Here is a 1153433-nt window from a genome sequence, read left to right on the forward strand (position 1 = left end):
ATTAGGTCATGGGGGAAAATCCCTCATGAATACCTTAGTGTTGTCCTTGTGGTGAGTGTGTTCTCACTCTGAGTTCATGTGAAATCTCATTGTTTAAAAGAGTGTGGCACCTCCTACCCTCTCTTGCTCCCACTCTTACCATAAGATATGATGGCTCCCCCTTCTCCTTTGACCATGGTTGAAAGCTCCCTGAGGCCTCACCAGAAGCCAAGCAGATGCTGACATGTGTTTTCCATACATTCTGCAGAACTATGAGCCAATTAATTCTCTTTCTTTCTTTATAAATCACCTACCTCAGATATTTCTTTAGAGCAAAGCAAGAATGGACTAAGACACACACACCAAATAGAAAATCTAGAGGACATATATAAATTTCTGGAATTTATAATTTCCTGGAAACACACAACCTCCGAAGATTAAATCAGAAAGAAACTGAAGCCCTGAATAGACCAATATTAAGTTCCAAAACTGAACCAGTAGTAAAAAACTTACCAACCAAAAAAAAAAAAAAAAATCTTCAGACCAGATAGATTCACAGCTGAATTCTGCCCAGCATACAAAGAAGAGCTAGTACCAATTCTGCTTAAACTATTCCAAAAAATTTAGGAGAAGAGACTCCTCCTAACTCATTCTAGGAAGTCAGAATCACCCTGACACCAAAACCTGGCAAAGATGCAGCACAAAATGAAAACATTAGGCCAATATCCCCCAATATCCCTGAAGGACATAAACACAAAAATCTTCAACAAAATAGTAGCAAATCAAACCCAGCAGTGCATCAAAAAGTTAATTCACCACTATCAAGTAGGCTTCTTTCTTCTTATGTAAAGTTGGCTCAACATGCAGAAATCAATAAACGAGATTCACCACATAAAGAGAATTTAAAACAAAATCCATATGATAATCTCAATAGATGCAGAAAAAGCCTTTGATAAAATCCAACATTCTTTCATGATAAAAACCCTCAAGAAACTAGGAAAGAACATACCTCAAAACACTGAGAGCCATCTATGACAAACTCACAGACATCATACTGGATGGGCAAAAGTGAACGGGCATTTCTTTTGATAACTGGATCAAGATAAGGATGCCCATTCTTCCCACTCATATTCAACATAGTCCTTGAAGTACTAGCCAGAGCAATCAGACAAAAGAAAGAAATAAAGCCCATCCAGATAGGAAAAAAAGAAGGCAAACTGTCTATTTTCAGTGATAACATGACTCTATACTGAGAAAACCCCAAAGACTCTGCCAAAAGGCTCCTGGAACTGATAAACGACTTCAGTGAAGTTTTAGGATACAAAATCAATGTAAAAATATCAGTGGCATTTCCATACACCAATAATATTCAAACTGAGAGCAAAATCAAGAACACAATCTCATTTAAAATAGTCACACACACACACAAAATACTTAGGAACACATCTAACCAAGGAGGTAAAAGACCTCTAAAAGCAGAACGACAAAACACTGCTAACAGAAATTGTACATGACACAAACAAATGAAAACATTCTATTCTCATGGATAGGAAGAATCAAAATCATTAAAATGGTCTATACTGCCCAAAGTGATCTACAATTTTAATACTATTTCATTAAACTTGCAATGTCATCTTTCACATAATTAGAAAATCTATTCTAAAATTCGCATGGAACCAAAAAAGAGCCTGAATAACCAAGGCAATCCTAAGCAAAAAGAAGAAAGCTAGAGGCCTCACATTACCTGGTGTCAAACTATATTATAAGGCTACAGTAACCCAAACAGCATAGTACTGCTACAAAAACAGACACATAGACCAATGGAACAGAATAGAGACCTCAGAAATAAAGTCACATTCCTACAGCCATCTGATCTTTGAGCAAGTTGACAAAAATAAGAAATAGAGAAAGGAATTCTCATTTAATTAATGGTGCTGGGATAGCTGGTGAGATATACATAGGAGAATGAGACTGGACGCTTACCTTCTACCATTTACAAAAATTAACTTAAGATAGATTAAACATTTAAATGTAAGACCTCAAATGGTAAGAATCCTAGAAGTAAACCTAGGAAACACCATTCTGGACATTGGCCTTGGAAAATAATTGGTGTCTAAATACTGAAAAGCAATTGCAACAAAATAGAAAAATGACAAGTGGGACCCAATTAAACTAAAGAGCTTCTGCACAGCAAAAGAAACTATCAAGGGAGTAAACAGACAACCTACAGAATGGCAGAAAATATTTGCAAAGTATCATTGGATAAAGGTCTAATATCCAGAATCTATAAGGAGCTTAAACATTTCAACAAGCAAAATACAAATAATTCCATTAAAAAGTATACACAAGACATGAACAGACAGTTCTCAAGAGAAGACATACTATTAATAGCAGCCTGAAACATAAAAAGATGGCTTAACATCTCTAATCATCAGAGAAATGCAAATCAAAACTACAATGAGATGTCATTTCACACCAGTCAGAGTGGCTATTACTAAAAAGTCAAAAAACAAAACAAACATCAAAACAAACAGATGCTAGTGAGGTTGTAGAGAAAAGGTAATGCTTATAAACTGTTGGTGAGAATGTAAACTAGTTCACCCACTATGGAAAGCAGTTTGGAGATTTCCTCAAGAATTTAAAGAGAACTGCCATTAGACTTCAGGAATCCCATTACTGGGTATATATCAAAGAAAACAAATCATTCTACCAAAAAGATGTATACACTTGCATATTCATTGCAGCACTATTCATAATAGTAATGACATGGAATCAACCTAGGTTCTCATTAATGTGGATTGGATTAAGAAAATATGCTACATGTACAGCATGGAATACTACGCAGCCATAGAAAATAATTACATCATGTCCTTGTCAGCAAACTGGATGCAGGGGCACGCTATTATCTTAGGTGAATTAACTTGGAAACATAAAACCAAATACCACATATTCTCACTTATAAATGGGAGCTAAACATTGTGTACTCGTGGACATAAAAATGGCAGCAACAGAAACTGGGGACTGCTAGAGGGAGGAAGGAGGAAGTGGATAAGGTTCAAAAACTAACTGTTGGGTACTATGCTCATTATCTGGGTGATGGAATCATTCACATCCCAAACCTCAGCATCAGGTGACATGTAATGAACTTGCACATGCACCATTTGAATCTAAAATAAAAGTTGAAACTATGAAAAAAATGAATAAAGAACCATTAGCTCATAAAATACCCAACCAATCAAAGAAACAAACAAAAGCACAGAAATGAAAATCCGTGTATGACTTTTGACTCCCTGAAACTTGTTACTAATGGCCTACTGTTGACAGAAAGCTTTACTGATAACATAAACAACTGATTAATACACATTTTATATGTTATGTATATTACAGACTTTATTTTTACAATAAAGTATGCTAGACAGAAGAAAATGTTATTAAAAAATTCAAGGAAGAGAAAATACATTTACTATTCATTAAGTGAAACTGGATCATTATAAAGGTTTTCATCCTCATTGTCTAGGTGCCAAGCAGGCTGAGGAGAAGGAAAAAGTGGAGGAGTTGGTTTTATTGTCTCTTGCACTTCTAAAGTATAAGAGGCAGAAGAGGTGGAAGAGGGGGAAGGGGAAGCCGGATAGACAGGCACACTTGATGTAACTTTACAGAAATACATTGTGTTCTGTCTGACCAATTTGCTTTCCTATTTCTCTAAAAATGTTTCCATACAGCATCATTCATTTTTCCACCATTTGTTTTTGTTTCAGTGTCCATATCATAGAAGGGTTCATGTCATAGAAGATGTCAAAAGAAGAGTTGAATCATTGCAATCCTTTTGCCAGATTGTCTAATGTCAATTTGTTTTCCCACACTACTTTTTCTAAGTCTATCTTCCTCATCCTTGGGCATTGGTTCACAATTACTCATTTACATCAAGTTGTCTTGTGTTAATTCATCTGGTGCGGTGTCTAGCTCTTGAATTTATCCAAGATCTGTATCTTGAAACCTTTTGTCACCCACCATTTTTGCCATATCCACAGTCTCTTTCATGATTTTCTTTATTATCTCTGTCATAAATCCTGTGAAGTCATGCACAACATCTGGGCACAGTTTTCTTCAGCAGGAATTTATTGTTTCAGGCTTGATGACTTTCACAACTTTCCTATAACAGTGATGACATCTTCAATGGTGTAATCCTTCTAGACTTTCATGATGTTGTCTCTATCTGGGTTCTCTTCCATAGTGTTGATATTTTTTTTCCATATAGTACTGTGTATAATAAGCCTTAAAGATCCTTATTGCCTGCTGATCCAGAGATTGAATTAGAAATGTTGTTTTTGGGGGTAAGCAGACACCTTCGCCTACCTTTGTTGTTGAACTCTTGGAGTTCTGAGTGACCAGGGCCATTGTCCAATATCAAAAGGACTGTAAATGTCAGTCTCTTAGTGGCAAGGTATTTTCTGACTTCAGGGACAAATCATCAATGGATCTGTTACTTTTGCACCAACCTAATAGAAGATTAGGTTGCAAAAGTAACAGATCAATTGATAATTTGCACCATAAAATTATTCTTGCACCAATCTAATATTTCAGAAAAAGCCCTTTTTATGAAATATAATATTTAAAAGGGCTTTCCTTGTTTAGGTTTTCTTATTGTACAACCAAAATATTGGCAGCTTGTGTTTATTGTTTCCTTTTAAGGCTCAAGAATTTGCAGCTTATCGAGAAGGGCAGTCCTGATTATAAATCTGACTGAATTTACACAAAACAATAGAGTTAACCTAAGTCTTTCTGTCTTAAATCCTAGTGCTTGCTTCTCTTTCTTACAACTAAAACATGTCCTTTGTGGAAATTTTTGCAGAATAGGGCACATTTGTCTATATTAAAAATCTGTTCAGGCACAGATTCTTTCTCCTTGATGATTTTCTTAATGGCATCTGGAAACTTTTCTGCTGCCTCTTGGTTGGCAGCAGCTGCTTCTCCTGTTATCTTGACATTTTTTGAGTCAAACCTCTCTTTAAAATTACCAAACTACCCTTCACAGATATTAAGTTCTCCAGCTTTAGATCCTTCACCTTACTTTTGCTTTAAGTTGTTTTACAGTAACTTTGCTTTTTGTTGAATTATATTAAAGTCCATAGTTATGCCTTACTTACAGAAATCCTGCACCAACATAAAATACACATGTTCAATATATAATACAAAGGTATTTCAGCCAAAGGGCAAGGATTTTGTGCCTGCTGACATAGCTGCAGCAATAGTTTCATAAATTTTCTTTCCTTTTTGTTTTGTTTTTTTTTTTTTTTTTACAGTGGTCTTTATGCTGGATTCATTAATCTTGAAATGGTGGAAAACCACAACTAGAGACCTCAACCCATGGTACATATGCAGGAATTCGATTTTTATTGTAATGTCATGACTTTTCTTTGATTATTGGGAGCACTTCAAGCATCATTAGTGTCACTTTACATGGGTCTCATGGTGGTGTTCTGTGTTCATGGTATTGCACTAAATGTGAAGAAAAAAAACACAAGACATGTGGGAGATTACGTTTTACTGAAATATGCAATTTGGTGGAGAGACTAACTGGTCATACAGAGATGATTATCATCACAGGGTGTTTCAAGCAGACACAACACTCGAGCTCACCCCAATAGCAATAGGAGGTGGCTTGAAATTATTATAGTAGAACAGTATATAGTATGGTTGATGTTATGCAGTTATAATTTTACAGAAATGACATACTTAACTTTTTCTTAATTTTTTCAACATTTTGACACTACACAGTTTATTTGTAAGTGTTTTCAAATTGTTACAAATCTCAAAAAATTTCGATATATTTACTAAAAAAAAATCCACGTGTAAGTGGATCTGTGCAGTTCAACCTGTGCTGTTCAAGGGTCAGTTGTGTAATTTTTCTTATAATAAGCAAAGAAAAGTATAAAACAAAGAGAACTCTAGTCAATTCATTCTAATATACATAAACTATTGGATACAAGGTTTCTAAGAACATGGTGTAATAACACATATTTTTCATTTGTTTTTTTACAAACATCAGTATCCTTCAGATGTGCTATTGAGAAATGTTTTCAAATTTAGCCAGTGTTACAAAACATTTTTTAATGAGATTGATCCCAGAATATTCTAGTTCTGGCACAACTCAGCCCTTTATTGGAAAGACAGATTTGCTCAACTTTCTAGCTTAATCATTAGCATCAGCATAGAGAAGGCAGAAGCAGAAAATTCCGTCTCTCATTCACTGGGCATTCAAAAAGCTGTGTACTATTCACCACCTTTCTCTTAATATCAAATTAATTACATATTTTTATTTTTTCTTCCAGCATTCTTACAGTTTCACCATTTCTTGCACTTCCAAAGCTAGAAGTTTATTCTCAGTCTTGGCATTTCCCTACTTAAACTATATATGAAAACCCAAATTTAGTTTCTTCATTTCCTCTGCAAACATAAGTTCATTTAGTCTTCAAATGATTGAGTGAGGTAGATATAAGAATGATTACGACACACATTTAAAAATCATTAATTCACCTGAAGTAGTAAGTAGAAATTTTAGGACATGAATCACATTTGGCTAACTCCAAAGCTATACACTTTCCGTCATATAATAGTAAGTTTACTAGCATTCCAATTGCTGTTGTCAAAGTCTTAGATATGCTCCCTGTTAATTATATTAGAATTCTGCCCACACAGGTGGATGGAGGATGAGAATATTTGAGTTTTGTTTTTAATTAAGATACTCATTACATTTATTGAGCTTTGAATATATATATACGTATATTATATATACATATATATGTGTGTGTGTATATATATATTTTTTTCTTTTTTTTTTTGAGATGAAGTCTCACTCAGTTGCCCAGACTAGAATGCAGTGGCATGATCTCAGTTCACTGCAACCTCCGCCTCCCAGGTTCAAGCAGTTCCCTGCCTCAGCCTCCCAAGTAGCTGAGACTATAGATGTGTGCCACCATACCTGGCTAGTTTTTTATATTTTTAGTAGAGATGGGTTTTCACCGTGTTAGCCAGGATGGTCTCGATCTCCTGACCTTGTGATCCATCCTCCTCGGACTCCCAAAGTGCTGGGATTACAGGTATGAGTCACCATGCCCGGATGATTATATTTTATAAAAAAGCAAAACTGCAGTGTTTCTTGGGAGGAAGCAGTGCCATTATAGCTATTTATATGCTCTTGGCATCTTATAGATCTAAAAAGTTTAGATGAAAATATTTATGTTTATTGAAGAAATTTACTTTCATCTCAAATATTTCAAAATTTTCAAATATAGCCTATCCTGTAATTACATTTTATAATTTTCGTTTTTGTTTTTCTTTTGTTTTTGTTTTTATTTTAGACAGGGTCTCACTTTGTCACCCAGGCTGGAGTGCATTGAGTGCAGATCCTCCTGCCTCAGCCCTGCCAAGTAACTAAGACTCCAGGCATATGGTACTGTGCCCGGCTAATTTTTTTGTTTTTTTTTGTAGAGAGGAGGTTTCACTATGTTGTCCAGGCTGGTCTCGAACTCTGGAGCTCAAGCAATCCGCCCACCTTGGCTTCCCAAAGTGCTGCAATTACAGGTATGAGCCTCCGTGCCTGGCCGTATTTTATATTTCCGATAGTCTTGTGGACTGTTAAGCTCAACACATCCATTTCTTCCAGCCAATGGAAACAGGGAATGGTCATAAAAGTGAGAAAACAGTATTTAAACTGTGGTAAGAATGGATTCCATTTTTATGATTTTGTACTCTCATTAAATCAGAAATAAGAAAATGCTTGCATAATGGTATCATTTCTTCTAAAGCCAATTATCTTGGCCTTCAAAACAGGTTGTGAGAATGTCAATGCTTAAGACATTTTCGAAATTGTTGTTACTTGTTTATGTTTTTCTTTTTTAAAACATAATTGCCATAAATTGTGACAGGCTGCCTTCTCAACCCTTTCACTTAAATGCTTATGAACTCATTTGGGATAATTAAAATGTTCCCAATGAGAAAGTCAGCTTTTTACGAGAAGCATACAATCTTGTTTTTGAAATTCCAGAAAAATGCTAAGGGAACACCAACTGCAACTTAACATTTGTCCTGTGGCCTTAAGGGAAGAAAGCCATTTCTGTTAAATAAAACTTTAATTCTTTTGACCCAGCACACAGTCTCCTACCCTAAATTTGTCTCTATGATTTAATATTTTGCCTTCTTAGCAAATATTTTGAAACAAGTAGTAAAAGAGATAATTTTTGTTAATATACTTTCATGAAAATGATTAAATGTAATTTGGAAAAAGAAGAAACTAATCTGTGTAGTTTAAAAGGACAAGGTGGCTTTTGTGTGATTATAAAGTTTTAACAGTTTAAATTGAGAGAACATTTGTCAAAAAGCCAACATTCGGAACACTTAAACATTTCTTATTAACTCTGGTTAACCCTATTAATTATTTCAATGGAAATAAAAACAACCTATTCTCACACAAAGCCAAGAAAAATGAGACATTCGAGTATTTTGAATGTATTGATGCCTTAAACCTTCTACATAATTGAAAACAATTAGGTCTACCTAAAAAAGTCTTTGTCATATAAAAATTTGGCTGGAAACTAATGAAATAATCTGTGCATTGTATAACTACTTAACATATTTTTATTTGATTAGGTGACTAATTAGATGAATTAGAGATAAAATAAAATTGACTTTAAAATTTTACATTAACATATGCCCTGAAGTCTTTTTTAAATGTCTATCGTGGTATAAAATATGTCTGTTGAAAGGAAAGATACTAAATAGGCAATTTAATCTTTAAAATATAGGTAGTTTGACTGAAAAACAAAAACAAAAATCTGTGGCCTAGAAATAAATGTGTGATACATAAGTCTGGAGACATTATCAGGTGAGAGACAATTTCTGCTTTAGAGATGGATATTGTCACAAAAAAGCTACAAGCATACATTTTAGGAAATAAATTGTGTCATGCACTAAATGGCAACTTCATTTTGGGCACTGAGAGTGAGGATGATGTTCTCTACATACTTTGAGCCCTAGTGCTGCCTAATAGAAGCAAACCATGAAGAATGAACTTCCTTTGTAACATGTGCATTGACTAAACTGAGCTGGAGGAGAGATGATGTAACTGAAAATATTGTGGAATGATTAGCTGAGTATAAGTAAAATAAAGAAATCTGGATTCACTACAGGTTAAATGTTAATATGTGCATAGGCTGTTCAATACTGTTCTAAAAACAAGCAGTGATAGTGGATGTAGTGGAATAGAGTCTATAAGGAAACTTATAAGTTTCCATAAAAGAGTAATAGAGAAGAAGGCCAACTAAAATTTAGAATAAGTTATTGGATTACATAATCATCGTTTTGGAACTCCTAATAATACTACTAATCCAGGTAAAAATTATCATCTGAAACAACTACATGAATGATTGATGAAAAACATGAAAAGCTGCAAATGTAACCCTTTTCTAAATATCTCTGATGTGCAAAGAGGAAAAAATAACTACAATGAAGCAATCAGTTTTTCAGCCCCTTAGTACAATGTTTAATCTTAGTACCACTAATTATTGATCAACCAGAAAATGAGATTTCAGATATGATGCGATGTATTACCCAGCATTACTAATGTTACACTTACCTCAACAGTAGTTCTAATTTCTGGTTTGTAGGAATTACAAAGGATAGAAGAAGAAGCTAGATGATGACAGAATTTAGAAAACTCTCACTGTGGCAATGCCTTCACCTTTGCTTCTAGAAAATTTAGACCAATGAAATTTTGAAAATATTGACACGAGAGAACCATGTAAGCTGAACAATTTATTCACAATATCTCTGAACTCAACTCACCCATTTTATAGATCAGGAAAGGAATGTTAAGTTCAAAGGCAACCCACACTTGTAAAAGTCAGTCAGCATTCTACCCCAGATCTTTTGATTCCTAAGTCAGGTATTATTTGCCTAGTACCCTGTTATTCTTCAGGGGCTTTGTGGTATCCCACCAAGCAATATGTTCTCTATTGCTAGAGAGGTTGGGGGATAATTTGAAAATTATACTACAGAGAAAATTTAAACAGCAAACTTGAGTCTGGATTAGGAGAACATCTTTAAGATCTTCTCTGAGAGTACATGGTTCTGTGAGTAATCCACAGCCAGAGCAAGCAGGTGTTAGTTGGGTAAATTAGGAACCCACCCCCAGTCACACTCTTGTCTTTAAGAGTGTAATTATTGCACCAGGAGTAATTTCAAGAAATGGCTGATCACCACAAGCAAAATAAAATGGCAAACTTATTTTTAGCCCCTTAAGAATGGATAAAGAAAGCATTATTCCAATTATTTTTCATTACCTTCAGATAAATTCACATAGAAAAAAATGCATTTCCATTCTCCTGTCAAATTCAATTATATAATCATTTCATTTGAACTTCTTTTATGAAGAAAAGTAAATATCACCTTCAAAATATTTGCAACTATTCTATAACAGCAGCTATATATCCTGCTTATATAATTTTTATAAAGTGTGAATTACAGTATAGATGTTAGTAATTATTTCATTCACTGCTAAAATGACCTTCATAACTGTTTTGTACTAAAGCATATTGGTAGCTCTAGTTTCTCAATGCAGTTAAAACAAAAGCACAAAGTCAAAATATTCCTCATCAGGTTAATGAGAATAAGTAGCAAACACCTGCCCTTTTGAAGATGCGAAAATGATTTTAACAGATTAGGTTCTGAGCTTCCTCAGGAGGTGATTACAGTCTTTTAAAACAAACTGTTGTTAGACATGGCCCTGTAAGCCCTGCTGGTAAATCAATAGACTAACATTTTTATTTTCTGTCTTTCACTCTGAGAGTATTGAAGAACTGTCCTCAAGGAAGTTTTCTCAGAGAGTTGATTTTTTTTTTATATACCTGCAGGGTAGAGGAGTGTGGTATTGATCTATATATTAAGAGAAGAAATAAAGCCTAAAACTTTGCATATGAGGCCTAAATTTCATTTTCTGCACTCAGTGAAATAGAACAACATGGAATAAATCAACATCACAACCACAATAACAAAAATGCTTACTTCCTACATTACATAACCTCTCCTTTCTTCTCATTGGTATAATTATTAATATACTACAGTTCTGATAGGTAAAATACTAATAACAGTTACAACATTTTTAAGAGGAAGGCAGTTAGAGCAGGAAAAAAGGCTGATAACATGAATGATCTACAGTCAGAACCTGAATAGCTTTTCTGCCTTACTTCCCTTTACAAATACAGGACGTTAATGTCCACACTCAGGACAAAGAATAGTATTGGACTTTCAAGGTTTTTGAGCTGTAGATCGTACTCTGCCACCTATTTAAATAATTTAAAAACCTCACATTTTATTTTTGTTTTCAAAACCCTCCTGATAATAAATATTATGATAATTTCTATTTAGTGGCTATCTCGTATGTGCCAAAAACACATTTTGTTTATCCATTTAATCCTCACAACTACTCCATGACATAGATATTATCTCATTTAACAGATGAGGAAACAAATTTTGCTTTAGCAAGTTGTTCAATTCACACAATGAGGAAGTGGAAAAATTGGGATTTGACTTTAGATCTGACTTCAAAATTTATGTTCTTTTCTCTACACTGCAGTCTTTTTAAGAAATTAAATGAGATGGGGAGAACAAATGGGCTAGAGGTTTAACTATTTTAATTCTTAATAACTGTCAATGTTGTTTACCCTGAATTTAAAGTTTTTAGAGTTATACAGATTAAGATATTAGATTATGTTTGAAATAAAACTAGAAGAGCTTACTAAACAATTTATATAAATTTTAAATACACAAACAAAATATCCTCTAAATCCTTACTATCCTTTTGAGCTATTAAAATGTTTCTATTTCAATAATGTTAGTTTAAGTCTATATCCTAGGAATGGTCAGATGTTTTAATCATTAGTATATAATCCAGAGAAAGTTAGCTAGCATGTAATTTAAAAGACATATTCCAGATATGACTACTATAAGTTTCAGCTCACTTCATGTCTCTCCAACATTAGGTTTTCTATTTTTTTAACAAATATTAAAGATTATCTTTCTCTGGTGAAATGGATGGTGTTAAAGATAACAAGTTAAAGATAACAAGTTAAAGATAACACCGCATGTTCTCACTCACAGGTGGGAACTGAACAATGAGATCACTTGGACTCGGGAAGGGGAACATCACACACTGGGGCCTATCATGGGGAGGGGGGAGGGGGGAGGGATTGCATTGGGGAGTTATACATGATATAAATGATGAATTGATGAGTGCTGACGAGTTGATGGGTGCAGCACACCAACATGGCACAAGTATACATATGTAACAAACCTGCACGTTATGCACATGTACCCTAGAACTTAAAGTATAATAAAAAAATGAAAAAAAAAAAAAAAGATAACAAGCTAAAATGTGGAGAAAGTTGCATGAATAGAATTTAACAATCTAGAGTGAGCTCTTCATCCCTCATCATAGAATTAAGAATCTAGATTTCATTCCCAAATGGTCCTGTGTTTAGCCAGATTCCAGCAGGTTTTTGGTCACATGACTCAGATGAACAGTTAGCTAAAATAATGTCACATTTGCCCTGGGGTGAACTTTTCATTTAATGTTTGTCAGAACACCCAAGGGACTGTTCAATGCATACACAAGGGTTTGTGTCCCTATTTCATACTTGCTTACCACTAAATATCTGCATGTGAGACAGAACTCTGTCTGAAACTTGCTTTCATTCAACAGTCAGGGAGGAGGAAGATCTGTCTTCTCATTTATCTCTAACTTTCAAAGATTACTAATATTTATCAGAAAAAATCTAGTTGTAGGTGGACAAATGGGCTTTGATCAATTAAAAACTAATATTCAACTCCATGCATTATATGATCAATTCTATGATTACCTTGGGACAATTGTTACCCCCTCACCATTTCTGTATTTATATTACCAAAAGAGAATGCTAGAAGTCAGGCAGGGTACTCTTGTGTCATTCCTAAACTAGGTTTTGGATGTACTTGGACTTTAGATGGGTCTCTGGAGAGACTGGCAGGTTACCAGGCTGCCTGAGGATACATCCATCTGCATAACTTGTAGAGCCAGGCCTCAAAATTGCCCAACAAATTTAGAACAAGGGCCTCATCCAGATTTGGACACCAAAATAAATATCCTAGGACTCAACAGCTACCCCTTCAAACTATTCAAGATTTGTGACGGTGTCGTATAAAAATTGGCAGATGTATTCTCTCAATAGTATTTTAAAAGTGGCTCCTAGGGTTTACAAAAGAGTGTGTGGTCATTAGATCCAGAAAGGTACCCTTTTTATACGCTGCCTCATGACGTCTTGCGATTGCAAATAGAGCTACGTTGATTGGCCTGGCCACTGAGACGGGGCTCCTGGGCTCCCTGGAATGCATAATATGAGCACTTTTTACCATCACTAGGCTTAAACAGATCAATCTGGTGTTACAGGAAATAAAACTTAGTGTGTACTTATATTATTTTTTATAGATTGGATTTCTGTCTAAGATTTCTAGTCTGGGTGATATTTGACAAATGAATTAACCTGGGATATATTATTTATTTTCAGTAATACATTTTTTAAAATTTTTATTTGCAAATATCTTAAATTGAACGACATCCTTCCTAAAGGCAGATATTATCATAGTTGTACAATGACCAGGAAAACATACCACTTCTTAGGTTTTAGTGAGTTTAGGAAGTTTGTAGGAATGAATCTCAATTAGTATACAAAGAGAAGGTTTGTTAAATTCCATTTAAATGGAAAACATCTGCAACTTTTCATTTTCCCACTTGCATATATTGTCTGAGAGGGATTATGTCATTTTCAAGATTGCTGGGAGTAAGCTGTAGAGTAGTTGGGAGCAAAACAGGATCCAGCCTCACACTGGGGGTAAATATCATATCATCCTCTCGCCAGTATAAAAATGCTACCTACCTTGTACAATTGTTTTGAGGATTAAGTGATACAATTACCATAAAGTAGTTAGGACAACATTTACAATAAACATGTTAACATGTTTACAATAAATAGATATTTAGATTTCCTATTCAAATTTCTTTAAAATAAAACTATCTCCTGATTTTTTATCTCATCAAGTTGGGTTTTCTTAAATTCTATTTTCTTGTGGCCACAGCTAACCTGTATTATAATCATTAACTCTCCACAGTTGTGTATAATTGCTAACAGCATCAATGAGTCAAAGTACCAAGAGTACTTGATATGGAATCAGAAATCCTGGTTTGAATTCTAGCTGACAATAGATTGTTTGATCTTCTTGAGCCTTACTTCAAAATTGTTCTGAAAATTTAATGAAATAATGTAAAACAAATGCCTATCATTGAGCTAGCATGTAACAGATGCTCACAAATATTAGCTTATTTGTTCCATCTAAATTATATATTTCTGGAGAATAAGAAGTATGCTATAAATTTTCCTTATCTCTATGTAGCTCATTGATCTGCACAACCTTGGGGTCTTAACAATTAAATATTCCCAGACTTCATGAATAAAACACGTTTCTAACTTTGACCATGTGACAAAAGAACTGAATATGTGAATTTATTTGATTGCTTTCTCACTGAAATGTCTGAATGGTCTTCTGCACCTTACAAGGTCAAGGATACTATTTTCTTCATAATGATATCCAAACGAATACAATGTTAAAAAGTAAATTGCATGAAACACAATGGGAAATAAAACTTACCAGACAGAAGATCAAGAAGAATTACGTGCCAAAGCTCTGGCCCACATGTCTATACAATTGATTTGACTTAATAAGTTTGATGCAAAGAGAGTTGTATTGTTTGGGATGTGCGTGCACACACACACACACACACACACACACATCTTTAACTGTCTGAGCACATCTTTCAGCCATTCATTTAGAATTCCATGAATAAATAAATACAAATAGGTTGTTTCATTTTTAAAAATCAGCTTTTTATCTGAAATTTCAAACGAAGCATATACTAGCATATAAACAGAGAGACTAAAAAACAGTTAAACTGAAGAATGTCCAAATGTCAAAGACAACTCATGATTGTTATACTCATCTTGGTAAAAGAAGTACTGTATCTCTTACCACATGTTGATTAAATCTGTTTGTTTTTGTAAATATTTCTGTAATTTTTTTTTTTTTTTTCTACCACCGCCAGATTTAAAGCATGGAGGTTTTTCACTCTAAAGCTTTGTGGGGTGATTTGGGTAAAATGTTTTTTATCTGTTCTCCTAGCTAACCCCTATATATCCTTTAGAATTCAGCCTCAGTGTCTTCCAGGAAGGTTTTTCTTTATCCCTGTTCCTTTATCTTCCTGTTTGGGACTAGCAAAATGCCCTGAGTAATATAAAAGTGCCTCACACAATGTTAAAACTGTAGTGTTCCTGTCTGTATTATCCACCAGATTGTGAAAATCTTTAAGGCAAAGACTTCATCTTCTTCCATCTTGAGTCTAATCCTCTAGAATGGTGCCCAGCACATAACACAGGCTCAATAGACATTTGTTGAACTGAATTAAATCTATTTATAGAACAGTTTGTGTAACTAAATTTATTCTAAAGTGATCCCCAAGTTTCCACTAGTCCAAGAAGAATGCTACTTTATGTACAGCTTCCTGAAGTGGACATTAATATGCATTTTTTATGAAAGCAATTTCTGATTTGTGTTGCAGTGATAGATTTCAGCATCTGATGATAGGATTCAGTGATAGGAGAGTGATACCACATATGTAATTCACAAAAGGTGTAACATATAACATGCAATTGGCTGCGTTTAGGGACATAAGTTCATCTCCAGGTTACCACTACACACGTGACTGTGAGTTCTACCATGTATTTTTGGTTTTGTGCTTTGCAAAGGAAAATTAGTCACTGCTTCTTTCTACCTAATGGAAAGGACCAGTAAACCTACCCTGCACAACCAGATCATAAAAGGTGAGTTTTTAATTGATAAGGGATCATCCTCTCAAAGAGTTCTTTCACTTACATGGTCATTCCAATTACTAATGAGTAAATCTGCAAAATAAATGTAGAAATAATAGCTGATCTTAAGAAGTATTATTTAGTGATTTATTTTCGAAGATGGCTAAATAGGAACAGCTCTGGTCTACAGCTCCCAGCAAGATTGATGCAGAAGACGGGTGATTTCTGCATTTCAACTGAGGTACCTGGTTCATCTCACTGGGACTGGTTGGACAGAGCATGCAGCCCATGGAGGGTGAGCCGAAGCAGGGCGGGGCATCGCATCATCAGGGAAGTGCCAGGGGTCAGGGGATTTCCCTTTCCTAGCAAAGAAAAGACATGAATGACTGTACCTGGAGGAACAGTACACTTCTGCCCAAATACTGCACTTTTCCCACAGGCTTTGCAACTGGCAGACCATGAAATTCCCCCCCATGCCTGGCTTGGTGGGTCCCATGCCCACAGAGCCTTGCTCACTGCTAGAACAGCAGTCTGAGATCAATCTGGGTCACTGGAGCTTGGTGGAGGGAGGGGCATCCACCATTGCTGAGGCTTGAGTAGGTAGTTCTATGCTCACAGTTTAAACAAAGTGGCAAGGAAACTCAAAGTGGGCATAGCCCACTGCAACTCAGCAAGGCCTACTGTCTCTCTAGATACTACCTCTGGGGGCAGGGCATATCTGAACAAAAGGCAGCAGACAGCTTCTGCCGACTTAAATGTCCCTGCTTGACAGCTCTGAAGAGAGCAGTGGTTCTCCCAGCATGGTGTTTGGGCTCCAATAACAGACTGCCCCTTCAAGTGGGTTCCTGACCCCTGTGTAGCCTGACTGGGAGACACCTCCCAGTAGGGGCTGACAGACACCTCATACAGGCAGGTATCCCTCTGGGACAAAGCTTCCAGAGGAAAGATCAGGCAGCAACATTTGCTGTTCTGCAGCCTCCACTGGTGATACCCAGGCAAACAGGGTTCAGAGTGTATCTCTAGCAAACTCCAACAGACCTGCAGCTGAAGATCCTATCTGTTAGAAGGAAAACTAACAAACAGAAAGGAATAGCATCAACATCAACAAAAAGGACATCCACACCAAAACCCCATCTGTAGGTCACCAACATCAAAGACCAAAGGTAGATAAAAACACAAAGATGGGGAGAAACCAGAGCAGAAAGGCTGAAAATTCCAAAAACTGGAATACCACTTCTCTTCCAAAGGAACACAACTCCTCGCCAGCAAGGAAACAAAATTGGACAGAGATTGAGTTTGATGAGTGACAGAAGTAAGCTTCAGAAGGTCAGAAATAACAAACCTCTCTGAGCTAAAGGAGTAGGTTCTAACCCACCGCAAGGAAGCTAAAAATCTTGAGAAGGTTAGACGAATGGCTAACTAGAATAACCAGTGTAGAGAAGAGCTTAAATGACCTGATGGAGCTGAAAACCACAGGAAGAGAACTTTCTGAAGCATACATGAGCTTCAGTAGCTGATTTGATCAAATGGAAGAAAGGATATCAGTGATTGAAGATCAAATTAATGAATAAAGCATGAAGAAAAGATTAAAGGAAGAAGAGTGAAAAGAAATGAACAAAGCCTCCAAGAAATATGGGACTATGTGAAAAGACCAAATCTATGTTTGATTGGTACATTTGAAAGTGATGGGGAGAATGGAACCAAGTTAGAAAACACTCTTCAGTATATTATCCAGGAGAACTTTCCCAACCTAGCAAGACAGGCCAACATTCAAATTCAGGAAATACAGATAACACCACAAAGATACTCCTTAAGAAGAGCAACCCCAAGACATAAAATTGTCAGATTCACCACGGTTAAAATTTAGGAAAACATGTTAAGGGTGGCCAGAGAGAAAGATCTGGTTACCCACAAAGGGAAGCCCATTCAACTAACAGCAGATCTCTCTGCAGTACCCCTACAAGCCAGAAGAGAATGGGGGCCAATATTCAACATTCTTAGGAAAAGATTTTTCAACCCAGAATTTAATATCCAGTCAAACTAAGCTTCATAAGTGAAGGAGAAATAAAATCCTTTACACACAAGCAAATGCTGAGAGATTTTGTCACCAACAAGCCTGCCTTATAAGAGCTCCTGAAGGAAGCACTAAACACGGAAAGGAACAACCAGGACCAGTCACTGCAAAAACATGCCAAATTTTAAAGACCGTTGACGCTATGAAGAAACCGCATCAATTAACAGGAGAAATAACCAGCTAACATCATAATGACAGGATCAAATTAATACATAACAATATTAACCTTAAATGTAAGTGGACAAAATACCCCAATTAAAAGACACAGACTGGCAAATTGGATAAAGAGTCAAGACCCATCAGCGTGCTGTATTCAGGAGACCCATCTCACGTGCAAAGACACACACTGGCTCAAAATAAAGGGATGAATGAATATCTACAAGCAAATGGAAAGGAAAAAAAGCAGGGGTTGCAATCCTTGTCTCTGATAAGACAGACTTTTAACCAATAAGATCAAAAGAAAAATAGCAGGGTATTACATAATGGTAAAGGGATCAATTCAACAAGAAGAGCTAACTATTCTAAATATATATGCACCCAATACAGGACCACTGAGATTCACAAAGCAAGTTCTTAGAGACTTACAAAGAGACTTAGACTCCAACACAATAATAGTGGGAGACTTTAACCCCCCACTGTCAAATTTAGACAGATTAATGAGACAGAAAATTAACAAGGATATCCAGGACTTGAACTCAGCTCTGGACCAACTGGACCCAATAGACATCTACAGAATCCTCTACCCCAAATCAACAACATATACATTCTTCTCAGCACCACATCGCATTTATTCTAAAATTGACCATGTAATTGGATGTAAAACACTCCTCAGCAAATGAAAAAGAACAGAAATCATAACAAACTGTTTCTCAGACCACAGGGCAATCAAATTAGAACTCAGGATTAAGAAATGCACTCAAAACCGCACAACTACATGGAAACTGAACAACCTGCTCCTGAATGACTACTGGGTAAATAACAAAATGAAAGAGAAATAAATACGTTCTTTGAAACCAATGAGAACAAAGACACGATGTACCAGAATCTCTGGGACACATTTAAAGCAGTGTGTAGAGGGAAATTTATAGCACTAAATGCCCACAACAGAAAGCAGAAAAAATCTAAAATTGACACCCTAACATCACAATCAAAAGACCTAGAGAAGCAAGAGCAAACAAATTCAAAAGGTAGCAGAAGACAAGAAATAACTAAGATTAAAGCAGAACTGTAGGAGATAGAGACACAAAAAACCTTCAAAAATATCAATGAATCCAGGAGGTCCTTTTTCGAAAAGATTAATAAAGTAGATAAACTGCTAGCCAGACTAATGAAGAAGAAAAGAGAGAAGATTCAAATAGAAGCAATAAAAATTTATAAAGGGGATATCAACACCCATCCCACAGAAATACAAACTACCATCAGAGAATACAATAAACACCTCTACGCAAATAAACTAGAAAATCTAGAAGAAATGAATAACTTCCTGGACACATACATTCTCCCAATACTAAACCAGGAAGCAGTTGAATCTCTGAATAGACCAATAACAAGTTCTGATTTTGAGGCAATAATTAATACCCTACCAACCAAAAAAAGTCCAGGACCAGATGGATTCACAGCCAAATTCTACCAGAGGTACAAAGAGGAGCTGGTACCATTCCTTTTGAAACTATTCCATTCAATAGAAAAAGAGACAATCCTCCCTAATTCATTTTATGAGGCCAGCATCATCCTAATACCAAAACCTGGCAGAGACACAATAAAAAATGAGAATTTTAAACCAATATTCCTGATGAACATCAATGCAAAACTCCTCAATAAAATACTGGCAAACTGAATCCAGTAGCACATCAAAAACTTATCCACCACAATCAAGGTGGCTTCATCTCAGGGATGCAAGGCTGGTTCAGCATACACAATCAATAAACATAATCCATCACATAAACAGAACCAATGACAAAAACCACATGATTATCTCAATAGAGGCAGAAAAAGCCTTTGACAAAATTCAACAGCCTGTCATGCCAAATACTCTCAATAATTAGATATAGATGGACTGTATCTCAAAATAATAAGAGCTATTTATGATAAACCCACAGCCAATACCATACTGAATGGGCAAATACTGGAAGCATTCCCTTTGAAAACTCGGACAAGACAAGGATGCCCTCTCTCACCCCTCCTATTCAACATAGTATTGGAAGTTCTGGCCAGGGAAATCAGGCAAGAGAAAGAAATGAAGCGTATTCAATTAGGATAAGAGGAAGTCAAATTGTCTCTGTTTGCAGATGACATGATTGTATATTTAGAAAACCCTATCATCTCAGCCTAAAATCTCCTTAAGCTGATAAGCAACTTCAGCAAAGTCTCAGGATACAAAATCTATGTGCAAAAATCACAGGTATTCCTATACACCAAGAATAGACTAACAGAGAGCCAAATCATGAGTGAACTCCAATTCACAATTACTACAAAGAGAATAAAATACATAGGAATCCAAGTTACAAGGGATGTGAAGGACCTCTTCAAGGAGAACTACAAACCACTACTCAATGAAATAAAAGAGGACCCAAAGAAATGGAAGAACATTCCATGCTCATGGATAGGAAGAATCAATATTGTAAAAATGACCATACTACCCAAGGTAACTTATAGGTTCAATGCTATTCTCATCACCCTAGTACTGACTTTCTTCACAGAATTGGAAAAAAACTGTAAAATTTCACATGGAACCCAAAAAGTGTGTGCATAGTCAAGACAATCCTAAGCATAAAGAACAAAGCTGGAGGCCTCATGCTACCTGAATTCAAACTATACTACAAGGCTACAGTAACCAAAACAGAATGGTACTGGTACCAAAACAGTTATGTAGACCAAGGGAACAGACCAGAGGCCTCAGAAATAACACCACACATCTACAACCATCTGATCTTTGACAAACCTGACAAAAACAAGCAATAGGGAAAGGATTTCTTATTTAATAAATGGTGTTGGGAAAACTGGCTAGCCATATCTAGAAAGCTGAAACTGAATCCCTTCCTTACACCTTATACAAAAATTAACTCAAGATGGATTAAAGACTTAAATGTAAGACCTAAAACCATAAAAGCCCTGGAAGAAAACCTAGGCAATACCATTCAGGACATAGGCATGGGCAAAGACTTCATTACTAAAACACCAAAAGCAATGGCAAGAAAAGCCAAAATAGATAACTGGGATCTAAGTATACTAAAAAGTTTCTACACAGCAAAAGAAACTGTTATCAACTATCATCAGAGTGAACAGGCAACCTACAGAATGGGAGAAAAAATTTTACAATCTATCCATCTGACAAAGGGCTAATATCCAGAATCTACAAAGAACTTAAACAAATTTACAAGAAAAAAACAAACAACCCCACCAAAAAGTGGGCAAAGGATATGAACAGACGTTTCTCAAAAGAAGACATATATGCAGCCAATAGACACATGAGAAAATGCTCATCATCACTGGTCATCAGAGAAATGCAAATCAAAACCACAATGAGATACCATCTCATGCCAGTTAGAATGACGATCATTAAAAAGTTAGGAAACAACAGATGCTGGAGAGCATGTGGAGAAATAGGTATGCTTTTACACTCTTGGTAGGAGTGTAAATTAGTTCAACTGTTGTGGAAGACAGTGTGGAGATTTCTCGAGGATCTAGAACTAGAAATACCAGTTGACCCAGCAATCGCATTAGTGAGTATATACCCAAAGGATTATAAATCATGCTACTGTAAAGACACATGCACACATATGTTTATTGTGGCACTATTTACAATAGCAAAGACTTGGAACCAACCCAAATGTCCATCGATAATAGACTGGATAAAGAAAATGTGGCACCTATACAACATGGAATAGTAGGCAGCCATAAAAAATGATGAGTTCATATCCTTGCAGGGACATGGATGAAGCTTGAAACCATCATTCCCAGCAAAATATCACAAGATAAAAAACCAAACACTGCATGTTCTCACTCATACGTGGGAGTTGAACAATGAGAACACATGGACACAGGGAGGGGAACATCACACACTGGACCCTGTTGGGGGGTTGGGGGCTGGGGGAGGGATAGCATTAGGAGAAATACCTAATGTAAATAATGAGTTGATGGGTGCAACAAACCAACATGGCACATGTATACCTATGTAACAAACCTGCATGTTGTGCACATGTGTCCTAGAACTTAAAGTATTAAAAAAAAGTGTGATTTGGTAATTGTATTAGTCTATTATCATGCTGCTATAAAGAACTGCCTGAGACTGAGTAATTTATAAAGGGAAGAGATTTAATTGACTCACAGTTCCATATGGCTATGAAGGCCTCAGGAAACTTAAAATTCATGGCTGAAGGGGAAGCAAACATGTCCTTCACATGACGGCAGGAAGAAGTGCCAAACAAAAGAGAAAAGCCCCTTGTAAAACTACCAGATTTCTTGAGAAGTCACTCACTATCACAAGAACAGAAGCATGAGTTTAACCATGCTTATGATTCAATTACCTCCAACCAGGTCCCTCCCACCACAAGTAGAGATTATGAGAATACAATTCAAAATGAGATTTGGGTAGGGACATAGCCAAACCATATCATTTCACCTCTGACCCTTCCCAAATCTTATGTCCTCACATTTCAAGACACAGTCATACCTTCCCAAAAGTCCCCCTAAAATCTTAACTCATTCCAGCATTAACCCAAAATTCCAAGTTCAAAGCCTCATCTGAGGCAAGGCAAGCCTCTTCCACCTAGGAGCCTGTAAAATCAAAAGCGAGTTAGTTACTTCTTATATACAATGGAGGCACAGGTATTGGGTAAATACAGCCATTCCTAATGGGAGAACTTGCCCAGAACAAAGGGGGGGCTACAGGCCCTTTTCGAGTCCAAAATCCAAAGATGCAATAATTAAATCTTAAAGCTCTGAAATAATCTCCTTTGACTCCATGTCTCACATCCAGGTCATCCTGATGCAAGAGGTGAGCTCATAGAACCTTGGGTAGGTCTACCACTGTGGCTTTGCAGGGAAAATTCCTCCTCCTGGCTACTTTCATGGGTTGGCATTGTCTATGGCTTTTCCAGGCAAACAGTGCAAGCTATTGGTGGATCTATCATTCTGGGGTCTGGAGGATGGTGGTCCTTTTCTCATCTACTAGGCAGTGTCCCAGTGGGAACTCTGTGTGTGGGATCCAACCCCACATTTCTCTTTCACACTGCCCTAGCAGAGGCTCTCCATGAGGACCTCCTCCCTGTGGTAAACTGCTGCCTGGATAGCTAGTCATTTCCATACATCCTCTGAAATGTAGGCAGAAGTTCCCAAACCTCAATTCTTGACTTCTGTGAACCATCAGACCCAACACCACATGTAAGCTGCCAAGGCTTGAGGCTTGCACCCTCTGAAGCAACAGCCTGAGCTGTATATTGGCCCCTTTTTGCCATGACTAGAGTGGCTTGGAGGCAGGGCACCAAATCCCTAGTCTACGCACAGCAGGGGGTGATGGGCCTGGTCCTTGAAACCATTTTTTCCTCCTAAGCCTTCAGGCTTGTGATGGGAGGGGCTACTCTTTGACATGGCCTGGAGACATTTTCTCCATTGTCTTGTGGATTAACATTCAGCTCCTTGTTACTTAAGTAAATTTCTGCAGTCAGCTTGAATTTGTCCTTAGAAATTTTCTATTGCATCCTCAGGCTGCAAATTTTCCAAACTTTTATGCTCTGCTTCTCTTTTAAACATAAATTCCAATTCCAAACTGTATCTTTACGAGGACATAAAACTGAATGATTTTAACAGCACCCAAATTACCTCTTGAATGCTTTGCTACTTAAAAATTTCTTCCAACAGATACCCTAAATCATCTCTCTCAAGTTCAAATTTCCACAGATCTCTAGGGCAGGGGCAAAAAGCCACCAGTTTCTTTGCTAAAGCATAGCAAGAGTAACCTTTACCCCAGTTCCCCACAAGTTTCTCATCTTCATCTGAGACCACCTCAGCCTGGACTTCATTGTCCATATCAATGGACACCATTTTGTTCAACAAGTCTCTAGGAAGTTCCAAACTTTTCAATATTTTCCGGTCTTCTGAGCCCTCCAGTCTGCCCCAACCTTTGCCTGTTACCCGACTCCGAAGTTGGTTCACATTTTCTGGTATCTTTATAGAAGCACTCCACTCTCCACAGTACCAGTTCACTGTATTAGTACTTTCTCATGCTGCTATTAATAACTGTGTGAGACTGATAATTTGTAAATGAAAGAAGTCAAATTGACTCATAGTTCTGTATGGCTAGGGAGACCTCAAGAAACTTACAATCATGGTGGACAAGGAAGCAAACATATCCTTCTTCACATGATGGCAGCAAGGAGAAGTCCTGAGCAAAGAGGGAAAAGCCCCTTACAAAACAATCAGATCTCAAGAGCACTCACTCACTATCAAGAGAACAGCAGCATGAGGGTAATCACCTTCATGATTCAATTACCTCCCACTGTGTCCCTCCCATAACACATGGAGATTATGGGAACTATAATTGAAGATGAGATTTGAGTGGGGACACTGCCGAACCATATCAGTAATTATGTATAAAGGGCAGTTTAGAGGAGAGAGTAAAATGCTAGCATAGAGGAAAATACAACTCCTGCTTAATAGAAGTCACATATACAATAGAATTGCAACCATTTAGGATAGCAGATGTCTTCAGGACATTTCTAGTTATCTCCTAGAGCTAGGATAAAAGGATATGCTTTATTTCTTTTACAACAAAATTGAAAAATTAGAAAACAATATTACACACTCAATATAGGCTTCATTTCTCAAAAATACTGTAAGAATCACAATGCAACAATAGTATTTTATTTATGAATCACAGCTAAGATCCAAGGGCTCCAGATCTCTATAAATATTCTTTCAAGAATACAAATCCTTTTTTATTTGCGTTTTGGGTAGAAGTGCTGACTCCATTTAAAATAAGGAAAACTAAGCAAGAGAGATAGTTTATTTTTGACATAGGAATACTAATAAGGCCTTAGGAAAATTAACCATTTCATATTTTCACTACTTGGATCTTTGGGGTTCATTTTTTTTTTTTTTTTTGAGATAGAGTTTTGCTCTTATTGCCCAGACTGAAGTGCAATGGTGCGATCTTGGCTCACTGCAACCTCTGCCTCCCAGGTTCGAGTGATTCTCCTGCCTTAGCCTCCCAAGTAGCTGGGATTACAGGCATGTGCCACCATGCCTGGCTAATTTTTGTATTTTTAGTACAGATGGGGGTTTCTCCATGTTGGTCAGGCTGGTCTTGAACTCCCAGCCTCAGGTGATCCTCCCAAAGTGCTGGGATTACAGGCGTGAGCCACCATGCCTGGCCTATTTAGTTATTTTAACAAATTTTATTGTAAATCAACAAATTGTAAATGTATATATGTATGGGGTGCAAAGTGATGCTATGATATATGAATGCAAGCATACCTTGTTTTATTGTGCTTTGTTTTATTTTGTTGGGCAAATATTGCATTTTTTTACAAATTGAAGGTTTGTGGTAACCTTGTGTTGGCCAAGTGTATGGGTTTCATTTTCAACAGCACATGCCCACTTTTGTCTCTGTGTTACGTTTGGTAATGATTATAATATTTTAAACATGTTTATTATGATGATTTCTGTTATGGTGATCTGTGGTCAGTGACCTTTGAAATCACTATTGTAATTATTTTGGGATGCCACAAACTATGCCCATATAAGATGATGAACTTAATTGATAAATTTTGTGTATGTTCTCACTGCTCCATCTACCAGTCATTCCCTCATCACTATCCCTCTCCTCAGGTGTCCCTATTCCCTGAGATGTGACAATATTGAAACTGGGTCAATTAATTAACACCACAATGGCCTCAAAGTGTTCAAATGAGAGGAAGAGTCCCATGTTTCTCCCTTTAAATCAAAAGCTAGAAATGATTCAGCTTATTGGGGAAGGCATGTCAAAAGCCTAAATAGAAAGCTAGGCTTCTTGCGCAAAATAGCTAGCCAAGATGTAAATGCAAAGGAAAAGTTATTGAAGGAAATCAAAAGTACTATTGCAGTAAACATGTGCAAGATAAGAAAATGAAACAGGCTTATTTCTGATATGGAGAGTTTTAGTGACCTGAATAGAAATCAAATTAGCCACAACATTTCCTGAAGCCAAAACCTAACTCAGAGCAAGGTTTTAAATCTCTTCAATTCTGTAAAGGCTGAGAGAGGTAAGGAAGCTAAAGAAGCTAGGAAGCTAACAGAGGTTTGTTCATACAGTTTAAGGAAAAAAGCTGTAACATAAAAGTGCAAGGTGGGCCAGGTGTGGTGGCTCATGCCTGTAGTCCCAGCACTTTGTGAGGCTGAGGTGGGTGGATCATGAGGTCAAAAGATTGAGACCATCCTGGCTAACATAGTGAAACCCCGTCTCTACTAAAAATACAAAACATTAGCAGGGCGTGGTGGCGGGCATCTGTAGTCCCAGCTACTGGGGAGACTGAGGCAGAAGAATGGCGTGAACCCGGGAGGTGGAGCTTGCAGTGAGCCGAGATTGTGCCACTGCACTCCAGCCTGGGTGACAGTACGAGACTCCATCTCAAAAACAAACAAACAAACAAACAAACAAACCAACAAACAAAAGCACAAGGTGAAATAGCAAGTGCTGCTGTAGAAGCTGCAGAAGATCTAGCAAAGGTAAGTGATGATAATGGCTATACTAAACAGCATATTTTCCATATAGTTAAAACAGCCTTCCAATAGAAGATGCTATCTAAGACTTTCATAGCTAGAGGATGGAAGTCAATATCTGGCTTCAAAACTTCAAAGAACAGCGTGGCTCTCTTATTAAAGGCCAAGCAGCTGGTGACTTTAAGTTGAAGCAAGCCCATGTTCATTTACCATTTTGAAAATTCTAGGATCCTTATGAATTATGATAAATCTGCTTTGCCTGTGCTAGAACAACATAGCCTGGACGACAGCACATCCTTTTAAGGCATAGTTTACTGTTTATATGTTTATAGCCATAGTTTATTATTTTAAGACCACTGTTGAGATCTACTGCTCAGAATAACAAGATTACTTTTGAAGTGTTACTGCTCTTTGATCATGCACCTAGTCACTGAAGAGGTCTCAAGGATATTAAAGATTTTTCATGCTGGCCAACACAGCATCTATTTTGCAATCCATCCATAAAAGAGTAATTTTGACTTTCAATTCTTATCATTTAAGAAATGTATTTCATAAGGCTGTAGCTGTCATAGAGGGATTCCTCTTATGGATCTGGGCAAACTGAATTGAAAACCTTTTCAAAAACTTTCACCATTCGAAATGCTATTAAGAATATTAATGATTAGTAGAAGAAGGCCAAATATTAACATTAAGAGGAACTTGGATGAAGTTGATTTCAACCCTTATGCATGACTTTGAGAGAGTCAGGACTTCAGTGGAGGAAGTAAATGCAGATATGGTGAAAATTGTGAGAACTAAAATTAGAATTGGAACCTGAAGATGTGACTAAATTGCTGCAATCTCATGATAACATTTGAACTAACGAGCAGTTGCTTTATATAGATGAGCAAAGAAAGTGGTTTCTTGAGATGGAATTTACTCCTGATGAAGATGCTTTGAACATTGTTATAATTACAACAAAATATTTAGACTATTACATAACATTAGTTGACAAAATAGTGACAGGGTTTGAAAAGTTTGACTCTACTTATGAAAAGAGTTTTAGTGTGGACAACATGCTAATAAACAAAATCACATGCTACAGAGAACTATTTTGTGAAAGGAAGAGTCAAACTTTTTCATTGTCCTATTTTAAGAAACTGCCACAGCCACTCCCAAATTTTCAGCCTCCACCACCATGATTAGTCAGCGGCCTTCAACATCAAGGCAGTACTCTCCACCTGCAAAATGAATGCCTCTCTTTAAAGGATCAGGTGATTGTTATCATGTTTCAGCCACAAACTGTTTTTTAATTAAGGTCTTTACAATTTGGTTTATTTTCTTTATGTCAATTGCATACTTAATCTTTAATTATAGCATACATATGTTAAAGCAAACTAAATATGGCCTGAGAAGGACTCCGTACTTCTATATTTGAATCCTTGTAGATAAACTGTAGCCTAGCTTAATAGTCAGACAAAATTGAAAACCTAACTTAGTAGTGTGCACCTATAACAATAGCTGAATATTGGCAAATCCCAGCAGCCATGTTTCAACCACTCATAGACTGATGAATGCTCAGACTGCGTTGAAATAAGGCAAACACCGAGTTGTAACCGATCTCACTGTTTCTGTTCCTTGCTGCTGATTCCTGTACATCATTTTACTTTTTTTCGTCTATAAATTTGTTCTGACCAGGAGGCACCCTGGAGTCTCTGTGAATCTGCTGTGATTCTGGGGACTACTCGATTTGTGAATCACTCATTGCTCAATTAAACTCCTTTAAATTTAATTCAGCTGAAGTTTTTCTTTATCAGATGGTGCCAGAAGCGGGATCCGAAGTGGAGATTCTAGCAAGCCCCACCAGGAGCGCTGAGTGAACCTGCAAGGCACCTGAAGGACGCACTTGCGTCCATTGATCTCACAGAGCGCCTGGAGATGGTAGGTAAGTTCCCTCTTGGGGTTCAGAACTCCACGGATTTGTGTTTTGAGATCTTCTAGTTTCTTTGCGCAAACTTCTGATTCAAACTGGGTTTCGAGTCATGACAGAAACTGGACTGGATCCAGGAATGGATTTGACCCAGGAATTAACTGGCTTGCATCCAGTTAGAGGCCTCTTACGTCTGACTGGGTCAGGAAGGAACTGATAGTAAGCAATCATGTTGCAGGGGTTATAAATTTTGGCTTTTGACAATTCACAGGGATTTTTGTGCTCTATCCCTTTGTTTTTTATTTTTCTTCCGTGCTTAGGTAGGAAAAAAAAAATCATTGGCTAAGTTAATCAAGAGAACCTGAGAGGAAAGCCAATATTTTAGGTAAAAATGGGATTCTTAATTTCTGAAAAACTGAGTTTCTTCTGGCTTATACATAAAGCCAGGGAGGCAGCGAAGTCTTACAGAAACAGCAAAAATCTCACTAAAGATAACGTACAGTGGAACGTTCTGAATGAATAACAATGCATTGAAGTACCTTTAAAAATGAGGGCTTTTGGTAAAGTCCCTTTTGTCTAAGAATGGGTTTGGCACTACGGGATGTCCACTGCTATTCTCTTTGGAATAATCTCCCTTGCACTCTTTGCTGGTGGCTGTAGGTGACAGGATTAGGTAAGTATAGGATCATGGGACATGGCAAGCTTTTTCCTCCCCCACACAAAAAAGGAGAAACTTGAGAGCTGATGGGACTGCTGGAAAAGATCCCTTCGCTACCGACAAGTGGCCGCCTGAACTTTTTCATGTCACTGAAATGAATGAGTCTTGCTCTGGCATCCCTGAGCTCTTCACCTTCCGCACCCTGCCTCAGGCAATACTTTCCTTTTTCTTCTTTTCCTTTCCTGTCTTTTCTGTTACTCAGGGCAACCATCTTGCCCAGAGACCACATGTTGAAACTCCTAATCAGAGGTTGGATTAAAGACGATGAGACCCATCTGGGGGCAAATCTAAACCTTGTCAGTTTGATATTGGGTGCTAAGCAGGATGGCTCATGTCTATGTTTTATTACATGTATTTTGCTCTGGCCAGAATGAAAAAAGGTAACTTTCCTTTATGTTGTGGCTTGGCCCCCAAGGGTGGTGATGCCACAGGTCAGATCACTAGGGCTGCTCAGGTAAAGGGAACTCAGAGGCCTGGCATGCTGGCAAAAGGGTAAGAATTTCTTACTAGTCAGATTTCTGGCTTCTCTCTCTGTGCAAACGGTTGTATGAATGGTTAAAAATCACTGCTTATCTCCTCTTAAAGTTTACTGTGGAAAAATAATTCTGAGACTAGTCCTAAGTTGTAGTTCATCTGCTCTATTTTGTGCTATTAATTCATTTTTCTGTGTCAAAGGGTACCTTATAAAACATGGGCTTTGGACCCCATAAGCCGGCTGCTCAAGATGGCCCAGCAAGCTGATCAGTAAAAACTTTGCTGCAAGTCCCTAAAACAAACAAAAAACTGGATGCGGTCTCCATCTTTTTTATGTCCCTGGGAGTTTGACCTTGTAACAATGTGGCAGTATTTTCTCTTGGTCTCCACCTTCCAGGGAACAGGAATTTTAGGGTTTATGTCATAGTTTGCTCCAAAAATTATCTTGAGTAATTAAAACTCTTTGCAAGCTCAAAATTAACTACTCCAAACTTCCTCTGGGAAGAGCAGCAGAGATATACCTGTGCTATATAGCGTGGTAGCTAAGGATTTTGCCCTTTCACACTGGCAGTCTGGGTTCAATTCCCTTCTTAGAAAGTGAGTCCTTTCTGGTTTAATATCTGCATGGCCTTGTCTATTCTCTTTTCCTTCACGGACTATCTTAAATTTCCATTATCTGGGAACCTGGGAGGTTACCTTTGGTAAAGATCAAAAGTCAGAAATATCGACCACCTGACCTGGCTAAAATCAGGTGATAAGAACTTTTAAAAGGACTTTATTAAAGAGTGCTATGGTTAAAAGTCAGCTTAATTAAGTGTGAATATTCAAGCTCTAACAGCCTGGACTCCTTGGAGAAAACAAGAGGGACCAGAGACCCTTTTCCTGGCCCTGTTCTTCCAAAGATTCCACCATAAAGTCAGTAACCAATTAAACTTATAAATCTTACAACTACTGTAGTAATCTTCTGTCTGTGTAATTATATATGCATTGTGTGTAATGTTTATATAAGAGCTCTAATTAATTGGTTTAAACAAAAATAAGCACTTAAATATATATATGAAAGCAAAATAAGAACGGTAATCCTTTTAATTCATGTAACTTTAGTAATCTTTGGGAAATAAAAACAGCTTTAGGCCAGGCACCGTGGCTCATGCATTTAATCCCAGCACTTTGGGAGGCCAAGGTGGGTGGATCACCTGAGGTCAGATCACCTGGCCAATGTGGTGAAACCCTGTATCTACTAAAAATGCAAAAATTAGCCAGGTGTCATGGCAGTTGCCTGTAATCCCAGCTACTTGGGAGGCTGAGGCAGGAGAATCCCTTGAACACAGGAGACGGAGGTTGCAGTGAGCCAAGATCGTGCCATTGCACTCCAGCCTGGATGACAAGAGTGAAACTCTGTCTCAAAAAAAAAACAACAACAACAAGAAAAAGAACAGCTTTATAGATTATAATAAAATAAAGACATTTTGTCTAAATTATGCAGGGCAGATACCAGGTTTGCTAGATGCTTTAAGGTCATAAACTGCTTTGACTTTTGAAAATTGTTCAATTTATTTTAGAGAATTCTAAATAAGGCTTGGGGATATATGGAATCAGCCATATCCCCTAGCTATGCAAAGAAGATCATAAGGAAAAGGGATTTTATATGAGAAAGGATGTTCTATGGTAAATTCTTGTCCTAAAGTAAAATGACTAGTTGTTTAAAAAGAGGGATGTTTAGGAAATGTCAGAAAGTCTAAACAAGTTGTACATGGTCTGTGTAAGTTGTGAAAGAATTTATGAAAGGAATTTATGCCAGAAGTGTTGTATAATTTAAAGGTGATTAGGCCTTCTAAATGCTTCATAAAATGCCACTATAACTCTTAATTGTACAGCTTGCCTGCTTTACATCTAGGTAAGGCCTGGAACATGTGAAGTTAGGTGCTGAAAAGTGTTAGACCTCATCTGCATTTCTCTCTGGGTCCTAGGCTCCACACCTAGTACATAATTAAAATCCCTTACTTACCAATGTTTTCACCCAAAGTAAAAGTTGCTAAGAGTTAACATTGCAATATGCAATTGAGACTACTGGAAAAGTAGGTTTACTTGCAAGGTATGTAAGGAGAATGAAATGTGTTTTTTATAAGAGATAAGAAGATATGGGAATGTAAATTTTTGCCTAAGTTAGAAGATTAAAGGATTATTTTAAATAAGCCTAAAGGTTTGAGCAAGGTATGGAAGGTTTATAAAAAATTAAGTGTAAGAAATTCTATGTGTGAACATATTGGCTAAAGTTAAAATGGTATTCAGGTTTTTTTTCACATAATTGGACATTAAAATAAAAGCATAGATTTTCTTAGAACATTGTTCTGCTCTGAGAAAAAAATTGTAAAGTGTTAGAAGGGGTTTATAAAAATCTTATGTTATGGTCAAACTAAGTTCTAGATTATCATGCTAAATCATCCAATACTAAAATTGTTTAAATATACAATTTGAATGAACTTCGTGGTCTAAGTCAAATTACCCATGATAACCCATTAGTTATCAGTGCTGTCAATCTAAATTGGAGAAACAACTGGTATTCAAGTATGACAAATGTCCAATGTTAATCATGGACTCATGAAGAACCGGGATGGTCACCTTGTCCTTCCTGAGTCCTTAACGCTTTTGTTATTAAAGGTTCTGTATTTCATGACTTTTCATAAAAAAGAACAAATAATCCAAATTGAATATATTGATGTGGTGACATAAATTGTGGAAATAGTTTAAAACCAATGTTTGGTTCTATATTCCTGGGGAGACAATCAAAGCTTCAGGTATATTTGGCTACTTGATGGGCCATTTAAACATTTCTAAAGGAATTTCATTCAATTGTCATTTTCAATGCATGTTTTCTGGTTGTATAAAAGCTTTCCCATGCCAGAGGGCTGTGTTAAAGTGGTAGATTATTATGCTACTGTGTATTTTCACCAGGTCAAGAAAACTTTTTATGGTTCACTGAGGACAATTCCTCCACAATCTAGAACCCAAAGATTGGATTTTCTGAGAACATCAGAGAAGGACTGTCCTTGCCATCTATGTTACAACAACACTTTTGAGCCTTGAACATTGGGTTCATAATCTCACAACTGAGGAAGGTCCCTCCATACTCCTGGAACCATACACCCATTGGAACCTTTAAGGTAAAACTAACTGGAAAGTTTCTCCCCAGAAGAAGATGGCATTCTTAATGTGAACAGCTTTTCCCAGGATCATGGATCAAGACTTCTACTATCATGAGATTCTTACCTTTGAATTTTTTTCCTTGTTTATGCCTCTATGAACAATAGGAATGAAAAGATAATCTATTATGTGCACTTCTAGGGTATACTTTTATTTGTGAAGGATTTGCAGCCAGCCTTATACAGGAATAACCTTATACTTTAGTAGTTAAACGATGAAGGCGCAATGTAGGTGAGAAAATTTGGTGATACATACATTGTCTCTTAATCAGCCAAAACTCCTCTTAACCTACATTATAGATTAAAGAGAACATTGCCAGGGGGCCTTCACTCTTCTAAAAGGATATCATTTGTTAGATCCTTTTTCCATAGTTTATATTAAAAAAGGCAGTAATTGGAAGTATCTCCCTCATAATGGGCTCAACAGCAAATTCTACCTTAAAGGCTATCATTACACAACAGACTTTAAATTATCTTATAACAGTTATGTTAAATAATAGAATTGGCTAAACAGAAAAGTACCTGTGCAGCTGCTGACACTTGTGGCCTATGGAGAAACACATCAAATGTAGATTACAAAAATTCAGCTGTAGGGGGTTGATGAAAAGACCAGTTAGTCAAATGAATAGACTCTTCATCTAGCTCATTCTTTAATCTATTTAATTTTGGGGGGTTTGGTTTATAAGGACCCTGGATAAGGAACATACTCCAAATTATTAGTATTATCCTCCCAACAGTCATATTGATAGTCTCCCTTGTGCACTGTATTCTTTCAATGGTTTTAAATGTTTGCATGCATCATCTCTAGAATATCAAATGGTTTCTCTTTGACTGGAATGACAAGAGCTGAAGGAAATGTGCAACCATGAAGACACCATAACCTATGAATGACATGCTGAGACTGGAAACTCAATGATGGTAACTGAGAATGGCGATAAGGCCCCAAGTTTTGGTCACACTGTCACCTAAGTGAGAACCTGTCCAAAAAGAAAGAATTTTTTAAAACAACATTATGGGAGGCCATTATTTTAGACTGAGCTCATGCACTAGGCCCCAACAAACCAAACCAAATTAAAATGGAGTCACTCATGCTAAATGTGACATAATTAAACTAAGGCTTTAAGGAAACACATAGATCCTAGAACAGACCAGGTTTGTTTTTTCTCCTGTAAACAGGATATTCCAGCATAAGAACTACCCTCTACTCCGTCCTTATTCCCTCCTTGAAAAACCTACTGTTCTTCTGTTTTCCAGTGGATCCCAAAACTGTGTAAGTGCAGTTACAATAGCAATAATAACATCAATGACTAAGGTTTTGGTCAATCTCTCAAAATTGAGAAAATGACCAAAAGGGGGGAAATTCTTAAAGAAAACTAAATATGGCCTGAGAAGGACTCCATACTTCTATATTTGAGTCCTTGTAGATGAACTGTAACCTAGCTTAATAGACAAAATTGAAAACCTAACTTAGTGATATGCTTCTGTAACAATAGATGAGTGTTGGCCAATCCCAGCAACCATGCTTCAACCACTCAGATTGGTGAATGTTGAAACTGCATTCAAATAAGGCAAATGCTAACTTGTAACCAGTTTCATCGTTTGTGTTCCTCACTTCCAATTCCTATACGTCACTTTACCTTTTTTGTCTATAAATTTGTTCTGACCACAAGGCATCCCTGGAATCTCTGTGAATCTGCTGCGATTCTGGCAGCCACCTGATTCACAAATTGTTCATTGCTCAATTAACCTCCTTTAAATTTAATTTGGCTGAAGTTTTTCTTTTATCATGTATAACTTTTATATGCAGTGGGAAACCAAAATTTTGTGTGACTCACTTTATTGTTTGATATATAGCAATTATCTGATGTATATATGCATGTACGATGTGGAATAATAAAATCAAGCTAATTAACATATCTATCACCTCAAATACTTATCATTTTTATGATGAGAACATTTGAAATTACCCTTTTAGCAATTTCAAAATGTGTAATACACTATTATCTATATTCATTATGCTGTGCAATTGATATAAAAAATTTTTTCTCCTGTCTGAGACTTTGTACCCTTTGATCATCATCTCCCCATTCTGCACATCCCCTGCCTCTGGGAACCACCATTCTGCCCTCTCCTTCTGTGAGTTCAATTTTTTACATTCAACATATAAGTGAGACCATGTGGTATTTGTCTTCTGTGCCTGCCTTATTTCACTTAATGTAATGTTCTTTAGTTCCATACATTTTCTTACAAATGACAGAATTTTCTTCTTTTTGAAGACTGAATAGTATTTTATTGTGTGTGTGCATAATTTTCTTCTATCTTATGATGGACTCTTAGGTTGATCCATAACTTGACTATTATGAATAGTGTTGCAATGGACGTGGGAGTGCAGACATCCCTTTGACAACATTCTTGTCAATATTTGCAAGTCATTCTGACAGGTGTGAGGTGATATCTTCTAATTCTAATTTTCCTAATGACTAACAATGTTGAGTTTTTTTTCATATATATGTTGGCTGTTTGTATGTCTTCTTTTGAGAAATGTCTATTTAGTTCCTTTGTTCATTTTTTACTCAGGTTTTTTGTTTCCTTGCTATTGAGTTGTTTGAATTCCTTAGATATTTTGGATATCAACCCCTTAAAGGATGCTTGGCTTGTGAATATTTTCTCCCCAATCTGTGTGTTGTCTCTTTATTATGTTAATTGTTTCCTTTGTTGTATAAAAACTTTTTCCATTGATGTAATCCCATTTGTCTATTTTACTTTCATTGCCAATGCTTTCAGAATCAAACTTAAAAAATCATTGCCCAGACCAGTGTCAGAGATTTTTCCCTATGTTTTTATCTAGTAGTTTTACAGTTTTGGTTTTACATTGAAACATTTAATCCATTTTAGTTGATTTTTTTTTTACATGTTGTGTGAGGCAGGGGTCCAATTTTATTTTTCTGCATGTGGATATTATACCATTTATTAAAAAGACTGTCCTTTTCTCATTGTGTATTCTTGATACCTTTGTCAAAAATCAGTTGACCCTACGTGTCTGGGTTCATTTCTGGTCTCTCTATTCCATAGGTTGGTGTGTCTATTTTTATGCCAGTGCCCTGCTGTTTTAATTACTGTAACTTTGTAGTATATTTTGAAATCAGGTAATGAGATGCCTTGTTCTTTTTCCTCAGGATATTTTTGAATTTTTGTGTTTGTGGTTCCATATGGATTTTAGGATTATTTTCTATTTCTATGGAAAATGACACTGGAATTTTAATTGGGGTTGCATTGAATCTGTAGATCACTTTAAGAAGTATGGATATTTTAACAACGTTAATTCATACAATCCATGAACATGAGATATCTTTTTATTTGTGTTCTCTTCAATTTCTTTCATCAGTGTTTTAGTTTTCAGTGTACAGATCTTTCATTTCCTTGGTTAAATGTATTTCTAAGTATTTCATTTTATTTTTTGTAGCTATTTTGAATGGTCTCCTAGGTTAGGTAGAGGCCCTGCTCTGGCAGGACCAGAGGCTGTGCTCCATAGAAATGTACCATTGAGGATTGCCCCCCTGCCTGGGTGGGACTTTGGGGTCGGGGGCTTTTTGGCTAAGCCAAGCTGCTCTTTGGCTTTCTGGATCAGGCAGGTCTAACTCCTAAACTTCTCCAAAATACACAGAGGCCATCATCTCCCTGCCTGTGCAGGGGATTGGGTTGGGCTCTGAAGCTGAGCATAGACTCGGGCCAGGTTGAACTTCTCATTGTGCTTCTGAAAGCAGCCAACTCAATTTTGTGGTTGGGCTATCCAGTTGGGTGGTATTTCCAATAGAATGCCACAGCTGTCAGGAACACAGAGGCACTACCAAGGTTGGTGGGCTGGTCACTCGTGAGTTCCACTGCCCTTCTTTGTTTCTACCTGCTGCTGGGTGTTAAAGCCCTGCCCTTACCCCAGTGGTCCCTATGAGGTGAGACTGTAGTGGGCTTCCTGGGATATGTCTTGGAATGCTAGAGAAGCTAGATTGTTTCTTCTGGTTCTCTTTTCCCCCTGTAGAAACCCTGGACCCAGGGGAATACATTCCTTGTCTTTGTGCCAACTTCAGGGAGGAGACCAGTTCTGTTAAACTTCTAATTCAGTTTTTATTCAATTCTGTGGACCACATGGATGTCTCAGGCTTGTTTCCACATATTGGAGTTTTCACAAAGATGCTAAGGGTTGTAGCACTTAGCTAAGGTTGATAGTCACTCATTGAATTTTCCATGGAGTGAAAGGGAAGCCTGAGAAGTCTTATTTTGCCATCTTGCTGATTTCACTCTTTAAAATGCAAATTTCAAAATTGGACTTAGAATAAAGAATGATTATTACAAAAAGGGACTCCAAAAGATCATTACCACTTCAGGTAAAACAAATCCTCAGTCATTTTAGACAGATGACTATCTAAGAATTTAAAAATGATCAAACAAACAAAAAGAAAATTATTCTATAAACTCCCATACTGAAAATGACTTCATGGATAGTTGCAGTACAATGCACCAATCAGAAATGGATGTGGCCGTTTACTTTTTACTTTCTTCTAATAATGTTAAATGCTATCCTGTCATAGAAGAAATATATTTTATTCCGTATCTTAGCATTAACACAGCCTTCCCTAATCAAAGCTCAATTCAATAAGCAGTCATTGAATCCTAATCATATAAATTAAAATTAACACTGAAGTTTGTGTTGAATCTTCTAGGTAGTTTAAACGGCATAATCTAAGTAAGTAATCTCTGTTTTCTCATCTCCCTCCCTGTGGATTTAATGGAAGTGGAAATCACCTTGGTAAAGCAGCAGGTGCCTTTAAGCTTTGTTTATGATTTACTTTGCCTTCAAATGTTATTCTAGCACAGTATCTGTGAGCAGAATCAATTGTGCATTCCAGGCAGATTCTTTTTTTCTTCTTCTTGATAATTTGTTATGCATCTTAATATATTTTTAAAAAATTTTGTTAGTCTTATATTGGTTTCTGGTTCCAAAGTATTAAGAGTCACATATGTTCACTTGCTTACATTTGTCTAAGTGCTTTTCCCCCTTGTCCAGAACATCTTTAACATTTGGTCCATGCTGATCTAAAGATTTTTAACAGTTATGAATGCAACATCTGTGACATTTAAATTTATACAGAAAAGCTTTTAAAATTCTTTCAGTTGTAAATTTTGAAGGCTCTCATTCTTTAAATGTTGAAAAATCCATGCTAGCAAAGACTTTAGTGTAAGAAGAATGTAAAGGCAAAAAAGTGTGTGTGTATATAAAATACAGAGTTAACTAATTTCCAGTACAATTCTGTAAGTACAGAACAAAATCACAAAGGATTCCAACTCACAATGGTTCAACTTATGATTTTTTGACTTTATGGTGGGTTTATCAGGACATAACCGCCTTGTACATTGAGCTCCTTACAACTTACAATTGGGTTACAATTTCTCCTGAATGCATACGCTTTTGTACCATAGTAAAGTCAAAAAATTATAAGTCAAATCAACATAAGTCAGGGACCATCTACTATGTGGCCAGCATTAAATGCATTTATGACTTACAATATTTTTTACTTATGATGGATTTATGGAAACAACCTCATAGTAAGTCAAGGAGCATGTGTATTTAATATCCATGAAGTGTGTTTCCTAAGACAAACACTCTTAAGAACTAATAATTTCAAGAAATGCCTCAAAAATGTTTTACTTACAAGTCATATTCACAGGTAAAGTATTTCAAAATAATAAACAATTACATTTTTCTATTTATATATGATATCTTGCTCACACCACTTCCTAAAGCGTTGCATTTTAAAAAGATACTTGAATTTTACTAAACAGTAATTCAAACAAAATCTCATACACAGTCTTCTAGGCTTCAATTTACTCAAATTATTTAAATCATCTATTGGAAAACCAATATGTTCATAATTGTCAGTTTACAGTGTTAGAAATAAAAACGACATTTTCAAAGGTGACATATTAAAACAATAAAACTCAATTAAAGACATTAAAAATTTAAAGTTTCAAAGAACAAATGGATAAATTTACACAACATAATGAAGTCACACACTGAACCCCAAAGCCTGACTAAATGTAAGACTGTTACTCAGGCTTAGATGCATTAAACATAAATACATTAACATAATGTAGTTATTCATTATGTTACAGTTTTAAATGAATAAATTTTACAAAAAACTTTCAGGGAGATTTTAGAGAGTTAATTTATAACATCTTTTTTTTTTTTTTTTTTTTAATTCAAGCACTGAACAAATGAGGAAGACAAGGAGTAAGGATGTCAGATGAAAGTATAAGCACATAGAGTTTTTTTTTAATTTGAGATAAATTTACAGAAAAATTGTAAAGATAGTATAGAGAGTTTCTGTACAACTTTAGCTAGCTTCTCCTAATGTTAACATCTTATATAACTATGATGCAATACTATTAGCTAAACAGCAGACTTCATTTGGATTTCCCCAGTTTTTTCACTGATGTTATTTTTGTTTCAGGATCCAATCTAGAAACCCAAATCACATTTAGCTGTCATGTTTCTTTTGTCTCCTCCAATCCATGACTGTTCCTCAGTATTTCTTTGTTATGATCTTGGCACTTCAGAAAAGCACTAGTCAGGTATTGTATGAATGTCCCTCAATTTGGGTCTGTCTGATTTTTTTATTATTAAACAAACGTTACAGATTTTTTTAAATACCTCAAATATTCATTTACCATTGAATTAGAATTATATGTATTTTTATTTTACTTTGTTATCGGATACATGTGCAGAACATGTAGGTTTGTTACATAGGGACACATGTGCCATGGTGGTTTGCTATACCCATCAACAAGTCATCTACATTATGTATATCTCCTAATGCTAACACTCCCCTAGCCCCCCAGCCCCCAACAGGCCTCAGTGTGTGGTTCCCCTCCCTGTGTCCATGTGTACTCATTGTACAACTCCCACTTAAGAGAGAGAATACATAGTGTTTAGTTTTCTGTTCTTGTGTTAGTTTGCTGAGAATGATGGTTTCCAGTTTCATAGATGTCCCTGGAAAGGATGTGAACTCATCATTTTTTAATGGCTGCATAGTATTCCATGGTGTATATGTGCCACATTTTCTTTATCCAGTCTATCATTGATGGGCATTTAGGTTGGTTCCAAGTCTTTGATATTGTGAACAGTGTCACAATAAACATACATGAGCATGTGTCTTTATAGCAGAATGATTTATAATCCTTTGGGTGTATACCCAGCAATGGGATTGCTGGGTGAAATGGTATTTCTAGTTCTAGATCCTTGAGGAATAGCCACACTGTCTTCCACAATGGTTGAACTAATTTTCATGTCCATCAACAGTGTAAAAATATTTCTATTTCTCTACATCCTCTCCAGCATCTTTTGTTTCCTGACTTTTTAATGATTGCCATTCTAATGGGCATGAGATGGTATCTCATTGTGGTTTTGATTTGCATTTATCTAATGACCAGTGATGATGAGCTTTTTTTCATGTTTGTTGGTTGCATAAATGTCTTCTTTTGAGAAGCATCTGTTCATATCCTTTGCCCACTTTTTGATGGGTTGTTTGTTTTCTTCTTGTAAATTCAAGTTCTTTGTAAATCCTGGAAATTAGCCCTTTGTCAGATGGATAGATTGCAAAAATTTTCTCCCATTCTGTAGGTTGCCTGTTCATGCTGATGATAGTTTATTTTGCTGTGCAGAAGCACTTTAATTAGATCCCATTTGTCAATTTTGGCTTTTGTTGCAGTTGCTTTTGGTGTTTTAGTCATGAAGTCTTTGCCCATGCCTATGACCTGAATTGTATTGCCTAGGTTTTCTTTTAGGGATTTTATGGTTTTAAGTCTTACATTTAAGTCTCGAAGCCATCTTGAGTTAATTTTTGTATAAGGTGTAAGGAAGGGGTCCAGGTTCAGTTTTCTGCATATGGCTAGCCAGTTTTCCCAACACCATTTATTAAACAGGGAATCCTTTCCCCATTGCTTGTTTTTGTCAGATTTGTCAAAGATCAGATGGTTGTGGCTGTATGGTGTTATTTCTGAGGCATCTGTTCTATTCAGTTGGTCTGTATATCTGTTTTGGTACCAGTACCATGTGTTTTGGTTACGGTAGCCTTGTAGGATAGTTTGAAGTCAGCTAGCATGAGACCTTCAGCTTTGTTCTTTTTGCTTAGGATTGTCTTGGCTATACAGACTCTTTTTTGGTTCCATATGAAATTTAAAGTAGTTTTTTCCAATTCTGTGAAGAAAGTCAGTGGTAGCTTGGTAGCTTGATGGGGATAGCATTAAATCCATAAATTACTTTGGACAGTATGGCTGTGTTCACGATATTGTATCTTCCTATCCATGAGCATGTAATGTTTTTCCACTCGTGTCCTCTTTTATTTGCTTGAGCAGTGATTTGTAGCTCTCCTGGAAGAGGTCCTTCACATCCCTTGTAACTTGGATTCCTAGGTATTTTATTCTCTTTGTAGCAATTGTGAATGGACAGGCACTCATTATTTGGCTCTCTGCTTGTCTATTATTGCTCTATATGAATGCTTGTGATTTTTGCACATTGATTTTGTATCCTGAGACTTTGCTGAAGTTGCTTATCAGCTTAAGGAGAATTTGGGCTCAGATAATGGGGTTTTCTAAATATACAATCATGTCATCTGCAAACAGAGGCAAGTTGATTTCCTCTCTTCCTATTTGAAAATGCTTTATTTCTATCTCTTGCCTGATTGCCCTGGCCAGAACTTCCAGTACTATGTTGAACAGGAGTGGTGAGAGAGGGCCTCCTTGTCTTGTGTCTCTTTCAAAGGGTATGCTTCCAGTTTTTGCCCATTCAGTATGATATTGGCTGTTGGTTTATCATAAATAGCTCTTATTATTTTGAGATACAGTCCATCTATATCTAATTGAGAGTTTTTAGCATGGAATACTGTTGAATTTGTCAAAGGCCTTTTCTGCATCTATTGAGATAATCATGTGGTTTTTGTCATTGGTTCTGTTTATGTGATGAATTACAGTTATTGATTGCATATATTGAATCAGTCTTGCATGCCAGGGATAAAGCTGACCTGATTGTGGTGGATAAGCTTTTTGATGCGCTGCTGGATTTGGTTTGCCAGTATTTTATTGAAGATATTCGTAGTGATGTTCATCAGGGATCTTGGCCTGAAATTTTCTTTTTTTGTTGGATCTCTGCCAGGTTTTGGTATTAGGATAATGCTGGCCTCATAAAATGAGTTAGGGAGGATTGCTTCTTTTTTCTATTTATGGTAACAGTTTCAGAAGGAATGGTATCTCCTCTTTGTACCTCTGGTAGAATTCAGCCGTGAATCCATCTGGTCCTGGACGTTTTTTAGTTGATAGGCTATTAATTACTGCCCCAATTTCAGAACTTGTTATTGGTCTATTCAGGGATTCTACTTCTTCCTGGTTTATAGTTGGGAAGGTGTATGTGTCCAGGAATTTATCCACTTCTTCTAAATTTCCTAGTTAATTTACATAGAGGTGTTTATTGTATTATCTGATGGTAGTCTGTATTTCTGTGGGGTCAGTGGTGATATCCCCTATATCATTTTTATTGCATTTATTTGATTTTTCTCTCTTCTTTATTAGTCTGGCTAGCAGTCTATGTTGTTGATCTTTTCAAAAAATCAGCTTCTGGATTCATAGATTTTTTTAAAGGATTTTTTGTGTCTCTATCTCCTTCAGTTCTCCTCTGTTTCTTGTATTCTGCTAGCTTTTGAATTTGTTTGCTCTTGCTTCTCTAGTTGTTTTAATTGTGAAGTTAATATGTCAAATTTAGGTCTTTCCTGCTTTTTCTTGTGGGCATTTAGTGCTATAAGTTTCCCTTTAAAGGCTGCTTTAGCTGTCCCAGAGATTCTGGTACATTATGTCTTTGCTCTCATTGGTTTCAAAGAACTTATTTATTTCTGCCTTAATTTTGTTATTTACTCAGTAGTCATTCAGGAGCAGGTTGTTCAGTTTCCATGTAGTTGTGCAGTTTTGAGTGAGTTTCTTAATTCTAAGTTCTAATTTCATTGCACTGTGGTCTGAGTGCAATCATAACTGCTTGTTATGATTTCCATTTGCTGAGGAGTGTTTTACTTCCAATTATGTGGTTGATTTTAGAATAAGTGCAATGTGGTGCTGAGAAGAATGTATATTCTGTTGATTTGGGGCAGAGAGTTCTGTAGATGTCTATTAGGTCTGCTTGGTCCAGAGCTAAGTTCAAGTCCTGAATATCCTTGTTAATTATCTGTCTCATTGATCTGTCTAATATTGACAGTGGAGTGTTAAAGTCTTCCACTATTATTGTATGGGTGTCTAAGTCTCTTTGTAGGTCTCTAAGAACTTGCCTTATGAATCTAGGTGCTCCTGTATTGGGTGCATACATATTTAGGATAGTTAGCTCTTCTTGTTGCATTGATCCCTTTACCATAATGTAATGCCCTTCTTTGTCTCGTTTGATCTTTGTTGGTTTAAACTCTGTTTTATCAGAGACTAGGATTGCAACCCCTGCTTTTTTCTTTCTTTTCATTCTTTTTTTTTTTTTTTTTTTTGCTTTCTATTTGCTTGGTGGCTCTTCCTCCATTCCTTTATTTTGAGTCTATGTGTGTCTTTGCACATAAGATAGGTCTCCTGAATACAACACAGCAGTGGGTATTGAATCTTTATCCAATTTGCCAGTCTGTGTCTTTTAATTGGGGCATTTAGTCCGTTTACATTTAAGTGTAATATTGCTATGTATGAATTTGATCCTGTCATTATGATGCTAGCTGGTTATTTTGCCCATTAGTTGATGCAGTTTCTTCACAATGTCGATGGTCTTTAGAATTTGGCATGTTTTTGTAGTTGTTGGCACTGGTTGTTCCTTTCCATGTTTAGTGCTTCCTTCAGGAGCTCTTGTAAGGCATGCCTGGTGGTGACAACATCTCTCAGCATTTCCTTGTCTGTAAAGAATTTTATTTCTCCTTCACTTATGAAGCTTAGTTTGTCTGGATATTAAATTCTGGGTTGAAAATTCTTCCTTTAAAATGTTGAATATTGATCACCACTCTCTTCTGACTTGTAGGGTTTCTGGAGAAAGACTCACTGTTAGTCTTATGGGCTTTCCTTTGTGGGTAACCCTACCTTTCTCTCTGGCTGCCCTTAACATTTTTTTCCTTCATTTCAACCTTGGTGAATCAGATGATTATGAGTCTTGGGGTAGCTCTTCTCGATGAGTATCTTTGTTGTGGTCTCAGTATTTCCTGAATTTGAATGTCAGCCTGTCCTGCTAGGTTGGGGAAGTTCTCCTGGATAATATCCTGAAGTGTGTTTTCCAACTTGGTTTCATTCTCCCTGTCACTTTCACGTATGCCAATCAAATAGTCCCATATTTCTTGGAGGCTTTATTCATTTATTTTCTTTTTCCTCTAACCTTGTCTTCATGCTTTATTTCATTAAGTTTATACTCAATCTCTGATATCCTTTCTTCCTCTGGATTGATTCAGCTGTTGATACTTGTGTATACTTCATGAAGTTCTCGTGCTGTGTTTTACAGCTCCCTCAGGTCATTTATGTTCTTCTGTATACTGGTTATTCTAGTTAGAAATTGGTCTAACCTTTTTTCAAGGTTCGTAGCTTCCTTGCATTGGATTAGAACATGCTCCTTTAGCTCAGAGGAGTTATTACCCACCTTCAGAAGCCTACTTCTGTCAGTTCATCAAACTCATTCTCCGTCCAGTTTTGTTCCCGTGCTGGCGAGAAGTTGTGATCCTTTGGAGAATAGACATTCTGGTTTTTGCAATTTTAAGCCTTTTTGTGCTGGTTTCTCCCCATCTTTGTGGATTTATCTAGCTTTGGTCTTTGATGCTGTTGACCTTCAGGTGGGGTTTTGGTGCCGACGTCCTTTTTGTTAATGTTGATACTATTCCTTTCTGTTTGTTAGTTTTCCTTCTAACAGGCCTCTGCTCCAGCTCTGCTGGAGTTTGCTGAAGGTACCCTCCAGACCCTGTTTTCCTGGGTATCACCAGCATAGGCTGCAGAATAGCAAAGACTGCTGCCTGTTCCTTCCTCTGGAAGTTTCGTCCCATGGGGCACCCGCCAGATGCCAGCCGGAGTTCTCCTGTATGAGGTATCTGTTTACCCCTGCTGGGAGGTGGCTCCCAGTCAGGAGGGTTGGGGGTCAGGGACCCACTTGAGGAGACATCTGTGCCTTAGCAGAGCTCAAGCGCTGTGCTGGGAGATCTGCTGTTCTCTTCAGAGTCATCAGGCAGGAACGTTTAAGTCTGCTGAAGCTGTGCCCACAGCTGCCCTTTCCTCCAGATGCTCTGTCCCAGGGAGATGGTAGTTTTATCTATAAGCCCCTGACTGGGAGTGCTGCCTTTCTTTCAAAGATGTCCTTTTTTTTTTGAATACCAGAGAGACAAGGTGCGCATCTCATTGCATACAACAGAGGGCCATAATATTGATATATTTTCTTTCTAGTGATTTTATCCTTAATCACCTGGTGAAGGTGATGTCTGCCAGGCTTCTCTGCTATAAAGTTGCTGACTTTTTCCTTTTTGTACTCCAGGTTCTCTTAATGGACACAGCTAAGAAATGTATGTACATTCATGTATATATAGGAATCTATACTTCCATATCCCTTTATCTGTGGGTGCATACATATGTTTATATGCATACATGTATGTATATATGTGAATATATTTACATATAAACATGGATTTATACTGATCTCTGATATCAATCCAGTACTACAAGATATATTCTAGAGTTTTTTTTTTTTTTTGTAACTCATGTCTCAGAGAGAAACTTGGTTCTCAGAATTTACAGAATAATAACCTATTTGTCCAAACATAGTATAACTTGATAATCTCTATTCATGTGGGATACAATTTATCAACTAGATTACAGTGTTTATATACAGTTATCTTCCTCTGTACATAAAAGTAAAGCACACATCTAGTCAAAACGCTGTTTTCTTCCTATTCATTTTCATGGGATTATGTTATACATTTGTAATATGAATAAAGAATATAGAAAACTAAAAGTGGTAGACATAAATTTAAGCTGAACAAACCTGAAAATTAAATGTATTAAATATGTAGTATATAGTTAAAGCACTTAGAGGACAATTTATTCTACATTTTTTTTTAAAAAGAAAAATCAGCAATCAGAAATCTAAGCAATGTAAGCTTCTTTAAAAAATAATGATTAGTTTCTGGTTCCTCTTATATAATGTGCTTTATTTTTTGTCTACTTTATCTTCTCTGAGTCATTGATTTTTAGCAATTTGTATATGATATGCCTAGTTTATTTAAATCCTTTTTTGTGTTATGTGAATTTCTTTGGTATATGGTTTTGTGTTTGTCATTAATCCTGGCCACTACTCTGGCATTATTTCTCCAACTATTTCTTCTGTCCTGTTTTCTTTCCATTCTCTCTCAAGGCCTTCTATTACTCATATATCAAAACTTTTGATATTGTTCTACACCTCTTGGAAGCTCTGTTCTGTGTTTTAGTTGTTGTTGTTGCTGTGTTTCTCTTTTTCTCTTTCAGTTTGGGTAATTTCAATTGAACTATCTTCAAACTCACTGATTCTCTCTTTGGCCATATTCAGTCTACTAATAAGACTAAAGGACACTTTTCATATATCTTCGTGCCTTTTTAATATCAATTTTATCATGTAATTTTCATGTCTCTAGATTTCCATCTATTTTTTATACTTTTTGTCTTTTACATTAGAACCATCAACATATTAATTATAGTTTAAGTTAAATTCCCTTTCTGAGAGTTTCTACATTATTGTTACGTGAACCTGGTTCTCATGGCCTTGTCTTATGGCAATGTGTTTGCTCTTGCTTTTTTGTATGCCTTGTAGTTGTTTGTTAAATGCTGGGCATGCTTTTTAGGACAATAAATACTAAGGTTATTGTGGGTTTTTTTAATGCTTGGAATTTTTTCCTTCTTCTAGGCCTTTTTCATGGGAGTGTGTATTCATCTAATCCAAATCTAGCCTGGGTTTGACTGTTGTTGTTCTGACTGTTACCCTCTGTGTCCCAGAACATTCAAATGTCTGTCGTGATTCCTGGTTTTTAGCAGGAGGTTTTGTTGGTCAGAAGTTATGTTTTCAATGTTTGTTTCTTCCTTTCTGCTATAGCCTGAATGTTTGTATCCTCCCCCAACCCTCAGAATGCATATGTTGACACTTACCCCCTGATGTAATAGCATTAAGAGGTGAGACCTTTGGGAGGAGATGAATGCCCTTATGAAAGAAGACTGAAGGAGCTTTGTTCCACCAAGTGAGAACATTGTCGTCTATGAGAAACAGAACCTCCCCAGACACTGAATCGGCCAGTGCCTTCATCTCAAACTTCTCAGCCTCTAGAATTGTCACCCATACATTTCCATTGATTAAATTACTCTAGTCTAAGGCATTAGCAGCAGGAACAGACTAATAAACTTGCCTTAGATCTTTTCTCTATGCTACACTCCAGAGCATAGCTCTCCATTCAGCTCTTCTAGACATATTCTACTTTTGTTTTTACTTTAGGTTTGACAGTCTGGTGGTTGGGTCGAAAAATAGAGATTGTTTGTGATGGTGTGATTAAGTGTCTTGATTTTAGGCAGGCTGTGTGTCCCTGGTTCTTAGGTGTGTGACCTTTACTAGTTTGTTTCTCCTCTAGCTGTAGTGCTCGGCATAGCATATATTCCTGACCCTTCTTCAAGGCTAGAGCTTACTTTTCTTTTTCTTTCCTGACTCTCCTTTAAGACTAGAGCTTACTTTTCTTTTTCTTTGTGTTTTCTTTCCCCATCCTCCATGGGTTTCTACCAGTGCCCTACGGTAACGGTTTTTATTGCCTATTCTCCTGTTGATTAATGCCTTTGTTGCCTATGGGAGTTAGTGAATATTGGTCTAAATGGAAACTCAGATGTGTAACAAATTGAGGAAACGTCATTAATTTGCAGTTTGTGTAGTGTTGCTTCTGCTGTAAGGGTGAGAACAACATTCTTTCTAGCTCTCTATTGCTGAACTGAAACTAGAAGTCAGTATCAACACTTTAAAGATAGTTCAGTTAATAAAACTTAGGGACATGGTGACAAACTCACCAATGCTAACATCAGATTTGGACAAATTTACCCACTCAGTCCCTGGAAAACTTTAGGTTTTCCCAACAGGAACAGAGCCTTTGCCAGTAAGTTTGTGTTACAGGTGGAAGCAGACCAGACTATGTTTTCTACAGATGGAAAATCCTGAGGTCAAGATGAGTAGAAGTGAGATAGTTATACATACTGATTTTTCTTCCCAAATCCATTACTCAAATATATCACTTTTCCCCTTTGGGGTAAGTTAAGTTGGGGTAGAGGCAAGGAATGGATATCCTTCTAGACCCACAGAAAAATAAAGAAACCCTCCTCCCTTCACAGCAACATTGCTCAGCCATGGTCATATTTGCCCATTCAGTTCAATCAATAAATCCACAGTCAACCTGTAGGAAGATATTAGCAATCCGTGAGTTTCTTTTTTCACTTTCCTGAGGCTGCTGTCCTTAAAATTCACAAAGTTCCTTTGAGGATACTACTCATACCACTGTATTGCCACCACAAGTCCCTTAAATGAGTCAGAATAGAATACCAATAACTCCAAGCTCCTGTGTTTCATTCTGTGTTTTTTTTTTTTTTTAACAATTAGACTCAGCAGCCTTGTCAAAAATAGTATATTAAACTTTCTGTAATAAGAATAAATGATAACGTAAAGCTTAGCCTATATAAGATGACAACAAATAAAGATGCCCAAATTTATTTCCATTATTAAATTCTAGGAGATACTTACAACCTGCTGGCTAAATCCTTTTGTTAATCATAGTGCTAAAATGTCAAAATCTAATATAATTTTAAAGTGCAAATTCAAATTCTCTTTTCCTTATCAGTTACAAAGCCAGAAGAATTTAAGAGTTCACCAATTTCTCATTCTGCTCAGTCTCAGCCCAAGGGGTCCTCCATATTTGGGTAGAGTTGGCATTTCTGAAGCAGATGCAGTCTGGGCTCTTGCTGGAACAGGCATAGTTCTTTCATGGCCCCAGAAGTTAGTTTAATGCCAAGTCTCTCATGTTGTCACTTTTAAAGCATCCAAATAATTACTAAGAAATACCTAGACAATTGTCAATAGCTGGCATTAGGCTTAAAATTAAGCTACTTGTAGCCGCTACATCAGAATCTAGTCATTAGTGTTGACAAAGACCACAACGGAAATTCAAACAGCATTTAAAGAGAATAAAAGATAGTGAAAATCTACTGATTTTAGTCCAGCCAGGATGCTCATCAATGCTAGTTATCTGGAATTCATGATCTACGAAATTAAGCTCAATTAGTAGAAATCTTCTTTTAAAGAATAGTTAACATATCTGGAAATACAATTACTATACTTGGAAAATTCACCACTCTACACTTTCTAGTCTCACAGAATGACATTTGAGACATTGCTATAGTTTTACATTTTTTCTCCTTTTGAATAAACTATTTTTTAAACATTATACTTTAAGTTCTAGGGTACATGTGCAGAATGTACAGGTATACATATTACATAGGTATACACTTGCCATAGTGGTTTGCTGCACTCATGAACTGGTCATCTACATCAGGAATTCTTCTTAATGCTATCCCTTCCCTGGTCCCCCACCCCCCGACAGGCCCCGGTGTGTGATTCCCTGCCCCCTACGTGTCCCTGTGTTCTCATTGTTCAACTTCCACTTATGAGTGAGAACATGCAGTGTTTGGTTTTCTGTTCTTGTGTTAGATTGCTGAGAATGATGGTTTCCAGCTTCATTCATGTCCCTGCAGAGACACGAACACATCTTTTTTTTTTTTTTATGGCTGAATAGTATTCCATGGTGTATATGTGCTACATTTTCTTTATCTAGTCTTTCATTGATGGGCATTTGGGTTGGTTCCAAGTCTTTGCTTTTGTGAACAGTGCCACAATAAGCATAAGTGTGCATGTGTCTTTGTAGCAGAATGATTTATAATCCTTTGGGTACATACCCAGTAATGGGATTGCTGGGTCAAATGGTATTTCTATTTCTAGATCCATGAGGAATCGCCACACTGTCTTCCACAGTGGTTAAACTGATTTACACTCCCACCAACAGTGTAAAAGTGTTCCTATTTCTCCACATCCTATCCAGCATCTTTTGTTTCCTGACTTTTTATTGATTGTCATTCTAACTGGTGTGAGATAGTAGATGATGGTGGTTTTGGTTTGCATTTTTCTAATGACCAGTGATGATGAGCTTTTTTTTCAAATGTTTGTTGGCTGCATAAATGTCTTCTTTTGACAAGAGTCTGTTCGTATCCTTTGCCCACTTTTTGATGGGGTTGTTTTTTTCTTATAAATTTAAGTTCTTTATAGATTCTGGATATTAGCCCTCTGTCAGATGGATAGATTGTAAAAATTTTCTCCCATTCTGTAGGTTGCCTGTTCACTCTGATGATAGTTTCTTTTGCTGTGCAGAAGCTCTTTAGTTTAATTATATCCCATTTTTCTTTCTTTTTCTTTTAGTTTTTTTTATTATTATACTAGGGTACATGTGTACAATGTGCAGGTTTGTTCCTAGGGTACATGTGTACAATGTGCAGGTTTGTTCCTTATGTATACATGTGCCATGTTGGTGTGCTGCACCTGTTAACTCATTATTTACATTAGGTACATTTCCTAATGCTATCCCTCCTCCCTCCCCCCCACCCCATGACAGGCCCTAGTGTGTGATGTTCCCCACCCTGTATCCAAGTGTTCTCATTGTTCATTTCTCACCTATGAGTGAGAACATGTGGTGTTTGGTTTTCTGTCCTTGTGATAGTTTACTGAGAATGATGGTTTCCAGTTTCATCCATGTCCCTACAAAGGACATGATCTCATCTTCTTTTATGGCTGCATAGTATTCCATGGTATTTATGTGCCACATATTCTTAATCCAGCCTATTATTGATGTACATTTGGGTTGATTCCAAGTCTTTGCTATTGTGAATAGTGCCACAATAAACATACGTGTGCATGTGTCTTTATAGCAGCATGACTTATAATCCTTTGGGTATATACCCAGTAATGGGATGGCTAGGTCAAATGGTATTTCTGGTTCTAGATCCTTGAGGAATTGCCACACTGTCTTCCACAATGGTTGAACTAATTTAAACTCCCACAAACAGTGTAAAAGTGTTCCTATTTCTCCACATCTCTCCAGCACCTGTTGTTTCCTGACTTTTTAATGATTGCCATTCTAACTGGGGTGAGATGGTATCTTGTTGTTTTGATTTGCATTTCTCTGATGGCCAGTGATGACAAGCATTTTTTCATGTGTCTGTTGGCTGCATAAATGTCTTCTTTTGAGAAGTGTCTGTTCATATCCATTGCCCACTTTTTGATGGGGTTGTTTGATTTTTTTCTTGTAAATTTGTTTAAGTTCTTTGTAGATTCTGGATATCCCATTTTTAAATTTTGGCTTTTGTTGCCATTGCTTTTGGTTCAATTAATGGAAAAAACTGAATACCATTTTAACTTTAGCTGATATGTTCACACATAGACTCTTTTACACTTAATTTTTATAAACTTTTCACACCTTGTTCAAACCTTTAGCTTTATTTAAAACAATCCTTTAACCCTCTAACCTAGGCAAAAATTTACATTCCCATACATTCTTATAATATCTTATACAAAACACATTTAATTCACCTTACACACCTTGCATGTAAACCTACTTTTCCAGTAGTCTCCATTACATATTACAATGTTAATTCTTAGCAACTTTTACTGTGGTTGAAAACGTTGGTAAGTGTGGATTTTAATTATTTACTAAGTGTGGAGCCTAGAACCCAGAAAGAAATGCAGATGAGGTCTGACTTTTCAGCATCTAACTTCACATGTTCCAGGCCTTACCTAGATGTAAAGCAGGCAAGCTGAAAGTTAAGAGTTATAGTGGCATTTTATGAAGCATTAGGAAGCCTAATCACCTTTAAGTTGTATACTACTTCTGGCATAAATTCCTTTTCATAAATTCTTTAACAACTTACACAGACCATGTACAACATGTTTAGACTTTGACATTTTCTAAACATCCCTCTTTTTATACAACCCGTCATTTTACTTTAGGACAAGAATTTATCTATCATAGAACATCCTTTCTCATATAAAATCCCTTTTCCTTATAACTTTCTTTACATAGCTAGGGGACATGGCTGATTTCATATATCCCCAGGCCTCATTTCAATGTCTCTAATATAAATCAAACAATTTTCAAAAGTCAAAGCAGTTTATGACCTTAAAGCATTTAGTAAACCTAATATGTGGCCTGCATAATTTAGACAAAATGTATTTTATCAATAATCTTTAAAACTGTTTTTTGAGGTGTTTTTTTGAGATAGGGTTTCACTCTTGTCACCCTGGCTGGAGTGCAATGGCACGATCTTGACTCACTGCAACCTCTACCTCCAGGATTCACGTGATTCTCCTGCCTCAGCCTCCCAAGTAGCTGGGATTACAGGCACCTGCCATGACACTTGGCGCACCTCAGACTCCCAAGTTGTGGGATTACTGGCGTGAGCCACTGTGCCCGGCTTCTAATGCTTTTTTGTGCAGAAATACATAATATCACAAGAGTTGGAGACATGGATTTTAAACCTCTGGGCTGTAAGAAACTTACTCCTCAGATAAACACATGCAAATGAGTCCATGCATTTATATAACTGGGAGCTCTCTGAATTAATGTTTATATGGCATATACAATTTATTAAAGCATAACCATGTTTGAGACATTCATACATGTATTTACATGTAACACTAGTTTGGTTTTTATTGTACAAATTTCATTGAATATACCAAGTTTTATTCTATTGACTGACTTTTGTGTTATTTACTATTTTGAAATATTATGAATAATACTTCTATAAACATTCTTATAATGTTTTGGGGCCACATGTATGCACTACACATACTAAAATCTGCTAATTTGAAGCTGACATATGTATTATTAAAAGTCAATATTATCTGCATCAATTGTTTAGAACTTAGATAAGACCTTTTGGGGAAGAATATTTGCCAAGTGACATTGAAAAATTCTAGGGTAGAGAGATAAGAAAAAAATGAGACCATCTTTTATTCTTTTTTCTGTTTAAGTTGTTTTGTTCAGCTCTCTAAATGCAAGGCACACTCTAATTTCCTTCACCCAGGACTGATTTCTTCCACCACCCCATTCTAGGTATGACACTGCTTAGGAGTACAATTTCTGGTAAAGAGGTTGCATATGTTCAGCTTAGTAGATTCTGCCCAGTGTTCAGAGTTAGTGCACTAATTTACACTTCTGCTAACAGTATATACAATTTCCAGCTGTTTCGTATTTTCCTATCAGTACTTGGTCTGTCAGGTTTTAATGCTAGTTATTCTGATAAGTGTATAATGGCAGCTCAATGTGGTTTTAATTTGCATTTGCCAAATGACTAAAGAGGGTAAATATTGTATACAGGTTGCATATCTTCTTTTGTAAAGTGACAGTTTAAGACTTTTAACCCTTTATTGAATTATCTGTGTGGGGTTTAAGAAAATGATTTGTAGTAGTTACTTACATTTTCTGGATTAGCTACTTTGTCATAAGTTTTCTAAATACCTTCTCTCACTCAGAGATTAATTTTTTACTCTCTTAATGATGTCATTTGCTAAATAGAGTACCTCTTTTTAAAATACAGTCATGTGTTGCTCAAAGATAAGGATACATTCTGAGAAATCTCATTAGGTGATTTTGTGAAAAGAACATCACAGAGTGTGTTTACAGAAACATGCATGGTATAGCTTACTACACACCTAGGTTTTATGGCATAGCTTATTGCTCCTAAGCTACAAACGTGCACAGCATGGTAGTATACTGTAGGCAATGTAACACTAGTATTTGTAGATTTAAACATATCTAAACTTAGAAAAGATACAGCAAAAATATGGCATAAAAGATAACTGAGTTTTTTTCCCCCATGTATTTATTGCCTGGATTAGTATCTTCTTTTGAGAAATGTCTGTTCATATCCTTTGCCCACTTTTTGATGGGGTTGTTTTTTTCTTGTAAATTCATTTAAGTTACTGGTAGATTCTGGATATTAGACCTTTCTCAGATTGGTAGATTGCAAAAATTTTCTCCCATTCTCTAGGTTGCCTGTTCACTCTGATGATAGTTTCTTTTGCTGTGCATAAGTTCTTTAATTTGATTAGATTCCATTTGTCAATTTTGGCTTTTATTGCATTTGCTTTTGGTGTTTTAGGAAGGAAATTCTGACACATTGCTATGATACAGATGAACCTTGAAGATATTATGCTAAGTGAAATAAGCCAGTCACAAAAGAACAAATACTATATATGACTGCATTTAAATGAACTACCTAGAGTGCTTGAATTCATAGAGATAGAAGGTAGAATGTTGGTTTCCAGGGACTGGGCAAAGTGGGGAATAAGGAGTTATTGTGTAATGGGCACAGAGTTTCCAACTGAGAAGATAAAAAAGATTTTGGAGAAGGATGGTGCTGATGGTTGCACAACAACGTGAATGTACCTAATGCTACTGAAATGTACACTTAATGGTTAAAATGGTAAATTTTACATTATGTGTATTTTATAAATACCATATTTGTTAAAAAAAAAAAAAAAGTAAAAACTGGCACACTTGCCAAGTGTGTAGGGGCACTTACTGCTAATGGAGCTTTCCGCACTGGAAGTTGCTCTGTGTGAATGAGTGAATGAGTGAGTGGCAAGTGAATGTGAAAGCCTAGGACATTACCATACATTACTATAGACGTGCTCAACACTGTGCACTTAGGCTACACTAAATTTATTTTTTTTCTTTTTTGAAAATGAATTAACTTTAGCTTATTGTAACATTCCTACTTCATGAACTTTTTAAATTTTTGTGACCTTTGTAAAAACACACATTGTACAACTGAACAAAACTCTTTTCTTTATGCCCATATTCTATGAGCATTTTTCTATTTAAACTTTTTTTGTTGAAAACTAAGACACAATACATAGGTCTACACAAGGTGAGGATCATCATTATCACTGCCTCCTACCTCCATATCTTGTCCCCCTGGAAGGTCGCCAGGGGAAATAACACACATGGAGCTGTCATTTCCTATAATTAATGATGTCTTTGCCTCAAATACCTCCTGAAGGACCTGCATGAGGATGCTATAGAGTTAAGATTTTTTTCCCCAATATAAGGAGAAGGAGTACACCATCTAAAATAATGATAATAAGTACAATATAGTAAATACATAAACCAGTAACATCATTTATTATCAATATCAAGTTTTATGTACTGTACATAACTATATGAGATGTACTTTTACTGGCAGCACGGTAGGTTTGTTTATACCAGCATCACCACTAGTAAGTAATGTGTTACACTGTGACTTATGACAGCTATGATGTCATTAGGCAATAGGAATTTTTCAGCTCCATTATAATCTTATGAAACCACTGTTGTATATGCAGTCCATTGTTGACTGAAACATTGTTATATGACCCATGACTGTAATTGCAATTTATTATTTTGTTCCATGGTTAGTGTTTTTGTGTTCTGTTAAAAACAGAAGATTTTCATTTCAGTACAGACAAATTCATCAATGTTTTCTTGGATGGTTAGGGCTATTGTGTCTTATTTGAAAAAGATCTTTACCTACTAATCACCATAAAGATAATACAGAAGCTTTAATGTATTATCTATCACAGGTAAATCTAAAGTCTTCCTGGAATTGATTTTTTTTTCTTTTTTTTTTTTCTTTTTTATTATACTTTAAGTTCTAGGGTACATGTGCACAACGTGCAGGTTTGTATACTTGTGCCATGTGGGTGTGCTGCACCCATCAACTCGTCAGCACCCATCAACTCGTCATTTACATCAGGTATAACTTCCAATGCCATGATTTGTTTTTAATGTGGAGTAAGGCAAGGTCAAGCTGTCCAATTCACCTAGCACCATTTAATAAATGTACCTTCATTTTTCCACTACCCTGCAGTGGCAGATTTATTACAAATTAAATGACTGAATATACATGTGTTAGTTTTCATACTTTCAATGATATATTATTCTTTTAATCTAAACTTGAACTAATAGTTAATTAACATACCTTTATATAAGAGTTTATATTTCACTGCATGAGTGCTACAGATTTGTTCTTCAATTTTCCCTTGATTTTTTTGATATCTTTGAATTTTCTTATAAATTTAAAGATCAGCTGGTTAGTTTTCACAAAAATGCCTGCTAGGGTTTTGCTTGGGACTACATTGATATAAATCAATTTGGAAAAAATTGGCATGTTTACAATATTGTGTCTTATGATTCTTGGTAACAGAATATTATCCATTTATTGAAATATTCTATAATTCCCCTCACTAATGCTTTATAATCTGCATTGAGGTCATGTACATTTTTTTTTGTTAAATTCTATTGCATTTGATTTTTCCTGGTGAATATTGTGTATTTTTAAACGTTGCATTTCTAATATTTCAGTTACTAGTATATGGAAATAGGATTGCTTTCTCTACATTTCTGTTATATTCAATCACTAGACACATTTACTCCTTAATTCTAATAGTTTATATCTAATTTTTAACAAATTTTCTCTTAAAAAGTCATGTGGCCTATGTATGATTGCATCTTATACCGTATTGTACTGATTAGGTCCTCCAATACAGTACCAAAGTGGAGAGACAGAACATTCTTTTTAGGTCCCTGTTATGAATATTTGAAGCTTCAGTATAAGTTTTAAAAATAGTTTTTATGAGAATAAAGAAGTTTCTTTCTAATTTTAGTTTGTTAAGAATTTCTGCCATAAATGGGTGTTGAATTTTATTATATATGTACTTTATGGCATATATTGAGAAGATCATATGATTTTACTCTTTTGTTCTCCAAATACGGTGAATTATATTGATGGAAACCTGAATGTTATTCCAACCTTGCATTTCTGGAATAAGCTCAACTTGGTTGTAGCACATTTTTAAAAATAGACAATTTATTAAATTGCTAATATTGTGTGTAGAATATTTGTAATTGTTTTAATAAGAATAATTGGCCAATGATTTTCCTTTCTTGTATTATTTTCACCAAATATTGTAGTCATGATTATGCTGGCCTCATAAAATATGTTGGAAAGCATTCAACCTTCTTCTATTTTTTGGAAGAGTTTTTTAAGATTGGTCTCAGTTTTAAACAGCTTTATTGAAGTATAGTTTTCATACATAAATATTTACTTAAAATGTGCAGTTTGATTAGTTTTTACACACACCATAGTATCTTATGATTCTTAATGGCATATCCTCCACTTATTGATAACCTCCATTTATTGTTTTTAATTTGTATATCTTCCTGATCTCCCTACACATGTACACACAAACATGTATGCACACATATATATGGACACAAACATATATATGTACACACACATACACAATGAAGCTGTCTGCACAATCAAGGGAATGTGGATATCCATTGCTCCCAAAGCTTTCTAATGCCATTTTAAAATCCATTGCTCCATCGGCCAAACTGCATTCCAGGCAAGCAATTATCTACTTTATATCACTATAGATTACTTTGTAATTCTCTAGACTTCATATAAATATAATTGTATAATATGAACTCTTACTTTGCTTCTCTCAACATAATTATTTTGAGATTCATCCATGTTCTTGTCAAGACTTCATAAAATCTCAATTTTAGTGATTGTTGTGGGTGTATAGTGGTATCCCTTTTTGTTTTTTTTTTTTGAATTTTATTTTTAATTTTGAACTTTTAAGTTTAAGGGTACAAGTTCAGGTTTGTTACATAGGTAAACTTGTGTCATAGGAGTTTGTTATACAGATTATTTCATCACCCAGGTATTAAGCCTAGTACCCATTAGTTATTTTTTCTGATCCTCTCCCTCCTTCCACCCTCCACCCTCTGAAAGGCCCCAGTGGGTGCTGTTCCCCTGTGTCCATGTGCTCTCATCGTATTAGCTCACACTTATGAGAACATGCAGTATTTGGTTTTCTGTTCCTGTGTTAGTTTGCTAAGGATAATGGCCCCTAGCTCAATCCATGTCCCTGCGAAGGACATGATCTCATTCTTTTTTAAAGCTTCATAATAGTATTCCATGGTGTATATGTATCACATTTTGCTTATCTAGTCTACCATTGATGGACATTTAGGTTTATTCCATGTCTTTGCTATTGTGAATAGTGCTGCAATGAATGTGCATGTACATGTGTCTTTATAATAGAATGATTCATATTCCTCTGGGTATATACGCAGCAATGGGATTGCTGGGTTGAATGGTATTTCTGTCTTTAGTTCTTGAGGAATGACTATACTGTCTTCCACAATGTCTGAACTAATTTACACTCCCAGTGTAAGCATTTCTTTTTCTTCATAACCTTGCCAGCATCTGCTGTTTTTGGACTTTATAAAAATAGACATTCTGACTGTCATTAGATGATATCTCACTGTAGTTTTGATTTGTATTTCTCTAATGATCAGTGATATTGAGGCTTTTTTCATATAATTGTCGGCTGCATGGATGTCATTTTTGAAGAATTTCTGTTCATGTCCTTTGCTCATTTTTTTAATAGGGTGGTTTTCTTGTAAATTTGTTTGCTTCTTATTGATGATGGATATTAGGTTTTTGTCGGATGCATAGTTTGCAAACATTTTCTCTCATTCTGTAGGTTGTCTGTTTAATCCATTGCTAGTTTCTTTGGTTGTGCAGAAGCTTTTTAGTTTAATTAGATCCTATTTGTCATTTTTTGATTCTGTTGCAACATCTTTTGGTGTCTTCATCATGAAATCTTTGCCTGTACCTATGTCCTGAATAGTATTTCCTAATTGTCTTCCAGGACTTTTATAGCTTTGGGTTTTACATTCAAGTCTTTAATTCATCTTGATTTTTGTACAAGGTATAAGAACAGGGTCCAGTTTTAATCTTCTGCATATGGCTAGCCAGTTATCCTGCACTATTTATTGAATAGAAAATCCTTTCCTCATTGCTTGTTTTTTGTCAGATTTGTTGAAGACCAGATAGTTGTTGGCGTGCAGTTTTATTTCTGCATTCTCTATTTTGTTCCATTGGTCTATGTGTCTTTTTTTTGTACTGGTACCATGTTGTTTAGGTTACTGTAGCCCTGTAGTATAGTTTGAAGTCAGGTAGCATAATGTCTCCAGCTTTGTTCTTTAATATGCATTTTATTATTTTATTGTAAAAGTTAATTACAATTATTAAAACATTAATTTAAAAATTGACACATAATGTAGGAAAACTGACACAATAAAACCTATTCATTTTATACACATCATGGATTTTGACGAACACATAGCGTACTCTCTAAGCTACCATAATCAAGACATAATGTAGTTCAGTCAGTTCCAAATCTCTTTGCAGTCAAAAATTCTTCTCACCACCATTTTTTGGCGGGTACTTACCTATTCTTCATCCCTATAGTCTTCCTTTTCCAAAAATGCCATATAATGGAAGCATATAGTAAATGACTTTTAGACTATGATTTCTTAGCAAAAGCGAATTTAAAATTCATAAATAATGTAGTGAAGAGAAATAATTTATTATTTTATTTTGCTGACTAGTATTCCAATGTATGGATGTACCACAGTTTTTTAAAAAAAGTTTTGAGATTCATGGGGTAGATGTGAACGTTTGTTATCTGGTTACATTGTGTGATGCTGAGGTTTGGGTTATGAATGATCCTGTCACTCCAGTACTGAGCATAGTACCCAATAAAACTCTTTTCCACTTTCATCTCTCCCCCACTAATAGTTCCTAGTTTCTATTGTTGCCATTTTTATGTCCATGTGTGCTCTATGTTTAGTTCCCACTTATAAATAAGAACATGTGGTGTTTGGTTTTCCGTCCCTGTGTTAATTCACTTAGAATAATGGTTTCTAGTTGTATTTATACTGATTCAAAGGACATAATTTTGTTCTTTGTTTAGCTGCATAGTATTCCATGGTATATATGTCCCACATTTTCTTTACCCATTTCACTGTTGATAGGCACCTAGATTGATTCCATGTTTTTGCTAATGTAAATAGTGCTGCAATGAACTTGCCAGTGTGTGTCTTTTCAATATAAATATTTATTTTCTTTTGGATATATATCCAGTAATGGAATTGCAGGTTAAACAGCAGTTCTGTTTTAAGTTCTCTGGGGAGTTTTCAAACTGCTTTCTCTACTGGCTGAATTAATTTACATTCCCACCTACAGTGTATAAGCATTCCTCGTTCTTCACAACCTCACCAGCATCTGTTGTTTTCAGACTTTTTTATAATAGCCATTCTGACTGGTGTGACATGATATCTCATTGTGGTTTTAATTTGCATTTCTCTGATTAGTGGTGTGGAACATTTTTTTAATGTTTGTTTCCTTCTTGTATGTCTTGTTTTGAGAAGTGTCTCCATGTATTTTTTATCATTTTTAAAAAAATGGATTATTTGTGTTTTGCTTATCCAATTACATTGCTTATAGATTCTATATATTAGCCCTTTGTTGGATAAATAGGTTGTGAATATTTTCTTCCACTTAGTAGATTGTCTGATTACTCTGTTGATAGTTTATTTTGCTGTGCAGAAGCTCTTTAGTTCAATTAGGTCCCACTCATCAATTTTTGTTTTTGTTTTAATTGCTTTTGAGGACTTACTCATAAATTCTTTCCCAAGGCTGATGTCCAGAATGTTGTTTTCTGGATTTTCTTCTATGATTCTTACCGTTTGATATCCTACATTTAAATATTTAACCCATCTTAAGTTAATTTTTATATATGATGAAAGGTAGGGGTCCAGCTTTATTTTTCTGCAAATGGCTAGCCAGCTATCTTATACAATTGATTGCTTTCCCCTTAGCTTATTTTTGTTGAATTTATCCAAGATCAGGTGGCTGTAGGTGTGCAGCTTTATTTCTGGGTTCTCCTTTTTGCTCCATTGCTCTACATATCTGTTTTTGTACCAGAACCATGCTGCTTTAGTTAACATAGTCTTATAGTATAGTTGGAAGTTAGGTAATGTGATGTCATCAGCTTTGTTCTTTTTGCCTAGGATTGCTTTGGCAATTTGACCTCTTTTTGGCTCCATATGAATTTTAGAATAGTTTTTTCTAGTTATGTAAATACTGACATTGCTTGTTTGATAGGAACAGCATTATATTTGTAGATCATTTGGGGCAGTATGGGCATTTTAATATTGATTCCTCCAATCCATGAGCATGAAATGCTTTTTCATTTGTTTGTGTCATCTATTATTTTTATTAGCAGTGTTTTTTAGTTCTCCCTGTGGAAGCCTTTTACCTCTTTGTTTAGATGTAGTTCTAGGTATTTTATTTTATTGTATTTTTGGCTATTGTAGATGGGATTGTGTTCTTGATTTGGCTTTTATCTTGAATGTTATTGATGTATAGAAATACTAGTGATTTTCGTATGTTGATTTTGTATCCTGAAATTTTACTGAAATCATTTATCAGTTCCAGGAGGCTTCTGGCAGAATCTTTAGGATTTTCCTTGGTATAGGATCGTGGCATTTGTGAAGAGAGATAGGTTTGACTTTTCTTTTCCTAGGTGGATGCCCTTTATTTCTTTCTCTTGCCTGGATTACTCTGGTTATGACTTCCAGTACTATGTTAAATATAACATATTTATATGTTATATATATGGGGATCCTTGTCTTGTTCCAATTCTCAAAAGGAATGCCTCTTCAGTTTTTGCCCATCAAGTATGATGTTGGTTGTGTTTGTCATAGATGACTCTTAGTATTTTGAGAAATGTTCCTTTGATGCCTAGTTTCTTGAAGTTTTTCTTTAATCATCTAATGTTGGATTTTATAAGACCATTTTTCTCTATTGAGATAATCTTATGTTTTTTCATCTTTAATTCTGTTTATATACCACAGTTTCTTTATCCATTTAGTTACTGAAGGACAATTAAATTGTTTCCCAGTTTTGGCAATTATAAATACAGCTTCCATGAACATTCATGTGTATGTTTCTACATGAACATAAGTTCTCATTTCTCTTGGGTAAATATGAAAGAGTGAGATAACTGTATTATATGGCAAACGTGTTTATCTTTATATGAAACTGTCAAATTCTTCTCCCAAGTGGCTATACAATTTTGTGTTTTTATGGGCAGCAATGTGTAGTAGTTTCAGTTGCTCCACAGACCCACGTGGTATCTCATTGTGGTTTTAATTTGTATTTCTCTAATGATTAACAATGTTGAACATCTTTTCATGTGTTTATAGTTACTAACTGTATATCTTCTTTGGTAATGTGTGTATTCAAATTTTTTGCTCATGAACTTTTAATTTATATAGTTTATTTTCTTGTTGAGTACTGAGAGTTACTTATATTTGAAAATACACATTGCTCTGGTTATGACTTCCAGTACTATGTTAAATATAACACATTTATATGTTATATATATGGGAATCCTTATCTTGTTCCAATTCTCAACAGGAATGCCTCTTCAGTTTTTGCCTATCAAGTATGATGTTGGTTGTTTGTCATAGATGACTCTTAGTATTTTGAGGAATGTTCCTTTGATGCCTAGTTTGTGATTTGTACATATTTTTCCTCAGTCTGTGGCTAGGCTCTTCCTTCTCTTAATTATGTTGAATGTGGAGCAAGAGTTTCTAATTTCAGTAAACTTCAATTTATGAATTATTTTACTTTTGTGATTTATACTTTTGATGTTACATCTAAGAATTCTGCCTAATCCAAGGTCAAAAATACTTTTACCATACTTTCTTCTAAAAGTGTCATAGTATTACGTTTTACATTTACATTTTCAGTAAACATTGGTATAATGTTTGAGGTATTAAGGTTTACTTTTTTAATATATGCATATCCAATTATTTCAGCATCATTTGTTAAAAATTTTTTTCATTAATTTATTTTTGTACTTTTATAAATGGTACTTTTTATTTTATTTAAAGTGATTATTAGAAATATAAAAACTCAATTTTTAATTTTTTAACTTGTGAGTACATAGTAGATGTACATAATTATGAGGTACATGAGATGTTTTTATATAGGCAGGCAATGCATAATAATCACATCATGGAAAACGAAGTATTTATCACCTCAAGCATATATCCTTTGTGTTACAAACAATTATACTCTTTTAGTTATTTTTACATGTATAATTAAATTATTATTGACTATGGTACCCTGTTATCATATTTTCTTTCTGTCTTACTCATTCTTTATATATATTTTTTAACCCGGTAACCATCTCCACCTCCCAGCCCTTACCCTCTCACTACCCTTTTCAGCCTCTGGTAAACATCCTTCTACTCTCTATCTCCATGAGTTCAATTGTTTTGAATTTTAATCTCACAAATAAGTGAGAATATGTGAAGTTTGTCTTACTGTGCCTGGCCTATTTCACTTAGCATAATGACTTCCAGATCCATTCATGTCATTGCAAATGACAAGATCTCATTCTTGTTTACACTGAATGCTACTCCATCGTGTATATGTACCACATTTGGTTTATCCATTCATCTGTTGATGGACACTTAGGTTGTTTCCAAATCTTGGCTCTTGTGAACAGTGCTGCAGCAAATATGGGAGTGCACATATCTCTTTGATATATTGGTTTCCTTTCTTTTTGATGTATATCTAGCAGTGTGATTGCTGGGTCGTATGGTAGCTCTATTTTTAGTTTTTGAGGAAACTCCAAATGGTTTCCCATAGTGGTTGCACTAATTTACATTCCTACCAACAGTGCATAAGGATTCACTTTCCTCCGCATCCTTGTCAGAATTTGTTATTGCCTGTCTTTTGGATATAAGACACTTTAACTGCAATGAGGTGGTATCTTATTATAGTTTTGATTTGCACTTATCTGATGATCAGTGTTGTTGAGCACCTTTTTATTATGCCTGTTTGCCATTTGTGTATCTTTTTTTGAAAAATACCTATGCAGATATTTTGCCTCTCTTTAATCAGATTATTAGATTTTTTTTCTATAGAGTTGTTTGAGCTTCTTATATATTTTACTTATTAACCTCTTGTCAGCTGGATAGTTTGCAAATATTTTCCCCCATTCTGTGGCTGTCTCTTTGCTTTGCTGATCCTTTCCTGTGTGGAAGCTTTTTAACTTCATGTGATCCCATTTGTCCGTTTTGGGCTTGGTTGTCTGTTTTAGGGTATTACTCAAGAAATATCACCCAGATCAATGTCCTGAAGAGTTTCCCCAACGTTTTCTTGAGTAGTTTCAAAGTTTGAGGTCTTAGACTTAAGTTTTTAATCAATTTTTATTTCATTTTGCATATTGTGGGAGATAGGGATCTGGTTTCATTCTTCTGCATGTGGATATCCAGTTTTCCCAGCCCTGTTTATTGAAAAGTTTGTGTTTTTCCCAGTGTATGTTCTTGGTACCTCTGTCAAAAATGAGTTTACTGTATGTGTGTGGATTTGTTTCTGGGTTCTCAGTTCTATTCCATTGTCTATGTTTATGCCAGTCCCATGCTATTTTGGTTATATAGCTCTGTAGTATAATTTAAAGTCAGGCAATGTGATTCTTCCAGTTTTGTTCTTTCTGCTTAGGATAGCTTTGGCTATTCTGGCTCTTTTGTGGTTCCATGTAAATTTTAGGGTGTTGTTGTTGTTGTTGTTGTTGTTGTTGTTTTCTGTGAAGATTGCTGTTGCAATTTGGATAGGCATTACATTGAATTTGTGGACTGCTTTGAGTAGAATGGATTTCTTTCTTTCTTTTTTTTTTTTTTTTTGAGTTGGAATCTTGCTCTGTCACCCAGGCTGGAGTGCAGTGGCACGATCTTGGCTCACTGCAACCTCTGCCCCCCAGGTTCAAGTGATTCTCCTGCCTCAGCCTCCTGAGTAAGTAGGATTACAGGCTCACTGTAATTTTTGTACCTTTTAGTAGAAATGGGTTTCATCATCTTGGCCAGGCTGGTCTTGAACTACTGACCTCACGATCCACCCTCCTCAGCCTCCCAAAGTGCTAGGATTACAGACGTGAGCCACTGCATCCAGCCTGTGTGGATGTTTTATTGAGAATAAACATCCTCACATTGATTCTTCCAATCCATGAACATTGAATATCATTCTGGTTTTTGATATCCTATTCAATTTCTTTCATTGGTGTTTTATAGTTCTCATTATAGAGGTCTCTTACTTCTTTTGTTAATTCCTAGGTATTTAATTTTATTTATGGCTGTAGTAAATGGGGTTACTTTTAAATTTATCTTTCAGATTTGTTCAATATTAGCATATAGAAATACTACTGATTTTTATATGGATTTTGTGTCCTGAAACTTTACTTGTTTATCAGTTCTAATAGCTTTTTTGTGTGTGTGTGTGTGGCATCTTTAGGCTTTTCCAAATACAAGAACATATCATCTACAAACAAAGATAATTTGACTTCTTCCTTTCCAATTTGGAAGCCCTTTATAACTTTATATTGTCTAATTGCTCTAGCTAGACTTCCAGTACTATGCTGAATAACAGTGATAAAAGTAGGCATCTTTCTCATGCTCTTAGAGGAAAGGGTTTCAGTTTTTCCCCATTCAGTATGATACTAGCTGTGACTCTGTCATATACGGCTCTTATTATGTTGAGGTATGTTTCTTCTATACCAAGGTTTCCTCAAAACCCTTTTGAGGGTTTTTATTAAAAAGGGATGTTGAATTTTATCAAATGCTTTTTCAGCATTAATTGAAATGATTATATGGATTTTTGTCTTTCATTCTACTGATATGATGTATCACACTGATTAAGTATGTTGAACCATCCTTATATTCTAGTGATAAATCTCACTTGGTCATGATGAAAGATCATTTTATTGTTTTGTTAAATTTGGTTTTTAGTATTTTGTTGAGAATTTTTGCATCAATATTAATCAGAGGTATCGGCCTGTAATTTTCCTTTGTTGATGTGTCTTTAGTTTTGGTATCAGGGTAAAAATGGGCTCATAGGATGAGTTTGGTAGGATTCCTTCCTCTGGAGATTTTTTTGGAATCGTTTAAGTAGTATGGATAGTTGTTCTTCTTTAAATGTTTGGTAGAATTCAGCAGATAATTCATAGGATCCCAGCATTTTCAATCTTGTTGTTTGTTACTGGTCTGTTTAGGGTTTGGATTTCTTCATGGTTCAATCTTGATAGGTTATATGTGTCTAGGAATTTGTCCATTTCTTCTAGATTTTCCAATTTATTAGCATACACTTGCTCATAGTAGCCACTAGTGATCCTTTGAATTTCTGCACTATCAGTTGTAATACTTTTTGAGCTCTGATTTTATTTATTTAGGTCTTTGTTTTTTCTTGGTTAGTGTGACTAAAAGTTTGTCAATTTTGTTTAACTTTAAAAAAAACTTTTTGTTTCATTGATCTTTTGTATTTTCTTCATTTCAATTTTATCTATTTCTGCTCTGATCTTCATTATTTTTTTCCATCTACTAGTTTTGCATTTAGTTTGCTCTTGCTTTTCTGGTTCTTTAAGATGCATCATTATGTTGGTTATTTGAAGTGTTTCTTCTTTTTCTTTCTTTTTTTTTTAATTTTCTTTTTTTTATTTTTAATTTTTTTTTTTTTTATTATACTTTAAGTTCCAGGGTACATGTGCATAACGTGCAGGTTTGTTACATACGTATATTTGTGCCAGGTTGGTGTGCTGCACCCATCAACTCGTCAGCACCCATCAATTCATCATTTATATCATGTATAACTCCCCAATGCAATCCCTCCCCCCTCCCCCCCCCCATGATAGGCCCCAGTGTGTGATGTTCCCCTTCCCGAGTCCAGGTGATCTCATTGTTCAGTTCCCACCTATGAGTGAGAACATGTGGTGTTTGTTTTTCTCTTCTTGTGATAGTTTGCTAAGAATGATGGTTTCCAGCTGCATCCATGTCCCTACAAAGGACGCAAACTCATCCTTTTTTATGGCTGCATAGTATTCCATGGTGTATATGTGCCACATTTTCTTAATCCAGTCTGTCACAGATGGACATTTGGGTTGATTCCAAGTCTTTGCTATTGTGAATAGTGCTGCAATAAACATACGTGTGCATGTGTCTTTGTAGTAGAATAATTTATAATCCTTTGGATATATACCCAGTAGTGGGATGGCTGGGTCATATGGTACATCTAGTTCTAGATCCTTGAGGAATTGCCATACTGTTTTCCATAATGGTTGAACTAGTTTACAATCCCACCAACAGTGTAAAAGTGTTCCTATTTCTCCACATCCTCTCCAACAACTGTTGTTTTCTGATTTTTTAATGATTGCCATTCTAACTGGTGTGAGATGGTATCTCATTGTGGTTTTGATTTGCATTTCTCTGATGGCGAGTGATGAGCATTTTTTCATGTGTCTGTTGGCTGTATGAATGTCTTCTTTTGAGAAATGTCTGTTCATATCCTTTCCCCACTTTTTGATGGGGTTGTTTGTTTTTTTCTTGTATATTTGTTTGAGTTCTTTGTAGATTCTGGATATTAGCCCTTTGTCAGATGAGTAGATTGCAAACATTTTCTCCCATTCTGTAGGTTGCCTGTTCACTCTGATGGTAGTTTCTTTTGCTGTGCAGAAGCTCTTTAGTTTAATGAGATCCCATTTGTCAATTATGGCTTTTGCTGCCGTTGCTTTTGGTGTTTTAGACATGAAGTCCTTGCCCATGCCTATGTCCTGAATGGTACTACCTAGATTTTCTTCTAGGGTTTTTATGGTATTAGGTCTAACATTTAAGTCTCTAATCCATCTTGAATTAATCTTCAGATAAGGAGTAAGGAAAGGATCCAGTTTCAGCTTTCTACTTATGGCTAGCCAATTTTCCCAGCACCATTTATTAAATAGGGAATCCTTTCCCCATTTCTTGTTTCTCTCAGGTTTGTCAAAGATCAGATGGCTGTAGATGTGTGGTATTATTTCTGAGGACTCTGTTCTGTTCCATTGGTCTATAGCTCTGTTTTGGTACCAGTACCATGCTGTTTTGGTTACTGTAGCCTTGTAGTATAGTTTGAAGTCAGGTAGCATGACGCCTCCAGCTTTGTCCTTTTGACTTAGGATTGTCTTGGCAATGCGGGCTCATTTTGGTTCCATATGAACTTTAAAGCCGTTTTTTCCAATTCTGTGAAGAAACTCATTGGTAGCTTGATGGGGATGGCATTGAATCTATAAATAACCTTGGGCAGTATGGCCATTTTCACGATATTGATTCTTCCTATCCATGAGCATGGTATGTTCTTCCATTTGTTTGTGTCCTCTTTGATTTCACTGAGCAGTGGTTTGTTGTTCTCCTTGAAGAGGTCCTTTACATCCCTTGTAAGTTGGATTCCTAGGTATTTTATTCTCTTTGAAGCAATTGTGAATGGAAGTTCATTCCTGAATTGGCTCTCTGCTTGTCTGTTACTGGTGTATAAGAATGCTTGTGATTTTTGCACATTAATTTTGTATCCTGAGACTTTGCTGAAGTTGCTTATCAGCTTAAGGAGACTTTGGGCTGAGACGATGGGGTTTTCTAAATATACAATCATGTCATCTGCAAACAGGGACAATTTGACTTCTTCTTTTCCTAACTGAATACCCTTGATTTCTTTCTCTTGGCTGATTGCCCTAGCCAGGACTTCCAACACTATGTTGAATAGGAGTGGTGAGAGAGGGCATCCCTGTCTTGTGCCAGTTTTCAAAGGGAATTTTTCCAGTTTTTGCCCATTCAGTATATTAGCTGTGGGTTTGTCATAAATAGCTCTTATTATTTTGTGGTACGTTCCATCAATACCGAATTTATTGAGCGTTTTTAGCATGAAGGGCTGTTGGATTTTGTCAAAAGCCTTTTCTGCATCTATTGAGATAATCATGTGGTTCTTGACTTTGGTTCTGTTTATATGCTGGATTATGTTTATTGATTTGTGAATGTTGAACCAGCCTTGCATCCCAGGGATGAAGCCCACTTGATCATGGTGGATAAGCTTTTGGATGTGCTGCTGAATCCGGTTTGCCAGTATTTTATTGAGGATTTTTGCATCGATGTTCATCAGGGATATTGTTCTAAAATTCTCTTTTTTTGTTGTGTCTCTGCCAGGCTTTGGTATCAGGATGATGTTGGCCTCATAAAATGAGTTAGGGAGGATTCCCTCTTTTTCTATTGATTGGAATAGTTTCAGAAGGAATGGTACCAGCTCCTCCTTGTACCTCTGGTAGAATTCAGCTGTGAATCCATCTGGTCCTGGACTTTTTTTGGTGGGTAGACTATTAATTGTTGCCTCAATTTCAGAGCCTACTATTGGTCTATTCAGGGATTCAACTTCTTCCTGGTTTAGTCTTGGGAGAGTGTAAGTGTCCAGGAAATTATCCATTTCTTCTAGATTTTCTAGTTGATTTGCGTAGAGGTGTTTATAGTATTCTCGGATGGTCGTTTGTATTTCTGTGGGGTCGGTGGTGGTATCCCCTTTATCATTTTTTATTGCATCTATTTGATTCCTCTCTCTTTTCTTCTTTATTAGTCTTGCTAGCGGTCTGTCAATTTTGTTGATCTTTTCAAAAAAAACAACTCCTGGATTCATTGATTTTTTGGAGGGTTTTTTGTGTCTCTATCTCCTTCAGTTCTGCTCTGATCTTAGTTATTTCTTGCCTTCTGCTAGCTTTTGAATGTGTTTGCTCTTGCCTCTCTAGTTCTTTTAATTGTGATGTTAGAGTGTCAATTTTAGATCTTTCCTGCTTTCTCTTGTGGGCATTTAGTGCTATAAATTTCCCTCTACACACTGCTTTAAATGTGTCCCAGAGATTCTGGTATGTTGTATCTTTGTTCTCATTGGTTTCAAAGAACATCTTTATTTCTGCCTTCATTTTGTTATGTACCCAGTAGTCATTCAGGAGCAGGTTGTTCAGTTTCCATGTAGTTGAGCGGTTTTGATTGAGTTTCTTAGTCCTGAGTTCTAGTTTGATTGCACTGTGATCTGAGAGACAGTTTGTTATAATTTCTGTTCTTTTACATTTGCGGAGGAGTGCTTTACTTCCAATTATGTGGTCAATTTTGGAATAAGTGCGATGTGGTGCTGAGAAGAATGTATATTCTGTTGATTTGGGGTGGAGGGTTCTATAGATGTCTATTAGGTCCGCTTGGTGCAGAGATGAGTTCAATTCCTGGATATCCTTTTTAACTTTCTGTCTCGTTGATCTGTCTAATGTTGACAGTGGAGTGTTGAAGTCGCCCATTATTATTGTATGGGAGTCTAAGTCTCTTTGTAAGTCTCTAAGGACTTGCTTTATGAATTTGGGTGCTCCTGTATTGGGTGCATATATATTTAGGAGAGTTAGCTCTTCCTGTTGAATTGATCCCTTTACCATTATGTAATGGCCTTCTTTGTCTCTTTTGATCTTTGATGGTTTAAAGTCTGTTTTATCAGAGACTAGGATTGCAACCCCTGCTTTTTTTTGTTCTTCATTTGCTTGGTAGATCTTCCTCCATCCCTTTATTTTGAGCCTATGTATGTCTCTGCATGTGAGATGGGTCTCCTGAATACAGCAGACTGATGGGTCTTGACTCTTTATCCAGTTTGCCAGTCTGTGTCTTTTAATTGGAGCATTTAGTCCATTTACATTTAAGGTTATTATTGTTATGTGTGAACTTGATCCTGCCATTATGAAATTAACTGGTTATTTTGCTAGTTAGTTGATGCAGTTTCTTCCTAGCCTCGATGGTCTTTACATTTTGGCATGTTTTTGCGATGGCTGGTACCGGTTGTTCCTTTCCATGTTTAGGGCTTCCTTCAGGGTCTCTTGTAAGGCAGGCCTGGTGGTGACAAAATCTCTAAGCATTTGCTTATCTGTAAAGGATTTTATTTCTCCTTCACTTATGAAACTTAGTTTGGCTGGATATGAAATTCTGGGTTTAAAATTCTTTTCTTTAAGAACGTTGAATATTGGCCCCCACTCTCTTCTGGCTTGTAGAGTTTCTGCTGAGAGATCTGCTGTTAGTCTGGTGGGCTTCCCTTTGTGGGTAACCCTACCTTTCTCTCTGGCTGCCCTTAAGATTTTTTCCTTCATTTCAACTTTGGTGAATCTGGCAATTATGTGTCTTGGAGTTGCTCTTCTCGAGGACTATCTTTGTGGCGTTCTCTGTATTTCCTGAATTTGAATGTTGGCCTGCCCTACTAGGTTGGGGAAGTTCTCCTGGATGATATCCTGAAGAGTGTTTTCCAACTTGGATCCATTTTCCCCCTCACTTTCAGGCACCCCAATCAGACGTAGATTTGGTGTTTTTACATAATCCCATACCTCTTGTAGGCTTTGTTCATTTCTTTTTCTTCTTTTTTCTTTTGGTTTCTCTTCTCACTTCATTCCATTCATTTGATCCTCAATCGCTGATACTCTTTCTTCCAGTTGATCAAGTCGGTTACTGAAGCTTGTGCATTTGTCATGTATTTCTCGTGTCATGGTTTTCATCTCTGTCATTTCATTTATGACCTTCTCTGCATTAAGTAGTCTAGCTGTCAGTTCTTCCACTCTTTTTTCAAGATTTTTAGTTTCTTTGCGCTGGGTATGTAACTCCTCCTTTAGCTCTGAGAAGTTTGATGGACTAAAGCCTTCTTCTCTCATCTCGTCAAAGTCATTCTCTGACCAGCTTCGATCCGTTGCTGGCGATGGGCTGCGCCCCTTTGCAGGGGGAGATGCGCTCTTATTTTTTGAACTTCCAGCTTTTCTGCCCTGCTTTTTCCCCATCTTTGTGGTTTTATCTGCCTCTGGTCATTGATGATAGTGACGTACTGATGGGATTTTGGTGTAGGTGTCCTTCCTGTTTGATAGTTTTCCTTCTGACAGTCAGGACCCTCAGCTATAGGTCTGTTGGAGATTGCTTGAGGTCCACTCCAGACCCTGTTTGCCTGGGTATCAGCAGCAGAGGTTGCAGAAGATAGAATATTGCTGAACAGCGAGTGTACCTGTCTGATTCTTACTTTGGAAGCTTCCTCTCAGGGGTGTACTCCACCCTGTTAGGTGTGGGGTGTCAGACTGCCCCTAGTGGGGGATATCTCCCAGTGAGGCTACTCAGGGGTCAGTGACCCACTTGAGCAGGCAGTCTGTCCGTTCTCAGATCTCAACCTCTGTGTTGGGAAATCCACTGCTCTCTTCAAAGCTGTCAGAGTTGTTCACGTCTGCTCAGGCCTCTGCTCCTTCCCCTGTTGTTTTTTTAGCTGAGCCCTGCCCCCAGAGGTGGAGTCTATAGAGACAGGCAGGTTTCCTTGAGCTGCTGTGAGCTCCACCCAGTTCGAGCTTCCCAGCGGCTTTGTTTACCTACTTAAGCCTCAGCAATGGCAGGCGCCCCTCCCCCAGCCTCGCTGCTTCCTTGCGGTTAAATTGCTGCAGACTGCTGTGTTAACAATGAAGGAGGCTCCGTGGGCGTGGGACCCTCCCGGCCAGGTGAGGGATATATTCTTCTGGTGTGCCCATTTGCTTAGAGCGCGGTATTGAGGTGGGAGTTACCCAATTTTCCAGGTGTTGTGTGTCTCAGTTCCCCTGGCTAGGAAAAGGGATACCCTTCCTCCTCGCGCTTCCCAGATGAGGCGTTGCCTCGCCCTGCTTCAGCTCTCGCTGGTCAGGCTGCAGCAACTGACCAGCACCGATTGTCCGGCACTCCCTAGTGAGATGACCCCAGTACCTCAGTTGAATATGCAGAAATCACCGGTCTTCTGTGTCGCTCGCGCTGGGAGTTGGAGACTGGAGCTGTTCCTATTCGGCCATCTTGCTCCGCCCCTCTTCTTTTTCATTGTAGGCACTTATAGCAATAAACTTTCCTCTTGGTACTGCTTTTGCTGTATCCTGTTGCTGGTTTTACTATGTTGTGTTTCCATTATACTTTCTTTCAAGAAATTTTTGATTTTTTATTTTAGAAGATTAAAATTAAGAAATTTTTTATTGTTCTTAATTTATTCATTGACCCATTGGGCATTCAGGAACATATGGTTTAATTTCCATGAATTTGTGCAGTTTTTAAAATTCTTCTTGTATTGATTTTGAGTTTTATTCCATTGTGGTTAGACAGGACACTTGATAGTATTTCATTGTGTGTGTGTGTGTGTGTGTGTGTGTGTGTGTGTGTGTGTGTGTGTGTGTGTTTTAAGACTTGATTTTTGACCTAACATTTGATCTGTTTTTAGAATGATTCATGTGCTGAGATAAAGAATGTGTATTCTGTAGCCATTGCATGAAATGTTCCATAACTATCTATTAGGTCTATTTGGTTGATAGTACAGATTAACTCTGATATTTCTTTATTGATTTTATGTCTGCTTCTGTCCAATACTGAAAGTGGGGTGATGACATCTCCAGTTATTATTATATTATTGTATTGGCATCTCTTTCTTTAGCTTTAATAATATTTTCTTTATATTTTTGGGTGCTCTAGTGTTGGGTGCAAATTGGGTTAAAATTGTTATATTCCCATGCTGAACTGACCCCTTTAGCATTATATAGTGACGCTTCTTTGTCTCTTACAATTTTTTTCTTGAACTCTTTTGTCTGACATACGTATAATGATTCCTGTTCTTTTTTGGTTTCTATTGGCATGGTATATCCTTTTTCATCCCTGTATTTTCAGTCTATTTTTGTCTTTATAGATGAAGTGTCTCCTGTACACAACATAAAATTGGGTCTTGTTTTCTTATCTATTCAGATGCTCTATCTCTTTTGACTGGAGAGTTCATTTATGTCCAATGTTCTTATTGATAAGTAAGGACTTACTCCTGCCATTTTATTAATTGCTTTCTGGTTGTTTTGTTCTCTTCTTTTTCTTTTTTCCTTACTGTCTTCCCTTTTAGCAAATGTGGTTTTCTGTTGTGATATGAGTTAGTTTCTTACTTTATTTTTCGTGTATCCATTATACGTTTTTGGGTTTGAAGTTACCATGAGGCTTGCAAATATTATCTTATAACCTTTATTGTAACCTCATAGCACCTTAATACTGTTGGCATAAGCAAATGAATAACCAGCAAAAAGAAAACTGGTAAGAACTCTATGTCTTAACTTCACCACCCAACTTTTGAACTTTTTGTTGTTTGTGTTTATATCTTATTGCATCATCAGTGTCTTAAAAAGTTGTTGTGGTTATTACTTTTTATAGGTTTATGATTTATTTTTCCTACTTAGTAGTAGTTTAAACACCACAGTTACAATGTTATAAAAATCTGATTTTTTTTTTTTACTTACTATAATCAGTGAGTTTTGTACCTTCTGATAATTTATTTTGCTCATTAAAGTCCGTGATTTTCTGATTGAAGTACTCTTTTTTACCATTTCTTTTACAACAGGTCTGGTGTTGATGAAATCCCTCAGCTTTTATACTTCTGGTAAAGTTTTCCTTTGTCTTTCATGTCTAAAAGATATTTTCACCAGATATATTATTCTAGGGTAGAAGTTTTTTTTTCCTTCAGCACTTTAACTATATCATGCCACTCTTCTCTGGACTATAAGGTTTCTTCTGAAATGTCAGCTACTGGATGTATGGAGCTCCATTGTATGTTATTTGTTTCTTTTCTCTTGCAGCTTTAAGTATCCTTTCTTCATCCTTGATCTTTGGGACTTTGATTATGAAATGCTTTCAGGTAGCTGTCTTTGGGTTAGATCTGCTTGGTGTTCTACAACCTTCTTATACTTGGATATCGATACCTTTTTCTAGGTTTGCGAAGTGTTCTGTTATCTATTTGAATAAACTTTCTACCCTTATGTCTATCTCTACCTCCTCTTTAAGGCCAATAATTCTCAGGTTTGCTCTTTTGAGGCTACTTTCTATATCCTGCAGGAATGCTTCAGTATTTGTTATTCTTTTTTTCCTTTGTATCCTCTGACTTTATTTTCAAATAGCCTACTTCAAGCATACTATTCTTTTTCTTCCACTTGATCAGTTCTGCTCTTAGAAGGCTCTGATGCATTCTTCAGTATTCCAATTGCACTTTTCAGCTTCAGAATTTTTGCCCGATTATCTTAAATTATTTCAATCTCTTCATTATGTTTGTCTGATAGAATTCTGAATTATTTCTCTGTGTTATCTTGAATTTCTTTGAGTTTCCTCAATATAACTATCTTGAATTCTCTGAGAGGTTCCATGTCTGTTTCTCCAGGACTGGTGCCTGGTGCCTTATTTAGTTTATTTGGTGAGGTCATATTTTCCTGGATTGTGCTGATTGCTAATAGATGTTCTTTGATATCTGGGCATTAAAAAGTTAGGTATTTATTGTAGTCTTCTCAGTCTGGGCTTGTTTGTACCCATTCTTCTTTAGAAGGCTTTCCAGATATTCAAAAGGACTTTGGGTGTTGTGATCTAAGCTGTGTCAGCTTTAGCGGCAGACACAAGCCCAGTAACTTGCTGGTTCTTGTGGACTCATAGAGGTACCACCTTGATGGTCTTGGACAAGATCTGGAAGAATTCTCTGGATCACCAAGAAGAAACTCTTGTTCTCTTCCCTTACTTTCTCCCAAACAAATGGAGCCTCTCTCTCTTTCTCTGTTCTGAGCCACCTGGAGCTATGGATGGAGTGATACAAGCACCCCTGTGCCCACCATGACTAGGACTGTGCTGGGTCAGACCTGAAGCAAGCACTCCACAGGGTCTTGCCCAAGGTCTGCTTTATCCACTCCCTGGCTACTGCCTGTGTTCACTCAAGGTCCTGGAGCTCTACAATCAGCAGGAGAAAGAGCCAGCCAGGCTTGTGTGCTTCCCATTAGGGATGCCATCTGAAAGCCAGGGACTAGAATGAAAAACCTTAGAATTTGGCCAAGTGTGGTGGCTCACACCTGTAATCCTAGCACTTTGAGAGGCTGAGGCCGGCAGATTGCCTGAGCTCAGGAGTTTGAGATCAGCCTGGGCAATACAATGAAACCCTGTCTCTACTAAAATGTAAAAAATCAGGTGGGCGTGGTGGTGTGTGCCTGTAGTCCCAGCTACTCAGGAGGCTGAGGCAGGAAAATCGCTTGAACCCAGAGGCAAAGGTTGAGCCAAGGTTGTGCCACTGTCCAGCCTGGGTGACAGAGAAAGACTTCATCTCAAAATAAATAAATAAATAAATAAATAAATAAATAAATAAATAATTCCTTACAAGTCTTCCTGGTGTTCTATTGTAATGTGATTGAGCTGGCACTCAAACCACAAGAAGGAGAATCGCTTGAACCCAGAAGCAGAGGTTGCAGTGAGCCAAGGTTGTACCACTGTCCAGCCTGGGTGACAGAGCAAGACTTCATCTCCAAAAAAAAAAAAAAAAAAAAAAAAAAAAATCTTACAAGTCTTCCTGGTATTCTATTTCTATTGTAATGTAACTAAGCTGGCACTCAAACCACAAGAAGGAGACCTTCCTCATCTTCCCTTCTCTTTCCAGAGGCAGTGGAACCTCACTTCATAGCCACTGCCCTTGCAGGCTAATAGGGAGAATTGCCAGACTACTGCCAATGTTCCCTTAAAGAAAAGGGCCCTTTAGTTAGCTTGTAGTGAATGCTGCTTGGCCTGGAACTCACCTTTCAGGGCAGTGGGCTCCTCTTGGGCCCAAGGCAGGTCCAGAAATGCTGTCCAACAGCCAACTCCTAGAATTAGGGCCCTGTGAGCCCACTTGGTGCTCTACCAAACTCTGGCCAAGCTGGTACTTCAAGTTTATGACAAAGCCCCTGTTACTTTATCATTTGCTTTTCTTATGCAGAAAGATTCTCACTCCATAGCCACCACATCTAGGAATGTGTTGAGTCTCACCTGAAGCCAGCAAGTCACAGAGTCTCACGCAAGGTCCTCTATGTAGTTCCTAGGTATTGCTGCTGGTTATTCAGGACCCAGTGGCTCTTCAGTTAGCAGGTGATTAATCCTGCCAGGACTGGATCATTTTCTTCAAGGCAGAAGGTTCCCTTCTGGCCCAGGGTGTGTCTAGAAATGTCATCTGTGAGGTAGGGCGTGGAAAGGGAGGCTCATGACTCTGATTGGTGCCTTCTCTTGCTGTGGTTGAGCTGGTATCCAAGATTCAAGACAACATCCTCCCCACTCTTCTCTTTCCTCTCTTGAAGCAGAAGGAAGGTGTTTCTTTTGGACCCATGAGTTATGTATCCTGGGAATAGGGGAGGAGTGATGCTAGCACGCCCTTAGCTGCCCCAGCTGGTGTCTTAGTAGGTTGTGTTCCCCCCATTCCACTGGCTCTGGGCCCTGTTTAGCACTAGGATTTGCCTAGTTGTTGCAATCTTTGTGTCCTAGACTGCCTGTTAAGTTTATTTTGAGTGCCAGAGCAATGTAGCCTGTGATGACAAGACTTGGGGTCACACAAGTTTCAACTACTGGGCTTGGTGATTCCCCTCTGGCCTGGGCTAGTTTAAATACCCCCTTCATGGGTGGCTGTCAGCTGAGCTTGGACTGGTTTTGCTTTCTACTATAACACTGCAGCACTGAGTTCAGTGCCTCACAATTGCTGTAATCTCCCTCTCCCTAGTGCACAGCATTACTCTCGATGCCATGTTACTGTTTCTGGAGGATGGGGAAGGGGTGTGTTGGTGATTCAAGACTGTCCTACCTCTTCAGTGTCTCTTTCAGGGATATAAAGTTAAAAACCAGGTACTGTGAATACTCATTTGATTTTTCTTATGAAGGTGTTTTCTTTGTGTGTGTGTGTGTGTGTGTGTGTGTGTGTGTGTGTGTGTGTGTGTAGTTAATTGTTCAATTGATATCCATGTGGTAGAGATGACTGGTAGAGCCTTCTATTCTGCCATCTTGCTCTACACCTCAGCAATTAATTTTTGTATATGGATCTTATGCTCTGCAACCTTGTTACCTCATTTATTACTTCCAACTTTATAAAGATTCTACTGGATTTTCTACACAGTAGATCACATTGTCTGCAAATAAATACAACTTAAACATCTTTCTTTTGAATATATCTGCCGTTTTTTGCCTTATTAATCTGGCTAGAACCTTAAGTACAATGTCAAATAGAAGTGGTGACAGTAGACATCTTTGTCTTGTTCCAGATCTGAGTGAAATAATTATTTCCCATTATGTAAATTGTTCACGTTAGCCTTCACAGAACGTTCTTTATTAGTTGAGGAGTTTCCGTTTTACTTGTAAGTTTCTTAAATAGTTTTTCTCAGGAATAAATTGTAGACTCTGTTAAATGCTTTCTACTCATCTATAGAGATTATCAAATTTTTACTTTTAGTTTGTTTATATGATAGTAATGTTGATTTTTGGATGTTAAACCACATTATCCTATGATAACCCCACTTGTTGATTTTGACTTGCCAAAATTTTTATATTTTTCCATCTTTTCACAAATAATTTTGGTTAGCAATTCTGTCTCCTGGTAATATTGTTGTCTGATTTTGGTATCAGGGTAATAATGGTCTCATCAAATAAGTTGGAAAATATGCCCTCCTATTCAATTTTCTAAAATAAAAATATCATCTCTAGGTAGGTAACTATCAGAAAAAGGAAGAAAGATCATGGGTAACCTATACATATGTATTTCCTCTCCCCACATTTGCCAGTCAAGGAAATGGCTAGTTGTGTGATGTGTCATGAGAGACCACAAATATTATCCTAGAGGTTGTTCTTCATTTAAAAACATGAAATGGAGATAAAGGGATGTTTATCATTACATTTCTTCTCTTTAAAAATAAATTTAAATCCATACTTCTCTCTAAAAGTAAATCAGGGACCTTTGAAATGAAACCACATTTAAGAGACAATGTGTGTTTCATAGAATCCTTGAATTCAAGGGGATTCGGTACTTGTTCATGGAGCTATCAAGGGGCGGGCACAGAAAATGCTGTATTTGGTTTACATATTGGAAAATGGAAAATAACAGTGAACAGATTCATTCAGAGTTCATGGCAAAATAAGACACCCTTAGACCTGTTGCCTCTCGTTGTAGGATTATAGCTGTTTCCTTAGTTACATTTATTTCTCAGTGAAATTGCTTTTTATTTTTATCTTACTAGAAACTTTAGGCTCTAAGTGAAATGCATATTCACAGTAAAATAATTCTTAAGAAGCAGGCCATTTTTCCTATAACCCAACCTTTTAATGTTGGGGACCCTGAGAGCTTGATCGCAGGCTTTTTTCTCACAATACTTGCTCCCCATATGAAGTGGATATCTGTTTCTCATGTCCTCTCCTTTTGGGAGTTGCTCCTTCCCAGTGCTATATGACATGGTGGAGCTACCATTTAATTACTCACTTAACCTGGCACAGAGGTGGAAAGACTGCCCAAGCTGGCCCTCTGGAGACTCCTCCCACACACAGTGATTGAGCAGAGTCCTTTTAGGGATTGATACTATTGGTAGGTGGGAAAGAATTTCTTTTCCCTTGTGAGGCATAAGCTGAAAGTACCCTGTGAACCTGGAGCTGGTAGGAACATTCTGAAAAATGGCATGAAGAGAGGGAAGCATAGCCAAACCACCTCCCTCCCCAACAATGCTAAATATATAGCACATGTATAATATAATATTATACACATACAGTTCAATCTAGTGAGGGAGACAGACAAGAAAACACAACTAAATGACAAGTTGGACCTAGGTGGGAGAGGGAGACAGATAGAGTGTATTATTCTGTTTTCACACTGCTGATAAAGGCATACCTGAGACTGAGCAATTTACAAAAGAAAGAGGCTTAATGGACTCAGTTCCACGTGGATGGGGAAGCCTAAAAATAATGGCGAAAGATGAAAGGCACATCTCACATGGCGGCAGACAAGAGAAGAGAACTTGTGTAAGGAAACTTCCCTTTATAAAACCATCAGATTTTGTGAAACGTATTCACTATCATGAGAACAGAACAGGAAAGACCTGCCCCCATGATTCACTTACCTCCCACTGGGTCCCTCCCACAACATGTGGAATTTCAAGATGAGATTTGGGTGAGGACACAGTCAAACTATATCACATTGAGACTGAGACGGAGAACTCATATCATTTAACCATCAGGCAGCAGATGTGCCTAAAACTCAACCTCTGTTCTTTTTCAAGTCAAGAAATTGCTTTTATGTTTTATCTAGTTTTTTTCTGTCACTTTCACCCAAAAAGTAGTGACTACTACTTTGTTTTTATTCAGCCACATGCTGACAGCTTACACTATTACATTCCAATTTTTAGACTCTTCTCTGAACTTTAGATTCATATCTGTGAATATACTTGATTTTCTTCTTGGATTCGATGAAACAGAGACAGCTGGACCTAACATTTTTGAAGCCAAACAATTGATTTTCCCCCAAAACCTATTTCTGCTTCACATTTCTGTATCTCAATAAGTTGCTACTACCTTTCAGTTGCTTGTCAGAAAGCTGAAACTCCCTTTGATTACCTGTTTCCTCTCACTCTCCTCCAACTCCAAACCATCAGCAAGACCTGCCACTCTTTCTCCCCAAAAGTTACATGTATCTTTATCTCTTCATTTTTACTTTATCAACCTCAGTCCAAGACAATGCTATCTCTCACTGTTTTGCAATATCCTTCCAAATGTCTCACCACTTTCAGCCTTGGTTCCTGTAATCCATTATCTGCACAGCACCTAGAATGATCTTGTAAAAATATAAACTAGGTCACTTTAGTCTCCTGCTTGGAACCTTGTATATGCTTCCCATTGCATGTAAGGTAAATCTTGAATTATTTTTTATGGTCTGAAATACTTTTGATAACTAATATTGTCTCTCATCAAGTGGCCTATACTCTAGCCCTCCTCACATGCTGCTCCTGTATTGCTCCTTCCCCCCCACTTTTATTTTTTTGGCTAGATGCTTCTCCTGCCTTATAACTCAATTTAAGTTACATCTCCTCAGGGAGCTCAATTCTGTCTACCTTACCTAAAACAAGTAATTCCTGACCAACATCATGGTTCTCTGTCAAGACTCTTAGGTCATGTACTTCATATCATATGCAATAATTAATAATTGCCATTTAGTTTTATTTGGTCTATCTCCATCACTAGATTGGACTGCAAGTTTCATGATTGGAAGGAACTTACTTCTTTTCTACCGCTTAACACCCTGTGCCTAACTCAGTGTCAGCTACACAGATACTCAGAAGTATCTACTGAATGGATAAATGAGTATACAAATGAATAAATGAATTATACAGGACATGATATAGAAGAATTAAAGGAGAATGATTCCATTTAGAGTGATATAGGAAGATTGCTTGGGAGAAAGAGGCATATGTGCTAGTCTTTGAGCAGTAGCTTCAAGAATGGTGGAAAGAAAGGAAATCACATCAGTGAAAACCTGAAAGACAGAGCATGTGTGTGTGTCTATGATATACTTACCATGTACATAGACTCCTAGTATGGATTTGTGTGGAGGATAAAACCACAGGAGATGGAAGGTAAGCCTCAATAGGGAAAGTGAGGCCAAACTGTAGATTTCATTGACTACCAGACAGTGAAATTTGGATGAAACTATAGTTTTAGTTTGGATGGAACTATAATTATAAAAGTAATAAAAGATGTATAGAAAGGAAGTTGCTTTGTTAAAGGAATAAGAAAGTAAAAGGTATGAAGAGGAGGTGGTAAAACGGACAAACCTTAGTGACAAACAGAATATGTTGACAGAGATGGAGGAGTCAAAGCTGATTCAAACTTGTGAACCTCCGGGACAAGGATATAGATTCCATTAACAGAGACAGGAAACCTGGGAAGGCTGTATGTGCAATGAAATTGTGATTATTTAAATACATATATTAATACATTCACAAATAGCCAGCAGATGCTTGGAATGGTAATGCAGGAGCCCAGATAAAAATAGAAGATCAAAAAGTTAATCAACAACTTTCAAATTTGTATATACTCTAGACTAAGGGTATCAGTTATGGATATAAAATCCAGTTATTGCTAGAAGAAAATAACTTAGAACATTTATTACAGGGAATTAGATGTTTATAAAATAATTGGAAAACATGGAGGAACCTTATGTTGCAAGACCTTTAATAGTCTTCTGGCTTCAAACGTCTCTGATCCAGTTGTTACGAAGTGCTATTGCTAGTCAGAGGTCAAGAAAATGTTACCTCTATGGTTGCCACCACTGCTGATGTCATAGCCACCTCAACTGACAACCTAGTAGGTGGGCAATAGATATGGAAGTCTAACTGCTGCTTACATTCTGCAATATACCTGACTGTGCACACTGGTGTAAAAAAAATAATAAATTGCTTCCCACTCCTTTCTGCCTTCCAAATATGGTATAAGTGGATTCATTGGCAGACCCTGTAGCGTATCATGAACTCTCATGGTAAGTGTGCCAGGGAAAAGGAGTTTTTACTCTTCTAGCCCTTCTCTTTTAGGTGGTGGTACTCCAGGGACATAAAATATAATTGGAAAAGATGCCGAGTGCTGGCAGAGAAGACGCAGCACAATGATCATTGCGCAAAGGGCTATACACACATTTTCTCACTTTTCAACAAGAATAAGTAATTCATATTATTGCTACACTGACTTTATAGATAAGAATGTGAAAATATAGAAACATTAAGTAACTTGACATAGATACACACCTAATCAGTGTGGGAACCAAGGTTTGTATCTAGGCATTCTAACTTAAAAGCTGACATTCTTTAGCCCTGTGCTGGAGTATTCGCCTTAGAAATAACAGCTGTAGACCTCAAGAAAGAGTATTAACTGAATAAAGAATATCAAGTCTAGATTTTGGGGCAATTCCTAAATTCAAGAAACAGGGAAAGGAAGCAGAAGTGGTAGCTGAGACTAGAGAGTGTTGGAAGTGTGTATCATACTCAAAGGAGGTGAATTATAAAGGAGATGGTAGTCTATGGCCAATTGGTCTAAGAACAGAGAAACCATCATACTAGGCAAAAGGCAGGTCAGTATTTTCACTGTTATTATTTAATTCTGTTAATATGAATAGAAGTATTAATACTGTATTTATTTGAAGGCTATGGTGAAAATCAAGTCATATGAATTAAGAGACAGAAGATAGCTTTTAACAGTTGAATACCACATTCCCGGCATTCTACCCAAATGTGATTTTTCCTATTGGTTTCTCTTTGAACTTAAAGTTTATTAAAAGACTTAAGTTCCTGAGTTCCTGTTATGCATCAAAACCACTGAGAGAACAGAACTGAGTGTGTGTCGTTCCATGCAGTTATAGAGTTACAGTCATACCCATGTGGCCGCTTTGGCTGAAAATAGACTCTAGATTGACAAACTCCAGCCACATCTACCTGCTCTCCTGATTCTACTCTCTGGTCCAAAATAAAGCCTTGGGACAAATTTTCTGAGTCCTTTGTTGTACTCTGATTTTGAGTGGGATGTCATTTCCTTAAAACACAGGAATCTTTATATGGATGTTTAAGAGTACTACTACTTCATTCAGGCTACTCTTCTGGTTTCATAGCAGGCAGAATTTTGCTAGAATTTAGTATGCATTGTTTCACCAAGGAGCTACCTTCAGTATTATTCCTGCTCAGCTATAGAAAAACATGTTATATTAACATTTACTGATTAAGACATTACAGAAAAGGAATATTTCTTGCTCCAGGATCAGATGTTTTTGAAAATCTCTAGGTGGCAAAAATTGATTCTTTCATTGCATGCAAGCAGGAGTATCATTTGGTTAATTCCTCTGCAACATGATCTAATTAAAACTCTTTGGAATTTGCCTTCTACTATCAATTGCTATAACAAATTATAAATGATTAGACCTAAATAGTCTAAGAAAAAGTTTTCTTGGTGTGTTTAAATGACTCTACATATAATCTTGACAACAAAGATTAATGATTTGCTCCATGTTAAAGCATTAACACCTGGTTCTGAACCTTCTTAAAACTGGTTATTATTATTATTTATTTTTATTTATTTATTTATTTTGAGATGAAGTCTTGCTTTGTCACCCAGGCTGGAGTGCGGTGGCATGATCTTGGCTCACTGCAACTTCTCTGTTTTCCAGGTTCAAGTGATTTTCCTGCCTCAGCCTCCCAAGTAGCTGGGATTACAGGCGCATGCCACAACGCCCAGCCATTATTTTTATTTTTAATTTTAGTAGAGACGGGGTTTCGCTATGTTGGCCAGGCTGGTCCTGAACTCCTGGCCTCAAGTAATCTGCCTGCCTCAGCCTCCCAAAGGGCTGGGATTACAGGCGTGAGCCACCATGCCCGGGCAAACTGTGGTTAATCTTGCTTCCATGGAATAGCCATCCTGAAAAGTAAATTCCGCTGGTGAAAATTAGATTAACCTAGCATCAATGAAAAATTTTCACTGTTAATTGCAGCCCAGTAGAAAATTAACTGGGAATTGGATTATTGTTTATGCTACATTTCTAATATTTTAATTAAAGTTAAAACATTTCTGTAGTGATGAAAATGAAAACAATGAATAATAGGGAGAAAAAGACAGAAACATAAAAAATAAAAATCACATTTATTTAAAGAAAAATATACACACAGTGTACAATGAATATGGTTTCCACAGAACAATAAAACAAAAATGACATGTCTTAAATGCCAATATAAAATGATCAATCTGTGCCTAGAAAAAATTCCTATTTTCTAGGAATACACGTTATTGGTTCATCTAAAATATATATGTAACATAAAAAGAAAACAAATGCCAACCTTTCAGATGAGTACCACAAAAATCTAAAAGTTCAATGTTAGGTTAAATAAAATATCCACATGAGAAGTCTGTATATCCAAAGTAATGTATGTATGCAGTGAAATGAGAGTGCCCATACAGTTAGTTATATGCAGTCAAACTTTTGAAGGTTTCATAGTTGTGTAACATAAAATATTTTTGATGTTGATAGTGACATAAAAATATCACAAGAATTATCTAGATAATATAGCAATCTTGTCAAAATTTGAGTCAATGTTGCCTGTCAGTGCAGTAGGTCATCATTGATCATGTCCTTTCATGACCTGGCAGTAATTTAGATGATTTAAGGAATATTATGAATGTATTTATATTGTGAGTGTGAAAGGGCAACATTTCTTTTCTTCCTAAAGAACTGTATTTACTAAAAAAAATATACATTTTTTGGCAAGATGTGATTTATCAGGCAACATCACTTGTATTAGGTCTTCTTTCCCTTGATACTCACTCTCTCTGGGTACCATACTCAATTGTAAATCTTTTAAAAATTTAAAATTCTAAGTATGCATGCAATCTGTAAAGATTCCAACTCAGGACAGCTAATTTCATTACATTTTTTTTTGCTTATGTTACCTTACTATTTTTCCTATCTCCTTGTTATTAATAGCAAGACATAATATGTTCCTTTTAGAAATGTTTGACTCTCTTATTTGCTTAGAAATAAAATTCAGTGAGTGATCAATGTGCACCATGATTCAGAAAAATAAATGCAAATTTCCACACATTAACTCTACACCTAATAGCTTGCAATATTTTATCTAAAACATTCATTTTGTTTTCCCATTCTTAAAGATAGTTTTTGCTATAGGTGGCATCTCTGTGAACGCAGAGCTCTAACTTAAAACTGCCAAAGCAACAAAAGATAATATATTGGGACTTTATAAGCTAAGAAACATAAATATGGGGGGAGAAAGCATAGCGTATGTAGATTGCTACTGGGTTAAATGAATGTGAATTCACACTAAAATTGTCAATCAGCTACACATCTCTCACCAAATCATTCTTTTTAGTCGTGCATAATTTTTAAGGCCTCCAGCTACTATGATGCCTTGTGATCAATGTTTCCTTCCCTCTGTAACTGATGATCACAGTTTTTTTAGACAAGCTTCCTAAATCTGTGATAAAAGTTAATTTATTTCCTAAAAGACTACAAATGGTGCCTCGTATATTAAACCAAACAAATGATACACCATCCTGCTTGGAAATTAAACACCTAAAATATCTGTGGTGATTTAACATAGTGCCAGAGTGTAACTTATTTAATGTAACAGTTTAGGTTTCAATTGAGCTACATTTATTAGAATCTGGGCACAGTAATATGTTACTGTTTTTCCTACTTTCAGCAAATGCCAAAATTATACACTCCAAAATAGATGGTGAAGTACATTTTTAGTGACATCTGATTGGGCTAACATTTCCCTGAATTTAGCCCTGAGTTATTGCTTAGACTACAGTTGAATTGCTAAGAATTCTCCTGCAAAGCATTATCAAGAGAAAATGTGATTTAATAATTTAATTATGAATATAGTCATCAAATATGACTTTTAACCTAACAGGAGTCTTTAAAGAAGGCAAAAACCAAAACAAAATTATAGCCATCTGAAGATAAGGGATTGCATTTGATACCATTTTAATAATTTTATACTGCCTGTCATAATTTATTTCCTAATGGAAAAAAAATAGATGAAGGCATTCATTGTGTGCCGGTAAATGCTCAACAACTGCCTTTCCAGGAATTAAAATTTCTAGTTCGTAGCATTTGCCAGTTTCTATGGTGTAAATACTCCCACTATGGACAGTTTCAAGCTACTAACACTATGTTAAGAATCTGCAGTCAGGAAGAGACCCATAGTAGCACAATATTGTATTCTGTTTTCACTGTAAAGATGCAATAGACCTAAATAGACTCAAGAGTCCTGATAAATAGTATAAGGTAGTAAAATTATTGGGAAGTGGTATGTTTTGATTATTACCTTTGTCTTTAATGTATTCCATTGTGTTTTATAATTTCATATTTAATAATGGTTACATTTAACAACTAGCTTACAAAATTTCGGATAATTTAATTACCAACTTTTATGCGTCAGAACAAGCTAGTTCCAGCCCACCAGTGGTATTGTGTCACTGGTACATTAGTGTGTCATTGGTACACTATCAACTTTTACATAGGGAGAGGTTTGATTTGCTTGGGAAGAAAGGCATTACTTTATACAGATCAGTTTCTCCTTGCTTTTTTACCTCTTATTTTATGTAAAATGCCATACATAGTTGAAGGATAAAAAGGAAGTATCCTCCATCCAAATGCTAGCTTTTAAGCCTTCAGAGTTTTTCAGAAGAGGGGTTAGTCTTATAAAATAAGGGCTGGAGACTGGGTCTGTGGAGCTCTGCCCTGATTGGGCAGTTTGTCATTTAGTACAGTTTATCACTGGGATCAAATGGTTTCTTGACTCATTGAATTATGAAGCTGAACAAACTATGTTCAGGGTTTGTTTTGGCAGAGTGTAGACAAACCTCAAGGCAATACTTAAAAAAGCAATGATATGAAATGTAAATGAATGCTTTCCTTGTCTTTAAATATGTTTCTCCTAGGGGTCAGTAAATAGCTAATCCAGAATTGATATCTGCATTTAATATCAAAGGGGAACGTATTATTTTTGAGCAAAAAAAGAGTTTGGAAATGTCATTTGCTCAGTTCATTTTTCGGCTCAATATGACCTCCTAAAATAGGTCTGCTGGTGTATCTTTTAAGTGAAAATGTAGATAGAATAGCATGACTGTGGCTGTGTTCATTCAAGAGAGATATAAACACTTTTTTTTTTTTTTTTTTTAACATTTGCTCTTTGATTTAGCCTTAATTTAAGACATAGTGAAGTGGTTGTTCAAAAATTTTTGAACTGTCTCTCAGGAAAAAAGCAGTATTGTTGTCTCTATGAAACACATTTTCTTGATGAAATCCACTTTTAGAAGTTTACACCAGTATAGGCTTTCTATAAGGAAATGCAGATGACTATGCTAATGAATAAAAATTCATAAAGCATTTGTATTACAGTAAGCACTATAATTTGAGGCTTCTGTATTATTTATCTATTTATTTACTTATTTAGAGATGGAGTTTCGCTCTTGTCACACAGGCTGGAGTGCAATGGCGTGATCTCAGCTCACTGCAACCTGCGCCTCCTGGGTTCAAGCGATTCTCTTGCCTCAGCCTCCCGAGTAGCTGGGGTTACAGGTGTGCGCCACCACAGCCAGCTAATTTTTGTATTTTTAGTAGAGATGGGGTTTCACCATGTTGGCCAGGCTGATCTCGAGTTCCTGACCTCAGGTGATCCATCCATCTTGGCCTCCCAAAGTGCTGGGATTACAGGAAATCCTTGAAATGTCTTTTAAAAATAGAAACCCCTCCTGTTGGCTTTCTAGTTAATATTTTTCTATATTTGAGTCACGTGGTTTCATTTTTTAAAACTACAAATAAAACTTATTGTTTATAAGAGTATTGGCAGGTTGATAAATTACTTAAGGTTTCTTGGAACTCAGATTACCATTTGATATGCTGAATGAGGCTTCATAGCTTTTGGAGGAGGCCTCTGTCATCCCAGCCTCTTTATCTTAAATCCAATGGGGCATGAAAATAACCACAAATCCTACCATTTTCAAATGATACTGAACAACTCAAAGGTCGTATTTAATCACTAAAATAAAGAATGAGTTAAGAGAACATCAAGGTAATTTTGTCTATGAATGGATTCAAAGTACACAGTACATTTTCATTAAAAAGGCTGTAAGTAGTTTTGTAACTGCCTCAAGTATAATGCCCACAGGTAATTAGCTAAAATAAAAAATTGATAATTATAGTGTAAAAAACTCCAGATGCTTACCTAAAATTTGTAGTAATTTGGAAATCTTAACATGGGACTAGAAATGTGTTTGGAACCCTTATTTCAACAGGAATATTAGGCAAGGAGCTATCACATTCGATATGGAAAGCATAATATTATCCATTGATCATAGCTAAGAGAGGGCTTAATAAGCCTCTGTTATTTTCAAGGGAGATTTATGCTTTGGATAGCATGCTCTTCTAATGAGAAAGGAACAAGAATAAATTCATAAAATTTGTAGAAAAAAAGTTTCATTCATTCAGACTTTTGTACTCTTAGTTTCAATTCCAGTGATAAATCCTAATTTCTTTTTAACTAACTAGCATTCTCCCTCAATTTTCATGCATATTTAGCATAGCAATTTGCAGAAGGGACAAGCCACAGGCTAGAAAACTAAGAGATTGTAATTCTGATTTTGCAACTCTCTTGCTGGGTGATTGGGGGTGATTAACCTTACCCATTTTTGAGTACTGGTATTATGCAAGGTGATTTTTAAGGAAACTTCTACTTTGGGATTTTGGAAAACTTATAAATGTTGTTATTTTACTGAGTAAGGGCAAGTTTGAAATTCAGGGTAACAGAAAATAATTGTTTTACTTTATCATTTGTTGTGGTTGCATATGTTTTAAAGGCTTATTGACATACACAAACCTATGCCATAACTGCATGCTTATACTGAGACGACTGCTAAAAAACATCTCAGAGAGACCTCACTGACATTCATGAACTTCATAACATAAAGTTCAGGCTGATGGGGATTTTCATTTTGGGTATCAAAATGTTCATTTTTATTTTCTTTGCAATTTTAGATCATTGCAGTGTTTTGCCTATCATTCTATTAAACGTTCTATATTGCTACATTCACAGCTAGATCACACAACCCAACTCAGAGTTCTGAAAAGATGCCGTGGTTTTGAAAGGTCTGTTGACTGCTTTACTCACTCCATGCATATGCCTGTTGAAGAGGAGGAGTCACACCTTGACTGGATGATAGAGATCATTGTGGAACATATCTGTAAACCGCCTCAGTATTCCAGATCATGATTTAACTCTACCTAATTGAGTGGCTACACATTTTCTTTTAATCCCTTATATTGATTCTCAGGTTGACTGTGTTCTCATAGGTTATTAAGTTGTATCACAAAAAAACTCTGCTCCTTTTCCCCCTCTCCTCTCTTCATTTGGATGGACAGTAGTGCTCTCTGAATCGCCCCTAGTCCTACTGAAATGATCCTTGTTTCCTCAGAAACATTTAAATACTCATGAATGAAATTTACACTTTGTGAACCAATCACAATCAGCTAGGCTCAGCACATAGAAACTTAGAACTAGAAATGACAGTACTGAGTCATGTAAGATTTTTTTAAATGGAGTTCTTTCAGAGTAATATGCTGACAATGAATTCAAGTAGTTCCTAGATTTTGGCAAACATCTGTGATCATCTCCCCCACCACAAATTCATGACAATAAAAACAAACAAAAAAGACCAAGGTGAAGATTATCCAACTGAAACGTATTTGTGTTCCTGTTTATTAACATGTTGGTAAACTTAGGTGTCAGCTTTTCCATAAGTCCCCTCTGGAGGTCTGTAGTACTTGGGGAAAGCCATCAGCTGTAGCATGTTGAAAGCATACTTTCTGCATTTGATATTCTTCAGTACATTCTCTATGCGGCATCCTTCTCTGGTGAAAGGGGAAAAAGTACAACTTCATGAAACACAGAATAAATAAATATGCTTTATTTGTTTAATGCAGAGTTGCAGCAACAGTCCAAGTAAAAATAACAAAGATTCAACTCTACATTTTTTTTTCCACAAGTGATGATACATCTTACAAAATTAAATCCTAGGCCAGGCCCAATACCATTATTGCCCTCTGAAAGAGATGACTTAAGTCTCTTTACTCTTAACAGACATTTAAAATTTAATAAACTCTTTAAATATAATTTGCTCCACAATACAGCTCCACTTTAGTTTCATAAATATATCTGCCATTTTATAACATTTCCACAAATTAATTTCTCACTCTCTTTAAAACACATTAAAATCTATATGTAGCCCTAAGGATGCAGGTTCTAGAAATAAGGCATTTAATTTATTAAGTCTGGCCCTATAGATTTTTAAAGAAAAATTTCATCTCTATTTTAATTTTATTATTTTAGCTGTGCAAGGAAGAGAGAAAATGGCTTTCTGAACAGCCTGGGCCAAGTCTCAGCTTTATAAAGGAAGAGTGCTTGTCCACGGACAGTACAAAAGTCACAAGTGCTGGGAATGGTACATCAAGACACAAACAAGACCTTGTTAAAAAGAATAGAAAAGTCCTCTGAAAGCCAAATCAACCCAAACAAGAGATACAAACAGGTAATTTAATTACAAAACATAAATAGCCATTCTCTCCATAAAGTTACTTGACAGAAAAGAGTTAATTGCAGCGAAGAAGTAAAACAGATTAAAAAAAATTTCTATCAGCAGATGGCATCTATGATATTAGCACAGTGGAAATAAAGTCTGCAACCTCCCACATCTCTAGAACTTGTCTCAGAGTTTCAGTGTTTGTGCAAATTCAGTCTTAATTTCTTTAATAAATTTAATGGGATGAGGACAGGAGGTTCAGAACTTCAAGCTTTCAGGATTCTGTTCTTTGTCTTATTCCAAAGACAGTAATTTAAAAATTCTTGAGCTAGTTAACAGTGGGAAACACTTTTCCATGAACAAAAGAGCAAAATAATCCACTTAATGCATAGTACTTTCTGTTTTTTAGATTTTAGGAAAAACAAACTAAAACACAAATTAAACATTTTTTTTTAAATTCTGTGAATTTGAAAATGTAAAAATATTACAGCATTGTCCCCATGATTTAAAGTTCATTGTCATTTGTAGAAAAGAAAAAGGAATACAACATAAAACTTATTGGTATTTGGCTAAGAGCAATGCCAGACTTAAAATAAGCCACACAACTAGCAGGTGTGAGCTGACAAGCAGCAAGGCGACAGGATAGAAGTGTCGAGAAGTTGGCTTGTTATCAGTTAGACAGCCTGTTTCAGGATCATCGGATTCATTCAGTGCTCCCTGGGTTTGTCTGCTGTTAAATGAGGGGAAGTTAGGGGAGAAAAGAAAATAGTATAGAGTTCACACAGTAAAAGAATTTCAATCTTAAATATTCTGAAATACAATGCACTATCTTATATAACACAACTGTTTCAGATGAAATCTTATGGTAAATTTCCCCAAATGCATCTTGTGTATCGTTTTCTCATTGTACTACATGGGCGAAGGAATTAAAACAGGAGATTCCTTTAGCTCTTTGTGCAAGAAGGAAGGGAGAAACACTGTAATGATGTTCACATGGGTTGACTATGTATGTACAAGGAAGAATCAAATAAGCATAACAGCACCAAATCAAGACTATGAAATAAGTAAACTATGGATTAGCTCATGAAAATAATCTGATAACTACATCTTTAGAAAATGAAATGAGCAACACAGGATGTAGGGAAGCAAACCAATGTGTCTGGCATATTTAAACATACCCTCTATTGGCATTGCACCTATATAATGTATATAAAATTATAAAAATGATTTATTGAAATGGCACGATCTTTAAAATGAACAGGACATCTGACATGCCATCCTTGCCAGCCATCATATTAGTTTAATAAAATCCAACTCAGCACCCTTCTGTTAGTTCAGCTCATAAATTACATCGCCTCCTGCTCATCTTCCTTAGATAGGGACAAATCTATCTCCTACGAACACTTCATCTGAAAAGAGATCCATATTTACAGGGCTTACCTCAGAAAATAAAAGACTTCGTTTTTAGATTATTTACTTTCTGTGTAAATAAATAAAAGTAGGGGGTTGGTTTGTAATTCTGCTTAAAAGCAGCTCCAATTATGGCCAGTCTGAAATATACCATATTGATATAAATTGAAAATAAAATAATGTTCTATGCTCTAGTTCATCAGTATTCAGAGTATTAAGAATCTCAGTCACATTCAGTGGTTAAGGGTGGTATATTCTCTATTAGCTCTTCTACGTTTTCAGGCAAAAAAACTGATTATGGCTCAGTGTTATGAAAAGTGTGGAACTTTTCAAAGGAAACTTCTAATGAAGATCCTTAGTTATGGCCAATTTCTAGCCCTTTGCAATCCCCAAACAACAGAAATTTTTGACCAGGCATTGACCATGCCAGTGTCAGCATTTACACAAATATCAGTCATAATTATTTCAAACAACATGAATTAGTTTTAAACACCAAATCAACAAATCAACCATGTTGTGCTGTGCTCTGTTATATCCTCATGGTTTGGTAGGACCTAAGAACTATGTAATCAGTGACAAAGTAAAAGATTGTTTGGAAAACAAACGGTTTGTTGAGCAAAAGGGGGTTTATTTTGGATTTACATTTATTCCTATTGTCAGTTGTATGAGTAACTTGGTTACTATTCAACTTTTTCCAGCACACCAGGTAGAAAATGTACAGTATTTTAGGCATTGATATTTTTGAATGTGATTAAGGAAAGCTCCCCTGTTTTATATTATTTCTCTTATTGGCTTCAAATCCCTAATCGTTAATCCCAGAGAAACAGTTTATTCATTTGTTCAACCCAAAGCTTTTCGTGTCTACTATGAACTAATTGTGCTATGCAGGCACTGGGCATACAAGGTTGGATACATCAGATAGAGATTTTTGCATTCATAATGTTTATTTTTGAGTTGGAGGAGGGGGAATAGAAGAATAAGAAAAACATCTGATAAAAGCACTGTGAAGAAAAGTAATGCAGAAGGGAGTTTCGTGAGTGTGTGTGAGAGAGAGACAGAGGGAGAATTTTAAATAGGAAAGTTAGAGAAGTTCTCACAAGAAGGTAACATGTGATCACTGACTGAAGTTAGAAAGGGAAAGAGTAATGTGGATGTTCAAATTATTTTTTCCATTGAGCGGGTAGTGCATTACCTAGTAACTTCCTGATATAATGGGACTGGAAAGTTTAGGCTGGAGGACAAAGGGGCATGAAGGAATACGGGGAAGGTGTTTTCTGCCTGGCTGGGTCTCAGTGGCAAAGCCCAGGTTCCCAGTGGCAGCAGAGAGGTGGGGGAGGGAAGTGACCTGAACTGGTGGATGGCAGACCAAACTGGAGGACAGAGTCTACAGTTATAGACCCCACTTCCATTATAGAATCCAAATAGAGACAAGGACACTAAGACCCCTGAGGGTAGCAGTTTAATTTCCCCTATAAGAATCCCCCAAGATGATCTTGGAAGGAGGGCACACAGATCTCAGAGATGGTTCTAGATGGCTCACTGGAGCAGAGGACGAAAGTATGAAAACTTCAATATTGCCAATAGGTCTCTCATTCTATTAAAATTAATCTTTTTCATGTATTTCAAACAGTATATATTAGGAGAATAGCACATATAGAAACCGCTGTGATATAGTAGATCAGAGCACAGACTCTGGAGTCAGATCAGCTGTTTCAAGCTTGGTTCTGTCACTTGCTAGTTGAGTGGCATTGAGCATGTCATTCAGTATGTCATGTCTCTATTTCCTTATCTGTAAAGTGGTGATAATAACAATACTACATCATAAAACTGCTATGAAGTAACTTACGTAAGTCGATTCTTACAAAGTCCTTAGAACAGAGAATGCCTACAGCAAGCATTCAATAACTTATGTCATTTGTATATCAATAAATAGGTACATCTTGATAGTGTACCTAGAAACGTTTTAACTAGTATGTTCCCTCCTGCCTTTTTTTCCCCACAAAGACTCCAGATTCTATTAAATGCACGGTAAAGAAAAATATCACCAGGCCCTTGGGAGTAGCAAGAAAATAAAAAAAAACCCTAAAACATGTGCTTTGCAGAGAGGAACCCTTATTCCCATGGAAAAGAAAAAGAAAAGAAATCTGAACAATTGCTCATCTGAGGGCCATGTGGGTCTCCAAGGAGGCTTTGTAGCACACATGCTTCCTGTAATTGAGGGGTAACCATTGCTAACCTGGCCAATTCAGCAAAGAGGGAAAAATCAAAGTTCACATGGAAGGCTGGTCCATAAACTCGGTTCTGCGCACGTTGTGTGTCTTACCCTGTCATTACCTTCACATACAAGTCAGACACATTCCTCCTCCACTGTGCCAACCACACCCTCTGGACCATGGACCAGTGGTCATTTCCAGCAGCAGAGGCTTGAGGGCAAGGCAGGGTTGGAAGAAATTGCTGTAGTGAGTGTTGTGACAGCACCGGCCAACGTGGGGGGAAAAAGCAGCAAGCCAATGCCTGGTTGGGGTCAGTTCATGAGGGTCTGTAAGTCTCCTTCAGGGATCATTAGTGCTAAAAGGAACTTCTAGAGGTCATTCTGTGCATTCCTTAACTTCCTTTGGGTCACTTTCATACATGGTTTTCCTTGCAGGTCTGATAGATTTTCAAGAAAGTGCATGCCTTCAGCTTCTTTTTATCTCTCTCTCTCTCTCTTTTTTTTTTTTTTTTTTTTTGACAGGTTCTCTGTCATCCAGGTTGGAGTGCAGTGGTGTGATAATGGCCTGCTGCAGCCTCTATCTCCCGAGCTCAAGTGATCCTCCCACCTCAGCCTCCCGAGTAGCTGGGACTGTAAGTGTGCACCACCATGCCTAGTTAGTAGTTAATTTTTGTATTTTTTTTAATAGAGATGAGGTTTCACCATGTTGCCCAGGCTTGTCTCAAACTTCTAGGCTCAAGCAATCCTCCTGCCTCAGCCTCCCAAAATACTGGGATTACAGGCATGAGCCACTGTGCCTGGCCTCTACTTCATTCTTATTGAGTACTGATACTCTACTAATCAGGCCAATCAGCTAACATTTCAGGGAATAAAGTCAATAGTTTGGTTACTGTACAGTCAATGGTAAACATTCAGCCCCGATTATTGACAGTGCTAAGGCTGAGAGACCCTGCTTTAGCATGAGACTCTCTCTATATACATATAAATACATCAACTATAACCTATACATATAAATACATCAACCACAACCTATCTAACCTTTTTATAATTTAAGAAAGTAGTTTACAACCAAGTGATGTTACCCAGGGACATTGGGCAATATCTGGAAAGATTGTTGGTTGTCATAACTATAGGAGTGGGGGTACTGCTACTGGCATCTTAGTAGGTGGGGCCCAGGGATGCTGCTCAACATCCTTCAATGCATAGGACAGTCCCTGCCACAGTCATCCAGCCTGAATGTCACTGCTGGCATAGCAGAGAGGCTGGGCCCCGGCTCTTTGTATTTCATACTTGGTTCTGTCCCAATGATCCCCTCTTACCTCTCTCTTTCCATATCTCCTGTCTCCATCAGGAATTCTTTTACTCATGCAACCCCCATAAACAATGCCCAACTCCCTTCCAGCCCTCAGTTCCCCACAGCCTGACTCATTGCAGCCTGCACAGCCAGGCTCACCACTGCCACCCTTCCTCTATCCCTGCTAGTCTACCTTCACAGACATGAAGCATCACATGGGACCCTTCCCTCGTATCCAGACCACTTCGGTCAGGAAACCATATATTTGTTTTATGATGTCCCCTGCTCAGAGCACCAGGCACCTCCTCCTAGCCACTCCAGTCACGTTCATTCTCACCCTTGTTCACTCATAACTAACTTTCCCTGTCCTTTCTAAAGTATGGCTCTAGTAGCATCAGTTTCCTGCTGGAAGCTTCCATGGCTTTTCTAGGCCTGCTAATGAAGTTGAACCCTCCTGGCTGGGACACCCTCGTCCCTGTGAGTACCAATTCTGTGACCTGGAAAACACACACACACACACACACACACACGCACACACCCCATCTCTGACTAGTTTGCTCTCCTCACTTCTTGCATGGCTTCATCAAGTACTACTGCTTCCAGGAAGCCCTCCAGGCCTGTGTCTGTGTCTCCCTGTCTCGCTCATCTTTCTACCTCTTAGAAGCACTCAGCAGGATTTGTCTAAGGCTCACATCCACAGGAGGAGGCAGGCCAGCAGCCCCACTTGGCTGAACACGAGTGATCTGGAGGCCAAAAGTCTGCCTTCAGATTCTACCTGTCCTCTTAGTTCTGCCTGCTTGAGAGATTTGATTTGTCTCTTCAAGCCTCCATTTCCCTTCTTGGAAAGTGAGGTTAGGATGAATGAGATCGTCCCAATGTAGGTGCACAAAAAGCGCTGGCTTGCAAAGTCGCAGAGGTGAGTTGGATGGGATACATGCTGTGAGCCGAGATATTTTGTGCACCTACATTGGCACCTTTTAAAATGTATTTCTCTAGAATCTTTTTAACCAGATAAAGGTACTAGTCACCTAGAACCCTTTTAACTGGTAGAGATGTATAATCAAACAAGGTTGCAAGCCACTGACCTAGCCCACTGGTGTTCAAAAGTGGATGTACCAGGGTGTGGGTGGAGGAGCAGAGGGCCAGGACTTGCAGCTTGATCTTAACCAGCAGCAATTGTTTATGTACCACTCCAAGCCATATTTGGGTAAACAATAGTCATAATTATTTCAAGCAGATGACACAGCAATTTGAATTATACCAAATAAATCATGCTGTGGTCTGGTTGCAAAGAATAGTTGAAAATAACTGGTCTACCTCATGCTTGAACAATTCTGGCAATGAGGAGAAAACGCTTTTCAAATAAGTTCATTCCACCCACAGTCAGCTGTGGAGGGGTTCAGTCACAGAACACACATGCAGGCATGTGTTGGGGAGCTAGGGAGAGGGGCAGGAGGAGGCAAGGTATAGTTCTTTTTTAAAAATCTTTCAACTTTCAATTTAGATATGGGGGGTACATGAATAGGTTTACTATTTGGGTATATTGCCACTAGACAGTGAGCTTAGTACCCAATAGGTAGATTTTCAACCACTCTCCCCTCCTTCCTTCTCCCCTCTAATAAGTGTGCAGTGTCTACTGTTCCCATGTTTACGTCCGTGGGTGCTAAATGTTGAGCTCCCACTTATAAGTGAAAACGTAGTGTATTTGGTTTTCTTTTCCTGTGTATTGTGGTTGCTATTATCATTAATATTATCCTAGCACTACCTCCTAATCTGTCTAGTTTTAAGGTGAAGGTTATCTGTAGCACATCTTAATAACTTTATTGAAATCTTGATTCCTTTGCAATGTCTCCTATTAGGAGAGAAGGACAGAATCATCTATCAACCAATCAATCAATAATCATAGTATAAATATCACATGCTGATTATAAATTTAGCTTAACATATTAGCCACACTTTATCAATATAATAGTAGAGAAATATTATTTCTCAGTAGAGCCACCCTACAGATGTTCCTCCTGGCTGAGGAGTAGAGCATTCAAAAGTCTGAAAAGTAATTTGAAAGTGTCTTAAAATGGTCCTTACTCCAAATACAGGGGACTAATTTATGACAGACGGCTTTATATTCTACAGCTGCCAAATCTGCATGTTGTATTGTCTTCCAAGTGAAAATCACGAAATTAAAAGGCTTTTGTTTTTGTCATGGAGGGGCAGTTTTACATTGGAATTAATTTGTTGTTTATTAACTTCCATCTCTGGAAATTAGAATAACACATTAAAGATGTCTCACACGTAATCATCCTATATTCAGCTGGAATTTAAAGCAACAAGGCCTAGGACACTGCTTCAGAACCTAAAGCTTGAGTCCCATGATTGTATCAGAGTAGACACAGGGTGACTTTGGGACTGCTTCCTTGCTTCCCACTAAGAATAGGACAAACTGTCATTTCTTCATGGCCACCAATGAATCTGTAAGTGCCCTGCAAGTTCAAAATGCAAGGGATGTTTTAAGTAATAACATTAGTAACTTCTTCACTAGGAGATTATGACAAATAATTAGTAGCTTGCAAAGTACTCTGTCATTCCAATGTCATTAGTTTTGGCCATCACTGACCGGTAGATCACCGTGGAAGCAAATCACAATGTTGTTTCCACTGAAAACGTGACAAGATCAGACACTTAAGGGCAGTTGCTAAATCTGCAGGATAGAAAATGATCTTTTTATTTATTTTTTTAAGACCTGTCAAAACAGTCACTTAAAATAGAAACAAGTAAAAAGACATGTCTCACTTTTAAACACATCACTGCCTACAGGATGAGATCTATCCGTAAATATAATCCAATGTGCATGACTTGATGACATTTGCTTATTTCACTTTCTTTTCTGCAAGTAACTATGCTGTATCCTAGATCACAAGTCACCCATCACAGATACTCCCTCAAATCATTCCGACTTCTAAAAAATAAAAGTCAGTCTTCCTATCTTCTCCTGCTGGGTAGTTATTCATTAATAGGTTTGCTATTTGATATCTTATTCCTTTAACTATAGCTATTCAAGCTTCCCAAAGGAAAATTACCAATTAAAACTGAATTGAAAAATCTTTCCTTCTGACCACCAACCTGATTTCCTCCCATGATAAAATGAGACCATTTCACATTTAATTATATGCTTCAAGTTTGAAGCTATGGGTATACCATCCTGAAATTACGAGCCAGGATTTTAGAACCAATATCTTGCAGAGCTTTATTTGACTCAACATTCATCTGATGGATCAATATTAATAAAGTACCATGTTTCAGGCCCTGGACTGCTGAAATGTATCAGATTTAAACCCTGCAGATTTGTGTAAAAATGGATATAATGAATCTGGTACCAATAAGAGCTGTGAGTATGGCACAAGAAATCACAGGATCATAGAATCTCAGATGTAAAAATGGCTTTTTTTTTTTTTTTTTTTTTTTTTTTTTTTTTTTTTACAGAGGTATGAGTTTAATATGGTGCTTCTGAAAGATTGGACTTCGTTGTGAAGTATCATAAAATGTAACTATTAAGCTGAGAGGTTAAAACATGATAAAGAGGTTCTGCAGATCAAGAGATTTCACAAAGCTTTTTCTCAAATGCTCTCCCCATACTCTCAAAAATATCATCAGCAGTAATTTAACTGTCATCCAGTGTCTTGTCACATTACAGGAGAGGATGGGGATAAATCTTTTCATATCTTTGTAGGAGTACGCATTGGATACCACCTCAAGCAGGGCCTTCTGGGGACTCCCCACCTAAATACCCAAATTATAGAACACTTTACAAAGTGTTGAGAATAACCTCAAGCTTCCTCGGGTTCTTTGACAACTTCTCTTCCGGCCCAGGCTGATTTCTTGTTGAGGTCATACATTTCTTGTTGAGGATGATAGAAGCTGGATATTTCCCTTTTGTATCTCTTTTAAATCTGCTTGGTTCTTTTTAAAAAATAGTATCTTATTCCTTTCTCCTGTTTTTAATTCCCTGTTTTACTTATTTTTTTTTTTTTTTTTTTTATTATACTTTAAGTTCTAGGGTACATGTGCATAACGTGCAGGTTTGTTACATATGTATACTTATGCCATGTTGGTGTGCTGCACCCATCAACTCGTCAGCACCCATCAATTCATCATTTATATCATGTATAACTCCCCAATGCAATCCCTCCCTCCTCCCCCCTCCCCCCTCCCCATGATAGACCCCAGTGTGTGATGTTCCCCTTCCCGAGTCCAAGTGATCTCATTGTTCAGTTCCCACCTATGAGTGAGAACATGCGGTGTTTGGTTTTCTCTTCTTGTGATAGTTTGCTAAGAATGATGGTTTCCAGCTGCATCCATGTCCCTACAAAGGACGCAAACTCATCCTTTTTTATGGCTGCATAGTATTCCATGGTGTATATGTGCCACATTTTCTTAATCCAGTCTGTCACAGATGGACATTTGGGATGATTCCAAGTCTTTGCTATTGTGAATAGTGCCGCAATAAACATACGTGTACATGTGTCTTTGTAGTAGACTAATTTATAATCCTTTGGGTATATACCCAGTAGTGGGATGGCTGGGTCATATGGTACATCTAGTTCTAGATCCTTGAGGAATTGCCATACTCTTTTCCATAATGGTTGAACTAGTTTACAATCCCACCAACAGTGTAAAAGTGTTCCTATTTCTCCACATCCTCTCCAACACCTGTTGTTTCCTGACTTCTTAATGATTGCCATTCTAACTGGTGTGAGATGGTATCTCATTGTGGTTTTGATTTGCATTTCTCTGATGGCCAGTGATGATGAGCATTTTTTCATGTGTCTGTTGGCTGTATGAATATCTTCTTTTGAGAAATGTCTGTTCATATCCTTTCCCCACTTTTTGATGGGGTTGTTTGTTTTTTTCTCGTATATTTGTTTGAGTTCTTTGTAGATTCTGGATATTAGCCCTTTGTCAGATGAGTAGGTTGAGTCTTTGAGTTGAATGTGCACATTTTCTAGATGAGGAAATAAATTTAAAAATCTTTCTTATGGTTCCACAGTAACAAAAAGTAAGTAAAGAATCTTGAGAATGTAGTTTCCCTAATTCACAGTTTGCTTATATCAGTCTGACAGGAAATGGAGAAGGATTTTCATTTTCAGTTTAGATCAATGTCCATGAAGTTAAATAACTCGAAATACTCTAAGATAACAAATCATCTACCTAAACTTTTAAAAGATTATAATTAAAATATTAAAAGTAGAGTTTCATGACTTTTCAAAAACTGCAACTATTTAAATGTTGTGAAAATGTTTATAAAAGAATATCACGAGTCAGATAATTCCCACTGGCCTAGATGTAAGCATAGCCTATATGGCCACAGGATCCCCAGCCCTGTTTAAACTGTCTTCTCGTCTAACTGGATTTCAGAATATAATTTGGAATATATTAAGTTAATCACAGGAAAAGCCCCTAAATGAGGAAATTACTCAAAAGACATAAGCCAATGTCACTGCTTTGAACATCATAGACTGTTTCTAATAATTATGGATAAGTTTGCTATAAAAGAAAGAGCAATCTTGGGCAGCATTAAGCAAAATGCCCACTCATAGGAGGTGTGAGTTCTACCCACATGTGTGCTTTTCTTAACATGGTATTCTAAGGGAAGGGTTCCTGTAAACTAGAGGATATCACAGCATGGTAGCAAAGGTAATGATAGTGGGGTTTGGGAAACCTGGCATATCAGGAAAGACTGAAGACATTGAAAATGAGAAAAATCCATTGCATTGGAGAAGAGGAAAATTTATGATTCAGTGGTTGTTGATTTCAAATAATCGAATGCTATGTAGTGTAAGGCGTAGGCTGCCTTGGAAAGGAGCGGAAGTGTGTGAAGTAGGGAGAGATCGCCTATATACTGTCCTATCATGCAATACGACATCTTTTTAGATATTTTTTTCATTTATTGCAAGCACTCACATTAGTTGGTATTATTTTTCGTATAAGCTCAAAATGGTTTCAAAATTTGATCGAGTAGCAGATCAGGGCTTTTATCCCTGTCTGTCTAATGAAAAAACCATATTCCTTTCACTTCATGATTGAGCTCCCTTAAGCAAAGGTTTTCTGCTACCTCTCAGAAGCAGGGAGATACGGTTTCCTGCCAGTTGTAAGATTAGATTCAGTGACCTCTAAAATTACTTTCATCTTGACTTTCCTGTGATTCTTTGATCCTATGAAAACATAACTGCAGTACTCCAGAGATGCATATTTTTTCTAATAGAATACTTGACTATTCAATAAGAAATCATGGAGCTGGGGGCAAATCCGAAGCATCCAAAGCATGCTGAAATTGTATTTGGTTTCTAAAATTGTTCATGCACCATCTTATCTATTTTCAATTTCAATATTGAAAATGAAAACATGACAACATGAATATATTTAAATGTATTAATTTTTCCACTATCACTTTTTACACCCTTTGTTCCAGTTCAATGTTTTTGTTTTATAAAATTCCTAGAAAATAGGAATATCCTCTCATCAGAAGAAGCCAGGTACTAAGTAATAATATTTTCAGAGGATGTCTAAACATTGCTTTGAAGAGAAAGGAAGTACCTATGGCCAGAATTATAACTCAAGAACAGTTAGGAAAGTGGCCTGGTATGAAATTTTCAAAAGTGCTTTATTAAAAAAAAAAAAAAAAGGAAAAATGAGAGACATAATGAGTTGAGAGTATAATTGCTTCCATTAAATCATTTCAAAGAACTGATTCTAGTTTTGATCTTTGAATTTTAGAAAGGAAAATATTTGGATCAAGTCTACAGAGAAATATCACAAAAGGATTAAAGGACCAAGACAAAAAAATCTTGTGAAGAAGTGTTTAAGGTTAGCTTTGTTTGCATGAAAGAATGCTAATACGTGATATGATCACTGTATTTAAATATATGTAAGATGTAAAATTTTTGATATATCAATTTTTATTTTGATCTTTCTTTTCTCTTACCTTTTTAGGCTATTGTTTAAAACGTGTGCCCAAGGGAATTTTAGCAGTACTGGAAGCAATAGCTGCCTGAACTAAATACATTTATCCTTTATTCATGACAGAAAATTTGAAGTTTCCATTGGGAGGGTAATACAGAATAAAAGGATCTTTTAGGGTAGAGAGAGAGAAACAGAAAAGAAAAAGAAGGGAGAAGTGGGGGAAGAAGAGGAGGGAGGAAGGAGAGGAACAGACAAACACAAATCCAGCAGTGACAGGAGAGAAGACAAGGGGGCAGAGTTTGTCCAGGAGGGTGAAGCTTGTTCACTGTTCACTTGCCTGGTGAGGGAGCCCAATAGCAGAGCACGCTGCAGGATGCATGACTGACCCTTGGTCATTAGTCAGCTTCCCCAAAGATTCCCCTGTGTTGAGTTAGGCTTGGATGCAGTGAACTGAAAAGGCATGATGGTACCATGATATATAGGAAACAGGCACATCAGTGGCTAATGACTGAAACAAAAGTCTGAAAGCTCAGCACAAAGGAAGACTTGTGGCTGGAGAAGAGCATAAAATAATAGAGATTGACTTTCCACCCCCTTGGCTAGATAGGAGCTGAAATATGCAATGAAGCTTGTTGAAAGAAAATTTTTAAAAGAAATGAAACAGGCCGGGCGCGGTGGCTCAAGCCTGTAATCCCAGCACTTTGGGAGGCCGAGGCGGGCTGATCACAAGGTCAGGAGATCGAGACCACGGTGAAACCCCATCTTTACTAAAAATACAAAAAATTAGCTGGGCGAGGTGGTGGGCGCCTGTAGTCCCAGCTACTCGGGAGGCTGAGGCAGGAGAATGATGTGAACCCGGGAGGCGGAGCTTGCAGTGAGCTGAGGTCACGCCACTGCACTCCAGCCTGGGCGACAGAGCGAGACTCCCTCTCAAAAAAAAAAAAAAAAAAAAAAATGAAACAAAACAAAAATACATATCTGACATACCTTAGTTAGTAGACAGATAAATAGAGGAGTTCTACAAAGAAATAGGTATATAAATATAGATCTATAACTCATTTTCTGGTTCCAATACCATGTAATTATGTTTTACTCTGTACAGAATCTCCAACAAGATGACTTAGTCTTGCTTGAAAATAACAGAGAGAAGGAAGGAGACTAGTGTCTTAAACATTCTGTAGGTGTGTTTGTTGCTAAGGTACTTTAAAACATGAACAATCATGTTTCACTGTTCTGGTTTGTCATTCTCCTGGAGTTTGGGATAACTTTAATTCCCAGTTAAGAGGACACTAACATGTAAAATTACTGTCTAAGCCTTCTGATTCTATTCTTGATAAGCACTAGTCAGAGAATAGGAGGTAAATTCATCACGACACCTGGCTGAGAAGGCAGTCTGACTTCAGGGCTGCTCTTAGCTCCCAAATAAAAATAAAAGCCCACATATACCTTAGATAATAGCCTACATTCTGAAAGTAACCTGGGAAATTTAGCAGAACTCAATAACAAAAAAAATTAGGATATAAGTAACATAAAAAAAAAAAATAGCTCATCTCCCTATTATCTAACTCCATTAATTCTGAAGTTCTTCCCCTTAAAATGAGAATGTTAACATCTATCCCATAGGATTATTGTTGGAATTATGTAAAGGTACTCAGAACATGCTCAATAGTAAAGATAAATAAATAAAAAATTTAATATCCCTTTTGCCAGGTACAGTGGCTTATGCCTGTAATCCCAGCACTTTGGGAGGCTGAGGTGGGCAGATCACCTGAGGTCAGGAGTTTGAGACCAGCCTGACCAAACTGGTGAAACCCCACCTCTACTGAAAATACAAAAATTAGCCGGGCTTGGTGGTGGGCACCTGTAATCACAGCTACTCAGGAGGTTGAGGCAAGAGAATCACTTGAACCTGGGAGGTGGAGGTTGCAGTGAGCTGAGATCACGCCACTGCACGCCAGCCTGGGCAACAAGAGCAAATTCCATCTCAAAAAAAAAAAAAAAAAAAAAAATTGATATCCCTTTTTGTTTCCCTTCCTGTGCCAAATCTCAGTTCTTACACAGACAATGAGTACCTTGCCATTGCTCAGTTCTGGCTCTTTTCTCTCTAATATTGAAATGCCCCAGGATTCAGGGCAGCATCCTTTGTCTTTATATATATTTTATTTCATTCAAACAGTTCCATGACTTAAATGTCATTTGATGCTGTATTACAGACACATGTACTGCATTTCCACTTAGTTGTCCAACAGACACTTAAGGTAACAAGGCTAAAACATAACTTAAGTCCTGCTTACTCTGCTGCCACCTCAGATCAGCTCTTCCCTTTCTATCACAGGAAATGACACCCACTCTCAGACATCTGTGTTAAACACCTCAGTCCTCCTTGATGCTTCTGTATTCTCTGCACTCCATAGCCATCCATCAACAAGTCAGACCACTCAGCAAGATCTCCACTGCTGCCTGTCATCTACCATCACTTGTTCTCCTACTGTCAGAAGCTATTTTCCTATCTTTTACCATGCTTGCCCATCTATTAAGTTTCACTAATTCCTAATATATCCATTTAGACACATGGCAAAGCAACCAATGTACAATGCTAGTGACATAGTAAAAATATTTCCCAAAGAGTTTTCATGGAATCAAAATTCAGCTGTATCCTAGCTACGCACAGCGAGCCAAGCTTGTCAAAATAGCAGTGGTGCTTATCCAACTGCAGGGAAGTGGAAATATTTTCAACTGCTCATCACCAAGAGATTGAAGCTCTTGAATCTTAAGGAGGAAGTTTATCTACAGCCTCTTTTTGCACAATCTCTTGTTTTTAAACTTGTTTCTCAAGTTTTTCAACCCCCTTTTCCACTGCCAACTTCCCCCCCCCCCCCCCGGATGGAGTCTCGCTCTGTTGCCCAGGCTGAAGTGCAGTAGCATGATCTCGGCTCCCTGCAACCTCCACCTCCCAGGCTCAAGTGACTCTTCTGCCTCAGCCTCCTGAGTAGCTGGAATTACAGGTATGCATCCCCCATGACCGGCTAATTTTTGTATTTTTAGTAGAGATGGGGTTTCACCATGTTGGTCAAGCTGGTCTCGAACTCCTGACCTTGTGATTCACCCACCTCGGCCTCCCAAAGTGCTGGGATTACAGACACATGAGCCACCACCCCCAGTCGATTTTATTAGGGTTGAATGCTACCAACTTCTCTCACTGATAGAATCTTGCTTCTGTTCTTTTTTGCTGCATCTGAAATTGATGGAGCTAACCAACTATGAACTGGTTCAACACCAAACACCACCATTCCCAGTGTTGTATATTCTCAAATATTAACCTCGACTCACTCTTTTGAGTCACACCTCCCAAAAGAGTCAATTTGGAGTTTTTGTCCCTGAAAGTATTAGAGGTATTCATCATTTTCCCTAAAAGGATAGGGTCTCTCTCTTTCCTCCAGCTTTATTCTTTTCCCACTTCTATTTCCTAACTTTTCTCTTTAATTCCACTATACCATGCAAACATCATGATGCTACAATTTATGTTATCAACTCCTGGAAGTGATACAAATCCTAGAGAAACAGAGTAAGATACATTTAAGAATCTTAAGGTTTAGTTTTGGAATAACATGTACATGGCTTTAAAAAACAGCAGCAGCAGCTACATGACTATGAAAAAGGCAAAATATAAAATATACCAGAAAGGAATAATTTCCAAGGTATAGCTCAAAATGCTTTACACATATCATCAATTTCTTCTACAAAGATTCAAACACCAGGGAAATTTTCTTAGAGAAATAGAATGTTGTGATGTATAGTGAAAGCCGGATAGGGTTACAAGGATTAGAAATTAGGGGAGATGGGTATAAAAAAACATGGAAAGGCATGGAAAGAAAAATGGCAGATGTATTTGGGAATGATCCACAGCTAGCTTTGGTTATAATGATGAGGAATAAAAAAAAAATGAAGAATGGAAAATTAAATGCTAGGATTTTTTTTTTTATTGCTTATCTATTTTATATATTTTCTAAAATAAACATTTGCTATAAGAAATTCAATAAAACGAGATGAGGCTATGTTGTAAATGTTTGTGGTTGATGATAAACACTTAGACATTATTCTCTAGATGGAGGGTGGGCAAACACTGAAGACTCATGAGCAGCAAAGTGGTGGGATTAGCTGTGTTGTAGGATGGCACCTAGCAGGAATAAGTAGGGTGGCTTGAGCCAGGACTGAGGGACAAGAATTGAATAAACTAGGGACATGGAGACCAATTAGGAGGCTACTACAACAGTAAAGGAAAGAAATGGTAAGGGCTTGAACTGAGGAATGAAGAGGAAAGGCAAGGAAGTTACAGATTCTAAAACAGAAGTAATTTAAAAATAGAGTACAATTAAGATTTTAGAAGATCGGAAAGAGAAAAAAATTAAAAAATTATTTTCAGGTTTTAGAAAAAATGCGTTATATTTAAACATGCTAAAGTTTGATGCATGACTTTAGTTAGATATGGATAATAAAAAGGTAGGTTTGGACAGGATCTATACCATAGCTCTATTCCTTATATTTCATGAAAAAAGTAGGTTAATTAGATGAAATAATCCATGTGTAGAATATATCACAAAGACAAGGGTTGAGGGCAAAACTCTGGGGGAATGCTTACATTTGTAAGGCTAGAGAAGAAGGCAGACAGTGAGGAGTGACATAGAAAACAGTCACAGATTCAAAGACTTACTCTTTAAGTATGTGTCAAATGCTGCCGGTGGAGCAAGGAAGCTACAAAGGAAACAAGGTCACCAGATTCCATGATTTTGTTATTTATAGCCTGTGACTTTCAGTCAAATTTTAGGATCAGGGATTAGGTGACAAGCAGCTGATGAATGAAGAAATGGAAGACAGCATTCTATTCTATGGAAACTACTGTGTTCAGAGCACTGATAGTGAAAGAAAAAAAAAAAAAAAAAAAAGCACAGAACCTTGCCCAGCCAATAGAATTGCTGGGACTGTTTTAGGATATATGAGATGAGGATGCTTGGAGGCACAGAGAAAAGGGTAAGTAGGGAAGATCCAAGAATAATATGGAATATTTCACTATCTTTTTGTTGTTGTTTCTCAGGAGAACAAAAAATATTTCAGGGTTAGATATTAGCCATACAATAGATAAGTTTCAATGATTATCAAAAAGTCCTTAGTAAGTCAGAGTTCACAACCACAAAACATTTTCCAATTCATCTGAACATGAAACTGGAGAGAAAGGTGTGTAGGTGCAGGATGCAGGGAATGTGGGAAAGTAACCCAGTTAGAAAATTCACCTTTTCATTTTGTGACACAATCAGAAATCTCTGCAATATGTTCAGTCCTTTAGTAAGAAAATAAAGCCAAAATTGAATTTCTGAGCACCTAACAATTAATGACAAAATAAATTAGAACACCTGTGCTGCTAAGTGTGTTTGAAGTAGCATCTTTACATATAATTTTAAAGCCCAATGTTATGAAAATCTCAAGAGTGTACATACCTATATAAACATTAATGCACTGTATACATCTCCTGAATTGATCCCTTCTTCACATGGTTATTTGGTTTAAAGCCTTCCACTGAACATATAAACACAACACTACTAATTAGGAACATTTTATCAACACCAATGATTGTCAAAATGATTATGCCAGAATGCCTTTGTACTGGCCTTTTAATTTCTAATAACTTTAATAATTTTTAATTACCTGGGACTAGATTTTGTATCCAACATACTATTTCTGATTATGGTCATTGGGAAAGCCTTACAACTGGCTTCCCAGAACTTCAGTATCTACTCAGAGTTGATAAAGAGGTCCATCTAATTTCCAGATGTCTAATTCCTCTTGTTTTTCTAATATTGAACATTTTCTTTTTTAAAATTGGTACTGTCCCACTGTAAGTTACAGCGACTTGGCTGTGCATGTTTATTAATCTCTTTCCATTTTTTACCTTTACCTCTCAGCCCATCTAGGAATAGGGAATAAAACTCCATGAAATATTTCCCCAAATATGTGTAATTAAATAAGCTTGGAAACGCTGGGTTAGAAAACTCAAACGGAATTTCTAATTTGCTTATTTAGTCAAGAGATATTAAGCATCTGCATTGTGCTAGGCTTTAAGTAACCTGGATACAAAAATAAAGGAGATGAATGTCCTACTTTCATGAAACTTATATTCTGGTCAAAAGGGCAGACCATAAGCAAACAAATATATGTTTTATTTTAGGTAATAAGCCTGAGGAAAAATAAGAGAGTCAAGGGCTTGAAAGCAGTGAAGGGTGAGGGCTTTTTTTCAATAAATGTATCAGGGAAAGCCTTTTTTGAGGGGGTGAGCAAAAGAAGGAGCATTTTCAATACTTGCTTCACCCTGCAGCTTTTTTTTTTTATTGGTAATACAAAATGTGTGAACCAATATTCTACAAAACAAACTTTGAGAAGGGCCAAGCTACTCTGCTCCTCTACCTTTCCAAATCTGGGCTCTAGTAATAACACTTTTTCTTATCATACAATAGCTATTTATGTCAACTTAAACTTTTATTGTAAGCTAAGGAACGAGTTTGGCAAGATGACCTGGAATGCCAGTTTAATTTTAGAAACAATCTTTGTTAAGCATATACGATGTTTTAGACCTTTGTTAAAACTAAACTCAACTACAATCGAAGGCAGTGATGACAGCACCAGAACTAAGTGCTGGCCCAGAGGAGAAAGGGATTAGCTTGGCCTTGGGGATTCATGGGCATCTCCATGGGTTCTTGTGAAAGCTAAATTGGTGCCTAAAAGACGTATGAATGTAGTAGAGTTGAAGGAGGCGGGTAATCCACGCAGGAGAAGGAAAGAACAGCATGAAGAAAGGTATTAGGAAAAATGAAAGGACATATGCAGAGGATTGTGAATAATCCAAACTGAATAGACACTAGAGTGAAAAGAAAGATGAGGGAATAAGGTAGGAAAAGCTGATGGATCCTGAAATGGCAGAGGCCCCGAAATTCTAGGTAATTTTAAAATTACTCTGTATGTAGTGGGGAGAGAGATGATCATTTCTGAACTTTAGGAAACTACTCTTTGATGGGAATGTGGAAAGTAGATTGGAAGATAAAGGACTAGAGAAAAGGGAATTAAGTGACTACTGCAGTGGTCCCGGTGAAAAGTCATAAAGGTCTGGAGAAAAGCAAGAGGAGGAAATGAACAAAAGGCCATGTATTAAAGATGGGAGTGAGTGAATTAGCATCTTAGAGAGGTCACCTTACAAGGATTATAGACAGAGGTAGCAATTAAAAACTCCAAGAATGAGGAGACAGTATTTTATCTCATATACATTTTTTTCTTTCTTTTCTCTCTCTCTCTCTCTCTCTCTCTCTCTCTCTCTCTCTCTCTCTCTCTCTCTCTCTCTCTCTCTCTCTCTCTCTCTCTCTCTCTTTTATAACTACACTGAAACAGATAATCAGACTGGGTCTAACAGAGCCATCATTTCTGACACTTGCAACGATTCTCTGCAATAATGCTTGAAATGACTGTGTTGTTTGTCAAGAAGATGGCTATCAGGGAGAGTACAAAATATCACTTGGAGTCAACAGTGGTAATTTCCTCAGAGTTAACTTTTTGGATAAAAACAAAGAGTGTTTCAGTAGTTTTATTCTAGTAGAGCCAAGAGAATTCTAAGGGCACCACAGTTTTTTTCTATCCATTTGGTTTGTGCTTTGTTGCACATCAGTCAGAAATGACATTTTGTATCGACTATTCTGTTCAATTGTATAAGACACAAAGACACAGAGCTTGGAAAAAGGGTATTTTTTTCCTGACTTTTTAGTTTAGGCTTCTGCTAAATTGCTTAAAGCTTTTCTTCAACTCAGACTGTTAAAGTTCGAAGGCACCCTTAGAGATCACCTGGTTCAACCCCTTGGCTTTTCAGATGAGAAAGCAGAGGCCTCCAGAGAAGGACCAAGATCTCATTAGTAGTCCGTGGGGTATAGAGTAGAGATTATGTGCAGAACAATTAGATTAATGATACTCTTTAGCTCCCACAAAATAAAGCAGCATCTCTCCTCTCATGCCCCATCTGGAACAGAGAGGAAAGAGTTGGTTTCTTACTTTGCAGGTTTTATATATTATGAGACATTCCTGTGAAGAAATACTCCCAGGGATTGTAAGGGAGCAGAGGCAGAGATAGCATAGATATGAAACAAGACCTCTCTATTCCCCAGCAATCCCCATGGTATTTTCATTTCTTTTCCTAGATAATTATAGTATGAAATTATCCTTTCTGAACCTGCCACTGTGGCTGCTATTGCACCAACTTATAAGCCACTAAGAATTCCAGGATACAGAAGAAAGAAAATTAACACTCATTCAAAAGCATCAAGTAAATTCATAAAAAGTCCATCTTAAAAGTTACTATGTATTAAGCACTGACTATTTCACAAATGCTGATCACTTCACCCCACTGGTCACCTTTAGCTTTCATACCACTCCTGTGAGGTAGGTACAAAGATCCATTCTGCAAATTGGAAAACTCAGAGATATTAGGTACTATGTCCAAACTCTCACTGGTAATATGAGGTAGAGATAGAATTTGAATCCAGTTCCTTCTGACACCTAAGTCTGTGCTCTTAACAACTGTGCTATACTTTTTTTCTACATTCTCCATTGCACGAGAAACTCTGTAGATTATAGTACTTGCACACATGGCCTTACAGAATATGTAGGACAGCTCAACACTCAGAATAATTAGAGAGTAATAGGTGGTATTCTCTGTAAATGACATACATGTTCTGAACCTAAAGAGTTATCAGAGTGGGCTTAGGCTTAGGGTGACTTGTGATAGCCCCAGTTCATACCTATTGTCCCAGCAGGATTTACATAGAAGGATGGAAGAAGGGCATCTGGTGAAAGACGACAGCATTAAAAAAGAGAGAAAAAGAAATAAAGAGAGGCAAGCATTTGTGGTGTTTGTTATGTTTGTGTTACATGTTTGCTACATGAGTTGGCAGGGGCAGGTATTTATGTGAACTAAGGGCAAAAGATATATGGGGGAGAGAAACAGAGAGGTGTGGTCTGATAAAGGGATGAGCAGATGAGATGGGTAACCAGTAGAGGCAAAAGGACCTTGAGAGCTGGCAAAGAAAAGCCACTGCAAGATCATAGGATTATACATGATATACTTGGATTTAAAATATTAGCGTGAACATACTGTGCATGGTAGATTGAAGCAGAGCAGTTGGAAGCAGAAAAGCCAGTGAGATTATTGCAAAGAATATTGAAATAATCAAGACGTGAGCCAAACAAAACAGGATCAGGGTGGCAGAGAGAACATATCAATATCAAAGGACACATCGAAGGGGAAGAAATGGCAGAATTTTGTGCAACAGACAAGTAATTAAGACTTACATCATTGTTTACAATTACATTGTCAACAACTTTGAGATGCTATCACCATGGGCAGTGAAAGAATAAGAGGAGCTGGTTTACTGCACTCATGAAGTTTTGGAAGTACCAGCAAACCAAAATTATAGCACGTTACCAGAAAGTTGTTTATAGTAATTTAAAAAAACGTAATGGAAGAATGCTACCATCATATAGCACAGAAAACATAGACAATCTGACCTGTTATATGTATTTTAGTTTCAGCAAAACATCATGTCATAATATATGAATTATGCTAACTGAGATTTTGTTGGTTTTGTTCTATGTAAATTTGTACATTTGTTTTGGCTTATAGTTGCATGAAAACTAAAGACATAGGAAGTTTATGTCTGGTTTTATGTTTGTATATCTATAGGAAACATGATAACTTATGCCTGAAGGAAGTTATGTGATAATTACTTTTTCTTAAAGAGGTCTATTCATAACTTGAGTTGAGAAATAGAAATCTAATACAAATAAGGTTGTTTTTATACTACTGGCTTTGACAAGCTAGTAGCTATCTGTGATCTATGACTGTGTATGTTAAGTGGACTGGTGGTTTAGAAATAAAACTGTAAAGGGATAGGAAGAAAATAGATTAGAAAAGCAACAACAGTAAGTAGTTGTGACTGCATCAAGAAGTGTATGTTGTGTAAGTCAAATTCTGAAGGATGAAAAAAGAATGAAGAAATATAAGACATAAACCTAACCATATAATCTACGATTGGTACTCAAGACTTGGTACAATAGATGTACTTGGCTAAAATGTGAGTTTTGTCAGTATGTGGTGGGCACTAAATATATTTCTTTCCAGAAAGATGAATATATGAATAAGCAGAAATTCATTTTGTGACAAAATTAATAAATGGTAATTTGTAAGATATATTGAAATACAAAGTACCAAGAAATATGAAAGGCAATTCAGACACCATAACTCATTACTCAAAATCACAAAACAATCAGCTAAAGCCCTATGTTCATATTCACATAAAATACCACTGATATTGGAAGCTGATTTTATGACTTTTCATCAGGTGATGAATTACTGTCATTAGACTCCTGCATCACATGGCTCAAATAGTTTTATTTTTCAATTCATTTTTTCTAAATACAAGCAAATAATTCACTGAAAACTGCTGCCAAAAAGTTGGCTAGGGGATAGGGAAGAATTGACTTAGTACAAATGAGATTCCAAACTTAATCTAATCGGTATCTAAAACTTGCTTATGTAGAAATCTGTAGCTAAAATTTACCAGGTTTCTTATCCTTTTGTTTTAGGGGATTGTAACCAAAAGGATGCCATTCTGGTGAAAGAAGAATTAGCTGTCTCTCTCATTACTTTAACATTTTTCTAATAAGAACTATTTCAATGAAATGAATAATTAAAAACAAAAAATAATTAGCTAGTGAATTCTTATAATTCTACAAATATCAGGTTTTTAGAGATTTTCAGAAGATAGCACTGTACATGGCACATAGCAATTCTATATATATTATGGGATTCTCAACTCCATGGTATACAGGCTTACAGTGTAGTGCTTATTTACTGAGGACTCAGACAATCCTAGGTCTGAATCAGGCTTATTCTCTTCCTACCTGTGTTATTTAGACGAGCTATACTTTGGTTAATATTTAAAATAGGGATAATATAATCATTCATTAGATTAATGTGAAAGTTAAATTTGTATACACACAAAAAATCATGAACAGAATCTTTACCATGCCTAGCATATGTTAAATACCATCATCTCTTGGTACCTACAGTGTGGTGGATTGGCTCCAGGATGGACCACCATGGATAATAAAATCCGGAGATGCTCATGTCCCTTACAGCTGGCCCTCTATGTCCACAGATGCAACCAACCACAGATACAACCAACCACCCATCGTCTGAGGAGGATCCCATAGATTTAATTATATACACATAATTATTAAAGAGATTATCTGCAGAATAAATTATTAACATGCATAATGATTTCTTTCTTTCTTTTTTTTTTTTTTTGAGACGGAGTCTGGCTCTGTCGCCCAGGCTGGAGTGCGGTGGCCGGATCTCAGCTCACTGCAAGCTCCGCCTCACAGGTTTACACCATTCTCCTGCCTCCGCCTCCCAAGTAGCTGGGACTACAGGCGCCCGCCTCGTCGCCCGGCTAGTTTTTTGTATTCTTTTTTTTTTTTTTTTTTTTAATTTAAGTTCTAGGGTACATGTGCATAACGTGCAGGTTTGTTACATATGTATATTTGTGCCATGTTGGTGTGCTGCACCCATCAACTCGTCAGCACCCATCAATTCATCATTTGTATCATGTATAACTCCCCAATGCAATCCCTCCCCCCTCCCCCCTCCCCATGATAGGCCCCAGTGTGTGATGTTCCCCTTCCCGAGTCCAAGTGATCTCATTGTTCAGTTCCCACCTATGAGTGAGAACATGTGGTGTTTGGTTTCCTCTTCTTGTGATAGTTTGCTAAGAATGATGGTTTCCAGCTGCACTGAATCCCTGAATAGACCAATAGCAGGCTCTGAAATTGAGGCAACTATTAATAGCCTACCCACCAAAAAAAGTCCAGGACCAGATGGATTCACAGCTGAATTCTACCAGAGGTACAAGGAGGAGCTGGTACCATTCCTTCTGAAACTATTCCAATCAATAGAAAAAGAGGGAATCCTCCCTAACTCATTTTATGAGGCCAACATCATCCTGATACCAAAGCCTGGCAGAGACACAACAAAAAAAGAGAATTTTAGACCAATATCCCTGATGAACATCGATGCAAAAATCCTCAATAAAATACTGACAAACCGGATTCAGCAGCACATCAAAAAGCTTATCCACCATGATCAAGTGGGCTTCATCCCTGGAATGCAAGGCTGGTTCAACATTCGCAAATCAATAAACGTAATCCAGCATATAAACAGAACCAAAGTCAAGAACCACATGATTATCTCAATAGATGCAGAAAAGGCTTTTGACAAAATTCAGCCGCCCTTCATGCTAAAAACGCTCAATAATTTCGGTATTGATGGAACGTACCTCAAAATAATAAGAGCTATTTATGACAAACCCACAACTAATATCATACTGAATGGGCAAAAACTGGAAAAATTCCCTTTGAAAACTGGTACAAGACAGGGATGCCCTCTCTCACTACTCCTATTCAACATAGTGTTGGAAGTTCTGGCTAGGGCAATCAGGCAAGAGAAAGAAATTAAGGGTATTCAGTTAGGAAAAGAAGAAGTCAAATTGTCCCTGTTTGCAGATGACATGATTGTATATTTAGAAAACCCCATTGTCTCAGCCCAAAGTCTCCTTAAGCTGATAAGCAACTTCAGCAAAGTCTCAGGATACAAAATTAATGTGCAAAAATCACAAGCATTCTTATACACCAGTAACAGACAAGCAGAGAGCCAAATCAGGAATGAACTTCCATTCACAATTGCTTCAAAGAGAATAAAATACCTAGGAATCCAACTTACAAGGGATGTAAAGGACCTCTTCAAGGAGAACTACAAACCACTGCTCAGTGAAATAAAAGAGGACACTAACAAATGGAAGAACATACCATGCTCATGGATAGGAAGAATCAATATCGTGAAAATGGCCATACTGCCCAAGGTTATTTATAGATTCAATGCCATCCCCACCAAGCTACCAATGAGTTTCTTCACAGAATTGGAAAAAAACGGCTTTAAAGTTCATATGGAACCAAAAAAGAGCCCGCATTGCCAAGACAATCCTAAGTCAAAAGGACAAAGCTGGAGGCGTCACGCTACCTGACTTCAAACTATACTACAAGGCTACAGTAACCAAAACAGCATGGTACTGGTACCAAAACAGAGCTATAGACCAATGGAACAGAACAGAGTCCTCAGAAATAATACCACACATCTACAGCCATCTGATCTTTGACAAACCTGAGAGAAACAAGAAATGGGGAAAGGATTCCCTATTTAATAAATGGTGCTGGGAAAATTGGCTAGCCATAAGTAGAAAGCTGAAACTGGATCCTTTCCTTACTCCTTATACAAAGATGAATTCAAGATGGATTAGAGACTTAAATGTTAGACCTAATACCATAAAAACCCTAGAAGAAAATCTAGGTAGTACCATTCAGGACATAGGCATGGGCAAGGACTTCATGTCTAAAACACCAAAAGCAACGGCAGCAAAAGCCATAATTGACAAATGGGATCTCATTAAACTAAAGAGCTTCTGCACAGCAAAGGAAACTACCATCAGAGTGAACAGGCCACCTACAGAATGGGAGAAAATTTTTGCAACCTACTCATCTGACAAAGGGCTAATATCCAGAATCTACAAAGAACTCAAACAAATATACAAGAAAAAAACAAACAACCCCATCAAAAAGTGGGCAAAGGATATGAACAGACACTTCTCAAAAGAAGACATTCATACAGCCAACAGACACATGAAAAAATGCTCATCATCACTCGCCATCAGAGAAATGCAAATCAAAACCACAATGAGATACCATCTCACACCAGTTAGAATGGCAATCATTAAAAAATCAGGAAACAACAGTTGTTGGAGAGGATGTGGAGAAATAGCAACACTTTTACACTGTTGGTGGGATTGTAAACTAGTTCAACCATTATGGAAAACAGTATGGCAATTCCTCAAGGATCTAGAACTAGATGTACCATATGACCCAGCCATCCCACTACTGGGTATATACCCAAAGGATTATAAATTATTCTACTACAAAGACACATGCACACGTATGTTTATTGCAGCACTATTCACAATAGCAAAGACTTGGAATCAACCCAAATGTCCATCTGTGACAGACTGGATTAAGAAAATGTGGCACATATACACCATGCAATACTATGCAGTTTTTTGTATTCTTTAGTAGAGACGGGGTTTCACCGTATTAGCCAGGATGGTCTCGATCTCCTGACCTTTTGATCCGCCCGTCTCGGCCTCCCAAAGTGCTGGGATTACAGGCTTGAGCCACCGCGCCCGGCCGCATAATGATTTCTAAAGAGAAATGTTGTTGCTCTTTTATTATTAAACTATTTATTTCCTAGGAATTATTTAAAATTTCTCTAGAATTTGCTACCTTATTGAGTATAATACATGTTCTTCTGTGTTGAGATATGTAAACTAGAGAAATTGCATATTTGTATAAGTAAATATATATAGGTTTCTCTCTTCTCCTTCTACTCCTACACAAACAAGCATATATTTATAAAATAACATTAATCCTCAAAAAGATACTACAGCCAAGAATACGTTGAATACTTTCATTAAACATTGTTTTGAACATAATGGCATTACTTTACTGGCTAAAATTAATAGTGCTTAAATTGCCTAGTTTTCTAAGACAGGCTTTCCTATATAGTATTCTATGAGTATTGTTATAGAATAAAATAGATGCTGGGTTAACAACAGCATCTATTATGGTAGATTATTTATGGTAGAGTTTTCCTAAGACTTTAATATATAAATGAGATTTCTGGGAGCCAGCACCATGCTATTTCTTGGACTTGGGTAGTGGTTTCACAGGTTTTTGCTTTACAATTATGTTGAAATATACATCTATTTTTTATTCATTTTACCATAAATACATAAAAAATGTCTTAATGTATGTTTTGATATTCTATGGCAAAATAGATTATAATTTTCTTTTGACGCACATATTTAACATCTGTGTTGCTCTACAAGGTGTGTTGCTTTAAAAGACGTTTAAAGCCACCAACTAATTAGAAAGTAAACCATTTACCTAAATTGATATCCACTTACCAAGATCGTGATGGCTCACAAGCTAAGTAGAAAATTAATTCAGATATCATTTTGTTTTGATTTGTAACCTAAATAAATGTTTCCATTTTCTTTTCACTTGGTAAAGGATGAAATCTAGGGTTCTCCTAAAAATCTGTGGGTCCAGAACCTATCATTACAAGAAAGCAATGTGGATTCTTTATAATTACAAGCAAAGGTAATAACACTTCTCATCTCATTTTTCTTTGATGGTTTTACTTTGCAAAAAGTATAAAATGACACATTAGACTGAAATAAAATGTTCTGACTTCCTTAGAACCAACAGGTCTTTTTTGATCAAGAATAGACTATTTTTATCAGACTACCATTATATTTAAATACCTTTCAACTATTTTACAAAAAGACCTCACAAATTGTCCAAATATTTATACCTTTAATAACTTTAAATACTAAATGTCTTATAAATTAGATAATGAAAATTAAAGATTGGATATAGAATAAATTATTAACATGCATAATGATTTCTAAAGAGAAATGCTATTGCTCTTTTTATTAAACTAGCTTATTTATTCCCTAAGAATTATTTAAACTTTGCCCCAAAATTGCTACCTGACTACTGAAGTATAACCCATATTCTTCTGTGTTAATATAAACCTTTTTTTATTCTTTAGATTTCTAAAAAACATGACATCAATTTTGCTGTGCTAAATAAGTATTGTATATTACACTTTTGGAAACACTTAAAGACATAAAACATTTCCAACAGACAAGACATGCACAAATAACTGATTTCCCCCAGATTTTTCTATAAATTATATAGTCATTTTAGAGCTTTTTAACAAGAACTCTGTTGATGAGATTTAACACAGTTATTGGGGAAAAAAGGCTCCTTTTAAGGAAAAGTATTAAAAATGATGGGATTTGGCAAATGGGAACCATACTTATGCAAAGGACACATTGGGGAAGTGGGTTCTGGGCTTGGTGCTCTCACTGACTAGTGGTGTGTACTTAAACTTGACTTACTAAAATGTTATTTGGGAGAATTGGCCTAGGTACTCTCTCTAAGCCTAAAGTCTATTCTACTTCAGCAATTCTATATTTGCTTGTCGAATTCTACCTCTTAATTTCTAACTAACTCTTCATTCATCATGTACCAGGCACTGTACGAGATGCTGGAAAGATAAAGTTCCAGGCTTCAGGGCTCAAAGACTAAGGGGGGAAATGATACCCAAATCGATACCCAAATCAATATTAAAACATCAATCTCATGATGAACGTCTGTACAGTGACATTCAAGCATAGACAAAGGAACAATGAACCATCACAGAAGAGGTATTGTCTGGGAGAGACTTCACAGAGATGAGGGAGTTTATTAGGCAGAGAAGGGGAAAGGACAGGGCCAACAGGGACCACGTGTGAAAAAGACAGTGAGTTCAAGGACCTGGAGGGTTGCCCGGGAGGACAAAAAATTGTGGAGAAGGGAAAGGAGAGGGAGGTGGTTAGAACCGTGTGACAGGCCACTGAACTGTTCTTAAGCAGCTGGTGCACAGATTAGATGTGTATTTTGAAATAGAAATTTGGAAAGCTAACACAAAGGCTTCCAGAAGGCAATCAGGGGAGTGAACCTGAAGAGAGATGGTGGTGAGGCTGGATCTACCAAAAACATTAAGTGGATGACAGCATTGTATCATTAACAGAAAGGAAACATGTATTTTATAAACACTGGTGATATTGATGCCAGTGTCATTGTTTTGCTGGGAAAAATTGTCATCCTGACTTATGTTCTAGTTCCCAAGGATGGCTACTACGTTTCCACATACAGAAAAGTTAAAATTGTACCTGTAGTCATGGCCCACCTTCTCAGAAAATACTGTAGATATGCTGGAGTGTTTCACTCAAAATTAACCTGAATCTCCCAATTTTTGTCCAAGAAACCATGAACGATAACCTAGACTTAGAAAATTGTGGGAGGGTAGTGAGGTGCTAATTGCTAACCTCTACCAGAGAGCAAGAATGTTACAATAAGAACCCTAATTCAGGTCTTCCTTGATTTCTTGGGCTGATTTTTATTGGTAACATAGACTGCAGTGACCATTCTCTAATCCAGGCCTAATCTGTTCGCACTTGAATATATTATTCTTGCTCACAAAATATAACTTAGTGTTTTAGAATAAAATAGGACAGCTAAAGGAATCAGTTTGTTTTCTTAAAAGCCCAAATGGTTTTAGGCAATTCTTAGGACACTGGGGAGATCTACTCTGTTTCTTATTTTATAATTCTAATCAACCCTCACCTTCATGTATTTTCTTTGGATAACACTGCTGTTTTATACATTAACTTGGAAACTTTTGAAGGAAATATTTGTATACAGGTCATTTGAAAAATTATGTGATCATGCTATATGCTGCTCTGTCAACCTCTAATAAGTATAAAGTAAAATAAAACGTGGCTGGCTGCCCCATGCTCAATGCAACAATATGCCCAACCACAACACACTATATTTTTCTTTTTTCTTTTTGTTTTACCTGTTTCTGAAGAAGTGAGTGACGTTAGCATCTGGAAACACCACTACTGTATCTGAACACTTTTATATGCATGTATGAGATAATCACTGCTGCAAGTTCATTACAGCTTCATTTCAAGTTCCACCTGGGAATTAATTAAACTTAAATTGAGACTGAAATAGGTTTTGTTATCCTTATTGTGCTGTTTAGAAAAAGATGCTTCATGGTGATAGGGAGAATGATTGTCATTGGCGCTGAAAACAGCATTTCAGATAGTTCATCACACACACACACACACACACACACACACACACACACACAAATAATAATAATATAAAAGTGAGATAATTCCAAAGATAGTCCAGAGGGTCCCATTTTTTTTTCTTGTGAACTGACTTAATTGTGGGTATCTGATTGACTGGACTGTGGATCTACAACACTTATTTTAATATTTTCCAATCAATTGCTAATACTTGTGCTGTGATTATAGAAGACTGGATAGTCACAAAAGATTCCTATATCATGCTTAAATACATCCACTGACAGCTAATGGCATTGTGGGGCATTGAGTATTTGGGAGATGGAGATAACAATACATGCAAGGGGCAGTTAATCTTTATTATGTACTGTCTGTAAGAGCAGAATAGATGAAGGTCTCTATATCTGTGTTAACTTATTCAAAATGATGTGTTCCACTCAGCCTGTGTGGCTTCTTTAAAATCAGTCAATTTCAACTATAATCACTCACTAAAGATTGCCTACTAAGAGATAAGAGTGGCTAGGTATGTACATGTGTATATGTGTGTGTGTGTATGTTAGACTCCACTTACTAGTTTGAAACTTCAAGATTCTTGATGTTAACTCACTATTTTAATCATTTTTGGGGGACCTACTTTGTGCATTTATAATTCCAAAGTAATACTAACTATGGAACTAACTGATTGGCATGGAGAAAATAACCAAGAATACCCTTTTCAACAGTGTGGTACATTAAGGTTTGATGGTTAAATAAGCCACTGTTAATACTGATAATCACTGATTTCTAAAAAGTACCACCTAAAAAGAGATGAAACACTGTACTCATTCTTGTCATTTATAGTGATTCACATAGATAATTTTCATTAAATTCTTAAAAATACTACAAAAATGAAATTAAGCTGATGTTTGAGTTAACTCAAAGGACTTTGATAGCTATGTCATATCCTAGCTCATCAGGATAAGTAATCATAAAGTGGTTAAAACTTAAGTGTTTTAAGTAGCATTTGTTCAACATTGTATAATCTTATTTTTCTAAATGTTTATTTTTCTACAGAAAATTGTTTTCATGGAATATTAAAAGGATCCTGTAACACAGCAGTCCCCAAAATTTTGGCACCAGGAACGGGTTTCATGGAAGACTATTTTTCCACTGACCTGGTGGTGGGGGCGATGGTTTATGGATGATTCAAGTGTATTACATTTATTGTGTACTTTATTTCTATTATTACATTGTAATATATAATAAAATAATTATACAACTCACCATAATGTAGAATCAGTGGCAGCCCTGAGCTTGTTTTCCTGCAACTAGATGGTCACATCTGGGGGTGATGGGAGACAGTGACAGATCATCAGGCATTAGATTTTCATAAGGAGCACACAGTCTAGATCCCTTGCATGTGCAGTTCATAATAGGGTTTGAAATCCTATGAGAATCTAATGTCTGTGCTGATCTGATGGGAGGCAGAGCTCAGATGGTGGCTGTAAACACAGATGAAGCTTTGCTGGCTCGCCCACCACTCACCTCCTGCTGTGCAATCTGGTTCTTAACAAGCCACAGACCTGATACCAGGGGGTTGGGAACCCCTGCTTTAACCAAACCAAGACAGCAAAAACAAAAGAAATTAGTATTTAAATAGGCTGAGTCTGAAATATTTTCTTTTATGTGAGAGGCTTGAACTTTCTAAACATTGCTACCTTAAATAAATCTGACTTTAAAAGGAATTCAAGCTATAGAAGATAAAATATTCAGTTGTCTCCCTTTTCTGAAAGTTAAACCTTCAGGGAAACCTTTGATTAGGGAATTAGGCACACTGGTTTATGCAACAGAGGCTATATAAATATAAGAAGGTGTTGTGGTACCTGGAAACATTTAATCTCACTAACGAACTAAGTGATAGGAACGTGAAGAAAGTCAACCTCAGGGACTTTTGATTCCCAGAACAGCATAAGATTCAGGCCCCAGAAAGAAGCTACTTCTCAGATGTTTTGGTTGGTAACAAAGTGCCAAAAATATCTGGAAGCAGCTAAGCCTAAAAACGCACACATATTTTACAAGGAAATGAACAGCCTCAAGTGCTAAAATGGAAAAATCTAAATCTGCAAAGTGTTGGTAACATTAATACTTGATGTCCATGGTGATAATAGGGTACATTCATTAACTTGGAGGTCTACTGTCCTCTAGTTGCCTTTGGGAATCTGAATAACACTGGTGACAAGAGTAAATTAAGGAGACACTAACTTTGAGCTGCATTTTACAACTCAAATATACCTTGTCTCTTGTCATGGTTGCTTGGGAACTCTGGAGGCTCTGATCAGAGAGTTTTGACCCTTCATCTGCAATCCACACATGGTTGAGAGGTCATTTGTGCTAAATGTTAAGGAGACACATTTTCTTTTAAATTTTAGAGTATGGTACTGTTTGTGATTACAGAGTACTCATATTCCAGAAAGACAGGCACCATTGAAGTAATTACATTGGGAAAAGATGGGAACATATAAACATCTCATCACACAAATCAAAAATTAGGAAACACAGTATAGCACATTTCACATGATCTTTTGTAACAATACATATTCCATTTTAATAGGATGTTAAAAATCACTCATAAGCCTTCCCTTTCTGCAGTATTTTATCTGTTTATTTCACTCTAAAGTTACAGAAACCTAACCTATAATCAAGTTCTTTATTGGCTGCCTCTTAACATAGTTTTTGTTATTCTTCCTCCTCAGTATTGGTTAGTGATGGAATGTGAGAAAAAAGCAAACCTAGGGGTGTGCCCAAGATGGCCGAATAGGAACAGCTCCAGGTTCCAGCTCCCAGCGTGAGTGACACAGAAGACAAGTGATTTCTGCATTTTCAACTGAGGTACCAGGTTCATCTCACTGGGAAGTGCCAGACAATCAGTGCTGGTCAGCTGGTGCAGCCCGACCAGCGAGAGCTGAAGCAGGACAAGGCATCGCCTCACCTGGGAAGCGCAAGGGTGAAGGGAATCCCTTTTCCTAGCCAAAGGAAACTGAGACACACAACACCTGGAAAATCGGGTAACTCCCACCCTAATACTGCACTTTGCCAAGGGTCTTAGCAAACGGCATACCAGGAAATTATATCCCACACCTGGCCTGGAGGGTCCCACACCCATGGAGCCTCCCTCATTGCTAGCACAGCAGTCTGAGATTTAACTGCAAGGCTGCAGGGAGGCTAGGGGAGGGGCACCCACCATTGCTGAGGCTTAAGTAGGTAAACAAAGCCGCCAGGAAGCTCGAACTGGGTGGAGCCCACTGCAGCTCAAGGAGGCCTGCCTGCCTCTGTAGACTCCTCCTCTGGGGACAGGGCATAGCTAAACAAAAAGCAGCAGAAACCTCGGTAGAGGTAAATGCCCCAGTCTGATAGCTTTGAAGAGAGAAGTGGATCTCCCAGCATGGAGGTTGAGATCTGAGAATGGGCAGACTGCCTGCTCAAGTGGGTCCCTAACCTCTGAGTAGCCTAACTGGGAGACATCCCCCACTACATGCAGACCTACACCTCACACCTCACACGGTGGGGTACACCCCTGAGACAAAGCTTCCAGAGCAAGAATCAGACAGCAACACTTGCTGTTCAGCAATATTCTATCTTCTGCAGCCTCTGCTGCTGATACCCAGGCAAACAGGGTCTGGAGTGAACCTCAAGCAAACCCCAACAGACCTACAGCTGAGGGTCCTGTTAGAAGGAAAACTAATAAACAGGACACCCACACCAAAACCCCGTCAGTACATCACCATCATCAAAGACCAAAGGCAGATAAAACCACAAAGATGGGGAAAAAGCAGTGCAGAAAAGCTGGAAATTCAAAAAATCAGAGCGCATCACCCCCTCCAAAGGAACGCAGCTCATTGCCAGCAATGGAACAAAGCTGGATGGAAAATGACTTTGAGGAGTTGAGAGAAGAAGGCTTCAGTCAATCAAACTTCTCAGAACTAAAGGAGAACTACGTAACCAGTACAAAGAAACTAAAAACCTTGAAAAAAGAATGGATGAATGGATAACCAGAATAATCAATGCAGAGACGTTAAAAGAACTGATAGAGATGAAAATCATAACACGAGAACTACATGACAAATGCACAAGCTTCAGTAACTGACTCGATCAACTGGAAGAAAGAGTATCAGTGATTGAAGATCAAATGGATGAAATGAAGTGAGAAGAGAAGTGTGGAGAAAAAAGAGTAAAAAATAAATGAACAAAGCCTCCAAGAAGTATGGGATTACGTGAAAAGACCAAATCTACGTCTGATTGGTGTGCCTGAAAATGACGGGGAAAATGGAACCAAGCTGGAAAACACTCTGCAAGATATCATCCAGGAGAACTTCCCCAACCTAGTAAGGCAGGCCAACATTCAAATTCAGGAAATACAGAGAACGCCACAGAGATACTCCTCGAGAAGAGCAACTCCAAGACACATAATTGTCAGATTCACCAAAGTTGAAATGAAGGAAAAAATGTTAAGGGCAGCCAGAGAGAAAGGTCGGGTTACATACAAAGGGAAGCCCATCAGACTAACAGCAGATCTCTCGGCAGAAACTCTCCAAGCCAGAAGAGAGTGGGGGCCAATATTCAACATTCTTAAAGAAAAGACTTTTCAACACAGAATTTCATATTCAGCCAAACTAAGTTTCATAAGTGAAGGAGAAATAAAAACCTGTACAGAGAAGCAAATGCTTAGAGATTTTGTCACCACCAGGCCTGCCCTACAAGAGATCCTGAAAGAAGCACTAAACATGGAAAGGAACAACAGGTACCAGCCATTGCAAAAACATGTCAAAATGTAAAGTCCGTCGATGCTAGGAAGAAACTGCATCAACTAACGAGCAAAATAACCAGCTAATATCATAATGACAGGATCAAGTTCACACATAACAATATTAACCTTAAATGTAAATGGACTAAATGGTCCAATTAAAAGACACAGACTGGCAAATTGTATAAAGAGTCAAGACCCATCAGTTTTCTGTATTCAGGAGACCGATCTCACATGCAGAGACACATATAGGCTCAAAATAAAGGGATGGAGGAAGATCTACCAAGCAAATGGGGAAAAAAAAAAAAAAAAGGATTGCAATCCTAGTCTCTGATGAAACAGACTTTAAGCCTTCAAAGATCAAAAGAGACAAAGAAGGCCATTACATAATGGTAAAGGGATCAATTCAACAGGAAGAGCTAACTATCTAAATATATATGCACCCAATATAGGAGCACCCAGATTCATACAGCAAGTCTTTAGAGACTTACAAAGAGACTTAGACTCCCATACAATAATAATGGGAGACTTTAACACCTCAGTGTCAACCTTAGACAGATCAACGAGACAGAAAGTTAACATGGATATCCAGGAATTGAACTCAACTCTGCACCAAGCGGACCTAATAGACATCTACAGAACTCTTCACCCCAAATCAACAGAATATACATTCTTCTCAGCACCACAGCACACTTATTCCAAAATTGACCACATAGTTGGAAGTAAAGCACTCCTCAGCAAATGTAAAAGAACAGAAATTATAACAAACTGTCTCTCAGACCACAGTGCAATCAAACTAGAACTCAGGACTAAGAAACTCAATCAAAACCACTCAACTACATGGAAACTGAACAAGTTGCTCCTGAATGACTACTGGGTACATAATGAAATGAAGGCAGAAATAAAGATGTTCTTTGAAAGCAATGAGAACACAGATACAACATACCAGAGTCTGTGGGACACATTTAAAGCAGTGTGTAAAGGGAAATTTATATCACTAAATGCCCACAGGAGAAAGCAGGAAAGATCTGAAATTGACACCCTAACATCACAATTAAAAGAACCAGAGAAGCAAGAGCAAACACATTCAAAAGCTAGCAGCACGCAAGAAATAACTAAGATCAGAGCAGAACTGAAGGAGATAGAGACACACAAAACCCTCCAAAAAATCAATGAATCCAGGAGTTGTTTTTTTGAAAAGATCAACAAAAGTGATAGACCACTAGCAAGACTAATAAAGAAGAAAAGAGAGAAGAATCAAATAGACGCAATAAAAAATGATAAAGGGGATATCACCACCGACCCCACAGAAATACAAACTACCATCAGTGAATACTATAAACACCTCTATGCAAATAAACTAGAAAACCTAGAAGAAATGGATAATTTCCTGGACACTTACACACTTCCAAGACTAAACCAGGAAGAAGTTGAATCCCTGAACAGACCAATAGCAGGGTTTGAAATTGCGGCAATAATTAATAGCCTACCAACCAAAAAAAGTGCAGGACCAGACAGATTCACAGCCGAATTCTACGAGAGGTATAAGGAGGAGTTGGTACCATTCCTTCTGAAACTATTCCAATCAATAGACAAAGAGGGAATCCTCCCTAACTCATTTTATGAGGCCAACATCATCCTGATACCAAAGCCTGACAGAGATGCAACAAAAAAAGAGAATTTTAGACCAATATCCCTGATGAACATTGATGCAAAAATCCTCAATAAAATACTGGCAAACCGAATCCAGCAGCACATCAAAAAGCTTATCCACCATGATCAAGTGGGCTTCATCCCTGGGATGCAAGGCTGGTTCAACATACACAAATCAATAAATGTAATCCAACATATAAACAGAACCAAAGACAAGAACCACATGATTATCTCAATAGATGCAGAAAAGACCTTCTACAAAATTCAACAGCCCTTCATGCCAAAAACTCTCAATAAATTCAGTATTGATGGAATGTATCTCAGAATAATAAGAGCTATTTATGACAAACCCACAGCCAATATCATACTGAATGGGCAAAAACTGGAAGCATTCCCTTTGAAAACTGGCACAAGACAGATGCCCTCTCTCACCACTCCTATTCAACATAGTGTTGGAAGTTCTGGCTAGGGCAATCAGGCAAGAGAAAGAAATCAAGGGTATTCAGTTAGGAAAAGAAGAAGTCAAATTGTCCCTGTTTGCAGATGGCATGATTGTATATTCAGAAAACCCTATTGTCTCAGCCCAAAGTCTCCTTAAGCTGATAAGCAACTTCAGCAAAGTCTCAGGATACAAAATCAGTGTGCAAAAATCACAAGCATTCTTATACACCAGTAACAGACAAACAGAGAGCCAAATCATGAATGAACTCCCATTCACAATAGCTTCAAAGAGAATAGAATACCTAGGAATCCAACTTACAAGGGATGTAAAGGAACTCTTCAAGGAGAACTACAGACCACTGCTCAGTGAAATGAAACAGGACACAAACAAATGGAAGAACCTGCCATGCTCATGGATAGGAAGAATCAATATTGTGAAAATGGCCATACTGCCCAAGGCAATTTATAGATTCAATGCCATCCCCATTAAGTAACCAATGACTTTCTTCACAGAATTGGAGAAAACTGCTTTAAAGTTCATATGGAAGCAAAAAAGACCCCACATTGCCAAGACAATCCTAAGCCAAAGGAACAAAGCTGGAGGCGTCACGCTACCTGACTTCAAACTATACTACAAGGCTACAGTCACCAAAACAGCATGGTACTGGTACCAAAACAGAGATATAGACAAATGGGACAGAACAGAGCCCTCAGAAATAGTACCACACATCTACAGCCATCTGATCTTTGACAAACTTGAGAAAAACAAGAAATGGGGAAAGGATTCCCTATTTAATAAATCATGCTGGGAAAATTGGCTAGCCATAAGTAGAAAGCTGAAACTGGATCCTTTCCTTACTCCTTATTCGAAAATTAATTCAAGATGGATTAGAGACTTAAATGTTAGACCTAATACCATAAAAACCCTAGAAGAAAACCTAGGTAATACCATTCAGGACATAGGCATGGGCAAGGACTTCATGTCTAAAACACCAAAAGCAATGGCAACAAAAGCCAAAATTGACAAATGGGATCTAATTAAACTAAAGAGCTTCTGTGCAGCAAAAGAAACTACCATCAGAGTGAACAGGCAACCTACAGATTGGGAGAAAATTTTTGCAATCTACTCATCTGACAAAGGGCTAATATCCAGAACCTATAAAGAACTCAATCAAATTTACAAGAAAAAAACAAACAACCCCATCAAAAAGTGGGCAAAGGATATGAACAGACACTTCTCAAAAGAAGACATTCATACAGCCAACAGACACATGAAAAAATGCTCATCATCATTCGCCATCAGAGAAATGCAAATCAAAACCACAATGAGATACCATCTCACACCAGTTAGAATGGCAATCATTAAAAAATCAGGAAACAACAGGTGCTGGAGAGGATGTGGAGAAATAGGAACACTTTTACACTGTTGGTGGGACTGTAAACTAGTTCAACCATTGTGGAAAACAATGTGGCGATTCCTCAAGGATCTAGAACTAGAAATACCATTTGACCCAGCCATCCCATTACTGGGGATATACCCAAAGGATTATAAGTCATGCTGCTATAAAGACACATGCACACATATGTTTATTGCAGCACTATTCACAATAGCAAAGACTTGGAATCAACCCAAATGTCCATCAATAATAGGCTGGATTAAGAATATGTGGCACATAAATACCATGGAATACTATGCAGCCATAAAAGAAGATGAGATCATGTCCTTTGTAGGGACATGGATGAAACTGGAAACCATCATTCTCAGCAAACTATTGCAAGAACAGAAAACCAAATACCGCATGTTCTCACTCATAGGTGGGAACTGAACAATGAGATCACTTCGACACAGGAAGGGAAGCATCACACACTGGATCGTATTGTGGGGAGGGGGTAGGTGGGAGGGATAGCATTAGGAGATACACCTAATGTAAATGGTGAGTTAATGGGTGCAGCACACCAACATGGCACATGAATACATATGTAACAAATCTGCACATTGTGCACATGTAACCCTAGAACTTAAAATAAAAGAAAAAGTAAAAAATAAAATAAAATAAAATAAAAAAATAAAACAAACCTTCATTCAAGCAAGTAGCTGAATTTATCTATTTCCAGTTATGATTCAAAAAAGATAAAGCCCAAGTGGCTATTTTAAAACGTAGTTTGACATATACACTCCCAGTGTTGGACTTGAAATTAAGAGGTCAGCTGGTATTGGTATGAACATTAACAAAGACCTATAGGCTAAACAAGAAATAGTTTAGCCTTTTTTTTAATTTGCCTGTGTATAAAGATTATGGATAATCTCACATATTCACAGGCAAACGATGAAGGCACAAAATCCAGGGCTGGTAATATTCTATTTCCTTGAACTATTCATGCTAAAATTATATCAAACTTTGCTTTTTTACTCCTTAAAACTTTCTACATGTCCACTACCGCTTTGTGTATTGCGCATTCTGCTTATTAAATATTTCTAGAATCTACAGTGCCCACAATTTAGCAAAAATTTTATATCTACATCTCTATATCTACTATTCCTTAAGACCCAACTCAAACGCTCCAGGCAAAGAAAGCATCATAGGGTGTCAGCTTCCTCCTGTGAGCATGTATTACACTTTCTGGATTCAAGCAGATGGCATTCACAGCATGCAGCCCTGCATTTTCTCCATTTTGCATTTCTTTCCTACCCTACTAGACTGGAGTTAGTTTAGGGCAAAGAACATATTTTATCTACCTAATGTGCCATATACTAAAGAATCATATATAAAAATACCATACAAGTCAAGGTCCTCTAAGGGAACTAAGTGCCGTTCTAACAAACAGTATCCTCTATTTGGGCCACGCATATCCTAGTTACTCCATAAATAAATGCACTATATCTTAGTAAATTTCAGGAGCTTATGATCACAATATTTAAATTGAGGGTAATCATTATTTGATATTTTATACTGATTTGACATTTTCATCAGATCATATTATTAAGAAGCCTTGAAACTGAGGACTAATTCTGGTGTCTTGGACTCACTCAAATAAAAACAACCCCTCATTTTCAAAAATGGTTTTAAAATACATAGCACAACATTACATATTACTATGCCATTATTTCTCAGATTGTGCTTGATTTTTTCTTTTTCCCCGAAAGCAACTTTGAGGAAGCAATTCCAGGTTCACTCTGTTGTCTATTCCAAAAGCATACAGAAGCACAAGAGACCACACACTCTCCAGTTCAGTATTACATTGAAGGCACTGCAGAATTCATATACCACTCTTATATACCATTCAACACTTATGAACGAAATACTCAGAAATGGGAAGGGTTCAAGACTTTTAAAAACAAAATAGGGGCCGGGCGCGGTGGCTCAAGCCTGTAATCCCAGCACTTTGGGAGGCCGAGACGGGCGGATCACGAGGTCAGGAGTTCGAGACCATCCTGGCTAACACGGTGAAACCCCGTCTCTACTAAAAAATACAAAAAGCTAGCCGGGCCAGGTGGCTGGCACCTGTAGTCCCAGCTACTCAGGAGGCTGAGGCAGGAGAATGGCGTAAACCCGGGAGGCGGAGCTTGCAGTGAGCTGAGATCCGGCCACTGCACTCCAGTCCGGGTGACAGAGCGAGACTCCGTCTCAAAAAAAAATAAATAAATAAAAAATAAAAACAAAATAGGAAACTAAAAATTCTACTTTTTAGAAGTAATATTTTAAATGTCACTGCCAATTTTAATCCAATATTACAAATCTATTGTGGATTCTTGGACAAAAATCAACTTATCTGTTGTAAGATGTCTAGTTCTAATACAGTTTTCCCTATTTCTAAGAAGAAAGGATTGAGATTGGGTTGAGCAGCGATGGTGTTTACAATTGAGAGGTGGACACAACTAAAATTGAAACTAATGGGAAAGATTATGTTTTTGTTTCACAGATTTCTCACTCAAATATAGTCTTGCCTGCCACCGTCTGATAAACTATAAAGCAGAAAAGAGCAGGCAGGTTAGAAATCACCTAAAAACAAAACCAATGTGTTTGTGGAGGGAGATAAGGGCTTATAAACCTGGATACTTAGTTACTTTTCTAGTTTTTCTTAAGGTCATTACTTTGTCAGAGAACATAACTTGATAAAGTAATCGACTTTTAATATTTATTGTCAATACATCCCAATCATAGGCATCTAGCAAAACATGGTGACATTTCTAGAGTAAGCAATAACTTTTTAAAAATAAGAATCATCATTGTCTCCTGCGGGTGGAGGGTGTTGTTTCTTAACTTATCTATCCGGTAATAACACCAGCTTAAAGTTCACTTTCTCCCTGTAGCCCCTGACAGTGCCCCATACTTTTCTTACCCCTCCTACTTGCTTAATTGTTCCCTTATTTCTGTTTCCAAAAGCAGAAATTCTGTTTCCATTAAGTAGTTTGTACTTAATACCCTAAAATACTTAATTTATCATTATGTATCTGTATGTGATTCTCTTTCAGATTTTGAGGTTTTTCATGAGAAGGAACACAACGTACTCACATACGCATCTTCAATGCAAAGCATTGTGCTTGGTAAATAATATGCACTCAAAAATTGCTTACTTATTTGATATAAGAGAGTGTCCAGAACCATATACTCTTTATGGTATATGGATTCTGGCATAGTGGAATAATAATGCAGAATAAAATAACATATTTTTGGAAGAAGCAACGCATAGTCAACTAAATCAACCAAGGTCAGCCTATATAGGCTCTAAAGCATTTTGGGGCAGTAAGTAGACCCCTGAGACATGGCTACATTTTACCAATGGCATAACATATAGCTAGTTCAGGGGACTGATTTGCCAGTTTACTTTCCAATTCTGTACTCTGGGTGGATCTTCTTGAAGACAAGCTGGTTCTGGGTAACTGCAAATATTTAGTGGTATTCTGTTCCCTTTGACAGCATTGTGCTACTTAGTCAGTGGGAAACTCAAGTGAATTTGAACAAAGTTAAATTGCCTACCTCATCAATTTTCAAACTTAGTCAAGATTTTGTGGTCTGGCTTAACTCAAGAATTAACCACAAATTAGTTATAGAACAGCTGCTTGCTATATACACGTGACTGATTTTTGGTTTTGCACCTTTCATGATTTTTCAATGCAGGAATCTCACCCTGCCCAAAGAAACTGCCCCATGGGATTTCTACTTTAAAAATTTATTTACTTATTTATATAAGTGTTTGGTTGCAGAGCCCGAAATCATTTATTAATTAGCTATCATTGGGTATAAGTATATCCTACCAAAAAACTCAGTCCCATTTCTTAAAGCACAGGAAATACATAATGCTCATTTAGGCTACCGTACTTACTTGATGGCTAGAGCCAATTAGAATAAAAATGTATTCATTTATATTTCATTGTACAATATCAAGTACCCTAGAAGAACTGAGGAAAAACCTTGCTAGATGACAATATATACCACAAAGGACTACAGTTTTAAATTTATTTCATAGTGAGACAAAGTTCCTTTAAAAAGGTGATGCATTTTATGGATCCAGGAATAAAGAGATGAATGTAATTTATCAGCTGAGGCTCTTGGAAGCTAGGACTCAGAGTAAAAGGGCCTGGTTCCACCACATCTTAGCTGTAAGGCCTTTTGCATGTCATTTAACCCCTCTGTGGCTGTTTCTTTAAGACTTAATCCATAGGTTAAAAATCCATATAATTAATCCACAAGTTAGAAGATTTAATTCACAGATAACACCTTGCCTGTCTGGAGTCCATACCATCTACCCTGGCCAAGGGGCCCCAGCCATTAGAATTAGAGCAATTAATATCTGTAAAGTAGTTAGAAAAGTGCTTGCTACTTAGTAAGCACTACACAACTGGAAGGGAAAAGGGAAAGGCAGACCTTTGTCTTATTTTACTCTGTGTTCTTCATATTAAATTTAGAACATGGTAATTGATCTTGCTCGTAATTACTTATAAAGAGTATTAAAAGGCAGACTGCATTGAGAAATGATGGCAATATCTTTCAGGAAGAGCAGGAGTTGGACCGACTTTCACATCTTAAAGGGATTTTTAAAATTAAGCAGAACACAGAAACTATATTCCAATATTTGACAGGCTGACCTAAGGAAGGTGATGGTTGATCCAGGCAGGTGAATGGATCAATAATTGGAAGTTATGGGATAACAGATTTCAGCTTAACAAGAAGATAAGTTTTATAAATCACATAGCTGTCCAAAAATGGAATGGGTTGATACCCAAAGTGACAAACTCCCTGCTATTGTGCATGTGCAAGTAAAGGTTAGCTGACAATCTGTCAGGGATGTTGTAAAAAGAATCCCTGCCTTACTTGGCAGGGTCACTAGATAATCTCTAAGGTCCTTTCCAAATGCTGCAGTCTTAAAATACCATTAGCAACAAAAGGTATGGGTACATAGAAATGGAAGGAGTTTGAAAATTGACTTTTAAGAGAATAACAATTAATATGTAAATAAACATTTTATTCTGTTACCAAACACTTGTAATGTTTCACTACCCCATGAAAATAAAAAGCAAAGTATATAGTCTGACATATTTGGGAAAAGTTAATTTATACCTATTCTTTTCTCAATTTGTCTTATTTTAATGAGATACACAAATGTTGGAATTTTAAAATTAATATTAAATTTAGTGGCTGAAAAGATAGCATAAGAATACATATATATCTCAGGAGTCACAATAATTGGGTCATTTGAATGAAAATGAGGTTTATAAACATGATCAAATTAGATTTAAGCATAAAGAGCATTTAAATAATTTTTATATATTTTATGTACTAAATACAATGAATAGCATGATATATTAATATATAAAATATAAAATGTTATACATAAAGGTATATATGTACATATATACATATACACACCTCTCTCTCTCTCTCTCTCTCTACATATATATATATATATATATATATATATATATATATATATATCTGTAACTTTGCTCTCCAAAGCAAGTAAAAGTAATATGAAAAAATTCATTCCAATTTACTTTTCAATTTCAGTTATTTTATTTGGATCACAAGTCTTGCAAGTATGCTAAATTCATTTTATCAAACAAAAGTGATTATCTGAAATAGCTTTAGTTAGACTATTTCCTCAAACACAGAGATCTAACCTTGCTCTAGTAATTCTGTATAAATTATCACAGTTTCTCAGAGAAGCATATCTCCTTGCAGTGGAATCAGTTCAGGTGCATAAAGGGAACATCCTATGGCATCCAGTCTGTCTATTCTTGCCTGCCATCACACTATTACAACATCACACCATCATACCAGGGAGAATCACAGAGCTTTCACATTAGATTCAAGGTGCAGAGTCTTCAATTGAAAAACCTATCAGAAAACTCAACTGAAGGACTAGTATAGAGTTAAGAACAATATCCAGATTAAAAAATAATTACTTTATTAGGCTAGGCGTGGTGCATCATGCCTGTAATCCCAGCACTTTGGGAGGCCGAGGTGGGCAGATCACCTGAGCTCAAGAGATCAAGACCATCCTGGCCAACATGGTGAAACCCTGTCTCTCCTAAAAATACAAAAAATTAGCTGGGCGTGGTGGTGCGTAGCTGTAGTCCCAGCTACTCAGGAGGCTGAGGCAGGAAAATTGCTTGAACCTGGGAGGTGGAGGTTGTAGTGAGTTGAGATTGCGCCACTGCACTCCAGCCTGGGTGACACAGCAAGACTCTGTCCCCTACCACCAAAAAAATAAAATAAAACAAATAAAAAATAAAAAAACTTTATTAGATTAATACACTCCTTAACATAAGATACTGCGAAGTTTTGGATCAGAAGGTATCTAGTTTGCCTTTCAACACTGATCCAACAGAAGCACTTATCTATAGACCTCAGGTACATATTCTGAGAGAAACGGGGAAATACGTTAACTACACTTTTGTAGGCACTTCAGTATAATTTTTGTCTAACGTTGAAATACTGAACCTTTAATTTAGATTTATTGGTGCCAATGGGGACATAAAGCTTCACAAGGACAAAGATGCAAAAGCCTTCTTTTATATGTAAGAATGCTGATTCAATATTTATTTTTTTCAGGGATGTGGCAAAAATATCAGATTGCCAAGCATTTTCCTTAGAGGAGAAGTCAATATCTATGAGGAGTGCTGACTACTTACCTTGTAGCTACTTTCTTTCTTAACTGCTGGTGGAAATAGTCCAGATGCTCTGCCTAAACAGAAAGCTTACCTTTGTAGGGAAGAGAATGCCCTGCCTGTCTGAAGACGCATACTATCTACCCTGCCCAGGAGCCCAAGCCATGAGAATTAGAGAGGGAAGTTCGCACATGCTTTTACCTCGTCAGACTCTAATTGAATTAAAAAGCTTTTTTTTCTCTTCTAGTCCTCCACACACACAAGTCCAGATTCTTCCAAGACTCTTTTAGTTTGTTTTTTCCTTGATTGCGATAAATTAAATTGAAAATTTGCTTCCTTTTCAAACTCCAGAAGAAAATATGTTCAGAAACATATTGACAAAACATGCTAATACCATTTGAACATTTAGTTGGAGATAAGGATATTCAAAGGGCAACTACTAAATTTAAAATTGAGCTCAAAATTTTAAAAATATACACATATAAATTTATTTTCCTTAGTACTAGTGTGCTGACATCCTAAAATCCCTAAGGCTTTTTAAAAAATGGGATATTTTTCATCTTCTTTTCATCTTAGCACTAGTGCCAAGGTTATTAAAATACTTTTGTTATTCAGGGGATGTGGGCAAAGATAGCAAAATACACATATACATATTTATGATAAAACTAAATAAAGCATACTGCAAAGAAACGTGACTTTCTTTTACCTTGCCATAAATAGAAGTGCAACAGAGTTTCCACTTTCCATTATGGTCTGAAATCATAACCTCTGTGATGAAATTTTAATTTATAAACTAACTTTAAGGATTGCATAATGGAAGGTTATAACTGACTACATGAATATCAAATATATAAGTTTCTGAAAATAGACATTTCAACCCCAAATGCCCCATGATTTAGAATTAATTTCTAATTATGTACAATGTCTATGTACTATAATAACTCAACCTTCAAGACTAAATCCTTGCTACAACACTGTAGCAAGGATTTGTAAGGCAAAGTTACATGTAATCACATAATCTATTTTCTTCTGAAACATCACATCTTTTATTATTCAGTGTATTAAAAATTAGCTCGATTCTCTGTTCAGAAACCACACGATACATTAGCAGCTTTTAAGTTATTAACATACACAGGAAAATTGTATGTATGTAGTCAAACCACAGAGGAAAAAAAAAGATGAAACTCATCAAATGCTTGTTGGAGTGTGGGCTTCCACAGTCCGTCAACCACGTGTTTCTCATATGGTCAAGCTGAATCCATGGTAAGTCTACGCAGTGGTCTCTGTTGCCATTTAACTTTATGACCAAGTAATATTTAACAATATGTACCTTGCACATATGCATATGAGATTTTTGTTATATGAAAGGTTTTTTTTTTTTTTTTTTTTAATGGTGACTACAGATACTAGGAGTTTCCAATAAATCTATTTCAAGAGCAGCTGCTATAAAATTGGTTCATTCTTGTGAAGTGGAAGGTATTTTCCTCTTTATTTTCTGGCAAAAATAATATATCTTGACAGCTCTAACAGGTCTTTTTCTCACTTTTGTTCTAGTCTATTTTCCTCAATAGAAAAAATCTTGATCACAAAATCAAATAAAACTATTGGTGTTATAAAATTCTGTGAATTTATGTTATAAAATTGAAATGTGAAACAAAATTGAACAAAAGATGACATCTATTGTATTTCTATTTTCAAAAACAAAAGAACAGTCAAGGTGGTTTGAAAACTCTAAAGCATATAATAAATATAATGGCATTATTTTCTCAAATAGTTAAGAAAACAGACACCATTTTTAAAACACATAAATTCAGATGTGAGAAAACAGATATTTTGCAGTTTGAAAAAATTTAGTATTTTCAGCTTGTATTGAAGGTTGCTAAGAGTAAATTTAGGAAGAGTCTTTAGTATAGGATATAGTGAATAGTTTACGTGATTTTATTGTTATTTAAGTATTTACACCCTGCCTTATTCCAAAAAGAATTTAAGGCAGTTTACCTGAATACATCAAATTCAGTAAGATATCAGGAATAAAAAGTGAGAAAGAAACAGTAAATGCAAGAGTAATGTCATAAAATGGAGCTAAGAATGAGGCCAACACACACACACACACACACACACACAGTGAAAGCCTATTAAAGAATGCTATACATTTGAAGTAGATGAATCACAAAATTGGCCCTGAGCTTTTTAGTAGTCTCTACAAAAAGGAAACTACAAAATTAAAGCCCACCTGTACACATACAATCACACATCGCCCCACCCCAGACAAACACATATTTACACGTGCACCTGTTTCGTTGTGGGGAATCATTCATTAGCCGAATGTTAATGCTCTGGGAATGACTGCACAGATTACTCACAAAGAGGGAACTTTACAGAGGAATTAAAAATGTCTAACAACATGGATGCACCTGGAAAATATTATGCTAAATGAAAGAGAGCATTCACAAAAGACCACAAATTGTATAAATCTATTTATATGAAATGTCCAGATAAGGCAAACCTAGTGGTACCCAAGGGCTGGGGGGATGGCATTTGGGAAGATACTGGTAATGGAAACGGGGTTTCATTTAGGAGTGCCGAACAGGTACTAAAATTATTGTAGTGATTGGTATACAAATCTGTCAGTATACTAAAACTACTGCATTGTACCCTTTAATATGTTTACTGGTTTATTATAAAGTTATTACAAATAATACAGATGAAGAGATGTGTGGGGCGAGGTATGAGGGAAGGGATACTGAGCTTCCATGCGCTCCCTGGGTGCACCGCCCTCTAGGAACCTCCATGCGTTTAGCTATATGGAAGCTCTATGAACCCAGTTCTCTTGGATTTTTATGGAAGCTTCATGATATTAGCATTCCTTTCCCCTAAGAGTGTAGAGCACGACCTGCTCTGGGAAGAGTCTCATGACCCACCATCTACATTGTACACTTTAAATGGGTGGTTGTTATAGTCTGGTAAGTATATGTGAATTGTATCTCAAAAAAGATGTTAAAAATGTATCAATGTCCTTACATTAGGCAAGTGGTTATCAAACTTCAGTGCAAATCAGAATCACCTGGTGAGCTCATTAAAACATTGATTGCTGGGACCCACTTGTAGAGTTTCAGGTCAAGCAGTTCTGGGAAGGGCCAGAGAATGTGCATTTCTAACAAATTCTTGGATGATGCTGATGCTGGAATCACTCTCTGAGAACCAATGCAACAGATGGTATGAATAATGGAACTGACTTTTTTTTTTTTAACTTTCCTCAATATAATTTGAGGACATCACAGCCATTCACAGTTTAGTAAAAACAATGTGGTAGGAAGCTGCTATGACAAAGAAGCAATAATAACAGTAATAACAGTCATCACCACACATCAGTAATAGCCATGACAGCATTTAATATTTACTAATCCTCATTGTGTAACAAGTACTATATTAACTGCGTCAGCGATCATCGTTTCTTCTAGCGCTCATGACAACTCTATTAGATGAGGATGCTGGTGAAATTATCACTACAATATAACAGTTTGACTTTACCAATTGCTTACTGTGAACTATACCCAGTTACCAATTCCTTTGTATATGTTGTTTCATTTTACAGATAAAGAACCTAAGGCCTCTTAGAATTTCATTCCCACTGCTAAGAAGTGAAGAAATCAGGCAGTCTAATTCCAAAGTCCTTCCTTTTAACCACTTTATGTGCCACAGAGGGGCAGCCTGCTCTTGGCTGAGCTGACCTAATTGTTAGATTTTAGAGTATTCAGAGCAGTGATTACCCCCAAATAATGCTGTGATATTTGAGAGATATCACATGTGATTTGTTACTAATAAAATACCAATTTTGCAAATGATATGCTTTATAAATTACAGTTTTGATCCCCATAATGATGTCATTCACACTCATATGAGTTTTGATATGCTCACTACATGAAAGAGAATGGGGTGTAATTATGCATAATGCATCTTTGCTCATAGGGCTTTAGACCATTATCCTTTGAGCATTAGTATATGATGCCCAGCATTTGAACTTCTCTGTCATCTGTGGTCTTCTGATCAGGAGAAAAGCTTGCAACATTTTGGGGGCTTATTCCTAAACACAGTTGCCTCCTAGTCCAGTTTTCTTTAGAAATTGGCCTGTGAAGCCATCCAATTTGTTCTCTTGAACACATGTCTGGAGCACTATAACCACTATTCAAGTTAGGAGAAGGGCTGAAACCACTTTATGACAGTGTTTACCAGGGTATAGCAAGTGTTCTGATGGAAGACAAGAAGTTTTAGACTGTATACTGATAATTCATTGAATTAATAGTTTTGGATTTCTTTGTATGTGAGGACAAACATAATAGGCACATTGAGTATATGAATTCATGGATATCATTGGCTAGGACAAGGCAGTTGGTGTTTGTAGAAAAAATCATTAGGTGGCGAAATGAAAATTACTTCCTTGATTCTCTTGTCTCAACCTTCCAGGGGCATAAACAGACTCTAGGTTTTGGCATAACTGCTCTCCATAGATCATTCAGGTTTGGGCTGCCTGCATCTCAGCCTTCTTTAGTGAACATGAGACCTTTTCCTGGACTAGTTCTTGCTACACCTCATTTTCCAAGTGCAAAGGCATCAATCATCTCCCTAATCAACTATAGGTTTTTGTTTCTCAGCTGGAACTGTCTTTCCCTTGTCTAAAGTGGAGCCCTGTCCCCTTCCCTGCTAAAAAGCCTCACATCACGTCACAGGCTCCCGTCATAGCATGATGCATTCTCTGTCCAAACCCAAGGGATGCTCCTGTCTTATTCCACTGTGCTTTCATTTAAAAAATAAAAATAAAGCATATTTTTAAAAAACCACACCACTCCTGAAACAGTGTCTTCTAAATGTAACTTAAACACAATAGGCCAGTGGTTTATTTATAAATGCTGGAAACCTTTCCTAATTTGCAATTATGTGCAAAACTCCATTATGTGAAATATTGAAGATGAGATGAGTGAGAATCTGGATGGCCAATCAATGTTTAGACAGATATTTAATCTTATTTTGTGTTACTGAGAAAGTATAACTTAATCAACGATAGCACTTTCCATCCATCAGATGGTTAAAAACTCTTACAGTACAAGTATTGGGATGTGTGGAGATATGGGAGCACATGTGCATGGCTTGTGGCTTATAAATTAGTATAGCTATTTGGAAAAGCAATCTGGCAGCATGTAGCAAAATTAAAAATACAAATGCCTTACCACCCATTCTACTTATGGGTTTATATACATGGATATACATGTGAGAATGTCTATTACAGTATTGTTGGTAATGGCAAAACATCAGATGTTTTGGGCACTAAATTGTGGTCTATTTATTCAAGTGAGTATTATACAAGTTTAAAGGAAGATAACTAGATATAAAATAAATAAACACTGATCTCAAAAAGTTGATATCAGTTGAAGAAAATAAGTTGTTCAATGTGGCACACATTACAACATTTATGTAAGCAAAACCACTTGACGAGGGTGATGAGTGAATAAGCGCTACTCTTATCCACTTAGATAATTCTAATACAGATTTTCCTAACTCCTGGCAACTTACCTAATTGTCTTCATCCTCAAGACACAGTTCAGATTCTACCTCCTCCAGGACACCTCCTGGCCACAGTGATTCTTTTTATCCTCTGAACTGCTTAATAATGAATGCTTCCTATGCTCTGGACTCATTTATCTGATTCTGCTCTTGTGGGAATCAGCAGTTTCCCCATATAGGATGCTTAGTGTTATTCTTAGTGCATAGTAAGTCCTCATTGACTATTAGCAGCTGTTATGATTTCAAATGCATTTCTCCGTTTGTACAGCATGATACTCTGCCATAGTAGATATACAAAAGATGTTCACTTTTGACTATGAAAATGACACCCACATATTTCTATTAATGATCTATTTTCCCAACTCACCTCCAGAGGTGGGGCTGCTGGCACATTTTATAGGATATACTAACTCACCAATAAAAGCTGTGGGAATTCAGGAGTTAGACATTCACCAGTTCCACAAACTGAGTGCTGAGTGCTGCTCTCTGGGGGCCCCAGATACGCACTAACCCCAGCTCTAAGCTTAGCTGCTTCTAGATTCCCTGATGCTATAGCTAGGGCTCTAGCAAGATTTCCAAACCCTGTAGCCCACTGTCACTGAGAGAAAATTTAAGGCTTTTAGAAAGCAAATGTTAATGCTGGGACTTTTTCCCTAAGACCTCGAAGACCAGGAGAACTCCCCCATTTTAACAATATCCAAGGATGCACTTTTAGAGAAAAATTGGATAAGGAAGAACAAGCAGGGTAGATAGAGATGGGGAGAGTGTAGAGAGCAAGGGTAACATTTCTCAGCAAAACACTTCACGCCCACTGGGTGCAGAGACTTTAAGTAAGTGATCTCATTTATCACAACACTCATAAGAGGGCGATGGAGCATCATCTCACCTTTACACATTAGGAAACTGAGGCCTTGAGATTAATTAATGTGTCCACCACTACATAGATAATTAGTGTTAGAATAGGGAATTAACTCCAGGTCTTCCTGGATTTAAAAACCTGTATTTGTGGCAGAAGTTAAATGTATTTGCTTCAGCTAGATTCATTTACATTGATTTTGATTTTAAGTTAAAACATATGTTTGACATCCTTCTATGTCTAGGCACTTAGTTAATAATTTTGGGAGTTGAAAGAAGTGGTTGACTTGGAAAGGTGTGTACAAAGCTGATGGCTGCTCTGGACTATGGCCTCCATGCTCACAGGGTCTCAAGTTGCTACAACTGGAAAACAACCCTATCAACAAAAGAAATTAGGGGAAAGAAATAGACCTCAAAATCATCATTTTTCTGTCAACAGAATACTATGACAACCTTGTCAGGCATGAATATAGGAAGAAGATCCACTAAAATCAGCACATATGTTTTGTTCAGGAAGTCGGAAGTCCTTTGTAGGCCATTCTTTGATTTCCCCAGGAAGGTTAGTTCTCTTCTGGGGTTTATAGTGAATGGCTTATTAAAAGCTACTTGCTCTAACATGATTTCTAAGGATGTACACATTCTTTGCAGTATCTTTCAACTCACCTTCAGCTGAAGTAAAAACATCCCAAATAAGGTCAATTTTCATGTTTTTATTAATAACCCTGAGTTGAAGGTGACTCTTTCTCAGCTTACTCCTGTTATTTGCTGCAAATACTGACTGAAGTAATATAGCAGACACACCACTGAAATTCTCAAGGGAGGAGACAATACTTAGCAATCATGGAAAAACTGTTCCCAATTACAATGTTCCCTACAAACACATCTCTTTCAAGTAGTCAAAAAATAGCTGCAAACTTCAATTACCTATGTTTATAATGCTTATAATTCTCTTTAATATTTCAAATAGGATATAATATGAAATAATAGCAGCTCTTCTCCAACGAGTACAATCAAAAACAAAGAAAAAAATAAGCTCAAGTGGAAACAAGACTAAAGATAGAAGGAAGAAACTTTTCTATTTTAACAATAATTGAACTACATTACTTAAAAGTGAACCCTACAAGGGAGGAAGTCATACAAACACATCTTTTACAGACATCAATTGGTTAAGAGTCATTTACTTATAAAGCAGAATACGTCATAAATTACGCTCCCCCAACAGATAAATTACAGGTGCAACATTTGAGAATATGACATTTAATAAATGAAACTCAATAAGCCCAATGGGCCTTTTAAGTCTCTTATAAATTAAATATTTACTGAAATAGAATGACTAAAGCCCTGTATTGCAAGGGTGATACATAAGTATATGCTGAAACTTACCCTGAGTCTTCCTACTAATGGCATATTAACTATCCTAATTTTAAGGAGCCATGACAGATTGAGAAAGTAATGTAGTATAAAACAAAAGACAATTGAGAACTATGGTGTCATATTATTACTTTGTATAGCCATCATCCTAGAGTTCCTGTTAAGGAAAAAAACAGTACCATGGCATTTTTGTTTTAATTTACTTTATAGAGGCATTATATTTCCCTATACAATTATTTTTTGTTAAAATAGTTTTCTAGATTTATGATGGTCAATGTGGGTTAAGAATCACTGTTTTGGTCTTAAAGATATAGTCAACCACTAAGAGAGCCTTACAGAGTCAGATCACCCAGATACCTTGTGTTAATCTTCTATTCTGAAGAGGCATTTATGCCATTTCATCAAACAGATGGTACTCAAAAGTCCATCAGGAGTGTGCAGCTGAAAGTAATACTGGATATGTAGAAAAAAGGAAGTCTGAATTTTTTGACTATTGTACAAAGGGTGGATTCAGGTGGTGAGCTGAAATGGTTTATTTATTGCCTATTTGTTTTTGAATTAGGACAATAAGACTTTTCTTTCATATTCTGCAACTTGTGCTTATCAATGTATGACAATCAAGTGACAACTTCATATGCTTAATTTAAAATGCCTATGTATGCACAATACCACCTAATACATAGGACCCGAAAGTTTTAGAAACCCATGTCATTCATGTATTCCTTTATTGTATATTTATTGAGAAAAAAATTATACTGTGTGCACTGGATACTGTTTTAGGTAATGGAAATATAGTAGTGAACAAAAAGAAACAAAAGTCTCTACCTTCAGAGAGCTGCTTCTCCTGTGGGGAGTTCTGAATAAGAACCAGATGGAGCTTTATTTACTTTCATTTATATACCTTTACTCATCATAAATAATTTGAAACTGCTACAGAGATAAGCATATACAACAGAAAATAATTAATATAGATATAGAAAAAATAAAACTAAATAAAGAGTGATATGATAACCTTGGTGAACTTTATTTTTCCCTTGAAATTTTACGATGAAGAAACCTTGGTGAATTTTTAAGAAATCCAGATAAAATAGCCTGGAAGGTGATTGGAATAATTCAAAGGTAAAATAAACTGCAACTGATATTAAATAAAATTAAAAGTTGCAGTAAATTCAAAAACATACAAATCAAATTCCCTTAAAACACTGATTTTTAAAAATCCAGAGTTGTTCCCCAGAATGTCTGTAAAGTTCTTAAAAAATTAAATTCCGGGACCCATCTCAGATCTTCTTAATTATAATCCATGTGGGGGTCTAAACATATGTATTTTGTTTCAGTATAGGACATGCTGTTTTATTATAAAATTGAACCCAAGATGATGATAACTTAAACTACATCTTGATATCCTTTTAAAAATAGATTTAGGGGGTACAGATGCATCTTTGTTACAGTGGACATACTGCATAGTGCGGAAGTCTGGGCTTTCAGTGTAAACACCACCTGAATAGTGTACATTATACCTAATAGGTAGTTTCTCATCCCTCACTCCCTTCCCATCCTTCCACCTTTTAACACACCAATCAAACATATGTATTTTTTAAAAGTTAGAGTTCATTTAAAAACCACTGTCTGAAGGGTGGGATTTGACAGATGGCAGAGTGAGGAGCTAGGCAAATCTGCTTCCTCTCAAAAAACTCAACTGTAAAATATTGTCAGAACCCAGAGTTTTGGGACCCCGGTAATCAATCAGCATTAAGCAGTAACTTGAGAAATGTTTATTCATGAACCACTATTGCATGTGGGGTAGGAAATTTGTAAGAGTTATATGTATAAAAATATTGGTAAGAAATTTCTAAGGTGACTTATCTTAAATTCTATGATTATTTCTAGATATATAATACACATTAGTATCAAAAATGTTTATAAAAATAACTATTCAGGGATTGTGATGCTTCCATAATTAACACAGCATTTGCAAACACTTGCACATGTTTAAAGTGCTATTTAAAGAGCTGATTTTCGTAAATAGGGACGATATTGCATTTGAAACCTTATTTACAAGAGCTGCCAGGACACTTTATTTTAACATATGCTATTGTAGTCCAACTTTATGTCATAAAATACTCACAAATATAAAACTATAAGGATCATAATTAACTAGATTATACTGCACATGGAAAATCAGAGTATTAACATCACAGCCCTTGATTTTTTTATTTTTTAAACCAACATTATTTAGTGATTACCATGTGCCAAACATTGTTAATTCCTGTACATGTATCAATTCATTGAATCCTCAATACGCTCCTAAAATGGAGCTACTATTACCATGTCTGTTTTAAAACATGAGGAAACTGAGAGGTAGCAAGAAGTTGCGTAACTTGCCCTAAGGCACTAAGAGGCAGTGAGAGACTAACTTGCCTATGGGTAATGGGCATATAGCCTGGATTCAAATTAGCTGGCTCCCAAGCCTCATGCTCTTACCTACTCTGCTGTGTTGCCAGAGCTTGTAAATCTATGATCCTGTGTTGTGAGGCAAAATACCCAGAGGGAAATGAAGGCAGTTATTAAAGAAAAGAACACATCTTATTTTCTTTTAAATACGTGCATACATATATACACAAATACAGGTCACACTCACACTCTGGCACAGTCCTCATATACACACAAAACCAAAAGAAGAAGATCACCAGAATACTAGGGATTTCAAGTTAAGCCTTTAGTGTTTTAGATTAAATTTCTAGTGCCTTACCTTAAAAAGACAAAAATGAATCATCACAGATGCTATATCATGAGCAAATGTATTGCATATATAATGTCAATCATAGGCAATACCAAAATATGTTGTTCTATAGTATAACATGTCTAGTATACATATAGCCTTTATTTACCTGTTTGAATTATTTTATTTCTAATTTAAGGGTTCCCTCTTCTATCTTAAATAAACAGACAGCAATTTCATCTTCCAGAAGATTTGTTACCTAAATCAGTTTAGTCCCATGGTGTACCTGGCCTATAATATCATGCATTCCTGCGTTGTGCCTATAATATCATGCAAATGTGCTCACCAAGCACATTTGTTCCATCTACAGTGACGTTTGTCTTATTTTTCTGCAGATTTGAAGATTTCATACATGAATTTGTTATTTTACCTGTTAGTGCTGAGATATTTTTTGAAAGAAGTTTTTATATCAACCAAACATGTTTTATATGGCTGAGATGTTCACGTCAGGCCTCTAAGACATCCTCACACATTTATCAAAAAATTATGATAGAGCTCCACTGAACAATGAAAATGCCAAGAGACATGAAATGGGATGAAATACAGGACTTCAGAAACCTCTCGTTAGTGCGAAAACACAGAGGCATAGAACGAGCACAAGCAAACATCAATGTCGCCAATGAAAGACTGCAGCAGTTAAAAGAAAACTGGTACCTAATGGCAGGCTAGATAAGAAGCAGCCCTCTCCAGTGAATCACATGACATTCCTTTCTGGGAACCCAGAGCCTGTCCCACGCTTCCTAGTGTGCTTCTGAGCTAGGCTTTGCAGCAAAGAGACAATTTCGTTTAACTTTTTAATTAACGTGTGTCCTTGCTGATAGACACTGTGAATGAAGCACTTTTTCCTTCCCATTATGGCTTAGAGTTTAGATTTAATTACTGTGGAAATGAATCAAGAAACATGACTTCGGGCATAGCATTTTAAATGTCGGCAGAGTAACCATATTAATTCTCTATTTTAAAGTATCAGTGTCATCCCATCTTTATGATGAGTGATGTAAAAATAACTTTAGAAAGGAGGTTACTGACCCAGAGACTCCGTGGGCCATGGGAATATCACCCATTAGTTGTAATTTGGAAAGATTTTGTTTGGATAATGAGTTAGTTTCATTTTGCGAGTACTCATAAATACTTATGCATCATGAAAATTTGCTCTTACAGTGTTACATATGACATTTTTGGGGCTCCTTAACTTCAGCCAATCAGCTAAAAAAATATATAATATCATATACAATCATGCATGTCATCAAATGTGTACACAGTCACATTTTCTAAAAATGAAAAGTTTAGAAAAGTAGCCTAAAATGAGTAGGGGAATACAGATAGAGATAAAAATATTATAGAGGTAGAGAAAATTATCTCTCTCTCATGTCATAAGCTATAAGCCACGAAAATACAGTAAAGTACTGAAATATTTAGTCCTCCAATAAAATATGTATTTTGAAAAAAATAAAAACAACTCTAAATGACCTTAAACGAAAAAAAACTTGAAAAACATGTAAGATACCTTCTCATGCAATCCAGCGCTCGGATAAAGAAGTCCTTGTGTAACTGGTGCTCATCTCTCAAGATTGAGCATTGTTCAAGTGTCACTGACATCGATGTCCTGTCTTTGGCGCTTTTACAACAGGTGAAACGAATACCATTTAGTTTGCGGCAAATCTGTAACATATGTAAAAACGAATGTTTGCTGTACATTTGTAATACGGTAAAGTGTTGGCCTCCTCCAAACACTTCTAGTCTAAACACATCAAATATAAATTTGGGTTTCTGTTAATTTATGGTAGTCAATTGGTTCAAAAAGCCAATGCAATGGACCTAATTTATTTAATTCTTTGTACATGAGGCGTGGAACCGTTGAAGCCTTATAAGATGTGAAATACCCAGCAGAGGACGCAGCACACTACCCAACGGGGTGCCTGTTCTGCAGTGTATGACAATGCTAAACTAATTTCTGCTCAGAAACAACACCTTCATTGTAAAGAGGAAAAAACAAACAAACCAAAAACAAACAAACAAACAAAATCTATATTCCCTGGATTAAACAGTTGATTCAAATCGTATATAGCTAATATTCTCTTATTTTACATTTAAGAAACATTTGCTAGTCTTGGTTTTATGTTATGAGATTTTAAACATCCTCATGGTGCCTCACAACAGACAAGGGAACTACTCATCAGTACTAAAAAGGAGAATACTAGAAATGGCCACTGTTTATTGCAAATTGACTGTGCTCTAGGGTACAACACTAAGAAATTTCATATACAGTTGCACTTTTTAATAAACTTCACAGGGGCTGGGTGCAGCGGCTTATGCCTGTAATCCTAACAATTTGGGAGGCCAAGGCAGGAGGATCATTTGAGCTCAGGAGTCTGAGACAAGCCTGGGCAACATAACAAAGCCTCCTTTCTATCAAAAATAATAATAATAAAATTAACTGGGCATGGTGATGCATGCTTGTAGTCCCAGCTACTCGGGAGTCTGAGGTGGGAGGATTACTTGAGACTGTGATCATGCCACTGCATTGCAGCCTGGGCAACAGAGTGAGACCCTGTCTCAAAAAACACCTCCTAAATTAAAAATAAAAATAAGTAAATAAATAAACTTCACAGGAACTCTAGAGGAAGGTATAATTATTTTCTTTTTGTAGATGAGGAAACTGAGGTTTGCATGGGTTAAGTAACTTGCACATAACAGAGCAGAACCAGGATTCAAACAGAACTCTACTTAAGTTCAATAATCAAGTCTTTTAACTTCTGTTATGTTCTGTTTTCCTCTACAGTTCTTTCTTTTTGTTATTCTGATTTAAGTCAGAGAAAAATCACTGAGCATCAGTACTGTCTTGTCTCATTGCCTTATGGTTAATAGGGAAATCATTCCATTTGTTTCTCTTCTATACCATGGTAGGGTTCTAATATGAAATACCAATAATCAACTTCGGCATTACAATGCTAATCAGTGTGCATTTAAAATAGATCTAATGTGATATAACAAAGGTCTTCTTTATTATCTGTCATCAAGCAGTCTTTAAAAGTTGTCTGCTTTTAAAAGAAGGTAAAATAATACAGCTAATCTAGAACTTATTACCATGTTTTAATTGTGATTCTGACACTTAAACTTGAATTTATACATCACTATTAATTTAGACCTTTGGTACTTCTATTTCCAATATAAATGACTAGAAAAATGTGAGAGCATGATTTCTCCGTACAATCTTTTTACATCTAGAAAATTCTAATCCTTTCAAATAAACAGTATTTCATTTTTTAAAATTCTTAACTATATTCATAATAATAAAATAGACCATAATGGCTATTTATGAGATACGATTTTTAAATGGAATTAATATTCCTTAAAATTTTTTGTTACTATCATATGTACTTGTCCTACTTAGAATATTTAACGTTTTAAATTTAAAGTCTATTGGAGGTAAGGGCAGTTGCGTAAGAGTACACAGGTTAGGCCTTGATTTCTGTATTCCTACAATACCCGAACTGTTGATTTAACACACTTGATTGCCATTTGTCCTCTTTAAATCTTCACTTGTACTATTGAAACTTAAAGAAGATAAAACCAAATAACTATTTATTTGTTTATTTATTTATTTATTTATTTTTGAGATGGAGTCTTGCTCTGTCACCAGACTGGAGTGCTGTGGTGTGATCTCGGCTCACTGCAACTTCCGACTCCCTGGTTCAAGCGATTCTCCTACTTCAGCCTCCTGCGTAGCTGGGATTACGGGCATGCACCACCACACCTAATTTTTGTATTTTAGTAGAGACGGAGTTTCACTATGTTGGCCAGGATGGTCTTGATCTCCTGACCTCGTGATTTGCCTGCCTCGGTCTCCCAAAGTGCTGGGATTACAGGCATGAGCCACAACGCCCGGCCACTTCATATTTTTCAATTAGAATGTAAAACATTAACTAAAGCAATATTTCATTAAATAGATTTTTAAAAGGAAAATAAAATAAAAACAAATATTGACAAAATATTTCTGGAAAATATCAAAAGGAATTTCTATATTTCTTTATTTTAAAAGTTTCATTAAGGCCCATGATTTACAAATAGAATATTGAAACTAAGGCATAAGACAACAGAAATGCTACTAATCATTTATTCAGTGGTGAACTGTGAGTAAATCATATTTGATCAGTATACACATTTCAAAAAAATTTTTAGAAATGTGTGGGACTTATAGGAAAACTGTTTCATACATTAAAATGATAAATTGCATATATTAAAAGAAAATACACATTTGTGTTTATATGTGTGTATCCTTAATTTATCTATTTACATAACTTCACAATATGTACATAATGACACATTTATGTTTGTAAATTGTCAGATGGCATGAGTATCAAACTATCTTCATGCCGTCGTGTTTTCAGTAAAATAGAAAACACAATTTATGACCTGTCATTGTGAAATTTTTGTTAGAATTAACAACCAGAGTGGTCTTTGAAGATACAAAGAGCAGCCACACTATTAAAAACAACCTTCATGTAATACAGTATGGCGCTAAATGGAACCAGTGTAAATGAGCTGCCTGAAAGCAACATTTCATATTGTTCTTCCCTGGGGCTCCAAGAAGGCAGGAAGGGAAACTAAAGAAGCTTTCCTCTGCCTTGCTTTTGGTAAATTATTTCATATGGGCTCATGGTAAATTATCCATTCCTTTTTCCCAGAAGAAAGTAAGTAATATTGAACTATAATTGAAAACACTGGCAGTAGGGGAAAACTTTCTGTTTTAAATGCTATGACTAGAGAATGAATACAGTATGCTAGAAGCGTGGTTAACCTGAGCTCCAAATTATAGAAATAACACTGCAGAACTGCAAGCATGGCATTTATCATAAAGATCTTTAACATGTACCTTTCCTGATGGAAGAATGCATTCCTAATGAAAGGATGTTTGGGTCTGAATGTTTAACACAATTCATAAATTTCATGTGAGCTATGCCTCAATAGTTACCAGATAAGAGCCTTAAAAATGCAGGCATTCTTTTCTAATTCTTGTAGAAACCTGCGGTGAGAACACAGGCAGATCTTTTACCCCAAAGGCACCATTAAATGAGGAAGAGCTATACAAAATATAGCTCATTACCCTTAGAGCAATTCATCAGTAATGAATTCTATGCCAATATCTAAATTAACAAACACATTTATAAGCTTGTTAACTGAACAATATGTCCAGGAGCCTTATTGAAGCTGTGAATCAGAGATCTGATAACCACATTCTGTTGAAACCATATGTCTCTAAAGCAGCAGTTCAAAATCCTGGGTGATACGGGCAATTGACGTTGCAACATGCAACATCAAGAAACTCACAGATGCTCCCTCAGAGTGGAGAACACATCCAAGGTTAGTAAGAATAGCAAGTGAGCAAGATTCTTTCTTGAGTGCATCTTCTTTCATCTTATGTTCTAGTCTATGGATAGAACTACCAACAAGAGTAAAAATGCCTAATCCACGGAATAATAGAAGATGACAGCTGGTAACCCCAAGTGCAGAGGTTGGAACCTGCACAATAGAGAACTGATAATATTTGCTGGTTATGACGTGGCAGGAAATAAGATTTGACATGAGAGTGCTTACCGTTGCAGCCAGCCACATAATTTCTACATTCTTTCTTTTTTTGGATTGGATATTTTGATGGAGATTTTCTAGTAATGCTTTTAAATCATTTTGTTCCTGAAAATGTGAAATATCTGAAGGAGGAAAAAAACAAAGGAGAAAAATAAAATGAGACAGTGTTCACATTAAGCTGCCTATGGAGTTTTTTTCAATACATTTATTTGCAACCACAACTTTTCTTTTAGACAGGGTCTTGCTCTGCCTACCCAGGCTGGAGTGCCAGTGGGACCAAATCTCTGCTCACTGCAGCCCAGCCTCAATCTCCCAGGCTCAAGTGATCCTCCCACCTCAGTGCCCAAAGTAGCTGGGATTACAGGAGCATATAACCATACCCAGCTACTTTTTGTATTTTTTGTAGAGACAGGGTTTGGCCATGTCACCTAGGCTGGTCTCAAACTCCTGAGCTCAAACACACTGCCTGTCTTGGCCACCTGAAGTGCTAGGATTACCGGCATGAGCCACTGCACCCAGCCTCAAACACAATTTTATAATAACAAATATCATTTGAAGCAGAGAGTATCTGAGGATAACCATACATATTAATTTATCTGGTTTTATTATTTACTTATAAATATGCTTAATTCTCTCATTCTCTATTCTGTATAACTATGGTAATATCAAGTGGTCCTACAGTACTATTTTACCAGCATTTTGGACAAAGATGACAACTTCTGTCTCACTTTAATGAAAGCATAAGACATAGATGTCATGAGATATAACTTTCCTTCTTTTTTTGCCATTGAGTAGCTAGTCTGAGTCAAGAGAATATATTAAATTGAACGTCTCAGGGGTGGGAGAAATCTAAAAGTTCAAATAAAATACATGAAGTCAGCTGCTATACAGCAAGTTTCCTTGAACTCGGCACTATTAACTTCTTGAATCAGGTAATATGTTGCTGGGAGGAAGACCATACTGTGCATTACAGGATGTTTCACAGCACCCCTGGCCTCTACCATTCACGCGCCAGTAGTAGCTTTCCCAAGGTAGCAGTAAAAACGGCCTTCAGACACTGCCAATGTCTCCTGACAGAAAAATATATCCTGCTTGAGAACCACTGCCAGAAAGAAGCACAGATATGATACGGAAAGAGGAAAAACATGAGGCTATAGTTCACAGTATGAGGTAATTGGGTAGAAAGCAGGAAATGACACCGGTGGCTCAGATTTCTACATACTAACAACTAAAGCATGGGTAATAAATGGCATACACTTTATTCTAAAAACAGAGACAATGTACATTATGACACAAATGTCCCCAAGACTTGGTGAGATGGCGTTCAAGATTACAGTGACAGAAACAAGAAGACTGTCTAAATGAATGGTTGGGTAAGTACTGTATAGTATGAAAACACACTCTACTGTTGAATCCATAAACTGAGAGAGAAACTCCCGAGAGCTTTAACTAAGACTAAAAACAGGAGAAAATACAATGGACTACACCTACATTACCAAGTTTCACTGAAGAAATAGATGACATAGTCCTTACAAGTTCACAAAAAGTGACACAAATGAATTTTAGTAGTAATGAGGCTTTGTACTTTTTCAAATTTGTACCAGATGTTGCAGTTTAGCAAAATAATATATCTGAATAGTTCTAGTTGGTGGCTTTGGCTCCAGGGAAGGGAGGAAGAATCTCAGTGAACTATACTAGTGATTAAGAGCGGAAGTGGTTGTTAAGGTAGGAATTTCCATTGAAAAGAATCATATCTCATCTTGGATTTTATGATCACAGAATAGAGGAAGGTTGGGTACAATCCAGATAGGTTGAGGGAAGTGAGATTCAAAATCATCGTATAAAATATATGCATGATTCCACTGAATTTGTTTCTAAAAGGGAAAGTTGTCAAAAGTCAAATCTTTACTATTTAACTACAGATGATTCTCATAAAAATGAGAAAGTTTGACTGAAGACATTGCATTGCGAGGTAGAAGCTTCTCTGATATACAGAAATTTTAACAGGACACAGCCCAAAGATAGCCTGAAGAGAAAGGGAAGGAGGCCAAATATGGAATGCCTTGAAGGGAGTTATAGAATCAGACCAAGACTTGGTGGCTAATCAAAGAAGGTAAGGACAATAATGCTGCCTTTTAATTTATAATCATGGCATGCAAGAAATAAGAAGTCAAGTCCACCATCCCTGCTTTTAATGTTGATAAATGGCAACAAAAACAAACCCAGGGGAAGCCATAAATTAGAATTATAAGCAGCCATTAAAATAATGTGGAGGTATATCAGTGACATAGAAAGTGTCCTTGATATTGCTGAAAAGAAGAATTGGTCAGATTAATGAAAGAATGTATTTGTGTAACAATGTGTGTGTATGTGTGTGTGTGTGTGCACGTGCACATGAATGCCTGTGTGTATGTTGGCTTCTCTTGGCATATGTATATAGGCAGAGTGAAACATTACTTTAGATATTAACAGTGGCCATCTTTAGGTGTGCAACTTAGTGTAATGTTTCAACTGCCTTTTCATTATCATTTTAAATGAACATATATTGTTTTTAAATAATAAGATGATTTTAAGAGCAATGGGAAACAGAATGCGCATGAGAAAAGGAAAGAACTTAAATTAGTTTTTTTTTAGATTCATAGTAGAACAGTTTGTTATATCCTGAAGAGCCTAAATTCTTATGATATAAAGACCTGAATTCAAAATTTCCACAGTCTAGTAGGGTGGGATGGATATTTAAACTATTATTAAATATAGGAAGGTATACTGCAGACTGTGACATCACTCAGTAAAGATTTGTGAAGCAAGGGAAGCACTGGACAATTCTATAAGAATTGGTGTATGTGGGAGGGCATCTAGCAAAGATAATGCTTTGTGTCTACCAAGTGCATTTGAGGCTGAGGGGCAAATAGCAAAGGCACGAGGCATGAGCCAGTACTGCAGAAACAGGGAGTGTGCGGTTCACCATGTCCTTAGAGTGGATAGTCCTGGGGCAAGATTTATGAAGGAGAATCAGGTTCTGCTATGCTGGGGAATCTGGGCTTCATCCTAGAAAATGCGGGCAGCTGGTGAGTTTTAAACAAGGGCTTAACCCCTTCTGGAAAGCCCCTGAGTTTCTTTCTGAAGTCAGGCTTGTACAAATGGCTCTCAAATCATTTTGAAAGCAATACAGAATAAGAAGTTTCCTTTAATACAAGATGAAGACATCACACGTGTTCTGGAGACCTGATGCATAACAATGCAATTTTAATCAGCAATACTTTATTATGTATTTGAAATTTGCTAACAGAGTAGATTGTAAATGTTCTCACCACACACACACACACACACACACACACACACACACACACACACAAAGTGATCAGTATCTGAGGTGATGAAATAGTAATTAGTCTGACTATGGTAATTATTTAATAATGGATACGTGTAACACATCATCAAATTGTATGCCTTAAGTATACGTAATCCTTATCAAAAATATCTCAATTTACAAAAAGAAAAAAGCTTAATTTACATAATATCTCACAGCAGTCATACACACACACACACCCCTCTGTAACAAAAATGTTATGAAATAATATTTACCCTTAGTGTATGCCTTGCACCTGAAATTTTTCTATTTCATAATTTTTGAAAAATTGTAGTTCCAACACACCACATTTATTTAACATTTCATAGGATTAACATAAAACATTTGGAAAGCCCTGATTTAGGGCAACCCTATGTCCAAAGTGACTGGGGCTGAAGTGACTTTTTCACAAAGTTCATAGTGAGAGGAGGAGTCAAGGCTAAAACTTTGTCTCTTAACTGTTGTACCCGTAATTTCTCCAACATCTCTGCTGATGTTTTTACCATTGGTAGCACTAAAACCAGCTCTGGTATTAACACAATAGGCCAAATTCTTCAGAATGCTGAGACTCCAGAACACAGCATGATTTATCAAAATAATTTTGTTTCATTGTAGACATGGAAATGTTTTAATAAGCCATTTTAAATAGACTATAGGGATCCTAAATGTAAATCAAGCACTTGGCCATCCTTTCCTCATTCCCACCTCATAAAGAGAGTGTGTTAGAATCGACAGGCATGATGTCTCATGGAAATTTCACTCCCTCTCCCATGGTGTGCTTCTTACAAGAAAGTAATTTTGATGGTTTTTTTTTTCGTTTGTTTTTTGTTTTTTATTTTTACATTTTTAGGCCACTATTTCTATTTCTATAGTGACAAAACTTGCTTTATTCAGAGCACACCTCTGTCAACCTAATACTTTGGTTGCTGCCAGTTTTTTTTTTTTTTTTTTTTTCCCAACCCAATAAAAATTGCAGACCACAGAAATTCAAGTCTGGTTCAGGAGAGCAGTACAATTAATAATAGCCAGTTTGTTAATAGGTGAGATTTCAAGATGTAATGATAGATCCTGATGTATCCACTGAAAATTGTGGTGTACACAGAACGTGAATTGGTTTTAAGCTTAGACTGTGTCTCCTCAAACGTAAATATAGCCAAAAAGTCTTGCTTTTGCTACTCATTCCTGCATTATTCTAACACAAAATTTAGACAGCACAGCTGAGTCTCTATGCATATATCCATAATAGTATTCTTTTTTTTGAAATGGAGTTTAAGAAAGTATTCAGAGGTAAAAGTTACAAGAATGTTTATTGCATTATTGTTTATAATTTTTCATAGCAAAAAAGCTTTAAAATGTTCATAAAGAGTAAGAATAAACCAATATATTAATGCAAACTAATATAAGTAAAAAGGATACACAAATACCATATGTGTCAACATGGATATATCACAAAAATGATATTGAGCAAAAAATAATGAATTATAGAAAGATTCACCCAAAGCAACTAGTCATATAGTTAAATGTGCAAAACTGTACCATATTTTAATGGATATATAAATACAGAGTAAAATGTGTATGAGGATGTAAAACATCAAATTCAGGGTACTGGTGTTCTCATAGGAGGGGAGGGTTAAGGGTGGTAAGCCGGAGGGATACAAAGGGAGCTTTCACCCTATCTGTAAATACCTGTTTCTTACGAAAATTCTAAAGCTGAGCAATGGGTTCCCAAATGTGTGCTATTTATGATTTGTTCTTTTTTGTTTGTTTGAAACTTTTATAATTGGTTTTCAAAAACAGAACTGAGCCAAGATTCCAGGAAAATGATTTCTAATGCCAACTCTACTGCTGCTTTGACGTGTAGTCCTGGACAAATTGCTTAACCCTCTGTCCCTATTTCCTCAACTGCGAAATACGGATAAGAATCCGGTCATGCGTCATTGACTAGTAGTGGAAAACAATGAATAAAAGCCTTGGCAGAAAAGGCTACATTATTAAATTCTGTGTCACCTCTGAAAAACAGAAGAAGATATTAGTAGCACTTAAAAAAGAGTTCATAGACTCAGAAGGGAAGCTACTTTCTCAGGTAAAAGTCAGAATGTATACAAAGTAAGAAAAAGTCTCCTCATACACATGCAGTCACATACCCCAGTCACAAACATTCACAAACCCTGAGACTGTTCTCCCACCTCCCCAATGGAACACAACAATCAAGCTGAGAGTCAGGTGTTAGGACCTATTTCCTCCTTGTTAGGTCAAATAGGTTTCTTCAATAAGAAGAGCTCTGAATATGACATTGACCTGAATCACAGGCACGGTATTAATAAGGAAACAGGAATGGAACCATGGCCTTTTAGCTCACTGAACTGTGATGCTAATGATGTCAAATAGCTTCATTCTCTTACGGCCAAATAACTGTGTGGCCAGAAACTGTTCCAAGATGAATCAGAAATTATGATTGCCTTCCCAGTCCCTAATCTACTCATTTCCCACACGAAGTGGCAGATACAAAATTTCCATGGGAGGCGCCACACTCTCACTCTGACATCCATTGCTGCGATCCATACCCCTTGAAATCAAGACTAGTTCAGGAATGGACATGATCTAAACCAGATGGCACTAAACTCTCATCTCAGCAACTGTTTTAAGGATATGCAAGTGGCCTGTGCTATTCCAGTTGAGTGAAGCTCCGGAAGAGGAAAGGAACCTCTTCTTAACCCTTTGGTTGAGCGTGGGGTTAGCTCATGACAGCCATCTTTTAGCCGTGAGGAGACTAGATGTAGGATAAAATTTACATGATAAAAGATAAGATCAGCCTAATGATAAAATACAAAGGAGATTTTTGTTTGTTTGTTTGTTTTTGTTTTTTTGAGGCAGAGTCTTACTTTATCACCCAGGCTGGAATGCAGTGCTGTGATCTCAACTCACTGCAACCTCTGCCTCCCTGGTTCAAAGGGTTCTCCCGGCTCAGACTCCCGAGTAGCTGGGCTTACAGGCACCCACCATCATGCCTGGCTAATTTTTGTATTTTTGTAGAGACGGGGTTTCACCATGTTGGCGGGGCTGGTCTCAAACTCCTGACCTCAGGTGATTCACCCGCCTCGGCCTCCCAAAATGCTGGGATTACAGGTGTGAGCCACGGCGCCTGTCCTGAGATATGTTTTATACTGCTGAGTCACTGCTGAGTCACTGAACCAACCTTCTCTTGAAACCTACCTTACTGCTAGAATTTTCAGTGAGGTTTATCAGCAAGTTTTCTTTATTGTTTAAGCTAGTTTGAATTAAGAGTTTTTGTCACTTGAGGCCGGGCATGGTGGCTCAAGCCTGTAATCCCAGCACTTTGGGAGGCCGAGACAGGCGGATCACGAGGTCAGGAGATCGAGACCATCCTGGCTAACACGGTAAAACTCCGTCTCTACTAAAATAAAATATAAAAAACTAGCTGGGCAAGGTGGCGGGTGCCTGTAGTCCCAGCTACTCGGGAGGCTGAGGCAGGAGAATGGCGTAAACCCGGGAGGCGGGGCCTGCAGTGAGCTGAGATCCGGCCACTGCACTCCAGCCTGGGCGACAGAGCTAGACTCTGTCTCAAAAAAAAAAAAAAAAAAAGTTTTTGTCACTTGCAATCAAAAGCATTCTAAGGTAAGTAAATTCTTACATATGTATCTTAAACACTAACCAGCCATAGTACAAATGTGTACTGTTGATTTAAAATGAGGAAAGGACAAGTCAGAGTATTTCTGGAGGGCAGCAAATCTATCACACCTGCAGTGATGGTTTTAAAATATGGTCCTACATTCTTCAACACTTTTTATTGAGACGTGGAATGTATGGCTCCTCAGGTTGAATCTGGGTGGGCTTGTGACTGTCTTGACTAATGAAGTATGACAGAAGTAATGCTCTGTGGCTTCTGAGGCCAGGTCTGAATTGATTATGCCTCTCCTGCTTAATTCTCTTGGAACTTTGCTGACTGTATTCTTCATTTTGAGATGCTCCCTATAAGAACCCAGCCACTATGCTGGGAGAAGCCCAAGCCACATGGAAGGTCTTGTTTAGGTGCTTAAGTCAACAGTCACAGCTGAGCCCAGCCTTTGAATCAAGTTAGCCCAGGTGCAAGAATGTGAGTACAGAAACCTCCAGATGCCTCCAGTTCTCAGCCCCCAGGTACTCTTCCTTCCATCTGAAGGTCATGGACATCATGGAGCAGAGATAAACCATCCCCAGTTTCCCTTTCTGATACCTAACCCACAGAATCTGTGAGCATAAATAAAATCATTCTGATTTTATAACAGTAAACTTGAGGTAGCTTGTTATCTGGCAATAAATAACTAGAACAGAACAGCTATAAAAAATAAAAACAATTTAAAGAGCTTGTACTTCCAAGTATGAAAAAATTAACAGATGAACACTGCTTTCACTGTCTACTCTGGTGAGTACTATATTCTGTAATATCAAGTCTCTTCCACAATTAATTCTAAAATAATTATAGTTAATTGTACTAGCAAGCAGACAAATGCAATTAGGTAAAAACCATTGAGATATCTTAAAATTGAAAATTATGTTGTTTTAGATGCTGTAAAATCTTGAAAAATAAGAAAAGACAAAACTCCACCGAAACCAGCTTTATTAAAATTGCATTTCCAATTTTCAGTTTATGAAGATGGCAATACAAAAAAAAATCAAATGTCAAGATCCCAACCTGGTCTGAGTTGAATATTTTTGACCTACATACTTTCAGTGTCTTGTCTTAAATGAATTTCAAGGTTGGCCTGGCACGGTGGCTCAAGCCTGTAATCCCAGCACTTTGGGAGGCCGAGACGGGCGGATCACGAGGTCAGGAGATCGAGACCATCCTGGCTAATATGGTGAAACCCCGTCTCTACTAAAAAATACAAAAAACTAGCCGGGTGAGGTGGCGGGCGCCTGTAGCCCCAGCTACTCGGGAGGCTGAGGCAGGAGAATGGCGTAAACCCGGGAGGCGGAGCTTGCAGTGAGCTGAGATCCGGCCACAGCACTCCAGCCTGGGCGACAGAGCCAGACTCCGTCTCAAACAAATAAATAAATAAATAAATAAATAAATTTTAAGGTTCATCACCCATGGCAAAAAGAAAAAACAAACTTTAAAAGTAATTTTTAAATTATACTCAAAACAACATATTAAAAATTATTTGAAATTTCCTCAATCAACATTGTACATTGGGGACTATGGAATATGGTGTGCAGGGAGAAGAATATAACGATAACATATTTTTTCCTGCTTATATTTTTTTAAAGACAGAATTCATAATTTGATTCCAGAATTTCCAAACAATTTAAAGTCATGTCAAAAAATCTAAAGATGATTTGTTAAATGGCTCTCCAACTCTAAACTCTAGTCTCCTCAAGATGCCTAAGATAGTTCAAGCACAGATAATAGAGCAGAATGGGAAAGAAAACAGGAGTATGAGAAGGGCTTAACACAAATCCCCAGTTCAGTCTTCTTGTGAGCCAAGTTAAACTGGGTGAACAACTACTTTTACCCATACTCAAGTGGCCTCGGTGCTGGCACCGAAGGCAATTGAATGGCCTCCTTTGTTTCACCTAGTCAAACTCCCTAGTCCCTGCATTTTACCCCAATAATAGCCCTAGCAATAAATGGCCCACTGAAAGTGCATTCTCCACACAGAAGTCTGAAAAACAGACTAAGAATGGATTTCTTAAAATTTAGGCAGAGAAGGAACACAGCTTTTGAGGTGATTTCAGTGCCCTACCTTCCTGACCGTGCAAGAGCCAGACTGCTAGTGAAATACACCAAGGTCAGATGTCAGCCCAGGGAGGCAGACACATAACAAGCCCTTCTCCAAAAACCAAGGGCTCATCTTTTCCATGCCTCTCCTGTTGCCTCTAATGTGGAAGGGATTAAATCACAAACTGTAAGAAAGTCAGAGAAAAAGGCAGATAGTTGAGAAGATTGGGGCTTTTTCCAATAGTCACTGTATGTGGTCTACCTCTTCAGGCTCTTGCAGGCAAGGAAGAATTAGGTCTTGAATATTTCTTACTATATAGAATAAGTTAAATGAATAATTTCTGAGGTATTAGGAAAGGTATAAATGAGGCCAAATACAGGAAGATGATGAAAATAAAGCTGTGTTGGAAGGCTCCAAAATGAGGATAGAGGTAATAAGAATACGAAACCTACAATTTATTCCATTCATATGGCTCCCTTTTTTGACTTGATGTGGTCTCTGATTTGGTAATCTGGGACACTCATATATTTACAGTTTATCAATGGCAACAAAACATATTAATCTATTAATGTGCTTGCACTGTTATTTTCTGACCCACTTGATAAAGACAACTTTATCCTTGAGACTTCAATTTCTCACCCTTACTTAGCTTCTAAGGAGAGTTTCACTCTATCTGACATTCTGTGATGCAGAATTAGAATGACAAAATAAAAGTGGAAGAAAAAGTGGCCTGGAAACAAAAGGCCTTGCAGTTGTGGTTCAGGGAGGAGGAGAATGGTAAATAAAGAGTGAATGTTTGCAAGAGTACTATGCCAAATAGCTGAGTGAATTACAGAGTTGGAAAACTGGATCTAAAAAGTGAAAGAAGAATTTGTTAATTGTCTTTAATTTGATGTTTCATTGAAGGTTAGAATTAATGTAGTCAACCTTTAATTGTTGGTTTGATTGAACATCATACTATGATAAATATCTGAATTTAACTTCTTGTTAACAAGAAGTTTAACAAGGATTTAACAAGAAGTTAAATTTATATATTTATTTCCAAAAAGGATGATGAGTCTTAATATTTTCAGTATCCATCTTACTTTGCAGTGTAGGACCAAAGAACTTATCCTAATGATGATTTCAGGAGCTCACCTATAGGGGCATTCCAGAAAGAAAAATGTATGCTTTGTTTGAAAGATTATCAGAGAATTAGTGATTTCATGAAGAAAACAAGATAAGTCAACATAGATTGCAAAGATTATAGAAATGACAGAGAAGGAGAGAGACTATTGGATAGAGAAGAGATGAAGTTTGGTTCAAACTACTGAAAAAACTTCACGATCAAATTTAACTAGATTGTTGTTTGTTTCTGTTGTTTGTACACAGCAGATATATGACTCTGTTGAAAAGCTGAAAGTGTGCCACAATTGTCATCTTAACCATCTTTCTAATATTTATAAGTACATGTGACACTTTTTAGTCACAGAAATTGACAGTGGAAATTTTAATACTAACTTCTTTTCCCTGGTGAGATAATGCTAGAATGCACTTTGAAATACAAGGTATATACAAAGTAATTATTCTGATTTGGCTGACAATGAAATGCAGGCATTGAAAACACCAAGTGACTCACCTAAGTGAGCTTTCAGTTGAATTTATGTCTTTTGATTTCATGCCACTATGTGCAGACTTACTAGACTGGTATACTGGGAGGCCAGCCAATCTTTGATGAGTAGTAGAATCTGGAATGCAAGAGTTAGACATTCAAAAAAGATGAGAGCCTCAGCGAAGAGGAAATAATGAAGAAAATGTAAGGCTAATTGAAAGGCAAGACGTCTAAGTTTGTACCTACACATACTACAGCAGAATAAGGCTAGCTAAAAGATTTGATGACTATAATTTATGAGGACCACCAAGTAACAGATAGTAACATAGATCAATGCCTGGTTGGCCAAGCAGGTGGACCTTTGTATGTGTGTATGTGTGTCTATCTTTGTTGCCTGTACTGCTGTTTGCATTTCATAATTTGATGTAGTCTAAAATTTAAGGGACATTAAAAGTCTATGTATGTGGTTTAACGTGTATTGAGGAAATACAAATTGGATATTATTTCTTCTTACTTTTTCTTTTAAAAAGCAACAGTAGTACTTCAAAAGATAGTAAAAAATTCTCTCAATCTTTTTAATGCTAAAAAGCATCAAAAACTTCAAAAGGTTAGTACATCAGAGTTTCTTCTGCAATTAGTTTAAAATAAATTTGTAATTACAAGTGTGTAAAAATATATGTATGGAAAATAAAAGCATGGTGTTGGAAATATTCAAATATTTAAAAATCTACAATCTTAAATTCAGTGCAGAAGCCATTAGACAGCAATAGTGGAGCAGCAGCATATAAATTAAAAGAACATTTGACTGGGAGTCAGAGAACATGGAATTTAGTCTCTGTTCTCCTACTAAATGGTATGTGAACGACCCTAAGTCCCTCATAGCAAATGATGGGGTTGGACTAGGTCAATATTTCTTAAACTATGTCCTGGGGAACACTTATTTTAAAAAAATGAAAATGAGGGTTTCAGGTAAGTTTTTGTATTCCCATAATGAAAAAAAAGCTATTTTAAACAAAATTAATTTAGATACTATAGATTAGGTTAGCAAAGTATGACTTGCAAGCTAACCCCAGGTCATACATTTTTTTTATTTTTGTAAATACATTTTTATTAAAACTCAGTCATGTTCATTTTTAAATTTATTTTATTTAATTAATTTATTTTTTTGAGACAGAGTTTCACTCTTGTTGCCCAGGCAGGAGTGCAATGGTGCGATCTCAGCTCACTGCAACCTCCCCCTTCCTGGTTCAAGCAATTATCCTGCCTCAGCCTCCTGAGTAGCTGGGATTACAGGAGCCCCCAACCATGCCTGGCTAATTTTTTTGTATTTTTCAGTAGAGACAGAGTTTCACCATGTTAGCAAGGCTGGTCTCAAACTCCTGACCTCAGGTGATCCACCTGCCTCAGCCTTCCAAAGTGCTGGGATTATAGGTGTGAGCCACCACGCCCGACTTGATTTACATATTGTCTATGACTTATCTTACACTATAGTAGCCATGTTGAGTGATGACAGAGATCATATGGCCCACAAAGCTAGAATTATTTATTATCTGGCTTTTTACAGAAAAAGGTTGCCAGCCATCCTACAGACTTTCTCAGAACTTTCAATGTGATAATGTGAATTCCAAAATAATTTCACTATTTAATCCTTGTATCACTCAACAATTATTAACAGAAATAGTGTTACTTTTCATAGTCTTCATTAAATTACTTCCAACATCCAACAGCTTATACCATGCATTCAACAAATGTTAATGGAATAGAAACAACGTGCTTGTCCTCCTGGAGCTTACATTCTGGCAAGGAGTCACTGTCAAATAATGTAAATGACATATTGCATGCTACATGATGGTAGAGGCTATAGAAGAAAATTAAGAAAGAAGGGTTCCAGGGGGTAAGAGATTGCAATTTCAAAGAGGGTGTTTAAGAAAGGCCTTACTGAGAAAAGTGACATTTAGGTAAAGACTTAGAGGAGGTGAGTGAGTGACCTCTAAGGGGAGAAGGCATTTAAGACAGAGCAAACAGTCATTAAAAAGTCCCAAGAAACAGCAAGAGGTCCATGTGGGGCAGAAGTCAGTGTGGAGCAGAGTAAGGTAAGAGTGAGAAAAAGAGGTGGAGAGGGATCAAAGGATCAAAGGGGTTGACTGTGTGGTGCCTTAGAGGCCACCGTAAAAATGTAGGTTTTAATTCAGAAAACAAACAAACAACAACAACAAAAACAACAAAACTAACAACATTGGGGTTTATTGGAAGAGTTTTAGGACACACATAATGAGACTTTCATTTTAAAATAGTCACTTTGGATGTAGTGGATATGAGTGGACTGAATGAGAAGTGAGAGAAGAAACAAAGATGCTAGGAGGAAGCTGTTGCCAACACCTAGAAGAGGTAAGAAGGGTTTTGCACAGGGCTGTAGCAATGCAGGTGATAAGAACTGGTGGCATATATTTTGGAAGTGGAGCCAGTAAAATTTTCTGATGGACTGGAAAGGGGATGTGAAAGAAGGGACTCAAGGGTGGCTATTTTTTTCCCCAAAGCAACTAAACGGTTGAAATTGATATAAATGTAGATGGGGAAGACTGTAGGAAGAACAGCTTTTTAAGGGCTTATCAGGAACAAAGATTAAGGTGTTAAGCAGGACACAAGAGTTTAAGGAAGAGAGATGTAGATATGAACATTGATAGTTAATAGCAGATATTTAAAGCAACTAGGCTGTGTTCAATTGGGGAGCAGAGTAGACATCCGTGGACTGGATCCTAGGCCACTCCAACATTAGACGTTGGAAAGATAACAAGGATTAGAGATTTAAAAGAAGCAGCCATAAAGCAGGAGAAATAACAGACTGTGGTGGCTGGGAAGCCAAGTGACAAAAGAAGGAAAAAATAACCATGTCACACTTGTTACTAGATCAAGGAAGATGAGGGCAAATGATTGAGCATTGGGTTTGACAATGTAGGCTCTTGACAGAGACAGTTTCCACGAACTTACAAGGGTAAAAGACTTACTGGAACATCACACACCGGGGCCTACCATGGGGAGGGGGGAGGGGGGAGGGATTGCATTGGGGGGTTATACATGATATAAATGATGAATTGATGGGTGCTGACGAGTTGATGGGTGCAGCACACCAACATGGCACAAATATACATATGTAACAAACCTGCACGTTATGCACATGTACCCTAGAACTTAAAGTATAAAAAAAAAAAAAAAAAAAGACTTACTGGAATGAGTTTAGGTGAAAAAATGGGTGGTGAAAAATTTTAATTCCACTTTTATCTACTCTTTTTGGGACACTTTCAAACTTAAGCTTGTCCTGCAGTGTTACATAATATTCCTCTCTATTTCCAATCCCTTTTGCACATTTTTATATGTCTATGCAATGACACATATGAATATATGAAGAATTCCTCAGCCATCTTGATGTTTCCAAATATTCATATGTTTTAAATAAAATATGCAAAATATTTGGATAACTGACTGGATTTTTTATTTATAGATTTGGGTGTCTACATGGTATGACAGTTGAGATGTTTATAAAACAGTTATTAGAAGTAAATTTTGTTTATTACTCTGTAATAGTCTAATGTATAGTTTCTGCTGGAATGATATTCATGTGTTAATTTAAGAAAATCCTTGTATCTTCTTATATCTTTAAATCCTTATGTCTTCAAGTTTGTTAAAAATACCCTATAGGCCAGGCGCGGTGGCTCAAGCCTGTAATCCCAGCACTTTGGGAGGCTGAGACGGGCGGATCACAAGGTCAGGAGATTGAGACCATTCTGGCTAACACGGTGAAACCCCGTCTCTACTAAAAAAAAAAATACAAAAAAAAAAAATCTAGCCGGGTGAGGTGGCGGGCGCTTGTAGTCCCAGCTACTCGGGAGGCTGAGGCAGGAGAATGGCGTAAACCCGGGAGGCGGAGCTTGCAGTGAGCTGAGATCCGGCCACAGCACTCCAGCCTGGGCGGCAGAGCGAGACTCCGTCTCAAAAACAAACAAACAAACAAACAAAAACACAAAAAGCTCTGTAATATTAAAATTATTCTTTGTGTTTAGGAAATTTAGATATACTTACTTAGCTTAACATTATAAATCAAGGTAATCTCACATTGAACAGAATCATCTTTACTGCTGAGTTGTTTTACATATATGTTTTGCTTAGGTCATTCAACTATTAATATTTGTTAAAACAACAGATAAATAAAAGATGAACAGTTTCAACATTCTGGGCAATTTCATCTTCTTTTACACTCATGTCCAAAGTATAATGCAGTGCAAAAACGTAACATTTAAAATTTGACAGCTAATTCTATCACATCTTATAAATCCAAACAAGTGGTTCTCAGGTCTTACTGTGCAGGCAGAATCACCAGGAGGGCTTGGTAAAACACAATACCTTGGTCCCACAGCCAGATATGGATATGTTTGAAATTATTCTTGTATGTGTAAAAGGCAAAGAAAGATACTGAGTAGCACAGGGGTTGATGATGCTGATCAATTGCTGATGTGCCCTCGTTTGTATATGTACCATTCCCCATTCTGCTCTTTATCACAGGAAACCTCATTTTCCAGGCCAACTTACACTTAACTCTGGGCAATGAGGAGCCAGAGGGCAGGAGGAAGATAGAAGCCAGCCTGTTGCTCCCCCACCTTTCTGCTTCTTATTGGCCCCTGGAAGTGGTTATGTCTTTTCTATGGCTCCAGCTCCCACTGGGAACCTTTTGCATTCACGGTCCCAGGTTTTGCTAGACAGTCCTCAACAACACTCTAGATCCAGAGGGATAGCCCCAGCTTTTGGCCTCTGGTGACACTACCTCTGACGTTTGTCCTTTTAGCACCTGAGTTAGTAGCAACTCAGTATTGCTAAACTCTTGGTGACTTCACCAAATTCTGCTTAATTTGTAAATTCCTAGACTTCTTGATTTCCTGTCTGGGGCCTGATGAATACTGCCAATGAGCACTTGGCATCATTTTTTAATTTTACCTCAGTATAGCCTAGGCTAATATCCTAACTCAATTGCCCTTCTCTTCCTGATCTTGTTTGCAGGTTAACCCCTTCTTGAATAAGCTTGACCTCCTCCTCAAAGTTTACAGACAGTGAAAATGATGCAGAGAGAAAAGAGATATTTGGAAAGGAGAGTATGATGATAAAGTGGCAAAGTTTAAAAGTGCTTTTTGTCACTGTTGAACCTTAGTTGAGAGAAAAATGGCCACGTCTGAAGTCACTGTTCTGTAATGTAGAAGGCTCTCTTAACATTCAGAAAGGATCTCTTTATATAAATGTGAACTGTTCAGAGGAAACTGAGTATTACCATGTATGGAAAAATGATTAGTAACTTAGAAATTACTGTAGAACCTGGGAAATAGTTAACTTATATCAGAAAGTCTCTGTGCTAATCAGAAACAATCTGATTGTTTGAAGACCTTTTGTGGGTGAAGTCTGGGAATCCAGGCTCAAGATAAGTGATAGTTTCTAAGGATAGAGGGCTCCGAAAAGCAGAAATGAGGAAAAACAACCATGGCATGTTCTGAGAAAGTAAAAGCAGCACATTGAAACTTGTGGCAGCAATGAGTCACATTGGGGTGTCATATCAACACACATGATTCCAATTTTAGGTAAATAAGCAGAAAGTGGATTGGTATTCAGACGCACCCTTTTTTGTTTATGGAGCATTGCCATTCACACACAGCTGGTGCTGTTAGTATTGATTCCACCATATATTTTTGGGGTCTGTGACAGAGCTCATCAAGTCACCACTGTGAAAGTAATACTCACTTAAGGAGCTTAATTCTTATCATTAGACAGATAAAATGTAGTACAACTCTTCTCTCTGATATATGTACCAACTATATGTCAATTTATATTCTGTTTCTCAGTGATATTATCCTTGTCTAATACAAGGTATCCGTTAACAGGTGATACTGACTGCTTTTCCATAGTCTGTGGCTTTGGAACAGTATGGAGAGTCCAACAATGCAGTTTGCTAAAGAAGTCTGCCAAAACCTAGTGTTGATTTCTTCCAGAGCACAATCTGTGTTATAAATGTTGTAGCTAGTTTTCTGATTCTCAGCAATAACCTCATGTGTATCAATTTGTAAGTTTATTATACATGGAATATGATTCTGTATATCTTAGTAGCTTTGTTCTTTCATGTTGAAAACAAAATCTAATAATCTCACTCAGAAAAGCATTATCACATACTTGTTCTGGAAAAATTATCTTGATGTACTAGAGAGTTCTCTCCTGTGTTGGAAAAATTTGGTATATATTCAATGGCTGTTTGGACAGAGTATTCAATATTAGGGGTGAGTTGCTCCATTATTTGACCTAACAAAATTCAATTTTATATATTCCACATTGTACTTAGAGTAAAGCTCCTCCTTCTCACCTGCTTCTGTGAAATCCTCTCATGGGAAGGTTTACTTGTCCCAATGGAGTTCTTTTACTTGTCATAAATTTCATATTATTTTTAGTTTCTATAATTTTCTTTCTAGTTGTACCCTGACTTAAGTCATCTTTGCTCCATGAATCTATATTTTAAATAAGATTTAAGATAAATCGAAATACTAAAAATGGAAAATGCTAACTAAAAATGTAAGTTCAAAGGACACAGAATACCTTAATATAAATAAACTGTGCCCTATTAACTAAATGTACTAAATATTAGTTTACTTAAACTAAACCTAAGTCCTTGACATGCACTCACAGCTTTTACACATTATATTTAAGGGTTACATCTTAATAATTATGCTAAAATAATTTTAAAGGATATCAGAGAGAACCATGATTGATCAGATTTTTAGTTGGTAAGGTAGATGTGAACAAAGTCTTTTTTTTTTTTTTTTTAAGCTTTTCCTCTGAAGCAACCAAAGGACCATGGGAGACATGAGAGAAAGTGTTGTATCAGCAGAGGTCTGAAGACCAATCCCAGACTACATTTAGAATTCTTTCAAAACCTTTGTATCAAGAGTTTTCTGTGACCTTTTGTTGGAATTCTTCAGGTGTTAAAGGGCCTCAGGCAGGCATGGCATATATTTCTTTTTCCCTGAAAACCAGGGTACTATGTTTTCAGTCTCTGCATCATATGAGAGGCCTAGTCCTCTGCCGTCTTACAGCTTCTCTTTAGCTTTCTGGTTAGTCTCAGGGGCCTCATCATTGTTACCTCCCTAGAACCTCTCAGCAGGATCAAGTATAGATCCTTTGCCCATAACTTCCACCCTGAAATTTCCAACTGTCTTTAAACATGCATCAATTTACACCTTGGGAAAAGAAGACTCAAGAAAAGCTCTCTCACTTGATTCTGTTGCATTCAGCCTATTTTTTAATTTCTCTATTTGTATCCACTGTTACGTTTCCTAAGAGAGTAGCTTTCACCACTCTGTTTCTCTAATTATACAACATGCATTCTCTCCTTAAATGCCTGTAATGTGATTTCAGTCCATGCTTTTTATTAAAGACTCCATTAAATGTCATTGATGATTCACAATCATCAAATCCAATAGCTTCACTTTCATCCTTATTCTTCTTTCATCAACACATTTGATATTCTTGCTCATTTTCACGCGGATGGTATTCTTCTCATTTAGTTTATTTGACTCACTCTCCAATAATTTCTACTTCTTATGGGATCCTTAGTCCTCCTTTCCTTACACTTATGAATGTTCTCATTTTATAATGTATGTTTTCTATGTGGACTACATAGAAAACTAGTCAAATAATTCCTCTGAAATTAGTTATCTATAAAATATTGGGTTCTTATCCTATTTTCTTATTTTTGTAAATATAAGTGATGCAGATCATGTTTTATTTTTCCTGGTGCAAAAATAAAATCTGTGACAATGCATACAACGAGTGTCAGAAGTGATTGGTAGAAAGTAAAATTGTTTGAACAACAGCAACAACAAAACTAAATTATTCAAAAAATGAATCAACCCTCCAAAAGAGCAACTATTGTTTCAGAAAGAGGCTTAGCTTTAATGTAGATTATTCTTTGATTACCTTGAGTCATTAAATTGAAAGCTACTAGGGCATAGACTGTATCTTATTCATCTTTCATCATCCAAACTGAATAGACTTTTACACATAATATTATCTCCACCAATATCTGCTAAATTTAATGTGAGACTTACAGTAAAAATTGTTCATAAACACACACACACACACACACACACACACACACACACACACACAACATTCTACATACCCTCACTACAATACTAAATTTCTTTTTCTAAAAAATATTTTGTATATAATCCTTATTGATGTAGTTGATGAAACACTATATACAAAACACTGGAATGTGAAATATTGTATAAAAGGTATAGAACAGGTTAAAAAACAAAAGCTCTGTTTTCTTTCTTAGCTCACAGTGCTAGTAAGCTCACCCTTATAGTGCTAGCATAGGAATCATTATGGTACAATTTCATTAGAGCCGTATGACAATATCCTTCTTCTTTGTTTCAGATAAAACACAAAGGATATGGGCATTATTATTAGAGAAAGGACACAGAATTTAGCTGTAATACTTTGATAGCTGGTTCTTCCTCCCTTAAAGGGAAGAGGAAGACAGAAGGGGCTTTATCTGCTTCCTTCAGAAGCCCTGAATCATGTATAATATGCGGTGGTGACTTTAAACACAGAGCAGTTTGTGTTAGTGATTTACAGAAGTACTATTTTATTTTATTTCTAGCACAAAATGTAAGTGTCTGAATGCTTTAGGTAGGCACAAAAAGGAATGTGAAGGATGTCTGAGATCATCAAGCCCAACAGGAAGATTAGAGCAAGAAAAGGGAGAAGCACTAATAACTGCCACACTGGAATTCCCAGGCTGATCAAAGGGGCCAGTGAATATCACAGGTAGGACCTGAGGGGAAGTAACTTCTGAAGATTTCTCGTGCCTTAGAATCAGCAGAAAAACTGTCTGAGAGCTGCATCACATACAGAGGAGATTTGGTGGGAGAAACACACAATACATGTGCCCAGATAAAGCAGTCATCAACAGCTTTGTCTATCTGACAGATATATAAGTTGTCCTTGGTACGAGGATTGGATCCAAGACCCCAGAAGATACCAAAATCACAGATGCTCAATTTTCTTATATAAAATGGCATAGTGTTTGCAAATAACCTAAGCACATCATCCCCTATACTTTAAATTATCTCTAGATTAATTATAATACTTCATGCAATATAAATTCTATGTAAATAGCTTAGACTATGTTTTAAAATTTTTAATATTTTTGTCATTGCATTTTTTTTCAAATATTTTTGATCTGGGGTTGATTGAATCTACGGACACAGATCACACAGATACTGAGGGCCAATAATATATTATTTTCTGCAGATGAAGATTCAGCAAAGATTTACAGGAAAGGAACTTCTGGGATTCCTATATGTGGCCTCTTTCTCTGTAACAGGCACATCCCAGTTCTAGATCCCATGAACTCCCCAAAAGAAAGACACAGAGGCCACCCAGCCCTACCAAGACTTCCACTAAATGGCCTTTCTACAGTTGCAAGGAAGATGGGGGTGGAGGATAATAATATCTGAACTTGGCTGAATATTTCTTCCAAATGAAACTGAGATTTTAAGTAGTCTAAAAGCACTGGACTATGCTAAACATATTGAAAGGGCATGTTGATTGGCAACTTTAATTATCCATTTCCTATTCCCAATTACTAACTTCTAAAGGTTGATGAGTGCTTCATAAAACTGGTAGTAGTTACTGAAATAAAACTATTCCATGTTTGTAGATTGCTGAATTGAGACTATAAATTAAAATTGCTACATGTATAACAGAATTAGAAGACATTTTGGAAAGAATATTTAGTCCACAAATGTTTCTATATGAGAAGAGTAAAAAGATGAGAACTACTTGACTGGGAGTGAATGTATAAGCTAAAATTAATTTATCATTAAGTCCTGATATCACAAAAGTCAGGGATATCCCTTAAAGTTAAGAAAATCTTTGGAGAAGAAACATTTTTTTTACTTCAAAAATAGAATTCACCTGCTTAATTCATAAATCATTTAAAAAGAGGATCAATAAATTAAGAGTCAGCACATCAATAATGAATTAAAAAGTGAAAGTAATATGTTTAAGAAATTAACCTACCCTTTAACATTGACACTAATTATCCCTTGATTTCGCTATGAAAGAAGGAAAATAATAGATTATACGGATTGTGGATATGACCCAGCATGACAGTTTTTTCCTTCTTAGCAAATGGCCTAACCTCTACTCATACTCTTATAAAAGATTTATTTTTTTTTTTTCCTTAAATAGAGCACAGCTCAAATGATTCTTTGGCTTGCAATGTGTCTACAGGAGGAATAAACCCGTATGTCATTATAATTGTATAGACTGGATTTGTACTTTTGTTATGGAGCACAACCACAGCCATACTACAACTCCATTCTGTGTCAAAGAGAGTTGTCTCAAAAATACCGGAAACAAAATATCAGAAAAAATCCAGTATGTTCAGACAACTGTGTAAGCAATGAAATGCAATTGGTTTTATACAAAATTCCATCTTATTTGCAAGGAGAGAAATATATTTACATGTTTTCAAAAACGCTTGTCTAATATTTAATTGGCAAGATATAGAATCACATGTTGTTGTTGTTGCTGTTGTTATTTTGAGACAGAGTCTCACTATGTCACCCAGGCTGGAGTGCAGTGGCACAATCTTGGCTCACTGCAGCTTCTGTCTCCCGGGCTCAAGCGATCCTCCCAACCCTCAGCCTCCTGAGTAGCTGGGATCACAGGCGCACATCATCATGCCTGGCTAATTTTTATATTTTTTTGTAGAGATGGAGTTTCACCATGTTGCCCGGGCTACAATTTTTCAAAGTTATATTCCTATGAAGAGCTACTTGAATATATAATTATTTTGTATTTCAACAGTGCCTCTACATATTTCTTTAGCAATATGATTGGTTTTAGTACTGAAACCCTTCACAGACTTTGCCAGCAACCTACTTTGTAACACATGTTTTGAGTAAGGATGGCATATTATTAGTTCTCAAACATTAGCATGAATCAGAAGTCACCTCAAAGGCCTATTAAAACACAGACTCGGGGAGAGTTTAGTAGATTCACAGCGGGGCCTGAGGGTTTGCATTGCTAACAGGTTTCCTGGTGATGCTGATGCTGCTGACCTGGGGACCACATATACTTTTCGAGAATTAATATAAAAAATATAATTTGGAAAAAAGTCTCAGAATTTTTGTCAGTAGCTTGATAAAAATTATAATTTGTTAAAAAAACATTAACAACCAAGTTAAAATAAACTCTTTTTCATTAATTACTAAAGAAAAATAGTTTTACTTACATTATTAACTTTTCAGGTCATTAAAAAATTTAATACTGAAAGTATGTGGCTGCCAAAGAATCTCCATGTACTTAAGTTCATTTTGGCCAAAAATAATATTTGATTTGAAATAAAATATATAAATCATAATATAAAATCTGCAAGTGACTTTTTTTTTAACTATCCACACATGGGCATGCATATGCCACTGTAATATTTTGATACCACATTCATTAGGTTATGAAGATATAAATGCTCTGCCACCCGACATATTTCAACTAAACAACAGAATATAAATCAGTGAGCAAATTGTTCATGATTAAACAACAAGTAGTAACAGGTAGACTTTGATTACAGCTTTTGGTTAAAATATAATTTTCCTACTTTATTAAAACTTCACTTATCATTGTGAATATCTCAACATATTTATACTATTTATAGATGAATTCCAAATACATTCCCAGCTCTCTGATTTTGGACTGCTCAAATGTTTTGTGCTTCATACAATGGGGAAAAGAAATGTAGAATTGAACAACAGCCCCCTCCAAGACAAATTCCAAACATGTAAAACACATTTTTAAAGGCTTGGGTCCTTAACTTTTTTGCACAAAATACTGCAATACATATATTTAATAAGTTAGTTCCCTCATTCACATTGACTTAATATTACCTTGTATAACTGGTGTTATATCTGATGTTCTCCTGCATGCATGTCCAATGTCTGATGTTGCTTATAAATAGAGACTTAAATCTTTAGTCAAGTCTTTTATATGGTTAAGAATTATACAAAATTTTTATCAGACCAATTAAAATGTCTAATTATAAGGTCCATATTTTTATTATTTGGCATTTTCCAGTGGCAATGAAATTAATGTCTCAGAATGAACAGCAGGACACATTCAAGAAGGCAATCAAGAGAATGATGCAGGTTTTGGCCATGCCACCTTGGCAATCAGTCTTTGAAATCAGATAATTTCAAAATCACTCTCATATCCTCACCCCTGCTTCTTTAGTCCAATGACCTCTATGTCTGACCTCTTCTAAAGATTTATAATCAAGAAGCCATTATTGTTGTCTTCTCTACCTCACATACTTACAATCAGGAGGCATCTTTTCCATAAATATCTTGTAATATTCTTGCAGAAGTTCAAAGTTTTCCTGATTAATACTTTCTTGCAAAGAGACATCTCCAAACCTACAAATAGAAGAAAGAAAACAGTTATAAGTTATAAAATGGCACCAAAAAGTAGCACATTTTACCTTTCCTTTTTAAATAGATTGGAATAATTTCCTAAGGAAAGAGTCTGTCTCATTTTTCAGGCTACAATGCACAATGGTGATTTCAAACATATTCCAATCTCCACTGGCCCTGATTTTACTAATCACTTCTAATGCATCAAATATCCTCACAACCATCAAATGTGAATTTAGAGGAAATACCATGTATGAAACACCAGTCTCTGTGCATGGACATAATTGATAATATTAGTTTCCCCATCCTGCTCCATACCTCCGCTGCAGGGCTGCATCTCTGTATGTGTTTAAGAAAACCTTCTTTCTTATTATCTATCCAACCTTCCATTTCACTCATGGCTGCTTAGGGAGGGGTCCAGAAGACCAGCACTGGACCCTGGGCTGCACACAGTTTTGCCCACACTATCAACTGCTATAGGCACACGTAGAGCCAGATTTCCCAGACAGTAGATCATTTCTGCTGACATTTTTTTCTGTTCATACTGAGAAGTCAAATGGTTCTGTCCATATAGTCTTCCACCTCTTGTTCAAGACAAACCTGTCTACCTGTGTGTCACTAACCTTGTGTTCTTTTTGAGAATTTCTCAAGTTCAAATGTAAAACCCACTTGTTTCTCTATAAAAGGATGCTATGTAAATGGCTTCCAATATGTATCTCCATCAAAATCTATATTTCTATATGTCAACAGAAAATTTCAGTGTGCATTTTCCCACTCCACTTCAAATACAACATAACCCCAAACTAAAACTACTTCCTCCTTTGAACCATTTCTAAGCATGTCCCTAATATTTTGGCACTAATTCAGGTTCAAAATCTAGGCATCATTTTGGATTTCCTCTTTTCCTCACTTTACCCACTCTTCTCAGTCTTTTCACACCTCATATCCCTTCCTTTTTTTTTCTCAACCGCTGTCAATATATATTAAGACATTTAATTATATCCAGTGTGGACTCTCCTAAAGTTTTCCAAATACCACAGAACTATGCCTCTAGTTTCTCTCACTTCCAATTTACTTTCTGGAGCCTGGTCAGATCATTCAGTCTCAATGAAAAATGAATTTACCCATACAAAAAATATTTAACATCAACTATGTACCTTTCATTGCACCATGCAATAAATGAAATGTTGGAAAAATTAATCTAACATACATTTCATCATATCAGCTCACTGAACTTCAATGCTTCTCTCCTCCCTGAAAGGATGATGTTTCATAATCTCCTTAATTTAGCATCTAACTTTCCACAAAGGCTTCCAAAACCTCTTGTGGGAATGTAGTTACACTGTCCTCCCTTAGCAGCATTTCAATGCCTTTGGGACTTTTAACATTCTATCCACTCTTGACTGGAATGTCTTACTTTCCTTAATGGCTTGATTAATTCTGATTCATCTTTTAAAGCCTGGCTCATCTCTTCTATGATACTTCCCCCATGGATTCATCTCCCATCTGTGAATCACTTTCTTTTATGCACAATTCCTGTCCCTTCCACACCTTTATTTATTGCATGAGCCAAACTGTAACGTAATGTTTGTTGACTTCTCTTCCTCACTGGATTATACATTCTTTTAGGATAGGAAGCAGATTCCATGCTTCTTGTTACCCTCTATTCTCCTTATGTCCCATAGCTTGGCAGAGCACATGGTATTTTAAAAATACCATACTTGCTTAATATTAGTGTTATGGAGTAAATGCTTGTGTTGTCCTCCTAAACTTGTCCTCCACAACTTGACTAAATTTGACCACAGATGCTATTAGAAAGAAAATGAGCCACATTGGGTTCTCTTCATCTTATATTTAGTATCTACTGTGTTTAACAATATCAGGTTGAAAAGACTGCACACTTATCTCAGGTGATCCTGAGGACACCTCCTAAAATTCATATGTGGAAACCCTATCCCCCAAAATGGCAGTATTTAGAGTTATGGCCCCTAAGGGGTCAAGTTAAATGAGATTATGAGGGTGGGCTCTCTCTGTCCACAGGCACAAAGAAGAGGTTGTGTGAGCACACAGGGAGAATGTGGTCAGTCATTTGATAGCCAGAAGAAGAGCCCTCATCAGAAACCAAATTGGCTGGAACCTTGACCTTGGACTTCCTAGCTTCCTGAACTATGAGAAACAAATTTCTGTTGTTTAAGCCACCCAGTCTATGGTATTTTGTTACAGCAGCCCTAGCAGACTAATAGTATTTATTTATCTAAGAATGGTCATATACAAGATCTACATTTTGATTTTGAGTAAACAGAAGTAAAATATTACTTCTAGATTACATAGCACATCTAACATGTAGATGTTGCTGCTAAAGCTCAAAATTCAGAATCAGAAAAAGGAGGTTCAGAGAACACAGAGCAAGCAATATGCTCAGATTAACAGTTGGTTGATGTCAGAGTGCTATTCACATTCAGGCCTCCTGTTTCTCGCAGGGTTTCCCTACTTTGCCATTTTGCCTCCTTTTCCAGTCTTGTGTATCTTGTACAGCTTCCGTGTGTGAAAAAAGTGCATTCTTAGTATGAAAGAGAGATGATAGGGAAGGAAAGGACACTTCTTAAATAAAATGACTGACAACTAAAACAGTCACAATGACAAGAATGATGCAAATTAGTCCATTTTAGAAGCTTTGAAAATATAATACTGACTAGTCTTTGAAAAGTCTGTGAATTAAAGAGTCTCCTATCTCTCTCAAGATTGCAATAACAGACCTTGTTAATTCCAACTCAAAACACTCTACTCTAGTGTACCAAAGAAGAGGCAATTTGGAGTGCTGTTTCCCTGCTCCAAGTTGTATAGTTTATGCTCAGGAATATCATTCATCTCAAACACTGAATTTGCTAAGACAAATATATACAGATAAATAGAATATAATCTGATCCTAGACACTAGCCTTCAAAAGTGCTTAATTACCAAAGCAAGGAATGTGCTAGGTACTTTTAAACTTACCTGTGGGGCAGGGGTCACTTGGAGAGTGAATTATAGACAAGAAAGCATGTTAAATATTATACTTCCAAAGACTATCAAACTCCCCAAATTGTTGCCTGTGAAGGAACTTCTCCAGCCAGCCCCCACAGAGAAGATGATAACTTCTTTCTCTAAAATATTTCAAAAGTATGCTCTATGATTTTTTTTGTTAATTTTTTGAGACAGAGTTTCGCTCGTATCACCCAGGCTAGAGTGCAATGGTGCAATCTCGGCTCACCGCAACCTCTGCCTCCTCAGTTCAAGCGATTGTTCTGTTTCAGCCTCACAAATAGCTGAGATTACAGGTGCCCGCCACTACGCCCGGCTAATTTTTGTATTTTTAGTAGAGACAAGGTTTCACCGTGTTGGCCAGGATGATCTTGAACTCCTGACCTCAGGTGATCCACCTGCCTTTGCCTCCCAACATGTTGGGATTACAGGCATGAGCCACCGCGTCCAGCTGAAAAAAGTGGTTTTTAACAGTGACTCATGGGATCACAGTACAATCATTTGTTGACTGAGCAAGTCGTTATAAAAAAAAGTTAACATTACCAAATAATAGCCATTACAATAAACACAAAAAAGAGAAAGACTCTGTTTTAGATGTAAAAAATTTGATGCTATTATCTGTTTACAATACTGAGATATATATAAACATGAATTCTAAACTTTAATACACACATAGGTATTTGGAAATAAAGAAGGTTAAACAATGTGAATGCTTTATTTAGTACTGGCATCAAGATTTTCCTCAATGTTTTTGCCACATTTAAATTTGACATGGGCCAGGATTCCTTAAATATGAAAATTTACCTTCTATCTCAAATAATTTGGTACTGATTAAAAGAAAAATGTTATGCATAAATCGATGTTAGTTCTATATGCAGATACGTGGGACTTCTCATCATGTGCTTAAGAGGAACAAAGAAAAATCTCAAGTGCCACTCTTACACCAAAGCTTACCTCTCAGCCAGAGTTTGCTGTTCATTGATTCCAACGTTAAAAAGTACTGGATACACATGAAGCAACTGTCCTTCTTTAATCTGTAGAGGTAGCGACTCAAACATTCTGGCTGGAAGCTTGACCTCTACCACGTAATGTTCTCTAAAGAAGGCAGAGGACAAAGTAAAGAAACATTACTTACTTGTTTTGTGTTATTTTAGATTTATTGGAAGAAAACAATAAAAGGGTTGGGATATAGCACTGATTTAGTTTTCTGTTTGCTATATGCTTATTTTCCTCATTCATTCATCTCCTTATTAAATTACTTGACATAAAAAAGTTTGTAAGAATTCATATACATGTGTGATTTCTCTACCTCACTCTGAATTTCTTAGGAAAGAAATGTTTAGTCCATTTTTGTATACCCAGGGTCATGTGCATTGATAGTCTCATTTTGTTTTCTTATCTTTACAACTCAATGAGTCCTAAGAATAAGAACACTAATCTAATGACTGCTGTTTCAATACAGTGAAGCTAAATAAACCAAATAAGTTATATAATTTTTTGGTATGGCCTGTTTGTTATCACTATTGATGAGTGTTTCTGTTTATGATGGGCTGATGGAAAGGTAATGGTTTTATTGCTTAGAGTGAAACTTTTGGGAATTCTGGTCATTTTGAAGCATTAACATATCACAGGAGCATTTTTCATTGGAAATGTCCATTAAAAACTACCCCCTTTTTAATGTTGAAAATTTAAGTTAGGATTGATACAATATGATTAATAAGAGTAGCTACTTACATATTTTAAAAATTGTCATCTTCCGATACAGTGTGAATTGAATATAGAAATTTAGAAAGTTTTGCCCAGAGGTTGAGAAAATCCATGTGTTTCAAGAACTATACAGAGGGGTGGGATTGTAAGATACACATTGGGGAAATAAGCATAGGGCAAATAGTGAGCCTCTTTGTGAAAATCTTTTTAATTTCTCCTAGTGTAACATTATTGATAAACAGTAGGGACCACTGACTCTGAGACTTTTCTTTTTCTAGCTATGAAACAGAGACCTGGCAAATATCACGAATTTAGCAAGCATAGATGTTAGCATTACCTTCAGATGAATGAGCGCATTATTTTTCTTTGTTTAATTGCTCTCAATGCCATTTACAATAGCCTGGCTAACAGTCTTTCAGGAATATGAGAAGCATCAATGAGTCAGTTCATGACTTAAACTTGCTCTGAAGGTGAAACATATAATTTCTTTGTGATAATTTTACCAGGTTTATTAAGAAATTGATATGAACTAATGTATTTTAAGTATATAATTAATAATTTTAGCAAATGTATAAAATTACACAATCATCACAATCATCCAGGTTTAGTTCATTTCCATCAACTTAAAACAATTCCTTGTGCTTGTTTACAGTCAACTCTACTACCATCAGCAGCCCAGAAAACCATTCATCTATTTTCTATTTCCTATGAATGAATTTTATTTTTCTGCACATATGCTATGAATTGATTCATACAGTCTGTAATATTTTCTATCTGGCCTTTTTCACCTAGTATAATGTTTTTGAAGTCATCCATGTTGTGGTATGTATCAGAAGCTTGTTTCTTTTTATTAGTGAATAGGATTCTATTGTATCAATATCACATTTTGTTGACACATTTATCAGTTGATGGACACTTGGATTTCTCCATGATTTGGAGTATTATTAACAATGCTGCTATGAACATGCAAGAATGAGCCATGGTGTGGAGGTATGTTTCATTTTCTCTTGGGTGTATGTCTAAGAGTCATATGGTAATTTTATATTTAACTTTTTAAGACTGTCAAACTGTTTTCAAAGTGACGTTTCCACCAGCAATGTACAAGGGTTCCAGGTTTTCCACATCCTCACCAACATTTGCTCTTATCTGATGATTCTAGTGTAAGTGGATTGGTATCTTTGATTTTAAATTTATTCTCCTAGTGATGAATTATGTTGAATATGTTTTCTTGACCTTATAAATCATTCATATATCCTATTTGGTGAAACGATTATTCAAACTTTTTGCCCATATTTAAATTCGGTTTTTGGTATCATTATTATTGAGTTGTAACATTTATTTACATATTCTGAATATGAGTCCTTTTTCAAATATATGATTTGTAAATATTGTCATCTAATCTGTGGCTTGTCTTTTTACTTACTTAATGGTGTTTTTTTGATGCTTAAATGTTTATAATTTTGATGCAGTCCTATTTATCTATTTTCTTCTTTTATGGGTTTTGATTCTTGTGTTATGTCTAAGAACTCATTACCTAAACCCAACTTACAAATATTTCCTTCTGAGTTTTCTTCTAGAAGTTTCACAGTTTTAGCTCTTACATTTAGACTGATAATCTATAGTGAGCTAATTTTTGCATATGTGTAAATTCTTCTCTTTCCATATAGATAAACCAATTGTCTCAGCATCGTTTTTTGAAAAGATTCTCCATTCTCCATTAATTAACCTTGGCAGCTTTGTTGAAAATCAATTGACTTTAAGGATAATAGTTTATTTCTGGACAGTAAATTTTGTTCAATTAATCTACATGTATATACTTATGCTAATACTACATTGTCTTGATTATTATAGTTTTGTAGTCATTTATGAAGTTTGAAAGTATAACTTTTTCTACTTTGTTCTTCTTTTACAAAAATTGTTCTTCTTTTACAAAATTTCTGGGTCCTTTGCATTTACATATAAATTTTAGGTTAGGCTTGCCAATTTCTGCAAAAAGACTACAGAGATTTAGATAGTGATTGCAGTGAATCTATAGATCAATTATGGAGAATTACTAAACAATATTGAGTCTTCTAATCCATGAACACAGGCTGTCTCTCCATTTATTGGATCCTATTACTTTCTCTCAGCAATATTTTGTGTGTTCTGTGTACAACATTCTAACTTTGTTAAATTTACACCTATTCTTTTTGATGTGATTGTAAGTTAGACTTGTTAATCTAAACCACCACTATTTCTGACATCTTTCAGGACTGTGCTATTTCCTACTCCAGTCCAAGTCAAATCAGCCCACTCTGGTAGTGAAGCTGTTGTGTTAATGGCCTTGCCCTAGGAGAACTGTGTTCACAGGGCCAGGGTTGATGGGAGCAATCCTCAACAAAATGCCTCAGACTCTTACTGATGCTACCCAATGTTCGCTGGTTTCTTGCAAACAAGTGCTTCTGAATTTGTGGTGTGCATCCGATTTATTGTTTGTCCTAAAATGGTTGTTTTGGATTATTATTTCCAGTTGTAATATTGCTTTTGGAGAGAGGGTGTGCTAAGCTGCTCAATTCATCATTCTCGGAGTCATGCCCCTACCCGCATGATCACTTTTGAGTTTCAATACTGCTTGAAGAACTTCCTCAGAAAAAGCAAGCTGCACTCTGCCTACGCCAGATGGTCTGGTAAGCTTCCCTTAAACATTGTGATATAAGTATTAGTGTTTCACTTTTGACAGTAAACTTGAGAGAAATATAGAATTGTGCTGTTTTTCGGGTGTGCGTATAAGCAATTTTATTCTCTTTCTCCCAAATGAATGGCAAGTTAAGTATTAATTCTAGGTAAATATTTAGTTTCTGAGGATGTGGGTTTTTTTGTGAGTAAGAAAGTTACCTTTCAGCCAACTATGTGGTTCTGGGTATCCTTCACAAAATTTAAAATAATTATTATATGTTTACTATCAACAAGAAAACAAGTTTACTTTGAACTTTATACTTAGTTTGTTTTGCATCTCTCTCTAGCATGAAACGGACTCTCCCTTTTGTATATTCATATGTTTTGAACATGACCTGAGAATGTTTCAAATTTTAAATATCCTCATGCAGCAATTAAAAATACTAACACCAGAATAGTTTGGACTTCTGATTGAGACAAGTTACTATAGGACGTACCTCTTCTTTTGGAGGCATGTTCTACACACCATCATTTTTCTTAATTATTTCTGATATTTTGCCCATCATACACTGACCCTCGAAACTATTTATTTATGTAAAACCCTTCTCGGAAATCTCACAGTCTGAGAGTGAGTTGTCAAAAATAATTAAGAGAAATGGTGGTATATTCCCCTGACACAGAAATATATCTTTTCTAAAATGTTACTGCTTTTAACTGAATTTAATTTAAAGTCATCTCAAGAATTATGACTCTATTAACTGAACGATTCCCACAAAAGTAAAAACACCCAGAGCTTTGGATGAGATAGTAATAAGAAGAAAAATGTTCTCATGCAAGCTATTATTTTGAATTTCTTGTATTTTGTGGGAGAGTACTGCCATACTCAACTCACTACAATTTAAAACATTCATGAGACTTCCAGGAGCTTTTCAAGATTGTCCCATATTATATCATCCATGTTTATTTTTTACCAAAAAGGAAAAAAAAAAAAAAACAAAATAAAAATTCCCAAATCAAACCTGAATTCTCCTTGCCTCCTCTGACAGGAGTTAATATGACACGTCTAACAAAGCCTGGTCTTCAGGAAGTGAGCACTGTGAGCACTGCTTACCGTCTTCCTGTTATAACTGGCAGCACATCATTGGATTTGGCTTCAATTATTTTAAATGCGACTTTCTTTAAATCAGAAATGCCAACAGCCATGTCCTCTAGCATCCCAATTTCATCACCTAAGCAAGAGAAAAGGCACTTAGTTACAAACAAACATTTGAGGAAAATGTCACTAGTTACTATGCCTCCCCGCTGGAATTTGTTCTAGCATTTTATTGAATGAGTTTCTGAATGCAGTGAACCTACTCTACTTTTCCTCAGAGGCTGAAGGTTTTCCTTAGTGAAATGAAAACCATTTCAATGGACTCCAGAAGTCAATCTACCCTTTGAGGGAAGGAAAAACGTGGTCGTTTGCTGTGAGGCTGGATAAAGGTTTTAACCCCTTTATGATTTGTGTACATTTCTTTCTACTGGCAGGACTGATAAGCGTTGTCTAGAAATAACAGAGGTAGCTGAATTGATAATCACTGACCCAGGTTCATGCTAGTTTTGCATCTCCATACATTAACAAATGAAGCCTGAGAGGGAGATCATTAAGATTCCAGATCAGCACTCTCTAACAGAAACATAATGTGAGCCACATATATAATTTTAAATTTCCTGGTAGTCATTTTTTAAAAGAGTGAAATTAAAAAGGTAGAATTAATTTTGATAATAGATTTTACTTAATCCAGTATATCCCAAATACCATTTCAGTTGTAAATTAATATGAAAGTATTATCAATATAAAATACCTTTTAAAACTAGTTTTTGAAATCTGGTCTGCATATCTAGTACTTATTGATTTGGACCAGACATATTTCAAGTGTCCAATAGTCACGCAAGGCTACTATGTTGAACAGTGCAGTTCTAGACATTACAGGGTTCAGACTTTAAAATCCAGTCATTGAAACTATGTTGGCACAGAGCCTTTTATATTAAAAAAAGCCAGATGGCTGCTCAGGAGTCCACTCTGAAATAATCTATAATTCCATTTTCAAACCTTAATGGGAGGCAAAAGTAAGTTACAAAGTGAATACAAAAAAACTGAAAGTTATATTATTTTTGTAATATTTGGTGCAATAAAGGTTTACTTCTTATTTTTATGTTTTTCTGAAAAAATTGTGGGTTAAATATCCTTACGAATAGAAATGTGATTTTTAACTCGTACTAAAGCAATACTCACTGTATGTACTTAGTAGTCCTTCATATTGTACTATCAACCCCACTGTGTGAAGCTGCTGTAGGAAGCCTGGGTCATACAGACTTGTCTGTAATTTGATGATAAAACCACAAACCAATCCGGCAAGCTGAAAATAAAATACTGATAAGATTTACTGCAGTTAGCAAACGTATTTGTTTTATTTTGAAATATTTTAATACTTCTGAGGCATCACAGATTCAATTCTCAGGTATGTGTAACAAAACTACAACTATTTGGTAGGCATATTAAAACAAGTTGACAGTCTTTGATCTAGAATTGCTGTGTATAAAAGTCTTGGGGAAGGTAGAAGTCCAAAGGGAAAAAGAACATGGACAGCAGTGAGGTTGATGGGTCTTCAAATCTTATGTCTACCATTTCTAACAGTAAAATCATAAACACTTAAGCACTTCCAAATCTTATTATTTTTTGTACATGTAAAATAGAGATGATAATAATCATTTCACAGGGTCATTAAAATAACACAATGACAAAACACCTATGTATAAGGCAGAGCATCTTTTCCGACACCTGGTTAACTCCATGTGCCACTGTACCATTCATGAAATAGCGTGGGAAAGGGATAGTTCGGTTAAAACATTCCCTTTTCCTAGAATGTTTAGAAAGATAAGTCTTCTTTTTCTCCCCCTCCATATGCCGTGTCTATAAAACTCAGCCATGGGGATGGAGGCAAGTGGGGAGAAGGAATGCACGAGCACAGTCACCATGATGGAGGCAGGCCTTGGCATTATGATACATGTTGGGTGTAGGCAAAGAAGGTGGCCCTGTCAAACTTCCCATTCAAGCCTTACTGCCCTGAAAACTTATTTTAAAAACAAAATAAGAGATCATTGTGAAACCCTGTCCCAAGATTCATGGGGGAACTGTACAAATAAGCAACTGCAAACAGATCCCCCTTGCCAAGTCCTAGTTTGTCACCTGCAGTGCAAGGCAACAGTCCCTTCTCTTACACTTATGTAGACCCCTGAGCATAATACAAAGATAACAACCACGTCCTTCATGGATTTCATGCACTGTGAAGCAGAATTTATATGTTAGAGACTTGGCCATCTCTTTTCAGAAATAAATACTTAAGGTCTCATAAACTCTTTGCTTAGGATATTCAGCTGATATTTATCGTGAATAAGAAACATGGGGTACCAAAAGTTTAAGGATCTTTCTAAAAATAAAGCTGTCCCAATAAGAATTCTATTCATCATCAAGGATAGAATGTTAACAATCCGGCACTGTTTTGTACTAACAACAACAACAGGCACCTACTGCTTGACTGAAGACGATGTCTCTTCTTAGTGTCAGCATCAGACACTGGGGCAAGCTGTACGCAAGTTCCTGAAGGAGCACAAACGTCAGGGACTGCTTGGCTCGGTTCACCACTTCTCCCATGCAGTCCTTCAGGGTAAGGATGAGGGGATACAACTGTTCATACCAGTCCTCTGAGGGGAGGGGGTGTAAGAACAGTGCAACAGATGAAGGAAGGTCTTGGAATATAATGCAGAACCAACTTCCAACTTATTTTTAATTTTTCAGTAAAGTTAGACATATTCTTAAGGATTCACAAAGATTAGACCTGAAGATCTCTAATTTAAATCTGTCCCCTAAAAATGTCCATAAGCAGCCACCCATCAGACCTCTCCACGTGGATGCATTTAATATATTTGCAGCAGATCTCTCTTCTCTGTTCATCTCTAATCTGTGCACTGCCCGTATCTTAGTGAGTGGTGCCATCAAACCTTTCTCATACCGGAAATAGAAGTTTTACTGGCCTTCCTCTTCTGCAGTTTTCACATTAACTTGGTCATTAAATTAGTTCTACTACTGTAACAGTCCATCAATATGCATCTTCTCCTTGTCCATGCCCATTGTCGTTTATTGCTCTCCCTTGGATCACTTCCTGGACTACTCCCTAACCCATCTCCCTTCCTCCAGTCATACTCTACTGAATTCCCTTCTTAACAGTGTTGCTGGAAAGATTTCTAATCAGTTTGTATCTGATTCTATCACTCACTTCTCACTTCTTAAAATATTTTGATTAAAAAAACCCCACTAAAGCATGCGTAAATAAATAAAGTTCAAACTCATGAAAGATTCTCCATTATCTAAACTTTGCCTATTTGTCTAATCTCATCTTTCAGAACTTTATTTGATGTCTTGAGTCTCAGGTGAAGTGAACCATATGTATTTCCTTAAACTTACCCCGTTCTCTCATCTCAATGTCTTTGCAAATCCTATCTCCTCTCCTAGAACACTCTTTTTCTACTTATCTTCCCGGCAAATGCTTTATCTCTTCTGCAGACTCAATTCAGGATTTCTCTTCTCCAGGAAATCTTCCTTCATTTCCCCCTTACAACACTTCCCTGTTCCCTGAAGATTGGGTTGAGTTGACTTCCTTTTGTGCCTATAGCTTCTTGTCCTTATTGTTCCAGGACTACTCACACACTACTCACCATTTTCCTCCACAAGAAAGAGAACTCACTGAGGGCAAGGAATTCATTTTTTAATCACTGAATTACTAGAACCTAGCACAGTGCCTAGCATATAGTAAATATTCAATAAGTTTTAACTGAACGAGAAAAGTTACAGTAAATATAACAGAGTTTTAAAGATATAGATAAGTATAAGTCAGTCAAGTTTTCGGTAGTATTTGGGATTCAAATAGCTGTTCTTCAAATGAGGATGCAAAACTGAGACCATTTGTGCTATTTGTATGTCTAGATTTCTAACATGCCTCGATCATATAATTATGACTTTGGTATGATAGAGAAACAATTTATGTTCTGTTTCAGTTAATTTGGAGATCAAAGCCCCGGCAAATGTTAACTATCATAAATTCTTGACTATGTGACATTCCATTAATATATAAATAAATTAATGGATGACAAATATGATTTGATATGAATGAGTACATGCTGTGAAATTAATTATAAAGCAGGAACTGAAATGATATGATCTCCTCATCATAAAAGTGCAAGCATCATTGTGAGTAATGTGAGTAGTAAATAAGTAGTTAAGACCTTGAAAGAGTGACAGAGAACAATAAAAAAATCATAATCACTATCGTACCATGTCTACTGTCACTTATTTATTTTATGTTGTGGTATAATAGACTAGATAAAATAAACCCAAAGGGTTGAAAAGATAATTAATGGACCCAACATAATTAAAAGATATGCACTTATTAATACTCTATGAAATGTCTATGTGATGCTATAATGTAAAATACATTAGAATGTTAGAAATTATTATTTTAAAAATATTGTAGACATAAGTGCTATTATAAGGATAAAAAACATAGAGAAAGAGGAATGCAACAGAGCCCTATTAATGCATAATCATTTAATATTGGACAAACTTATAGGCAGCCTAGAATAAAATGTGAACAAGGGTTCGATTAAAACAAGCATTGGTTAACGGTTGATTCTTATGTCATTGTCATGTGTAAAAAGGAAAATGGAGGTACACTGGACTTTTTTTCATAATAAAAGATACATCAATAGATGTCAAGAATGAATATCCTATATTCCTATTTTTTTCATATTTGCATTTTTTTATCTCCTATTATCTCTCACTTTCTTATGTAATTGTTGCTCTCAATATGAATGGGTAGACTAATAGACACAGAGAAACACTAGAAAAAACTTCAATAAAATAACCCAGATGTAAATTTTACACAATAGCAGACTGAAAACTGATTTTGTTCTGTGCTTAGCTCTGTAGAGATTTGTTTCTACTAAAGAATTCCCGAACATAAAGTACATCTTCTGTGCAGTAGGTGGCGCTGCTTAATCAGGCTGAAGTAGAACTACTTTGCACTTGCTGCGTTCAAGTAACTGATTTTTACTTTTGTATGCAGTTGTATAGTTCCCAAACAGCATGGACTTATTGTTTAAGCATCGTGCATCATATTATTCTGAATCAAGTGGTCAATACTTTATATGATTTTTCTAGTCAGAAAATTAAAAAAAAAAAAAAAAAAAACTTAAGTGGCCACATTTTTCTTTCTTGCAAGATATTAAGTGACAATTCTAATTAAATATTTGTTTCTGTTAAAAGTATTTAAAAGAGAAAACTTTGCAGATTTTCTCATTAGCATAAGGATAGTTGCTTTATTCAATTCCATCTTCACTTATTTAACCAGTTGATTCTTAATTGTAAAGTATAATCAGATGACCAAAAACACAAAACCAAAACAAGTCTGGTTTCCAGTTCTACAAGAATAGAAGTGGAAACCTGGGAAAATAGGAACACACAACATTCTAAACCTAGGAACACTGTTACATACTTCTGATACTAATGATATTCCAGCATCTCTATTTAGCATAATTATATATACTTTTTATGGCTAAAATTTCAGGAAAATGACAGTATAGGAAAGCATTAATTATGAATGAGAAAATTACAAGTTTGTGAGCAAGGTAAAATGTCTTTAAAATAGTAGTAAGCCTTCTATGGAGGAACATAAGTGAAAAAGTTAAAAATAAATTGTTTTTTTTTCTAGAAAAGAAACAATTTAAATTGAGCAGACAATGGAAAATTGTACTGGAAAATTCCAATTGCCAATGACTCCAGGTTTTCTTCTCTGTTAATATGCAGTCAGTGTAAATCTCAGGTTCTGAAATAAACACAGTGACTATGACAGGCCAAAGCAAGGCCAAAGTCAGTTCATAAATGGCCTTTTTGCTCCAATGAACATCCCAAATCATTCTCACAAAGGAACAGTAAATGCTTTAGTTTTTTGCTTTAAAATACGTTTTGGGGGAAATTAAAGAAAAAACCCAAGCTTCAACTCTTGACAGTTTTCAGGATTTGTCACTTGCCTATCACCTTTGTATCTCTCCACACTTTACAGTTTATACGGTGTGTATTTGTTCCTCCTGATAAAGATGAAGGTAGTATTCATTCATATATACATGTATGTGTGTGTATATATATACACATATATACACGTGTGTGTGCAGACACACACAATCTTAGTTGAAACTTGAAACTAAACTCAGAAGAGTGGATGTATTTCAGGATTTCGTACTTTTATATACACACACACACACATATACACACACACACAGTTTTTTATAAACTTAGTGAAGCTGGGGAGCTAAGGGTGCCCCACAATATAGTTAACTGCCCCGACATCTCTTCCCTGAGCCAACTAGCCTAGCAGGCACTAAGTGTGATTTTATTCCCTGGGCTCTTTTCCATGACAGAGGAAAATACTAAGAGAGTGTTTGAGTGTATCTATAAAAACTTGCTGAGACTCCTTAACCCTGAGACCAACAAGCAGAGTCTTTCCTCGGGAAAACATAAAATGCATGTGGCTTAGCTGAGCTTTTCCTGAGCTTTGTGAAGTGTGTTGGAAACCATCCAAGCAGAGCCTCTGTTTTCCAGCCCCTCTACTTGCTTCTCCGACCTATTCAAGGGAAGCTCACTGAAGGATTCAGAGAACGGCTGCTGGGTGCACCCCCCTCACCTCCTCCACACACCATCTATTTCATGTGCAGGATGTTCACGTCCTCTGAGCTCAATGGCTCTTATGTTACTCAGGAGAAAAATAAAAGACCCAAATATCAACCAGCTGTAGCAGAGCATCATGCTTTATTTCCAATTTCTGAGCCATTCTCTTCTCAGATGCTTGGTCTTCTTTGCTCATTTAAAATAATTAACTTCACAAAAGCTTGTAGCTATTGTTATTTTTGTTATCACAACGTTTCAGACACAGAAAAAAAGAAAAGTGAAAAGATTGCACATCCATTAAACTTTATACAAAGAGATAACAGAAGAAATGAGCCAGCTCTTAGGATTCTCTTCAGGTAACAAGATGATGAACTGTGAAGATAAGCGATTAGAATGGCCATTAAGGGGGGCAATAAAATTCCCAAGGTCATGAAGTGAACACAGACCAAACTTACAGCCAGTAGGGGTTTTAATCTATGCCTGAACCCCAGGTAGCACAGAAATGGTGATGGGTTCATGGTTGGGGGCTGGGGGTGGGATAAATCTATTTCCTGCTTATAAAATATTTGTTGACTTTGAAGGGCCCATGCCTTACATCAACCCAAATATGGGTACCTATGTGCCTCTCTGAGTGAAGTTCTTGTCTTTCAGGCACAATTTTGCAGTGTGAACATTCATAATGTGAAGAGATCAACTAATAATAAGGCTTCTTCTGCAGACACTTTCTAAGTAAATTCCTTTGTATGGGTATAATATATATAACCAACTTTGGTCATAGACCCTTGACACCTGCCCATAGGAGGCCTCTAAATACTTGGACATATCCTAGGGGCACAGGGCATAGAAACTAGGCTAATTCCAGACAATAGAAGAGTAATCAGGAAAAGAAAAGCACCCGTGGAAACTTGACTGCTTTGAATGTTTTCTGGGCCACTCAGAATGTCCTTCTCCAACCAAGCCTTCCTGATCCTCTTCCTATCTTTATAATCTACTGCCTGTCTCTGATACAGGAATTGAGAAATCAATTTTTTGTCTTCTTTTAATAAATGCTAATGTGTCTTTCTTATATCATTGTTCCCCCCTCCTTTTTCACTGACATCATGAGAAATGGACTCATTCATTGGACAAAGATAGTGTCTTCTACGTGAGGTGCTGTGGGTGATACTAATATTTTTAACTCATGTCCCCTCCCTTCAAGGAGCTAAAATCGAGAAGGAAAGGTAAGAAGTATGAAGGAATACCTACAGTATAAGGCAATATGATAACAGCTACAAAAGTTGGGATAGTGACCAAACAAGTTTTAGAAGACTGAGAGTTTAGAGGCAAGAGAGTTCATCTCTGGTGAGAAGACTGTGTTCACTCATGGACATGGCATTTACTGCACACTTCAAGGAAGCCACAGGTGGAAAGAGCCCAGGGAAGGCTGCCTGTACTGCAGGTGGTAGACACCCACAGTGAGGCTTTGTAGGAATAGAGACTGAGAGGAGTGTTTGGTTTTGTAGTGGAAATCTAATAAATAGATGCATAAACTGACCAGAGGGAGAAACAGGGGGTACTGGCAGAGAGGAAATAAATGACTGAGATCACTCAGTGATTTGGAGAAGGCAGGAATAAAACAGAAGTAAATGTTAAGCTGAAGCCATGGACTAAAACCAATAGGAGTCTAGGAAGAGGCAGTCACCATGCTAGGGATAGGGAGTGGAGGTAGATAGGGGTGGGGATAAAGGATGGTGCAGAGGATGTGTGAATAGGGCAAGAGCTAAGAAGCAAGGCCAAATCAGAAACAACGCATATCAGACAGGGTGAATGAAGAAACAAGGCTTATGTTAACCCTGAGAAGAAGGTAGCACATGAATGTACTTTCCCTTGCCTCTATCTCAGGGCAGCCTCAAAGGCCCTAAGGACATTCACATAAAGAACAAACATGTATCTTAAAATGCCATCAGTGTAGTGTCCACTGAACTACGTTCCAAGGTAAATGACTGATCTTAGCAACTTCCACATGTATGAGAAATGACTGTACTGCTCAACCCAAGACAAATGGCTAAGACAAGAACAAAGGCAACCTTTCCTCATGTCAAGGGAACCTTGTTTGTTTAAACCCTGCCAGCCTGAGAACACAGGGTCATAAAACTTTCCAGTCTTGCTCTTAGAAAAATAGCAAAGGAAATGCATCAACTGATATCCTGGTTAAACTTCTCATTTCGTAGCACAAAGTTGAAAGCCTTAAGTAAATTCTGCTAAGACAGTTTCCAGGAACCAAATCCTTTAATCAAACAAGCCTTGTATTTGTTGTAGCACAAGAGTTTTAAATTCGGGTTATGTATTGACTGGAGGAGTCACACACCCACATTCACTGTGCTTATTTTGTTGCATTTTGGCCTTAAATAAACTGCAACCTCAGGACTCTGGCCCTCAAACAGGTTGAGTATTTAAGAACAAGCTGCATAAGTCTTAGGTCTTTGAGCAACCCGAAATCATCAATATGTCTATAATAGTGAGCTCCTATCATTTAAATATTGGCCAGCATCTAAGGTTGAGAAGAGAGGTAGTGGATACTGAGTTGACTGAATCCTTATTGGCGAGCATTCAGAGAAGTGAAGAGGTGCAACATTTTTACTAGGTGAATGTAAATGAAGTAAACTAGGTGAATATAGAAGTTTCCTAATAATGTTCAAGACCATGGAATATAGTACATCAGTTTTTTGGAGCATAAGTTTATACAAGTGCAAGTTTGCTATATGCATGGAATGTGTAGTTGCACCAGTTTAAAAACAAAATTCTGCAAACACAATAGGGCCTCATGTCCATAGATTTAACTTATAAATGCCGAGTAAGCAGTCAAGTAACCAAACAATATAAACAGTACATTTCTTAGGCCATTTCATTCAATAATCACATGCCCTATGGCCGAACGTGGTGGCTCATGCCTGTAATCCCAGCACTTTGGGAGGCCTAGGCAGGAGGATCACCTGAGGGTAGGAGTTCGAGACCAGCCTGACCAACGTGGAGAAACCCTGTGTCTACTAAAAATACAAAATTAGATGGGCGTGGTCACTGATGCCTGTAATCCCAGCTACTCAGGAGACTGAGGCAGGAGAATTGCTTGAATCCAGGAGGTGGAGATTGCAGTGAGCCAAGATCGTGCCATTGCACTCCAGCCTGGGCAACAAGAGTGAAACTCTGTCTAAAAAAAAAAAAAAAAAAAAAAAATTCACGTGCCCTAAAGTTCCTGGGTGGGAGCTATCATCTCCCTTTTCCTCTATCTCGGTTTCTCTGTGGGTGTGAACAACACCATATTTATGAGAAAGTTAAGTAATTTTTCAATGTAATTATGAATTCTTAATTTCTGCATATGATTCCACAGTAAGCCTTTAAGAGATATCTAAGGGATTGATTTTCCTGAAGTTATCATATAGCACCACAAATCTGTGCCTGAAACAACTCAACATTTTGTTAAAAGGGTCCTAGCAAATATGTTGGTAGAGAATAAGACTGGAGAAGGTGTTTTTTTTCTTGGAGAGAACAGAGGCAATGCATCGTAGACTCTAAGAGGGCAGGCTCTGGAGCCAGACCACCAGGGTTAGAACCCAGGCTGTGCACAGGTCACTTCAACTCTCTACTCCTTCATCCATTAATTTTGTAGAATTACTCCTATAGTGTTGTAAGAATTAAATGAGTTAATGCAGTCAATATTTAATTTTTTTTTTTACCACATATCAAGTAACCCATAAATAAGAGCTTCTATGTTAAAACAATTGAAATCAACAAAGTAATTTCTACATGATACTTTGCACTTGCCCTCCTACCAGCATGGATTCTTCATGCTCTTCCTTCTGTCCTATTTCTGAGAATGAACTGTTGTCCAGCTCAGACCAGCTCCTCTGTTGGTACACCAGACCTCATCCCCTCTCACCTACTTAAGAGTGTCACTCTAGCGATTCTCTCCCTTCCTCCCACATTATCAATATTTCCTTTTATACTGGATCATTCTTGTCAGAAAACAAACATGTTATTATCTCCCCATCTTGAAAGAAATATCACTGTTTTGACCCTAATTCCCTTTATAGCTCCTATACTTTATTTATCCATTTCCTTTCACAGTGAAGCTTCTCAAAAGAGTTGTCTATACAGGTTCTCTCCACTTCCTTTACTTCCTCTTTCTTTTAACCCACTCTACTTAATTCCTACCCACTCCCGTAAGGCTACTCTTGTCATCAAATACATCATTCCTGCTAAATCCAAAGCCATCTTTCAGTCCTCATTTTATTTGACCTAGTTTCTAACCCCGGCTTTCAGGATAGCATATTCTTTTTGTATTCCTCCTACCTCACTGGCGGTCTCTTGACCAACTGTGTTGCTGGTTCCTTCACTTATTTCTGACATATCAACACTGAAATGTCCTCAAGTATAATCTATAGGTTATTTCCCCTTTCTCTGTATACTCAATCCCTGTTGTTATTATTCAGTCTCATGTCTTTAAGTGCCATCTATATAATAACAATTTCCAAATTAATGTCTTTAGCCTGAATATGTCTCCTGAACTCGATTCTTATATGTAACTGCAAACTTGGTATCTCTGTCAAATTTAACATTTCAAATGTCTTACCCTAAAAATAGGTACAGAATCTCACTACTTTTCATTACCTCCACCTAACATCTTCTTCATCCGAGCTCATCATGTCTCACCTTGACAACTGTATTCATGTTCTAACTGCCTATACCTGGTTTTATCCTCTTCATGTATAGTCTAATCTCAACACAACAACCTAGGTGTTAATATCTAAGTCAAATCAGGTTAATACTCTTGTTCAAAACTCTCTAATTGCTCCCCATTTTTCTCAGAGTAAAAGCCAACATTTACACAAAGCCTCTACATGATCCTTCCCCTAAGTGACCTGTTTAATGTCATCTTCTACTCTCCTACCGTCATTTTCCTTATTTGATCCAACTGGCTTCCTTGTTGTTTCCTGAATATGGTGGGCACATTTATGTTTCAAGGCTACTGTAATAGCCATTTTCTATGACCGATATATCCTTTCCCTAGATAGTCACATGGCTCACTGTCTCACCTCCTGTGTCTTTGCTCAAGCATCAGCTTTTAAATGAGACATACATTGCCTACTCCACTAAACTGCAATCTCTGCCCTACAACATTACATCAAAACCCTTTTACTTTGCTCTATATTTTTTTCTACAGCCTCTGTCACCATTACTATACCATACAATGCCCCTATTTCTTGTGTTACTTTTTCTCGTCTCTTTGCTACTAGAGCATAAACTTCAGGAGAGGAAGTGTTTTATCTTTTCTGTTTATTTTTGTAGTCCTCGGGGTCTAAAATAGTGCCTAGCACATAGTAGATAATTAAAATATGTTGAATGGCTGAAAAAAATAATATCACCTTTAAAAACATGGCATCTTTTTTATCACCATAAAACTTTGGAACTGGAAGAGATATTAAAACTTTGTAGATTATTTTACCAAAAAAGGATGTTAGATGCAGAGAATATAAGTGACTTGACAAAGGCCATGAAGCCAAATAAGTTCCAAACTGTGGACTTGCCAAGTATCCTGGCTCTAAGTCCCATGTTACTCTGTTACTTCATAATTCATTGTACAATATTTAAGGAAAACAGCATTAGTTTTCTGGTAAGAACAGATATTTTAAAATGTCATAATGTAAAAATGTTATTGAAATTCTAGGCTTATAATAAAAATGTACTTTATATGGCATATTTTGATTATTTAAGTTTTTAAAAAAATTGTAAGTATACTCTAGTTGGGAGGCCAAGGTGAGCAGATCTCCTGAGGTCAGGAGTTCGAGACTAGCCTGACCAACATGGAGAAATCCTGTCCCTACCAAAAATGCAAAAACTTAGCTGCACATGGTGGCACATGCCTGTAATCCCAGCTACTAGGGAGACTGAGGCGGGAGAATCACTTGAGCCTGGGGGACCGAGGTTGTAGTGAGCCGAGATCGCACTATTGCATTCCAGCCTGGGCAACGAAAGCAAAACACTATCTCAAAAAAAAAACAAAAAAAACACTATTGTTTTAGCTGGAGAACTATTAATTTTTTAAAGCTTCATTCATTGATTTTTTTCCAATGAAATTCTCAACATTCATATGTAGAAATTTATGAAATGCAAAATATTAATATTTAAGCCCTCTAGTGAAAAAGATTTTTGGTACTTGTATGTTTGTATTTTACAAAGTAAAAGACTTGTTATAACTATAAAACCACTGAAATAATTGTCTAATGTTGAGTATAAATTCTGAGAATATTAATATCTTTGTATAAATGTTGAAGAATATTCACTTAATAATATCAAGAAACACTCAAAAGTGTCAACAGCAATGGTAGATCCTCATTCCACAATATTGGGCCTCTATTATTTGCTATGAATTATGTTAGGTTCTGGAGATTCAAGAACAAATCACAAACACTTTCTTATAGAGCCAAGTCTAATGGGGAAATGACATTTAAGATGGAATGTACAATAAATCAGAGATTCAAAGGTTTCAAATAGCGGCCTATAGACCAGTCTTATATGACCTGCAAATTTTATTTGGAATTTATTATGTTTTAGCAATTTTTAACCTTTAAAACAAGTGAGGTATTTTACATAAACCTTCAGATTTATTTGAAAAATCAGAATGGATGAAAACTTTAGGTCCATGTTCTCCATGGAAATAACTGGCTGGGGCTGGAGCAGTGACCTCCTTTTGGAGGAACATGTACTCTCTACTTTGCTCTGGCTTCTATCCACTTCACTTGATTCATTCATATTACTTCACATGATGCCTACGGACCTTTGTGCTTGCAAGCCCTGCAGCAAGTGTGACAATATAAATGACAGAATCCAGTAAAAAATAAAAACAGGAGGACCTATTCAAAAAGCAGTAAATGAGATTTTTTTCCTTTTTCCCTCAGTGGTGTTGCTCCAGACCTGTCAGGATCTTTTGTTTTGTTTTGTTTTAATGTTTGTTTGTTTGTTTGAAACAGAGTCTTACTCTGTCACCCAGGCTGGAGTGCAGAGGTGCAATCTCAGCTCACTGCAAGCTCCGCCTCCCAGGTTCATGCCATTCTCCTGCCTTAGCTTCCTGAGTAGCTGGGACTACAGGCGCCCGCCACCACGCTTGGCTAATTTTTTGTATTTTTTAGTAGAGACGGGGTTTCACTGTGTTAGCCAGGATGGTCTCGATCTCCTGACCTCGTAATCTGCCCACCTCGGCCTCCCAAAGTGCTGGGATTACAGGCTTGAGCCACCGCACCCGGGGGGTGCTTTTTATTTACTCTTTTGTGCCATACTCCCTTGGATGTGGGGCTATGTGAATACAGAGCCTCAAAGACACCCAGCCTCACCCTGGCTCTTCTGCACTGGTACCCAAGCATGTTGGTAGGTGGGGGTGGGAAGTGATCATTGGGCTGGCGTGAAGAGGAAGGTTGGGCAGGCATTGGAGAAGCCTGCAGAACTACAAGTGAGGCAAGCCTCCAAGGCCTGCACACAGGCTTCATTGCCCTATTGGACTTCACTGATAAAACACAAAAGCAAAGATAAAATTATTTGGAATTTCAGGATGGCAACTCAGAGCACTAATCTCAGAGCACAGGGCTCTGCTGAGTGAGTGGCCATGTGTGACCACATTGGTCTCACATTCACAGCCTTAACCTGGGTGACCAGGGAAGGCACCCTGGAGAATGTGAAGTTTGGGAATGGGGAAAGCTTTGAAAGCTCAGGAGTGAAAAGCACCAGGTGAGTTCTCAGAAGAGTTTAATATGACTGGATCATGGAGGATGAGGCAGGGTGAGGTGGAAGGAGATATCAAAGTGCCTTGAAGCGGCAGGTCAGATGGGGATAAAGAAATGTAGAGCCATATAAAAAAGGGAGAAAGTGCCTAGAAGAGGCAGGTGGTGGTAAGGGAATTTATCACCTTGTAAAAGAGGGAGAAAGCTTGGCAAACTAGTGAAGCATAAGATATGACTATCTGAGAAACAGTTCATTAAGATATCAAGGGCAAACCTAAAGGCAGGTAAATCTACATACAAAACTGCTCTTAAAATTTAATCATTCCTTTTTCCAATAGATATTCTGAGGATCTCAGACAGAGATCACTCTGGTTGAATTTGAATCCTTGCTTGGATACCCACTACCTCTGTGATCTTAGACAAATCACTTAACCTCTTCATCAATGAAATGGGGATAGAACCAGAAACTCCCCTACAGGCTTGCTGTGAAAAGGAAGAGAGGAAAGAATGTAAAAGTTCATCAAAGTACTTGTCACATAAAGGTGAGTGTAATAAGTGTCAGCTATTAATGTGATCATTACCCCTCCTTTGATACCTCATTTGGTCTCCAAACTGCATTTGATTTTCATCCCTTGATGTTTCTTACACCTCATCTGAGAGTAATCCTCATGCCTCAAGGCTAACAAAGATTTTGCTCATCTTTTCTTCTTCTTTCTCTTTACATTTTATCCAGGTTAATCTATCTGCTGATGCCTCCCAAATGTTTACTTCCTTTCCCAAGTCTTTTATCTCGTAAATGATGCCTTTGGAAGATCTCTCACTAGGTATATCCCTTCAAATACAACTTACTCATGCACTAGACTGTAAAGACAGGGCCATGACTGAACATGTTCCTGGATACAGTAACTGGAACGGGGTAAGTACTCAACAAATATGGAATGAATGAAAGAATCTTCCTCTTTCTTTTCCAATCAACACAAATTTAGTGTCTTTCCATGAGGCTTAATGCCTGAACTATTTTATATATAATTGCATTAATTAGTGAGTTGTTCTAGTCTTTAATTATTATTATTATTTTAGAGACAGAGTCTCTCTGTCACCTAGCCTGGAGTGCAATGGCATGATCTCAGCTCACTGCAACCTCTGCCTCCCGGGTTTAAGTGATTCTCCAGCCTCAGCCTCCCAAGTAGTTGGGACTACAGGTGCATGCTACCATGTTCAGCTAATTTTTGTATTTTTAGTAGAGATGGGGTTTCACCATGTTGGCCAGGCTGGTCTTGAACTCCTGACCTCAAGAGATCCACCTGCTTCGGCCTCCCAAAGTGCTGGTATTACAGGCGTGAGCCACTGTGCCCGGCACAGTCTTTAATTATTTTAAGTGTATTAGATAGATAGCTAATCTAGGGAACCAAAGACAAAGGATGGGAAAGAGGAGCAGTTCACTACAGCCTCATATGTGTTCCTATTTGAAGGTTGGGGTGCACTTTTAGGATGAAAAATCTTTGGCACCAGCAAGACATTAATAACTGGTGACAAATCACTGGCAAATCTCTAGTAGTTACCAGCAGACAGCTGTGCATTTGTCTGTTTGTTTGCTTGTTTACTTTTTACATACAGATGGGCTCTCACTATGCTACCCAGGTTGGTCTCAAATTCTTGGCTTCCAGTGATCCACCCACCTGGCCTTCCAAAGTGCTTAGATTATAAGTGTGAGCCACAGCGACTGGCCCAGATGATTGTGTTAACTGAAGGCAGACAGAGATAAAGTAAAATATAAGGTATATATAGTGCATTATCAGATCCCAGGAGGAAATGTGGAATGTGCCTTACAAGTTAAAAAGAAACTTTCAAGCCAAAAGGGACATGAGTACCACGAAACTAAAAACAAATTCTAAGCAATGATACGTGGACTAATTCAATGACCTGCATGGATATTTCCCATCTTTGAAAGAAACAGCGATGACTCGAAGCCCATACGGGCTCATTAAGGAAAATTATTTCAGAGGAACTTTATCTTTGACAGGATTTACAGCTGGATAGATTAGGAAAAATAATTCAATGGCATAGGATATTTGGCCTTTTATAGGGCATTTCATGATATACTTGTGAAAGATGGAGAAATATAGGCCGTGCAATGATATGAATGGGTGAATATAGAGCTGGTTGAACACACATCCCCAAAGGGTAGTGATTAACCAGCATATTTGAATACATACTGTTCTTTTTAGTAGTGTGCCTTAAGAATCTTTATTTAGATCTGTTTTCTAATCACTTTTACCTGTTACTTCTAGGAATGGACAGAAAATGCATATAAAATGTGAATTAAATAATCCTGAGGAGGTCAGTAGATAAGGACGAAAGAAACGGGTATTTATTTAGAGTGTACTCAAAGGCGTTTTATACCAGTCAGTCATGGGTTTAGACATCCATCTCTTCAGTAGAATCGGGATAGACTATTTTAATCTTCTCATTTCCCCAATATTTCATAATGTCTAGTATATAGTGCTGCTTAAATGTTGCTTGAATCTTTAGAAGCCTGAAGGGTAGGTCAAATTTAGCAATGTTTATGGATATCAATAGAATTAGTGGCAAAATGTGGGTATCGAAACAGTGAATGTCAGCTTAGATATCATTAATATTAGAATAGTACCCAAAAGTATGGAGGTGGTCCTCCTGGGTTACTCTGCAGCTATTAAACCATATTTGTATCACTGTGCCTAATTCTACAGACTGCTGAGACAAACTAGAAGATGTTCAGAGAAATGCAAACTATTGGTTATGCTTGAAGCTATTCCTTTGAAGAATGACTGAAAAGGTGACCATTCAAAAGGGACATGAGGGTTGCTTTCAGATACACCTTAGGCTTAATGTAAAGGAAGAAAAGTAAATTTGTTTTTTATTGCAAAGGATATCTGGGCCAGTGGGTAAAATGAAAGAAAACGTATTAGGATCAAGGTCTGGAGTATGCTGCTCTAGAAAATAAAAAGAGTTTTCTACGGCTAAAGATGTGCCTCAAAGGCTAGTTGAAAATTGGCAGATATACTGTAGATAAGCTTCTTAACATATTTTAGGAGGTTTAATTACATAATCTTTAAGACGACATGAAAATCTAAGATTCTAATTTTCACTGATTTTACCTTTGAGTAAGCAGTTTGTGAAACTGAATGCATGTAGTGCTACACAGACGACAGATGATTAGAAAGGTGTTTGTACAAATAAAAGGACAGTCTTTGTTCATTAGGAAACATAAATATACATAAGCTGTAGAACTTTGGAATAGTTATTCTATTATTTCTGTTCAGAACAGCACAAAAAGTTTTACATCTCTCAGCACTATCTGCATTTACCCTGAAAAGACATTTATAAAGCAAGCCAAAAATATATGGTAAAACCTTGGTTCTCAAACAAACAGAAAACCTTCAAAACTACAGATTTAAAATATTACTAAATTAATATACTATGAAAAGGAAAATTTACAACTTGAAAAGAGAAATAGCTGTACATTATAGAACAGTGTAAGAAGGTGGATAAAAGTAGCACAACTCAGATGACCATCTGTTCAGCCATGTTAAGTACACAGCAGCAAAACAAACACAAATTATAGCTACAATGTAAAAATAAAGGAGTGTGATGAAAAATGAAAAACTGTCATAGAATTGATTTACTCCATACTTAAAAATGTATCCCAACATAAATCACAATAATCAAAACCCTATAAAATAAAACAAAATTCCAGAATTTGATTTAAAATAGATACAGAATCTAACAAACAAAAAAACAGAAGTAATACAACATGAAGAATAACATCACTAACAAACGATGCTGCAACAAGTGCTTATCAGTCTTTATCATACCATATGTTGTAATAAATACTACATGTCTCAAATTGCTCACCTAATCAATTCACTAATTAAGTGTAAAAAAGAAAGGAGCAAAATGGCTTCTGCACCCCAACTACGGGCTGGGATAAATTTGAGAATATTGAAGAAATACATTTTATTATCAAAAAAAAATATTTTGGAATACAGAAATATGTTATATAATGTCAAACTTCACAGAAACAAGAAATTACAATATGACATTTTCACCCACAGTGGCATGAAATAAGTGAAAATATTTAAGGCTGAGAAGATTGTAATTAGAAGGGTGCTTTTAGATCCTGTTAGTTAGAGTGCCTTTTGTTATAGAGAACTGTCAAAATGTTTCTATCCATCCAGATGTTGATTTCTAAATGCTGTTCTCCAATAAAATGAAACCAGGGTTCTTTAGAAATTGGCCAAACCTGAAGCTGGGGTAGGGAAAATATAAGAGGAGACTAGAGCTTCTTATGGTGCCAAAGAGGAATGCAGCAAGTAAAAAAGTAAGAAAATGAGTGAGGGAAATAAGAAAGTAAGGGAGTAAACAACATATGGTAGGATGTTGTCAGAAGGACACAGAAACCAGTCTGAATAAGAGAGAACAACTTGAGTCCAAAATAAATAATATTAGTATTGGATTCTTAACCAAATAAACTAAGTATTCAAACAAGAAGAAAAGATTTTGAATGTTATCACCACAAGGAATGATAAACATTTAAAGTGATGAATACGGTAATTACTCTGATGAATACGGTAATAAAGGAGCACATGGGGTTTTACCCCAAAATATGGCTCCCTGATATAATGAATATTTTGAATTACAGGCTCTTGGAGATCAACAGATGCTAGAACAGAATTTTCCTATCTACATAAAGACCGGGCACACCGACGAAGGAGAAGAGTTGTTTCTCCTCTGCCTTGGCTCCAGGTCTCTTAATCTTCTACCTCTTCAAAAGCACAGGCTGAAGTTGCCTTAACTGCTTTAAGTCCAGATCTTCAAAAATAAACAAACAAAAAACCAAACAACAATTTCTTGTGATCCATTCCTTGAGTTTCTATTAAGTGAACCCATCCCAGGAGGAAGACTAAAGTCGTCAACAAACCTGGACATATTTTTGTCACAAACCAACAGGCCCAACAGACCACTGTATGTTCTTCAACCCCATTAAATTATCCTAAAAATTATTTGCTTTCTTCCTAAAATCATCCACACTACCTCTCCTTTCCCTTTCCCTTTACATGTAGGGTATATAAGCATCTGTACCCCATTGAGATACTAGGCAATCACTGTGTGATTCTCCCCTTACACATGATAGCAATAAATTTACATTCCTTTTCTCTTACAAATCTGCCTTTCTATGAGTTAATTTTTCAATAACTTTTCAGAGGGCAAAAGGAGAAGCTTTTCATTCACCCACACATACACATTCATTGAGACATCACAGTGAACCCCATAAAAATGTACAATTATTATGTATCAAATATAATTAAAATTAAAGTTAAAAATAAGTATTCATGAGTCCACATTGATATTTTAAAAAATGGATAAATAAATACATAGAAGAGAGAGGGCAACTCTTCCTTACAAAATAATTCCAGTTCTCACAATCTAATTTATGAGAAAATATCTGAAATTTAAAGACTTAGAGAATCAAAGATGCTTATATGTTAATTACAGCACTATGATAGTACTTAAAAATCTAAAATAATGGCTTCTATTGTGATGAATTCGTTTACAGTCATTATAATATTCGTTCTGGAGAATGATTATGAGGAAATATTCAGACAAAAGTAACATATTTCACACATTTAAATAGTGACTTCTCCTAAAAAAAATTCTAACACAAGAAAGAATTGATGATGAGTGAAATAAACACAGATAATAAGAAAATAAATTAGAGGGTAATATGTTGTAGTTTGACTCTAACCATCCACAACATTGATCTAGTTGTGAATTCTACTTTTGCAGCAACTTCTACTTGGTTTTAGACTATATCTACACAACATCTCATATTCAAATGAAAATGACTCATCTTATCTTACAGATGATTTATCTACTGAATATTTTACCTTTTAAAATGCATTTTGATTGCTCAGATGCAGTCTTCTGGTGAAATACAAGATAAACACACACACACACACACACACACACACTATAATTTCAAATATTTTGGAATTTTATTGTCTTCAGTGAGAAGTTTTGGCAACATTGAACAAAAAATGTAACAAAATCCAGTGTCTCTTATTTCTGCTAAAAAATAAAATGTCTTGAAAAAAATCTGTCAATGGACATAGTAAGTCACTAAAATGAATTCTTCTTACCTCATTTTCTAGAGGACAGCAGTGTTTGGCCCATACTTGATAATCAGTATATGTTCAATTAAAGACAATTGAAGTATGCTATTTCTTTATGACATAGCTATGACAAGCTTTCATTTTGATTCATGTAAAGTTATGAAGCTAGACAAGATTCATTAACTAATAAAAACTGGTATTATTAAAAACAGAAAATCTCTACATACAGTTAGATCAAGTAGGTGTGAACACAAAGAACATTAGCATAAATGTTTCACCTATATGAATGTATGACAGAGGAAGAGGGACCATCTACAATAAGAACACTTTAGGAAGCCATAGCTTACAATATAATTTAGAAATGGTTCTACTGTTAATCAAGTGATGAAAGATTGATGTTTGAGATAATTAAACTCCTGACAAAAATGTGAGTAATGAAAAATCAGGAAAACAAATTGAGGAAACATAAATCTAATTTTATAAATGTTTCTATTTTCTTATGCTTATGACTCTTTTCTTTTTAAAGTGAAAGAAAGAACAGATTTCAGAAGAAGATAGTAGGATAATATTGCTTATTCTCTACAAACACTTAAGGTACTCAGCAAAAAAGTCTGACTCAACCCTAATAGCAGTTCCTACTGCCATAAAGAGATGTGAACATTTGTCTTGGTTTTTGTGTCAACATTAATCAAACATTAATCAAATCAACAAAAAGAAAATTTCAAAACCATTTATAGGGACACACCTATAGTTAAAATTTTGTTTGTATTTTCTAGCCAACTTTATAATAAGGTATACATTTGAAAGTATCTGCCTACCTATCTACCTACCTACCCACCTATCTCTCCACAGAAAAACACATGCACTCACATGTATACACATGTATACATGTGTGCATGGTTTCACGAAAATCTAGATTTGTCATATATTTTTTAGAGCAATATGCTAACATGTTCCTTACAATCAAATCTTTCTATATGTTTTGGAGATAATTTACACAAATATTTCTCAGAATAATGCAAAAGTCATCCTATCTGATTACATTCTGTTAAGAAACCACTGTGAGATACTGTGTCTGATACGCCTCTAAGTTTCTAAGAGTTAAGTGCAGATGCTTATTTATCTTTCAAAAAAATTTTGGAGGAATGTGTAAAGGTAGGTTAAACTATGTCAGATCCTTAAAACACTTCTTTTTTCGAGGTTTTTTATGTGGTAAGAGAATAAAAAAAAGAACATTGCTAGCAGTTCTGAAAACACAACTGAGATGCAATTTGATAAATAGCCTTCCATCATCCAAGCCAGAGCTGTGGAAAATCATGCTATCAGCACTTTCATCAAAGATACTATTGACTCCTCTTTTTCTATCTCATTTTATCATGACTTTCTCATTTTGTTTACTCAGTAAATGATTGGGGGAAAAAAGATTTCTTACCTCTTGGGTGAGAGGGGATGGAGTCTGCTAACGAAGGTTCCTTTTCTCCATCATTGTTGCCGCCACTGCCTTCACTGCCGCCATCTCTTTCAATCAGTTTGTCCACCATAGCAATAATGCAGTTCAGGCTCTTCCCTACGTTGGCCCACACCCTGTCCTGAAAAAAGCATGAGTATCACTACGTATTTTTATCACAAAAACAAGATAAGGTAAAGTCAGATAAATCTATTTTAGAGAAGCATTTGGAAGGGCAGTCATTAGAATGCAGATGGAGTAGCTCTAAATTCCCATTAATTTGGTCAGACTATGGATATATAATAAATATATGTTCTCTTAATAAAGCAAAAATGAAGTATTATGAATCTTTTTATTTAGTACATTATTTTCACTCTATCATAAAGAAATGACCATCATACAATATTAATCCATAATAGAGCACAAATTATGATATTTTAAATGGAAGATATCAATTCTCTTTATCAACACTTATTACGAAAGCAAAGACACACCAATATTTTTAAAGAATGGCCTCCTCTTGTATTAGAAATTCTTGGAGTATTTTTGGATATATATATTTCAGTAGCATTAAGTATATTCACATTGTCATGCACCCATTACTAGCATCCACTTCCAGAACTTTTTCATCTTCCTAGACTGAAACCCTATACCCCTTACACATGAATTTCAAATTTCTTACTCTTCCAGCCCTTGGCAACCATCATTCTGCTTTCTGTCCCTGTGAATGTGACGATTCTAGGTACTAGAAATTCTGGAAGTATAGTCTTTAGACCACTTCTAACAGAATAGCCCGGAAAATTAGTATGCAGATCCCTGGGTCCCACCAATTGAATCAGAAACCCCGGGAGGAAGGCACAATAAATTGAAATTTTGACAAATTCCTCAGATACTTCTGACCATACTGTCTTATAACTTCTACTTAATATTATACACTAGAGCTACATAATAAGTCATTTTGAGTGATTTATTTCCCAGGAAGCAACCTGTACCACTAATGGGCCTCTTTGCCACTAATCTTCCCAGTTCTCATTAGTAGCAATTTTTGCTTAAGGCAATGCATGCAACTAAATTGTTTGATTCACAAAATTGCTATTATTAATTGTTTAAATACTATTTTTAATATATATATCATGATAGAAGACTGCCATTCCTCACTTCCTTCGTGCTTCTCTTCCTATATCATCTAGCTCTGACTCCTAATTTCTCTCTCCAGGCATAATATCCAGACAGATTTATGGTGTTTTCCCTGCATCATACCACAGAAAAACCTTTCAGTGGGTGCTTTCTCTATAAAAGAGGTATCTCAGGAACATGGAGTACCACGTAATGTAAAGATAGTACTAAATTATAGTATTTCCTTAGTGGTTTGTATATTTTTTCTCAAAGGTACTTTTTTTTTTTTTTTTGCCTAAGCTAATTTTGCTACTTCATAAACATATAAATTAATTTTGGAAAGGATAAATCAAGGAATAGAAACTAAAGTTGAATTGAGATTATGCGACGGCTACCTTGGAAAGACAGAGTGCACAGACGTGCCTACTTTAGCTGAGGAAGTAATAGGGTTTTAAAGAAAAGCAGAACATTCAAAGCTAGCACAGGCGATTTTGGATCCTTATGTGACATGCTACCTAGGAGACACTGAGAAAAGTATTTCATCCCTGGGGAAGCCCAGTCGTCTCAGTTGGAATGATAATTATTGCTCTAACTACCTCACCAAACTACAGTGGGAGCCAAATGTTGTGTTTTCTATGACGGCACTTGTTAAAATTACTACCATTTGGCAAAATCACATCCAAAACTTCCTGGCTTTCCTAAGTGAATCAAGCTTTCCCCTCACCCTGTAACCCTGAGTGGGAAGTATTCTTTTAACCACATGTGATTATAACAATCTTTCCCCTAAAGTCAGATCTTTCCACAAAGAATTGAAAGCACTTTACCTCTAAGAAAAATTTAAACATCAATCACATCCATAGATTACATCATCATCTGCCTGTTGTCTGAAAAAATGATGTAAAGTAACCTCTGAGCCATCAACCAGGAGAGCTAAGGAAGCTCATTTATTCCAGGAGGAAATGCTGGGGAAAGGTAAGTAACCAGATGGTCTTGACATCAGTTGGATTGGGATTTGGTGAGGAGCTTCCATTCTGGAGCACAATAACAAACTCATGGCCTCTCTTTTGAATATATCTTAATCACTACCACCAACTGCATCTGTAAGGTGATCAAATTGAAAAATGAAACAACTCTCCAGCTAAAATTGGAAATCAACTCTGCTACTGAGGGAAAAAAAAAGGGGAGCAGATTCCTCTCAATTTTTCAGATTAGCTTTGTACATAAGTTGTCAACTCTCTTCCTGTTGTCCATGTTGAAAGCAACTTGTGTGTGTGTTTATGTGTGTGTGTGCGCATATGTGACACAGTTGGCTCACTGCAGCCTTGATCTCCCGATAAAATGATCAAATGATCAAATGATCCTCCCACCTCAGCCTCCCAAGTAGCTGGGACGACAGGTGCGCCCACCAAGCCTAACTAATTTTTGCAATTTTTGCAGAGATGGGGTTTTACTATGTTGCCCAGGCTGATCTTGAACTCCTGGGCTCAAGTGATCCACCCACCTCAGCCTCCCAAAGTTCTGGCATTACAAGTGGGAGCCACTGCACCTCAGGGAACTTTATATTTTGATCAAAGATCAAGTTACATTGCACGTTGCTTTTCTTACATAAAGGAATGTAAGGGATAGATCAACTTCTCTTAATCACATCTCTGAAGAGCCTGAAAATAAAAGTATTTAAAAGATAATTTGACATTCACACGTATATATTGTTCTTCCTTTCCAAACAGCTCAGGTTGTAAGATTTCACTGGTAGAAAAATCACCTTTGTAGCCTGTAAAGAGATCTTTTTTGGTCTGAGGAGCAAAACGAAGCATGTTCATTGGCTAAAACCAATCAGCATGTCATAAAGGGCTATATACGGTAGGCAGAATTAAAAAAAAAATTTAGTCATTAATGTTTAGAGGACACAGAAGATGAGACAAATATTTGTTAGGGGTGGGAAATTGAGCAGTCTCTTCTGTGATACTAACACACAATTAATGCATAATCAAATATTTGCTTGAGGGGACACTCAACAGCAGACCCTAAGCAGACTCCTTCTATTCCTTGTCTGTTGGAGAGGAGATGCTGCCTATCTGGTGGTGAGAGAATTCAGCCTTGCTGGTCATGGCCTCCTTCTCTTTTATGGCCTTTACTAAGTAGTTATTACTACTTAGTAGCAGTTAATAAAGTTATTGATGTGTGTTTCTGTCTCTAATATTAGACTGAGTTATTTGAGAACTGTGTTCTTGTTTTGTGGCACAGGGCCTGGCTCTCAGAAATTTTTGTCGGAGGAAAGGAAAGAAGGCAGGTGAAAAAAGAGGGAAGAAGTAAGAGAGGGAAGAGAGGGAGGTGACTCCAAAGACAGATTAAAGGCTATATTTATATTCATTTTGTATATGCACATTAGCTAATTTAATGTTCAAAAGCCACCAAATAAGGTTACTGTTATTGACTCAGTTTTTAGAGATAAAGGACTTCTTGTAAGAGATGTTTAATAACATTCAACATTAAAATGGTATAAATGGACTAGAACTTCCATTCGGTTTGGTTCCAAAGACTTGATTCTTTCACTGTGATTTTCCACAGAAATGGGGTACACAGTAGCACTAACTATGCAGAAAAAAAAAAAAAAAAAAAGGAGCCCAGGAAGGGTGAGGTAGAGGTGTGTGCCACCTTACAGGAGCAAGACTAGGTTTTAGTTATCTGAGACTTAAATGTGAGAAGAGATAAGTCTACAAAATGAACTGGCTGGTCCCATCTCATGTACCCTCAAGTCTGAGATCAAAGATGTCTTACAAGCAGTGATAGAGCGGTCATTTGGTTAAAGGGTCATTCAGTTTGGCACAAAGGACATAAGTGACCTGCATTAATAAAGGAGTATCAGGATCAAGGCCCCAGATCCATTCATGTGACCAGGATATAGAGCAGGGTGCAGATAACAAGGAGGAAAGGTGATTATTCAATTACTAGGAGACTGGAGTACATGGTAGTCAATTGTTTTGAAACTAGGATGCTAGAGAAGGGTAAGAAAGATTTTTAAAGGGAAGCCTTGAATATCTGAGTTTTTTCTTAAGCCCCTTTCCATTATATCTCTGTGAAAACATACACAGAGGAAAGTTACCAGCACAAATACATTCTCATTCTGATGATTTTTACTCACTGTGCCAGTCCACAGGGGAAATACCTTGTGCCTAGATTGCTGGTATGGGGCTAGGGCCTACTCTTCTTTCTTCTCTACTAAAATCACACAATTAGTTTCAGATTGCTCCCATGATGAAGAAAGGCTGATTAGTGGGAAGACAACAGTAGCATAAGAATGTGGCTGCAGTACGTGGTGCTTCCAGCCCCTCCAGATCCTGCTTAGCTCCCCGCCACATGAGAGGATTAAAAACCACTACCACCTATCAGAGAAATGGATTGCTGGGCCTTTTCCCCAGAAACAGCAGCCATTATCTTGCTAGGTCCCCTACTGTATGAAGGAAGTAATGGGGAATCAGCAGGTTAAAGTCTAATCTTTATTCAGTGGAGCCTAATTGGTGTATTTAACCTCCATGGAGCCTTCACAACAACCCTACTCCTTGGAGGTGAACTGGCTATAAACTTTTCCTGGTCAGTGAGGGCATAGAGTCAGTGGGGAACCAGCAGCAATGTTTATTTCACTCTGAGTCAGGTGCTGTTTTATTTCTGGGTTACAATCTAAGCTAACATCCAGGTCAAACCCACTGGCAGTAGATGCAGAAATGTTGACGGATGTAGCCACGGGGTCATTACACCTGGCAGAGTGAGCCATGAAGGCAGGCAGCATGATGGTGACTCAGCATGTCACACAATTATGAGTTTAGTAGCATCAAGAGAAATCCTGACTGCTTTGGAGCAGTATATTTGGAGAATATATTTTTTAACTTAAAAAATATATTCCGTAATGCTTAGCTGACCAACGTTTTCTAAGGCCAATTTTTGATCAGAAAGAATGTGAACACTAAGCCAGAGCTGATATAGATGTACAAAATAGCCCTGATGTATCTATATTTCCGGAATAATTTCTCACTTGTCATTATCAATTTCTGAGGACTTTGATTAGAAACAGTCAGTGAATTAACAAGGCCAATCCCATCTTTAAAAAGAAGCTTCCATTTATCCTTGATTTTGATAGAGAGCAATATGCTGTATACTGGCCAAGGTCTGTAATACTGAAAACCTTTGTTCTTTCAAGAGCTGGATAGCTTTTCTCCCTGAACCCTTTATCCAGACTCTTAGGTAAATTGAGTTGCACTTAAAATATTCTGTGTTTCAAACTGGCAAGTGTATAGCCCACGATATCTGTCTCTTTCACACACACCCACACCCACACACATACACACACCACATATCAACGTACACACATCAACACACACACACATTCACTAAAAATAGCCAGACACATAAACATCCACCAGATGAGATTCCCTGATCTTTGCTTCCTGTTGGTCCTCCTGCTTTAACTTCACCTATTTCCTCATGTAAAAATACCTGACCTTCATCTCCCAATAACTACACTCAGTTTAAAATTCACTCCTGGCCTCATCCTGAAAACGAATCCCCTGTAACAAAAATGGACTCAATTAGCCATTGTTTCTCCAATTTTGACCTCTCCAGATTCCCCTGGCTTGGATTTTTCTCATGCCTATATTATTGGCTATCACAAAATCAGGTCTATCTATAAGTGCCACATTAATCGTCACTGATCACCATCCTCATTTGATTATTTCTAATCAAAAGCAGGCCTAGTACTATAGCCAATATTACATTCTTTCCTCAGCCTGGAGGCACATCTATAGTTGGGTAGACCTAGATAATCCTTATTTTTCATTAGTCTTCAAAATGAAACCTTCATCCAGATGTCTTCTTGTGGTCTTAGAAACATGCTGTTACATTAAATCAACATATATTTACTAGACATCTGCTATATGCCAGTTCAGTGCTAAACATCAAAGATTTGAAGGAAACTTTGGGAGATCTAATATTTCTAATATCTTGAAACATGTTGGCTTTTATACCTAGAATACTTTCTCCATTATCTTCCATCAATCTAAATTCTTCCCCTTTCAAATCTCACCATCTCCAAGAATGTTTCATGCTTCTCTCCTTTCTCTTTGCCTAACATGCTTTTTTTCTTTTTAATAGACTGTGTGCTCTATAAATGAAATGACTATTATTTTTTAATCATTTTATTCTCATGTCTTAGTCCTAGAGAGGAAGTGGATGAATAAAAGAAGAATGGTTACAGGAATAAAAGAAAGAAAAAGGGGGTGATTCCTCCATCTTTTCTGACTGTCACATAACCACTCTCTGAATATTTTTGGCATTTTTAAATTTCAAAATTTCTTCTTCTTCCTTTATTTTTAGAGATTAGATCTCCCTCTGTTGCCCAGACTAGAATGCAGTGAGGCGATCATAGCTCACTGCAACCTCAAACACCTAGGCTTAAGCAATCTTCCTGCGTCAGTCTCCCAAGTAGCTGGGACGACAGGTGTCTGCCACCACACTTGGCTTGGCATTTTTAATGTGTATCACACAACCACTTGCATCCTTGGAATATCTTTCAATACCTCTGTTCATTTTATGAGTGCTAGTCATCTTACTTAAATGAGATGATATTACTGTTAAGGTCAGGTTTCATATAAGTGCCTATACCACTGTTGCACACTGTTTATACTTATTGAATATCTCTTGACTGACTTACTAATCTGTTATTTGGTAGTAAAAAGAAACGATACTATAAGAAGTTCTCATTACATGCATCTTCAAATTGAATTTAGAACCAAGTTGCTACTCCGAATGGCTACATTCAACCTAATAAATGCCACATCATGCTAAAGCTTTCAATTCAGTGAAAATGTTAAATAAAGCATTTGCTTAATAATAAGTGAAAAAATTCCACTGATTGACTAAAGCTTTTAACTTTAAATTGGTAACTGGATGCTATCTGCACACCATTAGATACTTGCACAACTGGTTGAATTGTATGATGTTATCAGTTAGTGTGCTGTGCACAACCATTTTCAAAGACTAATTCTTTTTAATTGTATGTACCTTAATAAATCAAGCCAATGGTCTGCCTTACTACACCATAGTGTTTCCTTTACTTATTCACTAAATTTTGGAGTTAAAAATTTTCTATTTGGGAAACAATATCTCATTATTCAAAATAAAATATATTAAACTTTGAGGGCACTTGATTTGAATGTAATAATACATTTCTAAAGTGTATGTATGCAAGTTTGCACATTCATTATACACAGGCACATTAAAATACCTGATATTGAACCAGGCATTTAAATGTCTAGAAAATATCCAAGGGAGATGATGATATCCAATACAGAACTGCAGGAAAATCATTACATTATTTTACATAATCATTACATTATTTCATTACATTAATAGAAATAAACTATCTATTAAAATACAGGTTTGAATTGGAGGATGAGCTGCTGATTCAGCAAGTCTATCCATTCACTTATTCCTACATTAATTCTGAAAAAGACATTGAGCTAGGATGTATAGGACATGTTAGGTGTTATAAAAGAGGGGACTGAAGGTGAAAATATTAACTGCATGTGGGAAAATCTAGAAATTGGCAGGATTTCACGAATATGCATGCACATAAAGATCTCATCAGGGGTTTATTTTCTTTAATAGAACATTTGTGCATTTTGATGGACAGTCATGAACTTTGCTTAATCACCTTTTGTGGACCTTCATATTGGATAAATATTCAAAGCACATTTCTCTTGGGTGATATAGACTGGAGAAGTTCAGGAATGTTTCCCATCCATCAAGAAAACAGAGGATAGAACACATTCAGTTGCCATATAGGGAACAACTGGCCCCAATCTCCCTGCCTTTGACTGCCCTTTCTGATGGTGACAGTGAATGCTTTGAGTGTTCCCTCCTTCTTTTAAGATTAACAAAACCATACAACCCTATTATGTGTGACTTAGGGATAAAAAAATAAAAAGCTGAGACAAGGGGCAAATAGTTGCTTTCAATTTACATTTGCTGGGAAACATCTGAAGAAATTATTTCTGTGTAACTAGAACCTTTGTAATCTGCACATGAAAAATTAAATAAAGTTGCCACCACTGGTTTCTGGAGGCTTCTGAAGTCCTTCATTAGTCATGACCTTAGTTTTGGTCATCTCTGATTTTCTGTGTCTATCTTGAATTTTATCACTTTCTATATTTGAAGATATTTTGAAGATGACTTAAATAGTCACTACATACAGAGTTGATTAAGACACTAGGAAATATGCACTAGGGAGAGGGGGATATTTTGCAGATGGCTAGAATAGTTATCTTAGAGCTAATTAAGACACTGGGAAATAAGAACTGAGAAGGACATAACTGGGTACTCCTCACTGGAAGGGAGAAACAAAATCCTCAAAAGGACTCATGAATTATAGTGGGAGAAAAGCTACTGGACATAGGGCAGAATTATATTAAGTTGAAATATTCTGTTTCAAAATAAGAAGACAAATAAAAATAACCATCTGCAGACAAATTTCAAAGACATTAATTTATTCTATAAATGTGTATTGAGTACCTTTTGTGTTCACACACTTCACTAACTGTGTAAATGCAACAGTGAATGAGACATTGTTTTTTTCCTATCAGAGCTTATAAAGTTCATGAACACATGGAGAAAACAGACATATAAACAACTGATTATAATCAGTGTTCACTAGGCTATGTGGTCATGTAATATAAGAGTAATGCTTCATTATACAAAATGATTTGAAGTTGGATATATATACATATATACTAATATATATACACACATATATATGCACCTGTCTATCACTTACAAAATTTGGAAGTAAATGGCCACATTTTAGTAGAGATAATACTCATTTAGGTTACCAAGTTATAAGGTGTTGCTTTGAAAAAGTTTAATCATAGATTAATATCAAGTAGTCTATAAAAATTTGTTACTTCTAAAGAATGAGAATGATCTATCTCCTTATTAAGATCAGGACAATGGTTTTATTTTTTATTTTATTTTTATTTATTTATTTATTTATTTATTTATTTTATTTTATTTTTTTGAGACAGAGTCTCGCTCTATCACCCAGGCTGGAGTGCAGTGGCCAGATCTCAGCTCACTGCAAGCTCCGCCTCCCGGGTTTACGCCATTCTCCTGCCTCAGCCTCCCGAGTAGCTGGGACTACAGGCGCCCGCCACCTCGCCCGGCTAGTTTTTGTATTTTTTTTTAGTAGAGACGGGGTTTCACGGTGTTAGCCAGGATGGTCTCGATCTTCTGACCTCATGATCCACCCGCCTCGGCCTCCCAAAGTGCTGGGATTACAGGCTTGAGCCACCGCGCCCGGCCAGGACAATGGTTTTAAATCACATGTAGCCAATTAGATAACTGAACAAAATCTTTTGAATATTAATTTTCACAGATACCTCTGCATTATGCATGTTCTCAATGTTTTTCTGTAGAGGTAATGTTTTCTAAGATGGACAGAGTAGTTGGACAAGAGAAATTGAGAATACAGATCACTATAGATTTCCTGTGGAGATACCTGGCTAAATATGCTTTGACCTCAACAATTAACAATGCTTGCAACTGTCTATGCTCATTGCTACCAATTATGGCAGTATAAATAGCTCTTCAATACTCCTGTCAAGCTTGATGCTCTTATGCCTAGTGTTCCATTATTGGAATGCTAAGCATGCTGAGTTATTTATATCCAACCGCTCAAGGTCATCGCTAAGGTCTGATTTTTCACTCAGGCAGAAATTCAAAAATTGCAGCCTCAGGAATAATGGGTTAAACATTCACATTTGCTGTAGGCATCATTAGAGAATAGTATAGTACAAAATGAACTGTATAAAATTTGTAAGGAATATATCAGAAGATGGTTCATATAAATCTAATTCCCAAACACAATCTTTGGTAGTATTGAGTTACAGAATGGCCATAAATTTTTAGGTTATCTATGGAGTTTATTAATAGGATGTTTTACATAAATATTACTATAAATTTGTGCTATTGTTTCTAAAGTCTATAAAATTATTGAAAAATTAATATGGATGGATCATCCATTGTGTTTATGTAACACAAACACATTTAACATAATAAGAAATAGCAAATGTTTGCCTAGCTTAAGAATGAAGACTAAAATTTTAAATTTGGTTTATATTTGTAACATGAAAGGAATTAATTGGATAATTTGGATGCTGAAATGCCACTTGATATAGAAATGTAGTTCAATTAAAAATGGGCTTTGTATATGTCTAAATACTAAGAATTGTTTTTCACTTTGCTAGAATGCATCAGAATATAAAGGATCAGAAGTTTCTTTTTTAACAATTGATTTGAACAGAAGTAGGCAGATTTAGCCCTTAACCTATAGTAACTTTGAAATTAAATCACAGTGTTCCACAGAATTTCAGAATTATTAGAAACCACAAAAACTAGGTCAACTTAATAGTTTGGTTAAATGACATGCTTTCATATTTTGGACAAACTAATCTTGGAATCCCAGCTGCTGGAAGCATCTGTTGCAGAGATGTAGAGAAAGAAAAGTAATATGTCATCTTAACTGGCTAAAAGAGAATGCTACGCTAGTCTATTCCTTGGAACAGATTGTTATACAAAACCAAATATTCCTTTGGGGTTTAATTGTTTACTAAATTTTCAGGAAAATAAACCCTTGAAGCATTCCTTTATTTAATAAGTAAAATTCAGCAAATAACGGACTTTTTTGTAAACATTCATTTTAGTTTCAATCTTTACCATATTTACTATACAACTATTATCCAGATTCATATGCCATCAATTTTGTCAACAAAACAAGTTGAAAAGAGAAGGGACAGCCTCATAGTGATTTACAGTGAACAGGATTCTCTTTTTTGACTTCAAAAGAATGGTTCTTACCTGCATCAACCGGGTAGGATTTAAGAGTAATCTAATAACATTTATTTACTTGTCAAATACTTATTATAAGAAGCTAAATACAATTGTCCAAGTTGGGTAATTATTACAGTCACTATCAGAAATTAAGTAAAACAAACAAAAAAGCTTAATGGAGTTACTGTAACCTTATTTGCAAACGTAAGCCAATTTAAGTGATCAGGGAATATCTTCACATAATATCACAGAAACCCAATTAAATTAATTTAAAATACCGAATTACTTCCAGCGTTGACTAGACTTGTAATCAGCACTGAAACTTTTCTAACAACTAATTAAAAAGGGAGTACACAAAGTTATGTTTCTAATTCATTTAATGCCACAGTCTCTAAAGGCATTTTCAATTAGCTACATTTTCTTTAGTTTTACTCAATTTATCAAAGTTAGATGAAGCTTTGAGAATAATGTTAAATGGTTATGACTCTGGTGAAATATTGTTTCTATCTTTTTATAAGGGATTTCTATCCCTTGATGAAGGAATGTTCTCAGTAGACAGTGGATGCTAAGGAAAATCGATGAAAATGTTATACATCAATCAGACTCGGTTATTGTTTGCAAAAAGAGTAAAATTATAATAGAAGGAGAGAATTAGAAGTAACTTTTCTGAGTGGGAAAGATTTTTCTTGTAATTATGGTAAATTTAGACAAAGCTTTTATATGCTTTCCAGAAACAATGAGTTCTGAAGGAGGCTTAGAAATGACAGGAAAGGAGACACAGAGAGTAATGCAACCCTTCATTATTACCCGACTCCTTTTGCCTTTTGAAGGACAGCAAGAGAAACTGAGATGTCACCCCTTCATCAACTGGAGAAAAGAATCAGGAAGACGTTTTTCCTGGTGTGAAGACTAGCAAAATATTCCCAAAAGAATAATGAATGCTAAACAAACAACCATGCCAGCTGATACTCCAGCCTTGGCTGGCCCATCACAAAACCTCCAATTTTTCACATGTTACTCATAAGCTCAAGTACTCATTTCGTTGGTGCCTATTTGAAACCTTCACCACTCACTTCCTCCAGTCCTCCCCGTCTTTTTCTCTTAGCACAGGATTCTACTTTACTGATAAAAGCAGCCATCCAGCCCCACCAACCCTCACATCTTCACATCCTTCCTGCAGTCTCAGGAGAAGGGCCTGTTCTTCCACCTGGGCCCTACCGTTGACTTTCTTCCTTCTCTTGTAAGGACCTTGCTCCATCAGTTATCATCTCTGTGCCTCTCACATAGCCTTTGGAATATAATATGCTCATATTTCACTCACTTTAAAACAAAACATGTAAATAACTAATAATAATCAGACACTAACACACATACTAACTACCACTCTCTGTATGTCAGCTATTATGTCCCATCTAAAAGGCCACCCCTTCCTCTTTCTTGAATGTTTAACTTATACTCAGATTTAAATCTCCAGAGTTACTTCTGGAAACACCACTATGGCTACCACATTCTTGCTGTATCCCATGTACATCTCTAAGGCTGCACTGCGATTGCCATTTGTCTTTCTATAGCACTGAAATAGGCTGTGGAGTAACTGAGGGCCTAGGTTGTTCACCTGTGTCCCCAGCATGTAGCACAGTGAATAAGGCAGAACAGGTACTCAGTAACACTGGAGGGAATAATTCTCTGTAAACTTTCTCAACTAATGATACAGTCCCCACTTTTCTTCCTTCTTTGCCCATCATAAGACAGTTCTGGACTTAAAATTTTGAGTTGAAGTCATATTAGCAGAAACTGTCTACTATCATGTCTCTTTCTAAGCTTTGTTGCAAAATGTTGTAACTATTTGTTAAAATATTTTTATCTATCACTAGACTCTGAGCTGCAAGAAGTAAGGATCTAACATTACTTGCCTTCCCACTTGAAATACTTACTAAATAAAAGGTTTCAAAAATTACTAAAGAAAAGGAAACAAGGAAGGAAGGAGAGGGACTATTTTCAACAGGAGGAGGGGGTCAAGGTGAGGAGGAGGGTTTGTAAAACATAGTGAGTTACAATGAGGGGGAAAAATTCCAAAATTCTCACTTGATTTAATATAAAATGGCAATTATCTGTCAAAAGGTTAACACTGGATGTTTATTAAAATATATCTTCCTTTCTGTATACACTTGAACTCTTCAAAATTCACAGTCCATATTGTACGACGTATCTAATTCCCCCACTTACCTCAAGGGATAGTATTAATCTTCATAACAAGATTATATACTTTATATTACTTAAGAAACATATAACAATAATACTAAAGTAATATAATACATTTGCCTGGGCCTTTCCAGGAAATGGAACATCATAACGTGGGTAAATCATTGATTTCATGACCACTCTAAGAGCTAACAGAACATGTGCTGTTATTTTGATTTTACAGTTGAGAAAATTGAACTTCAGAGAGGTTAAGAAGTGTGTACACTTGGAACTGTGAAAAAAAATTGAAGAAGGTGAAGGTAAAAGGGAGAAAGAAATATTTGCTCTTTGAAAATGCTTCATTGGGAGAAATGCAATTTTAATCACCACCAACAAACACTTACTCAGCATTTACCTCTTGGAGTCCAGCTCTGTCCTTTTTGTGATAGAAATTTTACCAAAAGAAAAAGCAGGCATCACCTCACAGCCTTTCAGATAACATTTTTTTTTTTTTGAGAGGCCTATGCCTTTTAAGTAATTTACTCCCCAAACATTCTTAAAGTCTAGAGTGGCAATAAGTAATTGTTAACTAAAAACTTAACATCTAATACAGCTAATACACTATTTTTTTGTTAAATATATGATACAGTAATAGATTTCCCTTTGTGTGTGTGTGTGTGTAATATGCATATACTTTGGAGAATTATTGAATAATTTATATGTGTCGATTCAGTAATACTACCCCGTTCCCCTGCCACAGTGAACCTTCACGTTTCTCCCGTCGTATTCAGCCCAACTAGAATTTCTCTCACCATATTTATTTCCTTTGTTTATTCATCTTTCCTAGCTATTTTTTCATATCCTTTTATGGGGCCATTCTTCTGTAAATTTTAGAGCACCTAGAGCAGCATCTTACATTATAGAATCTTGAGCGAGAGAAATTTGCGAGATATCTATGTCTACAGTCATTTAAATGTGAATACTTTTAAAAAGTACTTCCAGAATCAAAACACTGGATTGCAATAATGAAAATACTTGTTGCATCCAAGTAGTAGGAACATGGAGGATTTGTTCATCTTTTTCTAAAAAATAACTTTCATGTTTTATACAGCTTGGCAATAAATAAGGAAACAGAGTCTTGTAACTGTGGCATCTTTGATGACAGATTCTCACTTATATATATAATTCATTGGCTAGCAAATAAATTTTATCAGGATTTCAACTTCCAAAAACAATTGCCCCTAAGGAAAAATGTGACCTATTTATCCACAATCTGTGTTATAACTTTTTTCCATTTTTTAAAATGAAAAGCAGAGGTATCTGATCATTCCTACCTCATTTCTCATTGCTAAACATAGGCAAGCGATATACAAGAGACTTACCCACTCTTCCTCATCGTAGTCTGAATGATGTGGTATGGAGTCCTGCCGTCTCATCAGTGGGGGCTGCTCTTGGGGACTGCTCTCCTCTGCGCTGCTCTTAGGAGATGGGGGTTTCTTAAGAACGCCGCCTGGCCTTGCAGTGTAGAGTGCTAAAAGAGCACTCCTGACAAGCTGATCCTTGAAGGCATGTACAAAAAGCTCTGTCTGGAAAGAAATTGACAAGGATTAGAAACACCTTGGTAGGCATCTCAGCATAGAGCTGTGAAAAGGTCAATTGCAGATTTGTTGGCACTTAAGTGATGTGTATGGTGGAAAAAGTACAGACACCAAAGAGAGAAAATGATTCATACCAATCAATGGAAAATAGTTTGGTTTTGGGATGCTGCCAAGGCCTTAAGTCCTCCTGTTTTAAACTTAATGCTGAGGTTTTAAATGTACTATAAACACCATCTGTCTCCTCAATCTTCTCCATTTTAGTTTCACAAATCCTGTCTTTGGAGATGAATTTCACTGGGGATAATCATTTGAACAATATCTACCTGCGGCAGCTTTCAAGTCATTCCAAACACTCCTGAAAAGAAAATGTAAACAGGCTATGCATATCTTATTAAAACCGCAATTACTTTTGCATCAGTCTAATATAGTTTAAACAGTTAAAGACTAAAGAAAGACATACATCCTTAAAGGAGGAGATTATTTTTTAGTATCATAAAAAGATCTCAACAATAGTAGAAATGGCATAGGCAGACTTCTTCATGAAAACATCGGACCTGTATTCCTTATTACCACCTCCTAAATGCTCTTTTCCACTAAATTGTTTCAGTAATGCTTAATGTTAACGAGGTTACTGTGAAACTTGGCTTGTAGATTTTACAAGCTGGTGGCAAATACCTAGTAAGTACTGTAGCAATGAAGGTTTCCCAACAATAAAGAACTTTACAGCTGTACTTTGCAATTTCCTGATGAAATGTTTAACAGTTGTACCCTGTAATAGACTGAAGGGTGCAGTAATGAGTACACTTAGCATGCATGTGGCCTAACAATCTGTTCAAAGAGTAGAGATGTAAGTCAAGTAATGGCCCATATTGTTAACATATTGATCCTCTGTAATCTCTTAGGAAGGGACCCTTTAACTCATAGCATTATATTGAATCATAATTGATATTGCCCCCATTTAAGGAGACAGTCTTGATAATGCTGGCTTCACCAGTAATATAACTCGACAGCATTATTTCTCGGTGCACTCTCAATATGCAGTCAACATTTCCAAGCCTATCTAGTAGTCACTAAATTATCTCTAAATCTTCTTGTTTTGAGCATCAGCAACTAAAGAAAACCCGTTAAGTCCCATGCAAAACAAGTGTCCAATAAGACTTTGTTATATATGCATAGTTACTTATTTGACATACATCATAAAATTCTAGACGTGAAAGGGATCTTAAAGTTGACGTCTTCATTAACCAAGATGAGAAAACTAACAAAGAACTGTGGTGATACATTTTAGGGAGTACCGCGTATTGGCAGCACAAATGGAATAGGAATGAAGTTTTCTAACCAATCAGCAACTTTCTCCCTTATTCCACACTACTCACCACCTGCCATAAAACTAGATGTTTCTATCCTTCTTCCTCTTCTTCCCTAACTCCTACTTTCCAAGTGTTTTGAACATCTACCAGTTCTCATAATTAAATGTGCCTATAATGCCTGTGTAACTACTTTACTGCTAAATTTTGTTGAATATTTTAAACACCCTGTTATTAGTCACATTAAAGCAACTTTGCAGGTGAGAAAACAAAACACGAAAAACATAATTTATAAGAATAAAAGATTGAAAAATATTTCAGAATAAATAAGAAAAACAAAATAAAAAGCAGTTTATACTGGATAGGCACAAAAAGAAGTGTTCACTGGTGTTCACAATGAAGTATTAAAATGAGAATGAAAGATATAAAAAAAAACTGATGGAAAAATTGGCTAGACAGTACTCAAACAAGTCAGTGTAGTCATAGCAAAATGAGGAAACATGTTATTTACATAATTTTTTATATAGCATGGATGTGCTTATCAGTGTGACTTTAAATATTAAAAACGTGAATTTACTCCCATTCAGCTTAACTAAACAATTTCTCTGTTGATGGTTTCAATAAATTCTTTTGATTTATTTTTAGAGCCAAACAACTTGCCTTCTTTGAATTCCTGCTACTACATTTCAAGTCTCCACAATACTCATATAATTGCCATGTAGCTAAATATTCATTCACACTCAATGAAATCTTCTCTAGCACTTGTAATCACCATCATTTTCTTTCCATCACATGCACATGCAGAGATTCCACTTCATTTATTCAAATCTCATTTGAGTTGATTTACCACCAAAGGCCAGGGAGATCATGCAGGAGGGTCTTGCAGTTTTAAAACCCAGAATTTTTTTTGGATAACTGAATATAAGGCTTACAATCTTAAACATAATAATAGCTAATCTTTCACTTGGTGTCTGTACTGACAAAATTTATCTGACTTCTTGGAAACTCTCTGTATCACCGGTATTCTGTGTATAGAATCACATTTTTTAGAAAATACCCAAATGTCCCATTGTTATAACCATGTAACCCGAAAAAAATTTTAATTTTTTTGACCAGCACTACTTAGTGATGTAGACCATTGTAGACCACTGATGTTTTGCAGTCAAAGAAATCAGCTTGAAAAGATTAATGTAGTCATGAAATCCCAACACAGCTGTATACAGTAGTCCCTCTTTGTCTGTGGTTTTGCTTTCTCATGGTTTAGTTACCTGTGGTCAACCTTGGTCTGAAAATATTAAGTGAAAAAAAAAAAAAAAAAGAAAAAAGAAAAAATTAAATAGAAAATTCCAGAAATAAATAATTCATAAATTTTAAGTTGTGCAGCTGTTCTGAGTTGAGTGATGAAATTTTGTGATGTCCTGCCTCAGATTGCCTGGGATATAAATCGCCTAGTGTATCCATGCTATATATATTACTAGCCCGTTAGTCACTTAGGTGCCATCTGGGTCACCAGATCAACTGTCACATTATTGTAGCGCTTGTGTTCAAGTAGCCTTGACGTAGAAGACTGACACTACATCATTTCCCCCACTTTATCTCATCACGTAGACATCGTACCATCTAACATCATCACAAGAAGACACGTGAGTACAGTACAAGAAGATATTTTGAGAGAAACCACATTTACATAACTTTCATTATAGTATATTGTTATAATTGTTTTGATTATTAGTTCATGTTAGTCTTTTATTGTGCCTAATTTTAAATTAAACTTTATCATAGCTATGCGCATGTAGGAAAAAACAGTATAAACAGGGCTTGGTATTATCAGGATTTCAGGCATCCGCTGAGCATCCACTTGGAACATATCCCCGTGGATAAGGGGAACTATTGTATTGCTGTTCTTGCAACTGGGACAATACTAGAAAAGCTGAAGTCATGGAAAGGATGTGACCATATCACCGAGTTGCCTGTTGACTTCTGAAAAACCTTTTTCTTTTCTCATGTAGCTTTAACTACATTAAATGAAAAAAGAAATGCTATCTAAATGTCATCGTAAGAGTAGGCCAAACAATTTATTTAAAATATCAGCTTAATAATATTGTGTAAAAAGAATAAACTCTGAATGTAAGGCAGATCTATTTTATTTTTTTCATATCAGAAAATGAAAGAGAAATGTTACCTTAAAAAATGAAATGTTTTCTAGCCTTCTGACATTTTTCCAATTCATATCCCCATACAACTAGTCTTCAAAGCAACACACAGAATTATCTGCAAGTATAAAACTACTAAAAATTACTTCTCCTGAGGATGAGTGAGGAGAATTTCTAGTTTCCTGAATATTAATGGCAGAGAAATAGTTAGGACATGTTCATTTAAAACCACTCTTTTTCACTAGAGAGCTCAACAAATTAAGTAAAGTTCTATTTTACTTAGAAATCTCCTTATTTTTGCTGAAAAAAATTTAAGGCAATGCCTCATTCCATCCATAATACAGAAGCAGCCAATGGCATATGCAAGTGATTATTTTAGTAATCATCTATGCAGCAAGAAAGAATCCTATTTATTTTGATATTTGATATTTTGAAATTACTTGATATAGGAATAGTGCTATACTCTATCATTAGTGCACTGATGTATATTCAACATTCCCTAAAGGAAAGCTAGACTAAAAGCTAGGAGGATACTTAACATCTGGGCAGCTCATATATATATTATCAGTTTGCCCTTGGAAAAATCACATAACCATTTTTCCTAGTTTGCACAAAATTACAGTGCCTACCTGTGAAACTCTTATGAGAGTTCATTGCACACCCTCAAGTGCACTCTTTGATGGTCTTCTTTTTATTTATTATTGTATTTTATTTTTATTTTTAATTTTTATTGTAGAGACAGGGTCTCACTATGTTGCCCAGGCAGGTCTCAAACTCCTGGCCTTAAGTGATCTTCCTGTCTCACCTTCCCGAACTGCTAGGATTAAAAATGTGAGCTACCGTGCCTATCCTAATGCTTCTCTTTCTTGATTGACCTTTTCAACTTATTTTCTTGACTCATCATTCTCTGTTCACTCAAAATGTGGTAAGTCAGCCCACAAGGGACCTTAAATCACTTTCTCAAAAGCACTTTTTTCATTGGTGAGGTAATCCATTTTACCATAGCTTCACCTGTCATCCTTACGCCAAGGTCTAATAAATCCATCTCTATTCACCTCCTGAACCAGCTCTATCAACTGTTTCCACTGAAAAGCCCTTAAAGTCCAGAAATGCCAGGCTGAACTCAAGATTATGTTGTTGTTCTTTTATTTTCAGTAATTTTGTTCTTTCAAGATTTTCCATTTGAGCAGTATCATTAGTATTCAACAACTCAGAGTCCAAACCTCTGAATTATCCTCACTAATGCCTATTTTCTGGATTAGTCAGCAACTTATTCTACTTATACCTTTACAATAATTTCAAAACTCGATCCTTACTTTACATTTCCACAGCTAGTCCCAGTTAAGATCCTTTCTACATTCCATAGGGATACTTTCCACAGTCTCTTTATTGGTTGGTTCACTTTAACTTGTCTTTCCTTTATGATGTTATCAAAGGCCACCAATGTTAAAATATACACTCCTGAGTTCCAACCTTGAACTACAATACAAATACAAATATAAATGAGAATTTGTATTTTTAGCAAAGTCCCCCAGAAGCATTACTTTTATTTTGTGATGCCCAGTAATATTCAATAATTCAAATCCAGTATCTTAACTCAGCCTCTGTATTGTTATAAGGATAACCTTCACAAAACATGATCTAATCCTTCCTCATTCAACAGCCTTCTCTGTGCCAACAGAATAACATTTCTCTCGAACCAATAAGTAGGTGTTAGATGACCAAATTATATGGTGTTTTTTAAGCTACGAAACATTGCTGAAACATTCACACTTCCAAAGTGTGCAAATAATTGTATACATAGCAGTGATGCATGAAAGTTGCAGGTCCATATCCTCCTCTACTCTTTTTATCCTCAGCCTTTTAGATTTTAGCTGCTCTGGTAGGTGGCTAAGGGCATCTCATGATAGTCTGAATTTGCATTTTTCTAATGGTAAATGGTGCTAGGCAACGTTGCATGTGTTTATTTACCATTCATAAGTCTTCTTTGGTGAAGTATATTTTTAATTCTTTTGCCCATTTTTAATTGAGCTGTTTGTTATATTATTAAGTTCTAAGAATGCTTTATATATTCTGATACAAATCCTTTAACATATGCATATTTTATAAATATTTTCTCCCAATTTGTGACTTCTTATAGAAGTTTGCCTGCTTTTATTGTTTTATATTGTACATTAAGGTTTAAGATCTATTTTGAGTTAAATTTTATATACCTATGAGGTAAAGTTAATTGCTTTTTTTTTTTTTTTTTTTTTTTTTTTTTTTTTTTTTTTTTTTTTGCACATGGATATCCAATTGGTTTTGCAAAATATGTTGAAAAGATACTGTTTACCTCTGGCTAGCCATATGCAGAAAATTGAAACTGGGCACCTTCCTTACACCTTTTACAAAAACTAACTCAAGATAGATTAAAGATTTAAATGTAAAAACCAAAACTATAAAAACCCTAAAAGAAAATCTAGGCAATACTATTCAGGACATAGGCATGGGCAAATATTTTATGATGAAATCACCAAAAGCAATTGCAACAAAAGCAGAAACTAACAAATGGGATCTAATTATGCTGAAGAGCTTCTGCACAACAAAAGAAACTGTCAATAGAGTAAACAGATCACCTACAGAGTGGGGAAAAAAATTTGCAATCTATCCATCTGACAAAGGCTTAATATCCAGAATCTACAATGAACTTTTATAAACAAACAACCACATTAAAAGTGGGCAAAGTACATGAACAGACTCTTCTCAGAAGAGACATTTATGTGGCCAATAAACATACATGAAAAAAAGCTCAACATCACCGATCATTAGAGAAACACAAGTCAAAACCACAATGAGATACTGTCTTATGCCAGTCAGAATGGCAATTATTAAAAAGTTGAGAAACAACAGATGCAAGTAAGGCTGTGGAGAAATAGGAACACTTTTATACTGTTGGTGGGAATGTAAATTAGTTCAACCATTGTGGAAGACAGTAGTGTGGCAATTACTCAAAGACCTAAAACCAGAAATACCATCTGATCCAGCAATCTAATTACTTGGTATCTAGCCAAAGGAATATAAATCATTTTATAATAAAGATACATGTACGTGTATGTTCATTGCACAACTATTCACAATAGCAAAGACATGGAATCAACCCAAATGCCCATCAATGATAGACTGGATAAAGAAAATGTGGTACATATATACCATGGAATACTATACAGTTATAAAAAGGAACAAAATCATGTCCTTTACAGGGACAAGGACGGAGCTGGAAGCCATTATCCTCAGCAAACACACACAGGAACAGAAAACCAAATGCTACATGTTCTCACTTATAAATGGGAGTTGAACATGGACACAGGGAGGGGAACAACACATACTGGGGCCTTTGGGAGGATGGTATGGTAGGGAGGCAGAGCATCAGGATAAATAGATAATGCATGCAGTGCTTCATACCTAGGTGATGGGTTGGTCTTTGCTACACTAGTATGTTACAAAGGACATAATACATTGGTACTAGTTTTGTTTGGAAGAGTAAATATGTTTGAGAAACATGTTTGAATTAAATAAAAAAATCTATTCACATATTTACCATTTCTGGCATTGCCTATTCTTTTGTGTACATTCAAATTTCTCCTGGTATCATTTCTTTATTCTTGAATACTTTCCTTTATGATTTGTTGTAGTAGAAATCTGTTACAAAATTTCTCAGCTTTTGTTTGCCTGAAATGGTCTTCATTTCACCTTTATTTCTGAGAGTTAGCAGGATTTTTTTTTTTTTTTTTTTTTCCAGTAGCTTGAGGATGTGACTTTATTTTCTTCTGGCTTGTATAAAGCCTAATAAGAAGTCTGCTATCATTCTTGTTGGTGAATGTCAGCGAAACATGTGCCCTTTTTTCTTTTATTTCTTGGTTGTTTTCACAATGTTCTATCACTGTTTTTCAGTAACTTGATTATGATGTACCTGAGTTTATTTTTCTATATGTATTCTGTGTGGAGTATGTTGAGCTTCTTGGGTCTGTAGTTTCATTAAATGTTGAAAAAATTTGACCGTGTTTTCTGCCAATATCTTTATGCTTCCCTCTCCCCCTTTTTTGTCATTTCTGTTTATATGCTTTGATTTTTCTTCTGGTCATGGATCATATTTTCCTGCTTCATTGCATGCTTAGTATGTGCTTATTGGATGGCAGGCATTTTGACTTTACATTCTTGGTTGTCAGATTGTATTACATTCCTTTAAATAATGTTGGATTTTCTATGGCAAAGTAAAATTACTCGGAATCAGTGGAATCCTTTCAAGCCTTGTTTTCAAACCTTGTTATGGGAGACTAAGAGCAGCCTCTAATCTAAGACTAATTTAGTCCCACTACTAGGGCCATATACTTCTGAAGACTTTAGTCAATTCCCGGCATATTAAAAGGTCTTATCACTTTACTGGTGGAAAGATAAACTATTACCGGGCCTGTGTGACCACCAGGAATTGCTTTATAAGCTTATTCCTAATATTTATTTCTGTGGACATGGGTAGTTTGTTCTCATGCATGCATAGATTGGTACTTATAAAGAGTTAAAGGCACTCATTTACAGATCTCCAGGGTTCCTTCTGTGTGAAGCTCCTTACTCTCTAGTACTCTGCTTTGTGAATTCTGGCAATCTTGGCCTCCCAAACTCTAATCTCTGTCTCTTCACCTTGAGAAGAGAGTGTTTAGGTTCCTTTTTGCTACAGCCTAGAAACTGCCCGAGGAAGAAATCTAGATAGCTGTAAGAATCACATAATTTGTTACCTATTTTCCAGTGCTTAAAAACCATTATGTCTACATTTTGTCCACTTTCTTGTTGTTTAAGGTGGGAGGGTCCATGTTACTCCATCATAAACAGCAGAAATTCTGATTCCATAAATTTTATATGTAGTCTCATTGTCAATATTATCTTACATTCTTATCTTTGTTTTTATCGTACAGTTTTCTAATAACAAATTTTGTTTATTGCACACTATCACTTATTTCACCAATTAAATAATTACCATTTAAAGGCAATTATGAAAAACAGAAACATAAGTTCTATCCTGAAATTTCGTTTTTACCTAAACTATTTATTCTCAAGTTTTCTTAGACTCCGAATACATACATTCACCAACCTTAAAAAAACAAACAAAATTTCTACTCATTAAGTTCTTTCCCACAGTTTGGGACTGGGATAGACCTAGGAGTGGTTACAGTGAATAAACAATAAAAAAGTTATTCTCAGTCTTAAATAATCAGCATAACGTTCTTCTCTCTATTACGTGTATCTTCAACTTCTTAGCACACTAGCTGCCTGGCATTGCTGTTACAGAAAACAACATTTCTTGAAAAAAATCCTGATTGAATATGTTTCAGAATACAATAGTTTTTATTTTTCTTTGAATATAATAGAATGTTTTGGCATAATATATTGAGGTTGAAAGAATAGTAGGCATTATAAGCTATGAGAATTTCTCAAATATGCTGTGAGTATAGCCTCTAACATTTGCAATAAAGGCCATTATTTAACTATTTAACAAATGCAATATTGCAAAACACCCCCATTCTTTTAAATTCTTAGGTTGTACAAATTAAGAGCCATATCTATGTAGTATTTGTCATATAGCATCAAGTACAATACCACACATAATTAAGTGCTCAATAGTGCTTTTTGATGAGCAGGATAATAATGACTTTCTAAAAAAGGTCTATCAATCTCAATGGAATAGAGAAAGTGATGGGTGTTTGAACGCTAATATCACACAGATTTCTGAGCTACGAGAGACACCTAAACACTGTCCACCTTCAGGCCTTTAAAAATATTATTTATTTTTAGTTAGAATTTATTTTATCTCTTGTTTTTCCTTCATAGAATTGCATACTTTTAGTCTGAGAAAAAAAGAAAGGCATGTTTATCTCACTCTATTATTAACCTTTCATACCGTCTGTTAAAATTTTGGTCTATCTTTTGCCTTTTTTTTTTGTTGGAATTATTCAGATAAACTCAGTTTGCCTTTTGTTAGATTCTTACACCATAAGATTATACTATTTCTTTAATATTTTCATGAACTAATATGCAATAACCAAACCCAGTTATCCATAAGAAAGCATACCAAGAATGTTAAAATTATAATACAATTTAACTGAGTTTGTGCATATTAGAACATGAAACATTAAATGTATTCATTTTTGTGAAATTTTAGTAGTACTCCTTCCCTGCCCCCACATTTGTTTCCTTAGTCCTATGTACAAGCATCCATATAGCAATCTGAAGATACAGCATACTGGTCAAGCTCACAGAATCTGGAGCCAAAAACACAAGGTGTGTGATTGTGAGTAAATTTAATACTTATCTGCCTCAGTTTCCTCAACTGTGTAAAATAAGGCTACTCACAACACTTACTTCATAGAATTAGGAAGACTAAATGTTAAAATAATATTATCCACCGCATGGAACTCTGAAAATTGAAGAGCTTATAAGACTATCTCAGAGTTATTAAGCCACCAATAAATGCTAGCTATTACTGTCACTTCATCATCATAACCACTACTATCAAGAGTCTTGGAATTCCTGGGAAGAACAGGCCTGTGTTTTATTCCATTTTTCTACCTTTTGTGTTGAGCACAGTGACTGGAAAAGAATATGAATTCAGGAATTATTTTTAGTTTATAAATTGTGTGTGTTTGTCTCTACCAACAGTGTTTAGATGGATGGAATTTTGGCTGGGGAGCCCTATCCATGTGCCTTGGTTCTCAGTAGCAGTAGAGATGATGTAAATTACCTTTGGATCTACACATATTGCCTACTCAAAGACTCCTGGAATATGACCTCTCAGCAAGTTGAATTTTTCCGTTGCCACTTCCTTTTCCCCCAGACTATGAGTATATGTTTAATTGATAATGATTTAATGGCTATTGTCTTCAGATGCAATAGCTTACCTACGAGGAGAGACACCATCTCATTACAAAATAGAATACCTCCTTCTTCACTGCCCTGGGCTGCCCTTAGCCTTCCCCAGGTGCCCCAAGTCTACAACAGTAAACTCTTCCATGTTCAGGTGCTCAAAGGCTATGAAACCTTTACATTTCCCTGATAAGCATGAATATAGATAACTTCTTACTGTCTTGAATATGCTATATGGATAAGTCCCCAAGAAAACAACTCTAGGTACCTAATTTCCAAACATACCAGTTTAGAATCAGTAAAGGAAACCAGGGACTATCCATGAAGTAAACAGTTTTATTTTATAACCCATAGTATACAACAAGCCCAAAACTTAAAAACAGAACTTTTAAAGCTTACATCCTGCTAATATTAAATTATATTTAAATTTAGAATACCACTAAAACAATCTCTCTTTCATACCTGAATTCATGGATCATACTTTGTTTTAAACCATGAGCTACTAAGAGTTTTCATAGACTATACAAAACTTTTAACTTAGATAATTCTCTGAAATTCCAGGCATGAATTCTTAAAAGAATGCATGGCTTGCAAACTTAACTTAAAAAAAAGATCCTCCTAGTTTTAAGGACTGAGAGATTTATTAGTTGACTAAACTTGTCTACTCAGTAGAAAAGAGAAAACATAGGGGAAAAAGTTGGAGCAATGCTGGATTCAAGGAGAAGAGAATGCCCAACCTAACCTCCCCCACCACCAAAATCACTGCAGCAAGTTGTAAATGATGTATGAAATGACAAATCCCTGCCCAGTGCACAAGAATATAAATACTGCTCTGTAATCACTGCAGTGGTGTGCTACTTGCTAAAATTTTCAGCTTAGGTGAACCCAGGAAAACCTCACCTCATCTGTAAATCCAAAAAAACAAATGAACCAAAATGAGATTATATTATTTTACTGTATGCAACAACCTCCTCTTTTTTCTCTTTCCCTAGCCATAAAAAACATACTTACTGAATATCTAGAATACTTAGGTGTTACTAAGGCATTTGTCTAAGAAAAATTTTTTAAAAAACTTTTAAATAAGGAAATGTCAAAATCCATATATTAGATGGAGGACACTAGAAAGAACTTCCATTCTGGAGTCATCCAGACCCAGGTTTGAACCCGAGTTTTGTTTGAATCCTGTATTTGACTCTAGCTGCATGACTTTTCACATTTTTAAAATTTATCTGAGCTTTAGCATTTTTCTGTGTTAAATGAAAATAATACATTCTCCATAATTCTGATGATTAAATAAATGACATAAAGTGTGAAGCCCATTGCCCTATTTGACACAGAGTAAGAACTTGCAAAATTTGGGTCAATATTTTCCTCCCTTTTCATGACGGAGGCATGTGTTCTGGCATGGAAGGAACGCTGCATTTTGAACTGGAAGTTCTGAGTTTGGTTTTTCACTTTTTAATTTATTAGACAATTCACTTGAACTTTCTGAATAGATATTAACTATTTTTTCATGAAAATAGGTATGTTTTCTCCTATGAGAATAACATGTAAAAATGTATAAACTGAAATGTTAAATAAGTATAAGATATTATTATAAATTAACATACCTGAATAAAAAGTATGGACATACATAAGATCCAGGTTTCTATGAATTTGTTCTTCAGAGAGGTGAAAAACTATGCTTTTGTCTTATTCTACAATTATGAGAATTTTCTTCTGTCAGTTTCTTCAAGGGCATATTTACTAGAAGTGTCTCATAAAAAAAATTACATGATCTCCTTAAAATGCAGAGGTGAAGGATGCACACATTGGAAGTGGACTCCAGGACACTGATTGTACATTGGAAATCAACTGTCACTTGTCTTTTTCTATCTGAGCTTTCTATCACACAACTAGCTGCCCTCGTTAGCTCTGGAAGTTGATATTGAGTGTCTACCCCATGCCAGACTAGCTCTCCTTTCTGCAGATAAAGGAACAAGTCACCTTTGGAAAAACTAAGGCTTAGATCAAATAACTAACACATTTGGAAATTGTTAGAATCTCTCCTCAGTAAATAATGTTGTAGAGAGCAAACCGAGGCAGAGGAAGGACCCCATACAGACTGATGTAAATCCACATCAAAGTTCTGCCTTCAAATGAAGTGTCATTCCTATTCAAATGTAAAGCTTTATATGCATAAAAATTAGGTGATCACCAGAGGAAAATAAAGTAATTTTCAAAATCTCATTTAATTCACTTAATAAGACCATAAACCAAAGAAAATGAAAAATGCCAAGGAAAAGAGAAGATATATACTAACCAATAACAGGTTTCATTTCCTGCTAGGAAAAAAAAAAGAGTGCTCAGTAAGATTTGAACAGAGAATGAGGCCAATTCATTTTGATCCTGTGGCAATACTTTGAAGCTTACTTTTTAACCTACTCTATTTTACATTTCCAGATGCTATGAAAGGCAATGTATGCAGAAAGCCAGACCGATGGGGATTTGAGTATTTCATTTTCCCAACTATAGCAATGATTTGGATCTTACTTTTTCTGAAAGCATCTTTAAAGAATTCTTCAGGCTGTCTGGAGAATGCTGGCTTGCAGAATTAAGCAGTAGGTCTGCATGGGTTGCTACAAGAGGTTGTAGTTGATTGATGTTGCTGAGCACTTCTTTTGCTTTGGCTGTGTTTTCAGGTGAATAGTAAATAAACTGGTATCCGGTACTGCAACAACAAAGATAAAAATAAGTTACACAAACAGCATAACGGATGTTCAGCCCTTAATACCAGATGGCAAATGATAAACAGAACTCCAAGTATCACTCTTTCCTACTGATCAGATAAGAACTGTCTTAAGAGATTTTTAATAACGCACTAACAATTTTTATGTAAGGTGACAAAAATACTTTTTAAAACTAGGTAATCTTGTCTTTGCTAAAACACTGGGAAGATTAATACTAATATTTGACATGATTACTAATACTAATACTTGACATGACACATATGTAATCATGTCAAGTAACAGTATTCAAAACAAATTAGTATTACTATCAATTTCTAATGAACTTGAGGCCACATAAGCCAGTGGGAAAAGCAAGCTTTTATATTCAGGCCAATCTCAACTTAAATCCTGGCTTGTCACTAACTAGCTGGGTGACCTTAGGCAGCTTTCTTCCTCATCAGGAAACTGGTAATCATCATTCAAACGATTCTATGAGGTGTGTAACATTAGAAGTCATTCATATAAAGTGCCTAAAATTGTGCTTGGCACAGAGATAGCATTCAATAACTACTTCCATCCCCTCCCCCCCATGTTACTAGGTGACGGGTGTGGAGGAAGTGAATTTTAATAGCTGAGAAATGAGGAGAAAATTAATGAATGTCAAGTGGGCACATGGACAAATATATTGGATAGAAAAAGGACATTAATAGCAGAATGCTATTTCATGGTGTTATTTTATCATGATACTTTTTCTTCTTATGGTTTTCCATTTAACATACAAAGAAATCTAAAACTGATTATTAACGAAATAATTTTAGACTTTTTTTTTTAAGAGACAGGATCTCACTCTGTCACCCAGGCTGTAGTACAGTGGTGCAATCAGAGCCTACTGCATCATCTAACTCTCAGTCTCCAGTGACCCTCCCGCCTCAGCCTCTTGAGTATCTGGGACTACAGGTACAAGCCACCACATCTGACTAAATAAAAAAAAAAAAAAAAATTCATAGAGACCGGTCTTACTATGTTTGCACAGACTGGTCTTGAATGCCTAGCCTCGAGCAATCCTCCCCTCTTGGCCTCCCAAAGTGCTGGGATTACAGGCTTGAGAATTATTGACTTTTATAATCATCATCTAGGAACTAATCAAGCACGTTATGGGAGTAGGGATATTTTAGAGTGAAGGAATCTTTGATCCATTTCATTAGGAAAAGGCATTCCAGCAGGAAAGCTGCAAAACAGCAAAACAGCTGCCAGAAGCAAAGAAGAGGGAAGTAATGACTCGTGCATTCACAAGATTGGTGTAAACTTGCTTACATCCCATTATACCCAAATGTCAAGACATTTTTTCAAAACACTTTGCAGTCAATGTTGAGTATTTACTGAATATGTCTACTACATTTTTACCAGCTCAATTATTTAAATTCCATAATTTTATTTCTCACCTTGAAACCTCAGACACCACTAAGAAAAACTGACATCTAGGAAGCATTCTCTGTTCTATTTCTCTCACACTAGTGATTTTTCAGGGGAAAATTACCAGAATATTTAAGGAAACAGTTTTTTTTTTTTTTTTTTTGCAAACACATAATGAATATTCCTATTTATTTACTTATTTAGTAAAAGATTAAAAGAAATGCTCTTTGAGGCTTGGGCTACTCAGAAGATTGAACAATAAGTCAATGAAGGTTTATGAAGGTTTATGAAGGCTAAAGAAACGCACTACTAGTTTATGACCCTTACAGATATTTGCTCTCAATTTTTTACTTGTAGACTTTTAAATGTCAGAAGTGAGGGCTTCAAATAAAACATACCTTAATTTGCTATTATGTATATCTTAATGCAAGTTAAAGTAAATGAAAAATAACAATTGTGAGGAGGGAAAAGGAAACAGCAGTCCTTGCCAATTCTTTGTGTCTCTTTCTGACTTCTTGAGTGGTTAAGACAGATCTCATGCAGGAGTGTACTAAGGACTTTCGAAAAGAAATCATGAACTCAAGTTGGATATAAAGTTTAATCCATAATAGACTTTAATAAACAGCTCCACATTATTTTTGCAAAGAAAATGATTCTCTAAAGATACAGACATGTCACCAGAATTTAAACAATGTTTGATACCCAGCAGTTCCGAGAGCAGAAAGCAGGACCTACTTACAGACCCAGTACAGAGCCATGTGGTCGCTGCTATGTGATCCCTCTTTGCAGGTCTGCTATTCTGTCATCAGAGGTTGCTTCCTGTCTCCTCTTATGGCTATTTACAGACTCCCCATGGCTTAGCCTTTGGAAAGCTAGAATGCTCATGGCCTTGTGGGGTCTTCCATCTCTCTCTTCACATGACTGCTTTCTGAATGTGTCTTCTCTGGTCTCTCACACACTCACTTCTATCCATTCCATTTTACTCCTATCACTATTGCCTTCCTTCTTTACTATTATTCTTTCCCAGAAGTTCACTGTTACTGTTTTCCTGAATATTACTACTTTCATTATCAAATTCCCTGACAGTCTCTACTCCATTCTTCTCTAATTCACACATTTCTAATATTTATTCTGCACATGTTCTTTACTTATGCCCTAGTTGAACGGTGCTCAAATTTTAGCAGTCAAAATGAGATTCCCTTGGGGATGAGGACAGGCCTCAATGTTTCCTGAAAAAATGCAGATTCCTTGGCAACATCAAGAGATTCTGCTTTAGTAGGGCGTAGCATTTGTGACAAGCACCTCCGGAGATACAGATGTAGGGATGGAACATCTTTAGAGATACCCTGTCACTGCTTCAACTGAGATCCCCTGTAAACCCTTGATCATGCTACACAAGTACTCTGATAAAAGTTCCCTCTTAAGGGATTCAAATTTTCTTAGCACCTTTTACAAGGCTACTTTTACACCCCATCTTATTCACACACGTTGCTTTGGTTCCCTCCTCATTACCAGTGTTTGCTCTCCTAACCTTTTTCATCATCATTTCATCTTTTCCCTCCCAATATATTCCCTTTCGTCTCCCCAATACATTCTCCAATCACCACAATAGGACATAATCCTAACTTCTGCCTCTTTCTCCTAATTCAGTCTTCTTTGGAGCAGAGTTATGTAGCAGGCATCGGTTGAAGTCTTTTTAATGATGAACACCTCACCTAGTGAGGCTGAAAGATTCATCTTCCACAATAAAAGCCAATGCTGGTGTCCAGGATGAAAGGATGAAATAGTATGGTACGGAAAAAAAAATCACCACTCACAAAATAATTTTAAGTATACATAAATTTTATCTACCTATTCAGTGCCTTACTCTTTAAACATGTCATATATTTTAACAGTTATAGCTTCTTAAATGGGAAGTAATAAGTATAATTTAATTATCTAGATAAAAAGAATATAGCTAAACTCTATTTTATAGTAGTACGAAATTTAAACTGGATCCAAACACTTGAGTCAACAATCAATCAGATGACTCTGGAAGAAAGACAAAATATTTACTTGGACGAAATATTTTATAGAATACAAATAGTACTGCAAATCACAGATAATGAAAATTGAAATTAGTTTCACATTTTTTCTATAGATGAGAGAGTGAATTAAAGTGTACTATATACTTTAATATATTCATTTAAATAAGGTAATTTAATATATTTAATATTATTTTCATTAGAATGCACACCCACATCCCCATCCTCACATGTTTGTGTGTGTGTATGTTGTTACTATCCATGTCATATTTTGGAGCTGTAAAAATAATATAAAGCACATAATGAAGTAACATTCACATTCATAAGCTCTAATTGCTAACCAAAGTACAATTAAAACAAGGACTTACATATTCCTGAGTGTATATTTGTGCCAGTCCCTTTTTCCTGGTCTTCCTTATTTTCCTATCCACTTGTTGGCTTGCTCCAAGACTCAGTTCTTGGAACTCTTTTATCTATATTTCCCTCCTAAGTAATCTCATGGTTCAAATACACATGTTGCACTAATGCTTTCCAAATCTCCATCTCTAGCCTAGACTTTCACCCCGAACTCCAATGAAAACAAAAGCTCTCCTATTTACAGATCCAGCTTAACATGTCCCAAACGGATCCCGAGATCTGCTCCCCGCTTTCAACACCCAGCTCCTTTGCACTCTTTCCCATCTTAGATTATGGCAGGTCCATTTAATATTGTCTGTCATTCTTTGGCTCTTATCTTTCATCCAAATTTTCAGAAAGTCTTGCCTTTTCCTTCAAAATATATCCAGAATCCAGCTACTTATTTCCACATTCATTGCAACCACCCCATCATTCCTGCCACTAGGATTAGTGTAATAGTTCACAAATTGGTCTCCACACCTCTGTACTTAAACTTATCTATTGCAAGATAAACAATATTCTAAGATATTGAAGTCCTTGACTTATGCTTAGGGTTTGAAGAAGGCAGGAGGCAGACAAGAAGAGAAATATAATTTATTTTCCTTAACTCCTTGACCACAAGTGCACATTGTGGGACTTGCCCTGTTACTTATCCATCCTTTCACTTCCCACTCCATTGCTACCTCCACTCCTTAATCTGTTTGCTCAACCAAGCTACTACTTTGCACAGCGGAGTCATTAAAAAAGATAGATGAGACATGATTAACAGGCAAGGAGGAAAACAAGAAAGAAAAGACAGGGAAGGTGGGGCATGAACAGAAGGGGATTGGGATTGATGAGTTTAGGGAAAAATGACTTAGAGTGGTGTGTCTCTTCTCCTGTGGCAGAATTAAATGTCCAGAGGGAAAAAAAATCTAGAACATCTAGAACTATTTCCACTTATCTTTTTCTAGCTCAAACACACCTTGTAAAAAACAAAAAAACAAATAAAAAAAAAAAAAAGTGGTCTCTTGAATCCGGAGGAAGGGATATATATGCTCTCAGTTCTGACTGAGAAGAAAATAATGTGGATCACAAAAGAAAATTTACACCTTAGTGCACTTAAATATACCCTTCTGGTCTCACATGGTTTAATAACAGGCTTTGTGCCTCTCTGCTTTCCCCAATGCACCCTTTCCATTTTCTACTGGAAGTGGGGTTTGGAGAAAAGAATTAGAAACAAAAACAGAAACAAAACAGTATTTTACCTCCTATGGATTTCACTTATATAATTAAATGAGCTATATGATCTGTACTTAAATTAATATTTATCTTTACTCCTGTTCTAAAAAAATCATGGTTTTGAGACGGGCGCAGTGGCTCACACCTATAATCCCTGCACTTCAGGAGGCCAAGGCGGGCAGCTTGCCTGAGCTCAGGAGTTTGAGGTCAGCCTGGGAAACATAGTGAAACTCTGTCTCTACTAAAATATAAAAAATTAGCCAGGCATGGCAGCATGCACCTGTAGTCTTAGCTACTCAGGAGGCTGAGGTAGGAGAATTGCTTGAACCCGGGAGGCGGAGGTTGCAGTGAGCCAAGATGGCCCCACTGCACTCCAGTGTGGGCAACAGAGCAAAACTCCATCTCAAAAAAAAAAAAAAAAGAAAAGAAAAAAAAAAAAAGAAATCATGGTTTCAAGAAAATTTTAGAATCAAAGAGTGTTCTGATCAAAAGTTGATTCTGTCATTTATTAGCTCTGTGACAAATGATGCTAATTAAGCAGGAAAAAAAAAATTAGTATTCGTTTCTGCTCAAAATTCCCCCTCTGAGAAAATGTGTTTATTGGCTCAGATCACAGTGGTTTCTACTATTCCACTTTTCAGTTTGCAAGTTCTTACTTGCACTTTCTAAACCACTGAAACCTCTTTTTTATGCACATCCTTTACTTAGCCCTATTCTTGCTTTAATGCAAATTTTCCAGGTACCATTATATGACCTTTAAATAAGCAAAGTCCAATGTGCTTTATTTCCTTTCCTGGCCTATTCCCACTTGTCCATGAGTTCACTTGCCTTGATTTCCTTTGCCACCTTCCAAGATCTAGTCAGTTCTATTTCTGCCTAGTATGGCTTCTGGTATTTTCATGTTGTCCCTCTGCCAGGGTGTTATGAGGATAATACCCAAACCTGGTCTCCTGATTCCTTCCAACCTCAAAACCTTCTCAGCTTCATCCTAGACCTTATGCCCTAATATACTTAATCAAGTATAGGATAAGAAAGATCCAGGAGTAAAAATCATTCCCCAGTACTCTACAAATATAAATGTTCCTTTGACTGCAAACAGGCATGAGAGACCTTTTTGGGGTGACGAAAATGTCCTAAAATGGGATTGTGGTGATGACTGCACAACCCTGTAAATTTATTAAAAATCTTCAAATTATATACTTCCAAAAGTTCATTTTTATTCTAGAAAAACTATACTACAATAAATTTCTTTTAGAAAAACCAAATCTTTCCAGCATAAGACATTATAGACTAACAATTATGATTCTGAGATAATACAAAAAAAAAAAAAAAAAAACAGAAGGTACATATATAAGCCATTTTATTTTTTTCATGTTAAATCAGACAATACTTTAAGCGAATCCCCAATAAAGCCAATATTTTATACTGCATAATTTATGCTAATAATTTAAATCTCCTCCTCTATCATGTTAATAGATAATAATCATTGGGTACATATACACTATGGGCCTAGCATTATGTTAAATGTTACTTTTTCACGGATTATATTATTTAATTTTGACAACAATCCTCTAAGGAACAAATATTAATCCAAGATGTAGAAACTGAAGCTTGAGTAAGTTAAGTAACTTGACCTGGATCACACAAACTAGCATAGATGTTAAAACCAGGTTCAAACCTGGGTCTTTACTGTTACACAGTTTGAACTCCTAATTATGTTTTACTATCTTTTGAACACAGTATCAACCAATTTTAAATCTGGAAAAATTAAAATGCTATAACTAATATGGAAAACATCTTTAATAAGTATCACTTATAAATATTAAAATAAACTAAAACTAAGAAGTTATCACCTAATTAAAACAAAGTTCATTAGAGATGTATGATTCTATTTTATAACACAGACTGAAGAATTTCAGAATTGTCTCACAGTAAATTATTTTCAACAAATATTTAATAACTACTACTCAGTCAATGAATTAAGAAAAGCAAAAAGACAGAGGTACTCAGTTAACAAGGTAATCAGTGGATCATGTGTAATGATGCCAGCCCACTAAATGCTACATGCAGGGCGGGTAGTGAGAAAGAAGAAAAAGGGAAATACTATTTTGTCTGAGTCTTTTTCCCACAAGAGCTTGCAACCTAAGGCTCTAGATGCTTGGTGTCTATGAATATCCTGAGGACAGCTGCAGTTTCAGGGCTTGCTTACTAACCACTCTGCACTAAAGTTCCTTACGTTCCTGAGAGGAAAGGAAAAGGATGGCATATTGCGTCCAACTGTTCTACGTTTTCCGAAATTGCAGAATCTTTTTGTTACCTAGTTTCCATATTTGCTGGAAGTAGAAGTTGCAAAAAGATTTTATGAAAACATTTCTCTTATTTTACAACTAAAAAAAGGAGGAAAGATAAAACAAATATTCAAAAATAAATATAACTGTATTTATCTGTGGCATTCTAAGTAAACTTACCTTTCCAACACATTCACTGATATGATTAGATTGATGTCTTCTATACACGTCATATTTTCTTTCAGGCACATTTTTTACATACAGCTCTACATACCTCATAATCCACAGAATAATTGAAATGACTACATAATATTCAGCTTTAGTGATGCAGAATAGTTTGCTTATTCATTCATTAATTCAAAATGCTTATACTATTTTACTCTTATGAATGGTAATCTATGAACATCTCTGAAAAATTTACTCCTTTTATTTTTATTGTGGCCATATTCCTAAAAAAAGTGGTATTCCTAAGGGGTATTTGAAAGGGCTGTAGATAGAAAACTGATAAGGCTAGAGCTTTAAAACTATTTTTACTGACTACTAGGCAGAACAATTTTAGGCAGATTAACATAGTAATTGACTCTGAGTGCAAATCACCACATCAATTCACATGATTTTTAATAGTACAAATAATTTATTTTAAAAAGTATATTCTCTTAAAGACCCATAAGGAATTGAGTAGACCAACTACATTTTATTTCTCTCTGGTGGATAGCAAAATCCCTTCCTAAGTTAACATTGCACATTTATGAAGAGGATGTTTGTGTTGATCATCTTTTGACTGCTTGAGGGTAAATGAGTATGGAAGAAAAACTTGTGAGTAAGGACAGAAGTCTAATTTTCTAGCTTTGGTTCTGTTATTAGCTATATTGGTGACTGAATCTTTGGTCGTTGGTATTTTCATCAATAAAATAAGTAGGAGAATTCAGGCTTTCTGGGATCCTCCATAAGTTCTATGATTTAAAAGATTATTGGCTGGGCATGGTGACTCACGCCAGTAATCCCAGCACTTTGGGAGGCTGAGGCAGGTGGATCACGAGGTCAGGAGATCAAGACCATCCTGGTTAACACGGTGAAACCGCATCTCTACAAAAATTACAAAAAATTAGCCGGGCGTGGTGGTGGGCGCCTGTGGTCTCAGCTACTCGGGAGGCTGAGGCAGGAGAATGGCGTGAACCTGGGAGGCAGAGCCTGCAGTGAGACGAGATCAGGCCACTGCACTCCAGCCTGAGCAACAGACAGAGACTCCGTCTCAAAAAAAAAAAAAAAAAAAAAAAAAAAAAAAAATTCTTAATGTGAAAAAAAGCACAGACTCAACAAGATTATTTTCTTATTTTTCAAAATGTCTCTTTAATGGAATATAAACAACTGACCTTATTAATTAAGCAATGGAAATGTCTTATTTCCTGTATCCCCTTTCTCAGCTGTCTTGGCATTTGCCCAGTTATAGAAACCAGAAACCTAAGAGTGCTTCAATCCTGCCCTGTCTCCCTCAAGCCAACATCCAACTGGATTTAAATTCTGTTAGATACTTCCTTAAAATCTTCAACTCCCCAGGTACCTGTTTTCCCTCATGCCACTATTGTAATAGTCTAATTGTTTGCAATTCTTCTGTTCTCTCTACACTGTCACTCCAAATACCATGATCATGCCAGTCTTCAGCTGAAAACCTACCAATTGCAGTATCTGTAACCTACAGGGTGAACTGCCAGGAGCTGACATAGCAAATAATTGTTTAAGATTTGGTCCCTGCTCCCTGCCCAGCCTAACATCCTTTCACATTCAGCTACACTCTAGCAGCTGCTCTGTGTTGCTGGTCTAGCAGCTGCTCTGTGTTGCTGGAGTTTATAAGCCAAGGTGCAGTGAATGGCACTATCATTCCCCAGATGTATGTGGGAGTCTTCCTTGATACCTCTGGGTTCTTACCTCTACTCCTAACACACACACAACCCCCAGTTGCCCCTAAATACCTCTGTAATTTATCTTCTCTCCACCTCTGCTGACACTATAAGCCAATCCATCTTCCTTCTCTGATGGGGTTACCACAATAATCAATTATTAACGTAAGCCTCATCACAAGGAAGAGGACATTGAAATAATTCAGGTAAAGTCTTCTCTAACAACGATTTTCCAATAACAGTATTTATCTCATGTAACACAGCCAATTGTTTGATTTTTCCATGACATAAATTCCATATGTACATTTTTAAAAGTTTGTAATCTTGTAGAAAAAAAAAAAAAAAGAGATGTTCTACAGTTAACTTTCAAAGCTCTGAAAAATATAGTATATTTTATTTGTAGATGACTGGCAATTTATTTGTAGATGACTTATGTTCTGCTGTATGCTGCCTTTGCAATGATGACTGTTAAATATCTAGAACAACAGAGAGCTTTAAAACTATTCTGGAAACCACTTGGCTTTTAACAAGTTCAAAAGTTCCTCCTTGGATTTAGTGAATACTGCGGAGATAACATAGTGTGTCATGGTTTAAAATGTTGTTTCAGTTTACAGCAAAGGAGAAATGTAACTTCTGATTTATAGAAAATAAATCTTCAAATCATATTATCTTTATATATTTAGTTTTAAAAGTAAACAGGAAAAAATGTATTTTTTCCTGTAATTTTCATATTAGACTTAACATTTTTGCTTTTAAACCCTAATCTTCTTGATTATTTTTTTCTGACAAATCTCCAGGTATACACATGTAGCCACAACCATAGGGAAGACAAGGAAACCCAAGAGTGAGAGGTTCAGTGGCTTTCTGAAATCCCACAATACGACTGGTTATGTATTTTGTCATTTTCAGACTGCCCCCTTCACCAAATTTCATATCATTAAAAATGTGGGGATAGTTTAGCAAATACATTTTGTCATTTACAATTGAAGTCATTTTCTTTAAAAAAAAAAATTAACTTTTTAAAATTCTGAACTGTCACACTATACACAGTGCCTCTTGCCTAAACATCAGATCATTCTTTGCCTCACAAGCTTTTGGACAGGTTATTGGAAGAATGCCACAACTTGGAAGTGTTAAAGTCACTACTGCATTACTGATACTGAATCAGGTTTTTAAGTTAGCCATTTTTTAAATAAATTGTCTCCCTTCTTTCAGAAGACATAAAAGCATATTTTCCCTTGCTAGTGAGGTACAGGGAAACACTGATGTTATACCTGCCAAATATATGTATAGGTTTTTTATCAAAACCTGTAAGGCATTTCCCACAAGTGCCTTTTTGTTTCTTTTTCCTAAATCCAAAAAGTCTCTATGCCCACTACCTAATTCTGTCACACTGATCTCTTCTTCAGGCAGAGTCACTGGTTCTTCCCTTCGCTCTTACGGCAGGCAACCCTTTGACGTTATTCATTCATTTCCCCATATATATGTCCATTCATCAAACACTTATCAAGTTAGTCCCTGCGGATACTGACTGTGGTAAACTGGACAGACCCATTTCATATTCTCAGAGCACACATAGTCTAGAAGGGTTTCGTACACTGGAGGCTTAAAGCAGACTTGGCTTAGACAAGGAGTCAGAAGAAGCTTCCAGGCAAAAATGATTTTAAGCTAAGACCTGTGGTGGTGAGAAAGTTCTCTCTGATTCACTATGGAGGGCAGTGGGGAGGGAAAGATGATGGTGTCGTGATGCGAGATGAAGCTGGAGAAGAAACCAGGGCCAGATCACATGTATATATTATTGCACCTTAGATTTTCTCCTGCAAGCAAGAGGCAGCTAAAAAATGTTTAAAATTATGAAATCACAAGAATACATATTTGACTTTAAGAAATATAATTCCAACCAAGATAAAGATAAATGATTGGGTGAGAGCCAGTCTGGAAGGAAGGATAGTAATTAAGAGGTTTGATAGTAGAATATTTAAAAGACAGTGGTTCTATGGGCTAGGATTATCTTAACCCATATTTTATTATTAAAATGAATAACTTCCAGATATATAAGAAGGTAAATTAATTTTAAGAGAAAGCAAGGGAGAAAAAGTTGTCAAGGATTTTCAGGTGCTACATTGAACAGTGGGGTAGATGATCATACCTTTTTATTAAGAACCATAACCCCCAAAAGAAGCAAGTTTGAGAGCCAAAGGGATGCAAAATGATTCAATATCTCAATCTTGAGGTGTATGGGAGATATGAGTAAAGTGGAGCTACCTGCTAGATGCTTATAAACATAAATATAAATATAAATACATATATATGTATTTATATGTATTTATACACCTCATTAGCCATACCTCTACTTCACACATGAATAATATCCAAAGCTCAGTACTCAAGACTGAATGAGAAATTAGGCATATTATTAATATTAATACAACTTTTCGGTGGTATTATTTCTAAAATTTAACTATCTCTTAACTAAGAAGCCTTAGTTTCTTAGTTAAGAAAGAAGTCCTCTTAACTAAGTGTAGTTATATTAAGTGTAGGAATTTATCTAGAAGAAACACTCAGAAATTTGCAAAGACATATGAATAAGGATATACCTTGCAAGTGCAGGTGGTTCTAACCACAAACTTAGGAACAATCTAAATGACCATCAGTAGTGTATTGGTTAGATAATTACATTAAATCAAATCAATAAAACCCTACCCAGCTTACAGAAAGAATAAGATTTCCATGCACTAAATTAAGAAACTGCCTAAGCATTTTTGTGGAAATGTATCCTTTATGTATATTTACATATTTACATAAATAATAGCTAATATCGATTAAGACCTCATCATGTGCCAGGCACAGTTATAAATGCTTAGTATATATAAACTCATCAAATTTTAAGAACAACCCTCTGGGGTAAGCAATATTATTTCCACTTTACAGATGAGGAAACTAAGGTACAGAAAGGTGTGGTAATCTAATGTCACAAAGACAGTATGTGAGAATCAGAATTCAAATCTACACTGGGAGTGGAGTCTATGAATTGTCTGAGATGAAAGTTTCTGCTTGTCCCAGAATGGGGGACAGAAAAATTAAACAGAGTTACAGAAAATTCAAGAACATTATATTCTCAAGATTTGAGTTTGTGGACTAAGAGAATCACTGCTAAAACTTAAATAATTTGACATTCCAAGAAGAAATCTTGCTGCAAAATATATTAAACTGCTCAGATTGGTTTGTTTTAAAAAGTGGACTGGAACAGGTAGGCTTTCAACTGTACAAGCCTCTTTATTCTTTGAATTTGTGGGCTATAAACAAATTTTGATTTTGTATACAGCTACAATGAAACTAAAAGAGGAGGAAAAACTGCATTACAAATTCACTTATTACAAATTCAGTCAGGATCATGTGAAATTGAGCAAAAGTCCTTCCATTCATTGTACCACATTTAGTTCAAAGCTTTGCAGTCCTCATTATTAACTTCGTACAGTATGTTCAAGCCTCAGCATGACTACTTAAATAAAAGCACTTTACTCTCCCTCTATGAAGATTTGGTGTTATACACAAGGAGTTGTATATAGGGAAGTCCACATGAAGAGAAACCTGGTGGACAGTTTTGGCTGATCTATCCCGTATTTGTCAAAATATGAACAGAGTTAAGAGCTGAGAGTAGCCAACAAGGAACTAACTCACAGAAGGAAAAAAAAAAATGTACTCCCAAGGAATCAAATTATAATCAAAAGAAAAACTTTAATTACCGTTTCCTTCAAAATGATATATTGTCAGCTACTGAACACAGTCCAAAAGAAAAAAAAGGAACTGACAGGGGCTTTTATTTAAATTATTCTTATTTCCAGAGTGCCCATGTATTTTTATCATAATTTTTAAAAGAAAACTTTGTGACAGAAAATGTTCTTACTGAAAAGAAAAAAGTAAAGTATATTTGAAAGTGAATGGGAGATAAATTTTAGCTAAATTTTAGCTATAGCCTATGAGGCTGATGTTTTTAAACTTGGAGTATTGGGCATGACTTCCAAAGAAACACAAAGTTTTAAGTTGTTTTATAAATGAAGAGTATTATATTCATATTATGTGTATGTGTGTGTCTGTGTGTGTATATATATGTATTTATCTACATAAATGTATATACATTTGCATACCATATATATACACACCCACACTTTATTTTATTTTATTTTATTTTTTTTGAGACAGGGCCTCTGTCTGTCACCCAGAGGCTGGAGTTCAGTGGGGTGATCTTGGTTCACTTCCACCTCCACCTTGCAGGCTCAAGTGATCCTTCCACTTTAGCCTCCCAAGCAGCTGGGACTAAAGGCACATACTACCAAGTCTGACTAATTTTTGCACTTTTTTGTAGAGACAAGAGTTTTGTCATGTTGCTCAGGCTGGTCTCAAACTCCTGAGCTCAAACAAACCACTGACCTCGGCCTCCCAAAGTCCTGGGATTACAGGCATGAGCCATCACCCCTGGCCTATACTATGTATATAACTTAAAAATTAGTCATTTTAAACAGTTTTGCAGTTTTGAATTTTTAATAGAAAAAAATGATGTAAATTATATGTGTTAAAAAAGACTGGATGAGGCCGGGCGCGGTGGCTCAAGCCTGTAATCCCAGCACTTTGGGAGGCCGAGACGGGCGGATCACGAGGTCAGGAGATCGAGACCATCCTGGCTAACACGGTGAAACCCCGTCTCTACTAAAAATACAAAAACTAGCCGGGCGAGGTGGCGGGCGCCTGTAGTCCCAGCCACTCGGGAGGCTGAGGCAGGAGAATGGCGTAAACCCGGGAGGCGGAGCTTGCAGTGAGCTGAGATCCGGCCACTGCACTCCAGTTCGGGCGACAGAGCGAGACTCCGCCTCAAAAAAAAAAAAAAAAAAAAAAAAGACTGGATGAGAGCACCCAGTATGCTACCAGTAATTGTTGTTAAGGAAGAATATTACAAGTATGCTTTTAATCTCTTTCTTTTGATTTTTCTGTTTTCCAGTAAGCATATTTCTTTACAAAACTGGAAAGTTATCAGTGAAATTATTTATTAAAATATATATCAATAAAGGATCAAAGTATTTCTACTTAAAATATATATAGTATGACTTGTGAGTTCATACAAAATACAAAGCATAGTTAAGATCTCAGACTAAATTGCACTGTCAATGACTGACAAGTCAAAGGTCTAAGTGGAATCTAGGGATCAAAGAGAAAAAAAAATCAAAGTAGGGAAAAAAAGAATTATCATCCCCAATCAAATAACACGATCACATTGCTTTCACTGAATGCTTTCAAATCACTCTCTTTCATTAAAAGAAATAAAAATTTTTATTCTTAAGAATGAAAGTGAAGGTGATTAAAACAAATATTTTTGTAACTACTGATTAGTCTGCTCATTTGTTACTGGAGAAGGCATAGAAATGTGAATTTATGTTTTGCATCTCCCAAATTAAGTAGTGGTTAATAGTTCTATCAGAAAAACACATTTCAAAGGTAACAGTATAAGGTTTTGCATCCAGTTCTCCCATTCCTGGTTTATTGGATGCCTACTATGTTATAGGTTATGGACAGGTTATTTCCCTGATATGATTTTCCCCTTTTTATGTAAAAAGCCTCCTATTTATAATAGAGAATAAGAAAGTATCTACCCTCATTCCTCCTTACAGTAGTAAGAAAACTTTTCAGTCCCAGAGTTTTTGCCCTGTGACAGTGTAACCATTGATCTTATAGGAGATCCGGCTGCTTTAACTCTTTATGTTGTTGTTTGTTGTGGTCTGAATGTTTGTATTCCCCAACATTCATATGTTGAAACCTAATCATGAAGGTGACAATATTAGCAAGTGGAGCCTTTGAGAGGTGATGAGGTCATGAGGAATCTGTCCTTGTAATGGGAGGCCCCTGAGAGTTGCCTTGCCCTTCTACCAGGTGAGGGCACAGCTAGAAGGTGCCATCTATGAGGGATGGGCTCTTATCAGACACTCAATCTGCTGGTGCCTTGATTTTGGACTTCCTAGTCTATAGAACTGAGGGCCATAAGTTTCAGTTGTTTATAAATTACCTAGTTAAGATATTTCGTTAGCAGCAGGAATAGACTAAGACCTTGCTTTACTTTTCTTTAAAAAAGGTCCCCAGACTGGGGCACAGTGACTCACACCTGTAATCCCAGCACTTTGGGAGGTCAAGGGAGGCCAAGGTGGGTGGATCACGAGGTCAGGAGTTCCAGATCATCCTGGCCAATATGGTAAAACCCCATCTCTACTAAAAATACAAAAAAAAAAAAAAAAAAAAAAAAAAAATTAGCCAGGCATGGTAGCATACACCTGTAGTCCCAGTTACTCAGGAGTTTGAGGCAGAAGAATCCCTTGAACCCGGGAAGCGGAGGTTGCAGTGAGCTGAGATCGCACCCCTGCACTCCAGCCTGGGTGACAGAGTGAGACTTCATCTCAAAAAAAAAAAAAAAAGTCCCAAATTCCAGCACAGGCTGTAATTGTTGCAAGATCAAGTAGAGCCTGCCACATTCTTATCAGTAAAATTTTAGTTTATTTTTCTTAATACTTTTTGAAGTGATTTTTTTTCTTTTCTGATTGAAATCTGGGGGAAGCAAATGTTCATTAAGAGCATCTGGAGCATATTCGGGGAAGGTGGGTGTGTAACTAGGGCAATTACTCAAGACAGGCATTTAAATTAGGACCACTTGCAGGGTATTAGTTCTGTAGTTCCAAATGAATACATAGATAGTAACAAATTAAAATTCTCAAGAAGAAGCTAACATGTCCTTCATGGGCTTTTTTTTTTTTTTTTTTTTTCATTTTAACAAAGAGTCTTGGTTTTAATTACTTTTTTGTGTTAATGAAAGAGTGAGGCTTTTAGGTCATGATCCTACTTAGTGAAGGTTCCGTCTGAATCTGATGTTCCTGACATCGAGGCAGGTGGATTGCCTGAGGTCAGGAGTTCGAAACCAGCCTGGTGACACCCTGTCTCTACTAAAAATACAAAATTAGCCAGGGTGTGGTGGTGTGTGCCTGTAGTCCCAGCTACTTGGGAGGCCAGGGACAGGAGAATCTCTTGAACCCAGGAGGCAGAGGTTGCAGTGAGCCGAGATCTTGCCATTGTACTCCTGCCTGGGCAACAAGAGCAAAACTCAGGGAAGAGAAGGGGAAGGGGAAGGGGAAGGGGAAGGGAAGAAAATCTGAATGTGGTGGCTCATGCCTGTAATCCCAAAACTTTGCAAGGCCAAGGCGTGCAGATCCCTTGAACCCAGGAGTTCAAGACCAGATTGAGCAAGATGTTGAAACCCTATCTCTGCAAACAAATATAAAAATTAGTTGGGCATGGTGGTGTGCATCTGTAATCCCAGCTACGTGGGAGGCTGACACAGGAGAATCACTTAAACCCAGGAGGTGGAGGTTGCAGTGAATGGAGATGGCACTAATGCACTCCAGCCTAGGCGATAGAATAACACTCCATCTCAAAAAAAAAAAAAAAAAAAAAAAAAAAAGTTTAAAGAAAGCAAAATATATGTTGTAGGAATAAATTTTCCTTTCTGTTAAACAATACTAAAAGTAAAAACTTGATTCATATTTTGAGGGAGAAATCCACAAACTTTCACATGGTGTTGAAGTAAATCAACTGACACTAGGTACAAGTAAGTGTTTGATGTTACAAGAGAATACATAAGTCACAAACATCCTGATTTGGGTCTATTTAAAAATGTGTAATTAGAATTTTGGTTATCTTAGAAAGATATCAAGTTTTCTATATGAAATCCTCTATGATATGTTCAATTGTGTGTGTCTGAATGTTACTCAAGCCCAGATTGTCCAAGATCAAAATTCTTATAGCTTTACCCTCACATTCGGTTCCATTTTGCAACTCTCTAATGAGTTTGGGATTCTCCAAACAAAAATTTCCAGTGAGTGGTAATACTTTATATCTCAATAAATATTCTTTTACTTAGATTTCCTTTCCTCTTGACATATACCAATTGAAGCTCTATATAGTTTTTCAAGTTCAACTCATTTGTGTAGGTATTTCTGGTTTTATTCTCCAAACCTTTCATCTGTCTTCAGATAGCACTATTCGCTCATAGCTATATCAGTAGTTCTCAACCCTGGCTACACATTAGGCTCACCTGGGAGGCTTTTAAAATGTACCAATCCCTGGGCCCAAGTACCAAAGGCTTTGACTTAATTTTTCTGGGGGTGATATCCTGTTATAAACAAAAGGTTTTAAAACTCCAACGGTGATTCCAGTGTGCAGCCAAGGTTGGTAACCCCTGCTCTCTATATTATTAATCTTATTGCATTATGATTATTTGTGAAACTTTTTCTCCAATTCTAGTTTTTAGCACTTTTAAGTCAGCAGCTATATCTGATTTATATGTGAATTCCAATGCCTGTGTATTTGATCTACATAATACTTATATATACAAGGCACTCCATCTCTTATTCAAGGAAAGCACAACATGTTACAGAAACATCACACAAGAAAAAACTTAATACATTACTTTGGCCTAGTAAGGCTACAAGAGAAGTAAAAATAAAATATTAGGGAGGAGAGCCAAATCAACTTGAAAAATCAGGAAATCCTAATTACAGGAGTAAAATTTTCACATGGACCATGTGTAGAATTTTAGCTTTCACAGAAAGAAATGAAAAATAGTAGAAAATTAGAACAGAATAATTTCTTGTAAAAGGAAACAGAACGAGGAAAAAGGAAAAGGTAGAAATACATGAAGCCCATCTAGGAAATAGTTTATACAGCGTTTTAGAAACAACAATAAAAGTGGGTGATGAGGGTAGACATTGGTGGGAAAATCATGGGTGCTTTGAATGCCCAATGGATAAGCATGAACTCCTCAAAGTTTCTAAGCACAAGAGTAAGGTACTCAGATACTGTGCTTTAAAAGTTCAATCTCCCTAATTAACTTATAACTTTTAATAAATATGGTTGTATGACCTGCATTGCTTTATATAAATACTATAAGCAATGTTCTTATGCTAAAACCCTTTTCATTATGTGGCCATTGTATTAATCACAAAAGAGATCACCAACGGACATAAACATAAATTATATCTTTTCTCAGATGACAGTATTTTATTGGCTTAGATGAGAAAAAAATAAATGAAGGTGAAATAGTACAATGACTGTGGTAATTCCCAAAAAACCTGGCCTAAAAGAGTTGGCTATCGGTTTTTTTTTTTTTTTTTTTTTTTTTTTTTTTTTTTTTTTTTTTTTTTTTTGGTGGGGGGCAATATCAAATGAAAGACGAGGCAAAGAAAAATTTCCTCACTTGTGATTTCATGTCCTGCAAAACGTCATTGTTTACTTTAACCTAAAGCTCAAATTACTCATTTCATATAGTCATTCTTCTATACACTGCTGTTGACTGACAAATGCAATATTTGTTGCTGAAAAAGCCTGCAGAAAAAGTATTGGCATGGTGTGACAACTCTGTAATCATTAAGTCTCGGCTCAAGTTAGCTCTTAATTTAACGGGTAGGCTGATAGTCATGCTCAACAGTATGTTGCCTCAGCAAGCAGTATTTGTCCCAAACCACTGCCCTATGGAGAATTCTTTTAAGATCCACAAAGTTCTTTTTTATGTCTTTTAAAATCTTTATTGTATTTTATCAATAAAGCAATGAAACACAAATAAAACATTTAAAGCAATCAGTGTTTGTGAGCATTGAACACACTTCTACTTTTATCTTAAAAGTAACCCAAGATATGTGTGTGTGTGTGTGTGTGTGTGTGTGTTGATATGTAACAGCCTAGTAAAAAGTGAACAAAAGTGAAGGATTCAAACATTTATGCAAATATTTAAACCTTAAGAAATATTAGTTAGAGTCTAACCATAGAACTCAACAGTTGTCTTTGACAGAAATATATTTTATAAAATTATAGGGTTAGGTTCCATATTTCACATACTGATGCTTTATATGCTCAGCTGGATTCTGACTGCCCTGTGGGCAGTTTTGAGTCTTCTAATTGAGTTATACACTTTAAAATTTAATTGAGGAAAAAAATAGATTAAGTGAACTCTCAACTCTCAAGGCTGAGACATAGTTCCAGACAAGATGGAGTAAATGCAATCTATTTTATTTCCCCTGTTAATCACCATGAAACATTCTAGATAAAACGTAGACGTCACCTATCAAAAGACTCTAAAAGGTAGACTAAAAAGGTATATTGGTTAAGGACCTCGGGACTTAAGGAATGATAGGACAGTGAGTTCTATGGGATTTTTTTTTGCCTCCTATAATGTCCCAAACTGGGTGCCACAGAATTTCTCAATGCAGCAAAGAACCAACAAAAAATAGCACCCAGGAAAAGCCAAAGAACCTGGAACAGGGTGGCCCAGCCATACCAACCTATTCTGGGGGTGAATACCACAAAAATGTCCTGTCCCTCCTCCACTAGAAGAATGGTACAGTAGGGAATCAGTGAGAAACACCCTCTATCCCCACTCGATTCCATGGGCAAAACCCTGTCTTCCACCCATACCTCCACTTCAGTAGGCACGGCATTCCTTCCCCCATGGAGCCTGTGGTGTGAATTAACTTCCAACTCCCATAAAGTAAACAGGAGTTGCCTCTCCCCTGGAGAGCCCATGGTTGAAACTTTGACTTTCACTCCCAACTGCAATAATATTTGCGAGAAGGGTGTGAGTATTAATGGGTAACCTGAGGGAGTTTCTTTGTAGTGATGAAACAGTTCTATATGATGTTTATAATAGTGATGGTTACTCTAATCTACCCACACAATATAATTTTATAAAACTATAAACCTTTACCCACCAAAAGCAAACAAACAAAAATGAACAAAAAAATAGAAAAATCAGAGTAAGAACCATAACAGAGTAAATATTGTACCGAAGTCAATTCCATAAAAGGAAAATAGAAAAATATATGTGTATTGGTAGTTTATATATTTATGTGATAGTAAGTCAATTATTCAACTCTCACCTCCTTTAAATGCTTTGTTCCTAAACATCTGGGCACCAAAAAACAAATTTTATATTTGACAAATGTGATAAAACTTTAAAAAATTTTCTGGTTTTGGCACTCAAACCGATTTTCTAATACTATTACTAAATCAACTGTGACTGAAGAATGAGTATTTTTCCCTAACTTTCAAAATTTGGATTCTTCAACAGACACCAGGACCTACTTAAGGGTGGAGGGTGGAGGAAGGTGAGGATTGAAAAACTACCTATTAGATACTATGCTTATTACCTGGGTGGCAAAATAACCTGTACACCAAATCCCTGTAACATGCAATTTATCGTGGGGAAAACAACAAAACAAAACAAAAAACCCTGCACACATACCCTTGGAATCTAAAACCAAAAAAATTGAGATTCTTAAGACGCGTAACTATTTGAAAAGGAAAGTAGTTATTCTTCATACCTGGATAATGCACTTTATGTTTTACATGAGCATGGTCATAGACAGAGAATATTATAGGATAAGCTCAACTGATGAGACATGGGGCAGAACTATAAACTACTGCTGCAAAAGCTTTATAAGGCAATATTTAAAAGCATGTAAAAATAAAAATTGGGGAAAGAGTATAATAAAATTATAAATAACAGTGATAATACTCATGCCTTTTCCCTAAGGAACAGAACATAGAATTCTGTATTGTTGTGTCTTTTTCAAGTGGCACAATTAAATGAGCCTGAGGTCAGCATGGAAATTACTAGCAGGGTAAAAACCATAAATTAGGAGCCATATTCTCTATTCAGTATCTTTGGCTCCACAGTTAAGTTAGACTGTATTTGTAGCTAAATCTCTGAACACTTCCTTTGAGCAAGCAATAGTTGACACTAGAATATCACCCCTTAGTCATATGACTTCCCGAAAATTTTCTGCCATCACAATGCCACTCAGTAAGCAAGACACTTAGGCAATTTGTTTAATCTAATTTCTTCTCTGGTAGTTTTGAGATATTTAACAACTCTATGTTACTAAATAGGTTAAGATGTCAAGAACTATACATTGTGATGGACCAATCTTCTTTATTCTAACCTTGTATATAGACTTCCCCAAAGGGGAGATGTTATTAATGGAATCTGTGCTTTCCTCCTGTCTTTACTTACTTTCTTCTTTCTGTTTCAAATCTATGGAGTAGTTTCCGAAGACCACCATTCTTAAATCCCTGAAAATGGGCAGCTGGGGCTCCCACAGTGATGACATCGTAGAGAGCATCTGGAATAGAAACAGACAAGGAGATGAACACTTTGTAAACATTTATCTCCACCACGCTGTTTGCATTGAAGCATACCTACTGTAGGAAGTATGAGGAATTACTCTGTTTAATTTTGCAGGAATAACTATGAACTCACATCTCAAGGGGGAAAGAGGAGCTAATCAATCTTTCTAAAAGCCACCTGTGCACCTAAACAAGATATAATATTTTCCTGATTTATGACTACATCTTAATTCTATGCTACAGTGTAGAACAGTGTGTTCTCTCATTATTCTACATACTTACTGAGATAACATGTTAATTGCTCTTTTGTGCATTTTCCTTTATTGAGTTTTGCATCATTTAATTTGCAATCATGTTGAAATTCAACAATAATGAACAATCTTTCAACCAAATTTTACATAGAAAAAAAAAAAAACAAAATATTAGGCATTTTGACTCAAGGGCAGAATAGTGCTAGTGCATTTTTAAAAATCTATACAGAGTACTTTCCTGATTGTGTGTACTAATTCTTATACAACTTCAAACGGATGCTTTTGCAATTTCCTTAGGTGACATAGAAAGAATACATAAAATGTTTCTTGTTCTGTTTTCTAGTAAGACACTTTGTTTTTATAACCAAAAAATCCATACTTTTAAATTGAAACTTAATCCTTTGATCTTGAAAGCCATGAAGTTTGATACATACTAAGTTTATGACTTCAAAACATGCCATCAGTTTTACATTCTAATGCAAAGTATCCCCATAAGAAGGAAGACAGAGTGAATGGTCTCTTGTTAAACTACATTTTATTTGAGAAACCTAATTTCATAGTAGATCCTTGTCAAATTCATTTTGCTATTGACACTTTGGTTGTTCTTCAGATCTCATTTACCAGGAAAACATAAATCATTTTATTAGCTTCAGGTAAACACCATAACTTCTTCAGAGTAGTTCAATCCAGATGCATCTAAAAATTTTCTTTCAATAAAAAAAGTCTTCAAGCGAAAGATGTCAGCAGCATTCAGAAAATGCAAGATCACAAGAAAAAATACAACACAAACCAACCCATCAATAAGGCATATCATGAAAATCACTTAATAGTTAACTGTGTCCTGTTTAAAAAGTCACTAATAAACTAGAAGTCAGCTCTTCTTAAGATAGCAGAATATTAGATTTGTAAGAAATTTAAATATTTTCTAGTTCAGGGGATTTTAACCTAGGGCTAAGACACTGGTTTCAAGGTATCCAAGAATGTTTGTTAATTACATAATTACGTCTGTTCTATGTCATGGAAAGGGATCACAGCTTTCTCAAAGGGTCAGGAGATCACCCCAAAGTTACCAACATTATGTTCTAGTCCACCTTCATTTACCTGGTAAGAATCCTGAGGACCATTACAAGCTAACTGCTTTGTCCATTTATCTGATAAGAAGCCTGAGGATCATTAGAAGTTAACTGCTTTGTCTAAAACCCCAAGGATTTTACCCTCAGGGACTTCTGGCTTTGAACTCAGTAACAGAAAGTCAGGGTTTCCTGGTGGTTTAAGTTACTGATGGGAACCTGAGTGCTGGCTTTGGATTCCAGATCTGCCACTTTTTTAACTTCTCTATGTCTCAGTTTCCTCACTTATAAAATGTAGTTGAAAGTAGCTAAATGTGGTAAGCATTTAGTAAACGTTATCTATGATTATTATTCTCTGTATAAGAAACAATCGCACCAATTAAAGGTGATATAGTAACTTTTGTCTATTTCCCCATAAAAATAAACTTTTGAGTCTGAAAGGAAAAATGACGCTGGGGCTCAGTCTTCTGAATGGAATGAGTTCCCACGTTAATTGAAACGCAAAAAGACAAATTATCATGACAATGCAACAAAATATGCTGCATTTCTGCCAAAAACTGGGTGACCAGCAATACCAACAATATACAGAATGACTAAAAATATTATTCAGCCTTAAAAAAGATGGAAACTCTGCCATCTGCAACAAAATGAATGAGCCTGGAGAACAATATGCTACGTGAAATAAGCCAGTTACAGGACAAACATTCCACTTACATGAAGTATTCAAAATAGTCAACCTCATAGAAGCAGAGAATATAATGGTGACTGTCAGGAAATGGAGAGGGGGAATGCAAAGTTGCTATTCAATAGGCATAAAGTTTTAGTTATGCAAAATAAGAGACATGCTGTACAACATAGTGCCTATAGTTAATAACACTGTATTGTTTACTTAAACATGTATTAAGAGGGCATATCTCATGTTAAGTGTTCTTAAAACAACAACAACAATCAAAAGAAAAAGTCCACAAAAAAACCTTTTAGACTTGATGGGTTTGTCTGTTATCTTAATTGTGGTGACAGCTTCATGGGGGTATGCCTATGTCCAAATTCATCAAGTTGTATAAATATATGCAGGTTTTTGTAAGTCAATTTTACTTCAACAAAGCTGTTTTATAAAAAATGTAGACATATATTCCACTAAGCCTAAACTAAATGTATTCTTACTTCAACTTCTCCCAAAACATTGCCAGTAGCCTCTCCAGAACTACCCAATAAGAAGGGAAGGAAAAGGGAGAGAAAATCTGAATAGAGACAGAACTCTGAATTAATGAAAGTTTAAATAACTAACTTTTGCCAAATTTGCAAAAACATTTGTCCATAAGCATGTTTATAATTCCTTGTAGTGTCTTATAAGAGGCCTATGCAAGTGGCAGGCCCTGACACTTCAGCTGTTTCAGCTTTACGGTGAATCTGTGTCTTCAATTCATCCATAATTTCATCATCCTCCAAAGTGACTCTCTGGGAACAGAAAGAGTCTCTATTCATCCACCTCCCTGCTCATGAGAATTCTAGACATCTATGAAGAAACCAAGACATTTTGAAATAGCAGGAAAAGAAGAAGCATGGTGTTTGAATGGTCTCCTCCTCTCATAACAAAGAACTGATTGTTTATTTTTAAATCTAAATGAAGGAGTTTGTGTTTCTATAGAACCATCTATATTGTAACTCCTAAGTTATGAACAAGCTGTTCTGTAAAGTTCTGATGTTTTCTTTTAATTCTATTTTCTATTTATGAACTCATCCCTTTCAAGGTTTTCACACCATATTTTTACCAAGGACTATGAAATCTCTTGACTAGTTCTGACCTCTTCCAAACAAAATAATCCAATTCCTGACAGCTTTATGGGCAAGTCTGAGTTTCAAAACCTATTCAGCTTAACATGTTCCAACTCTTGACCCTAACTGGCTCTTCCTTCCTGGTTCCCTGTGACAAATACAGACAACACATTCCTTTAAGCCTCCAAGAGTAGAGTCCTCAAGATCATGTTCAACTCCTCTCCTTCCCTCATCATTATATCTCACCAGTTCTAACAACTCTGTTACAAAATCTTAATTCTTTTTGTTCATGTTACTTATCTTTATCTTAGTGCTTACCTTCCTCATTTCTTGTCAGGATGACTACTGTCTCTTAACGTTAGCCTCTCTGCATCCACAATGCAGTAGTTCACTTTTATATGAGTGGCCAGTCGGTTACTCTGACACACAGCCTTCAATACTTAATTCCTCCTTATAAATGTTCATAGTAGAACATTAAAACATCTCAAGGTCATATTTAGGTCATCTATGACCTGGGTCCAATTCTTCCTTGGTCACATCATCCAGTGGATTATAAGCACCATGAAAGTGAAAATTATTGTAATCCCAGCACTTTGGGAGGCCGAGGAGGGCAGATCAATTGAGGCTAGGAGTTTGAGACCAGGCTGGCCAACATGGTGAAACCCTGTCTCTGCTAAAAATCCAAATATTTAGCTAGGAGTGGTGGCAGCCAGCTATAATCCCAGCTACTGGGGAGGCTGAGGCAGCAGAATCACATGAACCTGGGAGGCACAGGTTGCAGTGAGCCGAGATCATGCCATTGCACTGCAGCCTGGGCAATAAGAGTGAAACTCCATCGGAAAGGAAAGGAAAGGAAAGGAGAGGAAAGGAAAGGAAAAAGGAAAAAGGAAAAGGAAAGGGAAAGGGAAAGGGAAAAGGAAAGGAAGAAGGAAGGAAAGAATGAGGGAGGGAGGGAAGGAGGGAAGGAGGGAGGGAGAGAGGGAGGGAGGGAGGGAGGGAAGGAAGGAAGGAAGGAAGGAAGGAAGGAAGGAAGGAAGGAAGGAAGGAAGGAAGGAAGGAAGGAAAGGAAGGAAGGAAGGAGAAAATTATTGTAGTCACTTTCAAGAGTATATCCTCAATGCTTGGCACACAGGAGGTACTCCTCATTTATAGCATGATTGTTATCCAGTTACAACAGCAGTTCCACATTTCTTGAAGTCTTTACATCTTCGTCTTTGTGTTCTCTGACTTGGATATTTTTCCATCCCAACCTCCCTTCCATTTCTTTGCTACTGAAATTCCACTGCTCTTTTGCAATCAAACTCAATTATCACCTTCTCTTTGAAGTCTTTCTGAATATTCCAGTCAGAATAATAATTTTTATCTATACTTCCACATTGCTTTGTCTTTACCTTGAAGATGTAATTCCTTATGATAGTTTCTGTATTCAAATAAAATAATGAATATGGTCATAAAATTGTTACAATTGCCTTAAGACTCATATTCTTCACTGGATATATGTTATTTGTGGATACGAATTGTATTTAATAAACAACAACAATGTTAATAATAATGATGGTGACAATATAGTAAGAGCACAATAAAAGTTCCTAAATGAATGAATAATTATGACAACAGTTGGCATTTACTCAGTGCATACCTGAACCCTTACTTTAGTAGGTACTCTATTTTCAGGATCTCATTTAATTTTCAAAATAATACTATAAGATAAATATAGTTTCCTCAACTTTATAGATAATAAAACAGATTCTCCACGAGATTAAATAATGTGTCTAGTCTTAATGCTAGTAAGTTTTGGATCTGATATATTTTCCAAAGTCTGATTCACTAAACAAAAAAACTTACACTATAAACAACCTTCAATGTCTTAGTCACGCTGAGATTCTTCCATTAGCTGCAGCAACAGTGAGCATACACTGGATGCTCAATAAATGTGATTTGTGTTAACATTCTAGATGTTTGTTTCTAAAATAGAGATGTTTTTGTGATCACATCAAAAAGAAGATTAAACATTTATTGTTAATTGTGGTCTCAGAGGGCAAACAAAAGTTTGTAATTTATAAAAATAAAAAAGTGATTAAACTGACCCGACCTATATTATCCTAATCTTTATTCATTCACTAAACAAACACCCACGGAACACACATTATTTTCAAGAGTGACCCTAATTTCCCGTGAATATTTAAAATTAAGGATCAAAAATCTCTGTATTAGAATTGATGCAATTCTTGTTTATCAAACATACAGAGGTTTCAGCATGATTTACTACAACAGCAACTAGGTATACACTTAAATTATAAGCAAAATTAATTTTCATCTTAATTACCTTTCTCATCCAGGTATCGTTTCTATTTTTGCTATAGTTTTCATTTGTTCTTTTTTTCATTCTTATAATACTTATTTTTTCTTAAGCTTTCCTTTTCCAGCTTTCTCCCATGTTTTTTTTCCCCTATTTTTACTTAAAAAAAAAAAAAAAAACACTTCCACAATCTTATGTCATATCCACAATTCCCTTTTCTTACCACTCTGTTCATTTCCTTGTTCTCATCTTTGGCTTCCTTCCCTGTGTTCCCTGTAGGATTCCTTCGCTTCAGAGGGTCAATGTCTTATTTATAATCCCTTGAATTACTTACAGTTTGTGAACTCTTTTCCAATTTCTCATCTATTTATTTTAGTATCTTTCTCACTTTTTTATTTTATAAGTTCATAATATAGGCAAACATCAAGTGGCTGCAAGATAAATAAGTGTAAATATTCTGAGGGAAAACAGTATATTTGGCTTTTATCATATTTATGATTCATATTCCTAACTCAAGATAATTCATGGAGAGATATTCTACATATTCTGTTAAGATGTCAGAATATGGAAAGTAAATGACACAATTAATTAAATGCCTTTTCTTTAATCCTGTTCCAATTCTCACATTCTCCTAAGGCTCTTCCCATTACCTAAACTGCCCTTCTCTCTTTCATTTTTCTGTTCTTTATACTTGTAAATTTCATAGTTAGGCCTTGTTGCTAAGTTAGTTCCTACACAGAGATCTTTGTGTAATGTATCCAGCTAGAAATACTTACTTCTTCCTCTTTCCTATCATAGTGCTAAATTCATATCTTTATCAGAGTATTACTTTTCATATTGCATAAAATAATTTTGATAGTTAATTTACTTTCTTCTCTAGGCTTCACACAATGTAAAATATGGCATTGTGCATTTAATGTCTTTTTCTTCAAATGGAAATCATTGTAAGCTGTAGGTGTTCAAAAATGTCGATAAATAAATAAATATATAAATATTTAGATGCTCAATTTGGTTTGTCTTGTTTGTCGTTAGATCATACAGGGAATTAATATTCTTAACTGATGAATAAAATATTTATATACACTGTCAATAAAAACATTAGAATCTGGCTACACATGCACACACACACACAGATGTACATATACACACACATCTCAGAAATATGTGTGTATATATGTATATATATTTTCTGGATTATAGTCTATAAACGATCAAAGAGCTTATAACTAAATTGCTATCAATATTTCCATGGAATTTGAATTAACTTTTAATATGCTGTCCAAAACAGGAAGGAATATAGAATTCCTTTAAGGAGATGTATTCAGGTTGGTTTTTCCACTCACACATTTTTTCTCTTCTAGGATCCTGTCTTTCATTCAGCTGTCAGGTCTTCTCAAGCTCCTCCAATCTATAAGAGTTCCTCAGTCTTTCATTGTCTCTCATAATCTTGACATTTTTGAAGAGTACTGATCAGTTACTTTGTAGAATGTTCCTCAGCCTGGGTTTCTCTTACAGTTTGTCATTAGACTGAGGTCCTGCAATATGGAGCAGAATGCTACAGAAGTGATGTGCCCTTCTCAGAGCATCATATCAGTGTATGTTTCTGTACTACTTTGAGGCTAACCTTGATGCATTGGGGTACCTGCCACTACTGACAGTTAATTCTCCCCTGGAAAGTTAGTAAAAATCTGGGGGGACATACTTGGAGACTATGCAAATATCCTTTTTCTGCTTAAACTTTCACTCATTAATTTTTACATTCATTGATGGATCTTAATTGTTACTGATATATCTGAATAGTAATTTTTTGTTTCATTCTTCTCACATTATTAATCGGAATTCTTCTGAAAGGCATGATTGACTCTTCTCCTCCATTCATTTACTTATTCTGTTGTCTATTAATATTAATATAGGCTCATGGGAATTTTTTATTTGGTTAATGACTCAGTAATATCTTTTCACTGTTCAAGTTGTGCCAGCTTTGTGTTTTGGGAGCTCCTTAAGGTTGGTTATTGTGCCCTTTATATATAACTATTCTATTAAGAACATTTTTTTTTAACACGTCACTACTTTCCAGAGCCACAAGACGCTCCAGAATCATCTTGTATTTTCCCTGACTCAGCCCTGCAATCAACCAGCTTTCCAATAAACCTTGATCCTTTTTATTAGGGAATAGTGTTTAGAAATCAAGCACTGAGGACTAGTTATGCTCACTGCTACTATGGTGTCACTGTTTTCCCTTTCAGTAGCTAGGACTAGAAAACATATACTAATTGTGTATACATACGTCCATATTTATTTCCTTATCTGCCTCTATTCTTTATTTCTCATTCCTTTTATTATCACTTTTATAATTTTATTGATCATTTATTATCACTTAACACAATGAAAGTAAGTTAAAAATAAAGCAGTCTGGGGATAAGAAATTCTAAGACAGTTATATTGATAGGCAACAAAACAATCAGGATTCGAAAAAATATAAGCAGACTTATGTGTTCTCAAATGTGAAAGTACTAGAGAGCTAAAATAGGGGAAAAGTCCCCAAACATTCTTCAGTTCTGAACTTCATAGAACAAATTTCAAATTGACAAACTCTCACAGCTAGCAGAAGTGTAGCACCTTATCTAACTTCTAGAAAGGCATTTTCAACCTATGATATTCCATTGCTATCTTCTCCACAAAGACACTAGATATGGTTTATGTCTAGCTACTTATAAAGCAAACAAAGCCTCCCTCTCTTTGTATTTCCTCTATTGCATTCTGATTCTACCTATCTTGATCAGAACCACTCCTCAAAAAGCTTGAATCTTTGTGTGCATATTTTACAGAAGTCCAAAGAGTTTGGCTTTAAATAGCATTTGTATACTTCAGGTCTTCAAAAAACTGGTTTTAAGTTTTAAACTTTTAACTTTGATAGCCAAAGAGTGACTTTGAAGGAAACAATTGGAAAGTAGCTGCTGAATGTTATTCTCAGAACTGACATGAATTTAAGCCAAGAGAAACAGTTTTGTTCTCCAGCTACGCGTATGTTAGGTCTGTCACATGGTCTGAAATAACATTATGTACAGTTGTGTAATCCTTAACTGTAATTGAGATATTTCCCCTCACATTTAAAACTAGTCACTCAAATTGTTAAAATATCAATACTTCTCATGAAAATTACAAATTTATTATCTTAGGTAGTCTTCTTAATATTTCGCAATTGTCATTTGATGATTATCAGCTACCAGTATCTCAATGTGAAACAGCTAGGTTTATCTCCTTTGCCCCCTTCAGCCTTGAATTTCACTTGGAACTACTACAAAATAGTAGACTGATCTATGTGTACCATGTGATTTATTTCCTGGTCTCTTCAGTCGATGAAGAATGGTATACACTTAAAGTACCATGTTCATTCTTAGCTGCGGCAGTTGTATTCCTTTAAATTTAGAATTAACTGCAATTGACTGTTTTCCTCCAAAGAGAAAAAAATGTACAAGAAAAAAATAACCTATAAGAAAACAAAATTAAAATTCTAAGGTAACGATACCTATAAGAAAACAAAATTAAAATTCTAAGGTAACAATTTGATTGGTAAAATCTGTATTATCATTTTAAAAATCTTTTTATTGTACCCTGCTCTTTATGATTTTTTGAACAGCTTTTACCATGGCCATATCCTGTTCTTTATGTATCTTTGTGATTTGAATAGCCCTTAGCTGTGTAATAAAGGTCTTCAAATTTTTGGTATCAAGAGACAGTTATAAAAATCTAAGTGGGAATTTTTTATAGAAAATTTAAGAAAAAAATACGTTTTTTTTTTTTTTTCATCTAAATGTGTCTTCCTTTTTGGACATTTTATAGTGTCTCAAAAATTGTCTTTGGCTTTGTGAAAATTGCATAGTATCCAAAGTAATAGATAAAAAGTAATAGAGAAGTAGAATTTAAGTTGTTGAGTCTTGTAAAGCTAAAGACACCGGATTGGTTTGAGATTTAACAATAGGGCTGCCTTGTAGCCTTTTAAAAGCCATTTAATAATAGAAATGAGATAATAACTCTATTTTTCCCAGAAAATCTTTCTAAAATTTCTACAACTATAAAATAGTGCTAATGTCAAAAATGAAGACAGGCTGACCTCATATCAAGCAACAACTTAAATATAATCCCCGATTTCAAAATGGCATGTAATATGCCTTTGACAGGAATTGCAAGTCTTTAGGGATTTTTAAGGGAAATCTGTTTCAAAATAGTCCAAGCAATTTGACATCGTTATTAAATATATCTAACGTAATTATGCTTCACTGATGAGGTGATACTCTCAAATTCTTGAGATACAGAAATCAGAGAGCTCTAGAAGCTCCTCTCTTTTGCTCCTTCTTTCTATGCAGAGATTATAAAATGAAAGGCCAAAGAGGTTAGCTGACTCCTCCACAGTTAACACAGTAAATATTGGCTACTGTTCGACCTGATTTCAACTGCAGCTTTATGATATAAAATCATTTTTTAAACATATTTTAGTTAAGCTTCTTTTCATACCAATTTACAGAATCCCACTTGAGATATCTGAAAAACAACAAACAAAAACAATGAGAGTGGGCGGGGCTGTGCTTGACAGGTGTATTTCACTCATGCAAACTAAGGGCAAGCCCATTCATTCCCTGTGGGCTCAAATCAGGAACTGAAAAGCCATGAGAGACTGTCTCTGCCTTTCCTGTCTTTTTGTGGTCTGCCTTATTACTGTATGTCTGATTTTTCTTCCTTGATGGTTCCCTAGAACACAATTAGAGTTAAATTCGTGAGGACAGATTGTCTCTGAATCCCCAAAGAGAATACACGAGTGAAACTCCATTGATTTAGCTTGGGTGAAGTGATCACACCAGACTCTCTTTTTATTTTTTTGCACATGCTGTGTCAGGCATTGCAATCACTCAAGCAGCTATATCTAAGGGCACCAGGCTCACAAAGTAAAATCACAGCTATATAGTGTTTACAAAACACTCATGCTTACAGTTAGCTAATATATTAAAAACGCAGAGTTACATAAAGAAGGCTTTCGGTACTATAGATTACAACGGATCCATAAACTATGTCTGCTGTGAAACAAAGTAGCTGCTTTAGTTAGAATTCATTACATTTTATAGCAAAATATACTTTTCTATTGTATATCTATAACATATAAAATAAAACAGAATATTACATAACAGGAATTTATATTCCATAATATTCACAATTGATGTGCCATGAAAATAAAATTTATTATAGTATATTAGTATAAAATATTTAGTTTTTAATTTTGGGGTTTACGTTTCATTCTTGTCACTGCTGGCTAAGATCTATTGTGGTGAGTATTCTACTTGTTGCATTTAGTTTAAGTGATGAATAAGGATGAAAAACTTAATGAGTTTCAGGGCACCCTAAGTTAACTGCAGGTTATTCCATTTGTCAGTATGAGACATGACAACATTAGTTCTGCTCAGTTACTTATTTCAAGAGCTACATATTGGCCTTGTATTTAGTGACTCTGCCAGCTATTGTTTGCAAAGCTTCCTCTCCAAATATAGCAGGCTTATTAATCAAATGTGAAGACACAATTTACTAATGGTAAAAATGAAAACAAAATTAGACCACATCCAAATAGCTTGCCAGTAAAATGCCAAGGCTTAGCCCATCTTACTTGCATTATTACCTTGCAATAATCATTCAGCTAAACATTCAAATCAGTAGCCACAAATCTTAAATAAATTCAACTGCAATCCAAAATCTGTTAAATACATGTTATAAAAGAAAGTAGAATATTTGATTCACTACCATCTATGAAAACTTTTAAGTTTTTCATTTTGCAAATAACAAAATGACACTCAAAGAGGTCAAATAAGTTAAAGTCAAAGTAGTAAGTGGTAAGGACCCAAAATTTCAATGGAGTTTTCAACCTGTATTATAACATGTAGTTGGTGACCTTGTCTATATAGAGGCTACTTAATCTGAACTCCAGTTTCAACTAATAACTTTTAATATTATATAAGTATTTTTAAAACATAAGCTTGATAATTTAGCATGCTGTTATACATCCAATACAGTTCTGTGCTGTTCCCATTAATGTGGCTCTTAAGATATCTAGCCTTTTCCCATATTTTCTCTTTAGCTCTTCAAAGACCAGAACCAGTCTTTCTGCTGCTTTGTAAAAAATCTTCTTGTTTCTGGGTTGTACCCTAGACATGTAACATTATTTTTTTTTTCTGTATTGCTTGATATTTGTCATTACAAGTAAGAAATTCCTTTCAAAATCCTCTTGTGGGTTTGCTTGTACCTCCCAAGAAAGATACCTCAGAATGTGACTTTATTTGGAAATAAGGTCTTTACAGATATAATCCAGTTGAAATAAAGTCATTAAGGATGGATCCTAATCCTATATAACTGTTGTCCCTAAAGGGGACATTTGGATACAGAAACAAGACATATAGAGAGGGCAGGAGAACACCATGAGCAAGATAGAGGACTGGCATATAACATCAGCAGGCAAAGGATTACCAGCAAACCAGCACATACCAGGAAGGGAAAAGGAAGGAATACTCCATAGGTTTAAGGGGAAGCATGGCCCTGATGACATTTTGATTTCAGACATCCAGCCCCCAGAATTGTGAAAAAATAAGTTTGGCTATTTCAGCAACCCAGTTTTTGGTGCTTTTTTACAACAGCTCTAGAAAACTAATACATATCCCAAACCAAACAAGTTAGAAAATGCATGCATGCATACACTCACACACACACACACACACCTTTTGTTTGCTTTTCTAAATTTCTTTCTTTTAGTTGCCAGATTGTTTCTTTCAAGTCTTCAAATCAGAGAATCAGAAACTAAACATATTGTCCTCATCCTATTTTACTCTATTTTTCAGATGGTACCTTTGAAAACAGTACAGTACATGGTTCTTTCATTTTCAAGAAAGAAATATGAAGTAAAAGGCCACTTTGATCATAATTTCTCGTTGTTTGGTGGAGGTATTTTAAGGTTAATCAACAAACATTTGAATACATAATTAAATATGAATTCATATGTATGTGGTCCCAAACAAATCTATCTGGTTTGATGACACTGTCATCTACCCACGGCTGTAAAGCAAATTATCCTTTTCCCTCCTTGGCTTATTCCCTCAGTCAGTAAGTATTTGCATGTGATGGTTTCTCCAAAATGCATCTTTAAGTCATCTTTAATCTAAACCTGGCTATTTCCTTAGTTCAAGACTTCGCTGATTTTTAATAGGTTCTTACTTGATCAATTTTCTCCAATTTCATCAGTTCTGATAAAACAGATCCATTTTGTTCCAGTGATGCAAAATGCCACGTGTATAATAAAGCTACTATTATTTTATCATTCTATGTGTTTTACACACCCTAACTCAATCAGGAATGAGAATGAAATTGCTTGGAAAGATTAAATAGCAGACTCAGCTCATGTAAAAAGTGGTAGTGCTACAATTCAAGCCCAGGGCTATTACACTTTAAAATAATATAAACATTTTACTACATCATAAAAGCCTTTTCATTTTGGCTATTAGAAAAACATTATGTTGATTGTCAGATAGTTCTTAAGTATTTTAGTTTCTTTAACACTTGTAACGCTTTGTTTTTGGTTATTTTAAAAATCATTACCTAATGTTCTATTCAAACTACTGACAGACACTCAGTAATTAAGGAAGAACTACTGTCTACTCCATTTTGTGCTGTTATAACATAATATTATGGACTAAGTAACTTGTATTTAAAAATATAAATTATTCTCTAACAGTTCTGGAGGCTAGGAAGTCTAAGATCAAGGCACTGGTATCTGATGAAGGCCTTCTGTTGTGCTTTTAAATGGTAGAAGGTGGAAAAGCAAGAGAGAACAAATTTTGTAAATCTACAAGGCAGAAGAGCTAAAGAGGGTAAACTTGCTCCCGAAAGCTCTTTTTATCATGGCATTAATTCGCTCATAAGTGTAGAGTTCTCTTGATCCAAATGCCTCCCCTTAGGTCTCACCTCCCAACATTGTTGCACTGGGGATTAAGTTTATAACACATGATTTTCGGGGATACATTCAGACCACAGCAGTTTCTAAATGCCTTGGGCCAATCCATCTCTCTTTTTTTTCAGTTCTTCAATTTGACATAATCTGTGGTGAATAAGACCTAAATTAAAATTTCATATACTTGATCACCACATATAATAACATAATATATCAGAATAAGTATAATCACACTTAAACTTGCAAATCAGCTGATGATGTATATATGGTTGGTATGCAAACACTAGAAAATAAAGTTTAATTTTTCAGACTATAAAATTTCAGACAATTCTAAAGCAGAACTTAGATCTCACTTTCACGTTTTAAAACCACATTATTGAGGTATGATTGACATAGTAAAAGCGATATATATGTATACAACTTGATGACATTGGACATAAATATATACTCTCTAAACCATTACCACGACTTATGTCATAAGCCTATCAATCATCTCCAAAAGTTTCCTCTCTCTTTAATATTGCTATTATTATTAATGTATATGTGTCTGATAAGAACACTTAACATAAGATCTATTCCCTCAGAAATTTTAAAGTATACAATATAATACTGTGAACTATAGACACTATCCTGTACCATAACTCTCTAGGACTTACTCATCTTGCATAACTGCAACTTTGTACCCTTTGACTAATACCTCCTTTTTTCATCCTCCCCATAGCCTCTGGAAACCACCATTATACTCTCTGCTTCTACGAGTTTGACTATTTTAGATTCCTCATATAAGAAGTGTCATGTAGTATTTGTCCCTCTGTATCCTGGCTTATTTCACTTAGCATAGTATCCTCCAGGTTCATCCATGTTGTCTCACCATGGCAGGATTTTCTTCTCTATAAGACTGAATAATATTCCATTCTTTGCACATATCACAATTTATCTTTTCACCCATTGATGGACATTTTTCTGTCTTGGCTACTGTGAACAATGCTGCAATGAATGCGGGAGTGCAAACATCTCTTTGAGATTCTGATTTCAATTATTTTGGATAAATACCCAGATGTGTGAATGTTGGACCCTATGGTAGCTTTAGTTTTAGTTTTTTTAGGAACCTCCATATTTGTTTTTACCATAGTGGCTACACCAGTTTACATTTTCACTAACAGTGTACAACGGCTCTTGTGTTTTAACCTTTCTAAACCTGTAACTACTATGTTGTGACAAGGGCTACAAAACAGAGTGTCAGAATGAGAATTTAAATGTCTCTCTAAGTATGTTTGTATGCATTTTTAGGCACTTATCCTAAAGAATTTGATAACTTTGTGACCCCTAAAAGATAGGTACTAGTAGGATGAACACAGCATTAGTCTTTTAAACAGGGAAACATTTAAGAAGTAAAGGAAGCAAGAGTACCATTAACAATGGTCATAGGCATATGTAGGGACAGGGACATAATCTAGGACTTTTGCCAGCAAACTAGGGCATAAAGTCATCCTGAATTTGCATAATTGCTATAGTAATAAGTTAAGGAAAAGGGGAGATGAAAAGATATTGGAAAGTATATTTTTGATAAATGGCAAGGGATTATGTATAATGGTAATAAATATGACACCATATTGGTCACTCTGGATCATTTTCAGGTACGTTCAGAAAAACCTATATATTTCTCTTTGACAAATATTTCTTACAACTGATTACTTTTAAATACTCTACCACCTTCTACCTTACTATACTCACTTTTTTTCCCATAGAAAAGGGGGCTTCTATTGATAGTTACCAGTAAGTCAAAAAAACTTGGCGTATTAGTCGACTTTGAGGCTTTGGTTTCTCAAGACAGGAAAAATATGAGCAAATTTCGTTTTTTCTTTTTTTTTCTCTAATTCAAGTGAGCACAAGTGTTACCTATTAGCCACCGTTAATACTACTTAAGGATGCTATTACTCATTTTGCATTTTCATCTCTACCTCAATCCAGGTGCCACAATCATAAAATATTTCTCAAAAATACAGCAACAAAAATGTCATAGTCTCTTTAGCAGGATTTAGGGTCATTATGAGGTTCAATTGTTTCATTTTCAACTGTATATAATTGTTAAACTTGACTTCTGCCAACACTCAAGCTGTTCAAAGAAGTACACACTGTAACATAATTTGCCATTTTGAAAAGAATAATTTATGATGATACCTTTCAAGTGAGGGCTGTGTACCTGCATTCTTTGCAGATGTAGATTTACTGGAACAAATTCTAACGTTTTCTCTCCTTTGCTGCTGCTTGATTTGAAAGAGGACCCTGATGGAAACCAGAAATTAAACATTACTAGTAAATAATGATAAATTAATATGCATGTTAAAAGATAAACCTGACAGAAAAATGTTAAAAGAACTTCAGAAAGAAAAACATATCCTATATTTATGAGTTGCTTTTCTTCTTAGAAATTCAATATTTTAAAAAATTATCTCAATTATTCATATAATAATTCCATAAGGTAAAATAGGGTAACGTTTTCTTTGTTTTAAGATGTTAAAGTTAGAAGTAAAAGAGTTTTTTTTTTTTTTTTTTTGAGACGGAGTCTCGCTCTGCCACCCAGGCTGGAGTGCTGTGGCCGGATCTCAGCTCACTGCAAGCTCCACCTCCTGGGTTTACGCCATTCTCCTGCCTCAGCCTCCCAAGTAGCTGGGACTACAGGCGCCCTATCTACATAAAATCAGTTGATTATTTTTTTTTTTTTTCATTTCACAAGCAGGACATGCAATTCACTTTGAGTAAGTAGAGTTACTGCTTCCACACCTGTTTCCTTGCTCAGTTCTGTCAGAATGTCTTGGTACATATTCACCATTTGGTCACAGTGAGTAAGGACATTTTTTCGCAGATTGTCCCAATGTGGAGAAAGCTCACCAAGTTCTTTTATCTCTTGGTTTCTGTTAAGAGTGGAAGAGAGGAAAAATTTTACTTTTATTTTAAATCCATAGACACATAACACTTAGTCAGAGTTGTCAAGATAGTAAGAAATTTTTTTATCATAATTACTAGGAAAGTTCTATGAGCTTATTAGCTTAAATATTTTTTAAAAATTATTTTAGCACACAAAAAATATGAATAGTTTGGACCACACAAATAAAAACATATGTCAAAGGGCAAAAAATTAGAAATGTTAAATTCCCTGATGAAATTTTCACAAAGATAGTAGACTTCCTATTCTTATACACATAGGGAAGACATCAGTGAAAAAGCAAATTGTAAAACCTCTATGTAAAGATGGCTAAGATTTTAAGTTTCAACAGTACAGAATCAAAGAATGTGGGAAGGGATATCTGACCATGTGGGAAGCAAACACGAGATACTTAGGTAATTCAGTTTATATATAATACAGTTACAAATATCTCTTTAAAAAGCAAAAGCCCTGCCGGGTACCGTGGCTCATGCCTGTAATCCCAGCACTTTGGGAGTCTGAGGTGGGCGGATCACCTGAGGTCAGGAGTTCAAGACAAGCCTGGCCAACATGGTGAAACCCTGCCTCTACTAAAAATACAAAACTTAGCCAGGCGTGGTGGCACGTGCCTGTAGTCCCAGCTACTCGGGAGGCTGAGGCAGGAGAATCTCTTGAACTCAGGAGATGGAGGTTGTAGTGAGCGGAGATTGGGCCACTGCACTCCAGCCTGGGTGACAAAGCAAGACTCTCTCTCCAAAAAAAAAAAAAAGCCTGAATAACAAATAAATGGTATTGTCAGGTATGGTTTTATTGACTTCAGCTTCTGTCAAAAGGACAATGTATGAAACTACTGTATGTGTATGCGTTGTTCCCTCCTTATCAAAAAGAAGAGCTAACCATGTCATTTAGGCTTCAATTATTAATTTTTATCTAAATCTCTACCCTTTAGCCAAGTTAATTTAAATCATCAGAATGCCTTTTTAAAATTATAGTGATAAATGGTCCAATATGCTGCTTGGTTAGATCTCTTATTCATTTCTGTAACCTTTTACCAACAACATTTTCATGAGGCTAATTTAACCAGTAATAATGAAGCTTCTTTGCTATTTTGGCCATGAAACATGCTAAATACCAAGCTAATAAATTCACAAGCTGTAGAATCTTTAACATTCTGTTAAATGCAAGAATAATGGATGGTGCGCAAAAATGTGACTTGCTTTCAAATGGTTGTAGCTGTCTTTGTTTTGTTCCAGTGGGATTGCAATTTTGAATTGCTACAATTTTCATCTGAGATCTTTATAATTTTTGTGAACATTCATGTCACTCTCAACTTTTCCAAAGATTAGTATTCATGATGAAGCACTCATGGGAGAAAAAGTAATTAATCAATAGACAATAGAGTAAAAAAAAAAAAAATCATGACCAAATGAGAGACAAAGAGAAGGTTAAAGATTGGGGAGTTAACTTCTTGTTTGCACTCAAACGGCAGGATGTACAAGTTTAGGAAAAAGCAACAACCACTAAAGCAAACAAGTAATTCCAAAAGATTGATATATCCAAGTCTAGAAGAATCTGAGCAATTAGGTTGAATCTGAGATATATAGCAAGTGCAATATATCAACTTAATATGTAAAGTTTCAGCTTTGCTTTCAATGCACAGTTATAATGAAAATATTAGCTAACGATTCTTATTTAATACTAATAGATGCACCATACGGTTACAATTTGTATTGGCTCTAAATTATTATCAGAAAGAATAATTAAAGGGGAGATGACGAGGAAGGTAGAAGAGTGATAGTGAAGCCCCTGACTACATTCTGGGATACTGGGGGTGCTGTACATTCCCTTGCCTAAGATAAGTTTGGCAAAATGTAATCAGAAAAGTTTAGTATTCTGTGAGGTGTGCCTTGATACAAGCTGTGAGGACTCCATAATTTTTGTTTAAAATTTATTGCACTCTTCCATTATGCCACAATGTATAAAGAGAAGTATACTGATGAACCTGTTTGTTCTAAGCAATGACAGTAAAAATAGGTACACATTCTGAAAAGGATAAACAATGAGCATACTGTCTCTCTGCACTGAGAAAAGTTCCAGTATAGGGGAACTACATGATAAAAGTGTAATAAACCAGACAGAGTAATGAGAACATTGCAAAACAAAATGGGGCAGGGTAAGAGAGACACTGCATTTATTAAAAAATAAATGAATCAGTACATTAATTTCATTAAAGAAGAGAGGTACATTCATACATTAAAATAGATAAGGATAGAAGATAACTTGGTGCATGAAAATTGGTAAACTTTCCAATCAGGAATCCTAAAATGTCTTATTCATAAAGACATTTTACTTTGTCATTCAGTGTTCAAAAAACTTCCTGAATTAAAACCTTTGCTTGGCATCTTAATCCAGATTCTCTAGGAAGCACAGCCTGAGATTAAACAATGCCAGGTCAACCACAAGGAGGTAAAAAAAGAAGTGATACAGGGAAGAGAAGAAAGCAGCCACAAGGTGGTACATGACTGAGCTGGGCAGAACTTCACAAGAAAACGTGGCTCATTATTTGGTCATGTGAAACAAACCTAAAGAAGTCATTTGGAACCTTTGTACTTTGGAACAGTTAGTCAGAGAGAGGGACATTTATATGTCAGTTGCTTGTCATACTCTGTGTTTCATTGATAAAGATTCATCCTACAGGTCATTAAGTCCTCTGTCTTTATGATTTTATAATCTGCCCCTTTGTGTAGCCACTGGGGAAACAATATTCTAATGGAGATAGAATTTTCCTGGGTGTGTCCCTATATGACAGTTGCCAAAACTACTGTGAATTCTTCCATGGTGGTTGCTACTAGAGACACACTAATGCCTGGTCTTCACCTTGAGAGAGGCTGATATAGTAAATGATGTTAAGAGATAAGGTGACAGTGGTGGCAATATCTGAGGCTCACCATTGAACAAGTGGTCAAAAACGTGAAGACATGTTAGGATTATAAGCTTTTAATCCTTAGGATTAGGATTGAGCCAATGTAGAAAAGCACATAAACTGGGCCCAGGACAGACAACCCCATGTACAACTCAGATGTACTAGCACCATCTACTGATAACCCGATAGCATGCAAAATAAGATTCCTCATATATTTCCCAAGAGGAGAGTCTAAGTACAGTCCTTTAGAGTGACGGCAAGCTGCGATTCCCCAGAGACTTAAAAGAGTGGTAATAAATCCAGCCACAATATCCAATCCTCCAACTAGTTCTTAAGGCCTTAATTGACATTCATCACCTATGTCTTTTACCATGAATCCCAGATTTTCCCCCATACTCTACCAGCATGTCAGCTGGTCTGAGCTGCTGCTGAGTAGGGTGTTGCAGACCTAAATCATGAAGAATTAAGCCCTTAGTTTTCTTGCTCCTATGGAGTCTTGGTTGCTGTAATTTCTCCTTCCCATCAGGGCGTGGAGTACTTCTAAGTTTCAGACATATTTTGCCTCACTCAGATTCTGTGGCAGTAGCCCTATCTCCTCATGGTGGTGAGTATGGATATCTCACACCATTTTTTTGGTCTATTGTCATGAGGAACACCAGATCACATATGGAACCAATCACAGCTTCCACTTAAGTGGGATTCTAATTGTGTCCCCTGACAGAACAGCACTGCTCCCCTGACTCCACCACAAGAACCAGGATTCTAACTGGCAAAGTATAAAGTTGTAGGGAAAGGTAGTGCAAATACCACAAGCAGATCACTGCTATTGATTACAGGAAGGGCCTACCCTTAGTCTCAGGACTGTGGGTCCTGGGTATGATAAATACAGCATTCTATATTAGCAATTGGTTTGGCATATTTCCCAATCCTAAAAGGCGGTATCTCGATTCTAAGGTTTTTCCTCATGCTGGTGTCTTGGCTGAACTTTTCATGATTAATATTATTTCACTGTACCATCAGGCCTGTCGCTGTTGGGTGATGAAACACATTATGACCATAAGCTCACTGTTGTGCCTTCTTTGATACAGCAGCAAATGTCCCTTAGTAGAAGCAATATTATATGGGGCACCCTATCATTGGATCAGTCATTCTTAGGCTATCAGATGTGGGTGCCAGTGAAAGCACTGTGAGTGGAAAGACAAACACATATCTAGACCATAATTCACCCACTTAGGACAAATTGCTGCCTGCTCCAAAGTGGAAAGGATGCAACTTAATTTGCCTGCCACCCAACAGATGTTGGGTCTCTATCATACCCTGGAGGAATGGTACCATCTTAGTGGCTCATTGTCAGTCTGTTTCTGGCATTTGATAGTTAGAAGTAACAATAGCTATATTAGCTTTGGAAAGAGAGGCCATGTCTTGGGTCCATGCATTTTCCCTGCCTCTGTCACTAAGATCTAAGTCCAACCACAATAGATCATTCTCTTCATGGGTCTATTGCACAAACTCTGGAGTAACTGAGAAAGGAGGCTGGCTAATATCCACTAGACACGTGACAATGTCCACCTGGTAGTAGAAAGCTTCCTCTGCAGTATTTACAGTCTGATAGCATGATTTTGATTGTGTTCACTCCTAAAGCCCCATCTACATGTCTCTTGTTCATATTCCTTGTATTTGATTTTCTAGTCTTATTTCTTTCAGGCTCATCAGATTATTAATTCTGCCAAAGCTCAGTGTACATCTGCACCTCAGGTTACCTCCTTCTCTACATGAAGGGAACACCAAGTAAATGCTTTGCTGATCTTTCCACTGGGTAAATTTCCTTCATTATTGACCGTGAAGTCCACCCAACATGTCAGGCTGACCCATTTTTATACCAGCGCAAGTTCTTTCCTTCTCCATGAGATAGTCATAGGGAACTCTCGAGGGTGTGAGTTGAGTACATGTATGTTGAATGTACTCTCTAGAGTATATTCGGGAAGTCTAAAGGTCTGTACTGACACTTTCCTATTTGCTTTTCCTAAAGATTCCACATAACAGAGTTGTTTCTCACTACAGACACTTTCAGCCCCATTGGCTCTCCTTGGTCACCCCAGGATTTATAATATAGTCTGAATCTTCTGGGATGTCCTTCTTGAATGGGCCCCACTTGTCACATTCTGCTGTTTAACTCAATGGTTTAACATATATTTATAAAGGGGTTGATTAGCAGTTAGTTAAGCACTAGACAATAGGTCTTAATGATATATGTGAATCAGAAATATAGTTCAAAGCACATCAATTCTTTTTTTCTTTTCTGAGATGGAATCTTGCTCGGCTGCCCAGGTTGAAGTACAGCAGCATGATCTCAGCTCACTGCAACCTCCGCCTCCCTGGTTCCAGTGATTCTCCTGCCTCAGCCTTCCAAGTAGCTGGGACTACAGGCACCTGCAATCATGCCCTGCTAATCTTCATATTTTTAGTACAGATGAGGTTTCACCATGTTAGTCAGTCTGGTCTCGAACTTCTGACCTCAGGTGATCCACCCATCTCAGCTTCCCGAAGTGCTGGGATTACAGGCGTGAGTCACCGTGCCCGGCTCAGTGGGTTAATTACTTGCATAGATGAAAAAAAGACCTTTATTGTGTATGTACACATATGTGTTACATTACTTATTTTCCTCATTATTTGTCATCATACCACAATATGTTAGAGGTGTGGCAACCACATATGCCAGTTTATACCTGTTATTCCACTGTAATTATTAATACTTACTTTTATTCTCAAAATATTTATACTAAATTGTCTAAGTTATAGGATATCAGAGTTCATATAAGAACCATAAACTCCCAGGATGCTACGGTTGGAAGGAAGCTCAGAGAATAACCTGAAATCTCATGTTTCACAGATGGAGAAGCTAAGGTAAAATCGCTTGTTTATCTTAGAGTCACTAGAATACCCTAAAGCTTTTACACTGTAATCCCCAAGCCCACTGTTCCCTTACCTCATATTATTCTCCACTATACAACGAAGAAACACAAGACAAACAGCAACAAAAATAAAAACAAAAAGCAAACAAATGGAGTGTACTTAATGAAGGTAGGTTGTGAGTGGGATTTGGAACCCCGGCTATTGATTTACAGAACTACATTTGTAAACTTTCACATGCCTTAACAACTAAACCTGAACAAAAGATAAATTATTATTTGGGATTTTTAACTCCTGGATATTTTAGTTTGAATGACACGGCTACCAGTTACTACACAATAACTGAAATTTTCTAAAACATATTCAAGAGCATAATGGTGTCCGGAATTATAAGACCCGAAGATGACAGCACCCTGTGGTCTAGTCTCTGCATGTTGCTTCATTGATATAAGAAGCAATTTGCACTTTGGGAGGCCGAGACAGGCAGATCACGAGGTCAGGAGATCAAAACCATCCTGGCTAACATGGTGAAACCCCGTCTCTACTAAAAATACAAAATATTAGCCAGGTGTGGTGGCTGGTGCCTGTAGTCCCAGCTACTTGGGAGGCTGAGGCAGGAGAATGGTGTGAACCCGGCAGGCAGAGCCTGGGCGACAGAACAAGACTTTTGTCTCAAAAAAAAAAAAAAAAAAGCAATCTGACATTACTGTTATAACTACACAGTTGCATACCATTACAAAGCCTTTGGCATGAGTAGCAAAGAAGATTAGCTACATAAATGCATTTTTTAATTCATAGAAAAATAGGTTTTAGAATACCCCTTTCCTATCTGTAAACATTCTCATTTTACTCACAGTCACAAAAGCTTCTACTTCCAAAAGTTCTCTCTTTCAATCATTACTTTGCAACAACAACAAAATAATTCTTCTTGGAAAATCCACCCCCTTGCTAAACACATACAATCTCATGAATTCATTGCTTTACTCTCACTAGAGCTCTATCTCCAAAACAAATCTTCTAACCTGTCTCCAGCTTCTCCCAGTTCTGCAAGAGTCCAACAGGTTGACACAAGAAGTTAGGGAGAAAAGACTGAATAATAAAATATTAATAAGCTTAAGCCTCTTACACATTAAACACTTTTGGGGACTTACTTCCATCTGCTCCGTTTCCCTTTGCTGACTACAAAAATAAAAGGCAAATCATACAAAATAAATCTCCAAAGGAGACATATAATTGCTAAGGTCTATTTAGGAAACATCTAGTGCTCTATAGATCCCTGCATTCCAACAGCAAAGTAAGACATTCTTGATACTTGATGAAATATTCACACAGATCTCTGGAAATAATCTCATGAAGTACTTTTTGTCTATATGGCTTGCTTTATCTTACTGTGTTTAAATATTTCAAAAACACATGCTTTTTATTTTCAGTAAAATTGCAAGTTCCTGGAAGTCATTATATCCTCTCAACTTTCCACAATATAGAACACCCTACTAATTATACGACATGTTTAAAACACAAGCTATTTTAAAACATGAAGAGAAAATGAGATTAAAAGACAAAACAAAACAACTCTGTGAAGAATAAAGAGAAATAATTAAGCACAGAGTGAATCACAGAATAACGGGAAAAAAGTAACCAAATGTGCTTTAATTTTGATACATATAATGCATAAAATATTGTCAGGAATATTAAACAGATAAGTGGGTTTTTACACTTTACTCCTTACACCCCTGGGGCTGTTGTGGCTGTAGGGACCCGGAAAGTATTGGACAAATTAGGGCAAGTAAATGAATAGGCCTCAGGTTCTTTCCTTTGCTGTACCCACCCAGCAGCTCCAACTATTTCTCTTCAATTCGCATTGGAATTCTGTGTACAATTCTGTTCAGAAAATAAAAGTTACTGGCGGAGGAGAGGGGGGGATGTTGGAAAGAAGAAGAAGGCTTAAGATCACCAAAATAGAAAATTGTAGCTCTATTTAAAGCTTCTATTTAAAACACAGCATTAAAGCCCACTGACGATATATTCAAGGAGGGATTTCCAACATGGGGCAAAAGTGCTTTGAGCATGTGAGTGGCAGAGACTATCTTTATTCATCTTTTTATCCGACCACAGTCTCCTACCCATGGGAAGTATCCAGGATGACCTTGAGCTTGTTGACTGAATAAATGAAGTTTGTTTGCAGATTGTTCTTATATTTTCCTAAAATTTAGGATAAAGTCAAAATATAGACTAACCCTAAAGTAGAGTGCTACTGCCAAGTTTCAATGCAGAAATGAGACATTGTACGCCTGTAATAAAGCACTTCGGGAGGCCGAGGCTGGTGGATCACGAGGTCAGGAGATCAAGACCATCCTGGCTAACACGGTGAAACCCCGTCACTACTAAAAATGCAAAAAATTAGCCAGGCATGGCAGCGGACTCCTGTAGTCCCAGTTACTTGGGAGGCTGAGGCAGGAGAATGACGTGAACTCGGGAGGCGGAGCTTGCAGTGAGCCGAGATCGCGCCACTGCACTCTCCAGCCTGGGCGACTGAGCAAGACTCCGTCTCAAAAAAAAAAAAAAAAAAGAAATGAGACATTGTTCAGTCTTCTAACCTTGTATGATGTAGGTCTGTAATCCTAGATTAAACAAGTCCTCCTTAGGGATAGAGAAAGATTTGAAAAATTTATCTTCATATGGCATTTCCTACTGTGATGGTTAATCGTATATGTCAACTTGGTTGGGCCACAGGGTGCCAAGATATTTGATCAACAGTATTCTGAGTGTTTCCATGAGTGCATTTTTGAGGCAGATTAACATTTGACTTGGTAGCCTCAGTACGGCCCACTGCCCTCTCTAACTTGGGTGGGCTTAATTCAGTCAGGTGGAGGCCTGAATAGAATAAGAGGCTGACACTTCCCCCAAGTAAGAGAGGATTCCCCTGCCTGACTGCCTTCAAACTGAGACGTTGTTTTTTTCCTGCCTTTGAACTGAGACTGACACCCTGGACTGGAACCACACCATCGGCTCTATTGGGTTTCCAGTTTGCCTACTCAACCTGCAAATCTTGGGACTTGTCAGCTTGCATAATGATGTGAACCAATTCTTTCTAATAAATCGTGTGTGTGTGTGTGTGTGTGTGTGTGTGTGTGTGTGTTCTACTGTGTTTCTCTATGGAACCCCGACCCACACACTTACTATGCTGGGATTCCATCGCACTGATTTCTCTCTGCTTAGTGCATAAGAAGCTGAGAGGCAGGCCAGTTGGTGGTGGTGGGAGAGAGATGGAAGGAAATCATCCAGAATATAGTTTAGGCTCTTCCATGGGCTTTTATCCTCCTATCACATTTTACAAATGCTCTCCTGACTTGTTCAAAAGAAAAATGACTACAGAGATGTTTGACTTGTCTAAGGGACATGCACAAGAAATCTCTGTAGTTCTGAGGCCAACATTCTGGGTGCAAGCACCTATGATATTGGAATTGTGAACCAGAATTGGTAAACTTTAAAAATCTGGGTATATAAATTAAAAAATGTCAGAAATTATGGCAGGTAATTAGTGTAATGAGTATCTGAGAATAATAGGTAATTAATTTACAGAAAAGTAGTAAGACAAAGTAGCCTGATAAAAATGTATACACCAAACGAAATAGCCCAGTATGAGAGACATAAACATGTTATTTGAGACTGCTATAATTTAAGTAAATAGAAATATTTTTCCACAAGGAACTCTATAATACCATTTTTAAAAATAAAAATAGCTATAGAACTTAAATAAAGCCTTTTGTTAGTTATTACACAGTAAAACTACACATGGTATGCATGGGTAGAAAGTTTAACAGCCAAGATGCTTTTATTCATTAAACAAAATTAGACCTTAAATCAAACTTAAAAGAAGTCATAAAAAATTTATTCACTAGGAAAAAAATTCGATACTAAATAGTGAAGAATACACTACATAAATGACTGGCAGGTGGCTTCAATTTCATAAAGTGGTTGGGTGACACCATAAAACTGCGCAAAGTTCAACTGGATGTCAGGTTTCACAGTATATTCAGCCCACAATTCAAAATGTCTGTACTTCAACCCATACATGGATAAAAATTGCATCCATAAATCACAGGCCTATTTTTTAAAATACATTCCTATAAATGACAATGTGGTTAATGTTGCAAGCCATGAGCCACTATTTCAGGGAAAAACAACTGAATATTCCAAGTGGTCATTCACTCCAATTTTCACTTGAAGTTAAAATAACGGCTTATTGTACTACACACACAATAAAGCCTCAAGTTATATACAAAGACTGACAGTTGGAACACAGTTATTACAGGATTTAGTTGTAATCACAAAATCTGTTTGTATCTGATAAACAGCCAGATTCTATTATTTAATTTTAGGTAACTGCATTAGAAAAAATGAAGAACAATAAGTATGTCTTTTTCCAAACTAAGAATCTATTTGCTATTCTTGATAAAGTTAAATTGATATTTATTTACTTCTAAATAACATATAGTTTACCCTTCATAGGTTGCGTTAAAGTTATGAAACATGGCCAGCATTTAGTTTTTAGTATTTTAAAGCTCAGTGCTCCTCTATTGTCTAAAGCAGTGGTAGTTGCATTGTGTGAAGGTGTCTCACAAATCCACATATGTTCATTACACACCTTTTCATTCTAAGTAGCCATGGAAATTATGAAATGTACTTAAAAGCTGTTAAAACAAGAAAGAGTACTAATACTCTCATCACATTTTAATAATTTTTGCCCATAATTTCAGAAATAGAGAACATTTCTGGATACCACCCCTTTAAATTCCTCCACCCCTGGACCTGGATGGAGTATGTTGTCCAGTTCTGTAGGTAGAAGGAATTCAGCAGGCTCCACTGGATATTCTATGTCACATTTGTTTGGTTAGTGGACACCATAAGATTTTCCAGGTGTTATCCCTTTTGATAATCAAGGTTACTTTTGCATAGAAAAGATCCCTTCCTTTGATTTCATAACAATCCTCTGAGATCATTGCCCCACTGCTGCACCAAACAAAATAAAAAACTCAGTCGTACTAGGTATATTTCAAATGTTCACAGCCACAAATCACTAGCCTATGGGATGGTACAGTACAGAGCATTTCTATCATCACAGAATGTTCTTTTGGACAATATCACTCTAGAGAAATGACTGAGAAGTAAAGTGACTTGGTTGATGCTACATTGCCAGTAAATGGTAGATTCAGAACATGTACTCAGGTCTTAGGAATTCAAATCCTGTTATCTTTTTAATGTAAATTCTTGGGGGAGTACAGTTTCTCCTATAAAAGTGTCCCTGAATAGAAGGACAAGATTAGAAGCTCCCACCTGAGGGGCTCATCCGAATGTAACTTTCAAATAGTTCAACTGAGCTGGTTCAAATATTTTCTTTGAACGTGCATTGAACAGACAGTCTTGGCTATAGCGCTACTGCTGGAAAGCCAACCAACACAACAAAATGTGTATTTACGTTCTAGTTGTTTAACAATTACTTATAGAGTGCTTCTATGTCAGCTATTATTCTGAGCACTTCACAAATATTCACTCATTTGCCATTCATAACAATTCATTGAAATAGGCACAATGATTATCATTCTCATTTTAGAAAGGAGAAGTTAACCAGAGATGTTAAGTGACTCACTCCTGGTCACCCACCTAGTGAGTGGGAGAGCTGGTGTTAAGTCCAGGCAGTTTGCTAAGACTGTCATAAGAAAATATCATGGACTTGGTGGCTTAAACAACAGAAATTTATTTTCACAGAATTCTAGGGACTACAAGTCCAAGATCAAGATGTTAGCAGGTTTGGTTTGTTCTGCAACCCCTCTTATTGGCTTGCAGATGACAACCTCTTCACTATATTCACACTATGTCTTTCCCCTGTGTACATATACTCCCTGGTGTTTCCCTGCATACCCAAATTTTCTCCTATATGAACATGAGTCAGATAGGATTAGGGCCCACCATAATCGCCTCTCTTTAACCTAATCACCTATTTGAAGAGCCTGTCTCCAATATAGTCATATTCTGTAGTACTGGGGCTAGGGCTTCCACATGTGAATTTGGCAGGGGCAAGGCACAATTCAGACCAAAATAGAGCTCATGCTTTAAACTGCTATGCTGTGTGGACTCTCTATTAGAAACGTAACACAATCCCTCTCCCACTAGAAACCTTAGCAGAGAACATCTATCTTGACATTACCAATCTGAGGAAAACACACACACACACAAAATACCAAATTTCTATCTTGCCCACAAGGATAGAGTAGAATGTGTGATGTCAGTCTTTTCATTTTTCACATTAAATTCCAATGGGCCATAAGAAAGGAGGGTTTTTCCTCTAAAAAATCAATGAATCCAGGAGTTGGTTTTTTGAAAAGATCAACAAAATTGACAGACCACTAGCAAGACTAATAAAGAAGAAAAGAGAGAAGAATCAAATAGACGCAATAAAAAATGATAAAGGGGATATCACCACTGACCCCACAGAAATACAAACGACCATCAGAGAATACTATAAACACCTCTACGCAAATCAACTAGAAAATCTGGAAGAAATGGATAATTTCCTGGACACTTACACTCTTCCAAGACTAAATCAGGAAGAAGTTGAATCCCTGAATTGACCAATAGCAGGCTCTGAAATTGAGGCAATAATTAATAGCCTACCCACTAAAAAAAGTCCAGGACCAGATGGATTCACAGCTGAATTCTACCAGAGGTACAAGGAGGAGCTGGTACCATTCCTTCTGAAACTATTCCAATCAATAGAAAAAGAGGGAATCCTCCCTAACTCATTTTATGAGGCCAACATCATCCTGATACCAAAGCCTGGCAGAGACACAACAAAAAAAGAAAATTTTAGACCAATATCCCTGATGAACATCGATGCAAAAATCCTCAAAAAAATACTGGCAAATCGGATTCAGCAGCACATCAAAAAGCTTACCCACCATGATCAAGTGGGCTTCATCCCTGGGATGCAAGGCTGGTTCAACATTCGCAAATCAATAAACGTAATCCAGCATATAAACAGAACCAAAGACAGGAACCACATGATTATCTCAATAGATGCAGAAAAGGCTTTTGACAAAATTCAACAGCCCTTCATGCTAAAAACGCTCAATAAATTCGGTATTGATGGAACGTATCTCAAAATAATAAGAGCTATTTACGACAAACCCACAGCCAATATCATACTGAATGGGCAAAAACTGGAAAAATTCCCTTTGAAAACTGGCACAAGACAGGGATGCCCTCTCTCACCACTCCTATTCAACATAGTGTTGGAAGTTCTGGCTAGGACAATCAGGCAAGAGAAAGAAATCAAGGGTATTCAGTTAGGAAAAGAAGAAGTCAAATTGTCCCTGTTTGCAGATGACATGATTGTATATTTAGAAAACCCCATTGTCTCAGCCCAAAATCTCCTTAAGCTGATAAGCAACTTCAGCAAAGTCTCAGGACACAAAATTAATGTGCAAAAATCACAAGCATTCTTATACACCAGTAACAAACAAGCAGAGAGCCAAATCAGGCATGAACTTCCATTCACAATTGCTTCAAAGAGAATAAAATACCTAGGAATCCAACTTACAAGGGATGTCAAGGACCTCTTCAAGGAGAACTACAAACCACTGCTCAGTGAAATAAAGAGGACACTAACAAATGGAAGAACATACCATGCTCATGGATAGGAAGAATCAATATCGTGAAAATGGCCATACTGCCCAAGGTTATTTATAGATTCAATGCCATCCCTATCAAGCTACCAATGAGTTTCTTCACAGAATTGGAAAAAACTGCTTTAAAGTTCATATGGAACCAAAAAAGAGCCCGCATTGCCAAGACAATCCTAAGTCAAAAGAATAAAGCTGGAGGCATCATGCTACCTCACTTCAAACTATACTACAAGGCTACAGTAACCAAAACAGCATGGTACTGGTACCAAAACAGAGATATAGACCAATGGAATAGAACAGAGTCCTCAGAAAAAATACCACACATCTACAGCCACCTGATCTTTGATAAACCTGAGAGAAACAAGAAATAGGGAAAGGATTCCCTATTTAATAAATGGTGCTGGGAAAATTGGCTAGCCATAAGTAGAAAGCTGAAGCTGGATCCTTTCCTTACTCCTTATATGAAAATTAATTCAAGATGGATTAGAGACTTAAATGTTAGACCTAATACCATAAAAACCCTAGAAGAAAACCTAGGTAGTACCATTCAGGACATAGGCATGGGCAAGGACTTCATGTCTAAAACACCAAAAGCAACGGCAGCAAAAGCCAAAATTGACAAATGGGATCTCATTAAACTAAAGAGCTTCTGCACAGCAAAAGAAACTACCATCAGAGTGAACAGGCAACCTACAGAATGAGAGAAAATTTTTGCAATCTACTCATCTGACAAAGGGCTAATATCCAGAATCTACAAAGAACTCAAACAAATTTACAAGAAAAAAACAAACAACCCCATCAAAAAGTGGGCAAAGGATATGAACAGACATTTCTCAAAAGAAGACATTCATACAGCCAATAGACACATGAAAAAATGCTCATCATCACTCGCCATCAGAGAAATGCAAACCAAAACCACAATGAGATACCATCTCACACCAGTTAGAATGAAATCATTAAAAAGTCAGGAAACAACAGGTACTGGAGAAGATGTGGAGAAATAGGAACACTTTTACACTGTTGGTGGGATTGTAAACTAGTTCAACCATTATGGAAAACAGTATGGCGATTCCTCAAGGATGTAGAACTAGATGTACCATATGACCCAGCCATCCCACTACTGGGTATATACCCAAAGGATTATAAATCATGCTGCTATAAAGACACATGCACACGCATGTTTATTGCGGCACTATTCACAATAGCAAAGACTTGGAATCAACCCAAATGTCCATCTGTGACAGACTGGATTAAGAAAATGTGGCACATATACACCATGGAATATTATGCAGCCATAAAAAAGGATGAGTTTGCGTCCTTTGTAGGGACATGGATGCAGCTGGAAACCATCATTCTCAGCAAACTATCACAAGAACAGAAAACCAAACACCGCATGTTCTCACTCATAGGTGGGAACTGAACAATGAGATCACTTGGACTCGGGAAGGGGAACATCACACATCGGGGCTTATCATGGGGAGGGGGGAGTAGGGAGGGATTGCATTGGGAGTTATACCTTATATAAATGATGAATTGATGGGTGCTGACGAGTTGATGGGTGCAGCACACCAACATGGCACAAGTATACATATGTAACAAACCTGCACGTTATGCACATGTACCCTAGAACTTAAAGTATAATAATAAAAAAAAAAAAAGAAAGGAGTTTTTTTTTTTTTTTTTTTTTGATGTTACTATAGCTCTTTTTAAATAAATTACAGATGCTGCAGCTATTTACCCTGGATCAGTCTTGTCCAGTAGAACTCTTCATGATGTTGGAAATGTTCTATATCTGTGCTACCTAGTATGATAGGTACTAGCCACACGTAGCTGTTTGGTCCCTGAAATGTAAGCAGGTGACTGAGAAACTAAATGTTTCATTTTATTTCATTTTTTAAAATTTAAATAAGTTTAAATAGCTACATGTGGCAAGTGACTGTGATATGGAATAGCTCGGTTCTAGATGATTCAACTAAGCGTCAATGAGGTCTTCTCCTTCTAAACCTGGTGCTTACCCACTATTTCTGTTCTTGTTTTTATTTTTGTTTTTTCTGAGACGGAGCCTCACTCTGTCACCCAGACTAGAGGGCAATGGCAAGATCTTGCCTCACTGCAACCTCCACCTCGCTGCAAACTCCGCCTCCCGGGCTCAAGCCATTCTCCCGCCTCAGCCTCCCAAGTAGCTAGGATTACAGGTGGATCCCACCACGCCCAGCTAATTTTTGTAGTTTTAGTAGAGACAAGATTTCATCATGTTGGCCAGGCTGGTCTTGAATTCCTGGCCTCAGGTGATTCGCCTGCTCGGTCTCCCAAAGTACCAGGATTACAGGCATAAGCCACCACGCCCAGCCCTTACCCACTATTTCTTACACCCATGAATTATACTTATCTGTTCAGTTATGCTGGCCAGAATGCTTGAGTCATCCTTGACACTTACCTTCTAAATGTAATCCATCACCAAGTTCTATTGATTTAGTTCCTTACAAAAGCTGAAATTTATGTACATGACTACCCTGGTCTAGGCCACCATCATCATAACCCTAGGCACCCATAGTATCTCCTAACTTGTTTTTCTCTCCACACTTTTCTCCCATTTTCTAAATGTAATCATGTTGCCCTGTGCTAACAATTTCAATTGTTCTTAGGGAAAATATATTATTGAGTGCTTATTATATGTTAGGTATTATGCTAAATTCCAGGAATAGTACAAATAACAAAATTGAGGAATTATTTTTATGTTGCTCAGCAGCTCCTAACTAATCTGAAGCCTGAGTATTACTCCAAAATCAGTGTCTCAGCTTCAAACACACCAGCTTTCTGGACAGACGGCATGCCCTGCCTGCTCTTCTGTCCATTGGGAATTCGTGGCATAGTATTGTCAGCATATCTAAGAAGTGTGCTGGGTTTTAAGCCAGAGGAGACTAAAATAAATCACAGACTCAGATTTGTATCTGAGACAGAACCAACTTTAAGCTGAAATACAAAAGAACTATCATAGTAGCTCTGATACATTGTTTCACCATGTATATGATTCTTCACATAAATGTTAAGCATGGTTTCCACATTTTAAAGGCATATGAATCTGTGAACCAGATTTTTTTATCAATAGTTTATTTTACACCTTGCAATAACCATGTGCATATACTATTTAGTCTCTTTTTTGCTGCTGAGGAAACTGAAAGTTAGAGCGGCTAGATAAATTGGGCCATGTCATATAGCTATTAAGTGGCTTTGGGGCAGCCAGGTTTCACACATATATGTTCATAGTTCCAAACATATGTGCATGCACACACACACACCCTCTATAGTCTTAAGCGCTAGACTCTCTTGATCACTCAGTTACTATAGTACCTCTGCCAGACAAATGATAGTGGTATAACCAAAAAATAAAATAAAAATCTGGAAATTGAGAGATTAAATAGTGTTCTAGGAATTTTGTCTATGTGCCAAGTAGTAGATATATATTTTGAGTGAGGTTTATATTTATTCTCATTCTGTGCTTTTGTCATTTCCATACACTTTTCCCTCCTCCATTCACTTGAAATACAAAAATCTTGGCACAACGAGAAAATATGTGCTTCTGAATGAGTTTTGCCTTATTCTTTCCCGTGAGGGTATTTTAATACCCAAATAGAAGAATAAAAGACATATTTCTATCACCAGCTTGGTGACACTAAGTGCTCTACAGGACCTCTCATTAAGTGATACCAAGAATCCATAACAATGAACTTAATGACACACAGCATCTGCCCTCAATACTAGGAGTTGGTAGGGCAAACATACTTTAGATGATGAATATTATACCACGTGGTATTCTAATTGTGCATCAACATTGCATAAAGAAGAATGAACAGAAGAAATAGTATTAATCAGGTGTGAGTCAATGGTAGAGTCCTGATGTGATATTTTTAATGCATTTTTTTTTGGATCCTTAGTTCTTTGTTCTTAGAGCAAGCAAGAAAGAGAAACAGAGAAAGAGACAGAAAACTACAAAAAAAACTATGAAGTTTATTTGATACACATTAGATTAAATAGAGTAGTTGCTCCCTATTGCTTTTCCTACTAATCAATGTTTCTTTAAAGTCAGTAAAGATTTTCACTGTACATTTGTTTTACCTAAGTTTTCAAACGTCAACAGACATCCCAAAAGGCATGTGCTTCAGCCATGCCAAAAAAATCAAGACACAAGGTGAGGCTGGAGAAATAGCTAGATATAAAACCATGCCTACCTTTGTAGGCCAAGTGAAGGGGAACCCTTGTCTGATGATAAACATATTTTGACAAAATACATAAATTAAATCTTAGAATGTCAAATCATGCTCAATGGAGAGTCTGGGTCACTATGTAATATAATCCTACTATCTTTTGCATAATGAAACTGTTTTTGATATACAATTCACTTAAATAAATCTGAATGTATCTGGAGTTTTTAATATATATTTTTAATATTTTTAAAAGGTATTCTTGAAGTGCTATCATTTTGAAATAAAATGAATAATCATTTAAATTATAGTTACAAAACGTTTTAAGATGTAGAATCAGAAAACAAAATATCTTCTGTCTCTCAGAACAGCTTTACTGTTAGGAAACCAATTCTACATTATATGAAAACATTTAAGTAAACATATAGAATGTGTCTCTTTAACATATTTCCTTGTGCAGCAACTAGGATTTCAAAGCTGAGATTTTAAAGACTCATACCGGCCATCTTCTTCATATATAATAATATAAAATGATCAAAATATAGATTTAGGATATATATATAATTTATCATTGTTCTAAAATACAGCTCTAAAATATAGAATACAGAATATCTGATTTAGTGATAAACAAAATGTATGTTTACCACTGACTGAAAAAGTATTTTATCGCCATTAATCTAGTATATGTATAACATTTGCCAACTGTGATATCCAAGATAAGGTGTGTATATTCTCTCAAATAAGTGTCCCATAAAACATTATATTTAAAGTTTCTATGTCCCAAACTCTACTGTATTGTTTATACTAAAGTGATGGTTAATGTTAAGTGTCAGTTTGATTGAAACAGCTTGATTGTTTCTGGGTGTATCTGGGTGTTTCTAGTTGTTACCAGAAGAGATAACATTTAAGTCAGTGGACTGGGAGAGGAAGACCTACCCATACTGTGGGTGGCACCATCCAATAGGCTGCCAAAGTGGCTAGAAAAAGGAGGCAGAAGGTAGAAGAAACTACTGAGTTTCTGAGTCTTCCAGCCTTCATCTTTCTCTCATACTGGATGTTTCCTGCTGTCAAACATCAGACTTTAAGTTCTTTGGCTTTTGACTCTTGGACTTACACCAGTAGTTTGCCAGGGGCTCTCCAGCCTTTGGCCACAGACTGAAGGCTGCACTGTCAGCTTCCCTACATTTGAGGTTTTGGGTCTGGGACTGAGCCACTGCAGCCTTCCTTGCTCCTCAATGTGCAGACGGCCTATCGTGGGACTTTACCTTGTGATCGTGTGAGTCAATTCTCCTTAATAAACTCCCTTTCATATGTACATATATCCTATTAGTTCCTGTCCCTCTAGAGAACCCTGACTAATACATACACAAACACACATATATATATAGCAATGTATATATATAGCAATTTATATATATATTAATATTCTATTTATTTTATTTTATTAATATTTCATTTATTTATTTTATATATAGCAATTTATATATATATATATATATATATATATATATATATATATATAGCAATTTAAGAAAGGCTTTAAGTTCATTGTTTGGAATATTCGTATCCTTTCCTCTAAAGTCCTTGCATTATATGCTAGAAAGATCTTCCCACCTCCTTCCCATTTATTGAGTTAATGATGAGACTTCTATATAGGAATGAAAAGGGGCAGGAGAAAAAGAGAAAAAAAAATATGACATAGATCAAATTAATTTTCTCCTGGGAACTTTTACTGGTTATGAGGTTCATTTCCACTGAAATATTTCTAGGTGTTATTTTAAAATATTTTGTGTTCATGATAGGTTTTCCAACACTATTTGAGGCCTAGGAATTTATACTTTTTTGATAAAGCCAGTATTTCGTGGCCACCACAGTCTCTCATCTGAACATATAAAGGTACACATGATATAACAAAACATTTGTAGCTGTCATGAAGCTTAAGTTATACATGTACCATCATTTTATCTAGTAACCAACATATTTCAATGTAGACTGAGCAGAGCAAACCTTTCAAGTAGTACAAAATTTGAAGAAAATACTCAACATAAACAAAATATATGGCAACATTAAAACATACTATAAAACTTTTAGCAATAGTTTAGCAAGACATACATAGTTTGTTGGCACTCAACCCAAGCTTGAAGGACTGTAAAGTCTGAAGCACTGTGAATACAAACAAACATACTCACATATAAGCACGTACACACAGACCTTAAATAAACATAGGATCTCGATGCTGTTTTCAACATGTTGCTCGCTTCCTTCCACCATAATTACTCCACAATAAACCAGCTGCCATTTCCCGCATCTCTCATTTATGCTAGATCAAAGAGGTTGTTTTTTCAATAGTCCCTTACATATCATGATTATGGAATAATTTATTAAACTTCTCAAAACAAAGATGTTATATTGAGCACGTTAGAGCTAATATTATTCGCCCACTCTTCCCTTCCCAACAGATAATTCCAGTATACTTCTTAGGAGGTTAAATATCAAAGCTGTCACCAGAAAACTCCTATTGTAAATCTGCATTTTATAACATTTTCAATCAGATTGTGTGTGTCTGCAACACGAGTCATGAATTCTAATGAAAAGAGTAAAGTTGTAGACAGAAAAACCATTAGTAGTAGAAGGTTGCATTATTATAGGGAAGAAATGATACAGTTTAATAAGAGCATGAGGAACAGTAGATATAGAAATTAAATGGACTTGGGATAAATTGTGGAATTAGAATCATCAGAAATTGACACTTAAAGTAGAATGTGGTTAAATGTAGTCAAATAAAAACAAAAGGACATGTTCTATACTCCTGCACTTAACTGTTGGGTAGGCAGAGGGTAGTATTATGGACTGAGATAGCAACTAATTGAGGAAGAATGAATTTGAAAGGAAAAAGACAAGTTAAGTTTTACACATGTTGAGTTGGAGCTAACTGCAAGACAAACAAATAGAAACATTCGGCAGGTGGTTGTGTAGTGGTATCTAGAGTTCAGGATACGAGTGAGAGTTGGAGGATTTAGAAAACAATAGCATGTAGGTAATGATGAACTCCATGGCAGCGGATGCGACTGATTACAAAGGGCAAATAGAGTGGGAGAGCTGGTATACTTAGAACCAAGCATAAAGAAACACCAGTCTGTAAGGGATGGATAGAAAAAGAAGAGTCTACTCTGGAAACACAGAAGGCATAGCAAGGGAGGTCATTTTACTACCAGGAGAATGTGCAGCCACAGCATCTGATGGCAGACTGTTTCCAAGAAGCAGCTGAATGCTGCTGAGATGCCAAAAATATGAGGGGTAAGGACTGCACATTGGATTTAATGATAAAGCTGTCATTGCGAGATGTTTATCATATAGCTCTTTTAACTTCTGACAGTACAAGTAACAAAAAAAGAGATGAAGAAAGAACATTAAAAATGTTATATGATGAAAAAGTTTTAAATTAATGAAAGTTATTACAGCTTTTTATATCTCAGATATAGAATGCAATATATTTTCATTTATTCACGAAAAATTTGAAAAAAATTAGGCCAGTCGTGGTAGCTCACGCCTGTAATCCCAGCACTTTGGGAGGTCAAGACGGGCAGATCACTTGAGGTCAGGAGTTCGAGACCAGCGTGGCCAACATGATGAAACCTTGTCTATACTAAAACAAAAATGAGCTGGGCATGGTGGTGGGTGCCTGTAATCTCAACTACCTGGGAGGCTGAGGCAAGAGAATTGCTTCAACCCGGGAGGCAGAGGTTGCAGTGAGTTGAGATCATGCCACTACACTCCAGTCTGGGCAACAGAGGGAGACTCTGTCTCAAAAAAATTAAAAATAAATAAATAAAAAAGAAAGAAAAGAAGAAAAAATTAAACAGTATGTTTCAAGAAAAGCTAAATATAAAAACAGAATATATTTAAAAATTTTAAACCAAGGGTAAAAACAAAATTTTTAACATCTTCAAAAAGAAAATTTTCTGAATAACATTTGGTCAAAGATGGAACAAAACTAAAATTAAAGACTTTCAAAAATACTAAAAATAGAAACATGCACATCAAGGTTTGTGTATGTGATCTAAGATCTACTTATCACAAATCCACAGTTTTTAAATAGTTTCTCCATTTAAACAGACAGAATAGAAATAAAAGCAGCATGTAGTCCATGTAGAAAGTCTGTATTTTAAAAAAGAATGAAGATAATAAAGATAAACAGAGAAATAATTGATTGAGACAACAGGAAATGTGGAATTGATAAATCCGTAAGAATTCTTTTTTAAAATATTAATACAAATCAAATATGTTGCTTTTTACAAAAATATGCAAAATCTATAGGAACAAAACTATAAAAGTGCATTGTATACAGAAAAGATGTCTTGAGCAGACCATATTCTTAAATGTAAAAAATGAATATCCAAAGCTATGAGTTCTTTTGAAACTAATTTCGCTGTTGCTGTCACTGTTTAATTTTCTTAATCACTTTGGTGAAGACAGTGAGGAGACATGAAAACTTGGCAGTATTGTAAGGAGGTGAGAAAGAGATGAAAGTGCACTAAATGGCATCTCCTTTTACAACATGCTAACTAATCCACTCCAAATAACTAACATGTTTACCATTTAATATTGAACTATTCTCAGAATAAAGTCAAACTTTCTAAGTACAATAGAAAAAAATTCACATTCAATTTTATAATACAAATAAAATTTTAAATATACAATTAGAGATAATATTTGAAAAATATGTATCATGAAACACATACTGAATATATACTAAATATATAAGTAGTTCTTGTGAATCAAAAGGAAAAATAGGAATATCCCAGTTTCCACATAAGCATTTATGTGTACTTGTGTGGATATTTATAATAAATATACAGATAAATGTTCAATCACACAGGCAATCAAAAACTATCAGTTTAAAAAGTAATAAGAGTTTAAGTTCTGCCTATGTAATTAATGGAGGTAAAATCGACAAACTTTTTAGAGGCAAACTGAAATGTAAAACCAAGGCCCTAAAATACATACACATTTTGTCTCAGTAATTTTACTTATTGTATTTAAACCTAAAGGATACTGAACATGTGCACGAATATGTATTTATACGGTTTTCTACATTTAAATTATTTATATAATATGTATAATATATATTGATGTATAATATAAATTTAAGCAACAATTTATATTTCCCTTATGGAGCAGTTCTATGACAGGACATTATATAACCATTACAAATCATACTGTAGGGAACCATTTGTGAAAGATGTTAAAATATACATGATACACGGCGAAAAATAAGGTTACAAAATGAAGCATAGTGTAATTTTCAATAAAGCATTTAGATTCCTATATAGAATATGCAGCACTATTAATACATGAACTATATAAGGCTTTGACAACAGTGCCTTATTCAACATGATAGATAAGCCATGCTGTGGTACTGATCGTGGAAGGTGGTAGGTAGATGAATACCATCCTGCTTCCCACATGGCCATTGAATGGTGTATAAGGAATCTAAAAGATTATATACATCCCATTGAGGACTCACAGAAGTCCTGAAAATGCCAATGTTTTGGTAGAAGCATATGATCAGGACCAAGTAACCCCCAAGTTTAGGCACTTCAAAGATCGGATGCAAGGAAGTACCAGTAGAGATGCCAGAATATCACTCAAAAGCCAGATGAAGCTAATGGCATCTCCATGATTATCAGTCATCCCATAATAGAAATCCCTAGGCATCCAAAGGATACTGCAAGGAATCAAGAATCCCTTTGTTCCTGATGCTATGAAGACACAGTAAGCCAATCTCATTTACCTATATATTTTTAGGGGATAGGGAAGAAGGAAATTAAAATTCTAAAGAACTGCTGATTTTTCTGAAAAGATAGAGTCATCCAAACTTTTTAAACCAAGCCTGAGGGGAAGCTAAATTTTGAATAGACTTTGATATTTAGATGGAAAGTAAGCTATTTAAACTAGAAGAAACCAAGGTACCACTAACTGGTAAGTCTAAACAGCCTACGCTACTTGTAAAGGTTCGTGTATTCATTTTATTTTTCTGTGAAACAAGTTACTACTCTAAATCCATCACCAAGAAATAATCATTGTTCATATGTTAGTATACTTCCTTCTAGTCTTTTTATGTATTAAATTAAAATATTTTTAACTGATTAGTAGCCTACAGTTTTATTTAACATTATATAAATAATCACAGATGTATGCATAATATAACTCAGATGTGCAAGAAAAATTAAGGATGATAACAGAGAGTGATGGTCACAGGAAACAAACCTCTCCTAACGCAGCGGGGCTCATGAAGATGACAGTAGACATAGAAAATAAAAACAAGGCTGGGTGCGGTGGCTCACACCTGTAATCCCAGCACTTTGGGAGGCCGAGGCAGGCAGATCACCTGAGGTAGGGAGTTTGAGAACAGCCCGACCAACATGGAGAAACTCCATCTCTACTAAAAATACAAAATTAGCTGCACGTCATGGTGCATGCCTGTAATTCCGGCTACTCGGGAGGCTGAGGTAGAACCACTTGAACCCAGGAGGCGAGGTTGCAGTGAGCTGAGATCACGCCATTGCACCCCAGCCTGGGCAACAAGAGTGAAACTCCACCTCAAACCAAAAAAAAAAAAAAAGAAAAAAGAAAAAAGAAAAACAAAATTGCCTTTCTTGGTGTGGATTTGAAGTTATTTTATCTTTTCTCTTTCATGAATTTTCTATATTTTTACTATTTCACATAGTGAGCATGTATTATTTTCATGGCAAAAACTCAATATATATTTTATGTATCTGTAACTGTGGCTGCAGGAGCAAAGAATGAGAAAATTACTAAGCCCCCATATGAGCCTTTCTTCACAACAGTAAACAACTCGAGTGATATCTAACATTTCCTCCTTGTGAATTTTTTGGAACTAAACCATAATATTGAAAAAGTCTAGTGTTATGAGAACACTTCACTGCCAATTCAAAAACTGCTATGTATCAAACTTGAACTCAGAAGGTGTTAATGCTTAGGCCAATCGAAAGGAGTTCCCAAAGGATTGAAAGTCTATCACAACCCTAAGATTTTGTGTATGTACCTTCTCAAATTTAATAAAAACAGCTCATGTTGAGTCCAAATGTCACACTAACTGTGAGACTACGAGACTAATAGCAAGTGTGTTTTTAGATGGCAGCTGCAGGCAAGACAGACCCTGTGTGCAAGTGATGGAAAAGTAGCTGCTGCGCCGTTATGTCTCTGCCAACAACATTTCCATTCAATATCAGGAATGGCTGCAAAGAATAACCTCTTCCATTCTCCTCTATTATACATATGTGTATGCTTTACACAAATAAGTGAACAGTGGACATACATGATTTCTGCAAACAAGACTCACACGGACTTACGCTTTCAGGTATACACCAACTTTAGATGTATGAAAGTTAACAATATACTTTAATGTTATGAGTGGGATATCATTCTCACTGACTTTAAAAAAATTATGAAACCACTAATAATACCTTGTTTTTAATACATAGTTTGACTATATAGAGAGACATTTCTATATAATACTTTCCTAATACTATTCCTTTGCTATTTGCCTTCACAAATCCACAGTAAAAAATTAAAAAGTCTTTATCTGTGAGTTGTAAAAAACGGATATCAATCATAGGAGGCTTTTAAATTCTCCATTTTCCACTCCCTTGGAAAAGTAGAGACTGTTATGTAAGCAAATATTCAAATAATTGTCTAAACACTTCTATAGAGAGATGGCAACGCACCAACTCACAATTGTTTGTTCATCAGCTTATACATATATGTTTCAAATTGGGATAAAAAAAGAGGTAAAGGGTCAATTTATTATAAAAATGTATAGGATTTTTAAAATCCTGACTTCATAGAAGTCAAGGATTGACTATGGTTGCAAATTCATCATCTTGGTAATTAAAAAGACAGGCCTGCTTTTGTCAATAAAGTTTTATTGAAACAGCTACAATTAATCATGCAAATACTGTCTATGAGTGCTTCTTTATTACAATGGTAGAGCTAAATAGTAAGGACAGAGATCATATGCCTTGCAAAGACAAAAATATTTACTATCTTGCCCTTTTAAGTAAAAGTTTTTGCTTACCCCTCATGTACGGCACGAACGAGTTCATATTGTATTTATTAATTTTTTGTTAAAAATAATATATTTTACATATATATATTTACTGTGTTTTACTGTGCTTAGCTTTATTGCTCTTCACAGATACTGTGTTTTTTTGTTTGTTTTTACAAATTGAAGATTGGTGACAATCCTTCGTGAAGGTCTACCAGCTCCATTTTTCCAACAGCATGTGCTTACTTCCTGTCTCTGTGTCACATTTTAGAATTTTTGCAGTGTTTTCAATGTTTTCATTATTATATCAGTCATGGTGGTCAGTGATCTTTGATATTACTATTGTAATTATTTTGGGGTGCCATGAACCACACCCAAAAGACGGTGAACTTAGTCAACAAATGTGTGTTCAGACTGCACCAACTGGTCAGACATTCCACCATCTCCCTCCCTCTTTTCCTTGGGCCTCACTATTTCATGAAACACAAAAATACAAAAGTTAGGCCAATCTATAACCCTACAATGGCCTCTCAGTGTTCATGAAAAAGAGTTACATGTCTCACACTTTAGATCAAAAGCTGGAAATGATTAAGCTAAGTGAGGAAGACATGCCAAAAGTAAAGAAAGGCTGAAAGTTAGGCTTCTTGTGCCAAACAGCCAAGTTGCGAATGCAAATAAAAAGTTTTTGAAGGAAATTAAAATTGCTACTCCAGTAAATACATGAATAATAAGAAAGCAAAACAGCCTTATTGCTGATGTGGAGAAAGTTACAGTTTTCTGGAGAGATCAAATCAGCCACAACATTCCCTTAAGCCAAATTCTAATCCAGAGCAAAGTCCCAAGAGAGTTACTTCAATTCTATAAAGGCTGAGAGAGGTGAGTAAGCCAAAGAAGAAAATTTGAAGCTGACAGACATTGGTTCATGAAGTTTAAGGAAAGAAGCCCTCTTCATAACACAAAAGTACAAGGTGAAGCAGCAATTGCTGATGGAGGATCTGCAGCAACTTATCCAGAAGATCTAGCTAAGATCATTGATGGCGGTGGCTATCACTGATGAATGTGGTCTGGAACTGAATGCACAATATTTCTCAGGTATGCCTCTGTGTGTCTGTGTGTGTGTGTGTGTGTGTGTGTGTGTGTGTGTGTGTGTATTCCCACAGGTCCTATACAGAACAATATATCAAAGGGACTTAGACACAGTTTGTATCTGCTACTCATTGGTTTACTACTCTTCACCAAAAAATGTTACAATTTAGTTAATATTTATGTTAAAATTTCAGATAATAGTTATTTAGTTTCCTTAGCAATGCAAATGACAATAATATAAAGTTTCTCAGGCAATACTTTTTCTTTATGGATAAAAAAAAAAACAAGCAAAATTTTTACTTAGTGGTCCTTCCAGTTTGGATTTACAAGCATGTAAATGAATGGTGCACTCTTTGCAACTATTGAAACATAATGGTACTAAGGCACCTGTCATTTTCATTAAACAAGGCAAGAGTTTATCTGAATTGTGGGACTGGGAGGGAAGTTGGTATAAATAAAACACTTTCTGGGATCTGAGTAAAGGTAGTGGAAGAGCAGCTGAGAAAAAACCTCAGAGTAAAGCTTTCCCTGGAGATTACACCAAGAATGCCTCGAATTATTTTATAGGACAATTTCCCATTCTTAACATGCCTAATTTTTACATTATGGTACATTAATTTTATATCATCATATAATTTAATTTTTGTATTATATTACAAATATAATTCTTAAACTATTTTCTCAGTTGGATAGGATATATCTTCAAGTAGGATTTTCAAGAATGTTTTGTGTATAATGGTTTCTGAGTTCTTGTATATGTCAGTACGTCTGGCTTCATCCATAAAAAATTTATAACCTAACCCTATATAATAATGTAAAGCCACAGCCTTTTTCTCCCAGAAATCAGTAGATACTGTTCCATCGGGTTCTACAGGGAAGTATAATGCTGGCCTGATTTTAGCATGTAAAAGTAAAAACAAAACTGTAGATTCAGTAATCTTTTTATCAAGTTTTTGCACTAACTGTTCTTCTCCAAGAACACTTAAAATTATTTAGTAATGTCCAGCTCTTTGTCTTGCATATCTAACATCTTCTCTCTCATCCATTTGAAGCTTTTTTTCAACTTTCTTTAGCATTTAGGAAGAGCTTATTGTGTTTGTCTTCCACATTACAGACATGATTTCTCAGTGTTAAATCTTTTCTGCTGGCTCTGTGGATTTAATGTGGCCACTGCATTTTAAAATTTCATTATTTAGTGCATTACACTTTTCTTCATGACCTTTTTTCTTTAGATGGTTCTCTTTGTATAGATTTCCTATTCTGTTTTACAATAACTATATCTTCTTACACTCCACTGAGACAGCTGGCCAATTTTCCTACAAGCTTTTCCTATTTCCCCTTTGAGTCTCCAGGATGAATTTTGAAAATCTCCTTTTCAATGTAAAATTTTAAACATTCATTGTTGAATTTTTAAATACATTCTAATGATAGGAGATTTATACAGAAAAGGTATTGGAGAAAGCCAAAAGTATACAGCCTGGCCATCATAGACCCTGGTGAGTTTTTGGAATCTATCAGGTTTTTATATCTTTTGTTTTTGTAGAATTAAAATGTAATTTTCTTCTCTGAACAATTCCAGTTTCTAATTTTATCTCTGGCAATGGAGCTTCATATTGGGAGGCAGTGTTTATTCATCTTTCCCAAAACTGCCCACCAGCCCCTTCTATGTGTTAGCAAATGTTTCGCTGTGAAGCATATGGAAATAACAAAAGAGATACAGAGAAAGTCATAAAGAGAATAGGGTAGGTGGATAATATTCTGATGTGTTAAAATAACAACAACAGTAATGACAGTGGCTATGACTACCAAAATTCAATAGCTTATTAGTTTCTTTCTCCTAATTCCCTACTCGTTCTTTCTCCCTTGATTTGCTATCAATGAATGCAGACAGAAGGATATTAATGAGAATAGAGGTGGACTTTGAAGATAGGACTGTAGAAGACTCAAAAGTAGCAGACAAGCATTAGAAAGACAGCTGCTCATCCTTCAAGAGGTTTCTAAACTGAAGACAAAAGACAGGGGCACAAGATGATTTTCAAATTCAAGTAGGATTACTCTTTCTTTTCCTAGCTTGTTGAATTTTTTAATGAAGCGGTGTTAATGATCCATCAACTAAGATTTTCAACTCAAAAATATTGGGCTAAAATTAGTTATTATGTTAAATACTATATATAGTATAATAATAAATGCAATGTTAATGAATATATGTTAATGAATTTCAGTGTTTTATGACATGTCTTTATTTATTTATTTATTTATTTATTTATTTATTTATTTATTTATTTATTTTTAGACGAAGTCTCGCTCTGTCGCCCAGGCTGGAGTGCAGTGGCCGGATCTCAGCTCACCGCAAGCTCCGCCTCCCGGGTTCCCGCCATTCTCCTGCCTCAGCCTCCAAGTAGCTGGGACTACAGGCGCCCGCCACCTCGCCCGGCTAATTTTTTGTATTTTTCAGTAGAGACGGGGTTTCACCGTGTTAGCCAGGATGATCTTCATGTAGGGAAATAAACATTAAAAATGAGGCAGGTGAATGTTTGAGAGTAGCAGAGTGAGGATCATAAAGCCAGAGAAATCAGACAACATGTATTGACTCAGGCAAAGAGAAGCTATGGCATGCTACATGAAGCTATGCCCTACATGAAGATCGATCTCCTGACCTCGTGATCCGCCCGTCTCGGCCTCCCAAAGTGCTGGGATTACAGGCTTGAGCCACCGCGCCTGGCCTATTTATTTATTTATTTGAGACGGAGTCTCACCCTGTCGCCCAGGCTGGAGTGCAGTGGTGTGATCTCAGCTCACTGTAATCTCCACCTCCCAGGTTCAGGCCATTCTCCCACCTCAGCCTCCTGAGTAGCTGGGACTACAGGTGTCCACTACCACACGTGGTAATTTTGTTTCCATATTTTGAGTAGAGACGAGGTTTCACCATGTTAGCCAGGATGGTCTCAATCTCTCAACCTAGTGATCTGCCTGCCTCAGCCTCCCAAAGTGCTGGGATTACAGGCGTGAGCCACTATGCCCGGCCGACATGTCATTATTTTATATTGTCTATGTCTTCAAAGACATTTTATTCCATTTATCTTATGTTTTATTACTATATCATAGTTGTATATATTTTGGGGGTACATGTGATATTTTGATACTTGTATATGATGTGTAGGTCAGAGTAACTGGGATATTCATCACCTCAAAAATTTATCTTTGTGTGGTGAACATTACAATTCTTGTAAGTATTTGGAATCATAGAATAAATTATTGTTAGCTGTAATTAGAAATTTAGTTTTGGCTACATTAGATGTAGCTATTCTGGAGCCATTTAAAGCGTAAGCCCTAGTTCTAAATTCTTAAGTCTGCTTCATGTGGCAACTCTTCTTCTGTGTTTCTCCGGTCCTGCCTGTAATCTCATGCTTGTCTACTGAGAGTCTTTCCTTATTCTGCATAACTCCTGTGAGGACTAGCTACTGTCTTCAACCCTTCAGGATAAAAAGGTGATCATTACATGGCTCTAGTAGGAGTGATTCTTGGTGTCCAGTGGTCTAGAACACAATCATGTTGAGGATAATGACTTCTAAAATCCAAACTTCTTGTGCTTCTACTGTAATATATAAGCTTGCTTTATCCTTCCAGGTAATGTGAATAACTTGGCTTTTTCTTCTTGCAGTTGGCTCTTACGTAGTGTGCTTAGATTCAAGAGCATGCCATAGCTTCTCTTTGCCTGAGTCAATACATGTTGTCTGATTTCTCTGGCTTTATGATCCTCACTCTGCTACTCTCAAACATTCACCTGTCTCATTTTTAGTGTTTATTTCCCTACATGAAGATCATATTTTAATAATCTAGTTTCCTGTCTAATTTCCCTGAAATTGGGGTTCTATTTTCATATTTGTGCAGTCATGCCTACCCTAACCAATTTTGTTAATAATTGCCAATTTGACCTGCCCTGTCTATGGTGTCCTCACTGGCTTAGGTTAACATGGAATCCCTGGGGACTTCAGAGTCTACCAAAAGAGTACAGTACTATTAAATAAATATGTGCACTAATGTGAGCATAAGGCAGGAACCCAAATGCCAGAAATTTCACACTCTGCTGTAGATTTCAGCAATTATAAAGTGTTAGCTTTTTAAAAGTTGCTAATTTAATGAGATTTAGAACCTTAACAGGATTTTATATAATGTAGCATTCAGCATTTTTAATGTTATTACAGGTTTGTTTAAAAGGCAGAGAAACAAATTGATTAGTCATGGTCCAGAGGTACTCTTAACAACCAATAAGCTCTCAAATCCCTCTACCTTATTATAGCAACTGATTTAATTTTGTTGTACAATACTGTCTATTAGCATAGCATGTTTTATTCAGTTATCTCCAGTCGTTTTTAGACTAATAAATTTCTGAAAGCCTTACTACAAACAAGAAGTCCAAAGGTGAGTCAAATAGGAATTACTTCCAGAAACAGCAACCATAAGCACTTGAGGAAAAGACACAAGAATTATTACAAGATCAAAGCTCAAATTATTGGCTAGATATCAAGGTGTCCAAGAAATATAGCTCAAACCACAAATGAAAGTAACATATGTAATGTTAAATTTTCTAGTAGCCATATTTTAAAAGTTTAAATAAAAAAGCAGGTGAGGTTAACTTTAGTAATATATTTTATAAAACCCCAATATATCCAAGTTAACATTTTGTTATTAAATCATCTGCAAGTGTGTGCTAAGAATTAAAGACCTGGTGTGTATCTTACACTGATAGAACATTTCATTTTGGATTAGTCATATCTCAAGTAATCGATAGTTACATAGGACTAGTGGCCACCATAGTAGACAGTTCAGGTCTAGATTTTTACATCATCATTATGCCTTTAGAAAAAATATTCTAGAGAAAAAATAATAATTGATAAGTATGTGAGGTAATGAAAATGTTAACTGGGCTTGATTTAGCTATTTCACAATGCATACATGTTTCAAAATGTTGCACAGACTATATATAAATTGTCAATTAAAAATTTTAAATGATATAAAATAATTAATATGAGAGACAACAGTTATTTTCTCTTACCTGCACAAATCTTCTTTAATGTGAAGGGAAATCAATTCCTTAGGAATATGAAAGGAAAGAATGCTCTCTGACATTTGCTCACGAATTCGCATCCACTTATTGTCAGACGTGGGAAATCTATATAATTTACATACTGGGTTCTTTAACACTGGAAGAAAAGGAAAAAATAATAGTTAAATTCTAAGCAAATGCATGTCAGGCAAAGCCCAATTAACAAAACCATTAGTCAAGGTAGCACTTTTATTATTCATTTGATCCAAAATTTTTTTTTTATCAAAATCCATTAGTGTATCTGAATTTCTAAGAATTTCATTTTCACATTTTTTTCAGTAGCTTCTGAGACATACAATCTTTGTTAAATTAAAAGAAAAAATTATACATCAAACTCCAAATCATAAATGTGGCTACTGTGGCTTTCTAATTTATTACCTATTGATTCTTCTCTTCTTCTAAAGTTTTATAAAGTGTATGTGTCTACAAATATACATTAAAGCATAAATATGTACACATAACATACACTTTGAACAAATATATTTCTGAATTTCTTCTGATCACTTTTAGTCAACTTTACCTATTTACATGGTAGGTCACAAACTGGTATGTTATTTTAGGAGTTACAAAAGGTCTTACTAAATGTTATTTCTTACATGTCAGAAAGGTTCACTCTTTTGTCTTAAAATCTGTTAAAATTCAAATACCAAGCATACTTTAGTACCTATAAGTCAATAACACACTTTCCTGAAACCACATATTATCAGAAGCAAGGCAGAGAGACTGTGAAGAAATCGTATTTAGTATGTAGGGGAAAGTAACAAAGTCACATAAGCAAGAATTTTTTAAAAAGATTCAGAAAAAGCATATAGGATTAGATATTATGATAACATTTGATACTTATTAGTGAAGCCAGTACTCACACCACACTTTCAAGTCATCGGGGCAGAATTTCATTTCCATTGCTCTTCAGCAATGAATGCCTATGTCACACTTACTTACACACCAAAGCTTAGCGGGCAATAAAATATCAAGTCAGTCACCAGTTAAGAATCTATGATTAGTTGGCTTCAGTTTCAATAAAGCTAATTAAAAACATTATTTGATATTGAAGCAGAAGGCTTCAAATAATATTGAACATGGTATGTGGGCTAGATCTCCTCAATGTACAGGGAAAAATTCTTTTCAAAATATTACAGTTTGTAAGAACACTGTATTTCATTCACTACTTGGGTAAAAATACATATTTTTGAACACTGAAATGAGGATCTATTCATCCCTCTGCAATCATCCATTCTCAAAGGTACACTCGAGACATTATCATTATCAAAACTAGTACCATAATGGAAACTTTGATTTTGAACATCCCATTCTTCAACCATCAGATTCAAAACTTCTAGTATACTTACATACCTCCTGCCAAGAATTAGAGTGCTCACTTTTCAACAGCACCAATAGAAGCCAGAAGAAAGTACACTATTTCTAGCATGTTGAGAGAAAATACTGCATTTTAAAATCTAGAGTGGTATCCCCCTAAAGATTATCTTTTGAATATAAGCACAATATTTAAATGCTGTCAGTTTGGTTCTTTACAGAATATATACTTAGAGTTTATTATCTTTACTTTCTTTTTCCTGAAATATAAGAACTTACAGCCGATCAATAAAAGAAAAAGTTTTATTCATTTGTGAAGTGACAGTGTTTCAAAGATATAAGAATTTGATTACTCCTTCTATTACAGTATCTCTGGAATAGGAAGAGAACAAATATGTACTAAATTCGTTATGGTGTCCATATACCAAATATGGGATCTCATGAATTCCCAATATACCTAACATGGTTAGGAATATGCATGCATCATTTTATGGTAAAACAAACTTCAGTCCTTAAAATGGCCAAATTGTTTCTTATTTAGCAACATATATAAATATTTAGTTATTTGGTTTATCTAGACTCAGTATAAGTGCTATTTTTTAACCTCTTTTTTTTTTCATGATTACACAGAACTTTTGTATCTCCTAAAGTATGGTTAAAAATCCTTGGATTTTGCTTGCCTTTTATATATACATCAATAATAATTTTTTAGAAAAGTTGTATTTTTAATTATGTCACAAAATATAAAAGTCTTCATTTTCTCTGTTGATCTCAAAACAAATCCTTCTACTTTTTAGTTTACTGTTTTCATATATATATACACACACACACACACACACACACACACACACACATATATATATATATATATATATATATATTTTTTTTTTTTTTTTTTTTTTTTTTTTTGAGACAGGATCTCACTCCATCACCAAGGCCGGAGCTTAATAGTGTGAGTTCAGTGATCTTCCTGTCTCATCCTCCCAAGCAGCTGGGACTACAGGAGCATGTCTTTTTTTTTTTTTTTTTTTTTTTTTTTTTTGTGAAGTCAGAGTTTCACCATTATTACCCAGGCTGGTCTTAAACTCCTGGACTCAAGCTATCCCCCCATTTCAGCCTCTCAAGGTGCTGAGATTACAAGTGTAAGCCACCACACCTGGCCTTATTGTTTCCATTCTAATACTCTTCAGTGCACTCTGAATATAAACCTTTGATGAGATAGATTAAGCAGAAATCAAGGGTGGTTTGATTAATGAACTCCAGAACTCTCCTGTAACTACCAGGTACACAGCATCCAAGGACTCTCCAGGAATGCTGCTATTTATAAAGAAAATACTTGGAACAATTTAAAACCCAGGCACTTTAGTTATGCAAAAAATTGCCAGTGATGTTGCCTATTTAAATTTTGTGCTATAGGTTCTGATGTTTTGAGACTCATAGGTCTCCAAACATTAGTAGTAAATTGCATATCTTTATCATTATCTCAATGTAGGTATAATGGAATCTACTTTGCAACCCAGTTTGACCCAGCAGCGTTGCTTATTAAACACCTATCACGTCTGAAGCAAGTATCATAAAATGCAGTATATGTATGTATCGTATGTATCCTATGTATCATAAAATTCAGTATAACACAGTATTATTTTTAAAATGAATAAATTGGGTCTGAACTTTAAATACCATGCAAATTTGTTGCACTGGTTACACAAAGAGCAAATAAAATGTTCTCAACTCAAAATTCTTGATGGTCTGATGGCAGGGAGGTTTTGCTATCATCACATAAAAGAAAGGCATGGTACTCATGTATCTAATATTGAACAATGGGCCACAAAAGATGAATGTTTTGCCAACTTAAAAAAAAAAAGATTATTCTCTATAGCATAGACACTCTGCTCACACACACTCCAGCTGTGTAAATAAGGAAATGACTGTGTGAATGACTTTCATCTCTGGCTCTCCACTGGTGGCAAGTATTTATTCATGCAGGAGATGACTTGCTGTCCATACAATAGGCTTATCTCAATAACAGTAACTATGTAATATCTATTATAAGCTCTTTTTAAAGAGAGCCCTGTGTGTATTCTCATCTTCATTTTTTCACTACTTTTGCCATACAATTGCTAAAAATATCATGTGACCGATTATATCAAAAGAAAAGTAGTTGAGATATTTTAGACCATATCATTGTATTGTGAAAACAATGTGAGTAAAGTTCTGAACTAGTCCAGATCTTGATTGACACATTCCCCTTGAGATGAACACATAGAAGGAAAGTAAATGGCAGACTTTTCTTTCCTTTGAAATTGCAGCACAACTCAAATTTCTATATTGTTTCTCCCAGACTGTAATAGGGATATTTAACAAGGTAGCATGACACCTGCTTTTTCATGGGATTCACTAATTGTGAAAGCCAAACTGCTGCAGTTCTAAATTATCCAAAGTAAGGATGCCAAGGAAATGTTCAACAAAGCTAACACAGATAAAAAAGACTGCTGCTCAAGTCACCTTGGAGCAGAGAAGATAAACCAAAGAGATACCATAGAAATGGCCTTCTCTCTGCTGTTTCTGTAAACAAAGCTATGCTAGGAATATCAGTGGGTTCACTGGAGAAGAAATTTTGGAAATATAGATTCAGGGTCCGGGGATAATCAAAAAGCTCAAACATTTATTTCACCAGGTTATCGTTTGTATGTTTCTCCAGAGGAAGCTAATCTGTGATTATCTTCACACACTTTCTTGCTTCCAGTACATGATAGAAGCAGCATATTTCAATGAATCCAACTTGATTGGCTTCAGGCCATACAGATTCATTATTTTACTACACTGCAGATTCTTGTAGAGAATCTATTCATTCCATAGTTTTAATTATGTAGTTGTTTAATTAATTATTCAGCTAAATGTACCTATATTGCCTATTCTCCAAAAGCTACATTATACTTTCTAAGGATAAGTCTGTAATCCAATTAGATACTGACACATCTTCATTTGTATTTGAAAATATCTTAGACTTAAACACATAATAAATGAACATTGGCTCTTTTAAAGATTGGATGAGCACTGAGAAACCTAAACAGAAATTACAAAAACATTATCCTTAGCATGGCTTCAGACAAGTGAGCGTAAGAAAAACCTGAGAGGAACTCAGAAAATACAGCAAACAGACACCCTGAATCCAGCCAAACTCACAAGCTCTTGGCCAAAAATAAGTAAAACTATTACAGATGTCATAATAAAATACACATGCATTATTTGTCTGCAGTTGGTGACAACTGGTGAATTTCACCTGTAGAATTTGGATTTTAGATCCCAGGTGGTTAGAAAAAGGACTGGCCTTAGGTCTGTTCATTGTGCTTCAGTGAGTGAAGGACACAATTTGTAAAGCTAGAAGCTAGCTCCTATTTCAAGCTGAGAAAACCGGACAACCTGTACTCTATCGCACTCATCAAGTTGTTTCTTGCCAGTATGCCTCTGGTCAAGGCATTCCATGTAAATCACAGGAACTCCCCACTTTCCTAACCACATGTAATCATCCTATAAACTTAGCTCAGCTATCACCTCCTCCAGGAAGCCTTCTTCCCTATGTAGATTTCTCTCCTTTTTACATCACACCCCCATTTCTATCATGGATCTTACCAACTGTACTATAGTAGTCTGTTTAGTAGTCCATGTCTCCTGTGGGAATATGAGCTTTGTGTGTGTGGAGGGGAGAGTGGTGGAGAGAGCTGTGTAGTTTTTCTAGTTCTCTTTTTTTCCCTCCTGCACTTACCATAATGCCCAGTAAATAAAAACATTCCACAGAAATGAGTCTTAGATCTTACAACTCAGATGTTTCTCGTCATTAATCTCCCCATGAAGAGAGCAGGTAGGACACCAACAATTGTGGAAATTGAGAGGGGAAAATGCAAGAGGGAAGAGCATAATCAAAAGCCCCAATGCAAGAGAGAGCACAGGGATCAGAATCAGGGAAAAGATTAACCATAACGAAAGACCCCTTCATGTTCTCATACAAAATGTAAACTTTTTGACTATTATCACTTTCTTGCCTGTATTAGTTTTCTACTCGTTTACCTAAAGGAGGAAGAGGAGGAGATAAACGGATTTACAAAGATAGTTGAAGCATTTAAAGTCATCTAAGAGATGGTCCTATTATTATTAGACAGCGAAGTTTACCCTTCCATTTGAAGCTACTTGACATCTTAAGTTAAATCCCGTATTAGCACACAGTAATGAAAACATACGGAAATTTCAAAAGAGCAAAGCCACTGGATTGCATCACGTTTGTTAAAACAGCAAAGGGCAAATAAATCTAGGGAGGAAGTCAAAAGGATCAAGGGCCAATGTTATAAACCAAGATGGCCCCAAATTTTACATACCAGAGACTTACAACCATTGAGGCAAAACCCATTTAAATCACACGGAGAAAATATATTTTGTTAATATAAAATGAATATCATCTGATATTCAACAAGGTAGTGAATTTAGTAATGCATGAATGAAAGGAAAAACAAGGAAAAACTTAGCATTTGCTTTTGGCTGGAATTCATCAGGACTCAAAATGAGTACAGTAGGGACTAGTTTTGACTATCTTAAAATATTCTGAATCATGCATTGCTTTGGATGGGGGTGGTAATGAGGAGAAAGTTATCTCAATATTTAGCTCAATTGTGTGGTATTGTGAAAGTCAATTAAAATCTATGGTGCTACATGAAGTAGAACAAACTTTATTATTATTGTTATTATTATACTCAAGTTCTGGGATACATGTGTAGAACATGCAGGTTTGATACATAGGTATACACGTTCCATGGTGGTTTGGTGCACCCATCAATACGTCATCTACATTAGGTATTTCTCCTAATGCTATCCTTCCCCTAGCCCCCCATCCTCCAACAGGTCCCAGTGTGTGATGTTCCCCTCCCTGTGTCCATGTGTTCTCATTGTTCAACTCCCACTTATGAGTGAGAACATGTGGTTTTTGGTTTTCCGTTCCTGTGTTAGTTTGCTGAGAATGATGGTTTCCAGCTTCATCCAGGTTCCTGCAAAGGACATGAACTCATCCTTTTTTATGGCTGCACAGTATTCCATGGTGTATATGTGCTCCCCCACTTTTTTTTTTTTTTTTTTTTTTTTTTTTTTTTTTTTTTTTGAGACAGTCTCACTCTCTCTCCCAGTCTGGAGTGCAGTGGTGTAATCTCGGCTCACTGCAAGCTCTGCCTTCTGGGTTCATGCCTCAGTCTACCAAGTAGCTGGGACTACTACAAGCACCCACCACCATGCCCGGCTAATTTTTTGTTGTTGTTGTATTTTTAGTAGAGATGGGGTTTCACTGTGTTAGCCAGGATGGTCTCGATCTCCTGACCTTGTGATCCACCTGTCTTGGCCTCCCAAAGTGCTAGGATTACAGGTGTGAGCCACCGTACCCGGACCACATTTTCTTTATCCAGTCTATCACTGATTGGCATTTGGGTTGATTCCAAATCTTTGCTATTGTGAACAGTGCTACAATAAACATACGTGTGCATGTGTCTTTATAGTAGAATGATTTATAATTCTTTGGATATATACTCAGTAATGGGATTACTGGGTCATATGTCTGTGGGCCACATAAATGTCTTTTCAGAAGTGTCTGTTCATACCCTTCACCCACTTTCGGATGGGTTTTTTTCCTTGCAAATTTGTTTACGTTCCTTGTAGATTCTGGATATTAGCCCTTTGTCAGATGAATAAATTGCAAAAATTGTCTGCCATTCTTTAGGTTACCTGTTCACTCTGATGATAGTTTCTTTTGTGTGCAGAAGTTCTTTAATTTAATTAGATCCCATTTGTCAATTTTGGCTTTGGTTGTCATTGCTTTTGGTGTTTTGGTCACGAAGTCTTTGTCCATGCCTATGTCCTGAATGGTATTGCCTAGATTTTCTTCCTGGGTTTTTATGGTTTTAGGTCTTATGTTTAAGTCTTTAATTCATCTTGAGTTAATTTTTGAATAAGTTGTAAGGAAAGGGTCCAGTTTCAGCTTTTCTACATATGGTTAGCCAGTTTTTCCAACACCATTTATTAAATAGGGAATCCTTGCCCCAATGCCAGTATTTTACTGAGGATTTTTGCATCGATGTTCATCAAGGATATTGGCCTGAAATTTTCTTTTTTTGTTGTGTCTCTGCCAGGTTTTTGTATCAGGATGATGCTGGCCTCATAAAACGAGTTATGGAGGAGTCCCTCTTTTTCTATTGTTTGGAATCATTTCAGAAGGAATGGTACCTGCTCCTCTTTGCTTGTGTCAGGTTTGTCAAACATCAGATGGTTCTAGATGTGTGCCGTTATTTCTGAGGCCTCTGTTCTGTTCCAATATGTGTGTGTGTGTGTGTGTGTATCTGTTTTGATACTGGTACCATGCTGTTTTGATTACTGTAGCCTTAGAGTATAGTTTGAAGTCAGGTAATGTGATGCCTCCAGCTTTGTTCTTTTGGCTTAGGATTGCCTTTGCTATATGGGCTATTTTTTTGTTGTTCCATATGAAGTTTAAAGTAGTTTTTTCTATTTCTGTGAAGAAAGTCAATGGTAACTTGATGGGGATAGCATTGAATCTACAAATTACTTTGGGCAGTATAGCCACTTTCATGATATTAATTCTTCCTATCCATGAACATAGAATGTTTTTCCATTTGTTTGTGTCTTTTCTTATTTCCTTGAACAGTGGTTTGTAGTTCTCCTTCCAGAGGTCCTTCACATCCCTTTTAAGTTGTATTCCTAGGTATTTATTCTCTTTGTAGCAATTGTGAATAGGAATGATTTGTGAATCACTCATGATTTGGCTCTCTGTCTATTATTGCTGTATAGGAATGCTTGTGATTTTTGCACATTGATTTTGTATTCTGAGACTTTGCTGAAGCTGCTTATCAGCTTAAGGAGATTTTGGGCTAAGATGATGGGGTTTTCTAAATATATAATCATGTCATCTGAAAACAGAGACAATTCAACTTCCTCTTTTCCTATTTGAATACACTTTATTTCTTTCTCTTGCCTGATTGCCCTGGCCAGAAATTCCAATACTATGTTGAATAAGAGTGGTGAGAGAAGGCATCCTTGACTTGTGCCGGTTTTCAAAGGGAATGTTTCCAGCTTTTGCACATTCAGGATGATATTGACTGTGGGTTTGTCATAAATAGCTCCTATTATTTTGAAATACGTTCCATCAATACCTACTTTATTGAGAGTTTTTAGCGTGAAGGGGTGAATTTTATTGAAGGCCTTTTCTGCATCTATTGTGATAATCATGTGGCTTTTGTCATTGGTTCTGTTTATGTGATGGATTATGTTTATTGATTTGCATATGTTGAACCAGACTTGCGTCCCAGGGATGAAGCCGACTTGACCGTGGTGGATAAGCTTTTTGATGTGCTGCTGGATTCAGTTTGCCAGCATTTTATGGAGGACTTTCGTGTCGATGTTCATCAGGAATGTTGGCCTGAAATTTTCTTTTTTTGTTGTGTCTCTGCCAGGTTTTTGTATCAGGATGATGCTGGCCTTATAAAATGAGTTAGGGAGGAGTCCCTCTTTTTCTATTGTTTGGAATAGTTTCAGAAGGAATGGTATCAGCTCCTCTTTGTAACTCTGGTAGAATTTGGCTATGAATCAGTCTGATCCTGGTCTTTTTTTGGTTGGTAGGCTACTAATTACTGCCTGAATTTCAAAACTTGTTATTGGTCTATTCAGAGATTCAACCCTTCTGATTTAGTCTTGGGAGGGTGTATGTGCCTGGGTATTTATCAATTTCTTCTAGATTTTCTAGTTTATTTGCATAGAGGTATTTACAGTATTCTCTGATGGTAGTTTGTATTTCTCTGGGATCAGTGGTAATATCCCTTTTATCACTTTTATTATGTCTATTTGATTCTTCTCTCTTTTGTTCTTTATTAGTCTGGCTAGTGGTCCATCTATTTTGTTAATCTTTTCAAAAAAACAGCTCCTGGATTCATTGATTTTGGGGAGGGTTTTTTGGTGTCTCTCTCTCCTTTAGTTAGAGGCAGTACAAAATTTTAATGAGACTTAAGGAAAGTAGTAAATTATTTTATTCCAAACCTAAATAATTACATTTGAACATCTTTCTCAAAGAAAAAAAAATAATTGAGTTTTCTGTTATCTGAAGCATAAATTCAGATAAGATACACCTGTTGTTTACCATTTAACAAGCATTATTGTATTCTTGTATGGAAGAATCTCTGTGTTCTCCGGAGGGAAGGAAGGCATCACCCCTCTTGTACCTGCCCTCCAGCCTCCTGTGCTCCCATCTGCTCTAGGCAACTTCCACTCCCAGGAGATGTTTATATTGTACATCACCACAATGATGCCTCACTGACTGCTGATCACCCCCATCCCAAGATCAGGTTAGCTCTGAGCATTTTTCCCTTGAAGAGGGTATCAGTGAATGGATTGCATCTATATCAAGACTCTAAGACTATCAATTTTTGAAGCCTTTTCCCCATGAGATTTAAGAAAAAAAAGCACCCTTTCCTCCCCCTCCTTTTCCACTCTATGTCTCTATTGCTCTGTCTCTATGTTTCTCTCTATTTTATTTTATTTTACTTTATTTTACTTTATTTTATTGAGATGGAGTTTTGCTCTTATTGCCCAGGCTGGAGTCCAATGGTGTGATCTTGGCTCACCGCAAACCCCACCTCTCGGGTTTTCAAGCAATTCTCCTGCTTCAGCCTCCTGAGTAGCTGAGATTATACGTGCCCACTACCACACCCAGCTAATTTTTTGTATTTTTATACAGACAGGGTTTCACCGTGTTGGCCAGACTGGTCTTGAACTTCTGACCTCAGGTGATCTGCCCACCTCTGCCTCCCAAAGTGCTGGGATTTCTCTCTCACTTTGTGTGTGTGTGTATGTGTGTGTGTGTGTGTGTTTGTGTGTGTGTGTGTGTTTAGGTTTAGAAGTCACCATTATTTAAAGGGCCATGTGGGGAAATCAACTCTCTTGCTTGGTTCTCTTGAAATCTCAGGGGCACATTCAGCAGGGCTAGAAATTTTTATTCCTTATAACAAATTCTTTTTTAACCCATAAATTATTCACCAAATTCTAACTGATTAGAGATTTCTAGACCAATGGGAGAGGGTACCTGCTCAATAATGAAGAATTCAATTTATAACGTTTAAGTGCCCAGAGCTTGTTAACATAAAATGATATAGACTACAAATAAAAAAGTAATGTTCCTTCCTCTTATGTAGCTTACAATCTAGTATCTTCTTCAAAACAACAATAATAGGTGATTTAACCCTATTTGGTGAAAAAGAATCAAAGCTGTGAAGCAAGAAATACAAATACCAGTAAGTTCTCCACATAGGAGGGCGAACTGCACATATTTATGACTAATAGCAGCACAGTTTCCTCATGTTTGTTTGGATTCCAACTCACACAGTCATGGAAATCATGGCTGTTAGGTATACAAAAATACTGTATCAGATCTAATGCTTGCTGAGGGGTGGAACTCACTGTAAATGGGACCAGAATGGGAAAGTTTGTGACAGGGTCTACTAGATTCTTAGATTTGGCATGGTAATTTCAGGGTCCATGGGCTGAAGTACTCTGTAGAATTATATAATAATTTTACCAAAAAAAGAGAGAATTAAGGTATTTACAGAGAATTGTGTTTAAAACATTTTTTTTTTTTTAATGTTCTGTCACTGGTCAGACTTTTAAACTGTAAATAGTAACCCCTGAGAAAGAAAACTACAAATGCCAAATATTCCTCCATATAAAACTGATGAAAATGAATACTTTCATGAAGTGTTTCTAAAAAGAAGGAGAACAATGTAAATGCTAACCTATGCTACATCAACTTCAAACATTTGAGAGCCAAAAAGGAAGTAAAAAACTGTTTAGGTTAATTTGGTCATTTTAAAATAATTGAAAGGCAAAGAAGCTGAACTGTCTTTCAGGACCAAACTGCTGGTTGAAAAACTTAGGCTTTAAAACCATTGCATCTGTCAGTCCATCCAGTGTTCTTGTATCAATACTACCAGAGCCCATTTATCATTGCTGTGCTGCAGACAAGGTACCTCAGTTAGTGTGACTTAGGCACCAAACTCCATGACTGTGTGAAAGACCTACCATCTCCCCTTCTATACGGTCAAAACTCATTTCCCCTACTCCCGTTTCCACTCCCCCTCCAACAGAAAATAATTTAAAGTTTTCTTAGTACTATTTTACTTAAATAAGCAAATAATTAGAGATAAGTCTACTTTTTAACAACTTAATTTTATGAGTTATATAGTTAGAAAGTCAAACTAAGTAAGACCTTCACCTGTCTATTACATACTGTGTCTTCTAGTGTGCCTTGTTTGTATTCCCATGTAATAAAGGTACTTATATATCTTTCTTATGGAATTGTAAATTCTGCCCCACCTGTTCCTTATTCTCTCTCTCCTTCTACCCTAAATCCCCCAGATTCCCAACATCCACATTCAATTTGCAAGGGCATGAAAAGGGTGAGGCCTTTGGGGAAAGTGTTTTTCTTCTTAGTTTTACAACAGATAAGTGAATTCTTGATTTATACCAAAATCTCTAGAGATGTAAATAGAATAGTGAGGAACTGATATAAGATATGACATTCTCTCCCACTCAGTAAGTACTTCATAACTCACTGGAGACTTGAAAGCTCCATTTAAGACATTAATACAAAGACTTGAGAAGAATGTCAATAGATTACTTTGCCCACAGATTAAAGAAATACCACATGGGTATAGAATGGATTAATTCCAAAGTTGCTGAGTTTAGATAAATAAATAGAACAAAAGATTGAAGTCATACATATACATATTTTATATCTGTACAATGCACCTTTGTATTTTGAACAGAAACATTTTATGAATAGCACTTAGTTGTATTTTTATAAGGTTTTTAAAAATCCAGTCTTTATAACATTTGATCTTCATTTAGTCTCATCTTCCCCTAATATAAAATGACTCCAAGAAAATATCTGTGACAAATATCCTAGGTTCTGAGTGGTCCTCCAGGTTGACTGGACCAAAGACATTAAGAATTATCTTCAGAAATAAGTGGACTGTCACCACCAAACTGTCACCTCCATGAAAGGAGAAAAGCAATAATTAATCATCTTTCACTCCACAAAGTATATTTAAATTGCAGAATGTAGCTGCTCCCATCAATTTTATGTCAGTAGCTTCTGTCATATTACAGTTCCTCTGTAACAAACAAATACCCTGGTAGTCTGGAAGAATTAGTATGGCTTCCAAGACTTATGCCTTACAGAATTTATGGCACAGCTATGGAGAGGTAATGATCTATTTTTCAATATGATCTCTCTGTCTCTTCTTCCATAAGTAATATGTTTGCTTGATTTTAAAGTAATGTTTCTCTTTCTCCTTGAAATTTATACTTAACCAATAAGCATCACAAAATGCCACTTCTTTTTGTGTGTATAAAAAAGAGGGTTCACATAAGTCAATCATTAAAATGTGTCTTATTATAGTATAGATGGTTTCGATGATAACCTGAATCAAGCTGTATTTAACATGAACTTAATATCCCACTCAAATTTATTTTTAAAAATTAACATTTAATGAATGAAATAAATCATAGTTTGTGAACATATTAAAGTAAAGAACTAAAGGTTTAGCCAACTTTCAGGTGAAAAACAAATGTGAAGAGGACCCTTTGATAATAGTTTAAATATTTTAAGAGCACTAACAACTCAGGTGTTTTTTAGCATGTATGGTTGATTTATTAATAGCTTTCTGGGTAGACCCTTCAAAACACTATTTAGTACATACCCCACGGTATTATATCTTTCATAAAAACTAAGAAAAATCCCATTTCATTTGGCTGTAGGTTGAGAAACACCTGTTCTTCCTTGGGTTAATTCTTCATTCTGTGAAAGTGGACTTGATGTTTTTAAACATATTTCTCAATTAAATTGCATTTTATTTATCTGTGTGTATAAACAGAGCCAAAGGGATGCCTCTCCTTCCCCATTCCCTATTGTTAGCTGCCTCCTGCAAGAGAAAACTGCTAATAATTTAGGAGTTATGTATTTGTAAGCTGTTGATGTTCTGTATTATTCATTAATCTGATTATCATGCTATCTATGTCACTGCTTAAATGTAAAACACGGCAGGGCTAGAAAAAAGAGTAAGGTATTTTACTGTGACACCAATTTGTTTATTAATGCCTTCTTAGTAATACCACAGCCTATTATGAGCAGAGGCCTTGGAATCAAAGTGGGTTTAAATTCTGGACCCATTGTTTACTACATAGGTTATCTTGAAGACTTCCTCATTTGTGAAATATGGATAATGATAGTACCTTCCTCATAGCACATGCCAGAGGATTATCTAAGATAAGGTATATAAGGTATTAGTATATTGTTTTTCACTACAGTAGTCATTATTTACTAACGGTCATTTAATTTACATTATCATTTAAAAATTGGTTCCATAATTTTACATATTAAATATCACATATATTTTAACTGTACTATATGTCTCAATTTTATCCATAAATACATTTAATATATAGTCTAATACCTTGTTAAAATGCAAACATATTACTGTGAATAAAGCAATACACACATATATACCCAAGAATGTACAAATGTGATTATTAATTTTTCCTACGGAATCCATATATCTATTGTTTTAACAACTTTATGAGTTACATAATTAGGAAGTCAAACTAAACAAGAGCTTCACACTGTCTTCTAGTGTTTCTTGTTTGGGATAATACATGATCCAATAGCTAAAAGAAATTTACAGTCATGTGTAGTTTAACAAGGAGATATGTTCTGAGAAATTAGTCATTAGGCAATTTCGTCATGGTGCAAACATCACAGAATACACTTACAAATACCTAGGCGGTAGAGCCTACTACACACCTACGCTCCATGGTATCGTCTATTGCGCCTAGGTTACAATATGTATAGTATGTTACTGTGTGTAAAACTTTAGGTAACTGTACCATAATGTTAAGTATTTATGTACCTAAACATATCTAAACATAGAAAAGGTACAGTAAAAATATGGTATAAAAGATTAAAAATGGTACACCTATAAAGGGCACTGGTCGTGAATGAAGTCTGCAGGGCTAGAAGTTGCTCTGGATGAGTCAGTGAGTGTGTGGTGGGTGAATGTGAAGACCTAGAACATTACCGTACTCTACCGTAGACTTGATAAACAGTGTACACGTAGGCTACAACATTTTAAAAATCTTTTCTTTCTTCAATAATAAATTAACCTAGGATTACTATAACTTTTTTACTTTATAAACTTTTAAATTTTCTTAACTTTTTGACACTTTCATAATAACATTTAGCTGAAAATACAAATACATTGTACAGTTGTACAAAAGTATTTTTTCTTTCTTCCTTATTCTATAACTTTTTATTTTATTTTATTTTTTTACTTTTTAATTTTTTGTGTTAAAAACTGAGACAAAAACACACACATTAACCTAAGCCCACACAAGATCAGGATCACCAAGATGTCACTAGGCGATAGAAATGTTTTAGCTGTGTTATAATCTTATAAGACCACTGTCATATATGTAGTTGTCATTGACCAAATGTCATTATGCAGCACACGATCATATTTGTTTTTTGTTTGTTTGTTTTTTGAGATGGAGTATCGCTCTGCCTTGAGGCTGGAGCACAGTGGCACAATCTTGGCTCACTGCAACCTCTGCCTCTCGGGTTCAAGCAATTCTCCTGCCTCAACCTCCAGAATTGCTGGGACTGCAGGCCCGCACCACCGCGCCCAGCTAATTTTTGGTATTTTTAGTAGAGACGGGGTTTCACCATGTTAGCCAGGATGGTCTCAATCTCTTGACCTCGCGATCTGCCTGCCTCGGCCTCCCAAAGTGCTGGGATTAGGGACGTAAGCCACCGCGCCTGGCCGATCACATTTGTTTTGCCATAGAGCTAGCACATTTATCTTTCCTGTGGAATTGTACGATCTTCCCCCATTCTGCTGGTCCCTCATGATTTCCCAGTGTATTTACTAAGCTTCACAAACAACTGTGAGAATGTTGGTTCAGTGTTGATTTTATATAAAATTAAAATTCATTTTCACATGAAACTAACATAAGTATTTAAAACTGAGTTACATACCTGAATTCAAAAAAGGTAAGTTATCTTTTCCGCTCACACTTTCTGGGGCTGTACATTCACATACCAGGGCACACTAGGAAAAAATATTAAAAAAAAATAGAAAATAATCAAAATAAGAAATAATATTCTTTTATTTTCTTTGCAAAACATAAGGCTATGTACACGGTTCCAAAAAGTTTTGAATAAAATACTTTTAAAAAACTATTTCTAGTTTTATCTTTACTATGAAGAGTATTTAACTTGTGATTTACTTAAATGTATATGTAATGTGCTTATATTATATAATATAGAGGCCACTCAGGGAAAAAATTAAAAAGAGAAAAATGATTATCCCCAACATGCTAGAGATATGTTCCTAGCACACTAAATCATATTTGACAAGCTGAATCATTTTGTATTTCTTTCACCTGAGCTAATTTCAGATCAACAGAAAGCAAATTATTGTCTAGAGTTTAAGTAATTGCAACTTTAAATAAAAGACAAAATATGTTGAAACCACTAGTTATATAGCGCAAAAGATTATTTTGTCTCCAGCAAAACAATGCAAACACTTGCTCAAAAAGTATGAGGACCATTTATAAATAAGCTGATCTGTGGAATCTATAATGAATTGATTAAGCTCCTGACCTTTACGGTACTGTCAATCTCTCAACAGAAAGAGAGAAGAGATACAGAAGAGCACGTGGACATGTTCCTAGTCAATGAACCGTGATGGGAGAGAATGTCCCAGACAATTCCTCATTAAACGTGGTACTCTCCCTCAGCTTCCTATGAAACTATAATGGAAAGAGGAAACAAAATTCTTCTGGCCCCAGGAGTTGGACAAGATCTATTTTCACATAGGCAGGCTCTAGCATTTGTGTCTTCAAATGAGTTTCCTTTTATCTTTAGAAAAAACATGTGGGTGGGGGTGGGGACAGGGAAAGAGGAGAGTGAATTTTCACAGCAAATATACCCCATATAAACAAGTAAATGCAAACATAACAAAGCAAACATACACACAAAAATTGCAGAAAGTTCTTTTGGTGACAAGGTCTGAGGAAACCAGCCATCCTTCTGTAAGTTTTGCATGGCTCTGCTCATGGGGCTCTGAGGGCTCAGACAAGCTTCTCCAAGGTTCTATCAGCCTTGCTTGAGCCATTTCCCCGCTGTTCCGTCTCCCTCCACCTCTCCTTCCCCAGGCACTGGCCCTCATTGAGAATCATGGACACTGAGGTCACTTTTAACAATGGAATGTTTACATTCCTCAAACATTTTGAGGAAGAAGACAAAGAATTCAAAACACTGATTTAAATGTTACTTTCTATTTTCTTAGAGTCTACTGCTTATTCCACAATCAACATTCATCACATTACTCAGTAAATTTTTTGTTGGGGTACAAAAAATGGTTTCATAATTTTTTTATTGAGGTCCTAGTTGACTGAAAGAACGAATGATTGAAAATAGCTCTTAAAATTTGATGTTCTCTAAATCACATTTCTGACCACCCAGAAGTCAGAGGTGCACTTCCTCTAATCCACAGCAAATTTGGAAATGCACTTCCTAAATCACTAGAATGATGTTCAATGATACTAGAAATACATAAAATTTTAATTTCTCCTATTTTCAATATTTCCTTTAATTCTTTTAGCATATACAGGGCTGTTAAAATAATTTTTCATCAACATTATATTCATCATATCAGTGTTCTACGCTATAATCAATAATAACTACTTATTTAGCTCAGAGTCTTATGGCTTACAGCGAAGTACACGATCTGTTTCTCCCCACCCCGTGAATCTCAGCACTCAACTCCAACCACTTCTCCTCGACCCCTGAGCTCCAGTCACACTGGCCTATTTGTTGCTCTTTCAACACAACAAGCATGCTGCCACCTCGGGGCCTTTGCTCTTGCTATTCATGCTACCTAGAATTTGTATTCCTGCCATATACCCCGTCTCACTCCCTTATTTCCTGAAAGTTTCAGCTCAAACATCACATTACCAGTGAATCTTTCCTTAACCAACATCTGGTATAAACAACCTGTTCCTTTCACCCTGTCTTTTTTTCTGTACAGCATATAGCACCAGTCAGTAATATATTACCTGTTATTTTAATTGTTTACTTCCCCTGAAGGTACCATCTGTGTCTCTCTGGTTCATTGCTGAATCTCCAGAACCTAGTAGAATGCTTAGAACTTAGTAGGTGATATTTTTGATAAATGAATGATGATTATTTGCCTACAAATATTCTCTATAAGGTAAGGCTGGTTATAATACTTTCAATTTTACATTTGGAGGAAATAACGGGATAAGACATTCTGAGACTGGTCCTTAGCCACTCAAAGACTCCATCTTTCCTCTGAGCACTGCTGATAAACTACAGTGAAAACAGTACTTCAAATAACAGGAGCAAGATGGCCTGAGAAAAGCAGAAGGTTTTCATAAGGGGATGTATTAATACTCCACTTACACTATTTTTGCTGGTATCATAAATAAGTAAGACATTTTCTTTCCTTTTACAGAAATCACAATCCCTTTGGTCACTAGTGCTATGCTACATTCCAATACAACACAGATCTTAAACTACAGGAGAGACAAGGCAGGGGCTGAACTAAACTAAGCTGCTCACGTGCCTCACTGGAGGATGCTCCTAATAATGCTTCAATCCTGACAGGAAGCTGATCATCTCTGCTGTAGGCAAAGAAGGGCTGTGCTCAATGGGAGGACTTTTCCTGTCTCAATCAATCCTTTTGGCTGTTATTGGGTTTTCTCATTTTTCACCTGATTTGATTATTTGGTTCCTACTTATCCTGTCTCTAATAGTATTGTCTTTGACTACTTCAAAAGTTGTTCTATAAGTTTCTTTCTTTTTCTTCCACAATCCTACACTCTTTACTACATGCCATCTTATTTATTTTCCACCAATTGGCATGGAGTTATATGCAGCCACATATTGTCTCTTCTATAGGATAATTTTTAGCTTTACTTCTTTACTTCTTTAAAGTAAAGTTGACTTCATTTATTCATTTATTTCTGAGTTAGACTGTTTCAGGTACTGGGGATAAAGGAGGGAATGAAAACAGACAGTTTTGTCTCATGAAGGTTAATACTAGTGAGGAAAATAGACCACAAATGAGATAAATTAGTCATATATATATATGACATTGAACAATGACAAGTACTAATGACAAAAATAAAAAATAATGCAGAGAAAGGAGATAGAAAGCTTTGGGGTAGACACTGCAATCTTAGATAGGGTTGCAGGAAAGGCTTCAGTGAGGAGCTGACACTTCTGCATAAAGACTAGAAGGAAATAAGTGAACCACAAAATTACCTGGGGAAAACACTTCAAAGGTAGGTGGAAAAACAAAGTGCAGGGACCTTGAGTTGGCAGTGTACCTGAAACGTTCAGGAACAACAAGAAAGACAATGTGACTGAACCGTAGTGAGCAAAAAAGAGAAGTTGGGGAGGAGGTCAAAGAAGTAATGAAATAGCCGGGGGTGGGACAGGGAGACTCTTGTAAGACCGTATTTGGTCACTGAAGATCTTTGAGTTTACACTTTCAGAGAGTCAAGAAGCTGTGGGAGAAAGACATGTCCTAAGTTACATTTAAATAGGATCACTTTGTTGCTCTGTTGAAAACAGACTGATGTAGTGACATGTGGTGGCAGATAGGGAGAGAAAAGGAAAAAATCAGGGAGACTTTTAAGTCATTACTGTAAACATCCAGGTGACAGACAACATTGGTAGCAGTAAAAGGGCCAAAAGTTGTTAAATTCTGATTTCATTTAAAAGGTGCAGTCAACAGGATTTGCTGACATATTAACTGTGAGTTTATGAGAGGCAGAAAGGAGTCAAAGATTACTCCAATAAAAGAAAAAATATTTTGGATACATAATGCAACTTTCATCTACTATATTAGTTGTGAAAAAAAGACAATTTTAGTTTTTCTTTTGTAATTTTTTCTTTCTACTACTATGTGGTTTTAATGCTTTATCTTCTATTTCTATATGTGCATATACTGAAGTTTGAAACAATCTAATATGGTAAATGACCCTCTGAGCAATCTTCCTTTGATAATAAATATGTATTCATAATATGATTAATGGAAACAAGTAAGAAAAAGAAAGCAAAGGTATGTGAGAAGAAAGAGTTTGGATTTTCACTTATATTTTATTCCATGCTCTGGAATTTAACACTCAAGATTAAAATGTAGTATTTTATATAAAGGTACTATTATGGACTGAACTGTGTCTTCCAAAGTTCATATGTTGAAGCCCCAGCCTCCAATGTGACCATATTTGGAGATAAAGACCTATATTACGGAGGTAACTAGGATTAAAAAAGGTCATAAAGATGGCACTTTAATACTACAGGACTGGTATTCTTACAAGAAAAGGAGAAGATACCAAAACACTATCTTTCCCTCTCTCCCTTCCTTTCTCCTTTCCTCTCTCTCTCCCTCCCTCCCTCCCTGCACTTCCCCTTCCTGCTTGCACACAGAAGATAGACCATTTGAGAAGGTAGCAAGAAGGCAGCCACCTGCAAGCCAAGTAAAGAGCCCTCACCAGGAACTGAACAGGCTGGCACCTTGATCTGGGACTTTCTAGCTTCCAGAACTGTAAGAAAATAAATTCCTGTTGTTTAAACCATACAGTTTATGGTATTTTGTCATGGTAGCCCAAGCTGAACAATATCAGTATCGCTCTTTTATTTACGTCTACATTAGATAACGTGTCACTTTCATGACACATGACTATGGTGCTAATAGAAGTTTCATTCCTTTGTCCCTAGCTCATGCAAACCAATGCGAGCAATGTTATTTTAGGAATAACTTCTATTTCAGTTACTTTCTCTTTCCATAATGACAGTCATTCAGGTCTTAAATCACCATTAGTAACAGATAATATTAATTGATTTTCTATGGATTTTTGTTTAGCAGATGTACAACGGTCCATGCATTTGCAGTTCTAAAAAACACTCTAGGTGATTCTAATTACACTTTGAAAAACACTGAGATAAAGTTATTTACACAATAAATATCCTGCATGTTGGGCCCTACTATATGTCTCAAACATTGATATTCTTAAAGATTGCCAGGAGAGTTTATAGTTACTTTATTAAAAAATTGCAAAAAGGTCAAGGTTTACAAATAATCCAGACAGGGCAGAGCTGATGCCAAAATGTTTGATGTGTTTACCATTTTAGTCAGCTTATGACTCACACACGGTGTGTACTGCCACTGCCACCTTCTATTTCTGGAACAGCTCAGTTAAGTCTTTTTTAAGTTCACGTTCCTAAGCCAGAAACACTATGTAGGATTTGGGTGGGGGCATATTTCTAGGTATCAAGTTCTCCATTTATGAAAAGAGTATAATTCAATTTGCACTACCTTATACTGTAGTGACATAGTCTGGAGTCAAAGGGTGGGCTAGTTTTGAGGAAAGTGGAAAAGTGGCTGGTGATATATTCAGAATCAGAGAAAGGAGTTCTACTTTGAAATGGGAAGTGTTTCCACTTCTGGTTTCCTGGTACACAGTTACAGGTCTAGGCATGATTATCTGCCTGTTTCTGCTCTGTGTCCCCAGTTTAGCTTCCGAATCCTCCTTCCTTGAGCATGATGCAAGTGTTCATGTGATAGTGACAAAGACGAGTCTTATACAGATCTACAAAATAAACAAGGATGGAATGAAGGGACTCAGCACTAAGACAGGGTTTTGAATACGTACCCAAGAAAGTCTGCTCCAAAACTACCACGGCCCCGATATTAGTAAATAACCTGATTTAAACTTGGGCCTTCTTAAAATATTTTTATTATGTGGGATATATTCCAAGGAGAGAAGAGGATAAAAGAGAAGAACAAAGTTTAGGGTAGCAGAGAAGACCCTAGCCTATTCCGGGAAAAAGACAAAAAATTTTTGAAAGAAAATCTTTGGTATTTTTGTAAAGTTAATAATTTGTTAAGTGATGGATAAACACCATCTCCCATACAACAGTTTCCTGGGTATGAAAAATCAAACATGCTCCAAGATAAGAGACACTAAACCAGAAAGTAAGTCACAATGGGCCTTTATTTTTTTTTTTTTAATGCAATCAAGAACGAGACAAAGATGTCCATTCTCACCACTTCTATTCAATGTTATACTGAAAATTATAGCTAGAACAATCAGACAAGAAAAAGAAATAAAAGGTATCCAAATAGGAAAGGAAGAAGGGAAATTGTCTTCGTTTGCTAATAATGCAATCTTTTATGTAGAAAATCCTAATGACACAACCAAAAAAAAAAAAAGTCAGTTAAAACTGATAAATTCAGTAAAGTTGAAGGATACACAATCAACTCACAAAAATCAGTAGTGTTTCTTTACACTGACACCAAACTATTTGAAAAATAAATTAAGAAATCAATCCTATTCATATTAAAAAAAAATACTTAAAAGTAAATTTAACCAAGGATTTGGAAGATCTGTATACTGAAAACTGTAAAACATTAATGAAAAAAATTATAGATAACACAGATACATAGAAAAGTATCTCATGCTCATGGATTGGAAGCATTAATACTGTTAAAATGTCTATACTACCCAAAGCAATATACAGATTAAATGAATCCCTATCAAAATTCCAATGTCATTTTTTCACGGAAATAAATTTAAAAATCCTAGAATTCTTAAGAAACCACAAAAGAGTTGGAAGAGTCAAAGTTATCTTGAATAAAAAGAACAAAACTGAAGGAATCATGTCAGCTGACTTCAAAATCTACTGTAAAGCAAAGCTATCAAAATCAAAATGGCATGTTACTGGCATAAGAACAGACACATTGACCAATGTAACAGGGCAGAAACCCTAGGAATAAATCCACACATATATGGTCAATTCATTTTCAACAAAGGCACCAAGAACACAGAATGAAGAAAGGGCAATCTCTTTAACAAATTGTGTTGCGGACACTAGATGTCCACATGCAGAAAAATAAAATTGGAACCTTTTCTCATGCCATGCTCATGCACAAAAATCAACTCAAAATGAGTTAAAGACTGAAAAATAAGCCCTAAAACTATAAAAGCACTAGAAAGAAAACATTTAAAAATGCTCAATGACAGTGGTCTGGGTGAGATTTCCGTGACATGATCCCAAAAGCACAGGAACAAAAGCAAAAATAAACAAATGGCATTGTATCAAACTAAAAAGCTTCTGCACAGCAAAGGAAACAATAAAGAAACAACTCACGGACTGGGATAAAATATTTGCAAACCATACGTCTGAAAAGGAGCTAATATTCAAAATACATAAGAAACTCAACTCAATAGCAAGAAAACAACCCAATAAAAAATGGGCAAAGGACATAAAAATCACCCGCAAAAGAAGACATACAAATGGCTAACAGATATATTAAAAAATGCTCATCATCACTGATTACCAGGAAAATACAAATTAAAACTATAATGAGATACTATTGCACACATGTCAGAATAGCTATTATCAAAATGATGAGGGAGGCCAGGTGAGGAGGCTCACGCCTGTAATCCCAACACTTTGGGAGGCTGAGGCAGGTGGATCACAAGGTCAGGAGATCGAGACCATCCTGGCTAACACGGTGAAACCCCGTTTCTACTAAAAATACAAAAAATTAGCCAGGCATGGTGGTGGGCACCTGTAGTCCCAGCTACTTGAGACGCTGAAGCAGGAGAATGGCATGAACCCGGGAGGCAGAGCTTGCAGTGAGCTGAGATCACGCCACTGCACTCCAGCCTGGGTGACAGGGCGAGACTCCATCTCAAAATAAATAAATAAATAAATAAATAAATAATAAAATAAAATAAAATGATGAGGGATAAGTACTGGTGAGGGTGTGAAGCAAAGGGAACCCTTATGCACTGTTGAGAATGTAAATTAATACAACCATTATGGAAAACAACACAGAGGCTCCTCAGAAAACTAAAAATAGAACTACCATAAAACCCAGCAATCCCACTCTGGGTACTCCAAAGAAACTGAAATCAATATGCCAAAGAGATATCTGCACGCTGTTCACTGCAACATTATTCACAATAACTAAGATGTGGAAGCAATCTCAGCATCCATCATCAGATGAATGGAAAAAGGAAATGTGGTATATACCCACAATAAAAAACTATTCAACTTTGAAAAGGGGGAAAGTCCTGTCATTAGTGACAACATGGATAAACCTGGATGATATTTTGCTAAATGAACTATGCCAGGCACAAGACAAATACTGTATCATCTCATTTATATGTTGAGAAAGAAAACAGATTCTTGGGACCCCAAACCCACTATGTCGGAAGGAAAGTTAAGATTGGGAACTGAAACACACAAAAAACTGCCTTTGTTTTTTACCCCTGACGAACAGATAGCTGCAATGACAGAAGGCCACATCTCTCCCCAGATGCCCTCATTCACAAATTGCTCACAATTCCCTGTGGGTCCCAACTCTTTCAGAATATATATCCCCCCTATAAAATAGCCTTAATACAGAGTTTTGTTGAATCTCACCCTAACAATGTAAATTAACAGCTTATATTTCCACAGACAGGAGACAAGGATAAGACTAGAAAATCACCCCTCTGCCCACTCTGAGACAAACACATAATTGACTTCTTTTATTTTACATAAAATGTAGATTTACTGAATATTAGAGGAATGTATAATTGACTATTCCTCTTCTCCCTTTCACATATAAAATGTAGATTCACTGAGCACTAATGAAAGCCTCACTGTGTGACCACTTACCTCATTGCCTACCCTCCCGCCTGTCTTTTTCTCTCTTTTTCCCCTCCTGCTTACTCTTTCTCTTTTACATATCGGAGTCCTCACAACCCTTTTTGGAAAAGGCAGGGGTCACAGATGCTCCTCTAATTTGTGCTTTTTCCCAGGTGCAGCCTCAACCTTGGTAACATAAACATGTAAATTAATTGAGACCTGCCTCAGTCATTTTTTTTCTTTTCTTTCTTTTTTTTTTTTTTTTTGGCTTACATTTGTGGAATCTATATGAGTCAAATTCACAGAAGGGCAGAATGATGGTTACCAGAAGCTGGGGAAGGGAAAGTTTAGGGAAATGGGAGGTACTCATCAAAGGGTACAAGTTTCCATTAGCCAGGAGGAATAAGCTTTAGTGAGCTATTGAGCAGAATGGTCACTATATAATAGTCCATTGTAGATTCCAAAATTGCTATAAGAAGAAATTTTAAATATTTTTACCACGCACACAAAATAAGTATGTGACGTGGTAGGTTTGTTACTTAACCTGATTAATCATTCCATAATGTAAATATATATCAAAACATCACATTGTTCCTAAGTATATACAATGATTGTTTATTAAAATAATTTTTAAATGCTCCTTTATTAAAAGGTAGAAATTATAGTGTATAAAATTCATTTTCCTAAAAGAAACTACTAGCAGTTTCTAAGTCTACCACATGTGCTTCAGTAGTCTCAATAAAATAGGCAATTGCATTCCTAAGAAAGAAATTTAGGTTAGTATTTATGTAGAGTTTCTCTGCCTTAGTGAAAAGGAACAGAAAGAAAGACAGAATCCTGGATGCATGTTTATATGCATCAGGCCTTTATTCTGTGTTTCGGGAAGCAGCTTCTCCTTCAGTTGCCATTGTCCCTCCTCCAGAGCTGTTCCTTCAGTGAATACTATTTCCTGCTTCTCTCTCCTCCATTTCATAAGGCACGAAGTTCTTGCTAAATCTGCCCTCCTTCACATAAAGGTGAAATACAAATTAAAATTGCATATCTTTCCAAAGAGGGTTTTGGGAGTAGAGAACAAGTTATTTTGGGTAATAGCCCTCCCAGAATCTTCTGGCATCTCATGTAGAGTTAATTGTGGTAAAATGCGACCATGATCAATACTTTTGTTCCAACTGAGAAGAGGCAGTGTCAACCAGGGAGCTGGCAGGGAAGAGGAAGGTGCTTCTTAATGGAGCATTGCTTTGCATAGTTCCAAGCAAATAGGCCCTCTGATTCAGAGGCTGAAACATACATATTGTATTCCAATTTCAGAGTTGTTGTCTCATTTAGGTTTTGATAATGAGATTTCAAACCCCACAGAGATGTTGGTGAGACAGGCACCTGGCAAAGCTGATCATTTTTAACTTAATTTGTACAATGAGAGGACTGAGATCCTACCTTTTGTCCCTGTACATCTGTGGTGATGTGGTCGGCTTCCCCATCCTCAATCTCCCCCATCTTCACGACACCAACTTCTATGGTGCCAACCACTTTGCCACCATCTGAAGTTCTGCAACAAAAAACACACGAAATGGAAAGGTAAGAAGCTTCTCTCTTCCCCAAAAATATCCCAAACACATTTGTTTCTGAAAACCACTAGCATTGTATTTACTTACAAGACAAAATCTGCATAAAACACAGCAAAACATGTTAATAGGGTAGGTGTTTTTTGCTTTGTTTTATTTTGTTTTTGAGACCGAGTTCCACTCTTATTGCTCAGGCTGGAGTGTAATGGCATGATCTCAGCTCACCGCAACCTTTGCCTCCTGGATTCAAGTGATTCTTCTGCCTCAGCCTCCTGAGTAGCTGGGATTACAGGCATGTGCCACCATGCCTGGCTAATTTTGTATTCTCCATGTTGGTCAGGCTGGTGTCAAACTCCCAACCTCAGGTGATCCACCTGCCTAGGCCTCCCAAAGTGCTGGGATTACAGGCATGCGCTACAGCATCTTGTTTTTAATTTGAAATTAAAATTATTCATGAATGTGTGAGGTAAGAGTACAGACTGTCGAAAAGTAACTCAGGAAGATGAAACCTCCTAAATGTTCTCAGAGGTACCCTCAAGGAAAGAACATTGTGTCATAGATCAATACCCTATTGGGAACCATCAAATCTAAAACAGCATCTATTGTGGCCAAGTAAAATAGAAAAGAGTATAAATATTCTTATCTTCCTCTATGACTGGGCTTTTGGCTACAAAATCTGACTTTGTGCCTTTTCTCTAACATTTTTCTTTATATACTACTAAGTAAAAAAGATTCTCTCCTAGCAAACATAAGAACATGTAAAGCAGAACATAACCCAAAGATCATTTAGTACAACTCTTTACTTTTTCAGATAAAGAAATTGAGACTCAAAAAGATGGAAAGACCCTTCCAAGGTAAGGAAGTGGCAATTTCAGGTTTCTATCGTCTCCAAGTCATCAACAACTCTTTTATATTCAATGATAATAATATAAGATTTTCACCATCATTATTTTTAGCAGCATAAAAATTTTATGTTTAGCAATAATAATGAAAGCTAAAGATAAGTTTAAGAGCCACACTTTAAGATTCTCTAGTTTCCTTTTCTGAGCAAGAAAAATTACAGAATAAATAGTGCCATTATACTGTGGAAACACTGCAACATATAATTATATTTTTCCCTTGAGCCTGTTGTGAAAATAGGTAGCAAGTCACCTCATAGATGTGATGTGTGGCTGTAACTTCTATTTGAGTAGAATTGACTGAATAGTCGTGTGACGTCTCATTTTCTTCTTTAGTCACATCTTTCATGAAATTTGTTTTCAACTTTTAGCTGAACACCAATGTTATCTTTCTTTTAACTAATTCCTTCTAAATACTGCTTCTTTTTTCATTAAAAGTGTCAGAAAGGAGAAGGGGCATTCCTATGAGTAGCTTACCAAAATGCTAATTAAAATAATGAATAAATTAAGTGAAAACAAAAACTGACTCTACTACTAGATAAGGTGCAAATTAAAACACAACTTTTGAATTAGTTTTTTTAAGAAAATTAAAAGAGAACATTTCTGATAGCATGTACACAGCTAATGTCGTGGTGCAATAAAATAAAGAAAATTAAAACAAAAAAATAAAAGTGATTTATTGTTAAATAGATTTTTTACTAAAATATGAAGTGAAATGCTTCTTGGTGATTTTGAAATCAGTGGAAATTATAATATTGACTCAGTTGTTTGAAATTAATATAGAAAGCAAGTATTTATCACAAAGAAGATGTGTGGACAGGTGACAGTATGATCTGTGAAGAAAACTATATTAACTCCAATTCTGGGATGGCTTTAAATAATTCATTATATCATTTTTCTAGTGTGTCATATTCTCATTTGAATGTGACGTAATAACTTGTGATACGTCATGGTGAAGCATGTTTCTGTATAATTCTTCAGTACTTAGTAGTTAAATAAAGCATATAATAAGGACCTTCATGGGTACTACTTAAAAATTAATTTTGTAGATATTTGCAGATTTCTTTTTGAAAAGAAAAAGAAGCGTTGTGTAATAAATCGTATATGTCATATTGTTTAAAAGTGTGAACTCAAGAGTTTGAGTTATCTGCTAGCTGTGTGACTTTGGGCAAGTCATTTACCCACATGAATGTTTGATTTTCTCATTTGTAAAATGGAGATAACAATAGCCTTGTTTTAAGAATTAAATTATAGGAGATGACTAATGTAAAGTGCTCAACACAATGTCTTACATAAGATAATTGCCACTTCCACCCCATCATCCTAATAGTAGTATTGGAACAATAACAATAGCAGCAAAAACAGAATTGCTTCTGTTATTAATGTATTAAATTATATTTAATTTGATGTTCTCAAGAAATTTTACTGAAACTGATATCTGAGACTATAGTAAAAGGCTATAGGATCTCACGGCATATGCATCTCAACAGTGATTAAATGCTCACTGGGGATACAAAGACTTTGTAGTAAGAGGATGTTATGATGTTTACATTCCTAGTAGTGCAGAGAACACAAATTTACTAATTACAGTGCAAGTGAATCAGTCAAAAATACTAAAGTAGATGAATAATCAATGAACTATGGGAGTGAACTTGGAAACTATGGCTCTATCTATTCTCTTTCTTAAAGCATTTGGCTATCTTTTCAATTATTTTCCTTCCTTTTGGGTTTCCTATGTTTCCTTATCTTCTATAGGCTTTCACTTACTGCCTGGGTGGAATCAAAGCAAGGAACATGCTTAATCTAGTGACACTATAAAATTCTAGCATAAATTTTTCCCCAAAAACATTTTGAATGGGCGGCTTTTTTGCATGCCCTAAAGCATGTTTCCTCAATTGAACTTCACGGAAAAAAACAGAATGGTAAATCCAGGTTATAAACCAAAGAACTAAACCCAAGACATCCAAAATATGGTTCACCCTGTCACTGAACTAGAATGTAAAATGTAAAAGCCATTCCCTATTGATTCCGTTATAATTTACCATACAAAGAATACAGATATCCACACTTCCTGCCAATTAGGAGAGTCACAAATGAAATATCTATTTCATGTTTCCAAAGATTTTTCAAAGATGACTTAAAGATTTAGGAAAAACATTCTTAAAAGCTAAATTATGCTTTCAATTTATCACCTTTCAAGTTGGAAAGGCTAGTAATAATAGCTTAATCATTATTCATCACCAAAATTCTACTGAATTTTATCTTATGAAATTTATCACATCTGCATAGAAGATACATTAAAGAGAGTTCTGTGCTAGGAATCAAGAAATCCAGGTTCTGCTTCCAACTCATCCACTAACATATCACTTCAGTTCTCTGGATTTGTTTCCATTACTGCAAAACAAAGAGTTGGTCTCTAAAAGCTGTTCCATACTATTAGCACTCAAACCTCATGCTCTAATCACTCCTGTGATTTCATCATAGGGCATCACAGATTGATATGGACTCAGCAAAAATCTCAGATCAATTCTAGCCTCTCTTCGTCACTCTACACCTTCCCATTCCACTTTCTGTCAGACAAACCAAATGCATGCCAAATCTGGAAAGTGACTTAGCACTTATAACCAAATTGAAAAAGAGCTAGCTTTTCTTATAATATCATATTATATAGGTCATACAAATGTATATAGCAATTATGACATTGGATCTTGGTATGTTTACAAGGATACAAATTTGATTGAACCCAAAATAGAAGTGATCTTCATACTCTTACCTTTCCTAGCAATTCAGGTAGCAGTAAGATGGGGCTGCAGTAATCAATATCTCAATCTACTTAAGGAAAAAACCATGTCATTTCAGACAGTGTATTGCCAGGTCATTACCACTGTTTAATGCAGAAAGCAGAGAGAGAGAAGTAAAAGATAAGCAGTTCATGGCTGCTGCGGTATTTCAATCACAATGTCAAGTTTCTCTTTCCCTCAGAAGATAGACTTAAATATTTAACCACAATAAAAAGATATAGAAGACAAAGATGGGGAAAATTTCAGCAACACAAATCTACACTCCCTTCTTACCTAGGTTTTCAGCATATATAATATATTGGTGATTAAGGTTCTTTAAAATCTGCCTTTAAAATGACTCCCCTAATACTTCCTAATGAAATATTCAATCTCACATGCTAGAACACATAAATATTTTTAGAAGACTAAAGGAAAGGGAATGTTAAACAGTCTTCTAACAAAGGACAATTTAATGATACTTTTTTCTAAACTTCTTTCTCACCTATTCTGCCATCATTAATAAAGGGAAAAAAAGAAAAAAGAAAAACACCTCCAGAAGTGTTAAACAGCAAAATGTAAATAACTTCTTGATTTTGGAAATGCCACAGAGATACAAACCAACAAATGACTCTGTAAACATACAGGGACAAACCGTCATTAGCACTGTCAGTCTTTGTGAATATAAAGCAGTTCTGGTACTATGCACAGGAATCTTCAGCTGTGAGACATGCCCTGCATTTCAACCATCTAGACATGTAACTAGAAATGGAAATCTCACCCAAACATAAAAATAAACAAGGGCCATAAGTAAACAAACAGATTCACTGAGTGAGTGACTGCACCCTGATGATCTTTCTGGTGAATACAATTATACAGCAGTACTGGATTTACAGAGGGCTCACAGAAATTCGATTTATATTTAAGTATGTATAACTAAACACCTCTATTCTGGCTGAAATTCACAAATGTCAGAAGCCATATAATGCTTTCAAATTAACAGTAAAATAAAGCTTTTCAGTATTGTTTAATATTAAAGCTTATACTCTAGGGTTTATTAGTTTTCTGCTCTTTTTTCAGTATAGGCTCACCTTCAGACATTCCATCCATCATCATGAGCTTTAACTATCCTTTTATGAAAATCTACTCCAATCCTATATTCCCAACTTGATCTTGATTTTCTGATCTAGAACTCCAAATTCGCTCTGGTCTCATGACTTTACATTCTACAAGCTTGAGACCTAACCTTTCACTCCCTCAAACCCAAATTCACTCACATTAGTCGCATGTCATTCTCCAAAACTCAAAACCAAGAAGATTCCATCTCTACCTCTGCCTTGCCTTTCCCCCTATCATTAGTCATTAAGCCCTACCTGTTCTCCCTCCATAATGTCTATTTCATGTGTCCCTTCCCAATAGCAACATTCCAGTTAGTTTTATCACTTCTCCTATGTTATCCCTGAAGACCCTACTTCCCATCCTCTAGCATCTGTTTCTTCCATTTCATTCATGTCAAGTTTTCATCTTAAAGCTCTGCTTTCACTATTTTATTTTTTTCCTGTTAAAAGTCCTTAGATGTTGCTCAGTACTTACTCAAAGGGGCTAAAACTACATAGCCTGTCTTTCAAGTCTTTGTATTAGGATCTGTCAAAGTTGATGGACACTCAGTATTTTTGGCTCACGCTGATCCACCTCATCACACACCATTAAATAATGAAGTATGGTTTAGTGAAAAAGCACAGTGAATGTTGAGTAACAAAGCCCTTGGTTATGGTGCTGACTCTCTCTATAAACAGCTATGTAATTAAGAGCAGGCAATTCAGCCTCTGTAAAGATTTTCCAGCTATAAAATATAAAGATTGTAAGCCATCCTACTTATCTCACAAGACTCATGTGATCAAAAAGAAAATATCTTAGGTTTAAAAATAAAATTGCTTTAGTATATGGAAATGAGTAATATTGTTTACATGGCCTGGGCCACAAAGCTTCAAGAGAATGATGTAGAAATGTTGATCATCATCAGTTTTTCAGACTAACTGGCTTGTAGATTACTCTTTACTGCTAAAAACAGTACTGTCCAAATATGAGGAATTATACAAATACAAATAAGATAAAGCAATTTTTATCTTCCTCATGACACTATTAAAAATATATATTATATTTGGAAATTTGTTTCAATGCTAAATGTAAAATATAAATTAGCTCCTTGAATTAAGAAGTATTTTATCAGCAAGGTGAGAAAGTAAGGTTGGCATCTTGTAATTGTCTTGTCAGGATTCCAAAATTGCATTAAAATTAACAGGTCATTCTTCCAGTAGTAAGGTGGTATTGCATTATGATTTTGATTTGCATTTCCCTGATAATTAGTGATGCTGAGCATTTTTTCATATTTTTGATAGTCATTTGTACATCTTCTTTAGAGAACTGTCTATTCATGTCCTTAGCCCAATTTTTGATGGGATTGTTTTTTTTTTTTTTTTTTTTCCTTGTTGATTTGTTTGAGTTTCTTGTGGATTCTGGATATGAGTCTTTTGTCAGACATATACATTGCAAAGATTTTCTCCCACTCTATGGGTTGTCTGTTTACTCTGCTGACTATTTCTTTTGCTGTGCAGAAGATTTTTTTAGTTTAATTAAGTCCCATCTATTTATCTTTGTTTTGTTGCCATAATAAAAAAATAAATAAAAATAAATAGATGTTGATGTAGTTGTAGTGAAAAGGGAACATTTTCACATTGTTGGTGGGAATGTAAACTAGTACAACCACTATGGAAAACAGTGTGGAAGGAACTAGAAGTAGATCTACCATTTGATCCAGCCATCCCACTACTGGGTATCTATCCAGAAGAAAACAAGTCACTATAAGAAAGATGCTTGCACATGCATGTTTATAGCAGCACAATTCACAATCACAAAAGTATGGAGCCAGCCAATGCCCATCAATCAATGCGTGGATAAAGAAAATGTAATATGTATGTGTGTGTGTATATGTATATATATACATATACACACACACACATACACACACACACACACACACACACACACACACACCATGGAATATTACTTAGTCACAAAAAGCAACAAAATAATGTGGCATTTGCAGCAACCTGGATGGAATTGGAGACCATTATTCTAAGTGAAGTAACTCAGGAATGGAAAACCAAACATCGTATGTTCTCACTCATAGGTAGGAGTTAAGCTATGAGGATGCAAAGGCATAAGAATGGTACAATGGACTTCAGGGACTTGGGGGAAAGGGTAGGAGGGGAATGAGGGGTAAAAGATTATACGTTGGGTACAGTGTGCACTACTTGGGTGATGGGTGCACCAAAATCACAGAAATCACCACTAACAAACTTATTGATGCAACTAAACACCACCTACTCCTCAAACGCCTATTCAAAAATAATAAATAAATAAATGCCCATCATTATCTGCCCATTGGGTTCCAGTTGCAGGTAACATGGAGTATGCACATTCTACCACATTGTGCCCACTGTATACAGCTATAAAACCTAAACAGAACACAAGGAACAGCTATTTGAGGACCAAAACTAAATAGCACCATGCATATTGGGGAAGGAGATCAGAATCTTAAATATCACTGAACCAGCAGTGAGTTTACCATTTCTTCCCCTCTGGTTTCTCCCAACCTAGATTAGACACAGCTCGAAACGTAAGTGTGAGCATTGGTGTAGACAGAGAGAGCTCCAGGAAAATTCCTTTAGTTCCGACTCAGGGGCAGGAAAGTGGTCTCCTAATATTCAGAAAAATGAAGGGAAATCCTTTTTCCTCTCTTCACTCTCTCAAGCCCCAGCCCTCAAGTAGTCTTGCAGTGGCAGTGATGGCAGTATTTAGGGCTCACAGGGACCTAAAACTATGAAGGACAAAAAGTTTCCTCTCTGATTGGAGAAGCTGTGATCCCAAGAGAGTGGCGTGAATTCCCCTTACCTTTCATTTTTCTCTATTTTCATGGCCCCAAGAAGAAGGAGGAGTTGTACAGGAGAATAGGTAAATAAAACCCAAGCTTACTGGCTGGAGGATCAAAAAAGGAAGCCACAGGAAACAGGAAGTATGGAGGAGATTGTGGAGAGGAAGAAGCTCCAGAAAGTGACTTCTTAATATTGTTCATGAACTCTGGGCTTGCTCAAAGTTGTGCATGGAAAGGTCTGATACTAAAAAGTATGTAAGAGACTTTGAGAAAATCTATGAACCAGAACACCACAAAGGTCTTGGCTGTCACCGAATGACAAATATGAGGAACAGGTCTGAATAACACTATAAAAATTTTGAAAACAGAAGTGACATTGAAACCACAGGTTTCACAGGACACAAGGTTAATGCACAATATCTGGCAATGAACAACTGGAAATTGAAATTTTAAAAATTCAGTAGATCCAAAACAAATACAATGTTTAGGAGTGACTATAACAAAATACATATAAGATCTTTATGCTGAAAACTATAAATACTAATAAAAAATCCAAAGAAGGTCTAAATAAATATACATATAGACATACACTATGATCATGGATTGGAAGATGCAACTTTAAAAGTTGTCAATTCTCCTCAAATTGATCTACAGATTTAATGTAATACCAATCAAAATTCCAGTAATATTTCTTGCAGATATCAACAAGCTGATTTGAAAAACAACAAGGAAAGACAAAAAAAAAAAAAAAAAAAATAGAACAGCCAAAACAGTATTGGAAAAAAAAAATGAAGGAATTGAACTAACTGATTTTAAGATATACTGTAAATCTAGAGTAATTAAACTCTGGTTTTGAAATGGAAAGATAAATTGACAAATAAAATCAAGATGAAATATAGCCAACTGATTTTTGACAAAGTTGCAGGCAATGGAACAAACTAAAAGTAGTCTTTTCAACAAATGGTTGAAATTGTTCCAACAAATGGAACAATTAAATACCCATTTGGAAAAAAAAAATGCTCTGCTTAAACTTTACAAATTAAACTAAAGCAGTTAACTATGAAGTTTAACACTTGTATGAACAGAGTCTGTATCCATAGTCCAGATACAGAACTTTTCCATTACCACAAAGAAACCCCTTCCTACTGCCTCTTTGATTCATAACTCCACCCACACCAACCCCTGGTCACTATCAATCTGTTTTCCATCAAAATAGCTATTCCTTTTTGAGAATGAGATTGAGTAAATTGAATCACATAGTATATAATCTTTTGGGATAACTTCATTCATTCAGTCCAATGTTAATGTTAATTTATAAAAGGGGATAAATGAGAAAGGACACATCCATTTTGTCTAATAAATCAACAGCAAAACAAACAAACAAAAAACACACAGCCATTTAGTCTGGGAATACAGAAACCATAATACTAAAATGTTATCATCTTCCATGTCAAGCAAATCTAATTTCTGACATTTACTTGGGATGTTAAAGTGTGGATTTTATCCCATGCACTATAAATTCAAAATATCTAAAGACATTAGAAATTTCATATAGGAAAGGAAGAAATTTCACTTGAATAGTGGGAAGCATTTCATCAGAGACTAGATTCTCATTCAGGAGGTGCAATATATTTACCAAGTCAGTGACTCATAAATCAGCTGGCCCACCTATCATCTAAAATTATCACATTTAGACCTACAGAAAAGAAACTGTTGCTGAAACTTTTTGTTAGGTTCATTTATTTCTTTTTTTTTTTTTTTGAATTTTTGAATTTTTACTTTTGAGTAAGAGAAAGAGAAAAAGAGAGCTACACCTCTTAAACACAGACTATTGGGAGAGGAAGATGATTGTGGCAAGAAGCATATATGTTATAGGAGGTTATAGACAGACAACTGGGAATACCTGACTTCCTGTGGAAATTTTCAGAAGCAAAAAACATACACACTTATAAGCCCAGGTGAAAACAGTCTTGATAGATAGCTAAGCTTTTTTTTTTTTTTTTTTTGCTTCTGCAACAAAAACTTTTTACATGAATGGTTTATAAACATCACAAAACCTATCAAAATGCTTTTAGACACTGTGAAAATATTCCATAGATAACAGGTATGGAGAACTAGAGTATTAAACTATTAAACAATCAGTATTAAATGCTAGCGATGTGACAATATTTAATATTCAAATTTTGAATTATATATAGAGAGTTTGTATGCTTTTGGGTTTTATGTCCCTTTAATAGTAGGAAAGAATGCAAAGAGATGTCGAAAATAAAAGCTAGTATTAAAAGGTCAAAGTTATACAGTATTGCACATAATTTTAGAGTGTAATGTATTTCAAACCTGTGCAGCCAGAAATTCACTGAGCTTTAAATTACACAATGAGGCATGTACTCTGAAACTGAGCAGTTCTTAATCCCTATATTTTCATGCTTAATTGCATTACGATTTGTTTTAAATGTTTGTTACTCAGTTATAAAATCCTGTGATTTTTAATTTTTTTAAATTCTCATTTAATCTGACAACACACAATAAAATCATTTTTAAAATACATAAAAAGCCATAGAGATGTAAAATTAAGGTCAAAATTACAGAAAATACTAATTATTTTACAAACATTTATTAAGCACTTACTAGTACTATTAAGCACTAATCCATGCACAATAATGTAACAGAACAAAACAAAATTCTGTGCCCTCATGGAACTTATATTCTAGTGGTAAACAAACTTGATACGTCAAAATATGAAAAATGCCATGGAGAAAAATTAAGCAGGGTAAAAGGTGGATGAGTGCTGTGTTGGGGCTGCTACTTTGTTTTCAGTGGTCGTGAAAGGCTTTTTAATAAGAAGACATTTGAACACACACCTGAAGTGTAAAGAAATGAGTCATACATCTTTCTAGGAGCAAGATTTTTCCAGAAAGAAGCAGATGATCCAAAAGCCTTGAAGTGAATCCTGGTTACCCTATTTGAGAAACAGCAAAGATGCCAATGTGGCTAAAGCTAGATAGGTGGGGAAGAAAGCACTAGAAGACCAAATCAGATGGGCACGTATTAGTTTTCCATTGCTGCATAACAAATTTCCATAAACCCACTGACCTAAACTCTGACTGGACTTATTATCTCAGAGTTTCTATAAATCAAATGTCCAGTCGGAGTCCTCTACTCAAGGCCTAACAAGGTTGAAATCAAGATATAGGCTGGACTGCATTCTTATAAAAATCCATGTTCTAATTAATTCAGGCTGTTGGTAGAACTTATTTTCTTGTGGCTTTAAGACTGAGGTTCCCATTTTCCTGTTGGTTGTAAGTGAGGATAACACTCATTCTCAAGGCCCTTCTTGCCGTAAGACCCTCTCCACTGGCAATTCACAGCATGGTGGTTTGCTTCCACAAGGCCAGCAGGAGAATTTCCATCTCCAGTCTGCTAAGTTGCTGTCATACGCATGGTTATCCCAGCCACCTGTGTATAATTACAGGCAGCATATATTCACAGGCCCACCTGCACTCAAGGGGAGGGTGTTATGTAGAGCAGCTACACCAGGGGCTGAGAATCTTGGGGAACATGGTAGCATTCTGTTGACCACAGCAATGTGGAGTGAGATAATGTAGAGCTCTAAAGAAAACACTGTAAGAATTTTGCCTTTTACTTTGAGTGAGGTCAAATAATCAACAGAAGATTTTGAACTGACAAGTTTTAGACACATCTTGGGCTGCAATATAGAAAATAAACTGTAGGGGGCAGAGAGGATCATGAAGATGAGGTAGGAGAAATTAGGAGGAAGGGCAGATGTGTCCGATTTTAGTTTTATTTCGAAGGTAGAGCTAATAAGATACTGTGACTGACTGGCTATAGAGAATATGAGAAAGAGGAATCAGAGACTACAGAGATTTTGCCCTGAACAATAGGAAGGGTGGAATTGCAATTTCCTACCTGGGGAGATGGTGAGGACAAACAGAATTTGGGGGCATGGTGGGAGCAGGCAGGAATGAGGAGTCCAGTTTAGCAGATTTTAAATTTGAGACACTTATTTAGTGTTCAATTTTCATTAGGTGGTTGGATATTAGAGTCAGGAGTTCAAGGAATTGGCCAAGGCTAGAGCTATAAGAACAGTCGTGCATTGCTAAATGACAGAATATAGTCTAAGAAAGATGCCATTAGGCAATTTTGTCCTTGCATGAACATCATAGCGTGTACTTACATAAACCTAGATGATACAGCCTGTTACTTACCTAGGCTATATGGTATAGCCTGTTGCTCAGAGGCTACAAAGCTGCACAGCATGTTACTGTACTGAATACTATGGGCAATTATAACACAATGGTTAGTACTTGTGTACCTCAACGTAGAAAAAGTAGAGAAAAATATGGTGTTATAATCTGATGGAACCAACACTGATTATATATGCAGTCTGTCATTGACCAAAACATCATTATGTGATGCGTGAGCATATAGAACTCATCAGAATACAGATGATATTAAAAGCTTTAAGACTAGATGGAAGAGGCTGGGTGCAGTGGCTCACGCCTGTAATCCCAGCACTTTGGGAGGCTGAGGCGGGTGGATCACTTGAGGTCAGCAGTTTGAGACCAGCCTGGTCAACATGGTGAAACCCCCTCTCTATTAAAAATACAAAAATTAGCCGGGTGTGGTGACACACTCCTGTAATCACAGCTACTTGGGAAGCTGGGGCAGAAGAATCGCTTAAAAGTGGGAGGCAGAGGTTGCAGTGAGCCGAGATTGCTCCACTGCATTCTAGCCTGGGTGACAGAGCAAGACTCCGTCAAAAAAAAGAGTAGATGGTAGATGGAAGAAAGTGAATGAAAAGTGAAGAGGACACTTTTCATCCTAAACTGAGGTACAGGACACTTTAACATTTAGAGGTGATAGTGATAAGGAGCAACCAACAAAAGAAACAGAGAAGAAATGACGACAGGAAAATGAAGTCTGGTGTCCCAGATAGCAAGGGAAGAATAGGTTTTGAGGAGTGAGCAATTGATCCACTGGGCAGATAACCCAAGAAAGAGGAACACTGACAATTTTCCTTAGGATTTAGCAATATGGAGCCATTACTGATCATGACAAATGCTGTTCAGCTGCTAAAGTAATAGGATTGAAAACCTGATGAGAATAGATTGAAAGACAATCAGAGGAGGGAGGCAAAGTAGATACAGTTCTTACTCTGGTTCTGCTATAAAGAGAATCAGAGAAATGGGACATAAGTTAGAAAGATAAACAGGAGATTTGACGGCATTGTTTAATGCTGACACACATGATCTAGCAGAGAGAATAATTCATGATGCAAAAGAAAAATGACATAAGTGCTGGAATAATGTTCTCGAATAAGGGAGAAGAGATAGAATCTCAAACACTAGACAGAGGAGGAGTTGACTTTAGACACAAAGTGGGAGTTTTTGTATAATAACAGGAGGAAAGGTGGAGAAGGTGCAGGTAGACTAGTAAACGTGGCATGGGAAATTGTCAAATTTCTCTTCTCAGTGAAACGAAAATCAGATAAATCAGCTGATAGGTTGGTAAATGTGGAGTGGGAAATTGTCAGATTCCTCTTCTCAGTGCAACAGAAACCATAAACCAGCAGAGACAGAGGAAGAGGAGAGATATTTTAGAGGTTTTAGGAATGCAGAGGTGTAAAATAGTGGCCCCAGAAAGTGGGAGTGAATGAATCAGGGGAGCATAGTGGCTACAGTATTAATGAGGGTACCTGTGCAGTTAGGGGTCACGTACAAAATAAAACCTGTAAGCACGGAAGTCAAGCTTCCCCAGCCCGTTCAGCTACAGAAATACAAGTGTGAAAGAGGTATGCGAAACGCTGGGTTTAGCCACAGTTTTTGCTGTAATTTTTAAATTAGTGAATTAATCAGTTAATCAATTTATATTTTGCTCATGGAGTATAGCAGCAGGAAAGTGGAGCACAGGAGATGAGGATATATGCGAGGGAATCGTTTTGTCATTTCTCAGTGATGGATAAGAAAAGTGGATGTGGGGGAGGGGCTGCGTAGGGCAGAGCAGGACTTCACATCAATGACTCGGGACAGTCAAAGAGCAACTGGAGGGAGTGTACTGGAAAGAAAGGCGATAGAAGTCAGAAAACAGGATGCTTAAAATTGAGACTCCGGAGCACTGGGATTAATGATGACATCTAGGAGATGACAATGAGAATGGTTACTAAAATAGGGCAGAGAAAAGTCTGAGAGGCCATTGAGCTGAAAAGGGCACCCCTGTGGCTATTGAATCACAAGAAGTCTGGGAGAAGTAATGCTGAACTGAGAGTGCACCCCAAGTAAAAATTTTCATGAAATGAGGGGAGGTGACATCTCTAGGTGATGTAAGGATTGAGGCTCATGGCCTCAGACATGGTATATCTGAGGCCATGGATTGAGGTTCATGGCCTCAGTTATACCATGAAAGGAGGTGACATCTCTAGGTGACCTAAGGATTGAGGCTCATGGCCTCAGATATACCATGTCCAGAAGTGTTTTTAGAGGATGCCTATCCTATACCAGGTACGAAGGGCAGTCACTTGGCAGGGTTGCAGGGAAGAGAGCCAGTTTCTGGGTAAATAAAGGGGAATGATTGAGGAGAGGTCATGGGGCTAAGGATGGACCTCACATACTAGGAGTATAGTTGGAGAGCAGAGGCTGCTAGAGCCAGAGTAGGATGTGGACAGAGAGGTAGAAGGATGATCCGCCATGCAGATGAAAGATGACCTGGGAATACAGGGATTCTGCATGGTGAAAAATCACCTGGGAATGAGTAACAATTATCACTACAATAAAGCAACTCAGTTTAGCTAGGCAAAATATGCAAGGGCAGACAGGGCAACATTAATTTTAAAATAATATAAAGATCTGAAAGTTTCCATTTTCTGATTTTAACTTGTTCTGCTCTGTAGTGTTAACTCTGCATTACTAAATCATCTGGTAATTATTTTAGAGGTCAAAATGGGTCTGATTCATGGTTTAAGCAGTCTATATAGAACAATAAAGATTCCTACAGGACTTTTTTTGTTAAAAGGAAGAAAAGTAATTAAAGCAAAGTTCAAAATACTCAGCTACATGGAAACAGTATTCCGCTTTAATTCATGTTAAATAGATTCTAGAGATCAGTGGGAATAAATCAAATGTCCTGCATCCATTTATTCAACATAAAGTACATGGGAAAGCCATCTACTTTCTTCTATGAATAGCTCACTTTTAGAACATTATTTCAAGATTTCTGATTACAAGAAAATTTCTCCATTAGTAGTTAAATGGCCTTTGTCATCTCTAAATAAAAGAATCCATATAAGAAAAAGAATATATTTTGGTATTTGGCGGATAGAGGTTCTAATAGGAAGTAGGAAAGATAGTAAAAATTAAAAGTCATAGAATTAAAATTTTCAATTCCAGAGGGATTGCTATATATATTTTTGTAAATCTTTGAGAGTTGATATGAAATTTGAATTTTAAATAAAAGGTTTACTTGTTTTAAATAACCCTGGATATAGCTGTTTTTCTTTCTTACTCTGAGATAAATTTCTTAGAACTCTTTGTATCTGAATTGACTGCAATCAGACTTCTTAGGGAAGAGAATAACCTTCAGTATCACTCAATGCATTTTGTATTAACAGGCCCGGAGAGATTACATGAAGGGCTTAAGGCCACCTTACAAGTCATGAGCAGTGCTGGGATTATCCAAGAGTAGAAGAAATTAGAAAGATGCATCTAATTTTTAAAAATTTACTCTGAAAAACAAAATATAAAGTGGTGGTCATTTTTTTTTATCTTCTTGATCTTGTTTTAGCTGCTTGATCAATTAGTTTACTGTCTTTATCTAAATGTCTTTACAGACCATTGTAATGGTTTGGTTTGTGTCTCAACAGCCCATTACTGAACTATGAGGACACTTGCCTTCTTTTAAGGTACCTGATCTTTCTTCTGAGCAGGAGACATTTTCTTCTTCTCTTTAATTTTTTTCTTAGGCTTCTTCTCAAAGTTAGGTGTAGCAGTGTGAGCTTCCTATACATCTCCTCTATGTCTAGAGTTGCAATGTTCTTTATGCATTGAGAAAAATGTTTCCTATAAGCATCTTCGTCTTCTATTAGGTTATGCATATAATCTCCAATGGATCTGTTGTGATCCATGATGTGCTTCTGAAGTTTCTGGCACTGAGTTCCCTACTTTCTGAATTATTACCAGGAAATCATTCAGTACCTTGAGGGATAGAAAAGCTTCCATCCATAGCACCCATCTGAGTACCAAAAACTTTATTTTAAGTGGTAGTTCTGGCAACAGCTGCATCTAAATACAAAATACCTTCACACTATACTTTGGGAGTTCATGAGCATCGGCTGTTCAGCGATTACATCCCCTTTTCTGTAGGCATAACAATCAGACAAATGAGTTCTCCGTTGGTTATGCAAACTGTCACCCTGTGTTTGGACATGCTGTACTATTTTTGTCCTGGCTTACTAAGCATTTCCAAGCATCACAATTAATTTACCCTCTTGTCTTCTTCTAAATCACACTTGGTATCTCTTGAAGTAGGCATTATTCTTGATAACCATTAAAAACCCCATCCTGTGGAACAGAAATTCTAAGCCTGGGGCTTGCCACAGACCTGTGGCAACAGTGATAATTTTAAAATTATAATTATTAGAGATAACAACAAGAACACACAGTTGATTTAATAGGAATAGACCTTAAAGGTCTATTCCACAAACTCTATGAGAATATAATAAGTCTTTATTTTAGTCTACTTGGATTACCATAACAAAGTACCATATAAAACTGGGAAACTTAAAAAACAGACATTTCTGTTTTCATAGTTATTAGAGTCTGAAAGTCCGAGCTCAGCAGAGTTGGTTCTGGTGAGGGCTCTCTTCCTGGCTTGCCAATGACTGCCTTCTAGCTGTGGCCTCACATGGGAGGGAGAGAGTAAGCTCTCAGGTATCCCTTCTTACAAGAGCACTAATCCCACCATGAGGGCCTCACACCCATCAACTCATCCAAACTTAATTGCTTCCCAAAGACCTCACCTTTAAACACCATTACATCGGAAACTAGGGCCTCAGTATATGAATTTGGAGGGAACACAAAAATTCATCCATAACACTCTTAAAACCTCAAACCTTAAAAATTGCCAGAATATGATTTAATATTGGTCATTATTTCTTCTGCTTCAAACACAGAAAAACACACTTTATTTGTATTTGTAAATCTCTAGAAATTTTTATCTTAAAATGGTTGATTACTGAATCTGGCCTATCTTCCCTAAAATAAGCCTTTAATTACAGTTCTATACATTGCCCTTGCTTTATACATTTTCTTCTCTCTCATACTTTCCAGTTTTTTTTTTTTTTTTCATTTTCTCTGAAACATAACAGCAATATCGTATTGGGTAACTTGCTCGACACCTCTAAACTTATTTTTCTCATATGTACAATCGGAATAATCATATATTAAATGCCTTATGAGATATTTTGAAACTTAAATGAGACAATGTGTGCAAACATTCAGTAAGTTACTATAATATTCTTGGCATCCTGGTGGTGAAAGCAGCAGAATCAGTGAAGGATTCAAGTATATTATTTGAACTCTGGAATATTGCCTGGGTTTATCTTCTGTTCACTGATTCAGTTTTCTGCAGTGTCAGATTACTCTTTCTTACTTTCAACAAGTTTTTTATTTAAACCATTACATTATTATCTTTATTATACTTTCTTCTCTCCATTCTGGTATTGTTTAATAAATTGGTGTGTTATGGGACTTCATGGAAAGCATCAGACAGAGACTTTCTAAAATATACATTTAGCAGTGAATTTTTAAAATACGGTGATGATTTTTCTCTATTATTTCCTCTATTCAGAAATTTGCTTTTCTTGACTGTAATTTAAAATACTTTTCTAGGCCTTCCAGGGTTCTTACATTATTTTCTATATTAGTTCATTAATTCATTCTTACAAACTTAACTCATCTAAACTCGACAATGTTTAAAACTGAACTTTCAATCTTTCTTTTTTAAAATTTCCAACTTTTATTTTAAGTTCAGGGGTACATGTGCAGGACATGAAGGTTTGTTACATAGGTATAAATGTGTGCCATGGCGTTTGCTGCACAGATCATCCCATCACACAGGTATTAATCCCAGCATCCACAAGCTATTCTTCCTTGTCCTCTTCCTCTTCCCAGCCCCCCACCCTCCAACAGGTCCTGTGTGTGTTGTTTTCCCAAATGTGTCCATGTGTTCTCATCATTTAGTTCCTACTTGTGAGAACATGCAGTATTTGGTTTTCTTTTCCTGCATTAGTTTTCTAAGGATAATGGTATCCAGCTCCACCCATGTCCCTACAAAGGAGATTATATCATTCCTTTTTATGGCTGCATAGTACTCCACGGCAACCCAATCTTTCTCTTAAAACCTGTCTTACCACAGTTTCCCTATTCAGCAACAACTTCATTGTTCCCCAAAACTATTGTATTGTATTTGTAGACCAAAACTATTGAATTCAGTTTTGTTTCCTCTATTTCTGTGAAATCTCACATTATTCATGCCATCACATGTTCTACCTGTCCTTTCTTTAAAATGTATCCAGAATGTGACCATGTCTTACCACCTCCCTGCAAACCACCATCACTCCCGCCTTGAATTAACACAGAGTCCTCCTACCTGGTCCCCCAATTTCACTCTTGCCTTCCTTCAGTCTTCTGATCCCAACATAGCGTAAGTCAGATCACCCTTCTGCTCAAAAATCTACTATGGCTCCAAGTTTTACTCAGAGTAAAGGATGAAGTGGGCACAGTGGCTTTCATTTCTGTATCACCTGGAACTCATCACCACCTTGGCCGGCTGGCTTGCTTGCTTGCTTGCTCTCTCTCTCTCTCTTTCTTTCTTTCTTTTTTTTTTTTTTTTTTTTTGAGATGGAGTCTCACTCTGTCACCCAGGCTGGAGTGCAGTGGCGCAATCTCAGCTCACTGCAACCTCTGCTGCCCGGGTTCAAGTGATTCTCCTGCCTCAGCCTCTTGAGTAGCTGGAATTACAAGCACCTGCCACCACTCCGGGCTATTTTTTTGTAGTTTTAGTAGAGATGGGGTTTCACCATGTTGGCCAGGCTGGTCTTGAACTCCTGACCTTGTGATCGACCTGCCTCAGCCTCTCAAAGTGCTGGGATGACAGGTGTGAGCCACCGTGCCCTGCTGGCCTTATTTCTTTACCTCTCCTCCATACACTGCTCACTCAACTCTTGCCTCATTGGACTTTTTACTGTTCCTCGAATATACCTGGGAAACTCCTTCTTTAGGGCCTTTGCATTAGCAATTTCTTTAGTTTGAAACGCTACCACCACCACCATCGCCACTTCCCAACTGATGTCTGCATGGTTATTTTCTCCTTCAAGTTTTTTCTCTAATGCCACATTTCCAATGAGACTGGCACTGATCATCCACTGGACCAAGCTGACCATAGATGGGGGACGTGGCGTGTATGACCACAGACAGCTAGGCATCAAACAACCTGGAGCTGGATCTTTATTTTCAAAGAATGTAGGGACTATTCAGGGCTCAGTGTTATAAGACACCCAAGTTGATGATGAGGATAGGAATGATGACCAATATTTATTGGCGGCTATGTACCAGGCACTAGTTCAATTTCTTGAACATATTATTATTTTTTTTTTAAATCTCAAATCAGCCTTATGAGATACAGTCTGCTCTTAGAAGTCCCAATTACAGATGAGGCTGTGAACTCTGTCAATGCCTCTGTTTCTAAAGACTTATTCTTTAAATCTGATCTTAGAAGGGCTATCTTCCAGGGACATAGGAGTTACCCGATAAAAACCAAAAGCTTTTCCTTATATAATTCACTAATCATATCTTCTAAGTAATACAAAATTTACTTCCTTCCTCCCATCTCTTACAGATGGAGAAAATCATGAGGCAACTAACACTAGAGATTGAAAGCATATCTAATTCATTTTTTTTATTTTAGAGATGACATAATTGAAGTACAAAAAAAGATAGACTTTCTGAAGTGATGTGTCTAACTAATGGCAGAACTTAGACACAATTCCTAATGTGATGTGACTTAGTTTCTAGTCCCAGCTGACATTATAGGTAATGCACATGGCCATCGACAATCTGCACTGGGACCTCATGTGTCAGCTTTATATGCTGATTACTTACATGTTTGACTCAAAAATAGGAGAGGAAACTCTTTCCTAGAATGGGTATCCATGTACTGTTATAAAATGTTGCTTGCTCTCTACTCCCAGACTGTCTTCTCACTTCATAGTTGCCCAACATCCTATTCTTAAAATCGGCTCCAGAAGGAGGCCCTCTTTGTCACTGTCACTTGTAAAATCATTAGCCTTCAATTCTGACTCCATCTCTCTAAAGGGAAGGCATTAGGTAGAAAGTTCATAAAGCTCTAATTGAGGAATGGACCTATAAGGTGTAAACAAAAAAATATTCTCCAAAAAATGTATTTTCATTTTTTTCTTCACTTAGCCCTGAAACTGAAAGGAAATTGTGCTGTATCATTTTCTCTCCATGACTAGCATTTTTGGACTCAAAGAATTTAAAGGCATTACAAAGACAATCTCTGAGAAAATGACACAATTTTATAGCAAATACAAAACCAGTAATATTTGTTTTTAACATTCCCTCTCCCTGGATCTTTCATATATTATATGTATTTTTGTCTCAATGTATTTTTTCTTTTTTTTTTTTTATTTTTTTTATTTTATTTTTTTCTTGAGACGGAGTCTCGCTCTATCGCCCAGGCTGGAGTGCAGTGGCCAGATCTCAGCTCACTGCAAGCTCCACCTCCCGGGTTTATGCCATTCTCCTGCCTCAGCCTCCCGAGTAGCTGGGACTACAGGCGCCTGCCACCTCGCCCGGCTAGTTTTTTGTATTTTTTAGTAGAGACGGGGTTTCACGGTGTTAGCCAGGATGGTCTTGATCTCCTGACCTCGTGATCCACCCGTCTCGGCCTCCCAAAGTGCTGGGATTACAGGCTTGAGCCACCGCGCACGGCCTCAATGTATTTTTTCAAATGAACTTAGTGGGAAAGATAACATCAGTCAAATACTACTTGTTTCAAGGACTAGTGGGAGTATTGAGAAAGGAGAAATGACATGAAGGAAAGAATAGCTTGAAAACTGTTTATTTTTCTATTAAAGTATAGGAGATCCTTTTCTTTAAATCTGGCTTACAAAACTACAATTTGAAGTAATCTCAGTGATATTATTATCACTACCAGATAGACCGGTACATTTAAGCAAAGTAATGAACTCCTGGTAACAGTGATGAAACTCTAAATTCCCTCCATGTTACAATCACAGGCCTATCCTGAAAGTGCTTTAAAAGCTATATCTCACTTGGTCATAGAAGCTACTCATTTTTCCTGACTCTAGAGGCAAGCGTCAATAGCCAAAAAATTTAGTGTTAGCTGGCAGCCTGCCCAACAAACAAGCAAACCGAAGAACTATTAGAGACCATCTCTCTTATTTATTGCGTGAGTCCTGGAAAATCTTCAATTTGATTCTAGATAAGAGAAAAATAATCCCCACTATACACCATTTCTAAGTTTAGGTTTTAAACTTTTAAATCCTTTCCCTGAGAGAGACTGCATCAGAGAAATATAAGGGAAGATTAAAAACTACGATAAAATTCAAGTGGTCTGCTCTGGTCATCAATGGATAGATGAGGATTAGACCATGTTTATTATGATACCTTAAATTTGTTTTTATCAATCAGTTTTTATATTAAGCTCTAAAGAAGTGTATTTACTTCCCAATTTACATGTGTGAACATCAGAAAACAAAAGTAACATTTGGCGTGTCTCTACAAGCTAATTTGGTCTTTTGTTTTTCTTGTACAATGTAATATATGCCTAGTAACACTTCAGTCAGGTTCAATTAAACTTTCATTTGATAATGTGTTAATTTTTAAACTTTACTTTCTATGCAAGATGGTAAAACTGTCCTATAATGCAATAAACTAATCAGCCCAAGACGATGTTATAAAAAAGGTAATTACCGGCTGGGCGCGGTGGCTCAAGCCTGTAATCCCAGCACTTTGGGAGGCCGAGACGGGCGGATCACGAGGTCAGGAGATCGAGACCATCCTGGCTAACCCGGTGAAACCCTGCCTCTACTAAAAAATAAAAAAACATTAGCCGGGCGAGGTGGCGGGCTCCTGTAGTCCCAGCTACTCGGGAGGCTGAGGCAGGAGAATGGCGTGAACCCGGGAGGCGGAGCTTGCAGTGAGCTGAGGTCCGGCCACTGCACTCCAGCCTGGGTGACAGAGTGAGACTCCATCTCAAAAAAAAAAAAAAAAAAAAAAAGGTAATTATCTAATTTTTATATCCTCTTTTTTTTTTTTTCCAAATCATAGAAAAACTCTGTTTATTATTTCTACTTGGATACAGACAAAAACTTACAAAGATAAATTTGTTTTCTCTTACTTGCCTGGAAAAGAGGTTGTTACTGTGAGTGCCTTCATTTATTAAATTAATTAATTATATTTAACATTGCTTATTTATTTTGTTTATGTTTTATAAACTTATTGAGATGAACATAACATAATATAAAATTGACAGTCTTAATGTGAACAACTCACTGGCATTTATTTACCTTCACAAAGTGGTACAACCACCACTTCTGTCTAGTTCCAAAACATTTTTCCTGAATGCCTTTTTATTTTATTTTTATTTATTTATTTTTTGAGACGGAGTGTCGCTCTGTCGCCCAGGCTGGAGTGCCATGGCACAATCGTGGCTCTCTGCAAGCTCCACCTTCCAGGTTCACACCATTCTCCTGCCTCAGCCTCCCTAGCAGCTGGGACCACAGGCGCCCACCACCAGGCCCGGCCAATTTTTTTTTTTTTTTTTTTTTTGTATTTTTAGTAGAGACGGGTTTTCACCGTGTTAGCCAGGATGGTCTCAATCTCCTGACTTTGTGATCCACCTGTAGTCCCAGCTACTTGGGCGCCTGTAGTCCCAGCTACTCGGGAGGCTGAGGCAGGAGAATGGCGTGAACCCGGGAGGCAGAGCTTGCAGTGAGCTGAGATCCGGCCACTGCACTCCAGCCTGGGCGACAGAGCGACACTCTGTCTCAAAAAAAAAAAAAAAAAAAAAAGGTAATTACCTAATTTTTATATCCTTTTTTTTTTTTTTTTTTTTTTTTTTTTTTTAAGACAGAGTCTTGCCCTTGTCACCCAGGCTGGAGTGCAATGGCGGGATTTTGGCTAACTACAACCTCCACTTCCTAGGTTCAAGAGATTCTCCTGCCTCAGCCTCCTGAATAGCTGGGATTACAGGTGGCTGCCACCACACCCAGCTAATTTTTGTATTTTTAGTAGATATGGGGTTTCCCCATGTTGGCCAGGCTGGTCTCAAACTCCTGACCTCAGGTGATCCACCCACCTCAGCCTCCCAAAGTGCTGGGATTACAGGGCATTTCTATTAAGCTTAAGTACATTGATCAGGGAACTTAGTGGATCAACCACAAAACTGTAGGCTGGATGCAAAGTGACCATCCTCCATTGCAGCACAGCATTAAAAAAAGCAATCTGTTTATATTGGTACTAAATGTATTCAAGTAAAACAACATAAACTTGCCTATTACTTCTTCTGTATTATTCTACATCTTTTACTTCTTTCTGTTTGATGTCATCCTTCTCTTCTGCCTTCTTAAAATCTCTCTTGTCATATTATTTCCCATGCGGTTTCTACATTTCCCTATCTTCCATGAATTAAACAGTATTTTTTTTCCCTGACTCAACTCTTTCTCTAACTGAAGCACTATTGCAAACAATCTCTCTTAACCACAGTTTTACTATAAAATAACTATGCTAGGCCACAGAACAACAGACAACAGTGAATGTCATTTAATGGTTTAGGGTAGAAATTCCTGAGCTAGAGTATGCTACAAAGGGTAATACACTGCCAAGAGGCAAGTAACTTCCTATCTCTGGTTTAGGATGCTATCTTCAGTACAACTTACACTTAGAACCGACAATATCTTTTGCAGCAACATGGATGGAACTGGAGGTCATTATCTTAAGTGAAATAACTCAGAAAAAGAAAATCAAATACCACATGTTCTCGCTTATAACTGGGAGCTAAGTAGTATGGACACATGGATACAGAGTGTGGAATAATAGATACTGGAGACTCAAAAGGGTTGGAAGGGAAGCGGGTGGTGAAGGATGATAAATTACTTAATTGGTACAATGTATATTATTCAGGAGATGGTTACATTAAAAGCCCAGACTTCACCATTATGCAATATATCCATGTATCAAAACTACCTTTGTTATCCCTAAGTGTATTGTAAAAAGAAAATATATAAGTAGAAATGCAAAATAAAATCGCACTGGAAGTAGTTAAAAAATGATGACCTTCTAATGATCATGAAGCATCTTAACTGGAACAGGAACGATGAGCTCTGACATCCTTTTCCCAGCACCTAAAGCTTATGATGATGGAAAGACACTCACTGGTCATAGGAAATTGAGAGGCCAATGGTTAGCTGTGGTAGGGGATGGTAACTAGACCTTCTCACTGACATGCCTGGAGATTATTACCTCTTAATTCTTAGTGTGAGTAAATTTGGAGAATACCAGGTGGATATCTTTGCTGGGCAAGGGATATCAAAAAATGGTGGGGAAAAAGTAGACATAGGCGGGGAACAATCTAAGGTGCACCATCTGCACATACAAAATGTGCTCTCTTGCTGGATGAAGTTGAAACTGAGCTCAAAGAGCATGAGAATAGGGATCTCAGAGAAATACAGGAACTCTGATTTCACCTTTAGAAAATGTTAAGTACCCATAAGCCACTATAAATGAGGTAAGAAGAGGTGGTCAGGATCAAGAATAATGTGGGTGGTTAGAGATGAAACGGAAAAGTAGACTTATGCCAGGCTGTGGATGAAGCACCTTGTATACCTGGGCTGAGCAGATGTACAGATGTTCATGTTCATGCTCATGGAGGAGAGAGGAGTGGTGTGGGGAAGGGAAAGAGGACATATAAAGTTTCAAGAAAGAAAAGAACATTACCAGATAAGAATTTTAGAAAGGATAAGTTGAAAATGATGCAGGGATTTCTAGCCTGGGCTACATTTAGGGTACCTGAATGTAGGATGGGTCTTAGTTTAACCTGAAAACAAACAAACAAAAGTCAGAGCTTTCAGCAGAAGAGCTAAGTTCAGTTTGGGGTAGGTAAAATATTAGGTGATTACAAAAATATGTGTTCACTTATGCAAGCTTAAAAATAATCTGTCAATGAACATCAAAGAAACATGGGATATTTTGCCACTTTTCCCCACACTTCTTGTATAAATATTACAAACTCCTGCATGGGCATGAGTATAAGATGCCACAGGTCTGTCAATGACTGTGGATGGGGGTGTGGCACCGGCATGTGGATGGGAGCATGTGTGGGGAAACGGGGGGTGACTGTTCATTTGGGTGAGGACCACACGCCTGTCTGCAGATGTGTGCGTTAGAGAATATGCTTATGGTAGAAAATACACAAATATACATAGACAATCACTCACACATTTCTTTGAAAAATACATTTTTGTTGTTCTTCTAAATCAGCATTTTCTAAATAACATGACTGTGTTTCCTGGAACATAGTGTCTAACAAGTGGTTGATAAGTATTCCATGACGAAAGCTTCTTGCATTCAAATTAATTTTTCTTTTTTTTTTTTTTTTTTTTTTTTTTTTGAGACGGAGTCTCGCTCTGTCGCCCAGGCTGGAGTGCAGTGGCCGGATCTCAGCTCACTGCAAGCTCCGCCTCCCGGGTTCACGTCATTCTCCTGCCTCAGTCTCCCGAGTAGCTGGGACTACAGGCGCCCGCCACCATGCCCGGCTAATATTTTTGTATTTTTTTTAGAGAGACAGGGTCTCACCGGGTTAGCCAGGATGGTCTCGATCTCCTGACCTCGTGATCCACCCGCCTCGGCTTCCCGAAGTGCTGGGATTACAGGTGTGAGGCACCACGCCCAGCCGCATTCAAATTAATTTAAGCAAAGCCGCAGGCGACACGTGTCCTCTGAGAATCTTCAAGGACCTTGAAAGGCTGCTAAAGGCTCTGAGATGTCCTACAGGAGGGAAATTCACTTTCCCTTTTTTTTTTTTTTTTTTTTTTTGAGGACTTTCAAACTTATTTGGCCACAGAATTCCTTTATCCAAAAAACATGTATTAATAACCGAAGAGATACTGGTGTTACAAAACAACCCTGGAAAAAGCAGATATAAATGTGTCCAGTGAAGCAGAAACACAGTGATAATAATGAAACTGACTTTGGTAAATATGGGCAAATCCAGTACAAAATTTTCAGGTCAAATATAATTCCTTTCAAGCCTAATCATTCCTACAAATTATCTTCAAAGCTAAATTAGCTCTCAAACTTCTTAAGCAGGTAGGTCTTTGTGTACAGATATCAACTTTACGTGATTTGCATTTTAAAAAAGGAAAGGTTTCAGGCTTTTCTATACAAATTGAGGAGCTACTGAAGTGTACTCTGGTATGTGTCGTCCCTTCAGTGACTGAGAACTCGAAACCAATTTGCAATCTGACAAATCCAACACCTTTTGAATAATGCAAACTAAGAAAGTGCTAATTGGTTTCCATGGTCATACCTACAGCTTTGTTTAAATGGATTAGGAACATAAAGAAAAATAAAGAATATATAACTGCAGAGCCACTTAAATTATAATGAAAAACAGTCTAGTTGAATGACATGGAAAATGAAAGTACTGATGATAATAATTTAAATAGTAGGTAATATAATGATAATCTGCTTTGCATTAGATACCATCTCCAACAGTTTGTGTACAATGTGTCTTCTCCTCTCTTGGAAAACAAAAACCGGCACTAGAGAAGCTAATCAACTGAAAATAAAAATAATAGCTAACATTTATCAAGAACTTATGTGTCAGATACTGTTGTAAACATTTCACATTAGTAACGTATGTGATCCTCACAGAGAACCCCATGAGGTAGGCAACACTAGCATCCCCATTTCACAGATAAGATAACTGAGTCTCAGAACAATCAGCCATACTGATAGGCAACAGAAGAGCCAGGATTTGGGCACAGTCTCTAAGTCATCCGCTTTTTCTACCTCTTTACTGTCCTAATCTCACATTTGCATGCTTTGCGTTCTCCCCAAGTTCTATAAATTGATGGAATTTTAAGTCACTACAAAATGGCTCATGTTAGAGGCTTTTGAAAATTTCAGACAATTGTGTCCCTAAAGGCCTTTAACATAGTTAACATAAAATAATCAGTTTTATAAGATGTCGCTGCTTCTGTGTTTGATGTCACCCTTCATTCTCACAGTTCAACCCCAAGAAATGTCACTTGAATTTACTTCTCTAGACAGTTTTGTATATATTCAGCAATAAAATGAATCAGTAATCTCTAAAAGCAAAACTCTGTTACACTTACGAATTTCTGTCCTGATTTCAATCTTTTATTGCTAAAGTTTTTAGTTTAAATAAGTATTTTTCTCCCAACTCCGGCACGTTGCCTGATTTAACCAAACTGCTGTCCATATTTCTTTTGCTAGTAGCTGCTACCTGGCAATAAGCCATATGATACCAGCGTGATTAAAGCCAGAATTTAAGTTTCAGGTAAGCACCTCTTCCTTGGATAATAGAAATGCTACATCCAGATCAAGGGTTAAGTCAACCTCTTTCCCACTGACCAAGAAACATAGTTTGGATGTCCCCTCCAAATCTCATGTTGAGATGTAATCTCCACTGTTAGAGGCAGGGCCTAGTGGGAGGTGTTGGAGTCATGGGGGCAAATTCCTCATGGCTTAGTGCCATCCTAGAGATAATGAGTGAGTTCTTGCAAGATATGGTTCATTCAAAGTGTGTGGCACCTCCCCCACCTCGCTTGTTCTCACTCTTGCCATGTGAGACCCCTGCTCCCACTTCACCTTTTGCCAGAAGTAACAGCTTCCTGAGGCCTCACTAGAGACTGAGCAAAGGCTGGTGTCAAGCTTCCTATACAGTTTGCAAAACCATGAGCCAATTAAACCTCTTTTCTTTATAAATTGCCCAGCCTCAAGTGTTTCTTCATAGCAATGCAAAAGCAGCCTAACACACCAAGTTTAGAGAAGGTGGCTTTCACATTCTAAAAAGGAATCTCAACAAGTTAAGCAAGTGAACTAAGCAGAAAACTAAGGGATGGCTGAGGGACTTAGTAAGTTTCATGCAAGAATAAAGGGAAACGATATTTATAGAGTTTTTCTCTAATGCAAGGCAATGTTTGGAACTTCACTGCACTTATTAATTGCCCAGAACCACCCTGGAAGGGAGTTATTACTGCTTCCATTAGTAGATGTTAAAAAGACACGCCTGGGTGATGCAGGTGGTGACCAAGCTTGGACTTGCACCCAAGTCTGGTATGAAAGTCCTATTTCTACTACCTCATATACCTTCCTAAGGGGGGGGCGGGGGCGGGGGGAACAGGAAAGAAGATTTAGAGTTGGACAAAAGAGCTGCTTTCAAATGTAGTTATAGAGAAAAAGCATGAGGCTTGTTCTACTTAACTCCACAAAGAAGAGTTGGGACTGTAGTAAAGAGATAAAACTTGAGATACAATAGAAATACTTTTCTAACACTAGACCTGTATGAAAATGGGAGGAAAAATTCTGAGTTTCAGTCTCCTGTCATGAAAGGGGTCCAAGAAGAAGGTGAAGGGCCAGGTTCAAAGTCTCTTCTGGTCTCTAAAATAATTTGATCTGGTCAGGTGCGGTGGCTCATGCCTGTAATCCCAGCACTTTGGGAGGCCGAGGCAGGTAGATCACAAGGTCAGGAGTTCAAGACAAGCCTGGCCAAGATGGTGAACCCTGTCTCTACTAAAAATACAAAAATTAGCCAGGCATGGTGGAGGGCACCTGTAATCCCAGCTACTGTGGAGGTCGAGGCAGAGAATTGCTTGAACCTGGGATGCGGAGGTTGCAGTGAGCAGAGATTGCACCACTGAACTCCAGCCTTGGTGACAGAATGAGACTCTGTCTCAAAAAAAAAAAAAAATAATAATAATAATAATAATAATAATTTGATCCTAAAATTTTAAGCAAAATTCATATATTCTGAAAAATACTTGATAGCAAGAACCCTTCTTCTCAATAATCTCCATTCTTTCTCAGCTGTGCAAACTTAAGAAGTCAGACTGCTGTCCCTCAGTTTACTTATTTGTGGAGCAGAATTAACACTATTTTTAGGCCATCTTTTAGAATATTGAGGCGAATAGATGATTAAATATGATAAAACATTTGAAATTCTTAACCCATCATCAACTCCAAAGAGTGTTATTTATCTCTCCCTACATTTTTATGAGGTCCAAGTCAGTGTCAGAGCTGTCATGGAGGAACTTCCTGTCATCTTAATTAGAATCATGCCAAAAGCACAGTGAGGCTTGCTCATATTTGTGTGCCTGGACTCATTAGTGCGCATTTGCTGTTGATTCACATGTTTTCCTGCTTGTTAATTTTTTTTTTTTTTTTTTTGGTGGGGGGAGACAGAGTCTTGCTCCTGTCCCCTAAGCTGGAGTTCAGTGGTATGATCATGGCTCACTGCAGCCTCACCCTCTCACCCTCCTGGGCTCAAAAAGGGTATCCTCCCACCACAACCTCTCACATAGCTGGGACCACAGGCATGCGCTATCACACCCAGCTAATTTTTGTAGTTTTTGTAGAAATGGGGTTTTGGCATGTTACAGTTGCAAACCACTGAGCTAAAGGGATCCTCCTGCCTTGGCCTTCCAAAGTGCTGGAGTTACTGGTGTAAGCTACCACATTTGGCCTTGTTCACTTCCAAAGAAAAAAAAGAATGTAGTGTTTTGATGCATTACTTTTAGGTCTTATGATGTAAGTTTTTAGTTTCTTTTTTTTTTTTTTCTACACAAAATATAAACTTAGCTACTTATGTGCCATCCTCTTCCTCTAATTTTTTCATCCATGCTTGCAACAAAGTCTAACACTATTCTGTTTTATAGTTAATTACAAATGTGCTACTCTCTTCCAAAGAGGGGCTACTGGCTGCAATCACTTTCTATTGACCTTATTTAATATACAAAATATTTTAGACGTGGAAAACTCTTACTGTCGTGGAGACCATTAGAATCTTAGTTTCTGGTACCTCCCCCACCCCCCAAAAAACTGGAAGACTATTAAAAGAGAAATAAATTTATGCCAAATACACATGACTGTTAAGGGGCTTGGATATAATTTTTTAAAGACATCTCTGAAGTTTAAGTAGATATTGATAAGAAAAAATGCCATTATAGAAGTATTCATCATACACACAATTTAAGAAATGGATTCCATGTTTAAAGTAAGAAGACATACATAAACTTTATTTGTATGCAAAAAAAAAAGTGTAGGAATAGAAAATCAAAAGTCTAAGACTGTTTAATTTCATTTGAAAAGAAAACAAAATTTGTTATTTAAAACCCTATTGTCTATCTATGGCCAGGGTTGTTTTCAGGTCACTGCGGGGGTTCACACAAACTTACAGGATTCCAGCAACAAACTTATTTCAATCCACTGCCCTGTGGTCTGTAAAACATGCCTGGCCTCCCAACCTGAGAGGTGCTACTAGCAATTTTATCTTTTTATCACTCTGACTATGCTTGTATAGAAGACAATGGAGCTCTCCTTATCACTACTTCTAGCTCTCAAATTAAGAACATGTCTTTGGAAGATTACATGGAGTTTTTTGTTGTTGCTGTTGTTATACTTTTATTTACAGAAACTACAAAACTGAACTTTGTATCTGTTCATGTGTGTGTATTTAAGGAGGCTAATGAAGCAAAATGCCAAAAAATAAAAACTTAAAAACCTCACAATTTGGATCTTACATCTCTAGGCATAAACATTTGACAAAAATAGGAAATAAATATTCATAGTTTGTGAGGAAGCAAAATGTTCTAAAATGATATAGATGCCCAAACACATATTCATCCACATAATCTATAATACACGTACATAGGCATGCATATGTATACACATAAATACTATAAAAATAGGAGAAATTTAAAAAACAGAAGAAGTTAAATGTTTTTCTTTCATAGCATCTTGCATACATCTATATATTATAAAATGTAATTATATATCCATTTAAGGTCATCAGTGTTTTATGTTATTTGTTCCATAAAAAGCACTTCTGTAAATGTGGTAGAAGTAATAAATGAAAATCATATTCCCTTTGTATGAATAAATACTTGCACATCTCTATTCAAGAAAAATTTTTATCATATTCACCCTGATAAAATGATATAAAATTTGTTTAATTGGTGGGGTGGGGGTGTGGTGACATGTAGAAGGTTACAAAAGAAATAATAAACTCCTTGTTAAGATGAAGTGAAAGCTTCTGTGACAAGGTAAAGTGCCCTGTGCTGAAATAAATGTAGATTCTAAGATTTTCAGCTTTTAAAGGAGATTACAACTTTCACTATTACTCTGAAATTTGCTTGTGTCAGATATACTCTAATGCTTATACTGCATAATATTCACCAATTTAGATGAATTACACCCAGAAATGAAGTCTTGGTGCTAACATTATATTTAGCATCTATAAAAGTATAAGGAAGTAATCATCATGAATTGAAACTCCAACAATATTGACCTTATTTAATATACAAAATATTTTAGACGTGGAAAACTCTTACTGTCGTGGAGACCATTAGAATCTTAGTTTCTGGTACCTCCCCCACCCCCCAAAAAACTGGAAGACTATTAAAAGAGAAAGAAATTTATGCCAAATACACATGACTGTTAAGGGGCTTGGATATAATTTTTTAAAGACATCTCTGAAGTTTAAGTAGATATTGATAAGAAAAAATGCCATTATAGAAGTATTCATCATACACACAATTTAAGAAATAGATTCCATGTTTCAAGTAAGAAGACATACATAAACTTTATTTGTATGCAAAAAAAAAAAAGTGTAGGAATAGAAAATCAAAAGTCTAAGACTGTTTAATTTCATTTGAAAAGAAAACAAAGTTTGTTATTTAAGTTACAATGTTGCAGGCAGATAAAATTGAATTTTAATATAAAACATTAGTAAAAATTAATTGAGATTCCTAAAACCCATTGAACAATAGAATTTAAAATAGACAAGGAAGAAAATGTTCTGTTAGATCTTGAGCTTCCTACTAGGTAATAAAATAAAAGTAGAATAGCCTCTGGAGTCAGACCAAACTGAGTTCTAATCCCACTTGTACAGTCAGCAGCTGTAGAATTTTAGACAAGTTGCTATAAGACAGATGATAATGCCACATGGATTAAACAAGATAATGCATGAAAAGTACCTCACATATTCCTTGCATGCTAGCAGATGCTCAGTAAATAATGAGTTTTTTTTTTCATTAAACACATAATTGGTAACATCAATGGGAAAATATTAACTCTATCCCTGTACTTAGAATATAAAACATTCTTAGTAAATGTTTGCTGAATGAATGAGCACTGAGTGAAATCTAAACTGCGCGGAGTCACACAACAAAGCCGTGACAAGGCTGGAACACTTGCTTCTGTCCCCACTCCCGTGAGATAAATTTCCTAGGAAACAAATTTTATCTTTGTAGTTGTTGTTTTGCATCTGTAGTTGTTTAAATACTTTAAGATCAATGTAATTTTTTTCCTGACTGCTAGTATCATTTCCACAGAGAGAAACAACTTTTATATTATTTTTTATTTAACTTTTATATTCATCAACTCATAAGACATTATTACGACGTTCCAAAGTTCTGCTTGTCTAGTCCCCCAAAAATTATGTCAGGTTGGTAGAGCAAAGGATTGTCGGGTGTTTCGGCAACAAACCAGATCGAGATCAGGATACAGTCATGGTTCTGGGATAAGAACACATTCCATAGGTTTCCCTCAGCCTTCAATCCCCCCTTACACTAGCAGGCCCTTTCGCACTTTTCCATCATGATTAACATTCCTACCCTGGCACAGGACCACTCTTTTAGTCATCACCTTCTGTAAGCCCAGGCACGATGGTGAAGTCAAACATGGAAGAAACCATGAAAAACTGATTCTGGGCCTCAGTCCTTGCTTTGCTCTGCCATTATTAAGTTATGTGGCGTGTGATATGAATTTCAACTAGTTCTCTGTTTTCTCTTTTGTTGAAAGAGACAAAATGTCGGTCATGAAAATCATGGGTTTTGCAGTTAGAAATGTGTGGTTTCATACCCTGCCTTTCCCATTTAAGAGCATTATAACTTTACACAAATTACTTAACTACTTTCTATACCTCAGTTTCTTGATTTACGAAATGGAAATTAAGAATAGCATCTCATTTGATAAGGGTCAATGAGATATCTCTAATATCATTATCAAAGCACAAAGCACATGGTTTGTTGTCGTCATCCTTATTATCATTCTTATAATATCATCAAGTGTCTTTCACAGCTATAATTATAATCCTCCATACAGAAACTCTACTTTGTTTACAAGTCTAGAAGTCAAGATTACACAGCAATGAATTAGAAAACAAAAACAGAAAATATAATTGAGATAAAAAAGAAGTAAGAGGAGACAGGAACTACCAAATGCACAGTAGTGAAACAGAGTGGATGTAATATAAAGATATAGACGATATTACTAAAGAGAACCCAAGTCCATTTGGGATGCTAGAACACTCAAAAACGTAGTAAATTCTGCATTTAACTAAAGGTGACATATGAATAGAAACCACTGTATACATCAGAGGCATTTTCCCCAATACAAATAGACGAATTTTACTCTGCATCTTTAAAAATACACAATATCATATTTCATTAAATTTGGGTCTAAATCTATAAATTAGATGCACGTCTTGTTCCTTTAAGTTTCCTGCAGGAAAAAAATAAAAGCAATATATCCCCTGCCCTTGATCTCCAGTTCAAAGCACATATGACATGGAAGCTATATTAAATCACAGTGCTCTGTGGAATTAGTTTGAAAGTTTTAGAATCTGAATTATCACATAAGAAGTCCCCAAAGAAACAGCAAATACAAGCACAACTGTAAGATTTGGGGAAGCTAAAATTAATCATAAAGAAAAGGAACTGTATTCATTATCAAAGAATGCTGTTACTTCTGTGACTTTGTTTTATAGAAATTGGAGAATTTTACTGTTTTAAAATTAATGACTATAAAATAAAAGTCAGAAATAATCTGTGCAAACGAATATTTTAAAAATCGAAACAAAACAAAAATGCTTCTTAAGGCTGACCTAAGGCTCTTCTAACTCAATACTTAAGAGACAGAATCAGTGGAAAGAAAATAAATTACATCAGAATTTTTTTAAAAAGCCATCTACCAGAAATCAAGAGGCTATGATAAATCTATAATCTGTCTGGTTCATAGAGAGAGAAAACCACAAATTTGGCAAAGCACAAAACTGGGAAAAATAATAACCTAGCCCTTTCAGAATTGTTGAAGAAGTCAACGAAGAAGTCAACTCTTCGTTGAATTTGTTTTATATAATCAAGATCAAATGACTAGGAATCAGGGGTATTAAAATAAAAAGTGAAGAAATTTGTCTTGCTTCCATCTAAATATGAAATTTATGTATTTCTTTTCTCTTTCAAGGGTAATACTTTAAAACTGACCCTTTGGTGCTTGTTCTCTCTCTAAGGTACTGTGTGTTTACTCATTTTCGTTTTACTAAGAACTTCTGGTCCCCTGATTTCTGTTTCAAACCAGTATCTAAATGTTGCACTACTACGTAGTATGCTTCTGATGTTAATGACTGTTATGTCATAATGAATACTGGGGCTTGTGAGTCAGTAAGATGAAGAAGAACATGGTATGCATCTGATCTAGAAAACATGTGGACTGCTCGGAGCCCTAAGACAGCTCAATGTTTCATATCTTCTGTTATGAATCCAGGGGTATATGGGTCAGATTCAACAGTCAGGCTAGAATGATGATATTTTCTAGGTTATCTGTGACACTGATAACCAGCCTTTTTAGCTGACCCTTTATACTTCAAACTGAAAACAATAACAGCAGCAAAATTGTATTGGTAATAACATCATAAAACCATAAAGATTTTAGTATGTTTTCCCATACAAAATATAACATCACCACCACCACCAGATGTTTAAGAGACATAACCTAAAGAAAGCTAGAGCAGACGGCAGTCTCATTAGAATCCACAACTCATTTCTCTGCTTGAAGTATTACATAGTTTAAATTATATTTAAATTATATTATCTTATCAAATCAAAATGAGGAGCTGTAAGGATTAGAAAAAAATCAGAAAAAGACAAATCGTGGAGTAGAGATGCTAACATAAGCCATCACATCTTTATCGAAATAAATTGTTGGTTACAAGTGGGTCCTTGGTGGAAGGGAACAAACAGACTTAAGACATTGTCCAGCTCCTTGAAAGTGGTCTCCATGTTTCATCAAAATAAGAGAGTCTTAACATTTACAAATGGTGTTCTATGCAATTGTTGTATTCATTTGTACCATAAAAATAGTGCAAGGCAGTATTCCCAATGTATGCATAATTATGAAAGTTACTATACTGTTAGAGAACAATTGTTTCAAAATTTATGTGTTTTCAAATTTACTTTGAATTTAAAAAGAAAAGTTTATTTTATTTAATGCTCTTCTTAGTAATTAAAATAGTGTGACTTCCTAAAGACTGTTGTCTCATCTTCTATTTCAAAGCAAACTGTACTCAGAATTAGCTATGATCTATTGTCTGTGTCAAGAATGTGTTTTAACTGATAAGTGGTTTAAGTGGTTTATGTTTAATAGTATAGCACCAACATAGGCTGAGAAAAGAATAATCAGCTTACTCTCTATTATCATAAAACTACGATCTTGCCTCTAACAGATTTCAAATATGGAAAGTTATTTGATTAAAAACTAACATTTCAATAAGAGAAAAAAATATTTAATAATGTGATCATAATTTATATATACTTTCTTACTTTCAAAGAATTTAATCACTTTAATGATAATGTAATATTGTTTTTTCTTACAAGGGCTAATAACATTTCACAACCTGAAACATGAACTTCAATGTGAATTTGAATAATTGCTGTTTCACTATAACTTGTTGCAGTGGAGAACGTTAGCTATTTGAGAGCTGACATCTAACATCTGCAAGAATTGTGACTTTCAAACACACTGGCCATCAACACATACCACTTGTTATTAACTTTAACAGTGTTTCTGCAAAGAGACCCACCTCAGGCTCAGGGCCAGCAACTGCTCCTTTGACTTCAGTAGCTCTCCCACTTTAAAACTGGCATAGCCCAAGAAACTTCGCTGAAAATAACAGAAAGAATGGTTTCATTAACTTGAGGTTATTTAATATGTTTGCTGTCACATCAATCACACAAAATTAGTCTGTAGAAGAATAAAATATTAAATCTATTAGCCTGACAAATATTTCAGTAACAGAGATAAAATTATCAATAATATATCCACCTTATGGGGTAGGATTAAAGGGTGAAAACGTATCATTTTCCCTAAAAGAAAAGAGATCAACAGGCTAGAAAATAACAAGAGGTAAAATACAGCACCCAGAACTGTTTCACTAACCATAATTTTCTCTGCATATGAAAACTGAGGGAAAAGAAAAGATGATATATTTTCCATATTTACCAATGCTGTTGTTCCTCTTATTAGAATTCCTCAAATCACTGGCAGCAACAACTTTGTATTCCAGATATGAGCAAATCTGTTAGTCGGAGCTATTTTTATGTGGGACTTTGTACAAGTTATAAATAGAAATGTTTTAGTTTTCCCCCATCACAGCAATGTTTTAAAGCATTTTTCCTTTGTTATTTCTTTACTAGCATGGGACAATTTCATTCTAATACACGAAAGAGAATGGCACTTATTCAGTTACATTTTTTTAAATTGCTTTTTTAGCCTATTATATTAGGTGATGATGACCTTTGAATACCTGCTTTCTACTCTTTTTGACTCAATGCAAAGAATAAAACTCCAAATTGTGTTTTTTTTTTTTCTTTCCCAGGATAAAAACCCTATCATCTCTTTCTAATATCCCCGGCTACTTCTGATTTAAAAGTCACAATATTATGGGATAAATAACATGAAAAAGAGCTCTCATTCTTCCCTTCAGGTCAAGGAATAAATATGAAAATATTAAACCCATGTTATTTCTTATGCCACTGTGGCCTAACAAAATGTAAATACTCTACAATAAGTCAATGGTACTTCTTCCAGAACAGTCTCTCATCATAGGTCTGCTGCCAAGCTGCACTAGAATGAGAGGCTGGACAAAGAATTTGAGAGTAACGACATCTTTTTAGAGGTAAATAGGAAAATATTTCATACATGAACGGCTACATCCACACTGAGAAATTGCTAGGCAGAGGAAAGAAAAGCTTGAAGTCGGAATTTTTATCCCTCTTTTAAAATCTTTGACTTAGACAAGCTGGTCCTAAAAGGCTTAAAATCAAACATTTGGTAAAACACACTGGTCATGGTGGCTCACACCTGTCATGCCTATAATCCCAGTGACCCTGGAGGCTGAGGCAGGAGGACTGCTTGAGGCCAGGAGTTCAAGGCTGCAGTGAGCTATGATTGCATCACTGCACTCCAGCCTAGGAGACAGAATGAGACCTCATTTGGGGGGGGGGGGGGAGAACGAGAGAAAGAGAGAGACAGAGAGAGAGAGAGAGAGAGAGAGAGAGAGAGAAAGAAAGAGAGGAAAGAAGGAAGGAAGGAAGAAAGGAAGGAAGGAAGAAAGGAAGGAAGGAAGGAAAAGAGAGAGAAGAACAACTAACGAATGAACCAACAAAAGGAAAAGGAGGAAAGGAGGAAGAAAGGAAGGAAGGAAGGAGGGAGGCAAGGAAGGAAGGAAGGGGAAGGAGAGGAAAGAAGGAAAGAAAAGAAAGAAAGGAAAGGAAAGAAAGGAAAGGAAAGGCAAGGAAGGGCATGGCAAGGCAAGACAAGAAAATACAACTCAGTTCTGAAGGAGATACCCATATATTGTTAATGATAAACCCAATTAATTGACTTAAAGTTCAAAGAGCTAGTTTAGACACAAAGTCATCAAAGCCTGAAAAATCTGAGACTAAATTATTAGGTGAGAAACATTAGGCAAAAAATAGAAGATTTGTAGAAACAAGCTCTGATGGTAAGTCCATGAGTGATGAAGTAGAGTGAATCAAGACAAAGAAGGAAGTTTGTGAGCTCTATTAGCAAAGCATGCAGAAATTAGGGTGACTTTTCAGCCAGGGGCAGAGAGGGACTCGGAGAGATCCTCCTGAATAAAAGTGTTTATGTCACCTCATCAGAGATGCCTTCTAAAACATCCCTTTACAGAAGCACACTCCCCTCCCACATACACGCTCCACTATTCTCTATTCCTATTTTTCTCTATCGACACTTATGACCACCTAACATATTATATATATTATATATTTGTTTATTTTGCACCTCTCCAAAAAATAATCGAGAATTGAAGCTCTACAAAGAGTTTTCTTTTGTTTGCTGATAACCCTCCACTGCACAGCACACAGTAGGTAACTGGTAAATATTTACTGACAATGAATGAAAGAACAAATGGCATAGACACCAGCCTTTAAGTAAGTGACTCTATTAGATATAGGAGAAAAGCTACTTTTGCAGCTATTTATAAACTACTGTAATTCGCTGAAATGTGGAAAATCGAAACAATTTTGTAGTATACAGATCGTATACTGCTGTAGTGAATTTTATTTTAGCATTTTGTATTTTAACGAGATGTTGATCTCACTTTCTCTTTCACTGATAATCATAGCTTTTAAATTAAATTCCCACTTATTATTCACACTCAAAGAAAACTTTTAAGCAATCATAAATTTTATGACACTCCAAAGTTGCAAAGTATTTTCTATTTGCCTTTTAAGATTTTGGAGGTATGGATGGTTTTAGAATTAATAAAGCTGGCTACACATGTCATGAGATTATTGCAGTCTTTTTAGCAATAAAAGTAGCAAACATCCCACAGTGGAATGTAGCAGCTAGAGACAGGTGGAATTGCTATTTTCAGACATAAACTATGGACTCACCATAAGGCACAGCTGCAAGTAAAATTTATGACCACAAGCCATTGAACGTTTCTCCCGTTCACCAGACCAGGAGCTCCTGTGGAAGCAGAACCTTGGCTTGTCCATCTCCTAGCTGAGCCCAGTGTCTGGAACAGAGGGCTGCACTGTGAGTGCATACAGTGTGCCAAGGACAATGCCCATGAGTCAGGTTTATCCATTACAACTGTCAGCCACTTGCTTGATCCCAAAGGATAATGAAAGTGCTCACAAATAATAAAATCTGTTAAAAATCAATCTGGATAATGATGGCATCATACCATTATATTTTGTAAACTTGTCAAACAAGAGGAGGTATTATTTGGGTACCAATGCTATACTTTTTTTAATCCTAAAAATAACTATATATCAGGACTGCATATTGTATAAACTACATTAATAAAATTAAAAAAATGTGAAGACAATTGTTTTATACTGCAACAACAAACAATGGGATTGTCTATACATTTACTTTTGAGCTGTTTTTTTATTTGTTTTCTTCACCTCAGTATAACTAAAACTAGGATTCTTCCATCCCCAAAGTTAGAAAATAAATCTTTAATCTATGTGAATACTTGCTGAACACATTGTAAAAGAATGAATGAGAAAAGACTCTTCTCTATAGCACATGATGCTAATGTAAAAGAATAATTTAATATAAAGCTATTGTATCTTTGCTATCACTGTCATAATTATATAATTTAAGATAATTTATTTAATTTTTTAATATTTTAAGTATAATTCAAGGGACATTTTTTCTGAATCTCCTTTGGTGCTATTTCTATCCGGGAGAAATAAAGACTAAAAAGGGAAAGCTTCACTAGAGTTGGAGCTCAGAAGTCTGAAGTGTGGCTCTAAAATCAGTTATTCTGTTCAAAAATGAAAATCTGGACAATTACATTACTTCTTGCAGCCCCCAGGCTCATCATCTACTACTAAGCATTGTCACTTCTTATTTCCCTGTCTTCTCCCTTATGAAGTCTGGGGCCTTGAACAAGTTGCTCCACTACTCTAGACCTTAGTTGCTGAAAAAGAAATGCATATGGTAACTTATCTTTCTCATAGTTATTGCTATGAGAAAATTAAAGTAATCCAGGCAAAGAAAACATCTAACCAGGAAAATAAAACATCTCCCATAAATATTTGCATAGTGATTAAGATCATTTAACTAGAAGTCAGATGCCTTAAAAGCATCTAATGCACAGCTTAAATCTTTTGGGAAAAGGCAAAGTATTTTTTGAGAAGTCTATCAGAAATGCCTGCACTACAAAAAGAAAAAATATATCTTTAAAAATAAATATTAGATTTGGGGGAAATATAACTTAGAATACATTTTAGAAAAAAGATGAAAAAAGATACAAAAGCCAAAAGGCACTATATAGTTATGAGTATTATTGTTGAGAAAATGTTACCTATGATCCCTTATAGCTGTAAGTTGTATTAGATTGCATAGGATATTTAAAGAGCCTTAAGGATTGTTAAGGCCCTGCTAGTCTGTAGATGAAGGAACTGGGGCCTCTAAGAGTAAACTGGCTTACATATGTCACCGAACTAGTTAATCTGTAGAAACCAAGTTAGAACCTGGGTTTCTTGCTTCTCTCTCCAGCATTCTTTCATCCCCACCATGCTGTGCCTCATTTCTAGGACAGGTGGCAGTTCCCTTTCCTTCTGACAGACTCTCTGCTTGCACAACATGCAGCTCTAACCTTTCTTGCCTGCTCATGACAATGCAACACTCAGTTATTCTGACGCAAGAACCCCAAAGCAGATGATCATTACATTGTTTGCTGCATGATTTCAATCCCTCTCACCTGGCTGGAGAGTACTATTAAACACGATGAAAAAAAGTGGGGCATCTGTCAGAATCCCTGGCCTCTCTCTACAGGGAGTGTCCACATGAATACTGTATCCCACCAGCCCCTGGAGCCACTCCGAGCAAGTCACAGATATCCAGACTGCTCAGTAGGATTTGACATCTCCATGCAGCAGGTCGTCTGTGGCTCCCCAGTCACCTTTAAGGGGGTCAGAGAAGGTACACCACCACACATGTGGCCACAGATGTCCAAACCTCCATCATTCATGTTCTTCTCACAAAGCCTATATTCAAAGCACAGGTTTTTTTTTTCTTTTTTTTTTAATTGCAATTTGCATGAACCTCATCAAATTTATTCAACTACTCTCCAGAGCTGTGCTATCCAATGAGTAGCCACTAGCTTTAGCAGGTAAAATGTGGCTACTCCAAGTTGAGATGTACACTCAATATAAAATACACACTGAATTTAGAATGCTTAGTATGAAAAAGGAATACGAATATATAATGTATTGATTACACTTTGGAATAATATTTTGCATATACTGGGTTAAATAAAATATATTAAAATTAATTCAGCCTGTTTCTTCTTACTTTTTAAAAACACAGCTGCTAGAAAATTTAAAATTACATATGCGGCATGCATTTTGTGACATACATTATATCCACTGAACACTGCTGGTTTAGAGGTCAAATGAATATATCAATAATATTTTGACCTATTCTCATAAAACAACATACAGGAACTATGGTATAAGTTTTCAAAGGTCTTTGAAAAGTTGAAGGTTGTATCATAAGACTGATACACAACATCTCTTACACATAACCTATAGACAGGTCTTTTCATAGCCCAGGTACTTTTTTCTTTCCGTAAACCATAACAGATATGGTTACATTATTTCCTACCCCACAGGAAGAGAAAAAGACTAAATGAACTATTAACATTGAAAAATATATCAGAAAGAAAAAATAGTTGGGAAGAAATCTATTAAAAGTTGATGAATAGCCCAAAGGAAACATTAAAAAGCACTTTAAGGTAAAGTCACTTATCATAGAATTTTATCTTTACTTGTGAATATACCTCAAAAGGTCTAAGAGCACATATTAATATTTGCTTGACTAAATCATCAAGAAAATATTTGGGTGCATCCGGTAAATTCTGTTTGAGAATGAAAAGAAACACACCTAACATATTTGAAAGATTACAATAAAAAAATCTAAGCTCTTTAAAAAAAATTAGAGTACTTGAAGAATAGAACCCTTGTATGTTGTAATGACAGAGCCATTACTGGCTCTGTGTCCTTGGCCAAGAGCTTAAACTCTCAGACCTGTTTTGGAGTGTCCAAGGAAATATTTTGAGGATTCGCTGATAGGATGTATATTAACAAGTAGTACTTCATAGGTGGTCAACATATGTTAACTTCTCTCTCCAAAATAACATGTAATCTGAGGGTGTTAGGAAGTCAAGGCATGCTGACTTGTTCTTTTTTAGACTTACTCTTACTGTGCTTGATATGTAGTTCTGAAGTCATATTTGCCATTTTGAGTTCTGATGGGTCATAAAAGTTGTTAGATTTTTTACTGTATTATTACAGTCATTTCTAGAATCCCCTACCCATTTATTTCTGGTGGTTCTAACAATACATAAAATGGTTGGCAAAATAAAATCGTGGTATGCTTTTTGATTTATTCAAAACATGGATCATAGATTTGCTAGCTTCCAAGCACAAAGCCAGGAATATTAGAAATAGAGACTTTGCTATCATGGAGTACATCTAGCAGGAGTGTGGTGACATGACTAATTGCCTACCTGACACGCTTTCTGCCCATTCTTCATTACTAATAGCACCTCAATTTTGTTTAAATGAGAATCGTACCCAGATTCTCTTCTAGTTAAGGACTTAGGTCTTCCCAATACTATGTAAGTGACAGTATACAAAACGAAATTTCCCAGGAAGTTACTGTTTTCCAGAGTTGAAGGAATAGGCCAGCTGAGCTTTTTCCCTTTATTCTTCACTCAACCCAGAATGTGCTACCTGGGGTACCATGGCCAGTCTATGTAGTTCTCTAAGAAAGGAGGACCAGGAAGATGGATAGAGTCTGGCTGCTTCAAGTCACTTTTGAGTAGCTGAAGCCCTGGACAATTTTCCCAAGACTTCTATAACATGAGAAAAACAAACCCATTAATTAGTTTTAAGCCACAGTTTGTCACATTACTTGCCTTAGGGTACATTCCTAATTGCAAAAATAGGCATGTCACAGGATACCAATTGAGATTTCTCTTTTAGTCCAGGAATTATAGCCAAGTTTTGTCAAAGATGAAGACACAATGTAATAAATGTACCCCATTGTATGTTCAGAGAATCTTCAATGTTTGAGGCCAGTAATCTTATTAATATGCTTGATGAGGAGCCAGTGTAGAGATGCTGGTCTGTAAGTAGCCATAATACACCCAGTTATTATAAAACTAGGGGTAGAGGAGAGGAGAGTTCAGCATTTAGGAAGGTGCCTGATTTTGGAGATGTGGCTAGTTTCTCTCTTAATCATCCCCCAGGAAAATATCTTTATCCCCAAAGCTGAAGCCAAGAGGGTCTGGTACCAAAAATCACTTATAAAGCCTAGAGGTGTCTAAACCATGTTTACCTCCACTGGGGACTGATTGTCTCTCTTTTGAGAATCATTGAATATGATCCAGTGTCTGATGCTGCTAGGGCTTATAGAAAGGATCAGCAGAGAGACGGCTGAGTCGAAACAGGAAACACACAATGGAACAGCCTGCATTTCTTCCATGTTGGATGGCAAGTACATGTGAGTTTCATGTATTTGGATAGCACAGAAAGTAGCTGACCTGGCGCCAGGTACTTGAATGGTAGATCTCACAACAAGAGGGTATGGAGTGGGGGTGGGCAGTGGAGGAAGTTGGCCCAGAGCCAGGTCCTCCATGGTAGGCAATTATGCTATGAGGAGAACCTGACAAGGTCCCCAGAAATATCTATACCTTTGTCAATCAGAGAGCCAGCAAATCAGTATCTGTCACATAGAGGACTCTAACAGCAGCCACTGCCTAAGAGGCATCAAGTCTAGCAGTAAGGAAACCTCACCCTCACCAGGAGCAAGCCCAGAATAAACCTCTGTCTCCCTACTCCTTCCTCTTTGCTGCCACAACTGAGGAATCAAAAGAAGAAAGGGCAGGCCATGTGTGGGACTCACATTAGACTTCCTCCCTACTGCACACTGTTAGAGTCACAGAAAGTCTAGCCTATAGGGGGAAATGGTGGGAAGAGGTAGAAGAAAATAAAATCAGGTAAGAGACTCAAGGTTTAAAATAATTAAGATGGATTCCCAAGAACCTGAGTGAGGGAAAAAATTCAGAGAAATCTACACGATTGGGCCAAAATATCATTAAAGCTTCAAGCAAGGGGAATTCAACACAAGGGCAGTGGTGGAGTGGGGTCAGGGCAGGCAGTGATCACAGAAGAAAAAAATTAAACCAGCTAAGCTTCCTTGAACCTTGATAAATAAATGGAACACCTTGGTAGAACAATGTATTACCCATATTAACAGTTTAAAAAGTCTCACATTTTATGAAGCAGTGCCATGGGTGTGATGAGAGCGTGCATTTAGGACGGAGGGTCCTGTTGGAAGCAGGGCCCCAGGGTGGTAATAGTGGAAACATGTGAGCTGGCCCTGAGCTGTGGAAGGGAGCCCTCTCCCCATGGGGTGCAACAGTCTAGGCTGACAGAAGGCCATCTGCCTGTGTCTGTGGAGGCCTGAGGCTGGGGAGAACTTTCTGGACGCACTGGAGGAACTAAATGAAGGTTTGTGTAGTCAGCACAGAGACTGGTGGTGGAAGTGAGTGGCACAAGAGGTTGAAGGGACAGGCAGAAAAACTGCAAGGATTCCCCCAAGTCAAAGCAGTTACTCAATCAGTCCCCAGGAAGAGATGAAAGGCTTGTGTTACGCATGAGAAAGCAAGACATCATCCTTTTCCCTCTGCTTCTTCACTAACAGCTGCAGAGATAACTGACATTATGCTCAGTCGAGTCAAACTTTGGTGCATATTTTTGGAGTCCTTCCTTGACAGTTTGTGGCTGTGTTCAATGAGAAAATGAATGGTACCTAGTACAGTGTCCTACACACTGACTGGAAGAAGGTTGTCAAGTGCCTGTAGAATTTCAGGGTATTTCAAATAGCTCTTCCAGTTGGCTCAGCCCCAGGGCTTCTTAGACCTAATTTACTTCTGGTCTTTTTCCTCCTCTCTGAACACACAGATCTCAAGGATTCAGCCTGTGGGGCTGAATCTTTTAGGAGCTGCCACCACCTACTCTAGCCTTGTCTAAGCAGAAAGCACCCAGTACCTTCTTGTTCTTCTAAATTCTCAATACTGGAGAGGCAGTAGTTCAGTGCAGCAAGAAAACCTCAGCAGGATTTTCCAACATTGGACTGAAGAGTGGTGGCTGCCTCTCTTTTGACCATCATTACAGTGTTTAAGTGGCAGGAAACAAAATATCACAATCCTATGGCTGGTTCTCTTCCTCCTTCCTGAAGCGGTAGAGATCACATCTGTAATTTCCCTTGCCTCCTGTTGGTCCGGGAATCTTGGCTCTGAATCACAGTTCAGCTACCTGCAGGGCAAAGTCTAGGTTCATCTCTAGCCAGCTGAACTAAATATGAATCTACTTGAGGATGATTTTCAGGAAACAAGAAAATGAATTCCATGCAATTCAGCAAATACGTGACAGTGCCTCCTCAAAGAGCCACACCCTCTTAACGTAATTCAATTTTATTTGTCAGCTACCAAGCAGGAGGCCAGAGAAAATCCAAATGATTAATTTAGAAGCGACGTGTGTGCCTTCTGGAAACATAAGAAACACTTACCCCAACTTCTGGCGGGGGATCCTTATGTTCTGGTAGGACACTGGTTCGAACCTGTGGAGAAAAACATTTTCTGTAAGACTTTGGGGTAGAAACTAGTGCAGAAGCCTCACACAGGTGCAGGGTTTCAATTTCCTTCATCTCGCATCAATTCAGACTCTGTGGTTAATCATTAATGAATTAACCTGTGTGCAACACCCACGGCAGTGCAGTGAAGCTGTGCTGTTACAGTTCCTGAACTTCCAGATTTTTCTAAGTGGACAGAGCTGCCTGGATCCTCACTCCATCTCTTTAGCTAATACAGAGATATCTGGGATTTAGACAGATCTCTTTAATCTCCTAAAAAGGCAATCTTCATTCAACATTCAAGGGAAAGGAAAGAGCTGGTATAGAAAAAGCAATTTCATGCATGCGCAACGAATGTTCCCAACACAAAGAAATGATACATGTTTGAAATTATGGATATGCTGATTACCATGATCTGATTACAATACATCATATGTATTGCAATGTCATTATGTACCTCATAAGTACGTACAATTATGTGTCAATTTTTTTAATTCAAAAATTATTCTCCGAATGAGTGCCCACACTGATGCTTCTTATAGGATATCTTTCCCACTTGAGAATTCTGGGCCAAACTAACAGATACCATCATCTGAATTTACTGGAAAGGTAATTCTCAATTGTGGGAGGGGGAATAATGTAAAAGAACCAGTTATCTGGGTAAGCTTTCCAAAAAGGTGTTCTAGTTGAAACACTAACTCCTTATATAATAAGAGACATGTATCTTCAACTGCGTGGTAATTTTCAATCCTGGCTGCACATTAGAATCACCTGGGAACCCTTTCAAACTCTTGGTGCTCCTCCATGCCCCCAGATACTCTGCTTCCAATGTACAACTACCGACTCTATGGTTCGCTTAAGAAATTACATTTCAAATGAAAAAAAAAAAAAAATCATGATTACCTTTCTTGCTTCAGAAAAAGATAGTGAATGTAAGAAAAGGCAAGAAACTTATATCTAGTATGTCTTAATTTGAAATAAAGATGAGTTAAACAAGTTAAATGAATATAAAGCAATATATAAGCACATCCTGTTTACTTGGAGTGAAAGGGGATTGGAGGGGAAGAATCAGGGAGCAACAGCCTAAAACACTTAAAGGATCAACATTTTAGGTGATCATTCTAACAAAATCCTTTTAATCATACTTCTCTTCAAATCCCTTAAGTCTTGACATACCTGACCATACCAAGTCAATCCTCCCAGATTAAACGGATGCTTCTAATACCTCTAATAAGTTAAAAGACTTGAATCAGCTCCTTGTGGCCTGCTAATCTTGAACACAGTTGCCAATTCCTTGAAAAAAGCCACAAGCTATAATAAAATGTGCATTTGAACTTCTAGCTTAAAACTTTTTGTTTCTTTATAACAGATCCAGCACTGTCGCTTGCACAATTTGTCAGTCATTATAACTCAAAATTGTTCACCCAAGCACAAAATAAATGACATGAGAGACCTCAATGGAGTAAACACAATTTGTAGAACACACTCAACTCTTCAACTCAGGACCGTGTGACAGAGCACTTGCTGGCTAAGAGTATTAGCAGTTTGGTAGCTGCATTAACATCTTTTGGCCCAGATTACCATTCAGTCTCATTATCTGAAAGTCATCAACTGGCCTCAAAGGACGAGAAAACTATATACAAATAGTGGTGGTGGACAATGTAGTGTGTGTATGGATTATATATAGTATGTATAAATATGGTTTCTCCCTCTATCTCTGTGTGTATATGAATAGTTTATTATACTACATATATATGTATATAGTATAAAGTGCTATATAATGAATATTCACATGTACCATATAATGCACATATGTGTACATATATACATTAATTTTTTTAAAAATTGACACCCAAATAACATTTTCCAAAGATATATACTTGAATTTACAAATAAAGTGAAAAAGTCAGAAATTGGTAAGAGGGTCAACATACATAGAGTGTATAAAGTATTTGATTTGGGTCATAAATATTAATATAAAAGTGCTTTAATGTTGGACAAAGGTAGAACAATTCTGACAATTCCTGCAACATGGCAAACTCCCACATTTTAATAATTTTATATGTAGAACACGTATTTCTTATAATTATCAATAAACTACAGAAGGAAAAGAAGATTCCTTTTCTTCTTTTACATATATATATATTTTTAATATTCTTTATCCTATTACTGATGTTATGGTACATAGGTTATATCAGTGATGCTTTTCTTATATATTCCTCCATTGCAGTGAACACAAGCTAGGTGGCAACCACTGGATTTGCTAGTGAATAATGCCCCAGCATTTCTTGTTGAGACTTCAGAGGCCAGTGAGTGAGACACATATGTGAATAATTTAGCACAATGCAGTAAGTGCTATGATAGAAATATGGGCATTGTCCTGTGGGCATTTAGAATGAAGTATAACTATTTTATCCTGTGAGTTTCAGGAAAGGCTTCACAAAAGAAGTGGTCTGGGTTTTGAAGGATGGCTAGGAGTTTTAGGCAAGGAAAGATATGATAAAACAAGCAGGGTTTTATGTAACAAGCATGTGGCATAGACTTGTAAGAGTTCAGGGGGGAGGGTGCAGGATGTGAAACATGGCAGATTATGTGGGCCAGCAACAAACTACCAAAACCACAGAGGAGCCCCTGAATCTTATCAGGCTCAGCCTAGATGAGCGAATTTACATGAAAATGGGAAATGACTGACGGCTTCAAGGCAGATTACATGCTTATGATCAACATTTAAATATGATGTTGGGAGATGTAGAAGAAACTGTGGCTACTATAGAAACTGATGAACAAACATATGAAGGGATATGTAAATCAACGAAACTGAGTATTCCAACGTTCTTTATCCAGGGAGATGGTGCTGTCCTGGTTGTCCCTTCATTGAAAGTTGGCTGACACAAAGAATTTGTCCTGTATGGAAAATAGGAGACTTTGTACAATTGCCTCTTTAAATGTGCAAAGCATTTGAAAGAGAAAACTGCATACATTTTGATATTAAGAAATAATTCTGAGGATTTTTCCACTCTTGAAATGAATTGATTTGCACATAACCCACAACTTCTTAAGCTAAATGGCACTTTTCCCTCCAACTCTTCCAATAAATATAATCACCAAGATGCAAAAACAAAAACAAAAATGAACAAACAAAAAACCAGAGCTCAGTTGTGTTCAGGGAATATAAGTATTCTGTTGATGCTATTGGGGCCCTGCAGGAAATGGCAGGAGTTATATACGTTTGGGGAATTGGTTGGGGCCATTTACTGGAGAGGGCTGTCTCCCATGCTATAGAAGTGGAGTTTTATTCCACTGCATTATTCCAGGCAATAGGAAATCAGGGAAGGCATTGAACAGTGGAGTGGCATGATCAGAGCCCTTGACACACCCCAACTCTTCCCAAGTCACCTTGGGAAAATGATTGAATCTCTTCATGCCAGCTGCCTTTCAGCCTTTTTATCAGTTATTTAACATGGCGTTAATAGACCCTACAGGTTGTTGTATTCTATCCTTTTCAGCACTGCAAACAGTACCTGACCCAGAGAGAGAAGAACAAAGTGTGTGAGAAAGAAATGGAGGGGGGAAGAGAGAAAATGAAGAGGAAAGAGGCGAGGAAAGAAAGAAGAGGAAGGCAGAGGAAGGAAGGGAGGAGGACCATGAGACAGGGAGGAAGGGAGAGAAGGAGGAATATGTCACTAAAAATACTAAGGCCTGAACAGATATATATGAGACCTCTTGGTGAGAAAGGGATGAAGCTAAGGCTGTCACTGTAGCATTTGGAATATTCTGGTTCACCGACAATGTCATGCCTCCTGAGAATTGCAAGCCTTCCTTTGGAATTCATTTTCCCTTTTTTGGTATTGTCAGCAGTTCTTCTCTCTATTTTTCTTCACTATTCCCCCTCCCTGTCCCTTCCTGGAACATAAGAATGTCTTCCTGACTACAAATTTAAAACATTCTTACAGCTTCCCTTTGTCTAGACTTTTATGATGTCAAATAAAGCAAGGCAGACCAATTAATGGTAGTGATCATGTAGAAAATCATGTTTCTTATTCCATCTTGAATATTTTTTAAGGTTTATCTAAAACAAATTTCCTTCTCTATCAACCCCAGAAGTTCAAAATTAAACTAACTAAATTTATCTTAAAAACAAAACAAAACCAGGTAGCATACAGTGGGTTATTCTCACTCTTTCATGGAATTCCTATAGACGACTTCACAAGTCTTAATTGTTCCCAACAAGACGCTGCTTCAGCTACCAATACAGCAGCTGAACACAGGACTTTAGTGCTCAAATTTATGCAAGACATACTCCTCAGACTAGTCAACCTTGTTACAATGAGCATGGGCATTGCTGTCCTGAGGGTGGGAGGAGAGTGAGGACTGCTCCATTTTTTGTAGGTGAGTAGCTGAAAATCAGGCAGTGAGGCTGCCTGAAATGCTAGGAGTCTGTTGGAGATCCAGACCCAGAGAAGGAAAAGGCCACGCTGTCCTGAGTCTGCACACTAGACTGGCAGCACCTGGACCTCATGCAAGTGCATCTGCTCATTGGTAGGTGAGGGAGAAGCATCATCTCTCCGGACAGTCTCAGCTGGCAGGTAGAGGGAAAGATGTTGGTTATAGCGGAGGGACACCTCTCAGCAGGGATAGAGCCCAGATCCTCTTCCTAGAAAACTGTCACACCTGGAAATGTCTCTGATAATGAATGCGTCTCATTTCTTTAAGAAAAAAAAAAAAAAAAAAAAAAAAGTGTTACTCTAATTCTCTATGTGTCTCAAATTAGAATATATCATCACATTTACTTCTCCTACTTGGAAGGAGACACATAAGTGTCTTTAATCAAACATTAAAATTTGACTACAACAGAAAGGTTTTGCTCTGCTTCACAGTATGAATTTTCCAGAAGGAAGCTGCCTGCTTAACCAGGATTCCATATGCTAGAAACCCTGCTCCCAGGAGCAGCCGTGTGGCTAGTTCTCACCAGTGAAATGTATATGCAAGTGATGTTTGCTGTAACCAAGCTGGATTTTGCAAAAGTGAATATATACACTCTCTCCACTGTCTCATTCTTCTTCCAATGGCCATACATAGAGGAGTCCAGTCTTTACGTGGTGGCTGAGCTGCACCTGAGTCCCCAAATTACCACATGAAAGAAAGCCATCTGCCAGCCATCACTACTGGTAGTAGACTGTTAAATAATTGTGTTAGTTTTCTACTCATGTGCAACAAATTACCACAAACTTAGCTGCTTAAAACAACATCCATTTATTTGTTCACAGCTTTGTAGGTTAGAAGTCCAGGCATGATATGGCTGGATTCTCCACTCAAGTCTCACTTGGCTGAAATCAAGGTGTCAGCTGGCTGTGTCCTCATTTAGAGGCTTCACTGGAGAAAGATGCGCTTCAAATCTCCCTCAGGCTTCTCAGAATTTAGTTTCTTGCAACTCTTGAACTGTGGTCCTCATTTTCTTGATGGCTGCTCTAAACTCCTGGGTTCACACACCAGCAGCCCTTGCCAAGCTCCCTCCTCCATTAAATTCAGTAACAGAGAATCTCCTTGGCATCAAATCTTCTCTAACTTCTGTTTTTAGGAAGAACTCACTCTCTTTTAAAGGATTACCTGATTAGGTCAGGCTCTTCTCGGATGATCTCTCTTTCAACTGGGCTATATAATATGACCTAATCGCGAGATTAAGTGCTGTTATATCACAGCATTGAGGATTATGCAGGGATGTACATCATGGAGTGCTAATTTTGGGAACAATCTTAGAATTCTGCCTACCGCAATAATCAAGAAATAAACTTCCATTGTGCTAAGACACTAAAATTTGGATATTTACGTTTACTTTGACAGAATAATTTAGACCCTCTGTTCTTTTTAATTTTACTAGGTTCTGGAAGAACATGTGGTGTTTGGTTACATGGATAATTTCTTTAGTGGTGATTTCTGAGATTTTGCTGCACCCATCACCTGAGCCGTGTACACTGTGCCCAATGTATAGCCTTTAATCCCTTACTCCACTCCCACCATTCCCCAAGTCCCCAAAATCTACTGTATCATTCTTATGCCTTTGTGTCTTCATAGCTTAGCTCCGATTTATAAGTGAGAAATATTATGTTTGGTTTTCCATTCCTGAGTTACTTCATTTAGAATAATGGTCTACAGCTCCAACTATGTTGCTGTGAATGCCATTATTTGATTTCTTTTTATGGTTGACCACATTTTCTTTATCTACTCACTGGTTGATGGGCATATGGGCTGGTTCTATATTTTTACAATCATGAATTGTGCTGCTATAAACATGCATGTACAAGTGTCTTTTTCATATGACTCCTTTTTCTCTGGGTAGATACCCAGTAGTGGGATTGCTGGATCAAATGGTAGATCTACCTTTAGTTCATTAAAGAATCTCTGCACTATTTTCCATAGTGGTTGTACTAGTTTACATTCCTACCAGCAGTGTAAAAGTGTACTTTTTTCACCACATTCACACCAACATCTACTTTTTTTTTAAATTTTTAATTGTGGCCATTTCTGAAGGAGTAAGGTGACATCGCATTGTAGTTTTGATTTGCATTTTCCTTATAATGAGTGACATTGAGCATTTTTTCATAGGCTTGTTAGCCATTTATATTTCTCTTGAGAATTATTTATGTCCTTAGCCCACTTTTTGATAGAATTATTTGTTTTCTTCTTGCTGACTTGAGTTCCTTGTAAATTCTGAACATTATCCCTTTGCCAGTTGCATAGTTAGAAAAGATTTCCTCCCACACTGTGAGTTGTCTGTTTACTCTGCTGATTACTTCTTTTGCTGTGAAGAAGCTCTTTAGTTTAATTAAATGACATTTATTTATCTTTATTTTTGTTGCATTTGCTTTTGCAGTCTTGGTTATGAATTCTTTGCCCAAGTCAAGGTCTAGAAGGGTTTTTCTAATGTTAACTTCTAGAATTTTTATGATTTCAGGTCTTAGATTTAAGTCTTTGATCCATCTTGAGTCAATTTGTGTATGAGGTCAGACATGAGGATCCAGTTTCATTCTTTTACGTGTGACTTGCCAATTGTGCCAGCACCATTTGTTGAATAGAGTGTCCTTTACCTTCTTTATGTTTCCCTACTTTTGCTTGCTTTGTTGATGATTAGTTGGCTATAAGTATTTGACTTTATTTCTGAGTTCTGTTTTCTGTTCCATTGGTCTATATGCCTATTTTTATACCAGTGTCATGCTGTTTTCTTGGCTACAGCCTTAAAGTATAGTTTGAAGTTGGGTAATGTAATGCCTCCAGATTTGTTTTAATGAAATTTTGGATTTATTTAGTGTGTGGTTATGAGAAAATAAAGCAAAATAGCTAACATTAAAACTTCATTTACTATTTTAAGGCCAGCAAACATGTATCAAGCACATATTATGATTCAATCACGATTATAAGCATTGACAATCTCAGAGAGTAAGAGATTAAGAAGACAAAGTATATTTTGCTGATACGCAATAACAATGACATGGTAAGAGTCAGACATCTAATAATAATTGCTAAGAACCTTCAGTTTTCTAAAATCTATCAGCTAGTCTTCGATAACAGTTTTCCAGTTGTTTAATTTCAATCTCGCATGGAGAAAATGATGCATGTACAAATCTAAATGATTTAGGCCACAGAATCTTAGAGATGGAAGGAATGTCTGTTAACCTAAAAATAAAAAACCATCTATGCAATATGAAAATTATATCTGAAATATTCCTGGGAAGTAAACTTAACATTTCTTCTTCAACATTTGGAATTTCTAGCTTACTATATCTCACAAATCGGTATCGTAAAGGTAGTGTTACAAAATCGCATGCCCACAGGCTCCAGGTAGATTAAATTAATGAAAGGAGTGGGCTGGGTGTTTGAGACAATAGGAATTGGAGGGGATTCTGGCAAAATGGAATCACATTTCTAGTCTTTAAGGAGTGACAACTACCCAGCTTCAAAGGATTGAAAAAATTCTAAGAAATATTCCTTCAAGTATTAACAATGGGTAAATATTAATTCTTTTGAAAGTAGGCTATTATCATCATTTGCTGATTTTTACCAGAAACATGCTTTGTAAGTAAGGTGAGTGGGCCAAAGCAAGCCCACTACTATTTTAGTAAAAATATTTTTTAAATATGCTACCCTAAAACAGTTATTATGAATCTTGATAACACAGTGGAATCACCTGTAACATGTTTTTGGTTTTGTGTTTGTTTTAAATGCCAATTCACAGGTCACACCCTAGAATAATTAAATCAGAATGTTCAAGGGAAGGACCCAAGCATCAGTATTTTTAAGGCTAATACTCTACTTGATTCTAATGTGCAGTCAAGTTAAAGTAAAGAACTATTACTATAAAATAAATTAGATTACTTTTTGATAAGAATGAGCCTCACAAACTAGCTCTAAGTCCTATGAGGAGTCTTAAAACATATTGTGCCATGTTCAAGCCATCAAATATGGTTCCCTTTGAAAAGGACACACAAAAAAAGTTAACAGATTCTCAGAGCTGGAACATTTTTAGGAAAGGTTCCTCAAATGTTAGTGTGCATACTCATCACCTCCTGGTCAACAGCTGGTCAGGAGGATGATCTCCAGACCATTCTCTAGAAGTCTGTTAGAAATGCAGTATCTCAGACTTGCCCCAGACACGTGAATCACAGTGTTCATTTTGGTAAGATTCCCAATTCATTCATATGTACATTAATGTTTGAGAAGCTCTGGTTTGGAAGACTGCTTATGAATGAAATGGGTCATAAGGAGAACAGTAGGTCTTCCTTGCACCTAAACATGCCTGAAATAGAAATGAGGTTTATTATTCCAGTTATGAAGATTTTTTTTTAATATCAAGCAACTGTAAAAACTTCAGATGATACCTTCCAGCAGACAGGTGCCCCTTTTTTATGTGAGGCAAATGGCAGGTGAGGTAAAGGGTAGGGACTCACTCTTCAATCAAGTCAGAGATTGATCTGGGACAGAGCTGGGCTGGAATTGTTTCTAAAATTCAGGGTCATTGGTTGAATTGTGCTTCTCCAATATTCATATATTGAAGCCCTTACTTCCAAGTAGCTCAGAATGTAATTATTTGAGATAGGGCCTTTACAGAAGTGATTAATTTAAAATGAGACCCATAGGATAGGGTGCTAATCCAATGTAACTGGTGTCTTTGTAAGAAGAAGAGGAGATACCAGAAAAGCTCATGCCCAGAGGAAAGACCATGCAAAGAGGCAGCAAGAGGGCTGCTGTCTGCAAGTCAAGGAGCGAGGCTTTGAAGAAGCCAACATTGCCAGCACCTTGATCTTAGATTTACAGACTCCAGACCTGTGAGAAAATAAATTTTTGTTGCTTAAGCTACCCAGTCTATGGGTAGACTGGGTATTTTTTAATGGGTAGCCCCAGCCAACTAAGACTCTGAGTCTACCTGTGTTATCTGGTATGTCCTCTGTGATTTTCAACCAACAGCCTGACTGGCCTTTGCTTCTCAGCCCTGAAAAAGTGGAAATTGTAAGACATTCCACTATACTTCTTTAACATTACACCCGACACAGTCTCAGAATCTCACAAAAGTCTTTAGAGGGAGACCAGCCATGAGTCTGAATCTCCTTTGGACTCCAAATGTGTCATTCCAACTATGCATGAAAATCTGAATCTCTGCTGAGTGCTATGCCTGCCAGCTGCCACCTTCTGTTTGGCAAAACCTTAATATTCAGACTTCTAGTCACAGGGAGACTCTGTGAATACCTCCAGGTGAAAAACGGCTTTTTAGTTTCTCAGTGTCAACTCAGCACTCCCTCTAGGGCATCTCTTGCCTGTTGTCAGTTTCTCTCTCTAGTTTCCCAAGCACTGTGAAACTATGGGGACTTTCACTCTGCTTTTTGGAAGCCTTTGACCTGGTTCTTTAGCCTCCTGCAAAGAGTCAGAATTTACCAAGTCTCTTCTGAGAAAAAAAATGGCCACTTACTTGAGCCCCCTGAATTCTCCATTTCTCACTTCATCCAACACAACTGCTGAAAGCTTTGCTGATTTCTCTTTCTCCAAGCAGCAGCTGCAGCAACAGCAGCAGCAACAGCTCTCTGTCTAGGCAAAGGCCTATTCTTCAGCCCACTCTAAGAGTCAGCAAATACCCCTAGACAAAAATCATGGCTCCTGATAGCTCAATGTTGAAAGGTTCTCCTTGCTCTGGAAATTTGGTCTCTCTAGTTATTTTCGCTCTGATAGCTTAATGGTGCTTTCAAACATGTGATTTTTTGCAATCAGCCCAGCTTCTTTTCTAGGTGTTGCCAGAAGGAACAGTGCTTGTCCCACCTGCCACATCCTACCCAAACTGAACTCCTCAATATCCAGAAAAGTGATTGGTAAACTAATAAATCTTCCAAACATGTGGTCAAGGGATGAAAAAATGATATTCAACAGAGTATGGTTATATGTAATTGGAGAGGGAAAAAATGCCATTTAAATATTGGTCTGTCTGTTGAGTTATGTCTTTGACAAACTGGTACAAATGCATAATGACATTTGGTTCCTTTGGTAAGACTAGAGCTTACTTGGAAGCCTAAACACCATCCCAATTAACCAGTTTGGATAAACAATCATTCTTGAGTGGGATATGCTATCTTGGGTTTTACTCACTAAATGTGATCATCTTTCAAATGTCAAGCACAGTCTACCAAATTATGTATACAAGTCCATTCTACAGACTTCCATGCTAAAAAGAAACACTAGTTAAGACAAATATAAGCACTCTTTTCATTTGGATGCTCTAACCTTAGATGTATTCATTTCTTTAAAGCAGTGATGTTCACACCACAGCTCCTAGTCACATGTGTCTCTTTATGTTTAATTGGTGGCTCTTTAAAACTTCTAATTTCTCTATATGAATGTGCCATTATACTAAATTCTACCAGTCATACAGGACTCATGTAGTTCTTTAGGTTAATAGTGACTGTAAATGTGGCTCCAGAGTCATATAACTCTGACTATCCCTGCCATTACCCACATTTTATTCCACTTCCCTTTCCAACTATTACAGAGGTCTATTACAAGCAGGTGAAAGAATACTGAACGACAACAATATCTGTAGACATTACCTTCCTTTATTGGAGAATCACTGAAAGATACAGGTTCTGCTGAAAATAAGAGATGTTAGGTATGAGGTTTTGTTTTCATGGAAGTCAAAGAGGTCTCCTTACAGCTTTTCTGAGAATAAGTGATTCTGTCCTCCATACTACTTATTTCTGGGTCTTCCTGAAATGAACAATAGGCTGGGAAGCAAGCATTGTACAGACCCCATCGATTTTCTTCCACTATGTGTTATGAGCCAAGTCCTGACCCGTGCACTTAACTAAAGCAAGAAGGAGAAACCTCTAAAGAGCTGTACAAAGTAGGACAGACAACAGTTTTCCTTTAAGTAGTAAGGGATGTTTACATATTTTACACATAGAAATAAAGGAGCTCTTTGCACTGTAAAGCCACAATCTAAAAATGTGTTTTATAGGCACTAAGGATAATAGCTGATAACTTGCTAAACAACTGTTCTTTATAAGCTGAGAACTCTATTTCTGCTGACTCCCAAAGCCTCACTGAGGATATTATTAACATATGAAACATACATAGAGTGCAATTCAAAGCTCATGTATGCTACTAACAGTTGTTATCAGGTCAAACTTCCACCACTGCCTTCATCCATTTCCTCTCTCTACCACTTCAATATGCAAAAATAATTGTGCCATCATTCTAATAAGTGGAGAATCATTACGGCCGATCAATTATCCTCAGCATCAGACCCGGACGGCGATAGGCTACCCTAGAAACTTTCCGCCCTAGAAATACTGTAAAACTTATAGTTGATACGTAATAATGGAAGCAAGGAAATAATATATGTTTAACCTTTGGGTTAATTATTTCAGGGCATGTCATTTTGGTTTTTTTTACTTGTATTATTTCATTACAGTTCTGTGTTGCATTATTATTGCTTTGCCCATTTTACAGATGAGAAAACTGGGTTTCAGAAAACTGGGATAATTGGCCCAGGGTCACTTCATTAGCAAGTGGCAGATTAGACATTAAACAGTCTCCTTCCGAAATCTGTGCCCCTTCCATGGCTGTGTGCCTCCTCAGAGCCCAGACTGATGGTGACTTTAATTGTCTTCCCTAGGGCTGCTTAATTAGAGTTTTAAAAAGCAAATATCTATTAGCCTCAGGGAATAGAAACAGACACAATTTATCACACTACCAGACTCAAAAACGCCATCGTTAGGTATTAACAGCACCCAATTAAGACCACAGTCATGACTTAATGAACAAGCCATTAGACAGAAAACAGTAATATGAACAAAAGCACATGTCTATTAATCTGTTGCTCACTGAAAGTCATTAGTCCCAACAATATAAGGCTAAATAATTTCTAAGTAGCTTTAAAACAAAACTATTGTGATACTGCTTATGTATTCCAGATCATTTACAACCTGGATTTTGAAGATCCAGTCAAAAGAAGATCACCAAACTCCCCATACAAATTAATTGGTTTACATAATCAGCCTACAAAGTATTTATTTACATGAATTGAAAAAATATATACATGGGCATGGAGTGGATGGGGCTTTCAAGGTAGCTGTCCAGTGAAGTTTTCTGTTTGTCAGGCAAAATTGCAATAACTGCAGTAGATCTATTCTACTGTCACAAGAGTTTCTTTCTCTATAGAATTCTACCAGAGCATCTAATAGTTTAATCAATGGTTCTCAACCTGGGCTGCACTTTAGAATGACCCAAAGAAGTTTTAGAAACTGCTGATTCGAGGGCCCTACTTGTTTACACTCCTTTACCTGGGTCATTCTAATCACTCAACATTCTTTTTCACCGCTCTACTTAATTCTCTAAACAACCCTGTGAGAAAACCAAGACTCAATCTTTAACTTTCAACCTGTAAAATAAATAATAATACTCAAAGAGAAGTTAGCTTTCTTCCCAGGTTATATGGCTAGTAAGTGAAGGAGAGAATATTACAACTTGAATCTGCTGTATTCCAAAACCAGTGCTTTTAACCCTCTGCTATGTTGCCTACAACTTAGGACTGAAGTCACAGCACAAGTCTACTACACAAAGCTCCCAGTTTTCCTGAAGCAGACGGAATTGTGATAGCAGCACTCTAAACAGTCACTAGAACCATGTCTTTTCTCTAAGAAAAACTGTTTTGCAGTGTCTGTGGCCCACTGCATGACTAACTCAGTGTTGTTTTAAAAGAGCAAAGGTATTAAATTCAATGTCATGAACTCTTCTGAGGAAGAAAATCGGGAAATATACAGTGTCTATAGAAAAAAAAGTATTTCAAGCTTCAAAAGACTGACAAAATTAGGAATAAAATTTCATTATGTTGAGGGCTTCTTTACTGCAATCAACCAACTACATACTGAAGCCTAAGTCCTTGTGGAGGGCAGTTGAGAGATAGATTTCCTACATTTCAAACTATAAGTCAGCCATTATTCTCAAGTGTGATACAATCAGATCTGCAAGGTCAAAACTATATTCACAATAATATTCAAATGGTATTTTCCTTTTTCACTCTAATTCCTTCACCAGTGTATAGTGGAGTTTTCCATATGCTAAAAGACATGAGATATCACAAGAGATTGAATACAGAGAAGCAGACATGACAATGCAGGTCTCTCCTTTTGATCAGACATTAAGAAGATTTACAAAAATGTAAAACAATGCCACTGTCTCAGTATATATTTTTTTGGTTTTCCAAAACAAAATTTTTAAAATCATGTGTTATTTAACATATGAGTTTATTATTTGCCATTTTAAATGAATTCATAAATATTTTTAAAATTTTGGAGTTTTAATTTCTTATGTGGGAAATATTCATAGTTAATATAACTGTATAAACATAAGCTCTTTGGGATTCTTGATAATTTTTAAGAATGTAAAAGGGTCCTAAGACCAAAAGTTTGAGAAACACTGCCACGGTGGGTCTCAGCATTACATTAATCTTACCCCTTTAATGACAGCTTCTTTCCAGAGTCTCCTTCAGAGATGGATGTGATGATTACCACAGACACCTAATAATCCCACCAGTCCGAACCACTAAGACTCCCTGGACTTTCCTTGCTCTCACCTCCCTCCATGCCTTTGCATGTGCTGATCTGTCCTTTTAAGTGTAAAAGATATGTTCATGAACAAGGAATAATCACTTTATGAACTACTTTCTAGCATCAGGAAGACATGGAAAATATCAAAATGTGTAAAGAAAGTAAAATATTAAAATAGGGTAATAAAATACAGTGTAACTAGGTGGGAGTGCTTTACCTACAGTGGTGAGGTGGGTTTCCCGGAGCAGGTAACTTTGATTCAGACCTGCATAATGCAGAGGAGCCAGCTCAGAGAAACTAAGGGAGAATAGTATTTTAGGTCAACGCAACACCAAGTGCAAAGACCCTGGGGCCAAAGAGGCTGAAAAATGAAAGAGAATAAAGGGGAAAGCAGCAAAAGGTTGGGTGGAAGAAAGGCAGGGCTCTAGGAACACAGGGTTTATGTTGCAATTACAATGGGAAACGCTAGCTGGGTTTTAAGCCAAAAAGTGACGTGATGTTTTTCATGCATTAAAAATATTACTCTGATGTGTGGAGAACAGACTGCAGGAGGTCAAGTGTGGAAGGATAAGCAATTAGGAGCCATTTACAAATTAGAGCTTTTTTATCATCATTCCTCTACTTTTTCTAGAGTCAGGATCAAGCTAGGTATACAGCTTTTTAGAAGAATAATCATTGGGTAGCCTTGAGTTGTTTCCAAATATTTATAGAAAGCAGTTTAATACTGACAGAGAATTAAAGTGAGTATATAAATTTCCTCTAAATATAATTACATTCATCTATGAGGATAATAATGCTCAACTAGTCACAAGGATACTTGTGGATTAATAATTATTTAAATAAATTTAGTGCTAAATAATAAATATTACACTATTTACTTTTTTTACACTGTAAATATGAAAAGGCAATACAGCCTTTGAAATAAAAAGCATTCAGAAAAAGCATTCTAACTTAAAACATGAGGCAACTCAATTCTCTGGAAAAAAATTATAAACAAACTGAGTGATAATAACAGAATTGTAATTCCTAATGAAAGTCCTATGAATAAAATTGTTTATGGATGGCTTCAGCTCTTCTGGCAGGCACTTGTGGCAGCCGTATATAGAAAATATCTTCATTGTTACTTATCTGCATTTGAATCATATCGGCAAGCAATGATTCAAAGACCCCTGAATAGCAAATAATGATGCATGTGTGGAAGAATACAAAATAGAACAGCCCCTTTAATTTTAAAACAAACCCCTTCTTTCTAGCACCAAGAGGCCTATTAACAGGAATTTTGAGAAGTATCTTTCTATCTGGGCACAATTTTGCACATCGTTGGGCCTGGATTAAAACATCTTGAAAATCCATCTCTGGGTTTTTCAAGTTAAAGTTGTGAAACATTCTTCATCTGCACTGGAGCAAGGGCGGTAACTGCCTGTGATATGGGTCTTTTACTTTCTAATCGGTTTTTCTGTTTTACAAAGTAAACTGCCAGTCAGAACCAGGGATGAATACACACATGCATATGTGCACACACACGCGCGCACACACACACACGCGCACACACACACATTCAGTGAAGCCATTCAATTCCATGAAATGATAACTCTTCAACAAATGTCAAAATGTTCCTCTTCCCTTAAGCCATTCAAAAGATTTTAAAATACACCACCTGGGATGTTTAAGGACTTTAGTGTCTCAAGGAAACTACATTTGAAACCTGGAATTTTAACATTTAAAATTCTTAACAGTTGGAATGTATTTGTCTTTTATAATGTATGTTTTGTGCATAAAGTGGGTTTACACTCAGTATTCTTGCTGCCTCAGGGCTTAAAGAAGTGAACTAAATTGGAGCTAATGGGTTCAGGCATTTTAGAGGAAACTACTTCAAACTAAGCCCGCTAAGCAATGTCCATTCATAGGAACAAGAGAAGCAAGGAGTATTTTCATAAATTTGTCCTATTGAAAGTTGTACTTTCATTTTTTTTTCACTTCTTAAAGTGAATTTTTCTTTGATGCTGTCACAAAGAAGCTTTAAAACATTTTCAGATAATGCTACTCTTTATTTGCACAGACCAAATAAAACCACGGGTAAGGAAATTCAAGGGATTTAATACATGTGGGATGGGTATTTTGTCTTTAAGAAGAGTGGTGTGCAGATAAATAACAACTGGCTTTTAAAGGACAAGGATGGAGAGAGCTACCATTAATAGTGCAAGCAATTTCTGTGGTGTAAATACTCCCACCTGGCCCATTTCCAGCTACTAACTTGAAGATCGCTGACCACAGAATCAGAAAGGGACATGTGCAGCAGGCTCCAGCATACCACTGTGGCATCACTTTGGAGAAGTCAACTGCATAGAAGTGTTTGGGACCCAGATCTACTGGGATTCTGGTGTGCTGTGAACCTGGCTGCAGCTGGTATAGGGGTCAAGTACAGAAACATCTTCGTGAAATACATGTATATGACAATCAATAGTTTGAAAATACAATCATCTCCCCTCTCACGTGCCAGAGGATATAAAACCATGTCTCTGAAACCAATGATTTTAAGTAGGCTTAAGCTTAATAGAATTTACATGTCTGTTTGAGAGGTGACAAGCACTATCTATTCGATCAGATTCCCAGTCATTGCTAAGGAATTCTTTTACAACCAATGGAAACTTTGGCCATGGGAAAGATGCACGCCAAGAATCCGGTTTACCAGAATCAGTCTCATGACATATTTGGGCTCCAGGGTCAATTTTAAGTGCCCTGGCAGCTAGTGTTGAATGCTTCAAAAGTTTCTCTGTCTTTGGAGTTTCTAATTGTGATCCTCGCAGGCCACAGATCATATTATGAGGCAATGTTTAGAAAATACTCTTACAGAATGTACCACAAAGCTGGGGGGTGGGGGGAGCTAAGGTTGTCAGTGCATCCCCTGACCCATAAATGGGCTCATAACCAGGGTTTCTGTGTTGAAGTCTAAACTTGGAAAATCATCCATTAAGGAATTTTTAAAATGTGCTCCAATTAAGCCAATAGAGGTTTCCTTAAGTGTATTTTCCAAGCAGACAATGTAGACTTCTAAAGAAAAGCTAATTTTTAGTACAGCTGTCTTGCATAAGTCTTATATCATAGCTTATTCCAAACCAAGCTATATAACATGACAATCTGTGCTTATATTATACCATGTTTCAGGGACTTCAGATGATTTTGTTTTTTAAAAAAGAAAAAATATATGACACTATAATGAGACTTTTTATTCTTGGCTTTATTTTCCTTTAAAATAAAACCAAACGTGGAGGTAACTACAGCTAGATATTTAGTACAGATTTTGTAATAATAATTAAGTTAGTAGCTTTCGTGGACATATCAATATTCATGAAAACAGCAATGGGATAGAAAAGTATGAAAGGCTTTTATAAAGCAAGAAAGAAATAGGTCTTAATGTCCTTGAGAAATAAGTACACGTATTAAAGGGGGAAAAAATAAAAGCATATATAGTTTTTTTAAAAAAGTTGTTTAAGAAAGGAAAAGGGGTGTTTGAGCTAGATAAACCTTTAGAAATAATTTAACCATTTTCATGTAAAGTTAAGAAAACTGAGGCTATTGGTGGCTAAATGACTTGTCCCAAGTCTCACAATTAGATCATAACAGATCTGTGCCTAGACAATTATTCCTTTTTTTTTGTTTAAAACCTTCTAAAACAGGGCCATGTGCGGTGGCTCACGCCTGTAATCCCAGCACTTTGGGAAGCCGAGACGGGCAGATCACAAGGTCAGGAGATCGAGACCATCCTGGCTAACACGGTGAAACCCCCTCTCTCCTAAAAATACAAAAAATTAGCCGATCGTGTTAGCAGGCGCCTGTAGTCCCAGCTACTCGGGAGGCTGAGGCAGGAGAATGGGGTGAACCCGGGAGGTGGAGCTTGTAGTGAGCCGAGATCACGCCACTTCACTCCAGCCTAGGTGACAGAGCAAACAAACAAACAAACAAACAAACAAACAAACCTTCTAAAACTACAGACATGCAATTGCAATGAAAATCTACAAAACAGAGACAGATTACACGGAAGAGCCAATCTAGTACCCACTCCAATCACAGGTGCTGAGCAGGGGCCACGTGAGTCTTGTCTGATTTAATTAGTTGGGGGCATATGCTTTGTTCTCTCTTCTCCTGATCCTTAAAATGAGATTGTTGGATCAACAGCACTGGAATCATTTGGGAGCTTGTTAGAAATGCAGACTCTTAGGTCCTGTCCCAGACCACTGAATTAGAATTCAGATTTAGAATCCTCATTTCATAAAATCCTTAGGTGGTCCCTAAGTACATTAAAGTTGGAGAAGTCCTGAAACAATTGATGCATTCATTGAAAATGAAGGAATATTTTCTAAAAGACCAAATCCTTCCTTTCTAGCTTTTATCTCTCATATTCTGTTTTGCAGAAATTAAAAAGAAGGAAAAATAATAGTACATTTTGTTACAATATATTACCTATATGTTATGATGTTAAAGCAAAATAGGGTTCTCATATATACAAGGAAAGAAAGACTTGTAGATAAATTCATAATTCAACAGTGTAAGTTAACTGCATGATCTTGTCTTTATTACAGGTACTGAATTCAACTGTTTTTTATTTTTGTTTTTCTGTATTGTACTACATTTACTCAGTTGGTCCAATGACTTCATTTTTTTCCAGCTTTATTGAGGTATAATTGACAATAAAAATTAAATATAGTTACTGTGTACAACTTGAGGTTTTGATGGATGTATACACTGTGCAATGATTACCATGAACCAGCTATTTAACCTGTCCATCACCTTACATAGTTACCTTTTTGTGTGTGTGTGATGAGAGCATTCAAGACCTACTCTCCTAATAACCTTTAATTACACAATATAGTATTGTCAGCTATCTTCACTATGCTGTACATTTGATCCCCAGAACTTATTTATATTATAACTGAAAGTCTGTACCCTTTGATCATCATCTTCCCATTTCCTCCTTCCCCCAGCCCCTGGCAAATACCATTCTAATTTTGTTCTGTTTGTATGAGTTTGACTTTTTTAGATTCCACATGTGAGAACATAAACTATTTGTCTTTCTCTGAGTGACTTAGCATAATGCCCTCAAGGTTCATCCATTTTGTTGCAAATGACAGAATTTTACTTTTCTTTGGCTGAATATTTCACCATATATATGTATACACACATATATAAACACATACATATACTTGTATGATACACACACATACACATACCTGTATGTATGTGTATATATATGTATACAGCTCTCTCACAATTTCCTTATTAACTCATCCATCAGAGGATTCTTGGGTTGCTCCCCTGTCTTGGGTTTTGAATATTGTGAATAATGCTGCAATGAACATGGGCATGAAGAGATCTCCTTGAGATACTATGTTCCCTTTGGGTATATACCCAGAAGTGGAATTGCTGGGTCTTATGGTAGTTCTGTTTTTACATTTTTGAGGAACCCCCATACTGTTTTCTATATTGGCTGTGCCAATTTACATTCCCAGGATAAGAGTGTACAAGGGTTCCCTATTCTCCACACCCTTGCCAACATTTGTTATCTCATGTCTTTTTGATAATAGCCAATTTAACAGGTCTCAATTTAATTAAATCTCATTGTGGACTTAATTTGCATTTCCCTGTTATTAGTGAAGTTAGGCATTTTTCTCTATACCTTTGGCCATTTCCATGTATTCTTTGGATAAATGTCTGTTCGGGTCCTTTGCCCTTTCTTAAATTGAATTATTTGTATTTTTTTTTAAATTTTTTATTGTTTTGCTATTGAGTTGAGTTCTTCACATATTTTATATATTAGCCACTTATCAGATACATGGTTTGCAAATATTTTTCCAATTCTATAGGTTGCCTTTTCATGGGTTGATGGTAAACTACCTTTAAATACTGAATGAATAAATCTATTAGGGAGCATCTACATCTGGAGCAAACACTCCCCTGAAAGCCAGCTAGAATTCTGGCCTTCTAAGACCTCCTAGTAACAAAGCCTGTAACTCATGAGGCTGGTTAATGCTCTGTCTGCTACTTCCTGGGAAAAATGAAAAAAAAAAAATCTGAGTATCCACAAATTCCCAAAGCAGCTGGAGGAGTTATAAAAAGAAAGGAATTTCACCATTTCCATGAGAGCTTCTTCACTTCTCCCATTTTCTTTATTAATAGTGACTCAGATTAAAACTTGCAAATAACAAAATAAATCTAGTCAACTGATTCCTAACATTTTCTTGGGGTGGAGGATGCTTTTCTTCCCTAACTTCATTTCTGGTCCTGTTGTTTTTCTAGTCCAAACTACCTTGGGTTTACTTTTCATCATACTCTCTCAATTATCTTATCTTTCAGAATTTAGCCATTAATACCAGCATTTATTTTATGCCTCATAACCCCAAATCTCCCATGTACACCTTAAGGATGTCTTTGCTTCCCAAGTGCCAGAGGGGAAGAAATATTGGTGCAAGTCTAACGGATATTTACTGTATATTCACATTTCCTGTTAAACTACTTACAGTTAGATTCTCAAACAATAAAATGCAATCTGAAATTTAAAAACAGTGACACTAAGCACCCTTAGGAGATAGGCAGAGTCAATCATCAAAGGGCAGAACATGGAGCAAAGTCAGCAAACTTGCAGTCAGTTGACTTTTAAAAATGGTTGATTTATTTTTATTAGAAAGAAACCTGCATACTCACATAGGTACAGTTTAGTGAATAAGCAAAAAGTAACACCAATGTGTAACCACTGATAGTGGCAGGAAACAAATTCCTAGTCAGACAAGGGCAGATTATCAGTGAAACCCAACCTTCAAGCAAAAAGACAGCCTGAAGCCTGAAAACCATGCTGCAATTCTGGTACAGTCCACGACCTAGTGAGAACTTCTGTGGTGTCTCTTAGCCAATCAAATGGTGCTTTTTCCAGGCCCGCCCATGGACCAATCAGCATGCATTCCTCCATTCTGATCCCATAAAAACCCCAGACTTAGCTGTCCACTGGACTTTCCACTTTTGGGCTCCCTCTGACACAGAGGGCTACCCACTCTCAGGTCCCCTCTCCACTGAGAGCTTTTCTTCTGTTGCTTAATAAAATTCTTCTCTGCCTTGCTTACTCTCTGTTGGCCATGTACCTCATTCTTCTTGGATGTGGGACAAGAACCTCGAAGCTGCCACACGGCAGGAACAAAAGAAGCTGTAATACTGTAACCCTCCCTCCCACTTCAGGGGCAGTCGGAGAGAAAATACCACTGAGAGCCACACATCTGTGTTCACTGTGCTGCAAGTGGAGGGAATGAAAAGAGCGGCAACCCTTCTGGGGGCCCAGACCTTAGGACTCCTTGAGCCAGAGTTGTAACATGCCCCTATCCGCCAAGCCACACGTGGCGGGACTGAACGAGCTGGGACATGTTTCCATTCGTTGCACTGCAGGAGGCAGGAACAAATGTGAACTGTAACATGAACAAGCTGTAATATGCCCCCACGGTTTGCCACACCAGGGGTTGGGGGAATGAGAGAGAGAGATAACACTCCCTGGGGCTTTGCAGTTGCTGGAATCTCTGAGTTTGGGGCATGGCTGTGATTCCCCGCCTCGTCCAGAGGCGGAAGCCAGTTGCAGCACGTTGGGCCCAGCCACGGGCTGTGCCAGGCCAAGTGGGCAGAGAAAGCCCAGCAGTGAGCATGGAGCTGAACAAGGCCCCAGGCAGAGGCGCCGCTGGCCAGTCACGGAGATTTCTGGTTGGCCAAGTGGCACCAAAAGGATCCTGTGTCAACACTACCTGTAGAAAAACATGCAACTTGACCAGCAAACCAGAAAATCTCTTTTCTCATACTTTCTCCTAATGCAACCCCAGTATTCTCCACTAGAGACAATCATTGTCCTTTTGTAATGATTTTTCTTTTCCTTAGAGTGTTATCACCAGATAATGCACCCCTAAACACAACAGTGTCGGTTTTCTTTTTGCCTACATTTCTACTTTACATAAAATACATAAATACTATATATATATAGCTCTGTCTTTCTTTGTTAACTCAATTTCTTTTAGATTATACATGTTGTTGCACATAGCTAAAGTACATTTATTTTTCATTGTCAGATAGTAACTCATTGTCTGACTGTACTACAATTTATCCCTATCCCTCTTGATGGTTATTTAGGTTATTTTCATTTATTAGCTGCAGTGAACTGCTGCTATGAAATTCTTGCATGTGTATCTGGAGATCATGTGTAAATCACTTTCTAGGGTACAGACCCTAGAGAATAATTGCTGTATCTTTAGAGATTACATCTACAACTGGACTAGAATGCTAAACTGTTTTTCAAAATGGTTGTATTATTTACCCTCGAACCATATGAAAATTTTACATCCTTATCTGTACTTGAAATTGTTTAATGTTGAGTTTTTACCAATAATTGATATGTAATTATATCTCATTGTATTTTTAATTAATAATTATCTGATTACTAATGAGGTCGATCCCCAAATTTTTACTGGCCATTTGATTTTTCTGTTTGGCAAAGTGCTGGTTCAAATCTTCTGTTCTTTTTTTTTCCGATGGTTATTTATCTCATCTTAATTTGTAGGCATCCGTTATTCATTATATACATAATGAATCTTAGTTCTTTGCAATTTATATGTGTTGCAAATTTCTTCCTCCCTCTACAACTTGTCTCTTTTTGTGGTGTCTTTTTCACTTCTTTTAGACATTCATATTTGAAAGTGTTATGATAAAGTGAGGGGAAAAAGGAGTATATAATTGTATACCTTTAAAAGACTACTTCTTGAAAATGTGCCTAATATCATTATGTCAAATTTTGCATTCTAGAAGTGATTTGTCAGCACTTACATATCTGATTTCAACTACATCAACCCAGAATTGCCTGTATTGCTTTGCAAATGCTTTTAATACTCTTGGTATGTGTCTGAAATTTTCCCTTCCATACAACCCCAACACCTAGCACCTAGTATTGACGTGTATCTAATAAAATCACTTTTTAAAAGTATGTGATTAAGTGCCATATGAGAGACTAGCCTATCCAAGTGTCCTTGGCAACTTTTTTTTTTTTTTTTTTTTTTTTTTTTTTTTGAGATGGAGTCTCACTCTGTTGCCCAGGCTGGAGTTCAGTGGCACCATCTCAGCTCACTGAAAGCTCTGCCTCCTAGGTTCACACCATTCTCCTGCCTCAGCCTCCTGAGTAGCTGGGACCACAGACGTCTGCCACCACGCCCGGCTAATATTTGTTTGTTTGTTTGTTTTTGTGTTTTTAGTAGAGACGTGGTTTCAGTTAGTTAGCCAGGAAGGCCTCGATCTCCTGACCTTGTGATCTGCTCACCTTGGCCTCCCAAAGTGCTGAGATTACAGGCGTGAGCCATAGGGCAACTTTTAAAAGCAATAATATTATAGCTATATGGAAATCTGCTTATCTACCTTGACATAAGCCCAACTAATGAATGAGTTGGCTTCTGTTTTTCCTGCCTTTCAGATTCAATAAAGCAAGGCTCTCAAAGCTCAAACTCCTCATGTGTATTAAATATGTTATTTTATCTATATATTTTTATCTCTTATGATTATCACAAACCATTAAAGACTTTTATTTCCTGATTCTAATTTTCACATATTGGAATTGGTGCTAAATGAGCGAAGCACGCTTCTACTTGTTCCTTCAGATCCCACACCCCACCCTTTTCCATCTTGCCTTCTGCCACTGGAGCATGGGCTCTGTGAACTACCTGAAAGGGCTTCCTTGTCCTCTGACTTTCAGTTGGGTTTCCACAGTGTAGGTCCTGGGAGGAGAATGGAGGGTCCAGGAGGGGAGAAGGAGGTCAGAATATACCTGCCCTTCGCTGTCTTCCTGCTGAGTAGCTTCTGACAAGCTGTTCAAGAAGCTGTGTCTCTTGACCAAGCTGACCTTCTCTACTCAGTTCTCTCAGTTTTCTGGAAACTGTTCCCTCCCTTCCCTTTCAGAACTAGGAGTGATAATAGCTCTACCATTATTAAACCAGGTTACTGTACTATTCTTTGTGGTTCTACTTTGCAAACAGTCCCTTTGTAAATAAACCCTCCTGGAATTATCCTAATTTGCAAGTGCCATCTGTTTGCTACTGGGACTCTGACTGATACAGACTTAATAGCCATGCTTGTGTGCAAAAGGAGAAGCAAAACAAAGCATTAAGGTAGATTATTGTAAGTGCTGCTTTCCTAGGCTCATAGATAAAGCACAGAGAAGCACAAGTACTCTTTTCTATAGAGTTCAGAGAATATAATCAAGGAGTATAAAAATTATGTTGGGCCCTGGGAATATACAAAGTAATAAAGAACACAATTATTCTTCCTTTTAAAAGGATAGGTTCTTTTTACCAGGATCAGGTTGTAGACCCCAATCATTGTCTGCCAGCTGAATAGCATTCAGGGGTCTGGTGGAAAGCACTTCCTGCACACAATAATTTTTAGCACCTTCTTGTTCATTCATTCTCACTACCACATTTTAAATCTGAAAGGAGACTTTTTTTGTACAGAAAAGTGAATTATGTCTCAAGTGACCCAATGAATGCTGGACTCTGAACTTCATTCAGAAATTTTTCTCCCTTGCCATTTTTTTCTCTCTCCCTAAGGGAAAAAAAGGCAGTTTTGATGCTTATTCATCTATTCCTCATTGTATAGATCTCTTATTTTCTCATGCTTTGATATAGTATTAAAAATAATAAGTATCTCCTCTTATTTGTAGCTCACACAAAGCTAAAAAGCAATTATTAAACTGAAAAAACGAACAAATTATAATTAGCAACATGAATAGATACACCTTTAGGGGGCTACAAAGATTTTTTTTTTTTTTTTTTTAATGTCTAAGCTACAAGACTGTCTTCTAAAGGAAAAGCTGTATTGTTTTCATATTACAGAAATGAAAGCCTCTCCAAACTGGGGTATATTTAATACCACTAAAAGCACATGGCATAGAGAGCAATTACTAACTGAAATTATTCACTAGAAATACATGAGGTGTCTCTTGGGAGGGAGATAACCGTGGAGGCCTCTCCATCTGTTCATTGATAGAAAAGGTGGCCTAATTTCCACACGAAAAGCTCAGAAAGGTTTAGTTTTAGGATCCCTTGCTCCCCAACTTACTAGATGCTGTGGCAGGTAACAGAGGCAATTGTGGAGATGAGAGCCAGCCATTTTTCTTCACTGTGTAACAACGTTCCCCTTTTAAAAAAATAGGATGCCATATAAGGTACTTCTTTCTTTTTTTCTCTTTTTAAAATTTTTAGAGACAGGGTCTCTTTCTGTCACCCAGGCTGGAGTATAGTGGCAGAGTCATGGCTCATTTTTGCCTCCAATTCCTGGGCTCAAGGGATCCTCCCACCTCAGCCTCCTGAGCAGCCAGAACTATAGATGTGTGCCACCATACCCAGCTAATATTTTAAAAAATTGTTTTGTAGAGGCAGGTTCTCACTATGTTGCCCAGGCTGGTCTTGTACGCCTGGGCTCAATCAATCCTCCTGCCTCAGCTTCCCAAAGTACTGGGATTACAGGCATGAGCCACCATACCCAGCCAGGGTCCTTTTCTTTAGCCTGCCAGTGAGGAGGAAGCTCAGCTTTATTCCTCCTCTCTACGAGCAACCAGTGACATGACCAAAGAGGAAGAGATTAAAGCCCCTAGAGCAGGCCTCAAGAGTAGGCAAAAAAAAAAAAAGAAAAATCACAGAGGAGCTTTTCCTAACAGGTCTTTAAGTAACATCCGGAGAAAAAGAGAACTGCAGCTCTGTTGTTTTATCATATCTGGTTCTGGAAAAGGACATAGACAGCTCAAACCTCATAGCCACATCATTCTCCAGGAACTTAAAGGGCATCTAATAATGCATTTGCCATTATTCTATTGGACATTGTGATGATAACAATTAAGTTAAACTTTTTAACAGAAGAACACAACACAGCTTACAATGCATTTATAGTGAATATAAAAATATACTTATTGGATTGGAATTGACACTTTCATCTCTCCTTTGACTTCACTCAACATTTTATATAAAGCAAAAGTGAACCTTTTTATGCAAATGCCATTCGATGTCTAATTTGACATTACAGTTATTATGTTTCTAAACAGATATGATGCAACATGTGCATGTTTTAAGGGGTAAATTAGGATAAACAAAGTTTCTATATATAAAACTTATATTACTTAAGTTATACTTTAAAAAGCCTAGTAACATATGCACAGACATAAAGTTATATTTGCATTCTGTTGAGATGAAAAAATACAGTGGTTAATATATAGGCATTTAAGTCAGTAACATTTAGCTGTGAATCATAGCAGCTGTGTGACTTTGGTTAATTTACTTAATACAGCAGAGAGATCTTAGGGTGGCCCTCATGACTCCCCCTGCAACCCCATTCCCAGTGTTCCTGTTTTGTATAATTTCCTGGCCTTGAGTGTAGGCAAGACCTGTGATTTACTTCAAACCTAGACGATGGCAAAGGTCATAGGATGTTATTCTCATGATGTTCATATTAAATGGCAAAGGTGATAGGATCACCTTGTGATTATATTCCATTACATAAGATTCTGTTTTAGCAGACTAGTCAGCAAACTGGTACTTACAAACTTGATATAGTAAGTAGCCATACTGGAGCAGGTCATTTGGCAAGAAATTGCAGGTGGCCTCCAGGACCTGAGATGAGTCAAAAGCTAGCAGAAAACTGGAGTCTTCACTCATACGGCCAAAAAGAACTGAATTTTGCCAATAAGGGGAGTGGTCAATGAAACAGATTCTTCTCCAGTTAAGCCTCCAGATGAGAACATAGCCCATCCAACATCTTGACTGTAGCCTTGTGAGACTCTGGGCAGAGGACTGTGCTAAGGCTATGTCCTGACCCAGAGAGGCTGAGAGGTAATAAATATATATTGTGTTAAGCTACTACATTTGTGCTAATCTGTTATAATTTCTCTAATCCTTAGATTCCTTTTGGATAAAATAAAAATAATAGAGCCTCCCAGAGTAGTGTAAGCATTTAAATGCATACTGTTTTCCATACATAAAGCCTAGGACCTGGTTCATGGAAAGCACTAGGAAACTGGTTGTAATTGTATTACAGTACACTACCATATTAAAAAGTTAAATCTTGGAAGAGTAAATACAAATAATTGCCTCATAAAAAAGTGAGTTTTATTAGTGTTAGTCATGAATATACAATCAAATACAGTACTGGTTAACTACAAAGTTGACTAAATTTAATTTTATTACATCTAATTTTTGGCCCAGTCCTAAACAAAATTAAGAAATAAAGAAATTAATATTGAGTACCCTCCCCCTACCTTTGCAAGCCCTCTCCAACTTCTTTCCCCAGTCTCTCAACTCTTAGGTATTCAGTTTCTCTTAGCAGCACTTTATGTTGAGGATGGAGAAATACATTTTCAGGTAGAGAAACTTAGCTTCAGCCACACCAGAAACACAATTGCCTCTTGTTCCAGAATACAAGAATTGTTGCATATTTTCACAAGAAGTTAAATTAAAATAACAGAGAACTATAAGAATGCAAACATTTTCATAATACGTAAGAATTTCAAAATAGACTTCATAAATTTTGTATAAAGAAATTTTCCCAAAAAAGCATTCATGTTCCTTAATAGTAGTCTGAACTATCTTGTTTACTGCCTTAATCTCTGAAACTGAGCTTTATTTATTACTCTCATTTTGATTTCAGATCATTTTAATTACCAATAAAAAGCAAGTACCAATACTGAATAGATTATTACTTATGTGGATGCATTTAAAACTGGAATAGTTAGTGGCCTCATTCCAAAGGTTCTATAAACCATTTTTATAAGTGAATGCTATCATAAAGAAATTTGGATAGAAACCCTGTTATTAGTGGAGAAATGCAAAGCAAAGAATGACTAGTACTTTAAGTGAATCAAGTACAAATCAACATCATTAAGAAAAAACTAAAATTTCATCTATTCTCCAATTTCATTATCAGAATCATCATCAGAAAGAAGATAAAGGATTTCATTTATGTGCTGTCAATTCAAACATGCTAATTAGAAGACATTTGAATATTGCCAGCATAGGAGCTGATATAAAACAATTTTATGGTCTCAGTTCATTCCTATGGAGCAAACAAGTTCCACTGAAATTGATATTCTGACTGGTAAATTACCAGGGGTCTCAAGAACTGAGTAGACTACACAAAGCATTCTAAGGGGTGGATTTTGTATTCTGTAGTGACAAAGATATTGATTCTCTAGAGATGAAGGAGTAGATAGATACAGGGCATTTATCTAATGGATCATAAGAATATTCTTTGCCTCTGAATTCTCATAAATTTCTATACCTGTGAAGGTTTAAAAAAAAAACCCTGAGAGTTTATAATAAATCAAACTAATTTAAATTGGTCTTTTACTAAAATGAAGAATTGCAATTTTGCCTGTTTTTTCTTTTTATATGAATTCCATAATCAGAAATCCTAGTTGATCTGACAGACTAATGACCAATAGCTCAAAATCACCCCTTTTATGACTCCTTTTATTTATCTTCCGATTTATTTTTCCTCCTCCTCAACTGGAATGCTAATGAAGTTTAATAGTTAGCTATTAGTGATAACTCAGCCACTAACTAACTGTAACTTTGGTCAAACCACCAAATCTCTTTGACCCCTTTTTAGTTTCTAGTAAAAGAGAAAAACCATTTTTTAAACTACTCCTTTGTTTAGGGGGATCAGAAGTGATGATATATGTGAAAGCACATTGAAAACAGTAAGCCACTATATAAATTCAACACAAAATTACCATAAATATTAACATCATCATTTCTGGAACATAAATAGCTCAATAAGTATCACTTTTGCTAAGTAATAAGCTAAACTGTAATAACAGTTATTATCATTGAGATTTCCTGTGCATTCAAGATGTCACCATTTAGCCTCTTTTAATATTGAATGTGCTTTGGTTATCTTTCTAATAATAGCTATAAATTAGTTTGAATCCATTCACACAATCTAAAATAGTCCTCCTCTCTTGTGAGGAAGAACACAGATTTAAAGAAAAATAGCCACAAAAATAAAATATATCTTTGCACGTGGAAAAGAGAACATTAGTCTCCTTAGAAGTAGGGTGCTATAGCCAGATGCAGGCTGTTAAACAAGGGAAGTTGTGGACATATGTGTATTTTTAAATAAAATTTTATGTTACGTGTATATTTTAATGTAAAGTGTTTTTAAAGGCCCTTTAGCCAAACTACAAGGCTTAGTACCTCAGAGATCAGCATTATAATGTAAAATGTACGTGTGGTGAGTTTTCCTATTTCCACCATGCCTGTTCTCAAATATTTCAGCAAAGTCTGAGTTGACAATCATATACTCCTATAAGGTGTAGATTTACATGAATGGGAAAATTTATCAGCTGCAACAAGAAAGTCAATCCTTTTCCAGCTGTATACTTATCAGTGAACTTAAAGATATTACTTGACAATATGATAAGAGCTCATCACTCAAAATGCTAATAATTTTTCTTTAAAATATAAAGGTATATGGAAGAACACATGGTCAAATAGAGGAGAACACACACAGGGGCCTATAGGAGGGTGGAGGGTGGGAGGAGGAAGAGGATGAGGAAAAATAACACATGGACATATGTTTAGTACCTGGGGGATGAAATCATCTGTAAACAAGCCCTCATGAAAGAAGTTTACCTATGTAACAAGCGTGCACATGTATCCCTGAACTTAAAATAAGAATTAATATATATCAGGCATAAAATAATCCTGAATTTCCACTTTCTAAAACATTTTGTGTCATGTAGTTAGTACACAACAGCATTTTCTCTAAGTGAATACCTTAAAATAATACATTGTTCTCTTGGTTTTCTACCATCTCATTTGATTTGGGTAGAAGTGCACCATAAGCACTTCTCAAATTATTCTAAGCTACCTTTGCTTGGTTCTGCTTGTTTCTGTGCAGTCTAAAATTCCCAACTTCATAACCTTAAAGTGCACCTAACTCATTCTTATTTGAGGAGATATACACAATAAAAATATCTTTACGGAAGAATCTATGCATTACAGGGCATAATATTATTCTTTAGTAAATAAGAGACATTATCTAGCAGCAGGTACATTTACAACTAATCAAATTTTATGATGAGACACATAAAAGGTGACAGATTTCTAGAAAAAGAAGGTTTTTCTATGAAAAGGATCTATATTCACCATCAGATAATTGCTCCCTAATTTAAAATTAAGGCCACAGGGAAAATACTGTTGAAAAATAAAGCATTTGAAAGATAGTGCCGAAAAGTTAAAAGAAATATGTGTATCATGCATTCAGAGAGGTATGAAAGGCAGCTCTGACATTCCACGTGTGGTTAAATGAGTGTAGTTACGTCACTCAATGTGCATGGCTTTTCGGAGTGGAAATAGTACACATGGACACACAGCACATACGTGGTGGGAAACTAAAACATGGATCACAGCACATTAATTAGAGAGTGCAGTATCCGAGCAGAGCTAGATCATCAATTCATTTCATTCAAGTTAAGTGGTTTAATTTCCATATACTCCAATAGTCTTAAGAATAAAAAAAAAATACAGCTATGGTAATTCACATTTGACTTAATTTAACAATGATCAGAAGGACCAGAATAATGAAAGAAAATAGAGGGTTTATGCTTACATGGATGTAGGGCTGATCATTGTCCATTTCCTTATAATTGCTAGTATTTCATCTTCATCAGTGTATTCTTACCTCAGTAAGTGAACCTTTGAAAAAATGGCTTCTGGATCTTTCTCTTTTTCATTAAGTAATTGTGGCAGTTTTTGGATAAACTGTTTTTTGTCTCAGCTGTCCACCTCAGTTTGCTGATATAAACACGCAGTTGCAAATCTTTCTCATTAAGACATGCATATATAGTCACAACAACAAGGAAGTGGCATCATAGAAAGGAATACACAGTAGTAGAAGTAGCTGTAATTTATTGTACATCATTATCATCTTCTTACGTGGTGCTGAGCTGGGCACTTAATCTAAGTAGACATGGTCTCTGCAGCCTAGGGATTTATGAACTAAAACATTAACAACACATTCTCGTTCCTTTCCAAGAGGATCTTCCCTGTGGGCTTTGTAATTAAATCCAAGCATCAAAACTTAAGATAAACTGGTCATTAGTTTTATTCCATTTCACTTTTCTTCTTTTTGAGTCTTGCCCTCTATCACTCCTTAATTTAAGGAGACTTTGGGAACAAGAAGGCTTAGAAAGGAAATCAAAGAGGCAAAATATTTTCAAATATGAAATAACATGAAATAAGAGAAATGAAATTAGACTAGAAAAAGTGACATATTGATAATGTGGAAAAGGATAAAAATCTCTTTCATAAAACAAAATAGCACCTAAATAAATAAGAGATAAGAGATACTATCTAGGTGAACAATGATAACCAAAAAGTGTAAATTATGCCCAAGAATAAAGAGAAATAAAGAATACTACAAAAAAATTGAAACAGAGGTCCTGAGAGCTACTTAAAAAAGATAAATTTTCCTAAATGCAATTATGGCTCTAACAACTCAGTAAAATAGATCAAATTAGATAAATATTAAGTAATTAAAGCCTATACTATTTAGATAACTGAAATGTTTGATACGAATCAAAATCTTCCAATATTTTATATAAAGAAACAATACTGAGTAGAATAAAAGTGTTGAATAATGACATTCTAAGAGGTAGAGCCAGTTCCATGATGACATAGGAGTTAGGGGTTAGTGGCACCAGCCATCCTGTTATTGACTGGGTTCAATTTCATGACTGATCCAGATTTAATAGATGAAGATGCCAGGCATACTGATATTCTCTACTTATTTTAATTTTCCATTTTGCTTTGAATACATACAGCCCAGGCCTTCCTTACAAGAATGTTGAACCAATCCCTCTGTTAACTAATGTGTTGTGTTGGGATGCCTAGATAACCAACCATACCTTTAAAATGATAAGAAAAAATGTAGTTTTGGTTTCATTTTATTTCATCACATTTAGTGCCATTCAACTGTAAGTTCATAGAGTAATTTTTTTTTCAGATTAACCCAGCAAGACTTAAATAAAAGATGATGTCAACCTATTAAACATCTATTGAATATTTACTATGTTCCCTCCACCCAGACCCAAAATTCTTCAACCAACCTCTTAATAGGGATAACATAAAAAAAGTCTGAGGAGTGAGTTTTTCAGATGAAAGTGTTACATACATTCTAATTACCTGATTATTATTTGGCCAGTGATCTGAGGGAAAAGTGCAGCCCTTATCATTATGAAGCACTTGAAGTATTGCATCACAACTGACACATAAAATGAAGGTTGGAAGAAGCCAAGTCAATACTGGTTTGAACACTTGTCTCACGGGCCAAAAAATTCACAGTGAAGTTAATCTGTTGATCCTTAACTGAATTAGAAAAGATACTGTTATTTTCATTTAATTTCCAACTTGGAAATATCAAAATAAAAATTTAATTTCAATAAAAATATTTTTAAAATTCATTAATTAAAATATTTTGGTAAATAATTTCTATGTAAACTTTTTTCTGGATATCTCTCTGATAACATAAAAGACTGAAAAGGAAAGCATTCATGAGACAAAGGTTGTACTAGGTAAATATTTTTTTTTTTTTTTTTGGATTTAGGTGCATCTATAGCAGCAGAGGTGGTTCAGAGAAGGGAGACAAACTCTCATAAAATGTTGAAATAGGGTCAAACTGCTTCCACCTCAAAGCTAAAGATTCCCATTCTAAGTCACAATAATTTCCTGATACCCTGAAGGAAAAAGATGAGGAAGCAATGAACTATAATTGTCAGAAACATGACAGAACATGTAAATGTGATCATAAATTCTGCTATGTAATTATAAAACAAAATTCATAGTGCCATTACGTGACTGTATAAACATCACCATATTTTGACAAAATCACCACCATCAACAAAAATAAACTATGAGCTGCATCTCACAAGTAATATGCTTCTTGTAGCCTTTGCTTATGATACAGGGCTGAAGTGGACAATGGTATTAGAGCTGAGGAGGGCGCATGGCAGATCCCTACCCTAATCCTGCTACTACAACAAGGTCATTGAAGAGCCTGTCTCCACCAGCCCCTAAGTCAATCCTTTCATTATTGACTGGCTTGATAGGGGATAAAAATGCAGTGACCTTTGTCATTTTGAGGAAGTAAAGCATCCACCATTCAGTCACTTTAGTATTTGGTCTTGTTTAAGGAAAATATTTTTTTTTCCAGAATATTTTACCTTAAACATAGAAGTCATTAAACACTCCATTGTAGACTCAAATCAGGTTAACTACTGAGTTTCAGCACCAGCTTCCCCCTCCTGCCCCTCCAATTCTCCCCAGATACAGACAGTGAAGAGACACTAAAAATCATCAGCATGTGGGAGGCCCCTTCTCTAACCTCTTTTCTTCATCCACACAATTGACAAGTGCAAATTCAGGCTATAAGGAAATAAAAGAACTTCTTTCTCTATAAGAGCTTGGTGACACATTAATCTAAAGCAACATTGCTCCAAGGCTGCAAACTAGAACAGGCTCAACTCAGGGCAATGATTGTCTAAAACGTCCCTAGTGAACAGTTTGAAGGAAGAATCCTTCTCTCTATAGTCACAGAAGGTTACCAGAGCAAAGCCTTATCTGTCATAAGACTCCCCAGATGTCAAGTTCAGTGAGTCCCTAATCCCAGGAGCTGTTCCGCTGGAGGGCAGAGTGATTTCAGGCACTTTGCAGCCAGCTCAGTGCAGGGGGCTGGAGGATGATGCTATGGGAAGCTCGTATATACAGCTCAGACTTGCCAGTACTAGTGAAGAACAGCGTTGGAGCAGATGTTAGTTTTCCTGTATTTTTACACTCCTTTGGAAAGAGAGATTTCTTGTTTCTCTTCCAAATTTCTATCACATTTGCCTGTTTATTAGATACTGCTACATAGTCTGTTTAGTAGCCAAGATCATCATGGCAACGATCATTTATTTACAATCTAAGATAAAATAAATTAACTTGAGTCAATTATCAGCAATCTATCTTAACTTAGATACTGTATAAACTTTAACACCACAGAAGACAGGTCATTGTCAGCATACCTCTTTTTATTTCCTCCCAGAGAATAAGAACAACTGATATACAAGAGATAAAAGAAGCATTGTGAATCATTTTCCAAATGAGTGGAAAGAAGAAAGATAATGTAAAAGGGATGCTTCCTTTTTTTTCTGTATTGTATGTAGTATTCTCTCTTTATAAGTTAGATGCTTAGGAAGAAAGATCTACTTTATTATAGTAGCTTAGCACTAAGTACTCCTCTAAGAGAATCAAAGTCCAACCACTCTCTTAGCAAATAGTTTGAAACTGGAGAATCATTTAGATGTAAGTAGAACCTCATCGATCAGCTTTTCCGTTTTCTTGCAATAGTGAAGAATGTTTCACTTTAAATATAAAATATAGACCTTTTTTGACATCAATAATTTATGAAAATAAAATATTTGATGAAGATTCCCTATATATCCACAAAAGACTCTTCTATTTGAAGCAGAAATTTTGTGAAAAGGAAGAAAGTTCATCACTAACTGAATGCAATATCAAGAACTGTTCTCATAAAAGGCACATCTTTAGATTCTTTCCCTCCCCAACAATCAAAGAATCACACATGAGCTTATTTTTCAGCTATAGTTTTAAAAATAGACAAAGCAAGAATTTTATTCTCAAGTAATTCCAGATCTTTCTGAAAACAATACTGTCAGATAAGTTGTACAAAAAAAAAAAAAAAAATCCATCATTACTGCCACTATCTAACCATAAATTATTCTACTACAAAGACACATGCACACGTATGTTTATTGTGGCACTATTCACAATAGCAAAGACTTGGAATCAACCCAAATGTCCATCTGTGACAGACTGGATTAAGAAAATGTGGCACATATACACCATGGAATATTATGCAGCCATAAAAAAGGATGAGTTTGCGTCCTTTGTAGGGACATGGATGCAGCTGGAAACCATCATTCTTAGCAAACTATCACAAGAAGAGAAAACCAAACACCGCATGTTCTCACTCATAGGTGGGAACTGAACAATGAGATCACTTGGACTCGGGAAGGGGAACATCACACACCGGGGCCTATCATGGGGAGGGGGGAGGGGGGAGGGATTGCACTGGGGAGTTATACATGATATAAATGATGAATTGATGGGTGCTGACGAGTTGATGGGAGCAGCACACCAACATGGCACAAATATACATATGTAACAAACCTGCACGTTATGCACATGTACCCTAGAACTTAAAGTATAATAAAAAATAAAAAGAAAAAAGAAAAAAAGAAAAAAAAAGAAAAAGGGTTTTCTAAAAAGGTACTCTATTGCCTTAAAAATAATCTTGCTTTAGGACACAGACTGTTATCACCACAATCAAAGCTACCTCTTATGTGCTTAGATGCAATAAGACATAGAAAGAAAATTACCATGAGCTATGAGGCTGAAGAACTTGAATTGTATGTTGCTTTCCACCATTAAGAACAGTGCTATGAGGCTGAAGAACTTGAATTGTATGTTGCTTTCCACCATTAAGAACAGTGCTATGAGGCTGAAGAACTTGAATTGTATGTTGCTTTCCACCATTAAGAACAGTGCTATGAGGCTGAAGAACTTGAATTGTATGTTGCTTTCCACCATTAAGAACAGTGCTATGAGGCTGAAGAACTTGAATTGTATGTTGCTTTCCACCATTAAGAACAGTGCTATGAGGCTGAAGAACTTGAATTGTATGTTGCTTTCCACCATTAAGAACAGTGCTATGAGGCTGAAGAACTTGAATTGTATGTTGCTTTCCACCATTAAGAACAGTCTGCACTATTAGCCTTTCTCTGAGTGTTCAGAGATGTAATCTGTAATGGTACTTCAAGAACATATGGTATGCCCTTGCTTTATTTGAGTAAAAAAATAAATATGGAATCATTGTTGTGTCATTTTCTCTTCAGCAATCTCTGTCCATATTGCAGTTGTCATTTCTATATGATAATTTAAAGATAAGTCAGACTACATAATGCATAATATTCAACCTCTCTCTTCTTGGTGATCATTCATCCAATTATTTTCTTTGGTAAAACAAACAACTAGGACCTACATCAGTTTTCCTTACACATCACTAATACTAACGTAATTCAAATTCTTACCACGTTTCCCCTTCCCCTAGGTTTACCTCATTCTGCATTAATGTTCTAATCCTTACTTTACTATAGCAGAATAAGTATATTATTCATAAACCATTGAGCCTCAACCAAAAGGCCTCGTGTGGTATAAATTTTAAGTACCTTGCTACTGGTAAGATATTCTACAACACAGAAGTCATTTAAGAATATCTAAGCCACCGTTATTTCCCAAGATTTAAAAGAGCAAAATTGTTAATGAAAATAAAATTCTACCTTTACACTGAAAAATTATACTTTACTTTTGTCTACATTGGAAAGCATTTTACATAAAACTGTGCAAGAAATTATCTCTCAGCTCCGAATCTATTTGTCCATTCTGTAATCTTCATTGTGATGCTATGGTTGAGACTCTCAACACCATGTTTATCCTGACTCTGATGGCTCTATGTTAGGCTCTTCTAACAGGAAGCCCCAACGGAAATTGAAAAGCCTGGTAAAGAAAGAAGAAACATTGTTTTCCTATGGGCTAGCTGACTGCCTGCTATTCCTAACAGCATCACCCTAGCTGTTTTCTTTGCCCAAGGAGCAGCTGCTCCTTCCCGTAGTAGCAGCTGAAACCAGTTTGCAATACTTCCAGCATTTGCAATACTATTGCACGCCTTTCAGAGATACCAGAGCTAGCCTGACCCATGTTTCCTCTGCAGAACGAATTGCAGGTTTATGGGCCTTGTCCAAGCTCACTATTAGTGGGATAAATTTCAGCTCTACTGGTCCTTTCCTCCAAGACTAAGTTTTAATAACTCCAAATTCTTCTCTCTGTTCCCCAGCTCTAGAGGTGGAAGCTGTATCCTATAGTTGCCACTTCTGTGATTATTTGTAGTTCTCTTTACCCTTTCATTTATTTTATTAACAACAATGTTATATCTAGTTAACAGTTACTTACATTTAATATCTATGTTCAAATAACTGCTCCGGTTTCTGTTCCCTGATGGGCCCTGATTGATTCAATCACCCTATAGGGGAGGTTAGAGAAGGCATTTTTGTCCCCATTTCAGAAAGGGTTAAGTAACATTTTGTTAATCACTTGATTGGTAAGAGGAAAACCTGGGACTTGGACTCAGTTACGAACTCCAATTCTAGCACCTTTTCCATAGAAACTACTTCCATTTGGACACTGAATAAAATTATTCTCCTAAATGCTCTACATATCCAGTCAAGAAACGTAGAAAATAATAAGTTGGCCAAGATGAACATGACTATTTAAAGACAGATCTTTTGTCCAAAGCCCCAGCTTAATTTTCACATCAAGGCTCTTTAATTTCAATAATTTCTAATAGTATTAAGAGTTGGGGTTAAAATGTATTCTTATTCTTGTAGTATGACAAATGGTCATGATCTGTTAAATGTGAGCACTTTGAAGAACGCCAAAACAATACTTGTGAGCTCATTATTTCCTATATAGTTTTAAAAGTGGAATTGAAAAAGCAAAAGCAAAATACTAAATGCAATATAGCTCTCTTTTACATTTGCTTGCTGCCAGATATTCTATAAATATAAAAACAGATCTTGGAAGCTGCTGTTTAGAATATAAGTAATGAATTTCCTGATGGAGTGTTCAGTAAAATTTTCCAGACATGAGCTTTCTTACTCTGTTTGGCCAAATAGTGTGTTTTTCCCTTCTGTCTGCTCAGTGAATGTGTTTCTAAAGACCGCTTTGTGTTCCTGCAAATTACAGGAATTCCTGTATAGTACAACTGGAGGCCCTGGCAGCAAAGCCTAATCAAGTTCAAGAAAGCACCACAAATACTTCCCAAATGGCTTTCTTCCACAATTGGCAGTATTAAGACAACAAAAGAAAGTGAAATCAAAAGCTACAAAAATAATACTTCGACTTTTCTTCCTCTCTCCCCATTTGCTTCCAGATCCTCAAGACTGAAACACACACACACAAAATAGATTAAAAGTACAATTATATCTGTAGTACCTATCATATTCTGTATGACATGAAAATGATATTTATAATTATAAATTAATATATATATATTATACATACTCTTTTCTACACCAAAAATATTCCCAACCCATAGGCATACATGTCTTACCAAGAGTTTAACAAATTCACTTGCTACTTTAATATAATAGGATCATACTTCGACTCCCTTTTAGGGGTTTATGGCATACCACTAACAGAGAACAAAGTAAGAAATGAGAAAACAAATAAAAGAATCCCTTCCACCTCTCTAATTACATTTTGTTAATTAAACACCTATGAAAGTGCAACCACTCATTCTTATAAACTGAATATTATCAGGATTTGCCTTGAGAAATTCATGATAAATTTCATAACAGCATTCGAATTGCCTGTACTTATTGCTGAATACAACCTGCTGTGTAGGAGGCAATATCTTACGAAAGTCTCATGTCACGTTATCCATGGAAACTTTAGCTGATGACAAGTGGCCTATTCAGTTACAAATATAGTCACTTAGAAATATAGGGTGGTGTTTTTTCAGTTCACTACCCATATAACTAAACTCCTGTCACCTGACTTTAGGGATTACCTGCATTATGGAACATAGAAGCCCAATGTTCTACCACTGAGCATAAAAGCTAAAAGGTAAAAAGCATTAAAAGGTAAAAAGTCACCAAATGCATACTTTTTAAAAGTCCATTTAAAAAACGATGTCTTCAACCTTTTATTAATGAGGTACAGCTGTGAATAGTCTACTTTCATCTTATTAAAATGTCTAAAGGTAATGAATAGAGAGCGTGATAATATATTCCTCAGGAAAGTTTCAAGGCTTTGAAAACATCCTTGTATTCCAACGCTTTTTAAGTTGCAAGTATAAATATTAGCCTCTAGGGGGAGCGCTAGGCTCTTCCCCTTAGAGTTTCTAAATGCTAAGTCAAGAAAAGTGGAAAAAATTCCATTCCCCTAAGAGAGAATGATCCAACTGGTCAGATTCCACGACATTGACTGGACCATGTTTGGTAGGACAGAAGTTTTTAAAAAGTCAGCATAAGCAATAACTTCTCTCCTCAGGCTCTCCATGCCTTCCATAGGTAGCAACCAGACTAAATCTCTGCCCTGGCAAACTACTTTTTCTCTCTCTGTATATATATATATATGCATACACATATATACCTACAGATACATACACAACTGCACCTAGGATTATCTGATTGCTGACTTTGCTCAGCCACTTATGTCCATGTCCTTGAAGATAAATATTGTAAAATATTGTACAAAGGAATATTTGGCTTTTTGGTGCATTGCCCATAATATCACAGCACCCAAGATCTTTCTCTAATTTCTAATAGCATTCACGAGTAGTATAGAGTTTATTTATTTTAAAGTTGCACAGAATGCCATTAACTAGCTTAGTGACTTTGGGCACATCACTCTGTTCTGTGAGTCCCATTCTTCTCACTAAATGGCTTCTAAAATGTTTTTGATTCCAAAACTCTATGAATTTTTGTCTTCAACAATTTTTTCCTCAATGCTAAATGAAATTTTGTTCAATAACTCTTGGCGGACTAAGTCATTTCCCCACTATGTGATTTAATTGACACAATGCCATTCAAGGTCACAGAACAAAACCTAAAACATCTAGCAAGCACATAAGAATTCAAGTCAAATGCATACAACCAGTCAGCTGCAAAGATCTCAGATGCAATAGCCAAAACCACCTTAGTGAATAAATCTAAATAGCAAAGTCACAATCTGCCTTTTATTTAGCACATTGGGTATCTTGTGCCACGAACCTTCTCAGAGCCTTGGGACATGGACTCAGCAAATGTGTATGCTGACTCTTACACCTAAAAATTCAGTAGAAGCACAGATCATCTTCCTGAATGTGCCAGCAGATCTTTATCCCACAACTATGTGCAATTCAAACACAGGTTTGGATGAATACAGCTCATTTATATATTGGAAGAACAGAATTTTCACAGGAAAAGCAGAGTGGAAGATTCTTGTGCCCCCCACAGAATTGGAGTTCTTGTCTGTTTCCATTTAGTACTTTTCATCTATCTTGAACATTTAAGGAACAAACTGGACAGAACAATTCAGATGGAAGACAAAAACTCAAATAAAATAGAATCATTAGTTCCAATTCTTCCAGAGAACTCACCTAACACAATGAGCTGGTGTTATGGGAGGTAGAACAAAAATAATCCTAAATTGCATTTAATCCAATAACTTTACTAGTTAGAAAACTGAAACTTAGCGAGGTCCAATCTTTCATTGGAATGGCCTTTATTTTGAGCTTATTTTAGATGTTATTATATGCTTTGCCATAATTGGGAAAGGTGAATGGGAAATTCTGCCTTTGCATATTTCAGAGGTTAGGGAATCAAGCTAAATAGACCTAACTAACATATGGCTAGTTATCTTTTTCTGTATAGCAAAGCAACCACTTAATGGCTTGATGGTGATTTATCACTTCTTATGGTTCTGTGAGTTGACTAGGCAATTATGTTTGCCTCATCTGGGCTCACTGATGGGGTTCAGTCAGCTTGTGGCCTGAGGGGGGCTTGGGGCTCTAAGGTGGCTTCATTCACATGCCTAGGGCCTCAGTAGGATGACTGGAATGGCCCTGACAACTGGGAAGCTCTCTCTCTGTGCAAACTATCACCTGGACTTTTTATATGATTCTGGAAGTATTCCAAGAGGGCAAAAGTAAAAGCTGCAAAGCCTCTTAATATAGAAGTTTAGAAGCCACATACCACTTTTGTTGCATTCTATCAAAGCAAGTCCCAAGGACAGATCAGTTTCAAAGAATGGGAAAATGGACTCCACCTCTTTATAGGAGGAGCTGCAAGGAATATGTGGTTGTATTTAATCTAACATGTCCGGGCAACAGAGAGAAATCAGGAAGTTGAATGGGATGCAGATTTGCTCCCTCACCCCAACAGAATATGTAGGTAAGGATAGAAGTGATGTTACAGGTCACTAATTTATTTATTCAGATATTTCAGTATTTTGACTTCTAACAAATCAAACCCATGCCAATGCTATGCTTTTATACAGTGTCTATATCATAACTAGCACTCACTAAACACACAATCAACAATGGAGAAAAAAGTAGGCACAGGCATGTCTCATAGAAACTAAAATAGACTTGGTCAGCTTATTTATTAAGCACATATTCTTATCTACTATGAAAAGTTATGACCTTCTCAGCTGAGGAAAGCAATTACTTTTGCACAGAGAATCTTTATATAACAACACAAAGGATATTCAAAAGTTACCAGTTTCTGGCAAGACTAAAGCACCCAAGGCAGGCAGTGTTAATTATGCAAATTTTGTGAAGCATGAGATGAATGAAGTCAAAGCTTTGATCCTCAGATAGGCCAATATATTTCATGGACAGAAGCCCCCCACTCTTTTTTTAAACACAATGATAGCTTTGATCACTTCTTCAACTACTGAGTCCTTTCTTAACCTCAAGAGAAATAGAATTCAATAAGTTTATATATTTTTTAAATGCCACATACTCCAATAGATACTAATGGGGCTACAAAAATTAGAACTATGTAGTTTTATCCTCCCCAATTTTTTCATATTGATAAGAGCAAAAAAATAGGATGACACAATTGGTTTACAATGTATAAAATGATAAAGTGCCGGAGAGAAGGTGCAAATTATAATACAAGTTCAAAAGAGAAAGATTATATTAGTTAATCTAGAAAATGTACAAAGGAGGTGATATTTGCAGAATACCTTTAAAGATGAGGTAAAACTTTTGCCAGAAGAGAAAGGCATTCTAGATAAAAGGGAGAAAGGAGAGCAGTGAGTGTTCATTTAAAATAAGAAAGAATAATTTAACTGTGTAAGAATGAGAATATGCAGAGATGTGTGGCCTGCTTTTCTCAGAGACAGGAGTCAAGTAAGGGAGAACTCTAAATCTTATATAAATGTTTGAAATGATGAGAAGGAAATGTGAGGAAAGCATGGATAGCCTTCTGGCCAGGACTCAACGGCTGTGGATCCTGGTTAGCAGGAGAGCAAAGACCAGGACCAGTAGGAGTGATGAGGAGCTGGGAGGATAAAAGGTTGCTGCTGAGTTAGTATGGTTTCAGTTGTGACATAGTACAAATAACATATTTGGTTTCTGCTCTTAGTTCCTGACACAGAACCTTAAAACCTCTGTAATTTCCTGAGTGATAGAAGTGTTAGGTGCATTTTTTGTCCTCTTGTTTGGTCTTTGGCCTCAGTTCCTGACATAGAGCTTCTAATTCCTTAGAACTTTTTGGGTGATCAGAGGGTCTTTTAATTCTAATGAGGTGACTCTTGGTGGGATGCTGGATGGGGGCTGGTCACCTGGTCTTCCTGCTGACCAGGAAGACCAACCCATGGTTACAAGTTTGGGGCTTTTAGCCCCAGCCCTCATCCCGCAGGAAGGGATGAGGGATTACACATTGAGTTAAAAATTATGCCTCCTTGATGAAGCCTCAATAAAGAACCCTACTACTGAGTTCAGAGGGCTTCCAGGCTGCCCTTAATGTGTGGGGTCTTTGCTAACTGCACTGGTTAGTCTTAGAATTAAATTGTTGGACACACAGTTGACGTTCACAGAAGATTGGGAGAATTGTTTGATGTGGAAAACCCACATGTCTGGTCACAGAAGTGTTGAGTGTGTGAATACGGTGACAAAAAAAAAAAAAAAAAAAAAAATAGGCCGGGCGTGGTGGCTCAAGCCTGTAATCCCAGCACTTTGGGAGGCCGAGACGGGCGGATCGTGAGGTCAGGAGATCGAGACCATCCTGGCTAACACGGTGAAACACCGTCTCTACTAAAAACTACAAAAAACTAGCCGGGCGAGGTGGCGGCGCCTGTAGTCCCAGCAACCTGGGAGGCTGAGGCAGGAGAATGGCGTGAACCCGGGAGGCGGAGCTTGCAATGAGCTGAGATCCGGCCACTGCACTCCAGCCGCCTGGGTGACAGAGCGAGACTCCGTCTCCAAAAAAAAAAAAAAAAAAAAAAGTTTTTTCCCCTATACTTACATGGCAATTCTATCACCTTTGTGGGGAGAAATGGGGGTGGCAGACACTCAAACCTCCCCCTTTCTCCTCAGACAAACCTCAGAAATAGTGAAACATATAGATTATGGGGAGAGGTTTCATCTTTCTCTAGAAAAGTCTTCATATTCATCAACATAAGTACTGAATAAGATGGGTATTAAATAGATGATTTTCGCAGTCCTTTCTGGCATTAGCATTTTATGATTTTGTGCTTTTGCCTCTAGTAAATCTTATTATTTTGTCTACAGTAAATCCCTGACCTCTTAACTAGTTTGTAATTATTTTCAAATACATAGACAACTACAGAAAATAACATATTTGCCTTATTATGGATATACATGTTTGTGAAAAATGTAAAATATTCATAGAATAATGCAAATTAAATTGAGGACAGTTAGTATCTTTTGAATTGAAAAAAATTGGGATCAAGAAAGGATGCAAAAAAGACTTGATGTGTTTCTTTACATTTTCCTTTAAAAGTAAAACTAATGTGAATATGGTAAAATGCTACAATTAGATTAATAGTAGGTAGAGGGATATTTGATATGTTTCTTACAATGTATGTAGAGATTTTGTTCATATCGACTACTTTAACAATGTGAATATACAATTTACCTATATATTGTATCTTAATGAACCTTTAGTTTTCTTGCAATTTTATACTAATACAAAAAAAATTGCAAAGAAATTCTGGGAAACTAGTGGCAACACTGCCTAAATATCACAGTTACCTGAGGAATTTAAAAAAATACACATATGCTTTATTCTAGAGCTAAGCATTCCATTTTGTTTTTACATCATGGTAGATCTAGAAAATAATATTTATAGGGTGCAGTGGGGTAAAGAGAAAAGTTTACTAATAGATTGTGAAAGAGGACCAGCCATGTCTGCCTCACCAAGCACACCCAGCACCCCAAGGGCTAAGAAGATTCAAATCTCAATAGATTGCAAACTTCTCAATTTCTAACATAGCAATATTCCAGGAACACTGGATGAACAGTTCTACTCTAGAGCAGAGATTCTAAAATTTAGCTGCATAAGCTGGAAACCATCATTCTCAGCAAACTATCGCAAGAACAGAAAACCAAATACCGCATGTTCTCACTCATAGGTGGGAACTGAACAATGAGATCACTTGGACTCCGGAAGGGGAACATCACACACCGGGGCCTATCATGGGGAGGGAGCAGGGGGGAGGGATTGCATTGGGAGTTATACCTCATGTAAATGACAAGTTGATGGGTGCTGACGAGTTGATGGGTGCAGCACACCAACATGGCAGAAGTATACATATGTAACAAACCTGCACGTTATGCACATGTACCCTAGAACTTAAAGTATAATAATAATAAAAAAAACTTTTTTAAAAATTTAGCTGCATATTAGAATCTTCCCAGGAGCTTTTAAAAAACTTCCACGCCCAGGCTATACCCTGGAATGATTAAATTAGAATATCTGACAGTAGGATCAAGACATCAGTGCTTTTAAAAAAACTCCCAGGTGATTCCAGCATGCAGCCAAGGTTGAGAACCATGTTGAGCAGTATCTCTCAAATTTCTCCCATGATAACAATCACCTAGAATACTTGTTACAGATGCACATGCCCACACTTTAAACTCTTCAGTGGATGGCTTGGGAAGCTGTACGCTGAACAATGCCTCAGGTATATACCTAGATGCAACATTGCTGTGTCTCAACTGAGCAGTGGTGAGAGGGCTACTTTAGAGCCACTTGAAAGTCCTTATCTGTTGGAGCAATCAACGTGGCAAGTTATCTTGCCGCTTTGGGCACTTTCCATGTTTTAGAGGGCTATTCTGACCTAGGTACTGCAATGCTGGGTCTGGCTGGAATTGGAAAAATTAGTTCAGAAATCATCAGGAAATGATCCCAGCCTGTGGAGGAGCTGTATAGAGAGAGAGTAGCTGTTTGCTGGTACAGATCATATGGTCCATTGTGCCAGGAAATAACCTTTGAGAGTCTAGTCACAGAATTCTTTCTTACCTTTCTTTAAAAGACTGTAAAGAACACTGGCAAAAAAAAAAAAAAAAAAAAAAAACAGGCTCTGGAGCCAAACAGCCTTGGTAAATCCAGGCTCCGCTAAACAATTGCAATCTTGGGCAATGCAATTTACCTACCCACGCCTAGGTTTGCTTCTTGTAAAAATAGTCACAATAATAATAGTGCCTACCCTCATGTTGTTGTCAGAAAGATTAAATAATTATAAATGCCTAGAATTTCAGTGTTTAAGAAAGATTATTAGTATTACTACTACCAATTTACACTTCTCAGTTCTTCCCTCGTTCAGGTATTCTTTTACATTTTTATCATCAAACTTCTTCCTATTTTTACCCACTCAAATTCCTATTCCTTTATTTTCACTGATCGTAACAAAGGAAAAACAAAGCAGTAAAATACCAAAATTCTTAACTATTTATCAGATAAAAAATTCTACATATTTTCTAAAATATATTAAGTATTTTCCTCTGCTTTTTTGCCATGATTATCAATAAGTAATGTTGAGAAGATAATAACACATTGACTGTGTCTACTTTGATGCTTTATGCTATTCAGATTCAATTATTTCAACAGTGTCTAGCTTTCAGTATCCCATACTTACTTTAACAACTTTTTATAGAGTCAAAATAACCCTTTTGGGCAGGAAATCAGGAAATTCTTTTTCATGTCAAAGTTTATCCGGTCATGCTGAACTTTAATCCCATTTTCTCTAGGTTTGTTTTCTGTGCCCATTTTTAAAAATGGAACTTCTGAAAACTATTATTACATGATATTGATTGCAGAAAGAATTTCAAAGTTTTAAAAATTATACTAGAATGTTACAACATGTTTCTTTCTGAGTTAAATTTCATATATAACAGGAGCCTTTAAAGAAATATTAAAATAAATAGCATTTTAGGTAATTTTAACCATAAAATGGACCCCGTATAGACCCTGAAATCAGGATTCTGTTAACATTTGTATGATTTCTGACTCTAATGTTCATATAAATATAATACACACACAACCAGTAATTATGATGAAGCATTTCAGAGACTGCTATCTATAAGGGTAAATAAGTAGCCAATCTGGCAGATAAAAAACCAGGGCCAAATTACAAAACTTGCTTACTTAAGACTTTTAACATTATTTAGTACTTTGTTTTTTTCCAGAGAAGTGGGTGGTTACCTAAAACTATCTGTTTTTTGTGCTGCATAAAAAGATGTCAACAGTCAAGGTGTTCAAAATCATCATTGCAGAAGCAAACATATTTGAGACCTGGGAAATTCACAGGTTACCCTGAAAGTATATATCACACATTTTTATTTCCAACGACTACTTCATTTTACAAAGACAAGTGTAGTTATTAATACACTGAAAATAATTAATGCTAAAATCCCTCTCTAGGCTGTGAAGAATTTGGGTCATTTCAGGGATAGTGTAATATCTATGTTAATTCTGCAAATCCCACAGGTTCCAGGTCAGAGACCCATACACTGCAGGAAAGAAAACCATACTTTTAGATAATAGTCAAGATGATGGTTATGGTGACTACAATGATGGAATGCCATTTAATTATGTCAATTCACAAAAATAGTGATTATCATTTATGACATGTTAGGTGGAAAAAGTAGATTCTAATTGTCATACGAATACAAAAACCTACCAAAGTGACTCAAAATTCTGTATCAGTACTTTTGTTGTAAGAGTTGAGTTTCACCAAGGGCAAATATTTATATATACATGTTATTTTGTATAGTTTGTGTGCACATGCTATTGTTTGCTCTTTGAGTATCATCCTTGATGCTTTCTCTTTACTTCAGCTACTTTAGCCTATTGTTCACTAAGTCCATTTGATTTTCCCTCCTAGGTATATCTAAATCCAACCACTTTTCCCCATTCCACTGCCAATACACCGGTCCACCCACCATCACCTTTTCTGTTTTCTTCCATCCGCATTTAAACTGTATTCCACATCATGCCTACTGTGATCATTTAGAAGTATAATTAGGTTTATGTTTCTTCTTTACTTAAAACCACTCAGTAATTTCCCAAGTCAGATACAATTATATTAGGATATCTTCAAAACCCTTTATAAACTGGCCCTACTTATATCCCTAATCTCTGAAAACTAACATCTGAAACCAGCCTAATCTCTGAAAAGGGACTGGAATAGTATTGGTAGGTGGGACAGGCACCGCTATTTGCCTACTTTATATCGATTTGCCACTTCTTCCTTACTGTAATAATCCAAATTTTGGTAGGATTGGCAATTATCCCAGTTTTCCTTGTAGTTAGATTTGGCTACCAGATTTCAGCCAATGATGTGTAAGTGAATATATATACTAAGGGCCTTCTTTCAAGTTTCCAGTTGAAGATTACTGCTTAAAGAGGCTTTCTCTAATTGTCCTATATAAAATTAGATTCTTTATTGTTAATTTCTCTCATGAAATCCTGTTTCTTCATAACATTCATTAAAATTTGTAATTATATCATATATTTATTGGTTTGTTAGTGTCTGATCACTCTGCAAGGTCTGCAATGACCATTTTTCCCTTATTTATAGGTGGATATTGTCACCTCTTATTATCACAATATTACATATATGATAGTAGACAAAAGAATGAAAATAATTCATTTTATGAGTAATTATCAAACATTATAAATTATAAATCTGTTATGTCAGTAAACATTTGCCACACATTTATTTTGCTTAAACAATCATTCTTCACACTGTAGGAGATATAACAATAAATATGACATGGCTAGTTCCAGTAAGAAGGACACATATTAGTGCAAAAGTAAAACATGAACACAAACAACTATAATGTATGATAGGTGTCATATGTATGACACAGATGTTAGAGAAGTTTAGAGGAGAGACAGATCCCTGTGAACTGGGGTGCTGGGAAGAGATTATGGGAGAATTAATGTCTAAGTTGACAATAAAACTCTCCTGAGGGTGGGTGGGTGGGAGCCAACTCAGCTCAGCTGGAGAAACTCAGAAGGCATCCCCCAAAAATTCAGGTTGTGTGTGAAGAACAGGGAGTAGGTGCAAATAAATATATCATGTCTTTTGTCCACTTCTTTAACCCCTTACCTTGAGGCACTCAGTTTGGATGATGACTCAGTTTGGAATAAGGGTAAGTGTGCTTTAACAAGGTAGATTTAACAAAAGGTAGATTTTATCTCCACTGTGGAGATAAAAGAGAAAGAGAGAAAAGGAAAAGGGTATAGTGTCTTACATAAATTCTATCAAAATTTTCAGGGAGGGTGGGATAGGGAAGTTAATACTACTAAAAATTATTTATGTCCAAATTAGGAATCAATAAAAAGTATAATAATTGGTTATAAGTGTAAGAACTTAGATGATTGGCTGTTTAACAGAAACGTGAAACAGGAGAGAAATGAAGAAAGTGCAGCCTACAAGATGTGGGAAGGGTCCTTGGATTACTACATGGCCATAAAAAAATGAAATCGCATCATTTGCAGCAACATGGAAGCAGTTGGAGGCCATTATCCCAAGAGAATTAATGCAGGACCAGAAAACCAAGTATCACATATTCTCACTCATAAGTGGGTGCTAAGCATTGGGTACACGCAGACATAAAGATGGGAGCAATGGACATTGAGTTTTCCAAACGGAAGGAAGGAGGGAGAAGGGTAAGGTCTGAAAAACTTCCTATTGGTTATTATGTTCACTATTTGGGTTATGGAATCAATGGAAGCCCAAATCTCAGCATCATGCAATATATCCTTGTAAAACACCTGCACATGTACCCCCTAAATCAAAAATTTAAAAAAACAGTAACAAAAATAATGTGGAGGGGTAAAAGTAATTTATCTCTGAATGCAGTCTGTGTTCTCCCTGTACTTTTATTCTCTAAATGTCTATGGCTCCATTTAGCTGAAGAACCATCAGTAGAGGGAAGCTACACAGTTAGAGCCAAGAGTCAAGTTTTAGTTACTTGTGAGAGTCTGATTAAGCACATACGCACATATGTGTGCATATATGACAAGTTTTCAAATTATTTAAAAATTGCAATGAATAGGCTATTTCATTTGTATATATCAATTTTAAAAATTTCAAGGGCTACTCCTCCAGTTGTGCCATGCAATTAACACAAAAAGGGGCATATATACTAATATATATATATATACGTGTGTGTGTGTATACATATGTCAAAAAGTATAAGGGTATATTATATATAATTATATAGAGCTATATTATTATTACATGTGTATATATTTATATATATACACACACATATATATACATATGAAACTACCTGCTCCTACTTATCTTTCATGGATGTTGGAAGACAAATGAAATAATATCTGAAAACCCTTGGAAGAAATGTGTGTAAATCTAGCATATATATATATATATATATATATATATATATATATATATATGCTCAGATATATTCCTTAATGTGTTAGGCCTCAAAGACTTTTCTTACCACTTGTGTTACTTGAGCCCCACATGTTTCTGAGGAGTAAATGCTATTTTGCTGCATATTTTTTAGATATGGAAGTATATGTAAAGAGATAATGCCACTTGTCTAAAGAAATAGATGCCCAAAGCCAAGCAGAACCGAAACTTCAAAACTCATTGAGTCCAGTGATCCTTCTTTTACATTTAAAAGATCACAGAGTCATCTCCTCTTATAGCAGGTGAAAGAATGATTAAGGTGGTATCTCATATATAATGTTGCCCTAGATTTACACATCACATTTCTTCCAAGGGTTTTCAGATATTATCTCATTTGTCTTCCAACATCCATGAAAGATAATTGGGGCAGGTAGTTTCATCTGCATTCCCCAAGATGGATGATCAGAGTGGAGAAAGGGTGAAGTCACAGTGCGCTGCTGAGCTCATGCAGCAATCAGACTGGAATTCATGCCAGCTCCTCCCATCCTTGGGCTCGTTTCATCGATTTGGGAAACATGAGTTTGTGAGTGGAGATAGCAGAGGATGGCAGAGTGAGGGTGGGAAGATTCTAGAAAAGCAATATAGCTTTGTTATTTCATTATTTTCCTTTCTAACATCTCTCTCTGGTGTTTCTGCCCTTGGGAATATGAGAGAACAGCAACAAAATCTCCAACAGGACTTCTCCTTTTGCTCCAAAATGGCAATTAATGGGTAATGCTAAGAAGAGAAAGAATAAAAGTACCCCATATTCTAATGAGAACTGCAAATAGGGTCCCTCATCTTCAGAGTTTTCTAAGGTAGCTGAAGTAGAATTAATGTCATTCTAGCCTCCTAACTTTCCTTACATGCTTATTTTTTAAAAAATGAGAAAGAATACTTTGAAGAGGTCATCAAAAGCCATAGACACTTGCAATAGACTCCTGGCCTCACGGAAAGTAAAACCTACCCTTTGTCCAACATGCTAATTAAGAGGGATCTAAGAGAATCCCTAATAGATCTTGGGGTTCCAGCATTTCAGTGATTTCCATTTGTGCAGGGTATTATTTTATCTTCCCTGTATCTACCTAAGCCAAGGGAAAGCAAATCTTAAAAAAACAAAGACAAAGGAAGGTGATTTCAGTATTGCAACTTATACTTCCAGTACTTGATTCTCAAAGTTAAGTGGGTATTTTGGAAGAAAGCTGGATGAACCCCACAGAAAAGGACTACTCACCAGGTGAGGAGCCTCAAGTAGCAAGAGGCTATGGAGTGTGCCAACGGGATCAGATTCAGGAGACTGTGCAGAAGGAAAGTCCCCCAACAGAGCCCTCCAACAAACTCATGTGTGCTTCCTGAGAGAGAACCAGCTACGCAACTAGTAAGCTGGGGAGGCAGCAGCAATCGACAAAGAAAATTAGAATAGCACCAGTCATGCAAGGGACAACTAACTGTACCTTTTCCCTTTTCTTTCTCCCACCTCACCACACAAGAAAATGGAAAGAAAGAACATATTTAATGGTCGGCCAACCAGTTCTACCCTAGGCTCCCAAGTGAGGTAAGGATAGGAGGAGTAGACAAGGAAGTCATATACCTTCCCCATGGATCAAGGGACCCCAAGTCTGATCCACGGCATTGGAAAGGAAAGTTTTATAAAAGACGTCAAATCAGAGTTTTCAACTGGGCAGAATTTGAGTAATGAAAAATGCCTTGAAAGTAATAGAATATGCCTAGGATCTTGTTAAGAGATCTCCCAGTTAGCTGGGAGGAGGAATTTGACATAAACAATAGGAGAGCAAGGGCTTGTAAAAAATAAAAACATTTCATGTTTGATTCCCCACTGAGCTAAGCCTTGGCAATAATCTAGATACATGCAGATGCAAAAATCAACTGAGATCATGAAGAAGGAATGGTGAGCTTTAGCAGTGAAAGAAGAATGTTATTTGTGCTTCTCCACAGAAATGACTTACTGAAATAAAAACAACTCATAAGTAATAGGTGGAATACAAAGAAGTGAACATTTGCAGCCCTCTCAGCAGTATTTGAGCTTTCAGATGCCTTCTTTTACACTCAGATGTGGGCAATGCACATTGAGGAATCTAGAGAGGTTTACACTTGACACTAGAAGGAACATTTATTTCAGACATGTGGCTACATCAATTAAATGTGATGTGTATTCACAACATTAGTCACTCCACACAGCAGCTCATTAGAATGCATGTGCCTTGCAAAAGCAGCCAAGATTCACTGAGGCATGAAACCACAAAGCATCACTATAGATCACAAAATTTTTTGACAAATATTTTTAGAGGTGTCTAAATATTAACAAATATTAAATTTTTACGATGTTTTTTTCCTCCAAATTATTGATGCCAGTCAAAATAACCATTTTTTTCCTCATTTACTGAGGGTAACTTTGATTTGACTTTCCATCCTGATTATACAAATTGACCTTATAATTACCTTAATTTAATAACAATTTAAAAAAGTGTTTTCTCATATTAAAAAATGATAACTATAAATTTTGCATAAAATATTAAAGAATAAATGGCTCTAATAAAATATTATTAGAGGCAGCTATTTCTAAATTAAAAGGCTCATTAATTGAGTTTCAGCATAAGAATAAGGTAAACCACACAAATTAAAAAGAAGAAATAAAGTGAAACCTGATTATATAAATGACTGTTTTAGCTTACGTAGGCAAACTGTCACCAATAATCTATGCACAGCTTAACATTATCACTCATGGTGCCCAATGGACTAAAAATAGGAGGATTCAGTGTGAATTGGAGTTCAACTGAACAAAGATTTTCTTACAGCATCTTACAGGGATACAATGTGTTGAGGATTGCTCTAGACTCAGAAATGCAAAAATAAATAAGACATAGTCAATAAGGAGGAAACAGTGAAAGTTTGTCAGTACCTCTGTCAGCAAAATGCTATGTAACAAACCAATATATTCACTGGCTAAAAGCAAGTCCTATTTGCTGTATCAGTCAGGGCCTGATGAGAAACAGATGGTGAACTCAAAATGGTTTAGCTGAAGGGGATTAAAGGAAAGGATCATTTATAGAGCCATAGGAAGGTCAAAGGACGCAAGAAGGGCTAGTGAAACACCAAACAATGTACCCAAAGAATGTGATCAGTTCTGCTCACCCCTACTGGGAATGGTTAAGGGGAAGAACCATATGTACTAAAAACTTGCTGAGAGCTGAAGCCAGAAGTAGGGCTGCAGGGCCAGACAGGAACTGTGGCAGGAGAGGAAAGCAGCCAATCCCAGAACCTCAGCAGGGGTGGGGGCTATAAATAGTGTGTTTGTATATATGTAATCTCTCTCTCTCTCTCTCGCTCTCGCTCTCGCTCTCGCCCTCGCCCTCGCCCTCGCCCTCGCCCTCGCCCTCGCCCTCGCCCTCGCCCTCGCCCTCGCCCTCGCCCTCGCCCTCGCCCTCGCCCTCGCCCTCTCCCTCTCTCTCTCTCTCTCTCTCTCTCCCTCTCTCTCCCTCTCTCTCCCTCTCCCTCCCTCTCCCTCCCTCTCCCTCCCTCTCCCTCTCTCTCCCTCTCTCTCCTCTCCCTCTCTCTCTCTCTCCTCTTCCTCCCTCTCTCCCTCTCTCCCTCTCTCTCCCTCTCCCTCTCTCTCTTCTCTCTCTCTCTCCTCTCCCTCTCCTCTCTTCTCTCTCTCTCTCCCTCCCTCTCTCCCTCTCTCTCTCTCCTCTCCCTCTCCCTCTCCCTCTCTCTCTCCTCTCCCTCCCTCCCTCTTTTCCCTCTCTCCCTCTTCTCCCTCTCTCCCTCTCTCTCTCCTCTCCCTCCCTCCCTCTCCCTCTCCCTCCTCCCTCCCTCCCTCTCCCTCTCCCTCCCTCCCTCCCCCTCCCTCTCCCTCCCTCCCTCCCTCCCTCTCCTCCTCCCTCCCTCCCTCCGCTCCCTCTCCCTCTCCCTCCCTCTCCCTCCTCTCTCCCTCTCTCTCTCTCTCTCTCTCTCTCTCTCTCTCTCTCTCTGTATGTATTTGCCAGTCATTAGAGAAAATCTAATTTAACTTCATTATGTTATTTTTACCTCTTGGTTAAAGTAGGTTAAAGATGATAGAGTAAACTTTTTTAGGACACAATTCCCTAGACTTCCCTCTAATTCCCTACCTCAGCTTTCATATACAGTTTCCAACAAATATTGTCAGGTGATGTACAGTAGTAATAAAAACAATTACATGTGGAACTCTAAGTATGGCATGGGTTCTACTAAGGGTTGATACTTATTTATTACTATGTTTTACTAGCAGTTTGTCTAGAGGGTGCTATTCCTGTCTCCATTTCATGAAGAGGAAACTGAAGCAGGGTTAGTACCTCTCAGTGCCAAGACTCAAATCTAGATTTGACAGTCACGAAGGTTTGTGTTCTTAACATTAGGCTCTATTGTCCGCAATTCATACATCCATAACACATCTTACCCAGTCACACAAGGGATGCCAGACTCAAAGTTTGAGAATTTGTGCCAGGTTCATAGTTCTGACACTAGAATAAGGTTAGAGATCTACCTCTGCTATGCAATTGTAGGCAGTTTATTTATTTGGCCAGATTCTAATATGCTGCCTGAGCTGGAAGGATTCTGGTTTTCCTTATGAATTTAATCTTGGGGCAAAGACAATAAACCATGGGTATAGAAAAGAGGAAGTTGGAAATATTACATGCCAAACTTTTGAATGAACAAATGTGCCTATCACCCAGTGTATTTCCTGTCCCTCCGTATTAAGAAACACAAACATACAAAAAGCTCACTGTTGTCTGAAGTAACTTTCTACTAAGCCATGCTGCCTTTGCAAACATGTAAGCTCTCCAAGATCAAACAATAGGAATAATTTACAAATATAAAATAGCTCATTAAAATAAAGGCCACTGCCCTTGCTACTGACATTAAAATAGCTGATTATTTTCTTATATGTCTTCAAACTAACCTAGTAAAATAAAATTATTATAATAATAAATGGTTTGCCATCAAGTGATGATTCTTCTCTGTATCTATAGTTCCAAACATTGAGTTTAATTTTGTATTAAAAAAAAATAGTACCACAATGAAAAATTCAGTGTCTCTGAAACCAAATAATAATTTCATTTTATTCCAATATTCAATTTTTTGGGCAATGGTATCATTATTCCCTCAATGATTAAACATTAATAATAATATCTTTTTTTCATGATCTATATAATTAATAGCTGATGTCTAAATAGCATGTAACCATTCACGAAAAGAAAACAAAAGTTGTGCATATCTACTTATTCTTTCATAAACCACATAATTTGAGGCACACTGAAGCTACAGAGCAATGACAGATACTACCTGTGGTTCAAAGGCATATCGGTTAGTTAAGGAGGCAGGCAAGGAAATAGACTGTTCAAACTACCCAGTACTCATTGCTGAAATGTATGTTTGTATAAACTGTTATGGGATGAGAGGAAATGATGACCTAAATTAATAGGAAAAAAAAATCAAGGGATGTTTCCCAAAGAGTTTCACAGGAACTAATGGACAGGTGAGTGTAAGAAGACAATCTGTGAAAGAGAAAAGAGTGACTGCAGGAAACAGAGACATGATAGGATGCCCAATTATCTAGGAAGAACAAGCCCTTGGGGGAAACACAGGATTCCAAGTGAGGGTGGGAGGGTAAATGGAGACATTTGCTGAGTTAAGCCTGGGTCACTTCAAGAAGAAACTAGTAAGGAGTAAGGAGCTTGGGCATTTCTCTACAGGTGATGGTAAGAGAAGGAGGAGGAGAAGGAGGAAGAAGAGGAGCCGGGAGGAAAGGTTCAAGAAATGAGGAAAGGAAGAAAAACGTTGAAAAAGTAGGGAACATTCGAATTTGTCAGCTCTCCTAAAGCATCCAGGGGTTATACTTGTGTGGGCACACCTAGATCCGCTGCACTCTTGGGGTTTTGATTGTTCTTTTTGTTGGCAATATTTTCAGATTCTTTCCAAGAGAAAACAATTAGGTAACTTCTGAGAGCTTCAGCTCATTTCTGAGAAAGGCTTCATCCCCGCATATTTCCAGGATTAAAAAAAAAAAAAAAAAAAAAAAAAAATTCCTAGGCCGGGTGTGGTAACTCATGCCTGTAATCCCAGCACTTTGGAATGTTGAGGAGGGAGGAATGCTTGATCCAAGGAGTTCAAGACCAGCCTGGGTAACATGGTGATGAAACCTCATCTCTACAAAAATTAGCCAGGCATAGTGGCATGCCTGTAGTCCCCAGCTACTTGGGAGGATGAGGTAGGAGGATCACTTGAACCCAGGAGGTCAAGATCATAATGAGCTGTAATCATACCATTGCATTTCAGCCTGGGTGATAGAATGAGACCCTGTCTCAAAAAGAAAAAAAAAAAAGACTGGACTCGGTGGCTCACGCCTATAATCCCAGCACTTTGGAAGGCCAAGGAGGGCAGATCACCTGAGGTCAGGAGTCTGAGACCAGCAGGGCCAATGTGGTGAAACCCCGTTTCTACTAAAAATATATTTTAAAAATTAGTCAGACATGGTGGTGGGCGCCTGTAATCCCAGCTACTCGGGAGGCTGAGGCAGGAGAATTGCTTGAACCTGGGAGATGGAGGTTCCAGTCAGTCAACACGGTGCCACTATACTCCAGGCCTAGAGGACAAAGTGAGACTCCATCAGAAAAAAAAAAAAAAAAAAAAAAAAAAAAAAAAAAAAAAAAAAAAAAAAAAAAAAAATCCTAGTAGAGGGAGTGCCTCATTGGCCTAGCTTAGGTCACACGCCTAGGGAATTTGTGATAGAACATACTGATATATCAGTCATAGACTAATTGTTGTAAACATAAAGCTTGCTTAAACAGTATTGGAATGTACATGTATTCTCTCATTTATAGCTCCTTTAAGAGAAAACTTGATAGCCAGGGAAGTTAAATGCTCAAGGTCACAGACAGCCAACAAACACTCAAACCCATGCCTATCACCAATGTCAATCATCAACATATAAATAAATGTCTTCGTAATAGTCAATTACCAGCCAGAGATGTGTCCAGCAGTATGTTTTGAAAACTGACCCACTCTCATGAAACACACTAACCACTGCACAATAAATCTCTGTGGAGATTGTCTGCAGTCCTAAAACTACTTTAGATTTTCCTTTAAAAGAAATCATTTTGATAAAAGTAGTTAATATTTTAAATAGGTTCCTCAAAATTTATGTCTACATAATATAATGCTGTTAATTGAAGAAATCGAAAGATTAATAAGAAAAGGCATCCAAATTGGAAAAGAGGAAGTCAAATTGTCCCTCTTTGTAGATGATATGATCTTATATATAGAAATATCTAAAGACTCTACCAAAAAAAATCTTAGAACTAATAAATGAATTCAGCAAAGTTGCAGGATACAAAATACACAAAAATCAGTAATATTTCTATACAAAATAACTGAAAAAGAAATCAAGAAGGCAATCCCATTTATAATAGCTACAACAAAAAGATACTTAGGAATAAATTTAACCAAGGTAGTGAAAGGCCTCCATGATGAAAATTGCAAAACATCAAAGAAAAAGAAGGAAGAGGACACAAGCAAATGGAAAAACATCCTGTGCTCATGGATCAGAAGAATATTGCTAAAATAATCATACTACCCAAAGCAATCTACAGATTCAACATAATACCTATCAAAATACCAAGACACTCTTCATAGAAGTAGAAGAAAAAAAAAAAAAAAAACCCTAAAATTCATATGAAACCACAAAAGACCCCAAACAGCCAATGCAACACTGACCAAAGAGAACAAAGCTGAAGGCACCACACTACCTGAGTTAAAAATATACTACAAAGTTATAGTAAGCAAAACAGCATGGTATTGGTGCAAAAGACACATAGACCAATGGAACAGAAGAGAGAGCCCAGAAATAAATTCACAGGCAATTAATTTTCAACAAAGGTACCAAGAATATTTATTGGAGAAAGGACACCCTTTTCAATAAATACAGCTGGGAGAACTGGATATCCAAATGTAGAAGAATGAAACTAGACCCTCATTTCTCATCATATACATAAATCAACTCAAAATGGATTACAGACTTAATCATACGACTTGAAACTATGAAACTATTGAAGAAAACACAGGGGAAACACTTCTAGACATTGGTCTAGGAAAAGATTTTATGGCTAACACTTCAAAAGCACAGGCAATAGAAACAAAATTAGACAAAGGGAACTATATTAACCTAGAATGTTTTTGCATAGCAAAGGAAATAACAAACAGATTGAAGAGGCATCCTGTAGAATGGAAGAAAATATTTGCAAACTATTTATCTGACAAGGGACTAATATCCAGAATATATAAGGAGTTCAAACAACTCAATAGCAAAACAAAGAAAAACAAGAAAACAATTTTATTCAAAAGTGGGCAAAGGATCTGAGAAGACATCTCTCAAAAGAAGACAAATTGCAACAGGTATGTGAAAAAATGCTCAACATCACTAATTATCAGGGAAATGCAAATCAAAACCACAATGAGATATCATCTCACCCCAGTGAGAATGGGTATGATCAAAAAGACAAAAAATAACAAATGTTGGCAAGGATGTGAGGAAAGGTAGCTCTTATACAATATGGTGGGAATGTAAATTAGTACAGCCATTATGGTAAACAGTATGGAAGTCTCTCAAACAAAACTATTGTTCGTATTGTTAGTATTTATCAAAAGGAAAGAAAATCAGTATATCAAAGGAATACCTGCATCCACATGTTTATCACAGCACTATTCACACCCAAAATAATGAAACCATTGTAAGTGTTCATTAGTGGATGAATGGATAAAGAAAATGTGGTATATATACACAATGAAATACTATTCATCTATTAAAAATAATAAAATCCTTTCATTTGCAGAAACATGGATGGAACTGGAGGTCATTATGTTAAGTGAAATAAGCTAGGCAAGAAAGACAAATATCATGTGTTCTCACTCCTCTGTGAGTGATAAAATATAGGTCTCATGGAGGTAGACAGTAGAATAATGGTTACCAGAGTCTGGGAAGGGGAGGTGGTTTATAGATACACACATGCAGTTAAATAGAAGGAATCAGTTAGTTATAGTCTTCAACAGCACAATAGTTAATAATCATTTACCATTTATTTCAAAGTAGCTAGAAGAGATTTGAAATGCTCCCCACACAAAGAAATGATAAATGTTTGAAGTGATGAATATTATAAATACCTTGATTTGATCATTACACATTCTATGCCTGTACCAAAATATCACATGTACCCCATAAATAAGTACAATTATTATATGCATAGAGGAGGTAAAAATAAAGGCAGAAAATATCATATGCATTGGGTTCTGCAACGGAAAAGATAGAGAGGGTTGGGAAGCATTTCAGTGATGGGCATGTCTCCCTTCCTAAGGTCTTATTTCATTTCCAGTACGACTTCTGACAGCTGGTAGAAATGTGTGCCTCTGACAGAGCAGCTTCACACATTCTCAAGTGCAAAAAGTAAGGTTGACGGCATCCTTTCCATTTCCATCATCAGCTGAAGTGTCTCCTCTCCAGGAAGACGTAATTAGCTCTGTCTTCTAGTACTGGAAGTCAAACTCAAGCATCTTGATTACACTGACTCCTGCTGTCTTGATAGCCTCACAATTAGGAATTCACATGTTTAAGTACATTTTACCTCAATCTAGGCCTTGAACTAGTGACCTACCTTCTGTAACTGTCGACACAATACATACATACACACATACAAGGGTGTGTAGTGCACTTCTCTTCTGGACTTGAAATACAGACAGTTTTAAACTGAATCATTTATATTCTATGCCAGAATAGAAATCAGTCTCAAATAGCTGCAGGCTCTAACAATGACTATTTTGAAAATCCAAATCCATGTTATGCAGCATAGTGGAAAGAGTGCTCTGATTGAAGAGCCAAGTCCTGTATGTGTCATAAATTCTATTTTTGCATCTTTATTGAATAGATTGGTGCCCTTTCATAAAGCAGAAAGTGTTTGAGATGAATAGAGTAACAACATTTGACCTTTTAAGGTTCTGACAACCTAACATTATAAATCTCAAATATTTAGAGAAAAGTGTGCTTTCATGAGATTGTTGGAATTGCTCCCTTTGAGACTTAAAATATGTAATTAAAAACACTCCTTGCAAAATATAATAGGTATCTGAACAATAAATAATATTTACTATGTTATTTCTAGCCATCTTAGAGTGTATTGATTAAGAAGAGCACAGACTCTGGAGCTCAATGGCCTGGTTCAAATCCAGGACCTTCTACTTCATAGTTTTGTGACTTTGGGAAAGCTACTTCACCTCTCTGTGCCTCAATTGACTCATCTAGAAAATGAGAAGGACACTAATAATATCTATGTCTTAGTACTCTTGTGAAGATTAAATGAGCAAATATGTAAGGCCTAGAGAAATGTGTCTGATACAGAGCAGTGTTATTAAGAGTTTGTTCCTGTGATGATACGGATGAAGACAAGTACATATTTAAAATATAAATATAGAACATTTTTAACATAAATAGTCATTTAGGAAATATTATCTTTGGAAATATTCCCAGTTGAGAGCTTTCCTGTGGTTATTGTTAAAGCAAACAAACAAAAACCAACTTTTCCAAAGTTAATTATAGTACTGGAATATAAATAAAAATCATGTAATAATAGTAAGAACAGCAGCGATATAAACTATTATGCATTGAGCAGCCATTGTATGACAGGCAATCTACTAGAAGCTTAAGGAGTCTAAGTGATTAGACCATATAAAACGGTGGCAAAAAGAAGGAAAAGGAGTGTGAATGAACATGCAGAAATGTTGTTTTAGTTTAGGGTGTGTTTGAACACATTTGTAGATAAAATGAGACAACAATTATCTCATTTTGTCCTTAGAACCACCCTATGTAATACACACTCTTATTACCCCCCATTTTATTGATAGGTAAAGTAAGGCTCCCAGAGGTTAAGTAACTGGCCCATGAATACAGAATTAGTAAGTGTTGAGGCCTGGATGTAAATCCTGATTCAGGTGAGCCACAGTTCACATTCTTAACCACAAAATCAGAGGCCATTGTTCTAAGCAAAGATGCATTTTGTATGCTGTAATTTTTTTCTCATAACTTTTTTTCAGTCATCTAGATTTCTCAGCAAAGCTTACCCAGATAGGTAAACATTTTGGAAGATGTAGAATAGAGAAGAATTTTTAGAAGGGGAGAAGTGGGAGAGAGCTTTCCATATTGCAAATTTTTGAGATGGTATGGGAAACAGCATATATGCCATTATTGAACATAATTTCAGATATATTCTTTCATTATTCTACAAGAGTTTTTAAATTATATTTACTTTGGATCTTTCAGTTTTGTCAAGCTCATCAAAATCTTTTTTATTGATATTGTTATTAATGTTAAGAAATGACTAGACAATACTAATTTCTTTATGTTTCTTAAGGAAGTCACATTACTGGTGATCTTCATATAACACAATTTACTCCCAACCAGAATCTCCAAATACGTCATGAAAAATAATTATCAATTCTATTTTTTATTCAATGAGGTAGGTCTAAGAGAGGCATTTTATTATTTCTCATTTGGTAAATTGATCCAAGGAAGGAACTGTAATGTATATAATATATAACACTGTAGAAGAAATTTTATAATCTAAACTTAAAAAGCAAAAGCTGTGACTTCTTGGAAAGGTAGGAACGATTACCAAGAAATCTCCAGCTCTCTGTTCTGAAACCCTCACTTATACACCCTAAACTAATACAACCTTTCTGTGTGTTCATTCACACTCCTTTTCTCTCCCTTCTTTTTGCTACCCATCGTATATGGTCTAATGACTCACTCCTTAATCTCTCAGATTTTAATCTCTTTTCAGCACTTATTTTCTGAAAGGCCAGTAACCTCCCAATCAATAAATCAATTTTTTTCATCTTCCTTGACAGCTCTGTGGAGCTAGTCAACACTGACCAACCTTCCTCTTTGTCGTAAAATTCTTCCATAATTTGTTTTTCAGGACACTGCACTACTTGCTTCCCTCTCCCTGCCCTTTTTATTCTCACTACTCTTAATCTTTTAACTGAAAGCTGATCTTTTCATTCTCCATATGTCAGTGTCAGTATTTCTCAAGGTTCTAACTTTGATCATTTTCTCCTTCAATTTTTATTTCTTGAGTAATTTTCAAAGATCACTTCTGTAAGGATGCCATCCAAATCTTTATTCCAAACCCTGTGGTTATGTGCTTAATAAAAAAAGTCATTTCCAACCAGCTTCTTTTTTGCACATCCCACTCTAAGAAGTTTGGAAGTACAGATACTTGCTTTATCAGCTTTCCTTGTATTATTGGTATCCATGGGACACAATTTTGGCCAACAAAATTAGAGAAAAAAGTCTAGGACAGGTGTACTTTGTTGAATAAAAGGGACAAAATCAGAGGTACTACTCCTTTCCCCTTTGCTTCCTGGCTTATAAAGTAAATGTAAGGCCTTAGAACTTTTGCATTTTTCTCGTAACCATGCAGTGAGAGACAAGCATGTGAACTAAAGGTCAAGATGATAAGGGTAGTAAAGTGGAAACAGAAAAATCCTAGGCCTTTGATAATATCATTAGGAATCTGACCCAGTAACAGCAAGTGCCTACTCCTGGACTTTTTGCTGCACAAGGGAAAAAATAAAGCCTAATCATTTAAGCTACTACTAGACAGATGTCTCTAGACAATAAAAATCTTGTCACTATATCTTCATTCCATTCATCTATTTCCAAATTATTGCTTTGATATTTCCACATGGATGTCAAATCTGCATGTCAAATTTATTATAATGAAAATAAATTGATATAAAGAGGCCTGTGTATATGTCATTTCTTTATACTTTCTTAATACATGGTAGCATTTTATATGGAATAAGTATTGAAATATTTAAGTAAGTTAATAAATTGTGACACAATTGAAACCTAGAGTAGCAAATATAATTTCTAGGAACTTTCAATTAGTGAAAATAGCATGAAGATATATATTTCTTCTTCCTACTTGACTATTTTCATCTTGATATTATCAGCATCCTGGGATAAGACCTCATGATAACTTTACAACATGGGTCTGCTCCTCTCAGATGTCAGTTCTTCTGCACTGAAGTCACATATATAACCCAGCTAACCTAAAACAGGCACTAAATAATACTGACTTCTTGTAATGATGATAGCTATTACACAGCAATGCAAGGTAGTGCTATCAAAACAATTGAAAGGTCATCAGAGCATTTTGGCATGTGTTTTCAGATCCACTGATTCTCTGAGCTTGATGCATTATCTAACACGGTTACTCTAGATACCTGTGGACACTTCAAAAAGTGAGTCCCTTTCCCTCCTTAAGAAATTCAACTTTAAAAAGAAGCTCTTAGCCACATCTACAAGTATAGTTATCATCAACAATTAGTTAAGAGGAAATCATCACCAAACTCATATTATTAATGGAGTTATGTACCTTAATACTGTTCCTGAAAAACTTCCTATAGTTCAATGAATTCACGGCAGAAAACTTTGAGTCTGGCCCACATTTCAATCTGATTTTGAGCAAATTCCTCAAATTCAGTTTCCAGTTCCCTAATCTACATGGTAATACAACAGGGTCCCGATTGAGGATCAAATGTGGTGTTCTCCATACAAATTATTTATAATTAATGAAGTTTTAAATCATTACTTGTTCTCTATTTTCTGCAATGTCACAAATAGAATTAACACTGCTGCAAGTGCTATGTACAGTTATGTTACATTACCATTTCCTTTAACTTTTCGTGCATTAACACCACTTATACTCCTATTTGATGTTTAAGTAATGGCACTTAAGTCTTAATTCAATTTCATCTTTAATGTTTCCAAGAGTCCAACTGGTTAAATTATTTTTTCCCACAGGAAAAAAAAATTTTTTAAACAAATTTTAGGTGGCTCCAAAAAATCTAACCTGGTTAAACATTGGTACATTTCATGATTTTTTCCTGAAATTCGTAAATTTCAGGCTAGTGAAGAAACATTTTGCTGATCTTTTTTTTCTGACAAATGTCTTAGAAGAAAGCAAAGCAGGATTGTGAGGAAAGTGAAAAAAAAAAAATCTAATCTGCTGCTTTTACCTTCTGCCATGTCCGAGGTCAAAAAATACTACAAAAGCCTTTCATTTGGAGCAGTTTGAATGATGTCTCAAATATCAAACTGGATAACGACCCAGAGTCAGAAGAGTGAAAAAGAGGGACAAGGTGACATGCTGCTTAAATAAGTATGATTTCGAAAGTGAATCTGGAAGAAGAGGGGTTTTTCTCTCTTATTCTTTCTTACATGTGGCTCCAGAAGACACAGCATAGGCACATTGCCATCCGTAATGTAGGCAGATATGAGAATCAGGTATCAAAATGATGTTATTATGATGGAAAATATGAGCATTCATATGCAGTAATCATGTTTTTCAGTTGCTCTCCTCTTTTCAAAAGAAATACTCAAGAAATGAATGCAGACTATCAGAATGCAGAGTACTAGAATAATTAAATACTAAAATAAATACAGAGAAAGTAAGTACTTATTCATTATTCTTCATAGATTTCACACTCAAACAACCCTGGTGTACCAGCATAGGCTCTGTACCCAGCCACAAGTCCCCTGACAAAAACATATGTAACACATCCAGCCTGATCAATACAGTGAGAACATAAGGAGCCTTTTGGAGTCGGATACCATCAAACTGCTAAATCTTATCTTGGAAACACACAGTGTCACTAGGAAAGAATCCCGGAGTTGAAGAAAAATATCTGTAGTAAACAATGCTGATAATGGCACTACTATTGTATTTCCTGTTTCCAAAGTACTTTTACATGTGTGTCTTATTTTCCTTCCAGTAGTCGGCAGAGCAGGTACTGAAGTCTCCATTTTAGAGCTGGAGAAACTGGGACTCAAAGAAGATAACTTGTCCAAAGTCACATAGTAAGCAGCCGATCTGAGACTAGAACTTCTGGCTCTAAATTTTATGTTCTCTCAGTGTGCCATCACGATTGAGAAGGAATCTGTGAGTGAACAGAGTTGCAGCACTGACCCTTAGGTACAGCTGTTTCCAACACTAGGTGAGCCTGATTTTTCCACAAAGGTGTTTAAAAACCTTGCTTGGGCACCCATTGGTGGGGTTTCCAAGTGCCTCTTACAGTCTATTGTAATAGCTCATTTCCAGTTTGGTATTATCTTTTCTCAGACACTTGTGTAGGTTGCAAGTTCAAAGTCAAACTAATGCCAAGGGCAAGCAACTATTTATTGCACATGTATGCTAAGGAAGGCAGAATGGGAAGGCGATAAAACAGAATCTGAAAGACATGTTCCTGTCTTTAAGCCTACATTAATTGAAAAGTTTCACTCTATAGAAAGGAGAATATTTCTCTGAATATTATCATTGCCCTAGGACTATTTTGGCTTTTCTCAACTACAAATGAACTTGAGCCTAGGATTTAAAGTTTCAAGCCTTACCTAATGTACATATACATACAACTTTGTGAATATCACTCAATGTACATGCTTATAATTAAAAGGGTGTGTATGTGTGAATATATAACCACATGCCTAGAGTTTCCAACACGAGGCCCCGCTACCCTTGTTGCTATGAAGCCACAACAAGCAGCTATGCACATTTCACTATTCCTCAACTTAAATTCAAAAATGAGAAGCAAATGTAGTAGTGCTAACATATGTTTCAAACTCCCTGAGCGGGGTAGGGGGTTGGGGGGTTGTGGTGAGTGAGCTCTTGTTTATACTTAAATCCCAGCCAATTAATATTTTCTTAGGAAGCTGCTTCCTCACATTCCAAAATGCCAATATGACTTATCAGTGCCCTTTTCAAAAAAACCCAAAATGGCAATTTAAAAAAATCAGTATATTATATAAAATTTAAATATCTCTATAGGCCCCATATCATCTTATACAAATCTGTCTAGGGCTTTCCAAAAGCTGCTGTCTCTATCATCATTACCAAAGTTTATAAGAAAGATCAACATCCTTGTGAATTCACACAATGAATTCCTTAGGACATGGTATAGTGAGCAGCTACAACCTCAGCATTTAGCTCCATTCTCAATGAGCACATCTTCAAAGACAGCTTTACTTAATGCCATGAAACTGAAGGAATCAGGCTCATGGCAATATAAGAAGAAATTCTTTCTGATGTGGAAACAGATGTCCCCTAACATTTTTCAGCAAGTGACATCACCTTCTGCCTTGGTACACATAACTTTTCAGTAAGTTTATAAATAATTTTCACATGAATTTAAATACCAACCCCAACCTAGTTGCAATTATCATTCCATTCACATGACTCCAAAGAAAGCCTGCGTTTCTTTAAAACTTCCTTTTGTTCCTGCTGTGCAGCCTATAAAACCTTACAGTAATTAAAAGCTATTCCTAGCCAAAGCAGACTAACATTTTATATTACTTATAAATAACGAGTTTCTGCTCTTTTCTTGTCAGAAGAAATATTTTAGCAATATATCACATATCAGCTTGGCAAAGCCAAGCAGTAATGGGAAGCTATGCAAGACACGTGTCCTCAGTGTCCACGTCGGGCACCGTGTTAGGGATCACAACCATCAAACTGAGGGTTCATATGCATCCACCTGCACTCACAGCTGTGCCAGGAACTCTACTGTGTAGGCAAGACCGGGCAGAGCTGGCCAGCCAGGCGCTGGAGGCCTAAAGCCACTAGACAAATGGTGACAACTGCAGAGTACTTGAAAGTCATAAGAAAGAAAGAAATATCTCAGAGTCCAGGGAAATTCCTTGAGGCAGAAATAAACTCTAAGTTCAGGGTCCCAGTTTCACTCACAAATCCCAGTGATCAGTTATCAGATCATTTGACTGGTGTTTAGCAGGTAGAAAGATAAGTGCTCCTAGATCCACTGTGAAGCATGAATTACTTATCCTGTTTACTGACTGAAACATGGCAAAGAATCATGCTCCTCCATGCTGTTGCAGATCTTAGCGTTCCCTTTAAAGTTTCCCCTAGTTATTTCAAGGAGTTCCCAAGGGCTTCATCAAGTATTGCAAAAGGCTGTCACTTTCTTCCTCTTCTGCTCTGACCCACCTTGGTGATATTTTCAGCTGCTGCTTCATTCTCTACAGATATTGAGCAGGCCCTTCACTTACCCCTAGGCACTGATGGCCCTGTCTCACACCATCAGTATTTCTCCAGGCTGCCACTTGCTCAAAACGGTGCCTCCCATAGGAAACTGTGGCAGTCCTGATGTACTGAATCTTCAGGATGCAAAAGAGACACTTCTCTCAGGACAATGTATTTTGTGTGGAAGTAATGGGAATGACACTCTTCTTTATAAGTGATATTTATTTTATTTTATTAGAAATAATAAAATCTTTCAGAAAGGCTATTAACATAAGTGTTTTATTATGCTATTATTTAATTTCATATTTTCTTTATTTTTCTCTCACCTCCTCATCTCCTCCTTATTCCATCTACTATATGTATCCTCCCATATTTCTCTGCATATGCATAATAGTCACATATAACATATATCATGTAAGTGTAAACAAAAATAAACATACCTAAATATGTTTTTCATTATTAATTTTATAAAAGTGTAATCATGTTAAATATTATTTCTGAAACATCTTGCTTTTCCCAATCATGCAATATTTTGTGGTTCTTCCAAGTCTGCTTTTAGAGCTCCAAATTATTACATCCTTCTTTTTTTGTAAGGCTTCACTATATCACCTCATGTGGATGCATCGCAATTTATTCACACATTCCCCTACTGATAAGCCTTCATTCTTTCTAATTTTTCACCATTATAAGCAATGCTCAACCACCATTTTCCATATATCTTTAAGTCCTGGTGTTTTATCTCTATGAGGTTCAAAATTAAGAGTAACATTGCTGAATCAAAATGTACACTTATTTTCATTTGAATACTTGCCGGTAGATTTTTTTAAAGGATGCAAAAATTTACAATCAGTCAGCAATGTATGAGAGTACACTTTTTCTCACATCCTGCCAGCAATGGTTTTTAAAATTCTTGCCAGTCCTACGAGTGAAAATTGACAATCATGTTGCTATTTTAATTTTGTGTTTCTAAGAAAAGACAAAGCATTTTTTTCATGTTTCTTGTTTTTATTTTACTGATTTGGATTTGTTTTACTAAAGAGAGCTTCCTCAAACCCTTTGCTCAATTTTTGACCATTCTGAAATCAGAACTCTCTATGTATTATAGAGATTAACCCACTAGCCTCTAAATTGCAAATAATTTTTCATATCTAATTTTCATCTTATTTATGCCATATGTTCCTATAAAAAATGTTTAGATTATGATACAGTCATAAATTACCATATATGTCTTTTCTGGACTTCTGAAGAAAACTTTCCCTACTCCTTGCCTCTAGATTGTACAAATAAATAGTCTTTCAGATTAACTTGCAGAAGGTTTAATGTAGTCTAATTTTCTACACTTAAATAATCCAAATGAAGTGCATTTTTACCCATAGAATATAATAAACTGTAATATTATTTTCTTCTAGATTGATAGTCATTTTACCTGCACTTTTTTTCTTAAACAACATATTCTTTACCTATTAACTAAAACCATCAAAATCATAGTTAATTATCATGAATCTTGCAGTCTGCTTCAGGATTCAATATTTTTCCTCACTCTTCTTTTTGTCTGTTACAATTTAAAAAACTATGCAGATTTGATTGTAGTTTTATGTTATGTTTCAATGCCTGATCAGGAAAGTCTTACTACTATTTTTTAAATTCCTTGGCTATCCTTGGATATTGATATTTACCCATGATTTTAAAGAAAAAAAAAATGTATCTAATCCCAAACGTTCCTCTCCATAAAAAATATTTTTGAGATTTTATTTAAAATTATGATAAATTTACACATTGAGTTTGGGACAGTTTCTATTTGTACTTTTCTTTCCGTAGATAAGTATTCCCATTTGTATAGATCTTACTGGATACTGTCCAATAATATTTTATACTTTTCAGCTGGGCGCAGTGGTTTACACTTGTAATTGCAATACTTTGAGAGGCCAAGGCGGGTGGATCACCTGAGATCAGGCGTTCAAGAACAGCCTGGCTCTACTGAAAACACAACAATTAGCTGGACATAGTGGCAAGTTACTGTAGTCCCAGCTACTCAGCAGGCTGAGGCAGGAGAATCACTTGAACCCAGGAGACAGAGGTTGCAGTGAGCTGAGTTGGCGCCATTACACTCCAACCTGGATGACAGTGAGACTCCGTCTCAAAAAAAAAAAAAAAAAAAAAAAAAATATATATATATATATATATATATATGTATATATATATACACACACACACACACACACACTTTATTAGGTCATTGATTTACAAATACATTTACCTGTAACCAAAAAACTTATTAAATGACCATATTAGGTCTTTATTTACCAAGCAGTCTTGGGCTGTCTAGATATTTCAGTCATACCAGAGAAATAATTTTGTGTACTACCTCCCAAACTTCAAATAATTTTCTCATTGTCTTTCCTACAGAGTCCAAGAAAATATTGAATAATAATGATGATAGTGGTTAACTTAGTGTCTGGCAGAAATAATTTTAGTATTTAATTGTTTAGAATATTCATATTCCCTTTTAAGGACCTATTTTTATTATATTCTTATATTTCTCTTTTTCTAGTAAGTATGGCCATGAGATTTATTAAATGCCTCTTAGCAATGAGTTTTCTCCTTTAGTTATTAACAAAATGGATTGTGTTGATAGATGTACTGATATTAAGCCACTCTTGCCTTCCTGAATTAAACATTACTTGGTCCGAGTATAATTTTTTTCATAGATTAATCATACTGAATACTGTTAAATTTATAATCTTTGCACCTATGTTTTTAATTGAAATTTACTTACAGCTTTTTAAAAAAACATGAATCAGGTTCTGGTATTAAACCTACCTAGTCTTAATAAAATACACTTCAGAAGCTTTCTTTTCTTCTCAATATAGTCACAGTCATACTGCTCATGTACCAGTGTTTCACAGATTTCTATTACAATACTCATGAAAGGTGCTTGAAAGAAATAACTGCTTACCACCTAGGCTATGAGGCTGTGGGTCAAATGTAACTGCCTAAATTTCTACTTCCTTATAATGAGTTTCCTAACATCTTCTGAGCAGACATCCATCAAAACAGATTTATGTGGACATGTCAAAATTTCAATCTGTGGACTCAATAGGCTCAAACTATATCTGCCTTGCAACTCACTCAACCACTCTTCTCAATAGTATCCCATGATGTTTAAAAATGAAACTGCTCACTATTCAAACACTGATAAGATTTTAAAAAGTCATATTTTTACCAGAAAAACATATCTATTGTTTTTGGACATGTATAGTAATATTTCAGAAATATAAGCTACAAGGATAATCATTAATATTTGTAACAGTGGTTGCACAGGCAGGAGGGAAAGGAGGAGATTAAGAAGGGGAACATAGAGGACCTTGACTTTATTTATGATGTTTTTTGCTTTGAATAATATCTGGGTGGGGGGAACGCAGGTGTGATCTTATTCATGTGACCTCTCTGCATGTCCAGCTATTTCACAAGAAAACTGTTCTGTGTCTCATTATGTTATCATGGTGCAGCTGTCAAGAAGCTCATGCGATGTCTTGCACTTTGTCAACCATCCCACAGACATTTGAACAGGTGTCTGAGCAAGTTGTCTCAAGTTATCTCAGCTCTGAGGACCTCAAGATCCACCTATACTCAAATTCTGGATGAGTTGGCCATCTTGGGAAGCAAAGTGTGATCAGTAAGTTTCCAATCTAACATAACTTCTAAAAATGTTCAAGAATTCAAGTACATGTGGGTTAAGACAAAAGAAATACTTTAGAAAAAAACAAGTATTAACTCAATTAGATTGTAACAGCTTCATTAAATTACATTCCAATGAATTACAGTCATGCATTGCATAATGATGGGGATAGGCTCTGAGAAATGTGTCATTAGGAGATTTTGTCATTGTGTGAACTTTGTAGAGTGTACTTACACAAACCTAGATAGTACTGCCTACTACACACTTAGGTTGTATGAAATAACCTATCACCCCTTGGCTTCAAACCTGTACAGCATGTGACTGTACTGAATACTGCAGGCAGTTGTAACACAATGGTAAGTATTTGTACATCTAAACATATCTAAATACAGAAAAGATACAGTACACCTATAGTACTAGAGTCTTACAGGATCACCATTGATCTTACGGAATCACCATTGTAGATGCAGTCCATCATTGATCAAAACATCATTATGCAGTGCATGACTATATATCTCTTGATTATAATGCCCTTTATTTTTATTTAACTTTTAAGTTCAGGGGTTACACATGCAGGTTTGCTATATAGTTAAACTTGTGTCATGGGGGTTTGTTGTACAGATTATTTTGTCACCCAGGTATTAAGCCTAGTACCCAATAGTTATTTTTTCTGATCCTCTCCCTCTTCCCACCCTCAACCATGCAGTATTTGGTTTTCTGTTCCTGTGTTAGTTTACTAAGGATAATGGCCTCTGGCTATATACAAGTTCCTGCAAAGGACATGGCCTCATTCTTTTTTATGGCTGCATAATATTCCACGGTGTATATGTATCACATTTTTTTAATCCAGTGTATGGTTGATGGGCATTTAAGTTGATTCCATGTCTTTGCTATTGTGAATAGTGCTGCAATGAACACATGCATGCATGTGTTCTTATGATATAACAATTTATATTTCTTTGGGTATATACACAGTAACAGGATTGTTGGCTCGAATGGTATTTCTGTTGAGGAATCACCACACTGTCCTCCACAATGGCTGAACTAATTTACACTTCCACTAACAGTGTATAAGCGTTCTTTTTTCTCTGCAACTTTGCCAGCATGTTGTTTTTGACTTTTCAATTATAGCCATTCTGACTGGTGTGCGATGGTATCTCATTGTGATTTTGATTTGTATTCTCTAATGATCAGTGATATTGAGCTTTAAAAAAAAGAAAAAAAAAGCCATTCTTGAATGCTCAGTGGAGGTAGAGCTCAGTATGAACTTAGGCCAGCATTCCTTTACAGAAAAACAGGGTAGCGTATGCTTCTCTATCTAGTGATTATTTATAATAACTTGTCCACCTCTGAATACAGAACAGGAAGTGGTCTTACCATTATATTTAATTGAAAAACAGAAAACTAATTCTGGATATTGTCATTTTAAGCTACATTAAGCAATTTTTCTGTAATTTACACATTTGTAGACATGTAAGTGCGAAAGTACTAAAACTACAATTCGGTTTGCCTTCATAAAATAAGAATGAGATACCTCTCAGTCAAGCATCCATTCTGCCACAGCCAAGAGATTTTATTTGTTTATTTTTTTATTTATTGACTTTTGAAAATAAATTATGTTCTTATTTTAAAATTTTACTGTTAATTGACAAATTATATACTACTATGTGATGTTTTGATATATGTTCACATTGTGGAATAATTAAATCAAAATAATTAACAAATAATCATCTCACATAGTTGTTACTTTTTTGTAGTGAGAATATTTAAAATCTTCTCTTTTAGCAACTTTGAAATATACCATGCATTATTAATAATTATAGTCACCATTCTGTGCAACAGATCACAAAGGCTTATCCCTTTGATCAGCATCTCCCCTTCTCTGCACTTTCTTCCCCCAGTGTCTGAAAAACACTATCTTCTCTGCTTCTATGAGTTCAGCTTTTTAAAATTCTGCATATAAGTGAGACCATGTAGTATGTGTCTTTCTGTGCCTGCCTTATTTAACATAACATATTCCAGGTTCATCCTTGTTGTCACAGAAGACAATTTTCTTTTTTAGAGATGAATAGTATTCCATTGTGTACATACACCACATTTATTTTATCCATTCATCCATTGATGAACTCTTAGGTTGCTACCATATCTAAGCTATTGTGAATAATCTATTGTGATAATGCTACAATGAGCATGGGAGTACAGATACTTCCTCAATATACTGGTTTGAATTTCTTTGTATATATACTATTAAAGCAAACTAACTATGGTCTGAGAAGGACTCCATGCTTCTATATTTGAGTCCTTGTGGATGAACTGCCACCTAACTTAATAGGTAGACAGGACTGAAAACCTAACTTAGGAGTATGCACCTGTAACAACAGTTGAGTCTTGGCCAACCCCAGCAGCCACTTCAACCACTTAAACACTGCTGAGTATTCAAACCGTGCTCAAATAAGGCAAATGCCTAGCTATAACTAATTCAGCTGTTTTTGTACCTCACTTCCAATATCTCTATGCTACATCCCTTTTTTTGTCTATAAATCTCTTTCCACCACGTGGCTGCACTGGCATCTCTGAATCTACTGTGATTCCGGGGGCTGCCCGATTCGTGAATCATTCCTTGCTCAATTAAACTCCTTTAAATTTAAATCGGCTGAAGTTTTTCTTTTAATAGATGGTGTCAGAAGTGGGGTCTGAGTAGACCTTCTAATGACCCCCCAGGAGCACTGAGTGAACAAGCAAGGTACCTACTGGACCCACTTGTCTCCATTGATCTCTCAGGGCAGCTGGGGATCGTGGGTAAGTTCTCTCTTGGATTTCAGAGCTCTACGGGTTTGTGTTTTGAGCTCTCTGAGTTTCTTTGAGCAAACTTCTGTTCCAAACCCAGTTTGGAAGTCATGACAGAAAGTGGACTGGGTCCAGGATGGGATTTGATCCGGTAATTAACTGGCATAGATCCAGTTAAAGGCCTCCTACATCTGACTGGGTCAGAAAGAAACTGGTAGTAAATGGTAATATTGCAGTGGTTGTAAAAATTTGTCCATTAAAAATTCATGGGGATTTTTGTGTTCTACTCCTTTGTTCATTTTTCTTGCATGCTTATGTAGGAAATATCATTGGCTAAGTCATCAAGGGAACCTGAGAAAAAGCTAATATTTTAGATAAAAATGGGGTCCTTAATTTCTAAAAAACTGATTTCCTCTGGTGTATACATTAGGCCCAGGAGGCAGCAAAGTCTTACAGAAAGCGCAAAATCTTACTAACGATAAATTACAGTGGAACATTTTAAATGAACAACAATGTACTGAAGTGCATTAAAAAGAAAGAAAGAAAGAAAGAAAGAAAGAAAGAAAGAAAGAAAGAAAGAAAGAAAGAAAGAAAGAAAGAAAGAAAGAAAGAAAGAAAGAAAGAAAGAAAGAAAGAAAGAAAGATTTTCTTTTGTGTTGTGGTTGGCCCTCAAGGTTATATAGCGTGGCATGCAGGGTTAGGTCACTAGGGCCACTCAGGGAAGGGAACCCAGAAAACTGATATGCCAAAAAAAGGTAAAAGTTCTTACCAGTCACATTTCTAGCCTCTCTTTGTGCAAACTGGTTGAATGAATGGTAAAAATCACGGTTTATATCCTCTGTTAAGTTTTGATTAATGGGAAAAAGGATTCATGAAGTAATGTTGAATCTGTAGTGAATCTGGTGTGCTTTGTGTGTCTTTCTGTATTGTTCTATCATAAAGAGGGGTACCTTAGGATAGAATGTGGGCCTAGGTCCCCATAAGCCCGCTGTCCAAGATGGCCCAGCAAACTGGTCAGTCATGTCCTTGGGAGCATGACATTGTAACCAAGTGGCAGTACTTTCTCTTGGCCTCTGCCATTTTACGACAGCAGCCCAGGTTCAGTCCTGGCTTAGGGAATGAACACTATCTGGTTAATATCAGTGTGACCTTTATTATTTGTTGATTGTCTTCCCACTCCACGAACAACTTCCAAGTTCTCTTCTTAAATCTTCCTTTCTCTGAGCTACGTCTAAACATTCTAGATTTTATAAAAAATGCCTACCATCTCTTTGAAAATACCTTGCATACGTGTGGTTAAGTTATAACCTCAGTTGAGGCTTGTTGGTTTCACCTGCAAGTCTAAAAATCAAGGAATATTGGCCTCTTGGCAAGGCTAAAGCTAGGCAATAAGAAATTTAAGAGCATTTTTAAAGGACTGCTATGGTCAAAAGTCAGCTTAATTAGAAGTGGCTATCCAAGTGATAGATATATTTAAAAGGCCTTTTTTTTTTCTCTTCTTGGATCTTGTTTTTCTGGAAAAAGGGTTTCTTTTTTTTCTTCTCAGTTGACAAAATTATTTTTCTCCATTTTGTCTTGCCACTCTTAATGTACACATGAGAGGCCCTAAGATAACTTCTAGTAGCCTGGGACTCCTTAGGAAAAAACAGAGGAGGAGCCACAGAACCCGTTTTGGGAAAAACCTCTGTTTTCCTCATGGAACCCCAGGAATTGAAAGTGAATGGATCCCTCTCAAAGTCTAAGGCTCTGTTCTGTTTTGTATTGAGTTATCTGATGTTTTTGACTTTGGCAGGTATTAGAGATTGCTTTGCATTTTGAGAGGGTTTTAATTTAGTGTGCAATAAATAGGTAGAAAGTATACATTTAGGGATGGGCTAATAAAAAACGGGCTGATTGGCTTTTGGCTGCCATGCAGTAAAACGCACAATAAAAGAATTGCACTATCTTCTCCTTTTGGAGATCCAGGATACAATGTAAAACTGAGGCCCTCAATTTTGGAGATCTGTTTTGCCTTTCAGCTGTGCCTTATTATATTAGGCTGTAGAAACTGCATATTTTCCTAAGCCTGTGTTTCCAAGGACTCTACCCTAAAGCCAGTAATCCAATTAAGAAACTTAGAGGCCCAGCGAGGTAGGTCCGTAATCCCACCTGTAATCTATAATCGCAGGATTTTGGGAGGCTAAGCGGGGCGGACACAAGGTCAGGATTTCAAGACCAGCCTGGCCAGCATGGTGAAACCCCGTCTCTACTAAAAACACAAAAATTAGCCGGGCGTGGTGGCAGGTGCCTATAATCCCAGCTACTTGTGAGGCTGAGGTAGGAGAATTGCTTGAAGCTGGGAGGTGGAGATTGCAGTAAGCCAAGATCACCCCACTGCACTCCAGCCTGTGTGACAGAGCAAGACTCTGTCTCAAAAAAAAAAAAGAAAGAAAGAAAGAAACTTAAAACTAGTAAATGAAAAATCTTACAACTACTGGCTCTTCTTCTTTCTGTGCAGTTATATATGTGTTGTGTATATAATGTTTCTATAAAAGAGCTCTAATTAATTGGCTTAAAGAAAAATAAGCACTTAGATAAAATATTTTGAAAGAAAAATGAAAACTATAATGCCTTTTAGTTCATGTGACTTTAGTAATCTTTGGGAAATAAGTTTTAAAGATTGTTAGCAAAAGTAAGTCATTTGGTCTAAATTAAGCAGGTCAGATATTAGGTTTGTTGAATGCCCTAAGATCATAAACTGCATCTTTGACTTTTGAAAATTGTTCAATTTACTTACTTTGGAGCCTTGGAGTCTAGACAAGGCATGAGGACATGTGAAGAGCCACATCCCTAACTATGCTGGAAAGAGTCAGACCTTATCTGCACCTAGTACATAATTCAAATAATTTGAGATTTTTCACCAAGATTAAAAATTGCTAAGAGTTACCATGATAACATGTAATTGAGACTACTGAAAACATAGTTTTACATGCAAGATGTCTGAGGAGAGTGAAATGTGTTTTTGGTAAAAGATTATAAAAAGGCATGGGGATGTAAATTTTTACCTAGTTTAGAGGATGAAGGGATTCTTTTAAATTAGATAAGATAATGTTAAAAGTCTGAACAAGTTGTAAAAGGTTTGTAAAAATTAATCTTGTAAAAAGAAACCCTATGAGGACACTGGGTAAAGTTAAAGGGGTATTAAGTTTTTCTGTAAATTGAACATTGGAATAAAAGCAAAACAGACCTTTTTTAGAGCACTGATCTGCTCCTTCACAAGAATTATAAAGAATTATAAAATGTTTATGAGAATCTCACCATATGGTCAAACTGATTACGACTGATACATTTTATCTATAAGGTTTTATTAAAAATTGGGGATGCTATTAAGAGTGGACTAATGCAAGGGTGAAATTTGGCTTTTTCTCTTGAACAAGGTTTTCATGTAGTATTAGAAGATAATAAAAATTTTGTTTGTTTCCTTTTGAATAAACTATCAGAAAAAGAAGGGAAAGACAAGAGTTTGGAAAGCTAAGTCTTCCCTCTATCAGTGAGGCGGAGCTTGCAGTGAGCCGAAATCGCACCACTGCGTTCCAGTCTGGGTGACAAAGCGAGACTCCGTCTCAAAAGAAAAAAAGGTCTGTATTGTATTCCATGACTCATCACAGAAAAAATAATCCAAATTGAATATATTGGTGTAGTGACTTATAAATTCCTAAAACAGTTTATAACCAATGTTTGGTTTGTCAACCCATATTCCTGAGAAAACAATCAAAGCTTCAGGTACATTTGGTTGCCTGTTGGGCCATTTAAACATTTTATAAAGGAATTTTATTCAATTGTCATTTTCAATGCATGTTTTCTGATTGTATAAAAGCTTTCCCATGGTAGAGGGCTGATGTTATAAAAGTATATTATTATGCTACAGTGTATTTTCAGCAGGAAAAGAAAGCTTTTTATGGTTCACCGAGGACAGTCAACCCCTTCACAATCTAGAACCCAAAGACCGAATCTTCTGAGAATATCAGAGAAAGACTGCCTTTGACATCCACACTACAGCAAAACTGCAGGACTATGAACCTTGGATTTATAATCTCACAACTGAAAATGGTCCCTCCGTACTGTTGGCACTGTATACCCACTGGAACCTCCTTAGTTAAAGCTAACCAGGAAAGTTTCTTCCCAGAAAAAGATGGCATCCCTGATGTGAACAGTTTTTCCCAAGATCATGGATAAAGACTTCTACTATCATAAGACTCTTATCTTTGAATATTCTTTCCTTGTTTATGCCTCTATGAACAACAGAAATGAAAAGGGAATCTGTTATGTGCACTTATGGGCTATACTTTTATTTGTGAAGGATTTTGTAGCCAGCCTTATAAATCGATAACCTTATACTTTGATAAAGATGAAGGCCCAATATAGATGAGAAACTTTAATGGTACATATGTTGCCTCATAATCACAGTCAGAAACGGAACATTGGTTCACTCCTCCTAACCTACATCATGAGTTAAAAAGAACATTGCCAGGAGGCTTTCACTCTTCTAGAAGGGCATCATTTGTTAGGTCTATTTTCCATGGTTGGAGTAAAAGAGGCAATGATTAGAAATGTATCCCTAACAACAGGCTCTATAGCAGATTCTACTGTAAAGGCTATAGTTACACAACAGACTTTAAATTCTCCTGTCAAAGTTATGCTAAATAATAGAGTTGGCTAAACAAAAAACTATCTGTGCAGCTGCTGACAATTATGACCTATGGAGAAAACATTGGGTATTATAGCAATTCAGTTGTAGGAGATTAACAAAAAGGCCACTAAGTTAAGCGAGTAGACTATCTACATCATTCTTTATCTGGTTTTAGGTGGTTTGTTTTTTGGGGACCCTGGGTAAGGAGCATACTCCAAACTCTTAGTATTACCCTGAAGTTTTGCTGTAGTATGGATGTCAAAGGCAGTCTTTCTCTGATATTCTCAGATTATTACTCTTGATAGTTGTAAAAATAATCTCCCTGTATTCTCTCAAATTTATTTCAAATGTTTATATGCACCCATCTCTAAAATGTCAAATGGTCTCTTTCCAACTGGAATGACAAGAGCTGAAAGAAATGTATGACCATGATGACATTTAACTTATGAATGGCATGCTGAGGCTGAAAACCCCAAATGATGGTAACTGAGAGTGGTGTGAAGGCCCTGAGTTTTGGTCACACTCTCATCTAAGTGAAAACCTGACCAAAAAGGGGGAATTAAAAAAAAAAAAAAAAGTATGAGAGGCCATTGTTTTGGACTGAACTCATGCACTAGGACTCAACAGACCAAACCAAACCAAAATAGAGTCACTTATGCTAAATATAACATAATCAAAGTAAGATTTTAAGGAGACACATAGAACCTAGAACAGACCAGGTTTGGTTTTTCTCCTGTAAACAGGATGCTTCGGCATAAGGAGTTATCCTCTATTCAAGTCCTTGCTCCTACCTTTGCAAAACTCACTGGTCTACTGTTTATGAGTGGGTTTACGATGATAATCGTGACATTAATGACTAAAGTTTTGATCAATCTCTCAAAATTGAGAAAATGACCAAAAAGGAGAAATTGTTAAAGCAAATATGGCCTGAGAAGAACTAAATATGGCCTGAGAAGAACTCTGTCCTTCTATATTTGAGTCCTTGTGGATGAACTGCAACCTAACTTAATCGCCAAGACTGAAAACTTAGGAGTATGTGTCTACAACAATAGCTGAGTCTTGGCCAATCCCAGCAGCCATACTTCAACCAATCATACAATGCTGAGTGTTCAATCTGTGTTCAAATAAAGCAAACGCCAATCTGCAACCAATCCAGTTGTTCCTGTACCTCACTTCTGTTTTCTGTACACCACCTCCCTTTTCTTGTCTATAAAATTTTTTCCACCATGTGGTTGCACTGGAATCTCTGAATCTGCTGTGATTCTGGGGGCTGCCTGATTCTGAATCTTTCATTGCTCAATTAAGCTCCTTTAAATTTAATTTGGCTGAAGTTTTTCTTTTAACAATACCCAGAAGTGGGATTTCTGGATCATATGGCAGTAGATCATGTGGTTTATGAGAAACCTCCTTAGTGTTTTTTTCTGTAATGATTGTACCAATTTACATTCCTACCAACAGTATTCAAAGGATCACTTTTCTTTATACCCTTGCTGACACTCGTTCATTTTTGTCTTTTTGACAATAGCCATTCTAACAAGTGTGAGGTGATATCTCATTATGGTTTAAATTTGCATTTCCCTGATAATTTGTGATGATTAGCATTTTTTTTTTTTTTTTTTTGTATACCTGTTGGCCATTTGTATATTTTCTTTTGAGGAATGTTTATGCAGGTCCTTTGCCAATTTTCTAATTGAGTTGTTTTCTCTTTATTGAGTTGAGTTACATACATATTTTGGATATTATCCCCTTATCAGATATATGGTTTGCAAATGCTTCCAATTCATTGGTTGTCTCTTCATGCTATTAATTGCTTCCTTTTATGGGTAGAAGCCTTTCCATTTGATGCAATCACATTTGTTTATTTTTACCTTTGTTGCCTATGTTTTTGGGGTCATAGTCAAAATATCTGTGCCCAGACCAATGTCACAGAACTTTTCCCCTACATTTTCTTCTAGTTCCTTTTAGTTTCATGACCAAAGTTTATTTTTTAAAAAATTTATAATTAAACTTACTTTCGTTTCTAACATCAAAAAGTCAGTCTTTCTCCATGCAAACATCATTATTTCCTTGTGGAAAGTGTCAGTGCTTATTCTTTCCTCTGTTGTGAGAGTCCCAAACAGAAAGCAAACATAAGTTTTTGAAGAAATGATATAGAACAACTACTGTGTGAGTGCACATAATAGTAAAAAAGAGAGGACAGGAATATGACAGAAAGGGAGAAACCATGGGAAGAGCGTCAGCAGAGTGCAGCATACTTTGATACGTAAATTCCAGAGAAAAGGAAGTGAAAGAGGCAGAGATGAAAATGCAAATGTATGGATAGTAGCAAAAATGCTAAAAGAAATCACTTAAATATGTAATACTTCTGCTTCTGCTTAAAATATTAAAAGTTGCTAGAGACTGTTACCCCCATTCTAACACTGAGAAGTCAGGCACACTATAAAAATAATAGTTTTTGTTAAACTCATCAGGAAACTGAGTTTAATAAACCAAAATAAAAAATCCAAGAGTTGGCAGACTTTTCCCAGACCTTTCTTCAAAAAATTAAAAATAGAACTACCATAGGATACAAAAAATCACACTTTTGGGTATTTATCCAAAATAACAGAGCAGGATTGCTAAGAGATATTAGCACTGCAACATTCCTTGCAGCACTATTCATAATGGCCAAGATGTGGAGACAATCTAAACATTCATCAGTATATGAGTGGATAAAGAAAATGTAGCATATAAAATGGAATATTATTTAGCCTTAAACAATAGGAAATCCCATAATATGTGCCTAGATGAAACTTGAAGACATTATGCTGAGTGAAATGAGCTAGTCACAGAAAGATGCATTATTCCAATTAGGATTGTCAAACTCATAGAATCAGAGAGTAAACTTGTGATTGCTGGGAGCTGGGGAGAGGGAAAAATGAGGAGTTGCTAATTAATTAGTATAAAGTCCCAATTATGAAAGACGAGTAAGTTCTGGAGAGCTGCTGTACAATATTATCCCTATAGTTAAAAATACTGTACTGTATATTTAAGAGTATTTAAGAGGTTAAATCTCATGTTAAGTGCTCTTACTACAGTTTTTTTAAAAAGAGGATCTAACCACAAATGAAAAAAAGATGATAAACTGGACTTAAACAGAATTAAAAATTTTTGTCAACAAAATGTATTATTAAGGAAATTATTAGTCTAAGCCAAAGACTAATAAACTCTTTAACACTTATATACAATAAAAGCACTTGTATCCACAATGTATGAAGAACTCAACAAGAAATAGAACACTTTTTTAAATAAATAGGCAAAAGACTTGGATACTTCTTTTTTTCAAATAAAGACAGATGAATGGCCAGTAAGCCCAGGAAAATGTGCTCAACATAATTAGTCATCAGGCAAATGCCAATTAAAACCACAATGAGATACCACTTCATACCCACTAAAATAGCTAAATGGAAAAGATTGGCAATATCACGCGTTGGAGGAGGAACTGGAACTCAAATTACTAGGAGCAGGAGTAAAAAGTCATGTAATCAATATGGAAAATAATTTGACAGTTTCTAGGAAATTTAAACATGAATCTGTACAATCTAGAAATTATACACCTCAGTATTTACTAAGAATAAAAGCACATTTTCATACAAATATTTGCCAACATATGTTCATAGATGTTTTATTCATCATTGTCAAAAACTGGAAGCAACCTAAACGTCCATCAATAAGAAAGTAAATGGACAAATTATATGACAACAGACTGCAACAAAAAGGAATGGGCTAATGATTCATGCAGGAAATGAATTAATCTAAAAACATGTTGAAGAAAAGATACTAGATGTAACAGTGCAAAACTATATGATTTCATCCATATAAATTTCAACAGCAAACAAAACAGGTCTATAGGAAAGTGTTTGCCTCAGGTTGTATGGGGTGGTAATTGGCTGGAGAAAGGCAGAAGGGAACTTTCTGAAAAAATGGAAATGGTCTATATCTTGCCTTATGAAAGTGACATGGGCATATGCAATTGTCAAATTCATGGAACAGAACAGTTAAGATTTGTCCAGTTTGTTACATATAAATTATATCTCAATTTAAAAATTATGTCCTTTGTAAATAAATCCCACTTATCAACAAGGAAAGTGAACTTAATTATAAAGGGTAGAAACATTTTAGAAGCCTCAGCTCCCTCTACATGGAATCTGTAAACCCCCTTTGCAAACTATGTCACAGTGAAGACAGAAGCATTTCCAAAGGCAGAGGCTGAGTGAATGAGGAGGTTGAAGGAACCACATAGTACACATTTTAAAAAAGGAAAAAGTAAGGCCTATGGAACAAAAGCAAAAGTTTGAGACATAAACTCAGGTATTTCACAACAGGTAATAACAGCTATTTTTTTCTATGAATTATTGACCACTTCATTATAAAATTTATCTGGACAGTTTCAATTAGTGATATATGCTTAAGTGCCTAAAAATTTTATGTATACGTTTTTCTCCTCTAGCTGAATACTGACCTTGCTTTCATAATTGATCAACTTTTAAGCTTCAAAAGAAATGTGCGGCCGGGCGCGGTGGCTCATGCCTGTAATCCCAGCACTTTGGGAGGCCAAGGCGGACGGATCACGAGGTCAGGCGACGAGACCATCCTGGCCAACATGGTGAAACCCTGTCTCTACTAAAATACAAAAAGTTAGCCCAGTGTGGTGGCGGGCACCTGCAGTCCCAGTTACTCAGGAGGCTGAGGCAGGGGAATCACTTGAACCTGGGAGGGGGAGGTTGCAGTAAGCCAAGACTGAGTTACTGCACTCCAGCCTGGTGACAGAGCAGAGCAAGACTCCGTCTCAAAAAAAAAAAGGCGGGGGAGGGGGCTTTGAAAATATCAGTTGAAATAAAAGTGTCATACTACTGTGGAGAAATAAAAGTGAGAGAAATCCTATGGATAGTATATGTACCATAACATAGCCTAGAAAAAATATAAAGGATCTCAGACTCGGCCTCCTTTGATTCTTAGAATACCATTTTTTTCATCTTTAAAATGGGCATAATACTTTCCTCAAAGGAGATTTATGGAGATTTAAAAAAATCACACACACACACATAACAGACTGGGCGCAGTGGCTCACACCTGTAATCCCAGCACTTTGGGAGGCCGAGGAGGGCGGATCACGAGGTCAGGAGATCGAGACTATCCTGGCTAACACGGTGAAACCCATCTCTACTAAAAAGACAAAAAAGAAACTAGCCAGGCGTGGTGGCAGGCGCCTGTAGTCCCAGCTACTGGGAAGGCTGAGGCAGGAGAATGCTGTGAACCTGGGAGGCGGAGCTTGCAGTAAGCGGAGATCGTGCCACTGCACTCCAGCCTAGGCAACAGAGCAAGACTCCATCGCAAAATATACATATATATATATATATATATATATATATATATATATATATATATAATATATATACACACATATATATATATAATATATATGTATATACACACACATACATATATAAAATATTAAACATAGTGCTTGGCATATACTTAGTATACTAACAACCTCAATTTGTTTTTCCTTACCTACTGTACCATATCTTCTGGATGAAGAAGAAAGCCAACTATCAGAATTTGTATCTCAATACGTATAGCTAGACTTAAGCTTCTTAAGAAACCAAATTAGAAAATCAAGTGAAGTAAAAATAAACTAAATGCAAAATATTATCTTACATAGAAAAACATAAAAAATGAACTGGACACTACTGTCCAGGGAACTGCTCTAGAACTAAACTACCCTGGGCATATAACACAACACACATTATGTAATACGCATATCCAATTTTGATATCTTTTTCTGAAAGTTTCAAATACAGGGTTGCTAATAACTGGTAGTAAAAAATGTCTTAGGACTACATCCCTCCCTGAGAAACATTCAGTGTCTACTGGATACCAGATTCTGTCCTTTAAGCAAAGAATTTAACAAGTTGATGGTACAGCAAGCATTTATTACTCTCAGATCAAAAAGAGGGGAGTCAATGTATACTTCTCCAAAATAGAGTAGAAATTCAAATTTCTACCATGGGCAAAAATAATTTTGTGACCTAATTATATGTTTGCAGATTTGATGGCTGTCCTCAGAGGGTGTTGGAAGAGCTTTACTCATCAGTATCTTCCAAAGCACCATGTTGCCTGGGAGGAATGGGAAAAGAGACAACATTTTATGGTGATGTTCTTTTCATTTCTAAATTTCCTCTTGCTTTTTTCTTGAGACGGAGTCTCACTCTGTCACAAGGCTGGAATGCAGTGGCGTGATCTTGGTTCACCGCAACCTTTGCCTCCCGAGTTCAAGATATTCTCCTGCCTCAGCTTCCTGACTAGCTGGGATTACAGGTGTGTGCCACCACGCCCAGCTAATTTTTGTATTTTTAGTAGAGATGGGGTTTCACCATATTGGCCAGAATGGTCTCAATCTCTTGACCTCATGATCCACCCACCTCAGCCTCCCAAAGTGCTGGGATTACAGAGCCACTGTGCCTGGCCAATTTCCTCTTGCTTTTAAGTTTCTGCTGTAACATATGAAAGACTCAGAACCCCACAGCTTAACTCCATAGGGCTAAACATTGTAAATGATGTCCTGAAAATACTTTTGTCTATGTTTCAGTTTCCAGCAGTTTTAAAATCAAGCCTAAAATTAGTATACATCCAGAAGATATCAACTTTACTATACGAACTAGGGTTCTTATAGCCTAGCCAAGAGCTTCAATTTCAGGCTTTAAAATTGCCATCAGACAGTGGAACATTATGGCAGTTCATCCTGAGAAAATAATTTCCTTATAGTGAGAAAAATAATCAAAAGATCATACTAATCCTAATACATAAAGATCCTTCACCCCCATGCCCCACCCCTCCCCCACCTTCTAAGCATTCTCTGTCTGCCAAAGAGGGAGACTTCACGGCAGTGAATGGGAAGGATGAAGGATGTAGCAGAAGGAAACTATAGTTATTCTGAATCAACACTTAGACTCTTCTCATTTGTTATGATGATTAATTGCGTTTCTGCTGAAGTTACTAAGATAATCAATCCTAGATCCAGCATTTTAGAGGAGCACAGGAACAACTAGTTAGTGAGGTAATATCTGCATCAAGAGCACAAAGACCATCATTTCTCTTTAAAAACATCTAGTACGAATATACATGCAAATGATATGAAATGGCAAGGTAACATGTTTATTTCACTGGTTATCTCCAAGTAATAAGCTCAATAGGAAAACACAAGCAATTTAGTATTCAACCAATATAGAATATCTGATCATCCTGAGTCTAGTATGATCAATGGCTTGCTAGGACCAAATATTTAAACTACCTTAAAACACATGCACACAATTTATTAACCTTCCAAAACATACAAATATTCACAATCTCATTTCTTATGCCTTAAGAACATTATGATCTTAAAATATTTAGGTTGTTAAGTGCTTATAATTATAAGCTGTAACTATAAGCCACTTGCTGCCTTCCTCTATCACTTTAAAGAAAAACTTCAGAAATGGAAGAAAGGGGCAAGGATAAAGACCACATGTCTATGGGAACTATTAGCATATTAATCTACTGTGTTTCTATTTACACTTCTATCACCAGAGCTAATTATTAGCTATGTTAAGGAAGAGGTTATGCCTTAATTAACAGTGCTGGGTAAATGCAATCTGGTTGTATTTCTTAAGTATGTTCAAATTTCACAAGTCTTATTTCACAGTAGGGGTTCCAGTTCATTCCATACTTTTATGCTATAACACCTCTGATCATGGAAGAAAGTCTTTAAAAGACCCCAAATAATTAGTTTCCAGAACTAAAGTCAACAAAAAGCATAATTAATGAGTAAATTAGTTGTTTATCTCCAAAGTATTAACATTCATGCACATTTTAAATGAAAGAGATTGAAGGGGATAGAAACACATTTGGCATGTAAAATTTCTAACTCTGATACTTCTAAATACTTCACAAACCCAAGAGTTTACGGGCAACATTTTCACTTCTGTAGCACAGTGTTCCTATAACTCAGCCCCTTCCATACTCCACCCTATCTACGTGGGGAGAATAAAATTTAATTAGGTGCTTTGCAGAACATAAAATCCCATAGTTTCTCCTTTGCTTTTCCTTTAGTCCTGATCATTTCTCTGCACAGTTGCATCACGCACTCCCACCTTCCACATGAACCATACCTCCCTCCTCCCCAACTTTATGATTCCTTCGCCTTTTCCTCCATTTCTCTCTCTTCTGTGGCAGAAGGTTGAAAACAAAAACAACAAAACAGCGGGTGAGAGTTCTGGGCATAATTTATCAAAGCTGGTCTAAATGTCCCAGCCGCAGTCTACTCCTTTTTTTCATGTTACCTCAAAAACCAAAGAGGTTGGAAAAGACAAAACTCCCAGGCAAATATTTTTCAGTTGCCAGTTTTAACCCAAATTTTTGCCTTTTTTGATCAAAGAAGTAATGAACAGCAAATGCAGGGCCACTTGAGAAAAAACAAAATTAGTAAATATAGAAAACTATTTTGGTTAATATTCCCTTAATTGATTTTTCCTATTTATAAGAAAGCATGAGCAGCTGCCAAAACAGTAACAGCAATAATAGCAGCACCTTACCCTTATTAATTACTCTGTAAGAGTAACGCTTTACATATATTAATTTAATCCTTACAACAATCCCATTGGGTAAATATCTTAAAAGATGAAACAGGGGAACCAAGAATTTCCTCTTCCAAAGTCAGTAGATGGAATGGAATCAGACAATATGGCTCAGAATCTGCCTTCTTAAGAATTGTACCAGATAGCCACAGCTGTTTCCGTTCCACGTACATATGCTGTGCATTTATTTGAGTCTTTATTCCACAATTTTAAAGAAATAAATTTTCTGGGGCTGACATGCATAAAAATTCCTTCAATATAAAATATTTTTTCCATTAAATGTTCCCACTATTAGACTAAGTTTTGTGGTAAAGAATGGAAAGAAGAGAAAGTCATGAGCAAAACAGAAATGCCAAAGTGAGGGCAGAGTTCAAAGTGACATTTTCCCTATACAAGGCACTGTGGGATTCCCCAGGTCCAGCAGCATCTCTTAGCTTCAACCAGAACTCTCCTGGAATCCACTAGCCCACATGCCATTAAAGAGTTTACTGCCTCGTGCTATAATATTGACCGTCAAGTCTCTCACAGCTCCCTGCCTTGAAGACACATACAAGTTCATGCTAATGGAAGAAATTTAAAGCAGAGAACTGCCTTCCCCTTTTCAGTACCTCCCAAATAGCATTTTCTCCTGTCCAAGAATTTTAAGAGCGTCCTCTATAGAGACTGAGTACTTATCTTAACCAGGAGGGATGACTCAATTGGAGGAATATGCAGACCAGTTAGGAAGACTGAAGAATCTAAGACAAAAGACCATTGGGACTTTGCCTGGCCTTCATGTAAAGAGAGCAGTTAAAGCTTCTTCCCAGTGTTTCCAATTACCTTATGTTTGCTTTGGTGCCAGTAACAACATCAAGAAAAATGTAGTCAGTTTCTCTCTATATGCTATATAATGCATTGTAAAAGTAGAGCACTTTGTCAATCCCCTATTTTAGAATAATTACATACCAAGAAAGTTTTAAATATTCCTAATTTCCATTTGTTTCTACCCACAATATTACCACTCTGCTTAAAACAACAACAACAAAATGTAAACCAAAAGATCAAGTCAGCTCTCCTGAAAAAGAAAAATCTGTTCCAAAAGCTTTTGCTCCTAATCAATTGCCAATTTGGAAACAAGTCAAACAAATTTGGGGAAAAAACACTAAACGATAAACATAAGACAATCATGAACACAGTGCAAATATCCTCTTTGAAAAATGTCAGTTACACAAAAAAGCCAATCGTGTGGAAAAGCATAACTTTTTCCCAAAGAAAGAAAGAAGTACCATTACTTACGGTGTCATGAGACTTATCCTTGACATCATAGACTGTTAGTTTTATTTTGGTCTCTTCATAGATGGGATACTCAGATGGGAATGTGACACCAGTCAAAAACAGTGGGTCTCTTGTTCCCTGTAACAGCACAAGCAGACAACTTTGATTCAATAAGGCAGCAACTGTAGTTGGCAGCACGCAAGTGACACATGAGAATGCAGAAAGTGTGCCTGCATCTGTTTTTCGAGGAAATAGTTCTATTAGAAGAGATCTGAATTGTCAAATCCCGCTCATGGGCAACAACATGGCCCAGGGCCTTAAAATAGTGATACAACTGCTAATAGTAAATGAACCTGCATCATTGTCAGCGCTGTCTTGAGAAAGTGTATTTCCATTATCTACAGAACCCTTGTTTAGGGTTAGTCAGTTCATTTAAAATACATTTAATAAATATAACTTGTAATTTATGCAAATAATCTAAGATATTGACTGATAAAATTAAAATGAAGCTATTTTCTCCGAAAGAACCATGTGGTAATCGTATGCTTCCATTCATTTCCTTTCTGTAATGATTCAATTGAAAGTCATGCTCTGATAGTGTCCATTTGTTTTTAGATGTTCAGCTATGATTTTTTTTCCCTCAGAATCACTTGAAAACTAATGAAAGAAACTCTAAATATGATGGATTTGGGGCTATAAAATTACTAGCTCAGGATGCAGTGCACAGGATATTTCAATGCCTCAGAATTCATTTTTAGAGCTGACACCAGCATAAATTTTATACATATATATTGCCTAATATCATGGAGATGTTTGCTAGAGTTCTATAAACTAATTGTCTATGGGAATTTCTGAAAGCCCAAGTAATTCATTCATTCATTCTTTTATTCAACAAATATATTTTGCTTGGCACTGCATCAGACACTTTGGAACAGGCAATGAATAAAACCAAAAATAGCAAAACATGTTCAAATATAACATTTTAAAATGTGCCAAAATAAGACATTTCTTATAGTTAAGATGGTAAATTTTATAATATGCGTATTTTATCACAATAAAATGAAAACTAAGAAAAACTCAAAAATAAATGAATAAGTAAATTTTGGCAATATTTTAAAAATAACAGAAGTTTCAACTTTTTATATAAAATGAATAACTTACAATTTTAGTTAACATGTCTTTATATGAATAAGATTATTTTTGTTAATATGGCATTAACTGTATATTATACCAACACTGGAACCTAAAGTTTCCAAAGGGCATATCCAGGGCTGCATGCAATATCTGGGTCATTCCCATTATAGAAATGACTCCTGTTCAGTCTGAATCATTTATTCCACCACTGCATCAAAGCAGGCGGTCAGCCCTAAGCCAGCCAGGTCTGGGGCAGGCTAGTTAGGTTCTTACAGAGAAACTCCTTATTCAAAACATATGCAGCTCACAAGTCTAAGAAAAACAAGCAAATCTTAAGAAGTTTAGATTATACTTTCTCCGGCCCCAGATGTTTAAATAAGTATCTCTCATTCACTAAGGTTGTGAAATGTGTGATCAGAACAAAATAATCAAAAGGGAAACACTTCCTCTTTTGAATCTGATCCAACACAATAACAAGTTTCCTCTTGACACATTTTGAATGTTATATTAGTAATAATAAATATAAATAGGAGACCTCCCATATGATGAGTAATATTTATACCTTTTGCCTAAAAACATAGTTTGTCAAATTAATCATCTACTTTTCCTTGAAAAACGTCGTAAGTTGAAAGACACAAACAGCAGAGAATATAACGTTTCCACAGACTAAATAATATGGGGTGTGGGGGGAGCAAAAACACTTAACATGTTTAAAATTTCTCTAGGTACTGTACAACTATCTTTTTCTTCTCAAAATAAGTATTTCAATTTAAAGTCTATATGTTGTTTTTCTTTATTCTATGCTCTATATGAGAATTTAAAGTGGGAACTTTTTTTCTATCTTTGGGAGAAAAATAAGCTCTTTTTACGAAAAGAAAAAAAAAAGACAAGTTATTTTGTCATTTGTTCGTTCCAGTAAATTATCAACGCATTGCTTAATAATCTCAGGTATGTGCTCCTTAATGGCAGAGGATGGTAATGCAGCATTACTACAGACTATGAACAAACTTGTTTCAGCTGTTCATTCAAATCCAGAGATGGGGCAGGGGAGGTGGGGGGAGAGGGAGACAGAGAGGGAGAGCAAGCGAGCGAGCGAGCGAGCGAGAGAGAGAATGAGAGAGATTAATGTAGGCACACAGCATCTCACCTCCACAATTTCCGTGCTGGAGTATCTTGTCAGACTCTGCTCCACGGGGTGGATTACGGAGATCTGCACCAGTGTATTCAGTTTACGATCACGGACAGGAGCCACGAGATCCTTGCATGCTGGCAACGGCAGAGGAGACAGAAAGAAAAGAAACTAACACCATATCTCAGGGAAAACTTCTGCGCCAGGCTGAAAGTAAACTTAGCTACAGCACTGAAGGAAATCTCCTGGGGCTCAGGCTGATTTTTACAGAGGAAGTCCCTTGGAAGTACCTTACAGAAATAGGAAGTCACGTGCTGTGGAGCTGAATTGAGAGTTCATTTCCACTGACCACATTTGCAGTTCATGCAAGTCTTGACTGGTCTGAGATCCCAGCTCTAATGCGTGACTAGGCACACATGGCTCAGAAACCTCAGTGACTTTAATTAGTCATTAAGCCCTGGGCTTTAACTCACACTCCTTGAGGATGTGAAAGTTGATTTGGGTCATATCTGGGAAACTTTGGTGTTCCTTATTGACATGAATTGGATTGGATCAAATGTTTGAATGCATACTTGGCCCTTACCTATGTATTCACTAGAACTGGCCTCCCACAGTAGTAATACACATCAACAGAAAGAAGGAGAGCAGTTTCCCAACCACAACAGCACACAAGCAGTGGAAGAGGAAGCAGAGGAAGAATTTTTAAAGCCCTAGGTCTGGAATTCAAGCTAAGCCTGGAGGAGATGGGTTAATTCTTGCCCAGGGGCCACAAAAGTTAAGGACTTTCCCTTCAGACACCAGGCTCATATTACAGACCCTCACCACCATACCATATTTACTTGAATAGTTTCTCCTCTCACATATCATTCCCCCAATTTGAGGAAGAAAAATCCAGAAAAATATTCCTTTTAAGCAAGCCTGAATCTACTTTCCTCTCTATCCCCGCCACCCCCACCTCCCACCTTTGAAATAATAATTTTATTCCCCTCAGCTGAGTTTCTGAGATGTAAAGTGCCCTCCCTAGAGGTGGTTCAAGTTAAATTTGGCTGGTGACTTGCTGCAGGCTGGAGCTGTGGATGGGGGAAGTAGCCCCGCGTCTTTGATTTCATGGTGAGAGCTTGCAGGGTTCTATACCATCCCTACCCCACTTCTTAGACCGTAACAGGAAGGGAGAGAAAGATGAGGTATTTAAGTTATGTTGTGGTCAGAGCCTGCAAGGTCCTCACCATTATTACAAAGGTAATGTGGCTTAAATCTGAAACTTGAAAGCAAAGGAAAGTATAGATGCAATTATCACCTTTCAATTGCTTACAGATAATCTCTTTTAGAAGTCCAAGGAGATAGAAAAAGCAGGAACTTTGGAATGAAACAGGCCTGGTTTTAGTCCAGTTCAAATAGCTAGGCAACACTAGGTACATTATTTAACTGCTTCACTTCTTGCCAGACTTTGAGATCCTGCTGCTTCTGTATGGCAGTTTGTCATATTTTTTTTTTCCTTATATAAACCACATGCCTCTAGTAACAGAAGAGAGCTTATGAAAGCATGTATGGAAAAAACATAATAGCTACAATGTATTTAACCCTTCCTATTTTTGAGGCATTTTGCTAATTATCTCTGTATTCCTTAAAATGGTGCTTTGAATTATTTCAGTTTTACATAGAACTAGAACTGCAGGCTTGGAAACATGAAGTGCTCACATTTACACTACCAGAATTCTCTGGTAGCTTACATCCTACCGCATTGGCTTCATTTCTCTTCTTGGCATACTGACCTGCTCTCCTGCACAATGGTACCTCTCTTTAGAAGACCCACCGCCACACCACGATTCTTTATTACTCAACCCAAGAGACTTACAGTTTTAAAAAATACTGATGACAGGTTTCAATAATGTCAACATGTCACCGGAAGGAAAGAAAAGGCTAGATTTAGATTTTCACTGTTCTTTGGTGGTTATTTTGATCATTTCCTTTACTTGCAATATGAATGTGTTTAATTTTATTGCTCATAAAATTAAACTGTTGGTTTTCTGCTCACAGTCAACAGCTCTTTTTCCGTTTCCTGATATTGACATATATCTGTCAGAATTTTAAAGCTGAGGCCACTGTGTTTCAACTACAGGCATCTTGCCCACTTTCTGCTTGTAGCCCCATCTTTTATCTTGTGAGCTCATGACACCTTTGCTCAAAATAAGTCACTTCTTTTCTGAGTTCTTATCAGACTTGATTGTGGGCTGTGGTTAGTTCCCAGAAATGAGCAGCTGTTCTCCATTTTATCAGAGAAACTCTCACACTCATTCCCCATAAAAACAGAGAAAATTTCTATTACACTGAAATGTTCTGTCCAACCCAATTTGCACATCCCCAATACGGATAAAAATAATGACGATGCTTTGTATTTTATTATATTCTATATCTAAAAACAATAAGGTTACAGCTTGTCAGGAAAACAATAATAGTTACATCTTGGGCTGCACATTTTTCTTCCTACAGCTCAGGATTTACTGTTCCCTAAGTCTTATGCAGCATGATATCCTGGGGAGACCCTGAGATCAGGCAGAATTCCTAAGCTGTACTCCCAGATTTCCTGCTTTCTAGTTCTGTGGCACTGATTAAGTCACAAACTCTGACACTCAGTTGCCTCATCTATCTACCTACTTCTCAGGATGGAAGTGAGGAAATCGGGCCTTTTTATAAATGGACTTTTCTATCCAAAAAAACTTTACTAATATCATACTAATATATATTAATATCAACATTTACCACTATCTGGTGTTTTATTATTGTGTAAAATTGTTTTTATTGACTCAGTCATACTCAGCTTTTTAAAAGCTGTTACCAGGTCCAATATTTCTCCATAAATACTAAATTAGTACATGAGTCATTGCATTTCATAAGGTGAAACCTATTCACATCATGGATCTATACATACTGAATCAGTCCCACCAGACAGCTGATAAATTATGAGTGATTGGACTGTTTTGTGAAGATATTACTCACACGATCACTATAAAATCTAATCTGCATGAGAATTATTTAGCAGCCAATAGAGAATCCTGAAAAATCTGTTTTCAGGGGGAAAAAAAAAATAGTGGCTGGGTGAGGTGGCTTATGCCTGGAATCGCAGCAATTTGAGAGGCCGAGGCCAGGGTCACCTGACGTCAGGAGTTCGAGACCAGCCTGGCCAACATGATGAAACCCCATCTCTACTAAAAATACAAAAATTAGCTGGGTATGGTGGCACAGTCCTGTAGTCCCAGCTACTTGGGAGGCTGAGGCACGAGAATCGCTTGAACCCGAGGGGCGGAGGTTGTAGTGAGCTGAGATCATACCACTGCACTCCAGCCTGGATGACAGAATGAGACTCTGTCTCATAAATAAATAAATAAAAAGTTATATCTGTCTTCCAGCTATACTTACCACTGCTCATTAACCAAATATAATTCTTCTCTAGAAGTGCCCTGCATCTGTGGCCTTCCTCAGCTCAGAAGACTAAAAGAAAGCAATGCTTTGGGATTTTGCTTCTGTTTGGTTTTGTTTATTTAAGAATTCTACCCACTTCAATCTAATGGTCAGTAACAAACAAATGCTACTGCAATCATTCATTCATCAGTAGATTTTTACTTTTATTTCTGCCTTCTTAATGGCTTTGTTTAGTATTGAGTTGTTTAAAAGTGTTCCTAGAACTCAGAAGAGTTTAAATATGCAGGAGGTTGATAGGTGGGGATTCTAGTGTGCTTGCATCCAGTGTATTTTTTACTGAAATGGGGGAAAAATAATAATACAGAAGGAATGTATTTTTAAACTGTAATTTGTGACTTGTCATCAGAAAAAAAATAAAGAGCAATAAGTGACTTTTTATTTCCTGATTAATTTTGCTATAGTAACTAGTAACATGAGGGTTCACATTCTACTATTAGTGGCTGTGAGTGAGATGCCTACAGGCAGCCCCAGCTCATATTTATACAGCAGCCAGGCAGTTTTCACTCTATGAGAAGAAAATCCTCAGTTGAAGCATAATGATAAAAATAAATGGAGGGGGCCACATTCAGTGACTCACGCCTATAATCTCAGCACTTTGGGAGGCCAAGGTGGGCAGATCGCTTGAGGTCAGGAGTTCGAGACCAACCTGGCCAACATGGCAAAACCCCGTCTCTACTAAAAATACACAAATTAGCTGGGCCTGGTGGTGGGCACCTGTAATTCCAGCTACTTGGAGGGCTGAGGTGGGAGAATTGCTTGAACCCAGGAGGCGGAGGTTGCAGTAAGCTGAGATTGCGTCATTGCGCTCTAGCCTGGGCAACAGAGCGAGACTCCTTCTCAAAAAATAATAAACAAAGAAACTCAATATCTCTGGTGAGTGAGACTCTCTCTCAAAAAAATAATAAATAAACACTCAATATGTCCAGGGAGGGCTAGGCACTGAACAAACTGGAAAGCTTATGCTATGTCATAAGATGGAACCTCTACAAAAAGTCATTGCCTGAAAAAATGAAGGCCCTGTGTCCTTGATTTTAGGATTTCTCCAAAGCTTGAAATCCACAGTCACTGTGCAGGTGAACAATGGAACAGTCACACAAAATACATCTGGTTGCTTGATTTGGCCAGAAGTTTTTCTGAGGAATAGAAATTGCCAAATTCTGGCCTTGACGCTTACAGCTACTACTTAGCCTCTTAGGAAGAGGGCACAGATTATCTTCCGCTCCAGTAGTTCTCACTGGAGAGTCCAGAGGTAAAAGGCAGGGATCTTCAGGAGTTTTGTGAAATCAAAGATTCTGTCTACACCAAAATACTGCTTTATATAAAATACCAATTTCTGTTTCCTGTAGCCATCATTTCAAAATCAGGTAAAGGCTATTGAGTCCGTGATCCTTTCTATCATTCCAAACAATTTTGGCTGGAAGCCTAAAAATACCTCTTGACTCATATCAGAGAGCTCAGTCTCAGCAATGATCAATTTGAAGTAGAACACAACTGTTCATTCAGGTGCTTTTGAGTTCAGCAACACTGCTCGAATTCAAGTAGTTGTAAAGCATACATTAGACAACGGGGGTGTCAACAAGCAGGTGGGTGCCCCAGGCTTTCACGAGAGTGGTGGTGTGAATGACTGAGGCACTGTGAATTGGTAATCAACACAAGTGACCATCTCTTTCCCTCTAAGAAAACTTTCTTCTGTGAAGTGAGGTCTTTCTCTTGCCTCACTCTTACTTCATCTCTCTTCTTGCCATTCATTGTTAATGGAATCTAACAAAATTTATCCTCTTTCTTCCAGATCAAAGCAGTGGCCACAGGTGGGTGGGAATCAGTGAGGGGGGTATGACAAGAATTTCCACATCTCTACAATTCTGTACTCAAAATTAGCCAAAGGAAATTTAGACTTAGAGGAGAAACCACATACCATAGCATATGCAGGAGAAAGAAATTTCTTTTAAACTTAAGATAAAACCTTATTTGAGAGAACTATAAATGACTTTGGATGAATTACTCAATCTCTTTGAATCTCTATTCTAGCATCTGTAAAATGGAAGTAAAAGAACACACTTCATAAACTTGCTATAAAGACAATAAAATAATGTATATAGAATGCTAATGAGTCCCTCTAAATCATTATTGACATTAATATAAGTATACTGTGCATTAACACAAAAATGGATTTTATCTATCCTATATTTTTAAACTAATCATATGCTTAAGATATTCCAGATTGGTCCAAATTTTATATAAAGTTATTCTTTTTTCAGTAAAAACACTTGTTAAATATATACCTGTGATTTTTTTCACCTTCTTGTTTTCAGATAGCTAAATATACATTTTTTAAAACTCTTTACTAGATCATGTGTTAATTGTGAAAATCAGAGACTTCATTAATATGCTTCTTTCTGTGAAATCAGATGTGTACACCTGCACTTGTAATTTTCACCTCTAATGAGGCACTTCCAAATGAGAAACTAACAATGGAGAAAGCAAAGTTGACTTTCTGTCTCCCAGCATATGTGCTACATGTAAATGGTCAACTCACCCTTTAAGCAGGGGCTTAACTAGGAGGTTAGTGTTCCATTACTCAGTGGATGATGGCCCACAGGGGAGCATTTGCTTAACTACTGAGATGTTCCAAAGGGTCAGGGAAAGAGTTGCTTCTCTTCTCTGTACATTTCCTTCATCAAAAAGGAAGACTGTGGATGCTAGTAAAGCTTCTTTTTCTTGCAATTAAAACTAAATGTTACAGCTACAGCCCAATATAGTCTGATAGAAGCATACCTTCGAGTCTGATGAATGCTTACCTCTTATACCCTCTGCAGACACTGTATAAGGCAATGGGAGAGATAAATCCATGCCTGTTAAGAGCAAAAAGGGCCAGAGTACAGAGGACATTGGCATCCTCAAACAGAAAAGTGGCCTAAATACAAACAGGGGCCAGGCACAGTGGCTAATACCTGTAATCCCAGCACTTTGGGAGGCCCAGGCAGGCGGATCACTTGAAGTCAGAAGTTTGAGACCAGCCTGGCTAACATGGCACAAACCCATCTCTACAAAAAATATAAAAATTAGCTTGGCATGGTGATGCACGTTTGTAATCCCAGCTACTCGGGAGGCTGAGGCATGAGGATCACTTGAACCAGAGCGGCAGAGATTGCAGTGAGCTGAGATTGCACCACTGCACTGTAGTCTGGGTGACTGAGTGAGACTCTGTCTCAAAAACAAAACAAAACAAAACAACCCAGAGCTTTAGGGAAATAACCATTTGACTTCCTGCTTCCCTCAATAGCACCATTCTTATCTTACCATCATTTCCCTAAGGATACACAAAAGACTTTTGCAGCCTAGGGGGTAGTTTTGTATTCACTTCTCAAATTCTTAATGTTTGTTCAGGTTTCTCAAAACTGTCACATATATATCCTTCCTCTTTGTACTCCAGAAAATTAAATTCCACTAATTAACTGATAAGCCAATTTAGGTTACATTTCCAGTCCAATAAATTCTTGGACTCCATTATATGGTTTCACAGTTACCATTCCATACCAGTGATTACATCTAGATTAAATCAGTTTACATCACACATTAAAAGATATATAGAGCACTTAAAAAGCCTAATAGCCCCTCTCTCTAATTACTTTACTAGTATAATATGCTTTCCTATTTTTAATCTCCTTTGCTTTTTCTTGTTCTTTTTTCTTTTCCCTCAAGAATTTTAAGACAGCAATTTTCTGAAGCGTAGGAGGTCAACCTCTCCAGTTCAGATCCCCTGAGTACATTCAGAAGAGGATGCTGCCTAGGCTCAGTGCACTACAATCCATGATAATTCAATCATATATAATAAAATGACAGAATGTACAGTGTTCCTTCCCAGACTAATATTCACACAATGAGAATTGCACAAGTAGTTGGAAATACTCTCCTCACTACTGACTATCTGTTTACGGTTATTTCTTAGAAGAATATGGCTCTATATCATGCTGAGTTGATTTATGGCCATTAATATATATCTTCCCATCTGTATTCTGTATTCTCTGTAAAATCTTTGAGTCTTTAATTCATTGAGAGTAGCTCTCATCTTGTCCTTCCTCTCATTTTAGCTTATTTTCAATTGGGCAAGCCTGTTTTTTATAATTTTCCTCATTTGACATTATTCCTTTTTGTTCTCTTCTCTGTTGTCTCATATTTCCTCTCCAACATATGTTTCTGTCATCACTCTGAAAGACGAGGTTATCAAAGTCACCACTCATATATTTTATAAGACTTAGGACTCTAGGAGTCAAACACACATTGCTCTTAACAAACCACAGCTTCTCCCGTCACTTCACTGGTGGTGTTAAAGTCTTTATAGAAACAAAATAAAAATGTGTTAATGTTCTCCTTAACTTTCGTGTGGGAGATTTAAATTAGCACACACTTCCTAAAGGACCAGCATCGCTGCCAACATAATAGATATTTGTTGGAAAAATAAGAACAAATGTATAAAAGTTGGCATTTTAAAAAATTAGAAAATGTGTGGGTTTTTTTAGTTTGTTTTCTTTTGTCTTTTAAGGCACTAGGTTGTAAAAATTAATGTCCCAAATTCAAAGTGAGGGTCTTTCTCTCCAAGAAAGACAATATCCATATAAGGGAAAACAACAGTATTAATTTTAGACTACTAAAAGTTCAGCGGATAAAAACAATTCAATGTTTTTGAATTGTTTTGAAAGAAAAGAAATCAACCTAAGGAATCAGCACATATATACACATAAACTAAATGAGTGAATAAACATACAGACAAATAAATAAAGCCATTCTAAGGTAATAATCTCTTAGGCATATTGAAATAATGCTAGATAATAGTATTCTTACCTTGCAATTATAAAATGCTAATATTTTCCATATTTTAGGGTTATTATTAAAGATAATACATAAAACATGCAAACAAGGAGAGGAGTGGCAGGAAGTATAATTTGCTAAATGCTTAATATGTGCCAGGAAACATTGGCCTTAGGCTCTTTCCTTGTGTTAGCTCAGGTGTGGAACAACAGGCCTTCTGCTGCCTTACAGTTCCATTAGTTCCATATTCAAATTTTTAACTAACCAGCCAGTCAATATTTGTGGTTACACTGTCTGGCTCAAGGATAAATACTATCTTTTTATTTAACCAATAGCTTACTATTCAGCAATCTGAGTTAATTTGTTTTCAATAATGTCATTCTGCTTAGTCTGGTTGTCTGCATATTCAATGGTGATTTAGCTTTGCAACAAGAATTTTAAGACTATCAACACTCTGATAATAGAACCCAAATAAAACTTGAGGAAAGGATGAATCTAATACCATGGGGAGAAAACAGATGACAGAGTTATTGAGGAATATAGGTGATGATTTGCAAGAGGGAATTTAAGAGATTTTGTTGTAGAAATATCGCTTTAGAATTCTTGCCACATTGATATTTGAGCACCAATGCTCCTAAATTTCTTTACAACTGATTCACTTGTAAATTAAACTGATTTCCTTAAAGTAAAATATTAGATTCAGACTGTTGAGAAATAAACCCTGAAATAAAATTTGTTATTTTTGTACCATCCTATAACAGAACAATATTAAAACATGTCACCATATTTTATGTGTGTCTGTGTGTGTGTTAAATAGAAATGTGCTGGCCTTTTAAAGAAAAAAAAAATGGCTGAGAAGATAAAATTCACTTCTCTAGCTGGGAGTATTACTGATACTAAAATAAACTTCACACCCAGTACCAGTTCTCAATTTAAGTATCACTGAAGAATCAAGAGGGAAAGAAAAACAGCCTAACCTCTGCCTAGAACAATGGTGCTCAAGGGAAATGCTCTTGGATTGTCTGGGAAAAATGAAGATACCTGTTGTACAGCAGACAGCTTATTTGCATATGAAAAGAACAAATTTGGTTCAAATCACTGTTGTCAGTACCAGAAGACTCCCATTCTCAAGCTTATGTCCTGCTCCTTTAGTTTCTTAGGTCAGTCCTCAGAAAATCCTATTTTGTTTTGCTTTCATGAATATTACCTAGGTGGCTGAGGCTCCATCTTCAAGCAATTGAAATAAAAACAAGTCTGTGCCCTCATCTTTTCTGGTTTCGATATCCCACACTTCATGCCATAAATTCTAAGCTGGCCTAGTACTGCCTATCGTTGCATTCAGACTTGGCTCTTTTTGTTCATGCTCCAAATCCAAGTTCCACTTTGGAAACAACAAGTGTTTGCAGCTTTCTGCTGCTCTTTTCAGCGGGAACATATGTGCTGCTGAAGAAAGGATGAAAATGTTATTCCAAGAAGGAAAGCAGGTCCCCCTGAATACTAAAAGCAATATTGTGAGTCGGTTCATGGAAACCTGTAATGTTAGGATTGGGCTGAAGAAGTAAGTGGAAAAAGAAATGCAAAAAACCACCTTAATTAAGCCTTTACCACCCCTTCTTCAGGGTCCGAGGTGGCAACATTTTTTTGAACACCTACCACTGATATGGGAGCCAACAGGATTTCTGTCCAGTACAAGCATATGGCCCATGAGTGGATTCAGCAGTGCACACAGGTTATTGGGGAGGGGCCGCTTCCCTGATCTACCTCTGAACCAAAAGATGAGGCCAGTGTGGCTGCTGGAAAAAGGTTACAGAAAGGGTGGCAGGAAAGTCAGGGCTTCAGTTACCAAAGGTGGATGGCTAAGGGGAGTGGACTCCAGGTGGCTGGACTCCGAGTGAGTGCACAAAATGGTGTCACACAGGTATTTAGGAGTTTGAGGGAGAATAAAGAAAATAGGGACCTGGAATGTTGTCATCAGGAGTTGAAAGTCTCCTGAGGTAATCTGTTTGGGCAGGAGGTAGCAGGCAGACTGGGAGGCAGCTGTTCAATCCAGATGACTTCACATACAAGACACTGACTCACGGTCTGGGTTTTACCAAATCCTGAGCATGCTTTCTCAAACCAAAATATTTCAAGATAATTGCATTGTGCGGATGGCAGTTAAGGGCTTGAATTTTAGGAACTGGTGTCTAAATTAAGGTTAAAAATTATTTAAGTAATTTTTTTTCCTGAAAATTTGTTTTGGGCTTAGTGGCTATGTGTCAAGCTAACCATTTTTAGAAAATTGCTATTGCTCGAATGCTAAATATTTTACCAGTAGAATTAAATTATTAAATTGAAGACATATAAAAAGAGATTAGGAGGTAAGAGGAATAGGGAAGAATGAGAAAAATAGACAGTTCTAGGGGCATAATGAGCTTCTCATTTTATTGTCTCCATCTAGATCATCCTTTGGGAAAGAACCAGTTTTGAAGCGCTTAAAGAAGATAACTCCAGTTTCGCTTCAGTCATCAATCATGTGTGATTTTGTGTAGGCAAAAGAAAATCTCAATATTCATTTGACTAACTAGGGCTTTGAGGGTGTCGATTCTTCTGTCATAAGATAGTTGACTCACAGGAAATAAAACAAGGTTCATACAGATAAACTAAAGCTAGAAATGACTAGTGATCCAGGATATAAGAACTAAGAGAAGGAGGAGTCTATAAGTGAGAAAGCAAATCTGGGCTGGCTGGAAAGCAGAAGGTCTAATTATTTGGAGCAAAATCCACCAATTCAACAGTTTGTGAAAGCAACCTAGATCAGACAACTTCATGGGAAAGAGTGGTTCTAAGAGGATCAGTGTTTGAAGGGAAAAAGAGCATACTTCTCGGAATATTTGGGATCTCCAGGAAGAGCAGTTCAAACGAAAGCTCAGCAGAGTGGCTGCTAGCTCAGAGTAAAAGGCTTCAGAGCCCTAGGCACACAGGAAGTTTCAGAACAGAAGAGTAGTTTACACTACTCAAATTAAATTAAAAAGAACCTCTTCCAGGATGCACTGTAGCCTAGGCAAAATGAGAATATGATGCACCTTCTCTGTAAGGTCTTCTTGGCAGTTCTTACTTACTCTACGTTCCAAATTGCCAAAAGTTGAGGGCCTAGATTCAGTCCTGACTGTGTGATTTTGGGTTTGTTATGGAGTCTTAAGTATCTTCATCTGGAAATGGGAATGATAATTATGTTTATTCTCACTTAGTGCTTGTGTGAATCTAATTAAATAAAATGTGTGAAAAAATGTATTAAATTCCTAACAATGTATTAGTAATATACTTCTCAATTTCATCTATATTAGCTCAAACAACTTGCAAAATTGGAATTATTATCTGCAATTTACAGATAAGGAATCAGAGTTTCAGGGACAGAAAGGGATTAACCCAAGATAATAATTAGAATAATATCATTAGGGAATCACTTATACATCTAGCACTATTCTTAGCACTTTAGGGATGCTGTCTGATTTAGTCTGCAAAACGACCCAGGAATGGTGAATTTTTCAGGACTTTTGAGGCAGAGTCAGGATCCAAAGGCTCTCTGAGGCTGGCAGTCCAAATACCAGCCTGGCCCTGACTTCCCTCAGGGGCACAAATTGTAAGCTAAAATTTAAGCTCAAATCTCCTTCTGCCAGTCTATTTCTATTATTTCAGTTGTCTGTTCTTGTTGTTATTTGTATATGTCTGTTCTTAAGAACATTTCTGCAGGAAGACTGGTTGCTTCTTTGATGCTATCATAACATAGGAATCTTCAGGTTACACTGCAAGAATTTTGGCTCCCCAATTCTAACCAGGTATGCAGTCATCAGATATGCAGTCTAATTATAGAACTCAACTTGTTCACCTCAGCCTATAAGCTGATTCTTCTTGTCAATTTTCCCTAAAAGAAGCCCAAGGCCAAAAGACTCTATTTCTCTAAAATATAATATATTCATTTGCAAACAATGAAAATTTAAAAGTTAAATAATTATATTCATTTGAAATTTTAAAAAGGATTACTTTTTACAAATAATTGTGTTGGCAGTAATTATGAAACATTTCAAGGGAACATATAAATATATTGATTTATTTTATGAATAAATGTGTGAGGATAAAGCAATGGAATTCATGCATATCAGCCCATAGATATTTACTGAATGTCCAAATGTGCCCAATATGATTCTAGGTAACAGTTTCACAGCACTGAACAAGAAAACAAATTCCCTGTTTTATGGTGCTTATAGTCTAGTATGACAAGAAATTTTTTAAAAAACAATGAGAATTCTAAACAGCGTAATAAACTTGAGAGTGTTAGGGACTGGTGGATCACGCAAATGTTCTCTGATGAGGTGGCATTTGAGCTGTGACCTAAAACATACCAAGGAACCAGCTGAGGGGGGACAATAAGTGCAGAGACCTAAACATCTGACCTATTTGAGAAGCAGAAAGAAGCCCCATGGGTTGATGGAGAGTGAGCTAGAAAATTAACACAAGGTAAGGTGAGAACGGCCTGCTTCCTAAGACCCATTTTGATTTTATTCTAAGTAAAATTGAAGCCATTGGAAGATCTTAACTAGGGGAGTAAAGAAGTTACGTTTATATTTTTAGAAGAATGGCTGTTCCATCAGGAAGAGACTGAGCAGGGACAAGAATAGAGACAGACCCACGAGGACTTGCCTGCTGGCCCGGCTGAAAGCTCACAATGGCTTGTAATCGAAGGACAGTGGTGAGGATGGAAAGAGGCGGTGAAATTCAGAATATATTTTCAACCTAGAACTTGCAGGACTTGATGATGGATTTAATGTGAGGTTAGAGAAAGAGAAGAATCAAGAAGGCATTATGGTTTGGGGATTTGAGTAACTAAGTGGATGGTGGTGTGCTTTATGGAGATAGATATTATGCGGGAATTAAAAAAAAAGTAGTGATTTAAAAACTCAGGTTTTAGCCATCTTAAAATTTTTAAAATACCTCCTAAACAAGCGAGTGGTGTTATCTGGTAGCCAGTTGCCGGTTGAATATGGGAGTAGAAAGCTCTGTGGAAAAGTGAGAGCAAGAGTTACAAATTTTGAAAACAAAGGCTTATAAATATTCCCTAAAGCTGTGGACCTTGGAATTGCTAAGGGGGAAAAGTAATTTGCATTGGAATAAAACTGACATTCTAAATTTGAACAAATTTTGAACTGGAATACCCACATGCTCAAACTGACTTCTGCCACCTTATCACTGTGGATAACAGCTGAGAATAATCTCTTTGTCACTGGTAGAGGTGATGGAGGAGTAAGGGACAGAGAACTTAAGCTTTGGGCTTTTTTCTACCAGAAATGTCACTGCAGGCAAGTCACTTAACCACTCAAAGATTCAGTTTCTTCCACTACAAAATAGGAATAACACTGCCTTTGCCAACTACAAAAGCTCAAATAAGAAGTATTTGGGGAAAGACTGTTTTATACAATAGAAATGTAAGAGAACTTATCTTTAATCTTGCATTGCACTCCATTAGGTCTCTTCATGTCCCCATGGCATGGTCCCCAAGTGACTTAGGATACATTTGGATGCCATCTGCTCAGCAAGAAAACTGACTGACAAACTTCTACCACACAGACAGCAGCATCAGGCGACCTCTCTCTCTCCCAACCCTGGTGGCTTTTGATTTTACAGAAAGCGAAAATATCTGATAAACAAAGCCCTGAGGTAGTCCTGACTCCTCAGTTACCCCAAGTAGCAACAGATGCTGCAGAGAGAGACCTGTTTCAGTGACCAATGCTCTCAGTAATTAGGCAATGGAGGGAGAAAGTAATTAGGTAAACCACATAGAAATAGAAATAAACTGTATGGGATATGTTGGTCATGGATGAAAGACAAATTTTAAAAACAGTATAAAGGAAACATTTAGGAAAAAATAACTAATAAATGATTTGCTCAATCCATGTTGAATAATCAATTTAAGCCTGTGAAGTTAAACCTGATTAAAGACATGCCGTAATTAAAAAGTTCCTACAATGTATTACTTAGAAATAAACATGACAAGAAGAATAGATCTATTTTATGTCAACACAGTTCAGTTAAATGATATAGTCCTGGCAGGAGAAATGGGAGAGAAGTTTGAGGTCTTATATACTTCTCATTTATTAATTGATATATCATATCTCATATCTGCAGGGTGCACCAAATGAGAATTTAGACCAACGTCACTAAGAACAGGCTACAATCCAACTGCAGAACATGCTAAATCTTGGTCACCAGAAAACCACTACCCACCTGACAGATGTGTAAAGAAGCTCTAATTGGTTCATTTTCTCTTCTTTCAATTAAATAACTATATCAGAAGTACAAAAACCTCATATAGGCCTTAGATAACCTTTTATTACTGTTCTCTTTCCCATTCCTGTGCTTTTAATCATAAACCACAAAGAACATGGCCTTTGGAATTAAAATCCAGATTGCTCTACATTCTAGACATATGCCTTCACACAAGTGAATGAACTTGTCTGTGAAACATAGGTAATGGGAAGCAACTGTGGAGCCTGTAATAGGAACGAAGGAGAAAATGTCAAAAGTGTTTAATGCCTTGCGCTTAGAAGGTGTTTAGCAAGTGATGGCAATTACTATGCACAAAAAGGCAGCGGACTTTTTCTACACAAAAGGGAGTAGACTCCCTGCTCAAGGAAGTTTGGAGTGTGATAAAGTGATTTATTCAAGGAAATATTAACCATACGTTAACCAACCACTTACACTAATTCATTTAATCATCACAAGAACTTTATAAGGTAAATAGTAATATCCTTCCCATTTTCCAGATAGGAAATAGAGATTCAGAAACATTGGGCAATTTTTCTAAGGCCTTATAACTATAGAGTAGCAAAGACAGGATTCAAACACTAGCAAGTTGGCATCATACTCCTAGTTCTTAGTTGGAAGCTATACTGCCTCCCTACTTAGGCTCAGTTTCAGCCTGGAATGCAAATCCATTTCTATTTATTGCCTTTATTTTTGTTGTTGAGTTGTTGGTGAATGCTTGTTCTGAAAAATATCTCCTTGAAAGTACTGCTAGTTATCCGATGCTCTCAAAATTGACATAGCTCAAAGAAAGGCTCAATGGGAAAATTATTGCCTACATAAGTAGGCAATTAGAGGCACAGCCTGCCTAAAAAGTCCTCTCTGTCCAGCTCAGCATGGCCTGAGCCTCCTCTGAGTTTCATCTAGCACAGCCCCAGAGGCAGTAAGACTCAATACATCATGATACCTACACATAATTTGGTGGCAATAAAAATGTTTAAAGACTTGTGTTCATTTAGAATTTTAAAGTGAGTCTCTGATATACATGCGACAATTATAGAATATTGCAAGAGAATTTCTAGAGCTTTAATTTATTTTAGAGTGGAATTATAAGCAATATAGAGGGAAATGTAAATGAGCATTAAATGTATCACCTTGGAAAATGAGCTCTAGGATTTCATGTATTTTTCTATTTCTTTTTTTCTGAATTCTCTCTCGAGTTCCTCCTAAACCAACTGAAATCCTGCTCATTCTTTAAGACTTGGTCCAAATGCCTCCTCCGTTGAGATCTGTTTTCTATGCCATTGTTATAATGAATTATACTTGCTCAGCCCTTCTATAGTTCTTGGCTTATGCCTTTATTTTGCCCTTATCACAATCTGCCTGACATTATTAAAGTTGTTTATCCTCATCACCTCCTGAAAACTCCTAGGAAGTACGAATCAACGAGGAGGGGGATATTGACTGATGGTTAAAAGCAGGAGCCTCTGAATCAGACAAAACTCAGCTTAGATCCTGACTCCATCATTCAACTTCTGTAAGATCTTCAGAAAGTAGACCTTTGAGAATCTAAGATTCTTAATCTGTCCAGTAATGGCAATATGGGAGGAGATATTATGTTATGAACTCAGACTCCTGGGTTCAAAGCTTAGGCTCACTACTTTACCTGTTTATATTTAAGTTTTCTTACATAGAAATCAGGGTTGATAAAAGAGCAATTACTCATAATGAAATAAGAAGTAATTAATATATGTAAATTATTTAGAACAGCATATGGCAAACAAGTAAGCACTCAATAAATGTTAGTTACTTTTAATATTATTATCCTGTAGAATTGTGGTGAGAAACACATGACATGCTGTTTGTAAAGTTAAGCCCATAATAGATGCTGAAAAAAATGGTAGTTGTTGCTGTGTCCTCCTAGGGCTTTGAACAATGACTTCTCATTAGAAGGCGCCCAGAAAATGGTAGTTCAGGGAAATCCAATGTTTTATAAGGGATGTGTTATACTACAAGAAGCAAGAAGGCCAGGTGTGGTGGTTCATGCCTGTGCTCCCAGAACTTTGGAAGGCTGAGGTGGTAGATTCACTGGAGCCCAGGAGTTCAAGACCAACCTGGGCAACATAGTGAGAACTCCCTCTCTACAAAAAATAAAATTAAGAAAACTAGTCAGGCATGGTTATGAGCACCTGTGGTCCTAGCTACTCGGGAGGCTGCTGGCAGAAGGATTGCTTCAGCCCAGGAGTTAGAGGCTGCAGTGAGCTATGATTATGCCACTGTGCACTAGTCTACGTGACAGGGTGAAACCCAGTCTAAAAACAAACAAACAAACATAAAACAAAACAAACAAAATAATCAAGAAAATAGATGGCAATCAACTTATAATGAGGCAACAAAATATAAAATAAGGCAAGCACAGGCCTTGTTTAATTCTTAGCAGTTGCTCCTCTTATCGCATCCCATGTGGTGAAGTAAGAGTTTTATCAATAGAATAAATGTGAAAATATACCTCTGTGCTTGGTATTCCCTTCAGCTAGCATACCATGTAGAAGGTAAAAATACTGAGGAAGATATACTAAAACCCTCCATTCTCCCACTGGAGTTTTAAAAAAGTTAGAGCTCTATAATCATTTATAGAACATAGACCAGCAAGAGAGTAGGACTGTGAACATAGAAGATAATTCATAAATTGGGCCTCCTATGATTTTTCCTTTAGAAAAACATATAAAACAATGGCTGATTTATAGCAATTTATAAAGAATAAGTGGACCTGACATGCAGGTTAATGAAGGCCCTTGCAAGTTGTAAATGCTGTGTCTGTAAAGAGATGAGACATTTTCTTGTGCAGATTGTCAGTGGGGCACATTTCTATACATTTTTAAATACCGAGCACAGAAAACTGATCACATGATTTTATCTTTTTTTTTCCCCCTAAATGGGCTATTAAAATACAGTACCTGCATATACAAAATCCAAAGTCAGTTCACATTATTTAATACATGACCTAACAGACAAAGTATTTAGAATCAGCCCTCTCCTGGACAAAGCCTTAACCACCAGAGGGGATAAGCACTCCTTATTTATAGCCACTATAATATTTGAATTAACCTACCTGAGGACTTCTTGTCATTGTACTGGGACATATTGTTGTGAAAACACTGAATTTAATCATTAAACTCTAGGATGGTACACATCATTTACCTGGTACAGACGTATACTGAATTGCATATCTACACGACACTTCTTTCCATCATCCACTTCCATAGAAAAAATAGACCTTCTACGACTGGTGGCTTACAGAGTGAATATGAAGTTAATTTCCTATTTAAAAAACCTTTATGTATTTTTTATATATTAAAAACATTTTTATATATACCACTCTTCTCTAAGGATCAGGATGTAGATGAATCAAAAATCCTACTTGAGGAGAATACTATTTTCATTTTCCTTCTAGAAATACAAGATGGCGGGCCTTTCTATATGTAGCTTGTATAATAAATAATTATTTATTGTGTGTCTTTTTTGTATGTTCTGAATTTGGAGCTTTCATCTTGTTCCAAACACCAACCATCTGCTCATACAGCTCTCCTACTCTAGAATGTAATTTCCCCTTTCCTCTAATTATTCTAATCCTGTTTCCTTTCTTCAAAAATTGGCTTTAGTCAGTCTTCCTTAGTTAGCCTCAGTGACTACTCTTTCTCATAAAATTTTTACGCAATCCCTAATGTTCTTAGGTACCCTAGGAAATAGTTCAGCTGTTAAATGATTTTTAATGATTTTAAGAGTAGTAGTTTAATTTCTCTAATTCTATTTAGAGTTAATTAAAGGCAAAAAGCAGAGTTTTACTTCTTAAGATATGCCACTTTTCTTGCTCAGTGCATTCAGGTTATTTATTAAAAACAACAACAACACTTGATTATGAAATTTACATGTGTAGTTTGCAAAGACTTTACAAGACATAGAAGAACGTAACAAAGGAAATAAAAATTCTACCAACTGATGAGAACCATGATTGAAGATACACACACCTTCCAATCTTGTTCTCTTGCACACAGAGACACAGATAGTTAAATAAAGGCCATATTGTGCATATAGTTTGTTATCCCGCTTTTAAAACTTTCATATTCTTTTGTGTGATGAAATATCCTTCTGATAAATGATTTTTAATGACTGATTAATATCCTATCTTATGAACGTATGTTTCACTTTAAAAATTAAACAATAACTTATGCTGATCAACTCTGAGTTGGGGATGAAATACAGTGGCTTTTACTTTCTTTCATCCCTCCTGAATTTGACATAGAAGAAAAGCCAGGGAATGAGATGGCAAAACAGAAAAAAAGAGGGTTAAATATGTCTAAAAATGTATGATGGATGGCCACATTCTAGATATAATTATGATGTGTTTCTACATTGCCTATTGTTTATTTTTGTGATAATTTTTGCTATATTAATATAAAATTATAGCAGCTAATGTAGATTTACCCATTTTAGAGAAAACCGAGAAATAAAGGCTTTGTTAAATAATTTGAATCACAGGTTACTCCTATTTTATGTGCCAGTAAAACCTATGGTGAAGCAGTCAGCACATTTTAAATTTAAGAGAAAAAATTTTTTGAAGAAAATTTTTCTACACATAATATATGGATTCTTAAAAGAAAACAGCTCCACAAAAGGCAAAAGATCTAACAATCTGTTGGCTTCAAATCCCGTATCTCTCCATCCTTTACTCACTAGATGTTCAGCAGCATCCAAACCAGGCCTGATCCCATTATTCAGATAGCTGCAGTTTAGTTAAAGGTGAAAGTGAGGGGACAATACAAGAAGCATGAGAGTAAGGTCTCACTGGCTCAGCACGTAGTCTATCCTGCAGTTGTCCTACTCTGATCTTGGGATTTCAGTAGCCCAGCAAATGGTCCTCCACTATCTTGCCATTTTCCCTGTGGCTTTTTTTGTTTTTTGTTTTTTGTTTTTTACCTCAAAACCAGAACAACATGTAACTTGGTTTCATTCCTGGTCAAATCACTAACCTAATTTACTACCCTTTGATCCCAATATTCCCATTATAAGAACCCTATTATGTGTTATTTAAATGTCTAGTATAGCTCGTCCCCTCCTACTTGGAAAGTCACCCAATTCTTACGGTCAATATGGACAATATCCAAATTAGTATCCATACCCTGCATAAGCACATAGAGGTCTTCTTTGAATTCTATATCTAAAATAGTCTCTCTTTCGCCCAAGTCAAGTGCCTATCCCCCAGATATGTTCTATCCAGTGGCCTATCTTTCTGTCTACATAGAACTTAACACTATCTGAAATGATTTTATATATAGGTTTTCTATGCCTCTCCCAATATAATTTAGATGAGCAAATGACCTGTGCTTATTAAGGCTTTCACTCTAGCTTCCAAGCCCCCATTCCTATCATAATCAACCCCAAAGCTTGTTGACATGTACAAAATGTATCTTTTATTGTATCCCGTATCTGGTCATTTGGCTTGCATTGAGTATGAGCCATCAAGGAATAAATTAATTTCAAAAACATTACTTCAGAGTGTCAAGGAAAGAACACATGGAACACATATGCAAACATATGCATGCCATTCTTTCCTATGTATTTAATAGGTATTAGTATCTATTGTTTTGGATTTATAGTATATGTTGATGTACGTATAAAATATGAAGACATTCTCAGAAGCATTCTATTGACTCTAGACATAATAAGTGGAGGTGAATAATTTCCAGGAGAAAAACCTTAAAGTAGTTCATAGAAATGTATTTTATATACTTGTCAAGATCAGTCTTCTTTATACATTTTCCACAATTGTTTCCATAAAGAAATGTCCTTAGTTTTTAAGAAATGATCCCTCTTCTTAAATGCCAACTTTATTGAAATCAAAACAACTTCATTAAACCATAAACAAACTCAGTGTTCTCTTAGGTGTTTAACTATTTCTTTCTTTGTGAAAAAAAAAAAAAAAAAAAAGTATTGATACACTCGAAGAAACAAAATATGAGGAAATAGAGTTGCAGTTGTAGGGGTGAATTATTTAATTTAAACGCAGTCAACCTTTAGAAATACAGTTAACAATGGACAAGAGATACTCAGTTTTTCAGTACATGCTTATCTTGTGCTCAAGATGCTTTTAGCCAATTAGCTTGCTCAATTGACTAAGTATCTCCTATCTTATTTGGATAAGAAAGGAACTTCAGCAGAGGAACTCAATAAGCAGAGGAACTTCAACAAGATATAATTATTATATAGCAGCACACAAACAAAGCGGACACAAATCCTTGATGGAAAATAACTTATACAAAGCAAGATGGTATCTAACAAATTGGTCGGTGTGGCTGCTTTCCTAATTTAAAAAGCAAGGCCATTGAAATTCCTAAATAATTTGAATACTTTGGTTAAGAGTAGAGAATCAAATACCAAAGATTTCCTTAAAAAAATTAGATGAGGCCGGGCGTGGTGGCTCAAGCCTGTAATCCCAGCACTTTGGGAGGCCGAGACAGGCGGATCACGAGGTCAGGAGATCGAGACCATCCTGGCTAACACAGTGAAACCCCGTCTCTACTAAAAAATACAAAAAAACCTAGCCGGGCGAGGTGGCGGGCGCCTGTAGTCCCAGCTACTCGGGAGACTGAGGCAGGAGAATGGCATAAACCCGTGAGGCGGAGCTTGCAGTGAGCTGAGATCCGGCCACTGCACTCCAGCCTGGGTGACAGAGCAAGACTCCATCTCAAAAAAAAAAAAAAAAAAAATTAGATGAAAAAGCCCTCTACCTTACTGAATTTCTTTTTCCTAGAATTTGTTCTTGTTTTATTTCTGATTAAATAAATATGCACACCCTTAAACATGATACAAATATCTAAGAAGCTATTATTCTTTCATTAGTTGTTAGGAAATGAATAGAAGTGACTCATACAATAGGTGACATCGAAGGATTTGTGGGATTAAAAAATCTCAAAAAAAATGACATAAATATACAGTAAAATATACAAGGGTTTATCTGTAATATCCTTGAGAGAGCAGTTTTTAAAAATTCTTCAAGAAATGGTGTAGCTGAAGATCTTAAGCGCTAAGGAACCTAACAGTTTGGGGACTATGTCTTCTAGGATCAACAACAAAGTTCCATGATGACTTGAAAAAACATTCATCAAGCATTTCTTGCCATTTGATAAGATAGAATTATTTGGTGTTGTTTCTTAGCATATTTTAAAAATAAATATAAAAAAAGGAAATTGAAGATTTTTATACTGGAAGAACATTATTATGAATAAATTCTTGCAGCTACTAATCTCTTAATTCTGTGATTCAAAAACGGAAATACAAGTGATGATAGTGTTGTTACTGAAATTTACTTGGCTTTCTAAACAAACAGCATAGTTAGTCTTTGAACAAGATAGATTCTCTTAATTGCACTAGAAGACAGGTATTTGGCTCAGGTATGCCATTTCTTGAAGGCTGGCCACCACATTTGCCTGACAATTGCCACCCTAATTGCTTCTGCTTCTTCAGATTCCCTCTTTCTCTAGCAGGCAAACAAGAAAGCTTTATTTGTGCTTGGAAATACATCAAATCACTCTAATGAAACTTCACTTTTCAGAAGTACTGTCAAAAATGTACAAAGTGAGTTTCTTCTCTTAAAAATGAAAGATGGATAGATGTAAGCTCAAGTAGTAAGAGTGAAGAGTGCCTAGCCTTTCTTTTGCTCTTCAGCTCCATTTCCAAAAACATGTTTTTTTATATCTGATACAATCTGAAAACTCTCTAGAGAAAGAGAGAGAGAAAAAAAGAATAGCTTCATTTTTGACACTGTAAAATTTTCTTGAGTTTTTCACATTTCTGCCTGTTTCTCAATACCTGGAAAAATTTAAGTCTTTAATATTTAATTTATAGCACATTTTTAGCTATATTTGTAACAAAGAATGTTCAAATAATGAATTACATATCAACTATGGTCTCAATAAGTTATATTTTAAAATAAAATATTTTTAGCAAAAAACATAAATATAAAACATAATAAAAATGCATGTTCCTAAAATACTTAGAAATTCCAACCACTAAAACCCAGGATAGAGTATGTATACTGGGTTTTAGTATTTCCATTTGCTCCCCAAACTTTAGAAAATATATGTTAAAATGTAAAAATGTTTATACTATAATACTATATGTGGTCTCTGTATATGAAATTGAATATGTGCATGTATTAGTCTATAAAACTTAGTTTAAAATAACATGTAAAAATACTACTGTCTTTCCGAAATAATTCAGAACCATGAAAGGGAAAAAAAAAGACCAGTCGATATAGTGCATATATATGAACCACATTTTTACCTTAAGTACCTCTTGGTAGCTAATTTCCTAATGGTATTTTTGCAGTCATACTTAATTCAAATATAAAGTAGTTTCCACTCATTAGTTAAGTAGTGGACTGGTCTCAGAATGCACACTTTTAATTCATCCTTGGACGAAGTTACAAATTTTTACATGTGACAGATATTTAGAGTTGCTTAAACAAGTCAAAGCTTGATTAAAAGTTAAATTCTCACATGTCACTGGCATGTTCACAAAAATCAATATGGAAGAGTCAGGGAATGTTCTTGAATAAGACAGAAATGGGCAAGAATCCTGGAAATGCCATAAAGAACACAAAGACAAACTATAGGTGGCCAATCTCCAGCCCAGGTATAGAAAATTAGACAAACAGAGTTGCAGGAATGTTGGTTAGCAACAAAATGCAGTCACTATGTTAGAATGAGTGCTGGGCATGGAATGTGTGATCAGTAGACCTGGTTGAGAGGCAAAACTATCACCACTGAACCTTGTATCCTTGGGCAGCAAGTTAATTCCTATAAATTTGGAGAAAATAACACCTACCTTATAGAACAATTTTAAAAACAGAACAATGTTCATAAAAATTTGTAAAATATGTATTGATGTAAGCAATGTACCTATACTTTGCAAAATACTACACAAATTCTTATATTTATTGATACAAATAAGATGGAATTTCTTACCAAGGATGAATTCCAACTGTGGTTCATTTGGAGTCTTCTGGATACCTATAAATAATAGATGCAAATTCAGCTTTAAAAAAAAATCAAATTATCAAGAATATGTCAATATATATTACTATGCTTCATCGTGACCAGAATGAATAAATACATTATTTGGCAGAATGAATAAACTTGGTTTATCAGGCCTATAAATAATCAGTTCTCAGGGCAGGGCATAATATTTGTTGCAGAACTAGATGTGACTTAAGATTTGATTGGTCATTTTATCTCTATGGTTATAAAGAAACCAAGAAATGTTGTTTTTGTAAGCCATGGCAAACAGAAAACATATTTTACAACTGTGTTTCTTTTGGATGCAATGTAGACAGAAGTGTATCCTTCATAAAGAACCCCCTTACCAAAATACTCTCTTAAATGGATTTTTTCCAAGCTACTCTGACCTGCTGTAAATAGTAAATCAATAACAAAAAAGATATCTTCAGCTAGGTTATGATGGACATTATAGTGCTGGTTATTCTACTAATTTATTAATAGCTCAAATCAACATTTTATAAAATGTTTCCATTCTTTCGGTTAGCAATGTTTAAAAAATATAACAAGATGGCTAAATAATTTAAGATGAAGTAGGAGGGAAAGTGAGTCTGGGGACAAAGGTACGGAAATGGAACCATCTAATGGCTAGAAGGTAGAGTGATCAGATTGTGGGAAGTGATATGGGTAGATGCCTGAAGACCACACACAGTGTAGAAGCTTCCTAAACAAGAGTGGATGACTGGATGTATGAATGGATGCCATTTGTTACAACTCAAGGGTGGCCAAATAAGTAAAACTAAAATGTATGGAAAAGTAAACTATTTAGCAATAAATGAAAGAATATTATACAAATCCTTTCCTTGCTTATTTTTGCTGGTGCATTCATCAGATACTATTTAAATTTACTGGCATTTGGTCACTAATACATTTTAAGAATTACCCTTTTGTACAAAAATTAACTGCTTTTTATTCACAGAGTTATTTATTTACTTATTTATTTTTGCACAGTAACTGTATATTTTTTTCTTCTGTTGATATTTAGCAATTGCTTTGGTTAACAATTTTTAGATTTTACAAGAGAGGTTAAAGTGACAATCATTAGGTAGGCTTTTGTGAACTTGAAATGTCTGGAATTTTTAAAAGGTCATTAACAATCAACTCTGCTTTAAACATTGACAACCAAATTTCTCAAAAATGCCTCCAACCAATACAATTTTCTAAAGATTAGCTTTATAATGTAAATTAAAAGAGAAGGTTAGGCATATATTGGCCAGTGTTAATAATTGGACTATAGGAATCTTCTGAAAAGAAAAGAAAAAGGCATAATTCATGCTAAACAATAAAACCCAAACCCTAGAATTTTAAATATAAAAGCAAACATACAATTCTTCCAATGATTTTAATTACTTGAGTAATAAAAAATGAATTTTAATGTTCACATGCAAACTTGACCAAATCTCCACTGGCTCTGTATTTGTGGCTTAGTGCTCTTTGGTATGGCAGTGACAGTCTAAATTTCCAGTGTAACCATTGTTTTCTTAATGGTTTCAACTTAACTTCCTTTTGGGTTTAAAGAGAGAATTTCTACAGTATAAAAAATATTCCCATATAAGATTATATAAATACCAATAGAAGTTATTCTTAGAAAGTATTAGTGTCTAGAGGGTATACTTAAAAAGTATTAGGCTCTTAATATATATTCAAGAGCTTTGATCTTGTTACTTGATATTTAACCGTTTCATAGATTATCATCTATCTTACCCAAGACAAAAGATGAGAGGCATATCATACACTCACACCACCAAGGCAAATAGTGCAAAGGAAAAAATATTTAGGTAATTTCATGCCATTTGTTAAAACCGAAGTTCCTATGAATCTATGAATACATATATATGTGTGTATGTTTCGTCCACCCAATTTGCATCTTTAGATGCAAAAACAGGGAGGGATACACACATACTTACTCGTGAACTGACAGTCCCCGGGATCACTGGCCTGGGCTGTAGGAAGAAAGTGCTGCCCTTCTTCTGATGCCCCTTCCTCTTTAATTTCCATGATCAACCTTCACAGTTTTAAAATTTTCCAAATTTTCTTGTCCCAATGTCACTTCCAGTGATTTCTGGTTTAATGTAGATGTATCTTCACACTAAAGATCTGATATCCCACTCTGAAATTCTGTACCTAGGAAACATCAAAAGTTAAAATTTCAGTCATATTGGAGTTCAGTACAAAGCTAAAAATTAAAGGTAGGTAGAGACTGCAACTACATTCAAATAAACTTTCTTCCTGCCTACTCCACTCATACTTTCAGGACCATTCCACACAATTAATGCATCATAAAGTCTAGGTTTAATAGGTATTCTCAAGGCAATTATTACATAGTCATATGAAAGATTTCTAAAACATGACAGGTATATTATTTCTCTTCTAGTTCATTCTGAAAGATAGCAGATAGCTGTAGAGGCTGCTAACTTAGTATAAAACCTAATTTAGCAGCAAGAGCATGTAGCATCTTGTCAAGACATTACCATGTTTTGGCAAGGTGAATATTACTATCGTTCTTTCCATTAGAATTGCCCTTTACGCTCATCTCTCCATCCACCCTTGTTAGAACATTATTACTGACCACATAAAAAATAATTTGGCATGACATTCTTCTTCCAAGATGAGCCAACAGGTTATACAGGAGAGTTTCCAACCTCATTATTATCCATGGAGTCTTTTGCTGCTCTGCTTGATAAAGGTGTAATTGTTTAATGATCATGGTATATGCTGAAAAGAACGAATCATTCTTCTAAAAAGCTAAAGCTCAAGGGGAAATGAAAGCAATAGAAAAATTGATGAAAATTAGCATGGGGAAAGAAAGACACTCCAAGAATTTAATACCCTGTCATACAGACAGCCTCAAATACTTACAAATTCATTTTGATATTTAGCATGATATATATGACCAAGAATAAATTTTTTTAAAAAATCAATGTTGTTTTAAATCAAGTTACCAGCTGAATTAAAATGTTTAAAAATATTTAAATATCTGTCCAATGCCATGTAATGAGGTAGCAGTAGTCAAGTTTGGTTTGGAATATTAATAAGGTCTCAAACTTCACAAACCAACAGCCTCACTCTGTGGTTCTTGGTAAAGTGGTTTCATTTATAATTCAGCTCTAGTGTGAAAAAATCTGGCAGTAATTAAATTCAAAAAGCTTCTTGAATTTTTAGAAAATAGTAGAATAAAATTATGGATAAATACATATTGGCTTCTAAGGATGCAATCAAGAATATTTCTGGGGATAGAAGGCTATTGCACCATCAATTAGACCAAATCCATCAATTTAAAAATTATGTTTTGAATTAATAATAAAGCTTGAACAACGATCATGCTTCCTAATTTTTTTTTACCATTAAATTTAGAAGTCTTTTCTGATAAGAACACACACACTTCATAGCACCACGTTCTCCCAAAGACCTATGACAAATGCTAACAGTGAGATAATATCTGTAGCAGACTGCAAGGCATGTGTGACTTGGACGTGAGGACTATATAATTTGTTAACTTCACTATATTTCTTGACCAAAGACTCAATCCACAATCCTGATCAGTCATCTTCAAATGCGAAAAGGAGGCAATATGATGAATCCTAGCAAAATAACACTTTAGCACACTATCGGTGAATAATTAATGAAATAAATGTCTAACTCTGTGTATCGGTATATGTGCACTTGTATAATTTGAGGATGGGAGGAGAAGACTGATGTAAGATGTCTACAAAGGCTCATTAATGTGGTCCCATTTTAAGCATACTACCCATGCAAAACTAATTCGCTAAGTGAAAATAAATTCAATTTTAGAGAGAATGAAGTTAAATACACAAAACAAGAATTATGAGATAACCTCTTGATATTCGTTTATTTTCACTGAGGACAAACTTAAGATTTGGTACTTGTTATCCAAGCACACACTTCAGAAGGAATTAGTCACAAAGCTCATGAAAGTAACTGCATTTTTAGCTGTTAAATAGAGCATTTACCTATGGTTATAACATACAACAGTTTATTTTCTGTGCCTACTTGCAAAATTTTTTCCACAATAATAGACTGTGGTTGTTGTATACCACAAGCATGTTTAAAAGAGATAGCTTTTAAGCATAGTTCTACTCAGGCCAGTTCTCACATCTTTTATCTTACTCAGAAGAGGTACAAGCTGAATGGTCATCATACTCATAATACTCTTGGTTCTCTCACCCTCCCCCAGGGACAAAAGATGATTGGTAGTTATAGTTCAGTTACGTTTAATTGAACAATATTTCTTACTGACCACTACAATAACAGATATTTGTTAATATTTTGTACATCTCACAGTATAAACGGCAATCTGACAGACACATAAAATCATGCAAGAAGGTTATTATTAATTAGGAAGACAAGACTAACAACACACATTGAAAAACAGGAGACATTACATAATGAGGGGGCAAATGTGATGCACTCAACATTAGTACAGTGCTGTTCCCTCACTAGTGATAGGTAAATCAAGTAGCATCTTTGTATCAAGCTAGTGTTCTGGTAGCAAATTGCAGGTACAGGAGATTGGTGTTAAGGAGAATGCCCTTAGTTGTTATGGTTCCTTTTTAATAGCATATTTCAGGGATAGTGTTGTATATCAGAGTTCTCATCAAATTTGAGATTTTTAAAAAACGGAAATAGAGATTAAAAGAAATAAGAAAGATAAAGAGATTAAAATAAAAAGTACAGAAGATGAAAGGAGCAGTAAGAGGTGTCAGATTTCTTAGTGATTACATGTAAAAAGTTATAATGAGGGCAATCACTTTGCAAATATTAAATAATGCAACTTATTTACCTCACAGTCATCTATAGAGACCAAGACATGTTATTTTTTAGTCCAGTGTAGAAAATGGCAAAACAAGTTTGAAGAAACAAGGTGTGCTAAATCCTCTACCTCTCCTTTAGTGAACTACAGTGATGTACCTGTATGGTCAAATTCCAAAATTTTTACATAATGAGCTGAAGACACTCTTGAAATCCATGAAGTTGGAATCAGAGGTAGACAAAGACAGGTAAGGGAGACCAAGTCAGGGTTCAGGGAGTGGTGCTTCTCTCTAGGACTTTAAATCCCTGAAGGGAGGAGAACTCACTGGTGGATGGCAAGTGGATGTCCTGTCTCCATTGCAAATATAGGAGGAGCCATCTTTCAGGTTGTCCCTGTGGAAACTTTGAACTTTCTAGTGGGAGTGAAGAGAGTCCAAAAATCAGATGGGCAGAGGGACACGGCCTCAGTTTAAACCCAGCGTTTCCCTCTGCTCCTCTCACTCATGGATGAACCTGAGAAAAGACTCCTGGCTCTCAACGTGTGGATAAAAAGGAAGCTGAGCTGAGACCTAGCACATGTTTCTTATAAAAGGGATATGGTGACCCTGCAGCAGAGGTTATAGTGTTGACTTTCTAGGCCAAGAAGCAGATAGAGGATATGGCCAAAACTCAGTAGGTTTTCTTTGCCATCTAGAGACAAGATGAGGCCAGTTAATCAGAAAGCATGAGAGAGGACAATCTATGTAGCAAGGGTGTCCAATCTTTTGGCTTTGCTGGGCCACATTGGAAGAAAAAGAATTGTCTTAGACCACACATAAAATGCACTACCAGACAGCTGATAAACTAGGGAAAAAAATCACCAAAAAAACTCATAATGTTTTAAGAAAGTTTACAAATTTGCGTTGGGCCACATTCAAAGCAATCCTGGGGCCGCAGGTTGGACAAGCTTAGGCTACAGGTTACTCCAGCCAGATGGGGGAGCAGTGACTGGGCCAGGATTGCTGTGTCTCAATGGAGGATAGCAAGTATCCACCCAGTAACAGCATGAGTCCAACGAGTTCCATTTGTCCCATGCCACATGGTCATGTGAGACCCTTTTTCTCACACAAATGATACTATCTTAGAAAAAGAAGCAGGGAAAAGGGGAGTTAGCATAAAGATACTTAAACACAAGTGTTTTCAATAGTAGTGAATAGAAAGTTAAAAACTTCTATTCGTTTACTTTTGTTTTGTTTAGTTTTGTGCTCTCATTTAGTGAGTGCTTATTATGACCAAAATATGAAGAAAAAAAGTCCTTTCAATAAGAATGAAACTTGCCATTCCTACCACAAATTTAATTTTTTTCTAGTTAAAATCACTTTTAATGAAATGTTTTAAAAATCCCTACATAGTTCTCCCTTTAAGATAAAAAAAAGTACAGGAATTTATTGGGGGCAAGGAGGGGGGGCCAAGATGGCCAACTAGAAGCAGTGGTGATCAGAGGATTTCATCTAAAAGAAGCAAAAGAGCATACAAATCCTGTACCAGCCACCAAAGTATCCAGTTCTGTCATCAGGACTGGCTGGCATGATCCAGAGAGAAAAAGGAAAAGCAGTGTGGTGTGGCTGCCCACCTGAGAGCCACACAGGGCAGGGGAACCCCCACACCCAGACAAGGGAGGCAGGAAGTAAGTGTGCTACCCAGCCTGGGGAACCTTGCTTTTTCCAAGGAACTGTGCAACCCATAGATCGGGAAGATCCCACTCATGAACCCATGCCACCAGGGCCTAGGGTCCCAACCACAGAGCCACGCAGATTCTCAACAGCCACTTGACTGGAATCTGCTTAAGTCTGCCAAGCTTGTGGGGGGAGGGGCGGCATCACCACTGCTGCTGTTGCTTGCTGTCTAAGCCTTATGAGTTCCTTGGGGGAGGGGCAGCAGCCAACATTGCAGCTGCTAGCTACCTAAAACACTAAATTCCCAGTGGGGAAGGGTGGCAGCCATCACTAAAGCTCCAGGCCACACTTTTCCCCTGCTGAAGCCAGGGAGGCTGGATGGCAGGGTCCCAAGAGGCATTCCCCACAGCCCAGTTACCAGCTATGGCAGACTACGGCCAGACTGCCTCTTTAAGCCAGACACTGACCCATCCCTCCTCACTGGGCGAGGCCTCCCTACAACTCCAGCCAGGGGCTCAGGGACAGAACTCTGATCTCCCTGAGCCTGAGCCCCTAGAGAAAGGGGTGGCCATAGTCTCTGTGAACCAGCAGACTTAGTCTTTCCTTCTGCTAGCTCTGAGGAATCCAGGCAGCCCAGAAGAGCAGGTTTCCCTTAGGCGCAGCACATTCCCTCCACCATGGGACAGCGAAAGTGCTTTGTCAAATGGGTCCTGCTTACCATGCCACCCAACTGGGTGAGACCCCCCACAGGGGTCATCAGACACCCTATATAGGAGCATTCCTACTGGCATCAGATCAGTGCCTCTTGAGGTCAGAGATCCCAGAGGAAGGAGCAGGTACCCATCTTTTCTGTTCTCCAGCCTCCTCGAGTGACATCTCCAGGTGCAGGAGCAAACCAGATGAATGGGGCCTGAAGTGAACCTCCAGCAAACCACAGCAGCCCTACAGAAGAGGGAGCTGATTGGTGAAAAACAAACAAAGCAACAACAGCAGCATCAACAAAAATGTCCCCACCAAAACTTCATCCAAGGGTCAGTAGCCTCAAAGATTGAAACTAGACAAACTCATGAAGATGAGAAAGAATCAATAAAAAAAAAAAAAAAAAAAAGATGAAAACCCCAAAGGTCAGAGTGCCTCTTCTCCTCCAAATGATAGCAACACATCTCCAACAAGGGCACAGAACTGCATGGAGGATGAGATGGATAAATTGACAGAAGTAGGCGTCAGAAGGTGGGTAACAACAAATTTCACTGAGGTAAAGGAGAATGTTCTAACCCAAGACAAAGAAGCTAAGAACCATGATAAAATGTTAACAGGAGCTGCGAACTAGCAAAAACAGTTTAGAGAGGAATATAAATCACCTGATGGAGCTGAAAAACACAGCACAAGAACTTTGTGAAGCATATACAAGTATCAATAGCCAAATAAATCAAGTAGAATAATTTCAGAGATTGGAGACTATCTTGGTGAAATAAGATAGGCAGACTAGAGAAAAATCAATGAAAAGGAACCAACACAACCTTTGAGAAATATGGAATAAAATTTTCAAGAAATATGAGACTATGTAGAAAGACTGAACCTACAACTGATTAGAGTACTTGAAAGAGGGAGAATGGAAACAAGCTGGAAAACACGCTTCAGGATATTATCCAGAAGAACTTCCCCAACCTAGCAAGACAGGCCAACATTCAAATTTAAGAAATACAAAGAAACCTACTAAGATACTCCATTAGAAGATCAACCCCAAGACACATAATCACCAGATTCTCCAAGGTCGAAATGAAGGAAAAATTATTAAAGGCAGCCAGAAGGAAAGGGCAGGTCACCTACAAAAGGAAGCCCACCAGACTAACAGTGGACCTCTAAGAAGAAATCCTACAAGCCAGAAGAGACTGGGGGCTAATATTCAACATTCTTAAAGAAAAGAATTTTCAACCCAGAATTTCATATTCTAATTTCATATTCATGTGGCTTATGAAGCCAAACTAAGCTTTGTAAGCAAAGGACAAATAAAATCCTTTTCAGACAAGCAAATGATGAGGGAATTTGTCACTACCATGACTGCCTTACAAGAGCTCCTGAAGGAAGCACTAAATATTGGAAGGAAAAACCAGTACCAGCCACTGCAACAACATACCAAAATATAAAGACCAATGACACTATGAAGAAACTACATCAACTAGTGTAGAAAATAACCAGCCAGCTTCATAATGACAGGATCAGATTTATACATAACAATATCAACCTTAAATGTAAATAGGCTAAATGTCCTTATTAAAAGACACAGACTGGCAAATTGGATAAAAGGTCAAGACCCATTGGTGTGCTGTATTCAGGAGACCCATCTCATGTTCAAAGACACATGTAGGCTCAAAATAAAGGGATAGAGGAAAATTTACCAAGAAAATGGAAAGTGGAAAAAAGCAGAGGTTGCAATCCTAGTCTCTGACAAAACAGACTTCAAACTGCCACAGATCAAAAAAGACAAAGAAGGGCATTACATAATGGTAATTCATTCAACAAGAAGATCAATTTAACAAGAAGAGCTAACTATCCTAAATATATATGCACCCAATACAGGAGGACCCAGAGTCATAAAACAAGTTCTTAGAGACCTACAAGGAGACTTATGCTCCCATACAATAATAGTGGAAGACTTTAACACGCCACTGTCAATATGAGACAGATCAATAAGACAGAAAATTAACAAGGATATTTAGGACTTTAACTCAGCTCTGGATCAAGTGGGCCTAAGTTACTCTCCATCCCAAAATAACAGAATATACATTCTTCTTACTGCCACATGGCACTCTAAAATCGACCACATAATTGGAAGTAAAACACTCCTCAGCAAATGCAAAAGAACTGAAATCATAAAAGTCTCTCAGATCACAGTGCAATCAAATCAGAACTCAAAATTAAGAAACTCACTAAAAACCACAAACTACGTGGAAATTGAATAAAATTGAACAACCTGCTCCTTAATGACTCCTGGGTAAATAATCAAATTAAGGCAGAAATCAAGAAGTTCTTTGAAACAAATGAGAACAAAGAGACAATGTACCAGAATCTCTGGGATGCAGCTAAAGCAGTGTTAATAGGGAAATTTATAGCACCAAATGCCCACATCAGAAAGCTAGAAAGATCTCAAATCACCACCCTAATACCACAATTAAAAGAAATAGAAAAGCAAGAACAAACAAATCTAAAAACTAGCAGAAGATAAGAAATGACTAAGAATTGAGAAGAACTGAAGGAAAAAGAGACATGAAAAACCCTTCAAAAAATCAATGAATCCAGGAGCTGTGTTTTTTGAAAAAAAAAAAAAAAAAAAAAAATTCAATAAAATGGATAGACAGCTAGCTAGACAAATAGAGAAGAAACAGACACAGTAAAAAAAAAATGATAAAGGGGATATCACCATTGATCCCACAGAAATACAAACTACCATCAGAGAATACTATAAACACCTCTACCACATAAACTAGAAAATCTGGAAGAAATGGATAAATTTCTGGACACATACACCCTCCCAAGACCAAACTAGGAAGAAGTCGAATCCCTGAATAGACCAATAACAAGTTCTGAAATTGATACAGTAATAAATAGCCTAGTAACCAAAACAAACCCAGGATCAAGCGGATTCACAGCTGAATTCTACCAGAGATACAAAGAGGAGCTGGTACCATTTCTTCTGAAGCTATTTTAAACAACTGAAAAAAGAAGGATCTCTTCAAGGAGAACTATAAACCACTGCTCAAGGAAATACAAGGGGACACAAACAAATGGAAAAAGTTCCATGCTCATGGCTAGGAAGAATCAATATTGTGAAAATGGCCATACTGCACAAAGTAATTTATAGATTCAATTCTATTCCCATCAAACTACCATTGACACTCTTCACAGAATTAGAAAAAAAAAAGAAAAAAACTACTTTAAAATTCATATGGAACCAAAAGAGCCTGTGTAACAAATAGAATCCTAAGCAAAAGAACATAGTTGGAGGCATTGCGCTACCTGACTTCAAACTATACTACAAGGCTATAGTAACAAAAACAGCATGGTACTGGTATCAAAACCGACATATAGACCAATGGAATAGAATAGAGACCTCAGAAATAAGACCACACATCTACAAACATCTCATCTTTGACGACCCTGACAAAAACAAGAAATGGGGAAAAGATCCCTATTTAATAAATGGTGCTGGAAAAACTGGCTAGCCATATGCAGAAAACTGAAACTGGACCCCTTCCTTATACTTTATATAAAAATTAACTCAAGATGGTTTAAAGGGTTAAATATAAAACCCAAAACCATAAGAACCCTAGAAGGAAACCTAGGAAATACCATTCAGGACATAGGCATGGGCAAAGATTTTACAATGAAATTGCCAAAACAATTGCAACAAAAGCTAAAATTGACAAATAAAATCTAACTAAACTAAAGAGCTTCTGCACAGCAAAACAACAACAACAGCAAAAAACTATCATCAGAGAGAATAGGCAACCTACAGATTGGGAGAAAATGTTTGTAATCTACGCATCTGACAAAGGCCTAATTTTCAGAATTTACAAGGAACTTAGACAAATCTACAAGAAATAAACAATCCCATCAAGACATTAAATGCCTTATACATGTAAAGATGTTTGGTAGCCTAAAACAATTATTTATAAATTTCTTGTGAATAAATCACAGACATAAAATCTATAGATGAGCTAAACCTTTAGGGAATGCACACTGTGGGGCCATGGGGTGCACCACTCAGATGTCCCATCAAAAGACCTGCTGTGAGAAATACGTGTGGCTGAGCCTTGAGCCTCCATGTCTGCAGAGTACTCCAAGGTCCTCAGGAAGGCTATGTGCTTCCTAGATTGTTTCCAGTGCCTACCCAGGCAGAAGTATTATAGTCAGGCCATTTCTGCCTGATGCGGGATTTTGCTAACAAGCAATCTTTGCTCTGGGGCTGACCATCAGCTTTGGCCAAGACTTTCATAAATCTGTACTGTAGTCTGAGGTTCTTCCTGTGTAATTCCCCTCCTTTCCTCTCTGTGCAGAAGTGTCATACAGGTGTATTACAGTCTGAAGATTCTCCTTCCCTGCTCTCTCACCTTTATCCTTCTCAAGTGTCCTCCCAATAATTCTTTTGCACATCTCATTTCATCTTGGCATCTGTTTCTAGAAGACCCAAACTGACACAAACACTTAGTACATGCTGCTATGGGAATATGTTCCCTCTTTCATGGATTCTTTCACATTTTATTAATTTATGTATCTATCTATATGTATGATGTGCGCGCGTTTATTTGGGCTGATTCTTGACAGAACAGAAATTCTCAGACATGAACAAAATAATGCACAAACGCAAGAGTTTAACCAATTTTTCTTCCTATGAAGCAGCATACAAGTAAGAAACTCTCCTGTTGGTATTCTCTATTGGTTTCTAGCCAAGATTTAAAACTCTCTCTGAGCCAATTATGGAGTTGAGTTGATGACAACCTCTGATATCAAATATACAGAAGAAATGGGTCACATTACACCCAATGGCTTTCTACATCCCATTCTATCATCCTCAAATGCATCCCTAATTGACATACCTTCAAATTCTATGGGCCAGGTTTAAGTGCCACCTCATCCATGATGACTTCTCTTTCTTCAGCTGAAAGCAATATCATGCCCTCCTAAGTTCTCCTAATAACTTATCTTACATAATTTATTACTGCTTATTTTCTACTTTATATATATATAATATACATTTTTTCCTCTGCATTTTTATAAAATAACTCTATCAGAATGTAAATTTGTTTTTCTTTATTTCCCCATAGCAACAAGATTGATTCCAATAAACACTAGATAAATCTATTCATCCATTTATTGTATAAACAAACATTTATTAAGAAGTCACCATGTGCAAGGCACTGAACACACAGAAATAAATAGCTTAGGATTGGTCTTTAAAAGAATTCAGTCTTAGTAGGAGGAAATCAAGTAAACAGTTACAATAGACAGCCATCCCACTACTGGGTATATACCCAAAGGATTATAAATTATTCTACTACAAAGACACATGCACATGTATGTTTATTGCAGCACTATTCACAATAGCAAAGACTTGGAATCAACCCAAATGTCCATCTGTGACAGACTGGATTAAGAAAATGTGGTACATATACACCATGGAATACTATGCAGCCATAAAAAAGGATGAGTTTGCGTCCTTTGTAGGGACATGGATGCAGCTGGAAACCATCATTCTTAGCATACTATCACAAGAACAGAAAACCAAACACCGCATGTTCTCACTCATAGGTGGGAACTGAACAATGAGATCACTTGGACTCGGGAAGGGGAACATCACACACTGGGGCCTATCATGGGGAGGGGGAAGGGGGGAGGGATTGCACTGGGGAGTTATACATGATATAAATGATGAATTGATGGGTGCTGACGAGTTGATGGGTGCAGCACACCAACATGGCACAAATATACATATGTAACAAACCTGCACGTTATGCACATGTACCCTAGAACTTAAAGTATAATAAAAAAAATTAAAAAAATAAAAATAAAAATAAAAATAAAAAAAACAGTTACAATAGAATGTGATAACTACCATGAAAGGGATATTATCAGAGTATAGGGCAGAAAGAAAGAGCACCAAATAAGGGCTCAAATAAATCAAAGATGACTGCATGGAAGTGAACCAGGAAGTGAACTAGGCGAAGGTGAGAGTACTGGCAGTTCCAGGCCAATGAAGCAGCAGGAATGAAAGATGTGGGAAAATAAGAATATGACAAGTCAGAGAACTGCAAATAGTTCAGTTTGGCTAAATACAAGATGTTGGTTTTGCTAATATCTTTTATCCTGTCAATGAATTTTTTTCATATGAAATATAATGGCTTATATGTAAAGCAGATAAAAGCAGAGCTGCTCTGTTTGGGGTGGGTTGGGAAACACAAGTCCTATTAACCCCTGCCCGTTATTCACTCCTTGCCCTCACTTTTTCTCTCATAGAGCTTTAAAAATACCTTCTTAGAACTCAACTTGAAAACTTTGAGTACCCTTCTTTTTAAAATAAATACATTTTATTGTGTATATTTAAGATACGCACATGACGTTGTAAGATACACATATATGACAAAATAGTTACTTTGGTGGAACAAGTTAACACATTCATCATCTTATACATTTACCTATTTTGGCCCCTATGGCAAGAGCAGCTACAATCTATTCATTTAGCAAAAACACTGAATAAAATACTATTATTAACACAGTCCTCATGTTGTCCATTAGATTTGTGTGTGTATGGTGGTGGTTATTCCTTATAGGAAATGAAAATTGCTTCCAGAGAAAACCTAGTAAGATAAGCAGAGAGCAGAGAAAAAAGCTTTAAGGCCAGACTAGAGAGAATAAGCTTAATTATGAGAGCAGAAAGAAACCACATTAGATAAACTTAAGCAAGAGAATGACATGATCATACGTGAATTTTAGAAAACCCACTAGAGTGTCAAAGTAAAGATTGTACTGAAAGGTAGTAGCTTGATAAGAAAATCAACCTATTCAGAGGTTATTTTAATATTCAAGGAAAATAAAATAATAATGAGGGTTAAGCCAAGATAGAAGTAAATGATTAGAGAACAGAATCTAGATTCTAAGTTATTAAATAGAATTACCTGATGTTGGTGATAGAATTAGATGTGATATCAGAGTTGAATTCATGCAAAAGAGAAAGATCATGCTACCTAGTATATTACATACCACTAACCTATCAGGAGACAATAAAAGAAAAGGAATTTTAGTCAAGGATAAATAATTTTGTTTTACTCATGTTGTTTCTGAGGTGCCTTAAAATAGAAACACATGGGTCTAAATTTTCTGAAGAAATATTACGGCTAGAGAAGTATCTTTGGTGAAGTGTATTTGGCTAATGATTAAAACGAAAGAATTCATGAAGTCACCGAAAAAAATGCATATAGTGAGAAGAAGAGAGGACTGAGAAATCAACCTTAAGGTGCAAAAATATTTAAGGGGACAAGAAAAGAATTTAGTTGGAAAAGGCATGGTCAATAACGGGAGGAGCAGCAGGTAGGAACAACAGAGGGAACAGTGTTATCACTCCACTTAGCTGATATTTCTCAAGCAGATAAGGCCACTGAGTTAAGATATAACATTTTTCTCTTAATAATTGGGACACATGAGCACATTTAAATGCTGAAGTAACATGGCCAGAAAAGAGAGAGAGAAAAAAAAAGATAATTGAACATTAAGGAGATACAAGCAAGGCAAAATCCAGTTGGTACAATCCACTATAATGAAAGAAAGGAAGGTGAGTAGAAAATGAAGCATGATCTGAAATTGATGATGCTCTTACCAATGGCTTTATTTTTTTTCTTAAATAAAAAAGAATATTTATGAACTCAATGTAGGAAAAGATTTTTCAACCCAACTTCAAAAGCATAGACCATAAAGAAAAACATGGGCTGGCCACTGTGGCTCACACCTGTAATCCCAGCACTTTGGGAGGCTGAGGTGGGTGGATCATGAGGTCAGGAGTTCAAGACCAGGCTGGCCAACATGGTGAAAAGCTGTCTCTACTAAAAAATACAAAAATTAGCTGGACATGGTGGCATGCGCCTGTAATCCCAGCTATATGGGTGGCTGAGGCAGGAGAATTGCTTGAACCCAGGATGTGGTGAGCCAAAGTTGCGCCACTGTGCTCCAGCCTGGGCAACAGAGCAAGACTCCATCTAAAAAAAAAAAAAAAAAAAAAAAAGATGAATAAATCTGACTACTTTAAAACTAAAATGTTCTGTGGGCAAAAGATACCATAAAAAGTGAGAAAACAAACCACAGACCAGGAAAATGTGTTTGTAACATAGAAGGGTCTGGTTTCCATTTAGGATGTACAAAGATATAAAGAATGACTCCAACCCTAACTTCAAGAAAAACTTAAATGATGCACGAAATCATAAGTTTTCCTTAACTAGTAAAACAGATGAGGTCTCAGGGCAACCAACTAGTTGGATACCAAAGGAAATTTACATGTCTCCATGGAGCAGAGCACGGTAAGAAGAGATGTCAGGCCCTAAATTAGTGTGTTCTCACACTGCCAATAAAGACATACCTGAGACTGGGTAATTTATATAGAAAAGAGGTTTAATGGACTCACAGTTCCATATGGCTGGAGAGGCTTCACACAATCATGATGGGAGGCAAAGGAAAAGCAAAGGCGCATCTTACATGGCAACAGACAAGAGACAGCTTGTGCAGGGGAACTCCCACTTATAAAACCATCAGATCTCATGAGACTTATTCACTACCATGGGAACAGTATGGGGGAAACTGATCCCATGATTCAATTATCTCCACCTGGCTCTGCCCTTGACACATGGGGATCATTACAATTCAAGGTAAGATTTGGGTGGGGACACAACCAAACCACATCAGACCTCAAAAAAGCTGGTAATAAGAATTCAGCCAAAATACATAATGTCATTTGTGGGCTAGCATGAGAATATAACACTCCTGAGAATCTTTACTCAAGAGTATTCTGCACTAAAAGGTCTTCTTTATGGACCTCACCCAAATGCTCATGAGAATGACTGGAAGCAGAGTAGGTGCCTGGAGAAAGTGTCCCTTTGAGGTACATGCCTGCTGAAGGGGAGCAGCAGTCATTGCAGGAAATATACAAAGACCCACTTGGATCCTCTTTCCTACAGAACAAAAATGGCAGACCCTGTTGACCGTAGGTGAAGACTCATTGAAATTAGCAAGGGAGGACCAGTAAATCTTCCTGGGATGAGACCATTAGAGATCCCCTGATCCTTTATTAATGTAGAGTGACCGGATCACTGAGAAAGTCCCACCCCAAGACCCAAGAACATAGGGCCTGTCTACAACCAAGCATGAAAGATGAGGATAGAGAATGCCTCTGCCCCCACCACCAGAATGAGACACCAAGAAACAAGTGACAGAAGGCTACCTCCCACCAGAGGGGGCATGCGAGCACAAATAATGAACCTCTCTTAGGTAGAAACTTCCAAGAAAGCTTAAAGTAGAGAGTGGAGAGTGGAGAGCAGTCTCCAGCCATCCAAACTGCTCTCTAAGCACAATTTAATATTAAAGTAGAATAAAGAGAGGAGGAAGAAGAGAATAAGATAAAGGAGAGGGAGAAAGAAGAGGAAGAAAAGGAAAAGTGGGGCAGAAGAGGAGAAGGATGAAAAAGTGTCAAAAGGAAAAGCAAAAAAAAAATATATATATATGTACATATATACCAAGAGACCCAGACTCAGATATTACCCAGGTATTAGAACTAACAGAAAGGGAATATGCTAAAAACTCTAGTGGAAAAAGTGGACAAGTTGCATGACCAGATAGGGAATTTTAGCAGATAGAAGCTATAAGAAAGGACAAAACCAAAATGCTAGAAATGTAAATAAAATATAATAACAAAGACAAAGAATGCCTTTGACTGGCTCACCAGTAGATTTGACACAGGCAAGAAAACAATCAGTGAACTTGAAGGTAGGCTAATAGCAATTATCCAGACTTATACATTTAAGTTCCTTGTAGATTCTTGATATTAGACCTTTGTCAAATGGATAGATTGCAAAAATTTTCTCTCATTCTGTAGGATGCCAACAAACACCACCATCAAAAAGTGTGGGCATAGGATATGAACAGACATTTCTCAAAAGAAGACATTTATGTGGCCAACAAACATATGAAAAAAAGCCTTATCATCACTGATCATTAGAGAAATTCAAATCAAAACAACAATGAGATACCATTTCACACCGGTTAGAATGTTGATCATTAAAAAGTCAGAAAACAACAGATGCTGGAGAGAATGAGGAAAAATAGGAACACTTACACCATTAGTGGGAGTGTAAATTAGTTCGACCATTGTGGAAGACAGTGTGGTGATTCCTCAAGGATCTAGAACCAGAAATATCATTTGATCCAACAATCCCAATACTGGGTATATACCCAAAGGATTATAAAGTATTCTACTATAAAGACACATGCACATGTATGTTTACTGCAGTACTATTCACAATAGCAAAGACTTGGATCCATCCCAAATGTCCATCAATGATAGACTGGATAAAGAAAATGTGGCACATATACACCATGGAACACTATGCGGCCACAAAAAACAATGAGTTTATGTCCTTTGCAGGAATATGGATGAAGCTGGAAACCATCATTCTCAGCAAACACATACAGTAACAAAAAACCAAACACCATATGTTCTTACTCATAAGTGGGAGTTGAACAATGAGAACACATGGACACAGGGAGTGGAACATCACACACCAGGGCCTATCAGGGGGTGGAGGGCAAGGACGAGGGAGAACATTAGGCAAATACCTAATGCATGCGAGACTTAACACCTGGATGACGGGTTGATGGGTGTAGCAAACCACCATGGCACATGTATACTTATGTAACAAACCTGCACATTCTGCACATGTATCCCAGAACTTAAATTATAATTTAAAAAAAGAAAAAAAAGATATTATCCAGACTTAAACACAAAGAGTGAAAAAGCACGATAAGCAAAAAAGCATAAAAGAGTGTCCACAGTAGACTGTGGCAATTCAAGCAGTCTAGTACATATGTTATTGGAATCTTAGAAGAAAAAATAGAAAAGAGTAATTATTTGAATAGATAATGACTGCGAATTTGCCAAAAACACTGAAAAATATCAAATACAAGAACAAAACATCAAGATCCAAGAAACGTATAAAACATCAACAGAGCAAGCATGCACACACAAACACGTATACATACACCAATAATCAAGCATACCGAAACCCCCAAACCAAAACACTCCCAGAAACATTATATTCCAACTACTGCAATTCAAAGATAAAATCAGGTGTGGCTTCAAAGCCAAAATGATGGTTAGATGTAAAGTGGAATTTTAGTTGAGAAACTTTTGAAGGCAGCTACAGCAAACAAGCAAATTACATATAAAGTTAACAAGGTAAGAAATACAGTGCAATTTTTATTAAAAACTATTTCAAAAGTTAATGAATTCACATCTTTAATGTTCTGAAAGACAACATGTCAACTCAGAATTCTATACAAAGTAAAAATAATTTTTAAAATTAAGGAAAAATGAAAGCTTTTATCCAGATAAACAAAACTGACAAATTCATTATCAGCTGACCTGCATTGCAAGAAACGTTAAGATGGCTTTTCACGATATAACATAGAGAGCATAACAACAGAGAGATGCTTGAATCTGTAAAGCAAATGAGCAGTATCATAAGTAATATAAAGGAAAGTAAATGTCAATTTCATCTTTTCTTGCTTTTAGTGATTACTAAAGACAATTGTCTGAGGCAGAGGTTGGCAGATTTCTGTTAGGGACCACGGCGTAAATATTTTGGATTTTGTGGGCCATATAGCCTCTGTCACAACCATTCAATTCTGCTATCATAGTGTGAAAGCAATAATTGATAATATATAAATAAATAGACATAATTGTGTTACAATAAACTTTATTTCCAAAAGTAATTGGTATTCTGGATTTGGCCTACAGGCCAGAGTTTTCCAACCATTTGTCTAGTGTAAAAATAGTAGCAGAGCATTATGTGATTATAGTATATATAAAAGGATGATATGAAACATCAATAACAAAAACGATGAAAGGAAGAAATTGAAAGTATAGAGTATAGTTCTTATACTAAAAGTATAGTATACAATTATACAACTAAAATATTTGAAGGTAGACTGTGATTAATTAAACTGTATATGGTAATCCCTATAGTAACCACTAATAATTTCTTCAAATAAATATACCTGATAAATACATAGTGGAGATGAAACAGTAACAAAAAAAAATATGCACCTCATCTAAAAGCAAGAGAAAAGAGTAACAGATGTAATAAATAGAAAATAACTATCAAAATGATTTTTAATCCAACCATATCAATAATTATATTTAATGCAAACAGCTTCCCCCAACACACATATAACACACACACACATACACATACACACACACACACCAATTAAAAGATAGAGATTGCCAGCTTGGATAAGAAAAGCAAAGCTGACTATGCATTTAAAATGCATATCATATTGGCTGGGCGCGGTGGCTCATGCCTGTAATCTCAGCACTTTGGGAGTCCAAGGTGGGAGGATCACGAGGTCAGGAGATCGAGACCATCCTGGTTAACACAGTGAAACCCCATCTCTACTAAAAAAATACAAAAAATTAGCCGGGCATGGTGGTGGGCGCCTGTAGTCCCAGCTACTTGGGAGGCTGAGGCAGGAGAATGGCATGAACCTTGGGGGCGGAGCTTGCAGTGAGCTGAGATCCGTCCACTGCACTCCAGCCTGGGTGACAGAGTGAGACTTCGTCTCAAAAAAAAAAAAAAAAGTGTTACATTTAAATATAATTACATAGACAGGTTAGAAACAAAGAGATAGAACGATATATATGATGCAAATGTTAGTCATAAGAAAATTGGTGTGGCTACATCAATGTCAAACGAAATAGATTTCACATTAAGGAATACTAACATGCACATTACGTTATATAATTATACAATGGTTAATTCATCAAGAAGACATAATGATCTTAAATGTGAATGTACCTAAAAATTTGAAAATAGACAAAGCAAAAACTGACAGAAGTAAAATAGACAAATTCACAATACCTGAGGACAAAAACGTTCCTCTAATTGTCAGAGTAAACAGAAAACCAATGAGGATATAAAATACTTAGACAACACTACCAACAACTTGACCTAATTGACACTTATAAAATGCTTTGCCTAACAATAGAATACATATTTTTTCAAAGTGCTTATGGAATATTCACTAAGATAGCTTGTATCCTGACTCATAAAAGAAACCTTAACAAATTTAAAATAAATGAAATCATAACAAGTGCATTTTCTGACCACAAGAAGATTCAGCTAGAAATTACTAACAATTTCAAAATATTTGAAAGTTAAACAACATATTTTCAAGTAATTGATAAAGCAAAAAGTCACAAAAAACATTGGCATTTACTTGTATCAAAATAAAATCACTATACTACATATCAAAATATGATTGGAGGAAAATTTGTTGTATTAAATGTTTATATCAGAAAACAAGGTCTCAAATCAATGATCTTTTACTTCTTAACTACAAAAAATGCAAATTAACTCTAAAATAAGCAGGATAAAGAAAATAATCTGTGTCATAAACATAGCTGATGAAGATTAAGTTTCCAGAATATATTAATCATGTGAGCAAATCAATAAAAAAGTAAAAACAATAGGAAAAAACTATCAAAATATATAAACAAGTAATTCAAATATATTAAACACAAAATTACCCAGAAACATATTAAATGATTATCAACTTCACTAGTATCAGGGAAATGTAAACTAAAACCAAATTATATATAAAATATAACCATCAATAAGTAAATATTTTAGTTTCAAAACCTCAAATATTGATGAAGATTTAGAGTAATATAAACTTTTATAAACTGCAGGTACTCCAACCACAATGAAAAATAATTTGGTGATATCCAGTAAAGTTAAAAAGTAATTTTACTTCTAAGCATATAATGTAGATAAACTCTTACAAATGCATATCAAAAGATAATTAGGAGAATGTTTATAGCAAATCAAGTTCTAATAAAATATTGAAAACAAGCTAATTGTCCATCAACAAGAAGGTAGATACTATATTGTGATTTACTCATTCTTTGTAGTAGAGAAAATGAGGAGCTCTTCATTTTATGAAGCAACATAGATAAACTTCACAAAATACTGAGAAAAGAGAAGTAGTGAGTGGCAGGAAGGCAGACAGAGAGGGAGAGGATGGTATTTACAGACATTGTTAAAACCTGTAAAACAACACTCTTTGGTTCTACAGTTTAGTGCAAAAGTAATTGATATTTCTGCCACTAAAAATCATATATTGCACCAACCTAATATATTGCTTAAGGGTACATACACAAGAGATACATTACAAAGAAATTAAGGAGGTACATGATTAACGTGATCAGGGAGGGGAACAAGGATTCTTCAACTGTATCAGGAAAGTTGTATTTCTTAAAATGGGTAATAGAAAAAATGTTTTTGTTTATATCTGTTATGTTTTAAATACTCATTATGAATTGAACTAAAAAGAGGCAGAGTCATGTGTTGAGAGGAAATTCTGAAGCAGTGCGGCACGAGCTTTGAGAAGAAAAGCAGAGTTTTGAGCTGGTTTCCATGAGCACTGGGTGAGGAAACAAGCAAGCGTGTGTTAAAGAAGTTGTATGGATCTGGTGGAGCTTGGAGACCACAGATTTGTGGGGGCCTCAGTCTGACTAGCTGAGAGGCTTTCTCCAGCAGTGCTCAGCAACCTGGAGAAGAATGGCAGTATAGTGGCCATAGTGTTGGGATTTTGCCTGCTAGTGCAGTGAGAAAAAAGTGAAGCACAGAATGTATTATTCACAATGTGACGAAGGCTGGATTCGGAAGCCATTAAAAAAGAAAGATGTAATATGTTTAATATATTGGGAGATGAGAGAAGTATTCAGGTCTAAGGGATGAGAAGTGAGAAGTTCAGGGTATAGGCACAGAGTACATAAGTGGCTGAAATGGAGTGGTGGTGTTAGTCTCTAGGGCCAGCAAGACAAAGAAACTATGCATCAAGGGTGTTAGATGAGTAACTTGCATGAAAACTGAAATCACCCTGAAAGATCACAGTCAGGACCTGAGGACTAGGGAAAGACTGTGTGCCTAGGAGAAAAGTCTGGAGGACCAGGAGTTTGAACAATAAGCATAATAAATAAGAGTGAAGATATATATAGCCAGGCATCTGTAATTGTAAATGAGATTATTACAACTTAAAGGGCGTCTTGTGGCACTAGGAAAATGGTAACCCTGCCTCTGGGGTCTCTGATGTGTGGCCTGCCTACATGAGAGGAGGCAGCAAGGAAGCAGTCCTTATGAGAATAAAGCCAGGTTTCTATTAAGACAAAGAACAAAGAAAACATTCCCCAAAGAAGTGGAAGGTGAAAGAGACTGTTTTTCATAGAAACAGAAGACTCCATGAACGTTATGTTATACTTTAAAAGTGAGATGATAGGGAGAAGACAGTCATGGCCAACTAAGTCCGTAGCAAAAGAGGATAATACAATAGGGAAAGATAAATGAGAGAAAGTGCCTGTGGTGTAGGTGGTATCTCAGGATGACAGGGATGTGAGGCATCACATGATTAGCTATATTCTTGGGTGCTGAATGGACCTCTGGTTAAATAGGTTTCGTGGCCTGTGATGGCTGATGTCCAGGCAGGGAGCGATGGATGCTTGATGATGCTACACACCTACGGCTCTTGTTTTGGTTTCCAAACAGTGCTTAGATATAAACTGCTGAATCAATTATTTCCCATCCATCTCCAAAAAAAAAAAAAAAAAAAAAAAAATACTGAGCAAGTCTCAGTTATGCTGATGACATAGCCTTTCAATAGTGAAGCGTTAAGCTTGTTCACATCACAACAATGTCGCAACATTTCTGAAGCCAGGAATTCATCCTAGTAATCTAGATATATTTCACACTGTCAAATCGCTTAAAAACCGTCTGCACACCTGGAATTTGCAAGATAGAGTGTGAATGGACAGGATCACACCTAGAAAGTCTGGTTAAGTAAGGATCAGCCAAATGCTAAATAATGTCAAGAAAAGGTAAAACCAGAAATACAATCCAAATGGGGATTTGCCTCTGACTTTTCTGTTCTTTTCCTCTCATTGGGAACAAGGAAAACTACTTTGAAGGCTACCATCGTTGTAGGACAACTATATTCAGAATTTTGCAACCAGGCCCCTGTGCCCAGTAACAGGAATATATCCTGATTTAACATCATCCAAAAATAACAATACAGAAATACATAAATACATAAAGTTTAAGGAGAAAGTTCTCTTTGTGGAAAATTGCATAAATTGGCAAATTCTGTATTTTACCTGATAAAATAATCAAGCATGTATTTAAAGGTTAAAGGCATGCCTGGCTTCTCACGGAGACCCCTGACCAAGCAGAAGATAACTCCCGTCAGGGCAATGGATGTGCATGCATGCATGGGGAAATGTTTCTGCCCAGGAAAACCAATTGCATCAGGAGACAACTGAATTCTCCAGGATGTCAGTATGGTTTTGCTAGCAATATTAAATTCAGTGAGGACCTGCTTTGTCACAATAAGAATAAAGATGAGAGTTGTCGGGGCTCCAGTATGATAAAATAACTTGAAGGCAACCAGTTTGGCTGCAGACTAGCATTGCAACTAGTTAATGATGTTCTCCTCTTTACCACGAGGAAGCAACACTGACATCAAACAGGCAGAGAAGACCCATGGATCTAGCAAGACCAAACAGTAACAGTCTGTAAGGGTATTGACACTTAAAATATGGTCCCTGGACAAGCAGCATCTGTATTACACAGAAGCTTATTAGAAGTGCAGAACCTTGAGCCATACTCTAGACTTACCACATTAGAATGTACATTTAAGGCCGGGTTCAGTGGCTTACGCCTGTAATTCCAGCACTTTGGGAGGTCGAGGCAGGTGGATCATGAGGTCAAGAGATTGAGACCATCCTGGCCAACATGGTGAAACCCCGTTTCTATTAAAAATACAAAAATTAGCTGGGTGTGGTGGCACGTGACTGTAATCCCAATTACTCGGGAGGCTGAAGCAGGAGAATCACTTGAACCTGGGAAGCGGGTTGCAGTGAGGCGAGATTGTGCCACTGCACTCCAGACTGGCGACAGAGCAAGACTCTGTCTCAAAAAAAAAAGGAAGTACATTTTGGCAAAGGTGATTCTTATGCACACTTAAGCTTGACAAGCACCACATTAAGGCATAGAAGACCACTCAGATTCTAGGCTCATAAATCGAAAGGGATGAATAGGGAATTCTGCCAGATAAAAAGTCAGTGTGGGCTACAGACCCATGTTTACTTAACCAGACTTTCCAGACTGTGGCCTGGAGCTGTCCTGGATTCTAGCCTGGGCTTCAGTCTCTCCAGCAATTGGTTCATGTCGTACCATCAGTACTTCCAGGCTGCCCAGGGTCTCATAATCTCAGTTCTCTCTTCCTGGTGCTGGACACTCACCTTCCCTCTCATCCCCTATAAGAAGTTGACCTCTTTGTGATGGACTCTTACCATAGAGCAGCCCTGACCCAGCCTAGATTCTGTCTCCAGCTCTCACTCCCTTTCATCTTTGCTCTCCCCAGCCTCAGCTCTGCTGCCCAACTCTTGGCACCCCCCTCAGCCCCTGGCAAGGACAGACCAAAGTACCTCTGGGACTAAACAGAGCCACTTCATGGTATGCCAAACTTTGAAATGTGTTGGAGGTTGGCAAGGACAGTTAGAGCACAGCTCACAATAATAACTAGTGTCTTAATGTCATCAAAGCGAGATCATCTAGAATTTAACAATTCACTATAAGCAATGTGGGTTTTAGGACACACTGCGGTTCAAACTAATGTGACACATAGAAGCATGCAGAGGGAGAGAGAGACCAGAGATAGAATAAATTCTATAAAATACCATTGACTAGAACATCACACTTCCCTTTCTTCCTTGGAAATACCGAATCAGAAGAGGTGCTACTAATATCCATCCATAATCTCCACAGAGTTTTATTTTTACTGCTGTTTGTGAAATTCATTTTAGTCAACAGTAGCCATGATTTTCTGAGGATGTTTATGTGCCATGCTGTATGCTATCATTCTATATGCATTAAATTAATCTTCATAACAAATTTATCATGTAACTTCAGCTTTCCAGATACAAAACTAAAGATTAAAAAGTAATTTATTCCAGGATCCACTTACTAATTGAAGAAACATAGATGTGAACTGGAGTCTCCAATACTAGAGCCCTTTCTCCTTCTTTTCACACACAAAATTTTTCAAACTTCTATTATTTCTTGAGAAAGAAATTAGGGCAGAGGGATAGAAACAAAGAAGGAAGGACTAGAAGACATTTATCTTGTATTTGCTGTTTTCAATTATATTATTCTTAATTCTTAAAAATAACTCCCCCCCCAAAAAAAGTATAACCTATCAATATAACAATTTAATATCCAAATACTACAACCTATAGATAGAAAAGTGAAAATCAAAACACAACAGGTGTATTTATGATCTTATTTATAGTATCCTGTGTGTTTGTGACATACTCATCTCTGGTTCTTTTACTGGTTCTTGATGCAAATATACTTCCAGTGGATAAGCCAGAATAAAAAAAATCAAGAATAAAGATTCAAAATCATTGATGTTTGAACATAGTTTCCTTTTTTGTTGCTGTTGTTGTTGTTTTTTTGAGATGGAGTCTCACTCTATCGCCCAGGTTGGAGTGCAGTGGCACGATCCTGGCTCACTGCAATCTCTACCTCCTGAATTCAAGCAATTCTCCTGCTTCAGCCTCCTGAGTAGCTGGGATTACAGGCAAAACCACGCCTAGTTAATTTTTTGTATTTTTGGTAGATACGGGTTTCAACATGTTGGCCAGGCTGCTCTCAAACTCCTGACTTCAAGTGATCTGCCTGCCTCAGCCTCCCAAAGTGCTAAGGTTGCAGGCATGAGCCACCGCACATGGCCTGAAAATAGTTTCTAATGATTGGATACATCCCGTTATCCAGACCCAGCATTCTGGTTACTTAAAAAAGAGATAATAGTTTCTTTTATTGCTTCTTCAAATTATAGGATGGCCTTTTGGAGATCACAATCCCAGTCAAGAAACTATTCCAAATCACAATGAGTAATCCATGTTCACTGGAACTAGCAAAATAGTGACAGTTAAAAGGACAGCACACAAAGCAGCAAGGCGGAGACCTCAGCTGAACAAACAGAAGCACTGTGCTTTTGATTCATTGTAAATCAGAGATCTGTTATTCACTCATTTCAAATTAGGATAAGAGTAATGTATATGAAGTAAAGGGGGGTGCTCTGTCTATCTCTGTGACAAGGTACCCTTTTTTTAATTATACTTTTAAGTTCTAGGGTACATGAGCACAACGTGCAGGTTTCATACATAGGTATACATGTGCCATGTTGGTTTGCTGCACCCATCAACTCATCATTTACATTAGGAATTTCTCCTAATGCTATGCCTCCCCTGACCCCCCATGTGCCGACAGGCCCTGTGTGTGATGTTCCCCCACCCTGTGTCCAAGTGATTTCATTGTTCAGTTCCCACCTATGAGTGAGAACATGCAGTGTTTGGTTTTTTGTCCTTGTGATAATTTGCTCAGAATGATGGTTTCCAGCTTCATCCATGTCCCTGCAAAGTACATGAACTCATCAACGAGGCACCCTTAATTGTGACAACTCAAATAGTATCAGATCTGAACCAGAATTTGAATAGTTTCCAACAATGACCCGATGTCCTGAAGGGGAACACATGGACCCACTTTGGGAATGCAGTGAGTCAGCCATCTGACTCGTTAAATTTTGTTCTGTGTCATTCAGCAAAAGGGAAAGCATCCTGAAGAATTCCAAAGTGAAGATAGAAACACATGCTTGATGGAATCTCCATCTGCTCTTTGAAAGGGCTTGGCTAAATCTTTAAAATACAAGGGTAAAATGTTTCAAGAGAACGTAGAATTGAAGAGGTATAAAGAAACTGGTAGTCATCTCATTTAAGTGATGGGAACACCAAGGCTCAGAGACAAATCTGAAGAGTTTTTCATATATCCAGCTGACTAGTGGCCACATGGGGATTAAAGAGGCCTTTTGTTTTGATGTGAGCTTTTTACTCTGTTCTTCAGTGTGTGACATACTTGGTTCCTTCTCACATGTCATCAAAAGGATAGAAACTTTCACTGGATGTTCTAGAAAAGACTGAAACTTCATGGAAAGTTTTTCTTCTATAAATACTCCACCTGACACATTGGACTTTGCCTGCTTACCAAAATCTTGTGAAGCCTTGAACTCCAAATACTTGAAAAGATAAAATTGCTATCACACAGCAAAGGTTTTTTTTGTTTGTTTGTTTGTTTGTTTGTTTTTTAAAGAACACGAGAGTTATATAACAGTTTGCTGGATGGATAAGGACTTTTCAGTGCCTTTCTCTGACATCTTCTGGAAATCTAAGTAAAGGAAAAGAATGTATTGTCCACACTTAAGGTGACAGGATTTTTTCTGATACTTTTCTTCAAACAAACTGAAAATTCCAAATACAATGACTTCTAGTATCCTATCTCAGGAAGCAGAAATACATAAAGCAAATTATAATTTGACTGGAGATTCTTTTTTCGCATATACCAAAGTAGAGGAGTCTAAAGAAGTGTGGCCTCAGCACTGTCAGATGTTTCAAAATCCTTATGCACACAGCCACACACATACCCAAGATTAGTTAAATACATGTGCTAAAGCAAAACCAAAACTGAAGCTTCGATTGTATCCTCAGGACATCTCTAATACAGACATCATCACACATTATTAATTCCTAGGGCTGACTGAATTCCTTATGATGATGCATTTCAGGTTCAAATTAGTATTGACTAAATTATCTATAGTTTCTGATGATGGATTACTCATTTTATTTTGAAATTTAACATTTCAAAGTAAGACAGATAATGAATTCAATTAAAATTTTATCTTCTGCTTTTTATGATGGCAGGCAAGAATAAATATATATATGTGATTATTATAATTTCACTTTAGCTCTCCAGAGAAGTTCATTGAGTGCCTGAGGTTATCTGCAAAGAATATAATATGACATAACTAAGTTTTCTCTTTCCCTATTGCCTACTGCATACACATAATGCATCTTAATTCTTTTACTACAAGCAGTTTCCTTACTCTCCAATATGTACATAATCACGCAGTCTACCTTAAAATATTTATTCAATAAAACTGCTCTACAGTGAGAATAAGAGAAAAAATGAAAAATAAAAATTTAACTGCTAAACTCGAACTGGGTGGAATATCTACAAGAAGAAATAGTGCAAACAATGAAGTTCCAGGCCATTGTTCCACCTGCAAATTCATTCAGCATTTCTCTGAGCAACTCATGGGACTAGAGGAAATCATGGACTAATTTAACAAATGCCCTGTGAAACATGGGTTAATCCTCTGTGATGAACTGGGGTATATGAAGGCTTGCCACTGAGTTGGTAGAAGGATATGAGCTCAAATTTTATGTAAAAGTATGATATGATTTATGTCACTGAACACTGAAAAAAAAACATGTGTAGACGATCCTTTTTCCTCCCCCATCTTCTTAATCTCAAGTAAAAGATCACTAGCTTTTAGGATTATTTTGACCCTACATGTCAGAAGGGAGGAAATACCATGATTAATTCATGTCATATGAATGTATTGAGCACCTACTATATAGAGTTTATTGTTGTAAATAGAAATGTTTTCTTTCACATTCTGCCCTTGCCAGAGTACTGGCTTTCAATTTGTAATTCGCATAACCAACATAAAACTCATTTCTGCACACTTCCCTGTGCACCCTCCTAACCCCTGAATGTTTTTCCCACTTAAAACCCACTGCTTCTTTCCCCGTTCGTGAACTACTCTGATAATTTCTTGACAGGTTTTATTCCCTTCTCTAAGCAAGTTAATATGTTTGTTTTTGAATGACTGTTTTCTCTTGTTTCGGTGTCTTTCCTGTATTCATTAACACTGTTAGTCTGCAGTGCTCATCTGGATCCCTGGCATGTCACATGGCATCTATCATTATAGTAATTCAAAATTAGAGAGGTACAGCAAAGTGGTTGGGATCAATTATGGATCAAACTGCCTAGGCCTTTTCATTTACTCTGGGACCTTGGGCAATTTACTTAGCCATACTGTTCCTTAGTCCCCTTACAATAAATTGGGAAAATGGTAATATCTAATTTTGGAGAGAATTCATACATGCAAAGTTGTTGTTTTATTTCTAGCCAAGATGCATCAGGGCAGCTAAAAGCTATACCTCACACTGACTAAGAGTAAATATACTAAGCAAGCTACCTAAAGACTCTAAAAAAATGAGTTAAACAGGAAAATTGTTGAAAGGAGTTAAAATTTGGAGAAGTTAACCTTAATACAGTGAATTTTTCATTTTCCTTCTTTGTTTTCTCATGGTTTTGATCAAAGAACAGTCCCCATTCTTTGACATGAACCATAAAATAATAAAAAATTGAAATCATATAATGTTTTTAAACCACAATGGTATTTAATTAGAATTCAATAATAAAAAATACCTGGAAAATACAAACATTTGGGAACTCGGAAACACACTCGTATATCAGATTGTTGGATGCAGCTAACATGGTGCTCATAGAAAAATATAGAGTGCTTATATTAGAAAAGAAGTTTCAAATAAATGAGCTAAGCTTTGAAAATTTAAAATAGAGAAAATCTATGAAATCAACAATTAATTGTTTGAAAAGGTTAATTGATAAACCTCTACCTGGAATGACAAAGAAAGCAGAAAATATATAAATTACCAGTATTAGGAATGGAAGAGAGCATATCAATGTTGCATGAAGTCAGGGACCCCGAATGGAGGGACCAGCTGAAGCCATGGCAGAAGAACATAAATTGTGAAGATTTCATGGACATTTATTAGTTCCCCAAATTAATACTTTTACAATGTCTTACGCCTGTCTTTTCTGCAATCTCTGAACATAAATTATGAAGATTTCATGGACACTTATCACTTCCCCAATGAATACTCTTGTGATTTCCTATGCCTGCCTTTACTTTAATCTCTTAATCCCAACATCTTCATAAGCTGAGGATGAATGTTGCCTCAGGACCCTGTGATGATTGCGTTAACTGTACAAATTGTTTGTAGAGCATGTGTGTTTGAACAATATGAAATCTGGGCACCTTAAGAACAGGATAATGGTGATTTTCAGGGAACAAGGGAAATAACCTTAAAGTCTGGCTGCCTGTGGGCTGGGCAAGACAGAGCCATATTTCTCTTATTACTGAAAATGGGTAAGAGAAGTATTGCTGAATTCTTTCCCCAGTAAGGAATTTTAACAATTAACAGCCCTGGGAAAAGAATGCATTCCCAGAGGAGGCCTCTGAAATGGCAGCTCTGGGGGTGTCTGTCTTATGCAGATGTAGATAGGGATGAAACACGCCCTAGTCTCCTGCAGTGACCCCAGACTTGCTAAGATTAGTAAATTCCAGCCTAGTAAATTCTAGTCAGACTGGGTCTCTGCTCTTGAACCTTGTTTATCAATGACAACGCGTGCACAGCTGGACAGGGAAGTTCATTAGTGATTCTAGTCTTGCCCTGACCTTGTGATCTCACCCTGACCTCCTGCCTTGTGATCTTTTATTGCCCTTAAATCATGCGATCTCTGTGACCCACACCTTATTCATATACTCTCTCCCCTTTTGAAAATCACTAATAAAAACTTGCTGGTTTTACAGCTCAGGGGGCATCATGGAACCTGCCGACATGTGATGTCTCCCCTGGACACCCAGCTTTAAAATTTCTCTCTTTTGTACTCTTTCCCTTTATCTCTCAGACCAGCCAATACTTAGGGAAAATAGAAAAGGACCCACATTGACTATCGGGGGTAGGTTCCCCCAATAATCATATAGACCATAAACATTAATATGATAAGGAAATACTCTGATATTATGAAGGTAAACAACAAAAAAACAGATAAAATTGACATAACCAAATTTCATTCAAGAAGAAATAGGTAACCTGAATAATTCTATGCCTTTCATAGAAATTGAATTCGTAGTTAAAAGCTACAAAGAAAACTGACAGGCCAGATCCTTAATCAGATAATAGGCATAGTGAATGATAAAATCCTTGATTCTTTGCCCATAAAAATGAGAATAAGACAAGGATGTTCACTTTAATCTCTCCTGTGTACATCGGAGGTATGATGCCTATGCAATAAGGGTAGCAAAAGAAAAAAAAAAGACATATAGATGGAAAAGCAAAAAATAAAGCCATCACTGTTTGCAGACAACATAACTGTTTACATAGAAATTCCAAAATTTTCTAGAAAAGAAAGTTAGAAATAAGTGAGTTTATTATATGCTATTTTAATTTTCAATTATACCAAAATAAAAGTAGGAGACGGAGAATGAAGTACTGATATATCCTGCAAATGTTGATGAATGTTGAAAACATTATACTATGTGAAAGAACCATATACTGTATAATTCTATTCATGTAAAATGTTCAGAGGAGACAAATCTATAGAGACAAAAGGTAGATTAGTGGTTACTAGAGCTGGGGAAGTTGAAGCAAAACTGAGGTGATGACTTTAGGGGCATAAGGTTTCTTTTTGAAAAAATAAAAATGTTCCAATATTGATTGTAGTGATGGTTTCACATACAATTCTGTGAATATGCAGTTTAAACAATTTTGTATTTAAAATTTTTATGGGTACATTGTAGGTATAAATGTTTATGAGGTATCAAAACCTCATTATTTCATGATGTGAAATAATCATATCATGGTGAATGTGACATCCATCCCCTCAATCAATTATCCTTTGTGTTACAAATAATTCAATTACACTATTTTAGTTATTTTAATGTATACAATTAAGTTATTATCAACCATAGTCACTCTATTATACTATCAAATACTAGGTCTTATTCATTCTTTCTAATTATTTTTATAAACATTAACCATCCTCACCTGCCCCTAAGGATACTACTATTCCTAGCTTACTGATAACCATACTTCCGCCTTCTAAGTCCATGAGTTCAATTGTTTTGATGTTTAGATCACACAAATAAGGGAGAACATATGATATTTGTCTTTCTGAGGTTGCCTGATTTCACTTAACATAATTATCACCAGTTCTATCCATGTTGTTGCAAATGAGTGGATCTCATTCTTTTTTTATGGCTGAAGAGTATTCCATTGTGTATATGTACCACATTTTCTTTATCCATTCATCTGTTTATGGACACTTAGGATGCTTCCAACTATTGTAAACAGTGCTACAACAAACATGGGAATGCAGATATCTCTTCTATATACTGTTTTTCTTTCTTGTGGGTATATACCTAGCAGTGAGATTGCTGGATCATATGGTAGCTATGTTTTTAATCTTTTGAGGAAACAAGGAAACACCAAACTATTTTTCATAGTGATTGTACTAGCTTACATTTCCTCCAGCAGTGTATGAGGGTTCCCTTTCTCCACATTCTGGCCAGCATTCGTTATTTCCTGTCTTTTGGATAAAAGGCATTTTAACTGCGGTGAAATGATATATCACTGCAGTTTTGGTTTGCATTTCTCTTATGAAAAGTGATGTTGAGAACCTTTTCATATACTTGTTTGGTACTTGTGTGTCTTCTTTTGAGAAATATCTATTCAAATATTTAGCCCATTTTTGATAGGATTATTAGATTTTTTTCTATAGAGTTGTTTCAGATACTTATGTATTCTGATTATTAACCCCTTGTCTGATAGGCAGTATGCAAATATTTTCTCCCATTCTGTGAATTGGTTCTTCATATTATAGACTGTTTGCATTGCTGCACAGAAGCTTTTTAACTTGATGTGATCCCATTTGTCCATTTTTGCTTTGGTTGTCTATGCTTGTGGAGACAAGAAATATTGCCCAGACCAATGTCCTGCAGAGTCCCAATGTTTTCTTATAGTAGTCTCATAGTTTGAGGTCTTAGATGTAAATCTTTAATTCATTTTTATTTGTATATGGTGACATATAGGTATCTAGCTTCATTCTTCTGCTTATGAATATACAGTTTTTCCAGCCTCATTTATTGAAAATACTGTCTTTTCCACAGTGTATGTTCTTGACACGTTTGTCAAAACTGAGTTCACTGTAGGTGTGTGGCTTTGTTCTTGGGCTCTCTATTCTGTTTCATTGGTCTATGTGTCTGTTTTTATGCCAGTACCATGCTGTATTTTACTATTGCCTTTATATTACTATAGCTGTTATATTACTATAGCCTTGTAATATAATTTGAAGTCAGGTAATGTGATTCCTCCAGTTTTGTTCTTTATGTTCTTCATATAGAATATAAAATATAAAGAATATAAAACTTCATTCAGTTGTTATTTATATAGAATCTGTGCACTATCATCTATAAATATTGATGAAAGAAATAAATAAGATCTATTTAAATAGATAGATAGACTGTGCTCATGGATTAGAAGACTCATCATTGGTAAAAGGTCAGTTTTGCCCAAATGGATCTATAGATGATTGAATATAAATAAATCAAAATTCAAGCAAGAATATTAGTAGATATCAAGAAAAAGCTAATTCTAAACTATATATGGAAAGGCAAACAATGAGTAGCAAAGTTTTGAGAAAGCAGAATGAAATCAAAGAACTCAAACTACTTAATTTAAAAAATAACAAGAACTTGGAAGAAGAATAGTTACAGAATAATAAGACAGAGACAATACATGCTTACATAATCAATTATTTTTTTACAGATTCAAAGGCAATTCAATGGATAGAAAAAAATAATTATTTAAATAAATAGTGTAACAATTGAATACCTACGTGCAAAGAAACAAAAAAGAGAACACATTTCAGACCTTATACAATTAACTCACTATTAATAATCTGAATACAAAACCTAAAACTATAAAGCTTATACAGAAAAATATAGGAGAAAATCCTATAGACCTTGGTGAAGATTTGTTAATATAACACAAAACATAATATAATCCATAAAAGAAAATCATTTGTAAAGTTGACTTTATTGAAGTTAAAAACTTCCACTCTGTGAAATACACTGTTGAGAAAATGAAAAGACAAGCTACATATTGGAAAAAATATCTGCAAAACTTATATGCGATCAGGAATTTCAATATGGAATATTTAATGACCTTTTAGAACTCTATAAGAAACAAAAATATTCACTAAAAAACAATGGACAAATAATTTAAATAGACACTACACCAGATAAAACATGTAAGATATATTAATGGTAAATAAGCACATGGAAAAAATGTTGTGTCATTAGTCATTAAGAATATACAAATTAAAATCACAGAGAACTATCACTACATGCATATTAGAATAACTATCAATCATTCTAGAAGACTGACAATACCAATCTCTGGTAAGGGTGTTAACCAACTAGATCTCTCACACACTGCAAGTGGGAACACAAAATAGTATAGTTACTTTGGGAAAATATCTGGTAGCTCTTTTTTAGTTTTAGTTTTTGTTTTTTAAAGACAGTGTTTCACTATGTTAACCAGGCTGGTCTCAAACTTCTGAGCTCAAGCAATCCTCCCACCTTGGCCTCCAAAAGTGCTGGGATTCCGGGCATGAGCTACCATACCTGCCCCAGTCTGGTAGTTTCTTATAAAATTAAATACACATCTACAATATGACTCAGCAATCTAACTTCTAGGTGTTTAATCAAGAGAAATGAAATCTTTGATTACTCAAAAACCTGGATGCAGATGCTTTTAGTGGTTTTTAAAAAATAACTAAAAATCCAAAATAACCCCAAAGATCTTCAAATAGTAAAAGGACAATTACACAGTAATAAACCTGTAAAATAAAATAAAAAGGAATAAAGAGACAAATGAGTGAATGTCAAGCACAATATGGTAAGTAAAAGGTGGGCAGCTCAAAAGGCTGTGTACCGTATAATTCTATTTTAATGGCATAAATATAAAAGACAGAATTAAAGGTATAGAAAAAGTCCAGGAAGTAAGCAAAATACTTTGACCATAAATGAACAGGAAGAGGGAAGTTTTATGTGATAATGTTAAGTGTTCTGTGCCTTGATTGTGGTGGTGGCTGCACAAATGTGTGCATTTGTCAAAACTCAAAAAACTGTATGCCAAAGGTGAAAATTTAACTGTATGTAAATTTTTAAACAGTGAATAAAAATAACAAGTATTTTAGAAGGGGTCATTAAATATTATGGTATTATTTATTTTAATTATATTTATTATTAATATGGCCAGGAGAGTGGGAAATGGCCTAAGAGAGGAACAATTTGAAACCTTTGATAATAACAAATGTGAAATCAATGAAAAGAATTGCAGGAATAAAAAAAGTAGCAAACAGAAATCCCTTTGACAAGGCAGTAAGAAGGATAAAACTGGGACAGAAATATTCACTCATCTATAAAGGAGGCAACAGTTGCCACGATTTAATTGATGTGCTTCAATTTGATCTGAATACACATCAATAAAAAAGAAGCTCCCTTGGGTTTGGTGTGGCTGATAGGAAAATGGTAAAACAGGCTTCTATGGAGGAGCGGTTCTCAGCGTCATGTGTATATCCAAGTCATAAATCAGGGCGAAATACTCAAAATAAGTTAAGTCCACAAGGAAACTGATGCAGGCAGGTGTCCTGGGAATTAAGACACCTAGCTCACTGTGCTGCAGAGCCTGGCTCCTGACTTTGAGGAAAACAGTAACAAAAATTAAGGACTCATTCAAAAAGCCAACCTGACTCAGACAACTGATATGGCCGCAGCCTGGTGATCATGGCCTAAATTCATCCCACCAGTAACCTAGAAAGCAGTGTGGAAGGAAGCTGCAAGCTTTGCCAGTGGGACACTCCCTTGGTCTTTTTCTTTTTGTTTGTTTGTTAGTAAAGGTTAAGGGTAGAGTAGAGGATAGAAGGAAAGAGGCGTTAACATATTATGTGGCTTGACTTCCACTGGCTGTACTTCCGGCTCAGTTTTCACAGATACGGATCAAAGGACAGTGCCTGAAAACAAACAAATGAAAACAAAACAAAGGTGATAAGATCATTATCTCAGGAAATATCTAGGACAGTTTCATGGAGACAATTATTTTTATAAGAATTGAATAAATGTTTGCATCAAAAACATGAGGGTCAATAAAAGGAAGGAAGAGGAGGAAGAATGAAATGAAGAAGAAAGGAGGAAGAATGGGAAAGAAAAATAGGGAAGAGAATATCGATAATAGAAGATATTAAAAAATGTGAGTAAAGACAAAAATGTAGTAATGTGGAATACACACAAATAATAGCAAACTGGCCAATCTGATGGTAGCAGTACACGCAGAAGCAGCACATTTTCAGATGGGTGAATATTCGGTCTGACTAGAATCTCCACTATCAATGAATGAAAAAAGTCACAGAGAAGTGTAATTTCTCTTACTCTAGATGTTAGATACGATGTTTGTAAACCAGAGAATAGGACAATTTGGGCTGTTTGCATCCTAGCACTGTTAGTTCATAGCTTCACTCAATCAATCAAATATTAATTGAGCATCTATCAAGCTTAGCAGCATGCAAAGTGCTGTAATTCAGAAATTATATGTTACTATGCCTCTAACTGGAGTTTAAGTCTGGATAGCAGAATCTAGAACATCTGCAAGAAAAAAATAGTTTTAATAAAAGGATAAATGAATGTGCCTTTAAGTCTTTGCCTCCAGTGTACAGAATCAATAAGCACTTTCTCAATGTTTTGTATTTGCAATATTGTCTTAGATATATGTTCTTAAAGTTAGCCTCCTTGCTTTTTAAACTTCCTTCCCTTCCTTTCTAGAACTTACTACATCTAGATAGGCTACTATATGCCAGTCAATGTGTCAGTTAAGAGAGCAACAAGACAGAAACAATGTTAAAAAACAGAATTTGCAAATCCCATTTTAGAGAAGAGTTAACTGAGATTAAGAATAGTTACAACATTTGTCCAGGGTCACACCAGAAACAAGTAAAGCAGCTGGGATTTAACCCAGGCTTCAAAATTCACAACCATTGCTTTTATCCTGAGAAAAATATAATCTCTAAAAACTATAATTTACAGATTACAAGACTCCTCATTTGGTTTGGAAAATTCCTCCTGAAAAAGGAAACAGTAAAGTTCAGTTTGGTGTCAAAAACATGCTCCCCAGAGGCCAACTAATTTTCAGATGGGTGATTATTCAATCCAGCTGGATATGATGTTTTTCTTCCTACATTTATGCTTCAATGTTGGTCTATTTTCTTTCTTTTCTTTTTTTAAGAATCCATTTTCAATTAAGATTTCTAATTGGATTCCATGTTTGAGACACATCTCTAGTAGAAAGCAAATGGCAAGAGTAGTAATTAAAAAGCAGCTGTCTCTTGTCTTTCTGGAATCAAACAAGCCATTTTGTCTGTAAGTTATGAAATCCTAGGAAATTCTGTGATGTTTGTTTCAGTTTTTAATAACAGTCAACTTAATTGGAAGATGCTGAATTGGTCTAAAAAAGTCGATGCTCTTTCTAACACATATGCTGAAAATTTCTCTGCTAGAATAAGCATAAATCCACTCTGGATTTTTCAGACTTTTAGTGTTGCAAAGACAAAATCTCCACATTTTATATAAAATCAAATCATTGGCCCGGCATGATAGCTAACACCAATAATCCCAGCACTTTGGCAGGCCAAGATGGGCTGATCACTTGAGCTCAGGGGTTCAAGACAAGAATGGAAACATGCCAAAACCCCATCTCTACCAAAAATTAGACGGCATGGTGGTGCATGCCTGTAGTCCCAGCTACTGAGAGAGGCTGAGGTGGGAAGATCAGCTGATCCTGGGAGGTGAAAGCTGCAGTGACCCATGACTGCGCCACTGCAATCCAGACTAAGTGACAAGAGTGAGACCCTGAGTGACAGAGTGAGATTCATGGAACATAGCTATTTCTTAAAGATCAAATCATTCTTTAAAGTACTAAAGTAGGCATTACCCCAAGTCATTTGCCTTACTTTAGGACTTTTTCAGAAGCCTGCATTATAAAACTTTATAAATCAAAGAGAATAAGCATTTTCAAAGGAAAGAAATATGATTCAGATTAACTGAGATGCAAACAGTTATTTGTGTAGATTTTCTGTTTGGTTTAAGAGAACCAATATTACTAATGCTAATGTTGAAAATTGTTTAGGAAGCTTTTACTCCAGTTGTTCTTGATACCTGAGGCTATATTTTCACATGTAAAGTATAATCAGGATTTGAGGCAATTAACCATATAATTAAGGTCAAGAAAAATCTTCAGCTGGAAAAAAAATAAACCAATGAAGCACACAGATTTTTTCTGGCTTGCATTATCCAGATTCTAGAAAATTATCTAACACAGTTTAATGCACATAGCCATAAAATAGGTCAAGTTCCCTAAAAGCAGGCCAGTCTCAAGTACAAAAGAAACCTCTTAAAACGCATATTCCCAAGAGGCAAACTTTTGAAAGATTTCCCAATATAATCCTGGAAATGACTTCAGGAAATATTAAGTTAAATAACAGTACAAACACACACACACACACACACACACACACACACACACACACACACACACACGTTGGGGTAAGGTGAGGTCAGGTGACAGATTCGAAAGCATCTATATTCAGGGAACCAGGAGAGAAAACCAAATGACATCACACAGAAATGCAAGCAGAGCAAGTCCAAAGGCATCTTACGATGGATATTAAGGACCTATGGGGCTGGGCTTCTCATCTTATTTTCAGCCCAGCTTCATTTATATCTGTCTTCCCTTCTGTGACTTTACTGTAGCCATACTATTCTTCTTTTAATTGTTTTCTTTTTTTCCTTCATTTATTTTCTTTATTCCATGCTGTTCCATCTACCTGGGACTCTTTATTCTCATACTTTAGGTCTCAGTCTAAATGTCATCTTCCAGAGAAATAGCCTCTGTCTACCCAACCCACAGTAAATTCTTTATTTGTCTCCCAATATTTTATCCCATAGAATTCTGTTATTTTACATTATAGCACTTACCACCGCTTTTACTTATATATTGATATCTACTGAATCTCCTCTGCTGGAATGTAAGTATTGCCAGATTTGTCCAATTCTAGCAAATCACCTTTCAGATGAGTGTTTCCCAAATAACAAAACTTTAGTGCATATGCATTGATTTGATAAGTAATAATATTATTTTTTTGAATTTCTTCACATTTCTGCCTACGGTAGGTCTGGCCTAACTAAAACCCTCAAAATTAGTTTAATGTACTTACAGAAATTAATTTATCTATAAAACTATGGCCACTCATCTATAACATGCAGTCACACATATGCTAAAACACCTAACTGACATTATTGTAAAATGTTTGGTTAATAAGTTTGAATTAATCATCAGTTGAAATTAATATAATGTGTTAATGTTATATGTTAAGAATGACTCTTATACCTGATTTATGGTGTTTTCCTTGACAGAATTGCTCTTCGATTATTGTTTTGCTGGTTTCAAGGCTCTGCAAGAAACAAGAGGAAAAAAAAGTCAGGATTTAGTGTTTACTGGAAATCTTCTCACGAAAGCACCCATAGGTAAAATGTTTAATATATATGCTTATAGTACCCGTCATTCAGACTTGGGGAGTTATCATCATCACAAGATTCATGGAACATAGCTATTTCTTATTTCTATCCCAAATTAGTCAGCTTTATTCAGACCGTAGAGCTCCTCTAGAATAAATTATAGCTGATCCTTGTTTGCTGCTTAAGTGTGCCAAGTACTATCCTATGCCAGGCACTATTTTAAGTTACATGGATTAACTCATTTATTCCTCATAACTACTCAGCAAGAAAGGGTTAACTCAGCAGGCCTGAGTTACTCAAACTCTGCCCATCACAAAGAAAGGTACATCTTCAGGTCTGGCCTTCAGTTAGCTTCTGGGAGATAACCTCTGAACTCCTGGAAAAGTCTACCTGGTAAGAGTGTTTTGTATGCATGAGGCCTTAGGCTATGCTGTTTCAGTTGGATCAGATACATTTATTCTAAAATGTGATTTATGGTGAACATTTATTTTTGCTTGTGGGAAGGGGGTCTGGTGTCTGAATCATCCAGTGCTGCATGCTTATGTGAGTGATATCTAATAGAACTCTAGAAACCAAAGCTTAACTGAGCTTCTCTGGTTTACCACACTTCATGGGTTACATATCATTTTGCTGGTAGATTTAATCACATCTCCATGTGACTCCACTGGGGGAGGATACCTGGGAGTTTGTTCCTGGACTTTGCACCATGAGCCTTTTCTCTTTGCTGTTCTTAATTTGTATACTTTCACTATAAGAAAGCATGACTATGATTATACAGCTTTCCTGTATCTTAGATGATATGGTTTGGCTGTGTCCCCATCCAAATCTCATCATGAATTGTAGTTCCCATAATCTCCACATGTTGTGGGAGGGACCTGGTGGGAGGTAATTGAATCATGGGGGTGGCTACCCAGTGCTGCTGTTCTCATTATAGTGAGTGAGTTCTCACAAGATCTTATGGTTTTATAAGGGGATTTTCCCCCTTTTGCTCTGCATTTCTACTTGCTGCCACCATGTGAAGGACATGTTTGCTTCCCCTTCCATCATAATTGTAAGTTTCCTGAGGCCTCCCCAGTCCTGCAGAACTGTGACTCAATTAAACTTATTTCCTTTATAAATTACCCAGTCTCAGGTATGTCTTTATTAGCAGCATGATAACAGACTGATACATTAGTAAATCATCAAGCCTAAAGGTGGTCTTGAGGACCCCCAATACAAGCACCCTATGAGGGAGGTACCATTATTATTACATAGAGAGAATTTGGCAAAGACAGGTGAAGTAATTCAGTCAGAGTCGCACAGGTAAAGGGTAGTATTTGAATTTAAAACCACTGATCTCCCAAAGTGCACTTTGGGAGGCCAAGACGGGCAGATCACGAGGTCAGGAGATCGAGACCATCCTGGCTAACCCGGTGAAACTCCTTCTCTACTAAAAAATATAAAAAACTAGCCAGGTGAGGTGGCGGGCACCTGTAGTCCCAGCTACATGGGAGGCTGAGGCAGGAGAATTGCGTAAACCTGGGAGGCAGAGCTGGCAGTGAGCTGAGATCCGGCCACTGCACTCCAGCCTGGGCAACAGAGCGAGAATCCACCTCAAAAAAAAAAAGACCACTGATCTAGTTCCAGAGTTTGGGCATTTTACCACTATATGTCATGCTATAAATAAATAAATGTACTACTATATCTAATTCAATAAGTGTATAAAAAAAGTTACCTGGTTCTTTTTTCTATTTTATTATCAGGAACAGTTTTCAAATTGTAAATTTACTATCAGTTGCCAAGATTTCATACTATTTGGTCAAAAGATGTAGTAACTCATTGGATTAAAGTTGTTGTTTCACCATTGTACATTATTTGAAAGAAACTTTCCCCTAGTAATGTCAATAATGCAGATGAGATATACAATTTTCTCATTCACATTATCATATATCTCTCATCATTCTGTATTGTTTTCAATATAAGAAGGCTAAACTACAAAGAATAAGCTTTAAATTATACCAGGCCTCCTTTAATTTGGGGAAAACAAAATATTCCAATTTTTCTTAAGTTTTCTCATTTTTTGAGCCTGGTAGACCCAGAGTTGCTTTTAAGATAAGTGTTAAGGAAAAAAACATGTTTCATAATAAGAGAAATCATGAAACTGATCACTTAGCTGCAACTAAAGAAAATACAAACCATCTATTACTAAACTCAAAACAGAAAATAATATAGAAAAGTCACATGTTTGCTATATCAAACTTTCATCCGGTAGACTTTACAAGACATTTTGGTCAAAGTTTTGTGGTCCTTAAGTGTCTGAGATAGGAGTTTTACTTTAACACTTGAACAACATCATAATTTATCTTTCATCTTTTTCAAATCCACCCAAAGCTAGGCATTGTGCTCTGTTGTACAGAGTAGATGGCAGTGTCCTGTCCTTATTAACAGAACAGACTGCACATCTCTTCTGGATGTTTTAGCTGACATCACTTCTGCAAAGGTGATGAGTTTAACTTGCAAATAAAATAAGAACACACAGAGGCCAACATAGTCTCATATAGTCCATAGTGTCCAAATAAGCCCTTGAATAATTTTTTTAAATACCAGTAATGCATACTGAAGAAGAGTAACACTTTATATAGCAATGAATAAACACATCAAATACAAACTGGATAGCTGTGCGAGTCCAAAGGACCAAAGTTTATGATGCAGAAAGGTCAACTGTCTTATGTGAGTCTGAGTCTTTCAGACTTTTTTTTGTTCCCATTATGGAGTCATTCATTACTTGTCAGCTCCTATCACGTAGCAAGAACCAATATTTACTAAAACCCACTGAACTGTATAGTCACCTTAAATACACATCCCACAGAGTTAACGCAAATAAGGCCTTATTTAACATTTATCATTATCTTCATGATAAATGACCAAATAGGGTATTTTCTTTAATTAGGACATAAAAGTTTTCCTTCAGTAGAAAATTCAAACTTCTATGTTAAACAACTTCTGAGTGTTAAACTGAATTGAACATTACTGTTTAGAATTAAAATGCATAATATTCAAAAAAATTGAGGTGGCCTCCTATTATGCTTCTACCTTATTCTATATAGGCTAGTGCCTTCTTTGGTCCCTGTATCCATTCTTTTTGTGGCCCTTGATATGGGGTTTGGATATTTGTCTATTCCAAATCTCAGGTTGAAATGTGATTCCCAACATTTCAAGTGAGGCCTAGTGGAAGGTGACTGGATCCTGGGGGAGGATCCCTCATGAATGACTTAGCAACATCCCCTTGGTGATAAGTGAGTTCTCGCTCCAAGTTCACATGATATTTGGTTGTTTAAAACAGTGTGACACCTCCTCCCCACCTTGCTCCCTCTCTCACCATCTATGTGCCTGCTTCTCCTTTGCCTTCCACCATAATTGGAAGCTTTCTGAGGCCTCACCAGAAGCAAATCCTGTCACCACAGTTCCTATGGCATCTACAGAACTGTGAATCAAATAAATCTCTTTCATTTACAAATTACCTAGCCTCAGATATTCCTTTACGGCAATGCAAAAGCAAACTAAGACAGAAAATTGGTACTGAGGAATGGGGTGTTGCTATAAAGGTTCCAGAAAATATGGAAGCAGCTTTGGAAGTGAATAATGGGCAGAGGCTGAAAGAGTTTGGAAGGCTCAGAAGAAGCAGGAAGATGAGGAAAAATTTGGAACTTCTTAGAGACTGGTTAAATGGTTGTGATAAAAATGCTGACAGAGATACAGACATTGATGTCCAGGCTAAAGAGATCTCAGGTGAAAATGAGAAACTTATTGGGAACCAGAGTAAAGGTCACCCTTCTTATTCTCTAACAAATAACTTGGCTGCATTCTGTCCAAGTTCTAGGAATCTGTAGAAATTTGAATTTAAGACTGATGACTTAGGGTATCTGGCAGAAGAAATTTCTAAGTAGCAGAGCATTCAATATGTGATCTGGCTGTTTCTAACAACTTAAATGAGATACAAGGGCAAATAAATGACTTAAAATTAGAACTTACAATTAAAAGGGAAGCAGTAAAAGTAAAGTAAAAGTTTGAAAAATTTGCAGCCTGGCCATGTGGCAGAGAAAAAGCATTTTCGGAAAAGGAATTCAAGCAAGCTGCAGAGCAACTACTTGCTAGAGAGACTGGCATGACTAAAAGGGAGCCAAGTGCAAATACCTAACACAATGGAAAAAAGGTCTCAAAGGCATTTTACAAGTCTTCAAGGAAGCCCCTGCCATCATAGGCCCAGAGGCCTAGGAGGAAAGAATAGTTTCTGGGGCCAGGTTCAGGGCCCCATTGCCCTGATCAGCCTTGGGATACTGCTTCCCACATCCTGGCCACTCCATCTCTAACCTTGACTCAATGGGGTTCAGGTACAGGTATAGCTCAGGCTGCCACTTTGAAGAGCACAAGCTGTCATACACCTTGGTTGCTTCTACATGGTGTTAAGCCTGCAGGTGCACAGAATACAAGAGTGAAAGAGGCTTGGCCACTCCCACCTAGATTTTAGAGGATGTATAGGAAAGCTTGGTTGCCTAAGTAGATGTCTATCACTAGTGCAGAGTCCCAACAGAGAAACTCTACTAGGGGAATGCTGAGGGGAAATGTGGGATTGGAGACCCACAAAGAGTCTGCACCAGGGCACTGCCTAGTAGAGCTGTGGTAAGGGGGTCACTGAACTCCAGACCTGAGAATGGTAAAGCCACCAGTAGATTGCAGCTTCAGCATGGAAAAGCTGCAGGCACTCAACTCTAGCCTAGGAGAGCAGCCATGTGGACCCACAGAAGCCACAAGGGCAGGGCTTTCTAAGGCCATGAGAGCCCAGCCCTCACACCAAGATGTGGGACATGAGGTCAAAGGAGATTGTTTTGAAGCTTTAAGATTTAATGACAGCCCTTCTGGGTTTCTGACTTGTGTGGGACCTATTGCCCCCCTTTTTAGCCAATTTTCTCCCCTTTTGGAATGAGAATGTTTACCCAATGCTTGTACCACCATTGTATCTTGAGAGTCAATAACTAGATTTTCATTTGTTTATCTCACAGGCTCATAGATGGAAGGAACTAATTTCCAGACGAGACTTTAGACTTGAGACTTTTGAATTAATGTTTGCATGAGTTAAGACTTTAGGGGACTATTGGAAAGGCATGATTTGTATTTTGAAATGTGAGAAAGACATGAGATTTGGGAGTCCAGGGGCAAAATGATGTGGTTTGGATGTTTGTGCCCTTCAAATCTCATGTTGAAATGTGATTCTCGTTGTTGAAGGTGGGCCTGGTCAGAGGTGACTGGATCATGGAAGAGGATCGCTCATGAATGGCTTAGCACCACTCTCTTGGTGATAAGTGAGTTCTTGCTCTAACTTCATGCAATATCTGGTTATTCAAAAGAATTTGGTACCTCCCCTCCCTCTCTTGCTCCCCTTCTCACCATGTGATATGCCTGCTCCTCCTTTGCCTTCCACCATGAGTGGAAGCTTTCTGAGACCTCATCAGGAGCAGATTTCCAGTACTGTGCCTCCTGTAAAGCCTGAAAAACCATGGACCAATTAACCCGCCCCCCCGCTTTTTTTTTTTTTTTTTTTTTTTTTTTTTTGATATGGAGTCTCCCTCTGTCGCCCAGGCTGGAGTGCAGTGGGGCGATCTCTGCTCACTGCAAGCTCCGCCTCCCGGGTTCACGCCATTCTCCTGCCTCAGCCTCCCAAGTAGCTGGGACTAGAGGTGCCCGCCACCACGCCCAGCTAATTTTTTGTATTTTTAGTAGAGATGGGGTTTCACCATATTAGCCAGGATGGTCTCAATCTCCTGACCTCGTGATCCACCCGCCTTGTCCTCCCAAAGTGCTGGGATTACAGGTGTTGAGATACCACGCCCGGCCCTAAACCTCTTTTTCTTATAAATTACCCAGCTCCAAGTGTTTCTTTACCATGATGCAAAAGCAAATTAACACAGCCCTGGATGAGGTTTTCATAACATCCCTCTTTTTTTTTCCCCCTACTCCAGGATCCTGGTGTGATGGGGATAGAGCTAAAGTCAGAGATGATTATTTGTCTTTTCCATCTTACCCCATGGAAGAAAACTGGGCCTTGTGCTGACCCCAAATAGCCTGAATAACTCCAGGTTAAGGGCCCACATCAGTGAGAGGTTTTGGGATATTATAGCAAAGGCAGAAGCTGAGTGAGACAGAATTTAGAAGAGATCAAGGAGAGACCATGCCGTGTAAGTCAGAGAATTCTGCAATATGGCTGCTATGATTTGGATGTTAGTTTCTCCAAACCTCATGTTGAAATTAGATCCCAAATGATGGAGATGAGGTCTAATGGGAGATGCCTTAGTCATGGGGGTGGATCCCTCATGAATAGATTAATGCCCCTTTCTGCAGGGAGTGAGTCTTCACTTTATTAGTTTCCACAAGAGCTGATTCTTAAAAAGAACCTAGAACGTCCCCTCTTGCTCTCTCTTGCTTCCTCTCTTACCATGTGATCTCCGCATACACTGGCTCCCCTTCCCCTTCCACCATGAATATAAGTAGCCTGAAGTCTTCATCAGATGCAGGTGTTCATTCACCTGCAGAACCATAAGCCAAATAAACCTCTTTTCTGTATCAATAATCCAGCCTCAGGTATTCCTTTATAGCAATGTAAATGAACCAAGACAACAGGTTTTCATGGGTTCTGAGAACTCATACACTTGTTCCATAATAGGTCCAGCATTGAAATATTTGCCTTACAAATTATTCAAATATAGTTACTAGAATCTAGATTAAACTACTTTTAAGATAAATGTTAAAATTAAATCTAATTTCCCAAAGGTTTTAAAAATCTTATAGTTGTTGCTCAGTTTCCATCTCTAACTGTAAAGGCAAAGTAGGATTAAGCTGACAATGGCATTCTCAACATAGCCTTCAGGTCAACAGAAAAATTGTAAAAAAAAAAAAAAAAAGTTATATTAGAATTAATAAAATAACTCAAAAGTCAAGGATGCAAGGTAAATTTGCAGCAATAACTTTTCTATATAATAGCAAAAAATAGAAAATAAAATTTCCAAATGAATGCACCTCCCAATAGCAGCAATAATAACCCAAATTACTATAGCAGTAACAACAAAATCAATAAAGAAATTATGAATAACTCTGTAAGGAAAATTACAAGAATCTATAAAGAGAAGTAAAGAACTGTAACACATATGTAAGTGGGAAATTATTTACAGTATAAATATCAATTCCTTCCAAATTAATTTGTATTTTTAGTATAATTCCAATGAAAATTCTAATGAAAGTAATTTTAGAAGCTCTTAAAATTTTCCAATGCTTATTTGAAGAAAGCATTCTAGATCATAAAGAATATTCTGAATATGAATATTAATAAAATGTTTTGTCTATCTAATGATAAAATATATTTTGTGACATAACATGTGACATAGTGAAGAAATGACTGAGAAAGTTATGTACAGATTAGAGGGAAAATATGGGTATCCCAGAAACATTCAATTTTCTGTAATTGTTCATTCAACAAATATATAATGCCTGTCATATGCCAAGCACTGTGCTAATTATTAAAGGGACAATGTATTTCCTTCAGATGTTTGGTGGGGAAAAATTAACAATTATTTTTATTACAATTGAAATTGATATAAATGGGCATAGGACTTCAAAACTGCATATAGATAGCAAACCTAAACCCAGTGTATAATAAAGTGAGCATCACAAATTAATAAAAAAGAAATGAATTATTTAATGATTGTTGAGACAGTTGCCTATCTTTTTGGAATAAAATCAATTGTGTCCCAGTAGACAGGGATATAAATTCCAGATGTATTATGGAAGTAAATACAAATTAAAAAAATAAAGAAAAATGGAATTGATTATTTTTACACCTTTTGGAGGGGTCAACTCTACTTCTGAATCTTATAAGTGCTAGAAGAAATGATAAAGAAAATGCCTGGAAGATTGGGCTGTGCAAAAAACTTTCCTAGTTAAAATAAATAGGAGCAGACATAAAATTATTTGCAACAAAAGCAATATACCAAAATCTATTTTGTACAAATACTAAATATCAAGTGAGAAATATTTAAAAGATGCTTCACAGTGAAGGAACAATTCATGAATAAACATGGAAAATGTTCAACTTCATTAATACTCAAGAAAATAACCATTATAAATAATGATCAACAATATTTCATCTAACAAATTGGCAAAGAAGAAGTTGTTCATATATGATGCTATTTTGAGATTACTTTGAATGCTACTTTCCTACATTCCCAGAGTGTTTTCTAAGAACTCTAAAAGTGTTCCTATCCTGTCCCAGAAAATCTAGGAAGCATTCTCACCATATGTGGTTAGCACAAGATGCTCATTTCAGACACATCTTATTTTAATACCCACTATACAATAATGCTGTTTAGGCAAATGACTGTCAAATATTTATCATGACATTACAGGTACCACAGGAAACATGTGGGAGGCATGCAATAAATATGTTGAATGTTGAATAAATTAATGAGCTTGTTTCTTCATTATTAAATAAAGGTGTGACATTGGCTTTTCAAAACATGTTTTCATATTCTTTGATATAGTAATTCTAATTTTGGGTTTCCATTCTAGAGAAATAATCCTAAATATAGAAAAAAGTTATATACACAAATTACCACAAATGACTAAAGTAGGAAAGAAATAGAAACATCCTAAATATTCAACAATAGAGAAATATTTAAATAAATTGCATTAACTAATTTGATGGAATACTAGGTCACTATTAAAAAGACATTAAGGAAGAGTTTAAAATGGCTTATACCAAAATGTTAAATGTAAAAAGCTGTATTAAAAGTTGTATATCTCATTTATGACTATGGTTTGTGTAGCAGGTAAAACTCCACGTAAAATTCCATCTTACTACTCTTTAACTTTATCTCCATGAAGAAGTTACCTAACTTAAGTCTGCTTTTTTCATCTATAAAATGGGAAAATAATAACACTGGCTATCACCAAATGCTGTCATTTTTAATTAATGATCAAAATAGATAATTCAAACAATGTTAGCTATACCTATCACACAGTAAGTATTCATGTTTCTACAGCTATAGCTTTTTTTTTTTTTAACTATTAAATGAAAACAAAACCTAGCATACCAGAAAGTCTAAATGCTAATATGTCAATGTGTTGGCAGTAGTTATTTTTGTGCGGTACATTTGGCTATCCAAAACATTTGGAACATCTCTCCTACGTCAAGGAAACATCCCACCTTGCAAGTTCACACATCACCAAGACGGATGCTAGAAATCCACTTCTTAGTCTTCCTTACACATAGAGAACAAATACATGTCCCAGGCTTTTCTGATACCATTGTCCAAGACTTCAGCTCAAAAATACAATGTATCTAGCAACGCATTCTGAGAGATGACACCTTTGCCAGCTCTCAAGACAGTGGGGGCAGAGGTTCTGCCCTGAGGCCCAGCATCAGCAGTATGGGCAGAGATACCTGTGCTAGCAGCAGTCACAGTGAGATTTCTGCTAGCAGCAGTCACAGTGAGATTTCTTTGGAGCAGTGCTCATGTGTATTTGGCCGGGGTTGGAGCTCCTGAGTACCCGCCCTCCAAGCCTGAGCCTCTGTTCTTTAGGATTTTAATGGATCCTAGGCACTCTTGCCTTCACCAGCCCCTTCCTCCATAGTATACACAAACATGCACATGTATATGTTATATAATATTAGTTTATGACTGCATTGGTATAAAGATATAATATCATGTAATAAAAATTTTTCAACCTACAAATTATTTTCTTTTTCAGATTTTCAAAGCATTGTGGGCCTTAGCAGTACGCCTATTGTGTAAGTTCACTCTGCTTAATGTTTTCAAAGGAATTCCTTTTCCCTTTAAACTAGCTAGAGTATATTCTCTGCAACTAAGGAAACTGACTGTACAGGTGGCAAAACTACAGTGAAATTTTCACTTTGTTGAACATTTCTAGGAATTCTTAAATTCTTTGGAAAAGTATGTCTTACTTAGTAAAGAGAAAATAATACATTTATGAAGAAAAAAAGAAAATCTGAACAATTAATTTATCTTCAGTAGCTTATAGCATCAAATGAAAAAATTTATGCATATCTCAGAATCTTAAGCTACAAAAGTACTGTAAAGATCGTTGTAGGAAAAAAAAAGTCATTGTGTCCAATTACCCATCTGCCATTTCAATTACCTTTACCCCATACCCTGACCAAGTTGTCATTGTCAGTGATACTCAGCCCAGTAAGTACTATCTCTGGAAGAAAATCAAACATTCTGTCTCTTGATTATATGACTGTTAAAAGTTCCTCTTTAATACTGAAAAAGAAAATACATTTCTGAAATATTTTTCCCCAAATGTACCTCCAATATCTGAATATTCTTTACGTTCCCACTTTAGATCCCCAATACCAGTGCCTCAGAATGATTACATAGTTCCCCAACTCAAAAGACTCTTGTATCTACAGCACAGACTTTTTTCTTTGATTCTGTATCAATCTATGATTACGGAAGCCACCCGTTGCTCCAAGGCAGAGATGTGAATTACTGAATCAGAGGCACTATATCTCTTCAGATCATTATTTCTTTGACTCCCATCAGAAGAATACAAACTTGCATGAGGCCATAGTTTAAAAGGAAATTTGGAATCCAATACAAAAGCAGACATTTGTATTTTGAAAAGAAAAACTTTTCTACTTCATGAATTTTTCTTGAAGTAGCTACCCAAAACAAAATAGTAAAAACTACACAAAACTAGAACTCTGGCAATACCAATTTTCAGTCTTGGTACTGCTCCTAAATCCTATTACCTATAAAATCACAGTCTCTCAGATAAATTAATGAAGACAATTTAGACTCTCAACATTTGATGACTTGACTTCTAATAAAGATTAGATCCCTTAGGTCATTAGCTACATGACTAAGGAAAATTAATAAAACTTATCAGTGTCATCCGATTTGTAGTCGATATTTCCTTTTTGGGGGAAAGGCCAAAATGGCAGACTAGAAGCAGCTCACGCGTGCTGCTTCTAGAGGAAACAAAAGGGCTAGTGAACATTGACCCTACAGGCTGATCATCTGAGCAACCACATCAGAATCCATCAAGGCAGTAGAGGAACACAGAGAGCAGAAAGGAGCAAAGCTGGACACCAGCCTGTCTGGGCTTAACGTAGAGCCAGGAGAACATCTCCAAAATGGAAAAGGATAAGTAAGACTCCTCTTGGGGATACACACTATCTATAGGGACAAATGCAAGACAGGGAATGACAGCATCCCTTTGGCCCACTCCACGACCCCCCACCATGCTTCTATACTGAGGCAGATGTTTTGTGGGGGCAACTCTCTGCAAGGGGAACTCTAAAAGACCTTGGCCTCAGAGCAGACCATCACCAGCACAATAGCCCCAACAGAGGTTGCAGCCGTGGTGCCTGAGAGTGGTAAGATTGCTCCATCCAGCTCACCGGACAAGGTTTCGTGTTAGGTTCTAGCCCAGTGGTCCCACTTCTGCTTTAACTTGGCTGGCAGCCACCATCTCCTGTTGTCCTTGGAAGTACCCAGACAGCAGGGCTGTTGACCCCATGACCCCCACAGATAGCCAGATGGGAAACACCTGCTAGAACTTCTAGTCCAGCAGACTCATTTCCCTGTGAACTCAGCTGGAAACTGCAGTTTCCTGTTATCCCGGGAAGCACCCAGATGACAAGACAGGTGACCTCACCCACCCTTGTCACAGATAGCCAGATGGACAATGCTTGCTAGTTTCTGGCCTAGTGGTCCCACTTCTGTGTGTACTCAGCCTTAAAGGCATAGCCTCCTGTTGTCCCAGGAAACATCAGGGCTACAAGGCAGGAGACCCCACCCACCCTCACCACTAGTAGCCGGGAGGGCAACACTTGCTAGAGCTTCTGGTCCAGTAGTTCCACCTCTGTCTGAACTGTCAGTAGACACAGCCTCCTGTTGTCCTGGGAAACATCTGGGTAGCTGGGCAGGTGACCCTGTCCATTCTCACTACGGGTAGCCAGGCTAGCCATACCTGCCAGAGCTTCCAGTCCAATGATCCCTCTTCTGTCTGAACTCAGCCAGTGAGTGCAGCCTCCTGTTGTCCCAGGAGACATTCAGACAGCAGGATAAATGATCCTGCCCTTGCCTCCAACTGCTGTTAGCTAGGCTGGCAATGCCTGTTAGAGCTTCCAGCTCAGTGATCCTTCTGCTGTCTGAGCTCAGAAGGCAGGCACAGCCTCCTGTTGTCCTGAGAAAACCCTGTAGAGTAGGGTAGGTGACCACAGGTGGGTAACCACAGGGTGAGTGACCCCACCCACTCCCACTGCTGGTATCCACGCAGACAACACCAACTAGAGCTTTTAGCCTATCAGTCCCACTTCTGTGTGAACCTAGCTGGAGGGCACCACCTCTTGTTGTCCAGGAAAACACCTGGACAGTAGGGCAGACTACCCCACTGACTCCCGCTGCTGGTAGCCAGGCAGACAACGCCTGCTAGAGCTTCCAGCCCAGCAATCCCACTTCTATGTGAATTCAGCCACAGAGAACAGCCTCCTGTTGTCTGGAGAAACATCCAGATGGCTGGATAAGTGACTCCACCTACCCCTCTCTCTCTTAGCTAGGCAAGCTACACCTGCTAGAGCTTCCGGCCCAGCGGTTCTACTTTTGCCTAAATTTGTCAAAGACCACAGCCTTCTATTGCCCCAGAAACCACCTGGATGTAGAAACTACCTGGATGGTAGGGCAAGAAACTCCACTCACACCCACCTCTCATAGCCAGATAGACCACACCTGCTAGAGCTTCTAGACCAGCAGTTTTGCTTCTGTCTGCACTCTGTGGACAGGTGCAACCTTGTGATCTCCCAGGAAGCACAACAACAGCAGATTAGAACTGACCCAGAAAAGATATGGCCTGTCTCCCAACTGTGGCCCCTGCTTGAGAGAGCCCCATGGATCAGAATACTTAACAAAAGAAATGTGGGCATAGAGACAGTAACTGGAGGGGACACCTCCAAGACCCAGGAGTAGAATAGAATCAAAACTAGTCGACTGAACCCATATTATACCACAAGCAAATTTGCAAGGGCATCACAGAAGATAAAAGCAAATAAACAAGAAACCCAGAAAACAAAACAAAAAACAAAACAAAACAAAAATCATCTAAAGGACAGCAACTGCAAGGACTGAAGGAATATTAGCTCACACATATGAGAAAAGAACAGCGCAAAACTCTAGCAACTCAAAAAGCCAGAGTGTCCTTCTTACCTCTAAACAACCACACTACTTACCCAGAAATGGTTTTTACCTGGGCTGAAATGGCTGCAATGTCAGAAATAGAGCTCAGAACACGGATTGGAATGAAGATTATCGACATTCAAAAGGAAGATGAAACCCAATTCAATGAATCTAAGAAATATAATAAAATGGTACAGAAACTAGAAGACAAAATGGCCATTTTAAGAAAGAACCAAACTGAGCTGATAGAAGTGAAAAATTCACTTCAACAATTTTTTAGTACAATCGCAAGTATTAACAGCAGAATCAACCAAGAGGAGGAAAGAATCTCAGAGCTCAAAGACTGTTTCTCTAACTCAGACAAAAAACAAATAAACAAAACCAATAGAGAATAACGAGCAAAACCTCTGAGAAATATGAAATTATGTAAAGAGATCATATCTATGACTCATTGGCATCACTGAAAGAGAGAGGCACAAAATAAGCAACTTGCAAAACATTTGAGGATATCATTCACAAAATTTCCTCAACCTCATTAGAGAGGCAAACATTTAAATTCAGAAAATGTAGAAAATCCCTGTGAAATACTACACCAGAAGACCATCCCCAAGACATAATTATCAGATTCTTCAATGTTGAAATGAAAGGAAAAATATTGAGGGCAGTTAGAGAGAAGGGACAGGTCACCTACAAAGAGAACTCCATTAGGATTACCGCGGACTTTTCAGCTGAAACCTACAAGCCAGAACAAACTGGAGGCCAGTAGTCAGTATTAATAAAGAAATTCCAACCAATAATTTCATATTTAGCCAAACTAAGCTTCACAAGCAAAGAAGAAATAAGATACTTTTCAGAAAAGTATATGCTAAGAAAATTTATTACCACCGGACCTGCCTTATAAGAGGTTCTTAACAGAGTGCTAAATCTTGAAAGGAAAGACTGTTACCAGCCACCACAAAAACACACTTAAGTACGTAAACCATTGACACTATAAAGGAACCACACAATCAAGTCTGCATGATAACCAGCTAACAACACAATGACAGGATCAAACCTTAAATGTAAATGGACTGAATGTCCCAATAAAAGCACAGAGTGGCAAGTTGGATACAAAAGCAAGACCCAACTGTGTTGTCTACAAGAGACCCATCTCACATACAGTGACAACCATAAACTCAAAGAAAAGGGATGGAGAAATATCTACCAAGCAAACAGAAAAAAAGCAGGTGTCGCTATTCTAATTTCAGGTAAACCAGACGTTAACACTGATAAAAAATGACAAGGGCATTACAAAATGGTAAAGGGTCAAATTCAATAAAAAGATCTAACTATCCTATGTATACACACTTAATGCAGGAGCACCCAGATTCATGAAGCAAGTTCTTAGATACATAAGAAGAGTCTTAGATAACCACATAATAATAGTGAAAGACTCCAAAACCCCACTGACAGACAGTATTAGAGTGATTATCAAGGCAGGAAAGTAACAAAGATATTCAAGACCTAAACTTGACATTTGACCAAATGGGGCTAATATCATCTACAATACTGTCCATCCCAAAACATTCTTCTCATCGGAACATGGCACATACTCTAAAATCAACCACACAATTGGTGATAAACCAATACTCAGCAAATTCAAAAACAGTGAAATCATACCAAACACACTCTTGTACCACTGCATAATAAAAATAGAAAACAATATTAAGAGAATTGCTTAAAACCATACAGTTACATGGAAATTAAACAACATGCTCCTAAATGACCTTCTGGTACCCAATAAAATGAGCACAGAAATCAATAAATTCTTTGAAACTAATAAGAATAAAAGTGCAACCTATCAGAATCTCTGGGACACAGCTAAAGCAGTGTTAAGAGGGAATTTGATAGGGCTAAATGCCCAAATCAAAAAGTTAGATTTCAAATTAAAAACTAACATCAAACCTAGAGGAACTAGAGAAACAAAAGCAAACTAACCCCAACACTAGCAAAAGAGAAGATATAAGCAAAATTAGGGCTGATCTGAAGGAAATTGAGATTCCAAAAAAAAAAAAATCAACAAATCCAGAAGTTGCTTTTTGAAAAATAAACAAGAATAAAAGAACACTTACTACACTAATAAAGAAAAAAAAAGAGAGAATATCCAAATAAAAACAATAAGAAATAACAAAGGAGACATTACCACTTGACCTCACAGAAAGACAAAAAACTCTCAGAGAATACTATGAAAAACTCTATACATCCAAACTTAAAAATCTGGAAGAAATTCCTAAATTCCTGAAAACATACAACTTCCAAGATTAAACCAGGAAGAAATTGAATTTCTGAATAGACCAATAACGAGTTCTGAAATTGCATCAGTAATACAAATCCTACTAAACGTAAAAAGCCCAGGACCAGATGGATTCATAGGCAAATTCTATCAGATATATAAAGAAGAGATGATACCATTTGTACTGAAACTATTCCAAACAATTAAAGAGAAGGGACCCTTCCCTAAGTCGTTCTTTGAGACCAGTATTATTCTGATATCAAGACCTGGCAGAATCACAACAGAAAAAAAAAAAAAAAAAAAAAAAAAACAAACTTCAGGCCAATATCCTCGATGAAGACAGATGCAAAAATATTTTACAAAATACTAGAAATTGAATCCAGTAGCACATCAAAAAGCCAATCTACCATGATCAAGTAGGCTTTATCCCTGGGATGCAAGGTTGGTTTAACATATAGAAATCATTAAATTTGATTCATCACATAAACAGAACTGAAAACCACATGATTATCTCAGATGCAGAAAATGCTTTCAATAAAATTCGGCATCCATTTACATTAATAACTCTCAACAAACTAGACATTGAAGGAATATACCTAAAAATAATAAAATAATACCTAAAAATAACAAAAGCCATTTATGACAAACTCACGGCCAACATCATATTGAACGGTCAAAAGGAGAATTCCCCGAGAACTGGAACAAGAAGGATCCCCACTCTCATCACTCATTCAACATAATATGGGAGGTTCTAGCCAGAGCAATAAGTAAGAAAAAGAAATAAAAGGCATCAAAACAGGAAGAGAGGGAGTCAAACTAGCTGTTTGCAGGCTTTGTGATTCTATGCCGAAAACCTTCAGTCTCTGCCCAAAAGCTCTGAGATCTGATGGACAAACTTAGCCACATTTTAGAATATAAAATCAATGCACAAAAGCCAGTGGCATTGGCCAGGCGCAGTGGGTGCCTGTAATCCCAGCACACTGGGAGACCTAGGTGGGCAGATTGCTTGAGCTCATGAGTTCAAGACCAACCTTGGTGACATAGCAAAACCCCATCGCTACTAAAAATACAAATATTAGCCAGGTGTGGTGGTGTACACCTGTAGTCTCAGCTACTCAGGAGGGTGAGATGGGGGAATCACTTGAGCAGAAAGTTGGAGGTTGCAGTGAGCTGTGATAGCACCACTGCACTCCAGCTTGGGCAATAAAGCCAGATGCTGTCTCAAAAAAAAGTTACTTAAAAAATCATTAGAATTTCTATACATTAATAATATTCAAGCTGAGAGCCAAATCAAGAATGCAATCCCATTTACCACAGCCTGAAAAATAAAATAAAAGAAAAGAAAATACCTACAAATACATCTAACCAAAAAGGTGAAAGATCCCTACAAGGAGAACTAGAAAACACTATTCAAAAACGTCAGAGATAACACAAACAAGTGGAAAAACATTCCATGTTTATGGATTAGAAGAATTAATATTGTTTAAATGGCCATACTTCTCAAAGCAATTTAACAATTCAAAGCTATCCTTGTCAAACCACCAATGACATTCTTTACAGAATTACAAAAAAACTTTTTAAAATTCATATTGAACCAAAAAAGAGCTTGAATAACCAAGGCAATTCTAAGCAATAAGAATAAAGCAAGAGGCATCACCTTACCAAACTTCAAACTATATTACAAGGATACAGTAACCAAAACAGCATGGTATTAGTACAGAAACAGTTACATAGATCAATGGAAAAGAACATAGAGTCCAGAAATAAACCCATACACCTACAACCATCTGATCTTTGACAACATCTACAAAAACAAGCCATGGGGAAAAGACTCCCTATTCAATAAATGGTGCTGAGATAACTGGGTAGCCATATGCAGAAGATTGAAGTTGGATCTCTTCCTTGCACCACATGCAAAAATCAGTTCAAGATGGATTAAAGACTTAAATGTAAAACCTAAAACTACAAAAACCCTGGAGGATAACCAGCAAGGTTTTCATGATGCAGACAACACAAGCAATTGCAACAAAAACAAAAATTGACAAATGAGACCTAATTAAACCAAAGAGCTTCTGCACAGAAAAGAAACTATCAACAGAGTAAACAGATAACCTAAAGAAAGGGAGAAAATATTTGGAAATTATATATCTGTCAAAGGTCTAATATTCAGCATCTATAAGGAACCTAAACAAATTTACAAGTTAGAAACAAATAAACTCACTAAAAAGTGGGCAAAGAATACAAACAGACACTTTTCAAAAGAAGTCATACATATGGCCAACAAACATATGAAAAAAATGCTCCACATCATTAATTGTTAGAGAAATGCAAATCAAAACCACAATGAGACACCATCTCACATCAGGCAGAATTGCTATTATCAAAAAGTCAAAAAATAACACACTGGTGAATTAGCAGAGAAAAGACAACATTTATACACTGCTGATGGGAATGTAAATTAGTTCAACCATTGTGGAAAGCAGTGTGATGATTTCTCAAAGATCCTGAACCAGAAGTAACAATTGACCCGGCAGTCCCATTATTTGGTTTACACCCAAATAAATATAAATTATTCTACCATAAACACACATGCACATGTATGTTCATTGGAGCACTATTCACAATAGCAAAGTCATGGAATCAACCTAAATCCTCATTAACAGTAGACTGGATAAAGAAAATATGGTACACATATACAATAGGATACTATGCAGCTGTAAAAAGGAAGGAGATCATGTCCTAAGCAGCAAATGAATGGAGCTGAAAGTCATAATCCTAAGGGAACTAATGCAGGAACAGAAAACCAAATACTACATATTCTCACTTTTAAGTGGAAGCTAAACATGGAGTACACGTGGACACAAAGAAGGGAACAATAGATACTGGGGCCTATTTGAGAATGGAGGGTAGGAGGAGGGTGAGGATTGATAAACTACCTATCAGGTACTATGCTTATTACCTGGTTGATGATATAATCTGTATACCAAAACCCCTTGGAATGTAATTCATCTATATAATACTGCACATGTACCACTGAACCTAAAATAAAAATTAAGAAAGAATATTTCCTTCTGAACTAAGGTACAGAGAAAGTATTAATTGCAGTTGAAATCAAGATAGACTATCATTAGTTATCCTTCTGATTGCCACTCCAGATAGTCATTTTTTTTTCTGCTTTTGGAAAGCAACAGATCTACATGTGCCAAATACAGAAAGATTGCAAAGACATAAATGACTGCAAAACCTATACTTATACTAATTGGAAATCCTTTCTCCTAATTGAGTTGTTCAATTTATTTTTAGTTTGTATATGTTATAGTAAATTCTAGTTTTAGTAAAGCTAACCACAAAATCTCAGTCACTTAGGTTTACGTTATTAATTCATGGATCCAATTTTTGCCTGACAGAGGCAGGAGGGTGGGGAGGATCCTTTCTGCTTCATGAAGTTTTTCAGAAACCCAGCCTGAGAGAGACCCTACCACACTGCAGACAGGTCACTTAGTCACACTCAATATGGACATCCAGCAAGAGACTAGGAATGAGGGAAAATGAGTACTTTACAGGCCATGTCTGTAAGTGTCTCATTACTCAACTGGGTGCAAGGCGGTCTGAGAAGTCAATTATACAACTTGGAAAAAAACAAGGATTTCTGCTGGCCATCTGGCCATCTCCATCATAGTCCACTACAGTTAAATTTTTTATTAGGCTCAATGAGTCCAGGCAGGTAGCATGCATTTGTCCAGACAAATTCTAGATATCTAAAAAAATGAACTGGGTAAAGCGAATGAGTTGATGATAAATAAGGTCTTTGGTAAAACTTGCATCTAAAATAGCTGAAGACAAGAGGATAATCAGAAGAGTGTGGTGATTATAAGCAGCAGGCACTTCAGGGAGACTAGACAATAGGGATCCAAGAGGAAAGTAGTTGTGGATGAAAAGTAGCAGAAATATCTTTGGTACAAAAGTCATGTAGAAAAGGGAACGTCTAAGGGTGTCATTTTTATAGTCACATAATAAAAGGTGAAAATGCTCATCAGAAATTCATTCAGGACACTTAAAAATCTGCCCCTTTCCAACCCTTACTATTACTCTACATGGATTTTGTCTTGTTTTGTGGCATCCTTGGATTTCTTTTGTCTGGAGACACCTTTCAACAGGTTACCACCTGCTGGAACTTTACCGACCCAACAAGGCTCCTTACATATGATGGGAAGAATGTTCTCCTTCTTTGGAATTCTGATTTGTTTTATGATATGATGAATTCTTATATGGTTATTTGTGTATTGCTATACAAGTCTATACAAGTCTTTTTTTTTTTTTTTTTTTTTTTTTTTTTTAGAGACAGGATTGTGCTTGTTGCCCAGGCTGGAGTGCAGTGGTACAATCATAGCTCACTGCATCCTCAAACTCCTGGGCTGAAGTGAACCTCCAGCCTCAGCCCTGTGTGTAGATAAGACTACAGGCTTATGCAACATGCCCAGCTGAAATCTACTTTCTTTGACTCCTCACATTATCATATATTCTCATATATGGTAAGAGATAAAAATATGTATTGAGTGAAAGACTGAAAAAGTAAAACAGACTTATATGTTCAAGTAATGGTTTCTAAACTTTTTTTATACTAGAATTACTTGGGGACTACAGATCTTCAGTCAGTATAACCGAGAGTATGCTGCATTTCTGAAAAAGCTCCCAGATAATTTGATTTCATGATTTCATGAGCTTTGGGAAAACAAAGTGACTAATCCTGATGTATCTGAGGTAAAACTGTTAAATTACATTTCAGACAAAACTACGAGGTCAGTGGTTTTAATTACCCAAACATAAACTGATAGGCATATGATTTAGCAACGGAATGTTTAGGTAGGATTGGGATCTATTTCTTAGAATAAGTAGTGAAAACTTCTCAAGAAGAGAGCATGTATTCCATTTTGTGCAGTCTAGTACATAGGAAGTGGTAAAAGAGATGACTGTGGGTGAGCCACAAAGTAATAATCATCACAATAACATTACCTTTAGTGTTCTCATGAGAGTGAGGAAACAAACGAAATAGTTAAATATTAGAGAAGAAGACATATGGCAGCAATATGCGGGCATTAGTTGAGAATTATTTTAAATTAAAATTGAAAAAGTCAATAGCTTACAAGAATGTGATCATTTACAAAACCCCTTATTATAAGCCCAGGAAAAATACACGTTGAGTGTCAAAACTATAAGCACAGCTAATAAAGGGGAGCCCAGATATCATTGTCAGGAAAAAGGTACTTTTTTGTTTGTTTAAAGTGAAACTAGCTTCATCAACTTTGGGATAATAGAGCTTTGAAATTTTGCTCTTTCATGTAGCTTCGTACACAAACAGTAAATACTACCAATCAAATGTCCTAAACAGTCGCCTCCTAAAAAATCATCTTCCCAATCACAGAAAGTCAGACAGAGTAATGATAACAGAGAAGCCCTCAAAATAGCCTACAGATCAAGTATTATCTAAAAACAATGTTTTTCCCAAAAATGACTTGTAAGATTACCTTTCAAGGAATGTCAATGCAAATAAAAACACGCGTGTTTCCAAAATAACAAAGGAAAAAAGACAGCTAGAGACTCATGATAACGACTGCTCAAAGACACCACTTGGGGGTTAGGATCTTAAAAAACATAAAGACCAAAAATGACTGGCTGCCTTTTTAAAAGGAAGGATTTTGGCGGGTGCGGTGGCTCACGCCTGTAACCCCAGAACTTTGTGAGGCTGAGGTGGGTGGATCACGAGGTCAGGAGTTCAAGACCAGCCTGACCAACATGGTGAAACCCTGTCTCTACTAAAAATACAAAAGTTAGCTGGGCGTGGTGGCACACGCCTGTAATCCCAGCTACTCAGGAGAGTGAGGCAGGAGAATAGCTTGAACCCAGGAGGCAGAGTTTGCAGTCAGCTGAGATTGTACCACTGCACTCCAGCCTGGGCAACAGAGTGATATTTTGTCTCAAAAAAAAAAAAAAAAAAAAAAAGAAGGATTTTAGGGGACTAGGGGATACCATAAATTGTCCCCTATAATCATAGGTTAGCAGTATAGAATAAAATAATTACACAAAAATCTAACCATAGAAGTTAGCTTTTCTTCAGAATTTATTATATTCAGGTTGTATGCCTAACACTCTTTCATTATCATCCTTACTTTAGTTGTTTCCCCATTAGAAAGGCTGGCTGAGGTCCAAAATATTAAGTCCAAAAGAAGACGGTCAAGAGATGAGAACAGGCCAGAATGATTTATCCTCAGGGATATTGACCTGGGAAGCTACTGAGATGTTGTATGTGTGCTCTTACACATCTATAATGTGGGCAACAGGAAAGCCATGCCTTGAAAATCCAGATGGCTCTAGAAAGAGATTTTAGAACCTAGGCTCATGTTTGAGGCGTAGAGGCACATAGAATGGCGTCAAAACTTCAGAATGGGGGGGGGGCGGAGCAAGATGGCCGAATAGGAACAGATCCAGTCTCCAACTCCCAGCGCGAGCGACACAGAAGACCGGTGATTTCTGCATTTTCAACTGAGGTACTGGGGTCATCTCACTAGGGAGTGCCGGACAATCGGTGCTGGTCAGCTGCTGCAGCCTGACCAGCGAGAGCTGAAGCAGGGCGAGGCATCGCCTCACCTGGAAGCGCAAGGGGGAAGGGGATCCGTTTTCCTAGCCAGGGGAACTGAGACACACAACACCTGGAAAATCGGGTAACTCCCACCCCAATACTGCGCTGTAAGCATACAGGCACACCAGGAGAATATATCCCAATCCTGGCCGGGAGGGTCCCACGCCCACGAAGCCTCCCTCACTGCTAACACAGCAGTCTGCCGCGATCTATCCGCAAGGCAGCAGCGAGGCTGGGGGAGGGGCGCCCGCCATTGCTGAGGCTTAACTAGGTAAACAAAGCCGCTGGGAAGCTCGAACTGGGTGGAGCTCACAGCAGCTCAAGGAAGCCTGCCTGTCTCTGTAGTCTCCACCTCTGGGGACAGCGCACAGCTGAAGACCAACAGGGGAAGTAGCGGGAGCCGGTGCAGACGCGAACGACTCTGTCTGACAGCTTTGGGGAGAGCCGCGGATCTCCCAACGCGGAGGTTGAGATTTGAGAACGGACAGACTGCCTGCTCAGGTGTGTCCCTGACCCCTGAGTAGCCTAGCTGGGAGAAATCCCCCACTAGGGGCAGTCTGACACCCCACACCTCACAGGGTGGAGTACACCCCTGAGAGGACACTTCCAAAGGAAGAATCAGACAGGTACACTCGCTGTTCAGCAATATTCTATCTTCGGCAACCTCTGCTGCTGATACCCAGGCAAACAGGGTCTGGAGTGGACCTCAAGCAATCTCCAACAGACCAACAGAGAGTCCTTCTGACTGTCAGAAGGAAAACTATCAAACAGGAAGGACACCTATACCAAAACCCCATCAGTTCGTCACCACCATCAAAGACCAGAGACAGATAAAACCACAAAGATGGGGAAGAAGCAGGGCAGAAAAGCTGGAAATTCAAAAAATAAGAGCGCATCTCCCCCTGCAAAGGAGCGCAGCCCATCACCAGCAACGGATCAAAGCTGGTCAGAGAATGACTTTGACGAGAGGAGAGAAGAAGGCTTCAGTCCATCAAACTTATCAGAGCTAAAGGAGGAATTACGTACCCAGCGCAAAGAAACTAAAAATCTTGAAAAAAGAGTGGAAGAATTGACAGCTAGACTCATTAAATGGCCATGCTGCCCAAGGTTATTTATAGATTCGATGCCATCCCCATCAAGCTACCAATGAGTTTCTTCACAGAATTGGAAAAAACTGCTTTAAAGTTCATATGGAACCAAAAAAGGGCCCGCATTGCCAAGACAATCCTAAGTCAAAAGGACAAAGCTGGAGGCGTCACGCTACCTGACTTCAAACTATACTACAAGGCTACAGTAACCAAAACAGCATGGTACTGGTACCAAAACAGAGATATAGATCAATGGAACAGAACAGAGTCCTCAGAAATAATACCACACATCTACAGCCATCTGATCTTTGACAAACCTGAGAGAAACAAGAAATGGGGAAAGGATTCCCTATTTAATAAATGGTGCTGGGAAAATTGGCTAGCCATAAGTAGAAAGCTGAAACTGGATCCTTTCCTTACCCCTTATACGAAGATTAATTCAAGATGGATTAGAGACTTAAATGTTAGACCTAATACCATAAAAACCCTAGAAGAAAATCTAGGTAGTACCATTCAGGACATAGGCATGGGCAAGGACTTCATGTCTAAAACACCAAAAGCAATGGCAGCAAAAGCAAAAATTGACAAATGGGATCTAATTAAACTAAAGAGCTTTTGCACAGCAAAAGAAACTACCATCAGAGTGAACAGGCAACCTACAGAATGGGAGAAAATTTTTGCAACCTACTCATCTGACAAAGGGCTAATATCCAGAATCTACAAAGAACTCAAACAAATATACGAGAAAAAAACAAACAACCCCATCAAAAAGTGGGGAAAGGATATGAACAGACATTTCTCAAAAGAAGATATTCATACAGCCAACAGACACATGAAAAAATGCTCATCATCACTCGCCATCAGAGAAATGCAAATCAAAACCACAATGAGATACCATCTCACACCAGTTAGAATGGCAATCATTAAGAAGTCAGGAAACAACAGGTGTTGGAGAGGATGTGGAGAAACAGGAACACTTTTACACTGTTGGTGGGATTGTAAACTAGTTCAACCATTATGGAAAACAGTATGGCAATTCCTCAAGTATCTAGAACTAGATGTACCATATGACCCAGCCATCCCACTACTGGGTATATACCCAAAGGATTATAAATTATTCTACTACAAAGACACATGTACACGTATGTTTATTGCGGCACTATTCACAATAGCAAAGACTTGGAATCAACCCAAATGTCCATCTGTGACAGACTGGATTAAGAAAATGTGGCACATATACACCATGGAATACTATGCAGCCATAAAAAAGGATGAGTTTGCGTCCTTTGTAGGGACATGGATGCAGCTGGAAACCATCATTCTTAGCAAACTATCACAAGAACAGAAAACCAAACACCGCATGTTCTCACTCATAGGTGGGAACTGAACAATGAGATCACTTGGACTCGGGAAGGGGAACATCACGCACTGGGGCCTATCATGGGGAGGGGGGAGGGGGGAGGAGGGAGGGCTTGCATTGGGGAGTTATACCTGATGTAAATGATGAATTGATGGGTGCTGACGAGTTGATGGGTGCAGCACACCAACATGGCATAAGTATACATATGTAACAAACCTGCACGTTATGCACATGTACCCTAGAACTTAAAGTATAATAAAAAAAAAAAAAAAAAAAAAAAAAAAAAAACAAAAAAAAAACTTCAGAATGTTATTGGGTTAGTTTCAAGGCTCCATAATTGTAGATAGGAAGGCTGGGATTGCAGTCCCTAAAGCAATGCTGTGTTTCAGGCCATGAGATTCAGCTCATGAGAGCCACATCTCTTCCAAATCTGCACCGCTGCCTACAAGGGACATATTCAAGACGTTATTAGAATTAAGACTCCAGAAAAGGAAGCATTTTTGAAAGCACATACTGAAGGAAATCCAAGGAGGATGTTGATGAAGACCATCTAGGCCTAGATTAGATGTTGTCCTAATGAAAAAAATACTTCTGAGATAATGTTCTCCAATTTGGGAGGTAAAGATAAATATAATTTGTGTAAATGTCAGATGCTTTTGGTAGATCCAGAAATGGTTGAATTTTATGTCTATCACTACAGGGACCCCTCTAATAAAATATTCAGAAGAACATGCTGGAAAAACAGTTTATTGGGCCAAAAATTTTTTTAAAAGGTACTCAGATGCAGCAAATGCTACCTGTGCTACATGAAGTAGAGAAAAAAGGAGCCAATTTAAGAAGTAGATTATTGCCTGGTGCGGTGGCTCACGCCTGTAATCCCAGCACTTTGGGAGGCTGAGGCAGGCAGATCACAAGGTCAGGAGATCAAGACCATTTTGGCCATCATGATGAAACTCCGTCTCTACTAAAAGTACAAACATTAGCTGGGTGTGGTGGCACGCACCTGTAGTCCCAGCTACTCGGGAGGCTGAGGCAGGAGAATCACTTGAACCCTGGAGGCGGAGGTTGCAGTGAACCAAGATTGCACCGCCTCACTCCAGCCTGGCAACAGAGTAAAAAAAAAAAAAAAAAAAAAAAAAGTAGATTAAACTGTTTAATCATCTTCTGAACCTACCGCCAATGAGTGAGAGAACAGTGGGGGAATGAACACTAGAAGCTGATCTTTCTCCTTTAGAAAAACATGAGGTAGAAGAAAATATTTCCAGTACCCCTAAAGAGGCAACATTTATTTAAGGCCTGAAAAGGGTGAATAAGGAAAACACAAAAAAATCACCAGGTAGAACATAGGGTCCTAACTACACAATTACAAATCCCTACAACCACTTAATTCACCTAACTCTATCCATGCTTCTGAGTGGAATCCCTCTAATGAGACTTCACATAGTGAGAAATTGAAGGAAGGAACATTTAGAAGTTTATTTAATTATTTATTTTAGCTTTGTCTTTGAATATGATTTCTCCTTTGTTAGAGATTTTATAATTTTTAAATAAATTATTAATTGAATTTATATTATCGAAGCATATTTGTTATGTGTTATAGTTGTATTAACTCTTTTGAAACATATTGGCATGTGGCTACGTATAATTTGGGATAAAAACAAAAGTAAATGGGCTTTGGCATAAGGTACAGCAAGGCCCTGGAGCTCACTTTTTCAGTGACCTCTAGAGTAGTGCTAGCCAATAGATGGTTCTGTGATAGTGCAAATATGTTCTAATCTTTTCCGTTCTCATATTAACCAGCTATTGAGAATTGGCTATTTCACACTGAAATGTGCCCAGTGTTAATAAGGAACTGGACTTCTATGTAATTTGAGTTTACATAGCCATAAGTGGCTGGTGGCTAATTTATTGGACAATGTAGCTATAGAATTAAAAGCCGAACTCCCCACCAGATACACAAGGAGTAGTGCTATTCTCAACTTCATGAATAGAGAGCAGGACTTCCTGGGAACCAATAGTCTCTTTTACATAAGGGCCACATTTAATACTGGTGAGCCATAGGGTTTGACCGCTATGTCTAAATGCATGAAGGAAAGAAAGAGAACATGGCTGGGGGTGGGGGTCTTCCATTCCTTAGGAATTTTATTGCTAATAGAACTCCACTAGAGAGTTTGTCCTTTTCTTCCTTCCTTATTCATTTGGGCTTCTCTGTTTTACTCTCAAGAAATTATCTTCTTTTATTGCTTCCTATGTATGGTAAGCCCATGACAGTGAACTCTGCTCCACACAGGAAGCCTGTCTGTCTGGTTAGATAAGTTAATTCCAGAATGAAATATTAGAAAGCATCAAGTATATCATATTATCCAATTAAGCTTTTATCCTTAATAAAGTTGTTATGCAGAACTTCATTTACCTGATTCCCATGCCTACTAATCGGTTGCTTCCAAAACATGAAGGGAAAATGAAAACAAAATGTATTTATCACCATCCCTCCTTAGAACTTCAACACTAAAGAGCTCTGCTTATTTAATAACTTCAAAGTAAAAGAATTTGTATTTGTGGTGGACTCACTTTTCTCTAAGAGACACTGATTAGTACTTTGAAGCATATAATACAAGTTCTGTATGTATCAGTTTTTATTATGGCAGTCATAAACCAGAGGAGTAAGTCATATGCCAATGCTTTGTGCTGAGATTAAAGCCTTTCCTGACCTTTTTGACTTGGTCTAATTCTCCATTATTTGCTTCCACGGCATCTAGTACTTCTCCTTTGTGGTATAGCATATATTTACTTGTGTGATTCATTAATGAAGAGTTTACAATTCCCATTGGATTGTAAATTCTATAAGGAGAAGAGATCATGTGCATTTTAAAATAATTTTATTTCCCGAGTTTGAAATAATGACTGGCATATATAAGATTATATATAAATACAGCATGCAATATTTCATTTAATGACAGAAAAATTGTCTTTAGTATGGACAAAGATTATAATACAAAGTTAGTTTCTGGCTTCTTCTTTATGCATAGTCCCCACAAATTAAGGAGTCTGCAAAAGAATGATTTGGAGGTGTGTAATTGTCCCCAGTGATATAAAAATAAAAATGCCCATGATAATAGGAACCAATAATAATGACTGGAGTCAGGCTATGCTTTTTTTTTTTTTTTTTTTTTGCATTCAATAGGTCAATGCCAAGGGTCTCACAACAGCATTAAATATTCAAAGCACACAATCATGGTGCTGACATCACAGCAGCAGCCTCCATTTGTTGGGTGTAATTCTGTTCAGACATTGTGCTGAACATTCTCGAAAAAGTAATAGTGGCAACCAGTTTATTTAGCTACGATCTTTACCACTTTGCCATGATAGCTCCCCCGAACTCTCTGTGAGTGGATGTTACTAACAGACTAAAGGGGTAGTAATATCTGATATTCAGTTTCAGCTTTTCATTTTTGCATCACAGTTTCTCTAGGTCTTAGTCAATTTTGTAAACTTGAAATTGTGTGCTTTACGGATGCATGTAGAGCCTGTGTACATATTTTAGATCAAACTGGGAGGCAGGGAGCTAAGACAGGATGAAAGAAATGATATGATTAGAGGAAGCTGGGAAGATGCCTTGTCTGAAATGATGAGCAGCAACCAGAATAGATTTATCGAATTCAAAAATACTTACTGGAGATTATCAGAAATTCTTACAAAGGGACCTGAGTTTCTTGCTGTTGTATTGAGTGAGTACTGAAAGTTATTGCTATTTGGATATTAAAGGAAAACATGATACTGGAAAGAAAATATATCCATAGGATCCAGGGCTCTGAATTAATTAAAAAGAGGCGAATGGAATCTGGGATGCTTAGAGGGCTGTATGGGTCTTGGTAGATGTTGGTAATAGAGATGTTGATAAGGACTACAGACTGTTATGCATCATGAAAGGATTAATGCAAAAATATCAAAAAACTTTTTCTGCCCTAGGATATCATGTACACTTCTTACCACTATAACTTAAGAAGCATATTTACAATTAAAGAAGATGCAGAAAAGAACACCTAAAACAGGCGAATGAAGTGTGAGAGCTATCATTTGCAGCCAGGTTAAAATGGTATGACTTTGCTAACTTGGAAGCAAAAGCTGTAGAAGAGCAACAATATAAAAATGAACAACTTGAAAAGCAAGATAACTTACCAATTAATACAGATTTGCTCAACAAATCTCAAAGTATCAGGGCAAAGGAATATGCTTTGAAAAAATAAAATTATTAGTATTTTTAACACCAATTAAGAATATTCTGGAAATATACATGCATATAAAAATGTGTGAAATTTATGAAAAATTAAGTCATACACAGTTATTAAAGGAAAGCTTGTATATAGCCTATCTTTAGGGTTGAAAGCCACAACCTCCAGTAACCATCCTGTAAGGCTTCCATTGGCAATCAAACACCAGAATTAGAAGGGCCTTGATAGATAATCAATTTATCAAAATATTCCAAAATATTTTTAAAAAGCAATTTAAATAATAGCTAATATGTAATTTTCTGAAACAGAACAATTTTACTTTTTTTTTTTTTTTTACTTTTAAGTACATGGGTACATGTACAGGATGTGCATGTTTGTTACACAGGTAAACATGTGTCATGGGAGTTTGTTGTACAGATTATTTTATCACCCAGGTATTAAGGCTAGTATCCATTAGTTATTTTTCCTGAATCTCTCCCTCCTCCCACTCTCCACCCTTCGATAGGTCCCAGTGTGTGTTATTCCCCTCTATGTGTCCATGTTTTCCCATCATTTATGAAGGAAATCCTCCGAAAAGGGTCTCTTTGTTTAGATGTTATAAAAACAATTGCAAATGGGGTCCTGTATTTCGTTTTTGACTAATAATGCTCTACATTTTTAAAATACCTGTATAAGCAAAAGGAAACTGAAGTTTTCAGAATTTTAATTTGTCCTTGGGTGCACAAAAGCAGAAATATCTGACCGCTCATCAGAGAATCCCTGTTCTGCATGGGATTTTAGGAGATTAGTTTGCTTCTTTCTAGGGAATAGAAGTAGCCTCCAGAGAAAGCATGCACCAATAAATTTTTTAACCTGACATTAGGGGAGATACAAAGTTGCTTTCATAGAGGAGACTTTGATCTCAGGCCAGAAAGCTGAGAGAAGAGAACAAAGCGATCAGAATCCAGCATAGTCTCAATCTTCATTTAAACTTTTTAAGGAACACCACTTTGGAGTGAAAATGTTCTCATAAAAAAGACAAACCAACCAACCTTAAGTATTTAGCTTTTAGGCTAATAGTCTTTATCTCTGAGCCACAAAAAGCAATAAATAATGATATTCATTCCACAAGGGCTCTGTTTTCCAAGATCTGAATTTATATCAGCATTACATAGATCAATACTCTTTTGTCAGCTAAGAATGAAAATAATTCATTTTTCATAATGTAGTTTTGATAGTTCAGAGACTCCATCTACTTTGATCTTCAGGACAAAACTAGTATGAGTAAGGGCAAATATTATGACTTCTACTTTATGAAAGTAAAAGTTAAATCTCTAAGAGCTAGGAAATACATAAATAGCTCCGTTTTGTAAGATCCATTGCACAAACTGGTTTAATTAAAGGCTCAGGTTAAGAAATTGGGAACTGAACAAATGTGATTCTAAGCTATGCTCTTAATCCACCATTTAAAAAATTTCTTGTCCAAGGTAACATGCATCTACTGCTAGAACTGGTAATTACACTCATAAACTAGTGTTCTCATTATACAAATTGCCTCCCACATATACCCATTATTAAATAGCACTATGAATAAGGCTACAATTGGCTAAATAGTCACCAAATCCTTTCCCCTTTGCTCCTTTTCACACACATAAACAACGCTTCCCAGCCTTCTGTGCAATTAGGTGACTGAGATCTGGCTGACAGAGTGCAGGTAGATGTTACGTATATTTATTCCAGGTCTGGCCTATAAAACCCCTCTATACTATCCTCCATGTTTTCCTTCCCTCTCCATTAGCAGAATGAGGAAGACAACAATAAGTGCTAATTCACAAGAGGAAAGGATCCTAGATCCCTGCATGACCATATAGAAAGCCTTCTAGCTACCAATAATAGCCAGATTGGAATTTATATGAAAAGACATAAACATATTCCAATAAATTACCAAGATTTAGGAATTTCCAAAGTGGTGTGCCATTTTCTACTCCCAGTAGCAAAGTATAAGAATTCCATTTGTTCCACATTCTCACCAACATTTAGACTTCTTAATATTAGATATTCCATCCATATGTAGTTGTAATTGTGGCTTTAATTTGCTTTTTTTGTGACTTTTAGTTTTAAGCATTTTCATTATGCTTACCATCCATTTGTTACATCTTTGAGAACTATCCAATTTTTTTTTCAAATTTTAACTAGGAAGTTTATTTTCTATTATAGTGTGATAGTAGTTATTATTATATTCTGGATACAATCTTTTGTCAAATACATATTTTTGTCAGAAATATTTTCTCCTAATCTGTGACTTGCCATTTCATTTTCTTAATGGTATCCTTCAAAAATCAGAAGTTTTACATATATAGAAACTCTAATTCATCAGTTTTTCACTTACGGTTTGTGCTTTTAAAGTCATATGTTAGAAACTATTTGCTGTGCAGCATTATAAAAATAGCCTATTTTGTTTTTATTTTTAAAGTTCTATATTTTAGTTCTTGCCATTTTGAATATAGTTTGTCTAGTGAGAATAAAAGCTGGTGTTCATTTTGCTGCACAGGTTTATCCAGTTGTTCCAAAAATACTTATTGCAAAGAATTTCCTCAGTAAAAGGCTTGATGCCTATGCTAAAAATCAACTGACCACTATATATACAGGTCTCTTTTGGACACTGTATTTTGAACCACTGACCGATTTGTCTATACTTATGTGGTATGGTTTGGTTCTGTGTCCCCTTCCTAAATCTCATCTTGTAGCTCCCATAATTCCCACATATTTTGGGAGGGACCCGGTGAAAGATGATTGAATCATGGGGGGGTGGGTCTTTCCTGGGATACTCTCATGATAGTGAATACGTCTCATGAGATCTGATGGTTTTAAAAATGGGAGTTTCTCTACACAAGCTCTCCCTTTGCCTGCTGCCATTCAGGCAGCAAGGATGTGACTTGCTCCTCCTTGCTTTCTGCCATGATTATGAGGCCTCCCCAGCCATATGGAACTGTAAGTCCAATAAACCTCTTTATTTTGTAAATTGCCCAGTCTTGGGTATGTCTTTATCAGCAGCGTAAAAATGGACTAATACATTATGTCACTACCACAATGTCTGGATTACAAAAGCAATATAGTAAAATTTGAAAGTAGAGAATATAAATTCCCTAACTTAATTCTTCTTCAAAATGTTTGTCTATTCTTGGTCCTGTGGATTTCTATATTAATTTAGTATTAGCTTATCAATTTCTACCCTAGCCCCCCAAAATCTGCCAGTATTTTGATTGAAATTGCACTAAATTTATATATCATTTTTGGAGAATAAAATTGAGTTTTTTAATCCATGGATTAGACATGAAATAAAAATCTTATTTTAAATTCTCTAAGCAACATTTTACAGTTTTCACTGTAGAAATCTTGCACATGTTTATTAAATTTCCCAGAGTATTTTATGTTTGGGGGATTTTATTATAAACAATTAATCTAAAATTTATTTTCAGATTGTTTCTGCATGAATACAGAAAGATCTTTGTATAAAATTGGCCTTGCATCCTATGGTCTTTCTATATGCACATACTACTTTTAGTTGCTTTTTTGATTTGTCAAGATTTTCTGCAAACACATATCTTCTGTGAACAAAGACAGTTTTACTTATTCCTTTTGAACTGTGATGCCTTTTACTTCTTTTTCTCATTTTCTTTGCATTGATTAGGATTTCAGTACAATGTTGAATAGAAAGCAGACACAACCTCTTTCTGATCTTAGCTAGAAAGTATTCAAAATTTCACCATTAAAAATGTTTGCTGTAGAGTTTTTACATAATAGATGTGCACATGAGATTAAATTATTTTTATTCCTAGACTTCTGAGAGCTTTTATTATGAATGAGTGTTGAATTTTTCAAGTGCTTTTTCTACCTCCATTGAGATGATCATATAACTTCCTCCTTTCTTCTGCTAATGTTATACAATACCTGATTAATTTTTAAATGTTGAACCAATCTTGAATTCCTGGGAAAAACTCCAAATGCTCATAATATAGTATCCTCTTTATATATAATTAAATTGATTTCCAATATTTTGTTAACTGATGAGAGATAATGGAATGTACTTTCTTCAAATATCTTTGATTACAGAATCATAATGTCTTTGTAAAATCCAGTGTGTAGTGCTCAGTCCTTTTACACTTTATGAAAGTTTATATAAGATTGTAATTTTTCTCTTCCTTAAATGTTTCATATAATTTACAAGTGAAGCCCTGTTGACCTGGAGTTTTCTCTATGAGAATGTTTTGAATTTCAAATGTAATTTGTTTACAGGTTACAGGACTGCTTATATATTTTGTTATTTTCTTATGTCAATTTTGGTAAGTTGTGATTTTTTAAGAGAATTCTTCATTTCATCTAAAATTATAGAATTTATTGGCCTAAAGTGGGTCATTGTTCATAGTACTCCCTATATTCCTCTTAATATCTTTAGCATATTTGTCTTCTCTGTCAAACGCAGTATTGGTAACGTGTACTTTTCTTTCTTAATCTATCTTGCTGAGGTGCATTGTTTTGATTGATCTTTTGAGAAAAACAACTTCTAGTCCTTTAATGTTTTTCACTTTTTCTATTTGATTACAGTGTTTATTATTTTTTCCTTCAGCTTACTTTGGTTTTAATTTACTCTCCCTTTTCGAGCCTTTTAATGTGAAAACTTTGTTAACTAATATCAAGTGTGCTGTCTTTTCTATTTTAAGCATTTTAAAATGTTCATTTGTTCCCAAACACTTTTCTACTTTCTCCCCACAAATTTTAATATCCATGTTTTAAATTTTGTTTAGATTAAAGCATTTTCTAATTTTCTCTGGGATTTCTTCTTTGACACACAAATTATTAAGTCATGTACTACTTAATTTCCAAATATTTGGTATTTTTTCAGATGTATATTTTAATTTTTCCTAGTTTAAATCTACTGTACAGTAGCTAGAGAAAACTGCTCTGCAAAATGTCTATCTTTTGAAACCTTCTTTTATGGCCCAGCATGTGGTCTATTTTGGTGAGTGCTCTATATGTATCTGAGAAAAATGTGTGTTCTGGAGATGTTGGGAATAGTATTCTACATATGTAAACTAGATCAATTTGATAGATGGTGTTTTTTTGTTTGTTTGTCTGTTTTTTTGAGATGGAGTGTCACTCTGTCACCGAGGCTGGAGTCCAGTGGCACAATCTCGACTCACTGCAGTCTCTGCCTCCCGAGTTCAAGAAATTTTATGCCTCAGCCTCCCAAGTAGCTGGAATTACAGATATGTGCCACCATGCTCTGATAATTTTTTGTATTTTTAGTGGGGACGAGGTTTCACCCTGTTGGACAGGCTGGTCTCAAACTCCTGATCTCAAGTGATCCGCCTGCCTCGGCCTCCCGAAGGGCTGAGATTATAGGTGTGAGCCACCATGACTGGCGTAGATGGTGTTTAGGCTTTTTTGTCTAGTGATCCTACCAATTTCTGAGAGGGAATGTTAAAAATACTATGATTGGGCATTTCATTCTTTCTTTGGTTGTGCCAATTTTTAAGCTCTGTTATTAGAGTACATTCAAATGTAGAATAGTTATGACATCTGATATATTGACCTTCTTATCTTCCTTTTCAAGTAATAATCCTTATCTCAAAGTTCACTTTGTCTGATAGTAAAATAGCTAAATCAACTTTCTAATGATTATGTTTGCATGTTACATATTTTCCCACCATTTTAATTCATTGTGTATAGATCTCTTTGTATTACAGACAGCATATTTTTGGGGGAAGGAGGGCCTTGGTTTTTTGGTTTTATTATAATTCTTTCCTTTTTTTTTTGTTCAGACAGGGTCTTACTCTGCTACTCAGGTTGGCATGCAGGGGCACAAACAGCAAAAATGGCTCACTGCAGTCTCAACCTCCTAGGCTCAATTGATCCTCCCACCTCAGCCTCCTGAGTAGCTTGGACCATTGGACCACAAATGTGTGCCACTACACTAAGCTAATTTATACACACACACACACACACACACACACACACACACACACACACACATATATATATATATATATATATATATATATATATATATATATATATATATATTTGTAGAGACAGGGTCTTGATGTGTGGCCTGGGCTGGTCTGGTCTTGAACTCCTGGTCTCAAGTGATCCTCCCACACTGGCCTCCCAATGTGCTGGGATTACAGGCCTGAACCACCTGTATGCCTGGTCTTTTGTATTTATTTTCTTTATTCTTTTTAACTGACACATAAAAATTATATATATTTATGGTGTCAAATATGATGTTTTGATATATGTATACATTGTGCAATAGCTAAATCAAGCTAATTAACCTATCCATTACCTCATAATTATCATTTTTTGTGGTGAAAACATTTATAATTTGTTATTTTAGCAATTTTCAAGAATACAATATATTATTATCAACTATAGTCACAATAATATACAATACAACTCTTGAATTTATTCCTGCTGTCTAAATGAAATTTTGTATCCTTGGACCAACATTTCCACAATTCCTCTATTCCAGCCTACCACCCAAACCCCTGATAACCACCATTCTACTCTCTGCTTTTATGAGTTTATAACTTTTTTAGATTTCACATATAAAAGAAATCATGCAATATTTGTCTTTCTGTGCCTGACTTATTTCACTTAGCATATTATCCTCCAGCTTCATCCATGCTATTGCAAATGACAGGATTTCCTACTTTTTAAGGCTGAATAGTATAATACTTCATTGTGTATATATACATTTTATTTACCATTCATTCACTGATGATCACTTAGGTTGCTTTCATATCTTGACTATTATGAATAATACTGCAATGAACATGGCAGTGCAAATATCTCTTCAACATACTCATTTCAAACACTTTAGATATATACTCAGAAGTGGAATTGCTGGATCATAAGGTAGTTCTATTTTTAATTTTTGTAGGGCCCCCACACTGTTCTCTACAATGGCTATGTTATAAAAATTTACATTGCCATCAACACTGCACAAGGAAGAAGAATAAAATTGTACCTTTATCTCACCCTTTATACAAAAATCAACTCAAAATGGATTAAAACCTTAAATATAAGATCTGAAACTATAAAACTACTAGAAGAAAACATCGGGAAAAAGTTTATTGATATTAATCCGGAAAACATTTTTTATACGTAAGTCTAAAACACAGGCAGCTAAAGCCTAATTAAAAAGCAGGCCACAGCACTTTATAAGGCCAAGGCAGGTGGATCATCTGAGGTCAGGAATTCAAGACCAGTCTGACCAATATGGTGAAATCCTATCTCTATTAAAAAGACGAAAAAAATTAGCCAGGCATGGTGGCACACACTGGCAATCTCAGCTACTCAGGAGCCTCAGACAGGAGAATTGCTTGAACCCAGGAGGCAGAGGTTGCAGTGAGCCAACATCGCGCCATTGCACTCCAGCCCAGGTGACAGAGTGAGACTTCATCTAAAAAAAAAAAAAAAAAAAGGGGGGGCCAAGAGCATGAATATATATTTTTCAAAAGAAGACATACAAATGAACAACAGGTATATGAAAAAGTGCTCAGTATCACTAGTCACTAGGGAAATGCAAATTAAAACCACAGTAAGATATCACTTCACATTAGGATGGCTATGGCCAAAAAGGCAAGAGGTAACAAGTATTGGAGGATAGACCAGCATATATTCTATTTCTTCTGTTGCTTTTAAATTATTTTTATACCTTTTTATACAATTTAAATAATAGTAACTTGACACGGTTTGGCTGTGTCCCCACCCAAATCTCATCTTGAATTGTAGTTCCCATAATCCTCACGTGTCTTAGGAGGTACTAGGTGGGAGGTAACTGAATCATGGGGTCAATTAATCCCATACTGTTCTTGTAATAGTGAATGAGTTCTCATGACATCTGATGGTTTTATAAGGGGCTTTTCACCCTTTGCTTGGCACTTCTCCTTGCTGCCGCCATGAGTGGAAGGATGTGTTTGCTTCCACTTTTGCCATGATTGTAAGTTTCCTGAGGCCTCCCCAGCCATGTTGAATTGTGAGTCAACTAAACCTCTTTCCTCTATAAACTACCCAGTCTTGGGTATGTCTTTATAAGCAGTGTGAGATTGGTACCACAGAGAGAAGGGCACTGCTCTAAAGATATTCAAAACTGTGGAAGCGATTTTGGAACTGGCTAACAGGCAGAGGTTGAAAACTTTTGCAGGGCTCAGAAGAAGATAGAAAAATGTGGGAAAGTTTGGAACCTCCTAGAGACTTGGAGGGCTCAAATGACAGGAAGACGTGAGAAAATTTGGAACTCCCTAGAGACTTGTTGAATGGCTTTAACCAAAATGCTAATAGTGATATGGACAAAGCAGTTCAGGCTGAGGTGGTCTCAGATGGAGAGGAGGAACCTGTTGGGAACTAGAGTAAAGATCACTCTTGCTATGCAAAGAGACTGGTGGCATTTTGCCCCTGCCTTAGAGATCTGTGGAACTTTGAGCTTGAGAGAGATAATTTAGTGTATCTATGGAAGAAATTTCTAAGAGGCAAAGCATAGAAGAGGAAGAAGAGCATAAAAGTTTGGAGAATTTGCAGCCTCAGGATGCAATGGAAAAGAAAACCACATTTTGTGGGGAGAAATCCAAGCTTGCTGCAGAAATTTTCATAAGTAATGAGAAGTCAAATGTTAATCACCAAGACAATGGGGAAAATGTCTCAAAGGCATGTCAGAGACCTTCACAGCAGCCTGTCCCATCACAGGCCTGGAGGCCTAAGAGGGAAAAATGGTTTCGTGGGCTAGTCCCAGGGCACCCCTGCTCTGCTCAGCCTTGGGACATGGTGCCCTGTATCCCAGCTGCTTCAGCTCCAGCTGTGGCTAAAATATGCCAATATACAGCTCAGGGCATTGCTTCAGAGGATACAAGCCCAAAGCCTTAGTGACTTACATGTGGTGTTGCACCGGTGGGTGCACAGAAGTCAAGAATTGAGATTTGGGAACCTCTACCTAGATTTCAGAGGATGTATGGAAATGCCTGAATGTCCAGGCAGAAGTCTGCTGCAGGCGTGGAACCCTAATGGAGAACCTCTGCTAGGGCATGGAGAACCCTGGTGGAAGGGACATGTGGGGTTAGAGCCCACACATACAGTCCCCACTAGAGCACTGCTTGGTGGAGCTGTGAGAAAAGGGCCATTATCCTCCAGACCCCAGAATGGTAGATCCATTGAAACCTTGCACTATGCACCTGGAAAAGCCACAGACACTCAATACCAGCCTGTGAAAGCAGCCAGTAGGGCAGCTGTACCTACAGGGGTGGAGCTGCCCAAGACTGTGGGAGCCCATATCTTGCATCAGTGTGACCTGGATGTGAGACAGAATCAAAGGAGATCATTTTGGAACTTTAAGGTTTAATGATTGCCCTATTGGATTTTGGACTTGCATGAAGCCTGCAGCCTCTTTGTTTTGGCGAATTTCTCCCCTTTGGAAGGGCTGTATTTACTCAATGCCTGTAACAATTGTATGTAGAAAGTAACTAAATTGCTTTTGATTTTACAGGCTCATAGGTGGAGGGGACTTACTTTGTCTCAGATGAGACTTAGAACTTGGACCTTTTAATGCTTGAATGCACTAAGACTTTGGGGGACTGTTGGTAAGGCATGCTTATGTTTTGAAATGTGAGAAAATGAGATTTGGGAGGGACCAGGGGGTGGAATGATATGCTTTGACTGTGTTCCCACCTAAATCTTATCCTGAATTGTAGTTCCCATAATCCCCATGTGTCATGGGAGGGAACTGGTGAGAGATAATTGAATCATGGGGGTGGTTACTTCCATGCTTTTCTTGGGACAATGAGTTCTCGCAAGGTCTGATGGTTTTATATGGGGCTTTTCCCCCTTTGCTCAGAACTTCTTCTTACTGCTTCCATGTGAAGAAGGGCATGTTTGCTGCCCCTTCCACCATGATTGTAAGTTTCCTGAGGCCTCCCCAGCCATGCTGAACTGTGAGTCAATTAAACTGTTATTTATAAATTACCCAGTCTCAGGTATCTTTATTAGTAGCATGAGAACGGACTAATACATGACTCTGAAGATTGCAATTTGCACCCTTAATTTAGAATTGTCTACTTCTAATTGTTATTAATGTACTATTCTTGTCATATGTTATAAACATTATAGATAATATTATTTTTATTCTAAACAGTTTTCAGTTGAAAAATAATAAAACCATAAAATACAGGCTTTTTAAAAATTTACCAAGAGAGAGTTATCATTTCTTGTGTTCTTCATTCTTTCCCATCAATACAACTATTATTGTCTTCAGCTGGCAGAACCTACTTTAGCATTCCTTGTGTGCAATTCTGCAAAGAATTCCCTCAAATTGGAAAATGTTTCTATTTTACTGTTTTGTTGCATACATTCATTAAATATAGAACTCTGATTGATAGCTTTTGTTTTATTTCCAAAACTTTAAAGATATGGTTCTATTGTTTACTGGCTGTTATTATCTTTGGACAGTAATTGTCCTCTAGGTAATGTGCATTTTTTTCCCTGGCTGCTCTCAATATTTTTTCTTCATCTTTTAAAAATTTTACTGTTAGTTCCACATAAATCTCATCCTATCTTTCCATAGGATACCTCAGTCTCAATTAGATCTCCACTCGCTGTTTAATATCTCTTCTTTTGCTCCAAGTCAGAGAACTTAAAACTGTTTGAGATAAACCTCATTTTTCACCATTTAACAGCATAAATTCATGCAATGTCTGTTGTCCAACAACTGTAGGTAGTCACTATATTCTGTCCAGTTTTGTAGTTTTGTACAGTGAAAGGATAGCTTGGAAAAGCAGTTATTTTTTCAAGGGTTGAATAAATCTTCTACAGGCATCTTAATGACTAATATTCTACAAAGTTCCAATGTAGTACTTTCATTAAACTTTTTTGTATTAATTAACATATATGTTAGTTAAGTATCTTTATCTATTATATGTGAAACTATAAAATTAGTTCTTAAAAACTTCAGTACTATTTCCTTGGGATTGATTTCCAGAAAAATTAATAAATACAACAATATTTCTGATTCTTGAAAATACCCAAAAAACTACTCTCCTCAAATCTAATTGGTTTTGAGAAAAAAGAATTCTCTCTCTATATACACATATAAAGCACACACACATGCACACACACATGCACACATACACACACATATATCTTTAGATAAATATATATCCAAACTATTTCCACAACAGTTCTATCAATGTTATGGTAAACATTATGACAATGTGTTAATCACATAAATAGTCAAATAATGAGTTGATAAATGGCAATATATATATGCATGTGTGTGTGTGTGTGTGTGTGTGTGTATGTATATTCCTCTGAGTTCTCTGTCCTCTGGTAGCCACCTTCTGCCTGTGGTTACTTTGGATTCGTATCCTCCAGATGACCCCCAAATCCTTAAGCATTCTTAGGAAAAAGGTGCCAGCCCTCTGCATTGTCATTTCACCATTACCGATTTAACCACCAGAATTTTCAGACTTTAAACATGATACAGGTGAGAATAATTTTACTATGACTTTCAGAGGCTTTCGCTTTAGCACTTTAGTTTCATTCAAAACCTCAGAATGTACTGAATTATAAACCAGCTGTGTGTTCAATGATTTTGTTACTTCTGTGCTGAGTGGGCACCAAAACGTTGCTGATCTCTTTCTCCCAGGAGTGATGCTTTGCTTAGGTAACTATGTAATCTTCATGCTTCAGCCCATATAGGCAAATGCCCCAGGGAAACTAACACTTCTGAAATGTTTTCACCTGTCTGAACTTTCAGTGCATCTAGTACTACTTGATTCCTCAGTTTTCTGTTATCTTTAACAATATGATTTTTGTAATTTATTCAGCTTTTGTAGTTTAATCAGCAGTTTTATTGACCTCACATTACTCGCTACAGTCTACTTTGAAGCAGTTTAGTTTTGCCTGTTTTTAATTTTCTTTAAGTAGAATTACAAAGTATGTATTTTTTTCTTTCAGGTTAATTTTGCTTCATATTGTTCTTTTTATATATATACATCTATTTTTTGCATGTTCATACTAATTACTGAATTAGTCCATTGTATGATTACACCAAAATTTATTTATGTATTCTACTGTTAGTATTTGAGAAATTTTCACATTTTGGCTATAATGAACAGTGCTGCTTTGACCATTCTCATAAATGTATTTCATGAATATGTAAACACATGTTTGTTAAATGTATATAGTAGTAAAATTTCTGGATTATGGGGCACGCACATATGTTTATCTTTAGTAGCTACTGTCAAAAAAGATTCCAAAATGGTAGTTTCCATTTACATTTCTACCACTAGCATATGAGACTTTCCATTTGTATGTATTTAATTGGCTGTATTTTCTCTCAGGCCTCTTTCCATTTCTTTATGAGAGTATTGTTTCCTATTGTTTTAGATAAATCATTTATGTAATAAAGGTATTAATTCTGCCATGCTTGCAGCAAATATATTCCTATATATTTGGTTCTTTGTGTTTTAACTCCAGCTATAGGAAACACAATGTGGAATGACTTTGAATTACTCATACTTTCAATTATTCATTCTCTGCTTCAGTTCATTAGAGTAACTAACTGTCTTAACTTCATCACAACAGTGAATGCTTTATCAAAAGATATACTTTAAGACTGGGATTTATAAAGCAATTCAGGACTAATGTAGATTCACTCACACTCTTTGAGGAGATAGAATCATAAACTGGCAAACAGCTAAAAAAGGGGGGGAAGAAAAAAAGGATATCTGTATAAATGCTGTTTCATGCTATATAATCAGAGTAGGATGAATCTATCATTAACAAGATGATGAGGCTTTTGTTTGTTTTAGGGGATTGGTTAGAGTTGTGTTTTTCTGCATCACATGTTCTTATAAAAAGTCACATCTGAATGTTTGTGGCCACCCTGTTTCTCTAGCATGCCCACATAAAACAGGCATATTTACCTGATACTTTATTAGCCACGTCATATTCCATTACTCTAGTTGTGACTAACGTGAGGTGAGAAATGATGCTGAGCCCCACTCTCCTAGCCTCACGAAAACTGTCAGCACAACAAAGCCAAGCCAACCAGCAATGCAACATGATAAATGATAGTTATCTTGACATTCATTAAAACCAATTTTTAGTCTAATATGTTCCCATAACCAAATAATTTTCTCAAAAAAGTATAATACAGAATCAAAGCTACATCTGTTAATAATGAAAACCTCAAATTTATACAGAAATGATTAAGATCTCCAATACTTCCAAGTAGGTTAATAAATCCACAAGATGTTTCATGGTGATTAACTTTTCCTCACCTAAAATTTACTTTAAGCAAATGCTTTATTGGTGAAACACAGGATAAAAGCATCAAAGTTATAAATAATTAAATCAATAAATAGCATTACACTTAAACATAAGTAAAACTATGTCTAAAGTATTGGTTTGATTTTAATCTGACTTTTTCAAAATTATCCTGAAACAATAATATTTCCCAGTAGTAGTCCTAATTTTCTCCTACCAGTATACTGTCACTAGCTTCAGTCATTGCATAAAAAGCCTGTAGCATACTTGGCATACTGCCACCTGCAAAATGCTGTGGCTTGGCTTAACCTCCATTAATGAGTCCACCCTCTACACATCTGAAACAAGTAGAAAACATGAAAACAATCATTTCAAAAAAAGCTGAAGTAGATGACTACCTGGAATTGTGTGGTCTGTGCCTCATTTGGCCCAGAAAATGAGAAAGGTATTGGCCCAGAAAATGAGAAAGGTATTTGCGAATGAAAAGAAAAAACTGTAGTCAAAGCATATGTTATGCATATATAATTTAGTTATTTTTATGAGCCTCTAAAGGAACTTGAAATTATAGCACAACCACTTTATTTCTATTTTGCAATGTATTTTGTGTGTGTGTGTGTGTGTGTGTGTGTGTGTGTGTGTGTGTGTGTGTATGTACTTTTCTCGGGAGAGTTCATCAGGGGAATAAGTCAGTGTCAAAAATGAGAACCTAAGCAACACATGATCACCACTCAGATCTACCAACCCCTACCCATAATTCCTCTAATGGATAAAAGTCATTTACCATGAAGCCCTGTGATGGAAATAAACTGAGATAATTAGAGCTACCTTAAAGGTTGAAGATGACTGTGATTTTGTGAGACAGTCAACTGTCATTATAAAGAATCTGCCTAATGAAAAGTATTATTTAAAAAGGAGTTAATTTAGGCCAGGTGTGTTGACTCACACCTGTAATCCCAGCATTTTGGGAGACAGAAGTGGGAGGATTGCTGGAGTCCAGGAGCTCGAGATCAGTCTAAACAACATGGCAAAACCCCATCTCTACAAAACACAGAAAAATATTTGCTGGGTGTGGTGACGTCTGTCTGTGGTAGCACCTACTTGAGAGGTTGAGATTGGAAGGTTGCTTGAGCCCAGGATGGGGAGGTTACAGTGAGCTGAGATTGCACCACTGCTCCAACCTGGGTGATAGAGGGAGACTCTGTCTCAAAAGAAATAAATAAATAAATAAAATGTGTCTTATACTGGAAATCAAAAATAAATAATTAATTGACTAAAAAATTAAAAAGGAATTAATTTGAAATACTATGATTTAGCTTAGAAGATACTCTTTACAATGTATTCTTTGAATACTGGAAGACACAATTTTGAGTTAGTATTGTCAAATATAGATGTAATCTGTGTGACTCTGTAAATATTTACTTTCAGAGTTAAACACTGGAATGTGATTTTCCACAATGTAGAAAGCATTCTGAAAAGTTATTTGGAAAGACTTCTCCCTATAGTGACTGGTTATCAGGACCTTTGTAGTTGGGTAAAGCAGAAAACGCTCCTTCATTCCTGTGATCTGCCAAGATAAAGAAAAAATACTCCATAAAAACATTTATTCTATCTAGGGAGCTGAAACTGAGTATTAATGCCACTGGGGAACTGCTCTTGTTGTTCACTTGACTTATCAAGAAGCAAATAATCCAGCACTCAGAGAAAAAAAGATGTAATTAAGGCCTCAACCATGCAAAACAATAATAACCAAATATCTGTAAACAAAGAGTTATTGTTAGCATATCCCATTTGATTAGAAGGGATTTTAACAAGAAACTCACAAAGGCACAAAATAATTCAAAACACAATTTAGAATAGGTTAAAATTGTGTTTATCTAAATGTATATATAAACTATAGTATGCCTTATTGGACAGACTCATTGAGGTGATTAAGATTTTATTGTGTTACTCAAGCGATAAGATAATTTTGCTTTTTCTTGTGATTATATTTACAAACTATTTTTTTTTGTCTAAGACATACTGAACAGAAATAAGAATTGCTTTTATCAAGAAACTGAATATGTGACTATTGAGACATAACATGAAACCAGAGTTGTCCTGAAGATGTTGTCATTCATCAATCCACAGGAGTCATAATTGTTGAAAGATACCAATTACCAATTCAACAATCCTCCAAGTATCCTTCCCTTTAACCAGCAGAAAAGATCAGACCTCCCAGACTGTTAAGAAATTATTTAAGACCTGTTACATCTGTGAAGAGTGATCTATAAACGCCCTACCTTTACTTCTTTGTTCGTAACCCACCCTTGAAATCTGACTAAAACCCTATCACTATCATTCCATAATACAACCATCACTGAAAACACTAATCAGAGCCTGAGGCCAAATCCCCTGCCTGGTCCCAGCCTTAGAAATGTAAGAGAAATAGAGAGGATTCTAAAAATATATGAAAATAAATCCAGGAGCTCCCTTTACCTCCACAACAAGCTCTAAACATTTGGCCAATTCTGAGTTAAACTAATGTCTAGGACTATCACAAGCTAGGGAGGCTAATAAGCTTTTCTCTCTAGAGGGAAGAGCTTGACAAAATTCTGAGGAACTTCACTTAAGCCCAATGAACTGCTTTTGAGGATAAACTTGGCACTTAAAACCTATATATTCCTGAGAAGGCTGACTGCTGGGTCTCCTGAACATCTGTCAGATAGAGTGGCTCCATCAACTGGGTGAAACTCCTTGCCCCTAAGTCCAAGACATTACAAGAGACTTGAAAACTGAGAGGCTTTATCAGGAGCAATAGTAATTATAGATTCTAGCCTGTAAATTCTTTCTCTACTCCTTTGAGATGTAAGTCTCTCTTAGCTTCTTGCCAGTTTTATAATTCAGGAATGCCTTTCTCGAGAACCTGGGAGCCATCCCTTCGAAATGTAAGCATCAGGAAAAGTAGTGTGTTCTTTATAAAAACTGAATAACATTCCATTGCATGTATATACAACATTTTCTTTATTGTTTCACCCATGGAGGACGTTGGCTATTGTGAATAATGCTGCACATCTTGGCTATTGTGAATAATGCTGCAATGAACATGAGACTGCTAATATCTCTTCAAGATCATTAGAAAAGAAGGAAATTCTGTCATATGCAACAACATGGATGGATTTTGAGGACATTTTAGTAACTTAGATAAGCCAGGCACAGAAGGACAAATACTGCTTGATTCCACCTATATGACCTACTCAAAGTAGACAAACTCATAGAAGTAGAACTTAGAATGGTAGTTGCCTGGGGCTAGAGTAAGAAAGAGGTAGGGAGTTGTTCAATAAATACAAAGTTTCAGTTAAACAAGATAATAAAGTTCTAGAGATCTACCATACAACATTCTGCTAATGGTTAACAATACTGTATTGTAAAATTAAAAATTTATTAAAAGGTTAGATCTCATGTTATACATGTTTACCATAATAAAAAATAGTAACAGTAAAAAGATAGTGCTCTAATCTCCAAGTCTCTGTAGAAGGGTACGTGCCTAACTTCCATAAGCGTCAATTAGTAAACACAAATTGCCTAATCACGTTTACCAACATCTACTAATGTTCACTAGGTCATCAGGTGATTGACAGTTGTTGGCTCCTATATAACAGGCCTACAAATATAGAAACCAGTGCCTTTGACCCTTTGTGGAATATCCTAATAACAAGATCTGAGCCAACAAAGAACACTCACAACTCATTTTAACTGATTAGCAGCCAGAGGTAACAAGAAAATTAGAAAGAGCAATCTGCCCAGAGAAGTAATATTTCTGGAAAAGACAAATGGAAATTGGATAAAATCCGCCTTGATTTCCAAATGAAAGACTTTATTAAATGAAGTGAAGAAGTGAATTATCACTGCCAGAAACAAAAACAGTTTCTTAGAAGATCAAAATCAAGAGTTATAAAATCCAGAACAAAAAGCAATTGAGATGAAAACATGAGGGAAAATATAAAATATTTGGAAAATAAATACAGTGGATCCAATATCCAAATAAGAGGAATTTTAAAAAGAGAAAAAAGAACTAATGAAGGCAAAGTGACAATTAAATAATAGAAGAGAATTTTCCTGAGGTGAAGAAAAAATCTAAATAAACAATTGAAGTGGTTCCCTAAGTTCCAGACTTCACTGATAAAAAGCATATATTCCTAGGCCTGTGCAATTAAAATTCCAGAAGTTGGAAAACAAAGAAAATGCTGTATGAGCTTAAAAACACAAAGAAAATGTTACCTAAGAAAAAAGAAAACCAGACCCTGAAATGGAGCAGGAATCCCTTTTAGAAGCCTTTGTGTCCCCCACCAAGTCCCCCTCCAGCTTCACTCACGAGCATGGAAGTCAAGGAAAATCTCTACTTCCTTCAAGGGAAGTTCCAGACACCTAGCTAGCTCTGAGAAGTAAATAAGTGATTTGATAAGCAAGAAGGTAAAATAACAGTTTAAAACAGTAGCCAAGGACATCAGATTTCTCAGATGTTTGCTTCCTTATAAAAACTAAAGATGACATCTTAATATATGTCCCTGAGTTGTTTTTCAGAAACTCAAGACCCACACTAAATGGATCCTCTGGTGCCTAAACCTCAGATAAGGGGAAACTGAGGATTGAACTCTGACCACTGTTTCTTGTTCTAAACTTCTTTCTGAAACGCCTGGAGGAGGTCACACCCGGAACCCAGAGCTAACGCTCTTTTCTGCTGAACCCAAAATTTTAAAAAACGTTTCTCTTCCTTAGCCTTGAAAGCCAGAAAATCTTTGAATGTACTTATGAATTGCAATCTCCTGCTTCAAGATATCCCACCCTTTTGGGCCAAAACCAAGGTGTAAACTCCATGTATTATTGATTTATAATTTTGTCTGTAACTTCTGTTTTCCTGAATTTACCTCTGCCTGCCTTCCTTCTCTCCTTCCCTCCTTCCCTCCTTCCCTCCTTCCCTCCTTCCTTCCTTCCTTTCCTCCTCCTCCTCCTCCTCCTCCTTCTTCTTCTTCTTCTTCTTCTTCTTCTTCTTTTCTCTCTCTCTCTCTCTCTCTCTCTCTCTCTCTCTCTCTCTCTCTCTCTCTCTCTCTCTCTCTCTCTTTCATTTCTTGAGATAGAGTTTTGCTCTTGTCACCCAGACTGGAGTGCAATGGCATAATTTCGGCTCACTGCAACCTCCATCTCCTGGATTCAAGAGATTCTCCTGTCTCAACCTCCCAAGTAGCTGGGATTACAGGTGGGCAGCCAGCTAATTTTTGTATTTTTAGTAGAGATGGGGTTTCACCATATTGGCCAGGCTGGTCTCGAACTCCCGAACTCAGGTGATCCACCTGCCTCGGTCTCTCAAAGTGCTGGGATTAAAGGTATGAGCCCATGACTGGCTATCTAGGCCTTTAAAAACCCTTACTTTCAAGCCATCAAGAGGGTTAGAACTTAAGCGTTAGTTCTCCAATTCTCCTTGCTCCATGCCCTGCAAATAAACACCTTCCTTTCTCCTACTGCTAAACTCTGCATGGATATCTGACTTTACTCTGCTGGGCAAGTGGATCCCTAGTTTGGTTCAATAATAACTGAGATTTGTCATATGTAGACTTGGAAGCTATAAGACATTGGAATAAAATTTATAGTAAATTGAGAGACAAGCCTGGCAACAGTAGAATGGTTTTACCAGCCAAGATATCCATTACCCATTAGAGTGAAGTAACAATATTTATGTATATGCGATAATATATAGAGGGTCACTAGTACTGTATATAAAGAAAATACTTGTAAAAATACTCTAACCAAACAACCAAATGAGAAATCTCAAAATGAGGGGAGATGAATCAGCCAAATACTTGTGAGTGGGCTGAAATAGTTGGGTCAAATGTACCAGATCATGAATGCTGGGACAGTAAAACGTAAGAGTTAATGAAAGAGTACAGTAGTGCAGTTTGAAGCAAGATAAATATTATTTAAAAAGCCTTTATTTTCTTTAGCAATAAGAAACTTTACAATGAGAAAAATGTAATTATTGTACTTATAAACATTACAAAATACAGAGAAATTAATAAAAATGGCATGAGACATATGCTATATGGAACAAAACCATATAATTTTATTGTAAGTTATTAAACAATATCTAAAACAAATAGGAAGGTCTTTAGTGGGGAACACATAGTATGAAAATAATATCTTTTTCCTAAATTAGCACATATATCTAATGGAATTCCAATTAGAATCCCAACAGGACTTGAAGCAGATTGGAATAATATAGTCTGGGATTTACAGGAAGAATAGGTGCCTAATCACAGCCAATAAAATCATGTAATAGATGACCAGTAAGGAGGTAATTAAAACTTATAATAAAGCCACTGTATTATTACTAAATCAATATGTGCTGGTATAGAAATAAACAGATGAATGGAATGAGAAAATACCTAGAAATAGATCTTGCTATGTAAGATCAGTAGAGAAAGAACAGATTATCAAATAAATATGCTGGCACAACTAGGTATCTAAAAATTATTTACTCCCGTCCTTTGCCATACACTAAAAAACAAATTCCATATCCATTATAAACTTAATTATAAACAAAAGAAAAAACATTAGGAGACAGTATCTATGATAAACAGAAAGGAAAATCTAGACAAAATTGGAATCCCATAACTTATATATCTATTTGATTACATGCTACTTTCTGAGGCAAACAAGTCGATAGACAAATGATAGATTTAGAAAAATATATTTGCCAAGTAAATGGTAGACCAAGGGTTAATTATCCACAATATGCAAAATACTACTAAAATTAATTAGAAGACAACTCAATAGAAATAGAGGCAAAGGACCTTGAAAGAACAGTTCACGGAGGAAAAAAAAAAAGATGCTTAAATTTACCAAGAGGGAAATTCAAATAAAAACAGTGAAATATCACTATAAACCTATCAGACTTCTAAAAATTAAAAAAAGTTCTAACACCAAATAATGGCAGGTATGTAGGAAAAAAGAAACTCTAATACATTTCCAGGAGTGTGAAGTGTGAAGATGACTTGTTTTTTGGAAAGTCATCTAGCAACATCTGTTAGAATTATAAATGCATATACTTTTCTATATGCCCCATAGAATAAAAGTCTTAGTGCATTAATAGTTATGTAGGAGAAAATTATTGTTCTTCTGTTCATTTTGACCAAAAATAAACACAAAGACAAAACATTGTTAAGCAAATGCTCATATATAGAAGAACGGCTGAAAGAATGATGATATGCCACACAATGGGAGATTATTCAGCCATTAAAGAGAATGAATGAGAGCTTTACCAGTTGATCTAGAAGTATTTCATTCTATGTTGTTGAATCCAAAAAGAAAGATATCGAAAAATGTGTAAAATATCACCTATCTGTACAATGTAAATGATTACAAATCACATAAACATATTTATATTATTAATAGTATATGAAATGAAGAGAAACATGGAAGAATAAACATTAGGACAACACAAGCAAGTACTACCTTTCTTGCATGATGTGATGTGGTTGGTATGGAGATTTGTGTTGAAGATGGAGGACAGGGAGAAATCAGGCAAAAAAGAAATAGGAAAAAGACTGTATTAAAAAATTGATACTCAGAAGTCTGAGGTGGGAGTTTTATTTGAGACCAGCCTGGACAACACAGTGAGACCCAATGTCTACAAAAATATATATATTTTTAAATTAGCTGGGTATAATGGTATGCCTGTAGTCCCAGCTACTCAGGAGACTGAGGCAAGAGGATCCCTTGAGCCCAGGAATTCGATGTTGCAGTAAGCCATGATTGTGTCACTGAACTCCAGCCTGGGTGACAGAGTGAGACTCTATTTAAAAAAAAGAAAGAAAGAAAAGATAACTGTGCAAATATGCAAAATTACATATGCAAATATAATTACATATGTGAATATAATTTTTATCATTAAAAACGGTGATGACTGTTGTTTTGGAAGCTTTTTCCTCAGTGACCAGGAAAATTTCTCTGGCTCTGTTTAGGAGACAAAAGAAGAGGGCCCATGGGCTTTGGTGCTGGATAGCTGGAGTTCAGATCCCAGCTCTGTCACCAACTGGAGGTAAGACTCCCAATGCATTTTTTCACTTTTTCAGGTTCCAAATGTCCTCATCCATGAAGTAAGGTTGTGAAAATAAAATGCAACAATGTAATTAAACCGTTTAGCACACTGCCTGCTGCATAGTAAGAGCTCAATAAATAATTTATTAATACTATCATTCTTATTGTAGTTATTGCAAATTGGCCAGATTTGGGTCCTGGTTAGAGGAGATGGAAAGGTGGAGAGCAAGATGATTTTGAGGTTCAGGTGTAAGTGATTGGAAACCATGCTACTATGTTTAAATCCTCCTTCTTAGGTTTTCTTTCAGTATCCAAGAAAGTTAAAATCCTTAGCATGGCATTCAAAATCTTCAAAATCTGTCTTTCATCTAATTTCAACAATTATCCTATAGCCAGATATTGTATTTATTTTCCAAATAATTCCTGCAACACCTACTGAAAGAGTTGCTATTAGTGACGAGGTTGAGACATTTCTTTTTTTCACCCACTACATGCCAGGGTCTGTGTTATGTGCATTAACACTAAAATGTATGTTCCATTTCCCCATTTTGAAGATAAAGAAATTAATATTATCATAGTTTAATGAGTGTCGAAGTTTGTTTTAATTTTAGGTATGGCTAGCTCCAAATCTTAGAGTTTTTCTAATAAAGCTGGCTGCCATCAATGTATACGAGTGTCCTACAAACAATAAATATTCTACAAATTTAAATATAGCAGGATATTTAATAGGAATAAGAGTCTTGGCAGAGGTCCTAAAATTGAGGACAGCTTTGATAAATGTTCATGCATTCTATAGAGAGGTGCCAGGTACTCCTACCCAGACCTGCTGAGATAAATATAAACATGTCTTTGCCTCCTTTCTTCCTCACCTATCACCAGCTATATAATGAATATAAAGTTGATCAGGTAATGGAGTTTTCTAGAAAATGTATTAGACTAGAAGAAAGAGGACTGGGCTTTTCACCTCCTCACTTTCAGACGATACTCGAGAAGCAGCCTGTTATAGAAAAACCAAGCAACTGATAATCTGAAGCACATGGCACCATGCTGGCTTACAAGAGCACCAGACAGGGAGACATTGTCTCATTACTTCTGTTTCCTAGTTCCATCTTAGAGTATGAGGGAAAAGGAACACAAGAGCAAAGTGGAGGAAGAGTGAAAAAAGACAAGGCCCCTCCTTTCCTACTGTGGGTCTGGGGAATTATTGTGTCAAAAATGAGTTAGAAAGATGAGGAGATGCCTTAAATGGGATTAGAGGTGAAAGTTATGATATATGATTATATTATACTCTTAATGTTTGAAAATGACAGTCCTAATATTCAATGACTGCTCTATTATTATTTCTGGAAAAGCTCTGTGATCTTTCGGAGATATTCTCCAGGGGCAGAGAAGGGAGATCCAACAAAGCCTGTTGGAGGACAGTGATTGGAGAAAAGATAAGCCTATTTCATAATTATCCCTTATTGACTGGTAACCTAAGAAATAGTACTTCTCCCATCTGCTGTGGCTGACATTGGTCACATACATTGCTCTTTTTTGAAATTCCTCCCAGCATTCTAGTCTTACCTTCCATGACCCTGCTTCCATAATGTCTTTGATAATGTCTCCAGATGAATTCATATTTCCTTCCTTGCTCCCACAGCCCTTAAAGCCCATTGATCATACAGTATTATAGCCACAAGGATAGTCAGACTCCTCTGAAACAGTGAGATCCTTCAGGATGGGCATGGTGTCTTCTTTGTGTTTTATTTCCAGAGTTAGCACAGTATTTTGCTCAAGCTACATACTCAATACTAGCTCATTAAATTGCCATGGAATAAATTGATTGTTGAAATCAGTCAGATACTCCAGAACTTTGTTGTATCTGCTGTGCCCCAGCCTCTGGTGGATAAATCCAGAAAACATCTCCTGGGCAGAGGACTGCTATTTCTGCTATCTTGTGATTTAACAGGTAAGCAGCAAGATAACTCTGATATAGATAAATATTCAGGAAATTTCAGACCTAGTTATCATCTGTGCATGAAGCAAACAACTAGATAAAGTTCCTACTATGTGTCAGGCCTTGGGAATGAAAGGTAAAAAAGACACAGCATCTACCCTACTCCTTTAAGCAATCTGCAATTGTTTAAAATGAATCTCAGTTTGGGAAATGCATGATCATCTTTTGCTGAGAGTATCAGCAGCTTGAATTTGGAGTTGGCAGAACTCTGGATGTGAGTTGCCAGCTCTACAAGATAAAGATACAGAAACTGAGGTAGGAATAGTCTGAGGGCAATAAAGCAGGCCTTGGCTTCAATACCAGACCCCTCCATAGACTTTCTTTGCTGAGAGTACGTAATGATTCTGTAAGTCCCAATCTAACTACTGACTTAATGACATATCCAGATTCATTCTAATTATGTAAGTATTATCATCACCCAAAATGGCCTTAACATTCCCTTCAGCTAGACTAAACTTCAGACAGGTTTCGCCGATTATAGTCCCCGACCTTCCTTTTCTTAAAGCATTACAACCTTAGAAAACTTAAGGTTGTAAATTCTTTTGCTACCACTTTGAGATAAAGATCTTCTTTCAGTCTCTTGCCGGTTTTACAACCAAGGAATGTCCTTCTCAAGGATCTAGGGGCCATCTTTTTGGCATGGACGCATCAAGAAACGAGGGTAGGAGCCTAACTTCCATGAGCTCCAATTAGTAAAAAACACATATGGCCTATCTTGTGGCCATACACATTGACCAATCTTGCCCCTACAATCCTCTAGCATGTTTCCACTAGCTAGTCCAGTGTTTAAAAACTCTTCTGCCTCTTGTTTCAGCAGAGTTGTATTTAATCACTCTCCCCATCTCCCCTATTGCAATAGTCTTTTTTGTTTTGTTTTGTTTTTTTACGAAGTCTTGCTCTGTCACCAAGGCTGGAGTGTTGTGGTGCAATCGGTTCCCTGCAACCTCTGCCTCCCGGATTCAAAGTGATTCTCCTGCCTCAGCCTCCTGAGGTAGCTGGGACTACAGGTGTGTGCTACTACACCTGGCTATTTTTTGTATTTTTTAGTACAGATGGGGTTTCACCATGTTGGCCAGGCTGGTCTCAAACCCCTGACCTTGAGTGATCTGCCCCCCCTTGGCCTCCCAAAGTGCTGGGTTTACAGGCATGAGCCACCACACCTGGCTTGCAATAGTCTTGTAAAAAGTTTTCACTGCCTGTTTAACTCCACCCAGTGCAATTTTCTTTGACAACATTTTATAATGTTTCAACCATGGCATAGTGGTGTGATAGTTGTGATTAGGCAAAATTATCCAATAGCCTTTCTTGATAATATAAACCAGTGGTTCTCACCCAAGGACAATTTTTCCCCTTACAGGACATCTGGCAAACTCTGAGGACATTCTTGGTTTTCCCAAGAAAAGAAGGAAGTTTGGCATCTAGTGGGTAAAGGCTAGGGATGCTGTTAAACATTATAAAATGCACAGGGCAGCCCCTCACTACAAAGAAAAATTTAGTCCAAATGTTAAAGCCATGGTTGGGAAACTCAGCTACAAATAATTAGACTCCTAAGAGCACTCTTCCTAGGCTTCATCCTGGTCAAGGAAATGAGGTTGTGCCAAAAAGCCCACACCAAAATACAGTTCCCAAAACACAACAAAAGCCAGCAACTGATACATAACTTTTGAAGAGAATACCATTGAGAAACATGAGCGGAACCAATACAATTTACAGAGTATCGAATAATGTCAACACCAATATCTTGCATGATTCAGAACGTGTTCCACTTGCTGAGAGTGTGCAGGTTCTATCACTTCCTGACTGTGGCAACATGGTTTATTTTTAATTTTAATTTTTTAAAATTTAAGTTCTGGGATAAATGTGCCAAACGTGCAGTTTTGTTACATAGGTATACCCGTGCTATGGTGTTTTGCTGCACTCATCAGCCTGCCATCTACTAGGTATTTCTCCTAATGCTATCCCTCCCCTTGGCCCCCACCACCCTGACAGGCCCCGGTGTGTGATATTCCCCTTCCTGTGTCCATGTGTTCTCATTGTTCAACTCCCACTTGTGAGTGAGAACATGTGATGTTTGGTTTTCTGTTCCTGTGTTAGTTTGCTGAGAATGAGGGTTTCCACCTTCATCCACGTCCCTGCAAAGGACATTAACTCACCCTTTTTTATGGGTGTGTAGTATTCTATTGTGTATATGTGCCACAGTTTGGGAAAACTGGCTAGCCATATGCAGAAAACTGAAACTAAGCCCCTTCCTTACACCTTATAAAAAATTAACTCAAGATGGTTTAAAGACTTAAATGTGATGGATTAAAGACTTAAATGTAAAACCTAAAACCATGGACCAGTTATGTAACTCTCAGGCTCAGTTTTCTCATGGGTATAAAGGAGGAATCATGGCTCCTGCCTCTTAGCATGTTTGTAAAGATTCAATAACATGATGCATGCTCACTGCTTAACCCAGTATCTGACTTACAGTAAGCACTCAATATATGATAATACAAAGCAACATTAAGAGGAGAAAATAGGAAATCTAAGAATTTACTATTTAATAAATAATGAGGAAATAAATGGTATCTAATTAAGTCTAGGCCTATCATTTAATATTTTGAGAGCAAACTAACTCTTCCAACACCATTATTTTTTATGATAATTTAAGATGCAGATAATCCAGTTTGTGGGCTTGCTGAGTCACTTTGGATTCATAATCAACATGAAGGTATTTCCTAGTAAGGATCTTATTAGATGTTTGTTCCTCTATATAGAATAATTAACTGCCACTTTGCCATTATGTGCTTTAGAGGTTCATATCAGCTCATTTATTTACACAATAATAACTGATTAGTCCAACGTAGAATGCCACTAGCTATCATATATCACTGACAAAGGAATAGCTCTTCAGTTAGCTCATACTCTTCTTAGAGGAATTACTAAATTTGCAGATGCTCCTTCAGTAGCTGGTAAGAAAACTTTAGCAAGTTACCTGATTTTATTTTCATTTACTAAAGAAGCAGTTATTATAGCAATAATAAAGAACAAACATAAATTTAATTCACTTGTGGTACATTGATCTCATTTTATTTGGCAAATACACAATAAAAGAATTAAATGCCTCTTTTGCACATAGCTTGAAAACCCGTATCAGGATAAGCTAGCTCAAAATATTTGTAGGTAGGTCAGTTGTAAATTAATTTGGCTTATTATGTAATATAGAGTTCTAGTGCATTGTCATCAACTACATATTGAGTAATAGACCTTAAATATCATGCCTTATGTTTTCATTTGTCCCACATTTAGAGTTTCTATTACTTGTACTTGTCTTACTCCTTATTTTCAGTGTGTTCAAGATTACCCGAGTTTCCTCAAGAATTAGAGTTGAAACTTTAAAATGCATTAGTATATGAGAAGTAAAATTATGAAATCCCATTAGTTTTCACTGAATAATTAATTTTAAAACAATAGGCAAAGAATGTTTTTAAATCACCAAACTAAAATAAACCTAAAGATTAAATACAATGGATTTCTTACTTCCAAATTTTCTAAACTGATTATTTCTTCAGATAGACTTGTCAGTTCCAAATTGAATGTGACTTAAGTTTCTGAAATCCTGGGAAATGAAGGATATTTCACCTCATTTTTTATTCCTCTATAAAGCAGAGTTGTATTAAAATTTTCAAATTTCCTTTTCTCTTTATGAGCTCCACAGGGTACATTTTGGTTTGTTCAATATACTATTCCTATTTTAACTTTCTCATACATTCATTTTTTTCAATTTTATTCTAAAATTTCAAGTCAAAGAATAAAATCTCTAAAGTGTTGTCCTCCCTAATGTACTTTTGAAAGGAAGATATTAGGTGTAACTTCAGTGAGGTACAGATCAATACATAATGCTAAGAAGAACTTAAAAAAATATATTATAAAGAGCAGCATAGCTATAGAATTACCCTTTACAATAATCCTAACAGGAAGTCAAATAATCTGCTTGTCATTCTATCTAAAAGAGATTTGTTATCATCTAGAAATCCTCTGTAGACATTGTTTGGAAGTACACTTCCTGTAAATCAGAACCCGTTACAGTTCGTGAGCTAACAAAAGTCAGTATTTTTTTGGAAAACAATACTATAGTGTAAGTAGTGTGTTAAGAGTTTAAATCAGTGGTTCTCACCTTTGGTTGGGCATTAAAATCACTTATGGAGTTTTGAAACACTCCAATCCCCAGACTGCCCCCCAGATCAATTTAATCAGAATACCTAGGCTAGGACTCAGGCATTAGTATTGTTTATTGCTCTCCCAGGTGATTCCAATATGTAACCAATTTTGAGAACCAAAGCTTTAAAAAATCAAAGGCTTCATAACAATTACCACTATAGGATAGAATTAAAAGAATATTTGAAAATATTTTCATAATTGATGGCTAGAATAAAACAATTGCCTCTATACCCTTAAAATAACATTTAAGATGAGCTTGAAAGTTACTTCTAAAATTGATTTTTAAATTTTTGAACTTTTCTTACAATACTCCAGCAAAACTTTGAGATTTGTTTGATACATTTATATATCTAACTTGGGGCAATTTGATCTGCCATAGCCATTTATAAGACACTAAAATATGAAGGTAAACTTTGCTAACCCAATTCAACTGACTCTAGGTAAAACAGAAGAAATCAGTCATTGCCCAATCTTAGTTCCTCAAAAGCAACCTAGTAGTATAAAATTTGGTATAAAAATATCGTAATACAGCAGGAAAACAACTTTTGGCTTCATATCTTGAGATAGAATCCCATGACCAGTTTATTACTCATTAAAAAATAGCTAAGCACATTTTAGGTACGCAGCACCATGCTAGACCCTGAGAATACAGTTTTAACTGAAAAATTCACAGTTCCTACCCTCATCAACTTACAGTCCAGCTCGCTGATTTTGTAAGTCAGGTCAAATATTATGATCCCATCTATACACTCACTATAAACCCGACATTACTAAAACATTAGTAATACATCAAGTTCCAAGTGAATCACCATTTGTCCAAATAATATAATATTTTCAGATTGCATTGGCTGATTTTTCTATACCTTTTTCTATATCCCATCTTCTAAAAGACCAAGAAAAGACTAATAATGTAAACATTACTACTTGAGCTTGGGCAAGTTTATGAGAAAAAAAAAAAAAGTAGCAGATGATTCTTACATCCCAACCTCCCCATAATTTTCTGTTCCTTTCTTTGCTGTCTTTTACTATGTCTTACTTTAGTCGTCATCATCATCATCATCATCATCATCATCATCATCATCATACCATTATTGTAATTGTCACAACTACCTAGGCAGAGTCTCTAATGTGCAACTCAAAAAGGTATCTGAAAGCAAAAACTATGGCATTGGAAAATTGTTGATCTATTTCAAACATTTTTTTAGTTCCTGATTATTTTACATTTTCCTTGTAAAAGTAATTTATGCTCATTAGACTGTAGCAAAAGCACAAGAGAAAATTACCCAAAACCCACCACCACGGCAACCATATTTTTTGATATTACTCTAAGCTTTTATCTATCAAACATGTGCACAAAATCATACTGAATTTAACATTTGACATATAGCTTTTTAATTTTTTGACATCATATATTAAGAATTTTAAAATGTCATTAAGAACTCTTCATAAACTTCATTTAAAATGGTATGTGGCTGAAATTCATAATATGACAGGGCACTTCAAGAAATTCAGAATCTTAATTGAGTGAGCAAATATGTATGCACTGCTTTCTATGTACTGGGCACTATTCTAGATTCTGCAGACACTGAAAGAAACAAAGACTAGTGTCTTCGCCCATTCAGGCTGCTTTACCAGAATACCGTCAACTGGGTGGCTTAGGAAAAACAAATTTATTTCTCACAGTTCTGGGGGTGTTAGGGGGAAAGCTAGGAAGTGCATAATCAAAGTGCTAGGAGGTTTGAAGTCTGGTGAGGGCTTGTTTCCCCATTTATAGATGGGAAAACTGTGGCTGTGTCCTCACATGGTAGGAGGGGCAAGGCTGCTCTCTGGGGTCTCTCTCTTTTTTCTTTTTCTTTTTTTTTTTTTGAGACAAACTCTCCCTCTTGGCTGGAGTGCGATGGTGTGATCTCGGCTCATTGCAACCTCCATCTCCTGGGTTCAAGCGATTCTCCTGCCTCAGCCTCCTGAGTAGCTGGGATTATATGCACCTGCCACCATTCCTGGCAAAATTTTGTATTTTTGGTAGAGACAGGGTTTCACCATGTTGGCCAGGCTAGTCTAGACCTCCTGACCTCAGGTGATCCACTTGCTTCAGCCTCCCAAGTGCTGGGATTACAGGTGTGAGCCACTGTGCCCTGCCTGGGGTTATCTTTTATAAAGGGGCCCTAATCCCATCCAGGAGGGCTTTGCCTTCATGATCAAACCACCTTCCAAAGGCCCCCAATGCCTAATACCATCACATTGGGGATAAGGATTTAAACATATAAATTCTAGGGGAGCACAAGCACTTAGGTCACAGCAACAAGATGCCTGCTTTGTGGATTTTATACTCTATTTTGTAGAAACAGACAATTTAAAAAAATCAACCAGGTAATTTCAGATAGTGATTCCTGTTTTGGACAAAGAAAAATAGTCATGAGATTCCAACATCTTGAGAGGGGCTGGCTAGAGAGGAGAAAGGGGGAAGTGCTTGTGAAATGTCCATCTACAAGTAGGCAATGTTTGATATGAGAATGGAGTGGTAAATAGAAATCAGCCATATGAAACTCTCAAGCCTATGCAAATGTGGGAAAAGTGGAATAATACTACCTTCCTGAAAATTCCTAATTGCCTGGAACAGACATCTTTATGAAGGTACAGGAAAATAATAAGCAAACCTTCAAATGCCTCTTGCCCATCAGCCCTCATGTGGTCTTCCTCAAGGTCCATCTCAATTTTAATTTATTCTTTCTTTGAAAGTCACTTAGAAGCCAACGCCTTTGTTACATCATTCACCAATCACAATGAGAACTGCTATGACCAAATTCCTCCCTAAACTTCCAACCAAAGGTGTAGAAACATAATCTGAATAAAATCTGTGTTGTCTTTTGTTTTCTGCCATAAATTTTGACCATAAATTTACTATGATCCTTGACATTTCAAATTTATATTGCTGTTATTATTTTTTGTGATAATATGGAGATGAAGTTTGTCAAGTTTGTATAATGCATTTAGTGCTGTAGTTAAGAGCATGGGCTATGAATGGATGCCAATGGTAAGATATTACTGAAGCTACTTAGGTCAGCTTCAATTTTCTTACCACAATAATAATATTATTAGTTTTATAAAAGATGATGTAGAGAACTCAGCTTAGAGCCTGGCATAAAACAAGCTTCCAATAAATAGAGAAAGAGAGAAACTATACATTGCCACCGCCACTCCCTCCACACACCCCAATTTCATTTTTTTTTTGTTTTGTTTTGTTTTGTTTTTTTGAGACAAAGTCTCACTCTGTCACCCAGGCTGGAGTGCAGTGGCACGATCTCGGCTTACCTCAACCTTTGTCTCCCAGGTTCAAGTGATTCTCCTGCCTCAGCCTCCTGAGTAGCTGGGACTACAGGCACCTGCCACCATGCCCGGCTAATTTTTGTATTTTTAGTAGAGACAGGATTTCACTTCATTGGCCAGGCTGGTCTTAAATTCCTGACCTCAGGAAATCTGCACACCTCAGCCTGCCAAAGTGCTGGGATTACAGGCGTGAGCCACCATGCCCAGCCTTGAGATTGTTTTAAATTTTGTATGTACATAAAGATCCTAGTAGTAGCAAAAACAAGCTTTAATTTAGTTATGCCAAATTACTCTTTGAATGGTCTCCTGAAACTCTTGCCTGGAAGACTGTGTGTGGTCATCTAAGAAGGGCTGTTCATCAACTTTCACTCAGATGAACTGTTTAACATGGGATATGGGGAGCCTGAGCTCCTGAAACCCACTAACTCTTGGTCACAGACTTCTCGTCAAGTTTCCAATGCAATCATGGTGGATCACGAAAACAAAATGCTGACCATCTTATTTAAATTCTCTCTGGTGTTTTCTTCTATTCTTATAGCCCTCATTAAATGACTTTTTTTCACACTAACACAAATATTTTCAGAGAAGACTGTCTTGAACTCCAGAACTCTGCACTTAAAATAGGACTCCAAAAGACAATGGGGTTGCTGAGTCCTGCACCCAAGGATGTAAAGGAATTCAGAGACTCAAAAGGTAGCCTTCACACTGTTCTCCTCAGCAACCCAGCCCCCTTCCATTGGAGTTATCTCAGAGTAACGGGAAAAAGGGCTCAACAGGTGGGCTTGAGCCAGAAGACTCCTTTCATATAATTCGTATGTGTAAGGATGTGATGTTCAAAGGGTTCCATGGCTAAAACCAAAGTCTGAAAACCACAGAGCCAGTAATGTGAATGCAGGCCCTCTAAACTATAGTGTGATTTTCTCATGCTAGTTTTTAATATTATTATGGATGTTTGTTCTTGAAAAAATTTAAATGCTTGCTTTATTGGAAATTGCTTAAACAATCAATCTCACAAAAAGGCATTGTTCTAATTCAAAGATTCGTTTTTGTTTTTTCTACCATTTTGTGCAATAAACACTTTTAAAATGCTGTTCCTGAAGGGATTCACTTAGTGGAGAAAGCAGGAGCAGTTGACTAAACTTTTCCATCCAAAATTTAATTCACACAGAGTCAACCCAGTCAGTCAACTTTTCCAGAAAAGAAATTCACCAGATTTCTTAGTTGTCAAGAAGATATTCAGGGGGAGGTTTTCAAAAAAAGAGGATCTCTTCTTTTGCTGAAAGTGAGGATTCTGAGGATCTCAATTCTATTACTGCAACCTGGATATTTAATCCCAGGATATCGCCCAATACCAAAGGAATACCGAAATATAGTCACTAAGAACAGAAATCCAACTTAATTCAATGTACATTATTTGTCTTAAAAAGGAGCAAACAATTACAGGATATGGGATTTAATAATAATAGTAAAGAGGTAAAACGCTTACTATGGGCCAGGCATTAGTTCAAGTGTTTACACACATACGTTCATTTATTCATTACCCCAACCCTGTCAGCTTAGCCCCATAATCATTTTCTTTCACAGTTGTAGGACAGAGAGAGTAAGTCACCTACCCAAAGTCAGTGTTGGAGCTAGAATTCAGACCCAGACAATCCAGCTCCAGAGATCACCACACAATGTTCAGTTTCAGTGAAATACAGCAAACAAAGGCATTTAGATATCAATCCTGCCAATTTTAAATATGCTTTTGTGCTCAGTATCTTCCTTTTGTCCCTTTGGATCCACACACTGCTCTGTGCCCTGGAGCCTGTGTGGACAGAACCAATTAGAGGTGAAGGGAACCAATCATTTTCCTGTTTTCTTTCCCAGTCATGTTACTACTGGTTGGCTGCATCCATCTGTTGAAAGCTACAGCTCCTGTCAAATGACACAGTCCACTCTGGACTCTGGTACCTCTCCCTTCCTCTGCCCCTAATCACCCAGAGATAGCAACAGCTCTCTACTGTTACACTCACTGAGGCACTGCACCATGTCTATTATTTTCCCTAAACTCTAACCACATCTTTGTAAATACTTCTTTTATTAAACTTTTCTCAACTCACCATTCCAAGAATCTGAGCAGAGCATTAATTTTTTGATCTAGTTTGCATATGACTAGACAAAAAAAAAAAAATGCAGCATAACCTTCACCATTCCCACCTTCCACCCTCTGCGTACCAGGCCCAGGAAATAAATTCTACAGCAGTCAAAAAGGAGCTCCTTGCTCCCACAACAAGTCTGTGTGAAAATTATTCTTAATTTTTTTTTTAATTTTACAGGAATTGAGGTTTGCAAGTAGAACAGTATTTTTATTCTAATAATAGTCATTGGGTCTATTAAAGCACCATTAGTGTCAAACAGCAAGGCAGTAACAGAGTTATTCATGTTGGGTGTTGGTCTCTTTGAGTTGAATGGCCATGCTGAAGCCTTGGTTCAGGTGTTGTAAATCGGACAGCCTAATTAAATACAAAAATATCCAATGTTACATAGCTGACAATACTAGACAGTTGGCTTCCTGGGACTTGGGTGTACAATACATCCAGGAAACGTAATCCCATGGTGCAAAGAGATACCAGGTGCATCCTTGTACTCCCTTCAGTCAAATTAGCCATTCATCAGAAACAGTGCATCTAATGAATATGTCTTAGCCTTAAACAAAGAACGTGAGCTTCTAAACTGACCTTAACATCTCCTCTTCAAAACATCTTAAGTTACTCTTGCCATTTACTTTAGCAGCCCAACAAGTGATGAGAATGGAGTCTACTTCCATCGAAAGAGATGTAAGAACAATACCCTGAGCCATAATTTTTAAAAAACATGGCCACCAATACTTCCTTCTCCCCTAAAAACCTTAATAGTGCTAATAACTCTTCACACCTCCACTTCTGGTTTCTATATTGAAAGTACAGATTCATAGCTACAATTCAGCAGGCCTGGTATTGATGGATGTATTTCCTTTTACCACATCTTGATATTTATAGTGAAATATATGTAGAGGTAAATTACTCACTGTCTTTACTAATAAATCTTATTGTTTTATTATCACAATGTGTCACAAAGTTCTTAAAACGTAGGCACACATACCATGTACCAGTGGAATAGATACAATAAGTTGACATCTTCCTGAATTACAATTTCATAGAGCAATGGCTGGAGATGAATCCGTAATATATTGATCTATTTCAGCAATTAGCATTTAAATAATTTCTTGGGGGCACTCCTGGGCTGGTAGGAGGCAATAACCAAAGATTAAAAGTCAGAAACCCTAAATATCATTCCTCTAATTATAACTCTGCCAAATGTTGATGTGTGACACCAGAGGTTTCCCAGTATAAAATGACAATTCTATCCACATAACCTGATTGACAGTTATTGGCATGAACAAGTGATTTATAAGCACAAACAGTAACATAAAAAAAGCATGTGATACTTCACCTAGCAGAAGTCAGTCAGAAATTATTTTTAGTGATTGTTATTTTCATTATCCTGAATTATAATTAAGATGCAGCAGTTCTTTAAAATTATATACATGCTATGTCTTTCCCTCCCCACCAGTGGTAGCCAATTACTAAGGTGACTTCCCCTAATGATTGTCACCTTCTGTTATACACATACTCACATAATTCTCCCCTACACGGATCAGAGCTAACCTGCATGTCCAATACGATATGCAGAAATGACCGTGTATGACTCCCAAGGTTAGTTTATAAAAGTCATTGTTGCTTCTACCTTACTCTCTCATATCATTCACTCTGGGAGAGCCCGTTGTAATGTAAAAAAGACATTCAAGTAGCTCAGTGGAATGGCCCACGTAATGAGAAACTGAGAGTCAGCACCAGCTGCCCATCACATAATTAAGCAAGGTTGGTAGCAGACCTTGTTGCTCCAGTCAAGCCTTCAGATGACTGGAACCCCAGCTGACATCTCCACTGTAACCCTATGAGAGCTGCCAAGCTAGAATCACTCAGCCAAGCCACTGCTGAATTCTGGATCCACAGAGTCTGTGTGAGATAATAAATGTTCATTGTTATAAGCTACGAAGTTTTGAGGCCACTTGGTACAAAGCAATAAATAATTAAGACATTCTTCATTCTAATTTTTCACTGTATATGAGGTTTATGTTGTGTGTGTATATATCCTTTCTGCCACCCCCTAACATACACACTATCATCTTGCAAGCAACTCCTCCATATAGGAGCACAGGAAAATATCTAGAAGTAATAGGTGGGCGTAGACACTTTGATAATCACACACTTTTAAGGAATTAAAACTCTAAGGTATTTGTGTCCATAGCTACACCTGCATACATAATGAGGCCCATCTGTAAAATTTCCTCATACAAGAAATTATTCACAAAATTAAATATCACATGTTTAATCTTCATTAACGTACATATGCTAATTAATTTGTAGCACAATACATCATTCCATTTTCTTATAGTAGCATAAGGAGACTACTGCTGATATAATTTTATTACCCAGGTGGTTATAAGCATTGAGTTAATGTCATGTCATTGACTTCTGTTAACTGGCAGAATTGAGTTTTTCATACTATTTCAGCTGGTAGTGAGACAAATGAGTTACACAGTTAAGAGGGACATCTGCCTGAAATACTGCTAAGCTGTAGCAGGACAATTTAAAGCAAATATGAATTTCTTCAGCAGCAGAAAAGGTTTATACAATTATCAACTGTAACTTTACTATGAGTCATGACCACATCATGTAAAAAATGCTAAAGTACTAACATTATCAGAAGCACTCAAAGCAGTTAATCTATTATTAGTTCCATCTTCCCTTTGTCTTACATAAAAAATAATTTATCATGAACGTTTCAGATCAATGTTAAAATACGATAAAATTTGAGAAGATAAATATTTACTGTTTGTATCCCTATATTTCCAAGACTAAAATGACAAAGCAGATGAAAGACCACCTCTTTGAAAACTTTTAGATACCTGAAAAATCTCTACAATAGAACTGATTAAAAACTGTTTTCAGTATTAGTTTCCAATACAATAACGGTTTGAAAACACAGATTATTTTATGAGTATTGATCTAAATTCCTTCTGTGAAAATCTGGGTTCTAAATTAACCTAAACAATATTAAAGGTATTCAAGTATATTACAATAAGATTTTAACTCTATACAAATTATATTTCTGCAAAGCGCAGATATATTCTTTTGTATATGCCCATGAAACAGCTTTTAGAGTGGCATGAATTATAGCAAAATAAAATTTTAAAAAATGAGATTTAAATGTTTTACCCTTCAACAAATAGCAGCATAATTTTACCAAATAGAAAATGGTCGAAAAGGTAATCATTAGGAAATGAGAATCACAAACTGCTCTTCTGAAACATTAAGACAGACAAGGGTTAACCATTCATCATATGTACTAGATCTTTACACATAACTTTAAAAATTAGATATTTTCATTTAATACCCATATTAATCATTTGTAAATTATTGAAGGAGTAGGAATGAGAGGTATTTGCTTCTGACATTAACTTGGCTAAGGGAACCTTATGTGTGTTGGCAATACATAAGAAATAAAATGTCAAGTCAATAAATTTTTGCTTAGTCAATTCTATTTATTTTATTTATTATTGCATTAAAATTGTACCCTTGCTAACCAATGAATTGAAAATGTGTATAGTATTCAAAAATATTTAAATGAATCAATTATTTAAATAAAATGGTAAATTGGACTTACACTTAATATAGTTTTAAAAGGGCTGAGTTATTTTACTCTGAGAAATTATTGATGATACAATTGAGATATCTGATGCACTGAATTTTACCCATATATTATTAAAGTATAATTTCTCCCCAGATTATGTAAAATATTTGTTGAAATAAACGAATGAATAAATGAAGGACAGATGTCTACAGAAACAGGTCTGGCAACGTTTTGGCATAAATATATTCCATTTGTTTGAAAATAAATACCACTGACCTTATGATCTTTGTGTTCCTCAGATTTGCTTTTTAGTGCCATAGAAAACTCTGTGCAAGGGCATTTTTTTACTACTTCTCTCCCTTGGCCCCAAACCTACATTAAGTATGATGACCTACACAATAATTTTTCAAAAAAATCAAACAAACCCATCAAAGTATTATTTTTACATCCATTACATGCCTATCTAAAAGGAATAAGACTTCGGTCTTGGTATCAAAGAGATGAAAAATATAATCAGGAAAATTAAGTTCAATTACATGAAACAATTAGGGAAAATTAAGTGCTGTGATGTATAACAGCATTTCCCAAAATATCCATGAGTTGTTAATAGATGTTTCATTAAGACAAAAATAAAAGGCTTCCATGGTAAAATAAGTTTGGGAAATATTTCATAGCACATTATCCTCTTGGCAATTCATATTTCCATTAGCATATTAATGATGGAAAACTTTTGCAGCAAAGAAAATTCTTGTATTTTAACCGAGAATACCCAAAATGTATTTGAATCCATGAAAAACCTTTGTTAAATTTCCTATTTTTTAGCCATAAAATATTTCAAAAATTCTGAAAAGTGAAGAGAAATAACTAAAACAAGTACTGGCCACATTAAAGAAACAGGCATTAGCACTTTGCCATAGTTGGTTCAGATTTTTAAAGTTACCTAACAGTGAAACATCCCTTATACAATTAAGGCCACCCTGATGCCTTTTGTTTCCTTATTCCATCTTCAGAGATTACCAGCATTCTGAAATTGGTATGTATTCTTCTTGTCCATGATTTTATACTTTGGATATATATATTTGTAACTACAAATAATACATAAAATTTCTGTGTGTTTTAAACTTAAAAAAAATATCATTTTTATACACATTTTGAGTTACTAATCTTACTAGTCTTATTCAATATTACATTCATGTGGTGTATCTATGATAATGCATATAGAGTTAGTTCATCTGCTTTAACTGAGAAATTGTATTTGTATAAATAGAGTCCACAAAATACGAGTTAATTTGTTTGGTATTGAGAATTTAAAAACACAGAGTGGTGAATTAACTAAAACATTCTTCATCATAATATCTATATCACAACAGTGGATTAGAATCCTGGCCTGCCACTTGACTGGCTATGTGCTTTGGGCAAGTTAGTTCTCCTCTGCTGGACTCAATATGCACACATGTAAAACAATGACAATATTGCCAAACATTTTTTGGCTTATGATTTACCTTTGATTTTATTTACCATTTCTTTTGTTGTATTTTTACAGGTTTTTATGTTTATCAAGTTTTAAAGTTCGTATTTCAGTATCTCATGTTTTCTTCTAAATTTTTCAGTTTTATTTTCCAAATTGAGGATTTTATTCCATCTGCTATTGTATCATGTAGACATTTACTTGTCCCAGAAATATTTCTTTCTTTTTTTTTTCCCCCCCCCAGACATGAGATTTCCCTGTGTTGCCCAGGCTGGAGTGAAGTCATTATTCACAGGCATGATCACAGAGAACTGCAGCCTTGAATTGGCCTCAAGACATCCTCATGCATCAACCTCCTGGTAGCTGGGACTACACGCAATCAACACCACTCTTGGCTTTTCCAATGATATTTCTTGGTTAATCTATCCCTTTGGTGCTGAGTTCCAATGCTACCTCATCATATACCAAGTCTGTGTAATAAAGGGCATATCATTAGTAGATGAGAGAAGGGAGAGAGTTTACTATATCACCTGCTTAATCATACAAGGACTGTCTGAAAGAAGTGGCCTTAGGTGGCATCTGAATATAGGTTGGACACAATAAGAAAATGGGTTTTCATGTCAGACTGACCTTCATTTATATCCTTTCTATAATACCCATTACAAGTGAATTAATCTTACTACAAATGAATGTCTTTACCCATGAATGAAGCTAATACAACTTATCTAATAGTATTATTTAACAAGCTACTATATTTTAAAGTGGTTACCATAGTATCTTGCACATAAAGCGTGTTCAAAATAGTAGTATTGAAGTCATTTGATTTCTTGTTGCTAGTAGCAGTCATGTCTGATTAGTAGCTGTGAGTTTGTAAAGAAAAAATGAAGCAAATATAAAAGGAATTCCTAGGAAAGAAAAGGTAAACTGCGACATCGCTTGACTAGAAAGATGAAAATTAGAGTTGATTCCAAGCTGCGATGTGGAGGACAAGATAAAACAAAAATTGAAGGTAGTGGTTTAGGACAGAGGTTCTCAAAGTTGTTCCAGCATGAACAGCAACAACAATTACTGAAAAATTATTACAAATGCAAATTCAGGACCCTAGACCTACTAAATCAGAAACTCTGACTCTGACATGTGGACCAACAATTCATGTTTTAACTAGCCCCCAGATAATTCGAATGCATGCTCAGGTTTGAGAACATGATGGAGCATGTTTGGAGTATGATGAGTGGGAGGTGATGCTGAGACACAAGGTGAACATGATGTAAGAGGAATATCAGAACTGAAGATGTACACTTGTCATGCAAAGGGCTGAAATTCTTCTTGTCTGATGCCTTTACTTGCTTTCAGTTATAGGTTTTATTTTGCTGAAAAGCCTCCCAATCTCAGAATAATTTCTAAGCTTTCAAATTCTCCTTGCAATCCCTGTACCCGGCAAAGCAATGCCAGGTTTGTAACCCTTAATCAGTCTCCACTCTTCCCACAATGTCCCTCTTGCATTGCTCTCCTCCTGCTTTTAGCTTGAAGTCTCTGCAGGGAAGACAATTTGTCTGGCACAATTTCATGTAACATTAAATACCATGTACATTTACAGTGCTTTATCAATATTAAATGAGAGTAGTAATAGCCTAGAACCCAGACTTTAACCCAGTAGGAATCCCTGGCCATTAAAAATAAAACAGTTATCAATATGTGTGTACCTAGTGACTTCCCTTTCTGGCACCAGAAAGACAGCAGTCTTCAAAGAACATGCTGTATCTGTACTATTTAAAAGCCCTTTTATCTTAAAAACAAATTTCATCTTGTATCCAATAGGTGTAAAAGTGCACAAAGAGTAGAGCAGTAGCCAGGCACAGAAAATACTTGCTGGAGTCACCCTATTTTCAGATTTCTCCATAGTATTTCTTTAGTTGTATTGATTCTGTGGTGAAAGTGGAGGTGTGGAAATGAGAGCTCTCCCTTCAATAACCTGTCAGAGACCTGACCAGTGAGTTAATTTTGACCATAATGCATCAATTCCAGCTGTAAAGGATCAGTTGAGCCATGGCTACAGGATCAATTGTATAGACTTCAGAGACAAGTTAATCGACCATGGCATGCTCTAGAGCAGGATGCACACAGAGATATTACCTGGATTTTAAACTAGTGTGAACTTCTTTGCAACATCTGCAAATCCATGTTTAATAAAACAAAATCAATCTTCAGAGGTTTGAAACATGTCACACCTGCTATTTATAAATATGAGATAATCTTTAGTGTTTCTCATATACTTTTCCTTTTGCTTTATAATTTCTGTATTTCATGCATGCATACATGTGAAACAAAATCTATAAAATATATAACATGCCATGTTAAAAGGAGGCCAATAAAACATATTTTAAAATTCTCAATTTATGTAACATGTTTAACAATATAGACAAAATTAATCTGCAATGAAAAAGCTTTAAAATTTCAAATATTTTAGACAGATAATGCTGTGTTTGTGATGTGAAATTATGATTCTTCACAATAAAGTCAATTTATCTGTATTATTTAATTCCTCTACAACCACAACTAGAAGTTTTGAAGCAAGTTCTAAAGTTGAAACTGCCCATTAATCTTGTAATAGAAAATTTAAAATATGCCCCAGATGAAATTCAATTGCATGAAAGAAAACACACAAAACAGCTAGCAGTGATTTTATCTTGGAGAAAAGATAGTACATAATCTTTTCATTTAAACATAGTTATTTTCTAAATTCCCTGTCATAAGTAATATTATTAACGATATCAATATTAATAATAAAATATAAATAAAACATGTATTTGTAAATATATTTAAATCATATTCAAATTCATACCAGAACCTTTTTATAGAGTTTATGCAAAATAAAAATCAAACACGTATACATACACACACACATAGATGCATATACCAAAAACATATTTACAATATATTTCTTGACAGTTAATAAGCAGAAAGCATTAGCAGCAAGTAACAGTGAGAGTCAAAACTGTTCTTTGGTATGTTTGATCTTGGACTAGTGGACAGTGAACACTGAGGTGAAGCAACGTTTAAACAGTCATGAATTGATAAGCAAAGTCAATTAAGTGTATTATAGAGATAATTTCAAAACGTTATAAAATCCAGTTTTCTTTTTTAAAATGATGAGAATTGAGTATTAATTACCTTTCCCTAGGGTAATTTTACTATGTTGTAACATACGGACTAGGGATAGGAAATTAACAATTCATCTGGTGTAATAATTGAGATAATCTAGATTAGCAGTTCTGAAAGTGTAACACTCACATCCATAAGGGTCCTAGAATTTTTTTCAGGAGGTCTGTGAAGTCAAGGCAATTCTTACTACATTGTCTGTTTTTTTCATTATTTGTTTTAAAAATTTTTCTTTTTCTTTTTCTAACTGTGTTAACATGTGTTGTTTTTCACTTTGTTGGTATGTATTTGCACTGGTGGTACAAATACAATGGTGGGTAAAATTGCCTTAGAATAAATCAAGGCAATAGAACCAAGATATACTAGTAGACCTTGCATAATTTACTATCATGCACTAAAATGCTAGTTTCACTTGAGACTATCTTTGATGAAACAATAAAATTATTACTTTTATTGTCTTGGCCTTTAAACATGCATTTTACTATTTTATATTACAAGAGTTGAAAGCATGTATAAAGTATATAAAATACTTCTATTACATGGTGAAGTAGAGAACTGTATTAGTTATCTATTGCTGTGTAACAAATTACCCCAAAATACAGCAGCTTAAAACAACATACATTTATTATCTCAGTTTCTGTGAATCAGGAATTCATACACTTCTTATCTGGCTCAAGTGTTTACAAGGCTGCAATCAAGGTGTTAATTGGGGCAGAGTCATCTTAAGGCCCAAATAGGGAGGAATACACTTCCAATCTACTCATGTAGTTGTTGTAGGATTCAGTTCCTTTTTAGGTCTGAATCCTAAAAAGGTTCCTTGCTGGCTATTGACTGGAGACCACTCTCCATTCCTTGCAAATTGCCCTCTATCCAGGTAAAAATGAGGAAGAGCTAGAGGGAGAAGTCCAGCAGGACAGAAATCACAGTCGTTTAAAATCTAATCATAGAAGTGACACCTTCTTACTTTTGTCTTATTCTATTTGTTAGCAGCAAGCCACTAGACCCAGCCCATACTGAGGGAGAGGAAATTACATAAGATCATGAGCCAGGATCAGTGAGACCAAGTCAGAAGACGCCTCCCACAATAGTCGTCTCCAAGCATAGCATGTGTGTGACTGTGTTGCAAGCTGAACTAGCTGCTCTTCTTATTTAAACCTGTTTTTACCTGAAAACATAATTAACAGACAAGCTATAGTTATTCAGGCTTGGGTAGTTGCAGATATTTGCAGAATTGAGTATTTTCTGAAAACGAAAAAAGTGAGTTTTGTCACTGCAAGGAAAATAACGGACTGTGTTTGTTGCCAATTACAGAATTTGAATATTTGAATGAATATTAGAATTTTGGAAAACCTGTATCTGGCAGCAGTGTCTAAACAATTTTTCAAAAGAAAATTTTTTCTAAGGAAATTGATAGCAATATTAAAGAATGTGGGTTTTTGATGTTGCAAAATGATATGTATTGGCATTTCTCCTATCCGTGAAACTCAGTGAACCAATGTTTTAAAAATGACCAATGGATGCTTTTACGGAATCATACGTGTGTCCATTTAAAGTGCAAGACCAACGGATCTGATGTAACAATATGAAAAGTTTGTTGATATGGTTTCAGATTCTATGTTGCTATTAACCTTTGGGAAACTATCACTTACAGAATTCTTGTGTAGTATCAAAGGATAATATCCATGATTATCAGAAAAGGATATTAAAATACTTCTTTATTTTCAACTATATGAAGCTAGATCTTTTGCTTATACTTTAACCACAACAAATTACAACTGTTTGAATGTAGCAGAAGTAGATAAGATAATTCAGGTATCTTCTATTAAGTCAAAGACACTTAGGGGCATGTATCTAATCATGATTCTTCTCATGAAGAATGCTTTTAAAAATATAGCTATTTTCAAAAATTATATCTTATGTGAACTTAAATTGGATTTATTATTTTTAAATAAATTACTTTAAAATGTCTATTTTAATTCCTGGCATGATAAGTATTGATGAATATGATATCCATAAACAAAAGCTTTTTGGGGATCTTCAACAAATATTAAGAGTGTAAAAAAGGGGTCCTTAGACAAAAATATTTGAGAAGTACTGGTTTACATTTTGATTTTTTTGACCAAATAACCCCAGAATCTTAGCAGCTTGAGCAAATAGATTTACTTCTCATTCATATTTCATATTCACTGGTAATGGGTGAGGGAATGTTTGTTCAGGAAGCCAGAATTATGGAGACTAGATCTCACCAAAGTTCTGCACACACACACACACACACACACACACACACACACACACACAAATAGAGAAACAGAGGTATGTTAAAATGTGCAAAGGTTATAAAGCTATATCTAGAAGTTACGTATGCTACTTCCATCATTGGTCATACTCCTATGAAAGCTGCATAGGAACATGCAGGGGGCAGGAACATGCAATAAAGGAAAACCGTAAATGTTTAGTGAATAATACTACTAACTACCACATATGTCAACTCCAATGGATAGATGGCTGAAGCACTGAGTTGAAAAGTATTCCGAAGTCCAAAAGTACATTAGTTTTTGTTGCTACTGAAGCATGTTGTCAGAAAAGTACTGTCTGTAAAAAACCCAAATATTTGATCTTACAATTCTGAAAGGTGAGATATCCTAAAATCAGAGTATCAGCATGGCTTTATTCCTTCTTCAGGCCCTAGGAGAGAATCAATTCTCTGTTTTTTCCAGCTTCTAGAAAACATCAATTCTTGTAACATTCATTCTTTAAACCAACATTAATTGAGCATCTGTGAGGTATGATACATTATTCTACCCACTGTGGATACTGAGCTGAATGAAAAGTTGAAGTCCCAATTGGCATAGAGCTTACATTTCAGTGGAAGGAGAAATGGAATAAACGAGTAAACAAACATACATGCATATATTAGGAGAGTGACACACACACACACACACACACACACATACATACACATAAGGAAGAAAATTAAGGCAGAAAAAGGTAATTGACAATGATATGATGGCTGCTGTTTTAGACAGGGTGGTCACCATAGGTCTCTCTGATCAGACTATGATTGAGTAGATGCCTGAATAAAGTGAAGGAACAAATTAAAATATCTGGAGGAAGTACATTCAGGCATTGAAAACAGCAACTGAAGAGGCCTTAATATGGGAGAATGTTTGAAATGTCTGAGAGAGCAAGGAGGCCAGTGTGGGCTAGGGAGCAGGGGAGGAGAGGAGGAGGAGACTAGGTTAGAGATTGAGCTATTAGGATGACAATAAGGACATGGCCTTTACTCTGAGATGGGCAGCCACAAGATCATTAACCAAAAGAAGTGTTATGTTACAGGTTATATGTTTAAAGGTTACTGACTACTGTAGGAAGAATATAACCTTGGGGGCAAGGGTAGAAGCCAGAAGAGTAGTTTGAAGGTAACTGTAATAACAAAGGAAGGAGTAGATGTTGGTTTGGACTATAGCTTTAAAGTAGAGGTGGGGAGAATTGTCTAGATTCTGGATACAGTTTGAAAATAAAGTCAATAGACATACTAACAGATTGATGTGGGTGTGAAAGTCACTACCAATAGTTATGACTTAAAAGGGGTCACTCTTAACAGGAAGAGAAGAAGAGATGATTTTTAAAGAAAGGAAAGAAGGGAGGGGAGACAGGAGGGGAAGTCTCTGCTTAACTTTTCAGTTGAAATATGTTTGTACCAGAATGAATAGGTTTTACTGGAAAATTAATTTTGTGATTTAAGGAAGTGTTGGATATCAGTCAGTAGAATGATGAATCATATGTAATCAAAACATGCTTATCTAGCATCAAAAACTTGAAATGGTGTTGGGGAAAGCTGCCACATGTAGTTGCCTGTGGACATTTGTTTCATCTATGAGAAGTAATTTCTCTTTTATGAGTCTATGTTGATGATGTAGCTTTTGACATTATTACAACATGATTTATTATATAATCCACACTTGAGTAAAATGACGGTTATTCTCTGAATGGAATAAAATTTCTTTTGAGTAGATTTTTTTTAAAACAAGCCTGCGTGAAGGTCTTATTTGCTGTCAATTCCACTGCCTCAGACTAAGGGGAAAGACCCTACCAAACGTAGTAAGATACAAGTCAGTGGTAGACCATTTCTCAACAAAGGAGCCAGAATTTGTTAGTGACATTTACAAAGGCCAGTTCTTAGTTGCTTCTCAAAATACTAATTTTAAAGTATTGACTAAGCTGAATATAACTGATAAATATAAACATTATTGATTCACTTTTTAATATCCAATTTCACCATGTTAATTTTATTTTCTAATTATTATTAAGACATATTGATTTGTCCTGTTCTTTGCCATCACCATCCTGGTTCTTATAATCATCTGTAGCCCAGGCTGCTGCAATACTGTTCAAATTGATTTCTGCATTCACTCTTATCCTGCTCTGCTTTTTCTCAACAGAGCAGTAGGAAGGATCCTCTTAGAAATGCAAATCAGGTAATATTTCCCTCAGCTTAAATGCTTTCAAAGGATTCCAGTTGTTCTTAGAATAATGCAAAACCACTTGAGGGCCTACATATGCCTGCAGTTGGCCTCTCCATCCGCTTCAGCAGCAGCACCCCCTGCTCTCATTACTCTTCACTGTGGCCTTTCCAGGAATAGCCCTGCTCCCTCCCAGTTGAAGATCTTTGCAGGGGCTGTTTCCCTGCTGCCACACCTTTTACTCTCATACCCTCAACTTTATCCTTCAAGTCTCTGGCCATTCTGCTTTACTTTTTCAGGGAACATTTTCCTAACCTCCATCCAAGGAGGTAAAATCTTTCCGTTACGTGCTCTAATCAACCCTGGCATCCCTTGTTGGTAACACTCACCAAGATAGCAACTTTCAACCAATCTGTGTGATTATTTGAATAATGGCTCTCTCCCTCACTACTGGCCTTCAAGCTTCAATAGAGAAGGAACCACAATGGGCTACCAGAGTAAGATAGGACCTCAGTAACTACTTGATGAATAAAAAATGTATATGTAAATTATTCAAAAATAGAATAAGAAAAAAATCTATCGAAAGAAGAATGAGTGTAAAAATGGAATATGTCAAAATACTTAAAGTAAAAAATATGCTCAACATCTAGATATTTAAATTATAAACTACAATTATGAAATGGATACTTGTAAAAAGAGGGGCTGGGTAAATTCAGATTTTTAAAATCTTGTTCAAAGTACATCTATCTGCTCACCTACTGCCTTGTGGACTTTTAGAAAACCTTATTATTTTGTTTTGCTTTATGTTAGCAACTGTAAATCACAATGCCAAGTATCAGAGTTTTTAAACATTAATGCTGAGAGAGATTCAAATGCCACTAATTAATGCATTAAAAAGCAAATGAAAGGCATGCTAAAAATATGGTCTCAGTTAAAATAAGTGAATCAGGAAAATATCCCAGTACTATAGTGCCCAAAATTATAGGTCTGAAACATGATTATTGCATTCATTTTATCTCTGGAGGTCAAAGTTCAACATATACTACAAATATATCATCAGTCTCACAATGTGAAAGAGCTCAATCTCAGTTGTATGCATTATACAAAAGACAAATGTTTCCAATGTTCTGTAGCAATCGCAAAAGCTCTACTTAAAAGACAGTCTACTCTGACATCAGTGTGAGGAAAAAAGGTACTTCCCCTTAGGAAGATTGTACGGTGAGTCTTCATCTGATCTTTGCTTGGTATAAAGATTCAACTCAATAAGCTCTCAATCATTTCTTTCGATTTTTAAGAAAGAGGAATTACTGTTGCCCTGGATTCTAAAACGTATAAAAATCTTTATTTTAAAAAACAAAAAACAAAGAATAATGTTGAGCTTTATAGTACAGGATGACTCAACAACACCCCAAAAACATAGTAGGAATTGCTGTTGACATTTTTAAGGGGTAAATCTATTCTCAATTACTCATCGTAATTACTGTTATCACACTTTATAAAAGATTAGACTAAAAACAGTTCGAGTTTCAGGAACAAAGTTAGTGAATCAGGGCAAAAACATAATAAAAATATTACCTTGACTGCATTAGCAAAAAGCTTAAACAAATAAAGAAACATGTTTGTAAGAATATGACCCACTTTGAAAAGTTGTGAAGGCAATTCATGAACACCCAAATCCAAAATCCCACATCTGTGTCTTTGAATATATAGTTAGGACAACTAATGTGGTAGTCATCAGTGCAAGTTCTGAGAACATGGTGGGACTGCATTTATTAGGATGGCATGGTCATAAACTTGCTTTGGCCAATGAAATGTTAGTAGAATTTACTGGTGTCATTTTTAGATAGAAGCTTTAACAGCCAGTGGACAATTTGCCAAGTTCTGTTCTCATTGCCACTGCACTGGCATTGCTGCAGATGGCAGAAACTCATTGATCCCGGGTATCTAATTTTAGAGACATGGATCAAAGCCCCAGCCAACACATTGTGGATATGTATCTTGATTGAGAATTAATGCCTTTAGTGTTTTATGCCCTTTAAAGTTGAAGGGGTTCATTTCTCTAGCATAACCTAGCCCATCCTGAAATATACATATACATATACATACATACACACACACACACACACACACACACACACACACGCAACCTCAAGTCATGAAAAACAATTGCAATTGCTGTACTATGGTGGTGTTACGGTTTAGATGATGGTGACACCTTCAAAATTTATGTTGAAACTTAATCCTCAGTGCAACAGTATTAACAGTATTCAGAGATGTGGCCTTTGGGATGTGACTAAGTCATGAGGATGCTACCCTTGTGAATGAGATTAGCACCCTTATCAAAGGACTCAAGGTTGGAAGGAGCATTTTCTTACCTTTCCACCTTCTGCCATGTAAGGACACAGCAACAAGGGCCATCTTGGAAGCACAGAGCCTGATTACTTGATCTTGAACTTCCCAATATCCAGAACCACGAGAAATAAATTTCTGTTCTTTCTAAATTACCCGGCCCGTGGTATTTTCTTACAGTAGCATAAATGGACTAAGACGAATGCCTATGTATTTATAAGTATAATTACTTGTGGTATGAATAGGATATATCATTTAATAAATTATATAATTATAATAAATATTTAAATAAATAGAATAAAAGAGACTAATGATACAAAGATTGGAGAGTGTCATCAGATTTCAATTCATTAGAATTTCTTTTCTACTCTCTGTACTCAAAATTCTTTAATTTCCTTGCTCTTAAATTTCCTTTAATTTTTTTTTGACCTAAGAAGAAAATCTGCATGTATTTCTATAATTATCTAAGAGTAAGTAGAACATTTGTTGTACCCTTTTTTACAGGTATAGCACAATTTACTTGTTACTGAAAATAATACAATTTGTTATTAAAATATGTTCCCTGGGGAAGTAAGAGTTTATTCTACAGCATGTTCTAGTCTCATGCTTATATTAACAAAATCTGAAATAACATCAATTATCATACATTATCAAAAGGAAGTACACATTATCTTGAGGGACTGTATAAATGACTATATTTATGTATAATTTGTTCAGCAATGCCAAACATTAGGCACTTCATGAGTCAGTTGATGATTCAACAAAAGTCCCTGAGCATCTAGAAACACATCTTTTGTCTGATGTTGTCCCTTGAGTTAAGTAACAACTTAGAGACAGAAAAGCTGAGAGTTTAGTTTATCCTCCTACACAGAACTGGGTACATCTGTTTTTCTTGCTTCCAGATAAACGTTAACAATTTTTATGTCCTTTTCACAAAAACAAAATTCCAAGCAGAGATTTAGTGCTTCCTGTACTTTGGGCAATTCACTACCTATTTCTGTGCCCATGGTAGATCTTTAGACTTTCCTTGGGAGGATCTGCACATAAGTAAGAGCTAACTCTATGGCAGTATAGCAAAAGTGAGCAGTTTGCTCAGCCACAGTTGCTATTTCTGATTTATCAAAAATAAATGCAAGAAAACTAATTGAGCTATAGCAAATCTCTCATCTGTAATAAAGGGCTTATAATATCCCTTACTTCAAGGGATTGTGAGGATAAGATGTTCTAATCCACACAAACTGTTTGGTGCATGGTAGGGGCTCAATACATTATAGTTATTGTTATGATAATGACTATTTAAATCAATTACTAATATGTGTGTGGATATTTCCTAAATTCAACCATCATTCTCTTTTATTCCACTCCATACTCTTTTCCATAGAAATCTCATCCAATCTTCAGTCTTCAGTTATCAACTCTAAAATAAGATTCCCAAATTTACATATGTACTTCTAATTTCCAGGCTGATATCTTCAGTTCCCTCTAGAACATTTCCAGCTGGATGTCTCATCGTTTTCTCAGACTCCTTATGTCTACATCACGCATTATATACCCAGCCCAGTACTGGCCTTAGGCTTAGGTGAGGAGGGCCTTTGCATCAGGGACCTATTTACAGGATTCTGTTCTATCTTTAATTCGAATGCATTTCTCCCCACAGAGCAAGACTCTGCAGGACCAAGAAGTCTCATCACTATATAATTATAGCACAATTGCCCAATTTTTAGGGGGTGAGTAAGATTGTTGATAGATTAATAGCGTAGAAATAAATTTCCCAATTATCCGTATAAGAATTAAAATTAACATTCAACACTTGGTTCATGAAATCTAACAAAGTCTTATATTTAATATTTCTATAAACAATGTTGACTGATTTGCTTAATCTCTCTTTTCTCTGTGTGCCTTGATAATTAGCTGCTCTCCATCTCTCCATTCTCTGCTTCAGAAAGCTTTTCTGATTTTAACTTCTAAAAATTGAAACTGAAACATTTCTAAGCAGGGAAAAGATAAATGATCATTAATTCAGCTGATAATTAACCACCTGAAAATCAACAAAAGGCTATGTCATCATCATTTTCTGTCTTTCTACAATTTAGGATTTTATTTCCCACTAAGTAGCAAAATTGTTATTTTCTCAAAGAAAAAGAAGTGGCAGCTGCACGTAGAGTGGTGTGCCCTGGCATTTTTAGAGCTGAAGTTGCCTCTTCCTGCACTTCACCAAACAGTTCCTATCAGAACTTAAGGAATCTAGGCAATGACACTAAAGATGGGAAAGGGCCATCTCAGCACCCAGAAGGCTTGAAACTTCCCTGGTAGCCTGCCCCTTTGATTATCAATGAACTTGATTCTAAACGGGCAGAATCACCAGGGGAATGATCAGGACAACAGTTCTTTTTTTTTTTTCTTTTTCAAGATGGAGTCTCACTCTGTGGCAAGGCTGGAGTGCAGTGGTATGATCTTGGCTTGGCTCACTGCAACCTCCACCTCCCAGGTTCAAGCGATTCTCCTGCCTCAGCCTCCCAAGTAGCTGGGGCTATAGGCACATGCTAGCATGACCAGCTAAGTTTTGTATTTTTAGTAGAGATGGGGTTTCACCATGTTGGCCAGGATGGTCTTGATTTCTTGATCTTGTGATCCACCCTCCTCAGCCTCCCAAAGTGCTGGGATTACAGGCATGAGCCACCACCCCCGGCCAGGACAACTGTTCTTAACAGGACAGGACAGTAAGTGTGATTCATAGGTAGCAAGGGAAAACTTGGGTGATATATATTCAAACTGAAAGCTTCAGAGTTCTGAGTGACCAGTAAATATAGGCTTCTAGAGATGGGAGTGGGAGAAGTAAGACCTGGGTAGAATGTGAGAGTGGATGGACAGGGCTCTTAAAGGGATATCAAAGTATATACCTTAGATAGAGGCTGAGTGCCTGTGTCTGAGATGTTGCTGAAAGGAACAAAACAGAAGAAAAACCAGTTCTCAGAGACCAGAGATTTTACAGATAGCATATATATATAGCTTATATATAGTAATATAATATATATAGCAATTATATATAATTGCAATATACAATTGTAATTATATAATAATATATACTGTTGCAGTTATATACTATTGCAATTATATATATATTGCTTATATTGCATATATATACACATATATAATATGGAGAGAGAGAGAGATACACATACACATATGTACACAAACACATAAAGTGAGTCCTCACAACACACACACAATCACATACACACACACACACGTAAAGTAAGTCCTCATGTAAAGTTGTTGACAGGTTGTAGGTTCTTAGAAGTTGCAACTTCAAGCAAAATGATGGACAACAGGTCCTTGAATAATGCTTTTTGCAGCCTCATTTCATTTTAATGGTAAGAGATAAAAAATTGGTTTCATTAAACACTTTGCTTATATATGTGTGTGTGAGTATGTATGTGTGTATGAGTGTGTGTGTGTGTGACTGCACTTATGGAGTGGGAAAATGTAAAAAGCATCTTACCACAGAAACCCCAGAAATATTTAATAATTATTGCAAAATTTACTTTGGATTTTTCAGATCTGGGTTTCAAAGAGGAAGCAATGGAAAACTGAAGTAAGCTAGAGTTCAGGATGTAAAAACTTTTGTTTCAAGAATATCATTTCTAATACCTTAACTTTAAAAAGTGTTTGATAACTTTTATACCTTAAAAAATAACAACAACAAAACCCTTACCTAGATGTGAGGATTTTGGAAAACAATCATGCTCATTATGCATGACCTTTATAGAACAGGCACTAAATAGCACAGCTTGGTTTTGATTGCTAATTACCTACCTAAATCCTCATGTAAGTGGTTTCCCATACTCCTTCTTTGTAAGCATTATTTTTAAACACAGAACATGTTCAACACTGATTGCTAAATTGGTTAAATCCACATGACAAGAAGGGCAGCCAACAATCTGGAGTGTGGCAAAAGTGGTAAGACATTGCCAATAATTTCTTGCAAATTCTGTGACAGGGCAGAAGTGTATCAGAATAATGTTGATATTGTAACTATGATATAGTAAATTCAGCAGAATTATATGCATGTGAGTATATACACATACTAAAACATAGAGGTAGTAACGGGAATTCAAACAACCATGAACTTTTATACTTCAACCATAATATTTTAAGCAAACTCACATTTATGCTAAATGCCAATAACACTAGATTTTATATTCTTTGTGATATCATAAAAGGATACCTTCATTGTCTATGCCAGTTGAAGAAAATATAACTCATGCTAAATATTACCTTAAAGAAATTTGAAGTGTTCTCTTATGAACACTGAGAAGTACAGAAATTGCACCTTGGTGAACAAACCACTTTGAAATTCCATTTTGAATATAAGTAGTGGGTATTTACATGTTCATATTGCAGGCATGGATGTGAAGGTTAAGGAAAGTAAAAATATTTTTCCCAAAATTGTTTTAACAAAACATGTATCCTATTGAAATAAGACTTCTTTCAACTTATAATTATGAACCAAGCATGTAGTAAAATAAGAGAGAATCCGTTTAAAAAAAAAAAAAGGAGAGATAAAATTAGTGACAATGCTGAGGCTGGATATTTTATCAACTATACCTCAAAAAAGCTAAGAGTAAACCTCAAATATTTGTACAAGACAACTAAAAAAAATCGTTTAAACTTGATCCTGGCCCTTTCAGACCTCTTTTTGTGATTATATACTCTTTTTGTGATTATATATAATTACAAAATTGTTATTATGTGTGTATGTGTGTAGATAATATATATAAACAATTTAGGATTTTATTTCCCTCTAAGCAGCATTTTTTTTCTTTGAGAAAATAAAACATATATATATATATATATTGCCAGATATCTGAGTGTCTGGGAAAGTCAAAAACAGTCCGATGGCATTTATTTTGCATATCAACATGACAGTATAACAACAACAAAAATGTTCCCTAGTGAAGCAGAACATGCTTCAAGGTACATTTGACTGAGGAATTTTGCTAGGAAGAACTATTCATCGCTAAAGATTTATCTGTGTTTAGTCAACTAACCCATCAATGAGGTTAATTCTAATAGCTCATCAATTCCATGGAAGTCACATTACTTGAGCTCAACTGCATTGACTTATTGAACTGACCACATGGTTCAATCTAAATATTTGATCAGTGGTTTTAACAAAGAACACAATTTAAGGTGCTATTCCCTTTGCAGCTCCCTTCCCTTTGCCTTAGTTTATTATTTCTCACACTGAATCTTGCTGTTGTGAGAACAAAACCTGCACCAGTGCTCAAAGTTTCCTCTGTGGTTCTCCAAGGAAACCTGTGAAAAACTGTTGAGTAGGACATTGGTTAAACCAAATAAACATCATTTGCCAGCTCTGATGTTATATATCTTCTTGTTTTGAATCTGTTCTATATTTTGTTATTTTGTTTAATATATTATTCAATTAAAGTGTTCCTTGGGACAAACAGGAACTGACAGCAAGAGATGGGCTATGTAATTATGATAAAATGAATTAGTGTACTGTAGATGACTTTTACAAGTACTATCAATATGTAGGGGGAAAAATTACTAAGTTTTTAGTGAAATGAACAATATCAGGAAAAAACTGAATATGAAAATAAAATGTTCATGCTAGTTACTGGAAACACATATCTTTTTCATCATTTCAAGTTCCTCTTTTTCTGTCCTCTTTAACTCCAAATCACTTTTTTAGGGAGAAATACTCTTTTATACAGTTCCTCTGTTAAATTACTAGACAAGCTTCAGTTATTATTTTAATACAAGTGGAATGAAATAAAAGGAACTCCAAAACCATTTTATCATTTGAAGACCAGAAAAAACACTACCTTACTTATCATATCACCCTGAATGTCACAGACAGAGATTAAAGTGGAGACCTTGAATAATAAAATCCAGACCAAAAAGGAAAATTTCCTTTCATTTACTGAGGCCAAACTATTTAATCTCCAAACAGTATGATCACATTGGTATGAAAAGGAGGACTTTTTTTTCACCCAGGCTCAATGAAATCCTCCTGTGTAGGCTTCATAGGGTAATACTGAAAATGGTATCTCTCAGGAGCTATCGCATCTGAAGATTCCGTGTGTGAAGATGCTGAACCTGAGTTAAAATATCCAGCAATCTTGCTTCTAGTTTTTATATCTTCCACACTAGAGCTTACCCTCATCTCTCTGTTTTCTCTGACTATTCTAGACTGTAAGAGTAACTTGAATAGAAATACTCATCTGCCATCCAAATGAAGTCCTGAGGGAGTCTGTGTGTCTACAGAAGGTTTTACTTTATACTAAAAGTAACTAATATGGATTGAACATCTTTGTTATGTTACAAATATTCTAGGAATGGTGCTTAGTGCTTTAAATATACCATTTTATTGTCTGCACTGTAAGGTGTGTGTGTGTGTGAGACACAGAGAGAGAGAGAGAGAAGGCATTTCTACATGCACATACACATAAACGCATACACACTTTACAGAATAAAACATTGGGGTTAAATAGCTAAACAAAGATCAATCACACCAATAATAGTCATAGATTGAAAACCAGACATTCTGGCCACAAACAAATATATTTTTATTACGCTTTTTTCACTTCTTGCATATATTTAAAGTAAGAAAGATGATTTACCACTATGTTAGACAGCAAGACATGGTAGACACATTGTTTGGGATGCTACCAGTCCACATCCTATGGAACTGTTAGTAGACACTTCCTAAAGACAGCATCCCTTCAAGACAAAAGCTGATTTGATTTTGTCATAACCAATATCAATAACTAGTATTGATTATCATAAATAGATGACCTTTAAAGAGAATTAAAGTCTCAAATAGGTTGAAATAACTAACTCATGTAATCCTCAAAAAAGTAAAAACAGTAATTAGGTGCCACAATTAATACTCTTTTGTGAATAAAGAAACTGAGGTGTAGAGAAATCTTCACATAGCTGTAAGTCAGATTTAAATCCAGGCAATTGGCAATAAGTAGAAAATTAACATCTTTCCAGAGGAAGATGTTAGGTACTAGCAAATGTCTACAAGGGTTCTGGTTGGCTACTACTCTTCACTAAATCCCTTTGTACACTGGAGCCCAGAAAAGACAGGGGTCAGGATAGCAGGTTGGCCCCAAGGCACAAACCCCTAGGTATTAAAAGAATCTGTCCAATTCAAGGCCAAAAGACTAGGCACTTTTTTTCTTTAAATATTTGTGCTGCTTATCAATTTATTGCCTCACAACTCCAAATCTACCCTTCAATGCTTGCTTTGCAGAAATGAAGCTGAGCTCTTGAAATATATTTGTCTTCTTTGCCAGTGAGTAAGATGCTAGGCTTTGTTGGTAGAGAGCCCTGCAGACTTTTTCTTCTTGGTTCCTGTGCGCTTGCTCAGCTCCTGCAGCGTGAATGCTGACTTCTTACACACTCAGCTCCTATATCATGCTTGGCTTTCCCAGCACCCAGTTCCTGGAGCACATGTAGTGTTCTCAGCTCCAGCTTCTTTCTGCAGTGCATATGGCTTCCCCAGTGCCCAGCTCCTGCATTACTGGCTGCTTCTCCAGGGACCAGCTTGTGAAGATCATGATGGCCACCACTGCCCACCACCCACTAGCTTCTCCTGGCAAAACTCTCAAGAGATTTTGTAGAAGAGTGTCTCTGGGGATACCGCTTCCCTGTGAACAGTTTCCCTAAGAACCCTAGAGGGTGGATTTCCTGCAAGTTCCAGAGTGCATATTTCCTGCAAGTTCTGCCTGCATGGCACCATGGTAACTTCTCTGTCATCCCATGACCATGGCTGTCCCTCTCCAACAAGTTCTGGATCTCAGGCCTGGAGGAGGCAGAGATGAAACCCTTTGGATGCTCTATCTCCTTACATCTACTATTGGATAATAGTGGTTGCTACTTATATATATTATTCTTATATTTCTTAGATTCCTTTTTATTTGTTAATCTGATCCCCTTTTGTAGATATAATTCTTGTATTAGACTTGCTTTGTTCAAATTAATGTATGGCTTCCATGTTCTGATTAGAAACTCATTGATACAATAATCAAAAACATTCTTCCCCATTATAGGAAAAAAAGGCATTCTTTGTCAGAAAGTGAATAAATAATCTCATTATATAAAAACTGTTTGAGAAAAACTAGCAAATTTTCTGTGTCTGATACAACATTTAAATTTCTGCTAATCTTTAAATAATCTTTCTTGCTTTTACTTAATTAATACACATGAAGCAATTGCTTAGGATAGTATCTGAAACGTATTCCAGGATTATGGAGTTGAATATTAAAAAATAAAACATGAAGTAGTTTTTCCTTCTTGGACTGCAAATTAATCTTGATGTCCAGAGCCATAGCTCTTTGATACTTGTTTTTTTTTAATAACCAATTTCATATGAAGCTTATTTCCTTCTCACATTGGAAACACTATAAAGCAATAAAGCCATTTTGTCAAATCAATAACTAAATTGTCATCTTTTAATACTCATAACTCAGTAAGATTAAATAAGATGCTACATATACCAATGACAATTCACTGAAAGAAACTGCCTTTTTTTATAGTGGCAACACTGTAAATCGTCTGTGTTCAAAATCAACATCAATTGGTTTGATCACGTAATGGAAAAAAGGTAGATGTTCAGAGAAAGGAAAAAAATGCATATGTATGCTTAAAGTGGTATCTTTCTCATTATTATTAGTGAAAACACCATCTGGAAATATCATACTTCCAGGTTCTAAAATTACATTAACAGAAATTGGAACCTATTTCTCAAAGTATTGATGTATGTGCACAATTTAGAATGCATCTTGTTTACACATACAAATTAAAGCACAATATTCTTACATTTAAATGTATGAATCCCAAGAGAAATAATTGCGTTACTGTGGTTCACATTTTCAGTCTATTTTAATCACTAAATAAATGCTGTTTCCAATTAAGTTTAGTGGTGTGTTTGTTCTAACTGAGGTTTAACTGCCCTGTTACCATTCTACTTCTTAGCTAACTGCACATTTGGTAAATATGAGTGCTTCTGTTTCCAAGTAAATGAATTTTATGCAAACGCATTTCCACTGTCACAGGATTAATTCCCCTTTAGCATAATAATCTATTATATTTGTGGATGATAGGCAGAAAATGAAATGAAATTTTTCTTTCTGATGGAGCTAAATCCATTAGTGAAACTTCAAACTGTTTAGCTAAAAGGTCATTTTACTTCATTGTAATAGAAGTGGTTTTTTCTTAATCTTAAAATTCAATTGTAGAGTCAGCATTTAAAAAAAAATCCTTCTAATGATGTTCAGTAATGTTTGCTCTTCTTCATTGCACAGCATTTTTCCTTTTTAAAACTTAACTATTACCCAAAGTTTGAATTCCATAAGACTTTTTGTGGCCCTAGTAATTTTTAACCTGGAATCTCAACAGAATATATATTGTATATAGTTAGTGAAATGTTTCTGACATATTTTAAAACTGTATTTAAAAGTCCTAGCTGTTCCTTATAAATATATTTTACATCTGACTTTAAATTAAGATGTCAAAATACTAATGAAAACAGATATCAAAGTAAGTGCAGGAATGTCCACCCAGAAGTAAGTCTCAGAACAAGATCCCAAAAGCCTGCTTCTTGGCTTATATAGCCTTCATCCTACATGTAGGTTTAAAAAGAGAGAAGAAGTGGATTTTTATGGAGAGGAATATGTGTAGAAGTTTTCTTTGGAGAATGCTGTGCTACATAACTAAAACCTAGTTAGAGACTCTTTCTGGGGCCTACTCAGGAAGTATAATGTATAACTACTGCATGGTGTGTGTGTGTGTGTGTGAGAGAGAGAGAGAGAGAGAGAGAGAGAGAGAGAGAGAGAGAGAGAGAGAGAGACAGAGAGAGAGAGAGACAGAGAGAGAGAGAGAGAGTTCTAGGCTTAATACCTAGGTGATAAAATAATCTATTCAACAAACACCCATGACACAAGTTTACCTGTGTAACAAACCTGAGTTTGTACTGCTGAACTAAAAATAAAAGTGAAAAAAGTATAAAAAGGATCTCATAGTGGACTGAGATCTGACTTCTTCCTGTAAAGTCTACAGAATGAGAGATGCCATGACCAAGAAGCAGAATAACCAGAAGCATTACTATTGCGATAGAATCAATCTGGTTCCCAAAGTACATTGGAATAAATTCATGAGTGTTTGATTGTGGATCAGATGTGGAAACCCATGAGAGAAAGCTGGTCTAGAGGTGCTTCTTCTCAGTGGAAAAACACAGGAAAGAGCATGGAAAGAGACCATGCTGAAGGGCCTACAGCCAGCTGAGCTGGTTGCTGCAGCTGGAGGATGCAGTGCATTTCCCAAGTTATGGGGTTGCCATCACACGAGACCTTCCAAAGAACCATCGGAAGCATACATGAGAGAAAAAATATCTTTAAAATATTTGCTAGAACAGAAAGAATAAAGCAGATTATGATGTTACACTCAAGAAAGAACAACCTTCATGCTTTATATTCCTTCCTACCATCATATTGTGACTCTGGAAGGTTGGAAGCAACAAGTCCAGAGAGGGAGGGAGAGGCCCATGTGAGACAGGGCAGGCTGACCATACTTGATTCCCCACAGACAGGTGGCCAATTGAGACTGCCCCAGCCAGAGGAGGGGACTAAATGAAGATTGAGTGTTGACTAATAAATTGGACTAGACAAACTATTTTCTGAATTGTGACTGTATTTCGTGTAGAAAGTGACCTTAGAACATCCTATTACCCAAGAGTAATAAACCTGTTGATGTTTTCATCCATTTGGATAAAGAACTTCTCTTACTAAAATATATTTTATATAGACACGGGGAAACAAAACCATGTAAATTTTATGGTTACATTCTAAGAGTTGTACATGTTCAGTTACTTACGTTGTTTACACAACTCTGTATTTTAAATTGGAGGGACGTTGATTATATGTGTATAAGAAAAAAACAGAAATAATTGTTTTATTTAAATGTATCTGTGTTAATGTTCCAAGAGTAATGGCTATACAGTATTATAACAAAATATATCAAGGAAAATGGCACTTATATAAGTTCAAGACACAATGAGGCAAAGATTTAATGTAGTTACAGTACAGCAGTTTTAAACTTAATGATAATAATATTTAACATGTGCTATGCATTTATTTTGTGCCAAACACTGACTACTGTGAGTACTTTATAGTGAGAATTTTCATAATGCTGTCATTAACCCTATGAGGTAGGTAATGCTATCATCCCCATTGTATAGAGAAGGTAACTATAACACAGAAAAGATAACTGAGTGACTCACTGAAGGTCACTGAGCTACTACTATATGACAGATAGATTCAGAGATGAAACTCAACCAATATCTATGATAACCAAAGAGAAAATGAGGTTAAGTCCATCATAGAGTTATTTATTTTTACCTAAAAGTCAAGTTCATATGCCAACAATTATTTATCCATCCTCTAGTTCTCAGAAAGCCTCCTTTATATGCAATTATGTTCAATTTTCACATACTATTTTATCTTGCCTGTGCAAAGAACAAGATATATTAAATACAGATATATATATATATATATATAACGGTCTGTTGTTCAAATAATTGAGGATGAAAATTTCAGAAAAACATGACTGAGACATTCATCTTTCAAGAATCAGTTTCTCTTTTATTTTTTTTTAACTTTTATTTTTAGTTCAGCAGTACAAGCTCAGGTTTGTTACACAGATAAACTTGTGTCATGGGTGTTTGTTGAATAGATTATTTTATTACCTAGGTATTAAGCCTAGAACTGATTAGTGATTTTTCCTGATCCCCTTCCTCCTCCCACTCTCCAACCTTTGAAAGACCTCAATGTGTGTGTTGTTCCTATGTGTCCATGTGTTCTCATCATTTAGTTCCCACTTATAAATGAGAGCATGTAGTATTTGTTTTTCTGTTCCGGTGGAAGTTTGCTAAGGATAATGGCCCCCAGCTCTATCTATCTCCCTGCAAAGGACAGGATCTCATTGTTTTTTTATGGCTGCATAGCATTCTATTGTGTATATGTACCACATTTACTTTATCTGGTCTCTCATTGATGGACATTTACGATTATTTCATGTCTTTGCTATTGTGAATAGTGCACAATGAACATAGCATGCATGTCCCTTATCTAGAAATTGTATATTTGATAGAGTAAGATACCACTAAGGAAGATCTTTCAATCACAGTATATGTCCAAAATTGAGAAACCTGGAGCCTTAGATAGTATCATGAAGAACAGATGTCAGAATCCCAGGTTCTTTGTCTTGATACGCCACTAATAAGTTAGGAGAATTATGATTACATGTCAACACGGAGATATTCTAAGAGTCAAGCTGGATAGTGAAAGTGCCAGTGCTTAAATGTTGTTTAGTAATATCGTTAATTTGAAATATGGGAATACTAAAGCAATATTTCAAAGTAGAGTCTTCATATTGTCTGTTAATTTTAAAAAGTCCCACCATTAAACATTAATTCAACTTGGATAAAATACAACTTTGAGTACATAGAAGAAGTGGTTGAGAGGGATGCTAAATTCCTAATACAACTAACTTTCCCATTTATAAACATAAAACATGCTTGCTGAGTTATATTAAGAAATTACAGATAAATATAAAGAATATAGAAAGTATCTATAATTTTACCATCCAGATGTAAGCAATATTTTATGTTTTTTCAAAATTATGATCGCAATATAAATTATTTTATCTAGATTACTTCAGTTAACTTAATATTTTGACCATTTGTTTCATTCAAGATTCTTTGAAATCATACTTTTGATTCTCTGCATATTTCCTACTGTATAGCAATATATATGTTCTTTATTCCCCTCTTCCTGATCCCAGTACTTTTTTTTTTTTTTTTTTTTACTTTCCCATGGCAATGAGGATGGCAAATAAGCTTGCAAAAAGCTAGACAATTACATCCTGCAAATTCATACAGCATACCCCTAAATTAGTGTTTTGTGTGCAAGCAGTATTTATGGAGTCTGAGGTCTCTAAGAATGCTACTGAGATTTTTTTTAAGAATTAAACATCCTGACAAAATAGAGCATGCCCTAACCCTCTCACCAAGCTCTGGGGATCTCACAGATTTAATGAAGGATGTTTCAGCTTCTGACCCCTCAAGTCTTGAAAGATTGCCTGAGCAATAGCTAGACATAAATACTTATGAGTGGCTCCAAAACGCTGCACTGATTTTCTGCAACCCAATTAGCAAAATTTGGCAAGAGAAAAGTGTCCTTCACCTTCTGGATCACTAGCAAATCAGAGAGTAAAAGAGCCAAATGGGCCATGGGAGGTCACAGAGTTTATGCCCCATTTTATGTCTCAGGAAATCTGAAAACCATGAAAGTTAAGTGACTTGGCTGAAGCGACAGTGTGTTGAATGAGGCTCAAACACTGGCTAGTAGAAAAAGACTACTTTTACATTTCCTGAAAGGAAAATGTCATCTCTAAGAATTTACATTGAAAAAATGACTCCTCACTTTTCATTGTATCCTGTTTTCTTATCTGTGGAAAACAAATTTAGGGACCAATTTAGAACCTCATGTGTCATACCTTGGTCTCTTCTTCAGACTAAAATATTATGGGAATTCATAAGCAATCATTGGTCCTGGAATATTCAGGCAAAAACAATGCAACTTTATGAATTTATTGCCACCATGTTTTATTTGAGAGCTTGAACTCTTAAAGATTGAGAGGAAAGCTAAAACATTTTTCATCAAGACAGCTACAAGCTAAGGCTTGTTATTAATAGAGGTCATACTTGAGGCGGGAAAATAGGCTGTGACTCTGACCAATGTTAAGCTTGGAGAGAAGCCCAAATGAACAGCTTTGAAAGTAGACAGTTTCTCAAACTTCTGTACAATAGAGGCAGACATCTCTTTGGAAGGCTTAAATGGTGGAAGAACCAAGTTGCCAAGTACTAGTCATGACAGAGCAATGTTTCCAGCATGACAGAAAGTTGAGAGAGTCACAGACTCGATGGCTAATGTGTAGAAACTGCATGCAGTGACCTGAGTGTTTTAAGCCCTTCTGTTAGTAATGGAACAACAGTGAAAGTATTTCAAAGAATATAAACATCCAAACAGAGAGACAACAAAGGTCATCAAAGGAAAACTCTACTTTCTGAAATACAAATGAAAAGATCAATATATAAATTCCTAGAAGAGTCTAACTAATTCAAGTGCTCTTGTCTTACAGAGGGAAGAAATATGACATGAAGCGAACACATTAAAACTTAATTGCCCCCATAACAACTCATCTAAATTGTTTAATTTGGAACTTTTTTTGTGGTATTGGTAAACGCCTCAGTATGAAACAGTAATTTTGCTCAATTGTTTTGTAGATACAATAGAGCTTCATTCTACAGAATCCTTGAAATGTGAGTCATTCAAGATGACATGCCTTCAGAATAACAGAGGGGTTACCTAAGTACCAAATATAGTGCATACAGATGTGTCTGTGTGTGTGTGTGTATACATACATACATATATATATACATATATATATTCATTTAATGTTTTGACAGAAAATCATTGTAAAATGTATTAAATTTTATAAGGCTTCCTTAAAAGCACATTAAACATAATGCAATTTTCTTTGATGGCCCAAAGTCATCATTGTGAATATTAATTATACTGTGCTATAATAAAATGATGTCTGTGAGGCCCTCAAAAATGGGTACTCTCTATTGCCTCTAGAATTATACAATGTCAGAATGAAATGGGACTTGAGAGCTTGTCCAGCCTTCTCAATTACAGATGAGGACACTAATGTCAAGAGAAGAGTGATGGAATTTAATTAAGTGGACACAACAGTGATCTAACCCAGGTCTCCCAACTTCTTATCCAAAGTCCTTTCACTTAACCCACACTGCACAGCATCATCACCTATGCTTTCATTTCTTCTGCTGCTGCCTTTTGTAGTTATTTTCTCTTCTCCCCGGTTAGGGTCTATGTTCACCCCCATTACTGTTGTTGATGAAATCTCATCCTTCCATAGTGTGCACTGTAATCATAAGTAGGGCAGTTCTGGAATGTGGGAGAAGCACGGGAGCCCATGACCACCAGAGGGTAATGACTGGATGTCAGTTTCTGGAGCATGTGCAGAGAAGATTTAGGAGAGTGATCTAACCTGGCTCCCCAGTCAGGGAGTCTGACCAAATGCTGGAGTTGAAGGTACAAAGCCAAAGTGAGGGGTGGGTGCAGAAACCAAAACACCAGGCATGAGCTGCTGGAAGGAGCAAGCCATGGGAAGTGACCTGGGTGAATTCCAATGACTAAGATGTCTTTGCCTTCTCTAGGGTGACCGTATATTGAAAAAAAGCACAATGAAAGGGAGAGAGACTGTGTGCTTTTTATATGGCCCCTCAACTATCCTATTTTGATTCTGGCTTAGAAAAGAATTCATTCCTTGGATGGTTAAACAGGGATGTCATGGAGATCTGGTAAGTAACCTGATGGGCTTACATTCAGTTAATAGGCATGGGTTATCAGGCAGGGGCCTATGACAGGTCAGAAATCTTATTTGCTTACTTCCTGGTAAACATCTCTTCCTGGCTTTATTCCATAGCTCTCTGAGGTTTCAGAACAATTAAATTCCAGTAGGTGAGATGTTACCTTATGTTTTGGTTTCCATGTCAATAAATAGATAAGGCAATAGCCCAGTATATTAGGAGGAGGGGGAAATGGCATTTTAAAAGCCAGGTGCATTTGAGCCTGTTCTAGCAGGCTGGTGAATTTTCACTTTCAGGAACAACTGTCCTTTTGCTTAAAATGATGACTGAGGCTCCCAGGGGGTAAATGACCTGTCTAGGGTGCCACAACAACAAGGCTAATACCTCTGATTAAAACAGTCAAGTATCAGAGCCAAGTGGTGGTCATAGGTCAGGTTATTATCATCTCAGGGTGGAAAATGCTCACTACGTGGTGGGCACAGGAGATTCTATTGTGCTTTCTTGCTCATTCTTTCCTGTAGTGCCAGAAGGAAGCTTTGCTCTGCTGCATAGTCTGGAAGACAAATTGATATTCTCCATAGGAACAGACAGGATGATTCATGCTGGGTGGTACATAATTAAGGTCTGTGAACTCAAAATGAACAAACCAGGATGTTAGTAATCTTGGTAGAGAAGTGGCTCAAGAGAATAGGCATACCTTATTCTTTATTTTAATCTCTTTGAGGTGGGAGAGTTCAACTTCTCTGAGATAAGGGAACTTATCCAGAATAGAAATTCTTTTCAAGTGTTTTCTTTCCTATCTCTTGATCTCTCACTTTCGTCATTATATAACTTTACTGCCAAGAAGCTAGATTTTTCTCTCATCCCTTGCACCTTTGAAACGTTCATTCAATTCAAACAATTACTGAGGCTCTGCAAAGTACTAGAGGACCAAGTACTTCAAAGTCACATATTAAAACATGGTTCTTACTTTCACAAAAGCCCAGTCTAGTTAGGGAGACAGATACGCAAATAAATTACCTGGGTAATTATCTGGCTGTGTCGCTATGGGTAAAACTTAAATTCCATAATTCCAGTCTCCTCAAGTATAAAATGACAAAAATAATACTTACCTTGCTAATGGTGTTGTGAGTATGAAAGAGTTAAAGTACATAAATCACAAGTAGTTTGCTTGGCACATATGAAATAACTTAATACAAAATAGGAAGTGATAACACAAACTAGTAAATGTTCTAACCAAGGAATTGTAAAGAGTCATGGAAACAAGGGAAACAGGAGGCGACTCTGCCCAGAAGAAGTGACCATTTGTTGTTTTACGAAGCGGCCATTTGTTGTTTTATGACTGCCTAGCAAGCACACATTCTTCCTCTGGCAACAGCATCCAATTTCCTTGGACGAGGCCCTTGTCCCCATACTCGACCCATGTGTTTCTGAGGGAGTCAACTCCATTTTTGGTTACATGGCATGACAAGTAGCCTTTTCAAAGCTTCAGCAGAGTCTGGGTTTACAAAGGAAGCCTAAATACTAAATTAAAGTGAACTAAAAGATGGAAAGAACTCGTGGGACCATTTTCCTTTTGTGATTATCTTTTTGGGACTGCACAGAAATAAAAGGGAGGAGAGAGGGAGGGTAAAGAGACAAGGTAGGAACCCGGGTCCCAAGGTGTAAAAATGTCCAAAAGCACATTTTAAAACAATGATTGCCTAAATGTTTTACTTTTAAATTATTTGCATTGCAGTGATGTAAATCCCTTCCATCTCCTCAAACCTATTATAATTTGTGATATACACAAAGGTCTCGTGTGAGTGTTTCTGTTTATTCGTTTTTCTGGAAAGTGAGAGAAGTTTGAGCTCTGTATCTGTGTTATCATGCAGTAGAACTGTAGCAGGATGCTAGACTGGCAAACTGATTCATAAACTAAACCAACTCAGTGGAAGCAGAAGCTCAGAGTGACATATGGCCAAGAGAATGTCAATTACATATAGGAAACTTTAAAAAATTGGATGGCAAGAAGGCATAAGACTTCCCTAGGGTATAGAATAGTAATTTGAGCCAATTTTATCTATTTTTGAGGTTAGAAATACTCTAGCTGACACTAGGGCTATATTTTAGGTCCTGTTGTGGTTCATTTGAACTCTGATGCAATAGACAGTTGCACCTTGTTTAAATCCTTCCTCTCGTTCTGAACCAGAGGCATATAAATGTCAAGTGGCAGGGGACCTATTTCAGAGAAGTAGCAATTGACTCAGCATCAACCAGAGTCCTGGGATTTCTACCACAGAGTCACAGGAAAGCTGTGGAAAGTACTCTGAAATCACTCTTACAGAATTTGAGTAAGGAGGCTCTTTGAAATTGAATATTTGTGGCAAAAAACCAAGTGTAAGAAATGCTAAATGAACTCTCAAAACAAATGCTTTTTAAATTTTGATGTGTGTGTGAATCAACTAGAATCCTTGCTAAAGGGAAGATTCTGATTAGCAGGTCTGGGTAGAACCTGAGATTCTGCATTTCTAACTGGCTTCCCAATGATGCTGAGGCTGCTAATCTAGGATCCTCACAACATAGAACCTTGAAGTTTATTAAGTAAACTAACCTAATTAGATACAGAATTCCTTAAAACTTGAAGTCTAAAAAAAAAAAAAAAAAAAGGAAGTTACTTACTGCGACCCTGCACTGTCTGTCTGAGTACAGGCTTAGAGAAATGAATTCCTACACCAGATTGGTGATTAGGTAGGTTTTTGAATTTTTTGTAGGTGTCACATATCACCAAAACCTAGGAATATTCTTGGAAAGTGCAATACCAAGGATTAGAGAGAATTTGGAGAAGGAGGCAACATTGACTTTCTGAGAATACAAAGAATAAAATTAACAGTTGCTATCACTTAATACTTACCATCTGTCAGACACTGCTGTAAGTATTTTATTACATTATGTCTTCATATTACAGCAACTCTACAGGTGGGAATAATTGTCATCCCAATTTTAAAGATGAGAAAACTAAGACTCAGAAAGGGCAAGTTACTTGCCGAAAGTTGCACAGCTTTGGAGACACAATTGAACACAGGCAGTACTGCTCTATAGTCCTCATAATCACTATGCTCTCTATATCTCCTACCTTCATTGTATTACCAAAATAGCTTTCGTTTTGGAGATCAATAAATTTCCATTATGCAAGATACAATAGACATTTTCAGTCCTCTAAGCAATACAGTAGTCTGAAGACCTCTCCTTCCTTCTCTAAGTATTACCCTATTATCTTCCCTTGGTTTTTAAGGCTTGGATTTTTCTGGTTTCTGTTCTATTCGTCTAAAACTCCTCTCAGCTTTCTTTTTAGTACCAAATTCCCTTACTTGGCCCTCAATGTCCAGATTTCTCAGAGCTGAGTCAGAAGCTCTCTTGTTTTCTCACCCTGTAGTTTCTTCCAATAAACAATATTAACCACTACTTTCATTATCACCTCTGCACAGAAGACTCCACATTCCCACTATCTTTTGAAACCTAGACTTATATATCCAACTTGTTATCTCTATTTGTATGTCTGAAAAGTTACGTCAAGTGCAATAAATCTAAAACTAAGTTCAAGATGCCGCCTCCATCTTCACCTTCCTCAAAGTAACCTGTAGAAAAGACTGCTTTCTATGCCCTTTCATATCCCCTTGGCTTTAATAAACCTGTCTTGAGGTCTGCTTCTGGAAACCACCATGTCAAGATACACCTTTCCCTTTTCTTCTGTGTTCATTTCTCAATGAATGGCTGAACCATCAGTCTTATTCCACTAGCTAAAAAGCAAGGTGAGCCGGGCGCGGTGGCTCAAGCCTGTAATCTCAGCATTTTGGGAGGCCGAGGTGGGCGGATCACAAGGTCAGGAGATTGAGACCGGCCTGGCCAACATGGTGAAACCCCGTCTCTACTAAAAATACAAAAATTAGCTGGGCGTGGTGGCAGGCGCCTCTAATCCCAGATACTTGGGAGGGTGAGGCAGGAGAATCATTTGAATCCTGAAGGCGGAGGTTGCAGTGAGCTGAGATTGTGCACTTCACTCCAGCCTGGGCAACAAGAGTGAAACTCCATCTCAACAAAAAGGAAAAAGAAAAAAGCCAGAGTCATCTACTTTCTTCCATTCCAGATCCACCGTCACCCAGAATGACAAATGTTTTCTACGAAAGAGCTTCAAACTGTCCACGTTTCCATCTCCTCCACCAACTCCACAGTCCATTACTATTATTTTCGCACTTGCCATAGTTAAAAAAAAAAAAAGAAAAGAAAAGAAAAGAAATTCCTCTAACTGGTCTCCCATGCCTACTCTTGATCTCCTCAAATCAGTAGGAATATAAAGCAACTCTGCTCATGTCATACCCTCCAAGTGCCCCCTATTTAAACCTTTTAGTGGATTTCAGGCTAATGAAAGGCAAGCTTAACTACTGGACAGGGTACTGTGAGATTTGTTTTCACTTCCCTTTCTGGCTTCACCTTACATCAAACTACCCCTCACACCCTGGGCTCTACCCACTCTGAACCTTAAACTAGTGTCTTTGTGTTGTCAACTTCACTAATGAATTTTAGTAAGGTGTGAAAACAATTTAGTTTGTCAAAGTCAGAATTTCATTTTAATGTAACGGGAGAAAAAGAGTGTTGTTAGAACTTTTCTTTCAAATGTTTGTATACTGCATTCATGATGAACATTATTTGTAATCAAAGACAATATCCAAAAAGAGTTTGAAAAATGATGCATTCAACATACCATGTTTTTACCACCAATGAGCTTCAGCGGATGCTATTCCCTCTGTGGGAAAGCTATGCCCCAAACTCTTTGTCTACAAATTCCTATATACTCTCTTAACATCAACTACATCCATGCTGGGATCCTAAGGGCCTGGGGGATGGCAGGCGATCAGGATTTAAAAGATTGGCACCCAGGAAGCACCACATGTAGCTGAGGAGAATCCAACACATCCAACTGGAGAATGTTAAAAGTAAAAGCCATGAAGAATCCAAATATCAGCCTGCAGGATGGCTATGAACCATAGCAACCGAAAAGAGATGGGTTATGAGACAGAGTGGGAAATAGAACCTGCAGATGAGCTTCAAGCCATCAGAGTGTAGCCACTGGGACTTCTACAGGTCACTCGGGCACACTGTGAAGGGCAAATTGTAGACTGAAAAAGCTTTGGCAAAGATACCATATTTAGAAAGCTAGTTCAGCAGCCCTGGTGAGAGGTGTAAGCATTTTTATTTATAAGGAGAGCAGCTACAGCATTCGAGAAAAGAGGTAAATGTGAAAGATGTTAAGAAGGGAGAATCTATAAGATTTGGCTACAATGCAGTCTATCTCATGTATTTGTGTATTTGTTAGACACTGAATAATTGTAAATGGCTATTTTACAGTTGATTTATACAGACTCCAGAGTTAACTTTCATAGGGTGAGAACCTTGAAGCTGCTTTAAAAAATTTAAAAGGCATTTCTATGTTTCTGTCTACTAGCAGAAAGAGAGAGAGAGTGTGCGTGTGTGCGTGTGTGTGTGTGTGTGTGTGTGTGTGTGTACATAGATAGATAGATACATATCTTTTCAGTAAGCGAGGAGAGTTCTTAGCTGTGGGTAACTTATGAGGATACAGAGGCAAGATTGTAAAGATAGGATAAATTTCAACTCTTTAATTGATAGGAACTGAGGCTCAGAACTTCATTGTGTTACAAACTAAGAGCCAAAGCTGCGATCAGAACCCAGATCTTTAGTTAGGTAGAAGAAAGTTCTGTCCTGTCTTCTGTGGTTAGTCAAAGGTGTGGCTTCTGAGCATGAGTCACATGAGTCTCTTCTTTTTATACTAGCCAAGACCAAGAAACTTCTTTGGTCCAAGTACACTGTGTTCCCACTGTCACCAACTGTGTGGGAACAACACCACATCACTCCTTGGTAACGACGGTAAGTCATTACTGGGTCCGTGGCTCCAGACAGGAGTTCTAATTATACGTAAGTGAAGAAAAACTGTTATTTTTAAAATGAGGACATGGATTAGAATTATGGTAATTTAAATAGAAGAAAAGGAAGTTTGGGGAAAGAGAAAGACATTTTAATACTTGGGTAGATTTGGGAATAAAGGAGAAAGACGCATAAAGAAAGAATCTGAGGGTTGAAGGCTGGTATGAAAGTGGGTACCAATGACCGAAATGGAGTCCCCTGGGAAGGAGAGGCAGCTCAGGTCAGATAGAAAAAGACCATAAGTCCAGCCTGGGATGTTAACCTTGAGAAGAAGGGGAGGCATGCATGTGATGATTTCCTGCTGATGTGTTATTTAGGAAAAACAAATGTTTTATATCACCTAAGACAGTTTTATTTCCAATTTGAGTCAGAAAGACAAGGTTAGCAGTTGCAGTAGGAGGGATAGGGGCCTGAAAGCAGCATGCAAATTGCAGGGGAAAGTATCGATTGCAGTTTTTTATCATCTAAGCCGATACCTAGGAAACTTCACTATCTCCTCATATATGCAGGCAGGAGAATAGAAGACAGAGGGCTGGAAGAGGCTTTATCTTCTCTTTATTAGATATATCAAAACCAATACAGCACAAAGCCCCTCCTCAAAACTGCCCTGTCATGACCACCGGAGGTCTAGTAGCCAACCTCCAATATTATATCCCTAGCCAAGTTTTCACACAGCTGCACCTAAGAGATGCTTTCAAATAGGCTGCCTGGAGAGAGTTGCTGTTGCAGGTGTGAGCATCTTTCTAAGCACTCACAACTGCTAACAATGCTAGAGAAGGAAGGCCGGCAGTTCTCCAGGGTAGGGCAGCTGATGGGAAATTTGGGGCAAGAATTGTAGAGAGGAGAACATAAAGAATGGATAAAAGTTGAACTAAATTTAGGCTCAGATGTTAAGCGCAACATGAAGAAGAGGAGAACAAGAAGAGTATGTAAAAGCTCCTTTAGTTCCCAGAAATGAAACCTCTGTGAAGGTCAGACTCACTGCAAAGAATTACTTCAAAGACCGGGAGAGACACACAGACCTTGAAGTTCACCTAGTCTACCAGCCCCCACCTCCCACTCACACACAGACACACAGCCTCCACGAAGAAGAAACTGAGGCCAGAGAGGCCACCTGCCCAGCTGGCTGTTCACGGGCAGGAGTTAGTGGCAGAATCTGGGAATATACTCAGGACTGCAGACACATGCTCCCAATGTCCAGGCATAGTTCCACACTACAGTGCAAAACCTGTTTAAGATACAGCCTTGGTAAACATTAACTCCAACATGTCGGAAGTTGTTATAGATACCTAACAAATAGAAAAAATACTAGAGGTAACAATAAGGAATACCAGTGATGAAATATAAGATGCAACTAAAATAATTTATATTCCATATAAAAAGGAATTGGGCCCCCTAAAATAGGTCTATCAGAAAGGGTAGGGTTCCCTACTATAATGACCTCTACTGTCTGTTCTTGCAGAGTTTCTAGTTCCATCTATGTGCTCATTCACCTATTACCCCTTCTAGGTTCTGGTCCTGCCCCTGAGGGCCATCAGGCTGCCACAAAATGAACTGTTCAATGACAAAGTCAATCCTGTTTCTAACTCTGTTTTGACCTCACTTTCCAGTTCTATATCTAAGGCTCTACTTCCTTTGCAGCTCTTGACCTGTATCTCTGGTACCAACCATGGTAATCCTATTTGTCCATTTGCATCCTAAGACACGGGTCCCATTCTTCATTCTAAATTCTGAACTGTACCTATCATCTCAAACTTCTGGAAGAGCCCACAGTTTCTAACCATGGTATCATTCCTCTGTCCAAGCTCTTTTCAAAACCCTGACCCCCAGATCTTGAGCTCAGTCTGTGTACTCCGATCACTTGTCCATGTTGTCTGTCATGGCTTGACAGATATCCAGTCTTACTTTGCCCTGTTCTCTGGATTCATAGCACTTATTTTTCCTGCACCCAATTCCTTACATCCTCATTGACTTCCAAATTTAATCATCCTGCCTGCCCCAAATAAGACTTTGCCAATTTGGTTTTGGCAGCAAAAAGAAGGAAAAAAGAAAGACAAAAACCAAAAGTTAGGGAGGAAATAGATCTTCTCTTAGAAAAAGTTATTACTAATATATATAAATATAGATCCTAAAAGTGAAGAAATTCTATAATCCATAGGTATTATTCAGGCTATGGTGTGCCATTGTTAACAAATCCATCTGGAAATCTCAGTGAGTTAACACAAGATACATTCATTTCTCCTTTTTGGTATAATTCAGTGGGTGTTGTGGGGGTGGGGAAAAATCTACTATGTATAGTAACTAGAGGCCTGGGTTAAAGGAAGCCTCAATTTTTTGAAGCTTCATCAGGAGTATGTGTCCTTGATAGCCTGTCAGGTGAAGACTGAACAATTACATGGGGTTTTTACTGCCTCAGCCTGGAACTGACATATATCCCCTTCTGTCTCAGTTTATTAACTAGAAGTAAACACAGAGTCCCACCCATCTGTTAGAACGCTGCGAAACCCAACTTCTCCATGCAGCCGAAAGTGGAGAACTGTAGGTCAGGAATGCTAATAATGTCTGGTGCACAATGATTTCAGTCGACACAACTCTGGAATTTCTGCAACTGTGTCAGTTAAAGGATTAATGCACTCTCAGTTGTTACAGTGCTTCTCATTTTTAGTTGGTAGTAAACAAAGTGATTTGCAGTAAATGTGATAAAAAGGAATGAATATGGACTAATAGGGTCATAAAATGGTAGTGCCTACATCAAAAGCTGAGAGAACCTAAGATATCAGAGAGTGGTGGTGCTGTTGCAAGTTTTTTTCACTGTTCTGCTTTTGTTTCTTTTATCTTTGTGGCTTGAGAATTATTTAAATTTAATTGTTAATGTGTACCTTGTTTTAATGAATCAAGATTCATTAAAAAATGAAACTTGAGATTCATTTGAGATTCACTCGAAATTCATTTAAAAACTGAGAGGCAAAATGGGGCAATTACCTCTCATTTTTACATGTAATAGCATATAACATTCAAAAGCATAAAATAGCAAGGATGTCTTTTTTATCAATATTGTGATTTAATTCTAGAGTGCCGCCCACACTTCTACACATATTTATCTTGTAATCATAGCCCTTTAAACATAAACCTGTGATAACCATATATATATTATTTATGTCACTAGTTTAACTAGACATGTCATTAAAGTACTTTAAACTCTCAATGTATAAATTGAACATTCTACCAAGAGTATACTAAAAATAAGAAGAGCAAGTCATTGAATTTCCCTTTATTCTTGCTTGATCTTCTTTCTATTATCATATGTTGAAAAAAAAGTTTCAGTTATTTATTAATATTTCACTCATGAACATAGTTTTTATACAATTTAAAAATCTACAACAAGAATAGAGCTAATGCCATTCTGTCCATCTCACTTGCCTAGAGGCATCTAGGTGGTATATGAGGACTGGTATCTCTAAAAGCCTCATTACATCTCAGGACATCACATCAGATAAGCGGCAGGAAATAAACACAAACAAATAGCTCCTCTCCAATTTCACAGAAGGGGGTTTATCAAGACATGTTTTCTCTATTGAGATTGCTACGGAAGTGAAGTGCTATAAGTAAGATCTAATCCTCAATGCTAACAGCCTGTGTTTTCCTTCCCTGCCTCAGCCATGTGCCTCTCCTAAGCAGGCTGAGCAGGAAAAGGGTCAGCGTAGACACTGCATGGGCACAAGACAATCAGCCTCGTCTGTGGAATTTAAGATACTTCTTAATTCTGAAAGCTCACAAATACTACTACTATTGTATTAGTCAGGGTTCTCTAGAGGGATAGGATAGATGTACATACGAAGGGGAGTTTATTACGAGAATTGACTCACACGATCACAAGGTGAAGTTCCACAATAGGCTGTCTGCAAGCTGAGGAGCAAGGAAGCCAGTTCAAGTTCCCAAACCTCAAAAGTAGGGAGGCCAACAGTGTAGCCTTCAACCTGTGGCCGAAGGCCCAAGAGGCCCTGGCAAACCACAGGTGTAAGTCCAAGAGTCCAAAGGCTGAAAAACACGGAGTCTGATGTTCGAGGGCAGGAAACATCCAGCACAGGAGAAAGATGAAGTTCAGAAGACTCAGCAAGTCTGCTCTTTCCAACATCTTCTGCCTGCTTTATCCTAGCTGTGCTGCCAGCTGATTAGATGGTGCCCACCCAGATTGAAGGTGGGTCTGCCTCTCCCACTGCACCGACTCAAATGTATCTCCTTTGGCAAGACTCCCACAGACACACCCAGAAACAGTACTTTGCATCCTTCAATGCAGTCAAGTTGACACTCAATATTTACCATCACAACTACTAATTTTTAAAAAACCCGTCTCACATAGATTGATAAAATCTCGACTGTCATTTTGGTGAAAACTAAAGTGACCTTTTTATTATCATTTGTTTTTTCCACAGGGAATTACTGCCAAATCCATATTATGAATTCCCCAGAAAAGTATTTAATAAGACAGCACTTAAATGTAACAGAAAATATATGTTAGAGCTAAACTCACTAATAGTATAATTTACACTTCTGTAAAAGATCATAATTTAATTTTTTAATTCAATGTGGTAGAAGACCAAATTAATAATTACAAAATTCTCTACTCACTGATTTTTCTGGAGGTAGTCTCTGTTATGGAAGAAAAAAATATAATACTGTTTTAAAAGAGACTTGAGATTTAAAAAATACTTTTGAGGAAGAAACTAATTCACAAAATTATTTCACTTGTCTAGATCCCCATTTTATAAATGGAAACATTGAAGCAGAAAGGTTATATGACTTGTTAAAGTTTCTTTGTTTTTTTGTTTGTTTGTTTTTTGAGACGGAGTCTCGCTCTTTGCCCAGGTTGGAGTGTAGTGGCGCGATCTCGGCTCACAGCAACCTCTGCCTCCCGGGTTCAAGCGATTCTTCTGCCTTGGCCTCTGGAGTAGCTGGGACTACAGGTGTGGGCCACCACACCTGGTTAATGTTTTTGTATTTTTAGTAGAGATGGGGTTTCACCATATTGGCCAGGCTGGTCTCCAACTCCTGAACTCATGATTCGCCTGCCTCAGCCTCCCAAAGTGCTGGGATTACAGGCGTGAGCCACAGTGTCTGGCTGACTTATTAAAATTTCTAAAGTTGATTTGTGAATAGAGAAAGAGATTAGAATGTCTTTCTTTCAACGTCAATTCAATATCTAATTCAATATGTTTTAGGGTGCTCATCTTCTTTTAAGATCTGTAAGATTGAAATGTTTATGTGCACACTGTAAAAAAGGTTCTGTCTAAAGCCTGAAAAATAATTTTTTTGCAGAGAGTTTCTATGTTCATTTCAAACCTTCAGCAGTAGTATGTCTAGAATTATTTTTTCCTTCTCTTTTTCTTTTTCTTTTTTCCTTTTTTCTTTTGATTAAGATCCTCACTTCTCACAGGGGGAAAAACAGGAAAAGTGAAATTTTATAAAAGGTCAGTTCTGACCTAGGAAGAGGAAAGAAGGTTTTAACATAGAGGAAAACTGAGGCACATCTTTAAAGTAGAGTAGGGGGTTCTCACTACATCATTTTGCTTTAAGTGGATGTAAAGGGAAAGTTACCAAGTGTTTTCTTGCTTGAACAAAGATAGGTATTTTCTCATGAAGCACTGAAATGTAATGAGAAAAACAATGACTTCTGCCAGTGAATGATTGTTATAAGCCTCAGTACCTTCAATAAAAAGATGCTTCTGTTCAATTTCCAGTCACATCAAATTCTCATTATAAGCAGCTAAATCCCATCTCTCCATGAGCCAGACTGTATCAAAAGTAGCAGATTTATGCATTAAGTTTTGTAACATATACTTACATCCCATATAGCCCAGGTCACAAAGCAAATTCTAGGACTTTTTCCCCTCAATGAATACCAGGATTGGATGCCAAGCTTCAAGGAGACCAAGAGCAGGAAAGTACTTGTGGCCAAGGTGTCCTTGAAAAATAAGAAAGACATCCTATCGCTGTTTGAAAATAAAATTGTCCAATTCCCAAGTGCTTGCACAAAATCCATTTTGTGTTAAAGAAAACAAAAGATTTCTGAGAGTTTTATTTAGAATCCATAAGAAAAAAACTAGAGAGATAATAGGCAAAAAAGAAAATAAACTCCCTAGGGTAGAAAACCAACAGGTATTCTTTTTTTTTTTTTTTTTTTTATACTTTAAGTTCTAGGGTACATGTGCATAACGTGCAGGTTTGTTACATATATATACTTGTGCCATGTTGGTGTGCTGCACCCATCAACTCGTCAGCACCCCTCAATTCATCATTTATATCAGGTATAACTCCCCAATGCAATCCCTCCCCCACCCCCCATGACAGGCCCCGATGTGTGATGTTCCCCTTTCCGAGTCCAAGTAATCTCATTGTTCAGTTCCCACCTATGAGTGAGAACATGCAGTGTTTGGTTTTCTGTTCTTGTGATAGTTTGCTAAGAATGATGGTTTCCAGCTGCATCCATGTCCCTACAAAGGACACAAACTCATCCTTTTTTATGGCTGCATAGTATTCCATGGTGTATATGTGCCACATTTTCTTAATCCAGTCTGTCACAGATGGACATTTGGGTTGATTCCAAGTCTTTGCTATTGTGAATAGTGCTGCAATAAACATACATGTGCATGTGTCTTTGTAGTAGAATAATTTATAATCCTTTGGGTATATACCCAGTAGTGGGATGGCTGGGTCATATGGTACATCTAGTTCTAGATCCTTAAGGAATTACCATACTGTTTTCCATAATGGTTGAACTAGTTTACAATCCCACCAACAGTGTAAAAGTGTTCCTATTTCTCCACATCCTCTCCAACACCTGTTGTTTCCTGACTTTTTAATGATTGCCATTCTAACTGGTGTGAGACGGTATCTCATTGTGGTTTTGATTTGCATTTCTCTGATGGCGAGTGACGATGAGCATTTTTTCATGTGTCTGTTGGCTGTATGAATGTCTTCTTTTGAGAAATGTCCGTTCATATCCTTTGCCCACTTTTTGATGGGGTTGTTTGTTTTTTTCTTGTATATTTGTTTGAGTTCTTTGTAGATTCTGGATATTAGCCCTTTGTCAGAGGAGTAGATTGCAAAAATTTTCTCCCATTCTGTAGGTTGCCTGTTCACTCTGATGGTAGTTTCTTTTGCTGTGCAGAAGCTCTTTAGTCTAATCAGATCCCATTTGTCAATTTTGGCTTTTGCTGCCGTTGCTTTTGGTGTTTTAGACATGAAGTCCTTGCCCATGCCTATGTCCTGAATGGTACTACCTAGGTTTTCTTCTAGGGTTTTTATGGTATTAGGTTTAACATTTAAGTCTCTAATCCATCTTGAATTAATCTTCATATAAGGGATAAGGAAAGGATCCAGTTTCAGCTTTCTACTTATGGCTAGCCAATTTTCCCAGCACCATTTATTAAATAGGGAATCCTTTCCCCATTTCTTGTTTCTCTCAGGTTTGTCAAAGATCAGATGGCTGTAGATGTGTGGTATTATTTCTGAGGACTCTGTTCTGTTCCATTGGTCTATAGCTCTGTTTTGGTACCAGTACCATGCTGTTTTGGTTACTGTAGCCTTGCAGTATAGTTTGAAGTCAGGTAGCGTGATGCCTCCAGCTTTGTCCTTTTGACTTAGGATTGTCTTGGCAATGCGGGCTCTTTTTCGGTTCCATAGAACTTTAAAGCAGTTTTTTCCAATTCTGTGAAGAAACTCATTGGTAGCTTGATGGGGATGGCATCGAATCTATAAATAACCTTGGGCAGCATGGCCATTTTCACGATATTGATTCTTCCTATCCATCAGCATGGTATGTTCTTCCATTTGTTTGTGTCCTCTTTGATTTCACTGAGCAGTGGTTTGTAGTTCTCCTTGAAGAGGTCCTTTACATCCCTTGTAAGTTGGATTCCTAGGTATTTTATTCTCTTTGAAACAATTGTGAATGGAAGTTCATTCATGATTTGGCTCTCTGTTTGTCTGTTACTGGTGTATAAGAATGCTTGTGATTTTTGCACATTAATTTTGTCTCCTGAGACTTTGCTGAAGTTGCTTATCAGCTTAAGGAGATTTGGGGCTGAGACAATGGGGTTTTCTAAATATACAATCATGTCATCTGCAAACAGGGACAATTTGACTTCTTCTTTTCCTAACTGAATACCCTTGATTTCTTTCTCTTGCCTGATTGCCCTAGCCAGAACTTCCAACACTATGTTGAATAGGAGTGGTGAGACAGGGCATCCCTGTCTTGTGCCAGTTTTCAAAGGGAATTTTTCCAGTTTTTGCCCATTCAGTATGATATTGGCTGTGGGTTTGTCATAAATAGCTCTTATTATTTTGAGATACGTTCCATCAATACCGAATCTATTGAGCGTTTTTAGCATGAAGGGCTGTTGAATTTTGTCAAAAGCCTTTTCTGCATCTATTGAGATAATCATGTGGTTCTTGTCTTTGGTTCTGTTTATATGCTGGATTACGTTTATTGATTTGCGAATGTTGAACCAGCCTTGCATCCCAGGGATGAAGCCCACTTGATCATGGTGGATAAGCTTTTTGATGTGCTGCTGAATCCAGTTTGCCAGTATTTTATTGAGGATTTTTGCATCGATGTTCATCAGGGATATTGGTCTAAAATTCTCTTTTTTTTGTTGTGTCTCTGCCAGGCTTTGGTATCAGGATGATGTTGGCCTCATAAAATGAGTTAGGGAGGATTCCCTCTTTTCTATTGATTGGAATAGTTTCAGAAGGAATGGTACCAGCTCCTCCTTGTACCTCTGGTAGAATTCAGCTGTGAATCCATCTGGTCCTGGACTTTTTTTGGTGGGTAGGCTATTAAATATTGCCTCAATTTCAGAGCCTGCTATTGGTCTATTCAGGGATTCAACTACTTCCTGGTTTAGTCTTGGGAGAGTGTAAGTGTCCAGGAAATTATCCATTTCTTCTAGATTTTCTAGTTGATTTGCGTAGAGGTGTTTATAGTATTCTCTGATGGTCGTTTGTATTTCTGTGGGGTCGGTGGTGATATCCCCTTTATCATTTTTTATTGCATCTATTTGATTCCTCTCTCTTTTCTTCTTTATTAGTCTTGCTAGCGGTCTGTCAATTTTGTTGATCTTTTCAAAAAACCAACTCCTGGATTCATTGATTTTTTGGAGGGTTTTTTGTGTCTCTATCTCCTTCAGTTCGGCTCTGATCTTAGTTATTTCTTGCCTTCTGCTAGCTTTTGAATGTGTTTGCTCTTGCCTCTATAGTTCTTTTAATTGTGATGTTAGAGTGTCAATTTTAGATCTTTCCTGCTTTCTCTTGTGGGCATTTAGTGCTATAAATTTCCCTCTACACACTGCTTTAAATGTGTCCCAGAGATTCTGGTATGTTGTATCTTTGTTCTCATTGGTTTCAAAGAACATCTTTATTTCTGCTTTCATTTCGTTATGTACCCAGTAGTCATTCAGGAGCAGGTTGTTCAGTTTCCATGTAGTTGAGCAGTTTGGATTGAGTTTCTTAGTCCTGAGTTCTAGTTTGATTGCACTGTGGTCTGAGAGACAGTTTGTTATAAATTCTATTCTTTTACATTTGCTGAGGAGTGCTTTACTTCCAATTATGTGGTCAATTTTGGAATAAGTTCGATGTGGTGCTGAGAAGAATGTATATTCTTTTGATTTGGGGTGGAGAGTTCTATAGATGTCTATTAGGTCCTCTTGGTGCAGAGATGAGTTCAATTCCTGGATATCCTTGTTAACTTTCTGTCTCGTTGATCTGTCTAATGTTGACAGTGGAGTGTTGAAGTCTCCCATTATTATTGTATGGGAGTCTAAGTCTCTTTGTAAGTCTCTAAGGATTTGCTTTATGAATCTGGGTGCTCCTGTATTGGGTGCATATATATTTAGGATAGTTAGCTCTTCCTGTTGAATTGATCCCTTTACCATTATGTAATGGCCTTCTTTGTCTCTTTTGATCTTTGATGGTTTAAAGTCTGTTTTATCAGAGACTAGGATTGCAACCCCTGCTTTTTTTTGTTCTCCATTTGCTTGGTAGATCTTCCTCCATCCCTTTATTTTGAGCCTATGTATGTCTCTGCATGTGAGATGGGTCTCCTGAATACAGCAGACTGATGGGTCTTGATTCTTTATCCAGTTTGCCAGTCTGTGTCTTTTAATTGGAGCATTTAGTCCATTTACATTTAAGGTTAATATTGTTATGTGTGAACTTGATCCTGCCCTTATGATATTAACTGGTTATTTTGCTCGTTAGTTGATGCAGTTTCTTCTTAGCCTCGATGGTCTTTACATTTTGGCATGTTTTTGCAATGGCTGGTAGTGGTTGTTCCTTTCCATGTTTAGGGCTTCCTTCAGGGTCTCTTGTAAGGCAGGCCTGGTGGTGACAAAATCTCTAAGCATTTGCTTATCTGTAAAGGATTTTATTTCTCCTTCACTTATGAAATTTAGTTTGGCTGGATATGAAATTCTGGGTTTAAAATTCTTTTCTTTAGAACGTTGAACATTGGCCCCCACTCTCTTCTGGCTTGTAGAGTTTCTGCTGAGAGATCTGCTGTTAGTCTGATGGGCTTCCCTTTGTGGGTAACCCGACCTTTCTCTCTGGCTGCCCTTAAGATTTTTTCCTTCATTTCAACTTTGGTGAATCTGGCAATTATGTGTCTTGGAGTTGCTCTTCTCGAGGAATATCTTTGTGGTGTTCTCTGTATTTCCTGAATTTGAATGTTGGCCTGCCCTACTAGGTTGGGGAAGTTTTCCTGGATGATATCCTGAAGAGTGTTTTCCCACTTGGTTCCATTTTCCCCCTCACTTTCAGGCACCCCAATCAGACGTAGATTTGGTCTTTTTACATAATCCCATACTTCTTGTAGGCTTTGTTCGTTTCTTTTTCTTCTTTTTTCTTTTGGTTTCTCTTCTCGCTTCATTTCATTCATTTGATCCTCAATCGCTGATACTCTTTCTTCCAGTTGATTGAGTCGGTTACTGAAGCTTGTGCATTTGTCATGTATTTCTCATGTCATGGTTTTCATCTCTGTCATTTCGTTTATGACCTTCTCTGCATTAATTAGTCTAGCTGTCAATTCTTCCACTCTTTTTTCAAGATTTTTAGTTTCTTTGCTTGGGTACGTAATTCCTCCTTTAGCTCTGAGAAGTTTGACGGACTGAAGCCTTCTTCTCTCATCTCGTCAAAGTCATTCTCTGACCAGCTTTGAGCCGTTGCTGGCGATGGGCTGCGCTCCTTTGCAGGGGGAGATGCGCTCTTATTTTTTGAATTTCCAGCTTTTCTGCCCTGCTTTTTCCCTATCTTTGTGGTTTTATCTGTCTCTGGTCTTTGATGATGGTGACGTACTGATGGGGTTTTGGTATAGGTGTCCTTCCTGTTTGATAGTTTTCCTTCTGACAGTCAGGACCCTCAGCTGTAGGTCTGTTGGAGATTGCTTGAGGTCCACTCCAGACCCTGTTTGCCTGGGTATCAGCAGCAGAGGTTGCAGAAGACAGAACAGCGAGTGTACCTGTCTGATTCTTACTTTGGAAGCTTCCTCTCAGGGGTGTACTCCACCCTGTGAGGTGTGGGGTGTCAGACTGCCCCTAGTGGGGGATGTCTCCCAGTTAGGCTACTCAGGGGTCAGGGATCCACTTGAGCAGGCAGTCTGTCCCTTCTCAGATCTCAACCTCCGTCCAACAGGTATTCTTAATAATTTCCACGCCATTCTCTCTTCTCATGTTATTTGCAAAATGTTAGATAAAGCTACTTTTTTCCAAGGTGGATAAGAAAATCAAACTAAATGCCAGTGTAGTTGAATTTACCAGATTGACTGTGGAAATCGGAATACAAAGGTGCATATGTCAATAATAAACACTAGGGTTCAACACACAAACTCTAAGTCAAAGCACCTCTCACCCTACCAGTAAAGAGGCCAAGGGACATGCCCCTAAGATGGCTGTAACTTTAAAGACAGCTCTGCTTAGCAGTGAAGAGTACCTCTACTAGGCAGAAAGATGAACACTGCTTTTACAAAGAAAATAGGCCAACTGATATGACAAAATGAAAGCAGGATTTTGTCAATTTTTTAAGACAGAAAAACTGACAATGAAAGGAAAAAATCAAGGTTACAAAAATGATGTGCTTTCTTATTGGCAACTTGTTCAGTGTCATACTTAGAGTCCACAGTTTGCTGTGCCTGAGAATGTTGGCTTCATTTTAAGATGTAACTAAATTCAAGTATTTAATTGAATAGTACATCCTTATCTGTGTTTCCGATCAATAGATGCAAAGGGTTCTCTAGAATAGGCAAATTGAAGGGGAATAAGGTGACAGGGCTGAAAAAGCAGCAGCAACATTTTGTAACAGAATGGTTTGAAGATTAAAATGAAATGAGGCCTATCTACAAGGCAATAGCAGTTGATAGAAATAGAAAATTAGAATCCAGGTTATAGTTACATTGTAAATTACAATCATCAATTCATATGCATTAGAGCCATGGAGTTGATTGCAAAAATGACCATAAACATTTGAGTACCTCCAATCAAGAACCTGAGTCTGTTTGCCCATTCTTGAATTTGGGGTGGTGTTGGGACTTGCTTTGGCTAATAGAAAGAGACAGAAATGATACTGTCTAGTTCTGAGCATAAGCATGAAAATAACTTTCAGTTTCTTTCTTACTTCTCCCTCTCTATCTCTCTCTGAGAACCCGCCACCTCCATTTGCACAAGCCCAAGTTCAGTCTAGCCTTTCAGAGGAAGGTTCACGGCACAGCTATGGCTATGGCTCTACCCAATAGTCAGCCAGTCCCCAGAAGCAGAGCCTTTTCACTGACCAGCAGCTGCCCACAGACACATGGGTTAGTCCAATTGTATCAACAGAAAAACCGCCTAGCTGATTCTAGACCAAATTTCCAACCCACAGGTTTATGAGCCAAATAGTTGTTATTTCAAGCCCCTAAATTTAGTAATGATTTCTCACACAACAAAAGATAGTAGATAGAATCCATATAGAAACTTCCCGCAAGTCAGTTAGTTATTAACCCATTTTGCTAAAACTTTACTGAATAGGAACTATGTGCAAGCATGCTAACAAAGCTTATTCATAGTCCTTTGTGGTAACAGAACTCTCTGGTGTGTAATGTGAGGCTTGCAGTTTACCTGGGGAAGCCAGGAAGGCTTGGAGCAGAGAACACCTCAGTGAGGACTTAAAATAGATTTATGAGTGGATCAAGTGAAGTAAGGTGGGATAGCTACGTCAGGCAGAGGAAATGATAAAAGTATAAACAAGTGAAAGAGCAAAGCATAAGCAAGGGGGGACAGGAATTTATAGTAGAAAAATGTAGTGTCTCAAGGAGTGGCAAGCAAAAAAAAAGCAACTCAGAAATTAATAAGAACCAGACCATGGAAGACTGGATGCTCCCATAAATATCTTGGATTGAAGTATACTGATAAAGGCCTAGGCCAGTAGTCCTCAAACAGTAGGGTACATGAAAATCATATGTACAGAAATTTTGAGGACTCTCTTACCCATAAATTAAAACTCAGCAACTTTTTGATGGAGCCCAGACTTTGGGCTTTAAATTTTCAAACTTTACATTTTTAATATGGAATGTTAGAGTATCTGATGCAGGTTGTTCATGGATCACACTTTGAAAAATATTACTGTAAGGAATGGGAGGAGTCCAGTAGTGGTTTAAAACAATGGAATGACTCAGGCACTCTCATATTATTTCCAGGTCAGGAGTTAAGACTGATTTTTCTTAAATCAGTCTCTGGTATGGATAAAATGTATAAGATCATAATATAATATGGAACATTACTTAATCTATAGAACATATTCAAATTTCTCCAATTTTCCACCAATGTTCTTTTTTGGATCAGGATCCAATCCGAAAACACACTTTGCATTTAGTTGTCATATTTCCTTAGTCTCCTTTAATATGAAACAGTTCCTCAGTCTTTCTTTGTGTTTTATGACCTTGACAATTTTCATGAGTACTGGTCAGGTATTCTGGATGCCCTCGCATCAGTGAGCCCAACAGATTCCCAGACTTTGGTTTCTAAATACCACTCTCCAACATAAGAAAACTATGGCTCCTTGGAGAAACAGTTGAATCCAAGGCTGAAGGAGAAAAAAATAAGATGAGCCTGAAATAAATATTTTGTTCTAGAAAAGACCAAAGAGTTAAAAAAGAAAGAAAAATAGGCACACTTCAAAAAGACAAAGTAGCCAACTTGATTGGTGATCCTAAAGGTCAAATGTGGAACCACTGAATAACAAAATAAATCTTGATCATAATGGATTATAACCCATAGAATTACGTAAGGATTCATGTTTCTGTACTAACATAAATAAGTGAACAAATGAATGAATGAATGCATGAATAAATAAATAAAGGAGAAAAGAAAACTTTTCCTTACTATAAAACTACAACTTGTATCTAAGTTAAGGAATTGTTGAACCAGAAAATTACTATTTGGCAAACACCACAGTGATAGTTGTTTCAGGCAAGAATCATTAATGGATGCTAAAATTAGTGGCAAAGGTGTGATAAATTACAGGATATTTAAATTCTCTCAAATTATTTCCCCATGAGACACTTATAGAGTACAAAGAAATATAGTGCCTTTGTAGGGAAGAAACCTGGCAAATGCCACCCTCCCCAAGGGATCAAAGTTAACATTTTCAGTAATGGAATAAATTGACATCAAGAGTCTTTGGATAAGATATGTTGAGAAGGTCACAACCTCACTTTTTGGTATCCTTGCCAAAAATGCAAAACTGAATTTAAATATGAAAAAACATCAGAGAAAGTGCATCGATTGTCAGAGCCTCATTGACCTCGTATAAGAGACACACCAAGGTATGTACACTCATATGTGTCAGAGGCACTTTCAGTTTGGCCTTCATTCAGTTCACAAAGAGATCCATTTAAAGACTTTTAAGAAGAAAAATGACAGGATGAAAACTGTGCCTCAAGGAGATTAAACTGGCAGCAGAAGGTAGTATACAAAACGAAGGGGGTGGAAATGAAAGCTATGGAAGGCATTGATGCCTGTAAGTGATCTATTACATTATTTCAGGTACATAGTCACAATAATCTCAACCAGGGTAATGACCATAGAAATGGAGAAAAGGAAACTGAGCACAGAAATAAGATGAAGAATAATGAAATTTATTTTTGTACTCATTGAATGTGAAGGAGATATAAAAGGAGGGGAAAAATGATCCTTATTTACTAAACTGGGCATCTGGGTGTCTATGCAGAAGGTGAGTCGATGGAAGGAGAAGGAATGTGATCCTGTATTTCAAAGAAGGGAGTTCTGTTTTAGGCAGATATTTGAAGGTATTATTGAGATATCCTAAACAGAATGTCTAGCAGGCAGCAGAAAAGGTGAGATTGCTGTCTGGGAGAGAGGGATAATACATAGGAACGACTGTCTTTGATGTGATACTTGGTTTACAGAGAATATGTAACTTTTCTAGTGTTACAAAGCCAGTAAAAGGCAGAATCAGTATTTAAACCCCACTTCTAGGTTCAGATGCTTCTTTTTTTTTTTTTTTTTTTTTTTTTTGAGACGGAGTCTTGCTCTGTCGCCCGGGCTGGAGTGCAGTGGCCGGATCTCAGCTCACTGCAAGCTCCGCCTCCCGGGTTTACGCCATTCTCCTGCCTCAGCCTCCCGAGTAGCTGGGACTACAGGCGCCCGCCACCTCGCCCGGCTAGTGTTTTGTATTTTTTTAGTAGAGACGGGGTTTCACCATGTTAGCCAGGTCTCGATCTCCTGACCTCGTGATCCGCCCGTCTCGGCCTCCCAAAGTGCTGGGATTACAGGCTTGAGCCACCGCGCCCGGCCAGGTTCAGATGTTTCTTTGGCCCATATAATGTTCTGTGTGTATTGGGACTCTCCAAGAGGTTAAAAAGAACTGTAAACCTCCATTACTATCTGTTTCTAAGTGCACAATTAGACTTACGTGCAAAGTTACAACCAGCTCATTTTTTTTAAAAAAGCAAAAGAATAAGTGAAGCTCTCTTTTCATCTGTGAGTTCCATTGGGCTTTCTATAGGAGTAAGGGCTATGTTCAGAGTCTTGTAAGGTTTTTGATAGTCACGTGATTGATTGTCAGAGCCCGGTCATCTCAGAGACCATCCCCTCAAACGCTATCCTTTTACAGATCAGGTATCTGATCCTGCACATTCAAATATTTATATATAGGTTAGATGGGAAAGACATTGTTACAAGTAATTTAATTTTCACTAGGTCTCTCAGCTTATTTTAAGAGCAGTCAGGAGCTAGAGTCTTCAGTCTTCATTTCTTATATAAATTGGCAAAAGTGTTGCATTCTGAATAACTACAATGTAGAAGTACATCATCCTTTGAATTAACTTGAATCCATACACAGCAACACAACTGAGGTCAGCTCAGAGGGTGGGCAGTTGATCCACCACTTCACACACTAGGTCAGAGGGCACAGCTGCCCTGATAGGAAAGGAGGGACAGGGCAGATGTTGCTGATCACTAACTACAACTAGTCACTCTTCTAGTAGTTCCCTCCCAGTGGGTGGTGAAAGTTGTTCTTTAGCTCATTATCTCCCCCTTCAGCCTTCTGATAAAAGAAGATGATGAAGTTAAAAGAAGCAGGGAGCCTCAGCCCCTCTGTAGAAAAGGTAGAATGAAAAAGAAAAATATCTTTCATTTTAGGTAATACATGAAAATGTTGAATAAATATATGCTGAAATAAGTAAGTTTATCTCAATAAATATTTTTTCTTATTTCTGATACCTGTAATAACAGTGAAATAGATAGATACATATTGGAAAAAGTACACTTTAAAAAGCGTATCTCCTATATAAACAGAGCACTTTGTAGATGACCACAGTCAAAGTAATCACATTCTTAAATAATTCTCTAACTGTAGTTCATTACATACTCTAAGGAAGGTTTCCATTATTGCTCTTTATTTACTTATGCTCCTGTAAAAGAATAAGAAAAAAAGAAAACCATTTCCAATTCAAGTAGTCTCAAAGTATACTCTAGCTTCTTGCAATTAAAATACAAATTTACCTAAGACATTGGTTGGCTCAAACAATCATATTTTCCAAATAGTTCATGAGATTTGTTAATAAGAGTTGAATGCTTTGGAACAGAGCAAGGCTTCAATTAAAGGATTACAGTTCCAGAGCTAAACTGGGAGAGACTGTGAGCTCAAGGCTGAACCTTTTCCCTCTGCATTCTTTCCCTCTGATTCTAGTTTGGCTTTGATTATTCTTTCCCCTTTTCCTTTCTTTTCTTATTTTATTTTATTTTATTTTTTTCTATTTGCTGCTGAACAGAATTATAAATTACAGGGAGAAAGAACAGTCTGATCTTACCAAGGAAGTTCTTTTTCTCAAGTCGTTTCTTTCATTTTCAAGGTGTTTCCCAACTCTGGCTTTACTTTGTAAGACCTGAAGCTTCGTCACTTCTGGTGACTTACCAAGGTCCAAAGTCTGCCACAGAACTACCTGAATACTTGAATCACCCAGAAATCGGCTTGCTGGCATGGAACTCTTCCTGCTTTCCCTCATATACAAATAAGATTTAGAAATGTTTAAACAATAATTAAATGAATAAATAAGGAAAAGATTTAGATATCGGACTTCATCGTTATTATCACAATTTCTTTATTCACTTTCCTTTATATCATGTACGTATCTAAGTATCCCTAAGAAGTTAATGAAACCTGAGTACTTAACGTATTTTTCCAAAAATATCCAAATTAGAAAAGTGACAAGTCTCAAAAACAGTCTCTCTGCCATCATTGATATATTGAGAGCAGAAAAAAATACATTAATAAACCTGTTAGATAATCATGGATATAATTAACAGCTTTGAAGATGATATTACTTGATAGGATATACTTCAAAATACAATTTAGCACCACTCAGGCTTGAAGCAAAATTGCTTCTCTGTTGGAAAAAGTATCAAATAAATATTTTTAACTTCTCAGTAGGTGATAATTTAGTAGCTCAGAGAAATATTTTATAGGCATATGGAACAAATTAGTATGGTAATTGCAAATGGATTATTAATACCAACAAGTCATAAGACTTAACCTTTTCAAATGTAACTGCTGAGACTAGAATTTAAACTAAACATTGTGATGTTTACCTAAAATGTTTTAGATAAATCAGAGATAAGATTGATGAATTACTTAAATATACCATGTAAATTTTTAGCCTGTATAAATAATAATGGGAAATAATATTTGCCACATTGCACACAATTGTACACACATACACAGACTGTCTCTCTGCCTTACAAATTCTAGATGGCCGCTGGATGGCAAGAAGAAAGGGAAAAACTACATAGCCTTCCTTTATCTTAATTTTGGCCTTGTATTTAGGAAAGGTGAAGGATAATTCTGTCCATTGTTTGTTCAATGTCATAGGTTTGTAGAACAGACAATATCAATTTCTTAGCAATGCTACACCCTTTATTACCATCATAGAAGAGCCAATTTCCTAATGAAAATATTATTAGAAAAAAGTCCTTCTTATGTAGCACTGTATACCATCTGCCATGTTCAAGTTTTAAAATATATAGCAAACTCAAAAAGAAAAAATGTAAAAACAAAAGTTTTTGGGATAATCTCAGCATCTAAGAAATAATAATATAAAAATATCACATTACTGGAAACCAGTACACCAAAATGAAAAGCAAATGAACAACAAAATATCTACCACTGCAAATAAACATGGAATTTTTTTTTTTTTTTTTTTTTTTTTTTTTTTTTTTTTTTTTTTTTTTTTTTGCTAAAAACAACATATTCCTCTCTTGAAATATGTTTCTACCTCACAAAGGAGTGGTTTACTTGCTTTTGCTTATTAACAGTCAACCATGTAGTGCTAAGTGTGAGGCAAGTCTGTTCCAAGTGTTTTATAAAGGTTAAATCACTGAATTTGCATAACAAACATACTTATGAGGTGAACTCTGTTATCATGACTACTTTACAGAAGGGAGAAACTGGGTAAAAGAGACAGTACTGAAACTCAGGCAGTCTCTAACGGTATCTCTACCCTTAACACCATGTATGCTGGTGATTAGCTCCTTTCTCTGCAATGTAGTTGTAAAAATTTCTCTAAGGTATAGATAACTCAAAATTGAGGATTATATTCTAAGAAGATTCATTTCAATGTAAAAGTTATCACTAACATCCAAATTTGCATTCTGATAGCTCATTGAATCTGTGCTTTCTTCCCTGAAAAACTTCTGTATAAAACAAAGTCCACATAAGAAATGAAGGATGCTTTCGTCTTACCACTGACAAAGAATACGGTGATTAGATACATTAAAAATTCATATACTTAACAAATGCCATCTCTCATACATAAATTTTCTGTGTGTACAAAATACATAGGTAATAAAATAAAATCAACATGATTTTTCTTCCATTCCTCCTCCAATAAAATTTATTGCCTTAGTTGAGTAACTAGGTGCAAGGATCAACAAGAACACCTCTTCCAAAATGCAGGAAGTAGGGAATAAATAAAACTAAAGAGAAAAATTAGTTTGTGCTTCCCTATTGAGAATAACAATACATACTTAAGAAGTCACATCATTTTTCAGTGTCTATGAACCAACAAAAATAAACTAATATTGCTTCTTTATGTATTTCATTTCATACTCAAAAATAAAGTGAGTTTCAATGACATTAATAATATGTTCTCTTGCTAAACAACCATATCCCAAGAGCCTCATATTCTTCCTCTTTTTTTAAAATCCCTGAACAATCATTTGAAAATTAACTTACAGCTCTTATTACACTTGTTCCTAGAGCCACTGAAGATTTTCAGCACATTATAAAAATTAAGTAATATTTTACTGTATTTTTTTCCATTGGGAAGTAATAGGGGTAACATTTCTTAAAGTGTTTTAATTGGGTGGGGGAGTAATAAAATAAAAATTGAAAGTTTAAAAAAATAATTTTTAGTTAATTTGAGTGGGAAGATAATACCCTACAATTGACTATAAGTTACATGAAGGCATGATCTGACTTGATTCTGAACTTGATAGGAAACCTAACACCCAGAAGATGCTCTGTAATTAAGCCATTTAAACTATATTTAAAGAAGAATAAAAAAATTCATTACCAATTTTTAAACAATCTAAGTCATTTTAACTGTTTTTTCATATAACAAAATGCTTTTACAAACCTCAGATGAACTCAGAATCATAGATTTCACCACCCATTGGATACTTGTAGCACACCCAACCCAAATGTTAATGAATTTTACTTCCCTTCTCCTTTCACATCAAGCCTAATTTCTTTTTTGCTACATCTCATCCAACCCCACTTTCACCCCTAAAGAAAGACATATTAATATTTTACCCTATAAAAACCCAAAGTCTACCATCAGACCTTCTTTCTTATTCTATGGTTGCATCTTACAATTGCCTTGCTGTTTTTCTCCCTGGCTCCCATGAAAAAGTATCCTTTTGGGACCCTACCCCTACCTCATGAAATTACCCTTTCATGAGACTATCCCAAAGATTTCCAGGAGTCCTCACTCAGTTTTTTGCTGTTTCTCAAAAAAAAAAAAAAGACAGAGCATGGAGTGGGGCAGAGGGTGAAGAGGGAAAAGAGGAAGGGGGCCTTGGCTCCCCCAGAAAAGCTTCCAATCCACACAGCTCCTGCCTTCTTCATTTTTCTCTTCTCTTCCTCCCACTCATTTTTAATCTGGGTCCCACACCTTGACTTATAACCCCAGCAACCTAGTTATCCTGAGCAATTTAAATTTTTTTTTTAATTTGTGTAAAGATGTACAACTTGATGTTTTGATATACATGTATACAGTGAAATGATTACCGTGGTCAAGCAAATTAACCTATCCATTAACTTCCATTTAATTTGGTTATGCGAAAGAAGTCAGCTAATCATTATTCACATATACTGATTAACATTTATCCTTAAAGTAGGCCACTAATTATTATATATAATCATAAATGCTGGAGAAACTTTGTTCTGAGTTTCACTTAATAACAATAGTTTATTCTTACTACATGTGCTCAGTCTTTATAAACTCTTGCATAAGTAGCATAATTATCTCCTTGCAATAAAAAAGCAAAAAAATATATTATTTCATATCCATCTATAGACTGGAAACGTTGTCCCAACAAGTGAAAAAGTAAGTTTTGCTAGCAATTATGGAATTAAATAAAATGATATTTTGAGGGTTTTGGCAAGGAATGGCAAAGAGTCAATTTGAATCAGATTATTCCAAAAGGAAATCGAGCACCAGGTATTTATTTTTTAAAGACCCATATTTTAGCCAACTGGTATTTTTGAAGGCTATGTTGTTATTCAGTATTTAATAGTGCCTGATATATAGAAAGCACTCAGTAAGTATTTGCAAATTAAATAAATCAGTGAATAAATGAATGAATTGCTTTTTTGGTTTGTACCAGGGCTACTAAAATACGTTTGTGAATATTTTGTCACTTTTTCCATTCTTCAGTTGCGTATTGCTGCTCTATAGACAGTCAATGCTAAAGATTCATTTTCTTGGATTGTCTGTAGTAGGTTTCATTACTTTTATCTCGTCTTTCCAAAGCTTTTTGTGTCTTTGAAGATTGCTTGTCATACTGCTCTGTTGTTGAATTCAATTAAGCCTATAAAGCTTTGTACAACTGGCATGTAAAACTATGAAATTCTGGTCAACAGCTAAAGTGAAAGGGTACGATTTTACCTCAAGTATCCTGAGAAGTGCTGAGCATTGGCACATTTGTGTCCCCCACAGAAAGAACCTGAGAACAAGGTGTACCCATGGAGAGAGCTGTGGGGTATCTACATTCCTGAATGCTTCTCCAGTAAGAAGTGAGAAGTTACACTGACACTGGTGTAGTAGTCTCTTAAGGATACTGATGAGTTGGTGGGAAGTTGGAAAGACACCAAATACAACCACAACATTGCTTCTAACAATCACAACATTATATTTTGACAAAAGCACAAATCAGTGAGAAAAATGACTCTTATTCTCAGTTTGTATTAGGATTAGAATGGATAGAGAGAAAAAAACACGAATTTAGTGATCTGAGATTTTTCAGAAAACAGAATTCTTTTTCTGGGTGAGAATGCTCCCAGATAAAAGATAATAAGTTAATGATGTCTTATTAACTCTTTGATTAGATCCTTACACTCTCAGTACTCCTCTTTAATTGTACAATGTGAGAAAAATAATAATTACCTTCCATGTTTATGAGTACCATGGTTGAGATTCAGTAACTATTCAATGAATAGCTAACAAGCATTAAATAGGTACTAGATAGATGTGAATACATATACATATATATGCTTTTATATATTATAGATAAATATATATGTATAAACACATAAATACATATCTCTCTATCCCTACAATTATCTTGTATGTATTACAATAGTTCTTTACAGAACTACCTGAGATTGAGTAATTTATGAAGAAAAGAGGTTTAATTGATTCATATTTCTACAGGCTACAGGAAACATGGCTGGGAGACCTCAGGAAACTTATAATCATGGCAGAGCGGCGAAGAGGAAGCAAGGACATCTTACCATGGCAGAGCAGAGGGGAGGGAGGGACAGAGAGAGAGAGAGAGAGAGAGAGAAAGAGAGAGAGAGAGAGAGAGAGAAAGCTAAGAGGGGAAGTGCCATACACCTTTAAACAACCATATCTCACTATCACAAGAACAGCAAGGGGGAAATCACCCCCATGATCCATTCACTTCCCACCAGGTCCCTCACCCAACACTGGACATGAGATTTAGGTGAGACACAGAGCCAAGTCACATCATGGCACTTCGTGCTACCCAGTTCCTTTTTTCTTTTAAAAAACCTTTCCCTCTCTTCCATACTCAAGGACCCACAACCATTTGGGTCTTGCATTCATATCAGAGACATAAAATAGTACAGCAGGAAGAGGAGAATTTTGTTCTTGAGTCAGAATATCATGGTTTTCTAGCTCATAGAAGAAAATTCAAAAAATCAATCATATACCTGGCTCAGAGATAAGTTATCTCTATTGCCTATTTCTAAATCTTACTGTGCTAAACAAGAGTATCTGTCAGTTTCCCACCCTCAAGTTGCATTTTTAAAAACCTCCATCTATTACCTTTGGGCTGGGCCGTATTAGTTTGGTAAAAGGATGCAGGTGTATGGTGGGGAATTAGCACACCTTTACAGGTTCCTTGTGCTAAATCACACATTGATCAAGTTTAGCTTAAGCACAGTCACAAAAAACATCACTGAATACATTCCCCAATATTGGATTACTGCCACCATTGTCTATTTTCCTGACTTTATTCTCTTCCTCATCAAATCTACCCTGTATTCCATTGACAGTTTACATTCTCCAATCTTCTCATATCTCTCTACTTAAAACTTCTTGGCTACTTATATATCTATTTATTTGCATAGAATTATATAATATACAAATTACTTTATTATATATATTATTTTACTTGATTGTCTGAAATAAAATGATAGGGAAATATGACATTATCCACAACAGAGGTCAAAGGGTAAAAAGTACCACTGCTAAAATTCTAACTCAAACCATTTAACTCTTGGACTGTTGCTTTCATCAACACCAAAAGCCTTAATAAGACTATCAAGACATTACAAAATTTGCTTATTCATTTCTAACATTATATCCAGCTGTTTCCAGCTAAGTTTTCCACTCCAGTAAAGCTAGTCTTCCACAGTTACAAACTCATGGAGGGAACTGGTTTCCTCCTCTATACTGTAATCTCAACATGGAATATTCTTCAGCCTCCTTACTCTGTTTCCTGAAATAAAATCTCTGACAATCCTATCTGCTTAAGGTCTAATTAAAATCCCTCACTCCCTCCAAGTTTCCTCACACTGCCACAACCCATCATGGTCTCTCTTCCTTCAGAATTCTGTGCAGTTATTTTCTCTCTCATGTGGGCATTATGACTAGGCCCTACTAACATTAAATGCTGTCTTGAGTCACTTTCAGCCTTACCTGGCCAGAGAAAGTTACTTGAAGCTTACAGAGTGAGTCTCCCCTGAAACACCATGTTATCATGTCACTTTCTGTTATGCTGTCACTGGGGGACAGAAAATTACCAATGTATCAACAGAATACTTTTCAAAATTGTCAGAATTGAATATAACTATCTTCTCCTCAATAAAGTTTCCCTGACTCTTTTAGTAAGAATTCAACAAGTTTTCTCATATTTCCATATATGCTTCTTATACAGCACTTACTTCAACATGCTACCATACCTTTGTTTGTTTTTTATACAGTGGTACCCTGACTTCAGCTGCATAGCTCCCTAAAGGGAAGGCAGGTAACACTCATTGTGACCAACTATGAAAGAAGATTCAAATAGGCAGGCCTCAGTGCATGTTTGTTATGTGGCTGGGTGAAGGAATGCCTGGATGAATGAATGAATGAAAATGTAGGTTTAGTTGAAACCAGAACAGTTTCCCTAAATAACATTTCACTAGCACTGAGCGTCTCGAGCTATCCAACAAGAGCACTGTTAATCCTTAAACTGGCTGAACTGATTTTCAATTCTTATGAAGAGCAAAAGAAGGAAAATTTACCGTGAAATAAGGTTGCCCTTAGGAAACGTTAACCACGTTATTTGGCTCTGAGTTCAGTCCCAAATCCCGTTTGACCCATATCGCGGTGAAATCGTGATGAGAGGCCAAACAAAAGGAAAAAAAAAAAAAAAGTGGGGGGGGAATGAAAAACAAAAGTTTCCATTGGACAGAAAGAATAGATGGACTCACTCAAGAAAAGAAATCAAAACAAGAGTCATAGAAATGTTTTTTCAAACTACAGAGGATTTTGAAGACCTGTTGTCATTTTACAGATGAGAAGACTGAGGTCCAGGGTGGGTTGTGAGTTGACAAAGATTAATTAGCTAATTCTATAAGCCTTCTACTTTCTCCACCATACCTTACTATCTGTCTGATATATTTCTATTGCTGTTATATCATGAATTTAAAAGTTCTACAAGGAAGACAATAATAATGTAAACACCTCTGAGTTCCTCACTCCTCATCAATATGATGAAATAATCAAAATAGGTAACTCACAAAGCCTTTGTCAGTATTAAATGAGATAATGAGATGAGTGTAAAGTGCTTAGGACAGGGATGGCATACTGAAAACGCTCAATGAATATTACTATTACTGGCTAGTATCATCTGCTTCAATCTCATGCCCATGTCAATATAGATCTTCCTGAAAAGCTGATATGAAATCAGAACTACTACAAATATGACATATACAATGCCATGTCACAAAAAAGAAACTATGATAATTACACTCTACCATGACACCCTTTTTACCCTCTGGTTACTGTAAATATCACCTACCAAGTTACTCAAGTAACTCAAGGTTCTATGTGCAAAATCACATATTGTCTGTGCTCAGGTTATACTTAAGAGATTGAATTCCCACCTGTGCCCTTTCATAGCTGATACAAATACACCATGTAATAGGGTTCACGTTCAAATGCATTTTAACTAGCCTAGATATCTTTGTTGATTTCCCAATAGCCTACCGGTAACACTGCTGTATTTCCACTCAATGTCTGCCTGGGGCTAATTCATTTATTTAGTAAATATTTATTGAGCTTCTGATATGCACCAAATATTTACATGGTGCTGGGATATGGCAGTGAAAAAAGCAGGGAAACATTCCTGATCTAGTAGAATTGCATTCTAGTAGAGAAATGTTCCAGAATTGTAAAGGGCAGAAATAAAAGTGTTTATTCTTTGGAAATGGTGTCTACTAAGCCCAAAGTACAACTTCACTTACATTTCAAGAAAAGGTATTTTTTAAATAAAAAGTTGCCTTTTACCTCAACATGATGCAATCTACCTGGTAAGATCGTAGGCATGTCTTTCTACATTATGACCAATTGTTTTTTCTAACATGCTTTTTAACTTCCTTCTCTGCACCATGGATTCCACTTGAAAATAATATATAAAAAATGTAGTATGAGAAATATCTATTGACAATGGAGATAATAATTATGGATAACTTAAAGTAGAAATACCAAAGCCATAAAAGAAATTCATATAATCATATCACCAAGGGGGAAAAAAAGTCATTTATAAGGCCCTTTCACTTACACCTTTTAAACCAAAAGCACACCTGTAGTTTGCAACGACACTCAAGGATTTGCGCTAGAACCTATCATCTGATCCCTCTACACCCACTAAATACACATATCAAACCCAAATCTAGAATGTTTAAATACAAGGAACAGTTCAAACGTAATGGTATTTAACACACCTTCCAGATATCAGCAGAGTGTGCTACACTTTCCATGGTAAGGCTTATGCTATTTGTAAACATTTTATTTAAAAAGCTATTAAGAAAATGTGGCACATATACACCATGGAATATTATGCAGCCATAAAAAAGGATGAGTTTGCATCCTTTGTAGGGACATGGATATAGCTGGAAACCATCATTCTTAGCAAACTATCACAAGAACAGAAAACCAAACACCGCATGTTCTCACTCATAGGTGGGAACTGAACAATGACATCACTTGGACTCGGGAAGGGGAACATCACACATCGGGGCCTATCATGGGGGGGAAGGGGGGAGGGATTGCACTGGGAGTTATACCTGATATAAATGAGAATTGATGGATGCTGACGAGTTGATGGGTGCAGCACACCAACATGGCACAAGTATACATATGTAACAAACCTGCACGTTATGCACATATACCCTAGAACTTAAAGTATAATTTAAAAAAAAATTAAAAAATAAATAAATAAATAAATAAATAAATAAATAAAAAGCTATAAAGAAACTAGTAACTTGCAATAAGAGTGATGTGTCCATATCCATACACACATAGGCATGTAAACATAAATATGTACATTTATTATAAATCTTACAGATACAGAGGTAGCACATAATTTACAAGTAATAAAGTATCCAATAGTCTATTAAATTTCATATAGTCACTGACTGCTTAAATAATGCTTCCCTAGATTTTTGCCTATTCTTGTATCCATACCAACAAATAACTACGATTCAGCTATATGCACATTTTTTGTGCTACTAAACACTTTTACATTTAATCTGCATGATCAACATACTGTTCATCATTTCCTTAAGTCTAGATAATCAAGAAAACAATAAATCAAGACTTGATGTGTAGTGTTCAGTGTCGTTGATGAAAATCCTCCTATCATGTCCAATTTCAAGTTACCAACAAGAGATCACTGATGGCAGAGTTACGAAGAGATACTCAATAAGATACCATTGTATGTTTTTTTCTGCCAAAAAAAATTTAGTTCATTTTTTAATGTCTAATTCTATGCTATTCTCTATGGACAACATACAATCACATAACACAATTCCTGTCCTAGAAGGGTATTTCTGTCTATTAGGGGAAATATAAATGGGAAGAGAAAGAAGAAAACAATTCACGGAGTCGTGGATTGAGACTGGTTGTATTGTGAAAGACATTTTACCATATGAAAGTCAGCACAAAGTCCCAGCTTTCTCATTTACCAGTTGTAAGAACTTACATGTTATTTCAGCCTTCAGTGCGAGCTTTTCTCATATGTAAAAGGGGCTTGATATATGCATCCATCTTTAGAATTGAGTTTGCTTTTGTGGGTTGTATAGAATAGTGCCTTGAACTTGATAAATGTTGGCTTTTTCTCTCTTATTCTGATTGGAAATCACCAATTTTTGGCTGTTAGTCAGAGGCTGCCCTCAGCTCCTAGAGGTAATCTGCAGTTCCTTCTTACATGGGTTCCCCAACATGGCTGTTTACTTTCTCAAAACTAGCAAAAGAGACTCCAGCAAGATGGATGCTATAATCTCATGCAACATACACATGTTACTTAACATGTTACACTCATGTAACCACGTATGGCCTGTCACCTTCTGCCAATTTCTGTTGGTTGGAAGAAAGTCACAGGTTCTACCCACAATCTAGGAGAGGGAAAACCACACAAAGGTGTGAACACCAGGAGCTGAGGATTATGGGAGCCATCTTAGAAGTTTGTCTGCCATATACGTAATGATGTTTATTTTGTGAATGACACAAAAGTTGAATATGTGAGGGCATCAGGCTGAAATTGGCTGATGAATTTACCTCATCTTCACAACAGAAAATCTTGTCAACAAGATGGATACATGCATTCTATGGGCTTTCTTCCTTAAGTGATGCTTAAACTGGTAATGATGAGATTTGCCTTGTGACTATCTTATTTCTTTTCTATGAATGTCCAACTCTTCTCTGATTGTTAGATGCTGTATTAGTCTGCTAGGACTGCCTAACGCAATATCAAATATGGGGTGACTTAACAGAAATTTATCCTCTCATAGTTCTGGAAGCTAGAAGTCCAAAATCAAGGAGTTGGCAGGTTGGTTTTCTCCTGAGACCTCTCTCCTTGGCTTAAAGATGGCTGTCTTCTTCCTGTATCTTCCCATGGTATTTTCTCTGTGAGCACAGACATCCCTGGTCTCTCTTTGTGTGTTCAAATTTCCTCTTCTTATAAAGACATGAGTCAGATTGGATTAGGGACCACGCTAATGGCTTCATTTTAACTTAATTACCTCTTCAACACTTATCTCCAAATATAGCCATCTTCTGAGGTACTGGGGGTTAGGGATTTAATATATGAATGGGAGACGTATTTCAGCCCATAACAAATGCTGTCCTTTAGAAATATTACAACGTGAATGGGCTTACGATTGGACCTCACTTTACTGCTACAACTTTTTAAAGTGATTTAACCACCTTGACTGTGTGATCCATTACATTTTCATGTGAAATTTTAAGTCTCATAGATAAATTATAGACCTCTTCAATTTAAGTTCCCAGGCAATCTGTTACTGTGATCTCTTGTAACTAAAAAGTAAATATGTTTTATGGTCTATTTCTACCAAAAAAGACAAACACACATACAAACAATAACCACAATTTTGCTAAACCCAATGTGTCAAACATTGTATCGAACATCTGACTTCATTTATTTAATAGAATGGAGTTCCTAAAACAAAGTCTACATGTTCTCTACTTTCACACAGCCAACATTTAAATGGGGAAGTAGGGAGGGAAGCAAGTGTTAAATAGGCAGACAAATAAATGCATATCACATTTGTAATGTGAGTTATAAAAAGTGATAAATACTGTGAAAGAGATAATGTCAGTGGATTAACGGGAGAAGAAACTTGTTTTATACAGAGTGGTCAAAGATGACCTTTCAGAGTTAGAGACATCTCATTCAAAGCATAAGAAAGAGACAATTGTGTAAAGAAGGAAAGAAGAGTGGTTCCAAATCAAACTGTGATAGTTAATTTTATGTGTCAACTTGACTAAGCCATGGAGTGCCCAGATATTTAGTTAAACATTATACTGGGTGTTTCTCTACAAGTGGTTTTTGATGAGATTAACATTTAAATTGGCAGGCTTAGGAAAGCAGATTGCCCTTTGTAATATGAGTGGGCCTCATCTAAACAGCTGAGGAACTGAATAGAATAAAATGGTAGACCCTCTCCCAAGTAATGGAGGATTCTTCCTGCCTGACTGCCTTTGAATAGGACATTGGCTTTTTCCTCACCTTCAGACATGAAAGGAAACATGGTTCTTCCTGGGTCTCGTGACTGTCAGCCTTCAGACTAGAATTAAACTCTTAGCTCTCTTGTGTCTCCTGCTTGCTGATGCACTCAGATGATCGTGGCACTTGCCAGACTCCACAATCACACGAACCAATTCCTTATAATAAATTAGATAGACTGGATGGATGGATGGATGGATGGATGGATGGATGGATGGATGGATGGGTGGCTGGGTGGGTGGGTGGGTGGGTAGATGGATGGATGGATGGATGGATGGATGGATGGATGGATGGATGGATAGATAGATAGATAGATAGATAGATAGATAGATAGATAGATAGATAGATATCCTATTGATTCTGTTTCTCTGGGAAACTCTAATACATAGAAACCAGCAAATGCAGAGACCCCCAAGGGAAGATATACAGACTTTGCTCTGTTTGAGGACCTGAAAATACAGCACAGAGGAAATGGTGTGGAGGGAGCTGTGGAATGAAAATAGTCCAGCACATTTTGATGCCATCTAGTAGCTGACACATACAGGAACTACCCAGGAGAGCACTGTGGTTAAGAAAGTAGGCCCCAGCACTAGAAGACTGGGTGGGAAGAAAATACGTGGGTTCAAATCCCATCTTTGCCACTTACTAGCTGTGCTAGCTAAGTATCAATTTTCTAACATCAAAAGCAGCAAAGGGTTATTGCATTTGTAGACTACATGAGTTCAACAATGTTAGGTACTTAGTATCTGTCACATTGTGCTCAGCAAATATTAGCAGTCTTAACATGAAACAACCCAACACATAATTTTCTCTCCTTATGTTGCTTCCTGTTTTTCTTTTTTTTTTTGGGGCGGGGGGCACAGTGGCTAATGCCTTATTTTTTTTTCCCCCATCAATTCGTCATTTATATCAGGTATAACTCCCAATGCAATCCGTCCCCCCGCCCCCCCAAGATAGGCCCCGATGTGTGATGTTCCCCTCCCCGAGTCCAAGTGATCTCATTGTTCAGTTCCCACCTATGAGTGAGAACATGCGGTGTTTGGTTTTCTGTTCTTGTGATAGGTTGCTAAGAATGATGGTTTCCAGCTGCATCCATGTCCCTACAAAGGACGCAAACTCATCCTTTTTTATGGCTGCATAATATTCCATGGTGTATATGTGCCACATTTTCTTAATCCAGTCTGTCACAGATGGACATTTGGGTTGATTCCAAGTCTTTGCTATTGTGAATAGTGCCGCAATAAACATACGTGTGCATGTGTCTTTATAGCAGCATGATTTATAATCCTTTGGGTATATACCCAGTAGTGGGATGGCTGGGTCATATGGTACATCTAGTTCTAGATCCTTGAGGAATCGCCATATTGTTTTCCATAATGGTTGAACTAGTTTACAATCCCACCAACGGTGTAAAAGTGTTCCTATTTCTCCACATCCTCTCCAACACCTGTTGTTTCCTGACTTTTTAATGATTGCCATTCTAAATGGTGTGAGATGGTATCTCATTGTGGTTTTGATTTGCATTTCTCTGATGGCCAGTAATGATGAGCATTTTTTCATGTGTCTGTTGGCTGTATGAATGTCTTCTTTTGAGAAATGTCTGTTCATATCCTTTGCCCACTTTTTGATAGGGTTATTTGTTTTTTTCTTGTAAATTTGTTTGAGTTCTTTGTAGATTCTGGATATTAGCCCTTTGTCAGAGGAGTAGATTGCAAAAATTTTCTCCCATTCTGTAGGTTGCCTGTTCACTCTGATGGTAGTTTCTTTTGCTGTGCAGAAGCTCTTTAGATTAATCATATCCCATTTGTCAATTTTGGCTTTTGCTGCCATTGCTTTTGGTGTTTTAGACATGAAGTCCTTGCCCATGCCTATGACCTGAATGGTACTACCTAGGTTTTCTTCTAGGGTTTTTATGGTATTAGGTCTAACATTTAAGTCTCTAATCCATCTTAAATTAATTTTCATATAAGGGATAAGGAAAGGATCCAGTTTCAGCTTTCTACTTATGGCTAGCCAATTTTCCCAGCACCATTTATTAAATAGGGAGTCCTTTCCCCATTTCTTGTTTCTCTCAGGTTTGTCAAAGATCAGATGGCTGTAGATGTGTGGTATTATTTCTGAGGACTCTGTTCTATTCCATTGGTCTATAGCTCTGTTTTGGTACCAGTACCATGCTGTTTTGGTTACTGTAGCCTTGTAGTACAGTTTGAAGTGAGGTAGCGTGATGCCTCCAGCTTTATTCTTTTGACGTAGGATTGTCTTGGCAATGCGGGCTCTTTTTTGGTTCCATATGAACTTTAAAGCCATTTTTTCCAATTCTGTGAAGAAACTCATTGGTAGCTTGATGGGGATGGCATTGAATCTATAAATAACCTTGGGCAGTATGGCCATTTTCACGATATTGATTCTTCCTATCCATGAGCATGGTATGTTCTTCCATTTGTTAGTGTCCTCTTTTATTTCACTGAGCAGTGGTTTGTAGTTCTCCTTGAAGAGGTCCTTCACATCCCTTGTAAGATGGATTCCTAGGTATTTTATTCTCTTTGAAGCAATTGTGAATGGAAGTTCATTCATGATTTGGCTCTCTGTTTGTATGTTACAGGTGTATAAGAATTCTTGTGATTTTTGCACATTGATTTTGTATCCTGAGACTTTGCTGAAGTTGCTTATCAGCTTAAGGAGATTTTGGGCTGAGACGATGGGGTTTTCTAAATATACGATCATGTCATCTGCAAACAGGGACAATTTGACTTCTTCTTTTCCTAACTGGATACCCTTTATTTCTTTTCTTGCCTGATTGCCCTAGCCAGAAATTCCAACACTATGTTGAATAGGAGTGGTGAGAGAGGGCATCCCTGTCTTGTGCCAGTTTTCAAAGGGAATTGTTCCAGTTTTTGCCCATTCAGTATGATATTGGCTCTGGGTTTGTCATAAATAGCTCTTATTATTTTGAGGTACGTTCCATCAATATCGAATTTATTGAGCGTTTTTAGCATGAAGCGCTGTTGAATTTTGTCAAAGGCCTTTTCTGCATCTATTGAGATGATCATGTGGTTCTTATCTTTGGTTCTGTTTATATGCTGGATTACGTTTATTGATTTGCAAATGTTGAACCAGCCTTGCATCCCAGGGATGAAGCCCACTTGATCATGGTGGATAAGCTTTTGGATGTGCTGCTGAATCCAATTTGCCAGTATTTTATTGAGGATTTTTGCATCAATGTTCATCAGGGATATTGGTCTAAAATTCTCTTTTTTTGTTGTGTCTCTGCCAGGCTTTGGTATCAGGATGATGTTGGCCTCATAAAATGAGTTAGGGAGGATTCCCTCTTTTTCTATTGATTGGAATAGTTTCAGAAGGAATGGTACAAGCTCCTCTTTGTACCTCTGGTAGAATTCAGCTGTGAATCCATCTGGTCCTGGACTTTTTTTGGTGGGTAGGCTATTAATTGTTGCCTCAATTTCAGAGCCTGCTATTGGTCTATTCAGGGATTCAACTTCTTCCTGGTTTAGTCTTGGAAGATTGTTAAGTGTCCAGGAAATTATCCATTTCTTCTAGATTTTCTAGTTGATTTGCGTAGAGGTGTTTATAGTATTCTCTGATGGTAGTTTGTATTTCTGTGGGGTCGGTGGTGATATCCCCTTTATCATTTTTTATTGTATCTATTTGATTCTTCTCTCTTTTCTTCTTTATTAGCCTTGCTAGCGGTCTGTCAATTTTGTTGATTTTTTCAAAAAACCAACTCCTACATTCATTGATTTTTTTGGAGGGTTTTTTGTGTCTCTATCTCCTTCAGTTCTGCTCTGATCTTCGTTATTTGTTGCCTTCTGCTAGCTTTTGAATGTGTTTGCTCTTGCTTCTCCAGTTCTTTTAATTGTGATGTTAGAATGTCAATTTTAGATCTCTCCAGCTTTCTCTTGTGGGCATTTAGTGCTATAAATTTCCCTCTACACACTGCTTTAAATGTGTCCCAGAGATTCTGGTATGTTGTATCTTTGTTCTCATTGGTTTCAAAGAACATCTTTATTTCTGCCTTCATTTCGTTATGTACCCAGTAGTCATTCAGGAGCAGGTTGTTCAGTTTCCATGTAGTTGAGCGGTTTTGAGTGAGTTTCTTAGTCCTGAGTTCTAGTTTGATTGCACTGTGGTCTGAGAGACAGTTTGTTATAATTTCTGTTCCTTTACATTTGCTAAGGAGTGCTTTACTTCCAATTATGTGGTCAATTTTGGAATAAGTGCAATGTGGTGCTGAGAAGAATGTATATTCTGTTGATTTGGGGTGGAGAGTTCTATAGATGTCTATTAGTTCCGCTTGGTGCAGAGATGAGTTCAATTCCTGGATATCCTTGTTAACTTTCTGTCTCGTTGATCTGTCTAATGTTGACAGTGGAGTGTTGAAGTCTCCCATTATTATTGTATTGGAGTCTAAGTCTCTTTGTAAGTCTCTAAGGACTTGCTTTATGAATCTGGGTGCTCCTGTATTGGGTGCATATATATTTAGGACAGTTAGCTCTTCCTGTTGAATTGATCCCTTTACCATTATGTAATGGCCTTCTTTGTCTCTTTGATCTTTGATGGTTTAAAGTCTATTTTATCAGAGACTAGGATTGCAACCCCTGCTTTTTTTTGTTCTCCATTTGCCTGGTAGATCTTCCTCCATCCCTTTATTTTGAGCCTATGTATGTCTCTGCATGTGAGATGGGTACAGCAGACTGATGGGTCTTCACTCTTTATCCAGTTTGCCAGTCTGTGTCTTTTAATTAGACCATTTAGTCCATTTACATTTAAGGTTAATGTTGTTATGTGTGAACTTGATCCTGCTATTATGATATTAACTGGTTATTTTGCTCGTTAGTTGATGCAGTTTCTTCCTAGCCTCGATGGTCTTTACATTTTGGCATGTTTTTGCAATGGCTGGTAGTGGTTGTTCCTTTCCATGTTTAGTGCTTCCTTCAGGGTCTCTTGTAAGGCAGGCCTGGTGGTGACAAAATCTCTAAGCATTTGCTTATCTGTAAAGGATTTTATTTCTCCTTTACTGATGAAAGTTAGTTTGGCTGGATATGAAATTCTGGGTTGAAAATTCTTTTCTTTAAGAATGTTGAATATTGGCCCCCACTCTCTTCTGGCTTGTAGAGTTTCTGCCGATGATCTGCTGTTAGTCTGATGGGCTTCCCTTTGTGGGTAACCCGACCTTTCTCTCTGGCTGCCCTTAAGATTTTTTCCTTCATTTCAACTTTGGTGAATCTGGCAATTATGTGTCTTGGAGTTGCTCTTCTCAAGGAGTATCTTTGTGGTGTTCTCTGTATTTCCTGAATTTGAATGTTGGCCTGCCCTACTAGGTTGGGGAAGTTCTCCTGGATGATAACCTGAAGAGTGTTTTCCCACTTGGTTCCATTTTCCCCCTCACTTTCAGGCACCCCAATCAGACGTAGATTTGGTCTTTTTACATAATCCCATACTTCTTGTAGGCTTTGTTCATTTCTTTTTCTTCTTTTTTCTTTTGGTTTCTCTTCTCACTTCATTTCATTCATTTGATCCTCAATCGTTGATACTCTTTCTTCCAGTTGATCGAGTCGGTTACTGAAGCGTGTGGATTTGTCACGTATTTCTCGTGTCATGGTTTTCATCTCTGTCATTTCATTCATGACCTTCTCTGCATTAATTATGCTAGCTATCAATTCTTCCACTCTTTTTTCAAGATTTTTAGTTTCTGTGCGCTGGGTACGTAATTCCTCCTTTAGCTCTGAGAAGTTTGATGGACTGAAGCCTTCTTCTCTCATCTCGTCAAAGTCATTCTCTGACCAGCTTTGATCCGTTGCTGTCGATGAGCTGCACTCCTTTGCAGGGGGAGATGTGCTCTTATTTTTTGAATTTCCAGCTTTTCTGCCCTGCTTCTTCCCCATCTTTGTGGTTTTATCTGTCTCTGGTCTTTGATGATGGTGACGTACTGATGGGGTTTCGGTATAGGTGTTCTTCCTGTTTGATAGTTTTCCTTCTGACCATCAGGACCCTCAGCTGTAGGTCTGTTGGAGATTGCTTGAGGTCCACTCCAGACCCTGTTTGCCTGGGTGTCAGCAGCAGAGGCTGCAGAAGATAGAATATTGCTGAGCAGCTAGTGCACCTGTCTGATTCTTACTTTGGAAGCTTCCTCTCAGGGGTGTACTCCACCCTGTTAGGTGTGGGGTGTCAGACTGCCCCTAGTGGGGGATGTCTCCCAGTTAGGCTACTCAGGGGTCAGGGACCCACTTGAGCAGGCAGTCTGTCCGTTCTCAGATCTCAACCTCAGTGTTGTGAGATCCAGTGCTCTCTTCAAAGCTGTCAGACAGAGTCATTCGGGACTGAACAGGCCTCTGCTGCTTCCCCTGTTGTTTTTTAGCTGTGCCCTGTCCCCAGAGGTGGAGTCTACAGAGACAGGCAGGTTTCCTTGATCTGCTGTGAGCTCCACCCAGTTCCAGCTTCCCAGCAGCTTTGTTTACCTACTTAATCCTCAGCAATGGCGGGCACCCCTCCCCCAGCCTCGCTGCTGCCTTGTGGTTAGATCGCAGACTGCTGTGCTAGCAATGAGGGAGGCTCCGTGGCCGTGCGACTCTCCCAGCCAGGTGTGGGTATAATCTCCTGGTGTGCCCGTTTGCTTAAAGCACAGTGTTGGGGTGGGAATTACCCGATTTTCCAGGTGTTGTGTGTCTCAGTTCCCCTGGCTAGGAAAAGGGATTCCCTTCCCCCTTGCGCTTCCCAGGTGAGGCATTGCCTCGCCCTGCTTCAGCTCTCGCTGGTCGGGCTGCAGCAGCTGACCAGCACCGATTGTCCGGCACTCCCCAGTGAGATGACCCCAGTACCTCAGTTGAAAATGCAGAAATCACCGGTCTTCTGTGTCGCTCATGCCAGGAGTTGGAGACTGGAGCTGTTCCTATTCGGCCATCTTGCTCCGCCCCCCTGCTTCCTGTTTAAACATGCATCTGAAGAGATAATTCTAATAGTTACATTTTCTTAAGAATCTCAAATTAAGAGATATAGTTAATTTGAGAGAACTGAGAATTAAAGACTACACACGACAGCTGTGGTGAAAATCTAGGTGTTAGTTCTACTCAGAAAAATGATCCCAACATAGGTTACAAAGAACGTGTTCATGTGGTCCATTTTTGGTGTTCAAATATTACAAGAAGACAAAACATGTATTGAAAATCAGATTTTTCTCTTGTTAGCTTCACCTCCTCCCCCAAAATGCAAGACATTGTTGAAGGCTTAGAAAAGGCAGAATCTATTCTATTTTACTGGATAAAGTTAAACCTGACAGAGAGAGATACATTAAGTAAATTGGGTCAAAATCATTTAATCCATTTCCCACACAATTTCAGCTTCTGTAGTAGATTACAAGGTACTGTTTCATAACTCATCAGACTTGATACATGCATTGTTATATGGAACTATATCTTATTACATGGAGTCTGGCCCAGGTGCAGGACATGTCTTAATTGTACAATATGTATAGGATTTATCCTTAGAGCAGTGTAACTTAGAACTCTTCTCTCACTTTGTCTTTGTGAGATTTCCAGAAGAAATATGTCAGAAATACATATGGACTTATTTCTTGAAGGGGCAAAAGAGTGGCATGTCTTGTCATTATTTGGGGGTATAAAGAACAGGATGAAAAGCAACATAGCAGAGAAAAATGTATCAGGTTAAAAAATATACTTTTGTTTACTCTTTGCCGAAAGGATATAAAATCCAGAAGAACAAAAATAAGTACATATTTTATATTTCTCAAAAAGCTTTAGAGGCTTTTTCTCCAAGTTTTGTGCTACACAAGAAAAGCACTCAAGTATTTCTACACAGCTGTTATCTCTCTGACTCAGCTTCCCAAGTCCTATTGGAAATCAAGGGCATGCAAAGAAACTACCCAGGTTACTGTTAGATTAATAGGTTATTGATTGATATGCTATCTTTCAAATCATCAAGGTCAGTGGACAACAATTATCCATGAACTTTGGGTTACCAAGAAATAGATTCTTGGAAAGTTCCATTCTTTCCATTATCATTATTTCCAAAATTCATTTTCCTTCAGATTACCTGATGGGAAAACAGAGCACTACAACTATTCTAAATTGAGCATCAGTATAGGCATATTGTTTTGCATATGAGATTATTCCAGAGGCATGTAATGATAAGACTCCTATACCATCTGATGCTGAATTCACAGGGGTAGGGAATGATGCTGTAGATGCTACTTAGAAAATACAAGAGGTAATTGCTGGCATGAGAGAGGCTTACTGTCTTGTTCAATTGTGTTACACAGAAGAAAATTAATCACAGCGAGGAAAGAAAACCTACTTAAAAATATATATATGTGCTACAACTGTGCGTTGTAGGAGCCAGCAACTGCTGTATTAGCTAGCAATTTGGCATGCACATGCTGTACTGCTGCTTCTCTTCCCAAACACATTACACCTGCTGCTGCCAATTTGCTCTTACTGTAAAAACCCTAGTGATCTTGAACACCTTCTCCACTCATTTCCCTAATCTGCTGAAAACATAATCATCTAATGGATAAAAAAAATGAATCTACTCACAAATGGCTATAGGCTGTAAAAAAGTAAATGTTACTAAAGTATAAATTAGTTTTCAAAGGTCCAAGAGTGGACCTAGAATTTGTATCCTACATTTATTAAAGCTGTCAAGTGAAGCCACAAAAATATGTAAGAGAAAGGAGCATAGGCAGTTGTATTTTTCCTCTACCTAGGTTCTGTTCAAGTGGGTGGCAAAAACCTAGGTAACTAGAGGTCTATGAAACTTTCAGTAATATGCTCAAACAATATTTTCCCATGTGTGTGGGAGAAGTTGGGCTGAAAAGATGCAAATTGAAATTTATGTCACCTGGAACTCAAGATGTTCCAGAAAGAATTCAATGACTCATGAAGGGGATGGTGCTAGCTATGAATAGTAGCTTAATCAATCTATGAAGAAAATGGTCTAACCAAAGAGGAAAGGAGGTCTTTTGTAAAAACTTCGCAATAATGAGTTTGGAGGGTATGAAATCAAACTCTCATGAAATGGGCATGGGCCAGGCCACTCACTGGAGGCACAGTGCAGCTTCCCCATCTGGCAGTTTCCACACTTGCTGATCTGTGGCTACTAAATTCAAGTCAGAAACAAACAACTGAACAACTGCCCCCATAAGTTCCCTGCAAAACCAATATGATTAATACAGTCCCCCTGAGCATGTCTAACACACTGAAAGCTTGGTATTTTGCTTACTGCATGTCCTGCTATTGATGGTCCACCAATGTATAATTTTTCCTAACCAAAAATTAATGACAATTTATATTGAGTTTTACATGTAAAATGCAGCGAATGAATTGCTAAGACTGAGTCTCACCTTTACTAATTTATTACCTGTGTGACCTCAAGGAAATCTGAACTCTGAACCTCAATTTCTTTGTCATAAAAATGGATATAAGAATAACATGGTATCTCTTACCCCCAATGATCAAATAAAATACATGTGCATCCCCAATGTTCCTAGCCATGCCAATTTTACAGTTCAAATGGGGTCAAATTTATCTTTAGGTCAAAACTACAGCAACTTTGATACCTTACCTGCCTACCCAAGAAAATAGCCCCTGTCACAGATACAGTCACCTATGTTTTGAGAATCTAGAAAAGGGACTTCACCAACTGCAGTTATTCTCCCTTTTCTTTCCTGCCCCACTTACCTCTCCTGCTGGCTAAATCCTGCTAGGAAAAGGTAGCCTTGCCCCCACTGTGCAGCAATTATTTTGAGCTTTCTCTCTTTCCATAAAGTATCAACCCAGGCAATGGAGCAGAATGGAAAAGAAATGCCTTGCCACCCCTTCCAACTGTCTGGCTTCTCCAGTCCCTCACCTCAAGCAAACCTCATCAAGGTTTTCCAATTTCCAGACACAGGTCCTGAGCAACTATGTGAATACAAACAAACATTGGTGATGACTGTAAGGTGGGTGCAATATACAAATAGGACATGAAGCTGAAATGCCTGTTTATGTGTAGATGCACTCATTTACTCAACGAATATTTAATTTAACAAATATATTGAACTATCTACATGTGTAGAGTGGAATCAAGAAACAATATTACTTGGCTCATAAAGTAAATTTCAATTCTACTTTTTTTTGGGTAATCCTTTCTTCCCCCAAATTGTATCTCAGAAATTTCCCATAGCCTTTTCCATTTTTTTTCTGGTATTAACACTGGCATTATTAGATATTATATAATTAATTTAATAATTAAATAATTCTATTACAATCAAAATTAAAACTTCAATCTCTCAGTAAGTTTAATTTTCTCTTCATCCCTCTCCAGCTCTCACCTCAGCCTTAGAAACCTCTGGGGGAAAAGGAAGGTATAGGTTCTGTCTTTGGCCCTTCTTATTCTATATGCCCTGTACTCTCCTTTTATAACAGGGAGGAAGTATAAAGGAAAAGAGAATAAGAGGTTTTTTTTTCTTGTCTATGTAACATTTTTATAAGTTTATCTTTTTATTTTAGAGCAGTTTTAGATCATCAGAATAACTGTTATGATAGTAAAGAGGGGGCGGAGCAAGATGGCCGAATAGGAACAGTTCCAGTCTCCAGCTCCCAGTGCCAGCGACACAGAAGACAGGTGATTTCTGCATTTTCAACTGAGGTACTGGGTTCATCTCACTAGGGAGTGCCAGACAATCGGTGCTGGTCAGCTGCTGCAGCCCGACCAGTGAGAGCTGAAGCAGGGCGAGGCATCGCCTCACGTGGGAAGTGAAAAGGGGAAGGGAATCCCTTTTCCTAGCCAGGGGAACTGAGACACACAACACCTGGAAAATCGGGTAACTCCCACCCCAATACTGCGCTGTACGAAAGGTCTTAGCAAACGGGCACACCAGGAGACTACATCCCACAACTGGCCAGGAGGGTCCCAGGCCTGCCAATGAAGCCTCCCTCATTGCTAGCACAGCAGTCTGCAATCTAACTGCAAGGCAGAAGCGAGGCTGGGGGAAGGGCACCTGCCATTGCTGAGGTTTAAGTAGGTAAACAAAGCTGCTGGGAAGCTGGAACTGGGTGGAGCTCACAGCAGATCAAGGAAACCTGCCTGTCTCTGTAGACTCCACCTCTGGGGACAGGGCACAGCTAATCAACAACAACAACAACAACAACAAAAAAGCAGCAGAAACCTCTGCAGACGCAAACGACTCTGTCTGACAGCTTTGAAGAGAGCAGTGGATCACCCAACACAGAGGCTGAGATCTGAGAATGGACAGACTGCCTGCTCAAGTGGGTCCCTGACCCCTGAGTAGCCTAACTGAGAGACATCCCCCACTACGGGCAGACTGACACCCCACACCTCACACGGTGGAGTACGCCCCGGAGAGGAAGCTTCCAAAGCAAGAATCAGACAGGTACATTCACTGTTCAGCAATATTCTATCTTCTGCAGCCTCTGCTGCTGACACCCAGGCAAACAGGGTCTGGAGTGGACCTCAAGCAATCTCCAGCAGACCTACAGCTGACGGTCCTGACTGTTAGAAGGAAAACTAACAAACAGGAAGGACACCCACACCAAAACCCCATCAGTACGTCACCATCATCAAAGACCAGAGGCAGATAAAACCACAAAGATGAGGAAAAAGCAGGGCAGAAAAGCTGGAAATTCAAAAAATAAGAGTGCATCTCCCCCTGCAAAGGAGTGCAGCTCATCGACAGCAACGGATCAAAGCTAGACGGAGAATGACTTTGATGAGATGAGAGAAGAAGGCTTCAGACCATCAAACTTCTCAGAGATAAAGGAGGAATTATGTACCCAGTGCAAAGAAACTAAAAATCTTGAAAAAAGAGTGGAAGAATTGATAACTAGAATAATTAATGCAGAGAAGGCCATAAACAAACTAACAGAGATGAAAACCATGATACGAGAAATACGTGACAAATGCTCAAACTTCAGTAACTGACTCAATCAACTGGAAGAAAGAGTATCAACGATTGAGGATCAAATGAATGAAATGAAGTGAGAAGAGAAACCAAAAGAAAAAAGAAGAAAAAGAAATGAACAAAGCCTACAAGAAGTATGGGATTATGTAAAAAGACCAAATCTACGTCTGATTGGGGTGCCTGAAAGTGAGGGGGAAATGGAACCAAGTTGGAAAACACTCTTCAGGATATCATCCAGGAGAACTTCCCCAACCTAGTAGGGCAGGCCAACATTCAAATTCAGGAAATACAGAGAACGCCACAAAGATACTCCTCGAGAAGAGCAACTCCAAGACACATAATTGCCAGATTCACCAAAGTTGAAATGAAGGAAAAAATATTAAGGGCAGCCAGAGAGAAAGGTCAGGTTACTCACAAAGGGAAGCCCATCAGACTAACAGCAGATCTACTGGCAGAAACTCTACAAGCCAGAAGAGAGTGGGGGCCAATATTCAACATTCTTAAAGAAAAGAATTTTAAACCCAGAATTTCATACTCAGCCAAACTAAGTTTCATAAGTGAAGGAGAAATAAAATCCTTTACAGATAAGCAAATGCTTAGAGATTTTGTCACCACCAGGCCTGCCTTACAAGAGACCCTGAAGGAAGCACTAAACATGGAAAGGAACAACCACTACCAGCCATTGCAAAAACATGCCAAAATGTAAAGACCATCGAGGCAAGGAAGAAAGTGCATCAACTAACAAGCAAAATAACCAGTTAATATCATAATGGCAGGATCAAGTTCACACATAAAAATATTAACCTTAAATGTAAATGGACTACATGCTCCAATTAAAAGACAGACTGGCAAACTGGATAGAGTCAGGACCCATCAGTTTGCTGTATTCAGGAGACCCATCTCACATGCAGAGACATACATAGGCTCAAAATAAAGGGATGGAGGAATATCTACCAAGCAAATGGAGAACAAAAAAAAAGCAGGGGTTGCAATCCTAGTCGCTGATAAAACAGACTTTAAACCATCAAAGATCAAAAGAGACAAACAAGGATATTACACAATGGTAAAGGGATCAATTCAACAGGAAGAGCTAACTCTCCTAAATATATATGCACCCAATAGAGGAGCACCCAGATTCATAAAGCAAATCCTTAGAGACTTACAAAGAGACTTAGACTCCCATACAATAATAATGGGAGACTTCAACACCCCAATGTCAACATTAGACAGATCAACGAGACAGAAAGTTAACAAGGATATCCAAGAATTGAACTCATCTCTCCAGCAAGCAGACCTAATAGACATCTACAGAACTCTCCACCCCAAATCAACAGAATATACATTCTTCTCAGCACCACATTGCACTTATTCCAAAATTGACCACATAATTGGAAGTAAAGCACTCCTCAGCAAATGTAAAAGAACAGAAATTATAACAAACTGTCTCTCAGACCACAGTGCAATCAAACTAGAACTCAGGACTAAGAAACTCAATCAAAACCGCTCAACTACATGGAAACTGAATAACCTGCCCCTGAATGACTACTGGGTACATAACGAAATGAAGGCAGAAATAAAGATGTTCTTTGAAACCAGTGAGAACAAAGATACAACATACCAGAATCTCTGGGACACATTTAAAGCAGTGTGTAGAGGGAAATTTATAGCACTAAATGCCCACAAGAGAAAGCAGGAAAGATCTAAAATGGACACTCTAACATCACAATTAAAAGAACTGGAGAAGCAAGAGCAAACACATTCAAAAGCTAGCAGAAGGCAAGAAATAACTAAGATCAGAGCAGAACTGAAGGAGATAGAGACACAAAATCCCTCCAAAAAATCAATGAATCCAGGACTTGTTTTTTTGAAAAGATCAACAAAATTGACAGACCGCTAGCAAGACTAATAAAGTACAAAAGAGAGAAGAATCAAATAGACGCAATAAAAAATGATAAAGGGGATATCACCACCGACCCCACAGAAATACAAACTACCATCAGAGAATACTATAAACACCTCTATACAAATCAACTAGAAAATCTAGAAGAAATGGATAATTTCCTGGACACTTACACTCTCCCAAGACTAAACCAGGAAGAAGCTGAATCCCTGAATAGACCAATAGCAGGCTATGAAATTGAGGCAACAATTAATAGCCTACCAACCAAAAAATATCCAGGACCAGATGGATTCACAGCTGAATTCTACCAGAAGTACAAGGAGGAGATGGTACCATTCCTTCTGAAATTATTCCAATCAATAGAAAAAGAGGGAATCCTCCCTAACTCATTTTATGAGGCCAACATCATCCTGATACCAAAGCCTGGCAGAGACACAACAAAAAAGGAGAATTTTAGACCAATATCTCTGATGAACATCGATGCAAAAATCCTCAATAAAATACTGGCAAACCGGATCCAGCAGCACATCCAAAAGCTTATCCACCATGATCAAGTGGGCTTCATCCCTGGGATGCAAGGCTGGTTCACCATATGCAAATCAATAAATGTAATCCAGCATATAAACAGAACCAAAGACAAGAACCACATGATTATCTCAATAGATGCAGAAAAGGCTTTTGACAAAATTCAACAGCCCTTCATGCTAAAAACGCTCAATAGATTAGGTATTGATGGAACGTACCTCAAAATAATAAGAGCTATGTATGAGAAACCCACAGCTAATATCATACTGAATGGGCAAAACCGGAAAAATTCCCTTTGAAAACTGGCACAAGACAGGGATGCCCTCTCTCACCACTCCTATTCAACATAGTGTTGGAAGTTCTGGCTAGGACAATCAGGCAAGAGAAAGAAATAAAGGGTATCCAGTTAGGAAAACAAGAAGTCAAATTGTCCCTGTTTGCAGATGACATGATTGTATATTTAGAAAACCCCATCATCATCACAGCCCAAAATCTCCTTAAGCTCATAAGCAACTTCAGCAAAATCTCAGGAGACAAAATTAATGTGCAAAAATCACAAGCATTCTTATACACCAGTAACAGACAAACAGAGAGCCAAATCATGAATGAACTTCCATTCACAATTGCTTCAAAGAGAATCAAATACCTAGGAATCCAACTTACAAGGGATGTAAAGGACCTCTTCAAGGAGAACTACAAACCACTGCTCAGTGAAATAAAAGAGGACACAAAAATTGGAAGAGCATACCATGCTCATGGATAGGAAGAATGAATATCGTGAAAATGGCCATACTGCCCAAGGTAATTTATAGATTCAATGCCATCCCCATCAAGCTACCAATGAGTTTCTTCACAGAATTGGAAAAAACTGCTTTAAAGTTCATATGGAACCAAAAAAGAGCCCGCATTGCCAAGACAATCCTAAGTCAAAAGAATAAAGCTGGAGGCATCATGCTACCTGACTTCAAACTATACTACAAGGCTACAGTAACCAAAACAGCATGGTACTGGGACCAAAACAGAGATATAGACCAATGGAATAGAACAGAGTCCTCAGAAAAAATACCACACATCTACAGCCACCTGATCTTTGATAAACCTGAGAAAAACAAGAAATAGGGAAAGGATTCCCTATTTAATAAATGGTGCTGGGAAAATTGGCTAGCCATAAGTAGAAAGCTGAAACTGGATCCTTTCCTTACTCCTTATATGAAAATTAATTCAAGATGGATTAGAGACTTAAATGTTAGACCTAATACCATAAAAACCCTAGAAGAAAACCTAGGTAATACCATTCAGGACATAGGCATGGGCAAGGAATTCATGTCTAAAACACCAAAAGCAACGGCAGCAAAAGCCAAAATTGACAAATGGGATCTGATTAAACTAAAGAGCTTCTGCACAGCAAAAGAAACTACCATCAGAGTGAACAGGCAACCTACAGAATGGGAGAAAAATTTTGCAATCTACTCATCAGACAAAGGGCTAATATCCAGAATCTACAAAGAACTCAAACAAATTTACAAGAAAAAAACAAACAACCCCATTAAAAAGTGGGCAAAGGTTATGAACAGACATTTCTCAAAAGAAGACATTCATACAGCCAACAGACACATGAAAAAATGCTCATCATCACTGGCCATCACAGAAATGCAAATCAAAACCACAATGAGATACCACCTCACACCAGTTAGAATGGCAATCATTAAAAAGTCAGGAAACAACAGGTGCTGGAGAGGATGTGGAGAAATAGGAACACTTTTACACTGTTGGTGGGATTGTAAACTAGTTCAACCATTATGGAAAACAGTATGGCGATTGCTCAAGGATGTAGAACTAGAAGTAGCATATGACCCAGCCATCCCATTACTGGGTATATACCCAAAGGATTATAAATCATACTGCTATAAAGACACATGTACATGTATGTTTATTGCAGCACTATTCACAATAGCAAAGACTTGGAATCAACCCAAATGTCCATCAGTGACGGACTGGATTAAGAAAATGTAGCACATATACACCATGGAATACTATGCAGCCATAAAAAAGGATGAGTTTGTGTCCTTTGTAGGGACATGGATGCAGCTGGAAACCATCATTCTCAGCAAGCTATCGCAAGAACAGAAAACCAAACACCGCATGTTCTCACTCATAGGTGGGAACTGAACAATGAGATCACTTGAACTCAGGAAGGGGAACATCACACACCAGGGCCTATCGTGGGGTGGTGGGAGGGGAGAGAGATTGCACTGGGAGTTATACCTGATGTAAATGACGAGTTGATGGGTGCTGACGAGTTGATGGGTGCAGCACACCAACATGGCACAAGTATACATATGTAACAAACCTGCACGTTATGCACATATACCCTAGAACTTAAAGTATAATAATAATAATAATAATAATAATAATGAAAAGATAGTAAAGAGAGTTCCCATATATCCCATACCCAGTTTCTAGTCTTACCAACCTATTTCATTCATGTGGCTCATTTGTTATAATTAGGAACATTATTATTATCTACACTGATAAACATTGATACTTTATTATTATCTAAAGTTCAGACTTCATGCAGATTTTCTTAGTTCATTTTTCTGTTTTAGGATTCCATCCCACACACCTTATTTCATTCAGACATTGTATCTCCTTAGGATCCTCTTGTCTGTGACTTTCTCAGACTTTTTCAGGTTTCTATGACAAGTTTTAGGACTGGTCAATTATTTTGTAGAGTGTCTCTCAACTGAGATTTGTCTGATGTTTTTCTCATAATTAAACCAGGATTTAGGGAGGAAGTCCACAGAAATGGAGTATCATTCTCATCACATCATGTCAAAGGTACATATTTTCAGTATGACTTATCGTTATTCATTTGACCTTCATCACCCGGATGAGGCATTTTTTGTCAGGTTTCTCTGAAGTTATCCTTCTTTTCTTCTTTCCCTATGGTAGTTTTTTTGGGGGAAAAAAAAGTCACTAAGTGCAGACCATATTAAGAGTGGGAGTTATGCTCCACCTCCTTGAGGGCAGAGTATCTACACAAATTACTTAGAATTTTGCTATATGAGAGACTTAGCTACTCTCCCACATTTATTTATTTATTCAGTCATTTACTCATAACTGTATGGAATCATGGGTACTTACTTTAAACTTTGAGTTATAAGCCAATTACCTCATTTTGTTGCTAAAATTCTTCCAGCTTTGACCACTGAGAGTTCTTTCAGTTGGCTCCTGGACTCCTTTGACACACCCGTAGCATTGTGTGTGTGGTGGTGGGGGAGCAATGAAGGGATGGGATTGCTGTTGTTGTTGTGTGGTGTTGGTGGTGGTTTCACTTTCTCACTTTCCGGAAGTAGGAGATGCTCAGGGCCTATTTTATGCATTCACTGTCTTAGCCCTAAACTCAAGCTAAATTCAGTTGTTCTGAGTTCCTTTCACTTAAGAATGATGTCAGAAAATGAGATCTTTGTTTTGTTTTTTAGTTATTTAATGCTGCCTATGATTCTTTCTTGGCAGTCAAATGCTCGCTTTTTAGAAGATGCTCTTTCTTCTTTATGGAGTGCTTTTATGGTTTATTCAGAGAAGGGCCTATTGGAAATCTACTACTGCACATTCCTAGCACAGTTGACATTCTCTTGGCTTAACACCTACACCTCCCCTTTTAGATATTGCTTTTGGTGGGACAGCCTACACAAACTCTCTCTGTGGGATTATCCAGGAAAGCAAATCTCTTGTCTGAGGCATTTTCAAAGCTATGCAAGCCCACAGGACAAGTAGTCATATCCACTGTCATACATTCTTGCTCAACCATTGGAGGAAGTCCAGCATGTGGCCCCTTCCTCTTGCTTTGCTATCAGGAGAAGTTCCAGAAAGCTGCTCACAGTTAGATTTTACTACATGTAAACCAAGCAGTGGCTCATGTGTCATCCACACTCTAGGGCCATGAGTTATTTCTTTGAAGTATCTCTTTCCATGACTTGAGTTAGGAGGCAGGCAGAGAGCATAAGAGATTAGAGAGAATATTATGACTATCTCCAAAAAACAATTTACACTAAACACTTTAATATTATTATTATTATTATACTTTAAGTTCTGGGGTACATGTGCACAATGTGCGGGTTTGTTTCACAGGTATACATGTGCCATGTTGGTTTGCTGCACCCTTCAACTCATCATTTACATTAGGTATTAGGAGAAATAACTAGACACTTTTCTACAGAATCCTTAAATTGGACCAGGAGTGGTGGCTCATGCCTGTAATCCCAGCACCTTGAGAGGCCAAGGCAGGCAGATTGCTTGAACTCAAGTATTGGAGACCAACCTGGGCAACAAGGGAAAATGCTGTCTCCACTAAAAACGCAAAAATTAGCTGGGCATAATGGCTCACGAACCTCTGGTCCCATCTACTCAGGAGGCTAATGCAGGGAAATTGTTTGAGCCCAGGAGGCAGAGTTTGTATTAAGCCAAGATCAAACCACTGCACTCCAGCCTGGGCAACAGAGCTAGACCCTGTCTCAAAAAAACAAAACAACAACAACAATAACAACAACAATAAAGTAGAATCCCTAAGTCTCCTTGTGTATAACCCAGAGGCAAGAGAGGGACAAAGTGTCCCAGAACCTGTTGGGAACCATATATTTTGCAAGTCCTGGATAAATGAACTAACAACTCTCTGTAAAAGTGGTAATTCTTGCCTTCTCCATCATTCCCAACAGCATTTTGAAAGCAGATAAAGGCTCACATTTTAACATTCTGTTCCATTAACAAGCACCTGCAACACACAAGGCTAACAGTTAGGTGCTGGGGATTATAAATTGAGAATAACACACAGGCTAGTGGTAGTAACTATTGCCAGTAAAGAAGAAGCTTCAGCATTTTTATGTCATAGAGATTAATATATAATACTGAGAAAGTATATAGAAGAGGTACTTATTTTACCCTGTGAGGAGGAAGGAGAGAATTAATGAGATAAGAAGGCAAGGAAGGCTTCTGAGGAGTGATATTTAGGGTGATATCTGAAGAATGTATTTGAACCAGCCAGGAAAGAGGCAAGTGAGTGTTACAAGGAAAGAAATAGCATGCACAAAAGCCTGAAAGTCAAGGAGGGCAGTGCTTGTTAGTAAGACTACAAATTCTGAAATATGGTGGAAGTGTAGGATGTGAGAAGAGGTATATTGAGAACTGAGGCCAGAGAGCATATGGGACCCTGAATGCTATTTTCAAAATGGGGAGGCTTTGATGGGAATCACATGGTAAACTGTGAACAAGCTTATGGATATATTTGTGTTGAGTTGGTGGAATCTTTTTCCACTGTGAATTAACTGATTTTTTAAATAGAAGTAAACTAACCACAGGGAACACCGAGGGTTATCCTGTAATGGCCAGTGGGTAGTAAGGAGAGAAAATCAGAGAAAGAAAGGAGATAATACCCCATCCATTTTTAAGAGGTCATACTTTTTTTTATATCACTGGTTTCCATAACACCTACCATTTTTGGTGGTTGTGATTAGGTATACATTTATGATGTTTGATCTTACCTGGATTGTAGTGATTTTTAAATGGTACTGAAAAAGAATGCCCTTTTACAAATGGGTTTTGCTATCTGAAAAGTCTTCTATTTAAAAAACTGAATCAACAATTAATAATATTCTGAAAAAAAAGGTACCAGTTCTGGATGAGCTCATTGGTGAATGCTACAAAACATTAAAAGAAGAAATGATACCAATTATTTTTAAAAGAAATTTTTTTTGAGTAAATAGTATGTGTATATACTTATGGGTTACATGAGATATTTTGATACATGCATGCAATGCATAATAATCACATCAGGGTAAATTGGATGTCCATCACCTGAAGCATTTATCCTTTGTGTTACAAACAATCTTATTATACTCTTTTAGTTATTTTTAAATGTACAATTAAATTATTTTGACTCTAGTCCCCCTGTTGTGCTATCAAATATTAGATATTATTCATTCTTAACCATTCTTTCCAGAAAGTAGGAGCAGAAAGAACACTTCCTCTTATTCTATTATGACAGAATTACTTTAATATAAAAACTAGACAGAGACACTAGAAGAAAGGTAAACCATAGACCAATAGCTGTCATAAATATAAATGCAAAAATGTTCAACAAAAATATATAGAATATCATATCTAACTATGCATGAACAAGTGATATTTATTTCAGTTATGCAAGTCTGGGTCAACATATGAAAATCAATGTAATTCACTACCTCAACAGGCAAAAATAAGAAAAACTATATGATTTTATCAAATACAGAAAAAGCATTTCTATAAAATTCAACATGCATTCATAATAAAAACTCTCAGCAGAGTAGTAATAGAGCAGAACTTCTTTAACTTATCTACAAACAACCTTCAGTTAACATTATACTTAATGGTAAGTAACTAGATACTTTTCCTCTAAAATCAGGGAAAAGGCAAGAATATCCTCTTACCCATTCCTATTCGACTTTGTACTGGAATTCCTAGACACTTAAGATAGAAAATGGAAATAAAATTTATACAAATTTAAAGAGAAGAAATAAATTTGTCTTTTGTTTTTGTTGTAAATGACATGACTTATATGTAGAAAATACTAAAGAACTAATAACAAGAACAATAAACTATGGAGACAAATAAGGAAGTGCAGCACTGGTGCAAGATACAAAGTTAATATACAAAAGTCAATTTATTTGCTATACATTAGCAATGAATAACTTGAATTTCATATTAAATATTTTATAATTTTATAATATATAATTATATAATTCTATATAATTATTAATTCCAAAAAATGAAATAAGAAGAAAGTTAACAAAATATGCATGCGGTCTATATGCAGAAAACTACAAAAATCTGATGAAATAAATCCAAGAAGATCTAAATAAATGAAAAGATATCCCATGCTCATAGATTGAAAGACTCAATATTATCAAGATGTTAATTCTTCTCAAATAGGTCTATAGGTTCAATAAAACCCCAAAAATCTCAGCAATTAATTTTGTAGAGATCAGCAACAGCAACCCGATTGTAAATTTTTTATGGAAGAGCCGAAGAAATAGAATAGTCAACACAATACTGAAAAGATGAACAAAGTTATAGGACTCATACTATCTGATTTTAAGACTTATTACAAAACTACAGTTATCAACAGAGTGTTGTAATGGCAAAAGAGTAGAAAAAAAATAGAAGAATGAAATAAATAGATAACCCAGAACTAGACCCACACAAACATAGCCAGTTGATTTTTTCCAAAGAAACACACAATTCAATAGGGAAAAGATAGTCTTTTCAACAATGTGTCAGAACAACCGGACATCCATATACATAAAAATAACCAAGCACAAGGCTTACATAACAAAAAGAAACATAGACCTAAATGTAGAATACAAAAACTATACTTGATGTCCTTTTATTTGGTGGTGAGTTCTTAGATACAATAATAAAAGTTCAAGCTGTGAAATAAAAATGTGATAAATTGGACTTTGTTAAAATCAAAAACTTCCTCTGCAAAAGACACTATTAAGGTATCAAAAGACAAGACACAGACTAGAATAAAATATTTGCAGAACACATATCTGACTTATATCCAAAATATACAGACAACTCTTAAAAGAGTAAGAAATTTTTCAAAATGAGCAAAAGATCTGTACAGATAGCTCAACAAAAAATGAATACAGATGTCAAACAGCATATGAAAAACTGATCCACATAATTTTTCCTCAAGAAATTTCAAATTAAAACAAGATACCACTACATGCCTATTAGAATAACTAAAATCCAAAAAAAACTGACAATACCAATTCCTAGTAAGGATGCAAACCAAGAGTAGTTTAAACTCACTGTTGGTGAGAATACAAAATGGCACCACTACTTTGGAAGACAATTTGGCAATTTCTGAAAAGCTAAAGATAAACTTACCATAGGACCCAGCAGTTGTGCTTCCAAATATTTACCCAACAGATTTGAAAGCATGTTTACCTAGAAACTACATGCAAATTTTTATTGCACATGTTTTCATAATCACCCCAAACTGGAAGACAACCAAAATGACCTTCGATAGAAAAACAAACTCTGGTACATCTATAAAATATAAAATGAGATACTCACCAATTAAAAAATAAGCTGTTAAGACTCTGGAAGGATACAGATAAATCTTAAGTACATATTATTAAGTGGAAGAATCCCTTCTGAAAGACAGAACTATAAATATAGCAAAATGTTCATTAGTCGCCAGGAACTGATGAGACAAGGAGGAAGGATTGAATAGGTGAAGCACAGGAGAATTTTAGAGGAGTATTTACATAGCTAGTCTGTGGGATACCATAATGGTGAATAAATGACACTATGCCTTTTTCAAAACCCATAAAAATTCACAGCACAAAAAATTGAAACTTAATGTATGCAGAATTGTTATAAAATCAATTAGAAGATGGAGGGAATCCCAAGATACAATGCAGAATTTTCTTTAAAAAAAAAAAAGTCTAGTTATATTACAAATGTATAAAACAACTTCACTGAAGAGAGTGGTAGGAGGAGGTATTGACCAAGCAACTTTGCAAATGTGTGTAGTGATTAAGACTGAAGACAAAAGGATCTGTACATAAGCACTGCACTCTAGTTGATAAAATTGTTTTGCCCATGGGAGTTTAGGTTAACAATTCTAATACTGATATATGTGTATGCTGAAATTGAAAAGTTAAGCACATGGATGACATGTGTTGGAAGCCAGATTTCTCATTGTTGGAAAGGGAGATTACAGATTAGCAACAGGAGGCAGCTAGAATGATCATCTGTTAATGGATTAGAGTTTGATTAATAGGTATAAACTAATATTTAGCTTAATATTATATATAATACATAGAGGTTACATAAAGATATTCATAAATGTGTACATATATACAGATTACTCTAAAAACATACATTTCTGTACTTTTTCCATGGACACAGTCTAGTAGCAATGAAACAGAGTCTAGTTGCAATGATACCTCAATAGTAACAAAGCACAGCCAGTGCCAGATCTTGGTTGTTTTACATCACTCTCCAAAAAAAAAAAAAAAAAATCTAGGGATACTTAGAGAAACAGATGAATAGATAATTTTCTGGATGTGAAAAGAAGTATAGAAGGTGAGGCTGGTAGTTCCAGAAAGAAAGGAAGTGATCAAAAAAAGAAAGGGAAAAATACTCAGGTCAGGCTTGGTGACTCTCAGTGTAATCCCAGCGTTTTGAGAGGCTGAGGCGGGCACATCACCTGAGCCCAGGAGTTCTAAGCCAGCCTTGGCAACACGGTAAAATATTTAAAATTTGGCCAGGTGTGGTGGCACACAGCTGTAGTCCCAGCTACGTGAGAGGCTGGGGTGGACTGAGAAGTCGATGCTGCAGTGAGATAAGATCGAGCCACTGCACTCCAACCTGAGCAACAGAGCGAGACCTTGTTCCCATATCTCCCTCAAAAAAAAAATAATAATAATAATTTAATGATAGGTTTATTCAAAGGAACAAAGGGGCCAATTGAAGGTGCTCCCAGTGGCCAATGTTACAAAAACTTCAGCAACTAAATAAATAAAGCAACAATGGATTATAACCCAAAGTATAAAATAACCTAACATCCATACTGATATAAATAAATAATTGAATAAATAAATGGAGAAAGGGCAAATCTTCAGTACACAAGAATTCCAAATAATGTATGTAGAAACTCAGCCCTCAAGGAGGTGGAGCAGAACTCCCCACTCCTTAAATGTGGTCTGTGTACAGTGATTCCCTTCCAAAAAGTACTATGGCAAGAAGAAAAAAAAGAGTAAATTTACATGGGAAGTCCTGAAAAACACTGTCTTATCCAAGTGATCCACATGAACCTCAACAGTGCTAAGTAATGTTGATACTATGTGCCCTTGATGTGATGTGATGAGAATGGTCTTCCTCATAAAAACACATAACCCTAGACTGACCTATGAGAAAAGTCCCAGACAAATTCCAGTAGAGAGACATTCTGCAAAAAGCTTGATCAAAACTGTCAAGGTCATAAAAACAAAGAAATGTGAGAAACTGTCATAGCCAAGAAGAAACTAGGGATATGTGATGATTAAATAAAATGTAGTATCCTGGATAAAATCCTGGAACAAAAAGAATATTAGGTAAAAACTATGAAAATCTGAATGAAGTATGAGCTGTAGATAAAAATAAGGTATCAATACTGGTCCACTAATTATACTAAATGTACCATACTTGTACAAAATGTTAATAATAGGGGAAGGCTTATATGAGACACATGGGAACTTTGCATAGTACCTTTCGAACTTTTCTGAAAATCTAATTTTTTTCTAAAATTACAAGTTTATTTTAAAGCTGAGTTGCAGCAAATATGTGTTTTTCCAAGTAATTCCCAGGTAACAACCCAAGAATGTAGGTGTGTAAACCAACCATTCCTTAGAACTCCAATATACAATTGCTTTTAGAATGGTTTCTCGAAAGACTTCCTATTATATTTGACTTCACTATTTAAAGATTGAAAAATAATAATTAGCAATTAGCATATTGACACTTGGCTGTCTTCTCTTGTTTTTTGAGGTAAATGAAACAATTCAACAGATATTTTCAAATAAAAAACTCTTATTTTTCTAATAATAAGAAAGTTCTTTAAAAAGCAACAAATGACAAAGATTTGTGTGATTTGTTCAAAGGATCTTAAATAACCATCATTCAATAAACAAATTTAAGTAAATGAGTGTATATTAAGTTTTCTTTTTTCTATTTCTGTGGAATCAGTTCAAAGTTCCTTCTATCCATAGACTAGAAATATTTTCTTGAAATATTGTATTAGAGATTTGAACTTAGGCAGTCATCATTTTTTTTCTTTTTAAGTGGAAGCATAGTGTGGAAAAGTAATTGAAGAATTTTTCAGGAAAGACCATGAAATAAGACTGATTTTATTCTTTTGAGTTGGAGTAAGGAAATGCTGAATTTATAGGATCAAAGACCATGGTAGGCTGGGTACGATGGCTCATGCCTGTAATCCCGGCATTTTGGGAGGCTGAGGTAGGAGGATTGCTTGAGGCCAGGAGTTCAAGACCAACCTGGATAACATAGTGAGACCTTATCTCTACAAAATAAAAACAAAAAATTAGCCAAGTGTGGCAGTGCATGCCTTTTCTCTCAGCTACTCAGGAGGCTGAGATCGGAGGATCACTTGAGCTAGGGAATTCAAGGCCACAGTGAGATGTTATCATGCCACTGCACTCCAGCCTGGGTGACACAGTGAGATCCTGTTTCAAAAAAAAAAAAAAAAAAAAAAGAAAAGAAAAAGAAAAAAAAAACCATGGTAGTGTAAATTAAATTATGAATGGGGGGATTTTAGGATTTTAGGGAAAAACTAGTCTGCATCATTTTCACCATTTACTTAAAATGTGAGGCAGTAACAGTGCATTAGGGAGTCAGAGGAAGCTTAATCCTGACAGATGATGAGGTAAAATAGGGACATTGGAAGGGATTATTTCAAAGATTCTATGCCTGTAACCGACCTCTTCACCCTCCCCTACAAGTTTCCTCACTCAGTCACCTCAGTCACTTCTTATACTTCTGTTCTTTAACCTTCTCAGAATTTTTCACCCTCCCCTACAAGTTTCCTCACTCAGTCACCTCAGTCACTTATACTTCTGTTCTTTAACCTTCTCAGAATTTATCACCTTGACCTCTTTCTTTCTCCTTATCAGCCCCATTTGACCTTTATTCTTCCAATCCACAGACCTACCCGTCATTTTAGTGACTCTCTGGCCAATATCTTCAATTTTCTCATCTCACTTTCCTGATATATATTTTAATCCTGTATCAATCAACTCTACTTTGTCATTGCTGACCCCTAGGCCACTGCATATGACTGGCAAAAATCACCACCCTGTAGCTTGTAAACTCCAGTAAAACTCCATAGACTTTTAGCCATAATGGGACCTAGAATACAGCATGCTTTCCATTCTTCCACTTTCTCTCTTTCTCCATAGAATTTGTTTTTCTCTTTTTATAACAATATTGTTATCATTGAATTATTCCATGTTCATTTAAGAAAATAAGCAGCATATAAAATAAAAAGTCAAAGAATCCCTTCACTCTATTTCCCACTCCATAGTTATTTATATATTCTTCCAGAATGTTCTCAGCATAAATACACACACACACACACACACACACACACGGGATCACACTTTAAATAGTATTGAACTCTTTGTTTTATTGCTTATTATATCTTAGATCTTTTCATATCTCTACAACCAGATTTTCTTCATTCTTTTTAATAACTAGATGGTATCCATTTTATTGGTATGCCATAATAAATTAAACTAGTTACTGATTGGTGGACATTTAGAAATTTAACAGAATCTGAATCCATGTTTTCTAATTTGTAACATGAAAATAAAAATATTAACAATTCCATTTAACTCAAGATTGTAAACATTGTTGAAAAATGAAGCAATTGACAGCATTTGTTATAGAAAGGAAATAACATTGCACCAGACATTTCTCAGTGTAGATCTTTATTCTTCTGTTGAATTATTTCCTGAGGTAAATTTTTAGAAATGTGTTTACTGAGGCAAAGTAAAGAACATTTTTATAGTGCTTGGTATGCATTGCCATTTTACATTTTAAAAGGTTTGCATCAATGTCCAATGCCCACAGCAATAATATAATAGCTAATATTTTTCAAATGTTTATTAACTCATTTGTTTCTTACAAAAATTCTATAAGGTGGATATTATGGTCAACTCCATTTATTCAGATGAGAAAACTGAGACACAGAGAGAAAGCAGCATGCTCCAAATTACACGGTTAGTAAGGAGTGAATCTGGATTTAAATACAGACAGCCTTACTTTGGGGAGCTACACCACTTATTATTGCCTTTCATTGATTAACTACATGTATTATATCAAACATTTAGATGTTATAATTCTGGAGGACAATAAAAGGGGAGCATGAGGCCAGGCACAGTGGCTCACGCCTGTAATCCCAGCACTTTGGGAGTCCCAGGCAGGCGGATCACCAGGTCAGGAGATTGAGACCATCCTAACATGGTGAAACCCCATCTCTACTAAAAATAAAAAAAATTAGCCGGGCGTGGGGGTGGGCACCTGTAGTCCCAGCTACTCGGGAGGCCGAGGCAGGAGAATTGCTTGAACCCAGGAGGCAGAGGTTGCAGTGAGCCAAGATCACGCCACTGCACTCCAGCCTGGGTGACAGGGCGAGACTCCATCTCAAAAAAAAAAAAAAAAAAAAAAAAATAGGCAGAGCATGAATGCAGTAAACACTATCTCAAAGTTGCTTCATTTTTATTTCTTTGACTATTAGCTGTAATGACTTTTCCATTGTGTCAATTATTGTCACTATTTTGCATTTGTTTGTATTTTCTTTTACATAAAATGCCTATTTACATAAGTTCTCTATAATAGTGGAAATTACATAAGTTTGGTGCATTACCTAATTTTTAGTTATAGGGAGGTAGATGTTGAGCCTTTACTCTCTTAGTGGTATTTCCTCTCCCTGGCTATTTGTTCCTGACTCTTGCCCTTGGATGAAGTGGCTCCTTAGGCAGCTCCCACAAAGAGTCTGGGCTCAACAGGCACCTTCTTGCTGACAGATTCTACAGCTACAAATTAATATATTAATGACAGAGGCCCTAGAATGGTGGAATTTTTAAAATCTCACCTCTGTGAATACACCTGTCCTCTAAAATGTCCTCAGTAGTGTATAAAGGTCAAAGGTTACTCAAAATTATTTTTATCATAGCGTGATGGAATATCAAAGTACAAATGTATACAGTTGAACTATACTTAATGGGAACAGAAAATTTATTTTATGTTTATCCAACTAAAATTGGTTATTTTGAGAAGAAGAGAGTGTACTATTTTTTATTTTATTTTGGGAAAGTAAACAAACAGATCTGCCCTGAACAACCTGGACACACAGTCACCCTGGCCAAGGTAAACAATCAACTTGGCAATGTACAGGTAATTAAGCAGTCATCTGAGGGAGCAAATTTTGCTTTGCTCTTCACAGCAGTAGCTTTCCCTGCATTTTTGGTCACCTAGCATCACTTTGCTTATTATAAATCCACCTGACTACTTCTTTATGAAAAGCTGAAGTAGATTCTATGTATTTATTTATTTATTTATTTTTATTTTTTGAGATGGAGTCTTGTGTGGAGTGCAGTGGCACAGTCTTGGCTCACTGCAACCTCCACCTCCTGGGCTCAAGCCATCCTCCCACCTCAGCCTCCTGAGTAGCTGGGATTACAGCCACACACCACCATGCCCAGCTAATTGTTGTACTTTTAGTAGAGACAAGGTTCCACCATATTGCCCCAGACTGGTCTCAATCTCCTGGCCTCAAATGCTTGCCTCAGCTTCCCAAAGTGCTGAGATTATAGGCATGAGCCACAGCACCCAGACATATTTGTTTTTTTAATAAAAAAGACCACAATAATTATTCCCATGCCTGCTTGTAATATGATTCTTCCACTTATTCCATTAAGGATAAAGTCTATATTCTCTTCCCTTGAATTTGGAATGGTCTTGTGACATGCCTTGGACATGCGAAGGAAGTGATATTATGTGATGTTGGGGACCTAGGACTCCAGGCACTTTGCAGCTTCCTCCTTCATCCTCTTAAAATGCTGCCCTGAGACCAATGACATATGAAGAAGCTCAGAATGAAGCCCTCAGCAGCTGGGCCAGTTTGTCCCAGCAAAGGTCAGCCCTAGCTGACCACCAGCTGAGTGACTGGGCCCAGGTAATGCCAGCAGAAGAGCCATCCAAAAAACTCACAAACTTGTGAGAAAAGTGACTCACATTTTGTTTTAAGCCAGTATGCTTTGGTCAGTTTGTTATATAATAAGTGATAAACAATGCTTAAAATTGCAAATGCAGAAAAAGGGTAAGAACTTCCCATTTATACTTGTAGTTTAATAACAACAATAAAGTTATTTGGGATTCATCTAAAATACTAAGTTTTAAAGACTGTGCAGGTTTTAAAACCACCACAATCCTTAGCACATGGCCTCTCTGCAACACGTTTTCCTGCCTAGGCTCCACAGCTACTGTTATGTATTAAAAGGTACTATTATGATGGACTAAATATTGGACTAAAGGATTTACATAATCTTATCCAACTCTCAAAACAGAGATATAGGTGACATTGGAGAAAATAAATTCCTGGCCCAGGTTTTCCCAAATAGTAACTGACAGGACCAGGACTGCAATTCAAGGACGATCTTACCCCCAGAACTTGTAGGAGTTCCTGTTTATTATTATCTGTCTTAATGTTCAAATGAAGAAGGTTCTGATTTCTTCAAAGAGTCTTTAAGATCTGCAGATTTCATGTTTCCACACATGGAGAACAATGAACTAACAGAACTATCTTAACTATGTGGATCAATGGTGACACCATTTACTGGGGGTAGGGATTAGGTGTTCTTAAACATTTCATAATAAAGTGTCTATGCTTTTCAGATAATGTCAGAAAAATAATAATTGAGATAAATAATGAGATAAATAGGCCTTAAATGAGTGAAGTCTAGGTGATTTTTCACTTGAATGACTCCTTGAATCACTCAGAACTCCTCTTTATCCTAAACTAGAAAATCTCCTCTGAGGTAGGATTAAATTCTGGAAGGTAGTTGTCAGCAGGTTTCAAAATCAGACATGCTGCATATAAATCCCTGAATCCATAAGCCCCTTTCCATTTGGGGAAGCTTAATGAATATCGTAAGTCATTTAAGAATCTGTGGTTACTCATTAGAAGTTTATATACATAGTGACAGAGTATCTATCTATCTATCTTTAAGACTACCGTGTCTTCCTCTGAAACAACAAGATCTACAATAGGCAACAGCAACTAAAATACCTCCAAGTTGGGAGCTAATTCCCTTTTATAAACAAGAATTTACAGTTTGAAAACAAAATGTTCCCAACTTACAGAAAATTTATTGTAGAAATGTCACTATTCTAGTATAAAAAACAAAACAAATAAAAAAATGAAGACAGTCTTCCTGCATCAAGAAAAGTGAAGCAATTCTAGTTCGAGATGGCTAACTAGAAACATTGCACACCTGTCCTCTCCAGAAAGAAAAACCAAAATTATGAATAATCATACCATGAATAGAACACCTAGGAGAGGGCCGGGCGCGGTGGCTCAAGCCTGTAATCCCAGCACTTTGGGAGGCCAAGACGGGCGGATCATGAGGTCAGGAGATCGAGACCATCCTGGCTAACACGGTGAAACCCCGTCTCTACTAAAAAATACAAAAAACTAGCTGGGCGTGGTGGCGGGCACCTGTAGTCCCAGCTACTCGGGAGGCTGAGGCAGGAGAATGGCGTGAACCCGGGAGGTGGAGCTTGCAGTGAGCTGAGATCCGGCCACTGCACTCCAGCCTGGGCGACAGAGGAAGACTCCGTCTCAAAAAAAAAAAAACAAAAAAAAAAAAACAAAAACAACAACAAAAAAAAAACACCTAGGAGAGGACACTAGAGTCCAACAGAGAAGTCATGGAGACCACCAGAGGCACAGAAAGAGAGGGAAGCACGCAGCCAGCTCAGTTGACATTGGCCAGGAGCCCGCAGGGGCTTGGTATTACAGGGAAAGGGTAAGTGAGAGAACTTCAGTGGTCCACATCCCCACTGCCGCCTGCTGCAATCCCAACCACAGGAGAGTTATGTTACTCACATAAATTGCTGACACTACCATGGGTGATGATTTGGAGACACCACAAGGGCATTTTACTAGACAGGAAACTCACACTAGGTCATTCACCTCCTCACCTCTGAGACTTAAGCAGCTGCAACTGGGCACCATTTTTAGAAAATAGTCATCACAGGACAGAATCCAGCCTGGGAACAACCCCCATATACCCACATCCCATGAGTCCCCATTGACATATCCCATTTCTACCCAAAGGACTACAGTGGCGCAGCACTGGCTAGACCCAAGGATGCTGGAGAATCCCCAGTACTCCAGCCCACAGGGAGTAGTATTCCTCAAGGAAATGACAGTATAAATGCCCCAAATTGCAGCCCCTAGGACAAAGAAAACCAAAGCACATGTTTCTAGAGCCCAGGAGCTCCCTTTGGGGCTGAGACAAGCGATCCCAATCTCAGCAGCAGCACAACCTTTATGCTTGGCCTTGTAAGCAGAGAATGAGAGCTCCTCCCACTGTGAGCTGCCTCTGTGCTCAGGCTCATGCACAGAGAGCAGAACCCCTTCTTCTCCTCCAGACAGTACCGCAGGCCTACCACTACTGCTGCTGCTAGAGGCTGAGGTAGGTGAATCAGAGGGCTGCCTGTTTGGGGCTGGGAGTGCCAACTGCACCCTTGCTGGTTGCATGGCCTCCATGCTCAGGCTTGCATGTGAAAGGTGGGATCCATCCCCTTCTTTGTATAGTGCTGTGATGTTGCTGCCACAGAGTGAGAGAGCCTGATAATTGTGTGTCTGGGGCTGTCAGTAGTGAGGCCATACCACAGCCACTACCAGTACCAGTAAGCACGTATTGGGACCCAGTTGATCATCTTGCCACTGCAACTTCCGTTGCCTACACCACAATGGCTTCCCAGGTTCCTGAGTACCCTCTTACCCACCCAACCCACCACTGCCACTACTGAAATCAAAGTAAGCTCAGCATCAGTCTGACTGGCTGCTAACACCAGTGCCAACATAAGCCACCCAATATTAGCCCACTGCTGCCACCAATTGGGGCCCAAAGACTGGCCTAGTTGGCATCTTTGTCTTCAGCAAAGCTTCACCACAGCCTTCATTAATAACTGTACCCTAAGCTACTGAAGAAATCACAGATACGACTGATGCTATTTACAGCCAAAAAAATCATACAGAGAACATGCTATGGCACACACCCAAAATCAAAGCCAAAGAGCCCTACCCAAACAACACAATTGTTAGAACTTCAGGAAAAAGTCTTCCCCTATATAAGTAAACTCAAAAATCTAGAAGAAGCCACTACCAGTGGCTGTGCTACCAGAAGCACAGACAGCAACATAAAGACACAGGAAGCATTAAAAAGCAAGAACATAATACACCTCCAAAGGATCATAAGAATTTCTTAGCAACAGATCCTAATAAAAGAAAAATTGCAAAATCTCAGAAAAAGAATTCAAAATTATTATACAAAAAAATATCAGTAAGATAAAAAAAATTGTGAAAAAGAAAAGAATACAAAGAAATCAGAAAAAAACAATTTATACTATAAGTGAGAAATTTGCCAGAGATACATATCATAAAAAGAACCAAATAGAATTCTGGAGCTGAAGAACTCTTTTAATGAAATAGAAGGTACACTCAATAATATACTAGACCAAGCAGAAGAAAGAATTTCAAAATCTAAAGACAGATATTTTTGAAGTAACCCAGTCAAATAAAAATAAAAAAGAATAAAAAGAATGAACAAAGTCCTCATGATATATGAGAAACTATAAAGTGACAAAATATGTGAATTATTGATATCCCCCAAAGCAAAGAGAAAAGGGTTCAAAAAACTATTCAACAAAATAATAGAAGAACATTTCCCAAGTCTAGGAAGAGATCTTGACACCCAGATTCAGGAGGCCCAGCAATCCTCAATCAGACACAATGCAACAAAGTCTATTCCATGGTACATTATAGTCAAACTGTCTAAAATTAATGGCAGGTACTTTTTCTTCAAGTTGCCCACTTGGATCTCTTCCAAGTGCAATAAATAAATAAATAAATAAATAAATAAATAAATAAATAAATAAATAAAAATAAAGTCAATGACAAAGAAAAACTTCTAAAATAGTGAAAGTAAAGTGTCTAGTCACCTACAAAAGAGTCCCCCATTAAACTAACGGTGGAGTTCTCAGCAGAAACCTTACAGGTCAGGAGAGAATGGGAGGATATATTCAAAAGGCTGAAAAATACTCTAACACACAAGGGTACTATATCAAGCAAAATTATCCTTCATACATGAAAAGAAATATTCTTTCACAGATGAGCAAATGCAGAGGTAATTCAATACCACTAGACCTGCCTTACAAGAAATGCTTAGGAGAATCCTAAACTTGAAAGTTAAAAGATAGTAGTTATCATCATGAAAACATATGAAAATATAAAATTTACTATTAAGTACATACAAATAAGTAATAAAAGAAGACTCAAATGATAGTTACTACCATAGAAAAAGCATATCACAAGGACTATCAAGAGAAAAAGAATAAAGAATATACTAAGCCACCAGAAGAAAATTAATAATACAGCAGAAACAAAACCTCACGCATAAGTAATAACTCTTGAATAGAAATGGATTAAATTTTCTACTTAAAAGATATAGACTAACTGATTAGATTAAAAATGATCCAACTACATGCTGCCTACAAGAAACATATTTTACCTATAGAGGCAAATATAAAGTAAAAGGTTTGAGAAGTATACTGCCATGCAAACTGAAACCAAAACCAGGCAAGACTAGCTATATTTAAATCAGATAAAACAGACTTTTAAGTCACTAACAGTGAAAAAAAGGCAAAAAAGGGCATTATATAATAATAAAGAGATCAATCTACCAAGACAATACAAAAATTCTAAATATATATAGGCACTGAAAACTGGGGCACCCAGATTTATAAAGCAAATCTTACTAGATCTAGAGAGAGACAGACTTTTATACAATCAAAATGGGTGAATTTCCACATCATACTTTCAGCATTAGACAGATTATCAGGAGAGAAAATAAACAAAGAAACATTGGACTTAAGCAAGTAAAACTGTACTTTAGATCAAATAAGCCTAATAAACATTTACAGAACATTTCATCCAACAACTGAAGAATACACATTCTTATAAACACATGGAACATTCTCCAGGATAGACTATATGTTAGGCCACAAAACAAGTTTCAACAAATTTTCAAAAAATCAAAATCATATCAAGTCATTTCTCATAACAGTATGGTGTAAAATTAAAATCAATACCAAGAGCAGTTTTGGAAACTATGCAAATACATGGCAATTAAACAACATGATCCTGAACAACTGTTGGGGAAATAAAGAAATTAAGATGAAAATAAAAAAAATTAAAATAAATAAAAATGGAAACATAACACACCAATATCTATGGGACACAGCAAAAGCAGAGACAAGTTTATAGCAATAAACTCCTATGTCAAGAAAAAGACCAGAAAGATTGCAAATATACAACCTAATGATCCACCTCAAGGAACTAGAAAAACAAAAACAATTCCAAATTAGCAAAAGAGAGGAAATAATAAAGATCAGAGAATAACTAAATAAAACAGATTTAAAAAATACTGAGGATCTACATCTAGAACACCCCATTGTTTCAACCCAAAAGCTTCTTAAGCTGATAAGCAAATTCAGCAAAGTCTCAGGATACAAAAATCATTGTGCAGAAATCACTAGCATTCTTATACATCAGTAACAGGCAAGCAGAGAGCCAAATCATGAATGAACTCTCATTCACAACTGCTACTAAAATAATAAAATACCTATGAATATAGCTAACAGGGGAAGTGAAGGACCTCTTCAAGCAGAACAACAAACCACTACTCAAAGAAATCAGAGAGGACAAATGGAAAAACATTCCATGCTCATGGATAGAAATAATCAATATTGTAAAAATGGTGATACTGCCCAAGATAATTTATAGATTCAATGCTATTCCCATGAAACTACCATTGACATTCTTCACGGAATTAGAAAAAACTATTTTAAAATTTATTCTACACGGAATGTAAACAAGAAAAACAAACAACTCCATTAAAAAGCAGGCCAAAGGACATGAACAGACACTTTCCAAAGAAGACATAGATGCAGCCAACAAACATATGAAAAGAAGCTCAACATCACTGATCATTAGAAAAATGTGAATCAAAACCAGAATGAGATATCATCTCACACCAGTCAGAATGGCTATGATTAAAAAGTCAAAAGACAATAGATGCTGGTGAGATTGTAGAGAATAAGGAACACTTTTACACTGTTGGTGGGAGTGTAAATTAGTTCAACCATTGTGGAAGAGAGTGCAGTGACTCCTCAAAGACCTAGAGGCAGAAAGATCATTTGATCCAGCAATCCCATTACTGGTTATATACCCAAAAGAATATAGAGCATTCTATTATAAAGACATATGCATGAATATGTTCATTGAAGTGCTATTTACAATAGCAAAGACATGAATTGACCTAAAAGTCCATAAATGATAGACTGGACAAAGAGAATGATAGACTGGATAAAGAAAATGGTAAATATGCACCATGGAATACTATGCAGTCATAAAAAGGAACATGATCATGTCCTTTGCAGGCACATGGATGGAGCTGGTAGCCATTATCCTCAGCAAACTAATGCAGAAAAGGAAAAACAAATACTGCATGTTCTCACTTATAAGTGGGAGCTGAATGATGAGAACACATGGACACATTGGGGGAACAACACAAACTGGGGCCTGTCAGACAGGGGTGTGGTGGGGAGGGAGAACATCAGGAAAAATAGCTAAAGGATGCTGGGCTTAATACCTAGGTGATGGAATGATCCATGTAGCAAACCACCATGGCACACATTTACCTATGTAACAAACCTGCACATCTGCACATATACTGCAAACTTAAAGTTGAAAAAAAGAAAAAAATACTAAGGATCAACAAAACTAAAAGCTGATTATTTGAAAAGATAAACAAAATTTATAAAATGCTAACTCATTTAAGAACAGATGAAAGACAAAAAAATCAGAAATGAAAAAAGGTGATATTACAACTGGTATCACAGAAAAGAAAAAAGACTATCAGAGACCATTATGAACAACTACATGAGAACAAACTGGAAAACCTAAAAGAAATGGATAAATTCCAGGAAACATAAAACCTACCAAAATAAAATCAGAAAGAAACAGAAATCCTAAACAGACCAATAATGAGTAGCAAGACTGAATCAGTAACAAAAAAGTCTCTAAAGAAAGAAAAACCCAAGACCAGAGGGATTCACTGTAATATTCTACAAAACGTATAAAGAAGAACTAATACCAATTCTCCTCAAACTATTCCAAAAAAATTTAAAGAAAGGGAATTCTCCCTAACTCATTTTATAAGAACAGAATTATCCTGATACCAAAACCAGATGAGAACACATACACACAAAGTACAGGCCAATACACCTGCTGAACATAGATGCAAAAATCCTCAATGAAGTACTAGTGAACTGAATTCAACAGCATGTTTAGAAGATAATACATCATGATCAAGTTGAATTTATCCCAGAAATGCAAGGATGGTTCAATACATGCAAATCAATAAATGTGATATGTAACATCAACATAATAAAGGGCAAAAATCTTATGATCATATCAATAGATGCAGAAAAGTCATTTGACAAAATTCAACACCTGTTCATGATAAAATCTTCTCAACAAACTAGGTATAGATGAACCATACTTTCAAATAATAAAAGTCATATATTACACACCCATAGCTAACATCACACTGAATGGAAAAATTTGAAAGCTTTTCCTCTAAGAACTGGAGCAAGACAAGGATGCCCAAATTCACCACTCCTATTTATCATAATACCATGAGGTCTATCTAGCAGAGCAATCAGGCAAGGAAAAGAAATAAAAAGCATCCAAATTGGAAAAGAGGAAGTTAAATTTGTCTCTTTGCAGATGACATGATCTTACATTTAGAAAAACCAAAAGACTCCAACAGAAAACTCCTAGAACTGCAAATAAATTCTGTAAAGTTGCAGGATGTGAAATCAACATGCAAAAATTAGTAATGTTTCTATACACCAATACTGAAATTGTCAAAAAAAGAAATCAAGAAAATAATCCCATATACAATAGCTACAAAAAATACTTAAAAATAAATTTAACCAAAGAGGTGAAATGTCTCTACAAGGAAAACTACAAAACACTGATGACAGAAATTGAAGAGAACATAAACAAATGGAAATACATCCCATGCTCATGAATTGGAAGGATTAATATTGTTAAAATGACCATACTTCCCAAGCCATCTACAAATACAATGCAATATCTATCAAAACACCAATGTCATTTTTCACAGAATTAGAAAAAACATTCCTAAAATTCATACAGAACCGAAATAGAGCCTGAATTGCCAAAGAAATCCTAAGCAAAAAGAACAAAGCTGGAGGCATCACACTACCTAACTTCAAAACCTATTAGAAGGCTGTGGTAACCAAAACAGAACACTATTGATATAAAAACAGACACATAGACAAATGGAACAGAATAGAGGAACCAGAAATAAATCCACATATTTATAGCCAACTGATCTTTGACAAAGCCACCAGAAACATGTATTTGCAGTCAACCTACCAAGATTGACTCCAAAGAAACAAAAATTGTGATCTGACCAATTTTCAATAAATGGTGACGGGAAAACTGAACAACCATATGCAGAAAACTGAAACTAAACCACTATCTCTCACCATACACAAAAGTCAACTCAAGATGGATTAAAGACTTAAGATAGAAGACCTATAACTGTAAAACTAGAAGAAACTATAAAACTAGTAGAAGAAAACACAAGGAAAACTCTTCAGGACATTGGCTAGGCAAAGATTTTATGGCTAAGACCTAAAACACACAGGCAATAAAAACAGAAATAGGCAAATGGGACTATATTAAACTAAAAAACTTCTACACAGCAAAAGAAACAATTGACACATTGAAGAGACAACCTCTTGAATGAGATAAAATATTTGCAAATTACTTATCCAACAGGGGACTGCTATTCAAAATATATAAAGAACTCAAACATCTCAACAGCACAAAAACAAGTAATCATATTAAAAAGTTAGCACAAAAATGTCATGAATGCACATTTTTCAAAAAAAAGGGGGGGCATACGAATTGTCAAAGGTATATGAGAAAATGTTCAACATCATTAATCACCTGGGAAACACAAATAGAAATCACAATGAGACATCATCTCACCCCAGTTAGAAAAGACAAGTGATAAACAATACTGGTGAGAACGCAGAGAAAATGAAACTCATATACTGCTGGTGGGAATCTAAATCAGTACAACCACTATGGAAAACAATATGCAGATTTCTCAAAAAAAAAACACAAAAAATAGAACTACTACACCACCCAGCAATCCCACTACTATCTGTCCAAATATCTATCAATATATCAAAGAACTGCCTGTACTTGCATGTTTATTGCAGCACTATTCACAATAGCAAAGACACTGAATCAACCTAAGTGCCCATCAGTGGACACATGGATAAAGAAAATGTGGTATACATATATAATAGAATACTATTGGCCAATTAAAAAAGAACGAAATCATGTCATTTGCAGCAACATGGATGGAACTGGAGGTCATTAGGTTAAATGAAATAAGCCAGGCACAGAAAGACAGATACTCATTCATTTGTGGGCACTAAAAAACCTTAATCTCATAGACACAGAGAATAGAACTAGAATGACAGATATCAGAGACTGGGAAGGGTGGGGAAGGAAGAAATGAAGGGAGGTCGGTTATGACTACAAACATACACTTAGATAGAAGAAATAAGTCAAATGTTTGATAGCAGATCAAGGTACTAGCAACAATATTACATATATTTCAAAGTAACTAGAAGACAGGACTTGAAGCAATACCAACATAAAGTAAAATAAGCAACTCAAGGTTTATCACTCATGATAAATTCCAATTACCCTGACTTGATCATTACACATTCTTTGCATATAAAACACACTCAATATAGTGTAAATTTTTATTTATCAATAAAAGGGTAAAAAAGAAGCATTAAACAATTTTAAAATATCAGATTAAAACACAGCTGTTCAAATACATATTTTCAAATATTTTGGATCCTTAAGAATGTTTGCCTAAAGGAATTTTTCAGTCTTTTCATATGCAACACTCTGGCCTTGAAAGTGCTAAAATTCCATGAGGAAGCTTCTGGCTACATTTCTGTTTCAATAGAGAAAAATACTAAAATCAGTTTACTCTGGACTCAGATCAAGTAAGGATTACTGAAAATGACAATTTCAATTATCTGTGGTGCATGTATGTCTTTTAAGTATTTGAAAATCAGAGGCAAATTTTTTAAAACACAAAGAAAAGTAACAAATTGTTTAACAATTGTTTAAAACTGGGTATATACCCAAAGGATTATAAATCATGCTGCTATAAAGACACATGCACACGTAAGTTTATCGCGGCACTATCCACAATAGCAAAGACTTGGAACCAACCCAAATGTCCATCAATGACAGACTGGATTAAGAAAATGTGGCACGGCCGGGCGCGGTGGTTCAACCCTGTAATCCCAGCACTTTGGGAGGCCGAGACGGGCGGATCACGAGGTCAGGAGATCGAGACCATCCTGGCTAACATGGTGAAACCCCGTCTCTACTAAAAACTACAAAAAACTAGCCGGGCGAGGTGGCGGCGCCTGTAGTCCCAGCTACTCGGGAGGCTGAGGCAGGAGAATGGCGTGAACCCGGGAGGCGGAGCTTGCAGTGAGCTGAGATCCGGCCACAGCACTCCAGCCTGGGTGACAGAGCGAGACTCCGTCTCAAAAAAAAAAAAAAAAAAAAAAAAAAAGAAAAGAAAATGTGGCACATATACACCATGGATACTAAGCAGCCATAAAAAAGGATGAGTTCATGTCCTTTGTAGGGACATGGATGTAGCTGGAAACCATCATTCTCAGCAAACTATTGCAAGAACACAAAACCAAACACCGCATGTTCTCACTCATAGGTGGGAATTGAGAGCACTTGGACACAGGGAGGGGAATATCACACACCAGGGGCCTGTTGTGGGCTGGGGGTAGTGGGGAGGGATAGCATTAGGAGATATACCTAATGCAAATGACGAGTTAATGAGTTAATGGGTGCAGCACACCGACATGGCACATGTATACATATGCAACAAACCTGCACGTTGTGCACATGTACCCTAGAACTTAAAGTATAATTAAAAAATTTTAAAAAAAGAAAAAAAAAAGGAACTAAGTAGCTAAAAACTCTGAAAATAGTAAATCTATCAGTTTTATTCTATGTAAATTATATAAAAAACAGAAATTTTATTTTTGTTTTAGAACTTTGTCAAATTGCCTCCTATTGAATAACAAGGAAATAAGGTGAAATGTATTTTGGAATATGCAATAAACATGTGTATATATATATTATATATCACATTATAAATTTAAAAAACACAAAGAAAAGTAACAAATTGTTTAAATTTTACTTTTGCTTTTTTACTTATTAAATGATAATGTTAATCATTATAGAATAATTAGAAAACTAAATATATAAATAAAGAAATCTAAACTACAAAGAAATCTATATAACATTATGTTAATATGATTATTAACTTATATTTGGTAATACTGTTTTCTGTTTTACATATATCATATTATAATGAAAATATAATACTATATCCAAATTTGTTTTCTCAACATTTTTTGCATAAATATATCCCCACACCTTTTAACAAAAAATAAAAACTAAAAAGACAAACTTTAATGCTGTGTAAAATCTATCATGTAGATATTCAATAATTAAATTAATCATTTCCTTTTTGTTGAATGTTGTGGTAATACATGGAAAGCAGATAAGATTTTATTTACATATAAAACTAGTTAATTAAATATATGCAAATGTTTAAATGAGTTACTATATTAAAGGCTATAGCAGTAGCTTTTTCATTACTATACACTCTGAGCATCCTCTAGTTAGGTAAGCTAATATGAGGCATTTAGAAATTGCCACCTATTTATATATATCTGTAGCTTTACATGTTTCTTTAGTGCTCCAGTCCCGGCTAACATAAAGCTTGATACCAACATTATTAGTCTGCATTCAAACCTCTTAGTCTCTAGAGAATATATATTGCATTTGGATTCTGGTCTGTCCAGCTGATCCAAAATAAAAACATAAAACTACTTTTTCCAGATGTCTATGTACAAAACAAATTTAAAATTAATAATATATTAATGTTTTGTGTACAGATTTACAGTACTTTCAATTTTATTTTGCACATTCACATTAGCCTTGTTCTACAGAGCAATTATAGAGAAGACATACAAATGTAGAAAGACAATATACTTTTTTAAAAAAGAACACTTATTAACTTCCAGGATCAAGAGAGTTGAAGTAATAAAGCTTGTAGGGATGGAGAAAAGAAAAGACGCTTCCGCTATTGCCCTCAATTCCTCAATAAATCAGTTTCTCAACATGAATGTTATATTCCTGTTCTATGGGGCAAATGGCAGTAGCTTCCTCTATAGACAAAGCTGCCATGAAACCTTCCCAGGACATCTGCATTCCACCTGATTCTATGCTTCCCAGGCACTCTGCCACCCCAAACATTTTCCATTATCTTACATATTTACTGCTATATTTTCAGAGCACAAGCATTAAAGAAGTTGTTTGGTTTTTTGTTTTAAATAAGTGAATGAATCATCGAGGGCCTATTGTCTTCTAATTATAAACAGTGCAGTGACTGCACCTGCCCATTAGTTAATGATTTCCTAAAAATAAAGGCAGAGGTTTCCTTTTGGAGTTTTCTGGAAGAATTACCAGGACTTCTTTCCTTTATTTACTCTTTTGCATAATACAAAAGTCGATAATAAAGGCAATTACTCTCTCACCCTCATGAAAATACCACACCTTTGGCATTCTAGTGAGTTGGAAGAAAATGTATTAAAAACAAACATGATAATGTTAATGGCCTAAAAAAATTCTTTTCTTGATGCCAGCATTCTGGAATATGCAGGATTTGTGAGTTTTCTATACCTTCTAACTACTTTTTTCTTTTTTAATACCCTATAATCTTCCACCTGTTGCACTTGAAATCTGTCTCTGGCATATTCTCTACTGTATTGCCAATGCCTAGAATGCCTAGAACAATACTTGGAAGATAGTAGGTGCTCATTAAATATTTGTGGACTTCCTAGCTTACAGAAGTACCCTCTGGTCTCCACTCTCTCTTCCTCTGACCTACTCTGTACAACAACCTCCAGGACTTAACATCTTGAAAGACCAGTTTGGTCGAGCCCTTCTCCAAACAAAATTTCAACAGAGGCTGCCTTTGACAACGGCATGCACAGCCAATAACTGTTACTTTCAAGATCCTCTCTGTCTTCGCTGTATCTCACCTCTCTAGCCAGTGCTGCTATACTAACTTCAAACACACACTTTTTGTTCCCATCATGCTTCCTCAGGGTCTGTTCACCAACCTCACCCTTGTCATATTATGTGTACATTTGAATCTTCAGGACTGCTCATCCCTGACTTAGAGGAGCCTCCCTTCCTTTTTCCCCTTTCAAACTCTTATTTATGCTTCAAAGGAAGTTCAGTCTTGCTACATGAAGTGCCTTTTTCCTCTAACTCTGTAATGAGATTTCCTTTCTTTGAATCCATATTTCCTAATAATTTTGTTCTCTTATTATTTTTCTGACGTTTCTCTCTTCAGTTAGATCCCCTGTTTATAGCTCCTAATAATTTTCCAGTAATGAAAAATATTATGAAACATATTTATTTATATTTAAAGATAAATACTGATTTATATTTATTATAATTAACATTAAGACCAAAAGGCTGTATGTGGAAGGATCAGAGCACGCTGAGGTTGCCTACTAATTGCTGAGAGGCTCATTTAATTCATCAACCAAAATCAATTTGAATGTTTCAGCTCAAAAAGAACGGAGGCTTTAAGTATATGATTCTGTGCACATAAGTAAATGTGTGTTTCTATCCTAAAAGAAAAAAAAATAGTTTTCTCTCCTGTTTCTCTGGGGTGCTTCCCTTTCCCCTTTTCTCAAAAGATTACCATGTTTAGCCTCACATTGTTGGATATCATATTAATTCAAAGTCTTTACAACTTTACTGACAAGTCCCTGAAATGAATACTTCTAATATTGTCTCCAAAAGGCTTTATCACTGATAAAAATTATGATTCAAAATGTTTCTCCAAAAAAAGCTTATCTAAGATACCATCTATAAATATCCATGATGCTGATTTCCTAAAAACCACTTATCTGCTTAGTTGCACTTATTATTCTAATTTCACACATACTCATTTTCTCTTGAATAGGAAAACTGTTTCTTGAAGAGTCAACTGTTTTCTCAGCCCTTTTGATACTGCTAGTTTGCTTGCTCACTGTTCATAACACTCCCATGCACCAGCTGAAACAAGAATGTAATTATAATTTCCTAAGAAGTAGTGAATAGAATAGCCTTCTAACATAGCACTTTCTAGATGACGGAAATGTATAATTTGCACTGGTGGATATGGTAGCCACTACCCATATCTGGCTACTGAGCATTTGAAATTTAGCTAATAGGATTGAGGATATAGATATTTTTATGTTAGTCAATTGATACGGCTTGGCTGTATCCCCACCCAAATCTCACCTTGAATTGCAACAGACCCCATGTGTCAAGGGTGAGGTCGGGTGGAGATAATTGAATCAGGGGGCCGTTTCCTCCATATTGTTCTCATGGTAGTAAATAAGTCTCATGAGATCTAATAGTTTTATAAATGAGAGTTCTGCAGAAGCCCTCTTGCCTGCCACCATGTAAGATGTGCCTTTGCTTATCCTTTGCCTTCCACCATGATTGTGAGGCCTCCCAGCCATGTGGAACTGTGAATCCATTAAACTTCTTTCCTTTATAAATTACTCAGTCTAGGTATATCTTTATTAGTAGTGTGAGAACAGAATAATGTCCTAATTTAACCTCAAATAGCCATCTGAGGGTAGTTACTACTGCATTAGATGGTGTAATTTTAACACAATCAACACTGTTAAGATTGTATATTTAATAAAAATTAAGAGGTTAAATAAACAATACTCAGAATAAAATGACATTTAGTTTAACAGCATATGCTTTTCATATTTGTACATTAAAAAATTCAGACAGAGTATTCCCTATATCTATGTTTACAGCTATACTCCTAATTAGTTGTGTGGTATTAGAAAAACTGCATTATTTTTATGGACCTCGAAAGTTTAGAACACGTGATCACCAACTTTGAAATTATTTGATTCTATATTGATCTTAAACTTATTACCCTGAGAATATTTTTGAAAATTAACTGAGAAATATATGTATGTATGTGTACACACATTCCCACACATTACAAACTGAAAAGTTGCATGCCAATGGAAGCATAATTTTAAAAAAAAATAAGATTCAGGTTCATCAATTTTTAAATCTACTAGGGGACTTTGATGCTGAAACCTAAGTTTTCTTGGACCACCACAGAATATGTATTAGTCCATTCTTGCACTGCTACAAAAACATACCTGAGACTGAGTAATTTATAAAGAAAAGAGATTTAGTTTGCTCACAGTTCTGCAGGATATACAGAAAGCATGATGCTGGTATCCACCTGACTTCCAGGGAAGCCTCAGGAAACTTTCAATAATGACAGAAAGCAAAGGGGAAGCAGGCATGGCATATCTTACATGGCAGGAGGAGGAGCAAGAGAGAGAGAGGAGGGGTGCTACACACTTTTAAACAACTATATCTTGAAAGAACTCACTCTCAGGAGAACAGCACCAAGGGATGGTGCTAAACCATTCATGAGAAATCTATACCCATAATCCAATCACCTCCCACCAGGTTCCACCTCCAACATTGGGGGTTACAATTCAACATGAGATCTGGGCAAGGACACAGATCCAAACCATACCAGAATATATGCTGGTATTTCTAAGTATTTCTAAGTATCTGTAATATTTCACATTTGTTTGTTTTGCTTTGTTTTGTTAGCTTCAAGGAAAAGTGAGTAATGGTAAGTATGTAACATACTCATAACTATGAATTAAATACTTTCATCTGGCCTAACATTAAAAAATATATATCTTTTATTTTTTCATTTGTAAAATATATATATATATATTTGTGTGCAAAAAATAGATTGGCTTTTCAAACACTTAATTTTCCTTCTGGAAGTTCCGTCTTTTTTTTTTTTTTTTTTTTTTTTTTGAGAGGGAGTCTGGCTGTGTCACCCAGGCTGGAGTGCAGTGGTATGATCTCGGTTCACTGCAACCTCTGCCTCCCAGGTTCAAACGATTCTCCTGCCTCAGCCTCCCAAGTAGCTGGGATTACAGGCGCACGCCACCATGCCTGGCTAATTTTTGTAATTTTAGTAGAGACAGGGTTTCACCACATTGGTCAAGCTGGTCTCAAACTCCTGACCTCAGGTGATCTACCAGCCTCAGCCTCCCAAAGTGCTGAGATTATAGGCTTGAGCCACCTTGTCTGGCCTGGAAGTTCCCTCTTTAAGGACAGGTTTCTATAGCTCACTGCATAGCATACACAGGTATACATGCATTATTTTTTTGAACCTCAATAGGTTTGCATACCCTATTTGCACATGCAGGTATGGTGATCATCCCTCTTCCGCCCAACTAACCACTTTCAGGAAAAAAAATAGAGGCAGGAGAAGATAGGGAGTTCTTTCAAGATATGGTTGTTTAAAAGGCAGCTGAAAAAAAAAAAAAAAAAAAAAGGCAGCTGCTGATTGCAGCTCTCTAGGAATAGCCAAGGAGTTGGCAAAGGAAGCTCACTCTCCCTGCTGCTTCTGCCTCTGAAGTGAGTGATCCACGCTTTGGTAGATGAAATGATTCATTTGTATGCAGAAACAAAATATTAAGACTCTTGCCTATATTTCGTTTTTATAGAATAAGAAAGAAATTAGGCCTCACAATTATTTAACATATAGTGTGTAGAGACTGCTATGTGCTCACTGCAATATCTGTTCTTTCTGTCTTGATCCTTCTTGGCTATTTCAACAAAAATGCCATAGACTAAGTAGCTTAAAAACAACAGAAATGTATTTCTTGCTGTTCTGAAGGCCAAGAAGTCCAAGTTCAAGGTACCAACATATTTGATGTTTGGTAAGGGCCCAATTCCTGGTTTACAGAAAACTTGAGATTAGGTTGGTGTAAAAAGAATTGCATTTTTGCCATTTTTAAAAGTAATGGCAAAACTGCAATTATTTTTGCACCGACCAATATAACCTCACGGGGAAGAAAGGGAAAGAAAACTCCCTGGGTTCTTTTTTATGAGGGCACTAATCTCATTTATGAAGGCTCCACCCTCGTGACTTAATCATCTCCCAAAGGCCCCATGTCCAAATATCATCAACATGGGTGTTAGGATTTAACACCCTATGAAATTGACGGAAAAGAAACATTCAGTCAATAGCACTTTCCTCACTTAGTAACAGAACCTGGACTGTTAGCTCAATATGTTGTCACTTAGAATGAAAGTTATTATTTCCTGGTCTTATTTCTAGCTAAGTTTTGGCCCCTATATTCAATCAGAAATAATGTTAAGTGCCATCTAGAAAACTTCCTCGAAGGGAAGCATGGCCTTTGTTCTCCTTTCTTTCTTCTTGCTAATTAGAATGTGAATGTAATGGCTAGAGATCCAGCTGCTGCTTTGTATCATGAGGCAGCAGACCATGTTGAGAAGAGACATTCAACAAAAAAGAGAGCTTTTCTCCCTGATGATCAGAGACCTACCAAACAGTCCTTGACTGTCAACCTACAGATTTCACACGGAAAAGAGATACAATTCCATCTAGTTTAAGACACTGCTATTTGTTTTAAATACTATTTCTGCCATATGCAGCTGAACATAAGCAAAACTGATACATATAGATTTGTGAGTAGTACATTTTACAAGGTATATATTAATATGAAGATAACAAATGCATGCTCTTTATTTTTCACAGGATATACAATACAATAGTTTTGAGATTACAAAACTAAAAGACTGTTACATGCTCCTGCCAAGGTCATCTATATCTGGAAATCAATAGAATTTCATGAGTTACCATCATACATACACTGATTATACTGCAGTAGACTCTCAGTATTTCGGGGACCTATGGCTACAGATCCTTGGGAAATCTAAAATTCACAACACATATGTCTTTGTAGAGACCCCTGACTTTTCATAGGCATAATTTCTGTCCAGAATCTCATGTTCTGTGAATATATTCTTCCATCACATTACAAAGAGAAATGTTTAAATCATTTAACTAAAAGCTATACAATAACAAATGGAGAATGCAAAAAGCATTAATATTTAGATGCTGGGTGCTTGGCTAGATTCACTTGTCACTTAATAACTTAGTTCTACACATTAGCCTCATGGTGTATATTACTCTATTACTCACACACCTTGATTAAATTGTAAAAAATCAGATGTCATGATCTTCAAGGTTATTTGCAAATGGTTGCATCCTCCAAGGCCAAATTCACAAATATAAAGGGTTTGTTGTACTAACAGCCAGACTTCCACTGCATCCCACCATATTATAGTAATATTCTTAGTTAATACAAACTTATACTTAAACATAGTGGTAATGGTTATAGGAAGGGGTAGCAAATAAATATCAAAATAAGTCCTCAACAGTAACTGAAACAGTATAGTGCTAGTATAAAAATAGACACACAGATTAACGGAACAGAACAAAGAACCCACAGGAGGCTGAGGCAGGAGAATCACCTGAGCCCTGGAGGTGGAGGCTGCAGTAGGCCAAGGTCAAGCCACTGCACTCCAGTCAGCATGGGTGACAGAGCAAGACTCTGTCTCAAAACAAACAAACAAACAAACAAACAAACAAAAAACAACAACAAAATAAAGCTACATACCTACAAGCAAGTTGTCAAAAATATACTCTAGGGAAAGAACACACAGTTCAATAAATGATGCTAGGAAAATTTGATAATCATATACAGAAGAATGAAAGTGAACCCCTGTCTCTCAGTATATACAAAAATTAACTAAAGATGGATTAAAGACCTAAATGTAAGGCTTGAAACTATAAAACTCCTGGAAGAAAACCTAGGAAAAACTCCTCTGGACATTGGCCTAGGCAAGAATTTATGACTAAATCCTCAAAAGGAAGTGCAACAAAAACAAAAATACACAAATAGGACTTAATTAAACTGAATAGCTTCTGCACAACAAAATAAATAATCAACAGAGTAAACAGGCAACCTACAGGATTAGTGAAAATATTTGACAACAATGCATCTGACAGAGGGCTAATATACAGAACCAAAGAAACTCAAACAGCTCAACAAAAAAGAAACAACTGCATTAAAAAGTAGATGAAAGACATGAACAGACATTTTTTCAAAAGAAAACATAAAGTGACCTATAAACATATGGGAAAAATGCTCAATATGAGTAATCTTAAGAGTAATGAAAATTAAAACCACAATGAGATACCATCTTACCCTGGTCAGAATAACTATTGTTAAAAGGTCAAAAAACAACAGATGTTGGTGAGGATGCAGAGAAAAAGGAATGCTCATAGACTATTCGTGGAAATCTAAATTAGTGCAACCCCTATGGAAGACTGTATGGAGATTTCTAAAGAACTAAAAATAGAACTACCCTTTGATTCAGAAATTCCACGACTGAGTATCCACCCAAAGGAAAAGAAACTGTTATATCAGAAAGAAACCTGAACTCATAAGTTTATCGCAGCACTATTCATTTTTTGTTTATTTATTTTTATTTTAAAAGATTAGTTCTGAGTCAGTATGACTATGTATCGAGGAACACAATCTGAAGAGATCCTGAGACAGTGCATCTGCAGAAGTTAGACTGCACTTTGGTTTTATACATTTTAGAAAGGGAGGAGGTTTTATACATTTTAGAAAGGGAGGAGTTACAGGCAAAGTACTAAATCAATACATGGAAGGTATATGTTGGTTTGGTCCAAAAAGGTAGATATCTACAGGTTATAGGTGGATTAAGAGATTCCTTAATTTGCAACTGGTTAAAGCAGTAAAGCTTCGTCTATAAATTTGGAGTCAGCAGAAAGGAATGTTTTAAGTTAAGATAAGGAAGTCTGTTAACCAATAAACTAGGTCAGAGTGACCTGTAGGAGCGTGCGAGTTAACCCTTGCCTAGCATGGCCTTAGGTCCTATTTATGATTCGGTATCTTACTGTCACAAAGAGTCCATCTAGTTAGTGTCATGATCTCTATTTTTATTAATTTTTATTAATGCTAGTCAGTTGTGCCTAAACTCCAAAAGGGAGAGGGTATAACAAAGTATGTCTGACCTCCCTTCTCATCACGGCTGGGAATTCAGTTTTTAAGGTTTTCCTGAGGTCCCCTTGGCCAAGAGGGTGTCTCTTCAGTCAGTGGGGTGCTTAAGATTTTATTTTTAGTTTACAACTTGACAGTTTCACTTTTTCATAGGGGTTGAGAGAATGCTTCCTCTTTGCCCACTGAAGGTTCACTGAAAATAAACTGACAAAAGCCAGATTAATAGGAGAAAAAAGGCATACAAATTCATAATGTGTCTAAATACGGAAGTCATATACAAAATATGATACTTAAAGAGGGGCCATATGTTTGAGGCATAAATAATCTCTTTATATGGGAGAGATGTATGGACTCAGGTATTAGATATTATTTTATAAATGATTCTATTTGGAAGCTAGATGGACAAGGTGAGGGGCAAAACTGCATAGAAACAAAGATTGACACGTTTATGCAGATAAAACCCCCCAGCCCCACCCAAGGAAATCTCTTGGTGCTGCCCTCAGAATGGACAAAATGTCTTTCTCAGTGTGGTGATGACTCCAAGTTGCTTCTCTTCTTTGGTGGTTGATCTTTCCTGGTTATTTGATGAGATTCCTAGAGAGGGAGTCTTAAAACGTAACACATTTCTTTTGGAAATAAGCTTTCTTAGATAAAGAAACTTCAGACAGAGTATCTCCCAGTGCTTCTGTAAAGAGGATTAGAGAGACAGGGAGGCAAGAGGTCGGAGGCTTATTTCTGAGACCTCTCAATTTTTAAGGTGCTTAGCATGTTAAAGAGCCATATTTTGGGGAATTATTTTCTGTACCCCAACACTTCTAAATTTTAGCCATTCTGGTGAGCATAAATTTTTGTCTTATTTTAGTTTTCATTTATATTTCCTTGAAGGCTGAAGATGTTGAGCATCTTTTCATGTGCAGCATTATTCATAATAGCAGTCATGGAATCAACCTAAGTGTCCATTGATGGATGACTGAATTTAAAATATGCTATATATACACCATGGACTACTACTCAGCCATGAAAAAGGAATGAAATCTTGTCTTTTACAGCAACATGGATAAAACTGGGAGCCATTATCCTAAGTGAAATAACTCAGAAACAGAAAGCCAAAAAGCACATGTTCTTACTTGTAAGTGGGAGCTAAACAGCAGATATATATGGGCATCCAGAGTAGAATAATAGACACTGGAGACTCCAAAAGGTTGGGAGGGTAGGAAGGGTATGAAGAATTAAATACTACCTATTGGGTACATTGTAGAGTATTTGGGTGATGGGCACTCTAAAAGCCCAAACTTCACAGCTACACAATATGCCCTTGTAAGAAAACTATACTTTTACCTCTAAGATCTAGAAAAATATAATAAAAATTTAAAAAATAAGCCCTCTATTTTCTCAAACATGCACAAATTGAGAGCCCTCACACTCCTAACCCATTATCATTTATTCTATTCAGTGGCTTTCCTGTAATATCAGGAGTTTCTAGCCTGGCAGAATACTCTGTGCCTAGAGCTGCACTGTTTCTATTGACAAATTGACACAAAAAAAGGCAGATCTCATCCATTCCCTGGCTGTGGAAAAATGAACATAGCTGACATACATTCGCTCCAACTCACACACATGCATAGCTGATCTGCACCCACCTTCCCTCAGGTCACAGGGATGACAGCTGGAGGGAGAATGCTCAAGGGCAGCAACCACTGCTTGCTGCTCAGAATATAATCTCCCCTCCCTTCAGCAAGACCAGGACAGCATCAGAGGCAAAAGCTCATGGTTGGAGAGACACAGTCTAGCACAATCTTCACACTCAGAGTGGGTGCTAAGCAGCTATCAGGTACATGAGTTTGGGTAACATAAAGAGAGAAGGCTCTGCCGTTAATTTCATAAAGGTTAGCCGGTGAGCAATAAACAACGAGCTGGCATTATCCTAGGCAGTCTCTGCCTGCTTCCGAAGCACGTGACTCCTGGAGTTCAGAGAAAACAGCACAGATGAAAAGGGAGAATATCCTTGATTAAGTCATCTGTTAAAAAATAGTCACAATATAAATCCTACAGAAAACCCTGTTTGGAGGATGCACTTAGCATCTCTCACCTTGCCTTGACAAGTTGGATTGAATTAACACAATTTCCAGGCAATGCAACAGAGATAACAGCATAAAAGTTGGAGATTCTCATGTCACTTGTCACTCTTCAGGTTTTACCTCCTTTTGTTGAAATGAGTTAGTCCAAATTATTACTATTTATCAATAAAAATATCATGCTTAAGAAGCATTATGGCAAAATGTCATTACAATGATGGAATGGTAATTCAAATCATCCTTTTTAAAGGGATTTAAAGAAAATTAGATTTTATATACTTTATGTGCTATAGTAATATATCCAGTGGGGAACATTAAGAAATGAATATTGAAATACTTAATATTGTCAAAATGTCCATACAACTCAAAGTGATTTACAGATTCAATGCAATACCTATCAAAATGTCAATGGTATTTTCTACTGAAACAGGAAAAAAAAACCCTAAAACGTATATGGAATCACAAAAGACCTTGAATAGACAAAACAATCTTAAGAAGAACAAAGTTGGAGAAAGCACACTTCCTGGTTTCAAAATATAATACAAAGCTATTCTAATTAAAACACTATGCTGGCCGGGCGCGGTGGCTCAAGCCTGTAATCCCAGCACTTTGGGAGGCCGAGACGGGCGGATCATGAGGTCAGGAGATCGAGACCATCCTGGCTAACATGGTGAAACCCCGTCTCTACTAAAAATACAAAAAACTAGCCGGGCGACGTGGCGGGCGCCTGTAGTCCCAGCTACTTGGGAGGCTGAGGCAGGAGAATGGCGTGAACCCGGCAGGCGGAGCTTGCAGTGAGCTGAGATCCGGCCACTGCACTCCAGCCTGGGCGGCAGAGCGAGACTCCGTCTCAATAAATAAATAAATAAATAAATAAAACACTATGCTGCTGGCATAATGAAAGACATATGGACCAATGGAACAGAATGGAGAACTCCTGAAATAAGCCCACACATGTATGACCAACTGATTTTTGATAAAGGTGTCAAGGATATGCCAAAAGGAAGACCAATTTGCCTCTTCAACAAACAGTGTTGGGAAAACTAGATATCCACATGCAAAAAATAAAACTGGACCCTTTTCTTACACTATACACATACACACAAAAATCTCAAAATGGATTAAAGACTTAAAAATAAGCCCAAACTATGTAATACTCATAAAAAAAAAAAAAATAGAGGAAAAGCGTCATGACATTGGTCTTGACAATGATTTATTGCATGTGACACCAAAGCACAGGCAATGAATGCAAAACTAGGCAAATGGGACTATATCAAACTAAAAAGCTTCTGCAGGGTAAACAATCAACAAAATGAAAAGACAATCTGTGGAATGGAGAAAATTTTTGCAAATACTATATCTAATAAGGGATTACTATCCAAAACAGATCCTTCAACTCAATGGCAAAATAAATAAATAAACAAAAAACAAAGAGCCAAATGCAAAAAGGCAAATGACTTGAATATACATTTCTCCAAAGACTACACACAAAAGGCCAACAGATGTATGAAATGATGCCCAACATCACTCATCCCCAGGGAAATGAAAATCAACACCACACTGAGATATCACCTTACACCTCTTAAGATGGTTTTTATAGAAAAAGACGAAATAAGAAGTATTGGCGTGGATGTGAAGAAATTGATTATTTGTGCCTCCCTGAGTATGTAAAATAGTGCAGCTGCTGTAGAAAACAGTATGGAGATTCCTCAAAAAAAATTAAAAATAGAAATACTATATAATGCAGTAATCCTGATTCTGGATATTTATCCAAAGGAATTGAAATCAGGATCTCAAAGACATAGTTCCCGTCCCATGCTCACTGAGCATTATTCACGATAGCCAAGATGTGGAAACAACCTACATGTCCACTGACAGATGAAGGGACAAAGAAATTATGGTATATACGTACAATGGGATATGATTCAGCCTTAAAAAAAAACGCAATCCTGCCATAGGCAACAACATGGATAAACCTTGAAGACATTACGCTAAGTGAAATAAGCCAGTCACAGAAGAATAAATACTGGCTAATACTACTTAAAAGAGTTATATGAAAGATTCAAGGAGTTATATAAAAAGGTTCAAACACAGAGAGCCAGAGAATAGAATGGTTGTTGCCAAGGGATAAGAGGGAAAGGGAAGTAAGGAATTGCTATCCAATGAGTATAAGACTTCAGTTATGCAAGATTATTAAGTTCTAGAGATCTTCTATATCACATTGTGCCTACAGTTAATACTGTATTGTCCACTTAGAAACATGTTAAGAGAGTAGATCTCATGTTAAGTGTTATTATCACAGGAATACCCTCAAAAGGAGAAATGAATATGAGATTACAGATTATATTTCAGGAGTGGATAAGAAAGGAAAGGAAGAAAAATACATTTATTTTGCAACTAAGTAAGGATACTTTCTGAAATGTTTGAGCTCACATGATTTAACACAGAATCATAGTCCTAAAATTTAAAACCAAGTAAGAGTAGTAGGATTAATTTAACCTAACCTTTTTTAAAAATGAAGAAACTGGGGTTTTACAAAGTCAAAAAATAACAGATGCTAGCTGCAGAGAAAAGAGAACTCTCATACACAGCTAGTGGGGATGTAAGTTAGTTCAGACACTGTGGAAAGCATTGTGGAGATTTCTCAAAGAAATTAAAACAGAACTACCATTCAGCCCAACAACCCCATTCATCGGTATATACCTAAAGAAATGTAAGTAGCTCTACCATAAAAACACATGCACACGTGTTCATTTCCACACTAATCACAAGCATGAATACAGGGAATCAACCTAAATGCCCACCAACTGTGGACTGGATAAAGAAAATGTGGTACATATACACCACGAAATATTACAGCTGTAGAAAAGAGCGAGATCATGTCTTTTGCAGCAACATAGATGCAGCTCAAAGCCATTATCCTAAGTGAATTTATGCAGGAACAGAAAACCAAATACCGCATGCTCTCACTTATAAATGGGAGCTATACATTGAGTACACAAGCACACAAAGAAGGAAACAATAGACACCAGTGCCCACTTGAGGATGGAGTGGGGGAGGAGAGTGAGGATCGATAAACTACCTATCAGGTACTATGCTTATTGCCTGGATGATGAAGTAATATGTACAACAAACCCTCGTGACATGCAATTTATCTATAGAATCTACTTGCTCATGTATGCATGAAACTGAAATGAGTTAAAAAAATAAAGATATGAGTATTAAACATCAAAAAAATGTTAAGAATGTCCATAGAATTTCACAACTAATTAGCAGCAGAGTGCACAGAAAATTTCAAGTTTTCAGATTTTGTTCAAGTTTTTAATTTTTTCATTATTTTCAGATTGCTCCTTTATTTCTGACTTTAATCATTTTATTTTTTTCAAAGACTCGCTTAAAACATAACCATTTGGGGAGTTTTTTAGATGATGGAATTGCACTGTATTCTGATTGTGTTGGTGGTTATACAAGTCTATACATGTGTTAACATTCATAGAACTATAAATCAAAAAAAAGTAAATTAAAGTATCAAAAAAAAAACCTTAAATGCTATTGAAGGAGCTGGGTTTTTTTTTTTTTATTAATCTCGTATATCTGGATTTTCATACTATAATGTCTTAGTTATATCCAAGAGGAAACCAAGAATAAAATGCAGGACGTTTTAGCCCCTTTGTCTATTATTCACTGATTCTGATTATTGAAGGGTCTACTACTTTATCATGCAATTTTCCTACCACCAAATATAAACATAAAATAAAGAAATAAGAATGAGGTGTAAATCCTTCTCCTTATTGACCAAATCTGCCAAAAAATAGAATACTATTTGTGAGAAATTTAGCAGTAGAGAGGTAAGTGATGTAGATCTACTAAAAGATTTAGAAAATTATATCCGTTTAGGCCAGTCCTAAATAGCTCATGGTAAAATAGATGATGATTGCAACCATCCACCACTTATACAGTCCCTGTGCACTTGAAATTGCTTTAGATGGGTGTCAATTGTATCTATCCAAGATTCAGAAGCAAAAGAAATATTTTTGGATGTCAATCATCTCTATTTAATACTAATATAAGAGATAAATCCAGATCATGGCAGAGTGGAAAGGACATGATTGTCAGAGTTACTCAATAGGATTTAAATTGCAACTTCACTCTCTTCTCACTCTGAGATATCTGATAAGCATTTATTTTTTAACATCTCTAAATCTGTTTTTTCACAAATAGAAAAATCTTTGCTACCTTGCTGAATAATGATGTGGATTAAATATGATATAATCACATATTCCATGCATGTAACAAAATATCACATGTACCTTATAATTGTATAAAAATATTATGTAATAAAATATAATTATGTATATAAACAATAATATTTAACATTTAGTGTTTGCCGCGTTGCACATGATTATTCTCAGTGCTTTAAGTAGTATAACTTACTGGTCTGAAGAAAAACATCTAGAGGCAAGTGTTGATAATAGCCTACTTTTATAGGTAGAACTAAGACAGAAGATTAAGTAACTTAATGAAGGTTATACAGTAACTAAATTGAAAATTGAGATCTGGACCCAAACATTCTGGTTCTAAAGTCCATGTGCTTAAACAGCTTCATCATTATTTCTTCATGTATAAATGACCTGGCACAGAATAGATGCTCAATTAATGGCTGCTGCTGTAACTGCAGCTTTGCGTTTTTTATGGCAAACTAATCTCATTGGACTACCAAGAAGCTCAATGTGGGCCAGGGCTACAAACATTAAAGATGTAAATAAAACCATATTACTAACACTGATACTTTTCATTACATTTTGTCTTCGATAAAGTCAGGGATTTATTTATAACGCTGATGTGAATCAACAGCAAAAGCTTCCATTTAAAAAAAAAAAAGTCTCCATTCCTTAACTTCTCTCCAGGGCCCTGTACCAAGATGCCCAGGTGCTCCCAACATCTCAGTGTGCATGTCATACTTGTTTGTAATGGTTAAAGCAATAGGGAATTGGGCAGATAAAAGAGATGGGGCATACAATGAAGACCAAACACAACGTTTTGCACCTCAGTCCTTGTAAATGAATAGCCTTAATGCAAGGAGAGACAATGAGACTGCCTGAGTGGAGAAGGAGAAAAAAATATCATGCAGGAAATTCCTTGGACCAAAAGAAGATGACAGGCAAGGGGAGCAAGAGAAACCTCAAAGACAATCCATGAGGATCAATGGTGATCCAAGAGAAGGAACTTGGTTGATTGGCACAACCAATCATGGTCTCTGTAGAAAATAGAGTCTACTATAAAACCTCAGCTACATCTTGGACCCTTATTCTGTTATTGCTAAAAAAGATTTCTGCTGTCAAACACATTTTGAGTCTGTACTACAGAGATTTTTTGGAACAGCATTATTGAAATGTAATTCACATATTGTAAGATTCACCCATTTAAAGCATACAAAAGTATATTCATAGCACTGTACAACGTTCACCTCTGTCAATTAAAAAATTCTGTGTTAAGCCCATGGGAATAAATTACTGACAAAAGAGATGTTTTGGCCCTTGACACTCCTCTATAGCCTCCTAAATATCCTCATATCCCAGATTCTCCTACACTTCCGACTGTCTGAGGTGACCTGTGGAAATCACTTGAAAATAGAAACTCCAGAGTCAAATCACCTTTACTTCTCCCTGATTTCCTTATCTGAGGCTTATGTATCACAGCCTCAAATATACACAGAGTCTGTATATCTTCTGCATCTTCTCTACTCCTATTGTCCTATTATACCTGCTTCAATTCAGTCTGACACCATCCATTTCTAGGACTCCTGGAATATCCCTAAAAGGGTGGTGAAAACAAAGTGCATTTGCTGCCACTCCCACCGTCTTTGCCTAATTACAGGAATCTTCCTGGCTTGGTGAACCCTTAGCACCATGCCCTAGAAAGCCCCCACCACATAATTGCAGTTGACACACAAACTGACACCTTTTGGCAATATCTTCATACCTTTCTAATCTGTCCTTCATATTTTGCCAGAGTCACTCTCCTAAAACAGGGATCCATGGTGATGGCTAAATTCTAAGAGAGTCCCAACATTTCCATTCCTTGTTATACATGCCTGTATAATTCACTGCTTTTGAATGTGAGCAGAACTGTAAACAGGATGGACTATCATCCCTGTGATTAGATTAATAATCAGTTGACTTTATTCAAAAGGAAAATTACCTGGGTTGGCTTGACATAATCAGGTAAATCCTTAAAAGGGACAGGGATCTTCTTAAAGTGAGAAAGATTTGACATAAGAGAGATTCTCCAATGTTGGCTTTGAAGATGAAAGGAGTGATGTGGCAAGGATGTGAGAGTAGCGACAGGAAGCTGAGATCAACTCCCAGTCAATAGCCCAGAAGAAAGCAGGGGTCTCAGTTCTACAACTGTAAGTAACTGGATTCTGCCTACAATGATGTGAATTTGGAAAAGGGCTCTAAGCTCCATGTATTAATTAAACTCCACTTACATCTGATTTCAGCCTTGTGAGATCATGAGCAACGACCCCAGTTATACCATGCCCAGACTTCTGACGTATAGAACCATGAACAAATGTGTAGACATTGTTTTAAGCCACTGAGTTTGTAAGAATTTGCTACACAATAAAAAAAAGAAACCAACATATTCACTCTTTCTTTTTCTACTTGAAAAATCCAACCAGCTCCTCCAAAATGGCAGAATAAGTTAATTGTTCTTAATACTTGGTGAAATTTCCTCAAATAAACTAGTATTGTTTGATGCTGTAAGGTATTTCTTCCATTCTCTGGTATATGTCACTATCCAAAAACACCCATGAACTGTGTTTTCTCAATGTGTTTCTCATCCAAATGAAAGCCTCAAGTAGCTAGGTATGATTAAAGGATCCTGCTTGGGAGACTTTTGTAAGAGGCTGTATATTCTATCACTGAAGTTTTTGATACACAGTCTTCTACTACAAGAGCCCTTCACTGTGACACTAGAAAGTGACTTAAAATGACACTCTCCACTCTCGGTACCTCTGTGCAGTGTCAGTGCACTTCAGCCAACTGCACCACTCTTAAGACTTGTTGTTTGATTGTCACTTACTACCGCACCATTTTCCTGCCGTGATTATTCCCTTCGGTGCATAGGTTATTTGTATTTTTCTTTGATTCATCCTTTTTAATAGACATTTCATAAGACATGGCCCCACAATAATACAGAATTCTTAATGTTTGGTTTCTTTGCAGAGAAGATATATTCATTGTCTATGACAGTTTTATTCTACCCTAGGAGTTCCACCCAAACAAAAGATAAATGCAAGTAAGCGCACAGACTGCATCACAGGGAAGGTGTGCTGGGGAGGAGCACAAACAAAGTATCAGAGATAACAAAACATTTCTTTCCTAAGAAATAATCCAGTCCAGTACTGTGCAGTCAAAATATGTCCATAAGAAACAAAATCCACCTCTCTCACATTTTATTTATTCTTCTCTATTCTCACCCATTTTTTATGGAAGCAGAATTTAACCCACTTTCCTGCAATTGATAATCCAGAAACAGAATATACTATTCTGATGAGAGTATGCTGTTCCCTTCCAGGACTAAGGATATAAACAAAAGTAATTAATAGGTAAAGAGTGTGCCCAGTGCTTCTCTCAGCCCAAGTCTGCTGGAAAAGTGAGGAGATTCTGGGGCATATATTAAAACTGCTTCCCAGGGAATTGGCAGTCAATCAATATTGAATGTTTATTGAGCTGAGCATGAATTCCTGGAAAACACTAGTTTTCATTTACTTATTCAACAATGATTATGGATTGTTTTAGGTGTGGCAAACTGTAAAAGAGTATATATGAGATAAGAAATGGCAACTAAATTGGAGTTGATCATAATTTGGTATAAGAAAATAAACAAGAATGATATTAGATTCAACAGAATAAATGCAGAGATTCTGATTTAAGAAGGAGAGATTGTTTATTTCTAGATGAGATGAAGGAAACCCTAGAGTGTGTGAGTGTATGCATGAGTGTGTCTGTGTGTGTGTTTGAGGGGCAGAGAGAACACACTGAGGTGTTTTGTTAAGCTGGGTCTTTACAATATTTAGGCAATGCTAGGTTGCACAACAGAACATATTTCTAGTCAAGAAAACAATATAGAGCCATGAAAAAACATGAAACACTTGGAGGGGAAAGTGAGAAGTTCACTGTGAAAAGAATTAAGGTGTGAGGGGGCAATGGTAAAATGTGATGTTGAAAGCAGGATGGAACTTGTTTGTGAAATATTTGATGCAGCATAATATAGGGGTTATTCTTGTCCTCTGCCCAATTGCCCTTCACCTGCATGCCTCTTCTCCCATATACAGATCCTGATTCCAAGGCTAGCATCTGCTGCTGCCAATTAGAATAGCCCCTTCTAGAGAAACTGACCAGAGTAATGCATCCAAGGATGAATGTAGGATTTAAGCAGAACTACAGAAACTGAGTACAGTGATGATCCAAACAGAGGCATAGGGCCTACACCAAACATTGTCTAGACATTTCCTGGGATTCTTCTTATTGGATTTTGATGGAAGGAAAAAGGAAGTGAAGGAAAAGAGCTTTTTTCCCCTTTCTGATGACAATATGTAAGCCCAACACTATCAGTAGTTATATTCCCACCATGATGAAAAAGCTTGTCCAAAGTAGGGTAAATTCAACATCTAAAGAACAGAAGATGCATGAAAACCAAGGGAGGTATCTTCCTCAGGGTTTTGTGCTTTTAATCTAGTTATTCCTGTTACAGTTCTTTCTAAAAATGTGGTTAAATAAGACAATGCTTTCATACCCAAGCTAATTAAAATTGCATTTCTGCTACTTACAATCAAAATAGTACATTTGTGTTTTGTGTTTATCTTTTATTTTTTAAATCAAGTTAAACACTTAAAAATTTTCAGGAACTTTACTTTTATATTCTAAACACATTAGTGACATTTATGTTCCTCTGGGAGGTGAGGTAGCAATCAAGTTTTTAACAGGTAAACTGAATAAACTCTATTAAGGCTTCTACTTCTATTAATGACAGGCTGGTTAATATAAATTAATACTGCTACTGAGGGCAACTTGAAATCTGGATAAAATGTTATAAAAAAAAACCGCATCTTAAGTCTTTTCAGAGCAAACAAGAGAGTGAAAAATTACCAGGTCAGGAAACTTAGGAGGACAGAAGAAGAGGAAGATAAGCCTGACTTTGGGGGCTACTTTTCTGAGAAATCTGGAGGTTCAGCTAAGAAGCAACTTATATATCTTCGCAACACTAGGAAAAATGAGATTGAGGTACAGTACACTTACCTACTATGCTAAGGTGGTAGGTAAATCTATTTCTTTGGGCTGAGACAGGAAAAGGCTTAATCTTAGAAGCAATGTTGAATTAAAAGTGAACATCTCTTTACTGAGACTGCAGCTTAGCTTCAAGCCATCATACCTAGAATTGAATGGAGGCACTCCTGTATTTCTAATGCGACCAGGTGCCAGGCAGGAGTTAACATAAATCCTCTCTGCAGAAAAATGACATCATGCTGGGACTCAAATTATTTATCCAATTAAAAAATACTATTTTACCATATAATCCAAAATATGGACACAAGGCTATAAATCACCAGGGATAAAACCCTCCATGTACAACATACAAGAGAAACAAAGTAATATGACCTCCAGATAGCAGGATAGATTTTAAAGTGACTACGCTTATTATGTTCAAAGAGACAGAAGGAGAAGATTGGACATTTTGGCAGAGAAGTGGAACCATAAAAAATGATGACATGAAAATTCTAGAACCAGTAAGTATGATAATTAAAATTAAACACTCAATGGATGGGTTTAAAAGCAAAATAGCAACAGTTGTAGAACTATTTGGTAACCCTGAAAACGATTTGGAAGAAAATATGTAGAATAAAGCATAAGAGATAAAAGGATAAAAATGCCAAAAAGAAGGTAAGGAACAGGGAATAGAATGCAATGGTTTATTATTTCGGGTAACTGGAACAAAATAAAAAGAGAGGGAGAAAAGGGTCACTGCATTATTGGAAACAACACCAACTAAAAATGTTCCAAAATTTGAGGACATTAAGCCACGGACTCAAGAGATCTTACAAAACTGGAAGCATGACAAATAAAAAAAACTACATCTAAACACATCATGGTAAGCCTACAGGAAATTCAAGATAAAGAAAATATCTTAAGAGGTAAAAAAGAGAGGATTAACTTCAAAGTGCAACAATTATGCTGACAGCTAACTTATCTACAGAAAAAAAGGAAGCTGAACAAGTAAAATATTTAAATATGCTTAAAACTACATGCCAACCTAGAGTTCTGTACCAAAATACAATATTCTTCAAGAATGAAGGTGAAATGCAGATATTACAAATAAACTCAAACTATAAAAATTTATCAGCAACAGACCCATATACATGAATGTTCTCTGAAAGGACCACATATGCAAAGTGACCCTCAAGTGCAGAAGGAGCCAGGAAACTAAAAAAAGAGGCAGACAAATTCATTTTGTCAGTATTGGGTGATATATTGAGGGAACTTACAGACAGAAGCGTAGTTGTGAAAGGCAGCAAGACAGACAGATCTCCACACTGTTACTTCCCAGACGCAAGGGTTATATACCACAGGGAAAGGATGTATGTGCTCCGGCAAGACAATTAAAGACAATTCTTGTCATTCTCTCAAACAGGCAAGAATGCTATGTGCGTCATAGCCTATAATTTGTGTGACAACAACAAGGTTTGACATGTTCTTACACTAAGGACAGTAAATAAAGTAGAATTAGGAGGCACTCATGGGACTGAGGCTAACAGAAGTCAGCATGGCAGACTAGCATCCAACATGGGGTCACCTTTGTTTTCAGATACACAATGGAATATTGTTCAGCCAAAAAAATAAAATGAAATTCTGTCATTTACAGCAACATGGATAGAACTGGAGGTCATTATGTTAAGTGAAACAAGTCAAGCACAGAAAGATAAATATTACATGATTTCACCCATATGTAGGGACTGAGACAGTATATCTCATGAAGATAAAGAGTAGACTAGTGATTACCAAAGGCTGGGGAGTGTTGTGAGGAGGGGGGAGATGAAGAAAGATTGACTAATGGGTTCAAATATACAGTTTGATAGAAGAAATAATAGCACCTAGTATTTGATAGATCAGTATGGTAACTATAGTTTACAATAAAATAAAGAGCAATAAAAATAATAAATATGAAAATATATACATAAATATCAATGCTATAAAATACAAATAATAACTTTTTAGATTAAATATATAAAAATAACTAAATACCCAATGATAATAGCATATACTAAAAGGCAAAATAAATTGAGTTAAAATGTTCAAAGGTTCTTATCAGTAATGAAAGAAGACTATCAACTAATATTAAATTTTCAGAAGTAAAAGATGCATGTTGTGAGATCTAGAATAAATTCTAAAAATGGTAGAAGAATATACAACTTTCAACTTGATAAAATATAATACTTCCTCACTATAAGACAGTTAAGGAAAGACAGAAGGATCACAGAAAGATGGTGGATTTGAAAACAAAATTTAGATAATAATAAACATAAATAGGTTAGATCTTAAAACATAAAAGAAGATCAAATAAAAACATCTCAATTTAAAAAACATGTAAACTATATGGACAAAGAAAAGTTGAAAGAAAAAGAATGGAAATATATATATGATGCAAATAATTCAAAATAATGCTGGTATAATCATACAATTATGAGAAAAAGCAATCTCTAAGTCAACAAAAGTTGCTAATGACAAAAAAGACACTTCATAACAACAAAAGGTTTAATTCACTAGGAATATATAAAATACCTTAAATTTGTAAACACCTAATACTTTTCAAATACTTTTGAAACACCCAATAGTTTCAAAATATAGAAAACAAATGCTTAGAGAAATGAAGGAAAGTACTCAATAATAATTTGAAATTTTAGCACAGCCTTCTCACTATAAAAAAGTAGAGTGAATACATAAATAAGTAAATACTGAACATAAATACAAGTAGAAGAACAATACCATTAACTGAAAAATATAGAGCACTTTTCCCAAAAGCTGCAGAACAAACTTATTTCCAAAACCACTGGAATATTTGCCAAAGCTGATCACTTGCTGGACTGTCTTAACATACTTAAAGGAATTAAAAGTATACAAAATAGTAGGTGTACATAGTGCAGTTAAGCAGCTAAGATCATGATTGTTGGAGAATTTATATTTATATGTGTCCCCACCCAAATTTCACCTTAAATTATAATAATCCCCACATGTCAAGGGTGGGACCCAGTGGAGATCATTGAATCATGGGGGCAGTTTCCCCCATGCAGTTCTGGTGGTAGTGAGTGATTTTGCACAAGATCTGATGGTTTTATAAGGGGCTTCTCCTTTCACTCGGCACCCATTCTGTCTCCTGCTGCCCTGTGAAGAGGTGCCTTCTGCCATGACTGTAAGTTTCCTGAGGCCTCCCCAGCAATGCAGAACTGTGGGTCAATTAAACCTCTTTTCTTTATAAATTACCCAGTCTTGGGTATTTCTTTATAGCAACCTGAGTATGGACTAATACAGAAGGTAATATTTACATTAAAATGAAACAAAAGTCAAATACCTAGAAATAAATATAATAAATAATGTGTAAAACTTATACGAAGAAATAAAATATTTTGAAAAACTAAGGAAAACTTAAGTAAATAGAAGGAACTATTAGTTTCATGAATTACAAGTCTCGATATCATTGAGTTGCAAATTTTTCCCAATTCATAAATAGGGTAGCCAAATTATTGTTTGTCCAATGAAAGAAGGCACTAAATAAATAGTGATTTTTTGACCAAGAAGTATTAGTTTTAGTTTATTAGTGGACTTATAAAATATTTCTGGTCAATTTTCTCCTAAAACCATACTCTTTCTTTTTTTTTTTTTTTATTATTATTATTTTTTATTATACTTTAAGTTCTAGGGTACATGTGCATAACGTGCAGGTTTGTTACATATGTATACTTATGCCGTGTTGGTGTGCTGCACCCATCAACTCGTCAGCACCCATCAATTCATCATTTATGTCATGTATAACTCCCCAATGCAATCCCTCCCTCCTCCCCCCACCCCCCTCCCCATGATAGGCCCCAGTGCGTGATGTTCCCCTTCCCGAGTCCAAGTGATCTCATTGTTCAGTTCCCACCTATGAGTGAGAACATGCGGTGTTTGGTTTTCTGTTCTTGTGATAGTTTGCTAAGAATGATGGTTTCCAGCTGCATCCATGTCCCTACAAAGGACGCAAACTCATCCTTTTTTATGGCTGCATAGTATTCCATGGTGTATATGTGCCACATTTTCTTAATCCAGTCTGTCACAGATAGGGGAGGCGTCACGCTACCTGACTTCAAACTATACTACAAGGCTACAGTAACCAAAACAGCATGGTACTGGTACCAAAACAGAGATATAGACCAATGGAACAGAACAGAGTCCTCAGAAATAATACCGCACATCTACAGCCATCTGATCTTTGACAAACCTGAGAGAAACAAGAAATGGGGAAAGGATTCCCTATTTAATAAATGGTGCTGGGAAAATTGGCTAGCCATAAGTAGAAAGCTGAAACTAGATCCTTTCCTTACCCCTTATACGAAGATTAATTCAAGATGGATTAGAGACTTAAATGTTAGACCTAATACCATAAAAACCCTAGAAGAAAATCTAGGTAGTACCATTCAAGACATAGGCATGGGCAAGGACTTCATGTCTAAAACACCAAAAGCAACGGCAGCAAAAGCAAAAATTGACAAATGGGATCTAATTAAACTAAAGAGCTTTTGCACAGCAAAAGAAACTACCATCAGAGTGAACAGGCAACCTACAGAATGGGAGAAAATTTTTGCAACCTACTCATCTGACAAAGGGCTAATATCCAGAATCTACAAAGAACTCAAACAAATATACGAGAAAAAAACAAACAACCCCATCAAAAAGTGGGGAAAGGATATGAACAGACATTTCTCAAAAGATGATATTCATACAGCCAACAGACACATGAAAAAATGCTCATTGTCACTCGCCATCAGAGAAATGCAAATCAAAACCACAATGAGATACCATCTCACACCAGTTAGAATGGCAATCATTAAGAAGTCAGGAAACAACAGGTGTTGGAGAGGATGTGGAGAAATAGGAACACTTTTACACTGTTGGTGGGATTGTAAACTAGTTCAACCATTATGGAAAACAGTATGGCAATTCCTCAAGGATCTAGAACTAGATGTACCATATGACCCAGCCATCCCACTACTGGGTATATACCCAAAGGATTATAAATTATTCTACTACAGAGACACATGTACACGTATGTTTATTGCGGCACTATTCACAATAGCAAAGACTTGGAATCACCCCAAACCATACTCTTTCTAAAAAATGTAAATAACCTAAAATGGTATACATGTAAGAAAAAAATTTATATAGATTATCTAAACCTTAAAAATCATACAAGCAGAATTATTTTTGCTATATATTCACATACTTTAATCCATTTATTATCTCCCTTTCTCCCTCTAATATCATGTCACTGGTATTTCCTGAAAATATTATTTTTATTGAATATAGTCTTATTATCTTTAAATTTTTATAAAATTACTTGTAATTGTAGGATTTTATTTTATGGCTATAATTGACAACACTTTCAATGATTCTTCCTATAGGTGATATTTTAATTGCAAAAATACTCTAAAAACATGGCTAAAGTATATTACTTAAATTCTGCTAAATGGGTCATACTCTCAATTTTATTTTTTATTTATCACTAAACTTTATTTTTTAAAGCAGTTTTAGGTCTATAGCAAAAAATGAGTGCAAAGTACATAGAGCTCCCACATACCACCCCTTTCTGAACACAAAACTTGTTCCATTACCAACATGTTGCACCAGAATGGTACATCTGTTAGAATGGATGAACCTGCATTGACACGTCATTATCACTCAGTCCATAGTTTATCTTAGGATTCACTCTTGTTGTATATTCTATGGGTTTTGAAATATATATAATGAGGATATACACCATTGTAGTACAGTACAGAATGGTTTCATTGCCCCCTGCAAAAAATTGTCTATGTCATGCCTATTCATCCCTCCTGACCCCGCAACCCCTGTCAATCACTCATTTTTTATTATCGCCATAGTTTTGTCTTTTCCAGAATGCCCAATATTTAAAACCATATCATTTGTAGTCTTTTTAGATTTGATTATTTCATTTAATAATATGCATTTGAATTTCCTCCATGTATTTTCATGGCTTGATACTTCATTTCTTTCTAGCATGGCATAGTATTCCATCGTCTGACTACACCACAGTTTATTTACCTACTCACTTACTGAAGGACATCTTGGTTACTTCCAAATTTTGGCAATTATAAATAAAGCTGCTGCAAACATTCATGTGTAAGATTCTGTGTGAACATAAGTTTTCAACTCATTTGGGCAAATACCAAAGAGCATGATAGCTGGATCTTATGGTAAGAGTATCTTTAGTTTTGTAGCCAACTGCCAAGCTGTTTTCCAAAGTGACTGCATAACTTTGCATTCCTAACAGCAACAAATGAGTTCCTGTTGCTCCATATGCTCACCGAAATTTGGTGTTGTCAGTGTTTTGGATTTGGGCCATTCAAAAAGGTGTGTAGTGGTATCTCAGTGTTGTTTCAGTTTGCAGTTCTCTAATGACATACGATGTTGACCATCTTTTTATATGCTTACTTGCCATCCATATATCTTCTTTGTATATTTTTAGGTCTTTTGCCCATTTAAAAAAATAAAGCTGCTGGTCTTTTTATTGTTGAGTTTTAAAAATTCTTTATATATTTTAGATAACAGTCTTTCATCAGATTTGTCTTTTGCAAATATTTTCTCCCAGTCTGTGGCTTGTCTTCTCATTCTCTTAACATTGTCTTGCAGAGCAGAAATTTCAATTTAATAAAGTCCAGCTAACCAATTTTTTCTTTCATGGATTGTGCCTTTGGTGTTGCATCACCTAAACAACCATCACCATACCCAAGTTCTAGGTTTTCTCCCTTGCTCTCTTCTAGGCATTTTATAGTTTGGCATTTTACATTTAAGTCTATGGTTCATTTTGAGTAAATTTTTATGAACGGCATAAAATCTGTGTCTAAATTAATTTTTTGCATGGGTTATTCTAGTACCATTTGTTGAAAAGATGATTTTTGATCCATTGTATTGCCTTGGTTCCTTGTCAAAGATCAGTAGACTATGTTAGTGTATTTCTGGGCTCTTTATACTGTTCCATTGCTTTAGTTGTCTATTCTTTTTTTTTTTTTTTTTTTTTTTTTTTTTTTTTTTTTTTTTTTTTGAGATGAAGTCTTGCTCTGCCGCCCAGGCTGGAGTGCAGTGGCATGATCGCAGCTCACTGCAAGCTCCATCTCCTGGGTTCACGTCATTCTCCTGCCTCAGCCTCCTGATTAGCTGGGACTACAAGCGCCTGCCACCACATCCGGCTAATTTTTTGTATTTTTTAGTAGAGACGGGGTTTCACCGTGTTAGCCAGGATGATCTCAATCTCCTGACTTCACGATCCCCCTGCCTTGGCCTCCCAAAGTACTGAGATTACAGGCGTGAGCCACCGTGCCCGGCCTAGTTGTCTATTTTTAATGGAAAAACTTCTCGTTTTCACCATGAAGTACGATGTTAGCTGTAGGTTTTTTTGTGGATAGTCTTCATCAAGTGATGATATTTCCTAATATTTTTGGTTTATTGAAAGTTGTTATCAAGAATGAGTGTTGGAGTTTAGTCAATTTGTTTTTTGTTTTTGTTTTTGTTTTTGGCATCTAATGACATGATCATGTGATTTTTCTCTTACCTTGCTGAAGTGTTGAATTACATTGACTAGTTTTTGAATGCTGACCTAGCCTTGTATACATGGGATCATGCCACTTGGTTGCGGAATGTAATTATTTTTATACATTACTGGATTTGATTTCTTAGTATTTTGTTGCATCTGTGTTCATGAGTAGTATTGGTCTGTAAGTTGCTTTTTTTTTTTTTTGTTATGCCTTTGGCTCTCATATTCAGGTAATTCTGACCTAATAGAATGAGTGAGAAAGTACTCACTCTGCTTCTACCATCTGAATGTGATCATAGAGACTTGATATAATTTTTTTCTTGAATGTTTGACAGAATACATCTGGTACTAAAACTTTCTGTTTTAAAGGGTTGTTAATTACTGATTAAATAGGGTTATTCAGATTGTCTGTTTCTTCTTGTGTGAGTTTTGGAAGATTGTGTCTTTTTAGGACTTGGTCCATTTCATCTAGGTTATCACATTTTTGGCATAGAGTTGTTTATTAAAATGCCTATATCCAAATATTTTTATAAATATTGACTCTGCCACTTTTAAGAGCACTATTTTTTTGACAGATATTTTCATAAGGCAGAATTTGTTAGATAACCCAAAGGCACAGGCAGGTGGCTTTTCAGAGACAGCAAAGTCAAGTAATTTTCTGCCACCAACCTAAATCAAAATGAGTTAGCTACTCCTAGCTCTTCATGCTTGAGTTCAGTTCATCAGTGAGCATTCTGCTTGTTGCCTTTGAATGAGAGGTATTATTAGCATTGTGACTGGAAAAGATTGACAAAAAGAGGTGGATCACTGCTGGTCACTTTTCCAATTTAACCATAAGTAAAAGTGAAAAATCTGTTCACTACCCATGTATCGCATCTACTTTAGCTGAAAAGATAATCTTTTCAACAAATGGCACTACTACTACTTCTAGAAGAAATCATGCAGAAGCTAGAATTACAAAGTAGAGGTATACCCTTTCTAGCTTATCATAATTCAATAATAACATGAATAGTGAAAAGGTGAAAAATCTCATACAAATACTAAACTAGATAGGATACCAGGGCTACAGGTGTAAACTGTGACTGTCCTATGCAAACTAGACAGAATGCCATATTTTCTATAATTCAATGTAATCTTAATAAGAATACTAACAGATATTCCAATGGTACCTAACAAGCTAATTTAAAAACTTAAATGAAAATGCCAAAGAAATAACCAAAATCCTCTTGAAAAAAAGGGACAAGGTAGGATGACTTGTTCTATTGGAAATTAAGACTTATTAAAAACCTACAGTAATTTAAAATTATGTGGTACTGGTACAAGGGACAAATGAATAGATAAATGGAATAAATGGAATAATTCACGTACAGATATGAATTATGAGGAAGTTGACACTGTAGAGCTGTAGGGTAATGATTATTTTCAATATTTGTACTAGGACAGTTGGATATTGGTATAAAAAATATCTAAATATAAAATTTAAAATAGCAAAGGTCCTAAAATATACTATGTAGGGATACAACATCAACAATTTATCAAAGGAAAAAATTTCTTACAAGAATTTAAAAAGCACTAAACAAAGAAATTAGAGATAAATTAAAATTTCTATTTATCAAAATTTACATTAAGACAGTAAAGAGGCAAGTCAGAAAGCTAGATAAGACATTCACAACACATACAACCAATAATTGTTAACAATTAAAAAAAGACACCATAATAGAAAAAAGGTCAAGGGACTTTAAAAAGCATTTTCAAAAAAAAAAAAAAAAAAAGAGATAGCCAAATTGTCAATAATCATATGAAAAAAGCACACAAGCTTATTAATAATCATGGAAATGCTAATTAAAACTGCAATGAGATACTGCGAGATACTCAGCAGATTGGCTAAAATTGTAAAAGCCTTCAAATCACAAATTTTGGTGAAGATGTGAAGTAGTAAGAACTCTGTTTTACTGCAGATAGGAATAGAAATCAGTACCACTTTGGAAAACTGGCAATATCTGCTAATGTTGCAGGTAAACATAACCTAAGATGTAATAATTGCACTCCTAGGTATAATACCATCATAAATGCACATACATGAGCCCCAAGAGACATGCACAAGAATGTTACAGCAGCATTGTCTGTAATTGTCCCAACTAGAAACAACTGAAACATCAAATATTCATCAACAAATGACTAGATCACTAAAATGTGGTCTGTTCATACAAGAAAATGCTATACAGTACCAAAAAGTTTAAAAACTACTTCTCACAACAACATGATGAATATTGTAAAAAGTGTGGAAAAAAACAAGATAGACAAGAATAGTGTATGCTTTACAATATTCACATACGGTGAAGATAAAAACAGAAAGTGCTATATAAAGTGATTTAGGGATACATACTTATCCGGTAAAACTATAAAGACAAACAAAAGATGTGAATAAAACGAAGTAATGCCAGTGATTACATTTAAGGAGGGGAGCAATTCAATGGGAGTGAAAGCAAGCCTCTAATGTGCTGGCAATCCTGACCTGATGATGGTTGCAGGGGTGTCCACTTTGATAAATCATTGAGGAGAATTTTTTTTGTTTTATGAATTTTTCTATATTTTGCTATATTTCAATTTTTTTGAAAAAGATAACTCTGTAACAGCTTCTTATTCAGTGTTCATCTCACTTCATTGTTTGGAGTATAACAAGCTCAGTCATACTTGCCTGTACCTTCTTCAAAGCTTACCATGAAAATACTTAATGGCTAATTGAGTAGAGGCTTAAGTGAGGATTTCATACAATTTTAAAAGCTAAAAGCAACAAATTATTAAATAGTAAGTATGGTGTGGAATGGCATTTTTTCCATTCAGAATCACACTAGAACAGAGCATGATCAAGAAAACTGAAACAATAGTGAAAAGCTACATCAACTCCCCATATAAGACTATCCGGAGCTGGGTGCAGGGGCTCCTAGCACTTTGGGAGGCTGAGGCAGGAGGATCATTTGAGGCCAGGAGTTCTGGACTAGCCTGGGCAACATTGCATGGCCCCGTTTCCACATAAGCTAAAAAAATTAGCCAGGTGGGGTGGCATATGCCTATAGTCCTAGCTACTTGAGAGACAAGCAAGAATATTACTTAAGCCCAAGGGTTGGAGGCTACAGTGAGCTGTGGCCACACCACTGCCCTCCAGCAACACAGGTGACAGAGTGAGACTGTCTCAAAAAAATAAAATAAAATAAAATAAAATAAGAAAGAGAAGAAGAAGGAGAAGGAGGAGATGGAGAAGGAGAAGGAGGAGATGGAGAAGGAGAAGGAGGAGATGGAGAAGGAGAAGGAGGAGATGGAGGAGGAGAAGGAGAAGGAGAAGGAAGGGGGTGGGGAGGAGAAGGAGGAGGAGGAGAGGGGGAGGAAGAGGAGGAGGAAAAGGAGAAGGAGGAGGGGGAGAAGGAGGATACTTAGCAGAGTGGCTAAAATTTAAAAGAGGATGAAGAAGATCTGTTTCTACTTATCCTGTCAGGATTACTATAGTCTGATTATCCCAAGATCTTTCCAATTATGGGCCAAAAAGAAATATGAAGTTATATCACGGGATAATGGTTTCTGCTTAGATTATTAAAATTTTGTTTAAGACAGGATTATTATTATTATTTTTTTTTTTTTTTTTTTTTTTTTTTTTGCCAAACTTTGGTGATTAAAATGATTAAAATATCAACTAGCTTTAGTTAACTACAGTGACAGAACATTTGGTTCCACGAAAAATTTTTATTCATTCTGTGAATGAATTTAAAGAGCAAAGAGGACAGGCGTGGTGTCTCATGCCTATAATCCCAGCACTTTGGGAGGTGGGAGGGCCGAAGTGGGCTGGGCGGATCACCTAAGGTCAGAAGTTCAAGATCAGTCTGGCCAACCTGTCAAAACCCCATCTCTACTGAAAAAAAAAAAAAAAAAAAAAAATACAAAAATTGGCGGAATGTGGTGGCAGGCCCCTGTAATCTCAGCTACTTGGGAGGCTGAGGCAGGGAGAATCACTTGAGCCCGGGTAGTGAAGGAGCTTGCAGTGAGCCAAGATCAGGCCACTGCATTCCAGCCTGAGTGACAGAGCAAGACTCCATCTCGAAAACGAAAAAAAAAAAAAAAAAAGAAGAGCAAAGAGAAACATCTTAAACATCTTAGTTTTATGTATTAATTTATCCTATGAAGAAAGAAAAACTACATGTTAAGATCAGTTATAGATGATTATATAATTACTAAAAATCAAGATGTATCTAAAACTGTGTTGACAGTGTATGCTATTAGTTATCAACAAACAAAATATATACAGAGGTAGTAAATAATAAGACTCATTTGTTAATTTTAAATTCTGTCTCATAATTTAAACAGTACAAAAAAGTAAGGACATTTGTAAATGTTGATGATGAGTTTCAGAAAATTTATAATCAATAGAATTGGACAAAATTTTAATAGAAAAAATGCTCTATCAACTGAAAAGCAGTCATATGATTTGACCATTAGGATGTGGAGATTCTCTTAGGATGGATAATGTCGGTACAACAGTAGAGGCAGAAGTCAGAAAAAAAATTGAGTGAAAATCAAGACAGTGGAGGCATTAGTTTGTTTCCAAATATCCATTCTTCCTTTTTCTTTTACTATAAAACCCCTAAATTTAGCTGGATATGTGGCTTTCCTAATAAGACTGTATTTCTCACTCTTCCTTACAGCTATGTGTGGCCATGTGTCTAAATTTTGGCCAATAGTATGTGATGTTTGCAACTTCTGTGCTATCCACATCCTCTTCTCCCCTTCCCACTTTTAGAAAAGCAGCCATGAGGAGTTGAACTAAAGAGATATTTTTAGCCCACGAGGCAGAAGCCGGATGTTAAGGCTGGCAAAACAATGAGATAAAAGGAGTCTGAGTTCCTGCTATTGGAACGGTTATATCAGCTGTTGAATTCTTGTTCAGACTGTTACATAAGGCAGAAATAAACTCTATCCATAAGCCACTGCCATTTTGGTCTCTTCCCCCCCACCCCCCCAAAGTGGAACCTGGCCTAATTAATACTGTAAGCATTGACTCATCTTGAGAAGTTAAGCAGTGACAAGGAGGAAGAAATAAGAAAAACAAAAGATCCTTTTTAGGAAGAGAGAGACTTAACACATTTTCATAGGTTGAGACTTTAATGAAAAAACAGAGCCCTTTGCTATACAATCAGAAAGAGACCCAAATATGCAGTTAGTGATTCTATAGTGACAGAAACCTGATCAGTAGTATCCTGTGACCAGGGGTAAACTGAGGGATGACTGCAAAGGAGAACAGCAGCATGTTTTTTGGATGATGAACCCTTGCTATATTTTGTTTGGAGTCATAGTTATGTGAGTATATACATTTATCAAAACCACTGGATGGTATTTTTAATATTGGTGCATTTTATTGTATGTAAATTATATCTCAATAAAGTTGATTTTGTAAAAAAATTTAAAAGTAAACACAAGAAACTAACACAACAGCCTAACACAGAGTATGAACAGAAATCTACATCAAAGTAAGCCATTATAATGTTTTTAGCCTATCAGCTACAGAGAAGATCCTATTTTAAAAAAAGAAGAAAAACAAGAAAAAAGATTACAGACAAAAGATCCAAAATCAGCATAGTATCAGATTTCTTTATAGCAATATTGGAATGTTAGAAGAAACACCTTCCAATGCCATGAAGTGATACTTTCAAAACTCTGTGAAAAAATGTTTCAAAACTCTGTGAAAAAATGTTTTAGTCCCAGCCACACTGACAACTGATTATGAAGAAGGAATGTTGAAACATTCAGACATGCCAGAATTCAAAGACTTTACTTCCTAAGTATCCATTTATTAAAAAATAATGGAGAATGTGTTTCACCAATGAAAGGATAAACCAAAAAATGCAGAACATGACAGGTTCAGGTAACAGGAATTGCAGCAAAGAAAAGGGCAAAGAAATCCCTCAGTGAGAGGAAATTGCAGGACCACTGGACATCAGGTATAGAAAGTAACCAATCTAGATTGAAACCTGGACAGCGTGCTCCAGGAAAGCCCTCTCTAAGGAGCAAGGGTGCTCTTGAGAAGTTTGGACCATACAAAACCAAGCAAACCAAACACAGCAGTTATTAACACCAAGGAAAAAAGAAAAATTTACACAAAAAGGAATGAAATTTTAACATACTAGGTGGCTCAGCTGTGAGCAACATGTTAAACTGTAAACACAATACAATGATTTCACTGAGGACTGTAATTATAACTTTACTGGGGGATAAAAAAGTTTTGTATAGGGGAAGATCTTAGGCCTAAATAAGGATCATCTTCCATAAATAGAAGTTAATAGATAATGCTTAAAATTAAGAGCATAAATAAAGATGCAGCTGTGTAGGCCTGTTACTAAGGAAAAAAAGAAGAAAATACCAAAATAAATGGCTGAAGCAGTTGACCATATTTCCCTTAGAAACATGAGAATCAAGATCCAGGAGGGGTGGAGCAGGGCCTGCTGATTTTTTTCGTTGTTGTTGTATCTTCATGTAAATTTTAACTGAGCATGTGTATTACTTTGAAAATAATAATTTGGAAATGAAATTCAGTTAATGCAAGGATTGAAACCTGAGCATATAACGCCTGACACCAACCCTTTCCTATTTTTATTGGTACAAGAAGATAGAGGGCATAAAGGAAGAAATATGCCAAGAAAGAGTGGAAAGGCCATCAATGATAACGTGAGGGGATGGAAGACAATGCTCACCCACTTCACGATGGTGCCTAACACCTGCCCAGTTGTGTGTGGAGAAATAGACAGTGTCCCCAGAGGTGTTTTCTTTCTTCCCTGGCTTGCTGATAACCATGTGTGAGACCAGTAAATTCAAAATACCTAGCTAGAGAGAGGGAGCACAGTGCAGTTAAAAGGGCATGAACATTGAAATGGATCTGAATTCTAATCCCTTCCTTCCCTTATCAGCATAGTCAGCTAAAACAAATTACTTCACCAGTTTTCTTACAGGCAATGTGGAGGTAATGATATCTCCCACACTGGATTGATGTGAGAATCAAGTAAGACTGCAAATGTAAAGCACCACACTCAGGGCTTTGCCCAAAGCAGATGCTAATAAAGGTTACGTTCTTTTGTTCTACCATTGTTTTCCACCATTTGTAGTAAGTGACTATCAGTCATGCAAATTTCCTCCTCCCTTTCCTTCTCTTTTCTTCCCCCATTCAATCCAACTGAGTTCAACCCTAAACTTCGAAATGACACAAAATCTGAAACGAGTTAAAATTAATTTCTTAGAAAAGAACTCACTGCTTCTCTTCACCATCTCCTCTACAAAAAAGTACTTCCTGGATTAGTTTCCCTAAGTGACATTTGCCTCCACTGCAAGGCTATGAAACTGCATTGGCACAGGTTAGCAGAAAAATACGTAAGTGGGCTCCAAGATGGCCAAATAGGAACAGCTCTGGTCTGCAGCTCCCGTGATCAATGCAGAATATGGATGATTTCTGCATTTCCACTTGAAGTACCTGGTTGATCTCACTGGGACTGGTTGGACAGTGGGTGCAGCCCATGGAGGGTGAGCTGAAGCAGGGCGGGGTGTTGTCTCACCCAGGAAGTGCAAGGGGTCAGGGGATTTCCCTTTCCTAGCCAAGGGAAGCCGTGACAGACTGTACCTGGAAAAACAGGACACTCCCACACGAATACTGTGCTTTTCCCAAGGTCTTAGCAACCAGTGAACAAGGAGATTCTCTCCTGTGCCTGCCTCGGTGGGTCCCACACCCATAAAACCTTGCTTACTGCCAGTGCAGCAATCTGAGATCAAACTGTGAGGCAGCAGCCTGGATGGGGGAGGGGTGTCTGCCATTGCTGAGACTTAAATAGGTAAACAAAGTGGCCAGGAAGCTCAAACTGGGTGGAGCCCACCACACCTCAGCATGGCCTACTGCCTCTATGGACTCCACCTCTGTGGGCAGGACATGGCTGAACAAAAGGCAGCAGACAGCTTCTTTTTTGTTCATAGTTGAACAAAAGGCAACAACATCCCTGTCTGACAGCTCTTAAGAGAGCTGTGGTTCTGCCAGCATGGTGGTTGAACTCTCAGAATGGACAGACTGCCTCCTCAAGTGGGTTCCTGACACCGTGTAGCCTAATGGGAGACACCTCCCAGAAGGGGCCAACAGACACCTCATATAGGTGTCTGCCCCTCTGGGACAAAGCTTCCAGAGGAAGGATAAGGCAGCAATATTTGCTGTTCTGCAATAGTTGCTGTTCCGCAGCCTCTGCTGGTGATAGCCAGGCAAACAGGGTCTAGAGTGGACCTCCAGCAAACTCCAACAGACCTGCAACTGAGGGACCTGACTGTTAGAAGGAAAACTAACAAACACAAAGGAATAGTACCAACATCAACAAAAAGATCATCCACACCAAAACCCCACCTGTAGGTCACCAACATCAAAGACCAAAGGTAGATAAAAACACAAAGATGGGGAGAAACTAGAGCAGAAAAACTGAAAATTCTAAAAACCAGAGTGCCTCTTCTCCTCCAAAGTATCGCAGCTCCTTGCCAGCAATGGAACAAAGCTGGATGGAGAAAGACTTTGACAAGTTGACAGAAGTAGGCTTCAGAAGGTTGGTAATAACAAACTTCTCCGAGCTAAAGGAGCATGTTCAAATCCATTGCAAGGAAGCTAAAACCCTTGAAAAAAGGTTAAATGAATGGCTAACTAGAATAAACAGTGTAGAGAAGACCTTAAATGACCTGATGGAGCTAAAAACCATGGCACAAAAACTTTGTGATGCATGTACAAGCTTCAACACCGGATTTCATTTCAGTGGGTATCAGTGATTGAAGATCAAATTAATGAAATGAAACGAGAAGACAAGGTTAGAGAGAAAAAGAGTAAAAGGAAATGAACAAAACCTCCAAGAAATATAGGACTATGTGAAAAGACCAAATCTATGTTTGATAGATATACCTGAAAGTGATGGGGAGAATGGATCCAAATTGAAAAACACTCTTCAGGATATTATCCAGGACAACTTCCCCAACCTAGCAAGGCAGGCCAACATTCAAATTCAGGAAATACAGAGAACACCACAAAGATACTCCTCGAGCAGAGAAACCCCAAGGCACATAATTGCCAGATTCACAAAGGTTGAAATGAAGGAAAAAATGTTGAGGGCAGCCAGAGAGAAAGGTTGGGTTTCCCACAAGGGGAAGCCCATCAGACTAACAGTGGATCTCTCAGCAGAAATCCTACAAGCCAGAATAGAGTGGGGGCCAATATTCAACATTCTTAAAGAAAAGAATTTTCAACCCAGAATTTCATATCCAGCCAAATTACGCTTCATAAGAGAAGGAGAAATAAAATCCTTTTCAGACGAGCAAATGTTGAGAGATTCTGTCACCACCAGGCCTACCTTACAAGAGCTCCTGAGGGAAGCACTAAACATGGAAAGAAACAATTGGTACTAGCCACTACAAAAACATGCCAAAGTGTAAAGAACATCAATGCTAGGAAGAAACTGCATCAATTAGTGCGCAAAATAACCAGCTAACATCATAATGACAGGATCAAATTCACACATAACAATATTAATCTTAAATGTAAATGGGCTAAATGCCCCAATTAAAAGACGAAAACTGACATATTGGATAAAGAGTCAAGACCCATCAGTGTGCTGTATTCAGAAGACCCATCTCAGGTACAGAGACACACATAGGCTCAAAATAAAGGTATAAAGGAAAATCTACCTTCAAGTGGAAAGCAAAAAAAAAAAAGCAGGGGTTGCAATTCTAGTCTCTGATAAAATAGGCTTTAAACCAACAAAAGTCAAAAGAGACAAAGAAGGCCATTACATAATGGTAAAGGGATCAACTCAACAAGAAGAGCTAACTATCCTAAATATATATGCACCCAATACAGGAACACCCAGATTCATAAAGCAAGTCCTTAGATATCTACAAAGAGACTTAGACTCCCACACAATAATAATGGGAGACTTCAACACCCCACTGTCAATATTAGACAGATAAACCAGACAAAAGTTTAACAAAGATATCCAGGATTTGAACGCAGCTCTGCACCAAGCAGACCTAATAGACATCTACAGAGCTCTCCACCCCAAATCAACAGAATATGCATTCTTCTCAGCACCATATAGCACTTCTTCTAAAATCGACCACATAATTGGAAGCAAAGCACTCCTCAGCAAATGTAAAAGAACAGAAATCACAACTAACTGTCTCTCAGACCACAGTGCAATCAAATTAGAACTCAGGATTAGGAAACTAACTCAAAACCTCACAACTACATGGAAGCTGAACAACCTGCTCCTGAATGACTACTGGGTAAATAACAAAATAAAGGCAGAAATAAAGATGTTCTTTGAAACCAATGAGACCAAAGACACAACGTACCAGAATCTCTGGGACAAATTTAAAGTAATGTGTTGAGGGAAATTTATAGCACTAAATGCCCACAAGAGAAAGCAGGAAAAATCTAAAATTGACACCTAATATCAAAATTAAAAGAACTAGAGAGCAAGAGCAAACAAATTCAAAAGCTAGTGGAAGACAAGAAATAACTAAGGTCAGAGCAGAACTGAAAGAGATAGAGACACAAAAGTTTCTTCAAAAAATCAATGAATCCAGGAACTGGTTTTTTGAAAACATCAACAAAATTGATAGACCACTAGCAAGAATAATAAAGAAGAAAAGAGAGAAGAATCAAATAGATGCAATAAAAACCGATAAAGGAGATATCACCACCGATCCCACAGTAATACAAACTACCATCAGAGAATACTATAAACATTTCTATGAAATAAACTAGAAAATCTAGAAGAAATGGAGAAGTTCCTGGATACATACACCCTCCCAAGACTAAATCAGGAAGAAGTTAAATCTCTGAATAGACCAATCACGGACTCTGAAATTGAGGCAATAATTAAGAGACTACCAACCAAAAAAAGTCCAGGACCTGATGGATTCACAGCCAAAATCTATGAGATATACATAGAGGAGCTGGTACCCTTCCTTCTGAAACTATTCCAATCAACAGAAAAAGAGGGAATCCTCCCTAACTCATTTTATGAGGCCAACATCATCCTGATACCAAAGCCTGACACAGACAAAACAAAAAAAGAGAATTTAGACCAATATCCCTGATGAACATCGATGCAAATATCCTCAATAAAATACTGGCAAACTGGATCCAGCAGCACATCAAAAAGCTATCCACTACAATCAAGTAGGCTTCATCCCAGGGATGCAAGGCTGTTTCAACATATGCAAATCAATAAATGTAATCCATCACATAAACAGAACCAATGACAAAAACCACATGATTATCCCAACAGATGCAGAAAAGGCCTTGGACAAAATTCAACAGCCCTTCATGCCAAAAACTCTCAATAAACTAGGTATTGATGGAATGTATCTCAAAATAATAAGAGCTATTTATGACAAACCCATAGCCAATATCATACTCAATTGGCAAAAACTGGAAGCATTCCCTTCGAAAATCAGCAGAAGACAAGGATGCCCTCTCTCACCACTCCTATTCAACACAGTGTTGGAAGTTCTGGCCAGGGCAATCAGGCAAGAGAAAGAAATTTGGGTATTAAATTAGGAAAAGAGGAAGTCAAATTGTCCGTGTTTGCAGATGACATGATTGTATATTTAGAAAATCCCATTATCTCAGCCCAAAATCTCCTTAAGCTGATAAGCAACTTCAGCAAAGTCTCAGGATAGAAAATCAATGTGCAAAAATCACAAACATTCCTATACACCAATAACAAACAGCCAAATCATGAGTGAACTCCCATTCACAATTGCTACAAAGAGAATAAAATACCTAGGAATACAACTTACAAGGGATGTGAAGGACCTCTCGAAGAAGAACTACAAACCACTGCACAATGAAATAAAAGAGGACACAAACAAATGGAAAAACATTCAATGCTCATGTATAGAAAGAATCAATATAGTGAAAATGGTCAAACTGCCCAAGGTAATTTATCTATTCAATGCCATCCCCATCAAGCTACCAATGACTTTCTTCACAGAATTGGAAAAAAACTATTTTAAAGTTCATATGGAACCAGAAAAGAGCCTGCATTCCAAGACAATCCTAAGCAAAAGGTACAAACCTGGAGGCATCATGCTACCTGACTTCAAACTATACTACAAGGCTATAGTAATCAAAACAGCATGGTACTGGTACCAAAACAGGTTTATAGACCAATGGAACAGAACACAGGCAACACCACACATCTACAACCATCTGACCTTTGACAAACCTGACAAAAACAAGCAATGGGGAAAGGATCCCCTATTTAATAAATGGTGCTGGGAAAACTGGCTAGCCATATGTAGAAAGCTGAAACTGGATCCCTTCCTTACACCTTATACAAAAATTAATTCAAGATGGATTAAATACTTAAACGTTACACCTAAAGCCATAAAAACCCTAGAAGAAAACCTAGGCAATACCACTCAGGACATAGGCATGGGCAAGAACTTCATGTCCAAAACACCAAAAGCAATGGCAACAAAAGGCAAAATTGACAAATGGGATCTAATTAAACTAAAGAGCTTCTGCACAGCAAAGGAAACTACCATCAGAGTGAACAGACAACCTACAGAATAGGAGAAAAATTTTGCAATCTACCCATCTGACAAAGGGCTAATATCCAGAATTGACAAAGAACTCAAACAAATTTACAAGAAAAAAAAAACCCATAAAAAGTGGGCAAAGGATATGAACAGACACTTCTCAAAAGAAGACATTTATGCAGCCAACAGACACATGAAAAAAAATGCTCATCATCACTGGTCACGAGAGAAATGCAAATCAAAACCACAGTGAGACACCATCTCACACCAATTAGAATGGCAATCATTAAAATGTTAGGAAACAACAAGTGCTGGAGAGGATGTGGAGAAATAGGAATGCTTTTACACTATTGGTGGTAGTGTAAATTAGTTCAACCATTGTGGAAGACAGTGCGGGAATTCCTCAAGGATCTAGAACTAGAAATACCATCTGACCCAGCGATCCCATTACTGGGTATATACCCAAATGATTATAAATCATGCTACTATAAAGACACATGCACACGTATGTTTATTGTGGTACTATTCACAATAGCAAAGACTTGGAATCAACCCAAATGTCCATCAGTGATAGTCTGGATAAAGAAAATGTGGCACATATACACCATGGAATACTACACAGCCATAAAAAAGGATGAGTTAATGTCCTTTGTAAAGACATGGATGAAGCTGGAAACCATCATTCGCAGCAAACTGTCACAAAAGAGAGAAAACCAAACATCACATGTTCTCACTCATAGGTGGGAATTGAAAAATGAGAACACTTAGACACAGGGCAAGAAACATCACACACCAGGGCCTGTGAGTGGGTAGGCGGGTTGGGGAGGGATAGCATTAGGAGAAATACCTAATGTAAATGGCAAGTTGATGGGTGCAGCAAACCAACATGGCACATGTATACCTATATATGAAACCTGCACATTGTGCACTTATACCCTAGAACTTAAAATATAATTAAAAAAAAGAAAAACACATAAAATGAGTTAGAGAACTGAGACTATGAAGGGCATTGGTCACTTTCCTCTGCTCTTCACACTTCCTTGCAGACATAGTGATAATAAATTGATCTTAAGGATAGTTACAAACTATGGATTTAATTGTATACATTCTATGGATCTAATTCTGCTATGATATTATTGTATCATTTCAAGAGGCTTGCTTGATTACATTTTTCTTGTTTCATTTATAGCGTCAATTTTCCTGATTAGAATGATACTTATGAAAATCATCTCACCTGGTGGTCCAGCTCCAGTAGGTGAGCTCCATTATCTTCACACTTGTTCAGTCCTTGTCATTTTATTTTCTAACCTTTCATTTACAGGGAATAGTAGATTAAAATTCTCCATCTTCAGTGAGTGCTCTTTGTGTTACAGAGCACACCATGATTTCAATGAACCACACTCTTTCACACATGGCCCAAGTCTAAGTAAAAGGATCCTCCATATGCTCATTTTTAATATCTGCCTTCAGGATTATCTGTGAAGTGCAACTAATTTGTACAACCTGTATGTTAAGTGCTTTCAGGCACCTGAATGAATTATATTTTTTTAAAAAAACCTGCACCTTACATTTTCTATAATTAACTAGCATGAGTCTATGATTAAGTAACAAGACTTAAAAGGATTCCTTAAAGCTAATGAATGGCACAATTATCTGAGTTTAAAAAAATTGGAATCTGTGGCAACATACTGTAGATTACAAACTTATTCCTAATAATTTTACTTTGTTATTTTGATTTGTGTACATGATTCCTTTTAAAGTCCATGTGAAGGGTATGGGGAGATTCCAACTACTCTAATTTATTTTCTATTTTTACTTGCACTCTCAAAAGCCTCTTGCATTTTTGTTGGTTTTCAAAAGCAGACCTACTGTCAGTTAGATGACTAATACCATTCTTTAAATATTGACAGTGACATAATGACATTTGTATACTTGATTAATCATTAATTCTGAAACATAAGATACAGGTAAAATAAATACTGAACATTAAAGGCAATACTAAATCATAATTCTTGTGAGACAGCCAGGTGGGAGAGGGTCCCTGGAGAAATACCAACTAGCCTGCACACTGGAATGGAGCCTCAAGAAGTTCACATCACTTGCAAAAGTGAGGAGCCTGGCCCCTCCGCTTCCTGTGTGGACCTGGGATTTGATCACCAGGTGGGAAGCACTCTAGCGGAGAGACTCTGGCCTTGCTAGAGTCCCAGTTTGCCCACTTTTTTCCATTCTCACCCAATAAAACCCTGTTTTGCTCACCTTTTAAACTGTCTGTGAGCCCAAATTTTCGTGGCTGTGGAACAGATAAGAATGCCATCTCTAGCTGAACTAAGGAAAGTCCTGCATCATTTTTGCACCCAAAATGGGGCTCGAGAAGTGGTGAGTGAAATGGGGACACAAAACCTCTTACTGTTGCTTCTAAGCTTTTTCATCCTGGGACTTCTGAGGGTGGGGAAAACCATGCCCCTACCCCCTGTTGCTCTCGGGACTTTTCATGGCCTTTTCTTTCCTTTTTCTGGATCCACTGCCGAGCAGCAGCTTCCTGCCTTGCTGGGACAGGAATGCATGGCCTAAGGGTCCTGCACAGTCCGCTGGCTGGGCCTAACCACTTGCTGCTGCTGCAGTCTTCCCCTTCCTGGGCCAAGGGGTTTAACTCTATTGGACAGAAATTAAGCTTAAACTTGTCTCCCTGGTGGAGGAACCATTTTCGTAAGAATAAGAGGTTCTTCCCCAGGAATTTTTAAACTGCTTTTTGTTCTTTCTCCTTCTGTACCTCATCAACAAGTTAGTCCTTAAAGATATTTTTTTTCCTTTTAGAAGATGTTTTTATTGGGCCAGGCCTCCCAACTATCACTGTTTGTACTCTCTGTAAAGTTTTGGTTGTGGAATAGGATTTGTGGGGCTAGTCTTTGGCTATGTCAAATCTGATGAGTTTTGCATGTCTGTATCGTTTGTGTTGCAAGCCTCCATCTTGCTTTACATCCTGCGAGCATGGCCAGTAGCCACTTGGCAAGGCTTTGTTTAGCAATCCTGTCTGCCGGGATGAGCCCTCTCAGATTAGACATCTGCATGTTTTCCTAGCCCTGTCTCTTAAAGGGCTACACCCAGTGACTGGGTGTTCTTCTGCCTGTCTGTATGTGTACTGTGTGTGCTATCTGTAAAAAGAGCTCTAATTAATTTGGCCTGAAGAAAAACAAGCACTTGGATCTAATATTTTTTAAAGGTAAGATAAAAGCTGTGGTACCCTTCAGTTCACGTGACTTTAATCTTTAAGAAACATAAGCAGCCCTAAAGACCACTGGTAAAATTCCGGTCAGATGCAAGGTTTGTCAAGTGTTTTGAGGTTACAAACTGCTTTTTGGGTTTTGAGAACTATTTGACTTGCCAGTTTCACAACTGGTACGGTGTGGGGACATATGGAACTAATCACGCCCTTAACTAAGAAGGCAAACCTTGGCTGCACTTAGCACACAAAGCAACTTACCAAGTTTTATCTTAAAGTTAAAAATTGCTAGGAGTTAACTGAAACTACTAGAAATAGATTTACATGCAGGGTGGGTAAGAACAGCAAAATGTGTTTTTTATAAAAGGTTATAAGAAGGCATGGAAATGTCAACTTTTGCCCAGGGTTAAAGAATTGTTTTGAGTTAAATTAGGAAAAAGCTGAAGGTTCCAAGAAGTGGTGAAAGAACTGTGGAAATTAATCTTGCAGAAGAGGTTCTTTGTGTAAACATATTGACTGAATGGGTTATAAAAGGTTTTTGCTTCTTTAAAATTTCTCAGTCATCATTTTGGAAAAATAAAAAACATGGTAATCTGGAATTCTATTTCATAATATCATTAAACCGTAAAGATATTTAACAGCTTCTGAAAATCAAATTTAAGTTTCAAATTGTCTTTTCTGACCCCTGGATTTTCAATTACCTCAGAGGGCCCCCAAAGTGTCCAAAAAAGAGAGGTAAACAGGATCATTTGACATGTTTAGATACATAGGATTGCCAAAATTGATATTCAATCTTCTTAGAAAATAATGCTTATATATGTTCCAAAATTGCATGGGATTTCTAAAATTCTAATGTCTAATTATTTGCTATCAATAAGGTTATGTTAAGTTATTGGAAACCAAGAAGATAACCAAATCTGTCAATTATGTTTCTAATTGTAACTACACTGAACATTTTGCTCTTCACAGACAATTGTTGTCTTATTTTAATCCTTTTCAAAAAATTGTTTATAATTAGCTATAGAACTGTAACAGGTGCTCTTAAATACAGGCTTCTGATACCTTTGGATTTTGTAACATTGGAATACAGGAAAATGTACAGGACTCATGAAGAGCTGAAATGCTCACAAATATTAAGCAAAACAAGGGCTAACTAAATGGACTAAACTCAGAAAGCTAAAGCAATCTTTTTGACTTTTGGTTGAAATATTGCTGATCCTTGTTCTGTTTTTCATAGTCAAGGAAACTTACTTTGAATGATTTACAGGCTTTAAGAATTAAGCAAGGTATACTCCTGTGATCAAGATATGGAGCATGTTTGTTTCTCTCTGCCTGGTTCTTCCAGAATTTGGAAACTATCTGTGAGTATTCTTAACTTACGACAATACAATTGTTTGCATCAGTGCAATAAGAATCCATTTTTCTTTTACAACAGGATGCAACGGGAAAAACTGATTATTTTACCAAGACTTTAACTAGAAGGGTTTGCTTCCCTTTAAGCAGACGATCTTGACTTGCAGAGCCAATAAAAGCCCAGTGGGGAAACTGGTCTCATACTTCATCTGTGAAGTCCCTATACAGGGTTCCTGGCCTGTGGTCAGTAAATAATGTCACTTTCTAACAGTTCTAGGAGCTCCAAGTTTATCGACCTTAAGAGGATATAAGCACCCAACTCACAGGTGTTTGAGGATACAAACCCATGGTTGGGCTTGGCTTTAAAAGTTCTTATCTGAGATTTCTTGTGGAACAGAATACCATCAAAGCCAATCTTAAAGGCCTATGTAGAAATAATCATTCTTGCTGCACTTTATCAAAGTAATCAGGCCAAGTATAAGACTAAAGTCTATTTTGCAAACCATTCAGTCCTATAATTTTTTTTAACAAAAATGAGGACCACAGAGAGAGAAATTATTTTTCAAAACTTACGTATTTGTCATTAAATTCTAAATTCATTAGTTGTTTTTAATTTTTTGCCTACATTTTAAACTAACCCTGCTTGTTCCTATGAACCAACCAGCAATCTCTAGCTGCAGCTCAGAAAGAACATGAGAGATGAGTGATGTAAAAATCCTGATAAATATTCTAGTTCTGAGCAATTATCCTTCAAATCCTGCCAGGTGATGGGAATAAATAGGATACCGATCACTTGGAGGTTTCCTTTTGGGAAAGTAAAACCAAGGGAGCTAACCAAAGCCAAGCACCATGCACCCAAATCTTAGCAAGCATAACTATAGCCACCACTTATCTGGGCGTCTCACAAGACATCCTTTCCTCTCCCTTGTTGGAGGAAGACTCAATTCCACAGCTTCACCTTAGCATTTGGCTTATGATATGGCATCCATACAACCCCACCCCTACCCCCAAGATACAGTTTTGTCCAAGACTCAATTCCAAGCTCTGGGTCAAAGCCCTAGGAAGGAAAACTGGATGTAATGGATCCAAAGGCAGATAACAACAGAGGTTAAAAGGCACAGAGCAGGTGAGCGTGACTGATTTCTGCCAATTAAGCCAACCCCAAGCTTCCTGTTTCATGAATAAAGGCCATGTTAATATCCATGGCATAAACGAGGTCTAGGGAACTCCAAGGCTACTGACATGAGGTGGGAAAGAGACATAGGTGAGAACAGATAATTCCTTTTCTCTAGCCGCCCCTCTCCACCCCCCACTTCATGGGTACAAGCTGCTTTGCATGGCGAGACCTGCCAAGGTCACCAGGACTTGGGGATGCAAGGATGGAAGAGGGAAAGAGGATGCTGTTCTCTCTCCCCCTCACTTACCCCTGAGTATCTACTAGGAAGACAAGGGAACTAGGGATGTCTACTCCCCTCTTTCTAGATGGGTAGCCATTCATCTTCAGTATGTACCCCTTAAAAATGCATCCTGAACCCCTGGGACTCGTTTAAAAGACATCTTCTTTTCATTCCTTTTTCCTCCTTGGTTCTCTCTTCACTGATAGTTAGTTGTGTCTCTGTACTATGGGACACTCCCCTCAGGTGCATTTTCCAAACTGGAAAGAGTTAATTTCCCAAAGCTGAAACTGGTTGGTTTAGGATTGGGCCCAGGGGAAGGAAAGCCCAACATGCCAGCAAAAGGGTAAAGATTTCAACCAATCAGGCTTTTGGCCACCCTCTCCCCATGCAAACTGGTAAAGGGCCTCAGGATTTTTGAGCTGTTCTTACCCCTCCCCTTGTTTCATTTTGACACGTTTTCTAATAACTGGGTTTGTCTGTTCTTACCTTTAGGCCATCAAACTCCAAACAGTCATGCAACCAGAGCCTCTGAAGATGGCCCCTTCTGCCGGGAACACTTAGATTGGCCTCTTGAGGGAGTTCTGCCATTTCCCCAAAACAGCGCCCCCTGTTAGCAGGAAGCGGTTAAGATCAGTCTTCATCCTTATCCTTTATCTAACAGCAGTTAGATGTACTTCTTTAGAGTGGGAAATGAGGCAGCCAGTGGGAGGAGATCCCTGGAGAAACTCCAACCAGCCTGCGCACTTGGGTGGAGCCTCGGGAAGTTCACGCCATTTGAAGCAGGGAGGAGCCTGCTTCGTCCTTTTCCAGTGTAGACCTGGGATTCGAACGCCAGGCAGGTGTTTCCCCCACCTCTTTTTCTCCCTTTTCACCCAATAAAACCCTGCTTTGTTCACCCTTTAAACTGTCTGTGAGCCTAAATTTTCGTGGCCTTGGGATGGACAAGAACCCAGTCTTTAGCTGAACTAAGAAAAGTCCTACAACACCCGGGAGGTTTACATTTATCAATAAGAAAATAAAAACATATGGGCAGTAATAAAATAAATTTCAACAGACCAACTATAACCAGCGATCATCTGTATTCTGCAGGAGAAGTGCACAAGAAGAAATGAGCTCAATCACAGCATAAAGAATTTTAGTCATAATAGGTTCCTGATACTAAGCTCTTAAAATGGATATAAACAAGATGTGGTAGAATTTGAAAAATAGGTTACAATCACAGTAGTAGGTAATGTTTGAGAGTCTCTCCACTTGCAATATTATATCTCTTATAATAGTTAAACACTGTGGACTTCTAAATTTAGAGTTTAAATAAACCCTTTAAAAAATACAACGGGATCTTTCTTTCGTGCTTTGTTAGATCTTTAGGATGATTATTTAAAACAGAAATCTTTCAACTTCATTCAGGTATAGTGCACTACAGCTACTAACTAGGAAACAATGAGAAAACACTTTTCTTCACCTTAAGTTACAGATACTGGAAGTTTTTCCTTCAAAACAGGAGACAGTCCATCTGAAGCTAGTAGTAGATGCATAGTTAAGGATAACCTACTAGTATATGGAGCTCAGGAGGTGTTACCTTAAGTTGAAGTCTTCCAAATTATCAGATGAGGACTGAGGTGAACAGGATCCTAAACCATAATTGATCAGAAGAGTGGGAGAGGTTGAATATAGTTTGACCACTGCACATGTGTGATCATGTTCTTGAAAACTCTGCACAATCTTAAAGCTCCCTTGTTATTGTCTCATTATTAGAGAGCATCACCTATATTACCTTTGGGGTATGTACCCACATTTTAAATTTTCTGTGGCATTGATGACTAATCGTCCACCAAAAATTTTCCCCTCTATTTCAGAGCATGGTGTTGATGATGCGGGGAGGTGGCTGCACAATTAGAGATACACTTCCTAGCTACCCTGGATTCAGGTTTGTCCATGTGCTAGCCCCCACCAAAGGAACTTGAAAAGAGATTGTGCCGCCTCCATGCTTAAAGCATTTAAGCAGCAGATAGATCTGAGATGGAGAACTCAGAGGCACCAGAGTATGGTGGAATCAAAACATGGAAAGAGCTTGGGTTCCCTGAATGATTCCATGGAGAAAAATTGCCTACTAGTCAGAAATATTCATATTGGACTCAAAGAAGTGAGAAATTAAAAATTTGGTGTTTATTCATTGGAGCAGCTAGAGTAACCCTATAAATCCAAATCCAAAAATAAAGTAAAAGAAAATTTGATATATTGGAGTTTTTAAAAATTCCTGGCTATTGAAAGGTTTGAGAAACAGTTATAATCTTAAAATAGATGGGCTGGTCTCATAATTAAAATGCTATAACCATTGAAAGTCATCTCAATAGTCCAAAGCATTTAATAAATATTAATAGTCACAATTTTCCTAAGGATTAAAAGTTACTGGAAGGAGTTGGGGGTCTCTTGTTGAAACAAATTATCAGAATAAAGGAAAACCTTAATTTACCAACTAAGAAATTGAAAGACGTTAAAAGCATAGATGGGGGTGAGAGTGAGACAAAGCTACGAACTACAATGGGTGTTTTTCTAGACCAGAAGTAGTCAGGCAAGGTATTCCATTTCCATTTTCTCATTGAAATGTTTGATATCTATCTTGTTTATCTGTTAAAAGGTTGAGTCAGAGAAAAAGATGTTACATCTCTTTAAAAAATTTCAAGTACTAAGAGAAGCAAATCAATATCATTGTTAATAAATTAGAATAATGAGAACACGTCCGTATATTGAAGGATAATAAAATTAATTTCATTCATCTTTCAGATAAGATTTGGAAGTTCAATGAAATCTGTGATTACACATTTTAATATGGATATATTAATAGAAATAGAAGTTTAGAAATAAAATGAGAGATAAGAACTAAATGGGTGATATCTTTAAGAACTGTCTAAGTTGACATTGTAATACAAGAAATGCATCTCTGTTTAGAGAATAAGAATAGACAGGTTTTATTCAATATAAGGAGCAGATCTTTTCAAAAGTCACTTAACTGTATATTTTTTGAAATATTTCCAAGCTGCTAAAGTAATTATGTGTAATATTTTTAAATAGACCATTTATTTTTCATAAAGTAAAATTAATATATTTGAACAAATTTATAAGCTGAAAGACCACTTTAATTGTGTTTTGATTCATTTCTAAGAATTTCTATAGCAACTGTCACCATAGTTTTCAGATTTTCAGACAAATGTATTGAAAAATTAGAAAAATATTTCAGTAAGTGGAAAATTTCACTCTGATAAAATTAAAAGATGATGAATTATAGGAAGAAACTCAAGAAGATGTATTTTTAAAAAGTGTTTGCTTAAATGAAGTAATTATCTTGGGAAAATATTTCCAGATATTCCAAAAAGATGACTAAGAAATGAAATGTATCAGAGGAATGACTTGGTTATCTGCATTCTTCGAGGCAATTCATGAACTCGATTTCATCTGAGGAATGCCATGCACTTAACTCTCTGGTCTAAAGACCCTAATTATGTATTTGAGGGATCCACCTGGCCCACTTAGCGGCTTCAATTTGGGCCCAATCAGGAAGAGTATGAGAGGCATCTTATAGATTTTCCCTACTCACCAACATACATGCCAGCCATGCCAGGACTTTGATGGTAGCAGGCTAAGCCATGTCCCACACTGCCCAGATGTTCCTATGCCCAACCCAAGCTATTTACCTGGCTTGCTGGCCCCTGGTTTTCTTTGCCATCTCTGCTCCCCACTAAGGCCAGGTCCCTTTTCAGCCTTGTGTCTAATATTCCACCAAGGTCTCACCCAAGTCTGGGCTGTCCCTTCTGGGCCCAGAACAGGTCATTGCCATCCAATGCCTGGCACTGCATAATATATAAATGGAACAATTCAAAGGCCATCAGTGAGATATTAGATCATTTCTAACACATTAGAATGCTGAAATCAGGTTTATATCACTTCCTTTCAGAAACACAAACACTAACAACAAATAATAACAAATAATGAAGACTAAAACAACAGCAAAATTATCAGTTTATAATTAAAAATTAAGTTTTAAGAATTTTTTTAATTTAAAGGGAAGCATCAATAGAAATGAGATGTATTTCAATTAACAAAATATAAAAAACAGAATTCCAAGAGCACAGAAATTTACAAGAAAATACAGAAAACAGAAAACAAGATGCCTAAAGTAAGAAATTAAATTTTACTTTTTTCAACCAAAATCCTTATGTAGTAGTCATGCCTTGCTTAACAACAGAATATGTTCTGAGAAATGTATTGTTAGGCAATTTCATCATTGTGCCAACATCTTAAAGTGTATTTATGCAAACTGAGGTGGTATAGCTTATTATTCACCTAGGCTCTATGGTACAGCCAATTGCTTCTAGGCCACAAACCTGTATAGCATGTTATTGAAATAAGTACTATAGCCAATTATAACACAATTAAGCATTTGTGTATCTAAATATATCTAAACATGGAAAATGTATGGTTAAAATATGATATTATAACCTCATTGGACCACCATAGGATATGCTGACCATCATTGATCAAAATGTCATTATGTGGCACATGACCATACTTCATATGCCTTTTGTCTCACAAATTCACTTCTAGAAAATTATTCTGGCCAGGCGCGGTGGCTCACGCCTATAATCCCAGCACTTTGGGAGGCCAAGGCGGGCAGATCATGAGGTCAGGAGATGTAGACCATTGTGGTTAACACGGTGAAACCCCGTCTCTACTAAAAATACAAACAAAATTAACCGGGCATGGTGGTGGGCGCCTGCCATCCCAGCTACTCGGGAGGCTGAGGCAGGAGAATGGTGGGAACACGGCAGGCGGAGCTTGCAGTGAGCCAAGATCACTCCACTACCCGCCAGCCTGGGCGACAGAGCGAGACTCTGTCTCAAAAAAAAAGAAGAAGAAGAAGAAGAAGAAGAAGAAGAAGGAGGAGGAGGAGGAGGAGGAGGAGGAGGAGGAGGAGGAGGAGGAGGAGGAGGAGGAGGAGGAGGAGGAGGAGGAGGAGGAGAAGAAGAAGAAGAAGAAGAAAATTATTCCAAAGAAATAATGATTGATGTGTCAAAGATTTAGCTATAAGGTCATTCACTGCATTTTTCTTTACTAATGCGGAAAAAAAAAATGGAAATAATGTAGCCAAAGCACTGATAAAAAAATTATGATACAGTGGGATACTGTATGCCATTGAAAGTATTTTCATAACCTATGTGAAGTGATAAAAAATCCAGATTTTATTAATAAAAAAGCACCAAAAATAACTATCATATTTAGAATACTTATTTTGCTTGATAAATCAATATATAAGTATGTGTGTGTACAGTAGCCCCTTCTTATCCAAGAAGGCTATATGCTAAGACCGCCAGTGGATGCCTGAAACCATGGATAGCACTGAACTATGTTTTCTTCTAGGTATACATGCTGATGATAAGGTTTAATTTATAAACTAGGAATAGTAGAGATTAAAAACAATGACAAATAATAGAATATGTCTAACAATATACTGTAATAAAAGTTATGTCAATCTGGCCTCTTTCTCTCTAAAAATATCTTTACGGTTTTCATCACAGGTAAACGAAACTGCAAAATGCAAAATCACAAAAAGAGGGGACTACTACATATACATGTATGTGTACATATATGTGTGTGTATATATGTATAAATGGAAAAATATAAATCAAAATATTAAGAACTAGGAAGGTATTGCTTATTTTTGTATAATTGATCCATAATTCCTAATTTTTCTGCAAGAAACACTTTATTTTTGTAACAAGTAAAAATGTATATATAATTTTAGATTCATTTAATAAAGTTTTAAAAACCTATTTATAAGAAATGCATATAAAGGGACTTTGAAAGAGACCCTGATGGCTTGTGGTGCCCTTCAGAAATCTGAACGATAACGCAGAAGTGTCTGCTCTGTTTTAGAATTTACGGTGTATAAAATTCATGTTTTTTTTTTTTTTTTTTTTTTTTTTTTTTTTTTTTTTTGAGGCGGAGTCTCGCTCTGTCGCCCGGACTGGAGTGCAGTGGCCCGATCTCAGCTCACTGCAAGCTCCGCCTCCCGGGTTTGCGCCATTCTCCCGCCTCAGCCTCCCGAGTAGCTGGGACTACAGGCGCCCGCCACCTCGCCCGGCTAGTTTTTGTATTTTTAGTAGAGACGGGGTTTCACTGTGTTAGCCAGGATGGTCTCGATCTCCTGACCTCGTGATCCGCCCGTCTCGGCCTCCCAAAGTGCTGGGATTACAGGCTTGAGCCACCGCGCCCGGCCAAAATTCATGTTTTTAAAAGAGCTTGCCGAGGGGGCGGAGCAAGATGGCCGAATAGGAACAACTCCAGTCTCCAACTCCCAGCGCGAGCGACACAGAAGACCGGTGATTTCTGCATTTTCAACTGAGGTACTGGGGTCATCTCACTAGGGAGTGCCGGACAATCGGTGCTGGTCAGCTGCTGCAGCCTGACCAGCGAGAGCTGAAGCAGGGCGAGGCATCGCCTCACCTGGAAGCGCAAGGGGGAAGGGGATCCGTTTTCCTAGCCAGGGGAACTGAGACACAAAACACCTGGAAAATCGGGTAACTCCCACCCCAATACTGCGCTGTAAGCATACAGGCATTCCAGGAGAATATATCCCACACCTGGCCGGGAGGGTCCCACGCCCACGAAGCCTCCCTCACTGCTAACACAGCAGTCTGCCGCGATCTATCCGCAAGGCAGCAGCGAGGCTGGGGGAGGGGCGCCCGCCATTGCTGAGGCTTAAGTAGGTAAACAAAGCCGCTGGGAAGCTCGAACTGGGTGGAGCTCACAGCAGCTCAAGGAAGCCTGCCTGTCTCTGTAGTCTCCACCTCTGGGGACAGCGCACAGCTGAAGACCAACAGGGGAAGTAGCGGGAGCCGGTGCAGACGCGAACGACTCTGTCTGACAGCTTTGGGGAGAGCCGCGGATCTCCCAACGCGGAGGTTGAGATCTGAGAACGGACAGACTGCCTGCTCAGGTGTGTCCCTGACCCCTGAGTAGCCTAGCTGGGAGAAATCCCCCACTAGGGGCAGTCTGACACCCCACACCTCACAGGGTGGAGTACACCCCTGAGAGGACACTTCCAAAGGAAGAATCAGACAGGTACACTCGCTGTTCAGCAATATTCTATCTTCGGCAACCTCTGCTGCTGATACCCAGGCAAACAGGGTCTGGAGTGGACCTCAAGCAATCTCCAACAGACCAACAGAGAGTCCTTCTGACTGTCAGAAGGAAAACTATCAAACAGGAAGGACACCTATACCAAAACCCCATCAGTTCGTCACCACCATCAAAGACCAGAGACAGATAAAACCACAAAGATGGGGAAGAAGCAGGGCAGAAAAGCTGGAAATTCAAAAAATAAGAGCGCATCTCCCCCTGCAAAGGAGCGCAGCCCATCACCAGCAACGGATCAAAGCTGGTCAGAGAATGACTTGGATGAGAGGAGAGAAGAAGGCTTCAGTCCATCAAACTTATCAGAGCTAAAGGAGGAATTACGTACCCAGCGCAAAGAAACTAAAAATCTTGAAAAAAGAGTGGAAGAATTGACAGCTAGACTCATTAATGCAGAGAAGATCATAAACGAAATGACAGAGATGAAAACCATGACACGAGAAATACGTGACAAATGCACAAGCTTCAGTAACCGACTCGATCAACTGGAAGAAAGAGTATCAGCGATTGAAGATCAAATGAATGAAATGAAGCGAGAAGAGAAACCAAAAGAAAAAAGAAGAAAAAGAAATGAGCAAAGCCTGCAAGAAGTATGGGATTACGTAAAAAGACCAAATCTACGTCTGATTGGGGTGCCTGAAAGTGAGGGGGAAAATGGAACCAAGTTGGAAAACACTCTTCAGGATATCATCCAGGAGAACTTCCCCAACCTAGTAGGGCAGGCCAACATTCAAATTCAGGAAATACAGAGAACGCCACAAAGATACTCCTCCAGAAGAGCAACTCCAAGACACATAATTGCCAGATTCACCAAAGTTGAAATGAAGGAAAAAATCTTAAGGGCAGCCAGAGAGAAAGGTCGGGTCACCCACAAAGGGAAGCCCATCAGACTAACAGCAGATCTCTCGGCAGAAACTCTACAAGCCAGAAGAGAGTGGGGGCCAATATTCAACGTTCTTAAAGAAAAGAATTTTAAACCCAGAATTTCATATCCAGCCAAACTAAGTTTCATAAGTGAAGGAGAAATAAAATCCTTTACAGATAAGCAAATGCTTAGAGATTTTGTCACCACCAGGCCTGCCTTACAAGAGACCCTGAAGGAAGCCCTAAACATGGAAAGGAACAACCGGTACCAGCCATCGCAAAAACTTGGCAAAATGTAAAGACCATCGAGGCTAGGAAGAAACTGCATCAACTAACGAGCAAAATAACCAGTTAATATCATAATGGCAGGATCAAGTTCACACATAACAATATTAACCTTAAATGTTAATGGACTAAATGCTCCAATTAAAAGACACAGACTGGCAAACTGGATAAAGAGTCAAGACCCATCAGTCTGCTGTATTCAGGAGACCCATCTCACATGCAGAGACACACATAGGCTCAAAATAAAGGGATGGAGGAAGATCTACCAAGCAAATGGAGAACAAAAAAAAGCAGGGGTTGCAATCCTAGTCTCTGATAAAACAGACTTTAAACCATCAAAGATCAAAAGAGACAAAGAAGGCCATTACATAATGGTAAAGGGATCAATTCAACAGGAAGAGCTAACTCTCCTAAATATATATGCACCCAATACAGGAGCACCCAGATTCATAAAGCAAGTCCTTAGAGACTTACAAAGAGACTTAGACTCCCATACAATAATAATGGGAGACTTCAACACTCCGCTGTCAACATTAGACAGATCAACGAGACAGAAAGTTAACAAGGATATCCAGGAATTGAACTCATCTCTGCACCAAGCGGACCTAATAGACATCTATAGAACTCTCCACCCCAAATCAACAGAATATACATTCTTCTCAGCACCACATCGCACTTATTCCAAAATTGACCACATAATTGGAAGTAAAGCACTCCTCAGCAAATGTAAAAGAACAGAAATTATAACAAACTGTCTCTCAGACCACAGTGCAATCAAACTAGAACTCAGGACTAAGAAACTCAATCAAAACCGCTCAACTACATGGAAACTGAACAACCTGCTCCTGAATGACTACTGGGTACATAACGAAATGAAAGCGGAAATAAAGATGTTCTTTGAAACCAATGAGAACAAAGATACAACATACCAGAATCTCTGGGACACATTTAAAGCAGTGTGTAGAGGGAAATTTATAGCACTAAATGCCCACAAGAGAAAGCAGGAAAGATCTAAAATTGACACTCTAACATCACAATTAAAAGAACTAGAGAGGCAAGAGCAATCACATTCAAAAGCTAGCAGAAGGCAAGAAATAACTAAGATCAGAGCAGAACTGAAGGAGATAGAGACACAAAAAACCCTCCAAAACATCAATGAATCCAGGAGTTGGTTTTTTGAAAAGATCAACAAAATTGACAGACCGCTAGCAAGGCTAATAAAGAAAAAAAGAGAGAGGAATCAAATAGATGCAATAAAAAATGATAAAGGGGATATCACCACTGACCCCACAGAAATACAAACTACCATCAGAGAATACTATAAACGCCTCTACGCAAATCAACTAGAAAATCTAGAAGAAATGGATAATTTCCTGGACACTTACACTCTCCCAAGGCTAAACCAGGAAGAAGTTGAATCCCTGAATAGACCAATAGCAGGCTCTGAAATTGAGGCAACAATTAATAGCCTACCCACCAAAAAAAGTCCAGGACCAGATGGATTCACAGCTGAATTCTACCAGAGGTACAAGGAGGAGCTGGTACCATTCCTTCTGAAACTATTCCAATCAATAGAAAAAGAGGGAATCCTCCCTAACTCATTTTATGAGGCCAACATCATCCTGATACCAAAGCCTGGCAGAGACACAACAAAAAAAGAGAATTTTAGACCAATATCCCTGATGAACATTGATGCAAAAATCCTCAATAAAATACTGGCAAACCGGATTCAGCAGCACATCAAAAAGCTTATCCACCATGATCAAGTGGGCTTCATCCCTGGGATGCAAGGCTGGTTCAACATTCGCAAATCAATAAACGTAATCCAGCATATAAACAGAACCAAAGACAAGAACCACATGATTGTCTCAATAGATGCAGAAAAGGCTTTTGACAAAATTCAACAGCCCTTCATGCTAAAAACGCTCAATAAATTCGGTATTGATGGAACGTACCTCAAAATAATAAGAGCTATTTATGACAAACCCACAGCTAATATCATACTGAATGGGCAAAAACTGGAAAAATTCCCTTTGAAAACTGGCACAAGACAGGGATGCCCTCTCTCACCACTCCTATTCAACATAGTGTTGGAAGTTCTGGCTAGAGCAGTCAGGCAAGAGAAAGAAATCAAGGGTATCCAGTTAGGAAAAGAAGAAGTCAAATTGTCCCTGTTTGCAGATGACATGATTGTATATTTAGAAAACCCCATCGTCTCAGCCCAAAATCTCCTTAAGCTGATAAGCAACTTCAGCAAAGTCTCAGGATACAAAATCAATGTGCAAAAATCACAAGCATTCTTATACACCAGTAACAGACAAGCAGAGAGCCAAATCAGGAATGAACTTCCATTCACAATTGCTTCAAAGAGAATCAAATACCTAGGAATCCAGCTTACAAGGGATGTAAAGGACCTCTTCAAGGAGAACTACAAACCACTGCTCAGTGAAATCAAAGAGGACACAAACAAATGGAAGAACATACCATGCTCATGGATAGGAAGAATCAATAACGTGAAAATGGCCATACTCCCCAAGGTTATTTATAGATTCAATGCCATCCCCATCAAGCTACCAATGACTTTCTTCACAGAATTGGAAAAAACTGCTTTAAAGTTCATATGGAACCAAAAAAGAGCCCGCATTGCCAAGACAATCCTAAGTCAAAAGGACAAAGCTGGAGGCGTCACGCTACCTGACTTCAAACTATACTACAAGGCTACAGTAACCAAAACAGCATGGTACTGGTACCAAAACAGAGATATAGACCAATGGAACAGAACAGAGTCCTCAGAAATAATACCGCACATCTACAGCCATCTGATCTTTGACAAACCTGAGAGAAACAAGAAATGGGGAAAGTATTCCCTATTTAATAAATGGTGCTGGGAAAATTGGCTAGCCATAAGTAGAAAGCTGAAACTGGATCCTTTCCTTACCCCTTATACGAAGATTAATTCAAGATGGATTAGAGACTTAAATGTTAGACCTAATACCATAAAAACCCTAGAAGAAAATCTAGGTAGTACCATTCAGGACATAGGCATGGGCAAGGACTTCATGTCTAAAACACCAAAAGCAACGGCAGCAAAAGCCAAAATTGACAAATGGGATCTAATTAAACTAAAGAGCTTTTGCACAGCAAAAGAAACTACCATCAGAGTGAACAGGCAACCTACAGAATGGGAGAAAATTTTTGCAACCTACTCATCTGACAAAGGGCTAATATCCAGAATCTACAAAGAACTCAAACAAATATACGAGAAAAAAACAAACAACCCCATCAAAAAGTGGGGAAAGGATATGAACAGACATTTCTCAAAAGAAGATATTCATACAGCCAACAGACACATGAAAAAATGCTCATTATCACTCGCCATCAGAGAAATGCAAATCAAAACCACAATGAGATACCATCTCACACCAGTTAGAATGGCAATCATTAAGAAGTCAGGAAACAACAGGTGTTGGAGAGGATGTGGAGAAATAGGAACACTTTTACACTGTTGGTGGGATTGTAAACTAGTTCAACCATTATGGAAAACAGTATGGCAATTCCTCAAGGATCTAGAACTAGATGTACCATATGACCCAGCCATCCCACTACTGGGTATATACCCAAAGGATTATAAATTAGTCTACTACAAAGACACATGTACACGTATGTTTATTGCGGCACTATTCACAATAGCAAAGACTTGGAATCAACCCAAATGTCCATCTGTGACAGACTGGATTAAGAAAATGTGGCACATATACACCATGGAATACTATGCAGCCATAAAAAAGGATGAGTTTGCGTCCTTTGTAGGGACATGGATGCAGCTGGAAACCATCATTCTTAGCAAACTATCACAAGAAGAGAAAACCAAACACCGCATGTTCTCACTCATAGGTGGGAACTGAACAATGAGATCACTTGGACTCGGGAAGGGGAACATCACACACTGGGGTCTATCATGGGGAGGGGGGAGGGGGGAGGAGGGAGGGATTGCATTGGGGAGTTATACATGATATAAATGATGAATTGATGGGTGCTGACGAGTTGATGGGTGCAGCACACCAACATGGCATAAGTATACATATGTAACAAACCTGCACGTTATGCACATGTACCCTAGAACTTAAAGTATAATAAAAAAAAAAAAAAAAAAAAAAAAAAAAAAAAGAAATGCATATAAAGAAAAAATATAAAGCTTAAAAATACAAAGATAAAAAAGAGTTTAGAGATAAATAAAAACAAAAAGTAATCAGAGATAAAGCTGTCACTTTAACCAAAGCAATGTAAGTTAACAAATATTTATTTAACAATATTATACAGCCAATAAAATCAGATTTTTTCTTAATATTTTATTATATTAATGAAAATCTTATGATACACTATCAAGCAAAAATGAACCCTTCCAAATATTACAATATCTCAACATTTAGTTCTTGAAAATTAAAATTTTTAATGTGGGATTGGCCTTCTATGTGTGTGTGTGTACATGCGTGTGCGTGTGTGTACTTTTCTTGCTGTTGAACACCTACTATTTGTTAATGTCCAATTACATCACCAGCACTGGCTTTGAGAACAAAAGGATAAAGACAAATGCAATCTATGAACCTTTTAATTTGCTAACATTTCTTAAGAAAGACTAATAACCCTTAATATTTGTTTACTCAATAAACAAACTATTTATATGATTGGAAGGTCAACACAACCTGAGACTTTTTTCATGCGTTCTGCCAGATTTCAATGGCTGCTGAAGCTCAATTACTATAAATCACAAACAAAAGCACACCCATATTTTAAAACATGGACTTTATAGATAAAAGAAATCACTTAACATGATATGTATTTGTCAACATCTACCTTCCTTAGCCTGGATCCATCACTGTGGTCTGGCTTTGAAAGCCTAAATGCTGGGGCAATGCTGATCATACTAACAGCATAATAGGCTCAGAACCACGATCAGATGAGGGCATCAGTAAAACGTATTCCCTACATAGAGTGACAAGGGTTCTCTCTCAGAATCGGTGTGTCTACTCAATTGTAGCCCACCTTCTCAGTCCCTGCTGCATTTGTTCAACCTTCACATTTTAGTTTTTCCTTGTTTTCTGATCTGTGTTCCAGTTTGTTTCCCTAGAATCTTGACCCAGTTGGTCACAACCTGATATCTATATGGTGGAGGCTGTTTCCACCATCATGTACCTCTTGATGCTGGTAGAATATGGCTCCATAAAGTGCAGATTACCAACTCAATAACTATAATGCACTGCATTGGCCTGTTTCAATATGGCTGCAACCTGGACATTAGAGATGTTAGGAATCCAGGTTCTAGAGTCAAACTACTGATATCTAATTCTGTCTTAGTTGCTTACAAATTGCATAGAAAAATGAGTCATTTAACTTCTCTAAGCCTGTGTCTCCATCTGAGAGCATATCTCTATGGGGTTATTTTGAGAATTACATGAGATTGCATAAAATGATCCTGACGTACGACCAGCCATTGCTAAGTGGATCTAGGAGTAGTATATTGGAGGACAGTGAAGAATATGAGGCTTTCAAGGTAATGAAGAATGAAGAGAGACTCCATCTCACAGTAGATGATTGAATAGAAAGGATTGGGTATAGAGGTGCAAGTCTGAAACTAAGTGCTATGATGATGATTCAAGGATAAATCTTGGTCATATAAAAAACTATAAGCCAAATAGGAAGAGATTGAATTAGTAATAAAAATTCCGCCATCAAACAAAAGTCTTGGACTGGATAGTTTCACTACGAATTCTATCAAACATTTAAAGAATACGTAATACAAATTCTTCAAAAAATTGAAGAATGAATATTTTCAGACTCATTTTATGAGGTCAGTAGTACCCTAATACGAAAATCAAAGAAAGTACAAAAAAAAGACACTATAGGCTAATATCCCTAATTAACATAAATGCAAAAACCCTCAGCAAAATAATATCAAACTGAATTAAACAGCATGATCAAGCGGAATTCACCCCAGGGATGCCACTATGGTAGAACATACATAAGTCAATAAATGTGATATTTATTACATTAACAGAATGAAGTACAAAACATACGATCACTTCAATAGATGCAGAAAAAGTATTTTGAAAATCCAACTTCCTTTTATGCAAACAAACAAATTAGGTATAGAAGGAATGTACCTCAACAAAATAAAGGTCATATATGACAAAACCGCAGCAAACATCATACTTACTGGAAAAAAGTTGAAAGCTTTTTTTTTTTATTATTATATTTTAAGTTCTAGGGTACATGTGCATAACGTGCAGGTTTGTTACATATGTATACTTGTGCCATGTTGGTGTGCTGCACCCATCAACTCATCAGCACCCATCAACTCGTCATTTACATCAGGTATAACTCCCAATGCAATCCCTCCCCCTTCCCCCCTCCCCATGATAGGCCCCAGTGTGTGATGTTCCCCTTCCTGAGTCCAAGTGATCTCATTGTTCAGTTCCCACCTATGAGTGAGAACATGCGGTGTTTGGTTTTCTGTTCTTGTGATAGTTTGCTAAGAATGATGGTTTCCAGTTGGATCCACGTCCCTACAAAGGACACAAATTCATCCTTTTTTATGGCTGCATAGTATTCCATGGTGTATATGTGCCACATTTTCTTAGTCCAGTCTGTCACTGATGGACATTTGGGTTGATTCCAAGTCTTTGCTATTGTGAATAGTGCCGCAATAAACATACGTGTGCATGTGTCTTTATAGCAGCATGATTTATGATCCTTTGGGTATATACCCAGTAATGGGATGGCTGGGTCATATGGTACTTCTAGTTCTAGATCCTTGAGGAATCGCCATACTGTTTTCCATAATGGTTGAACTTGTTTACAATCCCACCAACAGTGCAAAAGTGTTCCTATTTCTCCACATCCTCTCCAGCACCTATTGTTTCCTGACTTTTTAATGATTGCCATTCTAACTGGTGTGAGATGGTATCTCATTGTGGTTTTGATTTGCATTTCTCTGATGGCCAGTGATAATGAGCATTTTTTCATGTGTCTGTTGGCTGTATGAATGTCTTCTTTTGAGAAATGTCTGTTCATATCCTTTGCCCACTTTTTCATGGGGTTGTTTGTTTTTTTCTTGTAAATTTGTCTGAGTTCTTTGTAGGTTCTGGATATTAGCCCTTTGTCAGATGAGTAGATTGCAACAATTTTCTCCCATTCTGTGGGTTGCCTGTTCACTCTGATGGTAGTTTCTTTTGCTGTGCAGAAGCTCTTTAGTTTAATTAGATCCCATTTGTCAATTTTGGCTTTTGCTGCCGTTGCTTTTGGTGTTTTAGACATGAAGTCCTTGCCCATGCCTATGTCCTGAATGGTACTACCTAGGTTTTCTTCTAGGGTTTTTATGGTATTAGGTCTAACATTTAAGTCTCTAATCCATCTTGAATTAATTTTCGTATAAGGAGTAAGGAAAGGATCTAGTTTCAGCTTTCTACTTATGGCTAGCCAATTTTCCCAGCACCATTTATTAAATAGGGAATCCTTTCCCCATTTCTTGTTTCTCTCAGGTTTGTCAAAGATCAGATGGCTGTAGATGTGTGGTATTATTTCTGAGGACTCTGTTCTGTTCCATTGGTCTATAGCTCTGTTTTGTTACCAGTACCATGCTGTTTTGGTGACTGTAGCCTTGTAGTATAGTTTGAAGTCAGGTAGCATGATGCCTCCAGCTTTGTTCTTTTGACTTAGGATTGTCTTGGCAATGTGGGCTCTTTTTTGGTTCCATATGAACTTTAAAGCAGTTTTTTCCAATTCTGTGAAGAAACTCATTGGTAGCTTGATGGGGATGGCATTGAATCTATAAATTACCTTGGGCAGTATGGCCATTTTCACGATATTGATTCTTCCTATCCATGAGCATGGTATGTTCTTCCATTTGTTTGTGTCCTCTTTGATTTCACTGAGCAGTGGTTTGTAGTTCTCCTTAAAGAGGTCCTCTACATCCTTTGAAAGTTGGATTCCTAGGTATTTGATTCTCTTTGAAGCAATTGTGAATGGAAGTTCATTCATGATTTGGCTCTCTGTTTGCCTGTTACTGGTGTATAAGAATGCTTGTGATTTTTGCACATTAATTTTGTATCCTGAGACTTTGCTGAAGTTGCTTATGAGCTTAAGGAGATTTTGGGCTGAGACAATGGGGTTTTCTAAATATACAAGCATGTCCTCTGCAAACAGGGACAATTTGAATTCTTCTTTTCCTAACTGAATACCCTTTATTTCTTTCTCTTGCCTGATTGCCCTAGCCAGAACTTCCAACACTATGTTGAATAGGAGTGTTGAGAGAGGGCATCCCTGTCTTGTGCCAGTTTTCAAAGGGAATTTTTCCAGTTTTTGCCCATTCAGTATGATATTGGCTGTGGGTTTGTCATAAATAGCTCTGATTATTTTGACGTACGTTCCATCAATACCGAATTTATTGAGCGTTTTTAGCATGAAGGGCTGTTGAATTTTGTCAAAGGCCTTTTCTGCATCTATTGAGATAATCATGTGGTTTTTGTCTTTGGTTCTGTTTATATGCTGGATTACGTTTATTGATTTGCGAATGTTGAACCAGCCTTGCATCCCAGGGATGAAGCCCACTTGATCATGGTGGATAAGCTTTTTGATGTGCTGCTGAATCCGGTTTGCCAGTATTTTATTGAGGATTTTTGCATCGATGTTCATCAGGGATATTGGTCTAAAATTCTCTTTTTTTGTTGTGTCTCTGCCAGGCTTTGGTATCAGGATGATTTTGGCCTCGTAAAATGAGTTAGGGAGGAATCCCTCTTTTTCTATTGATTGGAATAGTTTCAGAAGAAATGGTAACAGCTCCTCCTTGTACCTCTGGTAGAATTCAGCTGTGAATCCATCTGGTCCTGGACTTTTTTTGGTTGGTAGGCTATTAATTATTGCCTCAATTTCAGAGCCTGCTATTGGTCTATTCAGGGATTCAACTTCTTCCTGGTTTAGTCTTGGAAGAGTGTAAGTGTCCAGGAAATTATCCATTTCTTCTAGATTCTCTAGTTGATTTGCGTAGAGGTGTTTATAGTATTCTCTGATGGTAGTTTGTATTTCTGTGGGGTCCATGGTGATATCCCCTTTATCATTTTTTATTGCGTCTATTTGATTCTTCTCTCTTTTCTTCTTTATTAGTCTTGCTAGCGGTCTGTCAATTTTGTTGATCTTTTCAAAAAACCAACTCCTGGATTCATTGATTTTTTGGAGGGTTTTTTGTGTCTCTATCTCCTTCAGTTCTGCTCTGATCTTAGTTATTTCTTGCCTTCTGCTAGCTTTTGAATGTATTTGCTCTTGCTTCTCTAGTTCTTTTAATTGTGATGTTAGAGTGTCAATTTTAGATCTTTCCTGCTTTCTCTTGTGGGCATTTAGTGCTATAAATTTCCCTCTACACACTGCTTTAAATGTGTCCCAGAGATTCTGGTATGTTATATTTTTGTTCTTATTGCTTTCAAAGAACATCTTTATTTCTGCCTTCATTTTGTTATGTACCCAGTAGTCATTCAGGAGCAGGTTATTCAGTTTCCATGTAGTTGAGCGGTTTTCATTGAGTTTCTTAGTCCTGAGTTCTAGTTTGATTGCACTGTGGTCTGAGAGACAGTTTCTTATAATTTCTGTTCTTGTACATTTGCTGAGGAGTGCTTTACTTCCAATTATGTGGTCAATTTTGGAATAAGTGTGATTTGGTGCTGAGAAGAATGTATATTCTGTTGATTTGGGGTGGAGAGTTCTATAGATGTCTATTAGGTCTGCTTGCTGCAGAGATGAGCTCAATTCCTGGATATCCTTGTTAACTTTCTGTCTCGTTGATCTGTCTAATGTTGACAGTGGGGTGTTGAAGTCTCCCATTATTATTGTATGGGAGTCTAAGTCTCTTTGTAAGTCTCTAAGGATTTGCTTTATGAATCTGGGTGCTCCTGTATTGGGTGCATATATATTTAGGAGAGTGAGCTCTTCCTGTTGAATTGATCCCTTTACCATTAGGTAATGGCCTTCTTTGTCTCTTTTGATCTTTGATGGTTTAACGTCTGTTTTAGCAGAGACTAGGATTGCAACCCCTGCTTTTTTTTTGTTCTCCATTTGCTTGGTAGATCTTCCTCCATCCCTTTATTTTGAGCCTATGTATGTCTCTGCATGTGAGATGGGTCTCCTGAGTGCAGCAGACTGATGGGTCTTGACTCTTTATCCAGTTTGCCAGTCTGTGTCTTTTAATTGGAGCATTTAGTCCATTTACATTTAAGGTTAATATTGTTATGTGTGAACTTGATCCTGCCATTATGATATTAACTGGTTATTTTGCTCGTTAGTTGATGCAGTTTCTTCCTAACCTAGATGGTCTTTACATTTTGTCATGTTTTTGCAATGGCTGGTACCGGTTGTTCCTTTCCATGTTTAGTGCTTCCTTCAGGGTCTCTTGTAAGGCAGGCCTGGTGGTGACAAAATCTCTAAACATTTGCTTATCTGTAAAGGAGTTTATTTCTCCTTCACTGATGAAAGTTAGTTTGGCTGGATATGAAATTCTGGGTTGAAAATTCTTTTCTTTAAGAATGTTGAATATTGGCCCCCACTCTCTTCTGGCTTGTAGAGTTTCTGCCGAGAGGTCCGCTGTTAGACTGATGGGCTTCCCTTTGTGGGTAACCCGACCTTTCTCTCTGGCTGCCCTTAATATTTTTTCCTTCATTTCAACTTTGGTGAATCTGGCAATTATGTGTCTTGGAGTTGCTCTTCTCGAGGACTATCTTTGTGGCGTTCTCTGTATTTCCTGAATTTGAATGTTGGCCTGCCCTACTAGGTTGGGGAAGTTCTCCTGGATGATATCCTGAAGAGTGTTTTCCAACTTGGTTCCATTTTCCCCCTCACTTTCAGGCACCCCAATCAGACGTAGATTTGGTCTTTTTACATAATCCCATACTTCTTGTAGGCTTTGTTCATTTCTTTTTCTTCTTTTTTCTTTTGGTTTCTCTTCTCACTTCATTTCATTCATTTGATCCTCAATCGCTGATACTCTTTCTTCCAGTTGATCAAGTCGGTTACTGAAGCTTGTGCATTTGTCACGTATTTCTCGTGTCATGGTTTCATCTCTGTCATTTCATTTATGACCTTCTCTGCCTTAATTAGTCTAGCTATCAATTTTTCCACTCTTTTTTCAAGATTTTTAGTTTCTTTGCGCTGGGTATGTAATTCCTCCTTTAGCTCTGAGAAGTTTGATGGACTGAAGCCTTCTTCTCTCATCTCATCAAAGTCATTCTCTGACCAGCTTTGATCCATTGCTGGCAATGAGCTGCACTCCTTTGCAGGTGGAGATGCGCTCTTATTTTTTGAATTTCCAGCTTTTCTGCTCTGCTTTTTCCCCATCTTTGTGGTTTTATCTGCCTCTGGTCTTTGATGATGGTGACGTACTGATGGGGTTTTGGTGTAGGTGTCCTTCCTGTTTGTTAGTTTTCCTTCTAACAGTCAGGACCCTCAGCTGTACGTCTGTTGGAGATTGCTTGAGATCCACTCCAGACCCTGTTTGCCTGGGTATCTGCAGCAGAGGCTGCAGAAAATAGAATATTGCTGAACAGCGAGTGTACCTGTCTGATTCTTACTTTGGAAGCTTCCTCTCAGGGGTATACTCCACCCTGTGAGGTGTGGGGTGTCAGTCTGCCCCTAGTGGGGGATGTCTCCCAGTTAGGCTACTCAGGGGTCAGGGACCCACTTGAGCAGGCAGTCTGTCCCTTCTCAGATCTCAGCCTCCGTGTTGGGAGATCCACTGCTCTCTTCAAAGCTGTCAGGCAGAGTCGTTTGCATCTGCAGAGGTTTCTGCTGCTTTTTTCGAAAGCTTTTTCTTTAAGATCCATAACAAGAGAAGGATGCTTATATTTACCACTTCTAGTTAACATAGTATTAGAGGCCTCGCCAAGCAATTAGGCAAGAAAAGGAAATAAAAAGTATCCAAATTGAAAAGGAAGAACTTAAATTGTCCCTGTTTGCAGGTGACTTGATCTTACATATCAAAAATCCTGAAGACTCCACCCCAAAACTATTGGAACTAGAAAAACAATTCAGACAAGTAGCAGAATACAAAATCTACGTACAAAAATTAGTAGCACTTTTGTACACTAACAGTGAACTATCCAAAAAAGAAATCAATTGTATTTACAATGACTACTAAAAAATAAAATGCTCATTAATACATTTAACTAAGAGGTGAGAGATCTGTACACTGAAACCATAAAATATTGATGAAAGAACTTTCAAAAGACACAAATAAATGGAAAGATACCCTGTGTTCTTGGATTGGAAGAATTAACATTGTTAAATTGCTCATAGTACCCAAACCGATCTATAGATTCAATTGAATCTCTATCAAAATTTTGATGTAATTCTACACAGAAATAAAATAATAATCCCAAAATTCATGACACCACAAAGACCTCCAGTAGCCAAAATAATCTGCAACAAAAAGAACAAAGCTGAAGGTATCATACTACATGACTTTAAAATATGCTGCAAAGCTGTAGTAACCAAAACGGCATGGTACTGGCACAAAATCAGACACACAGACCAATGAAGCAGAATGGAGAGCCCAGAAATAAATTCACACATTTACAGCCAACGAATTTTAGACAAAGGTGCCAAGATTATACAATAAAGGACAATTCTTGATGGTATTGGGTAAACTAGATGTCCACATGAAGAAGAATGAAATTATACCTTTCTCTCTCATCACAAACAAAAATCAACTCAAAATGAATTAATGATTTAAATGCAAAACTGTAAATTATAAAACTACTAGAAGAAAAGATAGGGGAAAAGTTCCATAACATTGGTCTGGGCAATAATGTTTTGGCTATTACCCCAAAAGCACAGGCAACAAAAACAGTAGCCATAGCCATGGCTATTATCAAAAATAAGAAAGATAACAAGTGTTGGCCAGAAGATGGAGAAAAGAGAACCCTATATCCTGTTGTTGTGGATGTAAATTAGTACAGCCTTTACTGAGAAAAGTATGGAGATTCCTCAAAAAATATGAAGATACAGGAGCCCCCACTTCTCCACAGTTAAACTTTCTGTGGTTTCAGTGGCTGGTGGTCAAGAACAGTCAAAATTGTAAATAAAACATTCCAGAAATAAACAATTCATAAGTTTTAAATCGCATACTGTGTATACACATATACACAGTGTATAGGTTATTTGCCCATTACTCACTTAGTAGTCACCTAGTAGCCATCTAAGTTATCAGATCAAAAAAGCATAGTATTTTTTAGGGTTTGTTGCTATTTGTGGTTTCAGACATTTGCTGGGGGCCTTGGAACATGTCCTACAGATAAGGGAGGACTACTGTAGAACTACCATATGAAACAGCAATTGTTTAATTATTTAAATACTTAAATAATTAAAGAACCCAAAGAGGTATCTACATTTCCATGTTTATTGCAGCATTATACACAATAGTCAAGGTATTGAATCAACCTAAGCAAATGTCCATCAGTGGATAAATAGGTGAAGAAAAAAATGTATTATACACAATGATATACTAGTCAGTCATAAAAAAGAAGGAAGTCCTGTCATTTGTGATGACATAGACGAGCCAGAAGGACTTTATGTTAAGTGAAATAAGTCAGGCACAAAAAAAGAAATACTACATAAATTTCAGTCATATGTAGAATAGAAAAAAGTTGATGTCATGGAAGAAGAGAGCAGAATGGTGACTATCAAGGGCTGTGGTGGTTTGGGGGTGGAACTGGGAAGATCTTGTTAAAGGATACAAAATTTCAGTTAGATAGAAGAAGTATGTTCAAGAGATCATTAAACAACATGGCAACTATATTTAATAATATATTGTATTATTAAAAAATGCTAAGAGAGTAGGTGTAAAGTATTCTCACCCCCAAAATGATTACTATGTAAGCTAATGCACATGTTAATTAGTTAGAATCAATCATTCCACAAATATGTATATACTTCAAAACATGATGTTCTACATGGTAAGTTCATACAATTTTATCTATTAATTTATTTTTTTAAAGAGAGAGGGGAAGCTAGAAGCCTAGATAATTAGACACACAGTCTATTACAGGCAAAAAGCAAGACTACCCTAATGTTAATGTAAATTTACCTGAAACATTAAACTAGCTCTTAAATTTTGCGCAGTGTGGAAGATAATTTTTTCTAGGGCACTAGACGGGAAAAAGAATATAGATGTCGGTAAAAACACCAAAGTTTTGGGGGGTTGCAGGCTTGTCATATGGAAAATCAAAGGGTCATTATAACCACCTTTTCTCTTGAGCCATATAAATCTATACTAAGGCCTGCCGATCCACCAACCTCCCCAAAGTGCAGCTATAGTCATCAGCCAATTTGTCTCTCAAAGCCCTGAATGGATTACAGAATTACATACAACCTTTTCAGCACAACATCATATGACCCAACTTTCCTTTGCAGCCTTCATCTCACTATAGTCCTACATGTACCTAGTGTTCCAATGAAATGGATTCTGAAACACGTTGTGGATTTTCCTGCCTGCAATATTTTGCTCTCACAATGTTTTTTCCTCTGGGAATCCTTCCCACCTTATAGACTTGTTGCAACTGGCTCCTTCAAGGCTCATCTCAAAAGCAATTTCATTGTATGGTACTACAATACCAATTCAGTGGAATTTGTAGGTCCAGAAACCAAGGGATAAAGTAGAAGTTGTCCCACTTACTACTATTGCCAGCGACACTTGGGAAATTTGTGCATATCACCCTCATATCTTTAGACTTACTAGGTTTAGAGGTCTCAGTTCCAAGATAGTAACACTTCCACCAGAGGGAATAATAAAATTCCCATCAAACCTGTTAAAATTTCATTTTATTGAGGTGTAATTTACATACTGTAAAATTTACCCTTTTATTGTATAATTTGACTAGCTTTATCAAGTATATTAATTGAATAAGCACCAAATCAATATATAGAACAATTCCATCACCCCAAAATATTGTCTCATGCTCCTCTGAGGTCAAGTCCTACTCTATTCTCGATGCCTAGCAACCAGTGATATATTTTCTGTCTCATGATTTTGTCTTTTCCAGAATGGAATTATGAAACACGTAACCCTTTGAGTTTGATTTCTTTCATTTCCTATATTGCATGTTGTTAAATATATCAGTAGTTAATTGCTTTTTACGCTAAGTAGTATTCCATTGTTTGAAAGTACTAATTTGTTACCAATCGAGCAGTTGAAACACATTTTCATAGTTTACATTTTGGGCTATTATAAATAAAGATGCTGTAAATATTCATTTACAAGTGTTTCTGTACTTATATGTGAACATAAGTTTTCATTTGTTTTCAGTGAATAGGAGAGAGACTGGTGGGTCATATGGTAAGTGTAAGTTTACTTTTACAAGAAATTTCCCAACTATGTTTGAAAGTGGCTCTTCCATCTGCATTCACATTAGCAATATTTGAGACTTCTGGCTATTCTAAATCCTGGCTAGTCCTTGGTAGGCACAGTGGTTTTGTGGTGATGTTTGTTTGTTTGTTTTAGACATTTGTTGACTTAGTAGTATCCCCTTGTGGTTTCAATTTGCTTTTCTTTAATGACTAATGACGTTGAGCATCTTTTCATGTACTTATTTTCCATCTGTATATCTCCTTTGGCAAAATGTCTCTTTAAATATCTTTCTTTATATTCAGTTATTTTCTTATTTCATTTTGAAAGTTATTTATATATTCTAGAAAAAAAATTCTATAACACATATGTGTTTTGCAAATATTTTCTTTCCACTTTTTAATTTTCTTTTTTTTTTTTTTTTTTTTTTTTTGAGGCGGAGTCTCGCTCTGTCGCCCGGACTGGAGTGCAGTGGCCGGATCTCAGCTCACTGCAAGCTCCGCCTCCCGGGTTTACGCCATTCTCCTGCCTCAGCCTCCCGAGTAGCTGGGACTACAGGCGCCCGCCACCTCGCCCGGCTAGTTTTTGTATTTTTAGTAGAGACGGGGTTTCACCGTGTTAGCCAGGATGGTCTCGATCTCCTGACCTCGTGATCCGCCCGTCTCGGCCTCCCAAAGTGCTGGGATTACAGGCTTGAGCCACCGCGCCCGGCCTTAATTTTCTTAATGATGTCTTTCAAGAAGCAGAAGATTCCAAATTTGATAGTCCAATTTATAATTTTTATGAATCTTGCTTTTAGTGTCAGAGCTAAGGAAATCTTCACATAATCAAAAGTCACGAAGACTTTTCCCATGGTTTCCTCTGGAAGTTTTATGGTTTAGATTTTCTATGTAGGTCTATGATGTATGTTGAATTAATGTTTGTATATTATGTGAGGTGTAGGTTGAAGTTCATTATTGTGCAAATGGATATCCAATTTTTCCAGTATCTTTTGTTAAAAAGACTACCTTTCTGCAATGAATTGTTTTTGCACTCTTGCCAGTATCACATGGCCATCAATGTGTCAGCCTATGTCTGAAGTTCCCAATCTTTTCTAGCCATTTATATACCTGTCCTTTTCCTAGACCACATTCACTGAATTACTCTAGTTAGTACAAAGTCTTAAAATCATACAGTGTGAATTTTCTAACCTTGTTCATTTAGAAAATATTATTGTGGCTATTTTAGTTCCTTTGACTTTTCAGATTTTAAAATCAACGTACCAATTTCTATTAAAATAACTTTGATATTAATTGAAATTGCATTGAATCTATTTTCATTTTTAAAGTAGAGACAGTGCAATTTATAAAGTTCGGAGAAAGTTCTATTATATATTAGCCTATGAGTATTGCTAGTCAGCTTCATCCCTGAGATGCAAGGCTGGTTCAACATACATAAATCAATAAATGTAATCCATCACATAAACAGAACCAATGACAAAAACCACATGATTATCACAATAGATGCAGAAAAGGACTTTGACAAAACTCAATACCCCTTCATGCTAAAAACTCTCAATAAACTAGGTATTGATGGAACATGTCTCAAAATAATAAGAGCTATTTATGACAAACCCACAGCCAATATCATACTGAATGGGCAAATCTGTAAGTATTCCCTTTGAAAACCGACACAAGACAAGGATGCCCTCTCTCACTACTCCTATTCAACATAGTATTGGAAGTTCTGGCCAGGGCAATCAGGCAAGAGAAAGAAATAAAGCGTATTCAAATAGAAAGAGAGGAAGTCAAATTGTCTCTGTTTGCAGATGACATGATTGTATATTTAGAAAACCCCACTGTCTCAGCTCAAAATCTCCTTAAGCTGATAAGCAACTTCAGCAAAGTTTCAGGATACAAAATGAATGTGCAAAATTCACAATCATTCCTATACACCAAAACCAGACAAACAGAGAGCCAATCATGAGTGAACTCCCATTCACAATTGCTACAAAGAGAATGAAATACTTAGGAATACAACTTACAAGGGATGTGAAGGACCTCTTCAAGGGGAACTACAAAGGATTATAAATCATTCTACTATAAGGACACATGCACACAGCTCAAGGAATAAAGAGAGGACACAAACAAATGGAAAAGCATTCCATGCTCATAGATAGGAAGAATCAATATTGTGAAAATGGCCATACCGCCCAAGGTAATTTATAGTGAATGCTATCCCCAACAAGCTACCATTGATTTTCTTCACAGAATTGGAAAAAACTAGTTTAAATTTCATATGGAACTGAAAATGAACCCATATAGCCAAGACAATCCTAAGTAAAAGAACAAAGCTGGAGGCATCATGCTACCTGACTTCAAGCTATACAAGGCTATAGTAACAAAAACAGCATGGTACTGGTACCTAAACAGATATATAGACCAATGGAACAGAACAGAGGCCTCAGAAATAATGCCACACATCTACAACCATCTGATCTTTGACAAATCTGACAAAAACAAGCAGTGGGGAAAGTATTTCCTATTTAATAAATGGTGTTGGGAAAACTGGCTAGCCATACGCAGAAAACTGAAACTGGGACCCTTTCTTACACCTTATGCAAAATTAACTTAAACATAAGACCTAAAACCACAAAAAAAAAAAAAAAAAAAAAAAAACCCTAGAAGAAAACTTAGGCAATACCATTTAGGACATAGGCATGGGCACAGACTTCATTACCAAAACACCAAAAGCAATGATAACAAAAGCCAAACTTGACAAATGGGATATAATTAAACTAAAGAACTTCTGCACAGCAAAAGAAACTATCATCAGCGTGAAGAGGCAACCTACAGAATGGGAGAATAATTTTGCAATCTATCCATCTGATAAATGGCTAATATACAGAATCTACAAAGAACTTAAACAGATTTACAAGAAAAAAACAAACAAACTCATCAAAAAGTGGGCAAAGGATATGAACAGACACTTCTCAAAAGAAGACATTTATGCAGCCAACAAACATATGAAAAAAAAAAAAACTCATCATCACTGGTCATCAGAGAAATGCAAATCAAAATCACAATGAGATACCATCCCACTCCAGTTAGAATGGTGATCATTAAGAAGTCAGGAAACAACAGATGCTGGACAGGGTGTGGAGAAATAGGAACGCTTTTATACTATTGGTTGGAGTGTAAATTAGTTCAACCATTGTGGAAGACAGTGTGGCGATTCCTCAAGGATCTAGAACCAGAAATACCATTTGACCTAGCAATCCCATTACTGGCTATATACCCAAAGGAGTATAAATCATTCTACTATAAGACACATGCACACGTATGTTTATTGTGGCACTGTTCACAATAGCAAAGACTTGGAACCAACCCAAATGCCCATCAATGATAGACTGGATAAAGAAAATGTGGCACATATACACCATGGAACACTATGCAGCCATAAAAAAGGATGACTTCATGTCTTTTGCAGGGACATGGATGAAGCTTGAAACCATCATTCTCAGCAAACTAACACAGGAACAGAAAACAAAACACTACATGTTCTCACTCTTAAGTGGGAATTGAACAATGAGAACCCATGGCCACAGGGAGGGGAACATCACATACTGGGGCCTGCCAGGGTTTGGGGCTAGAAGAGGGATAGCATTAGGAGAAATACCTAATGTAGATGATGGGTTGATGGGTGCAGCAAACCACCATGGCACATGTATACCTATGTAACAAACCTGCACGTTCTGCACATGTATCCCAGAACTTAAAGTATAATAAAAAAAAAAAGTTTTAAAAAAAGAAAAATAGCTTTATCAAAAGGTATAGAGCATATGAGGAAAAAGTCTTGTCATGTTGAGACCAATTAAGGGTGACAATATAAATTTATCTTTTCAGTAGAAATACAAATATGAAGACAGACTATTATGACATTATTGATTAGAATACTATGATGATAGGCTGCCACATTAAGCCCACAGGCCTAATAACTGACCATTAGAGATATAATAAAAATTGAGTCAGTTCAGAGAGGTCTACCATATCAGCCCTCTAGTCCTGCAACAAGCCTGCTTCCTGCCAGTTAGCAAAACAAATCCTATTTTGCTAGAATAAATATTTACCTCATGATACCTAATAATATGCAAGTAGTAACAAATATTCAAACTCCTCCTGAGAGAGGATTTATTAGATGGTGTTATACTCTGTAGCCAGCATGTGTCTCCCATTAGACAATCGAGTGTGTGTGATCTTAGGAAAATCACTTTGCACCTCTAGGCTTCATTTACTTATTTTAAATATTTAGATTTTGAACTAGGTATCCCTTAGTTTTATTTTGGCTCTAAAAGACTATGATTCTATGATACACTGCTCCAGGAAAGACTACTTAGAAGACAGACTTGACACTCAACATAAGAGGATATAAAAATGGTTAGTGAAAGAAAAACTGTTTATATCATATATCCATTCACAAGTTAAATTTTTATTCTGTATTTCGAACTGGAAGAAATGCTAGAAAGACTGTCCTCAAATGGCTTCATCTTAATGATGAGTAGCTGATCTGAAGTTAGACCATCTTTGGAGCATTTAGAAAGTTGAATGTCTCATCTACTCAAACATTTGTTGTGGTGTTTTTGTTTTTGTTTTTTTTCTCCTTTAGCTGGGCAATAAAGAATTAATTGTATAAAACATTCCTGAATCATCTTTCCAAGATACATTAATTTATCTTCTCTAATCCTTAAAAATTCCTTTCAGTAATAAGATTCGGGAAATCATTCCACTGTTCTAACCAAAAAGGGAAAAGAAAGTTTAAGGAAGAAGTCATTTCCTTACTAATAAAAACAGATTTCCTTTCATGTACTTCAGTTCATTTTTGGCTCTCAAGAGACCACTGACACAATTAGCTATCCAGACCCCTGGACCAGAGATTTCTCAGAAAGAAGTCATTACAATTTACAGGAAGTACAGGAGGGCTTTTATCTGCTTTATATAGGTTTATATACTATACACCTGCATATGATTTTTTTGGACGAAAGGGTCCTACTGCTTTAGCAAGTCAGGAGAACATCTATCTAGACCTCAAAGGCTTGACAAGACACTTAGTATACTTTCTTTAAAGGAGGAATCCTAATGAGATTAGTGCAGTCCCCTAAAGCTTTCTTGGATATAGTGAGGGTATTTGTTTGTCTTCTGGTAAAGTCTTGCATGGGCCTATTGCTAGGCACGTTATTTTATAATAACTTATTTCCTTTTTAATGTTTAATTTATGCCACTAGAGTTTTTTAAAATTGCGTATAGGTAGATTGTATTACTTCTGAATTTTATTTTACAGTAGTAACGCATGTATTCTAATATAGTCGTTGTATAGTAAGGTTGAGAAGTGCCAATTAAAATAAATACCATTACAGGGGTCATATATGGTTGGCATGCATTTAACCATAGGCAGTCTGTTCTGTGACACCATCAACACCTCAAACTCATACAAAGGATTAAGATCTATAAGATGAGAAGTTGACAAGGCCTTATCTAGCAGAGAGTACTCTCTATCAGAGAACTTTTCAGACTATTTTTATGAGATTCAATGCTTACTCGGGAAATACTAATGATCACCATCATTTACGAAGAGAGAATTCTCTTTCAGTCAGGGAAGTGGGCATTGATATAGCCGTATACCTTTCAATAGTACTCTCGTGTCAAAACATTAAAAAAAAAAAAAAAAAAAAAAAAAGATACCCTAGGTATTATCTAGACATTAGAGACTTCAGCAATTAAATTTAGAAATAAATGGCAACTCTTAGTGAAGACCTGACTTCTCTTTTATCTATTCCATTTTATTTTCAGCAATGGACAAGCTGGCTGGTTTCAGCTAGCAATACCCTTCACCCACTTTGAGTTATGATTTAGCGCTATAACATCACCATGCATGAAACTACTTACAAATCTTAGCCAGTGAATTCAAACTAGACTTGATTATTTTTAGACTAATTTTAAAATGGAATTTTTTTTTTTTTTTTTTTTTTTTTTTTTTTTTTTTTTTGAGACGGAGTCTCGCTTTGTCGCCCAGACTGGAGTGCAGTGGCCGGATCTCAGCTCACTGCAAGCTCCACCTCCCAGGTTTACACCATTCTCCTGCCTCAGCCTCCCGAGTAGCTGGGACTACAGGCGCCCACCACCTCGCCCGGCTAGTTTTTTTTTTTTTTTTTTTGTATTTTTAGTAGAGACGGGGTTTCACCGTGTTAGCCAGGATGGTCTCGATCTCTTGACCTCGTGATCCGCCCGTCTCGGCCTCCCAAAGTGCTGGGATTACAGGCTTGAGCCACCGCGCCCGGCCTAAAATGGCATTTTAACATAAAATACTAAAACTTCACATATTTATATTAATTTGAGTTCCTTATTTTGTGCCAAGAACCCCAGCCAAGAAATCAACAGGAAAGCAAATCAAATATTTCTTAGCTACACTGCATTCTAAAATTACCTACACCATGCCAAATCCTATTGCCCATTCTTACCTATCATATCCCTCAAGGGAAGCACTTCAGCTAACATGATCATTTGTTTTAACTTTGCTTCCAAATTAAAAAGGCATTTACTTCTCCCTCTAAAATATTCATTGCTAAACAACCTGATTCTTTGTTTATAGCTGGCTATTTATCTATAAATAACCATGAAAAATAAAAAGACAGAAAATTCTAGAATCAAAGGGTTCTACTTGACATGAAACAGTTTTCAGCAAGTACATAATTTAAGCCACTTTATTTAACGAGTTACCTGCATGCTATTTAGAAGTGGAAGTCACTTTTTTAAAAAGCACCTTTCATACTAGTTATTTTTACTAGAGATGTATTGGTTCACCAAATACAGTTCTACAGTTAGATTGCCAATACTAAAAATGTCCTCTCCACCAACCATCTCCCTATTTCTGTTTCCCAAGCATCTCATTTTGACTTTGGGCTTAGGACTAGGCTCTAGAACCACCAGGACAAACTGGAGCTGATTAGGCAGCCATGGTTCACTTCCCATGGCTATCATAGCAGACGGGCTTTACAAACACCCACGACACTCAAACATCCATGACACAAAAGTAAGCTAGACACTTTTTACAGACATTCATGAAAGTCAGAAAATCCAAATATTATTTCCCCTTTAATACATTCTCTTGAGGAAACCCCTCCTCAGGAGCCAAGAAGAATAGTCCTGTCAAGACCCATTTATACGAAAAGGCTGCTAGGGTGGTTTCATTTTCATTCAAGTCTATATATAATGCATGTAATTATATTATGTCAGGCTGCATGCATAAAATCCTACTTTCCTGTAGTTTTACTCAGTATATATTCTCAGTGACTGTAATTACATGGCCTTTTTAAACAGTCTAAGGCACACACTTATGTTAGCATCCTTTTTTGAAACTCTGTACAGTGTTTTAATGAGCCATGGATCTGAAGTCAATGTCATTTCCTAGCACAGCCATCATAGGCCTATGGTCACACAGGGAAGAGAAGCATCCTGTTTAGAGCAAGTGATTCCACTTAACCTGCAGAAGCCAGGACCTAAGGTCTTAAATAGAGAAGAGCCCACTGAACCAAACTAGACTTCACAAAATTCTAAATTCAATTCAGTAGTGAAGTACAAGGCAGAAAAGATCAGGTGTTTAAAGCTTAAAATCAAAGAATGAATTTAAAAGTGGCATTAATTTTAGCATTAAAGAAAACATCTGGATAACTGGAGACGGAGAGAGAGAGAGCGTGAGAGAACAGGAAGGGAGAGTGAGAGAAGAGGGGAAGGAAGAAAGAAAGAAAACGAAAAACCAAAAGGGTTTTCAAGGTAGTGGATGCCTGCAAACACCAAAGAAATGAAGGTTGCTAATGATAAGAGAGAAAAAATAACAATAATAGGAATGTTAATAATAGAAGAATAAGGCAGGTAACATCGTAATGTTCTAATAATCTGCCTTGAAATTTCTTAAAATTTAACATAACAAATTGTATTGTATGGCATCTTAATGCTCCGTGTGCATTTAATCTTAATAAATGTGGCTGGCAGATATTGCTGTCTACGCTTTACAATGTTTCATTACATATACTTATCTAAAATCCATGCAGAAACAACTCAAAAGTTCAGTCATAAAGTGCAATTTTTTCCTGTTCAATGTGCAAATTTAATCTTAATGTACACCTTTGGGATGTTTGTATCCTTCGTTGTTCTGGTGCTCTGTGAGTTCCAGCCTGATCCTTGAAGCAATATCTGTAGGAAAATTATTTCATCTGCTTCTGAAATTTGAAAACAAATGTTCTAATGATGTGAGGAAATTATTTTATAAGAGGTTAATTTATTCTGTCAATTTCCACAATTTCTCTAGGTTTTTTGGACACTTCCCCCCGGAGAGATTATTTAATGTAATTACTTGGCAAGAATCTTAATCTCTCTTTCTCTCTGTCTCTTCCTCTCTCCTCCCTTTTAGTTATAAAACAATACCTACTCAATCTAACCTTGAACACGGATTATAAAAGAAATGACATTTCTTTAAAAATCTAAAGTGTTACATCCTTTTTTGAAGACTGTATCATTCATATCAATCAAAAAAACTCTGAAAAAGAAGGGATATTTCTATAATATATTGCAAATACAATAATGTCCTTAAAAGTAATTAAATTACATCACTGGTAATATAATTATTATATTGTGTTTTTTATTAAAATAGCATTACTAATTCACCAATAACATTTTATACCTAAAACAGTGTCACTTTCATGCAAAGACTATAACAACTATATCTTTGCATGAAAGGTTTTCTCTATCGCATAGGAGCAGAAAATATTCTCTCACGGTATTAGTATGTGAAGTTAAAAATGTCCTCTATCCAGGCACTCCAATCATGGGACTCTGAGAGAAAGGCAATGAATTGATATTTGGGATTTTATACTCAAAAAGAATAGTATTCTGTTTTGGAAATTTGATGTTATAAAAAATACTTAATATAAAGTACCTTTGGCATCTATAAGATATCAATTAGTAGGTATAAAAATGGTACTTTAGCTTTTGGAACAGTAAAGGAGAGTATATTGTACAGTACATGCATTGTGACAATTATATATTATGCATATGCATCCACACATATATATGTGCTGAATGGACAGTCTCAAAAAGATGTGTCTCTTAGTATTTGAGATAGATGATTTCCTACATAAGCAAAGGTTAGCTCAGCTGAAGCTTGTCTTGTTCATTTTTTGCTTCTTTAGTCATATTGCCTATGAACTCCTGTCTCCTTTAAAACAGTACATGCATATTAGATGTACAAACACCCCCCTGTAATTAAATGTTGTCACCCTGAAATAAAAGGATATCGTTTCTCAGTGTGCTTTGTTTGTATTTCTTTGGCAGGAGAGGAGGAATACCAGTTGTTTTATAAAAGCTTATGTAAGGTATTGAGAGCACAAAACAGGATTTCTTGTAATAGTGGAACAAAACAAAGTACTAGAGAGAGTGAAAGGACTTTCCCCATCAGGCAATGAGGGGGACACTGGTGTACAAAATGAGCATGGTCATTTAAACAGAACACCAGACAGGTTTCCATGTGGAAGGAAACAGATGCAGCACAGAGTATCTGGCTTTGGTGGCTTCCAAGGGCCATCAGAGAAACAGGCCGTAGAAGAGAAAAATGCTATCTACCACTTGGAAGCTAGCAGGACTAGTTTCATTCCCAAGAGTTGGTAGTCATGGAGTTGTCTCCCATGAAACCTATTAAGTTTCTCGCAAAGGTTTCTTAAGTTTCTTAATAGGTTTCATGGGAGACAACCCCATGACTACCAACTCTTGGGAATGAAGCCAGACAATGCCTTTCTGTCCAGTTATTGTGAACCTATATTTTACTCTCTAGGCTGGAAAGACCTGAGGATATATGAATCACATGTGTAAACAAGTCCGTAAATCTTCATATAATCTATTAAATACTGCTAAAGGTATAAGTATAAGGTGATTTATAAAAAAGGAAGACCAAAGCTATTATGTGTTTGGGAAAGGGAGAGAAATTTTGGAAACTTCACAGAATAATTGGTGTTTGAGTTGAATCAGGAAAACTGAGTATATCGTTATCAGACAGTGACAGGAATTTTGGATATTTCAGGCAAACATACAAAGGCAAAGGAGAACATGGTATGTTGCAGGACTAGCTGTTATTTGGGGAGGCTAAAGCATAGTGGATATATGGAGATTAAAAAGACAAGAAATAAGTTTGGAAAGCTATAACTTCGATTTGTTCATTTGTTCATTGCAAAACTCCTCCAATTTGTATGCAATAATAAAACTTTGTTTGGAATTTTTGTGGTCATCATGTTTGCAAGCGGGAGAGTTGCTACCAGCCAACAAGGTTGCCCAGTATATGGGTTTGCCAAGATTTTTTAGTGAGCTTTATGAAACAATACAAAATGAGACATCCTTAGAATGCAATATGGGCCTTACTGAATAGCGCTCCCAAAAGGGATTGCATGGGAATAATCCCTTTGTGGAGACTCAACATAGGAAAGTCAAAAAGGCTCATAGAATTTGTTCAAGAGCACATGTTTGGTTATTTGCAGAACTGTGAATACGAGAATATTCTCAGACTGGAGATCAGTCTAAGTTAATGATATGAATGAAGGCTTCTATAAAGAATTCTCCTCTCTCCCCCACACCCACTCCCTCCTACTTAGGCAAAAGGACTCCACTATCAATAATTCCCAAATAGCTCAACAGCCATAAAACGGAGAAAGGTCTGAGAATTTAGGAGGGCGATAGAAATGTAATAATTTAAAAATAAAAAAAGCCAATAACTTATGATTTAGTACATGCCATTAATATTTAATTGCATTTTTCCTGAGTATTCAGGGACATTATTTTTGAAAAGGTATCCTTGATATTTGGCCACAGCCATTTCAAATTAAAATGAAGAGCTGAGATATATTTAATTAAATATGTCTTGGTCACATTATTCTTATACAAGAAAAAAAGGCACTTTCATATTATTAATTGCTTGGCAAAATTATAATTGGACAAAATGGGCATAAGACTACAAAAAAATTAGCCAGAGTGATAATCCAAACTTCAAAAGGTCAGTTTGAACACTGCATGCTGGTTATATATTAATAAAAGGGAATAAATCAAAGAACATATGTGTGACTTTGAACATTTCTAAAACTTAACATATTTTAAACTGCTGCCAAAAGGTAGATATTTATTTTCTCTGACATTATTCTCTGATTCAGACTTAAGTATGTCCTCAATAATTCCGAAAGGCGTAACAGTCAGTGATATATCAAAGGAATGCTGCAGCTTCAGATATGCTTCTTCCCAATTTTACAAGCCATAGCAATATTACTTAATAAGCAGAAGCTGACTTCTGCCAACAGAGTTCTATACTTGCCTGAGACAGGCAAATATATAGTACTTTACAAGAAGAACATTTGAATATTTACCATTTTATAGATCCTCCTTGACTGAAGAGAGGAGAAAAAAAAAGCCAATTGCACTTTAGAATAATCCTTCATTGGGGAGACATTTTTAGTGAGTAATATTTCAAAGACTATTCGGTGGTGGAAAAAGCATTGTGTAAATAATAAATATTTTAGTGACTTCCATGGGGCTAATTTCACAGTATAGTTTTTTGATATGGTCTACTTTATTTCTGCTGAAATTCCACTATCTTCAGTCATTTCTAAAAATACAGGTGGTCAAGAGTTTCACTTTTAAACAAAGCCACCTTTAAATTTCCAAAGCAATTATATTTGATCTAAAATTAAATAGGTTTCTGCCAGTCATGTTGACTTACACCTGTAATCTCAGCACTTTGGGAGGCTTGGGTGGGAAAATCACCTGAACCTGGGAGGTCGAGGCTGCAGTAAGCTATGATCACACCACTGCACTCCTCCCTGGGTGACAGAGTTAGACCCTATCTCAAAAAAAAAATACAAATATAGATATATATATTTATAATATATATATATAATATATAATTAAATAAATAGGTTTCTGTGTGCACATTTTTTATAACATTTTTTAAATATGTGTCAAGACAACTGACTTAAATAGGTAAGTCTATAAAAATTATAAATGGCTACATAAATATCAAAAGATGGGTTAAATGGAGAACATGAGCTATAAATAAATATTTGATTTAGAAAACCAGAGTTTTGATGTTTATGGCAAACTACACGTCATAGGTTAACAAAGCCCAGAAGGCTCGCTTTGAATTTTGAATACACCAAAATCCCTATAGGCTGCTGACCGATTTTCCAGACTCTAGAACCAGGTTGGAATTAGGACTGAAAAGACTTCAAAGACTCTAGGACTATGTTTTCTATTCCCTACATGACCCATAAGAATTTGAGAATTTATCTAGAATGTTAGAATTCAAGATGCTAGAGCAATACAGGCTCTATTTGATAGTCAACGCCTCAAATAACAAAAAGTAAAAGTTAAGACAAGCTTAAGCAGAGAATGACAAAGCCAAAAACTCAATTGTAAATTAAGAACCCTTACCAGGGAGAAATGCTGATTCTAATAACCTTTGCTGCCAATTCGAATAAGCAATATATGGTGGCATGTTGAGTCAAAGCCAAAAGAAAAAACCCGAGTTCAGGGCCAGACCAACAGTCTAGTTGGCTCTGTGTGCACTGCCCTGACAATCGGTGGTCAGGACTCCTAATGAAGGCTGGAGTATAGATAAGTCAAAGGATTAATGGGCCACTGAGTCATGAAACAAAATACAGGACAATAACCACTTCATGCCATTTTAACACAAAAGAAAAATCAAGGATCCTCAAAATAGTGTTACATCTTTGACATTTTCTATTAATCATTCTGAACTTGACCATCACTACTAAGTTTCATCCTCAAATACTGAGCTTCTATAGTACGAAATGCATTTCATAGATCAGATAGCATACTTCAAAAACAGCTTTATTTACCAGTTATAATCTTTTCTTATTCCTGGATTTCATGTGCTACTTATAATTTGAAAAAATCAACCTTTGTTAGAGAAAATAACCCCCACAGAGATGATTCTGTGCCTCCTTTACCTCCACTCTAGAGATTAGAAAGCAAGCCAGCCAAATCATGAAAAAATGGAAACAAAATGTTCATTTCACTGGAGATAGGGGATAGAGACCAAGACTTATTCTTAGGAATAAAATAGATTTTGGGGGAAAAAAGGCAAGGTATTCTTTTTGGTATATGGGAAACAGTGATAATTTCAAGAGAAAAAAAATTATTGGGGATTCTTGAAAAACTGGGAAGAAACAAAGAGTTTCTTTGTTTCTAATAAGATGGGGGACTTTTTTATTGAAAGCTGTGTGGATGCTAACAGTTACGAAGAAAAAGCACCAAACGAAAGAGTATATGAATCGACCGACTGAATGTCGGTCAAGAATGTGCTCCAAAGTAGAGAACTGGGAGGACTATACCCGAGGACTCATAAACTTAGAAAGGTTTTTGATTGTTTTTACTTACTAGTTTTCATCACAGTCCAAAAGTGTTTCAGAGCACTTTTAAATATAACTCAAATACCAAAGCCCAAGACTGAGGGATGAGAAAATCAAGAAAAGGCAAAAATAAACATAGGTAACTAAAGAAGGGTCTGGTTAGGACTTGCACAGAGAAATGCAAAGTACAAGCTCTTGTAGAATTGTTGAGCTGGGAAACAAATTTGGCTTTAAAATTCCTGGGATTCAAAGCAAAAAAGGATGCAGGAATAGTGAGGCCACTATTTTATTTTTCTTTCCCAATTATCCTTCCTCCAAAAAAATAAAAAATAAAAATAAATAAAAATAAAACATAAAAAAAAAATCATTGAAGGAAAAACGGAAGCCTTGGGCTAGCCCAGGTACTGTGAGTTGTGAGGCTTCTGCAGGGCAAAGCTGGGCAGGGAGATAACAGTCAGAAAGAGCAAATAAGTGGGAAGCATGGAATTACCAGGAATATAAGACACAGCCCTGATGACTATGAATAATACGGTTGACATTTGCTAAGACACTCTAAGCAGGGTGGATGTTGGGGGACTCTTAGGCACTATGCGCCTGCCCGAGATCCAAACTTTTCATCCTTGTCAGGTTCGGCATCACCTAAGCTGTCAGGATGACACTATCCAATCTCTGCCTTGTCCCCACAACATCCCTCGTGTGTTTCTCTCTTCACTTACTCCTTTCTACTCTGTCCTATGAAACCCTTGTTCCACTATCACTCACTTGACAAAACTTCATTGTGTTTTTGCCTTGAAAGAAACACAAATCTCACCTGAAAACACTATCCTCCCTACTCATTCGCTCATGACCCACAGGCTCTAGATAGATACCAAAGATGTACTCAGCCTTCCCATGAAGGGGCCTGTCCCTTCCATACAGTATTATGATTATTTTAGCTTTGTCTTTATAACACTTTCCAGATTCACTTCATCACAAGAATCAACTACATAATAAATATGAAGCCATCCTGTTTAGTAGCTAACTGAAGACTATTTCTTTGTCTTTCTATTTTCACACATAAAGAGAATTTGTTTTCTCTGTGAGTGCTGAAAGGAGAGCAAACTCAACAGAAAACACAGCAGAACTGTGTACACTTCCCCCAAATACACCATGAGCACCATGAGTGATTTTTTTTTTTTTTTTTTTTTGCCTTCATCATTCTGCACGTTATTTGCTTGTTCTGAAATTCCTTCCCATAATACTTTTATCTGGAAAAGATTTATCTTTCAAGACCCAACCAAAAGTCCCCCCATATCCTTTCCTTTCTCCTACATGCCCTGAAGCCTTCTTGAAAACAAACATCTTTGCAAAAATTATAACTGAGAAAATTACAAGGGTAAAAGAGATCTGACCTAACTGACTCCATCTTGATTCCAACCTCCAAGTTGTCCTTGTTCATTCCTGGGCATAGGCTGAACTAACTTTGGGAGGAACTTGGAAAGAAAGATGATAACAACCCTTGCACAAAACAAATCCCCTTCCTACCTGGGACTAGACTGACTTGGTAGGACTTACAAATTCACCATAAGATTAGAAATCACGGTTTAGGACTCATGCAGCTGAAGGCTGTAAGATTCTGAACCTCTCTAAATTGTTCCTGGGGATACCATCTCTGTTGTGAAACCTAATATCAGTGCTTGAAATATTCTGGAGACTCTGCACTCAATGGATCAGCTGGTATGACCCAGGTCGATAAACTGGCTCAAGTGGTCTCACCCAGGAACTGACTCAGCACAAGAGGACAGCTTTCTACTCCTCATGATTTCATCTCTGATCCGACCAATAGCACTCCCCACTTTCTAACCCTCATCCACCACATGATCCTTAAAAACCCCTATCCCTGAGTTTTCAGAGAGACTGATTTAAGTAATAATAAAAACCCTGGTCTCCCATACAGCCGGCTAAACTCTTTCTGTATTGCAGTTCTTCTCTCTTAACAAATCAACTCTGTCTAGGCAGTGGACAAGGAGAACTCATTGGGTGTTACATTCTCAGGAGACTAATGGTCTTTCCATTCAGAATGATGTAGAATGATGAAGGCAAAAACATCGCTCTTTACATCACCTTTTCATCCCTGTTGCACCTTGTATCTCCACTATGAAGAAACAAATCTTTCTCATCAATTAATTTACATGTTTGTTGGGTATGGACTAGCACCCAGGACCATATGAAGGTCTCAGCACATTGGCAAACAATGAATATTTGTGAAATAAATGACATTTTTTGAAATTGCAATCTGTTAGTTTCAGCTAGTGATTTCAACAATCTGTGCTAAATTGCCCATGATAACCATTTTTGTTAGGTTTAAACCAAGAAGTTGTGATTCTTTTAACAGAGTCTCCAAAACTCTTTGTTTCGGGGTGATTTTGAAACAAAAAGCCACAAAATATTTGAAGAGCTAGTGGTATTTCTCTACCTAGCAACATTAATTCTGCAGACTTGTTATACGACACTTCTTAAAGAGGTAACCTAAACGGATGGTATAAAATGACCCAGAATATACTTACCTTTCTAAAGCATTAAAATATCTCACAGTTTTTAGAGATAAACATTTGTGATTAAGCAAATTCTACCATACATAAATGTACATGTTTATGCACAGCTGACTATTTTTAAAATGAGATTTATTTTCCCCTTTTCCTATAAAACTAAGTTCTCACTAAGTTCTGGTTTCATGCAATTTAAAAAGTCAATCAGACTTTCCTTATCTTGCAACATAGATCGCAACTACTGTCTGCATAACAAAATTAAGTGACACATATATTTAATAATCTTTTCCATGATGCACTGTCCTGTATATTGCTTTTGAGTTGTATTAAGCAACTGAGAGACATGATTAGCTATATTTTACCAAAAAGAGATCTAATCACCATCAATCAGCACCATGACTTCAAGTCAGGATCTGATTCTTAGCATCTTCAGAAGATACCACATGGCATCTTTTATTGATCCATGAATAAATGACTCAGGTGTTTTGCAAAGCACGAAGACACTGGCTGAGAGCTTGAGCCAACAAGGTGCTGTGCAGGTAGATAAAGGAACATAGCATGGAGAAAATGTTTTAAAGGTAATGTTTGTTCTTTTGGACTAGGGAAGCTCTTCACCACGTAAAACAAATAATACTAGAAGATGCAGTGAGAAAAAGACATATGAGGACAGACAACATATTTTTATAGAAATGTCAAAACCCTTTAATTTCTGCTTCCAATTTCCCTCCCTCTTCAGTGGTTTTATTTGCTGCCTCCTTGATTCTTTATCCACTCCCCACAGGAGCCCTGGCTGCCTTCAAAATTTTCTTCACTTAAAAAGACTAGGTTGGGACTTACTGTGCTCTTGATTTAGTGTCAATCTAACATTGAAACAATCTTGAAAGAAACCCAGGCTCCCCTGCAGAGAACTGCTGGAGAACTGGCAAAAAGGACCGGAGAAGGAATTGTAAATGGTTGCCTCCCACTCCTCCAAGAGAACCTCCCCTGGTGCCTTCAACTTCATTAGACTTTTTAAATGGCTCCCAATACCCACTTTTCTATCCTCGTGTATACTAAAATTGACCTTTTGGTACAGCACAGCAAGGGTTTAGAAATCAGTCCTGAGGACCCCAGCACCTTCCTCCTCACCAACCTCCAGAAACTAGAAACCACAGAGTCCAGGACCTTGTCCCTCAAAGCTATTTTTAGAAATGCATACCCAGAAGCTGATTATAGAAAGCAACTATCTCTTTTTCACATTGCTATTTCAAGTTCGGAATATAATGCTGAGTGCCTATAAAATATACGATCCAGCCTGTGATGACCAGCTGACCTGTAGAACTAGACAGCACTAAGAACTCAGTGGGAACCATTGGTTTAAATCCATTCCCACGAGACCATGAAGCTCTAAGTGCATCTCAGCCCCCACAGTGTGTCTCTTTTCCTTCTCATCTCAGCATTCTCTTTGGTTACAACTATCACCATGTTTCCTATCAAACTCTAAAAACCCAGTGAGAAAACTCAAAGGAAAATGATAGCCCCTTTTACACTGAGACTTGAATGTGATGTTGAAGCATTTTGAAAAAATGTCAAAAACAGTGGGTCCAAAATGCCGACAAGGGCAAAGTTTTTTTTTTTTTTTTTTTTTTTTTTTTTTAGTTTTTGCTTTATCAGGACCCACACAATCCTAGGCCTATGTTTGGAAAACAGATGCTACTAGAAAAATTTCCCCTGATGAATAATGTACTCACCAACTTGTACCTTTAATAAGGTCAAACCGTGTTGTACCTTTATAAAAATCAAACAAGGGAAAGAAAACCACTGAATAAAATGTACCGTGTGTCTTGCAGGGTACATTTATATTATTATAAAATCCAGTCTACTTCTCCATCAACAACCCAGATTTAGAAACAACACAAATTCAGAATCCTGGTTACCTGACTCAGAAAACCTCCATTTACTCTCCTATTATTGAGTAAACTCTTCTTTGTATTTCCTGGGGCTAGTTCAGGAAACAGGGAGTGTGATGTGGGTCCTTCTCAACTACCAACTTTCTAAACCACTGACCTTGGACTGCAGGGCCCCTTCTGTTCCCTCCTCCCCTTGAGGAGCTATATAAAAACTCTGCGTCAAAAACGTGGGGGGACAAGTAAAAGGCTTGAGTTCTACTTCTGACTCTGCCACTGACCATGTCCAGGCAGGTTCGCCACTTTTCTGGGTCTTGCTGTCTCCTCTGAAAGGGGGAGGATAAATGAGAGAAACTAAGACACTCCCCTTCCGATTTAAAAATCTATGAAGAATTACAGAATGTTCCCAAAACAGAATCATACTGGGTCTTCACAGGAAAAAGAAACCTCATGGAAGATGTTAATTATTTCTCTGTCCCACTAAAGATTTTTTTTTTTTCCAGAGGCCACAGATGACACAAATCAGATTAGGTTATCACGAAGGGACCAAGGGGACCCTTCCACTTTGCCCTCTGAAGTTTTATGGAAAAATCAACTGATAAAAGGCAGATTAATTGGGGGTGAAGTTCCTTGTGCTCCTTCACTCACTTCCCTTATTGTTACTCTAAATAGATTACTAAAACAAACAAAAAATCCTGGAGTAGAAATAAATATTGAGGATAAAAAATAGAGAATATTAACAGTAATTATCCTTTCAATGTTTAGTAATTCGCCACGTTCTATTTGCCAACAAGATTTACAATTACCCTAAAAATTTTCTCAGATTAAATGTATCAAATTGGGCCAGGTGGGGTGGCTCATGCCTGTAACCCTAGCACTTTAGGAGGCCTAGGTGGGAGGATCGCTTGAGCCCAGGAATTCCAGATTAGCCTGGGCAACAAAGCGAGACCCCCAACTCCAAACACAATTAAAATTTAAAAAAATAAAATAAAACAAAATGAAAAAATAAAGTTATCAAATTGGCTTTTGTTGGGGCTCAGAGACTAACACCTGAAAACATGGCATTTTGACATGCTGAACTAAAGGAGCTTCAAGGTCTTTCTGGCCTTCCCGCCCTCACAACTGTCTCTCTCAAAGAAACTGAAATTTCTTTTTCTGCCTAAGATCCAGACCCACCAAGGAGAACAACAGGTTTGTTTTCTCTCCCTGATATTTTAAGATTTACTGTAGAAAGGATGACCAAGAGGTGATCACACATGAACAGACTTTTTTGTGAGTATAAGGACTATCTCTAAGGATCATTTAAATTTCAAAGAAAACTATTTACAAGTTAATTTTTGTTCCCCAATTCAGTCATTCATTCTCTCCAGTGATTATTTATTGCCCTCCATAGGATTCCTCTTCCCCCTTTTCCCATAATCTGTTTTAACAAGATACAAGCTCTTATTCTTTCTGTAACCTCAAGATAATATATAAGTTTCTACAACTCATTGAGAAGTTGGGTCTTCATTCTGAAAGCTCTCATGTATGCACATTAAATACATTTGTATGCCTTTTTATTTATCAATCTGCTGATTGTCAGTGAACTTTCAGCAAACTTTTAAGGGGCCAAGAGCCTATGGCCCTTTATTAGGTCATTCTTTCATTGCTACAAAGAAATACCTGAGACTGAGTAACTGCAAGAAATAGGTTTAATTGGCTCATGGTTCTGCAGGCTTTACAGAAAGCATGGTGCTGGGATCTGCTCAACTCCTAAGGAGGTCTCAGGAGGCTTACAATCACGCCAGAAGGTGAAGGGGGAGCAAGCATGTCACATGGTGAAATCAGAAGTGTCAGAAGCATGTGAACCAGAACAACTCCATCTTACACAGGAGCTGGGTAAAATGAGGCTGAAACTTACTGGGCTGCATTCCTAGACGGTTATGGCATTCTAAGTTACAGGATGAGATAGGAGGTCAGCACAAAATACAGGTCATAAAGACCTTGCTGATAAAACAGGTTGCAGTAAAGGAGCCGGCCAAAACCCACCCAAACCAAAATGATGACGAGAGTGACCTCTGGTGGTCCTCACTGCTACACTCCCACCAGGACCATGACGGTTTACAAATGCCATGGCAACGTCAGGAATTTACCTTATATAATCTAAAAAGGGGAGGCATGAATAATCCACCCCTTGTTTAGCATATCAAGAAATAATCATAAAAATGGGCAACCAGCAGCCCTCAGGGGCTGCTCTGTCTATGGAGAGTCATTCTTTTATTCCTTTACTTTCATAACGAACTTACTTTCACTTTGCACTGCGGACTCACTGGCCCTGAATTCCTTCTGGCCCTGAATTCCTTCTTGTGCGAGATCCAAGAACCCTCTCTTAGGGTCTGGATTGGGACCCCTTTCCTGTAACAGAGCGAGCAAGACAACACTGTGGAGGAGGTACCACACACTTTTAAACAACTGGAATCTCATGCAAACTCAGAGTCAGTGCTCACGTACCACCAAGGGGATGACCGAAGCCATTCATGAGGGACCCTCATGATCAAAACACCTCCCACCAGGCACCACCTTCAGTATTGGCCATTACACTTCAACATGAGATTTGAGTGGGACAAATATCCAAACCATAGCATGCTGTTACAGCTAGTTAGGCATGAGCGGAGCAGGAGAGGGCTCTCTCTCCATGCACTAGGAATACCAAGTGATGATTTGACAATTATCACACTGCCTCTCTAAAAATGATAATTCAGCAGCCCACCCAAGGGACCAAGGAGAGGTCATTTCCTGATGATCCACAGCTATTAACATTAAAGCCTTGATTGAATGCAGATACTAGGAGGAAAAAGAAAAAAACTTTCTTGGGCATGCGCACTAAGGACAAAAATGGCCAAATAAATATAACCTTCTGTGTATACTCCACTAATGAAAGGAAGAATGCCTCAGACAGGCACGTGTACAACTTCCTAAACACACTGCACATGCTCAGTTCCCAAGGGTAGGAAAGGCACTGCACATGCGGAAAGCCCACCGTAAGGTAAGAATCATGGGAAAGAGGCCAGCCTGTGAAGTCCTAGGATCAAGGTTAAACACCTTCCTTTTTTTCTCTCTCTTTGACCTTCAGGTGCTCATTTGGATATCTCCTAAGGGTTCTTTCTTTTTTCACCTATTCTAAAGCCTTTTTAATAAACTTCCAGTCCTGCCCTGGAACACTTGCCTCAGTCTCTTTTTATGCTTTATGCCCCTCAGTCGAATTATTTCTTCTGAGGAGGCAAGGACTGAAGTTGCTGCAAACCCACATGGATACAGCGCTGGTAACTCAGATCTCTTCCATCAATAATAATTTTGCCCCTGCCCCCAACCCTCACAATCTCGTGTCCTTCTCACATTGCAAAATATAATGATGCTTTCCCAATAGTCCCCAAAAGTCTTAACTCATTCCATCATTAACTCAAAAGTCCCAAGTCCAAGTGTAAAGTCTCATCTGGGACAAGGCAAGTCTCTTCCACCTATGAGCAGCATCTCAAAGCTGCTTTTCTCTCCTGGAAGCTACGGTGAACAGAATCCAAGAAACTGCTTTTTTGGCAAAGGGGTAAGAATTTCTTGCTACCCGACCCCCGTCCCCGCCCAGGCTCCTGGCCTCTCTCTGTCTGTGCATTCTGTTGAGTGGGCAGTAAAACTTCCATTTGTCTCCTCTGCAAGGCTTTGATTAATGGGAAAAAAGCATTTGTGTGACTAGCCTTGAGCTGTAGTGACTCTGGTGTACCTTTGGTACTTTGTGTTATGAATATTCGTACTGTTTGATCCCTTTTGCTCTCAGAAACAGCCTTTTTTTATTGCTGCTGTTTTTCTTTGGCTTTATCTTTCTGTTTGGTTCTGTCATAAAAAAGGGTTCTATAGGGTAGAACTCCAGCCTAGGAACCCTGTAAGCCTGCTGTTTGAGCTGGCCCTGTAGACTAGTCAGTTTAATGGTTGAGTCGACCAGGGTCTGTTAAGACAAACCTTGCTGGGGTCCTTGAAATAAAAACCAGATGAGGTTTCTCTCTTGTATATGTCCTTGAGAGCCTGACTTTATGACTAAGTGGGGTACTTCTTAGTCTCCACCATCCAGAGGGTATAAATTTTCAGGTTCACCTCAGGTGGCTGCCTGAAAGGATGAGGTGTCTGAGACACATAATATTTTAAACAGCACACTCTTCATTCCAAACATGTCAACTTCTTAGGGCAGTTTTGTATTAAAAGATCCCTTTCTTACTGGGCTTTTTGTCTTTTGCTGTCTTAAGTCTATTTCTTAGATAAATGTTTAGGGATCATGGGAATTGCCTCCTGTATACCCTCTTCAGGAATACCTCTTGATAATATGGTAAAAACCTGAAAAATTAACACCTGAGCTTTACATAAAAAGGCTTCTGGGTTGAGCTACCATTGGAGTTAGGTATATCATTGAAAATAAAAAAGATTTGAAAGATCTTTTTTTCTAAACAATTGTTGGAAAGGTTAAATTACATGAACACAAAGTAATGGCATAGCTATTCTTTCCAGCAGATCTGACCTAAAACAAAGTTAAAATTCTGTTCAAGCTCAAAACTGCCTGCTTTACATTCCTTCTAGGAAGAACAATGGAGACCACTCCGTGCTGTGTCCAGGAGTTACAGTTCTGCCCTTTCACTGTGTGGCCTAGGTTCAATTCCTGGCCAGGGAACAAGTCCTTTCTGGTTTGACAGTGTGTGATTTAAAATATCAGCTCTTTGTCCCTACTAAATTCTGGTAATAAGAGGTTTGAGAGGATTTTTTAAGAGATCTATAGTCAAAAGTTGACTTAATTAAAATCTATATTTAGGCTAGTCTCTCTCTCTCTCTCTCTCTCTCTCTCTCTCTCTCTCTCCCACTTCTCTCTCTCTCTCCCCCCCTTCTCTCTCTCTCTCTCTCTCTATATATATATATATATATGTATATACACACACACACACATACAGACACATACATAGTAAAATCTAACAACTTGATGCCTTAAAAAAAGAGAGAAATTAACAGAAAAAGGTGACACATATTTCTTTTTGCTAGTAACTGCTATTTTTCCTCAGGGAATCCCCAGAGGTGTAAGTGGACTGAGTCCTGTCAGATCTAAAATTCTGTTCTCTTTTGTGTTGCATTTCCTGATCTTTTTGGCTTTTGGGGGTACCAGAAATTACTTTATGAAAAAAAATTAACCTTGGTATGTGTCATGGCTAGGTGAGAAATACACTTTTAGAATGGCTGATGGCAGTTGCTTACAGCGAACAGTTATTACTACAGGGTGCTCCTCTTTGAGTGTTTGGATAAGACAAGCATCCTTTAGGCCCTAAAGACTGACTGCTTTCTTAGGCTGAGTTCCTTAAAGGGCTCTACCCTAAAACCAGTAATCTAATTAAGAAATAAGCTAAGTTCAAAAGTCATTTTACAATTTTCTGGCATTTAGTTGGATATCTTAAAATGTTTTTCTCCAAAAAAAGAAAAAAAAAAAAGCCTGACATATTTAAGGAACTCTCCATTTGTAAGGGTGTCTGCTTGTGTACATTAAAAACTCTTAACCATTATTTTAAATTTATAAGCTATACTTTTATTTAAAGTGCTTTCCCTCGCCTTCTTAACTAAAATTTCCTTACACGATTTTTTTCCCTTGATTTGAACAAATGATGGTACAATTTTTAGGCCTAATGTCTTAATGCTATGCTTTCAAAATACCAAAATTCAAACTATCTATGTTGTTTTATCTTAGCTGTTCCTTTCAAAATGCAAATTTAAGGTAGCCTAGCTAACAATCACTGAGAGCAAAGAAACAGATAATCAAGAAATTGACAGTCTAAAGTGGGAAGAAAAAGCTTTGAAAACTGGCAAATTAAAAATATCACAAATTTATAAGATCTGCTTCTCTCTATGTGTCTATATGTCTACGTAATTACACTGGTAATATGTGATGTTTTACTACTACAATATATAAAAAGGCTCTAATGTATTGGTTTAAAGAAAAAGTAAGTGCTTAAATCAAGTATTTCATTTAAAAAAAAAAAATTTTAAAGCAGACTAGGCATGGTGGCTCACACCCGTAATCCCAGCACTTTGGGAGGCCAAAGATTGCTGGAGGTTGGGAGCTCAAGACCAGCCTGGCCAACATGGTGAAACCCTGTCTGTACTGAAAATACAAAAATTAGTCACACGTGGTGGTTCATGTCTGTGATCCCAGCTACTCGGGAGGCTGAAGCAAGAAAATACCCTGAACCCGGCAAACAGTGGCTGCAGTGAGCCAAGACTACACCACTGCACTCCAGCCTGGGCAACAGAGCAAGACTCTGTCTCAAAAATACAAAAAGAAAAAAACGAAAAAAAAAAATACCCTTTAACTCAAATGCCTTTTAGTTCACATGACTTTAATAATCTTTAATAAATAAAGCTAATTTTAATATTATTGATAAAGTAAAAATGTTTTCCAAATTAAACATTAGGTCAAAACTGGTCAGGCAGATCAGATACTGTCTTCGTTACTTGTTTTAAGGTTTTAAACCACTTCTGTAATATTTTTTAGAATTGTGCAACTTGTCTGTTTTGGAGGCATTCGATTCTAGGCTCTAAACTAATAGGCAGGGTAAACTATGCTGGGAAGGGTCAGACTTGATCTGCAGCTTTGTCCTTCGTGGTTAGCTCTGCATCTGGTACATAATTAAAATTGTACTAACTTTTCAGTGAACCCTCAGAGGATTCACCCTGAGAAGAGCCTATGGCCCCCACACTTTCCCTTAACATTTTTGAAAAATGTGTTTACTTTTACTGCATGTATAGGGAGAGATATCAACTAAAAAGTCCCTCAGAAAAATATTTTCTCTACTGGGAGCAAAAACATAAGAAAAAACACTTCCTGGTTTAAAAACACTACATTTCACTATTGATCCAGTAATAAAATAGGGTATCGTGGTGGCGGTAGGGGTATTATTCTGCATCTATAAAGTCAAAGATATTTGCACAAATAGCAACACAAGTTAGTGTGCCTACAACAGCTTCATAATCATTCACTTTTTTTGTTTTAAGTATTAACACTTACTCCCATGTAGTAAAATTATAAAATTATGTATAAATTGTACAAAGCATTACCTGACAAAATAAGTTCCACTATGGAGACATCAAGATCACAGACCCTATTTCAGAATAGCACAAAGATAATAAAGTTCTAAAACTGAGTTTCAACAATGACCCAGGAACTGAAGGATCCCTCATATGAAGCTACTTCTCAAACAGCCTTGACAAAGTTAAAGCAAAGATTCTGTTAGCCAGAAATCTCAAAACAAACCTTCTGCCAAATTGAATAGCTATTTTGTTTCCCTAAGAATAAAAATTTTAAAATTAATACATAGAAGTGAATTTTAATAATGCCAAAAATATTATTTCCTATGTAAAACATCTAAATATCTTAGTTCTTTCTGTGCTTTTCAAGTGAAGGATAGAATGTAATGCAGCTGTCACTTTCCTAATATAATTATCTGAAAATTATTAGTTTATTTTTAAAATACTATGCACAAATTTATGATGAAAATAACTGGTTGAAAGAAAAATAAGATGTTCCATCATGTTGTTAGCAGCATGCCTCAAAGGCAGGAACCTACCCCACAGATACGATTTAATAAACTGTGCAATAGAATTTAAATCAGTTATGTAATGCTCATTAAGACAATGACAGTGCTCTATCCAACAGAGCACTAAGTTACTACAATCAAATCTTAGTTGTCAGGCATAAGGCTTGAAGGAAATCAAAATATTTTACCTCAAAATATAGATATTTGGCATATTTTAAGATGGATATCCAGAGGGCTACAAATTCCCCTCAATCCCTACAGGCTCAAGGCAGTGTTTCTTATCTGGATGAGGGATCTCAAGGGAAAGATGGGCCAGGATAACCCAAAACCTAGGCACTGTGGATCAGATGACAGATCAAGTTCAAGGAGAACCAGCTGGGACTATGAGAATTAGACAGGTGCCCCTGGATTGAGCAAAAAAAGAAAAAAAAAAAAATGTTGAGTATTGAGGAAATCATCAGACGAGGAAAGATTAGAAAGGTCCCAGGAGCCTAGAAAGGCAGTGTTTACAGTCCAGGAAGTCAAATAATGACACCAGCATATTAGATGGATTAAGGCACACTCTGATTCTAAAACAGGTCATTTCCTCTGTGCCATTTTCCATGTGAGTGATAAGACAGAGAGTGTGCCTGGTCCTACTAGCATTTATACCATCCTCAAGGGGCCAGAAAGCCCCAGGAGAACTTTCCAAGAGATCCTCATGCAACAACCCACCTTGTTCCATAACTGTGCCCAGCAGCTCAAGGGAACAATTATAAAACAAGGATACCATCCTCAAAGAGTAATAAAATCTAGCCAAGAGGACAAAATATACACAAACATCAGTGCAAGACACTAACTGATCCAGGCTCTAATTCTGTGGTACAGATACTCCCTTTCCCCACCCCAGCCCTGACATCTGTCTCCTACACAAACTGTAGCTTCAGTGCTTGCCCAACTTTATTGCTTACTTCACTGCTTACACCCACTTAAACTGGGTCATCCTGGCATCTGCAGTGCCCACTCAACCCTGCATCCCTCTGCCTTGGCATCAGCTACTACTTACATTGTTCTCCAAACATTTCAAAAGCAGGCACTACACAGCCATCAACTTCTGATCCTAATTCACCATGTCCTTTACAGTCAGCCAGTAGAGAGGCTTAGTTAAGAGGCAAATTGGATAACACCAAGGCTGTCCAAGAAAAACAGGTTCATAGTTCTATTCTTTTATTGTAAAATTACTTATTAAATTACTTCCCTTTGCATGTTTTACTTGTGTTTGTAACAGTGCTTTCCTCTAGCAAGGAAGTAGATAAAACCACAGTGTGCAGCCCCGCACACTCCACTGTATGCGTTTATTCTTAGAATGGTAAGTCAGAGAGAGTGGAACACAGTAAGGGAGCTGGCAAGCTTTCACCTGCTTTAGTTTAAAAGTATGTCAGTTATAGTTTATTATCCCAATGATGCATTTTTTTAAATCCTTGCAATCATATTGTATGCATGTGATGTTGATGTCAATCATAAGCAGCCTAAATTATATTGTTATTAAAATTACCTGTTGTACAATGCTTCATATTTTCCAGGAAAAGGAGACATTTAAATTATATGGTTTTGGTGAAAACACTTCTGTAACTGAACATGGGACGAACAACCTCTATATCATTTTCCCTTTTAATACTGTTAGGCTTTCCCCAACCCACACCAGTGCCATCAGCCTTGCTCCCAGAAAAGCTACCTAAATTCTCTGAGTTGCCATTAATAAAAACAGAGTCTGGGATCAACTGTGAAAGTGAATTATATACATGAGTGAATAAATCAAAATAATACTCTAACAAAATAGGTAAGCCAAGTTTATTGTTTCTGGCAGTAGGCTTTAACCATGTGATAATGTTCTGTTGATTTTCTCTTAAAAATGTCCTCCAATTATATAAAACTGTCCATCAATCTCAATCAAAGAAGATTTGGACAATGTATTCTTAGTGGGCTTTTCTATATTATTAAATGATAGGAACTTATTTGCTTTATTACTTTATATGGCCAAAGCATACACTGGAAACCTACAAGAAAAATGGGAGACAAAGGTGAGCTATGAACAAGGAACTGAAGAAAATGCAGCCATGGAAATTTCCCAATATCATGAGTTATTCAGATCTCCAAGCTGGATCAACTAGAAATCCTAGATCATGAGGCACGGGTAAAAGTTCTTACATAGGGCAAAGACATTACAAATTCCTTTCTAGGCCATGATTTACTTAAATCACTTTTTGTTCCTGCATTCATATGCAAATAACAATAACAATGAAATCCTTATCAGATAAACTCAGAGTTTTTAAGACTACATTTGAGAATTTCAAATTCCTAGAATACTGAATATTTAACAAAATAAAGGGCTATAATTTAAGGTTAGCTTCTTATAATATGAAACATGCTTGAATTTAGAAAGAGTATGGTGCATGAAGACTGGCTGTGAAAATTTTAAAATTCTAATCTGCTTATAAAACACTCAAGCTAAAATAAATCTTGGCTTTAATTAAGATAAGTAACCACAGCTATATGGCTACTGTTAGCATGAACATGCCCTTACCAGTAAGGGAAAACAATTCAGTTATAGATCTTACAACTTATAAACAATTTTTTTCTGAAACATCATTTTTATTGATTTGAAATCAACAGACTTTTCATAAGCTATTTCTCATAGAAAAAAAGACATATGTGATTAATTTTTCAATCTTAGCACTGAAAGGATAGGTCACCATTTCTCCTTCCAGTGTTATTCTTGTCATAACTATTTGAGATTTCAGTTTCCACAGATATGATCTTGCCTTTTGTCTTAAATGATTGTCTCCACTTTATTAGGACTACTCATTTTCATTACCAGGCCCTAGATCTTGTCACTACCAATATCTGGACTTTCTCCAGATCTCAATCATAAGCATCTCATTTCCTAATTTTTCTAACTCCCATTCTGTGTCCAACAGTCTTCAAGCCGCATCAGGATCTACTGAGAAATCTGCGTTTTGACTAAAAACCTTCTGTGATCTTTCAGGCCTAACCCCAGGCAGTTACAAAGACTTTTCCTGGCAGACCTGAACTACCATCCTTGTATCAGACTTGGTGTGCAGCCAGTGCATTGCTGAAAGGAGTTGCAGTCACAGACTTAGGCCCCCTGGGCTGGCCATGCTCTTATGCACATCCGTGTTCTTAGCTCAGCAAGAAGGCCTTCCGGAACCTCTGCTAAGAACTTATCATTTGAAAGAGCTGAAGAGGAACCTTGAAGACAATTTTCTCCACTCTAGCTCAACAATTTTTTACTCCTACCCCTTCCTTTTCACCATTTTCCCTGGGCCCCTAGTACATAAAACTAAAGGAGACTTTTGTTCAAGACTCCCTCAGCAGTCAAGCAATTCCCCCATGTGTATTGATTCACCTGACCCTCAGATATTCAGTACTGTTTCATGGGTGAAATGGACAGAGGTGGTGCATGGGTGTGGTGGCAGTGGAAAGTGGTAGAGAGAGTGGTCAGAACTTTCTCTGGTTTAGCCTCTTGCTTATACTATCACAGTGAGTGATTAAATGTTTGAGCATTATTTCACTGTGGCTTATTGTCATAATCAGCTATTCTGATGCATGGTAGGTAGCAGAGCACAGCTCTCTCCAGCTCAGCTTGGCCCCTGACACCTACAATCCATTGTACAACCACCTTTACAATATACCTTCCCTCCTCATGTCCTCATTTCCATTCCTATCCAGCTTACATGTCATGGTTGTTTATTGCATTCAGCCACATCTTTATACCCCGAACTACCATGACTCTCTTGCACTTCATCATGCTCACTTGGGAAAATCATGTGCTTGGTAAAACCAACTCTCCACCTACTCTGTCTTTTTACCTGTGTGGTTGAATGTGTCTGGAGAAAATCCCATAACCATACTGACCAGCGTTGCTTTATATACATGATCTCTATCTTCATTGGCAAATATACTCTACATCCCTGATCCATTCACTCTTCCATATACCTCAAATTCTATTAAATACTTTTGTCTTCTATTAAACATCTGATACCCCCTCCATCTTGATGTCTCTCTGACACTGTGCTTCCTATTTCAGTAAGAAAATATAAGCAATTGGAAAATATGCAAGCTCCCATCAGAAGGTATGCAATATCTAGACCCTTTTAACAACCTCATCTGCACTTGTATATCCTGCCTGTTCTCCATCATTGTGAGTCAACTCTATATGCATTTGTCTAAAACCAACTCCAATTTATACTAAATCTCAACCCCTCTTGCCTACTCATGGGCATCATTTTAGCATTTTTTTTTTGTTTTCTACAGTTTTCCCCTCTCCACTAGTTCTTTTTATTCAGTATGCAAACAATGTTACTTCTCCCATCTTAAAAAAACAAAACAAAAAAATTTTATTCAGCAACCACCCTCTTTCTCTCTCTCCCTGTATAGTAAAGCATCTTACTAGATTTGCCTATACTCATGGTCTTCAAAGTTTCTTCTCCAATCCTTTCTCACAACCATTCCAATCAAGCTTTGGCACTCGTCACTTTATCAAAAGTCTAATGATGACAAGTAGTAACTTCTAAAACCACAAGGGGAGAGAAAAAAAAAAAAAAAACTAGGGTCACAATAAATGAGGAATTTGAACAATACATGGATATGGGTAATAATAAACTTTTTGTTATTTAAAATGAAGTCATCAAATTTAACTTAAATAATGAGAGCACTAGTTGGACACGTTTTATGGCTTCTCTTTCCCATAAATTCACAGTACTGAGTTGAATATGATTTGTATAATTCCTTTTTGTGCTGTATCTTGTATTCTTTCAACTCAATCTATAGGAATTGAAGATGAAATCAATCAGTTTCCTATAGAATTGTACTTATTTCCATAGTAGGATAGAGAATTGCTTTGCTCCAAAGTATCTGTTCCAAATTCTATTAACCCCTTCATTCCATATTTGGAAAGAAAAGAGCAATCTTACTTAAGAAAACAAGTAGTCATTGTACACTTGCCCAATTTTTAACTATGTTTTTGCCCTGTCTTATTTACATGAAACATTTTTTTAATTTTTGCAGCAGGTGCATTTTCCTATTTCAGATTATAATCTTTTCTTAGAAGCAGGTCACGTGACGTTTCTGTGAACTTATGTGTGGTTTTGTGTTTGTGCATCAGTGAAATGAATTTATATTTTTACACCAGTTTTCAATATAAAAACTATCTGGACCAATAATTATTAGGTAATATTATACCTAAAATATTATAAAATATTGATACCCAGATGATTTAAACATTTGTTATCTCAGAATACATTATGGTTAAGATCATGTATCAGTCAGGGCTACAGATCAAAAACAAAAGAAATAGGCTCCAGCTACCTTAATCCATAAGAAAATTTAATGGAAAGGTAACAGCATTAATGGAAGGCTAGAGGGCCAGCCCTGGGGAACTGGTGAGAGGAAAGGAGCCCAAGAAAGTAGGAATCACAGAACAGATTATAAGGCAAGAGCAAACTGGTCTGCTTGCCACTCCTGGAGCAGCCTCTACTTGAAAGTTTCAGAAAAGTGCAGGTGGTAAACAAGGTATGTTATAATTACCACTGACTGTTCCAAGGTAAGAGGAGAGGATATCCCACCCATTTGGTTTCCATAGTGGTTAGTAGGTAATCCCTCCTGCCAGCTTCTCCACAGTAGGAGATGCCCCAAAACAGAGGGTGGAAATGATGTATTATAGCCAGGAGAATGAGGAAGGTCAACTCTAAGGCTCCTTAAAAGAATGCCACATGGATCCAATCAGGTCAAGGGCAGCCACACTCTAACTGGTGCAATCAGGCTGGCATGCTCATCAGAAACACGCTGAAAATGAAAACAATAACAAGCAGTGCTGAGCAGCCAAAAAAAAAAAAAAAAAAAAAAAAAAAGGTAAGGTTTCATGGAAAGAAAAAGGGATTTGTCTTGGTAACAGTTTGGGTTTGTTTCCATTTCACGAAATATATACTAATATATATGAAATTGTGGAGTTTTGTGTTAAACACTAGTTTGAAAGTTACCATTTCTCCTACTAGATACCTTCCTGAACCATTGCTTATAATTAAACTCAGGAGTAAGGGGTTAGTACCTGTACTCTGATGTGCAGAGGAAAGAGGCGACTATGGAGAGCCTGAAAATCTCATACTGTAGGTGATAAGCCCTTCTAGACATCTATCAAATAGACACTTGAGTAGGTTGACTACGTAGGTGAACTATGGAAGTTTCTCAAAGTTGAGTGAACACAATAAATATTTGTATTTACTCAAATATTCTACATATTTTTATGTCTACTATACTAGATAGTAGTACTAAAAATTTACTCACATTTATTATATATTATGAGAGTTCAACACAAAATGAACTAGACGAAATCAGACTACTAGAAAGAGTTAGACTCCCACCCACCCTGAAGCTCAGCCAAGTCAAGCCTAAGTTATGAGCCTGAGCAATCTGTTAGCAGTCTTACCAATACAAGGCTTTCCTGGCTTGTAACCCCACACACAGACCCTGTCACCTTTTCTGTGCTTTCATGGCTTTGTCCTTGTTAAGCTTTAGTAGTTTCTTTTAAAAAAATCATTCTTTCAAGTTCAAATTGTCTGTTACAATTAGACACAAAAGACTCCATATAGGCACTGGGTGGGGTTTATTTCTTGTGTGTGGTTCACAGAATTCTCGTTAATGAGGCCCTCTTAAAAACCATCTACACTTTTTTATTCCAGTCTCTATCATATTCCAGAAAGCCTAATTACTTACTTCAAAAGCATAAAAATAGAAATCTCTTCAGTAGATTATGATTTAAAGAATGAACTTCGAGGCCAGGCACAGTGGCTCACGCCTGTGATACCAGCACTTTGGGCGGCCAAGACGGGCAGATAACCTGAGGTCAGGAGTTCAAGACTAGCTTGACCAACATGGAGAATCCCCATCTCTACTAAAATTAAAATACAAAATTAGCCAGGCGTGGTGGTGCATACGTGTAATCCCAGCTACTCAGGAGGCTGAGGCAGGAGAATCACTTGAACCCAGGAGGTGGAGGTTGTGGTGAGCGCAGATCACACCACTACACTCCAGCCTGCGCAACAAGAGGAAAACTCCGTCTCAAAAAACAAAAAAAAAAGAAAGAAAGAAAAAAAGAAAAAAGAAAAGAAAAAAATGAATGAACTTTGAATTTACTTTGGGTTCACAAACTATAACATTTTAAAATAAAGATTGATTTCTGCCAAAAAAAAAAAAAATTCCCTAATTTGGTTGCACAGCATTAGTGATTTTGGTGCTGACTGCATCTGAAGTTAGATAACATTGAATAAGACATTTTTATCAACAAGTACTAATATCTATCATGTTGAAGAAAAACTAGTTTATCTAGAGCACTTGCTCTGGAATTAATAAGATGTGAGTTTAAGCCTGGCTCAGAAACTTAGTAGCCGTGTTATTTTGTGCAAGTTACTTAACTTCTATCAGCTCGATTTCCTCACCTGCAAAAGAACAATAACAATATGTAATGATTAAAATGAAGAGATTGTGAAGAAACTTGGTACAGGACCTGTTACTCTCTCTCCTGCCCTCTTTGTGAGTCTTTCAAAGCCATTTTTATCCTTTAGTTACTGTAAATGAGACACTCACAATGCCCTCAACTTGTTGTACTGGCCTTTCCAAACATAGCCACTTTCTCACAAACAAAAAATATGTATTTGAAATCTCAGAATTTTAAATTAATAATCAGTTTTCCATTTTTAAAAAGATAATACCTTACAATAATGATAATACATTCTGCAGCAAGTTAGATTCAGCGGTTAGGTCACAATACTATTATGGCAGAAGTACTGTTAAAGGAACATTATGAGGGGCAGAGATGACAATGCTAGCCTTAAACAGATTGTTAAGAAGGTAGAGAGAACAAGAGCTTCCGGAGAATAAAAGAAAAATGTGCTCCCAAACTTGGTGATGAGTCCAGTGAGTCCCATTAAACAAATTAGCAGGTTTGGAGCATAGGGTTTGATGTTTATGGGTATATAAATAAAAAGCTTGTTTTCTCTGGAGCATCTTAATTTACTACAGCATGTCTCATCGTTCCTGAAAGAATGAATGATGCAATTATTAATACCCCTAAGAATGAGTTCATCCTAGGATAAAAATGGGCTCCTCTCTGAGGGCAGAATGCACTGGCACCAAACTCTGGAGCATAAAGAAGACCAGATGCATTACAGTAGGAAAAGGGGGCTAACTTGGGCAACAAGTGAACAAGCAGCACCAGACCAGTAACTCAGGAGTGGCTGATTTCCGGAGCTCCACCATGTGGTGCAGCCCAATATGAAAACATTCCCTTCAAAGTATGGAAGGAGATAGTGTATCCAAAATCTGGCACTTAACTAGCCAGGAGCAAGGACTGACCTTAGAAGCAAAAGGGGGCGGTACCTCCCCAAAACCAATGAGAGTGCATCGGTAGGAATATCTATTAGAAGGAGCTGTGTTTCACAGAGCAGAGGACTCACAGTCTCACCAGCAACACAGGATGCAACAGGATGGCAAGATAAGGAGGCCGGAATGAACAAACCGCAGGAACTTGTTCCAGAACATGTATGAATAAAACTTTTAAAAACAAAACAAAACAAGCTGGGGCATGATGGTGGGGTGGTGGAGAGGAGGCACGGAGTATGAGACTGATAAATAACATATTGGAAACATTTTGAGATAGCTAATTTTCAGCAACAAATCAGTAAAGAACTTCTGCCACAAGAATTTACTAAAAAAATTAATTGCATTGAATTATATAATGGTGAGTACAATGATATATGAATTATATATAATTTGATAAAACTACCCCTTGAGACATCAACTTTATTTAAATCCTGTCTAAACAAGACATGTGTGGCCTCCATGACTTCACAGAATGAATTCCTTCATCATGCAGGATTCCCTTAACTTCTTGCCACAAAACTTACACATTCACAGGTTTCTACACATTTTTTTTTACTCATTCCTCCCATTACCATGGGGAAGTTAAATTTAAAATTAAGTTTCCTCCAATGCTCTGTATGAATTCCCTTCCCAATTGCTCAAAGATCGCTATCATTTGCATATTCTTTTTCCCTGCATCTTTCATGTTCTTTTCTACTAACTTTTCTCTACTGCCATGTAAACATGCTGAAGATTCCTTTATTCTTAACAAATGACAAGAACAACTCTCCCTCAAGCCCTTGCTCCTGATAGTCATTGCACTTATTCTTATAACTTACAAACCTCTTGACATAAATGCCAATTTTCTATGTACTTCTCACCCCCTACCCGTCCTTCACATCACAGTAATCTGGCTTTTGCTCCTACCTTCCCTGATTAGTGCCCTCTTAACCATCACTTTGTCCCTTGACTAACCACTAAATTTAATGCATTTCTCAGTTGTTATCTTATTTTGCATTTCAGAAACATTTACTCTTATTGGTCTTTACCCCTTGAATTTCACCATACCCTCCTGGTTTTCCCTCAGACCTTTGTTCTCAATAACTTTTACTGGCTCTTTCTTCCTCTTACTGTTCTTAAACTACTGTTCCTTCCTGGTCATATTTTATTTCCAATCCAAACATATTTCCTGGAAATGTTCTCCACTGCTCTGGATTAGATGGGAACCCTGATGTTCAGGACCATCGGTTCCCTATCGACAGTCCAGATCATGTTTCTCCGCTGGACAGCTTCTACAGGCATTTGCGTGGGCTTTCAATCCTGCACATTCGCTGAATGTATCATCTCCCACAGACTGACTCTCCCTTTTTTGTGCATCTCAGTGAATGATTGAAGCCATGAACTTAATTGATCAGTAAAAATTCTGCATATTATCCTTCTCTTCCTACCAAGTCTCTCTGCCCATTCCCACCCCAAACACACACACACACACACACACACACACACACACACACACACACACAGAGTCAATCATATTCTCCTGACTTCCAAGACTAGATTATTTCTCTTCAGCCATTCTACTACCCTCAATCATATATTGCTTCTGGGAAGCTGCAATTGGGGTGATATGTCCTAATGGTTCCAAGCATGAGTCTCCAAGACAGAGACTGATTCCTACCTCTGCCACTCATTCATGGTGCTACTTTCGACAATCTGTTAATGTCTCTAAGCTTTCATCTCCTCATCTTTACAGCTGGAATTATTATAAACTCCAGCCTCACAGGATTATCTTAATAATTAAATGAGATAATGTACAAGGTTTTGTTATAATGCTGTCAAATAGTTAAGCAGTCAGTATACTGCATTAGACAGTGTTTCCAGGCTGCTAGTCTTACTCCTTGGTATCTACTCGCCACAGTGCAACCTGGGTGATTGTCCTAAATAGAAATGTAATAAAGCTCCCAAATTAAAACCATTTGGTGGCTCCTCTTATACAGAGGACAAAATCCAAATCCATTAAGGTGACTCACCAGCTCCTTCATGGCCTGGCATCTTCCACACTACCAGCCTCATCTCTCAACCTTTCCTCCTGTCCTCTGTTATAATCACAGGTAATTTCCTTCCATTCTGCACTAAACTTCATGCTTTCTCATCTCCAAACTTTGCAAATGCAATTATCCACATTTGAACATCTTTCCCACTCCTGTTTGCCTGGCTAACGCGGTCAGGCCTAAGCTCTCAAGGCCATTGCCTTGGCTGTGAATACCCACAGCACCTTGGCATACCCAGAGCACAGCTACACTTGTTTGGATGTCTGTCTACCTTTCTGGATTTTAAACTCTGTGAGAGAGTGGTGGATATGTATCTTGTTAACCTTTGTACTTGGTTCATGATTGATACTTAATAATAGTTTTGAGAAACTATATCAATCAATCAATCAATCAATCAATAAGTTGGCCTGCTTAATGGCCTTATACAGAGAAAAGGAGCATCCTGTCCTTTGTCTAGTTTGGCTAGGGGTATGTGTTTGTTTACCCATCTGTTTTATGTGGTTTGTTAACATGATTCAATACCCAGAGCTCAGCCACCAGAGCTGATGACCTGACATTAAAAACCACTAATCCATTAAGCTATAATCATCCTAGGCTAAGGCTAAACAAGAAAGCCTGGCTTTACTGCATGCTTCAAAAACAAATCCCATTGGCTGAAGTTTAAAGCAGGGATCTCACATTCATACACCTACACGGGCCAGACAAGCCTCACAAATGAGTGATATGCATTATACAATATGCATTTGCTGGGTAATGTAAAGGGGCTGGGCTTAAAGGAGAATACAGGCCTTGTCTAAAGACACTAGATATTGCTCAACTCCAGTGAATTATTTCAGATATTCTGGCTTATACTTTACATCTGGAAATCTAAAATTTGCATATGAAGCTCTTTATCTTAAAACTTGGCTTATTAAAATAACAGGAAACAAACAAAATAAATCTATGGGTTCTGTCTGGCTCCTATGAATGATCAATTCATAATTTTAACTTTAGACCAATGAGAAAGAAGACAGAATTGTAAGTTGTGAATAGATAAGTACAAAGTGTCAAGTCCACCAATCCCTGCACTGGATCAGCACCTTCTTCTACTCAATTACTCTCTGAAACTTCAGTGTTATCCTCAACCACTCTCTTGACATACACCCTCTTACGCTCAGCAGAAGATCCTAATTCATAAAGAAACTCAGAGATATTAGTAAACATCCTCCTTGTCTTCCCATTCTCAGTGTACAAACTTAAGTATAATTGGAACCACTCAACCTCAAAGGAGAGGTGGCCGTTCTCTTCTTTAACAAGAATCCTCCTACTTTTTTTCCTAATACAGTGTGATTCCATTAATTATCTTGTCTCTATCAAGGCTCCTTAGTTATGTCTTTCTGATATGGTTTGGATTTGTGTCTCACCCAAATCTCATGTTGAATTGTAATCTGCAGTGTTGGAGGAAGGGCCCCATGGGATGTGATTGGATCATGAGGGTAGACTTCCCCCTTTCTGTTCTCATTATAATGAGTGAATTATCACAAGATCTGGTTGTTTAAAAGTGTGTAGCACCTCCCGCTTCACTCTCTTACTCCTGCTCTAGCTATGTAAGATGTGCCTCCTTCCTCTTGGCCTTCTGCCACGATTGCAAGTTTCCTGAGATTTCCGCAGCCATGCTTCCTGTACAACCATGAGATAATTAAACTTTTCTTTATAAATTACCTAGTCTCAAGTAGTTCTTTATAGCAATGCAAGAACAGGCAAATACAGAAAATTGGTAGCAGGAACTGGGCATTGCTATAAAGATAGATGAAAATGTGGAAGCACCTTTGGAACTGGGTAATGGACAGAGGTTGGAACAATTTAGAGGGCTCAGAACAAGAAAGAAAGATAAAGGAAAATTTGGAACTCCCTAGAGACTTGTTAAATTATTGTGACCAAAATGCTGATAGTGATATGGACAATGAAATCCAGGCTAAGGTGCTCTCAGGTGGAGATGAGGAACTTATTGGGAAATGGAGCAGAGGCCACTTTTGTTATGCATTAGCAAAGAGGTTGGAGGCATTGTACCCCTGTCCTAGAAATCTGTGGAACTTTGAACTTCAGAGTGATCATTTTGGATATCTGGTGGAAAAAATTTCTAAGCAGCAAAGCATTCAAGATGTGGCTTGGCTGCTCCTAACAAAGTATGCTCATATGTGTAGGCAAACAGATGACCTGAAACTGGAACTTATTTTTAGAAAGGGAAAGCAGAGCATAAAAGTTTAGAAAATTTGCAGCCTCACCATGTGGTAGAAAATAAAAACCCATTTTCTTGGGACGAATTCAAGCAAGCTGCAGAAATTTGCATAGGTAAAGATAGAATGTTAATAGCAGAGACAATGGGGAAAATGCTTCAAAGGCATTTTGGAAAACTTCAAGGCAGCTTCTCCTATCACAGGCCCACAGGGAGGAATGGTTTTGTGGGCTGGACCCAGGGCTGCCCTGTGCAACCTCAGGACACTGCTCTCTGCATCCCAGCCACTCTAGCTCTACCTGTGGCTAAAAGGGTCCTAGATACATCTCACGCTGCTGCTCCAGAGGGTGTAAGCTATAACCCTTGGTGGCTTCCATGTGGTGTTAAGCCTGAAAGTGCACAGAGGGCAAGAGTTGAGACTTGGGAGCCTCTGCTTAGATTTCAGAGAATGTATAGAAACACCTGAATGCCCAGGCAGAAATCTGCTGCTGGGGTGAACCCCTCATGGAGAACCTCTACTAGGGCAATATGGAGGGTAAATGTGGCACACAGAGGCTCCATTGTGGCACTGCCTAGCAGAGCTGTGAGAATAAGGCTACTCCAGACCTCAGAATAGTAGATCTACCAACAGCTTATACTGTGTGCCTGAAAAAGCTTCAGCCACTCAATGCCAGCCTGTGAAAGCAGTGGAGGGAGCTGTACCCTGCAGAACCACAGGGGCAGAGATGACCAACGCCTTGGGAGCCCATCCCTTGCATCAATGTGCCCTGGATGTGAGACATGGAGTCAAATGAGATTATTTTGGAGCTTTAAGATTTAATAACTGCCTTGCTGGGTTTTGGACTTGCATGGGGCCTGTAGCACCTTTGTTTTGGCTGGTTTCTTCTTTTTGGAATGAGTGCATTTATCCAATGCCTGTACTCCCATTGTATCTTAGAAGTAACTAACTTGTTTTTAATTTTACAGGCTCATAGGTGGAAGGGACTTTCCTTGTCTCAGATTAGACTTTGGACTGTGGACCTTTGAGTTAATGCTGAAATGAGTTAAGACTTTGGGGGACTGTTAAGAAGGGATGGTTGCATTTTACAATGTAAGAAGGACATGAGATATAGGAGCGGCCAGAGGTGAAATAATATGGTTTAGATTTGTGTCCCTGCCCAAATCTCATGTCAAATTGTAATCACCAATGTTGGAGAAGGGGTCTGGTGGGATGTGATTGTATTATGGGGGCAGACTTCTCCCTTGCTGTTCTCATAATAGTGAGTTCTCATGAGATCTGGTTGTTTAAAACTGTGTAGTACCTCCCATTCACTCTTTCTCCTGCTCCAGCCATGTAAGGTGCACATCCTTCCTCTTCTCCTACCACCGTGAGTGTAAGTTTCCTGAGACCTCCCTGGCCATGCTTGCTGTACAGCCTGTGGAATCATGAGCCAATTAAATCTCCTCCTGTATTAATTACCCAGTATTAGGTAGTTCTTTATAGAAATGCAAGAATGGACTAATACACTTTCTTTTCAACTTATTACCTGCTTTGTCTCAGAAGGGAAATTGTCCTTTGATCTGTAACCCCCTCTGTCTACTGCCCACCTCTCATTTCCTTTCAAGTTTATTTTTCATATTGTTCTATAAGATTTAGTATTGGCATAGATTTACAGCACAGGAGGAAATAATCATTTCTATTGGCCTATGCAAATTTTCTGATTTTCAAAAAATATATTACTTAATGCCATTTGTTTATTTGACAAATATGTCTTAGTCTCTAGTATATGCCAAGCACTGCTCAAGAAGATCCATTCCAGATCTCAATAGGGATGAAAGCTCTCCAGCACAGTTAACTCCTTCTGCCCTAGGCCGTGGATTTCTATCTCAGAGGTCATAGAGACAGAATAAAATCAAAGTAGGGAAACTTGCCCATATTTTTTGTTGGCAGGATAAATTTATGAGCACAGCCAATGCCTTTAACTGTATACTGAGTCTTAATGATATTAGAATGTGTTTGGATTAGCTTTCCTATTGATTTCCAGTTGGTGGCTATACATTGAAGGGTAAAAATTTTATATGTAAGAGAGAGATGATGTTTTTGAAAGCTTCATCAAAATGGCCAAGATATGATACTGACAAACATGGTAGAGGATGTGGACAATGGTTCTAAGAGACAATCTTTTATCCTTGATTGCTACATATGATCATGTTGTTGAAATCATGAGTCAAAACCCTAGAGTGGGTTATAAAATTATTTAATAAAATAAAGCATTTTTTAAAAAAGATAAGAGAATGGAAAATATAATAGTATACTGCACATATAAAAAGTAATTTTTATCTCACAAAATATTATTTTCACATATTGAAAGCTACTTTTTTGTGTCTATCAAACTTCATGAATGAGCAATCTATATCCTCCACCTAGACCTCATTACTTCCCAATCTCAATCAGTTGTTTTTGCTTTAGTAACTCCACTAAAACTACTCTTGAAAATGCCACAGATGAACTTCTATTTGTCAAATCTGATGTATCTCCTTAAGATATAATACATTCATAGTTGAATTCTCTGCAGTGGTGTACATTGTTCATATCTTCTTAAAACTTGCACTGTCTTTGCTTTTGTGACAGCACAAATGATTCTTTTCCCATCTCTCTGGTATTTCTCTCTAGTTTTGGTTCCTTGGTGTCTCTCCCTCACTCTACTCTTTAAATCCTGGCACTTCTGCAGAAGAGAGCATGAGCCTTAGAGAAGCCATATACACTAAAATTGAACTTTATCTCTGCAACATGTCCCTTCCAACACTTCTTTGGGCCCCATTACTATTGTCTCTTGTCTAGATCTTTCCTTCTGTTGATTCTCAAAAGTGGCTAGAGTGACCTTAGTGAAAGGAAAGTCAGATCAAAGGTTTTGATTCCTTTTATCAAAACCGCTCTTTGACCCTATGACCTCCTTCCAGTCTTTGCTCAAATAGGATCTTCTCAGAGAGGCCTCCCAGGCCTCCCTATTTAAATATATAACTCCAGCCCCACCACAACATGCTCTGTCCCCCTTTCCAGCTTTACTTTTCTCCATAGTCTCTTCATAGAATACTTTATACTTATTTTTTTACTGCCTGTCTTCTTTAACTGGATTATAAGATTGAGCAGCACAGTAATTTCTGTTTTGTAGACTGCTATATTCCCAGCATCTAGAATCAGTGGCTCATAGAAAGAGATTAATAATATTTATTAAAAAATGAGTGACTATCATCAGTCATTTATTATTGTTCTTATCATAGTAGACCTAAGAGTACACATGGCTATGTGTATTATTCTATTCAGTTATCTCTCACTAATGCAGTTTTAGAAAGGACTCTTTACCATTGCTATGGTCTGAATGTGTCCCCACAAAATTAATATGTTGAAACTTATTTGCCAATGTAATAGTATTAAGAGGTGGGACCTCTGGAAAGTGATTAAGTCATAAGGACAGAGTCTTTATGGATGAAATTGATGACCTTATATAAGCAGTGTAGGCCGGACACGTGGCTCATGACTATAACCCTAGCACTTTGGAAGGCTGAGGCGGGCAGATCACTTGAGGCCAGGAATTAGAGACCAGCCTGGCCAAAATGGCAAAAAACCCATCTCTACTGAAAAGTCAAAAAGTAGCTCATCATGGTGGCACATGACTGTAGTTCCAGTTACTCGAAAGACTGAGGCATGAGAATGGCTTGAATGCAGGAGGCGGAGGTTGCAGTGAGCAGAGATTGTGCCACTGCACTCCAGCCTGTGTGACAGAGTGAGACTCTGTCTCAAAAATAATAACAATAAATAAATTAAAGAGATCCAAAAGAGATGTTCATCACTTTTGCACCTTCTACCATGTGAGGATGTAACAAGAGAGTGCTAGCCTTCACCAGACACCAAATCTGCTGGTGCCTTGATCTTGGACTTCCCAGCTTCTAGAATTATTAGAATAAGTTTCTATTGTTTATAAATTAACCAAGCTAAGGCACTTTGTCATAGCAGTAGGGTGACTAAGATAGCCACTAGGCAAAAATAAGAGATGTTTATATGAAATGGACTAAAATTAGTAGCCAGGTCTTAAAATATGAGGACATCTGAATCCTACCCTTAACTGTGTTCCTGCTGGCTGACCCTATAAAATGCAGATACCTGCACATGAGCTAGGATGAACAGATAATCCAAATGTCCAAGGTATGCTGCCATTGGGTCCTTCTTTTTTATCTACTCCATCACACACAAGATCATTTCTATTGGCCTAAAATGTGTTAAAGATAGTTTAGTTTCCTTCTTTTATTTTCCCGGCAATAGCATATCATTGTATATTGAAAGAAAAAAATTGATAAATTATTGTCTCATGAATTCTAGCCAAACGCAAACATACTTGTTTTCTTTTTTATTCACTACTATAGTATTTTAAAGAGATATTTTTTACCATATAAATGTCAGCTAATCCACTAAGATTTTCCCCTAATAATAAATAAGTACTTCTCCCAAGCCCTCATTCCTAGGGAGAGGAAAGAAAACAACTTAATTTTCTCTCAACACCCCCACTTTATCCTCATCTAATTTCCACAGAATTACAATAACTCTCTTAGGTTGTACTATTATCTCCATCTTACAAATGAGAAAAATAAGACATTAAAGAGAATAACAAACATGTACAGGGTCCCCATATATCAGGTGGAAGAGCTATGTTTTGACTCTGAGGCCAGTGTTTTGCTGAAGCCTAAGGAAAGGAAAGAAATGGGAATTATGGGACAGAGAAAATATTTTGACAATTGTCAAAACCAATAGGAATCTATAGGAATCTTCAAAGAATCTATAGAAGGAAGAGAATGAAAGTGCAAGTTTTTGGGATCAATTTTGAACATCGGTTCAAGATGTCTCTGGGGATACAATTTTGAAGTTCAAAAGTGTAGCCTGGGCTAGAGCTAGAAATATGGAAGTCAAAAGCATTTAGGTAGAATACAGAATCATAGAGGAAGCTAGTAAGTTCACCCAGAAAGAGTCTACTGCATTTGACAAATGGAAAATCTGCGAAAGAGGCGTTCTGTTGGAATGAGAGAATAAGTGAAAGATTGTTGTGGATCGAAGAGTAAATGGTTGGTGAGAAAGCAGAAACAGTAAGACAAGTCTACTTTTCTGAGAAATACTTACTTAAAGAGAAAAGGAAGTTATTGAACATTCTCTGAAAGTCACACAGCAGCACTATTAAATTTTCTTGAACTAATAATCTTCCATTTGATGCCTTCCAAAATCAACCTTTCCAGGAACATAACTCTGAAAGCCTCATGTCCCAAAAAAGGCCTTGTCAGATATGGTTGTCCACCCTTGAGTGTCCCTGGAGCCCCCTGAAACAGCACTCCTTAGGAAGTATGTGCTGGCCTGTTCTACATCCTCGGGGTCTTAAGATCCTGCTCATTTAGGAAAGCCAGTCTGTCTAAATAAATGCTAATGTGTTAAAGTGTTACCCTCTCACTGGGTAAACTTTGGGCTTCCCACTTAGGAAACCATGTTTTCATCTAAAGCAGCATTTTACAATGTGCTTCATTGAAACCTAGTACCACTAGATGCAATGAGTATTACATGAAAACATATACTAAAATATAGAAGGCTTCATGGTCCACCAATTTGAGAAAATGTTGGGTTAAAGTGAAACAGGTTTCTTTACAGCAAGATTTCTCAGAGACTAATATTCTAATGTGCATCATAAAATTACGGGAGGGGGATATAAAATTCAACATTTTCCAAAATTACCTGAGGATAGGACTTTCTTAAAGGTTCATCACATGGGTCATAAAATTAGGACTATGTCTTCCAATAGGAACAATATTAGCAGAGGGTTGTGGGGAAAAGAAAGAGAGATCAGCCTGTTACTGTGTCTATATAGAAAGAAGCAGACATAAGAGACTCCATTTGGTTCTGTATTTGAGATGCTGTTAATCTGTGACCCTACCCCCTACCTTGTCCTTGCAAGAGACATGTGCTGTGGTGACTTAAGGTTTAAAGGATTTTGGGCTGTGCAGGATGTGCTTTGTTAAACAAGTGCCTAAATGCTGCTTGTGGTTAGAGGTCATCACCATTCTCTTAATCTCAAGTAAGAGAAAAGCATTTGTCTCCTGCCCGTCCCTGGGCAATGGAACATCTCCATGTAAAACCCATTGTGTGCTTTGTTTACTGAGCAAGGAGAAAACCGCCTTTAGGAATAAGGTGGGACTTGCTGGAGCAATGCTGCTTAAAGGTTTATGGAGATGTTTGCATATGCCTCTCAAGGCACAGCATTTTCCTTTGAACTTATTCAGGTCACAGAGATCTTTATATGTCTTACTGCTGATTTTCTCCCTAAAATGATCCTATTGTCCTGCCACTCCCTTATCTTTTTGATGGTAAAGATAATTATCAATAAATACTAAGGGAACTCAGAGACCGGTGCCGGCGTGGGTCCTCTGTAAGCTGAGCACCAGTCCCCTGGGCCCCGCTTTTCTTTCTCTATACTTTGTTTCTGTGTCTTATTTCTGTTCTCAAGTCTCTCGTTCCACCTAACGAGAAACACCCACAAGTGTGGAGGGGCAGGCCACCCCTTCAGAGGGTATTTCCGGCAATTTGACAGACTGATTAGAAATCAAACTTGGAGCCATTGTCATAGTAGCAAGCATCACGCCCTCAACTATGTTCTCTTCTTTTCTCTTTACTTTCCGTACTTTCCTCACACCTTGACATAAATTCAGGCACAATCACTTTTAATGAGAATAGACCCTTGCTTGAAAATTGAAGTGTTTGTTTTCCCTTTTGATCAGCTAAAGTCTATGGATTCCATAATAAAAACTGGGATTGCTGTATGTGGTGCTTTTTATTTTACAGACCTGTGGTGACTGACTACAAATGAGATAAAGCTGATGAATAAACTTGTTGATCGTTGATATTATTTCCCTGCTTCTATTTGTTTTTGTTTTTCTCTTTTATAGCTTGCAAGCTCAGTTGTTACAAGAAAAATCAATAAACAAGCTTTTAAGGAAACTTACACCCAGGGAGAATAAAGGCCCTTTTTGCCTTGAAGTTACTCTTTTTCTCTTTTAAGGGAGTAATATCCACTCCACAGCCAGAGTTCACTTTCAAGTCAACAGGAGCCCTGTATACTCATGAGGACTCTCTGCTGGGAGAACAAGGGCCCCAAATATTTGCAAAAGATATCTGGGTTATCTTCTGGGAATTGAACTGTTCTACAAATCAGACTGAACTGATGAACAGAAACTAATATACTCAAGAAAATAAACAATTGTCCACATGTCCAGTGGCTAGGAAATAAATTAGGTAAGTCTACCAAAGGCAGTCTTTTCATGTGAATATAAATGAAACATAACCCTGTTAACTGAAGTAGAGATTTTCATCTCTGTCCTCTCCCAGAGCTCATACCTGGGTAAGAGAGACCAAATCCTTTTGAGCTCTCTGTTCTAGGTAAAAAGATTTTCATCATTGAATCCTGGTATTTAAGGGATTTAGCCTTGGACCACATGTGAAATTTGCAAATTGGAACAGTATCATCTAATAGAACAGTGAGATGATTAAAATGCTGTATAATTTTGCAATGTCCAGTATGTTAGCCAGTAGTTGCATATAAATATTGAGCACTTGAAATGTGGCTAGTGTAAAGAAATTCCCAATTTTATTTAACTTGAATTTAATTCAAATTCAGATAATCACATGTGCCTAGTGGCTATCAGCTAGCATAGCAGTAGAGAGTAGGAGTAGAATTTGTCAAGTTGGAATACCAGCTTTTTAATAGGGGGCATAGAGTAACATGGGGATCTCCAACCCCATTTTTATCCAAGAATAGTATATCACAAAGCCAATGAAATACAATACTGAATACAAAATGTCTATAACCAACTGGTAAAGCAAAGTGCATAGAAATAAAGGCACAGGTGAAAGTGGAATGGCAGTACCAGGTAGAGCAGGTCTGATAAGTGTAGCAGAAGAGAGCCCTGGGAAGGAGCTATGGGAGAAGTTAGCGTTGCAGTTAGCTATGACTGCCTAACAAATTATCACAGCATTTAGTAGCTTCAAATACTGACATTTGTTTTGTTCATGAATCTGCGTTTTAGACTGGGACCATGGGGAGATAGTTTTTCTCTGTTTCACTCATTATCACTTGAACTGTGCCAAGGCTAGGAGCTGAGACCATTTGAAGATTTGTTTATTTACATGGTTGGCAAATGATGTTGGCTATTGGCAGAGACCTGAGCTGGACTGTCAGCTAGAACACCTTACAAATGGTTACTCCATTAGGCCTGGACTTTCTCACAACATGATTGCCAGATTCTAAGGACAGGGGTCCCAAAAAAGAGATAGGCAAGCAGCTTCTATGTCAACTTTATGACTACATTTGGAGATCACATAGCATTACTTCTCCAGTGCTTATCAGAGCAGACACAAACCCACTCAGGTTCAAGGGAGGGGAAAATAGTTCTCACCTCTTGATGGAGATGCCAATGAGGTTCTGGAAGAACATGTGAGACTAGAGACATTGCTGTGTCCATTTTTGCAAACTAATCCATTGTCATTAATTAAAACTGTTTCGGACTCAAATAAAAGAAATCTTAGTCAAACATATTTAATAATATACACATACATATTCTATAAAAATTAGCAAGTTACAGACTTCAAGTACGGCTAGATTCAGTGATCCAAATGATACTATTGCATCTTTCTAATACCTGCTCATTCATTCCGTATCTTGGCTCTTTCTTATCTCTCATTATATTCCCCAAATGGCAGAACAAAAAATGACTGGCTGCCATTAAGTCAACATCCTGACAATTTTGATCCTAAAAGAAGAATCTTTCTCTCTTAAATAGCATTTCTCATGTTATGGCTATGAAAAATTGTGCTCAGGACACATGCCCCATCCTTGTAGAATCACTGGGTCCTGAAAAGTAAAGTTTCCTAATAGACCAGGTAGAGGTCCCAAGTCTACCTTAGCAGCAAGTATTTAAAACTCATTTTATTTAAGGTTTTTCATATGTAGAATGGATTTCTGGCATATTCATTGTAAAACAACCACACTTCTCCCACCTCTTCTATCCAACCAACTGTAATGGTCAGTAGCATGCAGTAATTTGTGTCAGTTCTGAACCTTGGGCCTCAAGAGTTCTTTCACATTTCTGCCTTCTCTTTCTTAGAACCCTGCTACCAACATGAGGATAAGGTATCAAGTGATAGATTAACATAAGTAAAACTTCTTATTCAGTTTCTTACACAAAACAGCAGGATAAATGGTTACTATGATCAATCTTATTATTTCTATTTTCTAGTTTTATCTTCATAATAACCCTAGGTATGACCATGGCAAGTATTATTTGTCCTTTTTATTGATGAGGAAATGAATATACCAAGTGGTTAAAATGTATAGATTACCAAACGCAAAAGTACTGATAGGGTGGGCTGTTAGACCTTGAAATACAGGCTAATGAGATTAGTGGCTGCATGAAGGACAGTAAATTTTGGCACTAAATTTTATGAGGATGAATTTTGAAACTGACTTGATGGAATTCATAGTGGCTAATACACATTAACTACTTACTATGTGCCAGTAACTATTTTAAGTTTCTATTAATATCCTCACTTAAGTAACTAAATTATGTAAGTATCTTCTTTCCCAGTTTTTTAGAAGAAGGCAATAGGAGACACAGAGCTTAAATAGCTTGCTTCAGCCAGGCAGCAATAAGCTAAGAAGTTACCAGTCTGGGATTTGAACCCAAACTATCTGGCTTCCAAAATGTCCATCAATGGTAGACTGGATTAAGAAAATGTGGCACATATACGCCAAGGAATACTATGCAGCCATAAAAAAGGATGAGTTCATGTCCTTTGTAGGAACATGGATGAAGCTGGAAACCATCATTCTGAGCAAACTATCACAAGGACAGAAAACCAAACACTGCATGTGCTCACTCATAGGTGGGAATTGAACAATGAGATCACTTGGACACAGGGTGGGGAACATCACACACCAGGGCCTGTCATGGGGTGGGGGACTGGGGGAGGGATGGCATTAGGAGAAATACCTAATGTAAATAATGAGTTAATGGTTGCAGCAAACCAACATGGCACATGCATACATATGTAACAACCTGCACGTTGTGCACATGTACTCTAGAACTTAAAGTATAATAATAATAATAATAATAATAATAAAAGCAAAACAAACAAACAAAAAAAAGAGAATTGCCCCTTGCACACTCTGTTGTCTCTGAAATGAAGAATAAGATGTTAGGAAAGGAGAGAAAAGAGTCAAATTCTAGGTGGAAAGAATGGTAAATGCAAAGCCGTCAAGGTAGAAACAAGTAAGTCACACACATATGAGATCAACCAGGCTGTATAGCTACAAGGCAACATCTGGGTGAGGCATCGACTGGAAATGAGGTTGAGAAAATTTAGAATGCAGCAGTGGAAAAGTGGTCTTTGAATGTCAGACTGAGGTGTTTGAATTTATGAAATAGCCCAAAGGAAACTTCATTCTCTCTGTTTTAACTTAATCCACATAAATGTGCAAGCAGATGAACATGTTGAGAAGAAACGCACTGATACATGTAGAAATGGAAGTTAGCTTTTTAAGTGTAGTTAAAACAGTTTGTTTAAAATTGGCACCCTCTCTATTCAAAATATCTCATGAGCAGTTGTCATTTAACTATAAATTATGAAGAAAGTGGCAGACTGAAGACAGATGCCCCAGTCAGATCTTATTCCTCGCCCCTTCTAGGAAGTTAAGTATGGGAAACATAGGCTGGACTATTCTAGATCAAGCAAACTTGTGCTTCCGTATCAGACTCTATGATAAGAGTGTCTTAACTGCACATCAAGCTAGTGCTGTGCCTTCCATTCATGAATAGCAGTTTCTCATGGCACAGGGAATCAGGGCCATGAGCAAGCACTATTCATGAATGAAAGGCACAGTACTAGCTTGATGTTCATGCCAAGCAACTGCAGCATGATTTCAAACGTCTGCCTCATCACCTGTAAACATAATTAAAGAATAACAATCACAGTCTTGGGGAAAATCCTGATAAGTCCTTTTTACTGGTAGTTCCAAAACAGAGATGCAAAACTCAGTAAGATTTAAGAAACTCAGTGTTAATCTTATGAAGTTAAACCAATAATCCTCAAATACAACAACTTCAGTATGAAAGTACGTACTCCCTTAGCCTATGCACTCGCTCAGTTAGCCCCACCTCACTATACCAACTAAAATAATTTTTAAAAATCTTAAATGTGATAAAGATATAACATTTACATTAATATTTTTCTTGGTACAATGTGCTTCAGGAAAGCAAACGTTTTTGTAATTATCTTTACATCTTGAATGGATTTAAAGTGGATTTTTTTCCAAGGGAGAGAAATGGGAACAACTCTTCCTTTCTCTTTATCACTTACAAATCTGCTTCACACTTGGTTGACTCACGCCCAATCACCTATGACTGATTTCTAACTCATGCCTAAGATCCAACAAATTAGACTGAATCCTCCTGCTAATGTAAACCTAACCTTATAAAAAATTAATGGCATTATTTAAAATAACATTATCAGTATCTATTGAACATTGGCCGATACTACAATTTTCTTATTTTTTATTTTTTGAGACAGGGTCTTACTTTGCCACCCAGGCTGGAGCACAGTAGTTTGATCACGGCTCACTGCCGCCTCGACCACTCGGGGGTTAGGTGATCCTCCCACCTCAGCCTCCTGAGTAGCTAGGACTACAGGTGCCCTTCACATGCCCACCTAATTTTTGTATTCTTAGTAAAAATAGGGTTTTGCAGTGCTGCCCAGGCTGGTCTCGAACTCCTGGCTTCAAGTGATCTGCACACCTCGGTCTCCCAAAGTGCTGGGATTACAGGCATGAGCCATTGCACCCAGCCTACAATTTTCTTATTAATTTGTGAAAAAAATGAGATACTTTTACTCATTCTTAAGGACTAAAAAATTATATGTACTATAATTCAAGGAAAATATCACTTTTTCTTATTTCTAGATTATGTTGTCAACTCATGAGCAAACACTCATAATAATCTACGGCATCTATCCAAAAGTTGAATACCTTGTAACAATTGAACAGAGATCCATGAAAGTTTAGAAATTATTAAGGAAAAAATTTAAAGATAAAATTTACTAAGTAAAAAGGGCACAGATGCAGATGCCGAAAAATTAATACCACACAATCTTCTGATGGGCTACAGCACCAAACACTTTTACAAAACCAGAACGAAACAAACCCAAAGCACAAATACTCATCCAATGACAGCATAAATGAATCATAAAGCATCGAAGCAGAAGTTTAGACTCTGGCATCAGGTACAATTCCTGACAAATTACTCAAGTTTACCCATAATTCTTCTTTGCCATCTCCATGATACAGAGAATAATGGAAGTAAAAATAACTTGTTACATGTGAACAGAAACTGGTTTAGAAAATAATTCCAAAATAGTTTATGCCTGCAATCCTACTCTTTGTATGGCAAAAAAATAAATAAAATAAAATAGTTCTTAAACTTTCAAATTAAGTACTCACTATTCCCAGATAAGATGTTCTAATCAAGTACCATTTTTTATTGTTAACAAACTAGGGTCACGGGAACCCCAGGAGGTTGCTACTGACATCTAGTGGTATACTTTTTAAAACATCAAATTCATTAAAATATAGAGAGCTATGCCTCATTATCCAGTGGGATATAGTTCCAGGATTCCTCTTTCCCAATGCACCAGAATACGTGGATGTTCAAGTCCCTTATATAAAATGGCATAGTCTTTGCATATAACCTACGCACATCCTCCCAGACACTTCATATCATCTCTAGATTATAATACCTACTACAGTGTAAATGCTATGTAAATAGTTGTTATACTGCATTGTCTTTTAATTTGGATTATTTTTTATTGTCTGTTTTCCAAATATTTTTGATTCCCAGTTGGTTGAATCTGTGGATGTGGAAACCATGAATATGAATGACCAACTGCATGTGTGTGTGTGTGTGTGTGTGTGTGTGTGTGTAATCTCTCTCTCTCTCTCTCTCTCTCTATATATATATATATATATACACACACACACACACACATACACACATACAGCTTTCTTATTTTTATTTTTTGAGACAAGGTCTTACTTTGTCACCCAGGCTAGAGTGCATCTCGTGTGTGTGTGTGTGTATGGTTTTCAGCATCATATATATATAGAGAGAGAGAGAGAGAGAGAGAGAGAAGAACAAACATACATTTATATTCATGTGCGTACTTGCAAAATCTAGTGGACATGTTACCAATTATTTGTAGCCCAGATCACTTTGCCTTCAATGATGTGATTCTCCTTCCAAGGTAATCTTAGTGCTGCAAAACCAGAAATTAAAATGAACAGATCTGCTAAAGCCTTAAAGGAACCAATTTCCTCAAAGACTTTAGTCCTTTACTGGGAATTGCCAATTCTCTGAGAGTCCCAAAGGCTTCTCCCCAACCCCAATAGGCCTAATTTCTTTTCAGCTTTCCAAATAATCATGACCCTACTCCATTTCCATACCTGGCATTTAAGTACTTTTAGGATCTTAGCCTAGAGAGACTCCACTATAGAGCAGAGTATATGCTCTTGAACAAAAATGCCTTTGTTGGGTAGGGCAGGTTAGATTTTTCTGGAATGATATATAGAGTAGCACAAAGCCAGTAAGTGATAGAATGAGGCCATCTCCCTTCGGTGAAGAGAATGTGTTCCTACAGTAGTGTTATAAATTAGTTGATTTGAATTTAGATTTCATTCTTATTAAAAAGATGTCATAAGACCGGGCGCTGTGGCTCATGCCTGTAACCCCAGCACTTTGGGAGGATGAGGTGGGCAGATCACGAGGTCAGGAGATCGAGATCATCCTGGCTAACACGGTGAAACCCTGTCTCTACTAAAAATACAAAAATTAGCCAGGCGTTGTGGCACACACCTGTAGTCCCAGCTACTTGGGAGGCTGAGGCAGGAGAATCTCTTGAAACCAGGAGACAGAGGTTGCAGTGAGCCAAGATCACGCCACTACACTCCAGCCTGGGTGACAGAGAAATTCTGACTCAAAAAAATAAAAAAGTCATAAAAGCTGAGTAGATTCTCCAGGTAGTCCTAATTAATACAAAACATAGCTAAATTATAACTTTCTTATTACAAAGAGATCTTTTAGTCATTTAAATATACCTTCAATGGAAATCCTGGAGATTCAAGGAGCTCATTCACTCAAAATTTGTCTGCTTTACTCATAAGGAAAAGTAAACGTGGTAGGCAGAAAGATCTTTTTTACAATTATATTGAAGAAAAAAAATCCATGTCTGTGCGTGCACTTTTATATATGATGATATCAAATTGTATACACACACACACACACACATATACACACAAGAATATACCAAAACATGCAAATCAATGACAGTATGACAGATACCACAACTAAGTGTGAGTGATGCAGTGTAGGCTGGCTAAGGGAGAAAGATAGTTGTAATATAACGAAGGTCTCAGAAAGCATCTTAAAGAAAAGTTTTAAAATTATATAGTTTTTGGAATAAAGAAGAAAGCAGACTGGACATTCAAAGTAGAGCTTTAAACCTAAGCAAAGACAAGAATGTTTGGAGTATGTGGTGTTAAGAGAGACATAAATAGGGTAAGAAACATAGCTGAGGAATTTATGGAAGAACTTGAATAGTAGCAGGAGCTGATTCTAGACAATGCTATGGTTTATAGTTCTGAGAGTTTCAAAAAGATAAAATATTGCACAGAAACTAATACCCAGAAGAATTTAAGAAGACCAAGAACTTTTTGCAAATGAAAAAAACCACAAAAGCCAAATTCTTAAAAACTACCATAATAGCTTTTCATGAAATTTTTCTTCAATAATTACTTTTTAATCATTTCTCCATAAGAATGTTCAATGATTTATTCTCTGATTGCAGTTTCAATACTCATTGAGAGCATACTGTGCGCAATGTTATAACTACATTTTTGTAAAGCATTGTATAGTATATATCAGACATAGAACCTAATTTCGGCATTCTGAGATTTTTCATGTATTTTACATCACTAACCCTAAACTATTTCTAACTCCCATTTAAATGCATGGTCATTAACTTATTAATCAACCTGCAAGTTACGATGCTGTACTTTCATTTATTATTATAGTAGGTATGCGATAAATAATATATAATCTGTAATAAAGTCTTAAAATATCACAAGGTTTTTATCCTTTTGAATCTCAACATGTATCACATCTGTATCATTTTCTACATCAAATAATAAACCAAAATAAAATCAATCTGTAAACAATGTATTTACAACTTATTTCTTACTGTCCTTGAACATAAGTAACCCCATACAGTAGCCTTATAACCCAGTTTCTTTTCAATTTTCAAAATTGTGTTTACAGTAAGCCTAAATATAGTAAACCTATAGTACCTAAAAGAATTGCTGAATTCTTAATATGCTATTTCAATCTCCTCTAGAAAAAATTCAATATATGTGAGAATAAAATTTAATATTCCTGTATAATAAAAATATAATTACAGTCATGAAATTTCCTTAATTGAAATTTGATCTATTTCCAGGGCATGTAAACCTACGTAAAAATTGAACAGAATCACAGTCTCTATTTTCACACATAATCCAGCCACGGTATACCTACCAAGTATATTGAAAGATATTTTAACCTCATTGATGTTGCCTCTGTCTTTGGATGACAAAATTAAGAATATTGTAACTATAACTTATAACCAATAACTTCACATTAAAACACTTCATGAAAAGTTGTTTAAATGCCCTTTTGAAAAGAGTCAAATGTAGACCTCACAGGTATCTGCACACATAAAAGTGTCCGTTAATCCAACAGATTGCATGCTGAGCACATTGCCACAATTAATCCTACACAAAATGAATGTGTTAATCATCATGTATAACTAAGAAAAGCTGAATGGTTCCATTTGTTTAAAAATAACACCTTCACTAGTATGTCTTAAATTTTTCACTATTTAAACATTGATATTTAAATGCACATATTCTATCTGAGATAATAGGCAGAATGTTAATATGTTAGCATGTATTGTCTTATTAATAGGAATTTTACGAGATTGCAAACACCCCCAGTTCAACAAATCTGTAGGACCAGCCCAGAAAGATAATGACATGAACGTCATTTCTCCTGGCCATAGTTCTCCCATCCCCAGCTACTCCTCCATATTTCACTTCCACCCTCCACAACAACATACATATCTTGGATCATAATCACCTTGGGAGTTGTATCATGCCAAAGCTCTTGGATTTTGGCAATACACAGAATGATTTCTTTATTTTCAAAATGAAAAACAAACAAACAGACAAAAAACGAATTTTGTTATTCTGAGTACACTGATGCTGAAAATTCTATCCCGCGAATGGGAATTACTTTCCCTCACCCCAAGTCTTCCTTTGTTACAAACTAAGGTTATACATAGCTTAAATAAATAAAATAAAAGCCTAAAAATGAGTATATTAGTATATACATACCTCTGAGAAAAGAAAAACTCACATAAATGCAACCTGGAGAGTCTGTGCTCCCTGCATGCCTTATTTATATTCTAAAGCACATGTATCCCTGACCTTTCCAATTGGCTTCATGTCATTCAGGATATTTTTCTTTCTCTCTTTACTGTGCCATCTTCCATTGAGTCTCCTTCAACAAGCACTTTTCTATCATTTATCTCCATATGCCTACATCACACAGCTCAGCTTCAACCTCTTCTACATATTGTATTTGTTCTCTTTCTAATATCCCTATTTGCAGAGTCAAAGTTAATAGTTCTATGTAAAAGACAACCCTCAATTAACTTTATTAACCATTTAAGAATATTTTAATTTGAATTAACATTTCAGTATAGATAAAACTTGGATAGGGTGATTACCCTTAGTAAAAGAAGCTATTTTCTCAAGGGGTTTACACCTGTTTTGAAGAATTAACTAGAAGCCAGAAATATGTAGAAATATTTCTTCTATACCGTGGCTGAATCACATTTGTAATTCAAATTTAACAATTTATTTTTGCTCAACTGCAAATCAAAGTTCAGAAACACGTTTTCTGCTGATGTCCATTAAATTTAAATGCTACCTTTATTTCAGTACTCATTTGCTTTTAGAAATTCAGAAATTTGTCAAAAATAAAACCCAGTCAATTCTAATTAATATAAAAATATATAACACATTTCATTAATATATATGTTCATGAACATACAGTGTCATCACATCTTCATAGCTATATAAGTAGACAGGACTCAATGGATGTCTCAGTTTCCTTCAAAATTCTAAACTGTCTGAAACTTTTCTGCAAAAATCTCTTTTGAGATAGCAGTTTTATTCATAAAACATACACACATTATCTGCTGCTATACTCATACTTTGTATACATGCATATGCCATTAGAATATTTGCAGGAGTTTTCATATTCTTAGAACAACATATGTAAATAAATCACATAGCGATTTGAAAATTTAGCAACTAAATATGCAATCTGTTAAACATAATCAGGCATGCTATTCAACAACGTATGATATAATTCAATATTTCCAAAGAAAATATGTATTTTGTATGAGGATGTCTTCATAAAGCTTGATGACATTTTTTAGAAATTCATATTGAAATTTTTTTGTATATTCAAAAAAATACATAAAGTCATCTAATGCCAAATAAAGGCACAAAGAATCTTATCATTGTACCCTAACAAGGGTCTAATGCTATTATCACCTATCATTTGTAAATACGATAAACCAATTGGAGTTATTTCCAAAGAGACTGCAATCTTATAGTCAAGATCCTATTTATATATTAACATAAACTTCAAAATGGTATCAGAAAATTAGCCATTACCCACAATGCTTTGAAAAGCTCTTATATATCTAAAAATGTACTGTTCACTTATCAATCTGATGAGCATCGTAAGGCCTTCCCTTGGCTTTTCAGATAATAATTTACTTTTTTGATGGATAATTCAATATCTAAAACCAGTAATCAAGGATAGCCAACTAGTTTCATGTATCAGAGTTATACAGACTGAAAAAAATATCAATTCAAAATAAGGATTACCTTTGTCTAATTTTTCATAAACGACAGAAGATCTCTTGCCAGGTAACACCATTTCTTTGTGTTCTATGGGAAAAGAGAAAGAAGATTAATAAAAGCAACCTTTCTTTTTTCCTCTTTAAATGCTTCTTAAAGAAGATTCGTTAGTAATAAAGGTCAGAGAAGAAAATAATTTAACAAAATATTCAGCTCCATTCAGCAGCTGCCTCAGGAAACACTTGCTTTAAATGCCAAATTACTTCCCCAAATGTCCTTTCCCCCTTGCAGCTGAGAACATGGTTGACTGCAGCAGATACTCAGCCCTGTTTTCTTTGCTTCTCTTTCTTCTCTCACATGTGAACAAGACTGGCACTCGAGCAAGAAAAGGCACTAGCTTCGATCATTTCAAAAGACAAGATGTAAGCCGCGTCAGGACAGAACATTTACTTGGAATACAGTGGTCTGAAATGGAATTTACAATTATTTAAACTGACTTTCTTTCCACTACTAGTGAGCATGGGTTTTAAAATATTCATGCAAGTTTTGGTCTTTCCACAAAGTAATAAAATGAGATATTGTGGGATAACTAAATAATTGCAGATTTCCTTCCTTATGAGATGTAATTTCAGAGCTTTTCTATGCTGCAACGAGGGGGAAAGTACTTCATCGAAGTCAAAAGTTATGAAAATATATCTTATTCCCTCCCTTAACGTGTAACAATCTTGAGGAGTATCCCATAAAAGATTTTACTGCATCATTATCTAAATGTTCACATTGGAGGATACAAAATTCAAGCCTGAGCAATAGCTTTCCAGAAAGGACTGTCACATAGATAGGTAAGAATTTTAAATTCACCCCTTAAGAAAGTTATTTGGCTAAAGAGAAGATGCTAACAGTTTAAAACAACATTGATTAATTGACTAAAGCAGTCATAAGAATAGTGATATAACTGCAATCACTTCATCTTACCAATTGTGTGATTTTGGACAAATAAATTCTGTAAGTCTTCATTTTTCATCTGTAATACGGGAATGATATTTTTTCCTATCCCCCATGGAGTTGATAATTGAGATAAAAACATGTGAAGAACATAGCACAGTATCAAGCTAAGCATTAGCTAATATAATATCATCATTATTATTCCTATTATCATCACTGTTCTTTAAATAACAACAACAAAGAAAGCTTACTATTCCATTGAGAATCACTGCCCCACACAATAAAATGATTGAATCATATCATACTGGACATTACCTATTTTGCCGATTTATTAATTAGATTCTGGGATGATGAAGGAAGAGAGTCCTTCTGGGTCTTTCAGGCAGGTGGGTGAAAAAGACTGAATAGCAGTATTTCAAGAAGATTAGTAAGCTGTCAGCTGCTCGACTGCAGTCGTTCCCCTTGATTTTGCTGTGAACTTTAGCCTGAAGAAGGCCTTCAAGAAATTGTGATATACTTCAAGACTCACTTGAAGCAACTGGCCCTTAACTATTCTTATGAACCCTTGATCCAATTCAGAAAACACTTGGTGAGCCCCTACTGCAAGCCAATGCCTGTGACAGACTGAAGAAACCACAGCAAACAAAGAGAGACTTAAGAAAAGCACAGTTTAGTAGAGGAAACACATCTGTGGACAATTATTTCAAGTAATTGGTGAAAATATCACCATTAGACAATACACAGAGTTTGAAGGGCAGGAAGTATTAAAAGAATATTCTGGAGTCGGAAAAGGATTTAAGACATATTCTTAAAAAATAAGTCAGGACCGGGTGCAGTGGCTCACCCCTGTAATCCCAGCACTTTGGAAGGCCAAGGTAGGAGGATTGCTTGAACCCAGGAGTTCAAGACCAGCCTGGGCAACATGGCAAGGCCTTGTCTCTACAAAAACAAAAATTAGTCAGGTTTGGTGGCGCATACCTGTAGTCCTAGCTATTTGAAAAGCTGAGATGGGAAGATCACTTGAGACCAGGAGACAGAGGCTACAGTGAACTGAGATTATAGCACTGCACTCCAGCCTAGGCAACAGGAAGAGTCCCTGTCCCCCATCTCCACAAAAATCAGTCAGAATAGCTGAACTGGTACACATGGCTGACAATCAGCACTGTTTGGTCTAAGAAAATTTCACAAAAGAGAACTCTGAAGTACTAAGGCCTAACAGACAGGTAAGCAAGTATGTCTTTCCAGGAAGATGCGGCAATGTATACAAAAACTGGAAGCATTAAAAAAAAAATGAAGTCCAGATTAATGTAAGGTCCACTCACAGTGTCTATCAGGAGTCTTCTCAATTTCTTGTTAAAATGCTCAGAGGATGTCAAAGAAGAGAAACATTAGTAACAGCACTGGGAGGAAAATGGACAAAATATAAAGTGTCATTTCTAATAGCTGAGCCCCGATTGGGCTTAACTAAGAAACACTGTTTCAGACTCAGAACCTCACACTGTATATTTTGAAAGAGTACAGCATACATGTCTTCTAAATAAAGAAATTAGGAAGGGACTTTGATTCATACCAACAACAATCCCTAACTCCAGGTACAGGCATCAAGTAGACCAAAATCTACATAACATCTGTTGTGGGTTAAATTATGTACTCCCGAAAGATATATTGAAGTCCTACCCTAAATATGATCTTACTCAGAAAGAATCTTTGCAGATGCAATTAAGATGTAATTTAAGATGAGGTTATGCTAGATAAGGTGGACCCTGAATCTAGTATGACTGGTAACCTTATAAGAAGAGATGAGACACAGGGATGAACATACATGGAGAAGAGAATGCCATGTGAACACAAAGACACACACAGAGAGCCATATGACAAGACAGGCAGAGATCGGAGTGATAAATCTACAAGCTAAGGAATGCCAAGGACTGCCAGCAACATCAGAAACTAAGAGAAAGGCATCAAACAGACACTCCTCTAGAGCCTCTGGAGAGAGCAGCGCCCTGCCGACACCTTTATTTTAGATTTCTAGCCTCCAGAAAAGTGACATTGAATTTCTCTTGTTCTAAACTGCTCAATTAGTGGTAATGTTTTATGGCAGCCAAAGAAACTAATAACACATGTCTTCGGCCAACCAGAATCAGGCTTCTACCTAGACCCTGATCACTTAGAACTTATTTCAAAAAAAAAATCTTATGGTTACTTTAATTGGTAGTCCTCAAACCTTTTGGTACCAGGACAATTTTTTCTAAAGATGGGGGAGGTGTAATGGTTTCCAGATGAAACCTCAGATCATCAGGTATTAGATTCTCATAAGGAGCACACAACCTAGATCCCTTGCATGTGCAGCTCACAAGAGGGTTCATGCTCCTATGAGAATCTAATGCTGCAGTTGATGTGACTAGAGGTGGAGCTCAGGCAGTAATGCTTGCTTGTCCACCATTCATCTCCCACTGTGTGGCCCGGTTCCTAACAGGCCACAGACAGTTACCTGTCCACGGCTTGAGGGCTGGGGACCCCTGCTAGCTCATCAAACATATTCTCAATTTAGAAATCAGAACACCCAGCTGCATGTGACAAACTGGCTTACAGTTTTAAGGACTGTAATGGGAGCCAATAGCCAACAGAAAGGAATTTGTTGGTCCCTATTTTTCCCCCATGTCCTTCTTTTCCAGCTAGTGAACCTTGGATCCTGATGCCTCTGTAATGTGGCAATGGAGTGAAAAAGGAAAGGTGAGGAAACAAGAGATAAATGAAGAAGGAAAGTGCTTACTTTCTGCTCACTAAGCAATAAGGCTCACTCTTTGGGGCAGGCACAAAGTTGGTTCTCTCCCCATTGGAGCTTTTCCTGGTTCTTCAGTAATACTCCCCTCCAATCACTGGAAACCCTTCACCTGTACTCTGCCTGATGTGGGTCATACTGTCTCACTTTGTTACTTACTCCATCCACAGCCACTAGTCAGCTGAGACCAGTTCAGTTGCTGGGAAGCCTTAAGGAAATACCTAGGACAACCTCATATTCGTGGCCCACCTCTCTTCCAGAGGAAACTAATGACCCTGAAAAACAGATGAATCCCCATTCAGAATCTTTACTTTGCTCTACCATAAGCTGCTCACCGCCTCATCTTTGGTCTTTGAATTCATCAGAAACCAGTCCACTGTCTCCACTAAAACCTCAAAACTTCAAGAGATAATTTTTAGACTCTCTAGAGAGTCTCCTTGAAGTAGCTTTTTCTGGTTCCGAGGGGGAAAACACCCTATACCATCTCTCCTTATGTATATTTCTAGTACACCTTCGGCTCACTCCATAAAATCTTCCCCCAATCTCCAGGTCTCCCAACCCTTTTGGATTAGAAATATAGGAGATATCTGTGCAGTTCTTACATTCCCACTAGGGAATTTCTACAAGGTGATCTGGTTCATAAATCACATTAGTATCTGATAACTATTGCTTTAAGGGGTCAAAGTTTTCCAATTTTACATCCTATGATATTAGTTTTTTACAATTTATGTTTTAAGAAACTCAAGGGGGAAACAGCTAAAAATTATACAATATGTCTTCTGGATATATTATTTTCTTAAAGCTTTCCTAAACATTCCATGAATTTTACATTGTTCTTCAATATAATCTGTTAGTCAAGCAGAGTGTCTAATGGCTGCCACATTGTTCTAACCCAGTTCCATTCTTCATGTCTGTTCCTTCTGCTTGTGGTTCAATTCTTACTTTTCAACACCTTCCAAATTTACTGCCCTGTCAAAGCTTTAATGACAACTTCTCCAGAAAGTGATCTCCAGGTACTTTGGACTCTGTTGATTTTATCATTCTTCTACCTTGTGCAGTAATTATAGCCAATGCCTATAACTTTTATTGCCTTCTTGCGTTGTCTTGTGCTGTCATGTCTCCATAGATATATTTGAAGTTCTTCAAGGGCAGTTGTTATAACATGTGCCTCTCATCATTTTCCTTTTGTGCTAAACTCAATGATCAGAATATGTGGAGAAGGTTCCTGTTAAGTGCAGACACAATTGCTATCTATTAACTATCTATTAATGTAGGCAGACAGAGTTGACTTATGCGGCATAATATCTTTCCATGTCCTATGATAGTAGTTCCTTATTGTTGCCACACCAAATTTTTTTTATTTACTTTTACTTTAAGTTCCAGGATACAGATGCAGGACATGCAGGTTTGTTACATAGGTAAACGTGTGTCATGGTGGTTTGCTGCACCTATCAACCCATCCCCTAGGTATTAAGCCCCGCATGCATTAGCTATTTATCCTGATGCTCTCCCTTCCCCTGCCCCACTCCCCTGATAGGCCCAGGTGTGTATTGTTCCCCTCCCTATGTCCATGGCCACATTAAACTTAAAGACTATTAGGACATGTCAGATAGAAAAGAAGCAGAAAACAAAATCACATGAGAAATATGGTATGACATTATTTAACAAGGATAACAAGGATGCTGTTGTTTGGAAATGTATCTAAAGGCAATCCTTTTGCATTTCTCTGTGTCTGACCTCACCTTTCTGCCAGGCATAGCATTTGCCTCTAAAAAAATCAGAATTGCTACAAGATGAATAAAGTAAGAAAAAGGTCAGTCTACCTTTTGACATCTGGCGACAATTCTGGATCCATATAGCAAGACAATGATCTTGACTATAAGGCTTTTCCTGTTTCCATTACAATATTCGAATTCAGACTTAGAAAACTAGATCAAGGACTTTCGCTATGCTAAAAGAGGAGAAAAGGATATGATGTAAAGAACATAAAAAATTACCTCAAGCTCAAGTGTATAGGCAAGAGGAAAAGAAACAGAGGAGAAGGCCAAACGTGAAGTCCTCATTTCCCTTTTCTCTAAGTGAAATCCCCCACAAGAAAGTAGAATAAAGGTAATAGAAGCATTAGGACTAGCAGATGACTTTTCAGGACATAGACTCAAAAGAACTTGAGATTTTTAGGGGAAAAAACATCATTCAACATTTAACATGATATAGGAACACTTAGGGTGCATTAGTGGAGGACAGTCTCTAAAGAGATGAACCTGAGACAAAATTGCATCATCTCAATAGCCAACACCTGGTATCCAGGAGCAACAGAAGTTCTCAAATACCCTGAATAGGAGATGGGGGAGTGCAAGTGGACTTTGTCCCACCTAGTACACTTCCCCAGAATGAGGTCACATAAGGCCCATTATCCCCACCATCACAAGACTCTAAAAGAAAAAGCAGAAAAGGAAAAATGTCTAAAGCACAATCATTTAGCAAAAAGTTATCTCAGTCATCCATCCCAGATAAAACAGAACTTAAACTCATGTAGTACAATATCATAATTTTGTAGATATAAAAACTAAAGACCAGAATGGCAGACTTATTTACTGAAGAGTATTATGCTTATGAAGACAGAGAAGAGGCAGTGGTTCCAGTTTTTCTAGCATCTACTCACATTCTGTTGAACTATTCCACACTCTCATCTATAGTCCAGCTTTTCTTTTCACTATAAGTTAATATTATTATTCAATTAATATTTTAAAATAAAAATTCCGATTTTATTTTCAATAGAAATATCAATGAAAATAATTTTAATTCATTTCTTTTAATGATGAAATACATTAAAATGAAAATAACGGTTTTTAAAGAGTTCACAGAAAACTATTAGATTTAATTAGTAAATTTAGCAATGTTACTGAATTCAGTTATTGTACAAAAACAAATTATGCTACCATAATGAACAAATAAAAAATAAGAATTATAACATTTAAAATAGAATAAAATATCTCAAATACTCAGAATAAAATCTAACAGAAGATGTTCATGATATCTACACCAAAAATCTACAAAATAGTATTTAGAGGAAATAAAGCAGACAAAAATAAATGGAGAGAGATGCACCATGCTCACACACTGGAAGACTCAGAATTATAAGGATGTCAATTCTCAAGTTAATCTGGATGTTCATGGTAATCACAACCAAAATTCCAGTAGTCTTTTTTTTATATAAAAAATAGCAAGCTAAAATTTGTGCAAGAATACAAAGCGCCAAGATTAGCCAAGGAAGACAAAACTAGAATTTTTAAATTGCCAGACAGCAAAACTTATTATAAAGCTTTTGTAATTAAGACAGTAACTGGTACAAAGACAGATAAATAGATATATGAAACAAAAGAGGAAGTCTAGAAACAAACTCACAAGTTATAACAACAAATGACACACGTAAATTATGGCAAGTTTGACAACGTAGAGCAGTAGAGAAGGGGCAATTGCTTTACTAAATGGTGCTGAATGAATTATATATGCATTTGTGGTGAAAAAGTGGATCTTGACTCCTACATACACAAAAATCAATTCCAGAAGGTTGTGCATTTACATGTTCAAAACAAAACAATAAAGCTTTTAGAAGAAAATCTCTTTCCCTTTGGGGCAGACCGGGATTTCTTAAAGAGAATATAAGTGGTGACCGTCAAGGGAAGACATTAAAGTTTGACTGCATTTAAACAAAAAACTTCTGTTTATCAAAAGATGCCAAGTAGAAGATGAAATGACAAGCCATGGAGTATAAAAAGAAACTTGCAATACTCAGAATACATACAATAAACTTCTATAAATCAATAAGAAAAAAGGCAACTCAATAGAAAAATGGGCAGTTGTTATGACATGTGCCTCTCACCATTAACTTCACAAAAGAAGGCTTTCAAATTTTCAATAAACATACTAAAAATCCCTCACCTTTATTAGTCATTTGGAATACAAGCTAAAATTACAATGAGACGTCACTACATGCAAACAAATGAGGCTGAATTAAAAAAAAAAAAAAGATGATAGCAAGAGTTAGCAAGGATGTGGAACAATGGTACTGCCATACCATGCTGGTGGGGGTAGAAATTCATGTAATTATTTTGGAAAAGAGCTTGATAGTAACTCTCCTTTGGTAGTATCTCACCTTATGTCTGTGCGATTCCACTATAAAAGTTGCCGAATATTATGTACAAGAATACATATTGTATTATGTACAATATTCTTAGTAGCACTATTCACAATAAGAAAAAAACAGAAATAACCCAAATTTCCATAAACAGTAAAACTGATTAATAAATTAAGATATATTCATACAATGAAATGCTCTGCATTAATGAGACTGAAGAAACCCTGATTACATGAACAACATGAATGAATATCACAAACCATGTTAAAGAAAGAAGTCATATGGAAAGAGTATGTACTACAGGAAAACATTCTGTTATGGGCTCAATTGCATCCCCTCACAATTCATATCGCAAAGCTCTAACACTCAATTAGACTGTCTTTGGCAATAGGGCCTCTAAGGAGAAAATTAAGGTTAAATTAGGTCTTTAGAGTGGCGCTCTAATCTAATGCAGCTGTTGCCCTTGTAAGACGAGAGAAAGACGCCAGGGATGCATGAGCACAGGCTGTGAGGGCACAAGAAGATACTGTCTGCAAGTCAAGGTGGGAGGCCTTGGGAGAAATCAACCCTGCTGGCACCTTAATCTTGGACTTCCAGCCTCCAAAACTGTCAGAAAATAAATTTCTGTTTCTTAAGCCACCCAACCTATGGTATTTTACTATGCCAGCCCTGAAAAACTAATACACATTTATATAAAAGTGGGAGGAAATGCTCCGAGGATACAGTACCTGAAAGAGGACATGAGGAGAGCCTCTGGGATTAAGAAAATGTTCTGTTTCTTGATCTAGGTGTTGGATCTTCAGGTATATTCCTTTTGCAAAAAATGTATTGAGCTGCACCCTTAAGATTTGCTCACTTTTCCATATGCACATTTTTCTTCAATATGCTTTTCAAGTGACATTAGGATCCAAATTCATCTGTCTATGGCCCTTAAAAAATGGGCACTATTAGATTTTGTTTGTTTGTTTCTTTTGAGACGGAATTTCACTCTTGTTGCCCAGGTTGGAGTGCAACAGGACAATCTCGGCTCACTGCAACCTCCACCTCCCAGGTTCAAGCGATTCTCCTGCCTTAGCCTCCCAAATAGCTGGGATTACAGGCATGCGCCAGCACGCCCAGCTAATTTTGTATTTTTAGTAGAGACGGGGTTTCACCATGTTGGTCAGGCAGGTCTCAAACTCCTGACCTCAGATGATCTGCCCGCCTTGGCCTCCCAAAGTACTGGGATTACAGGCATGAGCTACTATACCTGGCCAATTTTTTAAATAATTCCTGATTTTAAAGGTAATCAAGAAGAAATAAAAGGGCAGCTTTCAATCTGCAGGTGTTCCTCATTAGCACTACAGGTGTGATCATTGGAGAACCAACCTTTCAGGGCTGCGCCTGAAGACAACAGCAGTCTTTCCCTCGAATACATTTTGTTTTCATATTTTTGACTTAGACTTCTCCTCAGATTATTTAATCATTTTTATGTATGTTTAACTGAGCATAGAATCTATGTCTATTCAATTTTAAAGCATATTTTTATACTTAACAGTATATATATTTGAGAAATTCTTAAAATTTGGGCAACTTTAGCCAGGAAACACCCAGCGTCAGACTTTCAGTGCTATGCCTGACCTCTGAAATTATTTCCTTTTGTAAACACTAAATATTCCACCAATTGGATTCCTATCTAATTTTCTCTTGCCTATTAATTTTATGGAGCTTTTTTTTTTTTTTCAGAAAAAAACACAAGTAAAGCAAATGTTTGTAATTGTAGGTTTTTAGAAGTGTCTGCATTTAAACTTTGGAAAGAAAATATAAACAGAAAAAGAAATACAGTGAACACCTCTTCGTCTCTGTCTAAAAGCAATAAGATAGAAAAAACTTTACTGAATTATAATTATACCTAAATCAATCATCAATAATGAACACCCACAAAGGTAATGATCAAGGCCCAGGAATTTAAAAATATATGCTTAATCCATGCCAGAAGAAAGGAAGAAATAAAATAACAAAGATAACAAAGCTAAATCCCATGTTTAAAGCATATGGAGAAGCTGTTTCCTAAGAATAATTCAAGTCTAGCATTACTTTTTAAATTTTAATCAGATTTTTACTTCGTTGATGACAACATCCTTCTCTAAATGACATACTCTGTCCATGATAATTTTATTTTCTTAATCATTATTTTTTACTCCATATTGTTTATTTAAATAAATAACCCAACTTTTCTCCCATAGACAATTTAGCAGCAACATGGACTCAAGAAATCTTCTATTTATTTATTTGTTTATTTATTTTTGAGACTGAGTTTTGCTCTGTCACCCAGGCTGGAGTACAGTGATGTGATCTCGGCTCACTGCAACCTCCATCTCCCAAGTTCAAGCAATTCTCCTGCTTCAGCCTCCCGAGTAGCTGGGGTTACAGGCTCGTGCCACCATGCCTGGCTAATTTTTGTAATTTTTAGTAGAGACAGGATTTCACCATGTTGATCAGGCTGTTCTTCAACTCCTGACCTCAAGTGATTCGCCCACCTTAGCCTCCCAAAGTGCTGGTATTACAGGTGTGAGTCACCATACCTCGCCAGCTTCTATCTTTTGAGAACTATCCTGTAAAACTCTTAACCTTAAATTTTTAGAAATAACATTATTATCATTATTGATTTAATAAAACTAATCCTTCAGTACTGCCAAATAGAAGCCGGGCATTGTTCTAAGTTGCTGTCTTGCATATTAAATTTTCTATGTAGATAATCATGTCATCTGCAAATGTAGACAGTTTTAGTTCTAAAATAAATAAATAAATAAATACTCATAACAACCTTCCTGGCTGATTACACTATTATCTCCATTTTATAGATGAGTGAGCTGAAGCACAGTTTGGTTACCATGTTGCCCAAGGCACAGCCATTGAGCAAAGGTAAGATCTGAAGGCAGGGAACTGCCACCAACCCTTATCCTTTGACTTCTCAGCTGAGCCAATGTGCTTCTGTTCTTTCCACATGTGCACCTGTTAGTCTAACACAAATTCTGTCCTTATGTCTTATTATTGGAATGCATTCTTCTTACTGTGAAGTTTCTCATTTTACTTTAAATGTATGTACCCCACAAATTCTATTCTTTGTATGTCTTTGCTATTTTCTACATTTTCATGCATTCATTAGAATTTTAAACATATTATATCTTTAATTCAAAATAGTTATTATTGCCTAAGAGTTTAAAGAAATTTACATATATTATTCTATACATTGCAGTGCGCGCGCGCGTGCACACACACACACACACACACACACACACATCCGCCACTATTCTCTGAATTGCATTTGAGGTATTTTATTACTTATTTTCTTACCTTCTGTGTGACACCATTGCCAAAGTCAAATTCCGAGAGTCTAGACCTCTTATACTCAAATGGTGATCCATAAACTGGCAGCATCACCATCACCTAGAGTTCATTAGAAATACAGAATGCCAGGCTCCACCAGCTGAGTCAGATTCTTCGTTTCAACAAGAGTGCCAGATGATCAGAAGGCATATTAAAGTTTGAGAAACTTGTTTTAGATGATATAGTGCTCTAAACTAGGGCTTTCTTAATTCTTCCTTCAACTATTTCCTTAATTTCTATGAAACTTATTATTGTAATTATTTTACCACTAAGTGTTCTAGTCTGTTATAATTAATAGTATGGAGTGCTTCTCTCCCTTATCAGCTTTCCTTCCTGGAATATTATTTAATTTTCCTGAGTTAATTATTGAGACCTTAAAACAGAAGCTTCTCTTCTTATAAACATATTAGATTCCAAGGGCTGTCTGCAAAACTAGTTGTTTCAAAGGTTCTGTATTCCCCATATGTGTCTACAAATGCCATCAGTTGGAAATAATAGGCAGAACTGACATACTTGAGCTACGGTGTGTAGCCTAGTAAATGTCTATGAGAGTTCCTAAGTTAAAAGATCAGTAGTAGAGGAGCTACTATTTTCTCAAAATCCTGTTTGATTTTATACTATCTGCTGCATTTACAATGTTCATCTTAAGTCTTGTGTAAATTCTTCTCAGGTTTTCTTAGCTATCAGGTATTCATTTACCAGTTGCCCTAGGGGTTTCTTGCTTTTTGTATAAGCTGTCCTGAAGAAGTTCCAGAAAGATGACTTAGTAGTAATACAGGATTCTTGCTTCTGGCTAAAACAATCACCATCAACAATGTCTAAAACCAAACATAATAACAAAATAAAACCCTCAAAGAGAAGTAACCCTTTGAAAACCATCAAATAAACTTATAAAACAGTAAATTAATTCAAAAGAAAATCAATCTTATTTCAGTTTTTAAATTAAGGCAAAATTCTGTGTTGGTAAGTGCTTTTCACTGTTTTAGTGAAATTCTAGTACCCATATCTTGACAGAAGTTATGAAATTTCTTTATCACTTTGTCTTTTTGCATTGGCTCTGGAATGATTTTCCAACATATGAGCTAAGTAGGATAAGAATATTAATTTACTTGAGCATATGGTATCAAGGAAAGTAATTGTTTAGAATTTGTCCAATAGGAAAATATGAACTGTTTGCCTATAGAATGGGCATTAGATGGTAATGAGTTAATATTAATTGTGTCACATGTGATAACCATATCAGAGTTATGTAAAATGAATATATTTATCTCTTAGAGATTTATATTTAAGTAAATTCAATTGAAATATCAAAAAAATTATCAATGTAATATACTTGTATACACACACCACCAGCACAAAATGTAAAAAGACAGAAGCACCACACACATACCACAAAAACAAACAGAAAGAGGAACATTAAGAGCCTAGAAAATATATCAATAACACAGAAATTTTAGCATGAATGGAGGAGGCTCAAATAACTCATTAGCTCATTGGATGAAAAGCAATGAAAGAAAAAATAATATGATTTTAAGTATTCACAGTGTAACTGAAATTTCACATTACATTTAAGAAATGCCACAAGCACCTTTTATTGACCCTTTGCTCAAACTAATCACTTGGAATTTCTTTTACATATGTATTATTGCTCTTATTATTCACAATAACTATTGAAAAGAGACATGAAGAACACTTTTCCCATTTTCATAACATTTCTGATTTAGCCCAAAGAGGACGGAAGTTTTACTAGTAGGTAGTTTCAGTGCATAATGCACTAAATCATGTATAAAACATAGCATACAAATTTAGGTGTGCAAAGGAATTAACATTTTAAAAATTAGATAAAATTAACTCTCAGTCTTTGCCTCTATTCTTCTAGGATTCAACAATTTTGATGGAGAACATAAACAACAGAAATAATTCAGCAGAAACAAATTTTGCAATGTGGAAAGCACATAAGCACAGAAAACCCAAAAAATCTAAATTCAAAAAATAATCTAAGCAAATGGAATTATAGTTGAATACCTCCATATCCCACTATCAAAGTATGATGGCAAAAGGAAACAAAAATAAAAACTACATTGTGCTCAATAAAGTAGATTTATGCTTCTGGCAATATAGACACTAATAATTCTCAAACGCTCTTCTGCTTCAAAACATTTAGAAATGCGTAATAAAATACAACAAACATACTTTAAAATGCACTTTTGAATTCACAAAAAGCAAGGATGATCTCACAAGGGCAAAATGAAGACAGAGTTGAAACAATGGTTAACATCCTAGTGCAAAAATTATGGGTACTTTGGTGGTGTTTACTAACACTAGGATCTTGGAACCTTGGATTTTAATAGCCTTATAGGAAATAGTGGAGAAGATTTTAGGCTTGCAAAAGATGAGCTGTTGGAGTTTACAGCACTCAAAAGTCCAAAAGGGTGGATACTTTTTAAAAAATGCCCCTTAACAGGGGTAAGTAACAAGGGAAATATTTGTGACATTTCTGGTTTGGAGTAGCAAAAAAAAGGAATTCTTCTAAAAATGCATAATCCACAATCCTTCCCCTATGGCTTTTGGACTTTGTTTTCTAGTGTTTATAAGTCCTGAAAATCTTCCAGAAGATAAATTAACTTAAAGAGCAAATTAAATCCTCTTCAAAGGAATTTAACCTCATCTTAGACATCTCAGGATTCCCAGAATTTTAAATAAACCAATAATAAGTTCACAATCCAAAATTACACAACCTACCCAAAAGTAAGCCTTTATAAAAGAGAGTGCAAACAAGCAACAAACAGTAGAATTAGATTGCCAAGGAATTCAGATTTTATACAGTCAGATAACACAAAATAATATCAGTGTGTTAAAAACCCCTGAGAGCATAAAAGAGGAAATATATTAGGCCATTCTTGTGTTGTTATACAGGAATACCTGAGACTGGGTAATTTATACAGAAAAGAGATTTAATTAGCTTACATTTCTGCAGGTTGTGCAAGCATGGCACCAATATCTGCTTGGCTTCTGGTGAGTTCAGCAGTAAGTTTACAAACATGGTGGAGGGTGAGGCGGGAGTAGACACATCGCAAGGGAAGAGTGGGAGTAGGAGAGAGACATGGAGGAGGCAGCCCCTTTTAAACAACCAGATCCCATGTGAATTAACTGAGCTAGAACTTACTCCAAGGGGATAGTGCTGAGCTATTCATGAGATATCTTACCCCATGATTCAATACCTCACACCAGGCCCCATCTCCAACATTGGGGATTACATTTCAACATGACACTTGGAGAGAACACACATCCAAACCATTTGCAGAAACTAAAGATGTAACAAAGAAACAATAGGATATTAAAACAATTAGAATTTTAAAAGACTAAAAGTAACTTCTAGAAATTAAAAATTAAATACATAAATTATAATTGCATTGATGCATTGAAGAAAATTAGGTACAACTTCAGAGAGGGAGTTAATAAACTGAAAAATACATTCGAATAATTAGATAAAATAAAACAAAGACAGAAAAAGTGATAAAACCTATGCAAGGTGGAAGAGAAAATTGGAAGCTCTAACTTATGACCAATCAGATTCCCCGAAGAAGAGAGAAGAGAGAATGCAAAGACCAGGGCCAAGCTGAGGTCAAGGCAAGTGAATAAGGCAAAAAGTTTAAGGAGGCATTTATTCTTAAATTTTGTCATCTAGAAGAGACAATATTAAAAAAAAAAAGTTTCAATTTTCCATAATTGAATCTTCAGGTTCAGGAAACACAATGTTTTCCAAGCAGAATAAATAAAAAGAAATTTGCACCAAGAAACTGGTATAACAGTACAATACCAAGGACAAAAAAGATCTTCTTACAGTCTGAAATAATAGGTTGACTCTTGGTGCCCTGCCCAGAGTTCCTTCACCAAAACAATAGACCCACACTCACCCTCCTATTGATAATTGTCCTCATATCACTGGAAATGTCTCAAAAGTTTCACACTCCCTCTAGGGACAGCCCAAAGCCAAAGCATGACTTATAAAAGGATACCAAAGGCCAGTACCCCAGCGTGAATGGGGAACATTTTTGTGGAACCCTCAGGTTGCAGAGCTGCTTATGGGACCAGGCTGATCTGCTAAGTCGCATCTTTAACTTGCGATTTTCCTGCTCTATCTTGTTTTTTTTTTATTATTTTTATTTTTCTGATTCCAACTAACAAAACTGAGAATCCTCATCTTGAGTTGACTCTACTTAATTGCAAGCTAAGACAATTACCAACAAACAAATCACAAATATATCATCCATCAACAGATTTTCAAAGCAATGACGGATGTCAGAAGACTAGAAAAACATAGTCTTAGTACTGAGAAAAAAATGTCAGTTAAGACTCTATTCTCAAACTATAATTTGAGAACAAAAATGAAGTAAATATATATTCAGATGGATCAAAACAAAGTTTACAACCAAATGACCCAAGGGAAAGGATACTTTAAAGAAAGATTTTGGGGCAGAAAGAAAAGAATCTCAGATAAGTATGAGATACAAGAAGAACTGGAAAAAATAGTGAATAGGTAGGTAAACTTAATAAACAATAACTATTTAAAGTAATCGTGTTTAATTCAATAAGTAACAAAACAATGTAAAGCTAAGTGATTGTACCAAAAAAGAAGGAGGTGATAAAATTTCAGTTATAATATCTTGCAATGCTGAGAAGGAGACAAGAGAGATGAATTAACTTTAGAATCTGATTATGAAAGTAATGACTCTAAGATTAATTTCTATAAAACAGAATTCAAGTGGATTAACCTCAAGCCAGCAGAGTGAACACAAGAAAATAGAAAACCTCAGTCAGAAAGAAGGCATGAGGAATTTCTGTTTCTGGCTATAATGAAGTAACTTGTCCTGGATTAGTCCATTCTGTACAAATGACCATAAAGTGGCCAAAATATATTCAGAAAATATTTTCAAGCTTTGTACAACAATGTTTTCAAGCATTGTACAACATTGTGCAAAACTGTACTTTATGAGTAACAGGAAAGCTCCATAATAGTCCCAGTTATCTCCTTAGTGATAACTTTCCAACCTCAGCAAAGCAAGCTGGAATCTAAGCAAAGCAAAGGGCCTGCAGCTCTTAGAAGGTAGAGATTAGAGTTCAAGGAAGCTGAAGTGAACAGAATATGCAAGGCAAGAAGCCAGAAAGGAAGTAGCTGCTCAGAAGGGAGGTTTCAGATATCTGAGCAGAATTCCCTATGAGTTCTTGGCCAAGAATTGAGCTATACATGTCCAGAACAAGAATACATGAGGCATTTTAGAGAGTTACTGCTACTGATTGAGAATGCATGAGAGATGTTAGAGAAATTAGAGGTCAAGCAGTGACAGTGGATATTGGAGTTCATGTCACCCAGAGTGGAGATCCCTCATTAATGCAGTCTAATACCCCAGGCAGCCAGCTGAGAAATTGGCTGCTTTATGAGTCATGCTTTGTGAGTAGAGATAATGAGCTAAAATAAGGTATGTTTTAGATTCACCCTAACAAAGCTTTAAAGCTAAATCTTGACAAGATCTACAGGAGATATAGAGTTCAGAGATTAAGTGAAACAGTTAGAGTGGCTTTTGACACATGTAAGGTTTTCCAAAGGTCTGCCCTAACAAAATGTATACCCTGGGATACGTGAATTCAAGGTGATCATCTACTAAACGTTTTTACCATGTCCAGTATATAACTACTTATATTACTAGATTACTAGATAGACAAAATAAAATGACACACAGTAAAGAATAAGCCATCAAAAGAAACTGACCCAGAGATGGCATGGCTCTTGCATTTAGCAGATGATGACTTTAAATCAGCTATTAACATATACTCAAAAAACCAAAGAAATTGTGTTCATAGAATTAAAGGAAAATATAGTCTTAATGAAAGAACAGATGGTAACTCTCAGAAAATAAATGAAATCTATTTTTAAAGGCAAATAGAAACTCTATAATGGAAAGAACAATAAATGAAATGTAAAATTCACTACACGAATTTAACAGCAGGCCAGAAATAGTAGAAGAGTCAGTGAGATGAAAGAGAAATCACTTGAAGTTCTGCAATCTGAAGGATAAAGGCACAATTTATTTTTTAATGAACAGAAATGGGGGACAATATCCAATAACTAACATATGTATAATAGTAGTTTTAGGAAGAAAAAAAATAGAATATAAAGTATTTAAAGAAATCATGGCTGAAAATATGCTAAATTTGATGGGGAAAAATCAACTTAAAGGATCCAGAATTTGAAAAAATCCTAAAAAAGATCAAAATAAAGAAATACCCAAACATGTCATGGTCAAACCACTGAAAACAAAAGATAAAGCAATCAGAGGAAAAGGAACATTACTACAGGGAACAATAATAAAAAATAATTGCTTACTGTTCATCTAAACAAGGTAGGCAAGCTAATAATGAGCCAATATCTTTAACATGCTGAAAAAATTTATTTGAGAAATTTATATCTAATAAAAATATCCTTCAAAAATAAGGTAAAATGGGCATTTTATTATAAACAAAAGATCATAAATTATTTGCAACAAACATAAACTACACAAAATGCTAAATAAAAAAAGAGAAAATTATACTATATGAAAAGTCATGTCCATAGATGGGAAGAGTCATAAAAGTAGAAAGAAATATAAGATGTTATTCCCCCTTATTATTTTCTTAAAAGATAGGCTATTTTTTTATAAAAGCAATAATAATTTCACAAGGTAGAGTTTTTAATAAATAAAAAAAGATGTGCAAAAGAATGTACAATGGATAAGGGACAAGCTAACAGAATTTTACTTTTGAATGTTTATTATATTTGGGAAATGGGAAGTAGAAACTGAGAAGTGGGAATTATCAGGTTTGGAGCTGGAACTGTGAAGGGTTAGGTGTTAAGTGTAATAACACTGAATCTAAATAGACTTTAAAAGTTGAGAATAGGATAGCATTAACCTTAAACACTATAAAAATTTTTTAAAGAGCTAAGAAGTCAATAAAGTAAATAAAACAGAATATTTAAAAGTATGCAATTAGCACAAAATAGTCAAAAAAGGAGCAAAAACAAAACAAAACAGAAACAAAAGACAAAAGGAAAACAAATAGGATGATGATAGACTTGAACACAACCGTATGTATAATTACATGAAAGGTAAACAGAAAAAGAAATATAAATATACTAAAACTAAACAAGGAGTCAATAAACTATGTCTTGTAGGAAAAATTTTGCATACTTGTTTTGTAAATATTTGTGGGAAAAAATCGCCTGACCATTCACATGTTTTCTGTGAATGCTTTTGTGCTACAATGGCAGAATTTGGTAGTTTTGACAAAGACTGGTTTGCAAAACCTAACATATTTACTGTCTGGCCCTTTACAAAAAACATTTGGTAACCCTTGGAATAAATACTCCATACAGGAGAATTTATGAGAATTATGATGTCACTTTTTAATCCCCATAAAGTCTCCTGTATAATCATAGTGCCTACAAAAGAGTCCATTTAAATTTGAAAAGACAAATAAGTTGAAAATAAAAAGATGGAAATAATACATAGCATAAGTAGGAATCATAAGAAAGTTGTTGTGGTTATGTTAATATGAGACAGATCTCAAGACAAAATCTATTTCAAGAAACAAAAATAGTATTTCAAAATGATAAAAGAGTAAACTCATCAGAAAGATACGACAATCTTTTTTTTTTATTATTATTATTATACTTTAAGTTCTAGGGTACATGTGCATAACGTGCAGGTTTGTTACATATGTATACTTGTGCTATGTTGGTGTGCTGCACCCATCAACTCGTCAGCACCCATCAACTCGTCATTTACATCAGGTATAACTCCCAGTGCAATCCCTCCCCCCTCCCCCCTCCCCGTGATAGGCCCCAGTGTGTGATGTTCCCCTTCCCGAGTCCAAGTGATCTCATTGCTCAGTTCCCACCTATGAGTGAGAACATGTGGTATTTGGTTTTCTGTTTTCGTGATAGTTTGCTGACAATCTTAAATATGTATGCACCTAATAAGAGAGGTTCAAAATTCATAAAACAAAAACTGATAACACTAGAGGGAGAAATAAGCAAATTGACAATCTTTGTTGAAGGTTTTTAATACTAGCCTGTCAGTAATTAATATAAGAAGAAGATGAAAAGTCTTTATTCTTTATTTCTTTATTAAGAAAAAATCTGAATAACACTACCTAACCACCTTTGCCTAATTGGTAGTTATAGAATACTATACTCAGCAAATACTATACACACATTCTCTTTAAAAACACATGGGATATTCATCATGATAGGACATATGCTAACCAGAAAATAAACCTCAAACATTCCTATACACCAATAACAGACAAACAGGAGCAGAATCATGAATGAACTCCCATTCACAATTGCTACAAAGAGAATAATATACCTAGGAATTGACTTACAAGGGATGTGAAGGACCTCTTCAAGGAGAACTACAAACCACTGCTCAAGGAAAAAAGAGAGGATATAAACAAATGGAAAAACATTCCATGCTTTTGGATGGGAAGAATCAATATCGTGAAAATGGCCATACTGCCTAAAGTAATTTACAGATTCAATACTATTCCCATCAAGCTATCATTGACTTTCTTCACAGAATGAGAAAAAAATGCTTTAAATTTCTTATGGAACCAAAAAAGAGCCTGCATAGCCAAGACAATTCTAAGGAAAAAGAACAAACCTGGAGGCATCACACTACCTGACTTCAAACTATATTACAACGCTACAGTAACAAAAACAGCATGGTACTGGTACCAAAACAGCTATATAGACCAATGGAACAGAACAGAGGCCTCAGAAATAACGCCACACATCTACAACCATCTGATCTGTGACAAACCTGACAAAAACAAGCAATAGGGAAAGGACTCCCTATTTAATAAAAGGTGTTGGGAAAACTGGCTAGCCATGCACAGAAAGCTGAAACTGGATCCCTTCCTTATACCCTAGGCAAAAATTAACTCAAGATGGATTAAAGACTTAAACATAAGACCTAAAACCATAAAAACCCTAGAAGAAAACCTAGGCAATACCATTCAGGATATAGGCATGGGCAAAGACTTCATGACTAAAACACCAAAAGCAATGGCAACAAAAGCCAAAACTGATGGGTGGGATCTAATTAAACTAAAGAGCTTCTGCACAGCAAAAGAAACTATCATCAGAGTGAACAGGCAACCTACAGAATGGGAGAAAATTTTTGCAATCTATCCATTTGACAAGTGGCTAATATCCAGAATTTACAAGTAACTTAAACAAATTTACAAGAAAAAATCAAACAACCCCATCAAAAAGTGGGTAAAGGATATGAACAGACACTTCTCAAAAGAAGATATTTATGTGGCCAACAAACATATGAAAAAAAGCTTATCATCACTGGTCATCAGAGAAATGCAAATCAAAACCACAATGAGATACCAACTCACACCATGGCATTGATTAAAAACTCAGGAAACAAAAGATGCTAGAGAGGATGTGGAGAAATAGGAACGCTTTTACACTGTTGATGGGAGAGTAAATTAGTTCAACCATTGTGGAAGACAGTGTGGTGATTCCTCAAGGATCTAGAACTAGAAATACCATTTGACCCAGGAATCTCATTACTGTGTATATACCCAAAGGACCATAAATCATTCTACTATAAAGACACATGCACATATATGTTTATTGTGGCACTGTTCACAATAGCTGAGACTTGGAATCAATCCAAATGCCCATCAATGATAGACTGGATAAAGAAAATGTAGCACATATACAGCACGGAATACTATACAGCCATAAAAAAGAATGAGTTCATGTCTTTTGCAGGGACATGGATGAAGCTGGAAACCATCATTCTCAGCAAACTAACACAAGAACAGAAAACCAAACACCACATGTTCCCCCTCATAACTGAGAGTTGAACAATAAGAGCACAGGGACACAGGGAGGGGAACATCACATACTGGGGCCTCTCGAGGGGTTGGGGGGCTAGGGGAGGGATACCATTTAGAGAAATTCCTAATGTAGGTGACGAGTTGATAGGGTGTAGCAAACCACCATGACACATGTATACCTATGTAACAAACCTGCACATTCTGCACATATACCCCAGCACTTAAAGTAGAATTTTGAAAAAATTAAAAGAATGAATTTTCACAAAGTATGTTCTCTTCCTAAATTGAAATTAACTTAAAAATCTATAATAATTATATATATAGAAAAAGCCCAACCAATTAGAAATTAAATAACCCACTTCTAAATAACCCATAGACCAAAGAAGAAATCACAAAGAAACTTAGAAAATGCTTGAAACTTAATGTTAAGAATGCAACAGCGTAATAGAGGACACAACTAGCATGGTGATTAGAAGGAGATTTGTAGCTTTAAATGCCTATCTCTACTAGAAAATAAAATCTAAGTTTCTTACTTAAAAAAAATGAAAAAAGGAAGAGCAATTTAAATCAAAGTAAGGAAAAGAAAAGTAATATTAAAAATCAGAACAGAAGCCAAAGAATTAAATAGACAAATGATAGAGAAAATTTAAAAACACAAGTTAGTTCTCTGAAAAGTTTAATAGAATTGGTAAACTCCCAGCAAACCAGAAAAAAAGAAGAAACAAAAATTATAAAAGTTAATAATTAAAGAATATATAGTGCTGGTGATTCTACAGATATTAAATGGAAAATAAAATATAATGAACAACTTTATGTCAATTAATTTAATAACAAATAGAATGGACATTTTCTAAACAACTCAACTTATGCAAACTGAATCAGAAAAAAAAAAAGAAAAAGAAAATTGAATGATATTCTTCCCTCTATTAAAGAACTTTAATAGTAATGGGAAACTTTCCCACCAAGAAAGAAGGCAGAAAGAGGAAAAACAAAAAGTACAAGGGGAAAAAAGACAAAAGACAAGTTGGAAACACAAAATAACAGCAGAAGGACTTTCAAAATATTAGCTAAGACAGGCCTTGCACAATGGTGCAGGCCTATAATACTAGCACCTTAGGAAGACAAGGCATGCAGACCACTTGTGGCCAGAAGTTTGAGACCAGCCTGGCTAACATGGCAAAACCCCATCTCTACTAAAAATACAAAAATTATCCAGGTGTGGTGACACACACCCATAATCCCAGCTACTTGGGAGGCTGAGGCGCAAGAATTACTTGAACCTGGGAGGAGAAGTTGCAGTTAACTGATATTGTGTCACTGCTCTCCCGCCTCTGTTTCAGATATATATATATATGTGTGTGTGTGTGTGTGTGTATATATTTGTATATATATTTGAGTGTATATGTGTATATATATACACACACATATATATAGTTTAAATGTGTTCTTTAAAAAATGAAGTTTCTAACTTCAAAAAAGTAACCAAGTAAATCTAACAATAGGTCTTCAAAAGAGTCAAACTTACAAAGGAATATTGGATACAAAGGATGAATCAAAAGAGTAAACCAATTAAAAGAAGTAAAAGAAAATGATTTAGCCATCATTTTAAGGATCCATTTTAAGACTAAAAGTAGTACTGGGGATAAAGAGGTATCCACTTGATAAAAGATCCAGTTCACCTTAAAATACAACAATGAATAATTCTAAAGTTGTGTCCACTTTGCTATGTAACATAAAAATTAATAGGATTACAAGAAAAACAGTATTACACAGTGCTGATACAATTCTTTCGGAAGACTAACCCAGATAGAATTATGTAAGAATAATATTAAGGCTGTGACACATTTATGTGATGTTAACCTATATTACAAAGTGAAAATTACTGAAACGATAAGTATCCGACATAGAAAACTAAATTAATACAAAAGAACAGATAGTCAAGAAAATAAATCAAACAATTATAAAACTTTAATAAATCCCAAATCAGAGCAACACAATAATAGATGAAAAATCATTACTACTACTAAAGATGTCATTGTGGAGAAACTTTTATAAACTCATAATTCACCACCTCATGGCCATGCATTTCAAAAGCATCAAATAATTAAAATCAATTTTAATACAAAAACAGAATTTTTCATCCCATCTGAAAATGAGACAATATCTTGACTCTTAAAGAGATGAAGCACAATTATTAGACACAAGATAGATTAAGTACATTTTAAAATTGCATACTAAAATGTAATATATTAAAGATAAAACCATGATATATAGAATATCAATATATATGTGGATAAAAATGATCCTACAAAATATTTAGGGAATATGTAAGTGTTCAAAGGCCAACTTTCTTCAGATAAATCACAAAGCAGATGAACTAATGATACAGAGACTGAAAAATACAGAAAAGACTTCACAGGTGTAATCACGGGTACAACACCATTATAATTGAAAATAGTAAAACATAACCAAACTGCCTAATGAAAGGAGAATCATTAAAAAATCTGTCATTTACCAAGTGGATGGAATATGTGATTTTTTTTAATGACAAGTGTCAGGAAGGATGTCTCTTTCACTAAACCTAGCATTTATGGCCACCAATAACTCTCACTCATAGTTTCTCATATGTATGTAGATATATAGAAGAGTTTTCCACTAAGAAAGTGGCACATAAACTGGGAACAAAGCTTGGGTGGGTTTCAAATCACCTGGATGTAATGGGAAGAGGTCTGAGAACAGGTGGTGCTGGAGCAGAATAAACACAGAGGAAAGACTGAGGGATCCAATTCCAAGGGCCCCTTGGCAGATGGGTCTGATCAGATTGGAAGTGAATGCTGAGTAACTCTTAAGTCGGATAATGAGCAGTCTTGGTTGCCAAGTTATAGAATTTAAACATTATTTAAACAATTTCTGAGGAGGGGAGGGTTATGACCGATACTATTGTCTTTTAGATCATTTAATGTGAAACACATGGGAGAACCTAGAAACAGGGAGACTAAATGTAAAATATCAGATGAGAAAACTTAATAAGGAAAATTCTCAAAAAGTAGAAGAGTTAGGAATTCATACAGTATGCAAAAGAACTAAATACAATTATTGTAGAAAGACCTAAGTACATTGTAGCCCAATAGCAAATTTTGAGTACAGCTGGAAAAATAGCACGATGTTGAGAAATACTGAGAAGAATTATGACAAAAAGGGGTCCATGTAAGCTCCATGTTAGAACTATGTGAAGGTAGTTGCATTCATCATATGTTAAAAATGAGCTCTAAGAATACTATACGTGAATTAATGGGCAAACAGAAAGTTTTGTTTCCTTGTTTTCATAAAAAGCCAAAGTAATGGAGTTAACTGTGGCAAAAAAAAAAAAAAAAAAAAAAAAAAAAAAAACAAGACTGATGATGACAATTGACCTCAAGTATGGAGAGGGAGTGTTAAGGAGACAGATGCTGATTAGCTGACTTTTGCAATATATCTGTGGAGGACTGTGCAATACAAAATGAGTTTAAATAGGCAAACGAGATGTATTTTCCTATAAGATATAAAAGCATCTCCGAACACATACCTTCTTTCCACTCTCTCTCTTTTACCCCAAAAACCTATGTAATATGCATCCCTGAAAATCTTCAAGAAGCAGTAACACTCTGCTTTTCAAATTCACATTTCCTAATGGCCTCCTCAAGACACATGATTCTGTGATTCTATTAATATGCCATGCTCTATTCAATAAGATTGTCTTCTAAGCAGATAGCTTCTGCCTGGAGTATATGGAGCTATGATGAAAGAGTCTCGGCTGTCTTGAAGTCAGCCGGAACATACCAGTCAGCCATCAGAGAACAGTGATGTGATAGACACATTTCTATCACTTATTCCACATTTGACACAATAATTTTTTCAATCATTACACAATATCACTCAGGCACAGAGAAGAGACAACCTCTTACAAAACTGTCCCCAAGGCCTGATGCACTGTCCAAAAGAGACAATCTGAGTTGTCTCATTGCCAGCCTAGATGCTGCTTCACTCTGCATATTTCTGCTTTCCATGTCTCTACTTTAGTATTTTTCCAAGTATTTCTGAAATTTATTTCACCCTCTCCAAAGCATATCATATCTTGTATACAACCACTTTTTTAAAAAGTTTAAATTTTAAACAACTTGACATTTTTGGAACGTATAATTCTATTTTATTTTTATCTAGGGGCCTGTCTTGTAATATATAAAGCTAAAACACAAACTCTATAAGCCTAGAGGCATCTAAGTTGAAGTTTCCTCTAAGACCTACTTAAGGAAGTAGACTTTTTTTAGAGCTGTAGAATGGAAGCTAGCCACATAAGGTGAAGATCAGTGAATCACATCCAGCTGAAAAAGAAAATTAAGTTGTTCCCTGTCGAGAGCAGAGATTTAGGAGGCCAAAGGTGCCTCACAGGCAAGGGGATGTGGGCCTAGGAAATAAAATTCTGATCCAGGAGGAAGTTGCCCTGGCAATCGTCTCCTAAAGATAGGCTTGAATTGTCACACGGGTCTTCAGTTTCCCCAACTACTGATTTTCTCCAGATCTAACTTCTCTAGACTCAAGAATCACAACCTGAATTTCTGCCCAAGCTTCTGTCCCTAAGGCTTGAAAGTATGTGTCTTTCATGTGTCAAAAGTGAACACCCTGCTGGTTGCTGGAGGAGAAGAGAGAAGCTTTGTCCTTTCTCAGCTTTGCTGTTTGATTTTAAGCAACCAGCTGGGGAAATTCTGGACTTAATGAGTCCTTCTTTTGTCCTTGGAAGAGTTACAGAATGCAGCTGTCAGGCAGCAAGAGTTGTACAGGAATCTTACAGATCCTCTGTAATTCTTCACATAACATCGTATTTTACATTATCAGTTACTAGCGGCGTGACAGCTGAGACTCTACCTCCTATAAATTCCCCAACAAAGGAAGACCGGATGTGTCTTCTTTATCAGCCACATTTTCCTGTACATCCTCTGAGAGGTCTTTGAAGAAAAGCAAATTTTCCTTTTTTCCTATGAACAAAGGAAGGAACAGCATGTATTAATAGAGAGTTACTAGAATTCAGTGACCCAGGAAGAACTTCCTAAATATCTCTTTGAGCCAGGCATAGAGTGAGGATCTATAGATCTGGTTCAGAAGAGTATAAATAATTTCTTGCACACCCTGCCTAGGCAGAAGCAGCTCTGTGCAGAGGAGAGCTCCAAGTCTCAAGACATGCGATAAAGCCTTTATTCTGACAGAATCAGAACTTTTTAGTAAGAATAAGCATTTTACTGAGATGTAATGTTTAAAAAATACTCAACACAATAGTTTTATAACACCGTTCTTACACCAACCAGATTTGGACTTATACCAATTAGTTATATCTTGTTATAATAAAGTGACAATTTTATTTCAAATGCTTACTTTTTTCAAGGTTAAACTTATAAATGTACATGGAAGAGTGGTCAACAATAATGAGGTAGTATGTCTTTGTCATTCTCGTTATCATACAATATTTAAATATATCCAACATTACTTGGTAGCTAGCCTGATATTGTTGGATTACTCATACTCTTGAACCTACTTTATAGTGAAGCTATAATTGATTTTCTATTAACATACTGATTGTCATTTCAACATCAGCAATCCAGCTGGTATGATGAAGACCAGGTCAGGAGAATCTCTCAAAACAGGAGAATCTCTCAAAACAAATGTGCATATTGATTCCCCTCTCTCTCCATTTGCTCTTGACTAGATTTAAGGCTTACTGTGATCTAGGGACACTTGGGAGTATATGTCTTTTCAAATAGAGATAACCCGAAAGCTTCCATAAATTTATTTTAAGGATTAATTTTACTGTTGAAACCTCACCTATAGTAGAATACGCTTCTCAAAGAAGAAATAAAATATTTTAAATAGTTTTCCCTATGTACAAAAAAGATGAACTTTGTATCAGTATGACTATGACAAAGAAAATATTAAGAACAATATCATATCTTTTTTGTGCAAATTACTACAAAAAGCTAGTATACTTATTACATGTAATTTTATTTTAAACACTCTGAAGATAGCATTTACCACTTTCTGGAAATCTCAAGTATAATTCTCCTTCTACTTTCTTTCATTTCCTTCCTTTTTTCACAAATGCCCAATCCAGCTCTTAATAATTTTTAAGAAAAGCCTAGAAGGCACTACTTTCGTGACTGATTTCCACCTTCAGCAACTGAAAAATCAGAATCACAATGGTGCAATTCCAAGTAAGTTCGTATTTAATGCCATAGATGCCAATTGTGATTGTTTCCAAACTTGCTGATCTGGAATGATGAGCATGAATTTTTCATTCAGAATTTCCCTTTATACCTTTAGTAATTCCCTGGATTCTCAAACATAACTCCAAAATATTATTAGCTACGGGTTTCTTTTGCATTCAATTTGTCAAGTAAATGAGTCCTGCTGTTCTCTAGGACTTCTTTTGCTAGTGAGCTTTTTTATTTGGGCTGAAGTAACAGTGACCCCAAGTAATAAAGCAACAAAAAGAATTGCTTGGAACCCAAATCATGTGTCTATATGTGAATAAACCTAATGCATGTTGTGGTATATACCTGCTTTTTCTTTCATTCCGTATCTCCTCCCTACCTATGCCAATATTCACTATCATGTTGTATTTTTTTTAACAGTTACGCCATATCCAGTCTTTAAAAATCCTTGCAGTAGCATTTTAAACACAGGTCTATGTTACTTAGCAAAATATATTCTTTCCCAAATCAAAAATTTTTTTTAAAAAATTCAAAGTTATTATCTCAGGGTATGGGGGTTCTTGTACTCATTTGCCAACTTTAAAATATACCCATATCTGTAACATGAACGGATTCAGTCCCAAAATGTGGTTTGACTAGTGAATTTGATTGGAAACTCATTCCTGATTTAGTGAATTTATTAAATATGATGAGGTATTGAGAATAGGCATCAGATAATACTTAATGATTCTTATATAGCTAAACTCCGATCCATGGACTTTTTGTGTATTCACATTAGAATTGAAAGGAGCTAGCAGGCCCAGCAATAGACTGACATGTGTGCAGAAAAACATGGACTAAAAATATCTTGCATTTGTATGGAACATCACAATTTATAATTACTTAATTTCTTATGATTTATACCTGCTTCATATTGCACCTGCCTCAAAGGGTTGTAAGGATTAAATGAAATAATGTGGGTGACTCCTGCACACATACTTCAATCACAATGAATGGGAACTCTCATTCTGATGATTGATCCCATTTTCTTCTATAGGTGGTACACATTTCTATCTATCCTCATAAACCTGCTAATCTTTTATTTGAGTTAGCATTGAAATTAAATAATAGTTACTTTCATTCACCTAGAGTTTTCTTTCTGAAGGGCATTGAGTGATTTACAGTGCATGAATTCCTCAGACTACATTCTATGTCTATATCATTGTCTGTTTCTGGACCCTATATTTCACTAGGATCAATTAAAAATAATATTGTATTGACTTCATATGAATTTTTTCAAACAAATTTTTAATTTGTGCTTAAGTATCCAGCTCATTGAAAATTATATTTCCTCTTCAAGATGCTTTCCTCTGTCAGCAGTCTCAATTAGTCCTATTTTTCCATTACTTCCAATCACAAAGCTGTAATTTTGACTCCTTTTAAAGAGTTATTGTAAAACAGATTAAAGAAAAAAAATAAAGAAACTCTTACTCCTGAGGGCTGAAGGTCCCTTCTGAGAAAGGATGGAATACTCTACATAAAGCCAACAATCACAGACATAAAATTAATCTGGAGCCATTCATAAACTATTTTTTTAAACTGGCTTTAATTAATTTGCTTTTAAGAGAAATAAAATACTAACATGTGATCAGTATAATAGTTTATCCTTTTAACTTTGCCCTATAAAATATCTGCTTGGTCTTCAGCAAAAAGCCAGAATCTCAACTATTTGGAGAATATTTTTAGTAGCATAATTACAATATATACTCTTTAAAAATAGAAAAGGTTTTCGAGCTTTAATAGTGTAACAAACATTGGTAGTTTCTCACCCAGAAATTGTTCCCAAAAACACCTTTGTTATTGCTCACAGAATCTCAATTTTGTTTAGGTGTTGTTCATTAAACCCCAATTTTTACTAGGTATCAAATCCTCCAATGGCCTCATCTCTAGATCCAGTCCCAGTCCTAGACCCTGAAGGGGAATCATAATTTGTCCAGACCCTCTTGCTAGTGATTGCGTTATTCTGGGGCATATGATATAGTGCAGGCGAATGAATGAGACAAGAGAGAAAGTCTGATGAGAAGATTCTAAACAGAGATGAAGAGGAAAGTGTTCCTCTTTTGCTCCTCAATGTTGCCATGTCTACATGTTATGAAACTGTAGCAGCCATTTTGGGACCATAAAGGAGGTAGCCTGAAGCAATAGCCTGAAAGGAATTGCTGAAGATGGCAGAGTAGAAAGATGAAAATAAAGATTTTCATGACATTAGAAAGCTGCAGAGTTAACAAAATTGAAACTGCCTTACCTCTAGCGTTCTTGCTAGGTAAGACAATTAATCCTCTTATTATTTAAGATACTCTAAGTTGAGATCCTAATACTGGCAGCCAAAATCATCCCAACTAAGCTATAGCAATATCATCGTATAAGATCCTTGATAACAGCTGTAAGATACCTAACTTTACTGATTAAAAGTGGAGGCTCCTTCTCTTACTCTACGGCATTCCGAGCTCATTCTCTATCAGCTCCAAACTCTGTGGGCATGGATTATTATAATTTAGAAAGGGAAGGTGATTCGAAGTATTAGGCATACTAATAGATATGTCAAATATAAATGAGTAAGGACAATACATTATAATCATAAGAAAAGAGTATGATAAAGAACAGACCTGAATTAATAGCTTTTGTAAAATTTATCATTTTGGATTGCCTACCCAGAACTAATGAATTTTTAGGATAATGTGAATTAGGCACATGAAATTGTAAATAACAATGGTAGTATAGAATAATGGCTAGAAATGGCCAGGATGAGATGTAATAAGTATAAACGTAAAGCCATAGATTTATGTCCCAGAAAATGCAGTGTACAAATTTTGGAAAGATCTAAAAAGGAGTCCTGCTGGTTTTAACAGTTTCCAAATCTGGTATATAATGAATAGTGTTATATGGCTGCAATAAACGTTATGGTATCTTACCTTCATTAATTGAGTATAGTGTCTAGATTTATGGCTTCCAGCCCCAGAAAGATATCAAAATTATGTGCAGAGCTTTTAATTAGTAACTTTTATTTTAGAGTAGTTTTATGTTCACAGCAAAATTGAGTGGAAAATACACAGAGTTGTCATATATCCCCTTCCACTACAACACACAACCCTGATACTGTCAATAGACTGAACTCCTTCTCTACCCGACTACAACAGATTGGTATATTTTTTTACAATGGATATCTACAATGACACATCATTATCACTCAAAGTCCATAGCTTACTATGGGTCTGTTCTTGATGTACATTCTATGGGCTTTGACATATATGTGATGACATATACCTAGCATTGCAATATTGTACAGAATAGCTTCACTGCCCTAAAAATCCTCCATGCTCTGCCTATTCATCCCTTCTTCCCTGAAACTCTTGGCAACCACTAATCTTTTTACTGTCTCCATAGTTTTGCCTTTTCCAGAATGTCATATAATTGGAATCACACAGCATATAACCTTTTCATGTTGGCTTCTTTCCCTTAGTAATATTTATTTAAGCTTCCTCCATGTCTTTTTCTAACTTGATAGCTCATTTCTTCTTAGCACTGAATAATTTTCCATTGTCTGTATTTACCACAGTTTATTTATTCACTCACCTACTGAAAGGCATCTTGGCTGCTTCCAAATTTGGGCAATTATGAATAAATCTATAAACATCCATGTGCAGGTTTTTACGAGAACATAAGTTTTCAGTTCATTTGGGTGTATACCAAGAAGCATGATTGCTGGATCTTAGGGTAAGAGTATATCTAGTTTTGTCGCTAACTCCGTGTCTCCCAAAGCATTTTCATTATTTTGTATTTTCACCATTTTGTATTTTCACCAGCAATGAATGAAAGTTCCTATTGTTTCTGTGGCGCTTTTTTAAAATACCAATATCTGGGCCCAAATCCAGACCTAGTGAATCAGAATATTTTTGGATTGGACTTGGCTTTGTGCATTTTTTAAACTCCATAGGCAACAGGCAGTGACACTGGTCTAGATTCTAGATTGAGCAAGATTTGTTGTACTTAGCTCTGAATAGATCTCATCAGTGGGACATTATTTAGTTCTGGAATAATAGTTTTTTTAAAAAAGATATTTAAAAATTGAAGTGCAGCCGAAGGAAGCCAACCATAAAAGTGAAGAATCTTTCAATCATAGCACAGGATGAGTAGATGAAAGACCAAGGATATTTGGTCTAGAAGTGAAAGGACACAGGGGGAACCCATGAAAGGAAGTCACATATTTATGCTGAATATTTAAGGCTTGACCTGTGAAGAGTTGCTGTCATTTGTTATCTCTGAAATAAGAGTTAGGGAATTAATGTATGAACGTTACAAGGCAAAGAATCTCAGACCACTAGATAGAAAACTTTTCAAGCCATTAAGTATTCAGCAATGGAAAGGACTGATTTTGGAAAAGAGTGAATGATCTCATAACTGTAAGTTCTCCCAGAGGCCCATGACAGTACAGAATAAAATCAGGAAGGTTGTAAAGGGGACATTCGCCCTCAACAGGCAGTGGATTAGAAAACTTCTAAGGTTCCCTTGGACTCTGCAATTCTATGATATTCTGAGCAAATATATCACATAGAGATCACAGAAACATGAGAAAGAAACCAAACTTGAAATCCATTTGTTAAGGCTGGGCGCAATGCCTCACACCTATAATCTCAGCACTTTGGCAGGCCAAGGTGGGAGGATCACCTGAGGTCAGGAGTTCGAGACCAGCCTGGCTAACATGGTGAAACCCCATCTCTACTGAAAATACAAACATTAGCCAGGTGTGGCAATGTTCACCTGTAGTTCCAGCTACTCGGGAGCCTGCAGCACAAGAATCGCATGAACCCAGATGGTGGAGGTTGCAGGGAGCTGAGAAATGTGCCATTGCACTCCAGCCTGAGTGACAGAGCAAGACTCAGTTTCAAAAAAAAAAAAAAAAAAAAAAAAAAATTCACTTGTTAAAAGCCTTTCATTGTATAGATAACAATTGCTAATACTAAGTGAACAACTACTATGTGACTGTCTCTTTATGCATGCTATTCTTAATTCTTACAGAAACACAGAAAGATGAGATGGCTATTATCATTTTATAGATGAGGAAAGCAAGTTTCTCAAGAGTTAGTTTGACTTACTTAAAGCATTTAACTAGTACGTAGAAGAGAAAGCACTTGAATCAATGTCTTGCCAAAGCCAAATCCTTAATGACATCTCAGAGAAGTTCTACAAAATATACACTAAACCCCTGTTTTGTGTTCAAGATCAATGATCTGCCACCAATGTTAATTTTCAACCTTAGTTTCCTTCCAAGTTCCAAGTTTCCTAGCAACAAGGCTTACATTAAAGTGGTTCTTTCAGATTCCAACACCATTTCGTCTTCTCTCTACATCTTCCTGAACCCAAACTCTATTAGAAAACTAGTCCAGATCCTCCCTCCTGAAATCTGTGTTGACATCAACTCAAAATGAATTACTTATCCCAAGAAGTCTCACTGCAGCTTATATTAAGTCTCTCCTAGTACTTAAAATGTTCTGCTTTGCATGAATTAATTACATGTGTGTGTATGTGTTGTCTAATAACAATTTTTGTATGTATCTCATTTCTTCTTCTAAGTTCTAAAATTCACTCCTAAGTTCCCCTGAAAAGTTGAATATAACACAAGGCACATGGTAAACAATCAATACATTTTGATTTAATAAATGAATGGAGCAAACATACTTTGCCACAAAGAGGTTAAGTGATTTGTCCAAGATCACAAAGGCAATTTGGCTCTCAACCAGAACTTACCGCCCAGCTTATATAGAGCTTTTTTTAAAAAAAAAAAAAAAATTTAAATTGTCCTGTGAAGCAATTCTGGCACATACTTAGACAATAAGAAACAAAAAAAGAACATGTGACTTATTGATTCAGCTCTCCAAGGGGCAGGAGAAAAGGGGGGCTTTTCCTAAACTTAAAAAAAAAAGTTTAAGGAAAGTCCTCTGATTTTCTTCTCTGAAGAAAGAAAACCAAAAAATCTATTTGTTGGCATTTTTATGATATTTTGCCTCAGTTAATTAAAGCCAAGCTAAAGTACCTCAAACCAAGATCTGTCAGTGCAGTCGCTAAATATACAATTGCCAAAGTTCACAAATATCCAGAAACCTACATTTCTAATTAAGTAGATTGTATCATGGAGTTGAGAACACATTTTCTGAACAAATAAATCTGGAAAATGCTATTCGTATGCCATCATATTTAAGAACAGCAATAAATCATTTTAACAGCTTCTCTGCCATGTCACACATGGGGAAGACAAAATATCTCTTAACTAACAAAAGAGATCAGAGAGGAAACTAAAATCAGAGATCTTGGTAGAAAAACATAGCAAAAGGATATAAATTATTGTAAAAGGTTATTGTTTTATTCAAATGGACAATTTACATAAATGACCAGCTGTATACTTGAAGTTAGTGGCAACACATGTAAAAGCCTGCAAAACCAATTCCAGAGATGAAATCAATTATGCTGAAGAGCCACAATACTCTTAAAGAGCAATCAATTAGGCTGAAAATTCATACTTTCAACTACTGACTCAAAAAACTGGGAAAGTCATGTTACATAAAAACAGCTAATTGAAAAAAAAGTGAATCCAATCATTTTAATGATTCTACCTATTCTTACATTAAATTTTGTATAAAACCACTGAAAATCAGATCTTTTATGAAGAAAAGTGTTCCCTGAACAAACCACGCTTTTTCTTTTACCTTTGGCCTAGCAATGGTGTTACCACATCCAGGAACATCATTGGCAATTATTTCTCTCTACCCTTAACTCTTCTACTTTGCCTAAATTGTACTCATTCTTTAAGTTTTAGATGACGAGTTATTACCTTCAAGAATTCCTCCCTGAATGTTCTTCCTAATGCTGGGTTAGGTATCCCCAAATGAACACTAGACCTAGCACCCTGGTCTCACCCACTAATATAGTACACATCACAGTGTTCCGTTATTTCTTATTTATTTGTATTCTGCCCCAATCTTGCAACATGAACACACACTTACACAGAAGCTTCTTTGGCCCAGGATGTAGCATCCACTATCTCCCCAAGAACACAATATAGACATAATTATTTTGCTTATATACACTGTCATAAAAATAAGTAATTTTTATTTTTTGCTTTTTGCTAAATATATCCACACCTTAATGAACATTTGTAATTGTATTCTGCAGCCTTCTCCACTTTGTCTCTTGGTCATGCTAACAGGAGCCCTCAGTCCTTCTGCAAGTTGGAAAATGTGTTGAAGTTTTGTGCATAGGTTCCTTTTGACATTTTCCATATTGATCTCCCCATTTGAGAATAGAGAAAATGTACTATATCATATAATTTATTTCAAATTGGTACCATGAAAACCTTTCTACAGAAAAACATACATCAGTGTGTGGCCAAGATTGAGAAATGTGTTCATTTTAGTATTCACACCAATATTTGCCAAATAACTGAGTCATATTTTTTTCTACTAAATTTGAATTTTATAAAAAGACTGTTCACAGTGGATGCTATTGCAATAATTGTTGTAAGAGATTTTTAAAGCCCAACCTGTGATAGAAAACTTCAATTGAAAGTCATTGTCAAGTTGACCAAGCACTTGTGATATTTGTTTCTATTCCTACACATTGACAGAAATAGAAAGATTGTGCCAGCCCTTTTTGTCGGTTATTACATTAAGTAAATTACATTAGGCATTCTCTGTTAAAAAGGGAACATTGGGGCAGCCCAGACTTTTTATATATTCAAATACAAATCAGTCACACTTAGACACTTAAGACAAGATAACATAATTCTAGCCAAGGGTGGAGCATAAACCCTTCCCAAAACCTCTCAAAATACAGCAGGGCCAGCTGTGTAGATATGGGAACTAGACAGATTATGGTTGCTAGCCAAAAATGATCATTTCTGATCTTCTAGAGTCAATATGAAACCCTGACACAATTGGATGTAAAAGAAAAATGTGTTGCATAACTTGAGGCCATGACTTGGGGTTGACTTCCCTTAATCTTCTCAGGCAGAGAGAGCTGCCTGTGATGTTACGCCAAATGCACACACACCATGCTTGATCTCGTTTGTTCATTTTGATGCACTCTACGCACTCTACATGTCTGTGTTATGTGTCCTGACTCTCATTCTGCAACTCCCTCAAATTTTGTAAGCATCTTAGAACCTTCAGGGCTCATGGAAACACTGGTTAATACTAGAGTGGAGAAATAGCCATCACCCTACCCACCTTACTTCTCTAACTGCACCCCCAACCCAAACATACACACAAATACGTATGCACAGAGTTTCCCTAAGTTCAGAAGAAAAACTTTGGGAAGACAGATCGCCTTAGTGATAAAAATTTTCAGTATAATTATGGGAACCACCATAATCCTGTGAGGTGAGCTTATTCAAGAGTAAAAATAGCTGTCCTGAGTGACACTGCATCTGGATAAAGCTCGCTTATGACACATTGCTGAACAGTAAAGCAATCCTACAAGAAGCACTTTTCAGCAAGTCAGACCAAATTTGTTCATGAATTTCCCTGTCTTGTTAGTTTAGATCTAATCCACTGCAGTATACTTTTCTAACAAACATCAACAAGTACGTTATCTTACATCATCACTGAAGTAGAAAGCATTCTATATGCGGTGTGGTGTGTGTGCCATATATTTATTTGAAGAGGATGTGTGAGCAGGAAGAAACAATATCAGAACAAGAATGAAATCTTAGCAGCTAGCTGTGTCATTGCTATGGTCTGAATGTTGAAACTTGATTGCCAATGTGATAGCATTAAGAGGTAGGGCCTTTAGGAGGTGATTACATCATGAGAGTAGAGTCTTCACAAATGGGATTAATGATCTTATAAAAGAGGTGTGAGGGAGCTGTCCATTCTTTTTCCCCTCCCACCTTCCATCATGGGAGGACACAGCGACAGGGCGCCATCTTGGAAGCAGAGAGCAATCCTTACCAAACACCGAATCTACTGCTGCCTTCAGTCTGGACGTCCCAGAACTGTGAGAAATAAATTCCTGTTGTTTACAAGTAACCCAGTATAAGGTATTCTGTTATAGCCACGAGAATAGACTACAATTGTCATCTTGGAGAAGTCCTTTAATTTCTCTAAGCAGCAGTTTCTACTCACTTGCACCTACATTATCTTATTTCAATTTTAAATAATATTGTTAAAATTGCTTAAAAGCTTACATTTAAATATATTTCAAGTCTCTCTCCAAGTATGTTAACTTATTAACACTAACAGAAGTCTTTCATAATTTTGTGAAAGTCATTAACACATTTTACTGATAAAATTAAAATGGCAAATTTAAGAGAAATAATATTTTGATAGATATTAATTAATTTTCCCCTTGATTAGATTTAACACTAAATAACAATATGCAAAACCAAGAAACAAGCAACAGAACATTATGAAGAACCAAATATTGTCCTAATAAACAGGATGGAAGAGTTTCACCAGAAAAATCAACCCATGATTGAGAAGGGAAACTGAGCTTGAGAATTACAACATAATATAACATCAGATCTTAAGGAAAAACCTGGAAGCCAAAAATATATTCAAATTGTACTTGTTGCTTTTCTAAAGAACAAATAAATAATATCATAAGTAAGTAGGAAACTAGTAACCACCGATCAGTGTGCTAGATGTGTCTACTACCACAGTAAAAGTGATGCCTGAACCAATTCTAACTATGGTTCAATTTTTATGCCATACATCTCTGCAGCTAGGAAATTTTCTAAAGACAAGATTACAAATTTTGATTTGTAAAATTTTTTTTAAAAAATCAGCAAAGAAGTAATGTCAATAGTCGAGACATGAAATTATGTAAGTTCTCATAAAATGGAAACAGAAAGGAAATTCTGTAAAAAATTAATGATTCAACATACTCATTGATGCTGCCTAAAAGCTCAATCTGCTCTTTAAAATTCTTTGAGCTTATTCATTTTAAGATGTTTTATTTCAAGTTCAAAAAGTTATGACAGAATGCTAATTTTATTACTTAATTTATGAGAGTGTAAATTTTTCTTTCCTCCAAAAAGTTTTATCACATCCTCAAGATATTTTTTATCCCTTCTTGATGTGTTAGACAAGATTACATATGCATATGCAATAAAAATATATAATTTACATCTGAAATACAAACTGCATTTAATCTGTACTTTGTAAGTAAAAACTCACAAGCAAACCAAAAACAACAGAAGCTCTTTTCTCACTAAACTCTTAGGTTCATTTCTTGACTTTTAAAATGGTAGTTGGAAAAGTATATGAATGAACACATACATCAAACAGATACTGAAATCCTCAAAGGTCATTTCTTGCTTTATACAATAATAAAAAATTCAAGGCAACTGTCAGAAAATAGCTGGCACAGCACCATACTGGGCTGACATCAAAGAAGGTGTTGATGTTATAGTCACTGTCAAATAAAAAAAAAAAAAAAAACTTTAGTTGGGGCTCTAATGATACTGAGATCCCACCCTGTGAACACAACCATCTTGTTTTGACAAGAACAAAGAGAAACTAACTGTTCTCCTAGGAACATATCGGAATTCATAGCAGCCATTATTCCTCCAGGGATGTTTCTGAGAGAGGATAATGTCCTGAATCTCTGAGGATTTCTTTATTATGCAACACCCAGCATTAGTTTCCATCCTCTACCCCACCCTCCCACCTCCTGACATTAATGTTAATCAAGATCTACTCTGAAAACAAGAGATCCTTAACAGGCTGGAGATCCTCAGATACACATGCTAGAACACGGAGGTTAAGGCTAGACCATGGAGGCTCTTAAATATGAGGTTAAAAAGTTTGTTTGGTTAGAAAGGACAAAGGGAACCATGAAACTCATTAAGGCTAGGGACATATGAGATTTACTCTCTTAAGAGTAAATAATCTACTCTGGGGATGGTGCAGTCAGGGTGTTTGAAAAAAGTGAAAAAGATTTGGTGGAATTGCTTTGACAAATATCCTAGAAAGTAAGAGAAATAAGAGATTAAGCCACAGTGAGGATACAGCAGAGGTGAGAGATCATGATGCTGCACAGACCTCAATCCAAAAAACGTAATGGCATTCTTCAACAAAGCTTGGTAACCTGACAGTGAAAAAAGCTGATAATGGAATGACCCCAAATTAGAGATTACCAAGGCAATGAAGATATTGAAGCTTTTAAAATGTTAAGTATGGATCCAGAAGCACAGGTGAGGGAAATGAGGTCTACAAGGTGCTTATGGGTGGGGGTGGCACTAAAGGGGTGGATGTGTAATTCTGCAAAATAAAATTACACAGGAGTTGTGACCACCTAAGTATGTCTTTATTATGCAACATCCAGCACTAGTTTCCATCGTCTACCACACAGCAAGCGGTAGACTGCACCAAAACACTCTCTCCAAATACAGTACAGAAATTCAGATTGGACCAACCACTTTGACTGCATTTAAAGATTGTAATGGAAAATCAGTAGACAGGAGGAAGGTGGTCCTTGTAATTGAAAATAGGTGTATTTCCCCACTGTCCTCCTAACAATCATGTGAGAGATAATTTGCTTGAAGATAAAATTAACAAAACAGAATGACTTTGGATGGATCCAGAAAACTAAGGATTTTCACTGCTAACCTCATTATTTCTGTCACTTCTAAGGGAGATATCAGTAAAACCAGTTAACAGCATAGTATGCCAACATCTTTCTTTTATTTATATAAACATGGACTAAAATCCAGCATTATTTTTCTGATCATCTCTTATAAGCTATAATTCCAGCTCATAAAACTTGTATAAGAAACTCAGCAAAAAGCTTCTGTTTTTTGTTTTGTTTTGTTTTGTTTTTTTATCAAATACAGGACAACGTAAGTCAATGTATCATTATTTTCCTGCTAACAAGGTGCTTTTTTTCCTCAATAAATATATTACTTCAGCTGAGGTTGGTCTGTTGAATTTTTCCAGCCCATTAGATTCTCACTTAATGAGACTTTTCTCTCTAAAGAAAATAGAGATATTGAATCAATATAACTTATAGAAAAGTCGAGAGCAGTGAAACATCTGCATAAACATCTTAATCACAGACATTGGAATCAGAAATAGAAATATCAGAATACCTATCCATCATGTTCTCATTACTTTAAATTTTATTTATATTGTACAACAGACATTATTTGTAGGGTATGCCTATCAGTTAATCGTTTACATAACCACTGTCATGGCAAAATAAAATATTCAAACATAGAATAACAACAGAATAAGATGTAAGATATAAATGTTTGTTTCTTCTCACTAATGTCTATTTTAAAAATCACCTGGACTCATTAAATATTTTGTTTATGGTGAGTCTGACAGCAGAAAGCATAAGGTCTTTTTTGTTGTTGTTGTTTTTGAGATGGAGTCTCATTCACTCTCTCACCCAGGCTGAAGTGCGATGGTGGCATGATCTTGGCTCACGGCAACCTCAAGTGAGTCTCCTGCCTCAGCCTCCCAAGTAGCTGGGATTATAGCCGTGCACCACCATGTCCAGCTAATTTTCGTATTTTCAGTAGACACAGGGTTTTACCATGTTGGCCAGGCTGGTCTTGAACCCCTGACCTCAAGTGATTCTCCTCCCACAGTGATTCTCTCCCAAAGTACTGGGATTATAGCCATGAGCCTTTATGCCCAGCCATAAAGTATTTTCTCGCAAAAAATCTAAACCAAAATGAAATCAATGTGTGCTTCCTTACGTAAGACCATAGGAGGCTGGAACTGAAATAGGGTTTAGAAATTGTGTCCATGGATTTTTAACCCCAGAGGGTCCACAGATGACACCAGCGTCTGAAATTACACAAGGAAGAACACATGTACTTGTGGATGTGTAGAGTGGGAGGAGAAATAATAGAGATGATATACATAGAGTTCAGAAGATTCTTAATGACTCTAAAAAAAGTAAGAGCACCCACTTTAACTCAAACTCTTTATCTCACACAATAGGAAAAATAGAGGCCCAGATTGGGGAATAAAGTCACCCAAGGTGATGAAACTAGTTAGCGATTCAGATGACACTGGTTTCCTCAATGATAATCGAAATGCTCATTCCACTTTTCACACTGCCTCTATTCAAAGCCCTCCAATGTGAAATTTTTAAAATGGAGCTTTAGAAAATGGGAAGTTACAATACTTTACTGTTTGCTTTATCACTCTTTTAGATTGTTCTTCTTCTGGGGGAAAAAAAAAAAACACTTTGGAGCTTAAAAGTGTGAATTCATTTGAAAGAAGGAGAAAAATCTAAAGAAGCAGAATGCCCTTGCTTCCAAACTAGGAAAGAGATATGAAAACTTAATCTTCCAGCCAAGACAAGTTTTAAACATGATAAGGGTAGGTAGGTAATATTACACAGTTTGAGACCCCTACATCTGTTATAAACCTCATTGAGTATAGAGTGATAGGAATGGGCTGGCTCTGCAGCCAGATTATCTGAGTTCAAATTCAGTCTCTTTCACTTTCCAGGTGTAAAGTCTGAGGTAAGTTACTTAGCCTCTCTGTGCCTCTGTTTCAAATACATTGGGGACAGTAGTAGTACTTATCTTCATTTGGGTTTCTCAAAAACAGAACATGACAAGATCTTGGATGCAGGTATTTGGCTTGGGAGATGCCTCTGGAAGGAGTTATGAATGACAAGAGTGAGAGAGCTATAATAGGAGTAAATTATAGAAGTTGCTTCTATAAGCAATGGAAGTTTGACTCAGCTGAGACTTCCAAGAGTATACAAAATGCCTTTTAGAATTGTCCATTCAAAGGGTGGGAAGCTAGAGAATTTACCCACCAGCTCTTGTGCCTCTGTGGTTGAGGGTTGCCCTGAGAATGTTAAATCCACTTCACTTCCGTGCCAGGACATAAAAGAATCTAGTGACTTCCTGCACTTTAGAGAAGGCCTGAACAGGCAGACTGATACTTGTGCACGGGGTGAGACACTGAGCACAAGTCTGAGCTCACACAAAACTCTCTGCCATAGTGATGGCTGAAATCTGAGTTATGTCACAGTGACACAGGGCACTGGAAGCATTGGCTGTGTTGTCTACCTCAAAAGCATTGTTGTAGGGACTTAATAAAGTAATTCATGTAAAGTGGTTAGAACAAACCTCACATATAGCAAGGGATCAATTATGTTAGCTGTGATACTTCTTTTTAACATTTACTGAGTGCCTACCAGACACTAAGTACTATCCCATGTGATACAAAAATAATGACAATAAATTAAGTGAATAAATAAATACTAAACACTCTGCTCTCAGTCTCTTCACAGTTTACCACAGTTTACAAAGAAGCATTTGCCAGTCAAAGCAGTAGACATCAAGATAAATGTATACATTGGGGGGTAATTGCTACGCAAAGTGGATAGCAACACACTCTGCCCAGAGATCATAACAGTCAGAAAGATTTCCCAGCGGATGTGCCATCTGACCACAATCTTACCAGACACATAGGAGTGGCCTCAGGAATGGCCGTGGAGATGACTGAAATCAGAGTTAAGTCACAATGACACAAGGCAGTGAAGGCATTGGCTGTATTATCTACCTCAGAGCATTGTTGTAGGAATTTAATAAAGTAATTCATGTCAAGTGATTAGAACAAAGCTGGCACATAGCAAGAGATGTGCATTTCAAGTACTGAGAGCAACATATACAGAAGCAAGTCACAGAAGCAAGAAAGAACACGGAGCTTTTAGAGAACAGCCAGGGCGCTCAAAGAGGCCAAGACATTGAATTCCATGGCTGACTGTCAGAAAATAAAGCTGTCCCAGGAAGAGGTCAAGATGTGGTCATAAAGGATAAACAGCTACATTTGCCTTAGTTTGGGATTAATTCTACAGGCAAAAGGGAACAAGGAAAGGATTTGTTTTTAGGAACTTGCTAGAAGTATGGAGGATAGATTTGTGGAAAACTATACTAGATACAGAAAGGATCAGATGGTATTCTAGTACAATAGTCCAAGGTAAATGTTGTGAAGATCTGAACTAATCTGGAAGAGTGGTAGTGAAGAGAAGAGGTCAAATTTATAGGTTTTGATGACTGGATATACATGGAAATTAAGAAAGAATCATGTTTCTGAGATGACCCCAGGTTTCTGTCTTAAGTGGTTGCTTGTTTAGCAATGCTGTCAACCAAACAGGAAATAAATAAGGGACATGCATCTTAAAGAAAGGAGAAGAAAATAATGCTCATTTTGAACCTGTTGGCTTTGAAGGATCTACCTAGTGCACACTCTCTGCAGCTGCTCTACTTGTGTCCACTGTGAACTCAGCGAAACGGAGGTGAGAAAGGCACAGAAAGTTCCCCATAATGCTCTGCAAGGTACTTTGCAGGATTTTTCTGGATCCCAGAGTGAAACCAGACCTTAATAAGTACACCTGCGATATTTTATTCAACTATAACTAAGGTACATGCAACCATTTTTTAACTCTGCTAGTTTACTATATCATTGTTAGAGTAGACATTAAGACCATGGCACATGGGTGTTTAATGATATGACGCAAATTAACATTATGTCTGAAATTCCCCTATGGATGATTACTCTTAAGTGACTGTTCTTTTCAGGAATTTTTATTTTAAAAGTGCAAATACCAGCCGGGTGTGGTGACTCACACCTGTAATCCCAGCACTTTGGGAGGCTGAGGCAGGGGGATCACCTGAGGTCAGGAGTTCAAGACCAGCTTGGCCAACATGGTAAAACCCCCATCTCTACTAAAACACAAAAATTAGCCAGGTGTAGTGGTGTACCCCTGTAATCTCAGCTACTCGGGAGGCTGAGGTGGGAGGATTGCTTGAGCCAGGAAGACAGAGGTGGCAGTGAGCTGAGATCCCACCACTGTGCTCCAGCCTGCGCAATAGAGTGAGACCCTGTCTCAGAAAAATAAAAAATAAAATCATAAAAGTAAAAGTGCAAGTACCTTTGGACCCACACATTGGGTATTATTACTCATTGACAAATCTGTTTTTCTTCAAGTGAGAGAGAGGCTCATAGAAAATGGGAAGTCATTGAAGACCATCTTCATTATTTTAGCTCTTTGAACTCAGCCTTCAAATTCTGGTATGATGTGTGGTGTCAAAAAAATTACATTAAAAACGGACTGAGTTATCCTTGCAGAATACTGATAACAGTTGTTTGCTTAGTTGGTTGGTTGGTTTACAAAATCAGATCACTTCTTAGTCACAGGAGTTTGCCAAAGAACCTGAAGTATTCCCTTGGTTGGAAGTAAAGCCAGCAACTCTGGTCCAATACCAATGTTCCATGTATAATATTAAGTTATATTATCTAAAATTTTATAATAAAGATAAACATTTAATCGTGTTAATATAAGTAAAAGGGCTGTAATTTGTGAGAAGACGTAAGCCAGTCTCTCAGCTTACAGAGAAGACGAACTTTTCTGACAAATCATTTTTTTCCGTGGATTAATCGCATTGGTTTTCCTGCCTAATAAACTGACCTCAGGAGCATCAAATCTTCATCTCCTCTATTAAGTGAAACTATTCCCACTGCCTTCCTACCACATTATTTCATTAGGCAAGTACCTTAGGTCAGAGTTTCTTTTACCAATTATAGGCCTCATCAATTTCCCAATCTCAGTTTTAAAAGGCTCTAATAGGAATTTAAGTTTCCTATAACTAACAAGCAATTTCATTAGAAAAAGAATGAAAGAGGAGTGATTACAGGATTAAAGAGAAAACACATGCACTCATCTGTGCCATGTTCTCTGAGAGGCAGTGGTGATACAAGTGTGGTATCTGCTTCCAAGGAGCTCACAGTCAAGCATAAGAAAAGGCTGTGATATGTGTGGAGAGCTACAAGACAGGGCACAATTCTTACTACAGGAAAAGGATCTGGCCACCTAGACAGCAAGGCAGACTGTCACTGAGATGGCATTAGTCCAGCAGTTAGTCAGTCAATAAATACATATTAAGGCAAGTACTATTGTAGATAACTCATAACTCATTCTAGTTGGAAAGTGCAGGTAACAAATGCGTCCTGCACCCAGTATGGGCTACAGAGAATTTGAAATCACAGGATGCTCATTATCCAAGGTGGTCAGGGAAGACTTCTGAGGACTTGAAGGGGAAGCTCTGAAAGAAAAGCATTTCGAGCTCAAATTACAAGAACTAAGTTCCTACGCAAGAAAAAGTTTCTTTGTCATGTTTGAGTGACAGAAAGTGGGTAAATGTCACCATGCCATGTGAACAAAGAGGAGAGAGACAAGCTAGAAGTTACTCAGGGGTCAGATTAAGTGGGCCATTGGATAATGTGGTTAGAAATTTACATTTAAGGCCGGGCGCGGTGGCTCAAGCCTGTAATCCCAGCACTTTGGGAGGCCGAGACGGGCGGATCACGAGGTCAGGAGATCGAGACCATCCTGGCTAACACAGTGAAACCCCGTCTCTACTAAAAAATACAAAAAACTAGCCAGGCGTGGTGGCGGGCACCTGTAGTCCCAGCTACTCGGGAGGCTGAGGCAGGAGAATGGCGTAAACCCGGGAGGCGGAGCTTGCAGTGAGCTGAGATCCGGCCACTGCACTCCAGCCTGGGCGACAGGGCGAGACTCTGTCTCAAAAAAAAAAAAAGAAAGAAAGAAAGAAAGAAATTTACATTTAATTCTAAGTAGAAGCCATTGGAGAAGTTTTAAAATGGGGATGTTATGATCTGATGTACACCCTAGAGAAGTTTCTCTGGCAAATGTATGGGGAACCAATTTTAGGGAAGTAATAATGAAGGCAGGTAGACCAATTAGGAGGCTCTGAATGTAGGTCAGGAAAGAATATGGTGGTACTATTCCAGGTAAGAAATGATGATGGCTTGGACCAAAGCTGTGGAAAAGGAGATGGTAAAAATCTGTAAGACTCGGATATATTTTGGTAATGAACTGACAGGTCTTATTCATGAATACCGTGTGGAAAGGAGAAATCAAGGCTTATGCTCAGGTTTGGCCTGAGCGGTACTGCAGTGCTGTAAATGGTTGTACCTACAAACCATTTGCCTTGGTCACAAGGGAAACTTGTGACCAAGAAGTGATCTGCTTTTGTAAACCAACCAACCAACTAAGCAAACAACTATTATCAATATTCTGCAAGGATAACTCAGTCAGTTTTTAATGTAATTTTTTTTTTCACATCACACATCATACCAGAATTTGAAGGCTGAGTTCAAAGAGCTAAAATAATGAAGTTGGTCTTCAATGACTTCCCATTTTCTATGAGTTTCTCTCTCACTTGAAGAAAAACAGATTTGTCAGTGAGCTGAGAAAACTACTGCAGTGCTGTAAATGGACTTTTACTTGAGATAAGGAAGAGAAAAAAAAAATCCAGAGTTCTCTGGTCACGATAAGTTTGTGATTCTAATTGGAAAGGCAAGGGATTAAGTAGATACTTGGATATGTGAGCACAAGATAGGTAAAGAGAGGTCCAGGCTGGAGATATAAATTTGTGAGTCATCAGGGAATAGATGGTTTTGAAATGATCTTAATAAGGCCCTGAAACGTGTCATTCATTCAATTCACACTTATGAGGTATCTGTAATGTGTGAAGAAGGTACTATTCCTGTGCTGGGATAACCAGGGTGCCTGTCCTTAAGGAGCTTACAGCAGAGTGTGTGGAGGCGTGTGTCTCTGGGGTGAGAGTGAGGCATCAATAAGTAAAATACACAGCAGAAGGAAATAGCTGTGAAAGAGAACGAAGCAAAGTGGTGTTGAAGTTGTGATTAATTCCAACCGAACAATCTGTTTCTCCCAGACTATCACATTTCAGATGACTCTTAAATAATGCATAGACATCAGCAGGTAGATGAAAAGGAAAGGAGTTGAAGTTCAATGAGGGCAGTAGCAGGAAGGTGCAAAAGCAAATGCAAAACACCATCATGGCTCAAGAAGGAATAAACGAATAAACAATACACAAACCCAACAGCAAAAGAGCCTAAAGTCTACATAGGGAAATTGACACGTAAACAAATAATAAAAGTGGCTGTCCAAAGGAGTGTGGGTGATGTATGAAGGAAAATTCACCCTATGAAATTTGATGCTTTAAAGACACAATCTGGCCAGGCGTGGTGGCTCACACCTGTAATCCTAGCACTTTGAGAGGCCAAGGCAGGTGGATTGCCTGAGCTCAGAAGTTCGAGACCTGCCTGGGTAACATGGCGAAACCCTGTCTCTACTAAAAATACAAAAAATTAGCTGGGTGTGGTGGTGCACGCCTGTAATTTCAACTACTTGAGAGGCTGAGGAACTAGAATTGCTTGAACCTGGGAGTCAGAGGTTGCAGTGAGCTGAGATTGCACCACTACACTCCAGCCTGGGTGACAGTGAAACTCTGTCTAAAAAAAAATGTTAAAAAATTTTTAAAAAAGACACAATCTAACAGTACAGTTGTTAATAAGGTCTAAATCTTAAGGACTCAGGAAATGGATGCTCTTAGAAACTGATGCTGGAAAGTAAAAATGAAAGCATCCTCCTAGACTAGAGATAAGAAAGAAATTAGTTAATATTAATAAATAATATTAGCAAAAGTTAGAACTCTAGTGTGGCACAAGAGCAGACATAAAATCCAAAGGTTGGTATCTTCCACTAAAAAATTACCTCATTGACATTTTTTTATTTTTTATTTATTTATTTTTTTTTTGACAGCAATAGGGGTTTTTTATTTGTTTCTTAAATATGAGCATTATGGTATGTTCTAGGCCTTCCCAGTCTGCTGGGAAGGGCCATAGCTATTGAAAAATATAAACACAGTGACATGGAATCTGGAGGCTAAAATTCCACTGGAAAAATGTCCTCACCTTTTATTATTGTATGCAAACCATTGCCAACAAATATAGAGCTTAGAAATGACAGATTTTCTACTTACCATGTACTTATATTTTAAAGTGGCAGAACTGTCTAATGGAATATGCAGTTTATTATTAAAATTCACATGAGCTACACATATGCGCACACACAAACGCACACACACACATTGCTCTCTATACATTCGGTATACTAGGATATTTCTTGATGTGAGATTTACTATCTACAAGCTCAATTATTTTTACTGGAAGAGCTAAAATTTTAAAGCAGCTTGAGCTTCAATGTGATACACTTCTTAGAGGGCAGATGTGATAGAAGACATCATAATTTCGCATTCATCTCTGTATTCCTGAGGTTCTGTAATTTTTTAAACCATGAGTCACAAAGTAGAGATGTGTGAAGAAGAAATGCACAGGCATGGAAACACATAAGCAAGAAAACACTATTTCTCCAGCATTATCAGAAGGGTGGTGACAAAAATTTCTGCTATTGTTGTTTCCCCAGAAGAGAATGAAACTGATCTGGATTTTTGGAGAGTAACAGCCATCTGTTCCCATGGATAACAACAGTAGCGCTGCCCTCCAAAAGTTATTCCTATTCACTGGAATTGCCCTCAAGCATCATTTTACCAGATAGTATTTAAAACTGAGATGGTAACATCCAATATTAAAACCATGTGGTAGTGTTTTGTTTTCTGTCTTAATTTTATCGCCTTTAACTTTTTGTTAGTTTTCTTAAGAGAAGAGTGCATGTACATAAATAAAATCTCAGAGGCTTTTCTTTAATCCGTTCCTCACAGTGCTCAACAATTATTTCTCCCTTTCTATCCAGACTGTGTAATTCCAAGATGATCAGAGAAAAACTTGCCATCTGGATGTCATAAGTAAATAACTTGTTTCTGAGGCCTGCCTGGAGCTGTCTGAACCAGTGCAATCGTGGAGGTGTTGGCTAACGCAATAGTAATCACACCATCTGAGATGAAGACACCTTCAGGCTCATTCCTGTTCAACTGTTCTTCACTATGACATTTCTTTAGCCTCTGTCTGAAGATCATTAAAAGGTAGTGCTGCAATTCCCTCCAAAGGCAGGTTAGTTATATTTGGACATCTTAATAATCATAAAATTATTCTTTCAATCTAAGTTAAAATCTGCTCCCATGGAACTTGAATCAATTTGTTCTTTTTCTGCCACTGGAAACTAAAGTGAGCATGATCCCTTTATATACAACATCTGAAATATTTGAAGGCAGTAATTATTAGTAATTCACCTACAACAACTTCATAAACACTTATTCGATTATAAGTACTTCATCAATACTATCTCTTTAATTTTTTAATCACCTGTTCCATTTACAAGCTGTTTACCAGAGTTATTTATTGATTTTGTCTTCTGCACATCTTGTTTGTCTCTTTTTAAATGAGTTATTTTGAAACTGTTTTAGACTTACAGAAAAATTGCAAAAATAGGGCAGAATTCCCATATACCTTACACATGCAGTTTCTATTATATTTGTCACAATTAGTGAACCTATATTGATATAATTAACTGAAGTTCATACTTTACTTAGATTTCCTTAGTTTTTAATGTCCAGGTTTCATCTAGCTATTTCATTAGGCTCCCCTTTACTGTGACAGTTTCTCAGGGTTCCTTGTTTTTTATGACTTCGATACTTTTGAGGAATACCAGTGAAGTATTTTGTAGAATGTCTTCCAACAGAAATTTGTCTGACAATTTTCTTATAATTAAACTGGGGTTATAGGCTTATGGAGGTAAACCAGTAGTAAAAGTGCTATTTTCATCATATAGGATCAAGGGAAAATACCACGAACACGATTTATCACTGTTGATGGTGACCTTGATCACCTGGTGAGACAGTGGTTGTCAGGATTCTCCTCTGTAAAGTTACTCTCCTCCACGCATTCTTCTTTACTGTACTCTTTGAACCAATGTCATTATACAGAGCACACAGTTCAAGAATGGATAGTTATGCTCAAACTTCATGAAGGCAAAGTATCAGCATATGATACTTAGAATTCATTTGCATCAGATACTTGTCTTTGTCCACCATTAATTTACTTATTAAATCATTTATTATATCCACATGGATATGTTGAGTATCCTTCTGTATGCTTATTTACCCTCTACATATTTTTTTCCTTTCTTCCTTCTTTCCCTCCTCCCTCCCTCCCTCCCTTCTTCCTTCCTTCCTTCCTTTCTTTCTTCCTTTTAATGGAGATGGGATCTCACTGTGTTGCCCAGGCTGGTCTTGAATTCATGGGCTCAAATAATCCTCCCACCTTGGACTCTCAAACTGCTGAGATTACAGGCATGAGCCACCATGCTGTATATTTTCTTTAGTGAAATGTCTATTTAGATCTTATGTCCATTTAAAAAATCAGATTTTTTGAATGTTCAGTTTTTTATGTATTTTATATATATTATATATTCTATCTAAAATATATCCGTTATCAGATATGTTATTTAGGAAGGAAGCATCTCATTTCTCATTATTAAGCATGATGTTTACTGTAGGTTTTTTTGTAAATGATATATTGAGAATACTCCTATTCATATTTGGTAAGAGTTTTTATGATAAATGAGTATTGATTTTGTCAAATGCTTTTTCTGCATCAACTGATATGATCACCCAATGTTTCTTTTTAGCCTATTGATATGATGGATCTTTGTATTTTACGATATATCTATGTCTTTCCATATAGAGTGTATATGGGGGTCCCAAACCCCCAGGCTGTGTACCGGTACCAGTCTGTGGAGTGTTAGGAACTGGACCGCACAGCAGGAAGCAGGTGGTGGGCAAGCAAGCATTACTGCCTGAGCTCTGCCTCCTGTCAGATCAGCGGTGGCTTTAGATTCCCATAGGAATGCAAACAATAGTGAACTGTGTATGTGAGGGATCTAGGTTGAACACTCCTTATGAGAATTTAACTAATGCCTGATGATCTGAGGTGGAACAGTTTCATCCCAAAACCATCACCTCCCCACCCCTCCCCAGTCCGTGGAAAAACTGTCTTCTGTGAAAGTGGTCCCTGGTACCAAAAAGGTTGGGGAGTGCCGATAGAGAGTACTACGTTGATATTGACAGGAGACAGGCAAATTCCTAAACAAACAGGGATGGGTCCCTGGTGAAACCCAACTTTCAAGCCAAAGACGGTTTAAACCCTGAAAACTGAGCTGCCAGTTCCAGATAGAGTCCACAACCAAAGTGAGAACTTCTATCCCCATCTTACCTTTTCTCTATATATATTGGTTGCTTCTGGACAGTGCCTTTTAACCAATTGATGGTGCTTTCTCCAAGCCCACCCATGGACCAATGAGCAAGCACTCCCCAATTTTAAGCCCATAAAAAGCCCAGACTCAGCCGCACAGAGAGCTACCCCTGCTTTCAGGGTCCCCTCTCGCAGGTGAGAGCATTCTTTCTATCACTCAATGAAATTCTTCTCTGCCTTACTCACTCTCTGGTGTCTGCGCACCTCATAGCTCTTGGTCTCAGGACAAGAACCTGGAACTGGCAGAGCTGCAGGCAGCAGGAATAAAAGAGTTGTAACATGCTTCCACTTGCCAAGCTACCAGACTGAAGAGCTGCAACATTTCCTGGGGACTCAGACCTCGGACACCCCGAGAAAGAACTGTAACACCCCTTGGAGTTCTGCGATTGCTGGTATCTCCAAGTTTTCGGGCCCCACCATGTTCATCTCATCTAGACACCAGAGCCCAACATGGAAGCCACTCACGGCATGCGCAGTCCATCCACAGGCTGAGCTCTGTGCCACAGCAGGCGTGGGATCCAAGTGGGCGGAGCAAGCCCCATAGGCCCAAGTGATGACCAGACAGAGGTGGCAGCTGCTGCAGATATTTCCGGCTTGTGAAACGGCACAAAAGGAATCCTGTAACAATGTGACTATTACTTCCTTTGTTTCTACTAATATAAGTGATATATGTATTAATTTTTCAATACCCTGATACCCAATTTGTGCTTGCTATTGAGAAAAGTCTCAAATTATTTTCTCTCACTAATTATTCTTGATTTAGATAGTTTCCATTCTCTACTCATGTCGCTGATTTTTTATTTCTCAATATACAATCTTACAATTATTCTTATCAAATTTAATTAAGTATTCATTAAACAAGTATGTATTGAATGCCTTCTGTGTGCTCCTCTATTTTAGGTACTGGGAATTGAGCACTGAGTGGAACAGGCCATGTCCTTGTTCTCATCAAACTTGCATTCTGATGGAGGTGACCAAACATAAATAAATAAATAATTACATAAATCAGATTCTGATAAGTACTATGAAAAAATAGAGCAATGTCTGGGAATACACTGAGGGCTGAGATGTTAGTTCGCTGAGCATGGTAAAGAAGGGCCTCTCACATTAAATGTGATATTTGAAGCATGAGAAGTCAGTTTATTGAGATTTATCTTTTGAGTTCTGCCATCGAGCATATTTTATCATTTACAGCTTTGCATTATTAAGTGCAATCAGCAGGACAGGGCCAAGGACAGAGCTCTGTTGACTGTATGGCTCTATAGCTTTGAACTGTGTCAATTCAGCTATGTGGGAACTACATTTCCCATAATTCCTTTCCATTTGTGGTTAAGATTGGCTACAAGAGAAATTTATGGAGATTGAAAGTCAAGAGGAAAGCAGCAGCCACATTGATGCTGGGAAGATTTGGAACAGGACCAAGACCTGTTGCAGTTCCTACAGATCTGTCCTGAATCTGCTGGCTGGCCTCATTGGCACATGGCAGGTGCCAGGATTACAGCTCCTTCAGTTTCTCTGTTTCCTTCCAGATACCTGCATCATTGGAATTGGAAACTTAGAGATTGAAGCAGGATCCAAATCATCCTCACACATTCAGGTTTGTCCTCATTTTCTCCCATTTCACATCTATCTTTTCTTCCAGATTTCCTGCCATGCTCATTTCAAGGGCAGCACCAAATGCAGAAGCAACAGCCTTACACTTCAGCTAGTTCCTACAATTGCATAACCTCAAATCCCTATAAGCAATCCCTTATTTCATATCATTCCTAGGGATTCTCCTCCTACAACTGAATTCTTACTGACACAGGGACCCACTCCTTTCCTCAAACTGTTTCAAACTTCTTTCCTTAAACTATTTGTTATTCAACTTATAAGAGACAATTATTCAACAATCACGCATTCATTTGGCTGTGCTATTATTTGTACCACAATTCTGCATATAATCTGTAAAGGTATCATTAGAAACTATCATGCCTGTAGATTTGCCAGGTCCTACCAGTTTTAGATGCACATTATAGAAAAACAAACGAGGTTAATTTGGCATGATTCCTGGTGATTGCCATTTCTATTTCTAAGAGCTGACAGGTTACCTGTTTAAGAGTTCTTTCCAGAGTTTTGTAGGAAATTGCTGTAAGGCTTACTACCCAGTAATTTTTGGAATTCATCTTTTTGTTTGTTTGAAAAAAAAAAAAAAGGCACCTTTTTGGTTCTCTGTGATTCTTCAGGTTACTGGCAGTGCCTCTCTAATCACAGCTATAAATTATTTCTGTACCCCAAGGATGAAATTTGTCTGACCCTGGAGACCTGTATTAATTCAAGGCAGTTTGACTTGCTCTTACTATTTCTTTTCAAGATTGTTATCAGCTGTGGGCTAAAGTCTATTACCCACTCACTCTGACCAAGAAAACACAGGTTGAGTGTAGCTCGTAGAGGCAGTAGTGCTGCTCAGTATGTGGTATAATGTGGCATATCTGAAACACTAATGTGCATTACATTACCCAGGATCTTACTGAAATGAAGGTTTTTCTTCAGCAGGTATGAAAGGCGCCAGAGATTTTTCATTTTAATACATTCCCACAAGTGATGACACTATTGGTCCATGGACTGCTTGTTGAGTATTGAGGATACAGTGGGAAGCAGACACAGAATTCCAAGGAAGCTAATGAAGCTTCAGTGCTCATCATTTGCACTGGCTTTCTTGGGTATCGGAAGTTGCCAGGAACTACAGAATGTTCTAGATATATGCAAGGAAGCTGGACTGCAAATAAGAAGTATTTCTACATAAGCATTTCTGACAAAGTGCTTAGATATCTTAGAAAACAGACACCCAAATCCCCAAGGTTTGAATGATTTGTGGTGATTTCTCCTCCCATTTTAAACATTCTATTTATATTGAATATTGTACATTGTAATTTTGTGTTCTCTTGCTCAAAATGGACACCACAAATTGTATAAATTTCAGAGCCTAGAGACCTGGATCTATCCCAGTGTAGAGTATAGAATTTAGAGCCCCACAAACCTGAAATTCAAGTCCAGGACTGCCAGGTACTAGTGAGTTAGTCCACACATGAATTCTGGCCTGAATTTGAAAATGATCATGAGTAGTGACTGGAACTCAGTTCAAGGTTGCCTTTAATCTGATTTATTCCTGAAGCAACTAAAAAGCAATGCAAAAAATTATATGTGATAGAGGTGTAGATGGGGAGTGAGTTTCCCCACTGCCTTCTTTACACTCATGAATGCATGTCCAAAATTTGGTGGTCCTAGCAGTCTGTGTTAAGGGAGTGGCTCAACTAGGCAGAGCTTTCTACAACTATGGACTTTTATATGTGACAGACAGCCCCTAGGGTGACCTCTCAGTACTCCCCGCCTCATGGTGTTAAGACCTTGGCATAAACTCCTCCCTTATGACTTGCTTCTAACCAACAGAATATGGCAAAAGTGATAGGGTGTAACTCTTATAATTACATTACAGAAGACTGGAGAGAGACAGAGAGAGAGTCAGAGAATCTCCTGCTGGCCTTAAAGGAGCAATCATGTGTAAACTGCCTATGGAGAGAGCAGACTGTGTCAGGAAACTGTGGGTGGCCTCTAGAAGTTGAGGGCCTGAGTCCTGCAATCCCAAGGAACTGAGTTCTGCCAATAATCACATGAGCTTGGAAGAGGACCTAAGCTCCAGAAAAAAATGCAGCCCAGCCAACACCTTGATTGCAGCCTAGTGACATCCTGAGCCTCTGATCCAGGTAGGCCATGCCCAACCTCCTGACCCACAGAAACCGTGAGATAATAAATGTGTGCTGTTTCAAGTCACTAAATTTGTTACACAACCATAGAAAACTGATATAATGCATCAAGCCACACTAGCATCCAGAAACTACTTATACTATCACATGAGACAATGATTCTTCTTCTGAGGGAGCCACATCCCCCAAGCCTAAATCTTGATTCCAGAACACAAAGTTCTGGCTGTGTCTGCCCTGGGGCTACCTCTCTATTTCTACATCTGCTTTACAGGGAAGAGTTTTCACAGCGTGTCTTTAGAGATTATCTATGGACAGAATGGCACAGCCTACCAGCAGTACTGGCTATATAATATGTAAAACTCAGTATGAAATGAAAATGTGTGCTCCTTGTTCAAAAATTTTTAAGAATTTCAAGACGATGACAGCAGAGCCCATCTAAGTTTGGGGCCCATCTAAGAACAAGGCCTTGTGTAAGTGCACAGGTCTCAAAATCATGAGGCCAGATTTTACTATTACACCATTTTAGCCAAGCCTTGAGAAAATTATTTAAGCTGAACCTCAACATACTCATTTGGAGAAAATGACATGCTGTAAGCTTCGGTACAGAGAATTGTGAAATTTAAAAGAGATGATATATGTGGAAGTCTCTGACCTAGCAATAAGTATTCAATAAATGTTGACTTTTTTGTCTTCCTTTCAGTCTTTACTTTTTATTGAGACATCAGCCTCACGCATGCATCCTTCCTTACTCATCTTTTTTTTCTCCAAACACAACTGATACAGGAATTTGAATCGTCCAAGAACACACTGGCTACAGGAAAAGCAAAAATGATTTCTTTTGAGACTCATGACTTGTTTTCAGGTATCTATTCCTGTTTTATTATTTTAAAAAATCAGCAAGTTACATAAAGTTTTATAGCACAAATTCTGAAACATCTCAAGGTTTTCCAGCCTAGATTTCTGTCATTTCATTACCCTTCTCTTACCCATCTCATTACCCATCATTAGAGAATTTTCTCCACCCAGTACTCCGGAGCAATATGGCACACTTCCATCAGTACCAGTGACTTACCATAGAAGATTCTCAGCTGAGTGTGTCTTGGGGGTTAGAAGGAGACATTAAGAACTAAAACAGTCTCTCATGTTGTTTATGATTCTGACAAGGCAAGCATGCAACTTACCACCACTACTTTGTTGAGAATCATTATTTTAGAAAGAATTTCATACAGTTTACCTTCCAAGGATGTACAGGGTTATTTCATTTTCAATATATTTTTTCCAGATCTACAATTTTTTTCATGACTTGTGACTTCCTGATCATGTAAAATCTCATGTAAGCAACATATGACATAATTTAGGATGTGAGATTGGTTCATACATACAACTAGACAACTGAGGGTCTAAATTCATAGCATTTATACTTGTCCACCCCCAAGAATGTAGGAATCAATGTAGCTGCTGGAGAGTAAGCCAAATTACCAGCTTGCATATTTTTATGTAAATGGAAAAGGTAACTTTCCATATGCATAAATAGAGTTAACATGCCTCTGATTTTTAGGTGACTCACTCCTACAACCCCTTCCAACTCAGTCCCTAACAGAATGACAGCCAAATCTCCTTGGCATACTGAGATAAAACTCAAGATTTTTTTTTCCTGAGGAAATTTTATAAATGGCAGTAACAAGTATTAAAAGTATGAAATACATATCTTAGATTCATTATTGTGTGTTGAATGATATTTTTAGGGTATCCTAGGACCCCAAACAACATTGGTAAGGATGTTTTAATTATATAAAGTCCCAAGTCAGTAATTTATAAACAAAATTTTGGAATGCCCCTTGCACATGATTTGGGATCTACATGAATTCATAACATTTAAAACCATCAAGAGTACAGACCAAAGGAGATTGTAATAAAAGAAAATGACACATTAGTGATACATTTACTATCTTATCAGAAAATGTTTCCTTCCATCCTTTCTACAAATCCATGACTCGCAGCTATTATTATTTATTATTTTGTACTAACATGGTATACTGAGGTCAATATTGGTATGGCATCCCTTCCCTCTTGTCCTTCATTCCATGTTTATAACATAAAAGGTAGTGGCTAAAACCATGAGACACAGCTTCTTGTTCCATCTAAGAGATCAGGAGGGTACATCTGGTTTTTAAACAACAGAAAACTAAACATTTGATTGTTACAAAATAAAAATGAATAAAGAGAGGAAAGGAATGAAAGAGGGAAAGGAGGAAAGATAAAAAGAAAACCAAGAAAAGATATTAGGTTGGTGCAAAAGTAATTGCGGGTTTTGCCATTACTTTTGCACCAACCTAATAGTTAAATCTGTGTGGTAGAAGAGAGTCACAGTGGCAGAGCTCACAAAAGGGAGTGAAAGGGAACCAGAGACTAAACTTCAAGGTGATTGAGCCAGAAAATAAGGCTGCAGCAGATCAGACAAGATGTGTCCAAGGCGCCGTGCACTTCAGAGAAATGAGCCCGTATTTACTAAATAAATGCCATTACTTTTATATTCACAGCCAAGAAAGAATAGAGCAACTTCTGCCACCTCAATGACAGCTTAGATAAGTTCAGGTTCAATTTAGAGATAATTACATCTTTTCTTTAAAGTGAACATTATTTTCACAGTTTATTAATGTCAATTCCATAAAGCTAAGTATCTGTGTCTTCACTATGATAAAAGCAAGTAGAGTTTCTCATATCTGACCTTCAAAAACATCCCAGAAGAGTGGTCATGAGAGTTTCAACTAAGGTTGAATATCAGAGGAAATTGAAAAAAGGAAATGGATTCAAATGAATTTTCAGCAATAGAATCAACAGGACTTAATCAAAATACAAAATGGTGAAAGAAATAGAACATAAAATCACAGCACATTTAACATGATACATGCTGAAAACACATACACTTAGCACTAAGAAATTAAGGCATTAATAAACTCAAGAAAGAGAATTTCTAGGTCAGGCGCGGTGGCTCACGCCTGTAATCCCAGCACTTTCGGAGGCCGAGGCAGGCAGATCACCAGGTCAGGAGTCCAAGACCAACCTGGACAAGATGGTGAAACCCCCGTCTCTACTAAATACACAAAAAATTAGCTGGGCACGGTGGTGGGCACCTGTAATCCCAGCTACTCGGGAGGCTGAGACAGAGAACTGCTCGAACCCGGGAGACAGAGGTTGCAGTGAGCCGAGATCATGCCACTGCACTCCAGCCTGGGTGACAGAGCAAGACTCCGTCTCAAAAAAGAAAAGAAAGAGAATTTCCAATTTTAACCAAAATTTGATTCTGTCTAGACTGAATCTGATCTTAATATACTTCTCATAAAGGTGTCAGAAGCTATGAGATTGCTTCTTTTTCAGTTGTGAATATAAAATTAATGAGAATATAGAGAGTGCCTATGAGCTCATTTATCTTGAGACCTTAGAGGTGTTAGAGAAATCAATCTCATATAAGACTCACTGGATTTGTGAGCTAAAAAGTGCTCTAACAATGCATGGTATCGTTACTTTTGTTCTTTAGGTGCAAGTGAGATATTCTTAAAACTTCGCAGATTTTCAACAAGATAGTGATGGAGCTAGGTGTCAATGAAAGAGTGGTTGTTAGGCAAGTGGGAACAGGATGATGTGTTTCATTTAGAGATTCATCCTATGAGGATGTAAGGGAGTACTTCTCCCTCCAAATCATAGGGAAACTTGCGCTCTCCTGTCCTTCACATATTTCCTCTGCTGACGAGTCATCTTTCAAGTGTTGATCCTATTTCCATAGGCAGGGCTCACCTCCCCACATCCCACTGGTTGTACTGCTCAGAACAGGCTCTCACTCCTTAAAGATAGAAGAAGGAGGGAACAGTGTTCAGTCACTTTATGAGAGAACCATGTAACACCCAGGGTGGTTCACTATGGAATGGATCATCTTAAGAAGTGATTAGTTTCCTGCCACCAGAAACATTCAGACCATTTATTGGCATGGATAATATAAAAACATGAACTGGATTGATTGTGGTAGAATTAACAAAAATTTCCCATCTGTGATTTAGTGAAACTGGAAAAGTCTAAAAAAACCAAAGATATAAAATTAGAAATTGGATGATTTTTGCAAGGGATCATAGAATTTATACATCCAGTGGAAAATAAATCTTTATAAATTAGGATTTACATCTTCACGTGTGGCAAAAATATTGATACTGCAATATTAAACGTATAGAATATAATAGTAAAATAAAAGAAAGCCCCATGGAAATGGACTTTGCATAAGAAAATAAGCATGTAGCAATAAGAATCTAATTACCGCCCTTTAAATAATTACTACAGAAAGGCCATTGCTTTACTTGCTGGTCATTGTTTCTGCTGAAATGACTTATTCTCACTTTTCGTCGTGCTAACCTTTTTTAAAGCAAGCTTATGCTAAATTAAATTGGGTATCTTCCATATTGGCAATATTTATGTTATGGGGAGTACCGAAGCACCACGCATAGACAGTTTTTATTGACCTAGCTTCCTTTCCCCTCCTCTCTCGTAGTTTTTAGTCTCTAGTTTCATTTTTATGTATCCCTTGTGGAAGATTAATTTTATTAAATATCACATTTTGCAACACTGGGATTATGATAAACAGAAATTTAGAATCCTCTGTGTACTCTGCAAAACATTAAAATGACAGAAGTATGCATTAAAAAGAATACAGACTGTAATAACACTTCATGTAGCATATTACTTGCTTCTCCCAATCCTCCCCACCTCTTTCTTAACCAATTATTGAGGTGGGTTAAGCACCTAATATACTAGGTTCTGGGTGGCAAATAGTGAATGTAGAGCAGGGTAAGAGAAAAGGCAGAATGTTTGCAAATAGGTAAGGGTGCATCATTGGACTATAAAGAATGAGACAAATTAGTTTATAAGAATAAATGTTAAGACTTTTCAATCTAAAAAAATTTGCCAGGGACTTTTGGTTTCTCCTCCATCATGTAAAGAGCTTAGAAGTCATCACTCTCATGATTAGGGCAAGTGAAAAACTGAACAAACTAAAAATCAAGAACATGGCCAGGCACAGTGGCTCATGCTTATAATCCCAGTACTTTGGGAGGCTGTGGCGGGCAGATAGCCTGAGGTCAGGAGTTCTAGAACAGCCTGGCCAACATGGTGAAACCCCATCTCTACTAACACTACAAAAATTAGCCGGGCATGCTGGCATGTGCCTGTAGTCCCAGCTACTCAGGACTATGAGGTAGGAGAATTGCTTGAACCCAGGAGGAGGAAGCTGTGGTGACCTGAGATCATGCCACTGCACTCGACCCTGGGTGATAGAGAGAAACTTTGTCTCAAAAATAAATAAATAAATAAAAATTGAAATCCAAAATTGAGGTCACAGGGCAAACCACCACCCCAGAATTTGAAAGGACAGGCAAATACATAGAGTCACAGCCAAGAAAAGCTTACCTGGAACAAAAGCTGCTGGAACCATCAATTTCTGGAAGCATTTAACTGATAATTTTGATGAATTGCTGGAGGATAAATGCAGGTTAGCTTGAGAGTGAGAAACTCCTGGAGACCAAATTTAAGAAGACCCCACAAGTTGGTAGATTTTACCTCCAGGAACCCAAACGGGTCCTCACGGTAAAGATCTGAGAAAAATGTTTGTTAGTTTGTTTGTTTGTTGGTTTGTTTGTTTGTTTGTTTCAGAGAAAAGAGAAGAGTAACCATTTTACAATGCACCCATAGCATTCCTCATACCAAAGTCTTCCAGAGAAGACTTTGCCAGAGCTTCATCTGACCTAAGAGCAGGGTCATGTTTCAAAAATAGCCCCCTTTAGGCTTCCTGTCTCACTTATAGAGATAACAAAAAAGAGCTAAGAGATACTTGTGGAGGTAACAGCCCAGGTACACAGCCTACTGAAAGACAGACTTAATCATAAGATTACAGAATATACTCCCTACTCAAACCTGTGCAGCAATGTCAACAGGGCTCCAGCATAGTAACAGTGAATTATATTTAGAAGATCAAGAAGATACAGATTCTACTCAAAAAGGAGTTCTCAGGGAAACCCAAAGACAACGGAGGAGAAAAGAACAATAAAATTAGAGGAAATTTAAGCCTCTGGTACCTATAGCTATAGCAAACTTTAAACACAGCTAAGTTTTTTGTCAGAAAAACATAAACTTCCCCCTGAATTTACTATTATCCAATACATCATGCCCATCTTTCAATAAAAAAATTACAAGTCATGATTAAATGGAAGAAACAACACAGTCTGAAGACATAAAGCAACCGTCAGATGAGATTCAGATACAACAAGAGAGTTTAAAATTATCAGATAAAAAATTAAAATAATTATAATTAATATATTAAGGGCCTTAATGAGAAAAGTATCCAAGTAAGAATATATGGATAACGTAAGCAGAAAGATGAACACTCGAAGAAAGAATCAAAAGAACTTGCTGGAAATCAAAAACGCTATGATAGAAATTAAGAATGCTCTTGATGGCCAGTAAGTAGATGGGCATGGTTGTGAAAAGAATCCATGAGTTTGAAGACATAATAATAGCAACTTCCAAAATCAAAATGTAAAGAGAAAAAAGAACAGAATATTCAAGAATTGTGAAACAAGTTCAAAAAGTATATACCATTGGAATACTAGAAAATGAAGAAAAAGAAAAAGGAGCAGAAGAAATGTTTAAAGTACCAAGGGGGAAGAACTGTCTAGTATTGATGAAAATCATCAAAACCATGGATTCAGAAAGCTCAGAGAACACCAAGCAGGATAAATCCCCTAAAATCTACACCTAGCCATGTCATATTCAAACAAAATAAAACCAAAGACAGAAATTATTGGAAGAAGCCAGGGGGGTTGGAGGGGACACCTTGCCTTTAGAGAAATAAGGATAAATATTATATCAAACTTTTCATCTGAAATCATACAAGGAAGAGGTAAGTGAAGTGTGTGCATGTGCATGCAGGTTAGTATATAAACATATTTCTTCATTCTGTCAACTGAGAGGACCTAAATGAAATGACACCCCAGCAAAAACAAATACCCATAGCATGCAAATCTTGATTTCTAACACCAGTCTCCACTAAAAGGAACCTGTACTCTTTGGATAAATGGTTGATTCTAGGACTGAGGCAAGAAATATCCAAGATTAGGCTGGAGCATCTTGGAGTGCAAGTAAGTAAGAAAGTGCTCAAAAACAGAAACTAAAACCTCAAATTGATGGGGCTGTACCAAAGAAGCAGAGGAGTCAAGTTAAAGAGCTCCCTTTGGCCAAAGCTGAAACAATTTAAGCAAAAAATAAATTCGTATTGGATTACAACCCAAAGCATAAAATAATTAAGAGTCTATATTGATATAAATGACTTAACAAATTAATAAATGGGAGGGATAAGAGACATATTCAAATAATTTATGTAAATACTCTACCATAAACGAGCTGGAATATAATTCCCTGCTCCTTAAGTGTGGAGTGAATACAGTGATTTCCTTCCAAAGGACTAATATGAAAATGAAGAGAGAGAAAAAAAGTAACTGTACAGTGAAGAAACACAACACACAGTATTTCAGCCAGGTGCACAAAGGTCAATATGCAATAAATCATGTTGACAATATGTACCCTCAATATGATATGATTAAAAAAGTCACTCTACCTTTGTCATTTTCCTCCCAGCTCCCCCTAAAAGCATAGATTATACACAATAGACAAGTCTAAATTGAGAGACATTCTATAAAATACCTAACCAGTAATCCTCAAAACTGTCAAAGTTGTCAAAAATTTAAAGAGGGAGAAACTGTCACAATCAAGAGGAAACTAAAGAGACATGACAAGTAAATATGATGTGGTATCTTGGATGGAATCCTGGAAAATAAACTAAATACATGCTAGGTAAAAACTTTAAAAATCTGTGTAAATTATGAGCTTCAGTTAATAATAATCTATCAATATTTGTCGGTTAATTATATCAAATGTTAAAAATAAGGGAAACTGTGTGCATGGGGTATGTAGAATTCTCTGTACTATCTTCTCAATTTTGCTGTAAATCTGAAACGGTTCTAAAAAGAAAACCTATTAAAATAAATGTCAGGTTCAGGATAACAAGAAATCCTATTTCTAGGGTCTAAATTTATCCTTCAAATAGCATGTGTCGAAAACTTAATTTGCAATGCAACTATGTTGGGAGGTGAGGTCTAGTGAGAGGTGATTAGGCCATGTGGGCTCTGCCCTCATGAATGGATTAATACCATTATTGTGGGAGTGTGTTTCTTATAAAAGAACAAGTTTGGTCCTTATCACTCTTTCTTACGTGCTTGCCTTCCACCACGGGATGATGCAGCAAGAAAACCCTCTCCAGATGCTGGCTCCTTTAGACTGGATTGCCCAGCCTCTAGAACTATGAAAAATTGATTTATTTTCTTTATAAGTTACCCAGTCTCTGGTATTGTGTTTGAGCAGCACGAAATGGATTGAGACACCTATAAGCTGAGTTTCATTCATATTCATATTACCAATTTATTTTATACATTGAGCAGTCAGCTATGTCTGTTTATGCAACAATAGTTGGGAATTACAATAGTTAATTACAAATTTAAATCCAAATTCTGCTTTGGGTAAAGTAGTATGTTGGTATTTAAAGAATAAAAATATCCCATAGGAGATAGTGACTCCCTCCAAAAAAATCTACTGTCAAAATGGAGGTGGAGGAACACACACATAAAAAGGCAAACAGTAATTTACAATAAGCACCAAGTAAATATAACTGCTATAAACATTCTGACAGATTGGTGTAGACTTGATGATCAGAAAATAGGTCACAAAGAAACTAGTGCAAGATTGGCGGGGGGGGAGAGGGCAGAAATGTGATGAGCACAGAGAGTAGAGCAATTTAGAGGAAGTGGAGGAAAGTCCTGGGAGTTCTGATGTGAGCAATTGGAGCACTTCCGGTTGTGTGAAGCCTTAAAGCCAACTTATAAAATATAGACATTGTCCTCTTTGCAAATGTCTCAAAAACGCTGACCCATTGGCACAGAGCATAGCAATTATAATATTCAAGCCAATAAACATTTAGTACATTTAGAGCAAATAATAACTTAAAAATAGGCAATATTAATAAATTTAATAATGCATCTTTATTCCAAAAAATTCAAGATAATTCTCAAATAAAATTTTAGTTAACTTTTTATAAAACATATTAAAAGTAGTAAAAGTATAAGATTTAAAAATGCTAATATAAAAGAACAGAAGATGACTTTCTAAGATAAACCTGATACTAAAATGTGGGTTTCCAAAGCCTTATAAGAAACGTTCTGCCATATCACCTACTAGCAACATTTGAATGTTCTTTAGGATATTAGAGAAACTAGAAAAGTTTTTTTATTGAAATTTTTTATTTCCATAGGTTATTGGGCAACAGGAGATGTCTGATTACATGAGTAAATACTTCAGTGGTGATTTGTGAGATTTTGGTGCACCCATCACCCAAGCAGTATACACTGCATCCAATTTGTAGTCTTTTATCCCCCACCCCTGCCTGGCCTTCCCCACTGAGTCCCCAAAGTTCATAGTGTTATTCTTGTGCCTTTGCATCCTCATAGCTTAGCTCTCACTTATGAGGGAGAACATATGATGTTTGGTTTTCCATTCTTGAGTTACTTCACTTGGAATAATAGTCTCCAGTCTCATCCAGGTTGCTATGAATGCCATTAATTCATTCTTTTTATGACTGAGTAGTATTCCATTGTATTTATATACTACAGTTTCTTTATCCAATTTTTGATCAAAAAGATAATCCACCATGATCAAGTGGGTTTTATACCAGGGATGTAGGGATAATTTAACACGTGCAAGTCAATAAAGTTGATACATCAAATAAACAGAATTAAAAACAAAAATCAGATGATCATCTCATTAGATGCAGAAAAAGCATTTGATGAAATCCGGCATCACTTTAGATTAAAACTCTCAGCAAAACCAGCATACAAGGGACATGTCTCAATGTAATAAAAGCCATCTATGACAGACCCACAGCCAACATAATACTGACTGGGAAAAAGTTGAAAGCATTCCCTCTGAGAACTGTAACAAGACAAGGATGGCCACTCTCACCACTCCTCTTCAAAACAGTACTGGAAGTCCTGCCAGAGCAATCAGACAAGAGAAAGAAATAAAGGGCATCCAAATCAGTAAAGAAGAAGTCAAACTGTCACTGTTTGCTGATGATATGATTGCTTACCTAGAAAACCCTAAAGACTCTTCCAGAAAGTTCCTGGTACTGATAAATTAATGCAACAAAGTTTCAGTGTATAAAATTAATGTACACAAATCAGTGCTCTTCTATACACCTACAGTGACCAAGTTGAGGATCAAATCAAGAACTCAACCCCTTTTACAATAGCTCCAAAAAACATGCTTAGGAATATACCTAATGAAGGAGGCTGGGTATGTTTTGTAATTTACCTTGCAGAAAACTGCAAAATACTGCTGAAAGAAATCATAGACAATACAAATAAATGGAAACACATCCCATGCTCATGGATGGGTAGAATCAATATTGTAAAAATGACCATACTGCCAAAAGCAATCTATAAATTCAATGCAATTCCCATCAAAATGCCATCAACATTCTTTACAGAATTAGTAAAAGCAATCCTAAAATTCATATGGAACCAAAAATGAGCCTACATCACCAAAGCAAGGCTAAGCAAAAGAATAAATCTAGAAACATCACATTACCTGATTTCAAACTACACTATAAGGCCATAATCACCAAAACAGCATGGTACTGATATAAAAAAGGCACATAGACCAATGGAACAGAATAGGGAACACAGAAATAACCAAATTACTTACAACCAACTGATCTTCAACAAAGCAAACAAAAATATAAAGTGGGGAAAGAGCACCATATTCAACAAATGATGCTGGGATAATTGGCTAACCACATGTAGGAGAATGAAACTGGATCCTCATCTCTCACCTTCTACAAAAATCAACACAAGATTGATTAAGGACTTAAATCTAAGACCTGAAACTATAAAAATTCTAGAAGATAACACTGGAAAAACTCTTCTAGACATGGGCTTAGGCAACAATTTCGTGACCAAGAACCCAAAAGCAAATCCAATAAAAACACAGATAAATTGCTGGAACTTAATTAAACTAAAGAACTTTTGCATGGCAAAAGGAACAGTCAGCAGAGTAAACAGACAACCCACAGAGTGGAGAAAATCTTCACAATCTGTACATCTGACAAAGGACTGATACCCAAAATCTATAATGAACTCAAAAAATTAGCAAGAAAAAAAACAAACAATCCCATTAAAAAGTGGGCAAAGGACATGAATAGATATTTCTCGAAAGAAGAAATACAAATGGCCAACAAACATATGAAAAAATGTTCAACATCACTAATGGTCAGGGAAATGCAAATCAAAACCACAATGTGATACCACCTTACAACTGCAAAAATGGCCATAATCAAAAAATAGTAGACGTTGGCATGGAAACTAGAAAAGTTTTAATAGATTTTCAAAGCTGAAGGCCTTTGTAGAAGAAAGAAACAAAGTGGAGCAAAAACAACAACAACAAAACTTATTAGTTAAATCAATTAACTATCAAACTGCTTTATTTAAAAAATATATATTAATACCTATTTCTATACCATGCAGAAAAGAATATTGTTCTAAATCGAGTTCTTTTTTCTTATATTAAAAATAAACCAGGTTCCAGGAATGTCCTATTTTTTCTTCCTTTAAGACCTTGAAAGGGAGACATATGAAGCCCAACATCTCAAATGGGTGCACCAGTTAATGAACCCCACACTTCATCCCACTCCTACTCTCTAACACCAAACTCAAACTCCATTGCAAGTTTTCAGAAACCTGCCCACATTTAAGAACATTCTAACTAAAGAATAATAATGTTAATACCTAGCATCTATATAAAACATAACTATTTACTTGATATTTTCACATACATTATTGTCTTTTGACCTTGGACTTCAAAGCTGGAGAAAAACATATCAAGAATTTATAGAAAGGAAATAGAGATACAGAATATTGCAGTGATCTGACTAAAATCTGATGCCTAAGAAAGGGCATGAGTTTCTGGTTTTAGCACCAAAGCTTAATTTCAAAGCATGGAGGCTTCATTTCAGAAATGTACTGCTGTGTGGCAAGGGACTGTTAAATATTGCTGTTCTATAAGAGCTTTTGTTTCATTTCATTTGATTTCAGCAATTTTCCAGGAGAAGGAAATGGCTATATACTAAAGGGTCAGAGATTATAACAGCAGCAATTAAGATGAGATGCTGCCTATAGCGTTAGCGCATTGTCTACTTCTCAAACATAAGGTAAATTCTTTGAAAGGTGTATGAAGACAGCAGCCAGCAAGGGGTAGATAGATTGGGGAGGATTAGAATGAAGCAGTTTATTTTGTGGTCACTCAGCATCAAGGCTTTAAATAGGCCATACCATGTCTTGCCACTAACATGGCTCTTGATTTCTTCTTGATGATTTAGCTTCAATTCAGTGACTAGTTTAATATCTTACCCATATCAACCTACATAAGAATTTCCTAATACCTCAGCCCCCGGGGGTGCAAACTCAGGGATCATGAATGGCTTCTTTTTGCATTTGTTTTCAGCTGTAATTATTTCCAGAGCCAGCACCCTCCTGTAAAGTGTATACCCTGACACCCAGGCTCTGCTGCTTACTCACCCATTGACTGCTATCTATACTTGCCACTGTCATTGATCCTCCTAAATACTGATTTCCCACCCAGAGGTTCTCATATTGCATTGCATTGCTCACAGCCCACCTCCAACAATCCTGGGACCCAAGTATGGTTGACAAGAAATTCTAAAATGAACTTCAAATTATAGTAACCAAGAGAGAATTGTTTAAAGTTCATCAAATTCTTAAATTTCCCAAGTAAATAGCTCTATAATGTCTCAATTCATCACACTGGTTGTATTAATGTGATATTCTTTTTAAAAAATAAATTTTAGCTAGATGTGGTGGTCCTGTGCCTGTAGTCACACAGCTACTTGGAAGCCTGAGGCAGAAGGATCGCTTGAGCCCAGGAATTTGAGGCTGCAGTGAACAATGATGGTGCCTCCAGCCTGGGCAACAGAGGGAGACTCTGTCTCTAAATAAGTAAATAAAATTTTACTATTTTTTAGACAATGTTACTCTAATTGGCAAAACAATACATATAAATTTTGGAAAAACTTAAAAGAGAAAAAAACATAAAAAATACAAGAATCATTCATATATCTCAGTGAATATTAATAATATGAAACATACAGCAACAGTTCATTTTGCTCATTTCACTTAGCATTTTGTCATAAACATTTTCTCATAACATTAGTAATTATTTGAATGCTTTTAGGTGATGCATGATTTTCCATCATATGAATGTATGATAGTTGATTTAATCATTGCCCCAAGGTCTTTTTCTCTTAGCTTACGGAAACTGCTCTAAGGTGCGTCTAAACAGGGACACTAATAAGCCCATTACTATGTACTCAGAAAAAGTGACATATGCCTTGGCCATATTCTCATTAATTTTAGAATGGAAAATGTGCTGAGAGTCTTCTCAGATGGAAAAATCACTACACACCTAAGCACAGCAGCTTTCCAGGCCACACAAAGCCAGTGGGGATGGATTCTGTCCACATCATAGGCAAAGGGTTGATGTGAAAACAATACCAAACTTAATTCAAACACTGCTCTGACTTTCAAAATTGAAAATGAAGTGCCCAAGGTATTTTTAGAAACACAAGACAAAAAAATTACCAAAAGTATATCTCAAAATGGATTGGGCCACATAAGGTTCTCTATACCCCAATCTTGGCCCTGATGCTCCCTTTACTAGATAGACATTGGCAACCAAACTCAGGAGCTGGAAGACCCAACATCCATTCTGTCAAAATGCTCGTCTTTTAACTCTTTGACTCTCCCAAGATACCCTCTGAAGTAAAGAGCAAATGACAAAAGTGCTACAGAATCAGGGATGGGCCAATCAATAACACACATGTTTATTTGTTTAATCCCCAAGATAAAAACATATGAAATACCCACAAGAATGTTTTGCTTCTAGTAACTGCCCATCAGAAGTGGAACTTCCTGAAGAAGATAAATTACCCTCAGCAATAAACAATTAATCAGGAACAAGTCAGCCAGAAAGTCCACTAGACTCTAAATTACTAGAAAACAAGAACTGACTTGTCCATTCTTGTATCGCTAGCATCCAATCCACTGTCTGGACCAATATTTAGCCACAACAGAAACTCAGTTAGTGTTAGGCTGAATAGAGAAGCAGAACTGTGAGCAGAATGCATATTCCAAAGCAATCATCAGTGGAATAAAAAGAATTCAGGGCAAAACAAAGCAAATGATATGCTTGTTGCAACACCTAGGGTTCAAGCCCTGCAAGTAAGAAAATGTATCTGTAAGGATTTTCCTCAGAGGCCTCAAAGTCCTAGTCAAAGGATGGTGGTAATACTAAGCACTTTAATCAATTGTGCATAGAAAACTGTGATTTCAAACATCAAACAGAAAAGACAAAATAAATGAATAGGGTGCAGAGCTAAGCACTTTCTATTTGTTACTAGGATTAATAAAACATTTTAGAAGGGTTACTGAAAACAAAACAATATAAAACCAATTGCATTTCAAAACACCAGCAGCAAGGAGTCAGAACATGTAAAAAAGATGCTACTTTAAAATAGCAGGAAAAAAATCTACAAAGTAGTTAAGATTACACTTAACAAAATATATGCAATACCTTTCTGAAAATACTATAAAGCTTTATAAAATATTAAAGGAAACTAAACAAATGGATAGATGTACCATATTCATATATTGGAAATTTATATAATGTATAGATGTCAGTTCTCAAATTGATCTATAGAATCAATACAATTACAAACAAAGAATCAATGGGTTATTTTTGGTGGTAGTGGTGGTATCTATCTACCTCAATGTTTGCCTATCTATGGATCTACTTATGTCTGTATGTATCTATCTATCACAAGCTAATTCGAACATGTATCTATTGGAAGAACTGATTTTCGAGAATAGCCAAGACATTACTAAAGAAAAACAAGGTAGGAAGACCTGTCTTGCCAGCTATCAAGTCTTACAATTTTTAAGCTATAAATATTCAGAATATCAGACTGTAGTTTAAGATGGCAGAGATTAGGAACAGACAAATAGAATGGGAGCAGCAAGAGGACCCAGAATCAAAGACATATGGAAGCTTGATTTATTACAGGCCTGAATTAAAGGTCGATAGAAGAAGCATGGACTTTTCAGTAAAAGAGCCCAAGACAAAGTGGAAGAAAAATAACAGTAGATCCCTACTGATAACATACACAAAAAATTCTATGTGGATTAAAGAACTAAGTGTAAAAGATGAAAGTTTGCAATTTTTAAAAAATAAGAGAAAATAATATACTTAATGCTCTAGAGTAAAGAATGATTTCTTAAACAAAACGCCCAAATCATGAAGATATCCTGGATTATATCAAAATGGAGAACTTTTGTTTATCAAAAGATATCATCCTTTAAAAGTAAAAATTCAAGGCACAAACTGGGAGATAATATTTGTAATATATTAAAATATTAGCATAAATACATAAAGCTCATATGCCAATCAATTAAACAATGACAAACTAATAAGAAATATAGCAACTCTTCACAAAAGGAGCAATAAAAATCAAACCAAAATTGGGGCAATGTAATTTGGAAAGCAAATTGGTATTATGCAGTAAGATGTAAATACATTACATCTTAGCATACACTTTAAGCTAACAATACAAATCCTAGGTGTGTGTGCATATGTATACACTTTTTTCATGTTACATATATGTGTGTGTGTATATATATACATATATTCATGCATAGGAGCATGCACAAGAATATGCATCCAGCATTATTTGTAATGGTCAAATATAACTCAAGAATAAAGTTGATTAATAAAGCACGGTATACTCATTTTGGGGAATACTGTTTAGAAACGAATTAACTACCAATGCATGCAATAATACAGATGAATGTTAGAAATATAACATTATGTGAAAAGGCAAGTTATAGAAGAATTTGTCAAACATAATGATTTCAAAAAATATGTTGTTTAGGATAAAGAAATACAGATAAACTATAAAGAAAAAGCAAGGAAATTATAGCCACAAACTTCAAAATAGTATTTATGTCTTAGGAAGCACAGACAGATGCCAATGGGATGGGCACTCGAGAAGCTTCAAAGGCAATTGTTCCCTTTCTTAACCTGAGTGGTGGGTGTATCAGAAACTGCTGTATTTTCACTTTGTATACTTTATGCATATTTTATAGTTTTTTGTTGCTGTTTTTCTGAAATAGGTAACAAAAATAAAACAAAGAATGCTGTTGTAAGTTCCTCTTAATGTCCTTGGGCTGATAACTTTTCCCTTTTAAGGCTGTTCTTCAGTTTGTAAAATGAATTCTAACAGTATTCCCTTCACAAGGCTATGTGAAAAACATAGCAGAGCTTAGAACAGTATCTGTTACATAGTACGAGGTTAAAAATTGCTAATTGTCATCATTATTCTCATCAATATCATTGTATCATTACCAAAGCAATCATCAATGTGGCCAAAAAAACCTGTATCATCTCTGCTCACCCAATGCTTTAATCCTCTGTACAACCAATAAAAACAAACTCGACTAATAGTTAGACCTTTAATCAACTACCTTTAAAATCTTTTATATCCTACTGTTCTTATCACTACAAATCCTTTTTCTAAAACTTCCACAGTTGCTGTGTTGACTTAATATGCCCCCATATGTTCTTGCCTAATTTAATCATTATTTCCAATTTAAGAATATTATCTAATATGAGAAAAATGTACAATTCTTCCATATTCATTGCATTTTACATCCACTCCTCCTAAAATAAAATCCCTTATTGTTGAATTTGGTTACGGTATTCATGTATGATGCAATAAATGTGAGAATCTTGAAGATAATCATCGTTCTACATCCATCTTCTTGTAGGTGATAAGCACATTCATACATGCTTAAGAGATGCTTGTAGAAAGAATGATGGGCTGTAAAATGAATGAATTAAGGAGAAGTAAACAGACTTGGAGGATTCTTGTTCAATTTGAAGGACAGCAGAATTTTTGCCTCTCATTTGTTCAAAGACAACAGTGCCATTAAAATGATAAAAATCAACACAAAAGGAAAAAATATATTAAAAGAATAGGGGCTTCAGCAGTCAAATTATTAAATTTCTAACAGGGAGAAAGTTGCTGGGAAACCTGTTAAGAATAAAACAGAAAAGAAGACACTGTAACCAGGGGATGAGTACTCTGAACATGCTCTGTGCTAAAGTCAGCAGACACAGTTGACAGTAGGGAAAAAGGATGCTGAACAGAGAAGAGGTAAAAGAGCGCTTTCCATGTTTAAGAAAGTCTACCCACGGAGATTCTCTCTTTCTGCCAAAACACAAAGGCAGAGCCACCAGCAGCTTAACATTTATATTCAGGCAAAAAAAAAAAAAAAAAAAAAATCTAAAAGAGCTCTTTCTGAAGATTTAAATAACTGCTGCAGAAACTAGACTATTGATAATGAAGTTGGCACCTACCTATTCTGGCATTTATGAGTTCTCAGCCTAGAGGAAGTTTTCTGCTCATTCACCCTAGAACATCAGTTGACATTTACAAGACCTATCTACATCCAGAGAGTTTCCAAAAGGCTTCTGTATTCGCAGAAACTGATGCGGAAAACAGATGTGTGTGTGTGTGTGTGTGTGTGTGTGTGTGTGTGTGTGTGTGTGTGTGTAATAGCAGAGAACAAAATTATACTACCTACTTAGATGATGAATCTAGTTCCATATTCTCAAACATATACAGAAAATTGGAAATAATTAAACATATTGCCTCCATAAAAGAGAAAGACAAATAGAAAAACAGATTGTATTCATCAGCGAAGTTCAAGAAAGTAAAACGCTAGCATTTATTTCGAGTTTAGTATGTGCCATGCTCTGAACTGAGAATTTGACATGCTTAATCTAATGAAATGTTCCTAGTGTCCTCATAAAAAAGCAGATAGAGAGCTCTAGATTCAGATAAATTAAGAAACATGTCTAATGTCACATAGTAAATGACTGAGCCAAGATAGGCACCCAGGTGTTCTAAAATCTCTATTCTCAGCCTTACGTTCTACTGCCTTTTGAAACATAGCATCTATAAAGCAAGAAGTCTGCTATATAATAAGATTGCAAAAAAAGCTTCCATAAATGTCAGTCATGATTACCATCAGCAAAACGGGAAGGTAAAGTCAAAGAATTTTCCTGGAACACAGAGCAAAAAGGCAAAGAGAAGAGAATTTGAGCTGAGAGAGAAGAGACATAGAAAATCTACATCTAGGTGATTGAACTTCCACAAAATGAAGATAGAAAATATTTAGAATCATCAAATTTCCCAACCTAATAAAAGAAAAAATCTAGAAAAATTTTCATGCCATTTTATATCCCTAACATAAAGGGAATTTCCTAAGTGCTTCCAAAATAAAAGAAAATAGTAAAAGGTTGCTAACAAAAAAAATAGCAATCATTTTGCCATTTTTATCATTAAATGTTGGAAAATAAAATTAGAGTAATGCATGAAGAATTTATGGGAAAAAAATTAAATCTAAATTGTCTATTTTCATATTTGAGGTAAAATAAATATGTTTTCAGATATTCAAGAATTCAGGAAATTTATCTGCCCTATACTCCTTGAGGAAGTCACTTGAGGATGGTCTCATCAAAACAAGAATGGAAATCAAGAAAGGGAAAGATAAAAGAAATAACAACAACGACTGAAGTAAACCAGAATAAAGTGAAAAGAAATATCACTTATGTAGAAAGCCTAAAGAGTAATTGATTTCAACTGGGACAGGAAAACACCGGACCATCAATAGAAAAATCTTAAATCACAAAAATTACATAGATTCTAATCAATATAACAAAAATAAGTCAAATGAAATTACTGATCTTATAAAAAGTCACCTATCTCTTTATTGTTACCAAAGGAAGGACGGGAGAGAGAAGATCAGAAACACTAGGAAAAATAGAAAACTATTTTTACACACAAAAAGCAACCCAAAATGTGGCATGATTTTGAGCAATTAGCAGAGTACAAGAAAACAACACTACTCATTTGACCTTGATGATAGATTCAAGAGGCATAAGAAGTGGGTAATTGGGCCCATGAAGAAAGAAAATAATCTTAGCTCATCATCTTTAGCATTTACTTAGAGTTAAAGCATGAAAAAAAACAATTATATGGTTGCAGAACAGAGAATGTGAATGTTTTCTACTTACCTTAATAATGTTTGAGTGAAGTTACAGCTCACAGAGGTTGGAAGATGGAGTTGAGTAAATAGGAAAGAGGAGAGGTGCTAATATCCCCCCCAAACATAATGAGGAATAAGGAGAACCCTTGTAAAGACTACAGAACAAGAGTAGAAATTAAAGTGTATCATCAAAAGTGATGCAGACACATAACTGAAGAACTTTTCTGAAATATGTTACTATTCAAAATTTAAAAGGGGAGGGAATTGTGTGGGGGAGATAGTATAATGAGATAAACTACTATATTTCACAGTAAGAAATAGAGAAGTAGAGAGAATGCTGAAAGTTGATACATCAATTAGTATATTATTTATTTGAAGTATATATAAGTACATATAAAGTATACAATGTGTATGTATGTATATATGTTTGTGTGTGTGTGTGTGTATAAAGTATACTAAAGTTATAGCATTAACTAATAGAAGTACAAAAAGCGGAAATGGTGTAATGGTTAAAGTGTTCATAGGAGCAGTAGGATGGGGACCATGAGAGACTGGTGCTTTCCTTGATTAACACTTCGGTAGTACTGGACTTTACCCATGAGCACATGATACACTGGTAATTTCTTTTTAAAGAATTAAGTAAATTTTACAAAAATACTAGAGTTAAATACTGGGATGAATGTCCATGGAATATCATTATAAAAAAGGAATTCTCAAATTCAATCTCTGTTAAAAGCTCTAAGACTAACATTATTTATAAATGCTACTTATACAACCCCTTGTTCTGCTTTTCCCCATATGTATTTCAGGATTACTTTCTCTTCATTACTTTCTAAAACTCATCAGTCTCAATATATTTTGAATAGTCATGTGCTTTTTTCAACAATCTTAAATTGTACACATAAAAAGGTATATATTTGTGAAAAAATTAAACAATTCCAAAAAATATACACTACAAATGATCATAATCCACCCTTCAGAAGCAACCACTTGGGATACTTTGACAATTATCTTAGTTATTTAACATAGCTGAAATTACAACACAGCTAATACTTTGCATTCTACTTTCAAAAAATACTATAAAAATATGTATGCTATTAAAAGAACTATTAATTTAAAATATCATTTTAAGTAAATATTGAGGGATTATAAAATAGTACATTAAAACGTAGAAAATTCAAAAAGTATAGAAGAGATAATAATCCTCATAATTCTATAATCCAGAGATACTCAGTTTTAACATTGCAACATATTTCTCCACATATTTTCCCTGTATATATTATAAATAGTGTGTTTCTAATAGTGGATCTAGTGTATCTGCAAGTTTGTTCCCTGTTTTTTTTTTTTTACTAAATATTGTAACAAACGTATTCCTCCCACATATAAATTTCTTTATGAATATCTTTTACATGTTTTATTTATCAAATTTTAATGAACCCTTTTTCTACAATAAGTATTTTGTGTTCTTCCAATATATCAATTATTCAGATTATAAATAATGATGCAATGAACACTCTTATACATAAAATCTTTGCCTCTTTTGGATTATTTTCGTAGTTTAAAATTTCCAGAAGTATAAATACTGAATCTAAAAGAAGTCCAATAAATTTAGACTATAGAAAGATCATTCTGAATACAATAATTGGAAAAGCATTATAATTTAACCAGGATGACTCTTTGACTTATATAAAATGTTTTTGCATAAAAAATTAAAAGGGATAGGTGAGAGTTCTTTGTTAGTGCTTTGAAAATGAGTGAGAAAACATGATGCCTTTTAGGTCGAATGTAAGTACAATAACCTTAGCAATAACAGAAATAGCAATCTCCTTTCTCCCAAAAGTGAGTAATAATTTATACCAGGCAAACAAACACACTACTGGTTTCATTCATTTTATGGCCAGTGTGTCTATATGGAAGCAGTAAAGCAGGTAAAGATTCGGAGTCAAATACAAAGTACTAGTACTTATTTACAAAGCTGTAAAGAAGTTGCTTTAATGAATCACGTTTTCTCTCCTATCATAATGATTTTTGCATGGCATCAAGTTAAGATAATGATATAATATATGTACGATCAAACAGAAATAGGATCAACAGAAATATTAAGTGATATTAAAGAATTTGAATTTTTGTGAGACTTTTATACAGATTCCTGAAAGGAAAGGGAAAATCCCAAAAATTTGCTTGGATCTCTTAGTATGTTAAGTTCTAAAGGCAAAGCACTAAGTAACCTTATTATGTTAGTTAGCTTATAATCTTAAAACACCACAGGATGTTATAGTATAATACTGACTTCTGTTTCAGGGATTTATATTAATTACTTGTGTGTTATATTTTGGGGATCCCTTTTAGTATTTCCTCCTTAGTACTATGCTTGGAACTTCTTATGTTCCCATTAAGTGATTAAAGGTAATTAAATGGTAGCCTTAAACTCAAGAAGAGGGGAAAAACAGAAGACAGCATATTATTCAACTTTGGAAATGAGTAACAAAGGGGGTGTCTGAGAGTCCATCTGTAGAGAAGTTCATTTAAAGGATCTGAAAGTAGATCCATGTTGGCTGGAAATAGATTTGATGAAGAGTGTGCTTGAGGAGGAATTGTCAAGAGATAAAGATGGAAAGATTGACCAGAGACTGATCAAAGGACCTTGCATACCAGGTTAAAGTAGTGAAAAAAAAAAAAAATCAGTGGAGGTATTTAAACATGGAGTATGAAGATGAGACATAACAAACAGTATAGTTGGAAAATATGGAAAAAGCTGGTGGTATGGTCAAAAGTGGAAAAACAGAGGTGATTACAGTAATCTAAGCAGGAGATGATAATGGCCAAGGTTAAGACAGTATAACAGGGACAGTGTTATGGGCTAAATTATCCCCGCATCCTAAAAACATTCACATATTGAAGCTCTAATCCTCAGTCCCGCAGAATGTAACTGTATTTGGAGAGAGGGCCTTTAGAAAGGTAATTAGGCTAAAATGAGACCATTAGGGCAAGCCCTAATCCAATCTGACTGGAGTCATAAGAAGAGGAAATTCAGATACACGCAGAGACACTGGGGTTGCACGTGCACAGAGGAAGGACTGTATGAGGACACAGCGAGTGGAGACATCTGCAAGCCAAGGAAAGAGGCCTCAGAAACCAAACCTGCCAACTCCATCTCAGACTTCCAGCCTCCAGAACTGTATGAAAATAAATTTCGGTTGTTTAAGCCACACAGTCTGTGGTATTTTATTATGCCAGCCCAAGCAAACCAGTACGGATGGATTTAGTGAAAGATTCTGAGAGATATTTAGAAGGCAAAAATCTTAAAATTCAGGGATGGATATAGGTTATAATGGAGAAGCATAAGTCAGAGTGGCTCCCAGACTTTTAGTTTCAGTATTTGGGAAGGTACAGAGCCATTGTTCAAGGTAGGAAATCCAAGAGGAGGAGCAGGCTAGACTGAAAAATAACAAATTCTGTTGTGGTCCTGTCAAGTTTTTTTTTTTTTTTTTTTTTTTTGTAATCATGCTACATGCCCGTGGTAAATACTCCATGGTTAAATAAATACATGGATCTGAATCTCAGGAAAGAGAACTTGGCTGGAGAAATTGACCTAGGTGTCATCAACATACAGATTAAAACAGACTCAGTTAGGGACCAGGAAAATCATGGGTTTGGTCACATACAGAAATGAAAACATCACAGACGATCTCATCCTCCTCAAAGGTCACTAGGGTTTGGCTTTCAGGTATTGAGGCAGATACTCGAATGCCTACCCAGAAGACATCCCACACCCCACCACATCCCTTCCTGCCCCAACAGAGTTTTTAATGTGGCAAGCCCCCAGAGAGTGAATCATCATGGAACCTGCAAGTCACAGTAATTCTACTTCCTTTTGCCAGAGACTGTTTAGTAGACATTTGACCTATTCATATCCAACAAAGATATATCTAAGGTTTTCTTCCAGATAAAAAGAGAAAACAAGTATGAAGAACAATTTACCTTTTTTTCCTGAATGTGAGAACTAATGAGAAGCCATGTTGATATTTTGGTGCCATCTTGTGAGAATGAGAGACCCAAAGATGGCCCAAAGAATCACAGAGAAGCCTTCCCAGAGGTCTGTGTTTGTGAACCTGGAATCCTGGAATCACCTATCCACTCACTTGTTATAGGAGAGACAAATAATCTCTTGCCGTTTATTCCAAATTGCACTTTCAGTTGTTCAGAATCCTATCTTTTGAAGTTAAAGCATTTCAAAAGGTTCTAGCATTTTTCTTAAAGAACTCGCCTACTAAAATGGCATGGAAGTTACCTTGAAAGCACAAGCTAAGATGTCAACTTACTCAGTCTACTAAGGCTAAGAAATTCCAACTTTTCACCTGGGAGTGAGTTTTTCCTCTTTCAGTTTCTGTTTTTAAAAATGATAATTTTAAAAGTGGTATTAACTATTTTATGCCTTCCCTATGCAAAATAATAAAGTTTAATTCAGTGTCTGGCAGATGTAACAAATGAAACATCAGGCTTTGAAAATGAGTGAGAAAACATGATGTCTTTTAGGTCGAATGTACATACAGCAACCTTAGCAATAACAGAAATAGAAATCTCCTTTCTCCCAAAAGTGAGTAATAATTTATACCAGGCAAACAAAGCAGTGGCTAATGCCTGTAATCCCAGCACAAGGAGCTTGAGGCAGGTGGATCACCTGAGGTCAGGAGTTCAAGACCAGTCTCACCAACATGGTGAAACCTCATCTCTACTAAAAATACAAAAATTAGCCGGGCATGGTGGCGGGTGCCTGTAGTCCCAGCTACAACAGGGGAGCTGAGGCAGGAGAATCGCTTGAACCTGGGAGGTGGAGGATGCCATGAGCCGAGATTGCAGCACTGCACTCCAGCCTGGGTGAAAGAGTGAGACTCTATCTTAAAAAAAAAAAAAAAAAGAGAGAGAGAGAAGGAAGGAAGGAAGGAAAAAGGAAGGAAGGAAGGAAGGAAGGAAGGAAGGAAGGAAGGAAGGAAGGAAGGAAGGAAGGAAGGAAGGAAGGAAGGAAGGAAGGAAGGAAAGGAGGGAGGGAGGGAGGGAGGGAGGGAGGGAGGGAGGGAGGGAGGGAGGGAGAAAGAGAGAGAAAGAGAAAAAGAAAGGGAAAGAAAGAAAAGAGAGAAAGAAAGAAAACATCAAAAACCAGTTCATTAAAGAACTTTATACAATAAAATGGATTTTTGCAGGAGTTATCAATTACATCAATTAGTTAATAGGTACAGATAGTGTAATTTTAAGAATATATTCATTTAATAATCAGGCAGTAGATACTCAAGAAATGTTTTTTATCAGTTGAATTTGACAGGAAAAGTGCTGAATATTGTCAGTAAAATCATTTTTAGTTCTTTATTTTCTTGTTACATAAGGAAAAAACGTTAATAAAGACTATTCTTTACATTTTGTTTCATAAAAGAGGGGAAAAAATATCTCTACCACTTTATATTTTAATTTTACTACAGAGAGAGAACCCTACAAAGGGACTTCCCTTCTGTGTTCTAAGGCAGGAATAGATGATATAAGAAGTATATCTCTGGCTTCCCAGGGAAATTCAATAAACCTAAAAAAAAAAAATAAAAAAAATAAAAAATAAAAAAACAGAAAAGAAACCTCTCAATTCTTTTTATGAAGTAAGCAAGATACTGATGGTAATCCTCAATAAAATGACTCAGTGAAAACAAAAAACATCCAGACCAATTTCACTTATGACTATCAATATAAGAATCCTTGAGAGAATCACTTTGGGAGGCTGAGGCAGGTGGATCACATGAGGTCAGGACTTCAAAACCAGCCTGGCCAACGTGGTGAAATCCCGTCTCTACTAAAAATACAAAAAAAAAATTAGCTGGGCATGGTGGCACGTGCCTATAATCCTAGCTACTTGGGAGGTTGAGGCAGGAGAATTGCTTGAACCCAGGAGATGGAGGTTGCAGTGAGCCACGATTGCTCCACTGCACTCCAGCCTGGGAGACAGAGTGAGATTCCATCATAAATAAATAAATAAATAAATAAATAAATAAATAAATAAATAAATAAAATCATAGTAAACAAAATCCATTATTACTTCAAAAAGAGTAGTGCATCTTGACCAAATATGGCTCATTCTAATAGGAAATATACTATTTATAATAAATGTATCACTTTAGCATTAAAGTCAGATCATGTGACTTTTCTACTGTAAACCTGCCAAAGACTTGCCTGAAATTTCACTCATGGTAATGCCAAAATTCTTACACTAACCTAAAGGGTTTATATAATCTGGCACCTGCTGCATCTGGGTCTTATTCTCTCTAGGTCATACTGTGCACTCTGCTGCTTCTCAAACAATCGAGGAACATGCCTGGCTTATTTGTCTGGAATACTTCACTCAAGCAACGACAGGGTTGGATCCTTCATCTCCTCCTTCTTTGTTTCACTTAAGTCTTCCCCTCACAGTAAGGCTTATGCTGACCATGCTGCTTAAAGTTACAACCATCCTACCTCACTTTGACACTTTTGATTCCCTTTCCCTGCTCCTTGTATGAAGCATATAGAATATGCTTTATTCTATAGCACTTTCTACAGCACTTTGATATCACCTTCTAGAACTGACTCAAAGTATTGCTTATTTGCTTTTTTTTTTTTTTTTTTTAAGACATGGTCTCACTCTGTTACTCAGGCTGGAGTGCAGTGGCACAATCATGGCTCACTGCAGCCTTGACCTCCCTGGCTCAGGTGATCCTTCCACCTCAGCCTCCCAAGCAGCTGGGACTACAGGTGTGTGACACCACATCCACCTAATTTTTGTATTTTGTGTAGAGACGGGGTTTTGCCATGTTGCCCAGTCTGGTCTCGAACTCCTGGGCTCAAGCGATCCACTGGACTCAGCTTCCCAAAGTGCTGGGATTACAGGCATGAGTCACCATGCTCGGCTAAATTCTAAGAGAGCAGGACTCTATCTGTGGCATTCAACACTGTACTCCTTTCACCTACAATGGTACCTGACATGCAGCATTCAACTGATCTTTTAAGATAAACAACTGAATGGTTATATTAATGTATATGAATAGAAAGCACAAGATAATCTCTATAGACATTAAAAAGCCATTTGATAAATAAATACACATTCTTTCAAAATGTTTAACTAAATAGAAAATTGATGGCTAAATCCTTAACATAATTTCACTGAAAAATATTCTTAGTATGTAAACACTGGGGGCATTCCACTACAGAAGTTAAAAGGATGTCCTCAATCACTGTTAATACTTAACATTATATAAGATGTATTAGGGGAGTCAATTATAAGTAGAAAGACATTATAAATAGAAAAAGAATGGATGGAATAAACTAGAACTACTTGTAGATAAGAGGATTATACAACTAGAGTAAGAAAGTCCAGTGGAAAACTACCAAAATAAATATGAGATTTAGTGAAGTAGTGGAATACAAAATTACAGTTGGCCCTTGAACAACATGGGCTTGAACTGATGGGTCCACTTACATGCAGATTTTCTTCCACCTCTGCCATCCTTGAGGCAGCAAGCCCAACCCCTCCTCCTCCTCAGCCTCCTCAGTGTGAAGACAATGAGGATGAAGACCTTTATGAAGATCCACTTCTACTTAGTGCGCAATAAATATATTTTCTCTTATGATTTTTAATAATATTTTATTTCTCCTAGGTTACTTTATTGCAAGAATACAGCGTATAATACATATAACATACAATATATGTATTAGTTGACTGTTTACCAAGAAGAATTCTGTTCAACAGTAGGTTATTAGTTGTTTTGGGGGAGTCAAAATTTACACATTCATGTGCAATTGCATGGGTGTTGGCACCCATAAATCCCACATTGTTCAAGACTCAACTGCATTGTTAAGTGAAAAAAGTCAAGGTATGGGAGAGTATGAATAGGTATGTCATTATCTTTGCTTAAAAATAGAGGAGAAAAGAACACACAAATGCATGTGTACACTGTATTTTCAGGCACTTGATAATACATATGTATTATCGCTTTGAAAATTTAAATACATGTTTTTTAAAAAAGAAGCACCTGTCTCTAAAACATTGCAGAATAACATCTTAAGAAACAAATTGGGCCAGGAGCAGGTGGTTCACACCTGTAATCCCAGCATTTTGGGAGGCCAAGGAGGGGTGAATCACTTGAACCCAGGAGTTCAAGACCAGACTGGGACAAATGGTGAAACCCCAGTTCTACAAAAAAAATACAAAAACTTAGCCTGGTGTGGTGGCATGTGCCTGTAGTCCCAGCTGCTCAAGAGGCTGAGATGGAAGGATCACTTGAGCCTGGGAGTCGGAGGTTGCAGTGAGCTGACATCATGCCACTGCACTCCAGCGTGAGCAACAGAGCAAGACCCTGTTTCAAAAAAAAAAAAGAAAAAGAAAAGAAAAGAAAAAGAAACGAGCTAGAGAGTGAGAGAGAGAAAAATTCAAACGTGAAGTCTTCCTAGAACTTAAACAGGGTGAGCAGCCTCATAAACGGGGTGAGCAGCCTCATTTCCAAGGACTGCCATTCTCATCATGTGTCTGCCCCTCAACATGTTCATCTGACAAAAAATCATATTTGACGCTTTGATACATGATTGTGGTGTTGCATGAGCTGTTCCTTTTGCTTTTGCTATAATTTTTTTGTGTTTGCAAGCATCTAGAAATGATGTGTAAGCACCATTAATTCAACTCAATATGATCCAACAAACACTGAGTGCTGATTTTGCTGATTAGCCAGAGCCATTGCCTTCCCCAGTAGCAAATATTGTCAGGGAGGTGTGAAACATGGGACACATATAGAAGTATAAAGGCAACAAAAAGGCTCAAGAAACTTCCCAAAAGAGGTGATATCTCATACCAATTTTGAAAGCAGACCATAGGAACAGAGAAAAGGAATATTCCAGGAGGACGAGATTGCATGTGCAAACTAATAAATGTGCAAAGTAGCACAAAGATGAGTTTGGAGAACAGTGTGTTGCCAAACTGGAAAGTGGTATTAAAGGGCAAAAGGAATATGGAAGCGGGAGGGCAATGATCAAACTATCAAGGGCCTGGACAGTTTATGCTACAGAGTTTAGACTTCATCTTGGAGTGATGTGGAGCGAGAATATCTATCAGTAGGGAGAACATGTGGCCAGATGCATCTGTTCACCTGGTTAGCAATGTGGAATATACTTTGGAAGGAGCAAGACCAAAGCATGCAACCGTCCACTGAGATATGATGAGAACAAGGTTTCCTTAGGGTTCATCTTTGTGTCCGACTCAGCAACATGCACAGTAAATTACACACAGTGACTTTCAGTGCCCCGATTGCCTACAATGTCACAACTTTTATTTTTCTGACAGTATCTTAGCTGTAAGAATAAAAGAGTGTAAGAATCAATTTAACCTGGGCTGCCCTAGCATTTTGAAACAATATTTTATCTAAATATGCTAACATTTATACTAGAACGATGTGAAAACTAAGATTTGTCTATATGTTATTCAAAATGCATTTGACTATGCATGGGTTGCACCACAGGTGGTGTTTTGATTTTCTAACTTCGTTACAAATATTTAAGTAGTCAAGTTCCATCATCTCCTATTACCACCTAAAATAAAAGACTTTACTGAACTCTTGCTATTTCTCTAAAGAAGCCCTGTTATTCATTGAGCTTCATGATAAAATACACACACACACACACGCGCGCACACACACACACACACACACACACGAGAAAAAGAAACAAAGAAAAACAAGCCGTCCATCCACCAACTAGATTCTTTGTTGGGGGGAGAGTAGTTGTTGTTTTCCTTGTTTCATTTTGCTGAATAACAAATGCTGAAAATAAATACCAAATAAGGTTTTACAACAGGTGAGACTTCCTAGGATTCTTTCTTGAAGGTTTGTAAATGGACAGTAAAAATGCAGATAATTCACAAAACTTCTCAAATTGAAAGCCAGGTGAAGATACATACAAAAATGACAGAGAGAAAGTCTCTCAGATGATTTTTAATACCTGTTTCAAGACTCAAAGAATCATCCAGTCAGGAAGAAAACAACACACAACCTTTATTTAGAAATTGAATCTAATCTCAGCTGTGCTTCCCACTGTACCCATCATTTTTCAGGGCAACAGACTACTTCAGATAAATAATATGCATAAGTAATTAATAAGAATATAACTGAGTATATTCAGAGGTAGTTTTACTGGAGGATCTAGAACTTAAAAGAGATTGTTTATGTGGAAATAGCCTTTGACAATGCAAACATAAGTCCCTATCATTCTCTATTTTTATTCATTTAATTTACGGTCAGAACACTATAGAAATTGCCACATAAGAAATAATCTTTTCAGAATGTTTTAATTTTGAATGTTTTTAGAACATTTATTTATATAACTCACTACTTAAAATAGTAAACATTTTGAATCTGAAGAACTTTAGGATGAAAATCATCTATATATTTAGTATGACATTAGCAGCTAATGTTGTTATCCTAAATAATTATGGATTTGTTAATATTAGAATATAATGTTCAAAAATTAGAATCAAATTTTCAGTGTGTTAAGTGAAATATATAAAATGTTTTTAATTTTTTATTTGCAGGAATATTTATATATAAGTGATTAAAAACCTTGTTGTATATTAATCTTATCAGTAAATAGATTAGATTTTTATCAATGAATGATGTTTTAGAATCAAGCATATGATTAATAAATTTTAATGTTAAAAATTTTAATGTTAAAAAAGCATGAGGGAAAATGGTCAATATTTTTATTTAAAAAGATGTAAAACATAAGATTCCAAAACATAATTTTATGTCTTATTTTTTATTTTTGTGGGTACATAGTTGGTATGTACACTTCCTTATTATTTAATTTTCATTGATGCAATATAAGAAAAGATGTTAAGAGGACGAAACAGCAGTGCTAAATCTTAATCCTGACTTTGCATATTTCTTAAGACCTAGTAATTAATTTTCATTTCACTCTTTGGAAAAAACAAAGGCCTTCTAAAAATCCAGCTGTTCTAACAAGTATTACAGAGATCCATTAGTCTCTAATACCTTCAACATTACATGTAAGACAATGTTTGATGTTCCAGGTACCTCTATAGTAATAGGTACCATATGCCGCCCATTTGGCATAAATGGAGGTTATGGAGGATAGATTCACAGACTGAATTTTCATTTACAAGCTAGTAATTATATTCTGTCATCCTTTGAAAAAAGTACTTACTCAAGTGCAAAGAAAAAATTGTACAAACATCCTAGAATATATATCAGAGCGTATGTAACAGTGGTGAATGTTGCGTAAATTATCCATCGTGTTTCTTCACCTGTATTCTCCTTATGACTGATTTCCCTGAGTCAGCAAGACACAGTCAAGCTGTGGCCAATGACTCTGGAAAAGATTTGACTTTTCCATGTTTAAGAAAAAAAAAAATCCACAAGATATTACCTGACCTTGGTCTTAAGAATTTATCACGAGCCAGGCATCGTGGCTCACACCTGTAATCTCAGCACTTTGGGAGGCCAAGGCGGACAGATCACCTGAGGTCAAGAGTTCGAGACCAGCCTGGCCAACATGGTGAAACTTCGCCTGTACTAAAAATGCAAAAATTAGCTGGACATGGTGGTGGGTGCCTATAATCCCAGCTACTCGGGAGGCTGAGGCAGGAGAATTGCTTGAACCCAGGAGACGGAGGTTGCAGTGAGCCAAGATCACGACACTGCACTCCAGCCTGGGTGACAGAGTGAGACACCATCTCAAAAAAAAAAAAAAAAAAAAAAAAAAAAAAAAAAGATATCAAGTGGTAAAACAATGTGAATGTACTTAATGCCACTGGATTATGCAATTTAAATGGTTAAAAGTATAAATTTTATGTTGGTTATGTATATTTTACCAAAAATAAAAAAAGAATTTGTCATGAAACATGCATCAGTGAGGCTGCCACTTATTTAATTATAGAATAGTATTCTTCACATTTGTTCATTATGCATCCACACAGAGTTTAGAATGTGCCTTTGTTCCTGTGGTATCAGCATTTTTACCCATAGTCCTGAACTACACCTTGATCCATCAGCATTATTTATTCATTGATTCAGAATATAAATATTTTCCTGCTGTAAGTATGAGTAGTAATCTACTGAGATTAACATTTCAGTTATTGGGCCACAGCTAATACACACAATCATATTTTTAGTCCCTAGCCAGTGATTTCATAAAATCAGCTCACCTAACATCTATTAAATTCCTATGGAGCAAAAAGGACTCTCCCAGTTGCTTTTATTGTCATCTCAATATACAAGTGACTAACTTATAAGCTTTATGCTCATACTATAAGTATGGTCATACATAAGGCTGTTATTAATCTCACATTGTAATCCTAAAGTCACTAAAGAAATTTTCCAGGACCAAATCTTGTTGGTATTTTATGTATTCTACACTTATACTTAGATCTGACCCCTAATCCTCTTGCCTGAAAGACAAGTGTCTTGCATACAAATTGTCATTCAAAAAATACATTGGTTTAGAAGTACTTCTTCCTGTTTTTAACTAATTATACATGTCCAGATAGAAGGAGGTTCTATTCTAGCCATTTAAAAATGAAAAATATTGTGTAAGTGCACTGCTGACATTTTTCTGCACTGGTTGTTAAAATACTAGTCTACTTTCAATCCAGTTGTTAAATTCTACACTTACTGTCTTATAAGGAGTCGCTTAAAGATATTGCTGCAGCAGTAGAGGCTGAGATTGGGGCTCAATGCATTGCTGGTGCAGACGTCTTCCCTACCTCCACTTATACATATATATGCTCAGCACACCAAAGTAGTAGTGGAGTCATAGGCAGTGGCTATCATTGCCTCAGAGGAGCATAATGCAAGCAGAGAGCAGTGTTGACGGCAGAGAAGGCAGCATTAGCGCAAATGTTGTTGACAGAGGAGAGGGCCAAGTCAGTATTCCTGGGCTCCAGCACTGAAAGGAATTGCTGACATCCAGGTTTGTTCTTGACCCAAAAACATTATGTCAGCCACCCTCCTACTGCATGAACATGCTGATTGGGGGGACACTTACCGGGGACAGCAATGGAAAGCTTGATGTAATTTGCTAAGTCACGATTCAGAAAGGGGCATTCTAGCTATTGACAGCTTCCCAGAAATAGTATATCACATTGATACAATCAAAAAATTAACTGATGATTTGAAAATTATTAGAATGATGTGACTAACAATTTGCATTCCTATTTATAGCACTTGGTAAGCAGTCTTAGATATGTCAGATTAGAAAATAAAATAATTATTTTTAAAATTTTGCTTGTACATTGATTTTTATAACTCAGCTGACCATCTCACTATTAATATTTTGAATATCATTTCTTCATTTTATTCTCATCAACTCCCCACTCCATGAGGATTAGGACCTATATCTCTGTTTGCTTACCAATATATCCCCAAAGAAAAGTGCACATCTAGCACATAGTAGTTCTCGAAATATTATGCAATGAATGATTAAATAATTGAATAAATATATACTCAACTACCAGGTATCATTCCCCAGGTCTCCCTAAATCCAAAGTCAATAATTCTATTTCACAAAACATCTTTTTTGAGAAGCTCCTAAGTGTAAGGCACCATGAGAATTGGATGGATGGATGAAGATGAGTAGTTACCCAACACCTGCTCCCAAACAGCTTAAAATCTAATGAGAGCTAGAACTTCTTAATAAAAATTAAAGCCTCTTCTAGTTATTGCATACTTCTTTGCTGAACTCTATATTCCAGTGACAGCAGGCCCTTCAGGAAATGATATATCTCCCAGCATGCACCTGCCCAGGCACCCATGGTATTTTAGCCTTGACAGTGAATAAAGAGTTTGAGGTTTCAGGATTGTACCTCTCCTACACTGCTCCAGAAGCCATACTCCTCTTATAACTGTGGTTCTCAAAGAGAAACACTGCACTTGCTTCTGGCTCTGTATGTCATGACAGATGCTTCATCATCAAGATCCTTGTTTTTCTTTTGTGTTTCCTCCTTTTAAAGTTAGAAAAGACTATTATGCATTTTAATAAATATAACTGTTTAACAAATTCCACTAAATTCTATTCAATCCCATCCTTACCAAAATGTTTGTCTTCCTGCCTACTGTACTGTAACAGGCATAAGCACATGCTATTCATTTTGAGAAATAAACAGCATGGCTGCTTAAAGGGTTTGAGAAATATCTAAGTTACCATAGAGAAAAAAACTAGAAACAATTATATTATTAATGTCATATTTATACTTTTTTATAACAAAATAAGGTAAAAAAGAACACCTAATTTTAGTGAAATATTTTTGAGCAATAAAGACTTCTAGAATCTACACACTCCAGGATGATAGAATTTCCACCTTCTCCATTGATGTAGATTTGACAGGTTGTATACATAAAAGCATGACCATCCTTTATAATTATTAGAATACCCATCTGGAACATCTTACCAGTCACAGATGGGGGATTTTCATCTGTCCTTTAGACGCCAAAAAATAAAAGGCTTTGCTATGATCAACATCAAATTTATATTCACAACATAAGGCAGTCCAGGAATTTAATGCCATATCACCTGCCTCAGCTTCTCATGTTCTTGTGAGCTAACTCCTAAAAATGTTGAACATGAAATTTGAAAGCAGTCTCACTGTAGAGAGAATTTCTTCCACTCCATTGTAGTGCTACATGAACTCTTTCTAAACCAAGCAAAGAGACTCATACATGCACTGTTGATATCCCAAGCCAATAAGGAGTAAAAATGACACTATCTTACAACCTTGTAACCTTTTCATAAACATTATGTCATTTAAGAGTGGAAACTAATATCTTATTCTGGACATTCTTATAGTAACCTGCTCTGTCATTCCTCCCCATTTATTTGATAAAGATAAACAAAGAAATGCCAATGGATCTCCTAGAAAACAAACTTCTCCAGACAAATCATCATATGGAGCCAAAAATCTCTGGATGAACAGAGCCCAGAGTTTACTTGTAGGAGTCAGTTGAGTGAATGCAGTAAATAAGTATAACACAATGTTTCTCTAATATCAATTTTTTCTTGTCTTTCCTTTATCCCTGTGTTACTAAGAAATGGAATGATGTTTGGGGTTATTCAATAGAGCTTTGCTCTATTCTTTGTCACTGACAATAAAGCAATAAAGAAATAAACAATATCACATAAAATAAGTTGGCAAAGCTTTCTCATGGCACAGATTATAGATCCGAGCTAATAAAAAGTTTCATCTAAGAAGGTCACAGGGCAACCAACAAAATACATGAATACTAAATCAATGATTTATAATATATTGTGGCTTTATATCCTAGGAAACAACAAAGTAACTTATGTAACCTCTTATCTCTCCCTTCCTTTTATTATGCTGCACTTTGTGTCTTTGGGCAGTATTTATATTCTTAACTGAAATTCGAGTACTCAATAAAACAGTGTTAACTGCTTTAAAAATCAGGATACCAGTTTCTCTAATCAAACTCCAAAACACTCTACTCCAAATCACCAGACTGCTGCCAATTTGGTGTTACCCCTGAGAGGAATAAAAAGTTATAGAAAAGAGCTCAAACTTTCCTTCAAATGTAGACTGACTGGAGAATGCTTTCAGCTGCAGGCTGAGGGGATTCTTACTGGGAAGTAGCTGAAAAATGGGAGATACCTTTGCCCTCTCAGGGTATTCCACCATTACTGTGCAAAAGACAGAAGGGGAAAACTGGTAAGAAAGCAGATAACAGGGAAAAGGAGAATCATGCATCCTCTCTAAAGGAGATTGTATTTTAAGTACAGTATCTTCAAGCAAAAACAAAATGTCAGTGGAAGGCTGCAGGCAATGGGGGTAATGTTTCTTCATCACCCACCTCCCCATCCTTTTCCCCAACATCCCAGAAGTGAAAGAAAAACTACTTAAAGTGTGAAATAATTGGCAAACATATTAGCATAAATTGAAAAATGTGTCTTTTTTTTCTTGAGACAGTATAAATTAACAAAATGCTAAGATAAAAATGAAAACAGAGATAGAAAATAGATACCACTATCTAGTTCAGTTACCTACTACTACCTTGGCCATGTAATCTCTCTGTTTTTCTCCAAAATTACCTTACAGAGTTATTGTTATTGTATGAAGAGGGAAAGAGGTGTCATGGACCATTTAATTCATTTTGGCTGACCTGAAAGCTACACATAGGACTCAAGAGCAACTCAAAGAGTTCCCAATGGCCAAAGCTGGAAAAATTGTAGCAATAAAATTCATAAAGTAGTATGCAATTATAACCCAAAGCATAAAATAAATATCCATGATTTCATAGTGATGTAAATAAATGATTGATTAAATATAGAAAAAACAAATCTCCTGTGAAAAAGGATTTCAGATAATGTATGCAGACACTCTACTCTCAAGCGGATGGAGCATAAGTTCCCCCATTCCCATTCCTGAAGTGTAGGCTGTGCACAGTAACTCCCTTCCTATGAGTCCAATGTGGAAAAGAAGAGGGAGAGAGTAATGCTGGGGTGCTGCTGTGGAGACTCCTGATAAACACTATCTCACCAGGTGATCAAGGTTTACATCAACAGTGTTAAGCCATGTGGCTAATATGTACTTTTCATATGATGTGATAAGATTGACATTTTACTTCTGTGGTCTTCCTCCCAAGAATGCATAAACCCAGCAGAATCAGGAGGAAACACCAAATTACTCTAGGGGGGTGTCCTACAAGATGCCTGGAATGGTATTCTTCAAAACTTTGAGGTCATTAAAAACAAGGAAAATCTGAGAAACTGTCACAGCCAAGAGGAGCCTCAGGAGACATGACAACTAAAATATAATGTGATGTACTGACATTAGATAAAAACTAAAAAAATCTGAATAAAGGATAGGCTGTAGTGAATAATGTATCAACACTGGTTCATTAATTGCAACAAATGTACCATACTAATGTAAGATGTTATTAATCAGAAATCAGATGTGGGAAGAATGGAAACTCTATTTCCTTAATGTTTTTGTAAATCCTAAACTGTTCTAGAATAATGTTTACTTTAAAGTTAAACTAATAGAACTCTATTGTGCCACTCATTCGTTTCTGTTTAGAAAAACAATCATCTTCATGCTATTCATTCTTTTAAACATAAGCTGTGATGAAAAAAATCAAATCTGACATCTAAACTATGTCTTTCTGCAGGGATCTAGTTGTCATTAGATTTCTAATCCGATGAAGGCAAATTGTATAAGTAAAACTTAACAAAACATTAGCTTAATTCCATATATTTTTATATGTATTTGCTTCATTATTTATTTTTCTCTATCCCAAATCAGGTGATTGGAAGAAAACACATTTCAAAAATTAAAATGCCCTGCTTTAAAGGGTAGGTGAGAAACCTACTCCAGAAAACCTCATTTTTCTTCCATAGGTAGTTATTAATTTTATTTCCACTTTTGTAAATTGCTCACTTTGTACTCAAACAAGATGGTTTTTTTTTCCTTTCACAGTAGGCCTTGTTCACCTACTGTGTAAAGAAGCAAAAGAAAAATAAAGGCCTGTTTTCTATTGTGAAGTCATAATGCAAAATGTGTGTCCCCACCAGTGTTTCTGTGGCAACAGACTGATGTCAGAGAAGTGAGCAGGCTGACTCACTCCAGGACAGAAAAGAGATGCATGTCTTCTGCTTCTCTTCCTAGCAGGCCCTCTTGGGGAAATACCTCTGCCTTTGTATCCAACATTGAGCCTTTAGGAATAGATATCCTCCTGAAGGGCTGTTTTTCCATTCCTTATTTTTAGGATTGTAAGATTTAGAGAAGAAGATATTTCTCAGAATAAGTTAAATCAGGGTAAATTCAAACTTGCTAATTTCTATTTCATACGAAATTATTTCATCAATAATATTATGATGATACCCTTTTAAATTATGTTTTTATAACTTCCATACCCTTTTGTTAAATATTCTGTCATAGGAAACGTTAAGAGTTAGTGGGAAATGGAAAAAGGATCTTCCCTTTAAAGATCGTTTAAAGTTAAGAGTTAGTAAAGATCTTAAAGGATCTTCTCCTCTCCCATTAACGCTTCACTTCCAGTCATTTCTCTCAGGCAACAGGCTTAAATTATTTCTCATCTTAAAAAAAAACAAATAATAACAATATCCCATTGTACTTAACTTCTTTAGAAAGTTGTACACAAACATATAAAAATATACCTATATCTACATATGCGTATGCATGCAGAAATATATATACATATATATGTACACACACACACACATATTCAGCCATTACTCTTCCCTCATGGAAATGTTCTTAGGTACCGGGACCTAATTTTTTCTTAATAGTATATTTGAATGTTCAAAGTAAAGTTGTCATTTAACAACCATTTATTAAGTACCTACTGAGTTCCAAATACCATGCTACGTATTGGGAAACAAATAAGGTATAGTACACACTTTCAAATACATTTAGAGTTTTGTGAGGAAGTGTACTGGGTTGAATAGTGTCCCCAAAATTTTATGTCTACCTGGACCTCACAATGTGACCTTAAGTGGAAATGGGATCTTTGCAGATTCATTGAGTAAAGTTAATATGAGTTAATATAATAACTGGTATAAGAATGGATTCAGTTTAAATAAAACTCCTTAAAATACTGATACATACAAATCCTTCTCTGTCAACATGGTAGTCCTAAACAAAAAATTATATAGGACATAACAATGAAGATGGGGATCAGGGAGGAAATGGGATTTCATTAGTTCCTCAGTGGTTGATAAGCCTGTTCTTATACGTTGTATTGCATTCATTCATTTAACAAGGTGGTTGATCATTCTGATGACAAGAAAAGACTTTTTTAGTGAGGTTTCCAGCCATCTCTAAAAATTTAAAACATAATACTAACGAAGTGTGAAATAAAATTATCAATCACATATCTGATAAGTTTCCATTAGACAAGTGAGCAGGCCACTCAAAGCCTCTGCAGTCCCCTTGCTTTCTCCTCGATTATCCAAGCTTAACAAAGTCAAACTGTATATGGAGTGCTTTAATCTTTGAATGTACAGCTGCGTCAGACCTTTTCCAGTTCTTTTCACACTTTTAATGGATCCAATTCACCTCCTTTCCAAGGGGCATGTCTAGGTAAGTGACAGGGTGACGACAATGCCTTGGCCACACAGGCCTCAGAAAAGAATGGTGACTAACGATTAAATGCTTAGCATGCCAGCCCACATAAACCACAAACCATGAAGCCAGGGATTAAGACTCACTGGCAGCACATCACCCAGGAAGTCAGCTTTCAAATAGAACTAAATCAGTTTTAAATAACTTAACATTAACATTTCTTGGGTCTCTTCCATCATCATATTGTGTAACTTTATACTTTGGGTTTATTTGGACTAAAAATATAAAAACATCTAAACCTACTTTATAACTGCTATATATTGACATTAAAAGGAAACCAAAATACCAACAAAGACACCAGGAAATTGGGACTTCTTAGATAAACTTAGTTGTGTGGTATTTTGCTTTCCTTTCACTAGAATTAGAAAAATAAATGGCCTACTTTCTAGAAGTGGAGAGTGAAAGGGAGGGAAAGAGAAAAATTGAGAAGAAGAAAACATTTAAGTAACAAGAAAACAACAGGATAGGAAAAATATCAAGTCTTCAGAAATAGTAAGGAAATGAAACTCTAATAATGTTAAAGAATGCAAACATGATAGGAAACCAGCTCCTCTTGATATCGTATGAAAAAGTGTGAGAGAACCTGAGCTATGTCCAGCTTGCATGTAGTCACTGAGTCCCCTCTACTCCTCTGCCCTGGCCAGTTTTTCATTTCCTCTCTGATATCATTCAAACTTCAAAGACCATCCATCAGTCCTTCATTGAGAAATGCCTGCTTTCCCAGAAACAACATGAGGGCAGCTTTTTATGCCATTACTGGCATTTTATCAAAGTAAAATTTCCATGGCTTTTTCTCTCAGAGGCTATCCTAGGGCTTGTTTCTTCTACAAAAAAGGAAGGTAATTTAAGTGTATGTGTGTGTGTGTGTGTGTGTGTGTGTGTGTGTGTATTTCCAGTTCTATCTATATCTATATTTCAGCAGAATTACAATTTCTATAGGAATCAAAATTTAAATAAAGTAAATAATATACTTCAAAATATTATAAACATTTCGTTGACAATATAGAAAGGAAATTGATACAGCATTAGCAATAAAAAAACTTTGTGGCTAGGTGAGCTCCTGGGGTCACCTCCTGCCCCCATTCCTGTAACCAGTAGCTGCCTCTATACATTTTCAAGTGCTATGCCTGCTGCTTACAACTCTCTTCTCCTCCTATCACCACAACTCTTTCAGGTCACTGTTCAATTGTTCCCACATTAGAGAGCCCCTCACTCTTATTAGTTTATATAAAATAGCAACCACTCAACATTCCTGTTTTATTTGTAACTTCATTCTGTTGCATTTTTACCCATAGTGTATCTCTTCCACTGATATCATATTTGCTTATGAGTTTTTGGTCCACTAGCATGTGAATGCCAAGCGAACAAGCACTTTTTTAATTTGGTGTATTGCTTTATACCCAGCACCAAAAGAGCAGTTGGCTCCCATAGGCTCAAGATGAATGTTTGTTGAGAGATGAAGGACTCTGGCCATGCACTATGTGCTGGGATTACTCTTTAGTATTTACTCTAGAAGAAAGAGAGGCCCGAACACTTGTATTCCCACCCTTTGGGGTAGAAATGCTTTGGTGTAAAAAAAAGATCAAGAACTGAGGACGGAGTATATACTGATGAACAAACAGCTTTAACAGCTTGAGTAAACAATTTCCCTTTCAAAGACAGACCAAAAGGCCTAAAGGGATACATCCAGGGCTCGCCTAGTCCTTACCTTGTCCTTGTCACATGGCCTGCAGAAATTGTGCTGAGAAGTTTCATCCATTTCTAACCAACTTGTAAAGATCTGTCCCTACTGAGAGTGGAACATAGGGTCTAATTCACATTTGAGTCACCAAGCAACAAAGCAAGAAACTGAGCACACAAAATGGGAGGTCTTAACATGGCAACTAGAAAATTCAAAGTGAACCTTAGGGGATTATGAAACTGGAATTCAAAATGAAGGCTGTTACACACTTCATCTAAATCTACAGCTATCTACCAATCTGGGTGAAACACTAGTATAATTTTTGTGCTGCAAATTCTATCCGCATTCCTTTTCTCTCTGGAAGGGCATATAGAAAATGTATTTCTGAAGGCCATAGTAAGTTGGTAAAACCAAAATTCAAATATGTATGTGGTAGAGGTTATGTTGATGTCCTGTCCAGATCTTTCTTTATGAGGCCAGTGCCATGCCGATAGGGGGCCACCTCACCAGGGAAGTTACACACACACACACACACACACACACACACACACACACACACACACACACACACACAGTTCATAGGGTTCATAGTCATTGATTGACAGACACCCTTGGCTGACAATTCAAAGTATAACGTGGCTTATGGTGTGTTTCATTCCTCCACAGTCCCTCTCCTCAGTACCACAGTGAATCTACCTCGAGCCAAGGCTAAAATTTACTTGAAACCACCCTTCCTTCACCAGCCTGCATCACCTCCTCCCTCATATCCTCTTTCTGAAGAGCATTCCCTCAATAAATAATGGCACCTGAATCCTTTTCTCAGGCTCTGCTCCTGAAAGTCCAACACAAAACAGTGTACCTCCAGGTTAGGCTATTGTCTCAAAACCTGAATTATTTGGGCTTAATTTAGATTATATTGGAATAAATGTGCTGTAGTTTAGAGATTTATCCTCCTAAACCCCGTGTTGAAGTCTTATCCCAGTGTTAGAGGTGGGGCCTGATGAAAGATCTTTGGGTCATGAGGATGGATTCCCCATGAATAGATGCCCTCTCTGGGGAAGGGAGAGTGAATGAGCTCTTGCTCTATTAATTCCCACAAGAGCTGGCTGTTAAAAAGAGCCTGGCACTTCCCTCCCTTCCCTTGCTTTCTATCTCTCACTTCCCCTCTTACCATGTGATCTCTGCACATGCTGATTCCCCTTCCTCTTCTGCCATGAGTGGAAACAGTTGAGGCCCTCACAGCAGATGCTGGCACCATGCTGCTTGTACAGCCTGCAGAATAGTGAGCCAAATAGCCCTCTTTTATTTATAAATTACCCAGCCTCAAGTATTCCTCTATATCAACACAAAATGGACTAAGACAAAATCCTCCCACATTCTGAGGTCACATAAATGTAATAAATTTTCAGTAAGTTCTTAGAATTACAAATACATTGTATACAAAGGCAGAACTTTCCATATTTCAGTTGGCTAGTTCATTGCCCATCCAAGCTGTGATGGTGTTGAGAAGGAAAATAGAAATCCTTTATTCAAATGAAGGATTGCAATGTATTGTAACAGTTTCTCCCTTTGCTCCTTTTCTGTATGTATAATCAGTTGGCTTTCTTTTCTTGTTTGTTTTTAATCTTTTAAAGTAGAAAAGTTGACCCTCGAAGTTTAAGGAAATAATTTGTTTAGCTTAGTCTGAGTCCTTTTATTCTAATTTCAATGTTTTGTCTTATAAAGTCGATCTTGTGTATTTGATGGATTTTAAGTGGTTGCTTTCTCATGATTTCTATTACAACTTTATACTGGTTATAGTCAGTTAAGAATTTTATCTGTCTCCTCCATTTTATTAGCAAGCTGTGTGAATTATCTTCACAATATGCAGGCTTGCTCCTGTTTGGTCAGTTATTTCTCTAGGAATTATAATGCCTCTTGAGAACTTGGTCAATTGCTTCTTTATTTTAAGTTCACATTTTTAGAGCCTAAGTTCTCTTGAGTGGATTTATTTATTTGATTTATATACTACTTTCTCATGGAGCAGTTAGATTTATATTTTAGTCAGTTTTCTATTTTCTTACATTATATTAGAAATACACACTGCCCTAATTAAAATGATACCACATGGTGGCTATACCTTTTGTGGAGGACAACGTTCTTTCTTTGTTGCTTAGAATAATCCAAAATGTTACTAATATAAGCATAGCAATAATGTACATTTTCTACATTATATTATTGGTTACCTAATTAATATTAACATGATATTAGTAGGTATATTTTATTTTTCAAATTGCCATAACTATGTAGCCTTATCTAACATATTTTGTATTTTATTGTTTATTTTGTGAATTTCCAGTTATAACTAGATATACAAATATTTTCCTATGTATTCAAAAATAAACAAATAGAATGATATCTTTTTTACTTTTCTCAGTTTCTTAAATATAAATTGAATATAATAACAAGAATTACCTCATAGAATTGTGGAGAGAACACAGCCTGGCAGGTAGTGAGCCCTCAACAAGCACTAGTCTGACTGTTATGCTGGTACAGCAGTCTGTATTTCAGTCTAGACACACACCAAAAAGAGTCACTGTCACATCAAAGAAGAAGTGACGGTATGGGGAAGTCTTCTCATCTAATGGTTGGGCAAAGGAACTAGCAGTATTTTGTGGAAGAAAAATTCGATTTTACCTGTGTGTCCCTAAAGGCCAGGGTGAGAACCGATAGGTGGAAGCCATGGGAAGATGGTCTTCATTCCCACATATGGAAGAAGTTCCAGCTGCCTCACAAGGAAGTGAGTTCGCTGTCACTGGAGATTTTACGCAAAAGCTGAAGAGCTACCCACCAAAAACATTACAAAAGTGGTATCTCAAATAGCTGGGAAGTTTGGCCAGAAGAATTCAAGATTCCTTTCAACTCTCATCACAAAAAACAGTAAACCCTAAAGCTCACGGTATGTTTACTGTGCAGTATTATGCCGAGCACTTTAAGTGCATTATCATTTAATCATCACAACTTCAGGAGGTAAGTGCCAAGGTGACCACTCCCATTTCTAGAAGAGGAAACAATGGCTTACACACGGTGCCTTAAAGCAGGGTTTCCAGCGCCTGGGCTATGGACCAGTATGAGTCCGTGGCCTGTTGAACATCAGACCAAATAGCAGGAGGTGAGCTGCAAGAGAGTGAGCATTACCACCTGAGCTCTGCCTCCTGTCAGATCAGTGGCAAAATTGGATTCTCATAGGAGTGCCAACCCTATTGTGAACTCTGCATGCAAGGGACCTGAGATGCACTCCTTATGAGAATCTAATGCCTAATGATCTGAGGTGGAACAGTTTCATAATGAAACTGTCTGCACTACCCCTGACTCCATCCATGTAAAAACTGTCTTCCATGAAACTGGTCCCTGGTGCCAAAAAGGATAGGAATCACTGTCTTAAAGGACCAGACAGTCCTTAAGCATTAGAATATATTGCCTTCTGTTACATGAAAAAGGTGACTCAGATCCCCTCAACAATAACAGTGGACATTCTCTCCTTTTTTTTTACATAGTCTCCTAACCTAGTCTTACAATTTGGAATTCCTTCTGTTTCAGTCACTACGCAGGGTTATATGTTCACAAACAATTCCAAAATCTTCCTGTCTTTTTACAGAGGTTTCTTTCTCATTCACTACACATGTTTCTCATGGGTTGGCTCCAGGACCTGCTCTGCATCTCCCACTCTTGGATCAGGGTTGACAGAGTCGCCACCATCTCAAAAGGTATCTGTAATCATATCAAAGGACAAACAGAAGAGCTCTGGAGGGTGACACACTGGTAGTCAAATGCTCAGGTAAAGAAGTGACACAAAGGCCACTTTAGATCACAAGTCACTGGTCAGAACTAGTCACTTGGCCACCCACCCACAAGTGGCTAGGAAGTACAATCCTGTGAAGCTCAGAAGGCAGAGAGTCAGAAGTATTGGGTGAAGCAAACTAAAATATTTTCCCCAAGATATTAATGAAGTGAACTTTTCATAGTAGCATAATATAGTGATAACATTGTTCATTTATTTCTCTTTCACAGCATTTATACCTCTTCAAAAAGTAGTTTCTTCTAACATGAACACAAACCATTAAGATGTAAAATACTTCCAAAGCATCTGAAATAAAATAATTAATAATAATAAAAGATGTAAAAATATTGCGAAAATATAATAGTATCTGTTCACTCCCAAAACAATGCACTTGAGTAAAGACGATGACACAATTTTACATGTAGTCTTTTTGAAATCATAGATTAAATTTCTATTAATCTTGATAATGCTAAATGATGAAGATTCATTTTCCATTAACAGCTTTATTGCTGTTTTTAGGTCATATAAGTCATTAAATATTTTGTCTTCCAAATTATCTCTACTTTCAAAACTAATTCACAACAATGTATGCCGTCTTTAGGACACAAACTAACTTTTGATTGTTCCGGTTGGAATGATAGTGTTTTGATAAAAGCTATTCTCCTTACTCTTGGAGGCTCTGATGGGAAAGCAAAGGTTGCACTGTGTAAGAACAGTCAGTCCTTGTGATGGTTATTATGGTTATTTTTGTGTGTCAACTTGACTGAGCTAAGGGATACCCAGATAGCCAGAAAACATTATTTCTGGGTGTATCAGTGAGGGTGATTCTGGAAGAGATTAGCACAGAATTACTACACTGAATAATAAAGATCCACCCTCACCAATGTGAGAAGGCATCATCCAACAAAAGGTGAGAAAAAGTACAAAGTCATTCTTTCTGCTTGAGCTGATGTATGCATCTCCTCCTGCCCTTGAACATGGTAGCTCCTGGTTCCCAGGCCTTCAGACTCTGGGACTTATACCATGGTCCCCCATGTTCTTAGGCCTTTGGACTCAGACTGAATTATACCATTTACTTTCCTAGATCTCCAGCTTGCAGATGGCAGATTGTGGAACTTCTTGGCCTGCATAGTAATGTGAGCCAATTCCCATAATAAATCCTCTTTTAGCTATCTATCTATCTATCTAATACCTATCTATCTACCTATCTATCTATCTATCTATCTCCCTCTATCTCTATCTATCTCTATCTCTTTCTCCTACTGATTCTATTTCTCTGGAGAACCCTGGCTAAAATAGTTCCCTAGGCTCTTTTCCACCTTGTCATCCTCTAAATCATCATGACTCTAAAATACTCTCTAACAGGCTAAGAGTAGTTGTTAAGTGTTGCCTTGAACCTATTCAATTAAATAAGCAATTACTTTAAAGTTGAGCATTAACCATAACTCTGATTCTAACTCCAAGAGCCATGGCTTTTCTGGTATGAATCACTCCCTTCAAAGGCACAATCCAGAAGCTTTCTCTGCACAGTATCAGAGAAAATGAATTTCTTTAGTTATGAGCTGTCATAGCAACCTCAACTCTGATTCATTTTCCCCATTTCTTTATTCAGATACAAGGGTTGAATGCCTCTCTCAAAAAGATGGTTTGATTACCTCAACATTATTCTACTTTATAGAAATGAATTTTTTAAATAAAAAGGATCCTTTATTGTTAAAGAAGTCTAGAACTTAAAAAATCATATCTTAATTTTTATAATATAAATTGGAAATACCTTGTTTAAAATGGAAATGTTTGTCTTTGGGTTTGCAAATACTTTCATTGACAAAGTGTTGAGGACTTTTTTTAAAGTTATTTTCACTTTGGCACTAGAGAATTTAAACTAGAAAGTACACTACAGGAGAAAAAAATTATGACAACCTCGTGAAATCGCACTGCATCCTTGGATTTGTGTGCTAGTTCTCACTGATGAACTAAAGTACATGTCAGACATTTTTAGTAACCATGTTCCTTTGACATATTTTAAAGGGCAGGCTATTTGCATTTTGTGAATGCAATAGGTTATTTTCTTCCCTTTGACTTCTCTTGCCTTTCTTTTGCTTTAGTAATTTTGTTTCAAGAGAGGATGTGGTTACTGGAATTACTATAATGTAAATATTGATAATCTAACTTATCACATCTGGAAATAGAGATGTCCAGAAAAGTTCCCATTCACTTGTTTTAGATGCTAAATCACAAAATTTGAATATTTTCACTAAATGTATTGCATAGGTTGGAGATTTTACTGTAACTTTAGTTGACTTTATTACCAGCAAGTTGTTTTCTTTCTAAACTTTCTAGTCAACATATATGTGCAAAGGCACTATATATATACATAGATATGTATCACATCATCATATCATATCACATATCATTGAAAATCCAACAGTGGAATCTCTGACCCCAAAAAGCTTATAATCTAATAGAGTTATTAAGCGTGGGCATGTAAAGAAATAACCATACTATAAAGAAGCATGTAAAGAGTATTAGAGTCACAAGTACTTTTGTGTGTAGCACCTAGAGATCACCTTGAGTTAGAGGATATGGGGAGAGCTTTATGGAAAAGCTGGTATATGAACTGTGTTGGACCTTAAAGTATCGGTAGAATTTCGAGAGGCAGAATTGGAATAGAAGAGTGCTCTGAAAGGACAAAATATGAAAAAATTGGACATGTCTTTGGGAAAAATCAAGTAGTCTCACTGGGCTATAGTATAGGGTACAGCAAAGAAGAAATAAGAACTAAAATGTAAAATGTAGAGTCTAAAAGTCCTATAATGCTTAAGTTAGAAGAGATCTCAATAACCCTTTGTCTTATCTCGTGTTTTACAGATATGGAAAATAAAAGTCTCTTTTCACATGTTCCTTTGTTTATGTACCCTGTTCTAAACACTGATTTTTAATTTGATTGTGTTGTCACATTGCCATTGATAGGCTCAAATGTAATTTTGATGCAAATAGCTTGAGTAAAAGTTACTCAACAAATTCATCCATGAAATATATACATATATGAGAAACGGTAATCACATCTTTCTTTTTCCAGCTCTGACAACCAAAATTTGAACATGATATATCTTTTCCCTAGAATTCAGCTGGTTAAGTTTGTAAATTTATTTGGCTGCACAAGGGAATGAGGCTAAGCTATACTTTAAGTTTCATGAGCCAAGTTCTTCATTTTTTACCATTCTTGCATTTCAGGACAACACTGCACAAGAATCAATAGCGTTGGCTTCAGCCTTTTACCTAAGAAATACATGTCCTTTAGGTTTGCCCTTGCAGATTTTGCCTGATGTCCCCAAATCTGAGTCCCATTAGGCACTGAATCCTGTCCCCTTTTCCATTCTTCTAATGCTAAATTGTATTCATTAAACCAAACACACACACACACACACACAAATAAAACCAAAGCAAACAAACAAAACTTTCCCATTCAAATATCTTAAAATTTTATAGTATCTGCCCTCCAGAACTTGTTCTGCCTCTCTAATATTTTGGTTACGCTGTCCTTACCCAAGATACTGTTCTTTTTGACTGCTGTTTCTCTATAGAAACTCACAGCCAGTTAAGCCTATGTTTCCATTCACTCTGACAAGAGCTCTCTCCACTTTGGTCTTCACAAACTCAACTCTTCACCTTCTAACACACAGAAAGAATGAATGACCCAGCAAGCTCTTTAAAATAGTCCAGATGAAGTACAATAACCATTTTCATCTTTAAAAGCTCTTGGAAGCTTGTCGCTGTTGTTGAAATAGCTTTTCCTGTGTAGCTACTGAAATTTGCGGCAGCATCTCTTTGTCCACAGGCCTATTGGTGCCTTTCGGTAGTCCCTATTATGCCAAAGTCTTTTATGGCAAAGTCTATTATGCTCACCATTGTCTTCAAAACCTCACTGTAGAACGCAAATCAGGTCCTGCCATACTGTGCCTAATAGTCATTCACTTCCTAGGCTTGTTGTTGGGAAAAGCCACAAGTGCTTTATTTTGAGGGTCAGTCTTTGGTTTTATTCCACACAGCAGTAGCTTGTTCTTCGTACTATCCTCTGTGGGAAGAATCTTAAATATACCAGCCAGCCCCATGTTGTTAGCATAAGAGCCATGCAATATTGATAAAGTCAGATTTCACCCTACTCCTCTCCCTCTGTGCACTTAAAGTGCTCTTCTACATATTCGAGTGTTATATTCTCTGAATATTTGCAGAACTTAATTTTATTTTATCTGTTCCACTTGAACCTAAGTCTCCAAGTCCAGTCATCCAACTTAACAAAGTCACACACAAACTAGAAGGTCCTCATATAAATTGGAAAAAAGTCAATAATAATTTGTTACCATTCACCAAAAAAGGTGCAATAATATCCCCCTGGGTAGAGTGAAAAGTCTCATCATGAACAGAAACAATTTAGAACTCACCCAAGTACATTATAGCTATACATATTTTTAAGAAAGGGGTAAACATACTTAACATTGTCTATAGCGTGAAGGTAGAGAAAAACTTAGACTCAGAAATATATTTCCTAAAGAGAAGTGCAAACTTCAGGAAACTGAAATAAAAAGAAAATATTTATCCATTATGATGCTGTTGCTGTTCTATCCCTCCCTACCAACGGAAAAAAATATTAATCATTTTCTATTGAGAAACGTTAATGGTTCTTCCTTTATCTCATTCATTCAACACATCTGAATTGGACTAGAACTATGTGCTAGATATTATGCTAAACATTAAGGAGATATTGGTGAAAAATACCAAAACAATTCCTGCCCACATAAAGATTACGGTAGTTTGTGAGTTAAATAATAATGAATTTATAAGTGTAAGGTGATACAGAAAGAGGGAGTTGAACAGCACTCCGAGGTATCCAAAACTGAAAGGATAATCAGGAAAATGATATTGCAAAGGGTGACAAGGCAAGAAAAAGGGTGAATACATGGGAGAACTGATGATCCTCTTTCACACCAAAGTTCCACATTTCAGATAAATTGCCATAGCATATACAATTCTGAGCTCACAAGAAATTAAAGAAAATCTCTCCGTGGCAAATTAAAATTAAAATAAATTTAAAAAGAATAAAACAAATATAAAATGCCAGGAAACTAGGCTTTGGGGAATTTAAAGTCCAGGCATATGAGAATAGATATGAAGGCCTTAAATCTATGTTATGTTTGGTGGATGACCTGAGCCCCACATAGAATACACAATACTCAAAAGTGAAATATCGTTCATAAAAGCTGGGCTGGAAGACTTCTGCCTATCAATAAAGGAACAGCTGAAGAAATCTGTTACTCTCTAACATAGTCCTGAGCACGAAAAAAATTGATAACCTTCTCTAAAATACTGTTCATATAATCATTCGTTTACATGAGTCCAGGGTTTAAAAGACTCTACTTAGACAGAGAGGGCTAGTGGAAGTCCATGATATCTTACAGGAAAAAAATGCAAATCCTCATTGGAGAAAAAGATCCTCAACTCAGGTCCCTTAAGAATAGCAGAGATTAATTTTAGACAAGAGTGGGCTCGCATTGAAAAATGAACATAAACTCAAGAAAACAAGCCATAGTGAGCAAGAGATAGCAGAAACAACCAAAAATTATTGAACCTCAAGACTTAGATATCAGAACTAACAGACAAAACATAAATAACTATGCATGAAGTGTCCAAAGAAATAAGAGACAGAATTAAAATTCAAAAAAGGAGCAAGAAGTATCAAAAATGACTAGACAAGTTTGAGGAAAAAAGAGAATATAATTGGCTGAATATTTTATGTTGACTTTTATCCGCTCTTCTCAGCTTTTCCACCATGCTCTCTGCCCTCGGAAAGCTGACCTGTATGAATCATCTCAGCAATCATATAATGACCCCTGACTTCTGATGGACTTTAGTCAATGTGGATCATAGGTAGATCAGAGGGAGGAGGGAGAGTGAGTCCAGGTGTTTATGCCCTCCGCTTTTGCCCTGTGAGGTCCCCAGGCCTGGCTTTACCTTTTGACAGAAGTCATTGCTCCCTCTATGTGGCCCTGCTCCACAAAGCCTCCCTTCTTCTTAATTCCAGTGAGTTCTCCCTCACTTAGACTTCTGTTGCTGCTATTCCTTAGTTTCTGCACTATTCCTTGTGGTTAGCCTTTATCCTAACCAGAAAAAAAGACAGAGCACTCCAAAGAAATGGCAATTACACTGACAGTGAAATTCTTAATAGTAACAATAGAAGCCAGAAAACTGTGGAGCAATATCCTCAAAGTGCTGAAAGAAAAACTGTCAAGTTGGAATTGTATAACATTATCATTCAGTAGCAAGCTCCAGTTTAAGACAAACAGAAATAAAGAACATTTACTAGCAATAGACTTTTATTACAACAAATATTCTACTTAGAAAATACCAAAGTTATAGAAAAAAACTAGCATGAGAATTTAATAAAGGGACTGATGAAGTCAATACATTAAAATCAACAATATTTCTATATGCCATTAACAAATAATTAAAACATTTAATTTTTAAAAATATACCATTTTAATAACTACAATAAAAAATGAGATGTTTAAGAATAAATCTGGCACAGGATGTAGAGGACCTTTCTCGAGCAAATGTTTGAACTCTATTGAAAGACACTGCGGAAGACAGAGATGCATTGTGTTCATGAATACAAAGGTTATCATCAACATTACAAGAGGTCAAGTCTATCCAAACTGATCTAATGATTATAGATATATGTATCTGCACATAGATAGGTATGTATATATCTCCAAGATCCTTTTATATTAAAAAATTACATTTAATGAAAGGAAAATTCAGTATCAAGAAAACCAAAGCAAGAATTTTTCTAAGGGATTAACACAATATAATATTGCCAAGTGGTCAAGTAAAATTAAGACAGAGAAGTACCTGTGAAATGTAATACAAAGTCTCTCTCTTTTAGTGACCTTGACAAAAGCAATTTCATTGGAGTTGTGGAGGTGGAATCCAGACTATAATGAAATGGAAAGGTACTGAAAATACTGACCACCTCTGCCAAGATCCTTGGCTCTGCCATGGAAGAGAAAAGAAGCCAGCTAGAAGAGAATATGGAGTGGAGAGGGAGTCTTACTGTTTTAATGTGTGGAAATCTTGAGTGTGTTCCCTGCTCAAAGAAAAGAGGCAGAGGAGAAGGAGAGGTGAAGATACTGGAGACTAGGAATAATGGCCACATAGAGATCCCTGAGACTGCAGGAGGAAACAGGATTGAATGCAGAGGTTCAGGGCTTAGTTTACCCATGCAGAAAGAAGAGAATGGCAACAAGATTCAAGAGTGGAGCAGGCACAGTGACTCATGCCTGTAACCCCAGCACTTTAGGAGGCAGAGATGGGAGGATTGCTTGAGTCCAGGAGTTAGAGATTAGCCTACGCAACATGGCAAAATGCTGTCTCTACAAAAATAAAAAAAAAGAAAAAATTATCCAGGTGTGGTAGCATATGCCTGTAGTCCCAGCTACTAAGGAGGCTGAGGTGTGCGGATCAGTTTTGCCCAGGAAGCAGAGGTTACAGAGAGCCAAGATCACACCACTGCACTCCAGCCTGGGTGACAGAGTGAGACCCTGTCTCAAAAAAGGAAAACAATAAAAATAGATGCAAGAGTGTAGTAGACTGGGTGGCGGGTTATTAAAGGAACTGCTTTTACTGGCTTCTACTTTTTCTGGAAACAAAGATGTGAGAGGATTTAAGGATACATCCTCCCCTCACACCATTTTCTACTACTCAGCTTTGATGCCAGTAAATTGAGTAACAAATTTCAAAGAAATGGATAAGCAAGAAAATCTCAACATTGCCATGTAGATAGTTATTCCACCAGATCTACGTCACAGTCGCTCCACAGTTCTATACAGCAGAGTCTTCAAGTGCAGGCCAGATATGGCTTTGCTGTAGTGGCTCTATTTGACTCTACAGAAGTCTTTAGGAAGATAGAACACAAGGGGAAAATAAAGCAGTAAAACTGTGCAGCTCAGAGTGCCATTGAGCAAAAGAATTGTGACTTGTCTGCTTTTGCATATTAAAACATTAATCTCCCCACGGGAGAGAAACTCTGGTAATTTCTCTGCAAATGTCTTCTACAAGGATTCACAAGGGTAAAGAAAGATTCCTCACCATCCATTAATTTAAAGAACATGGTACATACAGATCCTTTTGTGTTTTCAATGAATTATGATTAGGCTAAAAACACAAATTCCTCTCATATTTTTCAAAAAGCATTTTTTCCTCTTCCCAAGATTAAGCCTCTATGTTGAATAATCTGCAAACAAACTTCACCTCACCCATCAGCAAATAAATCTGCAATATTCATGCAATGTTAGTTCACAATAGTCCTCCATTAAGAGATAGAAGATGTTTTATAGAATGAGATTTAATCCGTGGTTATTTTAATGAAGATTTATCACCCAAGGTATACTTATTTTTTTCCTATATATATTGTTTTTACAGTATGTATAAATCCCCATGGTATCTGCACTTATAAGTAGCTATGGTACAAATAAACCTTAGCAGCATTAGCACCATCAAGCATAAACAAATCCTTCCCAAAAATAAAATATATTTTGTGCTGGAGACATATCTTCTGAGACAGCAGGAGGGAAAAACAATCCAGCATGTACAGTGGTTTTTCTACATTTAGCTGCCAATTTCTACGGATAGCTTTAGCCAGTGGATTTGACGGAGGTTAACATTTATTTCTACTTATGTGGAATGTGCCAAGTAGAAAATTCAGTGATGAGTAAAAATTTTAAGTATGCCCGATGTACATAAAATGACCGTGTCAATGAAGCATATTGGGTTCCAAAGTTCTTATGAAAAGCAACAGATGTTTCCTTCCAACTATAATGTGTTTCAGGCCATGAAAAAAAAAATTGGCTAGAATGTTCAAAATGCATGATTAAAGATTTCCAATTCCTGGGCAATTTTATGATGATTATCATCATAGGATCTTCAGACAGCATGTATATGTTCAATAGATTGATCCAGTCAGAGCTAAATAACCATTTTCCAATTTACAGAAGAGACAAATGGCAAAGCAAAGGATCCTACAGATACATAAATTGCTTTTAGCCTTTCTGAACTGGAAGTCACCTTCAACTTCATAACCACAAAGGGAGGAAGCCCACCTCGCCCCTACCACCACAGTGGTAAGCCACTCCCAAAGGGCATTTCCTTTCCCACCAGTTGAAGCTCAAGTGAAGAACACCCAGTATATGTATTTAAACTGCTTTAGGCAGATCAGGGTAACAATATTTGTTTAAATTTAATTTAATTGATTTTAGATGGACCTTGTCTATTCACATATCACAGTCTCTACTCCCCAACCCATTGGCTTATACCTAACCCATTTCACACACACACACACACACATACACACACACACAAATAATTTTTATTGGATTTTTAAATTTCACAAAAGAAGGTCAAGTCTACAAATCATGTTTTAGTCAAGTTTTAGGTCTTAAGCAGCCATAAAGTGTATTTGAATAAAAACACTGTCAGAAAACCTAACAGTGACAGTATGTTGCTTCCCTTTTGCTGAAGCCTTGTTTTACATGCTATTATGCATAAAGGATCATTTGGGGAATATATAATCCATTTGGTTTTTTTCTAGTTTGGAAGATTTTTTTCTAGTTTTTTTTTTTTTTTTTTTTTTTTTTTTCTAGTTTCGAAGACTCAAGTTTTTTTAGGGACAGGCAAATAATATACACAAGTGAAGAGGGTCAAGTATATGACAATAGGGAATGGTGGAGACCATGACATGTGAATAGACATAGTTTGTTTAAATTTAAACAAATAAAAAATTTAATGAAAGGAAAACCAAGGTCTCAATATGTAAACAGGTTAAAGATATGAATTAGCACTACAAAATGAAGTACAAATAAAAATACACATTTCAAAAATGTTCAATCTCAAACAATAGTAGAAGAATATAGTACTGTTTTTTATTTGTATAAATTTAAGGAGTACAAATACAGTCTTGTTACATGGATATATTGCATAGCACTTTAAAGCCTAGACTTCTGAGTAAAATCAATCTTGGTCCAAGACCCAATTCTACCACTTACCTGCTGTGTGATCTTGGGTAAGTCACTTAACTTCTCAAAAAATAAGTTTTCTAACATTTAAAATAGGAGTGATAATATTCTCCTCCCTTGATGTTGTTGCAAAAAGTAAATGAGATAATGTAAAGGTTTTGCATGGTAAATTGTCTATAAGAGGGGCTCAATAAATTTTAGCTTTTGTTGTTGTTGTTGTTGTTGTTACAATCACATTCACCTTTCCAATTAACACACTTTTAAAAAAAATCCCTCAATACTGGTGAGGATGGCAAAATGACTTATATCTTCCAGAAAGAATGAAACGAGGGAAAGCTTTCTGGAAAGCAATTTGGCAATATGTATAAGGCACTTTTAAAAGGTTCATACCCTTTCTCCAGCATATCACATCTAGGAATCACTCCTAAGAAAAACAATGAGAAAAGTAGACAAGGAATATAAAAAATGAGATCATACAGAAAATATCCATCGCAGTGTGATAGCAAAAATATTTCCAATAATCTTAAGGTCTAATTTGAGAGGGAAGGGCTAAACAATTGATAATAATTCATAGGCCTAACTATTAAATAGCAATGAAAAGTTAGACAAGTGCTTACAGCCATGGGAAAGTGGTGCTTTTCTTTTTTTTTTTTTTTTTTTTTTTTTTTTTTTTTTTTGAGACGGAGTCTCGCTGTGTCGCCCAGGCTGGAGTGCAGTGGCGCGATTTCGGCTCACTGCAAGCTCCACCTCCCGGGTTCATTTCATTCTCCTGCCTCAGCCTCCCGAGTAGCTGGGACTACAGGCTCCCACCACCATGCCCCGCTAATTTTTTGTATTTTTAGTAGAGACGGGGTTTCACTGGATTAGCTAGGATGGTCTCGATCTCCTGACTCGGCCTCCCAAACCAAAGTGCTAGGATTACAAGTATGAGTCACTGCGCTCGGTCCGTGGTTTTGTGTGTGTGTGTTATTCTTGTTGTTGTTGTTTGTAAGTATTTATTGCTGTGAACCAGAACAGAGTTTATCACAGTACCTGGCAAATAGTAAGTCTCAATCAATAATTCAATTGAATTGAACTGTAGAATTCTAAGTGACAAAAAGCAGGCACTCATTTTTCACACACATACACACACACATAATATATCTCAACTTATCTAAAAGAATCACAGAAACCCTAGAAGTTAATATGATATAATGCTAACAATATTGTCTTTTGATGATTTTTTTCTGACTCTTTAGGCTTTTCTTTACTTGCCATTTTTTTTTCAATGGAGACTTATTACATTTATAATCAGAAAAATAGTGAGTAGGAAAAAAACGAAAGAAATCCTAGAAATTGAGTAGAAGCCAACTGTATCAATTATTTCTCATTACACTAATCTGAGTGTATACTATTCTTTGCTCCTACCCAAAATATAAAATGGGAAAAAGGATATGAATAGCATGAATAAATTGAGAGGCAGTCTTTAAAACATACCCTATGAAAAAATATTGCAGTATATTTCAAAAAAAGTCAAAAAAGTATGTATCTAATATTAAGAAAATTATACATATGCTTTGCTGCCTATATAACTTGCAAGTATAAAAATCATGCCATGGCATAAACCCTTTAGGTACAAATTACAAATTTTTTTATAATGGAATTATATTTGCTTTTAGATACTTAATGTCACAAAGATTCATACATAGTGGTTATCATCAATTTTTTTTAATCTGAAAACATTCTATTCATTTAAAACTTCAACTCTATATGAAATCCAAAAGGTGTATTTCAGGAGATCCATGACATTCTCCAAAGGTAGAACCAAATAATTTCTCAGATTCCCAAATTCTCAAACACACTCACCACAGACAGCCCTAGAAAGTGACAAAATTTGTCAACCAGTGCATCAAGTTCATGGGGGTGTGGCTGCCAGGCCATTGGCTGGGCTCACTCACTGAAAGTTCAGTCTCCAAAAGGATGTGACTTAAATTCACACCACAGTAAAATTATAGCTTACTATATGTCATGTACCTTTAAAGAGGATGGTAAAATCTTTACTCATGTAAAGCTAAGTTCTTGCATTCCATTGGTCTGCTATATCTACAATGTATGCCACTTATAAAAGTAAAACTTTGGCTAGGTCTGGTAGGCTCATGCCTGTAATCCCACCACTTTTGAAGGCTAAGGCAGGTGGATAACCTGAGGTCAGGAGTTCGAGACCAGCCTGCCCAACATGGTAAAACCCCATCTCTACTAAAAATACAAAAATTAGCCTGGCATGGTAGCATGCACCTGTAGTCCTAGCTACCCAGGAGGCTGAGGCAGGAGAATTGCTGGAACCCAGGAGGCAGAGGCTACACTCCAGCCTGGGCGACAGAGCAAGACTCCATCTCAAAAAAAAAAAAAAAAAAAAAAAAATGACATAGAACATAAACTGAAGTCTATACCTCAATCATGTAACAAATTCAAGTACTTTATCTAATGCCAAGAGTTTGGACTTTTAAAGTAAAATATGTAGTGTTTTTACTATAGTAATTATTTTTTAAATTTTCCTTTTTATGGTAACTGTATTTGTAAATAACTGCTTCGCAAGTCTATTTCTTTTGATGTAACTTCTAAGGTTTGCTTCCAAAAACTCTTAAGAGGGAAAATGTGAGTGGGAATGTAAATGAAATGAGAATGGCCACGATTTGACAATTATTGAAACTGGCTGATGGGTATATGGGAGTTCATTGTACTACTCTATTTTCCACCTTTGAAATGTTACATAATAAAAAGCTTTTAAAAAAGGAAATGCATTTCTTAATTATGCCAATTTGGGTTCATTAACTTATTTTCTTTGTTCTCCATTCTTACAATAGCCACATCCAGTGAAATGGCTGAAATGTCCACCACACTGATCTTGAGGACATTCCAACCAGACACTTAAACGATACAGAGAATGCATTCTGATGCACAGATGACAGAATAAATTAATTTACTCTGCTATGTCCCATAATTTAATTATTCAGCCAAAGGCAGGGGTGTATATATCCAGATTAACCAAGAAGAAATAGTAAAACAAGTTTCAGCTGTCATTGTTACCAATAAATTATAATATTGCATGGCTGATTCAGTTTGGTCATTGGTTACCAGGTCATCACTATAACAGAGAACATTAGGGGATCTGCTGAAGCGTCACTGAGGTAATTTGCATTTTTTCTGCATTCTTCCAAGGGCAATACAACAGAAAAAATTAATAATTATAGTCTTTGACTCCTAGAAAAAAAGAATTTGCTCAGCAGATGCTGTGAGGGGATTAGGATTGAAAATGCAAATGGTTAATACAATGTCTATTTTAGAATAATCATATGTTTTTTTCTATCATGTTCATTTAATTTTCTTTTTTCCTTTCTCTTACCCAGACACAAATAGAATTTTAGCATGTTTAATTTAATTAATTCCTAACAGTTCCTCACATAAGCAGACCTCACATAAAAGCAGAGTGTGTTAAATATTACAATCAAATCTTTAAAGTATTACTCATAATTGATCTTCTGACTATACTACTAAGAATTTAGGTGCCTGTTGACTTTAATTTTATTAACTCACTATGATATAAATAAATTATGTTTAAAAGAAAAGCTTTTAAAAAATGAATATACTGTACTTACAATGACTCAAGGTTTCTAAGCATTGCACACTGCCACCTAGTGCTGAATGTCTCTTTAACGCCAAATGCATAATGGATGTCTTCAACAAAGTGGAAATGCTGTATTTTAAACCAAATTTATTCAGAATGACAGGTCTAAAATAATTTATTCATAATTTCTTCAAAATAAGAATGCTATTGGAAGTAAATGAAATGACACATACCATAAAATCACACCTATCTCAAATTAAAATTTAAAAGATCTGAGTGGACTAGTTAATATAAAAAATTGCAAGTTTTGTTAATAAAGACATGCTGTCTTTTTAAAAACAAAGTGATTTGCAGGTTGCGTTAATGAAGGCAAGAAATTTTTACTTTTTTTAAAAAAGTGATTTTTAACTACTGTGCATCAACTATGCAACTATTCTCTTATGAATGTGATGCGTGCTCATTTCTAAGCGGAATATGTGGTTATCTAGCAAGTTTTGCATAAGAAGATATTGAAAAAGACATCACAGAGTGTTATCACTAATAGTACTTTAAAGATTTCCTGAAGATAGCCATAATCTCCGTGCACCTATAGGTTCTAACTTCAATTGAAGATCCCACTGGTTTTTAGTCCTACTTTATTTTTATTTTCCCAGCATTGAATGGTTTTTGTGTTTTGGTTGTTCTAGTGGCTACAGCTCATCTCTGATCTTTTGGCTAAGAAATCAAAGCCCCATGAAAATGAATGAGAACCGTTTTGAAAGAACTAAAGGAAAGATTGCTATTGATGGTCAGGGAGTATATTCCATTTGATTCACTGTATTCTAAAGTGGTAGTCCCCAAGTCTGATCTACTTAATGCACTACAACTATCTATTCTAAGAACTAAGGTGAAAGGTGAAAGGCTCATATTTCAGTCAAATTTTTCATAGTAAAAAATATTAAGATGATTTCCTGTAAATCATTGCCACTTAACATTGAAAAACTCACACTCTCTTTTGAGAAACATAAAAATCTCGAAGTTCTCCTTCAAAGCTATTCAAAATGTATAAATAAATGATCTATTATAAACAACTAGTAAATGAAAATTTTAAAAAATTATTTTCTTTTGATCTTGGAAGATACTTTACATCGATGCTGTTACTCCAATCATTAGAAGTCAGCATGACAATTTAAGTTGTCTGTGTATCTCACAAACTTTTCTATCCTTGTGAAACAACAAAGAACAACATTGAGTAATTTCACCATTATTTGTTGCATTGCTTTATTTTCATAACCAGAAGAGCATGTAAAGATAGGTAGACATAGATAGATGATAGATAGATAGATAGATAGATAGATAGATAGATAGATAGATAGATAGATAGATAGATAGATAGATACTCTCCTTTTAAGGGAGGAGATGTTGCCCTCATTCCCTTGAATATTATTGATTTAGATAATTCCCAAAGAAATGTATCATCAAAACTACATGATTTGAAAAACTTCTCAAAATTTCCTTTAATCAGTTTAAACAAATTACTGCCAAATCTGTTTCACTTAGTTCTGCATAGGGCTATTTAAAGACTTTCAATACACAATCAGGAAACCAAGTTGGCATGGCTGCCTAATACAGAAGATAGAATTTACTCAAAATATTGCAATTCAAGAAACTTAGTTTGAAATATATTATTTGAGGACACACACTGTATTGAAACCCAATTCACATCATGTTGGAATGATATCTATCATAACAGCTAATGTTTGGTGAAATTACACAGTCCATTAAAAAAATCTAAAGTTCTGGCTCCTAGATATTCCATTGGCCTTATGGTATGCCATTGATAGTGAGATACTTCCAAGAATATATATATTATATATTTATAAATAATAATCCTAACGTAACATAATATACTGGATATACATAATCCATATATATTATATATATAATATAATCCATAAAATTTCCTAAACATTTTAAATGTTTCTTTTAATCTACAAGATAGTGAAAATACATTTTAAAAAATAAACTAACACACCTTGATTCAAGTGACAATTGTGTCTGAGACTGAAAGAGTAATTAAAATTTTTGCACATATCTTAATGTCTTTTCCAGTTATATACTGATCTTTTCTAGGTATATACTGATCTAAAGTTTTAGAACTCAAAGACTATATGTACCTTGCACAACAAAATTCAATCATAGCATCATCATTTGGATTTATCTAAAAATAAATGTTTAAACTAAAATTGTTTAATAATCTCATGTCTGAAGCCTAAATATTATAGTATATATGATTAGAGTATGCTCCAAAGAGTTCTCTAATCAAAGGTTTCTAACTCGACATTTTTTGAAAGTATTAACAAAATGGCCTATGGAAAGATTCCTTAAGGCTTTAGAAAGATATACAGGACATGTTGAAAAACTAAGGTACATAATACAGAAGAGACTCATACAGCTTTCACCTGAACATTTAACTTGAGATTATTTAAAACAGGGCATTTCTATCTATTAAAATCCTCATAGTTGTGAAAGACAAGAATTTATTTTATACAGATTAGGTATGATATTTGTATACCTAATATTAGTACTACTGGGCATTACTCACTACGAAATAAGAAAATGTTATAGATATTCAATAAGCATTTTACTTACTAATTATGATTCCACAATTTCTTTAACTTTTTGTTCTCAGATGTCAAATACTTACCTAGAAACGGCCACTCATTTGGCTGCTATGAGTTTTAAGATCAGTTGGCAGGGTTTTTTTCTGTCTTTCAGAGAATTGCCATCTTGGGTTCTGCCTCAAGGTAGTGAAAGGTAACTTTGTTACCCATCTGGGGATTTATAGTACTTATACTAGAAGATACTCCAAGGTTTCAGAAAGGAATTAATTACTTTCAAGTTGCACAGTTTAGAACAAATATCTGGCTTTTCCCTAAGCTTAATGATTTTCCATTTCACACAACTAAAATATAATAGCATTATTTTATAAACAAGTTTACCTGATGACTCTATGATATTAGAGCCATTTAGTGTTTTGACAAAAATCTTATGAGAAATGAAGTCATTCAGTTTGCAGCCCCAAACTGAAGCTCGAACACAACATTTTAAAAATATTTTCTGCCTATACCTTTGACTGCGTGCTACTTTAAATAGAGGGACAAGACTAAATGGTCTATCTGGTTGTTCTTATACTTTATAAAGAGTCAAAGGCAAATTTGAGTTATAAATATGCACATCATAATGATCATTAGTTTATCACAAATAAATATTGATTTGCTTAATCAAAGAGAATACTCTCCCAGAATAAGGGCAGTATTTCAATCAGCAAACATGTTTCTTAATGACACTGAGCATTTAGCCTATCTTCACACACACATTTCATAACCTTTCAAGGACAATCTTCTAAATCACATTTTAAAGAAATACACTGAAAAAGCAATACATTTTGCAATAGCATTTTACATTACTACAAATTCATGAAGTTCAACCTTTAATGCCCATGTACCTTTCACAAAACTATTGATCATTTCCTATCAATGCTTTACCGGATTATATCACGAAGGAACACATAATGCATGTATGTGCATCAATGCACAAAGGAGAGGATGCATTTCTTTGTATACTATGTGAACTGACAATGCTCACTTGCCCAGTCCTTGCTTTACTCAACTTCTTACACATCATCAGCCATCTGCCCTGTTGATGATTCCTTGCACCTTTTGTGCTGCTTTATCATTGAGTCAGATTACTACCATTTCTGGTCCAGAACGCATTAAGAAAATTCCTTTTTCAAGCAAGGTCTTTGAAATGTAGTTGTACACCTATAAAAGAACTATCTGGAGCTCATCTTGAGAGAGAGAAGATGAATTTATCCTCTGTCTTTAGGCTTTTTCTTACAGAGCCACACCTTTATAAACAAGTTCTGTCTGTCATACTGAGAGGAAGGAGATACTCAAAATGTAACATCTGGAGTCATAAAATGTAATGACCTCAAATAACATTCTAGAAAGAGAAATGAAAACTAGTTCTAGTTAGGGAGAACATAAAAGTAAAAGGAGCAAACTTACATCATTAAAACAAGAGTAATAGAAAACCCTACCGGGTTTTTCCAGTAACTTTTGTGCAGCAGCAGCAACAACCTAATCAATATGTGCTTCCTCACCCACTTGTCCCCGAAGAGAAACTGCTGGGCCCCTCTCCACCGCCTCCTCAGGAGCAGAAACTATTGCCCCCAAGGAAGGGAGAATTCGGAAGCGTGGGAAGGGGGAAAAACAGGTATATGTGGTTCTAGCATCCTCATCTTCATATCAGCTACCAGCCTGAAAGTACATTCAGGAACCAGGCTCCCAGACATTCTCCGGCCCTGGGCCCTGCCAGAGGTGCCAGAGAGCTTGAGGAGCCTGCGGCATAGTTCTCAGACCCGAAACAATGACCTCCCCCCTCCAAACCCAGGCACTCTCGCACCAAGGCCCTAACCTCTCAGCGAGACCTCTTTGGGGTAGGACAAGAGATGCTGCCTGATGGCCGAGAGAAGACATGCCAGGCTTCTCTGCCAGAATGAGTTGTTGAGGGTGGGATGAAGGTGGTCAAGGAGATGGGCTATTTATTTTTAAAACAAAAAAACAAGGCAACCGGGACCCCCAATATCAGTCACCCTCACTCCCCACCACTGTCCCTATTCCTTAAGGACTTCGGAGGCCGGCGGCGGCAGCTTGCGATCATCAGGATTCGGAGTGAGAGCGAGTGTGCCCGGGCCAACCTCAGCGTCTCTCAGGGACAGCGCAGGTGGGCGCAGCCTTGGAAGGTCAGCGAGGCCAGAGCTCAGAGTTCCACGGGGACCCGGAGAGTGTGCGTGTGTGAGTGAGAATGCGAACACGCGCGCTCGCCAGGCGGAGGGACGCTCGGCGAGAGGGTAGGCGCGGTGACAGGGGTACCCCAGCAGTCAAGGAGAGACAGCACAACCCACCCTTTAAGCTAAAGAGCTGGAGGGGTGATGGAGGCTGCAAGACTGAGAAACTTGATGCAAAACAGACAGGCTTCCCCCACGAAGACGTGCCGCCACGCTCTCAGACACGCTCCCTCGCCTCCCGGATTACCCACCATGAGCCACTCCACCCTGCAAAATTCCCCACCGAGCCCTAGGATCCCAGGCGGGTAATTACCTCTCCCGGAGGCGGAGTAGGGGGCGGCAGCAGCAGCAGACACTTTTAGCCTGACTTTCCTGCGTTCGCTTGTGAGCGTGTGCGCGCCCAGGAGGAGCTGTAACCTGCTATTTATAGACCGAAGCCTCAGCACCCGGGGCTGAGAACCCGGAGGAAACTAGCAGGCGGCGGTGACGGCGCAGGGCGCGGGCCGCGGCTTCGCGAGGCTCCAGCAGCTCCCCCAGCCTCTGGTTTCGGCCGCGCTCCCTGCTCGCTCCACGCCTGCCAGCCCCGCGCGCGCCCCAGAGAAGTTGTCACCAGCGCGGCTGGCTCTCCGGCTGCTCACACGCCCCCTGGCACAATTGCTACTTTCTTCCCCCCCCAACCCCCACCTTCCCCGCTCCTCTTCCTCCTCCTCTGCTCTCTCCAAGCCGTCTCCTCCCAATGTCACCAGCGATCGAGTAGAGGCGGCCGCGGCAGCGACAGTCGCGCAACTGGCGCAGCTCGCTTCCCGCTACTGATAGAGCGGAGACGGTGGCCCTGCTGCCCACCCCGAAATCACCACGCTGGCTCCGTGTGCTGACACCCCGCACCCCGACCCCTTTCTGCGGTCCCTCTGCCGGCTAGGTCCGACACCCAGACTGGGCTGTGGGATAACCGCTACCGCGAAGAGGGGGTCCCGAGGCCGCCACGCTGCCGCGGGGGCAGGAGAAACCACAGAGAAAGAACCCGCGGAGGAAGAAAGCGCCCCAGACCCCGGCCTGTGGCAGCGCAGTCCCCAGACCGAGGGGTTTTTTGAAGGGGCTTGGAATCCCTGCTGTCACTGCCTGCGTCTAGGCATCCATTCAGGCCCGCATGACCCCCGTCTGCAGCCGCGCCGGGACCCCTGTCTCTTGCCTCTCCTCCCCCTTGCCCCGGGCGGAGGTAGGGCTGGGGAGACCAGCTTAGAACAGCCCTCGGCCACCCACCGCCAGTCCCCACGTCGCGGCGGGTGACTGAGGCCGTGATGCTCCCAACTAGCCTGTGACATGCCTTTGATATCCCTGGTGCATGGGGACAAATCCGCCCTGAGTGTGTTGGGGTATCAGGAAAACAGGGTATGTAAGCAAGCAGTCTGGACGGAGACTAAAACTCCCCCACTTCCTAGCCAACAAGCCCACAGGTGAAAGCACGCACCCTGTTTATTCCGGGCCGTGTAGGGTGTGGGGCAAATGACTCTCCCCATCTGCGCCTTACAGGTGCCACCTGGCGGCTCTCTCGGAAAGGTTTTGATGGAGCCGTTCAACGGTAAAGGTGCCCAGAGTCAGCCCATAAAGACACCCCAGCCCTTCTCCCTGAGGGCATTTTAAATTCACAGTTTAAATAAAGCAGTGTACGAATGCTTGTACACAAGTGTTACATTTGCCATGCAAAAAGACTGGAATCTCAAAGTCAGGACAGTGAAATCAATTTGGGTTAAGTCGGGGCTTAACAGTTTCACAAACTAGGAAGCTGTATGTACCCCCAGCTGTCACCCCTGCTGTCACTGCCTGCATCTAGGCATCCTTTCACTCCTCAAACATTTGATCATCACATTATAAGCCTTGGCAGTGAGGACAGGGACTTTGGGGGGTTTTTTGTTTTGTTTTTGTTATTTTGGAGGGGGGAGTTGTTTGTTTGTTTCATTTATTTTTCTCACCACTCTGCTCCCAGAGCTTGGGACAATAACTAATATTCTGTAGTTTCAATAAATGTTTATAGAATCAATTAATAAACACTATAGGCCAGAAATTGCTTGGCGCCTCTGAAGCCCTTCCTTTTGCTTCTCTTCAAGCTTTTTCTCCTATGCTCAGCCTCTATCCCAAGTGAGCTGAATGCAGAGAGATAGGAGAGTGAGGAACAAATAAATAAACCCTGTCAAGATGTGGATCAGCTTTGGGAAGCCATCACACAGTTAGATTTCTCCTCCATGGGGCAGCACTGAACACACCCATCTCCAAGCAATGGGTAAGTTCTGTTCATAGAGATCTGCTGGAAAGATGATAGAACTTTCTCACTGGGCGGTTTCTGATTTTTCTCACAAGAGAGAGATTGAAATAATATCAGGACATTAGGATGTCAGAGCTTTGCTACTAAATTGGAAATATAGTTAACATATCTGTCCTCTAACTTTAAGTGGAAGTGTGTGTGTGTCTGTGCACATGTGTGTGTTTATGAAGACTACAGCAGCAATGCCAGAAATATCAAACCATACCTCCTAAAAGACTGAGTGGTAAATAAATGCAGTTACTGATTCTATGGAAATGAGTTTCAAGTGAGATGCTTAGATGACCCTATTATAATTAAAGTCCAGACATGGACCATGCTGCTAAAGTCCTTTTACAGGACGGCTGAGAAATACGTGACTTACTTATGCATAACATGTAAGAAGTTTGAATTCTGGGAAAAGAGAGAATATGAATCAGGATGCCATCAGATGCATGTAACACAAGGCATTTTTTAAAATCCACCAATCATCCTGATATTTACCTTTTTTAGTTATTTGATGGCTTTTTGCTTGAATAAGCCTGGAGGATTCGGATGCTTCCATGGTTTAATAAACTCATTCAGCATTCACTTTTACAAACCTTGAACTTTTGCCCACTTGTACCCCCAAAACATAACTCCATTTGCCAATGAAGGACAAAACATTTTTCATCTCCTTTTGAAATATCTTTGTAGGGCCAGAAGTCAAAGGTGATTCTCTGCAGGTGCTTTGCTGTCTAAAACAGTAAAATCAAGCCAGGATCTACAGGGCTGTTGTCACACTCTCCTTTGCAGTGAAGCAGCCTACACTCTCTCCATAGATTCATTGTTCCTCTAGATTTTTATCTCAGGTGAGATTAATATGACATCATATCTACACTTTTATGATCCTTCACTATTCAAAATCTCTTCTAGAATATAGCACCATGCATCATACAGGTTTTTTAATGCTTATTGAGTTATGTTAACGATAACTCATAAAGTAAGTCTTTGTTTTCATCTCAATTTTTAAAAACTTAAACATTACAGAAACTCTGTTGTGTATACCTTAGCATCATTTCTTGTGTGTATGATTGTGTGTGTATGTCTGTGTGTATTTAAATTAAGGGGATGTTGTTAGAAATAAGAACTAACTTAAGTAAAAAGGGTAAATTATTGTAAAGATACTTGGCTGCCCCATGGAACCCCAAAACAAGAATGCAACTGGGCACTAGGAATGACTGGAAACAGAGACAGGCCATTAGAAATTTCTCTGTCTCTTTTCCCCCACTACACTAACTGTTCCATTCTGTATCTCTCTCCTCTTTCTCTCTCCCCTCACACACATTGTCTCTCTCTGCTTATCTGGTGTGCACTAAAGTGCATGGTTGCTAACGACTCTTAAACTTTATAACTTGTGAACCAGTTCCAAATTCTCCAAGTACTGTGATTCTTCCAGCTACCAAACCCCAGCCAACAACCTTGGCCAAGGATAGTAATCAAGTGACATTTTCATAGTACCTACGTAGAAATTAGGTAGATTAGAATGGTAGGCTGAAGAAGAAGAAAAAGATGAAAATTCCCAAAATGAGGGGAGGAATACAGGTCATTCCTTACCACTACTATCTCCTATTCCTGGTTGTTTCATGAACATTGACACAAAAGCCAAAAGAAAGTAGGAAAAAGAAATATTAAAAAAGCAATAATTTCTATGGTGTATTAATGCATATGCATGTTTGAATATTGAATAAGATGGAATGCTTCTTACTGCTGGTAGTGCTCGAAGATAGCTGTTCCCAGTATAAGTAGCAGTATGATTTTATGATCTCTTAGCGTGGGACTGGGTGAGTATGAGGAAGAAATCAAGTTTTTCATAGACAGTTTACTTTAGCTTCTTTTTTCATGGCAAATTAAATAAGAGATTTTTAAAAGAAAACAAATGAGTGTTCTACAATTTTACATTTATTGAAAATAAACATTAGTGGCTCTCTCACTTTGCATAGTATATTTGTAAAATTGTATGTAAATCATATATTTGAAATCGAGTCATATTTCAAATATAATACAGTGGTGAATCTTAACATTTTTGCTGTCATAAATCCATTGGAGAATTTGAGGAGAGTTGTGGACTCATTTTCCAGAAAAATATGAGCATGCACACACACAGTTATAATGGGATGTTATATGACATATTTATTCGAGATCTGGAACTTAACACTTCATATTGCTTTTGTCTTCCCCCAGTCATTTCTATTTGAACAAATGAAATAAAGACTCCAGATTCTTAAACAAAACCTTCAAAATGCCCAGTATGTACACGTCAAAAAATGGATTGGGGTGGGGAACATATATGAACGCAGGGAACTAGCTCCCTCTTCCACCAGCTCCTGCTCCAATGAGACCTAACTAAGCTGTAGTAGGAAATGAAGATTGGGCTCTTAGAAGGACGGGAGAGAGTTATAATGTGGGGAATGCTGTATTTGTCCACTAGGGCTGCTATAACCTATTACCAACAGGTTTGGCGACTTACACAATAGAAATGTATTTCTCACAGTTCAGGAGGCTGTAAGTCAAAGCCCGAGGAGTAGGCAGGTTTGCTTTCTGAGGCCCGTCTCCTCGGCTTGCAAATGTAGCTGTCTCGCTGTGTCCTTATGTGGTCTTTCCCGTGTGGATGTGCAGCGCTGGTATCTGTGTGCGTCTAAATTTCCTCCTCTTATAAGGACACCAGTCAGACTGGATTAGGGCCTGCCCTAATGGCCTCTTTTTAATGTGATTGTCTTTTAAAGACCCTATCTCCAAATGCAGTCATATTCTGAGATACTGGGTGCTAGGGTTTCAACATATGAATTTGATGGGGACAAGATTCATCCCATAACAAATGTGCACTATAACAAACTCCAGGAAGGGTCTAGGGGTGAAGTTTGAATATAAATTTCTCCCTTATGTAAAGAGGACCCAAGAGTAAAAATATTTGTACTGTTTTCCCCTTGGAGTATCGAGAAGGCAAGGGTGTAAAGTGGGAATATACATGCTAGCATGCCTTATCTAGATCCTAAAGGGCCAACGATCCCTGAGCTTTTGTTGCCTAAGTGATGAGGAAGAGACTGTGGTTCCTTTGGGCTATAGGAGGCCTGGAAGTTAGTCAGGAGTGACAGCCAGCAGGACAGGTAATCACCAAGAGGTCCCCTGGGAGGACAACCAGATTAAATGCCAAGGAAAGGGCATGGTCTGTCTATGGAAACATAGAGGTGTGACTACAATTGCCATGGCAAAGACCTCAGAAGAGTCAGTGGCTACGCACTAGAGTAATGCCATCTTCATTCACACCTGTAGAATGGAAGCCAAGTCAGCTCTTCAGAAAATGACAGACATGTACCCCAGTGTCACAATGCTGCATAAGTCTCCCCTGCACCAACAAGCTGCCCTGGAGGTAAAGAAGGAAAAAGGGAGGGGCAGCAATACTTAAACTGAGTAAGTTTTAAACCAGGGTAGACTTGGTTTAGCTTACTGGATACAACTAAGAAAACTAAATTAACTTTGCTGTTTCTGAGTACAAACAGGGGCTTAAAATTAAGTTAAATTTATGGTAGAAAAATTATGTTCCATTTTTAACCCAAGGTTTAAAACTCAACTGATATCCTTTTATATTTCATGTTTTAATGCCTTCTCAGGAAGCCCATAGATACCCTGAATAGCATCTATGATTCCATATTAAGAATATTTGTCCTAGATGATCTGATTCTTTAAATCTGGCTGTAGGAAAAATATTTTTAACTGAAAAATGCCTGCTAATAGGTATAATTCTCCACTGACATGTTGTTTGAAATGCTATTTCCGTGTTTTTTTTTTTTTTTTTTTTTTGAGATGGAGTCTTGCTCTGTCACCCAGGCTGGAGTGCAGTGGCGCCATCTCGGCTCACTGCAAGCTCCACCTCCCGGGCCTGGGTTCACGCCATTCTTCTGCCTCAGCCTCCTGAGTAGCTGGGACTACAGGCTCACGCTCAGCTAATTTTTTTGTATTTTTAGTAGAGATGCGGTTTCACTGTGTTAGTCAGGATGGTTTTGATCTCCTGACCTTGTGATCCACCCGCCTTGGCCTCCCAAGGTGCTGGGATTACAGGCGTGAGCCACCGTGCCCGGCCCTGAAATGCTATTTTCTTAAAGAGAGTAGTATCTGTAAGTTACAACATAATAGCTTACATAATTATGTTTAGCAAATGCCAGAAAAAGAATAAAATCACAAATGGAAAAATTATAGATAATGACTAGATAAAGATAGCTATATTCAAATTTAGGGGGATTGAAGGTGACAGTATTATGCTGCTTCATTTCAAGAAGTAGGAAGCTTTTTTTTTTTTTAACAGAAGTCTTCAAAAAAGAAAACATCTGAGTTAATTCTTTTTCTTACTCTCCCCATTTTCATCCAAACACTTTTTTATTACCTAATTATGTCACTAAGAGCATAAAATGGAAAAGAACCTTATATATCAGACACATTTTTAGGAAATATTTGTGGTAATCAGGGAGATTGATGGGAGCCACTCGTTCTTTCCAGAAGTGAGCATCTTACCTCTGAATATTTTGTTACACTTTGTTCATCAATGTCTCTATCTTATCTTCCACACTTAAAGACATAAATAGATTCTTCTCACCTATTTTCAAAACTTTCTCTATATCTAATCATCTTGTCAAAATACCATCCCGGGTCTCTTTTCCTTGGTGTAATACAGCTCTGCCATCTCCTGGTGACCTGACTTTGGCTGAAATAGACCAACTGTAATCACCAGAGCAAGTCAGAAGAATTGGTCAGATGTCAGAAGATACTAGAACCTCTTAGTTAAACCTGTATCTCTGGAAAGTCCTCTCCTTCATTTGTTCATCAAAGCAAAATTTGTGCTTCAGATCTGGACAAATTAGGGCTCCATTCATGGTGCCACATTCACCAAGTGCCTTAAAATTTCTGAGTCTCTGTTTCTTTATCTGTAAAACTAGGGATAATAGTCCCTTCCTCCTAGAGTGACCAAAAATCCAAGACACTGTGAGGACATGACCTGCTGTCCATCTTGTGCTACTTTTTCTTACCCATAATCTTTTGCTAAGACTGAAGAAGATGGGCATGGACGTGGCAACAGCAGTGCCCTCATGAAATCCTCCAACGTTTGTGTTCTAGGCTAGCTATTTCACCATTACCTACACCTCACAATTGTCATAGAAATATTGGTCCACAACTGTGAACAGTAACACACTTCTGGAGAATCTGGCTAAAGTCTTTGCCATATGAGAGAAGAATTTTCCACATAGTTTGTTATGGAGACTCTCGGCAGAACCACTTCTAACTCTCAGTTTACCTTTACAACCCTCTTTCCTATATCTTCAATTCAGTTCTAACAAGTGTTCACTGAGCATCTACTACTTGCCACAAATTGTGCTTGGCTCTGGGAATAAAAAGGTGAAAAGGGCACACATTGTGTCTTCCTTGTTTGGTAGAATTAGAGTTGATTTTCATAAACCTATCTTCTATTATTTATTTCCTATTTGGTTTACTCTAACATTATATTTATTGAGTGTGTGAAAGTTATCAGTATCAAAATGGAATGTGCATGTGCAACCCTGATGTGTCTGTGTGTGTCTAAATTTCCTCCTTTTATGTGGATGCTGGTCAGATTGTATCAGAGCCTGCCCTAATGGCCTCATTTTAATCTAATCATCTTTTAAAAATTCTATCTCCAAATACAGTCACATCCTGAGGCACTGGGTGCTAGGGCTTCAGCATATGAATTCTGGGGTGAGAGGGACACAGTTCAGCCCATAACAGGTGTCAAACACTAATGTTAAATTAAGAAAAAAAACCTCCCTAACAAATAGAGCTGGGGAAACCCATGAAGAAAGGGTTCCCACACTACTATGCCTCACAATAAAAACTGTCACAAAGAGTTCTGTAAAAAGCACAACCTGGCACAAAGGCCATCACAACCTTGCACAAAAAATAGTTCTGCATGGACATCTGCCTCGCAACTGCTCATTCAACCCAGCCTGGCATCATCCTTGGTATTGGTATTTGTAGCCAAATAATATCATTTCGAATCAGTTGTGTAATCCTCCTCATTTGTCCTTTAAAAACCTTTGACTTTCTTTTCCGTCCTGAATATGCACATGGTTTACTATGAAATGCACACATATTCCCATTGCAATGCTCTATTCTCAAATAAGTAACTTTTTCTTTAAGGGAGCCTCTCTATGTTTGTTACTTAGGTTAACAGTGTTTAGTACACACAAGGTAAGGGGATGTGGCAGCACAGGTATGCGCAGATAATTTAGTTGAGGGGACAAGGCAAGTATACAAATAGGTACAAAATGAAGTGAGATATTATGTGTCAATAGAGTAAGCGAAAGTGCCATGAATATTAGAAGGCAGGAGAAACCAAATCGAGTTGGAAGGATCAGAAAAATCTTCATGCAGTGGCATTTGATAGATGGAGGATTTCAGGGAACATAATTGGCAGGCATCCCAACACAGGCATGAGTAAGGCCCTCCTGGTAGACTTATCCTTCAGGTCTGATTGGAACATTACCTACTCTGCGAAGACTGCCCGGTTAATCCTTTTCTGTGGTCTTCTAGCACAGCATTTTAGTTGGTTGTATCTCTTACTGCACTGTATTTGTTTAACCATTTGTCTCCTTCACTGGGTTGCAAGCTCCTCCTAAGAGTAAAACCATGTTTTATTTAGGTTTATGCAACAGATGCAAAGGCCCCAGAAAACTCTGAGAGCTTGGAATCTGGGGAATGTTGTATTTATTTATTTTTAAGGGAAATTAGATCCAATTTGAACTTCTCACTAACTTGTTGAAAATCTGTCAGTTTGGGGAGTCCTCTTTGGCTGTCTTGGACTCCACGTTTGGATAAGGATCCACACCGCAGATCAACACCTTCTGATCCACAGTTTTCTCAGCACCCTTCCCTGCTCCACAAGGTCATCAGAAACTTTGCATCTCTGCATGGCATACCCATCTGGACACTTCCCTCTGCCAACACTCTCTAATATGTTACACCATGCTGGATGTGAGACTTCTGAGACCCGTTGTGTTTGGAGTTCTTCAAATTGTGTCTTGTTGTATCTACTCTCTCCCACTGCCAATCAACCTGTAAGGATGAACAAGGAAAAGTCACAATTCTCCTGCCCTTCCTCCTCCTCATTTTCTGCCATTTCTCCTCTCCCAGCTTTCTGCTTTCCCACCCTATTTGCCAAGGCTCCTATATCATCTCCTCCTCTTTATCTGTTGTCATTTGTGCTACCCTTTTATGGGACCATAATGAGAGAGTAGATTCAGAGAAAAAATTTGGTACCACAAGGAGAAAATTCATCTTGAATACTTCAAAAGTAGTATCCAGTGTTACACAAATATGTGGCTGTGTATGTATGTATATTGTGTATGCACGTGTGGAATCGCTAACTCTTTTAAAACTTTTAACATTCCAGAGTAACTTGTTTTATATACACTGAAGTGTTTGTAACTACAGCATACTCCAGAAAAATGTAAAGTTACAGATATTTTTCTTTGTAAATAGAATGTAAGCTTCACACAGAATCACTGTAACATTCTCTAAGTTAAAAGCTGAGAAATCATTATAGATAGCTCAAAAATGTTTTTCCTTTGAAACACAGCAATTATGGGCAAATAAGATCATTTGAAACCTAAGGAAAAAGTTGAGAAAATTCATCAATGTGAATAGACAACCAAAGACAACCATTTTATTTGGCCTAAAATGAAGTTACATTTTACGGGACTGAAGTTTAGCTTCAGGAAAGTTATAATAAAAACAAATAAGTGATTCACTTAGTGCTTTCTGTAATATAAAAATAAACTTCCCCCTCCATCTGAGTTATCCTTTTCTGGTTTTATACCCAAAAGCTCTAGCTGAGAGTAGACTCAAGTATTTTTTAAAGCTTTGATAGATGGGATATGCCGGGGTGAGTGGGAACAGAAGGCAAGGGAAACACCACTATTTTAAAACTGTGACATTTTATCAAGTTCTCCAAATGGAAGTTTAACTTGAACCACGTGGTCAAATTTTGTTCTATTTTAGGAAAAAGTACTTTGTGGGTTTTTGTAATGGTAAAGTCAAAAAGAATTCTATTCTACAGTGGGAGTTTCAAAATAGTGGGAAGGGGCAAACAGCTCTGTAAGATGATGAAAAGTTTGTCTTCTAGATGATTCTGGGTCCTACCAAATTTCTGAGCATAATGTGTTTTGGAGGAAGGTTTTGAACTGGGGGATAGGGTTAGTGGATAAGGGAGAAATTGGATTTGCCTCTTGCTGGACCTCAAAAGACTTTGGAGGAACGAGACCCCAGGAAGGGAACCCATGACCAAAGGTATTTTTCTTTCAAAACCAGGGAATCCTGCCTGTAACATGTTGGCAGACCAAGTTGCATCCCTTCAGCACCCCCATTTGCTCCACTCCCATATTTTAGCTCAGAATGCTATAGCGGAATATGATAGACTGGGTGGCTTAAGCAACAAACATTTATTGGTCACAGTTTTAGGGGATGGAAACTCCAAGATCAAGGTGCTGGCAGGTTCTGCGTCTTGATTTTTGATTCATAGACAGTCATCTTCTCATCATATCCTCATGTTGTCTCGCCAGACTAATCACTTTTTCAAGCCTCTTCCTTATAAGGTTACTAATCATTCATGAGAACTCCACCCTCATGACTTAATTACTTAATTACTAGCCAAAGCCTCACCTCCTAAGACCACTACATTGCAGATTCGAATTTCAATATATGAATTTGGGAGGAAGGAAAAAACATTAAATCCATGACACTCCCCATCCCATGTACCCTTCACGAAGGACTTTAGAAGCATAGAAGACTAAGAAATCGCCTTTTTGTTTTTCTTCTTCTTCCTCCACTGTCATTCCTTCCTGTGCTTCCCATCCATCTCCCAGGTGTAAAGTACAGTCAGTCACAGAATCTTAGCCTAACCTGGTAACTTGTTCCTTCCCAGGATAGGCAAGGGAGGCAGCAACAGTCTGGAGAGAACAGCCATGGAGTTGGAACCAGAAGATGATTAGTTAAAGGGGCTCTGCAAACCAGAAAAAATGGGTGAAATATAGAAACATTTTTCGAATCAAAAAAAAAAAAAAATACTAGACTTCCGAAAATAAAACAGGATGCCAGCCCTAACTAATCTTGTTTGTTAAAGGAAGTGTGATTCTTGAAAGCTGAAGAAATTGCAAACGTTTGGGTGATAGTTACAAGGAACACAGATATACTGGGCAAACATGAAATACTATGAGTCTGTGGTATTTGGCCTGTAATGGCAGGTCCCCTCTCCCTATATCTGTCATTTTTCTCTGCCAGAGAAGCTGCTGACATTGGTGTTACTGGGGTCCCAGTCACTTTTTACTACGTAGCTATGAGGGGAGGGATGAGGAAAATTTGGGGAACTTGCCATCCAGGACCACAGTCTTGCTATCTTCTGCATGCTTCCCTTGGATAGTTAATACTTCTCAGCAATTTTCATTGATGGTGCTTCTATTTAGAGTTAACCCTTTCCTCTTCTCCCACTAACTGAATGATCTCCATTCTCCTCAGTCTAAATTGCAAAGGATAGCATTAGATTGAGATCATTAACATCTCTCCTGTTAAAAGGAGAGCCTCTTGCAGCAAGCTGCCTCATAGGTTGCAGACCCATTCACACGTAAGCTAGCCTTAGATCAGATGGCCATGCTCTAAAGAGCATCTTAGCCAGGTGTGGTGGCTCACGCCTGTAATCCCAGCACTCTGGGAGGCCGAGGTGGGCAGATCCCCTGAAATCAAGAGTTTGAGATCAGCCTGATCAACATGGTGAAACCCTGTCTCTCTAAAAATACAAAATTAGCTGAGCATGGTGGAGGGTGCCTGTAATCCCAGCTACTCGGGAAGCTGAGGCAGGAGAATCACTTGAACGCAGGAGGTAGAGGTTGCAGTGAGCCAAGATTGCGCCACTGCACTCCAGCCTGGGCAACAAGAAGGAAACTCCTCCAAAAAAAAAAAAAAAGAAAAAAAAAAAGAGCATCCTAGCATTGTGTCTGAGAGCAGAGAGCTGTGAGCTGGGGATTTCAGCTTGAAGGGGATATTAGCCACCAGGCTAATAGAGGTCCTTAATGAAATGAATACACATTCAAATACATAAGAAAGTAGCCTTTGATGAAAATATACACACATACAGTGAAATGTGTTTCTACTAAAGGTCACGGAATCAAAGAGAGAGGTTCAAGTACTTGTCACCACTACAGACCACACTTATAGATGCGGTTAAGCCAAAACAGCATAGGAAAGTCAAATCTCTTACCATTCAGGTCAAACTCCTAATATGCTATTAATTGTGGAGCTTTATCTTTCTAAAATAAGAGAAACACTGCCCAGTCTTTGTTCTGTTTTCTATAATAAAACATGCAGTTGTGGCTTTTATTAATTCTGAAAGAGAAAGCATACTACATGAAATAGTAAACCACAGCTTGATTGTCTCTTGATAATCTATATTCCAGGGAGGCTGCAGTTTATTTATCCAAGTATTGATGAAAGCCTAAATTTTTACAATGTACAAGCCAATTTAAACTGTTCTTAAAATGAATAGAGAAGAAAAGTCATTCCTACTTGCACAATTACATAATTACATAGTTTTCAGCAATCTCTGAATGTTTCTTTCTTTTAAATTTTCTTGAGATGTAGCTATTTTTATATCACCTGTAGGTAGATTTTTTTTCTGGGAATCTGAGGAATAAAATTAAAGGTAAAAGTGACTGGCTTCTATCTCAATGACAGACAATATTCCTAATCCAAACAGCTTATTGGTGAAGAGGTTCAGAATCAATATTGCAGAGACTTGTTTTATCAAAGCCTGCAGTTCCTGGCCACTGCATTTCTCCTCTCCTTGCAGCCGAGCCATTTGACACTTCTCAGTTTCAAAGGCACTTGATGAGAGGGTGTTGAAGACAGCCACATGATACTGGAAGGGCCAGATTTGAGACATTTATTGTTCATCCCTCCCAGAGCCTGTGTCCAGTTCTACTGACTACATTTTTCCTTGTTGGTGAACCCCCACATTAAAAACACCTTTTTGAAAATTGGCTTTGTGTCTTGGACAGGTCATTGAACTTTCAAAGGATTTGTCTTTCACCTTTGACATCAAAGTGTCTTATGAAGACATCTAAGCTACCTTCTGCTCATCAGATTCCATACTAATAGTGGTGTCAAAGTAATGGAACAGTTGGATGTTCTGTAGACTGGTGAGGTGACCAAAGTCCCTAGGAGCTAAGCTAGGGGTCAGCAAACTACAGTCTGGAAGTTGAATCTGACCTGCACCCCATTTTTGTAAATCTTGCAAGCTAAGAGTGGTTTTTGTTTTGTGAGGTTGAAAAAGAAGAAGAAGAAGAAGAAGAAGAAGAAGAAGAAGAAGAAGAAGAAGAAGAAGAAGAAGAAGAAGAAGAAGAAGAAGAAGAAGCAGCAGCAGCAGCAGCAGCAGCAGCGGAAGAGGAGGAGGAGGAGGAGGAAGAAAAAGGAGGAGAAACAGAGACCATATGTGGCCTGCAAAGCCCAAAATATTTACTATTTGGCCCTTTACAGGAAAAGTTTGCCAATCCCTACACTAAATTGTCACACAGAGCCAAAGAGTTGATGTAGCCCTTAGTTCATTACTGTTCCTGCCAGTTGAAAGGAAATTACTTCTGTGGTCTCTTTTTATTGGGGTATTTTTTTAAAAATCATTTGCCAACTTGATAGATAACTCTGTATATCAGGCATCAGAATCTGTGCCGACTGGCTCCAGAAAATAAACCACATATGGAACAGCGGCTTCAACGGGAATCACTCTCTCATTAAGTTTGTGATAATCCATTGCTATTATTCCCAAGACCCATCTATTTTCTCACCAGTCAAATGGGAAAGCTTAATGAGGATGCAAGAACCTAATGAGGATGTGGGGAAATTGGGGGATGTAATAAGAATTATGATCCCTACCTTTTCCAGCTGCTTAATAGCAACCCTGATCTCTACAACCCCTCCAAGTATGTGGCATTTTGGTAGTGCCCTTAGCACAGAGGCTTTCTCTGGCCCTTCAAAGCCTTCACTCCATGAATCAGAAAGCCAATGTGGAGATGTTGACAAGTATGTCTATTCCAACTATACAAATGGAAACTAGGACAGTAAACACAGAAGAATTCACCAATGAGTCCACATTGTCCCACTGTGAGACAAACATAGACAAAATCCCCACTTAGACTCCCTGACCCCTATAAGCCTCCTCAGAGTAGAGGACCACAGTGGCATTCTGGGTCCCCCAGGGTTGATATTAGCTGGAACTCATGTCAATAATTCCCCAGAGATCTAAGTGGTTCATTTTGCTGAAAGACGACTACAAGCCCTTTCCAGAAGATGATGAGAATGAAGACATATAGTACATGCTTGTGGCACTGTCATAGGGTACTTTCTCAAGAGTTCCTGGCTTCCCTGTCATTTATGGGTGATAGGTCTATGAACCAGTAATAGGGCCATAACTCTTCATCATATTTCCTCAGATCACCTAGAGTTTTGTTTTTGCTTTGGTTTCAGTTGATACAGATCAAAGAGGATGATAATGGCTACATACCTCTTTTGGTCCTAGAAACTTCTCACTCCATTAGCCACTCCCAGTCAAACCTTGTGATCATCTCTCAAACTCTACTATCTGCTATATTATAGTAACCACACCTACTTTGCCTCTGTCTTTGAACCCTGTCATTGTGCTGTCTTTTGCATTCTGCCATCTGGGCCCCTATCTCCTCATAGAAATCATTCTGCTTCCTGGGTCCCCATCCCACTATGGAAATCAAAGAATCCTTTTCTTTGGCAGCTGCTCCTACAACCGTCAGGTCTGGCCTGCAGAGGACAGCCATTCTGATACTTATCAAGTTATTTCTTGATGAAAGTAGTGCCTCAATGAAGAAGGTAATTTCTGGGCCCTCTTGTGAGGCATGATTAGGTATAGATGAGTGATTTGCATGTGATAAATATACCCCAATGTTTCCTTGTGTTTGCATCCATTTCTTTACATTATCCCAAGAAATTTCTGGCATTGTAACTTAAAGCATTGACTGCCAATGCACCCACATTTCTATCAAACACTCTGAGCTGCTCAAGTGAGCATATTGAACCCAGAATCTCTGGCAAGTGCACCCAATGCAAAATATTCAACCCAATCTAAAATTAAGCTTCTCCCTTCCTGGTTTGGAGCCACTGAAATCAATTGTCACACATATTCCAGGTTTTTGCCATTGCAAATGAGCAAACTCTTGTGATTCTTTTTGTTGGGTAAGACTTATCCTTTCAGCTTTGACTTGGTGTTTGTTTGCCACCACATCAGCATGCTGGATTTGATTATAGTTAAGGATTGGAAGGAAATGCTAGAGGATAGGGCATGTAGAGAGGATTGACACCTCCTTGTGGGTTAACTCCCTCCAGTGAGGTTACTGCAGGGCCCTCAGGCCAAGAAGAAACAGCTTCATAAAACAGGAAACAGGGCCAGGCGCGGTGGCTCAAGCCTGTAATCCCAGCACTTTGGGAGGCCGAGACGGGCGGATCACAAGATCAGGAGATGGAGACTATCCTGGCTAACACGGTGAAACCCCGTCTCTACTAAAAATTACAAAAAACTAGCCGGGCGAGGTGGAGGGCGCCTGTAGTCCCAGCTACTCGGAGGCTGAGGCAGGAGAATGGCATAAACCTGGGAGGCAGAGCTTGCAGTGAGCTGAGAACCGGCCACTGCACTCCAGCCCGGGCGACAGAGCGAGACTCCGCCTCAAAAAAAACAAACAAACAAACAAACAAACAAACAAAAAAAAAAAACAGGAAACAGGTTTGCTTCTGTTTTCAATAAATACTTAATTTTGTCAAAGGCCTTTTCTGCATCTATTGAGATAATCATGTGGTTTTTGTCTTTCGTTCTGTCTATATGATGTATTACATGTATTGATTTGCATATGGTGAAACTGTCTAGCCATATGTAGAAAGCTGAAACTGGATCCTTTCCTTACTCCTTATATAAAAATTAATTTAAGATGGATTAAAGACTTAAATGTTAGACCTAAAACCATAAAAACCCTAGAAGAAAACCTAGGCAATACCATTCAGGACATAGGCATGGGCAAGGACTTCATGACTAAAACACCAAACGCAATGGCAACAAGAGCCAAAATTGACAAATGGGATCTAATTAGACTAAGGAGCATCTGCACAGCAAAAGAAACTACTATCAGAGTGAACAGGCAACCTACAGAATGGGAGAAAATTTTTACAATCTACCCATCTGACAAAGGGCTAATATCCAGAATCTACAAAGAACTTGAACAAATTTACAAGAAAAAAATCAAACAACCCCATCAAAAAGTGGGCAAAGGATATGAACAGACACTTCTCAAAAGAAGACATTTATGCAGTCAACAGACACATGAAAAAATGCTCATCATCACTGGCCGTCAGAGAAATGCAAATCAAAACCACAATGAGATACCATCTCACACCAGTTAGAATGGTGATCATTAAAAAGTCAGGAAACAACAGGTGCTGGAGAGGATGTGGAGAAACAGGAACACTTTTACACTGTTGGTAGGACTGTAAACTAGTTCGACCATTGTGGAAGACAGTGTGGCGATTCCTCAAGGATCTAAAACTAGAAATACCATTTGACCCAGCCATCCCATGACTGGGCATATACCCCAAAATTATAAATCATGCTGCTATAAAGACATATGCACATGTATGTTTATTGCGGCACTATTCACAATAGAAAAACTTGGAACCAACCGAAATGTCCATCAATGATAGACTGGATTAAGGAAATGTGGCATATATACACCATGGAATACTATGCAGCCATAAAAAAGGATGACTTCATGTCCTTTGTAGGGACATGGCTGAAGCTGGAAACCATCATTCTGAGCAAACTATCACAAGGACAGAAAACCAAACACATGTTCTCACTCATAGGTGGGAATTGAACAATGAGAACACCTGGACACAGGGTGGGGAACATCACACACTGGGACCTGTCATGGGGTAGGGGGAGTGGGGAGGGATAGCATTAGGAGATATACCTAATGTAAATGACGAGTTAACGGGTGCAGCACACCAACATGGCACATGTATACGTATGTAACAAACCTGCATGTTGTGCACGTGTACCCCAGAACTTAGAAAGTATAATAAAAATAAAATAAAATATTTCACTAAGAAATACTTAGTGAAATTTGAGTTTTTAAGGTACTTGGAGACATAAGAATTTATCACATGTCCCTGGTTCAGTTTTCCTGGTCCCATTCTTTCCAATAAAAGTCCTAATGCTCACAATAAACACTTTCTAAATGTATGAATTCATCCTGCCTTGCAGTTCAGCAACTTAAGAATCACACTGGGGTTCTGCTTTTTGGCTCTGTCAGTTCAGCAACTACAAGACAAAAGAGATTCTTCAAGGAAACCACAGAAGTTCCTTGATTATCTGACCGTGCTTTAAACAAATAACTTTAGATCTTATTTTACCATTTTTTCTTTAAGCTTTTTGAAACAGAGGAAAAACTTCAGTACCTCACACACACACACAACTATCATTACATTCCTTATTTTACCCGTAATGATCAGCATTACTTAACACTTCAAAACACCACGTTTGATAGACTTCTTATTCTAAACAACCCCAGGTGATTATTTAAGTTAATATATTATCAGCATGTACCAGTTATAATGCTCAGAGAATCTTAGCTGTCTTCAGTTCAAACTGGTGAGCTAACCAATCACAGAAGCTCATTTCTTTGAGAGTCTGTTGCTTGCAACCAGTAGAGACAGCAATTACTCTATTGAAGTTTAATTGTACAGAACAAAAGCCACTCTAGGTTGTGTCAACAGAAAGAAATTTGTTTTATGAGTTGTGAAATGGCGAATAAAATGGTTTATAAACTGAAGAGACTTTAGACTGATCTTCCAGAAAAATCTCTTAAATCATGATGCTGAAATGGACCACCTAAAATGCTCTTGCCATGGTCATAATCAGGAAGCCACCTGATAAATCAAGAAGCCATGATGACAGCTGCTAGCTCAAGATCAAAGCACTACCACTTTGATCTGCACCAGCAAAAGTAGGGACCTCATGCCACCTTTCTCTCTGTTTTTTGTCAAATTTTTAAAATTTGGGTAAAATTAACACTGTTACAAGACCATCACCAACATCCATCTGCATAACTCTTTTCATTTTATAAAACTAGAACTCCCTACTCATTCAACACTAACTTACTATTCATCTCCCCTTCCCCGCAGCCCCTCATAACCACCCTTCTACCTACTGTCTCTTATGGTATTGACTAAGTACCTCATATATGTGGAATCATGTGGTATTTGTCTTTTGGTCACTGGCTTATTTCACTTAGCATAATGTCCTCAAGGTTCATCTATGTGGTAGTGCATGTCAGAATTTCCTTCCTTTTGAAGGCTGAATGATATTCTCTTATATGTATATACCATATTTTGCAGCATTTATTCATCAGTGGATACTTGGTTTGCTTCCATATTTTAGCTATTGTGACTAATGCTGCTATTAACATGAGTGTGCAAATATCTCAAGGCCTTGTTTTCGATTAATTTATATGTATATACAGAAATTGAATCACTGGATCATATGGTAATTCTATTTTTAATTTTTTGAGGAGCTGCCATACTGTCTTCCACAGCACTGTATCATTTTACATTCCCACCAACCGTGCACAAGTGTTCTGATTTCTCCACATCATCACTAACACTTATTTTCTATTTTATCAATAGTAGCTATCCTAATGGGTGTGAGGGGATATCAAATTGTAGTTTTGATTTGCGTTTCCCTAGTGATTAGTGACATTGAGCGTCTTCTCATGTTCTTATTGGCCATTTGTATATCTTCTTTGGAGAAATGTCTATTGACGTCCATTTTCCATTTTTGATTAGAGTTTTGGGTTTTATGTTGTTGAGTTTTCCTTCGTTTTTATTTCAGTTCTAGATTTAAGTCTTATGTGAGTCTATTCAGTTGGCAGAGCATAAATTACATCCAGAAATGTGGGAAATGCAGATTTTAGCTCCACAGCCTCTGTGGTGTAGAAATGTGCACTAGAAAGAGGTGGGAATCAATTCTGAGCAAGCCAGTCTGCACTATCCATGACAGTTCTCTCCCTGGACACTTCCTGTGATCAGAACCCTGCTACCTGCTGACAGGATTCCCTGATGTCAACCTATCTGTCTTGCTAAATATCCTTACATTGACAGCTCTTAGATTGTTCATATCATCCATTAGATAAATATCTACCATCCCATTATTTGGTATTAAAACTCTTCCTCAATAAGAACTACTTTCCTGGAGCATTTCTGTGTGCCTGTCCTGGTAATACTAACTGCATGTAGTTTTATGCTTATGAGGTTGAGCATTTCCTACCCCTTCTTCTGTCTTCACAGCGCTTACCCCACAGAAAGATCTCGGGCACTGACAAGATATCCAATCTCAGTGATATCTTTTATCAAGTCTCACGATATATTGATAAATAAGTCTTAGTGGCATTAATCTAAATAAATTACTATTCCAAATTCTCAAATAAATCCATTTCCTCTCTTATAAACTGTAGTTTCTTGGTATGACTTGATATTAGTATTTATCAAGTCATATCCAGAAACTGAACAATATCTTGAACCTTCCTTTTAAATCAGATGCATGAACAAGGCTGTGTATTTTTTCTGATTCAAATATTTCTTCTTGTTTCCAAAAGGATATTAATTGTGCTGATCCATTCTCAGCTAACTAGGTCTACCCTAATTAATAAATCTCTTTTATTTTCAAACCCCTTGACTTACTCTGGTGTCTTTGTGTTTGATTTTAAGATTTTTCTGAAGAATCTAATACAAAACAAATGATGCTGCTTATTTCTACATGTAATTCAATTTCAAAAAGTTTTTTTTCTATCAATAAATTACATACAGATTAAATTTATCCTCACTACCCTAGGACCCTTCTGTGCTGGTCATACCAGAGTTTAAAAGGAGCGTGGAGAAAATAGTAGCTTTGTCAAACTATGTTGAATTTTCCTAATAACTGGTCTATCACAGATTATATTCTTGATCTTATGCATGATTTATATCAATTTGAATATAGTATAGGTAAGGAAGGTAAGGACTCCATTTTATTTGTACTTGACATTTTTGTTAAATTGGTAAATTTTGCCACCAATAAAATATGCATTTTGTTCTAAAACAACTGTTACATAAATTTTTGAGATTAGGTCTCCAGCATATAGTTGCAAAGTTTCTATCTTTGATGAGTTAGAATATTGGTTTTGTCTAAATGTGTCTGGCATGTTTGATTCTAAAAATAAGTTTTGGATGGCTTCCAGGTTAGCTTTCTGAGATTACATTTTTCCCAAGTTATTAATATCACTCAAAATTTTTCTTTCCATGTTTATTTTAAAAACAACATGTGGTCTCCTTTACTACCACTATCATCCCTAAGTCACTCTTCTTTTCTCTTAAGGGGGTCTTGACAAAGAGAGGCATTAATTAATTCTATCTTCCTAATCAGCAGTAATAGGAAATGTGGGCCTCTCAGATAGCTCTAGTTCCAAGGACACCCCATGTACTTTCAGGCTTTTGAAAACAGTCATTTCTGGTTGTTCAGAATTCCCTTTTTAATTGTTACTGCACTGTTTGCCAATGCAGAAGCAAGCCACATGGTGGGCTCTGCATTCCCCTGTGTTGAAATCCAGGTCTGCACATGGTTAGCAAAGCACTCCACAGCAGGCAAAATCAATGGCTTTGGTTCTCTGCAGCTTGTCTTCATGATCGATGGATTATTGCAGCTGGGCTAATTATGCAGCAATTTATATGGATTGTTGAGAGCAGCAGTGGTGAATCCTACTGACTACATTTGCCATACTAAGACTTGCTTCTTCTTGGCCTGTACAGATACAGGATAATTGAAATGCCTTCTGAATTTACATAAGTTTTAGGTCCATAATTCCATGTGGTCCAAATAAGCCCAAGAGGGAACACAGCTTTCTATTTACATAAGGCTTTAAAATATGACTTGGAGATTAAGGTGGGCAAAATATTTTCTTACAGGTTTCCAGTTATTATTCTATTGTTTTCCTTTAAAATTAAAGCAGATGCAGAACAGTATGCATGCACTTAATTGTATATATGAGCAAGTTGATTCAGCCTATATCATTGTGCCTATAACACTGATTTAATATCAAATAGATCTCAAGACTTCTTTTCACCTTTAAACATTAAACTCGATGGAGACTTGAAACTCTAGTTATTTTACATTTAAAAGTCAATTTCTGGAAAGAAATTTGAGCAAGATGACTGAATAGGAACAGCTCCAGTCTGCCATTCCCAGCAAATCAACGCAAGAGGCAGGTGATTTCTGCATTTCCAACTGAGGTACCCAGTTCATCTTACTGGGACTGGTTAGACAGCGGGTGCAGCCCATAGAGAGTGAGTTGAAGCAGGGCAAGGCATCTCCTCACCCAGGAAGCACAAGGGGTTGGGGAACTCCCTCCAACAGCCAAGGGAAGCCTTGAGGGACTGTGCTGTGTGGAACGATGCATTCTAGCCCAGATATTATGCTTTTCACATGGTCTTCCCAACCCACAGACCAGGAGATTCCCTTGGGTGCCTACGCAACCAGGGCCCTGGGTTTCAAGCACCAAACTGGGCAGCTATTTGGGCAGACACCAAGCTAGCTGCAGGAGGTTTTTTATTTTGCTGTTTGTTTTGATTTTTGTTTTCATGCCCCAGTGGCACCCGGAATGCCAGCAAGACAGAATCATTCACTCCCCTGGAAAGGGGGCTGAAGCCAGGGAGCCATGTGGTCTAGCCCAGTGGATCCCACCTCCCAGGAGCCCAGCAAGCTAAGATCCACTGCCTTGAAATTCTCGCTGCTGGCATAGCAGTCTGAAGTCTACCTAGGACACTTGAGCTTGGTGGTGTGAAGGGAGTCTGCCATAACCGAGGCTAGAGTAGGTGGTTTTCCCCTCACAGTGTAAACAAAGCTGCATGTTCAAACTGGGTGGAGCCCATTGCAGCTCCACAAAGTCACTGTAGCCAGACTGCCTCTCTAGATTCCTCCTCTCTGGACAGGGCATCTCTGAAAGAAAGACAGCAGCCCCAGTCAGGGGCTTATAGATAAAACCCCCATCTCCCTGGGACAGAGCACCTGGGGGAAGGGACGACTGTGGGCACATCTTCAGCAGACTTACACATTCCTGCCTGCTGGCTGTGAAGAGAACAGTGGATCTCCCAACACAGTGCTCAAGCTCTGCTAAGGGACAGACTGCCTCCTCAAGTGGATCCCTGACCCCTGTGTCTCCTGACTGGAGAGGCTGACAGATACATCATACAAGAGAGATCTGGCTGGCATCTGGTGGGTGCCCCCCGGGATGAAGCTTACAGAGGAAGGAACAGGCAGCAATCTTTTCTGTTCTGCACCTCCGCTGAAGATACCCAGGCAAACAGAGTCTGGAATGGACCTCCAGCAAACCCCAGCAGACCCACAGCAGAGAGGCCTCAGTGTTAGAAGGAAAACTAAGAGAAAGGAATAGCATCAATATCAACAAAAAGGACATCCACAAAAAGCCCATCCAAAGGTCACCAACATCAAAGACCAAGAGTAGATAAATCCATGAAAATGAGCACAAACCAGCACAAAAAGGCTGAAAATTCCAAAAACCAGAACACCTCTTCTCCTCCAAAGGAACACAACTCCTTACCAGCAAGGGAACAAAAGTGGATGGAGATTGAGTTTGACGAATTGACAGAAGTAGGCTTCAGAAGGTGGGAAATAACAAACTCCTGTGTGCTAAAGGAGCATGTTCTAACCCAATTCAAGGAACCTAAGAACCTTTAAAAAAGGTTAGAGGAATTGCTAAAAAGAGTAACCAGTTTATATAAGAACATAAATGACTTAATGGAGCTGAAAAACACAGCATGAGAACTTCATGAAGCATACACAAGTATCAATAGCCAAAGCAATCAAGTGAAAGAAAGGATATAAGAGACTGAAGATCAAATTAATGAAATAAAGCATGAAGACAAGATTAGAGAAAAAAGAATAAAAAGGACTGAACAAAGCCTCCAAGAAATATGGGACTATATGAAAAGACCAAACCTACATTTGATTAGTGTACCTGAAAGTGATGGGGAGAATGGAACCAAGTTGGAAAACATACTGCAGGTTATCATCCAGGAGAACTTCCCCAATCTAAAAATACAGGCAAACATTCAAATTCAGAAAATACAGAGAACACCACAAAGATACTCATCAAGAAGAGCAACCCCAAGACACATAATCGTCAGATTCACCATGGTTGAAATTAAGGAAAAAATGTTAAGGGCAGCCAGCGAGTAAGGTCAGGTTACTCACAAAGAGAAGCTCATCAGACTAACAGCAAATCTCTCTGCAGAAACCCTACAAGCTAGAAGAAGTGAGAATCAATATTCAACATCCGTAAAGAAGAAAAATTTCGAGCCAGAATTTTGTATCCAGCCAAACTAACTTTCATAAGAGAAGGAGAAATAAAATTCTTTATAGACAAGCAAATTCTTAGAGATTTTTTTGTCACCACCAAGCGTGCCTTACAAGAGCTCCTCAAAGAAGCACTAAATATGGAAAGGAAAAACTGGTATCAGCCACTGCAAAAACATACCACTTTGTAAAGACCACTGACACTATGAAGATACTACATCAACTAACGGGCAAATAACATCAACTAACGGGCAAAACAACCAGCTGGAATCATAATGACAGGATCAAATTCACACATAACAATATTAACCCTAAATGTAAATGGGCTAAATGCCCCAATTAAAAGACAAAGCCTAGCAAATTGGATAAAGAGTCAAGACCCATCAGTGTGCTGTATTCAGGAGACCTATCTCATGTGCAAAGACACACATAGGCTCAAAACAAAGGGATGGAGGAATATCTACCTAGCAAATGGAGAGTAAAAAAAGCAGGGGTTGCAATCTTAGTCTCAGATAAAACAGACCTTAAGCCAACAAAGATCAAAAAAGAAAATGAAAGGCATTACATAATGGTAAAGGGATCAATATAACTAGAAGAGCTAACTATCCTTAACATATATGCACCCAATGACAGAACCAATGACAAAACCACATGATTATCTCAATAGATGCAGAAAAAGCCTTCAATAAAATTCAACACCCTTTCATGCTAAAACCTCTCAATAAACTAGGTATTCATGGAACGTATCTCAAAATAATAAGAGCTATTTATGACAAACCCAAGCCAATATTATACTGAATGGGCAAAAGCTAGAAGCAGTCTCTTTGAAAACTGGCATATGACAAAGATGCCCTCTCTTACCACTCCCATTCAACATAGTATTGGAAGTTCTGGCCAGGGCAATCAGGCCAGAGAAAGAAATAAAGGGTATTCAACTAGGAAGACAGAAAGTCAAATTGTCTCTGTTTGCAGTTAACATGATTGTATATTTAGAAAACCCCATTGTCTCCACCCAAAATCTCCTTACACTGATAAGCAACTTCAGCAAACTTTCAGAATACAAAATCAATGTGGAAAACTCACAAGCATTCCTATAAACCAATAATAGACAAACAGAGAGCAAAATCATGAGTAAACTCCCATTCACAATTACTCTAAAGAGAATAAAATACCTAGGAATACAATTTACAAAAAAAGTGAAGGACCTCTTCAAGGAGAACTACAAACCACTGCTCAAGGAAATAAGAGAGGACACAAATGGAAAAACATTCCATACTCATGGATAGGGAGAATCAATATCATGAAAATGGTCATATTGCCCAAAGTAATTTATAGATTCAATGCTATCCCCATCAAGCTACCATCGACTTTCTTCACAGAATTAGAAAAAAACTACTTTAAATTTCATATGGAACCAAAAAAGAGTCTGTATAGCAAAGACAATCCTAAGCAAAAAGAACAAAGCTGGAGACATCATGCTACCTGACTTCAAACTATACTACAAGGCTACAGCAACCAAAACAGCATGGTACTGGTACCAAAACAGATATAGAGACCAATGAAACAGAACAGAGCCCTCAGAAATAACACCACACATCTACAACCATCTGATCAACCATCTGTTTTTGACAAATCTGACAAAAAAAAATCAATTTGTCCTGATTTGTCCCATTTATTAAATAGGGAATGCTACTGGTACCAAAACAGATATATAAACCAATGGAATATAACAGAGGCCTCAGAAATAACACCACACATCTAAAACCATATGATCCTTGACAAACCCAATAAAAACAAGCAATGGGGAAAGGATTCCCTATTTAATAAATGGTGTTGGGAAAACAGGCTAGCCATATGCAGAAAACTGAAACTGAACCCCTTCCTTACACCTTACACAAAAATTAATTCAAGATGGATTAAAGACTTAAATGTAAGAGCCAAAACCATGGAGACCCTAGAATAAAACTTAGGCAATACCATTCAGGACATAGGCATGGGTAAAGACTTCATGATTAAAACACCAAAAGCAACTACAACAAAAGTCAAAATAGACAAATGGGATCTAATTTAACTAAGGAGCTTCTGCACAGTAAAAGAAACTATCATCAGAGTGAACAGGCAGCCTACAGAATGGGAGAAAATTGTTGCAATCTATCCATCTGACAAATGGCTAACATCCAGAATCTACAAGGAACGTAAACAAATATAGAAGAAAGAAACAACCCCATCAAAAAGTGGGCAAAGGATGCGAACAGACACTTTGCAAAAGAAGACATTTATGTGGCCAATGAACATATGAAAAAAAGCTCATCATCACTGGTCATTAGAGAAATGCAAATCAAAACCACTATGAGAGACCATATTATGCCAGTTAGAATGGCGATCATTAAAAAGTCAGGAAACAACAGATGCTGGAGAGGATGTGGAGAAATAGGAATACTTTTACACTGTTGGTGGGGCTGTAAATTAGTTCAACCATTGTGAAAGACAGTGTGGCGATTCCTCAAGGATCTAAAACTAGAAATACCATTTGATCCAGCAATCCCATTACTGGGTATGTACCCAAAGGATTATAAATTATTCTACTATAAAGACACATGCACACATATATTTATTGTAGCACTATTCATAATAGGAAAGACTTGGAATCAATCCAAATACCCATCAATGATAGACTGGATAAAGAAAATGTGGCACATATACACCATGAAATACTATGCAGCCATAAAAAGGATGAGTTAATGTCCTTTGCAGAGACACGGATGAAGCTGGAAACCATCATTCTTAGCAAACTAATATAGGAACAGAAAACCAACCACCTCATGTTCTCACTCATAAGTGGGAGTTGAACAATGAGAACACATGGACACAGGGAGGGGAACATCACACCCCAGGGTCTATTGAGGGGTGGGGTCTAGGGAAGGGATAGCATTAGGAAAAATACTTATTGTAGATGATGGGTTGATTGGTACAGCCAACCACCATGGCGCTTGTATACCTGTATAACAAAACTGCACATTCTGCACATGTTTCCCAGAACTTAAAGTGTAATTAAAGAAAACAAAAGAGTCAATTTCTGAATTATTTTTCAGTTTGAAGAATATGTCCTATCCATTAGAGGAGAAAAATTTTCACACAATGTTGTAGTGCTCTTTATGACTACAGTTCACCAGTGCCTATGGTCATACAGTTGTGTGTGTGCAATGTATGTGTATTCAAATTGCTAGCCAAGGGCCACTGATGTTTTAAAGACAAGTGAAACAATAGTTCTTCTAAATGGGAAACGTTATTAAGAAACTATTGACTGGCAAGTTGTAGGTGACTCCAGTCACTCTTGAATTACTGAAAATAGGCAATTTGCTCTTTTGCCTTTTACCTAAAATAAATGAAGTTCTTCTGACTCATGAATGCTATAATAAAATGTCAAAATCTTTTATTCCCATCTCAGGAGCAATGTCTCTAAAAGACACCATGCCCTATGCTTTTGCTGAGCAAAACAGCTAGAGAGGTAGTATTTTTTTATTATAGGATACAATGCTTTTCCAATGACCTTATGACTTTGGGACATTAAAAAGCCTATCCACTAACAGGACACAAAAACAGAAGACACTTGAAGGAAAATGTCAAGTGAAATGTTACATAAAATTTGTTTAACTGTATATGAATAAAAGAAAATCAGTTGCATGTCTTTTTTAAAAATAAATTGTTTAAAAATATTTGAATTTCCTTTTCTTATATTTATGGAATATGTGAATGTGCACTTTGTGTTACCCTATTGATAATTGCTATTGAAATTATATGTGGTTTTCTTAAAGTAACACAAGTTCTAAGTTTAAATTTTTTATGACAGAATTTGTATTTTATAGAGAAACACAAAAGATTTTTTCTCATTGAATCACCATTGATGACTGTAAGTTTCAAGCTGATCTATCAGGTAAACAGAAATATTCCATGAAGAGAGTTCATCACTAAATTATTCGTGGTTTTTTAAAAAACTATAATTACAGAAGTATTAATATTCATTTGGTAAATTTGGAAAAGCATTTTGAATTTAGAAAACCTATTATAACCTACTCAGAGGTATCTACTATTAAATTTTGATGGATTTTATTTCAATATTAAGTGGTTAAGAGCATAGGATCAAGAGCCAGTTCAAAATACTGCTCTATCATTTACTAATCTTGAGACTTTAAGCAAATCACTTAGTTACTTTGTGCCTTAGTTTTTATATCAATAAAACAGACATGATAATAGACTTAAGTCACAAGGTCATTGACAGGTTTAAGTGAGGTAAAACATGTAAAGTGCTTAGAAAAAATCCTGGTACATAGTAAGCGTGCAATATGTAATAGCTTTAATATTATTGCTAAGGTTTTCCCTTTCTTTTTTTATATTGTTGATTTATTATGTTTAGGATGTCACCAACTTAAAAATAATTATGAACTTTTTGGAAATTTTGGAAAATATGGTCAAACTTTAAAAATAAAATTGCACTTCTTATTACATTATCATACATAAGCACTGTTAATATCTGGATGCACAGTTTAAAAACCACCTCTGATCATAATAGACCCCAAAATACTCAGATGTGATAAATATATACATGTATATTTATAAATACATAGAAATAAATTTAACGTAAGTAGTGAGAGACTTGTACACTAACAATTACAAACATTGCTGAAGAAAATTAATTTCTAAATTATTAGGAAGACTTTCCTTATACATTAATTGAAATATTCAATACCATTAAGACTGTATTCTCCCAAAACTGATCTATAGCTTCAGCACAACATCTATCAAAATTCTAGTGGGCTTTTTTGGGGCATAAATTGAGAAGATAATCCTAAAATGTATATGAAATTGAAAAATGTCAAGAATAGACAAAACAATTCTGAAAAGAATAGCACAAGTAAGGAGGGGCCAAAATGGATGACTAGATACAGCTATGGTTGGCAGCTCCTACTGAGAAGAACAAAAATAATGAGTGAATCCTGCACCAGCAACTGAGGTATCCAGGTTCTTTCACTGGGACTGACTAGGCAGTTGGCACAACCCACACAGAGTGAGGAAAAACAGGGTGGCAAGGCCCACCTGGGTGCCACACAGAGGCAAGAAGAGACCCCACCCCAAGCCAAGGGAGGCGGTGAGTGATTGTGCTACTCTGACTAGGAAATCACACTTTTCTCATGGATCTATGCAACCCATGGATCAGGAGATCCTCCTTGTGAATCTATGCCAGCCACCAGGGCTTTGGGTCCCAAGCACAAAGCTATGCAGATTCTCAGCAGCCACTCTGCTGGATACTGTTTAAGACTATGGGGCTCCACAGGGAAGGAACAGACATCGTCACTGTGACTACCTGCTGCCTAAGGTGACTGAGCTCCTGGAGGGAGGGATGGCACTGCAGCTCCAGTCTTCCTTTTTTTCCCTTGCTGGTGTCAGGGTAACTGGGCAGTTTGGACTGAAAAGGAATTACCCACAATGCAGCACAGTGGCTGTGGCTGATCATGGCCTGACTGCCTCTTTCGACCAGACCTTGATGCATCCCTCTTCACCAGGTGGGGCTTTCCTGCAGGAATTTCAGCAACTCCACCCAAGAGTTTAGGGACAGAATTCTGAACTCCCTAGGACTGAGCACCTAGGGGGAGCGGTGGCCATGGTCTCCATGGATCAGCAGACTTAGTGTTTCCCCCTGCTGACTCTGAGGGATCCGGGCAGCCCAGACAAGTAGGATTTTCCCCAGTCCAGTGCACCCACTCCACCAAGGGGCAGCCAGAGTCCTTCATTAAGGGAGCCCCAGATCCCATGCCTCCTGACTGGGTAAGATCCACCCAGCAGATGTCACCAGACACGTTATACAGGAGTGTTCCTGCCAGCATCAGGTTGGTGTCCCACTGGGACAGAGATCCCAGAGGAAGGAGCAGACAGCCATCTTTGCTGTTCTGCAGCCTCCACTGGTAACACTCTCAGGTGTAAGAGGGACCCAGAAGAATAGGATCTGGAGTGGACCCCAAGCAAACTACAGCAGCCCTATGGAAGAGGGGCCTGATTGGTAAAAGAAAAACAAACAGAAAACAACAACAACTCCATCATCAAAAAAGTGTCCCCACAAAAACTCCATCCAAAGGTCAGCAACTTCAAAAATCAAAACTAGATAAACTCACGAAGACGAGAAAGAATCAACAAAAAAATTCTGAAAACTCAAAAAGCCAGAGTGCCTCTTCTCCCGAGGAAGGCAACACCTCTCCAGCAAGGACACAGAACTGGGTGGAGGCTGAGATGGATGAATTGTCAGAAGTATGCTTCAAAAGGTGAGTAATAGTAAACTTCACTGAACTAAAGCAGCATGTTCTAACCCAATGCCAAGAAGCTAAGGGCCATAATAAAACATCACAGGAGCTGTAAACCAGAATAACCCAGTTTGGAGAGGAACATAAATGACCTGATGGAGCTGAAAAACACAATACAAGAACTTCACAATGCAACCGTAAGTATCAATAACTGAATAGACCAAGCAGGAAAAAGAATTTCAGAGCTTGAAGACTAACATACTGAAATAAGACAGGTAGACAAGATTATTTCAAAAAAAAAAAAAAAAGAATAAAAAAGTATGAACAAAACCTCCAAGAACTATGTATCAGATTGTGTAAAAAGATTGAACCTGTGACTGACTGGGGTACCTGAAAGTGACAGGGAGAACAGAACCAAGTTGGAAAACACACTTCAGTTTTTCATCTAGGAGAACTTCCCCAACCTAAAAAAATAGGCCAACATTCAAATTTAGGAAATCCGGAGAACACCACTAAGATACTCCAAGAGAAGATCAACCCCAAGACATGTAATCATCAGATTTTCCAAGGTCAAAATGAAGGAGAAAATGTTAAGGGCAGCCAGAGAGAAAGGCCAAGTCACTTATAAAGGGAAGCTCACCAGACTAACAGCAGACCTCTCAGAAGAAACCCTACAAGCTCGAAGAGAGTGAGGGCTAATATTCAACATTCTTAAAGAAAAGAATTTCTAACCCAGAATTTCATATCTGGCCAAACTAAACTTCATAAGCAAAGAAGAAATAAAATCCATTTCAGACAAGCAAATGCTGAGGGAATTCATCACCACCAGGCTTGCCTTGCAAGAGCTCCTGAAGGAAGCACTAAATATGGAAAGGAAAATCAATTACCTGCCACAGCAAAAACACACTGAAGTTACAAAGATCAATTACATTATGAAGCAACTACATCAACAAGTCTGCAAAATAACCGGCTAGCATCATGATGACAAGATCAAATTTACACATAAAAATATTAATCTTAAATATAAATGGGCTAAATGCCCCAATTAAAAGACAGAATGGCAAGCTGAATAAGAGTCAAGATTCATTGGTGTGCTGTATTCAAGAGACCCAATTCATGTTCGAAGACACACATAGGTTCAAAATAAAGGGATAGAAGAAAATCTACCAAACAAGTAGAAAGCAGAAAAAAAGGAAGGATTACAATCCTAGTTTCTGACAAAACAGATTTTAAACCAACAAAGATCACTTAATAAACTCACAAAAATGTCCCTCCATACTGGAGCTGTACTCAGCTCTGGATTAAGTGCACCTGACAGATATCTACAGAATTATCCACCCAAAACAACAGAATATACATCCTTCTTACCACTACATGGCACTTACTCTAAAATCAATCACATAATTGGTAGTAAAACACTTCTCAGCAAATGTAAAACAACTGAAGTCATAACAAATAGTCTCTCAGACTGCAGCACAATCAAATTAGAAGTCAAGATTAAGAAACTCACTCAAAACCACACAACTACATGGAAATTGAACAACCTACTCCTGAATGACTCCTGGGTAAATAATGAAATTAAGACAGAAATCAACAAGTTCAGCAAACTGCCACGGCACATGTTTACCTATGTAACAAATCTGCATGCCCTGCACATTATCCCAGAACTTTAAATTAAATTAATTAAAAAAAAAAAAAGAAGAAGAGCACAGTGAGAAGACTCAACCTTTCAATTTCAAAAAGTAATATAAAACTAGGCCAGGAATAGTGGCTCGCACCTTTAACCCTAACACTTTGGAAGGCTGATATGGTTTGGCTGTGTCCCCACTCAAATCTCATCTTGAATTCCCACATGTTGTGAGAGGAACTTGGTAGGAGGTAATTGAATCATGGGGTCGAGTCCTTCCCATACTGTTCTGGTGATAGTGAATAAGTCTCATGAGATCTGATTGTTTGAAAAGGAAGAGATCCCCCTGCACAAGTTCTCTTTCTTTGCCTGTAGCTACCCATATAAAACATGACCTTATCCTCCTTGCCTTCCACCACGATTGTGAGTCTTCCCCAGTCATTGGAACTATAAGTCCAATTAAACCTCCTTCTTTTGTAAATTCCTCAGTCTTGGGTATGTCTTTATCAGCAGCATGAAAACAGACTAATACAGAGGCCAAGGCAGGCAGATTGCTTGAGCATAGTACTTTGAGACCAGCCTGGGCAACATGGCAAAACCCATCTCTCCAAAGAAAAATAAATAAATAAACTAACCAGGTGTGGCGACACATGCCTGTAGCCCCAACTACTCTGGAGGCAGAGGTGGGAAGATCCCCTGAGCCAGGGAAGTTATGGCTACAGTGAGCCCCAGTCTTGCCACTGCACTCTAGTCTGGGTGACAGCATGAGGCTTTGTCTCAAAAAAAAAAAAAAAAAAAAAAAAGTAATATAAAACTATAGTTAACAAAACGGTGTGCTGTTGGCATAAGAATATACATATTCTTGTTTATAGATTTATAGACAATTCATTTTACTTTTTAACAAATGATGCTTGAACAAGTGGATATCCATATGTCAAAAAATTAAAAAATTAACTTAGACCATTACCTCTCACCATACACAAAAATTAACACAAAATGCGTCACATATTTAAAGAGCCAAAACAATAGAACTTTTAGAAGATAACATAGAGGCAAATATTTGAGATCTTGGATTAGGTAAAGATTTCTTAAATACTATACACCACCAAAAGCATGGTTCATAAAAAATTCACTAAGTTGGATTTCCTCAAAATTCAAAACTTTTGTGCTTTAATATATATCATTCAAAAAATAAAATTGCAAACCACTGAAAGGAAAGAAATATATGCAAAATATATCTGAGTTTTTAAGTATATCCAGAATATACAATTTAACAATGACATATAAACATTTGAATAGTCACAAAACAAAAACATGAACAACAGATTTGAATGAATCTTTTACAAAAAGCAGGGTATGTATGGCTGATAATCCCATGAAAAGATGCTCAACATCATTAGTTGGTAGGGAAATGTAAATTAAAATCACAATGAGATACCATTTCATACCAAATAGATTGGCTATACTCAAAAAGATAGACCATAACAGGTATGGGCCAGGATATAGAGATCAGGACGCTTCCTACTTTATGATGTGAACACGAAGTGGTACAATGACCTTGGAAAACAATTAGGCAGTTTCTTATAAAGTTAAACATAAATTTGCTATATGCTCCAGGAATTCCACTCTGAGGTGTCTATCCAAGAAAAAAATAAAACATATGCCCAGGCAAAGATTTGCACATAAATGTTCTTAACAGTATTATTTATAATATCCATAAATTTGAAACAATGTAGTGTCCATCAGCTGGCAAATGGATAGGTACCATGTAGTATACCTGCACAATGGAATACAATTTAACAATAAGAAAGAATAATACATTCTTTGTATCATGTACAAAGAATGTTATGTAAAGAATGATACATAACATCCACTGATACATGTTATGACATAACTATTTTGGATCTTTTCATTCGTCAATGACATTTGGTTCTTAACCAATCTTCAAACATTCCATTAAGTGAGAGAAGCTAAACACAAGAGATCACATATTGTATAATTTCATTTTTGTGAAATACTGAGAAAAAGCAAATTCTATAGAAAGAGAAAAAAATTAGCTGTTGCCTAGGGCAAGGTGTGGGAGATGGAGATAGGGATTAGCAGTAAAAGAATATGAGAGCTATTATCAGGGTAATGGAAGTGTTCTAAAACTGATTTATGATAATGATTATACAAGTTGGTAAATTTGATAAAAAATCATTGGATTGTATGCTTTAAATAGATGAATTATATGATGTTTATAATATCCTTCAATAAAGTTATATTAATAAATACTCTGGTCCATTTTTGCATGTGAGAAGATTGGAAGTCGCCTCTCTGTCCTCACATCAAGTAAAAAAGCAAAAAGATTGAAAAATCAGCAACTTTTCTAACATCGATAAAAGAGTTGAGGACACAGGGCAAACTGCAGCCCCCAGGATTGGAGAGATAGATAGGACAATGCAGGGAGTCATGGCTTACCAGAGCAGGCACTCAGGAAACCATCACAGGAATCAGTGCCAAAGTAGGAAAACCGGAACTGTAATTGATGAATTGCTGGAAGCTCAGTGTAGACAACTCTGAGATCTAAAAACTCCAGGGGAATGCAGTCTGCTCCAGCTTTTCCTGCGGGAGAAGGAAATAACCAACTCCACCTTTACCACCTAAGAAGGAATTAAAAATCAAGAAACATTTGTGAAGCTCAAAATCCAGTGGTACATGTTCACTGAAAGACCTAATCACAAAACTATAGAATGATGCTTGCCTCCCCCAACACCTCACTGCCACATTTCTAAAGGCCTATTTCAAGCAATTTTATTTACCTGGTACATCATGTCTGGCTACAAGGAAAAAATTACAAGGCCTACTAAAGGCAAAAAATACAAGTGGTAGAGACAGAGCAGGCATCAGAACCAGACATGGTGATATGGTAGGAAAGTTGGAATTTCTTTAAAATAAATTTTCAAATTGGAAAGTAAGTGATCTTCAATGTTGTCATTTTTAAAATTGTTTTGGCTATTTTGGGCTTTTCTGTTCACTTATAATTGACATTTACTTCTTAAACAAGCAATTGCCTTCAAAGCTTCATTTACCTGCTATTTTTTTAAGTTATGCAAGTGCTATGTTGTTCACATAACAGCAAAGAAGAGAAAACACAAACTTTGTTTTTGAGCCACTATGATAGATTGGTAACTATAGGGATATGACAGTGTACATAAAGTACTATATATGAACATGAAAAATTTAATTTTGTAAAAATTATATATATTTAGCACCATGTCATTGAGATAACAGTATAGAAATATTTTTGGCAAACACATGAATATGTAATGTTAAGGCAGAAATATCTCCATTCAGTTATTTCATCATTTATGTCTGATCTTTTTTATCACAGAAAGATGTTTTCCATATGTTGTTCATAATAACATTACAAAATAATTAACTATTCAAGAAATTGTTGTCCTAAGTACCAGTTAATCCGTCAAAACAAGTTAAAATAGCCGTGCAAACTGTTTGTTTTGGTTACTAAAAAGATGCAGCAGTATCTCCTGGTAAACATGTTTCTTTTACGTTTGGTACATTTTCTGAGAAATAGCTATGCTAAAGAAGCAAGAAAATTACGATAAAAATCAGCATGTGTTTTTTCATTTGATAGATAATATTGAATGTTTATCACTTGCTTATGAATATATTATCCAATAAATATTTAATGGCTTTTCTATCTGTGAGTAAAACAAAATGAATATCACAATCTCAGCAGCCCAGAAATGTACAGCTACTAAGAACAAGATAGCAATTTTGGGGATCAAATCTAGCCTGATGATTCTTAGGTAGACACAACTACTTGAAAAAAAACTCTGGACCACATTTATATACAATCTTGTCAGTATCCTGTACTATCTCCTACAACCCAAAGCATCCTTAAAGTTGTAAGAAATTTACTGGCAAATAAAAGAAATTCCTCACATAATCCTGCACTAGCATTTCCTATGCTGAAATGTGTTACTTATTATGAGGGAGGATAGGAGATGTCCTTCTCACAGAGTTTCAAGGAAGATCATGAAATAAGAACTTGTGGGTAAAACTTCTCATTTGATGGTCCCTGAAATAGAAACTTTAAAATAATGCCAAATCACTCTTTGGCTAGATTCTATCAGCTTCTCTATTGTTCCCCACTCATAGGTGAGCTAGTTGTAGCAAGTCTCTTTCCTGCTTTGAGTCATTGCAGACATCAAGCATCACCGTTAATCATTCACATGAAAGATGCTTACAGTAGGGAGTACAGTTTGTGCACACCTTAAAAATATGTTTTTAAGGTCTTTATCCAGGATCCATTAATACTCATTTTATAGACACACATGAAGTCAAGCTGCCTGAGCTCTTTCACAGAACCTGTACAGGGTCTTCTACAATATAAGGGTCAGCTAATTTACAAAAAACTTATATAAAGTCTTCCACAATATATGGATCAGCTAATTTATAGAAGAACCAATATAAAGTCTTCTACACTACAAGGGTCAACTATATGTATAGAAGAAATAGCTCAACCTTACATGTCATAAAACCATCTGACAAAAGCCACCTGTTACTTACACAACTTCCTTCCCCCCCACCCCCCGCCGCATTCTCTCAGGTATGCTTTTTACATTTAGTGACCCCCCTAAAAAAGTCAATCAATACTAATCAAATTAACTGTCAAATCCTTTAACTTCCCAAGCAAAGCATTTCCAAATTCATGATGCCCCAAATACTAAACGTATTCTGCTAATATTAGATTTATTTGAAGCAAGTTGTTTTCTTCAGTATTAAATCAACCAGAAGAAACAATGTCAACCAAAACAACTTTACTACTGTAGCTGAATTATCTCAGTCCCTAGCTCATAGCCACATGAATGGGGCGGTACATAAACTCATTCTGGCAGCTCCAGTAAGTGTTGTAAACCAGCGCTTCTCAAACTTTAATGCACATATGAATCACCTGGGATTTTGTTAAAATGTAGATTCTGATTCAGTAAGTCTAAGGTGGAGTCTGAAGTTCAGTAAGTCTAGGGTGGGCTGAGTAAGTCTCAGCATCACAACTCCCAAGCGGTACTGAGGCTGCTAGCTGGTGGGCCATCATGAGTAGCATAGTTGAAGTCTTGAATAAGGAAAGCATACCTGTAAGTATGGAAATATCCAGACAAAAAATGCTTCCATTCTTTTAACATTTGTCTACAAGTAGTTTCAGAATTCAAATATCATCAAAGGGTGAAACTTTAGCAAAAAAGATAGGAAGAGTTTATAAGACTAAACATTATTAGTCCCCAGTGCAGAGCTTGGAAACTACAAGTTTGTTCACTCCTGTGTTTCCTTATTCATTCATGCACAAAGCATATATGGACTGCCTACTCTATGGTAGGCACTGTGCTAAATTCCAGAGTACAATGTTGAATAGACAAAATTTTGGGATTTAGGAAACTCATAATCTCATCCAAACAAATAATAAATTGTGAGATAAAGGGACCTATTTATGATTGCACACCAGGAAAAGTAAAAACATGGAGGAAAAAATACTTCATTCAGTAAGGTGGGACGATAAAGTAGGCAGCTCAAGGAAGAGTTTACAGTAAAAATTGATGGTGATTTTTTTTGATAACTTAATTAGTGCTAGGTACTTTTCTAAGCACTTTAACTCTCACAATGATTCTTTTAAGGTAGGTGCTCTTGTTTTTCCAATTTTTAGAACTGAGAAAACAAAGGTGGAGAGAAATTATATAATCTCCAAAGTAAATAAGTTACTAATGATAACCAATAGCCACAGAATTTCCTCTGCTGTCTTCCCTAATACTGTTTACTAATATGTCCCACAAGGTAGACATTAGATTTCTGGTAATCACTAAGATTTCTGGTTCTCCTTCCCTTCAGGGCACATTCCTCTTTGAATACATGCATGGACACATGCCAGTGAAGTGTAATCAAATGCAACACATATCACTACCAGGCAGAAGCATTTAATAGCCCAGTGCACAATTTTCCATGCTCTCTTTACCAGTCCCTGTGGCCAAAGTCTTTATCTGCTCCAATGGGAACCTGATCCCATTGTTGATGTGCAACTCCTGCAAGATCAAAAGATCCTGCAACGCTAGGCCTCTACGAAAAGGACAACCTCCTCAGATCATCTCTCAGACTCATGCAGGATATTCCAAATGCAAGAAATTTACTTCTGTCTTGTTAAGTCACAGATTTGCATTGTATTTGTTACTGTAGCCTAATGTAACCTATATTGATAACGCATTACTGTAGAGGTAATGTGTAAGTTACCTTGCAGAATAAATATAAGTAAGTCACCAGAGGAGGGCAGTGTGTGCTGGGGAGGAAGCTCACAGTGGCCATAGGAGACGTTCAGAAGTGTTCAATACAATGGTACATTTAGGAAACGTCAGATTGTCACGCTTTACTGGAGAATATGATTCTGAAGAAGACATGAAAGAGGAAAGAGAAACAATGTGAGTCTCAGGCCCCTCTGGAGTAAAGGAAAGAAATGGAGAAGGAGTTAAAGTCCAGGCATATCACTCAGGGCTGCGTACAGAGGAAGATAATTACCAGATTGGATTCAAGGTTAAATCAAAGAAGTAAGCTTCTGCCTAGGAAATCGGAAATCAGAAAAAGCGCTATGCTAGAAAGAGGAGTCAGCCACAAATAAGGAGGTAGAACAGAGGGAAAGAGGAAAGAAGCAAACAGACTAGGAATTTAAAAACCTAGAATAGAGCTAGAGAAGATGGGAGGCATAGGGATGGGAGGGTGGGTTCACACCAGAAAAAGCTGAGAAGAAATATATGTGTCTATTTGTAGGATATATCTGTTCTCGCCCACATATCTCACACATGCTGCTCTGTGGTTTGCCTTTCCCATATGCCTTCACCTGGATGATGCCTGCTAACTAGGCTCAAAGATGTGGCCTCTGAGCAGTCTTCACCTCCCCACATTCCCATTGACCTCACCCCTGGGCCCACCTGGTATCCTTTCCACATCGTCACAACTTTCCCTCACTTTCATCACTAACTTATCCAAGGGTATTTTAGTTGTCTGTTCATTTGTCTGTCTCCCCAGTTATGACAAACTTCTTTAGGAGGGTGATTTGATTTAATTTGCTTTTCTAACTCCAAGACCAAGGTCAGGGTTTGGTCTGTAATCATCCCTTAATAATTGTTGGTGACTGTGGAAAATCCAGGGAGAGAATTTCCCATGGATGTTTAATATATTGTTTAGGAGCTCAGAACTAGATCTGAAATAAAGATTAAAATTTGGTCATCCTCAGTGAATTTGCTTACTCAATAAATACTTACACATGCTTATTATACTAAGTGGTGAATAGTCTGGTGAGCAAAGAAAACACAGTGTCTGTTTTTGTGGTGCTTGGATACTCATAGAAGAGAATAAGTTAATTTAAAAATATACACATGTAAATATAAACAGCTTTTCTCAAAATCTCCAAGGATCTCCACATTACTAAATGTAATGTTCAATTCTTAGTCCCTTGTCTTACCTAACCTCTCATCAGCATTTGACACAGTTCATCACTCCTTATTCCTTGAAGGAAGACCTTATATTCCCCTGGTTTTCCTTTTGTCCCGCTCCATCTCTTAGATGGTTCCTCATTACCTACCAAACTCTAAAAGTGGGTGTGCCCAAGATTTTCCTCTTTCCTTCTGCATTCACTCCATAGTGATATCATCTAGCTTTAAATGCATTCTATATGCTAATGATACCAAATTATATTTCCAGTCAAAACCTTTTCTTTGAATTCTAGATCCATATGTCCCAACTGCCTACTCAACCACTCTATTTGACTGTCTAATAAACATCTCAGACAAAACATGTCCAAGAGTCCCTGTTATTTCCCTCACGACCAAATCTTTCTACAGTCTCCTCCTTCTTGGGTAGTTGTAACTCTATTCTTACAGTTTCTCAGAACGAAAAGTTAAATCTCATCCCTAACTTCCTTCTTTTGCTCACATCCTATATCTTGTCCATTAGCAAATATTGTCTTCAAAGTATGTTCCTAACTTTACTACTTCTTACCATTCCTACTGCCACTACCCTGATCTAAGCCAGCATCATCTCTTATCTGAGGTCTCTCACTGGTCTCCTAATTGATCTCTCTGTTTTTGCACTCACTATCTTTTCTCAACACAGCAACCAGAGTGATCCTGTTATGTCATATCATGTTACTCTTCAAAACTTCACACTTGCTTCTTATTTCACTCAAACTAAAGGTCAAAATCCTTCCAATTATTCATAACCCTCCATATGATTTGGATGAAATATGGTCTCCCTTAGAATGCATCCTATTATTTTAGTATTTAAAGTACTTTTCTAAAATTTATCTCCCCTTTAAAAGAGAAGCCAATAAACAAAGAATTATTGAACAAAGTTTCAGTATCTCTTCTTTTTATTTATATTTTGTGAATGTCAGTGTCAGAGCAGTTAAGTGGAAATGGACCTATTCTATTTTCAAAATTCCTTGAGAAATCATAGTTCAGTGTTTTTTTGAAGGACTTTGTGAGTTCATTTCTAAAGACTCCCAGAATCTATTCTTTATTTAGGCAACATCAGACTTGCAAGGTAATAAGATGGAACAGAGATTTAGAGAGGGAAAAAGCCTACTTCAGCTGATAGTGTTCAAAAAGTATTACTTAAGTCAATCTCAGCAATTTTTTTGTGCTATTTATTTCCTCTTATTCTGTTTCACTATCAAATCACAGAGTTCTTCACTGCTAACCTACAAGTATTTACTACTTACCTCATACTCAACAAAAAGCATTTTCCACTCTGATCCTAGACTAAAGTGAGTTCATATGTCTGAGTATGTGTATATGTATTAGAGAAAGAGAGAATTATGGAAAGAGGGCAAATTAATTCAGAGGAAACAAGGTAGTAGGTTAGACTAGGTCTTTGTACAGGAAGAATAGCTAGCCACCAAAAAGCCCACTGGGAAGCCAAAATAGAGTTAAAACAGAGGTATTAAGGCATTTCTCTCCCCCATTTTATTCATCAAAACCTGGAGAAAATAACAAATATTAAAAGCAGAGAGAAAAACAAACAATTTTCGGTGATACTACGAAACACCACAGCCTAATCCAGAATCTATTGAAGACACCTACCAAATTCAAGACCACGTCAAGAAAAGATTTCTAGAGAAGCATATTCCTATGCAAATTTCAAATACCCTAAGGAGCTCCCCAAAAATAAGTGGCAAACCGTGAGGAAGTAAACCAATGACCCTTGCCTGGCGCTAAGTATATGAGAAGACCAGATGCATTCCTGTGCCTAATTCAACAGCCCTAAGTGACAGAAGAAGACAGCTGAACAAGGAGCCAGACAGATATACCACCTTTGCAGGAAGCAGATGTCATAGAATGGAGGGGAAAAAGAAGATGGCAATCAGGAACGTAGCTGCTGAGGGAGAGCAAATGTCAACTCATGAGGCAAAAGACCTGGGGCATTCATGCTTCTCTGAGTTCTAGGAATTCCTGACTGATGCAACCAATTATCTCCATATATCCAGCAGAGCCTCTGCCCTAGGTCTGAGCTACTGCAAGAATTTCTCTACAAGAGTTACAATGAACTTCTCTTCTTAATGCTGCTTTGTGTAGCTCAAAGGCAAATTTGGCACAGGCCACAGTTCAACTGACTAGTGCACCAGTGGTCAAGCAGAGACGGCAGCAAAGAATGTTTTTCCCACCATCGCCAGAGACCAGTGGAGTTGGCTACCCCTACTCTTTGTATTTATCTGTGCTTACCTGCACACGCCCCACCTACTGAACTTGAAAGGGAAGTGTGATATCAGGTTATATATGGAAAGAGTCAAAATTAGTAAATGTGTTATTGTCTGTCAACCTTTAGATTTAACTGTATGTTAACTCAGCTCACTGTATATGCATAAGTAGCACATTTCGAAGTGGAGGCTGGAAGTATAGAGTGAAGGTTTATCAAATTCATTCAAGATTATTTTCATGCAACTATTTATATACTACTTCATTTTAAAATAAAAATAAAAAATCTGAGGCAAATGCAAAATCAGACCAAATCCTAGGGCAGCAGGTCAAACTATGGCAAACTTCTGGTCATAGAAGCAAGAGACTAACTCATTTTTAAGGGAGAAGATTAGGCTGGCCTCAAAATTATTCATAGGAATATTAATAGCAGAATATTGGGAAGCATTCAAAAAGTTGACAGAGAAATAATAGAAATCACGAAGAATTTTTCAAAGGCAAACAATGTTCAATGTAAAGAAGGAATATAGCACCACAAACCATTCTTGAAAACACTACATAATAAAATCCAACAAAACTCGTGATAAATGGAGGAGCCAACAAGAAAAGACTAAATGAGAACATTGAATTCGTATAATCACATAGTATTAAACAAGGCATGGTAGACAGTTTATAAACTGTCACGAATTTGTGCATTACAAAATATACATAGCACCAAAAGTAATAAAGAAAAGCTACAGAAAACACCAGGAATATAGAAACAAAATGAAAGAATTTTAACTTTCCCATTCTATGAGAAAGAGGAGAAAAAAAAGTAAGGGATACAGACTCTAAATAACAACACATAAGGTAGTTCTAACAGGTAAATATTCAACAAGATGCTAGGAGTCAACACTTTCTTCTCAAATGCCCAGGAAAATATATAAAGCTAGGCATGTACTGAACCACAGAGAAGACCTGCTGCAGATCACATGTCAAAGTGAAGACCTGGATTAGACAGACAGTGAATGGGATTCACCATCCTTCATTGCTAACCACATTCCAGATCTGCTGCTGGTTTAAGGACTAACTGTGAGTTGTTAGTCTTAAACAACCGTGAGTCGAGAAGCAAAACAAAACCAGTATTTTAGAATATATCACAGAAAAGCTATGAGCTAAACTCCATTCAAGTAAATTTGAAAAGCTGAATGAGTTAGCTCTTTCTCCGGAAAATATATAATCATCTAAATTAGGTTCCAAAAGAGAGATAAATCTAAATAAATCATTAGTATGGAGAAAATCATTGGTAGTGGCCTTTACAAAATCTACATTTTAAAATGAATGTCATTGCGATTTTGTGATCTAGTTTTTGGGATTTCCCCCTCATTAAAAATAATTTGTTGAGATATAATACACATACCACAAAATTCATCTTTTTATAGTGTCCAATTCAGTAGTTCTTAGTATATTCACAAAATTGTGCGGCCATCACCACTATGTAATTTCAGATAGATACATAATCCCAAATTTTTGTAACTCTGAGAATAAACACTCATCATTAGCAGTTACTCTCACCATAAGCCCTTCTTCCCAGCTTCTGGCAACCACAAACTTACTTTTTGTCTCTGTGGATTTGCCTATTTTGGATGCAGTGGGCTGAATATTTACGTTCCTCCAAATTCTTGTGTTGAATCTTAACCTCCAAGGTGATGATGTGGGTCTTCAAGAGGCGATTAGGTCATAGGGGCTCTTGAATAGGTTTAGAGCCCTTATTAAAGAGGCTGGGGCGAGATTCCTTCCTTTCTGCTATGTGAGGTTATAGTGAGGACAGCTGCTGAATAAGGAAGAGGTCCCTCACCAGACACTGAATCTGCCAGCACCTTGTTCTTAGACTTTTTAGTCTCTAGAACTATGAGAAATAAATTTAGGTTGTTTATAAGCTACTCGGTCTATGGTATTCTGTTATAGCAGCCTGAATACTCTAACACACGGAAAATGTCTTATAAATGGTATGATACAATATGTAGCCTTTTGTGGGGGACTTCTTTCATATAGCATGGTGTTTTCTAGGTTAATTTATTTTGCAGTATATACTGTAAGTTCATTCATTTTTATTGCCAAATGTTATAACATTGTTTGGATATATCACAAACATGTTATTTATTCATTCTTCAGTTGATGAACATTTCAGCTGTTTCTTTTATTTTTCCTGGGACAGGATCTCACTCTGTTGCCCAGACCAGAGTGCAGTGACACAATCATAGCTCACTGCAGTCTCAACCCTCTGGGCTCAAGTGATCTTCCCCACTCAGCCTCCCAAGTAGTTAAAACTGCAGATGTATGCCACCATGCCTGAGTAATTTTTTTTTTTTTTTTTAAGAGATGAGATCTCACTATATTGCCCAGGCTGCTCTCAAACTCCTGGCTTGAAGTAATCTTCCTGCCCAAGCCTCCCAAAGTGCTTGGATTATAGGTATGAGCCACCTCACCTGGCCCTGCTTTTACTTTTTGGCAATTATGAATAATGCTGCTGTGAACATTCATGTGCAAGTTTTGGTTGGGTATATGTTTTCAATTTATATATATATAACATATAACTAGAGGTAGAATTATGGGTCATATGGTAACTGTTGAAATTTTTGAAGAATTGCTGTCTTCATCCATCTAGTGTTGCTATAACAATGTACCTAAGACTCAGTAATTTATGAAGAAAATAAATTTATTTCTTACAGTTCTGGAGGCTGACAAGTCCAAGGCTGTGGGGCTGCATCTTGTGATTGCCTTCTTGCTGTTGGAGACTCTCTGCACATCCAAAACTAGCACAGGGAAACAAATGGCAAAAGGACTCATGAGAGACAACACAACTGGCTTTTATATCAGACTCACTCTCCTGATAACTTACTAATTTATTAAGTCATTAATTCATGAATGGATTAATCCATTCACAAAGGCAGAACCCTCATCACCCAATCACCTCTTAAAGACACAATTTTTAAATATTATTACATTGGGGATTGAGCTTCAAAGTAAGTTTTGGAGAGAATATTCAAAGCATAGCAACCACTAAACTATTTTCTAAACTGCTCTATTATTTCATAGTCACACCAGCAATGAAGGGCAATTCCAATTTCTCCAAATCCTCACCAATACTTTTCATTGTCTTATTGATTATAGTCACCCTAGTGAATGTAAAGCGTCTCTCTCAATTTTTAAAAGTTTTTCAATGTATTGAAGATATTGGTTCTTTTTCTAAATATATGAGATTATTATCTCCTTGTTTGTTGTTTTTTTTTACTATGTTAATAATATAGTTTAAAAAAGGTTTTTCTCCCCTAGAATGAAGGGATTTTTAATGTAATCTAATTTATCAATCTTTTTTCTATTGCATCTAAATTTTGAGCCACAGTTAGAAAGCCTTTTCCTATTCCTAGATTATAAAAGAATTCACCCATACTTTCTCCTGGTGTTTATATGGTTTCGTGTCTTTTTAATACTTAGATCTCCCATCTATTTGGAGGCTTTTGTGTGTGTGTGACAGGATCAAACTTTATCTTTACCCAGAAGACTATACAGTTACACCAGCACCATTTATTTAAAGTCCATCTTTGTTCAAATTATTAGAAATGACACTACTCTTATATCAAGTAATTCCATGTGTGTATGGGTCTGTATCAGGACTTTCTATTTGATTCTGCAAAGCTATTTATTTATGAGTGATTTACTGTTTCAGTTATGGAGGCTTTATAATTTTATATTTTAATATCTGAAGGTCTAGATTTTCCATAACTTTTCTATTTACTTTCTTTTATGTTTAGTTTTTTACTTATTTATACCTTTTATTGTATGATATGTTTTTAAAAAACTTTTATTTTAGGTTGAGGGGGTATATGTACAGGTTTGTTACATAAGTAAATTGTGCATTGTGGGGGTTTGGTGCACAAATTATTTCGTCGCCCAGGTAATAAGTTTAGTACCTGATAGACAATTTTTTGACCCTGAGCCTCCTCACACCCTCTATTCTCAAGTAGGCCCTGATATCTCTTGTTCCATTTTTCGTGTCCATGTATATTCAACTTTTAGATTTCACTTATAAGTGAGAACATGTGGCTTTTGGTTTTCTGTTGCTGTGTTAGTTTGCTTCGGATAATGACCTCCAGCTCCATTTATGTTGCTGCAAAAGACAAGATCTCATTCACTTTTATGGCTGCATAGTATTCCCTAGTGTGTATATACAACATTATCTTTAGCCAGTCTGCCACTGGGGGAATTTAGATTGATTCTGTGTCTTTGCTATTGTGAATGGTGCTGCAATGAACATATGCATGTATGTTTCTTTATGGTAAAATGATTTATATTTCTTTGGGTATATACCCAATTATAGCATTGCTGGGTCAAACAGTAATTCTGTTTTAAGTTCTTTAAGAAATTGCCAAACTGCTTTCCACAATGTCTAAACTAGTTTACATTCCCTCTGTTGGTGCATAAGCATCCCCTTTTCTCTACAACCTCACCTGGATATGTTATTTTTTGATTTTTTAATAATAGACATTCTGACTGGTGTGAGATGGTATCTCCTTGTGTTTTGATTTACATTTCTGTAAGGATTAGTGATGTTGAACATTTTTTCATATGCTTGTTGGCCACATGCATGTTTTCTTTTGAAAAGTTTCTGTTCATGTCCTTTGCCCACTTTTTAATGGGGTTGTTTGTTTTGTGCTTGTAAATTTGTTTAAGTTCCTTATAGATAATGAATATTAGACCTTTGTTGGATACATAATTTGCAACAATTTCCTCCCATTCTGTAGATTATTTGTTTACTCTGTTGATAGGTCTTTTTTTAATTTGTGTGTATTTTTTTTTCAATGTTCAGAAGCTCTAGAGTTTAATTTAGTTTCATTTGTCAATCTTTGTTGCAATTACTTTTGGTGTCTTTGTCATAAAGTCTTTGCTGGGTCTGATGTCCAGAGTGGTATTTCCTAGTTGATACAGTCTGAATTTGTGTTCCCACCCCAAATCTCATGTCAAACTGTAATCTCCAGTGTTGGAGGAGGGGCCTAGTGGGAAGTGATTGGGTCATGGGGGCAAATTTCCCCCTTACTGTTCTCATGATAGTGAGTGAGTTCTCATGAGACGTGGCTGCTTAAAAATGTGTGGCACCTTCTTCTTCATTCTCTTCCTCCATCTCCAGCCATGTAAGATGTGTCTGCTTTCCTTCACCTTCCACCATGATTGTAGGTTTCCTGAGGCCTCCGCAGCCATGCTTCCTGTACAGCCTGTGGAACTGTGAGTCAATTAAACCTCTTTTCATAGGCAGAAGGGACTTACCTTGTCTCAGATGAGATTTTGGACTCTGGACTTCTGAGTTAATGCTAAAATGCGTTAAGACTTGGGAGACTGTTGAGAAGGAATGATTATACTTTGCAATGTCAGAAAGACATGAGCTTTGGGTTGGGCCAGGGGCAGAATGATATGTTTTGGATTTGTGTCCCCACCCAAATCTCATGTCAAGCTGTAATCCCCAAGGTTGGAGGAGATACCTAGTGAGAGGTGATTGGATTATGAAGGTGGACTTCCCCCTTGCTCTTCTCATGATAATGAGTGAGTTCTCATGAGATCTGGTTGTTTACAAGTGTATGGCACCTTCCCCTATACTCTCTTCCTCCTTTTCTAGCCATGTAAGACATGCCTGCTTCCCCTTTCTCTTCCCCTTCCACCATGATTGTAAGTTTCCTGAGGCCTCCCCAGCTATGCTTCCTACACAACCTGCAGAACTGTTAGTCAATTAAATCTCTTTTCTTTATAAATTACCCAGCCTCAAGTAGTTCTTTATAGTAATGAGAGAACAAACTAATACACTAGGTTATCTTCCAGGGTTCTTAGTTTTTGGTTTTAGATTTCTCTTTAATTGATCATGAGATAATTTTTGCATATGGTATAATAAGGAAGGGATCCAGTTTCAGCCTTCTGCATATGGCTAGCCAGTTATCCCAGCACTATTTATTGAATAGAGTCCTTTCCCCATTACTTGTTTTTGTGAATTTTATCAGAGATCATACTGTTACAGGTGTATAGCATTATTTCTGGTTTTGTTATTCTGTTTCATTGCAGTATATGTGTTTTTGTACCAGGACCATGCTGTTCTGGGTACTGTAGCTTTGTAATATAGTTTGAGGTGTGGTGATGTGATGCCTCCAGCTCTATTCTTATTGGTTAGGATTGCTTTGGTTATTCAGGCTCTTTTTGTTTTATATGAATTTTAAAACTGCTTTTCCTAATTCTGTGAAGAGTATCATTGGTAGTTTGATAGGAATAGCATTGAAATTGTAAATTACTTAGTACAGTATGACAGTTTTGAAATACTAAATGTTTATATTCATGAACATGAGATATTTTTCCATTTGTTTGTGTCATCTCTGATTTCTTTGAGCAGTATTTTGTAATTTTCATAGTAGAGGTCTTTTACCTTTTTGGTTAGCTGTATTCCTAGGTGTTTTATTCTTTTTGTGGCTATTGTGAATAGGATTGGATTTGTGATTTGTCTCTCAGCTTGGATGTTGTTGGTAAATAGGCATGCTACTGATTTTTTTTTTTTTTTTTTTTTTTTTTTTTTTTTTTTTTTTTTTTTTTTTGAGACGGAGTCTTGCTCTGTCACCTGGGCTGGAGTGCAGTGGCTGGATCTCAGCTCACTGCAAGCTCTGCCTCCCGGGTTCACGCCATTCTACTGCCTCAGCCTCCCGAGTAGCTGGGACTACAGGCGCCCGCCACCTCGCCCGGCTAGTTTTTTTTTTTTGTATTTTTAGTAGAGATGGGGTTTCACCAGGTTAGCCAGGATGGTCTTGATCTCCTGACCTCGTGATCCGCCCGTCTCGGCCTCCCAAAGTGCTGGGATTACAGGCTTGAGCCACTGCGCCCGGCCGCTACTGATTTTTGTACATTGATTTTGTATTCTGAAACTTTGCTGAAGTTGTGTATCAAATCAAGGAACTCTTGGGCAGAAACTATGACATTTTTTAGGCATAGAATCATATCATTGATAAACAAGGGTAGTTTGATTTCCTCTCTTCCTATTTGGATGCATTTTATTTCTCTCTCTTGCCCAGTTGCTCTGGCGAGAAATTCCAGTTCTATGTTTAATAAGAGTGGTGACAGAAGGCATCCTTGTTTTGTTATCATTTTCAAGGGGAATACTTCCAGCTTTTACCCATTCAATATCATGTTGGCTGTGGGTTTTCCATAGATGGCTCTTATTATTTTGAAGTATGTTTCTTCAATGCCTAGGTTGTTGAAAGTTTTTAATATGATGTTGAATTGTATTAAAAGCCTTTTCTGCAGCGTGTGGTTTTGCTTTTAGTTCTGTTTATGTAGTGCATATCGTTTATTGATTTAAGTATGTTGAACCAACCTTGCATCTCAGGAATAAAACCTACTTGATAGTTATGGATTAGCTTTTTGATGCGCTGATGGATTTCATTTGCCAGTGTTCTCTTGAAGATTTTTGTATTTATGTTAATCAAGGATATTGGCCTGAAATTGTTGTTGTTGTTGTTGTGTCTCTGCCAGGTTTTGACATCAGAAGGCTGCTGGACTCATAGAATGAGTTAGGAAGGAATCCCCCCTCCTCAATTTTTTGGAGTAGTTTCAGTAGAAATGGTACCAGTTTTAGACATCTGGTAGAATTTATCTATAAATCCATCTGATACTGGGCTTTTTCTGGTTGGTGGGCATTTTATTACTGATTCAATTTCAGAACTTTTTATTGGTATGTTCAGGGATTCAATTACTTCCTGGTTCAATCTGTCAGGTTGTATGTTTTCAGAAATTTATCTGTTTCTTCTAGGTTTTCTAGCTTGTGTGCATGGAGTTGTTTGTAATAGTCTCTGAGGGCTTTTTTGTGTTTCTGTGGGGTCAGTGGAAATGTCTCCTTTGTCATTTCTGATTGTGTTTATTTGAATTTTGTCTCTTTTGTTTTTATTAATCTAGCTAGCAGTCTTTCTATCTTATTATTTCAATGAACCAGCTCCTGGATTCACCAGTCTTTTGTGTGTTTTTTTCATGTCTCAGTCTCCTTCAGCTCAGCTCTGATTTTGGTTATTTCTTCTGCTAGCTTTGGGATTGGTTTGCTCTTCTTTCTCTAGTTCCTCTAGATGTGATGTTAGCTTGTTATTTGAGATCTTTCTAACTTTTTGCTGTGAGCATTTTGGGCTATAAATTCCCCTCTTAACACTGCTTTGACTGTATCTTAGGAATTCTCATATGCTGTATCTTTGTTCTCATCAGTTTCAAAGAATTTCTTGATTTCTGCATTAATATTATTATTTACCCAAAAGTCATTCAGGAGCAGGTTGTTTAGTTTACATTTAATTGTATGGATTGAGTGATTTTCTTAGCATTAATTTCTATTTTTATTGTACTGTGGTCCAACAGTGTGGTTGGTATGATTTTGAGGGTTTTTTCTTTGTATTTGCTGAGGGTTGTTTTATGCCCAATTGCGTGGTCAATTTTAGATGTGTCATGTACAGATGAGAAGAATGTATATTCTGTTGGTTTGGGGTGGAAAGTTCTGTAGATGTCTATTAGATCCATTTCCTCAAGTGCTGAGTTAATATGTTTCTTAATTTGCTTGGATGATCTGCCTAATACTGTCAATGGGGTGTTAAGTCTCCCAGTATTATTGTGTGGTTATGTAAAACTCTTCATAGGTCTCTAAGAATTTGCTTTATGTATCTGGGTGCTCCTGTATTGGGTGCATATATATCTAGGATAGTTAGATCTTCTCGTTGAATTGAGCCCTTTATCATTATGTCATGTCCTTCTTTGTCTTTGATCATTATTAGTTTTAAGTCTGTTTTGTGTGAATTTAGAATAGAAACCCCAGTTGTTTCTCTGTTTTCCCTTTACTTAGCAAATTTTTCTCAATGCCTTTACTTTGAGCCTATGGGTGTCACTGCATGTGAGATGCGTTTCATGAAGACAAGGCACCACTGGGTTTTCCTTCTTTATCCAAATTGCCACCCTGTGCCTTTTAATTGGAGCGTTTACCTAATTTACATTTAAGTTCAATATTGATACGTGTGGATTTAATCCTGTCACCATGTTGTTAGCTGGTTAGCTGCAGACTTGTTTGTGTGGTTGCTTTATAGTATCACTGGTTTATATACGTAAGTGTGTTTTTGTAATGACTGATAACAGTCTTTGCTTTCCACATTAGCACTCCCTGCAGGACCTCTTGTAAGGCAGGTCTGGTAGTAATGAATTCTCTTAGAATGTGCTTGTCTGAAAACATCTTATTTCTCCTTTCCTTATTAGGCTTAGTTTGGCCAGATATGAAATTATTGGTTGAAAATTATTTTCTTTAAGAATGCAGAATTTAGGACCTCCATCTGACTTACAAGGTTTCTGCTGATGGGCATGCTGTTAGCTCGATGGATTTTTCTTCGTAGGTGACCTGTTCCTTCTCTTCAGCTGCCTTTAACATTTTTTCTTTCATTTCAACTTTGGAGACTGATGGCTATGTGTCTTAAGGATGGTCTTATTATGCAGTATTTCTCAGGTGCCCTCTGCATTTCCTGAATTTGAATGCTGGTCTCTCTAGTGAGGTTGAAGAAATTTTCATGGATAATATCCTCAAATATGTTTTCCATGTTGTTGGCTTTTTGTCTCTCTCTTTAGCAATGCCAATGAGTTGTAGATTTTTTATCTTTACATATTCCCATATTTCTCAGAGGTTTTGTTCATTCTTCTTTATTGTTTTTTCTTTATTTCTCTCTGACAGAGTTATTTCAGAGAGCCGGTCTTTGAGCTCTGAGATTCTTTCCTCAGCTTGGTCAATTCTACTGTAAGTACTTGTGATTGTATTATGAAATTCTTGCAGAGTGTTTTTCAGCTCTATCAGATCAGATTATTTCATCTTTTTTATAATGCCCATTTCATCTATTAGCTCCTTCATCATTTTATTGTAATCCTTAAATTCATGGGAATGGATGACTTTCTCCTGTATGTTGATGATCTTAATTCCTATTCATACTCTGAATTCTTTTTCTGTGATTTCAGCCACCTAAGCCTGGTTAGAAACCATTGCTGGGGAAATAGTGTGGTTGTTTGGAGGTAACACACTGGCTTTTTGAGTTGCCAGAGTTCTTGCACTACTTCTTTCTCATCTTTGTGGACTGATATTTCTTCAATCTTTGAAGTTGCTGACCTTCTGATATTTTTTTCTTTTATCCCATTCAATGTATTTGGGGATTTGATTGTGGTATAAGGTGGGTTCTGTCAACTGTCTTCATTTCTGGAGAATTTTAGGAAGCCAAGGCTCAACTCAGGACTCCAGGACGGCATGCTCTAATTCTTGGGGGCTGACATCTGGCCTCTGGCTTTGTTTGGTGTCCCCCTAAGGTTAGGAACATGCCATGATGGAGGGATTGAATTGTTCCTGGACCACTGGTCAAAACACTCCAATGAGTGATTCCAGCCACAGTGCTTTGTAAGATTGTAGCAGCAGCATCTGTCCTCAATTGCATGTGCCAGCAACAGCAGCAGCAGCACAGCAGTGTGCACATTCATAAGCTATAGCAGGGTCCTGGCAGGTGGAGGGGTGCCAGTCTCCATGTGGGCATTCACAGTGGCAGTGGTAGCAGCACAGTACAGGAGGGCCAGGGGTTCTGCCATTGCCTGTGTGCATGTTTGCACTGGTAGTAGTGTTAGCACAGGGGCAGGCACAAGACTGTGCCTGCCAGTGCCCTGTGTACCCTCTATGCATCTGTTCACACATGCAGCTGCTACTGCTGGGGGTGAAAACAGATCTCCTGCTCTCCCTGCCTAGTTTCACACCGGTACTGGGTGGGGCACTGGCAGGCTCTGTGCCTGCAAATACTCCAACAGCAATGGTGGCACAGCAGGGGAATTGGGGGAGGGAGTGCACTCATGTCCGCAACTGTAGCATGGTGGGCAGGCTGCATGCACACATGCATGCTGACAAGGAAGGGAAGGCAAGGTGCACCAACTTGCACATGTGGTGAGAGAGTAATGTGAGGAATGGCCATGTGTGAGTGCATGCAGGCCAAGCAACTCCAAGGAGGCTGTGGTTGGGGGAGGCCACAGGCAGGCTAGTGTACATCTGCTGGGTTGCTCTACTGAAATTCTCCATTGGTCAAGCATAGTCCATCAATGCAGGATCTATGATGCAGGCTTCCAGGAACCCTCCAGCCTGGGAATCTGAGGTTGCACTGCAAGCAGGTGTGGACAGGCTGGGGCCTCAGAGAGAAGCAAACAGATTGGACCAGCCTCATCTCATGGACAAGACCATCCTGCACTCTTCAGGTCCAACAGTTTTCCTAGAGCTAAAGTCTCCTGGAGGAGTAAGGCGAGAGTCAGGGGATGGGTGTTCTGGGCAGGCTCCACTACAGATGCTCCCATGCCAAACTCTTTGGGCTCCCAACTCTCTAGAGTTCTTTCCCTACTATTTTTCTAAGCAGCTTTCCCTGTCAGCTCAAGTGTCTGTGGGGGTTGTGGAGTCTCCTGTTGGCAGGATTTCAGAGATCTGTGGCAAGAGTGAGTTTCTCCTTGCCTGCTCAACTCACCAGTTCCCCAGGAGTCAGTGGAGGACAGGAAGGAGTCCCAGGGCATGGTAGACTCATTCATGGTTTCCAGCTTCCACCCCCTTCAGTCCAGCATCTGTGTCTTCCCTCTGTCCACTCTCAGTCTATGTTTATGTTTCTACATAAACTTTGGCATTAACTTGTCTAGCTTCAGGGAAAAAAAAGGCTATTTTTACAATTGGGATTGCATAAAATTAATTACAGAGAAAAAACTTTTTGATGATGCTGCATCATCCTATCCAAAAATAAAAACTATTTTTTTGCATTTATTCAGTTCTAATTCTTTCTTTCAAAAATGTTTTAGAGGTTTTTTTTCCACATAAATTTTACATATTTTTCTCAGGTTTATCTTTTTTTTTTTTTCGAGACAGAGTCTTGTTCTGTTGCCCAGGCTAGAGTGCAGTGGCATGATCGTGGTTCACTGCAACCTCCGCCTCCTGAGTTCAAGTGATCCTCCCACCTCAGCCTCCCAAGTAGCTGGGACTACAGGCGCACACTACCATGACTACTAATTTTTGTAATGTTTAGTAGAGATAGAATTTTCCTTTGTCACCCAGGCTAGTCTCGAAGGCTGAACTTAAGCAATCCACCAGCCTTGGCCTCCCAAAGTACTGGGATTACTATTCTTACTATTGCTTTGGCTTTTCAAGGTCTTTTGTGGTACTATACAAATTTAAAACTTTTTTTCTATGCTCATGAAAAATGTCTTTGGTATTATTGTATCTGTAGATGCCTGTAGGGAATACAGAAATTTGAACAGTATTTATATTTTTCCATTCATGAGTGTATTAGTCTGTTTTCACACTGCTGACAAAGACATACCAGAGACTGGGTAAATTATAAAGAAAAAGAGGTTTTAGGGATTCACAGCTCCACATGGCTGGGGAGGCCTCACAATCATGACAGAAGGTGAAAGGCATGTCTTACATGGCAGCAGGCAAGAGAAAGAATGAGAGCCAAGTGAAGGGGGAAATCCCTTACAAAACCATCAGATCCTATGTAAGACTTACTCATTACCAGGAGAACAGTATGGGGGGATCCACCTCCATGATTCAATTATCTCCTGCTGGATCTCTCCTACAACAGGTGGGAATTATGAGAGCTACAATTCAAGATGAGATTTGGGTGGAGACACAGCCAAACCATAAGTATGCAAATCTTTTTTTTATTTTTTAGTGTGTCCTCTTCAATTTCTTTCACATGTGTTTTATAGTTTTCTTTATAGAGTTATTTCACTTTTTTAGTTAAATTTATTCCTAGAAACTTTATTTTTTGTAGTTAATATAAATGGGATTCTTTCTTCTTTTTCACGTTGTTCACTGTTGGTGTGTATAAATGCTACTGATTTCTGTATGTTGATTTTGTATTTTGCAACTTCACTGAATTCATTTATTAGTTCCAACAGTTTTTTTTTTTTTTTTTTGGTGAAGTCTTTTATCAGTATATAAGATCATGTCATTTGCAAAGAAGAATAATGTGACTTTTTCCTTTCCTATTTGGATGCCCTTTATTTCTTTCTCTTGACTAATTGCTCAGGCTAGAACTTCCAGAAGTATGCTGAATAAATGTGGTGAAAGTGGGCATCCTTCTCTTGTTCCAGATCTTAGAAAAAACGCTTTCAGTTTTTCCCCATTCAGTATATGTTAGCAGTGGGTTTGTAATACATGGACTTTATTATCTTGAAGTATGTTTCCCCTATACTCAGTTTTTTGAGTTTTTGTCATAAAAGGATGTTGAATTTTGTCTTATTATTTTTCAGTATCTATTGAAATGACTATACGGCTTTTGTTCTTGATTTTTTTAATGTGATATATTATGCTTATTTATTTGCATATGTTGAACCATCCTTGCACATCTGGAATGAATCCCACTTGATCATGGTGAAAGATCTTTTCAATGTGCTGTTGAATTCAGTTTGCTAGTCATTTGTTGATGATTTTTGTATCTATGTTCATTAGTGATATTGGCCTGTAGTTTTCTTTCTCTCTCTCTCTCATTCATTCTTTCTCCTTTCTTTTTCTTGCTTTTTTTCTTTCTTTCTTCCTCTTTCTTTTCTTTTCTTTTCTTCTTTTTTTCTCGGGAGGGCAGAAGCCCCAGCAAAGTGAACCCTGCTTGGGAGGAATGAGGTGTGAGGCAGTTGGAGGAGAGGAAGAGAGCACTTAGGCCGGAGGGGACCATAGGGTGCCTGTGACCTCCTGGAGCCAACAGTGACAAGTGCTTAGCGTCAGACCATTGGCCTGGACGCTGGTCTTGTTTGCAGCGTCTTTTCTTTCTTTTCTTTTATTTTCATTCATTCATTCATTCATTCATTCATTCATTCATTCATTCATTTGTTTTTGTCTGCTTTTGGTATCAGAATAATGCTGGCCCCATAGAATGAATTTGCACATTGTCCTCTTTTTTTAAAAAAGAGTTTAAGCACATTTGGTATTAGTTCTTCTTTAAATGTTTGGTAGAATTTAGCAGTGAAGCCATTAAGTCCTGTTTTTTCTTTGATGGGAGACTTTTTATTACTGCTTCCATCTCTTTACTCATTATAGGTCATTGTATATATTCAGGTTTTCTATTTCTTCATTTTTCAATCTTCATAGATTTTGTGTGTTTATGAATTTATCCATTTCTTTTAGGTTTTCTAGTTTGCTAGCATATAGTTGCTCATAATAGTTTCTTATACTCCTTGGTATATCTGTGTTATCAATTGTAATATCTCCTTTCTAATCTCTTACTTTATTTATTTAGGTCTTTTTTTCCTACTGTAGCTAAAGGCTTGTCAATTTTGTTTATCTTTTCCAAAAACAAATTTTTATTTAATTGATCTTTTGTATTTTTTTTTTTTTAGTCTCTATTTCATTTTCTTCTGTCGTGATCTTTATTATTTCTTTCCTTCTACTAACTCTGGCTAATTCTTGGTTTTCTAGTTCCTGGAAGTGCATCATTAGGTTGCTTATTTGAAGTCTTTCTACATTTTTGGTGTAGATGCTTATTACTACAAATCTCCCACTTATAATTGCTTTTGCTACACCCCATAGATTTTGGTGCATGATATTTCTGTTTTTATTTATTCCAAGAAATTTTTGAATTTACTTTTAACTTTCTTCACAGTCCCATTTATTGTTTAGAAGCATGTTGTTTAATTTTCATGAATTTGTAAAGTTTCCAATGTTCCTTCTGTTATTAATTTTTAGAAGAGAGTTCTATTCCATTGTGGTTAGAAAAGACGCTTGATATGAATTTGATTTTTTCAACTTTTTAAAAAATGTGTTAAGACTTGTTTGGTAATGTAATATATGGTCTAGCCTGAAGAATGTTCCACATGCTATTGAGAAAAATGTGTGTTCTGCAGCTGTTGCATGGAATGTTCTGTAAATATCTGTTGGGTGCATGTAGTCTAGAGTGCAATTTAACTATAAAATTTATTTGCTGATTTTGTTTCTGGATAACCTGCCCATTGCTGGAAGTAGGATGTCGAAGTCCCCTACAATTACTGCATTGCAATCTCTCCACTTAGGTCTATAATATTTGTTTTATATATTTCAGTGCTCCAGTGCTGAATTAGGTTCATCTATATTTACAATTATTATATCCTCTTGCTGTATTGACTCTTTTATCATTGTGTAATTGCCTGCTTTGTCTTATTTTAAAATCATTCTTGACTTAAAGCCCATTTTATCTGATATAAGTATAGCTACTCCTTCTCTTTTTGGTTTTCATTTGCATAGGATATCTTTTTCCATTTCTACACTTTCAGTTTGTGCATATCTTTAAGGTGAATGAAGCCAGTGTCCTGTAGAAAACATATAGTTTGGACTTTCTAAGTACATTTAGCTACTTTATGTCTTTTAATCAAAGAATTTAATCAATTTACATTCAAAATTATTAGTGATAGGTAAGGTTTTATTTATCTTTTCCAAAAAATATTTATCATTTTCTTACTTGTTTTCTCGCTATTTTGTAGATCCTGTCTTCCTTTTCAATCCTCTCTTACTGTCTTTGTGGTTATTTTTCTCTGGTAGTGTGTTTTTATTCTGTGCTATTTATTTTTCATGTATCTATTACAGATTTATGCTTTGTGGTTACCATGTGGCTTACAAAAAAGACATCCTACAGTTCTAACAGGTGATTCTTAACTGATAGTTTCTTAACTTTGATTGCAAAGAAAAACATAAAAAGGAAACTACATTTTAACATCATACCCTCCACATATTTTGACTTTTTGATGTTTCAATTTATATCTTTTTATACTGCCTATCTCTAAACCAATTGTTGTAGTTATTATTGTTTCTAAGTTTTGTCTTTTACTCTTCATACTTAAGATGTAAGTGATTTACTTACCATGATTACGGTACTACAGTATTCTGAACTTGTCTGTTTTATTACTCTTACTAGTGACAGTTATACTTTCAGATATTTTCTTTTTACACATTAGTGTTCATTTCTTTCCAATTGAAGAACTTTCTTTTAACATTTCTTGTAAGACAGATCCAGTGTTGATGAATTCCTTAAGCTTTTGTTTATCTGGAAAAGTCTTTATCTCTTCTTCATGTTGGAAGAATAGCTTCACTGGGTATGGCATATTTGGTTGACAATGTTTTCCTTTAGCATCTTGAATATAGCATACTACTCTCTCTTAGCATGCAAGGTTTCTGCTGAGCAATCTGTTGAAAGCTGTATTTGTGTTCCATTGAATGTGATATATTTCTTTTCTCTTGTTCCTTTGAATGTTCTTTCTTTATCCTTGAATTTGCTAATTTTATTATGATATGCCTTACACAATTCCTCTTTAGGTTGAATGTCATTAGTGACCTTTGAACTTCCTGTATGTGGATGCTCTTATCTTTGTCTAGATTTGGAAAATGTTCAGCTATTATTTCTTAAAATATTCTTTCAATGCCTTTTCTTACTTGTCTTCTTTGGGAACTCCAATTATGCAACAGTTAGTTCATTTGATGGAGTCCCAAAATTCTTGTAGGCCTTCTTCACTCTTTTTGCACCTCTAATTGGACAGTTTCATGTGTTCTGTCTTCAAACTTGCTGATTATTTCCTGTGTTTGATCAAGTCTGCTGTTTAAGCTTTCAAACGAGTTTTTGTATTCAATTCAGTTTTTGCATTTAAAAATATATATATATGCAGTTAGATTGTTAAAAATTGTTTCTATTTATCTGTCCATTTTCTCATTTTATTCTTGGATTGTTTTCAAATTTTATTAAGTTTTCTATTTATATTGTCTTGTGATTCCTTGAATATCCTTAAGAACGTATTCTGAGATCTCTGCCGTACATTTCATAGATCTTCCATTCTTCTGGGTCTATTGCTGGAATTTTGTTGGCTTCTGTTGGTGGTGTCATATTTTCCTGAGTTTGCACAATTCTTATATCTCTATGCTGATTCTGTGCCTTTGAGAAGGCATCCACCCTTTCCACTTTTTGAAGATGTTCTTTGGTGGGTTTAGACTTTTACTTCTTAGGATCAGTATTTAAACACACATCTTTTTTGAGGAACACTTACAGTAAGCACCAGAACTTATAGTAAGCACATTTCACTGGACTTAACTTGCTACCCTGTCATTGTTTCTCAGTCTAGGTAAGACTTATGGTGAACAAAGTTGCTTGAATACTGCTCTGGAACTGTACTGCTTCCCTGCTGTTGTTTCTCAGTCTGAGGAGAACTGAAGCAGGGACCAAAACTTAATCAGAACCTATTAGTTCTTTCTGGGCCACGATAAGTCTCCAAGCAAAAAACTGGGCTCTGTGTAAAATCTGGTTAGGAATTCAGGTTTTCTGATGTACTGTGTCCCCTGCAGCACTATGGCACCGGTCAGTCTTTTCAATGTGGTGTCCCTGATAATCAGAGTGCTGAGTAGCCACTAAGGTCCACATGCCAGTCACTGCAACTAGTGACCTGCTCTTTGTTCTTAGTTTACCCCACAACGTTCAGTCTTCCTGGCACTCTCAGTGATTCCTATGGGACAGAACCAGAGTGGGCTTCTCATGAAAATTCTCAAATCTGTGTGGAAATTGAATATTTACCTCTAATTCCCTCCTCTTACCTTAGCAAACTGTGCATCAAGGAAAACATTTTGTGAATGGTATTATGCTGGCTTAGGGGACAGGGTGATACGCCTGAAATACCATTTCTCTTACCAGTCATGACTTCTCTTGATTTCATGAGTCTAGCGGATTTCTCCACTTCTCCCCCAAGTTCTGGTACAATCTGGGTGGCATTCTCATCTTTGAATAGTTTATAGTTGTATAATGTGGGGGCAGTGATGCCAGAGTATTTTCTATTTTGCCATCTTGCTGATGACGTTCTCTGATATGAGAATACAATATTAGTAGAAGTGAAACCAATCCTTTAATTAAAATTAAGTGGGCAGAATGTAATTGTATCAGTATCCAAAATCTGTCTAACTCATTCTTCTAAAGTATCAGTGGCCAAAAGTTAAATCTGATTTTTCTTTCATAATAAAGAGTTGTCCAGAAAGAGTATTAGCTATAGAATTTAGAAACACATTGCAGAATTTAGAGTTATGAAAAACTTAATAGACCATAGAATCCAACATTTTTATTTTATAGAAATCAAGATCTAAAAAATTCATATAGCATACCTAAGGAGGCTATATAACTGAGCCAGTTTCATTTCATTTCAAATTCAAACTTCTTATTCCCCATGGTAAAGTTGTGCTTTATATTGTAATGTTTTGTTCACTGCCTGGATACTAATCTCCTAGAAATGAAAGTCCACACCTAAATATAGACCTCAAATCTAGCATTGAGACATGCCAACTAAGCTTTCTCCCTATGAACCAACTGGTGCATGCCAAGCCCAGCTAAAGATACTGAATGCAAAGCTTTCTACTCCTCATTATTTATTTGCAGCCATATGCATTTTAAATATGGCTTCGCACATCACAAAAAGTGCAATTTCACACTTTTTGTACCTAATTACAACATTCCCCATTCATTGGTAGACTCAATCATCCAATAAGTAACCTTGGCATCTGCTACATAGTCTTTCTTGTAATGAAATGTGTAAGAATTATTGTTCAATTAGATTCTATAATTGAAACAAATGAAAAATGAACCAAGAATTCCAGAGTTAGCAAAGCTGTTATTTGTTTGTTTTTTTTCTCAAAATATATCAGTGTATTTCAAAATACTGTTTAAGGATAGCTTTTGAAAAGAAGGTCTACATTTTTGGAATATAGATAGGTCATTCATGAAAAGACAGACAAGTGGCACTTAAATGCATAAACCAAAATATAAATCCAGGATGAATTTCTTGTGACAAGAAGCTATTATTACAGATTTGAGTATGATGGTGAGATCCACTGTTTCTATCAAAGAAAAACAGGAACTACCCAAGTTGTCATGAGTACACTGTTTCTCATTTGATGACTTCTTTTTTTACCCTTTATATTCTGATTATTTGACAATCTATTGTTATTCCAGTTTTTTTCTCTAAGGTACCAGAATATTTCTTTTGCATTTTCTCCCTTAAATTTTATTCTCAAAGATTCTGATTTTATTCTTATTACATGTACTTCAGAAATTTCTTTTTCTCCTAACAAAGCTATTGGTTCATGTTCAATCTTTAAATGCAGTCACATATGTACATATCAGTAAAACAACTCCAGTTTTTAATTTCTAATAGTTATCTGTCTCTTTTATAACTGCTTGAGATCTGCTACCAATTTGCATAAGAGTCTTAAAAACTGCCAACTAATTCCATAAAAATTTATTTTATTTGTTTAAGAGAATAAAGTAGCAGTCAACGTTTTAATGAAATGAAAATAAAGCTTCTTTTCCTTACCATTAAGCAATGAGAAGTTTGATTGGCTAGCCAAGTTTCTGATTTTACTGTTACCAAGTGTAACTATGTGAACTGGGGCTCATTATGTTAGTATTAAAAATAAGGTAAAAGTGAAATAAATAAGTCAGCTTCTGAAAGCTCCAGGAAGTAAGATAATATAAAAGCTACATTTCTGTTGTTGATAGAAGATATTTATCTTTAAGTGTGAATCTCTTAATTCATGGAGCTTGAATATAGTAAATACTTATCATATTGAGTGGTAAAGCAGAAGGATGATATTAAAGTTCGACTATTATAACAGGTCTGCAATGCTTGAACAGAGTCTTTGTTAAACATCTGCTTTTAAAAACAGCCACCAATGGGGAAAAAGCTTATACATTTCTCAGTCTGTGCTTCATTTTAGTCTAGGTCTATAATAACAAAGTCAAGTGGAACGTTAAAACAGCCAGTTACATCAAGACACAATTCTAGCATGGGAATAGAAGATTTGAGAGTCTGAATTGTCTATGTTAATTTAGATTTTCAACCCAAACTGTATGATTTCTTAGCTCCCATTCTAAAGAGGTAGGCAGTGAAGTGATCTGATTGAATTCCTGCCTGAGCATCTCTCTAAAGCCCAAATTTAGGGAGGCTAAGCCTCTCCTTCAGCTTCCTTCCTACTCTAGACCTTGAAACCAGTGTTATTCCTATTTGGGAAGGATTAAAGTAGCTCTACACCAGGAGCTCACTGGCTTAAAATCAAGGTAATCTTTTCCTTAGTTGCTCACCAGAATATAAATTTTGAGAACAGGAATTTTTCTGTCTTTTCCAACTCTACGTATTCTGCACCTAATTTTTGACAAATACTGGTTACTCAATAAATATGTATTGAACGAACAAAAATGGATGAACAAGTAAATGAAAGAACTAATAGTTTCTCTAATGTTCTAGTTCCACTCCAGGCACCAAACCCTTCTTGTAACTAAATTCAAATTAGTGAATCTTAGGTATTGCCTGATGTCCGTCCTGAGGTCTTGCCTTGCTTTACAATGGTCCTGTGAATAAGAACACTGCTTCCTAACTATGGTTCTGTGGTTGAGTCCTTTCTCCACTTGCTTCTTGATTTTCCTTGGGCCAAATAAATCTTTATTTTCCTCCCATTTCCTCTTTCAGACTCCATGCTGCCACCATACTCCATCTATCCACTAGAATATTCACGTTAGAATTTGCTGCACATTCCTAGCATGGATCTTCTCTCTACTTCTCCAGTTGCTGTAGTCTAATACTCTACTCATGATCTTTTAATATAAAAACAAGAATTTTCAGGCTTGTAAATAATTATCAACAATTTTATGCTGGAATATTTTTGAAAAGCTGAATGGTTCTTCAAAGTAATACCTATACTTCATTGAATGATACAAATGATTTGTAGCTTAGTATTTATATTTCTGTTTTCTCTGTTCTATAAATGTCATAAAATGTGGAAAGAAGAGCAATGATGGTCAATTTGTAATTAAGAAAACTCAAGTAAGAGTCACGAGGCGGATGGTATAAGAACAGGATTAATCCCACTAATCTATTGCAACGCTGTGTTTATCTCCAGAGATGTTTTCAGTCATAGGGCTTGTGAGACTGGGTAATTTATTATGTAAACAAAAGAGGTTTAATTGACTCACAGTTCCACATGGCTGGAGAGGCTTCACAATAATGGTGGAAAGAAAGAGGAATCAAGGCATGATCTTACATGGTGGCAGGAGACAGAGAGAGCAAAGAAGAGCCACACTTTAAAACCACCAGTTCTCATGAGAACTCACTCATTATCACAGGAACAGCATTGGAGAAACTGCCCTCATGATCCAGTCACCTCCCACCAGCTTCCTCCCTCAACACATGGGGATTACAATTTGAGATGAGATTTGGGTTGGGACACAGAGCCAAACCATATCAGGGCTGATCATTGGCCAAACTTGAATGAAATGTACTAAGTAGCTATGAATGTAGCCCTGAGCTAGAATCCAAAACAGACAGGAACAACCTATGCCAGTTTATCAGCATTGTTTACAGATAAAGTACAGATGGATGGTTTGTACCTAGTTTCTATTTGTTCTCTTTGTTTCTGTTTTTGAGCTTGGTCATGAAGCCTAGTTTGGGCTATGTGGCAAGAGAGGTTTAAAAGACATCTTACACGGGACTTTGGTTTCCCAGAGATCAAGGCAACTTGCATATATGTTGGTGGCTCAAAATCCAAAGACAAAGTAAGTCCTGTGTGACTAAGAAAGGAACCGGGGAGCTGTACCAGAAAGCTATGTGACTCTCTGATTTTGTACCTTCTTTCTCTTGCTATACCATATCCTTTCCCTTTATTAGTCTGTTATCACACTGCTATGGAGAAATGCATGAGACTGGATAATTTATAAAGGAAAGAGGTTTAATTAACTCACAGTTCTGCATTGCTGGGGAGGCCTCAGAAAACTTACAATCACGGTGGGAGGCAAAGGAGAAATATGCACCTTCTTCACAGTGTGGCAGGACAGAGTGAGTGCAAGCAGGAGAAATGCCAGATGCTTATAAAACCATCGGATCTCATGAGAATTCACTTACTATCACAAGAACAGCATGGGGGAAACCACCCTTATGAACCAATTACCTCATCCTGGTCCCACCCTTGACACGTGGGGATTATGGGGATTGCAATTAGAGGTGAGATTTAAGTGGGAACACAGAGACAAACCATATCAGTGAGTATGCATGAAGAGTTTCATGAGTCCTTTTAACCATGTAACTGTAAAAATTGCAGTCCACATAAATTCAAATTTCCTTTTGTATTACTTCCCCTGACATAGTTATTTGTGATGGTGATCTCAACAGCAGATTATATTGACCAGGTTGCTGGGTCAAATATGATGCAGCTTGATGGAATAAATGGCCTGGATATGCCAAATTGTTCTGACTTTCTATCTGTGTGGGGTGTATTCACAACCATGACTTCAGTATCTTTATAATGTCAGAAACCTACTTTGTTAAAAATGTGGTGTAACCTTAGTGTACCTCTGCCCATCAAGCTATAGCTTTGGGTATTTTTAAAATAGATCTTAGAAAGGCAGAGTCACAACAGGAAGGAACCAAAGACCTTGGTGTATTAGTCAGGGTTTTCCAGAGAAACAAAACCAATAGGATTTATATATATACACATACACAGACACACACACACACATACATATATATATATATATATACGCATTATTAATTCAAAAATAATTATCTTACTTTCTTGGAAATCACTCTATCCTTAAAGTGTGCATATATATTAGGAGTATTCTGCTGATTGTTAATGGTAGCTCACATCCAGTTTACAGGCTGTAGTTCATTTAAAGGAACATGTATTCATATCAATTGTGTCCTTATTACTTACATTTTTTATTTTTGAATTTTTATTGTTTCTACTGCAGTTTATCATTACTATTGCTAATGTCAAATTGCTAAACCATGAAAGCAGAAATTATGGTTTAGAGTTGACTTATTAAAGCATAATAGTACTAAAGAAAATATTAACCTAAATATTACAGCTTAGATAATATCATAAACATACAAGATGAATATGAATATATAGAATAGACTGGGACAATTGCATCTTCAACAGTGGTTATTTGTATAAGCCTCGATAGTGAATTTTATTGGACCTGTGATCCATTCACTTCTGGTCCCCATGGCAGTTTCAACAAAACATTGTTAAGTCTTCTGCTTCATTTTCAAATAAATCACATGGTATCTTTCGTAAACCAGTTGTGTTTTTCCAGAGAAATTACAACATGATGTTCTTGAAGGAAAAATATGGTTATATCACTAAAGATGGAGAAGAAACAAAACAAAAGGAGCATTATTCATATTGCACATCTTCTAGCGAAAATAGAGAAAGCTTATTGCTCATAACAAGTCTCTAAAGATAATAAAAATATTGTGCTAAAAAGAAAACAGAACTTACATTATTGACAAAATTCCTTTTATCAAATGAACTTATTGGATATCACCTAGTATCAGCGACACAAAATGTGGTGTTACAAACATATATGTATATGAACTTGCATTTGGATGAAACCACTGATGTATTTTATAAATCAGTTCTTATAATATGGTAAGTTTAAAAAATGCATTACAATCAAAAAATTTTAAAATTTGAACAATTAAATATTAGATTAATTATATAAGAGGAAAAAGTGATTATTTCTTATCACATTTAACTCTAAGATTTCATACTAAAGAACAAAAGACATTTTAAAAATATTAGCTACAATTTTCTTTGAGGGATGACGTAGTCTAGAAAGGGTGTGTTGGGATTAGCACTTAAATAACAGTCATTAGCTATGCAGCAAGAAAGGGTGTTACTAAGCTTTTGCACCAAAAAATCAGTTAAATATCCTGCTGTATTCATTTTAAAAATGTGGTTGATTCAGTGTTTCAGAAAATAGCAATCATTTTGAATACAATTAGGTTAAAGTTCTTTAGTTACAAACAATCAAACCAATTTCTGACTGACTTAGATAAAAGTAAACTTATTAAAATGGTAACAAAAGCTTACAGAATTGATGGCAGGCTACAGAAGAACCTTTGCGAATGGGAAGGAATGAAATCAGTTCCCGAGGCTAAAATTCGGAAGTCCAGCATTTGTGGCAAATCAAGACCAGACTGGTGAAAGCCTGCCACTAGAATGAGACAGAAGGCCAGCTGTTTAACTCCCTTTTTTCCTCTACACAAGATTAAAATATTTCACCTCAAGTTGTAGAAGACGGGGACCTAATAAGAGTCCTACCAGATTGTATTTCATTCATCAAATTGAAGTGCTAAAGGGGCTAGGTAGGCAAAATGTAACCCATGTCCGAAACAGGGAGACTCTAAGAACTTTACTTTCAGTATACTATGTAAAGAAATGGTCAGCAAGTACAGGAGACTACACTGCCACATGTTAAAGACAAGATATCAGGGTTTCTTAAGAAAAATAAATTGTGATACAAATGATTTATCTCTAAGGGTTTAACTTTTATAATGTTGGATAATTTTCTTCACACCAAGAAACAGAAACTGACAACATGTTTTACATGTTACATGTTATAAAACATTTTATTATCACATGTAAATTCTGATACAGAACAGAGTTAAATGAAACTGCAAAGTAAATTTAGAGGCCCATCAACCTCACCTCCCAAAATAAAACATTTACTAGATTTCCCAACTTCTGAGCGTGGTCAGCTTATAACCATATCTAATGGAGCAATGAATGTTGTCTTCAGTTAAAAAAAATCTGCAAAATCACTAGACATATATCTGATCTGATTACCTAGAACTTTTGACATATTCCCTAAACCCCTGTAAATTAGAGGTTTTAAAGAAACAAAGAGAAAAAAAAAAGATGTGAGTCCTAACCAGCAGCTCAAAATATCCATCACTGAACCAGATACTGTTATTCTAGGGAAAGGTTAAAGCAATGTGATCTCACTGAGATGAAAAAACAAAAACTATAAATTTAGAAAGTCTATGCTTTATATTTAATTGGTTTAATTTTTAATTTTTAAATTTTAATTTTAAAATGTTAATTGTAAAGAAATGTTTTTAACTTACCAAAATTGGTGGGCTCCATTTTCTCATGGTGAATGGTCCTTAAGTCAACAGAGATGCTAGAACTTGAGAAACAACCCTCCAGCAGCAGCCTGGACTCTATCTGTAAATCTTGAGCATATCAATCTTTGCCCAGAGCTCAAATCTGGAGACACAAAGAACAGCATTCAACAGGGATCATAAACATGAACACATTTAATAACAGTTATAGGAAGCTTAATCTTAGAAGAAAGGCATGCCACACTCTCAGAAATATGTACTAGAAACTAAGGTGATAGGTTGAGTAATTTGACAGATAATAGAGTGTGTGTTTAAGTATAAATTATCATGATTATTTGTTAATTATAATGGGAAGCAGAGTGGTATAGAAAGTACACAAGATTTTGAGACAGAAATCGCCTTATCCCTGGTTTTTCTACCAAGTGAATGTTTGCTATTGAATGAATTATTGTACTTAATATCTCTAAACCTCATTTCATTCCCCTGTAAAATGGAAAAAATAATGATATGCCCAGATACTACATGTAAAGTAAATAAGGTAGCAGTGTGTACATTATAAAGTAATCTAAAAATATTGCTGACTTTTTCACATAAGTTCTCAAATCTTCATTCTATTTGGCCTAGGAAAATTAGATTAAAAAAGTGTTTTAATCATCCAAAAAAGACTAACCTTTTATCTTACCCTTCAGAATTAAAATTAGGGGAAATAAGCATCATCATAAATGATAATGTCAAGTAGATGTAATTCATCATTCTTATAATATTTCAAGTGTCAAAATAATCTCTTTTTGGCACCAATCCTAGTATCAGCCAGAAATGGTAATGTCAAAACCACCATTACACTTTTTATTATTGTGCACATTGTATTTTTAATATTGCCTTCATTTCAAATTCTTATCAAATTATTGTGAATTATCACCAATAGCATTTAGATGTTCATGAGTAGAAGTAAGTACATTTCCCTGCTACTTGATTAGAGGAGAAATATGAGGACTTAAGACCTTTATAAGTACATAGAAAAGTCCTTTTCTGAGCTCGAAAATGTTACCCATGTTGAATGAAGTAAAATACAATTTTCTAATACCAATAACCTCTCTAGATTTTTGTCTTTTCATCAGTGCAGATCTTAACTGAAAAGGCTGTTATTGATTTAAGATAAACTAACAAAAATAAATAACGACTGGCTGTATTAGTCTGTTCTTGCACTGCTAAGAAATACCTGATACTGGGTAATTTATAAAGAATACAGGTTAATTGGCTCACAGTTCTGCAGGACTTACAGAAAGCATTGCTGTGGAGGCCTGAGGAAACTTACAGTCATTGCAGAAGGCGATGGGAAAGCAGGTAGATCTTCCATGGCCAGAGCAGGAGGAAGAGAGAAGGGGAAGGTGCTACACACTTTTAAACAACGCAGTCTCATGAGAACTCACTCACTATCATGAGAACAGCAAAGAAAAATAAATGTTGAGTGTCACTATAAGTTTTAATAATAAAAGAATAGCATTTACTGCACAATTTCTCTCTGATTAATAAGTGTGCCCCAGGTTAACTAATATATCAAAATCCTACACCAAATTAATCCTAAACCAACTTACAAATTCAATCCAGAAACCAACTCCTCCAAGCATACAAGGTTTATGGGTTCCATGACATTATCTCATACCATTTGCTCTTATAGATATTACCTGCTGGATATCTGCTGAGGCAGCAACAGCAAGTTATTACCCGGATATGTTCTCCCTTTCTTCCTTTTAGTAACAAGATCCACAACATTTCTGGTTGGCCTGTGACCACCTAGGTCCAGCCCCCTTGAAGCCAAGTGTAGCTGGTGACAGTGTGGTTAATAAGGTAGGAATTGAAGCGATATATGCAACATTCAGGTATCGCCTAAGAGCCACTGCTGCCTGCCCTGTACCTTCTCCATACCCCTTATCATTTCCTTAGAAATGGAGATGATTGGGACAACAATGGAAACCACAGATTGAGAAAATTCTACCTAGCATAGAAAATCCCTCCTTTCATTTGTAGAGCCCTACAAATTTTAAACACTGAAACACTTAAAACCTATGGAACTACAGTCTATTTGCAGTAGAATGGAGTGACACATCCCAGAAAGCACTTTTCAATCACCTCACCATTAGATTAACAGTTGTCTATAACATGAAAGCTTGTATTATTCACTTGGTGTTCACTAAACATCTGTGAAAGTAAGAGAAGGAAGCAATAAAGGAGTGAAGGAAATAATGGAGAGAAAGAGGGAAGGAGGGAGACTATTAGTAAATATTTGCTGATTAAATTGATGACCAGACTATCACCTCCTAATTGGAATGAATCCATCCCAATGTTAGCACTTTTTATGCAGTTGAATTTCAGCTTAATTTTGGACCATAGAGACCCGAGAATGAAAAGGATTTTTCCTGTTTGGTTCATGGAAGGAAAACTTTGTTTTAGAAAATGAATAATATCATGAAAACATTTAAGACTACAGCTAAGAACATGACAAACTAGCAAGAAAAAAATCTTTGATGAGGAACTCAGTTGTCAATTTCCATACAAAGGCTTATCCAGCACAGGCATGCAGGTAGTTTACACATGGAGAAGTCAAAAGCAGCTTTTCAGTGTCTGGAAGCCAAGGCGAATTCTAATAATTTAATCACTTCTGCTCCATATCTTTCACCTCATTATCAAAAGACTCAGAAGAAGACTAGCAGTGAGAGAAACGAGAAGCTGGGTCGCACCTCCAGGACTTATACCGATATCCCAATTTCGTCCTGCAGGGTTAAGATGGCATCACGCAGCCAGATGCAGTGGCTCACATCTGTAATCTCAACATTCTGGGAAGCTGAGGAGAGCAGATCACCTGAGGTCAGGAGTTCAAGACCAGCTTAGCAAACATGGTGAAACCCCATCTCTACTAAAAATACAAAAAAATTAGCTGGGCATGGTGGCGAAAGCCTGTAATCCCAGCTACTCAAGAGGCTATGGCAGAAGAATCGCTTGAACCTGGGAGGCTGAGGTTGCAGTGAGCCGAGATCACGCCAGTCCACTCCAGCCTGGTGATAGAGTGAGATTCTGTTGGGGGGGAAAAAAAAAAAGATGGCATTACTCAAAGAATTGCTGAAAGAGGAGTGGGGAAAGCTCTATTGTGAGCAGATGAAACGGGCATGGAGGTTCTGGGTCACAGAAAGTTGATGACACCTCTAATGTCTAAAACATGTTGGCCAGAATCTCAGACACAAAGTGGTCATCAGTCTGCTTCTGAAATCTGAGTCAGAGCTAACTCAAAGAAAAATGTTAGAATGTAAAGGCCAAGACCTTACCAGAAACAGGTTAGAAGGGATGCGGGTCACTCTTCTCATCCACCAGCAGAGAACATGAGGTCCTGAAGCTCTATCTGTAACATGCCCCTCACTCTTAGGTGTTGTTGATGTTTCCTGGGAGAGTACCCTGGCAGAGCCTCGAGAGCTTGCTGAATGTCCACCTACACACCAAATTGAAGCAGCCACACACTTAGTTCCCATACATGCACTTTCTGGGGTGCAAAAGAATGACACTGTCCAATTGGACTTATGGCTTGTGAAGAACCGGAGAAGCTTCTTTCCTTCATGCCATAGGTTTCATTAAGCAGATTTTAAGGATAGTTCTCACTCTTTTGATCATTCTAGAGGGCTTCAATCTGGCCTGAAAATCCCCTCCAAGAAGTGCAATAATTTGGCCATTTATTTGTTTATTTTTTCAGCTATTCGTTTAACACCTATCAACTATTAACCCTTATTTCATACTCAGTTCTGTGTAAGGTTCCCTGGGAGTCACATTCCCAGGCTTTGAAATGTACTTGCAAGCTGGGGGGACATAATTCAATGTATTAAAAGTGCATGGAAGCAAGAAAAAGATCAAAAATGAGAAAATCTAACCTGAACCAAAAAGCTTTAGCATTTACCAGGAAGAGAAGAGCAGGAAAGCAGTCCAAACAAAGGGCACAGCACCAGCAAAACAGGTGGAAAATGTCTTCTGTATCAGGTGAAGTGTAAAGAACTCCGTGTGGTTAACAGCACTGAGTGCGTGGGTTCCGGGTTAGAACATGAGGCCAAAATAATCTGCTGGGGCTCCATTTGTGAACATAGCTTCAACAAAAATGGAAAAATATTCTAGAGTCCCCTGGGATGCATCAGGGTATACCCCAGCCTGAATTTCCTTACACAATAAACAGAGTTTACTCCATTCCCCACTCCAATTATCTCTACTTCCTACTCTTTTGGAACCATGTGATTCAGGGCTTTTAACTATTGACCTTGAGGAGGGAATAATTAAACTGGTGACTGGGAAAGCCAGAATCTTTCAATCCTGAATGCCAAGGATTGCAAGACACAAGAAGCTTTTGAGCAAATAGCAAAGGTTAAAATAAGCAAATTTCCTTTCTCAATCTTGACAATATTTACTCTACTCCTCTGGCATTCAATGTGAGTAGATGCAGCTCTGAGTTGGAAGAAAGATGAAATTCAAAACAGATCATGAAAGTTTAGATTGGGAGAAAGGAATGTTTGGTGATCTTTATGGATATTGCTTTAAAAAAAAAAAAAAAAGTACGTACATCATTGACTTCAGCTTCCGGACCTAAAAGGGAGAGATTCTCTGAGCTGTCTTCTACTATGGTATTAATACAACTAGGTTCCAGATAAAATACTGTAATTCATTGCTGGGTATAAGAAAGAAAGAAAAATCTATTGGAAAACAGTGAAATAAGGTTAGAAATGTCCGCAACAAGCAAACACAACGCCAGTGTTATGCTGGAGCCAATGTAAATTGCTAATAGCAATAGGTCAGGAACCTATTTTAATCTCCTCGAGGTGGAAGAGCTGAACTACAGTCCCACTTGGCTGTACAAAGGGGTTCAGGTGGCCCAAAGACCCCAGGCAGAAAAAAAAAAAAAATCTCTGGAAGAAATATAAGCTAAAGTCACTAGAAATAACAGTGCACAACTGTCATATTGGCAAAAAAAAAATTAATAAGTTTGATAAGAAATGTTGGTAAGATTAGCAATGAGGATTCTTATACATATACTTCTAGTAAAGATGTAAACTGAAACATGAATCCTAGACCACAACTTGGCATTAAGGTACTTGTAATGTATTTATAATTTTTTTTTTTTTATTATACTTTAAGTTCTAGGGTACATGTGCATAACGTGCAGGTTTGTTACATATGTATATTTGTGCCATATTGGTGTGCTGCACCCATCAACTCCTCAGCACCCATCAATTCATCATTTATATCATGTATAACTCCCCAATGCAATCCCTCCCCATGATAGGCCCCAGTGTGTGATGTTCCCCTTCCCGAGTCCAAGTGATCTCATTGTTCAGTTCCCACCTATGAGTGAGAACATGCGGTGTTTGGTTTTCTCTTCTTGTGATAGTTTGCTAAGAATGATGGTTTCCAGCTGCATCCATGTCCCTACAAAGGACGCAAACTCATCCTTTTTTATGGCTGCATAGTATTCCATGGTGTATATGTGCCACATTTTCTTAATCCAGTCTGTCACAGATGGACATTTGGGTTGATTCCAAGTCTTTGCTATTGTGAATAGTGCCGCAATAAACATACGTGTGCATGTGTCTTTGTAGTAGAATAATTTATAATCCTTTGGGTATATACATAATTCTTAGAGAAACTCCGGGAAATACGTAGACCAATATTCATAGTAATATTGTTCACAATTAAAAAAAAAAAAAAACAGAAACAACTCAAATGTTCACTGGAATAATTAATTTTTATATAGTTATATAATCAGACAACAAAATGTTATAGTGCATTGTTTTTTAAATCAAGAACTAAAACTAGAAGCAGAAATGATTTTAATGAATTCTTTTGATTTTTAAGGCTAACTTTTATATCTCATATTATGCTTGAGAGTTTTCTTTAAAGATATTATATAAATTATTTACTCTGGTAACTTCAACCATATTCTTAGAATCGTGTGAATGTGTTTCCTACAGTACGTCTCTGTGCATTCTGAAATCATTAGGTGATTTTTTTTTTAATACTAAATCTGGGAGGGAAGGACATAGTCATTTCTCAATTCATATTTGTTGGTTATTTAAGTTAAGCCAAATGAACTTTGTGCGTCTACATGATTGATAAGGGATCCTTCAAGAATCCTAGCACTCCTAAAAGTTACCTGAGTCTCCAGGACCACCGTCTTAAGGGTTATCCTCAGAATAGAGAAGGATTTGCTATAATTGATCTGTGTCTAAGATATTAAAGACCTCACGGATTTATGCATATATATAGTGTACACATTTACCCTGTCTCTGTCTACTGAGAAGGCTTAAAAACAATGACTCACAGTAGCAATGAGAAAGCTCATGCCAAGTTTTTGCTTTCTAAATGCCATTTCTTACTAAAATGATCCAGAGATCCTTTGCAGAAATGGTTGACTTCAGGGCTGCTTTTGGGAAAGTACAAAATGAGCCTGGAACATCTTGCTGATCCAGAAAGTCAGGAAATGTTGACAGAATCAAAGGGCCACATCAAAAAGTCACAGGAGCCAGCCTAAAGAAAGGCCCAATGGCCAAATCTAGGACAATCTGAGCAGCAAACTAATGATGGTAATGGATTATAACCCACTGAATAAAATAATACATGAGTTCATTCTGAGACAAGTAAACAAATAAGAGGAAAATCTCTCCCTTATAGTTTAATGACAACTAATAAATGCAGAAAGAAAGATGGAGTGTAAAAATCATCAGTGGATGCTGAAACTAGGAAGTAAAATCTTACTATGAAACAATATTTTTATGGATTCACATAATATCTTTTTATAGATTATTGATTAATTACCAAAAAAGTAGATTTACAGTGGAGACTGCTGGCATCACCAGTATTGGAACAATCTGAGATCATGCGGCTCTGGGTACAACGGCCTAAGAAGTAGATGGCATCTCTTCAGTTGTTTTCTTGCCAAAAATAACTGCATACACAAAAATTAGAAAATATCAGCTAACCGCAATTAAATGTCATTCTACAAAATAATTTAATAACTCAATTATTCTACAAAATAACAAAATCATCAAAGTCAAGAAAAATGCAGGCTGAGGAACTGTTCTAGATAGACTGAAACTAAAGAGACGTAAGAATTTCCATGCTCCTAGACTAGATCCTGTACCAGGGAAAAGCCATAACAGACACCGATAAGAAGATTGATTCCTAAAAAACATTTTTTAGGAATACATGCTGAATTATTGAGGGATAAAAAGATACAGTCTCAACTTACAAATGGTTCAGGAAAAAAAAATGTTTAAACACACATAAGGAAAATAAGCCCATATAAATACAAATATATATACTGAGAGGGAGAGAGACAGAGATGGAGAGAGAAAGAGAGAGAGAAAGGATGATGAAACAGAAACAGAGGAACCTAGTTATTTCCTGAATAAAAGGTTTTCAATGACTGGCCAGAAATAGTTGTCCCCTCACAAACTAATGCCTATTCTCATGATTCACCCCAAATTCTCTCACGGACTCTGTACCCTAACAAGAGGTAGAGCCTTTACATAATCCAGACAGACTAATACAAGAACAGCTCCAAAGGATAGAGTCTACACACTGGAAGAGATGCAACGCGTATGGCAGGACAGGGAAGCATGAATGGATGTAGATTCTGAGTATCAGATCAGGAAGAATGAGGCATAAGGTTTGACCCAGCTGAATTAATTGTCAAGAGTCTGTTCACCCAGGATTCAAGAAAAATGTACTAGGTCATAAACATGGCAGTGATGTTAATAGTCTGCTAAGTTGGTCAATTGAAGTTGAATCTCAAAATTATCTATGTCAGAGGTCAGCAAACTATGGCCCACGAGCCAAACCCTGTTCACCATCTGTATTTGTAAATAAAGCTTCATACGAATGAAACTACATTCATTTATTTCCATATTGTCTGCGATTACTTGTGAACGAAAATGGCAGAGCTGAGCAGTTGAGACAGAGACTATAAGGTTCTCAAAGCCTAAGACATTCACTGTCTAGCCTTTTACTGAAAAAGTTTGCTGACCCCTGCTCTGCATCACTGAGGTCAAAATGCTGGAAGATTTTCAGTACTAGAGAGGAAGAAGCCCTGATGGTAAATGAGAGATTGGAATGAATCTATTATAAGTAATCTGCTCACCACTTCTAACCATAATCCACAGGCTGCCCAGAGAATGCTTCCTTCACCAAGGCATTGATGAGAACAGCATCAAGAGGCTGAAAAACTATGTTGGCCAGAGATAATGATGCTGCATTAAAATTTGTCTTCCTGATTTCAGTGGAAATAATGAGATCCCAGAGGGGTAGAGACAAGGCATTTTCACTAACCATAAGCAATAAGGTACATGCAATTAAACAATAAACCTCTAGGAAAAATGGGGCCAGACTGTTTTGGCCCAGAGGGATTTGTGGGGATGGTAAATTGATCATGGAATCCCTAGATATGAAGCAGATGGGCTGTAAATTAAGGTATGTCTGTACATGTGTTGGCAGAAATATTCTGGATATGATCATCAGAAATTTAAATCACCAGAGTAGGGATTTATGGTCTTTTATCCACCCAGGGCAATCAAATTCACAAATTCAGAGGCCCTGCCTTGACTGAGGGAGAGGCTCGGACCCTTGAGGAAGGTCCACACAAGACCAGGAGTGTTTCCCAGTCCTTCCTGAACACATATCTGTGGCCATTTTACTAGGTTGACTATGCACTAAGAAAAGGAAAGTACTCAGGCCTTCTGAGGCTTATTAGAGCCTGGTTCTGATCTGCTGCTAAGCTTAGTCACTGAAACACCACCACTGCCCCGAAAGGATATTTATGCAGTCTTGGCTCCAGTTACTCTAACAATTTATCACTGGGTCTAGTGGAGAGAGTGAGATTAGGGTATTTATTCCTCCAATTCCCTGCAATGTAATCACAGGTTGCCTGCCTCCCTTACTTGAAATTGACAGCTCTGGTCTCCATGTACATTTCTCCTTTTCTAAGTTCTGGTAACCACTTTTTCCCCTTGCTCCTTCAGGCATAGGCATAGTAAATGTACCTTGCCATTAATACTTCTAAACTCTGGTTTTCCTAAACTCTACCCACACACATTTGTAAAAAGTCCCCAAATTAAATTATCATGTTATAGTCACAATACTGTATAACAAAATTTGCAACACTTCAGTAGCATTCAACAATAAGCACTTATTGCTTGAATCTCAGGTATCAGCTAGACTATCAACTAGGGAACCCTTGGTCAGGGTTGCGCGTATGTCTGACAGCTGTCTGATAGCTGATCTCAAACAGCCTCAGCTCTGTTCTCCGTGCTTCTTGACCTTCAGGAGGTTATCCTGGGCATGCTCCCATGGCGCTGCAAGAGGCACAAGAGAAGAAGCCCCAGTGCTTCTGCTTGTATCCATTCTGCTAATACTGCCTTGGCCAAAGCAAACCACCAGGTTAAGCCCAGTGCCAAAAGAAAAAGGAGGTAAGGAGATATGGCAGGTCACCCTGCCTATAATGAAAAAACTCTGCAAAATCACATATCAGAGGGGACAAATGGGGGAAGAATAAAGAATTCAGACCATCATTGCAAACCAGTACATTCCTCAAATTACTCAATTTGAATGTGCCATCTTTTCCTGATAGAGACCTGTCTAGTTTGTTTAGAGATTAAAAAGGTATTTGAGTTTATCCACTAACAAATCAAAGCTGTGAAATAAACCATGCAGACTACCTACAGTATCCATAACAATAACCATTGTCTTGGCTTGGTTATTAACACAAACAGAGTAGCTACCACCAAAGGACAAAGGCAAACTGGTAGAGGCAAACCACCTTTCAGAAGTGAAGAAGCTGCACCACTGGCCAGGTCCAATAGATGAGCATGGGAAATAAAACAGCAAATAAGGTGGCATTTGAATATAGGTAAGAGCAGGTACAAATGGAACAGAAATATGAGAATCTTCTGGAAGGAAGAATCTTGTGGCATTAAATATGAACAATATGGGGAAGGCCCAGAATTTACATTTATTGGGTCTCTCTACATGGTAGTTCTAATTGATCTACAGGTACAGACTTATGTAGTACAATAGGGAACAACAAAATTTGCAAACATGGGAACTTTATAAAAGTTTTAGAAAATCATATACGCTTCTTTCTGTCATCACACCTATACTTGCTGGCTCACTTCTTTGATTATTGCTCTCCTGCATCCCTCTTTGACACTCTTATTCTTTGTCATGTTGACCTCTCTTCTCCTCAATGTTCTTTCTTGTCCCTTTCTTTCTATTAGTCGTAAAGATGAACTAAAACAAAATTAGGAGTGGTGTGTCCTAGTATGTATTTATGTATTTCAGAAGCTGTCCCTGTTGGCTGTCACCCCTTTCAATGGGTTCTCTCCCATTTTCTCATTAGATGGGAAGACTAGTGTAAAACTCCTTAAGTTAATCACTAGTGTCACAGTGAGGCAAGGAAACAGAAGCCAAGCTGAACATGAGGAAGCCACAGCTTATAAAGCAAGTTACTGCCTTAGGCTATAGGAAATTCTTATCTAAATGTTCTTTCACAATTTCCTTATGGTGCACTCAGGAAAACCATGTGTCTATGTTTGGGTCAAAGTAAAAAAGAGAAAACAAAAACCTTCCCCTACCCTATTTGGTCAGTAGTGGTGTCAAGTGGAAATGAGGTAAGAGAGGGGATGGGTAGGGAAGAATATCACGAAATGTTACAAAGACACAAGCTATGGCATTTGGAGGCAGCTTACATGAAGGTCTCCAAATATCCTTTCATTATCAGAAAAACACACTTCTGCAAACATAACAGGCTACAATTTTCTCCAAGTTCTCATTAATGTTTGACTTTTAACAGAATGCCAAGCACAAGCCAAAATGAAATGTCATCTTTAACAATATAATAAGATTTAAAATCCTGGAGAATGCCTACATGATAGATCAACCTTCATATGAAATCTCCTCGATAACAATATTCTGTGTAATCATGCATATTTTGCATTCCACAGTCAGTGTAATGCATAGGTAGAATACTGGCAGTCTGAAAAATAGTAAAAATATTGCCAGGCATTAAACTTTTCTGCATACAAATCACATCTTTTATTAAAAATAAATTCTAGAACGTTCAAGGATGGCATTAGAAAAAGGTTCCTCATGTAAGGACGGCAGCTGGACCTCACATCTCACTTGTGTTTTCCCTGGGATCACTTTCTCCTCTTCTTAATTCCAATGCTACCACTGCTAAGGGTAGAAAATACTGTTGTTCCACATTTAATGCTCTGGTCCAAACCCTGCAGTCCAAACCACAGCAAAAATCACACTGAAACAGGTAAATAAAAATTTTATGCCCTGTCTCTACTAAAAAAATACAAAAAAACTAGCCGGGTGTGGTGGCAGGCGCCTGTAGTCCCAGCTAGTCGGGAGGCTGAGGCAGGAGAATGGCATAAACCCGGGAGGCGGAGCTTGCAGTCAGCCGAGATCCGGCCACTGCACTCCAGCCTGGGCGACAGAGAGAGACTCCATCTCAAAAAAAAAACAAAAAAACAAAAAACAAATTTATGAAATTTGAGGATCACAAAAAGAAAATCTACTCAGAAGGTAACTTTAAACTAGATATATGTGTAATGGCTACAATATTTTAAAACTAGTATAACCATGTATTTTTAATTCCCTACAACTCTCTCATGCAGTGAATCAAGGGTTTTTAATGCTTTCGTGGAAGAACCCATAATACCTCGGAAAAAAATTATTCAGATTTGAGTGTTAAATCATATTTGTTCAATTCATAGTGAGAAAATAGCCTTGAAAGCCTGGTGTCTTTTAGCAAGAGCACCCCTACACACCCTCCAGGCACACACACACATAAACACACATATGCCACTTAATTTCCAAAAGCTTCTCTTCAAATACTGAGAAACTGGGCGTCAGCTGGAGTACTTACTGGGAAGTGCGCACGCTCAGTGGACTCGCCTCGGGCTCCTTCCTTCCAGTAGACCTTTGTGCGGGTCTGCAGCGCAGCACAGATGGTTCTGTCCACATCACTATCTGTTTACAAGGCCATGGCTGTGATTATGGAGACACCTGGAGTTAAAACAGACTTGCCTCACTGATTACAAGGAGCCGACACAGTGTTATTTTGCATATTTGCACAATATTTTGCTCTGTCTTACTGAAATTTAAAGATGTCACAGATTGGGATTTGAATGTTTCAGCATATGTCATCTCACGGTTTCAGCAGATGATGCTGCTGAGTCACAACAGATGACTTATGTACTGGGCTTGTCCTTAAATTGTCTTCTATGCCCAAATCACCTGTAGACAACTTTTAAAAATTAAATTCAAAATAAAATTAAGTTTAAACCTTGGAGAAAAGGTGAAGTCAAACTGGCATGGTTTAAACTAAGTACTTTGTGTGGAACTAAAATATTTTCCGGAATTATCTGAATAACTTCAGAGTCACTTTTTCTCTTCCAATATAGCTTCAGAGGAATTAACTAGTAACAGAAAATTCTGAGAGAATTAACTTATTTTTATATTTTAAAAAAGGAAAAAAATCCTGTGGATGTATCTACAGACTAAAGAAAGTACAATTTTCCATTTTCTATTGGTTACTATATACTTACTGATGGCTACTGAGAAAATACGTTTTCCACATAAGCAAAACAAAGTTTATGTCTATGCATATGACTATGTCTTGTCTATATTTTCTATATATAAAAGTGCTTTAAAAACTGGATATCTGTAAGTTCATTTTATGCTTTAATTTTTGAGACAAGGTAATTTCAAAGAATCATTCTATTAAATGTAAGTAAATAAAATATTATTAATTAAGATTCCTATATTCCCTGAAGTGGCTTTTAATTCTTATTTTAGTATTATAGTTTTTATTACCAATAAAAATTAAATGTGCACATTAAATATCTAACATAGTTATGATCTGAATACATTACAAAATGTGTATTGCTATATTCTTAAGTCAACTAAAAATCAAAATACTTTGAATAGTTAAATACAGACCTAAAGGCAGTATTTATTTCTCATTAATATATGGAATCAATAGCAATTAAGTTAAAATGTCATTGAAAGAAAAGACCACTGTCATACATTCTTTTTAGTTAAATCTCAATAAACCCCAGAGTAGGAAAAAGATCTGAGAAGAGAGAGGAGAATGGGATTTGTGAGCAACTTGTTCACAGGCAAAGCCATGAAAGTGATTGAAATTACCCAAAGATAGCACAGACAGCACAGACAGTGACAAGAGAGGTAGAAGGAGAACAGAATGCTGGGACACCAACATTTGAAAGGCAGGAAGAGGAGGAGAGCAGGGAGTCCATGAAGCAGACTGATAAAATTTTGCAAAGCTCTAAAAAGAACTCCAAGAGAGAAGGGTGCCATTAGGAAGTAAACATGACTGAAAAAAAAAAAATCGAGATAAGAACACATGATGAGTGAGAAGGATTTTTAAAGTGTTTGGAAAAAAAAAGAGTGGGCAAGGTGTGTGCCTGCATGCCATACACATGTAAGTGTTGGCCTTTGCTGTGCTGTGCTTATAGTTGCTGAGCAATTAGTACAGTGAGTGGTGACTGGTTTAGGATGAGAACTCTTCCATGTGTGCCAGATAATGCCACCATGACCAGGAAGTAGTCTGTTGTTGAGTGAGCTATTTATATGAACACTCAAGCCAAAACTGAGTTTTGTCTATGGAGGCAGTTCATGCTGTCACATTAGGACTGATGTAGAGAGGAATCATAGGTAATGATTGAGGGCACTGTGCTGAAGTCAGACACGCTGGATTCATATTCCGATTCACTTACTTACATCCTTGAGCAAGAGAATGCCATCAGCAGAGCAGGGATAATAAAAGCACCTACCTAGTAGGATGGTTATGAGGATTAATTGAGGTGATACATATGAAGCCATTAGAGTAGTGCCTGGCAGATAATAGGTGCTCAATTAATGTTAGCTACCATTTGGAATGAATTGTGACACAGTGCCCTTGACACTGTGTGTCAGATAAATTAATTCTTATGGCTTAAGCTCCAGTCTTTTCACATGTCAGTAGATGTATGTCCTTTACCAGCCAGTGAGCATGAAGGACGTCACCTTCCTAGTTAATATGCACGTAATGCCCAATTTCTGGAGCTAATCTGTTCTGTTATCTCACAATGCTTTTGTGCCTGTGCAGGAGTGAATTCTCGAGCTTTCTGGTTAAGCCTTAAGATGCCAACACCGTTGTCAGTGAGCCCCTTCTAGGGACTACTCTGCTAGGCTCTGAAGGCCTCCACAGGGGTGGGCTGTTGTTACCACCTTTGAAAAGGGGCAGGGCTACCCACCCCCATTAACAGTCAGGATATGGGACCCTCCTTTACTTCCCCACAGCCTATATCAACCTCTCACAAGGCTCCACAGAGCATGCACAGATAACAAAAACCCCAATACAGATTAGCCTATAACTAACTTACTTCCTGATACAGCTGCCCTTGGGCCCATGAAGCCACCTTGTGTTCAGAATCTGCCTCAGGATTTCTCACCATCCCTACATGGCAGGAGCACCTCGTGTATCTTAAGCTGTGAAATCCAGGCCCAACTTTCACAGCCTCGGAAAGAAGAAGGATTGTACCTGTCCTCCAGTCCATGGTTCACCTTCTCAGTATCTCTGCAATCCCTTGCAAAGATGGCTGCCCTTCTCTATTAATCTTCCCCCTGAAATGTAGGAACTTAGTTTTTTATTCAAAGCACATGTGCACTCAGGGCAGGACTCCAAAAGATGGTATTTCACAGGAAAAGTAGCCTACAGCATATGGGTGGCATTTCTTGCTGGCATTCCAGGGAGCATGCCTGTGGATCTGGTCAGGCAGAGGTCTCAATCCCACAAGCAAGAGGGGACACCTGATCTTTCTGGGGATGCTCTTTGCTGATCTTCCTCTGCACTTTGGTTTAAGACCAAAATGTGTACAGTGACATCTTCTGTCAACCCTCGATTAGGTGTCACGGGGCACAGCTAGCCCTTCTCGCTACCTTTCCTCAACAACCTAGTTATCAGGCTGACTTCTTCACTCCTCTTCCAGGACCTCATCTGCCTCAGTCTGCTCAAGGGGTCACTGTGACTCATCTCAATAGTGTCCATCGAGTATCCCCAACCCTCTAAGGAAATGGCCATCTCCCTACGGCTAAGACTAAATAGCAGATATTTTCATTTTATAAGTATGTAAGAAGAGCCTCAGGAACTTTCATCTTTAGGTGTTAGGCAATGTCCCTCCAGACTGGGATAGATGTTGAAGATCCACCTTGAAAAATTTGAGCTCTACTCACTGACTAAACTTCTGCTAAGAGGACCTCAGAGTATCTTATTCTTGCTATCATGCATGGTCCCCTCCCTCCCTCTCTTTAGCTCCAGGACACCAGGAAGCTGGCTTTGATATTCCTGCAGATCAGCATGCCCTGGAACACCCCACTAAGGAGAACCCCAACCAGCGGCCACTTGGAAGTGCTTGGAATAAAGCCTATTTGTAGTTGGTGGAGTAAGAACCACTAATCAAAATTAATTTTTATAAATGTGATACTAGAAGGCAGGAAATACACAGAACAGTAACTTCAAGAACACGTCAGTTTTAGGAGAGAGGATATTTCACTCATTTTTTATTTCATTCAAAAAATCCTAAGAGTGTACTATGCTCCAGGCACTGAACCAGGTACTGGGGGGGAGTTGAGGTTGTAGCCATGAGCAACAGCAGGTGCCTCAGTCCTCACATGGTTAGAGTCAGTGTAGAGTGGGGGAGAGGTAGACCTTAATTAAGTAATTACACAAATAAACATAAAGTCACAATTGTTAGAAACGCTGTGATGAAAGGTTAAAAGGTGCTATAAGAACATATAATAATCATTCCTGAACCTACTCAGAGTATTCTCATAAAGTCTCCCTAAGGAAGGGAGGCCTAAACTGAGACATAAAGGTTGGGGAGGAGGATAGGAGGAAAGAGGGAAAGAGAGACCACAAAAGCCACATATTTCTTTAAGCAAATCATCTTTAAGTCTGGATGTGCAGAGGCATTTTATTACTACATATAATATGTGTTATGGATATTATTACTATAATATGTGTACATAAAAATATATTTGCACATAGTATATAAGCGGAATTATCTTATTTTCAAAAATCACCAAAATGATCTTTTTGAATACCTTAAACAAATTATCCAGGACCAACAAGTCTTGCTAGGATAAGGGCACTTAAAGTCGATGAGGGCTGAGGAGAACTTAGAACCTGGCTTCCAAATTCCAGGTGCTAGCATTGGCTTTCTGTGAATTAAATGGCCTTGAGCAAGTCACTCAGTCCTTCAGAATGTCATTGCTCACATGTGAAATTTGAAGGTTACAATAAATTATATTGAACATCCTTTCAAATTCCAAAATTCTATATTTCTGTAGTTATTGCCTGCAGTATCTAGAGACCTAAAATTACGATTAAATAGTTATCCAGAGACTTCCACAATATGAATACCTATGTAAAACAGCTAGGAAGAAAACTAGCTCAACCCTACTTGGAATTAAGAATGGTTTATACCTTAAATTAGACACTTTAAAAGAGTAGAATAAGTTTTTTCACTAAGCTCTTTTTTAAAATATATCAATTTTGGGACATGGAATCCATTTTGAAAGTCAGGCAGAAATATATGCTAATGGAGTTCAGGATGTAAAGGAACTGGAAACATCTTGCAGTGTTACAACTCATTAAAGTACTTACTAGACCATAGAGTACAGCATCTGAGAAGAAAATCGGGCTCTGAACACTTTTCTTATTTAAAATTCTCTATTTAATTCAATTGAAATATATAGTAAAAAAGAAATAAGATGAAAATTCAAAGCAGAATAGTCATTGAGAAATATTACCGTAAGTCCTGACTATTTGTTTTTCAACTTGCAGGGTATTTCAAGTTGCAGAATCATGATGTAGTTAAAAATATAATGAGGAATTGGCACTGGTAGTTTCATAGGAATTCAAGATTGGTTTTTGGTTTTCATGCATCAAGCTTTTTGTTATTTAAACTTTGTTACTGTCATCATTTGTCTAGCTGTTGAATTTAACCTTTGAACACCACAGACTGCAAGACTATACAGCGTGCTTACAAATAAATGAAAAACGTTACTGGGCCCAGTGATCCATAGGGCATGTCATTCCACGGTGAAGCTTGCATGAAATGAGCCCTCTTTTCTTGTGCATGTGTTGTTAAGCTGCGCATAAACTGCCCAATTTATAAACCACTATATATGAATTTACTTATATGATTCCCAATACAAAAATAAAACACTTAAAGTCTAGTCGGCACACAGATAAGGTAGAGAAGCATTTGAATAATTATAGAATATGTGGGCTGGATGAGACCTCAAGGTCTTCTAGATGAATGTTTCCCAAATGTGCCTGAAAATAAAAATCATCTGAAAGCATGTTTAAAATGTCTAAAAATTATAAGCTGACCAAGAAAATTGAATTCAAACTCTATAATCTGACTTAGAATTCTCAGTGCAAAAAGCCTTGACTAAATGGTTACAAGTGCTCTCAGGTAATATCTGAGAAAACCTGATCCAGTCCAACTTTCTACCTGAAATTTCAATCCCAGCTTATGTGGTTCCTAATATTTTATGTTCATTAAAATCACTTGGTGCATTGTTTTTGTTTTTATATCAAGTCCAGTGCTTCTTCTCCAGACATACTGAATTTGACACACTGAATTTTGCTTTTATATTGAATCCAGTGCTTCTTCCCCAGACATACTGAATTAGAAGAACCTCTAGGGGCTGTGATGGTTAATTTTATGTCAACTTAACTAGGCTAAAGGATACCCGGTTAGCTGGTAAAACAGTCTTTCTAGGTGTGTCTGCAAGGGTGTTTCCTGAAGAGATTACGTTTGCATTGGTGGACTGAGTAAAGCTCACCCTCACCAATGCAATGGGCATCATCCAACCCATGGAGGGTCCAAATAGAAGAAAATGGCAGAGAAAGGACATATTTGCTGTCTTTTCTTCAGTGAAGACATCTTCATCCATCTTCTTCTGTCCTGTGACATCAGATTTCCCTGGTTTTTGGGCCTTCAGACTCAGACCAGGACCTACATGACTGGCTCCCCTGGCTCTCAGATTTTGGGGCTTGGACTGGAACTATACCACAGGCTTTCCTGGGCCTCCAGCTTGCAAACACAAGATTGTGGGATTTCTCAGCCTCTGTCATTGAGTGAGCTAATCCCTCATATTAGGTCTCTTTTGTGCGTATCTCTATGCATCCTACTGGTTTTGTTTCTCTGAAGACCCTGACTAACACAGGGATTTGTAATTTGTTTTTGTTTTATTTTGTTTCATTCTGTTGTGGGGCTGGGAGTGGGGTCTGCCTGTTTATTAGTGTGCCCCAGATAATACTGAATCCCAGGCTGGCTTGGAAGGAGCCCTCAGCCCCACTTTCCCTAACAGAATTTAGCCCATCTCTGCTTGGACACCTCCAAGCCAAGAGCCCAACCACTCCCCCCAACATAATTACAAATATTTTGTTTTCTCTACCTAGAAAAACTCAAATTTCTCCACTCTCCTTTTGCATATAAACAAAGCTAATCTATGAAAACAAGTACATAATTTTTTTCCTACAATCAACGTATTGACAGTGAGTTGGAAGAAAGTTTTTGTGTTGTGACAACATTCTCTTCAGGGCAAGATGAGAGGAATGGAAAGGGGAAAAGGAAAATCTCATCAAAACCTGTTATTTGGTAATGTGCATGAAAAACAATTAGTTGGCGGAGCAAGATGGCCGAATAGGAACAGCTCCAGTCTCCAACTCCCAGCGCGAGCGACACAGAAGACCGGTGATTTCTGCATTTTCAACTGAGGTACTGGGGTCATCGCACTAGGGAGTGCCGGACAATCGGTGCTGGTCAGCTGCTGCAGCCTGACCAGCGAGCGCTGAAGCAGGGCGAGGCATCGCCTCACCTGGAAGCCAAGGGGGAAGAGAATCCGTTTTCCTAGCCAGGGGAACTGAGACACACAACACCTGGAAAATCGGGTAACTCCCACCCCAATACTGCGCTTTAAGCAGACAGGCACACCAGGAGAATATATCCCACACCTGGCCGGGAGGGTCCCACGCCCACGGAGCCTCCCTCACTGCTGACACAGCAGTCTGCGGCGATCTATCCACAAGGCAGCAACGAGGCTGGGGGAGGGGCGCCCGCCATTGCTGAGGCTTAAGTAGGTAAACAAAGCCGCTGGGAAGCTCGAACTGGGTGGAGCTCACAGCAGCTCAAAGAAGCCTGCCTGTCTCTGTAGTCTCCACCTCTGGGGACAGCGCACAGCTGAAGACCAACAGGGGAAGTAGCGGGGGCCGGTGCAGACGCGAACGACTCTGTCTGACAGCTTTGGGGAGAGCCGTGGATCTCCCAACGCGGAGGTTGAGATCTGAGAACGAACAGACTGCCTGCTCAGGTGGGTCCCTGACCCCTGAGTAGCCTAGCTGGGAGACATCCCCCACTAGGGGCAGTCTGACACCCCCACACCTCACAGGGTGGAGTACACCCCTGAGAGGAAACTTCCAAAGGAAGAATCAGACAGGTACACTCGCTGTTCAGCAATTTTCTATCTTCGGCAACCTCTGCTGCTGATACCCAGGCAAACAGGGTCTGGAGTGGACCTCAAGCAATCTCCAACAGACCAACAGACATTCCTTCTGACTGTCAGAAGGAAAACTATCAAACAGGAAGGACACCTATACCAAAACCCCATAAGTACGTCACCATCATCAAAGACCAGAGATAGATAAAACCACAAAGATGGGGAAGAAGCAGGGCAGAAAAGCTGGAAATTCAAAAAATAAGAGCACATCTCCCCCTGCAAAGGAGCGCAGCCCATCGCCAGCAACGGATCAAAGCTGGTCAGAGAATGACTTTGACGAGATGAGAGAAGAAGGCTTCAGTCCATCAAACTTCTCAGAGCTAAAGGAGGAATTACGTACCCAGCGCAAAGAAACTAAAAATCTTGAAAAAAGAGTGGAAGAATTGACAGCTAGACTAATTAATGCAGAGAAGATCATAAACGATATGACAGAGATGAAAACCATGACACGAGAAATACGTGACAAATGCACAAGCTTCAGTAACCGACTCGATCAACTGGAAGAAAGAGTATCAGCGATTGAGGATCAAATGAATGAAATGAAGCGAGAAGAGAAACCAAAAGAAAAAAGAAGAAAAAGAAATTAACAAAGCCTGCAAGAAGTATGGGATTATGTAAAAAGACCAAATCTACGTCTGATTGGGGTGCCTGAAAGTGAGGGGGAAAATGGAACCAAGTTGGAAAACACTCTTCAGGATATCATCCAGGAGAACTTCCCTAACCTAGTAGGGCAGGCCAACATTCAAATTCAGGAAATACAGAGAACGCCACAAAGATACTCCTCCGGAAGAGCAACTCCAAGACACGTAATTGCCAGATTCACCAAAGTCGAAATGAAGGAAAAAATCTTAAGGGCAGCCAGAGAGAAAGGTCGGGTTACCCACAAAGGGAAGCCCATCAGACTAACAGCAGATCTCTCGGCAGAAACTCTACAAGCCAGAAGAGAGTGGGGGCCAATATTCAACGTTCTTAAAGAAAAGAATTTTAAACCCAGAATTTCATATCCAGCCAAACTAAGTTTCATCAGTGAAGGAGAAATAAAATCCTTTACAGATAAGCAAATGCTTAGAGATTTTGTCACCACCAGGCCTGCCTTACAAGAGACCCTGAAGGAAGCCCTAAACATGGAAAGGAACAACCGGTACCAGCCATTGCAAAAACATGCCAAAATGTAAAGACCATCGAGGCTAGGAAGAAACTGCATCAACTAACGAGCAAAATAACCAGTTAATATCATAATGACAGGATCAAGTTCACACATAACAATATTAACCTTAAATGTAAATGGACTAAATGCTCCAATTAAAAGACACAGACTGGCAAACTGGATAAAGAGTCAAGACCCATCAGTCTGCTGTATTCAGGAGACCCATCTCACATGCAGAGACATACATAGGCTCAAAATAAAGGGATGGAGGAAGATCTACCAAGCAAATGGAGAACAAAAAAAAGCAGGGGTTGCAATCCTAGTCTCTGATAAAACAGACTTTAAACCATCAAAGATCAAAAGAGACAAAGAAGGCCATTACATAATGGTAAAGGGATCAATTCAACAGGAAGAGCTAACTCTCCTAAATATATATGCACCCAATACAGGAGCACCCAGATTCATAAAGCAAGTCCTTAGAGACTTACAAAGAGACTTAGACTCCCATACAATAATAATGGGAGACTTCAACACTCCACTGTCAACATTAGACAGATCAACGAGACAGAAAGTTAACAAGGATATCCAGGAATTGAACTCATCTCTGCACCAAGCGGAACTAATAGACATCTATAGAACTCTCCACCCCAAATCAACAGAATATACATTCTTCTCAGCACCACATTGCACTTATTCCAAAATTGACCACATAATTGGAAGTAAAGCACTCCTCAGCAAATGTAAAAGAACAGAAATTATAACAAACTCTCTCAGACCACAGTGCAATCAAACTAGAACTCAGGACTAAGAAACTCAATCAAAACCGCTCAACTACATGGAAACTGAACAACCTGCTCCTGAATGACTACTGGGTACATAACGAAATGAAAGCAGAAATAAAGATGTTCTTTGAAACCAATGAGAACAAAGATACAACATACCAGAATCTCTGAGACACATTTAAAGCAGTGTGTAGAGGGAAATTTATAGCACTAAATGCCCACAAGAGAAAGCAGGAAAGATCTAAAATTGAGACTCTAACATCACAATTAAAAGAACTAGAGAGGCAAGAGCAAACACATTCAAAAGCTAGCAGAAGGCAAGAAATAACTAAGATCAGAGCCGAACTGAAGGAGATAGAGACACAAAAAACCCTCCAAAAAATCAATGAATCCAGGAGTTGGTTTTTTGAAAAGATCAACAAAATTGACAGACCACTAGCAAGACTAATAAAGAAGAAAAGAGAGAGGAATCAAATAGACGCAATAAAAAATGATAAAGGGGATATCACCACCGACCCCACAGAAATACAAACTACCATCAGAGAATACTATAAACGCCTTTACGCAAATCAACTAGAAAATCTAGAAGAAATGGATAATTTCCTGGACACTTACACTCTCCCAAGACTAAACCAGGAAGAAGTGGAATCCCTGAATAGACCAATAGCAGGCTATGAAATTGAGGCAACAATTAATAGCCTACCCACCAAAAAAAGTCCAGGACCAGATGGATTCACAGCTGAATTCTACCAGAGGTACAAGGAGGAGCTGGTACCATTTCTTCTGAAACTATTCCAATCAATAGAAAAAGAGGGAATCCTCCCTAACTCATTTTATGAGGCCAACATCATCCTGATACCAAAGCCTGGCAGAGACACAACAAAAAAAGAGAATTTTAGACCAATATCCCTGATGAACATCGATGCAAAAATTCTCAATAAAATACTGGCAAACCGGATTCAGCAGCACATCAAAAAGCTTATCCACCATGATCAAGTGGGCTTCATCCCTGGAATGCAAGGCTGGTTCAACATTCGCAAATCAATAAACGCAATCCAGCATATAAACAGAACCAAAGACAAGAACCACATGATTATCTCAATAGATGCAGAAAAGGCTTTTGACAAAATTCAACAGCCCTTCATGCTAAAAATGCTCAATAAATTCGGTATTGATGGAACGTACCTCAAAATAATAAGAGCTATTTATGACAAACCCACAGCTAATATCATTCTGAATGGGCAAAAACTGGAAAAATTCCCTTTGAAAACTGGCACAAGACAGGGATGCCCTCTCTCACCACTCCTATTCAAAATAGTCTTGGAAGTTCTGGCTAGGGCAATCAGGCAAGAGAAAGAAATCAAGGGTATCCAGTTAGGAAAAGAAGAAGTCAAATTGTCCCTGTTTGCAGATGACATGATTGTATATTTAGAAAACCCCATCGTCTCAGCCCAAAATCTCCTTAAGCTGATAAGCAACTTCAGCAAAGTCTCAGGATACAAAATTAATGTGCAAAAATCACAAGCATTCTTATACACCAGTAACAGACAAGCAGAGAGCCAAATCAGGAATGAACTTCCATTCACAATTGCTTCAAAGAGAATAAAATACCTAGGAATCCAGCTTACAAGGGATGTAAAGGACCTCTTCAAGGAGAACTACAAACCACTGCTCAGTGAAATACAAGAGGACACAAACAAATGGAAGAACATACCATGCTCATGGATAGGAAGAATCAATATCGTGAAAATGGCCATACTGCCCAAGGTTATTTATAGATTCAATGCCATCCCCATCAAGCTACCAATGAGTTTCTTCACAGAATTGGAAAAAACTGCTTTAAAGTTCATATGGAACCAAAAAAGAGCCTGCATTGCCAAGACAATCCTAAGTCAAAAGAACAAAGCTGGAGGCGTCACGCTACCTGACTTCAAACTATACTACAAGGCTACAGTAACCAAAACAGCATGGTACTGGTACCAAAACAGAGCTATAGACCAATGGAACAGAACAGAGTCCTCAGAAATAATACCACACATCTACAACCATCTGATCTTTGACAAACCTGAGAGAAACAAGAAATGGGGAAAGGATTCCCTAATTAATAAATGGTGCTGGGAAAATTGGCTAGCCATAAGTAGAAAGCTGAAACTGGATCCTTTCCTTACCCCTTATACGAAGATTAATTCAAGATGGATTAGAGACTTAAATGTTAGACCTAATACCATAAAAACCCTAGAAGAAAATCTAGGTAGTACCATTCAGGACATAGGCATGGGCAAGGACTTCATGTCTAAAACACCAAAAGCAACGGCAGCAAAAGCCAAAATTGACAAATAGGATCTAATTAAACTAAAGAGCTTCTGCACAGCAAAAGAAACTACCATCAGAGTGAACAGGCAACCTACAGAATGGGAGAACATTTTTGCAACCTACTCATCTGACAAAGGGCTAATATCCAGAATCTACAAAGAACTCAAACAAATATACAAGAAAAAAACAAACAACCCCATCAAAAAGTGGGCAAAGGATATGAACAGACATTTCTCAAAAGAAGACATTCATACAGCCAACAGACACATGAAAAAATGCTCATCATCACTTGCCATCAGAGAAATGCAAATCAAAACCACAATGAGATACCATCTCACACCAGTTAGAATGGCAATCATTAAGAAGTCAGGAAACAACAGTTGTTGGAGAGGATGTGGAGAAATAGGAACACTTTTACACTGTTGGTGGGATTGTAAACTAGTTCAACCATTGTGGAAAACAGTATGGCAATTCCTCAAGGATCTAGAACTAGATGTACCATATGACCCAGCCATCCCACTACTGGGTATATACCCAAAGGATTATAAATTAGTCTACTACAAAGACACATGTACACGTATGTTTATTGCGGCACTATTCACAATAGCAAAGACTTGGAATCCAAATGTCCATCTGTGACAGACTGGATTAAGAAAATGTGGCACATATACACCATGGAATACTATGCAGCCATAAAAAAAGGATGAGTTTGCGTCCTTTGTAGGGACATGGATGCAGCTGGAAACCGTCATTCTTAGCAAACTATCACAAGAAGAGAAAACCAAACACCGCATGTTCTCACTCATAGGTGGGAACTGAACAATGAGATCACTTGGACTCGGGAAGGGGAACATCACACGCTGGGGCCTATCATGGGGAGGGGGGAGGAGGGAGGGATTGCACTGGGGAGTTATACATGATATAAATGATGAATTGATGGGTGCTGACGAGTTGATGGGTGCAGCACACCAACATGGCATAAGTATACATATGTAACAAACCTGCACGTTATGCACATGTACCCTAGAACTTAAAGTATAACAAAAAAAAAAAAAAAACAAAAGAAAAAAGTAACACACACACACACACACACACACACACACACACAAAACAATTAGTTGACTGGCTAAATTTGTAATGCTAACTAATAAATTCATCAGAAACAGCTATTTACAATACAGCATTATATATTTTGAATACTATAAAACTCAGCTATTTGGGAATCTCTTTGAAGAAAAGCATTTCATTAAATGAACATATTTTTTATTCTAAATGGATGTTTTGAACCTCTCTAACATTCTGAGAGATCACTAGAAAATTACCAAACTGAATTTTTACTTTTATTTCAACAAACATATATATTGAGAACTTTCTATGTTCAGGCAGTGTTTTTGACACTGGGGATGTAGCAGGAAACAAGATTGTCCAAAGACTCTACCCTGCTGTAACCTCCATTTGGGATGGGATTGGAAGGAAATAAACTATAACAAAACAAACACGTATAATAAAATATCTGGCAAAAATGAGGCAATGAGGAAAATAAATCAGGATAAGCAGATAGAGAATGACTGAAAGACTTTTATGGAACACAGTATCCAGCACATCACTATTAACTGCCATTCATTAGTATGATTTATGGATGTACATCAGTTTCTTTCATATATGATGTTAATGATGCTGGCAATGCTGCTTTCCACATTTATGAATGTAGCTTTTAAAGAAACTGCAACCCGCTCCAAACAGAGAGTTTCGCTGGTCAAATCCAGGTTTCTGACTGCACATACCAAGGCAGGGCCTGTTACTGTTGCTGATTTTCCTAGACTCACAGGCTGCTCAATACCTTGAATCAAAATGAGCCACCCCTGTCACATGCCATGACTGACAACACCCCTCATTCATCACTAATGGGAGCCCCTGGGTGTCATGTCAACATTTCCGGATGGGCTTCTCGGTGAATGCCTCCGTGGAGGTTTTTTACACCCATCTTACCACCAAGCAGCTCCTTCATAGTCCTAAGCATCCATCCTCAGCCAGTGTGCAGCCAGGCAAAGAGGCACACACGGCACCGTTTGCACACTGGCTGCTTTCCAGGGCAGCTGGTAAAGGCTAGTGTGATGCTGTGTTGCTATGTATTTATACAGTGATAATCACCTGTGAGGCATGGCGACAGGCTGATCAAACAATATGTCCAAACTAAACCTCGATACATTGACTACTTCTCAGAGAAGCAGGAAAAAGTAAGGCACAAAGAGGTGATAGAAATTCTAGCTTACAAAAACATGGAATTAGTGAGCTTAAAATGTCTTGTGTAGCATATTGTGGTGCTGACACACATGGTGATACTAAGAGGCCTGGCCAAGTGTGTCCCATTCTTTAACTGAGTTACATATAAACATCACATCTTTTATGTTTATAGATTGTTTAGATTGAAAGTCCTTTCATAGACATTGTATCACAGTATGTTCACTTGGTTTTCACTGAAAATATTTTTGACTACATCATAAAAACAAAAATTTAATAAAATAAATTTAAAATCTGTTTTTTAGACAACTTGACTTTATTACCCAGAGACAGATGACGTCTACAGTTAACTCAAAATTATCTGTGTCCACGGACAGAAACAATGGAATACATTGTAGATAATCTAAAATCCACTTATACCACACTGTACCACAGAATTCAATTAACTGCATAAGGGATATATCAAATGTTTTGTTTTACCCATTTTACAACAAATTATTTCATCTCCACTAGTTACTGCTGCCCTGACCTCATCTTGAAACTTCCCTGAATTTTCTGTCTACTTCATGCATAACTCCTTTTCTTGCTCCCTTTCTCTAAAGACAAATATGTCCTAAGGTTCAAGATACATGTTTGGTCCTTCTCTATATCTACTCTCTTCCTCAAGATCTCATCTGCCTTCACATCTTCAACTTTCTTCTCTTTGTGAATGATTCATAGACCTTTATCTTCTACCTGTAAATAGATTCTATGGGGAATGCTCCATAAAAGGTATAAAAACAACTGACCATTCATTTGGAAAAAAAAAAAAGTAAATGCAGATTCTATCTTCACACTATGTACAAAATTGAATTGTAGGTGGATTACAGAAAAAAAGTCTTAAAAAGTTTTTCTACAAAAGTACAGCATAGTCATAAAGTTTGGAGATAGATAAATGATTGACAAACTGAACTGCTTTGATAATATCCTCTGAGATATGTCAAAGGGATAGGTTTATTCAGGAAAATCAGAGATACAAATCAGCACATCACACACGCATGTTCAGGGACTGATGGAAATATAATGTCAATGAAACACATTAGTTGCAACTTTGTAATGCATTGAACTACGTGGCACTAAAGAGTGACAACACATTGAACATATCATGCAATGTCATGAAACATATCCATTATAACACAATATCAATAAGCCTTTTATTATGCATATTTAGTTGTGTTTCCAGACTTTCGGATAACCTTGTTTAAGGACAAAGTATATGATTATTTTATTTAAAACCATAGAAAGAGGGAAACATTTCTACCTACATCATAAACTCAAAAGCCATGAAGTAAATATTTTAAATGCATTTTATAAGGCCTCAAAGAATGCAAACTGATAACAGAGATTATCTTTAGTGAGTGGAAAATTTATATTTATTCTAAAAATGTCTTAGTTATTTTATTTTTTAGTAATGAGAACATTGCCACAGATTATTTGTATAAATTTTTAAACCATAGACATAAAAAGTACTGTACAGTACTCAACTAAGTCACTACTAATCAATATACTTATTGGAATAAATTTATCTGTCAAAACACATTTTAATATTGCTGATAAAAACACAAAATATGACTTTTCTATAATGTTTTCAACTAAGGAAGAGTAAACATATAGAGAAGAAGATATTTATCTCTCCAAGTTATTCAGAAAGATGACCAATTACAGAAATCTATTGGAAATGATAGGAAAAAAAATATGGCTATCTTGATTGGAAATGTCAGAAACAAGAAAAGGAAGTTTTGAAAAACAACAGGACAATAAATTATGGATTAAAACAGCTGCTCTGGCCAGGCATGGTGACTCACGCCTGTAATCTCAGTACTTTGGGATGCCAAGGTGGGTGAATCACTTGAAGTCAGGAGTTTGAGACCAGCCTGGTCAACATGGTGGAACCCTGTCTCTACTAAAAGTACAAAAATTAGACTAGCATGGTGGTGGGCACCTGTAGTCCCAGCTACTCAGGAAACTGAGGCAGGAGAAACTGCTTGAACCTGGGAGGCAGAGGTTGCAGTGAGCCAAGATCATGCCACTGCACTCCAGCCTAGGCAACAGAGCAAGACTCCATCTCAAACAAAACAATACAAAACAAACAAACAAACAAAATCTGTTTCCCAAGGGGTTTTATTTTTTTTCTTCCTTGCAACACTGGCACTTCAGTATATAAGTATTCTATTCTATAGGGGAAAAAAACCTATTTCATCATCCAAAAGGTTTGAAAGAAACCTTGGCTAAACATGAAAGTATTTCTTAACTTCCAGACTTCTTGAAACCCTTAACAGATTCATGAACATGGTGAGTCTCAACCCAAGGGAAATAGTATCAAAAGAATGATAATTGATTTGATTACAAATCCTCTTTTCCATGGTAGCTATTAATGGCCCATGTTTTGCCAAATTTTTATCAGCATGTCAAGGAAAGTGCTTAAGTTAAAATAATGAGTCCCAAAAATAGAAGTTACAAATTGCCCCCCTGATTCCTTAGCTCACTAAATAAACCTAGACCATACATAGGCTGCACCATGTGTTTCCTAGGACAAAAATGATAGTCAAAAGTTTTAGAAATTCTTAGGAAATAATAGCCTATTTATCTTAATATGTATCCCAGATATTCAAATTTGCATCCTATTTACCAAGGGTGTATCTGAGCTTCAGGGAGTATTTTCTCTACCACTATTACTCATCTTTTATGATCTGTAATTAAAACATATATACTGCTTTAAATGATTTTTTTTTTTTTTTGAGACAGAGCTTCATTCTGTCATCCAGGATGGAGTTCAGTGACATGATCTCAGCTCAATGTAACCTCCACTTCCTGGGTTCAAGCAATTCTCCTGCCCCAGCCTCCCAAGTAGCTGGGATTACAGGCATGCACCACCATGCCCAGCTAATTTTTGCACTTTTAGTAAAGACAGAGCTTCACCATGTTGGCCAGCCTGGTATGGAACTCCTGACCTCAGGAGATCTGCCCCCCTCAGCCCCCCAAAGTGCTGGGATTATAGCTGTGAGGCACCACACCCATCCTCCCATCAATAGCTTTTGAGTTCAGAACTTTGTATCTCTGGATGTATTTATACTAAAACACTGCACACCAAAAATTGTGTAGCAAAATTCCTATAATTCAAATTATTTAGACTGATTAATAGTGTCTATATTCACAAATAAGTCAAATTACATATAATAAGTACATTATAGATTTATACTCAAAGAGAAGAACTAGTTCTAGAAAAGTTTACGCAAATGAAATAAAAGTATATGTACTATGTAGGGGAATTTTTATTGTATATTAATTCGAACACAAGTATATGTGCTAATATACATTTACATGTGAATCTGTACGTATATTAGGTACCTCCTTTTCCTTTCCCTTATCATTAAAAAAATCAGTGAAAATCCTTAGTGGAATATGGCCAAGAAATATCTCTGTTCTAGAATTGCAACATTCTAAACACAAAGAAAAGATAAATGTTTAAGGTGATGAATATCCCAATGACCCCAATTTGATCATTATACGTTGTATGTATGTATCAAAATATCACGTGCACCCAAAATATGTACAACTATGATATATGAATTTAAAAATACAAAAAAAAGGAAAGACTCTGTTCTGACCCAGATTCTTTTCCCTTTACAGTAGACTGCAAACACTACAGGTCAGGAATCAGATCACACAATTAAGCAGAGATGTGGATATATTTATACTTTTAGAATGACCTTAAGCATATTCCCTAGTTGCAGAGGCTTGGAAAGTTTACCATTTAGTCACTCTATACCTATAATTAGATGGACTGCAATCAGATTTCAGTATTTTCTAAACAATGTCTAAGAAGAAGAGGCTAGCAAACTATAGCCCTTTGGTCAAATCCAGCCAGTACCTGTTTTGTGAGTATAGTTTTATTGAAACACAGTTATGCCTGTTCATTTTAAATATTGTTGATGATTATTTTCATGCTACAATGAGGACTTGCAATAAAATTTCCTTTATGGCCAGGAAAGCCTAAAATATTTACTAGCTTGCCTTTACAAAGAAAGTTTGAGGAGAAAGTGAGATGGTAGACTAGATGCAGCTGGGAACCACCTCACCACCAAAATATTGAGTAAACCATTACACTTCAAACAGATCTTTTGAGAGAAAACACTGAAAGTCAATAGACAGACAATGCAGACACTGCAACTGAAGAGGGAGGAAGCTGTGAAGGCTGCATGGAGCTGCTGAGCACTAGGACCAGCTCCTGGTCCTAAACAGACCCTAAGGAAGGAGTGAGTGAAGGAACTCCACAGCACCACACTCCCACCATGGACCTCTGGGACGCTAGCTACAAGAGATCCCATGATCCCTATAGACATTTGAATTGGAAGGGGGAACTGCCCAGAGATGAGGCAGAGTCAAAGCTCAAACCTGTGCAGAACTGCGGTTTCGTGGTACGTGGAGCCCCTGCAATAAAATGCAACCATAGGAGCCCATCCCCCAAGGCTCTCTACCTTGATCTGATGTCTGCTGCCCCTACTACTGCCAGGCTGGGAGATAACAAGGCTACCTGTCCCACAGGATCAGGGCACATCTGATCCATGCACCCCCTTGTCCACTGGCCCCTCAACCAAGACTGCCTACCTGGTCACTCCTGCGGGAGTGCCCACAGCAAAATCTCCTCTGTCCTGGCTGAGTGTTTGACTAGCAAATCTGGGAGAAATTTGGCCCCCCAGCACAGCTGGCACTCAACCCTGAGGGGCCAGAGGACAAAACCACATGCCCAGTCCCAACACCTCAGGTTTCAAACACACCACACAGGGGTCTCAAGCTGAGATGTGTGGTCTGAACTTGAGCAAAGGAGGAACCACCACTCTCAGAACACTGAGAAGAGTGTGGGTCAGGGTCATGTGCTGACACAGGAGCTGGGCATCCCTCCCTTAACAAGCCTGGTCCATGAAGGGTATAGCTGGTTAGCCAGCTGCAGCTTCTGCCCCAGGGTTCTCCAAGGCCTGAAACACCTGGAGCATTCCAACAATATGGGCAAAGAACGCTTTGGACAAGTTTAGCTGGTCAGGCCTGCTCCAGGAACAGATAATGGAAGAAGACCTGGTCAGGGGAGTGTGAGCCATGTAGGGACCACAGTCATCTGCTGGGCTAAAAGCTTTAAACCATGGGCGCCACACAGCTGCACACCTGCAGTGCAAACACCCTGCTTGGGGATCCTCCCTGCTGACCCACTGCATCACCAGACCAACAACAGACATACCCCACAACCCACTCTGACTCTGCAAAGCTCAGAGGCCCAGCAGGTCCCCAGAGTACTTCAGGTCTCGTGGTGACTTAACCTTGGACTCAGATCACTCCTAAGGGAAAAGGGGGTGCAACCCATTTAAGAAATGTGGATGCAGAGCCAGTAATTGAAAAGGGATACCCCAAGACCCAGGAACAGACTTGGTGAGGAAGTCACTGTCTCCATCCTCATCTCCTCTGTGCACAGCACTGTTGCAAACACACTGAAATGGAAAAGAGGTGCATGCCTGAGTAAAAGCCTATCTGCTGGCCTATCTACTGGATCACAGTCTGAATTCTACCACCAAACAAAAGTAAATTCCTTCAACTTGCAATTACTGTGAAATGCAATGCAGGAAACTATCCACAGATAAGAGACCTGAACAGAGCCTCGGCCCTCTGAAAGCACCCAGAAAATTTGCCAATCAACTATACACAACATACACCACAGCCAAACCCTGAAGGAGGAAAAAAAAAGAATATAAAAACAAAAATCCCTCTCCAAATGACAGCAATTTCAAAAATAAAAAGGAGTATCAGCTCCTTCAGATAAGAAAGAATCAGCACAAGAACTCCAGCAATTCAAAAAGTCAGAGTGTTTCTTTACCGCCAAAGGATTACACTAGCTCTCCAGCAATGGGTCCTAAACAGATTGAAATGTCTGCAGTGATAGACATGGAATTCAGAATCTAAATGGCAAGAAAGCTCAATGAGATTTAAGAGGAAGTTGAAATACAATCCAAGGAAGCCAGGAAAACAATCCAACAGTTGAAACACAACATAAGAACCAAACTGAACTTCTGGAATTGAAAATTTCATTACAGTAATTTCAAAATACAATTGGAAGCCTTAACAACAAGTTAGGCCAAGCTGAAAAAGGATTTCAGAGCCCAAAGACCAGACCTCCAAATCAATCCTGTTAGACAAAGGTAAAGAAAAAAGAATCTTAACAATGAACAAATCTGTGAGAAATATGGAATTATGTAGACAGACCAAACCTACATCTCATTAGTATTCTGAGAGAGAAAAAGAGAGAGAGTAACCAACTTGGAAAACATATCTGAGGATTTAATCCACAAAAATTTCCCCAATATTACTAGAGGTTTACATGCAAATTCAAGAAATTCAGAGAACTTCTACAAGATACTCTACAAGATGACCTTCCCCAAGACAAATAGTTATCAGACTTTCCAACGTCAATGTAAAAGAAAAATTCCTAATTGCGGCTAGAGAAAAGGGCCAGATCACTTTTTAAAAAATAATAAAGAAAGAAAAACCTACTCAAACAGTGAACTTCTTGGCAGACTCTACAAGCCAGAAAGCATTGAGGGCTTATTTTTAGCATTCTTACCAAAAAAGAAATTCCAACTAAGAATTTAATGTCCCAACAAACTAAGCTTCATAAGTTAAGGAGAAATAAAACATTTTTCAGATAAGCAATCATTAAGGGAATTCATTACCATTAGACCAGCCTTACAAGAAATCCTTCAGGGAATTCCAAACAATGGACATAAAACAGCAATAACTGCTACCATAAAAACATACAAAAGAACATAGCTGGCCAGGCATGATGGCTCACACCTGTAATTCCAACATTTTTGGAGGACGACACAGGTGGATCACCAGAGGTCGGGAGTTCAAGACCAGCCTGGCTAACATGGTGAAACCTAGTCTCTACTAAAAATGCAAAAAACTAGACGAATGTGGTGGCGGGCAGCTGTAATACCAGCTACTCGGGACCCTGAGGCAGGAGAATTGCTTGAACCTGTGAGGCGGAGGTTGCAGTGAGCCAAGATCATACCATTGCACTCCAGCCTGGGTGACAGAGTGAGACTTTATCTCCAAAAAGGAAAAAAAAAAAAAAAAAAAAAAAAACAGCAAAGAACATAACCCACAGACCCTATAAAAAACTATACAATCAAGACTGCAAAGCAACCAGCTAGCAATACCATGGAAGGATCAAAACCTCACAAATTAATATTAATCTTGAAAGTGAAAGACCTAAACATCCCACTTAAAAGGCACAGAGTGGCAAGTTTGATTAAGAAAATAAGACCCAACCTTCTGCTATCTTCAACAGACCCATCTCAAATGTAATAAACCCATACACTCAAAGTAAAGGAATGGAAAAAGATCTATCACACAAAAAGAAAAGAAAAAAGGGCGAGTGTCATTATTCTTACATCATATAAATCAGACTTTAAACCAACAGCAGCAAAAAAGGAAAAAGAAGGTCACTGCATAATGATAGAGGGTTCAGCCCAACAATAAGACTTAACTATCCTAAATATACATGTATGTAATATTGGAGCAACAGGATTCATAAAACAAGTACTTGTAGACCTATGGAAAGACTTAGAAAACCACATAAAGTAGTGGGAGGCTTCAGCACCCCACTGACAGCATTAGACAGATCATCCAGGCAGAAAACTAACAAAGAAATTCTGAACTTAAATTTGACACTTGACCAATTGGACCTAATAGACATCTACAGGACACTCCACCCAATAACTACAGAATGTAAGCTCTTCTCACATGAAATATACTCTAAGTTCAACCACATGCTCAGCTATAAAGCAAGTCTTAATAAATTTAAAAAATAGAAATCATATCAAGCATATTCTCACACTTCGTGGAATAAAAATAGAAATTAATACCAAGAAGTTCTCGCAAAATCACACAATTACATAAAAACCAAACAACTTGCTCCTGAATGATCATTGGGTAAACAAAATTAAGGCAGAAATCAAATACTCTTTAAAATAAATGAAGGAAGAGACAGAATATACCAAAACCTCTGGGATGCAGCAAAAACAGTGTTAAGAGGAAAGTTTAGAGTGCTAAACACATCAAGAAGTTAGAAAGATCTCTAATTAGCAATCTAATATCTCAACTAGAGGAACTAGAAAAACAAGAACAAACTAACCCAAAAGCTAGCAGAGGAAAAGAAATAACTAAAATCAAAGCAGACCTAAATGAAATTGTGATCAAAACTTCATGCAAATAATCAATAAAATGAAAAGTATCCTTTGAAACGGTAAACAGGATAGCTAGATTAATAAAGAAAAAGAGAGAGAATATCCAAATAAGCATAATTAGAAATGACAAAGGTGGCATTACAACTAATCCCACAGAAATGCAAATAATCCTCAGAGACTATTAATGACACCCCTTTGCACCCAAACTAGATGATCTAGAGAAAATGGCTAAATTCCTGGAAACACACAACCTCCCAAGACTGAATTAGGAAGAAATTGAAACCCTGAATGGACCAGTAAAATGTTTCAAAATTAAATCACTAATAAAACAAACTACCAACCAAATAAAGCCCCGGAACAGATAAATTCACAGCCAAAATCTACCAGACATGCAAAGAAGAGCTGATACCAATCTTACTAACAGTATTCCAAAAAATATCTAGAAGTGATGCCCCACTAACTCATCCCATGAAGCCAGCATCATCTTGATAAAATCTGGCAACAACACACACACACACACACACACACACACACACACACACACACACATACACACACAAGTACCGGCCAATATACCTGATGAACATAGACACAAAAATCCTCCGCAAAATACTAGCAAACCAAATCCAGCAGCACATCAAGAAGTTAATTCCCCACAATAAATTAGGCTTCATTCTGGGGATGCAAGGTTGGTTCAACACATGCAAATCAGTAAATGTGTTTCACCACATAAACAGAATTAAAAATAAAATACATAGGAATATATATCTTATTGTCAGTGTCACTGCTATTAGATTTGGTTTGGAATTGAGTCTGCATATATGTGAATATTGGAGTTTTCTGAGCATTCACAATTTGTATTAATGAGATTATATTTTAAGGTTCTGACTAAAGAATGTAGTAAAGCTGTGCTTTTTTTTCAATACTACCTCATGCTTCAAAAACGTGCTCTTCTGAGAACGATGAAAAGCTCCAATCTCATAGAGAACCACTGGTTAACTTCCTAGAGAAATAAACCTAATGAAAAATAAGTAAGGCTTCTATACAGAAAACAATAAAACATTACTAATATAAATTTTAAAAGATAAGAGAGAGAAAGAGAGAGAGAATGCTTCCAAGAATTGAAAGGCTCAATTTTGAAAGTTAACAATTCCTTTCAGATTGATCTGTAAATTTAATAGAATACCAAAAAAAATTCACAAGAAATTTTTATAGAACTTGACAAGCTTATTCTATGATTTATGTGGAAATCCTAAAAACAACAAATAAAGACAACTTAAAGAATAAATTTGGAGTGTTTGCACTACCCAGATATCAAGACATATTACAAACCTCAGTAACAAGAAATCATGGTTTTCATGCAGGAGATATAAACAGACCAATGAACAAAAACCAGGATCCAGAAAAAGAAGCAAGCATAAATATTTACTTGATGTATGACATATAAATTTTACTGAGTCTTTTGTTAATCTACATGATATAAAAATGAGTCTCAATTCCTATCTCACATAAAAATCAACTCCAAATATATTATAAGACTGAATGTGAAATGTAAAACAGTAAAACTTCTAAAACATTTCAAAAATCTTCTAGACTGTGGACATGACTCTTACAGGCCCCATCAATTCCTGTTTGCTGGTGTTCACATCATATATAGTGCCATCCCCTTTGCTGTGATTTGCTTCTAACTAATAGAATATGGCAAAGGTGAAGAAATTTCAAATGTAATTAAAGCTTCAAATAATAACTTATTTGGAGTTATTATCAAAAGGGATTATCCCATATGGTCTGACTTATTCAAGGGGAGGTCTTTAAAAGAAGGACTGGAACCTCCTCAAAAAAGGAACTTTCCTTTTTGACTTGATGAAGTAAGAAGATTGGTTGAAGAAGCTCCATGATAAAGAACTGCAAGCTGCCTCCAGAATTGCAAGTGGCCTCCATCACCTGAAGTTAGCCACCAGCCAAAAGTCAGCAAAAATCCACAGCCCTCATTCATATAGTCACAGAAAAATTTATTCTGCCAAAACCTGAATTAATTTAGAAGTAGATTCTTCCCAGTCAAGTCTCCAGATGAGAATACAGCCCAGTCAATACCTTAATTTCAGCTGTGTAAGGCCCTGAGCAGCTAATTCATCCTCAGACTCTGACACATAGAGACAGTGAGATCATATTATTTAAGCTGTTGAGTTTATCTAGCAACAATAGAAAACTAACACAATGACTTTACCCTAGGCAAAGATTTTTTGGATAGGATGCATAAAAGCACTAACTATAAAGAAAAAGATTGATAAATTAACTTCATTAAAATTAAGAGCTTCTGCTCACCAAAATTACCATCAAGAGAGTAAAAAAGCAAGCTGTAAAGTGTGAGAGTATATTTGCAACCATATATCCAAAGAATGAACTCCACTCCATAATATATGAGGAACTCCTATAAATCAATAAAAACCATATAGACAACTCAATTTTTAATGGAAAAAAGATTCAAACGGGCACTTCACAGAAAGAATATCAAATGCTTTGTTTTTATGAACAGATATTTAGCACTATTATTCTTTTAGTAAAATAAATGTTAAAGTCAAAATTTAAAAATCACTACAAATACACCAGAGTAGCTAACAGTAAAAAAAAAAAAAAAAAAAAAAAAAAAAAAAAAAAAAAAAACTAAACCAAGCAGTGACCAGAGTATGATACAACAAAAACTCTCATACTCTGGTGGTGTGTAAATTTCGCAACTTCTTCTGAAAATTGAAAATGGCTTTAGAGTGTCTACCAAAGATGAATGTACACATATCCTATGGCCTTTCAATTCTACATCAAAATACATATCAGACAAAACTGTGTACAAATATCATGTACTAGATTATTTATATTCTTGAGTATTCATATTTGGCTATACTTAATAGTCAAGACCTGTAAAGGATTCAAATGTTTGTTAATAACGGTATGGATTAACAATTGCAATATATTCATGCAAAGGGATACTATACAGCAATTAAAAGAAATGAATAATCACCACATGTACAACACAGACAAATATCATAAACAGAAAGATGAGTGGAAGAATCCAAACATAAAAGAACACATACTGCCTGAGTTTATTTACACAATAAACTCATGGTTCAGAAGAGGTTCAGAAGAGTCAAAACTGATTTATGGTTGTAAAAGTCAAAATGCTAAATACAGTGGGGTACTGAGTGGAAGTGTGGCAAAAGGAAGTTTTCTAGGTACTATTAAATATTCTATTTTTAATCTGTAAAGTAGTTACAAAAGTGTGTTTATTTTGAAAATTTATAGAGCTATACACTTAAGACGTGCACTTTTCTAAATGTATTCTATATGTCAGTAAAAATTGACAAAGACTATATAAATAAGTAGGTTAATCAAAAAGTTTCAAATCAGAAGAGGATTGTAGAGTTAGAGTCAGTTCAGTGTGATTTTGGCACCAGGATGGACAAAAAACCAATGAAACAGAATAGAATGTCCAATATTGGAAGCACACTTGTAGGGTCATTTGATTTATGATACTAGTCTATGACTTGGAAAACTTCAGAGCCCAAACAAACAGAAGAAAAGAGATAAAAATACTAGGCAAAATAATCAAAACATACAGAGGAACTGAGGGAGTGGATGCAAAGCAGAGAGAATGGATACTCACTCAAGAAGAACTCTGGTGAAGGTTTCCTAAGAAAGGCTTTCTGGAAAGTCTCCAAGTGGTGACACATGAAAGCAGCAGACAATGGTAAGTACAGAGTTACAGAGCAAACCTTGTTCTCCGGGGAAAAGACCACTTCCCTGACAACGGGTCACAATGCTCAAAAGAATGTGAAATCAATGCTACATCATCAACCTGACTGTATTGACTAGGTAGTAGAATTAAAATGTGAGATATAAATTAAGGTGCTTCCCACCTTGTGTTTTTTACTACATAACAAACTGCCCCTAAAGTTTAGAGGATTAAAACAACTAATTTATTATCTCTTATGATTTTGTGGGCCAGGAATCTGGGCAGGCTAAGCTGAGCATTCTTCATGCTCCACAGTGTTAGTAGCTGTAACTTGATGTTACACAGTTTGTGAATGGATTTATCTATGGGGTCCAAGAAAGCTTCACTTACATGTCTAATGCCTCGGCTGGAATAGCTGCAAGGCTGGCTGGGTTCAGCTGCGACTGTTAATCAGGATAACCCCCCATGGCCTCTCCAGAACGGCAGTCTCAGAGTATCTGGACTCCTTATACAGCAGCTCAGTATTCCCAGTGTTCCAGAAGTGAGCATTCCAAGAGATCCACACAAAAGCTGCAATACTTCCTATGATCTGGCCTTGGAAGTCTTATAACACCACTATTCCCCTTTCTTTTGGTCCAGCAAGTCAACTAAGTCAGCCCAGATTTAAGGGGAGACGTGTGAAATAGACTATCACTTACAGAAGAAAAAGCATTCAGGGAAGAATGGGAGTGATGCCAGCCTTCTTAGAGACATGCTATCATACCCCATCATTTCCTTGTTATACCAAGACATTCTTCATACTAAGTCAGTAACATCCTTTGCATCACTAGAGGAATTACAAAGTTTTTAAAGCACAGAAAAGTTAGATTTTAGCTTTTGCATGAGAATGGGTATCAACAACTAAATCAGCTGATGGAAGGTGTGACAACAGATGCCAGCAAGGACAGTTGAGGGTTGAGGAGTAGATGCCCTGCCCCTCTGGCACTAAGCACTGGAGGAAGCTCCGTGTGTGTGTGTGTGTGTGTGTGTGTGTGTGTGTATAAATATTATATACATATATATATAGAGAGAGAGAGAAAGTACACTTTTCTATATATATGCTATACATCAACAAAAATTGACAAAGACTATAAAAATAAATAGGACAATCAAAAAGTTTCAAATCAGAAGAGGATTGAAGAGTAAGAGTTAGGTCAGCGTGATTTTGGTACCAGGATGGACAAATAAACCATATGTGTATGTATATGTATACACACACACCTTCTTGGGGAGAATGGAAAGGGGAAAATCCTGTATGGTTTGAGAAGTTCTTGAAATGACTAAGTTTATCTTAAAGTGACAATGGTTAAATTTGTACCAGTAGGCAGAATGGACAGGGCAGAAATTAATTTCAGTTGTAGGAAAATAAAATCATACTTTTAAACTCCTAAATTTGTGGTAAATTAAATACATACCTATAAAATTGCTTTAAGTGTATGTTCCTATTGGTTTGATGGTCTTAATTATTAATTAATTCCTATAACTACAATTCAGGAAGAGTTAACTCTGATGAGCAATTTTTCCTGTCTACCTATTTTATTTTTCCTAAAATCTTCGTATTACTCTTGTATTCTCATAGCAAAGAGTGAACCATCTTACTATTTACTTCAATTCTATAGTCTAGATGACTTTTAAAATCCAATTTGTCTTAGACATAAAATATTTATTATTTTAAACACTTAGTTAATTTCTACTGACTCATGGTCTTCTAAATATTATACCTCTGAGATTGTCTAGCCCATTACTTCTAAAGGAGCCCCTAACATAATACCTAGTCAGGTTCATTATTGTTTGTTTTCTGGGAAACTTTTGTCCTTGAGTAGAGTTACAATAATTCTTCAGAGACAGTTGGGCAAATATCCACTCAGATCAGCCACTAGATATAACTGAAGCAAGAAAAGGTGCTTTTAAAATACAGAGACAAAACTTCAGAAAGTAGAATTTCAAGGGGCAAAGATAAATCACAATTGCAAATCCATTTGCCATAAACAGAATAAAAGTTGTACAGGATTAGGAAACACACACCAACTACCGAGTCAGACACAAACACACTATAGTCTTTCGCCAAAAGAATCCTGAGTTGTCTTTTTCCCATTGTAGCTTCCATTTTGTCCCCTTCCATCTGTACTACACCCAAAATTCTTGTGCCGACAGCCATAGGGAAGGTTCTACTCACACTCAAATTTAGGTATAATCAGATCTAACTATAAAATTTAAACACCCTCCCACATGAAATACCAGTATCTCATACACACACACACACACACACACACACACACACACACACACACTCCAACTCAATGTAAAAAGATTTTCTTCTGAATATGTTATTTCACTCTCAAATCAGCCAACATAAAAGAACATTGTCATATTAATTATCATACTGTTCTTGCAGCAATCTCAACCCCTGCAGAAGCCTGAGTCACTGATAATATCACAACAGTGAAACCTTGTTGAGTGCTCACCATAGGAAAGGCACTATGATACGCAATTTGCATTATGACTGCACCTCGCCCTCACACCGAATACTCACAGCCCTAAGAAGTCAATGCTGTTATTAGTCCAATTTTATAGGTAAGGAAACTGAGGCTCAGAGAGTTTAAATAAATTTGCCAAGCTGCAGTCATCTATAGCCTTGACTACTGAAGAATCTTTTCAACTGATCTCTCCACTCACACTCTTGCTTCCCTTCAGTTTATTCCCAACCGAGAGTCAGAATGACTCATTTCAGAAATGTCTGATCAAACTCATCATTCTTCCAATGGCTCTGCAGAATCAATAGCTGACCTGGAATAAATCCCAAAGTCCTTACAACAGCAGACAAGCCCCCTGGAAGGTCTGGATTTCTTCTAAACCTTTCTGCTCTCATCGATGGCTCTGTGCTTCATTCCCTTCATTTCAGCCTCACTTGTCACCTCCTTGCTATTCCTGCAATGCACCCACCAAGCTCTTGCCCCTCTGCCTGGGATACTTTTACCTCACATTTCCACATGGTTTATTCTCTTACCTTTAAAAAAAAAATTGCTCAAATGCTCTCTTCTTCATGAGACCCTCCCTTTACAACTTCACCCACAACATGAATTATTTTCCCCATAATAGTTACTGTCTCATAACATATTAACTGCCTATTTATTTTCTTCATCTTCTGTCTCCACAAATCAAAATGTAAGCTCTATGAGGGATTTTTTCCTATTTTGTTCATTGATGTATCCCTAGCCCCTGAAACACAGTCTGGGAATTAGTAAGCCATCAATAAATATGCATTGAATGAATAAATGATGGGAAGGTTATAGGTGTTACTTCAAAAACAAAAGGTAGGTATCAGTTACACTGCCTTTCTTTGATATGTTTCATTTTTAATTACCAACATCCAGGGCTTCTGCTATCATTAGCAGCATAATAAATCTTCTTCCCACCCTATCCCCAATACCCTGTATTACTAAATTCATCCTTTCTAAGGAACTGTGACACCCACTAGATATTCCTGGCAACCTGGTCTTCAAGTCAGGTTGTGACTTCAACCCTCATCAGCTCTGAGAATGCCATTTCTCTATACACACAAAGACTTGTACAATAACATTCATAGAAATCTTATTCATAATGACCCCAAACTGGAAAAGTCCAGGGCCCATCAATAGAAGAATGAATAAGAAACCTGTAGTATATCCCTATAATGGAATATTATCCACTAATGAATAAACTACAGATACATGCAACAAGTTTGATGGATCTCAAAAGCATTATATAATACTAAGTGGGAAAAAGCCAGACACAAAAGACTATCTATTTTTGTACTGCATTTATATGATATTCTAAAATAGGAAAAACTAATCTATAGAAAAAAATTAAAGATTATTTTCTTCTGGGGATGGAGGTAGGGTCTGCTTGGAGAGGGTCCTGAGGAAATTTTCTTGGGTGTGGTAATGTTCTATATCTTGATATGGGTTTGCTTTCAACAAGTGTATGGATTGGTCAAAACTTGGTAAAGGTGTTGGTAATATTTGTACATTTTAGTTATATATTTTGTGTAATAAAGAAAAACAGGCTGGGCGCAGAGACTCATGCCAGCACTTTGGGAGGATGAGGAAGGTGGATTACTCGAGCTCAGGAGTTTGGGACCAGCCTGGGCAATATGGTGGAACCTTGTCTCTACCAATAATACAAAAAATTAGACAGGCATGGTGGTACACATCTGTGGTCCCATCTGCTTCGCAGGTAGAGCTGGGAAGATCACCTGAGCCAAGGAAGTGAAGATTGCAGTGAGCCATGATTGTACCACTGTACTCCAGCCTGAGCAACAGAGTGAGATGCCATTTCAATTTTTTGAAACAGAAAGGAAATTAAAAAGAAAAACAACAACCCAATATTGAATTCTAGTGAATTATATGCATACTGAAATATTTAGGGGGAAGTGCACTGACATCTGAAACTTACACTGACATGCATCAAAAAGGTAAAATGGATGAATGAATAAGGGAATGCATAGACACCTAAGTGATAAAGCACCTATGGGACAATATAAAGGATAGAATTATGCTGTGGTTATATATTTTTTTCAATGTAAAGTCCTTTTAACTGTGCTGTATGTTTGAAAAACATTATAATAAAATGATTTTTTAAAAACCCAGCATCTCATACCTACCCTGCCTGAAAAACTCTTCTGGATTAAAGACTTACCACCAATTGCATCTTCTCCAGATGGGTAGGTCTGAAGGAAAACTTCAAGGTCCTGAAGACTTGGGGCCAGGATACCCAGCAGCTTCTTCTCCAACACTGCTGATTTGTTTAAGAGTTGGACTGGAGTCTTGGTCATAGAAACCTTGGCATCCAACTTTAACAAGAATATGGAATATACTATATGTTCCTTCCTTATTCCAAAAGAAAAAAAAAGATGGAATAAATAAATAAATCTTTAGAGCTGTGCTCACAAAGTTTTACATAAACTTATATACATGAAGGTTTAGATGTAAGAAGAATTATTTCAGCTCCATTGCAATTTTATCTTTTTGTTCTCCTTGTAAAAAATACACTGAAATTTATTGCAAGGATCCTTATAAAAGTAATAAAATAATGTAAAATGATCATAAAACCAATCATATTTTATAGAAAATAGTAGAATAAAATCACTTTTTGTAAGATGTCAGATGCAAAGAAATTTATCACTTAAGATAAAACAATGTTCTGCTCTCTGTAAGCATTTAATCTCTTCAGCTTCTTATGCCCTTGCAGGACTGGAAAGCCAATTTATGATGACCAATTTGAAAAGACTACTGATTACTGATTATGATTTTAGAACCATTCAGTGTGAGTTCTGCTAACTGAAAAATCTTTTTAATAATTGTCTTTATCTTGTCTTTTCAACTATATTTACTCAGTCTCTATCCCCCCACATGCCAGCCAAAATAAAACAAAACAAAAAATTCATGTTTTCTGTAATATATTATTTGAAACCAGTTGTTCTTATGTTATACTAACATTGGGGCCTATGTAGAAATGTAAACAAAGGATCATAGAGATCACAGGGCACCAAAAGTTGAGTATATCCAGGAGTTCGGCATACTTCTAAGCAAATGCTATTTAGAAATGAATTAATAAAAGCATAGAGAGGTTAAATGGAACATTAGGCTCAATTCAACTATTGAAACTCTTTTGAGATAAAGATTCAATGGGGATTTCAGAGAAGTAAACAATGAATATATTTCTGAGAAGGCTCACAAAACTTAAAGAATGAAACTGAATAGGAAACAACGAAGAAATCATCGGCAAGAAAAGCAAGAGACAGTAACCATCTGCCTTCCATCTCCACTGGAAATGAAAGAAGAAATGGTCTGCAACAATGATAGGTCAAATAAGAGCTAAGGCTTACTCAGTGGCCCCTTTTCAGTCTTCAGTGAACTCAATATTCTGAAACATTGTGCAATGTCAATTACTCCCTCCTTCTTGAGCAACCCTGTCCGTCCTCTAAGGTACAACTCTCTGTTCTCATCCTACCTCGCAAATCACTCCCTTTGCATCCGTGGTGCCCATGATCTCAAGTTCATATGAGGAAGGCAAGAGTTTAGAAACATTCTGGGTTAGTTTCCACATAATTTTTTAACTTTTACTGTTTACTTTTAATTTTAGTACCTTTGCTTCTTCTGACCACCTATAAACTATTGTGTTATTTAAGATTCTATCCTTTCAGGTACCTTTTTCCTTTTATTATTTTTTTTCCTTCCTGGGCATCTCACCTACATATACTGGTGACTCCTAAAAGTATAATCTACCTTTATTCTCTTTTCTGAGCTCCAAACTAATTTTCTCTCTTAGTTGTCTTGAAGGTGCATACAACTTTTATCATGTTGAAAGCCAAATTTATCGTTTCCGCCTAAATCTTTCTCCTTCTCTCATGTTTTCTCTTGATAGAATCTCCATCAAAGCAATCCTGAAATGGCCTTTAGCAACCATGAAAATGACTTTTGGATCCTCCTCCTCCCTCTCCGCCTCCCACATTGTGTATTTTTCATCTCCCTTTCTATGCTGATGCTTCTTGAAAGTAAAGACATGTCTTATACATCCTCCTTATCTCTATGCCTAGAAGAATACCTAGTATATATGAGGTGCACAAAGTAGGAAGAAAAAAAAGAAAAAGAAAGAAGGGAATGGAGGCAGAGAGGGTCATAATGAAAGGAAAAGGGAATAAGAAGAAATGGGAAAAGAGAGATGCAAGGAAGAAAGAAATTAATAAAGTTACTGAACTCATAAGAGAATGTTTAAAAGTTGTAACAGCTGACCCTGTCATTCTTCTAAGGACAAAAGCTCTCTTTGCTGGAAAAATATTATGAGGAGTCCTTGGAGTAAAAGTTAAACTCCCCAGGACCTAGACATCAGCCAGTGAAAGACTGGAAGGAGAGGGGGAAATATTCTCCATAATAGAGAGACAGAGTTCGGATATTTCCAAGGCAAAATAAAAGAAAAAGAGTGAGACACAGAAAGAAATAAAGATAAAATGAAACAAGCAGGACCATGACAATGCACTCACCTCCGTGACTTCAGAATTTCCAATCAGTTCTAGGAAATTTATTAAAGTTTGTTGTAAGTAGGTACTTTTGTTCTTGCAATGCAGTGAAATTATGGATTTTAAAATCTAGGCTTACATGGGGTGAAAACTGAGACAAAACTCATGAATGCAAAAGCCAGAGCACAAGGCAACAGCTGGCATCTGGGTTTATATTCACGATCACATATTGTAATGAAAGTACTTAGCCTTCCTGTAAAGGAATGTAGCAGCTGAAGCATGACCTCATCCTCTGCCAGGTAATTTGATACAGATGACCAGATCAAAGGAACAATGATCCCATCATCCGAAAGATCAAACCAAAGTTATAAAATCAAGTGCTCAAGACTGTGCAATATACATTGCTAAATAAACCAACTTAAAATTCTAATAAGAATTCTAACAATTCGACTTTGATCTTGGTCGATCTCTTCTTATACCTATTAAAAATAGTGATGTAATCTCTAAAATAGGTTTAAATACTCTAAAGCTACTAGCCCAGCCTTGAAAATAGGCACTGGCACATATCGCATGAATATTAAAAAATAAAATCTGTATTAACTGAAAGGCACTTTGGCAATAGGCTAGCAATTAACTTCAATACAGTCCTTTTTCTTTTCGAGAGACTCTGTGTTGATCAAGGTACACTTGTGTTCTCATAGCTGAGTGAGGTGGGAAGCAATAGAAGGAGATAGGGATGTCTAATGGTTTGAAGTAAAAATATTCATGTCGGACGATATCAAGTTCTAAAATATAAAATTTCTTACCAGTAGACTGCTATACCCTTCATCTCATTTTGATGCCATATAGGCTACTTTATTTCCTTTATATGCTTCAGTCCAAGTTTTATAACCTATAATTATATGTGTTGTTATATAAAAAAATGAATGTAACTACTCATTTTGACAGGCTAATGAGGTGCAGGAGTTCTACCATCATACTTGTTTTGTAATAAACCGAATTGTGGACCTCCAAAATGTGCTGCTGTCTCATAATAAAACCATTGGCAGCAGTAGCTAAGAGATGATAATTCTTTTTTTTTTTTTTGAGACGGAGTCTCGCTCTGTTGCCCAGGCTGGAGTGCAGTGGCCGGATCTCAGCTCACTGCAAGCTCCGCCTCCCGGGTCTACGCCATTCTCCTGCCTCAGCCTCCTGAGTAGCTGGGACTACAGGCGCCCGCCACCTCGCCCGGCTAGTTTTTTGTATTTTTTAGTAGAGACGGGGTTTCATCGTGTTAGCCAGGATGGTCTCGATCTTCTGACCTCGTGATCCGCCCGTCTCGGCCGCCCAAAGTGCTGGGATTACAGGCTTGAGCCACCGCGCCCGGCGAGATGAGAATTCTTAATTTTTCAATCAGTGAAATCAATTCACCTCTGCTATAAAGAAAACGCTCTGGGTTGTTTTTAAAGCAGAAAAGTAAGTAAGCACCCAAGACACACTCCAAAACCTGATGTTAGTTATCAAAATAACCTAGTAAAGCCTTGAAGCCATTTGAAAAATATCAATCTTGTGGAGGTTATAACAATCTTAGTGTCTACTCTACCATCAGCATTTACAGAATGCTTTTTTTTTTTCTTCTCTTGGTTTTTGGCATTGTTCCCAGCTAGTATGTTCTTACTCTAAGATGCTCTGCGCCACATTTTACTTCAGGTTAGAAGCATTGCCAGATAATTTACATTGCATTTTTCAAATGCATATTTCCTTCCAGAGTACCAACTTTGCACATTAGGTAGACACCTATTTCCTTGACCAAGAGACAATCCTTTTTTCCTTTGAATCAGTCATATTTGGAAACTGGTTTCTATAGTATAGCAGCAAAGAAAAATACTGGTGACAGTCCCTAGACTTTTTTTTTCTTCCCCTGAAACTTTCTCTCCTGATGGCGCAAACAATCAATATGTGAAACAGTAGTCTGTGGATTTCAAATCAGAAGCCATTAAGCAAACTGCTGTTTGGCCACTGTGAGAAAAAGAATAAATTGGCTTCCAATGACAGTGACAACAAATGTAGAAAAAAAGAAATACTTGATTTTACCTTTGAACACCTGCTTTATAATTTGTCTTCTTTTCATAGCCTAGAACAAACTCTCACTGCTTTCTAACATAACTGCCCAAACAGCTAACGTGGCCAAAACACCTCACCTACATGAAACTTGTCTATCTTGTGAGTCAATCTGTATGCAATAGAGCAAGGAGAAAATGCTTGGAAGGCCAAAAGTGTTATTTATGTAAGAATGTCCCTCACTCTCTTTCAGAATTTGAGTTCTACTGAGTTGAATGCTGACTCTGCTATTTACAAACTCTGTTGACTTTGGGCAAGTTATTTAAACTCAATGCTCTATTACATTACTCATGAGATGAGAAAAATAATAATTCGTATAGGGTTGTTATAAGAGTGAAATGAGTTAAAATATGTAAAACACCTAGAACTGAGCCATGCACATGGCGTTTGTTTCATTTCTAAGCTCATAAAACATTATAAAAGGCAAGAAAAAAGACAGAGAAGGGTTTCTGTAGGCAAATTGCACTGACACCAGCCACTAAAACTTTTCACTAAAAGTTTCACGGAGGCAGGAGAGGTTTTGTTTAAAGATAGGCACAAGAACTGGAGACATTGAGTATAGGAACAAATGCCTGCTGAGCGTCCAAGGGCATCAGTTTATTACACCGCAATAGAGTAGTGACAGTTTATAAAGAGGAACTTGAAGCATCAAGTCCAAGGACATCACTTCAGCTCAGTAAAATAGTTAATGTTTATAAAGAGGATCCTGAATATCCAAGAAATTATTTTAAAAGTTAGATTATTATTTTCAATAATTTAACTGAAGAGGCAATACATTTTGAACGATTTCTGTTGAGAAGAGCCAAGTAAAAAGTGTTTGTGCCTTAATGAATACCTATTCAGCTATCAAAAAAAAAAAAAAAACCCCAGTTATTCAAACTGATTCAATCTTTAAGTGCTGTTTTTATAAAAAGATAATGAAAGTAAAAATAACATATTAACATGGCAAATCATTTCACAAGAAGGTATGGCAAAGACTGCTAATTGTCCCTGAATTTTCACTCTCCAAGTCTTCTTTTGGGAAATAGAAATGTCCCATGTATTTAGGGAGATGGCTACATGCTCATCTGGAAAATGCATGCCCTAGACTTCCTTGTAGCTCAATGTAGCCATGTGACAAAACCTTCATTACAGAAATGTGAATAAAAGTCTTTTGTTAACATCTATGGTGCTTCCTTACAAGGGAATTGCTTTTCTTCCACTTCCTCTTCCTCTCTCCGCAAGTCGTATGGAAAACAAGAAGCAGATAAGCTAACTTCAACCAAACAGATGAGGCAACAACCAAAGAAATGACTGAAAAACAAAGAGCACACAGCGTCCCGGGTCAGCTTGTGGAGGGAGCAGAGCGCTCTGCCTTCCCCGGACCCATGCCTCCCTCAAGGCCATTAACTTTCTATCTCATTGGAGCCAGGTCTTTTTGTTGTAGCAGCTTATCATTATCTTAGCACATTTGGAGAAGATGAGGGAAATTAAATCCAAACTTATTTCAAGTGCAAGTATTGAGTAATTTACTGTGTTTGGCTCTACAAAGATGCAGAATTAATTAGAAGCAAATTCTGCCCTCAGAAGCTTTATAATCCAGAAAATAATGAGAGAAGTACCCAAATAATTATATTACCATCCGTTCTACATTGCTTGTCATCTGAGAGTTATAGACAAGACATTATGGTATTAAAGAAGGAAAAAGTTCTATCCGTTTGCACCAAAAATTACTCACTCAGGAAAATAAACTTTCATGAAGATGGCCTTTGAGAAGGACTTGTAATTGATAGGATTTCAAAGGCAGAAATAAACAATGAAAAGAAAGGAGGGTAACACTTCAGGAAAGAAAACAACATAAATAAAAGCACTACAGCAGAAAAATTGATACATCTTATTTTGTTCTGTTAGAATAGAAGGTATAGTGGGAGGGCTTTGGAACACATAAGCTGGAAGAGTAAGTTTAGATCACATTGAGAAGAGCACCAAGTTGTTATAATTATAACATAAAATTATAAAATATTTATGAAGCTCTTTCTATATGCAAGCATGATGCTAGATACTTCATGTGTACTCTCTCATATTATCATCGGAATAAACTCTAATTTGTTACATATCGCCTCTAGTCTGAGGCATCAGTATCTAATTAAGCAGAAAATGTTGAAGAACCACAAGAAACTGAATGACACTCTCTAGCTGGGCTTCCTGAAGGCTAATCAAGTAAGAGCATTAAGTACAGGATGCAAAAGGGAGTAATAACAATAAAGGTACTTTGTAACAGATAAGACACAAGGTAGGATTGAAACAGTGTGGCAATGTTCAAACTGAAGAAGAAGGGCTAGATTCAAGACATTAAAAACAACTTGGCAAGTAACTATGTTATGGTGTGAAGAGACCTATGAAGAAGATGGAGGAAAACCCTAACATTTAGAACCTGAGCCCCAAAATTAAAATAAGGAGTCAAGTGTTGCAATTAACAAAAAATGGGAAGTAAGGCAGATGCAGTGGTCTTATTAAGATATTTCTAGAGTCTATGCAGAGAACTTTTGCTTTTTTACTAAGTGGCTTTGAGAAAATAGCTTAATGTCTCAAGCCTGTTTTCTTCCCTGAAAAATTGTGAATAATAACATCCGACTTATAGACTTTACAGGGGAATTAAATAATATTTTTTAAAAAGAAAAGGAAAAGCACTATGGATAGCACATCTCAGATACTCATTAAACAGTAACTAATACTGTTGTTATTGATACAGCTATTGTGTCTTCTGGGCATTATGAAAAATTGGGAGTAAAAAGTTTAGATTTGGAAGATATTAATTGAAGATGTGAGAGAGGAAGAAATCATCAAAGAAATTTTTTTTTTAAGTTTTGAGGAGAAAATCTTGGATTACTTCCATTTTAAGACACAGTAGGAAAGCGGGGACTCCGTGAAGGAGAGAGAGGAGGAAATATTAGTAAGGTAAAAAGAAATGAGAGATGGGGGAAAAGAGAGATCATAGAGGAGATGGTTAAGATGTCAAATGCTGCTTAGAGTATAAAAAATTTTGAGACCCGAAGAAAATGTTAGCAGCAGAGTCAAAAAGTGTGGTCTGTCAGAAGACAGAGACCTAAATGTGTTTATTGGCATACAGGAAATAGCTAGTAGAGAGGAAGATTAAATTTACAGAGAAAAATTGAAGAAATAAGATCTCAGAGAAAGCAAAGGTGTCTAGATTAAGAGCATAAGTGGAAAGGTCAGCCTCTGCTAGGAGGAGACAGGCACTTCCTCACAGCAGGGCATGAGAGAAATGAGGAGGAGGTCAGAGCTGCAGATGAAAAACTGAAGGCCCTAAAGGCAATGCCACGTGATGACAGAGCTCACTTAAGCTGGCTTTTTAGTAAAGTAATAGGTTAGGTCATCTACTAAGGGGAAGTGAAGTGGATCAAATTAAAGCCTTGAAAATATGTTCACAGTTTATTTTTTCTTCCACAGGTAAAGGGCATTCTTCAAGTTTTCACCTTAATAATATTTTATCAAAGCCATTTTCCTCCTCAAAGCACTCATTTTCCAGGTATTTGGAGAAAGTATTCGGAGAAAAGCATCTTAAGCGACTGAAATTAGTCCACTCCTTAAGGTCAACTCTACGAAAAAAAGGACTAAGTGATGGTGATGGGAGTGGTGAAGGGGGTTCCAAATTGCACAGCATCACTGTGAAGCATTCACCTTCCTACAGAATGATTATAATACAATTTTTATAGATCTATTTTCTACAACCCCTGTATTGGGTTGAATGGTGTCCCTGCAAAATGCATTTCCCCTGGAGCCTTAGAATGTGTCCTTGTTTGGAAATTAGGTATTTGCAGATGTATGCAGTTAAAATGAAGCCATACTGCATTAGGGTGATCCCTGATCCAATAGGACTGGTGACAAAGAGAGAAAATTGGACACAAGAAAAACACAGGCAGAAACTGAAGTTACGTTATCACAAACCAAGGGATGTCTGGGGCTTTCAGAAGCTGGAAGAGGCGGTATTAGTCTGTTTTCATGCTGCTTATAAAGACATACCCAAGACTGGAAAGAAAAAGAGCTTTAATTGGACTTACAGTTCCACATGGCTGAGGAGGCCTCAGAATCATGGCAGGAGGCAAAGGCACTTTTTACATGGTGGCAACAAGAGAAAATGAGGAACAAACAAAAGCAGAAATCCCTGATAAACCCATCAGATCTCACCATACTCATTTACTATCACGGGAAAGACCAGCCCCCATGATTCAATTGCCTCTCCCTGGGTCCCTCTCACAACACCTGGGAATTCTGGGAGCTACAATTCAAATTGAGATTTGGGTGGGGACACAGCCAAATCATATCATTCCACCCCTGGCTCCTCCAAATCTCATGTACTCACATTTCAAAACCAGTAATGTCTTCCCAACAGTCCCCCAAAGTCTTAACTCATTACAGCATTAACCCAAAAGTCCACAGTCTGAAGTCTCATCTGAGACAAGGCAAGTGCCTTCTGCCTCTGAGGCTGCAAAATAAAAAGCAAGCTAGTTACTTCCTAGATACAATGTGAGTACAGGTCTTGGGTAAATACAGCCATTCCAAATGGGAGAAATAGGCCAAAACAAAGGGGGTTACAGGGCCATGCAAATCCAAAATCCAGTGAGGTAGTCGAATTTTAAAGCTCCAGAATTATCTCCTTTGACTGCAGGTCTCACACCCAGGTCATGCTGTGTCCGTAATTGGTGGGTTCTTGGTCTCATTGGCTTCAAGAATGAAGCCACGGACCCTGGAGGTGAGTGTTACCGTTCTTAAAGATGGTGTACCCGCAGTTTGTTCCTTCAGATGTTCAGATGTGTCTGGAGCTTCTTCCTTCTGGTGAGCGGTCTCGCTGTCAGGAGTGAAGCTGCAGACCTTTGTGGTGAGTGTTACAGCTCTTAAAGGCAGCGCATCTGGAGTTGTTCATTCTTCCCAGTGGGTTCGTGGTCTAGCTGGCTTCAGGAGTGAAGCTGCAGACCTTCACGGTGAGTGTTACAGCTCATAAAGGCAGCCTGTACCCAGAGTGTGCAGCAGCAAGATTTATTGCAAAGAGGGAAAGGACATAGCTTCCACAGTGTGGAAGGGGACCCAAGAGAGTTACTGCTGGCTGACTGGGGCAGCCTGCTTTTATTCCCTTATCTGACTCCACCCACATCCTGCTGATTGGTCTATTTTACAGAGACCTGATTGGTCCATTTTGACAGAGTGCTGATTGGTGCATTTACAATCCTTGAGCTAGACACAGAGTGTCAGAGGGAAAAGTTCTCCAAGTCCCCACTAGGTTAGCTAGACACAGAGTCAGCTAGATACAGAGTACCAATTGGTGTATTTACAAACCTTGAGCTAGACACAGAGTACTGATTGGTGTATTTACAAACCCTGAGCTAGACACAGAGTGCTGATTGGTGTATTTACAATCCTTGAGCAAGACACAGAGTCAGCATGCTAGGCCTCCAAGTCTCCACTAGGTTAGCTAGACACAGAGTGCTGATTGGTACACATGCAATCCTCCAGCTAGATATAAAAGTTCTCCAAGTCCACATCTGGCTCAGGAGACCAGCTGGCTTCACCTAGTGGATCCTGCACTGGGGCTGCAGGGGGAGCTGCCTGCCAGTCCCAAGCTGCGCCTGCACTCCTCAGCCCTTGGATTGTTGATGGGACCAGACACCACCGAGCAGGGGGCAGCGCGTCTGGGGGAGGCTGGGGCCGCAGCGGAAGCCCACCTCAGGCAGGGAGCTCAGTCATGGCCGGCTGCAGGTCCCTAGCTGTGGCCTGTGGGGAGGCAGCTAAACCCTGCGAGAATTTGAGTGCAGCCCCGCTGGGGGACCCCACGCAACCTCCACAGCTGCTGGCCCAGGTGCTAAGCCCCTCCCTGCCCTAGACTGGTGGTGCCAGTTGGCCACTCTGTGCAGGGCCCCGGAGCCCACGCCCACAGGAACTCGCACTGGCCCGCAAGCCCCATGCACAGCCCCGGTTCCCACCCACGCCTTTCCCTCCACATCTCCCTGCAAGCAGAGGGAGGCAGCTCCGGCCTCAGGCAGCCCAGAGAGGGGCTCCCATGGTGCCGTGGCAGGCTGAAGGGCTCCTCAAGCGCTGCCAGAGTGGACTCCCAGGCGGAGGAGGTGCTGAGAGTGAGGGCTGCTGGCATATTGTCACCTCTGAATGCTGATGCAAGAGATGTGTTCTCATGGTCTTGGGCAGCTCCACCCCTGTGGCTTTGCAGGGTACAGTCTCCTTCCCAGCTGCTTTCACAGGCTGGCATTGAATGTCTGTGGCTTTTCCAGGCACATAGTGCGAGTTGTAGGTGGATCTACCATTATGGGGTCTGGAGGATGGTGGCCCTCTTCTCACAGCTCCACTAGGCAGTGCCCCAGTAGGGACTCTGTGTGAGGGCTCCAACCCCACATTTCCTTTCTGCACTGCCCTACAAGGGGTTCTCCATGAGGGCCCTGTCCCTGCAGCAAACTTCTGACTGGGCATCCAGGAGTTTCCATAAAGCTAAATCTAGGTGGAGGATCTCAAACCTCAGTTCTTGACTCCTGTGAACCCACAGGCTCAACACCATGTGGAAGCTGCCAAGGCTTGGGGCTTCCACCCTCTGAAGCCACAGTCCAAGCTGTACGTTGGCCCCTTTCAGCCACAGCTGGAGTGGCTGGGACACAGGGCACCAAGTCCCTAGGCTGCACACAGCACAGGGACCCTGGCCCAGCCCATGAAACCACTTTTTCCTCCTGGGCCTCTGGGCCTGTGATGGGAGGGGCTGCCATGAAGGTCTCTGACATGGCCTGGAGACATTTTCCTCATGGTCTTGAGGATTAACATTAGGCTCCCTGCTACTTAGGCAAATTTCTGCAGCCAGCTTGAATTTCTCCCCATCAAATGGGTATTTCTTTTCTATCCCATAGTCAAACTGCAAATTTTCCAAACTTTTATGCTCTGCTTCCCTTGTAGAGCTGAATGCCTTTAACAGTACCCAAGTCACTTCTTGAATGCTTTGCTTCTTAGAAATTTTTTCTACCAGATATCCTAAATTATCCTTCTCAAGTTCAAAGTTCCACAAATTTCTAAGGCAGGGGCAAAAAGCTGCCAGTCTCTTTGCTAAAACATAACAAGAGTCACATTTGCTCCAGTTCCCAACAAGTTCCTCATCTCCATCTGAGACTCTGCCTGGACCTTATTGTGCATAACGCTATCAGCATTTTGGGCAAAGTCATTCAGCAAGTCTCTAGGAAGTTCCAAACTTTCACACATTTTCTTGTCTTCTTCTGAACCCTCCAAACTGTTCTAACCTCTACCTGTTGCCCAGGTCCAAAGTCACTTCCATATTTTCAGGTATCTTTTCAGCAATGTCCCAAATTACTGGGACCATTTTACTAAAGAAATCTGTTTTCACCCTGCTGATAAAGACATACATGAGACTGTGAATAAAAAGAGGTTTAATTGGACTTACAGTCTGGACTGGGGAGGCCTCAGAATCAGAGACCAAGAACAATCTTTCCCTACAGGCTTCCAAGGGAGCATGGCCCTGCCAACACCTTGATTTTGGACTTCTGGCCTCCAGAACCGTGAGGGAATAAATGTTCATGTTTTAAGTCACCCACTTTGTGGTGCTTTGTTTCAGCAGACCTAGGAAACTAAAATACCCACCAAAAGGAACAAGGGATGTAAATCCTGTAATTATTGAATGCTTCCTATATTAGGCATCTTAAGAATAAATCAAAAATCAGAAGTATCATTTTCTGCCAGAACTTAGCTTTGTTGAGCCTGCACCCCTCTTTGGAAATACCAGGAAAAATATTTCTTAAACTGTCATTGTAAACAGAGTGTGGTTTATCTGAAAATCCTGGAAAACCAATAGGAGTGGACATGAGATAAAAGTATCTATGTGAAAAATTATCCAAGTACTGTTAGTCCCAAGGTTCTACAGTAGAGGTCAAATGAGAGTGAGAACTAATCACTTCAAATAACCAATTGGTAGAAAAAAGAAATAGCTTAAGGTCCTAATCCATGTCTCCTTAAAAAGAGAGACACCAATTAGAGCACTGAACCTGGAGCAATGTACAGTAATGAAAGCAAACAAGAGTGAGGTATCCGTCTGGAACTACTTGATAACACATCAAAAGGAATCACCAGCACACAGATGCCAGAAGGAGTGGAAAGGACAAAGCCCGTTCCATGTGTGAAGCCTTCCCTGCTGAATCTTACCACATATTTGGGTAAAAAACAACCTAAGTCTCTCCACTTTAAGCCTATGAGATATCACACAAAAGAATAAATCAAAATTTAGAGATCAAGGTCTGAGATTGTGTTGCAGTTACTCTGGAGAGGTGGTGAAAAGATACCACAAGGAGCCACAGAATAGCAAAAAAGAAACCTTAGGACTAAGCTTCTGCTTTCTCTTGAAACAATACAGTTGGAAGGGAGATAAAAGGAGAAAACTATTTTTTTTTTTTTTTAATTTAGAGAGCTCCTGGGAAACACGCTGTATTTATAAGTACAAAATGGAAAAAAATTATAATGGAGTTGAAAGGGCCATAGTAAGAAGAAGTTAGAGGAGATATTATTTGTAAAGAATAATAAAATTTAATTTGAAAATGGACCAGAATCATTATAGACTTCTACAAAAATATGTAGATCAAACTGGCTTTTTAGAAAGATGCTGCTCACAGATCACTGATCTGTGAGCAGCATCTTTTACAGAACAGAGAAGGCAATAAAAAGAATTCAACACTTTGGGAGGCCGAGGTGGGTGGATCACGAGGTCAGGAGATCGAGACCACCCCAGCTAACACGGTGAAACCCCATCTCTACTAAAAACACAAAAAAATTAGCCAGGTGTGGTGGCAGGCACCTGTAGTCCCAGCTATTCAGGAGGCTGAGGCAGGAGAAAGGCATGAACCTGGGAGGCGGAGCTTGCAGTGAGCCAAGATCGCACCACTACACTCCAGCCTGGGCTACAGAGCAAGACTCTGTCAAAAAAAAAAAAAAAAAAAAAAGAATTCAAGCAAGACGCAATTGAGTATAGAGACTGGGCTATGAGTATAAAAACACCAGGACATAGGATTCAAAATGGATTAAGTAGAACAGCCCTGCAGTCAGATCTACATTCCTTCCATAAACTCTTCAACCAAAACCTCCAGTCTTTTGTTCTCCAACTCTCAAGAGGATATTCCATCAATCCTCTGCCGTAAATCCATTGATCTCAACAACTTTTTTATTGTTCCTGTAAATCAAAGAAAACGAATGACAGAGACAAGTCTCAATCATTTTAGGAGGTTAATTTGCCAAGATTAAGGACACACCCAGGAAAGACCATAGATCTACAGGAAAAATTGTGGTCCATTGTTTTTCTGAAGAGGGTCTGGGAACTACAATATTTAAAGGAAAAAGAGTGAGTACTGGGGAAAGAGGATGAAATTTTTTAAAAGGTATGAGTGGATAAGAGGCAAGTTAAGCATTCTTTTGAGTCTTTGATTAGCTTTTCACTTATTACACAATGTACATGAGAGAAGGGGATAGAGAAATAGCCATTTATACCATCATCTAGCTCAGTGAATCTTCATTTTCACATAAGATAAAATAAACATAGGGTAGAGAAAGCAACCAGATATGCATTTGTCTCAGGTGAGCAGAAGGATCACTTTAGGTTCTATGCTTTGTCCCGTACCTATGAAGATAAGCTATCAATTTACATGGCCAGGGTGAAATTCAACAGAACTGTTTTAAGATAAAGATCATGGGGAATTTCTTTGCAGGCAAATTGTGAGGAAGGTATGTGGGGCTTTTTTTAAAAAAAAAATCTCCGTAGCTATCTTTTTAGGAACAAAATGGGAGGCAGGTTTGCATGACCCAGTTCCCAGCTTAACTTTTCCCTCTGGCTTTTGTGAGTTTTGGGTCCCTTTTATATCCTTCATCTCCATTATGTCCTCACTTCTCTGCCTACACAAATTACATTCCATAGATCACCATTATAATCACTCTCTTTCACATGCCCCCAGTGGCCTATCCCCCTCTCTTTCTAATGTATTTACCTGGCTAAATACTATTGTTCCCTAAGCTCAAATCATCGCCCACTTCACCCTTGCACCTAAACAACTGAATGGGGCTGAAGAAAAACACACAACCATGCACAACTCTCTCCCTTTGATTTCATAATACCTATACTCAAGAGGGCTCTCGCTCAGCAATCATGCTGCTTTCCTGGCTCATTCACTCTCCCAGCTGCATAGAAAATTATTTCATGTCTTTTCTGTCCTCAAGTCTCCAATACTATCTCCCCTCAACTGATGATCTTGTTTTCTATTTCTCTGAAAATACAGTGATATCAAAAGAGAAATATTCACAGTCCTATTGCCATATCTATCTTTATATCTGACTTTCTTCTTGTTACTAGAAATCACAACATGCTCTTATCTAAGTTTAACCCCTTCTATTGTGCTCTACATCTGATCCCCTCTTACACCTAGTCAAAGACATCACCCCAATATCTATCCTTCTTCCTCCTTTTCATTATAATTTCTACTCTTCCTAGATTACCATTAGCATACAAACATAATAGCTTAAAAACGTTGGCTTATTTTCATATTCTTCTTTAGTTATTGCCTCATATCTCTATTTCACTTTATAGGTAAACTTAATATTCTGTCCTGAATGTCATTCTTATCTTAACCTACTTCATACAGGCTTTTGTCTTTACTTAAATGAAACTATGCTTATCAGGCCACCAGCTGTCACACTATTGTATGTGCAATGATAAATTCTTAGTCTTCATCTCATTTGACTATCATCAGCATTTGACACAATTGATCACTCCCCCTTGGAAACATTTTCTTTACAAGGCTTCCAGAATATCCCTTCTTCTTGCTTCTCCTCCCACTTCACTGTGGGTCTCTTCTGGTATCTTTTTCCTTTTATTCATTCCAGCCTATAAATATTGTAATGACTCAGGGCTTAGTCGTCAGATGCCTTCCCTCTTTTATCTACAGTCTTCCAAAAGTGATGAAATCGAGTCTCATAGCTTTAAAAAATCATCTATACATGGATAACTACCAAATATATTTTCTTTTCCCAGATCTTTTCTCTGAACTCCAACCCTACATGTCCAACAGCCATATGTCATAATTCCTTATTGCATATCTGTTATGAGATTAACAATAAGTAAACATAGTATATTTACATTTTAATGGGATGCTCATTTTTTAAAAAATAACATAATTAAAATAGATTTCTTAATTCCCCCATCTCTATCCCAGGATTTCTACAGTCTTCTCCATTCATTCTTCCTAGCTGCTCCCACCAAGAACCTTGGAATCATCCTTGATGCTTCTCTTTCTCTCAGACCATTCATACAATCTTTTTACCAAACCCTTTTTTTCAAGCCACCATTATGTCTCTCCAAAATTATTATAAGAGTCTACCAACCAATCTCCTTGCTTCTACCATTGGCCTTCTACACCATATGCTTCACACATAAGCCAGGATGGTGCCTTCAAATGTAAGTCAGATCAGATCACAGTCAGAACAGGAAGTTTGAGGGTTGTGAGCTAATAAGTTAGTCTGCTGCAGTTTCAAAATAATGGGAGAAGACACAAAACTACAGGGTCAGAGACAAAAGATAATTTATTGCTCACATTAATAACAGTCAGTCTAACATTGTTATACCGGTTCACTAAATCCCAGTTCTCACAGAATGATGTAAGGCCAGGTATTGACAGCACATGGAGTGAGGTCTGTTATAGGATAAGGGCACAAATGTTAGGAAGTCTTGGTGTTATATGAGTAGCTGCTGACAAAACTGCCTTGCTTCCTTTCCAGATGGAGATATCTCTTTCTTTATTACCCACAATATAAACAAATCTGCTCCAGAAAAAAAAAAACAAACAAACAAAAAACAAAACTCCATCTTCCTAGGTTCCTTGCTATGTAAACACAGTTAAACAGATAGTTCAGAGCAAATTATCTGTTAATGCCTTTGAAGATGTACAGAAATGTGAAACACTCCTGGGAAATTTTGTTCCAACAATTACTTTTCTCCTTAAAGTCCTCTAATGGTTTTTCACTTCATTGATAGTAAAAGCCAAATTCACTGTAAAGGCTTGCAAGGTCCTATGTGGTGTTATCCTCTGCTCTCTATTAGAGCTCATCTCCTACCACTGTCACTCTTAGCCACTCAGCTGCAGCCATGCTATCATCATTACTGTTTCTTAAAATGCCATGTATGCTCCTACCTTGACTAACCATTGAAATATCTCCCAGCTATCTATTATGCTCATTTTCTTTAGTTGCTTCTCTGTCTAATGTTAACTTATCCAAGAGTTTTCCTAGATCATCAGATATAAAATAAGTTATAAAATAATAACCCAGCACTCCCTATCTCCCTTTACCCTGCTTTAAATTTCTTCATTGTTAATGACCACTTGACACATTATCTATTTGCATGTTTATTGTCAAAATCACCTCATTAACATGAAAGCTCCGTTAAGGCACTTGAAATAGTGTCTGGTACACAGCACCTAAGAGGAAGGAAGGAAGGGAGAAAGGACAGAAGGAGAGAGAGAGGGAATTCAAAGGTTAGAAGGAGGGCAGAGTGAAAGGAGGAAAAAAACATCAAAAATTATTCTAAGGTGGCAAGTCTGAGGAAGTTTAAGGAGAGTAGCACCATGGCAAATTTGGCTATTATTCATTTTTTAAGAAAAAATCACTAATAAGCAAAAGTTTTAGTAACTTGATAAAAGGTTATTTAAGTGCTCTGTTTTAAACCAGTATTTCTAAAATAGGAGTCCATAGACCTCAGAGGATAAAGGAGCATATTCCTATGAGTCTAATGATTTTCTAAGAGATTTTTAAACTTTTTAATTTTGATTTTGATAAAAATAAAACGTGTGTACTTAGCAATGTAAGATTATACAAATAGTAATTTACGTCAACACTGGGGGTCCACAAGTATTTTTACCATAAAAAGTATCCATTATTTCTCAAATATGAGGGACATGGGTGCTTTAGTTCTTTACAGCTCCAAAGTATACATTCTATTGTATCTTACGCTGTAGCTCTCCCATTTCTTCCTATTCAGGGATGTGTCTATAAATTAAGGGGAATAAGATGACTCTTTACTTAATATGTTCTAATATTCAACCTCTAATGTAACTCGGGCCCTGAAATCCATAAATATTAAAACTCCCATAATCATAAAACTTTTCAAGATCTGAAGTGTTACCTTCACTATCAAAAGAGCAATTAAAATGTATTCAGAAGAGTTCAATTAGCTCATCGTATAAGCAGTGTTTTTCCATTGCCCACTCAGAGGCCAGTATAAGCTTTAGCTTTGGCAGGATAAATTGTTAATTTGTGTCGGGAGATAACAAGAGTCTACTCCAGAGCAGCATTCAGGAGGTCTGTTTAATTTCTAATCAACCTTTATATTCATCTTCTTGGGCTGCATAACAAAACACCATAAACTGAGTGGGTTAAACAACAGAAATGTACTTTCTCACAGTTCTGGAGGCTGGAAGCCTGAGATCAGGGTGCCAGCAGAGTAGATTCTCGTGAAGGCTCTCTTATTGGCTTACAGACAGTGCTTTCTTTCTGTGGCATCACGTAGTGAAGAGAAAGACAGGGTAAACTCTCTGGTGTCTCCTCTTGTGAAAGCAGTAATCCCATCATGAACTCATCTCAACCTAATTATCTCCCAAAGGCCCAGTCTCCAAATATCATCACACTGAGGGTTAAGGCTCCAACATATGCATTTTGGGGGAAGACAATTTGGTCCAGAGCAATACTTAATATGACACAACTGTTTTGTATTTCAGAGCATTCAAAACTCCCATTCCCCAGGAGCTGTTCATAACCAGGAACTCATCCTGGCACTCAGCAACTCCAAGCAGGGCTCCCAGCTTCCTCACTCTTCAGCCTTAGCATCTACCTCACCTCTTAATTGATTCTCAGTGTTTTCTCTTTGAAGATAGGCAGAAGTGTGGTCTTGGGTGGCTATGAGAGAAGTAGATCTCTGCAAGACAGGTAGAGCTCCACCACAACTCTTTAACATATACTAACACGAACTTGATATTTTAAAGTGCAGAAATCAAAGTGTAGAATCAAAATGTAGAACCTATATAGGTTAGTTGCATGTATTTAAACATGTATATATGTGTGTGTATATATGGATATAATATCTATATGGTATCATTAAATAATATAATGATTATTTAATTATATGGTATCATTACATAATCTAATGATTATAATTAAATGATATAATTAAATGATTATAAATGATATAATTAAATAATGATTAAATAATCATTTTATTATGTAATGACACCATGTAGATATTATATCCTACCTCTGGAAAAGGGAACTAGATGATCAAGGGACAGAATAATATTTTTTTCTAAAATAAGCCCTTTTGGACTTTTGGAATGGTGAATCCAGTGTATGGATTTCCTTTTAATAAACATATAAACAGACTTAGAACCTATCTTCTTTATTGAGTGAACTTCTTAGTAATGTTGATGCAATGCAGGTAGGCACCCCATGCCTTGGGGGAATGGCAGAGCACGGCATTTGTGTGATTAGATGACAGCCACTGCTACTAATACCTTTTAGTATAGAGAGCTGTTCTCTACGGAGGATGCAAGCACACAATTGCATAGGAGTAAGGTTGAAGAGCACCAGGGAGCATAGACATTGAGATCTTGATTCTTCTTTGAGACTGTTGTTATTAGAAACTTTCTTGTTGATGAATATGGTATTACTAGTGAGAATGACTTAAAATAGTCCCCAAGCATGACATTACCATTATGGGAAAGGCATCTGGACTGGTAAGCTAGCTCAGAGCCAGGACCAATAATTCATGGTGGAAGGGCTAATTGCAGCATAGCAGCATCTGTGAATGGACTTTCTTGCTAAGCCTGCTCCCCGATACGTGCCCATATTTGGAGTATAATAGCTGAGCATGTGAGTATGAACTAAAGCTGAACTTGGCAGCCCAAGTCTGAAGCACCTTTGCAAAGTGTCACAATGAGGGAGTGAGATCATCTTCTCTAGAAGTACCTCTACAGTCTCTCAAATTCTGCCCCATCCTTTATGTTAAAATCATTATAAGTAATGGGAACCCAGCTCGGCTTAACAGTGTAGGGAGAAACCTATAAAACATCCCCTCCCTACACTGGAAAACTACTAGATCTTCAGTGGTGGCATTGCAACAGTGAATTGGGCGCCAGAGAAAATTGTGAGACTTTCCATTTTTAGCAGCAACAGAAACAAAATCAGCAAAATACAATGATGTCCTCTTTCCCGTGACAGTTTAGAACTGTGGCTATCCTTTTGACTGAGTAAGCCCTTGAAGGATTATGAGTAATTTTTAATTTGATGGAAAAGAAGAAAATTTTTGAATCAGATACTGGACTTTCTAGTAATTTGTGCACATGAATAACCAAGCCAGTGTCAATTTGAAAAAAAAAAAAGTAGATATGAACTCCTTTATACTCCAAGCTGGTGAAGTGGACCATATCAGTACCCTAGGAAAGAAGAACTGCATCCATGAGCAGCCTCTGCACTGCCCAGGAAAAGCCAAACAGTCCTCACAAACCACTGGTTCAGAACAGAGCTGGGCCTCTTGGAGCCTGAAACTAGAAGGTGGTTCACTTCCCATTTAAGAAATTAATGAATTAATTCAAAACTTTTTCAAAAGAAAAGTACAGCCTAAATTTATAGAATTAAAGGTTCTTTGCATCTCTCTTCTTGTTCCTGAAACCACTTAACACGCCTAACCCCTTAATGCATGCATTACAGTATGTTATGATTAAATCATAGTTTAATTATGCTCCACAAACATCCTTGTTGTACTAACAGCCCCTAATGAAACTATGAGTTGAATATATTAAATTTAAAACCATTAGGCTGAGAATGAAACAAAAAATCATTGGTTATTATGTTAATACGGTGATCTTTTAGACATGAGTTGATTGTTGGACTAGCCTTCATTACAAAAGGAGGATTAGGGCTTAATTTAATGGCTTCCTCTTTCCATGCTCCAAGGTTACTGTAGCAAACTCTACCGGATTATTGGGCAGAGATAATGGGGGGAAGAATCAAGAAAGTTCACACAGTACGAAGAGCTCCAAAATGTGTTTTTGAATCTTGGATTTAAAATTATAAGAGTTTCAGCTACTTAAGGAAGGTGAAGATCTCAGCCAAATTGCTTGGCAACAGCTTGACTGTATGATAACTCAGTGGGTTTATTTTGTGACTTATTTGCTCTCTCAGGAAAATACCGAGACTGCAGCCATGTATAGATACCACAATTAAATTCTCAACTAAAATTTGAATTGTTAACTTTTTAAAGCAAATTATAAAGAGTAATACAAATTATATCATTTTGGTTTTGTCTGATCCTGTTGCATACTGAATAATATCTTAACCAGCCAATAAATCACATGTGAAAAGAAAGAATTTTAAGTATATGTATTCTATTACATGTTATGTTTCTTAATCCTTATTGATTTACTTTGCTAAGTAAAACATTTTACTGTACACAGAAGCAAGCTTGGAAGCTTTCTGCAAATTGAATACTATGTTTCTCTTATTAGCTGCCCCTTGAGTTTTCAGTTATAAAGATTTTTATTTTGACCACCTTATTAATTGGTGAAAACCTATATGAGTTTATAAATATATTTCCCTGTGCCCAATATTGCACACTAACATAAAACTTTAAGAGATTAGTGGGGACATCACTTCTTCTCCATAATGAGTAAATACTAGGCTTGGTATTCTTGTCACCATAGCATGAGGTGGGTACTTTGCAACCTTATCATACTTGCTGTCTACCATAAGAGCCTTTTACTTTTGATATTTAATAACTTTCACAGCTATTCAGGTATCACAAGTACTACGGAAATGTCATATTCTGAGGTAGAAAGCTCTACCTCAATCAATGACCCATCTTATTTGTATTTAACAACCGTATAGAATACAAACTTCATTTCCAGCACTATGTTAATAATGAATGACAATAGTAAAGTCAGGAGGAGATCAATGATAAATTAATTCAAATGAATAAAATCGCAATAACTGAGAAAAGATAAGAGACAAAAAGATGAAATCACAATGACTGAGAAACTAAAAAGGCGAACTAAGCAAAAACAAGATAAAAAAACCCTAAAGCAAGAATGATAATCTTATAATGAAAATTGTTAAACGTTGATCTAACAGAAAGTAGCAAACTTACCAAAATAATTCCAAACAAAAACCAAGAAGAATAATATTTATGTAAAATAAAGAAACGTTTTGACCAGGCATGTTGGCTGACCTGGTGTGGTGACTCACGCCTGTAATTCCTGAACTTTGGGAAGCTGAGGTGGGTGAATCACTTGAGGTCAGGAGTTTGAGACCAGCCTAGCCAACACAGTGAAATGCTGTCTCTACTAAAAGTACAAAAATTAGCCAGGCATTGTGGCATATGCCTGTAATCCCAGCTACTCCAGAGGCTGAGACACAAGAATCACTTGAACTTGGAAGGTGGAGGTTGCAGTGAGCTCCAATTGTGCCACTGCACTCCAGCCTGGGCAACAGAGTAAAACTGCATTTAAAAAAAAAAAAAAAACTTTAATATACACAAAGAAAGGAAATTTTAAAGTTTATTTAAAGCAAAATACAGAACATTTTAAAAATTACCTTATAAATATGCTAAGATATATTTAAATTAAAATCACAGTACGTTACCCTTTATAATAGACTCATCACTAGCCTCTACTCACTATTACTACTGCCTGTGTTAGGGGTCTCTACTCTAGCTTTTTTCCCTTATGGAGTAAATGCTGACTGTGCTAAATTAAGTTCACCAATTCTTAAATGTCATACACCTGCACCCTCATGACTCATTTGCTCCCTAGATTATCAACATTTCAAAAATGAAATAGATTGTACAAGAACAATATGATTCTACATATTATTCATAGAGGTGAAAAATGTTATGAGGATATGAATTATTAGTAACTTATCTTAAAAAAAAAACCCTGTCATTAATCTCCAGAGACCATCTAAGCTAAATTAACTTCCTTATTTTAAAAGGTGGAATAGGTCTATAAAGATAAGAACATAATTTTTTGAATACATTAGTTTCCCAAGGATAAATAGAATACCTACAAACCCTCTTCTTTCTATCTCTTTTCCTTCTACTTAGTAACACTTTTAATTTGGTAATTTTATTACTTCTCAGGCAATGTGTGTGTGTAGTGGGGAGCTAATAATATAACACAAAATATTCTTTAGTAATCCCTGACTTGAAGAAGGAGGTGCATAGTGCATAACTATGTGGTCTTGGGTTAGATCCTGAGGCATTCCAAAGAGTTGTACACGGAGAATCTTCTGTCTCTGCAATGCTGATGTCTTTAAAAAATTTACTAAGTTTTTGGAAGTCACAGAGGGGAGTGCATGTTCAAAAAGTACTATTGTTTTGTTTTGTTAGTTTTTTTTATTTCAATGACAGTTATATTATGGATGCTGTTTTGGAAATTCTGCAATATCAATATTTTGTTAAATTGTGGTATAATCACATTCATACACATAAACACACCGATATGCTGAATATTAATTTGCCAATGGTTTTGTTATTTCAAGACTTTCAGCAGTGAAGATCACAGAATTAAGAGTAGAACCAAATTCAGACAACCAAATGTATGGCTTGGATAAAAGTTAGAGGTCAGGTACTGAAGAAGGCTAGAAACTGATAACAAAGTTGGAATTAGAGGCCAAAAGCTATGTATTTAATCAGGGATTATAGATAATGCAGTTGCCAAAGATTAAGATAAATCAGCACATTGAGACCAGGAGCTGTAAGAATTTGAGAGACAAAGATGAGGAGTAGTGAACTAGAACAAGAGCAGGAAATACAGCTTGGCCACTTCCTTCTAGAATAAAAACCAGTTCCATAATGTGATAGCCTAGGACCTGAAACCAAAGGCTAAATGTGTTAATCTGGTTAGATGTGACATTCAAAGCCAGGATAATTATGCCCTCTCAGTTCCTGGGAATCCTTCCATAAATCCTTTAAGAGGTTATGCCTGAAAACGTTTGTGACAGAAGTATTTTAAAGTTTGAGGTAGAAAATGGTTATGCCTTAAACTGTTAGAAACATTTGTATTTTCCACAATCTTTGAATGCATTTTTGCCATTGTAGGAATATTTGTTTAAAGACAACTCTAAGTGACCATTTCCACACATTATTTACTTCTGGGGAGGCCTAAGAAACAGTCCCACTACTCCGAGTGACATGCAAAATTGACCACTATGAATTTTCATGAACACTCAGATAATTTTCTTTTTTTTTTTTTTTTTTTTTTTTTTTTATATCTTGCTTGGTCGCATATCTATTTTTGCAACATTACAGGTGTCAGTAGATTATTTCTACATCAAAACTTTCGTTCCACTATACTTGTGCTGATTGGAAGACTCTGATGGAAATTAGGCTTCAAAACATGATTTCCAAGTTGGGGGTGAGGCAATTCATGGGCTAGTAAGGATTCCAACTCCTGAACATACTGGAAAGCTGACTGGATAGACATGATTTGAATAACATTCCTATATCCAGGTAGTTATGCAATGATCATTAGATGTTGAACAGCAGGACTTGCCAGTTGATCTGCTTTCATATTTGCATTATTTTGCATATTTCTGTTTTCTCATAAGTTCATTTCATGAGCATTGGTAAGAATGCGAATATTTACATATATTTGTATATTATTCCACACAAGAATTAGTCTGTCTGTATCCCGATGGCAAAGTATTTGCCTTCTGACTTTTCTCACACATAAACAAGGCTCAAACTCGCATAAACCAAAATGAAAATATTTTATCTAGGGATGTGGTGAATAATTTATTACATAGCTAGCATATATTTGTGTGCAGACATGTACTTATCTCATACACTGTCTTTTACTAAACCTAAGAAGAAATATTCTATGGTTACATGAAATCATTCTGGTAACTTCCCTTATAATGTTATATATGCAATCAAATAAGTTGGCCTTGTATTTGAGAAGCCCTGTATTTAAGTCAGCTGGAATAAAGATCTAGCTCTGCCTTAGACAATATCATAGCCACAAGTTACACATGACTATTTAAATTGAATTAAAATTAAATAAAATGAAAAATTCAGTTCCTCAGTTTTACTAGCCATATATAAAGTGCTCAATAGCCACATGTAGTGAATGAGGACATATTGAACAGTGTAGCTACAGAATATATAAAACCATCTTACAAATTGATGAGAAACAACCTAACAGGGAGAAAAGGCATATAATGAAATTTTCCATTTATCACAGAGTGTTCCATTTAACAGTCCTAATACAGGGAAAGCATACCTTGTGTTTTCTAATAATTCTTAATGAAATCAAGCCACGTATGTGGAATTGTCTTTGGCAATGAATTATTTTTTAAGTATATTTGTGTTTTCTTCTCAATTGTAAAAGTATCCCTACTCATTTCTGCAAGTCAGTGGGACATGAGAATTACTAGTAAAGGAATATTCTAAGAATATAGTGATGAAGAAAAATCCAAAACATTGGTTCAAGTGATGCCGATGTCAATAGAAATAAATGTGATCTTAAAGATAAGTAGAAAGTGGCCCGAGGTATGCCCTCTGCACCAGCCTCCTTTAAGAAATGCTGCAGAGAAGTCCCCATCTGTGCCATTTCTAAGAGTAAGTTGCAATTGTTCCCAAACCCATTTATTACAATTGAATGTTAAATTTTAAGCTTTCTTCTATTCAAACATTGAGAAACTGAAGTCATGTGTATGTTCCAGGAAACAAGTCATAAAAGGCATTTGGCTCAAATTATTGTAGCTTTAGGTATATGAAAGTTTTAAACAATTGGAGAAGACAATCATAAAAATGTAAAAAAGACTTTGCTTCTGTAAGGAAACTAAAGCCTTATATGAAGACCTTTGCTTCTTTTTTTTTTTTTTTTTTTTTTTTTTTTTTTTTTTTTTTTTATTATACTTTAAGTTTTTAAGTTCTAGGGTACATGTGCATACCGTGCAGGTTTGTTACATATGTATACTTATGCCATGTTGGTGTGCTGCACCCATCAACTCGTCAGCACCCATCAATTCATCATTTATATCATGTATAACTCCCCAATGCAATCCCTCCCTCCTCCCCCCTCCCCCCTCCCCATGATAGACCCCAGTGTGTGATGTTCCCCTTCCCGAGTCCAAGTGATCTCATTGTTCAGTTCCCACCTATGAGTGAGAACATGCGGTGTTTGGTTTTCTCTTCTTGTGATAGTTTGCTAAGAATGATGGTTTCCAGCTGCATCCATGTCCCTACAAAGGACGCAAACTCATCCTTTTTTATGGCTGCATAGTATTCCATGGTGTATATGTGCCACATTTTCTTAATCCAGTCTGTCACAGATGGACATTTGGGTTGATTCCAAGTCTTTGCTATTGTGAATAGTGCCGCAATAAACATACGTGTACATGTGTCTTTGTAGTAGACTAATTTATAATCCTTTGGGTATATACCCAGTAGTGGGATGGCTGGGTCATATGGTACATCTAGTTCTAGATCCTTGAGGAATTGCCATACTCTTTTCCATAATGGTTGAACTAGTTTACAATCCCACCAACAGTGTAAAAGTGTTCCTATTTCTCCACATCCTCTCCAACACCTGTTGTTTCCTGACTTCTTAATGATTGCCATTCTAACTGGTGTGAGATGGTATCTCATTGTGGTTTTGATTTGCATTTCTCTGATGGCCAGTGATGATGAGCATTTTTTCATGTGTCTGTTGGCTGTATGAATATCTTCTTTTGAGAAATGTCTGTTCATATCCTTTCCCCACTTTTTGATGGGGTTGTTTGTTTTTTTCTCGTATATTTGTTTGAGTTCTTTGTATATTCTGGATATTAGCCCTTTGTCAGATGAGTAGGTTGCAAAAATTTTCTCCCATTCTGTAGGTTGCCTGTTCACTCTGATGGTAGTTTCTTTTGCTGTGCAAAAGCTCTTTAGTTTAATTAGATCCCATTTGTCAATTATGGCTTTTGCTGCCGTTGCTTTTGGTGTTTTAGACATGAAGTCCTTGCCAATGCCTATGTCCTGAATGGTACTACCTAGATTTTCTTCTAGGGTTTTTATGGTATTAGGTCTAACATTTAAGTCTCTAATCCATCTTGAATTAATCTTCGTATAAGGGGTAAGGAAAGGATCCAGTTTCAGCTTTCTACTTATGGCTAGCCAATTTTCCCAGCACCATTTATTAAATAGGGAATCCTTTCCCCATTTCTTGTTTCTCTCAGGTTTGTCAAAGATCAGATGGCTGTAGATGTGCGGTATTATTTCTGAGGACTCTGTTCTGTTCCATTGGTCTATATCTCTGTTTTGGTACCAGTACCATGCTGTTTTGGTTACTGTAGCCTTGTAGTATAGTTTGAAGTCAGGTAGCGTGACGCCTCCAGCTTTGTCCTTTTGACTTAGGATTGTCTTGGCAATGCGGGCTCTTTTTTGGTTCCATATGAACTTTAAAGCAGTTTTTTCCAATTCTGTGAAGAAACTCATTGGTAGCTTGATGGGGATGGCATTGAATCTATAAATAACCTTGGGGAGTATGGCCATTTTCACGATATTGATTCTTCCTATCCATGAGCATGGTATGTTCTTCCATTTGTTTGTGTCCTCTTTGATTTCACTGAGCAGTGGTTTGTAGTTCTCCTTGAAGAGGTCCTTTACATCCCTTGTAAGCTGGATTCCTAGGTATTTTATTCTCTTTGAAGCAATTGTGAATGGAAGTTCATTCCTGATTTGGCTCTCTGCTTGTCTGTTGCTGGTGTATAAGAATGCTTGTGATTTTTGCACATTAATTTTGTATCCTGAGACTTTGCTGAAGTTGCTTATCAGCTTAAGGAGATTTTGGGCTGAGACGATGGGGTTTTCTAAATATACAATCATGTCATCTGCAAACAGGGACAATTTGACTTCTTCTTTTCCTAACTGGATACCCTTGATTTCTTTCTCTTGCCTGATTGCCCTAGCCAGAACTTCCAACACTATGTTGAATAGGAGTGGTGAGAGAGGGCATCCCTGTCTTGTGCCAGTTTTCAAAGGGAATTTTTCCAGTTTTTGCCCATTCAGTATGATATTAGCTGTGGGTTTGTCATAAATAGCTCTTATTATTTTGAGGTACGTTCCATCAATACCGAATTTATTGAGCGTTTTTAGCATGAAGGGCTGTTGAATTTTGTCAAAAGCCTTTTCTGCATCTATTGAGACAATCATGTGGTTCTTGTCTTTGGTTCTGTTTATATGCTGGATTACGTTTATTGATTTGCGAATGTTGAACCAGCCTTGCATCCCAGGGATGAAGCCCACTTGATCATGGTGGATAAGCTTTTTGATGTGCTGCTGAATCCGGTTTGCCAGTATTTTATTGAGGATTTTTGCATCAATGTTCATCAGGGATATTGGTCTAAAATTCTCTTTTTTTGTTGTGTCTCTGCCAGGCTTTGGTATCAGGATGATGTTGGCCTCATAAAATGAGTTAGGGAGGATTCCCTCTTTTTCTATTGATTGGAATAGTTTCAGAAGGAATGGTACCAGCTCCTCCTTGTACCTCTGGTAGAATTCAGCTGTGAATCCATCTGGTCCTGGACTTTTTTTGGTGGGTAGGCTATTAATTGTTGCCTCAATTTCAGAGCCTGCTATTGGTCTATTCAGGGATTCAACTTCTTCCTGGTTTAGCCTTGGGAGAGTGTAAGTGTCCAGGAAATTATCCATTTCTTCTAGATTTTCTAGTTGATTTGCGTAGAGGCATTTATAGTATTCTCTGATGGTAGTTTGTATTTCTGTGGGGTCAGTGGTGATATCCCCTTTATCATTTTTTATTGCATCTATTTGATTCCTCTCTCTTTTTTTCTTTATTAGCCTTGCTAGCGGTCTGTCAATTTTGTTGATCTTTTCAAAAAACCAACTCCTGGATTCATTGATTTTTTGGAGGGTTTTTTGTGTCTCTATCTCCTTCAGTTCTGCTCTGATCTTAGTTATTTCTTGCCTTCTGCTAGCTTTTGAATGTGATTGCTCTTGCCTCTCTAGTTCTTTTAATTGTGATGTTAGGGTGTCAATTTTAGATCTTTCCTGCTTTCTCTTGTGGGCATTTAGTGCTATAAATTTCCCTCTACACACTGCTTTAAATGTGTCCCAGAGATTCTGGTATGTTGTATCTTTGTTCTCATTGGTTTCAAAGAACATCTTTATTTCCGCTTTCATTTCGTTATGTACCCAGTAGTCATTCAGGAGCAGGTTGTTCAGTTTCCATGTAGTTGAGCGGTTTTGATTGAGTTTCTTAGTCCTGAGTTCTAGTTTGATTGCACTGTGGTCTGAGAGACAGTTTGTTATAATTTCTGTTCTTTTACATTTGCTGAGGAGTGCTTTACTTCCAATTATGTGGTCAATTTTGGAATAAGTGCGATGTGGTGCTGAGAAGAATGTATATTCTGTTGATTTGGGGTGGAGAGTTCTATAGATGTCTATTAGGTCCACTTGGTGCAGAGATGAGTTCAATTCCTGGATATCCTTGTTAACTTTCTGTCTCGTTGATCTGTCTAATGTTGACAGCGGAGTGTTGAAGTCCCCCATTATTATTGTATGGGAGTCTAAGTCTCTTTGTAAGTCTCTAAGGACTTGCTTTATGAATCTGGGTGCTCCTGTATTGGGTGCATATATATTTAGGAGAGTTAGCTCTTCCTGTTGAATTGATCCCTTTACCATTATGTAATGGCCTTCTTTGTCTCTTTTGATCTTTGATGGTTTAAAGTCTGTTTTATCAGAGACTAGGATTGCAACCCCTGCTTTTTTTTGTTCTCCATTTGCTTGGTAGATCTTCCTCCATCCCTTTATTTTGAGCCTATGTATGTCTCTGCATGTGAGATGGGTCTCCTGAATACAGCAGACTGATGGGTCTTGACTCTTTATCCAGTTTGCCAGTCTGTGTCTTTTAATTGGCGCATTTAGTCCATTAACATTTAAGGTTAATATTGTTATGTGTGAACTTGATCCTGCCATTATGATATTATCTGGTTATTTTGCTCGTTAGTTGATGCAGTTTCTTCCTAGCCTCGATGGTCTTTATATTTTGCCAAGTTTTTGCGATGGCTGGTACCGGTTGTTCCTTTCCATGTTTAGGGCTTCCTTCAGGGTCTCTTGTAAGGCAGGCCTGGTGGTGACAAAATCTCTAAGCATTTGCTTATCTGTAAAGGATTTTATTTCTCCTTCACTTATGAAACTTAGTTTGGCTGGATATGAAATTCTGGGTTTAAAATTCTTTTCCTTAAGAACGTTGAATATTGGCCCCCACTCTCTTCTGGCTTGTAGAGTTTCTGCCGAGAGATCTGCTGTTAGTCTGATGGGCTTCCCTTTGTGGGTGACCCGACCTTTCTCTCTGGCTGCCCTTAAGATTTTTTCCTTCATTTCAACTTTGGTGAATCTGGCAATTATGTGTCTTGGAGTTGCTCTTCTGGAGGAGTATCTTTGTGGCGTTCTCTGTATTTCCTGAATTTGAATGTTGGCCTGCCCTATTAGGTTGGGGAAGTTCTCCTGGATGATATCCTGAAGAGTGTTTTCCAACTTGGTTCCATTTTCCCCCTCACTTTCAGGCACCCCAATCAGACGTAGATTTGGTCTTTTTACGTAATCCCATACTTCTTGCAGGCTTTGCTCATTTCTTTTTCTTCTTTTTTCTTTTGGTTTCTCTTCTCGCTTCATTTCATTCATTTGATCTTCAATCGCTGATACTCTTTCTTCCAGTTGATCGAGTCGGTTACTGAAGCTTGTGCATTTGTCACGTATTTCTCGTGTCATGGTTTTCATCTCTGTCATTTCGTTTATGATCTTCTCTGCATTAATGAGTCTAGCTGTCAATTCTTCCACTCTTTTTTCAAGATTTTTAGTTTCTTTGCGCTGGGTACGTAATTCCTCCTTTAGCTCTGATAAGTTTGATGGACTGAAGCCTTCTTCTCTCCTCTCGTCCAAGTCATTCTCTGACCAGCTTTGATCCGTTGCTGGTGATGGGCTGCGCTCCTTTGCAGGGGGAGATGCGCTCTTATTTTTTGAATTTCCAGCTTTTCTGCCCTGCTTCTTCCCCATCTTTGTGGTTTTATCTGTCTCTGGTCTTTGATGGTGGTGATGAACTGATGGGGTTTTGGTATAGGTGTCCTTCCTGTTTGATAGTTTTCCTTCTGACAGTCAGAAGGACTCTCTGTTGGTCTGTTGGAGATTGCTTGAGGTCCACTCCAGACCCTGTTTGCCTGGGTATCAGCAGCAGAGGTTGCCGAAGATAGAATATTGCTGAACAGCGAGTGTACCTGTCTGATTCTTCCTTTGGAAGTGTCCTCTCAGGGGTGTACTCCACCCTGTGAGGTGTGGGGTGTCAGACTGCCCCTAGTGGGGGATTTCTCCCAGCTAGGCTACTCAGGGTCAGGGACACACCTGAGCAGGCAGTCTGTCCGTTCTCAGATCTCAACCTCCGCGTTGGGAGATCCGCGGCTCTCCCCAAAGCTGTCAGACAGAGTCGTTCGCGTCTGCACCGGCTCCGGCTACTTCCCCTGTTGGTCTTCAGCTGTGCGCTGTCCCCAGAGGTGGAGACTACAGAGACAGGCAGGCTTCCTTGAGCTGCTGTGAGCTCCACCCAGTTCGAGCTTCCCAGCGGCTTTGTTTACCTACTTAAGCCTCAGCAATGGCGGGCGCCCCTCCCCCAGCCTCGCTGCTGCCTTGCGGATAGATCGCGGCAGACTGCTGTGTTAGCAGTGAGGGAGGCTTCGTGGGCGTGGGACCCTCCCGGCCAGGTGTGGGATATATTCTCCTGGAATGCCTGTATGCTTACAGCGCAGTATTGGGGTGGGAGTTACCCGATTTTCCAGGTGTTGTGTGTCTCAGTTCCCCTGGCTAGGAAAACGGATCCCCTTCCCCCTTGCGCTTCCAGGTGAGGCGATGCCTCGCCCTGCTTCAGCTCTCGCTGGTCAGGCTGCAGCAGCTGACCAGCACCGATTGTCCGGCACTCCCTAGTGAGATGACCCCAGTACCTCAGTTGACAATGCAGAAATCACCGGTCTTCTGTGTCGCTCGCGCTGGGAGTTGGAGACTGGAGTTGTTCCTATTCGGCCATCTTGCTCCGCCCTACACTCAGATAATTTTCAAACCAAATAAGTCTTTCCCACAGGCAACTAAACACCTTAGGAAAAGACAATGACAGTTCTACATGGTTTTGAGCTTGAATTTCAAATCTATTCATTTTTTTTGTTCCAATAAATAAGAACTAGTCTCCCTAAAGCACAGAAGGCTTAAAACAAAATTCAGGAGAAGTATTAGAACATTTAGGTTACAATGATGCTAACTAACTGAAACTGACACATATTTTCTGATCTGCCAAGAAAAAGAAAAAGAAAAAAAGAGAAAAATGATAAAAGCAATAGAAACTTGTAAAAAAACAATTATTAATCAATCGTCTACCCCTAATTATGCTTTCCGAAGGTTTAATCGTTGACAAGACCTTTGAAATAGCAATTCAGTTTTATGGGAAAGAATTGAAAAGGTCATAACACATCACTTAGGTACTTAATAATGCAGATTGTTTCATTACATTCGTCTTTACCTCTCTACATCCATTCATTAAGGAAACAACAACTTCTAGTGCTGAATACTAAGTAGAGGATACGTAGAGGTGCATAGAGGACTTGATGGCAAGTTCAGCCTTCAGTAAGAGCAGAGTGAAGCAGGCACTCTAGAGATTGTACTGGTAATGAACTATCTCTAACATATTATTCAAATTTCAAAATATCCAAAAATAAATTTATTTCTTCACACTTTAAGAACCAAAAACTGAGAGAAAAAAAATCTCTCACTCTGTATAATAAAGCCGTCCTAAATGAATGTCTGCTATATATCAGAAATTTGTTAGAGGTTGTGCTCACAAAGTTGGTTACAAACTTAAGAGTTCATAAGGGAATTCTAGCAATAAAGGGATAGATAATATATAAACTGAAAGAGAATTAAACTATCACATTACTTGACAAATACCATGACCAGAAAAATAACTTCTTGTTCAAGTTTGATAAATCATACAGAAATGGGGAAAATTGGACTTTAAAATAAAAAAAACACTCTGTGATATGTAAGAAATAACACAGCTATTGTCCTGAAAATATAGAGAGATATCTATCTCTAAATAGTATTTATCCAAGAAGTGAAATAAAAGCTTATTTTCTCTTTGGTTTTATGATATTAATAAAATATAAATAATCATGGACTCAGTGAAGTGAAAAATAAAACATAAGATGAAAATTGATATGGCATAAAAAAGTAAAAATACAGAGAATTCCCAAAGAAGCACAATAAAATATAGAATAATTAAAATCTGCATTGGAACGTGTGAAGGACAGAACTAAGACTACAAACAATGTAATTATTAACAACCTAGAGAAGTTCTCTAAGAAAATCATAAATAGAGTGAAAGAGAAAATTCAACATGTGAATAATCACACTGAGAAAGAAATAAGAATAGAGAAGCAATCATCAAAGAGATATTAGAAAGAAAAAATATAATGTCCTAAGTGAAAAAAATTAAAGCATAGACATTGATATATCAAAAAGGGTTACCAAATTCTAAACAAAATTAATATAAAGCAGGCTAAATTAAATATAAACTGTATATATTTTTAAAAGTCTGACATAAGATTTTGTAAAACTTCAGAAAGACAACAAAAATAGTTTTGGAGAATCGAAAAAAGTCAGGCCTGTCTTATTCAACCCAGAATACCAGAATTGTATTCAGAATTGGGGAGATAAAAGATGTGGTACTTATTTTATACCCAGACAAGATAACATGGCCAAATATTTCAGGAAATACAACTCCCCAAGTATATCTACCTGAAAACTTAAACAAAATTTGTTATCAGAATATTGAGAGCAAAACCAAGAGTACCAATGAGAAACTAGAAGTATAAAAGGACTATGTCAAGCAATTAAAAATATTAAATATCTGCAAATATGATGTATTAGTTAGAGAACAGGTTAAGAAGCTAAAACAAAAGGCTGCAGAATACAGGGGCTAAAACAAGACTGCAGCTTACCTTCTCCTACAAGAGTTTAGAGGTAGGAAGCCAATCCCTGGTGGGAGGCAGACAATCCATTAGGTCATATGGAAAGCCCAATTTCTTCTATATAATTGCGCTGCCATCTCTTGGAGTGTTATCCTCATGAATATGGTAAGGGCTTGCATGAACAATCATGTCCATATTCTAGGCCATGGAAATTGGGAAAAAGAGGGGTTAAAAAACAATCAATCAATTTCTTTACATAAAATTGATCTGGAAATTGCACACATTGCTTTGCTCACATCCAGTGGAGGAACACTTAGTCACATGATCTCACCTAGCTGCAGGGAGATTAGAAACTACAGTCTCTAATTGAGTGGACACATGACCAATTAAAACTCGGAATGTATTTGTATGTGTGAAGGAGAGGCATTTTTTTTAAAGAGCTGAGAATAACAAATATGATGTCCAATTTGCTAACTACTGTCTTTGCCATATATTAAAATTAAATTTTAATATATGCCCAAATTAAAAGCAAAACTGAGGCATGAAAAAGAAACAAAGTTGAAATCTGTAATGAAATAAAAATAATAATTAACATTCAGAAATCTAGATTACTTTGGAGAATCAAGAAAAGGTAATGAAAAAATATATGCCAAAATATTCATTTTATTTAGACTCAAAAATTCTTATTTTTAAATATATTAAGCTAGAAAAAGTTTAAAGATCAAAGTAATTTCCATTCGAAGAAGATAAAACAAGATGTTTATCATTCAATCACTAAAAAAAGTGAAAGGAGAAGCAGAGAAAGAAATGTAACAGCAAAGAAACATTTTAAATTAAAAAAAGAAAGATGAAAGAAATAAGATCACTCAAAAGAGTTTGGACAAAAAATAAAATAACTGAACTCTCCTATTAAAAGAAAATTTAACAATATTCCTCTTCAAAACTCACACGTAACACAAGGACACCCAAATGCTAAAAACAAAAGGAAACAGAAAGATTTACTAGGGAAAATCAGACGAAAGGAAAGCAACTAGTAATATTAATTTCAAACAAAGTTAAATTGAATTTAGTAAACTATTAAAAAGATAGTCTTTTTTGTTGATAAGCAATTTAAATTACAATGAAAATAAATCAGTCATGAACTTATTTGCTGGCAGTAGAAAGCTAACACTGATAGAAAAATTATTTTTGTTGTGAGAATTTAAAACTCTCTTTTACAGAATAAAGACTGACCAAGGTCTTAAAAGGATTTCAATAGTACAATTAATAAGGTTTTTTATTAGACAAAGTAAACTTTACAGAGAACATTTTGAAAATATTATTATGCAGTTGTTCATGAATATAATCTCAATAAATGCCAAGAAACAATATATTTTACAGCTCACATTCTCTGACTGAAAATGAAAACTGGTAATCAACAACAATTTTAAACAAAAACTCCCATATCGCTTGTAAATGTAAAACTGCCTTGCTCAATAACTCTAGGATGAACAGAAAAATAAAAACTGCAATCATAAAATATTTTTTAAAATTAAATGTCTGGTTATTAAATAAAAATGGAAGTAAATGAACTCATAATCCAACTCCAAATGGTTAAAGGGAAAACATTTTAAAAAACAAGATGAGTAAAATCATTTACTCTTTATTCAATAATTTATTCAGCAAATATTTTGACAAAGCCTATAAGGTTCCAGATATTGGTTTAGGCACTGAGGATATAGGGAACTTACATTTTAGTAAGCAGTAAATCAGTAAATAAGTAAACATAAGTAAAAAGTAAACAAGTTCTTATATAACAATTATATAGAGATCAATGCTATGAAGAAACATAGTAGGATAAGGAGCCAGAGATAGAAATAGGATAGGAGAAAATAGCTATTTTAGATAAAATAGTCACAGGGGTTTATCTGAACAGGTGACTTTTGAAAAGCGATTTGAAAGACAGAAGTGAGCAAAACAAGCAAACGTCTGGAAGAATTTGATGAAAAATGCAGAAATTGATAAATCAGTAAACTGAGAGCTGATTCCTAGGAAAGTTATGTATACCCCTGAAAAATAATACTAAGAAATAAAAAAGAAAGCATGCACACACAAATATAACTATAAGAGATTGTAACAACAAACATAAAAGAGAGTTTAAAAATAAACATACATATGATATAGCATAGTTAGTGCATTGACTTTTTTTCTGGTTATATTGTGAGGCATTCATTATTCTCCAGAATGATAAATACTGAGCTATTAGCTCAGCTTTCCTCTAAATCATACCTCAGTAAAAAGCCCTGTGATTCCAGCACATTCTTGCCCAACAATTTTGCTGCCTTTTCAAACAGTGCTAAAGTTTTCTCTCACTTAATGGCCATTCTGCTCAAAGAAACACACATTTCATCACTTACAGAGTTACTGTTGACAAGCAGAGAACAACAAAGCCACAATGAGATAAAAGCGGCTTTGGACCCAGACCCAGGTTTGTTCAGTCCAAATTCTTACCTCAGCAAAATTTTAAGTTCCTTATGTCGTGACTATTAGGAGCCAATTGTGAAGAGCTGAAACAAAAATATACTACGCCCACTAAATAACTCCATAAAATGATTATGAAGTGAAAAGCCAAGATGACATATAATTTTTCTAAGAAAATAAGTATTTTAAGAAATAAAGAAAAAATAAAAAATTTAGGAAATAGGATTTTGAATTAGACATTTCTGTGGTCTGGGAATTTGGGATAAATGTTCAAAGAAACTTTGCTTTAAAGAGAATACCAAGGACCTGCCAAATATCCACTGTGGGGTTTATTAAAAGAAATCAGACTCAGACCTGATCCCTTCACCCCCATTTACCCACGTCCAGCTTATTTTAAAAGAAAGCAATGCTAAAGCAAGTTAATGTACTACAGAACTGAACTGAGGTGTAAGCTGTCAGCCGAGAGAGAAGAATGTAATGGGTTTCCCCCTCCATTTCCTCACTTCAGTCTAATGAAGGAGAGAGTCCAAGAGAACCAGTTATAGAGATCAGGAGTGCCTAAAGGAAGAGGCAATTGACATTCCCTTCTCTGTCTGATTAGAGTAGAATATATGGACCTTGGCCCTGCCAGGTGCAGAGGAGACTGTGGTAAGAGAGCTCTTGGGAGAACCTGACACATATTCCTTGTAGCTGACTTGAGCAGGTGTCAAAAGCAGGAACAAGGAGAGAGGGCAGCAGAAGAGGGCCTTCACTACAAGTCTTTTAAAAAGGTGTTGTGGTCTTGAAGGTGCCCCGCAAGAGAACAACCAGAGGACCTCACTATTAGGGACCTCAGATATACTGCCAGGATGGCGAAGAAGTCTCTGTGGCACTCCAAAGAATTAACATCTGAAGCCTGCGGTCCACAAAGGCATCAGTGACAACAATAGATAAGTGGTAAAACTTTTGTTACTCTCCTGAAGTCCCTCAAGCACCCCATCCCACCCCTGTGGGAGCCTGTTCAGCAGACAGACAGAGAAGAGGAGAACAAACGGGAGAAGGGCAGTGAAATAATAGACCTTGTCTTGGCTCTTGCTGCTTTCTAGGATTATATCAATAAAAAGGATTCAGGAGCTAACTTCAAAGGGGTACCACAGCTCACAAATGAAATAAATTGAGCATTGATAGGAATATTGACTGTAATAATTTGAAATGTATTTAATATGTTAAAATCTTTGATGCTTTAACAACAACAAAAAAAGAAAGGGCGCCAATGTTTACCATAGGAAGATGCTAAAGAAAGAAATAATTATCCTGAAAACCAATAATAAAGAGAAAAACTCAGAAGTACAAGAATAAAACACCATGGAAGTTGTATAATGAAACTTAAGCTCAGAGTCTCCAGAGTTCAGTGCAATCCCAGCACACAGTAGCAAATTAATAAATAATATTAAATTAAAGGCAAAAAGGAGGGACATCAGAAAGATGGAGAAATATGAAGCATTTTCTCTTCCTCCTTTCCATGGACACACAAATTCAACAATAACAGTACATGGACCAATTCCCTGTATGAGAAGTCCAGAAACCAACTGAGGGGCTCCAAAACCACAGGCAAGAGCAACACAAGCCTAACTGAAGATGGTGGAAAAATTCAAGGTTCCCTCCTCTCAGCCACATGATCAACAACAACAACAATAACAAAACCAGTTCCCAATTTTCTACCTGGGGAGATAAGGAAAGGACCGGACCATAATTCAAAAGTTATGACTTTTCTGGGTGCTGTCTTTCTGCCTGGCTGAATCTGAATACTGTCAGGAAAGGTCCCCGGTTGGAAGTCACTGAGAACAAAGGCAGCAGGTTAAACTTGCCTGCACACACTTTCAATATGCCCTCCCTCTGGCTCAGTGCTGAGTGAGTGGGACAAAACCCTCGAATCCCAACTTGTCCCTGGAGAAAAACAGTTGAATTGTTCATTCATCATTCCAAATTTTCCAGGGACTGCCTGAGGGACTGTTTTTTGTTTGTTTGTTTGTTTTTCTCACCTGTCTCAGAATACCCACAGGACCCAGTGTACTCTAGATGCCTGAGGAAGGACTGTTGAGAACAACCACAGAAAAAGAACTTGGGGCGTGCTGCTGCCCCAGAAGACCCATACGGCACAGAGACACCAGAGGGAGCAAGAGATTACAAACTCCTGAAGAAAAAAAAAAAAAGGCTGGCAAATCCAGCTAATTTGGATAACACAACTTCAGATAAAATGTATACAGAGAGGTTTGAGAGGCCCCCAGTATCTCTGGCCGGACTGACTGGTGAGGGTCTTCTCCCATACAAGGCCAGTCTGTGAAGACGGGTAGAGATGTCTATTTTTCCTAATATACAGATGCCAACACAAAAAGTCAAGAAAAATGAAGAAACAAGAAAATACAGCCAGAAAAAAAGGAACAAGATAACACATCAGAAATCAACTCTAATACAACAGAGATGTATGATTTATCTAATAGATAATTCAAATTAACCATATAAATATCCTCCATGAGCTCAGGAGAAAAATGTACATGCAAAGTGAGAATTTCAACATAGAACTAGAAAGTATTTTTAAAGTGCTAAACAGAAATCTTTGAGTAAAAGAATACAACAACTACACTGAAAAATTCACTAGAAGGATTCACCAGAAGACTAGACGAAGGAGAAGGAAGAATCAACAAACTCCAAAAAACATTGAAAAGACAACTTATGGAGTGGAAGAAATATTTGCAAACTATATATCTGATAAGGGGTTAAGAGATTTGCTACAAATTATATTATGTAATCTATAAACAGATAATTTTACTTCTTCCTTTCTGACTTGGATGCCTCTTTTTTTCCTGCCTAATTTCTCTGGCTGGGATTTCCAATACTATGTTGAATAGAAATGGCAAGAGTGGACATAACTGCTTCTTTCATGACCTTAGAGGAAAAGTTTTCAGTTTTTCATTGATGAGTAACTGTGAGCCTTTCACTTCTGCCCTGTATTATGGTGAGGTATTTTTTTTTTCTGTTCCCTAGTTTGTTGAGTTTTTTTTTTAATCATTAAACAGTATTGATTTATATCAAATGCATTTCTGCATCTGTTGAGATGATCATGTGATTTCTATCCATTGTTCTGTTAATGTATTGTATCATGTTGATTGATTTTCAGATGCTGAACCATCCTTATGTCACAGGCATTAATACCATTTGACATGGTGTATGATATTTCTTGGTTTGCTAGTATTTTATGGGGATTTGATCATCTTATGGGTATCTTTGTATGAGTTTGGTATCAGGGTAATGTTGGCCTCATGAAGTTGGGAATGTTCCCTCCTCTTCAACTTTTTGGAAAAGTTATAGAAGGATCAGCATTAATTCTTTTTAAATGCTTGGTAGAATTCACTAGTGAAGCCATTTGATTCTGGGGCTTTTCTTTGTAGGGAATTTTTGATTACTGACTCAATCACTTACCACTTATAGATATGTTCAGAATTTCTATTTCTTCATGATTCTGTCATGGATGGTGGTTAAGAGTCTAGAAATTTATCTATTTCTTCTAGGATATTCAGTTTGTTGGCATATAATTATTCATAGTGGTCTCTTATAATCCTTTCTATTTTTGTGGTATTAATAGTAATGTCTCCATTTCTGATTTTATTTACTTGAATCTTCTTTTTTTTAATTAATTAACCCAAAGAATTGTCAATCTTGGTCTTTTTTTACCAACTTAAGTTTCATTCATTTTTTCAATTGTTTTACTATTCTGTATTTCATTTTTGCTCTAATCTTTATTGTTTTCTTCCTTCTGCCAACTTTATACTTAGTTTGTCCTTTTCTAGATTTTTTTAACTTTTATTTTAGGTTTGGGGTACATGTGAAGGTTTGTTACATAGGTAAACACCTGTCATGGGGGGTTTGTTGTACTGGCTGTTTTATCACCCAGGTATTAAGCCAAGTACCCAATGGTTATCTTTTCTACTCCTCTCTCTCCTCCGGAACTCCCTCCTCAAGTAGACACCAGTGTCTGTTGTTTCATTCTTTGTGTTTATGGGTTTTTATCATTTAGCTCCCACTTATAAGTGAGAACATATAGTAGTTTTCTGTTTCTGCATTAGTTTGCTAATGATAATAACTTCCAACTCCATCCATGTTCCCACAAAAGACATTATCTCATTCTTTTTTATGGCTGCATAGTATTCCATGGTGTATATGTACTACATTTTGTTTACCCAATCTGTCAATGATGGTCATTTAGGCTGATTCTATGTCTTTGCTATTGTGAATAGTGCTTCAATGAACATTTGTGTAAATGTGTCTTTATGGTAGAATGACTTATATTCCTCTGGGTATATACCCAGTAATGGGATTGCTGGGTCAAATGGTAGTAAAGTGTAAAATTAGATTGTGTACTTGAGATCTTTGTTCTCTTTCAATGTAGGCATTTATAACTCAGTACTGCTTTTACTGCACTCCATGTTTTGATATGCTGTGTTTTCATTTATATCTCAATATATTTCTAATTTATCTTAGGAGTTACCCTTTGACCCATTGATTTTCAAGGTTGTATTGTTTAATTTACACAAATTTTTGGATTTTCCAGTTTTCCTTTTTCTATTAATTTCTAGTTTCATTCCATTGTGGTGCGTAAAGGCACTTGGTATTACATAAATCCTTTTAAATTTGTTAAGACTTGTATTTCACCTATTTTCACAATCAATTCTGGAGAATGTTCCCTGTATTCTTGAGGAGAATGTGTGTTCTGCTGCTGTTGAGTTGGTCTCTATTGTTGTTGAAGTCTTTTTCCTTATTAATCTTCTCTCTGGATGTTCTATCCATGATTGAAAATGGGAACTCTCCTACTACAATTGTGTTGCTATTTTTCCTTTCAGTTTGAAAATGGGAAATCTCCTACTACAATTGTGTCGCTATTTTTCCTTTCAGTTCTGGCATGTTTGCTTCATATATTTGGGTATTCTAATGTTGGGTGCATACACATTTATAATTGTTATAAATTCTTGGTGATTTGACTTTTTATCATTGTATAATGTCCATCTTTGTTATTTATAGTTTTTAATTTAGTTTATTTTTTCTGATATAGGTACGGCTCCCGTGCTTTCCTTTGGTTACTATTTCCTTTGAATATTTTTTCCATCCTTCCAATTTCAGCCTCTGTGTGTTCTTATCTCTATAGTAAGTCTCTTGTAGACCATATATGGTTGGATCTTATTTTTTATCTACTCAAGCACTCTATGGCTTTTGATTGAGGAATTTAATCCATTTATACTCAAACTAATTACTGATAGGGAAGTACTTACCACAGCCATTTTGTCTAGTATTTACTGTATATCTTGTAGCTTTTTCGTCCTTCTTTTCCTTTCTTGTCCTCTTTTGCAGTGGTTTTTTTGTGAGTAATGACCTACTTTGATTTATTTCTCATTTTCATTTGTGTATCTTCAGTAAGAATTTTCTTTACGATTATCAGACTTAAATAAAATACCTTGTAATTATAACAATCTACTTTGTGCTGATAAAAAGTTAACCTCAATTGCATACAAAGCTTTACTTTTTTACTTCTATTCCTCCACACATTTTATGTTATTGATGTTACAATTACAACTTTTTATATTGCATATCCATTAAAATATTTTCATAATTACAGTTTTCTAAATAATTTTATCTTCTATACCAGAATTAAAAGTGCTTAATGCACCACTATTAGAGAATTATTCTATGTTTATCTGTATGTTTACCTTTACCAGTGAGTTTTGTACTTTTATATATTTTTGTGTTGATGTCCGGCATCCTTCTGTTTCAATTCAAAGGACTCTCATAGCATTTCTTATAAGGCAGATCTAGAGCAGTGATAAACTCTTTGAACTTTTGTTTGCCTGGAAACATCTTTATCTCTCCTTCATTTCTGAAGGACCATTTCATGCAGTATAACATTCTTGGTTGGCAGTGTTTTCTTCAGCAATTTGAATGTCTTAGTCTACTCCCTCCGGGCCTATGTTGAGTTAGCTGAGAAATTTGCTAATGGTCTTATGGAGGATACCTTGCATGTGATGATCCCCTTTTTTCTTGCTGCTTTCAGAATTCCCTCTTTGTCTTTGACTTTTGGCAATTTGATTATAATGTGTCTCAGTGTAGACTTCTTTAGGTTTATTCTAGTTGAAATGCACTGGCATCCAGAATCTAGATGCCCATCTTCATCCCCATATTTGAAAGGTTTTTAGTCATTATTCCTTCAAATAAGTTTTTTTTTTTCCTTTTTTTCTCTCTCTCTTCTTTTTCTGTAACACCAATAATATATATAGGTCTATTTGATGTTCATCTCATAGGTACCTTAGGCTTTCCTTACTCTTTTTCTTTTTATTCCTTTCTTCTTTTTCCTCCTCTGACTAAATACTTACAAATGATCTGCCTTCAAGATAGGTGATTCTTCTGCTCAATCAAGTCTGTTGTTGATCCTCTCTAGCTCATTTTTTAGTGCAGTTATTACATTATTTGGCTGTAAGATTTCTGCTTGGCTCTTTTCTATATTTTCCATCTCTATGTTGATACTCTCATTTTGTTGATGCCTCATTTTACTGGTCTCATTGAGCAACTTTAACATGCTATTTTGAATTATTGGTCAGGTAATACATATATACCTCCATTTCTTTCAGGTGACTTTCTAGAGATTTGTGTTGCTTTTTGATTAGACCACATTTCCCTATTTCTTTGTGTGCTTTGTAACTTTGAATTGGGATCTGTGTATCTGAAAAAAACAGCCACTTTTTCAGTGTTTGTGGGTTGCTTTTGTACAAAGAAGGATTTTTTCCAGTCATCCTGGCTAGAGATTCTGAAAGCTTCTCAAACCTTATCTGTGTATGTATCTTCTCTGGATTTCTGCATGTAAATTCCCAATTGGAAGGATTGGCCAGTTTCTTTTCTCAGAAGCTTATAATGTCTTGCTCATTCTGGTGTCTGTGTGTGGTTTTGTAAGTTCTCTAACCTGCTACAAGCTGTCCAGTCTTCTTTTGGTCTTAGAAGCCTGTAGGCTTCTAGACTATGTCAGGTTCCCTCAGTAATCTAGAGGTAGGTGAGACACAAACTAGTACTTCAGGAAGTCTCCTGAAAAGTCAGAACATTGGAAGCATTCTTATTTTGTTGTTGTTGTTGTTGTTCTGAAAGCAGGCAGGCAGTGGAATTTTCTTCAGCTCATTTCATGCTAAGTGGAGTGAAGAATTATGGCAAGTGAGTGTACAGTAGTGCAAACCATTGCCTTAGTTCTCAGAAGCCTTAGCCTGATGCTCTTTCTTGTCAGCATTTAGATTCAGGCAAGACAGAAACCAGTCCTATGGGTAGCCACCTAAAATGTCTAAACCTTGAAAGTATGTTTTAGTCTTCTTTTTCCCTCCTCAGAAAGAAGCCAGGAAATGGATGCTTTTCTCCTAATTGTGCCACATTGGGATGAACTATGGCCAATGAGTATGTGTTAATTCATTCTTGCATTGCTATAAAGAAATATCTGTAATTTATAAAGAAAAATGATTCAATTGTCTCACAGTTCTGCAGGTTGTACAGGAAGCATAATACTGGCATCTGATTGGCTTCTGAGGAAGCCTAAGGAAACTTACAATCATGGCAGAAGGCAAAGGAGGAGCAGGCACAGTCATATGGCCTGAGCAAGAACAAGAGAGAGAGCTAGAGGAGAAGTGCTACACACTTAAAGAAGCGGATCTCACAAGAACCCATTCACTATCACAAGAACAGCACCAAGGGGATGGTGCTAAGCCCTTCATGAGAAAACCACCCTCATGATCCAATCACCTGCCACCAGACCCCACCTCCAACATGGGGATTACAATTCAACATGAGATATGGGTAAGGACACAGATCCAAACCATGTGAGAGTGCCACAGATTTTTTTCTACTGTATTTAGCGCAGCTGGTTTTGCATTCATCTGGAGTGCAGAAGCTACTTAACTTGTTTCTAGATGTCTCACAAATTGGTTCTTCAGTGCCTCTGATGTTGAATCATTGCCTCTGTAGTGGAAGGACGTTCGGGGGCTTCCTAATTTGCCATTTTGGTGGTGTCACCCAGAATCTTCCTTTTAATTACAAATCCAGTAAGTCTTACATGTCCTGAAAATCATTGGAAAAGTATTGTAATGTAGCTGTTTCAATTATAATTCTTCTTAATAAAAAGCAGAGGAAAATAATAAGGCTGCCTAAATTTCCATGACTTGTAAAGAGAGGATCACAATACAATTAAAATATTTTGCTACATTTAATTTATATGCACCTTTTAATCTGAATTAAGACTATTTGAGTATTATCTTTATGAGGGTAAATGCAGAAAATTAAATAAATGTAACAAATGTCAGTTTTATAGTCACAACATTTTATTATATCTACATAAATTTATATATATGTACTACATATAAATATATATTTACACAGAAACACACACTTTTTATATCGATATATACACACATACATAAATGATACATGTGTATATATGTGTAGACACACACACTAAGCAATAAGGCTACTCTTTTCTTTTGATAATAAATAGCCAAAATATTTTTGAAAACAAAAATACAATCCTATATGAATATTGTCTTTCAGAAATAAATGAAATATGTTGCTTACTATACAACAGAAAAGGATTTTCTTTGTTTTTGTTTTGTTTTGTTTTGTTTTATAGAGATGAGGTCTCCCTCTGTCATCCAGGCGAGAGTACAGTGGTAACACCATAGCTCACTATAGCCTTGACCTCGTGAGCTTAAGCAATCCTCCTGCCTCAGCCTCCCAAGTAGATAGGACTACAAGTGTATACCACTATGCCTGGCAAACATTTTATTTTTTTTATTTTTTATTTTTTTTGCTTTTTTTTGTTTTTTTTTTTGTTTTTTATTATTATACTTTAAGTTCTAGGGTACATGTGCATAACGTGCAGGTTTGTTACATATGTATACTTGTGCAATGTTGGTGTGCTGCACCCATCAACTCGTCAGCACCCATCAATTCGTCATTTATATCAGGTATAACTCCCAATGCAATCCCTCCCCCCTCCCCCCTCCCCCCTCCCCAGGATAGGCCCCGATGTGTGATGTTCCCCTTCCCGAGTCCAACTGATCTCATTGTTCAGTTCCCACCTATGAGTGAGAACATGCGGTGTTTGGTTTTCTCTTCTTGTGATAGTTTGCTAAGAATGATGGTTTCCAGCTGCATCCATGTCCCTACAAAGGACGCAAACTCATCCTTTTTTATGGCTGCATAATATTCCATGGTGTATATGTGCCACATTTTCTTAATCCAGTCTGTCACAGATGGACATTTGGGTTGATTCCAAGTCTTTGCTATTGTGAATAGTGCCGCAATAAACATACGTGTGCATGTGTCTTTATAGCAGCATGATTTATAATCCTTTGGGTATATACCCAGTAGTGGGATGGCTGGGTCATATGGTACATCTAGTTCTAGATCCTTGAGGAATCGCCATACTGTTTTCCATAATGGTTGAACTAGTTTACAATCCCAAAAACAGTGTGAAAGTGTTCCTATTTCTCCACATCCTCTCCAGCACCTGTTGTTTCCTGATTTTTTAATGATTGCCATTCTAACTGGTGTGAGATGGTATCTCATTGTGGTTTTGATTTGCATCTCTCTGATGGCGAGTGATGATGAGCATTTTTTCATGTGTCTGTTGGCTGTATGAATGTCTTCTTTTGAGAAATGTCTGTTCATATCCTTTCCCCACTTTTTGATGGGGTTGTTTGTTTTTTTCTTGTAAATTTGTTTGAGTTCTTTGTAGATTCTGGATATTAGCCCTTTGTCAGATGAGTAGATTGCAAAAATGTTCTCCCATTCTGTAGGTTGCCTGTTCACTCTGATGGTAGTTTCTTTTGCTGTGCAGAAGCTCTTTAGTTTAATTAGATCCTATTTGTCAATTTTGGCTTTTGCTGCCGTTGCTTTTGGTGTTTTAGACATGAAGTCCTTGCCCATGCCTATGTCCTGAATGGTACTACCTAGGTTTTCTTCTAGGGTTTTTATGGTATTAGGTCTAACATTTAAGTCTCTAATCCACCTTGAATTAATTTTCGTATAAGGAGTAAGGAAAGGATCCAGTTTCAGCTTTCTACTTATGGCTAGCCAATTTTCCCAGCACCATTTATTAAATAGGGAATCCTTTCCCCATTTCTTGTTTCTCTCAGGTTTGTCAAAGATCAGATGGCTGTAGATGTGTGGTATTATTTCTGAGGACTCTTTTCTGTTCCATTGGTCTATATCTCTGTTTTGGTACCAGTACCATGCTGTTTTGGTTACTGTAGACTTGTAGTATAGTTTGAAGTCAGGTAGCGTGATGCCTCCAGCTTTGTTCTTTTGACTTAGGATTGTCTTGGCAATGCAGGCTCTTTTTTGGATCCATATGAACTTTAAAGCCATTTTTTCCAATTCTGTGAAGAAAGTCATTGATAGCTTGATGGGGATGGCATTGAATCTATAAATAACCTTGGGCAGTATGGCCATTTTCACGATATTGATACTTCCTATCCATGAGCATGGTATGTTCTTCCATTTGTTTGTGTCCTCTTTCATTTCACTGAGCAGTGGTTTGTAGTTCTCCTTGAAGAGGTCCTTTACATCCCTTGTAAGTTGGATTCCTAGGTATTTTATTCTCTTTGAAGCAATTGTGAATGGAAGTTCATTCATGATTTGGCTCTCTGTTTGTCTGTTACTGGTGTATAAGAATGCTTGTGATTTTTGCACATTAATTTTGTATCCTGAGATTTTGCTGAAGTTGCTTATCAGCTTAAGGAGATTTTGGGCTGAGACGATGGGGTTTTCTAAATATACAATCATGTCATCTGCAAACAGGGACAATTTGACTTCTTTTCCTAACTGGATACCCTTTATTTCTTTCTCTTGCCTGATTGCCCTAGCCAGAACTTCCAACACTATGTTGAAAAGGAGTGGTGAGAGAGGGCATCCCTGTCTTGTGCCAGTTTTCAAAGGGAATTTTTCCAGTTTTTGCCCATTCAGTATGATATTGGCTATGGGTTTGCCATAAATAGCTCTTATTATTTTGAGGTAGGTTCCATCAATACCGAATTTATTGAGCGTTTTTAGCATGAAGGGCTGTTGAATTTTGTCAAAGGCCTTTTCTGCATCTATTGAGATAATCATGTGGTTCTTGTCTTTGGTTCTGTTTATATGCTGGATTACGTTTATTGATTTGCGAATGTTGAACCAGCCTTGTATCCCAGGGATGAAGCCCACTTGATCATGGTGGATAAGCTTTTTGATGTGCTGCTGAATCCGGTTTGCCAGTATTTTATTGAGGATTTTTGCATCGATGTTCATCAGGGATATTGGTCTAAAATTCTCTTTTTTTGTTGTGTCTCTGCCAGGCTTTGGTATCAGGATGATGCTGGCCTCATAAAATGAGTTAGGGAGGATTCCCTCTTTTTCAATTGACTGGAATAGTTTCAGATGGAATGGTACCAGCTCCTCCTTGTACCTCTGGTAGAATTCAGCTGTGAATCCATCTGGTCCTGGACTTTTTTGTTTGGTAGGCTATTAATTATTGCCTCAATTTCAGAGCCTGCTATTGGTCTATTCAGGGATTCAACTTCTTCCTGGTTTAGTCTTGGAAGAGTGTAAGTGTCCAGGAAATTATCCATTTCTTCTAGATTTTCTAGTTGATTTGCGTAGAGGTGTTTATAGTATTCTCTGATGGTAGTTTGTATTTCTGTGGGGTCGGTGGTGATATCCCCTTTATCATTTTTTATTGTGTCTATTTGATTCTTCTCTCTTTTCTTCTTTATTAGTCTTGCTAGTGGTCTGTCAATTTTGTTGATTTTTTTCAAAAAACCAACTCCTGGATTCATTGATTTTTTGGAGGGTTTTTTGTGTCTCTATCTCCTTCAGTTCTGCTCTGATCTTAGTTATTTCTTGCCTTCTGCTAGCTTTTGAATGTGTTTGCTCTTGCTTCTCCAGTTCTTTTAATTGTGATGTTAGAGTGTCAATTTTAGATCTTTCCAGCTTTCTCTTGTGGGCATTTAGTGCTATAAATTTCCCTCTACACACTGCTTTAAATGTGTCCCAGAGATTCTGGTATGTTGTATCTTTGTTCTCATTGGTTTCAAAGAACATCTTTATTTCTGCCTTCATTTCGTTATGTACCCAGTAGTCATTCAGGAGCAGGTTGTTCAGTTTCCATGTAGTTGAGCGGTTTTGATTGAGTTTCTTAGTCCTGAGTTCTAGTTTGATTGCATTGTGGTCTGAGAGACAGTTTGTTATAATTTCTGTTCTTCTACATTTGATAAGGAGTGCTTTACTTCCAATTATGTGGTCAATTTTGGAATAAGTGCGATGTGGTGCTGAGAAGAATGTATATTCTGTTGATTTGGGGTGGAGAGTTCTATAGATGTCTATTAGGTCCGCTTGGTGCAGAGATGAGTTCAATTCCTGGGTATCCTTGTTAACTTTCTGTCTCGTTGATCTGTCTAATGTTGACAGTGGAGTGTTGAAGTCTCCCATTATTATTGTATGGGAGTCTAAGTCTCTTTGTAAGTCTCTAAGGACTTGCTTTATGAATCTGGGTGCTCCTGTATTGGGTGCATATATATTTAGGATAGTTAGCTCTTCCTGTTGAATTGATCCCTTTACCATTATGTAATGGCCTTCTTTGTCTCTTTTGATCTTTGATGGTTTAAAGTCTATTTTATCAGAGACTAGGATTGCAACCCCTGCTTTTTTTTGTTCTCCATTTGCTTGGTAGATCTTCCTCCATCCCTTTATTTTGAGCCTATGTATGTCTCTGCATGTGAGATGGGTCTCCTGAATACAGCAGACTGATGGGTCTTGACTCTTTATCCAGTTTGCCAGTCTGTGTCTTTTAATTGGAGCATTTAGTCCATTTACATTTAAGGTTAATATTGTTATGTGTGAACTTGATCCTGCCATTATGATACTAACTGGTTATTTTGCTCGTTAGTTGATGCAGTTTCTTCCTAGCCACGATGGTCGTAACATTTTGGCATGTTTTTGCAATGGCTGGTACTGGTTGTTCTTTTCCATGTTTAGGGCTTCCTTCAGGGTCTCTTGTAAGGCAGGCCTTACAAGATCTCTAAGCATTTGCTTATCTGTAAAGGATTTAATATCTCCTTCACTGATGAAACTTAGTTTGGCTGGATATGAAATTCTGGATTTAAAATTCTTTTCTTTAAGAACGTTGAATATTGGCCCCCACTCTCTTCTGGCTTGTAGAGTTTCTGCCGAGAGGTCTGCTGTTAGTCTGATGGGCTTCCCTTTGTGGGTAACCCGACCTTACTCTCTGGCTGCCCTTAAGATTTTTTCCTTCATTTCAACTTTGGTGAATCTGGCAATTATGTGTCTTGGAGTTGCTCTTCTCGAGGAGTATCTTTGTGGCGTTCTCTGTATTTCCTGAATTTGAATGTTGGCCTGCCCTACTAGGTTGGGGAAGTTCTCCTGGATGATATCCTGAAGAGTGTTTTCCAACTTGGTTCCATTTTCCCCCTCACTTTCAGGCACCCCAATCAGACGTAGATTTGGTCTTTTTACATAATCCCATACTTCTTGCAGGCTTTGTTCATTTCTTTTTCTTCTTTTCTCTTTTGGTTTCTCTTCTCGCTTCATTTCCTTCATTTGATCCTCAATCGCTGATACTCTTTCTTCCAGTTGATCGAGTTGGTTACTGAAGCTTGTGCATTTGTCACGTATTTCTCGTGTCATGGTTTTCATCTCTGTCATTTCGTTTATGACCTTCTCTGCATTAATTATTCTAGCTATCAATTCTTCCACTCTTTTTTCAAGATTTTTAGTTTCTGTGCGCTGGGTACGTAATTCCTCCTTTAGCTCTGAGAAGTTTGATGGACTGAAGCCTTCTTCTCTCATCTCGTCAAAGTCATTCTCTGACCAGCTTTGATCCGTTGCTGGCGATGAGCTGCACTCCTTTGTAGGAGGAGATGTGCTCTTATTTTTTGAATTTCCAGCTTTTCTGCTCTGCTTTTTCCCCATCTTTGTGGTTTTATCTGCCTCTGGTCTTTGATGATGGTGACGTACTGATGGGGTTTTGGTATAGATGTTCTTCTTGTTTGATAGTTTTCCTTCTAATAGTCAGGACCCTCAGCTGCAGGTCTGTTGGAGATTGCTTGAGGTCCACTCCAGACCCTGTTTGCCTGGGTATCAGCAGCAGAGGTTGCAGAAGATAGAATATTGTTGAACAGCGAGTGTACCTGTCTGATTCTTACTTTGGAAGCTTCCTCTCAGGGGTGTACTCCACCCTGTGAGGTGTGGGGTGTCAGACTGCCCTAGTGGGGGATGTCTCCCAGTGAGGCTACTCAGGGGTCAGGGACCCACTTGAGCAGGCAGTCTGTCTGTTCTCAGATCTCAACCTTCATGTTGGGAGATCCACTGCTCTCTTCAAAGCTGTCAGACAGAGTCGTTTGCATCTGCACAGGTTTCTGCTGCTTTTTGTTGTTGTTGTTTTTTAGCTGTGCCCTGTCCCCAGAGGTGGAGTCTACGGAGACAGGCAGGTTTCCTTGAGCTGCTGTGAGCTCCACCCAGTTCGAGCTTCCCAGCAGCTTTGTTTACCTACTTAAGCCTCAGCAATGGCAGGCGCCCCTCCCCCAGCCTGGCTGCTGTCTTGCGGTTAGATCGCAGACTGCTGTGCTAGCAATGAGGGAGGCTCCGTGGCCGTGGGACCCTCCCGGCCAGGTGTGGGTATAATCTCCTGGTGTGCCCGTTTGCTTAAAGCGCAGTATTGGTGTGGGAGTTACCCGATTATCCAGGTGTTGTGTGTCTCAGTTCCCCTGGCTAGGAAAAGGGATTCCCTTCCCCCTTGGGCTTCCCAGGTGAGGCGATGCCTCGCCCTGCTTCAGCTCTCACTGGTCGGGCAGCAGCAGCTGACCAGCACCGATTGTCTGGCACTCCCTAGTGAGATGACCCCAGTGCCTCAGTTGAAAATGCAGAAATCACCAGTCTTCTGTGTCGCTCACGCTGGGAGTTGGAGACTGGAGCTGTTCCTGTTCGGCCATCTTGCTCTGCCCCTCCCAACCAAAAATTGTCTTTAAAATGAAGACTATATGACAGGGAACACAAGGGAGAATAGATTCAGCTGAAAATTTAGCAAGAGGGAATGAGAAAATGCACATAAATAGCCAAGAGAACAAGTATATGATAAAGCAGAAAATGAATTAGAAAAATATATAGAAGATAGGCAAAGAAGATTTAATATACGTATAATTGCACATACGACTATATTCTTGATAGCCAAAAACTGAAAACTCCCCAGATGTCCTTCAATAGAAGAATGGCTAAAGAATCTTTGGCACATTATCACCACCACCACCACCAGCACCACCACCATAAAAAACAAAGTAGTTCCCTCACTACAAGGATTGAGGATTTCTGGGGTTTTTCTTTATAATGACAGCCACTACCCTTCTCTCTCCACTATTCCCAACTTCTGCCATCCATGAATCTGTTCCACATTTCTATAATTTTGTCCTTTAAATAATTCTATATGAATGGATTCATACTGTATGTAAGGTTTTGGGACTGGCCTTCTCATTCAGCATAAAGCCCTGGAGATTCATGTAAGTTTCTGCATGTATTAATCATTCATTCCTTCTTATTGCTAAATAGTATGGAGCTACCACAGTTTGTTTAACCATTCTTTTGTTGAATAACGTCTGCTTTGTTTCCAGTTTTAGGCTATCATGAATAAAGCTGCTGTAAACATTTGCAGAGAGGTTTCAGTGTAATTATAATTTTCAAATTCTCTTGAATAAATGTCTAGGAGTGTTGATATGATTTGAATATGTGTCCCCATTAAGTCTCATCTTGAAATGTGACTGCCTATGTTAGAGATGGGCCTAGTGGGTGGAGTTTGCATCATGGGGGTAGATCTGTTATGATTGGCTTGGTGCCCTCCCCATGGTTACGAGTGCATTCTTGCTCTGTTCATGCAAGAGCAGGTTGTTTAAAGGAGCTTGTCACTTCCTCCTCTTTCTCTTGCTCTCCCTTGCCATGTGATACACCTGCTCCCCCTTTATCTTCTGTAATGATAGTAAGCTTCCTGAGGCCCTCACCAGGAGCAGGTGCCAGCACCATTCTTCTTGTACAGTCTGCAGAACTTTGAGCCATATAAGCCTCTTTTCTTATAAATTACCCAGTATCTGGTATTCCTTTATAGCAATGCAAAATGGACCAAAATAGAAAATTGGTACTGAGGAGTGGGGCACTGCTATAAAGACACTTGAAAATGTGGAAGCAGCTTTGGAACTTCTCTGTCCTCGAACTCTTCCAAAAGAACTGGTTGATTCTTTCAGAAGAGTTTCAAGGGCTCCGAAGACAGGAGTATGAGGGAAAGTTTGCAACTTCTTAGAGACTGGTAAGTGGTTGTTACCAAAGTGCTGATAGAAATACGGACAGTGAAGTCCAGGCAGATGAGGTCTCAGATGTAAGTAGCATTTGATATTTTCAATATGTTTTATTTTCACCATTCTTATAAGTGTGTAGTAATGTCTACTTGTCTGTGTTTTTATTCTGAATTTTTCCAATGGCTAATTAAGTTGAACATTTTTTCATGTGCTTACTTGCCTTCTGTATATCTTTGGCACTGAAATATCTGTTCAAGCCTTACTCTTCTTCTAATTGAACTGGTTCTTTCATTTTCACTCTTGAGTTTTGTCCATTCTTTATATATTTTAGATAACAGTTATTTGTCAGATATGTGGTTTGAAACTATTTTCTTTCATTCTTTAGCTATCTCTTACCAGCTTAATAAAATATCTTGCAGAGAAAATGTTTTGAATCTTAATGAGGTCCAATTGATCAATTTTGCTTTATGGATGATGCTTTTGTGTCAAGTCTAAAAATTCTTTGTCTATACCTTAATTCTAAAAAGTTTTCCTATTTTTTTACATAAGTTTTATAATTTTACATTTAATTCTATGAACCATTTTTAGTTATCTTTTTAAAACCCAAGTTGTGATCGTTAGGTCTTTTCTCTCTCTCTCTCTCTTTCTCTCTCTCCCTTCTTTTTTTTGTTATTGCTTGTAGATACTCAATTGTTGTAGCACGATTTGTTGCAAAGGGTATCTTTTAGCCTTGGAATTGCTTTTGCATCTTTGTAAAAAAGTCATTTGTATGTATATTTCTGGGTTCTATATTATGCTCCACTGATCTATGTGTCTATCCTTCTGGTAATATAATAATAGCTTGATTTTTATAGCTATATAGTAAGCCTTAATATGGAGTAAAATGACTCCTTTTATTTTGTCTTTCTTTTTCAAGATGATTTTAATAATTCTAAGGACTGTGCCTTTTCACATAAATTTTAACATAAGTTTTTTATCTATTAAAAATTGATCTGGGATTTTGATAGGAATTATATTAAAGTGATATATCAATTTAAGGATAATTAATATCTTTACTATGTTGAGTTTTCCAATCCATGAATACAGTATGTCTCTCAATTTATTTAGGTTATCTTGGATTTTTATATCGGTATTTTATAATTTTTCACTATACATTTTATATACAGATTTTGCTAAATATATATGTGTATTTTTTATTACTTTGGAATGATTTTATTTCTTTGGCATGTGTTTTAATTTTAGCTTTTACATAGTCTTTGTTAGTATATAGAATGTAATTGTGTGTGCGTTGATTTTGTATATTATGACCTTTTAGGACTATACATTGGTTTTTTAAAAAAATAGTCTTTTTACCCAGCAATCTTATTCTCTTCAAATAAGAACAAGTTTTGTTTCTCTTTAACCTTGATTAATTGTATTACTTTTGCTTGCCTTATTTCAGCATCTAGGACATCCAGTACTGTATTAAATAAGTGTGGTGAAAGTGGACATCCTTGCCTTATTTCTGATCTTAGGGTAAACATTTAGTCTTTCACCACAAAGTATAATATTATTTTAGTGTGCTGTAGGTTTTCTTGTTATGGTTCTTCACTATGTTGAAATAGTTTCCCTCTGTTCTTAACATCGTGACAGTTGTTAAATGACCAAGTATTCGATCTTATCAATATGTGTTTTGTGCATATATTGATAAGATAATACAATTTTTCCTCTTTATCTTGCTGATATGGTGAATTGCATTGATGAATTTTCGAATATTCAATCAGTCTTTCATATGTGGAATATGTAGAATTCATTTTATTTATTGTGGGATTCAATTTGCTAATATTTTGTTGAGGAAATTTTGTCTAAGTTCATGGGAAATATTGGTATGTAATTTTCTTTTATGTATTTTTTATTTTTGTTACTGTCTTAGTCTGATTTTGGTATCAAGACAATATTAGCCTCAATAAATACATTTGCAAGTGTTTCCTCTTTTTCTATTTTAAGCTGATAGCAACTTAACTTTAATTGCATGAAATAACTCTGCACTTTAACTCTACTGCCGACACACATTTTGTGTTTTTGATGCCAGAATTTACATCTTTTTATATTGTGTATTCCTAAACAAATTATTGTGGCTGTTATTATTTTTAATAGTTTTCATGTTAATATTCATATTGAAGACATAAGTGATTTACACACCACCATCACAGTATTAGATTATTCTGAATATTACCTCAAACTTACTTTTGCCAGTGAGTTTTACAGTTTTATATGCTTTTATGTTATTAATTAGCTTCTTTCTCTTTCAATGTTAAAAATTTCCTTTGATTTTTTTTGTAAGGCAGTTCTGGTGATAGTGAACTTCCTTGGCTTTTGTTTGTCTGGAAAAGTCTTTATCTCTCCGTCCTTTCTGGAGGAAAGATTTGCCAGGTAAAGTTTTCCTGATTGGCAGTTTGTTATTTCAATACTTTGAATACATCATCTCACTGTATCCCTGCCTCCAAGCTTTTTGCAGATAATCCTACTGATAATCTTATCAGGGTTCTCTTGTAGGTGATGAGCTTCTTTTATATTATTGATTCTAAAGTTCTCTGCTTATATTAGCCATTTTCACATTGCTATAAAAAACTACCTGAGATTGGGTAATTTATGAAGAAACGAATTTAATTGACTCACAATTCTGCAGGCTATACAGAAAGCATGGCTGGAGAGACCTAAACTTATAATCATGATGGAAGGGGAATGAGAAGCCAGCATATCTTACAATGGTGGAGAAGGAGAGATAGAATAAAGGGGGAAGTGCTATATACTTTTAAACAACCAGATCTCATGAGAACTCACTCACTATCATGAGACCAGGCAAGGGGAAATCAACCCTCATGATCCAATCACCTTCCACCAGGTCCCTCCCCTAAAATTAGGAATTTAGGAATTACCATTTGACATGAGATTTGGGTGAGACTACAGAGCCAAACCACATTATCATTTGTCTTTGATTTTTGACAGTTTGAATATAACATACCTCAGGGAAGACTTTATCAGGTTGAATATGTTTGAGACTTTTTTCTGAGATGGGAACTTGCTGCATTGCCCAGACTGGTCTTGAACTCCTGGCTTTAAGCAATTCCCTGCCTCAGCCTCCCAAGGAGCTGGAACTATAGGCACCTCTCACTATGACCAGCTTGTCTGGGAGATGTCTGGGCTCTCAGTACCTGAATGTTTCTATTTCTCCTCAGGCTTGGAAAGTTTTTAGTCATTATTTTTTAAAGTGGACTTTCTGCCTTTCTCTCTCTCTCTTTTTTTTTTTTTTTTTTTTTTTTTTTTTTGAGGCGGAGTCTTGCTCTGTCATCCAGGCTGGAGTGCAGTGGCCGATCTCAGCTCACTGCAAGCTCCGCCCCCCGGGTTTATGCCATTCTTCTGCCTCAACCTCCCAAGTAGCTGGGACTACAGGCGCCCGCCACCTCGCCCAGCTAGTTTTTTGTATTTTTTAGTAGAGACGGGGTTTCACCATATTAGCCAGGATGGTCTCTATCTCCTAACCTTGTGATCCGCCCGTCTCGGCCTCCCAAAGTGCTGGGATTACAGGCTTGAGCCACCGCGCCCGGCCTTCTCTCTCTTCTTTTTGAAACTTCCATAATGTTAATGCTAACGTTCTTTTTTTGTTTTGTTTTTGAGACAAAGTCTCACTCCATCGCCCAGGCTGGAGTGCAATGGTGCAATCTCGGCTTACTGCAACCTCCACATCTGGGGTCCAGGCAGTTCTCCTGCCTCAGCCTCCCAAGAAGCTGGGATTACAGGCACATGCAACCACACTCAGCTAATTTTTTTTTTTTTTTTTTTTTTTTTTGTATTTTTAGTAGAGTTGGGGTTTTGTCATGTTGGCCAGCTGGGCCTCAAACTCTTAACTTCAGGTGATCCACCCACCTCGGCCTCCCAAAGTGTTGGGATTACAGGTGTGAGCCACCACACCTGGCCAATGCTAGCATTCTTTTAATAGTGTATCATAAATTCTTTAGGTTTTCTTTATTCTTTTTATTTTATTTTTCTTTTTCTCCTATGACTAGATTATTTCAAATGATCTGTCTTTCAGTTTGCTAACTCTTCTCCTTAATCAAAATTATTGTTGAAGCTCTTAATCGATTTTTGTTTAAGCTCAGCTGTTGTATTCTTCAACTCCCAAATTTTTGTTAGTTTTTAAATTACCTTTTTCTATGATGCTGAAGTTCTGAGTTTGTTCTTTTATTGTTTTTCTGATTTTGTTAAATTCTTTTTCTGTGTTTGATTGTAGCTCTCTGAGTTTTAGAGCAATTATTTTAAGTTCTTTGTCAGGAAATCTGTGTATCTTCATTTTCCGGGGGGTCAGTAACAGGAAGTTTATTGTGTTCCTTTGGTGGTGTCGTTTTCCTGTTTCTTCATAATCCTTGTCGCTTTGCATGGATGTCAGCACATTTGAAGCAGGCACAACTTCAAGACTTCATGGGCTGGCTTTTGTAAGGAAAAGCCTTCATCTGTAGGGGAGTATATTGCACTAGGTAAACTGTTGTGAGGGATTGTGCAGTGGCTGTGGGTCTTGGGGGCAATGTTGTCTCATTGACTCAGGCAGTTGAGGTCTGTAAAGTTGGTAACCATATGGCCTTTGTGTAAGAGGTCTATAAGAGGTCTGCAGTGGGTGTAAGGGCTATTGTGGTTCTCAGTGGCACCTCCAAGTCCAGTGGGGAGAACCTGGGCCAGTCAGTTGTGGTAGGGTTTAGGGCTAGTTATGTGTATGTGCATGAAAGTAGGAGCCATGTTACAGTGCTGGAAGCGGGCAGAAAGATTGAGGTTGGCTATGCTTATGTACACAGCTGTGGCATCAGCTTCATACCACATTGGGACCCAGAGCTGGTAACAGGAGCCGTAGTTGCAGGTGGGCATGTGAGCGGTGGCTTCTGTGGCTCCTGGGGACAGGGTACCTATGTAGTAGCTGACCAGGGTGCTGCTACTTCAGCAGTGAAGCTTGTGAGGGCAAAAATTTTGTCTCTCCATAGCAAAAGTGTGTTGGAGGGTGAAGTGGCCACAAGGGCTATTGAGGTCCTCATTAGTGAAGGCCACTGGGGTCCTCTGCAGAGCAAGCCACAGGAAACCATGCTGAATATTGCTGCATGGTTGACATTGAAAACCCCTGCCTTTCTTCTTTGTTCCTAGCTGTCTTCAGATGTTTCAGCTTTGTTGGTCTCCCCAGTGATCTGGGTGGAGTGAAGCCAAAGTGAGTTCTTCAGGCAATGCCCTGAAAGGCAGGGAAAACTGGTTGTTCACTCTGCTCTCCTTTTCCCTGAGAGGAACTGGTGGGCTGGAGAGTTCACTCTCAGCACTGAGCAGTGCCATCCTGGGGGATGGGATGATACAGGCAAAAGGAAACTGTTCTTCCTATTTTTTCTGTGTACTTATTCTCAGGTTCTTTTGCTCCACTGTGTTGCTGCAGCTTTTTAAATGGACATCAGAGTGCTCTAAGCTATTTTTGTTTGTGGATAATTTGCTAATTGTTATTTTTTGTGGGAAAACAAATGCTGGGGTCTCTTACTCTTGTTATCTTGCTGACATTACTCAGTTTTCCCTTGTGCCAGTTGTTGCTTAACAGGTGACAATGAACTCTTCAACTTTTTATCAATGTATAATTATTTTGCTAACTTACTGTGGTGATTATACATTAGATAGATAATTGAATTGAGTGGGTCATTTGACACCATGCAGACTGAGTTAAAAGCTATTCTATAGTTAGTAAATATAAGGCATATTATAATGTTATCATATGTTTCTTATTTCAAACCATGCTTATGAAAGATTGGTAGTTTACTCTGATGTGTGAGCATTTTGTCTCATGAGTAACCAAGAAAGTATGGTCAGGGCAAAAAAAAAAAAAATTCTATCAAATGACAACTAAATAGTTAGATAACCAAATAAGCTTAAAATATCCATGTGATAAAATATGACAGTTGTAACTAGAAAGGAAGTCCACTATGAAGGTAATACATATATAAAATGTATTTAGGTAGGTGCTTTATTGCTATTTATGCTTGAGAATAATCAGCACATAACAGAAGTACAATAAAACAGGATGCATTAAATTAGTTGATTTAAGACACTATGTCTTGGTCAATAAGCTATGTGGAGATACAAGAGATAAGTGGAAGAACTCGTTGAATGTTGCATCTTTTGATCACAGAAATTAGGTGAGGGAAAAAAATTGGGGGATGAAGCAAAATAAACTGCATAGAACTAAACTGTGCTGACATCACTACTATCCACCCTGGATATGGGAAGCTCTTGCCTCCATCCCATTCATCAATAATAAAAAAAGCCACATGCAATGAAAAAAAAAACCATAAAAGCAGAGCAACATGTGGTCTTCAGAGCTTTACCTTGAAGGTGATGAGAATGCTTTGGGAGTTTGGGAGAGTTTGGAGCACAGGAAAAAGAATGAAATCTTTTGGGGTAAATATAGGCAGTAAAAAAAGAGATTTATTGAGTCTGCCAAGAATATCCTGGATACAGTGTCTGTCATTTCTTTTGCTGGTATGGTTGGCTAGAATGTTTACCTCTCTGTTACCATGACAGTATAGAAGGAAATCCTAGGGAGTGGAGTAGAGATGCCAACTATAGGAGTGATTATGTTATTACTGACATGATAGAGTTGATTTGAGTCTTTTAACCTCTTCCAAACAACAACCTCCCAGAAGTTCTCATTCAAAAGAGTGTTATAAATTAAAAATTTTGAGAAGCATTGCTGACTAGACTTCAAAGATTTGTGTCCAATTTTCTTTCCAACTGACTTGTAGGTATTGATCAATTGGATGTTAGCTCAGCAAAGGGAATTTGGTGAGTTCTGCAATGGTGTAATGGAGACAGAGCGAATTAACTTCTAAGGAGGAAGAGTTCTAAAGTTGTAGAGAAGCTGAAAGCCCTGGTTTTCAAATACAAAGAAGATTTGGCTTAGAAGCAAAGCCAAGGGCAAATAAATAGCACCAATGTCCTCATGCAGGTCTCCTAATCTGTAGTCCTAGACAAGAGAGCAATATATCCTGGTATCAAGTTTGGAGAAGTAAGCAATCAAGATAATAAATGGGAAATATAACCATGTTAGTGAGTTTGGTTTTTGACTCAAGAGGGTTTTCAGAGCCGACTAGGCAGTTGTAGTCATTTAATGTTAGGTTTCTGTAGCTGTGTGTGGCGGTGCCCCTTGCGACAGAAATACCAACAGAAAGGAGAAGTCACCTTGAAGCATGGTGTGCTCCAGGTTGGAAGAACTCTGAAGCCCAACTTGTTGGACAACTTGAAGACAAATGCAAGGATTGGTGTTTGGAAAATAAAATAAAGAGAAGGCTATGAAGTAGAAGGAAGCACAAAAAGAAATGGAGTACCGGGGGATAGAAAAGAAGATGTGTAAATAATATAACCTGAAAGTTCTGCTGGGCAGGAAAAATGTTTGAGTAGGATTCTTTAGGATTTGTTTAGCTGTGAAAACTAAATGACAATTATGGCCCTGCTTAGTTTGATTATTCAGGTAAAAAAGTTTTTTTGGTCTCAATTATTCAAACCATTGAGGAAATGTCTAATGATATTAATGTCTAACGAAATACCGTGATTCACCCTTCATTTTATTAATATTTCGTGTTAGGAAACTAAGGCAGAATGTTGAGTAGGAAGATTTTCATATTTTCAGTCTCTAAATCTATTGGCAAAATTGGTTCTGCCTTTTTAATTTCTGATAATTGAAAACATTGCAGTGCATAGTTCTCATTTGTTATTTGTTAAAAGATTTTGCTTTTGTTGTCTTTTAAAACATTCCAGAATATATCCAAGATCTCTTTCTTTTCTTCTTAGTAAAGGAATCTTAACCAATTGTTCTAAATTTGCATAAATTTAAGCATTATTTTGCATTGAGTAGGGAAATGTGTCTTTTCCTACTTTTTCTAAAAATACAAAATTTAATGAGAGCAGAATTGAAATATAATGACTATTAATTTCAAATATTATTACAATATTAAATAACTGGTAATTGTAAAATTTGGCCATCCATCCTTTGTTACACAAACCTGAGTCATTTCTTATATCAATATCTTGGCTTCAAAGATGATAGCATTTCTCCCTCAAAAACTGCCATTACAGTTAATAAGTAATGTCAAAAGAATCATTGAGAAAATTTAGAACATAACATTGCATAGAAATGAAGATATTATTTATTGTAAAATTGGTTGCTTATTGTTTATCTTCATACTTTAATTATAAGTCACTAACCTCTCAGATTAATATAATCCCTTGAAATTTAAATGAGTCATGAAATAAACTGTCAAATTAATGTGTTAATTTTTTTCTTAAAGTAATTTATTTATTTACTTGCAGATATAATATTCATTGCAGATATAAGATGCTACAGGCTCATCTTGTATATTTTCTGCACCAGGCCTGGATTCAATTATTTTTCCAAGGTCTCTTATTCCTTTTATTGGAGAATGATATTACAACTAAATCTTGGTACTAGATGTGTTCATTGGTATTCAGGTGTTGTCCTTCTAGTCTCCTGCCCTTCCTTATCTGTAATGTTTCACTCCAACACTGAGAAAATGGCTTTTTCTACCTGGCATCTAGTGAATTAATTAATTTCATTATACATGGATAGCCGTATCAGAATGATTAATCTGTACTTCTTTGGCAAACAACATTATCAACTAGAGTACAATGCTTACAGTTTCTTTTGGCTTTCATTTTACAGACGCCAATAATTTCCAAAGTTACTTAGGTCAACGCATCCCCCCTGCCCAACTTCTTTTTTTTTTCTTTTTTTTTTTGAGACGGAGTCTCGCTCTGTGGCCCGGGCTGGAGTGCACTGGCATGATCTTGGCTCATGACAACCTCTGCCTCCTGGGCTCAAGCAATTCTACTGCCTCAGCCTCCCGAGTAGCTGGAATTACAGGCATTAGCCACCACTCCAGGATAATTTTTGTATTTTTAGTAGAGACGAGTTTCACCATATTGGCCACGCTGGTCTAGAACTCCTGACCTCAAGTAATCTGTCTGCCTCAGCCTCCCAGAGTGCTGGGATTACAGGTGTGAGCCACCGTGCCCAGTCTTATCAGGGTTTTGACAAATGTAGAGTGTCGTGTATCTACCACATACAGAGTTTCACTACCCCCCAAAATTCCTTGTACTTCACCTGTTTAAATCTTCTCTTTCTCCAAACACCTGGAAAACATCTAATCATTTAATCTTTAATTAAAAATTTCCGAGTCTGAACAAGATGCAATCAAAATGTAAAAGACTTGCTAACGAAAAGTTCCATGTATTTTTAAGACATTTAAAACTTCATTTAACAAAGTTTCCAAAAGCTTAAATATTTTGTGAGAGGTAGCAAAGAGTAAATGCATATCACCATTTGGAAACTCTTTTTTTTTCTTTTTGCCATTGCTTTATTTTTATGTTAGTTTTATTACAAAATTTTGTAGTAAACATAAAATATTTATAAATTTTAAAAATTTCTCTTTTTTAACTGATAGAATATCATGACGCATTTAAATGCAGTTATAAATGATGAGTGCAACACAATCAGTTCTAAGCACATTTCCATGTCATAGGTTTTTAATACAGCAGGAGCATTGTTTTTACCGTGATGTTGGCCTCTGTCAGAATTTTTATATGTATATATCAGAGACGGGGTCTTGCTCTGTCACCCAGTCTAGAATGCAGTGGCACAATCATAGCTTACTTGGTAGCCTCAAACTCCTGGACTCAAGGGACCCTTCCATTTTAGCGTCCCGAGTAAAAGGGATTACAGATATGAGCCACTGTGCTCAGCTCAAAATTTGTATATGTATTGTTACTGGAAAAACAAACACTTTTTTCAGTGGCACTCATAATAATGTGAGATGTTTGACCTTCAGTGGAATGGGTTTCCTAAAGTCTCATTTTGATTCCATAAGTTTTATGAAAAATATCAAATGATTATTAGCATTAACTCATTTTCCACTTGAAGGATCTGATGACACAGATATGAAACTGGCAAAATGAGTTCTTTTTGTGTTTTGGTTCTGCTAATGGAGCCAACCTATTAACAGCTATCACTTCGTTTTTCATACAAATACAAGAAAATGTGTAATGGAAAAACAAGCTAATTTAATATGGAAGCAGTGTTATTTGATGAAAAAAATAAAACTAAGCCTGTTCTGGAGAAACCAGAACTTTTTTTTCAGTGTAAAAAGTTTTCTTTTTGGAATTTGCTTCTCCATTTTTAAATATGTGCAAACTATTCTCATGTTTCTTTTAAAAATTTTAGACACTGTCTATTGACTTCTTGTTATAGTAGATGAGAATTTTCTCTTTATCTTTTTTCTATTCTAATATAGTTAATGTTACAGTTTTTGGTTAAACCAGTTTTCAGTTTCCCTTATAAATGTGTGTGTGCATATAGTTTTCTTTCTTTCTGTTTTTTGTTTTGTTTTGTTTTGTTTGTTTTTTTTGTTTTTGCTCTACTGCTGAACTCAAGCATTGTAGCATGATTACAGTTTCCAGTCAGATCTTTTCTCTTTGAATTTGATAATTGCCTCCCTTCCACCATTGACCTGGTTTTCTTTAACTCAACAACTATTCTTTCTACCCCTTCTAAGAGCTTTAGAGAATATCTCTGAATATAATTTTGAAAGCAGTAAAATTTTTCAGATAATCTGCTAGTAACTATATCACCGCTTTTATTTATTAATAAAAGCATCTTTTTAGGAAACTTGCATTTTTCTGTGCCATGATGGTTTTCAGTGTAGACTTCCTGCACGACTCTCAACTTAGGACTTCTTTTTGATAAGTTTATTCAAATTTCTTTTACCACTTTCCTCTTTTGGGTCTTCTGTCTCCTAGATTCCTAGTCTTTGTCTTCCTTTATGACTTCATTTTAGCATGGCATACTTTTCAGTGGCTTCCTCAGAAAAAGTGCCTGAAAAGTTAAATTTTTGAGGCATTTGCTTTTTCCTCTCAACTATAATACATTGCATCATTTTTTTCTCACACCCAGTGTTATTATTGCGAATTCAATGCCATTCATATTCCTGGACTGGTGAAAATTACTAGTAAGAAACACCCTAATAACTACTGAACATGTATATACTAATATGTGTGTAGTCTAGGTACTGCCTGGGTAGTGTTATAAGTAAAAAAAGAAACTAGTTCTTCTGTTTTTATCATAGACAATAGTTTTATTTATTTCAAGAGGCCCAATGGTATGTATATGTGCCATCTTTACATGCATGTTTTTGATCAAAATGTCCTGAAACATACCCAATATACTTAAATCATCACATGACATTTCATTTCATGACATGATCATGCTTATCGCTTTGTAGAAAGAGATATACCTAATGTAAGTGACGAGCTAATGGGTGCAAGCACACCAACATGGCACATGTATACATATGTAACAAACCTGCACGTTGTGCACATGTACCCTAGAACTTAAAGTATACAAATAATAGTAATAATAAAAGAAAGTATCCTTTACTTTCATTGACTGTTTGTATTGTCAGCTGAGTTAGAATTTTTCCAAGTAGAACATATATACTAGCAATGATCACTAAGAAATATATTGCTTGTGTCGATTTTATAATTGTAATATCTTTCAATCCAGAGCAAAAGTAAAATAATTAAATATGACAAAATAGTAACAAAATTTCACATAATTTTAGTGGTATTGTAGTAGTAAGAGTGAACTATAATAATTAAAATAATGAAAACTACATTGCAATGATATAAAGGTTTATAGTTGAAATATAATTAAAAGGAATGAACATTTTGTCTTCACATCAGGTTGGCAGAGAGAAGCTTTCCATATCATTTTAAGTTATTAATATTAAAGTCAATATTATTTCAAAGAGCCTTAAATCAAGAAAGCTTGCAGTAAGAAGAAATAACAGTCAGAATACAATTCTTCAAAACTTGAGCTGGAAAATAATTTGTCCCCAAATATCTCCTTGTGATGAATGTAACTTCAATGACATGGCAAGAATATCTGAATGCTAATTAATATACTGGTTGTTAAGATACTTTATCCTCATAATAACAGAAATTGAGCTTACGTATTTTAAAACAATGAAAGGTTTTGAAATAGCGTAATCTTTTAAATTACAGAGAGGGGTTTCACAGAGCAAGTGGCATAGAGAATACTGGGTTCTAGCAAATACCTCATATAGGATAATGAGTACAAATATAGATATAAAATATTGGCTTAAGTACATGTATATTGTGGTGGGAACATTAAGCATTCCTGTATTCATATTAATTCATCATGAATTATGAGAAAAAATAAAACTGATGACAATTTGTGCTCTTTGAAGTAGCAAAGGACTTAGAATTTGAAGCAGCATGAGAAATCTGTTTGAATTTGGTTGTTATTAATATAGGCAGGTAATTTTGTATAAGATTATTAAGGGTAAGGGAATAAGGTCATTTCATTTCACAAAGGAATGTATGTCCCACTGCTGAATGCTACTCCTGGGAAGTAAGTACTGGTTAGATTCTAAAAGAAATCACATTGGTTTGACATAACAACCTCTAGCTACTACAGACAGTTACATGATATTTCTTTCCTACTTGGTTTTCCACAGTAATCTATTCATTATAATTATACTTTGCAGGAAGTGATATTGCAGGGAGTAACACCTATTTTCTGATTGTTAATGAATTTTGGATGCTTTCCCATTTGTAAGTGTAATGCCAGTGTAAAAATCCTATTTGTTCATTCATTATAAGAAGTATCAGGTCACTGAAAATACTAAGTTATTCTCATTCAAATTTATAAAGTGTTTTCAGTACTTTTCTGCTTGGAACAGAAGATACATTTACTTTGTGGAGTTCATGGTATTTTGCATTCTGGTGATCTGTTCTGTACCCAATTGTCCAAATGAAAGCAAAGAGACACCGTATCAGACAATATTATGCCCCACTTTGTTTGTGTATTTGTTAATTTAGCTAAGAATATCCAAGTATCTCATTTTCTTTTCTTTATTGTTGATTTGCATGGGCTGAATGTTTCAGTGTTTTTTCCCCCGTAATAACAGTCACATCTTTTTCCTGTTTGCTACATGACAGTCCCAGTTAGTATGTGTTTGCTAGCTTGATTTCTTTTTTTTTTTATCCAAGTAAAGTTTTCTTACGTTATTTGACAACAAATTGCACATAAAAACATTTTCACACTGAACGCAGAGCTAGAGATTCTCTACCTGAAATCCTACACATTTTAAGTTATTAAAACTGTTGCTGAAGACTTTTAGTTTGTTATGTTGACAGTTTCAGCTCTCTCGTGTCATTTATGATCACATCACTCACAAGTCTTTGGTACACACATGTCGCACAATTTCTCTTCCATATGAATTTATTGATGTGGACTGAAGAATAAAGGTAACTGAAGTAACGTCCATGTTGATTACAGTAATTCTTCAAAATGTGAGTCCTTTGGCATGTTTAGATGTTACAACTACAGCTAGCTTGATTTCTTGTTTCTGGACTAATTATTTCACAAAGCACACTGGCAAATAGAACAAACTGTTAGTCTAAACATTTATAGGTTCTATTACCTTCTCTTTCTTTTTTTATTTTTTTTATTTTTTTATTTTTTTTGAGACGGAGTCTCGCAGTCGCCCAGGCTGGAGTGCAGTGGCCAGATCTCAGCTCACTGCAAGCTCCACCTCCCGGGTTTACGCCATTCTCCTGCCTCAGCCTCCCGAGTAGCTGGGACTACAGGCACCCGCCAACTCGCCCGGCTAGTTTTTTGTATTTTTTATCAGAGACGGGGTTTCGCCGTGTTAGCCAGGACGGTCTCGATCTCCTGACCTCGCGATCCACCCATCTCGGCCTCTCAAAGTGCTGGGATTACAGGCTTGAGCCACCGCGCCCGGCCTTACCTTCTCTTTCTATTTCACCAATGACAAACACAACATTTACACATCAACAACAACAACAAAAGTCTACTAGAAGCTGTCAAATTATAATGCATATTTTCATGCTTGAAGCATTTCAAACTATCTTTATGTTAGCTCTTTATTCTTTGTAGTGAAAACTCATGGGATTACTTGCTCCACAATTCATTTTGGCATATTCATGACTCCTCCAAACTCAATCTTTATGGTTATAGTGATAACAGTCATGTTAGTACAACAGCAGTGGCCTCTTCAAAGCTGCTCTAAGAATTTGAAATTAAGTTGTTAAGTTTTAGTCTTTTTCTGGCCTTTTGAATTTTGAATTATGAACTCTAGAGTTATTGTTGGCCATTTTCCTACTGTATGAATTAGACAAGAAGAGAAAGCCTTACTGCAAGGATGGAAAGAGGTTGAAGCTGACTTTTACAAATACACAGTGGTAAAAGATGGAGGAAGAGTCACGAAGGCATTTGAACTCCACTGGTCCAGGAGTCCAGCTGCATCTATATATTTGAAATTCTCTATATTCTCTATAAATATCCCTTTAAGAAATCTATGCTACCATGATTTGGGTTTTGTTACTTGTTAATAAAAGAGTTCTAACAAATATATTTCTGAAAACCCAAGATATTTTGCATTAATATTGTGTGTACTTTTGTATGTCATAATATAACAAAACAAAAACTAAAAACGTTGATACCTCTATTCTATCTTTCAATAACGAAAAGTTTTCTGGATTTTGGTCCTTCTTAGATAATATCAGACAGTAGATCAAACCCCTAGAATTTGATAACTGGGTGTCATCTAGGTGATGACCTATCAATGTTTTTCTTGTATTTATCAAAGATAACCCTTTTTTGGCCAGGCACAGTGCCTCACATGTGTAATCTCAGACCTTTAAGAGGCTGAGAAGGGAGGATTGTTTGAGGCCAGGAGTTCAAGACCAGCCTGAACAACTTAGTAAGCCTGCATCTGTAAAAAATTAAAAAATAAAAAAGTTGAAGATGGCCGAATAGGAACAGCTCCAGTCTCCAACTCCCAGCGCGAGCGACACAGAAGACCGGTGATTTCTGCATTTTCAACTGAGGTACTGGGGTCATCTCACTGGGGAGTGCCGGACAATCGGTGCTGGTCAGCTGCTGCAGCCTGAACAGCGAGAGCTGAAGCAGGGCGAGGCATTGCCTCACCTGGGAAGCGCAAGGGGGAAGGGAATCCCTTTTCCTAGCCAGGGGAACTGAGACACACAACACCTGGAAAATCGGGTAATTCCCACCCCAATACTGCGCTTTAAGCAAACGGGCACACCAGGAGATTATACCCACACCTGGCAGGGAGGGTCCCATGGCCACGGAGCCTCCCTCATTGCTAGCACAGCAGTCTGCGATCAAACCGAAACAGCAGCAGCAAGGCTGGGGGAGGGGCGCCCGCCATTGCTGAGGCTTAAGTAGGTAAACAAAGCCCTTGGGAAGCTCGAACTGGGTGGAGCTCACAGCAGCTCAAGGAAACCTGCCTGTCTCCGTAGACTCCACCTCTGGGGACAGAGCACAGCTAAACAACAACAACAACAACAAAAAGCAGCAGAAACCTGTGCAGATGCAAACGACTCTGTCTGACAGCTTTGAAGAGAGCAGTGGATCTCCCAACATGAAGGTTGAGATCTGAGAACAGACAGACTGCCTGCTCAAGTGAGTCCCTGACCCCTGAGTAGCCTAACTGGGAGACATCCCCCACTAGGGGCAGTTTGACACCCCACACCTCACAGGGTGGAGTACACCCCTGAGAGGAAGCTTCCAAAGTAAGAATCAGACAGGTACACTCGCTGTTCAGCAATATTCTATCTTCTGCAACCTCTGCTGCTGATACCCAGGCAAACAGGGTCTGGAGTGGACCTCAAGCAATCTCCAACAGACCTACAGCTGAGGGTCCTGACTATTAGAAGGAAAACTATCAAACAGGAAGAACACCTATACCAAAACCCCATCGGTGCATCACCATCATCAAAGACCAGAGGCAGATAAAACCATGAAGATGGGGAAGAAGCAGGGCAGAAAAGCGGGAAATTCAAAAAATAAGAGCACATCTCCCCCTGCAAAGGAGCGCAGCTCATTGCCAGCAACGGATCAAAGCTGGTCAGAGAATGACTTTGACGAGATGAGAGAAGGCTTCAGTCCATCAAACTACTCAGAGCTAAAGGAGGAATTACGTACCCAGCGCAAAGAAACTAAAAATCTTGGAAAAAGAGTGGAAGAATTGATAGCTAGAATAATTAATGCAGAGAAGGTCATAAACGAAATGACAGAGATGAAAACCATGACACGAGAAATACGTGACAAATGCACAAGCTTCAGTAACCAACTCGATCAACTGGAAGAAAGAGTATCAGCGATTGAGGATCAAATGAAGGAAATGAAGCGAGAAGAGAAACCAAAAGAAAAAAGAAGAAAAAGAAATGAACAAAGCCTGCAAGAAGTATGGGATTATGTAAAAAGACCACATCTACGTCTGATAGGGGTGCCTGAAAGTGAGGGGGAAAATGGAACCAAGTTGGAAAACACTCTTCAGGATATCATCCAGGAGAACTTCCCCAACCTAGTAGGGCAGGCCAACATTCAAATTCAGGAAATACAGAGAACGCCACAAAGATACTCCTCGAGAAGAGCAACTCCAACACACATAATTGCCAGACTCACCAAAGCTGAAATGAAGGAAAAAATCTTAAGGGCAGCCAGAGAGAAAGGTCGGGTTACCCACAAAGGGAAGCCCATCAGACTAACAGCAGACCTCTCGGCAGAAACTCTACAAGCCAGAAGAGAGTGGGGGCCAATATTAAAGAAAAGAATTTTAAACCCAGAATTTCATATCCAGCCAAACTAAGTTTCATCAGTGAAGGAGATATTAAATCCTTTACAGATAAGCAAATGCTTAGAGATCTTGTAAGGCCTGCCTTACAAGAGACCTTGAAGGAAGCCCTAAATATGGAAAAGAACAACCAGTACCAGCCATTGCAAAAACATGCCAAAATGTAAAGACCATCGAGGCTAGGAAGAAACTGCATCAACTAACGAGCAAAATAACCAGTTAGTATCATAATGGCAGGATCAAGTTCACACATAACAATATTAACCTTAAATGTAAATGGACTAAATGCTCCAATTAAAAGACACAGACTGGCAAACTGGATAAAGAGTCAAGACCCATCAGTCTGCTGTATTCAGGAGACCCATCTCACATGCAGAGACATACATAGGCTCAAAATAAAGGGATGGAGGAAGATCTACCAAGCAAATGGAGAACAAAAAAAAGCAGGGGTTGCAATCCTAGTCTCTGATAAAATAGACTTTAAACCATCAAAGATCAAAAGAGACAAAGAAGGCCATTACATAATGGTAAAGGGATCAATTCAACAGGAAGAGCTAACTATCCTAAATATATATGCACCCAATACAGGAGCACCCAGATTCATAAAGCAAGTCCTTAGAGACTTACAAAGAGACTTAGACTCCCATACAATAATAATGGGAGACTTCAACACTCCACTGTCAACATTAGACAGATCAACGAGACAGAAAGTTAACAAGGATACCCAGGAATTGAACTCATCTCTGCACCAAGCGGACCTAATAGACATCTATAGAACTCTCCACCCCAAATCAACAGAATATACATTCTTCTCAGCACCACATCGCACTTATTCCAAAATTGACCACATAATTGGAAGTAAAGCACTCCTTATCAAATGTAGAAGAACAGAAATTATAACAAACTGTCTCTCAGACCACAATGCGATCAAACTAGAACTCAGGACTAAGAAACTCAATCAAAACCGCTCAACTACATGGAAACTGAACAACCTGCTCCTGAATGACTACTGGGTACATAACGAAATGAAGGCAGAAATAAAGATGTTCTTTGAAACCAATGAGAACAAAGATACAACATACCAGAATCTCTGGGACACATTTAAAGCAGTGTGTAGAGGGAAATTTATAGCACTAAATGCCCACAAGAGAAAGCTGGAAAGATCTAAAATTGACACTCTAACATCACAATTAAAAGAACTGGAGAAGCAAGAGCAAACACATTCAAAAGCTAGCAGAAGGCAAGAAATAACTAAGATCAGAGCAGAACTGAAGGAGATAGAGACACAAAAAACCCTCCAAAAAATCAATGAATCCAGGAGTTGGTTTTTTGAAAAAAATCAACAAAATTGACAGACCGCTAGCAAGACTAATAAAGAAGAAAAGAGAGAAGAATCAAATAGACACGATAAAAAATGATAAAGGGGATATCACCACCGACCCCACAGAAATACAAACTACCATCAGAGAATACTATAAACACCTCTACGCAAATCAACTAGAAAATCTAGAAGAAATGGATAATTTCCTGGACACTTACACTCTTCCAAGACTAAACCAGGAAGAAGTTGAATCCCTGAATAGACCAATAGCAGGCTCTGAAATTGAGGCAATAATTAATAGCCTACCAACCAAAAAAAGTCCAGGACCAGATGGATTCACAGCTGAATTCTACCAGAGGTACAAGGAGGAACTGGTACCATTCCATCTGAAACTATTCCAGTCAATTGTAAAAGAGGGAATCCTCCCTAACTCATTTTATGAGGCCAGCATCATCCTGATACCAAAGCCTGGCAGAGACACAACAAAAAAAGAGAATTTTAGACCAATATCCCTGATGAACATCGATGCAAAAATCCTCAATAAAATACTGGCAAACCGGATTCAGCAGCACATCAAAAAGCTTATCCACCATGATCAAGTGGGCTTCATCCCTGGGATACAAGGCTGGTTCAACATTCGCAAATCAATAAACGTAATCCAGCATATAAACAGAACCAAAGACAAGAACCACATGATTATCTCAATAGATGCAGAAAAGGCCTTTGACAAAATTCAAGAGCCCTTCATGCTAAAAACGCTCAATAAATTCGGTATTGATGGAACCTACCTCAAAATAATAAGAGCTATTTATGACAAACCTATAGCCAATATCATACTGAATGGGCAAAAACTGGAAAAATTCCCTTTGAAAACTGGCACGAGACAGGGATGCCCTCTCTCACCACTCCTTTTCAACATAGTGTTGGAAGTTCTGGTTAGGGCAATCAGGCAAGAGAAAGAAATAAAGGGTATCCAGTTAGGAAAAGAAGAAGTCAAATTGTCCCTGTTTGCAGATGACATGATTGTATATTTAGAAAACCCCATCGTCTCAGCCCAAAATCTCCTTAAGCTGATAAGCAACTTCAGCAAAGTCTCAGGATACAAAATTAATGTGCAAAAATTACAAGCATTCTTATACACCAGTAACAGACAAACAGAGAGCCAAATCATGAATGAACTTCCATTCACAATTGCTTCAAAGAGAATAAAATACCTAGGAATCCAACTTACAAGGGATGTAAAGGACCTCTTCAAGGAGAACTACAAACCACTGCTCAGTGAAATCAAAGAGGACACAAACAAATGGAAGAACATACCATGCTCATGGATAGGAAGAATCAATATCGTGAAAATGGCCATGCTGCCCAAGGTTATTTATTGATTCAATGCCATCCCCATCAAGCTACCAATGACTTTCTTCACAGAATTGGAAAAAACTGCTTTAAAGTTCATATGGAACCAAAAAAGAGCCTGCATTGCCAAGACAATCCTAAGTCAAAAGAACAAAGCTGGAGGCATCACGCTACCTGACTTCAAACTATACTACAAGGCTACAGTAACCAAAACAGCATGGTACTGGTACCAAAACAGAGATATAGACCAATAGAACAGAACAGAGTCCTCAGAAATAATACCACACATCTACAGCCATCTGATCTTTGACAAACCTGAGAGAAACAAGAAATGGGGAAAGGATTCCCTATTTAATAAATGGTGCTGGGAAAATTGGCTAGCCATAAGTAGAAAGCTGAAACTGGATCCTTTCCTTACTCCTTATATGAAAATTAATTCAAGATGGATTAGAGACTTAAGTGTTAGACCTAATACCATAAAAACCCTAGAAGAAAACCTAGGTAGTACCAATCAGGACATAGGCATGGGCAAGGACTTCATGTCTAAAACACCAAAAGCAACGGCAGCAAAAGCCAAAATTGACAAATGGGATCTAATTAAACTAAAGAGCTTCTGCACAGCAAAAGAAACTACCATCAGAGTGAACAGGCAACCTACAGAATGGGAGAACATTTTTGCAATCTACTCATCTGACAAAGGGCTAATATCCAGAATCTACAAAGAACTCAAACAAATTTACAAGAAAAAAACAAACAACCCCATCAAAAAGTGGGGAAAGGATACGAACAGACATTTCTCAAAAGAAGACATTCATACAGCCAACAGACACATGAAAAAATGCTCATCATCACTCGCCATCAGAGAAATGCAAATCAAAACCACAATGAGATACCATCTCACACCAGTTAGAATGGCAATCATTAAAAAGTCAGGAAACAACAGGTGCTGGAGAGGATGTGGAGAAATAGGAACACTTTTACACTGTTGTTGGGATTGTAAACTAGTTCAACCATTATGGAAAACAGTATGGCAATTCCTCAAGGATCTAGAACTAGATGTACCATATGACCCAGCCATCCCACTACTGGGTATATACCCAAAGGATTATAAATCATGCTGCTATAAAGACACATGCACACGTATGTTTATTGCGGCACTATTCACAATAGCAAAGACTTGGAATCAACCCAAATGTCCATCTGTGACAGACTGGATTAAGAAAATGGGAGGGGCGGAGCAAGATGGCCGAATAGGAACAACTCCAGTCTCCAACTCCCAGCGCGAGCGACACAGAAGACCGGTGATTTCTGCATTTTCAACTGAGGTACTGGGGTCATCTCACTAGGGAGTGCCGGACAATCGGTGCTGGTCAGCTGCTGCAGCCTGACCAGCGAGAGCTGAAGCAGGGCGAGGCATCGCCTCACCTGGAAGCGCAAGGGGGAAGGGGATCCGTTTTCCTAGCCAGGGGAACTGAGACACACAACACCTGGAAAATCGGGTAACTCCCACCCCAATACTGCGCTGTAAGCATACAGGCATTCCAGGAGAATATATCCCACACCTGGCCGGGAGGGTCCCACGCCCACGAAGCCTCCCTCACTGCTAACACAGCAGTCTGCCGCGATCTATCCGCAAGGCAGCAGCGAGGCTGGGGGAGGGGCGCCCGCCATTGCTGAGGCTTAAGTAGGTAAACAAAGCCGCTGGGAAGCTCGAACTGGGTGGAGCTCACAGCAGCTCAAGGAAGCCTGCCTGTCTCTGTAGTCTCCACCTCTGGGGACAGCGCACAGCTGAAGACCAACAGGGGAAGTAGCGGGAGCCGGTGCAGACGCGAACGACTCTGTCTGACAGCTTTGGGGAGAGCCGCAGATCTCCCAACGCGGAGGTTGAGATTTGAGAACGGACAGACTGCCTGCTCAGGTGTGTCCCTGACCCCTGAGTAGCCTAGCTGGGAGAAATCCCCCACTAGGGGCAGTCTGACACCCCACACCTCACAGGGTGGAGTACACCCCTGAGAGGACACTTCCAAAGGAAGAATCAGACAGGTACACTCGCTGTTCAGCAATATTCTATCTTCGGCAACCTCTGCTGCTGATACCCAGGCAAACAGGGTCTGGAGTGGACCTCAAGCAATCTCCAACAGACCAACAGAGAGTCCTTCTGACTGTCAGAAGGAAAACTATCAAACAGGAAGGACACCTATACCAAAACCCCATCAGTTCGTCACCACCATCAAAGACCAGAGACAGATAAAACCACAAAGATGGGGAAGAAGCAGGGCAGAAAAGCTGGAAATTCAAAAAATAAGAGCGCATCTCCCCCTGCAAAGGAGCGCAGCCCATCACCAGCAACGGATCAAAGCTGGTCAGAGAATGACTTTGACGAGAGGAGAGAAGAAGGCTTCAGTCCATCAAACTTATCAGAGCTAAAGGAGGAATTACGTACCCAGCGCAAAGAAACTAAAAATCTTGAAAAAAGAGTGGAAGAATTGACAGCTAGACTCATTAATGCAGAGAAGATCATAAACGAAATGACAGAGATGAAAACCATGACACGAGAAATACGTGACAAATGCACAAGCTTCAGTAACCGACTCGATCAACTGGAAGAAAGAGTATCAGCGATTGAAGATCAAATGAATGAAATGAAGCGAGAAGAGAAACCAAAAGAAAAAAGAAGAAAAAGAAATGAGCAAAGCCTGCAAGAAGTATGGGATTACGTAAAAAGACCAAATCTACGTCTGATTGGGGTGCCTGAAAGTGAGGGGGAAAATGGAACCAAGTTGGAAAACACTCTTCAGGATATCATCCAGGAGAACTTCCCCAACCTAGTAGGGCAGGCCAACATTCAAATTCAGGAAATACAGAGAACGCCACAAAGATACTCCTCCAGAAGAGCAACTCCAAGACACATAATTGCCAGATTCACCAAAGTTGAAATGAAGGAAAAAATCTTAAGGGCAGCCAGAGAGAAAGGTCGGGTCACCCACAAAGGGAAGCCCATCAGACTAACAGCAGATCTCTCGGCAGAAACTCTACAAGCCAGAAGAGAGTGGGGGCCAATATTCAACGTTCTTAAAGAAAAGAATTTTAAACCCAGAATTTCATATCCAGCCAAACTAAGTTTCATAAGTGAAGGAGAAATAAAATCCTTTACAGATAAGCAAATGCTTAGAGATTTTGTCACCACCAGGCCTGCCTTACAAGAGACCCTGAAGGAAGCCCTAAACATGGAAAGGAACAACCGGTACCAGCCATCGCAAAAACTTGGCAAAATGTAAAGACCATCGAGGCTAGGAAGAAACTGCATCAACTAACGAGCAAAATAACCAGTTAATATCATAATGGCAGGATCAAGTTCACACATAACAATATTAACCTTAAATGTTAATGGACTAAATGCTCCAATTAAAAGACACAGACTGGCAAACTGGATAAAGAGTCAAGACCCATCAGTCTGCTGTATTCAGGAGACCCATCTCACATGCAGAGACATACATAGGCTCAAAATAAAGGGATGGAGGAAGATCTACCAAGCAAATGGGGAACAAAAAAAAAGCAGGGGTTGCAATCCTAGTCTCTGATAAAACAGACTTTAAACCATCAAAGATCAAAAGAGACAAAGAAGGCCATTACATAATGGTAAAGGGATCAATTCAACAGGAAGAGCTAACTCTCCTAAATATATATGCACCCAATACAGGAGCACCCAGATTCATAAAGCAAGTCCTTAGAGACTTACAAAGAGACTTAGACTCCCATACAATAATAATGGGGGACTTCAACACTCCGCTGTCAACATTAGACAGATCAACGAGACAGAAAGTTAACAAGGATATCCAGGAATTGAACTCATCTCTGCACCAAGCGGACCTAATAGACATCTATAGAACTCTCCACCCCAAATCAACAGAATATACATTCTTCTCAGCACCACATCGCACTTATTCCAAAATTGACCACATAATTGGAAGTAAAGTACTCCTCAGCAAATGTAAAAGAGCAGAAATTATAACAAACTGTCTCTCAGACCACAGTGCAATCAAACTAGAACTCAGGACTAAGAAACTCAATCAAAACCGCTCAACTACATGGAAACTGAACAACCTGCTCCTGAATGACTACTGGGTACATAACGAAATGAAGGCAGAAATAAAGATGTTCTTTGAAACCAATGAGAACAAAGATACAACATACCAGAATCTCTGGGACACATTTAAAGCAGTGTGTAGAGGGAAATTTATAGCACTAAATGCCCACAAGAGAAAGCTGGAAAGATCTAAAATTGACACTCTAACATCACAATTAAAAGAACTGGAGAAGCAAGAGCAAACACATTCAAAAGCTAGCAGAAGGCAAGAAATAACTAAGATCAGAGCAGAACTGAAGGAGATAGAGACACAAAAAACCCTCCAAAAAATCAATGAATCCAGGAGTTGGTTTTTTGAAAAAAATCAACAAAATTGACAGACCGCTAGCAAGACTAATAAAGAAGAAAAGAGAGAAGAATCAAATAGACACAATAAAAAATGATAAAGGGGATATCACCACCGACCCCACAGAAATACAAACTACCATCAGAGAATACTATAAACGCCTCTACGCAAATCAACTAGAAAATCTAGAAGAAATGGATAATTTCCTGGACACTTACACTCTCCCAAGGCTAAACCAGGAAGAAGTTGAATCCCTGAATAGACCAATAGCAGGCTCTGAAATTGAGGCAACAATTAATAGCCTACCCACCAAAAAAAGTCCAGGACCAGATGGATTCACAGCTGAATTCTACCAGAGGTACAAGGAGGAGCTGGTACCATTCCTTCTGAAACTATTCCAATCAATAGAAAAAGAGGGAATCCTCCCTAACTCATTTTATGAGGCCAACATCATCCTGATACCAAAGCCTGGCAGAGACACAACAAAAAAAGAGAATTTTAGACCAATATCCCTGATGAACATTGATGCAAAAATCCTCAATAAAATACTGGCAAACCGGATTCAGCAGCACATCAAAAAGCTTATCCACCATGATCAAGTGGGCTTCATCCCTGGGATGCAAGGCTGGTTCAACATTCGCAAATCAATAAACGTAATCCAGCATATAAACAGAACCAAAGACAAGAACCACATGATTGTCTCAATAGATGCAGAAAAGGCTTTTGACAAAATTCAACAGCCCTTCATGCTAAAAACGCTCAATAAATTCGGTATTGATGGAACGTACCTCAAAATAATAAGAGCTATTTATGACAAACCCACAGCTAATATCATACTGAATGGGCAAAAACTGGAAAAATTCCCTTTGAGAACTGGCACAAGACAGGGATGCCCTCTCTCACCACTCCTATTCAACATAGTGTTGGAAGTTCTGGCTAGGGCAATCAGGCAAGAGAAAGAAATCAAGGGTATCCAGTTAGGAAAAGAAAAAGTCAAATTGTCCCTGTTTGCAGATGACATGATTGTATATTTAGAAAACCCCATCGTCTCAGCCCAAAATCTCCTTAAGCTGATAAGCAACTTCAGCAAAGTCTCAGGATACAAAATTAATGTGCAAAAATTACAAGCATTCTTATACACCAGCAACAGACAAGCAGAGAGCCAAATCAGGAATGAACTTCCATTCACAATTGCTTCAAAGAGAATAAAATACCTAGGAATCCAGCTTACAAGGGATGTAAAGGACCTCTTCAAGGAGAACTACAAACCACTGCTCAGTGAAATCAAAGAGGACACAAACAAATGGAAGAACATACCATGCTCATGGATAGGAAGAATCAATATCGTGAAAATGGCCATACTCCCCAAGGTTATTTATAGATTCAATGCCATCCCCATCAAGCTACCAATGACTTTCTTCACAGAATTGGAAAAAACTGCTTTAAAGTTCATATGGAACCAAAAAAGAGCCCGCATTGCCAAGACAATCCTAAGTCAAAAGGACAAAGCTGGAGGCGTCACGCTACCTGACTTCAAACTATACTACAAGGCTACAGTAACCAAAACAGCATGGTACTGGTACCAAAACAGAGATATAGACCAATGGAACAGAACAGAGTCCTCAGAAATAATACCGCACATCTACAGCCATCTGATCTTTGACAAACCTGAGAGAAACAAGAAATGGGGAAAGGATTCCCTATTTAATAAATGGTGCTGGGAAAATTGGCTAGCCATAAGTAGAAAGCTGAAACTGGATCCTTTCCTTACCCCTTATACGAAGATTAATTCAAGATGGATTAGAGACTTAAATGTTAGACCTAATACCATAAAAACCCTAGAAGAAAATCTAGGTAGTACCATTCAGGACATAGGCATGGGCAAGGACTTCATGTCTAAAACACCAAAAGCAACGGCAGCAAAAGCCATAATTGACAAATGGGATCTAATTAAACTAAAGAGCTTTTGCACAGCAAAAGAAACTACCATCAGAGTGAACAGGCAACCTACAGAATGGGAGAAAATTTTTGCAACCTACTCATCTGACAAAGGGCTAATATCCAGAATCTACAAAGAACTCAAACAAATATACGAGAAAAAAACAAACAACCCCATCAAAAAGTGGGGAAAGGATATGAACAGACATTTCTCAAAAGAAGATATTCATACAGCCAACAGACACATGAAAAAATGCTCATCATCACTGGCCATCAGAGAAATGCAAATCAAAACCACAATGAGATACCATCTCACACCAGTTAGAATGGCAATCATTAAGAAGTCAGGAAACAACAGGTGTTGGAGAGGATGTGGAGAAATAGGAACACTTTTACACTGTTGGTGGGATTGTAAACTAGTTCAACCATTATGGAAAACAGTATGGCAATTCCTCAAGGATCTAGAACTAGATGTACCATATGACCCAGCCATCCCACTACTGGGTATATACCCAAAGGATTATAAATTAGTCTACTACAAAGACACATGTACACGTATGTTTATTGCGGCACTATTCACAATAGCAAAGACTTGGAATCAACCCAAATGTCCATCTGTGACAGACTGGATTAAGAAAATGTGGCACATATACACCATGGAATACTATGCAGCCATAAAAAAGGATGAGTTTGCGTCCTTTGTAGGGACATGGATGCAGCTGGAAACCATCATTCTTAGCAAACTATCACAAGAACAGAAAACCAAACACCGCATGTTCTCACTCATAGGTGGGAACTGAACAATGAGATCACTTGGACTCGGGAAGGGGAACATCACACACTGGGGTCTATCGTGGGGAGGGGGGAGGGGGGAGGAGGGAGGGATTGCATTGGGGAGTTATACATGATGTAGATGATGAATTGATGGGTGCTGACGAGTTGATGGGTGCAGCACACCAACATGGCATAGGTATACATATGTAACAAACCTGCACGTTATGCACATGTACCCTAGAACTTAAAGTATAATAATAAAAAAAAAAAAAAGAAAGAAAATGTGGCACATATACACCATGGAATATTATGGAGCCATAAAAAAGGATGAGTTTGCATCCTTTGTAGGGACATGGATGCAGCTGGAAACCATCATTCTTAGCAAACTATTACAAGAACAGAAAACCAAACACCACATGTTCTCACTCATAGGTGGGAACTGAACAATGAGATCACTTGGACTCTGGAAGGGGAACATCACACATCGGGGCCTATCATGGGGAGGGGGGAGGGGGGAGGGATTGCATTGGGAGTTATGCCTGATATGAATGACCAATTGATGGGTGCTGACGAGTTGATGGGTGCAGCACACCAACATGGCACAAGTATACATATGTAACAAACCTGCACGTTATGCACATGTACCCTAGAACTTAAAGTATAATAAAAAAATAAATAAATAAATAAATATAATTTTTGTGTTTTTCTTCAATTCCTTTCAAATGTTTGGTAAACTCTTCTTTTACATCTTTCTATTTTCTAGGGTTTCGGTCTTCTTTTTGATCAGTTCTATTCTGGTACTTGAAATTTCTAATTCAAGAATGTTTTTTACATCTACAAATACTTTTTTAAAATGTTTAATGAATTGCAAGTATTGGGTTACAGTTTTCTTCTGTCTTTGGTTATTTGGGGAGAGAAATTTTCATCAGCTAAATGTTTCGTTCTCATTCTTCTCATAATATATTTTTTGCTTTTAGCATTCTTTTTAATTGACATATTGTAGAAATTTTAGAAATACAGTATGATTTTTAATGCATATATACAATGCATTAAGGATAATTAGGAAATTAAGAAAAAATTAAGGATAATTAGCATATTTATCAACTCAAATATTTATTTCTTTGTGTAGGGAACATTCAAAATATGCTTTTCTATCTATTTGAAAACATGCAATAAATGGTTATTAATTATAGTCACCCTACAGTGTTATAGAATACTATAATTTATTCCTCCTATTGAGTTATAATTTTGTATCCACTAACTCACCTCCAGCTATTTTGCTCCCCACTCATCCCAACCTCCAGAAACCACTATTGTGCTCTCTACTTCTATGAGATCAACTTTTTTTCTTTCACTTATGAATGAGAATATGCAGTATTTGTCTTTCTGTGTCTGGCTTATTTTACTTTATATAATGTCTTCCACAGTCATTCATATTGCCAAGATTATGGGATTTTATTCTTTTCTATGGCTAAGTTGTGTATATTACCTGATTTTATCTATATACTTGTTAATGGACAATTAAATTGCTTCCATATCTTGGCTATAGTGAATAGTGCTGCAATAACATGAAAGTACCGATATCTCTTCAACATATTGATTTCCTTTACTTTGAATATATATCCAGTAGTGAGATTTCTAGATTATATACTATGTCTATCTTTCATTTTCAGGAATTTTTATACTATTTTCCATAACACTTGCACTATCTTACATTTATACCAACAATGTATAAGAATTCTCCTAGCTCTGCATCCTTACCAGAATTTCATTTTTTTTTTTTTTTTTTTTAGAATAACCATTCTAACTACTGCGAGATGATGGCTCACTGTAGTTTTTTAGGTTATTGGAAAAGTAACTTCAGTTTCGAACTGTGAATTTTAAATCATTATAACTAGGCTGAAGCACATATTTATAAATCAAAATAGGGACCATTACAATCAACACATTTTTGCCAATGAGAAATAAATTTGTTTATTCCTGTAATGTAAAAATCCATGCTTTGGGATTTGAGAAACTCTTGGAAAGCGTATTCTGCATCTTGCTAGTGTGGAAGCATTTTTCCTGCAAAAAGCTGTCGAGATGCTTGAAGAAGTGGTAGTCGGTTGGTGAGAAGTCAGATGAATATGGTGGATGAGGCAAAACTTCATAACCTGGCTCATTAAACTTTTGAAGCATTGGTTTTGTGACATGTGATCGGGCATTGTCATGGAGAAGAATTGGGTCTTTTCTCTTAACCAATGCCTGTTGCAGTCATTGCAGTTTTCGGTGCATCTCATTGATTTGCTGAGCATAATTCTCAGATGTAATGGTTTTGCTGGAATTCAGAAAGCTGTAGTGGATCAAACTGGCAGCAGATGACCAAACAGTGACTATGACTTTTTTGGTACAAGTTTGACTTTCTGAAATGTGTTGGAGCTTCTTCTCAGTTCAACCACTGAACTAGTCATTGCTGGTTGTCATATAAAATCCACTTTTTGTCACGCGTCACAATCTGATCTAGAAATGGTTCGCTGTTGTTGCACAGAATAAAAGAAGATGACATTTTGAAATGATGATTTTTTAAAATTTTTCGGTCAGCTCACGAGGCACCCACTTACCAAGCTTTTTCACTTTTCCAATTTGCTTCAAATGCCGAACAACCATAGAATGGTCAACACTGAGTTCCCTCAACTTCTCGTGTAGTTGTAAGAGGGTCAGCTTCAATGATTGCACTCAATTGGTTGTTGTCAACTCCTGATGGCCAGCCACTAACTCCTCATCTTCAAGGCTCTCATCTCTGCAAAACTTCTTGAACACCACTGCACTGTACATTCATTAGCAGTTCCTGGGCCAAATGCACTGTTGATGTGAGTTGTCTCCACTGCTTTATGACCCATTTTGAATCTGAATAGGAAAATCACTGGAATTTTCTTTTTGGCTAACATCATTTCCATAGTCTAAAATAAACATAAAATGAATAGCAAGTAATAAGTCATTAGCAAAATAAAGCAAGAAAGGCTCATTACAATGATGTATAACATAACCACATTTATTTAAGAATATATTCCAGTATCAAACAGCAAATTCCAACAATGCAAGAACTGCAATTACTTTTGCACCAACCTATAATTTGCATTTCACTGATCATTAGTGATATTGAGCATTTTTCATATCCCTGTTCTCCATTTGTATGTCTTCTTTTGAGAGATGGCTACTCAGCACATTTGCCTATTTTTAAATCTTATTATTTATTGTCCTTTTTTTTTTTTTTTTTTGCCATTGAGTTGTTTGAGTTTCTTACATATTCTGGATATGAATCCCTTGTCAGATGAATAGTTTGCAAATATTTTATCCAGTTCTTTTCATTGTCTCTTTACTTGATAACTATTTCCTTTGCTGTGCAGAAGCTTTTTAGTTTAAAACAATTCCATGTGTTTATTTTTGCTTTTGTTTCCTGTGTTTTTGAGGTCTTACACACAAACAAAAAATCTTTTCCCAGACAAATGTCCTGAAGTATTTTGCTTATTTTATTCCAGTGGTTTTACAGTATTAGATATTACATTTAGGTATTTGATCCATTTTTAGTTGATTTTTATAGAGTGAAAGATGGAAGTCTAGTTTTATTCTTCTGCATATGAATATTCAGTTTTCTCAGCACTGCTTATTGAAGAGATTGTCTTCTCCCTAACGTATATTTTATGTGCCTTAATCAAAAATCTGTTGGCTGTAGATACATGGATTAATTTCTGGGTCCTCTATTCTGTTTTATTGTTCTGTTTCTGGTTTTATGCCAGTATCATGCTGCTTTGGTTACTAAAGCTTTGTAGCATATTTTGAAGTCTAGTAGTGTGATGTCTCCAGCTTTGTTCTTTTTGCTAAGGATTGCTTTAGCTATTCAGGGTATTTTGTGGCTTCATACATATTTTAGAATTGTTTCCTATTTGTGAAATGTGTTGTTGGTATTTTGATAGAGATTGCATTGAATGTGAATTTGTAGATTGTTTTGGGGAGTAAGGTCATTTTAACCATATTAATTCTTCTTATCCATGAGCATGAGATTTTTTTTGTTTGTATTTTCAATTTCTTTCATCCTTTTTTTGTAATTTTTACTAATAGAGATCTTTCACCTTCTTGGTTAATTTTATTCTTAAGTATTTTAATTTTTTGCAGCTACTATAAATAAGATTCCCCTCTTGACTTCTTTTTGGCTACTTCATTGTTTGTGTATAGAAGTGTTACTAATTTTTTGTATGTTGATTTTGTATCCTGTAACTCTACTGAATTTGCTTATCAGCTTTAGGAGTATTTTGGTAGAGTTTACATTTTTCTTTGTATAAGATCATCTGGGTCTGCAAACAGGAACAATTTGACTTTCTTTTTTCCAATTTGGGTGCCCTTTATTTCTTTCTCTTGCCTAATTGCTCTGCCTAGTACTTGCAGTACTAAATTAAATAAGAGTGGCTAGAGTGGACATCATTGTTTTGTTCCAGTTTCTGCTTTTTTCCCTTTACTATGATATTAGCTGTGGGTTTGTCATATATGGACTTTATTGTGTTGAGGTGCATTCTTTCTATACTTAATTTATTGAGAGTTACTATGAAAAAGATATGTTGAAGCTTAGCAAATGTTTTTTCTGCATCTATTGAGACAATCACATATTTCTTGTTCTTCATTCTGTTGACATGGTGTATCACGTTTATTGATTTGCCTATGGTGAACCATCCTCACATTCCTGAGATAAATCCTACTTGTTTATATTATGTTTTTGATGTGTCGTTGGATACAGTTTGCTAGTATTTTGTTGAAATTTTTTGTATCTAACTTCATCAGATATATTGGCTGGTAGTTTCCTTTTTTCTTGTGTCCTTGTTGTTGTTGTTGTTTTTGGTGCAAGGGTTACCCAGGCCTTGTAAAGTGAGTTTGAAGAATTCTCTCTGCTTCAATTTTTTGGAATAGTCTGAGAATAGTTGATATTAATTGTTCTTCAAAGGTTCAGTAGAATTTAGCAGTGAAGCCATCTAGTTCTGGACTTTTCTTTGTTGGGAGACTTTTTGTTATTTATTCTCTCTCATTAATCATATGGTCTATTCATGTCTTCTCTTTCTTCTCAGTTCCGTCTTGGTAGATTGTATGTGTCTAGGAATTTATCTATTCCTGTATTAGTCCATTCTCATGTTGCTAATAAAGATATACCTGAGACTGAGTAATTTATAAAGAAAAAGGATTCAATTGATACACAGTTCAACATGGCTGGGGAGGGCTTAGGTAATTTACAATCATGGCAGAAGGCAAAGGGGAAGCAAGACACCTTCTTTACGGGTGGCATGAAGAGGAATGAGTGCCCAGTGAAGGGGAATGCCCCTTATAAAACCATTAGATCTAATGAGAGCTAACTCATTATATTGAGAAGAGGATGGGGAAACCACCTCTATGATTCAATTATCTCCACCTGGTCCCTTCCACAACACGTGGGGATTATGAGAACTACAATTCAGGAGGAGCTCTGGGTGAGGAGACAGCCAAACCGTATCAATTTTTACTACATTCTTAAACTTTTTGACATGTAGTTGCTTGTAATACTCTCTAATAATCCTTCGGGGTTTTTTGTGGCATGAGTTGTAAATTCTTCTTTTTCATTTCTTATTTATTTGGGTCTTTTCTTGGTTAGTCTAGCAAATGATTTGTTGAATTTGCTTATCTTTTTCAAAAAACAACTTTTTTTATTTGTGTTTTGTGTTTTTTGTCTCTATTTTATTCGTGCTTTGATTTTTATTATTTATTTCCTTATACTAATTTGGGATTTGGTTTGTTCTTGATTTTCTAGTTCTTTGTTATGTATCATTGGGTTGTTTACTTGAGATCTTTCTGTGTTTTTGATGTCAGTGTTTATTCCTATAAACTTCCCTCTTACTACTGGTTTTGTTGTATCCTATAGGTTTTAGTATGTTGTGTTTCTATTTTATTTGTTCCAAAAATTTTCTTCTTAATTTATTTATTGATCCATTGGTCATTTAGGAACATGTTGTTCAATTTCCCATGGTTTATATAGTTTCAAAAGTTTCTCTTGTTATTAATAGACAGTGTTATTCCATTGTGGTCAAAAAGGATACTTGATATGATGTCAGTTCTTTTAAATTTGTTGAGACTTGTTTTATGCCCTAACATGTAGCTTATCCTGGAGAATGTTTCATGTGCTGATGAACAGAATGTGTAGCCAAGCACGTGGGCTCATGCCTGTAATCTCAGCACTTTGGGAAGCTGAGGTAGGAAGATTGCTTGAGCCCAGGAATTTGAGACCAGCTTGGCAACATGATAAAGCCCTGTCTCTACAAAAAATACAAAATATTACTCAGGTAAGGCGGGGCGTGGTGGCTCACGCCTGTAATCTCAGCACTTTGGAAGGTCGAGGAGGGTGGATCATGAGGTCAGGAGTTCGAGACCAGCCTGGCTAAGATGATGAAACTCTGTCTCTACTAAAAATACAAAAATTAGCTGGGCATGGTTGCAGGTGCCTGTAATCCCAGCTACTTGGGAGGCTGAGGCAGAGAATTACTTGAACCTGGGAGGCAGAGGTTGCAGTGAGCCTAGATCGCACCACTATATTCCAGCCTTGGCAACAGAGTGAGCTTCCGTCTCAAAAAACAAAAAAGAAAAAAGGAAAAAAATATCTCAGGCATGGTGGCATGTTCATGTAGTCTCAGCTACTCAAGAGGCTGAGGTGGGAGGATTGTTTGAGCCCAGGAGTTCAAGGCTGCAATTAGCTGTGATTGCTCCACTGCACTCTAGCCTGGGTGACAGAGTGAGACCCTGTTTCACAAAAAAAAAAAAAAAAAAAAAAAAAAAAATGTATTCTATAGCTTTGGAACAAAAAGTTCTGTAAATGTCTATTAGGTATATTTGGTCTAAAGTACAGTTTAAATCCAAGGATTCTTTATTGAATTTCTGTCTAGATTATCTTTATAGTTGTGAAAGTCAGGTATTAAAGTCTCCAACTATGATTTTATTAGTTTATCTCTCCCTTTAGATCTAGTAATATTTGCTTTATATGTCTGGGTGCTCTAGTGTTGGATGCATATATATTATATGTATTATATTCTCTTGCTGAATTGATCCTTGTATCACTATATAGTGACCTTCTTTCTCTCTCTTTACAACACTTGAGTTAAGCTCTGTTTATCTAATAAAAGTATAATTATTCCTCACTTTTGGTTTCCATTTGCATGGAATACCTTTTCCATCCTTTCACTTTCAGTCTATGTGTATCTTTACAAGTGAAGTGAGTTTCTTTCAGGTAGCAAATAGTTGGATCATGTTTGGTTATCTATTCAGCTAGTCTATATCTTTTAAGTAAGAAATTCAGTCCATTTATATTCAAGGCTAACCTTGACAGCTGAAGACTTAATCCTGTCATTTTGTTCACTATTTTCTGGTGGCTTATTTATTTATTTGTTGGTGTGCCATGCATTTCTTTTTTCTCTTATTGATTATTATTGTAGCTTGGTCATTCTCTGTAGTATTGAAGTTTGATTCTTTTCTCCCTCTTGCTTGTGTATATGCTTTGCCAGTGAGTTTTACACTTTTGTGTGTTTTTATAATGACAATTATTATATTTAACTTCCAGGACTTCCTTGACTGTTTCTTGTGAGGCTAATCTAATAGTGATGAATTGTTAGTTTTTGCTTGTCTGGGAAAGACTTTATTTCTCCCCCATTTCCAAAAGATAGCTTTGTTGGATATAGTATCCTTAACTGATCATTGTTTTTCTATCAGCACTTTAAATATATCATCTCATTCTCTCCTGGCCTATAAGGTTTCTGCTGAAAAAATATGCAGTAATCTAAAAGGAGTTCTTTATATGGGACTTGATGCTTTTCTGTTGTTGTTTTAGAATTCTCTTTGTCTTTTGAAGATTTGACTGTAATGTACTTCAGTTGGGACATTTGTGGGTTGGATCTATTTAGGAATCTTTGAGCTTCTTGAATTTGGACATTATCTTTCCAAAGACTTGTGAGGTTTTCAACTATGGTTTAATTAAATTGATTTTCTATGTTTTCCCCATCCTTTTCCTTTCTGGGACTCCCTTAATATGAAGGCTTTCTTTACTCTTTTTTATTTTTATTTTTTTTCCTCTGATGAGGCAACTTCAAATGACTTATCTTTAAGTTCAAAGATTCTTCCTTCTGCTTAATAAAGTCTGCTGTTGAAGCTCTCTACTGTATATTTTAATTTTATTAATTGAATTCTTCAACTATATGATTTCTATTTGGTTACTTTTTATGATATCTGTTTGTTAAGTTTCTTTTTCGTAGGACTTGGACATTAGAGGACTAAAAATATTTCTTATTCATATTGTAGGTTTTTTGTTTGTATTAAATTGTGTATCTGTATTTTCTTGTATGTCATTGAATTTCCTTAATATTATTATTATAAACTCCTTTTCTGACAATTTGTAGATTTCCTTTTCATTGGGGTTTATTATTAGAGATTTATTCTGCTCCCCTGGTTGCATTATATTAACTTGCTTTTTCATGTTTCTTTTATCCCCGCACTAATGTCTATGCACCTGGTGGAACAACTTCCTCTTTCAAATTTTCTAGAGTGGCTTTCACAGAAAGACTTCTACCTACCATTATATCTTAGTGTACCAGCTGGAAAGGGTATAGTGACTCTGTTTCTGGTAGATACAGTGGTATAGTTTTTGTGCAGCTTCTTCAGTTGTGTTCAATAATAACAACTGAGGGTGTCTCCATGGCCTAGGTTGTAAAAGTTTGTGGCAGTGGCAGCAGATTAATAGGTTGTTAAGGTCTTCAGTGACAAAGGCTATGGGGTCCTCCTATTCTCATTTTATCCAAAATGAAGAGACATAACTGAAGGGATCCCTGTATCAGGTCTAACATGGCCTATAAGCAGCTGCAGCTGTGCTGGGTCCCATGTGCAGGTACTTGGAGCAGCTGTGGGGCCCAGGACCTAGGCTCAAGGTCTCATGAACCTATTGTGGCACCTGTATATTGAGTTGCAGGTTTGTTTCTCTTTTTTTTCTTTATACTTTAAGTTCTAGGGTACATGTGCACAGTGCGCAGGTTTGTTACATATGTATACTTGTGCCATGTTGGTGTGCTGCACCCATCAAGTCGTCAGCACCCATCAATTCGTCATTTATATCAGGTATAACTCCCAGCGCAATCCCTCCCCCCTACCCCCACCCCATAATAGGCCCCGGTGTGTGATATTCCCCTTCCCGAGTCCAAGTGATCTCATTGTTCAATTCCCACCTATGAGTGAGAACATGCGGTGTTTGGTTTTCTGTTCTTGCGATAGTTTGCTGAGAATGATGGTTTCCAGCTGCATCCATGTCCCTAACAAGGATGAGCTGCAGGTTTTTTTCTAGGGCAGGATCAGATGTTGGTTGCCCACAGAGCCAGGGTCTGTTACTCTGAGGCACCCATAAAAGTTTGGGCTCAGGGACTGGGATGTAACTCTGATTTTACTCCCAGGGAGTAAACAACCCTTGTCTGACTCCAAGTTTTGAGTCCAGAGAAGAAGTTATGGCTGTAATTTGAGAATCTGAGCCAATAGGGTTCAGTAGCAACTCAGGTCCCAGAGGGCAAGGCACTGTAGAGTGATGACACTAGACTCTGGGATGGTGAGGCGTGGCTATATCAAAAACTCACTGAGACCAGGTGCAGTGGTGGCATGGTGGAGCACAGCTGTCATTTGTGCTCTGGTGGGCAGGGAGCAGCATACTAATGACTCCACTCCCCAGGGAGAGGAGCATGTCAGAAGTTCAGGCTTTAGAGAGCTAGTGTAGCTTCAGGTAAGCGGGGTACTAGAGTTGTTTTGCCTGTAGGGAAAGGTGTCTCAGCTCAGCCACTGCTCTGTGTCCCTAGGATGTGGGAATTATGTCAACTTAACCCTGGGATGTGTAGCTACTCAGCTTGGCCAAGGCACCACTTCCCTGGGAGGCAATATGCCTCTTCAACTCAGGCTTAGGGTGTGTGACTATTCTGGCCCAGGCATCATTTCCCTAAGATGCAGTGTCTTGCTTCAGCTTAGTTATCGTGATGTGTGACTGCTCTAGGAAGCCAAGGCACCATCTTCTGGAAGGGCAGCATAGCTGCTCTGGTAGGTCAGGGTACTGTTTTCCCAGAGGACAGGGTACCATTTCAGCTCAGACACAGAGGGGTGTGACTGCTCTGGGTGGCCAAGGCACTATTTCCTTGGGATGCCTGGCATTGCTTCAACTCTGACACGGGGTTCAGGATGCTTTAGCAACCTGGAGAGGTATGTTGAGGAGCTCTGCTGAACTACCATTTCCTTTGGAGGCAGTGTGTAGCTTTAGCACAGGGCTCTAGGGGTGGGGAACGACAGTGACTCAGAAGGGCATATGGAACAACTCCACCAAGCCACTGTTTCCCTGAGAAGGTAGTGTACTGCTTCAGCTCCATTCCCCCAATACATGGTACAGCAACAGTGACTGTGAGGAGTAGATGCAGCAGCTCTGCCAAGGCATGATTTCCTCCAGTGGTAGTGTACAGCTTCAACTCCCTCAAGGGGGTAGGGCACAGCAGTGATGGGAGAAGTCTATGGAATGGCTCTGCCAAGGCACTGTTTTCTCAGGAGGAAGTTCATAGCTTCAGCTCAGAGCCCTTAGGAGCACAATGCACCAGTGACTGGGAGGAGCAGATGGAGTTCTACCAATTAACCATTTTTCCAGGGAGTGGTGCACAGCTTCAGCTCAGGCCCCTAGGGGTGAGGTGCAGCCATGACTGAGAGAGGTAGATGGAGAGGTTCTGCCAAAGTACTATTTCTCTAGGAGGGGGTGTGCAGCTTCAGCTGTGGCCTGAGGGGGCAGGGAGTTATGCACATGACAATATTAGTTATATATCTGGCAATAGCATCTGTTGGTAGCTCAGCTGGATCCTCTAGGCTCAGATTATTAGGGACAATTGGAAATTAAAAGACTCTGCAGCTAACTTAAATAAAACAAGCAGAGTGCTGTACTGAGAGTCTCAGAAAGAAACTAAATCATGCATGATGTCCAAGATCAAGCACAACAAAAGAAACAAGACGTGCAGCCAAGAGTTCAGGGGTCAGGTAAGCACAGAACGTAGCAGGATGCAATAAAGAAGCAAAGTTCCAGGACAATTATTGTGCATTGGACACATAATGTGTGAATGGATCAGCTCGAGCTAAAGGCACAGTATTGGAACAGGTTTAGTTCTCCAGATGCTGGCTGTAGAAGCTTTCTATGAACACTAAACAAACAATGCTGTGAGTCTCAGAGAACCAAGCTACCAATAAAAGGAAACAAGAACACGCACACCAGGCCAGACATGGTGGTTCACTCCTTAATCCCAGTGTTTTGGGAGGTTGAGGTGGGAGGATCATTTGAGGTCAAGCTAGGCAAAATAGTGAAACTTCTGTCTCCACAAAAATATTAAAAAATTAGTTGGGTGTCATCACCCAGCTACTAGGGAGGCTGCAGCAAGAGAACTGCTTGAGTTAAGGAGTTCAAGTTTACAGTGAGCTATAATCATGCCATGGCACTCCAGCCTGGAAGACAGAGCAGGATCGTGTCTCTAAAATTTAAAAGAAAATATATGAAAAATATAAGGTCTAATTTTCTATTATTATAAGCCATCTTTAATTTCTAAGTTACACACATACACTTCAGTCAAACCCATGCTTTCATAAAAAGGAAATGCAAGAAAAGGATCTCTCCTTCCAGTTTCATTATCAGTGTATGCCTATTCTTTGACCACTGGTATAAACATTTAGCTTATTTTGTGTTAGTTTATATTTTTAGTATTTCCACTACTGAACATGACAGAGGCTATACTCCTGAAAGCTACTTGATAATTGTAATTGACAATTTCCAAATTAAACTGATAAATTAAAGAAACAGCACTTTAATTTTTTACATATTTTTATAGATACCCAGGAAAATTTGACTGAAGTTTTTAATACTATCTGTTGCTTATCATATACTTTTAATGGAATACTGGAATGCTCTTTTATATTAATTTTCCTAAAGTAAATGAATTTTTATGTGATAGAATAAAATTAATATCTTTGATACATTATCTAATAAGTATAATTTGGAGGAAATGGAATATTAATGACTTGAGGTGCAAATTACCATTTAAGTAAGGGTAGAAAGATGATAAAACATAGAATCATTATGTACCTCTAGCAATTTTTCAAGTTTTATTCTTTTTACCATTTAAGTAATTATGTCTTCTTTTTGGGCCTCACTTTTTTCTGTTCTCCAATTAAATAATTTTTAACTTACAGACATTCAGGCTACTATTTTTGTGGCTGCTTGATGTCTTCTACAAAATTTAATCAATGTATTTACAAAAATAACACAAAATTTCTCTAACATCCTCTTTCTACTGATTTCAAATTAATCCAAATTTAGTGTTCATTTAGTTCAGAATCAGGAGATTCCAGTAACCACTGTGCAGTTCCCAGAATCACACAGTTGAGTTCTATTCAGTTGACTAGGGAAAGGTAAGACATGCTGGTTGTCCCATTAACTTCCTAACATAATTAGGAATGAAATAATCTAACTGCTCCAAGTCAGTTCAGGATATGTTTTACAGTTTTATATCTCATAAGAGGAATCCCCAGTGTATGGGCTGGACCCAATCTAAATCCACTTTATCCAGTTCTCAAGGTCATAATACTGCACTAGGAACTGCCAATATATTCCAAGACATGATCCTATATGTCTGTCAGAATGTACACCTAATACCAGGATAACAAATAGGTTTAATTTTGCATGTCAGCTCGATTAACTGGTGGAGGCTGCCTTAAGCAGTCTGCTAAGGACATTTTAAGGCTACATGCAGACTTGGAAGAATAGATGTATTAACAATGTCAACCATGTGTTCAGAAAGGAGGAAATCGCAACTTAAATGTCTCCTATTTACTGATCCTAATCAAAGAATTCCAAGGGAAAAAATGGAAATGCCTAACCCCGAAGTTCAAGTAAAATCTGAAGTGTAAAAAGAATAGTGTGTACCTACTAATCTACACTCCCTTTCTTCTTAACGGAAGAATTTCCATCTCTGCCAGTTTTCCTTTTACGTGTTTCTCTCTCTTCTGCTGTATTTCCTAATTCCTCCCTTTCTCTACCACAAAATAGAAGTCAGAATTCATCTAATAAAGTAATTTTTCATTTCCTCTAATATTTTTATATAGTGAACTTTTAAATAGTGCCCTCTCCCTACCACAATGAAAGTTTTGAATCAAAACAAAAGTTGTGCTTTGACTTGTATGTGGAAAACATTATTACTTTTAGTAGATCAATTTCCTCTTAGGGAAATAAAAGTCTTCCTATTTCCTTTCAGAAGGTCATTAGTGGAGGCTACCTGATTCATGTAAACATGTGTGTTCAGGCCAGACATTGCCTTGGAATCTGTCTGCCCAGCAACCACTGCTCTGCATCCTGTACTCCAGCTTACCTCCAACCCTGCTAGTTGCTTCTTGACTCTACTCTGTGTACTGCAGTCCACAATTTTCAGTCCCTATGGTGCAGTACTCACTTCAGGCATGACTCAGCACATTGTCAGCTGTGGTGGTCACAGGGAGAGACTCCTGCTTAAGGAAAGGTGAAGGAAGAGTAAAAAGAACTTAGTCTTGCAACTTGGGTACCATCTCAGTCACAGTAACACCAAGTGGAGTCCTAATGTTCACAACTCCAGGCCCTAGCTCCTGGACGGCATTTCTAGACCCACCTGGAACCAGAAGGAAACTTATTACCCTAAAAGGAAAGAGACAAGCCTGGCTTGATTCACCACTTTCTAACTAAAATACCCTTGGACCTTGAATAAATATCAGCAGTAGCCAGGCAATAGTTACCATAAGCCTTCAGCAAGGCCCAGTACTGTACTGGTTTCAGGTCTGACTCAGCATAGACCCAGTAGTGGTGGCCACAGGGGTGCTAAGTCATCCCTCCCCCAGCTGCAGGTAGCAGGGCATGAAGAGACAGAGAGAGAGAGACTCTGTTTGTTTGGAGAAAGGTAAGGTTGGTACAAAAATAATTGCAGATTTTGCCATTACTTTCAATGGCAAAAACTTTTGCACCAGCCTAATAATTCAAAGAACTCTTTGGGCTCTTACTTAAAACCTCAAGGCAGCACCTCTACTAGTCTGCAAGAGTCGCAGCATTACTGGGCTTGGAGTGCCCCCTAATGTAGATATGGCTGCAGCGATCAAGGATATAGATCACAACACAATTCCTTTTGAATACTTGGAAACCATCTCCCCAAGAAGGATGGGTACAAACAAGCCCAGACTACAAAGACCACAATAAATACCTAACTCTCCAATGCCCAGAAATCAACAAATACTCACAAACATCAAGTCCATTCCACAAAGGAGAGGGTCAACATGGCAGACTAGAAACAGCTCATGTGTGCCTCTCTCACAGGGAGCGGACAGAGTGGCTAGTGAACACTGACCTTGCAAGTTGATTGTCTAAGAAACCACATCAGGATCCATCAACACAGTGAGGGGACAGACAGAGCAGAAAGGAGCAAAGCTGGCCAGCAGCCCATCTGGGATCAGTGCAGAACCAAGAGAACCCTCTTAACATGGGGAAAAGGTGAGTGAGTGAGAGCCTCTGGAAAATTCACACTTTCCACAGGAACCTGTGCAAGTCTAGGAACAGGAGAATCCCTCTGACCCCCAACCCTGGGCCTCTAAACTGCAGCAAAGAGCCACCCGGAATTTTTGCAAAGGCAACACACAAGACCACGGGGACCTCTACAAGCCTTGGACCCTGGAACAGACCAGCACCAGTGCAATAGCTCCAACAGAGGCTGCAATCACTGTGCCTAGGAGCAGTAAGCTTGCTTCACATCCCTCACCAGACAAGGCTCAAAGCCAGTCTCCACACAGAAGCCCTGCTTCTGCCTGAATTCTGTAGGTAGGTGCAGCCTTCTGTTCCCCTGGGAAATATCCGTATGCCAGGTCAGGCAACTCCACCTACCCTGAGTGTTCAAAACCAGGTAAGTCATGCCTGCTAGAGCTTCCAGAAAGCAGTCCTGCTTCTGTCTGAACTTTGTGGCCAGGCACAGCCCTATGTTCCCCCAGGAAACAGGCAGGCAGCAAGGTAGGCAACTCAACCCACCTCTACCATATGTAGCCAGGCAAGTTACCTGCTAGAGCTTCCAGCCCAGTAGTCCCACTTCCACCTGAATTCTGCCAGTAGGCTCAGTCTCCTATTCCCCCAGCAAACATCCAGATGGCAAGATGGGTGACTCCACCCACACCCACCACTTATAACCAAGCAGGCCATGCATGCTAGAGCCCACAAGTGGTGGGTTAGGTGACTTCACACATTAACACTGCTCCTAGGTGAGACTTGCTAGCTTGGGTAGTGTCCAAGCAGTGGTGAGCTCTCACTCTTAGACCACAAAGAGGGGTGAGATTCCTAGGTTTGCAGGCCAGCAGAAAAGCAGGGTGTGTCTACCTCCACATGGCTGGCCCGGGAAGAGTACAGTCTGTCTGCCAACTGCAGGCCCTGCCTAAGGGAGTCCAATCTTCCAGAACACCTAACAAAAGAAACTTGAGGATGGAGTCAGTGATTGGAAAGGGCTCCTCCAAGTCCCAGGAGTGAATCAGCTGAAGGTGTCATCTTGCTCCTCCCACACCACAGAGCATTACTGCCAACGAAGCCAAAACAAAACAGCCATGCAGTTCAGTAGGAGCCTATCTGTCAGCCAACACTCTTAAGCACCAAAGCAAAGATCCAGCCACAAATAAAGATTCTACACAAAGTTCTAGCACTCTGGAAACACCCAGAAATGAAGCCTACTGACTATACTCAATTTACATCACAGTTAAAGGAAGACCAGCCCTCACACATGAGAGAGTAACAATACAAGAACTCTGGCAACTCAAAAAGCTGGTGTGCCCCCTTATCATCAAACACACTAGTCCCCCAGAAATGATTCTTGGCAAGATTGAGATGAATGAAATGACAGACATAGATTTCAAAACGGAATGGCATAGAAGCTCATTGGGATAAAGGAGAAAGTTGATACTCAATCCAAGGAACTTAGTAAAACAACCTAGAAGCTGAAAGATGAAATAGTCATTTTAACAAAGAATCAAACTGTGAAATTCTGGAATTGAAAAGAAAATCACTTTAAGAATTTCACAATACAATCACAAGTGTCAACAGCAGAATAGTTCAAGTTGAAAAGAAGAATCTCAGAGCTTAAAGACCAATTCTTCAAATCAACTCAGACAAAAGTAATGAAAAAAGAATTTTAAAAATAAACAAGGCCGGGCGCGGTGGCTCAAGCCTGTAATCCCAGCACTTTGGGAGGCCGAGACGGGTGGATCACGAGGTCAGGAGATCGAGACCCTCCTGGCTAACACGGTGAAACCCCGTCTCTACTAAAAATACAAAAAACTAGCCGGGCGAGGTGGCGGGCGCCTGTAGTCCCAGCTACTCGGAGGCTGAGGCGGGAGAATGGCGGGAACCCGGGAGGCGGAGCTTGCAGTGAGCTGAGATCCGGCCACTGTACTCCAGCCTGGGCGACACAGCGAGACTCCGTCTCAAAAAATAAATAAATAAATAAATAAATAAATAAATAAATAAATAAATAAACAAAACTTTCAAGAAATGAGATTATGTAAAGAGACCTTTTTTTTTTTTTTTTTTTGAGATGGAGTCTCACTCTGTCACCAGACCGGAGTGCTGTGGTGCAGTCTGGGCTCACTGCAACTTCTGACTCTTGGGTCAAGCGATTTTCCTGCCTCAGCCTCCCAAGTGGCTGGGATTACAGGCACATGCCACCATGCCCAGCTAATTTTCTTTGTATTTTTAGTAGAGATGGGGTTTCACCACGTTGGCTAGGATGGTCTCGATCTCCTGACATCATGATCTGCCCTCCTCAGCCTCCCAAAGTGCTAGGATTACAGATGTGACTCGTTGGCATTCTTGAGTGAGAGGAAAAGAGAGGATAAGCAACTTGGAAAACATATTTGAGGATATAGTCTGTGAAAATTTCCCTAAACTTGCTAAAGATGAGGTCATACAAATTCAAGAAATAGAATAGATTCTTTAAGATACTACACAAGACAACCGTACCCAAGGCACATAGTCATCAGATTTACTAAGGTCAATGCAGAAGAAAAAACCTTAAAGGCAGCGGTAGAAAACCGTCAGTTCACTTACAAAAAGAACCCCATCAGGCTAGAAGCAGAAATCTCAGAAGAAACTCCACAAACTCCACAAACAAGAAGAGATTGGGCACCTATTTCAGCACTCTTAAAAAAAAAAAAAAAAAGAAAGAAAGAAATTTTAGCCAAAGATATTATATCCTGTGAAACCAAACTTCATAAGTGAAGGAGAAATAAAATCCTCAGACAAGCAAGCACTAAGGGAATTTATTACCACCAGACCATCGTTATGAAAGGTCTTTAAGGTAGTGCAAGACATAGAAACATTAGTGATGTTGAGCTTTTTTTCATATGTATATTGGCCATTTGTATATCTTCTTTTGAGAATTGTCTATTTATGTCCTTAACCCACTTTTTAGTGTAATTGTTTGTTTTCTGTTTGCCAATTTGCTTGAGTTCATTATAGATTCATTATAGTCCTTTGTCGGATACATAGATTGTAAAGATTTTCTCCCATTCTGTGGGTTGTTTACTTTGCTGACTGTTCCTTTTGCTGTGCAAAAGCTCTTTAGTTTAATTAAGTCCCAGCTAAATGAAAAAAATATACACACACAATGGGAAACTACTCAGCCATAAAAAGGAAAGAATTAATGGCATTCACAGCAACCTGGATGGAACTGGAGATTATTGTTCTAAGTGAGGTAACTCATGAATGGAAAATCAAACATCATATGTTCTCACTTATAAGTGGGAGCTAGGCTATGAGGACATAAAAGCCTAAGAATGACAAAATGGACTTTGGGAACTGATATGGTTTGGCTCTGTGTCCCCACCCAAATCTCATCTTGTAGCTCCCATAATTCCCACATGTTGTGGGAGGTAACCAGTGGGAGATGATTAAATCATGAGAGCAGGTCTTTTCCATGATGTTTTCGTGATAGTGAATGGGTCTCGTGAGATCTAATGGTTTTAAAACTGGGAGTTCCTCTGCACAAGCTCTCTCTTTCAAAAAATTCAAAATCATAACAAGCATATACTCAGACCATAGTGCAATAAAAATGGAAATCAATACCAAGAAGATCTCTCAAAGCTACACAAAACCATGGAACTTAAACAACTTGCTTCTGAATAACTCTTGAATGAACAATAAAATTAAGGTAGAATCAAAAATATACATACATAATTAATGAAAATAGAGATGCAACCTGCCAAAACCTTTGGGATGCAGCTAAAGCAGTGCTAAGAGGAAAATTTATAGTACTAAAATGCCTTCACATCAAGATGTGATGATGACCTAACATCACAAGTAGAGGAATTAGAAGAAAATGAATAATTCAACCCCAAAGCCAGTAGAGGAAAATAAATAGCTAAAATCAGAGATGAACTGAATGAAATTGAGACATAGAAATCCATACAAAAGATCGATGAAATTAAGCGTTGGTTTTTCAAAAGAATAAGCAACATTGATAGCTGATTAGCTAGACTAACAAACAAAAAGAAGATCCAAATAAGAACAATCAGAAATAACTAAGATGGCATCACAACTGATCTCACAGATATTAAAAGATCCCCAGAGACTATTATGAACACCTCTATGCACATATTTTAGAAAATCTAGAGGAAATGGCTGAATTCCTCAACATGGACACAAAAATCCTCAACGAAGTGCTAGGGAACTGGATCCAACAAAACATCAAAAAGTCAATCCACCACAATCAAGTAGGCTTTAACTCTGGGATGCAAGGTTGATTCCACATAAATCAATATGACTCACCACATTAAAAAAATTAAAAACAAAATCCCTATGATCATCTCAGTACATACAGAAAAAGCCTTTGATAAAAATCCAACATCTCCTTCATGTTTGAGGAATAATTTTACTGGATATACTTTTCTATGATAAAACTTCTTTTTTTCAGCACTTTAAATATGTCATGTCACTCTGTCTTGGCTTGTAAGATTTCCACTGAGAAGTCTGCTGCCAGACATATTAGAGTTCCTTTCTATGTTATTTGTTTCTTTTCTGCTACAGATTTTATTATCCTTTCTTTATCCTTGATCTTTGGGAGTTTGCTTATGAAATGTATTGAGGTAGTCTTATTTGGGATGATTCTGCTTATATAACCTTCTTATACTTGAATATTGAGCCATCTATAACAAACCCACAGCCAAGGTCATACTGAATGAACAAAAGCTGGAATCATTCCCCTGGAGAACTGGGAAACCTAGAAGAAACTGATAAATTCCTAGACACATACCACCTACCAAGATTGAATCATGAGGAAGTCTAAAACCCAAATAGACCAATAACAAGTAATGAAATCAAAGTCATAATAAAAAGTCTCCCAACAAGGAAAAGCCCAGAACTCAATAGCTTCACTGCTGAATTTTAATAAACATTTAAATAAGAACTAATACCACTCCTACTGAAGTTATTTCAAAAAGTAGAGGAAAAAGGAACACTTCAAAACTCATTCTATGAGGCCAGTATTACCCTGATACCAAAACATGATAATGACACATCAGAAGAAGAAACTACAGGCCAATATCCCTGATGAGCTTTTATGTAAAAATCTTCAACAAAATACTAGCAAACTGAATTCAAGAACTCATTATAAAGATCATTTATCATGGCCAAGAGGGATTTATCCCAGGGATGCAAGGATAGTTCAACATATGCAAATCAATCAAAGTGATACATCATATCAACAGAATGAAGGACAAAAACCACGTGATCATTACAATTAATGTTGAAAGGGCATTTGATAAAATTTAACATCCCTTCATAATAAAAATCCCTCAAAAACTGGGTATAGAGGGAACATACCTCAACATAATAAAAGCCATATACAATATGCCTACAGCTAGTATTACACTGAATGAAAAAAAAAAAATGAAAGCCTTTCCTCTAACATTTGGAACAAGAGAAGGATGCCCACTTTCACCACTATCATTGAACGCAGTACTGGAAGTCCTGGCTAGGGCAATCAGACAAGAGAAAGAAATAAAGGGTACCCAAATTGGAAAGGAAGACATCAAATTATCTTTGTTTGCAGATGAGATGATCTCATATTTGGAAAATCCTAAAAACTCCACCAGAAAAAAGAAAAACTGTTAAAATTGTTAAACAAATTCAGTAAAGTTGAAGGATACAAAATCAACACACAAAAATCAGTAGCATTTTTATGTGCCAACAGTGAATCATCTGAATATGAAATGAATAAAGTAATTTAATTCACAATAGCGAAAAATAAGATAAAAATACCTAGGAATAAACTTATTCAAAGAAGTGAAAAATCTGTATAATAAAAACTATAAAATACTGATGAAAGAAATTGAAGCGGACACAAAAAAATGGAACCACATCTCATTTTCATGGATTGGAAGAATCGATATTGTTCAAATGTCCATACTACCCAAAACAATATGCATATTTGATGCAATTCCTATCAAAATACTAATGGCATTCTTCACAGGAATAGAAAAAATAATCTTAAAATTTGTATGGAACCACAAAAGACCCAGTATAGCCAAAGCCATCCTCAGCAAAAAGAACAAAACTGGAGGAATCACATTCCCTGACTTCAAATTATGCTACAGAATTATGGTAACCAAAACCACATGGTACTTGCACAAAAACAGGCACACTGACAAATGGAAGAGACTAGAGAAACCAGAAATAAATCCATATCGTTATAATGAACTTATTTTTAACAAAGATGCCAAGGACCTTAGGGAAATGACGGCCTCTTCAATAAATGGTGCTGGAAAAACTGGATAGCCTTACACAGAAGAATGAAACTAGAACCTTATATCTCACCATATATGAAAATAAAATCAAAATAGATTAAATACTTAAATCTAAGACCTTAAACTATGAAACTACTAAAAGAAACATTAGGGAAACTCTCAAGGACATTGGTCAAAGCAAAGATTTCTTGAGCACAGGAAATTAAAGCAAAAATGGACAAATGGGATCACATCAAGTTAAAAAGCTTCTGTAAAGCAAAGGAAACAATCAACAACAACCCACAGAATGGAAAAACGTATCTGCAAATTGTCCATCTGACAAGGGATTAATTACCAGAATATATAAGGAGCTCAAGCAACTCCATAGGAAAAAATATCTAATAATCTGATTTTAAAATTTGATTTCTCAAAAGAAGACATACAAATGGCAACAGGTATTTTCAAAAAGTGCTCAACATCATTGAGCATCTGAGAAATGCAAATCAAAACTACGATGAGATATCAGCTCCCTCCAGTTAAAATGGCTTTGATCCAAAAGACAGGCAATAACAAATATTAGTGAGGATATGGAGAAAAGGAAACCCTCACACACTGTTGGTGGGAATGTAACCTAGTAGTACGGTCACTGGAGAACAGTATAGAGGTTCCTCAAAAATCTAAAATAAGAACTATATATGATCTAGCAATCCCACTGCTAGGTATATACCCAAAAGAAAGGAAATAAGTATAACAAAGATATCTGCATCCCCATGTCTATTGCAGCACTATTCACAATAGCCAAGATTTGGAAGGAACCTAAGTATCCATCAACAAACAAATGGTTAAGGAAATTTGTGGTACATATACATAATAGAGTACTATTCAGTCATTAAAAAGAATGAGATCTTGTTATTTGTAACAACAGGGATGGAACTGAAAGTCTTCATATTAAGTGAAACAAGCCAGGCACAGAAAGACAAACTTTGCATGTTCTCATTTATACATGAGAGCTAAAAATTAAAACAGTTGAACTCATGGAGATAGACAGTAGAATGATAGCTAGCAGAGATTGGGAAGGATAGTAGATGGGGAGGAAGTGGGGATGGTTAATGGGCACAAACAATATAGTTAGATAGAATGAATAAGGTCTAATATTTAAGAGCACAACAGGGTCACTACAGTCAACAGTAATCTATTCTACATTTTAAAATAAATAATAGAGTGTAATTGGGATATTTATAACATGAAGAAATGATAAATGCTTGAGGTGATGGATACCACATTTACCTTGATGTGATTATTACACATTGTTTGCCTATATCAAAATATCTCAGGTACCCCGTAAATACACATATACCTACTGTATAGCCATAAAAAAATTTAAAACTTTAAGAAAACTAAGACATGAATCAACTCATTTAATCTTTTAAAAATCCTCTGAGACCAGTAATATTATTCCCATTTAACAGATATGGTTAAGTGACTTGATCCAGACCACACAGTTGGTCAATAGCAGGTCCTGGGGCTAAATGATCTGTGGTAGAAAACTTGTGAGATTCCCAACTATCATAAAATCCAACAAATATAAACAATTTCAAGAAATATAATTTTAAAATAAAACCATATGAAACAAACAAAAAACAAACAAAAATATACCCTGTCTGTGAGTGAAGCAATACTAGGAAAAGGAACTCTCATGGTCATATCAAGAATATATTTTTTTTTTCTGATTTGTCTCAAACTCTGACTAAGGCAATGTTGTATCTAGATATTTCAGTGTTATGAGTTAATAAATTCCCATTTTTCCCTAATTACTTTAAGTTTGGCTTCTATCAAAATCAACAAAAATATCTCTGGCTAATAGATTTATCAATTTACAGAATGATTTATTTTCAAATATTTGTGGAAATCTGGGAAAAGGGCTTGCCAGGTGAGACTGTTCCCCACAAAAGCAGATGAGGTAGGAGCCTGAATTAATTTCCCAGTTTGATTGAGGACTTGTAGAGGACCGTGCAGTATCAAGCATGAGGCCAGAAGATGATATAAGGCTAAATCATAGATATTAAAGTCCCTAAGACCTATAGTAAATAGTCTTAGTCTGTTTTTGTGTTGCTATAAAGAAATATCTGAGGCTGATATTTCATAACTTATAAGAAAAAAAGGTTTATTTAGCTCATAGTTCAGCAGGGCTATACAAGAAGCATGACACCAGCATTTGCTTCTTGTGAGGACATCAGGAAGCTTCAAATTACGATGGAAGGGGAGTAGGAGTCAGCATGTCACATGACGATAGCAGGAACAAGAGGAGAGGGGTGTCATGCTCTTTTAAAGAATCAGCTCTCGTGTCAGCTAATAGAGCAAGAACTCACTTACTACCACTGGGACGGCACCAGCCCACTCACGAGGGATCCACCTCCATGACCCAAACACATCCCACCAGACCCCACCTCCAACACTGAGGATAAATTTCAACATGAGATTTGGAGGGGACAAATATCCAAGCTATATCAACATTGAGCTCATAAAACATTGAATTGGAGTTTTCTGAAAAACTGTGGAGAATTTGGCTTCATCTTTAAATTTGATGTTTAAAAGAAAAAGTGCAGAAGTATAAACTCAAGTGCAAAAAAGCAAAGAGAGGAAACAGGAAGCAAGATTAATAATTCACAGGAATTCACAGAAATCAGGAGAAGATTCTCACAAGCTGTAAACTGGCGGTTCAGGACATGTTGAACCAGATCTTCAAATGGTAGGGGGCTCTAGGTAACAGCAATATTACAGGATTTTGTGAGACACATTTATCATTCATGATTACCTAGTCTGGACCCCAAAGGTCCCCATTTAATGATCGATTAAGATCCAACCTTGCTGTTTCCAACTGTTCAGTAGACATCAATATTCCAGAGATTAGCTTCCTGTTTCTGATAGGGAGCTGGGTACCAAAGGTCAGGCTTGGGTTGCAAGAAAAAGTTAAAAGATGGATGGAAAAAAGAAGAAAGTTCTCACCAGTCTCTACACCCTCTCAAACACCTTTTCAAGACACCCCCTCTGAAATCTAACCCCCACTTTACTGAATGGTCATTGTTTCCTTAAAGGAGAAACAAACCCAAAATCGAAAAACTTCACTCAGTTTTAGATAGAATTTTTTTTAGCAATTATTCTGTAACCATGAGGAAAAAGCAACCAATAAATGCTGGTCAAGTGGAAATATAGGAAAAGCCATAGTATTTGATGACATGCTTGAGTAACTTAACTTATACACATTGTATTTCTTCTGTGTAACAAAAAGACACCCCCATACTTTAAGCAACTCTTGACCAGGATTTTTGTCTCTTGCAATCAAACAAAATCCTGAATAGTACATATATAAAAGATGCAAAAGTGGACAGTGAAACAAAAACTTTTTAAATTTAGAAAATCTTCATGAAGAAAAAAAAAACTGTATGTGAATGCTGTGATTTAGGTCCCTCTAAGAAAATAACTGTCACGTATCATAATAAAGCTGCCAAGAGAAGTTAAAGGTGAAACAAATACTAAATAAAGTTAACAAAGATCTCATTCAGTGAAATGCTAGTTGTACAAAGAGTACTTGACCTTCAAAAGCCAGAATCTGCAAAGTTTTTAAGAGTTTGTAAACCACTGAGATAAATCCCCATTCAAAAGAAACAGTCCTTATATGGGAAGATCTCATTCACAAAAGAAAACAGAAATATCACTTCAGTGCAACCTCTGAGAATGAAAAAGACACAAAATATGTCTTTGGATGGGCTAGAGATTAGAGCAGAAATGTTCTTAAACGGCAAGAAGAAAATGATACAAAATATTCACGCTAAATATCTGACACTGAAATCCCCATACAATAAGAAAAAAAAAAAGAAAAAGCTTTAACAGGGCCTACAGATTTCAAACTCACATGAAAATTGTTCAGATTTCTCCTTTATTTAAAAAAAAATCTGAAGAAGCTCTCAGATAAGGGTGCAAAAAAATGTATTATGTAACAAATAAATAAATTTTTAGAGTGTGTCAGCCAAAATCTTTAGCAAAGCACTACTAAGCAGTAGCACTACTAATTCCATGTGAGAGAGATACTTGCTCTCAATAGACCTCAGGCTACTCTACTGTAAAGGAGGAAAAGGAATTTGAACTAGATAATAGCTAAGACTCACTACAATCCTAAAACTCTTAAATAATACATTGCCTTATTACATAAATAATATGCATTTATTAGAGAACAAAGTATAAACACAGATTAGCAGAAGCAACATGTGATTCTTGCCAAAACCAAGGTTATCTTCTTTGACAATTTATTTTCAAAACAATGAAACAGATTTCAGAATACTGAGAGAGCTCAGTCAGATTTGTTTGTCTATTTTGTACCTGAGGTCACGACTTGGGTCATGACCTAAGGACAGGTCAGATGTTTGGGTCAGATATTACCTAAACTGCCTCTCAACCATCTGCTAGTGAGACTTTCTCTTTCAAACATGCAAGTCATCTAGACCTTTTCCAGGATAAATATTAGGACAAAAAGGGGGATTTTATAGTCAAACTTTGTGGGTACAATCTGGAAATTTCTTCAAAGCAGAATAATATTCCCGTCTAATTGTACCTTCTTTTTCTTGACTTCATTGAAGCACTGAAGAACAATTTTTTTGTTCCCTAATAAAATCATTAAAAGAACTATAAACCAAAACTCTAGAAGATAGGACTGTAATACATATCTTTTAGACCCTCTATCTTCTCTTAAACTGTTATGGTACTGAGCCTATTAGGAAAGCTAATGTTAATTCATTGGTCCCATTTTTCTCCCAGGAGAAGAAAGATTGTCACATGTTCTATGTTAAAAACCTTGCCAGTCTATAACCAGGATGGTATGAGGATCTTCTGAGATAGTTGCATTTCAACTGGCTTTTTGTCACTTAATATATCAGAAGCATCTTTCCATTCATTAAATGTACCCCTGTATTATTATTTATTTATTTATTTATTTATTTATTTTTGAGACAGAGTCTCACTCTGTCGCCCAGGCTGGAGTGCATCTCGGCTCACTGTAAGCTCCGCCTCCCAGGTTCACGCTATTCTCTTGCCCCAGCCTCCCAAGTAGCTGAGATTACAGGCACACGCTGCCACGCCCGGCCAATTTTTTGTATTTTTTAGTAGAGACAGGGTTTCACCGTGTTAGCCAGGATGGTCTTGATCCCCTGACCTTGTGATCTGCCCGCGTTGGCCTCCCAAAGTGCTGAGGATTACAGACATGAGCCA

General features: G+C 36.9%; 1 protein-coding gene, 1 long non-coding RNA gene and 1 pseudogene across 6 annotated transcripts; 2 read left to right on the forward strand and 1 right to left on the reverse strand.

The window, feature by feature from the left end:
- Positions 1 to 84374: 84374 nt before the first annotated feature.
- On the reverse strand, positions 84375 to 939700 carry INPP4B (inositol polyphosphate-4-phosphatase type II B). Of its 4 annotated transcripts, XM_030917317.1 has the most exons (27): positions 939382 to 939700; positions 822394 to 822456; positions 527435 to 527498; positions 489835 to 490051; positions 487838 to 487882; positions 464262 to 464380; positions 462002 to 462118; positions 374059 to 374109; positions 364517 to 364596; positions 328558 to 328669; positions 318424 to 318496; positions 302934 to 303081; positions 270859 to 270989; positions 270256 to 270360; positions 254585 to 254693; positions 233069 to 233246; positions 219970 to 220173; positions 205400 to 205556; positions 185877 to 186049; positions 184581 to 184704; positions 183417 to 183534; positions 178898 to 179038; positions 174828 to 174925; positions 151766 to 151878; positions 147675 to 147829; positions 121883 to 121940; positions 90083 to 90181 (listed from the first exon to the last, which is right to left on the reverse strand). In XM_030917317.1, the coding sequence occupies exons 4-26, from the start codon at positions 489923 to 489925 to the stop codon at positions 121895 to 121897; spliced, it is 2688 nt and encodes an 895-aa protein (XP_030773177.1). In that variant the 5' UTR covers positions 489926 to 490051; positions 527435 to 527498; positions 822394 to 822456; positions 939382 to 939700; the 3' UTR covers positions 90083 to 90181; positions 121883 to 121894. The 4 variants fall into 4 exon arrangements, with proteins under 4 accessions (XP_030773165.1, XP_030773168.1, XP_030773177.1 ...); XM_030917305.1 differs by lacking the exon at positions 121883 to 121940 and having other exon boundaries at positions 84375 to 90181; XM_030917321.1 differs by lacking the exons at positions 90083 to 90181; positions 121883 to 121940 and adding an exon at positions 90223 to 91579.
- On the forward strand, positions 376702 to 377010 carry LOC115893478 (annotated as a pseudogene).
- On the forward strand, positions 739605 to 743053 carry LOC115893481. Of its 2 annotated transcripts, none has more exons than XR_004053477.1 (3): positions 739605 to 739695; positions 740933 to 741056; positions 742938 to 743053. It is a non-coding gene; the product is annotated as an uncharacterized LOC115893481 (long non-coding RNA). The 2 variants fall into 2 exon arrangements; XR_004053478.1 differs by having other exon boundaries at positions 739615 to 739695; positions 740963 to 741056.
- Positions 939701 to 1153433: the final 213733 nt, after the last annotated feature.

Source organism: Rhinopithecus roxellana, chromosome 2 (assembly GCF_007565055.1).
Source record: "Rhinopithecus roxellana isolate Shanxi Qingling chromosome 2, ASM756505v1, whole genome shotgun sequence".
Lineage (NCBI taxonomy): Eukaryota > Metazoa > Chordata > Mammalia > Primates > Cercopithecidae > Rhinopithecus > Rhinopithecus roxellana.

Excerpts from the sequence above, each read along its gene's own strand:
- INPP4B (XM_030917321.1), bottom strand. The coding sequence starts at position 489,925 with ATGGAAATTAAAGAGGAAGGGGCATCAGAAGAAGGGCAGCACTTTCTT. Across the intron at positions 464,381-487,837 it reads ACAGTTGGAATTCATCCTTG|CATGCAAGGATCTCGTGGCT; the intron begins GTAAGAAATTCC and ends TGCCGTTGCCAG. Across the intron at positions 151,879-174,827 it reads GGAAAAGATGCCTCCTGATT|ATATTTCACATTTTCAGGAA; the intron begins GTAAGTATGTGA and ends TTCCTCCTTCAG.